Source organism: Schistocerca nitens, chromosome 9 (assembly GCF_023898315.1).
Source record: "Schistocerca nitens isolate TAMUIC-IGC-003100 chromosome 9, iqSchNite1.1, whole genome shotgun sequence".
NCBI lineage: Eukaryota > Metazoa > Arthropoda > Insecta > Orthoptera > Acrididae > Schistocerca > Schistocerca nitens.
In genome coordinates, this window is record NC_064622.1 from 19,141,670 (window position 1) to 20,165,559 (window position 1,023,890).

Below are 1,023,890 nucleotides of genomic sequence, written 5' to 3' on the forward strand. Positions count from 1 at the left end.
CGAGCCGTAATACCTATTATATAGTCATAAAATAGTAGAAAAATAGGTCTACAGAATCAAGTCATAATTATAATGCGTCTCGAAATTTTTAAACGTATACAGTGTCTCTTACTAAAATGAAAACTATAATTAGAGCTATATGGAATGTACCCATGAAAAGTTACTGTCCCTCCTTTCACATATTTTTCTTTGCATTCTTAGCAACAACAGTAATTCACCATCGCTATTACACTATCAACAAACGGTGAAACACAACAAAAACTCTTGGTATTATAAACTTCAAACGCTGCAGAAAGCACAGACGCACAGCGAAGTCCCGAAATCACGTGACAATCCTGGTTTAATGTTGACAACATGCGCAGAACGCAATGCTCACTCCAGAGATATTTACTCTATGGGCGTGCCACAGGGGAGTGTTATGGGACCATTGCTTTTCACAATATATATAAATGACCTAGTAGATAGGGTCGGAAGTTCCGCGCGGCTTTTCGCGGATGATGCTGTAGTACACAGAGAAGTTGTAGCATTAGAAAATTGCAGCGAAATGCAGTAAGATCTGCAGCGGATAGGCACTTGGTGCAGGGAGTGACAACTGTCCCTTAACATAGACAAATGTAATGTATTGCGAATACATAGAAAGAAGGATCCTTTATTGTACGATTTCATAATAGCGTAACAAACACTGGTAGCAGTTACTTCTGTAAAATATCTGGGAGTATGCGTACGGAACGATTTGAAGTGGAATGATCGTATAAAATTAATTGTTGGTAAGGCGGGTGCCAGGTTGAGATTCATTGGGAGAATCCTTAGAAAATGTAGTCCATCAACAAAGGAGGTGGCTTACAAAACACGCGTTCGACCTATACTCGAGTATTGCTCATCGGTGTGGGATCCGTACCAGGTCGGGTTGGCAGAGGAAATAGAAAAGATCCAAAGAAGAGCGGCGCGTTTCGTCACAGGGTTATTTGGTAAGCGTGATAGCGTTACGGAGATGTTTAGCGAACTCGAGTGGCAGACTCTGCAAGAGATGCGCTCTGCATCGCGGTGTAGCTTGCTGTCCAGGTTTCGAGAGGGTGCGTTTCTGGATGAGGTATCGAATATATTGCTTCCCCCTACTTATACCTCCCGAGGAGATCACGAATGTAAAATTAGAGAGATTAGAGCGCGCACGGAGGCTTTCAGACAGTCGTTCTTCCCGCGAACCGTACGCGACTGGAACAGGAAAGGGAGGTAATGACAGTGGCACGTGAAGTGCCCTCCGCTACACACCGATGGGTGGCTTGCGGAGTATAAATGTAGATGTAGATGTAGACAATAGGTTCACCGCTTTCGTACTCCCATGGTTCACCGTGATGACGCTTCCCCGTGACGTCATTCTGACTGTCTTGTATTACTAGAGCAAATACGCATTGAAGAACAGAAAAACGTTCGAAATTGCCTTCCTGACACTGTTATTCGTGTAACCTCTATAATTTTTAGTGTTTAAAACAGTTATTGCGCGCACACGACGGAAATAATGAACGAGAAGCACTCGTAAACAGTAGTCTGGTAATGTTTTGGGCTCCTCGAAATGGCGCCCACTCTGACATCAAAACAGCGTACAGCGTAAGTCTGTAGTGCCACCTTCCCTCTTTTTTCACCTCCAAGGTCGAACTCCAGCTGTCTGAACGTGCCGGCCAAAGACGCTCCTACTTTGTTTTCTACTTAATTAGACGTGGCTGCCACTAAATGTCAGGAATGCAAAATGAAAATACTTTTCATTCTGCTCTGACATCAGGCTATTACACTGCATGTTGATATGAAGTTCAAATTCAGAAATAAGAACTGAATTCTTTATCATGTACAGACCATTGTAACTTTTTATTTTTTTGCCTGACTATAACACGGTGCACTTTGTGAATGAATGTGAATGACAAGAATCTGCAGACACACCACAGTTCCGTGCTCCCAGATCAGAGATAAACACCCACGTAATATAGAGATCACTGTGGTACTCCCTGCTGTCAAAGTTTGTTATCGTATGACAGTTCAAGTGACACTAGAGCTCCTAGTGGCCAGGTACCCAACCGTAAACCTGATGTTCTTTTAAAATATTTTTTTACTTCATTTATTGAATAGTTACTATATTTCTGTGTCCGAGGCACTTCCAAATTATGAAAAGACCTGAATGATTGTGAAATAATGCAAAAATCTCACTGACTCAAATATATAACCTGATGTGAACAAGTATTACTTTCAAGGATGGGTATAGTTGCAGCTTACGCTACTGAAAGCAAGGCAGTACAAACAGTATTTCATTCATGAGAAAGGTATGTATTTCCATTGCTTTGTGATCTTATTACCATAGTCACATTCCTCGGCACTTTGACAATTTTGCACGGAATACGATGATCTGTGCATTGTTACACTTCTCTTGACTTCGCAACAGGCAAATATTTTTGTAAAGATAATTATTTTTTCTGCATTGAAGGGTCTTGTTGTTCCTGGCTCCGATGTTTGACAGGTGTAGCAACATTTTCGGACCCCCTTTCTTGTAGGTTCGGAAACAGTTATTACTTTTAACGATTCATTGTCACGTCTGTATGGTTCTCTCTTCAGTTACTGTTGTAGTGGCCGATTTGGTACGTTAAGTAATGTATTGCATGCTTCGCAAAATTTCCTACATTCCACATTAACTGATTAGGGTCGAAGTTTAACTTCACGTTGTTCTGTGGATGTACGACATCTCTCTCGAAAAGTCAGGTCTCTTGTTGTTTACTAGCCACTTTTCGTTATTAAAGTAAAATGATGCACTTCAGTTATTGCCTGTAGGTTGCAAAAGAAACGTAAGTAAACTGTCCTCTAATGTACTGTTTCTTACCCCTCAGGATATTAGTAAACCTTAAGTATGACAAATGTGGTGTCATTTTTTTATATTGCTGCTATTGTTGCACTGCATGCACACCCCCTTTTCCAAAACTACTGTATTTGGTCAAAAGCGCTATGTAATGCGAAACTGATCAGTACACGTGAGGCAAACCTACCAGTATACAATAAGGCAAAGAGCATTATCAGACAGATTCGCCAGGCGAATCAAACGCAAACTCCAGACCTTCCACAACATGGCTTCGGACCACACACTACAGAAAGCTGAGCAAAACCAGGAGAAACTCTGGAAACGCCTCAAATCAGTAATAATAAACAACACCTCTATTTAGCCTCTAAAGAATGCCCACAACATGAGGTCCAATGGTTTCCCATTGCTGCCTCTAGATGCTGAGGTCCCAGGTCCAATTTCTAGCCGTGCCAGAGATTTTCTCCAGCCACGGATTGGGTGTTTGTGTTGTCCTCATCATTTCATCTGATCTTCATCGAGGAGCGAGTTGCCGAAATGGTGCCGAATAGAGAGACTCGCACCAGGCGCCTCATCTAGTCAAGTCGACGTCTTCTGGCCAATAATGTGTTGTGCCACTGCCTTTCAGCTTGATGGTTGTAGCTTGTGGCCAAGCAAACGGAAAGCTAGCAATGTGTTCCAACACAACAGACTATAGAGAGTGTGGAGGAAACTGTTCTCGGAGGCAGGGCCGTCTTTTTCTAGGGGTGCAAGAGGTGTGTAGCCAAGGCAAGCCAGTGCAGGTACCTCGGGGGCGCGAGTGGGGTGCCTTATACCGTGTGCAGTCTGCCCAGTCTTGAAAAATTACTGAACATACATTCATTTTACCTGTAAAAATATACGCACCAATATTTTTTACAAATATGCCTCATAGAGCTTTTGGCACAGATGCCACAGTGGCACAAAAGAAGACAGTTCGAATAAGTAGCAGGGCAAAGGGGGCAACATCCCACTCTGCATTGTTGCCAAACTTATCCAAGATGGCGGCCATATATGACGGGAAATTCAAATTTTGTTGGGAAAATAGGTCAATTGGGCTACCTCCACTTGTTGTGATGTTTAAAGCTTTCCCAGCGTACTGATTGTTCCATTGTTCCATAAAAACACGGGAGAACTGCCGAATATCAGTAACGTCCTGCTACGATATTTTGGCGCAGAGTCTTCTGGCCATCTTCAGGTGAGTGCCACTGTAGTAGTACTGGCGATAACGCACTGAGCTCCGCTATTTAAAGCCTTCTGAGGTGACATTGCGCATGCGCTGCTCAGCGTGTGCGTTCATAACGGCTCCGTGCACTGTGCCTCGTGCCCTTCACTGTGAAAGCCTGGCGTATCGGTGTCAGGTTGATTTCCATCTTTATGCAGATAACTACGTTGACTACGAAGTTTCTCTATAGCAGGATTCCAAGCAGAGTTTAGCTGATAACCATTATCTCGATTGATGAGAGTCTTGATGTCAGACAATCTTATTTCCACAGATTCATTGGTAATCGAGCTCCAAAAGTTTCATGTAAGGGCCAAAATTTTTGTGGAAATAAGATTGTCTGACAACGAGACTCTCATCAATCGAGATAACGGTTATCAGCTAAACTCTGCTTGGAATCCTGTTATAGAGAAACTTCGTAGTCGACATAGTTATCTGCATGAAGATGGAAATCGACCTGATAATGATACGCCAGGCTTTCACAGTGGAGGGCGCGAGGCACAGCGCACGAAGGCGTTACGAACGCGCATGCTGAGCTGAGCAGCGCATGTGCAATCTCACTTCAGTACGGCTTTAAATAGTGGAGCTCAGTGCGTACCCGCCAGTACTACTACAGTGCCACTCACCTGAAGATGGCCAGAAGACTCTGCGCCGAAATATCGTGGCAAGACGTTACTGATATCCGGCACTTCTTCTGTGTTGTTATGGAACTACCTGCTCTTGCCTAACTCCACTCACCCACACACCTGGAATGCAGCGAAATTTAAAAAAAATGGCGGGATATTCAAATTTCTTGTGCGGTCACCTCGAGGTCCGAAGACCAATTACCCTAGTTCACGACACCACCACACAAGGGCGCTGTTCAAGCTCCCCCACTCCCCTTTCCCCTCCTGTCCCTCCTGCCCTGCCCTCCCCTCCCCTGCCATCCCCTCCCCTGCCCTCCCCCATCAGGAAATTGGCGGGAAATTCGCTCAGTCTGTGTCAAGCTGTTAGACTAGGATGATCTCACGATATTAGGTTAATATGAATGGGAGTAAGGCATTGTTTAATCTGCCAGGAAGTTTCATTGCTTAAGAATATTGTTTGTGTATTTCTGAAATCGCAATACACCTCGAAATTGATGGTAGTGTTTAAACAATTTAGATGATTTTAAACAACTGTGATATGTTTCTTTTTTTTATTCTGATAGGAAAAGGAACCATGTAATTACACTGACACAGAGAGCACTAAATATATCTGGCGACCCCGTCTCGTCGTGCACCAGTGTTAACTCGCACTGGAAGCAGCCACGCAGTGGGCTCACAGCACCGGCCAGGGCCTGACACACTGCAGCTGCGCGTCCACACTGAGCACCTCCTGTCGTGCGGGGAAATACCTCAGCCTTCCTCCTCCTCCTCCTCCTCCTCCCTGGTACACTCTCAATCCTTGTGGTACACGGATATCCCTTGTGGTCCAACACAAACTGCTTCCGGCATTATTAAAGCTGGTGTTTAAGCAATGTGCGGAATATTGTCACAATCTATGTTGAAGATGTCACAAAACACTGCAAATGCTTCTGCTTCAGAAAATGTACCACAGGGAATATTAATTAAACAATTCGCTTCATAAACTGAATATACATCACAAAACTGCTACTCGAACACACTTGCACATAAAGCGGCCATTTCCAGACTTCGGAATTATGTGAATATTTACTTTCTAAGCTACGTCAGTAGAAATGATTCATCAATCCCGAAATCATCAGCTGCAATATCCGATTTTACACGCCAAAACGACGATATTTGGAAGTCGAAATAAATATCTCCATAGATCTAAATAGGATGCCCAGGAGTTTTTGAGTTTTAACTGCTTGTTTGAATGCACTGCCAGTGAGAGAGAAATTTCTGAGTGCTGCAGCTGCTGTTGTGTTCATCACTTTTCTGAAACGCTGAGTGGGCTTAGCTTATATTTCCTCCTGCAGTCAGGGACGTTCAGGCTCTTAGTTTTTATTTTCCTCTCTTGTCGAGGCACACTGGTGTCTAACCACAGATGGGAAAATCGGACCGATTACATATCTAAAATTTCATGACATACTTTGAAACCCATCACAGACCACGAGAAGAAAACACAAACAGAATTCGAAGCATTGTCCTACAAAAGAGAAAAATGGCTGGAATTTTAGGTGAATTTTCGATGCCTACAACTACCGGTCTGGAGATGCTCTAAAGCCACAATGGCGGTGCGGGGGGCAGGGGGTGGGGGAGACAGCATTCCACCTGTCCGAACCAGAGAAACCTCGCCTGCTTGGATTTGTCTCTGAACGCTCGAACAAAAAAGACACCACATGACTCTCAGACGTCACAGATCTTTCTGTAGCTACCTTGATCTGCCCTGTCTCATTCGAGTCAGGCTGTAGAGGCTACTATTTCCCACACAAAGGATGTCTTATGACTGTCACATATAGTGGAACTTCCTGTGAATGGAGCATTCTGATTGGTTCCTACTGAATTTAAACTACAAATTGCTGATGCTGGTGTGGGAGCACTGTCCACCACTTTCCGCAGATGGGTAAATTACTAGAAATGCAGTGAAAAACCATTTTGTGCAGATCGAAAAACATACAGCAATCGTATTGCACTGACAGTTAAACCCTGTAAAAGTGGTCTACAGATCATAAAACATGGAAACTATTGCCAAAGACACTTGCTCAGTTACACGGCTTCTGCTACTGTCGAGGAAGGCTTGAATTTTTCGGCGCGAAACCGATCTCCAACCAGGCTTTATCACCACAAACAATTGTACCACCGTACAATAATGATGTAGTAAACACAAATCGTATCCTGCACCATACAAAATAATCACTTCCGTATCCTGCGTATAACTATCAATCACCACACACTCGAACATATATCGCGAAGACAGATCCCAAAAAACATAAGAACGTACACCATATATAGTCGCAACACTAGATATTTCCCGTGCGGTCACAAGGCAACTGCCCCCACACACACTGGCCTGATGTGTCACTCTCCAAACTGGTGTATAAAGGGTTCGCTGGTTTCCCTGTCAACAGAATGTCTCATCACGTTGATCTCTTGATGTTGTCAGCTGATGACAATGCAGCACAATTGCGAGGGACATATAAATGTGGGCATATTGCGCACCCTTTCACACTGCCTTCATCACATGACGCAGATACTGTTTCTTAGTGTAGGAAATAGCGATCATAAGAGAGGAGATACAAAAACTATGTTCCTTAGTCCAAACACTTCATAAATTCGGTAAGCTTTCATCACAATTGGCCATCTCTCCCCATGTGGGTGGGAGTCACATAGTATTCACATCTAGAGCAAACCTCTAGATGATCTCTCTATGCATCTTTTAACTCTCCCTGCAACACTGACTACGATTTAATTTGGAACTGACGAGAAGTAGGAGGGCACTAGAGCCACTGCAGTCGACACCTCATTAAGGAACAGAACAATCTGAGTTCCATGTAATCAACTAAACAATCTGTGCCAGTCGTCTTATTGCTGTCCACGAAAAATAACTGTTTTCCTGGTTCCTGTTGCTTCCATGTCAACTTTCTGTCATGTTCCTCTTGCCGTCACATACTCATTACCATGTACAATAATTTTCCTGCACCAAGCAGACATGCAAGTACTCCCCCATTCTCCATCAATTTCCCCATTTTTTGGCGTATTTTCCCTCAATTACACTTATTTTCCGTCAATGTTCGTAATTTTCCCGATTTTCCAGCACTTCTGCTCATGTAATCACGACATCACTTCTCACCACATATTCTAAAATTGCTTGTGAATGTAGTACAGTTGTCAACACCTAGTACAAAAAAATGGTTCAAATGGCTCTGAGCACTATGGGACTTAACACCTGAGGTCATCAGTCCCCTAGAACTTAGAACTACTTAAACCTGTACAAACTAAGGACATCACACACATCCATGCCCGAGGCAGGATTCGAACACCTGTGACCGAAGCAGTTGTGCGCTTCCGGACTGAAGCGCCTAGAACCGCTCGGTCACCGTGGCCGGCACACCTAGTACAACTGCACTGTTTTCCTGTAAGTGTGTGTGGCTGTATCGGTTTCATGTGTGTGAGGGTGGGGGGGGGGGGGGGGGCATGACACAATGTGCTTCTCTGTACTCTCTACCAATCACAGCCATGCAGTGTCAGCTAACAAATATCTTACAGACTAGTTGCTGCATGGTTTTTAACAACATTCTGCTGTATGCCTATTGAGGTATTAGCGATACATATAAGTTGAGTGCTGTCTTTGATGCTTTTCTGGAATGGGAAACTATCTGCCTCTAAATCGACATTGACCTGCGTTAAAGGATGATAGAAAGTAGATGGAATAGTCGACTGGGATGAGTTGTAAAGAAGATGCATTCTAGAGAGAGGGAGATGTTGCAGCAGGTCATTTATCACGGATTTAACCATCTTTTTCCATTGTTCTCTCAGGAATGTATCAGTTGTTTGATGGAACTTATGTTCAACTCATATACAACTGAGTGTTCTGCGAGTGACTTGGAGCACTTTCAACCTGCGACAGTTAACAGCAAACCTCTCCATACAAAAGTCAGCAGAGGACTTCTGGCACATGTATCATGAATTAAGTCCACCAAACTGATGGAAAACCTTTGGTGCCTTCCTCCTGTAGACGAACGAACATGCGTGCAAAGTAATCCAGTCAACTGCCACCTCTCAGACATTAATCAAATCTTCAGTTTCATAACTGCAGTGATTCTAAATTAGCAACAGGTGTTTGTGAGGTACTGCAATTCCTGTGTGTACATTTACTTGACAGGCATTGTGTGTATGGAAGAGACCGTGTTCTGTTCATGTGGTCAGTGCAGCATGGCATGTAACTTCACATGTCATACACTGCTGCTATGCATTTGTCTGTTTCCTTGATCATTTTATAGGACAGATGCTGACATAGCATAATTTCTGAACTGTATTCAGATGTTGTATAGTGAGCACTATACACCTCTCGAAAACTACATAATGTCATGTACCACAAAGAATCTGTGTTTCTTCCTTCCTTTGGTGTAGAAGGAAGTTGTTTTATTGACCTAAAGTTTCTCACTATAACGTGTGGGATAGAAAACTTGCAGTGTGATTGTACATCAGGTACTGGCAATATTTTTCCTGCATTGGGGTTTAACAGCATTGGATTCCATGTGACTAATGTGTAAGTGCAGAATCATATAGCCTTAGGAGTGTGTGTTTATGTTCTACAATCTCTCTCTCTCTCTCTCTCTCTCTCTCTCTTTCCAATGTTTTCCTGGTATGGAATCCAAACACTACAACAATACTGATGACCTGATAGCACAAGTGATTTACATAAAGCATTTCAAACTCCTTCCATCTGGAGCTCCATCATGCATAAACGATACATTTCTTCTTCTTCTTCTTCTTCTTCTTCCTCTTCCTCTTAATCATCTATTACATCACCACAACACTCTCAAGTGTATCAAGCAGATATCTACTGTACATCAATAAATGGTGCTAAGCTCCTCATCATGCAAGCATCAAGAGACATCATATGTAATTAGATGAGTGATATGGGTAAGATTGGTTCAGAATGGTCTTCACAGAACAGTAGTTACAGTATTGGATTGAGAGCACCGCTCTGTATCACAGGCGTTGGTCTGTTGTGCAAGTGAGGAACTTGTGTTATGCCCTTCCCGAAAGCCACATATCAAAATAAATTGATTACATGGAACTCAGCTTGTTCTGTTCCTTAATGAGACACCTAATGTAATGGGTATAGTGCCCTCCTACTTCTGGTCAGTTCCAAATTAAGTCGTATACAATTTTGCAGGTGGGGTCGGTTAAAGACGGAGAAACAGTTACAAGATGCATAGAGAGATAATCTAGAATTTGGTCAGGATCCAGAAATACGAGAATACTTTGTGACTCCCACCTATATAGGGAGAGATGGTCAATTATAATAAAATCGTATCTAATTCATAAAGTGTTTCACCTAAGGAACATAGTTTTTGTACCTACTCTCTGATGATGGCTATTTCCTACACTAAGAAAAGGCGTTTGTGTCATGTGATGTAGGCAGTGTAACAGGGTTCACAATATGTCCACATTTATATGTCCCTCGGTGCCGTGCTGCAATGTCATTGGCTGACAGCGTCACAAGGTCAACGTGATGAGGTGTTTTGTCGATGTGACAACTCATCGTAAAGTGGTGGTTTGGACCCAGAGTAATTTAGTAAAATGCATCAAAATTATCAAAAATCTGATAAAATAACGAAAATTGATGGAGAATGTGTAAAGTTGATGAAAATATGACAAAAAATGTGGAAGGATGAGGGTACTCACATTCTCGCCTGGGTGTATGAAAATCACTCTGTTCCTCCACCAGTGGGGTTGACAACTGATAGTGCACACTATTCGTGCTCTATGGGCTTAAGTCCTGAAGAAAAACACTCCTTTGTTCCACATGCAGTTATGCATTGTAAATCATAAAAATGAGAGATGCAGTGTCCAAAGGGTTGAAGGTCAGGATGACTACTGCCTGGAACACTGCAACAATGACCACATATCCAGGCGCAATATCCACCACCAATATGAAGAATCAATGCTCTGGGTCTCTTCAAAAACAGAACACTGAGACATCTGCTACTCCATCGCTGTGGAAGATAAGATTAAATGAGGAGGTCATCACCTTTGGATAGCTGTTTGGAAGCACATCACAATGCCGAAAACTCTTCCCGTTTCCATATACTGAGAGGTCTTCCACATTTTTGTCAATAACAAACACCACCTCTGTCTTTTATTTCAATCATCTTGTGTATTGTGGGAGTAGCTTAACTCACACCATGCAATATCCAGCTTTCTGTGAGAACCGACAAATCGGAATGTGTTAATGCCAGTTTAGAAGTTGATGCTGTCCTCATAGTCATGGTAGAAAAACAAAATATATGGCAGTGTACAAAGCTTTAGTAGTACAGTGCTTGGATGCGTTACAACAGAGAGTATATCAATCTGCTTATCAAAGAACATCACAGGAACCCTCTCTTGTGACTGTTAGTTTTGTTTGGTACATTGACCTAGGATTCAACACCCACTAAAGGTGTCTTCATCAGAATGAAATTTTGATAAATCCTCTAAAATGATATGTAGAAAATTAGATATAAGAAAGAAACACATTAACCAAGATAACAATTTTCAAGATGTACAAAGGTTACTTACATGAAATTACACTGCTAAAAAGCAGTGGTCAGAATTTAGAGCAGCTATGCTCAGGTCAAAAGTGAAATAAAACGTTCCAGCGTTTGCCATGTGTGCCTATCTAGGAACATCATCAGACTGATTGGCCAAGTGGTTTACATTTCTGCCACAAAAACAATACACGTTGCACCACCTATCAGGCGCTGGCAGTGACATGTGCCCATTTGAAACATAACAGAAATAATTGAAAAAAAAAATGACAGTTAATATTAAAAACAAAATATAAAAGAAGAGACCTTATTATCTTTTTGAAAATATACAGTAGTCAAGCAGATTAAGTATAACTAAGAGTCATCTGTGAGGCTTTACAGAAATTATTATTATGTAAAGGACATAATGATGTAGAAAATTTTTATAAACAGCTGTACAATCCAAAAAATATTTGCATTAAGGTAACTTTAGCAGCAGGTATCAATGAGATTCGAAGGAAATGTTTCAGAAATAGAAGCAGGAAAATATAGTAGAAAGAGAGGAATCAAAATTCCTTGAGCAGTGGATTGAAAGCATTGAAAAAATTTGTCATGTAGTTGTAACCATTCACTGAGGATGAGACAATCGTTCTTAGAAATATGCTCGAAAATCTCCAGCTCTTCGAGTAATCAAGCCTATGACCTTTCTTTTCTCTACATAAAATGGAAATTTCTTCAACGCATTGCTGTTTGTATCCATAAATTAACATATGATCAGCAAAAGTTGAATTGTTTAAATTAGTGCCTCTTTTCCCAACAAATGCTCCTTGTACCTGACACTAAAAGACCTTCCAGTTTGTCCTATATAATAAATGGGGCAAGTATCACAGGTTCTTTTATACACTTCTGAATTGTGTATAGGCGCAACTGTGGACTTGAGATTGTGAATGTGGATTTTTTTTTTTAAGTTAATGTTCGTGGACACGCTAACTTTGAATCCATATTTTTTAACCAAAAGAGGACGAATTTTACACAAAATAGGGCCTAAAAATGGAATAGAGAAAACATTTTTGTACTTCTTACTGTCAGAAACAGCACTTTTGTCTGGTCACTTTAGCGTCAGTTTCAACTTTGAAGATCTTGTCAACTAACGTGGGATCATAGCCGTTATTAACCGCAACAGTTTTTATTATATTCAGCTCTTCATTATGCCTGTTAGATGACAAAGGTACAGATGGCGGAATGGAAAAATGCTTTCCTGTGGCAAGAGGATGCATTGAACTATCGGGCACAATTATATCTGTATTAGCTGCCTTTCGAAAAATACCGAAAGTGAGTCTGTCATTTTCAATAGTGATACTGAGGCCAAGTAATTAAGCTGACTGTCGTTATTTTCTAGTTCGCAAGGGAACACCATTAAAAATTTCAAACAAATGCTGAATTCCTTATTGGGAACCACTGTATATGATCAAAATGTTGTCTTTGTGCCGAGCATAAGACAAAATACGAAGATCAGCAGCTGAAAAATTGTTGAAGAATCTCTCTTACAGCGAATTAATGAAAATATCGGCAAAGATGTGTGCCAGTGGGTTACCCATTGCCAGGCCGTCAGGCTGATGGTATAATTTGGCGCTGAAAACAAAACAGTTGCATTCTACTGCTATTCTTAGTAACGAAATAGGTCAATGACTTGTTCATCACAAATATCTTTTTCAGTAGTAAGTAGGTTTTTGTCAAACCTACATGTATAGTTAATAGGATCACCAGATATCCACGATATCAACAGCAGATGGTATTTGTTTTCGATATCAAAAGACAGAGTTCTCTGCCAGGTGACATTAGCAAAATTTTTATAGTTCGTAGTTTTACTCCGTTGGATATTATAAAAATAACGAGGAGACAGATACAGAGAGAGAGAGAGAGAGAGAGAGAGAGAGACTGTGCTGTCAGCAGAATCTGTGACACCATTACACTGTCGTACTTCTAACATAGTAATCATAGAAATAGAATAAAGGAGATCAGGTCATGTACCACTAGATATTGATGAATTGTAGATGTAATGCTTCTGAATTTCTTTGTGCAGTCCGCTTGTATTCTGCTCAGTTGTGAATACCCTCCTGTACGTTGGTGTGCTATTTTTGTCGTGTTAGCCCTTCTGCCTAGTCAGTGATGGGTGGAGGACTAGACAGCCTTCTAACTAACTGTCGGAACGTGATGGGATTTCGAGAGAATCAGCAGAGGCATGTGACTTGGCAGGGGACATCTCTTACTTGTGGAAATCATGTGGGTTCAAATGCTGTATTTGGAAGACTGGAAGATTCATGGGAATACGGCAGGTAAGCGATACTCACGAGAGGGGAGTTCAGAGGTGAGCTTAGTACTGCTTCTTCTAAGTGTTGTGGGCAAACATATTACAACCACTCACATACGTCTCGCAAAGTGACAGCATTGAGAAAATTAGGAGCCAATATGAGGATTTTTACCGAGGGACAATCAGCAGCAGGAATTTCATATTTTGTTTTTTCGATAAATAAGATACAACATTCTCCCGTGAGGTTTGGTTTGCCTATAAATGGATGGATTGATATCGTAATAGGAAGATGAAATTTACATTTACAATTATATGTTTAATTTGCAAGCCATTGTACAGGGTGTGGCTTTGGGCGCCCTGTACGACTACAAGTCATTCCCTTTCCTTTCCCACCCGCAAACAGAGCGAGGGAAAAAGACTGCCTATATGCCTCCTTATGAGTGCTAATTTCTCGTATCTTACGTTCGTGGCCCTTCAGCAAAATGTATGTTGATGGAGGTAGATTCCTTCCGACGTCAGCTCCAAAAGTCAGTTCTCAATAGTGTCCCTTGAAAAGGTCATCGTCTTCCTCCAGAGATTCCCATCTGAGCTACTTGGCGACGAATCCAACAGTTGGAAAGAAATTATTCACTATGTAAAGTGACTCTTGTGATCATTTTAATTACTTACCTAGTCTAGCAATATGATATCAATGGCGTCCCACCAGGTCAGTGGAGGTGAGGGCGAGATCTTCTAACGAAATTTCAATCTCCCACCTACGCAGGGAAAGATGACCATCGTAACAAAATCAGCTGCGTTACCGAATTTATAACGTGATACATACACCGAAGCGCCAAGAAAACTGGTATAGGCATGCATATTCATATAGAGAGATATGTAAACAGGCAGAATACGGCGCTGCGCTCGGCAATGCTGCAGTTGTTATATCGGTTGCTGCTGCTACAGTGACAGGTTGTCCAGATTTAAATGAGTTCGAACGTGGTGTTATAGTCGGCGCGCGAGCGATGGGACACAGAATCTCTGAGCTAGCGATGAAGTGGGGAATTTCCCATACGACCATTTCACGAGTGTACTGGAACGTCAGGAATCTGATAAAACATCAAATCTCTCACATCGCTGCGGCTGTAAAAATATCCTGCAAGCAAGGGACCAAAGGCGACCGAATAGAATCGTTTGACGTGACAGAAGTGCAACCCTTCACCAAATTGCTGCAGATTTCAATGCTGGGCCATCAAGTGTCAGCGTGTGAACCATTCAATGAAACATCATCGATATTGGCTTTCGGAGCTGAATGCCACACTTGTGTACCCTTGATGACTGCATGACAGAAAGCTATACGCCTCGCCTGGGCCTGTCAACACTGACATTGGACAGTTGATGACCGTAAACGTGTTACCTGGTCGGACGAGGCTCGTTTCAAATTGTATCGAGCGGATGGACGAGTGCGGGTATGGATACAACCACATGAATCCGTGGACCCTGCATGTCAGCAGGGGCTGTTCAAGCTAGTGGAGGCTCTGTAATGGCGTGGGATTTGTGAAATTGGAGCGACGTGCGACCCCTGATACGTTTAGATACGACTCTGACAGGTGACACCTGCATCCATTCGTGTCCATTGTGCATTCCGACGGGACGCACTTGTGCAACTCCAGCAGGACAGTGCGACATCCCACACGTCCAGAATTGCTACAGAGTGGCTGGCTCCAGGAACACTCTTCGGGAGTTTAAACACTTCCGCTGTCCACCAAACTCCCCAGTCATGAACATCATTGAGCATATCTGGGATGCCTTGCAACGTACTGTTCAGAAGAGATATCCACCCCTCGTACTCTTACGGATTTATGGACAGCCCTGCAAGAGTCACGGTGTCAATTCCCTCCAGCACTACTTCGGACATTAGTCGAGTCCACGCCACATCCTGTTGCGGCACTTCGGTACACTCGTGGGGCCCTAAACGATATCGGGCACGTGTACCAGTTTCTTTGAGTCTTCAGTGAAGTATAAACATGATAGTTACAACTCCTCTGTGCTGTTACCTTAAGAGACTTCGTATTTGATGAAGCATTTGATTACTTTAGCAGAATTCGAAAGTGAGGCAGACAGAGGTACGAGGGCAGTTCAATAAGTAATGCAACACATTTTTTTTCTCGGCCAATTTTGGTTGAAAAAACCGGAAATTTCTTGTGGAATATTTTCAAACATTCCCGCTTCGTCTCGTATAGTTTCATTGACTTCCGACAGGTGGCAGCGCTGTACGGAGCTGTTAAAATGGCGTCTGTAACGGATGTGCGTTGCAAACAACGGGCAGTGATCGAGTTTCTTTTGGCGGAAAACCAGGGCATCTCAGATATTCATAGGCGCTTGCAGAATGTCTACGGTGATCTGGCAGTGGACAAAAGCACGGTGAGTCGTTGGGCAAAGCGTGTGTCATCATCGCCGCAAGGTCAAGCAAGACTGTCTGATCTCCCGCGTGCGGGCCGACCGTGCACAGCTGTGACTCCTGCAATGGCGGAGCGTGCGAACACACTCGTTCGAGATGATCGACGGATCACCATCAAACAACTCAGTGCTCAACTTGACATCTCTATTGGTAGTGCTGTCACAATTGTTCATCAGTTGGGATATTCAAAGGTTTGTTCACGCTGGGTCCCTCGTTGTCTAACCGAACACCATAAAGAGCAAAGGAGAACCATCTGTGCGGAATTGCTTGCTCGTCATGTGGCTGAGGGTGACAATTTCTTGTCAAAGATTGTTACAGGCGATGAAACATGGGTTCATCACTTCGAACCTGAAACAAAACGGCAATCAATGGAGTGGCGCCACACCCACTCCCCTACCAAGAAAAAGTTTAAAGCCATACCCTCAGCTGGTAAAGTCATGGTTACAGTCTTCTGGGACGCTGAAGGGGTTATTCTGTTCGATGTCCTTCCCCATGGTCAAACGATCAACTCTGAAGTGTATTGTGCTACTCTTCAGAAATTGAAGAAACGACTTCAGCGTGTTTGTAGGCACAAAAATCTGAACGAACTTCTCCTTCTTCATGACAACGCAAAACCTCACACAAGTCTTCGCACCCAAGAGGAGCTCACAAAACTTCAGTGGACTGTTCTTCCTCATGCACCCTACAGCCCCGATCTCGCACCGTCGGATTTCCATATGTTTGGCCCAATGAAGGACGCAATCCGTGGGACGCACTACGCGGATGATGAAGAAGTTATTGATGCAGTACGACGTTGGCTCCGACATCGACCAGTGGAATGGTACCGTGCAGGCATACAGGCCCTCATTTCAAGGTGGCGTAAGGCCGTAGCATTGAATGGAGATTACGTTGAAAAATAGTGTTGTGTAGCTAAAAGATTGGGGAATAACCTGGTGTATTTCAATGCTGAATAAAACAACCCCTGTTTCAGAAAAAAAATGTGTTGCATTACTTATTGAACTGCCCTCGTAGTAGGTGATGCGGCAGCAGCTCCAGGTGGTTGGCCGTCGGCGAGTTGTTTAGTGGAGCAGGGTGCCTGTGTTCTCACACGTCGGTGCGTACGAGACCTCGATACGTTTAGCACTACGATCTATTTGTGCCAGAAATTTAATTACTTGATTTTCATAATGTTTGCGTGTGATACCCAGACGTTGAATATATATATTTACTGTGAACAAGGATCATCGTAGGATAGTGGTGAGTGTATTAAGTGATCTTTTTGACTCCTGTAAATTGTTAAACAATTAATTTGATAGGGTAGTGCAAATGGGCTTTTTCCCTCTATTTCTGATATCGAAATTGTTTCAGCTCTCCCTTTGTCCCTATCGTTAGCCAACAGGAACACAGTCTTCTGAGGAGAGTTGGAAACCTCCGTCTGCATGTTTGAAGAAGTCGGTTCATACATACAAAAAGGAAATAGCATCCTGAGAGAGACAGAGCCAGGAAGTGACAGAATGCCGACACTTGATGCTTTCTTTGGGGCCGTGAGATCAAAAAAGGCCCATTTTCAGTCCGTGGTCAGTAGTATTTACTATCGTGATATGTAGTTAGGACATAAGTTTTCGACCTCCGTGGTGGCGCCCGGACGACGGACACGTGTGCCGAGGAACCCTAACAGTGGCTTCTATACTGCACTTTGTTCCATTCTCTGGTGCTTACAGTTATTACATCGTGGGAAGCAGCGGTGGGAGGTTCAGATGTGAGCTCTTCCCAAGTGGGGGAGCCTGTCCCCCATAAACTGACTGAATAAAGAGAATATGCAGCGATATATTATTGAAACTGAAACTGATTTCAATTTGGTGTCATGAGATCCTCCCTCTCCAGCACAGGTTGAGTCCCTTTCCCACCACTTACCAGATGGGGGAGGAAGGGGAGGGGCAGTGGGTATGAGAGAGAGGGATGTGGGATTTCCTATGGGGGGGAAGGGCTAATTAATAAATCGACTTAATTAATTAGTCAATTAATTTGATATCAAAAGTGTGCCGGTATCAGAGAGGTGGATGGGAGAGGGGTTGAGATTTCCCACAGGGTGGGGGGGAGGCGGTGATGGAGAGGGGGGGAATGGAGGGTTTTCAGAAAGGCAGATTCTCACAAGGATGGACTACCCCTAGGGGGTCATAAAATTAATCCACAGAATAATAGGTTAAGGGGGCCATAAGTCAATCAAGTATGCCACTGAATGTATGCAACCCACACTAACGAAATGTGTCAGTTCCCCCACTACTATAGTCAGTTGTTGATTTCCACAATTCAATGTCTCGGTAAGTCTTTCCATTTCAAACCTACACACACAAACACAAATTCTCCCACACTGTGTATTACTAAGTGTTTTCATGTGTACGATTTGTACGATTTACACAGCAGTCTTCACATCTCAGTTAATATTACAAATGCACATAAAATGGACAAAAGAATTTAAAGTCTTTCTATATTTGTGTAATAATAAGAAAACATATTTGTCCATTACAGAATATGAAATAAATTGCAATTATGTTTTGATATTATTACCAAACACAGGTAAGCTGTGCCAACGAAGACATAAATACCTAGTGAAACTTCCCGGCTGATTAAAACTGTGTGCCGGACGAAGACTCGAACTCGGGACCTTTGCCTTTCGTGGGCAAGTGCCCTACCGATTGAGCTACCCGAGCACGAGTCACGCCCCGCCCTCACAGCTTTAATTCCGCCATTACCTCGTCTCCTACCTTCCAAACTTCACAGAAGCTCTCCTGCAAACCTTGCAGAACTAGCACTCCTGGGAGAAAGGATATTGTGGAGACATGGCTTAGCCACAGCCTGGGGGATATTTCTAGAATGAAACTTTCACTCTACAGTGGATGAATACCTAGTGTAAGAAAGTGAAAGAAATGACAGAAAAAAGAAAAAAATGACCTGTCACTACTGGCTGTATCTTCAGAAGAGGATGCCCAGTGGTGAGGAGAGCCTCCACCCTGGCTCTACAGTGAAACAGGTTAGCCCACCTCCCACGTCCAGCCCCTCACTGCTACTGTGGGGCGTGCGACACTGCTGAGCCACGTTCGGCCACGACGATTCCTGGCACTGCTTCGCTTCTCTGCCGATTAAAAATAAGTAATTAATTACAAATATCAATATAATAGAGGGAAACATTCCATGTGTTAAAAATATATATCTAAAAACAAAGATGATGTGACTTACCGAATAAAAGCGCTGGCAGGTCGATAGACACACAAACAAACACAAACACACACACAAAATTCAAGCTTTCGCAACAAACTGTTGCCTCATCAGGAAAGAGGGGAAGGAGAGGGAAAGACGAAAGGATGTGGGTTTTAAGGGAGAGGGTAAGGAGTCATTCCAATCCCGGGAGCAGAAAGACTTACCTTAGGGGGAAAAAAGGACAGGTATACACTCGCACACACACACATTTCCATCCACACATATACAGACACAAGCAGACATATTTAAAGTTTTCAAACTCCTTACCCTCTCCCTTAAAACCCACATCCTTTCGTCTTTCCCTCTCCTTCCCCTCTTTCCTGATGAGGCAACAGTTTGTTGCAAAAGCTTGAATTTTGTGTGTGTGTTTGTGTTTGTTTGTGTGTCTATCGACCTGCCAGCGCTTTCATTCGGTAAGTCACATCATCTTTGTTTTTAGATATATAATTAATTACAATCTTATAAATAGTCAGCGTGTAGTCCTATAAATACATTTTTAATTGTGTATGCAATCTTTTGTTCGGCTGACGTGTTCCACATAATAAAGTTTATTGTAAGCCTGATCTATGCAGCATGGAACTAACTTAAAAATTTCTCATTCGGATTTTTGACCTGGAATGACATTATTAAGTTAGAATCATGAGCACTCATGTTACCAACTACTGGTGTAGCCTTGTTCTGTGGCAACTGACAGTAACATTTTAAATGAAAGAGTAGTCAGGTGAGATAACTATTGATTGTTTTTCTTTCCACAGGCATTTGTGCATGTCTCAACAGCATACAGTAACTGTGACCATAAAGCACCACAAGAAATTGTGTATCCTGCCCGTGGCAACTACATGAAACTAATAGAACTTGCAGAGAATATGGATCCTGAAAATCTTGAGAAACTGACTCCAAGGTATGTTATATTATTATACACTATAAATAAAATCTCTCTCTACAGGTGCATCATAATTGTTTTAGCAGTTACAAGATATCTGTTGTCCCTATGCCCATTAATCTCTACAACATTACAAAACACACATGCAGATTTCTGTCAAAACAATGGTAACACTTATGTACCATGACATAACATCTGCTAATGTCAATCATTCATTTGCCACAAACATAATTTTTTTTATTATAGTGCAGGTATCAGTGGTAGCTCTTGGCTAAAGTTAGTGGGAGTACTGCTATATAAAATAGCATCATTTGAAATCTTGTAAAAGGGAACTTACATGTAAAAAAGGAAAATTCATTCAGAAACTTGTTAAATTTCTACAAGAATAAAATCATATTCTTGTTTTCTTTAATTCAAATTGTTACTTTTCAAGCTTAATCTATTTATTTGAAAACGAAATTCGTTCTTCTTGTTTTTATTTATGCGAAAAGATCAATATTTTTCTGCTTGAGCTCTGGATGATAACTGAGAAAAATTTTCTCCATTAAAAGGACTCCAAGTGCATTCAGTCTTTTCAAATTCATAGTGCTTTTAAAAAAGTTTTTGTATTTTTCAGTGTTAAAAAGCAGCATTCTGCCTCTGATTTAGTTATCCAAACTGTCAACAGGGTTTTTTATGAGTTTTGTAATTTCACTAAGAACATCATATACATTATTTTACAAGATAAATATGAGCAGCTCTGTTAATTTGCAATATTCATAAATATCAGACCTACAGTACAATGTTTTTAGTCAAGTTTCTAGGTTTTCATTGTCAATCATGGCATAAGCTTCAGAGACCAGTATCATATCTTCTGTAGGGTGTTCATTCATAAAACTAGTGAAGCATTTCTCACTGAAAAATTAAGCAGGTACTATGCATTTAATGGAAGTATATCTGTCCATTATACAGTCAATTGCTTACTCAGCTTCTTTTAAAAGTGTCTTCAAAAGATTCTCGCAGTGCTTTTAGTTCCTTAATTGTAAAATAGCAGTTTCAAATTTTGTTACATATTCATTAACTTCAGTTTCTTGAGGTTACATTTGGTCGTAAGTTATTTCAACATAAGGCATAATCCGATGAAAAAGCTGTAACAAAATCTTAAAATTATCATCATACAGGTATTTTAAAATTCCTGTGACAATGGTTCCATCAACATTTGTTGTTGATTGAATTCAGTAATGCCATTTTTTAAATATTGTAAATTTTTGTGGTCTGTATGTTCAAGTTCTACGTTGTAGAGGAAACACATGGAATTATGATGTCCATATACTTATTGAGAATGGACATGCATTGCAGTGCTCTTGAGAAGACTGTTAGAACAGCCTGAATGTTAGAGAACAATTTTGTTCCATTTTGTGCAATACTCACTTCCTTTTTATTTATTTATTTATTTGGTCCTGTTGATTACATATTATACAACCAATGTACAAGTAATATAGGACAAGTCAATTCATGCAATACAGTAGTACATGAACATTTATACATCACATTGCACAGACATTTGTTTGTTTACCAAGAACAATGACTAGCATGCAGTATTAAAGCCTGCATTATGCCAAAAACAGTTTAAGTAACTGTTTAAAATAGCAGAATAAGTGATAGTGCATATTTTTATGCTACTGACATATATAAGCAGGTAAATTTGCTTCATGGTCATGGTCTGGATTGAATACAAATTTTAACTGCATTCCTTAAGAAGAGGTTTAAGTGAATGTGGGTTACATGGGAGTTCACATTTTCTCATAATGACATAGTTAAATTTACATTTTATCACCACAATTTCAGTTAAACTAAAAGTAACAGCATCACACTTTATCTTTAAGGGAGTGCTTTTATTAGGCAGTTTCCCCCACTCTTGTACCTTATAACTCTAAGTATTCATTAATTTTATAGAAAGTTTGTTCAGTGAGGAATAATTTTAGTTTCCTTTTGAAAACCTGTACATTATTTATTTCCTTTTTTATATTGATAGGGAGCTTATTGAAGACCTTTATACCTGACTCAGTAACTCCCCTATGTACTTTAGTGAGAGCCTTGGTGAAAATTTTTCACCTGTCTTGTGTCATGGTTGTGAATATCACAATTTTGCTGAAACAATTCCCTGTTCTTGGCTACAAATAAGTGAGTATTTATACTGACCTATGATGGTAAGTATTCTGAGAGATTGGAAGAGACCTCTGCAAGATGCCCCATTAGGGACCCCACATATTAGTCTCGCTGCTCATTTTTGTATTCTGAAGACTTTTTCAACGCCTGCAGGATTTCCCCAGAAAATTACGCCATAGGAGAGAACAGAATGGAAATATGTAAAATATGACAACAACATTATTTCTCTGTCCACTAACTGATGGAGAGCTCTTAGTGCAAAGCATGATGAGCCAAGTTTCTTCACCAGCTGATCAATTTGTTCTTTCCATCTTAGGTGACTGTCTATCTGGATACCTAGGAATTTTGTATGTGTGGTTTCATTAATTTTGTGATTCTTAACATGTATTTCAGGAACTTTATTTTTTTATTTTTTGTCATAAACTGTATCATATTGGTTTTTGAAAGATTTAAGGATAGCCTATTCACAGTGAGCCATTTGTGTACTTGAGTAGAGACTGACATGGCTGAATCCTGCATTGTGGAGTTGGGTCCTTTAAAGAGGATACTTGTATTCTTGGCAAACATTACTATTTTTGCTCTGTTATTGATTGTGATTGGTAGATCATTAATGTATATCATGAAAATTAGTGGCTCAAGAATTGAGCCCTGCAGGACTCCATACTTTATATTTCCCCAGTCTGATTTTAATGCTGTACCTGTTCCCCTTAAGACAACCCTTTGCTTCCTGTTCTGTAAGTATGATTCCATTCAAGTCAAAGATTTGTCTTTAATGCCATAATGTGGAAGCTTTTTTAAGAGTTTGTTGTGATCTACACAATCAAATGCCTTGGCAAGGTCACAAAATATCCCCATTAGACACCTTTTGTAATTTATTTCACCTAAAATTCATCTGTTAGGTTAAATATAGAACTGTCTGTGGAGGAGCCCTTACGAAAACCGAACTGTGAAGGAGCCAGTAAGCCATTTTGTGTAGTGTGACTATAAATCCTATCATACACTATTCTGTCAAATACCTTTGAGAACACTGGCAGCAGCCAATATTTGGATATTTCATACCTTGCTCCAATTTTATGGATTGCATTACCACTGCATGTTTTAATCTATCTGCGAACACACCAGTTTCCATAGATTGGTTGTGCAAATAACACAGTATATAACTAAAAAGAAAGAAAGTGATGAGACTTACCAAACAAAAGCGCTGGCAGGTCGATAGACACACAAACAAACACAAACATACACACAAAATTCTAGCTTTCGCAACAAACGGTTGCTTCGTCAGGAAAGAGGGAAGGAGAGGGAAAGATGAAAGGAAGTGGGTTTTAAGGGAGAGGGTAAGGAGTCATTCCAATCCCGGGAGCGGAAAGACTTACCTTAGGGGGAAAAAAGGACGGGTATACACTCGCACACACACACATATCCATCCGCATATACACAGACACAAGCAGACATTTGTAAAGGCAAAGAGTTAACAGTATATAACAGTATATAACTGATTAAGTGTGCACATGATTTTAAAATCCTACTTGATACACCATCGTATCCACATGAATCTGAGTTTTGAGTAATTTTATGGGTTTTTCAATTTCTTTAGGAGTTGTACTTCCGAAATGAAGTGCTACTTTAGATGTTGTTTGCATGTGGTTAAGTAGTTCAATAGCTTGTGTGTTAGACTGTTTATTATGGTTCACTGTTTTTTCAGCTATAGTGAGAGAAACATTGTTGAAATCTAAGGCTGCAACTTTGTGGTTATTATTGTCAGTATTTATGTTCCTATTTGTTTCACTTTTTATGATGTGCCATATGGTTTTTATTTTATTGTTTCAGTTGCTAATGTTTTGTGCATAGTGCAACTGTTTGGCCTTCTTGATTACGCTTGTTAGAATTTTACAGTATTTCTTATAGTGTAACTCTACTGCTGGGTCTGTACTAGTCCTCTATTGTACATACAGATCTCCCTTTTTGTTACATGATATTTTTATGCCAGTAGTTAGCCACTCTTTCTTTTTTTACTAGGGGTTGGTTTTATTTTAATCTGTATTTGAGGAAAAGAAGCTTCAAAATGTTTAAGGAATAAGCTCAGGAAAGAGTTGAGCTTCTCATTCATGTGTCAGCCTGGTATACTTCCTCCCATAGTTCATGGCATAAACTATTTCTGAACAAGCAAGTAGATTCAGCATTTATTGTTCTAACATGTTTAACTTGGTTACAATGGCCATGTGCTGTTTCCTGCCGGCAAGTTTTAGGGTTGTCATTTGACCGTCGTGATCAGACAGACCATTTGTTACTACCCGTGTCATCACTTCATTGTAATTTGTGGGATCTAGGAACAGATTATCAATCAGGGTCTAGCTGTGCCCATATACTCTTGTTGGGAATGAGATCATGGGGAGCAGATTGAAGGTTAACAGTAGTGATTCTAATAGTTCCTGACTGCCCATGTTTCATTACCCATGACAGTTTGTAAAAGAATCTTTTCCAGTTTCTGTCCTTATCTCCTCATAGTACATTTATTTGTAGCCGACAGTCAAGTATCTCATTCTGAATGGTCTTAAAAACACCTTTGACTTCTACACTAGATTCTAAACGATTCTTCAGATCTGAATCTAACTTAGATGCAAAATTTAATAATTCCCAAAGTGCCCCTGTTTTCACAGGAGTAAATTGTCATTTTTGTGATGCCCACGTAAGAGAGTTTTGAATTTTCAACAAAAGTAAATACAGTCTATTACTCAGAAAAAGTTCCTCTGTTATTTTTAACCTACTGAAAGTCTGACACCTCACTAAGTTTCTCCTTAATTCTCTCTGTTCCTAAAAGTGAAAGTGAAACTGCATTATTGGCAGGCCTCTTTGACTTTTCATGCTTTTCAGTTTGTTTCCATCATTTTGTTTACATTTCTAAAACCATCTTCTGTCCACATTACATCATCTACAAAGAGCAAACATGGAAAGCAAAACAGATTTTTTTTTTTATTTCACAGGAGAAAAAACAACTTTTCAATTGGAACATTCAGAATTGTTCTTGTACTTGCTTACACCTCTTTTCTTAACTGTAGCTTTCTCATATAGAGACAGCTGTGAAAAACAAAAAAACTTCAAATGTATGTGAATTCCTAAGGGATCAAACTGCTGAGGTCATCGGTCCCTGGACTTGCGCACTACTTAAACTAACTTATGCTAAGAACAACACATACACCCATGCCTGAGGGAGGACTCGAACCTCCGGCAGGAGGGGTCGCACAATCCATGACATGACACGGCGCCTGAAACAACGTGGTCACTCCGTATGGCCGGATGTGAAAACCTAAGCTGTTGAAGTTCATTTACAGCCACAGAAATCATGTCCGCATAAAAGAAAAGAACCTAAAAAAATGAATTAAACAGAATAGCTGACAACAGGCTAGTAATCTTATTCAACACTATATCACATTCAAGGCTGCAGTACCTGGTTTTTAAGCATTAAGCACATCCACATGGAGAAGGAAAAAAACTATGTTTGTGAATAAATATTATCTGTGTGTGTTAGCTCTCCAGGATGTTGAAATATTCTTGAAATGTTGTTAAAAACTTGGGATGAGATAACAGACATAGACATTTAAAATTCTTTCATTAATTGGTCTGGTATTTACACTGATTATGTTTGTGATTTTTAGGTTGCTGGGAAATCTACCCAACACATATGTATACACAAAATCACTTGCTGAAAATGTGATAAATGACTTTAGAGACTTGTTACCAGTGGCAATACTTAGACCGTCAATAGGTAAGTACTTATCTGTATAATACTAGATTGTCAAACACAACAAAGAGGAATATGCAAATAAAATATAATTTTTCTTGGAGTTATTCAGGTTCTAAAAAATAATGAGAGCTTTTAAAATGCCATTGTATCACGAAAAGCATTTTATGTATTATATAGAGCCTAAATAAGTCTTTTTGTGATCATTTATCTTCACTATGTATAAGAGGAAAATGACACTTTCTAGCAAACCTGGGAGTGCAAGTGTGACAAAGTATGTGGCACAACTTCTTTAAACTTGGAAAACATGAGAAAGGCAGTAGTGGGAGTAAAGCTGTGAGAGGGGCCACAGTCTTTTTTGAGTAGATCAGTTGGTGAGTACTTGCCCATGAAAGACAAATGTCACAGATTTGAGCCCCTGTCCCTCACATAGGTTTGATCTGTCAGGAAGTTTCAAATGAGCACACACTCCCCTGCCGAGGGGAGATCATTCTGGAACCTAGAAGAGTCTCCTTTCATTTTACATAGTTGTGTAATAAAATAAATAAACAAATAAATAAGAACGGTCATTTACTTGTGTTACTCTTGAAACTAAAAATGATTGTTTGCAGAAATAAAAATATTGCCATTATTGATCTATTCCAAAATGAGGCATTTACTTACACTCAACATACTTCATTATCATGCTTTGAAATTTACTTTAGTTCAATTAACAGATTAACTTTTGCTCTTACTTATATCTTAGTTATTTTCATGTTCAGTGGATCTTGTCTGCAATATTTTGGTATGATGTGTAACTGGATTTAATGAAAGATGTAGCAGAACACCAATTATGTGAATAAAAATTGTCAGAGCTTCTGATTGTTCAAGACCTTTTCAGGATTTAGTAACCACTACTAATTATCTTAGGGTCACAGGAAACAGTATTTACCTCAGTCAGTGTGTATTTTTATTGCCATCAAAACATTCATTACCTATGATATTCCAGTTCAGCTGTATGCATGATCTCTTAATGAAAGCTGGTTTCAGAGAAAATAATTTCCTGTGGCACATAAACAGTGTTATGACTTAATTTCTTTGTACATAGAAAACAGCATTTAGAGAACACCAACATCATTATTGTTTTGCATTCCAGTTTTGATTTTTGCAGCGTTCAGACAGTGCCCCACTAAATTTTATATATGAGAAAATCACGACTTTAAAGCATAAACGCTTGGTAGTTTCCCTCCCAAATATTTTACAGGTACTAAAACTATTGACAGTTAAAAACTATATTCAGTTACTAGTAAGTATGGTGTATCAGCTCAGGTAGTGATGACTGCAAAAGAAACAGACAAAATCTACATGTATTTGTGAAACAATCTATATAAATTCTTTGTGACAGAAAAGTGTGAGGAGGTTGATTTTCCCCATAAACAGATGAACTGTCTGTGCCTGAGTCCAACAGCAGCATAGCAGAGACAAGCAATTTTCAGATACCGTAGTTATGGATGAGGTGAAGGAAACATTCGAAAACATTGGTGATGGTAAAAAAATTATTGGTTAGTGAAAGTTTGCTAAACAGGTGGAAAACACATAATGTGGTATGGCAGCTATAATTTTTTCATGGAATTTATTCCCAAATGACACAGCAGCTTTTCTGATTCCTGAGGAATTTAAAGACTTAGAGAAAAGAGTTACACACCTGATCAACTATATAATACTAATGAGGCAAGCTTAAATTTTAAAATTGTATTCACCACAATATCACCATCTTGTATAGTTCTCCACCATAAGGAATTTCCATTTGGAAAACAAGCATCTCCCATCTCCTCCGGGCTTTCCACTGTGTCTCTCTCGATGCTGTGGCTGTCTTCTTCCCTCTTCCAAATGCCTTCCACCACTCCTTTCAGCCACTTGTCCCTTGGCCTTATCCTTGGCCTCTTGCTCTTCATCTCCATACCACATATCTTCATACAGTAGCAGCAGCGAAAGGAGGTCCCTAACAGCTGCAGTAGGCTTTGTGCAGCTGCTTCACGTGTCTACCTCAACCAGTAACATGATTTACTACAGATCTCGACAGCACCAGCACAATTCACTACTCTTTGCTTATGGTCACTGGTGTGTCTGCCAAGCCAAGAGCTCTGAAAAAATTGGCCTGGAAGTCTCCCTATCTGCTACAAAAATCATCAAAGCCTCTGGATGTTTAAAGATTTCTTTTGCAATTGGTTTCATGATTAGTTTGTCCTGCATGTTGAAAAGTAACTTACATCTGAAGGGTTACCAAGAAATTTCTTTCCTTGTTGATACGAGCATCCTCAAAACATTATGTGGGAGTGTGCAAGATTCTAAAAGTATCATTTTTATATAACTGATTTGATGAGTTTGAGAATGAATTGTATGTCAAGAACTAAATTTGTCAAAGTGTGCAAGATTCTAAAAGTATCATTTTTATATAACTGATTTGATGAGTTTGAGAATGAATTGTTTGTCAAGAACTAAATTTGTCAGGAAGTTCATGAAGTTACTAGTATCTTAAATGACTGGCATGTATTCACTCATTGTTTTATAGCTATATTACTTCAATTTCTAAATTGTAGGCATGTTTCAGAAGCACACACAGAATATGTTTTTTGTAATTATCAATATGAGTTTGAATGTCACAGTTTTAGTTCAACTATCTAAAATTAAAGTCTTATTATGATTAAATCCAGAGTACTCAGCGAGTTATTCCCAAAAAAATTTTTTTAGTATACCAATAATGGTACACAATGGAAAATCCAAGATAGAATATAACGATATTAAGAAGGACAGTTGCTATTCACCATATAGCAGAGATGCTGAGTCGCAGATAGGCATAACAGAAAGAGTGTCGGAAAATAAGCTTTCAGCCAACAAGACCACCATGGGAAATAGCCAACACACATGCGCACTCACGTAAATACAACTCATAAACATATGACCACAATCTCTGGCTGCTGAGGACAGACTGTGAGCATCAGCGCAAAATGGGAGATGCAACCAGATGGTGGGGGTAAGGAGGAGGCTGGGCCATGGAGGTGGCATGATAGTAGGGTACAGGTGGGGGTTGATAAAGTGCTTCTTGTGGGGGCATACAGGAACAAGGTGGAGAGAGGGTAGGAGGTTAGATGGAGGGCAAGTTAGTGGACAAGAAGAGCAGTAAAAGACAGTTGGTGCATTGGTGGAATGGAGGGCTGTGCAGTGCTGGAATTGGAACAGGGAAGGGACTGATGGGTAAGGACAGTGACTAATGAAAGTTGAAGCCAGGAGGGTTATGGGAATCTCCAGGGAGAGTTCCCACCTGCACAATTCAGATAAGCTGATGTTGGTGGGAAGGATCCAGATGGCACAGGTTGTGAGACAGTCATTGAATTGAAGAATGCCATGTTGTGCAGCACAGAAACTGGATGGTCCAGCTGTTTCTTGGCCACAGTTTGTCAGTGGCCATTCATGTGGACATCCAGCTTGTTAGTCATCACCCCCAGGTAGAAGGCAGCACTGTGGTTGCAGCTTAGCTTGTAGATTGTATGACTAATTTCACAGGTAGCCCTAACATTGACAGGATAGGTGAAGCTTGTGATGGGGCTCAAATATGTGGTTTTGGGAAGATGTATGGGACAGGTCTGGCATATAGGTCTATTTCAGGGATATGAGCCATGAGGCAAGGGGTTGGAAGCAGGGTTTGTGTAGGGATTGATGAGGATGTTGTGGTGATTCGGTGGATAGTGGAATAGCACTGTGGGATGGGTGGGAAGGATAATAGGTACGACATTTCTCATTTCAGGACATAGCGAGAGGTAGTTGAAATCCTGATAGAGAATGTCATTGAGTTGCTCCAGTCCTGGGTGATACAAAGTTATGAGGTGAATGCTTATCTGGGACTTCGGGAGGTGGTGGGTGATGGGAGATGAGCTCTGGGAGATCAGGTTTTGAACAAGGTTGGGAGGGTAATTATGGTCTGTGAAGTCCTCAATGAGACACTTGGTATATTTCAAGATGGACCACTCATCACTACAGATGCGATGGCCATCGGTGGCTAGGTTGTGTGGAAGGGACTTCTTAGTATGGAACGGGTGGCAGCTGTCGTAGTGGAGGTATTGCTGGTGGTTAGTAGGTTTAATATGGACGGAGGTACTGACGTAGCTGTCTTTGAGGTGGAGGTTGACATCGAGGAAGGTGGATTTTCGGGTTGCATAGGATCAAGTGAAGTGAATGGAGAGAAGGGTTTGAAGTTCTGGAGGAATGTGGATAGGGTGTCCTCACCCTCGAACCAGATCACGAAGATGTCATTGGTGAATCTGAACCAGGTGAGGGGTTTGGGATTCTGGATGTTTAGGAAGGATTCATCTAGATGGCCCACAAATAGGTTGGCGTAGGATGGTGCCATACAGGTGCCCATAGCTGTACTCTGGATTTGTTTGTAGGTGACGGTTTCAAAGAAGAAGTAAAGGGTATAGCTGGTCATGATGTCAACTAAGAAGAAAGATGCAGGTTTGGCCTCAGCAGCCAGACACTTTGTGTGTGTGTGTGTGTGTGTGTGTGTGTGTGTGTGTGTGTGTGTGTGTGTGTGTGTGTGTGTGTGTTATCTGTTTCCAATGAAGACTTTCTTGGCAGAAAGCTTACTTTCTCACAGTCTTTTTTTTGTGTCTATATGTGACTCAGCTTCTCTGCTACATGGCGAGTGGCAACTATCTTTTTTAATACCAATACTGTTAGAATGACACTGAAAATTAAAAACCTGAAATATAGAAAAAAGTCTGAATAATTGAAAAGGTGTAATTGGAAGGGGAAAAATGCATCATTAATATTTCTGTAATTGGAGAAACAGGCAAAAAGAAAAAGAACACTAATTCAATTTTGATGCTATCTGCAACATTTTCTTTGCTTACAATATTTCACACCTCACTGTGGTAATGGACATATTGTTTTATTTTAATGTGTGTTTTATTTAATGTTCAGTGACATAATTCCAGTGAATTGTCAATTTTGATTTATTTGTCTCATAAATTGCATAATCTGAATCATTTTATTCAGCTACAGGAGACATTTCAAAAAATTTGTGATAAAACTTCACAAATATGATGAGAAGGTCTTTGTAGTGGGTGTCTCCACTCCATCATTTACAATTCTACAGTGAATTCACTTTGATTGGAATGCACTGTGTACCTGTTTATCAGTCCTTGGTGTTGCAGCTCACCAGGCAGAATGTGAGGATCTGAGACTACGAGCATTTTATGTACCTGGGAGTGTAAGTCACTACCACATTGTGTGCAAGTAATGACAGCTTTTGGCCTACAAATATTGGGCTTAGAAAAGTGGATTACAGAAGATTCCATGCCAGTGTGGGAAATCTTACATTGGGCAGATATCACAGGAGCAAGAACATTGTATTGAACACCATAAATAATACATGGCTTGCCCAACCTGGTGAAACAATGATAGCATAGCACTGCCTGAACACAGGGCATCACATGTGTTATGAGAATGTCATCATTCTGTGATGTCATTATCAAGGGGGCTGTACTTATCCATGCAATAGACTATCATGTCAACAGAGATGCTAGATTTCAAGTAATCAATGCACGTGGTCTGGCACTAGCTGCAATGAAAATAAAATGCAAGGAACAAGAACCCCTGATTTTTGACACGATGCAGTGCATTGTAGACAGTTAGTTCAGCTTTCACCCACAGCAACACCATTGCCCTCTGCACACATGTGGAAGGCATCTCTTCAGCTCCCGGTAGGAGCACTGTGAACGCTATTTTTGTCCAACTATGATTGCTTTCTCATCCATGCATAATTCCTGCTGGTGGCCCCAATAAATTTTGCCACCACCACAAAACTATCACCAGGCATCAGCAGCAATTGACAGTCACGCAGCAGGGCAATGCCACAGCAAGGGGACATGGGTCTAATGGACAGAACTTGGGCTCCTCACACCACACAAATTTGAGTTGTGAATACAGAGGTGAATGAGTGCACTGTAGCTGTGATTTCAGCAACTGATGCACAAGTGTCAGCTGCCTGGCAACCGATGGGTCTCGGTCCATTGGATGCTGCAACTGGTCACCCCACTATTACATCTCTTGAGCTGAATAAGGATGATGAAATATGCACCACTGCAGTCTGGGCATATGCCACCATTGATGAATGACTTGCTCTGCTGAAAGGCTTGCTATGCTAATGGGACTGACTCCTGCCTTCTCTAGCACTCATCGGGAAACAGAAGAAATGGGACACTAGAACCAATACAAATTAGTGTGTATCCAATTGCTAGTTAGTGGAAATAAACAGTGTGGCACCTTACAACACAGAGGCAGATTCATGCAAAGCAGTGAGGCTTATTAATGAGAACAGGATACAATATTTTAAGAGTAAAGAGATAGTACGGGATGAGGAACACGTAGAAAGAGATGCTAACGTCAAAGTCAATGTCAATATTTGAAAGCTGGCTTCCTAAAAAATTATCCAGAAGTTCCATTAAAAAAATAACCAGGCTGAGGATAACTAAAGGCAGAGTAAGTTAAGATCCAACTTTACTTGCATACTAAAAAAAAAAATACTATGGTATTTTAAGGAAAGTCTTCAAAATGTCCAGAAGTATGAATGTTCTGACAGAAATAAATAATGCAGATAATAAGATTAAAACTACATGGGACATTGTCAAATGGGAGACAGGACAGCCATTCAGTATAAAAGATTCCCAAATAATTAAACTAAATGACAATGTTATGACTAATAATTTACAAGTTGCAAGATGGCACCACTTGAAAAGTGTAATGACACATCACTCTCATTAAAAAGGCAAAAAATAAATAGTTCTTCATGTAGGGAATGTGAAAAGCGAGTGATGAAAGATGTTTTGTGCATAAAGTGCAACTTCTGGTTACACGAGGAGTGCACAAAAGCAAATCTGAAATTCATCAGTGATGATTTTCTGCCAACATGCTGACATGCTGAAACATGTGATCTGAGCATGTTTGTAAGGGAAATGCAACAGCATCCACACATGCTGGGGAGAGTTCATACTATTTCTTCATGAAGAAAAAATTTACTGTGTCTCATGGAAGAAACATGCTTGAAGCCAGGCATCAGTGTAAAAGTCACCAACATCTGGTGCTACAGAAATTACTGCCTCACAGCTGGAGGTGGTACTGCAGAATACAACATCAGCTGAATGTACTGGCTCTGATGACTGCTGAGGCAACCACTATTGCCATCAGCACCTCCTGAGGGCAAAACATCATAATAGTGAGATACAAGCTGCCAAGGGGCAATTTCACAATGTCGTCGTCCATTCCGGGCATGATTTTTATCCGAGGGGATTTCAATGCAAAAAATGCTGCTTAGAATTAAAGGCTCACAAACGCTATATGCAGGACACTATTACGTGTCATCAAGCAACAACAAGCAACTACTATTGGCCCCAATGAGCCAAAAAACTACCCATCTTGAGAAGAAGTTGGCAGACATGCTTGATGTCTGCATAGTCAAAGGGGTTCCACACATTATCACAGCAAAAGCGAAGAATGCCCTTGTGTTAGAACATTTACCTGTAACTTTTACTCTCCATGCCAAAGCATCCTTCATCCCTAGGAAGGGCACTGACATGAAGAACATATCTCGGCAGACCTCACAAATTTTCCTCAACCAACAGAGAAACAAACAGTTTTGTAACGTTTTTCAAGTAGTATCTAAGATTCAGTCAAGGATGCCTCACCACTGGAGGGGCACAACAGCGACTACATAAACGTCAACTGCCGCCCCAGCTGTGTGCCACACTTAATGAAAAGAATAGGACGTCAAACAGTCATCCCAGTGCCAAAACATTCTGATGTCAGCACCACCACCAGCATGCCTGGTGGCTTCATAGCGCTTCAGTATTGTAGCTCAGGTCTAAATAAAGGATGTCACATCTGGCAATGAAGTTTTTCCAACCACCCCTGGCCAGCACCACCACCTCCACAACCTACCACTCTACCATGTCTACACCACAGCAGCTCCACTAACCCTGCATCACTACAGAGTGGTATCAGAAGTATCTTGATATCGTGGACCTCGGCTGGCAGCTGATGGCAAGACAGTTGGCCTCCGTACAGCAAGGTTTTGCAAACACAGCATGCAGTTTCATCAAACAGCAGTGTGAGTGAGCAGACTATTGGTTTTTGTGGTTTGTTTTCCCCATTTTGTGTGTAGAGGGCATGGAGTGTAAGCAAGTGATATTCAGGGATTTGAGGGTTACATTTGTGCAGCCAGGGGAATCAGCTGATCTTTCACATTTCTGATGTAATGCAAAGGAGCATTATTTAGAACCTGTGAGATGTGGTCAATGTAATTTGCTGGGGCATTCTGCATCTTGTATGGAGTCAGTGCCAGTAGTTTGAGTTATGTCATTGGGACACGTATATGGCCAGTTAGTGCACTGAATCAAAATGGATGATGATAAGACATAAGTGTGTCTTGTGTGAGTGTCAGCCTGTTGTGGGTGAATTTTTGCATTCCTTAATGTTTATGAGAGATTAAATCTCCACAATGGCAGATTTTAAAATGCAGGATGTCACTAATTGGGATGCAGTTCAATAATGGTCAGTGAAATGGCACAGTCGAGAGCAGATAATAGAGACTTGTGTAATAGTCTTGCAGCTATAGATGAAGAGTTAGAATTAGCCAAGCAACCTACTCCTTTGTTAGACTAGCCACTGTCAGTTTTATCATGCCTTAAGGGATTTTGCACCTGATATGTCAAGAAGGATGAGAACAAGTACCCTGAAGGATTTATACCCTGAGGGTCAGATTATCCATGGAGTTTGAAGAAACTGATGTAGTAACAGGAATGCTAATGTCAGATGTTATAGATATGGGAGAATGGGACATATACAGAGGCAATGTCACCAACGTCTGTGTGGTAGGTGTGGTGTAGTTGGACACCATGAACACAATTGTAGAAATGGTAAGAAAAAACAGGTGTTGAGTGTGAAATGAAATCCCAGGTCCGCCACATGGAGTTCCTGGTAAATTTCAGTGCAACTTATATGGATGCAAGAAATGGAATGTAGTAAAGTGGGAATAATGAAGGGTAGAAAGCACATGTTTCCATTGGACAGAGGGGTGCATGTGTCTGTAACATCTATGGACTTCATGGGCCAGATGTGATTAAATCCTCCACACTATAATTTATGTGGAGTTGGAGATTATGATGTGGAGTCTTTGGGTTCAGCAATGGTAGATTTTCAGGTTGAGGTGCAGCATTTTGAGCTATGCATAGAAATCATGCCCCAAGTAAGTGATGGTTACTGCATGATATTAGCATTAGACTTTCTGGGAATGTAGCATGCCAAAATCTCTCTTCAGAAAAGTGTACTTAAAATTAGGGAAACAGCATTCCATCTAGGGAAGACAGCTGCCAGTAGAGTATGGAGGCAAGGGGCATCAATGTTAAGGGGTGAACAACTTGGACTGTGGACAACAACACTAAGGATTTATTCAGATGCTATTGTGCCACAAGGCACTGAGAAGTTGGTCTAGGTAAATGTGAAGCCAGAGTGCCCTGTTAATGCATGGTGCTTGGTAGAACCACTGGCAGTAAATGATGTACTAGACACATCATGTTGCTTTGCAACAAGAAGCACTGTACTCATATGGGAGCAATTGGACAGGAAAGTTGTGCCTGTGGATTTAGGTAATTTTGGCGCTGATAGTAGTGCTTATCAAAGGAATGTTGGCACCTAACTTGGAAGTTGTAGATGAAGTGGGTAGGGCTCAGTCATTGCACAACAGAGTAATGTGAAAACCAGCAATAAAACAACATTGGTTAGAAAGTTAGTGCTTCTTAGAGGTATAGATGGATTGCAAATTGAGAAATTATTGTTTGAATTTGAGGATTTGGTTTTTCCTCAGGGGCCTTTACCAAAATCATCTATAACACAACATAGCATCCCTACAGGAACTGAGTCACTGATATGTCATAGACCTTACCTCATACCACAATATCTGCAACCAGTATTAGAATAATTCATTGATCAACAGGTAGTGGACAGAATAGCTGTTTACACATTAGCCTTCCAACATTTTTAACATGCAATTGGCATCATCAGTTGAAGTTATAAGTGTACATGTTATTTTTAGTTCAATTCAGTTTATTGCTTGTAACACATAATTTTACATGCATGTGCATTTTCAACAAAGTATAAAGTTTTTACAATTACAGTTTTTTTAGTTTACATTATTTCTTATTACATTGTAATTCATTATAAATTCAAGTTATAAGAGCATTTTTGGATAAGCCACTGCTTGACTCACTTTTTAAAAGTATCCCCTGTCAATACCTTAACTTCATTTGGTAACAAGTTATTAAAAACAGCTCCTTTGACATAGGGGCTTTTCACTGTTAAAGTTCTGTTAACCATATGAAAATCTTTTCTATGCCTTGTTTCATAGTTGTGAATATCCATGTTTCTTTTTGTGATCTTAGTGTCTTCTTTCACTGTCATTATAGTTTCTAGTATATACATGGCACAAACAGTGAGAATATTGTGTCTAATGAATAGGGGTTTGCAAGAAGTTCCTGGCTTCACTTTTGCTATGATCCTCAAGGCTCGCTTCTGCAGTATGAAAACTCTTTTAATATTAGTTTGGCATGTCCCACCCCACAGTACTATTCCATAAGACAAGAATGGATACACTAATCCATAATATACAGTCCTTAGGATTCCAGAATTAAGATATGGTAATAATCTTCTTAATATGTATAGCCTGGGTGTTATTTCTTTACAGAATCAGCTTGCTGCTTTCATGAAAGTCGATCATCTATGCATAAACCCAAGAACTTACAATCTGTGCAGGTTTTTGGTAGAATTTCATCAGTGACAGTATTTTGTGTATTTGGACCACTTGGTTTAAAATGAATAATATTAGTTTTTTCTATGTTTACTTTTAGGTCCTCTTGCCTTTTCAATAAAGTTATGTACATCTTCAACTAGGCTCAGCTCATTGTCTCCATAGGAGACACCTGATGTATCATCAGCATACATAGTAGTCAATTGGTTATTGCCAAGAGAACTTGGGAAATCATTTACATAGTATGTGAATACAACTGGACCTAAAATAGAGCCCTGAGGAACATGAAAATGTATATTTCTTATACTTGACCTTCTCCTCTCCAGTATTTCTCCATTTGAGTACATAATCTCCATGCATTGTTGTCTACCCTTTAAATAGGTTTCTAGCAATTGCATGACTTTTCCAGTGACACCACTCTTCGCAATTTTTGATAAGAGCATGTTATGATGTACTTGAGAGGTCCAGGAATACTCCTGCTGCTTGGGATTTTTCATTTATTTTTTCAAGTATATTGTGGACAAATTGTACTGCTGCTGACATGGTACTTTGACCTCTTCTGAAAGAATGCTGGAAATCACTTCATATGTCAGCATTGTTGTTATGCTCCAAGATTTTTTAAAATATTATTTTCTCTATCAGTCTGCTGAAAGTAGAGATCAGGGCAATGGTTCTGTAGTTCTGTACATGCTTTTTTCCCTTTTTTGTGTATTGGTTTCACTTCAGACAGTTTCAACTTGTCAGGAAACACACCGTCTTTGAGAACACAGTCCATTAGTTCATGTTTACATTTCTTCAATAGGTATGGAGAAATTTCATCTAATCCTGCTCATCTTTTGTTTCTGAGGTTATCAATAAGCTGCAGAATGTCATATGTGCTTACTGTGGGTAGTATACTGCAGTTCTGTTTGTTACATGACTCAAATGAGTGCTGTATATCTTGTTTCATAGAGACATTGTTTCTAAGAAGTAATTTTTAAAAATTTTGCTGAAAAGAAGAGGATCAGGGATATCTTCACTGTTCACAGTTAATTGTACATTATTAATTTTTAATTTCTGTTTCATTGTTTCTAATTTTATTTACAACTGACCAGCAAGTCTTTGAAAAGTTATCTGAACCTTGTATCTGTTGGCTGATTCTTTCTGATTTTAATCTATTGTCTTCTTTGCGGTACTTATATTTGTACTGCTAGTTAAATAAGTATAGTTTTTAGCACATTTACTGATTGGTGAGTCTCATTAAATAATTTACAATCTAATATATCTCATTACATACCTAGACAATCATACATAAATTTATTTATTTTTTATTTTTATTTATTTATTTATTTATTCATCCGTGGAACAATAAATATTGTATGGATGTCGTCAGTTTACAACACATGAGCACACATTTACATTTACAATGAAACAGGTTTCTCATATTTTGTGTAGTTTTTATAACTAGTCATACACACATTTATAATTACATAATATCTTGGTGATAATGTCATATGTTGCTAATAATCTACATCTATGTTAAATATTCTTTTACAGTATAACAACTTTTACTTACTAAAAAGGTTTTAAGCTTTTGTCTGAAAGTGAGGGGCTCATTTATTTCTTTAATTTCTTGTGGAAATTTGTTATACAGTTTCATCCCATTATAAAATATACTTTTTTGCATCTTTGCCTTGTTCTTTCTATCTAGATGGAGGTGGTGACAAGCTCTTGTTTCATGGTCATGTATTAGGCTGTTTGTGTTGTACATGTTGAGATTTTTCTTAATGAACATTATGTCCTGAAAGATATACTCACAAGAAACAATTAGAATGCCTAGATTTCTAAATAATTCTAGACAGTGGGCCCTGTTGTTGCTGTTTGTTATTATCCTTATGGCTCTTTTTTGTACTTTGAACACAGTTTGTATGTTACTGGCACTTGTTCCCCAAAACATGATCCCATAGCTGGGGACTGAGTGTAGATATCCGTAATATGTTATTTTAAGACAGGTATTATTGCATACCGGTGCAAGGATTCTAAGAGCATAGCATGCTGTGGATAATTTCTTTGCCAAAATGTTGACATGGTTTGTCACTTTCAGTTGGCTGTCTACATTCATCCCTAAGAATTTGGTACTTGTTACACATTCTAATTCATTATTATTAACTTTTATTCTAGTGGCATTGTGTTTTTTGTTCAATTGGAAGTTAATATAGTTAGTTTTCTTTACATTTAGGGTTACTTTATTTTTTAATGACCAGTTGTGGACATCATTGAGAGCCTCGTTTGCTCTTTCTGACAGTTGTGTTGGATTTTCACCTGTTATTACTATGTTGCTGTCATCAGCAAAAAGTATTTTTTCTCCATGTCTGATACTTTGTGGGAAGTCGTTAATGTATATAAGAAACAATATTGGGCCTAATACACTTCCCTGTGGGACGCCTATATTCACATTTTCTGGGTCAGACAGGTGTTTTATAAGGGAATTGTTTGAAACTTGTGATATCTCAACTCGTTGAACTCTGTTTTCCAAGAATGATTTGAACCACTTCTTTGTCACACCTCTTATTCCTATTTGCCCTAATTTATGAAGTAAGATTTTGTGGTCAACTGTATCAAAGGCCTTGGACAAGTCTAAAAAGATACCACTTACATTTTCACCTTTGTCCAGTGCTTCTAAAATTACTTTAGTGAACTGTGCTATAGCAGATTGTGTGCCTTTTCCGGGCCTAAAACCAAATTGGTCATTGGAAAGAAGAGTATATTTATTCTGGTAATTTAGCAGTCTCTTTTTGACTAGTATTTCTATTGTTTTAGAAATGATACAGTATAGAGATCGGCCTGTAGTTCTCTACATTTTCCACATCTCCGTTTTTAAGGATAGATATAACTTCTGCTTGTTTTAGGTACTCCGGAAAGTATCCAGACTCGAAAGATTCATTAATTATGTCTGTTAATGGGCCCTTTATGGAGTCTATACAATCTTTAATTATGCAGACTGGGATTTCATCAAGTCCTACTGAAGTTTTATTTTTTAGTTGGTGTACTACTAGTGCCACTTCCCTTTCTGTAGTTGGCAAGAGCACCATTGAGTTTGTTGGCTGGTTCTGAGTAGGTAAATCATACATATCTGGAAATTTCTGCTGTAATTTTTTTGCAATACTACTGAAATATGAGTTTACAAAATCAGCTAATTTTTTAGGGTTACCTACTGGTACATATTTGTTTTTAATATGTGAATTGAGGTCCTTTTTAGCAGAGTTAGATGTTTCCTGTTTGACGATGTTGCAGGCTGCTTTGCTCTTGTTTTCAGCTTCAAGTAATATTTTGTTGTTTGAAAGTTTTTTTGCGGCTAGCAACACCTTTCTGTATATTTTCCTGTACTTTTTGTAGAATTGCAGAACTTCTGGGTTAGATTGATAATTTTTTATGGAGTTGAGATATCTAAGAGTTTCTGAGGATTTTTTGATACCTGTGGTCACCCATTGATTTCTCTTTGTAGTTTTAATTTGATAAAGAGTTTTGGGAAACATCTCTTCAAATCTGAGTTTAAAAATTGACATGAACTTGATAAATTTCTGATTTGCATTGGTTTCTGCATAGACTTCCCTTCAATCTTCATATTCTAGCTGGGATTTAAACTGATACAGGGCTGATTTGGAAAACATTCTTTTGTATGTACAAAGTTTAGGAGGAATTTCTACATGAATGTTAGTTTTTAAGATTTGGCAGAGGTGGTCTGATAGGCCCGGGTTTTGGACAACAATATGACATTTTTTACTATCAATATCTGTAGCTACATGATCTATAGATGAGGAGGATTCTTTCGTTATTCTAGTTGGACAATTAACAAGGGAGGATATTCCATAACAGCTTAGAATATTCACATATATGTTGCTAGCCTTATCAGGTTTCATCATATTAATATTTGTCACCACAGATAATTACATTTGCTTTTGGTCCAGAAACCTTGTCTAAGCTTTGATTCAGTTTTGAGAAGAATATATCAATGTCTCCACTGGGAGAGCGGTACACACAAAATATGACTAACTTTTTTGCTATGCCAGGTCCTGTTATTTCAACAGCGGAAAGTTCGAAATGTTTGTCCTCACCTAGATCTAAAAGATCATATCTAACTTTAAATGACATACCTTTTTTTACATAGATACATGAACCTCCACCATTCATTGAGGTTCTGCTATAGTAACATGCAAGGTCAAATGAGGCTAATGCAATGTGTTCAATTTCCTTCCCTTTGCACCAGTGTTCAGTGATACACAAAATTTGGCTATCAAAATTTTCCAATTCTACTTCTAGCTGTTGTGCTTTGTTCTTTATGGCTTGAATGTTTTGGTGAAACACTGTTAGGCATTTGTTTTCACTTATCTTGGTGGCACCTTTCCCTTTAGACCTGATGCTAAAAAATCCCTTAGATGAGCTGGTGGCATGGTTATTCTTCTGTTGATGACAGTGGAGGTGAGTCTGTTGCCAGTTAGACTTGGAAGTTGGTGTATCTGAAGGTATCTGCCTTATGTTAGTCTTGTAACTGAGGCTGGGCACCAAAAATCCTTGTTGTAGATTCCTCTGCTTGCAAGCATTTATCTCTTTCCCTGTTATGTGCTGTTGTTCACTGCTTTGCCCCAGCAAAAATCCTGGCTTCTCAAGGGTGGCTGCCTTCTTCTGGTGTGATGACTGCTCCTATTACCACTGCTGCTGCTGTGTGCTGTTGCAGTGAATGCCAGGGATTCTGGTTGCTTGGTTATTGATGTTGGAACTACTGCTTCTGATGTTGCTGTGACTGCTAATGATTCTGGTTGGTTGGTTTTTGCTTCTCTTCCATTTTATATTATATGCATATTAATTACAGGAGTAGACACATATTCTTTTAGTTCCACATTATGTATGTGGTATATCTAAATTTTACATGAATGAAAAAGCATATCATGGTTATACAGCTATGATACTCTTATTTACTACAATAAGTGTTTTCTCCCTGATTATATCCTTGGTTTTTTGAAGGTATTTTTCCACTGAATAATATGCCATATTTGTAAACCATATCTCTGATACTACCTTTAAAGGAAAGCACAAGTCCATGGAGTGCAGCTGTTGTGGTTGTACCAAAAAAGGCACCAGATGGGACTATAAGATACAGGTTCTCTTGTGACTACAGACATCTTAACAGCAAAACTGTAACCAGTGCTTATCCAATTTTGAACATCACTGAAACTACTGACAATTTGATGCGGCACATGTACTTCTCTACCTTGGATCTAAGAAGGGGTATTCATGGAGGACTATCAAAAACAGGCTTCTTGGCCCCTGGGGCCATTTTGAGTATTGTAGGATGCCATTTGGGTTAAAGAATGCTCTGGCAATCTTTCAGCATTTTCTGGATGGAGTGCAGAGGGGACTAAAACCTTACTAGTTCATGGCATACCTGGATGATATAATTATTTATGGCAGAAAATTTGTAAAATTTGCAAGAGGTTTACAGATGATTACAAGCAGTGAATTTAACATTAAGCATGAAAAACTGTCAGTTTGCATTGGTAAAAGTTACAGGTATAGGGCATGTTTTAGCAGTGAAGGGATTAAGATGGATTTTCAGTTCATACAGGCAGTACGAGAATTTCAAATTCCTAGAAAAGCTAACAAGCAACAGTCTTTCCTGGGGTTAGGGACTTATTATGGGAAATTTGTAAGATGGGCATTGAGGTTAAGTGAGTTCAACTATGAAGTCATTCACAAGTCTGGTAGCAGAAATACAAATGCAGATAGTTTAAGCTGAAAAGTAGCAGTTATACAAACACTGGGTCATAACCTTGCACAATGGCAAGCAGCACAACAGGCTGACATAGAACACAAACAGTATGTGTCACAGCTGCAATTCACTATGTGTGATGGAATGTCGTGTAAGACAATGAGGTTGGGGATATGGGTAGTAGTGGCAGTGGAGCTGAAAGGGGAAGTGCTGAAAGAAGCGTATGATGATGTATTGTCAGGACATAGGGGTTGTAGAACAGTGAATAGGTGAGTAGCAGAACGCTACTGGTGAAAGCCAAGGAAAAAAGATCTAGACCAGTATTGAGAGGTTGAGTACAATGCATGAGTTAATAGCTTTCCAGAGGTTACCAGAAGCAACAGAACTGTTTAAAATGATTGGGCTGGACCTCCTTGGGCTTTTCAGTGGGGCTCCAGCTGAGAATCAGTTTGTACTGACTCTTATTGATCATTTCTCTAGATATGTGGAAATAATGGTAATCCCTAACCAACAGGCATAAATGGTAGCGCAAGCATTGATCAAAGCAGGATGCCCAAATTTGGAGTGCCAGAAACTATGATTACAGGTTGAGGAACAAACTTTATGTCTGGTTCATTAAAGCAGCTGAGTAAGCCGCTAAAGGTTAGGAAGTTAAGGACAAGTTCACTGCATCATCGGGCTAATGGTAGTACAGAGAGGGTACATTTGACAATTAGATGGAAGTTGAGCCATTATGTGAACTTACTCCATAGTGTGTCCCACTCAAACCTCCCTGATTTCAAAGACCAAGAAAAAAAACCACAGTAGGTAAGACAATGAAAAATGCACCACATTGTAGAGTATCTCAAAGAATCTATTTATTTATGATCAATACACCTCTACATGTGAACCATTTGTAGTGCAAAGAATATCGAGTCTATATTCAATTTCTTGCCAAGTTCTTTGAAACATTTCCTCTGCTATTGTTGCAATCACATTAGTGATACAATGTCGCAACATACACTCATGTTCATAAATTAAGGATAATGCTGATACATGGTGAAACAATGCTCTGGTGGGCGGTTTGTGGGTTTAAATCACCTCGGGTATGACCATGTGGTGCATTTGACCTGCGGTCATCGCACAGTGGCGCTGGCAGCAGTCCACATACGCAGAGGTGTGTTGGTGCATGTCAGAGTACGGTACAGCGAGTAAGTGTGCAAACCTTTTCAGATGTGCTAATGGTGACATTGTGTTGAAAATGGCTCAAAGAACACATATTGATGATGTTATGAGGGATAGAACACTAGGGCAACTGGAAACGTGTTCAGGCACTACAGTATGGGATGTCCACAGTATACAACACCACAAGAAGACCGATATCTCACCATCAGTGCCTGCAGACGGCTATGGAGTACTGCAGGTAGCCTTGCTCGGGGCCTTAACACAGCCACTGGAACAGTTGTCTCCAGACACACACTCTACAGATGACTGAACAGACATGGTTTATTCACCTGGAGACCTGCAAGGTGCATTCCACTGACCCCTGGTCACAGGAGAGCTCGTAAAGCCTGGTATCAAGAGCGCAGTACATGGTCATTGGAACAGTGGTCCCAGGTTATGTTCATGGACAAGTCCAGGTATAGTCTGAACAGTGATTCTCGCAGGGTTTTCATCTGGCGTGAACCAGGAACCAGATACCAACCCCTTAATGTCCTTGAAAGGGACCTGTATGGAGGTCGTGGTTTTATGGTGTGGGGTCGGATCATGATTGGTGCACGTACACCCCTGCATGTATTTGACAGAGGAACTGTAACAGGTCAGGTGTATCGGGACATCATTCTGCACCAGAATGTCCACCTTTTCATGAGTGCAGTGGGTCCCACCTTCCTCCTGATGGATGATAACACACAGCCCCACCGAGCTGCAATTGTGGAGGAGTACCTTGAAACAGAAGATATCAGGCAAGTGGAGTGGCCTGCCTGTTCTCCAGCCCTAAACCCCTTTGAGCAAATCTGGGATGCTCTTGGTTGACATACCACTGCATGTCTTCAAACCCCTACGACAAGTCAAGAGCTCTGACAGGCACTGGTGCAAGAATGGGAGGCTATACTCCAGCAGCTGCTTCACCACCCGATCCAGAGTATGCCAACCCATTGTGCGGCCTGTGTGCATGTGCTTGGTGATCATATCCCATACTGATGTTGGGGTACATGCACAGGAAACAGTGGTGTTTTGTAGCACACGTGTTTCGGAATGGTTTTCTCAGCTTATCACCAATACTGTGGACTTCCATATCTGTGTCGTGTGTGTTCCCTATGTGCCTATGCTATTAGTGCCAGTTTAGTGTAGTGTCATGTTGTGTGGCACCACATTCTGCAACTATCCTTAATTTATGAGCATGAGTGTAGGAATATCATCCAGTTTGGTCGCATACACGTGGTCCTTCATGAATCTCCACATGAAGAAATCAAGTGGCATAATGTGGTGGCCAGGCAATGGGTCCTCCACATCCAATCCAACGACTGGGAAATTTCCTATCCAGGAACTTGCGAACAGCCACTGACCAATGTGGTGGAGTTCCATCTTGTTGAAAAATGATGTTGGGTTGCAAGTCTTGAACCTGAGGGTACACAAACTGCTACAACATGTCCAGATACACTGACCCATTTACTGTTTGCTCCACAAAGCAGAACAGTCCAACAATCCTGTCGTGCATTAGCCCACACCAGAAATTTAGTTTAGGGCTATCACGAACATGTTCAATGACAATGTGTGGATTTTGTGAACCCCAAATCTGAACATTATGCCTATTAACCCTTCCTGATAGATGAAAGGTTGCCTCATCTGAGAATAAACATCTTTCCAGGAAGCTGGCATCCATATCAATATGCTGCAGCATATCCACAGCAAATTGTTGTCAGTGTGACTTGTCATTTGGCATCAGATGTTGCAGAATTTGCACTTTGTAAGCACACATACGAAGACACTGGTGAATTATGTGATGCAATGTTGTTCGAGGTACATGAAATTGCCTAGATGCTTGACGAATTGACTTACGTGGGCTTCTGAGAAATGTTTGTCTGATGTCCTCCACTGTCTCTTCTGAAACTCTGTAATGTGGACCACTAGAATACTTCAGAACACTTCCTATTGCCAGAAACTTCCCATGCCATTCCTTACTTGTTTTCACACCAGGAGGATCACATTCGTACACATGACAGTAATTTCTTTGCACAGTAATTAGTGATTTTAAGAATGAGATTTTCACTCTGCAGCGGAGTGTGCGCTGATATGAAACTTCCTGGCAGATTAAAACTGTGTGCCCGACCGAGACTCGAACTCGGGACCTTTGCCTTTCGCGGGCAAGTGCTCTACCAACTGAGCTACCGAAGCACGACTCACGCCCGGTACCCACAGCTTTACTTCTGCCAGTACCTCGTCTCCTACCTTCCAAACTTTACAGAAGCTCTCCTGCGAACCTTGCAGAACTAGCACTCCTGAAAGAAAGGATATTGCGGAGACATGGCTTAGCCACAGCCTGGGGGATGTTTCCAGAATGAGATTTTCACTCTGCAGCGGAGTGTGCGCTGATATGAAACTTCCTGGCAGATTAAAACTGTGTGCCCGACCGAGACTCGAACTCGGGACCTTTGCCTTTCGCGGGCAAGTGCTCTAACAACTGAGCTACCGAAGCACGACTCACGCCCGGTACCCACAGCTTTACTTCTGCCAGTACCTCGTCTCCTACCTTCCAAACTTTACAGAAGCTCTCCTGCGAACCTTGCAGAACTAGCACTCCTGAAAGAAATGATATTGCGGAGACATGGCTTAGCCACAGCCTGGGGGATGTTTCCAGAATGAGATTTTCACTCTGCAGCGGAGTGTGCGCTGATATGAAACTTCCTGGCAGATTAAAACTGTGTGCCCGACCGAGACTCGAACTCGGGACCTTTGCCTTTCGCGGGCAAGTGCTCTACCAACTGAGCTACCGAAGCATGACTCACGCCCAGTACCCACAGCTTTACTTATGCCAGTACCTCGTCTCCTACCTTCCAAACTTTACAGAAGCTCTCCTGCGAACCTTGCAGAACTAGCACTCCTGAAAGAAAGGATATTGTGGAGACATGGCTTAGCCACAGCCTGGGGGAGCTTCTGCAAAGTTTGGAAGGTAGGAGACGAGGTACTGGCAGAAGTAAAGCTGTGGGTACCGGGTGTGAGTCGTGCTTCGGTAGCTCAGTTGTTAGAGCACTTGCCCGCGAAAGGCAAAGGTCCCGAGTTCGAGTCTCGGTCGGGCATACAGTTTTAATCTGCCAGGAAGTTTCATATCAGCGCACACTCCGCTGCAGAGTGAAAATCTCATTCTGGAAACATCCCCCAGGCTGTGGCTAAGCCATGTCTCCGCAATATCCTTTCTTTCAGGAGTGCTAGTTCTGCAAGGTTCGCAGGAGAGCTTCTGTAAAGTTTGGAAGGTAGGAGACGAGGTACTGGCAGAAGTAAAGCTGTGGGTACCGGGTGTGAGTCGTGCTTCGGTAGCTCAGTTGGTAGAGCACTTGCCCGCGAAAGGCAAAGGTCCCGAGTTCGAGTCTCGGTCGGGCACACAGTTTTAATCTGCCAGGAAGTTTCAATTAGTGATTTTGTTTCTGCAAACCACACTACTGCTTGCATGCACAGCTGTGGAGTCATCATTTCTACGTGATGTGACCATGCTGCAATCTGGTGATGATACTTGGCACTTCTGATGCAGGAATATAAATTCTTTGAGATGCTCTACAATGTGGTGCATTTTTCATTGTCATATCTACTGTGATTTTTCTCTCCTGGCTCCTTGAAATCAGGGAGGTTTGAGTTGGACATTCTGTATTTATCTTTTATTGTAAGTGCATATAATTCAAAAGTTCATTTTGCTACAGGTCTATCACCATATGATCTAGTTTACAGGCGGAACATGCCATCACTGCTTGACAAAATAAGGCCAAGAGTTGGCAAGGATGGGGAGTCCATTAAGGATTTTGATAGAAACAGTGAGGGAAATTTGGAAACTTGATAAGGGAGCAAACACCAGAGCCCTAGAATGCCAACAGCCATTGGGAAAATGTATGGGCAGATTATCACAGAGTATAGTCAGTCAGTGGGTAATGTTATCACACTCTTACATTCTGAAAGGTCAGACCAAGAAATCTGTAACTTGGTATCAGGGGTCATATGAGGTAGTTAAAATAACATTGCCAATGAACATCAAGTTCAGTTACTGACTCGTACAACAATTATTCATGTTGGGCATCTGAAGCCATTTAAAAGAGCTTCCAATGCTTTAATGCAAGCACAATCATCCATTGAGGGTAAAGCTATGGGTAGTAGGAAGAAAAGGAAGCACAGGAGACTTGCACATCTCTACAGCAGATTCCATATGGGTTAAGATCAAAGAATTAAGAGAGAACAATCATGTGTTTTGTTGGAACATATATGGGTGAAAGTTAAGTTGATCAACGTGTTACTTAGATATTTAGATGCATAAGTGATTACCGTATCATTTGAGGGTGAGGACAGGAGAGAGAGAGGGAGAGAGGAGTTTTGTTCATGTTTTATGCAGTATTAAACTTCTATATTAATTTGCATCTAAGCTAGATTTTTAGGATTGGGTTTTCTTTTGTATGTCTACAAAACAGAAGACCTTTGAAAGGAGGGAAGGGAGTTCCCTGTTGCCCGGTTGCTGCACATCAAATGAAAGATTAAGGGAGTTCTTATCTTGGCAGTGCTGCCCCTCTTCACCAGGAGTGGAGCAGGGGTGCTGTGCGTACTACCATTGGAAACAGGAGTACTTTTTACAAGGAGAGAGAATGCAGTGCTCACAGGCCATCATTGGGCACTCAACCTGACCCAGAATGCTTAGGAAATGCATAATGAGGTGAGATGGAGCTACATTGGGAGATGGAATGAAGGACATACTGAAGGAGAGAGTGACTAATGTAGCAAGGAGAAATAAGGCCACCATGGAATGACACACTGCACAGTTAATTGGTTTGGCACAAGAGGTTTTGAACAAGACATGGGCACTTGGAGGTTAGCAACATAGGTAACACACCTGGTAAAGATGACACCAAATAGTGTGTACCTGGACCTTAAAGTTATATGGGCGTGAGTGGAAGTTTTGGCTAAGGAAATGGCAATAGCAAGATTTCTGCAGTCTTTAGCCAGTAGCTTGTGGGTTGCTCAGGTAGGAGTAACAGATCTGCAGGAAGATGTCTTACATGTTGCACACGGGCAGTTGAGTCCAACTCTGTTACGGTAATACCAGATCAGTTCTTGGTGTGCCTGCAGAAACTGCAGGACGACATGCTGCTGGAATTTGAACAAATAATTGAACCATACAAATCAAATCTGCCATCCTATTCAACATAACAGCAGTTAAGATTAGGATGGATCTTGCACAATTGTATGTATTAATAAGATTTCTAATTATCAACTAGAGAGCCAGATTCAAATGTTACACCATACACTCATACATGTTACAGGGGAGAACCTTGAAAAAGTTAGTCCAAGTAAAGACAAAGGATATACTGCTGATTGCGAAAGATGATGGTAGCCATGAAGTGATGTCACTAACTGAACTCAAACATTGTTATGTGAGAAGGCTACTATCTGCCTGACCCAGATGGTGTATACAGATACTGGGACATTTGACATGCAGGTAAATCAGAAGGTCAGGACTGTCCACATGAGATTCTAGAGCCACAACCCTAGTTCCAGCAAATGGGTCCACACTGGGTTTATTCTGCAAACATTACCAAAGATGTAGTAGTTAACTGATGTGGAAACACAGGTTCACAGGAGCTAAATGTTTGAAACTGCATGAGAGTGGAATAATTACTAAAGGGATGGACTGTGATGTAACAGGTCAGACCCTTCCCCTCTCAATTGCTGTTACAGGGGAATTATGCAACTGCACTTTTACTGGCCAGGGAAGCCACTAGCGATACTTCCAGTGTGAAATCTGACCTATCCGAGAGAAACATTGGATCCTAACCTAATCCTATACTTAAACCAGCCAATACACACACAATATGGACATGTTTCAGTAGAGCAAATGCTTTCACGTGTACAGAAATATCGGGAGGAACAGCAGCACGCAGCCTAGACCATAAGTGTCACAGCCACAGGCATGATGTTGGTGGTGACTCTGTTTTGCATAGCCTTTGTCTACCTTAGGCAGTGGGCCATTTGTCAATGTGATACTACAGTACATTTGGTACCACTGGATACTTCATACAAAAGAAGCTATGAAAGGTGCAAGAAACTGGGTATAGTAATAAGAGAATTGAGTTGTTGTATATAATTAATTGTGATTCAGAAGACAAGGGAATCTGAGTGTTCTTAAAATGAGCATTGTTGCTTACAGTACAACACGCCATAAAGACAAAATGAGTGGATGTATACGTAAATAGTTGTTAAGTGTTTTGGAGGGATTAACACTTATGAGGTAGCTGAAATGAGAACAGAGGTTTTACGCAGTAGAGTGAGGAGAGACGCATGAACCAATAGGCTAAAATTTGTAGAGGGACTGTGCGGCTTTTGAGCATTGTGCTTAATGTAAGAGGAAAATTGTAAATAATCTGTGTCTGTTGTAGGCTGGTCACAGGTTCAGACCCAGATCTGAGTCTTCCAAAGACAGGAGGTATGTAATGCTGTTGCTGTTTTTGTGCATTACTAGGTGAGAAGCACCTCCACTGCTGCCATATGTGAAGGATGTGGGCAGGCACAGAGGAGCTGATATCTAATTTCACAAGCAATCCTGTTTGTGATAGCTGGAACTCCAAGTGTTTTCAGTTGACACCACATTGGACAACTTGGATGACAATGATGATGAAGAAGAAGAAGAAGAAGATGATGATGATGATGATGATGATGATGACAAAACAACATCCAGTCCACGAGTGAAGAAGATCTGCGACATGGCTGGGAATTGAACCTGGGCCCATTGCATGGCAGTCAGACATGTTGCTACGCAGCTAGGGGGTAGACTGTTAATCATTATAAATATCCTCTGATGCTAGCACCCTTATGCACAGTCTGACAGCACCATTGACAACATCACATCCATGCAAGTCTCTATCATATGATGGGCCAACCAGCGAGCAGCCGACACCAGTCTGGGCAGCCCTCTCCATGGTTCTAAGTCACATATGTGGACATTGGATGAGCCCTCCTCAGACTCCTTGACAGCAACCAAATTCCTGTATTTGAGGGCAGTAGTTCACAGCCAGGGCTGTACAGCCACCGTTCATCCACACCAGGGCAAGCATCTAGTCTGGTACCTGTGGATGCCTACGAGAATTCAGCAGACATTTGCGTTGCTGGCACTGCTCACTCAGGGCCAAATAATGCTAACTCAGGCAAGTACCAACAAGTGAGGTAAACAGTGTCAGCAAAGCAGGACATGGACGTCAAATGGCTATCCCACCACCGTGACCTTCTGATGTCATCGGCACCACTGGTAGACCACACGTCTGCTTGAGGCATGTCTGGAGCATCACAGCACTACAGCATTGTAGCTCGAGAATAAATAAAATATGTTTTATCTTACATCAGAGTCTTCCTATCCACCTGTGGCCAGCACCACCACTTCCACAAACTGCCACTCCGCCATCTCTACACCATAATGATCCCACTCGCCCCAGGTTGCTATATTACGAAATTAGTTGAATTTACAGTACTAAACATTTTCTATGAAGGATGATGTTTCCTTTACGTGATTTAACAGCCACTATAGCAGAGACAGAGATCAGGTAAGTTGTATTTGCTACACAAGTATGAAGTGAACAAACAGTTTAGTAAATTTGAAACTATGATTTGACAGAAAATAGTGAAAAGGGAAACATAGGAAATGATACAGATGGCAATAAGAAAGATCAAAAGAAATATGAAACACAAGGCAGCAACAAAAAAGATGGCCAGCATGAAGTATAGGACAGCAGGTGCCAAGTGCTGATATAAATATGGTAAAAAGAAAGTCCTGATGGAATGTAAATATTTAAAGACTGCAGGTAACAAATCACCAAATAGCAGAGGTGCTGAGTCATCAAAAAACTGAAAACTTTGCTAGCTTTCAGACAAATCCTTTACAGAACTATGCAGTGACCTGTGCATTGTAGCTTGATTCACTGTTCACTGTCAGAGCAATTTAGCCATTTGTGTGTGTGTGTGTGTGTGTGTGTGTGTGTGTGTGTGTGTGTGTGTGTGTGTGTGTGTGTGTGTGTGCGCCCAATATCTGATCAAAACTATCCAGACACCTATACACCTATTAGTGGACGTCAATATGGCATGTGTCCACCCTCTACCTTTACAATAGCTTGAAATCTGCTGGGATCAATTTTAGGGTGTCAGAGTGTCTGTGGAGCAATGGCAGCCCATTCTTTCTCAAGGATCAAGAAGGTAGTGGTGTTATGCTGAGAACTGGAGGGAAGTCACCATTCTAACTCATTCCAGAGGCATTCCATTCGATTCAGGTCAGGACTCTGGGCAGGCCACTCCATTTCAGGAATTTTATTGTCCACAAACCATTGCCTCAGAGATGCTGCTTTACAACAGGGTGCATTGTCATGCTGATACAAACTATCAATATTATGAGAAGGAAAGTTACTACTCACCATATAGTGGAGAGGCTGAGTCGCAGATAGGCAAAACAAAAAGAGTCTCGCGATTATAGCTTTCGGCCGTTACGACCTTCGTCAACAATACACACACACACACACACACACACACACACACACACACACACACACACACACACAGTCTCAGGTAATGGAAACCACACTTGATGAAGGCCTTAATAACCGAAAGCTGTAACTGTGAGAACCTTTTTGTTGTGCCTATCTGTGATTCAGCATCTTTGATGTATGGTGAGTACCAGCATGCACGCACACACGCAAATGCAACTGACACACAAAACTGCAGTCTCAGGTAACTGAAACCACACTTGACGAAGGCCTTAATGGCTGAGAGCTGTAACTGTGAGAATCTTTTTGTTGTGCCTATCTGCAACTCAGCATCTCTGATATATGGTGAGTAGCAACTTTCTTTCTTATAATATTGTTACATTCCATCCTGGATTTTCCACTGTTTGATACAAACTATCATCATACCCAAACTGCTATTCTACTGTACACAGTACACATTGCTGTAAAATGTGTTCAGATTCTTCCACATTTAGTATTTTCTTAAGCATAATAAAGGGCCATATCCTGACCATGAAAAACCCCTGGATACCATAGCACCTTCGCCTCCTTACTTCACTGTTGGTCCTATATGTGACAGCAGATAACATTCTCCAGGCATTCATCAAATTCAAACTCTTCCTTTGGATTGTGATAAGTTATAATGACAGTGTTGGAATGAAATTTTCAGTGGAATCTACCCTGATATGAAACTTCCTGGCACTTTAAAACTGCTTGTCGGACTAAGATTCGAACTCAGGACCTTTGCCTTAGATGGTGTAGTGCTCCACTGACAGAGCCACCCAATCACGACTCACAAGCTGTCCTCACAGTTTTACTTCCACCAGTACCTCATCACCTACTTTCTGTACATCACAGGTGGTCTCCCACGAAACTTGCTAGACTAGCAGTCCTGGAAGAAAGGATATTGTGGAGGCATAGCTTAGCCACAGCCTAGGCGATGTTTCCAAAATGAAATTTTCAGTCTGCAGTGGAGTGTGAGTTGACAGGAAACTTCCTGGCAGATTAAAACTGTGTGCAGTAGAGCTTCTGCAGAGTTTGGAAAGTCAGAAATGAAGTACTGGCGGAAGTAAAGCTGTGAGGGTGGGCCACGAGTCATGCTAGGGTATCTGTCAGTAGAGCACTTGCCCGTGAAAGGCAAAGGTCACGAGTTCAAGTCTCAGTTCAGCAAACAGTTTTAATCTGCCAGAATGATTTACAGTGACAGTGGTTCATCACTCCAAATCATTTGTTTCCAGTCATCCATTGTCCAGTGATGTTGCTCTTTTACACCACCTCAAGTTTCACCCAGCAGTCACTACAGAAATGTATGGCTTATGAAGAGCTGCCCAACCATTGCACTCCATTCTTTTTAACCTGTATACCACCATTGTGCTGGACGGACTGCTGATAACATTCTGAGACTCACAAGTAATCCTTGCCCTGATTTCATGCCATTTTTACAACCAGCCTCCACCATGGTTGATGATCTCTGTCTGGCACTACATGATGTCTGCATGGTCTTGGTTTAGCTGTGGCTGTTCTTTCACAATCAACTAGCAACAATCGACTTGGACAGCTTTAGGATGGTTGAAATGTCCCTGATTGGTTTGTTAATCAGATGACGTTCAGTGAGTATTCCACATTCAAAACTACTGACCTCTCCTAAAAGACCCATTACTGCTTCTCTATTGACAACACAATACACCTTGCCGCCTTTTGTACTGTCTGGTCTCCTGTCGTAGTATCTATTCATCAGTTACACATTACAAAGGAATGTCTGGATACTGTTGATCAGAAACTGTATATGCTTATGAGAGTACTGGAAAGTAATGACTGAATTTTTCATTCTCTTCTCAAGATTGGTTGATATATTACATCTGAAGCATATTACTCGGTCAACTTTCCCACTTCGCTGACTCAAATTGCAAACTCAAATTGCAACCATCTGTCACTAGAGGGCTTCAAACTGTGCAAACTCTTTGCTACTAGAGGGTTCTGAATTGTAGTGTGTAATATGGCAGTGTGTAACCTAGCTATGCTGGTGCACTACAAGACCATCAGAAAGCTAAAAAGCACACATTTTAAGAGTTTGCCGGCCGCTGGTGGCCGAGCGGTTCTGGCGCTACAATCTGGAACCGCGCGACCGCTACGGTCGCAGGTTCGAATCCTGCCTCGGGCATGGATGTGTGTGTTGTCCTTAGGTTAGTTAGGTTTAAGTAGTTCTAAGTTCTAGGGGACTTATGACCTCAGCAGTTGAGTCCCATAGTGCTCAGAGCCATTTGAACCATTTTTTTTAAGAGTTTGTCCACACATGGAGCACTCTCTCCTTCAGCATGACAACATCAAACCACACACGAGTGCTGCGACAGTCTGACACCTCAGGTTCACTGTCGTCGATCATCTTCCGTACAGTCCCAACTTGGCCCCATCCAGTTTTCATCTTTTTCCAGAACTTAAAGAGTACCAACAATGTGGGAAAACATAGATTGCTACTTACCATAAAGAAGACACATTAAGTTGCAGACAGGCACAATTAAGGAAGACACTTGTGTAAAGCTTTTGGCCCCAGCCAAAACCTTTATGTATGTGTCCTTTAATGATGCCTATCTGCAACTTAACATGTCTTGTTTATAGTAAGTAGCAGTCTATTTTTCCCTACGTTATTGATAGTCCTACCTGGAGTTTCCATTGTGGAAAACTTACCACACCTTTAACAACTTCATTTTGATAGTGATTGAGTGGTGCAAGCAGACATGAGGCTGTAGTTGGACCAACTAAGTCAAACATTCTACAGTGACAGTATCAATAAGCTGGCCTCTCATTTGGAGAAATGTGTTCATCACTAGAGTGACTATGTTGAGTAATAAATATGTGGACATGAAGAATAGAGACTTAGAACATTAATTAAGTTTGTTTTATTCAAAAATGTTTAAGAGTTTTCACGTAAAAATTTCTGAGGTATTACTTTGCAGCACGCCCTCATATGTATAACTCTATAGCTCTGTAGAACAATTCACCTGAGAGCTCTTTAAAGACACAGAACAGAAGAAATAGAAATGAAAAGACTGTCACTACAATTTAAGGACCTTTCTATTATCTATGATAATACTGAATATTTTCTATCATTATTTAGCTCTGAAGTGGGCATGCTCATTTCATTAAGATTGTGCAGAGTATTTCTGTTTATTAGTGTCTATAATGTTACAAAGCTTTGTCAATATTTGTCATTCTTTTCTCATAACAGTTTGTCCTGCCTTGAAAGACCCCTTTCCAGGATGGGTGGATACCCATAATGGACCTATGGGATTATTAATTGGAGCTTCCTCGGGAATCCTGCGGTCATTGCGAGGCGATGGTAACATGCATACTGATCTTCTGCCAGTGGACTTTGTTGCCAATTCTCTGATAGCAGCTGCATGGGACACAGCTGGCAACAAGTATGTATTGTTCTGACATTGCACATAGCATGCACTGCCGAATTTAATGATCAGTTGACTGCAAAAGGCAACAATGTAAGACATAGTTTTGAATGGTTATTCTTTACTTTCTTTCAGACTGTGTTATGGTTATTACTTTCCTTTCTCAGACATTATCTTTGGTTAAAAATGGAAAGTGACGTGGACCTTGATCAAGCGTGACTTCCTTTTAACTGTACGGTATATGTTACATTGCATTTAGGAACTTTTGAGTAATTGAACATGTATCAATAATTACAGATTTCTGTAGTTGTATATATACGTTTGGATGTAGCTGTATTGTGTTGATGTACTGGTGGATATTGTGTGGTATGACTCCTGTAGTTGATAGTATAATTGGTATAATGTCAACTTTATCCTGATGCCACGTGTCCTTGACTTCCTCAGCCAGTTGGATGTATTTTTCAATTTTTTCTCCCGTTTTCTTCTGTATATTTGTTGTATTGGGTATGGATATTTCAATTAGTTGAGTTAATATCTTCTTTTTATTGGTAAGTATGATGTCAGGTTGTTATTACTATTATTATCATTATTATTATTATCATCATCATCATCATCATCATCATCATCATTACCACTGCCCAGTGCAAGACTGGATGTGGTATTGTGGACATGTGATGTGGTAACAAAAATGTATATGTGGAACACAGACAAATGAGAAATCATTCTAGCGATGATATGGGTTGTAAATGCGAAAATCCACTGACATAAGTGATTTTTGCAAATGTTGATTATAATGGCTTGGTGCATGGGCAGGCATCTCAGAAACAGTCAACCTGGTTGACTGTTTGTCTGCTGCTGTCGTTAGAAAATTGGACTCGCATCTGGGAGGAGCATCCATGGCTCTAATCAGCATCCAGCCATCTGAGTTCCCACAGTCATTCCAGTCAGATACTGGGATTGTTCCTTTGGCAGGGCCTGGCCAGTTTCCTTCTCCATCCTTGAAACAGTGCAAGTTTGTGCTCCATCTCTAATGATGTGGACATTGATTAAATCCCAGTCTCCTTCACTTCCCGTTTTCCTATGTTGACCCAATGACATCATCAATTATGACTGCAGCATGCACAGGCTGACTCAGACTGGACCAGGAATCAATGAAAATTGTGTCACCTGGGATGATTACTCAAGTTCCTTGCTACATTAGGTACACGGTCGTGTCCTGTTATGCTGTCATCCAGGTGAACGCCTGCTAAAATGTGCACCACGCCACAGACACAGTCCACTGGGAGCAAGTATAATGCTGTGGGGGCATTCATGTGGGCTTCCAGGGCATCTGTGGTAGTAATTGAAGGCACCTAGACAGCTATTGACTATGTGAACATTATGGTGGGCCATCTGCATCTCTTTGTGCTTCATGTCTTCCCAGCTGGTGGCAGCATGTTTTAGCATGATAACTGTCTGTGTCACAAGACCACAATTGTGTTGCAGTGGTTTGAAGAGCATGAGAGTGAACTCACTCTAATATCTTGGCTACCATATTTGCCTTATTTAAACCTGATAAAAACGTCTGGGATGCTATTTGGCACATGCTGTTAAGCATATGGCAATGATTTTTTGGCTCATCAGTGAATGTAGCTTATTTACTTGTTTCCAGTGATAAGCCTTCCATCACACCATTTTGTATCTATCCTTATTCAAAATACTGTGATAAAATATTTATTTAACTGAATGAGGTTAATAGTATGATCAACTGAAGTGTGTGATGAAAAGTGAATCTTGAATTCCTGAAACTGCAATTACCTTCCTCTAAGTTACAGAAAGAATGAGAGAGACACATATATAAGGAGAACTAGACCAGAGACAGGCATTACCAACAGTAGTCTACAACATGCATGTAAAACTGAACAGATCAAGTAAGCACAAAAGCCAGTCTGTGAGATATGAAGGCTAGAGCTCGATTGTCTTATCAGACGACATTTATGGTTCCAGAATATGAAAGGTAATGAGTAGTATTATTTTTATCATCCACTCTCAGCTAATAAAAGGAAAATACAGGATATAGAGTATTAATACATCCATCTGACGCACAACATTTGCGGCAATTACCAAAATATTGGTCTGCATAACAACATGATATGTGGTCATCTAACTAGAAAACGTTTTTTGGACATGGTAATGGCTCTGGAAGCTATCCTATTATTAAGTCACAATAATTAGAAAAGAATTTATGTGCAAAATGGTGTCAAAATGCACAGGTAATCATTTTAAGTATACAAACAAGGAGTCTCTCCCTCATAGTTGGTGCAACAGACAACACCAAAGTGCATTTGCTTTGCCTGGAGTGAACAGCACTATATATTGTAATTACTGCAGTAAATACTCAAAGTGGGCACCACTGACTTGACAGCATAACTCGAGCCATCAAACCATAGAATGGTGGATATTGGGTAGTGTTTCATTGGCTCGATCTCGGACATCTCCTGCAGCAACAACAATTCAAGCTATGTGTTCTTCCATAGTGTTTACAGGAATTTGTTACACGAGAGCCCTCACATGGCTCCAAAGATAAAAATCAGCTGGTGTGAGGTCTGAGGATCTTGCAGGCCAGTGAAAAGGTCTATTATGTCCAGTTCAGTGTCAAGGATATTGTCTGTCCAAGCATCTTCTCACTCAATTTGTGAAATGGTGCCCCATCATACTGGAAGCGCATTTGTCTTCTGGTTTGAAGTGGCACATCTTCATGAAGATCAGGAAGAACATGTTTTAGAAATACACAGTAAACACAACCAGTGGAAGAGTGGTTTGGAAGAATGTAAGACTGCACTACTTGCTTGTGAATAATTCCAGCCCAAACATTAACTGAAAATCATGCCTTAAAAAGTTGAACAGCCATACCTCAATGATTTTCACAAGACCATCCACGAGAGTTGCGACTGTTGAACACTCACTTATGCGTGAAAGTCAGTTCGTCAGTCCACAGAACAGTGTTGCATGGTCAGGAGTTAGCATTCTTTGCTGCAAAAACCATATGACAAAGTCATTCTGGATTGGAAAATCTGTGGGTAGACGGTCCTGTATCTTATACAACTTGTAGGGGTGACAGCGATCATCACACAGAGCTCTGCAAACACTGCTAGAACTGGGATCTACAGCACGGGCGATGGAGCGTATGCTATCTGAAATACTGTTGTCGAGCATCTGTAGTACTCATTCCTCGAAAATTGGATTACGTACACTCTGTGATCACCTCAAGCATGGAAATCTCCCTCTAATGTGTCTCTTTGATGGAGATGATGACAGAGAGAGAGAGAGAGAGAGAGAGAGAGAGAGAGAGAGAGAGAGAATTAAACTTACAGATATGTACCACCAGTTATCACACTGCCAGTCAGACTGATGACTTTTTGAGGTAAATATGCATCAGGAACCCCATATTCATTTACTTAAATGATTGCCTATGTCCAACCTATTATCCCACAAAACTTCTGTACTTATTTCTGAAAAACCTGGTATCTGTAAGAACAAAGCAAAAATGTTCTCTAACATTATTATTTATTATTCATGGACATGTGGTAAAAATGACTTATTCCACTAACTGTACCAGATAGTAGTTATAAATAGATGTCTCTGACTATCAAACTTGGTAAATTTGTGGCAATGGCTTAAAGTACATAGGTTTAAAAGATAAAGTCAATTACAGATTACCTGTACTTATATCTAATACAAAAATGTGTGAACAATATTAGTTAGTACTAGTAAACCTAGTTAATTTAAGATAACAAATGTGTCCACTAATCCACAAATCACAAACATATATCATGAATCTCTTTACAGTGTATATTTTCTATTCATCAAAAGCATCCATTTATGAAATACAGTAAGAGAAACTTGTAAAACAGATGTATTCTCTGCATAAGTATTATAATGAAACATTTGACTGAATTAGTGTCCTTTACGACGGTCGACTCAACTAAATCACTTATTTATTTGACTGAACTAGTGTCCTGTACAATGGTTGCTTTAAAATATAATTATCAAAACCAAAGAACAAATATGAGCATGTCTCCAAAAAGCAGGAGCTTTGTGTTGACAGAACTGAAGTTAAATGCAAGCACATGAAGCTTTTTCAACATTGCCACTATTTTAGTGACTGGTTTTGCCCTTTCACAATGCCAAATTTTGAATGCGAAGGAATAAATAAATTCTTGTGATATAAGGTCAGCTGTATAACCAGCATCAGTATTGCCAACTAGCTACACTTGGGGTACTCTATACATTAACCTTTTATTTTGATCAATTGATGGAAAATTATCTTTAGCATTTACTAATTTCCATTATTATCATCATTCAAAAACTTGCTCACACTTTTCACTGCAAACAAAATATCTGGTTGCATGATAACAGAAAAAACCAGAGTGATTCAAGTTTTCCACAGTACGGTATTCTATCAACATCAGATACTTTGTTAGTGGGTAATAAACTCACATGAGGATTGAGGATTGGCTGGAACACTCAAACAATTTACATGGACCATTCTGAACTTCTCAATTATTCTTCTCATGTACTCACATTGATGTATTAACATCTTCTTTCTTGCACAGTCTCCTCAATTTCCATGCCAACTAAACAATGACTATCTCAGATTCTAATATAAAATGATCCTTTTAGTGATGTGACAACCAATTTTACTAATCATTTTCCTGTACTTTGAGGTTGTAAGTCACTCATCTACAAACAACTCTAACGAAGCAACTTCACTCCTTATTGTGGCACAGGATAAGCACAAGTCAGTGTCATTTGCTTCAAAATTACACTTCAAAAGAAAATCTAGAAGGTGGTGCACAGACCACTGATCTGATGGTGCCCACATATCACCAATCATTCTTGTAAAAGAGAGTTTTTCTTTAGTCATATTTCATTCCCTCCAGAAAGCAAAGCATCAGCCCTTGTATAACTTCACTCTTACTAGCCAGGCAAGTGTAGCTGTCACTGGGGTGAGGGCATCCCAATTCATAATAACAATTTGTCTCATGGTACATTATTTTTGAACTTATGCAAATACGCAGTCATGCCAAGAAGTTACATGTGTGCCTGCAGGGAACAACATTATTCTGACATCAGTGTTTCATGTATCCTACAGTACATACCCCAAATCAGTGAGCTTCATCAGCCTCTTTAGTAGAGTGATGAACTTTTGGAGCTGAAGGTAACCAACAATTTTGTGTGTTTTTGTGGACCTGAAAGCATTTACTTTATGCTCATAGGTCAATAACAATATTCAAAAATCTTATGCAAATCATTTTATTGCATATAAACATTTTTGTTTTTGTCTCATAGACCTCATTGTGAACATTCACTGTCCCTACTCTGAGAAGGTCTCAAATTAAACCTAGAATGGATCAAACAGGAACAGGTAGGAAGCACAAATTACAGAGTGAGATGTGGCAGTCTGCATATAGCTGGACCAATTTAGCACAAGTTACAGAGTGAGATGTGGCAGTTTGCATACAGCTAGACCATTTTTTTTTCCCTTGCATAGTCTGTGAGAGGTTTGCGGCCTGCTATACCAGCAAGTCTGTACAACCTGGCTCTAGAAACTTCTAGCTTTCTCTAGGTTGTGTGGCAGTTTCTCAAGCTTATAGACCACAGAATTCTTTGTGTCAATCACCAGCACTTCAGGTACTTCTATATATATTTCTTCCTCAAGGTGTCCATGTAGAAATTCAGTATGAAAAGTGAACTGTATCACTTCCAGTTCTTTGTTTGTGGAGTGAATCGTACCATATGACTGCAAAAAGAAGGTCTCATTGCAATTGACCCTGTATTCCTGTTTGAAGCTTCTCACACAAAGTCACACTTTGTACCTTGTAATCTTACCATTTGTGTCAGACAAGACCATTAAAACACACTTGAAACAATAACTTGCTGGCTGTTGGATTGAGAGCTGACCTTCCAAGTTTTGTTGTACTCATGAGCATCCATTTCTTTTAACTAACTCCATCTGAACAGGCCTCGAAGGCTCAACAGTACTGACTGATCGTCATCCCCCCCCCCCCCCTAAGCCCACAGGCATCACTGGATGCAGATATGGAATGGAGAAGGGTATGGTCAGCACACCACTCTCCCATCCGTTGTCAGTTTTTGTGACCAGAGCCACTATTTCCCCATCAAGTAGCTCCTCAATTGGCTTCACAAGGCCTGAGCGCACTTCACTTGCCAGTAAAGTGCTAACCGAGCCCAACAGTGCTTAACTTTGGTGATATGATGGGAACTGGTGTTACCACTGTGGCAAGGCCATTGGCCATCCAGTTCTTTTGAGTAGGGACTGGTAAGTGCTACCTTGAAACTGTTAGGAGCGTCATGTTGGATGAAATCAACTTCTTATCTAGCTGGCTTACAAATTGCAGAACAGTCTTGCAGCCATGTCAATTATACTTCAAAAGGCAGCTCTTCAGTTAGCTGTTGTGATACATGCTACAGGAAGAACAAACACGATTTATGGAACATAGTACTTTATAGAGCAACACATAAGATACAATGCAGTACAGACTGTCCATAGCAATGAAGATGTTGACTGGACAACAGTAATACAGGCTACAAAATAAGCTGAGCACTCATTGTGATCGCTTAAATAATACTCTTTTCTTGGCGTCTCACCAGAGTGCACCAAGGGGCTGACCCAGGTGACCTCTATAAGCACGCCTGTGAACTGTACACATGTGTGATCTGTGAAATCACATACATCACGAGTGAAGGTACATCACTCCTCCTTTCTAGGGAGTTGAAAACCACATACATACATAAAAAAAACTAGGCACTGAAAATATGTGGTACAGAAAAAGTGCATGGTACAGAAAAATGCATGGCACAGAAAAAAACTATCAGCACTAGACAGCAATGTAAACGAAAAAGCACTGGTACCATAAAAAAAAAGCACTGATTTCTCAAGGCAATGAGATTTAAAGTCACGGACACCACCAACGATGGCACTGATGTCCACTTCATCACACGACGATGCTGGCTGCTGCAGCACATGGCGGGCAATTGCCGGTAAGTAGGGGCAGAAGTGATGAGGGGACAGGTTGGCACACTGTGTCCCCCTTTTGTGAGTGGACATAAAGCAGGATTGGGGTCAGCATCTCCATAGTGATGTCCTCGTTGAGGTCAGCAGTCAGCACTGCAGGCATCATCGGGGGCATCAGAGACGACGGTCACACAGGACCCGGCAACAGAGACGGGAGTGGTTGCGGCATCAGGTGTACGGGGGCTGCTCTGGCAATGACAATGTGGGAATGGGAGTGGAGGCAGGAACCGCAGATAGTGATCTACCAGGCAGCAGCCCTCTGCAGTGCAATGCAGACCTTCTCTGACACAGGAACAGGCATCGGAAGCAATGGGGACAGGGAAGGCAATGGGCCCTCCGGAAAAGACTCTGCTGTGTGCAGCACAGCTGGTTTAAGTCACACGTCATCCATCCATCGAGAGTATGGACGATGCACAGGTGCTGGCCCTGACACTTGATGGTGGCAAAAATCCAATTTGGCTGGCAGCCAAAACCCCAAGCCCAGACAAGCACCCCCAGCCGGAATCTTCGCAGATTTGGCAATTCTGGCAGACGCAGCATAGGATGCAGCATGTGAAGGAGGGTCCACAGTTGGTGTCTATGTAGCAGCTTCACGGGGCTCTCATCTCCCACTGGAGTGAAATGGTATAAACTCAATAAATGGACTAAAGTAGCTTCTGTGGACCTGTCAGATACATACTTCCAGATCTGAGTTTTAAATGTGCGAACAATGTGTTAGGCCTCACCATTAGCCTGAGTATGAAACGGGGAGCCGCGAGATGAGAAACACCACTATCCTGAAAAAATTATGCGAATTCTCAAGAAACAAACTGGGGGCCATTATTGGTAACCACACTATACAGAAGTCCCTCAATTGCAAAAATCTAAGACAGGCCCGAAATAGTGACTGCCGTGGATTGTGGATGGACAATGCGCACATGGGGAAATGTGGAATAGGTGTCTAGCACAATGAGCCGATACTTATTTAGGAAGGGCCCAGCAAAATCAACATGTAGACACTCCCATGGGTGCTGCAGCATCAGCCAGGGGGATACAGACACCTGTGGGGCCACCTGTTGCTGAGCACAGTGAGTGCAAGTGGTGATAAGCTGCATAATGTCTCATCTATGCCTGGCCAATACAGATGCTGGCAGACCAATGCTTTGGTGTGAGACATCTTCCAGTGACTGACATGCAGAAGCTGTAGTACATTACAGCACACGGAAGCAAGAAGCAAAACCCTGGGAGCAGCATCCTCCGTAGTTAACAAAAGAACCCTGTCAAACACAGAAAGGCAGTGCCGGAGGAAGAAGTAATTACATATGAGCCAGGGTTTTTCTGGTCAACTGTGCAGCACAAAAGAGAGGACCAACCAAGTATAGGATCTGTGATGACAGTTGATGCTATCGTGGCACTAATGAAGGGAAAACCATCGACCGCATTCTGGTTCTCAATGTCTAAATAGAAACAAAGCAGATAATTCTGATCAGACGCCAGGTCCGGCCTGATCAGAAGGCAAGATAAGGCATCGGCATTGTCTTGTCGGGCCATCAGCCGGTAATGAATCTGAAAACGATAACAAGAGAGGAAGTAAGCCCAGTGCTGCAATGACGCACATGCTTGTCCGGTATGGGAGCAGAAGGATTAAAAAGAGCAACCAGTGGCTTGTGATCTGTGATTAAATGGAACTTAAAACCATACAAGAAGAAGTGAAATTTCTTGAGAATGAACTTAATTACTAAAGCCTCTTTCTCAATCTGAGAATACTGCTGCTGAGCAGGAGTTAAAGGCTTAAAAGTATAAGCAACAGGTGGTTCAGATCTGTCCACTTATTTGTGTGCCAACACTCTGCCAAGACCAGGCTGAGAGGCATCAGTAGCCAACACAAAATGCTGACACAACTGAAAAGTGGACAGACACAGATTTAAGCAAGGTAAATACTCGATCACAAGCTGGGAACCAAAAAAAAAAGGCACATTTTTATGCAAAAGTGCTTGCAGTGGCTGAGCAACAGTGGATGTGTCCAGTAAAAACTTACAGTAGTACGCAACTTTACCTAGAAATGCCTGCAGTTCCTCAATGGGGGTCAGCCATGGCAATACTGCAATTGCCGCAACATGGTGATGCAATGGCTTGACCTCTGTGTGAGGAACCTCAATTGATGGCTGAAAAAAGTGAGACTTGGCAACACTGTACTTGAGACCTGCAGACTGCGAAACAGAAAACAATAATCAGAGGTTGCTAAGGTGGTCTTCGGTAGAAGAGTCTGAAACAATGATAGTGTCGAGGTAATTGATGCAGCTGGGCGCAGAGGCTGTCAGCTGTTCTCAAATGTTGAAAAATTGCAGAAACACTAGAGACACCAAAAGACCAAGCACTGATATTGGTAAAAGCTAAAAGGTGTATTGACAATGAGAAAGTGTCTAGGGGCCTCATATAAGGGGAGCTGGAGTTATGCTTCTGACAAATCAGTCTTCGGAAAGTACTGGCCACCTGATAATTTTGCGAGCAACTTGTCAGGGCAGGGCAAAGGGTACGTATCTATCACAGAAAAAAATGCAAACTGGCTCTGAGCACTATGGGACTTAACATCTGAGGTCATCAGTCCCCTAGAAATTAGAACTACTTAAACCTAATTAACCTAAGGAAATCACACACATCCATGCCCGAGGCAGGATTCGAACCTGCGACCGTAGCAGTCGTGTGGTTCCGGACTGAAGCGCCTAGAACCGCTCGGCCACCGCGGCCGGCTATCTATCACAGACTGTACATTAAATGTGACAGTGAAGTCTCACAGAGGCAAAGATTACACTCAGATTTTTAATGATGACCAATGGTGTAGTCCATTCTACTGGAAGAAATAGGCTCCTGGAGGGTGGGGAGGGGGTGGGGGGTGTGGGGAAGAGGGTGGACGGACCCTTTCACAGTAATGTGGGCATGAAAATCAGTAGCCACCCAAGATCTGGGGAAAATGGAGACAAAAACTCAGAGCAGAAGGACTCCAGTTGCTGATATGGAACTTGATCTGACACTAAATTTACTTCATTGGCAATGGTGAAACCAAATGTGTTATACACATCTAACCAGAACAGGTCTGCAGTGCGGAAATGATCCACAACAAGGAAGGTGAGAGTGTGAATAACAGATATGTAATACAGGTGCAGAGAACTGACCTAGGATAGAAATCTGCTGTTTATTATAGCTAGCCAACTTCTATGAAATATGTGTGAGGTGAGGGGGACCCACATCCCCTTACATTTGTGTGTTTACTCAAGTCACTGCAGCTTCTGTGTCTACTTGCATTTTTAGGGGTTTATTAAACATACACAAGTCAATAAAAAATTTGTTCAAGGAGACAGTCACTGTAGAGATGCAGTTTATGTCCCTCAGTACTACTGTGTCCAACAAGTTTAAAGAGGAGTTACACACCAATGCAATGTGGCCTTTCTTTAGACACGTGTTGCAAACAGCCCAATGCTTAGGGCACACAGCAAGCTTGTGTTGGATGAAGCAGCATGGTCAAGATGGAAGGGGGGCACACAGCTGCTGTTGTGAAAGGCCTGTTGCTGCCACGGCCTATCTGTCAGTGCCCCGTGTGACTCTGAGTCGAAGGTTGTACTGTGGCAATGGCTTCCCTGTCATCCTGAACACTTGGAGCATGCCTAACAGTGATTGACTGAACAACTTCTGATACACCCCCCCCCCCCCTCCCACCCTCACAGAATCTGATTGCCAATGCCCGTGACACTTCAAAGCACTGTGCTATATTGAGCACATCTGAAAGCATCAGGTACTCACATTAAAGCACTTTTTCATGGACTTCCCTGTCTGGGGCCAGAAAATAACATTATGCACCATGTGACCAGCGTAGGACTCTACTAGTGATCAATTTACAATGATGGCTCAACCCATGTAATTCTGCAGACAGGCTTCTTAAGATTGGTTTGGGTGTTTCTGACAATAATAAAATTCTACATGCATTGCAATTATGTGCATTCTGTCACAGTAATAGCCTGAGAGAAGCTTGCACTTTTCATCAAATGATAAGCTTGCTGGTACTTTCAAAGGTGCAAGTTGCAGTGAAAGCCAGGAAAGAAGAAAGCCCTACACAGGCTTGCATCACCCAGATGAAAATCCTGGAAATGTTCATACAACTGTGTCTCGTGGGAGCCCAATCTTCAGCCAATTTATCACATGCTGGAAAGGGTGAAAGTTGCCGTGACAGGAGAGTAGTCTGCAGTGAACATCCAGAAACCAGTTGATTGAGAGCGGTTGCAAGAGCCTGCTGTTGTTCCGTGAAAGCTTGATGCTGGGCAATGATACACTAAAGAGCCAAAGAGACTGGTACACCTTCCTAATATTGTGTAGGGCCCTGCAAGCATGCAGAAGTGCCACAACACAGCATGGCATGGACTGCAATAATGTCTGAAGTAGTGCTGGAGGGAATTGACACCATGAATCCTGCAGGGCTGTCCATAAATCTGTAAGAGTATGAGGGGGTCGAGGTCTCTTCTGAACAGCATGTTGCAAGGCATCCCAGATATGCTCAATAATGTTCATGTCTGAGGAGTTTGGTGGACAATAGAAGTGTTTAAACTTGGAAGGGTGTTCCTGGAGCCACTCTGTAGCAATGCTGGATGTGTGGGGTGTCACATTATCCTGCTGGAATTGCCCAAGTCTGTCGGGATGCACAGTGCACACAAATGGATGCAGGTGATCAGAGAGGACACTTACAAATGTGTCACCTGTTAGTCACATCTAGACATATCAGGGGTCCCATATCACTCCAACTGCACATTCCCCACGCTATTACCGAGCCTCCATTAGCTCAAACAGTCCCCTGCTGACATGAAGGAGCCATGGATTCATGAGGTTGTCTCCATACCTGTACACGTCCATATGCTCAATACAATTCGAAACAAGACTTGTCTGACCAGGCACCAAGTTTCCAGTCACTAACAGTCCAATGTCAGTGTTGACGGGCCCAGGTGAGGCTTAAAGCTTTGTATCATGCAGCCATCAAGGGTACATGTGTGGGCCTTTGGCTCCAAAAGCCCATATCAGTGATGTTTCATTGAATGGTTCACACACTGACACTTGTTGATGGCCCAGCATTGAAATCTGCAGCAATTTGTGGAAGGGTTGCACTTCTGCCATGTTGAATGATTCTCTTCAGTCATTGGTGTTCCCATTCCTGCAGGATCTTTTTCCAGCCAAAGCAATCTTGGAAATTTGATGTTTTACTGGATTCCTGATATTCACGATACACTCACGAAATGGTCATACGGGAAAATACCCACTTCATCACTACCTCAGAGATGCTCTGTCCCATCGCTTATTTACTGACTATAACATGACATTCAAACTCACTTAAATCTTGATAGCCTGCCATTTCAGCAGCAGTAACCAATGTAACAACTGCACCATGCACTCATTTTCTTATGTAGGCATTGCAGACTGCAGTGCCACGTTCTGCTTGTCTAGGTATCTCTGTATTTGAATACACATGCCTATACCAGTTTCTTTGTCACTTAAGTGTATGTTGGAGTATTTCATCCGTGGAGATGTTTGTCGGGTGACTTAGCACTGACACTGACACGTGGAGAAAACATAACTCTCCTTCACTGCCAAGTTTGCTGTAGCGAGAACAAACAGGATTTATGGAACACAGTACTTTATACAGCAACACATAAATACAATGAAGTACAGGTTGCACCTAGCACTGAACACATTGACTCGACAACAGTAACACAGTTTAAAGAATAGGCTGAGTACTTGTTTTGGGTCACTTATACAATACTGTTTCTTTGGTGGCTCATCAGAGTGCACCAGGGAGCCAACCAAGGTTACATCTATAAGTGGGCCTGTGAACTGTATGGACGTGCAATCTCTGAAATCGTGTGCATCATGGGTGAAGGTACATTAATACTCTTATACTGTACTGTGGAGTCTTTCTTTTCCTGTACGTGTACTGGTCTGATGTGACCTTGCCTGTCATGATCCACCAGTTCTCATTCTTTGTCATCCTTGATTTTCACGTATATATTTTCTGCTTGTCGTGTTACTGGTGGTGTACTGCTGCTTATCTCTCTCCCTTTGATAGTGTATCTTTTAATAGTTACAGGGCTGATGTAGTTGGTGGCAGAAGGGTGCATAGGGCAAGTCTTACAGCTGGGATGGTCGCGGGGCTAGAAGCCATAGGATAGGGTAATGGGTGCAGGAATATAGGAACTGACAAGGATATTGTGGAGATTGGGAGGATGATGTAAAACTATTTGAGGTGTGGTGTGCTAAATGTCAGACAGACTGGACCTCATTTCAGGGTATGTTCATCTTTTCTCAGCATGATGGCTTCTAAAAGCAGGACAATGCAACATATCACACAGCTCACAGGGTACTTGTGTGATTCGAAAACCCCCAACATAAGTTTACTGTACTCTCCTGGCCAACAAACTCACGGATTTAAACCCAGTCAAGAATCTATGAGACCCCCTCAATTAGGCTGTTCATGCCATGGATCTTCATCCAAGAAACTTTGTGCAGCTGGGCCCGGCACTGGAGTCAGCATGACTCTGCACTGTTGTTGATAACTTCCAGACTCTCACTGACTCTCCTCCTGCATGTCTCGCAGAGGTCCACATTGCAAAAGGTGCTTATTCAGTTTTCTGAAAGGTGGTCACATTAATGTTGCTGGACAGTGTTTCTCTCCTTCTGAATCTTATTTTACAGGTAAGACTGGGACAACTAATTTGTTACTCCTCATTCTTAATGCCTCTAGTTTTTTCAGTAGTATTTTATGATCAGCATTGCCAAAAGGCTTGGACAAGTCTGAGAATATGCCTTAAGAGCTTCAAGTACTGCTTTTGCAAACTCTTTAATGGCCAATATTGTACTTTAATTTTGGAAAGCAAACTGTGTTTTGTTAAAAATGTTGTATTTATCCAGTTAACTCATTAGTATACCTTTCATATTTGACTGAATAATTTTTTAGTGCATTGGCTGTAGTAAAACTAGCTCATAGTGTTCTATACTCTCTGCATTACGTTTCTTTAGTTAGGACATATCTCATGCATGCTATAGGTACTCCAAAACACCACCTGCAATAAATGAGTCATTTTCTATGTTTGTTAATGGGGTGTGTACATTGTCTGTGCGTGCCTTCAGAAAAGAAACTGGAATCCCATCTATGCCTGCTAACTTCTTTTTCTTCTGTATTGTCTTTCTGACTTCATTCTCTGTTGTGGGAAAACATCATTGCACTTGTTGTATAACTCACTGTGGCTGCTGCATGTGTTTTAAAAGGTTTTGTTTTGCAACTTTGCTGTAGTAGCAGAGAAACTGTCATTGCAAAATCTGTAAATTCATGAGGATTTCATATTACTGTTGTTGTCATGATTTAACCTAAAAAGGGCTTGGTCCTCCTCCTGATGACAACAGGTATTTGACCATGGGTGGCCCAGGCAGTCAGTCACATTTACGCATGCTCCCTCGCAGTGGTGTGATGTCACATGCTTTGAATACCTGGGCACAGTTGGCCATTGTCGGCTGTCATCGTTTACTGATGCTATCGCCCCATGGTGGAAGACTTGTACACATCTTCTACATCACTGGGAACCAGAGATCATTCAATTTCATGCCCTCCTCATTCCTATTGAAACTCCTGGTGTGTTCAGCAATCTCTATGGCCTCTCTGTACAGCCTTTCATGATATCTGCTTGTGGCTGCCAGTACTTGAGTCCTATTAAAATGAATGTGGTGGTCTCCGGACTGCAAAGCATGTTCCACAACAGCCGATCTGTCAATCTCTTCCCTCCTACAGTGCTCTTCTAGCTGTTTTTTGACTATTCTGTTTGTAGTACCCACATATACTTCCACATGACTACATGACTCCTATAAATTCCTGCTTACTCCAGCAATTTGAGAGCATCCTTGGCCAATTTTAGGTTATTCTGCATCTTCCAGGTGGTCTGGTAGATTAACGCAATGTTCCATTTCGTCAAGATTTTTCCTGTGCTGTCAGGAACATCCTTAATGAGAGGCAGGAAAACTTTGGATTTCACATGTGCTTGTGCATCATTATGATTTTTGCGCAGCATTCTTAATTCTGTTTTTATAACAGTGGATGAATGGATGAATAATCATTCTTAAGCAATGCATTTGTGATTGTGTTTTAATTCCACATCAAGCAAAGCAAGTATGTGAGAGGACAAGCAACAAAAAGAGATGGAAACAAACACCCTGGTGGAATGATAAAACAAAGGATATAGCACAGAAGAACAATAGAGCCTTCGGGGTTGGTTCCAGAAGAGAACAGTAGAGACAAGAGAAGAGTATCAGGCAAGGAAGAAAGAAAGAAGCAAAAGAGTGGTGGCGGAGGAAAGAAGAAAGTGAAAAGAACAGCGAACCAGAATGATGGAGGAGGATACTGAAGGTTCAAAACAGGTGTTATATGGGATGATTAAAAGTAAGAGGAAGAACAATACGACAGATTATGCTTGAATGGTGGACTAAAGTGGACAAGATGTAGAGAATAAGGAGGAACCCAAGAATTTGTGGAAGGAGTATTTTGAAGAACTCCTGAAACCGAATGGAGACCTGGATGCGGAGGAACAAGCCGAGGAGAAAAAAGAGGAGGAACAGCAAATAGAAAAAGATCTTACATAGGGAGAAGTGGAAGAGGCATTGGGCAAGATTAGGGGAGGGAAGTCACCAGGTCTGGATGAGCTAAGTGTAGAGATGGTGAGAGCAGCAGGAGAGGTGGGGATATAACACAAGAGTTGCAAAACACTAAACCACATGAGCATTACCCTCTGGGAGGAATTTTAGTTGTTTATTTGACCTTGTGAATACCTAATGGACAGAGGGTATTCAAACATTAATTTCATATAAGTGGCAATTAATGGAAAACTGAAAGACTTTACTTTGGAGGTAATACTAGTATCGACATCCATACAAATGAAATAATAAATGGTCACCAGTGTAATTAGGCATCATAATTTGAAACATTATGTTTCAAGAAAACTTAATATGAGCTACTAAATTGACTTTCATTAATACTCCTTATGAATAGTGCAATGAATACACATGACTACCGGACGAACTGAGTAGTGGGTAGCAGTAGTTACTATTTACACAAATCAGCAATCATAGGAATTTTAAGAGTTATTTCACTCATAGTCATAATAGTTACATTGCAATCAATAGCTAACTCAGCAATAAGATGTTACTAAAGACTTCACGAGACTAAAATTGGGCATGACCAGCGTCCTGGTTTAACTGACATACAGACACCACAAATAAAGTTAAATGACATTACACAGACGCTTTCTATACTCACAATTTTATAGAAATGCTTCAGATTTCTTTAGCAAAGGCAATATTTAGTTTATCTTTCTTATAATAGAAAAGAATATAGTGGGGACCCATAAACTGAAACTGTCTTTACAGGTAAATTCTGTAACTACTTCAGAAACAAACTGCAATTTGCCAATATTGATTTCTAATGCCACTTGAAATAATTTATATGTTCACACTTTAAAGCAAGTAATTCAAATATCAAGTCCAATAACTTCAGAAATTAGTTCATGGTAATAATCAAAGCAAAATTACTTTTCATATAGGTTCTATTTGTGTGCCCTATTCATTATCTGTGAAGCAGGTATTTTTATGGTAACACTACACACTTTGGCACTGAACTTTAGCACATTTAGTACAGAAACAAACCATTAATTAGTTAGAAACAGGATACTCAGTTTCCGCACATTTAGGATGGGACTCTGCATTGGTTTCATGATCAGGATAATTTTAAGGTTCAAACACATGTTTATATCACTGGAATTATTATTGAAAAACAGTCACACAAACATACTGGTTCATACTATGATACATATCTGAGTTCTGAAGTTGGCGGAGCAGTGGCGCAATAGCAGTGGCAAGCAAGTCTGGTCTCACACATTTGATGTTGAATGCTCTTTATAATTTCTCACTTGGCACCCTCGATGTTAACCGTACAGTGGCTAGCCACAGACTGCATAGCGTGCTCACCCAGTAGCCACCAAGATCGACCACCAAAACCACCTTTTAATGTATGCCAGGCCACTTCTGTAGTGGAGGGGGTTCTCTACACCTTTTGTACTATACAATAAAAGATCCCTAAGCATGAACCAGTTTTCAAAGTACAATTTCCCTTTGTGAACATACATATTTTATAAAGTTTCTTTATTTTTAAACATTATTTTAGTTTCCATAATACATATATTACAAACTTCCACTTTCTCTCTGACAATACAATGACCTTCATTAGTAAAGAACAACCACTTCACAGTTACATACACATAATTACACAGTACAAACTACTTACAGTCGATATTGCTTTTACAGGGACACAACGGCTATATCGAGTAATGAAAATTGTGTGGAGACAGAATATGATCCAAGAAGACTGGGAGAAGGGAATAACTGTCCCAATCTTAAGAAGGGAAACAGAAAAGAGTGCAAGAACTATCAGGGGATAGCATTGAGTCATTGTGCAAAGATTTTTGGGAAAATTTTGGAAGCACGAATTTGGGCAGAATTAGAAGGAAGAATGAGAGAAGAGCAACATGTCTTCAGAACAGGAAGGTCCACGGTGGATCTAATTTTTGCTGTAAGACAACTGCAGGAACAGCACTATGAATATGGAATAGATTTACTAATGACCTTCCTGGACAATGAAAAAGCATATGATAGTGTACGTAGAAGCAAAGTGTGGGAATCCCTGGAGAACAGAGGAGTAGCAAAACAGATTATTTGGAGGATAACGGAAATGTACCATGGATGAGTGAGTTGTGTGAAAGTGGGAGGAGAGAGATCAGCTTGGACTGAACAGAAGAATGGCTTGAGGCAGGGAAGTGTACTTTCACCATTACTCTTCATTGTAGTGATGGATGACATAATGAGAACAGTAGCACAAGTAATTGGTGAAAGTAAGATGAAATCTATGGTGTTTGCAGATGATCTGATGATTTGGGGGAATAAGGAAGAGGAAGTACAAGAGCAGTTGGACGTATGGGAATGAACAGTACAAGAATATGGGATGAAATTTAGTATAAGTAAGAGTGAGATGATTATCACAACAAGAAAGAAGGAGAGAGGAACAACTGGAATAACAATTGGTGGGGAAATTGAGAGTGAAGAGTTTCAAGTACTTAGGAAGCCTGATGCAGGAAGATGGAAAAAAATGACAGAGAAATAAAAGAGTGAGGAAGAAAAGCAGAAGCATTTCGGAAGTGTGTCAGAAGCCTGATATGGAGCAAGGATGTACCCCAAATCAGTAAAAAGGTTATATACCGGACATACTATGTCCCGATTCTGACATATGCATCAGAAACCTGGGTTATGAAAGGAAGAAAGAAAGAAAAGCAAAGTACAAGCTAGTGAGATGAAATTCTTGAGAAACACTACTGGAGTGACAAAGATAGACAGGTTAAGAAATTAGAGGATCAGAGAGTTAATGATGGTGGAACCATTACAGGAGGAGATAGAGAAATCAAGGCTGAGATGGTATGGACACATTAAGAGAATGGAGGAGAAGAGGATACCCAGAAGGATGCACGAGATGAAACTGGAAGGAAAGAGACCAAGAGGAAGACCGAGAGTCAGATGGCTGAAAGGAGTAGAGGAATGCGACCAGAAGAAAGGAAAAGACTGGACCAAGGTGAAGACGGAGAGATGGTGCCAAGACAGAAGACGATGGAGAGGCCTATGTTCCATACAAACCTGGCCAGAGGCTGGAAACTGTCCAAGATGATGATGATGATGATGATGATGATGATGATCAAGCAGCTCTTGTTTGCAAATGTTTCTTGCTCTATCTGACAACATTTGTATGATGCCTTGTTATTGCTGTCGGCAGTGGTTCGAGAAGGAGGAGGATGTTGGTTTGTGGGGTGCTCAACATCATGGTCATCAGCGCCCATACAATTTTCAAATCTTTCCATTACCTGTCTTGGCACCACCCGAATAAAGATGAGATGATGAGGACAACACAAACACCCAGTCCTGGGGTGAAGAAAATCCCTGACCCGGCCGGGAATCGAACCCGGGACTCCATGATACAGAGGCAGCAATGCTAACCACTAGACCACAAGCTGCGGACTGGTGGTTTGAATCCCAGATTGCATAATGGTCTGTGTGCATGGGTTTTTTGGTAAAATGTGTGGCCTTAGCTACCATTTCTTTTTTGAAAACTAGCACATGAAGAAAATTTAATCTTCTGCCTGCCTCATCCTCTGTGGTAAACTGAATATTGCCTCATGACTATTTCAAATGGAATGATGAGGTTTATGAACAGATGGATGGTGTGGCTATGGGGTGCCCTTTAATCTCAGTTACAAAAAATTTCGTTATGGAAAAATTCGAAGAGGAGACTTTGTAAATTGCCAACAAAAAACTGAACATATGGTTCTGCAACATAGATGATACGCCTGTTTTGTGCAGGCTTGGCAGAGAAGAACTAGATTGTTTTCACAAGCATCTCAATGGGATTAATTCAAAGATTCAGAACAGCTGTAGGAAGGGAGAGATTGACAGATCAGCTGTTGCAGAACATGCTGTGTTGCCAGGAGAACACCACACTCATTTTGATAGGACTCAAGCACTAGCAGCCTCAAGCAGATACTGTGAAAGGCTGTACAGAGATGCCATAGAGATTGTTAAATACCCTAGGAATTCCATTAGGAAGGAGGAGAGCATGAAATTGAATGACATCTGGTTCCTGATGCTGAATTAGATGTGTACGAGCCATTAAGAGATGGCAACCAACAATGGCCAATTGCACACGGGCATGCAAAGCATGTGATGCCACACCACTGTCAGTGAGCATGCACCAATGAAGTTTTGCTGCAGTCAGTAGTGAGCCAGGATGTGAATCAGATGTCCAGAGCAGTTACAATCCCCCTTGAAAATGTCCTCAGTGGATGGGTATGAAACATTGGATTTTAATGAAAAATCCATCCAAACATAGCACAATAACCCAGAAAATTTTGTTAATTGTGACATTTCACAGTCCTAAAAGTTTACATTTTACAGACTACAGAAGTACAAGTTGGAAAAGAAACAAGGCTGTCTAACAAACAGTTATGGCCAGCAAATTTGCTGCGGTCATAAATGTGGTATTATGTGGCAAGACACTAAAAATTTCCTTGAATCAATATAGGTCAACACATGTAGTGCCATATTTCCCATGGCAGAAGTTGCTGCAGAGATGTACGTTCTTTCCTTCTTCATCATCCAAGTGCAAGTATGGAGTGTTAATGAAGTGATTAAAATGCAGAGGAATGTAACAGTTTGTGGCCAATATTTGGATAATGTGATTACATATATGCAGAACTTTACAGATAAATGATCTTAACAGTTTGAAGAACAGTCACATCAACATATTTTCAAATCGTTTTATTCAATTTTAACTGTTTGAGGTGAGGTACTTGGCTTGTTAGACTATAAAAAGAGTGCACTGATCAAAAGCTAGTGCAATTTGTCTATGTTACTGGATATTTCTATGTGCCACCCATCAATTAATTTTAGTGAGTAGTTGCCTTTTTCATTTTTATTTATATAAATGTTATCTTCACTAAATTATGAAATCAAAAATTAGCATGAATCTATTTTTCTGCTGTTCCAGGTGGTGTAAAATGCCAGTATACAACTGTACAACAAGTTCAGATATGCCAGTGACATGGAATGAACTTGTAAAGATTGGACAAGATCTGTACACACAGTTTCCCTCCCCAAAGATGCTGTGGTACCCCAGTGGAGCCATTCATCGAAACTGTATTGTGTACATCATATGTCTTGTCCTGTTCCAGTTTCTACCAGCAATCATTGTTGATGCGGCATTTGTACTTTCTGGGAAGAAACCATGGTAATGAAACATTACACATGCAATTACTTACCCAATTAACTATGAATGTATATGCAGTTAACATCATTTAAAAAGAATTTCTTAGATCTTCATTAGTATAGCACGGTCAAATATATCTGATTAAAACTGCAGTGATTTTTCAAGGCAAGAAAAATCTCAAACAAAATCTGTGAAAAACATATAACAATATGCAACACTTTTAGGGTGAGGTGTGGGAAGAATCCAGGAACTTATACAGTATGTAGTGAAAGCTCCTGAAAGGAAATGTCTTATGTAGAAAATATAAGAAATATTGCACTGAATATGCCAGTGTAGATACGAGGACCCAAGTGCTGTTCCATGAGGATGAGAGAAGAGGTACCTAACTGTGATGGAAAGTATAATTATTTAACTGAGTGTCATATATTCAAAACATTACTGGGATAATCTCTCACAGAAATCATGAATGTTGTCTAATAGCTGCTGATGAGTCATTGCCAGGTCCAGCACTGTTCCTTCAGAAAAGTTATATATGGAAAATGGCTGGAAGGCTATCCCTACACTTATGAGGAATAGCTTCGGGCACTGCCTCTCACTGATAGCAAGACACACCTAGTACCGTGTGCCTTGCTTCTCCTGCTCAAGTAGTGGCCCCTTCTTCAACCAAGGTATAAGCAGCAGCATTGGGGAAGGAAGAGGCTGTTAGTAGTAGCCAGTTTTTGAACAATGTGCACCCTATTGTACCTCTCAACCGTCTGATTGTTGCCAATGATTTTACTTCTCATGCTCCACTGCTCCCCAGGTGCTGTTGGTGAGTTTAGGTGCAGCCTGTGTATTTTTGGTCAAATGTTTGAGCAGAGTGAAGGCAAGACTCCCTAGAAGTTATTTTTGTCTCAATTTTCATAGCAAAAGAAGAGTGCAACATGGACAAATGAGGTATTAAATTGACAAACATGAGGTCTAGTTTAAAAATATATATATATATATATATATATATATATATATATATATATATATATATATATATATATATATATATATATATATTTAATTGCTTGAAAGTAATCAGTTTCATTGAGAAAAATTTAGTAGGAATGCGGGCCATCTTAAGAGAATTTCAATGATGAAGACTTCTAGGGTTATCGGCCGAGACAAGGTGTCATTCTGCAGCAATGCTTCTACAAGTTTCTCACTCATTATTTTCCGGTAAAGTGTTGATTTGTGTCCAGCTCCTCTGTCTCGTCTGCAACAGCTAGGACAATCGTGCACTTCCAGAAGGGGCGTTAGGGATGGTGATGGGTGGGGGGGGGGGGGGGGGAGGGGAGAATCACAGGTGGTGGGGGACTACTGGCATGTTGGAGACTACTGGCATTATACCCTGCTGCTGCCTGTTTGTTCCATCCATTGCCTTTGCCACTTTCCATCAGAGTGTTCTTGTTATATTCTTGCTATTGCTACGTCACATGCACTGCTCAGTTGAAAACCGCTATCCCAGTTGACAAGATAATCATGGATCCATATCTCCAGTCTTTTTGAAGACTGAGTCTCAGAACCCATTCATCGAGCACACCACCTATGTCTGTTCAAAATCAAACATATGACCTTCATTGAGGCCATGCTCTGCCACTGCAGATCTGTCCATTTGGACAGGGAGAACACTTCTTATATGTTGTGAACAGCACTGCAAAATACACAGTTGTTCCTGGCTGATATACTGATCACCACATTTGCAACTGATGCTGTAGACTCTAGGTGTCCATAGTCCTAGTTTGTCTTTCATCTTTCATTGAGACAAGCATTTCTTTCTTTATTTCAGCCCATGACCAGAAAATGGTTTTAATGTTGATCTTCATCACAAGGCTTGAACTGGACATACTCTACTCACATGCCACCTTTAACTCACATCCAGTCTCTCCTCCGGCACATGGAAGTGCGTAGATGGTAAACAGTGAACTCCGCAAGCACAGAACTACCTTGGGACAGCACAACAAGTTCTCTGACTTCTGGGGACAAACATGCAGAATATCGACACCAAGAATTTGAGGACCATCATCATTTTGACTAGAAAGGAACTGGACGAGGTGACAACATCCATGCTGTCAAAACAATTAAATCTTGTGCCACATCCAAACACATTACGCAAATGAGAGATTAGCAGCAGCATCCAGGAAGCAATTTGGGGGCTTCTCTTGGTACCTCTGAAGACGTGAGGAGGGAGACCTGCAGGGGTCTTGACAAACCAAACATGCTGAAAATTAACATATCCTCGGCAGAACACAGAGCGAAATGCAACCACGGAGAAGATGAAGACAGTCGTCCTAGCAACTGTAGTTGTTGTTGTTGTTGTTGTTGTGGTCTTCAGTCCTGAGACTAGTTTGATTCAGCTCTCCATGCTACTCTATCCTGTGCAAGCTTCTTCATCTCCCAGTACCTACTGCAGCCTACATCCTTCTGAATCTGCTTAGCGAATTCATCTCTTGGTCTCCCTCTACGATTTTTACCCTCCACGCTGCCCTCCAATACTAAATTGGTGATCCCTCGATGTCTCAGAACATGTCCTACCAACCGATCCCTTCTTCTAGTAAAGTTGGGCCACAAGCTCCACTTCTCCCCAATTCTATTCAATACCTTCTCATTAGTTATGTGATCTACCCATCTAATCTTCAGCATTTTTCTGTAGCACCACATTTCGAAAGCTTCTATCCTCTTCTTGTCCATGTTTCACTTCCATACATGGCTACACTCCATACAAATACTTTCAGAAACGACTTCCTGACATTTAAATCTATACTCGATGTGAACAAATTTTTCTTCTTCAGAAACGCTTTCCTTGCCATTACCAGTTTACATTTTATATCCTCTCTACTTCGACCATCATCAGTTATTTTGCTCCCCAAATAGCAAAACTCATTTACTACTTTATGTGTCTCATTTCCTAATCTAATTCCCTCAGCATCACCCGACTTAATTCGACTACATTCCATTATCCTCGTTTTGCTTTTGTTGATGTTCATCTTATATCCACCCTTCAAGACACCATCCATTCCGTTCAACTGCTCTTCCAAGTCCTTTGCTGTCTCTGACAGAATTACAATGTCATCGGCGAACCTCAACGTTTTTATTTCTTCTCCGTGGATTTTAATACCTACTCCGAACTTTTCTTTTGTTTCCTTTATTGCTTGCTCAATATAAAGATTGAATAGCATTGGGGAGAGGCTACAACCCTGTCTCACTCCCTTCCCAACCACTGCTTCCCTTCCATGTCCCTCGACTCGTATAACTGCCATCTAGTTTCTGTACAAATTGTAAATAGTCTTTCGCTCCCCGTATTTTACCCCTGCCACCTTCAGAATTTGAAAGAGAGTATTCCAGTCAACATTGTCAAAAGCTTTCTCTAAGTCTACAAATGCTAGAAATGTAAGTTTGCCTTTCCTTAATCTTTCTTCTAAGATAAGTCGTAGGGTCAGTATTGCCTCACGTGTTCCAACATTTCTGCGGAATCCAAACTCATCTTCCCCGAGGTTGGCTTCTACCAGTTTTTCCATTCGTCTGTAAAGAATTCGCATTAGTATTTTGCAGCTGTGACTTATTAAACTGATAGTTCGGTAATTTTCACATCTGTCAACACCTGCTTTCTTTGGGATTGGAACTATTATATTCTTCTTAAAATCTGAGGGAATTTCGCCTGTCTCGTACATCTTGCTCACCAGATGGTAGAGTTTTGTCAGGAATGGCTCTCCCAAGGCCGTCAGTAGTTCTGATGGAATGTTGTCCATTCCCGGAGCCTTTTTTTGACTCAGGTCTTTCAGTGCTCTGTCAAACTCTTCATGCAGTATCATATCTCCCACTTCATCTTCATCTACATCCTCTTCCATTTCCATACTATTGTCCTCAACTACATCGCACTTGTAGAGACCCTGTACATACTCCTTCCATCTTTCTGCTTTCGCCTCTTTGCTTCGAACTGGGTTTCCATCTGAGCTCTTGATATTCAGACAAGTGGTTCTCTTCTCTCCAAAGGTCTCTTTAATTTTCCTGTAGGCAGTATCTATCTTACCCCTCGTGAGATAAGCCTCTACTTCCTTACATTTGTCCTCCCTGCTTAGCCATTTTGCACTTCCTGTCGATCTCATTTTTGAGATGTTTGTATTCCTTTTTGCCTACTTCATTTTTGTATTTTCTCCTTTCATCAATTAAATTCAGTATCTCTTCTGTTACCCAAGGATTTCTACTTGCCCTCGTCTTTTTACCTACTTGATCATCTGCTGCCTTCACTATTTTATCCCTCAAAGCTACCCATTCTTCTTCTGCTGTGTTTCTTTCCCCTATCCCTGTTAATTGTTCCCTTACACTCTCCCTGAAACTCTCTACAACCTCTGGTTCTTTCAGTTTATCCAGGTCTCATCTCCTTAAATTCCCACCTTTTTGCAGTTTCTTCGGTTTTAATCTACAGTTCATACCCAATAGATTGTGGACAGAGTCCACATCTGCCCCTGGAAATGGCTACAATTTAAAACCTGGTTCCTAAATCTCTGTCTTACCATTTTATAATCTATCAGAAACCTTTTAGTATCTCCAGGCTTCTTCCATGTATACAACCTTCTTTCATGATTCTTGAACCAAGTGTTAGCTATGATTAAGTTATGCTCTGTGCAAAATTCTACCAGGTGGCTTCCTCTTTCATTTATTAGCCCTAATCCACATTCACCTACTACATATCCTTCTCTCCCTTTTCCTACTGTTGAATTCCAGTCTCCCTTCACTACCTCAATAATTTCTTTTACCTCATCATACATTTCATCAATTTCTTCATCATCTGCAGAGCTAGTTGGCACATAAACTTGTACTACTGTTGTAGGCGTCGACTTCGTGTCTTTCTTTGCTTCAATAATGCGTTAACTATGCTGTTTGTGATAGCTTACCCGTGCTCCTATTTTTTTATTCATTATTAAACCTACTCCTGCATTACCCCTATTTGATTTTGTATTTATGACCCTGTATTCACCTGGCCAAAAGTCTTGTTCCTCCTGCCACCGAACTTCACTAATTCCCACTATATCTAACTTTAACCTATTCATTTCCCTTTTTAAATTTTCTAACCTACTTGCCCGATTAAGGGATCTGACATTCCACGCTCCGATCCGTAGAACGCCACCTAGTGGTGTAAAATAGCTGGGCATTTGTAAGTTGCGGTAAATGACCAGGAGAAATGCCTGTGAAAATGCCACAAATTCATAAATACCCACGAATTTATGCATTTTTAAGATTAACTGATAAGCGGTACTTGTAAAAAATTTAAGCTGATATTCTGTGTTGGAAAAGGTGTTTTGTAAGACTGCTTCTTGAGTGGTTGGGTAACCAAGTTGAAAAAGCTGTTTGAGAGTTAGGGGAGAGTTATTAGGACAATTATTAGGAGAGTTATAAGGAGAAATAAACTGGACTGTAAACAGAACTTTTTACATCTTTAATGAGGTCAATTATAGTATATAATAAAATAATATAGTATATAATAAAAGAAGAAAACATCACTGAAGTTTAAAAGTAATTTTTGAAATAAAGTATAGTTTACATAGAGCAGCTAGCTTGTAGGTAGTATTTTTACTTATACCATGCTACTGGGGAAAAGTTAAAAAGTTGTTCTCAATCACTGTACCGAACTCAAGCACTTTTTTTCAAATTCTGAGGGCAGTTGAAATACTTTTTGATATGCTTTTACATTTTGTTGGAATGTGAATGTTTGTATTCATTAAACCAATATTTACAAGATACTCCTTTCCCTTTTAAACTGAAAAAGTCCCAAACAGGTCCTTTTTTCCTTACCCATCTTGCAACTGCTCAATAGCATATTGTCTATAACAGTGTAAATAAGAGAAGGACAAGGTTATGTTGCTTCTCCCTCAACCACATAGACTTGAATAACTGTCAGACAGACAGATCATAGTTGCCAATTCCATTTAAATAAATAACCTGCAGAATTGCATGAATTACCTGAAATTACTAGCCACTCACTCAAAATTTTACTTACTACCAATTTGCAATAACAACAATAGCACTAATATTTCCTTGGAATAACTGAAATTGGAGTAAAAACAGTTTATTCATAATCATTTTAGTTATCGATGTGTCGCGTATCAATTCTGATTCCACAAATTCAAGAATCACAGATTCTCTAGGAATCCACTACTATCGGCATCAAATGAGTTCAGCATCTTGGGCATCAGTTCTTTGTTATCACATCTTTTTTTATGTTCACAGCAGTGCAGTCATACAAAAGTAGACAAAGAAAGGAGCAGAACAGAAAACAATAGCTTGCCCCAAATGTCGCTACATCTGACAAACTTTTTTCCTTATCACTGAAAATAGTTTAATATTTAAGAAAATATTTGTCATCAAAAAACAAATTCCAGCTGTTTAATACATTAAGTAGTAATTTTGGTATTAATAATCATTCTTCATTAATATTTGACATGGATTATAAAGTGCGTTACATTACAAAATGATGACCTAAGGACAATGATTTTTATACCGGCTTATCACTACACAGCTGTTCAACATAATGTGTGTGCAGGCAGGTGTGCACGCATGCATGAGTGTGAAAGAGAGAGAGAGAGAGAGAGAGAGAGAGAGAGAGAGAGAGAGAGTAGAAATGATAAAAGTAAAAATGACATAAATTATAAGCAGCCATCAGGAACACTTGTCCATTCATTCTAACTGATAATCTGGTGGTAGTGATGTATACTGGCAACACGCAATATCCTGTTGCACGGCATGCTTTACAACATGACAATTATAATCCCAGCGCCTGTTTCAGCATACCTGCCATCTGGATTCTTCCCCTAGACACCAGTTTCTCAGAATTCTGCAGGAGGAAACTAGCGCTACAACATATCCTTCATTCTCACCATCCTCATGACCTTAATTTATGTTAATTTCTTCCATCTCAGCATTTCTTCACAGTAGCTACTCTTTTCTTCACTCCATTTTAGTTTTCTACAACTCTCATTGTCTTACCCATCTATTTTTCGCTGCCCCCTCCCACCTTTGTTACATACAACGCATTTAGCTTTTCACTCTTATTAACTCATGCACGATGTTTAAACAGAAATCTCTGTCTTGCATATCACCCTGTGTTCCACTTTTAAGCTCTCAGGTTTTCAAATCTCATCCGATGCAGTCCCCAATGATCAGTCTTCCCTTCTCATCTCCCCTGACCCACAGTTCGGGTGACTTTCCTGAAATCCAGTCCTTTTCCTTCACCCCTCTTCCTTCCTCTTCAATCCTTCTGCCTGAAGGAGGAGCCACTGGCTCTGAAAGCTTGCCTAGTTACAACCCTCTCTTATGTGTTCTGCCACTGCTTGGTGAGTAGATTTTTCATCCATCCAATTAAATTCTTTTGTCAAAAGTGATTGTTTTCATTGTTACATTCCCTTATTTTAATTGATAAATTATGCAGTCTAGCAGTAAAAAATTTAAAAAGTACTTTTTTTATAAATGTCCAGATTTTGGGCACTTAAAACTGCTTTGGGCAAATTCTCGGACACATACTTATTTATAAATATCCTGCCCACTGGGCATTTGCCCAGCCTGCATCACTATTACCAACACCCTGTTGCACACAGCATGTGACATATGTGACTAAGAGAGTCTACCCACTGAGTTGCAGCATCTGAGGGAAACCTTCCACAAGAACAGCTACTCGGTCACACAGATAAGAACAACTCTCCAACCAAGCAAGAAGAAGAAAGATGATGATTCAGATAGAGATATAAAACATCTGGCATTCCTTACATATGCTCAGCTCCCCACAGCCCAGACTGCTAGGATATAGGAGAACAACGACATTAAAATCATTTTCTGCTCATTGGCTAAAATCAAAAATATGCTTGGCTCAGCGAAAGACAAACTAGGACTAGGAATACCTGGATTCTATAGCACCAGCTGTAAGTGTGGCAAGATCATAAAAGAGGCACTGGAGATATGGGTCCATGATGATCTTGTCAACTGGGATAGCAGTTTTCAACTGAGCTCCATATGGGATGTAACACTACCAATAGTATGTCAAGAGCACTCTGATGTGAATGTGGCGAAGGCAGTGGATGGAGTAGATAGGCAGCATGAGGATGTTATGCCAGGGTCCACCAACATGCCAGGAGCCCCGCACCAGCGTCCAAAATTCCTGAAAAAATGACTTTTAACAAGGCATGTGGCAAAACAAGTGGGGAAGTAAAAATATCCCAGCTTGCTTCATCACAAAGTGCCAATCTTTGCACCACTGAAATCTTATCAAGAACTGACTGAATATTTATGCAGCTTTTTTCAGACAGTACCTCGTTGCAGATAACTGCATCATCCGTGAAAAGTCTGAAGTTACTATTAACATCATTGCAAGATCATTAACATGTAACCTGAACATAAAGGATCCCAACACACTTCCTGGGGCACACTAGAAATTACTGCTGTACCTGTCAATGACTCCGACCACAATTTACTGGTGCAGATTAAAACTGAAGAAACTGCAAAAAGACAGGATTTTATGGGGATGGAAACTGGATGAACTGAAAGAACCAGAGATTGCAGAGTGTTTCAGAGGGAGCGTTAGATAACGATTAACTATAACTGGGGAACAGAATACAGTGAAGAAGAAAGGGCAGCTTTGAAAGATGAAATAGTGAAGGCAGCAGAGGATCAAGTATGTAAAAAGACGAGGACTAGTAGAAATCCATGAACACGCAAGACATATTGAATTTAATTGATGAAAGGAGAAAACATAAAAATGCAGTAAATAACGCAAGCGAAAGGGAATCAAAATGTCTAAAAAATGAGATTGATAGGAAATGCAAAATGGCTAAGCGGGAATGGCTAGAGGATAAATGTAAGGATGTAGAAGCATGTATCACAAGGGGTAAGATAGGTGCTGCCTACAGGAAAATAAAGAGACCTTTGGAGAAAAGAGAAACACCTCTACGAATATCAAGAGCTCAGATGGAAAACCATTCCTAAGCAAAGAAGGAAAAGTAGAAAGGTGGAAAGCGTGCATAGAGGGTCTATACAAGAGAGATGTACTTGAGGGCAGTATTATGGAAATGGAAGTTGATGTAAATGAAGATGAAAAGGGAGATATGATACTGCGTGAAGAGTTTGACAAAACACTGAAAGACTTCTATCGAAACAAGGCCCCAGAAGTAGGCAACATTCCGTTAGAACTACTGTTAGCCTTGGGAGATCCAGCCATGATAAAACTCTTCCATCTGGTGAGCAAGATGTATGAGACAGGAAAAATACATTCACACTTCAAGAAGAATATAATAATTTCAATTCCAAAGAAAGCAGGTGCTGACAGATGTGAAAATTACCGAATTATCACTTTAATAAGTCACGGGTGCAAAATACGAAGAATGTAAAAACTGATACAAGCCAACCTCAGAGAAGATCAGTTTGGATTCAGGAGAAATGTAGGCAAATGTCATTCACTACTGACCCTTTGCCTTCTTATGGACGATAGATTAAGGAAAGGCAAACCTACATTTACAGCATTTGTAGACGTAGAGAAATTTATTGACAATGTTGACTGGAATGCTCTCTTTCAAATTCTAAAAGTGGCAGGGTAAAATACAGTGAACACAGGCTATTTACAATTTGTACAGAAATCAGATGGCAGTTATAAGAGTCAAGGGGCTTGAAAGGAAAGCAGTGGTTGAGAAGGGAATGAGACAGAGTTGTAGCCTATCCCCAGTGTTACTCAACCCGTACATTGAGCAAGCAGTAAAGGAAACAAAATAAAAATTTGGAGCTGGAATTAAAGTCCAAGGAGAAGAAATAAAAACTGAGGTTTGCTGTCAGAGACAGCAAAGGACCTGAAAGAGCAGCTGAACAGAATGGACAATGTCTTGAATGGAGAGTGTAAGATGAACATCAACAAAAGCAAAACAAGGATAATGGAATGTAGTCAAATTAAAACAGGTGATGCTGAGGGAATTAGATTAAGAAATGAGGTGCTTAAAGTAGTAGATGAGTTTTTTTTATTTGGGAAGCAAAATAACTGATGATAGTTGAAGTAGGGACAATATAAAATGTATATTATCAATGGCAAGAAAGGTGTTTCTGAAGAATCAAAATTTGTTAACATCGAGTATAGATATAAGTGTCAGGAAGTATTTTCTGAAAATATTTATCTGGAGTGTAGCCATGTATGGAAATGAAACATGGACTATAGACAGTTTAGACAATAAGAGCAGAGAAGCTTTTGAAATGTGGTGCTACAGAAGAATGCTGAAGATGAGATGGGTACATCACATATCTAATGAGGAGGTACTAAACAGAATTGGGGAGAAGAGGAATTCATGGCACAACTTGACTAGGAGAAGGGATGGGTTGGTAGGACACATTGTGAGGAATCAAGGGCTCACCAATTTAGTACTAGAGGGAAGTGTGGAGGGGTAAAAACCATAGAGGGAGACGAAGAAATGAATACAGTAAGCAGATTCAGGAGGAAGTAGCTGCAGTAGTTACTCAGAGACTTGCACAGGATAGAGTAGTGTGGAGAGCTGCATCAAACCAGTCTTTGGACTAAAGACCACAATAAGACATCTGTTGATGACTCTCCATCCCACATAACTTGTTGCATTGTTCCTACCAGACAATCCACAATCTAGTCACAAATTTTGCTTGGTATCTTGTATGATTGTACTTTTGATAATAAGTGTAGATGTGGTACTGAGTCAAACGTGTCTTGGAAGTCAAGACATACTGCATCTACCTGACTGTCTTGACCCAGGCTTTCTGCATGTCATGTTAGAACAGGGCGAATTGGGTTTCACGTGACTGATGTTTCCAGAATCCATGCTGGTTGGAATGGAGGTGATCTTCTGTTCAAGATGCCTATTATGTTAGAGCTCAGAAAATGTTCTAAGATTCTACAGCAAATCCATATTGAGGATACTGTTTGGTAGCTTTGCGGATCACCTCTACTACCCTTCTTGTAGACGGGTGTGACCTGTGCTTTCTTCCAATTACTGGGAATGGTTTTTTGTTCCAGGGATCAGTGACATACTATGGTTAAAAGGGGTGCTAACTGAGCCAAAAATTCAGTATAGAATATGATAGGGATTCCATCGGGCCATGGAGTTTAATTCAGGTTTAATGATTTCAGCTATTTCTCAATGACACTGACACTTAATATTTGTTTCACTCATCTTATATTGGTACAAGGATTAAATTGGGGCAAATATCCTGAGGTTTCCTTCATAAAGAAGTATTTGAAAACAATTAAGTCAAATGGCAGAAATTTCTTTTAAAAAGTTCTACATCACTGTAGTCTCCCACAGAAGAAAGATTTGAAAACAGAGTTTACAATTTCTGCCTTAGCTCTGCTACCCTAAGTCTCAGTTCCTGTTTCACCCAAGAGTCACTGGATGCTAATTTCAGTGTCAATGACAGCCTATGCATACAACCAGAATTTCTTTAGGTACTTCAGCTATTATGATCTCTCTTTTCTGGTATTCCACTTCACATTGTCTTACTGTTTATAAGAATGGGATCACATTTTTCTCATCATCTATTCTGCAAAGAAAATGACAAGGTGTCTAACTGCTATGAGGAAGAGATCATAAGGACACAAAGTGACAATGAGGGTGAATTATTCAATGTTATTGTTAATGATAACTCCCAACACATTCTGAAAGCAGCAGCCATAATCTGTCTACATCAACAGGTGTAACACAACAGTCTTATGTTTTGACAAGAGACATACTTAATAGTTCCTCCAAATACCAAAAATCGGAAAGTGGTGATAATAAGTTCGGAACAGAAACTATTGAATGAAAAGATGTCTTTACGTTTCTGCATATTTGCGACCCTAAATTCACAGTGAGGCTTCAAAGTCAGAAACTAGTTTTTACAGCTACAATTACATTCATCTTGACAGTGACAAATCTTTGAGCAACAGAAGGAAACATCACAGAAAGCTCTCCACAAATATTCAGCACAGGGCGAGGTAGGACCTGCCCAGTTAGAAGCTCAGTCGCAGGCTATCAGATGTGATAATTTCACAACACTCCACTCATCAGGTAACAAGGACATCTACAGCATCCAAAGAGTTAAGGATGAGAATGCATCAAAAGTGCATGCGGCACACATCATGGCTGGCATCATCCACCAAGTGCAAGAGGTCATCCTGGGAGTAAATGAAAGAACAGGTTGTAGAGCCTTAGTTCATAATAGATTAACTCTTTATAACCATGTATGTGGGGTTACATCTACAACTATTTCACACCATTCCTATGTTTTTCTTACTTTCTTGAAAAACAGCGTTTTGAAAGCTTGCGATCTATCCTTGACTTCATTTGCACTACAACCATAATATCCATCTAGAATTCTCCTCTGATATGAGTACTGACAAATTTCAGTCGCACAAAAGCCTGCCAACAGCAAAAATCAGTGTAGATAAGGGACAACACTGTTACATATCAAAACTGTGTGGTCGTTGTGGTACAACTAGTCAATAATCTATTTGAATTATTGGTATGAAGCTATTACCACTGCTGCCACTACAGCTAGTTAGGAATTTAGTTTGAAAGTACAGCATGTATCTAACACCACCTTAGTGAATGCACCACAATGACCATGTCTTTAAGGAGCATCATGAGCATGTTTTCCTGATGCGATTACTGAACTAGTGTTCCATCCATGTGAAGTTCCCTTCTGCTCTGCTACTGTGCACTTATGCAAGAAACAAGTTTCACTGAAAGTCCACTCCCCACCTCTTTACTTGAGAAAAGCTATGGTGTTGCATGTATGGAATACAATGGAACCATGCACAGCGAGCACAATTCATTCCAGAATCTTACTCTTAGTGCTAAACATTCATCAAGCGAAACAACTTATCCGACATAAATTAATGAAAAATATGATAATTCATTCCATGCAGAAAAAGTACTGAAAGATTTACGTTATTCACGCCATTTACTTAAAAATAGTAATACATATAGCATTATGTACTTTATTATTAATGATGCACAACTAATTCTTTTTTACTGAGAACCTACCTACAGTCATTTCGTTTTGCTGATGCTTCAGCACTTGGTGAAAATGTGACACAGCATTACCATCAAATAAATTTGTAGCGCGCGTAGCCACTGCTTTATTGGGAAAATGATTTTCAATGTACAATGCAACTGATTCTCATGCTTTCAGCATTTCTCTTATTGTGCCAGAAGAATGCTACTTTGGTACTACTGCCACTGCCGCCACTGCCTCCTCCTCCTCCTCGTCTGAAGAACTCCTCTCCACAACTTCCTGCTGTGAAACACAGTGCAACTCCATAAGCTTTTTGGTGGTCTTTTCTTGGCTGTGATCTTCCAAAAACTCAACAATACCACTGTTATCTACTTCTGATCCCATGTTGTTGCCCAAAGACACAATCTTGTTGACAACAGGCTCCACAGGTACTGACTCTTCAGAGTCACATTCAAAAATGCACTTTGGCCAAAGCTTCTTCCAAGCAGAAGTAAGAGTTCTCTTGGTAACCCCTTCCTACGTCTTTTCAATCATCTTGACGCAGGAAACAATGTTGAAATGATATTTCCCAAACTCTCTGAAAGTGAGATCGGTAGGTTCAGAAAACTGATAGAAATGCTCGAAGAGTGCTTTACTGTAGAGCATCTTAAAGTTAGAAATGATCTGCTTGTCCATAGGCTGGAGCAACAGAGTGGTGTTGTGAGCAGAAATTGGATCTTGATGAACTGACGTTCTTCCAGGGGGTGGTCTTTTAGGCCAGGAGAATTGGCAGGTGTTTTGTCCATAACAAGCAAGACAGAGTGGCAGATTCATCTTGAGCAAATATTTTTTCACTGAAGGACCAAACACTTCATTGATCTAATCACAAAAAAGATCACATCACCCAAGCCTTGTTCATGGACCTCCACATCACGTTTAACCTGCTCTTCTGGATATTACCCTTCTTGAAGGCTCAAGGTGTTTATGAATGGTAAACAAGCAGTGGTTAATTTTGAATTCGCCGCTCGCATTGGCACAGAATAGCAGTGTGAGACAGTCTTTCATTGGCTTGTGAAAGGGCAATGCATTCTCCTCTGCTGTTGTAAAGGTACGCTTCAGCATCTTTTTCCAGAATGGACCCGTCTCTGCACAATTAAAAATCTGTTGTAGCAGACAATCCTCAGAATCTACGAGCATCTTGAAGTTCCTTATGAAGTTCTCTGCTGCCTTTGTATCAGAGCTGGCTGCATCAACATTGCTTCACAACACTGTGGATACCGGTTCATCTCTCAGATTTCTCAAACCACAAACGGCTTCAGTTAAACACTTCTTTGGCGAATGATTATCCTGGCATCTTCTTAATAAGGTCAGCAAAAATCATTCTCATCTTCTCACAAAATGATGTTCTTGTTGATAGTGTTGCCTGAAATTGCTATTCACTTACCCATATAAGGAGTAATCTTTCAACATAATCCAGGATATGAAGCTGTTGTTTAGATACTCTTCTCACTCCCTTTGAAGCATCTCTCTCCTTACTCTTGTCCTTGTTCTTAAGGATAGTGCAAATAGTTGATGTAGACCGATCGTATGTGTGTACTAAATCAGAAACACTCGCACCACATCTGCATTTTTCAATGATTCATTTCTAAGGTCATTTTCTTTCTCTTATGGTTGTCTTCTTGCAGCTTTATCTTTGGGGACATTTCTACGAAGGTTATTTAAATTTGCACACAAAAAATATTGTGTAAACACAAGTTTAAAAAAATATATGATCACAAGCTGCACTAAGAGGGTAGCAGAAAGTGCTCTAAACCCAGACAGCAGTACATACTAAAAACGTTGTTCATATGCCACTGCCGACAGTGAAAGGTGTTCATATTGTTGAATGTTTCCCCCCTCTCATGTGAACAGCTGGAGATGTCCACTAAATCATCGTCATTCATTATGCGAAACAACGTTCGTTAAGCGGGGTGTTTTTTTTTTTTTTTTTTTTTTTTTGCTCATTATGTGATGTTAAGGTTTCACTGTACTTCACATCTGAGTGTACTATTACCAGTCTACAGAAACCTTGTGTCTTCTATCGTTCAGAGCTATTCTCACTTGAACAGGACAACTTATCGCTAATATACAACTGCAATATTTATTAACTCAGTGAGAAACAGCATCACTTTTTATGAGCCCAGCATTTTCATACTAGCTATGTGGTTTCTTGGTTTTTATATGAATAGAACAGATAATTGTTATATCTTGATTCAGTACAAGGCTCAAAATATGATTAACGCACACAGATTATTGCAAATATTAACGCGTGTCATGTCAACATATTGTTCTTTGGGGAGGTATTAAACACTATTAAAAAAATAAAAATACTGTAGTTACTTCCATATCTCGACAGATACAAAAATGTTCTGAGATTTTTCTGCTTTAGCAAAAGGGAATAATTACAGCATAATAATGTAATTAGGATTTATTCTGTTCAATACCCTAATCACCCATGTTTCAGTAAGAAAGTCAGTAATATGAAACTATCAAAATATACAACATGGTAGGAGCAGCCTAAACATATGCTGGCAGCACCTCTAAAATGCGTTTGGAAGTGGCGACCCCATCGTAATAATAGCTTATATATGAAATGGTACTTCAAAACCAGCCTCGGAAAAGTTTAGGGCATTCCCTGCAGGCGACGCGCAGTTCTTGGGGTGATGGGTGAACTGTGAGAAGTGGGCAACTAGGCACCAACACAATGAAATGAAATAAGCATTTGGCGTCATTGGCCAGGAGACCCGTAACAGGGCAGGTCCAGCCTCCTCAGTGCAGGTCTTATTACATTCAACACCACATTGGGTGACCTGCACGCCAGATGGCGATGAAATGATGATGAAGTGAACACAACACCCAGTCCCTGAGCAGAGAAAATCCCCAACCCAGCCGGGAATTGAACCCGGGCCCCTTAGGATGGCAGTCCGTCATGCTGACCATTCAGCTATTGGAGTGGACAGCACCAACACAATGAAGGTGGGTATCATTAATGTGATGACCCTTACTGGGAAGGCGAGAGAGTTGAGATTGAGGCCAAGAGGAAGACCAAGAACAAGATGGATTGATACAATAAAGATGAGTTTAAGTACGAGAAACCTGCTATGGAACCAAATTGTGGAAGAAGAATGGTGGAAAGACCAAATAAAGTAGCGAAGTACCATCGATATCCCATACTGACCAGATGTTGGATAGAGGGGAAATGAAGATGATGATGACGACGACGACAAATCAGGAACTTGAATTTCTATGTTTCTGAGAGCATTTATCATATGTAGAAAGCAGTCTGTATTGTCGTGTGAACTGACATGTCACTGCCATCTCCAGAAGCCAAGTCTCTGTCCTGTCAACTTCTAGCAATGGTCCCCTGGTTTGGGGGTGGGGACCGATGTGAGGCAAGCACTGGGACAGAGGTGGAGGGATCTGCTGGCACAAAGAGGCTGAGCCATGGGCTGCCAGTTGGCTTTGCGAGGCACCCAACATGCACGACTGTGCTGGTGGCAGCTGTCCCGTGAGTAAGCAGTGCGCTCGCATCTGTAAACGGTAGTAGTGGGCTCGCAATATTTTCTGTGCCTCTTGTAAGGGGATCTCTGCTTGTTTTTCTTGAAATAAATTCATCAAAACATTCCTGCCTCATGTTAAATAATGTTAAACTTTTGATGTTTAAATAAATACCTTGAACTTCTGTAATGCAATAAAACATGTCAGCAATTATTTTAAAACATATAATAAGAAAACTGTCTTAGTTTTAAACTTAAGATTTGTGGACAATCTTGGATTTTTTTATTTAAGCGATGTATCTCAGATTTTTAGATTTCCCACCCTTTTTTGAAGTTCTCATCATTTGGTACTTGTGATATGTGAATTATCATGTCATAGGAGTGGGGAAAATACAGGACGATTCAAAAAGATGGGCACAATTTTAGTTCGATATATTTCCTGCACTATACATTGTGCATGAATTCTGTTAAGTATACTTGAGAGAGGATGTTGTAAAGTTTAGAGTACTGCCATAAGAGCAATCCACCACCGGCCGTAGCATGTAGTGCATTAGATCTAAGCAAGATGGCTACTGTGCAATACAAGATTTTTTGCACTCTTAAGTTCAGTATAAGTGAGCCTGCGACTGTGGTGCAGTGTGCATTTTGGCATAAGTTTAATGTCAAACCTCCAATGAGGAAGAGTATTGTCAGTGGGATAAACAGTTTGACAAAACTGGCTCTCTGCACAAAGGTAAAAGCCCAAGCTGATTATGTGCATCGAAGGAGCACATAGAGTGCATTCGAGTGAGTTCTGAACATAACCTAAGGAAATCTACCCACAGAGCAAGTAGGGAACTTGGATTACAGCAAACAACTATATGACATATACCGAGGTGCTGGTTAAAGTACAAACCGTACCATCTACAACAGGTGCAGGCTCTTCAGGCAAACAGTAAGGTAAAGCACGTAGAATTTTGTAACTGTGTGCTCCAAAACTTGGAAGAAGATACATTGTTTCTGCCTTGTGGAACTTTTAGTGATGAAGTTACATTTCACCTACACGGGAAAGTCAGCAGGCACAATGTTCAAATATGGAGCTACAAAATCACCATGTAACACTGGAACATGAACAAGTCAACCCCAAAGTCTCTGTGTTTTGCTCTGTATCACTGATAAAAGTTTATGGACTTTTCTTTTTTGATCACAATATGGTTACTGGAGCAACATATTCCTGAAAAACCGGCTTGTTCCTAAAATTATTGAGTATTCTAGAGACTACTTATTACAGCAGGACACAGCTCCACCACCCTGGCATCTGAATATTCAATGATTCCTGAATGAAATATTTAGCTGTTTTTCACTGTAATTTGCAGTACGTCATTTCAAGGCAATGGTGTATTAAAGATTTATCACATACACTATGTGATCAAAAGTATCTGGACACCTGGCTGAAAATGACTTACAAGTTCGTAGCGCCCTCCATCGGTAATGCTGGTAATCAATATGATGTTGGCCCACCATTAGCCCTGATGACAGCTTCCATTCTCGCAGGCATACTTTCAATCAGGTGCTGGAAGGTTTCTTGGGGAATGGCAGCCCATTCTTCAAGGAGTGCTACACTAAGGAGAGGTATCGATGTCAGTCGGCGAGGCCTGACACGAAGTCAACATCCCAAAGGATTCAGGTCAGGACTTTGTGCAGGCCAGTCCATTACAGGGATGTTATTATTATATAACCACTCCACCACAGGCTGTGCATTGTGAACAGGTGCTAGATTGCGTTGAGAGATGCAATCGCCATCTGCGAATTGTTCTGCAATAGTGGGAAGCAAGAAGGTGCATAAAACATCAATGTAGGCCTATGCTGTGATAGTGCCAAGCAAAACAACAAGAGGTGCAAGCCCCTTCCATGAAAAACATGACCACGCCATAACACCACCACCTCCGAATTTTACTATTGGCACTACACACGCTGGCAGATGACATTCACCGGGCATTCACCATACCCACACCCTGCCATCGGATTGCCACATTGTGTACCGTGATTCGTCACTCCACACAATGTTTTTCCACTGTTCAATCGTCCAATGTTTATGCTCCTTACACCAAGCGAGGCTTCATTTGGCATTTACAGGCATGATGTGTGGCTTATGAGCAGCCGCTCGACCATGAAATCTAACTTTTCTCACTTGCCCCCTAACTGTCATAGTACTTGCAGTGGATATGATGCAGTCTGGAATTCCTGTGTGATGGTCTGGATAGATGTCTGCCTATTACACATTATGACCCTCTTCAACTGTCAGCGATCTCTGTCACTCAACAGACAAGGTCGGGCTGTATGCTTTTGTGCTGTACATGTCCCTTCACATTTCCACTTCACTATGACATAGGAAACAATGGACCTAGGGATGTTTAGGAGTTTGGAAATTTGCATACAGACATATGATACAAGTGACACACAATCACCTGACAACATTCGAAGTCCATGAGTTCTGTGGGCCGCCCCATTCTGCTCTCTCATGATGTCTAATTACTACTGAAGTCATTGATATGGAGTACCTGGCAGTAGGTGGCAACACAATGCACCTAATATGAAAAATGTATGTTTTTCGGGGTGCCCAAATACTTTTGATCACAAAGAGTACACGTCACCTTCACAATTAAACATCTGGTAATAATGCATCACTGATTCAAGCCTTTGAAAGATACTGTGATACCAACACAAAAGACAAAAATCTCACATTTTCAGAGTACTTAGTGGATAAAGATAGGGATTACAGAATTAAAATAAGAAGGTTTGCATTCTGAAGTACGTTTTTTAAAATTTACTTTTTTATGTCAGTGTTTTCAACACATACTGTGAATTTATTTTGAGTATAATACGAATTTTCTGCAATATTCAAAGATATTTACATATATATACACATTCTCTGGGGAATGAGTTTCTTCGATTTTGTTACCTCCATCTGATTAGTAAATGAAGGATACTGGCAGTTCATTTCCAAAAATGCAGTTAGGCAGGAACCTAAGAAGGCAGCTTAAATTGCTGCAAGTGAAGCAAGCCATGCATAGCACAAGCAAAGATCATGAAGACCAGACACTTCACAGACTGTGATACAACTGTGAGCATCTCTCTGTGCAAGCATAATTCCTGCTCCTGGCCTGATAAATTTCGATGCTGCCGTGCGCTTATCATGTCACGTCTTATAGGAGTGATTACAGCAACTGCCGCCACCTGAAGATGTCAAACACTGGGTTCAGTGAAATATTGTGAGAGATGTACAATGTTATCTGGCAGGACCCCTGAAAAGTTTATTTGTAACAGATCTGTCAGGAAAGCCTGCAAAGGAACAGCAACTAACCCATCCCATGTTTGAGAACAGCATTCAAGTTGTGCTGCAAAGTAGCTGGTTGTCTTGAGCAACTAGCTCGGCAGACTAAGAGTGTTTCTGCTAAATACAACAGATAAGCAGTTATTAACATCTTACTTAGACAGTGAATCACTTAGTACTAGTAAGATGGATGTAGAGGAATTATGGGCAAAATTTAAGCAGATTGTAAATTGTGGTCTCGAGAGTTTGCGTCTAGTAAGTGGATAAAGGATGGAAAAGACCCACCATGGTTTAATAACAAAATTCATAAGATGCTGAGGCAGCAGGGGCTGTTGCACTCTAGATTCAAATGGGGACACACAAATGATGACAAGCAAAGGTTAATAGAGCTTCATATGTCTGTGAAAAGATCTACGCGCGAAGCATACAACTACTAGCAAAAGATCTGGCAGGGAACCCGAGGTAATTTGGGTCATACGTCAAATTGCTAAGCGGGTCTAAGACTTCCATTCAGTCCCTTGTTGGCCAGTCTGGTCTGGCAGTTGAAGATAGCAAAATGAAAGCCGAAGTTTTAAATTTCACATTCAAGAAATCATTCGTACACGAGAACTTTACAAACATACCATCATTTGACCATTGGCCAAACTCCCATATGGATGAAATAGACAGAAGCATACCTGGCATAGAGAAGAAACTTAAATATTTGAAAACAAATAAATCACCAGATCTGGATGGAATCCCAGTCCAATTTTACAAAAGAGTACTCTACGGCATTGGCCCCTTACCTATATTGCATTTATCGTGAATCTCTCGACCGGCACAAAGTCCAAGCAACTGGAAAGAAGTGCAAGTGACTCCAGTAAAGGTAAAAGAATGGACCCACAAAATTACAGACCAACATCCCTAACTTGCGTTTGCTGCAGAATCCTTGAACACATTTTCAGTTCAAATATAATCAATCTTGAGGCTAAGCAGTTGATGTCCACAAATCAGCATGGTTTTAGAAAGCATCGCTTGTGCTAAACTCAGACTTGCCCTTTTCTCACATAATATACTGAGAACTATGGATGAAGGGCAACAGCAAGACTCCATACTTCTAGATTTCCAGAAAGCATTTGACAAAATGCCCCATTGCATGCTGTTAACGGAGGTAAGAGAATATGGAATAAGTTCAAAGATATGTGACTGGCTAATAGACTTCTTAAATAATAGGACACAGTATGTTGTCCTTGATGGCACGTGTTCATTAGAGACCCGAGCATTGTGAGGAGTGCCCTAGAGAAGTGTAATAGAACTACTGTTGTTCTCTATATACATAGATGACTTGGCAGACAGAGTGGGCAGCAGTCTGTGGTTGTCTGCTGATGATGCTGTGGTGTATAGTAATAAGCTGTCAAAGTTGAGTGACTGTAGGAAGATACAAGATGACTTGGACAAAATTCCCAATAGGTGTGATGAATGGCAGCTAGTCCTAAATGTGGAAAGATGTACGTTAATGCGGATGAGTAGGAAGAACAAACTTTTAATGTTCAGATACAGTATTACTAGTGTCCAGCTTGACACAGTCAAGGCATTTAAATATCTGGGCGGAACGTTGCAAAGCAAAATGAGGTGGAAGAAGCATGTGAAAACTGTGGTAGAGAAGGCAAATGGTTGACTTCGGCTTATTGGGAAAATTTTAGGAAAGAGTGACTCACCTGTACAGGAGACTGCATATAGGACGCTAGTGCAACCTATTCTTGAGTACTGCTGTATGGTTTGGGATCCGTACCAGGTTGGATTGAAGGAAGACTTTAGAGCAAATCACAGGGGGACTGCTAGATTTGTTACCGGTAGGTTCAAACAACACGTAAGTGTTACAGAGCTGCTTCGGGAACACACGTGGGAATTCCTGGAAGGAAGGCTCAGGGAAACACTATTGATAAATTTGGGGAATCGGCATTTGAAGCTGACTACTGAACAGTTTTTGCACCCGCCAACATACATCGCATTTAAGGACCACGAAGATTAAATTAGGGCTCATACGGAGATGTATAGACAGTCATTTTTCCCTCACTCTACTTGCGAGTGGAACAGGAGGGGAAATGATAGGTAGTGGTATGGGTACCCTCTGCCACACACCTTATGGTGGCTTGTGGAGTACCTATTTGGATGCAGATGTAAGACTTTACAAAACAGCAAACAAATAACTTTAAACTAAGCTTCCCGATTCTCTTTTAATTTATTGGCCTAATACGTCACAAGTACTACTTGTTGTCTTTAGGCACTGGACTGATTAATAACCAAAAAGAGATCTATTATGACAAGAGAAAAACTTGGTATAAAATTTTCTGTTTCTTTGAAATTTTTTGGAGTTGTCACCAACAAATTAAGCAACAGCCTTAATTTTTTATATATACAGACAACATACACTCCTATTAAAAGACAGAACTAGTGTTACACGACATGTTAAATATTTGCAGTAACTGTAAAATTTATGATGAAATAAATTACTGGTATACATAACACTTGTAGCAAAAATTCTCAAAAAAGTATGCTTATTCAGCCAGATATGCACTGCAATATACAATCAAATTGAGGAACAGTTGTTTTTGAACAAGGATGCTGTTGCAAAAGTTTATAAAAAGTAATAAGTAAGTTTACAATTAATGATAAACTAGTACAAGTTTTTTTGAATGATTTCATGTTGCCTTCAGCTGCCCTTCTCTTTATTTCATGTACAATTGTACAATCTCAGCCTTAGGCCATTTTCAAGTATCTAAAACAGAAGTGTTATACATTCCTGGAAATGGAAAAAAGAACACATTGACACCGGTGTGTCAGACCCACCATACTTGCTCCGGACACTGCGAGAGGGCTGTACAAGCAATGATCACACGCACGGCACAGCGGACACACCAGGAACCGCGGTGTTGGCCGTCGAATGGCGCTAGCTGCGCAGCATTTGTGCACCGCCGCCGTCAGTGTCAGCCAGTTTGCCGTGGCATACGGAGCTCCATCGCAGTCTTTAACACTGGTAGCATGCCGCGACAGCGTGGACGTGAACCGTATGTGCAGTTGACGGACTTTGAGCGAGGGCGTATAGTGGGCATGCGGGAGGCCGGGTGGACGTACCGCCGAATTGCTCAACACGTGGGGCGTGAGGTCTCCACAGTACATTGATGTTGTCGCCAGTGGTCGGCGGAAGGTGCACGTGCCCGTCGACCTGGGACCGGACCGCAGCGACGCACGGATGCACGCCAAGACCGTAGGATCCTACGCAGTGCCGTAGGGGACCGCACCGCCACTTCCCAGCAAATTAGGGACACTGTTGCTCCTGGGGTATCGGCGAGGACCATTCGCAACCGTCTCCATGAAGCTGGGCTACGGTCCCGCACACCGTTAGGCCGTCTTCCGCTCACGCCCCAACATCGGGCAGCCCGCCTCCAGTGGTGTCGCGACAGGCGTGAATGGAGGGATGAATGGAGACGTGTCGTCTTCAGCGATGAGAGTCGCTTCTGCCTTGGTGCCAATGATGGTCGTATGCGTGTTTGGCGCCGTGCAGGTGAGCGCCACAATCAGGACTGCATACGACCGAGGCACACAGGGCCAACACCCGGCATCATGGTGTGGGGAGCGATCTCCTACACTGGCCGTACACCACTGGTGATCGTCGAGGGGGCACTGAATAGTGCACGGTACATCCAAACCGTCATCGAACCCATCGTTCTACCATTCCTAGACCAGCAAGGGAACTTGCTGTTCCAACAGGACAATGCACGTCCGCATGTATCCCGTGCCACCCAACGTGCTCTAGAAGGTGTAAGTCAACTACCCTGGCCAGCAAGATCTCCGGATCTGTCCCCCATTGAGCATGTTTGGGACTGGATGAAGCGTCGTCTCACGCGGTCTGCACGTCCAGCACGAACGCTGGTCCAACTGAGGCGCCAGGTGGAAATGGCATGGCAAGCCGTTCCACAGGACTACATCCAGCATCTCTACGATCGTCTCCATGGGAGAATAGCAGCCTGCATTGCTGCGAAAGGTGGATATACACTGTACTAGTGCCGACATTGTGCATGCTCTGTTGCCTGTGTCTATGTGCCTGTGGTTCTGTCAGTGTGGTCATGTGATGTATCTGACCCCAGGAATGTGTCAATAAAGTTTCCCCTTCCTGGGACAATGAATTCACTGTGTTCTTATTTCAATTTCCAGGAGTGTACATTAGTGCCACTTGTGATTTTGATTTAGGAACTATTCATATCTGTAGATATCCTACGTGCATTATAGGTTACTTTATGGATGATTTTTAGTAGTAAATTATGCCATGTATGTTGTTGCCCCTATGACTCCGTGTTACTAATAAAAAAAATCATCCATAAAACATAGGAAAATCCAGGATGGAATGTAACAATATAATGAAAACGATAGTTGCTACTCACCATATAGTGGAGTTGCTAAGTCGTAGAAGTTAAAAAAGTGTTGCAAGAAGAAAACAGTGCTATGAAGATTAAAATCAAGGATTCAGAAGCACAAGTACCTCACAATGAGCAAAATGCAGTGAAAAACCATAACCGTGTTTCGTGTGAAAACTCGCGATCTGTTAGGCCTCAAACAACTGCCATAAAAGGAAATAAAATTCTTGTTTTAAGCAACAGTGATGGCAGAAACTGTGGGAGTATACTACAAGATGAATTAGGCAAAACATTCAGTGTGCAAAGTATTATAAAACCTGGTGTGCCAATTAAAGAATTTGTGAAAAACGCAGACAAATTAACTGATAACTTCTCCGTCAACTAAACCTCTGGAAGAATTGCAGAGGAACATGAAAGATCCTTTTGGAATACATACTTAAACTCATGCAAAAAAACAAATGTAATAATTCATCCAATACCACTTAGACATGATGCAAAAGGTCTAAATGGAAAAATCAAAGCTGCAAACTGCATTATGTTACAAAAAATCAACACTGCCACAGGCGTGTGTATGAAGAGGTTATCTGTGAATTTCGAAATCGAACGCCTGAAAAGAAATGAATATACAACTCATGGCTTACATGTTAACAAACAAGGAAAGACTTGCATTTGTAATAGGCTTGCTTCTTTCATACACATGGAGAAAACTGAAAAATCAAGTACTGGTACAGGAAAAAAGCATATGCAAATGGACAATCAGATAGAAAGTGCCAGTCTCGAAGTGAAAGTGCCAAAAAAAAAGAAAGACTGTTATGGACCATTTTATATCAAAAAATAAGCCCAATGAAAGTCATAACAACACACTTACTAGGTCGATTTCAAGCCATCAAATGCAGCAACAAGGCAGTCGTTAATGGACAGATGGGTGAAAAAGGACTGAAAAAAAGTGAAAGTTGGGAGCATTTCGACAGAAGAAAGGCAGGAACCCACAAACGGTGAACCAGAAAGCCACACGGTAAACACCATGAATACCATCCCTGGAAAACATGAGGATTTTTTACCACTAAGTACACTAGCTCAAATAGTGAGGTAAGTGGTCAAGCAAGAAATGATTCCCTCCCTGTTCCTAATTTTAAATTACTCCATCAAAATGTTCAGTGGCTCCCAAATATAGGTCACCAGATAGAGACAAAAAAGTGTTTTACAATCACATGGAGGAACTCTTGGAAGAAATTCTCTCTCCCAAGAAAAATATAATTATATGTGGTGACTTTAATATTGATTTCTCGAAATCCAATAAATTCAGAGATTACATTATAAATTTACTACAATCGTTCAACATCAGTCCTACAGTAACTGAACCAACTCGAGAAACACCTACCTCCGCATCTATTATTGATCAAATCTTGATAAATACATGCAAATATGCCTATAACACACAAGTCGTAAACATGGGTTTTAGCGATCACTAAGCTCAAATTCTTGCAATGAACGTTTCAGGACACCAAATTCCCAGTTGAATACAACACACTGTAAGGAATTTCAGTATAAAAAATGAGGAATATTTTTGTTCTCTCCTAGAGGGTGAAAGTTGGAAAGATGTATATGACTGTAATGAGACCAATGAGAAATATGATAAGTTTATGGCTACATTCAAACATTTTTTTGAAATGGCTTTTCCTTAAATAAAAAAAAAATAAAAAAAAAAAGATTGTATGAGTGCTCCAAGTATAATACCAGTCCTGACTTTACTGCATATTTCAAAAGATACAAAAGAAATATGTCTGCTTGTGTCTGTATATGTGTGGATGGATATGTTTGTGTGTGAGCGAGTGTATACCTGTCCTTTTTTCCCCCTAAGGTAAGTCTTTCCGCTCCCGGGATTGGAATGACTCTTTACCCTCTCCCTTAAAACCCACATCCTTTCGTCTTTCCCTCTTCTTCCCCTCTTTCCTGATGAGGTAACAGCTTGTTGCGAAAGCTTGAATTTTGTGTTTGTGTTTGTTTGTGTGTCTATCGACCTGCCAGCGCTTTCATTCGGTAAGTCACATCATCTTTGTTTTTAGAGATACAAAAGAATACTAACACGAGTTATTTCAAAAGCAAAAAACCTGGAAAATGACAAAAAATTGTGTGATTCCAAGAATAAAACTAAAGCAACCTGGCAAATTATAAGGAAATAAATGGGTATCATGCCAATTAATCTCAGTAATATACAGCTGATTATGAACAAAAATAAACTAACTGACCCCAAACATGTTGCTAGTGCTTCCAACGATAATTTCCCAAATACAGCACAGCAGTTAATAAATACACACCATGACAAACAGATCAAAAAATTCATTCAAACACATTATTCCTGTATCCAGCAACACCTGAGGAACTGTCAAGAATCCTAAAAGAATTACCTAATAAATATTCAGTGGGTGTTGATGAGATACCAGATGCTATTATCAAAGCTAGTGCTACATTTATTGTGGAACCACTAACAGACATCGTAAATTCATCTTTTGAGAGTGGTGTATTTCCAAATAACCTAAAAACTGCAAAAGTAACACCTTTGCATAAGAAGGGTGCAAAAAGTGATATTGCTAATTACAGATCAGTTTGTTTTGTCAGGCTTCAGCAAAATTATGGAAAAAATGTTCCTTAGAAGATTAAAAGTTTTCTTCAACAAAGAGAGGCTGGTAAGTGACTCCCAACATGGGTTCAGAGCTGGAAAGTCAACTCAGTCAGCAATTTTTGCCTTCTTAAATGAAGTATTAAAAGCAGTGGATGATAAACAACATGTATCTGGAATCCAGAATAAGATTTTTACTCTGCAGCAGAGTGTGCGCTGATATGAAACTTCCTGGTAGATTAAAACTGTGTGCCCGACCGAGACTCGAACTCGGGACCTTTGCCTTTCGCGGGCAAGTGCTCTACCATCTGAGATACCGAAACACAACTCACGCCCGGTATCCACAGCTTTACTTCTGCCAGTATCTCGTCTCCTACCTTCCAAACTTTACACAAGCTCTCCTGCAAACCTTGCAGAACTAGCCTTCTGAAAGAAAGGATACTGCAGAGACATGGCTTAGCCACAGCCTGGGGGATGTTTCCAGAATGAGATTTTCACTCTGCCATGTCTCCGCAGTATCCTTTCTTTCAGGAGTGCTAGTTCTGCAAGGTTTGCAGGAGAGCTTCTGTCAAGTTTGGAAGGTAGGAGATGAGATACTGGCAGAGTGGGTACTGGCTGTGGGTACCGGGCGTGACTCATGCTTCGGTAGCTCAGATGGTAGAGCACTTGCCCGCGAATGGCAAAGGTCCCGAGTTCGAGTTTTGTATCTGGAATATTTATGGATTTAAGTAAAGCATTTGATGTAACTGATCATGGCATTCTCTTGTGTAAATTAAGTAATTATGGAATTACGAAGCCAGTCTGAAAAGTGGATCCAGTCGTATCTCAGTAATTGTCGGCAGATTACAGAAATAAAACACAAAGATTGTGGAAAAAAAAATTCTAGTTTTTACAGTGATGAGCAGAAAATAAAGTATGGAGTCCCACAAGGGTCAGTTCTAGGACCTGTCCTATTTCTGCTGTATGTAAATGACTTGGCTAGTAAATACATTATGGAACCACTACACTGTTTGCAGATGACACTAATATTCTAATTAAATCACAGAATGAGGAAAATCTAAAGGAGACTGCAGTATCAGTTATGCATACCTTAACACACTGGTTCGAGACCAATAGACTCATCATAAATTCTGAAAAAAACTGTGGCAGTTAACTTTCATACCACACAAAACCTCCATCCTGCAAACTCTGTTTTCACTATTGAAGGAAAAAATGTGTCGAAGGTCAGTCAGTCATACAAAATTTCCTGGTGTACATGTTCAGGCAGATCTGAAGTGGGAGGTACACCTAAACAATTTAAATAAGAGACTGAATTCACTAGCATATGCTGTTAGGATCATCACTCAAAATACAAGTTGCTCATCGGTGCTGACAATGTATCATTGCAGTATGCAGTCGCTACTTATGTACGGAATAATTTTTTGGGGGAATTCCACAAATACTACAAAACATTTAAAATACAGAAAAAGATTATCAGGGTTATAAAAAAAGCTAAATGCAAGGATTCCTGTAGACCCCTTTTTAAAACTCTGAAAATATTGCCACTGCATTACTCGTATATATACGAAATACTAATTTTCACAAAAGGGAGCATCTTAAAAATAGAAAATCTCTTCAGACACAACTATGATATACACACAAATGAAACTAGATATAAGATGAACCTACACAGAAACACAGTAAATACAAACTCATGCAAATGAGGAATGTATCATTCTGGAGCTGTGTTATATAACCATATGCCTTCTTACCCAAAATGCACACCAACATTAAATGCATTTAAAATAAAGTTAAAACAGTTCTTGGTTGACTACTGCTTCTATTCTTTGTCTGAGTTTATGGAACATCATAATAAGTAAACCTCATTTGCCAAATGTCACTAATTGTCAATTCATAATATAGTTTACATTGAGCTTATCATGTCATCAATAACTGCTATTATCGCATGTAGAAGCAATGTAGTACACCAACCTACATTATTATGCATTTTTATTATGTCAACAATGTAATCAACGTAACTACTGTATTGTAAACTAACTGGGTTTACCACTGTCCTACATCACATGTACAAACAATGTACAAAACTGATTCTTGGACCAATAAATAAATAAATATAGGCACAACAAAAATATTGTCACAGAATTACAGAATAAGCTGTTGGCCAACAAGGCGTTTGTGAAAAATAGATCTCTCTCTCTCTCTCTCTCTCTCTCTCTCTCTCTCTCTCTCTCTCTCACACACACACACACACACACGCGCGCGCGCACGCGCACGCGCAAATACAACTCACATGCACATAACCACAGTCTGTGGCTGCTGAAGCCAGACTAGGCTCAGTCCAGCTCCAGCTGCTACAGACTGTGGTCATGTGTGTGTGAGTTGCGTTTGCATGACAGTCTGTGTATGTCTGTCATTTATTTTTGACAAAGGCCTTGTTGGATGAAAGCTTATTTTGCGACAGTTATTTTGTAGTGCCTATCTGTGACTTAGACTTGTTAGTGTCTTGGAGACGGTAGGTTCCTTGAAATGGCAGTGGGCTGGCCACGTCGCAAGAAGAAAAGACAACAGATGGAAAAAAAGCTAGTACTGGAGTGAAGTCCAAGAGAGCACTGGAGGCCTAGAGGAAGACCACCAGACAGATGGGACAAAGACATCAAGAAGATCGCTGGTAACACCTGGCAGAGAACTGCCCAAGACCGTCCCACTTGGAGAAGACTGCTGAAAGCCTACCTGAATCCACAACTCAGACGCCACATCATTTAATGATTGAATTGGCTGATGATGATGATGATGGTGATCTGTGACTTAGCATTTATCCTTCTCATAACATTGTTACAAATCATCCATAAAGTAAGTTATCGTGTGCTTAGTATATCTACAGATATGACTTGTTCCTAAAGCAAAATCACAAGTGTTACTATTATATCTTATGTATAATGCTTCCGTTTTCAATACTTGAAAATTGTCTAAGGCCGAAATTGTACAATTGTACATTAAATGAAGAGAATGGCAGCTAAAGGCAACACAAAAACATTCAAAAAATTAATCACAGCTGCAGGCCCTATTGCATTGAAAATTTTAGTACAAGCTCTTTACAGCACTTGCAAATGCTCAAAAATATATAATAATACACACCATTACTGACACAGTCAATGAAAAATTATGTGAAAATGACATGAGTAGTAAAATATTAGAATCCACAATTTTGAATTGGAACTATCTGGCACATGTGGTCTCTCACAAAGAAAAATCTGGAAATCAGCTTCTGTATGTAAACAAACATGTGAATTGTGCAAGTCTCTCAAAGGCAGCAGCAGCACAGTTGGAAAAGAATGTATTCATTAACTTTATGCTTTGCCTCATTGTGAACAGCAGTATTAAAATGGGTGATAGCAACTTTTGAGTTTTCTGGAACAAAAGTTTAGGTAGCTCATATACATTTTTCTCATTCTACATCATCTCCTTAATTTCTTACAATGCTAATGATAAAATAGGGTTTCTTAGTATTCTTTTATTCCTTTTATATGTTGCTGCTATCAGTGTCCACAAAATACACTTTGAGCAACTGAAAATAAATGTTACCATCTTTGTGTTATCTGTTAGTGACACTGTGATCTATATGATGAACAAATGCAGTGTTTTATCCATCTTGCAACAACCTCCACTTCTTCATTTATATTCATAACATTTTGGTGTTTGTAACCTTTTTCTTCTTCCTGAAACATTTCTGCTTATGCGGGTCATTCACAGAGGATCTTTCCAGCTTCTCCTTTCGCCCACAGTCTATCATTGAGCATCTCCTCACATTGCATCCGCTGGGCTTCACATCATCCTTCACCAGGTTTCTCCATCTTCTTTGTGGTCTTCATCCAGATTCTGTCCATTCTAGGGGTCTTCTTGGAAGTCTTTCTGGTCCCATTCTTTTAACATGTCCAAACTATTTCAGCTACTCATCTCCATAGTTTTTTTAGGGGCTTGATCTGCAGGGTGTTTCACATTGTTCCACTCCTTATCTTGTCCCTTCTCGTCTTACCAATGAGCCCTCATAAAAAGTGCATCTCTGTTGCTCGTATTCTGCTCAGATCTTTCGTTGCCCAACTCCAACATTTTGACCCATAGGTCAAAATTGGCAAATAATGTGGCTTGTATATCACGATCTTTGCTTTGGCAGGTATTTTCCAATTTCTTTTTATGTGCTATACACAATAATAAAATTCTGAACAATGTATGTAATGTTAGCAAATTTTTGTTACATGCTATCACTCTCACAATATGGTTTATAAAACTCATTCTCTTGATTGGCAGGTTATTTAAACTACAAAAGAAAATATATGAAGCTGGAGAGAATGTGAAATATTTCATTCTTAATGAGTGGTCATTTCCAAACCAGAATCTTAAAGACCTTCAGCACAGGCTAAATAAACATGACCAGCAGCAATTTAGTTTTGATGCAACAAGGATTGACATATCTGATTACATAAAACTGTGGGTACTTGGTTATAGGAGGTTCATATTAAACCTGGATGATGCCAGTATCACAAAAGCAAAATTGAAACTGAGAAGGTAAGCAAATTTCAATTCTTACATAATAATCTTGAGTAAACTACAGCAACCATATGATATTTAAAGAGCAGAAAAACATGACATGAAAGTAACTGTTGTAATATTTAAATAACACATTCACAAATACAAAAATATGTAAATAGGCTTCAAAATTAATTCTATGCATTCTGTCCGTTTCTTACATATCACATTCATCTTACTTATGCGTACATCTTACGTACAATAGAATCTACCTTTAAATGTACAGACTATTACATCATCTCCATGCTCCACCCATTGATTATGCTCCTGGCCATGCAGATAATTTATACAAGACCAGTATATCAGTAAAGGAAATAAATTTCCTGGGTGAGCTTGTGATTATAGTGGAAATTTTGTGAATAAAGCTGTCTAGATTGCTTAATATATTTCTTTATTTATAACATTATTTCAGATACTGTAATCATCAGATTAAAACTCAGAACCTGTAAAACATTGATCAGTATCAGTTTCAACGGACATAAGAAATTTGGCGTGAATAGTGCCCTCCGCCACACACCGCCTGGTGGCTAGCAGAGTATATATGTAGATGTAGATACAAACAAACAATGGAAAATCCAGGATGGAATATTGTCATATACTGTCAACAGACATATGGGTAGATCTGATTGAAACTGGCACTGAACAGCATTTTACAAGTTCAAATTTTGATTTAATGATGCCAGCAGGTGAAAGAACACTACAAATAAAGAAATATTTTAAATGAACAGTGGAAAACCCACGAAGGAATAATGACAGTATTTTGAAAAGGAGAGATTTCTACTCACCACATAGTGGAAATGTTGAGTAGCAGACAGGAACAACAAAGAACGTGTTAAACAACTAAGCTTCCAACCAAAAAGCCTTCTTCTCAGTTAGCTAACACACACACACACACACACACACACACACACAACTCTCGACACATGACCACTGCGTCTGGCTACGGAGGCCAGTGAGACACTGTGTGTGTGTGTGTGTGTGTGTGTGTGTGTAGTGTTGGCTAATTCAGAAGAAGGCTTTTTGCCAACCAAACATGCATCCTACCTGCCAAACAGCTGGAAGTACTGATTAAGTATCAGTTTAAAGGCAGCCAGAACAAGTACAAAAAAACACACAACACCACTTAGAAATGTTCAGTATGTAACCATATGAACAAATTAATTTCTGATGTGAATGTAAAATGTCTGATTCCACACCATTATGATCTGTTGTGCAAAATGGTCCCCAGAACATGTAACTACCCAACTAAGTAACTGTAATGGACACTGGCTAGTACTAACACACCCACTATCATGAAATCTCAAAACTGTTTCATTATTAACTGCACAAATGATATGAGCTGCTCCCCCCCCCCCTTTCCTGCCATACCTGTACAGCAAATGCTGTGTATTCTCTTGCCACTGCTTTAACTAGTGCCAACATCGCTCTGTGCTACTCACGCAAGATTTGGATATTACTACACTGAAAAACGTTACATTGCATTTTAATATGACACACCCTTTGTGTGCTATTTTGCACCCATAGTCAGACAGGGAACATGTTGTGTCTACTTTGTACTGTATCTGTTTTTCCCCTACTAACAGTCACATCAGGAATTTTATTGCAGGCTTCATACCCTGCAAAAGCTCAAGTGCCACATTTGCATCATACATCCTGAGCAAGTAACTTCACTGACTTAATACATTCCCCTTCAGTAAGTTAGTATCAGTTATAAGTTATTTTAAATATTTTGCAACTTTTGTCTTACACGTATACCACAAGTCTAATCAGAAACTTTACTTTTCCCCAGGCTGTATATAATTCACTTAGTGGCAAAAATTGCACTTTGTTTAATCCTTTCATGGATTGCAGTGCATTTATGCTTTAAATTGAGATGATTTAATATGGCAGGACACCAGCACATTTGTACATAAAAAGGTAATTTTATATATAATTCTGTAGTATGTAACAATTACAGTGTTACAAAATATAATAACATTTACAGCATTAACTCCTTCATTCTAGGTATTCATCACAATCACTGCACATGCCAAAGCAAATATTGCCTTCTAGTCTCTACTATTCTCCACACTGATGTATTATTAAATATGTACACAAATACATGGCAAATTAGCTTCCGTGGAAGTCTGAAGATTCATCACTTCTTTTTACAAATATGGGTAAATTTCAAAATAAATCAAAATTTATTTGGAATATTGCTTGGAAAACAGGCATGTGATATTGATTCTCAGATCTAAAATCAGAAAACATATGTACAGGATTATTTGTATTTCTCACAATGATAAAATATTACACGTACAAATTCTTATACAAAATGTTTATATCAAAATATATAATATACAGCACTCTTATTTGTCTCTTTTATAAAAGAATATGCAATAAATAAAATAAATGTTACTATTCAAATATTGTAAACATTCATTATTAAAATTGTGCACTGTATAGTAAACATTTTCCTATAATGATATAAGAGACCTCAGTCAATATAACATTATTAAAATACTCCAGCCATACAGTGCATATAAAGTACTCAAGGGTAAAAAAAAAAAAGGTCACTTCTCACAAATACTGCAGCCAAACAAATGAACATTTTCATTTAATATTGAGACATGAGACCAATGAAGTAGTTACTTAACATGGGTGTGCAGTGCAGTCTCAGAATAATTATGGTAATTTTCCTAGAGAGCAACTGTGACAATTCTTTACACATGTGACTATTGACAAATGGACATCCACATACATTTTGCAGCTGAATTAGCAAATAATAAAGTACAACAAATGTTAAGAGGAAAAACAGCTGTCACTTTCCTTTCGTGCAAACAATGAGAAAAATGAAATGCCGTGTGGCTAGGGCCTCCCGTCGGGTAGAACTCCACAGGTTCACACAAGCTGCCTCTGTGTATTACGTCTACGTTCCATCTGTACTTTTTCTTAATCTTGTTTACAAGATTAAGAGGACATCAGCAACCCAATTATCGTTAATGTTAAACCAAAGCCCCATGCTTACAGTCCATATTCCTTTGCAATATTGGAAGCAATCACAAGTCTTTGAATTTCAGACGTTCCTTCATAAATCTCAGTAATGCGTGCATCACGATAATGCCTCTCTGCTGGCATATCACTCACATAGCCCATTCCTCCAAGAATCTGTATCGCCTGATGAGAGCAGAATGTAGCAGCTTCTGATGCAGCCAGTTTTGCCATTGCTGCTTCCTACAATACAAAAGCATTTCTTCTGTATACTACTTAAGAAGGCTATTTATTGTTATTAAACGTCTTTCCGTGTGCAGAAAGAACAATTTCATTTTTTGAAGAAACAATTTATTTCGTAACATAAATTTACAATGGACATTCAATAAGTAATCCAACACTTTTTTCCTTGCCATCAACACTTTTTTTCCTTGTCAATTTCAGTAATAAAATGCAGAATTTGTCGTGAGACATCATGGAATATTCTCACTTCAGCCTCTATAGTTACACAAAGTTCCAACAGGTGGTGGTACTATACACAGCCTTCAAAATGGCACCTGTAACGGAGGTGCGGTCCAAGCACAGAGCTGTCATTGAGTTCCTTTTGGCAGAAAACCAGATGATTACAAATATTCATAGGTGCTTGAAAATTATCTACAGAGATCTGACAGAGAATAAAAGCATGGTGAGTTGTTTGTCAAGGCGTCTAGAAGACCATAAAGAACAATAAAGGACTACCTGTGCAGAATTGGTTGCGCGTTATGAAGCTGATCGTGACAACTTTTTGTCTAACATCGTCATAGGTGATGAAACATGGGTTCATCACTTTGAACAAGAAACAAAACGGCTATCCATGGACTCCCGCCACACCACCTCTGCCCCAAAGAAAAAGTTCAAAGCTGCACCCTCAGCCGGTATAAGTCATGGTGACACCTTCTGGATTCGGAACGGGTTATTCTGTTTGATATCCTTCCTCATGGTGCAGTGATCAATTCTGGAGTGTTTCTTCAGGAAGTTGAAGAAACAACTTTAGTGTGCTTATCACCACAAAAATGTGAATGAACTTCTCCATGACAACATAAGGCCTTCCACATTTCTGTGCACCTGAGAGGAGCTCACAAAACTTCATTGGACTGTTTTTCCTCATCCATCTTACAACCAAGATCTTGCACCTTCTGACTTCCATCTGTTTGGCCCAATGAGAAATGCACTCTGCGGGAATCGATACGTGGATGATTGGAAGATTATTGAAGCTGCAAGGTATTGGCTCCCATGTTGACCAGTAGAGTGGTACCATGGGGACATAAAGACCATCTTAATAAGGTGTCATAAGGCTGTCACAATGAACGGAGATTATGTTGAAAAATAGGATTTTGTAGCCAAAAGAGTTGGGAATAATATGGTGCACTGGAATCCTGAATAAAACCAGCCTGCTTTCAGAAACCAAATGTGTTGCATTACTTATTAATGCCCCTCGTATTTATCTTTTTAAAAATAAATAATAATAATAATAATAATAATAGCAACAACTACAACAACAACAACAACAACTTCATTAGTGTTTCTGAACACTTGTTTTATAGTTTGCTAGCAAGATTTGTCACGGAGCTACTGAAGCAGTAACAATTGGAGCAAGCCACTGTTTGATCATTTTCTTTTAATTAAGGGAGGGGCAAAAAATCAGGAATAAATGAAGAGCAGAAATGCAAAGTGTATACTCTAAGAGACCCCAAAATATCTCTCTCCACTTAGCTGATGGCAGGGTTACTAGATCATTTTATTATTTTCCTCTGCATTGTATTATCCAGTCATTGTCTGGGATAATGCAGATGTAGTAAATATGTAGTGTGCAAAAATGCATAATTAAAATTTTTGTCGAACATTGTCACAGGCAATGAAACATGGGTTCATCACTTCAGACTGGAAACAGAACAGTTATCCATGGTGTAATGCCACACCACCTCTCCTCTGAACAAAAAGTTCAAAACTGCATCCTCTGCTGGTAACACGGGATAATGAAACATTTTACAGGGCATCTTCAATGATCTTAGAATTAATGCAACCAAATCCCATTACAAATACTTATTATTGGTGTTTATAGCTAATAAAAGAAAGATAGTTGGGTCATTCCATGTCAGTTCAACCAGGGGCTCCAGCTCATAGTCTCAGATTTGACTGAAATTCAGTACACTAATTCTACCATGTTTGGAACACTCGAGTACGAAGTATTAGTTTCCCCTGCCAATTAGTTCCAGAATTATGACTTGTGAAAGAAGGTGGCGTGACCCGGAAATTGCAACCCGCATCTGGCAATCTATCTTCAGACCCAACTTCAGGTCTTAATAACTTTGAAATTATTCCACACAGTCCAGTGAAATTTTTACAACCCAGTAACATCCATTTAGAGAACACACTCTATGAATCAAAACACCAACATGTTTCTGAGGGAAAATAAAAAATTCCAAAATGTGATTTAAGAAATGTAATACGTTAAAAGGTACATATTGTAGGTGCCCTCTATGCCAAATATAATTCACTCAAAAAGGGTATAAATTTTTTTGTGGTAAGCTTAATGTGGCCTAAACACACACAGAACTCATTATGCCCATATCAGTCACAAAAACTGAGTTACATGTACACGAAAATACAAAAATTACCTGAAAAACATGGATTTTTGAAGTGTGGTAGCACAAAAGAGACAAGTGGTATCCAAGGCAAATTTCACACACTGCATAAGCAGACCATAATGATAAATATCTCAAAATTTCAGCATGTTATTGCAAGACATTTGTGTACAATGGAAGTTGACAGATGTATTTGGTGATGTGGCCATTGTTCCACAACACCGTTTTGTAAAAACATATCGTAAACTGTTCTGCCTCTTCTTATCCTCTCCCACAACTGTTTAATCACTAAGCAACAACATATAGACAGATTGACACAACCTATCATTAATGTTCACTGCACCTTAACTGCTTAAAAACCAGTCGATTGTGCTTCGAACAGAAGTTCTCCCACACTTTAGCTACTGTACTTGTACATTGAGTGGTAAATTTTACTGTCTTCCTGACACTGTGGTAGGAACTGGAACTGTCATAAGAATATGTTCAAAAGGACTCCAACGCCTGTCTGCCAAATGTGGCCAATGAAATGATCTTGCTGGTCCTGCTGGTGCCATGAAGTTCACAAATACATCACCTTCTGCTTCACAGCACTCTGCAACACATCCTAAGTACCATTTGTCATCATAAACAGCAATAACATAGCTACCTGGTTGTATGTTGCTGCTTTTGCTTCTGAATCCTGAGTCAGACACACTGTGAAGACACATGTTGTGCATGAACCTATAGTTATAACCGGACAGTCTTGTTCATCTGCACATTGTCAGAGTCCGCTGGAGAGAAGTGATGATGGCTCCTTGGATGGCATCTTGAATTATAAATGCATAATTTTCAGAAAAGTCTAGTATTATTATAATTTCATCTTGTTTCAAATTATCCTTACAAAACTGGAGATACACATATTGTGCTATTGCTGTGAAGCTGTGTGGGGTCAGTTTGTCCAGTTTTTTGACAACACATTTCAACAAAATCTTCCAGTGTACTTTGCTTTGTTTCAAGACTTGAGCGATCCATGTGTATCCATTGTTTATAAGAAACAAGTTCATCGTCATCCATAAGGAGTTCACCATACAGTTTGTTATTCATGTGTTCTGCAAGATTTGCCTTACCAGGACACATTTCACACCTGTGTATCATGCACTGGTAGGAACTGATGTCACACACTAGCAGCTTCATTGCACCTTTGTAATCCAGACCAGAATCCTTTATAGCAGCAAACATCAGCTTAGTATTTTGATGGGTCTCTCATACACAAACATTGTGTGCCCCTTGCACTTACAAGCACAACCCATTTTGGCCGAAGATTGAAAAAGATGATAAACCTACTTTGGTATTGGGATACTTTTCCTTGAATTCTACATATAGTTCTGATATGTTGCATAGCAACAGTCTTTTTTGCATCTGTACACAAACATTTCCCATTTTCACCGTTACATAGTATTTTTTCCAAGCATTATTTGGCTGTAGTCATTATTTTCATAAAACTCCAACACTAACACCTGTATTTCTGAACTCAATTGCTTACCCTGAGCCTGCTGAAGTTGTGGAAGCACTCCTTGGGTTGCTTTTATTTTCCTACCTTGCTTTACCATATATGTAGAAACATTGAATTCTTTTGCAGTGTAGTCAATAGACCAGCTGGAAGGTACAAGAGTTAGAATAGCTACTTTTTTCTGGCGTGTGGATATGGCACATTTTTCTTTCAAATCATGCACAATTTTGTCCAGGATTTCTATTCCTTTGGAGCAGATAGTTCTTCCTCTTCCACCATTAATGTGTCAGCTATTTTGTGTTTTAATTTCATTTGAGCTGCTTATAATTTTCTTCTATCATAGCTGGATCTGTCTCTTTTCCCAACTTTGTGTGTCTTCATGGGAGACAAACCAAGAGCAGTCACTGAAGTATTTAATTGCTCATCCGCTGTGGTTGTAGGTGGCTGATACTCTTCGTCCCTGTCATGTAAATTATCTGAATATTATTCTTTTTTTTTTTTAACAGTGTAACACACCTGGAACATAACTTTTGTCCTGGTTTCATGTTAAGTCCCATGCACTGATTCACTTTCAATATTGATTTTATATCAATTTCTCTGAGGCTACACTTCACTGTCTTCTTATGAATCCGAAACGGATCAAAACAACTTCTTTGTAGGAAAGAATACTTATCCAGAAACACTTTCATATGATTATAACAAACACTAAAGTTTCCTCGAACTGTACTTCCTGTGCCCAGGGTACATCCCGGATCTCCATAGCAACAAATCTCAGTCCGACTCATCCAGATCATACAGTACAAAGCGAAAGCCACATTTTGTTCCATATGTTGTTTTATGACATTCAGATGCTTGTGCTCTACCAATACTGCAACTTGTTTGAACAAAAGCACCACTAGTACACTCTTCTGCCTCCATACTGAATTTCCATAACAGTACTGACCAGTCTGAACTAGAGTCTTAAAAACATGAGTAACCTGTAAATGTTGCTCGTCTCCTTTGTTGTTCCTGCCTAACAATGACTCATTCTGTCCCTGAAAACTAACATTGTTTAACTTTCTGTTGCCTAATGGTTCCCAACAATTGCAACAGCTTTATCTGAAACAAGCTGTCTGCATTATCACTATTACTTGCTAAATCGTGTTAAAAGAAACGTAACCTAATACATCTCTGTCAACTTTTATTGCACATAAATGCCTTGCAATAACAAGTTGAAATTTTGCCACATATTACATTATGGTCTACTTATGCAGTGTTTGAAATTTGGCTTGGATATCACATGTCTCTTTTGTTCTACCATACGTAGAAAATCCATGTTTTCCAAGTAATTTTTCAAATTTTTGTATTTTCGTGTGCATGTAACTCTCTTTGTGTGACTGATATGGGCAATATGAGTTCTGTGTGTGTTTAGGCCACATTAAGCTTACCACAAAAAAAAAAAAATTATACCCTTTTTGGGTGAATTATATTCGGCATAAAGGGCACCTACAATATGAACCTTTAAACGTATTACATTTTTTTAATCACATTTTGGAATTTTTTATTTTCCCCTCAGAAATATGTTGTTTGTGTTTTGATTCATAGAATGTGTTCCATAAGTGGATGTTACTGGATTGTAAAAATTTCACTAGCCTGTGAGGAATAGTTCCAAAGTTATTAAGACCTGAAGTTGGGTTTGAAGATAGATTGCCAGATGCGGGTTGCAATTTCCAGGTCATGCCACCTTCTTTCACAAGCCATAATTCTGGAACTAATTGGCAGGGGAACTTAAATTTTGTACATGCTGTTCCCCCAACAGGTGGCTTGGTAAGGCAACCCAAAATTTGGAGGAAGGCAAGGGCATACCATCTTCCATAGCATCACACCTAGTAAAACACCCTGTTCAAACCCACCTTCAGGTTGATGAGAGCTTTACCGTTACCACCACAGTAAATACAAAAGGTGCACAATTACAGAGGCGTGAAAGTGATGAAAACTATATAGACTGTTAATATTTTGACAGCAAAAGAAAGATGGACAAAACATGAAAACCCAAGCAAATGACTGTAAGAAGTTGCTGAGAACCAAAACTTTTAAAGATAGATACTAGAAATGAAAGAAAACTCATGTGTTTCAAAATGAAGCTATATAAGTCACAAAAGCATTTTTGGGTGCTCTCCAGAACATCGACATACCACATTTGCTGTACACTCAAACAGTGATAAAACTTTCTGTGCAGTGGGAAAACTTCAAGAACCACAAGTTTAAAGTATATGAAATGTGACACTATTGAAACAAAGGAAATACAAACTAATGAAAGATTTTTCAATGAATCATAGTTAAGGTAAATGTGGAAAGAAAAGCACAGAAAAATCCTAAAATGGGGATACAAAGTCCAATGTTTTACATTTAATATGGAAAACAAAAAGATTTTTAATGGAGAGAGCATTACAATGCACAAATTTAAAAAAAAAACCATGAAAAGACTTCAAACTGTAATCCCTTTACGATGGAGATGATCATTTAAGTGGGAGAAAGAGTATGGAATGAGGGTAATTATAGGAAATAACACAGTGGTGAGTATCAGTGAATGTAAAGGTTCCATCAAAATATGTGCAGAAGGAAAAATATTGGAACAAATAAAATCTTTTATGTATTTAAGGAGTTTGGTCACAGAAAATGGAAGACATTAGGAGAAAATAAGTAGTAACATATCTACAGGTAAAAGAGCTTTAGATTAAAGGAACTCTTTTGAAACAATTCTCACACCATTGTTGAGGCTTTCGTGGCCACTTGTTGACAAACTGCCTATTGGCTTCTGTCTCGGGTTCTTCGGCCAACGTTCATCTAATGATTTTTCTGATGTTTCGCCAACACGAGTGGCTGGCATTGTCAAAGCTTCACCCTCCATTGCCGGTGGTGAACTGGAGCCGAGCTCGCGAGCGCAGACTATATGTACCTGGTGCGCCAACGTCCAAGAGCTTCTCCGCGGTCATTTCCGGTGCGGTTCTCCTCTTGCTACCTGCGACGGTCGTTCGCTGCAGTACGGGAAGCCAAGATCCGTTTACCTTAAGACTTTCCTCTTTCTTGTTCAAACTGTTCGCGTGTTTTTGTATTTCTACAGCTTCTCTGAACAAGCGCCTGTGATAGTGGTTCTCTACAGCCAGAACTTCCGTGTCGGCGAATTTTATTACGTGGTCAGTCTCATTCAGTGCGTGTTCTGCCACGGCCGACTTCTCCACCTGCCCCAACCTGCAATTTCACTTATGCTCCTTGATCCTGGTGTTAATGGATCGTCCAGTCATTCCCACAAACTTTTCCGCACGTGCATGGTATGCGGTATATTCCCGACATCACAAGTGGGTCTCTTTTCTCCTTCGCCGATCTAAGACACTCTTTGATCTTCCTTGTTTGAAAATCGTCTTTACGCCATGTTTGCGCAATATATGGCCGATTCTGTCCGTCACTCTGGGAATGTATGGCAGAAAGGCCGTACCCGACATTTCTTTTTCTGGTTCCTTACTTCGCCGAATGTTTGGCTCAGTTACACTTCTAATATAATTTGTGGAGTACCCATTGCTCCTCAGGACAGTTTCCAGGTGTTGCATTTCTCGTTTGAGGTGTTGCGGCTCGCTCACATATTCGACCTGCTCTCATTACGAGCGTACTAATCATGCCTCTTTTTTGGCTCGGGTGGTGGTTTGACAGTTTGTGCAGGTATCGGTCCGTGTGTGTCGGTTTTCGATACACACTATGTCCCAGGTTTTCGCCGTTCCTTGTGACCAGCACATCTAGAAATGGCAGTTTCTTGTCCTTTTCTACTTCCATGGTAAATGTTATGTTGGCATGGAGGCTGTTCAAGTGTCTTAGGAAGTCACCGAGCTGTTCTTCACCATGGCTCCACACCACGAAAGTTTCATCGACGTACCTGTAGCATACCTTAGGTTTTCAAGTCGCCAAGCTTCGAATTGTTCCATGAAGAAGTTGGCCACCACTGGACTGAGAGGACTACCCATGGCGACGCCTTCCAGCTGTTCGTAGAAATCGCCATTCCACGTGAAATAGCTCGTGGTGAGACATGCATGGAAGAGCTTTCTGATGTCCTGCGGGAAAATGGAACCAATGTGCTCCAGAGCGTCACTGAGTGGCACTTTTGTAAATAACGAAACAACATCAAAGCTGACCAAGATGTCGTATGATGCAAGTTTCAGTTTCTTCAGCTTCTCAATGAAATATCCTGAGTCCTTAATGTATGTGTCGATCTTCCCCACATGTGGCAGGAGCAGAGAGGCCAAGTGTTTTGCCAGGTTATATGTCGGTGATCCAGGAGCGCTAACGATCGGTCTCAGTGGAACGTTGTTCTTATGGATCTTGGGTAATCCATACAGCCGAGGTGGTAGGGCTTCTGTGTTGCGCAGGTTTCTCTGGTACATATAGTCTGCGCCCGCGAGCTCGGCTCCAGTTCACCACCGGCAATGGAGGGTGAAGCTTTGACAATGCCAGCCACTCGTGCTGGCAAAACGTCAGAAAAATCATTAGATAAACGTCGGCCGAAGAACCCGAAACAGAAGCCAATAGGCAGTTTGTCAACAAGTGGCCACGAAAGCCTTAACAATTTTGTATTACACCTCTACGGGGAGGAGATTTGCAGATTGTACCGACGCCTTGACCAACGACGGAAGAAGAAAGCGCGACTGATGTTCTCTCTCGCCTTTCTGTCACGCTGCTGAGATGAATGTGCTACACCGAAGTTCTTGAGATGTAAGCCCCTATTCACCACCGCCCAAGCACATCGTATCTACGACAGAATGGAACGAGCTTTTCTTCGTGAGCGAATACGTACAACACGGAGAGACTTGGCAAGAACGGATCAGGAGATTCTGGACATTTTCTATCAACCAAGTAGCAGAATGCATCGAGACGACTGGGACAAGATCGACTGCATCACTCACAGGAGCATGCAGAACGAACTCGAGCGCTGCACCGAGCGACAGAAGAAAAAGTTTGAAAGATGCCGGAAGCAGACCGACAAGGCGATTCCCGACATGTCACACACAGTGGTCAACCTCACTGAACGGCAATTGACCGAAGAGGAAGTGTCTGTTCTTCAAAAAGGAGGAAATTTCGCTATCACCCCGAGAACTATACCAATGGAGGATATCATTGCCAACACCGAAGCAGCCATTCGGACCCTTCCTTGTGAAAGGGCAGAGGAAATACGCACGGAAGCAGCCAGGATACTGCGCCGAGCAAAACCACCAGCTTGCAACCTAAAGAAAGAAGAGGTACAAGCCATTAAGAATCTCAACTCCGACAAGAGTATATTGGTACTGCCTGCCGATAAGGGGAATGTGACAGTCGTAATGAAGACCGGATAGTATGAGCAAAAGATCCGAGACCTATTAGATCCGACAACATACCGAAAACTAAGCGCAGATCCGACGCAGCATATCACACGGAATACGAATCGATTAATCAAGGCGTCTTCTCTGCCGGCGGACATACAGAGAAACCTGCGCAACACAGAAGCCCTACCACCTCAGCTGTATGGATTACCCAAGATCCATAAGAACAATGTTCCACTGAGACCGATCGTTAGCGCTCCTGGATCACCGACATATAAACTGTCAAAACACTTGGCCTCTCTGCTCCAGCCACACGTGGGGAAGACCAACACATACATTAAGGACTCAGGACATTTCATTGAGAAGCTGAAGAAACGGAAACTTGCACCAAATGACATCCTGGTCAGCTTTGATGTTGTTTCGTTATTTACGAAAGTGCCACTCAGTGACGCTCTGGAGCACATCGGTTCCATTTTCCCGCAAGACATCAGAAAGCTCTTCCGTGCATGTCTCACCACGAGCTACTTCACGTGGAATGGCGATTTCTACGAACAGCTGGAAGGCGTCGCCATGGGTAGTCCTCTCAGTCCAGTGGTGGCCAACTTCTTCATGGAACAATTCGAAGCACACGCACTGGACTCGGCGACTTGCAACCCTAAGGTGTGGTACAGGTACGTCGATGATACTTTCGTGGTGTGGAGCCGTGGTCAAGAACAGCTCGGTGACTTCCTAAGACACTTGAACAGCCTCCGTGCCAACATAACATTTACCATGGAAGTAGAAAAGGACAAGAAACTGCCATTTCTAGATGTGCTGGTCACAAGGGGCGGCAAAAACCTGGGACACAGCGTGTATCAAAAACTGACACACACGGACCGATACCTGCACAAACTGTCAAACCACCACCCGAGCCAGAAAAGAGGTATGATTAGTACGCTCGTAACGAGAGCAGGACGAATATGTGAGCCGCAACACCTCAAACGAGAAATGTAACACCTGGAAAGTGTTCTGAGGAGCAATGGGTACTCCACAAATTATATTAGAAGTGTAACAGAGCCAAACACTCGGCGAAGTAAGGAACCAGAAAAAGAAATGTCGGGTACGGCCTTTCTGCCATACATTCCCAGAGTGACGGACAGAATCGGCCGTATATTGCGCAAACATGGCGTAAAGACGATTTTCAAACCGACAAGGAAGATCAAAGAGTGTCTTAGATCGGCGAAGGAGAAAAGAAACCCACTTGCAATGTCGGGAATATACCGTATACTGTGCACATGCGGAAAAGTTTGTCGGAATGACTGGACGATCCATTAACACCAGGATCAAAGAGCATAAGCGACATTGCAGGTTGGGGCAGGTGGAGAAATCGGCCGTGGCAGAGCACGCACTAAATGAAACCGACCACGTAATAAAATTTGCCGACACGGAAGTTCTGGCTGTAGAGAACCACTATCACACGTGCTTGTTCAGAGAAGCTGTAGAAATACAAAAACACGCGAACAGTTTGAACAAGAAAGAGGAAAGCATTAAGGTAAACGGATCCTGGCGTCCCGTACTGCAGCGAATGACCGTCGCAGGTAGCAAGAGGAGAACCGCACCGGAAATGACCACGGAGAAGCCCTCGGACGTTGGCGCGCCAGGTACATATAGTCTGCGCCCGCGAGCTCGGCTCCAGTTCACCACCGGCAATGGAGGGTGAAGCTTTGACAATGCCAGCCACTCGTGCTGGCGAAACATCAGAAAAATCATTAGATGAACGTCGGCCGAAGAACCCGAGACAGAAGCCAATAGGCAGTTCGTCAATTCTCACACCAATAAAAAAGAAATGTTTAGTCTTATGTGCAGTACCGTATGGCAGTCAATTAAGGATAGTAAAAAAGAAAGTAGAAAAATACCTGGGCGATTTTGAAATGAAAAGCTTTAAGAGTTCCAACATAACTGCATCCAAATTTTTCCAGTTATGGATCACAATTTTCTATATATGTATATCATGTCATTAATTTCAGTCAGTAATGACTGTTTCCAGACCTGAATACACACAGTTTGCTAATAATATCAAGTCAGCATACGCAAAAAGGCTACAGTCACAATAATGAACCAAACAAGCCTCTTCATATACATACAGAATTTAAGAGTCATATGCATGGTTGTAACAGATATGCTAATGCGACCAAGAAATTCATAAGACTAATAATCCTACTGCAAAATGATGTCAGTGATACGGGTCTGTAACTCAGTAGATTACGCCTATTTACTTTCTTGAGTACTGGTGTGATCTGTGCAACTTTCCAGAGTTTTATTTAGGTACAGCCCTTTTGCAAGCAAGTGGCTGTATAGGAGATATGATATGGGCATAGTCTGATGGAACCTGTTAAGATATGTAAATTGATATCAACAGTTCCTCTATTTTTGTTTACTCTTAAGTGTTATAATTACTTGGTTGTAATTGTGTGTTCTGGGGCGTGTAGGGCTGGGCTGTTTGGAGGAAGAAACCAAACTACGAGGTCATCGGTCTCATCGGACTAGGGAAGGACAGGGAAGGAAGTCGGCCATGCCCTTTCAAAGGAACCATCCCGGCATTTGCCTGGAGCGATTGAGGGAAATCACGGAAAACCTAAATCGGGATGGCCGGACCCGGGATTGAACCGTCGTCCTCCCGAATGCGTGAGGCGTGTAGTTTTGTTATGCAGACTGTCAATATTTTTTTCTTACACTCAAAGCTAAAAATGAGTGGTACAGCCTCAACTGGACTTCCTATGGTTGAAAAGTTGATCCACCATGAAAATTACTCAACATGGAAATTTGCCATGAAGGCGTATTTGGCCCACAATGAACTGTGGCACATTGCTAAAAATCCTCCTTCGGATCCGAAGCAACAGGACGATCCTCAGAGAAGAGAGACATAAAGACACATTCCTGGATTATACTTTTCGAGGACAAGATGAATTATTCCCATATAAGGGACACAAATATGGCAGCAGAAGCCTGGACAGCCTTGGAAAAAGCTCAGGACTCACACATAGAATGGGCTTGCTTAGATAATTAATCACAACCAAATTACATAAATGCAAGTCAGTAGACGACTACTGCGATCGATTAATAATGACCATGTTTAAGTTAAATGAAATGAAGTTTGCGGTGAGTACAGAATGGATAGCAACTTTGCTCCTGGCTGGATTACCTAATCATTATCAGCCTATGCTGATGGCGCTTGAAAACCACACATATCACAAGAGATTCTATCGAAGTGAAACTGATAGAAGATGTCAAACCCAAAGACGCACATGGAAATGAAGACTCTGCTCTACATACGAAGAAGCCCACAAAACATATTATTAAATTCTACAAATGTAACAAATTGAATCATATTGCTAAATATTGTCCTAGAAAGGATGAAAAAGGAGGAAGCTTGTCAAAAAGTAACCATGACAGAAATGTATTTAGGAAACAGACCCAATAAAAGAAAGCTTCTCTTGCTGCTGATGTCAAACAGCCCCAGGAAAAGGATATGTCATATTTAGATTCCTGTGCCTTGACTCACACTACTAACAATGGAAAAAAGCTTCATAACGTCCCATGGGAGAGCCAGTCCTGACAGAACTCTACCATCTGGTGAGCAAAATGTATGAGTCAGGTGAAATACTCTCAGGCTTCAAGAAGAATACAATAATTCCAGTCCCAAAGAAAGCAGGTGTTGGCAGATGTGAAAATTCCCGAACTATCAGTTTAATAAGCCATGGCTGCAAAATACTAAGACGAATTCTTTACAGACGAATGGAAAAACTGGTAGAAGCCAACCTCGAGGAAGATCAGTTTGGATTCCGCAGAAATGTTGGAACACAAGAGGCAATACTGACCCGACAACTTATCTTAGATAATAGATTAAGGAAAGGCAAACCTAATTTTCTAGCATTTGCAGACTTAGAGAAAGCTTTTGACAATGTTGACTGGAATACTCTTTTTCAAATTCTAAAGGTGGCAGGGGTAAAATACTGGGAGCAAACGGCTATTTACAATTTGTACAGAAACCAGATGGCAGTTGTAAGAGTCGAGGGGCATGAAAGGGAAGCAGTGAAGCAGTGGTTGAGAAGGGAGTGAGACAGGGTTGTAGCCTATCCCTGATGTGAGTCAATCTGTACATTGAGCAAGCAGTAAAGGAAACAAAAGAAAAATTTGGATTAGGAATTAAAATCCATGGACAAGAAATAAAAACTTTGAGGTTTGCTGATGACATTGTAATTCTGTCAGAGACAGCAAAGGACCTGGAAGAGCAGCTGAACGGAATGGACAGTGTCTTCAAAGGAGGATATAAGATCAACAAAAGCAAAACGAGGATAATGGAATGTAGTCGAATTAAGTCAGGTGATGCTGAAGGAATCAGATTAGGAAATGAGACATTTAAAGTAGTAAAGGAGTTTTTCTATTTGGGGAGCAAAATAACTGATGATGGTTGAAGTAGAGAGGATATAAAATGTAGACTGGCAATGACAAGGACAGCGTTTCTGAAAAAGAGAAACTGGTTAACAGTGAGTATAGATTTAAGTGTCAGGAAGTCGTTTCTGAAAGTATTTGTATGGAGTGTAGCCATGTATGGAAGGGAAACGTGGGCAATAAATAGTTTGGACAAGAAGAGAATAGAAGCTTTCGAAATGTGGTGCTACAGGAGAATGCTGAAGATTAGATGGGTAGATCACATAACTAATGAGGAGATATTGAATAGAATTGGAGAGAAGAGAAATTTGTGGCACAACTTGACTAGAAGAAGGGATCGGTTGGTAGCGCATATTCTGAGGCATCAAGGGGTCACCAATTTAGTATTGGAGGGCAGCATGGAGGGTAAAAATCGTAGAGGGAGACCAAGAGATGAATACACTAAACAGATTCAGAAGGATGTAGGTTGCAGTAGGTACTGGGAGATGAAGAAGCTTGAACAGGATAGAGTAGCATGGAGAGCTGCATCAAACCAGTCTCTGGACTGAAGACCACAACAACAACAACGTCGAGCCATGTAATAGTTGAGTGACCAGCATGGGAGGTGATGGCTTAGCAGCAGAGACTACTGGAAGTGTTGATCAGACCTTCTATAGTGGTAATAAAACTGTAAAAGTAGAAGCATCTGACATCATTCATATTCCAAAATCAGCTGTAAATTTGCTCTCAATTGGTAGAATTGTAGGCAAAGGGCATAAAGTGACTTAACAAAAAAGATGGATTCTTCTACAATGCAGAAGGTTAACTAATTGCCAAAGCATCACCTACGAATGGCATCTATTGTCTGAATACAAGTGAAATGAAACAGTGCTACTACATAAAAGACAGTGGATTCTTATGGCATCGCATGCTATAGGACATATGAATCTCAGAAGTATGCTGAAGCTGTCAAAGATTTTGACAGGACTAAATGAAGATATTGTGGTTAACGATCCCTGTGAGTTGTCCTTTATGGTAAAACAGCTGATGTCTTCCATTCAAACCTAGCAAAAGGTAAACACATCTTAGACTTAGTACATTCTGATTTGTGTGGGCAAATGGAGACCGTGTCTATTGGTGGAAATCATTTTCTCAAATGTATTGATGATTTTTCAAGATTGTTTACTTGTTGAAGAAAAATCTGAGGTAACACAAATATTTAAGAGCTTCACAGCTTTGGTGAAATAACATAAAGGTAGAAATATCAAGAAGTTTCTGGCTTCTGAAGATATCATCCACCAGTTTACAGTACATTAACAGTCCACATCAAAGTGGTGTTGCCGAGAGAGTTAACAGAACATTGGTTGAAGAGGTTCGTATGATGTTTGATGCTAAATGACCAAAGGAGTATTGGGCTGAAGCTGTTTCTGCAGCTGCATACCTATCAAATCATTCACCGTCCACCACACTCGAAAATAAGATGCCATATGGATTTTACCATAAAAGAAAGCATTGTTTATCACATCTGAGAATTTTTGGCTGCAGTGCAATGACTCACATTCCAAAACTCCACTGCAAGAAGCGGAATAAGAAGTCACAGAAATTGACATTTGTAGGCTACTGTCAGCCAACCAAAGGCAATCGATTCCTCAGTAGGGAGACTGACCTGATAATCGTCAACAGGGACGTAGAATTCGTAGAGGATTGGAGTTTTCAAATTCAAAGACAGAGGAACCAGGGACGACAAATGCCTTAGGATTAGAACAAGAAGCAGTTCTTCAGGACATCAACACTTCACAAACTGAAGAAGTAGCTAAATCAGAAGACAGTGATAACAAACCCTTTTATGGCTTTGACAGTGATTCAATAGAAACTGAAGCTCAAGACGAGGGTCATGAGAATCAAAACATAGTTCAACAGGTTACACCTTGAAGGTCAGACGGACAACCAAAACCCAAACATGGCCTGATCATGCTACTTACTATTTGAAAGAAGGACTTCCAAGTGAAGACAATGATGATAAAGAAGCCTCGGTAGGGACAAATAACGAAGAATTTGTAAAAGCAATGAAGAAAGAATTCTCATCTATAGTTTGTAATAACATATTTAAAACAGTACAACTACCCACAGGACACAAACCACTCAAGACTAAGAGGATATTGAAAATAAAGCCTGGGACTAGCGCTACACCAGGAACATTTAAGGCACGCCTCATGCTAAAAGGATGCACTGAAGTTCGAGGTGCTGATCATCAGGAGACCTTTGCACCAGTGGTCAAGCATGCATCCATTAGATTTCACTTGTCTACAGCAGCTCGTGAGAACTGGAGATGGACCGCATTGACATCACTACTACTTACCTCTACGGAGACTTAAATGAAAAAAATTATGTCATTCCACCACAAAATTTTGCAACTCCTGGAAATGTATTGAGGCTGACGAAAGCTGTTTATGGACTTGAACAGGCTGATAGGAATTGGAATCAAAAAGTTGATGATGTGTTAAGAAAACTGAAACTGAATAGATCAAACATTGATCCATGTATCTATTTTCACAGAGATGGCACCAAACTAGTCATCATAGCTTTATATGTGGATGACAGACTATTATTCTCAAATGACAGAAATATTTTGAATCCATTCAAAAGTTATTTGAAGAGATTTTTTGAGATAAAAGATTTAGGACAGATATGCCATTGCCTAGTCATGGAAATTACATGGGGTCGTGATAAAGGAAAAGTCTGGATCTCCCAGAAATCCTATGCAAAAAAAGTTCTGGAGAAATTTGGAATGAATGAAGCCAAGCCAGTGTCAACACCACTTGAACTTGGTTTGAACTTTGAAGCAGTCAAATCAGGTGATATCAAGGTACCATATCAAGAAGCAATAAGAAGTCTTCTATATCTATCCCAAATCTCCAGACCTGATATGTGTTTTGCTGTAAATCTCCTTAGCAGATATCACCATTTTAAAAAGATTCATTGGTTGTCAGTAAAAAGATTGTTTAGATATTTAAAAGGAACTATGAACTACCAACCGAAGCTTTTGACAATGTTAACTGGAATACTCTCTTTCAAATTCTGAAGGTGGCAGAGGTAAAATACAGGCAGCGAAAGGCTATTTACAATTTGTACAGAAACCAGGTGGCAGTTATAAGAGTCGAGGGGCATGAAAGGGAAGCAGTGGTTGGGAAAGGAGTGAGACAGGGTTGTAGCCTCTCCCCGATGTTATTCAATCTGTATATTGAGCAAGCAGTAAAGGAAACAAAAGAAAAATTTGGAGTAGGTATTAAAATTCATGGAGAAGAAGTAAAAACTTTGAGGTTCGCCGATGACATTGTAATTCTGTCAGAGACAGCAAAGGACTTGGAAGAGCAGTTGAACGGAATGGACAGTGTCTTGAAAGGAGGATATAAGATGAACATCAACAAAAGCAAAATGAGGATAATGGAATGTAGTCGAATTAAGTCGGGTGAAGCTGAGGGGATTAGATTAGGAAATGAGATACTTAAAGTAGTAAAGGAGTTTTGCTATTTAGGGAGTAAAATAACTGATGATGGTCGAAGTAGAGAGGATATAAAATGTAGACTGGCAATGGCAAGGAAATCGTTTCTGAAGAAGAGAAATTTGTTAACGTCGAGTATAGATTTAAGTGTCAGGAAGTCGTTTCTGAAAGTACACTCCTGGAAATTGAAATAAGAACACCGTGAATTCATTGTCCCAGGAAGGGGAAACTTTATTGACACATTCCTGGGGTCAGATACATCACATGATCACACTGACAGAGCCACAGGCACATAGACACAGGCAACAGAGCATGCACAATGTCGGCACTAGTACAGTGTATATCCACCTTTCGCAGCAATGCAGGCTGCTATTCTCCCATGGAGACGATCGTAGAGATGCTGGATGTAGTCCTGTGGAACGGCTTGCCATGCCATTTCCACCTGGCGCCTCAGTTGGACCAGCGTTCGTGCTGGACGTGCAGACCGCGTGAGACGACGCTTCATCCAGTCCCAAACATGCTCAATGGGGGACAGATCCGGAGATCTTGCTGGCCAGGGTAGTTGACTTACACCTTCTAGAGCACGTTGGGTGGCACGGGATACATGCGGACGTGCATTGTCCTGTTGGAACAGCAAGTTCCCTTGCCGGTCTAGGAATGGTAGAACGATGGGTTCGATGACGGTTTGGATGTACCGTGCACTATTCAGTGCCCCCTCGACGATCACCAGTGGTGTACGGCCAGTGTAGGAGATCGCTCCCCACACCATGATGCCGGGTGTTGGCCCTGTGTGCCTCGGTCGTATGCAGTCCTGATTGTGGCGCTCACCTGCACGGCGCCAAACACGCATACGACCATCATTGGCACCAAGGCAGAAGCGACTCTCATCGCTGAAGACGACACGTCTCCATTCGTCCCTCCATTCACGCCTGTCGCGACACCACTGGAGGCGGGCTGCACGATGTTGGGGCGTGAGCGGAAGACGGCCTAACGGTGTGCGGGACCGTAGCCCAGCTTCATGGAGACGGTTGCGAATGGTCCTCGCCGATACCCCAGGAGCAACAGTGTCCCTAATTTGCTGGGAAGTGGCGGTGCCGTCCCCTACGGCACTGCGTAGGATCCTACGGTCTTGGCGTGCATCCGTGCGTCGCTGCGGTCCGGTCCCAGGTCGACGGGCACGTGCACCTTCCGCCGACCACTGGCGACAACATTGATGTACTGTGGAGACCTCACGCCCCACGTGTTGAGCAATTCGGCGGTACGTCCACCCGGCCTCCCGCATGCCCACTATACGCCCTCGCTCAAAGTCCGTCAACTGCACATACGGTTCACGTCCACGCTGTCGCGGCATGCTACCAGTGCTAAAGACTGCGATGGAGCTCCGTATGCCACGGCAAACTGGCTGACACTGACGGCGGCGGTGCACAAATGCTGCGCAGCTAGCGCCATTCGACGGCCAACACCGCGGGTCCTGGTGTGTCCGCTGTGCCGTGCGTGTGATCATTGCTTGTACAGCCCTCTCGCAGTGTCCGGAGCAAGTATGGTGGGTCTGACACACCGGTGTCAATGTGTTCTTTTTTCCATTTCCAGGAGTGTATTTGTATGGAGTGTAGCTATGTATGGAAGTGAAACATGGACGATAACTAGTTTGGACAAGAAGAGAATAGAAGCTTTCGAAATGTGGTGCTACAGAAGAATGCTGAAGATAAGGTGGGTAGATCACGTAACTAATGAGGAGGTATTGAATAGGATTGGGGAGAAGAGAAGTTTGTGGCACAACTTGACTAGAAGAAGGGATCGGTTGGTAGGACATGTTTTGAGGCATCAAGGGATCACAAATTTAGCATTGGAGGGCAGCGTGGAGGGTAAAAATCTTAGAGGGAGACCAAGAGATGTATACACTAAGCAGATTCAGAAGGATGTAGGTTGCAGTAGGTACTGGGAGGAGATGAAGCTTGCACAGGATAGAGTAGCATGGAGAGCTGCATCAAACCAGTCTCAGGACTGAAGACCACAACAACAATGAACTACAAGCTAGAATTTTCTAGAGATGGTAATAGAGAAATAATGGCCTTCAGTGATGTAGATTGGGAAGTAAAATAATGACAGACACCCTGTAACTGGTTCATGTATAAAATTGCAAAACTTTTTTAATTTTGTGGTCTATTAGAAAACAAAAAGGTACTGCACTTTCTGCTTGTGAAGTGAATATGTGACCTTGGCATCAACTGTTCAAGGTTTACTGTGGTTAAGACAATTTATGTTTGAGGTAAATCCAAGCAGTGTCATAAAGTCATTTACAGTATATTGTGATAATAAAGGAACCATTTGGTTAGTCAAGAATCTAGTGACAAATTCTAGATCAAAGCATACAGATATAAAGTATCATTTTATAAGAAGGCATGTTGAGTCAGGTGCTGTTGTTATTGAACATGTGCCTTCTGAAGAAACGTTTGCTGATGCTTTCGCAAAACTACTTGTCAATGTCAGACAAGAAACATGTAAGAAACTGTGGGCTTGTGAAATAAGTGAAGGAGTGACTTCATACAGTGTGTTGTCAATTTAAGGGGACATGTTAAGATACGTTAACTGATATCGTCAGCCCCCCCCCCCCTCCCCGTCCATTGTGTTGTAATTACTCGGTGGTTATTATGTGTTCTGGGGTGTGTACTTTTTGTTATGCACATTTTGATTAATTAATAAAATGTTGAATCAGAAAGTTTTCACATTTATATTAAAAAAATGTTCAACAGAACCGAATTGGTTTACAGTGCGGACCAGAAGACTTGCCTCTATTATGTGACTTCACTACACTGAGGACACCTACTTCTAAGTTATTCATGTTGCCAGCTATTCTCTGTCTCAGCAATGAAATATTTACTACTTCATGTTTGGTGAAAGAATTTTGCAAAATTGTGTTTAGTAACTCTGCTTTAGTGGCACTGCTATTGGTGACATTACAATTGCTATCATGCAGTGAGAGGACTGATAAAGTCCTGCCTCTGGTGTACATCAGTTATGACCAGAATCTTCTTTGATTGTCTGCCACATTTCAAGGCACAGTTTCATTGTGAAAACTTTTAAAAGTATCTCTATTGAAGTCTCTGCTAAATTTAGAGCTTCTGTAAAACCGGCAATATTGGACATTTTATGTTTTAATTTGGCATGTTACTTTTGTTCTTCTGCAACAGTGTTATGGCCTATATTTTGTGACATGGGGATTCAGTTCCATCTCTTATTAATTTATTTGGTATAAATCTCTCAAGTCATCAATATTGTTTCTTTGAATTTTTTGTTCATATCTGCTCTGTGCTTATATAGTGAGTACGGAAGGAGTGGACACTGTTGCTTAGGAAGACACAAAGTGAATTTTTATCTATCTTTTTTTAATAGATGCATTTTGCATTTATTTTTGATGGATTTGGATTGTATGATATTCAGTCTTGCAACAACAATCTTGCAGGCACTCACTTCTGTACCCATTATGACGCACCCTACTTGCTCAGGATTATTGGTTGCTACGAGGTCAAGTATGTTTTCGCAACCATTTACACTTTGAGTGGGCTCCCAAACTAATTGTTCAAATAATGTTCGGAAAAAGCATTTAGTACAATTCAGATGATATTCTTCTTTGCGGGATCTATAGAACACTATGAATGAATGTATTACTCATCTAATCCCACATTTTTTTTCCTGTTACTTATCACTTCTTCTGGGAATGATTACTACATGTGAAAAATTCAAATTTGCATCACAGTTCAGAGTCTACATAAAACTGATATACTGATACCACTGATACTGCCCACCGACTTTGATCAATTGACAAGTCCCAAAATACCTATAGACATGATTTCAAGATGGCAGCCATAACATCACAATAAACTGTTCCATTGGCATGAAAATGTATACACCATAAATTACGGTATCACAAGGGACAACTGTGAGAAACTGAGGATTTTTGAGCAGGAAATTGAGGATTTTTGGAAAGGAACAAAATAATATCCAAAACAACTACCACAAATTCTCAGAGATAAAAAGCAAAATAAAAACAGAGAGAGGAACAAAAAAAGAATATTATGCAGACAGTATATTGGCCGCAACCATTAAAAAATGAGAACTCAAACTACCTGGGGGAAGAGGAGCGTTGCAGGGAAATAAGCCCCACCTCCCTCTCAAAGGACTACCATTTTACATACACGTTCTGTGCTTCCATGAATGCAGAACTGAAGTAACAGTCACAGGGATCGCGGATTCATTTTGTTTTGAGAGAGTCACATTTGACTCCCTTTATGCACCAGGATTAGTCTCTTCATTCATTCCAGAATAAGGAAAAAAGCAATCTGCCACACAGGGAAAATTGGAGTAACAAAGCATTTGGTAATGGCTACAGGGCAATTATTTGCTACAGTTGGCAGTGGTACTTCAGGCCCGATCTCTACTGGCATCTTATGCAACCATAGTTCAAAACATCCCTGCCTAGAACTGCTATGATATAGTGTCTGTATAGTAACAACAACAGAAAGAGAAAAAGAACACAATAGTTATTATCAAAGGCACTAAAAATCACAAAATTAGAGCTAAATAACTACAATAGGTGTCAAAGACTTCAATTAACCTACACACCTTAACTAAATAGCCCAATACTAATACAGAAAGCAAAAATCACAGCAATTAGAGAGATGTGGTATTGAAAACTTTGCTTATCTACATAGCTCAACTGAAATGCCTGAGAGCAACACAGAAAGCAAAAACTGACACAGTTAATAACATTTGATACTGTAAACTTTAGTTAAACTAAATAAATCAATAACACTAACATAAAACAAACATTTCACAATAAATTGAAATATATTACTAACAATTGACTATAAAAACCATCACAAAGGTACAACATCTGAACAAAATCCACCCCACCAAACCCAAAGCCCCACAACACCATGTTCCCTTCCATACTTCCTCTAATTAAACCATACCTCATCAGTTTCAACCATTACCCCATCTAATGACACTTGTTTCATGTACAGGCTACCTAAGAGACGATTAATGACAAAAAAAAGAAGTAGGTCAGCCTAACTATAACTGACATGTTCAGCCTCAATCTCTCAAAGCAAGTCCTCTGGCAGACTGAGCATCACAAATTATTACACTGAAACCTTCACATATACCTGTCTGAATGGTGACTGGTAAACACTTAAGGCAGCCACACGTTCTTGCTTCAAATGACATATTTGGTAACCTCCACTCACACTTATATTCTGAACACACACACACACACACACACACACACACACACACACACACACACACACACGACATAATCCATTACAGCACCATTATGTAACAGCGTAAAGCTGAAGGGCAGAATCAAAGGCTATAGTTCTATCGGAGAGTCAGTTCAAAGGCTGGAGAAATGCAACAGCCATGCCCAGTAAAGCACTGCAGCTTTCAGTGCAAGATTTTAGTTGAAGACAGGTTTTAGCCCCCTCCCCCCCCCCCTTCCCCATATTGCAGAAAGGAAAAACATCACATGAATGTACGACTGTCTTGTTATATTTTCATGCTAGTTCCCAGCCTTCCTATATATGTAAAAATATTCTCTCTAGGAGCAAATGCATGTGTCCTGACACTGTATGAATAACCAAATAACTATCTTAAAGTTTAGAAGCTGTATGACAGCACTTTGTGGCAGATAAGTACGATATGAAACACAAACAACAGAATACACCACACACAGCAGAGAGGAATGGTTAATTGAAGCTCTGAAGTGGTCCATGGTGTAAGACCATTGTCCTAGAAAGGCTAGAATTGAGGTTTGAGCCCAGGGCAAGCAGACCGCTTTCACCTGTCACTATATCCCTGGTCTGATTACAAGCAACAGAAATATGAAAGAGTAAAATGTGCACCTGATTTGTTGAGTAAGTGGTCCCTAATCTCAGATCAAGAAAGACAGATGATAAAAGGAAGACTGACATAGCAATGAACTGTTGTTAACATCTCTTCATCTCTGATGCCTTCTCTGCACTCTGTGCTTACCTTAGCTTTGATATAGTGCACACAGTACACTACTTGGCAAAGGAAATGTTGTAAGTCATAAAACAGACTTTTACTCTTCTTATCCTAGCTTCCACGTGTGTAAACTTTACTTTTCAGTTGTTGCTGTTTCAGCAGATGGTTAGAAAAACCAGCTATTATGCTTAAAAACTTATCAAAACTTACTTTCTTTCTTTCACACATTAAAATAATTAGAGTTCTACACACCTTCGTAAATGGTTGCTTTGTATCTTTTAAATGTGCTGCCCGCCAGGTCAGAAGTCTTGCTGACTCTACCTTCAGAGCCATGTCAGCTATCTTTGCCTGCAACAGTAATACCAATAAATCTCATGTGTCATAATATGACATCCAGACTATTCTGAGAAACAAACCTGTATAGCTTGTAGTTTCAATATAGGAGAGCCAAATGCAATACGTTTGCTTGCATAATCAACTGCACAGTCAAGTGATGCCTGAGCAATGCCAAGAGCCTGTGAAGCAATTCCAATCCGACCAGCATCTGAAAGCAAATGGAAATAACAATTATAAATTATGTGCTACACCAGCACTGTAAAAATATAAAGACAACTTAGGCATATGCATTAAGAAATTTACCCAGTGTCATCATTGCAATTTTGAAACCCATCCCAAGCTCTCCTAAAACATTTTCTTCTGGCACAGAACAGTCTTCAAATATCAAACTGCATGTTGAAGAGCCTCTTATACCGAGTTTGTCTTCCTTTTTTCCCAGCTCCAGACCTGAACATAAATTTTATTTGTGTTAACATAAAAGATATGTGAAAGCATAACAATTATCAATGAAACAAAACTGTGCACCTTTCGTTGGTTTACTAACAAGGAAGGCACTAATTCCACGATGCTTCTTGCTTTTATCTGTTGTTGCAAAAACAACTGTGGCTTCAGATTCATAACCATTGGTAATCCATGCCTTTGTACCATTGAGAATATATCCTTTGTCTTGTTTACGAGCTGTAGTAGATGCTGCACCAGCATCACTTCCATTTCCTAGAATACATTATAGTGATTGCAGATTGATTACAACAGCACAATCAATCACCTAAAGATCTTTAGTAAGTTTAACTAGCTACTTTAGAGTATTCACCACAAGTATGAGAAACATATCAAGGTTCCATAAATATTACAAACGAAAAACAAGGATAAAACATAACACTTCTATCCATGATGTATGAGAAACACTGTGACTGTTATGAATAAAGGTTTCTTGAAATTACTGCAACCAGTGACTTTTTATTTTGTTCTTCAATTTTTTTATTATTTCATTACTGATTTTGAACCAAATAGTGGTTCATCATCAGATGGTATATATTTAATAATTGTCTGCAGCAGTGTGGGATTCTTGTAGCTGCAGCAAGATGTATAAACGAAACATGTAAGCACTGAATGCGGCGGGAATTAATGTGAATAATTCTCGCCACACTGAGTGCTTACATGTTTCATTTAGGCCTATAAATCTTGCCACAGCAACACAACTCCTACACTGCTGCAGACAATTAATAAATATGTACCATGTGACGATGAATCACTAGGTGGTTCGAAACTGGTAATGGAATAATAAAGAAATTGAAGAACAAAACAAAAGGCAACTGGTAGCAGTAATTTCAAGAAACCTTGAAATACAACTTACCTGGTTCACTCAAAGCGAAGCAGCCCACATGCTGACCTGTAGTGAATGGGGTAATAAATTTTTCTTTCTGCTTCTGTGTACCAAATTTGAGAATAGGTCCAAGGTACAGAGAATTGTTGACACTCATTATTACTCCTGCAGAAGCACAACCCCTTGATATTTCTTCTGTGGCAATGGCATACGCAAGATAGTCTAAACCAGTTCCTCCTAAAGCCTCTGGAACCTCTACAGCCATAAGGCCTAATTCTCCCATCTTCTTTATCTAGTCAAAACAATATTTGCATGGTGATTACAAGCTCGCTAACAATGACTATCAGTGTGTGTGTGGGGGGGGGGGGGGGTCATGCAGTTTTCGGGGATCTCCATGTTAATTTATGATGAAAGTATTAGGAGAAAAACGTACCTGATCACCCGGGTACAAGTGCTCACGATCGAACTTTGAAGCCAGTGGTTTCAGCTCGGCTTCAGCGAAGTCGCGGACAGATTTATAAAGCATTTTGTGTGTTTCTGGGAGCTGCGAATGCGTATAAACTGATCTGTGTTGAAAGTGACATAACGGACTCCTGCTAAAGCGAGCTGTAGGAAATGAAAACATGTAGTGTTGTCCCATAACATATAACATATCTTCACATAATATTTGCACTAAATGTTAACAAATGGTCATCAAGGGGTGTCAGACGGAAAATGACGTTTCTTACCTACATCCAAAAGTTTTCTTGTTTTACCAACAGACATTTCGAATAAGCTGAAAACTATCTTCAGCCCTATGTTTACGATTATTAAAGGTATGTACTAAGTGGCTTCTGAACCGGGGAGCAGGGTTCAAAACAAGTCATCCAAAGAAATTAGGTAGCTGTCATACCTGTATTGGGCAACGCTACTATAATCATTCTTCCTCAACAGCGCTGAAATAAAAATAATTAGTGACAGCTCCGCTATGAAACAAGCATAATATGAAACGAAACTCTGTTTTTATTCATTATCAACCGTAAAAATGAAACAGCTGCAAAGTTCATCATGCATTCATTCCTCATTCTGTATTGATTAGTCAACCTTTCCATTTCTTCAAGTTCCTTTATCAATTCATATTTTTTTTTATTGCCATACGCATTTTTAATACCAATTTGCGATTACTAAATTCCACCACAGCAGGACTGAAACACTAAGCAGCTGATAAAATTACAAATTTATTTCTGTTTACTATATAAAAGACTGAAACTAGCAAAATGTACTGTTTATTTCTTGTACGTAGTCAGACACGAGTCGACCTACAATCAGAGTTGTTAATGCTTGCAGTATGTTCGACTTCACAAATTTTGATGACAGACGACGCTTCTGAAAAAAAAAAAACCTATAAGATCTCTGAAAACAAGTGACTGTGAATGTTTGTTTACGACCGGCGCTTAGTTTGTACGAACTACGAAAGTTAGCCGACAGCTGTGTGACGTGCTGTGCGAGGTAAGTTAAAGTGCACGTACCAGAAGGTTGATTATTAGTTTTATAGTACGACACCGTTATTTTATAGATGAATTCGTTTGAATGTCTAAAACAAGCAGTTATGCACGTAAAGATTTTGGCGCGTGGAACAATGTACCGATTCTATCAGATTTTTAACAGACAAATTATATATACAAAAAAATCACCCAGATCGAATCTTTTACTTTCTGTTAAGAAAAGTTCTTCGCTAACACAAGTGACGAAATATGTAATGTTTGTAGAAGATAAAATTGCATTGTGTTCACGGTCCTTTTTTAAAAACAAAATTTGTTGAAGTAACTAAGGGACATAGGGTACGAAAGCTTAATTTGCAGTGTGATACGAGATCGCTTTCCGGCCGAATGTAGCATTTGGTTAAGTGATTGACATGAAATTCGATGTGGCATATACATTGACGTTTTCCTGTCACAAATGTATGGCCCTGTTATACTTATTTCTTATATTTAAATAATTATTGACGATATGAAAAAATCGTCGTCTGCATTATGGACTAATTATATTTCAAATCGAATATATGTCATATTATTAGGAACTGATGAAGTGATAACAATATGACAATTACAACCGAACGATTAAACTCGTCTTCATAGGTTTTTTTTCGTATTTTGGCATTTATGAAATGGTACTGACAATGATATTCGACAATTTAATAAACTATCAACTTTGTTAAAAATAGCGTCAGATAATAAATAGATTTCTGACCTTGTGGTTAGCATGAAGTTGTGAACACAGTTTAAAAAGCCGACTGTGGTGACAGTCTGATCTGTAGCACAGCCCGACACAGTTTAGGTTGAAGGTGACTGGCTGTGAGCTGCATATAAGCCAGCCAGTAAATCAAAAAATCTGTGTGAGATGATAGTGTAATCTGTAGGTTAGCCCGAGATCTGTGTAAGGAAAGGTGAGAGTTTGGCTGTTAGATGTTACGTAATAATTAACCCCGTTTGAAACATATTTCAAGTGGTTTACCTAAAATATAATTTTTTCATCTAGGACTCGAGGTTTAGTTATGGGAAAGTTTGGATGTTTAGTTACGCGGAAGTTTGGTATTGTATTCTGTATGATTAAATTAGATTAGTGCTTGTTCCATAGATCATGAATACGACACTTCGTAATGATGTGGAACGTATCAGGTTAATAAAAGGTGTCTATACAAGAGATTACATTACACAAAATATTACATGACACTTAATATTATTTTTGGGGGTGGAGGGGAATTATCCACTTACTATATCCAAAAATTCATCTAATGAGTAGAAGGAGTTGCCATTCAGAAATTCTTTTAATTTCTTTATGTAATAATATAGCCGCCCCATTAGCCGTAGCTTATGCCCCGAGTAAAATTTCCTGCTTTCCCCTAAATGCGAACAGACCTAAAACGTAGGGGAACAGTTACATTGCATTACATGTAGCTCACGATACATTGCTTATTTTGTTGTTGTTTTCACACTACAGTTTCATAATATAAATAAAAGTCGTATCTTGACAGCGGAGTATTAACTATTTAGAATGGAAGCAGCTGAACAAACCCAGAAGGGGCCCCTAGGCCAATCATGCAATACGATCATTTCATAAAACGAATGAATGAATTTATTAGTTAAAACACTGGCAAGTCGGGGATATGCGTTACGTGTGAAAATTTGAAGTTCGCTTTCTTTCTCTGACCATTTGTATTCTCTTTGGCTAGTATTGACAACTGAATAGTTTGGCGGTTATTCAGTTTGTGATCGGTTTCAAACATGTTTTAATTTTGAGTGAGTTCTTTTCCCGAGCTGCCGAAACGAGCGGGTGAATTTATCTGGATTTTTTTTTAACGATTTAAAAGTCGAGAAGGAAATAATAAATGGGTGCATGACCAGAGGTTTCATCGCGAAAGAGGTAAGTGATGTGTCCCTGTCGTTACGAACTGAAGAAAAAATTTTAATAAACGGTATGGCGGTGTCGCATAAAGAAAATAATGGGTGTGAGCAACAATTCTCATTATGGAAAGGTTTTTGGTTCGCTCTATCATTTATGTATGACACTTAATGGTTTTTAAGTTTGGCAACAAATTTATCTCTAAGATTAAAACCTGGAAATGGATGCGTGATGGGTTGGGTTGTTTGGGGGAAGAGATCAAACAGCAAGGTCATCGGATTTGTGAAGGACGGGGAAGGAAGTCGGCCGGCTATGCCCTTTCAAAGGAACCATCCCGGCATTAGCGTGGAGCGATTTAGGGAAATCACGGAAAACCTAAATTAGGATGACCGGACGCGGGATTGAACCGTCGTCCTTCCGAGTGCGAGTCCAGTGTGCTAACCACTGCGCCACCTCGCTCGGTCGTGATTGGTTGAAAGGAATATTGTACAGGAATGTGTGTTATAGAAAAAAATTTTAATTTGCTAGGAAAAGACTTAATTGTTGAACTGAATCCCTGTTCTGAGGAGGAAGTAATGCAACGGGGCGATGAATATTCGGCGCTATTGAGTGATCAGTGTTTCTCCGTGTTGTCGAATGAGATACTGCTGAATATAACTAAGGAAAAAAAATCTTACTTGGGACAACCATAGTGTCTGGTGTTTACAGTACGTATAAAAGCCTGTCTGATGGATTGAAACACCTCTTTGTAAAACGAACAGTAATCTTCACGTCAAGTAGCTGCGTAGAGGAGCACATACAGACAGCATTTAACGAACATTGTCTGCGATTAAGTGATATTCGCGAGGAACAAGGAATATAAAAATTTATTTAACTTTTACTTATTTGAATGTGTGTGAAGAAGGCAAAGTAAAGACGGAAACTACGTATCAGCCCCGGATCTACTTAATTGCCGAACCGTGGCAAAAACTTGGTTGTGCGCGCCCCCCTCCGATATAAAGTCAATTATTTTTTCAAAAAATGTTCATTTTGTAGCCTACATCTTTCTGAAGAGGTTGTTATATAAAACATATGTTCGAGGAGATATAAGTGTGTCAAAATGCAGCGCCACGCCCCTTCACACAGCATTCTTCTATCGCACGTCACTATATTTCGCTCTGTGGAATTCAAACTTGTATATTTTTTTAATGGAAGCCTTCAAACCTATATTCAGAACAGTGGGAATTAAAATCTCCTGCTCCCAGTCGTAGTGGGTGGGATTATTTGTGACCGGGGGAATAAGAACTCTTCAGAAAATTTGCGCTCTTTATTGCCTATTAGCTAATAACTCTCTTTTGTGTGACCTAAAATTAAATACAGGAAACACAAAACCAGCAAAGGCAACAGACAAACAAGACAGTACATTTCTTCAGTTCTTAGGTCCCAGCAGTTTTTTTTTTTTTCTCTCTCTTTAATCTTGTTACGACTTTACACCCTCATGCGAAAGAATCTGCAACACATCAAATTTCGTCAAATTTTTTGCTGCATGGGAAATCAAAATGTCGTTGTCTAATACTGAAAAAGCTGTTAATACGGATAGTACCCAAGACTGGCTTGGTTTCTCTACTTTTTTAACGTCTAGTTTGTCACTGTCTGCTAGATAAAACGAAATACGCCTTGCTAATAGTGCAGCAATTGTAACACACGCCAAATAGGCGAGACTGTTTTGGTACAAATTTCTATCTATGTCATTTAAATAAATAGCACGACAGAATGTAATTGACGAAGTACCAATATCAAATGCCTATTACGCCTACTACAGGAAAAAAGTTTTATGTTAGGAAATAGTTTGACATTTTGTTCATACGCTCCAGTGTCCCAAGGGTGAGATCGAAAAGTAGCAGTACTACGAAATTTTTGTATAAATTTGGAATCGTCATATTCTTCCATATAATTTGTGTGACGTTCCCGTTCCTTTTCCTTCCTCGTTCTAACAAACAATCTTATCACTAGGCACTGTCGAAACTTATTGTCCGGTTAACTTCACTGACCCTGCCGGAATAACCGGTTTGTTTCCGCGTTTCTTCTCCGGTTAGGCGTTTTCAGAGCTATTTCGAGAACAGAATTTCAAGCGGCTGCTTATCGGCATCTGTACAACTGGCCCCTAGTAGGGTAGCACTCTGACAAAATTTTTTTGTCAAAATTTCATTTTCTTGGATACACAGGGAAGATTGTGTGTTACGTTTCTTACCTGTCATTCCTGCTTGTCGTTTGTTTCCACTCTTATAGTCTGAATCCATGGATTTCGCTAATTACTATAACAACGCTTATCATTCGCACACCCAGTCAACCACATAATCAAACAGCGATTGGCATTCATCCTTTCGGGTTCATTTGGCTCAGCTCTTGTAGTATCTCCTTTTGGTTGCGGGGAAGATGTTTGTTTCTTGATGCGACAGACACATCACGTACACTACGCACGCATTCAAAAATCAGTTTAGAATGTGTTCAAAAACCAACAGGGTTGCGTTTCAAAATCATATCAATAATAACGTAGCGGAGGTGCTGTGTCGCAGATAGGCACAACAAAAAGACTGGCACAAATAAAGCCTTCGGCCATTACAGGCCTTCGTCAACAATAGACGTAGACGCATGCGCACGCAAATACTGCAACTCACGACCGCAGTCCCAGGCAACTGAAGTCGTACGTACGGGTGTGTGTGTGGGGGGGGGGAGTGGAGTGGAGTGGAGTGGAGTGGAGTGGACAAAGGCCTTAATGTCCGGAAGCTTTATTTGTTGAAGTCTTTTAGTTGTGCCTATCTGCGACTTAGCATCTCCGCTATATGGTGAGTAGCGACTTTCCTTGTCATAATATTGTTGACATTCCAACCTGAATGTTCCAATGTTTGATTCCATGAAATTGCCGCCCGGTGCAGATACCCCTGTTTACCTCTCTCCCCCCCCCCCCCCCCCCCCCCCACTCTTCGGATCCGGGCCTGCCACTTATTATGTATTTCATGAAATGTGCAGTTGGTCTGCACAGTGTCATCTCGTCAAGTGCAATAATTTGCGGGTGTACCCTTAATGAAGTACTCTCCCCCAGATTTGCAATGATCCTAAGCAAAAATGTGGCTGAACTAAGTTGTTTTAGGAGTTCCAATTTAAATTGTCATCAATGTGGACGACTATGAATTTTGAAGTTTCCATCCTATTTGTTACCCCCCCCCCCCCCCCTGCGGGTCGGGGTGTAAGAATAGGACCTAGGTATTCATGCCTGTCGTAGGAGGCAACTAAAAGGAGTCTCCAACATTTCAGCCTTAATGTGATGGTCCCCTAAGGAGTTTGACCTGTACTTTTCAAAATTCTCTGTTAGTGTGTACCATTTGGGGAAGGACGCCGTACGTGGTGTATCATAAATCCATCGTGCCCTCAGATCTGGCACACTCGATATCGTCATGGAGTTGGACTTACACTGAGCTTACGGCCACTTCGGCTGCGGTGTGCTCCGGGTAGCATACATGCCCTCCACTGTGCACTTCAATTTTCCCTGTCACGATACAAATGGATATTCGACACCCGAAACCCAGCGCGGTAGCCAGTCCATTGTGGTGGGGTTGTCATGTATCCTCTTGGTGGTAGCCCCAGACTACACAGGGATTGCACTGCTGATGCCTGAGCTGCTACCTCCCCACGTATGCCGAGGATTAGATGCCTATCTCTCCCGGCAAAGACCATCCTGCCAGTTGGTCTTTGATGTGGCTGGGTGGCGCCCGTGGGGAGAGCCCCTGGTCGGAGTGGATGGCATCAGGGCGGATGACCCACAATGATGTGTGGTACATAATCTCTTGCTGGTGGGCCTCCACCAGCCATCTCTAAGCAATGAGGTCTAACCACAATGGCAAGAGATACGATCAGAGATTATTTCCCTCCCTGGCCACTCCATGGGAGGAACGTATGGGTAAAGAAGGCAGTGAAGTTTATTCACCCCGGTACCTCGTCTGTACGCGAGTTGATGGTGAATCATTTATGTTGACGAAGCCTCAGTTTTTTGTGGAGAATTTAGAGGACAAGTTCGGGGAGGTGGAGGGCTTGTCCAAATGCGCTCTGGGTCAGTTCTAATCAAAACAGCATCCTCTACCCAGTCACGGAGGTTGCTCGCTTGCGACAAGTTGGGGGATCTTTCAGTTACCATCACGCCCCATAAGAGTTTAAACAGGGTATTATATTCCACAGGGATCTTCTTTTGCAGTCAGACAACGAACTGCGCGCCAACCTAGAACGACGAGGTGTTCACTTCCTCCAGCGCCTCCATCGGGGTCCAAGGGATAATCAGGTAGCCACCGGTGCCTTCATCTTGGCCTTCGAGAGTGACGCCTTACCCGAAAAGGTAAAGGTGATGGTTTACCGCTGTGATGTGAAGCCATATATCCCTCCTCTGATGCGGTGCCTTAAATGCTGGAAGTTTGGCGATACGTCATCCCGCTGTACTTCTGGTGTCGCGTGTCGAGATTTTGGATGCTCTTCGCATCCCAATACTCCATGTGCCCTGCCTCCCATCTGTGTTAACTGCAGCGAACACCATTCCCCTTGCTCTCCAGACAGTATGATTTTCCAGAAAGGACAGAGGATAATGGAATATAAGACCCTGGACCACCTGACCTACACTGAGGCTAAGCGGAAATATGAGAGACTCCATCCTGTGCTAATGACATACACCTACACCGCCGCTGCGTCAACGGTTCTACCGTCTCCCGCTTCGTCGCGTACAGTTCGCTCTCTGATCCGTCAGAATCCACCTGCCCCCTTGATGGTGGGGGGCGCTTCACTCCCTGCCGCTCCTGCTCCATCTACTTCAGGAGCAACACCCCCACAACCATCGGTGACATCAGATCCCATTTCCCAGCCGGAGAAGCGTGAGTCTTCTTCGGCTTCTCTCGCCAGGAAGGGGTCCCGTGGCCAACCCTTCTCAGATTCTGACCAGTGGAAAAGCGGACACCTGCTAGTGGTTGAAGCAACCACCGGTCGCTGGTTGTAGTGCTTCATGGTTCTCGTCCGTCCCTGAGACTGACCCAGTGAAGCCCTCCCAACCAGAACCACCGAAGGCCCAGTGCGAAAAGCAGGAAAAGAAGAAGGCTCCCAAGAATCCAGATATTGCAGTGGCACCCATCCCATTGCTTCCTACAAGCTCAGCGTCTGAGGATGAGGTAGAGATTCTGGCATCCGCTGAGGACCTAGATCTCGCCGGACCCTTGGACGCAGTGGTTGTCACTTGCGCGGGTGCTCAATCAGTGGCAGCAGGTGACCCAGTGGCGTAATTTGCTTCCCCAATCCCTTCACGCCTTTCTCAGCCATGGACTATGTCATCCTCCAGTGGAACTGCAGCAGTTTCTTCCACCATCTTGCTGAGCTCCGACAACTTCTCAGCCTTAACCCTTTCCTCTGCATTGCTCTTCAAGAAACTCGGTTTTCGGCAATGCAAACCCCCCACCCTGCATGGCTATCGGGGTTATTATAGGAAACGAGCAGCTTATGAAAGGGTATCTGGTGGCGTATGCATCTACGTCCTTCATTCCCTTCACAGCGAGTCTGTCCCTCTACAAACACATTTAGAAGCTGTCACTGTTCCGGTGTGGATGCCTCAGGCTGTTTTGTCTGCAGTCTGTGTCTTCTACCGGATGGTGATGTCCCACAGCACGTCCTGGCTGCGCTGATAGCCCAATTGCCGCCCCCTTTTCTGTTACTGGGCGAATTCAACGCCCATAACCCTCTTTGGGGTGGATCAGTGGCCGAGGCGCCACCGTTGAGCATGTATTGGCACAGCTCGACCTTTCCCTTCTAAACGATGGTGCCTTCACGCATTTCAGTGTGGCACATGGCACATACTCAGCCATCGACCTTCCGATCTACAGACCTAGCCTCTTCGCGTCTGTCCAATGGAGTGTGCATGACGACTTGTGTGGTAGTGACCACTTTCCAATCTTTCTGTCCTTGCCACAGCGTCACTCTTCTGGGTGCACCTGCAGATGGGCTATGGATAAGGCTGACTGGGACTTGTCCTCCTCCATTGTCACTATTTAGCATCTTTCCAATGACGCCATTGATGCGGTGGTTCACTCGGTCACCACCGGCATCGTTACTGCTGCAGAATCTGCCATTCCATGTGCTTTAGTGGTCGCCTGAGATCGCCGAGGTGATTAAAGATCACAGGCGGGCGCTCCAGCATCACAAGCGGCATCCCTCGTTGGGAGTGCTGGGAAAGGTATGTCTCCACCATTGGCCTCCATATCTCTCCATCGCAGGTTTGGGCCAAGATTAGTCGGCTCTATGGCTATTGGACCCCCCTCAGCGTCCCTGTGCTTTCACTGAATGGAGCAGTTTGTGCTGACTCAGACACTACTGCAAACCGCTTAGCAGAGCATTTTGCTTGGAGTTCCGCTTCTGCGAATTACCCACTGGCCTTCCGCTCCATGAAAGAGCTGTTGGAACGTCAGAGCCTTTCATTTCGCACGCGCCACCCTGAATCCTACAATGTTCCGTACAGTGAGTGGGAATTCCAAAGTGCCCTAGCTGCTTACCCTGATACGGCTGCCAGGCCAGATCGCATCCACTGTCAGATGCTCAAACACCTCTCGGTGGACTGCCAGCGACACCTCCTAGACCTTTACAACCGTATCTGGATTGCGGGTGAGTTGCCATCGCAATGGCGGGAAAGCACCGTAATCCCCGTTTTAAAACCTGGCAAGAACCCACTGGAGGTGGACAGCTACCGCCCCATTAGCCTCACCAACGTTCTTTGCAAGTTGCTCGAACGCATGGTGAGCCGGCACTTGAGTTGTCTACTTGAGTCTCGGGACCTTCCAGATGGCTCCGTCTCAGGGTGGGTTCTGTAAGGGCCGCTCTGTCACCGATAATCTTCTGGAGTCTGCCATCTTCTTTGACGTGAGGAAGGCATACGATACGACATGGCGACATCACATCCTCTCTACACTTCATGGTTGGGGTCTTCGTGGTCCACTCCCAATTTTCATTCACAATTTTTTGTCGCTTCGTTCCTTCCATGTGCAAGTTGTGGCCTTACATAGTTCCTCCCGAGTTCAGGAGAATGGGGTCCCACAAGGATCTGTCTTAAGTGTCTGTCCTTTTTAATTACAATCAATGGGCTTTCTGCGGCGGTGGGAACGTCTATCTCAGCTTCCTTGTATGCTGACGACTTCTGCCTATACTATAGCTCCACTGGCATTGTGGCTGCTGAACAGCTGCTGCAGGGCGCAATCCGCAAGGCGCAGTTTTCGGCTGTAGCGCATGGCTTCCAGTTTTCGTCTGCCAAGACCTGCGTTATGCATTTCTGTCGGCGACACACTGTTCACCCTGACCCACGGCTTTATCTTGACGGCGAACTTCTTGCTGTGGTGGAGACACATCAGTTTTTGGATGTGGTTTTTGATGCCTGGTTGACTTGGCTCCCTCATATTTGGCAGCTTAAACAGATGTGTTGGCGGCATCTTAATGCTCTGCGTTGCTTGAGCCACACCAACTGGGGAGCCGATCGGTCTACCCTCTTACGGCTCTACCAGGCGTTAATTGAGTCCCGTCTGGATTATGGGAGCCTGGATTATGGTTCAGCATTCCCTTCCACGTTGCGGGTGCTGGACCCTATCCTTCACAGCGGGATCCAACTTGCATACTTGTGGAGGCATGTGTCCCTCCACTGCGGTTCTGGTGCCAATGTTTACTGGCCGCTTATGCTACACACGTTTGTAGCTTGCCTGGGCATCCCAATTATCATCTCCCGTTCCCTCAGTCTGTCGTCCATCTCCCAGAACGCCGGCCTCGGTCGGGTTGTACGATCGCAGTTCGCGTGAGAGCTCTTCTCTCTGGGCTTGGGGTTTTCCGTCTTCCACCTCTTTTCTGGGCCCCTCTGCATATACCCCCGTGGTGTGTGCCTCGCCCATGCCTTCGGCTCGATTTGGCACAGGGCCCGAAGGACTTGGTCCCTCCTGCGGCCTTCTGCCACCACTTTTTTTCAATCCTTGCCGCGTTTCAGGGCTCTGACATGGTCTGTTCGATGGTTGCTCGTCGTGTCAGTTATGCACTCACTCTAGGGGATCATTACGAACAACACTTATTGCCGGCTGGCTGCAGTGTTTTCACTGCCGAGCTGGTCGCCATCTTTCGCACCCTAGAGTACATCTGCTCCTGCTCAGGTAAGTCCTTCGTTATCTGTAGTGACTCCCTGAGTGGTTTACGAGCTATCGACCAGTGTTTCCCTCACTCTCATCTGGTGATGGCTACCCAGGAGTGTCTCCATACTCTTGCCCGTTGCGGCCGCTCTGTGGTCTTTGTGTGGATGCCGGGTTATGTCGGCATCCCAGTAAATAAACGTGACGACGTGCTGGCCAAACAGGCTGTCGGTCCACCGGCCTTTTGGAGAGTGACCTCAGATCCATTTTGCGGCAGAAGGTACTTCACACCTGGGGTGAAGAATGGCGCTCCCTGCCTTCACCTAACAAACTTCGGGTCATCAAAGAGGTTACCGGTGCGTGGCACTGCTCCTTGTGGGTCTCTCACAAGAAGTCTGTTGTTCTCTGCTGGCTGCGCATTGGGCACACCCAGATGACACACAGCCACTTAGTGCACCGTGAGGACCCACCCCTATGTCACTGCAGATCCACTTTGATAGTGGTCCACATACTGTTGACCTGTCCCCTTTTAACTGCACTCAGGCAGACGTTTGCACTGCCTGATACGCTCCCTGCCCTTTTAACAGATGACACTGCCATGGCAGGCTTAGTTTTGCGTTTTATTCGGGCAGGTGGCTTTTCTCATTTGATCTAAGTACTTCTCTTTTTGTCTGGCATTTAGCCTACGATTTTAGACTGGGTTTTTTAGTGTGTTTTTTGGTGGTTGGCTTTTCCTTTTTGTCTCTCTGGTCGGCAAACCACTGTCACAGTCTGTGTGTGATTTTAATTCCTTCTGTCTGGTCTCTGTCTGAGTCTTTCTTGTCCTGTCTCTTCTCTTGTAATCTCCATAGTTCGTTTTTATTCTTTGCGGGTGTTTGAAGTTTTTGGCAAAAGGGACTGATGGCCCTAGCAGTCTGGTCCCTTCAATCCCACAAAACAACCAACCAACCAAACTATTTGTTATTTCTTTACCATGTGTTACACTTATCATTGGCATAGTACACCTAGATGTGTAGAACTGAGTATGTTGTCTTATTAAAACTTACATAAAACTATTCACAGAAAACCAGTCAACGATGCTTTTAAGAATTTTGTTTACCATTTCTTCTGTTTCTGTATATATGCTTGGATTGATTGCAATACTAGTGTCATCTCAAAAGAGAGGAGAGAGAAAATTCTTCTTGTTGTGTACTAGTACTAGACAGAAGATCATTCACATATATGAAGAACAGTAGTGGACCCAAGATTGAATCTTGGGGAACACTGTATGTGATTTCTTTCCAGTCAAGACTATGTCCCTTGGCTTATAGTGCCTGAATTACTAAATACAACTTTCTATATTATTTTGGTTAGATATGACGTTATCCATTGATTGTCTATACCATTGATCCCATAAAATGTCAATTTATCTAGGAGAATACTATGATTCACGCACTCAAGACTTAGAGCGGTTGCAGAAAATACCAATTTAATACTAATACTAATACTAATTTAATTTTACATTATATGTGTGACAGTGGGTTTTATCATTCTATATAAGTTTTTGCACATGTCCTTCGTCCCTTAGTGTTCCCCACTCTAATGCTTTTAGGCTGGATGTTTTAATGTGTCGCAGAGTGGATGGCATTCCCTTTTTATTCTTGTGGTCGGCCAGGCACAGTCATCCGCTCTCTTGTATTTATCCCTTCTACCTCTTACTTGCTTCTCTCTATGGTTTTCTTTTTCCTGTTTTGTTGATAGTAGTGTTGGTTGTCCTTCTGTTGTTCTTCTGGTTCTTCCATTCTCCTGTTATTGTGCTGTACGTCTCCTTTATTTTCTTCTTTCCCTTGTGTAATTATTTTACCGGGAACAAGGGACCGATGACCTCACAATTTGATCCCTTGCCCCCTCCCCCTCCTTTAAACCAACCAACCAGCACAGTGTGGTGCGGTGATACTAGTTTTGTGTTATTTTTGGTGTTCACTCTCGATGTCAGAGTTAATTGTGTGAGCTAGGGAATGTGATGCCAAGAGTTACTTTTGTGAAGCTACAGGAACTTGTGCTCTAATCTTTGTTTAGAGGTAATGCTGAACATGATAATTTAGTACCAGTGACGTATCCATTTTGTAATATGTGTGGGAACGATTTGCCGTGTACTATGGCTGTAGGAGGTACTTGTTCTGTGTGCAGGTGAATTGGCTGTCTGACTAGTAGCTGTACTAAGTAGATGGGTGATAATTTGCTGGAAGAATTAATTTGTGATTACATTTATGAGGGATTAAAATGGAAGGCTTTTTACTTATGGTAGAAGTACAGTACGCAAGATAGTGGAAACATGTGTTACCCCTACCGTGCATGCAGTTGCTGCTTTAACGCACCAAGTGCACACATTGACACAGGAATTGGAGCACAAGAGAAATTTCGAATTTAATTGTGAGTTGGAATCAGGTTCAGCCGCAATTGGAGTCAGACGGAATGCCTTCTTTTCCATATGACTTGGCAATGTTTGCATTAGTTAATCTTTTCTTGGGCAAGGCAACAGAGGACTCGACAATTTTTGTTAACGTTGTAAGGGATGCTGTGGAAGTGCATGGGTGGTTAGACGAAATAACCCTGCATGTTGTTAGTATGCATTTGGCAGGGGATATCTTAGCATACATTGTGTGCCATGAGACATTGAGTAAGGCACTGACGTTTAAGGCATGGGCCGCTGGACTGTGCCAGCATTACCAAAAGCAAAATAGTGTGTGGTTTCTTTGGGAGAAACTCAGTGTTTTGTCAATGCAGCACAACCAGTATATAGAGGCGTTCTCAGATAGAAACCCTAAACTGAATGCAAAGAAGTATATACAAACTCCGAATGCGGAAGGTAGTAGGCTGTTATTGCGAGAGGCAGAAAATATAGCAGTGAATGTTTTTCTGCATGGTATACACACAGAGACATCATAGAGGGTACAATTGAAGAATCCGGAGTACTGAGTGTCAGTTCTTAGGATCGCAACAGATGTAGAGGAGCTGGATATTGCAACAAAGCGAAGAGTGGACCACCAGCTGTTAGCTCCTGAAATCAAGTGTTTTAGGTGTGGTCAGTAGGGGCCTTTAAGGAAGCGAGTAGACAAGCAGAGAGATAAGCATGTGGCAAAGTGGGCCACCAGTAATCTAATTGTAGAAGTAGGAAAGATGGGAAGCACCGGCAAGGGAAGTGGCCGTTAAATGGAAATGAGAGTGCTTCAACTGTTGGTAGGCAGTCTTGATAGACTGTAACAGTGCACTAATTAGTGCTGAAATGGAATGCTGCATAGTGGTCTTGGTCAGTGGCAGGAAACGGAGATTTTTGGTAGATACAGAGGCGTATGTGTCCTATATCAGTGTGGACCTCATGAGAAGGAGAGGACTGGGGCCATCATGATATAGATTACATCAGTTGCCAATAATAGTGTGGCATCATTATATACAGCAGTACTGGAGTTTTTGGTTGTGAAAACTAAGTTCAGGGAATGCGTGGACATATTGTCATACCATACATAGGCAAAGGTTATTCAGTGATTCTCGGGCTAGACTTTCTTGACAAACATCATGTTAAGGCTGATCTTTGGCGATGCACAGTAGAACTCAGTGGGACTTCGTTTCAATTGGGGGAAACAGTTCCAGCTGAGGCAATTGCAGAAGGTTCACTTATCATGTAAGTGAGACCAACTGGACCGCATACGGTTTCAGTAAAGATCAATCTGTAGGATAAAATACAAGCAGGTAGAGGGTAGATAGTATGGGTTTCAGTAGATACCAATTTACTGACAGAAACATCGTATGTAGTTGAACCACTCATAAGCAGTGAAGAGTTGGATCTTCACGCTGTTTTGGCTGGAGGAGTTTGGCATGTTTGAGTGATGTTAATGGGGAAAGAATGGTTCCGGTTAGTGCAGATAAATTTGGCAGAGGAAAGGTGACTCTGTCAAAAAGTGCAGTAATAGCCACTTGGGAAGTCGTGGAAGATGAGAACTTCAATAGGTCGAGTTAGAGGAAAGGCACAAACAAACCGTCAACACAGAAGTGTTACAAGGGGAAGTGGGTCCCTTGAAAGGCTGTGGAAGGGGCTATGGAAAACTTGTTGGTGACGTTTAGTGATTTATTTTGTGCGGGTGGAAGGTTACCAGCAATCCCGGTGACACAAAATCATATACCGACAGCGGATAGTACACCAGTTTATAGCAAGGCAACTGCAACCATTAGCAGAAGAGTTTATTGAGCAACAACTACAGGATGGTATCATAGAACATAGTGATAGCCTCAGGAATGTGAATACAGTGGTCGTGCTAGAAAAATTGGAGGACGGAACAAGGAAATGCAGATTTTGCTGTGTCTACAGATATGTAAATGCACGAACTGTTTTGGATGCTTATCCATTTCAAAACATCAGAGAAACTCTGGATAACCTGGTCAGTATCAGTGTTTTACAAGTAAGGATTACAGGAGCAGGTACTATAAATTGGAAATGACACCTCATGATAAGCCATGGTACCATGTGGCCATTATCATTACAAACACGTGTGTTTGGACTAAAGATTACACCAGCAACTTTCAGCAGTTGTCAGATGGGGCATTAAGAGGATTAAAATCAAAAGCTTGTTCGGTGTATGTAGATGATGTAATTGTCCTTTCGAAGGATTTACTGGGGTGTGCAAGATGTCTGGAGGATGTCTTAAGTAGTATGAACAAGTGCCATTTTGTACAAACTCAGGTAAACTATCTGGGGCACAGGATTAATGAACATGGCATGCAGATTGATCCTTGTCTTACAGAAGCAGTTCAAAATTTTCTGACCCGACAAACAGTTAAGCAGGTACAGTTGTTGTACATATACACTCTGCAAACCACCATGAAGTGCATGGCAGAGGGTGTGTCCCATTGTACCAGTTATAAGGCTTTCTTCCTCTTCCATTTACATATGAAGCATGGGAAGAATGATTGTGTGAATGAATACCTCTGTGTGTGCAGTAAATATTCTGATCTTATCCTCACCACCCCTGTGTGAGTGATAGGTAGGAGTTGTAGTATATCCCTAGAATAACCATTTAAAGCCGGTTCTTGAAACTTTGTTAATATATTTTCTCGGGGTAGTTTTTAGAGCATGCAATTTCAGTTCCTTCACTATATCTGTGACACTCTCCTGTGGATTAACAAACCTGTGACCATTTTTGTTACCCCTCTCTGTATACATTCAATATCCTCTGTCAGTCCAATCTGGTACAGGTCCCACACACCTGAACAATATTCTAGGATGGGTCGCACAAGTGATTTGTAAGCAATTTCTTTAGTAGACTGATTCCACTTCCCCAGTATTCTACCAATAAACCAAAGTCTGCCACCTGCTTTGTCCACGACTGAACCTATGTGATCATTCCATTTCATATTCGTACAAAGTGTTACACCCAGGTATTTGTATGAGTTGGTCGATTCCATCAGTGCCTCATTGATGTTATAGACATAGGATACTATGTTGTTTCATTTTGTGAAGTGCACAGTTTTACATTTATGAACATTTAGAGAAAGTAGCCAATCTTTGAACCACTTTGAAACGGCAAGGGTCCCAACACACTTTCCTGGGGCGTACCTGAAGTTACTTCTACATCTGATGATGATTCTCCATCCAAGATAACATACTGTGTCCTCCCTATTAAAAAGTCCTCAATCCAGTTACAAATTTCACTTGCTAGCCCCTATGACCGTACTTTTGACAATAAGCATAGATGCGGTTCTGAGTCAGATGCTTTTTGGAAATCAAGAAATACATCATCTACCTGGTTGCCATGATCCAAAGTCTCAGCATGTCATGTGAGAAAAGTGTGAGTTGGGTTTCACATTATCAAAGTTTTAAAAATCCATGCTGGTTGGCATTGAGGAGGTAATTCTGTTCCATTTCTCATTATGTTTGAGCTCAGAATATGTTCTAAGATTCTACAACAAATCAATGTCAAGGATATTCAATATCCTTGACAGTAGTTTTGTGGATGACGTCTACTACCCTTCTTGGAGATGGGTGTGAACTGTGCCTTTTTCCAAGGACTGGGCATGGTTTTTTGTTCGAGGTATCTACGATAGATTATAGTGAGAAGAGGGGCTAACTGAGCCACAAATTCAGTACAGACTCTGACAGGTATTCCATCAGGACCTGGAGCTTTGTTCAATTTTAAGGATTTAATCTGTTTCTCAACACCACTGACACTAATACTTATTTTGTTCATCTTTTCAGTGGTACAAGGATTAAATTGAGGCAATTCTCCTGGATATTCCTTTGTAAAGGGACTTTTGAAATCGGAATTCAGCATTTCAGCTTTTGCTTTGCTACCCTCAATTTCAGTTCCTGTCTCATTCGCTAGGGGTGGATACTAACTTCAGTACCACTAACAGCCTTTACATATGACCAGAATATCTTTGGATTTTGTGAAATGTCGATTGACAGTATTCTGCTATAGTAGTAATTGAAGGCATCACACATTGCTCTCTTGACAGCCAAACATGTTTCGTTCAGCATCTCTCTATCTATAACCCTGTGCTTTGTTTTACACTTATTGTGCAGTAATGTCTGTTTCTTTGGGAGTTTCTTTACAGTGACTGTATACCATGGAGGTTCCCTCCCATATGAACTATTCTACTGGGTACATATTTATCCAGTGTGTGTTCAACTATTCTTTTAAACTCGAGCTAGAGTTCTTCTACATGCTCCTGACTCGTGCTGAAAGTTTCAATTTCCTCATTGAGATAAGACATTACTGATTTTTATCTAGTTTACTGAACGTATATGTATCTTTCTGCTTGTTTTAGTTTTCCTTTGTACTTTGGTAATCATTGTTGCCACAACTGTGCCATGGTCACTGATACCAGTTTCAATGTGGACGTCCTCAAAGAGGTCAGGTCTAATTGTTGCCATTAGACCCAACATATTTTCATCATGAGTGGGGTTCCTAACTATCTGTTCTAGGTTATTAACAAAGAAGTCATTTAATAAAGTTTTACAGGATGTCTTTTATTCCCACCACTAAAACAATTGTAATTTTCCCAATTAATTGTTGGATGATTAAAGTCTCCACAGACGATTACAGTATGATTGGGGAACTTAAACTTACGTACAAGTAAACTGAGGTTTTCTCTGAAGTTTTCAGTTACATCAGGAGATGAGTCTGGTAGGCAATAGAAGGATCCAGTTATCATTTTATGCCCACCTCTGATACTGAGTCTTTCCCAATCAATCTCACATGCAGCTTCAATTTCTGTCTCGGTGGATTTGAGTTTTTGTCTACTGCGACAAATACACCACCTCAGTTTCTCATTTGCCTATATTTTTTATATACATTTAAAATTTCCCCAAAAATCTCACTGCTGTCAATTTTCCGTAACTAGTATCATGTGAGCTTCGCTACTTTTCACAAGTGCTTCAAGCTTTGTTGTGAATGCTTTGGCGGTTTACCATTGGGATTTTAATACTGTCACCTGCAAGAGACATTTCTTTTGATCTTACACTGATACTTATGGGTTTCATATAGCCATTGTTATCTGGAATGGGTGGAGAGTTGCCTAAACTAAAAACCCTTATGTGCACCCCACATGAGTCAACTACCTGAGTAGCAGCCTCTGACATGTAGTGCACACACGACCTGTTTAGGGGGAGCCTACAGTTCTCAACCTTACGGCACAAGTCCAGAAAGTCACAGTCTAGCTTGTCACAGAACTTTCAAGTCTCTGGTTCAGTCCTTTCACTCGACTCGGAACCAAAGGGCCATGAGCAGTTCTGGGGACAATGCTGCAACTGTGGACTTCGTTGAAACTCCACACACAAAGCTGTTCATCGGCCTCTGTAATTGTTACAGACAGTTTTTGAGGGACTTAGTAAAAGCTACTTAAAAAGGAGCAAAAGTCCATTGGTCACAGTAATGTCTAGTTGTGGTTTTCATTCATGTTGTTCTAATTGATACCGTCCTTTTTTGTGTATTTTGCTTTCTCAGAAGGAGGGAGGGGGTTATAGTGTAATGTTGTTGTATGGGTGGCAAATCCATAAGGACACCCTGGGTGACAGGGATGGTCCTGCTGGTGCAGTGCTTCATCAGGGGTGAGGGAAGGCAGGTAACAGTTGTTCAGCCTCTCAGCCTCTAGAATCGGATGTGGTGTCCTCGAGACAATCGGATATGTGGCTTACTAGTCATAATGGACACTAAAAGCAACAGTGGATATCTGGGAGATTAGAAATGTGGTACACATTCTAGATGACTTTTCAGAATTATATAAGGAGGCACAGGGAAATAATTTGTGTATGGAGGTAAAGGGAGGGTACGAGGATTTGCAGTTCACTTACAGAAAATTAAGGATGCAGTTGGCACAGTTAATAGCTGTGCTTCTGCAAGTCGGGAGTTGGCGGAAGGGGGGCTGGGTAAATGTTGGAGGAAAATTGCTAAAGACAATATTTGAAACAGCAGATGAAGAGGAAGTGCAGGACTTAAATAGCACAGTTGTTCAGGTACAGCAAATGGCAAGTTCTATGAAGGATGCCATGGAGTGGCACACAACATGGTTATCAAACTTGGGACAAAGGGTGTCGAATAACTCAAGACTAGTATGGGAAATGGTAACAGAGCTAACCCAATGTGCTAGTGAAATGAAGGAAGTGGTGCATAGCTATTTGGAGAGAATACAGAAGCAACTGAGTGAACTGGACAACAGATCGAATATAGCAAGGTTGCTACATGGGCTAGCGGACCAACGTGGGGCTGCTAGGAATGAAGTGGCAATGTTACAAGAGACGATGTTTCTTGTGATAAATGGATATTGGTTATGCCTGAGGAATACATGATGTGATCTCATTAAGCAGAAAAGCTGCTTCCTGAAGAAATGCAATGTGCAGTCAGTGTCACAGGAAAATTTGGAATTATTGTTCCATATGGGTAGGGTAGAGGTGGAAACAGATGGGGCCAGGGAGCATATAAGTGATCCATGTCCCTGTTGCAGGGAGAAACTCGGAGTTTTCAATGCTGCAGCATTCACCTGTATCCAATGAAATAGGAGATATTGGGGAAGTCGATGCAGATGAGAACGTGGGAAGTATTGCTAGTCTCAAAGGACAGGCAGACTCGTGTGGTAATATCGTGCATAGATTTGGAAAGTTCGGCACAAAGGAAGCTTGTGATCTGCCCGGGTTGCCATGTGTGAATGGATATGTGGACATGTGAAGCGAGTTTCTGGGAGAAGTAAATGGGACAAATTGTGGGAAGGAGCTTCTGCTAGCTCGAACTTACATCCAGAGGATTGGTGATACTCAGTATTCGTGCTGGAAACTGTATGGTTGAATAACGATGAAGGAGGAAGTTCAGCAGAACTGAGAAAACTCGAGCTTAGGGAAAGCGGAATGATTGTTAATGGAATGATTTGTGAGGTAATTGGTATGGATTTTTGGCTTCGGACCACACTCATAGGCTCAACTGTTGTGACATTGTCACAGAATACGGTGTATTATCCTGAAGGATCTCTGAGGGTTCTATTACTTCAAATTTAACTATTTCAGTAACACACTCAATCCATAACTTGTGCAGTCCTTGAACAAATTAATAAAGTCCCAGCAAGGGAGAATTTTGATTGAACGGAGGTTTTCAACATCGTTCACAAGCAACACGGCTTGGCATGCACTATAAACAAATGTGGAGAAGAGTGTGTAGTAATCAGGTGCAACACAGACTACTGAAGTGCTATGAAAAACATGTACATTGCAGTTACAATGGCACCTAGCAACTTCTCTGTGGGGGGCCGAAGCTGACTAGAAAAAGCTGACGCTTGGAACATTCAGCTTGTCCCCTTCACAGATACTATGTCAGAGGTGTAAGAAAAGGACTACAAATAAGGGACCCCAAAGGCTCAAGACAAACAGTCGTGTCACCATTCTGTCCGCATCAGAAACTAGAGAGAATGAGGATTGTCTAAGTTGCAGGCCAACCACAACTACCATCTGGTCATGAATTTTGATGGCCAGCCGATCTGCTGAACAAACAGTCAGGCTCTGCTGTGTGAATGCACCACGGCCATGGTGAGACAGGTTTGAAACTTGGTGCTATACCGGTACAGAGAGTGGGGGAGGGGAGTGACCAGCCTCCACTCTCACGGCCTCCCAAGACTGAGGCTGCCCTCGAGCACTGACCGAGGTGCCCTGGGTGGGTGAATTCAGCTGGTGAGGCTCTACTATGACTGTGGTTGTTGGCTGTTACCATTCCACACTCTACATTGTTACTAGGAGAAGCAAGTGAGGGACTAGCCAGTTGCACTCCAGAAGGAAGGCACGGAGCCTCTGGCTAAGCCAACACACATTGCCAGCAATGCAGCCTGGCCCAGGACTCGAGCCATTATGTCATGAGGATGGAGCAGCTGGTGCTGTAGCAGCAAGTTCTTGCACTGGGCATTTGCACTGACACATGTACACATGCCACATCACTGTCACCTGGTTCAGCAGGGGTGCTGTGTATTCTTTGGCAGAATAAAAGTCAATGCCAAATTTGCTCCAGTGTGTTTACCCATATCTCATTCATTCTGGTGCATTTCGACCCATTGAGACCAGGAGGTCATAGCAAGTATTACATGATGGGATCATCACTGTAACAAAGCTGAAGGGCAAACACTATTGGATGACAAAATGTGGAGCAGCAGGTTGGTGACTGCAGTGCTGCATGCAACATTCAGTAAGTGATGATATCATTCATTGTGACCACCAGGTGACTGGAGATGATTTTTATTGTATTACCTCCCTCAGTAAAGGCAGTATGGCAATGATTATTCAACAACAGGGATACTCAAAGGTTTGCGCTTCTTGGGTACCAAGAATGTTAACTATGCAGGATAAAAAGATGAGAAAAATAATTGTCTCGCATTTCTTGCAGCACTTCTGTTTGGAGGGGAGTAGTTATTGGAAAAATTTCTGACTTGGACAAAACACAAGTTAATTTTTCAAACCAGAATCAAAGACACAGTCAAGGAAATGGCATTATAGAAGCTCTCGAAAGAAGAAAAAGTTCAGAACTGTGTAATTGGCAGGGAAAGTTAAGGCTACAGCATTCTGTGATGCAGAGGATGTGTTTATGGTTGATTTTTTGGGGCTAGGAATGCACAATAAGTTTTGTCCAATACGTCAGAATATGCCAAAACTCTCAAACAGCTTAAAGCATGTCTTCAGCGAGTTTGCCCAACAAAAGGTATGGCAGATGTTCTGTTTCATAACAGTGCAAGACCTCACACCCGTCATCAAATCACTGAGAACTGGATAGGGAGTGTTGCCTCATCCCCCATACAGCCCTGAGCTGGCACTATCAGACTTCCATCTGTTCAGGCCGCTAAAAGCAGCTCATCATGGAATTCACTTTGAAGGTGAAGGTGAGGAGGCTGTGAAAACGTCTGTTGGTCAGTGGATTTGGAACCAGGACTGTGCGTTTTATCACACTGGATAACATGCCCTTGTCAAGATGGATGAAAATTGTGGAAGTGGAGAGAGATTATGTTGAGAAGTCATAAATTGTTTGTCAATTTTTTGGTTTTCAAACTGTATAGTTGCATTTGAAATTCTTGACAAAAAAAAAGGACCCTCTTATTGGATGGTGTCAGTCTGTAAACTTCATGCAGACTGTTGTTTAAGGATCCTTGGAAGTCTAACTCTGCACTCTTTGTACATATACCCTTTCCTTTGATTTTTTTGTTAACAATATGGACTTGCTCAAAAAGAACTGTCCTACTCATTGTGTTAACACCAGATGGAAAACCACCTTGCACTTGGATAACACTCCTTCAGCTTGTACATGAAGACATGCACCGTTTTGTCTGTTCCGCTTTCAATAAGCTGTCAGTAGAATTGAAAAATTTGTGTGCTAATCCCCATATTTTCAAATCTCCATTGAAAAGCTTTCTTATTGCATATTTTTTTCATTGTGCACAAGAGTTTCTCACAGTAACTTAAAATCTTGCACTGTAACATCTCATTCATCGCGTACAAGTTACTATTGGAGAACTTATTTGAGTGTGATTTTTAACTTGTAGTGTCTTGTTTTTTGTTTTTAAGTTTTGGTATCCGCTTTCTTTGAATTATGTATTAATGATTCCATAGCCAAGTAGCTGTGGCTCCCTAGTTGTTAGCACAGATGGGCCTAAGTAGGGAGATAAAGGAAGGTTACTACATAGTTTGTGAAGATATTTAGGATTCACATACAATGAAATGCATGCAATGCAATATCTCATAGTATTAGTCAGAGCTGTGGGTTACCTTGTGGGCTCTTATACAGATGAAATCTCACAGAAAATGATTTTGCTTTATCTGCTTCAGTTCTCTCAGCTTAATACAAGCAACTGAGTAAATGTATTCAGCAGATAAACTAGCCTGGACAATCAAAGAAACTAGTATAGTGTACTTAAAAAAATACAGTTGTTAGTATTCTATGTGGTACATATGAGAATAGAACAAAATGGGATAACTGATGGAACAGCTAACGCATCGTGTCAAGAACATTGTGCGGCATATTGCAATACCCACTTTCAAGCTGAGCCAAGGAGCAAAGCGTCAATAAGTCAATAATTGGCAAGGGGTGAGAAAGCAGAAGTTGCAGTCAGTAAATTTGGGGCTGACCAAGTTGAATTTTCCTTTTAATTCGTGCTTACTGCCTCTGACGAGGTAATTTATTGAAACAGTGTACCTGTTATGTTCTAGTTATAAATGTAGTAAAATGTAAGTTAATGCAGATGAGTAGGAAAAACAAACCCATAATGTTTGGACACAGCTTTAGTAGCGTCCTGCTTGACACAGTCACGTCGTTTAAATATCTGGGTATAACATTGTAAAGCGATATGAAATGCAATGAGCTTGTGGGGATTGTAATAGGAAAGGCAAATTGTCAACTTGGGGTTATTGGAAGAATTCTAAGAAAGTGAGATTCATCTGTAAATGAGGCCACAAATAGGACACTATAAAGGAGGCCACGAATAGGACACTAGTGCAACATATTCTTGAGTACTGCTAGAGTGTTTGGGCTCCGTACCAGGTCGGTTTAAAGGAAGACATCAAAGCAGTTCAGAGGCAGGCTGCTAGATTTGTTAACGGGAGGTCAAACAACACGCAAGTGTTACAGAGACGCTTGGGATTTCAAACAGGAATTCCGGGAGGGAAGGCAACAGTCTTTTCAAGGAATACTATTGAGAAAATTTAAAGAACCGATTCTGTCACCTCCAACATGCATTGTGCGTAAAGACCACAAATATAATGTTTGAGAATTAGGGCTCTTACAGAGGCATATAGACAGTTGTTTTTCCCTCATTCTTTTTGTGAGTGGAACACGAAAGGAAAGGACTAGCAGTGGTACAGGGTACCATCCGCCATGTGCCGTAAGGTGGATTGTGGAGTATCGCTGTAGACAAAGATGTCGATCATTCCAAAACCGAGAACATATAATCTGGAAAGCCAAACACTTCCTTCTGGGATACATACACTATGTGATCAAAAGTATCCAGACACTCCCAAGCATTTTGCTGCCACCTACTGCCAGGTACTCCATAACAATGACCTCAGTAGTCATTAGACATTGTGAGAGAGCAGAATGGGGCACCCTACAGAATGATGGACTGCGAACATGGTCAGGTGATTGGGTTTCACTTGTGTCATACATCTGGATGGAAGATTTCAACACTCCTAAATATCCCTAGGTCCACTGTTTCCGATGTGATAGTGAAGAGGAAACGTGAAGGGACATGTACAGCGCAAAAGCATAGAGGCCGACCTCATCTGTTGACTGACAGAGACCGCAAACAGTTGGTCGTTGGATCCATTGCAAGTACTATGACAGTTAGGTGGGAGGTGAGAAAACTTGTATTTCATGGTCGAGCGACTGCTCATAAGCCACACATCACGCTGGTAAATGCCAAATGATGCCTCACTTGGTGTACGGAGCATAAACACTGAACAATTGGACAGTGGAAAAACGTTGTGTGGAGTGACGAAACACAGTACACAATGTGGCGATCCGTTGGCAGGGTACGAGTGTGGCGAATGCCCGGTGAATGTCATCTTCCAGCAGGTGTAGTGCCAACAGTAAAATTTGGAGGCGGTGGTGTTATCATGTGGTCATGTATTTCATGGAGGGGGCTTGCACCCCTTGTTGTTTTGCGTGGCACTATCACAGCACAGGCCTACATTGATATTTTAAGCATCTTCTTGCTTCCCACTGTTAAAGAGCAATTCGGGGATGGCGATTGCGTCTTTCAACACGATTGAGCACCTGTTCCTAGTGCACGGCCTGTGGTGGAGTGATTACATGACAATAACATCCCTGTAATAGACTGGCCTCCTCAGAGTCTTGACCTGAATCCTATTGAACACCTTTGGGATGTTTTGGAACACCAACTTCGTGCCAGGCCTCAACGACCAACATCAATACCTCTCCTCAGGCTGCACTCCATGAAGATTGGTCTGCCATTCCCCAGGAAACCGTCCAGCACCTGATTGAATGTATGCCAGCGAGAGTGGAAGCTGTCATCCAGACTAAGGGTGGACCAGTTGAATTCCAGCATTACCGGGAGGGTGCCACAAACTTGTAAGTCATTTTCAGCTAGGTGTCCAGATCCTTTTGATTTCTATTTTATTTTTATTTAAACATCAATTTCCCTAGGATCAAATTGAGGAGCAAATCTCCAAGGTCATGGAACATGTCAGAACATGAAATTATAACACAAAAGTAATAACAGATAAAAATAAAATGTTTATTAACCCAAAAAAATGTCAAGCCATAAGTTTAAGTAAATGCAATCAACAATACAACAAGAATCGGACTCATTTTTCAAGGAACTCCTCGACAGAATAGAAAGAGTGACCCATGAGGAAACTCTTCAGTTTTGATTTGAAAGCGCGTGGATTACTGCTAAGATTTTTGAATTCGAGTGGTAGCTTATTGAAATTGGATGTAACAGTATACTGCACACCTTTCTGCACAAGAGTTAAGGAAGTCCGATCCAAATATCCTTTAAGAATGGAAAGAGTTACCCCAAAATATAATAACATATGACATAAGCGAATGAAAATAAGCAAAGTAGACTAATTTTTGTGTTGAACAATCCCTCACTTCAGATACTGTTCGAATAGTAAAAATGGCAGCATTAAGTCTTTGAACAAGATCCAGAACATGGGTTTTCCGCGACAGTGTACTATCTATCTGAACATCTAGAAATTTGAACTGTTCAGTTTCACTAATCATATGCCCATTCTGTGAAATTAAAAAGTCAGGTTTTGTTGAATTGTGTGTTAGAAACTGTAAAAACTGAGTCTTACTGTGATTTAGCATTAGTTTTTCTGCAAGCCATGAACTTAGGTCATGAATTGCACTATTTGAAACCAAGCCACTACCAAGCTAGTGTCATCAGCAAACAGAAATATTTCAGAGTTACCCATAATGCTAGAGGGCATACCATTTATATAAATAAGGAACAGGAGTGGCCCCAACACTGATCCCTGCCCCCCCCTGCCCCCCCCCCCCCCACACACACTCTCTCTCTCTCTCTCTCTCTCTCTCTCTCTCTCTCTCTCTCTCTCTCTCTCTCTCTCTCTCTCTTGACCGTACCCCACTCATAGCCCACATCAGCCATTTTCAACATTGTGAATAATGACCATTTGCTGTCCATTGCTAAAGTAAGAAGTGAACCAACTGTGAGCTACGCCCCCGTATTCCATAATGGTCCAACTTCTGGAGCAATATTTTGTAATCAACACAATCAAACGCCTTAGTTAAATCAAAAAATATGCCTAGTGTTTGAAACCTTTTGTTTAACCCATCCAGTAACTCACAGAGAAAAGAGAATATAGCATTTTCTGTTGTTAAACGACTTCTAAAGCCAAACTGTACTTTTGATAGCAAATATATAAAATGATCAATTATCCTTACATACACAGCCTTTTCAATAACTTTAGCAAACACTGATGGCATATAAATTGGTCTAAAATTGTCTACTATCCCTTTCTCCCTTTTTATAAAGCGCATTTAGTAGTGACTATTTTAATCGTTCAGGAAACTGACTATTCCTAAAGGAAAAATTACAAATTCGGTTAAATACAGGGCTAACATGTGCAGCACAGTACTTTAATATTCTGTTAGGCACTCCATCATATCCATGAGAGTCCTTAGTCTTCAGTGATTTAATTATTGACTCGATCTCCCCCTTGTCTGTATCACAGAGGAGTATTTCAGACATCAATCTCGGAAAGGCATTTGCCAGGAAAGTTATGTGATTCCCTGTAGAAACTAAATTTTTATTTAATTCATCAGCAATGCTCAGAAAATGATTGTTAAATACTGTACATATATCTGATCATCAGTAACAGAAATATTTTTACTACAGACTGACTTTATATCCTTGACCTTGTGCTGCTGATCACACTTCCTTCACAACTGACCATTGGTTTTAATTTTATCCTGTGAATTAGCTATTCTATTTGCGTACCACATACTCTTTGCCTTGCTAATAACATTTTTAAGCACCTTACAATACGGTTTGTAATGGACTACTGTAGCTTGATTATGACTACTTCTAACATTTTGATATAATTGCTGCTTTGTTTGATGTGATATCCTTATGCCACTAGTCAGCCACCTGGGCTGCCTACTACTGCTAGTACCCCATTTAGAACATTCTAATGGAAAGCAACTCTCAAAGAGCATGAGAAATGTGTTAAGGAAAGCATTATATTTATTATGTTAGCGGCACTATCAACATCCTGCCACTCTTTTTCCTTGACAGGGTTTAAAAAACTCTCTAATGCTGTTGGATTAACTTTCCTACATAGTTTGTAATTATAAGTGACATTTGTTTGAGTACAAAAGCCATTTAGTGTTAAAATTTGTGCATCATGGTCTGAAAGGCCATTCACTCCTTTACTAACAGAATGCCCATCTAGTAATGAAGAATGAATAAAAATATTGTCTGTGGTTGTGCTACTGTTCCCCTGCACCCTAGTTGGAAAAAACACAGTCTGCATCAGAACATATGAATTTAGGAAATCAACAAACATAGTTTTTCTTGCACCATCATACACAAAATTTATGTTTAAGTCACCACATATAACTAATTTCTGGTACTTCCTACAAAGTGAATCAAGAACCCCCTCTAGCCGAGCAGAAATGCTGTGAAATCAGAGTTAGGGGACCTATAAACAGCAATAATTAGACGTTTCGGTTCACTAAATTCAACTGCTCGTGCACAATATTCGAATATCTGTTCAGTGCAGTGCCGTGATATGTCTATGGACTCAAATGGAGTACTGTTTTCACACATAGCCGCTGCCCCACCCCGCAAGGAACTCGTTGAAAAATAGCCAGCTAATCTGTATTGTGGTAAAGGAAGCCTCTGAATTGTCAAATTATTTAAGTGGCGCTCTGACATACCAATAATTTCAGAGTCAACATCTATAAGCAGTTTACTAACTTTATCTCCAATACCTCTTATATTTTGATGAAATATGCTAATTCCTTCTCTACTTAGAAACATGACGTCCTCTGAAGGTGAATCCTTAGAGGGACTTCCTTTAAGCAGCTATACCTATCAGCTGACTTCAATCTAAAAAAAAGGTGCAGCTCTAACACCAACTACTACAGGAATTCTCCCATGAGTGATCTCACCACCACCCACTACACTGTCACCTATAAGCTTTGCCAGCCTCCCCTTCAGATACCTGTTGAGGTGCAGGCCACGCCTAGTGTAACTTGATCTACTGATAGACCCAACTGGCACCACTGAAACGTGACCCGTGCCCTCTGCCATCAGCGCCCTCCCCAGCCCCACATTAACGCACCTAACAGCCACATTAAGATAAGGCCAATCATCATGCTGAAACAGTTGCACGAAATGCACATTAGTGCCACCAGTTTGAGTAGCTATCTTTACCAGGTCACCACTTACATCATATTCCCTGTCCCTATCGAGACTGTTCCCTGCTCCACCCACTATCACTATCTGATCCTCCTCCGTAAAATCCTTAGTGTTTAATACACAGGACCATAAAAATATGGGGATTTTAATGAGGAGAAAGCTTTAACATTTTTCAGAATGTCTTGCTCAATCTCTTTGTGTTTCATGAAAGACTAACTGCAAGTGTTCCCATTATTACCATCATTGTACGTTCTAATTAAATATTGTCCAAAGAGTCTTTGGTGGATTATGGATAGTTTAAGTAGCAAATAACCGAGAGACTGAGAACATGGCTAGCTTTCAGAGGAATCGTCCTCCAGAGCTGTGGAGGTGGTTACATTCTCCCAACGAGACAGCTCGACTGGAAGTCAAAAGCTAGCATCTTTCTCTGTATTGCTTATTGGTTATCAGTGGCACACCACCTCAACTTTTTGATGAATAGTTGCCTTTAGCCTGTTTATATTCAGATTAAACAATTCATCTGATGTTGACTGCAACACCAAGGTTACATATGACTGAAGCCATATTATGTGCAAGATGAACACAAATGATTAAAGTAACGGAACTGTACATGTGTTTAGAATTCAGTATGATGAGATGCTCCCATATCCTGCAATCAGAACCAACTCCTAAATTTAGCACAGAATGAGAGTGTGGTGTATCTCCCTCTGTGCAATGTTTTGAGAGTCCACAAAGAACCATCTGTTGTTGGGGGTATACCGTGATGAGCAAGTTACTAATCAAAAATATTCTTCCAAGTTCATTGGATGGCATGTCAGGTGAATATGCTTGCTGTGGCAGTAGTGCTACACTGCATTCTTTGAAGAAGGCTTGTGTAATCCATTCCAGTTCTGGCTGGTGTTATCTGGGTGAAATATAAATGTGGAGTTATCTGAAGGAAAGGGGGTGCCTCAACTTCTAAAAACTCTGTGAGGCTATGTTTTACATTCACATCACCATCAGTTTGTGAAAGTTGAGATGCTGTGCATTATTCAGTGGTGTCCAAGTTGTCACAGTTGGCATTTGTCAGCTCAACAAACACTCTGCTAGATTCTTCTCACCAAATTAGTTTCTAACATGTGTGGCCGTATCTGTAGCACAGCAGCTATTGAATGAAAGTGAGGAAGCAGCAGCTTTTTCTCTACATTACTGATTTAAGTATAAATAAATCAAGCACAAATATCATCAGGAAGCATAGTGATAACTTATTCTTAATACAGTTTATTATGTTTCTCGTAAGCTTTATTTCGATGCACTCCTTAATTACATTAGTTCTTTGTCTCGATGTACTCACTTCAGAACCCTCTAATGTGTGTATAATTTTGGCCCCAAAGTTTTGGAGCATCCTGTATACTCTGCTAGCTTTTGATGCACATCTTATAGTGCCAGTGTTTCATAACCTTATTATTTTTATCGTAACAGTTATGTTCTTTGGATACAGTCTATTGCTCAGTAGTTCTTATAAACTGAGATGTACTCAGTATTACCTGTCCAACAGTGGCACTCATCTCCTCGCCCAGAAGTTCACGCTATCTGCTGTAAACATGAAGTGTGGAAAAATTTATTTTGGGGTGGTTGCAGATAGTGTAATTCAATTAAGTTGACAGAGATATTGTTGAATAGTCATTTCCACCTTTCAAAGCTTGACTGTCCATACTTTAATGTGTGTGAGCGACAGATACCGTGTGGTGTTAACATGTAAGCTGACTGGGTTTTTGTGCTAGAGTAGACAGCATACTTTTTCGATGAAGTTTACGTTCAGACAAGAAATAAACTTGGTAACTTACAACATACTTGACTTGAGTCTTGGGTGTATTTAAGGAAGATGGGTGACTGTTTCTTGAAAATGTTTTGTGGTGTTTTTGAAAGATAGTTTCATTGTACATCTTTTGTGTAATATTTTTGTATTTCTGTTATATAAAAATACATAACGAATCCTTAAAAGTATCTAACATTTTGATATTAAATGGGTTATGGAAAACTGTCAGTTACATAATTCTTGTTAAACAGCTAATAGCATTTTTTATTACTAATATCACTTAAAGCTGAATTTCAACATATAAAAACATCAAAAATACAAACTTTTAAATTTTTCTTTCAGTAGGAATTAAATACATTCTGTTTTGAGACCATTCACATGTATAAAAATGCCAAGAATGTGTCCCATTATTTTAGGGATGCTTAATTAACACTATAATCATTTTCATTAGATCTTACAATCTATTAATTATTACAGAAAAATATCAGCTTTTGCAGTTAACTGTAATTGGTAAGAAAAGAAATGGCCCATTAGTATTTGCACAAAATACCAAGTACCCACTGCATTACCAGTGTATAATTAAGAGGTTGCTACTAAATGAAGCTTATGTCAGGAGTTCTAGGCCTTGTTTCAGAAAAAGTATCTTCAGTAGAAGCATCAGTAATTAATTTTCTCTACAGTTACTTCTAAGGAGCATATCAGTGTAAAAAATTTAAATATTCAGTTATTCTTGAAGTGCTTTATCATTTGAGCGATTATTTCAAATTATTAGTGCATCGTTTTCATTTTGGTACTTTTAAAGCAATGGTGACTAGAGGACGATATTGCCATATGTAATATTTTACATTCTGTATTCTTGGTTGTGGGATACATTCTCTGCATATATTCCTTACATCATTCACATACAATGAAAGTCTTCTATAGTACAGCACATTGCACAAACATTTTTTTAAAAAAAGAATAGGTCCTTATATCTCATCGATCAGAGACGTTAGAACATGTCGGTCGAGAGTTCAATGTAGACTTTGCAGCTTGAACACAGCCAGGACCACATATTTTGTCACTTACCATGTCCAATACAGAACATGTTTATGATGTGGTGTCAGTGAAGAGCTGTAATAGATTTCTTGGATATACATAGTAAACTGAGCTTTGTTATTTTTTATGTTCACCGTAAACTATAAACATATTGTAGTTTGAAAACTTCAAAAAGACATAAGCTTGTTAGTTTGAAAATACGTTTGTTTGAGTTATGTGTCTAAGGAATGTTTGTGTTCATCTTTCCTCTGCCAATGAAATGAGCTGCTTTTGGAGAATGTTGCAAATACACTGCACTCCTGTTATTCTTACTTTTTGTGCTTTGTGACTCTGCTGCTGTTTCCATGAGTACAGCATATCAGTGGTGTGGCTCCTATGCAGTATACTATAATGAAAACTGTCCTACATATCATTTTCTGTGATTGTTAGCGTGGTAAGATGTAAGACGAAGAACCTCTGTGGAGATCGGGGGATATTTGTGAAATTTCTGTTTGAGAGTGGGAAGGAGGCATTGACTCAGAAACTAGAAGAAGAAGAAGAAGAAGGTGGATAAATGCAGTTTCATCAGAATGAATCATGAATGGTAGTGAAGTGAGAAGACTGTGCTGTCTACAGTTCTGTTTTTCTGCTTGCCTTTGCTTACACACTATGCTCCAGTGTAATGGATTGGATTGTCTGAATTGTTTCTTAGATACTATTGGGTATCAACCCATATTTGGAGAATCAAATTCCCTCTCTGTAACAGACCAAAAACTGGATATATACTTTGAAGACTGAGATTACGAGTGAGATCGTCAAATATATACACTTTGAAAGACAGTGCCACCTCCATTCAGGTCTAGGGTGTTCACATGATCCCTGAAGAACTGGCACCACTGCAAGAAATAAGGTTGCAGTGAGACTATAGCCAGGCTTTGGGGTCGAAAAGAAAAAATAATTAATAGTCATCTTTATAGTATGCACTAAGTAAGGCTGTATGCCACTTGACATGTTGTGCTCTGTGAGGAATCGATCAAAAATTTTTGTAGTGAGAGTCAAACATATTCATATATGCTTTCTCCTTAAAATCATATGTTGTTTTCTGCCAGGAATAGTTCTGTTTACTTGTAAATTGTACTGAAGCATAATGACGGTTAACGTGGATATTGATTAAGTAAGTAATATTGGAACAACCTGCTTGTGTAGATTATATCATAGAGCAATGGCTTCCATGACTTGGAGGTGAGCTGTCCTTGTGGCTGTTGAAACTAATACATTGACTATCCTGGCTGTGGTTGTCAGAAATCTTAAGAAGCAGATGCTCGATTGCCAGTTTCCGATCTCTGGTTTAAAAAAACTACACAGGTTATTAAACCAAACAGAAGAAAATCTGCAGACAGGTGTCCTAGATGACACTCTCAACTTACTTCAGAATGACGTGGTGAGAGGACGGCATCCAGCTGCGGAAACGTAATAGTAATGAGAAACGTGTGACGGTTGAGTGCCTGCCTTGTGTTAGCCTCGAAGTAGGAACTAGTGTCAGTAAAGACAGGGACCAGATGACTACGATCAACTGCCACGACACTGACTGCATGTCGTTAGTGTCGACTGATCAGAAATGAGCATTTTTAAACTTGCTCTGGTCGTATTTGGAAATAAAGCTAACTCTGAATGTTGGAGCAGGTCATGTATTTGCTGCATCCTCGGAATGGGCAGGTGGTGCACTGGAGCGTCCAACCCGCAAAGTCTCGGCGTGTCCAGGGAGAGACAGCAGTCTTCGTTCGTGTCGCAGCGCCCCCACTCGGAGCTGCCCGCCTCCTCGGGCCGACCGGACTCAGCTCAGCCCAGCTCGGCCAGCACGGAGTTGAGGTCCTCCTGCAGCGTCAGCGACATCTCCTTCTGCTTGAACAGCTCGTCCTTGAGGCGGTCGATGTTGGCCTTGAGCAGGAAGTTGCCCTTCTTGAGGGCGGCCAGCGCGTTCTCGTGCCTCTTGGCCCTCTCCGTGAGGTTCTGCTTCCGCTTCTCCGGCGGCGCGTCGGGCGCCAGGTCTCCGTCGCTCTGCTCCTCCTCGGACTGCTCGCTCTCAGACTCGGATTCGCTTTCCGTTTCGCTCTCCTCTTCCTCCTCCTCATCTTCTTCTTCCTCGTCGTCTTCTTCCTCCTGAAACGGAGAGCCAGGTTCAGTATCTCGGAAAAAATTGTGCGTTCGTACCTGGGTAATAATAAAATCTTTAGCAAAATAAGATTGATCTGCAGGGCTTGTTCCTCTCAAAATATCTGTAACACACACTGTAATATATAAGTATCAAATAATAAAAGAACATCAGTTGCTATTTTTCAATACCTATCAATATACTTGTGTATGTAAATCAATGCATCTTATTTTTTTAAAAGCACTGTTTGTAAAATGAATGCTGCAGCTCACTAACGCCATAGTTAACAAAGGGGCATTCAATTACGCGTGTTTAATTCGACGAATTTACTCGAGAGACTTCTGTGGCTGGGCAGACATCATAGGAGTTCCAAAATGTTCACTTTAGCTTGCAATCACCTCCTTTAAAGGCTCCACAGATGCCTACGATAAATGCTTTAATACACTGGTAACTATAATATGTTTACACACAAAAGTTTTTAATCTGTCGCTTTACCGCAACTACCAAGAAATTGGAATTCAGAAAAATATAATCTTTGAAAAGCGTTCGACAAAAAATTTGAGACATATATGTCATGCAGTTGGATTAGGAAATATAATAGCAACAAACTCTCACAACTTTGACATCATCTCACATTTATGCAATATAAAATAGGGGTTTGCATTCATCATCATCAGTATTTCGCCTGAAACTAGGGTGGTGCTATCAGAGACTGTTGCTGTGAGGGCGTGTAAATGAAGGAGAAGGTGTTTCTTTGTCATTTCCACCTTCATTCAGGAAGTTAGTATTAGTCGCTCTTTACTTAGCGCGGTGGGAAATTTTGGAAATTTGTGATAAGTTCCTAAGGAACCAAACTGCAGAGGTCGTCGGTCGCTAGGCTTACACACTGCTTAAACTAACTTACGGTAGGGACAACGCGCGCGCGCGCGCGCGCGCGCACGGGGAGGACTCGAACCACCAACGGGGTGGGGTGGGGTGGGGTGGGGGGGGAGACCCGCGCGAACCGTGGCAGGGCGCCGAGACCGCGCGGCTATATGGCCCGGCGCAGAGGGAGGCAGTGTGGTGGTGGTGGTCCCCTACTGTCTTGAGATACTCTTAGCTTCATTTGTTTTGTTGTTGCCAGGTGCACCTTTACCTGGCAGGAATGTTTTTTACAGGCAATCAGGATGAAAGGCCGCAAAGTTTGTAATTTTCTGGGTCTTTCTGCCATCTTCGAGACTCTTCGTGGGAATTTTATTTATCCAAGAATATAAACGTTTTCACGACTCTCTTTTAGCGGGGGGGGGGGGGGTATAATGACCAGCCGTAGCACCCTTTATCCGCTATATTTTAGGTAGAACCTTCTAAAGGAGTACTTATTGACGATGATATTCACATTGGAAAAACACAATCTGTAGTTTCGTAAACACCTCACTTTAGGCCATAATAATCCAGGAGAGAAACAAATAAAGGTATTATATCATATTGACATAACTCAAGCAGTAGCAAGACGGGCGCTATCGACACCAGAGCAGCGCCTTTCTCTCTGTAGCGTGTAGCGGGCATCTGTTTTACGATTTGTCACTCCATGTGTAACAGTCTCTTCATATTGGCGTACTGCGTTCTGTACTGTCTGTTCTATATTTTGCGGGGGAGCGAGCAGTAGCTCTAGCTGTGTATGCATACCGTTGTGAATTTCACTGCTTCTTTCATAATCATTCAAAGCGCCTGGCGTTCGAAAAGACCAGAGTCCAGCATGATCAAGTCTGCAGAATCCCCGCAATGTGTTTATAGTACTCCACATTTCATTTCTGGAGAAATTATAAACCCACGCGCAAAAATATTTGCCTTGTTTCTTGTTGCAAACCTTATTTACGCGACAGTCTCTTATAATAGCAGCGTCTCACTGTGTTACAAAGTAAAAAAAAATTTCCAAGTGCCTCTGTGGCTATGTGCAAGGTATTTACACAGAAGTCTATTTTTCGTTTTATTGTGACAGATAAACTTGGTTCCATGTTGTAAGTTTCCAGTAAAATATACCGGTACACATACACATATCGGTAGTATCACCTCTTAAGAATCTTTGTATGCACCAGGAAAAGTTGGCAAGCAGATATGAATCTGCATTAATGCCATACTGCTCTAATACTTGACACCAGAGCTATACGTGCATGCACGCTGCCAAACACAATATGTTTTGTTGTTAAGAAACTGGAGAAGAACATGGTGGGTATCTAATTGGTGTTGTGTTATTGTTGTCGTGGTCTTCAGTCCGAAGAGTGGTTCGATATAGCTCTCCATGCATTTTAACACTAGAACGGCGGAAGGGGTGAAAATGACCCCTTTCATACGTTTTTCGTTCATTGTCATATCCAATTTATTTACTTCGTTAATGAAATTATATGACTTCTAATTTTTCTCCTCTTTCTGAGGTTGTTTTAGTATCTACAAAATATTTTAATTTTCTTCGTCATTTCATTCAGTATACCTAGAACGGCGGAAGGGGTCAAATTGACCCCATTATAATTTATCTTCTGAATATAAGTAAATTATCCAACAATACAGCGGCAACAGTGAGCAGTAACGCATTGTTGCAACTTGGCACGTGTACTTCCAGCCAGCCACTGCTTATGTTATGCCACTGAGGCAGTCTTTGTCCGTGAAACACGTTTTCGAACATGCATCGTCAGCATGAACTTTCTGATGAAGAAGTGTTATATTTCTTAGAGAATTCCGACGTTGAATTGGAAATTGACTTCACTGATGAAGATGATGATTATGTTCCTGACACAAGTGAAGATGAAGACATTGTGAACGATGGGCGATTAGTGGAGGAGGATTCAGATGCTGATATACGTCAGTCATCACCTCTTTCAACACAGCAGGTACAGTTGGAAGTGTGTACAAAGATAATTGCAAGGGATGGAACCGAGAGGCAGATTGGAAATTATTCATCTTCTGGAAGGCGGTCAGCTGTGAATGTTATGAAGGAGAGAGGAGGTCCCACTGCTTATGCTTGCCAACGACTAGACAGGTCTGTCATCAGTGCCTTCCGTCTTATTTTTGATGAAACACTGCTATGTCTCATGAAGAAATACACAGAATCAAATCCTCGAAAAGTACTAAAAAACAATGACTGGACTGTGTCACTCGAGGAATTGGAGAAACTGATAGCCATCATGTATGTTTGAGGTGTATTGTGCACAAAAGGTATGTCTGTGGATTATCTCTGGTCGCACTCTTGGGGGCCTGCTTTTATGAAGGATATTATGCCAAGGGACATATTTCAGAAACTTCTCAGATTTCTCTGTTTGGTGAAAAATTAACCTGGGCTGAACGCCTGGCAGCCAACAAATTCGCTCTAGTATCTGAAATTTGAGATAACCATTGACTAGCAGCTGTTACCAAGCAAAGCAAAATGCAGGTTGATTCAATTCATGTCCTACAAACCAGACAAATTTGGTCTCAAATTCTGGTTGGCTGTTGATGTAAGTACATTTTAATGCTTTCCCATACCTCGGCATAGAGGACACACAGAGAGAGAAACAAACACTTGGTGAGTATGTCGTTCTTTGTCTCATGGAGCCATTTGTAAATCAAGGAAGAAATGTGACCACAGACAACTTCTTTACGTCTCTTCAACTTGCCAAAAAATTCAAAAAAAAGAAAACTTCATTAGTTGGTGCAATGAACAAGTTCTGCCGTGAAATCCCCAACGAAGTAAGGAAGGCGAATGCTGAAATACACTCCAACACAATACTGCATATTAGTGGCAACACAGACTGTGCCTTACAGCACACCAAAGAAAGAAGAATAAAAATATCATTCTTCCGAGTACGCTGCATGCTGAAGCAGCAATAAGCAAGGAAGGAAAGAAAAAACCTGAAACCGGAACATTCTACAAAGCAACAAAGTACAATGTGGACATGTTTGATCGAATGACCCATAAATGTACTACGAAGGTTGCCTGTAAGAGATGGCCAATGCATGTCTTCTACAACATAGTGGACATGGCGGCAATAAATATATGGGTCATCTACAACATTGTAACGAACAAGAAAATGGAAAGGAAGTAGTTCATACTTCAGGTGGCAAATCAACTCAAGGGAACGAAAGAGCAAGAACATCAGGCAGAGGAAGAGAATATGGGACTGAAATTACCTAGAAAGCGGAGGAAATGCCAAATCAGCCTCTGTAAAGACAAAAAGACCAGCGAAAACTGTGTAAAGTGCCACGAAGCTGGGTGCGAAAAATGTGCGCGCAAAACAGAAATCACCTGAGCCCAAGTGCGTCTAGCAGCTTCAAATGACTTGAGTGGAAAGTAATACAGAGCTGTTCGTAAAACACATGAGTAAAATGGAACAAATATACTAAAAGTGTTTAGAAGGTTGTATGAATAATTAATAAATTAAAATCTGTAGTTAAGAAACTTGTTAACAGTAGCAACAATAAATTTGTATAATACATTGTTGTTCAAATAAATTAGTTCAAAAATGGTTCAAATGGCTCTGAGCACTATGGGACTTAACTTCTGAGGTCACCAGTCCCCTAGAACTTAGAACTACTTAAACCTAACTAACCTAATGACATCACACACATCCATACCCGAGGCAGGACTCGAACCTGCGACCGTAGCGGTCGCGCGGTTCCAGACTGTAGCGCCTAGAACCGCTCGGCCACCCCGGCCGGCAAATAAATTAGTAATTATTATTTATAATTGTAAATACTCGCTGAGATTACTAGAAATAACGTATGGATTAACATACACTAAAAAAGTACTTGTTTAAGTCAAATATGAAAATAATTTATGTGGAGTCAAAATTACCCCTTTCCGCCATTTTAAGAATGTCGGAAACTCCGCCGTTCTAGTGTTAAATCCACCTACCCATCTAATCTTCAGTATTTTTCTACAGTAAATTATTTCAAACTCTTCAGTTCTGTACTCCTTATTGTCTTAAGTTTCACTCCCTAACAATCTACACTATAGACAAATACTTTCACAAAGAGTTCCGAACACTTAGTTTATATTAGAGTAGGCTAGCGCGCGCTGCTTCACTCGCGTAGACTGTTCTTTTAAGTGAAGTTTTATGTTCACAAAATAAAACACCTTCTAAACTTTTCGCGCTGATTAAGGCAATAGAGGCATAGTCTTTTCAGAATGTACTTCCGGCCAAAAAGCGATTCTGTTGGCTTCAGTCCAGGCCAAAGTTTTTGTTAATCAGGCCTTTTGTGTTCTCAGGGAGATATTTCCATAGCAACTTTCATCCCGTAACATGTATTTCTCAATTCTAACTGAGAAGTGCAATACCAGTTTTCATAAATTTACCTTCAATTTTTTTTAATATAAAGATAATTTTCTTAAAAATTTTGATCCCCTGTTGTACCTCTTAGGGGTAGAATTTCCAGAAACACTGAATCATGTATTGATTTTTTAACCGAAAAGTCAAATATCAATTGCCATAGATGTAGCCGTAAATATCCTGTAGTTCTTTAGTAATTATTTACTTTCAAAAAAGCCTTTACCCGCTGTTTTATCCCCTAAGTGGGTGAGTTTCCAAAAATACTGAAACATTTTTTTTAATTTTCTGGCTGAGAAACCAAATACCAGTTTTCGTAGTTCTAGCTTCAAAAAAACCCTTGATAGCGACATACTTTCAAAAAGCCTTTCATCTCCTATTTCACCTCCTTAGGAGTGGAATTTCGGACAATCTCCTCTTAAACGATGGGTACAGTTTAATACCCACACCCTCTCCAATCTTCAAATTTCCATCCTTAGCGATGTTGCCTGGGTGATGATGAGTCAGTCCGACAGGACATTGCCTTTCATATACAGGGATTTTTAACAAATTTCTATTTTTCAGAACTGCTTTCTCTGCTACTGTCAACCTGCATTTTATATTTCCTACTTACAGCCATCACCTGTTATAGCAAAACTCATCTACTAATTTTAATGTCACATTTCCTTATCTAATTTCCTCATCTAATTTCCTCAGCATCACTTGATTTGATTAGATCACATTCCATTACCCTTGTTTTTCTTTTGCTGGTTTTCATCTTACAATAATTTCTTTTTCAAGTTAGTATCCACTGCATTCAGCTGCTCTTTCAAGTCTGTGGCTCTCTCTGACAGAATTACTATGTCATCGGCAAACCTCAATATTTTTATTTCTTCTCCCTGAATTCTATTTCCCTTTCCAAATTTCTCCCCGTACACTGGGAATTCTATGATCTACAAACGACTCCAATCCATGAAAGACTCCTTCATTCGCCTACTGTGCCTATGGAAAGAGGTGGTATTCTGCTGGCTACAAGCCCATATAGCAACAATGAGGTGGGGGGAGGGGGTGCAGCAGTTACGGATGCCTGCACTCTACGACGTAAAGTCCCCCAGCCCACAGTGGTCTTACTGCGTGACGCCACTTGTTTCGACATCTGACACTCCAGTCCAAAGGCTTGAGATTCACTCTGGACTTGATACAAGGATTTTTGTCTGACTTCTTTCTTTCATCTTTGTCAGTGAACTGTTTACCTGAAAAATGCAAAGTTTGATTCGATTTATACTGTAGATTCAGCCATAACTGCCTGGACAAGTCAGTTCAGAGGTCAGGAGGAGGCAAGGACATACCACCTTGGTTCAAATGGCTCTGAGCACTATGGGACTGAACATCTGAGGTCATCAGTCCCCTAGAACTTAGAACACTTAGAACTACTTAAACCTAACCAACCTAAGGACATCACCCACATCCATGCCCGAGGCAGGATTCGAACCTGCGACCGTAGTGGTCGCGCGGTTCCAGACTGAAGCGCCTAGAACCGCTCAGCCACACCGGCCGGCGGCGTACTACCTCTAATAGGACCGTATCCTTTCTGTTCTGTGCTTGTCTTTGTTTTAATATCAGCGATTGTGGTGCTAAATGTTTCGTGGGTATGCCTCCCAATTTGGAATTTATTTAGATGGATTTTGGGAGACAGCTCCAGTATTCTGCTTGCAGCCAGTAGGAACTAACAACAGCCATTGCAGAACTTAGGGTACTATAGTGAATCACCGAGGTGTTAATGACAGCTGTACCTTAAGTTGCACTTTCTAACAAGACGACAGTCTGTTATTTGACTGGGGATTTCGTAAGCGTAGCATTGGTAACCAGACAAACCTCCGCTGGGCAGTGTAGTTTTAACGTGTTTTTTCTGTTGGAACACGTGTTCATTTTTAAACTTCAGTTTGAGACGAGCATTGGAGTTACGTGAGCAGTAATGAATATAAAATGTGGTAATATGTACATGGGAAGTAAAGTGCATGATGAAGCGAAAGCAAAATAATTAATATATTTCAAGAGATTGTGATAGAAGATTATTCAACGGAGTATCGCTGTATGAACACAGAGCCAAATAATTAAGGGTAAGAATAGTGTGCAGTAGCAAGAAGTGATAAGTGCCCGTATATCAAGTTTAAAATAATTCCCAGGGATTGAATGGTACATAGTGTAGGGAAGCAGCCTACTCACGCCATAGTAAATTCACATCAGTCTTTCCATTGTGTGCCAGCCAGTCCGCTGTAACTAGCTCTGACGTCATAAATGTTGCACAATACTTTAAAAATCAAGCAAATAACCTAAATTAATATGTGTTGAATATCAGTTCGATAACTTTAACCATTTTCGAAATATGGACGTTTTTCTGTAAAAATCATTGGCGCAACAGAAAAGAGCTAGAAACTTAAAAATTTGTAATTAGATTCCTTTTTCATAATTATTTAATATAAACAGTCTTCTGGATCTCAAAAATTAAGATTTTAATTGAAATTCATGATTTTCTGGGTTTTGTCGTAAAAATTAAGGAAGCAAGATAGATTAAGTAGGCTAATAAATAAGGCTAGGATGTTTATATTTAAGTAGAATGGAGATCCGCTATAACCATAAAGATGTGAGAAGTTTCATTTGAATAACTATAAAACTATAGCGATAGCGTATCTCCAAAGGGCCAGTTCAGAGCTCGTCTACTGCGTGCAGTGTAATTAAATTAATTCTCTCGCCCAAAAGATTTAACTTAGCCACGTCAAACTTTTATTAAGATTACTTACCTGTGTGCTGAATGCACATGTAAATTGAGAGCTTCATCGGCCATCAGCAAAAGAAGCTATGATTTATTCAATAACTTAATGTGGTGCATTACTAGCCCAGCGGCTAGTCGGGAGAGCCGATTTGATCAGGCGTTTCCTTAGCCGTCCGCACCGCGGCTTTATATATAAGAACGCTGCGCGAGGAAGAAAGGCCCCAGTTCTCTCCAGACGCTGAATAGCACGCCATCTATGTCGGGAGTCGCGTCGCGTCGGTATCATTGCTATAGACAGCCTTGGATGCCGTATTAAGTTACTCGGGATATGCGTAACCATGAAATCATTTTCGAGTGAAGTGTTAATTCTGGGTTGACTTTAATGATCTATCTTCAGTTTGCGTATGTCGTATTTTCACGTGCCGCCGCGGGACAGACATTCTACCATTATTTAGCGTGGCGTTTGATGAAACATTATCATCAAATTATGGCGAGCATTCACTTAAACTTTTAATTTGGACAGTTATAGTTGCATCAGCGCATTAGACTCTGAACTGCTCTGTTAGTCAGATTGTGTGGATTCTTCTTTTTTTTTCATCTGTGACTTTCAGAATATACTTAACTATTTTAATCAAAATAGTTTTTGATTATGAATCCCAGACAATCTCCTAATTCCTCAGAGCTATAAGCTGCAGCTTAAGTGTGTTTCTCAGATGAAGTGGGCACTAGGAATTCTAATTACAGGCTTCACGTTTTGCTAATCACTTTCTGGTTGCCAATATTGTAGTTAGAGAGCCAGTGTTGAGAACGGCGAAAGACAGCATAAATAACATTATAAATAATAGGAACTGGTTTTACATTCTACAAACCAAACATTTATATAAACCACATATATTCCTACCAGCCGCCCCACAATAGGCTATCTGATCCAAAGTATTCGCACATCGCTATGTAATGTGGAATTGACCGCTAGATGTCACTTGAGGCGGGGAATATTGTGTTGTCGGTAGAGAAGCAGTATTCAGTCAGGAGAGCTCAGTGACTGCGAACGTGGACCAGTTATTGGATTTTATCACCTGGGTCCTCCGTTCTAAAGCTGCCCATGTCGACTGATGGTGGTGTGGATGAGAAGTGGGTACGCACAGGGACAAAGACAGCTAACTCAAGACCAGGCAGACCTCTTATAGTGACGAACGGAGAATGTGGAGCATTGTGAAGAGTGGTTGTAAAAAATCGCATGCAATCTGCGGAAGGGATCACTCGTGAATTTCAGAGTGCTACCACCAGTCCATCGAGCCTGTTCATAAGGAGTTAAAGAGAATGGTCGAGCAGCTCTTCATAAGCCACACCTTTATGTAATCAGTGTAAGTGACACTTGCAAAGAACGACTGGAAACGAGTGATTCGGGGTGATGACACTACACCCTGTGGCAATCTGATGGAAGGGTTTGGATTTTGCGATTGACTGGAGAACGTCATCTGTCATCGCGTGTGGTGCCAACAGTAAAGCACGGAGGAAGTGGTGTTATGGTATGAGGGCTTTTATCGTGGTTAGAGAGTGGTTACGTAATTGTGCTTAATAAAGTGCTAAATATGGAAGAATATGAACATATTTTATAGCATTCTATGCTGCCTAAAGTAGAGGAACAGTTGGGAGACTGTGACTGATTTTATCAGTATGACAATGCACACTGTCCTAAAGCAGAGCCTTTGGAAACTTGAAAATTTGTGGTAAGTTCCTATGGGACCAAACTGCTGAGGTGATGGGCCCCTAGGCTTACACACTACTTAATCTAACTTAAACTAAATTACGCTAAGGACAGAAAACACACACACACACTCACTCACTGATGACCGAGGGAGGACTCGAACCTCTGAGCGGGGAGCCGCGCCAACCGTGACGACAAGGTGCTTTAGACGGCGCGGTTACCCTGCAGCGCCTCTGAGGAAACGTTTTGCTGCCTAGAACATTCCTAAAATGGACTAGCCTGCCCTGAGTCCTGACATGAATCCTTTGGGATGAAGTAGAGCGTCAACATCGCTGCTGACCCCAGCGTCCAACATTTTTGGTTTCGGGTCTTGAAGAATGGGTCGCTGTTCGTCCACAGACATTTCATTGAAAGTGTCTCGAGGCGAATTCAAGCCGACGTAAAGGCAAAGACTGTAGCCACGTGCATACGTTTGATCAGATGGTGTATTTACGTTATGCTACAGAGTAAAGTGGATTGTATAAACAGTTCTCTGTGTACTTGTCACGTTAATTCTCGATGAAAATACGAGATTTCGCGTATAACGACCATTGTCCAGCATTTCATGGCATTGGGTATCTGTGAGATTGTTACCTTTTCGAGTCAGTTGCTTTCTTGCAATGGGCTATGTGATAGATGTACTGGCAGATGGCAGAAGTTAAGTTGTGAGGGCGGGTCGTGAGTTGAACTTACAAGGGGAGGCCGCCAATTGTGAAATTCAGATTCGATTCATACTGCACATAATAAAAGCTCATGGCCAGAGGTGTAATGTGGCAAAGCACCAAGATGCACTTCTCAGCCGTTGTCGAGAAAATCGACAGTTAAAAGAAACCGTTGCGGTGAAATACTCTCTGCGATTAATAACTTTTCTTCAGCGTCGTGGCGCAGCGGTAAGCGCTCGGGTTCGTAATCCGAAGGTCGCCGGATCGGATCGGATCCTGCGCCATGCAACTTTTATTATTATTTGTTTTTTTGTAATTCAAATATATATATATATATATATATATATATATATATATATATATATATAGAGAGAGAGAGAGAGAGAGAGAGAGAGAGAGAGAGAGAGAAACATAACACGTGGGAAAAATATATATAAAAACAAAGATGATGTGACTTACCAAACGAAAGCGCTGGCAGGTCGATAGACACACAAACATACACACAAAATTCAAGCTTTCGCAACAAACTGTTGCCTCATCAGGAAAGCGGGAAGGAGAGGGAAAGACGAAAGGATGTGGGTTTTAAGGGAGAGGGTAAGGAGTCATTCCAATCCCGGGAGCGGAAAGACTTACCTTAGGGGGAAAAAGGACGGGTATACACTCGCACACATACACATATCCATCCATATATATAATTTCCCAGCAATCAGTTGCAACAATTATGCATATAATAAATTGTTGAAAGTCGTTTGTCGTGGAAAAATAAAACTTGAAATAAAACGCAATATCACAAATAATATTCAAGTGGATACAACTTACTGATAAGTTCGGTATACACTCGCACATAATTAACAATTAGTGACCAGAAGTAGCTGGAGTATCGCATGAACCAGAGTGATAGTTATCATAGAAACATGGAAAGCAGAAAGCAGCACGACATCGAGCACATCTGATAAACGATGCGTTTTTACAAGAACAATTGTTTTTTAAATTATCTGTTGGGAAACACACCTGATTGACATTCTGAAAAATTGTTCTATCGTTCGTCAGGTTTGGTGCATACCACGCGTATCGTATCATATCGGCAAAAATTGGAGAAGAGAATTGGTGGTGGACGATGGATTGGATTTATTTCAAGTGTATATATATACTTGAAATAAATGTACACTTATTTTTTTTGTGTAGTTCAAATGTATATACACACACACACACTATTTGTTTCTTTTGTAATTCAAATGTACACACACACACACACACACACACACACACACACACACACACACACACACGTGTGTGTGTGTGTGTGTGTGTGTGTGTGTGTGTGTGTACATTTGAATTACAAAAAAACAAATAATAAAAAAAGTTGCATGGCGCGAGAATCGATCCGGCGACCTTCGGATTACGAACCCGAGCGCTTACCGCTGCGCCACGACGATGTAGAAAATTATTAATCGTAGAGAGTATTTCACCGCAACGGTTTCTTTTAACTGTCGATTTTCTCGACAACGGCTGAGAAGTGCATCTTGGTGCTTTGCCACATTACACCTCTGGCCATGAGCTTTTATTATGCACAGTATGAATCGAATCTGAATTTCACAATTGGCGGCCTCCCCTTGTTAGATTGCTCAGTTGAGGTAGCACATTCTTGTGAAAGGCAAAGATCCTGATCTGGGACACAGTTGTTAAATGGCAGGAAATTTCAGTGGTGGTTAATGTGGATAGCTTCAATCTTCATCGAGAATTAACGAGATAAGTGCACCGAGAACAGTTGATGTAACGGATTCGTTGCAAAATACTCTACGATTATCGTAAACAAACAACTATAAAGATCATTTGGAAATAATCCAGGAAAACAGAGCTGAGAGTGAAAGTTGTGTTGCAATAACAGTGGAAACTTTGAATGCGAACTTGAACATTATGGTTGAGATTTCATATTTGTTAAATAAAGTGCCCTTATTTTTCACACTTGACTTGTTATGAATTATACGATATAGCTGGCTGTTCCAGCTCGCGTAGTGGTGGGGAGCCTTGAGTCCACTGCACAGGGGGTCAAGTGTGCTCTGAAGACCGACAGTCAGGTGCGTGGAATATGGCCGCCCGGCGGGTAGCCACTACTCGCTGCGCCTGCCCGCGAGTGAGCTGAGCGGCAGGAGCTGCAAGAACTTAATAATATGTCATGCTACGGCAGCTGATTATTTGAATTAATACGACTGATGGTCAAAATACATTTAAATCGAAATACCGATATGGGAGGGGCACTACGCTCACTGTCACAGCTGCTTTTGTTTACCCGTTTGTAGAGTCTACCCTCCAAACACTTATCCCCGTGGTGCACCCTTTTCACTGCAGTGTATAGCTTTTAACGGTCGCTTCTTTGATTTTTTTGAGTCAGTCATGAGGCTGCAAATGCATGCCGGGCAGAATGAGTCCACTGCAGTGGATTGCGTGCATTTGCAGGTTCACGACTGATTGAAAACGCCAAAGAAGCGACAGCTGTCCGCAGCAGTGGACACGGCGCATCATAGGGTTAAATTGCAGTTGCCTTGCTTACATTGGCGAACACTGACAAGCGCGAGGTGTGGGAGAAGAGGGAAGGGAAGGCGAAGGAGGGGTGCGGGTAGACGGGAGCGGGGAGCGCGCCTCGCCTCAAGTTACCTTCATGAGCTTGGCCATCTTGTCAACCTCCTTCTGCAGCAGGCGGTACTTGTGGCGCTCCTGGCGCAGCGCCTTCTGCTCGCGCCGCAGCTGTTCGCGCAGCGCCTTGCGCTCGTTCCTGGAGGCCGCCTCCTTGTCCTTGTAGCTCTTCAGCTTCGTCGCCAGCAGCCTCAGCTCGCGCGCCTGCCGCTTCTCCTTTAGCGCCGCCGCGTTCTCCGCGTTCTCCTCCTCCTGCACCGCCAGTGTCAACACTGCTCTGAGACTGCCCGCCGCAATTACGTCGCGTAGTCGCAAGTAAAGTTTTAACGATCACCTCGAAAAATAATGGTACTGCGGCGCCACAGTACCGAAGCACGCTACTACAGGAACCACAACGAAGTGGCGAAGCGTCGTGCGGTGATTTGTTTGCGGCAGCAGCAGAAGTGGGGGCATGTACCCGAAACCAAACAAAAACTTTATCACGTAACTTTATTTTCTTGAGGTGATAATTAAAACTTCGTGACTACCCCTCGTACACAGATAAATAACACATTACACAACAAAGGTCTTAACTACTGCGAGGAACTCCTGTACAAAATAGAAGTGTGCTACAAAAAAATGGAAGGAACATAGCACGTCTCGTCGACAGCGTGGTTAATAGAGACGGAGTGCAAGCTCGGATTGTTTAGAGTATGAGGAAGCAAATCGGTCGCGCCCTTTAAAAGGAACCATCCCGGCATTTGCCTTAAGCACTTTAGGAAAATCACGGAACACGTAAATCTGAATGACCGGACGGGGATTTGAACTGTCATCCTCCCGAATGCTTGTCCTGTGTGTTAACCGCTGCACAATCTCCCTCGGTCTGTGCCACAAAGAAACATTTCAATTTCACCTTATCTTGAGCCCTCAGATTTTCACCTTTTCCGCACTCTATCGAGCAGCATTCGAGGGACTTCGTTTCTGGATGAAAATGCACTCCGAACATGGCTTGGTAAGTTCTTTGCCACAGAACCACATGATTTTTACAGTCGCAGAGTCGAAAAGTTATCTCGGCATTGGAAGACTGTAAAATAGTGAAGGAGAATATATTATTGATGACTAAAGTATCTGTCACGCGTATCTGTTGTGTTTATTAAACGTATGGAAAAATGCTACGAACTCGTGCACCAATCCAATATCAAGTAGAAAGGAAGGATCCTACAATTTAGAAAATTGTCCCTTTGGACATTTGAAACAAATAAGATGTAGAAGACATGCGCAGACGAAAAAGCATTTTCCTGGCTAAAGATGTCTGAGGCAGCAAATGGGGGGAGGGGCCTATAACATGGAGTAAATGCTTAAAGGGAGTTAAAAAGGTATTGTGCATATAAAATGTATATTTATATTTTTATGGAAAATTGTTGTACAGAGTTTTCTCTTTAATTTGAAGTATGTTTCGTTGATTTGGATGACTGTAAGTATTTTTATTTTGAAATGATTTACATTACAAGTAATTTCTCTAGGTTCTATGAGCACTTGTTCAGTTACAATGAATTGAGTGCTCTACAACGCGGTGATTTATAGCAAACATCCTGCCGCATAGGTTTGTTTCTTTGGTTTATGTGATATCACTTCCTATTTGTGGTATAATAATACATGATGTCACCCACATTTTATAAGGCACATTGCGCCTTTCATTGTGTATATTCAGACTTGTTGCTCATTGAGTTTAGTTCCTCTTTTTAATATCGCTCCACGAGAGGACTTACTCAAGAAGAGAAGAAATAAGGGAAGTAGATTCTATAGAACATGTCCTGTTGGGAAGCTTGCATCCAGAGAATGCACTGAACAAAGTTGTAAACAACCAACTGCTTCTTCCAAGAAGCAGCTTGTGAACAAAAGTGGTACCAGTGCCAGTGATATCAGTTTAATATTAGGTTTAAGTGTACTAAAAAATGTTTACCAGATTGCTTGCTGTAATTTGTGTGGTGGACAAATAATAGTTTCTGAAAATGTCTTTAAAGGAAACTGTTTAGTTCTTAGTTTGGAAATCTCTTGTTGCAATATTGTCAAAAAAAATGCACAAAAGTGAGTACGAAAATGAAAAGAACCAATTGCATGAACGCAACTGTCAGAAAACATTTGAGGGATCCAGTGGAGACATGGAAAGTGCCTCCATTGTGAAGGTCTTTCAGCGCTCTCTAGAACAACGTGGGGTTCCCAGTGCTCAAATCTTTGCTGCTGGTGATTACCGTTCATTCAAATCAATAATTGACAGCTGGCCCTATGATGATGACCTAACACCACAGAAGTTAGAAAGTGTCTGTCATGTGCAGAAATGAATGGGTACCCGACTGTGTAAAATCAGGCAGAAAGTTTCCGGCAAAAACCTTGAAGATGGCACTGACAAACCAATCAGTCAGCAAAGTGAATACTGTGACCAAGCCATAAGAATGAATACAAACAACATGGGGAAACAATGAGAAAAGCATTATGGGCTACGTTTGTCAACAAGACGTCATGTAATGAGAAGCCACAACACAGCTTGTGTTCAGGTGAAGGGTGTAAACACCGCAAAGCCGAGACAGCAGGAACCGAATATACCCACAGAAACACCATCCCTGGAGCTGCTAGAACAGTAATAAAGCAAGTATATGGAGATGTAGCACATCCACATCTTCTGAAGAAATGCCTCACAGGAAAAACGTAAGAGTTTTTGACAATGTTGTATGGACCATGGTGCCAAAAAACGCCTGCATTTGTGGGCTCGAAAACACTGAAGAATGGGGTCAGTGATGCTGGGATCATCTTCAGCGATGGAAATGCAGGCAGGATTAAGGCTCTGAAGCAATTTGGAATTAAGTCTGGCCATAAGACAGAATCAATACAACAAGAACTGGACAAACAGCAAGCTTCCAAGTCAGAAGTTGTGGTCACAAATGTAACAGAAGCAGCAAGATACCTCAGATGGAGAAAGAGATTGCATTTCTTTGATCCTGAAGAACATAAAGATTACAAAGCCGGAGAGTTTTAGGTTCTGTCTTCATTTAGTGACTTTTCCTTTACTTCACAACTCTTTTTGCAAATGTTTACCATTATTTCAGCTAAAACTGAAATTTTTGTCTCTTATTGACAGCGGTATTACATTTATGTGGATGTACAATGGTAGAGAGAGAACTTGTAGTTTGAGCATCAATACTTTTTTAAAATAATTACAAAAAAATTAAAGACTTTCATTAAAAAATTCATATGTTGATTCCAAAAGAAGTTATATATTTGACAGTTGATCAGGCAATGCATATGATATGACTATATTTTGGCAAAGTTTCTTTTTATTACCCTGGATAGTTCCTGAGAAAACAGGGTATAAATATGTTAAATTTAACATTATCAGGATAGGGAATTGATACCCCAGTTAAGATGAGGAAGAAAAGGATAACTTGATAAACTTAATAGTGAACGGAACGTATTTCTGTGGAGATAAGCACGTATGTGGAAAAAGAAAATTTTAAAAAATTTCAATTCAATTCGTTAGTAGAGATATTATAGAGTAAAATATTCCGGCGAAAGTAGAGAGAGTAGCCAAACGTCGACGAGTTTATGCGGCTGGAAACTCAAAACTTTGCACTGTTTAAAAACTTGACTGCAGCTACTACAGTGGCTGGCAGAATTTTTATCGCACCTCTGAGGACTCCGTCTCCGTCTCAGTCTCCTCCGTGTACTCCGACTCCTCGTCTTCTTCGCCGGGCCTCTGGTTGTTGGTCACAGCGGCTCCCACCTTCTTGGCGGACGGCTGCTTGGACAACACGAGTCCCGGGTTATCCTGAAAGCACATGTATCGCCGTCATCCGGGAGAGCCGACAGCAACCCGGCAACCCCTCTCGCCGGAGGTGCAGCTCGTACACACAGTATAAAGAAATGGTGGTGGCGATTTTCATTGTTGGTGGTGGTTTTTTTTTTTTTTTTCTTAGTGACTCATACTTACTTACCTCCTGTCTGTAGCGTATGCGCATGAGCGCCTGATATACTCACATTCTGCGCATAAACTGCAGCTTCTCTGTAAACAGACAATCACTCTACAGTAATATCATAACAGAAACCTTTTTGCGATAGCAACGAGCTGTAGCTGTGTTTACAGTGTTATAGCTTCTCGGCGGTTTTGGGTAATACATATTTATGATATACACTATTCAGCAACAAAACACTACTTACAGGACATAACTAACTAAAACGTACAAATGAGGACTGGAGAGTCACTAAATGGAGATTTATTTTTTGTAAATTTAAAATATTTCTTCTTTGGATTTATGATGTTTGACCGTGCAGTACAGTGGTTACATTGAGCCCTTTTGCACTTCGGACCCTACTGACCTCCGCTGGTATTCTGAATCGAGGAAGAGTTTGATGTGTGTTTTTGCGGTTCGCGTGGTCTAATATTAAAGTTTATTATTCGTGTTACAAGCTTGAATAAAAATATAGAACTTGTATATAAAGTGCTGCATTGAGATTTGTCTAAAGTATATTTTTTTGTCGGTCTACCGTACACACTATCCTTGCATTCTGTACTGAGTGTTCCAGGAAGGACCGAATAAAAGTTGGATGTGGGTGTGCTCCCATTTCGGAGAGAAACATCACATAAACTTATATTCTATGATCTGTGATTTTGAAGAGGCAGCTATATGAATATGTCAGCAATTAATATACCGCAAGTAACAAAAAAAAAGTAATTTGTGTGTTTAGTTGTGAAATCCCTTTTCGACACGTCTTCGGTAATACCAGAGTCTACAGCAATGTATTTGCAGTTCGCGTAGATACATTTTGTGATTCTGATTAGATCTGCTGTCTACATTCTTTTTTTATGTGAACTCAAGCGTTTAAAAACTGAGCAAGAATTCCTGTCTGGTTTGAACATGTTAGCCATTAGATGTCGGGCTTCAACCGATCCCGTAATCAGTAATGTGAAGAACCGTTTAATGATGTTGGTGACGACGCAACGACCTATCTAGAAACCGGGATAGGCTTCATTGAGATACTGTGCTGTTGCTTTATGGAAAATGAGCAAGTGTTACGTTCAGCCATTGTTACCAAAGATGGTCCGCCAAGTTACCTTGTCAACAAGTACTGAAGCGTAAGTTCAAGAGAATTTGCGAAGGGAATTGGACTAGGAAATGGGCCACTAAAAATGATATGAGTTTGATATTTGTGCGTCAAAATAACTGACAATGGCTTAAGTAGGGAGGATATGAAAAGCAGACTGGCAATAACAAGAAGACCATTTTGAAAAGGAGAAATATATTAACATCGAATATAAATTATAAGTGTTAAGAAGCCAATTTTAAGGATGTTTGTGTGGAGTATAGCCTTGTACAGACCTGAAACGTGGACGATAAGCAGTGCAGACAAGAAACCAGCAGAAGACTTTTAAATGTAGTGCTACAGAATAATTGTGAAGTTTAGATGCGTAGATCGGATAACTAATGAGGAGGCACGGCATTAAATTGGGGTAAATGACATGCATTACGCAACATGACTAAAAAAAAAGTGATCGGTTGATAGGACACAGCTGGGGCATCAACGTATTGTCGATTTGGTAATGAAGGGAAGAGTGGGGAATGAAAATTGTGGAGAAATACGAAGTCTTGACGACTGTAATCAAATTCAAGTGGAAGCAAATTGCAGTCATTATGCAGAGGTTAGACTACCGTGGAGCCAAGATCACAACTAGATCACGAAAATAAAAAGCTATCGTAAATCAAACACTGAGTGGCATTATGGCACTGAGAAATGTTGTATTTTGAGTTGTGCCGTAGCCCTACTTTCCTATTGTAAAACAAATACGTATGACTCCCGCTAAAGCATTCGCGTGGCACACCTCCATTGGAGCCTCAAGTCCCTGCAAAAGTCATAGGAGAAAGTGCTAGGTTAGTATCTGCACGAGAGATGTTTAATACTGCTGATCGTATTCTTTTTAATTAACGGTGGGCTGTAATGAAAAATAGTGAAATATTTCAAAATACAGGAGCAAGTAAGGAGACTCATTCCGGCAGGCGGCGTGTTAGCAACAGTGGAGTAGTTGTGAGGTATTCGCCCGCGGTCGTCACCGTCCAAGTACGAGTGATACGACCTGCAGGAGAGGTTCGCTGCCCAGGCGCAGGCGCAGCTACAGCTAGTCTTACCGTGCACTAGCGCGCTCTCTACTTGCGGGAGTTCTAGGGTGGGGCCCCGGCCCCGGGGCTGGGCTACGGCTGCGCTACCTTCAGCGCGGCCAGCTTCTTCTCGAGCGCCTGGTTCTTGCGCTGCAGGTCGTCCACCTCTGCCCGCGTCATGTCCAGTTGGCCCGCCGTGTCGTGGTACTTCTTCTCCAGCTCCTCCGTCGCCTTCTGCGCCTCGCACATCTGCTCCCGCAGTTTCTTGATCTCCTGCAACAAATCGTCACCGTCAGAAACATTGCTGAATTCTAAACTGTCCACTAGTACCGCTAGGCGTGAATGGTATTTGCATGTTATTTTACTGTTTTCCGACCAAGAATATGGGGCAATGAAATAAAACGAGGCATATGGGAAAAAAGTAAGCAAGCTGGTTATAATTTCAAAAGTAATCAACACACGACGGTCAGTGTCGTCATGGGAAAATGTTTGCGGTTGCCTACAGAACTGTGACTTCAGCCAGATGCGCACCTTTTCATACGATTCATACGAAGCAAATCAACGACCACGAATGTCTCTCTTCAGGGCTCCAATAATATGGAAATCGCGTAAAGCGCGCTCATGTTGCCAAGGCTGTGCTGTAAAACTTTCGCTGCCAAGCCGTTACACGTCGTTCATACAATCCCGATCTCTCTCCATGTGATTTCCATATTTTTGGTGCGCTGAAGAAAGACAATCGCTGCCGTCGATTTGCTTAAGACGAAGAGGTACACGCCTGGGTACAAACATGGTTCCGTAGGAAACTGCAAACATTTTTCGATGAAGGCACTGACCGTCTTGTCTCACAGCGGATAAATGTATTAACATTTATGGCGGTTACTTTTGAAATAATAAACAGTTCAGTTACTTTTTTCCATCCATCTGTCTCGTTTTCATTTGACTGCCCCTTATGGATGACGTTTATATAAAAATTAGAGAGAACTTCGTAGAAAACAGAAACACACATGTAAATATTAAGAGTTCAGATGAAAAGCCCATACTAAGCAAAGAAGTGAAAGCTGAAGCAGGAAGGAATGTACAGAAGTGCTGTAAAAGGGAAACGAAGGCAATATTCAGAGCGTTGGGAGACGCAACAATCACAAAACAGTTCCACCAAAGATGTATGAGACAGGCGGAATATCTTCAGATTTCAGGAATAAAATGTAAGAATTACAGTTACAAAAAACTGAATGTTGAAAGGTGTGAACATTGCTGAACCATCAGCACTCATGATTACAAAATTCTTTACAGAAGAATGGAAAAACTGATAAAAGACGACCTCGGGGAATATCAGTTTGGGTTCTTGAGAAATGCAGAAAAGGGCAAGGACATACTAATCCCACGCCTTATCTTAGAAGATAAGCTGAAGTGAAGAAGAAAGACCGCGCGGGATTAGCCGAGCAGTCTAAGGCGCTGCAGTTATGGACTGTGCGGCTGGTCCCGGCGGAGGTTCGAGTCCTCCCTCGGGAATGGGTGTGTGTGTTTGTGCTTAGGATAATTTAGGTGAAGTAGTGTAAAAGCTTAGGGACTGATGATCTTAGCAGTTAAGTCCCATAAGATTTCACACACATTTGAACATTTTTGAGGAAGAAAGGCAAACATATGTTTTAGCATTTGCAGATATAGAGAAGGTTTTTAGTGTTGACTGGAATGCACTCTTTGAAATTCTGGAGGTAGCAGGGAGAAAATACAGGGAGCGAAAGGCTATCTACAACTTGTACACATCAGACTGTAGTTATAAGAATCGAGAGAGAGACGGAAAGGGAAGTAGTAGTTGAGAAGGAAGTGAGTCAGGGTTGTAGTTTATCCCCGGTGTTATTCAGTCTGTACATTAGGCAAACAGTAAAGGAAATCAAAGAGAAATATGAGACAGAATTAAAGTTTAGAGAAAGAAAATTAAAATTATGGGGTCTGCTGATGACATTGTAATTTTGTTGAAGATGACAAGGGACTTGCAAGAGAAAGTAAAGAGAGTGGATAGTGTCTTGAAGAAAAGGTGAGTACCGACAGAAGTAAAACAAGGAAACGGATAATCGAATTAAATCAGGCGATGCTGGGGGAATTCGGATAGGATGAGACTCTAAAAATAGTAGATGAGTTCTACTATTTGGGCAGCATGACCGTTGATAATGGCTGAAGTAGAAAGAATATAAAATGCAGACGGGCAATAGGAAGAACAGCATTTCTGGAAAAGAGGAACTTTTTTCTGAAGATATTCCTCTGAATGAAGTGTAGCCCTGTATGTAAAAACATAAACGATAAAGAGTTCAGATAAGAAGAGAATGGAAGGTTTTGAAATGAGGTGATACGGAAGAATTCTAGAGATCGATCAGAGGGACATGTCGGATGACTAGGAGGCACTGAATAGAACTGGGAAGGAAAGGAATTTACGGCACAACTCGACTAAAAGAAGGAATTTGGTTATAAGACGTGCCCTGAGGCAGCGACGAATCTTCAATTTGGCAATGAAAGAGAGTGTGGTATTAAAAAACTGTGGAGAGAGGCCAAGGCTTGATTATAATACAATGAGCAGGTTCAGACGGATGTAGGAGGACGCAGTGGTTATGCGGTTTGCACAGGGCAGAGTGGCAGCAGCAGTTTCTTACCTGTTGCTCCTCCGAGCGCTTGGCCGCCGGAGTCTGCCCGCCCGCCTGCGTCTGCGCCCGCAGCTTCTCCACTTCCGCCTCCAAATCCAGCACGCGTGCCTGCGGCAGGAGTTGATTGAATTCGTCGGGCTCCACGGTACCAGACACCATGGAAGAAAGCACCAACCGAGATGTATCATAATAGCGAAAACTGACAGATGAAGGTATAATATAATAGGGGCGAAAACGGTCGGAAAAAAAGGTATGCAATCCAGCCGTTTGCGAGATAATTGCGTATTTGTGGTTACGTTTTTTCCGAACGTACTTCTGAGCAGAAGGCGATTCTGGTAACTGGAATCAAAGGTTTGTGTTAATCATGCCTCTTGTATTGTCGTCGTCAGAAATTTTCATCCCTTAACACGTATTTCTTTATATCTAACCGAGAAGTGAAATACCAGTTTTCATAGATTTAGCTTTAAATTTTTTTAAAGTAACGAAAAAACAGTGAAACACGTAATTGTTTTTTTCTAACCGAGAAGCCAAATACCAGTTTTCAAAGATTTGGCTTTAAAAATGCGTTCACATTAAATATTTTAATAAAACATTTCACTCCCTACTTCGATCTCTTTTGTATTTTTTTATTCTAACCCAAATACAAATTTTCATAGATTTAGCTTCAAAAATTCTTTCCTTATGAAATGTTTCCATAATAACTTTTATCCCCTATTTCGCTGCTATAGGGGTTGAATTTCCAAAAGCCATGAAACATGTACACTACTGGCCATTAAAATTGCTACACCACGAAGATGACGTGCTACAGACGCGAAATTTAACCGACAGGAAGAAGATGCTGTGATATGCAAATGATTAGCTTTTCAGAGCATTCACACAAGGTTGGCGCCGGTGGCGACACCTACAACGTGCTGACATGAGGGAAGTTTCCAACCGATTTCTCATACACAAACAGCAGTTGACCGGCGTTGCCTGGTGAAAAGTTGTTGTGATGCCTCGTGTAAGGAGGAGAAATGCGTACCATCACGTTTCCGACTTTGATAAAGGTCGGATTTTAGCCTATCGCGATTGCTGTTTATCGTATCGCGACATTGCTGCTCGCGTTGGTCGAGATCCAATGACTGTTAGCAGAATATGGAATCGGTGGGTTCAGGAGGGTAATACGGAACGCCGTGCTGGATCCCAACGGCCTCATATCACTAGCAGTCGAGATGACAGGCATCTTATCCGCACAGCTGTAACGGATCGTGCAGCCACGTCTCGATCTCTGAGTCAACAGATGGGGTCGTTTGCAAGACAACAACCATCTACACGAACAGTTCGACGACGTTTGCAGCAGCACGGACTATCAGCTCGGAGACCATGGATGCGGTTACCCTTGACGCTGCATCACAGACAGGAGCGACTGCGATGGTGTACTCAACGACGAACCTGGGTGCACGAATGGCAAAACGTCATTTTTTCGGATGAATCCAGGTTCTGTTTACAGCATCATGATGGTCGCATCCGTGTTTGGCGACCTCGCGGTGAACGCACATTGAAAGCGTGTATTCGTCATCGCCATACTGGCGTATCACCCGGCGTGATGGTATGGAGTGCCACTGGTTACACGTCTCGGTCACCTCTTGTTCGCATTGGCGGCACTCTGATCAGTGGACATTACATTTCAGATGTGTTAAGACCCGTGGCTCTACCCTTCATTCGATCCGATAATGCACGACCGCATGTTGCAGGTTCTGTACGGGCCTTTGGGGATACAGAAAATGTTCGATTGATGCTCTGGCCAGCACATTCTCCAGATCTCTCACCAACTGAAAACGTCTGGTCACAATACGCCAGTCACTACTCTTGATGAACTGTGGTATCGTGTTGAAGCTGTACTTGTACACGCAATCCAAGCTCTGTTTGACTCAATGCCCAGGCGTATCAAGGCCGTTATTACGGCCAGAGGTGGTTGTTATGGGTACTGATTTCTCCGGATCTATGCACCCAAATTACGTGAAAATGTAATCACATGTCAGTTGTAGTATACCAGTAGTGTATTTCAACTGACAAGCCAAATTCAAGTTTTCACAGATTTAGCTTTAAAAATACTTACATAATGAAATATTTTCGTAAAATACTTTATCCCCTGTCTCACCCCATTAGGGGTTGAATTTTTTTAAAAAAACACATTAACTTGATTTTTTTCATTTGTAACCGAGAAGTCAAATACCATTTTTCATGTATGTAGCTTTAAAAATACTTTAGTAGTTTTTTAATGATTAATTTTTAAAAAAAGAGCTTCCCACTGTTTCATTCCCATAGCGGTTAAATTTTTAAAAATGCTGAAACCCCTAATTTTCATCTCCGATTGGGAAAGCGAATAAAATTTTCGTTGGTCTAACTTAAAAATTGCTTTAATAGCAACATTTTTAAAAAATAAAATAAAAAAGCTTTTATCCCCTATTTCTCCCCCTTGAAATGTAAACTTTTCCATTACCCCATTTTAGAAATACGACCAAGTATTTGTTCTCAAAGAGCCATAAGCGATATTTGGCAACCTAAACTTGCTGTTCAGCAACATGCAATATTGCTTAATATAGACAGATAGTGACAATTAAAAATTAACAGGGGATGGTCGGGAGAGTCCTCCCAGAAGCGAGTGCTTTTCTTTAGAGATTACATGGACTGCTTGTGGGCGTGAAAGACGCGCGTGTCATATTGTTTTTGGCAGGGCCACGCGTGACACAGACAGCTGACAAAGCTGTTGAAGTAACGACCGCACTCCTGCGTTTGGTAACCTGTCACTTGGCAGCGCAGTCGCGGCCCGTGGGCGAGTCTTACTGGAGCGGCGAAAATAACCGGCCGCTCTGCTGAAACGGTGCGGGGCGGTAGAACGGCGTCCTTGCTTGGATGTATACGGAGCAGTTCAGATCATAAATTGGCGCATTTGGTTGTAAAAGAGCAAAATGGTCTAAGGCAACAAGGGCAAACTCTGAAGCAATGGGTCTTACTGAGGTCTAAGGCAATCACGTTATCCAAATACTCCAAGGATATGTAAAGAAGCCTAAGGTTGCAATTTTTTGGAGCTCCCTAGAGAAGCATCGAAAATTTAAGCTTAGTTTGATATTGTGGTCTCGCAATGTGCTCATTAAGAATTCGGTTTTGCATGCTCAGAGTAAAACGGAAACAATTCTTTTTATTCGAAGTTAAGCAGTATGCAATGAGCTTCTATTCTTTTGACTAATATTCTACTGCATATAACCGTGGTGAAAAATAACCTGCGTGGTGCTGTAAGTCGTGCTTATTTCTTTTTTTCTTTTTGGTGTTGGCTTTGTCCAGACCTAATACCTACATTCTTCCATCCTAGGATAACGCATGTTCAATTAAAGACTGCACATGTTGATTGGTTGGAATCGTTTTGGTGACTACTGTAAACTGTTGATGATTTATTTGTGCAATTGTGGAAGAGAATTTCCTTGTTATTTGACTGTTTCGTCGTATTTATTCTGGTGGTACGAAGTATTTACGTACATTTCAGGGAAATAAAAACTGCAAACTTAAAAATACTCGATTCATACAAACGTACGAGGAATCGTAGTCAAGATCGCCTTCCACAGTTACTGAAGCTAATCAGATTGATCACCTTACTACGGTAAACGTGTGTGTAGAGTCGTATGTGTCACTTTTTTAGAGTACCAGCGATCTAAGAAGTGTAGAGTTTTTTCTCTTTATTTCCAGTCAGGTATCAGTGATGGATGCTGTTGTTTGACGTCACAGTGCAGGCTTCGGTTTTACTTCGTCAGGTCTGAATATAGTTACTGGAGGCTGACACGACCATCGCTTGGGAAGAAAGAACAAAGTTCGCGGAAGTGCATGTTATAATTGCTGCACAAGCCGTTTCAATTTATTTCTAAATCTCGGTCAGTGTAGCACAGTTGTTGTGGTGAAGAATATCCCTGGCGGTTCTTCTTCATAGAATCCCAGGCAAGCTATATTTGATGGGCGTGAGAGAAATTTAATTGTGCCCCTTCATTTACCCCAGTATTCTTGTTCTTATCGGTAGTAATATGACGGTAAGCGGTCCTTTTGGTAGTAAAATTCCTCATTCCCATGTAATGTTCACTTAAAAAACACCCAGTTCTTGTTAATTCGCACACTAATTAGTATCGTTCGAGAAAGCGTGTTTTAAGTTATCTCCTTCGAGGGTGGCTGCGCTACCTGAGAAGTCTTTGAAAGAAATTTTCTACCATCTGATCTAATTTCCTCCTCCCCCTCCCCCTCCCCCCGCCCCTCCCCCTCCGATATCGTGGCTAGAACACACTCGCGCTTATGGCTTCCCTGTCGTAAGAGGCGACTAAAAGGAGTCTTATACCTAGTCATGTTTCTATGTTGATGACTCAGCTATTTTAAGGACAGCCGTCAGTTTTAGCTCATTTCATAACCTCTTCCTTAACCTTTTTCAGTTAATTACTTATGGTCCCGCCGTAAGGTTTGACCTCCTCTGTAAATTTTACAGATACTGGGCCGTTTGGAAAAGAACACCTTACGTGGTGTATAATATTTCCGTCATTGTGCGAATCTTTGTTTTCACTGGAAACCCAGCACCATAGCCATTCTGTTGGGGGGGGGGGGGGGGGGGAGACGTCGTTGCTCGGGGCTCGTACACCACACGGTTGTAGCCCGCTGACTCTCCAGATAAAGCTCTGCTTTAGTCTGAGCCGTAAATTCCCGATGTATGCGACGGAAATGGCACCTGTCAAATCTGGAACTCCGGCTAGGTAGCCTCTGCCGTAAGGAGAGCTCAGATCGCAGGGAGTGGCATCGGAGCGGGAGATCCGCAATGAAACGGATCAAACTCGCCCATACCGGCGGTCGCGCCAACATGGCCGTCTCAGCAGTTAGAAAGCAAGATTTGAATACAGATACTTACCCAGTTCTTGGCATGCTTCAGAACTGACTGAGAATCTTCAGCAACAACAAAGGCACTGTTCTCCGTTGAGAATATTAAGGATAGGTTCGGGAAAGTTGCTGCAATAGAGAAAATGAGAAAAGGATTTTTGTTGGTCAAGATTTTGAATCCTAACCAATAACAGGCATTTCAGATCTCCAACAAGCTTGGAGATGTAGCAATTACCATCTCTTTTCATAACAAACTCAGCAGGATTCATTGTCTTATCTTCCACATGGATCTGACACTACACAAACAGACGAAGAACTGCGCACTAATTAGAGTGGTGTGCATTCAGAGAGGACCTGAGGATAATAGAGTGGGCCCTGGAGCCTTCATTCTGCCTTTCAGTGAAAAACTTTTACCTGAGAATATTAAGATCATGATTCATAGGTGTGATGCCAAATCGTATTTTTCTCCTCCTGAGAGATGTTTCAGGTGCCACAGGCTTGGACACATGGACTAATGAGGCTACTTGTGGGACGTGTGGAAGAACAATGCACGAGGGCAGATATTGCGTAAACAACCCCCTACATTTGTAAACAGCCCAGTACACCACCCGCCTTATTTGCTAATATATTAAATTTTCAAGACGGAAAAGAAAAACCAGGAATATAAAACACTTGATCGTCTGTTGCATCAATATTGTAAGAAAAAATTTGAATGACTGTAGTCATTCAAACTTTTTCTTACAATCTTGATGCAACATACGTTCAAGTGCTTTATATTCCTGGGTTTTATTTTCTCTCTCCCAATCCATATAACGCCAAACTTTGCAAACATTCACACGTTGCGCAATGACAAGGACTCGGACACCAGCTCATGGTCCTAGCCAAATGTCAGTGCCTGTTTTTCAGTCAGGAGATAGTACATCAGTGTCCCCCCCCCCTCTCTCTCTCTCTCTCTCTCTCTCTCTCTCTCTCTCTCTCTCTCTCGAGGTCGAGTTGATGAATACTGATGACTCAACAGAAAAATAATCTATACTCCCATTTCCGCTTTGCTGCTTTCTCAGAACCCAGTCTGATGATCTTTCAGTGGAATTGTAACGGCTACCATCGCCAACTACCCGAACTCCTTCGATTAACGGCTACTTACTGTGCAGTCGGCGTGGCATTTCACTGGACATGATTCTCAGCTCCCTATTGTTAAAAATTACAGATCCCAACGCAAAAATATTGTTAACACCGAGAGGGAAGTCTGCACACTCATATACTCCGACTCTTTCAGGAAGCAGCTGCCACTGAATACTGCATTAGAAACTGTGGCTGTTCCGTGTTCACCTGCTAACTAGGGTAATTGTATGTAATATCTCAAATTAGCAAGCTTTCACCTCCAAAGGATATCGAAGGAGTGGTACAAGATACTACTGACACGATTATACACGCTGTGGAAGGAACAACACCCTGTTCATCAGGCCCTTCCTGCCGGAATGTGACGTGGTGGTGTGGAGAAATAGCTGCAGCTATCAGAGAGCGTCAAAGGGCACTTCAGTACACAAACGCCATCCTTTCACGTAACATTTAATAGCGACCAAGAGCGAAGGCGCGGTTTTTAATTTAAAAAAAGCGCAAATGTTGTGAACAATATGTACATTTACGGGAGCCCACACTCCATCGTCTCAAGTATGGGCTTAACTCGACAGCATTTGCGGACACTCACTGTACAGCAGTTCGTGGCACCTCCCTCAGTGGAGACATCTGTACTGATCGCAAGGTCATTGCCCCACAATTCACTAAAGTGTCCGCATATAGTAACTACCATCCTAATTTACTGACCTGGAAGGCCCTGGCGCAGAAAACTATTTATCCTTCCATGCAGGAGGCCTCGAATCACAGTTGCTCCATTAGTGAATGGGAGTTCCGGCGTTCTTTCTCAGTGTGTCGAGACACAGCCCCAGGACCTGACAAAATCCGTAACCAAATGCTTAAACATATTAACAGCGACAGTATAAAACACATCTTCGGGTTTTTGAATCGTTTTTTGCTAGAAGGGCAGTTTCTCTCCCAATGGTGGGAGCGTGTTGTTATTCCTATCCCGAAACTGGCAAAATAGCCTCAAATTTTGACTAATTATCGACCAATCTTTGTAACGAATGGGCTCTAAATTATTTGAAAGAATGGTCAGCGGACGAGCATGTTGGTGCCTGGAAGCCTTATCACATTTCTCAAAATTTCAAAGTGGTTTTAAGGTACTCCGGTCCACCACAGACCAACTGAAATGTCTCGGATCTGCAATGCGCAATGCTTTTGTGCTTTGCCAACACGTAATCGCTGTGTTCTTTGACTTATGGAAGACGAACGATACCAATTGTTTGAGTTGGACTCCTGGGGTTGCTTATCAGTTTCTATCAGTAATGTCCTAATCCGTCTGACTGTTTTGGGTGTAATAAGTCCAACCTTATTCTGCATACCTTGGATTTAGCCCTCAAAAACCAATATGTACAGGAATCTAGAATACAGAAAATTCAGGGACAGGTTCTGAGCGTATCCATCTTCCCCATCGCCATCAGTGGTATTGTGACTGTAGTGGGACCCACAGTCTCACCATCACTGTATGTTGACAATCTGTGCCTGTATTACAGCTCCACATCATTGCATACCACAGAGCGGAAATTTCAGGGAGCCATACAGAAAGTACATAATTGCACCCTGAATCAGGGATATCAGTTCTCTCCCGCGAAAACTCGCGTTATGCACTTTTGTAGACTCAGAAATGTGCATCCTCACCCAGAACTCTATCTCGGTGACCTGTTATTTGACGTCGTTGAAAATTTTAAATTTTTAGACCTTTAATTTCATAGTAGGCTAACATGGTTACCACATGTACACCAGGTCAAGGCAGATTGTATGAGGGAACCTAATACTGTCAGATTTCTCAGCAGAACTTCCTGGAGCACAGACCACACTGCTCTGTGATTTTACAAAAGATTTGATCTTACTCCACCTGGACTATGGATGTGGCGCCTACAGGTTGGCGACATCATTAGTTTTGAGCTTGTTATACCCTCGTCACCGTAGTGGTATGCGGTTGACAGCTGGAACCTTCCCTATGAGCCGTGTAGATAGCCTCTTGGTGAAGGCTCGCATTGCACCACTGAGATACCAGCAACTGGTGGTGAACTATGTGGTCACAATCCGTTAGATGCCTACCCGTGCATGTTACTCGACTCTGTTTTATAGCCAACAGTTAAGAGTATTTCCAAATCGCTCAAAAATGTGTGCACCATGTGGGATAGGATTGGAGGCTCTGTGTAAGGAGCAATTCCCCCCTGTTGTCTACGTTCATGGAGGCGCTCCCTGTGGTGTGTACTATGATTCGGATCGACCTTTTCCATGGTCCCTAAGAAAATACTGACCCCACCACACGCCTGTTCCATTCAGTCCTCGATGACTACCCAACTCCAAATGCGTCAACACAGGTGGATCGAAGGTCAACGACGGAGTTAGTTTTGCTTTTGCACACGTAAGGGGGGGGGGGGGGGAGGGGCACAAGAAGTATTCTCTGCTGAGTGCACGTAGCGTAAAAACTGCAGAGTTGGTCGCCATAACACGATCCCTGCTATACATTGAAAATCTAGCAACAAAGAACTTCCTGGTTGGAAGCGACCCCACGAGCTACTTGCAAAGCATATCTCAGTGTTACCTCGGAAACTTTTTAATTGCTACCATCCAAGGACTTTCACAGCTCCGGATCCACTGTAACATCCATGTGATCGAGCCACATGTTCTGGGAATTGAGTTAGTTGACAATTAGCGAAAGAAGCAACCACGTGAGACAAACTTGAATTTGGAGTAGGGCACAGACTTAAAATTGCAGCTGCGACATTAAATTTTGAACCTCTGTGGTGTGAATGGCTAACTAACACGGCCCTCAGCAAGCTGAAGGCAATTAAGGGACCACCTAGGCGTAACATATTTCTCTTCAAGCCAAATAATACAAAGGGCGACTGAGAGCACGCTAATGTGTGTGTTCAGGGACGCAGCAAGTTGTTTATTATATGGGAAGGACTCGTTATATCTAACCGGTGCTCTTACAAAGTGCGCCTCTTGTAGAGATGCGCATTTGCTGGCGGCCCCGAGTGTTGGGAAGTCTGTGCACTCACCTGGAGGCGCTTGTTCTCGCGCTCGACTGCCTCCTTGTTGCGGAGTTCGAGCGCGAGCATCTGCTTGGTCGACTGCAGGTCGTCGCGCACCTTATCGATGTCGTCGAGCTCGTCGGGCTCCGCGGCGTCGGGCTCTACCTCGGCCTTCTGGATCTGCTCCTCGATGGTCATCTGCCGCCGGAACTTGCGCAGTCCTGGGCCACACACGAGACAAGTGCTGCGAGGTGCAAAATGGTAGCCAGCCGAGCAAAGTGAATTCGACAAACAGTAATTGCTCGATCCAGCTCACATCACTTTGTGTTGACAATGGCGCCGAGCTTTGAACGTTTCTCGTGTTGCCACCATAGCAACGAACATCCGAGAATGCTCGCTTCTGAAAAGCGAAACTAGTCCAGTAAATCAGATAGTATGCGATCTGCGGCAGTTTACCTTCACATTAAAGTAAGTGAATTTACAGATCGAGCCATTGTATTTTTGAGGACATTTTAATATTGAACTATGGTTATAACTGTATTGCCCTAAAATTTTCACCTGCAGCTTCATATACAATGCCTATTGAGAAAGAACTGAAAGGGGATAAAAGTATTACTACAGTTTTAGTTGTTGAAATGTGAGGTACGAGATCATCCACTCTCTCCGCTGGTTTACAATTTAACAAATTGTTTACGTAGCAACGTAGAAAGATCTCTACTGGTGTTAAATCTGGTGATCTTGGGCTTGCTAACTTCCTAGGAATACGGGCACTAGAGAAATATTTAACCCTTTCCGAGTCATAGTTTATCTGAAATGGTGTGATGTAATTTTTTGTTTTCTAGGCTAAATTTTCAATTTTCCACCATGTTGGTCTTCAGGCGAATTAATATCGTGATATCCGTTACACAACACGTCGACATCCTCCCTAGTTGTCTTCGTCGGGTGTAGACCGCAGTTTTCATTGCTGGGTGTTTTGTCTGTAACCAGACCGTGAACGGGACACGTAGTACCTTGCTCTAGCGATGTTTTCCGGCGCCATCAATGAAATAAGACAAGACAGTATCGCTGAAATTTAAGATGGACCGAAAAATCGTAATGTGATAAACAAAGAGAACGTCGTAAGGACTGAAGTACAGCGTTAACGCCTAGGTAGGCACTTATCTACAACTTTTTGTTTGGTTTGTTTCCAAACAGCTGGCAACGAAATATGCGCTCTAAATCTGACGAAAACAAGTAGGCAAATCCAACCCCGACCCATCCCGGCCTGCTCAAAAATAATGTCCTCACCTTGTAGATGGCAGTACTCGCTACTCTGCACCATGCTTCTTCGTTTTATACGTAACTAACTTCTCGTACGTTTTAAAACATCCGGTCTAATTTCCTGCACTGGCACCTCTTTTGGCATGTTAGTTCGACTCTACCGCTTGCTCAGGGAGCTCTGCAGATAGTGTGGTTAGGTTTCCTGACAAAGCGGCGCGGTCTACTTACCCTCAGCACAGATGTTTTACAGCGGAGACGCCGGGAAGTGGGATGAAAGTGTTCTAAAGAGACAGAGCCAAGAGCCCGGGCCGCGTGCTACAGAAATAGTGCCCAGATAATCGGCTAGATTGTTTTCTCGCTACTACTTATTTACGAAAGGAGTGGAAAAGGGAAGGGATTAGCCGCAAATAACTTAGCGTCTATTGCAACTGAAAGACTCTGCAGCGGCGGAAAAACATAAAAACATTGTTGTGTACGATAGTTTCGTTAAGAAACATGTAACACATTATTTCTGCTGTAACAGAATTGTACCGTCCGCATTCTCTGCACTGCAGTGTTTTTTTTTCTTTTTTTTTCCAGAGCTTGCCCCTCTACCCAGATCTTATGCAACAGCCCTTGTATTTTTCTGTCTTTAAGAACACCGCAAGTGTGTGATGTAGTCAACTTGTAAATTGTAAAAGTCCCGAAACCATCGTCTTATTAATTTGTTTCGTCACATTTGATCACATTTGTAGAAACATGTTTAATTTTATAAAACTGTGTGTGTGTTGGGGGGGGGGGGGGAGACATAGGCCTTCTTCACGTTGTTCGTGTGATCGTTATAACGGTACGTACTTTTAAAGCGATCGTACTGTACGCTGAGAGCGTTACGTTTTTTACGTGCTTTTATTATTGTCACAGTGAAGTGGTCTGATACTGAGGCTCTGCATTCCTGTTTGGAAGGAGAGTGGGATATCGAGTCAGTTTGCGCCATATAATTATGTCGCTCTGTCACTTAAAGCTTAAACAAGCTACGGCAAAACTCTTAGTATACTCAGTGTTTACTTTTGTTCCCCCTGTAGCGACAGAGCTTCTTGTTACTTTTTGCCTTGAATTATTTTAGGCGCTACAATAGTTTTCATGTACTTCAGAAATCTTTCCTTCTCGTCTGTAAGGTTCGTGAACTCCTCAAAAGCCTGTTGCCAAAAGCTTCTACCATTTTAGCAAACGCATATATGGTTATACCATTTCCTGAAAAAAGTGTTATTACCAGTAGAATTATCGTGTTGCCCTTGGTATGTATTACGAGAAAAACAGAAGAATTTAAGCACCCTAGTGACGTGTGTGGCCGATTGTATGTTGCAGTTTGTGAGAGCTACACAGCGTGCTGCTACTTACCATCGAGTTGCGGTTTACTGCGGTCGTTGGTGACCACCCTCTTGAGCTTGATTCCGCTCTGGATCTCCTTCAGCAGTTGGTTGTGCACTGTGTCCTTCTCTGACTCGTACATGAACTGCGAACACAACAGTATTTCAGATTTCGCAGTCTCCACACAGTATTACTGTTGGCACTCGACACCATCTGCCCGATTTCTGCATGGGATACCAGAGTTTAATACCTTGCTTCTATTCTCAGGATACACACATTGTATGACTATGAAATTATGACTAGATTGTGAACCTATAAAAGGATACAGCGACCCTATTGCATTGTTGGTATCGTTCGCTTGTGATCTTAAACAATAACTTGTAGAATTGAGTTGCTGATTGTTAAAAGGACGTAAGTCCTTTCAAAATGTTGCCTCTGTCTCTCAAACTGCCGCAGCTGGGGGTTACTCGTGAACTGCCGTAGTTAAAAGTGTAGGAAGACTGGCGGATATAACAAACAGTAGTTTGAACGACCAAAAGGATGGTCTTGGAGAGCGCAGAATTCCACGACAGGATACCTGTCAACAGAAGTAGCACCTGAAACAGCTGTTCATTCATTACCGCTATAGTCAACTCAAAAATATGTCATTGATCACTGTGTGCCGTGTTTCCAAAATGAGGACTATTCTAGTAATGTCTACTACTTCCCAGTCACGCCCAATGAGAGTTACGGGAGGTGCTGGAAAAGTTTTCAGAATGGAATAGAAAGAAACGACTTGCGTCGGTGAAACTTTTCTAGTTTTCAAAGTAGTGTCCGTACACAATGAGGCACTTTGTCCATCTGTGTTCCAATGCCTTGATCCCATCTCAAAAATTAGTTCCTCAGGCCTGCAAAGGACATGTCAACATCGAATTTCAGTTCTTCGTTTGAAGAGAATCTGCGTCCATCGAGGAAAATTTTGAGCTCGGGAAGGAGACGGAAGTCTCACGAAGCCAAATCAGGCGAATAAGGTGGGTGTGCAAACAGTTCGTATCTTAGCGGCGTAGTTCACATCTTTTTGGCATGGGAGTGACACTTGTGTGTGGGCGCGCATGAACCCGTTTCATTTGTGATCAAAAAACGAATGCAAAAAATCTTGTTCGTTGTTCTGAAAACGGTCAAACGTTGTTCGGGCATTTACATTGTGATACAATTCTGATCCTGCCTTAAGAGTCACAGCACCCATCTAGCAGATATTTTCTCATATCCAATTACACTATTAAAATGTGATGTGCCCATGCAGAAGATACCCCTACAGCTTTAAAATTTGTCGCACTTTCAGTCGACGATCCTCCATGAGAATTTAATGCACTTCCGCTATAACTTCTGGGGCAGTGGCATGTCTTAGCCAACGAAAATGTGGAGCATCATATAAGCTGTCCCGACCAATTTAAATTTGTTTATACACTTAGTAACAAGTGAATATGAAGGAGCAGAGCCCCCTGTGTGTTCTGAAAATCAGCGTGAAATTTCCTTTGCTTCCATATATTTCTGTACAAAGTACTTGGTCATTGCTCGAATCTCGATTTTTTTCCATCTCCACAAATCTCTACACGGGAACAACAAAAGGGAGATGTCCGCAGCGGAGGTTGCCCAGAGCACTGAGGCGTCACTTGTTTACTCATAAGGGATGACCTATTATTACCCCGGACCCCCGTAGCGCTAGCACTGACGTGATTCAGCGAACTGTTCAAATTACTCTCATGATAAGCGACTCCGTCGCTCCAACCAGCATTCCAACTGGAGAATGTAGATTGGTCTAAAACGTCAGATTGAATTCTTCTGCATAGTTGGGCACGTACGTTTGCCATAGGAACGAACGTCTATCTAGATTCTGAAGTGATTTCTTCTGTGCAGTGGATCGAGTCTACATTGTTGCATGTTCTCAACGTTGTGGAATGTTTCAACACTGATAGGTACCTAGCCATTGGAAGCTATTGACACTGTGTCGCTTTTCATAATAACTGGTTCAAGTAGTCATCACATCTCAGTTCTGGTTTAGTAATTGTAGTAGTTACTGGAACAGTGCGTTCATTTTATACAGCTCCATCTCTTGCTCTAGCATCGTGCTTGGCCGCAATACAATAATTGTACTTAAATGTATTGAAAACAGCGCAACATTGATCGCTGGTGTGTGAATTTTACTCTGGTAGTTATAGTTTCGTAATTATACAATATATGTCACCTCTGTTACAAACACTGTGTTATATGCCTCGTGAAAAAAGTAAGGAAGATAAGGATATAACATCCCTTCGACGATGAGAATATTAAACACAAAGTAAAAGCTCGGGTAAATGAAGCATAGGGATGAAAATCAGCCATACCGACGTAAGAACAGCTATCCATGCGTTCGCCTTAATCGATTAAGGAAAAGCACGGAGTACTTGAATCAGGATGGCTGTTTGCGGTTCCAGTTGTCCTGAATGTCTCAACCCCTGGATCGCGATATTCTAGGCCACAGCTGGGCAGTGTACTGGCCATTGGACACGCCGGCCCTAGTAGGATACTACCTGCCGTGTAAATAGGCCAATACGCACGAGTACTGCCCCGATGTAGTACAGGTCCCAGGTAATCGAAGACACGCTCGTACGTCAGTAGTGCAGCACGGACAAGAGTGGACAGGACTTGAGGAGTCGTAGGTTCGTCGTATTCCCGTGGAGGGGAGGGGGAGGGGAGACTGGTTCTTGTTGCAGGTCGTCGCTCACCTTGTCCTTGACCTTGATCTTGGGGATGAGCGGGCTGCTCCGGTCGTTGCATTGGACGTGCCGCAGGCGCCTGCCGTGCTCGATGTCCTTCATCATGGCGCCCCAGTCGGGCCGCTTCCGGGGCCGGCTGCGGAGGGCTTCCAGCTTGGCGGCTTTCTCTGGGGGCAGTGGCTGGGTCGGCGGCTCTGCAACAGCCGGTAGGTACTGTACACTGGGTGGTGACTGGCGGTGAGTGGCCGCGGCCGGCCCGGCTGGCGACGGGATGCTCGGGCGGACCGCCAAATGCGAGTAGTTCTGCGACTCGGGAAATGGGGCGGGGCGGCACTGCGAGGAGCGGGCAGGCGCGAGCATCACGTCGCTCTAGTAATCAATTGTCCCTGCTGCAGGCCACCTCGGCCAGCAATGTGAGCAGGGAAACGAGTGTATTGAAACGGAAACATTTTTTGACGTGGAAACACGTATTATCTCGTCGGCCGAACTTTCTCGAGTGACCGAATATGTGAGATTGAATCGCTAATAACGCGAGACTAGTAAAGCATGAACACTGAGTCAACGGACAGGTCTTGTATGTACGTGTTTCTCGCGCTGTATTTGTTTTGCCTGTGACGTCGTCGTACTAGTGTAGGCGCATGCGCGTGATTGTTACAAATTAGCTTTGTGTAAAATTATAAACAGGCGTCACTTAGAAAGATGTTTAGGTAGGGCATTGATTCCGGTGTCATTGTGATGAGCTTGAGAATCACTACTAGGACGCACAGTGACGCAATAAAATATTCGTGACACAATAAAATATTCGTGACACAATAAAATATTCGTGACACAATAAAATATTCACCGGAATATAAGTGAAAATCAGTGTTAAATAGAAAATTACAAAATAACGAAAGATGTCGTAAAAATGCTCGAAACTACAGAAAACGCAAGTCGGAGGAAAATTTGCGCGAAAGGAATCCAGAAAACCCAAAATGACCAGTGCCCAGCAAATGCGGGAGCTACAAAAGCGTCGAAAAGGTTGTGACAAAATGGCGCAAAGCGGTTACGTAGCTGGCCCATAGAGCATACACTATTATTACACCCTGTGTAACCATTTTATTAAAAAGATTGATAGTTAACTACGTATTTTTACTGTGAAACTGGGCCCCACGCTTGACTAACAAGGAGAGCTAGTCCCCTTCGATTTTCTTCACACTTAGCCGGCCGGTGTGGCCGTGCGGTTCTAGGCGCTACAGTCTGGAACCGCGAGACGCTACGGTTGCAGATTCGAATCCTGCCTCGGGCATGGATGTGTGTGATGTCCTTAGGTTAGTTAGGTTTAAGTAGTTCTAAGTTCTAGGGGACTGATGACCATAGATGTTAAGTCCCATAGTGCTCAGAGCCATTTGAACCATTTTTTTTTCTTCACACTTACATGATTTGAAACTTAGAGTTCTGACACCATTTTCCTAAAGCAACACGACACAATTTTCAGAATAACTCGATAAAATCATCTTTGGAGATCAGAAAATTTCCGAGCGCTGTTAAATATAAAACATTTACAATCATTTAATGTAATCGCCAGCAGCTGAGTGTGTAGCGTACAAGTTTCCTAACTGTAATGTCGATGGTTCGAACCTCGCAGGGTAACAACTTTTGTTTAAGTGCTGTATTTATTATCAAATGGAAAAGTAAAGTAACAAGTATAGAATCACAATTTTTAATTAAAATCATACTTTTTATTTTTAATTACTGGTCATACAAATTAAAGTATGATGCAGACATGTGAAATGCCATATTGTTAAATAAAAAAAATACATACATCAGTGATACTGTTCAGTTATTAGAAACAAAAAAAGTACGTCGTGTACTGTTTGGTGTTTCCTATTTTTGAACTAAATGTTCTTTCATTATGAATGCTCGCATTCTCATGCGATTAGTAAGACGTCATTTTTATTAAAAAGCTTGTCTCAGTAGCCATATATCAACAAACACTTCAATTTGTTAACAAGTATGGAATTGAAATAAAATTTTTAAAAAAGTTGCTACTATCAGAATTCAAAGTACCGTCGTTACTGTTACGAACTTCTACGCTACGGATTCAACAACTGTCGATTATTTTAATCAATTTTTAAATACGTTTATGCTTATATTTTGCATACAGCAACAAAAAAGGATATTTTTAAAATAACACTAGACGATAACAACTGCCATTATGAATTACGTAAGAGGCGATCGAAAGGTTTCCGTTTGAGGGCGTTGCTGCAGCGTGTATGCAACCCAGCGCGACTCCCATGCGGGTATGTAAGCACCGACATGTAGGCAGGAGGTTAATGTAACCTTCGAACGGAAACTTGTTGATCACTCCTTACAATAAGCCAGAGTACTGAAACAACAGGAAACGTTAAGAAAAGTGGCTAGCAACTTTAGTAAATGAACTGTTATTTCGGTATTAATCAATCAGCGAAATTTATTAAATTTTTTCATTCGAGAAATGTACAAGTTCAGCAACATATTATGTGGCGAAATAAAGATTTCCACTGAGAAGAACAAGTCCTGAATAATTTGTGGCTCTCTGCAGTCTCGCAGGTCGGGATGGTCCCCAAGGAAGTTCCACCTTGACATAGATTACTTTTGTTCTACTCTGCTTCTTAATCCAAGGGGTTTCTCAATTTTCCAATCCAGATTTTGGCCAGATGATAGGGCTCCTTTAGGACAAACCACACATGCTTTATGATGTGTTGAGCGTAGCTCACCATAGATGGAGACTAGATGCGTTACATATGATATCTAAAGGATTTGTACTGCTCAGGAAATTTTCTCTGGATCCCAGTTTCTGTGTAGGTGGGGTGGTGATGTTCGTACGAGGGGTGGGTCTTTGTTATATAATTGCATCGTACGGCTTTGTTTTATTAGTTGTCCGATCACTGATCAATTCTAAGTCAAAAAGTTGTCTAAGTTCCATTCACGACGTGACGGAACCTTGACCAGCCCGTGACTCCTCGTCTCATATTGACGTTGATTCAAACACAACCTTTCCGTGACAGTGCTATGATCGCTTTTGTTGCAGTTGATGTCGGAGCATTCGGCAAAAGTGGTGATGAACGTTCTGCCAATTCAGAGAATGTTGCAGAAAAGTATCCTGATAGACGCTGGTACTCGGTTTCCATGCGATATTGTAGTTGAATATACGATGAAACCTTATATAGCAGTTAATTTAGATAATCGGATGCATCACTTTAGCTGGCGTTTTGAATCGTTCCAAAGCTCGTCAGAAAACACTTTCGATATTACGATTCGACGATTTAGACTTGACATTAGGAGAATTCAGGATTTTCCAGAGCAGTAGATTCGATATATTTAACCAATTGCTTCCTGCGTAGTTTCATTAAAAATGCAATACAAATACAGTGAGTTACGTTATACCGCCAGTGGAGTTTATGAGTGGGGATGACACAGTACAAAAACTGGATCTGCAAAGAGGAACGCAGTGACAAATGCCTTTCCCGCAAGAAACGTATTCACTGAATACTTACGTTCTGACAACCTGTTGATGAACTGCCCAGATATAAGAAGATTTAAATTAGGAATACGCAGTGTGCAACAGATGAACAACGTTTTAAAAAAGCTTAGGTCTGTAATCTGATTTCATAAGATGCTCCTATTAAAAACCGATAAATATTAATTTCGTTCCATTTATCTTCATTTTCACTCGAATTTCACACTACATGGAATTCTGAAGTTCGCGTCCGTGTGCTTTGGACTGGACAGATCATGTAGCATGGGATACTTGTCACTGACTCGATAAGCTTTGTTGCTGTTCATATTTCTGTTATTAAATAAAACAACAAACTGCAAAATGAAAAAGGGAAAACATCAACACTCATGCTGCGCGCCCGTGAAAGATAATCACATTACGGAGATGACGACAACAACATTGTCTGCAGTAAATACGACGATTACAGAACACCGAAGGCGACAGTATTGTTGGCCTCGCCGGGCGAGAGCGAATACTGTCAAGTCACAGTCTGACAAGAATATTTCTTACTTGCCTAAAAGATGCATGGGCTACACACGGCACTGTCACGTCACGAGTGTGTTTGTGAACCGACCCCTTATTTCCGTATAGGAATTCCTTGCATTAGTTTGGTACCTAATGTGTCATACCAGATATAAATATTCATGATCCTAAATTTACCGTATTTTGACATAGAGATGAGTCTTCAGACGTTACAGGATTGTGAATGAGTAATGCGTGAGAGACTCATATCTGTAAAGTGCTTATGCTTTATAACAACCCTTGCCGTGTTGATGTTGGTGGCGCAACCGTAAAAAACAAACTGTCGTCTGTGATGTGCACTCAGTAGGGTCGTGGTTGTGCATCGTCAGGGAGAAGTTTCAACAATGAGCTTCCGTCAACGTGCCGTGAAATAAGAACACTGTGCAGATAGCGTTGGTGGAGTTGCAATTGCGCCCCTATCATAAACTGCGTGTGATAGCAATGGGTGGCAATTGATTTTAAAACCAAAATTCAGTTTCGTCTTATAAATATGTTGTAATGTACTCAGTGAGACTCGCTGTAGTGACTTTGAATAGTTGCAATAAGCTTTTTTATGATGCAGGTGTGTGAAGTATATTCTTAGATTATTCATTTAATACTGGTTCTTGAAAATTTGTAAGTAGGCTTTTGCGGGATAATTTGTGCTTGTTTTCAAGAGTCAGCCGATATTCAAACAAACCCGTGACTATTCGTGCCGCTCTTTGTATACATTCAGTTTGCTCTCAACTCTTTAAGTACATTTTTTGGCCAAAATGGGGCCGTAGCCCATGCAATGCTAGTTGTCTTTCCGTGTTGCAAGTCCGTCTGTCATGCTATAACTTTTTCCCTTCTATCAATTGGGGCGTCTTCTTGGTGCCGACCATGCTTGGATTTGGTTTACAATTTTGAACATGTGTGTTTTTTCTCTTCCGAAACTTTATACAACTTTCCGTTCTTAACTATGTGGACTGCATTGTTGGGTTTTACCTACCATTTCTCTTCCATATTTTACAGGAGTGCAGATCATGTGGGAGAGGTCGTCCATTATAGTGTACACTCCACCTTTTGTACCTTTCTTTCTTTGCACCCTTCCATTCTGGCAAAAGTAAAACACCCAACGCCCAACAAGGTACTCATCCCATGGTGGAGAGGAGTCACCAAGTTCCTGCATGGTGGTAACACCCCGACCACACAGAGATCGCACTATTGGTGCCTGAGCTGGGAACTCCCCATGTACGACAAGGAGTAAGTGCCCATCATGGCTGGGCACAGGAACTCCGGACAATGGTTAAACGACCAGGTAGCCGTTGCTGTGACCCAAGGGACACTCATCGGGTGAGCCCGTGTTCCAAGTGGGTGGCACCAAGGCGAATGACTCGCAAATGAAATTAATTAAACTTTCTTCTGCCGGTTAGCCCAGCCCCTGCAGTCTCTTCTGAAGAGAGGTATGACCCAAAAATGCTTCCTTTCCCAGCTGCACTGTAGGAAGAACATAAGGCTAAGAGACAATGTGATAAATACTTCACACAATACTTAGTTTGTTCTGCGACTGACAGGGATGACCACAAAGCCATTATTCTTTATTGAATACTTTGAGGACGGGTTTGGGAGAAGTCACGTTCGCTGCTTGCCTGTGACAAGCTGGGTGACATTCCTGTATTTATCATCCTCCAGTAGCAGTGTGAAGCCGCGCGGAATTAGCCGAGCGGTCTGGGCGCTACAGTCATGGACTGTGCGGCTGGTCCCGGCGGAGGTTCGAGTCCTCCCTCGGGCATGGGTGTGTGTGTTTGTCGTTAGGATAATTTAGGTTAAGTAGTGTGTAAGCTTAGGGACTGATGACCTTAGCAGTTTAGTCCCATAAGATTTCACACACATTTGAACATTTTTATCAGTGTAAATATGGTGCAAGGTATCATCTTCCCCAATGACCTCCTTTTACAGACCAGTGATGAGTTAGTGTCAGTGGGGTGTGAATTTTGTCCATCGTATCCAGCAGAGACAAAAGGACAACTGTTAATACTGAGGCCCTCATATTGACCTTTGAATCCAACCAATTACCTGAAAAGGTCAATGTAATGGTGTACCAATCCGATGTAATACTTCTGTTATTATGGGTTATCTGTCTTGAGCTGACTGCAATGTACTCGTAATTAAAAAGAATTACACCAGACGCGTTTCGCTTTTACACACAAAAAAAGTTTTGCATCACCTTGGTTACGAGAGTTCCAGAACCTGTACAGATAACTGGAATAGAGATCAACATAAACATCATTTCCGCCCTTTTTATTGCTCATGAAAACCACACATAGCATATTGTACCACTATACAGCGAGACCTTCAGAAGTTGTGGCCCAGATTGCTGTACACACCAGTACCTCAATACCCAACAGCACGTCCTCTTGCATGGATGCTTGCCTGTATTCGTTGTGGCATACTATCCACAAGTTCATCAAGGCACTGTTGGTCCAGATTGTCCCACTCCTCAACGGCGATTCAGCGTAGATCCCTCAGAGTGGTTGGTGGGTCACGTCGTCGATAAACAGCCCTTTTCCCAGCAATGTTCGATAGGGTTCATGTCTGGAGAACATGCTGGCCACTCTAGTCGAGCGATGTCGTTATCCAGAAAGAAGTCATTCACAAGATGTGCACGATGGGGACGCAATTGTTGTCCATGAAGACTAATATCTCGCCAAAATGCCGCCGATACTGTTGCACTATCGGTCGGAGGATGGCATTCACGTATCGTACAGACGTTACGGCGCCTTCCATGACCACCAGCGCCGCACGTCGGCCCCACATTATGCCACCCCAAAACAAAAATGGTTCAAATGGCTCTGAGCACTATGGGACTCAACTGCTGAGGTCATTAGTCCCCTAGAACTTAGAACTAGTTAAACCTAACTAACCTAAGGACATCACAAACATCCATGCCCGAGGCAGGATTCGAACCTGCGACCGTAGCGGTCTTGCGGTTCCAGACTGCAGCGCCTTTAACCGCACGGCCACTTCGGCCGGCCAACCCCAAAACAGCAGGGAACTTCCACCTTGCTGCACTCGCTGGGATGTGTGTCTAAGTCGTTCAGGCTCACTGGGTTGCCCCCAAACACGTCTCCGGCAATTGTCTGGTTGAAGGCATACGCGACACTCATTGGTGAAGAGAACATGATGCCAATTCTCAGCAGTCCATTCGGCATGTTGTTGGGCCCATCTGTACCGCGCTGGATGGTGTCGTGGTTGCAAAGATGGACCTCGCCATGGACGTCAGGAGGAAGTTGCACATCACGCAGCCTATTGCGCACAGTTTGAGACGTAACACGACGTCCTGTGACTGCACGAAAAGCATTATTCAACACGGTGGCGTTGCTGTCTGGGTTCCTCAGAGCCACAATCCTTAGGTAGCGGTCATCCACTGCAGTAGTAGCCCTTGGGCGGCCTGAGCGAGGCATGTCATCGACAGTTCCTTTCTCTCTGTGTCCTCCATGTCTTAACAACGTCGCTTTGCTTCACCCCGAGACGCCTGGACACTTCCATTGTTGAGAATCCTACCTGGCACAGAGTAACAATGCGGATGCGATCGAACCGCGTTATTGACCGTCTAGACATGGTTGAACTGTAGACAACACGAACCGTGTACCTCCTTCCTGGTGGAATGACTGGAACTGGTCGGCTGTCGGACCCCCTCTGTTTAATAGGCGCTGCTCATGCATGGTTGTTTACATCTTTGGGCGGGCTTAGTGACATATCTGAACAGTCAAAGGTACTGTGTCTGTGATACAGTATCCACAGTCAACGTCTGTCTTCAGGAGTCCTGTGAACTGGGGTGATGCAAAAACTTTTTTTGATGGGTGTATTTACAAAACATCTAATGTGGTATTCTGTGAATCGGATACACACATTTGTAAATTTATTTCTCCTCCAATCAAAGCCTAGTACTTTATAGACCATAAAAATGAAACAGCCAACCACATTGTAGCCATCTTGGCCATGCTCAAAACAATCTGTACATTCTGAATTTTTTACGCCATGTTTAGAAGTAGTTATCCAAAATATTACGTAAAGGGTGTAACATGCTCTTTCTACATTTAAAAGTATTTTATAGCCCATAAAAAGGGAACATTGTAATCTTCTCAGCCGCGCCCGCAGGTATCTGAATGATATGAATTTTTTTCAACAGTACATAGGCGGCCGTTGTGGCCGAGCGGTTCTAGGCGCTTCAGTCTGGAACCGCGCTGCTGCTACGGTCGCAAGTTCGAATCCTGCCTCGAGCATGGATATGTGTGCTGTCCTTAGGTTAGTTAGGTTTAATTAGTTCTAAGTCTAGGGGTCTGATGACCTCAGATGTTAAGTCCCATAGTGCTTAGAGCAATTTGAACCATTTTCAACAGTACTTATCCTAAATATAACACAAACGAGCACTTTTGTATGTGCAACCTTTGATTTCTGTACCATAGGACGTGTAAGGCACAACAGAGCCTCAAACTATTTTTCACGTCTAAATTTTTCTACGATGCTTGTGAATTATCTAAAGGCATGCATTGGCAAGACTGAGCTCGCTGTCTGAGCATTTCGCTTCTTTCGACAAGTCTTTTCTTGCTGACATCCAATACATTTGAGCCGGCCGGAGTGGCCGTGCGGTTCTAGGCGCTAGTCTGGAACTGAGCGACCGCTACGGTCGCAGGTTCGAATCCTGCCTCGGGCATGGATGTGTGTGATGTCCTTAGGTTAGTTAGGTTTAATTAGTTCTAAGTTCTAGGCGACTGATGACCTCAGAAGTTAAGTCGCATAGTGCTCAGAGCCATTTGAACCTATACATTTGACTCTCGGCTCGGTGTAATATGACATTCATTTCGCTTTGTGAGTCTCCTCACTCCCTCTCCTCTCTTCCCTGGGGTTTAAACCTGGTCGGTCTGACTGGCCTAATTACGGCAGCAGATCACTTCTCGGGAGCCAGTGCTGCTTAATAAAGCTATGCAACAAAGTGTAATTAACATGATCTCTATAAGAGGTCCAAAGCGTTGTATTCTGAGGCAGTCTCATAGAATTTTCTATTGTCCTTCCTGTGACGTGGGATTTACCGACTATGACAGTAAAATCGTGAAGGTACAATAGATTCAGAATTTATTTTGCGAACAACATACTAAAACTTGCAAGGATTGAACATTCGCTATTCACAGTCTTCGCTTGTAAGGATTGAACATTCGCTATTCAAAGTCTCACTTCCAGTGGTATATGGCTGGTCACATCAGTGAACTGTAGCTAGTTACTGACAAGTTTTGGAGATGGACGACGATGTCAGTTTGGTTATGACAATTCGTTTATCATGATTGTAGAATAACAAAGTCGTGTGGTAGATATGCAGTGAATGCAAAGTGTGAAGTTGACAGCGAATGCAGACAATTAATTACCTTATTGGGGCAGAATTGCTGTTAGAAAGCTTTCATCTGAATCAACAAGTTATTGTAGCTATTATCTGTCTCTCTCATGCTGATGCTGCAATGTAATCTTTCCATGAGCTTCGATGATCTTCATCAAACCGACGTAAGTCGAGGGAGCCATCTGCTACCCCAGATGAGGCATGCACACCTGTGTCCGTCCACCCCCAAGTCTGCTGGTCTAAAGTCTGCTTAAACGTCGTAATGCGAATCTGAGTATTTTCTACTCCACGGCTGGAGCCCAAATGTCATTACTTGAAAGTCCAATTGCGACTGTTTCTTTTGAAAAGACAGCTCATGAATTGTCTAAAGTGCATTCCTCCATGCCTTTCGGCAGTTTTTCGCGCCCTTTAAGTGTCGTAGCCAATATCCAATTTTGCTGTCAACATTGAACAACGGCATAATTCTGTAATGCGCCCCGTACTTCCTCCGGCAGCTCCGTAAAAACTCCTCTTCCAGTCACCTTCTTTACTGCCCATCTGTGCCCAAAAAGTGAAACTCAGGACTCGTGTCACAGGCCAGCTACCAATGATAGGGTGTGTTTCTTCCACAGGCGCCATTTCACCTCCGAGAGAAAATAAAAAGGAAGAAAATTCTTTCTACTCTCAATGTGTCGACCTGGAGTGCCATCAGCCATACAATAAAGTCAGTGGTGTTTTTTGGTATGCTTTTTAAAGATGGTATCTCCAGTGAAAGATTTTATGTGCGGCTTGAGCCTACAGTTCTGCACCTTCAGAACAGCACTTCTCTGAATTTCCTCACACCTCTGGCAAGTTTTCCTCGTCCAATTGTGGACGTGCTATACTGTCCACAAGCCGGAGGTTGCAGTTTTATCCTTGCAACTGCATCCTGCCATATTGCCCTAGGCCTGAGCGAACTGTGTCCTGACGCCTGTCCATCTCCTCGAACAAAGCCCTTTTCTTCTGCTTTCTGCCAGCTGTGAGTTCACTGCCCAGTTTACGAAATGACACCACAGACTGCGTCCCATGGGAACGACCCCTATGACAGTCCATTGCTCCCGTGCACTCGCCTGCCGTGGATGGCATAGCGTCCGCCTCCACACCTCATGATATGAAAGTCCAAAAGAGGAAAAAAAAAAAAGCACAAAGAGCTAGTACAGCCTCTACGATCACTACCATATCCATCATTATGATTCTAAGTCCAGTTGTCCCATTCTATATGTTATTAGCATACTATTCCATTCAGTCTCTACTTAGGAGTGAGATGTGGCTAGCCAGAAAGGGTAGTCACCTCTCAGCCTTCCGAAACACACATGGGCACTACTTGGGATCTAGCTTACAGCTTAAAAGGTACTTGTCCCCGAGAATTACCAAAGTAAACAATGTTATTCCCATGTCTAAATTCGTCAAAAACACGTCTCTAAAACCGCCATTAATGTCGGCCAAACATCGCTAGCGTATTAGCTTTATCTTGCAGCTCAAAATGTGTGCCATCTTGAGCTGATAGTTACAAATCATGCTGTCATAGATGCATCAGAGTTGTCCTGAAATCTTTGTGCAGTTTACTAGTATTTGCTATGAAGGCTCAGCTACTGGGGGTTTCAGCTGCTTGGGGTTTCAGCTACTGGAGGCTATTTTCCAGTGCAACCACTAAATTGGTAACGGGTAGTGGTAAATTGGTTACACATCAGTCTAAGTTGTATCAAATTATCTCATAAGTCGCCATGTATGTTCATTGACAGGTTATTACAGAGTAACAAATTACCCCATACATCACCATTGTTACAAACAAATTTTTAACGAATTGCCCCTCATACGTCGCTGACTAAGCATATGTATACATATTAGCACAAATGGTGACGTGTAGGGGCAATTTGTTACAGTTTCATTTGCAACAATGGCGACGTATGGGCAATTTGTTATTGTGTGGCAACCTGCCCATGTGAGATGCATGGCCATTTAAGACGCAGTTTGTTACAATTTCGTTTGATGCTTAACCATTTTACAGTTACGCATTTCCCAGTTACACTGAAAAATGGCCCCCAGAAGCTGACATCCCCATAGCAAACGCTAGTAAATTGTGCAAAGGTTTCAGAACAACTCTGATGTATAAAATTTCTGGAAAATACCCAGTTCAAAGATAGTAGTTTCCAATGTGTGACAGAATGATTCAGTATTACCAGCAGAAGATGACAAACGTTTTGTACTGCAAGTTAGTTACCTCCCACGCCATTCTTAGCAACTCTCGTTTCTTACCTACAGGAATGTGTGTTTACTATTCAGCATGTAGTTGCGTGAATGTGTTATGTAGTTTCCACTGTATGACGGCAGATGATGAAAAACGTTTTGAACTGCAAGCTGAAGCTAATACTCTGCGTTGGGCCACTGTCTGGTTGATTAGAGACCAATTTACACATGGGAATACCATATTTACTTTAGTAATTCGCGTTGATAAGTTGCACTTTAAGCTGTAAGTTAGATCATAAGTAGTGTCCATGTGTCTGTCCCAATATTTCGTCTGTGTCACATTACACTGAGCTGAAAGTCAGATGCATTGGATGTTAGCAAGACAAGGCTTGTTGGAACAAGCGAGACGTTCTGTCAGTGAGCTCAGTCTTGCTGACTCCTTGCCTTGTGATACTTGACAAGCATTGTAGAACAACTAAAATGTGGAAAATAATTGAGATTCCATTGTGCCTTACATCACCCGTGATACCGCAATCGAACTTTACTTGTATACAAGTGCTCCTTTACATAATTTTGTGGATAAATACTTTTAAATGTTTGGATGTTTCTCAGCATGACTATGATGGCTACCTTGCGATTGACTGTTTCATTTTAATGGCCTGCAAAGTATTTTTAGTTGTGGAAATTCAGTGAGTTACATCCTTTACGTAATGTTTAGATAAATATTTATGAACATGAGTGGGAGCTATGGGTGAGGTGTTGCAAAGTACAGCTGGGCTGTTCCACCATCTTAGACGTAAGATTTGTTCTCTTTTTATTAATTTCCTGCCATCTTGGATTTTTCAGTCTCCTGAGAATGCCATCTTGAATTCTCTCCCCACCCCACTATCTTGGATTTTTAAAATATGTGCCATTTTAGATTTTTAAATTATGCTGCATCTTGGGTCTTTAAATTATCCGCTGTCTTGGGTCTTTAAATTATCCGCTGTCTTGGGTCGTTAAAATATCTGCCATCTTGGGTCGTTAAAATATCTGCCATCTTGGGTCGTTAAAATATCTGCCATCTTGGGTCGTTAAAATATCTGCCATCTTGGGTCGTTAAAATATCTGCCATCTTGGGTCGTTAAAATATCTGCCATCTTGGGTCGTTAAAATATCTGCCATCTTGGGTCGTTAAAATATCTGCCATCTTGGGTCGTTAAAATATCTGCCATCTTGGGTCGTTAAAATATCTGCCATCTTGGGTCGTTAAAATATCTGCCATCTTGGGTCGTTAAAATATCTGCCATCTTGGGTCGTTAAAATATCTGCCATCTTGGGTCGTTAAAATATCTGCCATCTTGGGTCGTTAAAATATCTGCCATCTTGGGTCGTTAAATTATCTACCACCTTGGGTTTTTAAAGTTCCTGCCATCTTTAATTTTTAAATTTTCCACCATTGGCATATTGATAACATCAGGCACTCTCGGTCATTGGTGATGTAGGCAGTCCACGTGAGCCCTCTTCTGCACTAGTGCCGCCTGAAGAGGACCAAAATCCCCATAGATATACTACTTCTACCTGCAGACTATTCCGTTCAAGAGTTGGCAGTTGTCATTTCATCAGGAGTTTTTCTTTGCTGGTTTGGAAGTTCCCTGCTATGCAGAGGGGCAGCTCGTGCTTGCGACACATATAGATTCTATGGAAAGCGTGGCGCATCTGAGTTTGACGACATGTTTCCTACTAAAGTAGCTCAGAATAGCTCAAAATGTTTGCTTCAGTAGGAGGGCAGTTGCGAGCGCTGGTCATATTTGCCCTGCTTTGTGATAAAAAATTTAGGTTTTTACATATCGAACGTAGGCAATGAAAAACTCATAACTCGCTCTGTCCGTGAAAACTTCGTAATTCCAGTAATCAGTAACTCCATTATTTGAGATTTGAAACTGCATAGATTTCTCTTACTCTGTCAAGAACTAGGTTTCTGCTATTTAGCTACGCCTGCAGCAACTTCATCTGTATCACTTTGTTATTTTTTAAGAAACCGTTTTTCTTCCCCTGAAGAACTTCCACACCTCAAAATAGTATTCGCAAACATTTTGATGAAGCATCGAGGATGATGTCACTATCTCACATGTTCATATTTTCCATGTTATTGGCTGAGAGCATCAGTTACCACATTACTTTTCGCTATAAAGTTTACGCTCACATAATGGAGTCACAATGTTTTCATTGCCTACAACTGACATAGTAAATGTATAAATAACTATTTGTATCCAAAAATCACTTAAGTGTGGAAACACATCCTTACTTTCCAACTGGAAGAAGTCAACGTTATGTTGTTAAAGGAACTCTGCAACTGAATGTAAATCGATTGGCTCAGCTTCTTGGTTAGACAGCATTACGAACTTGCTTTACAATTTTCTGAAACATCGCCATCGCATTGAAATATCACGATAATAGCTAATAGAGTGAAAACTGAAACCTTCCACACAAGTACGCGCTAAGCAGGTCAAGTTTAAAAAATTCCAATTCTTCTAACTTCTTCGGCGAAACTGGCAGTCGACAAGTTTTTGATTTTGGAACCACATTGTCATTTTCTCTGGAGGTGCAATTTCGAAAACTTCCCCAGTTGTCTCGGTTACTTTTCGAGCCCACATTTAACTATTGCTTTGACTGCAGTGAATCTGTGATGATACGGCTTAAGTCTTACAATAAAGTAAAAACAGCAACCAGCCACTAAAAGACGTTGTTGACAGTGACGCGATATAATATGCGATACAATGTTGGGTGCAACTGGCGATACGACGCAGAAGCAAACCGCATCGGCAGAGAAGTAGTTCAACTGCTTCACTCTGGGACGACGGCGATACGAGACCCACACGTATCTCCGTCGAATCGGCGACGCAGCACGGACTGCTGGTCGCTCCTCGTAACTAGCGTCTTGCCATACATGGCGAGGGAAATTTCAGGTCATAAAAAAAAAGTTTCATTTCGATGAATCAAAGCTACATCCGTTTCTGTAGTTAGTTTCTCAGTCAAACTCTTCCCACAGAAAGCCAACTTATTTGTGAGGCGGGGGAGCCAAATGATACGTTGACTTGAGGGGGAAAATTTTCTCGACCCAGTCTTGCTGGTCAGTCTAACTTCAGGACTGTATCAGTCCAGAAGGAAAACTTTGTATCGTAACACGGCAAGTAAAAACGATTGAATTTGATAACATTTTGGCACTAATATTGGTACTACTGATAAAGAACTGGAAATGAGTATGTATGTGTGAGCTAGAGATAGTCAGTTTTTGCCGTCTTTATGGGCCATCAGGTACTGATATCTGACTGGAAACAATCTTGTTTGATCCTTCAACTCGTCGGTTCGTAATCAGGCGTCATCAGTTGTTGCTGGATCTGGCTTCCGCTTCCACTCTACGCACTTGCATTGTAGTCCTGATGTTTGTTTTGCTTCCTATGTCGGTCAATGTTCGAGATCAGATCAGCAAAATTACGGATTCAGTTAGTTTTGGCCTAGGACAAGCTGCGCGAGGCTGTTTCGCCGCGGAGGTAGACACATCAAAGAGTCTCGTTTCGCTTAGTGTAAATGTTATTCGTTGCATGGGAGACAATAAACCCAAGAGGAAAACAAGACAGCAAGTTCTGTATACTGAGTCCAAAAGAGAGCCGAAACTAGAGAGAGTACAGCGCAATTAAGACTGGTAAAATGTAGCGTCAAGCATCGCAATGAAAGACGCATACTTCACACGTGAGTTGAACTTGACGAATGAGCTCACAAAGTATAATGCTTAGACACGTCCACACCTCAAAATAGTATTCTCAAACATTTTGATGAAGCAGCGTGGATGATGTCACTATCTTACATGCTCATATTTTCCATGTTACTGGCTGAGAGCATCAGTTACCACGTTACTTTTCGCTATAAAGTTTATGCTCACATAATTATGTTTATTGGATCTACCAATTACAACTCTTGTAGTTATCAGTAGCATATGAATAATATTTCTTGGCGAATGGTTGCAATAAAATATACTAGGAGTCAACGTTTCCATGAGGTTCCTCTGGGACGAAATGTTGACTCCAAGGGCTTTTTAGCGCAGCCATGGGCCAAAAATTATTTATGTGCTTTTTATAATGAACAGAATCTAAACCGTTATAGCCAGTAAACATTTCATCTAAGCAGTGACTGAAATAAACCATATACCGTGTCATATGGCAGTAACTTGCACCCACAGCTGTACTTACGATGTGGAGCCTCAAGCCTTCATATTTAAGCGACTGGAACGTGATATGGGCCCACAAGTCACAGCTTCTGGTACAATCTGTACAGGGTGGAGGGCAAAAGCCGTAAGGCATCGAGCACGGAGAGCACGCTAGTTTCTGTTTCCCCTTCATAGTCGTACCGGTGTAACACACTCGTATTGTTTCGTGGCCGCGCCCGTGTGCTCTCCCTGTGGCTGCCGCATAGGTCGCTAACTGGGGAAGAGAGTTCCCTAGAGCTCGGAGGCGATATGCGGGTCTTTCCCTAATCATGCTAATCTACTACACGCTCATATTAACACACTTAACTGCTTACATTCCGCACAAGAACTGGATAGTTGCGACATTTGCATCACTGTCGTCATTCTGCTGCTTTTCTGCTAGATATTTTGTTTCTGTGAAATTTGCTTTAGGTTGCGCCTTTTCATTTGTGTTCGATAACTCTCCCAGCAATCTACGGTAAATCAAAATCATCAGTGGCTGAGATCACCACTAACAGGAAATCGCATAAAAAATCATCTCCTATATTCAGTTCCAGTCCTCCACGTTTCCTTTACCATTATTTTAGAATTTCGTTAAAGTGAATCGAACAAAGGGTTGGAGATAAAATAGCTGCCTTGGTGCAATCGCTGGCATATTCTCATTGTTGCAGACAGCTTGTCTCCCAGCTTCAACCTCGCTTTCATACCTTCATATAAGTTTTGATATTATGATACGTAGTTTCTATTCACGCCACGTATTAATCGTATCTTATATAAATTTACAATAGGGATGTTACCATAAAACTGTCCTGGTTGGTTTTGAACACCACAGTGCTTCAAGCAGCATGGTCCTAATGAAGGTGGTATGCCATTGCTCTGCCTTCCTAGGACCTTCAGACGCTTATGGGGGACCTATGGTTCGACATGGATTCCGAACCACTGTGCATTTATTCACATGTGTAAATCTGTGTCAGATGTAAAAGAATCGGCAAGTGACAGAACAACCGCTCGTTAAACTCGGGATCTAAAGTTTTATAGTGTGGCACAGACCCACGTAACCACCATGTTTCTATAAAGCAGTAAAAAACATTAGGTACATCTCTCTGTGCCACCTTATCCCTCTTCCCTACCACGTGTTTTATCACGAAGATGTTATTAATACATTGCCTGCTTACATGGGAACTGCACTGTTGCTCCTCAATATCTATTCCTAAATGTGTCCTTTCTCTTATGTACCATCCATATAGCCTTCCAGTAACTGAAATTACACTAATACCTCTATAATTATTACACATTGTCACGGCTCACATTTTTGTATGTTGGTGTTAAATAGGCTAATTTCTTTTCCTTCAGTACTTCATCCAGTGTTGTCAGATACTAATTACTATCTCGACCAAAATATCTATTTTTGGATACGGAGCATTCTCTCGAAGGATGCCTTTAGGACAAGCGGTTTCTCCATTCTTCATTTTCTTTGAGGCTTGCTTTCTATGTCAATTATATTTACGTTGAACTCTTTAGTCTGTCTTAAACTGTACTTTCCCTTTCTTTCGTGTGTTCACGCAAGCGAGCTGCCGCTATCTCGGAATGCAGACAAACTGCTGGTGTTGGCAGTACACGCCGGCCACAGAGCGCCACCACACACACGGTCGAGTCGCTGGCCGCCTGTACGCAGTAAAGCTGTTTTCAGCTTGCGTGTTTCGAACGCGGAATAAGCGTCTTTCTCGGCTCACAATCGAGTCGCCATAAGTCCGTGATTATGCGGTGCTAGGGTGACAGACATAGTGATGGTGGGTCAGCGTAGCGTGCACGTCACTGTGAATTGTTTTATGGAATAAAGTGGTGAAGGTTTCTTGCTCGGTCTTCTCGTATTTCTGTACCTCACGGACCCAACGTATACATTCCCAGACAAATAGCACAGCAGGTCCTCAGGCTAGGATACAATCTCCCTTACAGAAGAATATTATTTTACTCATTCTTTTATTACTGTCACGTAGATATTCAATAATAAAGTGGCGGTTTTATATGAATTAAAGCTATAATTGCTATTCATTTATGTGCAGTACGCTTTAGAATTTGTAAGCAAAGATGAAACATCCCAGGTTTTACAGTAGTGTCCGATAGCGTGCAGTCCACGCCACTGGGTGCGTGACACCACAAGAAAGGCGCGATTCTTTCAAGGTGGGGCGTAATTGCCCCTTGGCTTCCACATGAGTAATACTGTTGCATCACAATGCCGCGAAAAACTAACGCGAGTTTGTCATTGGGCGCTAAAGTTAACTACCTCGCGAAAAGACAAAACTGACTATTCATAAGCTGGATTTGTCACAGTGAAATAAATAATTCCTAGTTTGGTGAAGAAAGGCAAGCAGTAAATCAGATAGTCAATAAACGTTCTCGAAAGAGGAGATAGTGAACATGAGGCATATACACACGTGTGACTTTTTGATGCGTGTGGAGTCGTCACGTTCAGAATATACAAATAATTTGCAGACTGAAATTCATCTTGTGATGTCGTTGTTTGGGGAACAGGTTAGCCAATAATTAACGGTCAAGTTCTTTTCTTGAGGGAACGACCACCCTGGCGCGTATGCTGACAATATGCGGCGTACAGTTTCTAGGGAAAGTGTACGTCCGAAAGAACTGACTCCACGCGGAATCCGAAGCTTCGATACATCACTATGTAAATTGAAGATGGAGGTGGAGAAAGGAAAAGGACCGTTGATGTCAGCTGCTTTGGGATTGGGAATCAGCGGTGACGAGTGAAATTGTGCACCGGACCGGTATTCGAACCCGAGACCTCGTGCTTACTAGGCAATTGCGTCAACCACCGTGCCACCCGGACCGTGTGTTTATCGCAAGTTCGCGGACTATCCCAGCACGCCTTTCGTCCGACCCACATGACCACCTAGCGCCACCTGCCCACAGTCGCTGACCATTCCTCAATGCTCGCTACTCTGAGATACCTGCTGAAGGTCGGTCGTGTTTGTGCATCCGCACTAAAGAAGGCGGATCCTTTGCCCATCTAGGCGAATCAGTAATATGAATGCGTGCTGTTTGTTCTTTCGGACAAGGCAGCAATTGTCATTAATTCCTTAGTGTCTTGATTCATAGTGGCTGCAGGATCAAAACGGTGTCTGTTCTTTCGGACACATCCAAAAGAACACAGACCACATACGTAATTAAGGCGGTAACGACCAATGATGCACACGAAGATCGAAATCTTACGAGAGTCGGCGAAATGCCACGAGTAATGAGGATAATGGGCAACGATGACTACATCAACAGTGTATGGGTAACTTGAGAATCTGGGCCTGACGAATCGTACTAGGGTAGTCCGTGCAGTTGTGACGGCCAGTGTCCGGATGGCGCAGTGGTCAGCGCATGTGTCTAATAAGCCCGACACCTGGGTTCGAATCTCGGTCCGGCACAAATTTTCAACTTTCCCTCTTTTTTAAAGGCAGAACGGAATAATAATCACGTGACATCGACCAGTACTTGATTTCTAGACACAGACCTGTTACGAAAATCGCTGTTTTCGTTTCCTGTAGAAGTTATTTATCTGCAGTGTAGGGTACAAATTAAATATTCATAATTGTGCCATCACATTATTTTGTGAAAGTGGAGGAGCACATTATCTGATTGCCAGCAGATGCAAATGCCACGACAGACGTCTTCAATATCTTGATATACCGTGTAGAGCATTCACCTTCAGTGAATTAGTGACAAATTCAAAATGACAAATAATATTCTGATTAAGAAATGTGAAATCTCAGTGTTCCTCTATATCCACGCTGCATCTTTTGCCTTTACTATTTTCAATTCCGGCGATGAGTACGGGTTAGGCTAAACAGTGTCGTCGTAAATTTAGTGGCTGTGCAACACATCAAATCATGCGCATTGTTACTGATACTGTGGAATCAGACCCCTCACAGTTTTTCTCACGGTTCACCTACGCCCACCTGCGATACGCCAGAAAAGTTCTCTTGTAAAAACAATACAACAAAAGTTTGGGCAATCAGGAGCTCAGTGTTCACGATGTCTAATTGTGAGATTTCCTGGCATGGTCCATTTCGTTCAAGTAATAATCTCTCATATGATCTGAATACAGGGTGGTGGAGAGAGGTACCCTCAATGAGGATACCACCAGGTGAGATTTAGCTGCGATCCTTCAGAGTTTTGAGTTACCGCAGATGGTATGATTGTAAATACAGAGAATAAGACTTGGACACGGGGAATGTCCGCATGTGTGGCGGAAGCTGCCACACGGAACTGTGTAGTGGTGCTGGGATAAAGGCTGTCCACCATATTCTTCGAGTGGCCTGTGGGAGCGTAACCTCTGCTCCTCCTTAGTTGTCGTCGTCGTTGTCTTTAGTCCGAAGACTGGTTTGATGCAGCCCTCCAAGCTACTCTATCTTGTGCGAGCCGCTTCATCTCCGAATAACTACTGCACCCTTCACCCTTCTGAATCTGCTTACTGTATTCATCTCTTGAACTCCTTCCACGAACCCCACATTTCCCTCCGTCACTAAACTGGTGATCCCTTGATGTTTCAGAGTGTCCTATCAGCTGAACCGTTCTTCTACTCAGGTTGTGCTACAAATTGCTTTTCTCCCCAGTTCTCTTCAGTACCACCTCATTAGTTAAGTGATCTATCCACCTGATCTTTAACGTTCTTCTGTAACACCACATTTCAAAAGCTTCTATGCTCTTCTTATGTAAACTGTTTATCGTCCATCTTTGACTTCCATACATGGCTACACTCTAGGCAAATACTTTCAGAAAAGAATTCCCGACACTTAAATCGAGATTTGATGTTAACAAATTTCTCTTCTTCGGACACACTTTTCTTGCCATTGCCAATCTACATTTTATATCCTCTCTACTTCCGCCATCATCTGTCAATTTGCTGCCCAAATAGCAAAACATATCCGCTACTATAAGTGTCCCGTTTCCAATCTCTTTCCCCCAGCATCTCCTGATTTCTACTGATTCCACTACATTCTACTCTCGTTTCCGAGTTACTGACGGAAATAAAGTTTCCGGTAGCTATAGTTGAAATCCGAGTTCAAACATGAGTATCATTATTTTGTGTTTTTACCCCGATTTACATCGGTTTTTAAGCACCAATCGATATTTTACCAAGTCCAACTCGGAGCAAAGGAATGCCCCTGTTAACGACCGGTGTTCCCCTTTAATCGAAGATGCCCTTCACTTTTAGCTGCTGCGAAGTGGGTCGGCATTGTGGTCGTAATAGTTGGCGCGGCTTGCGCCTCGGCGGGTGGTGAAACAGATCAATGAGGCTGGGAAGCTGGGCCGGAATGCCGCCGGCACAATGCTGGCCAGCTGCCGGCGTTGCGCGGACCAGGGGGGCGCTCTGTCCGAGGATGGGGCAGCTCACTCCAGAAGAGTCCGTACACACCGCCGTCTCGCTCTATACGCTTTTCTTTCCGTACGTGTTTTGGGCTACGCCGGCTGTTGTGGTCTTTCGGGTCTTTGTACCCAGATATTATCGACAGTGACCCTGGAATGAAGCAAGGCGAGCCTCAGTTGGAACCACACAGAAATTCCGTTCATTCTATTTCCCTCTAATCGTGGCTGGGTAATCCCCCTCCTCATGGTACACCCCCTCCCCCTTTCGCATCTGCGAAAAACAGGGGGGGAGGGGAGGGGAAGGGAATATGGAAATGTCGCTGGGACCATGCTGAAAACATTTGTCTTTGGCGTGATTCCCGACTTTCCTGGGTACTGCAACTTGACGAGCAGCCATTCACCCTGCACTTGGCATTACTGTAAGATCGCCGGACAAAATGTTAGTCACCCACTTAAAAGAGCACACAGGTCACTTCGGAGCGCCTGGGACTTGTTGGAACAGCGGCTGAAACGTAGCAGTCAATAGTCGCGCAGTTTGTTAACTATACAGGATCTAACCATCAGTGCCTCCAGCAGGATACAGCGTACTTAAAAAAAACCTCGTTACTCACATCCTCGATGAATTTGAGGCCTTCATCAGGGACAGAGTTGGTGTTACGCGGTATTAGCGCCATGTATCTTGGGGGTGACTAATTTTTCGCCCAATGAGCTTAATCATTTCATCGGATGGCTTTCTTGTCGCCACATTTTCAGCTTATCCTAAAGGTGATCAAGAGGTAGCAGTTATATAGTCAGCTGTCTGCGAATCATCTTTATGTTTCGTTCTTTATGTTTCAGCTGCTCATGTGTTGTGTTTCGGAGACGAAAACCACGCAGGTATTTTCCCAGTTGGGTATAGAAAACCACCTAAAATGCACTTCCAGGCTGTCCGATCTACCATGCTGACACAGTCAATATCTAGAGACCTATATCAAGCATTTCATTCTACATTATAAATATGTCAGAATGTTACCAGTACATATCGATAAAACAGATTCAGGACGATTAACATTTGAATTTTTTTTCCAACTAATACTTGAATAAGTCCACGTGTATCCGCGACTAGAATCTGATATACCGGGTGATCAAACAGTCAGTATAAATTTGAAAACTGAATAAATCACGGAATAATGTAGATAGAGAGGTACAAATTGACACACATGCTTGGAATGACGTGGGGTTTTATTAGAACCAAAAAAATACAAACGTTCAAAAAATGTCCGACACATGGCGCTCCATCTGATCAGAATAGCAACAATTAGCATAACAATGTAAGACAAATCAAATATGATGTTCTTTACAGGAAATGCTCAATATGTCCACCATCATTCCTCAAAAATAGCTGTAGTCGAAGAATAATGTTGTGAACAGCACTGTAAAGCATGTCCAGAGTTACGGTGAGGCATTGGCGTCGGATGTTATCTTTCAGCATCCCTAGAGATGTCGGTCGATCACTATACACTTGCGACTTCAGGTAACCCGAAAGCCAATAATCGCACGGACTGAGGTCTCGGGACCTGGGAGGCCAAGCATGACGAAAGTGGCGGCTGAGCACACGATCATCACCAAACGACGTGCACAAGAGATCTTTCACGCGTTTAGCAATACTTTGGTTTATCATGTCATTCCAAGCATATGTGTCAAGTTTTAGCTCTCTATCTACTTTATTCCGTCGTTTATTAAGTTTCCAAATTTGTACTGACTTTTTGATAACACTGTACAACTAACAATTTGAAAATCTAGCGTAGTCTATACCCTCTGGTGCACTAGTATCAGTAAATACAGTACAACAACGGCTTTATAATTTCTGTATCAACAATATGAGGAATCGAGCACAACTGTTGCATTACTGCCAACAGCAGCAAAATGATTCAAATGGCTGTGAGCACTATGGGACTTAACTTCTGAGGTCATCAGTTCCCTAGAACTTAGAACTACTTAAACCTAACTAGCCTAAGGACATCACAAAGGCAGGATTCGAACCTGCGATCGTAGCGGCCTCGCGGTTCCAGACTGCAGCGCCTAGAACCGCTCGGCCACTCCGGCCGGCAACAGGAGCAAGAAACTCATATTTCATGGTATAGTACTGCACTACTAGGAATAAACTAAGCCATATTTTGGTACAGAAAGTATCAAATTTAAGGAATATATTGAGAGCTTAATAATTATCTCAATGTAATAAACGTGAGAATAATGAATAATCGCGGCGCGGGGTAGCCGCGCGGTCTAGGACTCCTTGTCACGGTCCGTTCGGCTCTCCCCGTCGGAGGTTCGAGTCCTCCCTCGGGCGTGTGTGTGTGTGTGTGTGTGTGTGTGTGTGTGTGTGTGTGTGTGTGTGTGTGTGTGTGTGTGTGTTTTGTCCTTAGCGTGAGTTAGTTAAAGTTAGATGAAGTAGTGTGTAATCTTAGGGACCGATGACCTTAGCAGTTTGGTCCCATAAGACCTTACCACAAATTTCCAATAATGAATAATCCAGCAGACACAGCACAATTTTCTGCGTGTGTAACAGAAGTTTGGTAGACACGAAGTCGATATTTTCATAAATGTGGGAAACGTTCTAGAACTGCTTGCACATTTATTTTCAGCCCGGAAGTGCTGTTCCTCAAAAAAAAAAATTTTTTTAATCTCAAAAGTGAAATGCATAACGGAAAAACAAACTACGAACAACTTTTCTCCCCCGTCGTCGCCGGCCGGTGTGGCCGAGCGTTTCTAGGCGCTACAGTCTGGAACCGCGAGACCGCTACGGTCGCAGGTTCGAATCCTGCCTCGGGCATGGATGTGTGTGATGTCCTTAGGTTAGTTAGGTTTAAGTAATTGTAAGTTCTAGGGGACTGATGACCTCAGATGTTAAGTCCCATAGTGCTCACAGCCATTTGAACCATTTTTTCTCCCCCGTCGGAGGTTCGAGTCCTCCCTCGGGCATGGGTCTGTCTGTGTTGTCCTTAGCGTAAGTTTGTTTAAGTTAAATTAAGTAGCGTGTAAGCCTAGGGACCGATGACCTCAGCAGTTTGGCCCCATAGGAATAACTATTCCTAAACAACGGCAGCACGAAGTCCGAACAGCGTACGCGGATGCGCAACTGGTGGCGACAGGGATGCGGGTTCCATTGCCGTTACGCATTAGTTTTGTACGTTCAAGTTAGAAATGCGAACATATTCCATTAGTTAGGTTAGAAGGTACTGTTTCCAGAATTAATCTTCCACTTCAGCGATGTCTATACTGATGGGTATCAGGACTCCAACATGTGTCATTATCATTCATAGACAACACATTACTGGGTGAGTTATCTGAGCGTGGCTCAGATCAAAGACACAGTTATCGGCAGTCACAGCTTTATGTCCGAACTGTGCCATGAGGCTTGGTCGGACATCTCAATTGAGAGAATAGTTCCTGTCAAAATTCGAGATCAAAGTTAGTGACCAGATAATGGACACGTACTGGGAAGGTTAATATCGTTGCTAGTACCTGGTAATGTATGTATGTAAGTATGTGTGTAAGTATGTATGTATTAAACGGGGGACCTAGAAACGATGGAGAGGCTTCGTCCCACTGTAGACCTCAGTGGTTCACAACCCCACAACAGGGCACAGCAGTCCACCCACCCCACCGCCGCCCCACACCGAACCCATGGTTACTGTGCCATTCGGCCCCCAGTGGACCCCCCGTGAGCGTCTCATACCAGACGAGTGTAACTCCAAGTGTTTGCATGGTAATTATGGTGTATGCGTACGTGGAGACTGTGTTTGCGCAGCAATCGCCGATACAGTGTAACTGAGGCGGAATAAGGGGAACCAGTCTGCATTCGCTGAGGCAGATGGAAAACCGCCTTAAAAACCGGCACACCGGACCTCGACTCTAATCCGCCGGGCGGATACGTGCCGGCGACCGGCAGGCCTTCATGCTCGGGAAACAGCGTGTTAGACCGTGCGGCTAGCCGGGCGGGCACCTGGTATTAGTTCCTGCATTCATTCTTAGACGCCCACGTTTTTGTGCTGTTGTCCTACAGATAGCCAATATTCCCAACGAACTTTTCAGGACCTTGAAACGACCACCGAGCTGCGGACGGCTAGCTGCGGACTCTCACCTGTGACAGGCTTACATTGATAACTCGTGAGCCCAGTAGCTGTTTCCCTGGCTGCGCTGCCTAATAGTGCTGTAACGTCTTGACCCGAGTTCTTACTGCTGTACAGGTCCGCAGTTCGTGGTCTAATGGTTAGTGTCGCTGCCTCTTGTTCGCGGAGTCAGAGGTTCGACTTCTGCCTTATTCGAGTTTTTTTATTCTTTCGGGGACTGGGTGTTTCTGTTGTCCTAATCATTTCACACCACCTTCGTTGACACGCCAATCACCGAAGTGGCGTCAGATAGAATGACCTGCACCAGGCGACCGAAGAACCCCAGACGGGGTCTGCTGGCCAATAACGCCATACAGTCATTTCAGTTTTCACTGCTCTGTTTGTACAAGAAGTAGTCATGCAGTTATAATTATCACTTCGAAAAAGTAAAGTTAGTTCTCTCTCTCTCTCTCTCTCTCTCTCTTCGTCAGTGCACGCCTCCAGTCCCGGTACACATTAAAGTCGCTGCGCCATAGTACAGTAGCGCGCCGCTACTAGAGCCAGTGGGCTGCGCGACTTTCCTTTGGTTCCTCTGCTGGCTTGCTACGGTACTGTAGCACCGAGATTTCAGTGCGTACGTGGACTGCTGGCATGTATCTGCAGACAAAAAATTAATGAGCTAACTTAATTTTTTGGAGGGGATAGTTACAACTTTGAATATCCTCTGTAAAACTTCAATTCCCGTAAACAACGGTTGCTAGTTAACAGAATTTATCTTTTTTTTGTTTTTCTAGATGTGGATAGTGTTTTCGGACGTAGAAAATTTCTTACGGTGTTCACTGAGCGCAATTTGAAAAGGAAACAGATGCGTCAAGTGGTCAAGGCTGTGAACTGTGACAGTGCGTAGAACGTTAACTTGTAAACTGCAGTTTAGGATACCGGTTCCATTTTTGGGCGGAGCAGGGTTTAAATCCTGTCCACCCCTCCAAATCTGGGTTTTTCTTGGATTTCCTAAATAACTTGAGACGAACGCAGGATGCTTCCTTCGAAAAATACGCGGCCTACTTCCTTCCCCAACCTTTTCCTATGTTAGAGTGTGCTGCTTTTATAATTCATCGTTGAGAAGACGCTAAACTATAATCTTCCCACTATATGTCCTTAACAGCGATCAATTCCTCGTTAGCCGTTCCTCACTTACGTGTTCCGCAGTTTGCTTACCTCTGTTTCAAAATATATCGGGCGACGCTGTGACTCGTCTTTCAATCGTTCTCCAGTTCATGTTGCTGCTCGCTCTTTTATGGTTCAGAGTAAGCTGGACGTTAAACTCTCAGCAGGGTTTTCCCGTTTTTGTGCTGTTGTCCTAGAGATAGCCAGTGTTTCCAGCAAACTGTTCTGGACCTTGAAACGACCATCATGCTGCGGGCAGCTAGCTGTGTACTCTGACCGGTGACAGGCTTATAGAGATAATTCATGAGTCCAGTAGCTGTTTCCTTGACTGCACTGCCTAGTGCGCCATCGCATACCTCCCCTTCCAAAATAAGCCCGCGCTCTGCGCCTTACACCCCACACACGTTAGACGTGTCACGAAGTCAGGCATATTGCCCCGTGCCGTCTTGGCTTGAAGATGGTTTTCTACGGAGGACGTCACGTTCGGTATTCACTTTTTCCCGTTAGCCTCAGCTGCATGGATCTACAGCATTAGCACCTGAATCACGAACTTTGTAGCTATTTTAAATTTACTCTTCGAGATAGTTTCTTCAGCTTGCACTGTGGAGATTTCTGAATCACTCTATTGTCGTCGTTGCCATCTTCAGTCCGGAGCCTTGGTTCGTACATGTCCCCACGCTAGTCTGTTCTGTGCAGATCTCTCCATCACCGAATAACGATTGCAACCTACGTCTGTTTGACCCTGCTTACTGTAGTCTAGAGGACCTACACACACACACACACACACACACACACACACACACACACACAGAGAGAGAGAGAGAGAGAGAGAGAGAGAGAGAGAGAGAGAGAGAGAGAGGGGGAGAGAGAGAGAGAGAGAGAGAGAGAGCGGGGGAAGGGGGGGGGGAGGCCAATGTTGATATCGACACTTACTGGTCGATAGCTCAGGACGCCATATTTTTAATTGATCTGTGTTTGCCGTCGATGGATTAGTAGGCACGGTGCTACCAAACAGATTTTAATGCTCCTCAACGCTCTCACAATTGGATAGCAGGTTTCATTAAATGCCCGCAGTTTTTGTCTTTCGTCTTTACCAGAAATTCTGGCAGCATGGAGTAAGTTACCTTCACTGCAGATTTTACATCAGGTAGAGGAAAAACCACGAATTGTTCTTTCTTGTCATTTAAAATTACATAAACTATATTAGTCACATCCGGAATTCCGCCATCAACAAAACTTTGGTCTAAAAAATTGGTATGAAAATCGAATGCGATAGTCATTGCTGCAGATCTGTCTTGATTACGATCCTTTTATAGACATTAAATTACATAAAATGAGCCGACAAAGGACTTACAGAAGTGCACAGACACCTATCGAATAGGTAGTGGAAAGTGGGATACCAGTGTCTGTTACGTTACCCAATAGTGCTAGTTTTATTCAAGGTCACCCCCATTCCCCTCCCTCTGGGGAACCACCAGAAATTGTTCAAGGTCATCCATGGGAACTCTCGTCCTATCCACGCACCTTAGGCCACTAGATATCGGTCACATGGTCTTGTGTTACATAAAACTAATTGGCGACCCCTACCATCCAATTGTAAACAATTTAAATGGCTGGAAACACCTCGCCTCCCCCTCTGGACCGGTGAAGACACAACCGAGCCCTCCACCTCGCCACTCGTGCTTTTATACCCAGAACATTTGAGCAGGTAACTTTATTCTTGAGCTGTACCCCACAGGCAGAGGATCGGGGTTGCCTATTTGTGACAACAAATTAATTTTATTTTAATTACGTTAAGTCACACCAGTCGAGATATAGGGAGAGGACGAGGGTGTGAATGTTTGTTAATAAAAAATTTAATATTACACGATTTTGGTCATTCGAGGCATCAGGAGAGACCACGCCCAGGCAGATATGTATGTACTTTCTTTTTTCCAGCATTTAGTGTATTTTTCCTTATTTTCCACAATTTTATTTATTTTTCCACATTTTCTACAATTTTCCATAATTCTGCAAATTTTTCACATTTTTATGTCTTTTTCCATACTTACTATAGTATATATGTAAATTTACAAGACTGTATATGGTTTTATTGGAAATTCCCGCAACGAATTGTTTGACAACAAACGTTCTGTCACACAGACGTTACATGTCCATAACTACGTTCTGTAACGTCATAGTGTAAGAGGGGCCGTCAAATGAAAACCTAACATATGTCACAACAGGACCCGTTTGGTTCCATTCAAATGAAGTTACCAAACGTGTTAAGGCATTTATCCCACTGGTAGACGAGACGATCAATTTGTGTTTCATAGAATGCGGTTGGTCACTGACAGATCCACAACCGCACCCACTCTTGCACTCCCTTTTCTTTTGTTTCCTTTACTGCTTGCTCAATATACAGATTGAATATCATCGGGGAGAGGCTACAACCCTGTCTCACTCTCTTCCCTCCCCCTGCGGGTCCGGGGTCAGAATAGGCCCGAGGTATTCCTGCCTGTCGTAAGAGGCGACTAAAAGGAGTTTCAACCGTTTCGGCCTTCCATGTGATGGTCCCCCTTGGGGTTTGACCTCCATTTTTCAAAATTCTATAGAAGTACGAGCCTTTTGGGGAAGGGCGCCTTACGTGGTGTCTCACTGGTCCTCAGTGCACTAAGACCTTGGCACTCAGCATTGTAACGGCGTTGTAACCACACCCACTATTCCTCAAATTGGGCCTAAACGCCTGATGGGTTGCACAAGTTACGCCCATAGTGCGTCCCCATCTGCACCTACTATCATGATGGACTTTCCATGGCACCCGAAATCCAGCACGGTAGCCAGCCCGTTGTGGTGGGGTTGTCATGTACCCTCTAGGTTGTAGCCCCCTGACAACACAGGGATCCTACTGCCGATACCTGAGCTGCACCCTCCCCACGTCGGCCAAGGAGTAGATGCTCGTCTCCTTGGGGCGTCAGGACTCCCGGCAACGGTCATCCTGCCAGGTGACCCCTGGTAGGAGTGGGTGGTATCGGGGCGGACGTTTCGCAGATGAAACGTCAACATGTATCGGGTCGCTCTGCGGCCGAGTCTTTTAAAAAGAAAGGTACTGTCTCTGGTTCTGATTCTCCTGCCCTTTCACCCTTGGCCACTCCCTGGGAGGAAGGACAGGCCCGCCAGCTTGGGGCGAAGTACTTCCCCCGCTATTTAGTCTGTTCTCGGACCGATGGGGGGACGTTCGCCACCTCCAAGCCCATGTTCTTGGTCCAGCACATCGAGGACATCTTCGAGGAAATCGAGGCTCTCAGTAAAATGCGTTCGGGGTCCGTTCTTATAAAGACCACCTCCGCCACTCAGTCGGCGGCGCTCCAGGCGTGCGACCGACTAGGGGACATCCCATTGCCCCACATATGGCACTGAATAGGACTCAGGGGGTTATTTTTCATCGGGACCTCCTGCTGCAATCTGATGAGAAGCTCAGGGCCAACCTGGAGCGCCGAGGCGTGCATTTCGTCCGGCGAGTCCAGCGCGGCCCCAAAGACCGTCGCATCGACACCGGGGCCTTTATCCTCGCCTTCGAGGGGGACGTTCTCCCGAAGAAGGTAAAGGTGGTGTGCTACCAGTGCGACGTGCGACCTTACGTCCCGCCTCCTATGCGCTGCTTTGGGTGTTTGCGCTTTGGGCACATGTCACGGTGTGAGGCTGAGCCCCTTTGTGGCGATTGTGGACGTCCTCTTCATGAGGAACATACATGCACCCCACCACCTCAGTGCGTCAATTGTCCTGGCATCCACTCGCCTAGATCTTTAGACTGCCCTGTGTATCAGATGGAGAAGAAGATTCAAGAATTAAAAACTTTGGATCGCCTCTCTTATTCTGAGGCCAGGAAGAAGTATGACCGCCTCCATCCCGTGACGTTGACAACTTCGTTTGCCTCAGTCGTGTCCACTCCTTCCACAGTATCCTCACCCCTATCCCGTCCCCCCTCCACCTCCTCACCCCATCTGGGGTCTATGCCTCCGCCTCCCAAATCCCTCCCTTCCAAATCCTACTCCCTCGCGGGCCCTGCCCCCTCTGCCCCAGGGGCCACCCTTCCTCCTCCTCCCCCTCCGCCGCCTGAGAAGCGATCCTCTTCTCAGGCGTCCATCGGGGAAACGTTCCGGACCCCGGCTTCCGAGGTCCGGCGTTCCAAAACGGACCCCGCGCGTGAGGACCTTCTTCGGGTCCAGCCCACCATCCCCGTGCCTCATCGGACTTCCCAGAAGGCCTCCAAGGAGAAGTCTTTATCCCCCTCTCCAACCCGGCGCGTTTCGTCTGACGCTCCATCCGTGAGTCGCTGCTCCCGGCCGTCCTCAGTTTCGCCGGGACGCTCTGCTGCGAGGCGCTCAGCTGGCCTCTCGTCGGCGAATGATGCTGCCCCTCCTACGCAACCCGGGAAAGCGGCCGCAGCTGGCGACGAGTCGATGGAACCGGATCCGCCTCCCGCCGGTTGTAGCGTTGTTCCCTTGCAACCTGGCCCTCCGCGGCCGTCGAGGTGACCAGCTCTTCACCCGTTTCGTTCCCCCTTTTTTCTGACTAGCGATGGCTTTGTTACATTGGAACATAAGAGGTATTCGATCTAATCGGGAGGAATTACAACTGCTCCTCCGCCTGCACTGTCCGCTCGTCCTTGGTCTCCAGGAAACCAAGTTGCGCCCAACTGACCGTATTGCTTTTACCCACTATACCTCTGAGCGGTCTGACCTCACCCCTGTGGACGGTATTCCAGCTCATGGTGGGGTCATGTTGCTCGTTCGGGACGATGTCTATTACCATCCCATCCCATCCCATCCCATTGACCACCCCACTCCAAGCAGTAGCTGTCCGTATTACTCTTTCTGCCTTTACTTTTTCCGTTTGTACCGTCTACACTCCATCGTCATCCGCAGTTAGTCGGGCTGACATGATGCACTTGATTGTTCAGCTTCCTCCGCCGTTTTTATTGTTTGGCGACTTCAAGGAAACAAGCTCCGGGCAGTAAAACCGTTCCCAACTGCTTGGACAACCTCCTCCCGACCATCTCGGCGAGAAGAGGTCCTTCTGACCAGGTTGCGGATTGGGCATTGCCGGTTTAGCCACCGCTACCTGCTCTCCGGTGACCCAGCCCCGCAGTGCCCTTGTGGTCATGCATTAACAGTGCGCCATGTTTTATTGTCGTGTCCCCGTTTTAGTCAATCTCGTGTTGTCCTGTCTCTGCCATCTACTTTGAAGGATATTTTAGCTGATGACGCTCGAGCAGCTGCTCGTGTTCTTCGTTTCATTACTTTGACTGGCTTGTCCAAAGACATCTAACTCCTTCACTTATTTTCTCTGCATCTTTGTAAGAACTTTCTGGTGTCCTCCCCCCCCCCCCCCCCCCGCCCTCCCCCTTGAGTTTTACTAGATTCTATGTGCTCTAACAATTGTGACTGGGCGTAAATGACGTCAGTAGTTGAGCGCCCTTAAACCCCAAACAAACAAAAAATCACTCTCTTCCCAACCACTGCTTCCCTTTCATGTCCTTCGACTCTTACAACTGCCATCTGCTTTATGTACAAGTTGTAAATAGCCTTTCGCTCCCTGTGTTTTACCCCAGCCACCTTTAGAATTGGAAAGAGAGTATTCCAATCAACATTGTCAAAAGCTTTCTCTAAGTCTACAATTGCTAGAAACGTAGGTTTGCCTTTCCTTAATCTTTCTTCTAAGATAAGTCGTAGGGTCAGTATTGCCTCACAAGTTCCAACATTTCTACGGAATCCAAACTGACCTTCCCCGAGGTCGGCTTCTACCAGTTTTTCCATTCGTCTGTAAAGAATTCGCGTTAGTATTTTGCAGCTGTGCCTTATTAAACTGATTGTTCGGTAATTTTCACCTGCTTTCTTTAGGATTGGAATTATTATATTCTTCTTGAAGTCTGAGGGTATTTCGCCTGTTTCATACATCTTGCTCACTAGATGGTAGAGTTTTGTTAGGCCTGGCTCTCCCAAGGCCATCAGTAGTTCTAACGGAATGTTGTCTACTCCCGGGGCCTTGTTTCGATTTAGGTCTTTCAGTGCTCTGTCAAACTCTTCACGCAGTATCATATCTCCTATTTCATCTACATTCTCTTCCATTTCTATAATATTTTCCTCAAGAACATCGCCCTTGTATAGACCCTCTATACACTCCTTCCACCTTTCTGCTTTCCCTTCTTTGCTTAGAACTGGGTTTCCATCTGAGCTCTTGATATTCATGCAAGTGATTCTCTTTTCTCCAAAGGTCTCTTCAATTTTCCTGTAGGCAGTATCTGTCTTAACGCCTCTACATCCTTACATTTGTCCTCTAGCCGTCCCTGCTTAGCCATTTTGCATCTCCTGTCGATCTCATTTTTGAGACGTTTGTATTCCTTTTTTCCTGCTTCATTTACTGCATTTTTGTATTTTCTCCTTCCATCAATTAAATTCAATATCTCTTCTGTTACCCAATGATTTCTATTAACCCTCGTCTCTTTACCTACTTGATCCTCTGCTGTCTTGACAACTTCATCTCTCAAAGCTACCCATTCTTATTCTACTGTATTTCTTTCCCCCAGTCTTGACAATCGTTCCGTAATGCTCTCTCTGAAAGTCTATACAACCTCTGGTTCTTTCAGTTTATTCAGGTCCCATCTCCTTAAATTCCCACCTTTTTGCAGCTTCTCCAGTTTTAATCTACAGTTAATAACCAATAGGTTGTGGTCATAGTCCACGTCTGCCCCTGAAAATGTCTTAAAATTTAAAACCTTGTTCCTGAATCTCTGTCTTACCATTATATAATCCATCTGAGACCTTCCCGTATCTCCAGCCTTCTTCCATGTATACAACCTTCTTTCATGATTATTCAATCAAGTGTTAGCTATGATTAAGTTATGCTCTGTGCAAAATTCTACCAGGCGGCTTCCTCTTTCATTCCTTACTCCCATTCCATATTCATCTACTACGTTTCCTTCTTTTCCTTTTCCTACTATCGAGTTCCAGTCACACATGACTATTAAATTTTCGTCTCCCTTCACTATCTGAATAATTTCTTTTATCTCGTCATACATTTCATCAATCTCTTCATCTACGGAGCTAGTTGGCATATAAACTTGTACTACTGTGGTAGGCGTGGGCTTCGTATCTATCTTGGCCGCAATAATGCTTTCACTGCGCTGTTTGTAGTAGTTTACCAGCATCCCTATTTTCCTATTCATTATTAAACCTACTCCTGAATTACCCATATTTGAGTTTGTATTTATAACCTTGTATTTACCTGACCAGAAGTCTTCTTCCTCCCGCCACCGAACGTCACTAATTCCCACTATATCTAACTTTAATTTATCCATTTCCCTTTTCAAAGTTTCTAACCTACCCGCCCGATTAAAGGACCTGACATTACACGCTCCGATCCGTAGAACGCGAGTTTTCTTTCTCCTGATAACAACGTTCTCGTGATTAGTCCCCTCCCGGAGATCCGAATGGGGGACTATTTTACCCCCGGAAATTTTACCCAAGAGGACGCCATCATCATTTAACCATACAGTAAGGCTGCATGCCCTCGGGAAAAATTATGGTTGTAGTTTCCCCTTGCTTTCAGCCGTTCGCAGTACCAGCACAGCAAGGCCGTTTTGGTTAGCGTTACAAGGCCAGATCAGTCAGTCATCCAGACTGTTGCCCTTGCAACTACTGAAAAGGCTGCTGCCCCTCTTCAGGAACCACAATTTTGCCTGGGCTCTATGGTTCATGGCGGGGGGGGGGGGGGGGGGGGGGGGCATAACCAGTATTGGAAAGGAATTTAAAGTTAGCATTGCTTCGTCTCTTCACCTGAAATCATCATCTTCACGTAACTTATTTAGTAACTGCAGTCTTTAGTACAGCATTTAACTGGGGGAAACTGGTTAAAATGCACACACCTTCACTCGCTCGTCGCTGATAGGCTGTTGGTTTATGGCTGCCGCTGCACTGCGATGCCTTTCGACTTCGAATTGACGAAGAACGAAATTTATGACACAACTGGTCTAAAGGAAGGGACCTACTGATAGGGCACATAGCGAAACTGGAAGCAATTCTTAGTTTGGTAATAGAGTGGCGGAGGCGGTATGTAAGAATTTAAAATTGTAGGAGACCAGGGCACTAACACTGTAAGCAGGTTGAAACGGTTGTAGGGTGCAGCAGTTCTGCAGAAAGATGAGGGTCGCGCAGGATAGAGAAGCGCGGGGAGTTGTAACAAACCCGTCTTCCGACTAAATATCACAACGGTTACTTGGAGGAGTCGATTCCGTGTCCCCGAGCTTGCTGTAGTCATATCACCAGGTCGTTTTTCTCCACCCTGGTACCGCGCACGCGTTCGGCCGAAGGCAACGGCTGCGATTCGGACAAGGAAGTGTGTGGCTTTTGATGCGCTCGTTTCAGCGTAATGAAAGCGTCGCGCGCGATGACGGGAGGCGGTGAGCTGCGCGCCTGGAACTCGTACTGACAGCTGCCCCGGGGTATTTCGGTACGGAGGCCGGCCGAGTACGCCTCCCACTCGAGGGGCGGGCGGTAGGTAGTCGGCAGGGAGGCTCGGAGTGGCGTGTCCCAGCACTCTGCCCGAGTTACAGCAGGGACATCGCTTCTTCCATGAAAGACTCGTCAGCTCGAAACGATGCGTATTTGCTGAGGCGTAACTGTCGCAGTTACGCATGTTTAAGCTTGCTACAGCTTAGCTGTTGTGATTGTTAGAGGCGCGCTACAAAGAGCAGAGCAGAGCGGTACCGGAATGTTTACCTTACTAATCCTGCTGTGGCAAGTAGTATATAAAAGTGCAAACAACTCTAGTGCCGCGTTCCGAGGTAGACGACGTATTGGCGACCATAACAGTTTAATTCTCTCTTCTTGCTCCTCCTCCTCCTCCCCCCCCCCCCCCCTCCTCCTGTTCCTGTCCTTGGCTCTCCTCCCCTTCCTGTACCAGGCTATTCCTTCACGTCGCTTCCCCCAGCTCCATTGCCATAACTCGATCGCACTGTTTGTGAACGTAGCGGGATTACGCCACTTGCAACGGAAGTACTCCAACTAAAACCACTAAAACCATGTGAAAATGATATCACAATACGGGGATGTCTGCTTTACCTCCTAGAAGTACTTAAACCTAACCAACCTAAGGACATCACACACAACCATGCCCGTGGCAGGATTCGAACCTGCGACCGTAGCGGTCGCGCGGCTCCAGACTGTAGCGCCTAGTTCCGCTCTGCCACCACGGCCGGCTAAACATATCCTAGAAACAGTGTGCGTGCAGTACTTACATTCATCCTTACGGAACTATATATTTCTCTGTTGCGTTCCATTCTCTTCTTATTCGACATCGAAGTGCAAATACGTAGTTTTAGTGAAGTGATTGTTAACATACCGGAATGAAACAGAACCGCCACTTACCAAGGGCGACGTGTCGGCAGACTACACAACTTTGTGTGCATCGTCACAGCAGTAGCCTCAGTGATCACTCTACCGAGATCTTTGGCAGGAGCTGTTGCATTCAGCTATGTTTTAACCATGTGCACTTGGATGGTGAATACAGTAAGGACGTACCGAGAACACAGCAACCTCGATTTTGGGAAATTTTTCTCTTCAAATACTATTTTAGTTTAGGCTTTACCGTGACCGTTATGAAGACCATTTGGTTGCATAGGTGAGGAGTAATATAAGAGTGAAAGCAGTTTCCATTTGTTTACTGTTCACCTATACAATCGAAACCACCACACAACATTGAAATTTGTACGAAAATAGTCTTTTGTTTCTTGTCCTCTGCTACCAGGTAGTGCCACAGCGTATCCAAAAGTCTTATTTACTGTACAATGCGCACGTGGCTTACTAACCGACATAAATCCACCTACTGACGCAGGTTTACATCTCAGAAACGCGTGAACACAACTAACTGCGACTTCATTATCCCGTAATTTGTCTGAATTGAAATATGGCTCTGTAGTTGCTGCATGTGTTAATATTTACTGTTTAAGCGAATGTTTAGTGTTTTTGCGAGATAACGCATCATTGTGAATGTGGTTATCTCCTGTGACACGCTAGTCTACTGTTTCTCCATCCAGCCACTGTTGCGTCTGTGGTCTTCAGATTCGTTAATCTTAAAGACATTGACTGTACACAAATACAGAGTTTCACAGATAAACCACTTTTCTATATCGTGCAACAAGCAAATCTCTGTATTTTTAAAATCGTTTTTATTCGGTTTTATCCGTTCAAGCTCGGGTACATTCGTTTTTAGGGACAGATAGGACAGAGCTAAGTTTCCATTGAGTGGTGTGTATCCAGTTGACGGGAGTTAAATTCAGTATGCTGTTAATACTGGTATTACGCTCTCCGCAACATTCTTACCTGGTAATGGTTAATTTGATAACTTCATGTCCTATTGTTTCGTAACAGATCCTCATTTTTCCTTTCGATGCTGTGTTTATTGTAGCGAATTTCAGGTGAGTACATATGTAGTCCAGAACTCTGGTAGGCTACAGTTTATTTTTTACTTGTGTTTGATGACATAAAATCCAAAGTATCCCAGTACTGGAGTCGACGTTAATGAAGGAAGCAAGCGGCCAGTGAGAGACATTCGTCTTCCAGACCACAGAGTGACGGCGCATGCCGCCCCAGCGCCCGTTGACACCACGTGAGACACACACGTCTCACTTGACGGAGAAGGCCTTCTCTCGCAAGTTGGCCGCTCCCAGATTAGTCTGGCAGCCGCGCCGCACAGCGTGACTCAAGACCGCGAAATAGCAGGCCGTGCGTCCGATGCGTCTTGCCGGTCTGCGCTCTCGCACCGTTGCGGAAACGCCCGCGTGCGTGTGGCTACCTACAGCAGGTCAGGCGGAGGGCGCCACAGCGCGGCGGTCGAGTTTGTCTGCGTCAGCGAGACAGCACATCTCTCCAAAAGTCGGCAACTCGCTTCAGACCGCTGCCAAATTAGCGCACCAGCAACTGTTTCGAGGCGAATTCCGCCCCATCCTGTTTTCAAGAGAAGTTGTACTTTATTGGTTTTTCGTTTTTATTATTGTGTCGCACTACAGTGTGTGAATCATTCCGAACCTAGTACCTCCAGTTCTTTTTACTTCACGTTGTTTCGTAAACACATTATGTACATTTTTTTAAATCTTCCCGCCAATATGCTGTTGGTTTCGTTCTCCAGCAGCAGTGGCGGCGGCGGCAGCGGGAGGGGAGCGTTCTAAAACGACGTGTGACATAGGAGTGTCGTTGAATCTCTCACTGATGAACAAATTACGCCAACTGAAATCTATCGACGCTTGCTGAAGGTGTATGGAGGCAGTGCATTTCAGTGATGGTAGAAACGGGGTGCAGACAAGCCAAACCCCGTTCAATCGTTCCCGGCTGCAATCCCTCGTAACAAACACTGTCTAGATCATCGCATCCGTGATAATCGACGGACAGCGATCAAGGAATTATCTGTTGTCGACGTATGGAAATTATCGCGTCTTGCAGCAGCAGCAATATCAAACTGAAGGAAACAATTTTGTGAACACCACCAACACTGGAGATGAGACGTAGTATCATCACTAAGAGCCGGGATCTAAAGGACAGACCCTGCAGCAGCAGCATGCGAAATTTTCAACAAATTAGTAGTTCAAGACACAGTCGTGTGCAGGCAAAGTGTTGGGTACAGTCTTCTGGGGATGATCCTTATTTGTTGTCTTCAGCGTAAACAACTTTCAGCTCGGACTGTAACTGACTAACCTAAAAGTTCGAATTTCCAGCCACGCCAAGTAGTAGTCAGACTTCCGCTTGGAACACGATAATGCCAGGCCCTAACCGGCCGGTGTGGCCGTGCGGTTCTAGACGCTTCAGGTTCGAATCTTGCCTCGGGCATGGATGCGTGTGATGTCCTTAGGTTAGTTAGGTTTAAGTAGTTCTAAGTTCTAGGGGACTGATGACCTCAGAAGGTAATTTCCATAGTGCTCAGAGCCATTTGAACCAGGCCCTACGACAGTTTTTCGACTGCCGCGCGGGATCGAGCGGTCTAAGGCGCTGCAGTCATGGACTGTGCGGCTGGTCCCGGCGGAGGTTCGAGTCCTCCCTCGGGCATGGGTGTGCGTGTTTGTCCTTAGGCTAATTTAGGTTTAGTAGTGTGTAAGATTAGGGACTGATGACCTTAGCTGTTATGTCCCATAAGATTTCGCACACATTTGAACATTTTTTCGACTGTGGAACTCATTCAAAATTCGGCTGGACTGTGCTAATACATCCACGTACAGTCTTGGTTCAGCACATTCATTCTTACATCTCTTTGAGACTGTGAAAGATAGACTACGTGACCAACATTTTCCAGACTCAAACGCTTTCGTCATATCTTTAAGAGAGTGACTAGCCTCAGCTGGCGCAGACTTTTTACGAGCAGCGATTGCGCTCTTATTCATCGTTGGCAAAATATCACAAGGAATAGCGCTGAATGTGTGGAAAAATGACGCCATGTAGATGAAATCTTGCTGTATTTAAATGTGTTGTAGTTTTTTTTCCCTATCTGTTGTAGTTTTCGTGAAAATACGTGGGAGGCATTAGTTCCGAATCGACCCTCATACATACGTAACGAATTTAACAGGTTAATGTTTAAATTTGACAACCTGGTCGCAGGAGTCGGTATTACTGTTCAAGTGTTTCAGACCATCTTCAAAAGCAAGAACGGGGCAATTCTGCAAAGTTTGTCTTATTCACTGCTCCTTCTCACCACAGTCACAAGCAGCACGTTCACAATGAACCCACTTCAAGATGTGACCAACATGTCCCTTGTTCCATTCGGGTGCGATTGTGTCTCGACAATTGGCGACAGGGAAAATCAAACCCTCCAACCTTCGGCGTTAGGTTTTGAATTAGGTAGTCTCATTCCAGCGTTCTTTCCATTTCTCGGTGACATCCAAAACATGTGACCCGAAGATCAACCCAAACTGGCTTATGATTTCAGAATATAACCGATGGACTCTGGAAAACGCTGTTTAGAATCGGGTTTTTATGGGACTCAGTATTCTCAAGAGTTTGTCCCTTGACAGCTTCTCTTCTGAGATCCGGAAGAGCAATACTGAAAAGAGCTGGCAACCAGTGAATGGGAATCGATCTGACAGTGTCAGTTATTGGCCCCATAACATTCAAACATTAAAGATTTTTTACGTTAGTTTCCCATGCAGGGGCACAATTTTCAGCAGCGAAATTGCAGCATTCCGTGCGTACCGTATCAGGATTTGCTCTCCAGTTGTTTGGGGCTGTTTTGTGCAGCAGAATATACTCTTGAGGCAAGCTTCTTCGTCAGGTCCGTGCAGCGCTCCTTAAATGACAATGTCCGAATGGGACGGTTCGTTCGCGAACTATCGGGTTCAAAGGAATGGTTCACTAAGAGGAACGGAACGAGCGAGTAACGAATTCTAAGGAACGGTCATTCATAGTTCACTTCGGTCACGGCTTTCTGCTTATAGTTCCCGGGAAAGGGAAACGGTCGATTTCGTTCCCGCAACGGCACGTCTGCCGGTCTCTTTTCAGCCTCGGTCCCGTTCCCGTCTGTCTCGGTCTCGCTCGGCCGGACTCGTCCTTTGCGTTGCCACTCGTCGCAGTTCGACTGCTGACTGCTCGTAGTAGGTTCAGTAACGAGTCGTTGTTCGTTTCGTTCGCTGCGTACGCCCGTTCTATATCTGTTTCAAACCTTTTTTGAACTCTGAACTTCTGGTTCTTTTCGTATTCTATTCAGCGTCCACGACCGGTAATCAAAATGTATTTTATAATTACGTAAATTAGATAAATATTACGTGGTATGTAATACATACATATTTTCAGGTAACGAAACAACATATCAGGTTATTTCGATAAACTGCAGAAGAAAGACTTGTAAAAAAGCAAGATTTTGTGTTATTACACATGCAAAGGAAGTCGTCACGGCACACATGAGTGGCCATTTTCCTTTTTTTGATCCAAGGTAAAAGAACATGTTCATTATTATGGAAGTCAGATCGACTTACACAACAGAATGAAGCCCGCGCTCCATAATCGAGTGTCTGGTGTCACATTTTGTAAAGAGAATATGATAACTTCTATAATATTATTTCAGTGGTACACACGAAAAATCGGCCCCAAGTACTAGACTGCTCATTGTCGCCCACCAATCGTCATCTATTGTTTCGAAGTTGTTGTTTGCATTAGCTTATTTGTTATTTCTTCAGTACCTAATTATTACATGTTTATCTATTCTGCTGTCCGCAGCTCGTAGTCTTGCGGTAGCGTTCTCGCTTCCCGCGCACGGGGTCCCGGGTTCGAGTCCCGGCGGGGTCAGGGATTTTCCCTGCCTCGAGGTGATAGGGTGTTATTGTGTCGTCTTCATCATCATCATTCATCCCCATTACGGTCGGAGGAAGGCAATGGCAAACCACCTCCACTAGGACCTTGCCTAGTACAGCGGTGCGGGTCTCCCGCATCGTCCCCTATGCTCCTCGGAGTATGGGACTTCATCATCTATTCTGCTCGTAGCGGTCAGCAAATCGTGCGTAATTGGCCACGTAATGCTACAGTCGGCTAAACGAGGGGTTTTGCAGAATCAGGAAAATTAAGTGTGTGAGAATTCTGTTATGAATAAAAACTCGGTACACCAGGGGGCAGGTAAGTGCCCCGTCTTGGCGCCTTCCATCTTCCGTCACGTATGCTACTAATTTTCAATTTTTCATAAGACCCATATACCAAGCACAAATAAACGGTGAACGAGTAAAAATGAACGGTTTCCAAAAAAGAGCGATCACCAGTGAACTAGTTCCTAAGGATGAACGAGTTTGCCCATCGCTAGATGGCACCCAGATATTAAGGGAAGTAGTTATGGAAAAGTACTTGTGTAATTTCCTGTGTGCATCTTTACTATTTAGATGGAACACTGTTGACATCTATTTTACATGCGTTTTGCAAAAATACCCATTCTATTTTGTGATCTCACAAGCTGTGGATATCTTTGTTCTGACATGTTAATGCCTAGTATCTGCGAACTGGACTATACTGGAGATAGGAGCTGACATATCGTGTGTGTCTGTGTAATGGGAACCACAACTGTTCCTTGAGGCAGGATACTGTTCAGGGATCTCCATCAATTTGCTTCTCCACTCAGAAAAATCGCCGACCAGAGAGCATGTTGCTGAATAAACTTACTAGTTTCTAACGTGGAAATACATCGACGGTTTACGATATTACTGAAAAAAGTGACTGAATGATTCGTAGGAATTCAGATTTCACTTCGGTAATCATGATTATAAGTTTTCGCCGTTTTTTCTAAATAACTTCAGGCTAACATTGGTGTGCCTTATCCAGTAGTTCGCCTTTTATGGCCTCCGTGGCAACGAAAACTGGAATACTGACGTTCTGTTGCAACGCAATTGACAGAGCAGGGAAGACAGTAACTGTGCTTTCGCATCGTGCAGCGCACACACACATTCGATTCACAACTTGCAAGTAATCCTTTGTGCTATATCCATTTCTAAAGCCAGGTTGTTCATTTGCCATCGAATAAAATATAATGTTTTATGTATGTGGGTAGTGAGAAGTTCAGTGACTGTTTTACACATTACAGAGAGGGGCTCATGTAGTAGTAGGTGATTGTAGGGGCAGTAGTAGTTTTATTTATCCTTATTTCTCCTTTACATGGATATTGGACATTTCTTGGTATAACGATTTAAGAAACAATAATAAAGCAATTCACATTTACAGACTCACAGGTCTAGAATGGCAAGGATGGCACAGGTAGGCGGCCATGATCTTTTAGTAGGAAACATCCCAGCATTTGCCTGAAATAATTTAGGTAAACCACGGAAAACCTAAGTGAGGATGGCTCGATGAAGATAAGAAAAGAATGGTTCAAATGGCTCTGACAAGGGAACCTCCCCATCGCACCCCCCTCAGATTTAGTTATAAGTTGGCACAGTGGATAGGCCTTGAAAAACTGAACACAGATCAATCGAGAAAACAGGAAGAAGTTGTGTGGAACTAAGAAAAAAATAAGCAAAATATACAAACTGAGTAGTCCATGCGCAAGATAGGCAACATCAAGGATAATGTATGCTTAGGAGCGCCATGGTCCCGTGGTTAGCGTGAGCAGCTGCGGAACCAGAGGTCCTTGGTTCAAGACTTCCCTCGAGTGAAAAGTTTTCTTTCTTTATTTTCGCAAAGTTATGCTCTGTCGGATCGTTCATTGACGTCTCTGTTCACTGTAATAAGTTTAGTGTCTGTGTTGTGCGACCGCACCACAAAACCGTGCGATTAATAGACGAAAGGACGTGCCTTTCCAATGGGAACTGACAACATTTGATCGCAATGTCATAGGTCAACCGATTCCTCCACAGGAAAACATGTCTGATATGTTCTATACGACACTGGTGACGGCATGTGCGTCACATGACAGGAATATGTTGTCTACCCATCTAACTTGTACACTTGGCGAATGGGTAAAAAGATTCTTCTACTTTGCCCGATTTTGATTTTCTTGTGGATGGTATAATTACTCCTAAAAAAGTGTTTAGGTGTAGCGTCCCCATACTACGGCGCAGTTACCTCGCATCGGGCGGACGGACGCAAGGATAATAACTGTCTGAAAATAAAAAATTAAACTTTTCACTCGAGGGCAGAGTTGAACCAAGGACCATTCGTCCCGCAGCTGCTCACGCTAACCACGGGACCACGGCGCTCCTAATGCTTACATGCTCCTTGATGTTGCCTATCTTGCGCATGGACTACTCAGTTTGTATATTTTGCTTATTTTTTTCATAGTTCCACATAACTTCTTCCTGTTTTCTCGATTGATCTGTGTTCAATTTTTCAAGGCCTATCCACTGTGCCAACTTATAACTAAATCTGAGGGGGGTGCGATGGGGAGGTTCCCTTGTGAGCACTATGAGACTTAATATCTGAGGTCATCAGTCCCCTAGAACTTAGAACTACTTAAACCTAACTAACCAAAGGACATCACACACACCCATGCCTGAGGTAGGATTCGAACCTGCGACCGTAGCAGTCGCGCGGTTCCGGACTGAAGCGCCTAGAACCGCTCGGCAACCGCGGCCGGCCTGATGAAGATAAGAGATCACTCTGTTTGTAACAGTGGTACCTCATTCGGTTCTGATCTCAGGGCCACTCTTTGCCTGTTTGGTTACCTGAAAAACTGATTCACCATCCCTCTATAATAATTCAGATATTGAGCTCAGAAAGATGATAAGGTGTTCGTATTATATGAGGGGAGTTCAAAAGATATGGTACGCAACAGCACTATGGACATAAGTGAAGTCTTTAGTCAAAAGTTACCACCAGAGGCCTGAGCACAACTATCCCATTATTTCTCGAGCCGAAGGATTCCCTGTTCCCGAAATTCCTGTGGCTGTGACAGGAACCAGTTCTCTAGTGTGTCCTTCAGTTCATCGTGCGTGTTGAAGCACTTACCTTTCAGATGTTGTTTCAGTGGCCCAAACACATGGAAGTCGCAGGGCGACATTTCCAGACCGTAAGACGTCGGTTCTAGCTGCTCCCATTTGAACTGGGCCCTTAACACTTTTTGTGACTTCAGAGACTTGGGGACGCGCATTACCGTGCAGCAGCATCACTCCCTCCGTGAGCAGCTCAGGCCATTATCTCCTGATGGACTTCCGTAGGATGCCTGTCAGTGAGGATTGAGAGGCCGTACGGCAATGTGTTGGCAGCCAACGTTCCGCCGAATCCGTTGGCTGTCGTACGTTGGCCTTCGTGGGCCTGGTGTGTAGACGCCTTTACGGAAATGCTGGACGAACTCCAGTGACAGGTGTTACAAGGGAGGCGGTGTGTCTCACGGAGGGGTTTACGTGCTCTTGCTATTTCGAGAGCATTCTTTCGAAGAAGAGTCGGGCAACGTATGATTTCCTCCTGCATACATCTCGCGACATGATCTCGACGAAAAACTCAGAGAAATTAGATGAAATGTGGAGCTTTATGGAAATCATTCTTGCAGCATTCAGTTCGTGATTGGAACAGAAAAGGGGGAAAAATAGTGGTATCAGAAGTGCCCTCTGCCACAAACCGTAAGGTGGCTCGGAGACTATACATGCAGAAGTCGAAGACTGTCTTGTGAAAGATACGTTTCGTTATCGAAAAAGAGTATTTATGCTACAATTAATGATGGATGGGATTTAGTAGATCACTGTCACCATAGTTTAGGTTACCTGCCCTATGTCCAGTAGTAACGAGTAAAGAAATTATGATAGCTGGTGGAGCCGATTTGCAAGTTGAATGAAGGTCAGGGACGTAACACTATAAACAGTAGCACCATAGTAAAGCACTGTGATGTTCATATAACAGATCCAGCTTCGAGTTATGACGCGTTTCCTCAGTTTCGATTGAGTACTCCACCACGTGTGTGAATGAGTGGGTGCTACACACACACACACACACACACACACACACACACACACACACACACACACACGAGAGAGAGAGAGAGAGAGAGAGAGAGGGGGGGGGGAGCGTCTCGCAGAAAGGACAGAGACAAAATAATGGCCACACCGATCGAGCCAGCGTTTGTTTGTTTAACACTTTCTGGTTTCTGGTCTATTATATTCTGAATGATTAAGGGCGCTATTTCAGTGCTAGGATTATGTAATTTTTCTTATTTTGTGTCCTCCGTTCATACGGAGACGCGCCCTACTTTCCTTGATTTATTTTCAGCCTTATTGCCCGTGAGGATCGTTTTGGACGACGTCCAGATTTTAATAAATCGATGTGGGGCTAAGTCGTGCTTTGGTAACACGTTTCACAACCTAAACAAACTGAAGTTTTTAGTATTAGCTACACGAAATTATGAAGCAGCTGGGAACATGGTCTGTCTTCTTTCTCTAACATGTGCGATTGCTGCTATTGCTGTGTAAAATTTTATAAAGGGGTAGTCCTCTCAGTTCCGCAGATTCAAAGAGTTCAGATCTATTCAACTTGCAATTTAATGCCTTTCATTTGACGCTGGTTAGCGTTGTCAGCCGTTACGCAATAATAAGTCGCTATTGTCTTGTCTGTGTCGGCTCATTCTTCCTTTGAAGCTAATGGATCGAACCGCGTCGTTTCTTGTTATTACTCATACCATCCATCGTGCGTAATAGCACATACGTACAGAAAAGAAATGTTAAAATAGTGTGCGCAGGCGACATTTAGAACTGTTCAGCACTTATTTAAGGATGGATAGGTAACTAAAATGAACGCACAGTTTCTTAATTAATACATTTAGGTTCGTTTGAAGAGCGAAGCAGTCAGACAGAAATACTTTCTTCTAAACCCCCCGCGCCCCTCCAGTCGTGTAGAAAAATTGACTCGCAGTGCGAAAGTGCCCAACATTTGAAAATTCGCTGTCTTAATTAAACTCTTTCGAAGATCGACATACATTTCTTATGATGTGCTAACAAATCGTTGGACTTGAGTAAATTTCGTTTCAGTATTTACCTTGGTCGTAGACCGAACATTAGAAAATTCACCCTTTCTTTTTTCACAATGACAGTTTTAGGGAAGAGAGAGAATTAATAGAGTTAGATTTTCTACAGTTGGCTTGGAACACAAGAAAGCATAGGTAATCTTACCTGTGAACCATTCGCCAAGGAATCCTGATGCAGGGTTATAGAAAACACACCATTTACGTAAGAAGACTCAAGAAATGCCGTTGTTACTCTTATTTTTCGTGCAAGTGTACACCAGACAACTAGCTGTTTGCTTTCTGTGGTGATTGGCACCCAGTGACGTTTTTTACTTGTAGTGAACGTATTGGAATGCCGCCAGAGCACCGCAGTACTCGTGAAATACGGATTTACGTTTGCTTTCGAATTGATATCATCATCAGACGTAATTGGACGTTTATTGACAGGCAGAATGCAGCAAGATATTTAGGGCAGAAAGTAATTCACAAACGTGTGAATACTATCGAGTGCGCCTCATAGAAGAATGGCGAAAAAACTCATGATGCGAGTGGTTTCCGTCCACTAGCGAACATATATTTGAATGCCGCGGTTATTTACGTTAGGCAACTGAAAATGTACGAATGCCCCCGTCTCATCTCGACACTAGTTTAATCCCTTGCTAACGTTGCCTGACTAAATGTGGAAAAATATGAAGTTACCATTTCTACTACAATAGCCTAGTCAACGAAGACCAAAAAAGGTGGACTAAAGGGAAACATCGTGTAGTCGCAATTTTTTGTACAGTGCTTGGAGGGAATGTAATGAATAACATACTAAAAATCGTGACCAGAGCGAGTGGGTGGCATTTAAAGGCCACCTTTATGTTTTCTAAAGTAACTGAAAAACCGCGCCTCCTAGCGATAATGTTTTTCCAGTACAAAATTACACTACATTAGATTTTCTACAATAAAGGTCCTATTCATTTTTTCTCCAGGACTAACACTTTCTGCGTTGCAGAGGATGGAAAATTCACGGATTATTAAAAATTAAAAATATTGTTGTAACCACTTAAAATTAATGTTTATCTTTAAATGAATGGGTTAAAAATAAAAATTAACTGTGTGTACCACGTCTAAGAGCAGTAGATCAAAATAAAAGACTAGTCTATAACTTTTTGCTGACGTGCCCGAGGACCCAACGGGAGCACAGTTTCCTAAACTTTAGGTGTTCAGAAACAATGTTGTAAAGCACTGATCTCGACACGTCAGGAAATTCGTTTGAGAGATCTGCTATTGTGAAGCGCCTGTTCTCACGAATCCTCGTTTCAACTGAAGCCACCAAATCGTCTGTAATCAAAGAAGGGCGACCGGAGCGGTCCTCATCGTGGACGTTTTCACGGCCTTCTTTGAACTCTCGTACCCACTAACGCACTTTCCTTTCACTCATAGCAGTATCACCGTACACTTCGCAAATCTGTCGATGAATTTCTGCAGCAGACAGGTTCCTTGCTGGCAAAAACCGTATCACTGAGCGAACCTCACACCCGGCGGGCGAGTTGATAGTCTTAAACATTTTGAAAGCACAGAACAGAACCGTACAGATTAGCTACAGGGCTGAAAGGGAGCAGAGTTGTTCCCGAGGCAGGCCGGTACACGACGCACGCGCTCGTTGCGCTATGCGCACGAACTACTAGTGTCTACAACAAAACGGACCTTACTTAAAAAACACGCCTCGTACATCTCTGAGCCTCTCGGTACTGGCTGAACGTTACGTCCTTTGTGAAATACTAACACCACCATTGTTTTACAAAGTATATATTAATTTACAAAAAACAAAAACTGTCTGCCAAGAATTTCGTTTATTTTGTTGGTCTGCCGAAATGCATTTGCTGTTGTGTACAGATCGGTGTAACGTATTCATGTCCAGCTGGAAATAGTAAATCACTCTTTTATTTCCCCTCTCACTACAATACTCAAACCCGTTCCAGTACGATCTCACTCCATGCATGCCCCAAGTGAAAAATAATTAATAGTCTTCGGTTGTTCTGTGAATGTGTTCTCTACGTTCGGTTTTGCTTATGCATGATTTTCCATCCGTGTTTTGCGAAGCGACGACGGTGGTTCGTAATAGTAGTGACGTGGTTTCTGAAATGGAAGTTGAGGATAACTTTTTCGCGTCCACTTCTATTTCAGGAAAGCAGCGACACACATTCCAGTATGCGGCGCAGTTTCCGTCGATCGTAGGAACGTGTTTGCTTTTGTCGTGGGTTTTTATATGTTGCTCCGGCGAACGCGCAGGTCACCACTTGTATGCGCGCCAGATTCACCTTGCAGAAGAACGACTGATTTGACGGCTTTCAGCCGCGGAGAATCGGGGTTGTGCAAGCTCCGCGTGCTAAAGCAAACACACACGCGGCAGCTGCTAAAAGTAGACCCGGGACCTACTGCTCACTAGGTCGCAGCGGCCACCTCGCCATAGGCGCCAGGCGTTCGCCTGGCTGCTGACGTTCGCGGAAGACCGACATAATTTCGAAACTGCACTAAATTGTCATGAAGGAAGAAACAGTAAATAGAGTCGGCTCGCAAGTGTTTGATCATGAGATAAGTTTGAAAAAAGTATAATTTTTCTTATATTCTGCATATCATTCGCATTCAAAATGTCTTTATTTACTTTTGCTTTTCCTCTCCTCCTCAATCTAGTAATACCGTAAGTTTTTTCGTTTACATCTGAAAATCCTTGAATTTTATTTCTAAAGATAATTTTGTTTTACGTGTTGTCTTCCTTCTACTCATTTGTTATATTCTTAAGTATATCTTTGATCTTACAATTGCCCTTTTACCCCTCTAAGCGTGATTGACAATTTGACTATAAAATTTTTCAGTCACTGCACACGTAATTTGTTTAATGGCTGTGCTGGATTCGACCGATAGGTCATTATCAGTAGCCCGTGGATGTGGCCAACGGTGAGTCAAAGGATCTGCGAGTCAACATTCTCCTGAGGCTCCCACTAAAGGAAGTGACAGAAAACAATTTGTGTGAGCACTGGCTGCAGTAAACTTTTTTAGTTACTTGTAAAGTGCTCGCTTCTAGTAATATAGCAAATGTAAACAAGAAAATTCGATTGTCCAGTCTACTCTTGTCCATTCCCATTTCGTGGCTAATGAACCTAACTCACCTTATAGTATCGAAAGATCTTTTCGCTGTCTTTATTCTTGTTGGCGTCTTCTTCTCTGTGGTCTAACTCCCCTTTCTCTGTTTCACTAGTCGAAATATTTTCTTTAAAATCTTCTGTAATTCTTTTCTGTTTCTCCTGATTTAATTGAGAACACACCGTAATCGGGATCAATACTTGCTGGTTTCACCACTGTACGGAGAGATTATATTTGTTGCACGTATCTTTGACTCTATTGATATACCACTTCAGTTATGCCGTTCTTTATTGGCTTCTTAGCTATATTCATAATTAATTATCTGAAGTTGAATTTCCTCAGAGCCTTCTTTAACTTTACGTATCCACTTACTGTTACTAAAATTAAATATATATAATACTGTGAGCAAGGACCAAAGAATAAACACACGTTAATTCCAACCACTGTCTGACGTAATATAGTCCCTCTCCTAAAGTTTCCCACTGGCGCTAAGTCAAAAGCAAAAGTCGTGTGTGTGTGTGTGTGTGAGAGAGAGAGAGAGAGAGAGAGAGAGAGAGAGAGAGAGAGAGAGAGAGAGAGGTATCTGAGTTCACTGTTCGGACACGAGTAAGACAAGAGATGGACTACTCTCCATTTCTCTTCAGTTGTTTTGTGGATGGAATAACGTTATTGTTACTTAAACAACAGAAACATGACACGTATACCTGACCGAGCTTACAAATAACAGTGATAATCGCTGACATACACTTTTGCCCAGAAGATAGCAGTTCTTAGATATGCAGGAAAGAAAATGAGGCACGATAATAATGTGTACACTAGAAGATACCCTGTTGACATCGTAACTCAAAGTATACTAGAAAACGTGACATTTGATACAATGTGGGATGTCCGTGCACGGATGTAATATACACTGCCTGACAAAAAAAAGTGAAGCGTCGAGAAATGGAGGAGGAAACGAAATGAAACTTTACGGGTTTCCGAGGGTACTTGATGTTATTTCAGTGATTACAAAATCGAGCCAGGTTTACAAAGCTCTAGCAGTATGAAACCACTTGTCAGTACGACGTTGTAGCCCATCTAGCTTGACTGCATGAACTGATTCGCTTGGTAAGGGTGGCATAAAACAGTTATATCCTCTCTTGAAGCAAGCTGGCCCAAAGTACTTGGAACGGGGCCTTGATATCCTGGACACTGCCACTGGGTCGGAGTTGATGTCAGAGTTCCGTACCACATATATTTTATCGGGAACAGATCTGAAAATGCTGCAGGCCACGGGTGTACCTCAACATCACGCACGCAGTTCAGGAGCACGTGCCACGTGTGGGTGAGCACTGTCCTGCTGAAAAATGGCACCACGATACTGTCGCATGAGAGGTAACACATGAGGTCGCATAGTGTCCGTTACATACTTTTGTGCCGTCAGAGATCTCTGTGACTACCAGCCGTGACCTGAAGACATAACCAATGGCCTCCTCTCTAGATGACACCAGAGTAACACTACTGCTCCGCTTCAAAACATTGAAAGAATGGGACGTGCTCTCAGGCCAGCGCCGTACTCGCCGACGATGGTCATCGAGGATTGTGAAGGACCGCGATTCGTCGCTTAATACAATACAATGCGATGCCATTCATCAACAGTCCCTGCTCCCCAGTCACAGCATCAATCCAGACGCAGCCGTTTTTGTTGTGCTTTTACCGGCGTCCTACGAATGGGGAGTCAGTGCTCTAGTCTGGCTGCTGCTAGTCCCCGATCAATGATGCCTCACAAATCTGGATATTGCACGAGTCGACGATCCGGCCTAATGGAGACCCAGAATGACGCCTCTTTCAAACTCTTCCAGGTTGTGATGGGGTGGCGTATCGGTGTCCTCCACAGTGATCACTATACGTCTGACGTTGTTTACGGCCCTTATATACCCTACCAGGCCTGGTAACAACAGTATACACTAACAACATTCATGCACTCGAGTGGCCGTTCTATCTGTCAAAGAGGGCTGCAGTTCTAATCGTTTGCGTACCCGCCAGTGGTATGTGCGGTCATGAAGTTTCACTGAAATCTTACCATGTCCACTGAGTGTTCCACATTTTTGTCAGGCAGTATAGATCGTCAGTGTGGGGTGTACGTGTGACACCCTTGCTTGTTAATATCGGATACGCAACGGCTACTGGCAGTGTGGATTAGGCCACCCAACATGGGTTGAAATAATTCCTGTCGCCTCTCGACAAACGCCCTCTAGAGGTAAACTGTTGTCCGTGGTGGGTTTTACAGCTAGTGCCACACTTGATTTTCTCCGATCATATTCGCGGTTGAAATAGTCGTCGAAGGGTGCCACATTTGAAACAATTGTAATCACGGTGTATGAAGTCGCGCGAAAATAAAAACTGGGTGTCATTCTTGTGACAAAAATCTGTAGCGTCTACAGTTGTGTTGCAGCCTTCCTTAGACACACACCGAGGAAGATGAGTTGTCATTCTAAAATATTTAGCTGGAGGAGCATTACAATGTGTTGTTCGTCCTCGAAGATGACGTAGCACCCTACGGAAACCGTGGGTTTATCCAGTTATTCTGAACCGTCCAATTGAAGGAAAGAATGTGTCGTTACACAAGTAACTTAGGGACTATTTCGAGAAATTATTTTGTTTCTGCCGTTTGGGTATAACATCTACAGTTGTCGAATATTGAAACCCAGTTATGTGATTGTGTTGGTTCAGAAGAAAAACTTGGAGTAACAATGAGCTAAGTTTTGCTATTAAAGCCGGCCGATGTGGCCGAGCGGTTCTAGGCGCTTCAGTCTGGATCCGCGCTACCGCTACGGTCGCAGGTTCGAATCCTGCCTCGGGCATGGATGTTTGTGATGTCCTTAGGTTAGTTAAGTTTAAGTAGTTCTAAGTTCTAGGGGACTAATGACCTCCGATGTTAAGTCCCATAGTGCTCAGAGCCATTTGAATTTGCTATTAAATCGAGTAAATAATTATGAAAATAAACGTTTTCTTACAAGGTCCTGTTAATTGCTTAATCACTTCTAATATACTTAGAATGGCAACGGCTGTACTATTTTCAGACATTACGACACACGGAAGAAACAGAGTACACCAAACCTCCTAGTTACCGCGCGACTGGCAGTAAAAAGCAGCCTAGTGTGGCAACGATACCAACGAAGTTGCCCCATAAGAGAACAATGCTGCTTCGGTGTTGGCCACTTCCACAATATTGACATGGTTATAACGTTTCCAATTGGTACGCCACATGAACAGACGCTTTAATAAGTCCCCAGACCCGTCCACTATTTTTGTGTCGACTGACGGTGGGAAGTACACCACATCCCCTGACACAGACACTACATTTATGTGACTGGAATGCCACTGGCAGGAGGATGAGCGCACAGAGCACCCTCCCGAAACCGTAGATACACGAGGTCCTTTACGACGGCAAGTGCCGTGCTGGTGAGTGGCGTTTGAGCGTCCTGGCTCTCGATTACAGTAGCTAGTCGACCTTGCCCACATCACCATCGAATGTTTCCTCCCTCCTGGCACCTTCTAAGCAGCCACGACCTGACGCGAAGGACGATATGAAACTCCTAGCCAACTACAAAAGTAAACCTACGATCCAGCCATGCGTAATGTCATCCAAATGTGGTAACTGGACCATCTTGTTAAACTTGAGATGTTTCTGTCCGGTTCCGTCCACTCATTGTTGAAACGTTTTCGTTATCCTCGAAGATCCCTACGCTTTCGAATATAAATGCAGCTGATTCGAGTCTTGATAGTAGTAGAACTTGGTCAATTCAGTTTAGAAGGCTGATCATGTAGAACTAGCAAGTTTCATGGATCATTTGTACAATTAATCGTAATGATGTGTAACGAATTTCATACTCATATTATCCATAAATGTGTAAATATGGCTACATGTTGCCCATTTAAAGTCCTTTTTTATGTCCAGATGTGAATTAGAAATTCCTGCCCACCCTCTTTTATATGTTATATCAACAGAAATGTTTTTACAGAATGAAGCAGTTGTCAAGGAGAAACTTCATCTTGTTTCAAACTTAACTTTGGTACCTGTCGGAAATTTTATGTCATTGATTATGTGATAAGAAATTTGTGGTAGCAGCAATGTGCGCTCTTTTTGCTAAATATAACCTTAACGTGAAACAGTGGATGCTAATTTTTTCTTCTCGTGTTTTAATTATGTATGTCGTTGTTCTGTTTGAACTGTAGTGGATTATTTACAGCAAACTCCATGAGGAAATACGTATACTGTAAAGAAATACTGTAATTCCTAATGATCGTGGGTAAGCGCCACACATTGCTTTTACAGCGTGTTTTTTAGCAATGAAATCATTGTTTCTTACAGACGAGTTACCCTAAAATATTATTCCATACGACGTTACTGAATGAAAATAAGCAAAATGTTTTTTTACTGATTTTTATATCTACAAGATATGCAATGATTCTAAGCCGAATGTGGGAGATCTGAACCGCTTTAACAGTTCTAAATGTGTTTGTTCCAGTTTGAATCCGATCAATAAGACACCCAATTTTTAAGTTTCCACCCTGGCTGTTATTTCCTCACCATCTGTTAGAATCATCACCAGTAAACCTCCGATTCTTTAAAGAATCGAGCTCCCATATGTACAACAGCGTCAAACGTCTCATTAATTTGCAGATTTGTTAATGTGTTAAATATTACACGTTAAGCATGTAACCGAGAAAAAAAAAATTGGAAAACGTTTGAAATTATTCTGAAAGTTTGTTGGAAGAGTCTTAATTTTCTCATTATGAAACACTGGACGAATATAGCTTAGGTAATTTGCGCTCCATTATAAGCAAAATCAAGTTTTTCGTGCGTCTGAGTGTTAATGACGCCATATCTCCTGACAAGTGTGTCGTACAGTGGTGTAATTTTGCAGGTACATTCAATGATATATATATAGATACTGCCTGCAAAGTGTGTAACGAATAGCTTTAGCAGTGAAGAAGTGACAGATTAGAACTTCATCCCCACTCTGAAGTTTGACTGAAGAACAGCGAAAATGTCGTAGTAACCGATAAACTTCCTTCTTTCATCATTTTGTGGGGAGGAGGTCAGCGAGAAAGTGTTTCGTAAAGGTTCCAGATTATATATAAGGTTTGCTGAAAGTCGCTAAGTACTCTACATTATAAAATACTGGATGAATAAAACTCGGGCATGTGCACACCATCAGTTAAACTTCCTCAAAGTCAAACACACAGTTTCTCAGGTTACCTTCCATTAGGAAAGTGGGTGCACTTAGCGACTGCCATGTGAATTATAAATTATAGAGCGCAGCAATCAGTTCTAGCGAAATAATTGTCTTATTCTGTCAAACGTTTGATATAAAATTATAGCGCTTAATGAGTAGATTATTACATCATTTTGAATATGATCAGTAATTACTTGAAATATTGAAAATGAATGGGCAACCTGCTACTGGAACAGGGTTCCGGGATTGTCGTTTGCTAATGTAGATTGATATAATAATAGCTCTAGATGTGCAGAACTGAACATGTTGTCTCGGTTTGAAATTGAGAGTCCATTTGCCGAAGACCATTTTTGAGAACATTGCTTGGCATTTTATTTGTTGTATGTATGTTTGTAATGATTACAATGCTAGTGACACTTCCAAAAAGAACTAATTCTTTATGTATGTATGCATGTGTAACTCCAATTTTGTATTATGATCAGCAACTCATTGTGTTCGTAATTTATTAATTAAGGTTTCCATCAGATTTCTGAAGATTTTCGTTCATTCGCAAACCTTTACCTACGTCAGCAGCTACACTGTTATTAACAAAACATGAAATACAAAATGCTTAGTTACACTGATAATTTTCGAGCAATTCGCGTGCACAGATTAGAGCAGTGCAGTAAATCTTTTATGGCCTACGTGCATTTGTGATGTTTTATTGTACATAATAAATGCGTTGTACACCAGTTCGATTAACACTTGTTATTTGACTATGTTATGATTGTATTGGTACATTCAAAATCCGACAGACATGTTTAGTTGTTTATACATTCAAATTAGACGGGTGCCTTCAGTGTCTTATCATATGTCAATGCTCACTGTCTCTCTCTCTCTCTCTCTCTCTCTCTCTCTCTCTCTCTCCATATATATATATATATATATATATATATATATATATATATATATATATATATATATCCCCCTCCAGAGTTCATAATGTTAAAATTAAATACACACATGCTGTATTGAGAAAGGTCTTAGTCATTGTCATATTCTCTTATACTTGGTCATCAGCTAAGTGATTTACTGGATCATAAACCATTTTTAAAAAGTAGCAAAAAATTATTTATTTAAATTTGAAGTGCTTGAGACCTTAAAAGCTAAGCAGGGTGATGGAATAAATTCGGTAAGACATCCATATTTTGCGCAAATAAGCGGAGTTACAACCTCGAACAGATATCCAGGAAATCAAGAGATAGTGACATGTCATAGGTGCCTAGATTCGTCGCGCTGCCTCGTACAGAAAAACGCGTTACTTCGTTCTTCCTACAAGAGGACAAAATGTGCAAAGTAAGAATTGAACGTTTGGTATCGGTATAATGAGACACAAAAATCATTCGGGGCCGGCTGGTGTGGCCGAGCGGTTCTAGGCGCTTCAGTTTGGAACCGCGTGACCGCTACGGTCGCAGGTTCGAATCCGGCCTCGGGCATGGATGTGTGTGATGTCCTTAGGTTAGTTAGGTTTAAGTAGTTCTAAGTTCTAGGGGACTGATGACCTCAGATGATAAGTCCCATAGTGCTCTGAGCCATTTGAACCATTTTATATTATGTTGCAGTAGCTGTGTTACAAAGTAATACGACTGAATATTATTTCTCGAACAACAAAAATCATAAATTTCGTACATAGTTCGTTTTCAGTCGTAGCTGAACTTGGAATAAACATTAATTGGTGATGGGGCAACCCAAAAATTTGCGGCCGTGAAAAGTAGCAAAGAAAAACTTGCTTTCACATACAACAAAAACTGATTCCGGGAGAAATGAAATTTCATCCTAGAAATCTTTTATTGAAGCAAAGTCGCCGCCCTTTTTAAACGCACGAGCTGTAAATGTCTAGCGCAAAAGAACGTCTGTTGCTGGAAATAATTTTTAGTTTGTTGGTTTTGTTATATTGGGTAATCTGGAGTAAATGTTGTAACTGTTAAAACCATAGAAATACGAGATAGGTGTTAGGTACTTACTTGGCATGGGCGGTGGTGGCATGGGCGGTGGTGGTGCCGGCGGTTTCAGCTGCACCATAATTGGAGGCGTCGGTGGAGCCTTCTTTGTCGGTGAGTCCATCTTCGTCTCCACTTTCCTGAGATTGGGCTGTTCCCACGGTACTTTGGGTTTCGGCGGGGGTTCTCTATTTATTTCGAGGGTAAGCTTCTCGCGCGGCTTGGGCGCCGGAGGCTCTTCCTTTTGCACCTGTACCGTCCTCTCCCTGGGTTTGGGCTCCTCTCTGTTGTTATTGGGAAGTGAAGTCCGTTCTCTCGGCTTGGGCTCCTCCTTCGCTACCGGCCTGAGGTCGTCTCGCGCCGTGGCGATGCTAGAAGGCCCGTTCTCCTCCCTCGGAGGGGCAGAGCGCTGTCGCGATTCGAGCTGTATGGGGCGCACCCGTGGCTCCTGGCCAATGGAGTCCTGCCGCTGGAGCCTGCTGAGGCGCGGCACGTGCTCCAGCTGCTCCTTGGCGAGGCGCAGCTGCTCCTTGGTGGACGCAGCCGCGTTGATCACGTCCTGCCGCAGCCTCTGCTCCGGCGTCGAGACCTTCCTGGTGGGAGGCCCCGGCGGAGCGGAGGCCTGCTCGGGCGTCGACGTCTTTCTGGGCGGGCCCGGTGGTTGGGGCGTCGCCGTCGTCGTTGTCGTCGCCACGGTGCTAGCCGGCCGGGTAGGCGACAGACCGTTCTCTCGCGGCTGCGATGGAATGATTGTTATCTTGCTCTGCTTGCGCACAGGGCTTTGCTGTGGCTGCTGTTGCTGCTGCGGCTGTCCAGTCGGTGGAGTCTGTTGCTGCGTCTTGTTCTGCAGCGGCTGCTGCTGCTGCACCTTGTTCGCAACTGGTTGCGGTTGCGATTGTGGTTGCTGTTGCTGCACCTTGTTCTGGGCTGGCTGTGGCGGTTGATTCTGCTGGGCCTTGTTCTGGACTGGCTGTGGTGGTTGATGTTGTTGCGCCCTGTTCTGGGCTGGCTGCGGTGGTTGATGTTGTTGAGCCTTGTTCTGGGCAGGTTGTGGTGGTTGATGTTGTTGAGCCTTGTTCTGGGCAGGTTGTGGTGGTTGAAGCTGTTGTGCCTTGTTCTGAACTGGGTGGGATGGTTGATGCTGCTGTTGTGCCTTGTTCTGGACTGGTTGTGCCGGCTGATGCTGCTGGGCCTTGTTCTGGGGTGGTTGTTGCTGCTGTATCTTATTCTGGACTGGTTGCTGCTGCTGCTGCTGTTGCTGCTGCTGCGGCGGCTGGGTAGTTCTGTTCTGGGCTTGCAGTACTGGCGGCTGCGGTTGAGGCTGCCGCGGCGAGTTGAGTTGCGGCTGTGGCGCCGGCCTCGGTTCCTCCCTGTTGGGCGCCGGAAGTGAAGTCCTGTCCCTGGGTCGGGGCTCCTCCCTCGTTATAGGGACGACTTTCTCCTTGGGCCTGGGCTCCTCCCTCACGATGGGCACCGTCCTCTCCTTGGGCGGCTGCTGCTGCGGTGGCGGCTGCTTGGCAGTGGCAGGGGCGGCGGCGTTGGCGGTGTTGTGGGTGACGGGCGGCGGCTGCGGACCGTCTGCGAACAGGAAGGGAAGGCGCATAGCGCGCGGGCCGTGACTGGAGCGCCAGCTGCTAGCTGCCGCGCGCGGCGTCGCCGCGGCTCGCCTCGTCTCGCCGCAGTTCGGCTCGCCTGGCTAACTGGCCGGCCGCCAGCGCCGCCCCCCGCCCCCCTTCCCCGACCTGTACCGCCTCACTGTGTTGTTGTTTGCCTCTGGCAGAGCGCGCCGCGACGCCCTGTGCTGCCCATCCAGATAGGGGGTGTCGCCTCTCGCCCTTTAGGGCGCTGGGCGTTGTGGGCGGATATGCCGCGGCTAATTAGCATAAAACCAACCACGTTTCTGTGTACGTGTGGCTCGCTGGCTAACAAGGGCAGCGTTCACCTAACCGATCGCCGATTTTATTCGTTCTTTCGCAGGGCTATAGTCCACACTTGGCTGTAACAAATTCTGCTCCAGTACTATGCGCTTCTATGGCTTTTTCGAGAAATCCACGCTCAAGGTTTCACGAACCGTTGAATACTGTATTAGAACAACAGTGTTAATAAAACCGTATAAGGCGATGAACTACAGGCCGACCCTTACTAACTTAGAGTCACGTAGTTTACTGTCTTTTTTCTGAAATTCCACCAAAACTTGCATTACTACAAATAATTTTTTCTTCCGAAAGGAGCAATAATACTAGCGATAATCATTTGGGTACGTTCGTGGTGAGTTATAATAAGAATTCTTAATGAAATTAACATTTACTTTTCGACACATTAATGCTCCCTGCTCAGAACCTGGTACTTTCTTGTTTTTACTGCCGACAATAACATTTATTTTTTGACATGTGGTTCATAATGTACATTAGAATCTAGATACTCATTTATGTGGCTAGCTAGGAAAGGTATACTGCCTCCATTGGTGACACGCCTATACTGATGAACCAAAACATTATGACCGTTTGGTGACGTTGCGGGCCCCTGATGGTATAAAAAAAATACGTAAGCTGAACTGAGACGAATGGGAAAGAAGTCTGTCAACTATATGGGCTACAAATGGGGAAATCGACAACATAAGGGGGCAGATTTTAATGATTCGGGCCTTGGAAACGAGCATACCGGACACAACGAAGCTAATAGACTGTACATATGGTGCTTTCGTGAGTACCAGTGGAAAGTGGTTGAAGAGTAAAGAAGGCACGAGTTGGCGACAAGACAATCTGCGTACACGCCTCACCTCAGAATGGGGAGGTTGTAGGCTTCTTGGTTCTGTAAAGTGCGATAGGCGGCGATTTGTGGTAGATCTGACAACACAGTACAAGTGTTTCGGAAGACACCGTTCAGCGCATGTCTGCAGCATACGAGTTCCCATGTTGACCCTACGGCATTATCAGGTAAGATTGCAGTCGACACGGAATCATCGAGGTTGAACCGTAGATTAGTCGTGAGGTGTCGCCTAGTCGAATGAGTCACGTTTCTTGCTACAGGAGGCCGGTGGCCGTGTCTGGATACGTCGTCATGCGAGCGAATGACTGCTCGAAACATGCAGGCCGGTGCGGACACCGTTGTGCTACGGAGGACATTCACCTGTGCTCCCGCCGTGACAGCTTTTGACTACATGAACATGATTGAGAACCACACACACCCCTTCATGCTTGATCTGATGTGTACCCCGTCGGCGATGAAATGTCCGGCTGGATAACTGACTGTGTTATAAATCCAGAATCGTGCTAGAGATCTGTGGTGTAAGACTGTGAATTCACATTGATATCTTGAGGACAAAATTCGTCAGATTTGAACTCGACGAAACACATCCGGTACGCTATCAGGCGCCAGCTCACATCGCGCAAACCACCGGTCTGTAATTTACGGGAGTCGCATGACCTTTGCGTAAATATCTGGTGTCACATACCTCCGCAAAACAACCAAGAACTTGTCGACTCCACGCCATTCAAAATCCCTCCTGTACAGCGTTCCGTTTTTGCACAAATTTTCTATTAAGCTGGTAGTCATAATGTTTTGGCATCTCAGTGCACAGGCCGGCCGGAGTGGCCGAACGGTTCTAGGCGCTACAGTCTGGAACCGCGCGACCGCTACGGTCGCAGGTTCGAATCCTGCCTCGGGCTTGGATGTGTGTGATGTCCGTAGGTTAGTTAGGTTTAAGTAGTTCTAAGCTCTAGGGGACTGATGACCTCAGAAGTTAATCCCATAGTGCTCAGAGACATTTGAACCATCTCAGTGTACAGGGTGATTCAGCTGCCCCCACCTGTGGGTTTTACGCAACCCGCAACAGCTTCGAACACCACGCGCAAGACTTTCATATCCTCTCCCTCGATACATGCAAACTGTATGTCCTGTACAAAAAATGAATAGGATCTTTTCGTAGGATATTTAATGTAGTTAAGTTTTATAATCGAATACGTTTTCGCTAGAGGCCGTTATTTTCGAATTATTCAAGAAAAACGTACAAAAGTGACCTTCAAACGCGTTTTTCTTGAATATGTGCCTCAAGCGACAACGTATCCCAGTATGAAGTTTCACCACATTAAATTTCCTCTAAAACCATCCTGTGTATTTCTTCTATAGGACTAACACTTTGCGTGTAGCAAATTAGAGACAATAGAAATCACACACTTGTGCTGGCACAGTTATTATCACAGCAGAGCTAAGTGACACTCAGAAAATAAGCCATAGAACAGTATCTTTCATGCTGAAAGAGAAACAGGTGATGTACGTGAAGGAAAATAAAATTATAAAGTAAGAACACATATAGAGGAAGACTCACATAGCGTTTAAACTGCTGGCTACAATGTCTTTAACCACTCCTGCGAATATAATCCTTCTGGCGCTGGGTAGGTGTAGCACATGTTTGACTTTCTTCGTACTGCTATTGAGCCCTTCCTCCTCCAGGAGTCACCGAGCGAGGTGGCGCAGTGGTTAGACACTGGACTCGCATTCGGGAGGACGACGGTTCAATCCCACGTCCGGTCATCCTGATTTAGGTTTTCCGTGATTTCCCTAAATCGCTCCAGGCAAATGCCGGGATGGTTCCTTTCAAAGGGCACGGCCGACTTCCTTCCCCATCCTTCCCTAATCCGATGAGACCGATGACCTCGCTGTCTGGTCTCCTTCCGCAAACCAACCAACCTCCAGGAGTCACTTCCACATCCGCGAATCGGAGGTCAGCATATTGAAGCAAGCGATAGCACACAAAAGCCTAGCGCTTTCGTGTATGGTTAATACGACTCACTTTTGTGTCTGCTAAGCTACTGAAGCTAATTTGTTTCTCAGATTGAAACTATTTACTCTTTTTTTAACCTCTTTCCAGGACTCTCGAAATTTGAATGACTGCCATAAAACTTTAAAATTTGCAGTGATGTCTTGAGAAAAAAGGTCATGAATTTTGCGAGCGTAAGCTTTCGCGGCTACCAGTAAATCTTTTCCGGGTATGTGACTCTGTTGTAATATTGTTATGAAGACGACACGATTGTGTTCTTCATTTGTGTGGCCATGATACGCTGAAGCGCCAAAGAAACCGGTATAGGCATGCGTATTCAAATACAGAAATACGCAAACAGACCAAACACGGCGCTGCGGTCGGCAACGCCTATGTAGTGTCTGGCGCAGTTGTTAGATCCATCGCTGCTGCTACAATGGCAGCTTATCAAGATTTACGTAAGTTTGAACGTGGTGTTATAGTCGGCGCACGATCGATGGGACACAGCATCTCCGAGGTACCGAAGAAGTGGGGTTTTCCAGTACGACCATTTCACGAGTGTACCGTGAATATCAGGATTCTGCTAAAACATCAAATCCCAGACTTCGCTGCGGCCGGAAAAAGATCCTGCAAGAACGGGACCAACGACGACCGAACAAAATCGTTCAATATGACACAAGTGCAGCCCTTCCGCAAATTGCTGGATACTCGTATTTCAGTGCTAGGCCATCAACAAGTGTCAGCGTGCGAACCATTCAACGAAACATCATCGATATGGCTTCAGGAACAGAAGGCCCACTCGTTTACCCCTGGGTCCGTCAACACCGACCTTGGACTGTTGATGACTGGAAGCATATTACCTGGTCGGACGAGTCTCGTTTCAAATTGTATCGAGCGGTGGACGTGTACGGGTATGGAGACAGCCTTATGAATGTTTGGGCCCTGCATGTCAGCAGGGAACTGTTCAAGCTGGTGGAGGCTCTGTGATGATATGGGACCCCTGATACGTCTAGATACAACTCCGACAGCTGACACGTACGTAAGCATCCTGTCTGATCACCTGCATCTCTTCATTTCCATTGTGCGTTCCGACGGACTCGGGCAATTCCAGCAGGAATTACAGGCCCATATCACTAACGTCGATTTGCACTAGGGTTTTGGAACGCATACTGTATTCGAAAATTACACGATATGAGGCATGTGTACCATTTTCTTTGGCACTTCAGTGTATACCACATCAAGAAATGTGTAGTGCTGCATACACAGACGGAATTTAATAAATACTTTAAGTAAAACTCCTAGTATGTTGTTTTTTTCGTTTACAACTGTGCTAGTAAAATGTGAGGCGGAAATTTTGAAACATGCACTCAAATGTCCCCAGCAGGACATATTGGAGTACGTATGACAACAACATACAGTTCCCTCGCGGCAGAAAACGTGAATCAGGAACCGTGTAAAATAGCTATTGATTATGCATTATAAACAATGGAGATGAAACTCATGTGGCAGAGAACTAATGAGCCTTTTCTGTAGATCTCAGAAACTATGAAGGTAATTGCATATAGTACAAGCCAATGTCCTCAGTGCAGTTCCTTCCCTGTTGTGCAGTGTCAACATTCAAATCAATACAAAGTTTGAGACCTCTCGGGCACTATTAAGATGTGCACAGTTTCCTTTAAAAAAAAATTCACAGTTCTCCAGTATTTCTACAGACACAAAATTGACCAGTATTTGCCATAAAAAAAATTCAAACCCGTATATCCTAATGCAACCTTGTTTTGGTAACTTTGTGAATGCCAAAGGTTGGAACTTTTGTCAGTCGTTAAGAGATGGAGTGACGCTTCATGTGCTTAGGTGTGAGGATGGTAGTGCATATTACTAGTAGTGACTAAGTCTTGATTTAGAATAAATCAAAGAATGAGGGAATATTAAGCAGCAGCAAAAATGAGATCAGCGATAAACTTAACATCTGAGTTGGGAATCACTTATAGGCGAGGCGAAGGAACTTAACATTGGAGGCAAATTAAAGTGCGACGGACGAAACAAGGCTGATACTGGAAGTACACTAGCACGGGCAAAGAGAGCTTTCCTCGCCAAAAGAAGTCTGCTAGTATCAACGTAGGCCTTGTTTTCAGAAGGAAATTTCTGGCAATGTACGTTTGGAGCACTCCGCAACACTGTGTGGAAGTGGATCATGGACTGCAGGAAAACAGGGAAAGAACAACAGATCTCCACGCTAATGTATCCTGATCTGCTTACTGTAGTCATGCGTTGCCCCCCCCCCCCCCCCCCGCCCAACCTCCCACTTGCCTCCCTTATCAAACTAATTATTCCATGTTGCCCCAGGATGCTTGCATACTAGCCATGATTTATCTAGCTGTCCCGTACGATACAGCGTTATCACCAAACAGTCGCAGATTGCTGCTCATCCTATACAACAGATTATTTGTGTACATAGTGAACAAGAGCGATCCTGTCAGACTCCCCTGGCGAACTCCTCACGATACCTTCGTCTCCGATGAACATCCGCCGTCCAGAACAACGCACGACATCCGTAAGCTCAAACCCTCGTCGACAGTGCGGCGTCAGACTGTGTCAAACGCTCTCCGGATATCTAGAGATATGATGTGATGTTTGAAACTTTCCCGGCGTACTGATTGTTCCATAAAAACACGGGAGAACTGCCGTAAGTCAGTAACATCTTGACACGATATTTCGGCACAAAGTCTTTTGGCCATCTTCAGGTGAGTACAGCTGTAGAAGTACTGGCGAATACGCGCTTAGCTCTGCTATTTAAAGCCAAAGGGTGCTGCATAGCGTATGCGCTGCGCATGTACTGTTTAGCGTGCGCGTTCACAAATGCGTGCGCTGCGCCTGGCGCCCTCCGCGGTGAAAACTTGGCATTTCGATATCAGATCGATCTTCATCTTTATACCGATAACTATAGAGATATGATGTTTGCGTGTCGCCGTCGTCAGTGGGTCCCAGGATGTATTAAAAAGAGTAAGCTCAGACTTGCCCAGGTAATTTTCCGTATTAACTAAACTCCAGACAAATACTTTCAGAAAAGATTTTCAAACACTAAAATTTATAACAGATGGTAAAATATTTCTCTCTTTCAGGAACTTCTTTCCTGATATTGCCATTCGGCACTTTGTATTGTCTCTACTCCGGCTGTTGTCATTTATTTAGCTGCGCAAATAACAAAACTAATATTCTACTTTACTGTTTCGTTTACCGTAGAGGACAAACAATATTTGTAACATTTGTAGGGTAAGACTGAGGTCGGAAAATATCCGATAAACCGCCGCACGGGTCTCGCCCGTGTCTCGACCACCTCCCTGCCTCACAGTCTATCGCGGTTCGCGTTAGGTTGCACTGATGAACGAACAGAGGGCTGGAGCGCGCGCTTGCCTGCGACGGGCGGCTTGGGCCTGGTGAGGCTGTCTCTGCGCGCGGCCAGCGTCCAGGGCGCGGCCTGCACGGAGTTGCTGGCCGCCGCCTCCTTCACCCACGGCGGCCGGAACGACGCCCTGGCGCCCGGCGTCTGCGGCTGCTGGCCGGCCGGTGGCGGGGCGCCGCCGTCGCCGCCCCCGCTGCCGACTCCCTGCCGCTGCTGCGGCGGCTGGTGCAGGATGGGCATCGGCGCGATGTAGATCGGCGGCCTGCAACATATTTAAAGACAATTTGAGGACTACCCTGTGCCAGTGTTATGATCCTGTTACTGTTTATGGTACATATAAATTAGACATTTGGGGAAAGTTCTTATGAGACCAAACTACTGAGGTCGTAGGTCCCTAGGCTTACGCACTACTTAATCTAACTTACGCTAAGGACATCACACATACCCATGCCCGAGGGAGGACTCGAACCTCCGATGCGGGGAACCGCACGGACCGTGAAAAGGCGCCTCAGACGACACGGTTACCCCTTGTGGCTACATATAAATGATGCAGTGGATTAAGTCAGGAGCTCCGTGAGCCTACATGTGGATGATGGTATTGTCTGCAGGAACTTTGCAGCGCCAGAAAACTGTAGTGAAATGCAGGAAGACCCGCAGGCCAATGATGATCGATGCAGGGAGTGGCAATTGTCACTTAATGTAATGTATTTACATAAACAGGTGGAGAGGTACAGGTACTTTCAATTACACTACTGGGGACAAGTCATTGGAAGCAATACCGACTATATAATAACCAGGAGTATCCATCCGCAGCAATTTAAAGTGGAACGATGTAAATTTAGTTGTGGAAAAGGTAGAGGGCATCAGGCTGAGATTCGTTGAAACGATAATAAGGAAAAGTAATACGTTCAAAGACAAAAAAGACACACTACAACGGAATTATCCGAATGGTACGGAATTCAGTAGACGTGATGTATATGTACAGACAAATGATTACAGTTTCGGATACATTCAAAAGAAACAGCTTCACAAATTAGCAAGTTGATAACACGTTGGTTCAACTTTGGCCCTTATGCAAGCACTTATTGGGCTTAGCACTGTTTTACAGAGTTACTGATTGTCCTCGTGAGGGATATCGTGCCAGATTCTATCCAACTGGTGTGTTAGATAGTCGAAATCCCGAACTGCTTGGAGGGGCCTGCTCATAATGCACCAAACGTTCTCAGTTGGGGAGAGATCCGGTAACATTGCTCTCGAAGGTAGGGTTTGGCAAGGTCGAAGAGAAGCAGTAGCAACCCTTCCCGTGTGCAGCGGACATTATGTTCCTGAAATGTAAGCCCAGGATGGCTTGCCATAAAGAGCAAAAAAACGAGGCTTAGAATATCATCGACGCTGTGCTGCAAGGGTGCCGCGAATTACAACCAAAGGGGTCCTGCTGCGAAAAGAGATGGCAACGCTGACCAGCACTCCTGGTTGTCGGGCCGTGTAGTGGTTGACAGTCAGGTCGGTAATCCACCGCTTTCCGGGGGGGCCTTCACACATGTCTTCGGCCTGGAATCTGTTTGACTAGAGAAGAATTGTTTTCACTGATGAATGCCTGTTCGAACTGATTCCCGACGACGAGTGAAGACGTGTTTGAAGACACCACAGACTGTGATAGGATACTGAAGCTAAATGTTGCTTGACATGTGCACTGACAACCGGAGTGATAATATGGGGTGCCATTTCATTCATAGCAGGACTCCTTTTGTTGTCATCTGCAGCACCCTTTCATCAGAGAGGTACGTCGACGATATTGTACGGTCCGCTTGTTGCCCTTCGTGGCAAGCCATCTTGGACTTACGAGTTCAGTCTGATAATGGCCGCCCGCGCACGGCGGGAGTTTCTACTGCCTGTCTTCGTGCTTGCCAAACCCTACCTCGACCAGCAAGGTCGCCGGATCTTCCCCCCCCCCCCTCCCCCCCAATTGAGAGGGTGTAGATCATTACAGTGAGAGCCTTCCAACCCACTCGAGACTTTGGCGATCAAAGCGCCAAATGGACAGAATTTGGCACGCTATTCCTTGTCGTTACACTTTAAATCTCTCCGCAAACATACTTCCAAACATTTAGTGGATGTGACTGCATCCAATGATTTTGTGTAATCACACGATACGGATATTCGTGCCTATTTATGAGCAGTCCGTTACATCGGATTATGCAGAGGATAAACTGTCAATCGCCCGCATCTCGTGGTCGTGCGGTAGCGTTCTCGCTTCCCACGCCCGGGTTCCCGGGTTCGATTCCCGGCGGGGTCAGGGATTTTCTCTGCCTCGTGATGGCTGGGTGTTGTGTGATGTCCTTAGGTTAGTTAGGTTTAAGTAGTTCTAAGTTCTAGGGGACTGATGACCATAGCTGTTAAGTCCCATAGTGCTCAGAGCCATTTGAACTGTCAATCGCTGTACCAAGCGTCAATCCTCCGCTGATGTTTGTACATTTCGCTACAATTTTCTAGCGCTGCGACGTCCCTTTATGCAGCAGACTCATTTGTGAAATACCTCACGGAATTTCCTACGTTATCCAGTAGGTCGTTTATATACGGCAGTGCGGAAATGTATCGAATGCCTTCAGGAAGTCAAGTATCTACCTAGGCGCCCGTATCTGTTGATTCCTCTTTCTCGTGGACGAACAGAGCGAGCCGAGTTTCACAGATCGTTGCTTTCGGAACCCATGTCGGTTCCTACAAAGGAGATTTTCGGCCTCCAAAAATTTCATAGTACGCGAGCATAAAACATGTTCCGAAATTCTGCAACAGACTAAAGTCAGAAATATAGGCGTATAGTTTTGTGCGGTTGTGGAATGATTTGTGCTTTACCCCCATTATCAAGAACGCTTAGCTCCTCCAGTGACACACGGCTGATACACAGTGGCACACGGCTGCTAGAAGATGGACAAGTTCTTCCACATACTCGGCGCAGAATCGTATTGGCATCCCGTCAGATCCAGCGAACTATCTGTTGAGCGATTTCAGTTTCTTTTTTAGCCCATGGTCACGTATTTCCTTATGTCATTTTGAAGTTTGTACGACGATTTAAAGGAGGAACTTCAGTGCTACGTTCCTCAGTGAAACTGTTTCGAAAAAAGGAGTTAGTGTTTCCGTTTTCTCTCTGTCATCTTCCGTTTCGTTGCTAATATGATCACAGAGTGTATGGCCAGATCACTTCGATCTGCTTACCGATTTAATATAAGATCAAAACTTCTTAGAAGTTTCTGTTACGTTGGTAGATATATTTTATTTTCGAATTCTTTGAGCGCCTCATGCCTGTGTCTCCTTACTATAGTTTTGGCTTCGTTCGGTTTTTAGTTGTCTGTGAGTCTTTGACGACGTTTAAATTTGCAGCGAAGGTAATATGAAATCTGTTTCTCTAAGCATCAGTATCGACCTAAAACGTTATTTTCAGGAGTCGGTGGAACCTCCACAAGAGAGGCGTTGTGCATCGCTATTACTTTTTAAATTCCGAGAGAGTGCGTTGCAGGAAAATTCTGGCAACATGTAACTTCCTCTCAGGCATATTTTGCCAAATGACTACAATGTGGAAATCGGAGAAATTTGATTTCCCTGAATCGCTTAAGGCAGACGCTGGGATGGTTCCTTCGAAAGGGCAAGGCCACTTTCCTTCCCCACCCTGGACACAATCTGAGCTTGTGCTCCGTCTCTAATGACCTCGTTGTCGACGGGACGTTAAACACTAATCTCTTCCTCCTCCGCGGAGAAATTAGAACTCATACGGAAGATTACAGTCAGCCTCTTTTCCCACGCCACATTTTTGTATGGATCAGGGAAGCGGAGGAAAGGATAAGCTAGTGATGCTAGGCATAACGTCGGCCACATCCTTCTGACGTGACTTGCTTAGTATGGGTTTAGCTGGTCACGGTAGCTGATGTTGAGAAACTGCTATAGTCAACGAAGCTGAACAAAACTCCAGGGCTCGATAGCGTCCATTTGAGATTCCACAAAGAATCCGCTCCTGACTTACCTTCTCTTTTAACCATATATCCCTCGAGGAAAAGAATCTGTGCCCAGTAGTTGGAAGGGAGATCAGATCACACCGTCTACAAGGTGGGTGACAGAAGTGATCCATAGAACTGCCATCGAACATCACTGCGAAGTGCATCTGTCGTATTATCTTTGAACACAATGTGCGCTCAAAATAAAGAGTTATCTCAAACAAAATAACCTCCTCCGTGCCACCCAGAATCGATTCCGAAAACAACGGCGTGGGAAACGCAACTTACACTTTTCTCACATGACAACCCGAACGCCATGGATGAAGGCAGTCAGATACATTCAGTATTTATTGATTCCTGAAAAGTATTTGACCCAGTACTACATCAACACTTATTAATGAAACTGCCATCATACGGCAGTACCAAATGGGAACTGTTATTGAATTGAGCATTTCTATGTAGGGAGAACGAAACATGTTATTTTAAATGGAGAGTCATGGACAGACATAAAATTAGTTTGTTACGCTCCAAGGAATTATGTTGAACCCTTTCTGTTGATTTTGTATGTTAATAACCTACCAGAGAATATTAAGAGTAACCTCAGGCTTAGCCCGCCCGTTTAGCCGTGCGGTCTAATGCACTGCTTCCCGAGCGGGAAGCCGTGCCAGTCCCCGGCCTGGCGGATCAGTGTCGAGGTCCGGTGTGCCGGCCAGTCTGTGGGTGGTTTCTAAGGCGGTTTTCCATCTGCCTTGATGAATGCGAGCTGGTTCCCCTTATTCCGCCTCAGTTACACTATGTCGGCGATTGTTGCGCAAACACTATCTCCACGTACACCATAATTACTCTACCACGCAAGCATTGGGGTTACACTCGTCTGGAATGAGACGTTCCCGGAGGGTCCACTGGGAACCGAACCGCACAATAACCCTGGGTTCGGTGTGGGGCGGCGGTGGGGTGAAAGGATTGCTGTGGCCTGTTGTCGGGTTCTGAGGGCTACGGCGGCGACGAAACCTCTCCGTCGTTTCTAGGTCCCCCAGTTCAATACAATACAATCTCAGACTTTTTAGTGATGATACAGTATTATCTGAAAAACATGGGACAAACATCCAGTGATATTTTGGTAAGATTTCGACGTAATGTGAAGGTTGACAACTTGCTTCAAATGTTCGGAAACGAAAAAGTGTGCACTTCACAGTACAGAAAAACAATATGAGAAGGCGTAGTTAAAACAATTGGCACACATCGATTTTTTGGCAGGATACTTAGGAAAATGCACTGACTAAAAAAAAAAGCTGCTTACTAAATACTCGTGCAAACCATTCTAGAACACTGCTCAAGTGCATGGGTCCCTCACACGTGGGACTGCCAGCGGACGTTGAACGTATACAAAGACGTATGGCGACAGGTTCCTTGATCTATGAGAGATCATGACGAAGCTACTGAAATACTTGAACTGGCAGATGCTTGAAGGTAGACGCCATACATTCCGCGAAAGCTTGCATCAAAAGTCTCAAGAGCCAAGATTAGGTGAGGAACTTTGAACCACCTTCCGTAGGGACCACGAGGACAAGACGACTAATCAGAACCCGCCTTGAGGCGTTTAAGCAGTCATTCTTCACACGCTACACACGAATGTGGAAAGAGAAGAAACTCTGATAAGTGACACAGTGTGAAGTACCATTCGCCATGCACTTTACAGTTGTTTCCAGAGTATATATGAAGGCGCATCCCGCTGAAGATTTCGCGATTTGTAGCACACGACCAGTTTGTGCCGCTCTGTTCTGTTGGCGCAAGGTGATAGTAGCGCATACTTGGAAGACGCTCTGGTCACTGCGGGATCGGTATACCAATTGAATGTCGTCATCTGAGACCGAGAGCTTTCCCCCTCTGCCAGTCCAGCCTGGCTTCGTTTACCTACAGCACTCTTACACTATGTCGCTTAATTTTGTGTGCAAAAGCAAATGTGCTGTATATTCAGGACCTGAACGCGAACTGTTCGTAAGAAGGGTTACAGAATGAGTGTACGCAACCACCGATGGGTCTCTATCGTTACATTTCCCGTAGTTAATATTTATGGAGGAATGTGAACCGACTCCATCAGACACAATCGTGGATTTTATTAAAAAGCACGATGCATTTCCAACCCTGAGGATATATATCTCGAGATGCCTTACATATTATTTCGTCAGTTCCGCCTGGTCCTATTACAAAAATATAGTTCTGGTAGACGTTGACAGTTCCGACAAAACTAAAGGTTTGTATACATCTTTGTTTCAGTCGCAATTGTTCCATCGTCAGTCACAAATATGTGAAACGAACAAAAACTGACATGTACAAATAGAGGCGAAATGCATGCTGTCTTGTTTGTTTTGTCGGCGAAATATGTTTTATCCTGAAGTGTGTCGTGTTTTTCAACAAAAATCACTATTGTGAATGAGGGCAAATGTCTTACCAATGTAAGTTTGTCACCGCTCCAACAATAACCACTGTGGATAAAATTAAAAGCAGCTTTTGCTTAGCTGTACATGCACAACTTTTATAAATCTGAAGGCTCCAAGACGCTATACTTAATCTGACGGCTGGAAGCCTTTACCTTTATAAAATTCTTGAAAGGTGTTTGTGTGTATGGCTGCATGCTTTTTTTAAATAAAGATTGATTGGAAATACTCTGCAAATAGTAGATAGTTGAACAGTTACATTCCTTGTTTCTAGAATTACGAAAGTCGTTGGGCATATCACATTGTCGACTGATAGCGATGGTACGGCCATACGGAGTATCTTAACGGATATGTTGTTGGCTCAGATAATTTTTTACTTATATTTGTGAACTCGAATTGGTTATGGATAAATCGAATATTTTATTATTCTTAGATACACTATGAAATGCAACACTTGAAGCATGTTGTCAAGAGCCAGATAAATGGAACACTTTAGGAATCCTTTCAGTAAGTGATAAACTCAGGAAGCTGACTTTCGTTTAAGTGTATCGTTGTACATTGGTTGATGGTTACGTTATAAGTTATTGCATAATTCCTCATCTGCTTCCCTTAAAAAAATCCGTGACTGAGAGTCCTATGAGATATGGACTAAGTAAAACTCCTGAGTGTCAGAAACTGGTTGTGAATCTCTAAGTGAGAAAGCTGTATAAGCGTCGAATTATTTCTGGTCCCTTGAACTTTTTCCTATTCCGATTCGACTGCATTACTATACACAAGCATTCTGTAACCAAACCGAACAAAATGTTAACCACGCTACCAAGAGATCCCAGATATGGCTTTGGAACGCTGTGGTGTAGAAGTGGTTCCAGGTGGTGGGATGACTCCCGATCGCTGGCGTTAAGTCATGGCGGTGAAGTGGCTGCGTGTGTGCGCCGGCCAGTTCTGTGGCGTCAACGCAGTAGGAGGTGTGCACTTACTGGTGCAGGGCGTAAAAACAGTGGTCGTAAGATGATCCTGACAGACAGGGACCGGGGATACGAGTCACGCCTTGTCAGTAACATTTAGTTGAAAACTCGACAGGAGTTGCGACTGCCAGGTCCACCTCAACTGGTTTCCAGACGACCACTGTGAAAGAAACTGCATTCAGTGGGCATAACGAGTCGGTTTTCGGGCAAAAGGTCATTGCTCACAGCGGAATACAAAGCTGGCCGTGTTCAGTGGTCGAAACATCACAGGAGCTGCGCTGTTCAGTTGCTGACTGACTGGGTGCGTGTAGTTTGGTCCCCGGAGACGCGATTTTGCCTGAGCTGTGGTTCAGATCAGACAGAGGTGATTGTGTGTTGTTGTGAGGCTGTTTTCCGTGCCGTTACCGGGGCCCACCGTTCATGTTACCGTACACATGAAATATTTCTACATTCTGGGCTACCGAGTGCTGTTTTTTTTTCCTGCATCCTCATCGTGAATATGCTGTAGACATTCCCATCTTCCAAGACAACAGCCGTGTCCACAGGCCTGTATACGTACGTTTCTGTTTTGACGAACAGTCGAAGCACCTTGTCGCTAGTCAACGCGTTCGCTAAGTTCCCCTTAACTTACAGAAGCGGTGGGGTTATTCAGAACGACAGGCGAAACTTAGCAGTCAGCATTCCTTAAGTTTGGTAGCTATACGGGATCTAATCAGCAATTAGTGACTTCAGCTGTATATACCAAATTTGAAGAAATTTGTGTACCCTCTTGCCCACCGAATTTTGGTGCATTACGAAGGATAGACGCGGTGTTACATGACACAGCGTGAGGTCGCCTGGGGGAGAGGGACGCAGACGACTTAATATTTTTGTCCGGTATGCTTGCTTGTAAGAGGAGTTCGGCGCATTTGAGTACATTGCTCAGTCAGTTCTCAGTAGAGAGATTAGGAACTGATAATTTGGGATAATCATCTTCGTAGCCCTGTAATTGTAATATGTGTGCATTTCAGAATCTAACTTCACCAGTCGCCAGACGGAGGCGGCTGCCGTGTCAGCTAGTTGGCAGGCGCCCCTGTTTTGCGAAACCGCGACACGCGCCATATGCCAACACCCAGAGTACTCCTCGTGTTGCGACACACGGCAGTCCGTGTCTCGAACAGCGCCACGCGCCCAAGCTGCTGTTAACCCGTCTGCTGCTGTTAATTTGTTGCGCTTCATCAAAGAAGACCGCTCTGAAACTGCACTGTTTGCGCACGATTTTTGTTTCCTGTCTCTACACGCAGAGGTGGAATATTCAGTGTTTTGCTGGAATGAAGAGGAACTAGGTGCTGATTCGATACGTTGTCGATTGGCCCCTTCCGATCCATTGGTGGAACTCGCGCAATATACCAATTTTCTATTAGGACACTAGTGTCGGAAGAATTCTGACACACTGTCTTTTGTTACTGATCTAATGTCGCCAACTGCACGGCCGACGAGTTAGCTTTCATCATTCGGCAGCGTTCTAACATTCATCCTCTGTTGCGAGACACTTAACTTTGAACTTGGTCGACACTGGCAAGTGGGTGGGTACCCCGTGGAGAATGCAGCCTTTGCGTAGTCAGCAGGTAGGTATCTGTCGACCCGGCCCGCACGCGGCTGCCTCCACACTGCCCACTACCAACAGCAGCACCGTGCCAGCTGATAATGAGCGTACGTTCCCAGCTTGAAACGTTCCTTCGAGCACAGGCCACCCTGGAGAAACTCAGTACACTGTACAGAACTGCGCTAGGTATTCAAGTTTAATTTTACCTCCCTTACACGTATGGTCGGCGGTACGTAGCGCTTTGCTGTGATGAGAGAAGTCGTGGAAGAGAGGTTTCCGACAAAAAATACGCAAACTGTCCGAGTCATGAGGGCGGTGAAAAACTTGTTCGAGCAGTGTACTGTTCCTTCGGCTATTGCGATTCGTCATAGGATACACTCGTGGGGAAGATAACTCCTTATGCAAGCATCGCAGTATCACGATGATATCAAGTAGTAAAATAAATAAACGCCAAACAAAATCAGAAAACCTTCGAATACAGTAAACGTGGCAAGAGCACACATCGTGCAGAGAACCAGGTTGCTCTGAGCCAGGTGGTAACATCACGCCACAGATCTCTCCACGTAAAGTAAAAAAACTCATTTAGGGGAATCTTCCATTAGACTTACAGTTTATTTCCGTTATTTTAGACGTGAATGACACCGTTTGAAATGCAGTGTGGTACGTTCTGACGCAACTATAACTACTGTGGGAAATCGAGATTATCCTCGGTGCACAGGACATATGACGCGCCATGTATTCAGCGCATCTTACACTTCATTTGAGAGATTCTGTTAGCCGGCCGCGGTGGCCGTGCGGTTCTAGGCGCGCCAGTCCGGAGCCGCGCTGCTGCTACGGTCGCAGGTTCGAATCCTGCCTCGGGCATGGGTGTGTGTGATGTCCTTAGGTTAGTTAGGTTTAAGTAGTTCTAAGTTCTAGGCGACTGATGACCTCAGCAGTTAAGTCCCATAGTGCTCAGAGCCATTTGAACCATTTTTAGAGATACTGTTGTATTGTCTCGTTTCTTCACCTAAGATCAAATGAAGGTATTGGATTAGATTGTTGCCTCAGAGATAATGGGTGCATAGTACTCTGCACCTTCGGGATTACCAGATTGGTGTAGAAAAACTCCGCGCAGCTGTTCTTTGTTCTTATTTTGCCAACCATAAAATGGCTTAAAGGTACAGGGTACTTATAAATGGTGGAAAAATCGAAATTTTCAATAACTTTTTTAAATTCTATAGTCTTTCCTGATTACATTGGTATATACAATATAGAGTTTCAAATTAAAAATGAACTATATATACCAAATTTTAAAGTTACGGTCATGTATGCCACCACGCCCCCTTTATTTCTGTTCCAGAAACCAGTATTATATCGAAAAGAACTGTGAACTTTGTTTCCAGCGATTATACGTATGATACATTGTAGATGTTGATAACAGTGCAGGTCATAGTGTCTGCATATGATTATCTTTGCTAGTATTTACTTCTGTTTCGCTGAAGCAATTTGTTCACGTGTTACTGAATGTTGGTTGCCCAAGTGCTACATATATTCGCGGAAGTACATATCCTTTAGTGTGCAATAAATACGAATTATGCCACGCATCAAAAAACTCAATAAAAGGAAATTCCATGGTAACCAGTTCACAAACAAAGCAAGCCACTCTGTTGAAAGTAGCCGATGTATCAGTTCTCCTGCTAAGAAACTCCCACATGGCACGCCTCCTGGTGATTCAAATTTCTGTGTTAACAATGACGCTGTTTGTAGTGGATTTGTTGTTGTTGATGTGGGCCTCTTATCTTCTTTGATAAAGGAAGTGGCGAAATATAAACAATGTGATGGCGTAGACTGTCTGGAAATAACTGAACAACAAAGTAGCAGGAAGGGATTAGCGTCAAAATTAGTTGTTCTGTGTAGATCCTGCAATAAATCTACCTCGAAAATGACTTCGAACATTGTGAATAAATCAGTTGGTGTGAATTTGAAGTTAGTGTATGTAATGCGTGCAATAGGAAGATGGAAAAAGGCTGCTCAAATGTTTTGTGGTTTGATGGACCTTCCTCCTCCTCCTAGTAGGTTCAGAAAGTACATAAAAGTACGTTTAGGTGCCTTGACGGTCATGTCTACAACATCTATGAAACGTGCAGTAGAAAAAACTGTAAATATTAGTGGAACCAGGGACATGGCAACGTCGAGGACATCGTTCCTTGAATTGTGTTGTAAGTGCTACTTTTCTGGAAAATGGAAAAGTTGTTGATGTTGAGTGCTTATCTAAGTACTACCACACCTGCCATGGTAACACTGAAGGACATATTGAACATCAATGCTCTAAGAATTATCACGGTTACAGTGGAGGTATGGAGCGAGCTCTAAAAATATCTCAGAGGTCGGTGCCCGTTTATAAAGTTAGATATACGAAGTACCTAGGCGGTGGGGACTCTAAAGCTTTCAATAAAATTAATGAGTTCAGTGATACCTTGGTAACAAAACTGGAGTCTTGTGGACATGTGCAAAAGAGGATGGGTGCTAGATTGAGGAAGTTAGGAAGAGAAATGAAAGGAAAGTTGCTGTCCGATGGAAAATCTCTGTCTGCCCGAGGCAGATCGACAGAAACTGAAATAGACCTTCTTCAGAGTTATTATGGACTGGCCATTAGACGAACTGCATCTCTGAATGATGTTACAGCAATGAGAAAAGCCGTATGGGCCGCCTACTTTCATAAGTTGTCCACAGATGATCGTCGTGTTCACAGACTTTGCCCTAAAGGTGCAGATTCTTGGTGTGGTTACCAAAAAACAAAAGAAATTGGTCAAATATACCATCATAAGCATTCTCTTCCTGAGCCTGTTATGAATGAAATAAAACCAGACCTGAGTGACCCTGTTTTGCGTAGTTAATGTCTTCATGGGAGCACTCAGAATACAAGGGAAAGTTTCAACTATTGCATATGGGAAAGATTCCCCAAGAATATTTGTGTAGGACCAAATACACTAAAGTTGGTGTACTGGATGCAGTGATGGAGCGATATGAAGGTTGGAAGTCCTGAGAAATTTAGGCATAAAATGTGGCTCTAATATGGAAGATCAATTGCTTCCGTGTGACAGATAACGGATGCATGAAGCCGAAAGATTCGCTCTTCAAGTTACAAAAGTAGCAAGAAGTGATAAAACGAATGCCAAGAGGAAGCTTGAAGATGAAGAAATGCTGCAGGATGAAGACTATGCTTCAAGAATGTTCTGAGGCACAATTTAATTGTACTCATATCTTCATTCACAATTTCCTGCAAGTTGTATTTTTCAGAATTCAGGTACAAATATTTCCTAAAGTTTATAAAGCATTGCTCTAATTTTTTTCTGTAACTTGCAATAGTCCATACTTATGTAGTAGACTTTTTATCTTTGTACAATACATAATAGGTGGAATTAAATAGGTCTAGTACCTCAGCCATCATGTCATGCATATCTGGTAAAAATTAGGTCTCTTTCAAATGTATAACATTGGATTAAATGGTACCTCAATTTGAGGACGCATTTTGGAAAAAAAATTGCATCAATTTCTTTGTAATTTTTTAATAACCCTAAGCAGGTTCAAAAATATTCAAAATACTTCTAATTTGTTTAGAAAGTGTGCTGCATTACCTGATGTCAACAAAAAAATCTGTAAAACATATACATTATAAACAGTGCCTGAAAGAAATAGGTGTTGATTTTTACATAATACTGAGCTGGAAAAGTACCCTGTATCCTTAAGGACTGAAATTAATCGTCAGAAGACAAAGAGAAACCAACTTTTGGAATAACTACTAGTTCACAATGTGTCAATTTTTTTTATCGTAACTGATTTTTAACTGAGACACATGAACAGTTTTTGTAAGGTAAAGTAGAGAACGTATTGATCGATAAATGCAGTTGCATCTTACACATAACCAAAACCAATGAAGTAAATTTCAAGTAATGCAGACTGATAGAAGAAAAGGTATTTCTGATGGCTCTGACTGGCACAGAATGACTCTCATTGTAAAATGACCTAGTCTCTTTGTAAATCTTCGGAAAGTAGTTCTGTTAGTTATATATTACTGTACTTGAGACATTGTTGTTGGAGGCTGTAGATGTACAATCAGCCTACACTGATTATGTACTGTACAGTTAAGCTTTTATTCACACTTGAAAACTTGTGATTGCTAGCTGTGTTACGATGAGCTACCTGAAATTCTCCCTTTTTTGAAATGTTCTTTAGGATTGTTTTTACTTGTAAATGTTTTTTTTCGTTTTCGGAAGTTGTGCATATCAAGTATTGTATTATTAACAGTCTCGTGTATACTACAAGAAATGATGCATCTATAATGATCTGACAAACTCTTTTATTTAATTGCAGGCTGTCTCTTCGAAAAATACCAAAGCTTCTCCACACTGTTGTCACCACAGAAAGGTACGATTTAACATTATTTCGGAAATTAAAAACTAAAAATTTAACATTGTTATCTGTTTGCTAAACGCCATTATTTACCAGCCTTTGCACTGTACGACATTTGTTTCAATATTAATAAATTACTTTTTAGAGAGAAAGTTTTTAAAATCGAATAGTCAAAGCAGTGGTCCATGTGCCCAAGGATATTTATAGCGATACTGTGTCTTTTCTGAAAAATATTTTTAATTAATCGTATGTATTAGTATTCGGCGCTTGCAGGTTGAAGTATATCGGTAGTGGGTAGTCTATACAAAATAAAGTTATTTTGCTTATCTCGTACGCCCTAAACATGTTACAACGCATTTGTGGCCTTAGATTACGCATTGTAGTGACATTTCGTTCGAAAATATATATTTTACGTATAAGGTAAAATAGATAGGTTTTCATGTTAAATAAAACTATGGAGCAAATTTTCAGATCAATAGCTAAAGATCACTGTACAGCAGATCTCGTGAATTTGTTGTTGCATGTTTACTGTGTGAAATCAAAAGAACTAATTCTGTTTCACAGAAGGTGTCTTCCACCATTATATACCGCACTTATTAAAGTTTATTTACAAATTCCGTACCACGAACGTCTTCCGAAAGGTAGGAGCCGGAGGCTGCTACAGATATTTTCTGGTTACTGAAACAAGCATTTGCATTTTAATATCCTATTTCATTCGCGTCACCAGACGCTTGAGGTTGGAGGCTTCCGCAAATAAGTGTAATGCGAATGAGTAAATCAAATTTCAAATGTTGCCACATATTTCAGTTAGAGTAAGAGCAGCATACGACGGTATATCTGTAATGAAACTTATGTTATTTTTGATAGAATAACCACAATGCTCTTCATCATCATCATCGACATGGTATCTACTGCATATTATTATGGGATATAAAGGCCATGAAATGCCCTCTGACTACACACTCAGATCATCATCAACCATTTGACATCCACTGGTAAACAAAGCCCTCTTCCAGACTTGTCTTTGCGTGTTATCTAATGCTGTCTGCCCATCTTCCACTAGAACTTTTCTTGCAATCTATCAGGGAACGTCCATTTGCTCAAGTCCCCTCATTTAATTTTCATTAAAGTCACTACGTCTTTCATTCCATTGTCTTCCCAAACTCAGTAACTCGTACTGTGACTTCGTTATTAATTTTCGTTACTTTCTTTTTTTGCCTTCACTGTATATTATTTTAGTCTTATTATCACTGATTGCAGGCATGCTTTGATACTTTGTTACTTTGTTTATTAAGTTCGCTGTTTCTAATCTTTACTAGAGGGAAACAGTGTAATTTGACCACAAACAAGGTGATTCATTTATGCTCCATCAACAAGTAATTCGTCTCGGTTTTGCCAGTTTAAGAATCTGAAAAGATCACTCATGGCAGCTGAGAATAGTTACGTTGATGGGATATATCGTTTTCATGCTCCTCTGTCTATTCTGAATTTTTCGCTGTCCTACCATTAATTTCAGAATGGCACCGTTTTTATCATTAACTGTTTTTCTGTTCCATTTCGTAAACCATGCAAATATTTACAGGTCTTTGGTTTTCAGCCAATTTGGTCTCTATTATTAATTACTGTACTGTTTGCGATCTTCGTTGATGAAATGTCTCTGCCACCCAAGGTAAGTTTCTGCGACGTGTGCTTCATACTGCTATTGTTTTCAGTTGTTTTTCGCGTCAAATTTCTATTAGCCTTTCACATCCTTCAGACGTCGTTTCTTTATAGTTCTGTTTAATACATCTACCGTGTTGTAGTCACCAGTCGTTTCCTCGAGGCCCTCGCCTTCTCTTCAGTAAGTGTCTTGTTGAGTTAGAGATTTCCTTCAATTCGTTGCAAAACTTTGGTCCTTAGACACAATAGGTGGAACTGAAAAAGGAGCTAAATAACATCAAATGGTCTATATTAGGCGTATCAGAAATACAACGAAAAATCGATGACAAAGCGGAATTCAAATCGTGAAATGGTCTTTATTGTAAACAAGGAAATTGTAAATAATGTTAGATACATTGAAGGAATTTTGTACAGAGTGGTCAGAAACAGTCCGAAAAGTCTGTAACGGTAGCTTGTGCTGAGAAATAACAGTTAAGAAAAAATTTCGATACGTTGCGCCGTTTCCGAGTTATTTAGCATTCAGGTTAGCCAATCAAGTCGTCATGCGCGCAAATACAAGCAGTTCAACGTGCTAAAACGCGGTAATTCATTGACATCTGTGGGTCGGTGAGTTCAAATACTCATTATCAGTTAAAATAGGCCTTTTTCGGACGTGATGAATTTAAGTTAGGTGAGCAAAAGCTAAGTTTCTTCGGTTTGAGGAAACCAAACGAAGAACGCGTGTGGCAGGCAGCTTGAATCTGCGCACGCGACGGCCTCATTGGCTCCCTTAGACACTAAGTAACTCGGGAACGGTTCAACGCATCGAATTTTTTTTAGAAGAATTCTTTCTCAACACGACCTCCCCTGCGACACCCTTACATGCTTATCAGTTTCTTTCTGATGACCATGTAAAGTAGCAAGGCATGTTTTTAAAAATAAGTTTTCAGTGAAAACATTCAAATCCATGTGGGAACATGCTCACGTTCTGATGAGGAAGTAGAAGAGCTCTACAAAGAGTTATAAATACTAATAACAAGCAGAAAATGCCGCTACAAGATTATATTGGCTTATTTAAAGCGAAAATAGGACGAAAACTAAAAAAAATTGGGGAAGTTCAAATATCATACTAGAAATGACGGAGTTCATATTTTATTCTGATTCACCGAGATGAGATGATTAACACATGCTTCTATAAAAAGATAAACCTAAAGAGCATGTGGCGAGAACCAAATGGAACGAAACGTGAAACCGACTTTACTTTATGAAGTAGTACACGAATTACTTATGTTATTTCAAATATCCCTTTACAACTACTAAAAATGAGTGTTTATTATACCCCTTGCACTTCGTTTGCTTCGTTTAAAACATCGTTATTAGTTATATTTAAAGCAATGAAGCTTAACGCTTATGGTAAAGAATAAGGATTTTAATAGTTGCAAAGACGGATTTGAAATCCTGTATTTAATTATACAGAAAGTGTGGACACTGTAGTTAGGCAAATGAAGACAGTGTACAGCATGTGATAATACTAAACTGCTTCAGAATTTCTGGTGGTCTTGACTCTACAAGATATGCAGTAAAAATATACACAAACTCGTGAGGCAATATTTGAGAAATGAAAATTGTGCGAACTTGTTTAAGAATAGGGTGGTATCCAAGATGAAATTGCCGGCTTGGAAATTGAAGATAAAGCGACATGTGTGAAAGAGGTAATTACTTAACAGAAATGCTAACGCAAACGCCGGAAGAACAACGCGGTGCTTGTGGAATACGAAATCTGCAACGTTAGCGGTGTAGAGCTTAAAGACTCGTCTCCGTGTGAGCTGGAGCGAGAACTCGGGCGCGTGGGCGCAGACTGCCTGGGAATCCCCGTTGTGGGCGAAATAGACGGCCGCCCGTCTGCCGGGCGCACACATGCCGCCGTGCTCTGCTCTGCTCTGCTGGCACGGCGCCCCGGGCCCTGGCCCCCGCTGCCGTGTGCGCACATGTGACGTCGCTCACCCACCCACGCAGCCGGCAGGGCAGGCGCGGCGGTAGTGAGGTCAACGTGCACAGTCTCCAGCCACGTGTGTGTGAGAGAGAACAGAAACGAATGTGGATAAATGGGCTAAAAGTGTTGACACCGTGAAGAGTAAACGTACAAAACGGTACTCACTTCCCACCTCACTCGCACTGACCCACACAATCGCTAGATCTAACACGCCGTGAGACAACTACGAGCTCAGCTGCTTTCCTGGACTTGCGTCTCTGACTCAAACAGGAACTGTTTGTGCGCGAACAATGGTTACGACCCTTCTTTGCATTCTCTGCATTACAACGAAGGAAGCAAGGAAACGGGCCGTGCCGTTCCAATGCGTCCATCCTGGCATTCGGCTTAAGCGATTTCGGGAAATCATAGACAGCCTAAATCTGAATGACTGGTCGCAGATTTTAACCGCTGCCGTCCCTGATGCAAGTGCACTGTGCTAAATTCTTACGTATTTGTATTGATAGGAACCTGATCTGCGGAGATGTGATACTGCGCGAAGAGTTTGACAGAGCACTGAAAGACCTAAGACGAAAAAAGGCCCCGGGAGTAGACAACATTCCATTAGAACTACTGACAGCCTTGGGAGAGCCACCCCTGCAAAAACTCGACCATCTGGCGAGCAAGATGTATGAGACAGGCGAAATACCCTCAGACTTCAAGAAGAATATAATAATTCCAATCCTAAAGAAAGCAGGTAGTGACATATGTGAAAATTACCGAACTATCAGTGTAATAAGCCACGGCTGCAAAATACTTACACGAATTCCTTACAGACGAATGGAAAAACTGGTAGAAGCCAACCTCGGGGAACATCAGTTTGGATTCTATAGAAATGTTGGAACATGTGAGGCAATACTGACCCAACGACTTATCTTAGAAGCTAGATTAAGGAAAGGCAAACCTACGTTTCTAGCATTTGTAGACTTAGAGAAAGCTTTTGACAATGTTGACTGGAATACGCTCTTTCAAATTCTGAAGGTGGCAGGGGTAAAATACAGGGAGCGATAGGCTATTTATAATTTGTACAGAAAGCAGATGGCAGTTATAAGAGTCGAAGGACATGAAAGGGAAGCAGCGGTTGGGAAGGGAGTGAGACAGGGTTGTAGCCTCTCCCCGATGTTATTCAATCCGTATATTGAGCAAGCAGTAAAGGAAACAAAAGAAATATTCGGAGTAGGTATTAAAGTCCATGGAGAAGAAATAAAAACGTTGAGGTTCGCCGATGACATTGTAATTCTGTTAGAGACAGCAAAGGACTTGGAAGAGCAGTTGAACGGAATGGACAGTGTCTTGAATTGAGGATATAAGATGAACATCAAAAAAAGCAAAACGAAGATAATGGAATGTAGTCGAATTAAGTCGGGTTATGCTGAGGGAATTAGATTAGGAAAAGGGAGGCTTAAAGTAGTAAATGAGTTTTGCTATTTGGGGAGCAAAATAACTGATGATGGTCGAAGTAGAGAGAATATAAAATGTAGACTGGCGATGGCAAGGAAAGCGTTTCTGAAGAAGACAAATTTGTTAACATCGAGTATTGATTTAAGTGTCAGGAAGTCTATTCTGAAGGTATGTGTATGGAGTGTAGCCATGTATGGAAGTGAAATGTGGACGATAAATAGTTTAGACAAGAAGAGAATAGAAGCTTTCGAAATGTGGTGCTACATAAGAATGCTGAAGATTGGATGGGTAGATCACATAACTAATGACAAGGTACTGAATAGAATTGGAGAGAAGAGAAATTTGTGGTACAACTTGACTAGAAGAAGGGATCGCTTGGTAGGACATATTCTGAGGCATCAAGGGATCACCAATGTAGTCTTGGAGGGCAGCGTGGAGGGTAAAAATCGTAGGGGGCGACCAAGAGATGAATTCACTAAACAGATTCAGAAGGATGTAGGTTGCAGTAGGTACCTACTGGTAGATGAAGAAGCTTGCACAGGATAGAGTAGCATGGAGAGCTGCATCAAACCAGTCTCTGGACTGAAGACCACAACAACAGCCATTCTGCGGTAATGTGTCATTGAGGAAGAAAATGTTTGTTGCACTGAAGCGTGTAATGATAAGGACGATATGTGTTGTCTGACCTCCTGCAGACAGCTCTTTAAGCCCAGGGTCTCATCCAAAACGCTCGAAAATTTGATTTTTGTAATTGCATTGTTTGAAATATATAAGTGTCTATAATGATGGGACGAAAACGTTTCATAATTCGTGGGCTACAAAAGTTTCTACATCCCATTGTTCGAAGGAGTGTCACGGCCGCCGTGGGACGCTCTCGGCCGACGTCGTCCCGCTCAGGTAGAAAACTTGCCGTGACGCACGTTCACAAAATTATTTATATTGCAGTATGCATGAAAACATATTCGCCGAAAAAGCTGACGAACAACTTGCGCGAACGCATCCAGCTCAACCAGATCGGCTTTTCTTGCCGAGAAGAACTGGGGAATTGCTCTCTAGGAACAATTCGATTCGGAGGAATGGTTGATATACGATCCTGGAATTGCAAACTAAACTTAAGTAATGAAAACATTGTTTTGGTCAAAATTGGTCAAAACAGTTTTTGGTCCGCCACATTAGATTACCAATTTTGAATTTCGAAAAACCTAACTTCAGATTTGTGTTCAACGACATCAGAAATATATAACAACATGTAGTCTTTATACAAATCGAACTAATAATAAAGTACAAAAGTTTAGGGAAAACTTTAAACAGCTTTTTTCTCGATAAAAGATTTTTCAAAACTGTGTGCAGCATAAAATAAAAACGGTTCAACTGTTAACATATACCTTTGAGCCCCGAAAAGTAAACACTTGTCTTGGAAGCTTATGCCTATAATATAATTTTTTTAATATTAACTATTTTTTGTGGCGCCATAAAGAGTGAAAAAAGAAACAAAAATCGAACTCAAGAGTTCGAGTTTGCACCTTATCGTTAAATTTAAGGTTACTTTATTGTGGTTAGGTATAAGCTCCTATAAATTTAATAAAGCATCGACAAATGTTACCTACTTTTCATTTCAGATTAACTCCTGAGAGGCCACACTGCACGCAGTCTCCGTACTTCGAACTCGCGTGCCCTTGATCAAACCATAATTACGTGCGCCTTTTTTTATCATCCGAAATAAAATTCAAAGTATGATCAATCATAATCCCCATACACATCCTTTGTATGTCTTTTGATTGTCTCAAACGAAAAAAATTCCTTACTTTGCCTATTTTTTACTCATGTGAATGAGAACCTGGTCTTAAAACAGTTGAGCATACTGACAACAGCCTCGCAGTACATTTCTTTTTTGTGAAGTTTGTTATCAACAGCAGTACTAGTAGGAGAAATTACACAGCCTTAGGCAGAGCGTATATTGGGACGCAGACAGAGCAGGGCAGCACAAAGTAGCATAGTTTTCCTGAAGCGCGTGAGTTGTAATGGCGCAGCCTTCTGTACAGTGGGAGACGTTCGCTTCATTTCACCCGACTCTTGCTGGGAAGTGACGTCAAGATTACGTGTTAAGTGTCTAGCAGCATATTTCGTGGAAGCCTAGCGTCACAGTGACAACTGCTTCTCACATATTCGCAGAAAAAGAAACAGCTAAATTTTTTGTGACAAAGAAGAATATTAATGTTATTGCTACTCGTGTCACTCCCAGCAATTTAAGCTGTTCACTTAACTTCCTTCATACCCAAAACTTCGGAAATTTCGACATTTGCGAAGAAAAGGCCAAATATTTGTGACAAGCAGGAATACAAATGTCATTGTTGGTACCACAATCTGTTGCAAACACAAAGATTAAGAAAAAAGAATTGGCATTTAGCAGGACACGACCCTGCTACCTTTGACCCTGTAACTCCACGTCCCAAACCCCAAGGCCACAACGAATACATACAAGTCTCAACAGTTTTATCACTCATGGAAGAATCTCCTGAAAGCTTGGTTTCCGATGCGTCAATAAATATGAAATCGTATCATGGGTGACGTATTTCTGACAATTCTTCAATGCCTTTTGCCCTGGAAGGCACACTCCCATAGCATGCAAGTTATATTAGAAATAAAACTAAATAGAATACGGAGTCTCCACAGTTGTCGACCGTCTGCTCTGCTTATTGTACACCTCATTCTGACATCTCTTACAATCAGGCGTCCGTATCACGAACGCATTCCCAAGAGACTGCCTACATTACACTTGTGCGTTCTGTTCTGGTTTATTGCTGTGCGGTGTGTGATTCGCATCGAAGTAGTTCAGAGAAGGGCAGCTCGTTTTGTTCTAATCCGAAATAGGGGGCAGAGGCCACAGATGTGATTCGTGAATTGGGATGGCAGTGGTTAAAACAAAGGCGTTTTCGTTGCGGCGGGGTCTTGTCACGAAATTACAATCACCAGTTTTCTGCTCAGTGTGTGAAAATGCAGGGTTATTCTAAATGATGGACCCATTTTCAAAATTCATATGTATTAAAGTACAAATCCAAAGTGAACAAGATTAGTACCAATGAAACGAAGTTTGAAAGTTTTTTTCATGTCTGATATCAATTTAATAAATTTAATAATTTGTAATTAATTATTATTTAATGAATAGAAATATGAGAAATGTTATAAATGTTCAGTGTGGCCACCGTTGGCTGTTGGGCAAACATCAACGCGGTAGCCAAACTCGCCCCACACACGCGAAAGCGTATCTGTTGTTACTAAGTGCACGGCAGCAGTGATCCGGTCCCGCAGATCGTTCAGATTAATTATAGATTATTAAATTTGTTAAATTGATGTCAAACATTATGAAAAAGAACTTTGATACTTCCTCTTGTCATTGGTATAAAGCTTGTTCATTTAGGATAAATACGAAGTTTTGAAAATGGGTCCATCATTTACAATAACTCGTATTTTGTTGGTGCCGACCTAATAATGGGGAGGGATGGCCATCATAACAAAATAAGATAAATCAGAGATCGCACAGAAAGATTTAAGTGTTCGGTGTTCCCACGCGCTCTTCGAGAATGAAACTGTAGAGAAGTATCTTGAGATGGTTCGATGAATCCTCTGTCAGGCACTTAACTGTGAATGGAAGGGTAAGCATGGAGATATAGATGTACGTTAATGAGGCACTGTCCAATAATCACTGATAGTCCTAACAAGTAACTGAACAAAGTAATTAAGTATGGCAAGAAGCACTGCTCATATTTCCAGAAAAGGCACAGCCCACGGACAGTAGTGTCTTTTAGCAATTTATCGGATGAAAGTACTACGCAGTGGCTCACTTTGTTCACTCACTAATTAAAAGTCGCAACGTTCAGCAATACCTCGTTCACGTGGTAATGATAGCCCATGCCTTTTATAAACCACGACATAGTTTAGTCAAAATGTTCATGAACGTGAATTACAAAATTCATTTGACAGTTATTAGACATAAACGTTGCGTAGTTTTCGCGGGTGCAGGCGTGCGTGTCTCCGCGAACAAACTGTGCATAGCTGTAGCGTGAGCAAAGATACTACACGCTTCTTCACTCGGCCGGCACTGGGTGCAGACACTATCACTCTGATTTACGTCCGGCCATTTAAAAACAGGCGTGTGAACGAGTTGATATTTCGGAACTTATGGAGTTGGTGCGTAAGTTCGTAGCGCCGTCCATAAATTTAATAAACGCAACAGATATACACAATAGAGACTTTACTCATCAGTGATATGTTCTCGTTCACTATTTGCAACAGTCTGCCTACATGGGGTAACCTTTTAGTAACTCTTATCTGTATTCGATGTAGCGTTAACGCACTTCGTAGGAAATAAACACACACACACACATACACACACACACACACACACACACACACCTAAACGCAGTGCGGCGCACGTCCCCCCTCCAGCCCGTTACACCGCCAAGAACGCAATTTACAAATGTGATACACACATTTAATATTTGTTCTTAGCTCTACTCATTTAACAATAAACATTAATTTTCTACCATTTTTAATAATCTGCGATTCTTCCATCCCCTGCGATGCAGAAACTATTGGTTCTAGCGATAAAAATGAATAGAACCTTTTTTGTAGTAAATTTAATGTTCTTTAATTTTCCACGAGAAACATTTTTGCTAGAAGCCGTGGTTTACGAATGAAACATAAAAACATAAGCGTCCAGCCCGCCTACGCCTACGCTCACAACATACCGATCCGGATTTTTAGCAAGTTGTTCATCGTACTACCCCCTACCACCCATCAAAAATTTACAACTCCACGAATTTTTTTCCATAATGTCCCTTCGTTGACTGGAGTACAAGGGAGAGGGGGGGGGGGTTCGGATCCCCATCTTGCCGTCCTTTCTTTTTTTTATGGTTTCCGTAAATCGAATGCAGTATGATACCTTTACAAAGGCCACTGCTTCTTATCACGCCTTTGTCCAGATAATAATTGCACTTTGTTTCTAATGACTTTGTCATCGACGGGACTTTAAACTGTGTCCTAGTAGTCCTACCTATGTTGTTTCATCTGGTACGAACGTATTGCCCTGATTGAAATATTGTGAGACCACTCCAACGCTGAAAGTAAGTCGGACTCCTAACCTCACTTTTCAGCTTCTATATTTCAGTGCACCTACATCCATACTCCACAAACCACTGCGAAAAGCGTGGTAGTGGGTACTTCCCGTGGTACTGTGGATGAGGACATTTTCCTGTTCTTTTTTCGTATGGACCGTGGGGAGAATGGCTGCTAAAATTCCTCGTAATTAATCTACAGGTGCGATGAGATAGGAGTTGCAGTGCAGTGGTGTTCCTGGATCTCACTCAGTGCCGGTTTCTTGAAACTTTGTGAATTGTTTTTTAGCCTATTTGATCCTCTGCTGCCTTCACTATTTCATTTTTCAAGGCTCCACTTCCCCTTCTGTTGTACTCCTTCCCTCTGTTTCAGACAATCGCCTCGTATTACGAGTTGTATTAAATAACGGGGATTTTGTAATTTCGTTTGTTGTATTAGCCCGTTTCTTGCATTTTTTCCGGTTAACTTGTCCGAAAATAATGTGTGTAGTACTGGCTATCCTGGATATTTAGTCTGTTGTTTGGTAGCAGCGGTGACTATTTATTTTGTATAAAAATGGATCGGAGAATGTCTGTTAAATTTTGCTGTGAGAATGTCATAAAGTCTTAGAAACGTTAACTGTTGATTTTGGTGGGTGTGCCCTGATTAAAAAAAGCATTTACGAGTAGTAGACCATAAGCGTTTCGAAGAAGACCGTGAAGACTTTGAACACGACTACTGTCCTGAACGCCGAAGCACAGCGTCAGACAAGTCGCTGCTCATGTTGGCAAAGCAACTAGCTCATGTCATGAAATTTTTTCAGGCGTTTTCGGTATGTAACATGTCGCAGCAAAATTTGTTGCAAAATTGTTGAATTTCGAACAAAAACGGCGGCGACTGCAAGTTGTTCAGAAGTCGCTAGAAAGTGTCAGCAGCGATGCTGAATAACCGAAAGGTGACATCACAGATGATGAAACATGGGTTTATGGATATTTCGTTGTAGCTAACGCTGAACCGTCCCAGTGGAAGCATCCTCGATCGATAAGATTCAAAAAATCTCAATAAGTCCGGTCAAATGTGGACTTTATATACTATTTGTATTCTTAGATTTTAATATCACGGTGGACCATGGGTTCTGCCTCCGAGGGGCTCACATGTCTTTTGGGAATATGTGCATGGTCAGCATGGGTCCCTGGCCCTTGCGGTGCTACTTGCCTTCCTGTGCTCAAAGTCCAGCCTTCTACGATTCTTCCTCCCCCCCCCCTCCCCTCGCCAACCATTCCATTGGGTGGTGTCTTGGATTTGGCGTATGATTTTGAACATGTGTTTATTTTTCTCTTCTGACATGTTATAAAACTTCTCAGTTTAATAAACACAGCCTACCGAAATGCCTTCACAAAAGAAGACGAAGGTAAATATTCCAGAATTCGAATCAAGAACTGCTGCCAACATGAGTAACGTAGAAGTAAATATCCTCGGAGTTCCTTTCAGAGTATGCTGATGCATTAGCTCCATACTTAACAGTCGTATACAACCGTTCGCTCGACGAAAGATCCGTACCCAAAAACTGGAAAGTTGCACAGGTCACATCAATATTCAAGAAAGGTAGTAGGAGTAATCCACTCAATTACAGGCCCATATCGTTAACGTCGATATGCGGCAGGATTTTGGAACATACATTGTGTTCGAACATTAGGAATTACCTCGAAGGAAACGGTCTATTGACACACAGTCAGCATGGGTTTAGAAAACATCGTTCCTGTGAAACACAACTAGCTCTTTATTCACATGAAGTGTTGAGTGCTATTGACAAGGGATTTCAGATCGATTCCGTATTTCTAGATTTCCGGAAGGTTTTTGACACTGTACCACACAAGCGGCTCGTAGTGAAATTGCGTGCTTACGGAATATCGTCTCAGTTATGTGACTGGATTTTTGATTTCCTGTCAGAGAGGTCACAGTTCGTAGTAATTGACGGAAAGTCATCGAGTAAAACAGAAGTGTTTTGTGGCGTTCCCCAAGGTAGTGTTATAGGCCCTTTGCTGTTCCTTATCTATATAAACGATCTGGGAGACAATCTGAGCAGCCGTCTTCAGTTGTTTGCTGATGACGCTGTCGTTAATCGACGAATCAAGTCATGAGAAAATAAAAACAAATTGCAAAACGATTTCGAAAAGATATCTGAATGGTGCGAAAATTGGCAGTTGGCTCCCAAATAACGAAAAGTGTGAGGTCATCCACATGAGTGCTAAAAGGAACCCGTTAAACTTTGGTTACACGATAAATCAGCCAAATCTAAAGGCCGTAAATTCAACTAAATACCGACGAATTTCAGTTACGCACAACTTAAATTGGAAGGAACACACAGAAAATGTTGTGGGGAAGGCTAACCAAAGGATGCGTTTTATTGGCAGGACACGTAGAAAATGTAACAGATCTACTAAGGGGACTGCCTACACTACGCTTGTCCGTCCTCTATTAGAATACTGCTGCGCGGTGTGGGATCCTTACCAGATAGGACTGACGGAGTACATTGAAAAAGTTCAAAGAAGGGCAGCATGTTTTGTATAATCGCGAAATATGGGAGAGTGTCACTGAAATGATACAGGATTTGGGCTGAACACCATTTAAGAAAGGCATTTTTCGTTGCGACGGAATCTTCACACGAATTTCCAACCACCTACTTTCTCCTCCAAATGCGAAAATATGTTGTTGAGACCGGCCTACATAAGGAGAAACGATCACCACTATATAATAATGGAAATCAGAGCTCGCACGGAAAGATATAGGTGTTCGTTCTTTACGCGCGCTATTCGAGATTGGAATAATAGAGAATTGTGAAGGTGGTTGGATGAACCCTCTACCAGGCACTTAAATGTGATTTGCAAAGTAACCATGTAGATGTAGATCTTTAACTACATGGCTCTCATTGCTGTTGCCGCGCGGTCTAAGGGGCCTTGTCACGGTCCGTGCGGCTCCCCCCATCGGAGGTCGAGTCCTCCCTCGGGCAAGGGTGTGTGTTGTCCATAGCGTTAGTTAGTTTAAGTTAGATTACGTAGTGTGTAGGCTTAGGGACCGATAATCTTAGCAGTTTGGTCCCATAAGACCTTACCACAAATTTCCAAATTTTTCCCATCGTTGGGCTTGACCTACCATTCCCCTTCCAGATTTTACAGAAGTGCGGACTGTGCGCGGAAGGTAGTCCAACATGGTGTACATACATTCCAACTTTTGTGCCCTTCTGTCTATGCACGCTTCCTTTTTGGCAAAAGTAATACATTTAGAACCCAACACGGTAGCTATCCCATTGTGGTAGGGTCGTCAAATACCTTCACGGCAGTAGCCATCTGACTACGCAGGGATCGCACTATTGGCGCCTGCACAGAAAACTCTTGCAGATGCCAAGGAGTATGTGCCCATCATGGCTGAGTCATGGGGACTCCAGGGAACGACTACTGGGCCAGGTAACTGTTGCTGAGGCTGGATGACGCCCGTGAGGTGAGCCCTCATTCCAAATGAGTCGCACCTAGGCTGATGACTTGCAAATGAAGCGAATTAGTTACTGTAACAATCACCCCTCATAATGGTCTCAGTATGTTACAGGGTATTATCCTGCTCAGCGACCTTCTTTTACAGACCAGACTTGCCAGTTTGGAGCAACAGGGTGTGCATTTCATCTGTCGTGTCCAACAGGGACCAAAAGACAATAGGTTTGATACTGAGGCCTTCTTCTTGGCCCTTGAGGGCGACTTGTGGGCTGAAAAGGTCAACGTGATCATGTATCAGTGTGATGTGAAACACTGTGTTCCCCCTCCCATGCAATGCTTCAAATCCATCTTTGGCTACATCTCTTTGCATTGTAACGCCAGGCCCATCTATAGGCTTGTGGATGACTGTTGCACACAAATGCTCTTGTGCCCTTCCACCCTCCTCATATGATAGCAGCAGAGCACATCATTCCCGCTGTTTACCTGACTGCGCCATCTCCCAAAGAGAGAAGAAAATCGGGGATTACAAGACTGCTGACCAACTCATGTATCAAGACACCAAGAAGAAATATGATTGTCTGGATCCTATACATATGACGATGATGATAGCTACAGCTATGATGATGTCATCTTCTCTAGAGACAGTACCATCAGCCAACTACATCAGGCTCGTGGGGCTGCTCAACTACTTTTGCTCCCCTGTGTTGGGGGGGGGGGGGGAGCGGCTTTTCCTACTGTTTCCCGGACACCCACTTTGGGAGCATTGACTCCCCACCCACCTTGGACGTCGATCCCCCAAGCCCCAACTGGGGAAGCAACATCCTCCTCCAGCGTCTCTCACCAGGTAGGGGTCGCTTGGGACACTGCCCTCCCAGGATTCTGCTCGTCTGCAACTGGATACCAGCCAGTGGCTGAAGCAGCCACAGGTTGCTGGTTCTTGGGCTTTGGGTACCACGTCTGCCCCTGAAACTAGGGCAGTCAAGCGTTTTCATACACCAAAATCTCCCTCTATGAAGATGGACAAAACTAAGACCTCTGAGACAAATGAAGTTCCGGTGGTATCCATGCCATTGGACCCCACATATTCTGGCTGTGTGCCTGAGGCAGAGTTTCTGGTGGTCCCTGTGCCATCCTATCCCCCAAACAACCTGCTTCAGAATGAATGTGTATTGATGCCGAGTCATCATGGCCGGTGGCAGCAGGCAATGCTGACCTCCCTCCTTGGTCCCTTCTACATCTACATCTATACTCCGCAAGCCACCCAACGGTGTGTGGCGGAGGGCACTTTACGTGCCACTATCATTACCTCCCTTTCCTGTTCCAGTCGCGTATGGTTCGCGGGAAGAACGACTGTCTGAAAGCCTCCGTGCGCGCTCTAATCTCTCTAATTTTACATTCGTGATCTCCTCGGGAGGTATAAGTAGGGGGAAGCAATATATTCGATACCTCATCCAGAAACGCACCCTCTCGAAACCTGGCGAGCAAGCTACACCGCGATGCAGAGCACCTCTCTTGCAGAGTCTGCCACTTGAGTTTATTAAACATCTCCGTAACGCTATCACGGTTACCAAATAACCCTGTGACGAAACGCGCCGCTCTTCTTTGGATCTTCCCTATCTCCTCCGTCAACCCGATCTGGTACGGATCCCACACTGATGAGCAATACTCAAGTATAGGTCGAACGAGTGTTTTGTAAGCCACCTCCTTTGTTGATGGACTACATTTTCTAAGCACTCTCCCAATGAATCTCAACCTGGTACCCGCCTTACCAACAATTAATTTTATATGATCATTCCACTTCAAATCGTTCCGCACGCATACTCCCAGATATTTTACAGAAGTAACTGCTACCAGTGTTTGTTCCGCTATCATATAATCATACAATAAAGGATCCTTCTTTCTATGTATTCGCAACACATTACATTTGTCTACGTTAAGGGACAGTTGCCACTCCCTGCACCAAGTGCCTATCCGCTGCAGATCTTCCTGCATTTCGCTACAATTTTCTAATGCTGCAACTTCACTGTATACTACAGCATCATCCGCGAAAAGCCGCATGGAACTTCCGACACTATCTACTAGGTCATTTATATATATTGTGAAACGCAATGGTCCCATAACACTCCCCTGTGGCACGCCAGAGGTTACCTTAACGTCTGTAGACGTCTCTCCATTGATAACAACATGCTGTGTTCTGTTTGCTAAAAACTCTTCAATCCAGCCACACAGCTGGTCTGATATTCCGTAGGCTCTTACTTTGTTTATCAGGCGACAGTGCGGAACTGTATCGAACGCCTTCCGGAAGTCAAGAAAAATAGCATCTACCTGGGAGCCTGTATCTAATATTTTCTGGGTCTCATGAACAAATAAAGCGAGTTGGGTCTCACACGATCGCTGTTTCCGGAATCCATGTTGATTCCTACATAGTAGATTCTGGGTTTCCAAAAACGACATGATACTCGAGCAAAAAACATGTTCTAAAATTCTACAACAGATCGACGTCAGAGATATAGGTCTATAGTTTTGCGCATCTGCTCGACGACCCTTCTTGAAGACTGGGACTACCTGTGCTCTTTTCCAATCATTTGGAACCCTCCGTTCCTCTAGAGACTTGCGGTACACGGCTGTTAGAAGGGGGGCAAGTTCTTTCGCGTACTCTGTGTAGAATTGAATTGGTATCCCGTCAGGTCCAGTGGACTTTCCTCTGTTGAGTGATTCCAGTTGCTTTTCTATTCCTTGGACACTTATTTCGATGTCAGCCATTTTTTCGTTTGTGCGAGGATTTAGAGAAGGAACTGCAGTGCGGTCTTCCTCTGTGAAACAGCTTTGGAAAAAGGTGTTTAGTATTTCAGCTTTACACGTGTCATCCTCTGTTTCAATGCCATCATCATCCCGGAGTGTTTGGATATGCTGTTTCGAGCCACTTACTGATTTAACGTAATACCAGAACTTCCTAGGATTTTCTGTCAAGTCGGTACATAGAATTTTACTTTCGAATTCATTGAACGCTTCACGCATAGCCCTCCTTACGCTAACTTTGACATCGTTTAGCTTCTGTTTGTCTGAGAGGTTTTGGCTGCGTTTAAACTTGGAGTAAAGCTCTCTTTGCTTTCGCAGTAGTTTCCTAACTTTGTTGTTGTACCACGGTGGGTTTTTCCCGTCCCTCACAGTTTTACTCGGCACGTACCTGTCTAAAACGCATTTTACGATTGCCTTGAACTTTTTCCATAAACACTCAACATTGTCAGTGTCAGAACGGAAATTTTCGTTTTGATCTGTTAGGTAGTCTGAAATCTGCCTTCTATTACTCTTGGTAAACAGATAAACCTTCCTCCCTTTTTTTATATTCCTATTAACTTCCATATTCAGGGATGCTGCAACGGCCTTATGATCACTGATTCCCTGTTCTGCACATACAGAGTCGAAAAGTTCGGGTCTGTTTGTTATCAGTAGGTCCAAGATGTTATCTCCACGAGTCGGTTCTCTGTTTAATTGCTCGGGGTAATTTTCGGATAGTGCACTCAGTATAATGTCACTCGATGCTCTGTCTCTACCACCCGTCCTAAAAATCTGAGTGTCCCAGTCTATATCTGGTAAATTGAAATCTCCACCTAAGACTATAACATGCTGAGAAATTTTATGTGAAATGTATTCCAAATTTTCTTCTTACCACCATAGGATACAAATAGCGTCATAATCCAGTCGAACTGTAGCAGTTTTGTCCACCATCTGGCTGAGCTATGACATCTCTTACTATGCATTCCCCCTGCTTTCTGGATTAAACTCCAGGCAACTTGGTTCCCAGCTTTGCGAACACCTACCCTCAGCGGTTATCAGGCCTATTTTCAGAATCGAGCTGAATATGGAATAGCATCAGGCGTGATTTGCATGCACGTTCTGAACTCTATCTACATTGACATCTGTGGATTTTACTATCTGTAATGTGTTTCCCCCCCCTGATGGTGAAGTGTCTCAGAACGCTATGTTTGCACTGCTTTCTCAGTTCCCACCACCCTTTCTCATTTTGAGTGGCTTCAATGACCAGAAACCTTTGTGGTATGGAACTACAACCACTGACCACAATAAAGCTATCGAAACTTTGCTCGCAGAGCTCTACCTTTCTCTCGAGTAGCGTTGCCCTTGCACACATCTGTGTGACATATGGATCTTATTTGGTCATTGATCTTTCCATTTGCAGCCCTGGCCTTCTCCCCTCCATCCATTGGAGATTGAATGATGGCTTGTGTGACAGTGATCATTTTCCAATCATCCTGTCTCTTCCTTACTCGCCTGTTCATGTCTACTCAGACGAGCACTCCTATCTGGGATGCCCATTGAGAGCATATCCGCAGCCAGATTGAAATCCCCTATTCCTTGGGATACCCCCTTCAGAAGACAGTACCTTGGTGGACTTCAAAATCCACATTAGCTCACATATATAAGAGAAAGGCGTCCCACAGGGTTCTGTATTGAAGTTGCCCTTTTCCTAGAGGCTGTCAGTGGTTTTGCAGCAGCTGTGTGGTGTACAATGCTATTCTACTGATATGCTGACGATTTTTACATGTACTATTGCTTCTCTGTGGGTGTTACTCAACACCGACTACAAGGTGCCATATGAAATGCACAGTCTTTGGCTCTCGCCCATGGCTTCTGTTTTTCAGCTGCCAAGACGTGCGTCATTTACTCCAGTCACCATTGTACTGTCCACCCACATCCAGAACTCTACCTCAATCACCAATTGCTCAATGTGGTGACGTTTTACACTTCCTGGGACCTGTATTCGATGCCCAGTTGCTGTGGCTTCCCCATCTTCACCACCTTAAGCGAATGTGCTGGCCAGATCTTAATACTGTTCGCTGCCTCTGTAAAACCAGCTGTTGTGTAGACCCGCCTACACTTTTGCGACTTTACAAGGCTCTAATACTGGAGTCTGGCCAGTGGCTCAGCATCGCCTTCAGCTGTGCGGATGATGGACACGGTACAGCATTGTAGGGTCTATCTTGCAACAGGTGTCTTTTGGATGAGCTATGTTAACAGTCTACTGGAGGATGCTTGGGAACCCTCCACTGTAGATCAGGTGCCAGCAACTTCTGCTGAACTCTACAATACACATTTGCTGCTCCCTTGAACATATGAACTGCAGTGTCCTTTTTCCTGGTAGGGAGATGCATCTCCCACAACAGCAGCCCAGGGCTGTAGTCACGATTGCAGTTCACATACAGTATCTCTCGTCTGAACTCTTAATTTCCCCCACTGTCGATTCCTGCCAGGAAGCAATTGTATACTCCCCAATGAAGTGTATTCTGTCCTCATATCTGTCTCGACCTATCGTTTGAACTGAAAGATTGTGTGGACCCCATAGTTCTTTACCTTCTGTTGCTGGATATCCTGGTTGCATTTCTGGGTTCAGGAATAGTAAACACTGATGCCGCTGTGGTCGATGGGCAAATTAGTTTTGCCTATACACACACAAAGTGCAGTGAACTACGCGCCCTGCTAAACAGGTGCAGTGTGTTCACTGCAGATTTGGTGGCCATGATTAAAGCTATCCGTTATGTTTGTTCTTGCACCAGTGAAATTTTCGTAGTCAGCAGTGACCCTGAGTAATCTTTAGGCTATTGACCAGTGCTGCCCTCTACACCTATTGGTTTGGGGCTTTACGGATCTCCTGTATAATCTCCATTAAGATGGATAGTCATTTGTCCTTGTCTGGAAACGAGGTCAAAGTTAGATCCTGGGAAATGAAATATTGACCAGTTGGCCATGTTGGCCAACGAGATCTCGGCTTTGGAAATGAGGGTGCCGGAACTGGATGTTCGATCGACTCAGTGCCATCAGCTAATGGGGGCTTGGAACACGGATTGGTGTGCCTGGTATCTCCAAACAAACTGACAGCAATAAGGAGGGCCCGCCCATATGGCATTCTTCCTTTCTTCCGTTCTCTGTCAGCTTCATATTGGCCACACTTGGCTGACCCTTGGCTCTTCGCCTGATGTGAGAATCCATCCCACTGGTGGTGTTGTGCCTGTGTGGCAGTGGCCCACATCCTGATGGGCTGCCCCAATTTGGCCACCTTACAGCAAAACCTTAAACTTGCTGACATGCCACCTCCGGTGCCAGCACACGCCGCCACAGCTGCCGAGCTAGTTTTGCATGTTATCTCTGCAGGTGGTTGTTACACCTCTCTGTGAGGTACAGTACAGTGGCCTCATCTGCAGGGTGCCCCGTCGACTGCTCTGACCCAGGATCCCATGACTGCCCTTGCATGGCTTCTGCCCTTCACAGCTTTTTTTTTCTTCTTCTTATTCTTTTACATCTGCTTTTGGTCTATTATCTCATCGCTAGTGTTCCTTTCCTGAGATTTTATCAACTTGTCTGCGTTGCTAGTTGCCTTGTGGTCTTGTGATAATGGAGGGTGAGGAAACACCGGTCAGATGCAGGGGGTACATCTCCCATCGCATAACATGTCCTGGGGACCTGGACGGATCAGCTCACCTATCTTCACCCTCTTACCCCTCTCTCACCTCAGCTTCCTTCCTATCGATACTCGGTTACAGTCGGGTTTGTCATGATTTGTCTTCTGTGTCCTTGTTTTCCGAGGACTCTTCCTTGTTTGACAAATATACGATGGAGGAAATTACGATCTCGTAGTTTGGTCCATTTAACTCTTATCATTTCAATGCAATCTGACCACAGAGTGTAATGATCAATAAGGAGTGCTGCTTACAATTTCAATGCCGTTTGCATGGGGGAAATCCGAATTTCTCGCGAAACAAATTCATGACTATTGCACCACGAGAATACACCACCTCATACTTTGTTGTTTTTTGTTAGTTTCTGGCTAAAAAAAATACTGTAATGTTGCTCCAGCTTGCTCCCAAAACTAAAGAAAATCTTAAGGTCCTGTCGTTTTAAAACATGGATGAGATTAAAAACCGCATCGTTGGTATCCCAGAGAGCGAGTTCCATTAGTATTTTAGGAATAGCAAAAAACGCAGACATAAGTCTATAATATCTCAAATGGGAACTGTTTTGAAGGGGATAGCTTTGATGTAGCTGAATGAATATTTTTTTTTTCGAAAAACAAAAATTCCTATTACTTTTACTTTTCCGCAAACGTCGTATTTTTTACATTCTCAACAGCGTTTGGTACTTTCAATGTATTTAGGTCTCATCTGGTTAATTTACTACCTTTCTGCAATTTCTTCAGTTTTATTCTACAGTTCGTAAGCAATAAATTATGGTCGAGTCCGCATATAACCTGGAAATGTTTTGCAATTTAAAATCTGGCTACGAAATCTCTGTGTTGCCATTATGTAATTATCTGAATCCTTCATGTGTTTCTAGTTTTATACCACGTACACACTCTTAAACCCAGTGTTGGCGATTATTGAAACTTTACAGGCCGCGTTCTCTTACATTTCTTTCCCCGTTCCAAGCTGTCCTGTTATTTTTCCTTCCTCTCCTTTTCTTGCTGTCGAATTCCTGTCACCCATCACAATTAAATTTTCTACTCGCTTAACTATCTGATTATTTCTATTGTATTTGTTACATTGTTTCAGTGTCATCAGCTATTGGACATATAAACTTGAGCTTCTGTGACGGGTTTTGGCGTCATTTCCATCTTGGCTACGATAATGCGTTCACGACACTTCACAATAGCTTACCTGCAATCCTGTTTCCTCAATCATTACTTGACCATATCCTGCGTTATCCCTATTTGACAACATGTTGTCTTTCTTTAGGTGTTCCACTTTTCGGTAGTCGCAATTATACAACTAACAATGTTGTTTAACGTCTTTTGCAAGTATAAATTACACTCCAGGGTTAGGGTTAGTACCCTTTCCAATCTCTTTCTTGGTCTTCGCACACTTCTCTTACCCCACTACTAGTTTAGCAAGTCTTTGTGACGTGATAAAAAGTACAAGTTCTTTCCATTTTCCTTTGTAGTGGATTGCCATTTCGGTGTTACTTTCCTAATTCTTTACTTATTACTTCGTTTCTAATTTTTGTCTTGGAGCGTTTCACAGATCTTAGAAATTTCATTTCTGATGCTTCTACTTCCCGTAAATTAGAATGTCTCTGCGTCCAGATATCCACCCTGTGTAATAAAGTAGGAAATACATGGCTTTATAAAATTTCAGTTGTCTTTCCTTGTTTTACGCTTAACTGTTCTCCTTATTGTCCCACGTATATGCTGACAAGTATTAGTTTTTTTCCCTACATATTCATATCTTGATCATTTCGTAAGTCACATCCTAGACATTTGAAATGTGCTACCTGTTTTATATTATTTAGGCCATATGCATTTTGCTTTATTTCAAATCATCTTCAGTGGTCAGTCTAACAGTTCGTTTTTATTACAAATATGTGTGTCAATATCACAAACAGTTCCCGTGTTTTACATTATCACTATTAAACAGTATTAAATTACAATTATTCTAGTAGCAGACCAGTACCAGCTCAAGCCGCAAATTCAAGCTCACACTGTAACCCGATACCGCACCAACGCCTCTCGGGCAATTATTATGGTAAATTAAAGCCACTATGTAATTTGATACCTATTCGATGTCGAAGTAAGTCCCCTGCCCCTTCCACCGTCCACGCTACTAGGTCGCAGTTGTAGACACAAGAATGGTGGGAAAATGAAGTCACCCATCCACTGTTCCAGATCTGGCAGCAAACGCAGCCCCCCCCCCCCCAAATTGATCTAAGTCGTAAGGTTTACCTAAATATGGCAGAAAAACAAGTTCCCCTTCCACCTCCTCAATCTAGGCCAGTTGTGTGCGTCTTGTGATTCGAGGCCTGTACACTGTAGTGAAAGGATCGGAATGAAGTGCTCACAGCAAAATTACCTACTTTAAACTAGTGGGAAATATTATCTTAATTTATGTTTTAAGACATTTTGATCTTGAAGTGTATGACTCTGAGATTCGAAGGGGTGAGGTTGAATTACTATAATTTAATGACCTTATCTATAAGCACTCCAACGCATGATCACCTTCCATTGGTGTTTGGTGTTTACAATCTCTCTCTCTCTCTCTCTCTCTCTCTATCTATCTGTATGTACACACACACACACACACACACACACACACACACACACACACACACGCGCGCGCGCGCGCCTACACATACACATAACAGCCAGCGGGCTTTAAGCACAGTCATCATACGGTGTCAGCTACGATAGGAAACGCAGCCTGATGACACTCCATGCAGCCCGTCTTCAAACGATGGAATGTATTTTTATTACAAGTATCTCTAATTCGCTCATAATATTTTCAGTAACGGGTCGTTATTAACATTTCGCATACTAGCAAAATTATCCTCTACACTAAACTTTTTTATGGTGACTATACTGAAAAATGTTCTGGGACAGTGACAATTTCAGTTGTACGAGGAGTTGTTTCATGGTCACAGCCTAACGACAACTAGCAACCTCGATGGAATCATTAAATTTGCGTTTTGTTTACTCTATAGTGGTACAATATCATTGCTTTATGTAATGCACTGTCTAATGACAATGCCACATATCATGTATCACATGTCATTGTGCAGGACTCGTCGTCACGTTGGTTCCTTGTGTAACTCTTTTCCATCTCTCATCTCCTATGCCCGTGGAGTGGACCGACGGTAGTGAAACTGTTTCATTAGACAATTCTGGGCGAGTTTCAAGGAAGGAAAAGGTGGTTCCCAATTGGGAGCGGGAAAAAACTGATGCACACTGACCGCCAGCCGTTGTGGCCGAGCGGTTCTAGGCACAGCAGTCTGGAACCGCACTGCTGCTACGGTCGCAGGTTTGAATCCTGCCTCGGGCATGGGTGTGTGTGATGTACTTAGGTTAGTTAGGTTTAAGTAGTTCTAAGTTCTAGGGGACTGATGACCTCAGATGTTATGTCCCATTGTGCTTAGAGCTATTTGCACACAGACCTTCGTAATCAGTGGCAAGCTTACAGTTCCAATGGCGTAGTATCATTTACCAATCATTTTGAGTGCACTTACTTTCTTATAATTCCTTGTAACCTGCTGTATATTTACATAACCAGAGAATTTAATTTGCAAAGTCACATCACACTGAGCCGTGTCTGAAACACTGCTGCTACCTAAGTGGCGCTGACTGACATGGTATCATTGTTTTTTGGATACTTTGTCTCCTTCGGATTACACTGATCATTTTCACGTTATTGTTACCACACCATTCTCTGACGAATTAAGTCAAGAACCCATTTGTTGGTCAAGGAATCACATACTGAGAATTTTGGACATGAACGGAGTTTTCTGTTAGGCAAGAAATAAAACAATGCCAAAAGTTAGCAGCGGACAAGGATTTCTTATTCAACGTCGCTACGTATTTACATAGTGTTTTGTGCAACAAAGGAATGGACGCCTTCATATTATACGTCAGTGCTTGAACTCAATCTCAGATGTCATAAGACCGACAGAAGTGACTTTTTGATTCGTAAAATTCAGCATTACGCTGATTCACAGAGATCGTTTCACTCCAGCGAGGGAAGAGTACATCTTACATTTTATGGCGACTGACACAGGCCACTATTTTGGAGGATGGGTAAAAATGTAAGGAAGACTGTAGGTAACCGTCCTGTCTACGACAGAGTCATTAAAGGCGAAGCTCGGATCAGGTAGGGTAGTGCAGCGTGTATCTCATCCAACTGTTGCAGGAATGTAGAAGCAAATTTTTCAATAGGGACCTACATAAATCTATTCAATATAAGACCCACAGAACAATAACAATGGCCAGTTTCACTACATGCAGATAAAATATATATGTTAATGTAGATGGACCGAAAAGTGGATTCAATATGTCGAGGTTTGCATCGCTTGGCAATATTACGCAGAACAATGAGATTACCGCATTTGAAACCCACACGTATACGGGACCATGCCATCCTTAGGCTGAGCCTTCATATTAACTGTAATTTCTCGAGATGCGTGTGGGAAAGTGTAATCGGTACAAAAGATATTTTGTAAGCCGGTTATTATTCCGTGGATGGTGAATTCCATTTCCTTAAGATTCTGCCAACGAACCTCAGCATGACATTTGATTCTCATATAAATTGTGTTATGTAAACATTCTACATTAAGGCATCAGATGCTTGTTACCAATTCCAGTGGCTTACTACCAGTAGCTTGATCGAACAGAAATGGACCTCTTCGACTCCTTTATACACACAATATGTTCCATTTATTTACAGCCGGTGTCTACATCAATCTTCGCTGCAACGCAAGTCCTGTTTGTGCAGTTCGCGACGGCCTACCAACGTTGCTACCTTCTTATGTCAACATTACGTCTACGTACAAACACATACTGTACAAGCCGCTTTGGTGTGCATAACGGAGGGTACATCGTAGCTCTTTACATCTCTGTACATGCATATCTGCCATCTATATGCTGCTGGAAGTGCTTCCAAAACCTGTAGAATAATGTCTAGGTTATCTGGAAGAGCTATACCAAAGCAGACAAACTGTATAAATAAATTTTTATTGGTAAATGGTTTAAGTGTGCTTGACACATTGGTTCCTTAGGGTATTTTCGTTCTCAGATTAAACAGACGTAGCCAAAGAGCGCTTCCTGCCGAGGGCTCCGAACGCAACGGCGGTGGGGGTTAACGGTGAGAGGAGAGCAGGGAAAGTAAAAGAAAGGCTGTAGCCGGATGCAGCTACCGCTAGACAGTCGCCTTCCCTCAGACTAAGCACTTAGGACTGCTTGCATTAGGAATACTGTGGCATCTTAAGACTTTTCCAAAAATTGATGAAGTGGAGAATCCACATCATTCGATTTGGAATAGGAACTGCCCTACTTCTGTACAATTTGAAGGTCCTGCAAAGCGCTTAATATGCTGTCACACCATTATGACGTGGAAGTACACTCACTGGAACGTCATTAAAAAATCAGCCACGAAGACGATATGAGGCACTTGTATTCTGGTGAACGAGAGTGATTGCTGGCTGAACTGCAGGCTGCCATTGGAGTAATCAAAACCTAAGGACATCACAGACATCCATGCCCGAGGCAGGATTCGAACCTGCGACCGTAGCAGTCGCACGGTTCCGGACTGCGCGCCTAGAACCGCGAGACCACCGCGGCCGGCCCCGAAGCAGGATTCGAACCTGCGACCGTAGCGAAAGTTCTTTCAGTGTTTGGTTCAACGTATGTGTGTAGACCTCTTTTCTTTCTCTTATGAAATTGACAAAGTCGTACCAACATTCAGGTTAACAGATTTTAATCTGGTTAACTGGGGCATGTTTGTAAGATAAACCATAGTTCCAGGTATGTTACATATTGTAAAATAGATATGCGTATAATTTTATGAACAACAAAACTTGCTATTTCAAGCCTGTTTGTTATTCTCATCTGCATATTGGCACTGTCTAATGTAGTTATTTAAGATAAGATGTTGAATACGAAAACTGCTAACAAACTGCAGCACATAAAACTATGTTGCAGTATTCGCATCTTGGAAGTAGACGTACTCTCGCAAAGATTTCTTAAGTTCCCTACGTGTGTAGCCCTCTGCATGTAGCTGCCTCGTTCGCACACCTGCTCGTGGTTGTTCAGTGGTGGCAGATGCGGGAGCGCCGCGCGCACTCCGGGAGTAAAAATACAATTCACAGCCAAATAATTAAAACTGTAGCCAGACAGAGCGTAGTTTTTAAAACTTTCCTGGTCTTGACGGTCTTCTACAGCAGTCAAACTTGCATGTGTTCTTATTACCCAGATAGACTAATAGGCCCTTTCCCTATGTTAAAAATATGGTTAGGATTGTTGTTATTCGGAGTGATTATAAGATTCCTATCGCATTTACTATCAATATTCTCACAGCATATCTCTTATATTTATGAAATTAAAGCTTAAAAATCATTAAACATCAAGAATTGGTCACGTGATCGAAAACGCTCTGCTATTGGCTGACGCTCTGGTGCCGTGACAGACTAGGACTTAGACAAAGCTATACGTGTGTTACAGAGGGCTAGCTGTAGTTACTACGTTTTTACGTACTTTTCCTGCGAGCAGTTTAACTGTTTAATGATGGAAAACGGCTACAAGATACTCAGTAGACGATTGGCGAGAAGCAAGGAGTCTGTGGCGCAAAAGATAGCGCTTGTAACTACGGAGAAGAAGAACGCAGGTTCGAATCCTGTAAGCGCCATAAATTTTTGAAAGTTTTACTCGAAATATGAAAATAACGTTTGCGAGAACTCATTGTAGCGGTTGTTTCGATGGCGACTTGTATTGAGTGTAGCTTCACCTTAATCTTAGTCTGAGAAATGGACAACTAAGGATAAATGCGTCTTCACTGCTCACAAACAATTGCCTTTTTTGGAAAGCATTGCTAGTAGTGAAGATATCGCTATACTTCCGCAGTACGACGAGGTGTAGGACGATAAGGCACAGTATGCGGAGAATAATAAAGCATGTACAACATGCAGGCAACATAAACGTAAGGGCGGTGTTGTTTGAGAGTGTAAACTAATGTATCTGAAGCAGACTTACTTCATCTTTTTGTAAGACGATGAAACTACAAAAGTTTAAACAGTACGGATCCTAGCTAGACATTATGAAGATAAAAACGTTGTTTCTAATAAAATACAAAGTGTGTGGTCACATTAACTAGACAATATCTTTTTGAACGTAATTTGAGTGAACAGCTATTGTAAATGCAATGAGATGTAAACACCAAGGAAGACACAATAATACTCTGTTTCTAACAGGTGCGATGAAGTTTTTTTGGATGTGATTGGGTTTTGTTATGAAAGTACTGACGATTTGTTTTATGTTAAAATACCAGGGACCTCTGCATATCATTTTTCGCTATTCGACAGTCCATTGTTCTACCGACCAAGCTAACAGTGGTGTGCCAAAGAGGCTGCTATAAAGAGAATTTTTACTACACATTATTTGCAATTTTCGAAACGTAAATTCCGAAACAAGACAACACTGTGAATTAGCTTTATGACGTTAGAAGCAGCGAGCTAGCCAGTGACGTCACAGACATCACATTACTCGGCTGGAGCGTTTTAGCGGGCTTTCATATTATTTGAATTTCATTTCTGTTTTTATAAAAGAATACTGAAATTCGAGGAGGAAGAAGGCATGTTATGAGCATAAAATGACATAATTATCCATTTAAGACGATTTCCAGAAAACAGTCAAATACCCTAGTAAGACGTATGCTTTGCCGGCGATGGGCGAGGCATGACAGAATCTCTGACCAGAGAGTAGTTTATCGTTAGTTGTTGCTTGTCGCTAGTCTGCGCTTGTCTGCGCGAGTCGACAGTAGTAGTCGAGTAGTAGTCTGGTGTAGTCTGGGGGAGTCGGCTGTGTGCTCTGCTCGCGACTCTGGTCAGGACTCTGGAGGATGAGTATTGTTGTAGAAGAAAGAAATAACGTGTAAACGAAATAAATTAAACAGAAATGGGAATTTCACCTTCGGAATGAACGAAAGAAGATGCAATATCTCGTGACGAAGAGTAAATGGATCAGAATTAACAAGCATTAACAAGAATATACTATACACATCGTATCATAGCAGTCTTAACTAATTTTTTCTTTCAGAATACGAGGCGATTGATGCAGGCTGTCAGACAGAACTACACATCTTAGTTTTAGTGATGAAATATGCTAGAAATAAGGAATAGTTGTATAATGAAGTGACTTTTTTGTAGATGGTAATGAATGGTGATGAATAATGGTGAAGAATATGCTACTATGGATAATGAAGTTTTTCTTCACATATGATGATGATAATGGAGTAATGATGATATGAATAATGAAGTTTTTCTTTACAGATGAGGATAATGATGAAGTTTATATATTTACTGTTAGTTAAGAGATGCTATGTAGTTATTTAAGTATTTGTTGCAGTTCGTTTTGACAGTATGTCTTATATCGCATGGTATGATGACTGAAGGTTTTGGAAAGGACAGCTAGAGAACATATATATTTTTTATACACATTTCACTACCTGTTAATTCGAAGTTCACTAATTTTCAGCATAATATGCGTTTCTTCTTTCAGCTTAATAATCCATTTTTGTATATTTTGCAGGAGAAATTATTCATGAAATTAATGTGCTATAAGCAGTTGTTCATTAAACCTATGTCGTTTATGAATGTGATCACATATACTCTACTTGTTTCATAACCTTGCTACAGCTGACTCATGACGAATGACGTTACACATCTTCATTTGCAGCAATAACTCAAAAGCAAATATTGTTATGCCCCAGTAATTAATTATCGATCCCAACGCAATGCATTGCTAGCACAAAAAAAAAAATGCTTTGTATCTGGCCAATGAATGCCACTGATTACTGTAATAAGATGACCTATGATGCCAATGATTACTATAATTAGATGAATTATGTATAAATGCTATGCCAATAATTAACTCATTTTGAATTATGACTTCTGAATAATGCATAAAAAAATGCTTTGTAACTGGCCAATGAATGCCACTGATTACTGTAATAAGATGACTTATGATGCCAATGATTAACTCAGTTTGAATGATGACTTCTGAATAATGCATAAAATAATGCTTTGTATCTGGCCAGTGAGTGCCAATAATTACTATATTCAGATAATTTATGAACATTATTCTGTAATACTACATACATGGTACAGAAATGTTCAGTAACTGGGCGATGAGTGCCACCAATTACTCAAATCAGTTGTTAGACTAATGTAATTCTCAATGAAGACTACTATGTGACTTAATGTCCTTCACCTTCTGACCTAATTACCAGAAATTACTGCAATATCCGTTTGTCCTGTCTATCCTCATGATCATGGAGCACTATATTTGGTTTTTGCACTAATTCTGCGTTGGTGTACTTTACAAGAACGTGGTGTTGACACGACATGCTGTCCACCACCTTGAGCGATGAAGATGTTATTATGGTCCCACTGTTTGGTGTACCTAGTGTACTACCAAAATGATAGCATGGAATATTATTACGACATTTCAGTGTCTTGGCTACTCTGATTAATACTTCAAGGAAAAGAACTTCAGATTGTCTCACTTGGTATTGTGCTTCTATAGAAAGATATGGACTTTCAGTGCAGCTGCGTGCAACCTGAAGTGCTACAACCATGACGCAATCCTTCCCATTCCTTTCCTAGTTCTTGTAAAATGGTAAACACTTATACAATGCGTTTAAATTCTTGTAAAATGATAAAGACTACTACAGTGCGTGTGCACTTTATTTCGCTCCTTGATATGTTTATTTGTTGTAAAAATGCTAGAGAGTTTTACAGTGCGTGTGCACTTTATTTCACTTCATGATATGTTATGTAAAAAATGCTAAAGACTTATACAGTGCGTGTGCACTTTATTTTACTCCATGATATGTTATGTAAAAATGCTAAGGAATTTTACAGTGCGTGTGCACTTTATTTCACTCCTTGATATGTTTATTTGTTGTAAAAATGGTAAAGAGTTTTACAGTGCGTGTGCACGTTTGCCATTTGTTAATATGTTTTGTACTCATTGTGTATATATTTTGTCATTGCCTGATATGTTATGTACTCAGTGCAAATGCACTATATTTTATTTCATGTTCTGCACTTATATATATGTAAATATTCTGTGATTGTAAACTTAGTTAATTAAGAAAAATTTGTTGCTCATGGCAAGTCCAATTGACTCACCATCGCTGCCAAATTTTTGCCCCACCCCCCAGTGGAGGGTTATGTAAGACGTGTGCTTTGCCGGCGATGGGCGAGGCATGACAGAATCTCTGACCAGAGAGTAGTTTATCGTTAGTTGTTGCTTGTCGCTAGTCTGCGCTTGTCTGCGCGAGTCGACAGTAGTAGTCGAGTAGTAGTCTGGGGGAGTCGGCATGCGTCGGCTGTGCGCTCTGCTCGCGACTCTGGTCAGGATTCTGGAGGATGAGTATTGTTGTAGAAGGTAAAGAAGCAGCCTTGCGCATATTTAATAATGTATGTTAATTGTAATTTAATTTGTTCTAAGAAATGCCCCAATAATAATTTTTATAATATAAAGCAACTCTTTTAAAGAAAAGCATTCATTTCAATCAACTCTTTTAAAGAAAAGCATTCGTTTCAATTTAAAGAATAATTTCAAATGCATGACCATTCCTTCCAATAATCAAAAAATATATACGCCAGCATTGCACGAAGCTGTGTCGAAAAATTCCAACTTAAGAGCAGATATAATTGCAGTTTTATAGAAGTAAGAATTTTTGTTTTTTTTTTTTTTATTTTTTTATTCAGAATACAGGGCCAAAGGCAGAGCTGCTGTCCTCATAAAATTCATCAGGTTACTAAACTTTTTTATTATTTTTGGTGTTTAGGAATTTTTCTGTTTCGAACTTGACATTAAATGAGAAAAGAATTTTGTGGTAACATTAAATGTGAATGCATTTCTGCACACAGACAAGAAATGGGAGCCAATTTTGTTCAGAGGTCACAATATTAGAAAAATTCATTTAATTGTTATTTTTGTGCGGAGGTTACACTTGGCTCCATTTTTATTTTCAATATTCGTGTGGGGAGGTTACACCCTACTGCAGAACGACAGTAATGCTACGTACATGTTTTATACTCGAAACGAGCCAATCTAAATTCGGTAATATACATATTGTGGAGAACAAAGTCCTGGATTGAGAGAAAAATGTGTGTATTTCCCCATCGTCAATAGTATGGTTCTTATGTGTAATATTTGTGTTATCTAAGGCGGTAGTCATATACACAAACCGTTGCAATAGTTCAGATGGTTGATCCATTTGAACACCCATGTTAATACCGAATGTTCCTTTTTGTTGCTAGAATGTTGTTTGTTTAAATAATGCACTATAGCTCCGTGCTGTGGTGGGATTTGTGCAGGCCACGGAGGATACATCACCACATTGTTCACCGTCTCCAAGGAACTGACTTTAAAATCTGCGAATGTGTATCTGTGATGCAACATTAACTATGCAGAATCATCAAAACAGCAACTGATACGCCATGTCCCTTATGTTCGAAATATCATGTAAACTAATGTGTTTATATAGTATGCAAGTATGCCAATGTGCGATACTCTCCTCCAAAATCAGTGAATTTTATCTTAGTTGTGAGAAACCGACACATGCACTCACAATAAAATAGGTGTTGTGCTAAGTGTGTACAATTTGATAAAATCAGTCCCTCAAACATTATTTCCGTCTGCTGCATACATCTTGTATCTTTAGGTATATACGAAGCTTTCACAGCAGTAGTTAGACTGTTATCTGCGTTATTATAGTACGAGACAGTACAAACGGATGTCGTCGTCGTTAAGTTGGTCATGGAGTGAGATTTTGTAAGAATTAAAAGGTATAAAGCGGTATTTAAGATACCTGAAGTCACCAGTCTTCCTCCACTGCAAATCTTAACTATTATGTTATTTGAGATATGTGCGTGAACAACGTACTGTTGGAAAGATCGAACTCTCGAGTTTTACATGGTTACCGCTAGGTAGTAGCAGTGTGCGCCCACTTAAGTTCTAGTAAAAATGGTGTCGGGACAACAGAAAGCGTTTTGTGTCTACGCTTTACGCAGTGCAGGTCAGTAATAACTTTCAGCGCGACTTTCGTACTTCGTATGGTGTGGATCCTCCTACAGCACAGAGCATTAGACGATGACATGTACAATTCCGAGAAACAGGTTGTTTGAGTGAAGTCAAATGTCCAGGCCGTCCCGGAGTGTCTGACACAGACGTCGAACGCACCCGCCTTAGATTCACAAGGAGTCCGCAGAAATCAGTCCGCCGTGCAGCTCGACAGATCAAATGCCCCCGATGTCCGTCTGGCGTGTGTTGCGTCGACGTTTACGCATGAAACCATACAAAATTCAGCTACTGTACGTTCTTCGTGAAGGTGACAAACATCAACGTGTGGAGTTCTCTAATTTCGTTCGTGGCAAGATGGAGGATGACAGTTTCCTTCCACGCTTAGTGTTTAGTAACGAGACAACATTCCATTTAAATGGAAGGGTGAACCGTTACAATGCGAGAATTTGGGATGTGGAACAACCACATGAAGTTGCACAACATGAGAGGGGCTCTCCAAAATTTAATGGTTTTGTGCACTTTCGCGAGAAAAGGTATATGGTCCATTTTTCTTTGCCGAGAACACTGTTACAGGAACCACATATCTCGTTATGCTTGAGAACTTTCTTTTCCCACAGTTGGAGACTGATTCGAACGACTTCTCTTACCAACAGGATGGGCCCTCCCCACACTGGCATCTGGAAGTGCGGGAATTTTTAAATCAAAGGATTACTGAACGATGGATCTGTTGCACTGGACAAAATGATTCAGCCTGCATTACTGTCCTCCAAGATCACCAGACCTGACTGTATGTGATAATTTCTTGTGGGGGTTTATAAAAGACTCTGTTTATGTGCCTCCGTTACCAACAACAATGAATGAACCGTGACACCGCATAACAGCAGCTGTGGAAGCTGTTACTCAAGACATGTTCGCTGCAGTGTGAAAATAATTTGAATACTATATTGACATATGCCGTGCGTCTCAAAGGGGGCATATTGAACACCTATGAAAAGGTATGAAAGAAAACTTTTTGAATTTCCAAAAAACAAAATTCATTGTATATGTTTATTAGTTTCAGAAATATAAACGTGCCAAATTGGATGGTCCTTTTTGATACACCCAGTAGTTTTAACGCAACAATTTTAATGTGCGGGGCGCAGTACTTCATAGCAATACTCTAACAAAGGAGGGGACTGACAGGTGCATTTTAGACTCTCTCTTTGTGGTTAGAGCGTTAATGGGACAGCACCTTACGCTCCTGCAGCGTATCACGCAAGTACACCGTTTGTTTGTGAATTATTTTTACAACCTTCAAATAAGAGTGACTTATTTCCTCGTATCTGCGTGGTTACTCTCTAGAGTATACACTGATGAGCCAAAACATTGTGACTACCTGCTTAATAGTTTGTTGTCCGCCTTTGGGACGAAATACATCGCTGATTCTGCGTATCTGGGATCCGACAGTTTGATGGTACGGTTGTGGAGGTATGTGGCAGTCCATGCGCAGGTCATGCAATTCGCGTAAATAACGGGCCGCTGATTTGTTTACGCGGTGATGGCGCCCAATAGAGACCCATGTGAGTCCTACAGCAGTTTGGTCGCCGAGACATCAACGCGCGTGCACTATAATGCTCCACAAACCAATGTAGCACGATTGTGGCTCCGAGACACGGACGATTATACTGCTGAAAATTGACATCGCCGTCAGGGAAGACATCTAGCACGAAGGGATGCAGGTGGTTCGCAGCTGTCAGAGTATCTTCGATTACTACCACAGATCCCATGCAAGCGCAGGGGAATGTTTCTCATAATATAATACTGCTCCCACCAGCCTGCGTCCGTGGCGCTCTGCAGGTTTCGAGCCGCCGTTCACATCGATGACGGCGTTTGTTGAGACGACCATCCACCTAGTGTAGCAAAACTGTGATTCCCCGAAGAGCCGACACGTTTCCAATGTTCGACGGTCTAATATTGATGGTCCCTTGCCCGCTGCAGTCGTTGGGTCAACATGTGAACACGCAGGGGTGGTCTGCTGCAGAGCTCCATGTTCAACAATGTACGATGAACGGCGTGTTCCGAACCAGCATTGTGCTCTTTCGCCAGAGATGCCACAGATCACCATTTATCCTACGTTACACAGCAGACATACCTCCGGATCCCACGTTCTGTGAAGAGTCGTGGACGCCCAACCATTTCGCGCCTAGTGGTAATTTCACTACCCTCCTACCTCTTTCCGTAGATGCTGACGAAAGTAGCACGTGAACATCCGACTAGCTTCGCCATTTTCGAGATACTCGTTCACAGGCTCTGGCTAATAACAACCTGCCCTTTGTCAAAGTCCCTTATCTCAATGTATTTCCCTATTTGCAACCCATATCGTCGCCAGTGTGATCCCCCGTCCGTGTCTGCTCCACTTACACACTTTTGTTACCACGTCACGTGCCCGCAACGCCACTAGGCGGCATTCAACGTCACGGTGGACAGCGGTCAAAGTGTTTTGCCTATCAGAGTTTTTCCGCTGTCTCCAGTATAGATACGAACTGTGGTCGCTGTGTTCAGAAACGAGCTGTGTTGGTGACTCTTTGCTCACAGCTCCATGCGGTGTTGGCTTCGATTACACAGCTTGAGGCTGTTTCGAATGGTCATCACTGTGGGCAGTGGAATGTGGGGATCCGAAGGACGTCCAGCACGTCCCACGTTTTCCTCGATCGGTCCGTTACTGTGGCTGCCGCGGTTACCATCCACCCTGAGGTTGACGCCGTTCCTGACAAACGACTTAGTCTCAATATTTTGTTGGCTCAAAATTGCATAGTGAGAAATGATCATAATAATAAAGAGAGACCGCACAGAAAAAAATTAAGTGTTCGTTTTTTCCGGGTGATGGTCGAGAGTGGAACGGTAGAAAAATAGCATGATGGACCGTCTGCCAGGTACCTAATTGTGAACTGCAGAGTATTCGTGTAGCTGTGGATGTAGACATCTGCTGACGCATCTGATTCCACTGATTTGCTAGAGTACAGGCTATCCGTCGTATGCAAATTGCATTTCAAGTACAGTGCCTTAGAAGGCATTTGGTTGCGGCAGGTGGCAGTACCTCACAGCAACACTCCACTTCCTACTGGAGTAATACGGACACTCGAAAGTTGGCTGGTGCAAAATTACTCCTTCCAGACAATCAAGACTGAGCGAAGGCTATGAACTATGTTGTGTCTAGCTGTAATTCCAGTTATTTAACGTGGAAATCGATTACACAACTCATACGGTTCGTGTACGTGTATAAAATAATGTATTCTGGGATGTTCATTACAGAGGAAGCATGAGTATGTATTAGGTACACGTGGGGTGTAAATCGGCTGTCCTCCTCTAGGAAAACTATGTGGTAAAGATTCCATATCACACAGCAATTCTTTAGCCAAGAACAGAAAGACACTATTCTGCTGGTGGTGGTAGCACTTCTAGCAGCGTATAGATGGCAGATTGACCACACACACACACACACACACACACACACACACACACACACACACACACACCACTACCACTACCATTATCACCACCACCTTATATCCAGCAATAGCGATCACAGAAGGTATTAGGACATGTACAGAGACATACAGAGCTACAATGTACTGTCCGCCATGCACAGCGGCTTGTAGAGTATGTGTTTGAATGTAGATGTGTGTGTTTGGGTGTAGATGCGGATGATGCTGTAAGAGGATTGCAACGCCAGTAGGTTGTCGAGAAATGCATGAATAAGAACTGAGCGACGATTGATGTAGGCACAGCCTGAAAAAAAGTAACATATTTCAAAGCATTAAAAGAAAAAGTAACATATTCCAAAGCATCCTAGGTGGTCACTGTAAGAATTTGTTTTTCTTACAGATCTGTTTGTTAACATCGAATATAGTTCTCATATTTTTACATTACTACTGCTAAACAATAATCAATTACAATCATTACTCACGATTTTTTGCTTCCTATTTCATTCCACTCATAGATGCTCGATGTTTAGAAAACTGCTCTTCACACATCATGCAGACAAAAGTATATTCAGCTCCGGTGAAGGACAGTGTTCTAAAAATTGAGCACATGTGTGTGGAAGATCATTAGGAATCAAATAGTAAGCAAAAACTCGTAGTAACTGCAATTTAACGCTGTTTAATGGAAGTAGTGTAAAACACGAAAGATGTTTACGAACTTGACAGAGTAGTCTGTAAGAAAACCAAATAGTTACAATGACCACTGAAGACGCTTTACAATAAAATCGATCGCACATGGCCTAATAAATAAGACTTTCATTACAGTTGCAAAAGACGTTATATAACCTCCATTACTTGTATTCCTATTTTATTTTGCATTTATAATCCTGTTCTTCCTGCCACCACATTTCACTAATTCTCTCTATATCTAAGTTCAACCTAACCATTTTCCTTTTTAAAACCATCTACCTACCTACCAGGCTAAGGCGTCTAGCATTCCGGGTTCCTAGCTGTAGAGTACCAGTTTCATTTTTTCTGGTGTGACATTTTCCTTAGTAGTCCCCGCCCGGAGATTCGAATAGGGGACAATTTTCCCTCCGAAAATTTTACTTAGGAGGAGGCCATGGTCATTAAGACGCAAAGCAGAGCTGCAAGTCGACGAGATATATAACGGCTGTATTTTTTCCTTCCTCCCGTCTGCTCGCCATGCTAACATTTCATATCGGCTAATGTTACAGGGGCATATCAGTCAATCATCCAAACTGTTGTCAGTTAAACTACTGGAAAGGCTGCTGCCCCTCTTCAGGAAACACGTGTTGTCTGGCCTCTTCACAGATACCCCTCAGTTGTGGTTGTACCTACGATACGGCTATCTGTACTAAAATCGCAAATAATGCATTTTGATGCATGATGTTGTGGCTTCTTTGTTGCTACATTAAGATTATGCTCACTAAAAATCACAAAACTAAGCCACTTTCATCAGCGATTTCTCATCATGTGTCAGTGTTATATGTATGTGGGGAAACGAGATAGGCGTCAGAGGATGCCAAATATATGTAACAGGTGATGTGTCTGAGACATCTATACTTCGTAGCTCTGTTTTCTCACCGTCAGCGCATAATTTCGGGGAGGAACATGTTCCTGATTACTACTACTTTGTTTCTTTTATAATCGCGTATTTTTTCATCCATTTGGTACAGTTACTTGTTTTCGTCAGTTATTGTTTTATGATTTTCCAGGTAATCACTAAGAAAAGATACAGCAAAACATTGGCAGTAACCTCTCCAATAGACGAAGTAGACCTCGCCTTTGTGTTCAAGGCTACCAGCATCCGCCCACTCTTCAGGTTGCTGTTTCGTTTCTTCCGTTAAGTGTCTAACACTCAGTAAGTCATTGACGTAGTACGTCAGTTGGACCATTTTGAAACCGCTGCTGAAAAATACATTTTCACATTTGCCGTTAGCCAGCACTCCAAAGAATATTCTACCCGTTTTGCAAGAAGTTTTGTATTTATTTCGTTTAAACTGTACCGTAATGTTTTGATATGCCTGTGGCGTCAACTTTTCCGTACTCGTTTTAATCGCCGATGGTCCCAATATTATGTTGTACACTTTTTCGATGGTCTTATCTAGTGCCAATTTTCGTACGTCATGAGGGAAAGTACGGCTACGTTTCATTTTAGCCATCTGTTTCTTATCGTGAAACAAGGTCGCTTTAATCTGTAAATGTGACCAACGACTTACTACTTAAATCAACCATAGCATTCGGTCTTCGACACTTTTAATTTTACAGAAAAATTAAATGCAAATAAAGTAAAATATGAGTGAGGTAATGAATACTATGATTTTTCCTTGCCTATTGAGAAATGAACAACCATAATATCTGTTAACTTTCAGAAAATTTCGATTATCTTCCTTTCGCGGTGAACTGTCCGCACAGAGAGAGTTTTCTGCTGATGACGTGTCGGTGCGATAAAATTTTTTCGAATCTCTTGTCCCGTCAGACCGCACTGTGTCAGTAATGTTTCGGAATGCATCCATTCTACTCCTAAAGGATATACATTTCCGCCTATAATTAGAGTCGTTAGTCACTGATGTACGCTTTGGCTAAACATCTGCCAACCGCGCTAAGTGCTCACGTGGCTGGCCGCAAAAAAAAAAAAAAAAAAAGCAGCAGCATAGTTCGTGTATATTTTAAGAACAGTAAATCTGCGACCAGGCGACATATTGGTGAGTTTAGAAGTGGATCACCGTACAACAAAGTTCCTCTCCAAGAAACACAGTGCTTACTGGAGCAGTTTTTTGAACATCGTATGTTAATAATTACTATTAAAAACAGTCTTGATCACGATCACTGCTGTGCCCATAATGTATTCAAAAGTAATCGTATGTTAAACTTTTACTGTCACTTGATGTGGCGAAGTTCTACCTGAAGGAATTTGAGAAGAAAGAAAAAAAAAAAAAAAAAAAGAAATCCACTGACAAGGGTCGCATGATGCCCACCGAGCCACTTCTACACATACAGCGAGGTGACAAAAGTCATGGGTTAGCGATATGCACACCCACAGACGGCGTTAGTATCGCGTACACAAGGTGTAAAAGGGCAGTGCGTTGGCGGAGCTGTCGTTTCTTCTCAGGCGAGTCATGTGAAAATGTTTCCGACGTGAAAATGGTCGCACTACTGGAATTAAGACTATGAACGCGGAATAGTAGTTGGAGCTACACGCATCGGACATTCCATTTGGAATTCAGTATTCCGAACTTCACAGTGTCAAGAGTGCGCTGAGAATACCAAATTTAAGGCATTACCTCTCGCCACGTACAGCGGAGTGGTAGATGTAGATGACCTGCTCTTACGGACTGAGAGCAGCGACGTTTGCGTATAGTCGTCAGTGCTAACAGACATGCAACACTGCGTGAAATAACTACAGAAATCAATGTGGGACGTACGACGACCGTATCCGTTCGGACAGTGCGGCGGAATTTGGCGATAACGGCTTATGGCAGCAGACGACCGACGCCAGCACGACATCGCCTCGCCTGGGCTTGTGACCATATCGACTGCAAAACCGTCGTCTGGTCACATGAGTCCCAATTTCAGTTGGTAACAGCTGATAGTGGGGTTCAAGTGTTGCGCAGACCCTATGAACCCATGGGCCGAAGTTGTCAACAAGGCACTGTGCACGCTGGTGGTGGCTCCACAATGGCGTGGTCTGTGTTTAGACGGAATGGACTGGGTCCTCTGGCAGTATGACGGCGATGAAAGGGCATAATAGAAACAGGAAAAGAAAATAATATGGTGCACTTGTATAAAGCCTTATTGCTGATTATTACTCTTTTTCTTTGATGTTGCTATTTTTGTGATCGGTGAAGAAAGCGAAAAAATACTTAAGAACAATAATCCAAGTTCAAAGATAAGGGATACCAGTGTGCAGGTACTTGAAAACGACACTTCTCAGTTCGCTTAAAGAAGGAAGACTTTAAATATAAAGTACGAAATAAAATTGGGGGGAGCGGGAGAGGCTGGTGAGAACATAATTAGACGTGATTGTAAACAAATGAAATGTTGGCTTAATGAGCGTTTGAAATGATTACGCTGCTTCCAAAATCGGAAAGATAGAGTAAAAAAAAATCTGTTCTCCGTGAAACAATCTATTGGAATATAAAAAGCGATGGAAGATTTCTTCAGCGAAACACGCCTATTGATCATAGTCGCCTCCTTGTAAAAATAATTAGTTTCTGAAACGGCTCTTTCGTGGCAGGTCATAGAAGTGAACGTGAACAGTGGGGAAAAGGTGTAAGGGAAAAGCAGATGTGTGCAGAATGAATGCGTACGGATAGTAAAAAGTACGATTAAAAGTCGGCTATTGTATGTAAGTTACTGCGTCCAGTACTACGTTAATTTTATAGTAGAAAGGGGAGCAGATAGCGGCTGAATAAGAATGGCGTAAAGCAAAAGAGAAAAAATTCGTGTCGCGACGTTGCTCAGCAAGTGAAACTTTTTAACCTATATTATGTACAGCTATTTGCTATGTAAATATTGCAAAGCTTAGTGAAAAAGAGATTCTTGCTGAATTGCTGTTACCGGGAATCCCGTAAAGTTGCTTTTTTGATCATCCGCTTTTTTTCCGCACTTTGTTTTCTTCATTAGACCACTTATGGGTGAATGCAGATTGTGAGGTTCGTGTGTTATTCGCGACGATCACAAAATAATTTGTCCCCTCTTGTCAGCTGGTTAGATCTGCGATTCAAATATGCATCAGGCGTTTCTCAGTGCTGATTTCGGCAATGCATAGTTTTGTGCTTTTTGGGTTTCCATGGTAACTGTTTTCCGTCTTCAGAATATTGGTTTGATCGATTTCGTGGTGTAGCAATGGCGAGCTGCGGCGTTAAATTCAAGGGCTGTGATCCTTATTTTCCGCTGTCACATCTCAGGCAATAAAGTTTCAGGTGTAGTTCTTTTTGCCCTAATAATTATGGAAGAACTATGCTATTGACATGTCAGTTTTAATTTAATATCAAGACACTTAAAAAAGGTTTAGTGCAATTAATCATATGTTAAGCACCAACTGGACAGTTATGTAGAGGTAAAGCTTTATTAGCATGTTAAGTTATATTGTTACTAAGCGTACTATTGCGAAACTTACATATTTGGTTTCAGGTAATACAGTCAAGCAACTAAAAGCGAAGCAGCAGGGCCTGTCCACGCCTTCCTTGTAGTTCCTCTTCTCTTCCCGTCCTCGTCTTCGTCCGCCTCGGTCTTGAGTATCGTTCTCACGTTTCTGTCTGCAACACCATTGTTAGTCAACTACAACCAAAATTAGTTAATAAAAGCTAAGTATGCAGATAAAATTACAGGACGTGAGTACTTCTGCAGTAGGAATTTATTTGTCAAATTATAGGTCCAGTTAAGTTTGGAAAAAAAAGGAGCTACGTTTAGTTACTCCGGTTTTCATTGTGACAGTTACAACTAGTAATACATCTTCATTGTCGTGAGTTTACGCTTGAAGAAACCAAATGATTTCCTAAAGTCATTTGTACATTTCGCTAACACTTTCCAAGACCAGCACGAGGAAAAAAATATTTTTTTTTTTGTAATATTGAACTGGTAAAGGATGTAAATCTGCTTCGGCAGGAATGAGATAGTGGAAGAAGTATTGCGGCATCAAAGCAACTGAAAGCAGTTGCCTCCGCCGACTGAAGAGCGCGCCGCGATCCACTGTAAGAAGTTCTGAGACGCCCAGCGCCAGCCAGTAGTGCCCTCTGTTGGCAAAAGAAACAAGTTAAGCTCCTTCCTTGCCGCTGGCGCGCTCTGGCTTTGTTTCAACTAGTTGAAGGGAGAGAATAATGTATTTACAGTCCGCAGCTCGTGGTCTTGCAGTAGCGTTCTCGCTTCTCGCGCACGGGGTCCCGGGTTCGATTCCCGGCGGGGTCAGGGATTTCTCTCTGCCTCGTGATGACTGGGTGTTGTGTGTTCATCATCATTGACTTGCAAGTCGCCGAAGTGGCGTCAACTAAAAAGGACTTGCAATACGGCGGCCGAACTTCCCCGCATGGGGCCTCCCGGCCAACAATGCCATACGATCATTTCATTTCAACGTATTTACATTCATTTTCATTTAGCAAGGTTTCCCAAACTGTTCCGCGGAATAAGTGCTCCGGCAGAATGTATTAACAACATGGATTTTTTTCCCGACACTTTGACGATACTAATTTTTGTAATGATTTCTGTAGCAGTATTGTTAGAGAAGAGGAGTTTGTGGCACAACTTGACAAGAAGAAGGGACCGGTTGGTAGGACATGTTCTGAGGCATCAAGGGATCACAAATTTAGCATTGGAGGGCAGCGTGGAGGGTAAAAATCGTAGAGGGAGACCAAGAGGTGAATACACTAAGCAGATTCAGAAGGATGTAGGTTGCAGTAAGTACTGGGAGATGAAGAAGCTTGCACAGGATAGAGTAGCATGGAGAGCTGCATCAAACCAGTCTCAGGACTGAAGACAACAACAACATTGTTAGTTATCATTTAAAACTAAAGTGATCACTGAAACAAAGTTTTTCTCACCCTTTAAAGATTTTGCCAACGCTCAAAATAAACAATGTGTTTCATCGGAGTAGCAAGATTCTCAAAGTATTTCGTCAGAGGAAAACTTTGGAATCTCCTGTCATACGCTACTGCAGTTAAAATTCACACATAAAAAAAGTTCCCCAGAACTTCTGAAGACAGACGTTGACTGTCGATATTGTATTACTATTAGACAGAGGGGGGTCCATCATCCGATTAGTTCCTGTATGGTGGTACAACATGCAATCTGTGGTTTTCATGAGCAATAAAAAAGGCGGAAATGATGGTCATGTTGATCTCTATTCCAATTTTCTGTAGGAACTTTGTCTAGATTTTTTCCAGGATAAATTTCAGCAGCTCTGTTAATTCGCAGCATTCATGAATGTCAGACCTATAATACAGTTTTACTTCACTTTGTAGCTTTTCTTTGCCAATCATGGGATATGCTTCACTGGTCAGTACTATCTCTTGTGTATGTGTTCATTCTTAATAGAACTAATTAGTGGAAGAATTTCTCTCCTTTAAGTCAACACACACACACACACACACACACACACACACACACACACACACAGTCACTCTCTTCTTCAGTTTCTACCCTGAGTGGCTTTTGAAGGAATCACACAGTAGTTTCGGATACCGTTATATATTCATTAACTTTAAACACAATAATTTTTCTAGATTGCATTTGACTGTAAATTATTTAAAAAATTTAAAAATGAGGTGGGAAGAAGGAGGGGGGGGGAGGGGGAGATGTATAGGAGTAAAGAAGAAAGGTGATGTGTACAGCAGCTGTTTATAGAACTGGAAAGTGAGAGTGATTATTACGGTCTCGACAAAAGGATGTTATCTTTCACCTTGCAGATCTTCAAATATATCTGACAGAGTATAGCTCATTTTGTGTAGGGTGGGTGGCGTCTGCACATACATTCCAAGGGCGATCGTGTGAAGCTCTTCGTATGATAACACTTCGGGTCCTATCAATACGATCCTCTACATCTACATGATTACTCTGCAATTCACATTTAAGTGCTTGGCAGAGGGTTCATCGAACCACAATCATACTGTCTCCCGAACAGCGCGCGGGAAAAACGAACACCTAAACCTTTCTGTTCGAGCTCTGATTTCTCTTATTTTATTTTGATGATCATTCCTACCTATGTAAGTTGGGCTCAACAAAATATTTTCGCATCCGGAAGAGAAAGTTGGTGACTGAAATTCCGTAAATAGATCTCGCCGCGACGAAAAATGTCTTTGCTTTAATGACTTCCATCCCAACTCGCGTATCATATCTGCCACACTCTCTCCCCTATTACGTGATAATACAAAACGAGCTGCCCTTTTTTGGACCCTTTCGATGTCCTCCGTCAATTCCACCTGGTAAGGACCCCACACCGCGCAGCAATATTCTAACAGAGGACGAACGAGTGTAGTGTAAGCTGTCTCTTTAGTGGACTTGTTGCATCTTGTAAGTGTCCTGCCAATGAAACGCAACCTTTGGCTCGCCTTCCCCACAATATTATCTATGTGGTCTTTCCAACTCAAGTTGTTCGTAATTTTAAAACCCAGGTACGTAGTTGAATTGACAGCCTTGAGAATTGTACTATTTATCGAGTAATCGAATTCCAACGGATTTCTTTTGGAACTCATGTGGATCACCTCATACTTTTCGTAATTTATCGTCAACTGCCACCTGCCACACCATACAGCAATCTTTTCTAAATCGCTTTGCAACTGATACTGGTTTTCGGATGACCTTACTAGACGGTAAATTGCAGCATCATCTGCGAACAACCTAAGAGAACTGCTCAGATTGTCACCCAGGTCATTTATATAGATCAGGAACAGCAGAGGTCCCAGGGCGCTTCCCTGGGGAACACCTGATATCATTTCAGTTTTACTCGATGATTTGCCATCTATCACTACGAACTGCGACCTTCCTGACAGGAAATCACGAATCCAGTCGCACAACTGACAAGGGAACCTCCCAATCGCACCCCCCTCAGATGTAGTTATAAGTTGGCGCAGTTGATAGGCCTTGAAAAACTGAACACAGATCAATCGAGAAAACAGGAAGAAGTTGTGTGGAACTATGAAAAAAATAAGCAAAATGTACGAACTGAGTAGTTCATGCACAACATAGGCAACATCAAGGACAAGGTGATCTTACGAGTGCCGTGGTCCCGTGGTTAACGTGAGCAGCTGCGGACTGAGAAGTCTTTGGTTCAAGTCTCCCTCGAGTGAAAATTTTAATTTTTTATTTTCAGACAATTATTATCTGTCCGTCCGATGCGAGGTAACTGCGCCGTAGTATGGGGACGCTACACCTAAACAAACTTCCAAACACACGTCAGTCGACTAGAACGCACGGAAGAGAGAGTATTCCTCCTAACGAGGCTCCCTGGCCGGCAGTTGACTGTTCGCTACTTCGGACGAGAGTGCATTAAATACGTGAGATGTATTGCGTGGGCAATATGAATCCAGCAAATATAGCGGACGGACGGACAGATAATAATTGTCTGAAAATAAAAAATTAAAATTTTCATCCGAGGGAAGACTTGAACCACGGACCTCTTGCTCCGCAGCTGCTCACGCTAACCACGGGACCACGGCGCCCTTGAGCTCATGTTTCCCTTGATGTTGCATATGCTGCGCATGGGCTACTCAGTTTGTATATTTTGCTTATTTTTTTCATAGTTCCACGTAACTTCTTCCTGTTTTCTCGATTGATCTGTGTACAGTTTTTCAAGGCCAATCCACTTTGCCAACTTATAACTAAATCTGAGGGGGTGCGATGGGGAGGTTCCCTTGTGAGACGATACCCCATAGGCCCGCAGCTTGATTAGAAGTCGCTTGTGAGGAACGGTGTCAAAAGCTTTCCGGAAATCTAGAAATACGGAATCAACTTGAGATCCCCTGTCGATAGCGGCTATTACTTCGTGCGAATAAAGAGCTAGCTGCGTTGCACAAGAACGATGTCTTCTGAAACCATGCTGACTACGTATCAATAGATCGTTCCCTTCGAGGTCATTTATAATGTTTGAATACAGTATATGCTCCAGAACCCTACTACAAACCGACATCAATGATATAGGTATGTAGTTCGATGGATTACTCCTACCACCCTTCTTAAACACTGGTGCGACCTGCGCAATTTTCCAATCTGTAGGTACAGATCTATCGGTGAGCGAGCGGTTGTATATGATTGCTAAGTAGGGAGCTATTGTATCAGCGTAATCTGAAAGGAAGCTAATCGGTATACAATCTGGACCTGAAGACTTACTCGTATCAAGCGATTTGAGTTGCTTCGCAACCCCTAAGGTATCTACTTCTAAGAAACTCATGCTACCAGCTGTTCGTGTTTCAAATTCTGGAATATTCCATTCGTCTTCCCTGGTGAAGGAATTTCGGAAAACTGCGTTCAATAACTCCGCTTTAGCGGCACAGTCGTCGGTAACAGTACCATCGGCACTGCGCAGCGAAGTTATTGACTGTGTTTTGCCGCTTGTGTACTTTACATACGACCAGAATTTCTTCGGATTTTCTACCAAATTTCGAGACAATGTTTCGTTGTGGAACCTTTTAAAGGCATTTAGCATTGAAGTCCGTGCCAAATTTCGCGCGTCTGTAAATTTTAGCCAATCTTCGGGATTTCGCGTTCTTCTGAACTTCGCATGCTTTTTCCGTTGCCTCTGCAACAGCGTTCGGACCTGTTTTGTGGACCATGGGGGATCAGTTCCATCTCTTACCAATTTATGAGGTATGAATCTCTCAATTGCTGTTGCTACTATATCTTTGAATTTGAGCCACATCTCGTCTACATTTGCATAGTCAGTTTGGAAGGAATGGAGATTTTCTCTTAGGAAGGCTTCTAGTGACACTTTATCCGCTTTTTTAAATAAAATTATTTTGCGTTTGTTTCTGGTGGGTTTGAAAGAAACGGTATTGAGCCTAGCTACAACGACCTTGTGATCACTAATCCCTGTATCAGTCATGATGCTCTCTATTAGCTCTGGATTGTTTGTGGCTAAGAGGTCAAGTGTGTTTTTGCAACCATTTCCTCTTCCTATTGTAGTTAAATAATTGCCAAATATTAGTTCACACTGAAGACTGTGTGGTTATACACGGGGAGGATGCATTTTCAAATAAGTTCTCAGAAACAAGCTGCACATCATCCGCATTTCTTTATTTCTTCTCACTGTGGATTTGCTAGGCTCCTTTCTGGGACCATGCTTTACGTGTAAATGTAACCGTTGCTGAAATGTTTGAAATTAAAAATAAATTTCCTGTCGATGGCTTGGACAGACAGATGCCATTAAATGTCACCATAGAAATCCAACGGATTCAAGTGCGGTGAACGGGGAGGCTACGCTCCTTGACCAGCCTGGCGCCCACTTAACGCTGCGGTTAGGTGCTGTCGCAGAAAATGGCGTGGACCCGTGAGACACAGAAGTTCTCAATCTGTTTGGCAAAGTGTATGGGTCTATGAGCCTGTCATCAACAATTACTGAAATCTGTCGTGATGCCGCACCTCCATAATTGCTGGAGAATTTGCAGCTGCCCACATGTATTGCCGTTGTAATTTACCTCTTGTGAATCCTACCTCATCTGCAAATGTTACACGTTACTAATCACAAGCAAACCTGTCAATGTATCACCAGGTATTGGTTTCCGGATATCTAATTATATGAACTTTTCTTCTATATTTTACGTGTACTACCTCCTGTAGGAATATTTTTAATCCCCCTACATACTGAATCGCGAGTACATGTTTCATCGGTACCCGTCTGAACCCCATGCCTTTCGTAGGTTTTATTGTCTTGTGAGAACTCTGAACTTATTTTCATTTTTAGCTAATAGAACAATGTCAACTACATGTGCAAGAATATTAATCTTGCTCTTCAATTACACGTAGTTTTGTAATAATTTTACTTTTTAAAATATTTTGTTAATTATAATATTTAATAAAACTAGAGTTCGTAAATCCCATTTTACACGTATTGATATTTATTATTGTACTATTTGTCCTTGTTTGGTTCGTTTGCCACCTCAAGCTCTTTTGTTCCGAGATTTTTTGCATCTTTAGTTAATCTATTTGTCTGACTGTGATTAAAGAGTATACAAAGTCTTATAACAGCTAACTATGTTAATTCTTGACCCTGTCCCCATAATTGTAACAGACGTGTGTAATGATCTACTATTGGGGTCTATAGTTGACTGCTTGGCGGTATCCTTCTGTCAGTCAACCCTCATAACCTACACTACGTGTCCGAAAGATCTTTTTGCTGTCTTAAGTGGACTGAATGTTTCACCCGTTATTGCCTTTGCGACTTGGTTGGTACCAGACTGCCCACGGTTTCACGCGCTATTGGCTGATGTTATTGTTACGGATATTGAATTTAAATACAAAACCTCCTTCGCATCCTTTATTGGTGGTAGTTCGAGAAGTCCCCAATACGTATGAAACGCGGTGGATTCTGTCTGCTGTTGCAATCCATTATCATTTCCGCAATTAATTTTGTAACCGCAGCGCGTACTACACCAGAGGAAACAGGCAATTTGCATTTTTTGGTTTCAGAAATTGGAAGTTATCTTGGTGATCAATTTGGTAACGAGCGAATTATAGAGAGAAGAGATTGTGCAGTGCTTGATGTCTGTGGCAATAAATCGGACGAAGATGATACTTGGATATTTATAGGGGAGCTCTCGCAACAGCTGGAAACGTTTCATTAACCTTTGGTCTGTATTTTTCACTGCTTCTCTTTTTACCCTGTGCTCGTACAACGTTACGTATGTTGACTGCTGATTTCCAGCAGCTGTACCTCCTCGATTGATACGTCCATTCTGTTGAAATATTTGTCACCAGCTGCCCTAAATAACCGTTCTACTTACGACGTTTATTTATGGACTCGCGCCGGCCGAAGTGGCCGCGCGGTTCTGGCGCTGCAGTCTGGAACCGCGAGACCGCTACGGTCGCAGGTTCGAATCCTGCCTCGGGCATGGATGTGTGTGATGTCCTTAGGTTAGTTAGGTTTAACTAGTTCTGAGTTCTAGGGGACTAATGACCTCAGCAGTTGAGTCCCATAGTGCTCAGAGCCATTTGAACCATTTTTATGGACTCGCTTCCTGGCATTTGTATTTGCGTTCCCGCGTTTTTAAACAAGATCTTGCTGTAACCTTCCAGCATCATCAGACGCTACATTAAAATTTATAATGACTGACATGAGATAGTTAACGGATAAGTTTCCGCTATTCTGTTGTACTAGGGCTGCCCAGAAAGTAATGCACTGCTTTTTTTCTTCTTCAACAATTCTGTATTGAACATTATGAGGATAAAACACACGAAAGAATGATGTTTTATCTACACACCTTTTTTTCCACCTCATCCCCATCCCGTTCTATGGGCTTCCTCCAGCGCGAAACAAAGGCGTTTAGCCCTTGTCGGTACCAATCCTTGAATATCCAAGAGTGCGTATAATTGCACCTGCACTTCCTTTGCTGACTGACAAACGCAGCGCAAACTGCCGAGTCGCAATGAATGTGACCTCGCGAATAACGCCAGCTCGCTGCAACGTGTTCGGCGTGACAGCCGTGGATGGTCTCCCCGACAGCTGCAAATCGTGGATCCCCGCCGAACCGCCTTCTGACGATCTCAACTGCCGTGCCCAGCGACTAACTGCACTTCTGTCAACAGCAGATGCTCTACAGACTTTGCACAAGCGTTTGTGAATATTCCTCACAGTTTCTTACTCTGCAGTGAGAAATTCAATGAAGCGACGTGTAGCGTACATCACCTACAGACGCCGTTTTGAAACTGTCCTGCAGTACGCTATCTGTCGGAAGAGACGGAATCTTGGCATGCTCACTCAGGAGACTTCAAATAATGCATACGGAACGTTTTGCATTAGTAGCATTGTTTTCGGCTGAGAAATAAATACAATGCATTACTTTCTGGGCAATCCTCGTATTTGAGGAAGTCGTGTCGTCTATACGAATTCCGTTCTTCATCCTTCCACATCTCAGGTTTTCAATTTTTGTGGGTAACAGTTTGGCGCTGATGCTCAGAGTTGTTTGGTAAAAGCAGAAGGAGCATGACACACATTCTAAAACCCACCAGGGGGTCCACAACTCTTTTGTGGATACGTGCGTAACGAGCACGGGACCCCGAGCTAATGTGGCCCTCCTTCCTTTCCAGGCTGCATACCTTCCCTTTCCGCATCCTTCCCCATCCCCCATCTTCGCCCCCCCCCCACCCCCTCACCACCGCCTCTTTCCTTCCCTTTCTTCCCCTCTGGAAGTATGTTTTGTGCCTACGTCCGGAGACGGACGCTCGAAACTGTAACAAATTCTTTGCTTTCTCCACTTGCAAGTCTTCGTCCTTCCTTTGTCCTTCTCTTTTCCTTACCTCTTCCCTTTGCCCTTTTCTCCACTGCGGCGTTTGAGACCTCCTTTCCTTTCCCTTTCACTTTTTTCCTCCCTGTGCGTGTCTGAAGGCTGACCCACGCATTTCCATGCGTAGCCGGTGACGGGGTAACGCGTAATTCCCCGCCCCGGGTAGACAGGTAGGACACGTACGTACCCCCTGGTAACGGCCAGGCCCAGGGAGGGGTGATTACCCGAGCTGATACCTTCCGAAAGTGCCAATTGGTCCCTCCGTCCGTTTGTTGGGAGGTGTGAACAATCACCTAGGGCGGGAGTGCCCTCAGAGAGGGCCCCCCACAAGGAAGGAGCGCGCCATCGGAGACGCCGGTAATCATGGGGGATACTTTCGCAATGGTTTCCTCATCTTCTACTATGTCAGCTCACAAGGGTAAGTTCAATGAGTCTCAGCCACAGACAGTCCTTCCATCGTTGCCACAGTTCCTTCTTGTTTCTTGGTCTGACGAAGGTCACGACTTCTCCACGGTAAACCCTTTCATTATTCGGAAAGGTGTCGACGCCATTGCAGGTCCTGTAAAGTCTTGTTCCAGATTACGAAATGGCACCTTGTTGTTAGAAACAGTCAGTGCCCTCCAGGCACAAAAATTGCTGCGTTCTTCACTGCTACACACCTTTCCCTGTCTGGGTGGAACCACACCGTACTTTAAATTCATCACGTGGGGTCGTTTATACACGCTCCCTCGACAGATTGTCCGACGAGGAAATTCAACACTACCTGTCTGACCAGGGCGTAATGGCTGTTCATAGAGTCATGAAAAGGGTTGACACGAACGTCATTCCAACCCGTTCTGTCTTCTTGACATTTGACAAAGTTCAACTCCCATCGAAAATCAAAGCAGGCTATGAGATAATTTCCGTTCGCCCTTACAGCCCAAACCCTATGCGTTGCTATCGGTGTCAGCGGTTCAATCACACCAGCCAGTCCTGTTCCAATCCGGCCAAATGTGTTACGTGTGGCAAGGATGCCCATGAGGGTGCTTGTCCACCTCCATCCCCTCGTTGCATCAACTGTATGGGTGACCACGCTGCTTCCTCTCGAGATTGCCCCATTTTTAAAGACGAAAAGCTCATTCAGGAAATCAGAGTGAAGGAAAAGGTGTCGACCTTTGCTGCTCGAAAATTATTCGCCAGTCGACAGCCCACCGTGCCTCAGACAGGAAAATACAGCACTGTCCTTGCCTCTCCTCGGCCAACAAAGGAGGCGGCCACGCAGACTTGTGACCTCACCTTTAGTGCCACGGTCGTCAGATCGGCCAGCGCAAAGATCGCCCGTTCAGCCTCCCCACTTTCGCCTGGCCACTCTATGGCTCACCCTTCATCGGGTTCTGCTAAATGTCGAGCCCAAAAGTCAGACACCAAGACTTCGAAAAAAGAGCATACTCGTGAAGATTTTTTACGTACCCCAACTTCACAACCATCAGTTCGTCCTTCATCTAAATATCATGTTTCCAAGAAGGCTAGTAAGAAACCCAGTTCATCTCCTTCTCCGCCAAGGCGTGCCTCATCTACAGCACCACCTGGCGGTAATCGCCCTCGGCCATCTTCTGTGTCGCCGAGGCGCACTGCTGGCAGCCGATCAACCGGGCGATCGCTGGTGGCAGGAGCTGCTGCTGAACTACCTATGGATCAGGATCTTCCGCCTTCGGCTGAATGCCATTCCATGCTGTCGGTCGCAAGCTCTGAGCAGTCACATTCCTCCATTTTCTGTTCACCCTATGTCCATTATCCACTGGAATATCCGCGGCCTTCGAGCCAATCGGGATGAATTGTCGATCCTCTTACGATCCTACTCGCCGGTCATCTTCTGTCTTCAGGAAACAAAGCTGCGTCCCCATGACCGCTTTGTTCTCCCCATTTTCAGTCCATCCGATTTGATCTCCCCTCTGTTGAAGGCACTCCAGCACATGGAGGACTCATGATTCTTCTCCACGATACTCTCCATTATCGCCCAATCCCCTTAAACACTTCCTTCCAAGCTGTTGCTGTCCGTCTTTCCCTTTCTGGATATACCTTTTCTCTTTGTACTGTATACATTCCATCGTCCACACCAATGGCACGAGCTGATCTCCTTCATCTTCTTGGTCAGCTTCCACCCCCCTATTTGCTGGTTGGAGACTTCAGTGCCCACCACCCGCTTTGGGGATCTCCACATCCTTGTCCGCGTGGCTCACTACTGCTAGACGTCTTCCACCAAGCGGATCTAGTTTGCCTCAACACTGGGGACCCTACATTTTTGTCTGCCTCCACGACAAATTTCTCTCATTTGGACCTTTCGGTCGGTACTGTTCCGCTAGCTCGGCGCTTCGAATGGTTCGCCCTTGATGTTACACACTCCAGTGACCACTTTTCATGTGTCCTTAGACTGCAGCCTCAACTGCCATATATGCGCCCGCGACGCTGGAAGTTTGCCCAAGCCGATTGGACACTTTTTTCGTCTCTAGCGACATTCGACGACCGTCACTTTCCCAGCGTCGACGCTGGGGTCACACATATTACAGACGTTATTCTTACAGCTGCGGAACGTTTAATACCACGCATCTCCGAATTGCCCCGGCGCCCCCCAGTTCCTTGGTGGAACGAGGCATGCCGTGACGCAATACGTGAGCGGCGACGTGCTCTTCGCGTTTTCCGCCACCATCCTACTTTGGCCAACTGTATCCGCTATAAGCAGTTCCGTGCGCGATGCCGTCGCGTCATCCGCGATAGCAAGAAGGCAAGCTGGAAATTCTTTACTAGCTCATTTAACACCTTCACTCCCTCCTCGGAAGTTTGGAGTCGGATTCGACGGTTATCAGGCGCGCCTAGTTTCTCCCCGGCCTCTGGGCTCACTGTCGCGCATGATACATTAGTGGACCCCGTCGCAATGTCTAACTCATTGGGTCAACACTTTGCTGAGATTTCGAGCTCTTCAAATTACCCGCCAGCGTTTCTCCCAAAGAAACGTGCGGCGGAATTGCAACCTCTTGCTTTCTCCTCTCAAAATCGCGAAAGCTATAATACTGTTTTATCCATGCGGCAACTCCAACATTCACTCTCTTCTTCTCGCTCCTCCGCCCCAGGACCGGATGGCATCCACATCCAAATGTTGCTGCATTTATCAACCCATAGTCTGCGTTACCTCCTTCGCCTTTATAATCGAATTTGGACCGACAGTACTTTTCCCAGACGATGGCGGGAAGCTATCGTCGTTCCTGTTCCGAAACCTGGAAAGGACAAACATCTCCCCTCTAGCTATCGCCCCATTTCTCTCACGAGTAGTGTATGTAAGGTTTTGGAGCGTATGGTTTAGCTTGGTGGCTGGAGTCCTGCAGTCTTTTAACACCTGCCCAATGCGGTTTCCGAAAGCATCGTTCTGCAGTTGACGATCTTGTTGCTCTCTCCACTTATATCATGAACAATTTTCTCCGGAAACGCCAAACAGTAGCAATATTTTTTGATCTGGAGAGAGCATACGATACCTGTTGGAGGACAGGCATCCTCCGCACACTGGGCTTTCGAGGTCGGCTGCCCCATTTTCTTCACGAATTTATGGCAGAGCGCACATTTAGAGTGCGGGTGAACACCACTCTCTCCCGTACTTTCTCCGAAGAAAACGGGGTACCCCAGGGCTCCGTGCTGAGTGTTGTACTGTTTGCCATTGCCATAAATCCGATTATGGATTATCTCCTTCCTCATGTCTCGGGCTCCCTCTTTGTGGACGATTTTGCGATCTACTACAGCTCTCAACCGACCAGCCTTCTTGAACGACCGTTTGTGTTAATTTTTGGCGACGTAAAGAGTTTCTTCCACCCTCCTTACATCTAGGACCTGTCAACCTTCCGTTTTCGGACGTCACTAAACTCTTGGGTCTTATGTTTGACAGAAAACTGTGCTGGTCCTCCCACGTTTCCTACCTTTCGGCTCGCTGTCTGCGATGCCTCAACACCCTCCGTGTCCTGAATGGTACCTCCTGGGGAGCGGACCGAGTGGTCCTTCTCCGCCTCTATCGCTCCTTAGTGCGCTCGAAATTGGACTATGGAAGCATAGTTTACTGCTCTGCTCGGCCGTCTATTCTTCGGCGTCTCGACTCTGTCCACCACCGTGGATTACGTTTAGTGTCTGGAGCTTTTTACACCAGCCCTGTGGAAAGCCTTTATGCTGAGACTGCTGAACCTCCTCTGTCCAATCGGCGAGCTGTCCTTCTGACTCGTTATGCTAGCCATCTGTCTTCCATGCCTGCTAATCCGGCACATGACATTTTTTTCGACGCCTCCTTGGATGTAGGGTATGCAGGCCGCCCTTCCTCCCTGCTACCACCGGGAGTCCGCTGCTGTCAACTGCTCCATTCTCTTTTTTTCCGCTTTCCTAAAACCTTCTTGACAACTTGGGGTACAGCACCGCCTTGGCTCCGTCCCCGGATCTGCCTGCTCCGTGACCTTTGTCAATTTCCCAAGGATGGTACCCCTTCACTTGTTTATCGTCGGGCATTTTCTGCTCTATGTGCACAAATGAAGGAAGCCACATTTATTTACACTGATGGCTCGAAAACATCGTTAGGTGTAGGGAGTGCCTATATTGTTGGCGACACCCCAAATCAGTGTTCGGTTTATACTGCGGAGCTTTACGCTGTTCTCCAGGCTGTCCACTACATCCGCCGCCATCAGCGGATACAGTATGTTATCTGTTCAGATTCTCTCAGCTCTCTCCTCAGTCTCCAAGCTCTCTACCCTGTCCACCCTCTGGTCCACCGGATTCAGGACTGCCTGCGCTTGCTCCATTTGGGGGGCGTCTCGGTGGCGTTCCTCTGGCTCCCAGGACACGTTGGTATCTGTGGGAATGAGGCGGCCAATATGGCGGCCAAGGCTGCAGTCTCTCTTCTTCGGCCAACTATTCGATCGATTCCCTTCGCCGATCTATGGAGCGTTTTATGTCGTCGTGTTGTTCTTTTATGGCACGCACATTGGTCGACACTTCCCCATAATAAATTGCGGGACGTGAAAGCTCTTCCCTGTGCTTGGACCTCTTCCTCCCGAACGCGTCGTCGGGAGGAGGTAATTTTAACTAGACCCCGGATAGGCCACTGTCTTTTTAGCCATCGACATCTTTTAAGCGGCGATCCTCCCCCACTCTGTCCCCGCTGCTCTCAGCTGTGGACGGTAAGACACCTTTTAATTGAGTGCCCCTATTTTACTCCGTTACGCGCCCGTCTACAGCTGTCGCCTGATATATCGTCTATTTTAGCAGATGACACGCGCTCGGCCGATCGCGCTCTCGAGTTTATTAGTGCCAGTGAGATGACGTCAGTCATTTGAAGCTCTTTTTGGGGACAACCAACCCCTTTCTGTAGTGGATTTTTAAGCTTTCCTTCTGCTTTTAGTTTCTCCAATTTTTTGAGTTTCGTTCCCATTGCTGCTGCTTTCCATTTTCGTTTTTTACCGTTTCCTAAGTCACAGACCGGGCGCTAATGACCATAGCAGTTTTGCGCCCCAAAACCAAACCAAAAAAAACACATTCTAAAAAAGCTGACAGGATAAAGACAAAATCAGAAAACTAATTGTTTGTTGCCTATACTGTAGTGCTGATCGGCTTGTACGGTTTTTAAGTTACTACCGACATGTCGAGATGAACTGACTGAATATAAATTTTATATTCTTGAGCATCTCCTAGCACACATTAGCAATTAAAAGTTTAGCACACGTTTCGTAATTAAAAATTGAAATTCTGTCTGATAATCGATAGTAACTGTAATTAATATATTCGCTCTCTTCTTTCATCAGATTTTGTGTCAGATGTTTTATATACATGAAGATATTTCTAAACTTTCCATTGTTTTGTTATAAGTTTAATACTAAACATCGATTAGATTCTGATATTGAACAAACTCCAATATGCACTCTGCCTTTTTAACTAATTTTCAGTGTTTGGCTGTAGATTACAGTTACCACATATTTGCTATTGCATCTAGCTGCTACTAGATGTGGGAGAACGGTCGTATTACTCCATCATGGCATAAACTCGTGTCTCACCCAGAACCATGGCCCAACACTACACGCCAAGCAGGCCTGACTTAGGTACGCCGTGGTTTCCCTAAATCACTTCAGCGAATACCATATTAGTCCTTCTACAATGATAGGACATGGTTCCCTCCCTCCCTGAATCAACAGAGTTAAATGTCACCCTTCAATGACGACGATATTGGCGAAACGTGAATTCCTAATAGTTGTTTCGTTCTTTACCTTCATGTAGCCCGTTACAGAGCGTCCTTGATAATAAGTAGTCCAACGGAGTAAAATTACGAGACGGAATGGTACTCGCGCCGACACTTTAAGTTACCAAAAACTCTTTGTGAATTTCATTTTTGTGCACAAATTACTGCAGAGTTCGGAACTGTTTGCTACGTTTAATAAGTTTTGCAACAGGGTCGAGTGACAGGACGACTTTGCTTCGTATGGATGAAATAACGAAGCTTAATGTTTTGTTTCTGGTTCTGTAAAGGTCAGCAGAAGCACAGAGATGCTTGAGAGGAGTCATCCTGTCTTTTCCATGAAGTAATTTAGCGAAACTATAACAAATCTAATTGGTCAGTCGGCAATTCAGAGCCGCCTCGTCCCGAATCATATTCCATCAGCTTAACAATCTTACGTGTCTCGGTTCAAGAAACTGAACGATCAGAATATTATGTTCAAAATTTTTTTAACGCCTGTTTTTCTGACCACTAATTCTCGCGCAAAGGATGATTTTGTCTAACAGGAAAGTAAGTGACAGGAAACAGTGGTAAGGAACACACAGTGGAAGTCAAACACTACAAGTACCTATCTGAGGGGAAACGCTCGCCGGCTGGTCCCGGCGGAGGTTAGAGTCCTTCCTCGGGCATGGGTGTATGTGTGTGTTTTTCCTTGGCATAATTTAGATTAAGTAGTGTGTAAGCCTAGGGACTGATGACCTTAGCAGTTAAGACCCGTAAGATTTCACACACATTTGAACAAACGCTCGCCATATTACGGCTAGCCAGTAACGTAAATAGATCCACACGAAGTTTACGTGACTGCTAAGCCGCGACTAGCCGGCCGCGGTGGTCTAGCGGTTCTGGCGCTGCAGTCCGGAACCGCGGGACTGCTACGGTCGCAGGTTCGAATCCTGCCTCGGGCATGGGTGTGTGTGATGTCCTTAGGTTAGTTAGGTTTAAGTAGTTCTAAGTTCTAGGGGACTGATGACCTAAGATGTTGAGTCCCATAGTGCTCAGAGCCATTCCCTTAAGCCGCGACTGTGCGGGGCTGGAAACCAAGTGACCAGCTTCGGTTTGTCGAAATATTGGCGCCAATAATGCTCTGAGGTTCTTGACTTTTAGGTCACGTGAACTGTGACATTAAGCAGCAGGGGAGAACATGTGACGTTCATATTTAAATGAAGTGTTTTCACCTGAATTTCTCCGCGCAAATATTTTCTTGCATCATAAATTAACATTTGTAATGTAGCTATCGAGGAAAATTTTTGACAGCCCTGACGTAAGATGCCAACTGAATTTAACACTTTTGCGACGTATTGATTGAAACAATAATTGTCACTTACGATAATACGTATAGTCATGTTCTTCAATTACTGCCCTCAGTTTTTACTCGAGAATAGAAAACATGTCAGTTACATAGACATTTTATCAAAAACCGCCGTTTTCGTGTAATTGATTTGAGATCGTTTGAAGGAAACTTTAACGTCAGTAATTAAAGTTTCTTATGCGATCTGACGTTGACAGAACAAGCCGCAGAAATGACAGGCCTGTGTTGCGATTACTTCAAATCAAGTCAACTACGTTCCATCAACAAAAGGAAGAAATCATCATTTGTATAGCAGGGCTGTTAGGAAGACAGGTAACGATCTTACCTCAAGGTCACTGTTAAGGACTTCCAGTGTCAGATTACATACTTCGCGATATACGAGGGCGGATCAAATACAAACGGGATTTTATTTTTTATTTAAATTCATTAATTGAAAAACTCAAGGCAATTATAATTTATTTTGCCACATAGTCTCCTGCTTTGCAAATGCATTTGTTCCAGTGTATGAGCAGCTTTTTGATGCCCTCATCATAAAAAGAACTGGGTCGTGGCACCAGCCAGTTGGGCACGAAGTCTTCCACGCTCTCACCATCTACAAATCGTCGCCCTCCTAGAGCTTCTTTAAGCGGTCCGAATAAATATAAATCGCAGGGCGATAAGTCCGGGCTGTAAGGATGATGATCAAGTGAAGTCCAGTGCATTTCCTGTAGCTTGGAGACAGAGCTACAGTATGGGATCGCGCGTTCTCGTGGAGGAGGATGACTTCTCGAATCGATTGGTCTTGTCTTTTGTGGCGATATGCAACTCTCGCCTTGTTCAACAGTTCGCAATAGTAAACAGCATTGATTGTGCGTCGCTAATGAAAAGATCAATCAGCAAAGTGCCTCGCTGATTGAAAAACACGCTTGAAAGAATCTTGCCAGCTGACAGTCGAGTCTTGCTTTCACTGGTGCTGCCTCCCCTTTCCTCCGCCACTCCTTACTGGCCTGTTTGGATTCTGGAGCGTAGTGGTGAACCCGTGTTTCGTCGCAGGTGACGATCCGACAAAAAAATGCATCACCTTCTTCCGCAAACCTTTCTGTAAGCGTCTGACAGACCTCGAAACGTCTCAACTTCAGATTTGCGGTCAAAAGTTTAGGGACCCATGTGGAGCACACCTTACGGAACTGTAAGTCGTTTGTGATGATTGCTTGGCAGCTTCCATAACTGATTCCGACTTTCTGCGCAGTTTCTGATACTCTCGCCCGTCGATCGTCGTCCATAATGTCTTTAACCGGACGAATGTTTTTGTCTATAATGCTGGTCCGAGGACGGCGACCGTGTTGCTTATTTTCCACACGTTCTTGTCCTTTCTTGAACTTTTTATGCCGGGCAAACACACACGTCCTTGATAATGTTTCATCACCGAACTGTGCAGTCAATCTCTGTCAAATTTCCGCCGCTGTAACTCCTTCACGAGCAAGAAATTTGATAATTATGTGTTGCGCGATGGAGGGGTGCACCTGTTGCTCAGACATCGTGAGCATTACTGACGAAAAGCGAGAAATATCTAACAGTATGCTCTCCTCACTTCTAATGGTCCCGCCTAAGCATAGGAGAAACGCGGGGCCATTCCTACCAACTGTTGATGTTCAGGGGAAAAAATCCCGTTTATATTTGATCCCCCCTCGTATAATTAAGGTCACCTCCCCCTCCCCTAGGGAATGACCTGCAACTGATCAAGGCCACCCAGGGAAACCCCTACCCCCTCCATTCCTCACCCCTCCCCCTGAACTAGTGAGACTCAAGCACCCCTCCCCATCTTCATCTTTCATAACTGGGACACTTAAAGTGGGTAGCTTCACTCTGGAGCTGCACAGAAGGGGACAGGATCAGGCTGTGTCTACTGTTACTGTAATTACGTTCAGTCACTCAAGGTCTATTTGTTAATAATAAATTGAATTATGTGAGTTTCGTCATTGAGGTACCAATAGAGACCACATCCAGGTAGATACATAAGCACTCTCATTTTTCCGCAGTTTGACAATTTTTCCGTATTTTCCACAGTTTTACGTATTTCTTCCAGTTACGCTAGTTGCTACCGCATGTGTCTGAAAGTATCCGAATTATTTATTATTGCTAAGCTACCACTACATTACTAGTGTGTGTGTGTGTGTGTGTGTGTGTGTGTGTGTGTGTGTGTGTGTGTGTGTGTGTGTGTGTGTGTGTGTGCGTGCGTGCATGTGCGCTAGTGTATGTAGTGTATGTGTTAGAAACGAACAACAGATTGACCGATGTCCAACCAAAGACACTGTATGTCTAAGAACTAACACACTGTGATGGATAAACCCCTGCTAACATACTATTAGTTTGTTTTAAAACGAGTGCATTGTTAGAAATATTAATGACCTCGTGGCAATATTCTGATGCTTCCAGCCAAAGATAGTGAGTGTACAAGAAATAGCAGAGGACTACAAAATGCACATCTAGGGAGGTTACCGGCGAAAATTGTCGCGCCTGAAGGTTATCCAACTCCTCTGACTCTGACATGTGGATTACAGCATTGGCTGCAAAAACCGAGCTAGTAATGGCAGAGAAGTTAGTGTTATTTTAGGTGTAATCGTTTCCCACTGGTGCTTTATCAAGCGAGGGGCCTGAAACCCACGGTAATAATAACGGCAAGCGGATCCCAACACGTCAGTGGAAATACGTATGTTGTATTTCAGATAAGTTCCAGGCACTGCAGTCCGTTCTTTCTCTCTCTCTGGACCAACCATAATCCAGTTTCGAAAACAAGAGCTTGTGCGTGAACGTCGACATTCTCGGTCAGCCAGAGTTCGCAGGCAAAAGAAAAAGGCATGTAACACGATATAAGCTACACTGATCAGCCAGAACATTAAGATCACCGACCTTCTATCGATGTAAACCGTCCAGCTAGCCACACACACGCAGGACGCATATAGGATCAGTGAGCGTGCTGTCCGTGTGTAGAATGGGACAGGCGCGCAGCAATCTATCTGATTTCGACCGAGGGCCGATTGTGATGGCCCGGTGGCTAGACATGAGCGTTTCGGAAACTGCACGGCTTGCCGGGTGTTCGAGGGGTGCTGTGGTGTCTTCAACACGTGGAGAAACCAAGGTACGATGTCGTGGGGTCGGGCGACCACCCCTCATTACAGATGTCGGACGTCGTAGGCTGGGCAGACTGGTAAAGCAGGACAGGTGGCGAACTGTGGCGGAACTAACATTAAACTTTAATGCTGGCACCAAACACTCCTAACGATGGGCCTCCACAGCCGACGACGACACCACGGGGGGGCAACTACAACTGAAATGGGCACGTGACCATCGACACTGGATGTTGGCGCAGTGGCAGAGCATTGCATGATCTGATGAATCCCGATACCTTCTTCATCATGCCGATGGGAGGGCGGGAATCCGTCGACTTCCAGGTGAACAGCTTCTTGGCACCTGTACTGGTGAACAGAGACAAGCTGGCGGCGACACCGTTATGCCCCGGGGAACACTCACGTGGGCATCCATGGGCCCAGTGGTGCTCGTGAAAGGCACCATGACATCCAAGGAGTACGTACACTGCTTGCATACTACGTACGCCCCATCATGACGATCAAGTTTCCGTCGCCAATGGCATTTTTCAGGAAGATAATGCGCCGTGTCACAAGACCAGGAGTGTGACAAAGTGGCGAATTCCAATTGATGTGCTAGTCCCCCAACTCGCCGTATCTGAACCTGATCGAACACACCTGGGATGTGATTGAGCGTGGCATCAGAGCTCATCCCCCCCCCCCCCCTACCCGGAAATTAGGTGATTCGTGTGTGTAGATGTGGTGCCAACACCCTCCATCGACCTACCAAGGCCTCATTGCTTCCATGCCACGACGTGTCTCCGCTGTTACCCTTGTCAGAGATGGACATACCGGCAATTAGGTAGGTGATCTTTAATGTTCTGGCTCATCTGTGTATTACATTATTAGTAGAGAGTGTTTGACATTGCTAGAAGACACGTAAACAGCTACGAAAAAACCATCGAACAAGAGAGCTGCCAATACTTGTGTGTTCGTCACGCAGTAAGGTTTGTATCGCATGACGAGAGAGATGGCGTGACCTCCGTGAGTCGTTGACTTTCTATGCATCAACAGCAGCTTTCATTCTGCCTGCAATCTCTGGCAGATCTCGGCCGCCTTGAATATTCACGCAGGATTGTATTTTGTCGCTAAATTTTTCCCTGTGTGCCCAGTATGGTACACGTATAAGAGGGGAAGGGGATGAATATAACAACTGCGGATACAAGTCAGTCTGAGTAGGCTCCACGATGGAGGTGGTAAAGGATGGCTGTCTTCGCTTCCTTGATGTGTAGGTTAGGCGGAAGGTTGATGGTAGTTTGGGACATGCCGTTTGTAGGAAGCCTGTTAACACTTACTTCTATCTGCGGGCTGATAGTAGTTACCATCCGGTTCAACGTGAATGGGTATTTCGTACCTTGGTTCACAGGGCCCATGTAATCTCGAACCCTGAGAGTTTGTCAGCTGAGTTAGCCCATCTCGTCGTCACCTTTCGTCAGAATGGTTGTAGTGAAAGAAAGATCAGCCGTGTGTTGCGCGATCGACCAACTGTGCACCGAGTGAGTGATGATAACACAAAGTCGACGGACTTTTTGCCTTACGCAGGGAGCAGTTTCAACAGGATTGGCGTATTTTGCGAAAATATGATGTGTTGTGTGTTTTTTGACCTCCATCTAAGATTATCGTTCTTTTAGGTTTCGTAGGATGCGTAAGACGGGTGCTTTTGCTGTGAGCTGTTGTGTCCCTGAATTGTCGACGCTTGGAAACAAACAAGCTCAAGTACTGTGCACTGTTGCTCCATCGCGACAGTGTGCTAGAGCTGTTCGTGCAGATTCAGAGCCGCATGTGTTTGATTACCTGTTTGTGCTGCGCGTGGCTTTGGTCTCTTTCCAAAGACAAATTTAACGTGAAGGGCAAGCGCTTTAGAGCGCAAGGCAATGTCTTGTCAGTGCTGGACGGACAATGCTCAAAAATGTATTTAATAGGATGGAATATTAATTTAATAGAGTCTTTGAAATTACTTGTGAATTAAATGTATTAAATTTGGATGGAACTGTTTTGAGAGGCGAAAGAGCGAAGGCACAATACATAATTTTCGTAAAGCAAAATACTTAGTCCCGGTCTCTCGTGTTTCGTTAGTGTTTCATGGAGAGCTTAGCTGCCCCTCTCCTCGTGATCTTGGTTACTTAACCCTGGTGCATTACATAATTCTAGCTCACATACGTACGCTGGCTATATGAGAAACTGAATTAGAGACAGCTACTGTGTTGGAAGGGATATTCACGTGTCTCCATGGCGAATCGATAATTTTGGCACGCCACGATATTGACTTTGTGCAGACGCTGTAACGGCCGTCGGTTTGGCAGCGAGCGAACGACGGACAAGCCGCGTGGTATCGCGCCGTATGTGGATTGCGCAGAGGTCGTGGTCACCCGACAACGGGGCATTCCGTCACAAAGGTTGTACAGGCATTGATCGTATCACGTGACGCCATCTGCATTTAAAGGATGTATCGTGGTGCACTGCCTCCGCCGACATTAACTGCTGTGGGGAGCAACGATTTGTTGACAGGGAATAGACGGGCCACACACACTGCTGCAGATAACTGTTCGATCCAGTGCTGGACAACACATGAACTGCCATAGCGTCCAGAACCACCACCTTCCAGTGGGGAACAGAACGTACCGCTACACACGTGTGTGTCTTGATCATCGCACATCATATGACACAGAGTGTAGCATCGGCGCGAAAAACCGCTTGTTGGACGCACGAAGTATCGAAAATGTTTACCCGTACTGACATCACGTTATACGTTGGTACATCAGTGTCTGAGTAGTAATGCCTTAAAAACTATCCAAGCGATGAATAATACCTGCCAACAGCGTATCGTTGACACTTGTGTTGGTGATATTGTGTTGCGCTACATTTTCGCATCGTCTCTCAATGGTGAGGGATACATGAACCAACTGTTCAACCAGATTTTCGTGTTTATTCAACCACAGCATCTCAGGAACAAAATTTGCCTTCAGCTACATAATGCCGTACTGCATTGTTCCCTAATCGTTGAATTGTTTTTAACGAACACTTCGCAGACAAGTATGTCTTACTATGAACCCTTTGATCAGTTTACCTAACCTTGCTCCGATCGATCTCCATGACTTGTGGATAACTGTTGTACGATAAGGTTGAACAAGGATAATTTCACAACGTTTTACGCAATCAGTGCTACGAGAGGCTCTGTTTTCATCATGGCGAGGTGGGGAGGGATAATAGAATTGCGTGTTTCACTACGTCAAACATCAATAAATGCCTGCACAGGTGACCACATGAGGGATGATGTGAGAAAGTGAGTGCACAGCTTGTGACGTCGCAGACGGCCGTGGTGGTCGAGCGGTTATAGGCGCTACAGTCTGGAACCGCGCGACTGCTACGGTCGCAGGTTCGACTCCTGCCTCGGGCATGGATGTGTGTGATGTCCTTAGGTTAGTTTGGTTTAAGTAGTTCTAAGTTCTAGGGGACTGATGACCTCAGAATTTAAGTCCCATAGTGCTCAGAGCCATTTGAACCTTTTTTTTTTTTTTTTTTTGTGGCGTCACAACTAGTGCGCGATCGCCCATTTGTCTATTAAAAGCTGTACTTCAGAATGTATATGGGCTGCAATGTAAGCCGGTAGAGTATTATACGGTCAGTAACAAACGAGTTGTGTCCTGCAGACTGACTTCACGACCGTCTGTTGCAGCTGCTCGTGTGAAAGCAGTGGAGTAGCGCTGGCAGGCCACTTACATTATACGAAACTAAAAATATTAATTACTAATAAAGGAATAACCTGAGGAACGTCATATTTGATGTACAACCTTCTGTTGTGAAAACAAACAATATGTCAAAGTATGAGATCCAAGAATAGTTGTATTTTGGAAGTTAGTAAAATTCTATTAAAAAACGTAAATTTCCGACAGTCAAGAATTTAAATAAACACAGTGATGTAATAGTTCACCTTCAGTGACTATGTACGATGATCTGATAACACTTTCAGTGTTCATATATAAATTTGGAAAGTTTTTAATTTCAGAAAACCTCTGTAACTTTTCTATAATAATAATTTCAAGAATTCTAAGTAAATATGTGTATTGTGTGTTAGGGTGCGTGTGAATGAGAATGCGTGCGTGAGAGTATGTGGGACGTTCGGCATTATTAAAAATCATTCATGTAATTCTCTACAGGAACTGGCAAGTTTTCCAACTCTGTAACGTGCGAACGAATCCACTAGTGGTTCCCCTACTAGTGAATGTCGGATGTCGGATGTCCAAGTATGTATGCTTATGTATAAGACAGCCAGAACATTCGCGACTACATGATAAATTTCCAGATGTAGAGTAAAGCTTATAGTTCATTTGGTTTTGTTTATTTAATTAGAGAGTTTTGTGTTACTTAATTTGATGACGTCAATGAGCCTAGAGAAGTGGTTGGTGCTTGCTAGATTTTGGCGCGAGCCGCGCCCTAGAAGTGAGTTCTCATTGGTCGTAAGTGCTGACAGCCAATGAGAAGCGAGACGGTTGGCCGGCTAGTGAGGAGCTATAGTTTTGAGTGTGGGAGAGTGAGAGGGAAGTCGCGAGCTAGCTTTGATTGGAGGCGGTTATGCTGGATGTGACTTTTCCCATTATGTGTAAGATGAAGTCTTGGGATGACTTCCGCGTTATGGTCCAGTGTTAATGGTATCTGGTAGTGACCAGAAACTGTTTATGAAAACTTTAGAGTGTTGTGATAATTCGTTCCGACGAAATTCGCGAGTGAACTTTGAATTATATAGCGTGGCGGTACTGAGTATATTCTTACTGAGTATTTTATGGCGAGCATAAACTTTTACCAAAGACAACCACTGAATATCGTGTGCAGAAGTAACTGGCCGATCATTGACTGTGTTACAAGTAATTGGTTTCGGAATTTAGGAAGGTCTAAGTTCTGGCTGTTTTAGGTATGGTGATAACTGTGAGAAGAAACTTAAGTAATTTTCGTAAATGTGGGCTGATGATCTTGCTTAACGGCAATAAATATCTATTGAAGGTTTAAATTGGAGCTTCATGCTTAAACTACGAGTGACATCCCCTATCCGAATCATTTCTTTAAAGGATATAGACAATTTTCAGCAAATTTTACTAATAGCGGCCTCCGGCGTGTAGCTATGAGGTTATAGTTTCCTCAACACTGCTTTTCTGTGATCTCGTAAGTAGCTGCAGTCAGGAGTTTTACGTGCGAAGATCTACCGCTGTAAAGAGGTAGGTGAACAAAAATTACGAGGGGCGTTCAGAAAGTAAGCTCCGATCGGTCGCGAAATGGAAACGACTATGAAAATCCGATAAAGCTTTGCACAGATGTGTTGGGTAGTGTCTCTAGATAACCCCAGTTAGCATCACGTCGCTCTTCTCATTTCTGAGCTCGCAGTGAGTGCATAAAGATGTCTAGAAAATAGTGTCTGCCGCCAAGTACGAGGGCCTGGTGAGAAATTTCGCCTGAAGCTATGCAGCTAACATTACATAACTGTCGTGCTGTTTCTTCAAGACAATTCTCAGCCGCATTCTGCAGGGGCAACGAAGATGCTCCTGCATCGTTTTCAAATGGAAATGTGAGATTACCCACAATACAGTCCGCAATTGTCTCCCCCTGAGTTTCATCTCTGGTCACATGAACCGCTGTCTTTGAAGACAACATTTTGACACAGACAACGAGGTGTAGGCCAGCGTGGAGAATTGGCGGAAAGCACTGGCGGCTGCCTTCTATGATGAGGCTATTGAAAAGTTGGTACAACGCTATGACAAAAGTCTAAGTCAGAACGGCGACTACGTAGAGAAGTAGCTGAAAGGTGTAGCTAATTGTTACAAGTAAAACATTTCTGATGTTCACTGTGGTTTCAATTTGGCAATCAATCGGAGCTTACTTTCTGAACACGCCTCGTATAAAAGAAATTGCATTGCAGCAGCTACGTATAATCCGCCGCAATTGGTGCATCGCACGCGCGCACGTAAAAAATCCGTCGCAAGCTTACAGTGTCTTATCGCGCGCGGGTGACACCTTCGGATACTGAAGCTGGAGCACTGGTCCTTTGCTTTCACATATCGAGCGTTAACCACCCCACTACTGATTCTTTCATCCGTGTACGGGAGTCAGAGAATATTTAACAAAGGACATCTCGTTGTGCACCACGAGCTGCACGTCAAAAATATTTATTTTCCAGGCCGATATTCAGGTATTTCGTACAGAGGGTGAACCAACAAATGTACGCTTATCAATGTAGATAACGCAAGACCCCTTTTTATAGACTAAAGTAGAAACAAAATATAACTTACATACTGCGCGCCTGCATCAAATGAAGTGCTGTCAAGTATGGTTAAAATGATGTAAATTTTGAAAACACAGCTCCACGTGATTTTTTTAAAATGTAGTTATAACACTGTACATAACCATGCAGACATCGGTTTCTCACAGCCCGCCAGGCGAGTACCGAGCTGGTACCCAAGGCCCGACTCAGTTACACAATCCGCAGACATTTAGAAAAATTTCGCTCACATTCACGCTAATAGTGCTACTCTCAGACAGTTCAGAGTACACGTATTTCGTCCCGGAGGTAGTGGGGTGGTGACAGGAAGGGCACCTGGTCGCCCCGTAAACTAACGGTGCCAATCAGTTACTATTATTATTATTTTTTTTCGTCTTAAGCATAGTACACGTCAATTGCAATTAAATTGCAGTAAGCCTAAGACGGAAAAACCAGTAATAACTGATTTTAACAGCTGTTGCGGAAGATGGCCCTGCAAACAAACAAATTGACCATACCAAATCCGATAGTAACCATACCGACCATTCGCCGATACGGGACAGAGGCACAAAAGGAAAGAAGAACAAGAAGAGATAACAATGCCACCATGATAGCGTCTATTATCTGTCTTACCGTTGCGGTACCATACCGTCATGTGTACATGTTACAACTGCGAAACACAGAACGGCTACACTTTGTGGTTCTGCGAGACACAGTTGTCACACTAAGAAGACATGGAGCTGGCTGGTAGTCAGGGCAAAGATTCTCATGATACAAGTCTCCTTTCACCTCAGAGACCATACATACGTCCCTGTTTACTGAATACTCTGCTTGGACAGATAGTTTATAACGGTGGCATATATATATATATATATATATATATATATATATATAGAGAGAGAGAGAGAGAGAGAGAGAGAGAGAGAGAGAGATAAAAATTTATTATAACTGTTATGAACAATGTACTGAGCAAGATGGGCGTAACTGTACTACAAACAGCGTCTAAGGTATAACGGGGTTGCCGACCCAACCTGGGTGAAAGGACGTACTAACGTTTCTTTCAAAGTTTAGTCGTATTTACAAGCAGGAAAACGGAGAAAACTCCAATAGCAGCTTTTCTGGTTGAAACATTGTTAAAGTTATGTATATACATATTATTGCGTAACTCTTTTCTGTTAATTAAGAACGTTTGGGCGTAGCTCCGTGTATGTGTATTTATTTCTTTAGGGTACTTAACAATCTACCTTTTTTGCCTTGGGAAGAATGATGATACGAGGGTGAGTCAAGTGAAAACCTTAAATTTGTAAAAACAAATCGAACTTTCGCACCGTTATCCTGTAAGTTGGTAAGCGTGCTACAAACAGCGTGCAGAAAGGCCTGTAGGTGGCAGCATAGTGCAGATGCACACATATCGTCGCAGTATCAGTATAAAGATGGCCGCCCCACTTGCGACTTGCACCAGGAAAGAACAGCATTCTGTTATTCGGTTTTTGCGTGGTGAAGGTGTGAAACCTATTGAAATTCATCGACGAATCAAGGTTCAGTACTGTGATGCATGTCTGTCACAGCAGCAAGTCTACGAATGAAGAAGGAAGTTCGCAAATGGTGTGACTTCAGTGGAAGATGTTCCTCGTCCAGGAACATCGCATCAGTTGAAGCCATAGTGAAGGAAAACCGCCGCGTGACACTGAATGACAAAAAAAAAGGTTCAAATGGCTCTGAGCAATATGGGACTTAACATTTGAGGTCATCAGTCCCCTAGAACTTAGAACTAATTAAACCTAACCAACCTAAGGACATCACACACATCCATGCCCGAGGCAGGATTCGAACCTGCTACCGTAGCAGTCGCGCGGTTCCGGACTGAAGCGCCTAGAACCGCTCGGCCACCGCGGCCGGCCACTGAATGACATTGCAGCATGTTTACAAATTAGTCATGGGTCAGCACACCGCATTGTGCATGATGTGCTCCAGTTTCACAAAGTGTCTGCAAGATGGGTGCTGACTCCTGAAATGAGAGAACGACGTGTTGACGCTTGTGAAGATCTTCTTTGGCGCTTTGAACGAGAAGGTGATGGCTTCCTTGCAAGAATCGTAACTGGGGACGAAACCGGAAACGAAGGGAGCGAGCAAGAAATTGCGCCATTCCTCATCACCAAAACCAAAGAAGTTTCGAACACAACCATCAGCAGGGAAGGTTATGCTGACTCTCTTTTGGTACGAAAAAGGCGTCATTTTGGAGCATTACATGCCTAGAGGGACCACTGTCACAAGTGCATCATACACAGATCTCCTAAAAAATCATCTGCGGCCTACAATCAAATCAAAGCGACGTGGATTGCTGTCAGCAGGTGTCCTTTCGCAACATGACAGTGCAAGGCCCCACACTGCCCGTACAACAGTTGCAACTATCACAGACACAACAGTCGCAACAATGACAGACCTGCATTTTGAGGGTCTTCCTCATTCACCATACTCACCAGATCTTGCCCCCAAGTGATTTCCATATGTTTGGACCACTCAAAGACGCAATGGAAAGAAAGAAGTTCCGTTCTGATGAAGAGGTACGCCACGCGGTGCACAAGTGGTTGCTCGGACTACCAAAAGAATTTTTTTCTAAAGGAATTTATGCACTTTGTAAGCTCTAGAGGACTTGCATTGAGCGTGGGGGAGATTATGTTTAAACGCGATACAGCTGTGTACCACTTGTGCACAATAAATAATATTTAAAAAATATTTAAGGTTTTTATTTGTCTCACCATCGTATTAATAACGATGTCGTTAGTAGACTGCTTGTACACTCTTATGTTGAAGGCTTGGACTTACTAAGTTTAACATTTTCTCCAAAAGTCGTTTTGAATTTCTTCATGGTTTGCCCAACATACACTTTCACAGTCACCACATATTATTTCATATACTCAGGACTTGTTATAAGTCTGGTACTTTTTTACGTTGTGTTTAATGCGTGATACTCGAGTATTTCTGTCCAGAAGCCAATTTGCAGCCAAGTTTTCCGAAAGCAACAGCATGTCTTATCGGAAATGTGACCCCTGTACGGTGGAAATACAAACATACTTTTTTCTAACATGACCTGATCTCTGTTGCTGTTTTGTTCCTTCTGTTTCTTAGTGTAAAACCTCATAACTAACGTTGCGTCAAATCCATCGTTAGATGCTACCTCTTCAGCGTACATTATTCAGTATTAACATTTGTTTTACTTAAAGGATATTTAATCATCACGTCAGTCGATGAGCAGAAATGAGTTTGTTTATTTATTGGATCGAGGATGGCAAGAACTGTTGTGACTTATGAAAACAGATTTCCAGGATACATTTAACAGGTGGACAATCTTCCGTTACGAGCTTCAAATCCAAAACATTAATACTCCGGTTGTCCTCATGCTCTGTGTTGAAGACATTATCCTTATGTAACGTACTGAACCGGTGGTAGCATCTGATGGCTTTGTCAACAACATCGTCGAACACGACTGGTGCGTCATCAACATAACGGCGATAGTATTCATCTTTTTGTCAGACCATACCAAAGTTCAAGGAATTGGTTTCTAACATGATCTACAAATGTTTCGCGAGAGTTCTTGACAGGCCATTCCCAATATATGAGTCTTCCTTTTGTCCACATGCATGCCCATAAAGGTAATACTCAGTAACCTCGGTGTCTCCTTTGCTGGTGGATATCCGTCCGGACCAGTCAGTACGGGAAATTTCGCTGTGTTTTTTGGATTTCAGCAGTCAAATCCCAAGTGGAGCTGCGACAGTTTTATTTAAGAGGATACGTCAGTCGCTCAAAACATGTTAGTCAAGTTGTAAATGCCTGTTTGTCTTTTACTTTGGTGCAGAGTTGCTCAGAAGTGCAGGAGTGATGGTTTTATCCTGGATTGCTGAGTGGCTGACATAATGTTGCGTCAATTTTCACCATCACTTGTATTGCGGTAACGGGAACTAAAGTACGTGACATCTGCCTACCGCTCCAGTATCTTTATTATTACGGTCATTTGTTCTACTGTCTAGGACTTTCGCCAAAAGAATCTCTGTGATTGTAAAGTGTATCTGTAAGATAGCCAAATTAAATAAGTTGTGTTCATTATCAACGTTATGTTTTCATCAAGAAGTTAAAACTAAAAACACTTCGTTATTTTCCGTGATCATTAGTGCTTCTTCCAACTGCCCCGGAATGTAAATGTCTAATGGAATGAAATACCTGTCTCGTAAGCGAAACATACATGGAAATTAACTGCGTGATAATATGAAAAAGCATAGCTATCTTGAACAAGGAGTCCACAGTGCTGTACTAGGCATGGCCCAACAGTAGGTACTGTACGAGTATGTAGGCCTATACGTTTTTGATGTTATAGTGAGAGAAGATGGTAGCTTCGATTAAGTGTCCCTTACCTTCTTCCAACCTATGTAGTAACCAGTGTTGGTTGTGGAGTTTGACATTTACCCACCCGACAGCTGAGTCACTTCAATCTCATATCTGTGTGTGGGAGAATTTTGTGGTACGTCACGTAGTACAGATATGTTATTTGCCTTTTTTATGTCCAAATCGGGCACATATATAGAGAGAGTGAAATGTGCAGTAACATCCGCGATATTTCATGATTGCTTCTAGATATCGGAACGACGTTTTTGGCAAATGTGAGTTCGTTAAGGTGGTAGTATTTTGCAATTTTATTAACGCTCGAAACTTTATCTACCGTTATATAAAAGAAAATAAGTTTTTTTTATTTAGATGGCATGCTGTGGGTGGCGGAAATAGTGCGGCGATACGGCATACGTTCCGTACACAATGCAGTGTGGCACAAAAATAGCTGCAAAATGAGATAACTGTGAGGGAGTCCCTCAAAGGGCTGGCGATGTTAACTATTATTCATCTGCCACGAAATGTATGCCAATTGATAGTTACTCTTCAGAGACTACGTCTGATCCACGTATTTTCCCACAGTATCCGTGTATAACACTCTTCGAATGTGTCTTCAAAAAGAATATATTGATTGCCACATATAGAAAGTATTCTTATTTCTCTGGTAAAGGTAACTTCACGCCCACCTGTCATGTGTTTCATATGCTGGTATATTTTAGTGACAAGATTTCAGTGTTAGTTAACCATACACGTAGTTAGTGCGTACAGTAATACAGTGGATCAATAAGCTTCCACGATACTGATTTAAGATTTCTTTCTGTCGCTGTTCCAACATGTCTTATCAGCTGACACATAACTGACGTTGCGTTGTTTTGATAAAGCTGTATATTCACGGAAACGTATTTTCCGTTTGGCATTTGGCAGTCGTATGTCACACTTCAAACGTACTTATAAATACCTTGCATAGAAGAAAAAGTAAATCTCTGTGCGCAGATCGTGCCCATAGAGCTAGAAGTGGGGTAAATACGGGAGAGGCGCACCCCTCGTGGGTTAGGCAGAAACCCAAACAGTGCGGGCCCATCGGCACTGCGGTTGCTCAGTGGACACCAGGGCATATTAAAAGTAATTACGTTTCGCTAGACGAAGTCTTACATAAGCTCTGAGGGAATAAACAGAGTTAAGTCCATAAATGTCACTTCAAAACCTTTTTGAGCGTCACGATTGGTTCTTAGTATGTGCTAAATAGTCAGATATTTCCAAATGTTTGAGTAGTCGTATTAACAGTAAGTTCTGTTGGGCGTATTTTGATTGTAGTGCGGCCACCGTGGCTGTCAAGGTCATAAATTTATAAGGGTCGGCGTCTGTCCTACAGATCGTGTTACATGCCGCAATAAAATCCTTTCGTTAGAAATACTTCCCACACAAATAAAATAACAGTTTTAAATAAGTGAAAACATTTATGATTTGTTTGTATTTTTGTTCAAATGACTGAGCATGCAAAAAGTTTCAGATCCCGACGACACAAAAGAATTAAAAAAAAGTATCCCTAGAATGCGTAAGGAGGGCGGAGAATTATACCTGAAAAGAACAAAAAAGTGACTTATTATGTTGCGAACTTGTAAGTTTTGGTTACACGAAGACCGCAAGGTTTTGTGTGTGTTTAGTGTCGATTGTGGGCGAAAAAATACAAAGAAAACCGAATGAACCCAGTTTGCAAATCTTACTTTTGTTTTAGATTTAATATTTCACCATGATGTTTAGAATGTATTAACTAAAGAAATGGATCATACTCGTATGTCTTAGTCTTACTGTTCGCAACTGTCAGTAAGTAAACTAGTTACCTAAACACTTTAACTATATATATAGTATTAAAAATACTTCATAATTTTCTTCACCCCACAATAAATTTATAACCAAAAATGTGTTTATAAGTATATACATACAGGTTTTGACTTGAAAAACAGGGTAGTTTTGCAATTTTTAGCATGCAGCGTATCACCCATAGCATCAGGGATAGACGCGACATTGTAAAGAAGTTTTCATGGTTAAATGTTATATTTAAATGTTACATTGAAAGTACCAAAAAATTGTATTTTGCACACAACTGGTGTATTTAGTTGCACAAAAAAAGTTTTACTGAAAAGTGCCTCATGGCGTGCGATTTTGAAAATGTGCGCCATTTATCCCGCATGTACCCTAAGTCATTGACCGTTGTCTTCAAATGTACGCGTATATTCTTAAGGAAGTATCAACATTCACCGTGCATTGGAAGTATGCGTATTGCAATACCTGTAACAAACAGTGTCCCTGTGTACTGCTTACTAGGCAGGTGCATTGTCCGCTAAGCCGCCTTGACACAGTGGTTCATACAAATGCACAGATTACACTGGCATGCCTCGCTTCTCGATCCAAATTCTCACTACTGCCCAGCCTACTTAAAATTCCCTCTTACAGATGAGCAGAATTGCCAAGGCTCTCTATGTTCTGTAATAGTGCCTCAGCATTGAATGTAAATGGGGGATCCAGGCTGAAACCCATGTGCAGGTACTTATACAAATGAAATGATTTCATGTACATAGACTGTAGCAGCGAGTGAACATTTATACCAAGGTGAGGAATCAAAACCTAGGTCTCCTGCTTATTAGCACATCCCGCGCTATTTCTCCGTGGATGAAATACTGACGGCTAAAGCGTTACGGCCACTGTCCACCGTGAGAGTAGATGCCGCCTGGTGGCGTTGCGGGCGCGGGACAAACGGGGAATCATTCTAGCGTTCGTAGGGGCCGCAAGTGTGGAAACCCATAGACCGCGGCATCAACAAAGGCTGGATTGTTATGGCTCGGTGCCCAGAAACGAGCACACGGAAACGGCGAATCTGGTCGACTGTTGGCGTGCTACTTTCGTGAACATCTGTGGAAAGAGATTGAAAGACGGTGAATCCGCGAGCAGGCGACACGTTATTGGAGCGTTCACGCCCCTTCACAGAACGTGGAGGTCTGAGGAGGCTTGCCCGCTCTGTAAAGCAGCATAGGCGGCGATCTGCGGCAGGTATGATGACAGACTGCAGTGCTGGTGCAGGCACAACTGTTTCGGAGTACACCGTTCAGTGCGCAAGGGGCACCGCAGCAGACGACGTTCCGATGTCCACATGTTGACGCAAATGACGTTGTCAGTTAAGATTCCAGATGGCATCCATTCACGTTCATTTCTTGGCCACTAAATCACTAAATTCGGCTGATGTCAATCCGGTCGAACAAGTCTGGGCCGCACCTACAAACCACTGACGCGTAATTTACGGGAATTGCGTGACCTGTGCATAGAGATCTGGTGCCACGCAAACCTACCAAGGTTTTGTTGAATCCATGTCACGCAGAATCGATGCTGTATTGCGTCTCAAAGGTAGACTAACACGCTATTAAACAAGCGCTCTAACTGCACGGAGGCGACAAAAGTAATGGGATTCCTCCCAATATCGCGCCGGACTTCCTTTTGCCCAGCGCAGTACAGCAATGCGACGTGGCATGGACTCCACAAGTCGTTGGAAGTCACACGCAGGAATATGGAGCCATGCTGCCTCTATACCCGTCCGTAACTGAGAAAGTATTGCCAGTGAATGATTTTGTGCACGAACTGATCTCTCGATACTGTCCTGTAAATGATCGATGGGATTCATGTCGGGCGATGTGGGTGGCCAGATCATTCTCCCCAAGTGTCCAAATGTTCTTCAAGCCAATTGCAAACAATTGTGGCCCGGTGGCATGACGGGTTGTCATCCATAAATATTTCCTCGTTGTTCGGGAACATGACGTCGATGAATTACTGCAGATGGGTCCAAGTAGCCGAACATAACCATTTCCAGTCAACGATTGGTTCAGTTGCATCAGAGGGAGCGGTCTTTACCATCCGGCCCACACTATTATGGAGCCACCACAAGCTTGCACAGTGCCTTGTTGACAACCTGGGTCCACGGGGTCTGCGCCACACTCGAACCCTTCCACCAGCACTTACCAACTGAAATTGGGACTCATCTGACCAGGCGACGGTTTTCCGACACTCTAGGACCCAACCGATATGGTCACAAGGTCAGGAGAGCGGTTCAGGCGATGTGGTGCTGTTAACAAAGGAACTTTATCAATCGTCTGCTGGTGTAGCCCATTAACGCCAAATTTCGCCGCATTGTCCTAACGCAAACGTTAGTATTGGAGCAAAGCCATGACGTGTACACTCTGCATTGTTGTCAGATGTATCCAAGATGGCGGCGATGACGTCATTCAAGATGGTGTCATGTAGACTTGGCAACAGCACATGACATCATCCAAGATGGCGGCGATAATGTCATTCAAGATAATGGACTTTGGCAGGAAGTTTGAATTTTGATGAGAAAGTGCCACGCCCCCCCTCCCTAAGAAAAATCGCGAGAAGTTCAAATTCCAACAGGATAATGCACCACACCATGGTTATCTCTACGAAGTAAAGAAAATCCCGGGAAGATAGCCCACTTGGGCTACCTCCACTAACCTAAGTCACCCGACCGCCAGTTCTTCCTATGAACTGGCGCCAAGTTTGAATTTTGGTGGTAAACAAAGGTCAATTCCCATATCTCTACTAAGCTAAGAAAATGGCGCGAAAGAGAGGACACTTGTACTAACCTCAGTCACCCGACTGCCACCACCTCCTAAGGATTTGTGGGGAAAGGACTTGGACATAAGTCTATATTTATTCATTTTAATGCAGTACGGCCATCCAGTGTGTTCACCACAAGTTCTGGACTCCAGCTGACTTAGTACACCACCACGTCCTCTTACAACCCATGTTGGTGGGCTAACGTGCACTAACATGCACAGCGCATGTCGTCATCCAAGATGGTGTGGCAAAATGGCGGGAAAACATCTCTGCCTATGCTAAACATAAGCAGTGTATCCACCACGAGAGTTAGACTTCAACTGATCTAGTACACATTACTGCCAACAAAGGGTCCTGTCATCCCTCCTGTGACCTAATCCCAGATGGTAGTATGTAGGGGGAAAATGGCGCAAAAGTGATTCAGGCTGCGCTGGGCTGCTGGGGAGAGTAAGGAAGGAGTGCACTCTATGTAGTTTGGAACACTTTATTTAGCAATGGAGTATATTTATCACACTGACGCAAAACACTTGCTCTGATGTGCTTGGAGTCACAATACACAGTCTGCAAACACACAAACAGCTCCTAATTTTCCGAAATAATTTCAGTACAGACCTGCAAACTGCTCCTAAGCAATGCACCACAGTGATGTGTAGGCATGCTCACTACTTATAAACTCTCCAAATAGCGCATGGCACAGCCTACAGGCCCACTCGCAAAATAATGCAATCAACACGTGCAAGCACCGCCCCCACGATCAAATACAAAAACTTGGCAGTGTGAAGTCTTCCAATTCTGTCATTTCAGAGGTAAGGTGGCCAGTGATCAAGTGATTTACAAACTATAAGTACAATGTACACATTTTAACGTGGTGATTTCAAATGGGCACGCAATGTATGGGTTAAGCAACAGGAACAGGACTGGTGCAGAAGCAGCATGTTTTGTAGCAGGTGTCTACCTGAATGTGGATAGTAAGCTTTCTTTTCTGAGAAGAAATTGTAGGTAGCACTTATGATGTACTGAGAATTGCTTCATTATCTATAAAAAGATGTTGTTAGAAGTAAGCGGTACCTATTGATTCACTGACTCATTGCTCCGAGTTTGATAAAACATCTCAGAGGTAGATAAACGTCTGTATCACAAGTGTGATTGTAGGTGGAGTGCAGCCTTTCTTCGCTGCTACAGTAGAAGAGGGCGGGGGCCGAGCCAGTGGCAATGATACAGAGAAAAAAGAGAGGAAATCAAAACATTTAAACCTATTAATTGATTAAATGTAATAATTAAAGTCATTTCAATAAAGAGATAAAAGATTACTCGCAAATGAGGGCCCACCAGGGCGAATGGCTGCAGGGTGCGATACATGGAGCCCTAACGTACACCACCGTACAGCTGATTTCATACAATCGATCCCACCCCTGGGGACATCTCGTTGTCAGTAAGATTGCAAATTGCTGTTCTGAGTTGTATAAACAAAACTATTCTGCAGTTCAAGTGGGCACTTGATGGAGGTTGTCGCACGAATCCACAACGTAACAGAAGTAAAATGTCACTGATATGAATATCTGTGAGACGTTTCGCCATATCGCCTTAGAAGTTTTAACTGCTTCAATTGAATTTTTTTCAATTATCTTCGTAGCTTTTGCAAACGATTTTGCATGCTTTTTAGACCGATTCGATCCTCTTGTAATAATTTGCCGTAAGTTACTTGTTTGTGTTATATGGATAAAGCTGACTTATCGCAGTATTTTAAGATACTGACTAAGAGATCAAATAAGATAGAATGTGGCGGCAGAGATTCAGACACCGTGACGTTCTCAGAAGGGAGTGCCAAACTCAACTACTATGATTAACACGGCAAACATCCACAGTAGATTACGTCGTTCTCGAAACTCTGCGAATGTTCAGTTAGTGACGCAGAGGCATGAAAAAACACGAAAATATTTTTTTCTAATAACTGTGCGAGATAGGTAACTCTTGTGGCACATATTTTCCGACAGTCGAAATGGGGCTTCCTTAAGTACATGAGTCAGCATAGTATGTTGCCTCTAGAGTAATGTCCACAATGTATGTTCCTCAACATAGAGGTCATTAGGCGCGAACTACTTCTCTCCCAAAACTAATCAATCATGTTCGTGGGAAGCTTATGTTGTTCTTTGAAATGATTTGACAGTGGTGGACTGTTGCTGCAGGAAACTGACTTGCTCAATTTGCAAACGCGGCATGTTCTCGTGATGGAGATTCCCGTTATTTTTCATAAAATGTGAAGTTCATTTGATGGACTCCATCTCTTACAAAGTTTTCATAATATTACTGGATCCGACGCACCAACCGTCAGTTCAACGCTAATAAAAACAAATGCTACATAAGTTTTTTGCGTTCACATACATGCTTAGTCTTAGTCTTCTTCTTCTTCTTCTTCTTCTTCGTCTTCTGCACTTCAAGGCTTCGGCAGTAAGCCTTTCCGACTTCACATAATTAGCTCAATCTCTTTCTCGGCCATCCTACATGTCTTCTTCCTGAGGACTTGTACTCGCCTACATCTGCATCTACCTTTACATGGTTACTCTGCAAATCACACGTAAGTGCCTGGCAGAGGGTTCGTCGAACAATCTTCACGTAGTTCTCTATTGTTCCAATCTCGAAAAGCGCGCGGAAAAACGAATAACTACATCTTTCCGTGCAAGCTCTGATTTCCCTTTTTTTTATTATTATGATCGTTTCTCCTTATATAGGTCGGCTTCAACAAAATATTTTCGCATTCGGAGGAGAAAGTTGGTGACTGAAATTTCGTGAGTAGATTCTCCGCAATGTAAAACGCCTTTGTTTTAATGACGTCCACCCAAAATCCTGTATCATGCCCGTAACGTACTGCCCTTCTTTGAACTTTCTCGATCTACTCCGCTAGTCCTATCTGGTAAGGATCTCACACAGCACAGCAGTACACCAAAACAGGACGGACAACCGTCGTGTAGGCAGTCTCTTTAGTAGATCTGTCACATTTTCTAAGTGTTCTACCAATAAAACGCAGTCCTTGGCTCGCCTTCCCCACAACGTTTTCTATGTGTTCCTTCCAATTTAACTTGTTCGTAATTGTAGTTCCTAGGTATTTAGTTGAATTTACGGCCTTTAATTTGACTGATTTATCGTGTAACCCAAGTTGAACCGATTCCTTTTAGCACTCATGTCGATGGCCTCACACTTTTCCTTATTTGAGGTCAGTTGTCAATTTTTGCACCACACAGATGTCTTACCTAACTCGTTTTGCAATTTGTTTTGATCTTCTGATGTCTTCACTAGACGATAAGCGACAGAATCAAGTGTAAGCATCGACTAGTATTCTGTCTTCATCCATACACCTGAGATGTTGTCTCCATTCCTCCCTGTATTCTTTAATCTTCTAATTTAAATTATAAATTCCCATTTCTGCCGGATATCATCATTTTTATGCGGGCCCTCCTAGTGCAGTTCAAAAAGTCTCATTTTCGCTGACTGTACGTTGTTTTTATTTCTTTTTCTCTCAGTCCAGGATTCGGTGACATAAAGCAGCAGAGCCACTACCATTGTTTTATACAGTTTCAAATTGTGGCTTTCCTAACTTTATTTTTTAAAGTTTTGTTTATAATTCCATATATGTCGAAATTTGTTGGTTTCCTTTGTGTGTGTCCTTCCCTTTCCACACTTATGTCGCTGCCTAGTACTATTGTTTTCGATAACAATCTTAGATCGAATTGGGAATTTCCTGTAGTGAGCCATAACTTATGTTTCACTAGCAGATATTTTTAGGATGTAATGTTTTCTTCCCAACTTGCAGAATTTATACCCGGTATTGTAAGTATACCTCTGTTTTTTGTTATACAATTACATCATATGCTTACAGTTTTACATTTAGATGCTAATTCCTTTTCAGCTTTATGCCCTCAAGGACTTCCTCCTTCCAGTTGAGATCTTCAGTATAAATGTTAAAAAGAGTCGGTGACAGGGTACACCCCTGTCTTATACCTTGATTTAGTATTATCTCCATCTCTTTTTGAAATTAGCTGTGTTTATGATTATTTCAGTGTCATCATATATGCTTTTGCTTACCTGTATAAGAGTACGGAGTATCCTCGCTTATCCGTTATTGTCCATAGTCTATTTCTAATTACCGACTCAAAGGCTTTTTCGAAATCAGTGAAGGCAAAATGTGTTTTTCAAATCGATTCTCATCTTTTCCTAAATTTGTCTTGATGCTAAAAATATTATCGCTGCGTGAGGGTACTTTTCCAAACCCACTTTTGCTCTTCTCCGAGACACGCATCTGTTAGTACCTTCAAGCGATTGTTTATTATTTTTGTGCAAAATTTTAAACTGTGCTGGTGAGACTTAACCTCCTATATGTCACATGCATTTCTTTGGCCTTTTTTAAAAACGGAATTTACTTCGGCGGTTTTCCAATCATCAGGAATTTTGTAACTTCACTATTCATTACATAAATGTAACAGTCTTAACAGTTTTAATTCGCAGAGTGTATCTCCATACTTAATAAGTTCAGCATTTATTCCATCTGGGCCACAGCTCTTGCGACTTTTCAAACTTTGCAGCACCTGTTGAACCCCATCTAAGATTATTGAATCAGCTGTCTTGTTATAATAGCGTGTCAGGTATTATGTATTTATTGCAGCAGTTTCACAGTACCACAACTTCTTGTAATGGCATGTACACTGTTCTCCATTGATTATATTAATTCTAACGTTATCTCTTTCTGAGTGGTTTAAGTCTTCAATATTTAATGCATAGTTCTCCTTCCCATGTGTATAATATTCGGTATTTGTAGTAAGATGCTCTCCTTATTATCTGCTCAGATTGATTCCACTTCTCCCTATATTGCTACTCTGTTTCGTGTGTTCTCTTTTCTACCAGCAGTTGATACGCCTTTATTTCTCCTTCGCAGCCTCTTCAATTTCTTTATCCATATTTTTAACCCCCTTTTCCTTCATAGCTGTTTCTTCTTACCAACTTCTTCTTTGACCCATCATCCGCGGCTCGACTGTTACTAGGTATTTCTGTAGTCTCTGTTGATACAGTTTTTTTAATATTCTTCCTATAATAAATATATACTTTGAATAATTCTTCTGAAGCTGGTTTCCTTCTAGCAATTTTTTTTCGATCTTGCTATTAGAGCTATTATTTCAATTAAGAGAAAGTGATTTGAATTTATATCCTGTGCTGTCTGCACTCTTAAGTCTTGTATTTGATATGAGTTCACGATACAATAATCTATTATTGATTTAAAACATCGTGCAGTTAACGTATAGCTTTAACATTAATGACTTGCTCTCCGAAAGTGCCAGCTAGTTCTGGTACTGGTTGACGCCCTGTTCTTGCGTTTAGGTCACCACATATCCTAACAGGACTTAGTAATGTATAAAATTCTAGGACATCCATACAGATTATAAAAATAGTAGTATGTATGTATGTATGTTTTAAGTCTGGAAAGAATCGCTGTGGGAGTTAGAAACACCCACCTATCAAAGGAGTGGGGTGAACGAACAGTGTAAACCACGACGCGAAAATACCCAAAATATACTTGAGAATGAGAGCACGTAGAGACTTGTAACAAACTTGACGCATAATTTCAAACCTTTGCGAAACTTTTTCTCGCTGACGACCTCTACAAAATGATGAAAGCAAAAATGTTTGTCGCTTACTACATTTTCGCTGTTCATGCAGTAAAACTGCCGCGTGAAGCATGGGGCGTTATAATTTATTACTTCTTTGCTACTAACTTTATTCGCAACGCATTTAGCAGAAAGTAGGCACATATGCCACTGGATGTACCTGCAAAATTAAATTACTATACGGCACATAGTTCGGGAGATACGACATAAACATTAAGGTTCGTGAAAAGGTAACTGCAGGGCGAAATTCGCTAGACATACAAGTGAAATATGTGTACAAATAAGCGTGAGATATGTTAAAGATGTGTCACATATATTTGACATGTACGTATACGAGTCTCCTTAATCACTGGAATGATTTCAGTCAAATTTGACACTCGTATTAGTTACAATCTGGAAAGAAATACTGTAAAGCTAAGAACCACCAGCCTCAAATTGGAGTGAATGTGGTCACGTGAAGAGAAAGGAGGACGAGGGGCTGTACAGAGAACAAGGAGTAAGATAGAGATAGCCACAGACAGGAGGATGAGGAGATGTACAAAAAAAAAAGGAAGAGGAGTAGATGGTCAGAGAGAGGGCAGAGGAGGAAATGGACACACAAAGGAAATGGGGGAGATGAAAAGGGAGAGGGGAAGGTAGCAAATCAACATCCCCACAGTTTGGTAGGTCTATGGGATCTAATCGTCAATGAGTGGCTTCAGCTGGATATGGCGGCCGTTATCAACCTGAAGTTGGTTGGTTGATTTGGGGGAGGGAACCAAACAGCGAGGTCATCGGTCCCATCGGATTAGGGAAGGATGGGGAAGGAAGTCGGCTGTGCTCTTTCAAAGGGGCCATTCCGGCATTTGCCTGAAGCGATTTAGGGAAATGACGGAAAACCTAAATCAGAATGGCCGGACGCGGGTTTGAACCGTGTCCTACCGAACGCGAGTCCAGTGTGATAACAACTGCGCCACCTCACTCGGTCAGTCTGAAGTGTTGCAGTCCATGACAAACGTATCTGCTCTCGATTACATGAAAAACATACAAAATTTCCTCATCAGTGTCTTAATCTAAACTTATTAACTGTACAAATGAAATTTTGTGTTGTAAGGAGAGGGGATGGGGGAGGGAGAGATGGACAGAAGAGTTAGGAGCGGATTGACAGAGAGAGGCACAGGAGAAGGTGAACAGAGAGAGTGGGCGTGGGAGATGGACAGCGAGAGGGAGGGATGGCTGTGATAGACAGGGACAGTGGGGTTGAATAGAGAGAGGAGGGAGAAGAGGTGAATAAAGGGAGAGGAGATGGTTAGAGAGAGGGGAGGAATAGGTGGATAGACGGAAGTGGAGGAGGAGGATAAGAGGGGGAAGGAGGAGGAAATGGTGAGAGGGGGAGGAGGAGATTGACTAATAGAAGATTAGGTTAAATAAATACCGAGAAATGCCCTGTTTCTCAGTTGGCACCATAATAAATGAAACAGCATACTTGAGTTTATGCGTGTCTAAAATTACTAAATAACCACAGTGGACAAAAAAAAAGCTATCCAGAGGATATCACGCTAAAACTATATGAGAAAGACACCCTCCAACCTTGATAATCGCCGCCATATCTAGCTGAGGTCGCTCATTGATGATTAGGTTCCGTAGACCTACCAGACTGCGGAGACGTTGATTTGCTACCTGCTTTTGCCAGTATCTGTGACGTTTTCTGTGGGAATGAGATCGGATGATTGAATGGGCCAATCGAGGTGCGGTAAGGTGCCTGAGTGTTTGCTAAACAAGACATGTGCATGCAGCCACGTCAGCACGGTCGTCGTCATCTTGGAAAACGGACGTTTCCACAACATACTCATCACGAAGAGGTAGAAGCAAAGGCAACACGAGAAACATCTTACGATAACCTCTGGCCCAATCTACGTCCTCCACACCTCGTGGGCCCGTCGGTGCACTCGACACTTTGCATCATTAACAAAGAGGCAAAACCGTGACTCGTCGTTGAACACTACATGCTTCCAGTCAAAAAAATGGTTCAAATGGCTCTGAGCACTATGGGACTCAACTGCTGAGGTCATTAGTCCCCTAGAACTTAGAACTAGTTAAACCTAACTAACCTAAGGACATCACACACATCCATGCCCGAGGCAGGATTCGAACCTGCGACCGTAGCGGTCTCGCGGTTCCAGACTGCAGCGCCAGAACCGCGCGGCCACTTCGGCCGGCACTTCCAGTCAGCTGTTGTTAATTTTATGTGTTGTCTGGCCCACGGAAGACGTACAGATTTACCTCCCGCTGTGAGGAATGGCCTTTTTCGAAGTACCCGACTGTAATCGCCCACTGATTGCAGTTACCTTCGCCATGTTGGCTCGAAAACAGGTGAGGTGGGACTGCATTTGTTTTGTTTTTGTCTGAACAGTCTGTTCAGTTGTAATACACCTTAGTTAGTTGGCAGCTTCCTTTCCTGCAGCACCACAGGGGACTACGTCATTCCTTGGTGAATTATTTTACAACCTTCTGACTAGAAGCGGCTTATTGTCATTATTCATGCGTGTGCTTAGAATTATTCCTTTTTTGTGTCTTTGCAAGGCACCAATCCTGCGTTTTAATAACTATCTAGTTACAGGGACTGTGACGGCTGTGTTCGGATGCGAGATTGTTTGGTGACACTTTGCTCCCAGCTCCACACGGTGCTGGCTTCGGCGGCGCAACTTGGGGCTGCTGCCAATGGGTGTCACTGTGGGGGGCGGACGTGACGATCCAAGGGATATTCAGCATGTCTCGTATCTCCCCCCTACCGGTCAACTACTGTAGCTGCACCAGATACTGCCCACACTGAGGGTTGACACATCATCGGTCGTCGAATGGGATTTAGTTCCAAGATGTGGCAGGCAGTGAAAGACTACCTGGGGTACTGATCGAAAGGCCTCCGCCGGCCGTGGTGGCCATGCGGTTCTAGGCACTACAGTCTGGAACCGCGGGACCGCTACGGTCGCAGGTTCGAATCCTGCCTCGGGCATGGATGTGTGTGATGTCCTTAGGTTAGTTAGGTTTAAGTAGTTCTAAGTTCTAGGGGACTGATGACCTCAGAAGTCCGATAGTGCTCAGAGCCATTTGAACCATTTTGAAAGGCCTCCCTGGTTCGTCTGGTAAACATGTTTCAGGCCCTGTCCGTGGCTGATAAACAAGTTCGGCCAGATCCAGTCCCTTGTCCTGTTTCAGAAGAAATTACTTAGCCTGCAAGAAGCGGGCATTCACAGAGGGTGGGATTAATGACAGACGGGAGCTCCAGTGTTAGGCCCAAAATGGTGCCACTAAGGGATTTGAGTTCAGGATTGATGGAGTAGGAAGAGTCGGCAGAAGACGGACTTAGGCTACGGAGATGATAGAGGACACGTCAGCTCCGTAGACGGGGAGAGAGGAGTCTTGAAATCCAGACTCTGAGGAGAGACGTGGAGCCCCCTCAAGCTCACGCCACCACGGCCCGATGCCAGCTACCTCTGACTCCAATAAGAACGTATTGCAGCACCAGCATGACAGGGCTGGATAGGCGTGTTAACTCTTTCACTTTATGGAAGTAGTGAAATGTCGATTAGTCGCTCTGGTCTAATAACCTTCTCACCTTGCAGTGACTGCTCGCTTTTTGTTTAACTATGTGACTGGATAACGATGATATAAAATTGGCGTTATCAAATTACTGCACCCATCCACACCCGAACTTGGCCAACAATTATTTATTGTCCTTAATTTGACCACCTGTGTACTACTTCATTCAGAATGGTTCATAGTGAATGTGTAATTCCTTCAGTATTTAAGATGCCAATTTCGAAATAAATTATGAGTATATTCTTGTTTTCTTTTGGTAGTTAATGAAACCAGTATCCATGGGCAGAATTAATAAAAAGCTATGTGAGGCACACTCAGAATTCAGTGTTAATGGCCCCATAACTTGCCGCGTTCTTTAAATTCCGTTGTGCCACTTAATTTATGAACACTGTCTCCTGAGGAGAGACCCGATCCCGTACGCTTATATCAGTCAGATCATCCAGCTAAAATCCTGAGAAACTCGTGGGTACTCCCAACTGCCCTGCAAAAAGAATGTCATCTTTCGTCCAGAGATCGTCACATGAGTTCACAAAGCACCTTCTTAATATTAGAGTGTAGATGGACATACCGGTAACAAATATAGCAGTCCATATCTGAATTGCTTCACTTGATCCGACCTGGTGGGGATCCCAAACACTCGAGCAACGCTTGAAAATTGGTCACCCACGGTCTCCTTCACAGATGAACCACAATTTCCTAATATTCTCCAAACAAACCGAAACCGACCATTCACTTTCCCTACTGTCATCGTTAAACTCTGATTCCATCGCTTTGCAGCGTTACGCCCAAATATTTAATCGATGTGGCTATATAAACCAGTACACTACTAATGCTATATTCAAACATAATGGGATTGTTTTTCCTATTCATCTGCATTAACTTCCATTTTTCTACGTTCAGAGCAAACTGACATTCATCACAACAACTAGAATTTTATCCACGTCATCTTGTATCCTTCTACAGTTGCTCGATGATGACACATTCCTGTACACCCAGCATCATCAGCAAACAGCCACAGATTGCTACTCACCCTGTCCGTCAGATCATTTATACTGATGTGACAAAGATCGTAGGATAACGCCTAACATCGTGTTGGACCTATTTTTGCCCGACTCAGTGCAGCAACTCGACGTGGCATGGACTCAACAAATTGTTAGTAGTCCCCTGCAGAAATACTGTGAGCCATGCTGACACTACAGCCGTCCATAATTGCTCAGAAACTGATCTCTCGATTATGTCCCGTAGATGTTCGAAGACATTCATGTCGAGCGATCTGGGCGCCTAAATCAATGGATCGAATTGTCCAGATGTTCTTTAAACCAATGGTGAACAATTGATGCCTGGTAACATGGTGCATGAATGGCTGCAAACGGTCTCTAAGGAACCGAACATAACCATTTCCAATCGATTATCGGTTCAGTTGGACCAGATGACCCGGTCCATTGCATGTGAAACAGCCCACACCATTATGGAACTTGCACAGTTCCTTGTTGACAACTTGGGTCCATAGGTTCGTGGGGTCTGCGCCACATTCGAACTCGTCCATTAGCTCTTACCAACTGAAATCGGGATGCATCTAACCAGGCCACGGTTTTTCAGTCATGTAGGGTCAAACCGATATGGTCACGAGCCCAGGAGAGGCGCTGCAGGCGATGTCGTGCTGTTAGCAGAGGCACCCGGATCGGTCGTCTGCTGCCACAGCCCATTGACGCCAAATTCCTCCGCACTGTTCTAACGGATAGGTTCGTCGTACGTCCCACATTCATTTCTGCTGTTATTTCACGCAGTGTTGCTTGTCACGCAGTGTTGCGTGTCTGTAAACACTGCCAACAATAAACAAACGCCGCTGCTCTAGGTCGTTAAGTGAAGGCAGTTGGCTACTGCGTTGTCCGTGATGAGAGGTAATGCCTGTAATTTGGTACTGTCGACGCGCTCTTGACACTGTGGATATCGGAATACTGAATTGGCTAACGATATCCGAAAGGGAATGTCCGATGCGTCTAGCTCCAACTACCATTCCGCTTTCAAAGTCTGTTAATGACCGTCGTGCGACCGTATTCATGACGAAAAACTTTTCACGTCAGTCACCTGAGTACAAATGCCAACGTCGCCACTGCATTACACTTTTATACCTTGCGTACGCGACACTACCGCCGACTATACAGGGTGAAGCGAAATTCGCGCACTCGGGCTTTGCAGCGCGACTCCTCACATGCCAGTGATAAAAAAACGAGTCGCAAAATTTCGTCCGGCGAATACATCCGGCAGAAAAAGGACGTTAAAGAGTGGCAATCTGGCAACACTGTAACCACTTGTATAGTAACTACCCCTGTCACCTCATACCAGTCCTGCTGTACAGTTAGTGCAGTGGATACAGTTTTGGGTTAGCATGCAGGAGGTCGAGGGTTCGATCTTGGGTTGGGGCGCACTTTTTTATTTGCTAATTTCATTCTGACGTTTCATACTGTAATATTCTCAGTTTCTTAGTTCACATCTAACCTAAATTTACAACATTTTGTAACGTTGAACATTAGAAATACGTGGTCCGCCACCGTTAGCTGAGTGGTCAGTGCGGCAGAATGCCACGCCAAGGGGCCCGGGTTCGATCCCGGCTGGGGCAGGGGATTTTCTCCGCTTAGGGACTGGGTGTTGTGTTGTCCTTATCATCATTTCATCCCCATCTCCGACGCGCCAGTCGCCCAATGTGGCGTCGAATGCAGTAAGTACTTGCCCTCGCCGGCCGAACTTCCTCGAATGGTGGACTCCCGGCCCACAGTGCCGTATGCTCATTTCTATTTTCAGAAATACGTTGTTAGACAGATAAGAAGCAGATAGTTGAAACAAATGGCCTGTCATAGGATAGAATAACTACAAAAACATTATCAGTTTCGAGATACTAAAGACTCTAGCACAGTGCAATAACACAACATCTACTTGTCATTTCTACTATATGTAATATGAGCGCTCAGACGTCGCACATTAGCAACCATTGACAATAATAATGTCATATCAATGACTGCATGACCTTCGCAACAGAATACGTTGTCCTCAGAACAACAGATGCTCAAAGCGACCTCCCTGCACGTCCAAACATTACGCAACCCGCCAGTTTACATAGCTCTGGATCCTTCGCAGCAAAGCTGCATCCACAGTAACAAGAGCAGTATGAATACGTGCAACCATTTCTTCCACATACGTCGGTGGATTAGAGTACACGTACTCTTTAAGGTGTTCCCACAGGAAGAAATCCAGGGGATTTAGGTCAGATGAAAGAGGTGGCCATACAATTGGACCTCCACGTCCGAGCCATTTCCCTAGAAATGTTGTGTCCAAATACTGTCGTACATTAATTCCCGAGTGTGAAGGTGCACAGTCATGTCGGAACCATATCCTTTCCCTAACATGTAGTGGAACATCTTCCAGCACATCAGCTATATAGTTTGTGACAAATACATGATACTTTTCAGGCAACATGTAGGGGCCCAAAAATCTGTCGCCGAATATTCCGGCCCAGACGTTGATACTAAAGCAAACTTGATAGTGATGGTCGTGGGTGACGTGCATTGTGCATATTGAACACACCCTCACGAGTGAATGCTCCTTCATCCGACCATATTTACAGTGTTGACGAAGTCATCGTTGATTTCCTGTCGTTGTTGGAACCATTCACAGAATTACGTCCGCTGATGGCGATCTGCAGAATGCAGATGTTGCATGAAAGCATAATGATAGGGGTTCAGCCCATGGTAGTGCAGCACGTTAACGACCTCCCGTTGCGAGACACGCAGCTCTGTTGTCACACTGCGTGTACTTCGCTGAGGTTCTTGGTGTATGACCTCCAGAATAGCCGGCCGGGGTGGCCGAGCGGTTCTTGGTGCTTCAGTCTGGAACCGCGCGACCGCTACGGTCGCAGGTTCGAATCCTGCCTCGGGCATGGATGTGTGTGATGTCCTTAGGTTGGTTAGGTTTAATTAGTTCTAAGTTCTAGGGGACTGATGACCTCAGATGTTGAGTCCCATAGTGCTCAGAGCCATTCGAACCTCCAGAATAGCTTCCTCAGTAGCTGGACTACGGCGAGTCTGCGGAAGACCTCTGTCACACAGTTGTGGAAGAAGAGAACCTGACTCCCGAGGGTGTAACTCCAGATGACGAAACACATATGTATCTGGATGGCGTCGACGAGGATATCTAGCAACATATTCACGAATTGGAACACCAGCGCTGTTATCAGATGCACCAAGGAAAAGAAACATCTACATATCCATCGTTTGTGCATGCCATACGTCTGCCACACTGGTTTAGAGGTTTACAATGAGAAAATTCTATACGTGTACGCATGTACATTGGAGTCTGCCACGGGCACGTTATTCCACTCGCAACTACTCCCTGTCTGATGGACAGCGCATGCAGTATAAACACGTCGTTAGTCCTGCACGCTGTTGCACCTAACATGCATTACCCCTCCGACAGATATTGTTCTGCATGATTCACACCGACACCTCTAATTTTAAAATGTTCGGTTTCGAATTACACTGTTTCCCTAACGGTAATAGACGTGATGATTCCACAATCCCATCGATGATAATAATAATAATAATAATAATAATAATAAACCCCGTGGAGGCCCGGGAAAAGAATAGGCCTCCGGTATGTTCTGCCAGTCGTAAAAGGCGACGAAAAGAACAAACCACTAATAGGGCTAACCCCCCTTTTAGTGTGATTACTTGGTTCAGGACAGAACTAAAGAAGCCTCGGACAAGCGCCGTCATGGTCGGGTACGGCGCTTGAACCCTATGCCCGCCCACAATGGTAATGACACTGCTAGCCAACTGGAAAATGATTTAAATCCAAATAGAGGTGTTTTGCAGGATATGCTTCCTGCAACCACCCTAGAAGGAAAACAAAGACAGAGGATGAGATGGTCAGATGAAGTTAATCGACACCTCATGTTCTGTTATTACCAAGCAACAAACCTAGGAACCAACACAACTGGATACAGATCACAAGTATACACAACATTTATTACCAGATACCCAGAATTAAAATTTTTAACAGAACAACGTCTAGCTGATCAGATTCGTGTAATAATAAAAAATAACAGGATACCCCAGTCAGAATTAGAAAACATCAAACAACAAGTACAACAAATACTGGAACAAAATAATGTGCAATTAGAAGAAGAAGAAAATACAGTAATGGACTCAAACATCCCAGAGCAAACAAACAAAGAACAACACGCATCAATTAAACAATCAGAGGAAAATGAAATTTTAAGACAGCCACCAGCACCAGCACAAATAGAACACGAAGTGACACACATGTTAGATATAGAAGAAAAATTTCAGTTGACATATGTAGAATACAAAGACACAAATACAGACATTAGACCATTCTTGCATAGACCACCAAATAGCCCACAAGTCGAAACAACAATAAAAACTATCAACACAATCATACACAACAAAATAAATGAATACACAACTATGGAAGAGTTACAACTACTGGTTTATGTAGGAGCACTCACTACACTAAATATACACACTAGGCAGATATCAGAACCAACCAACACACAGAAGAAACCCACAAAACCAGCATGGCAACACAGGCTACAGATCAGAATAGAAAAACTGAGAAAAGACATCGGACAGTTAACACAATTTATAAGAAATGAAATATCAGACAAAAAACGAAAAAGGTTAGGTAAAATCTCACAACAAGAAGCAATAGAGCAATTAGATGAAAAGAAGCAAAAATTACAAGCTTTGGCGAAACGACTTAGAAGATACAAAAAAAGTGAAAATAGAAGGAAACAAAACCAAACATTCAACACAAACCAAAAGAAATTTTACCAAACAATAGATAACACACACATAAAAATAGACAATCCACCAAACATAAGAGACATGGAACACTTCTGGAGCAGCATATGGTCAAACCCGGTACAACATAACAGGCATGCACGGTGGATACAAGCAGAAACAGATACATACAAGATGATACCACAAATGCCTGAAGTGATAATTTTGCAACATGAAGTCACCCGAGCAATTAATTCTACGCACAATTGGAAAGCCCCTGGAAATGATAAAATAGCAAATTTCTGGCTAAAGAAGTTCACCTCAACACATTCACATCTAACTAAATTATTTAACAGTTACATTGCAGACCCATACATATTCCCTGATACACTTACACATGGAATAACTTATCTGAAACCTAAAGATCAAGCAGACACAGCAAACCCAGCAAAATATCTCCCCATAACATACCTACCAACAACATACAAAATATTAACTTCAGTCATTACACAGAAATTAATGACACATACAACACAGAACAAAATTATAAATGAAGAACAAAAAGGCTGCTGCAAAGGAGCACGAGGATGTAAAGAGCAGCTGATAATAGATGCAGAGGTGACATATCAAGCTAAAACTAAACAAAGGTCTCTACACTACGCATACATTGATTACCAAAAAGCTTTTGATAGTGTACCCCACTCATGGTTACTACAAATATTGGAAATATACAAAGTAGATCCTAAATTGATACAGTTCCTAAACATAGTAATGAAAAACTGGAAAACCACACTTAATATCCAAACAAATTCAGATAATATCACATCACAGCCAATACAGATTAAGCGTGGAATATACCAAGGAGACTCATTAAGTCCTTTCTGGTTCTGCCTTGCTCTGAACCCACTATCCAACATGCTAAATAATACAAATTATGGATACAATATTACTGGAACATACCCACACAAAATCACACATTTGCTATACATGGATGATCTAAAACTACTGGCAGCAACAAATCAACAACTCAACCAATTACTAAAGATAACAGAAGTATTCAGCAATGATATAAGTATGGCGTTTGGAACAGACAAATGTAAGAAAAATAGCATAGTCAAGGGAAAACACACTAAACAAGAAGATTACATATTGGATAACCACAGCGACTGCATAGAAGCGATGGAAAAAACGGATGCCTATAAATATCTAGGATACAGACAAAAAATAGGAATAGATAATACAAATATTAAAGAAGAACTAAAAGAAAAATATCGACAAAGACTAACAAAAATACTGAAAACAGAATTGACAGCAAGAAACAAGACCAAAGCTATAAATACTTATGCCATACCAATATTGACCTACTCATTTGGAGTAGTGAAATGGAGTAACACAGACCTAGAAGCACTCAATACACTCACACGATCACAATGCCATAAATATAGAATACATCACATACATTCAGCAACAGAAAGATTCACATTAAGCAGAAAGGAAGGAGGAAGGGGATTTATCGATATAAAAAACCTACATTATGGACAGGTAGACAATTTAAGAAAATTCTTTATAGAACGAGCAGAAACTAGCAAAATACACAAAGCAATCACTCATATAAATACATCGGCTACACCACTACAATTTCATAACCACCTCTACAACCCGTTATACCACATAACATCAACAGATACGAAGAAAGTAAATTGGAAAAAGAAAACACTTCATGGCAAGCACCCGTATCATCTAACACAGCCACACATCGATCAAGACGCATCCAACACATGGCTAAGAAAAGGCAATATATACAGTGAGACAGAAGGATTCATGATTGCAATACAGGATCAAACAATAAACACCAGGTATTACAGCAAGCATATTATTAAAGATCCCAATACCACAACAGATAAATGCAGACTTTGTAAACAACAAATAGAAACAGTAGATCACATCACAAGCGGATGTACAATACTAGCAAATACAGAATACCCCAGAAGACATGACAATGTCGCAAAAATAATACATCAACAGCTTGCCTTACAACATAAACTTTTAAAACAACAAGTTCCTACATACAAGTATGCACCACAAAATGTACTGGAGAATGATGAATACAAATTATACTGGAACAGAACCATTATAACAGATAAAACAACGCCACATAACAAACCTGACATCATACTCACCAATAAAAAGAAGAAATTAACACAACTAATCGAAATATCCATACCCAATACAACAAATATACAAAAGAAAACAGGAGAAAAAATTGAAAAATACATCCAACTGGCTGAGGAAGTCAAAGACATGTGGCATCAGGATAAAGTTGACATCATACCAATTATACTATCAACTACAGGAGTCATACCACACAATATCCACCAGTACATCAATGCAATAGAGCTACATCCAAACGTATATATACAACTACAGAAATCAGTAATTATTGATACATGTTCAATTACCCGAAAGTTCCTAAATGCAATATAACACATACCATACAGTTAAAAGGAAGTGACGCCTGATCAAGGTCCGCGTCACTTTTCATTTTTAACCAGACTTAACGTCTGAGAAAGTAAAGAATAATAATAATAATACATTGACATACATACTGAACAGTATGCCGTTACCAGACTCAAAGTTGAAAGGCATAATTAATGGGACCATGCTGAAAACACATACAGATAGTAACTGAGTTTGGACATTGTTTTCAAAGCATGTTGCTAGTCCTACTGGCTCTAACGAAATGTAAAGGACCTCAAGGAGGCAAGAATAATAGTTTGTACTAATCTATGGACCATTGGAGAAGGGTACAAAGAAAACAGGTTTCGCATCTAATAGATGGAAGTGGTGCGAATAAATTGACGCCCACGACGTGGAAAGGCCTTCTTTCAAAGCTGACCAATCTTCCGTTTCTACAATTGTAGTAAGTAAGTGCAGATGTTTTCTAGAGGACCCGCTGCAATCGCTGTTGACGATTAAGATGTCAGATACTGTATCACCTGGACTACATTTACCAAATAACAAAAACATATACCTCAACCCGGGATCGAACCAACGACCTCCTGCATGCTAACCCAAAACTCTATCCACTGCACCAACTGCACAGTACAACTGTTGAGTTCTGACAGAGGTAGTCAACACACATGTGGTTACAGTGTTGCCAGAGTGCCACTCTTTAACGTCCTTTTTCTGGTGGATGTACTCGCCGGACTAAATTTTGTGACATATTTTTTTATCGCTGTCATGTGAGGAGCCGCGTTGCGAAGCCCAAGTGCGCGAATTTCGCTTCACCCAGTATATATGCACATCGCTATCCCATGATTGTTGTAACCACAGTGTATGTGTAGAAGTGGTTTGGTGGGCATTAGTGGATTTCTATTGTTTACCTTTCTTCTCAGATTCCTTCATGTAGAAGTTCGCCACATCTTGTGACTGTAAAAGCTTGACATACGATCTTCACAAACTTGCTCCCGTAAAGACTGCATTTCCAGCAAAGGAACTTTATTTTCAACTCTTTCAGTTGCTTCTCTACGCCGGGTATGCCTATTACTATGTCCTTCATATGGGAGTGTATACGGCGGTCGCAAGACGTTATGTTTGTGCGATCTTTCTGTTTGAGTGGTTTCTTAAATAGTGATTGAAAACTTTGGCTACCCTTTTGCGGTCTTCTATTGCCATACGTGACTGGTCAACGAGTGACTGGATAGAAGCCTTCGACCGGCTTAGCGATTTTACATAGGACCACAATTTTCTCGGGTTCTCGACAAGATCTTTTGGTAATATATGACGGTGTAAATTGTAAGCTTTGTCATCGATTTTTTATCGATGCATGAATTTCTACTAACTTTAGCTGTCGTCAATGGCACGTTCGTTTTTGAGCCTAGACTGCAAGAGTCTCTGGCTCCTCTGCGATTTCTTAATTATGTTACTAAACCAGGCCAGAAGAATCTTTCTGCTAGGAAGAGCTGATAAGCATTTGGTAGTATCCGACTTGAGCAGTAAATTAACATCACTTAGTTCCGGTAAGATGGACGTAGAGGGATTATGGGAAAAGTTTAAACGGAAGGTAAACCACGCCCTGGAGAAGTTATGTGCCGAGTAAGTGGATTGAAGGATGGAAAAGACCTAATAGCGCGTGAGCACCCGCGCTCACCCATCCACGTAGGGGCCACACCCAGCGTTGCTGAACTTCGGTGATGTGACGGGAACAGGTCTATTCAACAAGGCGAGGCAGTTGGCGAAAATTAAGGTGAAATGGAGGTTTGTGAGGCCTTGTTACAAGTCGAATCGACTAAGGAAGTTCTGTAGTCGATTCCAAGAGGGAAAGATGATGGTGGTGATAATGATGATGGAGTGGGTGGCGAGAAGACGACATCAGAAAACATGCACGCATAGGGCACTGACGTTACGCTTGGAGAAGGCTGGAGAAGTTCTTTAAATCAGATGGCTGACGATGAGTACCTAAAAATATAGTGGTGCAGACGCGCGCCTGTTGCTCTCTGACGCTGTGACTAATTAGCTGTGAGAGCTCAAATTGAACAGGTCCGTACATAGACTGGGCCACTGACGTTCTGATTTTTTCACGTCCCAAGTTTGACGACCACTTAAGTGACAGTGCTACAGATTTCCAAATTTTGTTAGGATTAATGAATAAACAGGCCATCGAACCTCGATTTTCGACAGCCACTTCATTTATAAGGTGCTATACTAGAAATAAACCGAATGCATTTGTTCCGTATCTTCAATCGTTTAATATCAAACAGAAGTGCAAATTGTTTTTCAAGCCAGTGTCACCCATATTTTCTACTTTAATGTCTATGGTTTACCTATTAGAACTTTTGTAGCTTGTTTCGTAATACACCCAGTCAGTTCAAAAAGTTTCGAGACTGGATTAGTATAAAATGCAAGAGAAACGTTAAGCTAGTTGTCCTAATGTTTCAGGTATTTTACATGAACTCCCCCCGCCTTGAGTACAACGTACAGAATGTTCATACAACGTCGTGAAATTGTTAGAAAAGCCCTTGTTTGGGATGCTGTTGAACTCAGGCGTCACATTCGCACCTTCTTCGGTCTTGGCGAACCATCAGAGACCCATTCCACTTTGTTGTTTTCTGGTAGGTTCGTATGGTAAGGCCAAGTCTAGTCGCCCGAGATGATTTTTTTCTTTTTTCGGAAAAGAACTGTCCACGTTTTGCACTTCAAGCAAAATCTGCTTCATACTATTTAAAAAATAGTGAAGAAATGCAGCTTTTCGTGCTGGCGCCATATTATTTGGCTGCGATCGAAATTCCCGGGTTTGACGTGTTCACACAGAAAGCCATACGGTGCCTACAATATTACTGAGCTACGCCCTTTGACTGGGATTACTCTCGATAAAGACATCTTCTTTTTGATGTTGAGGTTCTAGGTTTGTGTTGGTCTCTCTCTCTTTGTCTTCGAATCCTTGGCACACTAAAACTTGCGTTAATAAATATAAAAAAAGTTGCAGTAATATTTATTCACTTTTTTATTCATTACATCATTACGTGTTACTTTTGTAGAATTGAGATCACCGGACAAACTATTAATCGTCCCATTAAAAGAAGCACAGTAGACGGTGTAGAACTGGCACCGGCCTGTCACGTCAGCTTCCACTGCTGTAAGTTTATGTACCAGTCGTCTGCATAGAGTGAGTGCAGTAAGACGAGACGATGTGTCAGAAAGGCAGGAAGGGGATGTGTTAGGAAGTGCCCATGACCACACCGTGGATGAATTTGTCCGATTGTTGGTGTATCAATGCCGACTGTCGAACAGGTCTAAATAGAATGGTTTACCTCTTGCAGCCATGTAACACGGCGTAAGAACAGTGGTCGGAAAGAAGTCCTAAGGGACTGGACATAAAGAGTCACGCCATGACAATCTCAATCGGTTTGAGGCCTGAAAGGAATTGTAACTGTCAGTGAATGCAGATCCATGTCAACCATTTTCCAAGGGAACATTCTGAAAGAAAGTGCTTGCAATCAACGTTTGAAGTCGGCTTGCAACGGACGTTTGGCTTCAGGTACGTCGGAAAGGCCAGTGCTCACAGTGGCACATGAAGTTGCACATGTTCAGTGGGCCAGACAGCACAGGAGCTGAAGGACGTGTAGGGTAGTCCGACGAGTCCAGGTTTTCAAGTGATGCGAGGCGTCTAACCCGCGGTGTGCGGAGTGGATGGTGTAGATCAGATTGCACGTGGTTCCGCCATGATTTGGGCTGTTTCTCGCACCGTTCTTCTCCGCTTTACAAGATGACAGCAGCCGCGTTAACTGAGTCGCTCTAACAGGTTTGTGCTCTGGCGTACACTTGGGCATCCTATCGTGCGTCGACTAGCCCGCTGAATCACCCGGTCTTCACCCCAGGACTATTTTGAAAAGCAGGTGGCATGTAGCAGTCGACACCCCCTCAGTCTCCAGTGACTGTCTTGAGCTGGATACGGACTGTCTCCCTCGCCGAACTGAGGCCGCTATACAAGGTAGAGCCGGTATTGGACGATACCGACGCGACGTCTCCTGCGGGCTGACTGATTTTTAATCCGACGTGCTTATTCTTTTCCCAATATGAACAGTAATATATATTAGGAAACAACTGACGTATTAGCACTTGTATTCACAAAATTTGGTAAGTAACATTACAAGTAAAATATAAGCACCAATATCGAATTTAACAGAAGAAAGAGTAATTATTCTTCAAGGACGACTCAGATTTTCTCACTGCGGAACAGTGACTCTTAGCAATGACAGGAGCGATTGTATCGGCTGGTTATAATCAAAGTGTAGCTACTCACGGAGGTACAGTGTGGGCTGTAATTCTCGTATGGCATCGAAACTTGGGAGATATTCTAATACGCTAATGCGGAACCCATTTACACTGAGAAAAAAAAAAAAGACCGTTGCAAATCTGGTGCTGTACATACAAGAAAGATGTGTAGAAATTTTTCCATATGCAATGGACTAGAACTGGAAATGAGTAGAAAAGGTCAAACATTTGAGAAAGGCATAATGTTTATTTCATCATTAACTGTCGCACACACAGTTTGTTCGTTGTGAGCACCGGAGACGTTGACGAGATGCTGTATAGCGTCACATTTGTACTTTGTTGCTGAAATTGGAATTAATCTATTTTTCAATGTAAATCTGTTCCACATTAACGCATTAGCACGTGTACCAATTTTCGCTGCTGTACGATAATTACATCCCACGGTGGATCTCTTTGAGTAGATTCACTTCAGTTATAATCACTCGATATTTGGGCGCTGTGAGACATGCTTCTCAGTTGCATTCTTCGTAGGAGCGTCAGCCGTAGTTAGCAGCACAGATTGACACAAATTCTGTCCTAGCATTGGTCTCTAGCTTCAGAAGCGTGTTAAGCGCCAGTAGACGCAGATTCATGTTCTATAGAACGACAGCGTTGTTATGAAGCCCCTCGTGTGGGCGTTTGGAAGCTAACACTAATGTTGGGTACCACAGAATTTATTAATAAAAAACACACAAATGTGGATTTTCTTCATTATTAGTTTATTTAGGTAACGGGTTTCAGCTAACGACACCATCATTAGAAAATCAGTTAGCTAAACTAATACTGTAGTAGTCACATTTTTGTGCTTTTCGTTTATAAATAGAAAGTTGTTCTACGAAGCAGAGACAGTAGAAGTTAACCATAGTACTTAGAGAGAACTAAGACCATCTCGAACAGGCAGTTGTTTGGGGCGGACAGAAAATCAGAGTGGTACAGTTTACTGATAACGGCCGGCCGGGGTGGCCGAGCGGTTCTAGGCGCTACAGTCTGGAACCGCTACGGTCGCAGGTTCGAATGCTGCCTTGGGCATGGATGTGTATGATGTCCTTAGGTTAGTTAGGTTTAAGTAATCCTAAGTTCTAGGGGACTGATGGCCTCAGAAGTTAAGTCCCATAGTGCTCAGAGCCATTTGAACTTTTTTTACTGATAACGTTGCAGATGGTTCGTGAGATCAAGCATTATCGTCCACGAATACGAAGTCTGGCCTCACAGCAACAACCGCGCATGAGATCCCAAGATCCCCTCACGGTACCAGAAACCAGCTAAATCTTGCTGATTCACCTGTACAATTTCATGAAGAGATTTTCGAGTGGTCACCATAATCCTCCTCGATATCGGTCTCTTTCCTCAAAGTTTGGGCCCCGAAATCGTGTTCCACGTGCCGTCCAGATACGAACAAACACAAAAACTAATTACACAGCTTTATCTCTTCTTTGTGGTAATAAGAATTTGGTGACCACCCCCGTGGGTGAGGAAGGCTGAAAAAGTATGTTGTTAACGAGCAACTATTCACTGTATACGTAGGGCCACCAGTTAGCATTTCGTCCTGCGTAGGCTGCGAGTGTAACATTCCAGTGGAGGGGAGGGAACTTGGCGCCATATGCTGCCACACGTCTTGTGTGACGCGACCGAGGTGAGACCGCCAGCGCGTGTTGGGGCGGCGCTGCGCGGCCAGCGGGCAAGGTTGGCCGGCTTATTTTGGTTCCCGTCGCGTCGTCAAAAATATCGTCGCCCGTTGGCTTTAGTTTCCGGCCACATTCCACGCACACGTAGTCATCCCGACAAAGGCCGACCGATGCTATCGCCACAGACAGTCCAGACTGGGATCGACGGGTGCGGCTGTCACCCACAGATATTTGGCTCCCGTTTTAATTCGCAGTTTGTAGAGCAGTTTTAGTGTCAGTAGAAACCAATATCCACATTGTTTATTCCAGTACTTGAGCTTGTGCACTTACATATCCACGGCGCACTGAAATGTGTAATCGAATGTGAATACTATAAATACCGTAAGGTGGCTCGCGGAGTATAGATGTAGATGTAGATTGGTCTCTGAATTGCAGTACATCTGTAATAAGCATGTCGGTAAGTCATCACATCAATAATTCGTCTGAGATTTAACCAAGGCAGTTCCACGCACCATCTTCAGCTTTTCAACTTAGATTATACTGACATCTGTTTTTTAAATGCAAGCAGTACACGAGGGGCAGGGATAATCGGCACACGAACTTTTTAAAAAAATGAGTATATCGTTTATTGTTAGTATACAGTGTGTTCTGGCATCATACTTCCAAATTTTTAGAGATATAGTATTAATTTCAGGATATGGTCTAAAAATTTAAGTTCAGAATTTACGCCGTTGAACCTGGTTAAAAAGACACATTTTCCTTAAACATTTGTGGTGCGTTTACTATAGATGTCGTACGCAGACTGCTCCATACGTTTTAAACTGTTTCTGATCCTTATAAAGTGTGAAACTCCAGTTAATATGCTAGGACAAGTTTGTTATTAATACCTTTTGTAAGTTGAAATGATGTTTTGTTTGCCACGACTTGATGGCTGTATGGTGCAGGCCAAATAAATAAACAAAAATAAATATGTTTGACTACAGAGGAGTTACAAATTTGGAAATTTGTGTTAAGGTCGTATGGGACCAAACTGCTGAGGTCATCGGTTCCTAGACTTACACACTACTTAGACTAACTTACGCTAAGGACAACACATGCACCCGACTCGAACCTCCGGCGTGAGGGAGGGGGGGGGGGGGGGGGCGGACCATGACAAGAACCATACACCGCGCGGTGACGAGTTACAGTGTATGGACAAGGCATATTACAAGTTGATACCCGAAATAATAAAACATTGCCGGTTCGGTGCTTAGGGCCAGGTTTCGGTGATGACGTAGTAGCGCCAGCAGCAGCAGCAGTAGTGGTGGTGGTGGTATTCATTCAAGCATCACTTTTTCATGAACATTGGATTTGCGGTATTACATTGTAACAACAAAAAATGTAATGGTTGTAAAATGTAAATTTTCACGGCCAGAATTGTAACAAAGCGTAATTCATATTAACGGACATTTATACACAGCACTAGTTTGCCGAGGATGGGACAGGAGTTGACTGTGGCCTTATAGAGAGAACCATGTCGGAATTTTCCAGAAACAGTTTAGTGCAACCACAGAAAACCTAAAGTAGGTGACCGAATGAGGATTGAAGCCTGCATCTTCCCGAATACAAGGTCAGTCTGTTTGAGAGTGTGCTACGTCTTGTAGTTTATCCCTAGTGTACAATTCTGTTTTGTTTATACATTCTTGCAAAGAGTATTATTCAACATTAATCACTACACGCACTATTCTCACATTATATCATAATGTGAAACGCTAATGAGACATTTCTCAACACTAATAACTGCACATCATAGATACGCTATACATGCACGTATCAGCCGACACCAGGACAATGAATTTTATGTTCGGTTTCCGTTTTGTGTATCCGAACTTCCCATTTGCTTTCCTGAAAAATTTTGACGGCGTCCCTGCAGATTAGAGAGAGAGAGAGAGAGAGAGAGAGAGAGAGAGAGAGAGAGAGAGCAAGAGAGAGCAAGAGAGAGCATCCATTGCAGAGCTATGGTTTAAGGTCTTTTTAGAGGAAAAACAGTTCGAAAAAGTGTTGTGAAATAGCAGATGTTTTATTATTTTTTAATATCTATTTGTTCACGTGAGTCTCTTACGGGCTACGATTACGCAGTTCCTTTTACTTCTTGAGTACTTTACTCTGTCGCCACTATTCCTTGCTTCTCTGAGTTAGTCTAGCTCGCTCTTCTAACGATAATACCCTGCATCTACATTGATACTCCGCAAGCCACCGTACGGAGCGTGGCGGAGGGTATCCTGTACCACTACTTGTCATTTTCTTTCCTGTTCTACTCGCAAATTGAGTGAGGGAAAAACGACTGTCTATATGCCTCCGTATGAGACCTAATTTTTCGAGCCTTACCATTGTGGTCCGTGCAATGTATGTTGGCGACCGTAGAATCGTTCGATAGTCAGTTTCGAATGCCGGTTCTCTAAACTTCCTCATTATGGCTTCGCGAAAAGAACGTCGTTTTCCCTCCAGGGATTCCCATTTGAGTTCACAAAACATCTGTGTACCACTTGCGTGCTTACTGATTGAACCTACAAGTCTAACAGCCTGCTTCTGAATTGCTTTGCTGTGATCTTTTAATCAGACTTGGTGGGACTGCCAAACGGTCGAGTAATACTCAACCATTTGTCAGTTTAGTCTTCCATACCCGGACTCCTTTATATATGAGCTACACTTTCCCAAAATTCTCTGAATAAAACGAAGTCGACTGTTCGCCTTCCCTACTACATATGCACCCTGTTATAAACAGCATCTGTTAGGCAATGGCTTGTGGACAGTAACGTTCCTGAAATGAATTGGCCTGACCAGAGTCCCAGCTTGAGCCCACCTACGAAGTGAGTTGGAACGTCGACTTCGCTCCAGCTTTCAACGTCACCACATTATTTGGTTTCGGTTCTTGGGGAAGAATGGGCTGCCATTCCTCCGCACACATTGCGACACCTCAGTGGAAGTGACTACAGCAGAGTTCAAGCCGTCATAAGGGCGAAAGGTGGACACACCCCATATTGATGTCCACTAAGAGGTGTCCAGATGTTTTTGATCAGAGACTGTAAATCAAATGCGTAAGTGGATTCGAGGCAAACATTCCACTTTTCAATGAAACTAATCTTGAGTGTTAGTGAATGTCAGTCAAGTAGCGCAAAACTTAAAATTGTGGGTGTAGTCGTTTATATAAATCGGCACTCAGTACTTAGTTCTCGAAAGACTTTATACTTGACCAACGTTCTTAATAATGGATTATATTCTGTATCTTAAAATTGAGAGGCAGAATGGTGATTCCATGCATCTATTGAAAACCCCATGAACTGTATTTAAATGTTTTTTTTTTCCATTTGTTCAGTGGAACAAAGGTTATTTGTCTTAACATGATTTACTAAGTGTCCATTCATGTTGGATGTATATTTCAGTATTTTGTCAGCCTCATTTTTGTACTCATGGTAGAAACCTACTTAGTTATTTTCAGCCAACAGTGTGTTATTACTTTTCCATGTAGCATGTGCACGCGGACTGATGTACGTGTACAACCCTTTTCACTGCACCTTCAGCCACATAAGTGCTTGACGCATTTATTGCACACACCTCCTCCTTCCCCTCTGTGTGTCCACCTCCTCCTTTCGCCCTCTTGTGTCCACGTCATCCTCCCCTCTCTGTGTCCACCTCATCCTCCTACATCCTTTTGTATCTGTCTATCACCTCCTCCCCACTCTTTCCGTCTCTTCATCTCCCCTCCCCCTCTCTTTGTACATTTCTTCCCACTCCTCTCTCTGACCATATCGTCCTCCCTCTGACCATATCTTCCTTGCCTTTTCACTGATAATATCTCCCTCCCTCCTCCCATATCCTCCTCCCTTTCTCTCTTTCCATATCCAACTCTCACTTTTGTTTTTTCACCTGCCTCCTACCCCTCTACATCTTCAGCCCGCTTCATGCATCTCCTCCCCCCCCCCTCTCTCCATTTCCTCCTCCCCCATAGTACTCTGTCCATCCCCCTCCCCCCCTCTAGCCTTCTAAACCTGTTACCGGCCATACTCATCGGCACATGTAGCCCCTACAATACAGTTCAGTAAAGCAGGCCCGATACTACTTCCACAAAATACTTGTCATGCAGGACAAGCTACGCAACATGAGTTTGAACTTAATTTATTTGCCCCTGATGTAGAGACCGCCATGCAAAGGAGGTTGATGAACCAGACCTATATTACCCCAACACAATACACCTGTCATACAGGGCAGCCTACAAGAAAACTGTTCCTTGCCTCAGTCATGTAGGCTGCCATGCAAAGCAGGCTCATTTGACAGGCTAACACCGTTCCCACGCAAAAGGCCTTGTTTAGGGCAGCCTATATGCCAGGGGCTGCAAAAATATGTTTTTGTCTGTATCTCTGCTCCATTGGAGCTAGACGGCCATGCTCTACTCGTGAGCCCTGCTGCTTCTGTGCCAAATTTGGTTGAAATTGCTCCAAGAGTTTTGGAGGGAATCCCAGACGTGCATACAAAATCGCTCTGCTTGGGGCGCGCGCGCGCGCACACACACACACACACACACACACACACACACTCCACCCTTTTCCCACAGCATCACTTATGTATGCCTTTGACACATATACTGCGAACATCTCTTCCTCCTCCCGCTTTGTGTTCATCTCTTCCTCCCTCGCATCTCCCTGCTCACCACCTCCTCCCCTACAGGGTGATTCAAAAGTAACTGTATATACTTTGTGGGTGTAATGTTCGCATCAAAATAAATGTAAAAGTTAAATAAATTTTTGTCTGAAATTTCTGTATTTCAGAGCTTTGCGGTAGAGTAAGGAGCGCAAGTGCAACACAAACAACACAAAAGTAATTCTTCTCAGAAAGTAATAACACGAAAGGACTAGAAAGTCAACAAAACTATATACTCTCATTTAGTCAAGAACATGTTAAAATGATGTCCATGTAGAGCAAGACAGTGACATATTCGACATCTTACAGCTCTTGGAATGTTACAGTGTCTGTTCATCCCATTCTGCACAATTGCACAGCCATTTTCATCTCGTTGCTGTAGCTATGCTATATTCTCAGTTACACCATGCACAAGCTCCTTGAAACAGCCCCAAAGGTAAAAGTCCAGGGGGTAAGATCCAGAGACCCAGTGGGCCAAGCAACTGGACCTGTACATCCTATCCATTTATCAGGATGAATGTCACTGAGATACTCCCTCGCCTACCAACTGAATTGTGCACGGCACTGTCGAGCATAAACAATAAACTGGTTCATATGGCGAGTGGGACATCAGGAAGCAGACTATCTAATTCACGTTCCAAAAACTGTCGATACTCTTTGTCAGTCAGGTGCTGTGGAATAAAATGCAGTCCAAGGAAATGACTGTCCAGTATATCACTGCAAACGTTCCCTGCTAAATGACTGCGGTCTATAAACTACCAACAGAATGAACGTACACAATAGGTCTGGTGCCGCTACTCTACAACAGCACAATAGAGAACAACACACCACTTGACAGTCAAGTAGATAACGGAATTTCGTGCCAGAATCAATCGAGCAGTGTAGAGGGGTGTACAAAGCAACATCAGTCTATGTGCAAGTCGTCAAGTCACGGCCAAAGCCTGTACTGGCCCATGATGTAGTGCCTACCACAAATGGTAATATGCATCATAACATGGAAATATAGCAGTTTCATTTGAAATTTTATATAACTTTTTATTCTTATTTTGATGCATACATTACACCCACGAACTGTGTACAGCTACTTTTGAATCACCCAGTATATCTCAATTTTCTCCCTCACACTTTGTCTATCCATCTCCTCCTCCCCTCTCTTTGTCCATTTCCTCTGATCCTCTCTCTGGCAACATTTTCTTTCCCCTTCCATCTCTTCTTATCCTCTTCCCCTCCCTCTGTTTGCCTGCTCCTCTTCCTTTTCCACCTGCCCACAAGTCTTCTACCTCTTCACCCTGCCCGTACATCTCTCCTTCTTAGTGCATATCTCCTCTTACACTGCTCTCTGTCTGTCCCAATCCTGTCGAACTGTATCCATCCCCTCTTCTCCTCCGCCCCCCTCATTCAGTCCATCTTCTCCTCTCCCATTCGTCTGTCCAGTTCATTCTCTCGCTTCCCCCCCTCTCTCTGTTCAGCCATGCTCAACCACAGGCGCAGCCCTTGCAAGCCATGTCAATGCTACCTGCACAACACACTTCCTCCCCTCCCCTCTCTCTATCTATCTTCTCTTCCTCCTCCCTATACTTCCTGTACATCTCATCCTCCAACTCTCTCCCTGTCCATCTGCTCCCCTCCTTTTCTCTGTCCAGCTTATCCTCTCCCTCTCTCGCTATTCATCTGCCCCCTCCATCTCTCTGCTGAACAGTGTCCATCTGCAAATGTAGCCCCTGCAAATGAGGTCGATTGGGCAGACTGATACTGTTCCCACTCAACACATCTGTTGTGCAGGCAACCTACACGTTGGGGGCTTGAAAACTGTTCTGTGCACCTGATGCGTATGCTGCACTGCAAAGGAGGGGCAGGCCAACACTATCCCTATACAAGCCACCTGTCATGCAGGGCAGCCCTTATGCCTATAACCCAGAGGCTGGAAAAAACACATTTTTGCCCCTAACTCCACTCCTGTTGGAGCAAGACATTGTAAGCCCTGAAGTGCTGATACTTGTGAGGCTTATTGTTTCTATGGCAAATGTTGTTGGAAGCAGTAGGGGAGTTTGGGAGGAGATACTGCTCATACACACATACACTCTACTTACATATGTATCACAACATGTCTTAGACAGTGATTTCTTTTGAAGGCTGAGTTCAGGGGAATCTTTATGAAGAATTAGAACTGTGTACCAGACTGGAACTTGAATCCAAACCCGTGTGTTTGTGGGCAGTGCTTTTAGTATGTCAGGAAGTTTCACAACAGCAGATGCTTTCCTTCTGAGTGAAAGAAGTTTATCTTCTGCCACTAAACTTCCTCAAATCGATTCAAAGTATTGGCTTCATTTAATCATATCTATATATGTCTAAAATACGGAATGTTTCTCTCGTATGTAGTACGTAATATGTACAGAAATACACAAATAAAAATGTACCTTGATATGGGAAGCCACAATTTTTTACATAGGGTTTATGAATCTGGAAGTGGTGCTAGTTTCTTCTTGTTTGGAATGTCACTATTTCATCGCTTTGTTCTCTCTGTACCTTCCATTTTGGATTTCACAATTAATCGCTTACTACCATTGTCCTCCATTCCACATCACTTTTTCCCATGACGAGAGGTCTTTATTGGTAAGCAATGAAACACTGGAACGCTTCTACCATATACCAATCATAATGTTGTAGTGTAAGACGCAAGTGTATTCTCGGGATTGGTAGAGAGTTATAATAACCAATAAGTGTGTGTGTGTTTTTAGTACAGCATAAAATTAGTGACGTTGAGACAATCAGTCGCGTGACCTGCATGCCGGAACTTTTCCAGAAGTGCTAGCCCAGCAGGTTAGTAAAGTAGCAAGGAGGTCCGGGGCAAAGTAAAGCTGTGGGGGCGCTTTGAGAATCGTGTCTGGAAATAAATAATGTGGAGGACTGTTGATGATAGGTAAGCTTTGTATCAGAATTTGTGTAACGCTGTAGTTCATTGTTTTTCAGCACAAAAAAGACTGTTGGTTAAAAAAAAAAAGAGAGATCTCAGTCAGTTGAAGCATTTTCATCGAAAGACAACTTTCTGGGTTTGAGTCACGGTCTGACATGGAGTTTTAATCCTACAGGAGATTTCTAATTCTGTTTCCTTGGCTTGGAAGAGTTCAGGGAACGGCTTTCGCGTTGTCGTTGTTGTTATAGTGGTGGGTTGTAGTCAAAGGACCTGTTTGATGTAGCTGACGGCGATACTATATGCTGTACAAGCCTCTTCAAGTCCGAATAACTGCTGCAACCCACATCAGTTTGAACCTGCTTACTATATTCATCTCTTAGTCACTCTTTACAATTTTTTCTATACGCATTTCCCTTCAATACTAAACGACGATAATGATGATGTTTGGTTTGTGGGGCGCTCAACTGCGCGGTCATCAGCGCCCGTACAAAGTCCCAGTTTTTACGTAGTCCAATTTTTTTACACAATCTAATCTAGCCACTATCACGAGTGATGATAATGATGATGAAATGACTTGGACAACACAAACACCCAGTCCCCGGGCAGAGGAAATCTTCAACCCGGCCGGGAATCGAAGTCGGGACCCCGTGATCATAAACTAAATGACGATTTCTTGATATCTCTTAATGTATTCTATCAAGCGATCCCTTCTTTCAGTCAGGCTACGCCACAAATTTATGTTCTTCCTAGTTATATTCTGTATCTCCTCGTTAATTACGGAAACTACCCATCCCGTCTTCAGCATTCTTCTATAGCACCACATTTCAAAATCTTCTGTTCACTTCCGTACAAAGCCGCACTCCAGATCGGAAAAACTTCCTTACTCTTAGATTTACTTTCGATGTTAACAAATTTCTCTTCTTCAGAAATCCTCCTCTTACCATTCTCAGTCTACATTTTATATCCTCTCTCTGTCAGCCATCATCAGTTAGAGCTAAAACCATATACTACTTTAACTGTCTTATTTCCTGGTATTACTTCCCTCAGCGTCCCTTAATTTAATTCGTCTGCATTTAAGTAATGCTGTTTTGCTTTCGTTAATGTTCATCTTATGTCGTCCTTTCAAGACACTGTCCAGTTAGCTCAACTGCACTTTCTATCTAGTCCTTTGCTGTCTTTGACATAATTACAACGTCATTGGCAAACCTCAGAGTTGGTATTTCTTCCCCCTGAACTTTAATACTTTTTCACATTTTTCTTTGGTTTCCTTTATTTTGTTTCCTTTACTGCTTGCTCAATATACAGATTGAATAACATAGGGGATAGGCTAAACCTCTGTCTCACTCCCCTCTCAATCACTGATTCACTTTCATGCCCCAATACTCTTGCAATTTCCGTCTGGTTTCTGTAGAAATAGAAAATAGCCTTTCGCTCCCTGTATTTTGCCCGTGCAACCTTCAGAATTTGAAAGAGTATTCCAGTCAACATTGTCGAAATCTTTTCTCTGAGTCTAGAAATGCTATAAACGTAGGTTTGCCTTTCTTTAAACTATCTTCTAAGATAAGTCGTAGGGTCAGTATTGCCTCGCCTGTTCCTACATTTCTCCGGAACCCAAACTGGTCTTCCTGTAGGGCGGTTTCTACCAGTTTTTCCCTTCTTCTCTAAAGAATTCTTGGTAATATTTTGCAGCTGTGACTTATTAAACTCATAGTTGGTTAGTTTTAACACCTCTCAGCACCTGCTTTCTTTGGAATTGGTATTATTACATTCTTTTTGAAGTCTGAAGGTATTTCACTTGTCTCATTCACGATCCAGTCACATTAATGTTATCACCTGCCAAAAGCCACTTTCTCAGTGCGGACCGTTGCGAGATGTGCAGGAAGAGTGTCATTGGGGTTCTGCAAGGTACCGACGGGGACACGGAGCCATGCCGACTTCACTGCCGTGGCCAGCTGCGATAGGTTTCTTGGTTGAGGATCCGTGGCGCGAGCAGCCCGATCGAGGCGGTCCCACAGATTCTCGATTGGGTTTAAATCCAGGAAGTATGGTGGCCCGGGGTGTGCGGTAAACTCATCCTGGTGCCCTGCGAATCACGCACGTACAGCGCGAGCTGTGTGGCACTTTGTATTGTTCTGCCGACAGATCCCATCGATCCGAGGAAGAACAAACAGCTTGCAATAGTAGACATGGTCCCCAGAGATAGATGCGTACTTGTGTTGATCCATTGTGCTTTCCAGAATCACGACATCACCCAGAGAATGCGACGAAAACATTCCCCCGACCGTATCTGTTGCAGGGTGTAGGCACTCTGGCACCTCTTGGGGAAATCCGTACGCAGCAACGTTCGGTGAACGGTCATTGAAGAGACACTGTTGTTAGCTTCATGTGGGCGGTCAGTTGGTGAACAGTTTCACGTCTGTTCGCACGTACACGTCACCGCACCCACCTAGCACCCGTAACATCTGTGGCCCATGGTGAACCACAGCTTCCTCGGCTCTGGTTCCGAGTATCGTCATTTTGCCATATGCAGTATACGAGTACTTTAACGAAAGCGACACGCGAGCAGTTTACAAACTTAGACGTTCGGAAAATGCGTCCATCCGTAGTCCGAAATCCAATGATCGTGCCCTTTTGAATGCCAGATAAATGAGTCCTTTTCCACATTTTGACAACGAATGCACTGTTATCCGCCACTTCCCACCCCCACTGCTACCGCTGCCACCTGCCGGCAGTTCGTGGATATTGCACGTTGATGCCGAACATACACGGTGGTGACAATGTAATTGGGCCGTGTACATCTTGCATATCAGGTGGAACGGTTTAGTCATGGCAGATTCACTCAAAGATATCAGTAGTTCTGACGGAATGCCATCTGCTCCAGCTCCCTTGTTTAGGCATGGGTCTTTCAGTGTTGTGTCAGATTTTCTCGCAGATCGTTATCTGCCATCTCAGCCTAACCTATTCCCTCTTCCCTTTCAGTAATATTGCCTCCAATTTCATTTCCCTCGTAGAGCCCTTCTATATACTCCTTCCAACTCTGAACTTTCCCTTGTTTGCTGAATACGGGTTTACCATCTGAGCTCTTGATATTCAAGCAGCTGCTTCTCTTTTCTTCAAAGGCCTCTTGGCGGTATTTATCTTTCCCCCAGTTATACATGCTTCTATACTTACATGTTGACTGTTGTTACAAGGTCAGATCAATGGTACAGAATGTAGCCCCTGCAACTACTGCTTGCCCCTCTTCAGGAATTTGTCAGTTGCCAACTTATCATATAAAAAAATCATCCATCAACAGAGCTATGGCCTCTGTTACTTTGCGTCCTTTCGATCGATGATCATCCAGGGCTATTTCTTGAGCGGAATGGTTTCTCAAGTAACTACGCCTGCTGGATGTCCTGAACAAAAACGGTTTTTGGATGACGTTTATATTCGTTGAAGGAATATGTAACTGTTGTCGTTTGATGGCGAGTGACCGCTATAGACAGCATGCAATTTTGCTGTTATCTCGTAGCACGTTTTCTTCAGTATAATAAAAATCAATGAAGCCCGACTTTTTTCCATTTCGGCTAAACCCGCGAACTTCACTGATAAGGCTACTAAACCCAAACTAAAATATGAATCAGTAACGTATTTGTTTTGGTGTCATCTGACACAGTAACTCCGAAATTTTCTGATACCATTACCCCTAACTTCAATAAGATATTACCTATTACACTGCGCCCCACGCACCCATCATCTAACTAAAATGAAAAATAATTTTCTTTGAACACTTTCATTGTTAAAATGACGAAAGATAAATATTTAGTTTTTGTAGGTGTTTTATTAAACCATGATGCAATTGGTACTGCTTATTTCTAACATCTTTTTACAGAATGTTGATGAAATTCTGAGTGCATAGCGAGTGCTACCTGCAGCTACTTCTCGGTAAAGAAACCACAGTATCCACATTGAGGGTAGACATTTGTTACAAAACTCCTCCCCCTAACGACATTTGCTTGACCTAAACCGTGCACCCCCGTTCAAAGTCAGCCAAATCAAAAAGTATGTATTATACCTAGGCCTACTGTTTGTATATTAATTGATTGCTGGACTTCTTATTCTGAACTGACAGAAATTGGAAGGCTTCAGGCGCCAATACTTTGAGTCTGACCACCGTCACTAATTACAAAAATAATAATAATAGAATAATAATCAGTATTCGCCCTACAAAATGGTAATAGCCATGACATATTAACTGTTGTATTATGCTGTCAATTACTTCGTTTATTGTTTCGAAGTGAATAATAAAGCAATTTATGGTCTACTGTGGGAACTATCAACAACTGGGAGAAAGCATTTTCATAATGTATTGAATCATATGTAATGTATAAGGTTCAATTTTACTATCATAAGTGCGTAGTCCAAAGTATGTGCGTAGTGAGTGTACTACGAGTGGAAGACGTCGTTCATACATTCGTTTCACAAGCTGTAACCTCTGCCACATTGCGTCACACGTTACAGCTAGTATCTGGAAAAAAATGTATCTAATGGTAAATCAAGGAATAAATATTGCAGTCTTACGAAATAGTGATGATAGTAATGATCTTTTGAAAATAATGTAGTTTTGTGACCAAAACACTCGAACTCTTCAGTTTTTGTCCCCCAGAAAGTTACATTTTCTCCCTCAGGCGTAATTACGCCCAGTTTGGGAACCACTGGTATAACAGAAGGCGGTAGAACGTCATCTGTCGTCAAAGACGAGTACTTAGCGGACCACCCTGATGGAAGCAGTGTTTCGATTTGCAAGAAAGACATGCTCAAAATCACATCAAACAAAATTGCACTTACGGTTTTGTTTATACGGCAGTGGCCCCAGATACGTGTGTCAGAGCTGTGAAAGAAAGTTGTGCACCCATTGTATGCTTTTTTGTGCAAATCACTCCAGGTCTGTTACAAAAGGCCTGATCAGTATTTCTTCGTGTCTGGCTGTTGCATGAACTATCCAGCCTCATGATAGTCACTGTGCGGCCCGTACTAGTGCTACGTAGGGGCATCAGAAAGTAAGTTACGCATGACCATCTCACTCTAAGCTAAGACCATGACGCAACTAGAGTGGCGCATTTTTCAGAAGGTAGTACACGTTCCGGGTATCCTTCATCAACGTGTGGGAGTGAAATGGCGCGACAACTGCAAACGCACTCCAGAGTTGAACTACGCTTGGCAGTACTATTCTCAAGGGCAAAACGTGTAAGTTGCACTCAGATTCACCGTGAAATTTTGGTGCTATGTGGACCAAACGCACTGTCGCGCCCAGGCGTAGTAAAACGATGCCAACAGTTTGGCCGAGGTCGCACACACGTGGGTGACGCTGATCCGTCGTACACCACGCTGAAAGAACATCTAAAGGGAAAGAGATTTTACAGCCAGGAGGAGGACGTTCACACATCGGTTATGGAATGACTCCGTGACCAAAGGGCGGATTTCACGAACAGTCGCAAATGAGTGGTTGGTCTAGATGTTAAAATCGACATTATTATACACTTGTACCAAATGGCTTCGCATTTGTAGATGGCACCTCTACAGACTGTGTAACAAATTTCGAGGAATGAATATAGATTCTCAGTTGAAGTGGTGTGACCACACAATGATACTTGCAAACAGAATGTCATCAGCAAGTTATGCCCTTACAATCCTGTCATCACTATATAACAGCCAGTGTCTTTTAGTTACATGCTATTCATTTTTACACTCAGTTCTTTTGGTATACCATTCTTTTCTGAGGGGACAAATGCACAAAATATGAAAATAATTTTCGAACTGGAGAAAAAGGTCGTAAGGACAATAAACAAAAATATTAGTCGAGCTCATTGTAACGATCTGGTGATTTCAGCTGTACCGAATGAGTATGTTCACCAATCAGTTGTAAAAATCAAAAATAACATTGATAATTACTGCGCAAACAGCTCTGTCCATGACGATGGAGCAAGATCTGTATTGAACTTACATTTACTTAGAAAGAATAAACATAAAACTAAAAACAGTGTTTTATGCCAAGGAATACAACTGTATAATAGATTTCAAATGGAGAGTAAAGAAATTGCTAAAACAAACGTATTTAGAGCGGCAGTTAAAAAGTATCTGTTGAGAAATACATTCTACACATTTAAGGATTACTTTGATAATGTAGAGTAGGGATTTGGTAAAAAAAAAAGTAACTCAAAAAATAATAATAGTAATAGCAACAACGATAATAAAACATCAGTCTTCCACAATATATATTTCCTCTATTTCCTTTTCTAACTCTTTACACCTACATCAGGAAGAAAATTGAGGAATGTATTGAAAAAAGAAGAGTATAAATTTTCACATGTTGTTTCAGAATGCTAGCAAAACGAATGGTTGCTGCAAACGGTCAGGCTACCGTTGAGTGAGTTTTTACAGTTGTTGAAGCATTGTATTTGAGAAACCTTGGAAAACAAGCAAAAATGGCGTATAAATGAAAAACTTCGTATTTAAAGTACGTGGAGATCCTGCAAGTCTTAATTGTGTCTCCTTGGAGTTTGTTAAAAACGCTGGCGAACAGTTGTCATGCTTGATAGCCTTCGAAAGGCAGAAAATAATCGTTGAGTACCAGCATTTCCCATATTATTATGTTGTCCATTTACGACATTGGCGTCTCAAAACCAGATCTGCTTGCATCCTGCTAGTTGGGCCATTGTGATATAGCTTGATTTCGCTATTGGAAGTTCAAAAACCACGTTATGCTAACATCGCCAGAGGGGAGCCGCCTTCCATAGACTGTTGAATTTGTGTTATTCGTTAATACTGAATGCTCCTTGCTATTGCCGCACACTGGTTACTCCAGTATGAGGCAATTTTATCGGTGTGTTGTCGTCCGCTGTGAGTAACAAACGAGGTCTTCAAGTTGGTGACACAGTCGTATGTCAACCAACGCCGCTGCTCGTTGCTCAACGTGCGTTGGTTTCTAAACACTCGCCTCTGAACACGTGTTACAGTTTGAACTGCTGCCATTTTACTTTAGTCGACAACGTGCACTCCGTCATGACCAATTTTTTGTTCACTATTCGTCATCAAACTGGACCTTCCTTTTTCTGAAAGTGTGTGTGAAACACACCTTCCTATATAATTCAGAATGAAAGTTTTCTACCTCTCGCAACACAGACATGAAGCGCTAGTTGATTAATGGGTGTGGCAAAATTTTGCATTTCTAATTCTTGAAAATAAGAAACGAAAGCATCGCTGTATTGAAGCGGTCACAAACTTCATTTGCGAAACAGAAGTTACTAGTGTCCTCCGGGTAAGAAATAATTGCATTTTTTTTTCAATATACTGTACTGTGCACGACAGTTTGTACTACTTTCTAATGTGAGAAATAATCATTTCGAGTGACTAGTGATGTAATGCGAGATTATTGATGTGGTGCTAGTCATCCCACGGTTCATTATGAGTGGACATAATTCGTATTCAGATTTTTCTGTGCTGATGTGCTGGGAAACTGCAAAGTTAATGCTGTTATATAAACTATAATATAGTGTCTAAATTAATACTGAAGAAATCCATCACGGGGCTGTATTTTTTGGCTGTTATACATCCTATGAACACAGTTGTTGTAATTGAAAAAAAAAACCTGTCTTGCCAACACAAAATTATTGGATATTGGATGCATCACTGCGAATGACAGCTTGGTGCTTCCAAGCCAGGCTGACTGCCAAAGTATGGAATGTTGTATTTGACACTTACTGCTGCGGTAAAATACTGTAGCAGTAATACTCTTGTTCCGTTCAGTGCCAAGTTGTCTCGTTAAATACGTTACTATGTCAATATTGTATCCTCTACTCGGGAATGTTAAATATTACGTTCTTGACAGTACTAGTGTATTGCTTCGTGGTATATTAGACCCATTCAGAATATCCCTCTTCTCGAACCCGAACGCTGAAATGAACGTGAATGCGCATCGGTGTCCATAATTTTCTCGTGATCCTGGCTTTTTACTATACTTCCACGTTATTCAATAATAGTGGTTCTCAAAATGTTTCCACAAAATCCGAGATCCAACAAAACTCCCCGTGAATTCCACAATAAAAATCAAACATTATGTATGAGACGAGACAAATAAAGATAGTTAACATTGACTTATCAGAAACTATGCCGCGCGGATGGCCGCGCGATCTAAGGCGCTGCAGTCATGGACAGTGCGGCTGGTCCCGGCGGAGGTTCGAGTCCTCCCTCGGGCATGGGTGTGTGTGTTGTTCTTAGCATAAGTTAGTTTAAGTAGTGTGTCAGTCTAGGGACCGATGACCTCAGCAGTTTGATCCCTTAAGAATTCACACACATTTGAACATTTTTTATCAGCAAATATCAGTCCAGCATATCGTGTGCATGTGAGGATGCTCCATTAATGTTCAAGAACCATACTATGATTTGAATAGTGGAAGTTGAGTAGTGTTCATTACGACATAAGGGTATAAAGTGAGTGTACTAGGTGCGTTGAACTTAATTGTGGTTCCGCATGTGGTGTGTGGGGTACAGTTAGTGTGGTTACGATTCTCCTATTTTTGTGCAGAATTTACGTAGGAATACGTGATATAGGACTTGAGTGCATTTAGGAATTCACACGTTAGGTTTAGAATGTCATACGATTTTGAGAGTTGAGAAACAGTGCAGTCGATATTCCTAGAAACAAGATGCGGCTCAAGTTCGTCCAGTACAAGTGTGTTATGTCTAGAGTGCAGGGAGGTATGGAATTGTTAAAGGCATCATTGATCATCGTAACTAACTATAACGCTTGGTTAAGATGGTTTTGATGATGCACGAGGACTACAGAATTTACTTCGATTCTAGCAGTCTGAAGGCGACGTTAGTAAATTGCTGTATTGATGTAAGACAGAGAAGCAGGTATTGTTCGGCTTGCTGTGACTTATCGTAAGCTTTGATATTACGAGAATTTTCTCAGAATACTACCTTGGAGAGTGACACTCGATTTATCTTTATCAATTTCTACTCAGTGAAAGAAACGGACAAACCGTAAATTCGCGTAGTCATTTCATCCATTCTACATCGGAGTACGGTATACATATCCATTTTGTCAGTCAGTGTAAAGGAGGTCAAAATCAGTTTGTTACCATCCCTGTTCGTACTGTCCATCAGCTCAAAAATGCAATAATTTTTACTGATCCTGGTAATTATTAAGAGCAGTGTCATCTGAGCCATCGGGAAAGGCCTCGAGGTCTAATCTGGCAGTACGAGTGTCCTAGTAAAGACCGTTGTAACCGTTGACGAAAATGGCTAGAGGTGAAGGGAATTTCAGATCAGTCGCGGAGAGGTGACTGTTATTGAATGAGGTAGCCAATAGAGTCTGCAACAGAACTGTTGCCGGCAAACAGTGGCGCGTGCCAAAGAGATAAGTGGTCGCGTCCGGCAGTGTTTGTTGTAACTCGACTGGGACAGGGGGGCGTTGTGCAGTCTTAAGCGCGAGCTATAGCGCGTGGCCTTTCGTTTGTCAGTCCGAGGCGTACGTTTTGACACGGCGGGTGCTGTGCGGGGCCATTAGGCTGCCGCGACGGTCTAATGGTTAGCGTTACTGGCTTTTGATTCACGGTAACTGTCTTAAATTTTTATCTATTGGAAACGTTAGGAATGGGATCCACTTAGCTTCGTGGGGCAAGTGAGAAGGTACCCAAATGAGAAAAGCGTCGACATTGACACGCAAGCCGCCAGAGTGTCGTCAAACCGAAAGACTCGCGTCAGGCTGGGAGCCACAAGAAACCTCGAGGGTTTAACGGACGAGAGCCACCGTGAGAGCGTGCGTGTGACAGTATGGTGGACTTACGCGTGCAGCTGATAGGGGATGACGGGCGTCTCTGGCAGTGTGTCGACGAGCGGCGTCGGCGTGGGCGGCCGGTTGCGTCGGTGATGTGGCTGCAGCCGAGGAGGCCGCCGGTCGCTGGGCAGGCAGGTAGCGCGTCTGCTGGGGACTGACTGGTGGGTGGGTGGGTGGCGAGCGCGAGCGCGCCCTGCCGCGGGCCGCCGCTATTTCTGGCGGGGCTTGGCGGCCCGCGCTACGTCACGGGGAGGAGGCGAGCCGCCGGCGCCGCCGCTGCACCTGGTGCCGCTGCCGCTGCCGCTGCGTACATAGCACAGCCTGCGGGGCGTCACACGCTGGCGTGGCTACTGCAGGGAAGCGTGCTGGAGACCCGCGAACTCGAGGCGTAGTTATGACTTCAATTCGTGATAACAACTACATTTTTTCCTCCTTTCCATAGTTCTCAGTCTTTGTGGGTTTTCTAAGTAATATGCGCGCGGTAGCTAATCAAAGATTTCAAAACATTAACTAAACTTTCCCCCACTTTAGTCCGTTATTTCAGATAATATATTCAATGTGCCAATTAATGCTGCATTTAGTTTTACTCGAAAATGCGTTAATCGAAAGATATTACTAATTGAAAATGATTGTATATTTCGTCATGACCAATTTCTAGTGAGCTAATCCACATATTTAAATAATGTAACATACAAGTTTAGATAGATTCGCATTTCACAAAAGTAATTAATTTACGGAATAATTAACATCAAAGGTAACGACCATCCTAATTTTCTTTTGCCTCCTAATGTTTGTGAGATTCCGAACTTTGATGTTATACTTTCGTCGAAATCATCTTCTTTGAAAAATACGGTGAACTTCAATGAATGATTAAGTCACTAATTAAGATTTTTCATAATTTATCATACCGAAAAATATTTTCCAAAATGACAGCCACACCCCTAAGTAGGGTGAGCGTACGATACGACTACTCCCACCGTCATACCTAAGCAAAAGATCTGGCAGAGAACCCGAGGAAATTCTGTACCTAGGGAAAATCGCTGAGTGGTCTAAGGCTTCCACCCCATCACCTGTTGACTAGTCTGGTTTGCCAGTTGAAGATAGCAAAAGCCGAAGTTTTAAATTACAGGTGCAAGAAACCGTTTACGCAGGAAAATCGTACAAACATACCGTCCTTTGACCATCGAACAGATTCCCCTGTGGACGGCATACTAATAAGCATCCCTGGCGTAGAGAAACGACTGAAAGATTTGAAAGCAAATAAATCACCAGGTCCGTATGGAATCGCTGTTCGCCTTCACAGTGAGTACTCTACGGCATTGCTCCCTTACTTAGCGTACATTTATCGCCATCACTAGCCCAGCGCATAGTCCCAAGCGACTGGGAAAAGGCGCAGCTGACTCCTGTGTATAAGAAGGGCAAAAGAACGTATCAGGAATATTGCAGATCAATACCCCTAACATCGGTTTGCTGAAGAAAGCTTCAACATATTCTCAGTTCGAACATAATAAATTTTCTTGAGATCGATAAGGCTACATCTACGAATTAGCATGATTTTTAAAAAGCATCGCTCGTGCGAAATTCAGCTTCCCTTTATCTCACACGACATACCGCGAACTATAGATGAAGAGCAACAGGCAGATTCCATATTTCTAGATTTCCAGAAAGCATTTGACATGGTGTCCCATTGAAGACTGGTAACGAACGTACGAACATATGGAATAGGTTCCCAGATACGTCAATGGCACGAAGACTTCTTAAGTAATACACTGAAGCGCCAAACAATCTCGTATAGGCATGCGTATTCAAATACAGAGGTATGTAAACAGGCAGATTACGGCGCTGCGGTCGGCAACGACCGGTTACTGCTGCTACAATGGCAGATTATAAAGATTTAAGTGAGTTTGAACGTGGTGTTATAGTCGGCGCACAAGCGATGGGACAGGTAACGATGAGGTGGGGATTTTTCCGTACGACCGTTTCACGAATGTACCGTGAATATCAGGAATCCGATAAAACGTCAAATCTCTGACGTCGCTGCTGCCGGAAAAAATCCTGCCAGAACGGGACCAACGACGACTGAAGAGAATCGTTCAGCGTGACAGAAGAGCAACCCTTCCGCAAGTTGCTGCAGATTTCAGTGCTGGGCCACCAGCAAGTGCCAGCGTGCGAACCATTCAACAAAACATCATCGGTATGGGCTTTCGGAGCCGAAGGCCCACCCGTGTACCCTTGATGACTGCACGACACAAAGCTTTATGTGTTGCCTGGGTCCATCAACATGGACATCGGACTGTTGGCGACTGGAAACATGTTGCCTGGTCGCGAGAGTCTCGTTTCAAAATGTTTTCGACCGGATGGCCCACGTGTGCGGGTATGGAGACAATCTAATGAATACATGGACCTTGCATGACAGCAGGAGGCTGTTCAAGCTGTTGGAGGTCCTGTAATGGTGCAGTTGGAATTATATGGGACCCCTGATATGTCTAGATACTATTCTGACAGGTGACACGAACGTAAGCATCCTGTCTGGTCACCTGCATCCATTCGTGTCCATAGTGCATTCCGACCGACTTCGGCAATTTCAGCAGGACAATGCGACACCCCACACGTCCGGAACAGCTGCAGTGGATTCAGGAAGTCTCTTCTGAGTTTAAACACTTCTGCTGGACACTAAACTCCCCAGACATGATCTTTATTGAGCATATCTGGAATGCCTTGCAACGTGCTGTTCAGGAGAGAATTGCGCCCCCTCGTACTCTTACGGATTTATGGACCGCCCTGCAGGATTCATGGTGTCAGTTACCTCCAGCACTACTTCAGACATTAGTCGAGTCCAAGCCATGTCGTGATTCGGCACTTCTGCGTGATCGCGGGGGCCCTACACGATATTAGGCAGGTGTACCAGTTTCTTTGGCTCTTCAGTGTAGTATAGTATCAAATTATTCGCCCAGATAGCCGTGCGTGTTAAAGCACCGCTTCCGGGACGGGGAGGTGCGTCGGCCCGGGTAGAATACGCCCTGCAAATTAACGAGGAGGGGCGGTAAGCCAGCCAACCTGGATCTGTTTTTTAGGCTGTTTCCCACAACCCAATGTGTGAATACCGGGCAGATACCAAAGTCCCACCTAAATTACACGATTCTCAAACATTTAGGAAACTTTCGCTCACTTTCACGTAAATAACACTACACACAGACAGTTGGGGTGCACACATCCCCTCGCAGGGGTAATGGGGTGGCGAATACTTTAATAACCATGCCGACTCTGCGCCGAAGCGGGACAAAGGAGCAAGAGGAAGAAGATAGTGTAACATTAAATTGTTTTCCTTGCCCTTGAGACGATGGGTTTACGATGTGACTATGTTTTAGATGTTAAGCACTCAGTTGAGTTTATTTGGCTTTGGGCTATGTTGTTGATTATTGTAATAAAACCCATCTTCTTTAAAACATTTCAGGCAGACTCTTTCGAAGGGCGTAACAGGAGTTGCCAACGGCAGATGATCTGCGTGAACAAAATTGCTGTTGTGCTCATGAAAGTTGCGGTTATTTGTGTAGATGTTAAAGAGCTCTGTCCAAACTGTTTTAAACAATCGAGAAGTCAGTCAATTACCCTGTACCATGTCCGTTTGAATAAGCATCTTTGACGAAGGCGTGATTTTAGTCTGCACGAGCACTACAATTTTATCAAACGTAAGTTTAATTCTTTCGGTGGCGAAGTTTTACTCTTCCCGATTGAGGACTGTGCGTCGGAGGTAAGCATAATAGACGGGTTCTTTCTCGTAAGTAATCGTGACAGCGAATTGTACGTCACCGCGAGCTTTTGATCACCGCTGCCAGGAAACTCAGCCAAAGACACGCTCGACAGCGAGCTGTTTAACGACGTCGGCCTATAGCTGAAGCAGTTTATTTTTGCAGGAACATAAATCAGGGAATTATTGAACTGGTGGTACTAGTGCTGTCTACTGTCGTAGAAATTCTCTAATACTCTATTTAATTAGTTCAGGACACATTTTATTTCATGACATTATTGCACTGCTTTGCAAATGTTAGAATGGTGGTACCAACTTTCGTTACCGAACATCGTGACGGGACTCTCAGTAATACAAATGTATTGACTTACCTCAGTCCTGCTGGTCTCTGAGTGCACCCATATACCCATAAGACAAATAAAGCGAGGTGGCGCAAGTCGCTGGACTCGTGATATTCAAATCCTCGCCCAGATTTTCTGTTTGAGGCGGTTTTTATGAACCGCTTCAAGTCAGTGTAAGAATAACAAGGCAAGGAGGAGGTTTAACGTGCCGTCGACGATCGTGTCAATAGAGAGAAAGGAAAACCTCGAATAGGGTAAGATGCACAGCATTTATATTAATACTAGCAGAGTACCCGGCGTTGCCCAGGTATGTATTTATTCCAGACTTTACTCCATCTCCTTCTTCACCCTCTCCCTGTCCATCTCCTCCACACCCAGCGCTCTGTCCATCTATTCCTCCCCCCTCTATCCATCTGCTTCTCTCCCCTCTTATTTCATCTCCTCCTCCCTATCTCTCTGTCCACGTCCCCCTTCCCTTCTCCCTTTCTCTGTTCACTTGCTCCTCCTCCTGTCTGTGTCCATCTCCTCCTTGCCGCTCGCTGTCTGTCCATCTCCTCTTTGCAGATTCTATCTCACCCCGTAGGAGGCTGGTGGTTCTTATCCCCCCGCAGTATTTCTTTGAGATCGTAAGTAATATATGTATCAAATTTGGTTGAAATCGTTCCATAGGTTTAGGATGAGCTTTATACCCTCGCCTTTTCCCGCGTACGCACACGTCAAATATGCTTCACATATATTGTACACATATTTCACCTGTATGTCTAGCGAACTTCGCCGTGTAGTTTCATTTTGACGCAGCTCAATGTTTGTGACGTCGTGTCTCGTGAGCTATGTATTTTATAATAATACAGTTTTGCAGGTACCTCCAATGACATATGTGGATACTATCTGCGAAATGTGTTATGAATAAACGTCATGATATGATGCCCCAGTTTTTCAAGCATCTCAACGTTTATGATGTCATTTCTCCTGAACTGTGTCGTATAATGATATGTATCTTTAAGTACATTCACTGGCATATGTGAATACTGTCTGCGAAATATCTTGCGAATACGGTTGGTAATAAAGAAGTAACAAATTAAAAGGTCATGCTTCATGCGGCTATTTTACTGCATGAGCAGCTAAAATGTAGGCTAAAATATGGGTGTTCACGCGTCGTCGGCTACACTGATCTTTCACTCCACTCCCATCCCCACCCCTTTGATACATAGGTGATTCTCCCCCACCCCCCACTTTTTTTTTTTTTTTTTTTTTTCGCAGGGAGTAAGTGATATTTGTACCAAGTCTGATTGAAATCAGTTCAGTGGTTTAGGAGGAGATGTGGAACGAACATGCATAAATCATTTTAATACGGATGGAGTTATGGACAGAGACTGGACGGAAAGAAAAGTCTTCATTAATAGCTGAAAATGTTGCGTGTGTTCTTAGTGAAAATGAGGTTCCAAAGAGCAATATTTTGTTTGTTCATAGGATTCACAGAACCGCAGATGGAAATTGTTGGAGGTACCAATGCAACATTCTTACTAATTATGAGTATCGATTAGAAACACACGTCTTGATAGTCGGAAACATGGGAGTCCCAAGTGTACCCTTACGTTCTAATGAGAATGAGAACGATCACGTATTATCAGAAATGTGCAGATTGATGGCTAGACTTCTATTGCGCCGGCCGGAGTGGCTACAGTCTGGAACCGCTCGACCGCTACGGTCGCAGGTTCGAATCCTGCCTCGGGCATGGATGTGTGTGATGTCCTTAGGTTAGTTAGGTTTAAGTATTTCTAAGTTCTAGGGGACTGATGACCTCATAAGTTAAGTCCCATAGTGCTCAGAGCCATTTTGAACTTCTATTGCGCCTTGTGAGGGGAGCCATTAGGTCTCTGAGGTAAAAACCAGTTTAAACACTTAAAAGCAGCCCAAGGTTCCGAGCGGGGAAGACTGAAGTGTCAGTAAACGCTTAGTGAACGACAGCTCTTCCGCTAATTTCTTCATTTCGGAGAGTGAGTCTTCGGTCGTTTCTGTTTTTGTGTCCATCTCTCGGTCAGGCTATACTGACTGTCCTTTAACAATGACACAGAAGCGATAGTAAAGTCTTAGCACTTGCGCACACAACATTTACACGTGCAGGTTGTGGTCGTATTAAGATGTATGAAAATTTGAAGGTAAAAACGGAGGAATGGTTGATGAAAGTAAATAAAAATTTTGAAGCGCAGTACAAAGACCACTGAATGATACCAGACACCTAGCCGAAACTTACGGGAACCCATACATGAAGAAAAAGTAAAGACATCGATAAGGCGAAAAATAGCTTTAAAAATACGGAGAATAATACATAAACATTTAGAGGATAGAAGGCAGGCCAGTTTTGGGCGAGATAAGTGTAACGGTGTTGACGTGCGACACTTGAGATTGCTCCCTCCGAAAGTGACATAGTCGCGGCCTAGTGCTCACCCAGTGTGGACGTGCGATGCAGCGCTCAGTGTTGTAGCTGACTGCTTACGTAAACAGCTGTTACGATACGAAAATGTTGTGTCTGGATTCGATCAGGAAAAATTCTTTGAGGCACGCCTTTGACAAAAATGCAAGGCATGTCCGACCCACGGCTTTGAAAGTTCACGACTGGCTACATGAAACTTTCGGTATTTCTGGTGATAATGCAGAGTTCATTCAAATAGAAAATGAGACATACTGCGTTTTGCTAAATTGCATAGATCTGCTATGTTAGATAGAATATTACTAAAACCCCAGCGCAATTTTGAATTCCGTCATCGCGATGATCCTGTCAGTACCGTACAAGTGTCGCGAACACCGAACTGGAAGCTGTCAGGTTGCTAAAACTTTCCCCAGAGCTAGACAACAAGGATTTAATACAGGCACTTTCTAATTATCGACAGGTAAAAAACATCGAATTCGAAAAGTGATCTACTAGATACAAGATCCAGTGCTACAACAGGAGTGTTTTTTACTTCAGACATGCCGTTCCACATTCTAGTAGGCGGTTGCAAGGCACACATAATATACGTTGGGCGAACCCTCACATGCCACGTGTGTAGTGAACCAAGACATCGAGCAAACTGTCCACGGTGCGTGTTTATTCAACGAAATAATCTGCAACAGCGGACAAGATTGCGGGCACGAGAATTGATACCTCCGAGTACTGCAACGGGTAACACCGAGAAAACTCATGTGGAATCCACTGGCCACTCTCCTAGTTTTAGCTGAAGAGGAATTTCCACTCTTGAACAAGAGACTACCAGAAAATTAAGTAGCCAAGAACGCACACGACGACCAAAAGGATGAAACAGATAGAGACCAGTATGCAACTATTGTTCAGGAAAACAGCTACAGAGTCCATGATATTTCAATTCAAGAGCAAGAAAACGAAAGAGATACGGAAAATGAAAGTGTTTCTTGTTCTCATCGAAATCAGAACATGAAACGGCCGTTGGAAAAGGGCAGTGCGAGTTCCGAAGAAGACCCTGAAGAAAACTCGGTCCTGATACCAAGGAATCAGAAGCCCGATAACGTTCCAGCAATACTGACTATACCCGAGATTGAGGTGGAAAGTCAAGCGGACGCAGATGTTCTTCAGTCCCGACAACCACACGTGGCGAGACCCTTGAGCCGTCCACAGCAAGAAAGTAAAAATCAACGATTGTAGGAAACAACACGCCAGCCGACTACACAGGAACAGCTGAGTGCAACCATAGCAGATGTGACTGGAGCATGTAAGTGGGGAAGTAAGGTAGAAGATTATGCGGAAACAGCTTTCAGTGCCACAACATGATCCGCAAAGTACACAATTAAAGCAGCAGAGGGAAGTATTAGCAACCAGAAAACTATAAAATCTGAAGATGTTGAGAAGGCACAGAAAATAAAAGCGAAGCTAAATCTAAATGCGGCACGTGGGAAAAAATAAGAAAGATGCGGAAAGAGAAGAACAAAACGACGAGAAATAAAAAATGGAAATTCAAACTCCAGGAAACGAATCCGGACAAGACAATTTAGTAAGGGAATACGAATGGACGTGGAAACAGACAAATGGCTCGCAATTGACAGTAGGAGGGTGCCTAGTCCACCCACGCTAAATATCTGCGGAATAACAGGTGAAAAAAAGATGAATATTCTGGGGGTTTTCTTAAAAACCAATGACATGGACATTGCCTTCCTTCAGAAAGTACGTTGCGAAGAAATGAATCTAAAACAGCAATACAGTGTGTACAACGATGTCGGCTCTAACGGTAGGGGTTGCTGCATTTTGATCAGAATGATACTGGAACTAGAGAGTTTAGAAAAAGCAACTGAATTGACGCGTTATCAAACCCAAACCAATTGAAATCAGTATTAAACCTTTGTGTCCCATCAGGAACACATAACAGAGCTAGTAGAGAAAAGTGTTTTAGTGAATCTATCCCGTTCTTTGTGACACATCAGAAAGGGACAAAATTGTCAGAAATAACTGGGAAAAGGAAAAATTTGGCCCATTCGTACTTTTTTTTGTAAAAATAAGGATGTTTAAAAAAGGGAAACACCAAATAAGTAAGTACTTTTAAAGGAAAACTCGAGTTTATGTAGATTTACAGATTAGTTCCCTTATTTCAGATGCAGTTAGAACAAAAATTTAATTCTTCGCAAGTACAACGAATTACATAATGTCATACACTTAAGAAGGAGGAGGTTTTGGTTTCGAGAGGAAATAGGAACAGTCAACAAACAAAATACTGACAGTAATGCTGTATACTTTTGCACTTTCGAACAATTACGAAGTTGTACTTTCTTGTAACTTACAACTCTAAATTTGTTACAAATTATAATTAAAATATATGCTGTAAAAAAAGTAGCTAGCGTCGCTGGCTACTGAGTTGGTGGTCGTTGATTCGATTCGCAGTGACCACCTCAGATTTGTCGGCGAAGAGTTCTGCAATGTGTTCCACTCAGATTCATGAGATCAAATGAGTAGCCACTCGACAAAAAAGTAGCGCATTTGGCAATTCAACCGTCGAGTGGCGACAAGAACGAAGGCTTGCACCGGCGTATAAACCACACAGCTTTAAAGTTTATACAACATAAGGAAGCATCTGCTCTGTAGCTGCCCGTACACAGCTATCGTAGCAATTTATTTTCGTTCCGCTTGAACTAGAGTAAGCACAAAGGCGGTGCGAGGACGCCCCAGTTGTTTACATTGTTCGGCATGGCGCCTGACGTCACGTGGTACGGGTAAGAGGGGAGAAGGGTGCCAACGTAAACACTGAGCTATTTGCGCGTGTCCGGAACATCCCGCGCATCCAGCTGCAGGCCTTAGGCGCCGCAGAGCACTACTAGAATTCCTGTGTAATTACTTCAGTTCGAACGGAAAGATACACGTTACGTAGTGTTTGTCTCTAGTGCAGGTTAACGTTCTTATCAATACCGGTACCACTTGTTAGTTAATTTATTGCAATAGCTATTTTTTCATTCGCCGTGATCCTTAGCTTAGTACATCATCATCATCTGACCATTTCTTTTGCGTCCATGCTCCACTGCGCCTCCCATAGTTTACGCCGCGTATTTGTAACGAAAAACATGGAAGGACCCCCGCGTATTGTTGGATTTGATCCATCTTGGGTGTGAGCGCTGTGTTTGCCGGGGTGTTTCGTCAGAGACGTGCAGGAGGCCCAGCCGGCGGCTATCGAACGCAAAGGTTGCATGCAACCAGCTGCAAATAGTGACACATTTCGGCACGAATGACTCCTACCGCTTGGGTTCTGAGCGCATACTCGGTTTACTTCAGCGGATAACTCATTTGGTGATGGCAACTAGCATCGCTCACAGGGTGCAAGCTAAACTGAATGTGTGTAGCACGATCCTCTTTGGAGCGCAGTTTAAGGTCTAAACCAGAGGCTCATACCTCTATGCTACGATGTAGATGCGAATTTCTCGACCTCCGCCATCGAATGGGGAATTGTAGGGTTCCCCTTAATAGGTCAGCGTGCACTAAACACAGGAAACAGCTACTAGGGTGACAGAGTAGTGTGTGGCGTGTTTTAGGTTAAACAACTCCTCCTCCTTGGATCAAACACGAATTGCCTGCCAAAATCGAAGTTATATCAGCCACGAGATTCTCAGTGAATGCTCGTCCTCGCTGATTGGATATGGAAAAGGTTAATATGATTTTAATAAACTACATGGAAATCAAAGGAAAGGTCCCAGAATTAATATCTTTTACTGAAGGTTATAATTACCAGAAAGTATTAGGAACAGAAAGTTGATTGAAGCCAGAAGTGAACAGCAGTATTGGGACAAAGCTTTACCACCTCACTCTCCATTGTTGCCAGATGTATCCAAGATGACGGCGATGACGTCATCCAATTTGGCGGCGTGTAGACTTGGCAAAAACGAATGATGTCATCCAAGATAGCGGATTTTGGCAGGAAGTTTCAATTTTGGCAGGAAGATAGGTCAATTGGGCTGCCTCCGCTAACCTAACTCCCTCCCCCAGAAAATGGCGGGAAGTTCAAATTCCATCAGGATAATGCATCACACCGTGGTTACCTCTACTAACCTAAGAAAATGGTGGGAAGATAGTTCAGTTGGGCTACCTCCACTAACCTTAGTCACCCTACCGCCACCTCTTCTTAGGGATTGGCAGAAAGTTTGAATTTTGGTGGGAAGATAGGTCAATTGGGCTATCTCTGCTAACCTAAGAAAATGGCAGGAATAAAGGGCACTTGGGCTACCTCCACTGACCTAAGTAATCTGACCACCACCTCTTCCTAGGGATTGCTGGGAAAAGGACCCAGCCTGCACTGGGCTGCTGGAGAGAGGAAGGAGTGTACTTTATTTTGGGACAATTTATTTAGGGGCAGATTTTGAGAGATAGTGTATTTATCACAGTGATACATAACACACGCTCTGACTTGCTACACAGCCTACAGACCTGCAAACCACTCGTAAATAATGCAATACATCTATGTCCAAAGAGCCAAACAACTCATAAATCGTCAAAAAGACTCTGCAAACATGCTTGCTAATCATCAGCTGTCGAAATCATGCACCAGTCTTTATTTAAATAATTTGAGGCACTACCACAATCCAGTGTTTCTCCATGAGGTCCAGTGTAGCGATCAAATATATATATATATATATATATATATATATATATGACCAGTTTAATACGATGATTCTGTCTGTGTGTGGCCTGTGGTGGGAATGATTCACATTTCTAGCTAACAGTAGGGTCTGCCCGAATTGAGAGGGCTGTTGTGAGTGTGGGAATATAGATGGCTTAACCATGTTGTCCTCTGGACTACTGAATGGCCAACTAATACTTAGTATGTGTTGGATAGTTTTCGTGATCTCATGGAAAATTGAGAAGATTGAAAATGGAGTTGTGTTTGCGCTGGTCGATTATTCCCTCCCATGTAAATTGTTCGGTTCACTGCTTCTGCACATTTCGCTCCTTTATTTAGTTGAAGGAACATGGATTGTAGTGTGTCCATGTAGCAGGCGAAAGACACGTTTGCTAGTTCTCTAGACATGAGAAACACATTAGTTTACTTTGTAAATTATAGGGATGGTTTGGAATCTATTACAATACGGACATCGGTAGTCGTGAGTGGAAATATCAGTTCCCTCTATTGTTTCGAGTTCTCATGTAAAGGTGTTTGCAGACGGGATAAGCGCTTAAGTTGCAGGTTTGTAGAGAAATAATTTCCCGTCGGTATCTTCGGAATTATGTTGCGTGAGCCATCGGTAGGCTACTGCTGTGTGCTTGATATTGAGAAGTACCACGAAAATGGTATAATATTACGGCAAACCATGCAAAAGAACGTGTTGTTGTAATCCCAGAATCTGGAGATGGGTGTAGAAAAGCGAGCGGTTCCAGACCAGAAACAGTAACGCATTTGTGCTGAGGCGTAGCGGGCCTGAATTTGTAGAACAGTTCTGAGAGTGACTTCGGTCCGCTGAGGGTGCTCTGGTAACGCGTCAGATGTGGATGACCACCGACCTTGCAGGGAAATATCTAGTGCTGCGAGGGGTGTACATGGTGCTGTCTGTCTTCGCAGTATATGTACGAATGACGTAAGAGGAATGATTTTGTATGACGCAGGATAGAAATTGTGCATTTACTATGTCGACACAGTAAGCGGTGACATATTGCTGGTTCGGAGATCGGTTTCGCGCTCCAATATTCAAGCTCCTGTCCTGAGTGGGAGAGCAGTGTAATTGAGTAAGATTTTTCCGTATTTGACGATATGCAGGGGCACTTTAAAGGGTTTAATTGTCAGTGCAATACGGCAGTCTGTGTAAAATAGTATTTTTCCACTGAAGGTCTCATCTGCTGCAAGAAATAAAGGCGGACAGTGCTTCAATACTGGTGGCATCAGTAATTTGGTGGGTAAAATGCGGTAAGATCCAACCATAATGCTTGATTCATTCACGAGATATTCTTTTGTGCTGGTATATAGGAGTCTTTACATAGTGGTGGGAACATTTGTGTGTGTTTGTTGAAAGCAGGAAGGGTAACACGTGATGGAAGGAACAATGCATCCTGTGCTATTCGGCGATGTCAGTATCCCCAGGTATCGCATCAGCAATGGTGAAACACATGTGCTGCACAGAGGTGTCTCAGGTACCAAGTATGAAAGGGATGTCGCCGCCTCTTGCTTGAGGGCAACTGTGCGTGGTTTGACAGCTGACGGCCGTGTCACTTCGCGAGGGCTGCCGGCAGCCTCCTGTGCGGTCTAGTGGACAGGTGGTGGCGGGCGGTGCTTGTGTACATTGATTGCGTGACTGTTGCATTATTTTGCTAGCAGGTCTGTAGGCTGTGCTATTAGTTATTTGAACAGTTTACAAGTTGATTTTGTGTCTGCACATCAGTGATTTGCATTATTTAGGATAAGTTTGCATTTCTGTACTGAAATTATTTCGGCAATTTAGGAGTTGTTTGCGTGTCTGCAGAGCGTTATTTACGAGTAGTTTACAGGTCTGTGTGTTGTGACCCCGAGCATGTCAGAGCTTGTGTTTTGTATCAGTGTGGTAAATATACTATCATAAATCCATCCCTAAATAATTCGTTCCAAAATAAATAAAGTATACTCTTTCCTCTCTCTAGTAGCCCAGCGCAGGCTGAGTCATTTTCACCTCTAGACAGTCATCTTGGGTTATGTCACTGAATGGACGACAGCACCCTCTGGTGACATTAATGTGTACTAGGTCCAGACCTCGTGGCGACCACACTGTTTCCCACCATTTCCCCCACAATCTTGGAGTACGTCATGCAACGGATAACAGCACTCTCTGGCAGTGGTACTGTGTACTAAGCCTGGACCTCGTGGTGAAGACACTGTTTCCTGCCATCTTGGATAATGGTACTTGCGTCATCAGCTGATGTCATAGCTGCCATCTTGGATTACGTCACGGACGACAGTGCCCTCTGGTGGTGGTACTGTGTTCTAGGTCAGATAGGCTCGACCTCATGGTGAACATGCTGGATTGTGGTAGTTTCTCAAATTCTTTAAATAAAGAGTGGTGCATGACTTCGACAGTTCGCCCATTTAGGATCAAAGAAATGTAACTACAAAAACAGTGTTTTGAGATAATTCGATTTAAAGATTTTGTCCAAAAAACTGAGTACTTTCTGATAGTTTTTCACAAACTTTTTGTGGTAAATAAAAAGTATACTTCATTGACTGTTGTTTTCTACTAGGTGTTACATATTTTAGTCATTCGATGGACTCTAATGAAATATTTAATGAAATTATGCACACAGTTATGTTTGTCCGATCCTTAACTTAATGGCTGCTACCGAGCGAGGTGGCGCAGTGGTTAGCACACTGGACTCGCATTCGGGAGGACGACGGTTCAATCCCGTCTCCGGCCATCCTGATTTAGGTTTTCCATGATTTCCCTAAATCGTTTCAGGCAAATGCCGGGATGGTTCCTTTGAAAGGGCACGGCCGATTTCCTTCCCAATCCTTCCCTAACCCGAGCTTGCGCTCCGTCTCTAATGACCTCGTTGTCGACGGGACGTTAAACACTAACCACCACCACTTAATGGCTGCTGCTGTATTACATATGAACGTCAAACAAATAATATGCAGATTTAAGCGATATTATCACATTAAAGATTACTGCAGTTGTGTTAATAATGTCTTTACAAATACAGATTACACGGAGCAGGCTATGGGAATGTGTGTTGGTGCTTTCATTGAGTACTATAAGCAAGAGAACTGTTTTCCAGGAAGTTTATGATCAGGCTATGATGGAGAATACATGAAAGTCATTGTTATTTTCACTTTGCATTATTTGTCTGCAGTATCATTGAACAACAAATAATTTATAGGTAACAAAAATAATATTTTTCTTTTCTAATCTTCACATAGCAAACAAAAGAAAAATCATTTTAACGAAACACAGTGCTCCTTAACACCTGTTTTTCTGTTCACGAATTACTGTTTGAAAAATAATACAACACCGGCATTTAAACGAGCCAAAATTAGTGGTGTACATGAAATAGCTAAGGTGATGAACTAACAACAATAATAAAGCAGACAAAACCTGAAAATAAACATGAAGTCTATTCCTGTGATTCTTCCACATTTTCCTCATTTACTAAATCGTTAGCAGCATTGAGTTTTTGATATAATGTGTGTTACCTAGGAGGTATAATACCATTTTTACGTAAATACTTTTCTTTACTTATGCAGAGAGGACTCTCATATGCTGGGCACAGAGTATTGTTTTCAGGTCCTGAATTCGCAGAATTTTGTAGGCCAGGTCTTTTCTTGGTGTGCAAAACTTGAAAGTCACGATCATCGTAGGAATACTTGAAAAACATCATGTCAGCCTGATCTTTCCTGTATCGCATCCAAACAATCTTAAGCCATTTCACACTTTCTCCATTCTCAGCAGTTTTCCTATCTGAATTATTTTTTTCTGAAGCTGGTTGAAATCTAAAATTTGAGTGTTATCCATTGTCTTGTTGGAAGTCATTCTTACAATTGGATCAAAAACAACCTCATGTTTACTTTTTCTTTCGATGCTCGCATGCATTGAGTCTACTTCCATTTGTAAATGTCCAGGCTCAAAAAAGCATTGATCGATAGTTGGAATGTCCGGTGTATTCGCGGCATGCAAACACACAGTGCTCATGTTGGCATTCCTTTTCTGGCCCCCACATATATCAGTAAACAAGGTTACCGGTTTTCCAAGTGCGTGATTTTTCAAAAATTCCACAGACATGAAGCCACCTCTATGGACCTCCCTTTTGCTGTTGTCTCGTCCCACATGTAGCAATCGGTTTTGTTTGCTCCTACAATAAGAACTGTGAGATTATACGCGAAGAGCCTTCTTTTATAGAACACTGCGTTTGCATTCACATTAGGGCAGTAAAGCACAGCTTGTAAGTCAAATTCCGCTAGCAAAAATTCACCTTTTCTTGCACATTCTTTCTTAATGTTCTTAAATTCCCTTGCCATTTCTTTCCTTTTCAGATGCTCTTCCTATTCCCTTTTTAAATCTTTGTCTTCCTTTTCCTCAGCCAAAAGGTGTGAAAACTTTAAACATTTATCACACATGTCTTTTCGTGGCCTGTTGGAATTTCAGATTAAATTCCTTTGTGAATATCTCCCTATACAGCCTAATTTCTCAACTATCTTTCCTTCTTCATAGCGTTGTTCCTGATGTAACTCATACATTATCTCAATACTCATATCAGCAAGTAAATAGTCTGCTGTACACTCTTTCCTCTTGTAATCAGAAGGAAGTGTAGGAAAACTCTTAATGTGTTTCCTTATAGCCTCTGTACTTTCTTCAGGTCTCTTAATACCTGGCTCATGACATCCTCTTTGCTCTTTCTTCAGATGGTTCAAATGGCTCTGAGCACTATGGGACTTAACATCTATGGTCATCAGTCCCCTAGAACTTAGAACTACTTAAACCTAACTAACCTAAGGACAGCACACAACACCCAGTCATCAAGAGTCAGAGAAAATCCCTGACCCCGCCGGGAATGGAACCCGGGCGTGGGAAGTGAGAACGCTACCGCACGACCACGAGATGCGGACGCTCTTTCTCAGTTACATGATGTTCATCTCTTTTTTTTTAATAGTATTTCTTACAAAGGTTTCAGAAATGTCAATTGTCTTGAGAAAAAACTACATACACACTTGAATCTTATGAGATCCCTTTATTAGATAGAATTTCTTGGTCCTCTTCCTTCGTGATTTATTCGATTTTGTCCTCAGACTTAGTTTCTCTTCTTCTTCCACGAACTTATTTAGGTACTGCATTTGTAGCTCAACTGACCCAAGATCCCAGTACGCTCTGTGGGTATTTTGTCTGTCTTGCTTAGTAAACTTACTGGGGCATTGTTGTGGACATCTAGAGCAATCTTTTGGCTTCACATTTCTTGCAGGAACTTCGGAATTCTTCGTAGAAATATAGCACTACCATGCTGTCGATTGATTTTTCTTTGATTTCTTTTCCATTCCTCTTTACCCGCTACCCTTTTTCGTTTTCTTGTTGTGTTACTATTCTCAGTACTAACATTGTCATCTGCAATTTCCCCTTCCTGATGGTGATGATTTACTTGTGATGATTTAGTTGCATCCTCAGCAGTTTTTGTGACATTCTTTACAAGGGAAGTTGGACGTTTCATGTTCAATAGTGCTGTCTGTAACAATAAAGTGACAGGTATTCAGAGGAAGGGAAAAAAATTAACTAGAACTGCTATAGTGTCTAGTAATTGTTTGGCGACTCACCAGAATCTGTAGTGTTGTCCAGTTCATAGGAAGGATCATCATCTGTATCTGAACCAATGAATATTCTGACCATCACCACATCACGTTCTTCCTCAGCTATAAATATAAACAATAATAATAATGACAACAGCAGTAATAGAAATAATAATAATAATAAATAGTGATAATAATAATGATGATGACAAAGCTGTAATAACAATATTATTATTATTATTATTATTATTATTATTATTATTATTATAGTACTTACCACCGAAATACATACACTAAGAATCAGGTTCTAATACTTGCAAGATTCCATTACATTCTGCTCCTCTAAGGCACATTTGATCCCTCCTTCGTCCTCTGTACTCCATAGCGCTCCTACTTGCTTGTAAACCCATTCACAACTAAAACAATATTTATCTTCCTTGCCAGGAAGTAGCATTTTATTGTTGTCACAGAGCGATGGCGACAATGCTTCTGAAGAGAATTAGCAGGAAAAACAACTTCCAACAGTTCTGTTAGGGTCAGAGAAACGTAAGAGCTGTTCCGTTTCACAAACTAGCACTGCGTCCAGTGGTCTAAAAACGGATCAGCTCTTCCGTCTGTCTGACTCTTACTATTTTTCGTAAAATGTAGATACATTGACAACTAAAATGGAAAACACATAAGATACAGTTACACTTGTTTGATCATAACTTAGGTCTTGATTTCATGTACCTTATGGTACTAACAACTCAAAAGTGGCAAAAATGTAGTTACGTCTGTCTGATCCTAAATGGGCGAGTTGATGATTAGCAAGCATGTTTGCAGTCTTTTAGATGGATTATTATTTTGACGGTTTACGAGTTGTTTGGCTCTCTGGACGTACATGTATTGCATTATTTACGAGTGGTTTGCAGGTCTGTAGGCTGTGTGGCATGTCAGAGCATGTGTTCTGTATCACTGTGATAAATATACTATCTCTCTAAATCCGACCCTAAATAAAATAAATTGTCCCAAAATAAATAAAGTACACTCCTTCCTCTCTCCAGCAGCCCAGTGCAGGCTGGGTCCTTTTCTGAGTAATACCTAGGAAGAGGTGGTGGTCGGATGACTTAGGTTACTGGAGAAAGCCCAAGTGTCCTTTATTTCTGCCATTTCCTTAGGTTAGTAGAGATAGCCTAATTGACCTATCTTCCCACCAAAATTCAAACTTCCGGCCAGTCCCTAGGAAGAGGTGGCAGTAGGGTGACTAAGGTTAGTGGAGGTAGCCCAACTGAACTATCTTCCCACCATTTTCTTAGGCTAGTTAAGGTAACCATGGTGTGATGCATTATCCTGATGGAATTTGAGCATCCCGCCATTTTCTGGGGGAGTCGGTTAGGTTAGGTTAGGTTGGTGGAGGTAGTCCAATTGACCTATTTTCCCGCCAAAATTCGAACTTTCCGCCAAAATCCACTATCTTGAATGACAGCATGCGCTGTTGCCAAGTCTACATCCCCCATTTGGATGTCATCGCCGCCATCTTGGATACATCTGGCAACAATGGAGAGTGGGGTGGTAACAGCTTTGTCCCAATACTAACAGTAACGAAATCCGAAGTTCATATTGTAATATTTATCGCAAAGGTAGGTTAGACGCCAAGGGTGGCGGTGTATTTATTGCCATAAGGAACTCTATAATATCGAGCGAAGTAATCATAGATTCCAAATGTGAATTAATATTTGTGAAGTTAAGCATCAAAGGTCGGTCAAAAATGGTAATAGAATGCTATCACAGGATGCCTCGAACAGGAGCTGTGCTGGTAGAGTGCCGCTTCAGACAGAACTTTCAGAATATCGTTAATAATTTTTTTGATCGTATTGTCAAAATTGCAACAACAAGAAAGAGTTGGGCGGTGGTAGGCGTGTTTCTATACCTGAAAGATGTCTGTTCAGATTTCACGCCAGTCGCAAAGAAGAGTGGCGCTAGTAGCGCCGCTACGAGGATGCAAATCAGGTTTGCTTTAAATACATGCCGTAACACTCACGACCGTTTGTCACATTTGAGGTAAGACGTGGTGTGTTGATGTTAATTAAGGTGCATGTAAAGCGACGCAGACGACATTGTCAGCGTCCCACTGACTTTGAACGAGGTCTTGTAATAGGGCTACGAGAAGCTCGAAATTCCTTCTGCGATACTGCAGAAAGTCTTGGCATCAATGTAGCTACTGCACATGATTGCTGGCAGCAGTGATCACGAGAATGTACAGTCGCAAGAAGACCAGGCTCCAGGCGGCCACGTGGCATTACCGAGAGGGAAGACCATCGTGTTTGGCGTATGGGTCTGGCACATAGTATTCCTTTAGAAGCAGCAATTTGAGAAGCATTTGGGACCACAGTGACACAATGAAATGTTACAAATCGGTTACTTCATGGACAGCTCGGAGCCAGACGCTATGTAGCGTGCATTCTACTGAGCTCAAACCACCGCTTCAGTGGTGTCAGACGAGAGCTGATTGGAGGGCAGGATGGAAGTCTGTTGTGTTTTATGATGGAATCTGGTTCGGCCTCGGTGCCAGTGATGGCTGTCTGTTGGTTAGGAGGAGGTCAGTTGAGCGCCTACATGCGTAGCATGATCACTTTCGTGGCTATCCCATGCACGCTGACTGCAAATTTGTACGTCAGTGTGGTGATTAGACATGTTGTGCTGCCATTCATGAACAGCATGCTTGAGGGTGTTTATCCAACGGGATAACGCTCGCCCACATACATCTGTGGTGACGCAACATGCTCTACAGAGTGTTTACATGTTGCCATGGCCTGCTCGATCATCAAATCTGTCTCCAGCCAAGAAAACATGGCACATCATCAGACGATAACTCCAGCGTTATCCACAACCAGCATTAATCGTTCCTGTATTGACCGACCAAGTGCAACAGCCATGGAACTCCATACCACAAACTGACATCCGGCAGCAGTACAACGTCTGCAAGCTTGCATTCAACATTCTGGCGATTACTTATTTATTAATATGCCAGGATTTCACATTTGCAGTGCCTTATCTAGCGCTTCCATTAACCTGTTATCTTGCAATGTTAATCAATATGTTCCGAGTAACGTGTCCGCAGCTCGTGATCTCGCGGTCGCATGCTCGCTTCCCAAGCACGGGTTCCCGGGTTCAATTCCCAGTGGGGTCAGGGATTTTCACCTTCCTCGAGACGACTGGGTGTTTGTGTTGTCTTCATCATTTCATCATCATTCATGAAAGTGGCGAGAATGGACTGAGCAAAGGATGGGTATTTGTACGGGCGATGATAACCGCGCAGTTGAGCGCCCCACAAACCAAACATCATATCATCACCGAGTAAGGTCTTAAGGGATGGGAAAGATTCACTGCCGGCTGGTGTGGCCGAGCGGTTCTAGGCGCTTCAGTCTGGAACCGCGCGACCGCTACAGTCGCAGGTTCGAATCCTGCCTCGGGCATGGATATGTACGATGTCCCTAGGTTAGTTAGGTTTTAGTAGTTCTAAGTTCTAGGGGACTGATGACCTCATAAGTTAAGTTCCATAATGCTCAGAGCCATTTGAACCGTTTGATCCATAGTAATTTCTATAGACTCGTCGATCGACAAAATCGGATGAACCATTTAGATTTTGGAAATTCGTTGTTGGGTGTTACCTGTATAATTTACAGTCAGATACTAAACTTTAAACTAATAAAGATATTGAAAATCTGATTACACCATCAGAATCGTCGTGCAAATAATGGTAAGCCGCGCGGGAGTACCCTAGCGGTCTAAGGCGCTGCAGTCATAGATGGTGCGGCTGATTCCGGCGGAGGTTCGAGTCCTCCCTCGGGCATGGGTGTGTGTGTTTGTCCTTAGGATAATTTAGGTTAAGCAGCATGTAAGCTTAGGGACTGATGCCCTTAGCAGTTAAGTCCCATAAGATTTCACACACACAAATAATGGTAATGTATGTGTTTCTTTTTGAGGTATCATGATTGCTCTGGCTATTACTAATTGACACATGAACTGTGAAATGTCTGCCATTATGGTTTCACAAAGTCCGCCATCTTTGGCACTCCTGGCATACTAATCTCCTTCATCGACACAGCGTCAACATGGAATTCCCAGGCGTTCGGTCAGCCTGGACCATGCGCTGGGGCTACCCCTCGTGCACAGGCTTATGTTCGGCACCCCGCAGTTGCTGACGATCCCCGGCTTGCCGAGCGTCCTGTCGGGCCACGCCAACTCCGAACTTGGAATATTTTCAGGGCGCCACAACTCGCCCGTTACCTCACAAGTGAAAAGGCATCAGGGCTGGATGACACGGCTAACAAGGGGAAGGCCTGAGACATGGCTAGCCGATTCGGCTCAAATTTGGAAGAGAGTTTGTGTACAACCTAAAATAAAAGACTCTTAAGATATTTTGGCTCAACACCCCACCGTTTTTGTGAAAATCACCCATAAAGGTTATGACGAGCCATCGACTCGAAATTGGCGGAATCGACAGATAATTGTAAATAGAGCATTTTTCATCATCAGACATGGGATCCGCAAACGCATACCTTTCCAGAAATCGAGGAACGAACGTTTTAAAATGGCTCTGAGCACTATGGGACTCAACTGCTGTGGTCATTAGTCCCCTAGAACTTAGAACTACTTAAACCTAACTAACCTAAGGACATCACAAACATCCATGCCCGAGGCAGGATTCGAACCTGTGACCGTAGCAGTCGCACGGTTCCGGACTGCGCGCCTAGAACCGCGAGACCACCGCGGCCGGCAACGAACGTTTTAAATTGCCGCTTATGTACCCACATGGTAAACGCTGTTCGGCGAGAGCGCCGAGAGCACAACGCCCAAGGCAACTAGCTGGGAAGTGGAGAACCCGGGTTCGAATCTCGAGTAAAATGTACTTTTTTTTATTGTAATTTTTCGTATCAGAATTCGTAGGGATAGGAGGGTTAATAAGATACGGAACTCAATACGGAATAATAATAATAATAATAATAAATAGGATCAAACAATAAACACCAGGTATTACAGCAAGCATATTATTAAAGATCCCAATACCACAACAGATAAATGCAGACTTTGTAAACAACAAATAGAAACAGTAGATCACATCACAAGTGGATGTACAATACTAGCAAATACAGAATACCCCAGAAGACATGACAATGTCGCAAAAATAATACATCAACAGCTTGCCTTACAACATAAACTTTTAAAACAACAAGTTCCTACATACAAGTATGCACCACAAAATGTACTGGAGAATGATGAATACAAATTATACTGGAACAGAACCATTATAACAGATAAAACAACGCCACATAACAAACCTGACATCATACTCACCAATAAAAAGAAGAAATTAACACAACTAATCGAAATATCCATACCCAATACAACAAATATACAAAAGAAAACAGGAGAAAAAATTGAAAAATACATCCAACTGGCTGAGGAAGTCAGACATGTGGCATCAGGATAAAGTTGACATCATACCAATTATAGTATCAACTACAGGAGTCATACCACACAATATCCACCAGTACATCAATGCAATACAGCTACATCCAAACACATACATACAACTACAGAAATCCGTAATTATTGATACATGTTCAATTACCCGAAAGTTCCTAAATGCAATATAACACATACCGTACAGTTAATAGGAAGTGACGCTTGATCAAGGTCCGCGTCACTTTCCATTCTCAACCAGACTTAACGTCTGAGAAAGTAAAGAAATAATAATAATAATAATGAGGTAGGGAAACTAATTTCCCACACGACGTGATTTAGTAAAGAATTAAACTTTTAACCCTTGTCACATGGAGACAACTCCGAGTGAGGGATTTGTGGAGCTGACGAACGAAATTATTTTTGTTGGTACTGAAGAACTGTACAATAAAGGCGATGCAGAAGGTGATTCAGTGGAAGATACCATGACTAGTGAATCGCAAAATGGTCATAACACTATGGAAATGTCCACGTCGCAAGCAATCTGTGCTTCATCTGTTCCCGATGATATTACGAATCGGTTATTAAACGACTAAACTACGGCGCTATACCGCTTGTAGTAAAAGTAAAGGCTGTAGCGCTAGCCAGAAATCATCCAAATTGGAACCTACAAACACTGCAAAAGAATGGAGCAACAACAGCCCTGGAGAGGAAGAAGGGTCTAAAATTGCGGGAAAATGATATCGTTAAAGGAGGGACAAGATACGAAAATACCAGGCGATAAATAAGTGAACATTCGACCGATTTGTCGAATCTCGACGTCGTAACGAGGATGTAATAACGAGAATACTCCAGGAATGGGCTGCAGGTGCAGCGTTTCAATACACGACCAACAAGGATTTTACGTTTGCTGCATCATTATCTCGAACAAGTAATTTCAAATCGGAATATAAAATTCGTCAACGGGACGTCACTAAATACGTCCCCACAAGGAGGTAAATAATATATAAGATATACAGAAAGTGGCGGCTCTTTTCAGCACGCGTACGGCGTCGCTTGTTACCGGTTTTAATCGTGATTACGTGATCATCACCGATCAAACAAGATGCAAGTATCAGGTGAACATTCGACGTACGTTATCGCATAAGGGAGAAAAAGTAACCCTTGTCGCAGCTGGTAGTAAAAACAAACTAACACATTCGTACACGGCGCAATAAGCCATCACAGTCTCTGGAAAAGTGTTGCCCAAGGTTTTCCTGTGTTTATAAGAGACGAATGTTACATTTGGTCCTCGTGTTATAGAAGAGGTCAGTCGCTTAGCTGACTCTACATTACTTGCTCCAAATCCGGGAAATTGACAAATGCGATTTACAGAACATTTCCTGATAATGTTTTAAAACCATACGTTGCTGATAACAAATTTTGTTTAATATTGGATTCCTGGGGTGGACAAACTAATACTCTAATGTATTACACAATGTTTGTAAATGACGACGGTCAGCCGACGTGAACGGCAAAAGTAATACCGCCAAACTGCACACCTTTGTGCCAACCGTGTGATGTTTATTTCTATCGCCAGGTTAAAAACTGTATCGAGGATTCAGAATTGCAGTGTGCTTCTGAAAACCCAGCGGGAATTGCACAACCGCACGGATGAAATAGCTATTCACAGCATAATTCATAATCAACTTTCAGCGCCGATTTTTGTGGGAATGATATCGTATGCATGGTAAGCATCAAAAGTAATTCCCGAAAAATCAATATTTTAAAATGTAAACCAAGTTTGTTTTCCGACGACTCTTCGGAAGAAATAGTGTAGCTGTCGAAATATTGCATTCACTAGATCTTCATGGTGCCGCGAGTACATTTATTTCGAATGTCTGTGTGACAAGTACCATCCATCTAGTTGTTCCAAGAAAAGTGAGGACACGTGACAGCGACTGGAAGAGCCATTGTAAAGTGACCAGGAGTAGTATTTCAGTTGTTTACTATCCCAAGAGGTTTGAGAAATTTATTTGCCTACCTTTATCATTCCTTACTGATTTACTTGCCTTATTAACCCTCCTATCCCTACCAATTTAGATATGGAAAAATACGAACGAGAAGAACAACATCCGCTAGGTTTCCTCGAGATTCGAACCCAGGTTCTCCGCTTGCCAGCCAGTTACATTTTTTTAACCTCATTTTGTTCGTTATAGTTAGTTGTATTTGTTCGGGGCAGACGTCCCATGACACCCCTTGAAGTTCACTGTAGATCCATCCACTCAGCCTTTTTTTTAAATTGTAGATGGGAACTAATCCTCTGACCGAACACGTTGAGCCATCGTGCGGATGTTACCTTGGCCGTTGTGCTATCGGCGCTCTCGGCGAAAAGCGTTTACCGTGTGGGCAGTTGTAAAAGTTTCTTTTCTCGATTTATGGAAAAGTCTGCATTTGTGGACCACACACCTGACGATGAAAGATGCTCTATTTACAATTATCTATTGACCCCGCCAATTTGGAGTCGATTGCTCGTCATAACCTTTAGAGGTGATTTTCTCAAAAAAGGGTGTTGAGCCAAAATATCTAAGAGAACTTCGTTTTAAGTTGTATACAAGCCACCTGCCACGGTTGGCCGTGTCTGAGGCCTTCCCCTTATAAGATTCTAAAAAGCTTATGCGACAGAATTTGCTGCACTTCTAGCAGCAGATTAATTATCGTAGATCGCTTGAGCAACGAAGGGTACCTAGCGACTGGAAGAAAGCGCATTTCATTCCCGCCTTTAAAAAGGGACGTAGGACAGATGCCCTTAATTAGAGGTTTCTATCGCTGACACGTCAATATGTTGTAGGATTATGGAACATGTTTTACGCTGAAAAATTAAAGCCTTGTTGCAGAAAGAAAACATGCTCTATAAAAATCAGAATGGATTGCGCAAAAAGAGATCTTGCGAAACTCAGCTCGCTCTGTTCCTCCATGAGATCCACAACGCCGTAGACAATGACGCTCATGATGTTGCTGTGTTCCTTGGCTTCAGGAAGTCATTTGATACCGTCTTGCATTGCCTCTTAACGAAAAATATACGAGCATCGGAGCAGAATTGCGATTGGATTCAAGACTTTCTTGCAGACAGAACTCAACACGTCGCTCTTAGCGGAACAAAACTGACACAATTAAAGGTAATTTCCGGAGTATCCCAACGAAGTGTAATAGGACCGTTACTGTTTACAGTGTATATAAATGAGCTAGTAGAAAGGATGGGCACACAGTTCGCTTGCAGACGCGGAAGTGTTAAGACGTGCTAAGCGGTCGCTCTTCCATGTGACGCTTGTGTTTACCTACTAGTGCACGCGCTTAACAGCTTTCGTTTGGTACTGTTTTCTGTTAGGCACATTAACACCTAACATTACTATCGGTGACTGCAAGCCCCGCCATGTATGGTGGGGTGTATGGAGAAGGGGGTGGTGACTTCGACGTCCCTATGGGACATCAACAACAACCACCTGCCCAGCGGCTACATCCAGATGCAGCACCCTTACCAGCTCCTCCAGGAACTACATTGGACAACACGACGGCTGTGATCAGCCACTCGTTAGCAGTTGTTCGGGGAGAATCTGGAATACAGCCGGCAGAAGAGCAAATGGATTTATCGGAACAGGATTCCTCCAGCTTCTCCGCTACGAGAAACAAGCGACAAAGTGAGGTCATTCTGGATTTAAGAAATTCCAAAACCTTCATAGCAGACGCTAATCAACTCTTACCTGTAACTGACGTTTCAAATGTAGCAGACCCCTTGTAGCAACTGCTTCTGGGCTCACTCCTAACCAACATGCTGCAACTAACACCCCTCCTGTGGGACCTGCACCGACTCCGAGGCCTCTCAACGTTTACAAACGTACAGACAGGGGACCATTCGTAGTTTACATGGAATGTTTGGACAAAAATTTAGGCCGTTTGCACCCTATGGCACTAGGGAAATTATTGCATATTTCCTTGCCAGAAGTGAAGAATTCTATACTTAACATCTCTTCAGCAGGAAAAGCAAAAGTTAAGGTGGAACTGAAAACCCCAGACAAGGCTAATTTCATAGTTACCAGTGAGGTATTAAAGTCAAAAAAATATAGGTTACATTCCTTCCTTTGTTGTCCATAAGCTGGGAGTAATCAGGAAAGTAGACACCAACCTTGAAGAAGCGGAGATTTTGGAAGTCGTACAATCTCCCTTCCCTGTTGTAGGCGTTCGGAGGTTTACGAAGAGATATGGTAAAGACCAAATCGTTAAATTGCAGACCTGTTTGTTAACTTTCGACTCTCAAACCGTACCGGAAGCCGTCTCTATTCACGGAACAAGATGTCCCGTAGACCTTTATGTACCAACTGTCAGGCAGTGCTTTAATTGTCTTCGTGACGGGCACATCAGCAAACTATGTCGATCTCAGATGAGATGCATTAAATGTAGTGGTCCACATAATGTTGAATCCTGTGTCTCGCCTATCACTATTTGCGCTCATTGCGGGGGACAACACGCACCCACGGACCGTTCCTGCCCGGAATACCATATACGGCGACGAGCTCAAGAATTAGCTACGTTCAACAACATTGACTTCAGGGATGCGCTGTCTATTGCTCGTATGCCAACCTATGCATCCGTCACCGGGGTTCAACATCATCATTTGCCGGCTCCGATCATTCCTGCTCCAACAAATTTGAGCTCTCCGGACTTTCAAAACCCACAACTCTTCCCGCCGCTGCCCGCCGCAAGCATGCAGAGTCAACAACGTGGAAGTGGGGACGCAACTCAGTGTGCAACTGTGCCCCAGCAGACACACGTCGCTTACCGGCCTCCCCGGCGGCAGGCGCAAGTAAACAACCAAAGTAACGTTCGTGAGTGGTCTCAGTACCGCAGCCTGTTATATCCCATGCAACATTCATTCACTCCTATCAGCCAAAATCCATACCAACCTGCTGCTCACATATTAGCAACCCCACAAGCGCCGAATCAACGACAGCCTCAAGGTCATACTGAACTTATAGATAAGATAATAAATGTGATTGATATTGTCATGTAAAACATGAGACAAAATAGTGCTATGAACAATTCAGGTATCCGGCACCTCGTTACTGGCATATTTCAATCTCTCTCTCTCCCTAAATTATGGCGGCTTTAAAAGTATTGCAGTGGAATGCGAGATCGGCTAATTCTAATAGAGAAAGCTTGCAACGAGAACTGTTCGTCAGTCAGCCTGATATCGTTCTGTTATGTGAAACTTGGTTCAAATTCGAACGAACTGTTCGCTTTCAAAATTATTCTATAGTAAGAGAAGACCGTCTCGATGGGTGGGGCGGCGTAGCTATACTGGTAAAAGCTTCGCTGCCGCATCGACCACACCCGTTACACGTACCTGTCACCAACCTTGAATTAGTTGCTGTGGAGATACGAACTGCCCACAAAACCTTTCCAGTTGTCTCGTTGTATAACGCTCACCACCACAGTATCGTGGAAGATGACTGGAGACAATAAGTCAGCTTCGTCCTCCCTTTATCGTAGCTGGAGACGTGAATGCCCACCATTTAGCGTGGGGAGGAGACGTGACAGACGGGAACGGCAGGACCTTGATAAGCGATATCGAAGATAATAACCTAGTGTTAACGATGGCTCTCCTACTATGATAACTTCACCTCTCCGTAGACCCTCAGTTGATGTAACTCTTTGCACCCCCTGCTTTACTGAAATACCTAATTGGTGCGTTAAAAAAGATTCAGTGGGATCCGATCATTTCCCAATAGAGTTTCTCATTAACATCAACGTCGATACTCCGCATATCTGTTACTCTAATAGTACGTGGAAAATCAAGGAAGCCAGTTGGGCCTCTTATAAGGAAACGGTTCGGCGGGCACTCGCAAATATGAGACGTGACTTACGGGACGAAGATGCATACCCAGTTTTACTCAATGCTATGAACGTCGCAGCTGGCATCAGCATCCCTAAGAAAAAAGAGTTTACAGTAATGAAGCACCGTTCTCCTCCTTGGTGGAATTCTGAATGCTCTCGGGAAGTTGCGAAGCGACGACTCGCCTTGAAAGCCTATCATCAGAATCCTTCGTTGGACAACTTCTTGGCTGTGCAAAAAGTGAATGCGCGAGTTAACAAATTCCTGAAGAAAACCAAGAAGGACAGTTGGAAACAATTTTCCCTGTCCCTAAATAATGAAACCAGTATGGCAAGCATCTGGCATAAAATAAAAGCTTTTAGAACAAGAAGACTGTCTTCCTCCCCTCCTGCTACCACGGCCTAGTTAGAGGAATTCATAGATACAATCGCTCCTCCCACGGTACCATTTTTAAACCATCGGTTCCCTGCTGAAGAAGACCGCTATCATGTTCTCCTTCGTCCTTTCTCTAAAGAAGAACTCAACGAAGCTATTAAAGTATCGAGCGACAGTTGCCCTGGTATTGATCATATACACTACTCTATGCTTGCACACCTGCCTATAGAAGCGAAAGACTTTCTCTTGAACATTTTTAATCAGTACTGGATGAAGAAAGATCTCATATCAACATGGAAGACTCAAGTAATAATTCCAATTCTCAAAAGTGGTAAAGATCCAAATGTCGGTACTAATTATAGACCTATTGCCTTGTCGTCGTGTGTTGCAAAAACACTGGAACGAATGGTAAAAAGGAGACTAGAATGGTGGCTTGAAAAAAGTAATTTGTTGCCTCGGAGTCAATACGGCTTCAGAAAAGGCAAAGGGACCATGGATAACCTATTTTTGCTTAATATGGATATCACGTCAGCCTTTCAAACGAAAGAGACAGTAGTGGCAGCTTTTCTTGCCGTTAAGGGTGCATATGATCACGTACAAATACCGATACTCTTGGACAGGCTGGCAGGATTCGGAATTCCTTCACGGATGATCTACGGTATCAGTACCCTGATTACTCAAAGAACGATCTACGTCCGTTTCAAAGGTACCATGATCGGACCTTTTTATGTCTCCCAGGGCTTGCCGCAAGGTGCAATTTTAAGTCCTCTCCTGTATACTCTATATACGCGCGACCTAGAACGCATATTTAATCCCCCCACAAAAATCCTACAGTATGCTAATGATATATGTGTTTATTCTACTGCTGCTTCATATCTTCAGGCCAAAACGGCATTAACCACAACCATCGCACACATCGATGAGTGGCTCTCTATCAATGGGCTGGAGATCTCGGCTGAGAAATCAGCAGTCGTTCCCTTCTCCAAGTCGACGACAGCTCGCACTGAAGATCACATTACCTGTGGCAAGTACACCTTCCAAATAAAATCTCACGTTCGATTTCTGGGGATGATTTTTGACTCTAGTTAAGCTGGGCGCCCCACATCCGATCCACCGTTACCAAGTGTGAAGAAGGTTTAAATGTAATCAGATCACTCACTCGTGTCTGGTGGGGAGCGCACCAGAGTGTTTTACTCACCATGTACCGAGGGATAATTCGATCTCGATTAGACTATGGCTGTCAATTCTACCACACTGCGTCAAAGATTCATCTCTCCAAATTAGATACTCTTCAATATAGAGCCATTCGTACCTGTCTTGGAGCCATGCGATCGACGCCCACCAACGCCCTTTTAATAGAAGCAGGGGAGATGCCCTTGATCATTAGGCGCCAAATGTTATCGGACAAATTCTACATTCAAGGCATGGCCATTATGGACAGTTCCGTCTATCAAAGTAGAGACTGCATTTATCGACTGTGGATTGCATCCCACAGAAGGAATAAAGTGCCAGCCGTTTGTGCCAGCTTTGACACTTGGTCACCTGTCATACATTCTATACGGCGTTCAGCGTATCTACCTGTTTTTGAATATGATCTTCAAACGCTCTACTCTCAGATCCCAGTCCATTATTTAAGTACGACCTGGCTGGACAGTACTAATGTCAACGTTGGCTTCAGTTGTCTCGTTCAAGCACAATGGCCGGGTTTTCTCTGTGTATATACCGATGGCTCCAAAATTCCGCAAGAAGAGTGTACAGGATGCGCTTTTTTCTGCCCTCAGATCCAGATCCGCAAAACCTTCAAACTGCCTACGAGCACTTCTGTTTTTACGGCGGAGACAGTGGCAGTTTTGGAAGCACTTAAGTTTGTCTCTAGCACTTGCTTCCCCAAGATATTGATAGTATCTGACTCGCAAAGCGTTCTTAAAAACATTCAGTACAATCGATGGAACAAAACAACCAACAGTTATATCTTGGATGTGATATCTGAATATGTTCGCAGCACACGCACGGGCCGGACGATGCATTTGTTGTGGGTACCTTCCCACTCCGGTATCCTCTATAATGATGAAGTTGATGCATTAGCCAACAAGCGGCAACCTTAGGCACCGTCCTGGATCTGCACCTTCCTTATACAGACTACTTACGTGAAGTCAAGGATCACGCAAGACAACAATGGCAGGAAATGTGGAACGTTTCTGAACAGACAAAAGGGGGTTATTACGCAGTGCTACAACCTCGGATTCCTTCACAGCCGTGGTTCATGAGGACACTTCTGGACCGATCCACGATTTCTACCATCATAAGACTCCGCTTCAATCATGCCTCTTTCCCACAACATCTACATCGGATCAACGTTTACAGTTCACCAGCATGTGAGTGTGATCCTGAGTCGGAAGCTGATGTCAACCACATCTTATTTATGTGCCCCAAATTTGACCGTGAACGGTTGGTCTTTCTGAAGACATTGCTGAGTATGGGCTACCATCTTCCTCAATCAGCTTCTTCTCTTTTGTGTACTAAAGACGTTCGTCTATATAAAGTGATAGTTAACTTCATCAAGAGTTCTGGTTACAATCTGTAGGTTTTAATGGTGTACGTAAATTATAAATATGTCTTGCTGATGAAGGTATTTCAGAATTGGTGTGAATTGTAAGCCAAGACACTTATAATTATTTTCCAATTCAATTCAATTTTTAAAACATTATGTACAAAACTGTAACAGTTAAGCTTTTTATTCTTGTAAATATGCATTTCTGTATTTGTTTATTCAATTATGTGTACATTGTCACTATGTGTTGCCGATGGCTAAATTGAGTACACACCCAAAGGCCAAATAAAAAAAAAAAGCATGGGCAGCTCTTTGTTCGCAGATGATGGAGTTGTCTATAAGAACGTAGCAAAGCCAGAAAACAGTATCGATTTGCAAAATGACCTTCAAAGGATTGATTAATGGTGCAGGCTATGGCAGTTGATCCTGACCGTAAATATAAATGTAACATATTGCGCATAAATAGGAAAAGAAAGTAGCTATTATATAACTACACTGTTCATGAAAAACTGCAGGAAAGAGTATATACCGTAAAATACCTTGAAGTAACTGTCCGTAGCGACCTTAAGTGGTATGACCACATAAAACAAATAGTGGGAGGAGCAGGTGCCAGACTCAGGTTGATAGGAAGAATCTCAAGGAAATGTAACTCATCCATGACGGAAGTGGCCCACAATGATCTTGTTCGAGCTATTCTTGAGTAGTGTTCGCCCATTTGGGATCCTTACCAGACAGTACTGACAGAAGACAGAGAGAAGATCGAACCAAGAGCGGCGAAGGGGATCAGTTATTTGTACAAAAAGTACCCTCCGCCACACACCGCGAGTTGGGATGCGGAGTGTATATGTAGACGTAGATACCGAAGCATATTCACCACCGAGGCGATGCATACAAAGTGACTGTACACAGCCATTAACTGGATATCGAGCGCCCACTTGAATTAACTGCTGTACTACTTCCTTAACCGTTTAACCACCTCATTAATATGATTTTCTACTGGATGAAGTGTCGTTTATTTATTAGATCTGGTCTTTTCATCGTCAAAAGATAAAATTCGAATGTTATTTTTACACTGAGGAGATAAAAGTCATGGGATACCTGCTAATATCGTATCGTAACTCCTTTTACCCAACGAAGTGCAGCAGCTCGGCCAGGCATGAACTCGACAAGTCGTTGAAAAGTCCCCTGCGTGAATACTAAGCCAGGCTGCCTCTAAAGCTGTCCATAATTGCGAAAGTGTTTCCGGTGCAGGATTTTGTGCACGAACTGATTTCTCCATTATGTCCTATAAATATTCGATGGGATTCATGTCGGACGATCTGGGTGGCCAAATCATTAGCTTCGGTGTGCAAAACGTTCTTCAAACCAGTGGTGAACAATTGATGCCCGGTGATATGGCGCATTGTCATCCGTAAAAATTACATCGTTGCTTGGGAACATGAAGTCCATAAATGGCTGCAAGTGGTCTTCACGTAGTCGAGCATAACCATTTCCAGTCAATTATGGGTTAAGTTGGACCAGAGGACCCAATCCGTTCCATGTAAACACAACCCACACTATTATGGAGACACCGTCAGCTTGCAGAGCGCGTTGTTGACAACTTGGATCCATGACCTCATGGGTCTGCGCCACACTCGAATACTACCATCAGCTCTTACCAACTGAAATCGGGACTGATCTGACCAGGCCACGGCTTTCCGGTCGTGTGGGGTCCAATCGATATAATCACGATCCCGGGAGATACGCTGCAGGCGATGTCGTGCTGTCAGCAAAGGCAATCGCGTCGGTCGCCTGCTGCCATAGAGCACTAACTCCAAATTCCGCCGCATTGTCCTAACGAATAGGTCGGTTGTACGTCCCACATTGATTTCTGTGGTTATTTCACGCAGTATTGCTTGTTAGCACTGACATCTACGCAAACGTCGCAACTCTCGATCGTTAAGTGAAGGCGGTCGGCCACCGCGTTGTCTGTGCTGAGAGATAATGCCTGAAACGTGGTATTCTCGCACACTCTTGACACTGTCGATCTCGGAATATTGAAATCCCTAACGATTTCCGCAATGGTATGTATCATGCGTCTATTTCCACCTACCATTCCACGTGGAAAGTCTGTTATTCCCCGTCTTGCGGCCATAACCATGTGGAAAACTTTTTCACATGAATCACCTGACAGCTCCTCCAATACACTGACGTTTTACACCTTGCATACGCGATACTACCGCCATCTGTATATGTGCGTATCGCTATCCCATGACTTTTGTCGTCTCACTGCATATTGTCGACGACGTCCCGTGTGTGATTTGCTTCCTCTTACTAATCCAGTCTGGTCTTCATGACGTAACATCATTTAGAAATGCCTTAGTGTGTGAGACCTTGATCACACTGCTTCCGCAATGGTACCATTGAATTTTTCTTGTAATACTGTGCAGAATCCATTCCCCCACCATGTTCCATCAAATCTATCAACACGTGCCTTAAGCAATTCCAGAAAAAATAATGCAGATGTTTTCGGGAAAAAGAAATCTATTCAAAAATTACTGCTGTCTTCTCCCGCAGTTTATTAATTAATTACTCGTGACCCTTGTATACCTTGAGATAACCTTCTATTCAGGAAACTAGCCTTACTTCCAGTTGGAACAATAATTGCTAACACAGTCTGCGTGATCCAGACTCTGCACTGTAGATTCGCTGTCCGACGAAATTACCTCACGTACGGCAACCGAAACTTCTCTCAGAGCCGATAAAGTCCCCCTTCCTACTGTATTCCTTTAGCGGCATGTCGGTCAACAGTCTCTATTTGATGCTTGGGACGGGGCCTGAGAGCCTCTGCTGCCAGAGGCACTAGACTTGACCACTGGTCCAGAGGATTCACATCGCTTGCTGTCTCCGCTTAACCGTTCACTGGTTGCAGTTCAACGCCCATCGACGTCTCAAGAGAAAAGTCTCGAGGTGGTAATTAATAGTTTGTGAATAAAGTCACTTGAACCTCTGTGAAGACCACACAGTTTATTGTTGTTTCAACAAACTTGGCCAGATCGATTCTCATGACCATAGACTTCTACGTCCTTTCTAAGTAATATGACAAAACGTTTCTGGTGTCTACAAGTAAAGCGCTCGTTTTCTGAAATCTCGCTTGATTGCCTTAAGTGTCCTTCTTCACATTCGCTGTTCGGACGAGAAATCGAAACAACTTCCCTCTCGCTCTTCTCACCGAAGTAGTTTTTTCCGCAGATACTCTGTACGACACTCTCGCCTTCAATATAACAATACTCCTTAATCTGATTTTGTCCATTATAAATCTTTTTTTAAGGCTGCGACTGTGAAAACAATGGATTTGTTTATAAATAACTTTTCTATTACCAGTCATGATTTTCTTTTATTCATATTTTACATGACACGTTTCGGGAAATGATTCCCATTTTCAAGTGTGCATTTCTTTCTACTCTGCCATTTTTACGTAATGTTTGTGTGAGGTTCTGCTTTGTTTTGTTGACTTCACTGGAATATATATGTAGATAGTGACTAAATTTGGAAGAGCTGTAAGTACAAGTTCTTCCAAATTCCGCCACTAACTAAATATGAAAATCGATAACTAGCTAACTGTGCTTCATTGTGGTTTCGTCGTTATAGTATTGTGGACGATTTGGAACCTTTCCACAGCCAGCTAGACTCATCTTAGGCAAATCAAAAATCTCCTAATGATAGCCCAACTAGAGAAGATGCTTAGCAATACAAGATCCAACAGAAGTCGAAGTTATCGAGTGGCATGTTTTCGGCGGCCACGTATCACACCAAACTTCATAAATGGAAACTCTCGCTATGATTAAAAATATAGCCTATCGCATATACAGTAATGCATACAATCTGTAGCGTTGTCCTCGCCTCCAAAAATGACGCCCTGTACCATCAAGCACTGTCAACCGTCAAGAAGGTCTGTGTGTACTAATGTTTCAGTCTATTTAACAGGGAATCCAGGGACAAGGCGTCGTACCCAGTTGTAGTGCACGTGACTTTGAGCATAATCTCCTCGGACGAATACTTTCTTTACGTGTATACGGGTCTACTTAAGGGACGTCTCTCACTAGCTGTCGATACTTGGTCTTTGCGTCAGGTGAGTTGAGGTTCCTTCGCGATTGTAACTGATCAGTTGTTGCAGACACAGTGTTGCGAAAGCAGACAGCAGCGAACACAGTGCAGTACGGCGGTTACGTTCGCAACGCTATTGCTCAGGTGCGAACCAGTCATTAATTCAAGCTGCCTGTTGTATGATATCACCCCTTCATTTCTAGCCGTGACTCGTATTTTGCTAGTACCTATTTTCCATCCTTGCAAAGGAAAATTTAAACGGTGGTATGGTATGTGCAAAACGGCGTTCTTTTACGCGACAGTCTTTAATTGATAGTAGCTTAGCCATCCCATATTACAGTTAACTAATTTTCCGATTGTTTATGGTAGTTTTGATACTGGGATGGTGCGACCTAACATTTCCATTTCCATAAGAAACAACTTTGCTGTTAAAGGATATTTGCTGACCACGTTTCTGTTCCATTTATTTGTTTCAGACTGCCGAACTTTGCACCTCTGACATCAACTTTATGCATAGTATGTAACCAGGAATGTCGTGTATTCTAATCTTTAGCATCTTTGGCCACTTATCCAAAGACCCCAAGTTCGATACTTTAATTGGTTGTGAGTTCCTATGGGGCCAAACTGCTTAGGTCAACGGTCCCAAAGCTTACACACTACTTAATCTAACTTAAACTAACGACAACACACACACACACACACACACACACACACACACACACACACACACATACTCGAGGGAGGACTCGAACCTCCGACGGAGGGAGCCGCGCGAACCGTGGAAGGCCCTCTCGACCGCGCGGCTACTCCGCGCGGCAGTTCGATACTACCAAACTCTAATACTGAAAACATTCTGGGATAACTGAGTTGACAATGAAAGGAGTAGTAGAGCAGAAGAATTATAGAGAGATCAAAGATGGAAAGAATATAAAATTATCGAGATTATTGACGGTAATATGTACTGAAAGATAAAAAGACTGGAAACGGGGAGAATGATCCCAAACCTGACGAAAGACTCATCAGACTTACGATGAATCCTCCTGTTATTTATATACGACATCACAGTGCAGAATGCCTACCATAATCCATTTCTGTGTATTATACAACGTATTGACCAGAACCACTGTGCTCTCTTGAAGACTGCACTCGAAGAGTGAGCTTTCTCTTTGCTACACTTATCTGTTAATTCAAATATTCTCCCAGTCACTGATGCACCCATTTAGCTTCCTGGTATGGTCTGAGCAGCTTTCATTCTTCTGCTAGACAATAGCATCATGCACCGCGTTCTACGTCACCTTTGCAAAGTTTAATTTAGCTTAAAATGACAAACGAAAAAGTCTGTATTTGTGCACTAAATACCAAATCAGAGAATGTAAAATTGTAAAGGAATTTTAGTATTTTGTTCCAATGGAAAAGAGTATTGTCAACTAAGCATTGATTCGTGAAGATCAAGAGTTTGTATGTCAGAAGACAGCCATATTAAATGACAATTCTTTAATTTCTAATTGCAATTAAACTGTCTAGCTTGTTTCGGTTTGTCTACTAGACGCACAGGTATTTTTTTTTCTCCGCGCGTTGAACGGACAGTACATGAAACGCGAATGTAGACACGATTATAAACTTATCTTCGAAGATCCTTTATTTATCACGGATAACAAAACAAAATGGATATCATTTCTCAAATTTGTATTGCGTCGCTTTTTTTTCTGATTGTTTGTGAACCCATATTGCTTCTTAAAATGAGAGGTATACCAGGATCAGAATTGGTACATTCGAGCTACAAATAATGTCTTACCTTTTGTCTCGTATTCGCATAAATGTCACTTATTGCACAATTCTGTGTCAAATTCTACTCAAAATAAAATTATTTTCACGGTTCAATTCACTTCCCACGTACAAATGCGATTTAAACGACCATTTTATATGTTGAATTAGAGTACATCCAACCGTACGCCTTTCCATACTTGTGAAGCGCTCCCACATTGTTCCGTTGCGTTTTAATCATGGGCAGTCAGGCTTATATTACCAGCATGCGCTTAGCTGCTGCGCAGGCCGCAGTGCCCCTGTAACCCGCACGGGCAGTTGCCAATAAACAGAACTGCTGGCCCAGTTCCTATCTGATGCCTTCTCTCCCGCCGACTGAACACTGTCTGGAAGCGGTGACTTCTTCATTCATCTTCAGACTGGGTGACTCACGTTTCCGTCTTCCTCCTTTGCCTGTCCATCTAGTAGATGTTTGTGACGCCTTTCATCTTCATATTCAACTCACACAACCTGTGTTGTGGAAGGCACGACAGCTGCAATTTGAGTAGTTTTTGACACTGTAAGTAAGTGACTGTCTTAGTAAATAAGCTAGAGCAGCGCCAAAGTAAAAGTGTCAAACGCGTGGTTTTGTAAGTTTGAAGAAGCGTGAAGATCATAAAGAGCAAACAGATATGAAGGTTACACGTGAATTAGGATGGACAGTCTTGCCTTTAAAGACGAAAGCAAGCTCTCAGTCCCCGCGATGTGCTGTTTGATGTTCCTTAACCAACTTCTCGTGGGAAGAATATTGCAGTCGTACATTTGCAAAAACCTTACGTCAGGAAACAAGAGACTTATTACCCAATGTATCCAGTTCAATAAATAGAAGAGTGCAACTTCCATAAGGTATGTGTGTTTTCACATACTACATAATTGTGCATTTTAACGGATGTCTAAGTAACATCAACTTTGAGATCGTTGTTAAGCAAACGAGGTAGTAACAACATGGGTTATAAAATACCAGCCAAAGGCTCCCAACATTTGGCACATTTTACTCAGTGATGTTGCATCCGACCCACCAGTACGAATTTTTGTTTCTAATCTAGCTAGGTATCAGTACTGTTCACGAAGAGTGAGCCTCTCTTGTCCGGGTAAGTGTACTAAATGGGAGGTGACGCAGATACTGCCCGCTGAGGTTTGCACCAGCCTCACGATTCGGGCCGCGACGTCGAGATCCTTGCTGTGACACACAGCGGTCCACTGTCGAGCCATACGTTGATGTGATCAGAGCGGATGAGCTAACGGGTGTAGAGCACAGGCGTTGCAGCTAGGGTGTCGATTTAATTATCATTTCATTCTAGAGAAGCTGCACGGTCATCAATGGTATCTGTTCTTTCGGGAACAGATCCTACCTTCATAATTATATAGTTAAAATATGGCTACCTGGCCATTGGCCTTCTTGTGCGAACGCACACGCTATGCCCCAAATCGTACGGGACTTGGTAGATTAATCTGCCACGAGTAATGAGTGTGATGGGTAAAAATCTATTAGGCGCACTACGAATGTAGTGGGGTGGACATGTTGGGAATGTGGGTCTCACGGGGAGCGTGCAAGGGATAAGTCCCTGAAGGCGCACTATCCTCTGTGCCCTTAGTGGCTCAGATGGATGCTGGCACGGTAGCTCAGCGTGTTCGGTCAGAGAGCTGGTTGGCCTCTGTAATAAAAAGCTGAGTGGAAGGATCAACATACGAACTTGACCGGATGTCATATGACGTCCGCAACGACCAAACACGACGATTTAAACGAACAAAAAAAATATGGAGCGTCTGCCATGTAAGCAGGAGATCCCGGGTTCGAGTCCCGGTCGGGGCACACATTTTCAACATGGCCCCAATGATGTATATCAACGCCTGTTTGCAGCTAGGGTGTCGATTTAAATATCATTTCATTCTAGAGAAGCTGCACGGTCATCAATGGTATCTGTTATTTCGGAAATAGATACTACCTTCATATACAATAATTCTGTTATTCCACTCTCGAACAGCGTGCGGAAGTATCTTTCCGTGCGATCTCTGATTTCCCTTATTTTATTATGATTATTCTCCCTAGGTAGGTCGACGTCAAAAATGTTTTCGCATTCGGAGGAGAAAGTTGGTGATTGAAATTTCATGAGATAATCCCGCCGCAACGAGAAACGCTTTTGTTTTAATGATATACACCGCAAATCTTGTATTATGTCAATGACACACTCTCCTCAATTTTGCAATTCTACAAAACGAGCTGCCCTTCTCTGAACTTTTTCGATGTACTCCGTCAATCCTATCTGGTAAGGATCCTACAACGCGCAGAAGTACTCCAAAACAGGACGAACGAGCGTAGTGTAGGCAGTCCGTTCAGTAGGTCTGTTGCATCTTCTAAGTGTTTTGACAATAAAACACAGTCCTTTGCCCGCCTTCAGCACAACATTTTTTGTGTGGTCTTTCCAATTTAAGTTATTCGTCATTGTAATTCCTAGGTATTTAGTTGAATTTGCGGCCATTAGATTTGATTGATTTATCGTGTAACCGAAGTTCAAGGGATTCCTTTTAGCACTCGTGAGGATGACCTCACACTTTCCATTATTTAGGGTCACTTCTTAAACGTCGGTCTCATCTAACAAAAGCACGCACTTGTTCGACGTTTCCATCGGTTTTCGAAGTTCATCTTCACCATGTTCTGGACCTTCCAAAAATGATTTGTGCCAGGAAAAACTTGTGCTCGTGGTAAGCAATGTACCCTATAGTCATGTTTCAAATTTTTGAAGGGCACACTCGCGGATTCCCCAAGTTTAAAACAAATCTTTATGGCAAAACGTTGCTCTAAATTCCGCTGTTCCATTTTCGTAACACATAACAAAAACACAACTTCATTGATGACGTACCGAGCGGGGTGGCGCAGTGGTTAGACACTGGACTCGCATTCGGGAGGACGACGGTTCAATCCCGCGTCCGGCCATCCTGATTTAGGTTTTCCGTGATTTCCCTAAATCACTCCAGGCAAATGCCGGGATGGTTCCTCTGAAAGGGCACGGCCGACTTCCTTCCCCATCCTTCCCTAATCCGATGAGACCGATGACCACGCTGTCTGGTCTCCTTCCCCAAACCAACCCAACCCAACCCCATTGATGACGCTCTCAAAAATCATGTGATGGCTGTAAGGAGCTGAAACGCGGACTAAGCATCTGGAAGGGATGAATACACCGTTCTACACGAGTAGTCCAACACAGCGTTGCCAAATGTCTCGGTGTTATCAGTCTCATTACAATGACACACCTCGTATAATCTATCGTAGATCCCTCAGACAATAAACCGTGCCCAGCGGATGGCAGAAAGTACAGGTCACACTCGTATACAAGATCGGTAGCAGAAGTGATTCACTGAACTACCGCCGGCCTGAGTGGCCGTGCGGTTCTAGGCGCTACAGTCTGGAACCGAGCGACCGCTACGGTCGCAGGTTCGAATCCTGCCTCGGGCATGGATGTGTGTGATGTCCTTAGGTTAGTTAGGTTTAATTAGTTCTAAGTTCTAGGCGCCTGATGACCTCAGATGTTAAGTCCCATAGTGCTCAGAGCCATTTGAACCATTTGAACTGAACTACCATCCAGTATGAGATCAAACATAGAGAGGTATTGCGAACAGAATGAACTACTCAATGCTAATCGCACGGATTTCGAAAACATCTATCTTGTGAAACCCAACCCGTTCTTTTCTCACATGACGTAAACCAACTGAAAGCCATGGATCAAGGCAGTCTCGTAGATGCAGTATTTCTCAATTTCCGAAATGCACATGACTCAGTACCATACCTACGCTTATTATCAGAAGTACGATCGTAAGGAGTAGCCAGCGAAAGGTGTGATTGGAATCAGGACTTTTTTTGTTTTTTAGGGAGGATGCAGCGTCTTGTATTGGATGGAGAGCCATCGTCAGATGTAGAAGTAACTTTAGATGTGGCCCAGGGAAGTTTGTTGGGAACCTTGCTGTTCATCTGTTCATGTTGTATATTAATGACATTGCTAACAATAGTAACCTAATACGTTCGCAAATGATGTAGTTACCAATTATGTACTGTCCGAAAGAAAAACTGCCCAAGTATTCAGCCGGATCTTGATAAGATGTCAAAGTGGTGGCAACTTGTTCAGAAATGTGAAATTGTTCACTTCACAAAACGAAAAAACGTAGTGTCCTGTAACTACAGTATCAGCGAGTCACAACAGGAATTGGCCAACGGATACAAATACCTGGGTGTGAGAATCTGCGTGTATGTGGGAGAGAACGATCAGATGCACACAGTCATAGGTAAAGCAGGCTGTAGATTTCAATTCATTGGAGAATATTATAGAAATGCAATCAGTCTGGAAATGAAATCTCTTATAAATAGTGTGACCCATCCTAGATTATTGCTCAGTTGCGTGGAACCTCTGCCAGATACGACTAACATGGGTTACTGAATGTAGCCTATGCAGGGAAGGAATCATAAATTGTCATAAGTTTGTTTGGTCCTTGTGAGAGTGCCCCGTAGATGCCGAATGATCTGTGCTTGCAGATGCTTGAAGATGGACACAAATTATACCGAGGGAGCGTACTTATCAAAATTTCAAGAACCAGCTTTAAACGATGAATAGGAACATGCAACAGCTTCCCCCTCATACCGCTTTCGTATAGATCGTGAGGATAATATTACATTAATTACAGCGCGCACACAGGCATTTAAAGAAAAAGACTGTCATTCTTCTCGCGCTCCGTATCGGAATAGAAAGGAAGAAGCCCCAGCAACTGGTACTGTGGAAAGTATCCTCTCCCATGCTCCTCACAGTATTCTACATTGTATGTATGTGTCCGAGAAAATGTCGCCCTACTTAGTATACCGACGACATAACTCACCACTTGTTCTAGATCTGCAGCACATGGGAATCTAAAATCAAGAGAAGCTTCTTAGTAACTAGCAAAAAATTCAAGTGGCCGTTGAGAAGTTTAGGAGTTCCCAAATGAAACGTGAACAAAACCCAAAGATATTTTGCAGCCCGGCAAGGAGTGGATGATCCCCAGAGCTCTTTACAGATAAAGGATTGAGTTGGAAGGTGAACGGTGAAGCTGGAGAACTGGCTTTTACCAGTCATCACTGGCTTCCGAAAACAAGGTGAACTGAAAGTCGGCTGTATAATTATACCCCTGATAGTCTTGTACATGTAGTTCGTCGATGAGAGCGTAATTCACTGTGACTGAGACACCAAACCAATCGTACTGGTTAAACTATTGATTCTGCAGAAAAGTAGGGGAAAAAGCTCAGTTGTTGTCATAAATGCTACTTAACTTCTTACTGTGTTTTTTCTATAATACTTCAGCTAGAAAATGCCAGATACAGCGTCACCTAGTGAAGAGCAGTGAATCAAGTGTGTCTACACTGCTGATAAGTTCTGTGTTTTAATCATCGGTTGCATACAATCTTCTAGATTCCAGAACGTTCCCCAGTTTGTTGAATCAAATGGTGGGAATTAAAAGTAACCTACACGTTTTTAAGGGTAGACGAACTCCAGCTTCCACATGTAAATACGCTCTAGGGACACCCCCCCCCCCCCAAAAAAAAAAAAAAAAAAGAAAAAGAAAAAGAAAGCACCATAAAGGAATAATCGGTAAGGGACGGATATCTGTAGATATGAACATGTGCAGACAAACAGATGATTACAATTTCAGAAACATTGGATGATTTGTTCAACAGAAAGAGCTTCACAAATTGACCATATCAATAACGCGTTGGCCGACCTTTGGGCCTTATGCAAGCAGTTATTGATTTACGCAGTCGTTGGATGTCTTTCTGAAGGATATCATGCGCAATCCTGTCCAATTGTCACATTAGGTCATCAAAATCCCGAGCTGGTTGAAGTGCCGTGCCCACAGTGCTCCTAACTCTCTCATCTGTGGAGAGATCAGGTGACGTTGCTGGCCAACACAGGGTTTGTGAAGCATAAAGACCAACAGTAGAAACTCTCGGGCATTATCTTGCTGAAATATAAGACCAGGATGGGTTGACATGAAGGACAATAAAATGGGGGATAAAATATCATCGACGTCCCGCTGTGCTGTAAGAGTGCCGTAGATGACAAGAGTAGGGGTCCTGCTATAAAAAGAAAAGGCAGCAGACCATGACTCCTCGTTGTCGGGCTTTATGGCGAGCGACAGTCAGGTTGATACAGCATTGCTGTCTGGAGCTTCCCTAGGCACGTCTTCGCTAGTTATCGAGGCTCAGTTATAAACGAGACTCGTTAGTGAAGGCAATTCTACTACATTCATTGACATTCCAAGTCGAACGTGACGAACAGCCAGCAAATGGGCGTGTTGGTGTACAGAGGCTGTAACGCCGGAAATGCATATCCTCCTATTTCCATCTATTGCACTGCAAATTTTTTTCCTTATTTTGTTACCTGAAGATGTAACATTTCTGTGTCTTTGTATATTGTAATTGTTTTACTATTTGTACATATATGCATTTATGTCGATTTATAATTGGTTTGTTTTGTGAATATTATTTGTATTTATACGCTGGGTCTGGTCTAGGGAAACTATGCTATCGAACCATTACATCGATAGGTCGTGTGGAGAACCAAAGTGTTTAGGATCTTTGGTAGTGTTAACTCTGGAGCGCGGGCAGAGCAGAGAGAGAGTCTGGCTGGGGTAGTGCAGTGGAGCAGGTGTGTTGTGTGACGCTCCCGCGAGTTGCCGCGCTTTCGGGGTTGGGCAGCATGTAATTGGGCTCGACTTGCTATGATAGTTTCTGACACGGTGTCGCGGACGGGAAGTATTAGTTGGCGCACATCAAGAGCCCGTTTCGCCTGGTGACAGTGTCGAGAAGAAGGCGCGCCAACATCCAGCTTCTGCAACAGCGACGGCCGACAATGAGTGACTGTCGCCACCTCCTCGATCGACGGCTTCAAATCTTCAATCAACCAACGAGGAAGACTGGAAACACGTAAAGTTTTAGAACTGTCTGGCAGACCTCAGCTTTTCAAACTGTTCAAATCACAAAATTACAGCAACGTAGCATGAACCTTTGTTGCTCATTGTCCCAATTGCATTACCAAGCAGGGTCCCTTCCTTTTCCGGAATGAACCCGAGTGTCGTTGAAATTGAAACGCCAGCATCATTCGATTTCACTGCTTTAATTTAAAAGTTCAGTTAAGGTATTCATAGCTGGCTACAATATTTAGATTACACAAGCACAAATTAAGAGTGCGAGTTTTGTTACCGTATTTTAGTTTACCTGTGACTGCAGCTCAGCTTGGTACGTACTAAATTTTACTATTGTTAATTGTTCAGAATCATTTAATTCAAGTTCAAAGTTAAATCTCTTATTTCTAAATTGCGTAGATTCAAGTAGCTTTTGAAATGATTGTTGAGGTAGTCCAAGACTAACTGTATTTTACTGAAATTCGATGTGCTTCAGAAAGAAAGCTCACTATCAACTTCAATCACTAAATTAACTTTCGATTTTCCGGTTTTATTAATTCTTTTGCTAAATTAAGTCAGAGTGTAGCGAAATTTATTACTTCTGACAAACTTTCAGCTTTCACACTACACGTGTCAACCTTCAGTTGCCACGCTTCTAGTGCTAATTATATGTGTAATAACCTTTCTTTTTCAGTTACTATAGTAATTGTCCTTAGGACTGGCGACCGTAATTTCCCCCAAATCTCAAATATCTAATTAGCGCCAATCAATTGTTAACGTGACGGCCGCACATTTACTTTCTTTATTAACTTTACCCCTTTTGAAAATTAATTTCCACCAGTTTCATTTGCATTTTTCCTTTCATTTAGATGTAACCCTTTCCTCCCTCTTTACCGACAAATTAACTTCGGTGACGATTGCGTTTCCCAAATTTCCATTAGGTACACGCGATTTAATTTTTCACTGTCATTAAGGTCGATAAGTGAGGGGGACATTACAAGGCGAGTGGTATTCAGCGCAAGTGGCGCCGTGGGCTCGGCCCCCTTTCTGCGAGCCGCCTATTAATAGTCCTTGCGATCACTGAAGCACCAGTTGCACGGCGGATCTATCGATGATGATGATGATGATGATGATGATGATGATGATGGTGGTGGTGGTGGTGGTGGTGGTGGTGGTGGTGAATCCGGGGCTTTGAGTGCGTCTCTAACGATTGCTCGATCCTCATGTTCTGTTGTGCCTCTGGGTCGACCGCTTCCTGCCTGACACGTTGTTCGGCAGTGGTTCACCCATTCCAGCTTACATCGACGAACAGTGGCTTCGCTCCTATAAATGGCGAACGAGTGTGCCGATTACTCCAACCGGCTTCTTTGAGCCCAGCCACACGCCCCCTCTCAAATGCTGACATCTTCGTATATTGTTCACGAACCTGTCTGCGTGGTATAGTTACCGTCCAACTGAGTACACGTAAATAATTCGCAAAGACATTATGCCCTAGTATCGACATGTCCATTGTTTACTATCCTTGCCAACTGCTTCGTGAAACTGCGCCGCAGCATCACACTTTCATCCATCGGCCGCCAGAGTTTACAATTTTGCATTGTTCATCGATAACTGTATATTGACTTGTGCCCAATTTGCGTAACTCCTTCGTGGCGCGTCGTCTTTGTTTTTTTTCTTAGAACGTATCTAGAAGTATAGATATATTAAGAACAACAGGGTTAGGACATTACATGGATTAGAGTGCTCTTGCTATATTTGCATTTATTGAAAATGGCTTACTGGCTAATGATTTCCTAACATTGACAATGTTTGATATATAATATTTGTTGCGCTTAATCTGCCGTGAAAGAAAACTAAACATTACCAAAGTTTTTGGTATTTTTCATTAATGGCAAATCTATTATCTTATATATTCATACAATAGCATAACGTATTTGTGATTGCGGAATTATGTATAGGATTTTTCGCATTCTTGGATGCATTTACATATTCTGCACTATTAGAACGGAGTTCATGAGGTATGTTAGTCACAGCACGAGCGTTATATGGGACACCAGACGTAGCAAATTGTTTCATCAGTCACTGGGAGTGTTCATAGTTATTATATTGCATCTCCTACATATTTCGGAAGTAACTCTCTTGTAGCTTGTCTGTGTACAGCTACATACAGTTCCTATTTTTATAAACACATATCGAAGTTACTGTTTTTATAGACAAATATCAAAATTGCAATTTTTAAGGATACACATCTATAAGAGAGAAAGTAGCTTTAGATGATAACAAACCCCCATGACGTACGAAGTGCCCCATGGAAGTAAGTAAATTTCAGATTGATGTTCCGTGTAATTTTATAAATCGACGATATATGTCCGGGAAAGCTCTGAGGATAAACAGTATAACTGATGTAATTTCTTTCTGCGTAAGTACTCAGTGTAAAACGGTATGGCACTTTCGAAGAATAAATACATTTATATTCACATTTAGTTTCGTCAACACTGAAAGAAGACCAGTTCGTAGTTTATACGTTCTTTGTTTACATTTTGGCTGTGTCATTAACGGCAGAACATTTGTCATGTAAGTGAAGCTTTCATGGAATAGCCGTGTTTTTGGTCGCAGCAACTCTTTTAATTAAGATTGGCAATGACTTCCAGTACTGTTCTGAAGGAGTAACGAAACTGGCATCACGAGATTGATGAATTTCGGAGTTTCATTACCGTTCTGGAGAAGTAACGAAACTGGCATCACGAAATTGATGAGTTTCACTTATGAATGTCTGTGTTGTACTTGCAAAATGCCTTGAAGAAAAAAAGACGACTTAAGTAAGCAGTTGTATATTCACGGCATCAGAGGCTATTGTATTGTGACCATCAGATCTTGAGCGGCACTCCAGGTGTCACCCGCGGCGTTTAGGTTGAGCATCGCTTCAGGATGTCCTGGTGGCGTTGGTCCTGGGGATGATGTCGCGGTGAGCGACCCAGTGGGGCCAGGTCTGGATCTCCTGGTACAGGCGGTCGCCGGGGCACTCCGTGTCCTTCACTTGACGGTGACCGACCAGCTTGTACATCTCGCTTATGGAGCCTCTGGCGACTCCACAGCGGATCAAGGACCAGGCCAGCTCCAGCATATCGTGCGTGGGCAGCTCAGCTGCAACGGTCAAGAAAACAGGTAATCAGTTGAAATCGAAACACCATATACATTAATTTTATGCTACACTGCCTTTGTCTCCTCCCTGCAGTATCTTTTCCTTTCCCTCTCTCCCCCCCCCCCGGTCCGTACACTACTAACCGCTACTATCCAATCCAAACACTTTCTGTCTCCTATCCAGCCATCCCCACCAAAGATAGATACTGATTTAACAAGACCCGCCACCCTTGCACAATCTGCCCCGCAGTATTTCGTCCAGTGCTTACCGAGTGGAGCAGTATTAAGTGAAGGATTCAACCGAGCTCCACCCAGCACACACGGCCGCACATACAAGAGCGGTGCAGAGGGAGAAGTGGCACGTACAGGGAGGCCGACAAAATTACAGAGACTATTCAGAGATAACTTCAAAGTATAATGATATAAGGGATACGCGGTCTCCGTTGACGCGTTTCAGAGTAGCTGTATTTCATTCGGTTTCTTATCCCCGTTAGTCTTTGCATATGAAACGAGCAAATGTCGCTGGTATGAGCTGCATGTCTTGCAGGGAAACAAACTTACTCCGTTCACCCACTCAACTTGCTGTTGTCAACAGTAATGCCACTTTACTCCTTGTCCACACGCATTTAGTGTGCTCCGTCCTGTCTCGGGTTTCTGTTTTTCCGACAGCATCCATTGATCGTTAACAGTGATACGCAGCAGTAAGGACAGATTAACTGGCGGAGAATTGGCCGATATCCACCCCCTGCGTGGGTCCACTTACGGCAGCGGAAGGGCGTCACTGCAACGCTGTGCTGAGGTGTTCCCGATACCTCTGTGCTATTGGCTCCGTTACGTTAGTGTGTGGCGTACGTCTTAGAGATTGCGTATTATATAGACTATTTTATTTTTGTGGAGGTATTTTCATAGAAACAAAGGTATTGGGGTAACAAACCGAAGGAGTCACATTTCCAGTATTTAGTCTGTAACGAGCCACTGGAGACCGCGTGTCCGTTATATCAGAATACTCAGAAAATATCCATCAACTACCGCCGAAAAATTTGACGGAATTCTGGTCACGAGCGCAGGAGAGGCGCTGCAGGCGATGTCGTGCTTTTAGCAAAGGCACTCGCGTCGGTCGTCCGCTGCCACAACCCATTAAGGCCATATTTCGCCGCACTGTCCTAACGGATACGCTCGTCGTAGTCACACATCGATTTCTGCGGTTATTTCACGCAGTGTTGCTTCTCTGTTAGCGCTTACAGCTTCACGCAATCGCCGCTGCTCTCGATCGTTAAGTGAAGGCCGTCAGCCACTGCGTTGTCCGTAGTGAGAGGTAATGCCTGACATTTGGTATTTTCGACGCGCTCTTGACACTGTGGATCTGGATCTCGGAATATTGAATTGGCTAACGATCTCGGAATAGTGAATTGGCTAATGATATACGAAACGGAATGTCCCATGCGCCTACCTCCAGCTACCATTCCGCTTTCAAGTCTGTTAACTCCCGTCGTGCGGCCATAATCACGTCGGAAACCTTTTCACATGAATCACCCGAGTACAAATGACGGCTCTGCCAATGCGCTGCCCTTTTATACCTAGTGTACGCGATACTGCCGTCATTTGTACAAATGCATATCGCTGTGATATGACTTTTGGACCTAGGTATATATATATATGAGCGTAATAAAACGCAGTAACCAAACAGTGCCATCGAAGTGTCTACTGTTGAAGCTGTCTGCAGTCTTCAGATTCAGCAGTGGGGAGTACCGATACCAAGCTACCACAGTGCGGACACTAACGATGCGGTCGGTCCGACTGTAGACAGTAGAGAACTTAGACCAATCGTCTGACGACGTGTGGTGCGGGGGGAGGGGGGGGGGGGAGGAATGTAGATCGCCTTCCGCCCGGAAAGCTGGCAGCCGAAAACCGTCATTTGTGCTTCGGCGGAAGCAAAAGTCTTAGGAGTCACTGATGACCCTTTCCGGTGTAGTGGGAGACGTACTGAAGACCCCGGTGGACTACAATTAATATCTTCATTGATTTCAAAACAATAAAACAAAACAACGAGCAACGCACGGCTCAAGTCAAAGCATTCTGTAATGGCTGCCGCGCAATTGTTTGCTCAAGATGGCAGCGTCGCAAACGAGGCAGACCACGCCAGATCCTTATTGGTACCTTACGCAATCATAATTAAAAAAAAAAAAAAAAAAAAAAAAAAAAACGCCTCGCCAACCTAAAATTGATACGTTAAACTTCCCTCACAATGGCTGTAATGAGGAGTGGGAGAAGCACGCTAATGCTCAGTAGCTGCCATACGGTCGCTGAACACCCATGTTAGACAACTAGAGGATGAAGCATCTTGTAATGAAACAGACTACACCTGAATAAAAGTATGTAGTGAACGATGTATTATTTTGAGTATATCATTAATTTCGAAGGACATTAAACGCCACGTTCATAAATTCTAAATTCCATAACATTTTCATAACATAGTATCGTCTGCAAACTGAGAACTGTGAAAGAAATACCGACTTTCTTACTTTTAACCAGTACATCTGTATCTGTGGTAACGTTCACGTATCCGTTGGTGTAAATGATTGTACCTTCTCGAACCTTCGCTTGCTGTTGGTATGTAGGATCGGCAGTAGTGAACAGGACATACACTCCTGGAAATGGAAAAAAGAACACATTGACACCGGTGTGTCAGACCCACCATACTTGCTCCGGACACTGCGAGAGGGCTGTACAAGCAATGATCACACGCACGGCACAGCGGACACACCAGGAACCGCGGTGTTGGCCGTCGAATGGCGCTAGCTGCGCAGCATTTGTGCACCGCCGCCGTCAGTGTCAGCCAGTTTGCCGTGGCATACGGAGCTCCATCGCAGTCTTTAACACTGGTAGCATGCCGCGACAGCGTGGACGTGAACCGTATGTGCAGTTGACGGACTTTGAGCGAGGGCGTATAGTGGGCATGCGGGAGGCCGGGTGGACGTACCGCCGAATTGCTCAACACGTGGGGCGTGAGGTCTCCACAGTACATCGATGTTGTCGCCAGTGGTCGGCGGAAGGTGCACGTGCCCGTCGACCTGGGACCGGACCGCAGCGACGCACGGATGCACGCCAAGACCGTAGGATCCTACGCAGTGCCGTAGGGGACCGCACCGCCACTTCCCAGCAAATTAGGGACACTGTTGCTCCTGGGGTATCGGCGAGGACCATTCGCAACCGTCTCCATGAAGCTGGGCTACGGTCCCGCACACCGTTAGGCCGTCTTCCGCTCACGCCCCAACATCGTGCAGCCCGCCTCCAGTGGTGTCGCGACAGGCGTGAATGGAGGGACGAATGGAGACGTGTCGTCTTCAGCGATGAGAGTCGCTTCTGCCTTGGTGCCAATGATGGTCGTATGCGTGTTTGGCGCCGTGCAGGTGAGCGCCACAATCAGGACTGCATACGACCCAGGCACACAGGGCCAACACCCGGCATCATGGTGTGGGGAGCGATCTCCTACACTGGCCGTACACCACTGGTGATCGTCGAGGGGACACTGAATAGTGCACGGTACATCCAAACCGTCATCGAACCCATCGTTCTACCATTCCTAGACCGGCAAGGGAACTTGCTGTTCCAACAGGACAATGCACGTCCGCATGTATCCCGTGCCACCCAACGTGCTCTAGAAGGTGTAAGTCAACTACCCTGGCCAGCAAGATCTCCGGATCTGTCCCCCATTGAGCATGTTTGGGACTGGATGAAGCGTCGTCTCACGCGGTCTGCACGTCCAGCACGAACGCTGGACCAACTGAGGCGCCAGGTGGAAATGGCATGGCAAGCCGTTCCACAGGACTACATCCAGCATCTCTACGATCGTCTCCATGGGAGAATAGCAGCCTGCATTGCTGCGAAAGGTGGATATACACTGTACTAGTGCCGACATTGTGCATGCTCTGTTGCCTGTGTCTATGTGCCTGTGGTTCTGTCAGTGTGATCATGTGATGTATCTGACCCCAGGAATGTGTCAATAAAGTTTCCCCTTCCTGGGACAATGAATTCACGGTGTTCTTATTTCAATTTCCAGGAGTGTAGTTGTATGCAATAATCAGAAAGCGTACTACATATTACGCCGGAATGCCTTTAGAGAGAACATTTTTTGAAAGTGTGTTTTTAGTGTGAGAAAAGAAGGCATTCTTAAAGAGCAATAAAATGTAGTCGAAGAGCTGAGCTGGCCTATCAACTGGACGGACACACCCAGTGAGTCATTACTGGAAAAAAGAGTGCTCCAGTCCTGCAGAGCTGCAACCATACAAGGAATAGCCTCTGCCTCTATTACATGACATATATCAAACGGTGGTTCATTTCCTGGCACACACTAAGCACCTAGTGTCTCGTCATCATCGAATTCACAGCTTCAACAATGCGATATCGCAGACTTTCAAGAGTGTCAAGCATAGGGGGGATAAAAACGCTGTCTTTTACGTAACCACGCAGATAAAAGTCAGAAGGACTGAGGTCTGGAGACCTGCGAGGCCAGCTGCCATGAACTCCCTCTTCTGCTCCTCCTCTCCCAAACGTCCTGGAATGGGGCCATTCATGTAACGTCGGACGTGCATGGAGAAATTCTCTCCCTGCCCCCTGCCCCCCTCCCCCCCCCCCCTCCTATGCCTGTCAATCTTGAAAGTCTGCGACATCGCATTGTTGAAGCTGTGAATTCGATGACAAGAGACCAGGTGCTTCGTGTGTGCCATGAAATGAACTGCTGTATTCATATATGTTGTGTAACACATGGTGCTCACACAGAACGTATAACAATTCGAACTTCTCCCTTTCCACAAGCGTAGAATTGTTTCTATCTTTCGTAGTTTGGAAGCAATAAATGTTTGAAATCTGTTCCTTCTTTTTGAATAGCCCTGTATGTCGGCTGCAAACTATCAAGCCATCTTCGGAGGGAGCTGTAAAGACTACGTTTATTTATTTCGACCCTGTTTTTTTCTCCAAGTCATTCGAGGTTTCTTCTAACAGAAGTGCTGGTTAGTACTTCCCTAATACTGGTCACTTTCTATAATGTTAACCACCTTATATTTATACACACACCAAAGTGTGAAACAAAATGTATGTCTGTCTGTCTGTCTGTGAACAATAATACGTGGACACACCACCCTGGGGGACGTGGTGAAATTAAACGCGTATGAACACATGACAAAGTGAAAACAAATACAGGGCATTTGTCTTACATACATTCCTTATTCTTATACATAAATCCTGTTTATAGTTGTTGTTGTTGTTGTTGTTGTTGTGGTCTTCAGTCCTGAGACTGGTTTGATGCAGCTCTCCATGCTACTCTTATCCTGTGCAAGCTTCTTCATATCCCAGTACCTACTGCAACCTACATCCTTCTGAATCTGTTTAGTGTATTCATCTCTTGGTCTCCCTCTACTATTTGTACCCTCCACGCTGCTCTCCAGTACTAAATTGGCAATCCCTTGATGCCTCAGAACATGTTCTACCAACCAATCCCTTCTAGTCAAGTTGTGCCACAAATTTCACTTCTCTCCAATTCTATTCAGTACCTCCTCATTACTTACGTGATCTACTCATCTGGTCTTCAGCATTCTTCTGTAGCACCACATTTCGAATGCTTCTATTCCCTTCTTGTCCAAACTATTTATCGTCCATGTTTCACTTCCATACATGGCTACACTCCATACAAATACTTTCAGAAACTACTTCCTGGCACTTAAATCTATACTCGATGTTAACAAATTTCTCTTCTTCAGAAACGCTTTCCTTGCCATTGCCAGTCTACATTTTATATCCTCTCTACTTCGACCATCGTCAGTTATTTTGTTCCCCAAATAGCAAAACTCCTTTACTACTTCAAGTGTCTCATTTCCTAATCTAATACCCTCAGCATCACCCGATTTAATTCGACTACATTCCATTATCCTCGTTTTGCTTTTGTTGATGTTCATCTTATACCCTCCTTTCAAGACACTGTCCATTTCGTTCAACTGCTCTTACAGGTCCTTTGCTGTCTCTGACAGAATTACAATGTCATCGGCAAACCTCAAAGTTTTTATTTCTTCTCCATGGATTTTAATTCCTACTCCGTATTTTTCTTTTGTTTCCCTTACTGCTTGCTCAATATACAGATTGAATAACATGGGGTATAGGCTACAACCCTGTCTCACTCCCTTCCCAACCACTGCTTCCCTTTCATGTCCCTCGACTCTTATAACTGCCATCTGGTTTCTGTACAAATTGTAAATAGCCTTTCGCACCCTGTATTTTACCCCTGCCACCTTCAGAATTTGAAAGAGAGTATTGAGTATTCCAGTCAACATTGTCAAAAGCTTTCTCTAAGTCTACAAATGCTAGAAACGTAGGTTTGCCTTTCCTTATCTAGCTTGGCTTCTACCAGTTTTTCCATTCGATGTAAAGAATTCGTGTTAGTATTTTGCAGCAGTGGCTTATTAAACTGATAATTCGGTAATTTTCACATCTGTCAACACCTGCTTTCTTTGGGATTGGAATTATTATATTCTTCTTGAAGTCTGAGGGTATTTCGCCTGTCTCATACATCTTGCTCACCAGATGGTAGAGTTTTGTCAGGACTGGCTCTCCCAAGGCCTTCAGTAGTTCTAGTGGAATGTTGTCTACTCCCGGGGCCTTGTTTCGACTCAGGCCTTTCAGTGCTCTGTCAAACTCTTCACGCAGTATCATATCTCCCATTTCATCTTCATCTACATCCTCTTCCATTTCTATACTATTGTCCTCAAGTACATCGCCCTTGTATAGACCCTCTATATACTCCTTCCACCTTTCTGCCTTCCCTTCTTTGCTTAGAACTGGGATTCCACCTGAGCTCTTGATATTCATGCAAGTGGTTCTCTTTTCTCCAAAGGTCTCTTTAATTTTCCTGTAGGCAGTATCTCCCTTACATATACTGATATGTGCCTCTACATCCTTACATTTGTCCTCTATCCATCCCTGCTTAGCCATTTTGCACTTCCTGTCGATCTCATTTTTGAGACGTTTGTATTCCTTTTTGCCTGTTTCATTTACTGCGTTTTTAGATTTTCTCCTGTCAGCAATTAATTTCAGTATCTCTTCTGTTACCCAAGGATTTCTACTAGCCCTCGTCTTTTTACCTACTTGATCCTCTGCTGCCTTCACTATTTCATCTCTCAAAGCTACCCATTCTTCTTCTACTGTATCTCTTCCCCCCCGTTCGTGTCAACCGTTCTCCAATGCTCTCCCAAAACTCTCTACAACCTCTGTTTCTTTCAGTTTATCCACGTCCCATCTCCTTAAATTCCCACATTTTTGCAGTTTCTTCAGTTTCAATCTGCAGTTCATAACCAATAGATTGTGGTCAGAGTCCACATCTGCCCCTGGAAATGTCTTACAATATAAAACCTGGTTCCTGAATCTCTGTCTTACCGTTATATAATCTGTCTGAAACCTTCCAGTGTCTCCAGGCTTCTTCCATGTATACAACCTTCTTTTATGATTCTTGAACCAAGTGTTAGCTATGATTAAGTTATGCTCTGTGCAAAATCTACCAGGCGGCTTCCTCTTTCATTTCTTACTCCCAATCCATATTCACCTACTACGTTTCCTTCTCTTCCTTTTCCTACTCTCGAATTCCAGTCACCCATGACTATTAAACTTTCATCTCCCTTCACTATCTGAATAATTTATCTCACCATACATTTCATCAATCTCTTCGTCATCTGCAGAGCTGGTTGGCATATAAACTTGTACTACTGTGATAGGCGTGGGCTTCATCTCTATCGTTGCTACAATAATGCGTTCACTATGCTGTTTGTAGTAGCTTACTCGCATCCCTATTTTCCTATTCATTATTTAACCTACTCCTGCAGTACCCCTATTTGATTTTGTGTTTATAACCATGTAGTCACGTGACCAGAAGTCATGTTCCTCCTGCCACCGATCTTCACTAATTCCCAGAGTATCTAACTTTAACCTATCCATTTCCCTTTTTAAATTTTCTAACCTACCTGCCTGATTAAGGGATCTGACATTTCACGCTCCGATCCGCAGAACGCCAGTTTTCTTTCTCCTGATAACGACGTTCTCTTGAGTAGTCCCCGCCCGGAGATCCGAATGGGAGACTATTTTACCTCCAGAATATTTTACCCAAGAGGACGCCATCATCATTTAAGCATACAGTAAAGCTGCATGCCCTCGGGAAAAATTACGGCTGTAGTTTCCCCTTGCTTTCAGCCGTTCGCAATACGAGCACAGCAAGACCGTTTTGGTTAGTGTTACAAAGCCAGATCAGTCAATCATACAGATTGTTGCCCCTGCAACTACTGAAAATGCTGCTGTCCCTCTTCAGGAATCACACGTTTGTCTGGCCTCTCAATAGATACCCCTCCGTTGTGGTTGCACCTACGGTAGGGCTATCTGTATCGCTGAGGCACGCAAGCCTCGCCACGAACGGCAAGGTCCATGGTTCATGGGGGGGGTATAGTTAGTTAAAGCGCAAGAATGTGACAGTTATATTTGACTGCAACATTTTACACATGTAAAAAAGGGGAAGGAAAAAAACAGAAGATACGTTACATATTCGTTAATTCTTCTCAGTACACACAAATAAAATGAAAAGTATACTACTCTGGCTGTTTTTAAGGTATAAAATTTCTCTGCAGCAAAAATTTTGCAGTATTTGCTCCATTTTAAGTGATTGTCAGTACATATTGCCTGTCATTGAGACTTCTTTGTATCTTCGCCTACAGACCAGTGAGTTTTTACATCGTCTCCACCTTCCGCGAAATATTACCAACACTACCAATTTAGTTTTGGGGTATCCATAGTGCGAATAGCATTACTGAATTTAATTGATGCCAAAACCTTTGTTTGTTCTAAGTAACAATTTGATAATCCGAATAGAAAAAGATAGTCAACTTTGACTAAACTGGTAATGCTCCGAACCAAGACATTCTGTGTTGACGACAGATTGAGATTAACAAGAAAAGTTACCCAATGCACAAAAGGCAATTCCAAAACTCGTGAGCCCAAGCTGAGTACCCAAGCGCCAGAAAATGAAATGAACGGTGCCAGCACGTCACAGTAACGTGACCTATCACACGACTGAGTCGACAAACAGCGGCGCGAGAGCTGTCTGAAAGCTGCTCAAGAACTGCCCCGGAAATTACTGGAAGCTAATAAAGAGGGAGCTAGTAAAATTGCGATAACACGCTCTTCGCTGTTTGAAGTAAAGTAAATGCCTCTCCATATACGTGTGATTCTGCAAAGCGAGGCTACACCGGGACCACGGGGAGAGTTTGAAATCCAACAGGAGCAAGTCGGGCGCTCCGTCGGAAATGGTGCAATAGGTGGGAATGGCCCCGAACGGAATGGCTGCGTGATCAATACTTCAGCCTTATTTATTTCTAGAATTACCTGCAGCGTCAAGATATTTGGGAGCTAGCACTTTGCAATTTACCCAGAGACAGAAGAACTGAGTACTCACTCCTGTAGTCGCCGATGAAGCTGATACCGACGCTCTTGAAGTTGTAGGTTGGAGAGTGTGCGCCGATCGTGTCCCATCCGCGGCCGGCGTATACTCGATTGTCGCCTCCCACGATGAAGCTGCAAGCCAGAGCAGAGTCATGGAAAATCGCTGTAACAGAGTTGGCTACTGATTTGCCGGCTTTGTGCCGGTGTCGGACTGTGAACTTGGTATCAAAGCACCTGTAGCGACCAGGTCCGTGACAGTAACAACCAAATTTTGACGTTAAATATTCGGTACATCCACTCCCCTACCTGTGGTAAAGTATCCGTTGCTCATTACTGATAGTCATTACGTACGACACATTTAACTTATATTAGCGCTGAGCATGCGCTGCTATTTGTTAACAAAGGAAGAACGGTGATGAATAAGGAGCTTCCGCCACATCTTCACTTTCACAGGATCTATTCGTCTTTCTGTATCACACGATCGATTTGACACCGTATGCGTCTACGACAACCTAGAACAGCAGTAGAGATTGCCCTACTTCTGCCCGAATAACGGTGGACCACGCAATGTTAAGCTGTCGTGACGCAGCTCGTTCACTGCTTAAAGATCGCACATTGTGTCCAGCATTCTCAGCAATGGAAACACTAACTTCTTCGATAGCTTGTGGAGGAGTTGCCCGTCGGCCTCTCTCGGGAGCAGTTCGCCAGTTAAATCGAACTTCCGAATCGTGTTTTTCAACTTCCTGTGTGGAAAGAGGACCTGCCCGTATTCCTTTAGTTCGTCAGTACTCGCGAAGGGCAGCAGCTATATTGCCGCTGTGTTGGTAAAACAGCTTTACGAGTAAAGCCCCGCTCACCTTGTCCAGACCATTGTTGACTGTCAGCAACTGTAATGCACGCTGATGCCTGTGTTTCAACTCTTAAGTCACCGTACCAGGACCGGCGCGTGAACACAACTCGTGACAGTAACGCTACTAACAACGTACATCCTGCAGCGCCCACTGCGAACGTCATTTATATTAAGTTCGGTACCCATAGTATATAGTTTTCCCTCTTAAGTATCGAAAGATCAATTATAACTACCCTGTATACATGATATGTCACAATTAAAGGGCCACTTTTTTGAAACCCCGTCACTTTCTCCCGTCGCGTCGCAGAAGTTCGAAATTTTGCTAGAAGGCGCCTTCAAATGGTTCAAATGGCTCTGAGGACTATGGGACGTGTCGTCGCTTATTGGTTGCTCGCGGGTGGCTTGATGAACACTTCAGCGGATTCACCATTGTGGCTTTGGCGCCGAGATCGCCACTTCTTAATCGATCATTAATGGGATGCTGTCAATAAACCAACCACACAAGGACTATTGTGAGTAGCGCTGCATGATACTTGGATCAATATCTCGCCAGAATGATGGTTACACATCGTAAATGCCAAGCCTTGATGTCTAACTGCAGTTTTGAGACATTGTGGGAAAGTGACTCATTGATAACATTACATCCTGTGCCTTCTCATGACCTTTGGCTACTCGTGAAGTTTTACCACTACATAAAATTCGTAAGAAAATGGCAAACACGACATCTTTATATAGTGTACAGCAGAGGCTATAACCATGCACACACAAACACTGTATTTCAGTCTTGGAAGTACTTTATTATTTCTGATTCTCGTTACGCATTTCGACTAATTGCCATCATAAACATGAGATATGCAATTCTTTGAATATATTACAAAAATGTTTTTCTTAACACAAGAAAATAACGTTATTTCACAAGCTTACAAATTGAGTACTGCACACAATCAGTAGTATACAAACACGGTGTTATAGATGAGTGATACATTGCAAATACTTTAAAAAATCAGCACAGTGTATATCGTCAAATAGGACGGTACCTACTCGTACAAAGTGCAGGTGCACACCGGCGGCGACGCAGTCAGAAGGTAAAGTACCCAGCCGCCGCCAGGTGGCGCCCAAAGCTCAATAACAGCACGCACTGACTCACAGATGACGGACAAGTACAAACGTGAATAAAAGGTAAATTAGATTAAAAATATACTTTCGTTTCTTGCAAATGTGTTACATAAACAATAAAAAGACAAATCCTTGTGGATTAACACATGTATGTGACTCCCGGTAGATTTTACCTAACTTGACGTAACATAAGGCAGTAGAAAGTAAGGCAACTTACAGTAAAGTATTGCAGCACAAAATGAAATGCTTCAGACAAAAAACTAGAGAAATCGTGGAGTCCAGAAATAAACAGCCAACGAAAAATTTATAATAAAAAGCAGTGACAAAATCGTATGTGGAATGACTGCAAGGCTATTAGTGTGGAGCCAATGAAAAAATGTGGAGCTGGAGGGTTAGTTTATTAAAGCACTCAAACGTCACAACAGATCACTCGTGATGTCAGAAAATCAATTTTTATTAAAATCCGTCTGCTCCTTTATTATTCGTTGTGACTGCCTTTTTTATGTGAATACACGGTTGGAAATACACTCCTGGAAATGGAAAAAAGAACACATTGACACCGGTGTGTCAGACCCACCATACTTGCTCCGGACACTGCGAGAGGGCTGTACAAGCAATGATCACACGCACGGCACAGCGGACACACCAGGAACCGCGGTGTTGGCCGTCGAATGGCGCTAGCTGCGCAGCATTTGTGCACCGCCGCCGTCAGTGTCAGCCAGTTTGCCGTGGCATACGGAGCTCCATCGCAGTCTTTAACACTGGTAGCATGCCGCGACAGCGTGGACGTGAACCGTATGTGCAGTTGACGGACTTTGAGCGAGGGCGTATAGTGGGCATGCGGGAGGCCGGGTGGACGTACCGCCGAATTGCTCAACACGTGGGGCGTGAGGTCTCCACAGTACATCGATGTTGTCGCCAGTGGTCGGCGGAAGGTGCACGTGCCCGTCGACCTGGGACCGGACCGCAGCGACGCACGGATGCACGCCAAGACCGTAGGATCCTACGCAGTGCCGTAGGGGACCGCACCGCCACTTCCCAGCAAATTAGGGACACTGTTGCTCCTGGGGTATCGGCGAGGACCATTCGCAACCGTCTCCATGAAGCTGGGCTACGGTCCCGCACACCGTTAGGCCGTCTTCCGCTCACGCCCCAACATCGTGCAGCCCGCCTCCAGTGGTGTCGCGACAGGCGTGAATGGAGGGACGAATGGAGACGTGTCGTCTTCAGCGATGAGAGTCGCTTCTGCCTTGGTGCCAATGATGGTCGTATGCGTGTTTGGCGCCGTGCAGGTGAGCGCCACAATCAGGACTGCATACGACCCAGGCACACAGGGCCAACACCCGGCATCATGGTGTGGGGAGCGATCTCCTACACTGGCCGTACACCACTGGTGATCGTCGAGGGGACACTGAATAGTGCACGGTACATCCAAACCGTCATCGAACCCATCGTTCTACCATTCCTAGACCGGCAAGGGAACTTGCTGTTCCAACAGGACAATGCACGTCCGCATGTATCCCGTGCCACCCAACGTGCTCTAGAAGGTGTAAGTCAACTACCCTGGCCAGCAAGATCTCCGGATCTGTCCCCCATTGAGCATGTTTGGGACTGGATGAAGCGTCGTCTCACGCGGTCTGCACGTCCAGCACGAACGCTGGTCCAACTGAGGCGCCAGGTGGCAATGGCATGGCAAGCCGTTCTACAGGACTACATCCAGCATCTCTACGATCGTCTCCATGGGAGAATAGCAGCCTGCATTGCTGCGAAAGGTGGATATACACTGTACTAGTGCCTACATTGTGCATGCTCTGTTGCCTGTGTCTATGTGCCTGTGGTTCTGTCAGTGTCCGTTACATCGGATTATGCAGAGGATAAACTGTCAATCGCCCGCATCTCGTGGTCGTGCTGTAGCGTTCTCACTTCCCGCGCCCGGGTTCCCGGGTTCGATTCCCGGCGGGGTCAGGGATTTTCTCTGCCTCGTGATGACTGGGTGTTGTGTGCTGTCCTTAGGTTAGTTAGGTTTAAGTAGTTCTAAGTTCTAGGGGATTGTTGACCATAGATGTTAAGTCCCATAGTGCTCAGAGCCATTTGAACCAGGAATGTAGCCACTGTACATGGTTGCCGGCATCGGTGGTCACGAAAATGTACGGTTGCAAGATGATCGAGTTCTGGACGGCCACGTGGCTCTACCGAGATGTAAGACCATTGTTTTTTTTATGTACGGCTCTGCCGCATCGTACGGCATCTGCAGCAGCAAGTTGAGCAGCAGCTGGCACCACAGTGACACAACGAACTGTTACAAATCTGTTACTTCAAGGGCAGCTCCGAGCCAGATGTCCTGTAGCATGCATTCCGGTGACCCCAAACCACATTCATTTGCGACTTCGGTGGCGGTCGTGTGAAGTGAAAGCTGATTGGAGGGCAGGGTGGAGGTCTATTGCGTTTTCTGAGGAAATCTGGTTCTGCCCCGATGGGAAATAAGGCCGTTTGTTGGTTAGGAGGCCAGTTGAGGTCATTTAACCAACCTCTCAGCGTGGCTCTGCACCTGGAGTTATGGTGTGTGGTGCGATTTCATATGACAGCAGGAGCACTCTCTTAATTATCCCATGCACCCTGACTGCAAATAGCCGGCCCCGGTGGCCGAGCGGTTCTAGGCGCTTCAGTCCGGAACCGCGCCGCTGCTACGGTCGCAGATTCGAATCCTGCCTCGGACATGGATGTGTGTGATGTCCTTAGGTTTAAGTAGTTCTAAGTCTAGGAGACTGATGACCTCAGATGTTACGTCCCATAGTGCTTAGAGCCATTTTTTTACTGCAAATTTGTACGTCAATCTGGTGATTCAAAACGCTGCGCTGCCAATTGCGAACAACACGCCAATGGGTGTTTTCCAACATATACCACTCGCCTACATACCGCTCTACAAACGAGGGTTTCCGCGGGCGGTGTCAATAATGATTAAAATTCTTCTGGGTGTTGTACTGCGTCATTGGATAAAATACTTTAATTATAAACTTAAAACCAACGTTTCGACTGTATTACTACCGCTTATATTTTCCGTGTCACGTCAGATCCGATGATGGCAGTTAGTGGAAATGTGTAATCAGAATCGGAAGTAATAAACTGCGGCAAAGACTGTAAACATTCGTAAGTAGCAAGCACAGGCAAAAAAAAACTGTTTACACTGAGTTAGTCCAGGAATGGCCTGCCCTGGAAGCCGTCGGGAACTTACTTGTAGCCGATGTCGAGCCAGCCCTTGCCCATGTGGAAGTCTTGCATGGAACGCATCTTGGCTTCGCAGTCGTCGCTGGTGTTGCAGGCCCTCGGAATGTACGTGTGGTGGATGACGACGAACGGCACCGGCGTGCGCACTTTCTCCACGGCCAGCGGCGGTCTGCCGCCCCATCCTTCACGGCTCACCAGCGGCGGACACACCGACGAGTCGCCGTCGACTGCAAATTTCAACTTGTAGAGAGCACACATTCTGAGCGAGTCGGGGTGCTACGTTGCGTCCTCTGTGTGAAAATAACCGGGGAGGGAGATTCGAACCTCTGCATCCCGAGTTCCCAGAAAGCTCAGATGTTACAGCGCTTCGACGTGTTTAACTAAGGGCTAAAAGGCGTAGGGCTGACATTGTTGCCTGGTTGGATAATCGTCTTGGGCTCCGGAAGAAGTATCGGAAGTGTTCAGACACAGTATCTTTGCTACATGTGCACTGCTTAACGGAATTATTCAGTACTGGTGAGAATTACTCGAAAATAATTTTGTTTACAAAACTGTCTGGCAAATTAAAGCAGACTGGGACTCGACCCAGAACGTTGCCTTCTGTGGACAACGCTGTTGCCAAATGAGCTACCCTGGCACTTATTTTGTGCTTGTTATGTTTTTGTTTGTTAGTAAGACGACTTTAGGAAGCGGTGTAGCACCCACGACACACAACTATTCCTTCTATGACAACAATTGTAATTTCAGTTCTATAAATAATTTTTCGACTCATAAGCGTCCATCTATTAGTTTTTTCTCAGTCGCACTGAAAATCTTAATTAGAAGCGTAATTTCAAAGTCTTGTGCCCATCGACCATTTTTGATGCCATCCTACAACTCTTCCCTGTTTTGTGATGATCTTCTCATCTCTGCTTCTCTGCTGTTACACCTAACACGGCCAGCAATTTCTTCACTCTGCTGCTCCTTCCAGCGGCAAGTTGGATGCTGTACCAAATGCCAACTGACTCGTTTGTTCTCCTGGCGACTATTAACCCTAAATAGTGTAGCAAAGTTCATTCGATGAAGGCCGTCGCCATATGCCCTTTGGTGTACTACTTGTATTTCGTATCTTACTGGGTCACTTAATTTTCAGTGTTCTTACTTCCATAATATAGATTTTCCATGATTCACGTTACTTCCATGCAATGCCGTACTTCAGGTATTGTTTTCGGACACTTCTTCCTCAGTTCTATACGAATATTTGATGATACTTTCATTGAGGAAAACCATACATCCGTCAGTCTTATGATACATCTCCTCCTTGGATCGTGCTGTGTAGTCTTACTTTCTAGACAGAATAGTTTGACTACTTCCACAGCGAATTTTTATGTTAAACAAACCTCTCTTCACCTTCGAAATGCTCCACATCACCATCGTTTTAGGTTTTTTTTAAATCGTAGGTCCATATTCTGAGAGAGATATATTTGGTGGTTTAAAACCACAGTGCTAGAGTCTTACTGATATCTGAATAGTCCTGTTACAGACACGAAATTGCAATCAATACTTTTTACGGAGCAAAACACTATGCAACTTGTATTGAAACCAGACCACAGTTACAAAAGTCGGGAAACATGAGAGAGAAGTAGTAGTTGAGAAGCGAGTGAGAGAGGGCTATAGCCTCTTCCCAAAGTTATTCAGTGTGTGCATGGGACAAGCAGTAAAGAGAACCAACGTAAAATTTTGGAAGGGATGCAAAGTTTAGGAAGTGAAAAAAGTCTTGAAGGGTTGCCTGTGGCATTGTAGTTCTGTCAGAGGCAGCAGAGGACTCAGAAGAGCAGCTGAACGTAAAGGATAGTGTCTTGAAAGAAGATTATAAAATGAACTTAACAAAAGTAAAACAAGGGTAATGGAATGTAGTCGAATCAAATCAGGCGATGGCGAGGGCACTAGATTAGGAAACGGGCACTAAAACTTAGAGATGTGATTTGCTATTTGATGATGGCCGAAGTAGAGGGGATGCGAAAAGCAGAGTGACACTGGCAAGAAGATCATTTATGAAAAAGCTAAAATTTTTAAATTGTAATACATCGTAGATCTAACAGTTCGGAAGTCACTCCTGAAAGTATTTTTGTCGAGTGTAGCCTAGTAGAGAACGAAAACCTGGACAAGAAAGAAATAGAAACATTTGGAATGTGGTGCTACAAAAGAATGCTGAAGATTAGATGGGCAGATAGGATAACAAATTAAGGGGTACTGAATCGAATTGGAGGAAAACCGAAATTTATGGCACGACTTGACTAAAAGAAGGGGTCGATTGATAAAACACATCCTGAAGCATCAAGTAGTCATCAGTTTGATAATGAAGGGATGTGTGTGTGTGTGTGTGTGTGTGTGTGTGTGTGTGTGTGTGTGTGTGTGTGTGTGTGAGAGAGAGAGAGAGAGAGAGAGAGAGAGAGAGAGAGAGAGAGAGAGAGGGGGGGGGGGGAGGGGGAGTTAAAAGTTGTAGAGGGAGACCAGGGCATGATACGGTAAGCATGCTTAAATGCATGTAGGTTACAATAGTTATTCGGAGATGAAGACGCTTGCACAGGATAGACTATCGTAGGGAGCTACAAACCAGTATTGGGACTAAAGATCTAACACACGAAACACATATGATATCGACGTATATACACTCGCACCGAAATCTGCAGTCCTACAAAGTCTGAAAGTTATGGAAAGCTTACTATACCCAGTCGTCACAAACTTTCATTATCGCTTTCAGTGTAGTAGTCTTCGAAACCAGTGCTTGCTTGGTTAGATACTCGAAATACAATTTAAATTTATATCATTTTATTGCACGTGAAGTGCTGGGCTTGGGTTTGATGCACACACAGTGTAATTAATTTGTTGCGTTACTAAATGTGAAAATTTAAAACTGTGTGTTGGACCGTAATATGAACTAGAACCGGGACGGCTGGCTTTCGCGGACACTGCTTTTGTTATTCTGTTACCAAGGCACTTCTCATGGACGGACTGAAACCTGGAAAGTACCCAAGAGCAACCAGAGAGATCTGAAGTAGTCCGTGAGGGAAGCCGTGGTGGTGCAGTTCGATGGCGCAGTCCCGTGAAAAGAAGGCATCCTTCTTAAACACATTTTTTTTTATGTTCAGTTTCATCCTCGATGTAATTCTGACAAAATAAACATCTTGTTTTGTTTCATGGTGGTCGGAAAAGCACTTGTTTTCAGCTTTCATTTGATTCAAACAGTTTTTCTGAAACATAGAGCATACTTCCGAGACACGTGTTGAAACTTCTGTACTTTTTTCTTTTTCTACTTTGTTACGTACCTAACATCAGGCATCCGTGTTCCACTGCCGCTCCAACAAAGAGCCTTAACTTGTCACACACAACGCAGCATGTAATCCCCAAAAGAGAAAAACAATGCAATGTTTCAACTGTTAACATATTTCTTGTGGCGTCTGTATCGAAGAAAAGACCTAACGAATGATAAGCAAAGATCTTTCGTCGATCGGTCTAAATTTAAATATGCAATTTCCAATAGCATACTACAATAACGTTTCTGAATCCAGCACAGGTTCTTCTACACTGGTTTGTGTCGTCCGAGCCGTTAATGAAAATGATGCCCATATAAATACATGTTACAAAAAGTAGTTCTAGGCAGTGTTTGTTATCCTAATCTAGGAAGAATTAGTTACAGATTTATCAGATACAACGATTTAACATCTACCTTAAATTGGTATAATTTTATCAATTTAGTCAATCATTAGTAACTATATTGATCATGCATGATGATGGACGTAAGCAGCACCACTGTCTATTGTATGAAAGGCATGTTTAAATAAACAAAACCATAATAGATGAATGCCTCATCATTTCATCATGATACTAAACAGGTATCAGATGTTAATTAGTCGTGGCTATTACGAATAAAATTACTTATATAAAAAAAGCGTACCTGTTTCATTTATCTTCGGAACGCCTTCATCGTTCAACATGTGCTCTCCTAGTGTACCGTTCCGTAACGTTGTGTTGCGCCTGAAACATTGAAGAAGAGAAGCTGAAATCTTGACATAATTGTTGTTTATTTTCTGTCGGAAAAGCAACAACTGCAATCTTTTGAGGTTTGGTTGCCGATGGAATGCCATATAAGGCAACATGTCTATTTACTGTTGGTATAACGGCAGTGTAAAAACCCAAGAAAAACTGTAGTCGTTAATTTCTCCTATGACGTGCAGCTTAATTTTGTGGCTTAATTATGGAATTCTCCTAGGTAGACTGTTCGAATTACTGGACGTGAATGTTTGAGGAGGAGGAAGTTTTCATAAAGATTTACACACACACACACACACACACACACACACCAGCGTTCTACGGGTCGGAACGTGCAATGTCAGAAGCCTTAAGCATTTCGATTAGAGAAATTGAAAAGTAAAATGAATAGTTTGATGTCGGATAAAATGAATTATTGAAGTGCGGTGCCGGGGAAAACACGATTTCTGATTAGGTGAGTACAATGTGCTGGACACGAAATCAAATGTGGTATGCAGGAATAGCTCTAATAATGAACAAGATAAAAAAAAACGCGTTAAATCTATGAAAAACATGGAGAACAGGTTATCGTATTCAAGTCAGCTTCCACAACATTAGTCAAATGTTTATATACCTACTAGCTCCTAATATGATGAAAAAACTTAAATAATGTATAATGAGGGAACATAAATTATTCAGGTGGATAAGCGAGATGAAAATTTGTGATGGGGAACTAAAAGTCGTTAGTACGGAAAGGAAGAGAAGGAAAAATAGTAGGAGAAAGATAACTGGAGGACATCAATGAAAGGGCAAGGAGCCAGATAGAATTTTACTCGGAGCACAATTTAATCATTGCCAACACTTGGTTTGAGAATCACGAAAGGAGGATGTATACACGGTAGAGATTCAGAGATAATTACGTGATGGGAGATAATTATGTAATAGCAAGACAGAGATTTCGACACGATATTTTAAAGTGAAAAGCATACTCATGCGAAGATCTGTACTTTGACCTAGAGTTATTTTTATGAAATATGGACTGAAGAATATAAAACCGAGCGAGGTGCCACGGTGGTTAGTATATTGGACTCACATTCCGGAAGATGATGGTTCAAACCCGCGTCTGGCGATCCTGATTTAGGTTTTCCGTGGTTTCGCAAAATCGCTTCAGGGAAATACCGGGATGGTTCCTTTGAAAGGGCACGGCCGACTTCCTTCCCCATCCTTCCTTAATCCTATGGGACCAATGACCTCGCTGTTTGGTCTTCTCCCCCTAACCAACCAACCAACCAGCAGAATCTAAATGAAATGGAACCTGTGTAAGTTAAACAACCGGAGATTGTTTCAAAGGGAACACTAGACAACGTTTGACTAAAATAGATAACTCTCAAAGGTGGAAATACTGGAGGCAGCAGACGAATAATTGGGCAAAAGACAAGGCACAATATGAAGCCGACATGGGGGAAGAACGTTTGGGGCTCAGGAGAAATGTAGGAAGACAAACCCACATGCAGATTGGATGTATACGGAGAGATGAGCTTTGACAATGCTGACAGAAACTCTCTTCGAAATTTAGAAGTTATCAGTGATAGGAAAAGTGGAAAGTTATCTGCAAGTTATACAGGAGCCAGATTGCAGTTAGTCGAACGAGATGAAAGTTGGATGTAACTGAGAAGGGAATGAGAAGGTTGTAATCTATCCTCGCACACTGAAGCAACAGTAAAGGAAACCTAGGAGAAGTATGGCGAAAGAACATATTATTTTACGGTTTGGGCATCCACAAATTTTAAAAATTTTTTCAAAAGACTATTAAAATCTTATAAAAAACTTGGAATTTTGATGTATCATCTCGTAACCATTCAATTTAGGCGGTTCTGCCAACAAGAATGTCATCCGAAAGTTAGGAAACCATGTATTTTAACGAACCAGTGTTAAATTAGTTACATGCGAACATCTGAGAAAGTGATTAAACCATCGCGAAACGGGTTGTGTGTGATCCTGTTATAAAGGAATTGCTAACCGCTTATACGGCTACCAAAAAGTTTTTAGAAGATTTTACAAGTTTTTTTTAATTAAAATACTTTATTATGGTGCAAGAATTGAAGTTCTTGGAAGAGAGAGAAAAATTTTGAGGTTTATGATGGCATGTAATCTTGCCTGAAATTGCAAAGCTCTTGATAGATGAGTTGAGCGGAATGGATATTATCTTGAAAACAGGTTATAAGAAGAATTAAAGTTAACAACGTTCTTGGCTGGTAGTCGCATGAAGTCAGATAATGCTGGTGGAATTGGGTTAGACAGTGAGAAGAAAAAAAAGTGGGCGAGTTCTTTTTTTTTTGGTAAAATTACTGGCGACAGCAGAGAAATGCTGAAGATTCAGTGTGTAGATAGTCACTAGCGAGGAAGTGCTGTATCAGATTGGAAGGAAAAGAGCTTTGTGAAATGTCCTGACTAAAAGAAGGGATCTGTTTATTGGACACATTCTGCAGCAGGAAGGAATAGTTAATTTGGCGTGTCGGGGTAAGCATTTTAGATGTGAACCAGAGCCTGAGTACAACAAGCAAGTTCAAGTCTATGTAGGTTGCAGAAATTGTGTTGGAAAGAAGAAATTTGCGCAAGTACACAAATGCGTGGGGATCTATTAAATAAGCCACACCAGTTAGCTTGTTATAATATGTATTGAGGAAGGAGAAAGAAATTCACGGGTAACACATACGCTAAAATATTTTCATTCTTCAGTTTTTCTGTTTTCGACCTGTGTGGCGAAAACTCACAATTGACTAGGACTAGTGCCTAAAGGTGTACCATAGGCAACTTCGATCCACTGGAATAGATTTCGACTTCGTCTTGATTGAAAGTACAGCACAGTACATCAGAATACACTGCTTCTCTCTTCTATTTCTCGCATTGCGTGGTTATATTTCAGCAAAACATTTATCGTTGGCCATTTTACCGTAGAAGCAAATTTAGTCTCCTAGTATGAGTTACAGTTATACAGTTACTTAAAATTGTAGGGGTTTACGTGCCGCGTTACGTGCGTATTCGTGTACGCAGATGGGCTGTTGTAATTAAAATCAATATCTTGTCGGGCAATTTAGTTACTTCCCTACCTTCTTTCGTGTTCCTACAGACATTCCACGTTAATTTTCTCGTAGGTCACGTTGTTCACGAATCACTAGTTCTGTGAAGTCTTTCATGTTACTGTCTTCTGAGCTAATCACTTCTTTGCGTGTTTCGAACAAGACGGCTCTGCGGTGAAACGATGAGCACAGATTGGGACGGATACTCGATGCAGTCATCCCGATAGATATTATTCACATTCCGGCGGCCATCTCACTACCTTCTTTATCAGAAGTAAGCGACAGGTGTTTTTTTTTTCTTCTTCTGAACACACATTAGCATCAGAAAAGAGATCCTACCGCCAGATAAATCGTTATTGAAACAGGTCAGTATTCAGCATACATATTATTGTTGTGTTACGAATAAGAAATAAATACGTTTGCACCTCTCACATGCCCGTGACCTCCGCTGTACGAGACGATGACGCTAACGCCGAAAAGTCAATTTTTATTGTGTCTGGTTCCTTCGGTATCCATCCAAAGAGAACCCAGTAGATAATATTTTGATATGCACTCTGATAATCACACTAACAGTACTCGTTGTTTAGCCTCAGTTACACATATGAACACGCAGTCGTACTGTTATATCCTCATTTTAACGCTTTTTTTTTAATTTTAGTTTTTGTGTTATACATTTTACTGTTACAACTATTAGACCAGCGTTTCAAGGTCCATCACATATCTCTTGGATTACTGTGCTGAGTTTTCACTACAATTTGTTAAATTATTGGTATCATAAATTAGCTGCGTATTTCGAGTACTAGACTGGCCATTCTAAAGAGTGCATACAACGTAAGCAGAAACTATCTAGCCTGCGGTGGAGACGGCGTTTATATTTAGGCAGAGCGAAGTCCAAATCCCATTTCAAGATCCAGATTACGTTTCCAGAAACTTCCCTATGTCGCTTCAGGTGAATTCAGGGACTGTTTCTTACATATATAAAGTGGTTATAATTAAAACTTTGGCTACTTGAGAGGAGCACCATGACAAACAAGTGACCGTAGCATAATGAAAATTTGTGGAAACATTTGTAAGGACGTGCGGTACAGAAATTACGAGTAAACCATTGAAAGAAAAAAAATTTAATTTCCAGGTGAGACGGTAACATTTATTAATTCCGTATCATGTATACTTTCCAGATTACAAGCGTTGTTCCATGTGACGACCTTCTGCAACCAGGAAAGCCTGGAAGCGCACTAGAGGTACCGTTCCACAATAATTTTACGTAGCACTTTACGATCGATGGACCGTGAAATGATCAGCTGTCGTGGCATTGCTCGTGCACTGCTTGAAGATCGCACATCGCGTCCAGCATTCTCAGCCGTGATAACACCTAAGTACTTAGACAGTTTCTGGGAGAGTCGGCCGTCGGCGTATCCCAAGAGCAGTCCTCAAATCGCAAGTTAATTCCAACTTCTGAATCATGTTCTTCAACCCCGCTGTGGAAAGAGGACCTCTCCGTATTCCTTTAATGCCTGATAACTCGCGAAGAGCAGCAGCGCTACTGCTGGCTTTGTTGTTGGTTTTTTAAATTTTTTAATTATATATAAAACAGCTTTACCAGTAGATCGCAGCTTACCTCTTCCAGACCCATGTTGACTTGTCTCCAACTGTAATGCACACTGATGCTTCCATTTCACTGGCTTCTCTTTGTGTCCATATGACTCATTCTCTGCGAACGTGCTCTTTTCCTGTTGGGAAACCATTTTATTCTGGGCTTCTTGGGTCTTACTACCAGGGCAACTGTCCGGACGTGAAATTTCGGCCTGGAATTTTTTCTGTCTGCTTACGACTTGTTTATTGCTGCTTCCCTCAAGTCTTTATTTACTGTGTGATCCATTTTAATGTTTCAGTTTTAGCTTTACTGCGACTTTCGTGTAATTCCACAACCTCGTTGATCTGGATAGTTCATTTCTTCTAATTTGCCCATAGAATTTTAACATGCGTTTTTTCATATCCGAACAAATTATGACATACTCGTAATTTTCGATTTCGTTATCTGCTCTTAGCCCGTATGACCCTTCTTCACCAGAGTTTTGCAATCGTGTCATCTACATCTACATACATACACCGCAATCCACCATACGGTGCGTGGCGGAGGGTACCTCGTACCACAACTAGCATCTTCTCTCCCTGTTCCTCTCCCAAACAGAACGAGGGAAAAATGACTGCCTATATGCCTCTGTACGAGCCCTAATCTCTCTTATCTTATCTTTGTGGTCTTTCCGCGAAATGTAAGTTGGCGGCAGTAAAATTGTACTGAAGTCAGCCTCAAATGCTGGTTCTCTAAATTTCATCAGTAGCGATTCACGAAAAGAACGCCTCCTTTCCTCCAGAGACTCCCACCCGAGTTCCTGGACCATTTCCGTAACACTCGCGTGATGATGATCAAACCTACCAGTAACAAATCTAGCAGCCCGCCTCTGAATTGTTTCTATGTCCTCCCTCAATCCGACCTGATAGGGATCCTAAACGCTCGAGCAGTACTCAAGAATAGGTCGTATTAGTGTATTGTAAGCGGTCTCCTTTACAGATGACCCACATGTTCCCAAAATTCTACCAATGAACCGAAGACGACTATCCGCCTTCCCCACGACTGACATTACATGCTTGTCCCACTTCATATCGCTCTGCAATGTTACGCCCAAATATTTAATCGGCGTGACTGTGTCAAGCGCTTCACTACTAATGGAGTATTCAAACATTACAAGATTCTTTTTCCTATTCCTCTGCATTAATTTACACTTATCTATATTTAGAGTTACTGCCATTCTTTACACCAATCACAAATCCTGTCCAAGTCATCTTGTATCCTCCTACAGTCACTCAACGACGACACCTTCCCGTACATCACATCATCATCAGAAAACAGCCGCACATTGCTATCCACCCTGTCCAAAAGATCATTTATGTAGATAGAAAACAACAGCGGACCTACCACACTTCCTTGGGGCATTCTAGATGATACCCTCACCTCCGATGAACACTCACCATCGAGGTCAATGTACTTGGTCCTATTACTTAAGAAGTCTTCGAGCCACTCACATACTTGGGAACCAATCCCATATGCTCGTACCTTAGTTAGGAGTCTGCAGTGGGCCACAGAGTCAAACGCTTTCCGGAAGTCAAGGAATATGGCATCCGTCTGATACCCTTCATCCATGGTTCGCAAGATATCATGTGAAAAAAGGGCGAGTTGCTTTTCGCAGGAGCGATGCTTTCTAAAGCCGTGCTGATGCATGGACAGCAACTTCTCTGTCTCAAGGAAATTCGTTGTATTCGAACTGAGAATATGTTCGAGAATCCTGCAACAAACCGATGTTAAGGATATTGGTCTGTAATTTTGAGGATCCGTCCTTCTACCCTTCCTATATACAGGTGTCTCATCGGTTCCACCCGCAGTAATCTCACTTTCTCATAGCACAATCTCATATTGTACCAAATTTTATTGAAATTACTGCAGGTACTCCACAGCTGTGTTGACAGGCACGCGTAGCCTTTACGACCTGAACAGGTTTCTTTTCTTCGTTTCTCTTTCATCGGATTTGTATGTTGTTACGCCCGTTGCCAATTTGTAAATCTGTGCACTATAAATGAGTTAGTGACGCTTTACGTGGCTAGCAGGCTCTGCTTAATTAAAGTATTCCACGCGTGTAATTTTATTTCATATAGCGAGTTGAAGAAAGGAACTGACATGCTGGATATGATTCTATAGTTATTAGCGCCAGTCTAACGTCCGGTACTGAATTCTTTCAACTCATTCAAAACCGAGTTGTCGCAATGGCCGGTAAATAGCTTTCTTTGATTTAGTTCACAAATTGCAACACCTTCTAAAATTTTCACGCTAATTTCGAACGTACTTCTGACCAAGAAGCGATTCTGGTTTCATAATAAAATATTTTTTAAAACTTTTGAGTCCCTGTTTCTTGCCGGTTGGGGTTGAATTTCTAAAAACACTTTAAACAATCATTTCCTTTTTCTAACCTAAAGGCCAAATACCACTTTTCATAGAGGTATTTTTAAAAATGGTTTAATAGTACTTTAATAATGATTTATTTTCAAAAAACTTTTTCACCCATTATTTCACTTCCTTAGGGACTGAATTTCAAAAAATGCGGAAACACCCAATTTTTTTTATTTCTGCCAAGAAGCCGAATTCAAAATTTCCTTAATAAGGACATATTTTCAGAAAACCTTTGAGCCCCTACTTCCTGCCCTTAGGGGCAAAATTTCGAAAAATCCCCTCTTAAACGATGTCTACAGTATAAGATCAACAACAGCCTTTCCAAATTTCAAGTTAATATCCCTAACTGTTTTTGCTGGACATTTCCACTTACATGTATACAGATGTAGAACATCACTTCCTACCTGGAAAACGGTCAGCAGGGGCCTGACATTGGACTGTACCGTGAACATATTATGTTACTGTTGATTCCACAATATTCTAAGGTTGTAGACTGGTTAGTGATTGTTCTGATAACGTTTTACCCATAGGCGTTAGTGTTGGGGCGAAGACTGAAAATGTTTCTTTATAATTTGTACACTGTACTTACACGTTTAAAGACTTGTAAGTAAACTAAGTTTTTTTTCATTATAGATAGACTTCACTCGTTTACTGTCTAATGATATTTAGATAATTAAGTTACTGGCCAGTGCCTGGTGATATTTTAGTTCTCAACAAACACAGTTAGTTAGTTCCCTTTAAATTGGGACAATTTGCTTCTGAGAATGAGGTCATACGTACTCAGTGACACGTGTACCGTTGTTGCCTGATGCAACGGAGGCGTTCAAGCAGTGCGTGCTGTTCTTGCAGTTGGCGGTGCTGACATTAGTTGGAAGAACTGTGCTGACATTTGTTGGAAGAACTGCTGCACATTTCGGAGTAGGGAAGCTGTCGGCGTCGCCTCCAGACTGATTTACTGCGTGACTCACGTTGACACCGCAGCTCCAGTTGACTGCAGTGTTTCCCCCGAGCAGATTCTTCGTGGCATTGGCAGTGCTGTTCTGAATGACCCCGACGATGCTGTCGAAGCCAGTCGTCTTGGTAGCGTTGGCTGTAGCGTTGTGGGTGCCAACGTTGCTATCGGAGCCGCGTGACAGACGGCTGGGGCGGATGGCTGCGCCGGGACCAGTCTTGTTCGAGAGGCCGCCGATGGCGTTATCGTCAGCACTTCCCACATCTGTCCCGATTGTCGAGTTGAACAGTGGACCAGCTGTGGAGTAAAAAGTCGCGTTATACATGTAGCAAGCACTAGAGGAGAAGCGCTGATTCGGCGAGAGACGCCCATTGACAGAACTCGAGAGTACGTATTCAACGTTTCCTGTTTCGCTGCTTGGCGAAACCTATTACGTGGCCTACATACACTCCTCAGCATCGTTTGACACGTCACCTGTCCTATGAAGATAACGTTATAGGTTTGTTCGTGAAGTAATGCTTAGTGTTCCGTCGATATTTCAGTACAGCAGGATGTTGGTAACAGCAGGTACTCATTAGAGTGGTATGTTGGAATTATCTTTGTTTGTCGTCTATTTCGAGTGGCATACGCTCATCCTCAGTGTAACTTGCATTTACAGTCTGGGCTGCTACCAAAATCTTTTAGCAGTTGTCAACATTAGGAGGCTGAAGGCATAAAAAAATTTTGTGGCAATGTATTTGAAAAGTAACAGGTTGCAATTATAGAAGCAAGAGGGAAGTGGAAGCGGTGGGAGAGGGGCGGGGGGGGGGGGGGGGGCGACAAGCAAACAAGACAAAATTCATGTGTTCACTGGAGTCAGAGCGACACATTTTCGATGTTAGAGCCAGGTTACAGACGGACAGTCTTAAAAGAAACTAGAACATAACGGGACAATAATACACTGATCTGCCAGAATATTATGACCATCGACCTTACTACCGATATAAATCCGTCCATGCAGTAGCAGCGTCACCTGGCGACGAGTAACTGCTAGTCGGACACACACACACACACACACACACACACACACACACACACACTTGTGCATGTAGAGTCACTGAGTGTGCTGTCCGTGTGTGGAGTGAGGACGATCTATCTGCGTTTGACCGAGGGCAGATCGTGATGGCCCGGAGGCTCGGCACGAGCATTTCGAAAACTGTACGACTTGTCTTCAGCACGTGGAGAACCCCAAAATGAAACCACGTCCTGACGACGTGGGGTTGGGCTGCCTCCCCTCATTAAAGACGTCGGACGTAGTAGACTGGGAAAAGGTAAAACAGGACAGGCGGCGAACTGTGGCGGAACTAAAATCAGACTTTTAATACTAAGCAGAGTACAGGTGTTTCTGAACACGCAGTGCACCGAACACTCCTAGCGAAGGGCCTCCACAGCCGACGATGCATGTACGTGCCAGTGTTAACACCATGACACAAGCAACTACGACTGAAATGGGCACGTGAGCATCGTGATTGGACGTTGGCGCAGTGACAGAACGTTGTGTGTAGGTCTGATGAATCCCCATACCTTCATCAAGCCGCTGGGAGGACGCGAATCTGTCGTCTTCCAGGAGAACAGTCCTTGACGCCTGTACTGCAGGACGGAGACAAGCTTGTGGTGCCTCCATTATGCCCTGTGGAACATTCACTTGGGCACCCATGGGTCCCATGGAGCTCGTGCAAGGCAGCATGACGACCAAGCTGTATCGTACACTGCTTGCAGACCACGTACGCCCCTTCATGACGATCATGTTTGCCGGCCGTGGTGGTCTCGCGGTTAAGGCGCTCAGTCCGGAACCGCGCGACTGCTATGGTCGCAGGTTCGAATCCTGCCTCGGGCATGGATGTGTGTGATGTCCTTAGGTTAGTTAGGTTTAAGTAGTTCTAAGTTCTAGAGGACTGATGACCACAGATGTTAAGTCCCATAGTGCTCAGAGCCATTTGAACCATTTGAACGATCATGTTTCCTGATGGCAGCGGCATTTTAAACAAGATACTGCGCCATGTCACAAGGCCAGGAGTGTGATGGAGTGATTCGAGTAACACAGTGGCGAGTTCCAGTTGATCTGCTGGCCTCGAACTCGCCAGATCTGAACTCCATCTAATACATATGGAATGTCATAAAACGAGGCATCAGAGCTCATCGCTATAGGTGTTCTATACCTCTCTGAACACTGTGTAACGACAGGGCTAGAGAAGTTACATATCGCGAATTATAGACTAGAATCATTTTCGTGTATAGTTAACATGGAAAAAGGTGGAAATGCAACATTTTTAAGACTTGGGTGGAAAGTCAAAAATGTTGAAACAAATAGTTTTTGCGTTGATCAGAACCTAGAAGCATTTGCATACGAGTTGCTACCACAGAATACTTCGCTAGTAGATGCAACAGACTACAGATCCCGTCTAGGGAACTTCCAGCTATTTATGAGCATTATTGAGCTACCTGTCAGAGTAGACGAAACAGTTAGTGGTTTGTGGAGATTTGAATGTAGATTCTAAAAAGATACAGATAGGAAAAATTAACGAGAATCATTTTTGGATGTTTCCGTCTAATTTCATTGGTTAATTTTCCAACTGGTGTGCAGCAAGATTGCAGAATCCTGACTGATAATATATCTATAGACTGTGCCCAACTGTTAATCGACTATCTGATCATGATCCACAATTAATGTAAATAAACAGTGAAGCACTTTACATCTCTAAGGGATGGTCATACAAAGCATTCAGGTTTGTTAATGAGACCAGGTTAGAGTTTTGAAGAGTAAGTTCATGAGGTGGCATGGACTGTGGTATACATAGAGAGAGACGCTGGTGTCAATTTCAGTTTATGCCATAGTAAATTTGTGTCCATATTTGAAAGTTGCTTTCCTAAATGTTATCCAGAAAGTCCATTAAAATACACAAGCCATGGATAACTTCAGGGATTAAAATCTCATGTAAGAGGGAAAGGAAAATTATATAAATAAAGGCAACAAGAAATCATGATGCGACATTCTTTGATACTATAAAAATACTGTAATATTTTAAGGAAAATCATTAAAATGTGTAGAGACATGCACATGCTGACAGAAATGAGAAGTGCTTATAGGAAAATTAAAACTACGACCACATGGGGAATCCTGTGAAATGCGCATAGGACAACGAGTGACTGGTCATAACTTATGAACGGTTCGCGGTAGGACCTTCAAACTGCACGGTTGGCCGCAGGGCATGACGGGAATTAGTATGCGCATGCGCACGCGCCTTGTTGTTGGCCGCCATTTGCACGTGAAAATTTTACGGTACAGCGTGCCTGAGCGTATAGCGCTCGCGGAGGCCTACTATGCGAGCAAAAACAGCCCAGCTGCAGCTCAAAGGAAGTTTGCCAACGAGTTAAAGCTGAAGACAAAAGGTCGAGGTGTGCTAACAATCAAGAATTTGATTCGCAAGTTTGAGAGAACGGGTAGCGTTCGTGATGATAGTGTTGGCAATATCGGTCGTTCAAAAAGGGTGAAATCGCCTGAAAACATGGAGAAGACATGCGCTGTGTTTCAAACCAGCCCCAGGAAATCGATCAGACAAGCTGCCCAACAGGTGGGATTCAGCCGGGACACATTGCGACGAATTGTTGTTGCAGACCTGCATCTCTTCCCCCACAAAATTCAAATCCAACAGGCGTAAAGCCAGAGCCATGGAACAGCAGATATGTTTCGCCATTGCTGTTGTCCACAGAATTGACGAATAGGACTTCGATGTGAATATGGTTTGGTTTAGCAACAAAGCCCACTTTCATTTGGATGGGCTCGTCAATAAGCAAAACTGGCGCATTTGGGGAACTGAGAATCCGCATTTCGCGAACGACAAGTCTCTTCACCCTCCATGGGCGACTGGTGGTGTGCAGTGTTCAGTCACAGAATAATCGGACCTATACTCCTTGATGACACGGTGGCTATGGAACGGTATGTGAAGGTTTTGGAAGATGATTTCATCCCCATTATCCAAAGTGACCCAGATTTCGACAAGATGTGGCTCATGCGAGACGGAGCTAGACCCCATCGAAGCAGGAGAATGTTTGATGTCCTGGAGGAGCACTTTGGGGACCGCATTCTGGCTCTGGGGTACGCAGTGGCCAATGGCATGGGCTTCGATTGGCCGCCATATTCTCCGGATCTGAACACATGCGACTCCTTTTTGTGGGGCTATATATAATACAAGGTGTGCAGCAATAACCCCAAAACCATTGCGTCGCTGAAAACAGCCGTTCAGGAGGTCATCGATAGCGTCGATGTTCCGACACTTCAGCGGGTCATCCACAGTTTCGCTATTCGCCTGCGCCACGTCATCACCAAGAATGGCAGGCATATTGAACATGTCATAACCTAAATCCAAATATCTGTAGTGACGTTTACCTGCCGAATAAAGTGTATGCAGGCCATAGTTTGTAACTAAATTACTTTTTTTTACATATAATTCAATCATTGTCACCCTGTAAAATCACAGTTAAAATAAATGACAATGTTGTGACTAATAATTCACAATTTGCTAGTATTTGTAGTAATCGCTTTCTGAATGTAGCAGCAAAAACAGAATTATATTGTTTGGCTGAAGAAGCAAGAGAATACGTAAAAATGTCAGTCCATAACTCTTGAAGCAATTAAAAGTAGGACAATAATCATTCATTCAAATTAATAGAATTATAAGAATTCTGAAAATCGAAAGCTCGTATGGTGTTGATGGAATTTCAACAGAAATCTGAGAAGTTGCGCTAACTTAATAAGTAATGTCGATAGAGATGACTGTAATACGTCATTGGCACAGGGAGTTTTTCCATTCGGATTAAAATATACAATTGTTAAAACTGTTGATAATTATCGTCGAATTTTCTTACTGCAATGTGTTTCATAAATACTCGAAAGGTAATGTACTCAAAAAAATGGCTCTGAGCACTATGGGACTTAACTTCTAAGGTCATCAGTCCCCTAGAACCTAGAACTACTTAAACCTAACTAACCTAAGGACATCACACACATCCATGCCCGAGGCAGGATTCGAACCTGCGACCGTAGCGGGGTAATGTACTCAAGAGGAGGCACACACTTAGGTAGAAAATATTTACTTAGTACGTCACACTTCGGATTCCAGAAAGATTGCTCGACTGAGAATGCTATTTACACACTCACTCATCAAATAGTAAAAGTCTTAAATAATAAAATATCGCCAGTTGGTATTTTTGGTCGATGCATTTTATGCGTAGACCATGCTGCACTCTTAGAAAAAGTCATAGCTTAATGGAATTGGTGGCGTTACAGAGAACTGGTATTATCATACTTAACAAAAAGATGGAAAATTTGTGCTGAATAATTCAAACTTTGTTGGAAAGTGAGAGAGTTTTAGCGACTGTGGTGAAATCACCAAGAAAGTCGCACTGACATCTGTTTTTGGTCCACTCCTATTCGTTACATGAGAAACTTTCCTATTGCATTCCGGATAAAAGGGGCGTCACAGTGTGGGAGAGAAACGGACAGGCCACTGGAAACGGCTGCAGTGTTGATGCGCGCGGAATAGTAGGATTCTGGCGGGCGAAACGTGTGAACTGCACACAGATTCACCATGAACCAAATGAAGTGTCGCGTGCAGCCGTAATGAAATGCCCTATTATTCTACACCTTATTTTAGATCTATGTGACGATGCTGTGCTGGTTATATTTATATGTTTTGACTATGCCATTATGGCCTTATCACTTTAGGCCATGGTGTAAAAAAGATCTGAGGATGGTCATTACGGACTGAAACCGGTTATCGTCTAAATAAGTGATATTGTGACCAAAGACTGGAATAAAAAAACATATGTAATGAAATGGTACCAACGGTTTGACAAAGGCCGCTCAGTTGTGGGTGGTGCTGATGGGAAGTCCAGATCTTGCACCATGTGTTTCCATCTTTCCGGCAAGCTGAAAGAACACGTGGGAGGAATGAGAAGTTAAGAATGATGAGGACGTTCACATTGCAATCCTCGAAAGGCGCCATAACAGAGAAACGGATTTGTACTGTCGAGGAATTAAATAACTAGTAGAACGTTGTAAACCGTTGTTTACAATGATTCAATGAATGTCCTGCAAAATAGCGTCATCTCATTAAGAAGGAAACAACAGAAGAAATTCTGATAAAGTTTGAAAGAATTATTAAGTAATTGTATGAAAGTGTACTTCCCCCAAATTTTGAGGAAACACGCTATATTAAGTTCTTCTGTACACTTTTGAAGATATACGAACAACTGATGTAGTCCATGAACAGGCGCAAGTAGATAGGGTAGAATATTGCAAATTTTTGAGTATACACACTGATAAAAATTTCAACTGGAAGAAGCGCATTACTGAGCTGCTTGAAACAGTCAAGTTCAGCTGCTTTTGTTCTTTGTATGATTGCTAGTCTTGCAAACAAACGAATCAATCTCCTAACCTATTTCGCATGTCAGTAATGTCTTGTGGAATAATTTGTTGAGGTAACTCATCACTTGAAAAGAAACAATTGATGCACAAAAGCAAGCAATAAGAATAATTGCGAGTGTTAGCTGCGCCAAACAAATCTTCGAAGGAAAAGAAAGAAAAGAAAAAAAAAACAGCAGCAGCAACAACAACAACAACAACAACAACAACAACTGTATATACGCATAGTCAATATCACTGATAATACCTGAGGAACATGGCACATTCAGTATACTTAGGTTAAACTGCAAGACTTTATGAGCCAGGTATCATAACGGAGAAAGGAAACCAAACACTGCCTCTCCAACGGTGGAATGCTTGAAAAATCATTGTTATTCAAATCTTTTTTGTTGTTAAGCTGTATCAGTTAGTTTTTTATCTGGAGCTTTCGATGACATTGGTGTAGCAAAACCTGAATTCTGCGACGAGAATGCACAGAAAATTGTGAAATATTGTAGAGGAGGCCCGTAAATTTACATATCTGTAGAGTCACAAAGTTTTGTCTATGGAAACTAATAGCCCACATACTGGATCACATCCATCGTTAGACCAATCACACAGGAGTTACGATGCTCGGGGAAAATTTGAAGTTTCCAAAACGAAAGAGCCTGTCCAGCGTTGCTTCATATTGATAGTTTAACAATACGTCGCGTAGCAACTTTACTAGACTAAAAGGCGACATAATGCTGTGGAGGAGACGCCACAGTGATCCGTACATTCACATTATCTGAATGACACAGTCTAGACTACAATATTATGTATTTTTTGCCAGTATAGACAGTGGTATGCAGACAACTTCATTAGAGATGGGAGTTTCTCACTAGGCGCATAATGAACACTGACAGCGCACTCGAGAGTCCCGGACAAGAACCAGCCGGTGTGGCCGAGCGGTTCTAGGTGCTTCAGTCTGGATGCGTGTGATGTCCTTAGGTTAGTTTGGTTTAAGTAGTTCTAAGTTCTAGGGGACTGATGACCTCAGAAGTTAGGTCTCATAGTGCTCAGAGCCATTTGAACCGGATAAGAAAGCTGGAGTGGCTTTGAACAGTGGCAGCAGACGGCACAAGCGGTAACGTCGGCTTGTAAGAGGGACGCACGCAGACCACAGTCGATCCTGTTCGATCAGTCCGGTGGTGGCAGTCCCAACTGTCTGTCTGTCTAGGGAGGACGCAGGCAGCATTCAGAGTGCAAGAGTATCGGCCGGGCCAGAATTGCGTAACGGCGCGCCGCTGTCGCCGTACAGCCCGCCTGGAAGCGGCCTGGATGTCGCCCAATGGCCGCTGACGTTTACTGTTGCTGTCCAAGAGCGTGGGCCGCTGACACTAAATCAAATTTTAAAAATAGGCGCTCCGCCGGACCGGCCAAACTATGCAATCGCAGTTCAAAACATAGTGTAAACTGGACGCTTTACGCCGGTCGGCTGTCGCTGACTTAGCTTTCTTTGCCAAGCATCCTCGTAGTTTTCCGCTTACGCCCCTACAACAAAACAGGCGTACCTCTCGGAACACGGTGTTGTTATACACCTGAAACATCTAATTACATAGACGGAATTCTTTCACAGGCGCTCGAATACGTTTTGCAGCAGCCATATAGAACAATATTGTCATCCACCAGTGTGAAGTTGCTGAAGTGCAGGCTGTAACACTCAAGCAAGCTGTCAGCTACCATAAAGGAAACTTGCATCAAACTATGGCAATGCTGGAAACAGGAAACAAGACGTTTTAGGATGCAGCAGCTGATTCAGCTCTGAGGGTACATAACTTCCGAGTACACTGTGTTGGCGTCGGTTGAAAAACAGTGCGATTTAATGTTTTATGACTATATATGCAGGGCCAAACAAAAGGCAATGGAAAGGGCTGATAACTAGCTTTGTAGTGGTATGTAAGGACATGTAATTCGCCCCACGAGGACCTAATTCGGCGTCTAAAGAATATGCTTACTTTTAATTATGCTTAATCGTATAAATAAGAAAAAAATATCTATGTGATAAATAATAGCTGAAGTAGCAACCTAGGAAAATGACTGCAAACATTAACAACATTATGGTTATTTTTAGTTAAGGAAAGTTTGCCTACCATATTTAGTAAGCCTGGATAAGAAGGCAAAAAATTTCAGTGAAAGGAAATTGTGGTGCACATCGAAGTAGCAAAACCAGTTACGCGGGATGAACATCAGCTCAAATAATAGTCAACGGCTTCCTGACTGTGATAAGTTTACAGTCAAACTAAAATACGTTAATGTTTTTTTATTGGGGATGGGAAAACTGGTCGACTGTTACGACATAAGTCTATTCCGCCATGGTAATTTTGTTGAAAAAAATGTCAATAATGTCTAATAACTACAGTATATAAACACTTATTTAAATTTCCAACGTTTTCGAACGATGAAGAGATAGAGCAGCCCTCAAACGTAGAGGCAAGAAACGGAACGGCTTCTACGCCAGAGACACTCCTCACTTCTTATTACAGGCATGCAGGCCCTGATCAAGAGGGGGGGGGGGGGGTTCAAACCGGGATGTCTGCCTCAGGCGGCAATTTCAGGGGGCACCAAATTCATATTCTTGAAGGGGAAAAAAAACCTTGTTTCACAAAGCGCCTAGCGTCCGCTCACGTTGGTGTATCTATTAGTAGTAGAAGAGTATTCATATGATTTTGAAACGCATCTGCATTTGTCTTTGAACATATTATAAGTTGATTTCTGTACGACTCATAAGTTGATTTTTGAGTGCATGCATAGTGTACGTGAGGTCTTTGCCGCGGAATCCCCGTCGCATCTAGGAATTAAAAACTTTCCCATAGACGAAAGGGCTCCTGTTGAGCCGAATAAACCCAAACGGGTGAATGCCAATCACTGTTTGTTTATGTGGTTGATTGGGTGTGTGAATGATCAGCGTTTTTATAATTGTTAGTGAAATCCATACATTCAGACTACCAGAGTGGAAGTAAACGACTAACAGGAATAACAGGTAAGAATGATTACGTATTAATCTTCTCTGTGTATCCAAGAAAATAAAATTTTGACAAAAAGTTTTTGCCAGATCGCTACACTACGAAGTGTCCGTTGTACAGTCCCCAGTTAGCATCCGCTTAAGTTCTATTGTGGGAATAGCGCGGAAAATGCAATGTACGAACACGTAATAATGCCTAACCGGAGAATAAATGCGAGATAACTAAACTGGTGATTCTGGAAGGGTTAATGGAGTTAACCGTAGAATAAGTTTTGACAATGGCAGATATAGTTACAGAATTAGTGATGACAAGATTGTCTGTTAGAACGAGGAAAGAGAAGAAACGGCGATATCATACAAATTATATGGAATTTATTATACAACTACATTTTGATTTTTCATATAACAAAACGTTTGACGAACTTTGATGGACTAATAGAGTCTTTCGCAGAAAGGAAAGCGCGCCATTAAAGCTGTAGCAAGATTAGAGATAAAAAAAAATGCTGGGACTTACTGATTGCAGAAATGTGTACTGTCTTACTTGTCTCTTGTCTTTACTTGTTTTATGTTTCCTATATTTAATGTTATGTCACACAAAAGAGAAAGTTATTAGCTAATAGGCAATAAAGAGTGCACATTTTCATAAAAGTTCTTATTCTCGCAGTCACAAATAGTTAAAAAAAAAGGGGAGGATGGGATGTCAAACCTGATGAATGGGAGAGGCACCACAGGACATTTTAATTTCCACTGCCCTGATTATAGGTTTGATGGCTTCCATTACAAAATATACACGCTCGAAATACAGTGTCGTGTGACAGAAGAACGCTGTGTGATGAGGCGTGGAATGCACTTTGGCACACGTAAGACCAAATAATATGTATTACATTTCCTCGAATATATATGTTGTATATATCAAACTCTCCAGAAGGATGTGCGCTAAAAAATGGACAAAGTTTTGAAAAATCGATTTTTTAACTTTTTGATGTCCAATATCAAACGCTCGAGAGGGGGTGGGGGGGGGGGGAGGCCACTTCCAAGTTTTTCCCCCGTTTACAAATATCATAGATCCGGGGCTGTAGACATGTTCTGTCTTTTCTCATTATACCTGTGACAACAAATCGTTTTTTGTTGTGTTTTTCTTGTCAGAAGAATGAGTAGAGCCCTTATCAGAAATGCTTACGTTACACGGGAAAATAAGCGTATAAATATTTATGGACTAATAGCACTGAAAATTTTTCCACTAATCATTAAGGAAATTGCACATGGAGGCAGAAAGAAGTTTATATGATCGTCAATCAGCAGATGGAATAAGTTGAGACTTTCTCGCTTTTCTTGTGACTCAGTTATCCATCGACAGTGGGGTCACTGATGACCGAATAAATACACAATAAGGAATCATGATGGAATTGGCTGTGACTTTGTCGAGAAAATCAAACCCCCAAGCACATGGAGTTTATATTAGATAATTACTGGAAAACCATAAACTACGACAGAGAGCGGAAGCAATTAAAGTCTGCTGTGTCTGGACAGAGGATCGGCAGATATGATTTTCTGAGCTTTTGGCACAGTTACATCGTATTATACATCCACACAAATCCCACAAGGGACTTTAAGGTGCATAGTGGGGCCATTTTGGTACCTACAACGTAGCTGTTTTCTCGAACCATTCTCGATTAGACAGAGACAGATAAGATTCTCTGTGATTTTCGGTATTAAAATAACAAGCGCGTCGGTCGTTCGCTTATTTACGAAATTTAACTAGTTTCAAATAGTTAAGAACTTATTCTCAAACGGTCGGAACATACAGTGTATACCCTTGTTGTAATTAAACACATGTTGCTTTGATCCGCTTAGGCTATTCCTGCTGTTTGCCAATTGTCTTCTTCATCTCTGAACGATCTGCCTTGCATACTACCCGCCACTGAAAAGAACGCGTCCAAAAGGAATGCGGCAGACGCCGCGCGCCAGGTATACAGGGTGAACATCAATAAAACCGTCAAATTGCAGGGACGGATTTCTGTCTGGAAATTGAGGGGGAAAGATATTAAGAAAATGTGTCTGGAAATGGACGGTATGCATGCAATGACAACAAATTGTCCCGAAACACAGTACAAAGCTGCATCGCATTCACATCGCAACAGGTGTCCAAAGTGGCCTCCATGGGATGCAATGTTATGCAAACACACATAATCGCACTTTGCCTTACACCATGCTGGCGGACCATTTGCCTGGAGATTGTACTTGGGTTCGTCTGAATATCCTGTAGAACCCGGTCCTGCAAATCTGGTGTACGCAGAGTCTGCCGCCTCCCTGCACGTTCGTCTGTCTGAAAGTTTTCATGATCACACAAACGTCCAAAAAGAGCTTGAAATGTGTGATGCTGTTGGTGTCTGTGAGGATACTTATTTTGGTATAGTCATACTGGCTTTCGAGCGTTTCCATTTGCTTGGACGTCGTTCACAAACACCATCTCGGCTTGTTCCCGACATGAATACCGGACCATTCTTGTGCTTACAGTACGCTGCGTCAATCACACAGCCTGCAACACTCAAGGAACACACGGCACATGACATTCATCCGTCAGCGCCATCTACCAAGGCAACGACGCATTTCCAGGAGTGTATATTCGTAGGATATTTTTCCTCTGCTTCCAGTCAGGAATCCGTCACCGGAGATTGTCGGTTTTATTAATGTTCACCCTGTACATTGCGACGTACTCCAGAGGAGAATAATACATGTCGTTCTATATACAACACTATGCATGGGGTTACGCCAACACTGTAACTTTGACTGACTATAAGCGGTTCCAGAGGCGTATCTCTTTAGTGCACAGACACTTAGGATTAATATCGGTCACATCTTATAGTTACGCGTACATGATTTCAGTATCTGCTGTACCATTAGCTTCTTAATATTGGCACCGTTACGCCGCTACTGAGATTTCTTCGCCGGCCGGAGTGGACGAGCGGTTCTAGGCGCTACAGTCTGGAACCGCGCGACCGCTGCGGTCGCAGGTTGGAATCCTGCCTCGGCATGGATGTTTGTGATGTCCTTAGGTTAGTTAGGTTTAAGTACCTCTAAGTCCTAGGGGACTGATGACCTCAGAAATTAAGTCCCAGAGTGCTCAGAGCCATTTGAACCATTTTTGAGATTTCTTCGTGACAGTATAATTTTTGTAGGTGGCTTATAATGGGAATGCGATGTAATATCTCATGCAGGATTCCCCCTAATTTTCGTGTTCGGCATTGGTGACATTTAACAAGGAATAAATGAAAGCATTCGCTTCCGCAGACAGAGAAATAATAGGTAAAAATCATTATAAAATTTAGTGTTAAATGAGAATTAGCAAACATAGCTCGCGAAATTCTAAAACACGATATCAAAACTGAAATTCATGGGAGACATATTTCAGCAACTGAAATAAAAACTGGTTTTATACAAGATGACGGCTTACTATATATTTACTCTTTAACAGTGTTATTTTTTAATTGTAAGCGTTTGAAATTTGGAACTGAAAAAATAAAAAAACTGAATAAATAATTCTGCGAAGGATAACAAATGGAATTTAGGTATACTGACTGGTTTTTGGAGATGATACTGGAATGATTCCAAGAAATCTGAAGAAAGTGGTACTCAAATATTTCTCCTGGCAAGAACAACTAAGAGAAATGCTCTCAGAAATACAGCTGAAAAAACAATATTCATGGCAAATACAAAAATCTGCGAAAATACATAGGAACACAAACAGGTAAAAAAAAAAGGAACACAAACAGGTAAATTGGAGCTAGTTAGTAAAATCAAACATCTTAGAAAAACCATACAGCAGAATGATCAAAAAATTGTGTTGGATGTACCAGTTAATAAAATGGAAAGAGCATACGGTTTAACTAAAGACATCTAGGACAAGATATGCAAATTAAAAAACAAAAATTAACCACAGTGGTAAGAATGGAACGTTTAAATCCACACGAATGTTTAAAGGTGAACTATAAGCTGAAAAGAATAGATATACCTTAAAGGCGAGTTATTAGAAAAATAATCGGTGCAACACAAACTAAAAATGGTTAGACAATGAGAAGTAATGACATCTATCTAAATACACAGAATATATCAAGCGTAATAGCAAAGAGAAGGTCAATCTTCTTTGGGACCTGTAGAATGAATGGAACAAATATCCCTTATTTCTGGAAAAAAAAGCAACAATAACATCAGTTAGAGAAATCGGAAAAGCACTAGAAGGAAACAACATTAAAGAATCGAAAATAAGAGAAAGAAACTTGTTTCAGAATGAAACACTAAATTTAGGGGACTTAGGAAAATAGGGGAAGATGTAAAGAAGAGATAAAACATGCAGAGAAAATGGAGTAGTAAAGGAGAAATGGGAAACAACAGATGAAACAGAAAAGAAATAAGAGACGTCGTCACGCGATCCTAGTTGGCCAATATGAGGATAAAAAAGTGAGGACTAATGACGAAAAACGGATGTTTTGGGCTGCCGACAACAGCACAGCGTGACGCTGTGGGGGGCAGGGAGGCGGCGACCTGCCCCACGCGGTAACAACTGCCCGCTCGCGCTTGTCGGCGGGACGCGGAGCGTGTCGCCCGCCTGTAAACAGAACACGAGCAGCCGCGCAACATCCGCAGCGCAGGGCCGCGGCCGCGTCCGTGGCCTAAAAATACGCCGGCCAGGCTGCTCCGTGGGGCCGTGGAGCTGCTTCTCTTCTCTCGCGCGGAGCGGGAGAACGGTCCCACAAAATATCACCAACGGCTGTCCTTAAAAACTCCTACTACCTGCCATCTACCTTACCCTGTCAAATTGCCTGTTGACTTCCCTCTCGGGTTCTTCGGCCGATATTTGATGATTTTCCTGACATTTCGCCAGCACGAATGGCTGGCATTGTCGGAGCCTCATCCTCTTGCTGGTGGTGGACTGGAATCGAGCTCGTGGCCGCAGATTATACTTACCTGGCGCACCAACATCCAAGGGCTTTTTCCGTACTCGTTTCCGGTGCGCTTTTCTTGCTACCTGCAACGGTCGTTCGCCGCAGCGTGGGAATTCAGGTTCTCTTCACCTTGAGGCTTTCTTCTTTCTTGTTGGAGATATTCTCATGTTTGTGTATTTCTATAGCTTCTCTAAACAAGCTGGTGTGATAGCTCTTCTCTACAGCCAGAACTTCCGTGCCGGCGAATTTTATTATGTGGTTGGCGTCACACAGCGCGTGCTCTGCCACGGCCGATTTCTCCATCTGCCCGAACCTGCAATTCCGCTTATGTTTGTTGGTTGATTGGTTGGTTTGGAGTGTAAAGGGACCAGACTACAGGGTCACTAGTCCCTTTTTCCTGACGCAAACAAGGCTCAGGGTAAAACAGCACCGAAATTTAGTTTGGGAAAGTAAAAGGAATGGGAAACCACAGCGACAGAGAAAACGAAGGAAACAAGAAACGAACAAAAAAAGGGGAAAACGGACACATCAAGGAAAAGTAGAGGAAGGTAAACCATAGAGCAGCTGGTCTGGGCCGGCTGATCACAAGAATAAAAGAGGATGAGCTAGTCACTCTGTTTCACTTTTTGTAAATTTTAGTTACTTGTGTAGTAGTCCCGTTTGATCTAATAAATAATTAAAAATTAACGCTGCTTTACAGTATTATGACTTCATGAAGCTCTATACTGTAATGGATTTAAAGGTTCTAGGTGCTTTTCTTACTCGCATAAATCACTACAATAATTTATTTCAGACATGTCTGCTTCTCTTAATCTGTTCTTATTTATTCTCGTTACCTTCGTTTCTTTTCGACATATTTTTTGGCTAAGTAATCAATCACACGAATTGTGATCGTAATTTTATCGTATGCTACATTCGTTTGTTTACGAACATGATCAGTTGCTTTCAAAGATTGCCTCTAGGTATGACCTTATTGCACACAGCTGACGAATGGAATCTGACACTAGGATTATCCGTTGGACCATAAAACGCGATTAATCTGAAAATCTGAAAAGGTCACTTGTCGCCACTAACACAGAAGTCAGCATGGGTGCATGTCCCAGGCGCCTGCTGCGGAGGCCGATGCGCAGTAACGCTCCCTGAACGGTCGCTCCTTGGTTCATCTGATCTGGGTGGTCAGTTGCTATGGGCGCGGCGCCGGTTTTGGATAGAGCCAGTTTGCCATGCACCGTATACTTTAATGACGGTGGCACGCGAACAGTTTACAAACTTAGCCGTTTCGGAAATGCGTCCACCCTTGGCATCAAAGCCAATGAACATGCCCTTTTGGACGTCAGATAAATAGCTCCGCTGCAGCATTACGACAACGAACACACTGTTTTCCGCGTCCCCACCCGACACGCTTTATATACCTTTCAATCCTAGTGCTGCAACCTGTAGCCTGTGAGTGGTTATTACACATTTACGTCGAACATAGGCAGAGGTTACATTAATGTGACTGGACCGTATATTATCGCTGATAGCGGCTTCTTTTAATTGTGCATCTGCTTCTTTCTCTACATACGTACACACATCTTTATAGTATGCCAGTTACTGTTGTTCTTCCACTATCTGGACAATTCCATTCTCACTTACGTGAAAGTTAAGATGCTTCATTACTTTGTAAGATGCGTTCTGGCGTCCGTGTACGACTCTTTAGATTCCCGGCGGGGTCAGGGATTTTCTGTGCCTCGTGATGACTGGGTGTTGTGTGATGTCCTTAGGTTAGTTAGGTTTACGTAGTTCTAAGTTCTAGGGGACTGATGACCATAGATGTTAAGTCCCATAGTGCTCAGAGCCATTTCAACCATTTGACTCTTTAGATGTGAGAGATGTGTGCTTCCAGCTATCTTGTTGATGTTTCTTAATAATTTGTTTAGCCTAATTTACCAGTTTTCTATGTAATTCTTGGCTCTCAGATGATTGTTTCTGTAACATACTTCTGAAGGTTACGGACAGGTATCCCACGTCGGTACGTGCCGTTACTCGCAATACTACAAGTAAGGCTAGCGGAACAGACGACCAACGGCAAACGGAAGGACCTAGATCTCTGTAATTTCTGCCGACGGCTCAGTGTGGAGACTAACCGTCGCTTCAGCTTTGTCACTCTCCATCCCAGGTTCTGATCCGCGATGTGACCGAAAATCAGATGGAGATTATTGATTGGCGACTCCATGGAATGTCCTGTGCACCACGACCAGATAATGGATATACTTGGAAGGAGACCAATGCTGTCTCTCCTTCCAAGATGGAGATTAGTTTTTCACCACGTTTCTGACCGGAGTGAGAGAGAATAATACTGAAAAAATAACAGGGACATGTTGTTGAACCTTCGTCGTCTTTGCGACATACCCAACACTGTAAGGGCTCAGAGCACAAATGAGCGCTACAGTTCTCCGAAGCCTCTGAAAAGTCAAACAGAAAAACCCAAAAATAAACCTATGACATGACAGAATGTAAAGTTCATGCTACTACCTGGAGGAAACAAATGTGTGTGTGCACGCTCTTAATTCAGGGTACAAAATAACATTTCTGAAGTGAAAACACGCTAATGTGTTTTGTTTAAATAATTCAGAGTCCAGCCGTCAGTTTTGAAAGCAAAGCCCGAAATCAAACGAAACTGGCTTAAATGGATAAAAAAGCCTGAGAAAGTCGTCATGTATTTTATTTTCACTGCCACACTTATTTGCATCAAACTTTTCTTCAAGAGTACATTGGTACAAAGAAAAAGGGCATATCAAATTATTAACATATCTTGGACCTAGTCCTATTAAAAATGATATCTTCTTCTCCTCTCTGCCCCATCTCGTTAACGCTGTTCTTCGCCAGCTTCACACATGCTCTAAGTCCACTGAGCATTCTCCAAGTTTTCCATGGACCTTTAATGCTCGCACGCCCTCACTTTTGAAGTAGTTATCAGCTTGGAGGATCTACACTACGTTGTGACATGAGAGTCATCCTAGATTTTAGTCGTTCTGGTACATATAATGTGTTATTCACTCCATGCATGACATACATTTCGCCAAAGGTTTGCCTAAATTTCTGTTTGAGATGCTCGTCGCATGGCACATTTTTTTGATCGTAGACAGAAGGCACACTATTCAGTTTGTGAAAGATTTGGTAATTCGCTTTGTAAAAGTCATGTAGACTAACCTCCATTTCGACACCACTTATGGGAAATACAGACTGGACTACAGCCAGGTATCAAAAGCTTTAACAGATAAGTCCCTAGGATCCCTTATTGCCCACTGTGTCCTATTACCCACAATCATTATTTTACATTTTCTTTGAGACAACATGTTTCAACATTCGGTCAATGTCTGCGATATTATGCTTCTATATTTATTCAGTACCTATCACTTTATTGAGTTTTCTGCTATCTATGCTAGCTTGAATTAAATCTCGCATTTTGTAGTAAGTAGAGACTCACAGGGCTGTTTTCATTCACTATTCCCAAATCTGCGGTAGTGTTTTAAATACTGGTTCAGTTACTGAGAAATTTTTCAAATCATTGAGTACATTTCATATGAATGTGTTTCCTCTTATTAGTCGTAATGAGGACATCTATTAGGTAATGATTATTGTCTGAGGCTGACGTCAACGTCACAGGGCGAATTGTTATACGTGTCTGTCCGTCAATTTAAAGGTTTGGTACCAATCATCCTACTTTCAATAAATTTTACATTTGTCTTTTCCCCGTTTAGCACATCATTTTAACCATTATAGTATCTTTGCGCCGAGGCAGGTGCCGCAATGGTTAACTTGCTTGGGAAAAGTGGCGTTCAAATCCAGATACTGGTTTCCCCTGATTACATTAAATCAATTCAGGAGAGAGCTACGATAACCTCTTACAATTCTTTTTTTGCTGCAAAGGGATGTAAAACTTGAGATGTCTTCCGCTTTGCGAATACAACCACAAACACAGTTAATCCTTTATTAGAGCTGCTAACGGTTTTCTCTCGCGGTGTGCAAGGGATCGTATTTCAGTTCTTACTTCCCCAAATAGTTATTTCGAATCCCACTTGATTTATGAGATTTCCTTTTTAGGAATAATCTCCTGGTGCCAGCAAATGATCCCATTTGCCAGTCAGCATCTGCCCGATTCCATTACACGTGGAGGAACGGCACCCGGTCTCTCAGTATGTGCATACATGGTGGGAAGGAAGGGATGGAGGAAGATCAGAGTTCAACGACGAGCGAGGGGAAGGAAATAGCTCTGTCTTCCGCAAAGGAAGAGGTACATATGGATGATAAAGGAAATCCAAACACTCTTCCTTCCTAATGTGAGTCCATTGCGAATCAATTATTTTTCACGATCGTAATAAGAAATTCTCTACCGCAGTGTCAGGTCTGCTTAAATATATGCAATAAGGTAGAATATAAGATGCACGTATAAACCTCCGGGAAATGCAAACACCACAGAACACAAATCAACTTGAAACAATTGCATCGCACTACATAACTTTTAAGTTCCACTTTGCATTCAACAACTCCAATTTGGAAGCGTTCTCAGTGATTTTAAATATTGCTCCTAAAACTTATCTGTCGCTCTTTCATCATAAAAAAATACCCTTTAAGTTGTAAATATGACTTAAAAATCAAGCCCCATTCATCATCATCTATACATGAAAATATGAAGGGGTGATGCAAGTTCCACTGCAATTGTGCAAAAACAAAACATGCTTGCACTGTCTACACAAGTAAATATATTGCACATTTAAAACTGCACGAAAATCGTGAATGACACGAGGAATACTCTCTACAAATATCAAAGATGATCTGAGATGTTGCTGCAACAAATGTCGAGTAAACTTTTCGTTGAAACAAAAAGCTATAAATCTTCTGTCGATTATCTTCACCCAGTGGTAAACCAAAACGCAGCAATGAACGAGATGTATATTCGCAACTCTCTTCGCATTAAATTTGGTAGCAGTTTGCACACTATGTCTTACAGTTTTATCACAGCCGATGTGCTACAGTGGATGCTACTGGTGGATTGCTATGTTGTCTGTTGGGCATGTCTATTCTCTTCTATATGCTTCACATTACAGTTTATTCTCTTCTATATGCTTCACATTACAACTTCTGCAGGACGTATGTAATGACTCCGTACTGACACTGCATGTATTAATTGATCACTTCATATCTTGCATGTATTATGGCTACTAGGAGTTTTTAATTTTTCGCTCCTCTCCGTTGCCCTGACTTAACTGTATATGGGGATTCTACAGAGATCATTCTAGTGGGATGCTATCTGTGTGCATACTGCAGAAGAGAGCAACACTGAAATATAATACAGGTAATCATTTCGGCCAAGTGAAGGACTTACACCCTTATTCATTGTACTGACCTGTTCTTGTCTGTACACTGGTTATTCCTATACATCATTTTGAATAACAGAATCAGGCAAAAGTCACAGCACTAGAGAATGAGCTACGCGGTGAACGTGTTGTATTATTTTTACGTATGTAGCCCACTGCCTTACGCAGTAAACGGAAGTTTTAGATATTCATTACGAAATGTACTGTTCATAATCATTTAGCAGGCATCAAATCAAAGCAGAGAAGCGTTACAGTACACAACAGAGGCATATTCCCTTAAATATGCCATTGTCGTGGGCGGACAGTTGTATAATTCCGTAACAATATTGTGTGGCGCTGCACTAATACCTGACTCGGTGTTGACACCGCATACTAATCAAAACGTCGCTTTCTCTCGCAAATAATGTTCACTATATTTCCTTTAAAACTCAGTAATACAACACCAACAACATAATTTACAAAGTGAACATTGAGTGAGCTATTGCGGTAACAAGATTTTGGCAGTTTACGTATACCAAATTATGGAACACGGCTGCGTAGTTCTACATGACTGTTCCACAGGTGACTTACTCGCTTTTTTTTATGGTTAATGTTCAAATGTGTGTGAATTCGTAAGGAGCCAAACTGCTGAGGTCATCGGTCGCTAGACTTACACACTACTTAAAATAACTTAAACTAACTCATGCTAAGACTAACACACACAATCATGTCCGAGGGAGGGTTCGAACCTGCGGCGGGAGGTTTTTTTTTATGAAAATGTTGTTGAGCGAGTTAGTTTACTGTATACATAATTAGTTTTAATATTAATGAACACATGTTTCAGGCCTACTCACGAAACTTCACTTCAAAACAAGATTATTTTTACAGATAGCCCCTTTTTAAAATAAAACTCGTTCCAGGAATAAGAGGAGTTGTTCGGGGGAAATGATTTTACGGTAGATTAAATTTTGCTTTGCTAACTGTCAGACATTTTATATTATTGGGCAAACGGTTAAAAGTTTTTGTTGCTGCATATGGAACTCCTTTCTGAGCCACTGACACATATGATAATGGGTAAAGTGCGTGTAGAACAACGTGGCCGGTAGATGGGCAATCGGCGGGGTATGCGTCGGGAAGTGGTAGTGGTAGGTGTTGCGGGCAGGCAATGTAGGGTATGTGCCGAACGCTGGAGGGAAGTGCGTTTCTAAAGCGAAGCCTATGGTCTCATTTTTTGTAAATCTTAAGTGGAGCCTCTCCACAACCACACTTGCATATTGTCCATTCAAAAAAGATCTGCTGTCACCTCTGCTTTGGTTAGTATCTAAATAGAATTCCGCTGGAAATGCAACCAAAGCGGCGATTTATTTGCACCTGATTTGTTATCCATTTGTAACATTCAGAGAAGCATCATGGGTCGCGAATTCTGAGTAAAATTTGCTCTTTTGCCAAAACACAGTGGAGTTTACACAGTCTCACTTCACTAACTTATTGTGCAGACGCAATTGGAAGAGATTTCTGAAACAGTGCTGTGTTAAGTGAGGAATGGAGGAAAAGTAAGGTCCAGCAGCTTTGAGACAGCACATTCTCGGTACAAAAATAAACGGGCTATGTTTTCGCTTACGTTGTTCCAAAACCCATAGCATTTCTCGTTTAACCGCCTATCGATGGCCCATAAAAATTCATTATTTCATCGAAAAAGAATGTAGCTAGTGGAATGACACGATAGATAATGAAGTTTTGCCTAATAACCATATGGCAAAGTACTATCCTCTTAGTCTGCTATCATTTCCGAAAATCTCATTTAGATACCTCAAGCCCTTTATGAAATGTGAGGAATGTTGTGGATATTTCATTCTGGCTCTATCTCTGACGCACGCGAACGGAAACAAGTGCGCTATGTCTGATTAATTTTCTGGTGATAGGTGACTGACAGAGACCTCCACCTAAGTCTGAAGAAAAATTCAATATGTTACCTAAATTTAATATGCAGCAGAATATTACGTAATACAAATCACATGCAATATCAAGGAGACCCTTATTTTTCATTGCAAACATTTTCGAATATCACAATAACTACGTTCATTAACGAAATGATAGGCACATCGTCATGAAGCTGACATATAAAGCTACAACAAAATAAAAATTAAATTGTTTTGCCGAACAGTTTCTGTAAAATCGTTTGGAGAAGATTGCAGGGAGTGCACCTCGATTCTGTCATCGTCGACTAGCCGAAAGGGTGCACACACTTGTCGACCTCCCCTTCAGAACAAGTGAACGAACTCGCCCAGCACTTTGGACGAAAACTGATCACAGCGCATAAGCCAGCGTATCCTGATTACAGTGTCATCAGGAAACGTCAAAGTTTTTATGTCTTCTCTCCGAACTTGAATTCCCTTACCAACTTTTTATGTGGTTCTGATTATGTACATATTGGTGGTGGCGGTGGGGGGGGGGGGGTGGAGAGAGAGAAAGGTTACACCTTGACGCACTTCCTACTCAACTATCACTTCCCTTCCCTGCCCTTCGACTATTATTACTGCAGTCTGGTTTCTGCGCAAGTGTTAGGTAACCTTTCGCTCACACTATTTTGTCCCTGACAACGTCACAATTTCGAAAAGTGTATTTCAGTCGACATAATCCAATTTTAGTCTAAATCTAGAAATACTATAAACGTAGCCATGCGTTCAGTGTATCTTCTAAGATGAGCCGTAGCGTCGTTAATCTCCGGAACCCAAACAGATACTGTCCGCGTTTGGCTTCTACCGTTCTTTCTATTCTTCCGTAAATATATATTTTGCAGCCATGACTTACTAAACTGATTCGGTGATATTCGCACATATCAGTACGTGCCTTCTTTGAAATTAGGTTCATTGCGTTCTTATGGAAGTCTGACGGTATTTGACTTGCGCCATATATATTGCATACAGGGTGCAATTGTCTTGTTGGTTGGTTCTCCCATATGTCTTAATAATTCTTAAGGAATTGCATCCACTCACTTTGCTCGTATCGTCTTAGGTCTTTTAGTGCGTGCCAAATTCTTCTCGTTATGTATCACCAATTTTCTCTTCATCTACTTCCTGTTCCCTTTCCATAATACTTTCCTAGAGTTCGCTCGCTTTGCATAGCACCTGCACATATTCCGTAACATCTTTCCGTTCTTTTCTTAGTAATGGCTTGTGATATGACCTCTTGATATTCACACAGGTGCTTCTCGTTTTTCCTAGAGGCAGTATCTATCTATCCCCTAGTCATACATCCATCCATAGCATTGTGTTTCCCTCTCAGCCATTCCTGCGTTACCGTTATGTTCTTTCTTTCTTTCGTTCAGTTTCTTTCTTTCGTTCAGTTTCATTGTCTGTGTTCATGTACCGCATTTTTACTTTTTTTTCCTTTCGTCATTTATCCCTTTCCACCATAACATGCACGATCGTGCTGCCACGGCAGTTTTCACCTAGACTTTAGTCCTCTGTCGTGCTCCCAACCGATGTAAAACGATTGTGCAGGTTTTCCGGTCCGTATTTCTCTGCTTGTTTTAACATTCAGCATCAACAGGCCAAATATTAAGGCTTCCATTACATTCACGTAAAAATGGAAAGGGTTCAATTTAGTATTTCTAGTGATATCCAACGATTCATACCGGACTTTGTCTTTTTGTCTGTTTAACCCGCTGTTGCCTTCACTATTTCATCTCTCAAAGCTATTCATTCATGTATTTGAGTCAGTCATTTGTAATGTTCCCTTTAAAACTCTCAATGCTCTGTGGTTGCTTCAACTCAGTCATGTCTTTTACATTCTACATTTTTTGCAATTTCTTCAGTTGTAGTACAAGTTTCGTACTAATAAATATAGGTCAAAGCCACATCTGCTCCTGGGTATGTTGTTGTTGTTGTGGTCTTCAGTCCTGAGACTGGTTTGATGCAGCTCTCCATGCTACTCTATCCTGTGCAAGCTTCTTCAACTCCAAGTACCTACTGCAACCTACATCCTCCTCAATCTGCTTAGTGTATTCATCTCTTGGTCTCCCCCTACGATTTTTACCCTCCACGCTGCCCTCCAATACTAAATTGGTGATCCCTTGATGCCTCAGAACATGTCCTACCAACCGACCCCTTCTTCTGGTCAAGTTGTGCCACAAACTCCGCTTCTCCCCAATCCTATTCAGTACCTCCTCATTAGTTATGTGATCTACCCATCTAATCTTCAGCATTCTTCTGTAGTACCACATTTCGAAAGCTTCTGTTCTCTTCTTTTCCAAACTACTTATCGTCCACGTTTCACTTCCATACATGGCTACACTCCATACAAATACTTTCAGAAATGACTTCCTGACACTTAAATCTATACTCGATGTTAACAAATTTCTCTTCTTCAGAAACGCTTTCCTTGCCATTGCCAGTCTACATTTTATATCCTCTCTACTTCGACCATCATCAGTTATTTTGCTCCCCAAATAGCAAAACTCCTTTACTACTTTAAGTGTCTCATTTCCTAATGTAATACCCTCAACATCACCCGATTTCATTCGACTACATTCCATTATCCTAGTTTTGCTTTTGTTGATGTTCATCTTATATCCTCCCTTCAAGACACCATCCATTCCGTTCAACTGCTCTTCCAAGTCCTTTGCTGTCTCTGACAGAATTACAATGTCATCGGCGAACCTCAAAGTTTTTATTTCTTCTCCATGGATTTTAATACCTACTCCGAATTTTTCTTTTGTTTCCTTTACTGCTTGCTCAATATACAGATTGAATAACATCGGGGAGAGGCTACAAACCTGACCACTGCGTGCCTTTCATGTCCCTCGACTCTTATAACTGCCATCTGGTTTCTGTACAAATTGTAAATAGCCTTTCGCTCCCTGTATTTTACCCCTGCCACCTTTAGAATTTGAAAGAGAGTATTCCAGTCAACATTGTCAAAAGCTTTCTCCAAGTCTACAAATGCTAGAAACGTAGGTTTGCCTTTCCTTAATCTTTCTTCTAAGATAAGTCGTAAGGTCAGTATTCCCTCACGTGTTCCAGTATTTCTACGGAATCCAAACTGATCTTCCCCGAGGTCGGCTTCTACTAGTTTTTCCATTCGTCTGTAAAGAATTCGTGTTAGTATTTTGCAGCTGTGGCATATTAAACTGATTGTTCGGTAATTCTCACATCTGTCAACACCTGCTTTCTTTGGGATTGGAATTATTATATTCTTCTTGAAGTCTGAGGGTATTTCGCTTGTTTCATACATCTTGCTCACCAGATGGTAGAGTTTTGTCAGGACTGGCTCTCCTAAGGCCGTCAGTAGTTCCAATGGAATGTTGTCTACTCCGGGGCCCTTGTTTCGAGTCAGGTCTTTCAGTGCTCTGTCAAACTCTTCACTCAGTATCGTATCTCCCATTTCACCTTCATCTACATCCCATTTCCATAATATTGTCCTCAAGTACATCGCCCTTGTATAGACCCTCTATATACTTCTTCCACCTTTCTGCTTTCCCTTCTTTGCTTAGAACTGGGTTTCCATCTGAGCTCTTGATATTCATACAAGTGGTTCTCTTTTCTCCAAAGGTCTCTTTAATTTTCCTGTAGGCAGTATCTATCTTACCCCTAGTGAGATAAGCCTCTACATCCTTACATTTGGCCTCTAGCCATCCCTGCTTAGCCATTTTGCACTTCCTGTCGATCTCATTTTTGAGACGTTTGTATTCCTTTTTGCCTGCTTCATTTACTGCATTTTTATATTTTCTCCTTTCATCAATTAAATTCAATATTTCTTCTGTTACCCAAGGATTTCTACTAGCCCTCGTCTTTTTACCTACTTGATCCTCTGCTGCCTTCACTACTTCATCCCTCAAAGCTACCAATTCTTCTTCTACTGTATTTCGTTCCCCCATTCCTGTCAATTGTTCCCTTATGCTCTCCCTGAAACTCTCTGCAACCTCTGGTTCTTTCAGTTTATCCAGGTCCCATCTCATTAAATTCCCACCTTTTTGCGGTTTCTTCAGTTTCAATCTGCAGTTCATAACCAATAGATTGTGGTCAGAGTCCACATCTTCCCCTGGAAATGTCTTACAATTTAAAACCTGGTTCCTAAATCTCTGTCTTACCATTATATAATCTATCTGATACCTTTTAGTATCTCCAGGGTTCTTCCATGTATACAACCTTCTTTCACGATTCTTATACCAAGTGTTAGCTATGATTAAGTTATGCTCTGCGCAAAATTCTACCAGGCGGCTTCCTCTTTCATTTGTTAGCCCCAATCCATATTCACCTACTATGTTTCCTTCTCTCCCTTTTCCTGCACTCGAATTCCAGTAACCCATGACTATTAAATTTTCGTCTCCCTTCACTATCTGAATAATTTCTTTTATTTCATCATACATTTCTTCAATTTCTTCGTCATCTGCAGAGCTAGTTGGCATATAAACTTGTACTACTGTAGTAGGTGTTGGCTTCGTATCTATATTGGCCACAATAATGCGTTCACTAAGCTGTTTGTAGTAGCTTACCCGCGTTCCTATTTTCCTATTCATTATTAAACCTACTCCTGCATTACCCCTATTTGACTTCGTGTTTATAACCCTGTAGTCACCTGACCAGAAGTCTTGTTCCTCCTGCCACCGAACTTCACTAATTCCCACTATATCTAACTTTAACCTATCCATTTCCCTTTTCAAATTTTCTAACCTACCTGCCCGATTAAGGGACCTGACATTCCACGCTCCGATCCGTAGAACGCCAGTTTTCTTTCTCCTGATAACGACATCCTCTTGAGTAGTCCCCGCCCGGAGATCCGAATGGGGGACTATTTTACCTCCGGAATATTTTACCCAAGAGGACGCCATCATCATTTAATCATACATTAAAGCTGCATGCCCTCGGGAAAGATTACGGCCGTAGTTTCCCCTTGCTTTCAGCCGTTCGCAGTACCAGCACAGCAAGGCCGTTTTGGTTATTGTTACAAGGCCAGATCAGTCAATCATCCAGACTGTTGCCCTTGCAACTACTGAAAAGGCTGCTGCCCCTCTTCAGGAACCACACGTTTGTCTGGCCTCTCAACAAATACCCATCCGTGTGGTTGTACCTACGGTACGGCTATCTGTATCGCTGAGGCACGCAAGCCTCCCCACCAACGGCAAGGTCCATGGTTCATGGGTATGTTAAGAAGTTTAAATTTTATTTTTGAACACTGTCTTACGATTGTATGATATGTGAAACCTCCTGTTGTCTCTAGGTGTGTAAAGAATTCTTGCCAAATTGATTCACATCATATTATCGGTCGGGCAGAAGATACAAATGCAACAGAAAAAAACTGAAATAATTTCTAATAGTGAGGTGTGTTTTTCACGGAAACAGTGGGCTACGTGATTTCTTTGTGAAAAATAATACTGTTTGAAGAAATGCTCCTTCGTCGACATTTCAGTTAAGTTTACAGTTACTTGCATTGACACTCCCGTTGGAGTGTGATGATCGTGCTTAATCTGTCCACATGAGAACTAGTCTATATTATTTTCGATTTATGTAGCCCAACGTATCTGTGTGTATAAGGACGGGCAATAGATACGGGACTGACAAAGCCCCACTTGTCGATGAAAAAATCGCTAGTATGGCAATCTTTTCATTGGTTAGATAAGTCTCCGCCTTCTTTTGTTTTCCCTTCGAATTACATCACGTTTCTGGCGGCAAGTTTGCGGTAATTATTTCTTATTTTGTCTGTCGCACTGTGGACACCCCAGTGAGCAACAGCGCAGGCACAAGGACCGGAGGAGACCGGTTTGCACGATGTAGGCTTCTCGTGGATTAATTCGAAATAGATTCGCTAATGCAAACCTGGATATCGTGCTTGTCGCGAGCTGTCGCCTTAAGCACGTCGGTTATGCGTGCTCGCCTGCCGGACGATCCAACAATGGTATAAAGATGTAGACAGCGTGACATCTAGAAGTTTGGGTCGATCCGGGAAGCGTTCACGCATAGCCGAAGTGCTTAAGGCGACAGCTCGCGACAAGCACGTATGTCCGGCGCTCGTGGTTTAGTGGCTAGCGTTGCTGCCTCTGGATCATGGGGCCCCGGGTTCGATTCCCGGCCGGGTTGGGAATTTTCTCTGCCCGGAGACTGTGTGTGTGTGTGTGTGTGTGTGTGTGTGTGTGTGTGTGTGTGTTGTTCTCATCATTTCATCATCTTCATCATTTGTGACAGTCACTAGATTGGACTGTGAAAAAAATGGACTGTTGATGACGGCGCAGTTGAGCGTCCCACAAACTAAACATCTTCATCATCATAAGCACGAAATCCGGGTTCGAGTCCCGGTCCAGCACAAATTTTCACACGTGTGTCTAAGACAGCTGAAGCCAAGATGTTTGTATTAACGAATTTATTTCGGATTAGTTTAGTACGGCTGTCGATCGTCATTGATGTCTGATTTCTTTCTTGTGCGTTCTCCCGAGACCATTACCCCGGAGTAAATTAGATATTAAGTGGTACCCCCACTACCATCCAACCTCCCCTCGTCATCAACATCAGCACCATTAGAATGGAAAGGAATTTTCTGTGAACACGTTTATTTTTAACATGACGAAGGATAAATCATATTTAGTTTTTGTAGGTGTTTTCTTAATGAGTCACTAAGAAAATTTTTAAAAAAATGGCTCTGAACACTATGGGACTTAACTTCTGAGGTCATCAGTCCTGTAGAACTTAGAACTACTTAAACCTAACCAACCTAAGGACATCACACACATCCATGCCCGAGGCATGATTCGAATCTGCGACCGTAGCGGTCGCGCGGTTCCAGACTGTAGCGCCTAGAATCGCTCGGCCACTCCGGCCGGCTAAGAAAATTAGTACTGATTGTTTCTAACAACCTTTTTACAGTATGATGAGGCAAATCTTAGTGCATCGCGAGTGCTACATAGAACTACTTCTCATAAGGGAAACTCTCATCGCACCCCCGTAGACTTCCAGTCTATTCTGGTCTATTGCGTGAACTACCTGCAACTCGTATAAGGCATTTTCGTGAGATATTTAAGCACATATATATATATATATATATATATATATATATATATATATATATATATATATATATATATATATATATATTACTGTAATAAATAAATGTTACAAAGTATGTGTGCAGTGGGTGGACTTTGTGAGGAAGATGTAGTTAACACATTCGTTTCACGAGCCGTAACATCCAGCAGACTGCCTCGCGCGTTAGTGCTAGTAGCTGAAAAAAATGTGATTATTGGTAACTTATGTAGCCAGTATTTAAGTCTTCCGAAACAGTGATAATACTAATAATCTTTTAAAAATGAGTTAGTTTCGTGACTCAAACACTATTCAGTCCTTTTGTTTTTACCCCTCAGAAAATTTCGCTTTTCCCCCAGTTTGGGACCCACCGCTTTAAGCTGATGCCGAGGTCATTCTTCAAAACGGCTTCAGGCAGTAAGAGCACCCCATCGTTCTGCGGCCACTCAGAGCTATTCTCCTGGCTCTGATGATGACCTCGATGCCGATGCAACGTTTCCGTCTCCATCCTTCCTCTCCTCAAGCGGTGTATCCCTTCCCAAATATTCGACTAGATCTCAACACTCCGGAATACGGTATAGGCATTTAGCTTTCCTTACACAACGCTCTCTTAACGTTCATATCACACTTTATGAACTCAGCATAGATATTTCTTGAGTCTGAAAAAAGTAAAAATTGACAGTTTTTCGAATCGAACACTAAATCTGAAATATTCCTCATTGTAAACCGCATTAAACCCAGCGAGCATTACAGTTTTCGCGTTACTACCTTATCACCAACCAGTTTTTCGACCCCTAACGATATGGCTGCCTGTTAAGAGTCTCAAATGCCTAAGTCGTCGAGTTGATGGGGTAGTAATTCATGTGGAAGTCTTAAATATCGGGCCTTAAACGTTATAACTGATCATGGATAATCGACAGACATCAAAATTTTAAATAGAAGAGTTACTAAAAAAGAAGGCATTTCACTGTACAGGGCGACACAAGGGAGACGGACTGCTTTGAACTGCGTAGTACTGAGGCCGCGGTGGTGGAAGGTGGTCGTGGTGGGGATAGTTCTGATCCACACAAGACGCCATTTCATTTACTCAGTCACTATGGAGCAGCTGGACTTGCAACGGTGAGTGTTTGTCTATGACACTTCCGTGAAAAGTGGTGAGTCTATTACTGCTACGCAACGATTGTTTCGTGAGCGGTTTAATGTCGGTCGACATGGAGCTGTTCCGAGCCGTAACACAATCCTCAGATGGGTGGAAAACTTCAGATCAACTGGAAACATACTGGAAATTGAAGTATCCTAGCCCGAGACGCAGGGTAACGACACCAGAAAATGTTGAAAGGGTAAGGCCAGCGGCAGTCAGGAGCCCAGGACGGTCAGCTAGACGTCATGCTAGTGAGTTGCGAGTCAATCGTGAATCGGTTAGACGAATTTTGCATAAAGACTTAAAATTCCATCCCTACAAAATGCTCATTGTCCAACAATTCAAGGAAACTGATTTTGCTGTACGAGAAGACTTCGGTTACAGAATGCAAGTGATTTTGGAATCGAATCAAAATGAAATTTTATTGATGAGCGATGAAGCTCATTTTTATTTAAACGGGACCGTGAATAAGCAAAACCTACGTTACTGGGCTCCAGAGAAGCCACACCTTATCGACCAGCGTCCTCTACACTCAGAAAAAGTAAAAGTCTGGTGTGCTCTTGACTCTGTTGGCATTATTGGACCTTATTTTTTTGAAGAGAACGGGGCCACAATTACTGTTAATTCCATTCGCTACATCCGTACGCTTGAAACACTCTTGAAACCAAAACTAAGAAGACGACGAATCCCTTTAAAAACGCGTTTGGTTCCAGCAGGATGGGACAACATCGCACACCGCAAACACTTCAATGACAGTTCCTAGACGCATGTTTCATCGCCGAGTTATCTCACGTTTTGGCAATGTTCCTTGGCCTCCAAGGTCTCCCGACTTGTCAGTATGTGACTTTTTTCTGAGGAGGTACCTTAAGAACTGTGTCTATAACCACAAACCACGAAATTTGGACGAGTTGAAGAATGCAAACATTCAAGAAATTGCTGTCATCCCTGCAGAGATTTTAGTCCGTGTGATGGAGGATTCTGAGAAGAGACTTGAGTCCTGCATTCGAAATCATGTACATCACCTTGACGACATTATTTCTCAGAAATAACTTCGTTAACTAAAATGGCATATAATGAGCTTTGATTTTGTGTAAATAAACATGCGTTAATTTTAAAGTTGGCTGAGTATTATTTCATTAAAAACCGTCCGTCTCCCGTGTGTCACCCTGTATTAATGGGGCGAGCTAGTCTCATGGATACTTTGCTCGAACTGCATCTCTAACCGACAATTCTGATGCACACCAGTGCAGTGGCATTTGAAACGAACCTAGTCACTTCGATCCTGGCGGTGGAAAAAGTCTTTGGCCTCCAGAGGGAGGTGAGAAGTGGATCTGAAGTCTCTGATTACCAAGCTGTCTCACTGAAAAGGATTAAACATCAACAACTTGTGCGTAGTATCTCGTGGAATGAGGACACAGGACACTGATGTTGATTCGTCAGTCAGGAAGGCCTCCCTGTTGCTATTCGAGAGAAACATATACCCGCAGTAGTTTCACCCTTTCACTTTTCTCCCTGTCACAGGAGGAGGGGAAAATGACCATTTATATGCAGTCTTCACGGGGATTCTCTCTAAAGAATAATATTTTAGAAACGATAATAGTATGTTTCGAAGGCAAACTGCCAAAGCGCGCAAAGAAAGAAATCTGATCTACTCTGACAAGTCGCTCAACCGATACGATCAGAAGAGTTTTACTCTTTGACAGAGTGAAAGGCTTCGATCACTGAGGAAAACCCAGTGTATTCCACGGATAAGTAATGGAAGATAACAGCGTATAAACTGTACCGTTATATTATAATGTCTGTTGTCCGTTGTAGAATTTTAAAATACATACAGCACAACAGTATCATGCGTTCCTTTTTTGGGGGTGGGGTGGGAGGGTCGTTTTGCGCACACTCTACCACTGGACTTCAAAAATATCGTTTATGTCGTTCTGCTCTGTAGGCTAATGATGGAAAATCCAGTATGTCCATACTGGATGAAATTTTACGTACACCACTGTGCAAATGGTCCAGTAGTATGTGAAATGTTGGCCCGAAAATTATCTTGGAAAAGACTTGTGGCTGGTTGATGAGGAATATTGCAGAACTGTTAATGTTGACAGGGCATAGCAAAACTGGTCTGTTTGTCCAGAATGGTAACTGCGCTCATGTTTACGCAGAACGTTATCTTGAAAAACATAAACGCATAGAGGACAATTCGCAGAATAATTACCCGTCGTGTTAGAGCGGCTGCCCTATTTACATATAGTCTGCATACTGAAATACCAAAGCGGTGCTTATACACGAGAAGATTATTACACACTTCCTCGTTACAGCGGCTTTGAGTTGTCTAAACAGCAGTGCGAAACGAGAACAAACAAGGAAACGGCTCGTAAGACTATGCCAGGTATCTACACATTGTGCGCAAAAGCTGTCAGCTAGAATGGAACACGAAAACATACTGTCAGGTTCATTGAAACATGAATCTGAAGACTGGTAAGTGAAATATAATTCCTGCGAATAGGAGAGAGACGGACGCAGCTGCCACGCATCTAGAGCAGGTTAGTTTAGTCGGAATATTGTCTGCTGAAGCTCAGCGAGTTTATAATGAAGGATAAAGCTAATTTTGTGGTGCCGTATCGATACTCAACAGTGCTGATGTACTAGATATGCGCTATTTATGTAGTAGTAACTAGTAATTAAGATTGGTTACTTCCTTGGGCTTATAAGAAGCAACTAAAACGCTGTTGTTTTTATTACGAGATGTATAATTAGGTCCCTCTACAACTAGATAAGCGAGTCGATTTGAAGGTCGGAGGAAGGAAAGGACACACACACACACACACACACACACACACACACACACACACACACACAACCACCGCCTCTAACAGGGCAATGTCCGTATAGCGCTTCGGATTTTAAACCTGCCTGTTTTTACAGCCTTTATTTTTTATTATTAAATATTTACTCTTCATCGCCCTTTCATCACTTTGTTTAACGGGTGAACACACAGAAATAATAATAAATAATAATGATTTTCACATTAGCGCGAGCTATTAGAAAGAGATTTCACACTGAAGTTTGCATTGTGCTACTTCATTTAGCGTAACCGAGGGTGCACCACGGGATGGCCAACTAGCTGTATTCTTTTTGCGCATTTACGATGGCGTCCTTTATAAATTGTAATTTCTGCCATACGCGAAGTAAATGTAGCTAGTCCACAAAGGAATACGAATTTTCATGGTAAACACATAACTAGAACCTCCGTAATTTTTGTGCGACGTAATTTACGAATATACCTACGAGACGCCTAGGTTATTGTTAATGTAACGTAAACATCAGTTGAGTTACTAACGGACAAGATCTGCATTGAGAAAAAAAAAATATCTTAGGAGAAAAGACCGAGTAACAGTAAATTGCTGTTTGTAGTTCGTGCTTTGTATGTCTTTTCTTGCTTGGAAAGAAGTATTGTATACGCACAATAACTTGGCGCTTTTGCAACGGATGCTGGAAGCGAAAGCACGCTATCACCTCCTATCTTTAAGCGCTGCTGTGTAAGTAGGGTTGGCAGCGAGTGGAAATATTCCGTTCCGGGCCAAATTTTTCCAACTGCCGCCGATTCCTTTGCTCTCGGAAAAGGCTTAAGTTATGTTGTGCCTTTAGATACGTTGTTGTGATCACCTACATAACTGTTTTTTTTCAGTGCCTGGCCCGCTGACTGGTAAGTCTTCGCGTTCTTCCTGCAACCGTAAGCAAAACTTCCAGAATATATTTTGCAATCGTGTATTCACTGTACTTCGTTCGCAGTTTCCAGGATTATGTTCTTGTTACTGTCGGCCGGCCGGGGTGGCCGAGCGGTTCTAGGCGCTACAGTCTGGAATGGCGCGACCGCTACGGTCGCAGGTTCGAATCCTGCCTCGGGCATGGATGATTGTGTGATGTCCATAGGTTATTTAGGTTTAAGTAGTTCTAAGTTCTAGGGGACTGATGACCTCAGAAGTTAAGTCCCATAGTGCTGAGAGCCACTTTTTTTTTTTTTTTTTTCGCCCGACATCATGCCCCATATTAACATTGTTATCCCTCCGCTCCACCGATCCCAAAATCAGGTAGTCACACTGGGATCTTGCTGAATGCACATTGGTGAGCTAAAGCGTAGTGGCCACTGGCTACCGAGTGAGTGGATGCCGTCTGATGGCGTTGCGGCCACGTGAGGCGGCGAGCGAAGTGTTTAAGCGGAGCAGACGCGAATGAGGGGATCACTTTGGCGACTTCGACGTCTTGTGCCCCGGCGCTTAGGAACAGAGAGCTCAGAAACGAGTACTGCTGTCGTGAGGATGTGTCGTAAGGGTTGAAGGACCGTGAACCCACAAGTAGCGACAAGGTGGCGCGCGTCCACGCCTCACCACAGAGAGTGGCTGCAAAGCAGGACAGGCGGCGATCTGTGACACGTGACGACAGAGTACAGTGATGATGCAGGGACGAGCGTTTCACAGCACACCGTGCGGCACTCACTGTGAAACAGGAAGCCCGTAGTACGCGAGTTCCACGTGTTCCCATGTAGATCCAATGACATCGTCGATTAAGATTTCAGTGGACAATGGATAATCGAGAATCGACCGTGGATCAATGTAAACTTGTCGCCGGGTCGAATGAATCACGTTTCTTGGTCATGTCCGGATACGCCTTCATACAGGCGAAGGATTGCAGGCACCGCACCATGTGCGCAGACCGTTTGGGGCAGTATTAGGGTATGGGTGACGTTCACGTGGGATTCTGGGACACGCGTGGCCTAGAAATCAAAGGCGCCATGACAGCTGTGGACTACGTGAAGATTACTGGGCCGGCCGCGGTGGTCTAGCGGTTCTAGGCGCGCAGTCCGGAACCGCGCGACTGCTACGGTCGCAGGTTCGAATCCTGCCTCGGGCATGGATGTGTGTGGTGTCCTTAGGTTAGTTAGGTTTAAGTAGTTCTAAGTTCTAGGGCACTTATGACCACAGCAGTTGAGTCCCATAGTGCTCAGAGCCATTTGAACCATTTGAAGATTACTGGGGACCACCTGCATCCCATCATCGTTGATATCTTCGCAGACGCCAATGGCGTCTTCTAGCAGGACCATTGTCCGTGTTAGAAGGATCATGCTACAGTGGTAGTGGTGGTAGTGAACTCATGTGGATGTCTTAGCACCCAAAATCACCTAATGTGGACCCGATGACAGATATGTGGGACGGTATCGGGCGCCAGCTCCGCTCCCACAAACCACCGGCCCGTATTTTACGAGAATTGTCTGTGATCTTTAAGTTGAAATCTGGTGCCACATACCTCTGGACACGTACCAAGGACTTCCCGTAATCCGTGCTACTCAGAGTCGCACCTACGAACCTATACAAATATGGACCAACACGCTGTTAAGCATGTGGTCAAAATTTTTTGACCCGTCAGTGTAAAATGGTACCCGGCCAATATTTCCATTGTGTAGTGTTGAGGTGGTCCTGTGGCCAGCAACTCGGGTCATCACATATTAGTGGAAGATTAGTATTCCTTCTTACAGCTGTAGGAACAATTCGGTTGCTGAATAGGATCTGTAGTTTCCTGCTAGAATGCGTCTTCGTTCATTTCGCTGGGTGTCGTGAAGCTGACTTAATAAGAAAGAAAAATAATTGAGGGTGAACATCTTACGTTTTTAGGAGAAAAACTCTCACAAGCGTGAGACTGTCCTAAGAATATTTCGTTCTTCAGTACTTTCGGAACACTGCAGATATGTTTCATCAAGACCGTCGTAGTTTACAAAAAAGGTTTCTGAATCTTTCTTTTCCAGCGCGATCAAGATGAGATAGAAACCAGTGAACTCAACATGCTGAATAACGTGCAATAGTAACAGCTTTTGCACTTACCACGAGTTCCAGTGATTACGAGAAGTAATGCGAAGAATGCTGTTACGCCAGTTTTCCTCATGTTGCCAATCCGTCAGCGTAACACAGAATAGGGATCCGCACGCAGCAAATGCCCCCTATAAACCCGTTTCTTGCTCCCAGACCCCCACTCCGTGTCCTGTTGAGCGGGCCGTCTGCTGGGCAAGAAACGAAGGTCGGAGGTGGGGAGAGAAGCGAGCGGAAAAAGTGAGAGGACTACAACGACGAGAGACAAACACTGCGGTTTTTTGTCTCTTTTTCCGCGGGGCTGGGGGGGGGGGGATTTTCTAGAGGGAGGCAAGACTACGACATGTCAAGAGGTTTGTTCCGTTGGCCGTGGCCGCCTTGCCGCTTTTTTCCCCCTGGGAGCTGGTGAGCTAGCAGCGGACTAGTGTGGAAGGCACTGGCGATACATAGCAGTCCGCGGGCCGGTTCTTCCCCGTGACGTAGCCAAGCAACAAGTGGATGCGAGCCCGTAATGTAATTACCGGGCGACAGCGTGTTCCGCTAGGCACGTGAGCGCGCGCCCAAGCCAGCCTAGAGGCACGTCAGCTGTCTGCCACCGAAACCCGGAGTTCCTTCCTTGTGGCGTATTTCAGCGTCTTTAGAAAATGGTTTGCATTTGAAAGCCAGTATTAACGTCTTGGAGCCGGCCGGAGTGGCCGAGCGGTTCTAGGCGCTACAGTCTGGAACCGCGCGACCGCTACGGTCGCAGGTTCGAATCCTGCCTCGGGCATGGATGTGTGTAATGTCCTTAGGTGAGTGAGGTTTAAGTAGTTCTAAGTTCTAGGGGACTGGTGACCTTAGCAGTTAAGTCCCATAGTGCTCAGAGCCATTTGAACCATTTTTTAACGTCTTGGAGTAAGCAGTCACTTGAACGACATTGGCTTTAAACTGTTTGGAACGTTACACACGAACATTTAATACTCGTAAAATATGAAATACTACCGCTAGCGCTAATCACATCCAGAGCAATTAATATCTCCGTTACTTCTCTCAATTTATTTTCACCTTATTTCCACACTCTGAGACGAGTCTTACATACCGCTGGGCATATCGTGGGAAACAAGAGGGGGCTGCGAACGAGATAGTTATTCCAGCTGGTTCATTGGTGAAGCAACGCCATTTCTGTTGCATATGCTTACACGACAGAAATCAAATAGACTTGTCGCTTTGTAAAGAAACAGTTCTTTTGCCATGTTAGTTCGCGACGTTTTCAGCATTAAACTGTCCTTTTGATATGGCAAGTTTTATAGAGTTTGATCCGTTTAAGTAGCAGCAAAATGTACTATGCTCGTCACGAAACAGACTCATGGTGCGGAATTGTTTAAGTCTACTTTCAAGTCCATTCATTCCTGCCACTGTTGTAAACTTTTCTACATTTCGTTTTCCTTCGGGCTGTGAAGTAGCTTTGCACGAAACTTATCAATAATGAGCACTCAAAAAGATCGATGAACGGCCGCTCATTGTTTGTCTACGACAAATGGTTCGTTTGGAAAGGGAACAGTAGTGTTTCTTTTGTGTCAGAAATTTTATTAGAAACACAATCAAAAATAAAGTTGATGTGTAAGGCGTATCATAATTACTACGAAAACTGACACAGGTGGAAGTATGTGATAAAACGTTCCAGCAAACTTGAGTCCGTATACGAGCCGTTCGCGAGGTGATTTTGTTTGTGTGTGGGGAGGGGGGGGGGGGTTACCAGCCTCCACTGGTTTCATTATAAAATACTATACTGGTTAGTACAAATCTACTTCAGATGTACGTTTTTCGACTGAGTGATCATCTAATTGTGCTCAAATTTCGCCCATGGTTCATGGTTGGGCAATGCGATGCGTGAATGAGGGGGTACCGACACCTTTTGTTCTTACTGCAGTACGTCGTCTATCGCGCCAGTTTTGAACTATACTTAAAATTGTAAACTTCTTCGTCACAAAGATTTTACATGTCGCGTTGCTTTTTCATTCGTTGTGCTCGAGTATTTAATAAAATAATTTTTACAGAGCAAGTTTGAATATGAAATTCATTTTTTCATTTCGTTTATTGCGTAGTTGAAGTTTTACCTAGTATTTTAGGACAAACTATTTTAGATTTTTCGTGCTGTAACAAAATCACTTGTTCCGTACTACAAACGTATATAGCGAAAATTGTTACATAATATAATTAATAATAATGAGAAACAAAAAATAAGCATCTTATAATTTAGCGAAAGGAAACGGAGGGTGTTAAACGAAAATATTTCAGAAGGGAAAAGGAAAGGATAATGAGTGTAAAAGAAAATTGGGGAATCCCATCAGCAGTACGAACCTGAGGAGGAGATCTTAGAATGGTACAGGGATCTCCAGCATCATGGATTGACATCCGCTTTTGCTAATTTAGCGCTCCTCCTAGCGGTAGTGATTTTCACTGATGGCCTGGCTCATTAGCCATGTTGCAAACGGACTAGTGTTAGTAATTTGTATGTTATAGCCGAGGTGATAAAAGGCCACTGTACGACCTGGGGATATCCCAGACCACAGTGCCATACGACATTTACGTAAAGCAGGTTGTATAACGATGAAATCGTCGTGTGTAATGTTAGTAATACGACTGTACATTATGTTTTGTTATAAAATACTGCCGGCCGCGGTGGTCTAGCGGTTCTAGGCTCTCAGTCCGGAACCGCGCGACTGCTACGGTCGCAGGTTCGAATCCTGCCTCGGGCATGGATGTGTGTGATGTCCTTAGGTTAGTTAGGTTTAAGTAGTTCTAAGTTCTAGGGGACTGATAACCACAGATGTTAAGTCCCATAGTGCTCAGAGCCATTTGAACCATTTATAAAATACTGATAAGGTGGTAGACCGTTGGTAATTGCAATATAATGGATGTTTGCCATTTACTTTCCTAAATTAATCATTTGATCTTTTTGTTGCGTGTTTCACATTTATTTGTTTTTATATTAACTGCATATTAAGTATCAGAAATGCATTTATTTTAATTATACATCGGATCTAATCTCTCTGGATTTGTGACGTTTGCTTCCTGACAAGTGGAGAGAAAATTAAGCAGGTCCTATAGGAAATAGACCTTTTATAATAGCATCATTACTGCAGAATATTTGAAGCTATGACACTGCACCAGTGTGATATACAAAATAATCAAATGCTGTGGTCACACGTGTTATGGATACTGCACGCATACACTGTCGTCCTCATATATCAAATGGAATGCGAAGCAGTCTCACTTATTGGACACTACACAGTTTTAAGCCCGTGAACTGCATTGAAAACAATACTTGCAGCCCGTCGCTGTGGCCGAGCGGTTCTAGGCGCTACAGTCTGGACCTGCGCGACCGCTACGGTCGCAGGTTAGAATCCTGCCTCGGGCATGGATGTGTGTGATGTCCTTAGGTTAGTTAGGTTTAAGTAGTTCTAAGTCTAGGGGACTGATGAGCTCAGATGTTACGTCCCATAGTGCTTAGAACCATTTGAGCCAGTACTTGCAATGTCACTTATACATAGACATGATATAACGAAAATGTTGTTTCAGAACATGACGCTAAAAATATGTCTGTGTAGCTTATGCTTCTGTTCATTGCAATATAGTTTTGTGGTGTCTTCTGTGCATTATCGCCAAACAAGCAAATTTTCCTGCCCAGAATATCCTACCAAATTACAACTTAAGAATTCCTGGAGTAGGTGAGACTTCATGGTTGTTTTATGGGCCTGTTGTTCTGTACTATTGAGAAAGTTGGCACTCGTAACGTTTATGCACTTTTTCTTGACAGATGTCATATTAGCTGCCATGTAATTTGGCTGTAGACATATGCAAATCAGCCGATGAAGGTGCGACAGTGATTAAATTGTGGACTCATAACTGACAGCAGTCTGCGTCAGTATGTCATCAGTGCCATTTCTGGAACGATCTTATCCAAGACCACTGACTTCTGATGTCAGGTTACGCACTTGGGCAACTTATAATCAAGGTCACCCTACCACTCTCCCCCCCAACGCGGAGTGGCCGACGCGTACTGTATATGTGGTCCATTCCTCATCTATGGGAACCCTCACACACCTCAGACAAATATGCGAGTTATATTAGAGATCATCCAGAGGGACCACTGTCCTATTCAAGCATGCAAGTGAAGTACTTTTATTCAAGGGCGTGACATAAATCGGTACTAGCCACTCGATATAAAATTGGCAGGGGGAGCAGTGGGGTACATTAAAATGACGAAACCCTGGAGCTATAAGGTTGGAGAGCTCCCTCCTCCCACTTACCATTGTTTATAATTAGCTTAACTGTGTAGCCCCCTTCATTCGAGGTCTGTGCATCGTAGGGAAGAGTTTCAGGTTTCTTATAAGCAGTAGCAAATTAAGTTCCTGATTATCAACAATTTTCTATCTATATAGTTCAGTTGCATGATCCTGGTCAACTTTACTCTGTAGTGTAATTGTCAGGGTCTTTTGTAAATAATAACACCGATAAAAAAATAACTTGCGGCTTATTGACAACTTTTTATATATTTATTAACTATGATATTTTCTTAATTTATGGTTTATTTACAATATATTTGCAAAGTTATTTTACAGTAAATTATTTTTCCTTGTGATTTAAAAGATTGGTTGTATATACTTTTTTCACTGGAACTAATACCACCAGGTAAATACATAAAGAGATACCATTCACACTAAAACAAGGATGAAAGAAGAACAACTAGTACCCCATAAAATCATCACTTTCTGCTGGGCTTCATCATTTCTTTCTATTTACATTTACATAATTTCGTATATACAGAGTATGCAATGGAAAACAAGGACTAGCAGCATTGTTTGACGTAACTATTCCGCACTCACTCAACATACACGTGAACTAGCTACACATAAATACACAGCCGTACACTCGATCACTCCAGCGAGTAGTGTGAGTATGGTACAGTGACCTGGCCCACGGTATGTGGAGTTGCGCCAGTGACTTGGAGGAGGCACCTCTTGTAATCCTCAATTGTGAGAGTCTTTGGAGCCGCACAGTGCACACCCTTAGCCTGCCCCTGGGTGACACCTGCTTTTATATGATAGGCGTAAATCTTTGATCTGAGCCCCACAAACTGCAGCTCATTCGCTCTGTCTTTCATCAGGCCAATAACCTTCTTGTTTTGACGTGTTGCTCCAAAAGGATTATCAACGCACATACAAATGTGCCAAATGGTTTGGGATTATACCTAACTTTGTCATATGGATCATAGCCTTTCACCTAGCAGATGATACTTCCTGGATCCGTATAAAGTAACTTATGGTCGGCAAAATATGGATCTATATGGTCATAATGAAATAGGTACATGTGTGGTTCAGGAAGGTCCAGAATACATATACCGATACGCACAGGCTTCATGAACTGCTCTGAAACGTTGGTCATCTCCACAGTGACCAGTCTTTTATTGAGTATGGTGACCAATTTTAAATTTTGTGTGGCAATGTAATCTCCTGTGCCGTAATGCTTGTCCCACTGATAAACTAATGAATTTTGCGGTATTCTCCAACATTCTCTATGGTTCTTTGGAAATTTGAATTGTTCATTAACTTGTAAAAATTTTCTTCAAAACCACGCTTTACGGGAGGCCTTGTTTTGGTGTTATCGTCCATGTACTCCTTCAGCTAGCAACACTGCCGTTGTGAAGCGTTGTCAACAGCTTGAGGATGGAACCGTTTTGCAGGACTAGGTGCTGTGGTCATAGTGGCAAGTCGCTACGCTTGTCATGCAAATGGGTGGGATATTGCAGTTCTACCTCCAGGACATACCTCTCACTAGCATTCTCATCCACATCGTTGATCTTCTCGTTCAAACCGACGGTTTCTTCTTCAGGCAGCCATCAGAACCCTCTAAATGGTAGACTTTGTTGCGTGGCGTTCCTGTAGAGATTGTTTACATCCATGTAAACTATGTAACTTAAATCGTCCGATGGCCTGCACTCTTCATTCATTCATTCATTCATTCATTCATTCACGGGTTGTTCGCTATGGCTTACCTGTGCACGCACTGGCAAATTCCCCCATGGATCCCGTGTTCGAAGAAGAGCAGCGTGTCAACTTTGGTCAACAGTTCGATGCTGTCACATGGTTTCCCTAATGTTCTCTCTCACGAAAGCCGTGGCATGTGAACTAAAGGCAGGATCCAGATAATATGTGCCCAGGCATACACTCTGAAACTCCCGAAGATCCCTGGGAGCGCCGCGCGCGGTTGCCGCGCGGTCTAGGGCGCCTTGTCACGGTCCGTGCGGCTCCCCCCGTCCGAGGTCTGAGTCCTCCCTCGGAGGGTGTGTGTGTTGTCCATTGCGTAAGTTAGTTTAAGTTAGATTAAGTAGTGTGCAGGCTTAGGGACCGATGACCAAATGTAGTGCGCAGGCGTAGGGACCGATGACCTCAGCAGTTTGGTCCCATAAGACCTTAACACAAAAAAAAAAAGGTCTGGGGGCAGGTGTACATTTGTGTTCATATATAGTCTAGAATAAATTCCTAAATTAGGGATGCTGAATTCCTGCCAAACATTCACCGCGTGCTCGTACACCACGTGTGTTATATCAGTGCCTGTCATATTACTGGAGAATCGAGGTATGTCAGGCAATGTGATATCGTGGAGTCATCAAATCCACGTATTATTATGGAAAGAGTCCCTCCTTCATCACAAGCTGAAACCTTCCATTATTGGAAGTGATAAGCATATCTTCCCGATGCATTATCATGGCAAGTTTCTGAAGAGACACATGCATGAAACGAAGGGAATCCAGAAGTGGAGCCTTATTCTTGGCACGAGTTTCTTGGAAAACGAGAGGTACTTCTCTGCAGCGTCAGGAATGACTCTGACCTTATCACACGTCAGTCCAAAATCACGCAAGTGTAAAACGAGAAAGTGGGCAGTATATCCCCTCAAAGTGTAGAAAAAGTCGGGTATGTGCTGTGGCACTTGCTACTTTAAGTTGCATGCCTTGTTAATTGCAGAACTTCACTGTTAGATGACAGCGGCAGCCCACAGATATGACCCAGAACTGTCTGTTCAAACAAGACGACAGCCCCCTTCCAGTCAGTCATGGGTTCGTTGTTGCAATAAATCCCATTAACTTCCCATGCAAATTTTTCGAGTTCTGTGAGTAACCATGTTGCAGAATTATCCTAGATGTAAGATTCGAATTTGTTGCGACTAGAATCTTACGAGCATACAACTTGATACGCTGCCACATACGGTACGTGCTGTTCTGTGAAGGTAGGGTGGAAGGCAGACGGGTCAGCTTCACAGTGTGCCACAGGAGGTAGGAGGCACTCAAAATTGTAGTAAACGACAAAATGGGCATTTCTCTTGATGGTGAGCATTCATACACTGTAAGAAATTTTTTATCCTCAGTAGGTATTTTTACATGTTTGGGTTCCTGGGTCGAGCAGACAGCGAGGTGGCCTCCTAGATACTCATTCTTGGCAAAAGAGTTGTTAATTATTACTCTTTTGCGTGGAAAGTAGGTGGGACATGTATTTGATCCACACGTAGTGTTGCTTCAAAATGGTTCAAATGGCTCTGAGCACTATGGGACTCAACTGCTGTGGTCATCAGTCCCCTAGAACTTAGAACTACTTAAACCTAACTAACCTAAGGACATCACACACATCCATGCCTGAGGCAGGATTCGAACCTGCGACCGTAGCAGTCGAACGGTTCCGGACTGCGCGCCGAGAACCGCGAGACCACCGCGGCCGGCGTAGTGTTGCTACTCGCCTTCGTGGAGTTGAAGCAGGTCTATGAATCTGGTATGCTGACCGGCTAATTTTGAGAAATAGAGAGGTCTATCGACTTTCGATTGATTTCTTTGCTCTGCACAGTGTGCTCCTGGTCGTCATCTTCTGGCAACTAACATCCAGGGTGTACATGTGAATTAAATAATCTGGTTTCTGTCTCTCGAATTGTGGTAGGTCCTGGAGCTTTACAGGGAATTAGATGGCTTGGAAATTGTAACGCCCATAGATACCAGAGTTCATATTGACGCAGCCGTTTTAGTTGGGTAATTTCTGTCGCTAACCAGAAGGGAACATGCAAAGCAATATACGTCAGTATCAGATTCTGGACATTAATGAATGCACATTTAGCGGCAGTATCGTTCGGAAGAGGGCTGTAACTGGACCCCCTCCCCCCAAATAATGTGGACCAAATAAATGCAAATATCTATCAAGGTGGTGTATGCAGCTGAGTGCCTTACCTGGCCCTCTTCCCTGCATTTCGGAAAAATGGCCCAGGATGATGCTCTTGATAAAAATTCCTAATAACTCAGCGATCGATTTGCCTTGCAATATCACTCCATTATCCACCACCACACCTCAAATTTGGGTGATGCTCTACTCCTCACCAGCAGCATGATTGCCATATTTTTTTTTGGAGGGGGGAAGCGGTGCGTGATTTCACTGTACAGAATTGCTTTTTACTTACGAGGAGAATTCAATTAATGATTTTACTTTTGTTTCTCATTTAACTACCCATGTCCAAAGAAGATTACGACATGAATTTTTCCATTGTATGGCGAAATAATGATGTCGTTATTTATCTACAAGTGATTTGTCTGGTGAATGATTTACAAAAAAAGGAAGTTATTTGAAATTGTTTTCGGGGAAATTACTGTAGCTCATCCTGATTCGTGATCAGTTGTAAACGCCAATTTTCGGAAAAATGATCCCTTTGCGCGTGGGTTGCAGCAATATTATTGCGTATTCATGGTGTTCAGAATTTCTCTGTTTCCAATGTTTCTACAATTTCTTTCATCCAAGGGAATGCACCACTTTTTCCTGAAGAATAAACATAAGAATAAATGTAATAATTAATTTAAGAATGGATAAAAGAATGAAATATTGGAGTGTGAGAATTTAAAAAGACTGTAAACTCTGAAAATACCATACACACATATATTGTACACTACTGACCATTAAAATTGCTACACCTAGAAGAAATGCAGATGATAAACGGGTATTCATTGGACAAATATAATATACTAGAACTGACATGTGATTACATTTTCACGCAATTTGGGTGCATTGATACGGAGAAATCAGTACCCAGAACAACCACCTCTGGCCGTAATAACGGCCTTGATACGCCTGGGCATTGAGTCAAACAGAGCTTGGATGGCGTGTACAGGTACAGCTGCCCATGCATCTTCAACACGATACCACAGTTCATCAAGAGTAGTGACTGGCGTATTGTGACGAGCCAGTTGCTCGGCCACCATTGACCAGACGTTTTCAGTTGGTGAGAGATCTGGAGAATGTGCTGGCCAGGGCAGCAGTCGAACATTTTCTGTATCCAGAATGGCCCGTACACGACCTGCAACATGCGGTCGTGCATTATCATGCTGAAACGTAGGGTTTCGCAGGGATCGAATGAAGGGTAGAGCCACGGGTCGTAACACATCTGAAATGTAACGTCCACTGTTCAAAGTGCCGTCAATGCGAACAAGAGGTGACTGAGACGTGTAACCAGTGGCACCCCATACCATCACGCCGGGTGATACGCCAGTATGGCGATGACGAATACACGCTTCCAATGTGCGTTCACCGCGATGTCGCCAAACACGGATGCGACCATCATGATACTGTAAACAGAACCTGGATTCATCCGAAAAATTTAAGTTTTGTCATTCGTGCATCCAGGTTCGTCGTTGAGTACACTATCGCAGGCGCTCCTGTCTGTGATGCAGCGCCAGGGGTAACCGCAGCCGTGGTCTCCGAGCTCATAGTCCATGCTGCTGCAAACGTCGTCCAACCGTTAGTGCAGATGGTTGTTGCTTGCAAACGTCCCCATCTGTTGACTCAGGGATCGAGACGTGGCTGCACGATCCGTTACAGTCATGCGAATAAGATGCCTGTCATCTCGACTGCTAGTATTACGAGGCCGTTGGGATCCAGCACGGCGTTCCCTATTACCCTCCTGAACCCACCGATTCCATATTCTGCTAACAGTCATTGGATCTCGACCAACGCGAGCAGCAATGTCGCGATACGATAAACCGCAATCGCGATAGGCTACAATCCGACCTTTATCAAAGCCGGAAACGCGATGGTACGCATTTCTCCTCCTTACACGAGGCATCACAACAACGTTTCACCAGGCAACGCCGGTCAACTGCTGTTTGTGTATGAGAAATCGGATGGAAACTTTAAGCGTCATTTTCTCAGAAATGTTCGAATACTTGCAGATAAGCCAAGACACGTTTTCATTTATCTTGACTGAGTGAAATTACTGAGAAATCAGGTGACGGACTTGCCGTGTTCTCTTCGTTAATGGTAAGGTACCAAACGTCATTGATGTTCCTAAGGAGCTCACTTTACAGTACTGCTTGATGAGCATTAAGGAAAGCGGCCGCATCTCAATAGCCTGCGTTCAAGTTATTAATGCAGGCAAGTGAGATCCAGTCCTCAAATGCAACACCAATTATGGAGCAGTCATTGTGATCTCAGAACTTACTTGGAGATACGTATTAGTTTGAGCAGGTCTGCTGCTGCTAGGTGCAACAGAATGTCTTGTTAATCTTTGGTGGCGGTGGTGGTGGTGGTGGTGGTGGTGACATTGCGAGGTGGGCGAGGGTGCAGAGAGCACGGTTGAGACCACGGCAAATGAGGCAGAGCTGTAATGCCATGCCATGCCATGGTGACGGATTGGCCTGGGGCGTCGGCGGACTGGGCTGCACAGCAGATGACTGATGAGGTTGCTGCCCCACGACCGGCTGTGGGGACATCATTGCAGATGACGAACTGGGCTGCCTGCATGTCATCACAGATGGGTTGCTGGGTCGCTGCACATCCAGCTGCAGGTGCACTTTCACCACCCGTATCACCTACACACAAAGGAGAAGGAAAAAATATTAAGTATAATTCTTAATTAATAAAATAAAGCTGAATGTGTCTATAGTGTTCTTACTCGTGGTCAGAATTTGCTGCATCTGAATCAGTCCATGGGATCCTATTAGCCAGCATTATTTGGTCTAGCTCTACCTGTGGATCGACACTGCCTTGGCAGATGTTATCGATTGCACCTAGAAACAAACAAGAACACATCACGTTAGGAGTCCATGCACGCAGTCCTGTGTTGGGCGTTGTTATCAGTATTGTAGAGGAAGAATAGAAAGAACTACTACTTACATAATCATTTTTCATTGACCAGCTTCATCCCCCAAGGACTAATGCTGGACAATGGGCTCATCCGGAATTCATCGTCGAGTCTACCTACAAGCAGACAAGAATACATCACGTTAGTGATGCAGGCTTGCAATTATTGGCACAATATTAATATTATAGAATAATAGGAAGAACTATTGCTGCTGCTGCTGCTGCTGCTGCTGCTGCTACTACTACTATTACTACTACTACTACTACTACTACTACTACTACTACTACTCACGTGTCTACTCCTCAATGACTGCCATGCTCCCCCGTTAGCTCACTGTGGAAATGGATATGGGAATTCCTGCATATGATGATTATTGGTAATTACTAATGGGCAACTGCGGCAGCGTTGACTCAGGTGGTTCAGGACTTGGCTACTGCACTTGATCCATTCCATGGCAGCTATCTCGTTGAAGAATTCTACAGCACACGGAAACACATGGAGAGGAAGGCAGGGAGAGAAACGGGTACTAATGTTCAAGTAAATCAGGATTTATTCAACCGCCAACCTTTGGAATGCAAAGCTGCTTCACAAGGTCCTCGAGAGCACCGTCGCTCAACATGGATGACGGTACAGAAGAAGAACAATAGGAAATTTCCATGAGGCTGTGGCTAAGCAATGTCTCCGCAATATCTTTTCTTCCAAGACTGCTGGTCTGGCGAGTTTCACAGAAGATCTTCTGTGAAGTTTGGTGCGGACAGGTCGTGAGTCATGCTTGAGAAGCTCAGTCGGTAGAGTACTTACTTGTGAAAGGCAAAGGTCCCAAATTAGTCTCTTGGTCCGGCACACAGTATCATCCAGAAAGTTTCATATCAGCCCACACTCTGTTGCAGAATGAAAATTTAATTCACTGGTGATGTACACACGTAAAAAAAGTTATTTATTAAACTCACAACTATTACGATTAAAGCAGATCACATTAATTAAACAGAAAAAATAATAATCTTAAAATTTAAGACTCAAAATAAAAACAGATTGAATTAATAAAATTCAGCAGTTAAATACAGTGTTAATTAAGAGAAACATTCATGATTTAAATATTTAATCAAGCCTATTAAAATCAATAAATAAGAAAGAGACTTCAATAACTTCAGCCCAAATTTAAAAATAAATTCGTAAAGTTCTCCCTTGGGAGATGTACATCTACATCGGTACTCCACAGCCCACCTTATGACGCGTGGCAGAAGGTACCCCATACCACTACTAGTCATTTCCTTTCCTGCTCCACTCACAGATAGAACGAGGGAAAAACGACTACCTATATGCCTCTGTATCAACCCTGTTTTCTCATGTCTTATCTACATGATCCTTACGCGCAATGTATGTTGGGGCAGCAGAATCTTTCTGCAGTCAGCTTCAAATGCTGGTTGTCTAAATTTTCTCAATAGTGTTCCTCGAAAAGAACGCCGCCTTTCCTCCAGGAATTCCCATTTGAGTTCCCGTAGCATATCCGCAACACTTGCATGTTGTTTGAACCTACCAGTAACAAATCTAGCAGTGCACCACTGAATTCCTTCTCTATCTTCCTTTAATCTGACCTGGTACTCAGGAACAAATCGAACCAGCGTTCTGCATGCAGTCACCTTCACAGATAAACCACATCTTCCTAGTATTCTCCCAATAAACCGAAGTCGACCATTTGCCTTTCTACCACAATCCTCAAACGCTAGTTCCATTTCGTATCGCTTTGCACTGTTACACCAAGATATTTAAAAGAAGTGACTGTGTCAAACAGGACACTAGTAATACTGCATCCGAACGTTACGGGTTTGTTTTTCTTACTCATCTGCATTAACTTCCATTTTTCGACATTCACAGCTAGCTGTCATTCATCACATCAACTAGAAATTTTGTCTAAGTCGTGTTGTATTGTATCTTCCTACAGTCACACAACTTCGACATCTTACCGTACACCACGGAATCATCAGCAAACAACAGACTGCCGCTCACCCTGTCCACCAAATATGTATGTAGAAAATAATAGGTGTCCCATTACAATACCCTGGGGCACTCCTGACTGTACTCTTATCTGTGATGAACCTGAACCTTCGCCATCGAGGACAACACACTGGGTTCTATAGCTTATGAAGTCTTCGAGCCACTCACATGTCTGTTAACATATTCCATATGCACGTAGCTTCGTTAACAGTTTGTAGTTGGGTACCGTGTCAAACGCTTTCCGGAAATCTAGAAATAAGGAATCGGCCTGTTGCCCTTCAACCATAGCTGGCAGTATATCGTGTGAGAAAAGAGCAAGCTGAGTTTAGCACGAGCGATGCTTTGTAAACCGTACTGATTCATGGAGAGAAGCTTTTCGGTCTCTAGTAAATTTACTATATTCAAACTCAGGTTATGTTCTACAATTCTGCAGTAAACCGATGTTAAGGAAATTTGTCTGTAATCTTGTGGGTTCGTTTGTTTACCCTCTAGGAGTCACATGCGCTTTTTTCCAGTCGCTTGTGACTTTACACTGGGGTAGGGATTCACGATAAATGCAAGCTAAGTAAGGGAGCAATGGCGTAGAGTACTCTTTAAAAAACCAAACTGGCATTCCATCCGGATCTGTTGACTTATTTGTTTTCAACTTCTTCAGTTGCTTCTCTACGCCAGGGGTGCTTATTCCAATGTTGTTCATACGAGAGTCTGTCCAATGTTCAGACGACGGTATGTTTGTATGATTTTCCTGCGTGAACGATTTCTTGAACGTGAAATTTAAAACTTCGGCTTTCGTCTTCAAGTGCCATACCAGACTGCTCAACAAGGAACTGAATGGAAGCCTTAGCCGCACTCAACGATTTTGCTTAAGACCAGAATTTTCTCCGATTCTCTGCCAGATCTTTTGCTAAGTTATGACGGTGGTAGAAGTTGTATGCTTCGCGCACTGATGTTTTCATAGACGCACGTATCTCTAGTAACCTTCGCTTGTCGACATTTGCACGTTCTCTTTTGATCCGAGAGTGCAACAGTCTCTACTTCCTCATCAATTTCCGAATCTCGATTTTAAACCGTGGTGGTCTTTTCCGTCCTTAATCCACTTACTAGGCACGTAATTCTCCAGACCACGATTTACAATCTACGTAAACTTATGTTGTAATGCCTCTACGTCAATCTTACTGGAACTAAGTGATGCCAATAATACCAAATAATAGAAACTAACTGCTGCCCCACAATTGTGAAGTGTGACATCAATTTTGCAAGCGTGAAAGAATCAGGAGGAGGAGCGTTACAAGGAAAAAAATCACTTGCACACACAGTAAATAATTTTAAACAGATGCAACACTACATTAAAACAGTTTGATTAAGACTTAAGCCGCAGAGGGAGCGGACAGCAACGAGGCAACGGAACCCGACTTTAAGCGAACACCGGACAAGCGGAATACAGTAAACAGGGCACCCAAAATAGTAGCTTTAAGATGGCTGTGCGTGCGCACACGGGGACTGAGGTAAATGACACGGCAGTATGGGGGATTTTACAGTGTCACAATGAAACCCAGAGTTACAAAACCATATTGATCGTGCTAGTTTTAAGCTGTGAACGTGACTCATTGCGTATGTGCTAGTGTACAGAAAATTGTAACTATGAAATTTGTGTAGGTAGTATTATAGTGAGTGGACAGTAGCGTTGCTCCAAGGAGTAGATGGTGATGAGAATGCTCGGAGACGTAGATTTGGTTGAGTGATATTAAGCCGTGCAGTTGTCTTTTCGTTTTTTGCTTGTTTTGGTTGGTTATTTGTGGGAGCTATTTTATTTGCCTCTTCAGTGTCTATGACCAAGTGCCGTGCCGGCCGCGGTGGTCTGGCGGTTCTAGGCGCTCAGTCCGGAACCGCGCGACTGCTACGGTCGCAGGTTCGAATCCTGCCTCGGGCATGGATGTGTGTGATGTCCGTAGGTTAGTTAGGTTTAAGTAGTTCTAAGTTCTAGGGGACTGATGACCGCAGAAGTTTTAAGTCCCATAGTGCTCAGAGCCATTTGAACCATGTATTGAATATTGTTGTTATCGACCAAATTTTCTTTACTGGGGCGTTGTCTAATTGAAATTTGTTTAGTGTGCTGAAGGAATTGTACGTTGTTAGCCTCGTTTTCTAAGCCCTCCCGTGAACAATTATAATTGAGCTCCAGATTAACTTCAGTTATCTTACTGTTAATAGTCAAGAAAGATACTTCATGTTTAGTAAATTGTTTGTAAAACAGACTCCACGCCTGCACAACTCCCAGTCCGAACCCCACTCTACTCCAATTACACTCCAAATATTTCCTAGGGAGTGCAAAACCCACCCTCCAACGTTCCAAGGCCACGAAGTACGCTGTTAGCATAACAAAACAGTTTGACAATACACTCTCGACAAAAGCTTACTCCTTAGTAGTGCACACATCAGTTAGCGACTTTCAGGCGTTAATTTAAAATACCATATTCTGTTATATTTCTTTTCATTGCTGAAGGGGTGTTCATTTGTACTGTATGGCCGCTGATCGGAAGCGTGAAGACGAAGCGACCAGAGAGAAAAAATGGTCAATGTTTCTTGTTCTTCATAACGAATAAAAACCGAAAATGAAATTGAGGGACTCGAGAAATGTGCTGCCTACAAGAAAAACTTGAGTCAGATTCAGATATATCTCTTAAAAATCTCGATAATTGTGCTGATGGAGGAAATATTGACCTAGCCATTACCTCTGTTTCAAGTGCTTTGATTAAAAGAAAAGAAGTCAGTATTTCCGATGTCGAAAATTACGTTCGAGGAAAAGAAAAATGTTGACTATTCCATTAAGTATAAGATTTTATTGAATCCATAGCAACTTCACAAAAATGATCATTTCAAAAATGACATATACGGCATAAACAGAACATTTCGATTGTACTGGCTGTCATTATATCCATAGCTGGCTTATTCTAAAGCAAATACAGACACATTAAAAAAAAGTTGTGTGTGCTTTTCTGGCCACACATCATGGCGCATTCGCAAGGCGTCCATTCGCCAATTTCAAAAAGTTTCAGATCTGCAAAAATGCATGTGAATTGCGAATGGCGTAAAGATGCAGTTGAAAAGTGAAGTAATTTTGTTAATACTATGACAAAAAACTATGTAAAACAACTCGTCACTGAGAATTTTGAAAAAGTTGTAAAAGTAATCGCGCTGAGTCGAAGTCAGTTGTTTCTTAAGTATTTTTTTGTGCATTACATGACTTGGCTTTAAATGCGGTTTTAGGTTACCGTACTTATTCTAGGTTAGCGTACAGTTTGTTCACGAAGCATTGCAGAAACATTTTGAGTGTCCCTAAAAACGTCACCTACATTTGTCGTATAACCGAAAACGATTTGGTTACTGAAACAAACTGTACAGTTTTATGTTATACATTATTCTAGAGGTTATGCGTGAGCGAAACACCTTGTAGTTTCCACGCAAATCGACTTAAAAAAAAAGTGTTACAACGTGTGGTAGTTGTTCAAAAGCACGAAACGTGGGAAACCTTATCCACATGAAATTTTTAGTGACAAGAAAACAGTTATTTCAAAGAACAGGTCCTAACGACAACGTAAAAGCAGGTTTTAGTAAAACTATATTGTTAGTTTGTGTATATTTGTGACATTGACGAAGTACTAAAAGAGAACCGTAAAAACCAATCTGAGAAAATGATTAGCAGATAAGTGTCCTCAAAATTTCTAAAGCACATGTATGGGAAAACGCATTGCCCCTACTGAGATGAAAACGTGCGGGCGCTCCTGCCGTGGCCCTCAGCATCTTTCCCAGCCTTGGTTCCGAAAAGCACAGGAGCAGTCAGATACCCGGCTAAACCGCGACTGCCGAAAAACACTGACAGTCGCCGGCTCCCGGTTCCACTTCTCGTCCTGCTTTTCTGCTGCGTTTTTGCTCTGTAGCCTTGTGACAACCGCTGCAGTGGTGAAATATGCTGAACCCAACTGACTCCTTAAGATTTATCTTGAGTTTTTCAGTGTCATAGATACTCTATTCAAGAATATTTCGGAAGTAAAACTTTGTGTCTGTCATCTGGATTTTTTTCATTCCTCACGTGTTTCTCCTTCCGTGAGACCGCGAAAACGCTGATTTGTTAGACCTGAGAACTTTTGTTCTGCCCATTAAAGAGGGCTTTTCAGTCTCTGTCCGACACTCATTTTAGCTATCATTAACCTGTCACCTGACATGATTTCCTTTAGAAGACAATTACATTCACGGACAAGTTCCGTCCAGCAAAAGTGGGATACCAGTTTACATCTGTGTTTGTTGTAGATTACACCAGATTACACAAGACTGAGATACGCAATAGGATCGCTGCGCTGAGAGGGGAACCTGTGTCATTTGAAGTATCGGGAAATGTCTTGAAGTTGTAATCTCGCCACGCTAAATTGGCGAACTTTTGTTAGTTCAATATGGTCAGACACAAAAGCAGGTACCTCAGCTCGCCTCAGATTTGAGTTAACAGTAGGAAGAGAAATAAAGCGGAACTAAATCGACAGATGTAAGGGTAATATCCGGAGTACCACAGGGGAGTGTGATAGTACCGTTGCTGTTCACAATATGTATAAATTATCTAGTAGAAAGCGTCGGATGCTCTTTAAGACTATTCGCAGATGATGCAATCGTTTATAACAAAATAGCAACTCCAGAAGATAGTAAGAATTTGCAGAACGACCTGCAGAGAATTGATGAATGGTGCAGACTCTGGCAGGTAACCCTGAACGTAAATAAATGTAACATATTGCGCATACAAAGGAAAAGAAACCCACTACTGTGGAGCTACACTGTTGATGACAAACACCTGGAAACAGCGTCTGCCGTAAAATATCTAGGCGTAACTATCCAGAGCGACCTTAAGTGGAATGACCATATAAAACAGATAGTGGGAAAAGCAGACACAAGACTCAGATTCATCGGAAAAACCTTAAGGAAGTGTAACTCATCCACGAAAGAAGTGGCTTATAAGGCACTTGTTCGCCCGATTCTTGAGTACTGTTCATCTATGTGGGATCCCTATCAGGTAGGGTATTCTGATAGAGGAGATAGAGAAGATCCAAGGAAGAGCGGCATGTTTCGTCACGGGATCGTTTAGTTGGCAAGAGAGCGTCGTGGCGATCTAAACAAACTCCACTGGCAGACGTTACAAGAGAGACGTTGTGCACCACAGACGCTGCAGTCATGGACTGTGCGACTGGTCCCGGCGGAGGTTAGAGTCCTCCCTCGGGCATGGGTGTGTGTGTGTGTGTGTGTGTGTGTGTGTGTGTGTGTGTGTGTGTGTGTGTGTGTGTGTTTGTCCTTAGGATAATTTAGGTTAAGTAGTGTGTAAGCTTAGGGACTGATGACCTTAGCTGTTAAGTCCCATAAGATTTCACACACAGTTGAACATTTTTTTGCACCACTGAGAGATTTACTGCTGAAATTTCGGATCAGCACTTTTCAGGAGGAGTCAGACAACATATTACTTCCCCCCTACATACATGTCGCGTATTGACCACGAGGAGAAAATTCGAGAAATTGGAGCCAATTCAGAGGCTTACCAACAATCTTCTCTGCCTCGTGATGACTGGGTGTTGTGTGATGTCCTTAGGTTAGTTAGATTTAAGTAGTTCTAAGTTCTAGGGGACTGATGACCATAAATGTTAAGTCCCATAGTGCTCAGAGCCATTTGAACCATTTTGAACCAACAATCATTCTTCCCACGCACTATTCGCGAGTGGAAAAGGGTTGGAGGGATCAGATAATGGTACCGAAAGTACCCTCCGCCACACACCATTAGGTGGCTTGCGGAGTGTGATGTAGATGTAGAAGAGAAATAAAAGTGAGTAATAAAACTATAACGTATTGGTATTGGTGAGTTTCAATCTCCACAAAGCTACCCAAGTCACTGTACTGAATTTTCATAATTTAACGCTGGCCTCTGTTTTACTATGTGCATACGAAATGCGAATACAGTGTGTCCCAAAAAGAATCACACGATGTGAAACAGAATTATTTATTAGGAAGAAGGGCTTAACACCAGCAAATTGCATACTAAATTACTGAGAAAAGATAGAAGTTTATAAAAATCCATCATAAATGTTCAATATGTCCTCCTCTGGCTGCACGGACGACATCTAGCCGATAGCCGAATTCATCCCAAACTGAGTGTAAGGTGTCTTCTGTCACTGAAGCTACAGCAGCTGTTATTCTGGTTTTTAGTTCATCAATGTCACGGATTATGGGAGGAACGTAAACACATTGTTTAACATATCCCCACAGGAAGAAATCACATGGTGTTAAGTCAGGGGACCTAGGAGGCCAAGAGTGTAAAGCCTTGTCTCACGGTCCTGTACGCCCTATCCAACGTTGAGGCACGTTGGCATTGAGGAAACTGTGCACGTTGTTGTGCCAGTGCGGTGGTGCTCCATCTTGCTGATAGATGAAATTGTCCGAGTCAAGTTGTGGGACGTTATATTGCGCGAGACGCTGCACGCTCCAGGTCAGCGCTCGTAGCGACATCTAGCGGATTTTTCTGAAACTGTAGACCATGCAGATTACATCTAGCATTGTTTCGGTTATCTAGTGACATTTGTCTCAATATTATTACAAGTTAAAATCGGGTCATTCTTTTTGGGACACCCTGTATATTGTCATATTTAAATTTTGGCCACATATAATGATATGTTATGAAATTAACGATACGGTATTCATAGCTCTTGTTATGAATGTCACCAGTAGGACATAAAATTTAGACCTAAACACAGATAACGTCTTCCAATGTGGGATACGATACCATAATCTCTGGTATCAGCACATTGTAAACAGAGCGACACTGAATCGCGGCCGTGTCCCTGAGAGTCGGTGGAGCAGGTCAGTGACAGTGCTCCAGTGTCAGCATCGCTCTGGGGGAGAACGACAGGAGCGGCCTGCGAGGTCGCAGTCGCTTGCCCAGATGTCACCTCTGACGTCACGTCACTCGTCTCCGAGACATTTTTTAGCGTCGCTCTGCGAGGCCACTTCCCCTCGGTTGTCTCTTCTCTCATTTGCCCTCCTCAGACCCAAGAATTTCAAACACATTCTTAATCAGATGGTCGACTCTGCAACACACCATCAGTGAGCGAGGGGATGCAGCGGTGAAAACACTTCTCTCGCATTTTGGAGGTGCGGGACTCAAATTACCAGCTTTCCGTTCAGATTTAGATTTTCTGTGTTTAGAAGTACACAGCTTGAATCGAATCTACATCTACATCCATACTCCGCAAGCCACCTGACGGTGTGCGGCGGAGGGTACCCGGAGTACCTCTATCGGTTCTCCCTCCTATTCCAGTCTCGTATTGTTCGTGGAAAGAAAGATTGTCGGTATGCTTCTGTGTGGGCTCTAATCTCTTTGATTTTATCCTCATGATCTCTTCGCGGGATATACATAGGAGGGAGCAATATACTGCTGGACTCTTCGGTGAAGGTATGTTCTCGAAACTTCAACAAAAGCCCGTACCGAGCGACTGAGCGTGTCTCTTGCAGAGTCTTCCACTGGAGTTTATCTATCATCTCCGTAACGCTTTCGCGATTACTAAATGATCCTGTAACGAAGCGCGCTGCTCTCCGTTGGATCTTCTCTATCTCTTCTATCAACCCTATCTGGTACGGATCCCACACTGCTGAGCAGTATTCAAGCAGTGGGCGAACAAGCGTACTGTAACCTACTTGCTTTGTTTTCGGATTGCATTCCCTTAGGATTCTTCCAATGAATCTGTCTGGCATCTGCTTTACCGACGATCAACTTCATATGATCATTCCATTTTAAATCACTCGTAATGCCTACTCCTAGATAATTTATAGAATTAAATGCTTCCAGTTGCTGACCTGCTATATTGTAGCTAAATGATAAAGGATCTTTCTTTCTATGTTTTCGCAGCACATTACACTTGTCTACATTGAGATTCAATTGCCATTCCCTGCACCATGCGTCAATTTGCTGCAGATCCTCCTGCATTTGAGTACAATTTTCCATTGTTACAACCTCCCGATATACCGCAGCATCATCCGCAAAAAGCCTCAGTGAACTTCCGATGTCATCCACAAGGTCATTTATGTATATTGTGAATAGCAACGGTCCTACGACACTCCCCTGCGGCACACCTGAAATCACTCTTACTTCGGAAGACTTCTCTCCATTGAGAATGACATGCTGCGTTCTGTTATCTAGGAACTCCTCAATTCAATCACACAATTGGTCTGATAGTCCATATGCTCTTACTTTGTTCATTAAACGACTGTGGGGAACTGTGTCGAACGCCTTGCGGAAGTCAAGAAACACGGCATCTACCTGTGAGCCCGTGTCTATGGCCCTCTGAGTCTGCCGGCCGCGGTGGTCTAGCGGTTCTAGGCGCTCTGTCCGGAACCGCGCGACTGCTACGTCGCAGGTTCGAATCCTGCCTCGGGCATGGATGTGTGTGATGTCCTTAGGTTGGTTAGGTTTAAGTAGTTCTAAGTTCTAGGGGACTGATGACCGCAGATGTATAGTCCCATTGTGCTCAGAGCCATTTTTGAACCCTCTGAGTCTCGTGGACGAATAGCGCGAGCTGCGTTTCACACGACCGTCTTTTTCGAAACCCATGCTGATTCCTACAGGGTAGATTTCTAGTCTCCAGAAAAGTTATTATACTCGAACATAATACGTGTTCCAAAATTCTACAACTGATCGACGTTAAAGATATAGGTCTACAGTTCTGCACATCTGTTCGACGTCCCTTCTTTGAAAACGGGGATGACCTATGCCCTTTTCCAATCTTTTGGAACGCTACGCTCTTCCAGAGACCTACGATACACCGTTGCAAGAAGGGGCAAGTTCCTTCGCGTACTCTGTGTACAATCGAACTGGTATCCCATCAGGTCCAGCGGCCTTTCCTCTTTTGAGCGATTTTAATTGTTTTTCTATCCCTCTGTCATCTGTTTCGATATCTACCATTTTGTCATCTGTGCGACAATCTAGAGAAGGAACTACAGTGCAGTCATCCTCTGTTTCAGTACCATTTTGGTCACTGAGTGTCTGGACATTTTGTTTTGATCCATCTACCGCTTTCACATAAGACCAAAATTTCTTAGGATTTTCTGCCAAGTCAGTACATAGAACTTTACTTTCGAATTCATTGAACGCCTCTCGCATAGCCCTCCTCACACTACATTTTTGTTTGTCTGCAAGGCTTTGGCTATGTTTATGCTTGCTGTGAAGTTCCCTTTGCTTCCGCAGCAGTTTTCTAACTCGGTTGTTGTACCACGGTGGCTCTTTTCCATCTCTCACGATCTTGCTTGGCACATACTCATCTAACGCGTATTGGATGATGGTTTTGAACTTTGTCCACTGATCCTCAACACTATCTGTACTTGAGACAAAACTTTTGTGCTGAGCCGTCAGGTACTCTGTAATCTGCTTTTTGTCACTTTTACTAAACAGAAAAATCTTCCTACCTTTTTTAATATTTCTATTTACGGCTGAAATCATCGATGCCGTAACCGCTTTATGATCGCTGATTCCCTGTTCTGCGTTAACTGTTTCAAATATTTCGGGTCTGTTCGTCACCAGAAGGTCTAATATGTTATCGCCACGAGTCGGTTCTCTGTTTAACTGCTCAAGATAGTTTTCAGATAAAGCACTTAAAAAAATTTCACTGGATTCTTTGTCCCTGCCACCCGTTATGAACGTTTGAGTCTCCCAGTCTATATCCGGCAAATTAAAGTCTCCACCCAGAACTATAACACGGTGGGGAAATCTACTCGAAATATTTTCCAAATTATCCTTCAGGTGCTCAGCCACAACAGCTGCTGAGCCAGGGGGCCTATAGAGACATCCAATTACCATGTCTGAGCCTGCTTTAACCGTGACCTTCACCCAAATCATTTCACATTTCGAATGCTACGATGACTGCTTTCACAACTACACGGTCGATTTTCTTTCCCATCTCTGACTTTTTCAACTTTGTGCTCAGTCTCTTGCGATAGTACAATTTGTTATGGGATTAGCCATTCGAAATTCTGTTGTCCTATCGTGCTTTTCACCTCTGTGGCCTGTCGCACAACGGAGACACCCAACATTTCAGCTTAGAGTAGGCGCAGAAACGTTTGGAGGTACTATGAGAAACGCAAAGGTCGCCACCTCGCTCGCTCCCAATCCTTGATAAACAAAGCTAAGACTGCTTTTTATTACAGTTGTCACACCCGAACGACAATTTATCATTGATTTAGTTTCCAGAAGCAGTATACCTCGCGCCATTTTTTTGCACTAAAATGGCCAGGCCACGAATTGTTCCTGGAGAGGGAAGACGAGCGTCAGTTGAGCAGGGTAACTGTTGTACAGCATCTCACCGATATTGCCTCTGCACTCCCGGGATGCACAACGAGTCCTGGAATACTTTGGCTCCGTAACTTGACAGACTATTGCTTTTTAGGAGTTCAAAGCCGGTTGGACCGTTGACTCCTACGTCCCAGGCTTGTCAACGCTAATACCTGGCGCCTGCGCCGAGTGGTCGCTTTCCACTTGTCCATTCACAAAGGGCCTCTTGTGGTACCTTCAAAGCATCTAGCCAGCCTGGCTGGCCACTTCGCAGGCATCACAAAGCATTAGTTAAATGTTTCTCGTTTTTTACCAAGAAAGATTTTCTTTTCCCAGTGGTTCGGAATTTTAATTTGAAAACTTGTGATCAGAATACGAATATAAATGGCTCACCTTCAAAAATTATATTTGTAAATACATCTACATGAATACTCTGCAAATCACATTTAAGTGCCTGGCAGAGGGTTCACGAACCACCTTCACAATTCTCTATTATTCCAATCTCGTATAGCGCGCGGAAAGAACGAACACCTATATCCTTCCGTACGAGCTCTGATTTCCCTTATATTATTGTGGTGATCGTTTCTCCCTATGTAGGTCGGCGTCAACAAAATAGTTTCACATTCGGGGGAGAAAGTTGGTGATTGGAATTTCGTGAGAAGATTCCGTCGCTACGAAAAACGCCATTTGTTTTAATGATGTCCAGCCCAAATCTTGTATCATTTCTGTGACAGTCTCTCCTATATTTCGCGATAATACAAGACGTGCTGCCCTTCTTTGAACTTTTTCGATGCACTCCGTCAGTCCCATCTAGCAGGGATCCCACACCGCGCAGCAGTATTCTAAGAGAGGAAGGACAAGAGTAGTGTAGGCAGTTTCCTTAGTAAATCTGTTACATTTTCCAAGTGTCCTGCTAATAAAACGCAGTCTTTGGTTAGCATTGCCTACAACATTTTCTGTGTGTTCCTTCCAATTTGAGTTGTGCGTAACTGAAATTCGTCGGTATTTTGTTGAATTTACGGCCTTTAGATTTGAGTATTTATCGTGTACCCGAAGTTTAACGGATTGCTTTTAGCACTCATGTGGATGACATCACACTTCTCGTTATTTAGGGTCAATTGCCAATTTTCGCACCATACAGATATCTTTTCTAAGTCGTTTTGCAATTTGTTTTGATCTTCTGATGACATCACTAGTCGATAAACGACAGCGTCATCTGCAAACAACCTAAGACGGCTGCTCAGATTGTCTCCCAAATCGTTTATATAGATAGGTAACGCAAAGGGCCTATAACGCTACCTTGGGCAACGCTAGAAATGACTTCTGGTTTACTCGATGACTTTCCGTCGGTTACTACGAATTGTGACCCCTCTGACAGGAACCACGAATCCAGTCTTATATCTGAGACTATATTCCATAAGCACACAATTTTACTGCAAGCCGCTTGTGTGATACAGTGTCAAAAGCCTTCCGGAAATCAAGAAATACAGAATCAATTTGAGATCCCTTGTCAACAGCACTCAACACTTCGTTCGAGTAAAGAGCTAGTTGTGTTCCACAAGAACGACGTTTTCTATATCCGTGTTGACTGTGTGTCAATAGACCGTTCTCTTCGAGGTAATTCATGATGTTCGAACACATTACATGTTCCAAAATCCTGCTGCATATCGACGTTAATGATACGGGCCTGTAGTTTAGTGGAATACTCGTACTAACTTTCTTGAATATTGGTGTGACCTGTCCAGCTTTCCAGTCTTTGGGTACGGATCTTTCGTCGAGCGAACGGTTGTATATGACGTAAGTATGGAGCTAATGCATCAACATACTCTGAAAGGGACCTGATTGGTATAGAGTCTGGACCAGAAGACTTGCTTTTGTTAAGTGATTAAGTTGCTGCGCTACTCCGAGGATATCTACTTTACGTCACTCATGTTAGCAGCTGTTCTTGATTCCAATTCTGGAATATTTACTTCGTCTTCTTTTGTGAAGGTATTTCAGAAGACTGTGTTTAGTAATTCTGCTTTGGTAGCTATCGCGCAGAGAAGGCAATGATTGTGTCTTGCCGCTAGCATGCTTCACATACGACCAGAACCTCTTTGGATTTTCTGCCAGGTTTCGAGACAAAGTTTCGTTGTAAAAACTATTATAAGCATCTCGCATTGAAGTCTACGCTAAATTTCGAGCTTCTGTATAAGATCACCAATCTTGGAGAATTTGCGTCTGTTTAACATTATCCTTTTTTGTTTCGGCAACAATGTTTTCACCCGTGTTGTGTACCAAAGAGGATCAGCTCCGCCGTTCGTTAATTTATTGGGTATAAATCTCTCAATTGCTGCCGATTCTATTTCTTTGAATTCAGTCCACATCTGATCTACACTTATACTGTTAATTTGGAACGAGTGGAGATTGTCTCTCAGGAAGGCGTCAAGTGAATTTTTATCTTCTTCTTTGAATAGGTATATTTTTCGTTGATTTGGGAGTCACAACATACAATCTCGCTACGAAAACCTTGTGTTCATTAATCCCTTGTATCCGTTTTAATGCCCTTTATTAACTCACGATTATTTGTTGCTAGGAGGTCAAGTGTGTTTTCACAACCGTTTATTATTCGCTTGGCCTCATGAACTAACTGCTCGAAATAATTTTCAGAGAATGCGTTTAGCACAATTTCGGGTGATGATTTATGCGTACCTCCGGAATTAAATACGTATTTTCGCCAACATATCGAGGGTAAATTAAAGTCACCACAAACTATAATTGTATGAGTCGGGCAAGTGTTTGAAATCACACTCAAGTTTTCTTTGAACCTCTTAGTAATTGTATCATCTGAACTGCGAGGTCGGTAAAAGGATCCAGTTATTATTTTATTCCGGTTGCCAACAATGATCTCTGCCCATACCAACGATACGGATTAAATACTATTTTACGCGATTCAGCTGCAACTGAAGATACAATAGGTGTTAAATATTTCAGCTGCTTCGCACAGTCCTTTTTTGTTTTAATTAAAATTCATACATCAGGCTTTTCGGTAACTCCAGCCTTATACAGGGTGGTCCATTGATAGTGACCCGGCCAAATATCTAACAAAATAAGCATCAAACGAAAAAACTACAAAGAACGAAACTCGTCTAGCTTGAAGGGGGAAACCAGATGGAGCTATGGTTGGCCCGCTAGATGGCGCTGCCCTAGGTCAAACGGATATCAACTGCGTTGTTTTAAATGTTTTAGTTAGTCCACTTTTTTCGCTTTGTGATAGATGGCGCTGTAATAGTCACAAACGTATAAGTACGTGGTATCACATAACATTCCGCCAGTGCGGACGGTATTTGCTTCGTGATACATTACCCGTGTTAAAATGGACCGTTTACCATTTGTGGAAAAGGTCGATATCGTGTTGATGTATGGCTATTGTGATCAAAATGCGCAACGGGTGTGAGCTATGCATGCTGCTCGGCATCCTGGACGACATCATCCAAGTGTCCGGACCGTTCGCCGGATAGTTACGTTGCTTAAGGAAACAGGAAGTGTTCAGGCACATGTGAAATGTCAACCACGATCTGCAACAAATGATGATGCCCAAGTAGGTGTTTTAGCTGCTGTCGCGGCTAATCCGCACTTCAGTAGCAGACAAACTGCGCGAGAATCGGGAATCTCACAAACGTTGGTGTTGAGAATGCTACATCCACGTCGATTGCACCCGTACCATATTTCTGTGCACCAGGAATCGCATGACGACGACTTTAAACGTCGTGTATGGTTCTGCCACTGGGCACAAGAGAAATTACGGGACGATGACAGATGTTTTGCACGCGTTGTATTTAGCGAAAGCGCCATTCACCAACAGCGGTAACGTAAACCGGCGTAATATGCATTATTGGGCAACGGCTGCGACAAGTGGAACATCAGCTACCTTGGCGGGTTAATGTATGGTGCGGCATTATGGGAGGAAGGATAACTGGCCCCCATTTTATCGATGGCAATCTGAATGGTACAATGTATGCCGATTTCCTATCTAATATTCTACCGATGTTACTACGAGATGTTTCACTGCATGACAGAATGGCGATGTACTTCGAACATGATGGATGTCTCGCACATAGCTCCCATGCGGTTGAAGCGGTATTGAATAGCATATTTTATGACAAGTGGATTGGTCGTCGAAGCACCATACCATGGCCCGCACGTTTACCGAATCTGGTGTCCCCGGATTTCCTCCTGTGGGGAAAGTTGAAGTATATTTGCTATCGTGATCCACCGACAACGCCTGAGAACATGCGTCAGCGCGTTGTCAATGCATGTGCGAACATTACGGAAGGCGAACTACTCGCTGTTGAGAGGAATGTCGTTACACGTATTGCTAAATGCTTTGAGGTTGACGGACATCAATTTGAGCATTTATTGCATTAATGCAGTATTTACAGGTAATCACGCTGTAACAGTATGCGTTCTCAGATGGTGGTGGTGGTGGTGGTGGTTAGTGTTTAACGTCTCGTCGACAACGAGGTCATTAGAGACGGAGCGCAAGCTCGGGTTAGGGAAGGATTGGGAAGGAAATCGGCCGTGCCCTTTCAAAGGAACCATCCCGGCATTTGCCTGAAACGATTTAGGGAAATCACGGAAAACCTAAATCAGGATGGCCGGAGACGGGATTGAACCGTCGTCCTCCCGAATGCGAGTCCAGTGTGCTAACCACTGCGCCACCTCGCTCGGTGCGTTCTCAGAAATGATAAGTTCACAAAGGTACATGTATCACATTGGAACAACCGAAATAAAATGTTCAAACGTACCTACGTTCTGTATTTTAATGTAAAAAACCTACCTGTTACCAACTGTTCGTCTAAAATTGTGAGCCATATGTTTGTGAGTATTAAAGCGCCATCTATCACAAAGCGAAGAAAGTGGTCCAACTAAAACATTCATATTTCTTTACGTACTACACGAGTATGTAATAAAAAATGGGGTTTCCTATTTTTAAAAAACGCAGTTGATATCCGTTTGACCTATGGCAGCGCCATCTAGCGGGCCAACCAAAGCGCCATCTGGTTTCCCCCTTCAAGCTAGACGAGTTTCGTTCTTTGTAGTTTTTTCGTTTGATGCTTATTTCGTGATATATTTGGGCCGGTCACGATCAATGGACCACCCTGTGTATATATGATAAAACGTAAACAAAAGTGAATAAGGAGCAAATACATTCGGATTGCAAATACACTTCTCGGGTTTGCTGCCGGATCGTATTTTGTAAATCCTACAATATTTCATCGCTGCAACTAATCCATATCTTCAGGTGGTGGTAGCAGCTGCTGTCACTGTTGCGGGACGCGACTGAAGATAATCAGGACAGGAGCAGGCAATATGAGTGCGCGGGAAGACGCAGTTAAAGTTGACAACTTGCATCCCTGTACGTAAGATTGTCCCGTTTACGGGTGTGTGGCCTCCTTAACAACAGTCCCAGAAAGATGACGCTGGGGATAAAATTTCAGTCTTTTCGTAAAACATGTGATGCCCCATGAGTATTGGAACTAAGGGCAGTCTCACCCCACTCTCCATTGTTGCGAGATGTATCCAAGATGGCGGCATGTAGACTTGGCAACAGCGCATGACATCATTCAAGATAGTGGCCATGACGTCAGCTGATGACGCAAGTACCATTATCCAAGATGGCGTCTTTTGGCGGGAAGGTGCCACACCCCTCTCCCCAAGAAAAATGTCTGGAAGTTCAAATTCCAACAGGATAATGCATCACTCTACTAAGCAAAGAAACTCGCAAGAAGATAGCCCACTTGGGCTACCCCCACGAACCTGTCACCCAACCGCCACTTCCACCTACGAACTGGCACCATGTTTGAATTTTGGCAGTAAAGAAAGGTCACTTTCGGTTTCGCTACCAACCTAAGAAAATTGCGTGAAAGAAAGCTCACCTGCAGTAACCTAAGTCACCCGGCCGCCACTTCTTCCTTAGGGATTGGTGGGACAATGACTCAGCCTACACTGGACTGGTGCACAGCGGAAGGAGTGTACTTTATTTATTTTGGAGCAATTTGTTTAGGGATGGAGTATATTTATCACAGTGATAAATGCCCCCACAGGATACAGACCTGCAAGCTACTCCTAAATAACTCATTTATAATGCTCTACAAACATGCCTGTTAATTGTCAACCGTCAAAATAACCCATTGCACAGCCTACAGACATGCAAACCACTCCTAAATAATGCAATACATTTACGTCCAGAGAGCTAAACAACTCGTAAATTGTCAAACTTATAATCCATCTAAAACACTCTGTAAACATGCTTGCTTATCATCAACTGTCGAAATCATGCACAAGTCTTTATTTAAACAATTATAGGCAGAGCACCATCCAGTGTGCTCGCCATGAAGTCCACTGTCCAACTGACATAGTACACAGTACATGCGCCAGAGGGCGCAGTCGTCCACAATGGCCGCCATGATGTCAGATGATGACACAATACAGTTATCCATGGTGGTTGCAAACAGTGTGTTCACTATGAGATCTAGTACTCAGTACCACCAGCACAGGGTGCTGTCGTCCATTTCGTGACATAATCCAAGATGGTGCGGTGAAATGGCGGGAAAACGACTCTGGACACAATTCTTTATTTTGCAGGCAGTCTGTCCACCACGAGATTTTGAGTCCAACTGACCTAATACACAGTTCTGCCACCAGATGATGCTGTCATCCTTCATGTGACGTAATCCAAGATGGTGGTCTGTAGGGGGAAAATAGCGTGAAAATTACTCAGCCTGCTCTGGGCTGCTTTATTTAGGCATGGAGCATATTTATCACATTGATACAAAACACATGCTCTGACATGCTTGAGGCCATCTCACACAGCCGACAGAGCTTTAAACTACTTCTAAATAACGCTCTCCAGGCACGCAAACAACTCCTAAATTAACGAAATAATTTCACTACACACTTCCAGACTACTCCTAAATAATGGAGCACAGTGATGTGTAGACACGCTCAGTACTCGTAAACTGTCCAAAAAACGCATAGCACAGCACACCTGCTCACAAAATAATGCAATCAACCCGGTCCCCCCGTGAAGTGATGCGGCTGTCAGCTGTTAAACTACACACATGTGCCCTCAGGCATGAGGCAGCGACAGCCCTTTCATACTTGACACCATTGAAATTCCTATCGCGATACGTGTTCACCTAGACGCCGATGATGACGTGATCGGGTGGGAGAGGAAACTTATTTACCGACCGCAGACGCTCCAAGCTTGGCCGCGTGCACATGTGGTCGACGCAGCCGACGTGAACGGGCGAGAGCGCAGATGCTCAAGGGGGCGCGCACAGCTCTGAGCCACCGCCAGATGCAGGGGAAGTTGTCTCTATTGCCGAGTATACAGTCACGGTTGTACTGACATCACAGAACTCCAAGGCGCGTTCACGTTTGTCTCATACTCGAGACACCTCAAGGCAGCACTTGTCTTTACCGCTGATGACAGAATAGCACAGGCTGCTTTCCCACTGGCGTTTGTAACGGACCATGTGTGACGTGTTCAGCCGTGCGTACCCGCGCCAGTATGGCTCACACCTCGTCTCGCTGCGAATCGTCCGCTTGGCGACTCGCCATCTAAAATGTTCTCAATATTATTCTTACGTCACATGGCTTTTTAAAAAAATAACAGCCAAGTCGACCTCTCGGGGATTGTATAGTGTCCCAGAAATAGTTAACGCTCGCTTTCTTGATGTCTCAGCTTCAATGCACGAAAATTCTTACCCTAACAGACCTGTTTACGAAAATAATACCGACTGCAGTCTTCCTCGTGGACCTAACATGATACCCTTCCTGCTCTCAACATACACAAATGTTCTCACCGCTATGTAGAGGCTCCTATATCCCAGCACAAAGGATGTAAATGAATATTTTATCATTATACTTACAATTAAATATTACGATTGTGTTCTCAATTGAACGGCATTCGACAATGAGCGAAGTATCATAAATACACCCTGCTGTCGGCAGTGGCTCTGGAAATAGAAATATTATGAGGGTCACTCCAAAAGAAATGCACACTATTTTTAAAAAAAATCCATCTTTTATTCTACATGTTTGAAAGTTATACAGTGTGTAGATACATCCTTTAGGAACAATATTTTCATCTCTCCACATAATCTCCATCCCTCTCAACTGCCTTACGCCATCTTGGAACCAGCGCCTGTATACGCGCACGGTAAAATTTTGGACCGACCTGTTGGAGCCACTGTTTGGCACCGTGCACAAGGGAGTCATCATCGTCAAACCTTGTTCCACGAAGAGAGTCTTTTAGTTTTCCAAAGAGATGATAGTCACATGGAGCCAGGTCAGGACTGTAAGGCGGGTGTTTCAGTGTTGTGATGGCTTCCATGGTTTCTTGACTGACATGTGGCCGTGCATTGTCGTGCAACAGCAAAACATCCTGCTTTTGCCAATGTGGTCGAACACGACTCAGTCGAGCTTGAAGTTTCTTCAGTGTCGTCACACATGCATCAGAATTTGTGGTCCCACTTGGCATATGTCCACAAGCAAGAGTCCTTCGGAATCGAAAAACATCATAGCCAAACTTTTCCAGCAGAAGGTGTGGTTTCGATTTTTTTTTTTCTTGGGTGAATTTACATGATGCCACTCCATTGATTGCCTCTTCGTCTCTGGTGAAAAATGATGGAGCCATGTTTCATCACCTGTCACAATTCTTCCAAGAAATTCATCTCCACCATTCTAGTACTGTTCCAAAAGTTTGCTGCATACGGTTTTTTTGTTTCTTTGTGAGCCACTGTCATCATCCTGGGAACCCACCTGGCACAAACCTTTTTTAACGCCAACACTTTCAGTATTCTGCAAACACTTCCTTCCCATATCCCAACGTAGCGTGACAATTCGTTCACTGTGATGCGTCTGTCAGCAGTCACCAATTCGTTAACTCGTTGCACATTGTCTGGAGTGTGTGCAGTACGAGGCCTGCCACTGCGAGGACAATCCTCAATATTGCCGTGCCCGCTTTCATCACGTAACCTGCTCGCCCACCGACCAACTGTACTGCGATCAACAGCAGCATCTCCGTAGACCTCTTTCAACCTCTTGTGGATGTTTCCCACTGTCTAGTTTGCACAGCACAGGAATTCTATGACAGCACGTTGCTTCTGACGAACGTCAAGTGTAGCAGCCATCTTGAAGATATGCTGTGACGGCGCCACTCACGGGAACAGGTTGAACTAAGTTTGAAAACAAGCAGGAAGGATGTATCTACACATTGTAAAACTTTCACACTTGCAGAATGAAAACTGTATTTTTACAAAAATAGTGTGCATTTCTTTTGGAGTGACCCTCGTACTACCTTTCTTATGACTCGACATACTCTTCCCTTTGCTATCACATTACTCCAAGTCAAATCCATACCTTCCGTACGACTGGACATTTCCTTACCATAAACAGGTACTTTATAAAGCCTGATGCTCAAATGCGAACATATCACCCATTCCCTACTACTACTAATACTTTGTCAATAGCTGATTGCATGTGGTGCGAAATAATACTGACCGAAAATCATTTATGGGTGTGCATGTCTTTTAGGTTTTTCTTGCGAGTCCTACCACTGTCCTAGAAAGAGAGACGTAATCGGTAAGATGTTAAAGAAAAAACATGTCGCAGCAACTACTTCATGTTACTGTCACACGAGGTCTTGGTTCTACAGGTGCACACAAGTATCCATGTTAAAAGCTATACCGGCGTTATGAATCAAGGTACGACATTACCTCTGAATGAGGTGGTTTTTTTTTCTGGACAAATACCCTGACGGTGATAGTAGGAATGCGTATTACGAGACCACGATGCAACCTCATGATAAAATTACCACATTTTGAAAGTGATTTGGCTCATGAACGTGGTATGTAAACGGTATTTGCCACTCCCTCAAACCGATAATTCTATAATATTTGTAGCGCATTCTGTCTCGATACCATATCAGAAGTTCTGCGATATATCAACTGAGTTGTAGGCGGCGATGACTGATTGAAAAGGAACACAAACACTTGTAGTAGGTGATGTGCCGATTGAGGTCGTAAGAAGAAAAATGTAAAATAGCTTCTCAGATCTCTACTGTTATGCTATCAGCTAGAAATGATGTCAGTGATTTCGAATCAGGTCTCTCCATTCAAGCACATACCTGCATCGGATCACACCCACAAGTGAATCATATTTCTGGCCCTCCCATATCTCGAAACGCGTCACCTTTCCCGAACCTAGCTGCTACAGTAAAATTCCAACCTAGTTTTAGTCACCCCCCCTATGCATCTTGCAAATGCTCCCATTTCTACAGCTTTGTGCATGTGATCGTTCCAATTTAAGTCTGAACTGAGCAGAAGTAGGAGAAAGACATATCCACCACCTTTTGTAACCCGTGTAGAAACAGAACGATCTGAGTGCAACAGGAGCATGTTTTGACCATTCGGCGGATATGCACGCAATGTGGTACGTCCCCAAACTAAATAAAAGTACTTAGATCCATGTCCATTCAAATCAGTCAGCTCAACATGCTATCATCATTCTCTGCCCCGCCCTCCAACATAGAAAAATTACGAACTATAAAAGCTCATTCGATTTAGAAGTCACTAGGCACCGATGCCGAGACAATGACACAAAGCTGCATTGGGCCTCCAGCGCGGAGATGAAGATTCCGCAATGCTTCCCAGAATAGCATAGCCTGCAGCCATCCAAGCACTCCTAACGGTATACCTCACCCTCACCAAATTTACACCTCAACCTGCTGCTGCTACTGCCGCCTATAAGATATACGGGCATTGCAGAGGCCGCTTTAAAGTTTGGTCACCTATACTCTAGGCGAAGGATTGTATCCCACAGACTGTGCTAAGTTGCAAGATACGCTCCTTCTGGTCCTGGTTCAAACACTGTTTTCTAACACGCTTTTGTACAATACCAAACATTTCGTTTTTCTGCCATGACTTCGAGGCCAGTGTCAAGTTCTAAACCGACATTAAGAAGTTCTGATCCACGGCCTTTCGCAGGAAACTAGACGTTGCATGGTGTAAATCTTATTCTTACGGCAGATAGCATAACATGCCACACACCGGTTGATTTTAAATAAAAGACAGTTACAACAAAAGCAAACTGGAAGAGTTTTGCCATGTTGGCATAACTCTCCAAACTACAGTCCGAAGGCCATTCATGAGCTCTACATGTAGACTCATCTCTCACATTGACGGAATAGCTGATTACTCTGCGTTCCCTTTCAACTGATTTCTTATATTGCACTCATGTATGCGATCGGTGTTTCGGTGCTATCCACCCCAGAAGTTGCTGTCCATCCACCAAACCTTTTTCCCCAACTCAAACAAGCAATATCAGTCAATCATTATGTGGTAACCAGTGCACGGATGGGATGGTAATGACACCATCGATGTACTCTAATAATAAGCATCACAGTTGATAGCATGAAGAAGTTTACAGTAACTTCAACACTGGCCAGTGATGTGACAGCATGTTTCCCCAATTTCAGTATCACAGCTAAACCACCCCTTCTCCACTTTGCAAGTATCATTGCGAACATGGATAGATGACTGTGCAATACATCCGTTCAGTGTTAATTCTCGAACACATAAATAATCAAAGTATACCGGACAATGTTCCACATATTTCTATCACCTCGAGTATAGTGTTTAATTTACAATCTATCTCTCTGCGTATGGGAGTAACAGAATATTCTCACTGTCTTAGGGTAAAATTAGAGAGAGAAAGACGATCCTCACACTGCCATTGACCATCCCGCCCTGCAGCACCGTTAGCAAATTAATCTGCAACCGACCAGAAGAAGACTGCTACACTCCACCTCTCGTGAATGAATGGAGCTTTCCGAGTCCTCACCCATCTCGAGATGCGACCATGTCGAGGAGCTTAGAACTCCTTATCGATGTATAGTAACAGATTTCAAAGTGCTGTGATGTAATAGCAGACAATTAAGGAGAACAAGAGAGGAATTATTTTTATAGGCGATGGAGCTCCAGACAGATGGAGTTCGACGCATTTTAACGTAAATCAACCAAGCTGTCAACTCTAAAGTACTGTTCTAGAGTCTAGGATCGGTACGTGGAAGGTATTGGTAAGAGAGAACATATACACTTACACTCCTACGGTTACAATGTTCTGCACTTAAAACAGGCCTACAATGTTACATCACCTGCGTTTCCAACCTATCAGATGTATGGAGTGTAGCATTGTTAATATTCCAATGTGAGAAATATATTTCAAGTGCATGACATACATCCTTCTTCCCGGTTTCTCTATTATAAACTATGTTATCGAACCATAAAACATTTGCTATGCGTTATATGAGAACAATATAGCTTTCCGGGGATGTATAGTGTCCAATGTCCACATACGTTCACGGTTTTTTTTAAACATATGGTCGATTACGTGTCTCTTTCTAAGACACAGTGGTAGCACTGGCAAGTAAAACATAAGAGACATGTTCATGCATCGTTGATTTTCGGTCAGTATTATTTCGTATCATAGGCAATCAGTTATTGAGGAAGTATTATACTTAGTAGTAGTGGTGGGCGTGTGATCTGTTCGCATTTGAGCATCAGGTGTATAAAGTATGTGTTTGTGGAAAGGAAATGACTATGTCCAGTCGTAAGGAGGGTATGGAATTGACTTTGAGTACTGTGATAGCAAAGGGAAGAGTATCTCGAGTCATAAGAAAGGTAGTGATATTTATATTTCCAGAGCCACTGCCGACAGCAGGGTGTATTTCTGATACTTTGCTCGTTGTCGAATGCTGTTCAATTGAGATCGCAATCGTAATATTTAATTGTAAGTATAATGATAAAAGATATACGTGACCAATTTTCTGGAATGATTCCGTGAATGCGTGGCCTGTAGTGGCAATGTTTAACATTTCCCGTTAACGGCAGCAGCTGTCCGAGACTTTAACTATTTCCTTCCAAGTCCAGGTGGGCATGGAATATGGAATTCGCGAGAATTCATTCCAAGTCCACGATAGCGCTCTCTGGTGGTGTCAATATGTACTAGGCCTCGTGGTGAACACACTGTTTACAGCCATCTTGGATAATGGTGGTCACGTCATCAGGTGCCGTCAGTTGGAGTCCAGACCTCCTGGCGAACACACTGGATGGCGGTGCTGTCTCTAATTGTTTAAAGACTGGTGCGTGATTTCGATAGTTAAGGATTAGCAAGAATGTTTGCAGAGTGTTGTAGATGGATTACGAGTGGTTTGCATGTCTGAGATGGCCGTGGTGGCCGAGCGGTTCTAGGCGCTGCAGTCTGGAACTGCGCGACCGCTACAGTCGCAGGTTCGAATCCTGCCTCAGGCATGGATGTGTGTGATGTCCTTAGGTTAGTTACGTTTAAGTTCTAGGGGACTGATGACCTCAGAAGTGCTCAGAGCCATTTGAATTTGCATGTCTGTAGGATGAGCAATGCGTGATTTTGACAGTTTACAATTAGCAGGCGCTTGTGTAGAGCATTATAGAATGAGTTATGTAGTAGTAGTAGTTTGCAGGTCTGTATGCTGTGTGGCATGCCAGAGAGTGTGTTCTGTATCACTGTGATAAATATACTCCATCCCTAAAGAAATTGTTCCAAAATAAATGAAGTACAGTCCTTCCTCTCTCCCATAGCCCAGTGCAGGCTGATTCCATTTCCCACGAATCCCTAGGAAGAGGTGGCGTTCGGGTGACTTTCTTTCCAGCAATTTTGTTAGGTTGGTAGTGAAACACCACGTGACCTTTATTTACTGCCAAAATTCAAACTTGGCCACATTTCCTAGTAAAAGGTGGCGGTTGGGTGACAGGTTAGTGGAAGTAGGCCAGGTGACCTATCTTCCCGCGATTTTCTTTGCTTAGTAGAGATAACCGTGATGTGGTGCATTATCCTGCTCGAATTTGAACTTCCCGCCGTTTTTTGGGGGGAGGGGGTTAGGTTAGTGGAGGTAGCCCAGTTGACCTCCTTCCTGCCAAAATTCAAACTTCCCGCCAAAATACGCCATCTTGAATGACGTCATGCGCTGTTGCCAAGTCTATACGATTCTATCTTGGATGGCATCATCGCCGCCATTTTGGAAAATCTGGCAACAATGCAGAGTGGCGTAGAATCCCTTTTGCCCCAATACTACGATGGTGTTTGACACAGTGTTTTTGCACGGTTCAGCATGTATGCCTAATATAAGATTTTTCATATTGGTGTGGAATCTTATACACGAAACGTTTCGTGAGGCCATGGTCGTCCATGACTGAGAACAATAAATTCCTCAGTTTTGCTGGTGGCCAAAAAACACACTTGATGTCGTGCCTTTTGAGCATTTTTTTCTATTCTTGAAGCCAACCCGACAAAATAGGGCAAGGATGCCGTTCAAAAGGGTCTCTCCACATTCTCATTTACATTCCTGCTTTGAATTTGCTTAGAATGGAATGCATGGCGTATCCGTCTATCGTAATAGCCTTTCTGTTGGAATACCATTCTTAGGTGTCGTTAGGTCACCAGGTAGAGTTTCGGCATCTGATAGCACATGTGCCCTGTGCACCAAAAGCGTAAGACACTACCTCGTTGTACAGGACGATGACAACCCATCACATGCATATACGGCCCCGTGTGAGTTGATTTACGAGAGACACTGTGTCCCAGTTTACCATCGGTTTTTCTGTTGACCATGACACCCAGGAAATGCTTTTCGTGGCGCACTGAACACAAAATAAATAAATACGCTCATAAGTAGATTCATAGTATCTCGTCAGATCTACAATTCCTTTCATAAACATACGGAAACTATTATTATTACTTGCGAAAAAGCCCATTAGGACTACGCGTAGTACTGAAGAGGTAGCCATTTCCCTTCCTTTGCGCCCGTATTTCTTTCATTCTCTTCCTGTGGGGTTCCTTTCTCTCATCAAATAATGGTATTCCAGTCTACTTTTTTGCTCTTTCCGCTTTGTCAGCTTGCCAGTTTTGAATTTTGGACCTGAAGACTCCTCGCTTTTAGACTTTTTCTGGTATAATTCCTGCCATTTTCATATTAATTTAGACCTCGCCAATCCATTTCATCGTGTCCCTTTTGGCTTTACTTCTGCTCTCAAAGAATTCGCCTGTTTTGTAACTCCGTCTGGATTCATTCTTGTTATGTGTCCATAGAATCTTAACTTTCGTTTCATAATACCGCTATGGATATTTGTGTATTGCTTGATTTCTTATTTGCCTTTGAGTCGGTATTGTTCGTTCACAGGATTTGGACCTAGAATTTTTCTTACGATTTTGATTTATTGTTTCTGTGTTTTGAGTGTGTGTTTTTCTGTTCAAATTTAGTTTTTCTGAACGATAGAGGCATTCTCGTTTGATTACTATATTGTAATGTCTTAGTTTTGTGTTCTTGGAGATACCTTTTTGTTGCACTTAGGGGTTTTGGGTATGATGGTAAACAGCTTTCATCTTTTGCCATATAATTTTGCTTGCTTTTGTTTCGATTCCATTTTCCTGAATGATTTCACTGACGTGTTTCAGTTTACATTATTTCGTCTCCATGAATTTTGGTGCTTGTTCGGTGTAGGCACATACTCTGTCTTTGCAAAAGATGTCTGGAGGCCGCAGCTTCTTTCAAGAGTCAACCTTATTTTTGAGATGATGAAATGTCGCCAGTTATGATGGCTATATAGTCTTCAAATTCTAGGCAGTCTATAGACAACTTTGCTCTACCTAAACTGCAACCCATCTCCTTGTTTTACTACCTTTTATTGATTACTAAATGAATTTCCCCACAAATTTAAGCTTGGGCTTTGTGACTATAAGTGTCTGTATTATAACTGGAGGTACGCTTAGAGCTACGGCTTGTTCTTTTAATATTTGAAAGAGTGATCTGCTATAGGCTTTTTTTAAATAGACAAATGTGCTGACTATATGTTTGCTACAAATTCTCTAATGTCGTCGGGATAGGTTTAGATTCAAAATTTGCCCTGGACACGAATGGCCTGATTGGGATCCCGCCTAATATTTTCCACTTTTTGTCTGAAGTTGTGCCGGTGATGTATCGAGAAGGCAGTGGGATAGAATTTTGTACACAGCTGATAATAGTGGGATTCCCCTGTAGTTATTTACATCTGTTCTGCCTCCCCTTCTTGTCTAACGTGTGAATTAACGCATTTTTCCAACCTTCTGGAATTTGTTCTGTTTGCCCAATGTCTTGCGTGATTTTGATGATTTAGTTTATTGTGTTTAAGCCTGCTGATTTAAGAACATGAACTATTATTCCGTCTTCTTCCCACGACACATTATTATTTTTGAGTCTTTGGCTCTGTTCAATAATTTCTTTTTCATCTGGCGGTAATGAATTTATGTCCTCAGGTTTCTGTGATGGAAATTTTTGTATTGGTACTGGGCAGTTAAGTAGTTCTCTGAAATCTTCGGCAAGTTCCTTGCAGTTTTCGTGAATGTTTAGACAGCTGCTAATTTTCTTTCTTGAAGCAGAGACTTTGTAGTTGACATCCAGTGAGCTTAGTTTTGAGCCGGCCGCTGTGACTGAGCGGTTTAGGCGCTTCTGTCTGGAACCGCGCGATCGCTACGGTCGTAGGTTAGAATCCTACCACGGGCATGGATGTGTGTGATGTCCTTAGCTTAGCTAGGTTTAAGTAGTTCTAAGTTCTAGGGGACTGATGACCTCAGATGTTAAGTTCCATAGTGCTCAGAGCCATTTAAACCATTTAGCTTAGTTTTAAAGTTCTTATGAAAATTTCGTGTGTTTCTTTAAAAATCTTCGATTACAGCAAGTGGATGTTTTTCTTAATCCCTTTTGGTCTTTATGATTGATTTGGCAGTTCCTCATTGACAGGAATGCGTTTTAGTTGTCCTCTCTTATTTCCGTTTCAGTTCCTGTTGTGTGCATCTGGTCGAGATTGCATTGGATGCTCATTTTCCTCATTCCACCAAGGTTGCATTCTCCGTTTTCTGCAGAGAAATTAGTATTTGTGCTGTTTCGATCAGTTTGCTTTTGAGTTGTTGCCAATCCCATATTTCTGTTGCCACTTGTTTTACTTATTATTGTTGTTGTTGTTGTTGTTACTAGCGAACCCGGCAATGAATCCCAATTGCTAAATGTGTATGGAAACTGGATATCCATCCTTAACTCATCTCCCCTCCTCTCTTTGTCCATCACTTCATAGCAGACAGAACTGAACAAGTCGTTCTTAATGGGACAAAATTGTCAAATGAACAGTAACTTAAGGTGTACATCAAAGACACGTTAGAAGGCATTCGATTAAGACAGTAACAAACAAGAAATGTGTTAAGAGTACCGGCGAGGAGTGATCTAGAGTTTTGCCGATTCTTGCTTATTACTCATAAGTTTGGGAACCCTACAAGGTACAAACCATAGGGGAGATAGAAAAAATCCCAAGAACAAGGGCGCATTTCTTCACTGGTTTGTCTAGTAACCTCAAGACCTCATCAAATTCCAGTGACAGATGCTGCAAGAAAGGCGTTGTGCTTAACGGAAAGATTTACTGTTAAAATTCCGACAGCGTACATTCCAAGAAGTGTAAGGCAGGACGGAAAAGTCAGAAGTTCGAGCTCATTCAGAGGTTCAGCGGGCGTCCTAGCAGTTGATCTTGTAATGTGTGTGCCAGGTAGAACATTCTACCCCCTTTACGTAGAACGACTAGAGACACTGGAATACGAGGACCACTCAAAGACCGCAGCCTCGTGTCGACGAGCAGTGATACCTGAACTTGTCAGTCAGTCAGTTCCGCTACTCGGTAGGGTGTCAGTGCGAGTCTGTGCACAGCTCTTTGACCAGACACGGCTGCCACACGAGGCTGAGGTGCCGAATGGCGCTGCGATTTTTGCAGAGTTAATGCCAAAGCCACTCCTGCGTCGTCTGATTCGGACACAGCGCTTACGTGGTGCGTGGAAACGGCTCAGTCAGCAGAACCTGAGTGACTGTCAGAATCCTACACGCTTCGCAGCTGGTTAATGTTGCTACACGTGCTCTCCTTTTCTGTTTGCAAAGGCCCTCATACACGATCAGTGGCTGATGACAAAACATTAGCTAATTCTGTGTGCGGAGTGTCTCTTTACACAGTCTCGTGTTTTCTAGCCATTCCAAGTCTCCAAAATTCTCGAGTGCAATGACGTAACATCTATGATCACGCCCCCTTTTTATCCTAGAGGGTTGATGATCTAAGTACGTGTAATAAAGCCATTTAGCGTGAAACTTAACTTTTAAACGTGTTTTCCTTGGACAAGGCCCTCCTCATCCTCCTCGCAAGTTGACAATTATCCGTAAGGAAATAGTGCTTTCTCATGAATAAAAAAATTGCGAAGGTAATGAGAGGCCCACTTTTCATCATTCCGACAAATCTGAACAGCTGAATTTAGACTGCGATTGTGTGAAACAACTGACGCTCTGTAAAAAACGTTACTTGAGCAGGCTAGCAAAATCGATCCGGGCTTAACATGTAAGCACTGCAACGAAAATAAGTGTCCGTAATGCGATTTTCGTCTTCGGCGGCAGGTTGTGCTGCATGTAAACTTGTTCAGCATGTGGTTGCTTCGTCAGCGCTTTAAGGTCAGTCGCGGCGACCTGCTAGTTACCGTAATCTGACGTTCTTTAGTCACAGATCTCATCTTCATCGCTGCGTCAGCTGTTAACTGAAGCTGTCCAAACCAGAACCAGCAATACAACACAACCTTCGTATGTATTGCTCGTAATACAGTTATTACAAAGTTTGTATAGTTTATACAAGCTCTTTAGAATAATCATAAAGAAAAAAGAAACCTTGGACAGTTTTTAGTAATACTGAACATTTTTCACATTGAAGAAACAAATAACATGTATCGCGTGTCTTTAATATGTTTTACATTTGATACTAACGCTAATAACGCATTTCGAATATACGAGGGTAATGCCAAAAATAAGGTCTCCTATTTTTTTATAAGTACATATACCTGTTTATTTCTACAATGGTTTACATTGTACAGCTTTAACATTTAGCTATTTTTCGACATAATCACCATTTCTGTCGATGCATTTTTGTAGACGCTGTGGCAGTTTTTGTATGCCCATGCCATACCAGCTCGCCGCCATGCTGTTCAGAAAGTTATGAACCTCGTCTTTCACCTGGTCGTCGGAGCTGAATCACTTTCCGGCCAAATGTTCTTTTAACCTAGGAAACAGGTGATAGTCACTCGGCGCCAAGTCAGGACTATAGGGTGGGTGGGTGATTATGTTCCACTGAAACTGTTGCAGGAGAGCAACGGTTTGCCGAGCGATGTGTGGGCGGGCGTTGTCATGGAGAATGTGTACGCCCTTGCTCAACATTCCTCTTCTCCGGTTCTGAATTGCCCGTTTGAATTTTTTCAGTCTCACAGTACCTGTCAGCGTTAATTGCGGTCCCAGCGATTCAGCTCCAACAACGAGGTGAAAGACGAGGTTCATAACTTTCTGAACAGCATGGCGGCGAGCTGGTATGGCATGGGCATACAAAAACTGCCACAGCGTCTACAAAAATGCATCGACAGAAATTGTGATTATGTCGAAAAATAGCTAAATGTTCAAGCTGTAAACTGATGTAAACCATTGCAGAAATAAACAGGTCTATGTACTTATAAAAAAAATAGGAGACCTTACTTTTGGGATTACTAATTCTGGATATCTGACTGGATTTCCATTGTTTTTTACTGTGTGTGTGTGTGTGTGTGTGTGTGTGTGAGAATAATCCTTGCCAGACATAAACAGCGGTTGCGTAATTGTTACAGCAAGTGACTTCCATTACAAGGTGTTGATGTCCAATCGTGTAACTCCGTTCGGAGGCGGAAGTGGTGACTGTCACATGAAGTAGGAATGCTACTAAGGCCTATGCCAGCTGCTGTTAGACTGGTAGATGCACCGACAAGTTTCACTGTAGTCTCTGCATCTGTAAGTCGCTTGTGAACATGTCTTACGGCATAAGATAAGATAGATAGGCATAAATGTATTCGTAGTTGCAAATAGGACAACCATCAGCCGTATAATGGAATGATGACGAAAATTTGTGCCGGACCGGGACTTGAACGCCGATTTCCCACTTATTGCGAGCGGCTCTCCTTACTATTAGGCTGTCTGAGCACGACTCACGGTCACACTCAAACTTCCATGTTTGGTCAACCACGCATCTACAATTTCTACTCGTACATTCATTATGTCTATTCCCGTGCAATGAAGACATTTTACTTGAAAGTCGCTCGCCCGGTGTCGGCGGGTAAATAAGGTATTGCAGTGTCCGTGTTGTTCAGAAATACGATGTCCGAAGGAACATAGCGTCGTATTTCTGAATAACACGGACACTGCAATATCGTATCGTAAGACAGAGAGGCGGCGCTTTTGTGTGACCGCATCGTTAGAACTGAGAAACTGTTAATTTTTTTGTGACTAATCTGTAAACAGCTGCTAAGATCGCCATACAAATGTTACTCACCTCTCTTAAAGACCACACTGATCGCTTTCGACCTCTTTAGGCATTTTAGAACTGGTACCAAGTGCGTAAGTGACCCTGCACAGCAGACGTAAAGGCGGCCCGTGTGGCCGAGCGGTTCTAGGCACTTCAGTCCGGAACCGCGCTGCTGCTACGGTCGCAGGTTCGAATCCTGCCTCGGGCATGGATGTGTGTGATGTCGTTAGGTTAGTTAGGTTTAAATAGTTCTACGTGTAGGGGACTGATGACCTCAGATGTTAAGTCCCATAGTGCTTAGAGCCATTTCAACCATTTTTAGCAGACGTAAGTCATGTCAGTGAAGTGGTGTGTTTGTGCCAGTCGGTTGTGTGCAGTCAACGCTCTAAGATGGGCCGACTTTGAGACGTGACGGAATGACAGATGGGAGCCGCCGTGTGGAGATCCGCCGGAGACGAGTATCAACACCTTGTCCGCGACTGTCGCTCTCGAACGGGACACGCTTGCTGCTTCCTTCGGTAAATGCAGGTCCATCTCAACCAGTTACAGAGTTAAAGTTGCGAGGTGAACTCGGTGCAATCGACGTTTGGAGCCTGGTACCTCACAGAAGATTTTTTTCTGGCAGCTGCATGACGTCAATTGGCCAAACTGGACATCCGTTTACTAGAAGTTTGTACTTTGGTCTTACGAGTCGCGATTTTTCCTTTTTTTCCCTTATGGCTGAAGGTGTCGAGTGCACCAACGACCCTATCAGGCGTTTAATGCGTAGTTTCCAGAGGATGTTTTGGAGTATTTACATACCATAAGTTAGGTCCACTCATTCAGGTTACGGTGAACGTGTAGCAGTACATTTCTTTAACCATTCTCGGTGGCCAGGTGTTGCCCCTTCTTTTTTCTACATCTTTGTGGTAAGTATGCTTTGGACACTCCCGTATTTCAAGATGCCAACAGCTGTGTTGATGAGTCTGCACCCGTACGTTCCCGATTTGACGAAGTCAGGCAACCTGTGGCACCTCGACTGGCGCGCTGGCTCACCCGATCTTATATTCCGTAGGAAATGTGTGCGACAGTTTGAATGAGCAAGTTAATGTAATTGTCATAATGCCTGCAGTTTGGTAGGTCTACTGGATCTAACCATCAGTGAGTGGCACGGACTTTGCGATACCAATTTATCTCTAGTTGTACCCTACTTTATACGTTCTTTCTACAGCATATTGTTCGCGTGCCAAGGAGTCTTGGAGACTACTCTCGTTGGCGACCGATGTCGGTTATTGATTAGCAACTCTCATACCGAACTCTGTCTTACGAATTACTGAACTTAGTATGCTGCGCATTCAGTAGTTAGTAAGCTTGGAATAAGGTGCGGAATACAAAGAGATCCCGCCACGATATTTACGACAACATATTACAGTGTGGGGTTCAGTCATTACGGCTTTAGTGACACGCTAATTGCTACAGGTTAATGACTAATGCCTGGCAGGAACAGATGTAAAATATATTTTTGTTTCCCAGTAACAGTCCTGACGCCAGTGCTGAGAATTCTCAAAGTTTTTACCGCCGAGCTACAACGAATTGATCTAGTGCTGTCACTCAAAAAATAATTTTCCTATATTCGAAGTTCACAGGATCAGGACGTTACGTTCTGGGAGCTTTTCCACCTAGGAGAGTAGACAGGAGTGAATATTGTTTGTTCACTCCAAAGCAGCTGCAAAAGCGGAGCCATTCTGCCTTTATGAACACTCCTTGTACATATAGCTCAGATTTGCATATGTGGATTCGATAGTGCTATAATTGCAAATATTGCATCTTAATTCTTTCAAAATTTATCAGTTTAATGGGTCTTTATTTGTTTTTCTAAATAACAATGTTTGATTTTTAAGTTAAGGTGTACTGTTCGTGCACCGAGCGAGGTGGCGCAGTGGTTAGCACACTGGACTCGCATTCGTGAGGACGACGGTTCAATCCCGTCTCCGACCATCCTGATTTAGGTTTTCCGTGATTTCCCTAAAATCGTTTCAGGCAAATGCCGGGATGGTTCCTGTGCAAGGGCACGGCCGATTTCCTTCCCAATCCTTCCCTAACCCGAGCTTGCGCTCCATCTCTAATGACCTCGTTGTCTACGAGACGTTAAACACTACCCACCACCTATACTGTTCGTTTGCAGTTGGATTTTTTTTTCTCTTGATTGCAGTACTACCTTTTGGCTGAAATTTTTACTGTCGAAATAAAACGAATTCACTTTAATCTCCATTGTCCTCTCACTCCGCAGAAATGAAATGTGAAAATGTACAGCATTTCATCAATTTTCGTTCAACGTGGGTAGAAGCTTTCTATAGAAGCATGTAGCAGACTGCCATTTGATACTATACGTACGATAAGATGTGAGCTGAGCGAAGCACGTGCCCCGTTGGCGGGCCTTCCCCTCCCTGTTGGAAGGGAATCCGGGAATTCACACCTGTTTCCAGACCCTCGTTCTTCCTATCTCCACACTGTGTCAGCTTTCTAAGAAAATCTGATCGGAAATAACCACAGACACACCGCTTCTCGGCCGGAGGAATCCTGTGACATCGCCTGCATCTACAGCTGGAGAGGGGGGCGGGGGGCTGTAGCAGGGTAAGTGACAGAGTAGTCTACGCGAGAACCTTGTCTAGCATAATTTGAAATCTATAGTTTCAGGCGCTGAACTGTTTTTCTTGGCTTTTCAGCGATTCCGAAAACGACGTCTTCATTGCAAATCCGTTCTAAGAGATACTTCCAGGATCATAGTTACAGGTGACAGTTACGAAAACTGATGGTGACATTTTAATTTCCTGCTACTTCTAACGACAGGGTGGGTGATGGCGCTCCATCGCTGCTAGTGAACAGTCCACTAGTTACAAGCTGAAAAAAAAATTCCTTTCCTGAGAAAATATGCCTAAAGCAATAAAAATTGTGTTCATATGAACTATAGTGACACGGTAAAGTCACAGTTGGAAGGGTGTTCATCTGCGGATCCATGTAGACTAGGACCACGTGGAAAACCTTCATCAGAGGAGAAAGTAGATTCTTATCGACCTTGATTCACGTAATAAAATCTGAGGGAGCGGTTACTAGACATAGAATATGGTTTGTACAAGCTGTTGTTGAAATAGTAGTTTGAAATTCTAAATAATGGTAAAAGGAACGTATTCCGTTCTGTATAACTGTACAAGTTTAATATTATTTAACTCATTTATCACATATTAATGCATTCTTGCCGCTTGTTTTCCGTTCTCTCGTTCCGCCAGTTAACAACTCTTTCTTTAAATCTACAGGAAGACAATTATTTAACTATAGAAAAAAAACGTAAATTAGTTAGAAACTTTGGCGTGCACACACTTTATTCAACATGTAGCAAACGTCAGTACAGATATTCGGATTCAGGTTATGACATGTTCGATATGCCTGCCATCATTGGCGATGATGTTGGCACAGAAGAACAGCGAAATTCTGCGTGACCCGCTGAAGTGTGGGAACATCGATGCAGTCTATGATCTCCTGAATGGCTGTTTTCAGCTCAGCAATGATTTTGGTGTTATTGCTGTACACCTTGTCTTTCATATAGCCCCACAAAAAGGAGTCGCATATATTTAGATCCGGAGAATATGGTGGCCAATCGAGGCCCATGCCAGTGGCCTCTGGGTAGCCCCGAGCCAGAATGCGGTCCCCAAAGTGCTCCTCCAGGACATCAAACACTCTACTGCTTCTTGTCTCAAGGAATATCGCACCGATTATTCCGTGACTGGACCTTGCACACCATACAGTAACCCGTTGAGGGTGAAGGGACTTCTCGATCGCAAAATGGCGATTCTCAGTCCTCCAAATGGCACCAATTTCTCTTATTGACGAACCCACCAAATGAAAGTGGGTTTCGTCGCTAAACCAAACCAAAGGATGCGCATACTAATTCCCATCATACCCGCAACCAGCCGTGCTGTTTGAACGTCCTAACGCAAACCGTTCAAAAGTTATGTCGATTTTATTTCATATAGTTCAATAATTGTCACCCCGTAGCTATGCATCTACATTTTCAATCCATTCCCGATTAATAGGTGGGAAGAAAAATGGTCGATGCCCCTCTATATAAGCACGGATGTCTCTTAATTTTACCTTCGTGGTCGTTAAGTGGGATGTATGCTGGATGAAGTGATGTGTATGAGAGTACAGCACGATAACGCTGAACAGCAAACACATACACGGCTGTGGTTAAAAAAATGGTTCAAATGGCTCTGAACACTATGGGACTGCTGAGGTCATTAGTCCCCTACAACTTAGAACTAGTTAAATCTAACTAACCTAAGGACATCACAAATATCCATGCCCGAGGCAGGATTCGAACCTGCGACCGTAGCGGTCTTGCGGTTCTAGACTGCAGCGCCTTTAACCGCACGGCCACTTCGGCCTACACGGCTGTGCACGCGCGTCTTGTTACGGGGGAGACGTAACAGCGCGCGCTCGTGTGTGTGTCTGTGTGTGTGTGTGTGTGTGTGTGTGTGTGTGTGTGTGACAGCAAAGGGGTCGCGCTGGCCACCCTGGCCTGAAGTCGGCGGCTGCAAGACCCAGCACACGACAGTGAAGTACACCACACCCACCCGGAGTACAAGAAGTCCCACAGCTGCAGGAGGACTGGAAAAAATCCAGTGCCCTTAGCCATTGTCTAGAATCAAGACGCGAAGGCATTAAAGACATTAGCTGCCAGTGGGCACTGATTTACATCAGTGGGGCAAGTTGAAAATGTGTGCCGGAGTGGGATTCGAACCCCGGCCTCCTGCTTACCAGAAAGATGCTGTGACCACTATGCCATTCGGACACAGTGCTCATTGTAACAGCGCGGACTACCCTAGCACGCTTTCCGTCAGACCAAAATTCTCAACTTCCGAAACTCTGCTGACTTAGTAGCTGTCCGCTGTGGCCGAGCGGTTCTAGGCGCTTCAGTCTGGAATTGCGTTGCAATACGACATATTTTAACTGAGTGTGTTTTATATGCGGGTTTGAGGGAAGATTTAAGTTTCCCACCAGACCTGCCCTCTATTTTAACTAATAATGAGGCGAGTGCGGCTAGATTTTTACGTTTTTGTGAGATGTCTGTCCGCAGCTCATAGTCGTGCGGTAGCGTTCTCGCTTCCCACGCTCGGGTTCCCAGGTTCGATTCCCGGCGGGGTCAGGGATTTTCTCTGCCTCGTGATGACTGGGTGTTGTGTGATGTCCTTAGGTTAGTTAGGTTTAAGTAGTTCTAAGTTCTAGGGGACAGATGACCATAGATGTCAAGTCCCATAGTGCTCAGAGCCATTTGTTTTGTGTGATGTCTGGACTTCTTCCCAAATATTGGGATTGAGATCTTAATGTGCTGTAAAGTGGTTTGGTCACCCATTATTTGTAAGTGGTCACCCAGCCACAGTTAATTATTTTTACCTGATTTGTACTGGTATTTTATTTTTAGTTTTATCTTGATGTGCTGTGTCCAATCTTGAAATCTGAGCATTTACAGTTCTCGCAAAGATCGGTTCTGAATTGATCCTGATATTAAGTCCCATAGTGCTTAGAGCCATTTGAACCATTTTTGAAATGATTTATGCCCCTGCTCATTAGCCTCATTACTCGCGGCATCTCGCAGATTCCCGTAAGAGTTCCAGCGTGGTGTGGATCCGCACCGAAGGCATAATTTGACCGTCATGGCCTTAATAATAATAATTCCCGTGGAGGCCCGGGAAAAGAATAGGCCTCCGGTAAGTTCTGCCAGTCGTAAAAGGCGACGAAAAGAACAAACCACTAATAGGGCTAACCCCCCTTTTAGTGTGATTAGTTGGTTCAGGAGAGAACTAATGAAGCCTCGGACAAGCGCCGTCATGGTCGGGGACGACGCTTGAGCCCTATGCCCGCCCACAATGGTAACGACACTGCTAGCCAACTGGAAAATGATTTAAATCCAAATAGAGGTGTTTTGCAGGATATGCTTCCTGCAACCACCCTAGAAGGAAAACAAAGGCAGAGGATGAGATGGTCAGATGAAGTTAATCGACACCTCATGTTCTGTTATTACCAAGCAACAAACCTAGGAACCAACACAACTGGATACAGATCACAAGTATACACAACATTTATTACCAGATACCCAGAATTAAAAATTTTAACAGAACAACGACTAGCTGATCAGATCCGTGTAATAATCAAAAATAACAGGATACCCCAGTCAGAATTAGAAAACATCAAACAACAAGTACAACAAATACTGGAACAAAATAATGTGCAATCAGAAGAAGAAGAAGAAGAAGAAGAAGAAGAAGAAGAAGAAAATACAGTAATGGACTCAAACATCCCAGAGCAAACAAACAAAAGCCAACAGGCATCAATTAAACAATCAGAAGAAAACGCAATCTTAAGACAGCCACCAGAACAAGCACAAATACACTCCTGGAAATTGAAATAAGAACACCGTGAATTCATTGTCCCAGGAAGGGGAAACTTTATTGGCACATTTCTGGGGTCAGATACATCACATGATCACACTGACAGAACCACAGGCACATAGACACAGGCAACAGAACATGCACAATGTCGGCACTAGTACAGTGTATATCCACCTTTCGCAGCAATGCAGGCTGCTATTCTGCCATGGAGACGATCGTAGAGATGCTGGATGTAGTCCTGTGGAACGGCTTGCCATGCCATTTCCACCTGGCGCCTCAGTTGGACCAGCGTTCGTGCTGGACGTGCAGACCGCGTGAGACGACGCTTCATCCAGTCCCACACATGCTCAATGGGGGACAGATCCGGAGATCTTGCTGGCCAGGGTAGTTGACTTACACCTTCTAGAGCACGTTGGGTGGCACGGGATACATGCGGACGTGCATTGTCCTGTTGGAACAGCAAGTTCCCTTGCCGGTCTAGGAATGGTAGAACGATGGGTTCGATGACGGTTTGGATGTACCGTGCACTATTCAGTGTCCCCTCGACGATCACTAGTGGTGTACGGCCAGCGTAGGAGATCGCTCCCCACACCATGATGCCGGGTGTTGGCCCTGTGTGCCTCGGTCGTATGCAGTCCTGATTGTGGCGCTCACCTGCACGGCGCCAAACACGCATACGACCATCATTGGCACCAAGGCAGAAGCGACTCTCATCGCTGAAGACGACACGTCTCCATTCGTCCCTCCATTCACGCCTGTCGCGACACCACTGGAGGCGGGCTGCACGATGTTGGGGCGTGAGCGGAAGACGGCCTAACGGTGTGCGGGACCGTAGCCCAGCTTCATGGAGACGGTTGCGAATGGTCCTCGCCGATACCCCAGGAGCAACAGTGTCCCTAATTTGCTGGGAAGTGGCGGTGCGGTCCCCTACGGCACTGCGTAGGATCCTACGGTCTTGGCGTGCATCCGTGCGTCGCTGCGGTCCGGTCCCAGGTCGACGGGCACGTGCACCTTCCGCCGACCACTGGCGACAACATCGATGTACTGTGGAGACCTCACGCCCCACGTGTTGAGCAATTCGGCGGTACGTCCACCCGGCTTCCCGCATGCCCACTATACGCCCTCGCTCAAAGTCCGTCAACTGCACATACGGTTCACGTCCACGCTGTCGCGGCATGCTACCAGTGTTAAAGACTGCGATGGAGCTCCGTATGCCACGGCAAACTGGCTGACACTGACGGCGGCGGTGCACAAATGCTGCGCAGCTAGCGCCATTCGACGGCCAACACCGCGGTTCCTGGTGTGTCCGCTGTGCCGTGCGTGTGATCATTGCTTGTACAGCCCTCTCGCAGTGTCCGGAGCAAGTATGGTGGGTCTGACACACCGGTGTCAATGTGTTCTTTTTTCCATTTCCAGGAGTGTAGAACACAAAGTGACACACATGTTAGATATAGAAGAAAAATTTCAGCTGACATATATAGAATACAAAGACACAAATACAGACATTAGACCATTCTTGCATAGACCGCCAAATAACCCACAAGTCGAAACAACAATAAAAACTATCAACACAATCATACACAAGAATATAAATGAGAAAACAACTATGGAAGAGTTACAACTACTGGTTTATATAGGAGCACTCACTACACTAAATATACACACTAGGCAGAGATCAGAACCAACCAACACACAGAAGAAACCCACAAAACCAGCATGGCAACACAGGCTACAGATCAGAATAGAAAAACTGAGAAAGGACATCGGACAGCTAACACAATTTATAAGAAATGAAATGTCAGAAAAAAAAAACGAAAAAGGTTAGGTGAAATCTCACAACAAGAAGCGATAGAGCAATTAGACGAAAAGAAGCAGAAATTACAAGCATTGGCCAAACGACTTAGAAGATACAAAAAAAGTGAAAATAGAAGGAAACAAAACCAAACATTCAACACAAACCAAAAGAAAATTTACCAGACAATAGATAACACACACATTACAATAGACAATCCACCAAACATAACAGACATGGAACACTTCTGGAGCAACATATGGTCAAACCTGGTACAACATAACAGGCATGCACAGTGGATACAAGCAGAAACAGACACATACAAGATGATACCACAAATGCCTGAAGTGATAATTTTGCAACATGAAGTCACCCAAGCTATTAATGCTACTCACAATTGGAAAGCCCCTGGAAAAGATAAAATAGCAAATTTCTGGCTAAAGAAGTTCACCTCAACACATTCACATCTAACTAAATTATTTAACAGTTACATTGCAGACCCATACACATTCCCTGATACACTTACACATGGAATAACTTATCTGAAACCTAAAGATCAAGCAGACACACCAAACCCCGCTAAATATCGCCCCATAAAATGCCTACCAACAATATACAAAATATTAACTTCAGTCATTACACAGAAATTAATGACACATACAACACAGAACAAAATTATAAATGAAGAACAAAAAGGCTGTTGCAAAGGAGCACGAGGATGCAAAGAGCAACTGATAATAGATGCAGAGGTGACATATCAAGCTAAAACTAAACAAAGGTCGCTACACTACGCATACATTGATTACCAAAAAGCTTTTGATAGTGTACCCCACTCATGGTTACTACAAATATTGGAAATATACAAAGTAGATCCTAAATTGATACAGTTCCTAAACATAGTAATGAAAAATTGGAAAACCACACTTAATATCCAAACAAATTCAAATAATATCACATCACAGCCAATACAGATTAAGCGTGGAATACCAAGGAGACTCATTAAGTCCTTTCTGGTTCTGCCTTGCTCTGAACCCACTATCCAACATGCTAAATAATACAAATTATGGATACAATATTACTGGAACATACCCACACAAAATCACACATTTGCTATACATGGATGATCTAAAACTACTGGCAGCAACAAATCAACAACTCAACCAATTACTAAAGATAACAGAAGTATTCAGCAATGATATAAATATGGCTTTTGGAACAGACAAATGTAAGAAAAATAGCATTGTCAAGGGAAAACACACTAAACAAGAAAACCACAGCGACTGCATAGAAGCGATGGAAAAAAAGATGCCTATAAATATCTAGGATACAGACAAAAAATAGGAATAGATAATACAAATATTAAAGAAGAACTAAAAGAAAATTATAGACAAAGACTAACAAAAATACTGAAAACAGAATTGACAGTAAGAAACAAGACAAAAGCTATAAATACTTATGCTATACCAATATTGACCTACTCATTTGGAGTAGTGAAATGGAGTAACACAAACCTAGAAGCACTCAATACACTTACACGATCACAATGCCACAAATATAGAATACATCACATACATTCAGCAACAGAAAGATTCACATTAAGCAGAAAGGAAGGAGGAAGGGGATTTATCGATATAAAAAACCTACGTTATGGACAGGTAGACAATTTAAGAAAATTCTTTCTAGAACGAGCAGAAACTAGCAAAATACACAAAGCAATCACTCATATAAATACATCGGCTGCACCACTGCAATTTCATAACCACTTCTACAACCCTTTAGATAACATAACATAACATCAACAGATACGAAGAAAGTAAATTGGAAAAAGAAAACACTGCATGGCAAGGACCCGTATCATCTAACACAGCCACACATCGATCAAGATGCATCCAACACATGACTAAGAAAAGGCAATGTATATAGTGAGACGGAAGGATTCATGATTGCAATACAGGATGAAACAATAAACACCAGATATTACAGCAAGCATATTATTAAAGATCCCAATACAACAACAGATAAATGCAGACCTTGCAAACAACAAATAGAAACAGTAGATCACATCACAAGCGGATGTACAATACTAGCAAATACAGAATACCCCAGAAGACATGACAATGTAGCAAAAATAATACATCAACAGCTTGCCTTACAACATAAACTTATAAAACAACACGTTCCCACATACAAGTATGCACCACAAAATGTACTGGAGAATGATGAATACAACTTACACTGGAACAGAACCATTGTAACAGATAAAACAACACCACATAACAAACCTGACATCATACTCACCAATAAAAAGAAGAAATTAACACAACTAATCGAAATATCCATACCCAATACAACAAATATACAGAAGAAAACGGGAGAAAAAATTGAAAAATACATCCAACTGGCTGAGGAAGTCAAGGACATGTGGCATCAGGATAAAGTTGACATTATACTGATTATACTATCAACTACAGGAGTCATACCACACAATATCCACCAGTACATCAACGCAATACAGCTACATCCAAACGTATATATACAACTACAGAAGTTTGTAATTATTGATACATGTTCAATTACCCGAAAGTTCCTAAATGCAATATAACATATACCGTACAGTTAAAAGGAAGTGACGCTTGATCCAGGTCCGCGTCACTTTCCATTTTTAACCAGACTTAACGTCTGAGAAAGTAAAGAAATATTATTATTATTATTTCTCTTTGCTGTCTCAGACGTTATGTCTGGTTAAAAATAAAAGTGACGCGGACCTTGATCAAGCGTGACTTCTCACTACTCACGGCATGGTAAAACCACCACGGCAGGTAGAGTGTAGAACTTTTCGCCAAACAGAAGCAACAGTTGGTCTGGAAACGTCCAGGAAAATTGAGAAAAGGAATCTGGTTTCTGCCAGACATTGCCCCTTCTCATAGGGCTGCATCACGCAGCAGAAATTGCCATAACTTCACTTCCAAATCTTCAAACAACCTCTCTATTCACCTGATTCCCCCTCCCGCCGTAGACCATTATCTGTTCCCAACCCTAATGGTACAACTCAAGAAAAAACGACGTTTTTTAGATGGTTTAAAAAAGCTAGAACAAAGATGGCATAAATGTGTTGAGCTCAAGGGGGAATGTTGAATGAATAAATTTTTCAAACTCACAACAGCCATTCTTTTTTTGTAAGGCCAAGGACTTCTGAGCACCCCCTTGTGTTATTTTGCGGCGCAACAGTTAGCTGGTCAAAGTGACACACAATCTGTATGTGTGTGCACGTCTCACCAAGGCGTGAAACTAATTATGAGTAATTCAGAATTGAAAACTGTAACAAAAGGTAAAATGCAAAATTGCATGAATTGTAATCAATTCCTAGTCAGTCTACTGGATTGCGATGTAACTGACCGTGATCGCATAAGCGTAATGATATTTTACAGTGAGTGAAGCTATCGTTACCGAAGCAAAATAACGCCGATTAGTTGGAGGATAGAGTACAGCAGACTCTCCTGAAGGAACAATCTATTTTAAATTTAAGCTAAATGTTGATGATAATTTTTAAATGAGTGGGATATGGTGGGGGGGGGGTGGAGAAGGGTATCACGTAATATGTACTACAAAAATCACTGATAACACTAAGAAAACACTGATTAGCTGAAAAAAAGGATAATTAAACAATCGCGAGCCCGCTTGGGCAATGAATCTCCAGAATTTTGAGAAAGGTAATGGCAAAGAAACTTAAGCAAATAATCACTGGCGTGGCAACAGAAGGTTATCACGCTTTTCCACAGCACAGCAGTTCACGAGAAAATAAATGAATCAGAAATCACCGAGTTTGCAGTTACTTATTCTGAAATACTAAATTTTGAAAGTAACGTAAATGAAACTACTTGTTAAATAAATGCCTGGCTTAACGTAAACTTTGCTATGTAAAAACATATCTTTCAGTAACCTCAGTCCGTGCGGTTAAAGGCGCTGCAGTCTGGAACCGCAAGACCGCTACGGTCGCAGGTTCGAATCCTGCCTCGGGCATGGATGTTTGTGATGTCCTTAGGTTAGTTAGGTTTAACTAGTTCTAAGTTCTAGGGGACTAATGACCTCAGCAGTTGAGTCCCATAGTGCTCAGAGCCATTTTCAGTAACCTCAGTGTAACGTAATGCAAAATTTAGAAAACGGCAAACTATTTACTTTACATTATTGAAATATTGAACTGAATTTACTTGAAGCAAATGACCAACTGATTCTAGTTTTAAAATAACAACAATAAATTACATACCAAGCCAGCACTCGCTAAGCTAAATACAAAATAAATGAAACTGCGCACTCTTCAGCCTATGTAGCACAAAACAACAATGAACAGTTACTGTTGCAGAAAATTTTGACTGAAACTGGACTTCAGCAAATACACTAACTGGTAGTAAATAGTTAATCACTTTTCATATTCTTGCGACACTCGGTGTTTGCATGGAAAGGAAAGGGACCCTGCTTGGTAATAATGTGTAAGGACAATAACAACACAAGTCCCCTTAAAGGGCCCGCCAGTGTGGCCGAGCGGTTCTAGGCGCTACAGTCTGGAACCGCGCGACCGCTACGGTCGCAGGTTCGAATCCTGACTCGGGCATGGATGTGTGTGACGTCCTTAGGTTAGTTAGGTTTAAGTAGCTCTAAGTTCTAGGGGACTGATGACCTCAGAAGTTAAGTCCCATAGTGGTCAGAGCCATTTGAACCATATTCCCCTTAAAGTTTTAACTGTTGCAAGTTATTATTAAAGTTATTCATACTTTGTGAAAGAAAATCAACTGGGAAAAGGCCCTACATTTCTGTATCTGTCAGTTAACAATCTTACGGTGTTGTAGCTGTGCGGACGAAGAAGAATGTAGCCGGCGACAATGCTGAGCTGCCATTGTTGCTGCTGCCCGATGAGAACCCTGAGTCGTCCCCAGAGCCACAGATAATTATGGGACAGGCAATAATTGGAATAGCACTTGCAGCTTCTTCCACTTGCCCACTCCTACCGTGCTCTCAATACTCGCGGCTTAAAATATCAGGCGCGTCCACATTCGCGCGAACATGCTCCACACAAGCGCCTAACTTCCGCACTCAAGCTGCTCTGCCTCCTCTCTGCTCGCAACGCGACAGAGACTCTGCATACGCAAAGATAAACAACGGCATAACTACTGCCATTTTGTCGTTGCTATCGATACATTTCAGTCAAGTTCCCTTGCCTATTACCTAGTAATTTTCAAAAATAAATACAGTAGTACATCGATTACGTATTAAATATAGTTTCTGTAGTGCAGCTTACGGCTTCAGAATCAAAAGTACAGTGCAAATTATCAACGGATATTAAACGACGAAAATTTTGGATGGTGCATAATGTATTTCATCTGCATTTTCGTGCTATGTAATCCATCGCCTACTGATTGCAACATGGGGAAATGTGCTTACTGTCCAGGTGGAACCGAGACACACGAAGTTTTGAAAGAATCTTTTGCAGAAAATTCAACTGAAAAACGGTTAGATGACCCTTTTAATCTAGAGATTGTAGATAAAGGCTCGAAGAAAAATTTATTGATTTATTCTGCATCAAGTTCCTCTTTGGTTCTGCATGATTTCAATGACAAGGAGCAGGGATCTTTAATTGTTAACTATGTTCTAAATTTTGTTCTGAAAATTTTTATCTTACTCAAATATATTGTTGTATATCATAGGACAGCGCATGAAAAATGCTGTAAAAGGGCACCTATCCAGGTTACAGTTTTATTGGGAAAGCTTATACAGCAAATCGAGAAACTGCCGTTCCTTGTCTTCGCCCCATTTATGAGAACTTTACAGCCCTATAACACAAAACCGACTTGACATATCTCAGTAAAATTTCGTATTTTTCAAGTTTGTACCAATAATACACGTGTGCCAAATTTTTAAGAAAATCTGACAAGGTGAGGTTCAAAATGATTTTTTTTTTTCTGTGCCGATTTCACATCGAATTACTCTGATTTCATTTGTTTGATTACGTGAGTGAATGAAGGAATAAATGTGATGTACCGAGCGAGGTGGCGCAGTGGTTAGCACACTGGACTGGGACGACGGTTCACACGCACGTCCAGCCATTCAGATATAGGTTTTCCGTGATTTCCCTAAATCACTTCCGGCAAATGCTGGAATGGTTCCTTTGAAAGGGCTCGTCCGGCTTTCTTCCCCATCCTTCCATAATCCGATGGGACCGCTGTTTGTTCGTCTTCCACAAATAAATAAACCATCCAGCCAACTGATTGTGACGTATCTGACATGTGAATATTTGCAGTTGTAATTAACTGAGTGTATCATAGAGTGGGAACATGCATCTGTGTTGTGTGTATGAGTGACATAAGTCGGCGAAATTTATGATTTGTAAGACGCCAGTGTAAGGTACTCGGGAAACAAGAAACGTATTTCAGTAATTCAGTTAAAGAGGGGATTAATTTGAGTGTATTTGGTTTTCCGAAACTTATTAATTAATAGAATTGGTCTATAGTAATTTGATAACGTTATTGGTTCGTTACGGAAAATGCGAGATAGTGAAGATTAGAATTGAAATCTAAGTGACTATATCCATATGCACCCAGTCAGACGATAGCTGTTTCATACTTTAATAATGCGAGCGCGAGTGCTATTGGGAGTCTGGAGAGGTCGGTCTTCAGCTCTGTTTGTGATCGTACGTGTTGTTAACGAGCAGTCGTGAAATGTAGGAGATTGTGACGTGGCAGAAAATGTTCAAGTGCAGGCGTAAAAGACGATTACAGACACTATGGATTCCTGCTCACTCGACACTTTATAGGGTGCCTAGGAAGCTATTTTCTCGGGGCCGGCCCGAGTGGCCGTGCGGTTCTAGGCGCTACAGTTTGGAACCGCGAGACCGCTACGGTCGCAGGTTCGAATCATGCCTCGGGCATGGATGTGTGTGATGTCCTTAAGTTAGTTAGGTTTAATTAGTTCTAAGTTCTAGGCGACTGATGACCTCAGAAGTTAAGTCGCATAGTGCTCAAAGCCATTTGAACCATTTGTTTTCTCGGGTAACTAGACAACACACAAGCAAACCATATTAATGGAGTTTATTACAGTCATTGAAATGACAATACTTATCTTTCGTTTCTACATGATGGGTCGCAAGCAGTTGGCGATATGCAAATAATCAGTGTCCTTTCATAGATACAATTTCCGTGCGAGCTAATCTCACAAGTTCACAAGTCACTGCTATCGTTAATATCACTGCGGCTCTTCTAGTGCCGGTCTACTAGTGCGCGTCTTCTGCTGTCCGGCCGCGGCTAGGCGGGGCGTCGCTTTTATTCTCTTCGTGTAGGTGCCGCTCGTGTCATGGTGACGTCCTGGTCAGCAAGCTGTTGGCTGACGTCATCTCACAGCCCTCTCTGCTGTATCGTTCTTGATCTACGTGCCGGCGCTTGTTACGCCTAAACAGAACCTGCGGACTTGCTCTGTGTGAATGCTGTGCTGTCGTTGTTGGTGTGAAGTGAACATATCGAAGTACTGAGCGAGCAATCGGAACACACAAAATCCGTGTGTACTTTCGGTAAAATGAGGGTGGAGGCCTTACAATGGCTACTAAGAGTGATGGCGTTGTACAGCTGTAGTTAATACATCCTTCGTGGTGTAAAACTATACTTACAAGAAACTATATATCCGGGTTTTCATGCTGCTACTTTCTCTCAGTTGTAGTTAGCCAGAGTTTGAAACATGAACAAATGTTGGACCCCCATCTTCATGTCTAGCGCGGCTAACTTCTTATTACAGATTTATAGCCGACAAACATATTTGTTTCTTTAGTGCAGGCGTAGTGCAGGAGTTGCTTGCTTTTTGTTCCTTGTGGGTGTTTCCATGATCGTGGAAAAAGGGACCGATGGCCTTTGTAGTCTGGTCCCTTCAACCCCCACAAACCAGCCAAACAACCTATAGACTGCGTTCTGGTGTTGGACCAGGACATGATTGTGTTCTGCGACGTACTATTCGCTGAGCATCAGCAGTAGCCGCCACTGTCCACTGGATGACTTCCCGACCTCAGACCTGTTGTCATCTGACTAGGCAGTAGTACAGCCGCAGTCGCAGCTGGTATTCTGCAGGACTACGACACGGGGGTGGCCCAAGATGCACTAGTGCCTGAGGCTAAACAGCGACTTTCCACGTCAAGTTTATCCGGACGAATATAGCACAACAGTGAGTCGCTACTGTAAGTGTGGGTTTCAAATTGATGATGGAGGTGTGTGTGCGCGCGCCTCTCTCTCTCTCTCTCTCTCTCTCTCTCTCTCTCTTTGTGTGTGTGTGGGGGGGGGGGGGGGGAGGGGGGTCGCATGTGCGGTTGGTAGGTTTGGAAACTGAATGCCATTATCTACCAATAAGTGTTAACAATGGAGATGAAGTTAAATTGATTTTATAGTATTTGTGTTCCTTCGTATATGGTTGCTAACAGGTTCAGAATTTGTGCTGGTTCCAGTGTTTCACAATAACGTGGAATCCAGTAATCCTTGCAAAGATAAAATATGAAGAACGAGGTATGCCTCGAATTTCTCCTAAAGGCCTGCATATTTGTATTTATCAGTCAACGTTTTGGAAATTCATTTGCATGACGTCGACATTTCGTTATAAATTGTGTCAACTTTGAAGAAACAGGAAATCACTTACAGTTCCGTGGATTGTGGTTTCAACAATGATTTACATGCTAATTACAATCCAGAAAAAATACCTTCTAACTCCAAAAAAAGTATAGTCATAGAAAGGAAAAAGGGAAAGAAGGCTTTAATTTTTTTTTGTTAAATAAAAGAGAGAGAAAGCGCTTAAAATTAAGCAGTGTGCAAAGTCGGTTTTGTGTCATAAAATCTGAGTGTAAATTATATAAATGGAAGAAAGGATTACATGAAGTACGAAATATCCACCAAAATACAAAAGTGTGAAATGAAAAACTTTTCGAAAGACTTAGAACTGCTTGTGATAGTCATACTGAGGGAGATCTACGTCACTGCATCCTCTGGTGTAAGGTGGCGTGGTCTCCTGACCTTCATTTCTCACATATTCCGTCCTCACAATCGTATTCTGCACATCAAGACGCCCCATTCGAACCCAAACTCGATAAGGTAGAGTAAATTTTGTATGAATTCATGTAAGCGTTATGCAGATCTAATAAATAAATCGCAAGTGCGCACCGAGGTTGTAAAAGTCGAGGCTGGCGTACACAACATGACGGCCACAGGAATTTTCGTTCTAAAGAGGCAATCAGCCCGCTGGGAGGTCCGTCCCTTCAGAGGGGTGAGTCAACACACATCTACTTCGGCCGGAGCGACCGCCCAGAGTGAGGACAGCTTTTGCCAGAGCGAAGGGATAACGACCCCCATGTTCGACTTAAAGGCAAATTCCGCTACATTGTGTGGGAGTGCCCAGAAGACGCATTTTTTGACGGACTGACTGTGTAGTTACGGAGTTCTCACAGGAGGACAGTATATGCGTAACGGAGATGCTACATATTTCCGCATTGGTCGACTTAAACGAAACGTCATTCTTCCGTTTAAAAGAGCAACGCTGATTGGCGGAATATTTCTGACACAAAGAGCCAGAGGAGTGAGGGAAGACACTGAATGATATACCCTTGCAGTTTCTTCAGAAAAAGGGGCCATTCCGTTGTCACTCTTGCAGCACGAACACATAACGAGAGTGAGTGCGCTCGTATGTGTACGCAAAGAGCGAGGAACAAAGTCTCTCCTCAGTACTCCACTGGGAGAGCACCTGTGTCGTTAGCGAATCGGAGTGATACTCTGTATTGAGTCACTCGCGATTAAGTGTTGTTCACTGTGTTGGCCGCCACACTTATTGTACGATGTGAACACGGACAGAATACTAGTTAAACACCTGAGAGCGAATATTGAGTGGCATCGTGGTGGACTGGTTATCTGACTGGTGTACCACACCAATAGTTAGACTAGGGGTGGATAGGAGTCCTTGACTTCATCAAGGCATAGGGAGAATTTGATTGCCAAAGGTCAATCCAGATAGAAAGAGATAGTTGCGTCATTTGTCAGCAGCGAGCGATGCAGGCAGCAGTCGTCGCAGCTCACGGTATTGTGCGCTACAGCATATGCGAGCCCCAACTGTGCTTCACAACAGTACATTCCACTACATTTCTCATGCGACAACCTTGACCGTACCTAGAAAAGTTATTGAAGTTGTGTAGGCGCGGCTGTCAGCCATTCTGCCGAGTAAATAACATTCTTAAAGAAAAAGGAGAAAAGAACCTTTCCATACTCTGTAAAATAATAGCATTCCTATCCATAAGAGGCAATCTACTGTTCAGAAAAGGACCCGGAAATTTATTAATCTATAAGAAAAAGTTTCACTCGATTTCTCAGTATTTTTTGTGCAATAAATAATATTTTTCGTTCGTTTAATGTTTTTCTTACACTAACTAGCAATACTCCAGTACCTAAGTATTCCACTAGTTACGTAAGAATATATAATATTTTTGTGTCTTTTCCTTACAGTGGACCCCTCCAGAAGGTATTTGTTGCTGAATGTTTTTCAAGCAGTTCTTGTTGGTACATTGGCAGCGTCTGACTGACTTCTGCAGTAGTGCGAGGTGGAAATTGTTTCTTGCAGGAGCCAAAGGGTATTTGTTGGATCAATCCATTGCACAGCTTGATGAAATAAAACCCACACACTCACACTGGTTACACATTTTCAGGATATTATAAGGAAAAGAAAGTCGCAAAATTGTGAAGTTTACTTAAAGTAAACGTATACAGATGTCATTAATTGATCAGTTTAATTAAGTAGTCAATCAAACTGATAAGAGTGAGGGGGGCTATTCCAATAGCTCAGACCTGAAAGTGTACCTGTAGCAGCGATGGGGAGGGGGGGGGAGTTGGATGTTTCCTGAGGGGGGAGGGGAGTAACGCCACAATTCTTCTGACAAGGGAAGCCTACAACGAGAAGATATATTGTCAGCTAAATGATTCTACGTACCGCAGAATTGAAAAGGACCCAACAAGCCGAATATCGAGGAAAACTGCTACCCTTTTGAACTACTGCTCTCTGCCTGAACAAGTTATCAAGAGATTGAGACCACACAATGCAGTACCACCAAGACTCTACGGTCTTCCCAAGATACGCAAGGATGGTGCCCCACTACGATTAATAGTGAGTAATATTAGTGCTGCGACCTATTCTACAGCAAAATACCTGGCCTCACTACTAAAGCCGTATGTGGGTAAGTGTTGCCACCATATACGCAATTCCGAGAATTTTGTCAGTCGCTTGAAGGAAGTTAAGCTTAGCAGCTCGGATTTATTAGTCAGCTTTGATGTGGTCTCACTTTTTACCAAAGTGCCTTTAATGGAATCGTTACATCTTATTGGTAACTTATTCAGTGCAGAAATGACGGCCTTGTTTGAACATATACTCTCCTCAACGTACTTTTTATTCAATGACGAATTCTTTGAACAAATAGACGGCGTCGCCATGGGGAGTCCTTTGTCCCCTGTGGTAGCTAATCTCTTTATGGAGGACTTTGAGGAGAGAGTACTTGAGTCTGCTGTTTTAAAGCCTACGGTCTTCTGGCGGTACGTAGATGATACGTTTGTTGTATGGCCTCATGGCAGACAGGAACTAGAGAAATTCCTTCATCATTTACACTCATTACATGAAAACATCAAATTCACGATGGAGATTGAAAAAGATGGCACTTTAGCATTTCTAGACGTGCTAGTACGCCGTAAAAATGATGGGTCATTAGGACATTCTGTGTACAGGAATCCGACTCACACAGATCTGTATCTCCAGGCGTCAAGCTGCCATCACCCAGCACAAACAGCCGGTGTTCTCAGTACCTTAATACATCGAGCGCATGTAATATCGGATGATGAGAACCTCCACGCAGAATTAGAACACTTGGAGAAGGTTTTTAAAGAGAATGGCTACACTTCACGCCAAATAAGGAAGGCCATGCGCAACTGTCATAACAAGAAGCAACGCACTGAGGACGCTGATGACGACTTTAAATCAACTGCGTTCCTTCCATACTCCGGGAATGTGTCGTCGAAAATAGGCTGATTACTGAAGAAAAGTAAAATCAAGGTTATCTTCCGTCCACCAGCAAAGAACCGGGCTCTGGTTGGATCCGTTAAAGACGATTTACAACTGAAGAAAGCAGGCGTCTACAAAATTCCCTGTGAATGTGGCTCTGCATATATTGGCCAGACGACAAGAACTGTCCATGAACGATGTACAGAACATGAACGATACACCCGTCTACGGCAACCGTCAAAATCGGCAGTAGCAGAGCACTGCGTTTCTTTGGGACATTCAATGGAATACAATGGAACAAAAATTTTAGCTCCGGTTTCCGGTTTTTGGGATTCCGTAATCAAGGAATCAGTGGAAATACGTCTTGCCGATAATCTTATAAATCGTGACAACGGCTTTCAGCTGGATAAAAATTGGAATCCTGTTATTAAAATTATACAATCACAGCGGAATCGACAGCGTCATTCGATACTCAATGACTAGATGATCTTTTATTGTCATCACCGAGGGCAGCACGTACAACTCAGCTATGCCGCGCATGTCAACACCTGATGCATGCGCTGTAGGATGCCAGTACATTTCGCATGCGCGAGATTCGGCATAAATACCGCGACTGCACCTGGGCTCTTTAGTTGTGTACTCACCTGATGATGGCCGGACGTCTCTGGGCCGAAATATCGTGGCAGAATGTCGAAGGGATCCGGCTGCATACCCGGATATTATTAGAAGAAGAAATACGCCGGGAAAATTTCAGAAGTCACATCAGATTAATAATGTTGCTCACGCAGCATATGTTCGCTTTATCGGGCAACAACAAAGTTATTGATTGTGGATGGTATCGTCGGAATGGAAGTAATGAAGTCACTGTAAAAAAGTCATTAATTTTGGCACTCATCTTGAATGGATTCCCACGTAGATTTCGTCGAAGTTGTTATGGCTCATCTTGTTGATTCTAGGGTGATTCCACTTTGACTGCTAGAAGGTCCAGATCCGTATTTTAGCAATATTTAAAGACCTAACAAATGCGTTTTTCAGGAAATTCTTAATGATCAAACAATCCCAAAGCAGAACAATGGTATGGTAGAAATAATTTTTGACTTGGTGTTCACGATCCACATTTTTATTAAACTTCTTGTAAATTCACATATACTTCTTCTTAATTGTCACATCATCAAGAAAACAGTTTTGTATCAATCTTCATATATTTCATTTCCACTTTAACCAAACACAAGACTTGAGTGTTCTTTTACAAAGCGAAATAACAACTTAACTTCTGCAAAGTGAAACAAAGACTGCTCTGTGCGCATTCGCGCCAAAACGGTTACAAGTAAGTCAAAGATTATGACAGTCTCACAGAAATGAATACACACAAGAACCATATCACTGTAATATATCGATACATCGGAGTACCTATACATTAATAAAACCAAATGTGAATATTGTCACAAAAATATGTCTGCTACTTCGCAGAAAAGTAGTACGATATTACTGGTATCGAGAAGTGGGGTTGGAGTGCCGTAATGGTCACGTAAATAAAGAACCATTACACTGTGCAGCAGAAACTTTAAAAATATATACTATGTCATTCACCGACTGAGGCCTAATTCATGCTGCAGGCCGAATATTGTCTTGAAAAGAGGTTATAATATGAACATCGAATGTAAAACAAGGATAACATAACAGGGTTGAGTTAAATCAAGGGACACTGAGAGATTTAGATTAGGAAATTAAACACGGAAAGTCGTAGAGCAGTTTGGGCAACAAAAATGACTGATGATGGCAGAAATAGAGACGATATAAAATGCAAACTGTCGGTAGCAGCAAAAGCATTTACAAGAACGTTATAAGCGGATATAAATTCAAAACGTAGAAATTATTTTCATGAAGGATCAGAAGTGAAACGTGAACGATAATCAGTTGTGGCCGGAAGAGCCTTTGAAATGTGATGATGTTATAGAAGAATGCTGAAAATTAGATGCATGGATCGAATAGGAAACGAGAAGGTGCAGAACCTAAATGAGGAGAAAATAAATTTACGTGGCGCAACCTGAGTAAAAGAAAGGATTAGTGGATGGGACTCAGCCTGAGACATAAAGGAACCATTAATGTAGTTCTGCAGGGAAGTGTTTAGGAAACATTGCTTCTACGGAGCTGGACAGTCTTACACAGGCCATAGTGGCATGGAGAGCTGCATCAAACCAGTCGTCGGAGAGAAGACCACAACAAGAACGTGGCTTTAGTACCCGAAAATAATTAGAACTGATTATTTTGCTCTGCGCTTGACCGCAGTATTGGAAATAAATAACATTCTATATTTCACCCATTAGCGTATGTAGGTAAAATTATGTATTCGATCATAGTGTACACTGTGAAAGCCCCTCTGATTGGTAACGCAATGAATTTCATGAGAGATTTTTCTAACTGAGGGCGCGGGCGAAGTGGCGCAGCTGTAAGACACTGCGTAAGTGGGGTTCTAATAAGAATATGGACTCTGTCGCTAACGACCGACAGGAAGGACGTCCAGTCACCCTCTGCCACTGACATTGCCAAGGCAAGCACTAACATGCCGAGTCCGTGATGGCGCGGGATGAGGCGAGGAAAAAGAGTAAGAACAGAATTGTCGAAAAGCTCTTTGTTTTACAAAAATGCGTTGGAAACACACTCAAATTGGGAGAGTTCCCATGGATGTCAGACTCATATCTTCTGTTGGCTGCCTCTGTGCCTCAAGCGTACTGCGTCAAATCTGAAACCAGCCTGCAGCACGGAGTTTTATTATGAGTCGTTTCGTCAAATGCGCAGTCTTACGTCAGCTGTACTTAGCAGTTGGCGACCAAACGGATGTGAACTTGTCACTAAATGTGAGAAACTTCCCACGTGGGTGACCCTCTTGGAACCTCATGAGCAAGAAATACATCTGCTTATTCTGGCAGTTCTGCTAGCTGTGAGGAAACCATCCCATAACCTGAGGTAATGTGCTAAAAAATTAAGTTCGATCGAAACTGCAGCGCTCTCATGATGCAGTATACAAAGTATGTTGACGTACCATTTCCAGGTAGATATAGTTTCTGTCTTCCCCTTCGTGAACCACGAACCATGAAGAGGGGCAGCAGCCTTTTCAGTAGTTGCAGGGGCAACAGTCTGGATGATTGACTGATCTGGCCTTGTTACATTAACCAAAATGGCCTTGCTGTGCTGGTACTGCGAACAGCTGAAAGCAAGGGGAAACTACAACCGTAATTTTTCCCGAGGGCATGCAGCTTTACTGTAAGGTTACAATTTGTACAGAAACCAGATGGCAGTTAAAAGAGTCGAGGGACATGAAAGGGAAACAGTGATTGGGAAGGGAGTGAGACAAGGTTGTAGCCTCTCCCCGATGTTACTCAATCTGTATATTGAGCAAGCAGTAAAGGAAACAAAAGAAAAATACGGAGTAGGTATTAAAATCCATAGAGAAGAAATAAAAACTTTGAGGTTTGCAGATGACATTGTAATTCTGTCAGAGACAGCAAAGGACCTGGAAGAGCAACTGAACGGAATGGTCAGTGTCTTGAAAGGAGGATACAAGATGAACATCAACAAAAGCAAAACGAGGGTAATGGAATGTAGTCGAATTGAATCGGATGATGAGTGTTGCTATTTGGGGAGCAAAATAACTGATGATGATCGAAGTAGAGAGGATATAAAATGTAGACTGGCAATGGCAAGGAAAGCGTTTCTAATGAAGGGAAATTTGTTAACATCATGTATAGATTTAAGTGTCAGGAAGTCGTTTCTGAAAGTATTTGTATGGAGTGTAGCCGTGTATGGAAGTGAAACGTGGATGATAAATAGTTTGGACAAGAAGAGAATAGAAGCTTTCGAAATGTGGTGCTACGGAATAGTTTCCAAACGATTTTGCCACAGGTCGAGACCAAGGAGAAGTTTGTCTCGCTGAAGGTACATGTCACTTACGAGATTCTGCTGAGGAGCAGATGAATACGTGATTGTCTGACAGTGACCTTCAATGGCGAACGTATCAATAGCCTCACTCCATGATGCGAAAACATCTCTTACACGAGAAAACCCTCACCACCGGCCAGAACGGTGCAAGCAGAGTGCATTGCCTGGTTCCAGTACACTACCAGAAACATAAACAGACGTAGAAAGAGGGTCGTGGAGTGTACTCTACGAGAATTACGTCAATCAGATGACGAGGAATTAGATTAGGAAATGTTCGCCAGTTGTTAGCAAAATAACTAACGGTAGCAGAAGTAAAGAACATATAAAATACCGACTGGTTAAACAAAAAAATGATAAAAAAATTTGTTCCTGCAGACAGTTTTAATTAAAATAATAACACCATTATTCTTATTGTTCACTTTTGTGTAAACATTATTTTATTTGGAAGTGATGAGTTAGCCCAGAAAATTATTCCATGATACATTGCCAACTGGAAATAAAGTGTGTTACAAGGTTGATTCGTTTGTTTGCAAGACCAGCGATTACAAGAAGAACAAAAGCAGCCGAACTTCCGTATTTGAGTAGGTCAGCAATAGGCTTCTTCCTTGTTCACATTTTTAGTAGTATGTACACCTGAAATATTTTCGTCAATATACACACCAAAAAATGTGGAACTTTCTACACTGTTTACTGACTCCTGGTCATGTGCCACATCAGTTGTCGATATGACTATTTGTTGTACAAAACTGCATATAGTGTGCTTTCCTAAATTTTAAGGGGAGTCAAATTCCAGACAACCACTTAATAATTCTTTGAAAAACACTATTAGCAACAGTCTCTTCTGTTACTTTCTGTCTAATAGGATCTATTGTAACACTAGTATCATCTGCAAAAAGTACTGAGTCTGCTTGTTTAATGTTATACTTCATTCACATATATAAAGAATAGCAGTGGAACCAAAATTGAATCCTGTGAGACTCACTTTGTGATTTCTCCCGAGACATTAAAGCTTTCTACGTTTTCAACATTGTCCGAATTATTCAGCGCAATGTTTTCCATACCTTTTGTTACGTTTGATTGAAATCACTTGTGTGTAATACCATGGACTCCATAAATTTTACATTTTTCTTGAAGTTTAATATGCTCTGCACAATAAAACGTCTCAAAAATTACCAAAACTACCAGCTGGCGGTATTTTATTATTTAAGGCTTCTGATACGAGTATTCGGTGAGTGAATTTATAAATATCATTCTCAGTCCAACAATCCTTCAAGAATCCAAACTCTGATATGCTAAGTAAATAGCTTCTGCTTAAATATGATACTAATCTTGAGTACAATACTTTTTCAAATATTTTGGAAAAAGAGGTCAGTAAGGAAATTGGACGATAATTATTTAAGTCTTTCTTGTCCCCTGGCTTATAAAGAAGTTTAACAGTTGCATATTCTAATCTGTCCGGAAAAATACCCTGTGCCAGAGGCGCATTACATATATTATTAAGGACAACACTAAGTTAGAAAAACTTTTCAGAATTCTGTTTGAAATTCCACCATCATCATTTGAGCTACAGTTTTTTAGAATTTTTATAATTCTATCAATTTCAGTGAAATGTTAGTGCTACTTGTAGTTGCTTCAACTTTTGGAATATTACATTTTAAAGATATTCTCTTGTTCTTCACCTCAACCATCAATTCCTATTTTTGCTGCTACATATAGAACGTTATAGTTTAAAGTACTCATAACGTGTGATTTAGCAGTATGTAACAAAATGTCTGGAGTTACGGAGCATTGACAAAATGCGTCCGTACATAAACAGAGTATCTCACCACTCTAAGTAGTGCGAGAGGAGAAAAAGCTGAAGCACAATATTAAGACATTTGCTGTTTTCTCACCACAACTACGTATTGTCCACCTATAGCGCGAAAAATTATACTATCGCTTTCGCGTGCAGAAGAACCCTTAAATTGGTTTTTGAGGTTTTTATGTATAACTTTTAAGCATCTTTCAAATACTGATGCAAATTTGCTATGGAATAAAATGAATTTGACACTAGCATTTCTTACTAAATACATCCCTCGACACTTTTTTTAATTTACTCTTAAAACATTGCCGGCCGGTCTCGCGGTTCTAGGCGCTCAGTCCGGAACCGCGCGACTGCTACGGTCGCAGGTTCGAATCCTGCCTTGGGCATGGATGTGTGTGATGTCCTTAGGTTAGTTAGGTTTAAGTAGTTCTAAGTTCTAGGGGACTGATGACCACAGATGTTAAGTCCCATAGTGCTCAGAGCCATTCTTAAAACATTGTATCTTGTCCTTATCATAAGCGTCACTGCGTTATGTGAACCTGCCCTAGGGATGTAAAGTGCTATATTGTTCACTGCCATTAGTTGTGCATTGTCCTCTGATAGTCCATTAACAGCTGAGTACACACTAATTGTTTCAGCCTCAGTACTGTCTACAAATACGTTATCAATGAAGGATCTTCCTACACTGTGTGTTAAAAAGTATCCGGAAATCAGGCTGAAAATTATTTACAAGTTCGTACTGGAATATACAAGCTCATACTGGAATTCAGTATGGTGTTGACTGACCCTTAGCCTTGATGTCATCTTCCACCCTCGCAGACATACGTTCAATCAGGTGCTGGAAGGGTTCTAGGGAGTGGCAACCCATTCTTTACGGAGGGCTGTACTGATGAGAGCTACCGATGTCGGTCGGTGAGGCCTGGCACGAAGTCGGCGTTCCAAAGCATCCCAAAGGTGTTCTGTAGAATTCAGGCCAAGACTCTGTGCAGGCGAGTTCATTACAGGGATGTTATTGTCGTGTAACCACTCCGCCACAGGCTGTGCATTGTGAACAGGTGCTCGATCTTGTTGAAAGATGCAGTCGCCATCCCCGAATTGCTCTTCAACAGTGGGAAGCAAGAAGGTGCTTAAAACATCAATGTAGGCCTGTGCTGTGATTGTGCCACGCAAAACAACAAGGGGTGCAAGTCATGAAAAACACGTCCACACCAAAACACCACCGCCTCTGAATTTTACTATTGGCACTACAGATGCTGGCAGATGATGATCACTGGGCATTCGCCATACCCAAACCCTGCCATCGGATCGCCACATTGTGTACCGCGATTCGTCTCTCCACACAACGTTTTTCCTCTGTTCAACCGTCCAATGCTGACGCTCCTTACACCAAGCGAGGCGTTGTTTGGCATTTACCGGCGTGATGTGTAGCATCCGCTCGACCATGAAATCAAAGTTTTCTCACCTCCCCCGTCTAACTCTCATAGTACTTATTTGGAATTCCAGTGTGATGGGCTGTATAGATGACTGCCTATTACACATTACGACTCTCTTGAAATGTCGACTGTCTCTGTCAGTAAACAGACGAGGTCGGCCTGTACGCTTTTGTGCTGTACGTGTCCCTCCACGTTTCCACTTCACGATCACATCGGAAACAGTGGACCAAGGGATGTTCAGGAGTGCGGAAATCTCGCGTACAGACGTATGACACAAGTGACGGCCAGTCACCTGACCGCATTGAAACTCCGTGATTTCTGCGGAGCGCCCCATTCTACACTCTCATGATGTATAATGACTACTGAGGTCGCTGATAGGGAGTACCTGACAGTAGGTGGCAGCACAATGCACCTAGTATGAAAAACGTATGTTTTTATGGGTCTCCGGATACTTTTGATCACATAGTGTATCTTGCTGCACACGAGCTGGAAAACTGACTAATGAAATTAGATTGAAACACGCAAACAATGATTCTATGCCATTGTTGCTGTCCGTATCTTTTACATAATCGACATTCAAAACTCCACAAACTACTGCTTCTTCTTGTCTGACGGGTACCTCAGTAATGGATCTACATTTCTGATGTAAAGGTCAAAGTTTCCGATAGAGGATCTGCAGACAGCTACCAGAGAAACATTCTGCAGTAACAAATTATAAGAACATGCTTCTAGGTTCTGATCAACGCAGAAGGTATTTCATTCCATATTTTTGACTTAATGTCCAGTTCTTACGCATGTTGCAAATCCTCCTTTTTCCACATTAACTTCACACGAAAATGATGCAAGTCAGTAATCCCTGATACACCAAAGAGCCAAAGAAACTGGTCCACCTGCCTAGTACCGTATAGGGCCCTCGCAAGCACGCAGAAGTACCGCAGCACATCGTGGCATGTACTCGACTAATGTCTGAAGTAGTGCTGGAGGAAATTGACACCACGAATCCTGCAGGGCTGTCCAAAAATCCGTAAGAGTAAGAGGGGATGGAGATCTCTACTGAACAGCACGTTGCAAGGCGTCCCAGAGATGCTGAGTAATGTTCATGTCTGGGGAGTTTGGTGGTTAGCAGAAGTGTTTAAACTCAGAAGAGTGTTCCTGGAGCCACTTTGCACCAATTCTGGGCGTGTGGGGTGTCGCATTGTCCTGCTAGAATTGCCCAAGTCCGTCGGAATGCACAACAAACATGAATGGATGATTACGTACGTGTCAGAGTCGTATCTAGACGTATCAGGGCTCCCATATCACTCCAACTGCACACGCCCCACACCATTACAGAGCCCCCATTTACTTGAATAGTTTCCTGCGCCGCGCGGGGTAGCCACGCGGTCTAGGCGAATTGTCACGGTTCGTGCGGCTCCCCCCGTCGGAGGTTCGAGTCCTCCCGCGGGCATGTGTGTGTGTGTGTGTGTGTGTGTTTAGGGACTGATAACATCAGCAGTTGGGTCCCATAAGACCTTACCACAGATTTCCAATTTTTGCTGACATGCAGGGTCCATGGATTCATGAGGTTGTCTCCATACCCGTACACGTCCATCCTCTCGATACAATTGGAAAGGAGACTCGTTCGACCAGGCAACATGTTTCCAGTTATCAACAGTTCAATGTCAATTTTAACGGGCCCTGGCGAGGTGTAAAGCTTTGTATCGTGCAGTCATCAAGGGTACAGAAGTGGGCCTTCGGCTCCGAAAGCCCATATCGATGATGTTTCGGTGAATGGATCCCACGCTGACACTTGTTGATGGCCCAGCATTGAAATCTGTAGCAATTTGCGGAAGGGTTGCGCTTCTGTCGCGCTGAACGATTCTCTCCAGTCGTCGTTGGTCCCGTTCTTGCAGGATCTTTTCCCAGCCGCATCGATGTCGGAGATTTGATCAATTAACGGTTTCCTGATGTTCAGAGTACACTCGTGAAATGTTTGTTCGGAAAAATCCCCATTTCATTGCTACCTCGAAGATGCTGTGTCCCATCGCTTGTGCGCCGACTATAACTCCACGTTGAAACTCACTTAAATCTTTATGACCTGTCATTGTAGCAGCAGTAACTGATCTAACAAGTGCGCCAGACACTTACTTGTCTTATATAGGCGTTGCCGACCGCAGCGCTGTATTCTGCCTGTTAACATACTTCTGAATTTGGATATGCATGCTTATACCTATTTCTTTGTCGCTTTATTTGAATATGCGCGCCTGTACCAGTTTCCTTGGCACTTCAGTGTATTTAACTTCTCCATCGCTCTGGTTACTTGGCGTTCAGAGAGACGGAGAACACCTATCGGTTCAGAATTTTTCACGTCATTTGGACATACAAAAAGATCATCTACCATTATTTTCATCCCGTGACGTTCTGATGAAACGAACTAATTTTACTTTTCTAGAAACTGTTCTATATAAGAGGTCTGTTCAAAAATTGCATTACATTGTTCACAAAATTTTTCTACGATTATCTTCGAAATATTTCCCAGCGCCGTTTCGACTTCCGGAAACAGCCTTGGTACGCTTCTTGCTGGATCGCGCGAAGCACCGTCTGCGAATTTTCTTTTATTTCGTCAATCGTTACAAATCTTTGTCCTTTCAAAGCGGTTTTCAACTTTGGAAATAATACAAGGTCTGCAGGGGCCAGCTCTGGAGAGTACAAAGATTTGTGTGTGTGTGTGTGTGTGTGTGTGTGTGTGTGTGCGTGCGCGCGCGCCCCAATAGGGATGAATGTGCGGGTGCGTTACCGTGATGCAAGACCCATTAATTGTTTCGTCACATTTCTGGCCGTTTCCTTTTCACATTTTCTCGCAGGCGTCGCTACACGTCCCGATAATACCATCGATTAACAAGAACCTTGGTCTTAACATCACGTCTCATCACCAGTTATGATTCTCTTAAGGAATATCTCGTTCTCATTTGTGCTATCCAAAAGCTCTTCATAGACTGCGGGGCGATCTTTCTGGTCTCGATTCATGAGCCGTGGGACGAACTAGGCGGCAACACAAGATGCTGTATCAGGATTTCATGACATGATCCAACTGAAATGCTACATTCTTCTGCAATCTCTCGGACACTCTGTCTTCGATTGGCACGCACAATTTCGTTGACGTTCCTGACATGAGCGTCGTTGGTAGACGCCGAACGGCGTCCTGAACGAGGGTCATCTTTAACTTCCGTTCGGCCATTTTTAAACCGTGTGAACCGTTCGTAACAGCGAGCACGGCTTAAGCTCTCATCACCTTAGGCTGCCGCATCATTTGGTGTACGTCTGTGAAGGTTTTCTCGAATTTCACGCAAAATTTAATGCAGACGCGTTGCTCTTCTAACTCTGTCATTTCGGAATTTGCAAACTGTGCGACACAACTTTTTACTCACTAGAGCACTGAACAATAACTGACAGACATACAACAATGAAACTTTCAGCAGTTACAAATTAAACACAAGCGGGTGCAGGGAGCGCCAACCGCATTTCGCTCCAACCCACCATTGGGGCGAAGTTACGAATGATCCGGAATTTTTTGAACTGACCTCGTATTATGACCATATTACGTTCTAATTACGTTCAAGACTGTGAATCTCTAAACTGACTGTAGACTAAACTAAAAAGTGCCTCTCTGACTGCAGTAGTCAGAGGGATTTTGTCTTGAGTGTTTGGGGGCCCCTCACACTTTCTGAAAGGTGCTCAGCTGATCTTTCTTTCCTCCCTCCTGTGTTGGAGCAGGCAGTGAATAGTGTATCCCCATATCCCAATTCCAGCAACAGCCATAGCACCGATTGAGGCTTTGTTTCAGTCAGAAGGAATACACTCAGGTCTTTGCTTACTCCGGTAACAAACAGCTGTGTTAACACAGGGCTGGTCATGTCGCTGCAGAACTTCGACAAACCCCACACGAATGTGTCCTGTTGCAACTCCAATTTCTTCCAGGCCACCTTTAATGCTATACCCTAGCCAGGCTGTTTTCAGCTCCTCCTACTATAAATACCTGCTCGTCTTCATCAAAATCTGTGTTCAAGGTCGCTATGTCCTCTGTCAACTGCCTAAGCTTGGTGCTAAACTTCATGATGCTCGTGATCTGGTATTTCGTACCTACCTTATCCTGTAGCCTTTTCACCTACACTCCTCCCGTGACTGCTACCTAGCAAAATGGTTCAAATGGCTCTGAGCACTATGGGACTTAACGTCTATGGTCATCAGTCCCCTAGAACTTAGAACTACTTAAACCTAACTAAGGACAGCGCACAACACCCAGTCATCACGAGGCAGAGAAAATCCCTGACCCCGCCGGGAATCGAACCCGGGAACTACTACCTAGCAGCGGGACTCTCTTCTAATTATTTGAATTTTCTACCAACTTAGCCTACAAAGTTATTCCTACGAGCCTACTCCACTCTACTTTGCTCAAACTACTGTAGTCGAGGCTATTCTCCTTCGTCAGGTAATAAGTCAAACTGTTTCCTAAACGAAATTTGGAATGTAATTTCTGAGGTTTTTTTCTTTTTGCTTACTACCTGACACCTTCTCGCAGCACCCTTTTTCTGTTTCCCCCTTTAACCTATCTAATTGAAAATATTTGATTTTCAATGCTGCCTGAAGGGCACAAATCTTTCTTCCCTATTCCACGATTATCTTTTGTCGAAAACATAATCTACTACTACATGGAAGAGCCTCTTCTGATATTGAACTGCCTTCCTCGATGCGTAGAGTACAATGATGACACATGTGGCTTCGACGCATGAGCTGTCTTCAACTGGACACATTCTATCTTTTACTTTCAGGCTGCCTGAGGATATTTGTGGTCCCAAGCCTCCTTGACATTTGCGCATTCTGTCTGCTGCCACAAGAAACACTCTCCTTGTATCGAGTCCTACCCCTTCCCAGATAATTAACTAATTAGAATGAGATATGGAATGTTCATGCCATGACACATTAGTGTGTCGGGTATGGTCACACCAAAAGTTGTTCTTTGCTAACTGTTGCATGATGAGGGCTATGTTGACCAATTCGTTGAGAAGAGGTCTAGAAACTTTCCTTCTTCCTGGCTGGGCAGAAGGAGAGGCTTGCTTACCTCGTGTCCTTTAAACTTGTTTCGATGTCCCCATTGCTTCTCATATCCGCCGGCCGCAGATCCCAACATGCCAACAGTGAACGGTGAATAATGGAATGGCGATTGGGAATATCTTAACTTCACTACATTGAAAGTCTGAAAATAAAAGGATGGCAACAGATTTTTGTTGCTCTCAATTTAAAAACCCGGAAAATGAATTGTTATAATAAATTACTTCAGAGCCAGTCTGAAGGCAGTGCATTCTTCAGAGATCATTAATCATAGAGTACCACCATCACAGTTCACAAAATATCTCCACACGCATTGCCAGCCGGAATACTAGCCAAAGACTTCCTGATATTTAGCTTCCCTGTTGCGCACCTGCCTGCTTAGCGCGCGCTTGTTGTGAAATCTGTAGTTAAGCTTTGAATGTGACTTATTGAAATCTTTAATGAGAAAGTTGTCAGTGTGCATAGGTAACATTGGAAATCTGCACAAACATTTTCGCAGTCAAGCCGCAGATGAATCACGTCTCTCTCTCTCTCTTGTGTCCAACCTTTTAGCTTACTGGGCTGCACATAATTTACTTAACACTAACAATAAGCGTTGAGAGAGAGAGAGAGAGAGAGAGAGAAAGTGGGTCGGACATATATAGTGAACGCAGTTTACTAGTTTAGAATATGATTTTTTATTCTAAAACGATGGAGTTAATTTGACGTTTTATATATGAGATTTTATTAATAATTTTACATGTAAGTATTTACAAATCATAAAGTTAATGTGATATTTGATTCTGAATTTGTGAAACTAATGTGTCAATATCAGGTTCAGACCTGTCACCAGACGGTGGTTACTAGATATGATGAACAAATGTGTTCTTGAAATGAAAATCCCCAAGACTTGGCGGAAGGCAAATATAGTAGCTATACCAAAACCTGGAAAAAAAACCACAGACCCTAAAAATTTTCGGCCTATCTCCCTGCTTTGTCAGCTCTATAAAGTCTTAGAAAGAATGATCCTTAACCGCATCTCAGAACATGTAGACAAGAATATAATTAAAGAGCAAGCAGGATTCCGCCCAGGAAGGTCATGCTGTGGACAAATCCTCAACCTTACACAGTACATAGAAGATGGATACGAGCGGAAACAAATTACAGGTGCAGCCTTTATCGACCTTACAGCAGCTTACGACACCATAAACCACAGTAAGTTAATATCAAAAATATATAACACCACAAAAGACTATCGACTGGCGCAATTCATCCAGTGCCTGTTGCAGAATAGACGGTATTATGTCACGCTGCAGTCGAAGAAGAGCCGATGGCGGACCCAGAAAAACGGCCTACCTCAAGGTAGCGTCCTCGCCCCATTGCTGTATAATATTTATACCAATGACCAACCGATCAGCATGGACGCTCGCTCCTTCATCTATGCAGACGATACAGTCGTTGCCACCCAGGGAAAATCCTTTGAAGAGGTAGAAAGTAAATTAACTTCAGCGATTGAAAAGCTGGGTGACTATTATCATAATAACCACCTCAAGCCAAACCCAGCAAAAACCCAGGTCTGTGCTTTTCACCTACGTAATAAGGAAGCAAGGAGGAAACTCAACATAAGCTGGAAGGGACAACATCTATCTCACTGCGACACACCAAAATATCTTGGGATTAAACTTGACCGTGCTCTCACCTACAAGGAACACTGTTTGGCCACAAAGATGAAAGTGAGTGCCAAGAACAACATCATCCGCAAGCTAACAAATAGCAGATGGGGAGCGCAACCTACAGTTCTCCGCACGTCAGCTTTAGCTTTATGTTTCTCCACTGCGGAGTACTCGGCACCCGTTTGGCAAAATTCCACCCACGCTGAACAAGTAAATATAGCATTGAATGAGACTGGACGCATCGTGACAGGATGCCTCCGCCCAACTCCCACAAAGCAGCTGTACCACCTCATGGGCATAGCCCTGCCAGACATCAGAAGAAGGACTGCCGCAGAAATCGAGAAACATAAACAGGAAACAGATCCCAGGCATCCAATGTTCGGATACAATCTTCAACCTCGCCGACTTAAATCAAGGAAGAGTTTCCTACGAACAACTGAAGCAACTCTTTTATCGCCTAGAGCACGACGAGAAGAGCTGTGGTACAATGTGGACCCAGGAAGACCAGGGAATAGCCCCAGGGAAGAACTCACAGCTGGCTCTGAACTCCCATATACGACCTGGAAAGCCCTGAATAGACTACGAACAGGCGTATCAAGATGCAGAGCAAACTTGGAAAAATGGGGCTACATCAGTGCAGACGAGCCCTGCGAGTGTGGAGAACAGCAAGACCCACAACACCTACTGGTCTGCAGGAAACTAAACAACCCGTGTTCGACTCAAGACCTATTTTAAGCAAATGACAAGGCTATTCAAGCTGCAGTGTATTGGGCTTCACGTGGGATATGAAAATCGCTCTGTTTCGCATCCTTAGCGCTTATCATTATATGTTAAATACTTTTCTATATTATTGTAGTTAATTTACCTTATAACCATGTATTATTGTATTACAACTGCTTCTCTTGCATTGTAATATAATTTTTTTTGTAAAATGGTGATTGTCTTGGATACGATAAATAAAAATAAATAAGGTTCCGCCGAAGTGGTAGCAGTTCTCTGTGTGTCCTCAAGATTTTCATCTGAGGTTTTTGTTCTATTTCTACTTTTTGCGTTTTTCACAAAGGTACGTGCTTCCAGACAAAATTATCACATACAAAAGGATGACTGTACAGCAAGATATTTGTCTCTGGGCAGGTATGATGTCTTAAAGAGCAACACAGGTACGTTATCAAATTTTTCTTTTAGCTGAATGTTAGACTGCAACTCTAACTCCCTTCATTCCATCTGAAAGCTTCTGGCATCATTCTGTATTGTTTTTAAAAGATGTCGCTTGATTACAAAAATTTTGACCTTTTTTTTTTTGAATCTTGAAATCGATTTCCAAATTCTTGCTACATAATATTTCATCCCGTCTTTAGGTTTACGTTTGGGCAACGTGTTGAAATGAAAAAAAATTGCTTGCCTTTACGTGTGTTTCCCATAATTTAAGTTTCATTTGGAACGCGTTTATTGTTTGAAACATTGTACTGATAATTTTCTACCTTGAAGATGCCTGTTTAAGTCACCTAAATAGGCGCACGAATCTACCAAAATTCAGATATGAACAGTAATGAAATTCTATACTCAGATTGGAATGTATACCGCAGAGACAGGCTGGACAGAGAAGGGGGAAGCGTGTTTATAACGATAAAAAGTGCAATAGTATCGAAGGAAATTGACAGAGATCCGAAATATGAAGTAATTTGGGTGAAGGTCACGGTTAAAGCAGGCTCAAACATGGTAACTGGATGCCTCTATAGGCCCCCTGGCTCAGCAGCTGTTGTGGCAGAACACCTGAAGGAAAATTTGGAAAATACTTGAGTAGATTTCCCGACCATGTTATAGTTCTGGGTGGAGATTTTAATTTGCCGGATATAGACTGGGAGACTCAAACGTTCATAACGGGTGGCAGGGACAAAGAATCCAGTGAAATTTTTTAAAGTGCATTATCTGAAAACACCTTGAGCAGTTAAACAGAGAACCGACTCGTGGCGATAACATATGTGACCTTCTGGTGACAAACAGACCCGAACTGTTTGAAACAGTTAACGCAGAACAGGGAATCAGCGATCATAAAGCGGTTACAGCATCGGTGATTTCAGCCGTAAATCGGCTGGTCCCGGCGGAGGTTCGAGTCCTCCCTCGGGCATGGGTGTGTGTGTGTGTGTGTGTGTGTGTGTGTGTGTGTGTGTGTGTGTGTGTGTGTGTGTGTGTGTGTGTGTTTGTCCTTAGGATACTTTAGGTTAAGACGAGTGTAAGCTTACGGACTGATGACCTTAGCAGTTAAGTCCCATAAGATTTCACACACATTCGAACATTTCAGCCGTAAATAGAAATATTTAAAAAGGTAGAAAGATTTTTCTGTTTAGCAAAAGTGGCAAAAAGCAGATTTCAGAGTACTTGATGGCTCAACACAAAAGTTTTATCTCAAGTACAAAACCATCGTACAATATGCATTAGATGAGTATGTGCCAACCAAGATCGTAAGAGATGGAAAAGAGCCACCGTGGTACAACCGAGTTGGAGAACTGCTACGGAATCAAAGGGAACTTCACAGCAAACATAAACATAGCCAAAACCTTACAAACAAAAATTACACGAAGCGAAATGTAGTGTGAGGAGGGCTATGCGAGAGGCGTTCAACGAATTCGAAAGTAAAGTTCTATGTACTGACTTGGCAGAAAATCCTAAGAAATTTTGGTTTTATGTCAAAGCGGTAGGTGGATCAAAACAAAATGTCCAGACTCTCTGTAACCAAAATGGTACTGAAACAGAGGATGACAGACTAAAGGCCGAAATAGTAAGTGTCTTTTTCCAAAGCTGTTACACAGAGGAAGACTGCACTGTTTTCCCTTCTCTAGATTGTCGCACAGATGACAAAATGGTAGATATCGAAACAGATGACAGAGGGATAGAAAAACAATTAAAATCGCTCAAAAGAGGAAAGGCCGCTGGACCTGATGGGATACCAGTTCGATTGTACACAGAGTACGCGAAGGAACTTGCCCCTTCTTGCAGCGGTGTATCGTAGGTCTCTGGAAGAGCGTAGCGTTCCAAAAGATTGGAAAAGGGCATAGGTCATCCCCGTTTTCAAAGAAGGGACGTCGAACAGATGTGCAGAACTATAGACCTATATCTTTAACGTCGATCAGTTGTAGAATTTTGGAACACGTATTATGTTCGAGTATAATGACTTTTCTGGAGACTAGAAATCTACTCTGTAGGAATCAGCATGGATTTCGAAAAAGACGATCCTGTGAAACCCAGCTCGCGCTATTCGTCCACGAGACTCAGAGGGTCTTAGACACGGGTTCCCAGGTAGATGCCGTGTTTTTTGACTTCCGCAAGGCGTTTGATACAGTTCCCCACAGTCGTTTAATAAACGAGATAAGAGTATATGGACTATCAGACCAATTGTGTGATTGGATTGAAGAGTTCCTTGATAACAGAACGCAGCATGTCATTCTCAATGGAGAGAAGTCTTTCGAAGTAAGAGTGATGTCAGGTGTGCCGCAGGGGAGTGTAGTACGACCGTTGCTATTCACAATATACATAAATGACCTTGTGGATGACATCGGAAGTTCACTGAGGCTTTTTGCGGATGATGCTGCGGTATATCGGGAGGTTGTAACAATGGAAAATTGTACTCAAATGCAGGAGGATCTGCAGCAAATTGACGCATGGTGCAGGGAATGGCAATTGAATAGCAATGTAGACAAGTGTAATGTGCTGCGAAAACATAGAAAGAAAGATCCTTTATCATTTAGCTACAATATAGCAGGTCAGCAACTGGAAGCATTTAATTCTATAAATTATCTAGGAGTAGGCATTACGAGTGATTTAAAATGGAATGATCATATACAGGTGATCGTCGGTAAAGCAGATGCCAGACAGATTCATTGGAAGAATCCTAAGGGAATGCAATCCGAAAACAAAGCAAGTAGGTTACAGTACGCTTGTTCGCCCACTGCTTGAATACTGCTCAGCAGTGTGGGATCCGTACCAGATAGGGTTGATAGAAGAGATAGAGAAGATCCAACGGAGAGCAGCGCGCTTCGTTACAGGATCATTTAGTAATCGCGAAAGCGTTACGGAGATGATAGATAAACTCCAGTGGAATCTGCAAGAGAGACGCTCAGTAGCTCGGTACGGGCTTTTGTTGAAGTTCGGAGAACATACTTTCACCGAGGACTCAATCAGTATATTGCTCCCTCCTATGTATATCTCGCGAAGAGACAATGAGCATAAAATCAGAGAGGTTAGAGCCCACACAAAGGCATACGACAATCTTTCTTTCCACGAACAATACGAGACTGGAATAGAAGGGAGAACCGATGGAGGTACTCAAGGTACCCTACGCCACACGCTGTCAGGTGACTTGCGGAGTATGGATGTAGATTGCTAATATGCCACCAAATTGGCATCATCAAGTTCTGGCGCAGATTTTGCTTTTAATATCATGACTGATTTGATTTCATTAATTATGCTATTAAGTCTTTTTAAGGTTTGCCCCCGACTGAGCCACAGTACTTCTGTAAAACATACGATATTACTGTAATCAGCATCCAGACTTCTGAGGAATTCCTGGAACTGACAATGATTCAATCCCATAGGAAGCTAGCCCGTGGGCAGTCGAATGAAGAAATTGAATTGAATTAAAACTCATCTCACTGTACCGATCATCTGCTGTGATAGAAATTGCTCAGGAAGGTATGAATATTTCGTGAAAGTTCATTATAAAGATGCCCATGTCCAAATGTGGTTCTTATTTGTAGCAACGGATATGATATCAAATTATACCTGTTGAAACAGATTGACAGTACTGTCAGATAGCAGTAATTGCAATCCACGTTAAGATTCGTAACTTTTGCCGACGTCTAGTTATCAGAACTACGTGATACGTGTCTGAATCTCTAGTTTCGTAGTTGAAGCTGAATTAGTCTAAGATAGACCAACGCGTGTGACGGATTGGCCGGTTATAAGAACGAGACTCTGGGGTTGCAAGTACAGCACGGGCGGCATGTTAAGAAGGGGATGGACCAGTGAGAGAATAGCGTCGTCTAGCGGGAGTTTTAAATTGAAAATATTTAACTTATCGAAACGTTACATAACTTGAATTTTGTGAATTTTTTCAAATCATGTGTTGGATGTTCACTTCATGGGCCACATTGAACTGTGGGCCGCGTGCGCCCCGCGGTTTTGGACACCACTGCTCTATACGCTCCAGCACGATGCTGCTTCTGTTCACAGTATCATTCCCAAGCTTCTTGAAAACTCTTAAGCTGAATTCGACATGCACCGTGAACATTTTATCAAAGGTTGTTGTTGTAGTCCTTAGTCCGAATACTGGTGCTCTCCATCCTGTGCAAGGCTCTACATCTCTGAATAACTATTGGAACCTACATCCTCCTGACTCTGCTTACTATACTCGTCTCTTGATCTGCCTCTACGAATTTTTACCCCCCCCCCTCCCCCCCCCCCCATGCTTTCATCCAGTACTAAATTGGTGATCCCTTGATGCCTCAGAATGTATCCTGCCAACTATCTATTATCTAATCTTAATTTCCTCAGACTCACCTGATTTAATTTAGCTACGTCCCATTATCGTTCTTTTGCTTTTTTTGTTGACGTTCATTTTATATTCTCTTATCAAGATGATACCCTTTACATTCAGTTCTCTTCCACGCCGTTTGCTGTTTCTGATAAAGTTACAAAGTCATCCGCATACCTCGAAGTTTTTACTTCTTCTCTCTGAACTTTGAATTCCTGCTCCAGATTCTTCATTGGTTTCCTCTACAGTCTGCTCAATGTTGCAGATTGAATGAATAACATTGGGGATAGGCTACAAGCCTGTCTCACTCCCTTCTCAACCACTGCTCCCCTTTCGTGCCTCTCGACTGGTTTCTGTGCAAGTTGTTAATAGCCTTTCGCTCCGTGCAATTTATCGCTGCTACCTTCTGAATTTCAATGAGAGTATTCCAGTCAACATTGTCAGTACCTCTCTCGAAGTCTAGAAATGTTATGAACGTAGGTTTCCCTTTCCTTAACCGATCTTCTAATAAGTCGTAGGGTCAGCATTGCCTTCCGTGTACCAACATTTCTCCGACACCGTAACTGATCTGCCCGGAGTGCCGGCTTCTACCAGTTTTACCATTCTTCTGTATATAATTCGTGTCCGTATTCTGTAACTGACTCGCAAAATTGATAGTTCGATAATAGTCGCATTTGTCGTTACTCGTTACAGTCGCTAAAAACTCCCAAATAACAGGAGTTTTTAGGTAAGAAAATATATATGAGAAAACAAATATTTAGAGCACTGTCCCGGTTTATAGATAGCTGAAAAGTTACCTGTTTTGTAACTAATTGAAATACTGTAACAACAATCTTCTGAAGACATCAGTGATGCCAATTCCCTGATACAGTACTATCTGGTGAGCTTCTAGAATTTGAGCGTCCTTAATGATTATGGTAAATATCAGGACGTAGTAAAGGCGATGGCACATGATGGTGCATTTTCTGCAGTGTAAATCGCCATAAATACTCTCAACTGATGTGACGTTTATGTCCTTGCTGAACTGTCACTGTGTGCAACACGAAAAGAAATTGTCACTTTCTATGCTAGAGCATGCTGAAAAGGAATGCCTCCGAATTTATGTGAAAACTCTGTTTAAGGAAGCAAACATCTTTATTCTTCATGTCTACTTGTTTGCAGCCCTCTGCTATTGGAGGGCTCAGAATTGTTGCGTGATATATGGCGACGTGTTAACGTAACTATGTCGGTGCGTGAAAAACAGCGAGCTGTACTCAAGTTCCGAATTTGAAGAGTTCATCCACACACGGACGTCATCATGGCAGTGCCAGACCACACACGAGCGCAGCGACGCCTGCAACAATTCCACGCCTTGGGCTCTCTCATCGACCATCCTCCACACAGTCGCGGATCGGCACGATCCTATTTTCATTTGTTTCCAGAACCTTCGAGGCCTTGACTTTGATAGTTATGAGCGGTGTAAGCAGAGGTCAGGTGGTGGCTCCGCCAACAAAACCAAACGTTCTGTAGCGACAGTATCAACAAACTGGTCTCTCGTTGGGAGAAATGTTCGCCGCCAGAGTGACTATGTTCAGAAATAAATATGTAGACATGAAGAATAAAGATGTACAATGTTGATAACATTTGTTTTATCTAACAAGCTTCAAGAATTTTCGCATGAAAATTTCGGAGGCATTACTTTTCAGCACGTCTTCCATCCATTAAGAGACTCGACGAAAATTTCAATTACATATTGTCGTACTTGAATTAACAATTCTCGTCGACCAGACGTTATTTCTCGATTGTGAATTGTATACGAAAGTAAATGATTTGTCCTTATGTTTTTAGAACGTGATTTCTTTTTCTGAATGTTTCTTTCTATCAACAGTCTATTTGTAACGTTTCATCTTGCTGCGAACTGAGTAGAAACTAGTTATGACAGAGTTTTGGATAACGCTGTATCAAAGGAAGACAGTTTTCTTGCCTGGACGTGCTGCGCTAAATTTGAGGTAAGTACAGGAGAATGAAATACACTTTCCTTGAGAGTTTGTTTTATATTTTTACGTGAAAGTGACAGTTCAGTACACCGCACAAGCTCTGGACAATTAGATTATCTTACGTGACGCTTACTCAAAATCACATCATATACCGACCGAATCACTTTACACAAGGGAAAACAATAGAAGTCTTAGAGGCTTTTCTTTCGTAGCTAAGGGTAGGTCGTACATTTGTTTACGTAACTGATCTGCACGAATGACCAGCTATGCTGTCACTCGTCGTACCCTGCCGATTGAGTTCCTGATATACTGCTACATTGTGCAGGAACGGTAAAGCAAACTTCTTCATAACAGCCATTAATTTTAATATTTGTCGTCGTTTTTGCGATGATACAGTATAAAGAAACATTTCAGTCACTCCGATGAGAATATTGTCCTCGCGTCCACGTCAAGCGCTAAAAAGGCACTCCTTACATTACACAAGATTAGTAAGTTGTACCGACGCTTAAGGAACCGCCGCCGGCTGGAAGGCCTACAGCCTGGGAACGATGTCGCGGAGCGGAGACCAGTGGGGCCACTTCTGAATGTTGGCGAAGAACGCGTCGCCGGGGCACTCCGTGGCCCTGACCTGCCGGTGGCCGAGCAGCTTGTAGTCGGCGGCGATCTGCCCGCGGGCGACGCCGCACCGGATCAGCTGCTGGCCCGCCTCCAGCATCGCCGGCGTCGGCAAGTTACCTGCACAAACATTGTCCGGAGGTTGCAGGTACAGGTCTGTGGGAGAGAGAGAGAGAGAGAGAGAGAGAGAGAGAGAGAGAGAGAGAGAGTTGCGGCACGTTGTGACATCGACACGGACACAACTGTAACAGCAGGCCACATAGTAAAACATACTACACTCAGGTGAGAAAGAAACTGGTATACACCTGCCTCATACCGTGTGCAGCCCTCGCGAGCACGCAGAAGTGCCGCAACACGACGTGGCATGGACTCGCCTAATGTGTGATATAGTGCTGGAGGGAATTGACACTACGAATCCTGCAGGGCTGCCCATAAATCCGCACAAGTACGAGGGGATGGAGATCTCTTCTGACAGTACGCTGCAAAGCATCCCAGGTATGCTCAATAATGTTCATGTCTGGGAAGTTTGGCAGCCAGCGGAACTGTTCCTGGAGTTACTCTGTAGCAATTCTGGTCGTGTGGGGTGTCGCATTGTCCTGCTGGAATTGTCCAACTCCGTCCGAATGCACAATGGACATGAATGGATGCAGGTGATCAGACAGGGTGCTTACGTACGTGTCACCTGCCCGAGTCGTATCTAGACGGATCAGGGGTCCCATATCACTACAACTTCACACGCTTCACGCCATTACAGAGCCCCCACCAGCTTGAACGGTCCCCTGCTGACATAGAGGGTCCATGGATTCATGAGGTTGTCTCCGTACCCGTACACGTCCATCCGCTCTATACAATTTGAGACGAGACTCGTCCGACCAGGCAACATGTTTCCAGTCATCAACAGTCCAATGTCGGTGTTGAATGGCCCAGGCGAGGCGTAAAGCTTTGTGTCGTGCTGTCGTCGAGGGTACACCAGTGGGCCTTCGGCTCCGAGAGGCCATATCGATGATGTTTCGTTGAATGGCTCCCAAGCTGACACTTGTTAATGGCCCAGCACTTAAATTTGTAGCAGTTTGCGGAAGGGTTGCACTTCTGTCACGTTGAACGATTCTCTTCAGTCGTTGTTGGTCCCGCTCTTGCACGATATTTTTCCGGCCACAGCGATGTCGGAGATTTGATGTTTTACTGGCTTCCTGATATTCATCGTACACTCGTGAAATGATCGTACGGGAAAGTCCCCACTTCATCGCTACCTTGGATATGCCGTTTCCCTCCGCTCGTGCGCCGACTATAACGTCACGCTCAAACTCACTTAAATCTTGATAACCTGCCATTGTAGCGGTAGCAACTGATCTAACAACTGCGCCAGACTCCTGTCTTATAAGGGTGTTGCGGACCGCAGCGCCGTATTCTGACTGGTTATATATATCTTTGTATTTGAAGGTGCATGCCTCTATCAGCTTTGATCCTAATTGTATGGTGAAGCTGTTATCAACCAGAAGTTTCTTATGAACGGCACTTTGTTTGACTAGGCGCTGTACTGTTTTGGAGGTGATACGCTGTTGCCTCCTAGGAACCTCTGAAGTGACTCAGTCAGCCGATTAAAGGGGGAAGAGCTTGGAATCCGAATCACCGTGCAATCTGGCATTTATAAATGATTTCCAAAGGTGACTGAAGCGTTAAGTGCCAGAAAAACTTCTAAGGCTGACTGGGGATTGAATCATAGACCATTGGATTTGTTGGCTTGATTTTTCTCACTTCCTGGCAGCCTACTAGCTATAAATACTACCATAACAAAATGGTGAAGCAAATTATTCACCGCAGCACGTCACGTCACAGGTGACTAGCACCAGCAGAAGTCACGAAATTGGGACCATTTTAATTCCATTCTTAACAATGAATGAGAATAAACTAATCAATTACTTGTTCATTATTCTGCGTGTCGTATTCAGCGTGATTGTTTAGGAATACTTTCTATCTGTTTTAGGCTTGTGGCCTATACAATGTGCGTTCCATTCTGTGCGTGAGACTTTTCTCATCATCTCCTGCGTGTGTCCAAGCCAGGGTCTATTCTTGAAGCAGTCACGTTAACTATGATATAATGATACGATAGTGTGAGTAGCGGGAACTATCTTATTTTCGTGTTTTCGCTTATTGTGTGTTGTGTTTCTGGGGCACAGGTAACGAGTGTGGGAAACCGGCTGTAATCAAATTCAGAATTGTATGTGTATAAGACCAGTGGTCATTTATCCCGCACGTTGATTCAAGGCGGGTCTGCCTCACCACCTGGCCTGGCTTGCCAATGCAATTTTGCACGTTTGCTTTTTTCACTGTTATTCATGTTAAGGCACTTACAAAATTGTGGACCAACAGTCAAAAGCCGGCCGCTGTGGCCGAGCGGTTCTAGGCACTTTAGTCCGCAACCACGCGGCTGCTACGGTCGCAGGTTCGAATCCTGCCTCGGGCATGGGTGTGTGTGATGCCCTTAGGTTAGTTAGGTTTAAGTAGTTCTAAGTCTAGGAGCCATTTGAACAATTTTTTAAAGTAAATCCTTCGCTATGCACAATTTCTCTCAGCAACAAGACAGTTTCATTTACGTAACATAGTAGTTTTTGAAACAGGTTAGCCTTAAGGACGAATCCAGAAAGCAAAACATAAGACGCAGTCTTCTTGGAAAAATAACGTATTTAATGATTTTTGAATTATGTAATTTAATACATTTTCATAATGTAGACACATGTTCTGGTTGTCTCAGTTTGGTGCAGGGCTTTCGATTTGATGCCACGTCAGTGGCTTGCTGGCTCCACATCTTTCCCCCACAGAATAATGTGAACTGCTCACTGGGAATCGAAACAGGGTCCAACCGCTAGACGATACAAGCAGCCTTTTTATTAGGAAAACGTAGCCTTGCCGAAACATGATACTGAAGAAACTAATGCATTTCATTTGGGATGTATTATTTCGATGAGTATCGTCTTTTGACAAGCTATGCTCCGTATTGGTGATGTTAACCATTGTATATGCGTTGACACTAATGCATCATCGTAGGCAATTCACGTATTCGTGGAACGTAACTATTTTGGAACGGAGATGGGAAGTAGTATTTGTAACTCATAATTTATATATTAGTCACTTATCGGGTAACGCAGTGTTCTATCTTATTGTTTTGCATGACTAAATTCGCTTACTTTGAGCTATTGAATTGCGTTAGGGGCATTGCGCACTTGTATGTAAATAGATCTAAACGTTATTTTCTTTTTAATTTTCTTCAGAAAACTTCGGAAAGGTGGAACAATTTATTTATAAGATAGTGATAAACCGAAATTAAAAGTTAGACGCTACTTTCATTCATTTATTTATTTACTTCCTTTTCAGTGCCGTCTTCGCAGGGACGCTTGCTCGGTGCCTGAAGGTAAGTGCAAAAGTAAGGAGGGGGAAAAACAATAATTTGACGTGGACAGTGATATCTAGCGGGGGATGGATATACTCGCTTTTAAACCTTTTTCTCTGCTATCATTCAAGCGGCTTATCTCAAAGATTAACCTGCACTGAAAACGAATTTCCTGCAACAAGTGTGTGGGATACTCACTTGTGTAGTCGCCGATGAAGCTGATCCCGATGCTGCGGCTGTTGTAGTTGGGCGCGTGGGCACCGACTATTCCCCAGCCGCGTCCTTCGTACACTTTGCCGTCGCCGCCAACCACAAAACTGCAAAGCAGAAAAAAAATATTGCAGTGTGCTACCTATTTTTGGTTTCAGCTTGCGCTGAGTTAGTCTGAAAGTGTTCAGTTGCGGACAGTTAATCGCTCATCAACTCAAACGTTACTCTGAATTTTTACTATGCACGTTTTCTGGGAACTGAGTACTCTTTCTTTGTCGAGACCGCCGTAACAGCTCACCTGCCCTTTAGTGGAACCTCCACAATTTTTGTCGCCCACCCCGGGACTCCGAGCAAGGCAACTAAGTGCTGAGAGACTGGGCTCGCATTCGGTAGGTTGGTGGTTTGAAAACCTGTCCGACCATCCAGATTTACATCTTCTGTTTTCCTTAAATCAGTTAAAGCAAATGCCAGGATGGTTCCTTTGAATAGGAAATGGATGATTTCCTTTTCTATCCTTCCCCCAACACGCTTCATGTCAAACTACATAGTTGTCGGTAGAATGTTAAACCCTAACCTTTCTTTCTTCATTCACACTGCCCGCTACACGTACCTCCTATATCATATTAATTATTCTTTGTTTCCTGAGAATTTGTCCTATGAATTTATACCTTATATTGTGCCATAAAAGTATTTTCTCCCCGATTCAGTTCATTTCGGTTCAGCTCTCTAGTTGTCCGATGTACTCCTTCAATCCTCAACTTTGTCCTGTCCACCCCCCCACGCCATCTCCCCGCCGCCGCCCTGCACCGAACCCAGGGTTATTGTGCGGTTCGGCCCCCAGTGCCCCCCCCCCCTCCCTCCCCTCAAACCAGACGAGTGTAACCTCATATGTTTGCGTGGTAGGGTAATGATGGTGTACGCGTACGTGGAATTGGTGTTTGCGCAGCAATCGCCGACATAGTGCAACTGAGGCGGAATAAGGGGAATCAGCCCGCATTCGCCGAGGCAGATGGAAAACCGGCGTAAAACCATGCACAGGCTGGCAGGCACACCGGACCTCGACACTGATCCTCCGGGCGGATTCGTGCCGGGGTCCGGCACGCCCTCCCGCTCGCGAAGCAGCGGGTTAGACGGCGCGGCTAGCCGGGCGGGCAATTGTGTAGTTACTAGGGGGAATAATCACTGGCAGGAGGAAGCGCAAAACCACTGTACACCAGGCAGATAACAAAAAGAATTCTGAAACTGACAACATACTCTAAACTGAAGACTTTTGCGGAAAATAGGGAAAAATAGAAAACGAGATTTGCCGATCAATCTACAGGTTGAGAACGAAGGTAGCAGTTAGCATTCCTGTTAACTTTAACTGTAGTTCAGACTTCATATTCAGACGCAGATGTCAACTGCACCGTTATTGGATGGCCCAGGTGGTCTGGTAGCTGGGGTAAGTGAGACCGTGCCAGCTCAGCGGCACAGTGCTGGTGGCTGGTAACACACTTTCCACTTTCATGTTCAGATAGCGCGTGCGACTGAATGGTTCACTTCTTGCTGCCGCCCCCCACTGCTGCTGGATTTTTGAGGTGATTCCAGGGTGTGGTTCTTTGTACTGGCATATGTCTAATTAAACAAACAGCCTTCGGGGAAGGAATGGTCTTGATTTATACACGCATAAAGGAACACTACAAGTTTTGTGTATTTACACAGAAATATGTTATCGGCATCTACATCCTGTAAACCACTGTGAAGTGCATAGTAGAGGGCACTTACTTCATCACATATTAAGTTTAATTTCCCTTCGGTGTGCGTAAGGAGCGCCGGAAGAATGACTGCCTAAACGCCCCTGTGCGTGCTGTAATTAGCCTAATCTTGCGCTCGGGGCGCATAAGCGAGCGACACGTAGTGGAGCTGTAGTACTTTCCTAGATTCCTCACTTATAGCTGCTGCTTGGAAGTCTGTAAGCACTCTTTCGCTGGATAATTAGCGTCCGTCTTCATACATCAGACAATTCAGTTGCTTCAGCATCTCTGTGACACTCTACCGTTCGTCAAACAAACTGTGACCATTCGTCCTGCCATTCTCTGTATATGTTCCATATCTCGTGTTAGTGATATTTGATACGGGTTCCACATACCTCAGAAATATTTTATTGTGGGTCACGGATGTTTTGTAAGTAATCTCCTTTGTAGACTGCATTTCCCTGGTGCACTACCAATGAAGGAAGTGTTTCAACTACTGCAGCTACAACTGAGCCGGTGTGATCATTCCAGTTAATATTCCCACAAATTGTTACAGTATTACGCATTTGTCGACCGATTCCATTTGTGACTTGTTGATATTGTAGCCAGAGGATATTAAATTTTTGTAATTTTGTGAAGTGCACAGCGTTGTATTTCCGTACATTTACAGCAAGCTGCTAATCCTTGCACAACTTTGAAATCTTGTCAAGATCTCACTGAACATGTGCGCAACTTTTCGTTATAGATCCTGAATCATCTACGGAAAGTCGATGAGATTACGTTTAATACTGTTCGGAAGTTGCTTACACATATATTACTGAAACGCCAGCGCCTGGTACCAGTTGCAGCGTATGGACAGGATAAGTATTTCTCGTAGTGACCGAATTTAAAAATGTAACATGCTTTCATAATCAGTTCATTAAGACATATATCTTATATTAAAACTTTAATACAATAAGACAAATGTTGCAGTTCCGAGCTGTGTGTTTGGCTTGAGACAACGTAATACACCGCGCACAGATACGCGGACTATAAAACAGTTCCTTGCATACACAACCCACACCCACCCACCCACACAAAATGTTGAAAGGAAAAAAGTGTATCGCTTACTACATTTTCGCCGTTCATGCATTAAAACGCCAGCATCACGCGTACGTTTTAATCTATTACTTATTTATTATTAATTCTAGCAGTATCCACATATATTACTGAATGTACCTGCAAAATTATCATTCTACGACACGGTCAACAAAATATGGCGTCATAAACATTGAGATGTGTGAAAAGTCCGCTGTCGCTTAAAACGCAACAAATTTCCCAGACTAATACTAGTCCACTTAGCGACTTCCAACAATCTTTAAGGATAATTTCAGACTTTTCCTCGCTTATAAACTTGAATACGTTTTATGCATGGAAGCTCGATGCTTTAAAGGATCTTTGGTTTACTGGTTGGTATACAATAAGAATAGAAACGGTCCCAACATGCATTCCTGGAGCTTGCCAGAATTTATTTCCACACCTTTGGAAGACTCTGCATCCAGGATACAATTACGCGCCCTGCCTACCGAGAAGTTATCGATCCATTGACAGGTAACGTTTTATCACGACCGGATGAGAGGACATACTCACTTGTAGCCGATGTCGTTCCACTTGTGCTGGAACTGGTGCATGTCCTGCATGGTACGCATGGCCTTCTTGCAGTCCTCGGTGGTGGCGCAGAAGCCCGGCTTGTACGTGTGGTGGATCACGACGAACGGCACCGGCGTCTTCATGGTCTCGCGGGCCGTCGGCGGCCGCGCCCCCCACTGCGCCCGGGTCACCATCTCGGGGCACTCGTCCGGGTCTGCAACGTCAGGCGGCTGGCGGAAGTGCTGCCTCCCGAAAGAGTACACTCTGCCAAACAGTGTTCTAGCGTGTTGAAGCCTTAACCTCCCACCGTGTACTTCCATCAAGTTTGGAATGGATAAGTGGCTCAAATCGGGAAACTGGATGAAATAGTAGCAGTAAACACCGTAACCAATCATCAGTTTATAGGTTGGTTTGATGGCGCACCCCAAGATCTACTCTCCTCTGCCGTCATTAATTATACAGGGTGAATCGGTGACGACGTTAAAAAGTTGTAGGGATGATGAAGTGTAAATGTATCAATTTCAGAAAAGGAACCCTCGTCCGGAAGCGAAGTCGAAATTTAAAAACAAAAATCGCTCTGATATCTGTTACAGGGGACGTCTTTTACTGCAAGATCTTTGCTTTCCATATTTTGGAAGGAGCTGGTATGAACTAAAACAAGAAAACATAGTTCAATAAACATGGGGCTCCCAAATGTCTACCGTAAGAGGTATGAGCATTTGTTCAGGAGAAAAGGTGTGTTTCACAGTAGCTAAGATGAACATATCCTCATATCTCTTAAGGCATGCATTTTAGAGCAAGTAGTGTGTAAGTCGTGTAAGTCCAGGGACCAACGACTTCAGCAGTTCGGTCGCTTACATTCACACACATTTGAACATTTCTTGTTTTGATCCGTACTAACCTCCTCCCAAAACATGGAAAGCAAAGAGCTTGCAGCAGGAGAGATCCACGATTTTAGCATACAACTTTTGACTAGGTCGTTTCCGAACCAAATTGGTACATCTCCCCTTCTTCATCATCCCTCAATGTCTGTAACGTCATCACAGAATCACCCTGTACGTTTCCCGCCCGTCTTCCCCTACAATGTTTCCCCTCAATTGCTCATGTTTTAACACACATTTTGTCAGCCTGTTCCTTTACATAGTTTGCGTTTTCCGCATATATCTTTCCTCGCCGTTTGTTGCCAGAACTTCTCGACATTTGTGATCACGCCACTAAATTTGTAACATTCTTCTGTAACACCACATGTCAATCGCTTCGGTTTTCTGCTATTCCCACTCTCTTTCCAGTCTATGAGTAACTACCTACAAACGCTCTGCTCTATACGTACATTCTGAAAAATTTGATTTTCAAATTGTGTCCAAGGCTTCATACTAGTCTGTTTCAGTTGTGCTTCTTGCTTCGTTTGTCATGTATCAATTTGTTTTTAAGATAAAAACATTCTTTCACTTCGTCAACTATAAGGTCCCTCAGTTCACATGTCGAGTTCATTGGTAAACTTGTTTCTGCCTCAATCAGACCGCTTGTACTACAACGAAATTCAGCTTATCTGTTGCGGAGTATGCCAGGAGAGGGGAAGAGTCCCTGCATAAGCTAATAGAAAAAAAGAGTAGATTACTCCAGTTTTTTTAAAAAAGAGCTTTAATGTAAATAATCCTTCACATTTCTCTCTCTCTCTCTCTCTCTCTCTCTCTCTCTCTCTCTCTCTCTCTCTCTCTCTCGGTGGTCCATTGATCGTGACCGGCCCAAATATCTCACGAAATAAGCATCAAACGAAGAAACTACAAAGAACTAAACTTGTCTAGCTTGAAGGGGGAAACCAGATGGCGCTATGGTTGGCCCGCTAGATGGCGCTGCCATAGACCAAACGGATATCAAAAACCTTTTTTTAAAAATAGGAACCCCCATTTTTATTGCATATTCGTGTAGTACGTAAAGAAATATGAATGTTTTAGTTGGACCACTTTTTTCGCCTTGTGATAGATGCCGTTGTAATAGTCACAAACATATGGCTCACAATTTTAGACGAACAGTTGGTAACAGGTAGTTTTCTTAAATTAAAATACAGAACGTAGGTACGTTTGAACATTTTATTTCGGCTGTTCCAATGTGATATATGTACCTTTGTGAACTTTTCACTTCTGAGAACGCATGCTGTTACAGCGTGATTACCTGTTAATACCACATTAATGCAATAAATGCTCAAAATGATGTCCGTCGACCTCAATGCATTTGCAAAACGTGTAACGACATTCCTCTTAACAGCGAGTAGTTCGCCTTCGGTAATGTTCGCACATGCATTGACAATGCGCTGACGCATGTTGTCAGGCGTTGTCGGTGGATCACGATAGCAAATATCCTTCAACTCTCCCCACAGAAAGAAATCCGGGGACGTCAGATCCGGTGAACGTGCGGGCCATGGTATAGTGCTTCGACGACCAATCCACCTGTCATGAAATATGCTATTCAATACCGCTTCAACTGCCACGCGAGCTATGTGCCGGACATTCATCATGTTGGAAGTACATCCCCATTCTGTCATGCAGTGAAGCATCTTGTAGCAGCCTAACATCGGTAGAACATTACGTAGGAAATCAGCATAAATTGCACCATTTAGGTTGCCATCGATAAAATGGGGGCAAATTATCCTTCCTCCCATAATGCCGCACCATACATTAACCCGCCAAGGTCGCCGATGTTCCGCTTGTCGCAGGCATCGTGGATTCTCCGTTGCCCAATAGTGCATATTATGCCGGTTTACGTTACCGCTGTTGGTGAATGACGCTTCGTCACTAAATAGAACGCGTGCAAAAAATCTGTCATCGTCCCGTAATTTCTCTTGTGCCCAGTGGCAGAGCTGTACACGACGTTCAAAGTCGTCGCCATGCAATTCCTGGTGCATAGAAATATAGTACGGGTGCAATCAATGTTGATGTAGCATTCTCAACACCGACGTTTTTGAGATTCCCGATTCTCGCGCAATTTGTCTGCTACTGAAGTGCGGATTAGCCGCGGCAGCAGCTAAAACACCTACTTGGGCATCATCATTTGTTGCAAGTCGTGGTTGACGTTTCACATGTGCCTGAACACTTCCTGTTTCCTTAAATAACGTAACTATCAGGTGAACGGTCCGCATACTTGGATGATGTCGTCCAGGATACCGAGCAGCATACATAGCACACGCCCGTTGGGCATTTTGATCACAATAGCCATACATCAACACGACATCGACCTTTTCCGCAATTGGTAAACGGTCCATTTTAACACGGGTAATATATCACGAAGCAAATACCGTTCACACTGGCGGAATGTTACGAGATACCACGTACTTGAGATATTTGGCCCGGTCACTATCAATGGACCACCCTGGATAGCTCCCAAGCTGAAAGAGATTTCGGATAAACGCGGTTTTCATCTGAGAACAGACGACATACAAAATGCATCAATCCTCGCAGTTATAATACTCAGTCGAGATTTTATTGGAAGTGAGTAACTAAGCTGAAAAGGCTGGTCTCACCTCTGGCACTTGAATGAAACCTTGAATTCATCTCGCTTTCAGGGACTGAATGGGTTTCCGCCACGGCGGCCTTTGTAAACTAGGTCACTGCGTCGCCACCTGTTGAGTCGCTGGTCAGCTGGAAACAGAGCGACTGCCGAGGTGGTGTTTTTCTTTTCTGCACAGCTCTGTTGCTTGCGTGTCGTCACGGCTGATCGCGTCAGCAATCCACGTCTCGGCGAGGAGAGCAGTCACGGGGAATGACGGGCCGGAACAGCGGGAACGGCTAGGAGGTTCGCTGCTTGCCCAAGTGTACCCGTCGAGACTTGTTCGACGCGACGACTTCAGTCCTCGGGGCGACGTGGTTTCCTCCTCCAAGAAGGAATGTGATACATGACTGTTTCCAGTTATTAAAACGAAACGCAGTGGTCCATTTCACGTGGCCTATTATATGCAGGCAAGATTAATAAGAATTCCGCCTAAGCCTCGGTCTGCGGTTGTAAGAACTGTGACGTGCATATCGCTCCATCTGTATATTCGCTGTGAATGTTATTTTCCGGAAGTGTGTGATTTCCTAAATACTGCGATTGTTAACGCTCCTTCCGTTTCCTTCGTAATTAAGAGGAAAGATTTTGCATGAGCCGAGAATCTTTAATACATATGCTAGCAGTTACAGAAATTTACAATTAAATTTTCGCGAAAATGTTCGTGAACAGCCATCCACACCGTGCCACAGTGGATTACATCCGATTTATTTTCCGTCAAGTGTCAGTGTCCCAGTAAGCTGTTTCAAGTATGATCCAATGATATGCTATGGCCAGGTTAGAGACTGTTTCGTATGTTAAACGTGATACTTTGGATTCACGCAGTTAATCGAATTACGATTTCGTAATTGTGGTGATTACATTAAAAGACAGTATCTAATCATTACTAAGAAGTACCGGTACAGCCTTTCTATCGGTGTCTGATTTGAAATGTTTCTCATACAACATTTTATCCTCATCGATAAAATGCGTACTTGCGCAACAGTCTCAGTGTTCATATTGGGTTAGATAGAGCAGCAATCAGTCGTGGAATCAAGTTGCTTTAATATGACATTTATAGTCACAACGCAGATCAGATTTCGACCTGTGTCAGGTCATTATCAATGCAGTGCGGTTCAAAATGGTTCAAATGACTCTGAGCACTATGGGACTTAACATCTGTGGTCATCAGTCCCCTAGAACTTAGAACTACTTAAACCGAACTAATCTAAGGACATCACACACATCCATGCCCGAGGCAGGATTCGAACCTGCGACCGTAGCAGTCGCGCGGCACCGGACTGAGCGCCTAGAATGCAGTGCGGAATTGTAGCAGTTGTTCGTGCTCAAGTGAATGCTTACACAGTTCAACCATTACTCATTCTTGTCAGTTATGCTTCTGTTAATTCTGCAGTGTAACACTTTTTTTTTTCTCAAAAGTCGCACTGATTTTGAGCGTCCATTCCCTGGTTGATATATAAAAGCGTCTGTACTTGCAATTCAACAGTGTCCATATCACTGAGAAGTTTAAATACATTGATTATTTCATAATCCTCAGTCGCAAAAACAGTAATTATGGAAGTGTAGTGGACCACTGCACTAGGGGGACTACAGAGGACGAAGACTGCCCCAACTCGCTCGCATGGCACACGGGACCCCAGCGACGATTTCTCGGGCGTCTTCGCCAGTCTTTCTATCAAGAAAAAGAAACGAGATGACGAAAAAAAATGAAATTGGTGACGCATTTACAGCAACTAGTGTAGCTGTAGATAATGTTGAAATTCCGAAGGTAGCTGGAATAATATACGAGGACCGAAAGGTTGCCTGTAACTTGTACACAAGCCACACTGTTTCTCGTGTTGTTCATTCTGTACATTGGCTGCGCGGTCTCGGGCGACTTGCCACGGTCCTTGCGGCTCCCCCGTCGGAGGTTCGAGTCCTCCCGCGGTCGTGGGCTTGTGTGTTGTACATAGCGTAAATTAGTGTAAGTTAGATTAAGTAGTGTGTAGTCTTAGGGACCGATGACCTCAGCAGTTTGGTCCCATAAGACCTTACCACAAATTTCCAATTCTGTACACTGACAAGCAGGAAAAGAACCCGTAGAGAAAAAAGTAATTAAAGTTCAGGGAGAAGAAATAAGACTTCGAGTTTTAACTATTAAACTTAAATCTGTCAGAGACGAAAAAGGACTCGGAAGAGCAGTTAAACGGAATGGGTAGTGTCTTGAAAAGATGTTAAAAGATAACTACAAAAGTAATACAATGTAGTCCTGTTAAATAAGGTGACGCTGAGATAGTTAACTTAGGAAATAGATTACCGAAGTAGCAGAAAAGTTTTACTCGTTGTATAGCAAAATTAGTGAACATTTCAAGGTAAAGACGCATTAAGTGCAAATGCAAACAACAAAAACGTGTCTGAAAAAGATGAACTGAAGGACTGTTTCTAGAATGTAGTCTGGTTCGAAAGTGAAACTTGAACGATGAACAGTTCAAACAAGAAGAGAATAGAAGCTTTTGAAATATCACTCCACACGAGAATCTTGACGATTGGATGGGTAGATCGGATAACTAATGAGCTGGTGCTGAATCGACTTGAGGAGAAAGTACATTTGTGGCTGTATTTGACTAGAACAAGCGATTGATAGGACACAACCTGACACATCAAAGAATCTTCAATTTGTCAATGGAGGGAAGTGTGGGGAGAGCCTAAAAATTGTAATAGGTAGAACATAGCTTCACTACAGTAAGCAAGCTTCAAATGGACGAAGGTTGCAGTTAGTTATGCAAAGATGAAGTGGGCTGCACAGGATAGACTACCGTCGAGAGCTGTATCAAACGATGTTTCGAACTGAAGAAAAATAACAACAACTACATCAGCAACAGCCATTATTAAGCATGGTATTTACTCACGGGCGATGTCGGTGAGTTGAAGCGCCGTTGCCAGAAGCAAAGACAACAGGGGCGACATGACGAATGGCCGGTGGTGTCCGGTAGTGCGCGGGAGTCCAACGAGTACTGACCAACTTCCGCTGCGGAGGCCACGCTTAAAACAACCGCTGCGCCCGCCTGCTTCTGCCGCCGCTGCGCTCTCGTAGCTGGTATGACGTCATTTGCCCGTCCGCACAGCATTTTATCGTCCTATCATCCGGTATGTTAGCCGATAGCGCTGGACGGACGTACATTTTCCTGGATCTGTCTGTCTCTCCCCACGCTCTGCGATTCCATGCTTTCTTCGCTGTTATTTTTGAAGACTACAGGTACTTCATCGTAGGCTAATACATCACCTGTCTTACGAATTCGTTCGAGGGATAAATCTCTCCAAGTGCGCTTTGCTAAAAATCTCTATCTTCCAATACGTTGCTGTGTGACAGTTATTAATGAATGTGACAAATACCAATTTGTACCGTAGTACGGATTCCACTTCACTATGTAGGTCCCATTATTGCTCGGTGGATCAATCAGTTCAAAAGCCAGATTGAGGTGAGTGCGTATCACCTCCAGTAGAACCATGTGCAGCAAAGTACTCGAGTGCACAGGCAAGCACAATCGCAAATGTTTTAAGTGACTGGGCCATCATTAGAAGTTGTACGCTGAACAGCGTGAGTTCACAGTAACATCACAAGTTTTGGCATGTATTGATGGCACACTGCGAAGCTACAAAGGAAAGATACCCGCAGTGTACACTAAACACCAGATGTGAGTTGAAAGATGCGACACTACTATCGAACTGACATAAAAAGTAAAAATATAACCCTAACTCAGTAACTAGCATTAACTATAAGGGGCGATCACAGAGTTTCCGTTCCAAGGCTGCACAGTCCACAGTCGGTATATGCCAATCAGGTAAAATCGCCTTGAACACTGAGGCAGTTTTCCCACTGACGCACCAGGCTGAAGGTACTGGTTTGGTAAAACGCCATGACCTGTTGCGCGAAGAAGCCCGGAACTCCCTGCTGCAAAGGCTCGTCCTCCAGCGAGGGATCGAGGCTTTAGGGCGGGTCTGATTTACGACATTTGCGATATGGGGACTCGCGTTATTAGGGAGCAGCAACACCATTTGTCGCAGATTTCCCAGACGTTTCAGCTTAATTGCGCGCCGTAATATCTCCATTGTTGCGCAACACCGTGATAGACACACCTGGTTCCTTGAAATCAATAACCAATAGGCATCCGTAAGAACAGGGTGAACATCACCTTTCCCTCAGATGCTTGGTTCTTAAACTTCTTGCGACGAGGGGACGATGGATGTCACCACTGCATCGTTTACGCTTTCAGACTCTCGTTCCTGTAAAGCACGAAGCTGGCAACCAGATCGACCGGCGTCTTATGTCGAATAGCAGTCAGCAGAGAACTTGGTGCACCATTCCACAATGGTGGTTTTCAACAGATACACTGCCCCATACGCATTCGTCTTCTTCCGATGGATGTCTACACGCTTGTCCTTCGGCAGCCAAGAAAAGAATTACATTATCCTGGTTCAAAATGGTTCAAATGGCTCTGAGCACTATGGGACTTAACAGCTATGGTCATCAGTCCCCTAGAACTTAGAACTACTTAAACCTAACTAACCTAAGGACATCACACAACACCCGCAGGGAATCGAACCCGGGAACCCGGGCGTGGGAAGCGAGAACGCTACCGCACGACCACGAGATGTGGGCACATTATCCTGTTCGGAAGCATTTAGTAATAACGTCGCCATAGTTTACGTTTCCGCATTTACCAAGCGCTCGTCGAAAAGATACGAATGCCACATTAATCCCTTTGCCTACATGTAGGTGCTTTTATACCCGCATCAGAGTGGCGCTACGTTGCATATACGCTGCAGCAACGCCCTCAAACAGAAACTCTGTGATCGCCTCTTATATGTGAAAATATTTGACAGATATTACGAGTTTATGAATTCAACATTAATAGATTTGTCGTAAGCAGAGTGAAGCTGAATTTCCACAGCATATGCGAAATATACACTATGATTAGATTAGATTAGATTAATACTAGTTCCATGGATCATGAATACGATATTTCGTAATGATGTGGAACGAGTCGAATTTTCCAATACATGACATAATTAGGTTAATTTAACAACATACTTAAGTTAATATAACAACTTTATTTTATTGTTTTTTTGTTTTTCTTTATTTTTTATTTTTATTTTTTTAATTTTTTTTTCTTAATTTATATCTAAAAATTCCTCTATGGAGTAGAAGGAGTTGTCATTCAGAAATTCTTTTAATTTCTTCTTAAATACTTGTTGGTTATCTGTCAGACTTTTGATACTATTTGGTAAGTGACCAAAGACTTTAGTGCCAGTATAATTCACCCCTTTCTGTGCCAAAGTTAGATTTAATCTTGAATAGTGAAGATCATCCTTTCTCCTAGTATTGTAGTTATGCACACTGCTATTACTTTTGAATTGGGTTTGGTCGTTAATAACAAATTTCATAAGAGAGTATATATACTGAGAAGCTACTGTGAATATCCCTAGATCCTTAAATAAATGTCTGCAGGATGATCTTGGGTGGACTCCAGCTATTATTCTGATTACACGCTTTTGTGCAATAAATACTTTATTCCTCAGTGATGAATTACCCCAAAATATGATGCCATATGAAAGCAATGAGTGAAAATAGGCGTAGTAAGCTAATTTACTAAGATGTTTATCACCAAAATTTGCAATGACCCTTATTGCATAAGTAGCTGAACTCAAACGTTTCAGCAGATCATCAATGTGTTTCTTCCAATTTAATCTCTCATCAATGGACACACCTAAAAATTTGCAATATTCTACCTTAGCTATATGCTTCTGATTAAGGTCTATATTTATTAATGGCGTCATACCATTCACTGTACGGAACTGTATGTACTGTGTCTTATCAAAATTCAGTGAGAGTCCGTTTACAAGGAACCACTTAGTAATTTTCTGAAAGACAGTATTGACAATTTCATCAGTTAATTCTTGTTTGTCAGGTGTGATTACTATACTTGTATCATCAGCAAAGAGAACTAACTTTGCCTCTTCATGAATATAGAATGGCAAGTCATTAATATATATTAAGAACAACAAAGGACCCAAGACTGACCCTTGTGGAACCCCATTCTTGATAGTTCCCCAGTTTGAGGAATGTGCTGATCTTTGCATATTATGAGCACTGCTTATTTCAACTTTCTGCGCTCTTCCAGTTAGGTACGAATTAAACCATTTGTGCACTGTCCCACTCATGCCACAATACTTGAGCTTGTCTAGCAGAATTTCATGATTTACACAATCAAAAGCCTTTGAGAGAGCACAAAAAATCCCAATGGATGGTGTTCAGTTATTCAGATCATTCAAAATTTGATTGGTGAAAGCATATATGGCATTTTCTGTTGAAAAACCTTTCTGGAAACCAAACTGGCATTTTGTTAGTACTTAATTTTTACAGATATGTGAAGCTACTCTAGAATACATTACTTTCTCAAAAATTTTGGATAAAGCTGTTAGAAAGGAGATTGGACGGTAATTGTTGACATCAGATCTATCCCCCTTTTTATGCAAAGGTATAACAATAGCCTATTTCAGTCTATCAGGGAAAATGCCCTGTTCCAGAGAGCTATTACACAGGTGGCTGAGAATCTTACTTATCTGTTGAGAACAAGCTTTTAGTATTTTTCTGGAAATGCCATCAATTCCATGTGAGTTTTTGCTTTTAAGCAAGTTTATTATTTTCCTAATTTCAGAGGGAGAAGTGGGTGAGATTTCAATTGTATCAAATTGCATAGGTATGGCCTCTTCCATTAACAGCCTAGCATCTTCTAACACCTGGATCCTACTATATCCACAACATTTAGAAAATGATTATTAAAAATATTTTCAACTTCTGACTTTTTGTTCGTAAAGTTTTCATTCAATTTGATGGTAATACTGTCGTCCTCTGCTCTTGGTTGACCTGTTTCTCTTTTAATAATATTCCAAATTGTTTTAATTTTATTATCAGAGTTGCTGATTTCAGACATGATACACATACTCCTGGATTTTTTAATAACTTTTCTTAATATAACACAGTAGTTTTTATAATTTTTGATATTTTCTGGGTCACTACTCTTTCTTGCTGTCAGATACATTTCCCTTTTCCGGTTACAAGATATTTTTATACCCTTAGTAAGCCATGGTTTGTTACAAGGTTTCTTACGAGTATATTTAACTATTTTCTTGGGGAAGCAGTTTTCAAATGCATTTACAAAAATGTCATGAAATAAATTATATTTTAAATTGGCATCAGGTTCACGGTACACCTCATCCCAGTCTAACTGCTGTAGGCTTTCCCTGAAATTTGCAATTGTTAAATCGTTGACTGAACGTGATCAAAAGTATCCGGACACCGCCGAAAACATACGTTTTTCATATTAGGTGCATTGTACTGCCACCTACTGCCAGGTATTCTGTATCAGCGACTTCAGTAGTCATTAGACATCGTGAGAGAGCAGAATGAGGCGCTCCGCGGAACTCACGGACTTCGAACGTGATCAGGTGATTGGGTGTCACTTGGGTCATGCCGGCCGCTGTGGCCGAGCGGTTCTAGGCGCTTCAGTCCTTAACCGCGCTGCTGCTACGGTCGCAGGTTCGAATCCTGCCTCGGGCATGGATGTGTGTGATGACCTTCGGTTAGTTAGGTTTAAGCAGTTCTAAGTTCTAGGGGACTGATGGACTCAGATGTTAAATCCCATAGTGCTTAGAGCCATTTGAACCATTTTTGAACTTTGATCATATGTCTGTACGCGAGCTTTGCACACTCCTAAACATTCCTTGGTCCACTGTTTCCGATGTGTTTATGAAACGTGTGAAAGGACACGTACAGCACAAAAGCGCACAGGGCGACCTCGTCTGTTGACAGACAGACAGCCGGCAGTTCAAGTGTTCAAATGTGTCTGAAATCTTGTGGGACTTAACTGCTAAGGTCATGAGTCCCTAAGCTTACACCTTATTTAACCTAAATTATGCTAAGGACAAACACCCACACACCCATGCCCGAGGGAGAACTCGAACCTCTGCCGGGATCAGCCGCACAGTCCATGAAGCAGCGCCCCAGACCGCTCGGCTAACCCCGCGCGGCGCCGACAGTTCAAGAGAGTCGCAATGTGTAATAGGCAGTCATCTATCCAGACCATTACAATGGAATTCCAAGCAAGTACTATGACAGTTAGGTGGGAGGTGAGAAAAGTTGGATTTCATGGTCGAGCGGATGCCCCACATCACGCCGGTAAATGCCAAAGGACGCCTCGCTTGGTGTAAGAAGCGTCAACATTGGACGATTGAACAGTGGAAAAACGTTGTGTGGAGAGACTAATCGCGGCACACAATGTGGCGATCCGACGGCAGTGTGTGGGTATGGCGAATGCCCGGTGAACGTCCTTTGCCAGCATGTGTAGTGCCAACAGTAAAATTCAGAGGCGGTGGTGTTTTGGTGTGGACGTGTTTTTCATGACTTGCACCCCTTGTTGTTTTGCGTGCCATAATCACAGCACAGGCCTACATTGATGTTTTAAGCACCTTCTTGCTTTCCACTGTTGAAGAGCAATTCGGGGATTGCGATTCCATCTTTCAACACGATCGAGCAGCTGTTCATAATGCACGGCCTGTGGCGGAGTGGTTATTAAACAATAACATCCCTGTAATGGACTGGCCTGCACAGAGTCTTGACCTAAATCTTATAGAACACTTTGGGATGTTTCGGAACGCCGACTTCGTGCCAGGCTCCACCGACGGACATTGATACCTCTCCTTGAAGAATGGGCTGCCATTCCCCAAGAAACCTTCTGGCACCTGATTAAAGTATTCCTGCGAGAGTGGAAGCTGTCATGAAGGCCAAGTCTGGGCCAACACCATATTGAATTCCAGCATCACGTTGTCAGTCATTCTCAGCCAGGTGTCCGGATACTTTTGATCACATAGCCCACGTACCTCCTTCCTGTTGCTTTTGAATATATTACATGCTTTACAGCCGAAATTATTGGTTTCTTCAAAAAATACGTGTGAAACACGAACTTAATAACAATGTAACGTGCACTACCCGCATTTCAGTGCTACTCACAATTGAAGAATAAATAGATTAGTGCATCATTTATAATTTACGTCAGAATACGCTCTTAATATCTTTCGAATACATTTAACGAGTTTTCTCTTGCCACTGTGTTTTGCCTGCTGTAATTCAAAACACACCGATAATATTCTCATCTCTACATTTGTTTTATAATATACGCAATATACACTGATGAGCCAAAATACTACCACCTGCCTAATAACTTGTTTGTCCGTCATTGGAACGAAGTGCGAGTGTTATTCGAAAAGTAAGGAACGATCGGTCGCGGAGTGGAAACCACAGTGAAAATCCGATGAAGTTTTGCACAGATGTGTTGGGCAGTGTCTCTAGTACGTCCGTTACGTCGTTCTTTTTAGTTCTGAGCACACAGGGAGCACATAAAGGTACCTATAACAATATTGTCTCCCTCAAAGTACGAGGGCCTGGTGAGAAATCTTGCCTGAAGCTATGCAGCCAACATTAAATAACTGTCGTGTGCTTTCTTCTACAAGACAATTCTCAGCCGCATTCTGCAGGGGCAATGAATATGCTCCTGCATCGTTTTCAATTGGAAATGATTGATTACCCACAATACAGCCCATAATTGTCTCCCTCTGAGTTTCATCTCTGCTTACAAGAACCCTGGCTATAAGACAACATTTTGGCACAGACAACGATCTGTAGGCCAGCGTAGAGAATTGGCGAAAAGCGCTAGCGGCTGCCTTCTATAACGAGGGTATTGGAAAGTTTGTACAACGCTACGACAAACGTCTAAGTCGGATCGGCGACTTTGGAGATAAGTAGCTGGAAGTTGTAGCTAACTGTTGCAAATAAAACAGTTTTGATTTTCACTGTGGTTTTCATTTCGCGACCTATCGTTCCTTACTTTCCGAATAACCCTCGTACATCACTGATTCTGCGTATCAGACATCCGGCAGTTTGTTGGTAGCTTTGTGGAGGTATGTGGCATTAGATGCCTCCTACGCAGAGGTCGTGTAATTCACGTAAATAACGGGCCGCTGATTTGCGTACGCGGTGATAGCGCCCGACAGCGATCCAGATGGGTCGCCGCGACATCAATGTGAGTTCACTATAATGCTCCTCAAAGCACTGTAGCACGGTTCTGCCTCCGAGACACAGACAGCTATACTGCTGAAAGATGTCATCGCCGTGGGCGACGCTCGAATCCTGGTGGTCCTATACCCACTGCAATCGTAATTGACGATGTCGTTGGGTCAACATGTGAACGTGTGGGGGTGGTCTACTGCGGAGCTCTGTGCTCAACAATTTGCGGTGAACTGTCTGCTCCGCAACACTTGGGCGTGCACCAGCAGAGATGCCACAGATCATCATCCATCCTAATTTACAGAGCAGGCAAGCCTCCAAACGCCACATTGTGTGGAGAGTCCTGGACGTCCTCCTGTTTAGCACCTAGTTGCAGTTTCACTGTCCTTCTACCTCTTTCCGTAGACACTTAAGACAGCAAGTAGCACGTGAACATTCGACCAGCTTAGCCGTTTTCGAGGTACACGTTCACAAGCTCTGCGTAATAATAATCTACCGTTTATCAAAGTCGCACGTCATTGTATTTCCGCATTTGCAGCCCATATCTTCGCTAGGGTGGTCCCCCTTCCGTGCCTGCTCCGCTTACTGAACTTTTGCTATCGCGTCACGTGCCCGTAACGCCATCAGGCGGCATCCAAAGTCGCGGTGGAAAGTGATCATAATGTTTTGGCTTATCGGTGTATATCTTTGCTTTTTAGCGTCTACTTTACGACTGGAGTAATTGTCAATTTAATTGTTTTGCGTTTTATGCACTGAATACACTCAAAAGTAATTAATAGTTGCCGGCCGGGGTTGTAGGCGCTTCAGTCTGGAACCGCGCGACTGCTACGGTCGCAGGTTCGAATCCTGCCTCGCGCATGGATGTGTGTGATGTCCTTAGGTTAGTTAGGTTTAAGCAGTTCTAAGGGAGTGATGACCTCAGATGTTAAGTCCCATAGTGCTCAGAGCCATTCGAACCACCCCTGCTTACCTTTTTGCACTTCCTGTCGATCTCATTTTTGAGACGTTTGTATTCCTTTACGCCTGCTTCATTTACTGCATTTTTATATTTTCTCCTTTCATCAATTAAATTCAATATCTTTTCTTTTACCCAAGGATTTCTACTAGCCCTCGTCGTTTTACCTACTTCATCCTCTGCTGCCTTCACTATTTCACCTCTCAAGGCTACCCATTCTTCTTCTACTGTATCTCTTGCCCCCGTTCTTGTCAATCGTTCCATAATGCTCTCTCTCAAACCCTTTACAGCCTCTGGTTCTTTCTGTTTATCCAGGTCCTATCTCCTTAAATTCCTATATTTTTGCAGTTTCTTCCGTTTTAGTCTACAGTTCATAACTATTAAATTTTGATTAGAGTCCACATCAGCCCCTGGAAATGTCTAACAATTTAAAACCTGGTTCCTAAATTTCTGTCTTGCCGTTATATAATCTATCTGAAATCTTCCAGTGTCTCCAGGCCTCTTCCACGTATACAATTTTCTCTCACTATTCTTAAAACAAGTGTTAGATACGATTAAGTTATGCTCTGTACAAAATTCTGCCAGGCGGCTTCCTCTTTCATTACTTACCTCCCAGTCCATATTCCCCTAGAACTACTTAAACCTAACTAACCCAAGGACTTGACACACATCCATGCCCGAGGCAGGATTCGAACCTGCGACCGTAGCAGTCGCGCGGTTACGGACTGAAGCGCCTAGAACCGCTTGGCCACCACGGCAGGCAAGCAGGGGTGGCTAGAGGACAAATGTAAGGATGTACAAACATGTATCATTAGGGGTAAGATAGATATTGCCTACAGGAAAATTAAAGAGACCTTTGGAGAAGAGAGAACCAATTCTATGAATATCAATAGCTCAGATGGAAAACTAGTCCAAAGCAGAGAAAGGAAAGCAGAAACGTGGAAGGGGTATATAGAGGGTTTATGCGAGGGCAATGCACTAGAGAGCAATGTTATGGAGATGGAAAAGGACGTAGATGAAGATGAAATGTGAGATATGATACTGTTTGAAGAGTCAGACACAGCACTGAAAGACCTAAGTCGAAATGAGCCCGGGAGTAGACAACATTCCATTAGAACTACTGATGGCCTTGGGAGAGCCAGTCCTGACAAAACTCTACCATCTGGTGAGCAAGATGTATGAGGCAGGGGAAATACGCTCAAACAAGATGAATATAACAATTCCAATTCCAAAGAAAGCAGGTGTTAACAGGTGTGAAAGTTACCGAACGATCAGCTTAATAGGTTACGGCTGCAAAACACTAACACGAATTCTTTAGAGACAAATAGAAAAACTGCTAGGACCCGACCTCGGTGAAGATCAGTTTGGATTCCGTAGAAATGTTTGAACACGTGGGCAATACTGACCCTACGACATACCTTAGAAGATAGGTTAAGGAAAGGCAAACCCAACTTTCTAGCATTTGTAGCCCTAGAGAAAGTTTTAGACGCTGTTGACTGTAATACTCGCTTTCAAATTCTGAAGGTAGCAGGGGCAAAATACAGGGAGCGGAAGTTTATTTACAATTTGTACAGAAAGCAGATGGAAGTTACAGAGTCGAGGGGCATGAAAGGAAAGCTGTGGTTGGTAGGGGAGTGAGACAGGGTTGTAGCCTATCCCCACTGTTATTCAATCTGTATATTGAGCAAAAAGTAAAGGAAACAAAAGAAAAATTTGGAGTAGGAATTAAAATGCCTGGAGAAGAAATAAAAACTTTCAGGTTTGCCGATGACATTGTAATTCTGTCAGAGACAGGAAAGGACCTAGAAGAGCAGCTGAACGGAATGTACAATGTCTTGAAAGGAAGATATAAGATGAACATCAACAAAAGCAAAAAGCACAACGAGGATAGTGGAATGTAGTCGAATTAAATGGTGATGATGAGGGAATTAGATTAGAAAAGGACACTTAAAGCAGTAAAAGAGTTTTGCTATTTGGGGAGCAAAATAACTGATGATGGTCGAAGTAGAGAGGATATAAAATATAGACTGGTTATGGCAAGGAAAGCGTTTCTGAAGAAGAGAAATTTGTTAACGCCTGTTGTAGATTTGTCAGGAAGTCGTTTCTGAAAGTATTTGTATGGAGTGCATCAATGTATGGAAGTGAAACATGGATAATAACTAGTTAAGACAAGAAGAAAATGGAAGCTTTCGAAATGTGGTGCTACAGAAGAATGCTGAAGATTAGATGGGTAGATCATGTAACTAAAGAGGAGGTATTGAATAGAATTGGAGAGAAGAGAAATTTGTGGCCCAGCTTGACTAGATGATCACCGGTTTATTATTGGGGGGAAGCGCGGAGGGTAAAAATCGTAGAGGGAGACCAAGAGATGAATACACTAAGCAGATTCAGAAGGATGTAGGTTGCAGTAATTATTCGGAGATGAAGATGCTTGCACAGGACAGAGTAGCATGGAGAGCTGCATCAAACCAGCCTCTGGATGAAGACCACAACAAATATGGCCCAAGACAAGAAGAAAAGTGTAGTAAATATGGACTCTAGTACAATAGACGGGTTTTATAGTAGCGAAGATGAGCAAGTGCTCATAACTCTTAAGGTATAAACTTTAGAGCGCATGTTTACTAGAAGCTTTTTCCTTGTTTTAGTCCTTGCTACCACCTCTGAAAGTCATGAACCCTACAATGTTAGCAACAGCAGTGCCGGAACATGTATACTATTATCAGAGGTATCAGAAGAGTTTTCACTCGTCGGTTTCCGAACCAGGATCTCTGTCGTGAAATTGAGACGTTTACCCTTATCCATCAATCCAGAAAGTGTGTGACATCATCACGGAATAATTCTGTTTTAAGTCATTGCATAGTTTTCGATGGAGCACATGTAGAATGTAGGAAAAGTGAATTTTGCAACTGGCATGACAGAGGCTTTAGATGAGCATAGAAAAGTCGCTGATGGTTTCCTTTATCTTACAAAGGTGTATGCTACAACAGTCTCTGCAAAAGCTGAGAAAATGATAGAAACGATAAAGCAGCTGAGGTCGTTACTAATTAGTAGCGAGACATAGTATATTGGTATTACAGACATACACGCACTGTAGTTGTGTACATAGCGTAAATTTAAATTTGGTCTTTCTTTCTGTTCCATGCAAAGTGACCCTAAGCCGAGTGCGTCATCGGAAAGTGAGCGTAGATGACCGAAAGTCAGGTTTTCACTAATGAAAGAAATTTCATGAAATTATCACTGCTGGCGCTTCATTTCCTTGTCATACAGCAGTGTATCCCGTTCTTATAAGCTAGAAAGGTGTGTCCTCCGTGAAAGTTGCTGTAAAATCTACAGGACCACCCACAATGTGTCCGTGTGAAACACACACACACACACACACACACACACACACACACACACACACACACACACATATATATATATATATATATATATATATATATATATATATATATATATATATATATATATATATTATGGTGGCCAGTGCCATATTTCAGGTTTAAAAATTATCTAGTGAGGCGGTGAAAGCAGATTTTATATTCAAAATTGAAGTTTTGTACTACGGTACGTGGAAACGTCAGTTTTCGGAAGAAACGCTGGAAATGGATGGCGCATACATCTACAATGATTTAAATTGAGTTGAGGTATTAGCTGTTTTCCATTGTTTATCAGTGAAAAGTTTTTTATATTGTTGCTCAAAGATGTACCAGGTGAATAATAATTCGTGCTATTAATGTACTACAGCCATCTGGTAAACGTTTTCGTCGAAACTAGTAATGAAAAGAGACTATAAAATAATCTAAACGTTTCACGAGTCGTGGCGGCTGTTTTCTAAGTTATCGCACAGCCTCTGAAGCCGTAAGCGTACCACCAATCGCACGCGACCGCGCCCGCCGTGGCTACTCACTCGGGTGCACGGCGGCCGCGAGCAGGAACTGCACCACCAGCATTGCTGCCCGCCTGTCGCTCTGGACTTGCCTCCTGCTGGCCGCCCCTCGTGCCGACAGCTCAGACCGGCTCACCTTGCCCTGTCGCCTCTTTTTAAACTGTGAGCCGTCTGCGAGCGCCGGATTACTTAAACCGCCGCGCCGGACGAGCGTTGTTAACGTGTTGCTGCGCCGTTGGTGACGTCACTGTGCCCTGTGCCGGCAGCGGCACTTCCAGTGGTGGGGCGGCGAGGATCGGGGAAAGACGGTTTGGCCAAGCACAGCACAGGACAGCCCAGCTCTGCCGACCGACCGGGGGTTTCGCACGTGCGGCGGCCGCGGGGGAAACCACGTGCCGAGGCCGGCGGAGAGGTGACGGGACCGGAGAGGGGTCGCCGTCCACGGGGATTTTACGAGAGCCACGCGGATCACTCGCGTAAGCAGCACGTGTCCACATTCATTTTAAAATAAATTTATCCAGTGTGGGGAGCTCAGGAAATTATGTAGGCCCATTAAAAACTGTCGAGAGATACCGCAACTAGCAGCAAACATTTAATTACCTTGTTACCGTTACAATTTTCGCCATTCTTCCTCAGTTTCTGCTTCGCCGACTCTTGTATTGCAGCTAACAATGAATGCAATCCTATTCGGATTTTGTAACTGAAAGTTTTGTTACTGTTTACACTGTACGTGTTTCACCTGATGCTATTAGACATCTGCAGTGCTATACAAAGAAATAAGCAACAGTTGAAAGATTTGTTGCAAAAAAAGCTATTTCCAGTTTTCCGACTTTTCGTAAACCGAAAAAGCTTTTAAAAAAGAGAATTCTTAGATGTGTAAAATTTTTCTTTCTCTTTTTCCGTAATGGTTAAGCCAGTATTTACTCTTTCATGTTTCACGACACGAGTCTCACATTTTTTATTTTGTTTGTGGACATTTGGCCAGCCATCCTTCCACGTGTCTCATTGTTGTAACTACCACTTTCTTCGTCCCAAAACAGGTATTTTGTCTGCTGTTAGAGAGATTTCATAAAAAATGCCTGCGTCAGTCATTTTGTCTGATAACTTCAACTCAAATACAGCATTTATTGTACTAATACAAACTGGATTTCATTCTTCACATTCGCCCCTCTGCTAACGTCTGGCTAATCTGATGGCTCTATCTGCGTGTAGTTCATCTTGAGTTCGTCTTTCGCACGGTTTATTAAAAGAATTTAGTACGCAACTTTTTGATGATTTGTGAGCTGACCAAAAAAATTGATGCATGCACAATCGTGACCTGTCACTAGGTGTAATAATTTATCGTCCCCACTTAACGCTTTGTGCCTCCAATTACTATTTTAATTGAATTTCGTTTAAGTTCTCTAGGTTTCTAAACTTTCCGCCTTTCACGTACGGGAATGCGACTGCTGCTTTCACCATCTTCGCTAGAAGTAGTTTCTTTCACATCAGAAGCCTCAAACTAAGCACTAGCTCCAGAGCTTAATAATCTTTCCTTTTCCAAATCAATCATTATTCGTTCAGCAATGTACACTGAGGAAACAACAACAATATGTTAAATAGAATCAAAAAATTATACACGACTGACAAGCACTCCGCTGCTGTATTAAGTTCCATTTAATTTAACTTTGACCGCAACAAAAAGGAGCTCCCTTTTTGATGCAACAAACTAACCAACCACTGTGATAAGATACCTCACAACTGAGACCCGTTCCACGTTAATACCGTTATTTGCGAGTAATAAGCAGGATTAACGACAGGTACCATAAGGACATTCACAGGGTGATTCTGTGATGACACAAACTTTCAGGAATGATGGAGAAGGATAACGTGTCAATTTGAGGTGAGGAAGCCGGCTACGGAAACGACCGAGTCGAAAGTTACAAGCGAAAAATCATTCTGCATTTTCATTGTACCTAACCGTCGCTGTAAAGGTTTGCTTCTTGAACGTAATTAAAAGCGACTCTCATCGCATTGATGGGCGGCAGGCTTTTGTAATACACCGCTGTAAAATGTTATAAAACAAACTGCTAATTGAATTCGTCGGAATAAAAAACCCACGTTGACATAAAAGCGAAGCGGCCATTTCCTAATAACTGCGAATATTAAGGGGATGCTGCTTGTTAAGTCAATAATGTAAACTGAAGGCGGTAACCTATAATAATAATGATTTTTTTATTGTATTAAATAACTAGAAATGAAACTGTTTGGTACGATACGGTGAAAACATTAACACTACAAAGTACGAATTTAATTAGCGGTTTCTTTTAAGATAATCTTTTGACTACCAGTGAGCCGACGTACCTGCTATAAAGAGCGCCCCATCGCTCCTAGCTAAAACATTAACTAAATGGACAGTACTTACAACAACTTGGCGAAATTCTTTGTGCTTTAATTGGCAGCTCTGCAACAGTCACGAAACGCAACAGCCAATGAGATACTTTTGTCTTGTGAAATTAAGATGAAAATGTGTAACTTACACTGAATTTGAATTTCCAGACTTCATCAGTTGAACGAACAACGAAGTAGTCATAACGTGTAGACCATTAAACGTTAATTTGTGTTGTATTTGGCCTACTTCGCCTGTGCTAGGAATTACGTCGTCATGTCTCGCGTGTCAAAATTGTTAAGATGGATAAGTGTATCGTGAAATACAAAAGGACAAGATCGCCGTTTAACAATCAGAGCAGTGTCTGAGTTAACAGGAGTTGACAAGGAAAGTGTCGAACAAGTTTACCGATTTTTTCAATGTTTGCATCAGTTTTTGCTGACAATGGTCTGCCAGTGCGAGTGTCATCACTGGTGTCTTCGCGGCCATCTTTAAATCGTTTAAACCACTCAAACACTTGTGTTCGCGATAAACAATCATCGCCGTACACTTGTTGTAACATTACAAACGTTTCACTTGCAGATTTTCCTAGTTTGAAACAAAATTTGATGTTAACACGCTGTTCTTTCTGTACACTCAACATTTTCCGACGCACAGACAAAACGTCAACTACTTAAAACAGAGGCCACGGGCAGACTGAGTGCAGGAGACAGATGAAACTCGAGCAGTAGGCGGAGCGAGAGTCACGTGACAGGCCACGCGACTTTCAGCCTTATTGCATTCGTTTTATTGTTTCACCAGTACTAGTCCGGTTTTTTTCTAGCCACACCTCGTATGTGTACCTTGTCCGTCGCAGGTGATGAGGTGATGGTGGCGGTTAGTGAAGAGGATGATATTTGCTTTATGCTAAGAAAATTATTAGAAAAATAAGATAAATCGGGATAGAAAGTAAACTTTCAAAAGATTGAATATCAGTGCAGCGGAGAAAATGTAGGAAACATAATAGCAGATGGACAGCACGTCAAAGGATGTAAGACATTTAAATATTTTGACAGCATCAGATCGCAAGGTAGGATAAGTAATTGAGGAATACAGCAACGAGTAGCACAGAGGAAAACAGCAAGCGAGAAGTTTAACCCCTGTTACGTTCTTCTAAGATAAGTTGGAAAGTAAAGAAGATGCTCTGTACAACAACTTAACGGATACGACTGCGCCGGCCTAAGTGGCCGTGCGGTTAAAGGCGCTGCAGTCTGGAACCGCAAGACCGCTACGGTCGCAGGTTCGAATCCTGCCTCGGGCATGGATGTTTGTGATGTCCTTAGGTTAGTTAGGTTTAACTAGTTCTAAGTTCTAGGGGACTAATGACCTCAGCAGTTGAGTCCCATAGTGCTCAGAGCCATTTGAACCATTTTTTGATACGACTGCTAGCAGTAGGGTTGCCGAGTGACCGGCCATGTATATGCGAGTCCGGCCTTCGTTAGGCTTTCAGCGGTGAAGTAGAGAACGTACAACTAAGATCCGTTCCAAGCTAATAATACAAGCGCGAGGAAGAAGTATGAGGAGGACTAAGGTATATACCATAAGGATTTAAAGGTATATCAGTTACTGAAACTGGCAGAATATTGCTCTGCAATTCTAAGGCACAATGCCAATGCCGAAAGAACCGTCGAAAGGGTGTTCTCTTTCATAAACGCGCAGTCGACTAAGAAATTGCTAACCGACATGGTCAAAGAGATAATGATGATGATGTGTAATTTAAAATTATCCTGTCAATAGTTCCGTGAAACGACTTCCAGGAAAAACGAATGGGTTCAAAGAAGAAATATTAATACTTAACTACAGGTTATTGTTATTTCTGTACAAGTGTAACTGAAGTAACCAGAGTTACTGCACAAGTGTTCTTTTCCGTTCTAATGCAGTAGGTAACTGTTTAATTTCTTTAATAAAGAACTTTTAATTATTTTGACATAAGATTATCTTAGGAAGAAAAGTAAGCACTTCTTGTTACTTGCTCCCATAACTGTCAAATTATAATGTTCTTTGCTGATTATTTTTTAGTTGAAACACTTTTTTTTTCATCTCTCAAAAATCTGTAACTGATTATTAGTAAACTATTGAGAATACCCAGCTGACTTCGAATCTCTTTGTAATAGGTAGCCGTGCTTTTAGGACAAAATACTACTACTGAAATAAACAACAGTTACGTTTACAATACTGGCGATGTTCTCGGTGTCATATCTCACGGTTACAACCTTTGTGTGCAAATACTGATGTAGTCAACACCTCGCATTTTGAAGAAGGAAAGTAAAAAATGAGATTGAGACGCTGTTTTCTTACTTTAAATGCCATACCAATAATCAGAAGAGACTGAAAAAGAATGTGTAATGCCGACTTACATATGCTGTAGAATCAAGCGAGTATTCGTTTTGTGAACTGAAACGCCGTTTTCTTCCTGCAATGTATGTGTAATTGTGTGCCAGCCTGGCTTCGCCTTTTGCATTAAGCTATCTTCGGTGGATTTAATCTAGAATAATACAGTTTCGTTTTGTATGTGATACTTATATATTAGAAAACAGTTGACCCCATACTTTTTAAATGACTAAATCCTCACTTACAATCATTCATTTGTGCGACTAAAATCTGCATTCCCTTTTACATAACCATAGATTAAAGGTCGCAGTTATAAAACATCTACATATTTTCACGTCGCGCTCATTTTTGTTTTACAGTTTCAATAATCCGTTAGCTAAGTGCTGTGAAACACTACTATATATCTGGTAAGAACTGCTGATTTTCTTAAAACAACTGTAAGCGATTGCCCTTGCCACACTGACTGTTTACTAGTGTCTCATTACTTATCTGTGTATATGTGTGTTGCCCGCTTTTCCCTCTTCCAAGCTTAGTAAGAGTCTTTAAATGTTTATTCTGATTTATGTGCATATTTTCCGTAGAAGCTAGCTTGCGATTATGTTCTCTGAGATTTTGTGCAAATCTGGAGTGATTTGTCCCATATTTCCAGACTCTCATGCGTTCTTTGTATCACATCTCGCCCGTTCTACCTGCTAGCTCCCGGTACTTAATGTAACATGTGATACATTTTAATGTCTTACTTGTTGGAATCTAAGAAACTGAACGATTCTCTTAATTCTTGGTGGTTATGGAAATCTTCATGAACGATGCCCATCTGTTATGGAATATTCAGTACCAGGTCTAATTCAATATAGATATAATTCAGGGTCGCCATTAAATGATAGTCGTCGATATATATAATGTTGGTTTGCATAATAATTGACTGATCAATAGATTTAATTCTGATCAGTTGATTTAATTCAGAATAATCGAGTGAACTGAGCCAGAGGTGCAATTAGTGGCAGAATCTCAAGATTAATTAAAACTATCTGCAGCCCCACGTGCTTCTCCTGGCTCGACAATAAATAATTTACATTTAACAAGCAGAGGGCAAACCTCTGTCATCAAAGGATAGTACACATTCAAATACTAGTATTTGTGCATGGGGGAGGCTAAAAGTAGACGACTCACAGCTTAAACCTGTTATTAATCAGACAATCAATCGCTTCCTGAGTTGTGCACTCTATAAACTGAATCTTTAATAACATAAATAAAGGAGTGCCCCCGTATACATTTGCGCAGGGGAAAATGCCATAGGATGTATCCTATAAAAAGGAAATCAGGATGTATGGGATTGATCATTGGCAGTAACGCCGAAATCCGGTTGAAATTGGACTGAACATCTGTTGTATTCAAACATTTGGAAAAATACGGCACATTTACACAAAACCATTATGGTTGCTGGTGCCTCCTTTAAGTAAGCACGCAAGTGCTACAATTAAGCAAACTCCTTGCCTCATGGGCTAGTAAACCATTAGTTACCTATTAACATAGGAATAATTTAATGCTCAGAAATCATACGCGCAATTTGCATCCACGCCAGCACCACATGGAAAAAGGAAGAGCAGCTAGAACGATTACAACGTGCACCACGAACACACATAATCGGCAAAGGCTTACGCATCAATGATTAAGCAGGAAATTCACACCTCGAACTGAATGAGAATTGCGATTCGAAATGCAATTCAGATCGGAAATAGTGATTCAATAATGCACAGAAATACCGAGTCACTTGAAGCGGACAGAAAGAACCATGTGGCCGAACAAGTTCTGATGTAGAACAAGCCACGAGCATTCCACAGTTCCGAAGTGTTAAACCTACAACAAATTGCAATGGCAAAATAATCACGACCTCAAGCATACTGTTGGCCACATCAAGTGACATAACCATACAAGGCACCCGGGCAGGGATATAAAAAAACCGACGATACGAATAGTCATAAATGCACGTAAATGTAGTTTAAACATTTAAACCCCACCAGTGAAGAAAAAGAACTGAAAAGCGACGAGCTGAAGTCTCACTCGTTTTTCAAGCACGTGGCACAAGCTACACAAAGCCAGACCAAAATAAAATATTAACATTCCGAAAAATTGGTTAATCTGGAAGGTATTACCCACACAGTAAATTGCTGCGAAATAATTGCAAGACGAACAGTTCCCGAGAACTTACGACTTTTTAACCATCGACGAACTTGTGGGATAGAACAAAGGAACACGTACTAAACGAATAGAAACTACAAAATAGAGATGAAACTAACGAAAACACGAATTCCAGCTGAGACCAAGCGTGGCTCGTAAACCACGCTCCCACATTCCTCAGTTTCGGCTGAACAAAGTTGTTGTTGTTGTTGTTGTTGTTGTGGTCTTCAGTCCTGAGACAGGTTTGATGCAGCTCTCCATGCTACTCTATCATGTGCAAGCTTCTTCATCTCCCAGTACCTACTGCAGTCTACATCCTTCGGAATCTGCTTACTGTATTCCTCTCTTGGCCTCCCTCTATGATTTTTACCCTCCACGCTGCCCTCCAATACTAAATTGGTGATCCCTCGATGTCTCACAACATGTCCTAACAACCGATCCCTTCTTCTAATCAAGTTGTGCCACAAACTTCTCCCCAATCCTATTCAATACCTCCTCATTAGTTATGTGATCTACCCATCTAATCTTCAGCATTCTTCTGTAACACCACATTTCGAAAGCTTCTATTCTCTTCTTGTCCATGTTTCACTTCCATACATGGCTACACTCCATACAAATACTTTGAGAAACGACTTCCTGACACTTAAATGAATACTCGATGTTAACAAATTTCTCTTCTTCGGAAACGCTTTCCTTGCCATTGCCAGTCTACATTTTATATCCTCTCTACTTCGACCATCATCAGTTATTTTGCTCCCCAAATAGCAAAACTCCTTTACTACTTTAAGTGTCTCATTTCCTAATCTAATACCCTCAGCATCACCCGATTTAATCTGACTACATTCCATTATCCTCGTTTTGCTTTTGTTGATGTTCATCTTATATCCTCCTTTCAAGACACTATCCATTCCGTTCAGCTGCTCTTCCAAGTCCTTTACTGTCTCTGACAGAATTACAACGTCATCGGCGAACCTCAAAGTTTTTATTTCTTCTCCATGAATTTTAATACCTACTCCGAATTTTTCTTTTGTTTCCTTCACTGCTTGCTCAATATACAGATTGAATAGCATCGGGGAGAGACTACAACCCTGTCTCACTCCCTTCCCAACCACTGCTTCCCTTTCATGCCCCTCGATTCTTATAGCTGCCATCTGGCTTCTGTACAAATTGTAAATAGCCTTTCGCTCCCTGTATTTTACCCCTGCCACCTTCAGAATTTGAAAGATAGTATTCCAGTCAACATTGTCAAAAGCTTTCTCTAAGTCTACAAATGGTAGAAACGTAGGTTTCCCTTTCCTTAATCTAGCTTCTAAGATAAGTCGTAGGGTCAGTATTGCCTCACGTGTTCCAACATTTCGACGGAATCCAAACTGATCTTCGGCGAGGTCAGCTTCAACCAGTTTTTCCATTCGTCTTTAGAGAATACGCGTTAGTATTTTGCATCCGTGACTTATTAAACTGATTGTTCGATAATTTTCACATCTGTCAACACCTGCTTTATTTTGGATTGGAATTATTATATTCTTCTTGTAGTCTGAGGGTATTTCGCGTGTCTCATACATCTTGCTCACCAGATGGTAGAATTTTGTCAGGTCTGGCTCTCCCAAGGCCGTCAGTAGTTCTAATGGAATGTTGTCTACTCCCGGGGCCTTGTTTCGACTCAGGTCTTTCAATGCTCTGTGAAACTCTTCACGCAGTATCGGCCATTTCATCGTCATCTACATCTACATCCTCTTCCATTTCCATAATATTGTCCTCAAGTACATTGCCCTTGTATAGGCCCTCTATATACTCCCTCCACCTTTCTGCTTTCCCTTCTTTCCTTAGAACTGGGTTTCCATCTGAGCTCTTGATATTCATACAAGTGGTTCTCTGTTCTCCAAAGGTACTTTAATTTTCCTGTAGGCAGTATCTATCTTACCCCTAGTGAGATAACCCTCTACATCTTTACATTTGTTCTCTAGCCATCCCTGCTTAGCCATTTTGCACTTCCTATCAATCTTGTTTTTGAGACGTTTGTATTCCTTTTTGCCTGCTTCATTTACTGCATTTTTATATTTTCTCCTTTCATAAATTAAATTCAGTATTTCTTCTGTTACCCAAGGATTTCTACTAGCCCTCGTCTTTTTACCTACTGCGTCCTCTGCTGCCTTCACTACTTCATCTCTCAAAGCTACCCATTCTTCCTCCACAGTATTTCTTTCCCCTATTCCTGTCAATTGTTCCCTTATGCTCTCCCTGAAACTCTGTACAACCTCTGGTTCTTTCAGTTTATCCAGGTCCCATCTCCTTAAATTCCCACCTTTTTGCAGTTTCTTCAGTTGTAATCTACAGTTCATAACCAATAGATTGGGATCAGAGTCCACATCTGCTCCTGGAAATGTCTTACAATTTAAAACCTGGTTCCTAAAATTCTGTCTTATCATTATGTAATCTATCTGAAACCTGTCAGTATCTCCAGGCTTCTTCCATGTATACAACCTTCTTTCATGATTCTTAAACCAAGTATCAGCTATGATTAAGTTATGCTGTGTGCAAAATTCTACCAGGCGGCTTCCTCTTTCATTTCTTAGCCCCATCCATATTCACCTACTACGTTTCCTTCTCTCCCTTTTCCTACTACCGAATTCCAGTCACCCATGACTATTAAATTTTCGTCTCCCTTCACTATCTGAATAATTTCTTTTATTTCATCATACATTTCTTCAATTACTTCGTCATCTGCAGAGCTAGTTGACATATAAACTTGTACTACTGTAGTAGGCGTGGGCTTCGTGTCTATCTTGGCCACAATAATGCGTTCACTATGCTGTTTGTAGTAGCTTACCCGCACTCCTATTTTTTTTATTCATTATTAAACCGACTCCTGCATTACCCCTATTTGATTTTGTATTTATAACCCTGTATTCACCTGACCAAAAGTCTTGTTCCTCCTGCCACCAAAGTTCACTAATTCACACTGTATGTAACTTTAACCTATCCATTTCCCTTTTTAAATTTTCTAATCTACATGCCCGATTAAGGGATCTGACGTTCCGCGCTCCGATCCGTAGAACGCCAGTTTCCTTTCTTCTGATAACGACGTCCTCTTGAGTAGTCCCCGCCCGGAGATCCGAATAGGGGACTATTTTACCTCCGGAATATTTTACCCAAGAGGACGCCATCATCATTTAATCATACAGTAAAGCTGCATGCCCTCGGGAAAAATTACGGCCGTAGTTTCCCCTTGCTTTCAGCCGTTCGCAGTACCAGCACAGCAAGGCCGTTTTGGTTAGTGTTACAAGGCCAGATCAGTCAATCATCCAGACTGTTGCCCCTGCAACTACTGAAAAGGCTGCTGCCCCTCTTCAGGAACCACTCCGTTGTGGTTTCACCTACGGTACGGCTATCTGTATCGCTGAGGCACGCAAGCCTTCCCACCAACGGCAAGGTCCATGGTTCATGGGGGGGGGGGGGGGGGGATGAACAAAGTAATAACCTATAAAATCGAACAATAACAAAAACACTACCAGTCCCTATACCGAATAAAATATTCCGCATAATTCTTACTATCTGAAGCTATGAAAGAAATGGATTGAGACTTCATCTAGACTGAAACTTACACGATCTCAGTCATTATATCTCCCACGAGCAACCTCACTCACCAAATTTCCAGGAACCAGAGAAAAGCGCACTAGCAAAATCTGTGTCCACGTAGGTAGCGGGAGTTATCAGAACAAAACATTATCATTAAATATAGGAAGATCATCGAAAACTGTATAAAAGTAAAATGTTAAGATCTAAACGCTTTGTGCACCCTGCCAACTTGAGCACGATAGCGCTTCGACCAGAGGGGGCCAAACCTCCTTGCCTCACTCTTAGCCTACACAGCAGCTGGCTTAACTGCCACAGCAGCAGACCAGAAGTTTACCCACCACCAAGCACAATGAAAACCCGATACCCAGACACATCATTCACTCTGTCATTCAAAGAGTGGAGGAATGAGAAAGGAGGATAGGAGTATAACATTCAAACAAATCAAGTGTGGGGAAGGTAGAGGAAACACAGGTACTTCATAAATCGATGTATATGCGTATAAAACAGATAGATAACAAACATAATTTCAGAAAATGTGTGGTGTTGTGGCAAATAAGGACTAATTCATCAGCTGAATCTTCTTCCCAGCATGAATAATGATATTCACCGAGAACTAATAAGTGAGAAGACTCTAAAATTAGCGTTTTTGATCTAAACATCTACATCCATACTCCGCAAGCCACCCGACGGTGTGTGGCGGAGGGTACCTTGAGTACCTCTATCGGTTCTCCCCATCTATTCCAGTCCCGTATTGTTCGTGGGAAGAAGGATTGTCGGTATGCTTCTGTGTGGGCTCTAATCTCTCTGATTTTATCCTCATGGTCTCTTCGCGAGATATACGTAGGAGGGAGCAATATACTGCTTGACTCCTCGGTGAAGGTATGTTCTCGAAACTTCAACAAAAGCCCGTACTGAGCTGCTGAGCGTCTCTCCTGCAGAGTCTTCCACTGGAGTTTATCTATCACCTCCGTAACGCTTTCGCGATTACTAAATGATCCTGTAACGAAGCGCGCTGCTCTCCGTTGGATCTTCTCTATCTCTTCTATCAACCCTATCTGGTACGGATCCCACACTGCTGAGCAGTATTCAAGCAGTGGGCGAACAAGCGTATTGTAACCTACTTCCTTTGTTTTCGGATTATATTTCCTTAGGATTCTTCCAATGAATCTCAGTCTGGCATCTGCTTTACCGGCGATCAACTTTATATGATCATTCCATTTTAAATCACAACTAATGCGTACTCCCAGATAATTTATGGAATTAACTGCTTCCAGTTGCTGACCTGCAGATCCTCCTGCATTTCAGTACAATTTTCCATTGTTACAACCACTCGATACACCACAGCATCATCTGCAAAAAGCCTCAGTGAACTTCCGATGTCATCCACAAGGTCATTTATGTATATTGTGAATAGCAACGGTCCTATGACACTCCCCTGCGGCACACCTGAAATCACTCTTACTTCGGAAGACTTCTCTCCATTGAAAATGACATGCTGCATTCTGTTATCATAGCACAAGAACTAAATTTTATAGATGACACAAAATATATTACTGACGGTTATCCATTCAGTAATTGTTGCAGGCAGATTACCTTGATACTTAAGACGTAAGGACGACTTCGTGATTATCTTCAAAAGAGCATGTTTGAGGAATGTACAGGGAAAAAATTGCGGTATCTTTTTTAACAACCATATCAGTATGGAGTCCGCCTTGATGCAAATACCATGTTGTTTGTTTACTTGTTTATTTTCCCAAACTAGTTTCGGCGACAAATATCACAATCACACTGTTTTTTTTATCGAAAACATGCAGAAAATAGCATAGTTATCCTAACACAGTGACACATTATTACATTTTTACTATTCGTTTTCTGAAATATAGTTTTCTATGGATACTTTCATACTACCTTATTTATTGTATGTCATAGCATGTTTTTGAGAATTATTTTCGCTGTTTGCGAAATATTTCTGTGCTTTTTTTTTTTTTTTTTTTTGTTGCTGTTTTTTCTCAGCGAACATCATGTCATCTGCAACTGTGTGAGCGGCTGTTAGTAAACAAAGTATGCCAGCAATATACGCTTGGGGTTGCGGTAGTATTGTGGAATCTAGTTATTTGGTGTGTACTGGGTTGGTACTTAGTTATTCGTGTACTCACGTTCGTTGGACGGCATCTAGCTGATTCTATACACAGAAAAACAAAATTTCCGCACTTTGCTTATGATCAAGAATATTACGCCATCTTGCTGTTCGCGCTTGCCGCGAGAGGTGTATCGCATGTTGCGAGAAGGCTGTGAAAACTGTAACGCGAATTACGACTACTTCTGTTCCCTATTTATGTCTCTCTATGTGTTGTGGAAGTTGTTCTTTGGCGTGTGTGTACTTATTGTTCTATGTCCTTGGTCAGTTCTCTCAGAGCGGTAAAGAGTGTGTTGTTGCAATGTGTTGTGTTTTCGTTTATTACATTTTTCCCTTCGACTATAGCCTTTCGTATGTAGTAATTTTCTTCTACTGTTAGTTATCAGTATAGACAGTTGCTGTTTTTCAGAATGTGTAGATCGTTTTCGATATTAGTGGGGTTACGATTTCTGTACATTAGATGTCCTGCGAAAGTTGAATGTGTGCTGTCACTCTTTAGAACTCTCTCGTACTCTGTGTACCTCGTTCGGAAGTTTCTGTTTGTTTGCCCTATGTATTGGGCCTGACAGGAGTTGCAAGTGAGTTGATATATTCCAGCGTTGCTGAAACTGTTTGAGATTATTCTGACTGGTCTTAGTCTTTTCTGAACTTCATTGCTCAGAAAGAGGAAGAGGTGTTAGTATTGTGCTATGCAAAGCTTGGGGGTAAGTATTTCTAGAAAGGAAAGAAGGAAAAAAAAACATACAGTGTAGGTGTTACGTGGAATTTTGGATGTTTTATAATAATAATTATTATTATTTATTTGTATAACTTTTTAAATCAAAGCCCTACTCTGTTTTATCTACGTAATCCTTCAAAATATAAAATTTATTGCGTAACAGGTACTTTCTAGCTGCCTTTTTAAAAAGTGTATTTTTGCAATTTCTTTACTCTCTTTTGGTAATTTATTGTACAGTTTTATTCCTTGGTAGAAAATTCTGTTTTGAGTTTTATGTTTATTTTTTCTTGGTAAATGTAAGTTGAGTCTCTTGTTGCATGGTCATGGACAGAGCTGTTTGTGCAGTGATTACCAATGTTATTTTTGCTGTGTACAACTGACTGGTAAATGCATTCACATGGAGCCATTAAAATCCCCAGTTTTTTGAACAGATCTTTACATTGAGCAGGGCTAGTATTTTTGGTTATTATTCTTATGGCTCTTTTCTGGATTTTGAAAATTGTGTTCATATTTTGTGCGTTTGTTCCCCAAAAAAGAATGCCATAGCTAAAAACTGAGTGTACATATGAATAATATGAAACTAAAACACACTGCATGTTACACACTGATAGGATTCTAAGGGCATAAGATGCTGATGTTACACAGTCCATAGAGGTGCCCTCTGCATTTATATTAACATGTTCAGTGTCACTTTATCGCGTATTGACCAATCATAAACTTCCTTGAGAGTTTCATTTGCTTTCTCGGCAAGGAGTTCCCTGGTTTTCTCCGTGACTATAATATTGCTGTCATCAGCGAAGAGAAATTTTTCACCATGAGTAACACTACTGGGAAAGTCATTGATGTATATCATGAACAGTATTGGTCCTAATATGCTACTTTGCAGAACCCCAGTATTAATGTATTTTGGTTCTGATAAGTGTTTTACTAAATGTTTACATCTATTTGAAGTATGTGTTATCTCTACTCTTTGTACCCTATCTGCTAGGTATGATCGAAACCAGTCATTAACTACCCCTCTTATTCCTAATGCTTCTACTTTATTTAATAGAATCTTGTGGTCGACTGTATCAAACGCCTTAGAAGGATCTAGAAATATGCCTGTGACACACTCATCTTTATAAAGAGCATCAAGTACAACTTTTGTGAATTCTACTATGGCTGACTCCGTATTTTTGCCACCTCGGAAAAAAATGGTTCAAATGGCTCTGACCACTATGGGACTTTAACTTCTGAGGTCATCAGTCCCCTAGAACTTAGAACTACTTAAACCTAACTAACCTAAAGACATCACACACATCCATGCCCGAGGCAGGATTCGAACCTGCGACCGTAGCGGTCGCGCGGTTCCAGACTGAAGCGCCTAGAACCGCTCGGCCACTCCGGCGGCGCCACCTCGGAAACCAAACTGTGATTCGCACAAAAGACTGTATTTATTCAGGTAATTCATTAATCTGTCTTTCATAATTGCTTCTATTATTTTTGAGAATGCTGACAGCAGGGAAATGGGCCAGTAGTTTTCTATGTCTTCTGAATTACCTTTCTTAAGCAAAGGTACAACTCTTGCCTTTTTTAACTGCTCTGGAAATGTCCCTGATGTGAAGGATTCATTTATTATATTTGTCAAGGGGCCTTGTAGAATCGCTATGCATTGTTTCAGTACACACATTGGTACTTCATCTAAGCCTACTGACTTTTTATTTTTTTGAACAGTTACATTGACTTCATTCTCTGTGGAAGTAACATCATTCTATTTAGTGCAACATTATTTACAGGTGTTATATTTGTTTTCGGGAATTTTTGCTGTAACTTCTCTGCAATACTTGAAAAATGCTCGTTTACATAGTTTACTAAGTGTTGTGGATCATTTATTACCTTATCCCCCTCCCATAGTTATTCTGCATTTGTTTACCTCTCCCAGTTTCCTTTTTTCTAACATCCCAGACTGCTTTGATTTTATTCTCTGCATTATATATTATTTTGTCATTAAATGACTTTTCTGCAGCAATCAGCACCTTCCTATAGATCTTTTTGTATCTATGATAGAAGGTTAAGAATTCAGGATCGTTGTGAATCGTTTTCAAGGAAATGACGTGTTCAAGTGTTTGGGAGGACTTCTTAATCTTCTTTTGTGAGATGTTGATACAGACATGCATACTTTTGGAAATGCCTTTTCAAAGTTCAATTTAAACAATGTGGAGAATTTAGAGAATTTCGTATTCACTTTGGTTTCCTTATACACATAATCCCATCTTTGTTTTGCTAGCTCTTTTGGAAAATCATTTATTTTGATTTCTGATAGATGTCGTTTGTAGGCTTGTACTTTAGGGAATGATTCGATGCCTGATGTTACTGTTGTTATTTGATAGAGATGGTCTGATAGTCCGAGATCTTTTACAGCTACATCACATTTTTCCCTGTCCATATTTGTGGCCGCATGATCAATTACTGCTTGTAGCAACCCTTGTTGCACTATTGACCAATAGGGTCATGCCAAAACTTCGAAGGATGTTTATGAACATGCTGCTGGATTCATTTATGATATTAGTGTTGATGTTAATGTCCCCACACAGATAATGTCACGTCACCGCCAGCAAGGAAGGCCCACCAAATCACACAAAGAAAAATAGATAAAGAAAAGTTAACAAACCAGCAAGAACAAATAACACAAATAGAAACTTTTTTAGAGAACGAGACCTTGAAAACAGACTAAGGAAAAAGACTATGTATGGGAAACTATAAGTAAAGAAGATGTAAAAGAAGTAATAAAAACACTGAAGAACAAGAAAGCAGCAGGACCTGATAATATATATTATGAACATATAAAAGATACAAAAGAGGCCCTCCAGCACATATGGATCAAATTAGTCAACAAAAGCCTGGAACTTGGAAGAATTCCGACCCAATGGAGACACTCGACAAGAAAATTCCTCTACAAAAGTAGAGGAGACCCGACGGACCCAAACACGTACAAAGGCTTAGGCCTGGAAAATACTCAGTTAAAGACGTTTTCAAATATAATTATACAAAAAATCAAAGCCTGTGTGAACAGTCATCTCCCAGAACGACAAATGGGCTTCAGATCTGGAAGGTCAACACTTGCGGCAGTCAGGCTTCTTCTAAACAACATCGACGAAGCGCTACAAAAGAAACAAATGTTCTACACAGTGTTCATAGACTTCACTAAAGCCTTTGACCTACTGGAAAGAGATCTCATAGTCCGATAACTGGAAAACACAATGGGAGAAGATAGCATATGGGCAAGAATAATCAAGTCAATCCTCTAATACAACTTAATCACAATATCGGACAGCCTCTCTTTTTCGAACCTCATTCTGCAATCGAACGGAGTCTTACAAGGTGACCCAATGAGCCCTTTGCTGTACATTCTTGCCACTGAAGAAGTACTGCGAATTGGAGAAAATGAAGAAGATGTACACATATATGCATACGCTGACGACATAGCCGTAGGTTCAACAGATATACAGAAGCTGCAGAAAATCATTGAGACAATAGACAAATGGTGCAGTGAACACAAACTAAACCTTAACATAACAAAGACAGAAATGGTGATTTTCAGAAAAGGAGGCAAAACCCCCAAGAATGCGGAAATCAACATCAGAGGACAAAAAATAAAAATCTCATCAGACTTTAAATACTTAGGGGTGACATTGCAACGAACAGCCAAGTGCTTCACAAAACACAGAACGTGCAGCCCAAGCAATAATAGCAATACAGGACATCAAAGAGCCGGCCGAAGTGGCCGTGCGGTTAAAGGCGCTGCAGTCTGGAACCGCAAGACCGCTACGGTCGCAGGTTCGAATCCTGCCTCGGGCATGGATGTTTGTGATGTCCTTAGGTTAGTTAGGTTTAACTAGTTCTAAGTTCTAGGGGACTAATGACCTCAGCAGTTGAGTCCCATAGTGCTCAGAGCCATTTGAGCCAGGACATCAAAAACATCCGCCTACTCAATCTAGAAACGGCCATGAAATTATTCAAGGCAAAAATCTTGCCAGTCCTTGCCTATGGGATGGAGGTTATATGGGACCACCTGACAGAAAAAAATCTAGAAACACTAGAAAAGGTAAAATCGACGTATCTTAAAAGAGCAATAGGTCTCTCAAAGACAACAAGATCTAGACTAGTGTACCTGTTAGCGAGAGAGACATTCCTAATTGAAGATCAAACTCCGATATATGATGCCACACACCAGGACTTCCAGAAATCAACTGAAGATCATAGAGGACAAATAAGAAAAAGTATGGCCGGAGTTCTATGGCACCGAAGCAATGACTAACCGCTCATGGACAGCACCAAACTCCGAACTGCGACATGCCGTAACTAGATTTTTCATTCACGGCTTTCATCATCTAATTTGCAAAAAGAAAACTTATCACGACCCAGCCACAACATGTGTATGTGAACTGTGTAACGAAGCTTGTGAACGATATCACACAGAACTGTGCAGTAAAAGAGTGAAATCGATAAATGAATATGCAAAAATGTAAATGTAAAATGTTAAGCAAAGTAACTGTATATGGCTATTTGGCTGCAATTTTATTATTTATTAAAAGATTTATGTTGACCTTTGTACTTGAGACTTTATCTAGAACTTATGTTAATTTATTGAAAAATGTGTCCACAACAAAATGATTAATTTCTTGATGATATCAAGCCCTGTTAATTCAATAGCTGATATTTCAAAGTGTTTATCTTCACTTACTGTACTGAGGTCATGTCTTGATTTGAACTGTGTTCCTTTTCTGATATAAATGCATGATCCTCCACCCCTTGAAGTAGTTCAGCAGTAAGAGTTTGCCTTTTCATACAGTGATAATACTACATGTTGGATTTCTGTCTCTCTACACCAGTGCTCAATAATACAAACTACTGTGCAGTTGAAAGATTGGAGCTCAACTTCTAATAGTTGTATTTAATTTTTTATTGATTGCATGTTTTGATGGAGGATTGTTAAGTCTGTGAAACGCCCCGTGTTACTCTTTCCAATGGTTGTTTTTCTTTGTGACATCTGGTATATGTGATATTTGAAGTGTTAAAATCTGTTTTGTGAGTAACTGTTTCAGTATGAGATTTTCACTCTGCAACGGAGTGTGCGCTGATATGAAACTTCCTGGCAGATTAAAACTGTGTGCCCGACCGAGACTCGAACTCGGGACCGTTGCCTTTCGCGGGCAAGTGCTCTACCATCTGAGCTACCGAAGCACGACTCACGCCCGGTCCTCACAGCTTTACTTCTGCCAGTATCTCGTCTCCTACCTTCCAAACTTTACAGAAGCTCTCCTGCGAACGTTGCAGAACTAGCACTCCTGAAAGAAAGGATATTGCGGAGACATGGCTTAGCCACAGCCTGGGGGATGTTTCCAGAATGAGATTTTCACTCTGTAGCGGAGTGTGCGCTGATATGAAACTTCCTGGCAGATTAAAACTGTGTGCAGTGTCCTTTCTTTCAGGAGTGCTAGTTCCGCATGTTTCGGAGGAGAGCTTCTGTAAAGTTTGGAAGGTAGGAGACGAGATACTGGCAGAAGTAAAGCTGTGAGGACCGGGCGTGAGTCGTGCTTCGGTAGCTCAGATGGTAGAGCACTTGCCCGCGAAAGGCAAAGGTCCCGAGTTCGAGTCTCGGTCGGGCATACAGTTTTAATCTGCCAGGAAGTTTCTGTGGTGTCACCGCCAGACACCACACTTGCTAGGTGGTGGCTTAAATCGGCCGCGGTCCATTAGTACATGTCGGACCCGCGTGTCGCCACTGTCAGGATCGCAGACCGAGCGCCACCACAAGGCAGGTCTCGAGAGACGGACTAGCACTCGCCCCAGTTGTACGACGACTTTGCTAGCGACTACACTGACGAAGCCTTTCTCTCATTTGCCGAGAGACAGTTAGAATAGCCTTCAGCTAAGTCCATGGCTACGACCTAGCAAGGCGCCGTTTGTACCATTGCATGTATCTCAAGATAGTCTCACTTGTATCATCAAGAATGCTGTATACCAAAGGACGATATAAAAGTTAAGTGTTCTAGTAGCTACGTTCTTTTCTTTATCACATTCATTACGAATCCTGTTCCAGACTTCGCGCCAGTCGGTGTGTGTGTACGTGTGCCCTTTCGGCTACCCGTCACTGTGGACTGGCTGCCTTGTCAGTCCACTACAGTTTCAACTGTTTCAGTATTTTTTAAACTACTGGAAATACTCTTTAGGCGGGGGAACCTGTTGTCTGGATTTATCCTAAAAAAGACCTACTTTTCCTACCTATGACAACAGGTATTTCACCATGTGTGGCGCGAGATCCACCCCCTGTACTTCCATGAATCAGCTGTACCAATCTTCCCTTCCCAGTCTTGTTTCGGTGTAGGCCTGCCTAGTGAAACCCCATCTGTTGATAGTCCGACGGGCACCAGAGAAACTTTAGCAAAGTTGGCTGTCCCTAGAGCCATCCCTAACCCCACATTAATTCGCCTCACAGCTCCATCAAGGAGTGGTCGATCATGACGCCGGAACAGCTCAACAAAGTGTACGTTGGTGCCATGAATCAGGGAAGCTATCTTGTCCAGGCCACCGCCTATGTCATACGCCCCACCCCTGTCCAAACTGTTTCCCGCCCCACCCACTGTCACTACATGATCTTCATTTGTAAAGTCCTTACATAAAGAACCTAGGTCCTCTATCACATGACTTAGCCCTGCATTTGACTTGAAGATACTGGTGGCCTGGTACGCTGCCCCTAAACATTCCTGTAACTGAGGGCCTACCTACACCTCGCCCCCCATGGCTACTACCTACCTACCTAGCAGCAGCACTTTCTTCTTCCTAAGACTTTGTACATTCCTAGGCTTCTTGGCCTCCGTTGAAGTGTGCTGCACATTTCCTGCTCCTCGTTCTACAAAGTGCGAAACTTTTGTTTTTCTGTGTATAGAATCAGCTAGATGCCGTCCAACGAACGTGAGTACACGAATAACTAAGTAACAGCCCAGTACACACCAAATAACTGGATTCCACAATACTACCGCAACCCCAAGCGTATATTGCTGGCATACTTTGTTTACTAACAGCCGCTCACACAGTTGCAGATGACATGATGTTCGCTGAGAAAAAACGGCAACAGAAAAAAAGCAGAGAAATATGTCGCAAACAGCGAAAATAATTCTCAAAAACATGCTATAACATACAATAAATAAGGTATTATGAAAGTCTCCATAGAAAACTATATTTCAGAAAACGTATGGTAAATATGTAATAATGTGTCACTGTGTTTGTTGTATAACTATGCTATTTTCTGCATGTATTACATTTAAAAAAACCACTGATGATTGTGATATATGTCGCCGAAACTAGTTTGGGAAAATAAACAAGTAAACAAACAACAAGGTGTTTTGTATCAAGGCGGACTCAATTTCTGATATTTTGTGTTTCTATGCAAACACGGACCAAATGGAAGAGTTCCAAGATAAAGTTACTGGCTCTTTTTTAACATTGACCAGCAAAGGTCTGCATCTGTTTAGAGTTCAGGTAAACACAAAAACTCAGCTGCGCCGAAAGGAGTGCATAATTTAGCATGAAGATTGTGACAATCAAATACACATGAGTTATACAGCAGTTGCTGAAGGCAAAGTACTGTCTCAGCGCAGTGAGCCACATAATCGTACAGTTGGCTAAATGAGAGGTTTAAAAGAATTACGAGAAATCATTTCTAGAAGTGTATGAGAATTCTGTAATAAATAGAAGCTCAATGCTCCAGACTGCAAGAGGTACAGGGAGATGAGTGGGAGGGCGGAACTAGCTCCTCTTGCCTCACCCACCCTGTTCGGACGCCCGTGCCCGTGGTTTACATGAAGTCATTAGAGAATGAAATGCCAGTAAGCACTGTTGAGCAACTGATCGGATGGGTCCTAGCGGCGTGTTCGATTCTAAAACAAACAAGGGTATCAGATGATGGTCAGTGGGGGGTGCATACCTCTTATATCAGTCACCTGCCCCGATTGCAGAAGCACGCGCGTACTTTACGCGGATCTGTTGTCATTAAGGAGTGACTTTTCCCTCTATTTGTTTTGCCTAGTATGTTGTGAAGCGAATCGTCGAATTCTGTATCGTTTGGAAGTTGCAATTCAGTCGCTAGCCAATCGAGGAAATAGTAGAAGCGTCAGAAATGCATGCGTTGCTTTATTACATCCATTGAGACAGGCGGTCGTTATTTTGAACTTGCTGCAAGGTGTTTGTAAGTAAATAACGAAATATTTATTTCCCCACCATTACTTGCTGATCTCTGAGCCCTCGATTGAAGGTCACCCCTCACCTGGTCAGTTTTCGACCTAAAGATTTGGAACACCCTGTACACGTGCTATGGAGCGCCGAGCAGCGCATGTTGCTGGAAACGTCCTCCCTGTTACAACCGAAAACTTTGTGTTCTGAAGATTAAGATATCTGCCCAAAATCGCAAATAATGACACTCCGACCCCAATCGCCAGCCAGTGTTGCGCAAATGACTTATTGTGATACTGCTGTTCCGGCACGAGTTAAACATCGGGGCAGCCAACGTTTTTCAACTTGGTAGACCTGTCGCACCGGTAATACACTGGACCCGCATTTGAGAGCACCGCATTTGATTTCCCCCCTGGCCATCCGGATTCAGGTTTCCCGTGAATTCCGTAAATCGTTCGAGGCGTATTCCGAGACGGTTCCTGTGAAAATGCAAGGCGACTCTCTTCCCTATCCTTCATCAAACGGAGTTTGTGCTCCGTCTTCAAAGATTTTGTTGTAAATGGTACGTTAAACGTTATCTTCTGATTCCTTCGTGTTGCGCCAAGAGAAATTGTAACAAGTATTGTCCGACAAAGTGTTAGCGTACTGTCATCACACCTTACTCAGTACTGGAACATTTTAGTACGGGGCCGGCGCTATCTAACGGTTTCAGTTGTCGCCGGATCTGGACTTCGTCGCCAGCACGATTGGGAGTCAGAACAGCGTATGTTGGGACCTGTGTCCATGGCGAGCCAGTGCCGTGTGGGAATGTCGTAACACTGTTTCGCTGGAATGCAACTAAAAGTTGTGAAAAATCGCACGAAAGCGTTTTTATAGAAATTTTTTCGTGTCCACTAATAAGTGGATGGTGGTGTCGCTTGCAGTGTTTATGTACTCGCGGTCATTAATTATGATCGAGATATTTATAATTCTGTAAACTTCAGCAACACTACCAGACTGAACTGAATCTCTTGTGTGGAAACGGGTTAACTGACAGCACGACATCAGTATTTATGAGCTTTATTGCCATACTAGGTCTGAAAATATTCAGAACTTATTCATCGTGTAATGAAGGATCAAATTTACTTTCTTGTACGCGTATGAACGGCTGTCATCAAACGTACAGCGCAGCTGATAGATTTGCAGAATGCGCGCGAGTGTATTTCCAATTTTGTGGGATATTATTCGAAACTCGCCTTGATGCGTACTTAGTCAACACTTTCAGGTACGATCTGTTGCAGTGCGGGCAGTGAGTTATTGCGGCCTATGTACCACCGGAAGGGGTCCTAGTTGGACAGTAACGAACATACACTGACATAGCACATGTCACGGGATAGGCGTCTAATATCGCGTCGGGTCTCCTCTGACCCTGCGGACTGCAGTGAGACGCTGTGGAAGTGAGTCCACAAGGCCGTGGCACTCCTCTGGAAGCAGCTGACACCATTTGGTCTGCTCGTGGGTGCAGGATCCATGGCACGGAGCCTGCGTTCCATGAAATCCCAGATTTGGGGCTCAAATCTGGGCTCCATGGTAGCCATCTCCGTCTTTGGACCACCCCTGCCTATTCCTGGAACCATTCCCGAGCTACGTGGAAGGGATGTGGCGGCGCTTTGCCACATTGAAACACCGAAGAACCTTCAGGTTGTCGGAAGGCCAAAAATGGGTAGAGATAGTCCCCGAACAGCTCAACATACCGCGGACCATTCAAAGTCCCTTCCAGAACAACTAGGGGGCCCATTACATACAAAGAAAGTGCATCCCAGACTAACGTAGACGCCACCACCTTGGAGCACACCTTCTTGGCAGGGGGGATCCATGGTGCCTCCCATAGGCAAGGTGCAGTTGAAATTGTGATTTGTCCGACCATACCACGTTACGTAATTGTTCCAGTGTCCAACCCTGGTGATGGCGACAAATGCAAGCCGTTGTGCCCGATGACGTTGGGCTAACAGTGGCACCCGTGTGCGGTGCCGGCTCCCAGACACAGTCGAACCCCTGCTCCTACGCATTGTCCACTGGAAGACGTGTCTAGCACGTCGTGTGTCGAACTGAGCCGTGATTTGTTGCACTGTTGCCCTTCTGCACTACTGACGATCCGTCTCAGATGTCGCCGCTCACTGTCATTGGAGGGTGGCTGGACGGCCGATAGTTCATCTGTTGTGGATTGCGGTAGCCTTATTTAACCATTCACGATACAACGCGGATATGGCTAAAGGTGTGACGCCGAATTCTAACACCACTGCCGAAATCGAAATTATTGTCCGTCGGGCATCGGCCACCATACCTCGTTCGAACGGCGTCAGATCACGACGACGCTGCATGCCACACAAATCACTTCCACAACACATCTGCGTCACCTGTGCCCACTATCCCATGAGATTTTCTAAATCACTGTTCAGCTGCTGCACTGACATTTCATTTTATAATCAGCCGATCAGTGGCATCCAGTGGAAGGGAGCTCTGTCCAGCCTGGAACAGATGCATTGGTCGGAGCGTGGCTGGCTGTGTCCCATGACGGGAGGCGTTGGAAATGTGCTTGTGAGAAATCCCTGGAGGAAAGCGTCAGCCATTTCCAGGCGACTTTTAAGATATTGTTCCAGTCATCTTCATATCTTGATCTTGATCGTAGTATTTGTAGTAAATGTTTGTTAATTACAGTGATAAAATCTTCTTTGGCGTTTGGCTACACCGAAACGTGTGTAATGGAAGTAATATTTCATTCCACTGGTAAAATTGGTTAACACACACACACACACACACACACACACACACACACACACACACACACACACACACACACACACGCATACATTACGGACACATTCTTTGTGATTAAGTCGATGAATTTACAGTCTGAAGCTAAGGAGTGATATCGTTACCAACAAGAAGCGAATATCCTTCAAAAATGGTTCAAATGGCTCTGAGAACTATGGGACTTAACATCTATGGTCATCAGTCCCCTAGAACTTAGAACTAACTAACCTAAGGACATCACACAACACCCAGCCATCACGAGGCAGAGAAAATCCCTGACCCGAATATCCTCCTATTTGAGAGTAATACCGCACTTGGCAGTCGGCATGCGATTCCACATCCTGATTCAGTACCAAAGCGTATCTAGCAAAACATAGTCCCGGCAGTAGATTTAACAGAAATGCTATTTAAAAAACAAGGCTCTGGCTGCCCTATAACTGCGCGCAGCGTGGTCGAGAACAGGTAGCATAAACTCTACACAGTTCCCTGATGGACCTCCACGACCAATCCATTTCCGTGGAAACGATTCGTTAAAACATTTCATTCCAAAGAGTGGCGATTCACCATCATGCTGAAACCATAGCGCTCGCCCAACACCAAGTGGAATATTTTCTACTGAGTCAGGCAAAGTATTGCAAAGAAACATACGGAACAGTACATTCAACTTTTCCGGCAATAGGGGTGACATGTGGATTGTGTTCAGACCAATAATGGCTGTTGTGGAGGTTGAAAATACCTTCAGGAATGAAGCCAGATTCGTCAGTTCATATCACGTTGTTTATAAAATGTTTCTTATCTTCCAAACGGTGCAAAAGCCATTCACAAAACTGTACTCGTCGAATGCGGTCTTCTGGCCGCTGGTGTTGAGTTAACGTTTAGTGATACGGACGCAGTTCTTCATCGCGCAACACTTATATTACCAGTCTTTGAGATATCTGAAACTATCATACAATATCACAGGTACTTCGCCGAGGCGATTGGTGAACAGTTTCAAGAATCACGTCCTCTGTTTGTGGAGTACGTCTAGATCATGGACGACCTCTGCCCATCACTTGTGGACGAAGGCTACCGGTTTCCAGAAGGCGTTGCTCCAGGCGACGAAAACCATTGTTATCGATATGGCGTCACTAAGGGTACCATGTAGCATACACATAAGTAGCAGCAGCAGCAGCAGCAGCATCTTTGTTATCGAATGCACACAGCATCAAAAGTATATCGACGTATTCATCGTTTGTGTACTCCATCGGGTTGCCGCCCTACAGGAACTTAACGGGACCAGTTATGGTTGTGCAGTGGACGGTTAGTAGATGTATGCATCCAGTTTAATGGATCCCACTGTCATGTGATAGGCTGTTGTCATGTGACAAAAGGATATCCTGCATATTAACGACGAGAACTAGGGAAGGACGTCTAAAAAATAGAAAATAAAAATCGACAAGCATTCGAACCATAGCTCGATGGTAGATGTGGGTTTGAGGTCCCAGCAGTCTACTCAGTGAGCTATGACGGCTGGTACAATATAATGTGGCTTTATACATGTTTCTATGTACATTCAAATGCGCTGCACGGTGTGGCAGTGTTGCCAGCTCTTCGTTTTCATACATGTGTTTTCAAAATGCACCCGATCTGATTTTGCTAGATAAATTTTTGTCTTTAATCCGGATATAGAGTCGCATGCTGACCTCCAAGTGCAGCAATTTTTTCTGCACCCTCTATAGCTATCTCGAAAGAAGTCGTTGGGCCTTAGATCTATTAAAACTCGCTGAATGACGAGGATTTTGAAACTACAGAATGTTAGTAACTAACTCAGTGCAAGAGTTGTTTTTAATAGTCAGCGTTTTGTAAAATGTTAGACTTCTCATCTTGATATTGTTCAGTCTCTGTCCTGCAATAAGCAGAAATCATACATACGCTTATTTTGTGTAAAAAGTGAACAATGTGCATGGAAACGGATGTCAACTTTTATAGAAGTATAATAAAACACTTCACTTGCACCGGTTTTGTTGAGGATGCACAAAAAAAAAGTTCATGCCAATCTAATATTTCATCGTGTACTCCTCTGGAGACGGTGAACTAAATGACTCACAGTGGAACGAAAACGGAAATTCACCGAACAACGGTGACTCTGTCGCTTGTACGAGTAAAAAGAGAGACTGTAAAATGTAAAAACGATGACCGTCACCTTAATGCTGAGAATTTCAAAGAAACTAGGATAACTGTGCTACTAAGTGCGTAATGTGTTAATACAAGTCGTTCAATTATTAAATTCAGTGCTTGATTTCCTCCCTGCGGGTCCGGGAGTTAGAATAGGCCCGCAGTATTCCTGCCTGTTGTAAGAGGCAACTAAAAGGAGTCTCGCACGTTTCAGTCTTTACGTGACGGTCCCCTGTAGGGTTTGGCGTCAATACTTCCTAATTTTTCCGAAAAGCGAGCCAATTGGGGAAGGGCGCCATACATGGTGCATCGTGTCCATCGTGCACTGAGACCTTCAGCATTCTTTCTCATCGTGGCTTTGCAGTTCCACTCATTCTCCATCTCTTGGGCGAGGACACCTTCTTGCATGCGTTTTCCTCCATCCACTGTGCAGTGTCGTTTTCTGCGCCGACGATGATAATGGACGTCTTTGCACCTCATATCCAGCATGGTAGCCAGTCGTTTATGGTTGGGCCGTCATGTACCCTGTTGGATGTAGTCCCATGAAAACACAGGGATCGCCCCGCTGATGCCTGCGCCTTTAACTCCCCACGTATGCCATGGACTAGATGCCCATCTCCCTGGGGCATTAGTTTAGTTTAGTTATGTCACGTTCCGTAGATCATTTTCACGATTATTTTATCGATATGATGTGGAAGAAGTCAGATTACAAGATATATATTCACACATAAATAGTGCTAATATTAATATTACTAAATTTTTTTTACCAGTTCTGAAACAGACAGTCGTTAGAGTTGTCCAAAAGAAATGATTTTAAGCTAGATTTAAAACTTGATCTACTACCTCCCAGACATTGATCAAAGATTTTTGTTGTTGAATAATGTACTCCTTTTTCAGCAACTGACTGCTTCAATAACAGATAGGAAAGGTCATTTTTCACCTCTAGTGTCCTACGTATGAACATCACTGTTCTTCGCGAATTCAGATGGATTATGTATAATGAATTTCATTAGCGAATATATGTATTCCGATGGTGCAGTTAAAATACCTAACTCCTTGAGTAGGTGCCTACATGACGTCCTTGGGTGAACACCACTAATTATTCTCAGTGCTCTCTTTTGTGTTATCAATACTTTATGCCTAAGTGGTGAGTTACCCCAGAAAACTTATTCCATAAGACATTATTGAGTGGAAATATGCAAAGTACGTTAGGAGGCTGATATGTTTCTTACCAAGACTAACGATTACACGAAGAGCGAAAGAAGCTGAACTTAATTGTTTGAGAAGCTCAGTAATATGTTTCTTCCAATTCAAGTTGCCATCAATGTGAACACCCAGAAATTTGAAGAAATCTACCCTGTTAACTGAGCTCTGTTCATATGCTACATCAATTGTCTGAATGACTCCATTTGGTGTACAGAACTGTATATAGTAAGTTTTTTTCAAAATTAAGGGAGAGTCCATTTTCTGAGAACCACTTAATAATTCATTGAAAGAGATCCTTAACAATATCTTCAGCTGCTTTTTCTGGAATGGGATTTATTATAACACTCGTGTCATCTGCAAAAAGTACTAGTTCTGCTTGCTGAACGTTAAGTGAGAGGTCATTCACATGAATAAGGAACAGCAGAGGGGCCCAAAATTGAACCCTGTGGGATTCCCTTTGTGATAACTCCCCATTCACTAGAAATTACCACCCTCCCAACATTATTTGTGTTATTCAGCACAACTTTTTGCTTTCTGTTCTTTAATTATGATTCATACCAGCTGTGTGTACAGCCTTCAATTCCATAAAACCTGAGTTTTTCCAAGAGTGTGACATGATCCAAACAGTCAAATGCCTTGGAAAGATCACAAAAAATACCAACTAGCGATCATTTGTTATTTAGGGATTGTACTATTTGATAGGTAAATGTGTAGATACCATTCTCAGTCGAGTAACCCTTCCGGAATCTGAACTGTGACATGCTGAGTAAATTATTTTCACTTAAATGTGAGACTACTCTTTAATACATAACTTTTTCGAATATTTTAGAAAATGAAGTCAGCAATGAGATTGGTCTATAATTATTTAAGTCACTCTAGTCCCTTTGAAGAGGTTTGACAATTGCGTATTTCAATCCGTCTGGAAAAATTCCCTGTGCCAGCGAAGCATTACATATATCACTAAGGACTCCACTTATTAAAACAACGCTTCAAAATTCTGTTAAAGACTCCATCAACACCACATGAGCTCTTGTTTTTCAGTATGTTTATAATTCCCTTAATTTCAGTGGGGGATGTTGGTGCTATTTCTAAAGGCCAAAAGTCCTGGGAATGACATTTTTAACAGAAAGTGATTGTTAAAAATACTTCCAACTTGTGAATTACCACTCACATCATCATCATTTAGCTTTATTGCTATGGTATGCTGTTCACTGTCAGGCTGCTCCGTCTTCCGTTTGACAATATTCCATATAGTTTTAATCTTATTATCCGCATTATTAATTTCTGTCAGAAGACATAAGCTTCTCGACTTCTTAATTACTTTCCTTAAAATATTATAGTATCTTTTGTAGTAAGCAAGTAACGTCGGATCCTGACTTATTCTAGCCTATCCATATATTTCCCTCTTCCTCTTACACGATATCATAATTCCCTTAATAATGCATGGCTTACTTGACTTTGTAATGGCTTTTTTGGATAACGTTTCAAGAAAGCAACTCTCAAATATTGAGACAAATTTGCGGTGGAATAAATTGAATTTGGAATCAGCATCATTTTCTGTGTATACTTCATCCCATTCTATTTCTTATACGCTGCTCTTAAAACTCTGTACCCTGTTCGCATCAATAAACCTCCCTGCCATGTATGAAGCTGCCTGAAGCCTGTAAGGTGCTATATGAGTTATTTCCATTAACTGTGCACCATGATCAGATAGCCCATTAACATCTGGGTACACATTAATTGTTTATGCCTGAGCACTATCTGTGCAAATGTTATCGATAAGTGACCTATTATCCTGCTGCACACGGGTTGGAAAATTTTCAACAGTGATTAGATTGAAAAAACCAAACAAAAATTCTAGCTCATTTTTCCTATCCGTATCTTTTAAGAAATCTACATTAAAATCACCACAAACCACAAACTGTTTCTTTTTCTCTGACAGGTAGCTCAATAATGCCTCTAGATTTTTCATGAATAGCTGAAAGTTACCTTGATGGGATCTGTACATTGTTACAATTACTATGGAAGTAGAATGAGATTTCCACTCTGCAGAGGAGTGTCCTCTGATATGAAACTTCCTGGCAGATTAAAACTGTGTGCCCGACCGAGACTCCAACTCGGGACCTCCCACTCCCTAGAGTCTCGGTCCGGCACACAGTTTTAATCTGACAGGAAGTTTCACTGTAGAAGTATATTGCAGTAGCAACTCACAGGCACATACTTTAAGGATCTGATCTACACAAAAACTATTCGTATAAATATTTTTGACTTTGTGTCCAGTTTTTATATAAGTAGCAACTCCTCCTTTTTCCATGTTGACTCTGCATGAATAATATGCTAATCTGTAATCCCTTAAGTTTAATTTCTCCATCCCTGCGGTTACATGGTGTTCAGAGAGACACAAAACATCTGTACTTTCAGAATTTACCCCATTTTCTAGGCATAAAAGAAGCTCATCTATCTTATTTTTCAATCCTCTAATGTTCTGATGAAACACACAAATTTTATTTCTTTGTATACTGCTGCAGACATTAGGGCACTGTTCTGTTTTAATCTCTTTCAATACTCTCTGTCTGTAACCTGACTCTAACCTAGAAAAATATGTCCTCCTTACTCCAGAAATCACAGGTATTTTGTCTTCTTGTGTGCCTGTGGCCCCCCTTACATTTCCTCCTCCTGTACAGGTGCAGGCCATGACTAGTGTAACCCCACATCCCAATTGCATCAACAGGCACAGCACAGATGTGAGATTTAGTTTCTGCCAACAGTAACCCCTCCAGCTGTCTGTTAACACGGTTGACAGCCGTATTAACCCAGGGCTGGTCACGGCACTGCAAAACATCCACAAACCCCACACGAGTGTGAGCTGTTGCTGCTCCTATTACATCCAGGTAACACCTAATACTATAGTCCGAATTGATAGCCAAGCTATTTCCTGCTCCTCCTATACTATAAGAACATGGTCCTCACCATCGAAATCTTTGCAAAAGGCCCCTAGGTTTCTTGTAACCTGGCTAAGCTTAGCACAAGGTTTCACAGTGCTTGTGACCTGGTACTCTACTCCTAGCCTGTCCTGTAGCAACTGGCCTACACCTCTCCCATGACTGCTACCTAACAGCAGGACTCTTTTCTTTCTGGTTGACTTTACTCCCGACCTAGCATTACAATTGTTACTACGAGTCCGCTGCACCCTACTATGCTCAAAAACTGTTTGAGACTCTTCTACTTCAGGTAACAAATCAAACTGATTGCCCACTGGAATCTGAAGAGTGATTTCTGGGGATGTCTCCTTCTGACTACGACTTGTTACCTGTCCCAGCTCCCATTGCCTCTTTCCCGCTTCAACCTGTCTAATTCGAAGTATACCATTTCTAGTTCAGCCTGAAGGGCACAAATCTCTTTTTTTTTTTTTTTTTTTTTTTCCTGTTCCACGATTTTCTTGTCACGGCTACATATTCTGCAACTCCATTGGCGATCCTTATCTGGCACCATAACAGCTTACCCGCTACAATCACCCCAATTAAACACCAACCCACAATCCTGACATTTCACTCCCATGCTCACTAACCTACGACAACATCCACATTTGTCACACATGACGGCAGATTAAACAATACAAATTACACTACAAACAAACAACACAAATACAAATTACACTACAAACAATTCCACTACACCAATTAATAATTAGTAGAAAGTAACTAAGCTTCCGATGAGATGAGCAGAGAACTTCTTGACGTCAGGCGAATGTAGCAGCAGGCGAATGTGAACAGCGCGATGTTAATTGCTGGCGTAGGCTATAGTGGCGGAAATCAAGAAACAACTAAGAGACTGAAGAGGCTCGATATTTTCTAACGACGTATTTGAACAGGCGCTATCACTGAATTATGTATAAATACTCCAATGGGACCAGAAACACCAGTTAACCACTTTACTGCACAATATGGAAAATTAACTGTACTGAAGTAAAGAAACACAAAAACACAAACCGATCGCAAACTATACACGCACAATCCTCCTCACAATAAAGCTACACAGACACTACCCGGAAATTATTGAATAATCACATAACTTACTGCGGTCGATAACGAAAAAGAACCCACGCCAACGGCTTGCACTTTAGAACAGTTAATTTTTCACGAAAACTACGCAAGTAAAAGCGAAACCTTCAATATATAATAAACGATAGTAAATGATATTGAAGCGATCGTGGCTTTTCAATTATTTAAAAACAGAGTGATCGCCCCACGACACACCATGTGTTCACTGCTTCAATATGTAGATCACAATAGATACTAATTGACTTATTTAGGCTACAACATTGCCTTAATAAATTGTTTTTCCAAGAGTGAACACCTGTACTTACGAGCGCACTGAGTAAACGTACACGCCTGCTCCAAAGAGCTTAGGAGACTCCCGGCAATGGCCATCCTGCCAGGTGGCCTTTGCTGAGGCTGGGTGGCGCCCGTGGGGAGGGCCCCTGTTCGGAGTGGGTGGCATCAGGGCGGATGACACGCCACGAAGCGTACTGAGTCATCACTTGCTGGTGGTCAGACCGCAGCAGTCTCTTAAGTGCTCCAGGTCTCAGCTTAATGCAAGGCATTACGACCCCCAATCGTTCACCTCCCTGGCCGCACCATGAGAGGAACACCAGGATAAGGATGGAAGCGAACCTTATTCACTCCGGTACCTCGTCTGTACGAGAGCTGATGGGGCATCCTTAGCGTCGATGAATGGGTTGGGAGGTGGAAGGATTGTCCAAAATGTGATCTGGGTCAGTCTTTATGAAAACAGCATCCTCTGCCCAGTCATGGGCATGACTCGCCTGTGACAAGCTGGGGGATGTTTCTGTTTCTATCACACCCCATAAGAGCTTAATAATGTTCCAGGGTATTATATTCCGCAGGGACCTTCTTTTGCAGTCTGATGACGAGCTACGCGCCAATTTAGAGCGGCGAGGTGTTCATTTCAACGGGCGCGTTCATTGGGGTCTGAGGGATAATCAGGTGGCCACCGGTACCTTCATCTTGGTCTTCGAGGGTGACGCATTACGCAAGGAGGTCAAGGTGATGGTCTACCACTGTGATGTAAAGCCATATATCCCTCCCCTGATGAAGTGCTTTAAGTGCTGGAAGTATGGCCATATGTCTCCCCACTGTACTTCCAGCGTCACCTGTCGGGATTGTGGACATCCTTCACATCCCAATAGTCTACGTGCCCCGCCGCCCATCTGTGTCAACTACGAGAGAAACCTAAAAAGAAAAAGACCACAAACACAAGTTCTGCATCTAAGGATGGCGCCCCACTGTTGACCTAGATCTCTCTGGGACCTCAGACAATGTATGGCGATCGCACAGGTACTCAATCGGTGGCAGCAGGTAGCCATGAGGCGTAAACTATCTCATTGAGTGTTTCATGCCTTCCATGAATCACGATAATGTCTCTTCCAGTGTAATTACTGTGGTTATTTCCACCACCTGGCTGATCTACGGCAGTTGTTAAGCTTTACGCCTGCTTTCTGCATTGCCCTCCAGGAAACCTGGTTACCAGCAATGCGGACGCCTGCCCTCCGTGGCTATAGGGGATATTATGAGAACCTTAGCGAATATAATAGTGTGTCAGGTGGACTTTGCATCTATGTCCTGAACTTGGTATGTAATGAACCTGTGCCCCTTCACACTTCTCTTGAAGCTGTGGCTGTCAGGATAAGGACGATGCAAAAATAGTTGTCTGCAACGTATGCCTTCCTCCAGATGGTGCAGTACCCCTAAACGTATTGGCTGCACTGATTGATCAACACCCTAATCCTTTCTTACTTCTGGGAAATTTTGACGCCCAAAACCTCTTGTTGCGTGGCACCATGCTTACTGGCTGAGGTACAGATGTCGAAACTTTACTGTCTCAGCTCAAACTCTGCCTCCTAAATACTGAGGCCCCCACTCACTGGTGGCTCATGGTAGTTACTCGGCCATTGATTTATCACTTTGCAGCCCAGGACTTCTCTCATGTGTCCACTGGAGAGCCCACGATGACTTGTGTGGTGGTGACCACTTCCCCATCTTCCTGTCACTCACCGGGCGTCATGCCCACGGACGCCTACCCATATCGGCTTAAAACAAGGCAGACTGGGAAGCTTTACCTCTGCTGACACCGCTGAATCTCCCCCACATGGTACCATAGATGTGGTGGTTGAGCAGGTCACTAGAACGATCGTTTCTGCGGCAGAAAACGCGATCCCTTGTTCCTTAGGAGTGAAAGACAGTGCCTAGGGGGTCTCCAGAAATTGCTGAGGTCATTAAAGAGCGTAGGTGGGCTCTACAGCGACATAAGGAGCACCGTTCTCCGGAGCACCTAATAGACTTCAAGCAGCTCAGTGCCCACGTTCGCCAGCTTACAAAAAGTCAGAAACAGGAGTGTTGGGAAAGGTACATCTCGACCATTGGGTGCCATTTCTCAAGTCTGGACGAAGATCAGACGTGTTTTTGGGTACCCGGACCAAAACAGGTGTCATTGGCGTTAACATCCATGGCGTGTTATCTACCGATGCAAACACGATGTTGAGCACTATGCTCGAGCCTCTGCGTCAGAGAATTACCCACCAGCCTTTCATACCCCCAAATGGCGGATGAAAGGGAAAGTTCTCTCGTTCACTACACGCCACAGTGAAGTGTAGCCCCATTTACATAGTGGGAGCTCGTCAGCGCCCATTGCTCCTTGCCTCGACGTAGCTCCTGGGCCAGATTGGATCCACAGTCAGGTGATCAAACATCACTCATCCGATTAAAAGCAACATCTCCTTGTCATCTTCAACTGGATCTGGTGCGATGGCGTCTTTCCATCACAATGGCGGGAGAGCACCATCATTCCTGTGCTCAAACCCGGTAAAAACCCGCTTGATGTGGATAGCTATCAGCCCGTTAGTCTCACCAACGTTCTTTGTAAGCTGCTAGAGCGTATGGTGTGTCGGCAGTCGGCGGTTGGGTTGGATCCTGGAGTCATGTGGCCGGCCTACTGGATCCATGCTAGGGCGGTTTCCGCCAGGGTTGCTCTACCACTGACAATCTTTTGTCCCTCGAGCCTCGAGTCTGCCATACGAACAGCCTTTTCCAGACGCCGACACCAGGATGCCGTCTTTTTATATTTACAGAAAGCGTATGACACAGCTTGGTCACATCAATCCTTGGCACTTTATACGAGTGGGGTCTCCAGGTCCCATTCCCGATTTTTATCCAAAATTACCTGTCGCTCCGTACTTTCCATGTCCAAGTTGGTGCCTCCCAGAGCTCCTCCATATCCAGGAGAATGGGGTCCTGATATATTGAGTGTGTCTATTTTTAGAGGCCGTTAACGGTTAGCAGCAGCTGTAGGGCCGTCCGTCTCACCCTCTCTGTATGCCGACGACTCCTGCATTTCGTACTGCTGCTCCAGTATTGGTGTTGCTGAGCAGCGCCTGCAGGGTGCCATCCACAGGCGCAGTCATGGGCTCTAGCCCACGGCTTCCAGTTTTTAGCCACAAAGTCGTGTGTCATGCAGTTCTGTCGGCGTCGTACCGTTCATCCGGAGTCAGAACTTTACCTTCATGACGATCCACTCGCTGTAGTGGAGACCTATCGATTCTTAGGACTGGTTTTCGACGCCCGATTGACTTTGCTATCTCAATTTCGTCAGCTTAAGCGGAAGTGTTGGCAGCACCTCAATGCCCTCCGCTGCCTGAGCAACACCAACTGGGGTGCAGATCGCTCTACACTGCTGCAGCTCTACAGATACCTTGTTGAATCCCACTTTGACTATGGAAGTTTGGTTTATAGTTCGGCGGCGCCCTCAGCGTTGCGTTTACTCGACCCAGTGCACCACTGTGGCGTTCGCCTAGCGACGGGAGCTTTTAGAACAAGTCTGGTGACCAGCGTCTTGGTGGAGGCCAGAGTCCTTCCATTGAAGGTTGAACGTGCACAGGCGCTCACCAGTTACGTTGCACACATTCATAGTTGTCCTGAGCATCCGAATTACCGTCTCGTTTTCCCAACCACTGCGGTTCATCTCCTGCATCGGCGGCCCAGGTCATGGCTTATGATTACAGTTCGTACCCGATCCACCCTCTGTGAACTAGAGTCCTTTCATTTACCATCTCCCCTCCAGGTCCATCTGCATACATCTGCATTGTGTATACCTGGGCCGAAGCTTCGCCTGGGCCTTCCACATGGTCCTAAGGACTCAGTTAACCCCGCAGTGCTCCGCTGTCACTTCCTCTCGATTCTTGACGTGTTATGGGGCTCTGAAGTGGTTTACACCGACGGCTCGATGGCTGATGGTCATGTTGGCTTCGCCTAAGTCCACAGCGGCCATATTTAACGGCATTCCTTGCCTGATGGTTACAGTGTATTCACTGAAGAGCTGGTGGCCATATCTTGTGCACTTGAGCACATCCGTTCATGCTCTAGTGAGTCATTTCTTCTCTGTACTGACTCCCTGAGCAGCTTACAAGCTATCGACCAGTGCTACCCTCGCCATCCTTTGGTAGCGACCATCCAGGAGTTCACCTATGCCCTGGAATGGTCCATTCGTTCAGTGGTGTTTGTCTGGACCCCAGGACTTGTCAGAATCCCAGGAAATTAACTAGCCGACAGGCTGGGCAAACAGGCCACATGGAAACCACTTCTGGAGATCGGCATGTCTGAAACTGACCTGTGTTCCCTATTACGCTGCAAAGTTTTTCGGCTTTGGGAGACGGAATGGCATAACAGTACGCTCAACAAACTGCATATCATTAAGAAGACAACGAATGAGTTGAAGTCTTCCATGTGGGCCTCTCGCAGGGACTCTGTGGGTCTCTGCCGGCTCTGCGTTGGCCATACATGGCTGACACGTGGTTACCTCCTCCATTGCAAGGACCCACCTTGGTGTCGATGTGGCTCCCGTATGACTGTCGTCCACATCTTGCTGGACTGCCCAATTTTAGTCGGTCTGCAGCGGACTTTTAACCTTCCCAGCACCCTACCTTCGGTATTTGGCGATAATGGCTCAGCAGCAGTTTTAGTTCTGCGTTTTATTCGTGGGGGAGGTTTTTATCATGCCATATAAGGTTAGGTGTTCGGCCTTCTCTCCAGGGCCTCCACCCTCCCTCCATTTTAACTCTTATCACCATTCCTTTGCATTTGTTTGTCCTGGTGTTCCTCTTTGCCCTTCATGTGTCATCGTGCCTTGTCTTTTGGGGCAGACATTTTAGTGTGTTGCAGAGTGGCTGGCTCATCGTCTTTTATTCTTTTGATTAGCCAGCCCAGACCTTCAGCTATATCTTTTATTCTTTTGATATCCTCCTACTTTTACTTGTAGCGTCAGTTTTCCCCGTTTTTTGTTCCTTCCATTCGTTTTCTTTTTAGGTGTGGTTCCGGATTCCTTTCCCCCTCCTTTTACTTTCCCAAGCGTACTGCGGGTGTTGTTTTACCCTAAGCCTCGTTTGCTTCAGGAAAAAGGGACTGATGACGCTGTATTTTCGTCCCATCGTACCTGAAACCAACCAAGCAACCAACCAACCAGTGCTTGATTTCAGTCAGATATAAAAGAAACTGCAACTGTCGGCACCGCTTCGCACGGCTCGTACTGACAGAAACTCGGCGATTTTCCTTCCGCCACGTGACTCGCGTTGGCTGCAAAACTAAACACGGCAGAGATATTGGTGGACGCGGTCTATACGCGTGTGTGGTCTAGTTTAAAGGTACAGGAGACGGGTCATCCACCTCTACGGCGGTGTTGGTGTTCAAAGTACTTAGCGTTTCTGGAGTCGGCAATTTGTGATCGTTAGTTGTCAAGCAAGTTATTCTTCCAGCACGGAAAGTCAACGTAAATTCGGATGTACGTACCCATGTACGACCGTGGATTTCTGACTAGTCATTTTCTGTTTTTCTAGGTGATGGTTTGCGCTTAGTGGGTGTGGGCGTGTTAGATAGACAGGGGTTTCGTGCCAGCTGGTGCAGCCCTTAGCTAGCTCCAGGAGTGTTTAACGAAAGGGACATCTCGGCGAGATCTGGCTGAAGCAAATAAATTACATTTCATTCCGTGGATATTAAAACTTTTCACGTATTGACCGTGGAACTGTTAGCCTGTTCTGTTGTTGTGGAGATCTATGGCGGAATTCCCCAGGAACCAGCACGCGGCGACTTAGCCACTGTTGCGGTGTACGAGGGTGCGCTGAAAAGTAGTGCCTCTAAGTTTTTGAGTGATAATTCTGAAAGCTTTTACAATAAAACCAACGTGTTATTAACATTGTATCTTTTTTATGCCTCGTGTGTAAATATCGGCGGCCCTCTGCCGCTAGAAGGGCTTGTAACGTTTCGGCGTGTAATGTAAATGTGTCGGTGCGTGATAACTCGAAGAGTTCTTTCACACATGGAACATTCTGTCCTTCACCATGACAATGCCAGACCACACACGAGGTCTGCGACATATGCAACAATCCGACGCCTTGGGTTCACTGCCATCGATCGTCCTCTATGTATTTCCGACTTGGCAAGATCGGATTTTCATGTGTTCCGAAAACTTAAAAGGACTCCTTTGAGGACTTCACTTTCATAGTGATGAAGCAGTGCACTGATAGAGAAAGATTCTGAGGTTCGACTATTGTCCTGGGATATGTACACCCCTAACAATTGACACCCTGCCTCCACTGTCTCCTGCTGGCTCCTACCAACTTCCGCAGATAATCATCACGGCAACAATACAGGAAAAAGTTCAAAGTCAACAAGTAAAATCTCCACAAAAGACAACACCACAATTCAGTGAAGTTTCGGGATTGCAACGGATGACGTCGAGCTCTTGCCACCGTATTTCTCGGTTCGGGAAAGGACAATCTGGGGTTGCGGCGGGCTGTAATAGAAGGAACGCCTTGCCAGTGCGGCAAAGCCTACATTAGTCAGACAACACTCACCTTTCCCAGCTCAATAAGTCAGCCATTGCCGAGCACTGTATCTACACAGGTATTTCCGTGGATCATTCTGCCACGGAAATTCTTGGCCTCAGTTATTAACGAAACGGTGGAAATAAGTCAGGGGGAAGATCTTATTAATCGTGATGGCGGCTTTCAGCTGGATAAGGCGTAGGATCCTGTGATCTCTTTAATATCTTCAGAAAGAAAACAGTTTTTGACCAATGTCACGTCTAACGACATTGAACTTTATTAGTTTTGACATCTGAATTTTAACTCCGCGAGTGCACATACCGACAGGAAGCTGACATGTAGTGTTAACCATTATGCATGAGACATGCGCGCCCCAGATAGAGCAGTATTCGAAGAGGGCACCAAACTCGACAGAGGTCGCTCATCATCGGCTGCCTTTGCGCATGCGTCTCCACGCCAGTTTTTGTTATACAGTTAGCGGTGTGAACTAGCAGTCTCCAGTGCAAAACACTCATCTGATGATGGCTGAATGATTGTGGGCCGAATGGAATACTCTTTAAGTCGAGGAAATTTCAAGAATCACCACAGTTGAAGTTAACACAGAAACAAATGTAATATTCTGGCTTGAATTAAACCGTCATGTACGTCCGTTTAACGCAAAATACCACCCCACAGGTACCTGCTTTGCTCTACAGCCGTGCATAGGAAACCGAAAGCGTTTCAATTTGAAACCTAGGCCCACACTCGTGAACGCACTTCGTGATTGTCTCAGTTTTCTGTACTGAAAGAAATAATTTGCTTGATCGAGGGTGTTCACTTACTTCCGACTTCAGAGATCCCAAACAAAACCGCGACCTCCTCCATACGGGCACACGACTCTATTAACTCCTACGCTCGTGAGGACTGTTGGCCAGTTTCTTGCTTCGCGAACTCCAGAACGCTCCCCGGAACTGTTTCAACACCCGTGCCCTTCAGCCTCTCAGACCCAGTAGCTGTATGCAGGGAGTTCCATGGTCATATCCCGCTAGCGCAAATGACGCTTTTCTCGGAGTTGCTGCTTCCAGCCAGAACTCGTTGAAATTTCTTTCCAAGAGGTGTTGGAAAACACCTAACGTCGTGCAAAGTGGCAAAGCAACCAATTACCCTACGACCATAAGTCATTTCTGAGGACTGGGGAGGATGGAGACTGCTCCCTTCCCTCTGACACCAGAAGTCGGCTCTAGCGTACACAACAGCTGCGGGACGAGCAGACAGGCGCGGTGAAGGAATGGCATGTTGCACCCCCACTTTCTCCATTCTGTCGATTGTCCAAAACCAGTGTTATAGCCCAAGCTGAAACAAGTCTGTGCAAAATTCGAACTGAACATAAAAAAATTAAGCATCTTACTGCGTTTGAAGTCGAGGACTACAAAAGGTGGTGCGAGCTGTGCAAGAGCTTCGGCCAGATTTAAGACGGCTTACGAGTGAAATTGCTTGCAATCCAAAGATATATTTGGATCAGACGCATAAAGTTTTGCGCTCTGCATACACTGAAGAGCCAATATGCTCAATAATGTTAATGTCTGGGGAGTTTCGTGGTCAGCGGAAGTGTTTAAACTCAGAAGAGTGTTCCTGGAGCCACTCTGTAGCAATTCTGGACGTGTGGGGTGTCACATTGCCCTGCTGGAATTGCCGAAGTCCGTCGGAATGCACAGTGGGCATTAGGGTGCTTACGTGTGTGTTACCTGTCAGAGTCGTACCTAGACGTATCTGGGGTTCCATACCACTCCAACTGCACACGCCCCACACCATTACAGAGCCTCCACCATCTTGAACAGTCCCCTGTTGACCAGGGTCCATGGATTCATGAGGCTGTCTCCATACCCGTAAAACGTCCATCCGTACAATTTGAAATGAGATTCGTTCGACCAGGCAACACGTTTCTAGTCATCAGTACTCTAATGTTCGACTCCGAAAGCCCATATTGATGATGTTTCGCTGAATGGTTCGCACGTTGACACTTGTTGATGGGCCAGCATTGAAAACTGCCGCAGTTTGCGGAAGGGTTGCACTTCTGTCACGTTGAACGAGTCTCTTCAGTCGTCGTTGGTCCCGTTCTTGCAGGATCTTTTTGTGGCCACAGCGATGTCGGAGATTTGATGTTATACCGGATTTCTGACATTCACGGTACACTCGTGAAATGATCGTCCGGGAATGTCCCGTCTTCATCGTTATCTCGGAGATGCTGTGTCCCATCACTCGTGCGCCGACTATAACATCACGTTCAATCTCAAATATTGATAACCTGCCATTGTAGCAGCAGTAACAGAGTGAACATCTGCGCCAGACACTTTTTGTCTTATATAAGCGTTGCCGTCCGCAGCGCCCTATTCTACCTGTTTACATACCTCTGTATTTGAATACGCATGCCTATACCAGTTTCTTTGGCTCTTCAGTGTACATCAAAACTGTGTCAGTTGCCATTTTATTCCTACAGGAGATCAAATTTCGTGAAAAGTTAAATTCCACAAATTTTATAAGCTACCGTTTGTGGCTGCCATAATTTTTGAAATGTCTTTTTTAGTTCCCCTGAAAAGTTACTTGTCATCTGTTCTACCGAGCCACAGCATTTATTTGTGACCTTACTATAAGGGGGCAGTCAAATGTAAGCGAAACATGTGGAAAAAAGTAAGTAAAAAATGGTTCAAATGGCTCTGAGCACTATGCGACTTAACTTCTTAGCTCGTCAGTCCCCCTAGAACTTAGAACTACTTAAACGTAACTAACCTAAGGACATCACACACATCCATGCCCGAGGCAGGATTCGAACCTGCGACCGTAGCGGTCGCTCGGCTCCAGACTGTAGCGCCTAGAACCGCACGGCCACTCCGGCCGGCAAAGTAAGTATAGTGTTTATTATTTTAAAATTAATCGCCATAATTGTTAATACGTTTGTCTCACTGTGCGACAAGGCGGTTAATGCCGTCATGGAAAAATGTTTGCAGTTGCCTACGAAAACATGGCAGTACACGGGCGTGCACCTCTTCATGTGAGGCAAATCGACAGCCACGAATGTCTTTCTCCAGGGCTGCAAAAATATGGAAATCACTTGGGGAGAGATCGGGACTGAAAGAAGGATGTGTAAAGGCTTCGCAGAGAAATTTTTGCAGTGTAGTCGAAATGACTTCGGCACCATGTGCGCTGTCCTACACCCTCCCGATCTCACCCCATGTGATTTCCGCATTTTTGCAGCCCTGGCGAAAGGCTTTGGCTGTCTCGTCACTCTTAAATTTCTGCACGGTTTCCAGACTATACTGAACACACAGGCTCTTCATATGCTGCGAGCAGCTGACGGTCGGCGCATTAAGAGCAACGCGCTGAGTTCAGTTTGTTGGCTAGTATTCAAATCAGTCGCGCGCCTGTAACGATATTCCAAAAGAACATGTCTTGCTTAGCATGCGACGGGCGAAAGTGCATCAGAGTTTCTCCTGAACTCAGAAAAATCGTCCTCAGTCTGACCTAAGCGACTTAGAGCCCAGTGGAACTCGAGAACAGGCTGAATTCTGAATGGCCTTCGGAGTAATCTTGTTGTTTTCTACATGAAAGTTACAACATATTTCGCCAGTAGCATTGAAAGCGTGAGTGGCACACTGCATAAGACAGAGATGCGTTAAGAGTGCGTTAATGTTGGGCCTGTGGCAAGCGTCAAGCCCGGCGAATAGAGCAGCGAGTAAAGCAGTGTTGACTGCTGGCCTTAAAATGGAAGCCAGTATAGTTATAAAGTTATAACAGAACTTTTCCATTTATGTCTTCCCGCAGTTTGTGAAAACTGCTACATGCGATCAACTATACTTTATTCTTGAAACCCACGCTGCGTAACTCCATTTACAAGATAAATTGAAACAAAAAAATACTGTACCTAATTAAATTTTTTCCAAGTATGTGTTAGTTATTTGAAAGCGTAGAGTTTTCTTTTCCTTTTACAGTTGCAATTTTTGCAAAAATTGTGAGAGAGGTTAGTGAAGTTGCACAGAAAGATTGTCAGAAATGAAAACTGCAGACATTGAGGACTGCAGAAAAATTGCGGATGATTACCACAGTGTTTGAATTTTTCCTAATTGCTTATGAAATATGAAGCAAAAACACATTCGAATTATTTGTCCTTCCCATTCTGGCTCTGTGTTTAGAAACTTCAATTGTAAACATTATGTTCTGTTTTGTTACAGTGAGTGGTTGATAGTAACTGTAAGTTTATAGACAATGCTGGTCGTTACGGATAACGAAGCGATGGTGGAACAGGTATGTCTTCAGTTTTGTTTCTGAATTTTCGGACGAAAGGTTCAAAATTGCAGACGACAGTCGTTTGGCAGACTATGAGAAACTAAAACTCTAAAATGCTCCTTTGTATAATGTTTTTAAATGGGGAATATTAGCCACAGAAATATAACATTTAATAATTTACAGGACGTAGTGAACATATCTGACAATGGAAACAAATACACCAACAATAAGCGTGTCAATTAATAAGCAGCCACTGGAAGTCTTCAAGATTTATCTTTGTTGGAAACCAATCATACCTACAACGATTATTACTGCGAAGACAAACTTTTCCTACAGACTCGCCGTTTTCAGTTTTATCTTGACTTTATTCCAATATGAACCAAATTGTAGTAGCTTTTGTCTTTCTAGTCCATCACTACAGGCCTTGCAAGTAGTTGGGCCAATAAAATTTCCGACATCTATGTTCGATACAAGCAGGTTTATCGACACTCATTCTGCTGCTTAGTTACTTGTCGTGGCTCAGAACGCTGCTCGTATATAAACAGCTCTGTGAGAGTACTGTGTACACGTTCGCATACCTCTTGTCGCTTGTCGCAGCTCTGACATAAACGCACGCCTAGTCGCGTGGTGCCCGGCCTGCGCTCGCTAAACAGCTGTTTACCTGCACCCATGCTGTGCTGCCGCGCTGCTCGGTGTGACGTGGCGAATCTCTTGCCGGCGGACCGCGCCTGCGCTGGTTGACGCCCTGGACCCGGCTCCCTACTAGTAGCGGACCCCCACTCCGTGGTCGCCGCGGATTGCTGCTGCCTATCTTATCTCCGTCCTCGCATGACCAGGCGGCGAGAAATTGTGCTGGCGCCGACCGGAACCCGACTGTGTGTGTGTCACGATTGGGGGCTTCCTGCGGTTGCCTGAATCGAAGTCACTTATCGTAGGACGTTTGACCAACTATTCGCCCATCCAGTTGGGACACAAAGTAAAGCCCCTTACACCAGCGAGAATGTGTGGTCACAAGTGGTACAACGTATTCTTTCTGGGAATAGGGGGACAGTTATTAAGCTTTATATGCGTTATGAGATCGTACGTCACCTACGGTTACGTAGAAAATATACGTTGTCTGTTTTCGCGCTTAAATGGTTTCTAATTTGATGTGATGCAGCATGGCAGTCACCAATCGTAAGGAGGTATAGTATTTTTTTTTTTTGTTTTCTTTCGCATAATTTGTCAAATTGCATCGCAGCTATATGTTCCATGTAAGTGGTGAATCTTGGTTGAAATGTGATTCACTGCTTACATTCCAGATACTCGACCATAATTATCATGTATCCATGTCCACGGTACAATTACGTGTGTGCCAAGAACAATTCCAACTCGTTCTTGTCCGTAATTTACTCCATTTTCTTGTCAATCAGATAAACGTCTTTCTTAGATTGTCACGGTTACACAAAATGCTCTCTCTTCATCTTGTAGTTCACTGATCACACTTAATTTGCAATCACTATAGAAGTCTACAACTAGCGTTTATGCTCACTTGAATTGTTCGTCGCAGGTAGTGCCGCGAAAGGTAGATGCCAACAATTCCGCTTAGGATTTGGCGAGCGACTGAGCTTGACTTGGCTCGCGCTCGTTGGGGCACCCAACGCTCGAACGAGCCAGCCGTCTTAATTAGCCGCTCGCCGATCAGCCGCTCGCTGCAGGGTCGCAGAAAATGTGAAAGTGGAGGTAGAGCACAAAGAATATCTCTTGAATGTGGAAAACTGTGCTCGTACCAGTGTCTAGAATCGACTTCACGCTCGTAATTAGGTGTTCATAACCAGTTCATCAGCAGCACGTCTCGGTAATTTAAAGTATGCTCAGAGTAACCGCAGTTGCTGCATAATTTCCTTGCTACAACAGAACTAGTGAAGCATTCATTGTTAATTTTCTCTAATCGGTACATGTTCTGTAAAGAAACACGTCAACGTCAAGCGCAAAATGGTTTTATTTATACGTTTTGTTAATGTAGTCAGCTTGTGTTTCATCCGATTTAATATACTGGTAAATGGAAATGAGCGTATGGCATCGTTGGCTGGGGGGGCCCCATTCGGGGAAGTTCGCTGCCAAGTGCAAGTCTTATTTCATTCGACGCCACATGGGGCGACTTGCGCACCTTTCATGAGGATGAAATTATGATGATAACACAACACTCACAATCAGTCCCTGAGCGGAGAATATCTCCAACCCGGCCGGGGATCGAACCCGGGCCCGCTTGCATGGGAGGCGAGCAAATTAGCACCCAGGTAAGTAGGCGTACAATATACTGGTAAACCTTCTAGTCGTAACATTTGTTTTACACAGTTTATCACCAACAGGAATTTACCACAAGTTGTGAAACTTGTATAAAGATTCATCCTCTTTCTTAATAGTTTCATTTTATCTTGTATCAGTTAATGTTGTATGCACTTGTAAACCCTACTTTTGTAAACCATACCCAAAATAAAATGGACGTCCCAAAACTGCGGACACGGATGACAGCATCGTTAAATTTGGTTGGACAATCGGCGAACATGAACATGAACCTGGCCGTTGGTGGGGAGGCTTGCGTGCCTCAGCGATACAGATAGCCGTACCGTAGGTGCAACTACAACGGAGGGGTATCTGTTGAGAGGCCAGACAAACGTGTGGTTCCTGAAGAGGGGCAGCAGCCTTTTGAGTAGTTGCAGGGGCAACAGTCTGGATGATTGACTGATCTGGCCTTGTAAAACACTAACCAAAACGGCCTTGCTGTGCTGGTACTGCGAACGGTTGAAAGTAAGGGGAAACTACAGCCGTAATTTTTCCCAAGGGCATGCAGCGCTACTGTATGGTTAATGATGATGGCGTCCTCTTGGGTAAAATATTCCGGAGGTAAAATAGTCCCCCATTCGGATCTCCGGGCGGGGACTACTCAAGAGGACGTCGTTATCAGGAGAAAGAAAACTGGCGTTCTACGGATCGGAGCGTGGAATGTCAGATCCCTTAATCGGGCACGTAGGTTAGAAAATTTAAAAGGGGAAATGGATAGGTTAAAGTTAGATATAGTGGGAATTAGTGAAGTGCGGTGGCAGGGGGAACAAGACTTTTGGTCAGGCGAATACAGGGTCGTAAATACAAAGTCAAAGAGGGGTAATGCAGGAGTAGGTTTAATAATGAATAAAAATAGGAATGCGGGTAAGTTACTACAAACAGCATAGTGAACGCATTATTATGGCCAAGATAGACACGAAGCCCACGCCTACTACAGTGGTACAAGTTTATATGCCAACTAGCTCTGCAGATGACGAAGAAATTGAAGAAATGTATGATGAAATAAAAGAAATTATTCAGATAGTGAAGGGAGACGAATATTTAATAGTCATGGGTGACTTGAATTCGGTAGTAGGAAAAGGGACAGAAGGAAACGTAGTAGGTGAATATGGATTGGGGGTAAGAAACGAAAGAGGAAGCCGCCTGGTAGAATTTTGCACAGAACACAACTTAATCATAGCTAACACTTGGTTCAAGAATCATAAAAGAAGGCTGTATACATGGAAGAAGCCTGGAGATACTGAGAGGTTTCAGATAGATTATATAATGGTAAGACAGAGATTTAGGAATCAGGTTTTAAATTGTAAGACCTTTCCAGGAGCAGATGTGGACTCTGACCACAATCTGTTGGTTATGAACTGTAGATTAAAACTGAAGATACTGCAAATAGGTGGGAATTTAAGGAGATGGGACCTGGATAAACTGACTAAACCAGAGGTTGTACAGAGTTTCAGGGAGAGCATAAGGGAACAATTGACAGGAATGGGGGAACGAAATACAGTAGAAGAAGAATTGGTAGCTTTGAGGGATGAAGTAGTGAAGGCAGCAGAGGATCAAGTAGGTAAAAAGACGAGGGCTAGTAGAAATCCTTGGGTAACAGAAGAAATATTGAATTTAATTGATGAAAGGAGAAAATATAAAAATGCAGTAAATGAAGCAGGCAAAAAGGAATACAAACGTCTCAAAAATGAGATCGACAGGAAGTGCAAAATGGCTAAGCAGGGATGGCTAGAGGCCAAATGTAAGGATGTAGAGGCTTATCTCACTAGGGGTAAGATAGATACTGCCTACAGGAAAATTAAAGAGACCTTTGGAGAAAAGAGAACCACTTGTATGAATATCAAGAGCTCAGATGGAAACCCAGTTCTAAGCAAAGAAGGGAAAGCAGAAAGGTGGAAGAAGTATATAGAGGGTCTATACAAGGGCGATGTACTTGAGGACAATATTATGGAAATGGGATGTAGATGAAGGTGAAATGGGAGATACGATACTGAGTGAAGAGTTTGACAGAGCACTGAAAGACCTGACTCGAAACAAGGCCCCCGGAGTAGACAACATTCCATTAGAACTACTGACAGCCTTGGGATAGCCAGTCCTGACAAAACTCTACCATCTGGTGAGCAAGATGTATGAGACAGGCGAAATACCCTCAGACTTCAAGAAGAATATAATAATTCCGATCTCAAAGAAAGCAGGTGTTGACAGATGTGAAAATTACCGAACTATCAGTTTAATAAGTCACGGCTGCAAAATACTAACGCGAATTCTTTACAGACGAATGGAAAAACTGGTAGAAGCGGACCTCGGGGAAGATCAGTTTGGATTCCGTAGATATGTTGGAACACGTGAGGCAATACTAACCTTACGACTTATCTTAGAAGAAAGATTAAGAAAAGGCAAAGCTACGTTTCTAGCATTTGTAGACTTACAGAAAGCTTTTGACAATGTTGACTGGAATACTCTCTTTCAGATTCTGAAGGTGGCAGGGGTAAAATACAGGGAACGAAAGACTATTTACAATTTGTACAGAAACCAAATGGCAGTTATAAGAGTTGAGGGGCATGAAAGGGAAGCAGTGGTTAGGAAGGGAGTGAGACAGGGTTGTAGCCTCTCCCCGACGTTATTCAATCTGTATATTGAGCAAGCAGTGAAGGAAACAAAAGAAAAATTCGGAGTAGGTATTAAAATCCATGGAGAAGAAATAAAAACCTTGAGGTTCGCCGATGACATTGTAATTCTGTCAGAGACAGCGAGGAACTTGGAAGAGCAGTTGAACGGAATGGATAGCGTCTTGAAAGGAGGATATAAGATGAACATCAACAAAATCAAAACGAGGATAATGGAATGTATACGAATTAAGTCGGGAGATGCTGAGGGTATTAGATTAGGAAATGAGACACTTAAAATAGTAAAGGAGGGTTGCTATTTGGGGAGCAAAATAACTGATGATGGTCGAAGTAGAGAAGATATAAAATGTAGACTGGCAATGGCAAGGAAAACGATTCTGAAGAAGAGAAATTTCTTAACATCGAGTATAGATTTAAGTGTCAGGAAGTCGTTTCTGAAAGTATTTGTATGGTGTGTAGCCACGTATGGAAGTGAAACATGGACGATAACTAGTTTGGACAAGAAGAGAATAGAAGCTTTCGAAATGTGGTGCTACAGAAGAATGCTGAAGATTAGATGGGTAGATCACATAACTAATGAGGAGGTATTGAATAGGATTGGGGAGAAAAGAAGTTTGTGGCACAACTTGACCAGAAGAAGGGATCGGTTGGTAGAACATATTATGAGGCATCAAGGGGTCACCAATTTAGCATTGGAGGGCAGCGTGGAGGGTAAAAATCGTATAGGGAGACCAAGAGATGAATACACTAAGCAGATTCAGAAGGATGCAGGCTGCAGTAGGTACTGGGAGACGAAGGAGCTTGCACAGGATAGAGTAGCATGGAGAGCTGCATCAAACCAGTCTCAGAACTGAAGACCACAACAACAACAATCGGCTAGTAAAGATGCATGGAACGCTGATCCCATGTCAGAAAAAAACAACTATCGTAAAATGTAGTTAAAGCCGTATTCAGCATGGAAGTTGGTGTTAGTACCACGGTGCTTTACTAGGAGTGCTGTTGTAGGGAGTGACCATTAAGCCGTCTTACCCGATAAGTTATGTGGTGGTCTGCGCAGTTTGACGTGGACGCCGAACTACAATGAGGTCCGGCGTTTTTCACATAAAAAAGGTCCTTGCCGGAGGCGAAAGGAGTGATAAGTGGGGGGAGCGCTTTGACCGACTGTGGGCATCTTATAATGCCATGTGAAGACTGAACTGTGGGAAAGGTTTATGTAAGATGAGTGTCACATTTGTTAAGTGCTGACCAGGAGAAAAACTGAAAACGAGTTTACCATCCAACTTTATAAGGTTTTAACGAGAATCTACTTGATGCTGTACAGACATCTGTCTACCTCTTCTCGCCGGAAACGAGACACAGTGGACGGAAGCCGGTCACTCTCCACGTAAAGGACAAAGTTTCGTATCTGCTGAAAAGGGTGAGGCGCAATCGTTGTGGAACAGCTGGATGAAATGTTGTGTGGCCTAGACTGAAGTACGAACGGGAAACGTGCCATTCTTAGTGAGAATCCATCTGCCCACAATGGTGGTTTGACTGTGGGAAAAGAAAGAGTGACAAAGTGCGAACTGTTAAAACATCCACCTTCTTCACCACCTTTTGACTTCCGCGGTTTCGCGCATCTGAAGAAATTTGTGTTGGGGAAAAGGTACGATATAGTAGAGAGGGTGTGGAAGTCACAGACTGGCGTTAATAGTTTGCATCCAGCGTCCAGCTTCATTGTTGGAAGATATTCACTGCAAGAACGTGTTACATACATAAACTCGAAATCTTTGTTCACGTGAAACGTTTATCTCCGCTTCATGTCTTCAGACAGTGCAAAGAATGCGTCGTGGAATGAGATGCTGATGACTACAGTATGTGTTCTTTTGTGAATGATGACCATTTCTTGAGATTCTTCAGCAAGCGTTGTGATTCGGAATGTCAGTATTTAATGTAATTTAACAAGAGTTCTTCGCCATTTTGATCTGGTGTGGTACCGGATGAGACACACCAACATTGAAAAGGTTGAATAATTATACGGAGAGCTATTTTTCTTTTCATGTGATGTTTGTGATGGCGTATAGCAAAGCAAAACGAGACTTATGGGCCAAAACATTGTGACCACCCGCTAGACAGCGTGTTGGTCCAACTCTGAAACGCAGTACGGAAGCGATTGTGCGTGGCACTGATTCGACAGATCCTTGGTAGCTTTCTGAAGCTACCCCTGTGGTATCAGGTGGCTACGTACAGGTCACTCAATTACCGTAAATTACGGGCGGATGGTTTGTGGTCGCGGAGGTGGCGGCCGATATCGTCCCAGATGTCTTTCATAGAGTTCATATCAGGCGGATTTGGTGGCCAAGACATCAGTACTTATTAACAATTGTATTTCTCGGACTACTGTACCACGATGCTGACCTTGTGACACGTACAGTTATCCTGCTGGAGAAATGCCATCGCCGTCAATGGGAACATCAAGCTTGAAGCAATATAGGCCGTCGTTAGTAATGTTTACGTAGTGCCCAGCCGTCATGGTGCCTTCGATCACAGCCACAGGTCCCACGGAAGCCCAGCTGAACGTCCGCCGAGCGTAGTAGTATCTCCACGGGCCTGCTTGTGTGCCACAGTGCACATTTCGAGCACCTATTTACGTGGATGAAGTCGTATCCGTATACGACCATCGACCTGGTGTAAGAAGACACGTTATTCATCCGACCAGGTGACGTGTTTTCACTGATCCACTGTCCGACCTCGATGAGCGAGTTCCCACTGCAACCGTAACTGATGAGGCCGTTACTAAACATGGCAACACGTACCGGTCGTCAGCTGGGGAGCCCCACGTTCACCACGATACGCTGAACGGTGTGCTGGGACACTCCTGTGCCTGCGCCAGCACTGTAGTTTGCAGTCGGACCTCGCACGTCTACCTATTCTGCTTTACACAGCAGGCAAGCCTTCGGCCTCCACGTTCTTTGATTAGACGTGGACGTCCGACACCGTTTCGCTTACTCGTGGTTTCACCGTTCTTCAGCCACTCTCCACAGATGCTCCCGACAGTGGCATGCGAACAGCCGAGCAGCTTCGCCGTTTCCGAGATGCTCGTTTCCAGGCGCCGGTCCGGAACCATCTGCCGTCAGGGTCGGTTATGTCAGTGGGTTTCCACATCTGCGGCCTGAACCGTCGTCGCTAGGAAGATGCCCCACTCCTCTCTGCTGCGCTTACATACTTCTCTTAGAGCATCACTTGCCGCGACGCCAGCAGGTAGCATTCACTGTCGCGGAGGGCTGCGGCCAGAACGTTTCGGCTGATGGGCGTACTCCCTTTGACGACATTACTGAGTCCTCTGGTGAACCTTGTCAAGCTGAAGCAGCTTTCCATCCGTACGCGTCCGTACCTGGCGGGGCATCTCACGCCTCAAGACGAACAGAGAGATTCTTAAGCCGTAGAGTTTAAATTCGCATTAAACGAATGTCATCTTTGAGGACTAACATCACAGAACGCTGGTGTACCGTCGTATAGTGGGAAGTTTCGCTGTGGTATGAATATTTTTGTCTGGATGTCTGGACTAAGCACGATTTGGCGACGATTGAGTGTCAGTCTTTCAAAATGCTAAAGAGCATAGGCTTTTACGAGTTTCCTGACAAATGAAAATTTTGCACTGGATCAAGTACAGTGCTCAGACCCTCGCCTTTCGCAACCATTTCTATACCATTAACCAGGCACAGTTCTCGAACCGTATGCAACAGCAATCTGGCAGTACCTCTCTCCTGTGGAAACTCCTCCTTATCTCTCCTGTGTGCCTCGTTAGAGTACAATTACTTGGAAAATACGCAGATGTAGCGGTTTTTGTCACACTGCCAACGGAACTACGTTATTTGCGTATATGCGTGGCTCGATAGCTCAATGATTAAGCGTTAGACTACAAACGGTAAGCTTCGGGGTTCAATCCTCCCAGATTCCTAGTATTAATTTCTGTCAGTTACACTTCTTCCACGTCTGACAACGATATGTGTTCGTAAAAATTATCAGTGAGCACCGTGCCTCGAAGCCCACGATGAACCGTAGGTCTCCCGTAACCACCTCAGGCCAGAGGTTGGAGGGAGACCAGAGCACACACCACCTCCAACTGAGGACGCCGCCTAGCGGAGCACTGCGCTGCTCACACCAACACTCCGGTTGAGGACAGGTTTACCTCAAGGCGTAACGTTAACGCTTAACGAAAGGTTTTTGCAAGCACAACAATGAAATACGTGTATGTATGTATGTATGTACACTTTGTTAATAACAATAAATAAATCTGCTCAATTTATTGTGTATTTTAAAGCTTACCACGAGAAACGGTTTGGTAAATTTTCATACCAAAGAAGCAGTAGCAACTCAATTGCAAATGGCAATTCCAGCTGTTTTTTTTTTCCAGTGGTACATATATTTACCAGTCTGACATAAAGGGTTAAACTACGGAAAGCTCTGTCGACTATTAGTAAGCGGAGCAGCGTTAGCACAGCTGAAGGGCGAACAGCGTCAGATGGGTTGGTGCATGTGTCGCCGAAGATAAGACGTGTAAGACGAGGAGCCGCTATCCGAAGATGTGGCACGTAGATAGTCCTGCCTTCTGCTGCCTAATCAGTCGGGAATTTAGTCACAATGAAGGACCTAGGGGAACAGCTAACTCGAGATGGGTACTATTATATTCCTTAAAATGTAAGTAAACCTGTTAATTTATAACAAAACTGACTGACTGTTATGAGTCAGCTATAGACTTCCGAAAATGCATGAGGATGCACTGATCAGAATGTGGTCCCATCTCCCATCCATACCCGAGGCAGGATTCGAACCTGCGACCGTAGCAGCAGCGCGGTTCCGGACTGAAGCGCCTAGAACCGCTCGGCCACAGCGGCCGGCTTCATTAGTCACCGATACTATCTGCACAGCGCTGGGCCGCCTATTTGTAATGTTGTTTCAGTCAGCGTTGCCGCAGCGGGGACGAGGAGGAAAGAAGTTTCTGCAGCACTTGCTCGCGAGGAGGAGAAGGGGGAGGAGATCAGTGTTTGATGTCCCGTCGACGACGAGGTAATTAGAGGCGGAGCACACGCTCACTTTAGGGAAGGATGGGGAGGGAAACCGGCCGTGCCCTTTCAAAGGAACCATCCCGGCATTCGCCTTAAGCGATGTACGGAGATCACGGAAAACCTAAATGGGATGGCTGGACGCGGGTTTGAACCTTCGTCCTCCAGAATGCGAGTCCAACTTGCTCACGAGTGGAGACCAAGATTACAGTGGGCAGCTGGTGGTAACCCATCTAGTTCTGGTTCCAACGAGTTCTCAATGTCCTCGAGAACAGATACCAGTTCTGGGTTCTCAGTTCTCGATTTTTCGTTCTCGCTTCTCGGTTCACAGATGTGAATTCGTTTCCGTTGACCAAAACGAGACCAGAGTTCTCGTTTCTCGGGTTTGTATTCGCTTTCATACGGGCGAATTCTTTGGTTTGTTTAGTTGTTGTACAAAGTAAAATATTACATTGAAAAAATGTTTAAGAAAACAAATTACTGGCGAACCCGGCAGTGCTTCGCAATTGCTGTATATGTACGGAAACTGGAAATACAGCCTACTCTTGGTGGAACGTGGACTGCGCGTGCGGTTAGGGCTGCCGCCGGGTAGAATGGTCGCCTGGTGCAAGTCTTTCTAGGTGGCACCGCTTCGGCAACTTGCCTGTCAGTCAGAACGAAATGATGGACAGAACACGCAGTCTCCGAGCGGAGAAAATCTCCGACGCGGTCAGGAATTGAACCTGGGCCCCTCCCAAGGCGTTCTGCCGCGCTGCCCCTCAGCTATGGACACCAATCTGGGTCAACCCTGGGAATTGCGCTAGAGCACCAATTTCGACTTTTTGTTTCGACTTCGTCCACTTCGAAGGTATGGTCTTCTCATTATGCAAAATTTCTTATCAAGGCCCTTTGTGGTAACAGTATGCAATGGTTTTCTGAAATACCGGTCTGTTATAGGACAACATACAACATACAAATGACCATGCGTAAAACAGTGTGATCTTACATCAGTGCCAACGTAATTGTCAGATTTTGAGCCTTATTTATAGTTGTTGCAAACGACACCTTGATAGGATTATTGAACTCGCTTCAAGAGAACGAGTAAACGGGTCACAGTTTTAACCACAAGTTTAACCCGCGAACAGGTACCGTTACGAAGCGTCGGAGGATTAAGACCGAGTAGTGGCATTACAGGAACGCCGACTTCAATCCTCAAACTGCGTGGCGGGAAACCTGCCGGATTCAGTGACTTTAGAAATTCCTGTGGATACTGAACAGCATCTACAGTACCGAGCGGTTGGTATTCTTTCTGTTTTAGTATTACTTTTTGCAGAATAATATTGTTTATTTCAAATGCATTATAAAGTTTCGGACGATTCCGGTTGCGTTGCAGTATTATTATCAAAAGCCGATAAGTAATACGTACAACTTCCTAATCATACAGGCTTTCTGTTAAAAGCTACTGCAGGGAAGAAAACAAAACAGTGCATTGTTGTGTGTACAATTTTTGTTTGGAATTATGTGTACGCAGAAACAATATATATGGGGTAAAAAATTTGTCTAGTGGTTTAGATGTACTGCTATCGTAGTTAAAACTTCTAAGCTGCCGATGAACGTCACGGCGGTTAGGTTGATGTCTGGCCGGGTGTGGTAACCGTCGTCTGCGGTCGCGGCTTAGTTAGTGGCTGGTATAGTGGAGGTCGGGGGTTCGAACCCTGCGTGTGTGTCAATTTTAACATGTACTGAGTGCGGTTTCCGTAAGAATCAAAATGGTAGTGTCACCCAACGACACATTTCAGATGAAAGTCGTATTCATATGTGAAAAGAAATTTTAAAGGAAAAAAAAAACTGAAAATATGATGAGCTAAATTGCTCAGTGATAGGCGGAGCAGTATAACGAGATTCTCATTGCTTACTATCTGGACAAAAATACCGCGTGGGTGAGCCTGGTCTGCACATTTACTGAGGGAAGAAACCGAAGAGGAATTCTTTCTTATGCAAGACACCGTTTTAAAGTTTCGTTTTACACACTCATGTTTCAACACTTTATGTGCTACCTTAAAAACATCCTACTGAAGACAGAAGTTAAATTGATGAAACATGTCTACGTAAAAGAAAACTATGAAACGGTGTCTTGCATAAGACCGAATTTCTCTCCAGTTTTTATTAGCATGCGCGGAAATAAGAAGAACTGAAAGTTCCAAAAGATGACTGCTTATCGGTGGGGATGGCAACAGGAAGGGGTTACGTGCATCGCTAAATGACCGATATTAGTCCACTGTTTTTGTCGTCACTAGGATAATTAGTACTTGACAACTTGTAGCACTACATTTGCTAGCTACTCAACATCTAGAGTGCACACATCCTTCTTTAAGGTGTATAAAGAGTGGCAAGTGAACTGCTCACAAAATAATGAATTTGTATTCAATTATTTCGGTCTCTAGAACACAGTTCCCAATTCCTAGAAGTTTTCGTTGTCGGCCATCTCTACGTCGAGCAGCGACGCGACGACGCCGGCGACAGTGCAGTTCTTCGTGGTTACTTTGAGTGTAGGAAGTTGTCGCTTTGAATGGATCGTAAGTAAATGTAACTTGCATAGAAAACGGTGCTGTTAAATTTTGTCGCTTACACCATTTTGCATCAGAGAGAGGATTAAGGGCGCGTTCTGTCCTTCCGGTCAACGCTAACAAGCAGAACTAGAGATCGAATGTGTCTCGTTCGAGACTCTCGACAAAAATATCGAAATTATCCAGAAACTAGAAACAACTCGACATGGGCTGAACCGTGCTGCGCGTTCTTGACCAGGAACGCAAAACAAACCTACTATCAGTGTAAGAACAACTCTTTAGGAGAGCGGCTAAATTTGTGAGACATCTTAGAACCTTGATTTGTACAAGCACTTCCAGAAGCGTGTGGGAAAATAGCGGCACGGAAGGTATCTAGGCTGGTACAATCAATTAAAGCAATGCTTCAAAAGAGCGTTTACGGAGAAGGTAGATAACTTTTACGATGTCGCTTAGCCTGACACGAAGTATACAGTTTGTAGTATTCTCTGATTACTTTTGTAGTTTCAGACTTTCAGACATTTCTGTATTTTTTTGTGCTCTCAGAGTAATTAATTCTCATAAAAACTTCAAATCGCGTTTATGCCAAATCCTTTTTTTTTAGTTCCCAAATATATTTAGTCCGTTTTAGCATGAGAATATGACCACAGCAAGTATTTTTTAGAAAAAGGAAGACTCTTGATGTCCGAATACATCTTCCCTGAGGGGCACGGATGGTTACCTAACGTTTCATTTTATTTAAAACAATGTTACATTTTTAATTTTGTGTACGTCACGTATAATAATAAATATTGTAGCAACTACAATATGTGTTGCACGTTCTTGGTAGCACAGTAATTTTACTCCTAAACACGCTCCTAAGCAGACGAATCAAGTCATCGCAATACATTTTGTACTCGTTAGCTGTTAGTCGATGGCTGATTGCTCTGAAATATTTCATGCTTCCTCAACTGGCGATTAGTGGCCATTGTACAGGGTGTATCAAAAAGAATCATCCTATTTTAAAAAATCATAACTATTATGTTATTTGAGATATGTGCGTGAAAAACTTACTGTTGGAAAGTGCAAACTCTCGAGTTTTACATGGTTCCCGCTAGATAGCAGCAGTGTGTTCCCACTTCAGTTCTAGTAGAAATGGTGTCTGAACAACAGAAAGCATTTTGTGTTCTACGTTTTGCGCAGTGCTGGTCAGTAATAACTGTTAAGCGTGACTTTCATCCTAGGTATGGTGTGGATCCTCCTACAGCATAGAGCATTAGACGATGGCATGAACGATTCCGAGAAACAGGTTGTTGGTGTGAAGTGAAATTGCAGGACCGTCCCCGAGTGTCTGATACAGACGTCGAACGCATCCACAATAGTTTCACAAGGAGTCGGCAAAAATCCCCTCGCCGTGCAGCTCGATAGCTCAACAGGGCCCCCATGTCTGTCTAGCGTGAGTTGCGTCGACGTTTACATATGAAACCAAACAAAATTCAGCTACTGCAAGCAATTCGTGAAGGTGACAAACAACATGTGGAGTTATGTAATTTCGTTCTTGGGAATTCGACAGTCTTCTTCCACGCTTAATATTTAGTGACGAGGCAACATTTGCGGAACAACCACATGAAGTTGTACAACTTTAGAGGGACTCTCTGAAATTTAATGTGTTTTGTTCAGTTCCACGGGAAAAGGTATATTGTCCATTTTTCTCTGCCGAGAACACTTTACAGGAAACACATATCTCGATAGGCTTGAGAACTTTCTTTTCCCACAGTTTGAGACTGATTCGAACGACTTCATTTACCAACAGGATGGGGCACCACCACACTGCCATCTGGACCAAATGATTCAGCCTTACATTAGTTGCCTCCACGGTCACCGGACCTGACTATATGTGATTATTTCTTGTGGGAGTTTATAAAAGACTGTTTATGTGCCTCCATTACCAACAGCAACGAGTGAACTGAGAACACTGCGTAACAGCATCTGTGGGAGCTGTAACTCAAGGCATGCTCGCTGCAGCGTGGGAGCAATCCGAATACCGCATTGACATATGCCGAGCATCTCAAAGCAGGCATGAGCACCAGTGAAAAGGTATGAAAAATTTTTTTGAATTTCCCGTTCATCAAAATACAAAATTCATTGTATATGTTTATTAGTTTCGGAAATATAGACGTGCCAAATCGTTTGATTCTTTTTGATGCATCCTGTATTTCGGTGTTTGAAACTAATTCACCAGAAAGAAACACGAAACTGCGACTCCTTTTCAGGGACATCCGTGACATACTCCCAGACCCATGATTTCCTCATCGTTGGCGTCAATATCCCCTGCAAGTATTGCTTTTAGTACAGCTCTTTTCGATCTACGCCAAACGAAAGCTGGAGCTCAAGTGGAATGACGAGCTTTCCTCGCGTTTTTGCCGTTGTTCGCCTGCCAAATTGGAGCTAGAGGTATAGTATTCGCTGTGAGATGATCATGTCGTTCCATTCCAAAAGACGCCCGAGCCCGTCGTTCTCAGAGTGGGGGCCGGTGAAGCGTAGCGCCAGAATCGTGTTCACGTACCCGAGAGTCTCACGAGACGTGCATGGACAAACTCTCGAGTTTCTTGAGACGTGCGCTCTCATTTCCCGTCCCTTGGCAGAACACCGGGGAGTCATCGTTTGCGCTCACAGCTGACTGCACTTGCAACATGTGACAGACATAGTACTGCAACCTACCTACACTAACTGCATCCTCAATCCAATCATACCTGAAAACCTTAAGCCGTTAAACCAAAATAAGGACGCATATCATCCTCGTCAATTAAAATCACGTTACTTTTTCATTTGAGGCCTCCAGAGGCCAAGGGGATATGATAAGTCCGCTCTTTAAAAAATACGAGTTACGTACAGAAACATACATAAAAATGTACTGACTATGGGATATACACTACTGGCCATTAAAATTGCTACAACACGAAGATGACGTGCTACAGAAGCGAAATTTAACACGTTCGCTGCGGTCGCCAGTGCGAGCCGCTAACGCGCGAGGCGGACGCTTGTAAGCGCACGTGCGCTGAGAGCTGAAATCATAGCCCTGCGAAACCTGTAAGTTTGTGGCGAATAAACTAGATGCCGCCAGCTGATTCGTTTGGAGTTCGTACGCTGGCTACCAGAGGCGCAGCGTTCCACTCAGTCAAAACAGTTCGGGGCTAGCTGCCAGGAGCGCTGCAATCACTTCTCTTTGCAGCCGCACGGCCTTCTATGATTTTTATTTCGAGGAAATAACTTTACATAGTTACCGACTTAGCTCGCCACTGTATCTTTTCATAATTCTTATGGATGAATAAAACTTTGTTCTGCAAGGGAAGTCAGCAGTTTCAAGTTATAATAAGATACTGCTGGAATTTATATTTCATAATCCATACCTGGCTGAATACAAATTATGAACACGCCTAAATTTTGATCGCAAGACTAATGTCTAGTTTTGCGACAAATTCATGTTGTGCACGAACGTAATATTGGCAACGAATATAACGTCTGCGGAAGAGGTGCTAGATATAGAAATACAAGTACACTTTAGCTGCATGCCGATCATGTGATAAATGCTGCCTGCTGTCTGTCGCTTATAAGCGTTACATGCATTTATTGCAAACAATTCTAACAAAGCCCCTTATTTATTTATTGTATTGCTAACTGGACAGAAAATGCAATTCACACAAGTGACAAATCCACTCCATTGAAAAAGAATTAGTCGGAAAACACCAAAAGATTTATAAAACGAAGAAAAAGAAACAGGACTCGTCTGCAATGTGGTGCTATGGAAACCCAATCACAAATATATACATATTATAAAAATGACTGTATGTGTATGTATGTATGTTCCACATCTCCTCCTACTGGACCGATTTCAACGAAACTTGGTACACATATTCCTATTATCGGAAAACTATCACTGTAGGGGTAAGAACCACATACGACACATACGTCAGGAGATATGACGTCATGAACAATGTAATTCGTCAAAAACGGCCGCATCATGTGACGATATTCCACATCTGCTCCTAAACTAGTACACCGATTTCAATCAAATTTGGTACAAATCTTCTCTAAGGTAATGAATCATTTGCTATGGTAGCAAAAACTACTTACGATATATAGTTCAGGAGATATGACGTCATAAACAATTCTGTTCTTGAATAACCGCAACATCAGGTTTGTGATTTCTATTTATTATGTCATTACTACTAAAGCTATTCGCGACGAATTTTGCAGAGGATATGCATATATACCACTAAATGTAGCTTTGAAATTATATCATAGTATGACACGTAGTACAGGAGATATGACGTCAAAGCTATGAAACGCACGAAAATCCGTCCCACTATGCATGTGGTTGTAATGTATTACGTCTGTAATACCAACTCCATTCGCAACTCATTTTGCAGTTTCCTAATATTCTTCCCGGGGAACATGGAAAATTATATTCTTGTGGGACACATAGTACAGGAAATATTATGTCATGAAGATTGACCTGTGTGAAAACGGAACTGAGATGAATGGAAAATAGATAGCGATAGAACAGGAGGCGATGGACAGAGAGAGAAGAAGCAGATGGACTAAAATAAGACAGGAATGAATACACACCCGGGCAACGCCGGGCACTGCAGCTAGTAACAAATACGTTTTCAAGGTGTAGAGGTGATGTTTTTATAGCAAACCACAAATAAGTCCACATACGGTACTGTACAGAAACATCATATTCTGAGCAACCAATGTAACTATATTTACATGGCTATCAAATAAAACAAACACTTTACAAATCAAACACAAACAGATCTTCCTCTGTAGATACGACGTCCCATTACATTATGGATGTGTAATTGTGCAGCAGTTCAAACAGAATCCAGGTTGGTTTGGATACGTTATACACACGTATGGTGTATCCGTACGCTTGCCCCGTGCCGCGCACGTTTTACATCGCTTCCGCATAACTTGCTTCGTCCCTTCCGTTGCGTCCCGCTTTTGCACAACATGTGTGTCTTTACATTTGTTACGCACACCTTTTGTAACGTCCATTGGTGGAAGTAGTCCCTTTATTATTTGTATTCTATAATCATACAAAGTCATATTATGCCCTGAGTATTTATTATATAGGTAATGTGCATTGAACATTAGCATGTCAACTACATGGAAGAATAGTTTCTTTGGCCAGCGGATTGTCTTTCGTTCACATAAATAATAAGACAACATCTGGTCCTGCCTATCGGTCCCAGACATACAACTATTATATCTGATAATTGGCAGTGGTTTCGCGACTATTTGCTGGCGTGCATTCTGCACACGTTCCATTGTATTGGGGTATTCTGTGGAAATATAGGAGACCTCTCGTCTATCCTTCCATTTGCCGATCATTACCCCGTCCGAATATCGTGCTATGGTGTCCCCTTTCCCCAGCTTGGCGCATACCACGTCTTTAGGGGTATTTTTCCTATTTACCCTTAGTGTCCCGGTGCAATGTGTTTTTGCATTCAACAAGGTTTTAGCTAAGGCAAAGCTGTTGTAAAAATTGTCCATGTAAATGTGATGGCCAACATTCACCTTCTCTTCTAACAAATGGAATACTATCTTTTCAGCATGCCCTTTTCCCCCCATATCACCACGCATCCCCGTGTACACAGCGCATTTATTGATGAAGCCGTCTGGGTTATTTAGCATGTACAATTTGATGCCATACTTATTTCTTTTGTTTTTTATGTATTGTCTAAATGACAATCGTCCCCTCCAAAGAATCATTGATTCATCTAAAGAGAGATCCCTACCTGGATAATACACATTACACATTTTGTTGTTGAAATAATTCAATATAGGGCGTATCTTATACAGTCGATCATTTGGTTTCGGTTCTCCTGACTCTGGATTTTTTGCAAAATGCAATGCACGTAAGATCAGCAAATATCTGTCTCTGCTCATACTCATCGTTATTCCTTTATTTTCGAACAGCGGATCCCTCTTCCAGTAGTCTTGTAGTCGGGCACATTTGACATTACCCATATGTAATGAAATCCCCAGGAAGACAAGTATTTCTTCTATACTTACGGGTTTCCAATTACTAATTCTAGAGCCCTCTTGTGTATTTGCGCTCGCAAATATATTCCGTGCGTTATCATTTGTTTCGTCAACTATGAGCTGCAGTATGTCATCTGTAACCAGTAGCCTAAAGAAATCAATTGGCGTATTGCCAGCAGGCTTCATCAGCAAACATTCTGCTTTCGTAAACGGGTGATACTGCATCCCATGTGGTTCTTCATGCCACGTAACACCTGGTTTGCTTACCTCTGCGAGCGCTGGTTCTTTATCGTCGGCGATTTCCTCATCATCGTCGCCCGTATCGTCCGATTCCGAACTGTCACGAAACATACTGGACAGTTCTGCTTCCACACTGTCATCACTGTGGTCTGTTTCTGCAGTCTCCAAATGCCAGTCACCCTCATCTGGTTCGTCCTCTCTGAACTCTACATCACTATCTTCTAACACACGTAGTAACTCATGGTCAGTATATTGGTCACTCTTCCTACACTTTTTCGCGTTCGAAGGCCCCGGTGTCGGTTCAGTCGCCGCCATTGCAAACAATGCACAACACAGACGACAAAAAACGAAAACACACAACTGCAGACAGGAACACGTTACGTGATATGTCGTTGGTTACTTGAACTAACACGAGTGCACAGCCGAACAAACTAAACTGAGAACTCTGCTAGTGAACGCGCCGCTTATATGCGTCAGCCGCAGCGAACATGTTGACGGCGTAGCGTAATGGTCAAGCGCATTGCTCACGAAACAGTCGACCTGGAATCAATCCCAGGTGCTTCCTAATTTTTTTCAATTGTTTTCATTCTTATTTTCCTTGGTTTCGTCAGATTTTTCAACTATTTACCGTAGAATTTAAATACATTCAAGTAGTATATTTATATAACTAGGCGAAAGTTTTAATGAAAATAAAGATTTTAAAGATTCTTGTGATTACGTGCGCTACTTTTTATTCATTACGACAGTAGAAGTTTTGCCATTTTTATGGTGACATATCATAGAAACATGTGAAACATATATGTTTCACTCTAGGCACATTTTATGAAGGCATTGTTTGAGCAGTTACATTTCTCTGCAACATGCTTCATTGGAAAGCACTCTTAATTCAAGTTTTAAAACTAAGGTGTTTCCTCTAATAGTTTGGATGCAAACCAAGCGTACTAGATCATAGGGGTGTCCACAAGAGCACTGAATTGATGCAGCACGGTCGAATGTATTTTAATTGCATCTTCTCTTGATGATACCTCTCGCTGTTGTTGGAGTTATTCAGGGGCACTTTGTAATCTTTTAATTAGATTTTTGACTTGACGATAGAAATATACATCTACCGTAAATAACCGAACACTCTGAAGATACGAAGTAAAATAAAAATGAGAAAAAAAAATCAGGACGGACCTGGGATTGATCCCAAGTCGCCTGTTTCGTGAGCAATGCGCTTGACCATTACTCTACGCCAATAACGACGAACAGAGCGCTAAATAGGGTATAGCCTCCTATAGTGCTATCGGAACAACTTTCGAGAGCATGTTCTCCTTTCCTATGGCCAACTCAGGCGAAATATTTCGGGCACGTTATGTGGAGTCCCACCTCTTTCTAGAAACAATTCGGACGAAATCGGCGTGTCCCAGTTGGCGACCTCCCCTAGTGAGAACTCAGCTAGCGAGCGCACCGCTTATAAGTGTTACCCGCACTGGCTTGCTGATCGCGGCAACGCTTATGAGCGTCAGCCGCTCTGGCGTGTTGATCGCGGAAACGCTTATGAGCGTCAGCCGCTCTGGCGTGTTGATCGCGGAAACGCTTATAAGCGTCAGCCGCAGCGAACGTGTTAACCAACAGGAAGAAGATGCTGTGATACGCAAAGATTAGCTTTTCACAGCATTCACACAAGGTTGGCGCCGGTGGCGACACCTGCAATGTGCTGACATGAGGAAAGTTTCCAACCGATTTCTCATACACAAACAGCAGTTGACCGGCGTTGCCTGGTGCAACGTTGTTGTGATGCCTCGTCTGAGGAGGACAAATGCGTATCATCGCGTTTCCGACTTTGTTAAAGGTCGGATTGTAGCTTATCGCGATTGCGGTTTATCGTATCGCGACATTGCTGCTCGCGTCGGTCGAGATCCAATGGCTGTTAGCAGAATATGGAATCGGTGGGTTCAGGAGAGTAATAGGGAACGCCGTGCTGGATCCCAACGGCCTCGTATCACTAGCAGTCGAGATGACAGGCATCTTATCCACATGGCTGCAACGGATCGTGCAGCCACGTCTCGATACCTGAGTCAACAGATGGGGACGTTTGCAAGACAACAGCCATCTGCACGAACAGCTTGACGACGTTTGCAGCAGCATGGACTATCAGCTCGGAGACCATGGCTGCGGTTACCCTTGACGCTGGATCACAGACAGGAGCGACTGCCATGGCGTACTCAACGACGAACCTGGATGCACGAATGGCAAAACGTAAATTTTTCGGATAAATCCAGGTTCTGTTTACAGCATCATGATGGTCGCATCCGTGTTTGGCGACATCGCGGTGAACGCACATTGGAAGCATGTATTCGTCATCGCCATACTGGCGTATCACCCGGCGTGATGGTATGGGGTGCCATTGGTTACACGTCACGGTCACCTCTTGTTCGCATTGACGGCATTTTGAACAGTGGACGTTGCATTTCAGATGTGTTACGACCCGTGGCTCTACCCTTCATTCGATCCCTGCGAAACCCTACATTTCAGCAGGATAATGCACGACCGCATGTTTCAGGTCCTGTACGGGCCTTTCTGGATACAGAAAATGTTCGGCTGCTGCCCTGGCCAGCACGTTCTCCAGATCTCTCACCAACTGAAAACGTCTGGTCAGTGGTGGCCGAGCAACTGGCTCGTCACAATACGCCAGTCCTGAACTGTGGTATCGTGTTGAAGCTGCATGGGCAGCTGTACCTGTACACGCCATCCAAGCTCTGTTTGACAAAATTCCCAGGCGTATCAAGGCCGTTATTACGGCCAGAGGTGGTTGTTCTGGGTACTAATTTCTCAGGATCTATGCACCCAAATTGCGTGAAAATTTAATCACATGTCAGTTGTAATATAATATATTTGTCCAATGAATAGCCGTTTATCATCTGCATTTCTTCTTGGTGTAGCAATTTTAATGGCCAGTAGTGTAAATGAGAATTCGACACGTTGTAGCCAGTAGCCAGATCGAATGTGGTTCATCAGTTTGTTTTTGTACCAGTCATTCATTTATGGGGTGGGACCAACATTTTGCTTTTTTCGAAAGTGCAAAAAAAGCATGTCCAAAAGAGAGATTTTTCTCAGAATATTAATAATTAATAAATGGCTCTAAGCACTATGGGACTTAACATCTGAGGTCATCAGTCCGCCAGACTTAGAACTACTTAAACCTAACTAACCTAGGGACATCACACACATCCATGCCCGAGGCAGGATTCTAACCTAGCAACAGCGCGGTTCCGGACTGAAGCGCCTAGAACCGCTCGTTCACAGCAGCCGGCAATATTAATAAAGAGTTGTACCAAAGCCCAGCTGCAGATTTCTAGTAGTTGATATGCACGGTTCTTTCGTGAACTTGGAAGGCTCTCGAGACAAATACCTTGCGTCTAAGATACCACGAATACATAAGATGACATGGTCTCGACTGAAAAAGGAAGATTCTTTTACATTATTTGTAAAGTCTTTCATTGCACCCATGGCTTTTGCCAAAAAAGATCTTAACAGTAAGAAATCATTGGGGACAGAATTTCAAAAATTTCCAGTACTTCAACGAAGAACCATGATGAATACTGTCAAATTAGCAGAATACGATGATCTTCAAAAGCTTCTGGATTTCATCCCCGCCATCCGCCTCAAATTCTAGAAAGCACTAAAATATGTAGGAAAGTCAGGAAATAAAGGAACAGAAGAGAAATAAAACTTTACGAAGAGAAAAGATATTACTGATTCTGATCAGTAATAAAATGCCTTCTGATGAGTGGAAGGACAAACATCGTTGTTTGTTGCGTATGATTATTTTAAATATTTGCCAAACTAGATTGTTGTGCTAATGATTTTGTTTTCTTCGTTAATAATGTAAAAAGTTTTAAAATACGTTGATGAACTCACGGCTTCGCTTTTAATTGAACACAACGCCATGGCGGTAAATGCAGCATCTTATCAGTAATGTGCTGATAATATGAGTCCATTGGTTGAATAACATTGTTCTTTTTTTTAAAAAAGAGGCAGACAGAACCTTACTGATAATACTAAGTTTCAGAATGATAAATTTATCCAAAATTAATTATAACCTGTAAACTCTGACCTTAATTTTCACTAAATTTAAGAAGTGTCACCGCCCTTGGCCTCTCCATGCGTCTTTTACAGAATTTTTGTGATTTCTGGGAATTCGCTTCCTAAGAACAGTCGACATCAGTGCATGTTTGATGCCGTTCATTCAACAATACAGCGCGGATGCCAAGCTTGCTATTATTTGTAACAATAGCCGAATGCAACTGGAGCAGCTGGAACGCCATAGCCGCAGTCTACGATCGAAGTTCTGTCCTCCGAGCGCCCCCTCCGCATCCATTTCCAGCAGCAGCTCAGCGTTGAGCTGCCTCTGCTGTGGTCGTAACTGCAGTCGGCAGACCGACGCTACCTACGGCTGCGGACAGCTGCTCAGGCAGATGCTGGTCCCGCAGTCTGCTCTTCTTCCGCACTTCCGATCCCGTTTCAATACACAAGTATCAGGAAATTTCAGTGCCTCTCGATTTGGTTTTCCGTGGGCCAAAATCTACGTTAAAGCTGTTTCGAGATTCTCTAAAGCAGCAGAACACCATTGGCATCAAATGTATTTCATCTGTAACTGCAAATACGTATACATTCCACACGTTATTCTTAAAACTTCTAACGCAATAGAAGTTTTGTTTTAAGGAGATTCCTTCCGTTGTAATCTGTGGTGCAAGTTCACGTTCGCTTGTTGACTACTGTCTACCGACCCTTTTCACTCATTACTGCAGCAACATTGTAAGCGCACCCTTATAGCGTGCGTCGCCGGATACAATAATTCAAAGAGGCAAGTTTTTTAACTTGTATTCTAGATAGTCTTTTACACTTTTTTTTTTCTTCCCCTGTGCAATCCTATAACTTCTGAAGGATTGCAGTATAGGGGTTGCTTTCCTTTCTGCAGGGAAAACTTTAGCCAGAGGCACTATGTTTGGTTTATTCTTACAGTGCGTGGTGCCGCAGTGGTTAAGACACTGGATTCGTATTCGAGGGTTCTGGATACGGATTACACGTCCGCACGAATTTAGATTTTGCATGGTTTCATACGTCACTTTGGGCCAGTGAAGACATGGGTCCGTTTAACAAACCCACGACCAACTCCTTCCCACACCCTCGTTCACTCCGAAGCATACATTAAGTTTTAAAGTACTTCAGCCATTGTTTTTGTTTCACACTAAATTTGTCGTAACTAGCGTAGCATTGCCTGTCGTAGTCGCATACCGCCAGAAACATAAAGATAAGCGAAATCATCTCATCCATGCGAACGACGTCAAATGTTTGACAGAACAAGAATGTGAAATTTATAAAGCAAATGTATTTCTTAACTAGAATATACGAAAAACACAGCCTAAAGATATCGACAGGAAAAATCGTTTGACTTTTAACAGAACAATGACAAGAACAAGAACTATTATTGATGATCGATATGCATGCAACAGTATGCGTACTGCATATGTTCCAAACGTTGCGCATAAGAACGGGATTTATCCAGTTGCTCGTACCTTGGCTGCTACTAGTGATAAAAAGGTAGGGCTAGTGTTTTGGATAGCCCTTGGACTAGGGACCATTTGTATATCCAACAGAAGGATCGTCTTAGGGTCACTATCCTACAGTACAGACTCAGAGTATGAATATTATATACTTCCTCCTGCTTAGGCAAATGAAGCAAACTGGGTGGCTGTTTTTGCATTTGATGTGCTCTATGATGGGCTTGTGGGAATTTTGAGGTTCCATTAGTTCATGGGCGGTTCCTCGGAAAACCCCGAGGAACGGTTTTTTTACTACATTTTCGCCGTCACCAGTGGACCAAAATCCAGCTGAGGATTCCGGGACGGCTAAGCACGGCAGTTGGCTGAAATTTTTACCATATATTCCTAAATTCCCTCTCTCGAACAGCCTTGAAAATTTCCTTGATATCTTTATCCGTTTTCAAGACAGATAGGTTCAAAGTCACGAAACTTCTACACGCAAAATCCAGTATGAGGCAAAATCTGAATAATATATAACCACAGCGAATTGCTCAAATTTTAACGATGTATTCTCTAGACATGTGTGTAGAAGAACTATTTCCCCGTTTTCAAAAATCTTTATCCTTTATCGAGAAACACCCCAAAAACTTGTTTATTTCGATACCCTGTAAGTGAGACAACAGTGCTAAGAAAAGAGTGAAGAAGACAGTGTCACGGGGATGGTGGGAGTAAAAAAGAGAAAGATAAACTTAAAGTGTGTGAGAGATGGTAATAATGAGAGACAGAGTGTATGACAGTAACGACGAGGAAGAGAGAAACAGTGACAGCGAAAGAGACAGCAGCAGCAGCAGGAAGGAAAGAATGAGACATTATCGGTAAGAGACACCAAGGAGGAGACGGTGGCAGTGACAAGAGACAGCAGAAGTAGGACGGAACGAAGGAGACAGTACCTGTGCCACAGGAGAAAGTTACAGAGAGAATGACAATGACTTAGGCTGAATGAATGATCGAGAATGAGCAAGTGGAACTAGATGGGTATGAGCGACTTCAAGCGATGGACTAGTGGGTGTGAGTTAGTTACTGTTAGGAGAGCTTTTGTGAGTCCGAGGTGAGTTCCATGTCAGAGAGGGCGCGAATATGTTCGCTGAAAAAAAATTTGGGGCAATTTTTAAAGGGTCTAAGGAAGGTACACAGAAGCGCCAAAGAAAGTGGTATAGGCATCCGTATTCAAATACAGAGATGTGAACCCAGACAGAGTACGCTGCTGCGGTCGGCAACGCCAATATAAGACAACAAATGTCTGACGCAGTTGTTACATCTGCTACTGCTGCTACAATGACAGATTACCAAGATTTTAGTGAGCTTGAACGTGGTGTCGTAGTCGGCGCACGAGCGATGGGACACAGCATCGCCAAGGCAGCGATGAAGTGAGGATTTTCCCCTACGACCATTTCACGAGTGTGCCGTGAATATCAGGAAGCCGGTAAAACATCAAATCTCCCACATCGCTGCGGCCGGAAAAAGATACTGCAAGAACGGGACTGACGACGACGGAAGAGAATCTTTCAACGTAACAGAAGTGGAACCCTTCCGCAAACTGCTGCATATTTCAGTGCCGGGCCATCAACAAGTAGCCGGCCGAAGTGGCCGTGCGGTTAAAGGCGCTGCAGTCTGGAACCGCAAGACCGCTACGGTCGCAGGTTCGAATCCTGCCTCGGGCATGGATGTTTGTGATGTCCTTAGGTTAGTTAGGTTTAACTAGTTCTAAGTTCTAGGGGACTAATGACCTCAGCAGTTGAGTCCCATAGTGCTCAGAGCCATTTGAACCATTTGAACCATCAACAAGTGTTAGCGTGCGAAGCATTCAACGAAACATCATCGGTATGGATTTTCGGAGCCAAAGCCACGACACAAAGCTTTACGCCTCGCCTGGGCCCGTCAATACCGGCAATTGACTCTTGATGACTGCAATTATGTCGCTCGGTCAAACGAGTCTCGTTTCAAATTCTGTCAAGCGGGTTGACGTATAGGGGTATGGAGACAGCCTCATGAATCCATGGACTCTGCATGTGAGCAGGGGACTGTTCAAACTGGTGGAGGCTCTGTAATGATGTGGGGCGTGTGCAGTTCGAGTGGTATGGAACCCCTGATACGTCCAGGTACGACTGTGACAGGTAACACACACGTAAGCACCTTTCCATGCCCACTGTGCATTCCGGTGGACTTGGGCAATTCCACCAGGACAATGCGACACCCTACACGCCCAGAATTGCTACCGAGTGGCTCCAGGAACACTCTTCTGAGTTTAATCACTTCCGCTGGCCACAAAACTGCGCAGACATTTCCGTTATTGAGCATATCTGGGGTGCCTTGCAACGTGCTGTTCAGAAGAGATCTCCATCCCCTCTTATTCTACGGATTTATGGACTCTCCAGCAGGATTCATGGTGTAAGTTCCCTCCAGCACTACTTCCGACATTAGTCGAGTCCATGTCACGTCTGCGCATTCGCGAGGGCCCTACACGATATTAGACAGGTGTACCCGTTTCTTTGGCTCTTCTGTGTAGAATGAGGTAGCTGGTACCCCACATTTCAGTCGGAGTCTTTTAAATAATCAGGAACATATTCGTACATATTTTGTGTTCCGATAGGAGCATTTTTCCGCCTGTGTATACGAGTGTGAGAAGTAGTTAAACATTCAACTTTGAGCTTAACGTGATGGTGCTGTGGGAAGACAGTGGACTGTTTTCCGTCCTTCTTTACATTTTATTTGCAGAGGTTGTAGTATTACTTACAAATACTGCAAGCATATAGAAAAAACTAAGAAAATTTACATATATATGTGGGACCATAAACAGATGTCTGCAAAAAGAAAAAAAAAACAGAGGGAGAGTATAGAAATTTTGTAAGGCGTTACAGCAGAAATTTTGAGAGCGAAAAAAGGCTGTAATTGTTTACACAATTTAGGAATGTCCGTAGGAGTATCTGTGTTAAACACCTGTAGACTACGAAGTAATATTCACATGAACTAAACAAAATGCAGTGAACATGTTAGCAAAATAATTAGTCGAAGAGTGTCAAAATCAAAAATAAAAGCAGAAAGGACGAAATCAAAAATATAAAAATGAAAGGAGAAAAGTCAGTGAAGTACTAGGAAATGTTGATGTCGCAGATTCCCTAAGCTTACAGAGTGCGACAAGAAATAATGGAGTAGTTGGTCTGAAAGAGGATGCTGCTTCGAAGGGAACAGCTCATGCCACATGACTGGTCGTCTCGAAATATTCTTGTGAAATGTATGATTTCTAACACTCATGATGTGTGATGTTGTTATGCGTAGGAAGAAAACTTATCGTATTCTCTGTGATGTCGAAAGCAGGGTGCTGTTTGGCATTAACAGAAAAGAGAACAATACTAGCCACGGATGTGGTCGGTTTATCACCAAATCTGATGAGCCAGTTTCCAAGGAAATGCTTCGCGGGGAACCTTGTGACAGCATGGTAGAAACACACATATGAAACTTAAAAGTTACACTGCACATTGCTTCCTTCCTCTCTTTACATGGGCGTTTCTTCGGCAGCAAATATACCCTGCTAGTTGAAACTGACAGATCATAGTAGATGGAATTACCGAGAAAATTGGAGAAAATGGTTAAATTAAGCAAAACATCTGACGTGCACAATTCTCTCAACTCAAATGTGGTAGAAGTCAAATTCCGTGATGTAATGGAAATGGATATCTCAGAAATTAAACAAGAACGTGCATCATGGGGAATAGTCGACGTGAGAGAAATACAAGTAAGTAATAATAGAGGTTTAAGGTTGAATAACAAGTAGTCTGTTTTTGTAGTACTGATTTTTGTTTATTTCTAACTACACTGCTGGCCACCGTAAAAGCAACACCAAGAAAGACAAGAGGTAGCACAACAAAATTTTTTGTAGATAACATGTTGACCAAGTATCAACTGATTACGTTTACAGACGTCTGTGACATGTGGTTCCTGCCAGAATCAGTAGCCAGAGTAGCCGCCATTGTTGGAGATCACCGCTGCCACACGTCTCGGCATTGAGTCAAAGAGACGTTGGATGTGTTCCTGGGGTACAGCAGCCCAAGCAGCTTCCACACGTTGCCACTTATCATCTGGTGTGGCAGCTGGGGATGTAATCTGGGTCACTCGTTGAGCAACCATGGACCACATGTTTTCTATCGGCGAAAGATCCGGAGAGCGAGCCGGCCAGGGAAGCAATTCAATCTGGTTATTGACGAAGGGGACGTCATTATCAAGAGAAAGAAAACTGGCGTTCTACGGATCGGAGCGTGGAATGTCAGATCCCTTAATCGGGCAGGTAGGTTAGAAAATTTAAAAAGGGAAATGGATAGGTTAAAGTTAGATATAGTGGGAATTAGTGAAGTTCGGTGGCAGGAGGAACAAGACTTTTGGTCAGGTGAATACAGGGTTATAAATACAAAATCAAATAGGGGTAATGCAGGAGTAGGTTTCATAATGAATAAAAAAATAGGAGTGCGGGTTACCTACTACAAGCAGCATAGAGAACGCATTATTGTGGCCAAGATAGACACAAAGCCCACGCCTACTACAGTAGTACAAGTTTATATGCCAACTAGCTCTGCAGATGATGAAGAAATTGAAGAAATGTATGACGAGATAAAAGAAATTATTCAGGTGGTGAAGGGAGACGAAAATTTAATAGTCATGGGTGACTGGAATTCGTCAGTAGGAAAAAGGGACAGAAGGAAACATAGTAGGTGAATATGGATTGGGGGGAAGAAATGGAAGAGGAAGCCGCCTTGTAGAATTTTGCACAGAGCATAACTTAATCATAGCTAACACTTGGTTCAAGAATCATAAAAGAAGGTTGTATACCTGGAAGAATCCTGGAGATACTAAAAGGTATCAGATAGATTATATAATGGTAAGACAGAGATTTAGGAACCAGGTTTTAAATTGTAAGACATTTCCAGGGGCAGATGTGGATTCTGACCACAATCTATTGGTTATGAACTGCAGATTGAAACTGAAGAAACTGCAAAAAGGTGGGAATTTAAGGAGATGGGACCTGGATAAACTGAAAGAACCAGAGGTTGTAGAGAGTTTCAGGGAGAGCATAAGGGAACAATTGACAGGAATGGGGGAAAGAAATACAATAGAAGAAGAATGGGTAGCTCTGAGGGATGAAGTAGTGAAGGCAGCAGACGATCAAGTAGGTAAAAAGGCGAGGGCTAATAGAAATCCTTGGGTAACAGAAGAAATATTGAATTTAATTGATGAAAGGAGAAAATATAAAAATGCAGTGAATGAAGCAGGCAAAAAGGAATACAAACGTCTCAAAAATGAGATCGACAGGAAGAGCAAAATGGCTAAGCAGGGATGGCTAGAGGACAAATGTAAGGATATAGAGGCTTGTCTCACTAGGGGTAAGATAGATACTGCCTACAGGAAAATTAAAGAGACCTTTGGAGAGAAGAGAACCACTTGTATGAATATCAAGAGCTCAGATGGCAACCCAGTTCTAAGTAAAGAAGGGAAGGCAGAAAGGTGGAAGGAGTATATAGAGGGTTTATACAAGGGCGATGTACTTGAGGACAATATTATGGAAATGGAAGAGGATGTAGACGAAGACGAAATGGGAGATAAGATACTGCGTGAAGAGTTTGACAGAGCACTGAAAGAGCTGAGTCTAAACAAGGCCCCGGGAGTAGACAACATTCCATTAGAACTACTGATGGCCTTGGGAGAGCCAGTCCTGACAAAACTCTACCATCTGGTGAGCAAGATGTATGAGACAGGCGAAATACCCTCAGACTTCAAGAAGAATATAATAATTCCAATACCAAAGAAAGCAGGTGTTGACAGATGTGAAAATTACCGAACTATCACTTTAATAAGTCACAGCTGCAAAATACTAACGCGAATTCTTTACAGACGAATGGAAAAACTGGTAGAAGCGGACCTCGGGGAAGATCAGTTTGGATTCCATAGAAATGTTGGAACACGTGAGGCAATACTAACCTTACGACTTATCTTAGAAGAAAGATTAAGAAAAGGCAAACCTACGTTTCTAGCATTTGTAGACTTACAGAAAGCTTTTGACAATGTTGATTGGAATACTCTCTTTCAAATTCTAAAGGTGGCAGGGGTAAAATACAGGGAGCGAAAGGCTATTTACAATTTGTACAGAAACCAGATGGCAGTTATAAGAGTCGAGGGGCATGAAAGGGAAGCAGTGGTTGGGAAAGGAGTGAGACAGGGTTGTAGCCTCTCCCCGATGTTATTCAATCTGTATATTGAACAAGCAGTAAAGGAAACAAATGAAAAATTCGGAGTAGGTATTAAAATTCATGGAGAAGAAGTAAAAACTTTGAGGTTCGCCGATGACATTGTAATTCTGTCAGAGACAGCAACGGACTTGGAAGAGCAGTTGAACGGAATGGACAGTGTCTTGAAAGAAGGATATAAGATGAACATCAACAAAAGCAAAACGAGGATAATGGAATGTAGTCAAATTAAATCGGGTGATGCTGAGGGAATTAGATTAGGAAATGAGACACTTAAAATAGTAAAGGAGGTTTGCTATTTGTGGAGCAAAATAACTGATGATGGTCGAAGTAGAGAGGATATAAAATGTAGACTGGCAATGGCAAGGAAATCGTTTCTGAAGAAGAGAAATTTGTTAACATCGGGTATAGATTTAAGCGTTAGGAAGTCGTTTCTGAAAGTATTTGTATGGAGTGTAGCCATGTATGGAAGTGAAACATGGACGATAACTAGTTTGGACAAGAAGAGAATAGAAGCTTTCGAAATGTGGTGCTACAGAAGAATGCTGAAGATTAGATGGGTAGATCATATAACTAATGAGGAGGTATTGAATAGGATTGGGGAGAAGAGAAGTTTGTGGCACAACTTGCCTAGAAGAAGGGATCGGTTGGTAGGACATGTTTTGAGGCATCAAGGGATCACCAATTTAGTATTGGAGGGCAGTGTGGAGGGTAAAAATCGTAGAGGTAGACCAAGAGATGAATACACTAAGCAGATTCAGAAGGATGTAGGCTGCAGTAGGTACTGGGAGATGAAGAAGATTGCACAGGATAGAGTAGCATGGAGAGCTGCATCAAACCAGTCTCAGGACTGAAGACCACAACAACATTGAAGAAGAACCTTTGGACAATGCGTGCCACGTGTGGTCGCGCATTATCCTGTTGAAATATGGCTGTGGCCGAGCCCTGAAGGTAAGGAAGGACAACTGGCTCCAGCACCTCGGATATGTAGCGCCGGCTATTTAAAGTACCGGCAATGCGTACTAGAGGCGTGCGAGAGTAATATCCAATACCGCCCCATACCATAATACCCGGTGCAAGACCAGTGTGGCGGTGCATAATGCAGCTGTCCAGCATCCTCTCTCCACGGTGTCTCCACACTCGAATCCGACCATCGTGGTGCTGCAGACAGAAGCGTGCCTCGTCAGTAAAGACAACGTCATTCCATTCTGCCGTCCACATCCGTCTGTCATCACACCATTGGCGACGGAGGCGTCTGTGGTTCTGCGTCAATGGTAGACGAAGCAATGGACGTCTTGCGGACAGACCACTCTGCTGTAAACGGCGTCGAATGGTACGCGCAGACACTGGATGATGCGTTACAGACGCAATGTGCTGTGCTATGGTTCGGGATGTCACTGAGCGATCCGTCACTGCCATGCGCACAATTTGCCTATCAGCACGTGCAGTGGTGCACCGAGGTGAATGCGATCGACCACGTCGGTCCGTCGTACCCTCCTGCATCCAACGGTCACATATCCGCATTACAGTTGTTTGGTTTCGTCCAACACGACTAGCGATTTCTCTGTATGATAATCCACAATCTCGGTAAGCCACTATCCTTCCTCTGTCGAACTCGGATACTTGATCAAACGATGTTCGCTGTTGTCTACGAGGCATAACTGAACGTGCCGAACGTACACTCGTCGAAATCGCCAAGCCTTAAATGGCGCTATGAGGTGGCGCCACAGGCGCGCGTGATGTGCGTCTGCGCTGAAATTCCAATCAGTTGCATATCTCATCGCTGCAAACCCATGGTGTAAATTTCACTTGATTCGGATGCTTCCTTCAGGGTGTTGCATTTACGGTGGCCAGCAGTGTAATTGTCGGCTTATTGGGCCATCTTCAGGGAACCACTGGGTAGCCTCCGGAAGTGACAGTAGCTCTTAGGCAACCAAACATTGTAAGCAAAGATAAATCCAATTGCACAGAATGGCTGCTCCATTTTTTAACGTTGTAAATTACACTTCACACAATGGACAGTATTAAACGCAATAAAAAAAACTAAATTGCTTAATATTATAGTATTACTGGTTGTACGATTATAATGCCAAAGGTTATTAGATCCGTGACATTGGACGAGAAACTGTGAGCCTGAGCAGTCTTGATGTATGTCGTGCAACAAACATCTTTTACGTTGTAAATCACAGTTTACCCAGCGGACAGTACTAAACACAGTACATGATGGAAATACACAATATTACAGTATTACATTGTTATAGTTTTTAAGTTTGAGAGGTAAGTAAGGAGAGGAATATAAAATTCTGTTGTGTTTTGATTTTGTGTAACAGTATGTGTCATTGTGACGATCTGTGGATATGTGACTGGTTGATTGCATCGTGTGAAGCCTTAAAGTGAGGATGTGATCAGCTGCAATTGATCATTTAGAACCAGCTGGGGGCTTTAAACTAAATGTTTGTGTACCTCAAGTGCTTCTAACAGGCTTAGTTTTCTTTCTTTCTTGGCTGTATTTAGCACTTGTGTGTGGATTTCGTATCTGTGTCCTTCCTCCTGGCCATGTTCGGCAAAGGTGGAGTCTAACTTGTGGAATCTCCAGCTGCGTTCGTTGAGTAAAACGTGAGCTGCTGTGCCTCTAACATAAAAAGTTTTATAATTGCAAGGTTTGAGAGCTGTGTCTAATTTGTCGAACAGTTTTCGTAAATATGGGATTGCACTCATGTTGGTTTTAGATATGACAATTGCTGCAGATGGGGAATACACATATTGTAACGATTTTCTTCATTGCTTCCTATGTAGACAGTTGTCAGATAAGTCAGACATACTCGTATGTTTAATGCTGTGCAATTCTGTCCGAAAATTCTGTTGTGACATTGATATGGTTGCAAGACCATTCTTGAAGATGGTCCAGTAGGCTGAAAACTTGTTAAAAATAAACAAAAACTAGTAGAACTGTTACAGCTTACTTGTTATTCAACCCTAAATATGGAATTGTTCTACCAATAAGTGATGGCAGAATCCTTATATAAGATTAATAATTCACAAACAAAAGTAATAGAGAGCCGGTGGAGACCTCCAACCAAACGCTCCCAGCCCTGTCAATTTCATTGTGACTCATAATACCCCGTCGTAGCACGAGTACATCACGGCAGGTTTTGTCCGTTTTAGGGTTACACTTGACTTCCATAACCCATGCTGACGCTTAGCCATATCAGAATGAGCTGTGCAGGGGAAGCAGCGCGCGAAAAATTCGGAAAGGTATTTCATTATGCTGGAAGTGACTGCGCATCTACAGCCATATGCATCAACTACACAGTATGAACCCAAGGCCGCCCAATATTCACACCAAATTCTAGAAGTAAGAGACAAAACGCATTCCTCTACGCGGAAGCCAAGAAATAATTTTAAATGGTGAAACCTCGAAGCTCTGCGACTTCATGTGCTTCCTTGGTGAAGAAACATGTCGCTGAGTCAACTTGTGAACACGTAGGGGTCGTCTGCCGCGAAGCTCTGTATTCAACAAAGTAGGATGAACGGTGTGCTCCGAAACACTTGTGCGTGCACCAGCATTGCGCTCTTTCTGCAGAGATGCCACAGATCACCAACTATCCAACGTTATGGAGCAGACCAGCCCCCGAACCCCACGTGCTGTCAAGAGTTGTGGACGTCCAACCATTTAGCGCCTAGTGGTAGCTTCACTGTCCTTCTACCTCTTTAAGTATAGCCGTGCGGTCTGAGGCCCCTTGCCAGGGTTCGCGCGGCTCCCCTCGTCGGAGGTTCGAGTCCTCCCTCGGGTGTGGATGTGTGCGTTGGCCTCAGCGTAAGTTAGTTTAGGTTCGATTAAGTAGCGTGTAAGCCTAGGGACCGTTGACCTTAGCAGTTTGCTCCCATACGAACTTACCACAAATTTCCAAAAAAAGTCTTTAAGTAAATGCTCACGATAGTAGTACGAGAACATTCGACCAGTTTCGCCGTTTTCTAAATACTCTTTCACATGTTCTGGGCAATAACTATCTGCCCATTGTCAAAGTCGAATATGTCATTGGATTTCTGCATTTTCAGTCAATGTTTTCTCTAGGGTGATCCCCCTTTTGTGTCTGCTCCGTTTACATACTTCTGTTACTGCGTCATGTGCCCGCTTTGCCACCAGGTGGCATCCAATGTCGCGGTGGGCAATAGTAGTAATGTTTTGGCTGATCAGTAAGCAGGAGACTTAGGGCTCATCCTCAGCACACATAATTTGCTGTCAGAATCTGTTTGCCGCCACGAAGGAAGTATACACAGAAAAAAAAATCTTTCCTATGTGCATGAGGCCTAGAAAGGCTAAACTATGTGTTGAAGGCCGCAGCTAGGTTGTTTGATTGAAGAAAAGCATTTGAATGTGAAGTCCTTAGAATACTTTTTCGTAGTCTGGAACGTTATGGGATTAGGGAAAAAGCCAACAATGGTTCATTTAGTATCTGTGAAGTAGGAGTGGAAGTTGTCCGCCAGTGTCCACAAAAAAGAAGAGGTTTGAAAGTGTCTGGGAAAATTTGACTCGTTCCACATCATTACGAAATATCGTATTGATGATCCATGAAACTAGTATTACTCTAATCTCTAATCATGTAAAGTGGGGGTGGGGGTTCCCACAGGGTTCTGTTCAGCGTCCACTGCTTTTTGTTGAGGTATATAGGACACCGATCTGCCACTTTACATGACAAATAACAGAAAAATTGTTGTCCTTGCAAATGACAAGTGTCATTGTGAAAAAAGTGGAATGTAATAATAAATGATGTAGCTAATGAGGTAGTCAGTAACAGCAACACATGACTTTCGGAGAACAGATTAACTCTTTAGTCTAACCAAACACAGTGTTTACAGCTTCTTACATGCGCTTCTTGTAAATACGACATTTTATTACCTAAACGTGGTCAAACTGTCAGTTAAGTGGAACATTTTAAATTCTTAGTACTAGAAGGTAGATGCAGGCTTTGTCGGAAGTATCACGCTCAGCATCGTGCTTAGAACCTTACTGTTGCTGTCCTCACTATGAGAATTATGTACAGTGTCTATGACTTTGGAACGCGAAGACTTTTTTTACTTTCACTCTCGTTATCTGGTATGGTGTTATATTTCGAGTCGACTTTGTGCACTCGTCAAGCATATTGTTAGGCCAGAAATGGGCGGGCGACCTGATCTGCGGTTTCAGTTCACGGATTTGTGTAGACGGTGGTCTGGAAGTCTCGGGATTAGTAGATCCGTGAATCTTCCGCATATACTACATCGTAGAACTTCTTGTTGGCAGTATGGACTCAGTCAGGAAACAATGCGCAACGTTCAATCAGTGAGCGCTAGACAGAAAAACTAAACACACTTGGATAACGAATGCTTAAGAGTAGATGGGTAGATCAGGTAACTAATGAGGAGGTACTGAATAGAATTGGGAAGAAGAGGAATTTTTGGTACAACTCGACCAGAAGAAGGGATCGGTTGGTAGGACGCGTTCGGATGCAGCAAGGGATCATCAATTTAGCGGGGGTAAAAATCTTAGAGGGAGACCAACAGATGAGTAGACTAAGCAGATTCAGAAGGATGTAGGTTGCAGTAGGTACTGGGAGATGATGAAGAAGCTTGCACAGAATAGAGTAGCATGGAGAGCTGCATCAAACCAGTCTTTGGAGCGAAGACCGCAACAACAACAAAAACACTTCCGTAAGCACTGGATAGAAAGCGGTTTATTATGCAGTGGGTTTCATTTTCAGTACGCTTCCAGCGGCCTTAAAAGAGTTGAGTCATAAATCCGAAGTATTCAAATCCAAGTTGAAGATTTCCTTGTGACTCACTCTTTCTATTCTGTACAGGAGTTTCTCGTTAGCAGTTGACAATTTTTCTTAGTAATGTGATATTTATTCGTATGCTATTTTTCGTGTTTTATTAATTATTTATTTTGTTTATAAATTTTGTGATCAGCGTTTTGTTATCTTTGTACTGACTCGTTCCATGGCTAAGTAACTTTGGCTCGGGTGAGTACACGGAATATGATAAATACATAAGCTAAATAAAATAAGTAAAACATATTGTTAGTTTTTCTGTATAGCATGCGCGTATCGCACTCACTGCAGTTGTATTGCGTATTCAGCGAAATATACCGGACAGCGTCCTCATGTACCCTAATATAGTCTGGGTGATGGTCTTTCAGTTCGGTACACACACACACACACACACACACACACACACACACACACAGGTTGTTGTGTCGGCCACCCTGCGACTTCACCTCGCCTACACAATTTTTGTCTGCTTCTTTAGTGACTGCCTTATTTTTAATTTTTTTTTCTGTTGTGTTTGTCGTACAAACGTGCTGTGATGCACGTCTTGGCTAATCTGTTGTAGTTGTTATGACACGTGAGATACGCTGGTGCACAATTTCTCTTTCAAGCATGAAAACTGTAAGAACGGTCCTTGCCTAAAACTCAGGATGGCGAGAGTTGTGTAAGAGCGTGTGAGTCCTCCAGCTCGTCGTGCTGACATCACATTATCGTGACGCGGCCGGTTGCGTATGTGCTATCGACTAAGCAACAGCTTTGCAGGACATTGTACTGAGATAGCTGTCAGTGATAAGTGGTGAAGGGGGTTTACTACTACCAGCAACGATTTACAAGTTAGCAGAAACAGTTTCGTTATCAGAGCCGGAGGTGGAAGAAACGAGCGCATTGCACCGGCTTTTACTTATTGCCTCTTACGCTAAGACTGCAGTTTACACTATTTTGCAAAGGCAGTAACGTCAATCCACCCTGTTTTCAGTATCTCTAAGGAAGAAAAAAAAAGAATAGGTGAAGAGGAGGTGCCTGTTTTATGTCTCTTTGTAACCAATACACATGGTAGTTTATACTGATTCTGTCTCACGTGAAGATTATCTATGCAGGATGCCGCATGCCGTATTTAAGCAAAGGCGCTGCTCATTCGTCTTCGCGTGCCGTTAGGGGGCAACGAAAACAAATTATACAGATCATAATGGAAAAAAGAGACACCGTCCAGGTCACTTGCTATATTTTTATTTGGGTAGCCAGTTTCGATCCGAAATACAGATCATCTTGACATCCAGTGAAGCCTTAGGGAACGTTACTATTTCAACCATCCGACAATAAGCGCAATTTCATCGTCCTCATATAAGTGGAAGAGACATTCACGAGAGGTTAAAATATTAAATTAATAACACAAAGGAACATAAAGACTGAAAATACATTTACTTAATATACGACAGTTAATATGTATGAATTATTACGGAATAAGGGTACAAATGCACAAGTTTACGAAAGATAAAAGAAGTTGGCCATGAGAATGCACCACCTGCAGTAAGTTGGGCGTCGAGAGGTGCATTCGTGTCTTCATTGTTCACGAGTTATTTATTACTCTGCGCGTTTCGGATTTTTCGCCAGTTTTCTTTGATCTCATTTAATCTCATTACGTCTTCATCGATTTCATTCCCTGTCGATCCATTCACTTATTTTAGCGATTGTAAATAAATTTAAAACGAATGTTGCTGAATATAAGTGTGTACGAGGATTTATGTCGGATTTCCTTTTAGCTTCTCAGTGTGCAGATGCTGTGCACATTGTCTTACAAACTGCGCTTTGCCTTGTCCTAGTGATATTGGAAAGTTTGTTGTATAAAATTGTATGAAATGTTTTTTTTTGTGAGTTAAATGAAATTTTTACATAAAAATAGTTATTTTAATTAAAATGCGTATTCCTTTCCGATTTCGGTTACAACTTCTGTGAACTTGATTACGACGCTTATTTCTCCACCGGAGAGAATTTCCCTAATTTTATCGATATAAGACGGGAGACCTTGTGTATGTGAAGCGCACGATGGCGCACTGACTGGCAAAACTTGTGGCAAGCAGTGGTGGTGGTGTTGGTGGTGGTGTTGGTGTTGGTGTTGGTGGTGGCAGTGGCGACGACGACGACTACCACCACCACCACCCGTCCGTGACACAAAGGTAGAGTTTCTGCAAAAGCATTTACAGAATATTCCAGCTGCTGGTACTGTCATTTATGTACTACAAGATCAATAGACAGATTTTCAGTGGGATGGCCCTTTTATAAAGCAAGAACGTAGTATGATTATGTAACTGATGGGCTCGTTGTTTGGCGGGCATATTTCTATTTTAGACATCGCTCTTCGTGCAGAAATTTTTAACCGCACATAAATCATAATGGACATTGAACCACTGACTAAGTTTCTGTAATTTGTTTTCTTTTCAGTTGTGGTAAAGGTTCAACTAAGCTGCACTTAAATGGTAACTTGCCAGAAGACAAACATCTGTTGTGTGTTTATAAAAATCGTGAAAACTCATTGGTCATTAATGAAGTACGAGGTTCTTTCAAGAAAGAAAAGCTTTCCTGCCGTAGATTCAGCAGATGGAGTATTGGAGAGAGGGTAAGGCAGACTTAACGAAAGCAGCTCAGATAAAAGCCGTCTGTGCCTTCCCTACAAAAAATGAGATCCTTTAGGTTTAATGTGACACACGGAACAAAAGAGTAAATATAATGTGCACTGAACTGATAAATACCAAGTGAAGTGATAATGGACAGTAATCGTGGAAACGTGCTAAGAGCTCAGAAATTTGCAGAAATTAGGCCTCTACGTATGGGATCGCCAAGGATTTTCACATATGACCATTTTGCATTTACAAAAATTCTAATTTCATATAATTACAATCTTTTTCAAGAAACCTGTCAGTCTAGACACTAAATACATTCTAAGACGCACCTCGAAGAAATTATCTGAATGGGACGGAATCCTGTACAGACAAACAAATTATTACAATTTCAGAAAAATTAGATGATTTATTCGAGAGAAAGAGCTTCACAAACTGAGAAAGTGAACAACGCGTTGGTCCACCTCTGGCCCTTATGCAAGCATTTTTGGGCATGTTATTGATATAGTTGTTGGATGTCCTCCTCACGGACAAGGTGCCAAATTCTGTCCACTTGCCGCGTTAGATCTTCAAAATCCCAAACTGGTTGGAGGACCCTACCCATAATAATGCCCCAAACGTCCTGAATTGTGGGGACGACATTGCTTGCCAAGGTAGGGTTTGACAAGCACGAAGACAAGTAGTATAAACTCTCGCACATTGCCTTGCTGAAATGTAAGCCCAGGGTGACTTCCCACGAAGGGCAACAAAACGGGGCGTACAGTGCCGCCGACGTACCGCTGTGCTGTGAGGGTGCCGCGGGCGGCAAACAGTGGGGCCTGTTATTAAATGAAATGGCACCCCAGACGATCACACCTGGTTGGCGGGCGACGGGGTTATGCAGCGTCTCCAGATGTGTCTCCGCTGGTCATCGAGGCTGAATTCGTAGCGGGACTCATCACTGAAGCTAATTCTGCTACATTCAATGAGATTTCAGGCCGAATGTGCCCGACACCACTGCAAACGGTCTAGCTGGCGTACAGAGGTGAGTGACAGTCGACGCAAGAGGCGCCGTGAACTCAGCCCCCTTCTCTCTCAGCCGCTTCTTGTGCTCACCGAAGTACCAATTACGCGGCGGATCGATGATAGTGATGAGTGCCTCTCTGACGATTGCTCGACCCTCTCTTTCTGTCGTCTCTCTAGGTCGACCGCTTCCTTCTTGAAGCCGTGTTTGAGCATAGTTCACCCACTTCTGGCAGCGTCGTCGAATAATGGCACTCCTCCTATTCAACTATCGAGCGATTCGCCGATTACTGTAACCGGCTTATTTGAGCTCAACTACATGCCCTCTCTGAACCTGCTTATATTGTTCACGCGCGTGTCTGTGACGCATCGTTAGATACCTGTGTGAATACCAATTTGTGACCAATTTGCATAACTCTTTCGTGATGCGTATTTTTTGCCGTAGAGTGTATGTTCCATATGACTCCAAACGTTTTGGTACATGGACAGTCTTTTGGGCTGCCAAGAAATCAGGAGGAATATAGCATGATAATGCAGGGTGTATGCGACCCGGGACAACCGGGAGATCCGGGGAAAACCCGGGAATTTTTTTCATCATGGAGAAAACCGGGAAAAATCCGGGGATTTTTTAGAATTCCGGGAATTTTTCATTGTTTTTGTTCTCAGTTAAATTTTTGTAATTTTGACTGGTAAGAACCGATACTCTAACAAAGGATATTACTTTATCCCGCTACTGCAGATAATACTGCTGCACAATGAAACATGAACGAGAGAAAAAACGAAAATAAAACTTAAATTGCAAAGGAAATGCGCCATATACAGCAACAAAACACAGTGCTCATACAAGCGTCTTCTAACAGCAAAATGTGTCAAAGGTTTTAGGAAGACTTCGTAACAACAAATTGCCTCCGATGAGCGTGACGTCACAACTGTTTACATTAGCTTCGTTTTAGCAGTTATGAGCGGGATCAAGCGCATGCGCAGTAGAGTAGTACCTTCCCCCGCTTCTGGCTACAGAAATGTGGCTGTTGGCTGTGGAAGCAGTCGCAGCAAGCAGCTAGATGCTACCGGTAAAAATTTTACTGGAGCACCCAAGTTGCCAGATTCATGCATGCGCAGCAGGTCCAGACCTAGGAAGGAGGGGGGGTGGGGGCAAATTCATATTCTTAAGGGGAAAAAACCTTTTTGCACAAAGCGACTAGTATCCAGCGCACGTAAGTCTATCGATTATTCATATGACTTTGAAACGCATCCCTATTGGTTCTCTACCATTTTTGAACACATTCTAAGTTGATTTGTGAATGCGTGCATAGTGTACATGATGTCTCTGTCAGGGGAACCCACGTCGCTTGTAGAAACAAATTTTCTTACAGACAAAAGCGGCTACACGAGCTGACCGAGTAAAGGCGTACGGCTGAATGCCAACCGCTGTCTGATTGTCTGGTTGATCGGGTTTGCGAATGATGGGCGTTATTATAATTATTAGCGAAATGGTTCAAATGGCTCTGAGCACTATGGGACTTAACATCTGAGGTCGTCAGTCCCCTAGACTTAGAACTACTTAAACCTAACTAACCTAAGGACAGCACACACATCCATGCCCGAGGCAGGATTCGAACCTGCGACCGTAGAAGTAGCGCGGTTCCGGACTGACGCGCCTAGAACCGCTCGGCCACAACGGCCGGCTTATTAGCGAAATCAATAGATACAGACTAGAGGAGTGGAAATAAACGAATAACAGGTAAGAAAGATTACTTATTACCTTCTCGGTGTATCGAAGAAAATGAAATTTTGTCGGAAAATGTTTGGCCAGATAAGTTCTATTCTGGAAGAAGCGCGGAAAACGCGTTGTACGAACATGTAACAACGCCTAACCGGAGAATAATCGCGGGATAACTAAACCGGTGATTCTGGCAGAGTTAGTGAAGCTAACCTGTGAATAAGCTTTGACGTTGTCAGGAATAGTTACAGAATTAGTGGTAACAAGACTGTTTGTTAGAACGAGGAAGGAAAAGAAACACAAATTATGGAACAATATGACGATTCCAAGTTTGTATAAAAATTTCGTACTACTACTTTTCGATCTCATGCTTGAGAAACTGGAGCGTATGAACGAAGTGTGAAACTATTCCCTAACGTAAAGCTTTTTGCTTGTAGTAGGCCTAATAGGCATTTGTTATTGGTACTTTGTGAATTATATTCTGTCGTTACAAAAAAGACCGTTTGTGCCAAAACAGTCTCGTTTATTTAGTGTGTGTTGCAATTGTTGCAGTATTAGAAAGGCTTAGTTTGTTTTATCTAGCAGACAGTGACAAAATAGACGCAATCAGATCGGGAAACCACACCAGTCCTGGGCCCTATTTGTATTAACAGCTTTTTCAGTATTAGACAGCGACATTTCGATTTTTCATGTAGCAAAACGTTTGACGAACTTTCGCAGAAAGGAAAGTACGTCATGCAAAGCTGTAGCAAGATTAGAGAGAAAAAAATTGTAGGAGCTAAGGATTGAAAAATGTGTATTGTCTTGCTTGTCTCATGTCATTACTGGGTCTGTGTATCCTATATTTAATTTTATGTCACACAAAGCAGCAAGTTGTTAGCTGATAGGGAATGAAGAGTGCATATTTTTTGAAGTTTTTTTTTCTAATAAAGAAGAGGGACAGGATGTCAAACCGGCTGACTGTAGGCAAGAGAGGCAGCACAGGACATTTTAATTTCCATTGTCCTGAATATGATTTGATGGCATCCATTACAAAATATACACGTTTGAATTCCACATAGCGAAATACAGTGACGTGCGGTAGAAGAATGCTGTGTAGGGAGGCGAGGCACTGCACTTTGGCGCACTTAGACCAAATAACATGTTTTACATTTCCTCGAACACATATATTTTATGCATCAGACTCTTCAGAAAACTGTGCGCTACAAAATGAATATATTTTGATTTTTTTTTTATGTCCTATCTCAAACGCTCGAGGGAATGGCGGGGTATTGCCCCTGTTCGGAAATATCATAGACCCGGGGCTGATGGGCAGAGCAGTCTGAGTTATAGTGGGGATGTGGGTAGTCTCCACGTGACCCGTGTTTACATTTAGTGATTTTGCTGTTTCCTCTTCGTTTACTGCTCTCACGCCAAATGAAAACAAAACAGATTTCTGTAGCCGTGGGATATCAAGTGAAATAAAATACATTCACATAATTATGGAAGGCTAAAATGTGTTGTTAGTTGCAGATTTTATTTTATTTTCACCTCCCTGACAGTCACGAATTAATTGCCCTACAGAACAATGAAGTTATTTTTGTCGGTTTGCTAAAGAAATTTTCTTTTATTAATCTTTTCCGCTGAGACAGACAATATATTTGAAACGAAGTGTTTAATTCCACAAACTGTTCGCTTCATTTCAAGTTCGCGTTTTCAACTTCTAGCACGTGTGGCATTATGCCGATAACTCAGTATTGGTACTCCAAGAAAATTTACGTCCCGAAAACCACATTGATAAGCTTATTACCAGGTCGTGGCCTACTTCACTGGGAATCTGCACATACGAATGTGCACTTTATATGTGTACATTTTAGTGTGGGTCACGAAATTCCGATGCTTTTGAAGTATCCTCTGATGTCTTGTTTCTTTTATGACATAATGTAAGATCTTTTAATGTTTTACACGTTCGAACGTATGGGCACACTACGGCATCGTAGCTGCGCAAGCGCGGTGACGCGTGTCATCTGTCGCTCTCTGTCAACTGCAGAAACGAACCTATTTCTAACAGGTCAATTGAAAATATTCCGAATGATGGTTCGAAAAGCGTTACCATCAAAGCAAATTTCCTTTTACACAAGTTGAACTATGTGCGAGAATGTACGATTAATTTCTTAAAAAATCAAAAAGCGTTTGACTTTCATTTAAAAATCAACTCTTTTATGACGAGTCATTTAGATGAATTTCGAGCCCAGAAGATCAGACATTTGTGTCGTTATTAAAAATTTTACTGGCACATTTGTGTGATACATCGTAAATTGTATTACGCATATAAAAACCAACATTATATGTGAAAGCGTAGCTTCTCTTTCAGCGTATTAATCTTATAGACCTATATTATATGTGAAAGCTTTTCGTTTCATGTAGCAACACTATGTATATTAATTTAAACCATTAACTTTTCTGTTTGTGTGTTCACGCTACTTAAGTGATGTTGCTATTGGCTGACTACATCACGTGTTGTAAGCTCTGAATACCCGCTGTCATCGGCTGGCGAGATCACGTGATATGAGCTATGACTGGCTTATAAAAGCGCATCGCAATCTCGATTTCAATGCTTCGGAAAGTAACATGCGGTGTTCGGTGGAATTCGAATATATACTTTTGTAATACGAAAATATGCAGTGTACATGTTGCTGCACACCAAAGAATTTTTTTCCTTGTCCACGAATACACCCTGTAATGAGTGTTTATTACAGTAACTGTCGGGTTTTACTTGACCCTCCAACACACACACACACACACACACACACACACACACACTTGGCGTAATTGTGGCATAGCACCAGCGTTACACCACCTTGTTTATGCCACAATTATACTGTTGTTAAAATTATTGTCTTTGTACCACCACAATACCTTCAAGGAGTGTTATTTAGTGACCCTTAAGAAAAAAAGAACCAGTGTATGAAATGCAAACTATTGTCTACCTGTCTACAAACATGCACTGTTGCTCTCAGCCAATAGCTTTAGAGCCTCCACTGCTATTAGGGAGAGAAGACTTTGCATCATCATCATTATTATTATTATTATTATTATTATTATCATCATCATTATTCCAATTCATGAGTTTTCGACATTCGCTGTTGTGAGAAGACCATTAACAGCAGAGTTAAGAAAAAGTACTTTGACTCTGCAGTGGGTTAGATGTCATAGCATATGACGTTATGTTTTATGACAACATGGTAAAAAAAGAAAGTGAGAACTACATCTAGTAGTCACCTGGCAGAGATATAGACACCTAATATGTTGAGCAGACATATTAAGACTTAGTGCTCTAAAACTAGAACAGATAACATTATATATGTAAATGTGCTACAGTATCACCGCGCTACACTAATGTCAGCATCCATTCATAAAAATACCTGTGATTACCCGTCATATTCGATCGATTTTATAAACACTTATCACATGCATGTTATGGTCTTTTTGTGGTGTGTTGTGTGCAAAAATAAGGAATTTTTTGTCAGTCTGGGACACTTTCCAGGTTGGATAAATAGCTGTGGGCATAATCATAATTAGAAAATATCATTCATGGAAGCCTATTTTTATTGTTGGGATGGTAACCCAGTCCAGTGTTTACAGATACACATGTCGATCAACTTACTCTCCAGATAAGGAGAGCTGGGAGGAATCACAGCATTTTATCATTGTTTAGGCAAGCATTCGATAAGCAGTGAATTGTTGTGGCCATCCATCTGTAAACCTATGTTTTATGATGCATTAAATACTGAAAAACACTCAGTCGATATAGGTGTGCATCCTAAGCACTTACAAAGAAATACCTAATGTAGAAAAGTGTGAGCACCATATGTCAATATCATAAACAGCAATGAGAACACACCACAAACTATTATTAGTGTGTGTAGCCTACCACGATTTTATAGACATACTGGTGCGGACCAATGCTGTTCTGTGGTCATGGAGTGATATTTTGTAAATATCAGTAGGCATAAATCTGTATTTAAGATCTGGGTATAGTTAGCAATCCATACATGTTTTACTGAGCGAGGTGGCGCAGTGGCTAGCACACTGGACTCGCATTTGGGAGGACGACGGTTCAATCCCGCGTCCAGCCATCCTGATTTAGGTTTTCCGTGATTTCCCTAAATCGCTTCAGGCAACTGCCGGGATGGTTCCTTTGAAAGGGCGCGGCCGACTTCCTTCCGTAATCCGATGAGACCAATGACCTCGCTGGCTGATCTCCTACCCCAAACAACCCAACCCCCAACCCATACATGTTTTCTTAGTGTATGCCTATTTGTAAGTGTTGACCTTGGCGGTTAGTTTCGGGTTGGGTTAACATTTGGAAGAAGTAAGTTTGTTGTTACTCTGACTAGATGGTAGAAATATCTACACACACCAGCAATAAGAACATATGAATACTTGTCTATTGTGTGTAGCAGTGGGCAGTAAGTAGGTGCTTCTAGGAAAAAAAACATCATTATGCCTTTATTTTATAGTAATTCAGTTCCCTGCTGCACTCACAAATGTAGCGGAGGGAAATACGTCTCTCTACATACCCCCGTACTTGGTGGTGCAGATGTGTCCCTGCTGGCAGTAGCTGGATGGTGAGTAGCACAGAATATTGGAGAAAATCGACTTTCGAAAATGTGCTGTGTGCTGAATTCACAGTTCCTATACACGGGGTGATGCAGCTTTGTTTGTGGCGAGTTGAGACAGAAACAAGACATAACCATTGTCAAATGCACTTAGTATAGTGCTGGCTGGCTGTGTGGCATCCAGGTGGTGTACAGCGTCTAAGTTAATTTATTGGTACATGTTAATGTGTGCTGCTAACACGTGTGGGTGCAGGGTGCACATTATTCCAAGGGGAAAAAAATGAACAACACACTTATTATTAAATTATGTTTTCTCTTACACATCTAGTGGGTTGCACGGCTGGCAGTTCTGTCAGGTGAGGTGGTCATGAGGTTGACAAAATGTATCGTATGCGTTTCATATAGGTGTCACATGACAGGGTGAATCACATTGTAAACATGTGAAACTTTCTTTACTGTAAGTATCAGTTTACTGCATGTGGATGTAAATGATGGGAATGCGTTTTAATGGTTACAGACATAGTGAATAATAAAAGTTTGTCTTTATTTATAGTAGAGGCAGTGCTCATAATTGTGTTAAAGGCAGCCATACAGGTACTTAAAAGGAGATTTGCTATCTTAATGTCAGGTAACTAATTCTGCCGTTTTTACACTTGCGTTTTGGGCCATTCCGCCACCTTTTACAACTGGTCTACATTTGACAAGAATTACATGTGAACATGCTAATGTTTCTTTTTTTTTACAATGCACACACAGTACAGTAGTAAAATATCCTCTTCATATGTGCAGCGCAAATACTGTAGTTATAAATGGAAGTTAAACACACAAAATAAATCAACCATACACTGCAAGATATGGTGTGACTGTGTGTTGATTTCCTCATTATATAATTAGAACTAAAGACAAGAAGACAGTGGTTAGCGTTCGAGACACTGGTTGTTATTCATAAGACCTAAAATCTGATTCGATCAATAGATGGAACAGCCTGACAAGCTGGGACTTACAAAATTACTTAGTACATTTAGCAGTCACCTTCTCAGTACCCCTGTGCGCTGTCTAGTGTCAGGGGCTAGAATAGACCTACAGCCCTTTCTTGCCTGTCATAAGAGATGACTACCAGGAGTGGTTTTATTTGGTCACTTTTTACTTTGGTATTTTGACTATCCTTTGGACTTCTGAAGGTTTTCGCTCTTTTCAATATGTTTAAGTCTTTTTCCTTTGGCTTTTTCAGCTTTTTGGTTTCTGGTCTCCATTTTGGGTTTGATCTCGACTTTCCAAATTTTACAAAAATGCGAACCATTTGGGAAAGGACGCCTTACTGTGGTGCATTAACCCTCCACTGTGCACTGTTATTAGTGGATCTAACTCCGCAACCACGATCCAGTACGGTAGCCAGTTAGCCAGTCCATCGTGGTGGGATTGTAATGTATGCTCTCGGTGGTAGTCGGGACAACACGGGGATGGCACTGTTGATGCTTGAGCTGTAACTTCCCCATGTCAGCCGAGGGATAGGTGTCTATCGACTTTGGGGTACCAGGACTCTGGGCAACGGCTGCTGTGCCAGTTGGACTTTCATTGGCAGCGTGGTGGCGCCCATGCGGAGGGCCTCTAATCAGAGTGGGTGGCTTTGAGGCAGATGATCCGCAGTGAAACAGATCAAACTTAACGGTGCCTGTGCCATCACAGCCGTCTCAACAGCCAGGAACAGTGATTTTAACGCAGAGGTTAACAATCCTATGACATTTCCATCTTTGACCATACCTCAAGACGAGGGCCAGCTAAGGAGATATGGAAGTGGACAGTTTGCCAAAGTTATTGGTTTCTTCCCGAATTGACGGTGAATCTTTCGCTACAATGAAGCACTGTTTTTCGTTGAAAATACTGAAGATCGATTTTGGGAGGTTGCAGCAACAGAAAAGATGAGGAATAGATCTTTGCTGATCGAAACGTCACACGCCAACCAATCACATGCACTTCAGGCCTGTGTTAAGGTAGGAGATGTGCTAGTCACCATTTCTCCTCATAACACGCTCAATAGAATTCAAGATGTTATGTTCCATGGGGATCTAACGCTACAAAATGATGAAAAGCTGCAAACTAATCTGGCGCAGTGTGGAGTCCGTTTTGTTTGCCAAATCCAGAAGGGACACAAAGATAATAGAGTGGACACTGGAGCTTTTATCCTAGTCTTCAACGGCAACATTTTGCCTGTGTAGGTTAAGGTCATGGTTTTTAGGTGTGATGTCAGGCATTTTCCTTCTTCGATGAGATGTTTTAATTGCCAGAGGTTCGGACACATCTCGCACAGTTCTAATGGGGCTATATGTAGGGCATTTGGGCGAGCATCCCATGGGGGCAGCCCTTGTGAGCAGCCACTCAATGTGTCAACTGTCTGGAATCGCACCCTCCTCATTCACCGCAGTGCTCAGTGTTTAACAGGATAAAATTTAGGAGTCTAGAACACTTGACCATCTGTCTTATCAAGAGGCAAAGAAAAATGTTTGAAAGGCTTCATACGACTGATATGGTCTCAAATTTTGCGACTGTTGTGTCACAGTCCATATGTCACGTGATGACAAGTCTTCGCATGACACCTCCTGGCCTTGGTCGTGTTCCAGGGTCTGCCCTGCAGCTGAGGGAGGGAATGACAGCTCCCATACCCCCTAACCCTGCAGCATCGGTGGTTCCCAAACCAACAGTGTGGCCGGAAATGCCTAGTGATCCTCGGATGAGGACACGTGTCCAGGTGACACCCTCCCCCCCCCCCTCTTCTCCAGACAAGGACCAGCTACCCCAGGCTGCAGGGCCAAGAAAAGTACAGTCCTCTTTGCTCCCAGAAAATAAAATGGGGAAATCTTTACAGAAATTGAAGTCTCACAAGGATAAGAAGAAAGATACCTTCTGAGGTTTCAGATGTTGCACTTCGCACTCCTGTGAAAGTCACGCCTATGCACCTTGACGACAGGTCACACAATCAGGTAGACTGCAACCTGGTAATGAGGTAATCCCAACCATCTTTTCCTTTCGCCACTTTCTCAGACCTGACTCCAACGCTCCTTCAATAGAACTGTAACAGCTACCATCAGCATCTGACTAATCTCCATCATTTACTGGCCACTTGTCCGTAATTGGCAAAGCTCTTTAGGAAACACGGTTTACGGCAACTCACCTCCTGCTCTGAGAAACTACAAACGCTACTGTACCAATCGCATTAATGTCGAGAGAGTGCCCGTTGGGGTTTGTGGCCTCATATGCTCTGATATTTTCAGTGAGCAGGTGCCCCTTACCACTGAACTAGAGGCCGAGACCATCTACCTGTCAGTTTGGATGACAATCTGTAATATGTATCTACCCCCAGATGGACCTTTCCATTATCACAAGCTGTTCAGGGTTAGTGGAGCAGGTACCTCCCCCCTTCCTCTTAGTGGGTCACTTTAATGGCCATAATCCTCTTTGGGGCGGCAACACTTCGTCTTGCAGAGGTCGAGTACTAGAACACATCCTTTCTCAATTTGGCATCTGTCTGCTCAACACTGGAGCTGCAGCACATTTCAGTATGGCCCACGGAATGCACTCAACTATTGACCTCACAGTTTGCAGCCCAAGTATCGTATTCCTGGTTCAGTGGCGCATCCATGGCGATCTTTGTGTCAGCGACCATTTTCCTATCATTCTCTCCCTCTTCACTCACTGACATCTGGAACATGCTCCACATTGGTCGCTTTGGAAAGCTAACTGGCATGCTTCCTCCCCTACAGCACTTTTACAGCCAGTTGTGCAACGGATATCGATAAAGTGGTACAGGATACTATTATTCATGCTGGAGTAGGAACGATACCCTACACCTCCGGTGCATTCCAACGACTGCCGGTGCCATGGTGATGTGAAGATACAGCCGCAGCTATCAGGGAACGCTGCATGACACTTCAATGGCACAAGCGCCATCCATCTGTGGATAATTCAGTATCATTCAAGAGACTCTGGGCGAAAGCATGGTTTTTAATAAAGAAAAGGAAACAGGAGTATTGGGAGCAAAATGTATCACCTGTGCGGTGCCACACCCCATTGTACCAAGTGTGGACTAAACTCCAGCTGTTCCTGGCATCCTTGTCAATGGTAACAGCTGCACTGATCCTGTGGTAATTACCAAATGTTTTGTCTTACACGTTGCCGAAGTGTCCACTTGCAGTAATTACCATCCTCATTTCCTGGTCCGGAAACACCTTACTGAACGCCACCCACTATCCTTCTATGCACACAGCTCTCGTTTGTCATACAACATCCCTTTTAGCGAATGAGAGTTTCTCAGTGCTTTGGCAGAGTGTCGAGATACGGCCCCTGGACCTGACAAAATCTACAACCAAATGCTGCAATCTTCATGTTGATAGCATGAAACATATTCTCACGCTTTTTAATCGTATTTTGTTGGAAGGAGAATTTCCCTCTCAATGGAGGGAAGGTATTATTATTCCTTTCTCCAACTGGGAAACTGTACTTTAACTAACAACTGGCCAATCTCTCAGACGAATGGACTGTGTAAGCTATTCGAACATGTGGCCAACTACCGTCTTTGATGGCGCCTTGAAGCTGGAGGGCATATATCATCATTCCAAAGTGGCTTTTGGGCATCCTGGTCCGTCTGGAATCTGCAGTGTGCAATGCTTTTGTGCGTCGCCATCTGATTGCTGTATTCTTGACCTACAGAAGGCTTACAGTAGCACCTGGAGGCATCTCATACTATATATATTGCAGGATTGGGGTTTTGGGGCAGTTTATCCGTTTTTATTCAGAGTTTTCAGTCTCTCCGACTTTTTCGGGTCCAGACATTTTCGGCTCCAGGTTCGACTCTCAGCAACAAGTATACAAGTATGCAGGAAACTGGAGTCCCTCAGGGATCGCTTCTGAGCATACTGCTGTTCACTATCGTCATCAGTGCTATCGTAAATGCAGTGGGTGCCGCAGCCTCTCTGTCACTGTGTGTGGATGATCTTTGCCTGCACTATACCTCTGCATCACTGTGCACTGTTTAGCACCAACTGCAGGGGGCTGTTTGGATGGTACATGGCTGGACTCTGGGCTCCGAATGACAGCTATCAATTTTCTCCTGCAAAATAACGAGTCGTGAATTTTTGCTGACTCCGGACTGTGGACCCGCTGCACTCGGAAGTTTATCTGGTTGACCAGTTACTTGAAGCTGTTGAAACTTTTCAGTTCCTAGGTGTTTTGACAACAAGCTAACTTGGCTGCCACTTGTCCGTCAGGTCAAGGCAACTTGCATGATAAAATTAAATACGCTCCGTTTTCTTAGTAACTCTTGATGGGGTGCAGACTGCATTGTTCTTCTGAAATTTTACGAAGCTCTGGTTTTGTCCCGCTTGCATTATGAATACGTTGCCTATGGGTCGATAGCATCGTCTGTACTCAGCTTGCTGGACCCTGTACATCACACTTGCCTGCGGTTGGCAATGGGGGCCTCCTGTACGAGCCATATTGACAACCTGCTGGCTTAAGCTGGTGTCCCACAGCTGGGAGTTAGATGACAGCAGCTTCTGGCTAATTATGCAGTCTCAATCTGTCGGATGGCAACTCACTCATGTCACTCAGTTCCATAACCAACAGCTCACCGCCCAAAACTGGGTAAACTCCAGCAGCCTCGTTTAGTCTGTGTCCCTACAGCTCCCACTCGACACTCCCCGTAGTCTGTACGGATGGACCTCTTTTGTGACCCCAAGAAGGATGCTGATCCTACCTTTCTCCGACACCTGTTTCGTTCGATCCTCCACGATTATTCTAATTTGATATGCATCTACATGGATGGATCGAAAGTCAACGACAGGGTTGGTTACACATTTGCACATTCGAAGGGACATGAGAGGCACTCTCCGCCGAGTGCCTGCAGTGTATACACTGCAGAGTTCTTTGCCATATCTCAGGCTTTGCGGTACGTCAAATCCCTGGCCACGACGGATTTCTGATCTGTAGCAATTCGCTGAGTTGCTTAAAAGGCTTATCCCAGTGTTATCCAAAAATATTTTGGTCGCCAACATCCACGACGTACTGGTTGACCTCTACAGCTCTTGAAAGACAATGACCTTCGTCTGGACACTGAGCCAAATAGGCCTTCCAGGAAATGAACTCGCAGACCGTAGTCACGTACATGACTGCAAAATAAGGAAACAATGCTCATCAAAACGGAACACCGAGACTTCCGCTACCCTCTCGCTATATAAGATGAGTTGACTGTATAGGTCATCACCTTTGGATAGCTGTTGGAAACGCTCTAAAGTGCTGCAAACTCTTCCAGTCTCCGTATGTTGCATTGTCTTCGACATTGTTGTCAATGAGAAAGATCGCCTCTGTGCTTTCTTTCTACCGACCTCTGTGTTGTGGGAGTTGCATACTTGACACCTTGTGAGAGCCAAAGCCTGTGAGATCAAAGGATCGAAGGGTATTAATATCGTTTTAGCACCTGACACAGACCTAGAAGTCATGATAGAAAAACAAAGCGTATGGCAGTGTATAAAACTGTAGTCGTACCCGGCTTGGATGTGTTACAGCCGAAAAACAATGTATTAAACTGCTTGTGAATGACCAATACAGGAACCCTCTCTTGTAACTGATAATCTGCTGGATATGGCCTTCTTCCAGTACAGTCGGCAAAACTTAAGCAGATCTGTGCAAGCGATTTCGAGCACTGGCCCATGCTCTAATGGGGCGATACGTATATATGTAATGTGCTCGATGTGAACATCCAGACGGTATTTGTTTTTTCGATGTATCGGAATAGAGAGATGCGGTAAAATCTTATAGGAGGTTCTATTATAAGGAGTGGTATAACTGGTTAAAGTTTGGATGTAGATAGTACTATCAAAACTACACCGATTTTGCTCATTATTTTTTAAAACTAATAGAAAGCGGATGTATCTATCCTCGTGGAATCATGCCTGTTTTTATTATTATCGTGACGATTCCGTGCAAAAACATAGGTGTTACCACAAATCCTGTGTTTTTTCATACTTCATAACCTGTAATTATAAAGTAGATACCGGTTGTATTATACTCGTTGTGGAACCCAGAAATGATAGTGTTGTTATTCCCGACATATGAGTAGATTGCGTGAAACAGGCTGTGATGACCAAATTGCTACAGAACTGGAACACGAGAATCTACGGTATGATAGAAAGTTTTCAGACACGTTGGTAGACCAAAAAATGTCAAATGTGAGCACGCAGATGGTAAGAGAGATAGACACGGTAAAATCTTGTAGGAGGTTCTATTTGAAGTGTAATTAGAACAGTGATGCATTTTTTGCATCAGTTGCGGTAGCGTGTATTGGCTTCGATTACATGGACTGAAGGAGATTGTCGAACAGGCGTCTGTAGCGAACTCTGGCGCCAAATGGCAATAGATACATTCGTCAGCTGTATGCTGACAGGTAATAATACACTTACTAAACTCTCTGTCCAATACCACATCTCGCCAGTTGAATATGTTTCCCACAAAAAAAGTACCTATCACCTCAGCCTTTTTCCTGTCGGCTTGTAGGTGTAGTGTAGAGTCTGAGTGCGTCTGCCTCTAGTTTCGAGTCGTGTTGCGAAATTCTTTTCCCAGCAGGATAACACCATTTGTATGGCGTCGTCAGTTTTTGAGCTGTATTGCGATTTTGGGCAGTCCTTGTGTAGCGCTATACATGCAGTTTTGTAATTAGGCCCAATCTTTATGACAAATTACGTAATTAGAACCGATCTTTACTTCAGTTTCCGATATAAAATAAATTACACTAACCTAATCTTTCTCTCTCGCATCTGTGCAGTTTCCATGTGTTTGGGGGGGGGGGGGGGGGTACACTTGGGCTTTCCATCCAGGAGGATCAGGGGTGGCCGAGCGGTTCTAGGCGATACAGCCTGGAACCGCGCGACCGCTACGGTCGCAGGTTCGAATCCTGCCTCGGGCATGGATGTGTGTGAGTCCTTAGGTTGGTTAGGTTTAAGTAGTTCTAAGTTCTAGGGGACTGATGACCTCAGAAGTTAAGTCCCATAGTGCTCAGAGCCATTTGATCAGGGTTCGGGTCCCAGAAAGGACACTGTCATTTTAAATTTCCTGTCAATTCCCGGGTGGGAGGGTGGGGTGGGACGTCACCACTGTCCTGGGACAAAGAAATTCCCACCAAAATTCGAAGTTCACGCCAAAGTTCGAAATGCTCACCAATTTGGTATGTGGGGGAAGGGAGCGGGGACCCACGTGCAGGCTGACGAAAACGCATGACGTCTTCCAGAGAGAGGGTGTAGTTAGGGGTGGTAGTTAATTGATCAGTTTAATTACTCTGCCTATCAGTTTGATATCAAAGTTGTGGTGGTGACCACAAAACCGTACAAGTGTCGTGTAGTTTATGCATACCATGGGTCTAGGTGCATTTCGGCCAGCTTGAAGCACACGATCGCTGGTCAGATAGGTAGTTAGTGTTCCTTCTAGTCGCCATTTACGTTGGTTCCTGATCCTCATAAGCAGGCCTGAGTTTTGCCATGAAACTTTCCAGAGAACTCATTATCGCTGTGCCGGGGCTGTATTTGAGGGATCTCAAAAAACCCCGTCTCCTGTGGAGTCGAATGTTACGCGTTAATATTTAGGTACTTACTTGAACAGAAAAATGACCTCAGTTCGCAATCTGTTCACGAAATTTTATTATAAAAATTACCTTTTTAAGTAATCTTGGCAAAGGACGTGACGACAGGATTCTAAAATGCATGTAAGTTGGTGCAGTATACAAGGAAGAATGATTGGTATTCAGGGATATGACAGAGATGATCATTCGAAGCAAAAACTTCTAGTAAACATGGGCTCTAAAATACGTACCTTAAGAATTTACGAACATCTTCGACTGTGAAATACATCTCTTCTTCTGAACAAGTGTTCATAGCTCTTGAAGTATGTATTTTACAGCTCATGTTTTGCTTCGAATGACGGTTCCTGTCATAGTCCTGAATATTAACCATTCTGCCAGAGACACCCTGTGTTACAGAGTACGTTAATTAAAGTTTTATCTCCCCTCTGGAATGACTGAACTGTAATGGTTTAATCGTATCCTCGCATTCCCTGTGTCGATATTCTCGACACAGGGAATACCTAAATTCCTCACTTAAAACTGGTTCTTTAAGTTTTCTAAGCAGTTATTTATGAGTTAACAAACGCCTTTCTTCTAGCGTCTGCCAGTGAAACACTATATCAACAATTCTATGACGCTCCATATTTTGTTTGATGCACAAGAGTGGGCCTGGAATAAGCGACTGCAGAGGCACCCTCCTGCATGCTGCCGTGTCTGACGTCAGAACGCCGTTGTGTCGCCAGTATGCGCAATTCTGACCGCCATTAGCGAAAAAAACGTGGCGAGGAATCCCCCACGCTAATAGCGCTGAGTTACGTAAGCCTTGAGTATCATATGCCCCACGCTAATAGCGCTGAGTTACGTAAGCCTTGAGTATCATATGGTACTGCATCACTCGCGAGGACATCAGTCTTAGCAGCCGACCGACTTGAATGTCGGTTACTGATCCCGAAAGAGTGAACTTCTTGCATTGCACCGGGGCTGCTGCTGTAAGCTCCAGGTCTCACGCCAACCGACCGTAAATTATGCTGATCGCGTCTGGAACCGCAACATCGTGTTGCGGAAGAGTGAGGCGGTCCAGCGACAGAATTTTGCTCTTCTCACTTGTGTCTGCCTGACCTTTCAGTCGTGGGACTTACACGATTTCTGTCGTACTGTTACCCGGAAATTTCCTACGTCACCATATCTGACCAAGGCCACGAAACTCTTCTCATCCTGATCGTACTCGTTTAATATGAGCAAATGTTCAGTGTGTGACGACCTCAGTCAGACAACAAACCATGAGAAAAAACTGAAAATAGAGACGGAGCTCGAGGTAAAAAATACAGATGAAACGTATCCGGCCTATCCCAGTCAAGTTTACTATCCGGCCGGAATCTGTACAGTAGGTCAATATCTGACATACAACGGTTTTATGAGCTTGTCATAATTTGTTGATTTTCTTTCATTTGTGTATAATACACTCAAAAGACAAATAAAACACAATATCTCCAAACCAAACACCGTGTATTAGAAAATAAATTAGTACTCGCACTGAATGAGATGTAAATTATGATGAATGAATACCAATTTTTCTGCACCGAGTAGTAATAAGCGCTTTCGCTTGTGTTTGTAAACAAAGGCAACTCCAGAGAAAAATCTTTCGCTATAAGCACACCCGCAAGGCACTGGAAGATAAATTCTGGCAAACTTCGTCAGATTCTGGTAGTGTGTCGCATTAGCTGATGATCAAACATATGAAGGTCGCGATTGCAGTTGGTTCGATGTGTCCCCAAACAATAGTCAATCTTGTTTCCAATCGTGTTTGCATCTTCGCCGTCATACTGACTACTATTACTTTCGTTGGCCACCCCGTCAATGTTTCTTGAGTCACAGTTGATTCACTCTCGTCGCCTCCACTTCTTTGAGCAGGCGTTTCGTCAGGAACAGTTTTTTGGAAAATATATGTAGGGCTTGGCATGTTGTAGTTTGTTCTAAATGTCTTGTAAGTCCGGTCCTTTCTATGGAGATAATGGTTGTTGTCTAGTGCAGTCATATCTGCTATTAAATAATGATATTTTTATTAGCTTTTCGTTTACATCGCAAATCAAATTTCCTGTGGAACGGTTCTGACGTAGTGAATTTCTTTTCTGTAGATTTTAAGAAGATGGGGATGGTTAAGACAGTATAGATACGGCAGCGGCTGTATCTTTATTAATTGCTCGTAATTTATCTAGATGTTTCGTTTTTAAATGATTTTTCATGGCTGATGTGTACCTGTCAACGAAAAAATCATTGTGTTTATGATAGGTTAGGTATTTTTGTTAATTTAAATGATTTTAAAAATTATGTTTCACAAAGACATCCAGGCAGCCCAAACAAGTTTAATTAAACCAAATATTCGATAAACAAGTAGGTAGTAAACGATGTTAGTCGTACTGTCTGTGGGCAAACACGTTGTTGATAAATGTAATGAAACAATTCAAAACAAAAGAATAAAAAACAAACTAAGGCTCATTTTCTTTCTCTGCCACGAAAAATTGGAACGCGACATAACAAACTAACGGAAAATTTATTCTTGTCATTTACTATGTTAATACACTCCCAAACGTGCAATTTTTTTTTACCGATGACATATTTATTAATTTATCTTGCAGTTAACAATTTACTTTCAGTAATAACGTCGAACGAGAAGTGAAAGTGATCGCAGCTAGAAACAATCAAATAATCAAGTCAGTGAATCAATGCGTCGTACGCCCGCTTCACTCTTGAAGGACAATCCCTGAATTTACCCGAATACTCCCGATCATCTACGCCTGACCGCCACGGGCTCACCCAGATCTACACGTTACTACGTGCTTCGTGGCAGAGTCACGGCAGAACATCTGGCGTATGCACTGCTGCTGTTGTGAAAATGGCAGTACCAGCAAGGAACAGTCCGAACCGTTCCCAAATCTGGAGAATGTACAGAACAGTGGAAGCATAATAGGTGATTACGCTGCAGACAGATGGCGTGCACTTGGGACCAGCAGCTCCCTCTTTCGTGCGGCCGCACAGCCCAGTGTGAAACGCCGAGATCAGTCATGCAGACCCGTCACACACAGTGGAAACGTGCCAGCAAGTGCCGGTACACCTCGTCGACATCAAAGGGCACGATATCAGCATATGAGGGACGTCGAAAGGAAAAGAATGATTGGTTTCCGGAAAATGGGTTTTTTCATACCGCGTCATTGGCAGCCTGGACACATCTGCGTCGACGGTCAGGCGCCATCTGAGGACTGCATTGATGGGGGCGGCATGCGCGTCGTTGCGTCCCGCCTTCCACTGACCAGGAACTGCGAACGCCTCAGATTGCAGTGGGCGCGTGTCTCAAGACGAGACTCACTTCAACTTGTCCCAAGATGATGGCCGCGTACATGTTAGGCGCTGCCATGGTGAATGCAACCGGTCACACTGCAAGGGTGGAGCCATGTTGAACTCGTGGAGAGCAGGATTATCCTCGATAGGACAACACTGCCACCAGACACTGAACTCTTAGTAATAAGGTAACGTCCCTTGGGAGGAGAAGGCACGAAGAACTTGTATTCCGACGGTCCCCCAGAAAATGGCGGGAAGTTCAGATTCCAACAGGACAATGGAACACACTTCTACTAGCCTAACAAAATGGCGGAAAAAAGGTCACTTGGGCTACCTCAACTAACCCTCCTCCTATGAACTGGCGCCAAGTATGAGATTTGGATGTAAAGAAAGGTCAATTCGCACATATCTACTAAGCTAAGAAAATGACGCGAAAGAAAGGACACTTGGACTAACCTCAGTCACCCGACCACCACCACCTCCTAAGGCTTCGCGGGAAAAGGGCTCGACCAGTGCTGGGATGCTGGGGAGAGGAAGGTGTGTACTTTATTTATTTTGGAACAATTTATTTAGGGATGGAGTATATTTATCACAGTGATAGAGAACACACGCTCTGACATGCCACACAGCATACAGACCTGCAAACTACTCCTACATAACTTATGTATAATGCTCTACACACGCACTTCATAATTGTAAACTGTCAAAATAACGCATTGTACAGCTTACAGACATGCAAACCACTCGTAAATAATGCAATACACTTACGTCCAGACAGCCAAACAACTCGCAAATTGTTAAAATAATAATCCATCCAAAAGACTCTGCAAACATGCTTGCTAGTCGTCAACTGTCGAACTCGTGCACCAGTCTTTATTTAAACAATTAGAGGCAGCACCACCATCCAGTGTGTTCACCATGAGGTCTGCAATCCAACTGACCTAGTAGATAGTACAACCATCAGAGGACGCTGCCATCTGTTCCGTCATGTAACCCAAGATGGCAGCCATGACGTAAACTGATGACGAAAGTACCATTATCCAAACAGTGTATTCACCAAGGTCTGGACCTTGACCACAGTACCACCACCAGAGAGCGCTGTCGTCCATTTCGTCACATAATCCAAGGTGGGTGGGGGGCAAAATGGCGGGAAAACGACTCTGCCTGTGCTGGACGTAACTTTTTATTTTGCAGGCAGTGTCTCCACCACAAGATGTAGAGTCCAGCTGGCCAAGTACACAATACTGCCACCAGAGACTGCTGTCATCCATCCTGTGATGCAATCCAAGATAATGATCTGGCGTGGGGGAAAATGGTGGGAAAAGGACTCTGTCTGTGCTGGACATGAGTCTTTATTTTGCAGGCACTCTCTCCACCACGAGAAGTAGGGCCCAACTGGCCTAGTACACAGACTGCCACTAGAGGTTGCTCTCATCCCTCCTGTGACAAAATCTGAGATGGTGGTCTGGAGGAGGGAAATGGCGCGAAAATGACTCAGCCTGCACTGAGCTGCTTGGTAGAGTAAGGAAGGAGTGTACTCTATTTTGGAACATTTTATTGAGGGATGGAATATATTTATCACACTGACGCAAAACACTCGCCCTGATGTGCTTGGGGGCACTATACACTGTCTGCAGACCTCTAAACTACTTCTAAATAACCTCTAATAACGGCTCCAGACACGCAACCAACTCCTGATTTTGCAAAATAATTTCAGCACAGACATGCATACTGCTCCTAAATAATGCAGTACACTGAAGAGACACTAAATCGTAAACTGTCAAAATAACGCATAGCACAGCCTACAGACCTGCTTGCAAAATAATGCAACAGACACACAATCAACGTGCACAAGCACTGCCCCCACATCTTGTCCACTGCAGCGCACAGATCAGTGGCAGCCCCTATGAAGTGACGCGGCGTCACCTCTCAAACAATAAAGACACATGAGGCGGCAGCATCACTTTCATACTTGACACCCGAGAAATTCCTCTCAGAATACGTGTTCAACTAGACACCAGTGCTGACGTGGCCGGGCGGGAGCGTAGACGCTCCAGGGGCGTGCACGCCGTCACAGCAGCGAGCCACCCCAGGTGAAAGTCGCCTCTATTTTTGAGTATACAATTAGTGTTATACCGATGTCACAGACCTCCAAGGCACGCTCACGCCATTCTCATTTGCTAGAGGCCTCTGGGCAGCACATGTCTTTACCATTGATGACAGAGTAGCACAGAGTGCATTGTTGCTAGCGCAACATGAGACAAGCGTCTAACCATGCTTAACTGCCCAGCATGACTGATGCAACGCCGCGAAGTGTACGCGCGTAACTACAAACCTTTGCAAGCACATATAACAAGTTATCAATCTTATTCTGGTGTCACCTGACTATGCAAAAAAAATAAGAATGGAGTCGACCTCACGGAAATGGTATAACGTCCCAAAAATAGTTAATGCTCATGTAGAGGCTCCTATATACCAGCACAAAGGATGTGAATAAATCGAGCATTATGATTGGCCCTTATCCAATTTACCAGCCGAATTACTGATGCCACCGGTATTGAATCACCATCCACCTTTTTTCCTTCTGCAGACGAGATTTTCAGCGGTTATTTTACAAAGATCACTATATTGCACTGGTAATAAAATCTTACAAACTACCATACAAATCGTCAAATATGGAGAGACTCTTACTCATTTACACTGCTCTCCCACCGAAGACAGGAGCTTATATATTAGTGCCCGAAACCGATCTCCAACCCAGCATCAACCGAGTTGTTGTAGTAAACATACTATTCGTATCCTGCGCCCAAACAAATTCAACCGTTTTATATAATTTGTACATACACCGTGAAGATGGACAGTACCGTATATATACTTCTCTCAGCACTAGATATTTTCCCACAGCCGACGATCAGAAGTCATCCACCCCCAACGCGCAACCATAGCTACCCTCAGCGGACTGAAGTCGCTCTCAGAGCTGTTCTACAAATTCGGGATCGTTTCCCCTTGGTGCATACAGTTAATGTTTCTCCTCTGAACCTGCGTCCTTGCGTGCTCGCTTTTCTACACACATCTCCAGATTCAAGGATTACAAGAGCACACGTATTTTCGCATGGTTCGCCATAATATTATACCATTTCGCGGTACTTACCGATATCAAGCAGTAGGCAGCATCCCACCGATCGCTAGCACAACATAATTCCCAAGAAATAGACTGGAAATTATTTCTCTACAAACCCCCAAACTTTAGCGAGGTGCAGCTTGCTGTAAACCACTGGCTAACTTGAAAAAAATAGAGGAAACAGATATTTCCACTCGCGAATACCAATACCGGTGATGTAACAGATTCCAAATCATCCCTATAATTTACAAACCAACTAAGGTCTTACCCCTGTCTAGAGAGCAGGCAAACGTGTATTCCACATGCAAGATGCACACACCACAATCGATCTTCTCTCAACTAAATAAAGGCGTGGCAACATTTCATTTTTCTGCCACGACTGCGAGGCCTGTGCCACGTTCTAAACTGACATTAAGTAGCTCTGATCCACGGCCTTTTGCAGGAAACTAGACGTTACACGGCATAAATCATGTTCTAACGGCGGATAGCATAACATGCCACACATCGGCTGATTTTAAATAAAAGACAGTTACAACATGAGCAAACTGGAAGAGTTTTATGGCGTTTGCGTATGTTTCCAAACTACAGTCTGAAGGTGATTCACGAACTCTACATTTTGACTTTTCTCTCACACTGACGAAATAGCTGATGGCTCTGCGTTCCATTTCGATTAATTCCTCATATTGCACTCGTGTGCAATCAGTGTTTCGTTGCTATTCACCCCAGAAGGTGTTGTCCATCCACCAAACCTTTTTTGTCAACTCAAACAAGCGATATCAGTCAATCATTATGTGGTAGCCAACAGCTTGCCAGTGCACGGATGGTGAGGAAAAGACACCATCGATGTGCTGTAATAATAAGCATCACAGTTGATAGCAGTAACAGTGTTAGCAATTTTACATTAACTTCAACACTGGCTGATGATGTGGCAGCTTGTTTCCCCAAATTCAGTGTCATAGATAAACCACCCCTTTTCCACTTTGTATCATTGCAAACATGGATAGATGACTGTGCAGTACGTCCATTCAGTGTTAATTCTCAAACACATCAATCATCAAAGTATACCAGACAGCACTCCACATATTTCTAACGCCTCGAGCATAGTGATTAATTTACGATCTATCTCTATGCGTGTGGGAGTCACACTGCAGTCTCGCTATCTTAGGGTAAAATTAGAGAGTGGAAACCCTCCTCACACTGTCATTGACCAACCCGCCCTGCAGCACCGTTAGCAAATTAATCTGCAACCGACCAGAAGAAGAACGCTACACTCCACAACTCATGAGTGAATGGAGCTTTCCTAGTCCCCACCCATCTTGAGATGTGCCCATGTCGAGGAGCTTAGCACTCCTTATCGATGTATAGTAACAGATTTCAAAGTGCCGTGATATAATAGCAGGCAGTTAAGAAGTACAATAAATGAATGACTTTTATGTACGATGGAGCCCCAGACAGATGGACTTCGACATGCATATAAACAGACATACACAAAACATGGTAAACACTCTCCGAATGTAGAGGATATCGAGTACAGTGCTATATTACACATCCCGATCAGTGCATTTGAGCTAGGTGTTGGCAGCTGTGCTACATTTACAAGCAATTTGAGAACAAGGAACGAGAGGTTATGTCATGATCGCATCTATAGATCTGACATAAAATCGATAGAATTGCGACAAATGACGAGGGAATAGATATAAAATGACGGAATATACACCGATTTGCGGGGAAATTGAGAAAGTGCTTGCATATCTTCTGGTTCGCGCCGAACAATTTATACATGGGAACAAGTATGCGACAGCAAGAGGAATCTGAGAAAACGTCGACCGAAAGGAAGGGAATCAGGGGGTCAGTCAATTTTTTTCCGTTGAGTTGGTATTATATTGTAATTCTATTGGGGTACCAGTTGACTACTGTATTTGATGCTTTTCAGGAGGACAGAGAACCATTCACCTCTAAACTTACTTGCATCTGCGTTAAAGGATAACAGAGAGTGAACGGGGTGATCGATTGAGATGGAGCTGTAACGAGGTACGATTTAATGGTTGACTGATGCATTCTAGAGAAGGGGAAGTTGCTGCAGGTCAATTTTTCAGTGTTCTGTCCAGATGCATCAGTCACGTGATATAGCGTGCGTTCTACTCATATACATTCACGTATTCTGTATGTGGTTTAAAGCACTGTCTACTTGTGATCGTTAACGGTAAACCTGTCAGTCATCAGAGGACTTCCATCTCAGGTGTAATGAAACTTGACACATGCCTCTAAACGAACTTTGATTTATGGGATGTACTCCACACACACACACACACACACACACACACACACACACACACACACACACACCGTCGCATCTTGGGTGTAAAATCGAGACTTCAGCATCACACCTAAGTTAGCGATATGTGCTTGTGAGGTGCTGCAGTCCCCGTGTACACATTTGCGTGACAGATGTGCTGTTTACAGAGTTATGGAATGACTTGTAATTCTCACATGTCGGACACTGCTGCTATGCATTTATCTGTTTCTTTGTAGAAGGTATCCCTCACTATTAACAATCATTTGATTTAGGCCTGATGCAGGCATCGTATAATTTCTGAACCGTGATTGGATGTGAACAGTGGACACTATACGTCTCCAGAAAGTTATATTGTGCTCGTATAATGCAGAGCAAGTGTTTTACAGAAGTAGTTTTTTTAATTTTACTGTTCGATAACATAGTTTATCGTAGAGTAACCAAGAACAAGAATGTATGTCATGCGCTTCGAATATATTTCTCACAATGGAAAATTAACAACGCTACATTCCATATGACTGATACGTCGGAAACGCAGGCGATCTAACATTATAGCCTGCTTTAAGAGCAGAATGTTGTAGCCTTAGGAGTGTGTGTCTGTGTGTGTTAATGTTCTCTCTTACCAATACCTTCCAGGTACCGATCCTAGACTCTAGAACAGTACTTTAGAGTTGATAGCTTGGTTGATTTACGTAAAAATGCGTCGAACTCCATCCGTCTGGAGCTCCATCTTGCGTAAAAATCATTCTTTTCTTGTTCTTCTTAACTGTCTGCTATTATATCACGGCACTTTGAAATTTGTTACTATACATCGATAAGGAGTGCTAAGCTCCTCGACATGGGCGCATCTCGAGATGGGTGAGGACTCGGAAAGTTCCATCCATTCACGAGAGGTGGCGTGTAGCAGACTACTTCTGGTCGGTTGCAGATTAATTCGCTAACGGTGCTGCAGGGCGGGTTGGTCAATGACAGTGTGAGGAGGATCTTTCACTCTCTAATTTTACCCTAAGATTGCGAGAATGCCCTGTGACTACCATACACAGAGAGATAGATCGTAAATTAAACACTGTGCTTGAGGCGATAGAAATATGTGGAGCGCTGTCGGGTATACTTTGATCATTTATGTGTTCAAGAATTAACACTGAATGGACGTACTGCACAGTCATCTATCAATGTTCGCAATGATATTCGCAATGTGGAGACGGGGTGGTTCAGCTATTATACTGAAATTGGGGAAACGTGCTGTCAAATCAGTGGCTGGTGTTGAAGTTACTGTTAAAATTGCTAACATTGTTAGTACTATCAACTGTGATGCTTATTATTAGAGTACATTGATGGTGTCTTTTGCCACCCCATCCGTGCACTGGCGTGCTGTTGGTTACCACATAATGATTGACTGCTATCTCTTGCGTGAGTCGAGGAATGAGTTTTGGTAGATGGACAGCACCTTCTGGGGTGGATAGCTCCGAAACACTGATCACGTACACGAGCGCAATATGAGGAATCAATTGAAAGGGAACGCAGAGCCATCAGCTATTCCGTGAGTGTGAGAGACGAGTCTAAATGTAGAGCTCGTGGATCACCTTCAGACTGTAGTTTGGGGACTACAAACTCTTCCAGTTTGCTTATGTTGTAACTGTCTTTTATTTAAAATCAGCCATAAGAACATGATTTAAACCGTGCAACATCTAGTTTCCTGCAAAAGGCCGTGGATCAGAACTTCTAAATGCCAGTTCAGAACCTGGCAGAGGCCTCGAAGTCGTGGCATTGTACTAAAGCGTGTTAGAAAACAGTGTTTCAGACAACTAAACAGGGCCAGAGGGTGCGTCTCATGCGATTTAGTATAGTCTGTGGGATACGATCATTTGCCTAGAGTATAGGCGATCAAACTTTAAAGTGGCCTCTGCAGTGCCTGTATATCTAGTACGATCGTGCCACACAGGCGGCAGTAACAGCAGCAGTTTGAGGTGTAAATTCGGTGAGGGACGTGGTAGACCATTAGGAATGCTTGGAGGGCTGCATACTGCACTATTCTGGGGAGCATTGCGAAATCTCTTTCTCTGCGATACCCCACCGTATGCGTCATTGCACCAGCATCGGTGCCTAGGTGACTTCTATATCGGATGAAGTTAGTGGATCTTTTATAGTTCATAATTTTTCTCTGTCGGGGGGTAGAGAAAAACGATGATAGTGTGTTGGGCTGATTGATTTGAATGGATGTGAATGTGCTTCGGACAGTAGTATCTGTATCTAGTTTGAAGACACATCACATTGCACGCATTTCCACCAAATGCTCAAAACACGGTCCAGTTGCACTACTAAGGTCGTTCTGTCTCTACATGGGTTGGAGAAGGTGGTGGATATGTCTTTCTCCGACTTCTGCTCAGTACCGACTTAAATTGGAACGATCACATGCGGAAAGCTGTAGAAATGGGAGCAGTTGCAAGATGCGTAGTGGGTGACTAAAACCACATTGGAATTTTGCTGTAGCAGCTAGGTTCGGGAGAGGTGACTCATTTCGAGATAAGAGAGGGCCAGAAATAGGACTTAATCATGGATATCATTTCTAACGGATAGCGTAACACTAGAGATCTCAGAAGCTGGGGCGGTGTGAGGGAGTCGCAAATACCGCTTACATACCTTGTTCCTTAGCCGAATCTCTTTCAAAATACGGTAATTTTATCACAAAGTTACATCGTGGGCTCTGTGTTGGGCTGATAATACCATTCTTACGATCACCATCATGGTGTTTGTCCGGAAAAAACCTCCTCATTCAGAGGTAATGTCGCAAAGCGGGTATAGCTTTTAAGATGGATACTTGTTTGCACCTGTAGAACCAAGATCGCTTGTGACACTAACATGCAGTAGTTGTTTCGATCGGGTATTTTTTAACGTCTGGCCAATTACGTCTCTCTTTCTAAGACACAGTGGTAGGACTCGCAAGAAAAACCCAAGATGCCCATCCATCGTTGATTTTCAGCCAGTATTATTTTTCATCGTGTGCAATCATTTATTGGTCGAGTATTATTATCAGCAGTAGAGGGGGGAGGGGGGGGTGCGTGATATGTTTGCATTTGAGCATCAGGCTTAGAATGTATGTGTTTGTGTTCCAACATGTGTAAAGGAAATAACTACATCCAGTCGTAAGGAAGGTACAGATATTTCTATTTCCAGAGCCACAGCCTTCAGCAGGGTGTATTTCTGATACTTCGCTCATTGTCGAATGCCGTTCAATTGAGGCCGCGATCGTAACATTTAATTGTAAGTATAATGATAAAACATACATGTGACCGGTTTTCTAGAATGATTCCGTGTATGCATGGCCTGTGGTGGGAATGATTCACATTTCCCATTAACGGCAGCAGCTGTCAAAATGCAGAGGTCTGTTGGAGTGTAGGAATGTATCTAAGTTTATTTTGCCGTCCTCTAGGCGACCGAATAGCGAACTAAAATTTAGTGTGTGTTGGGTAGCTTTCGTGATCAAGTGGAAAATTGAGAAGAGTGTCTATGGAGGTGCGTTTGCGCTGGACTGTTATTTCCTTGCATGTAAATTGTTCGGTTGACTGCTTCTGCACATTTCGCGGCTTTATTTAGTTGAGAGAAGATCGATTGTGGTGTGTGCATCTAGCATGTGGAATACAAGGATTCCTGCTCTATAGACAGGGGTAAGACCTTAGTTGGTTTGTAAATTATAGGGATGATTTGGAATCTGTTGCATCACCGGTATTGGTATTCGCGAGTGGAAATATGTTTCCTCTATTTTTTTCAAGTTAGCCAGTGGTTTACAGCAAGCTGCACCTCGCTAAAGTTTGGGGGTTTGTAGAGAAATAATTTCCAGTCTATTTCTTGGGAATTATGTTGTGCTAGCGATCGGTGGGATGCTGCCTAGTGCTTCATATCGAGAAGTACCGCGAAATGGTGTAATATTATGGCAAATCATGCGAAAAATACATGTGTTCTTGTAATCCTTGAATTTGGAGATGTGTGTAGAAAAGCGAGCACGCAAGGAAGCAGGATCAAAGGAGAAACATTAACCCTTTCGTGGGCAAAATTATGGAGCAGTTTTTTTTTTAATGAATGGAGATCAGATAGTAGTTAACAGATAGGTATATTTATCATACAGAATATCAAATTTGGTCCAACTGTGAAAGTGGGGTCACACAACAAGGTGGGAAGTATTCTTCCCACTGCCCTTCCTTGGAGTTAAATGACAAAAACAACTTTTTCAATATATGTCATATTTATTTGATAAATTTACTTCTCTTGTTCAGTGATTGTTCACAATTACTTGCCATGAAATTTTCTGAAACATGGGTCTGCACAAAGTGGTATTTGACACTATGTACAAACACAGCGAGTGCCCTTTTCCGCAGCTTTGGTACTACAATGACGGCACGTCCAATAGGTTTCTCCTGAAATGAGTTGATGCTCCCCTACAGCCACATGACGAAAATCTTCGGGTACTTTACCCCTTTTTGCCAGAAAGACAGGTTTTTGTCCATGCCTTTTTTGGGATGAGAAGCCAGCGATCATTTGTCTGGCTCGATAGATCCTGTATGTGAGCTGATCATGCTGTCCACTTTCTCTTTTACTAATTTTCCACAGGATAAAACTGTTCACTGCAGCAACATCCACAAGGAAATAAAATATTCTGTGCTACCATTTTACAGAACGTCTGCCAATAGCATACCTTTCTTTTAATTGATCAAACTTATCGCGCCACCCATTATTTTGTTGTATTCTGCCACAACTTCAGGACAAGAAATCTCTGTACTACTACCATCCTTGTTTTTCCTTTTCACTGTGGATGTTTCTCATGGGTCATGAATTGAGGACAGGAAAGTGACTGGATGGTTATCCATCCATTTTACTGCAGGAATGGCTCCTTTTGTTTCCAACTGGAATTCTCCTTGTTCGAATTTTAAGTGCTGCTTCATAAATTTCTGTAAATCAAAAGTATTTACCTTATACTATAGCTTTGAGGAAAAAATCACAAAATGTCACGCAAACAACACTGAAAGGCTCATCTAGAGAGCAACACTCAGCTATATAATGCCTCTGCGCGAAGGTACAGCAAAAGCGGCGGGAACTTCCTATTGTAAGTAATACCGTATACTGTTCACTAGGTGGTAACACTGTACAGAGGTGGGAACTGTGAATCTCATGGGACTAGGAGCGAGTCCATTGTAGTGGGAAGCATGTTTCCCACGGCTCACGAAAGGGTTAACGTGTATGCACCAAGGGGAAACGATCCCGAATTTGTAGAACAGCTCTGAGAGCGACTTCAGTCCGCTGAGGGTAGCTATGGTTGTGCGTTGGGGGTGGATGACTTCTGATCGTCGGCTGTGGGAAAATATCTAGTGCTGAGAGAAGTATATATACGGTACTGTCCATCTTCACGGTGTATGTACAAATTATATAAAATGGTTGAATTTGTTTGGGCGCAGGATACGAATAGTATGTTTACTACATCAACTCGGTTGATGCTGGGTTGGAGATCGGTTTCGGGCACTAATATATAAGCTCCTGTCTTCGGTGGAAGAGCAGTGTAAATGAGTAAGAGTCTCTCCATATTTGACGATTTGTATGGTAGTTCAATTGGCTCTGAGCACTATGCGACTTAACTTCTGAGGTCATCAGTCGCCTAGAACTTAGAACTAATTAAACCTAACTAACCTAAGGACATCACACACATCCATGCCCGAGGCAGGATTCGAACCTGCGACCGTAGCGGTCACGCGGTTCCAGACTGAAGCGCCTTTAGCCGCACGGCCTGTATGGTAGTTTGTAAGATTTTATTACCAGTGCAATATAGTGATCTTTGTAAAATAACTGCTGAAAATCTCGTCTGCAGAAGGAAAAAAGGTGGATGGTGATTCAATACCGGTGGCATCAGTAATTCGGCCGGTAAATTGGATAAGGGCCAATCATAATGCTCGATTTATTCACATCCTTTGTGCTGGTATATAGGAGCCTCTACATGAGCATTAACTATTTTTGGGACGTTATACCATTTCCGTGAGGTCGACTCCATTCTTATTTTTTTACATAGTCAGGTGACACCAGAATAAGATTGAGAACTTGTTATATGTGCTTGCAAAGGTTTGTAGTTACGCGCGTACACTTCGCGGCGTTGCATCAGTCATGCTGGGCAGTTAAGCAGGGTTAGACGCTTGTCTCATGTTGCGCTAGCAACAATGCACTCTGTGCTACTCTGTCATCAATGGTAAAGACATGTGCTGCCCAGAGGCCTCTAGCAAATGAGAATGGCGTGAGCGTGCCTTGGAGGTCTGTGACATCGGTATAACACTAATTGTATACTCAAAAATAGAGGCGACTTTCACCTGGGGTGGCTCGCTGCTGTGACGGCGTGCACGCCCCTGGAGCGTCTACGCTCCCGCCCGGCCACGTCAGCACTGGTGTCTAGTTGAACACGTATTCTGAGAGGAATTTCTCAGGTGTCAAGTATGAAAGTGATGCTGCCGCCTCATGTGTCTTTATTGTTTGAGAGGTGACGCCGCGGCACTTCATAGGGGCTGCCACTGATCTGTGCGCTGCAGTGGACAAGATGTGGGGGCAGTGCTTGTGCACGTTGATTATGTGTCTGTTGCATTATTTTGCAAGCAGGTCTGTAGGCTGTCCTATGCGTTATTTTGACAGTTTACGATTTAGTGTCTCTTCAGTGTACTGCATTATTTAGGAGCAGTATGCATGTCTGTGCTGAAATTATTTCGGAAAATCAGGAGTTGGTTGCGTGTCTGGAGTCGTTATTTGGAAGTAGTTTAGAGGTCTGCAGACTGTGTATAGTGACCACAAGCTCTTCAGGGCGAGTGTTTCGCGTCAGTGTGATAAATATACTCCATCCCTAAGTAAATTGTTCCAAAATAAATAAAGTACACACCTTCCTCTCCCCAGCATCCCAGCACTGGTCGAGCACTTTTCCCGCGAATCCTTAGGAGGAGGTTTGCTGCATTCCACCTTCTTAGCGTTGCAATTTTAATGGGCAAGAGCAGTCTCGTTCTTTCAGTGTTGTGTTTTGTTGGCAGTCTGTGAAATCTCGCCCGTTACATAACTATTAGACACTCTGGGTCTCTCAGAAGGACACAAATGACTGAAACACACTTTTGCGGTGCATCCCAGGTCAGAGAAGCGAGGGGAGGCTAAGGACGTCTGGAAAAGTACGGCAGCAGCTGCGAGTGTGTGCTTCCCCCAGAGCAGTTTTCGCGCGATCATCCGCCAGCTGGCTGCGCCGGCAGCAAGGCCGAGGCGGACGGTTTTTTTTCGGACGGGGCGCCGGTGTTGGTGCCCGCAGCGGCGTGACTCACCGCGCCGCTGGAGGCGGCCCGCTCCAGCACAGAACCAGACTCCAGCCGCGTCCAGCGGCGGCTGTGCTTTCCCTGCGTCCGCCATCGCCAAGCCAAACCCTGACCCTGCAAACTGGCGGCTTGCCGCGCCACGTCCGAGGCGGCCACCCACAGATCAAGGTGGCGTCAAATTCGCGTCAACCATCAAGATTTGCGTATTCCTTGGTTACGCTAACTCCATGATGGCGGATGCTGGAATGCATGCTTTAGAAAGGACACGGCTGATTTCCTATCCCAACGATCCCACTATCAACGGACGACTGAACTGCAATGTTCCTGCTTTCCATTCGTTGGAACTCGTAGATGGAACAGTTGTGGTCTGTTGCTGCCTGACTCATTCATTCTTCCTGCCTCTACAAGCATACAGCTCTCCGTTTTTTCAGCGTGCACATGTACGTATTTCTGCATTCATAGTCCGCAAACCGTTGTCAAGTGCGTGGCAGAGGGTCGTTCCCATTGTACAGGTTATTACGCTATTCCCGTGCCATTTGCGCGTGGAGCGTGGGAAGAACGACTGCTTGAATGCCTCTGTGCGAGATGTCTAATCTTGTCCTCGCGATCCCTTCGGAAGCGATACGTAGGTTCCACTCATAAAGTTGGTTCCTTTTAGTAAGCAGGCTTCCGCAGAATAGTTTGCGCCTATTATCAAGCGTCAGTCATATGAGTTTCTTTAGCATCCCTGTGACACTGTCGCAGAGGTCAAACAAACCAGTGACCGTTCGTGGTGTCCTTGTTTACGTTCAGTTTATTCCGTTAATCCTATTTCAGACGCTTCGCACACTTTTCAGCTCTATTCTAGGATGGGTCGCACGAGTGTTTGATATGCAATCTGCTATGAAAACTGACCATATTTGCCCGGTATCCTACCAGTGGATACTAGTCTGCCTACGACAAAACCGATGTGATCGTTTCAGTTCCTTTCCGTACACTAAGAACTGTTGCTCTGGGGCACTTGTGTGGGTTTAGCGATTCCAGTTGTAACTCATTGATATTACGGTCATAGGGTACCACAATTTCGTTTTGTGAAATGCACAATTTAACATTTGTGAACTTCCAATCTTCGCAGCACTATTAAATCTTATAAAGATCTGACTGAATATATCTGCGGTTCATTATTTCATATAGTGCCTAATTATACGTAGATAACTGTGGGGCTGCAATTATTTTCTCATTGAAAGCTAGTTTCTCGCTGCCATAACCGAAAATTAATACCATATTGACAGTAAACTATCAGTTTCACACACATCGGAAGCCAAGGTTAGAAGTGCTGTTTACTTTACCAAAAGCTCTGCTAGCAGTTTTTACTCCCCTCTTTTTGTCTTTTGCTGTGCATCCAGTGCCGTGATCGCTATAAGTTAGTAATTGATCCTGTTTCTCCATTGTTAACTTGTACAGTTTTCTTCTCAGTGTGTTCATTGTTTGCCATTTTACTCTTCTTATATTTCATTCTCAAGCCTACTTATAAACTGGTTTCTTACAAGTGCTTTCACGTTCATAGACCTCCTGTTTTTTTCCCAGTCGTTCATGTTCCTTTTCAACACACAGTTGTTAGTTGTGGTCTTCAGTCCTGAGACTGTTTTGATGCAGCTCCCCATGCTACTCTATCCTGTGCAAGGTTCTTCACCTCCCAGTACCTACTGCAACCTACATCCTTCTGAATCTGCTCGGTGTATTCATCCCTTGGTCTCCCTCTACGATTTTTACCCTCCACGCTGCCCTCCAGTACTAACTTGGTGATCCCTTGATGCCTCAAAACATGTCCTACCAACCGATCCCTTCTTCTAGTCAAGTTGTGCCACAAACTCCTCTTCTCCCCAATTCTATTTAATACCTCCTCATTAGTCATGTGATCTACCCATCTAATCTTCATCATTCTTCTGTAGCACCACATTTCACTTCCATACATGGCTACACTCCATACAAATACTTTCAGACACGACTTCCAAACACTTAAATCAATACTCGATGTTAACAAATTTCTCTTCTTCAGAAACGCTTTCCTTGCCATTGCCAGTCTACATTTGATATCCTCTCTACTTCGATCATCATCAGTTATTTTGCTCCCCAAATAGCAAAACTCCTTTACCACGTTAGGTGTCTCATCTAATTCCCTCAAAAAATGGCTCTGAGCACTATGGGACTTAACATCTGTGGTCATCAGTCCCCTAGAACTTAGAACTACTGAAACCTAAGTAACCTAAGGACATCACACACATCCATGCCCGAGGCAGGATTCGAACCTGCGACCGTAGCAGTCGCGCGGCTCCGGACTGAGCGCCTAGAACCGCGAGACCACCGCGGCCGGCTAATTCCCTCAGAATCACCCGACTTAATTAGACTACATTCCATTATCCTTGTTTTGCTTTTGTTGATGTTCATCTTATACCCTCCTTTCAAGACACTGTCCATTTCGTTCAACTGCTGTTCCAAGTCCTTTGCTGTCTCTGACAGAATTACAATGTCATCGGCAAACCTCAGAGTTTTTATTTATTCTCCATGGATTTTAATACCTACTCCGAACTTTTCTTTTGTTTCCTTTACTGCTTGCTCAATATACAGATTGAATAGCATCGGGGAGAGGCTACAACCCTGTCTCACTCCCTTCCCAAATACTGCTTCCCTTTCATGTCCCTCGACTCTTATAACTGCCATCTGGTTTCTGTACAAATTGTAAATAGCCTTTCGCTCCCTGTATTTTACCCCTGCCACCTTCAGAATTTGAAAGAGAGTATTCCAGTTAACATTGTCAAAAGCTTTCTCTAAGTCCACAAATGCTAGAAACGTAGGTTTGCCTTTCCTTAATCTTTCTTCTAAGGTAAATCGTCGGGTCAGTATTGCCTCACGTGTTCCAACATTTCTACGGAATCCAAACTAATCTTCCCCGAGGTCGGCTTCTACTAGTTTTTCCATTCGTCTGTAAAGAATTCGCGTTAGTATTTTGCAGCTGTGACTTATTAAACTGATAGTTCGATAATTTTCACATCTGTCAACACCTGCTTTCTTTGGTATTGGAATTATTATATTCTTCTTGAAGTCTGAGGGAATTTCGCCTGTCTCATACATCTTGCTCACCAGATGGTAGAGTTTTGTCAGGACCGGCTCTCCCAAGGCTGTCAGTAGTTCTAATGGAATGTTGTCTACTCCCGGGGCCTTGTTTCGACTTAGGTCTTTCAGTGCTCGAGATTAGATGATTAGATTAGATTAGTTTTTCGTTCCATAGATCCGTGCTGAGGAGATCCTCGTGGATGTGGAAGATGTCACTTTTTTTTTAAAGCTGAAATAACAATACTAATAGTATGAGCATATACAATACATCATTTGTTTCTATTAAAAAATTCGTCAGTGGAGTAGAAGGAGTTGGCCACTAGTAAGTCTTTCAGGCTCCTTTTAAACTGATCTTTATTTGTAACTAAATTTTTTATGTTTGCTGGCAAATTATTGAAGATGAGTGTTCCTGAGTAGTGGACCCCTTTCTGAATCAAAGTAAGTGCTTTTAAGTCCTTGTGCAGATCATTTTTGTTCCTGGTATTGTATGTATGAACTGAGCTATTTGTTGGATAAAGAGATATATTATTTAGGACAAATTTCATTAAGGTGTAAATACACCGAGAGGCAATAGTTAGTACACCCGGTTCTTTGAAGAGGTTTCTACAGGAAGTCCGTGAATTTACTCCACAAATAATACGTATTACACGCTTTTGGACTCTGAAAACTTTTGTTTGACTTGAAGAGTTACCCCCAAAATATTATACCATATGACATTATGGAATGAAAGCAGGCAAAGTATGCAAGAATTTTCGTTTTTATGTCGCCTATGTCTGCTAACACTCGAATTGCAAATACAGATTTGTTAAGGCGTTTCCGCAGTTCTGTGGTGTGCTCCTCCCAACTGAATTTATTATCAAGTTGTAATCCCAGAAATTTAAGACTGTCAACCTCTTCTATCTGCTCTTCTTCATACTTTATGCATATGCTGGGTGGAAACCTCTTACAGGTTCTGAATTGCATATAGTGAGTCTTTTTGAAGTTTAATGTCAGTGAGTTGGTTTTAAACCATTTATTAATATCCATGAAAATATCATTAGCAGATCTTTCTATAACTACACTCGACATACTATTTATTGCAATACTTGTGTCATCTGCAAACAAAACGAACTCTGCCTCTGGCAGTGTAACTGATGAGAGATCATTAATGTACACAAGAAAAGGCAATGACCCTAAGATGGATCCTTGTGAGACACCACAAGTAATTTCTTCCCATTCTGATGATGACTGATGACTTAATTCACCAGTCCCTTGCACTGACACCCTTTTTTTTCCTGTTAGCGAGGTATGGCTTGAACCATTTTGCAGCACTGCCCGTGACACCATAGAATTATAATTTATTTAAAAGGATGTTGTGGTTTACACAATCGAATGCCATTTACACAATCTTTACGCAGTATCATATCTCCCATTTCATCTTCATCTACCTCCTCTTCCATTTCCATAATATTGTCCTCAAGAACATCGCCCCTGTATAGACCCTCTATACACTCCTTCCACCTTTCTGTTTTCCCTCCTTTGCTTAGAACTGGGTTTCCCTCTGAGCTCTTGATATTCATACAAGTGGTTCTCTTCTCTCCAAAGGTCTCTTTAATTTTCCTGTAGGCAGTATCTATCTTACCCCTCGTGAGATAAGCCTCTACATCCTTACATTTGTCCTGTAGCCATCCCTGCTTAACCATTTTGCACTTCCTGTCGATATCATTTTTGAGACGTTTGTATTCCTTTTTGCCTGCTTCATTTACTGCATTTTTATATTTTCTCCTTTCATCAAATAAATTCAATATTTCTTCTGTTACGCTAGTGTTTCTACTAGCCCTCGTCTTTTTACCTATTTGATCCTCTGCTGCCTTCACTATTTCATTCCTCAAAGCTACCCATTCTTCTTCTACTGTATTTCTTTCCCCCATTCCTGTCAATTGTTCTCTTATGCTCTCCCTGAAACTCTGTACAACCTCTGGTTCTTGCAGTTTATCCAGGTCCCATCTCCTTAAATTCTCACCTTTTTGCAGTTTCTTCAGTTTTAATCTACAGTTCATAACCAATAGATTGTGGTCAGAGTCCACATCCGCCCCCGGAAATGTCTTACAATTTAAAACCTGGTTCCTAAATCTCTGTCTTACCATTATATAATCTATCTGATACCTGAACTGACAGATAGAGGGCGAAAAACCTGACCGTTCGTACGCATAGAAATCCTTACAAATTCGAATTTCTTTCGCTTCCCACGCCCGGGTTCCCGGGTTCGATTCCCGGCGGGGTCAGGGATTTTCTCTGCCTCGTGATGGCTGGGTGTTGTGTGATGTCCTTAGGTTAGTTAGGTTTAAGTAGTTCTAATTTCTAGGGGACTGGTGACCATAGATGTTAAGTCCCATAGTGCTCAGAGCCATTGAATTTGTTGATAAGTCCATTCTGCGAGATGATGGAAGTTTCACGTTGTATCTTCAGTATTTCTTGTTTGGCCTTCTGAAGAGCGAAGAATGCTACGCGAAAATTAGGTCCACTTGCTACCAAAGATCGTCTTGTAAGTTCCCTCAGCGTTTTCGCAACACTCTTCTGCTGTTTGGCTGGTTGACTGAATATAGCAGCATGTTTCGTTCCTCTAGTTGAATCGGAGCTGAAGGTGATCACAAACACTCCTACAGCGCTCGAGAGTACGTTGCAGAGCAGCTCCATTGCTCTTGTCTACAATTATCTTGACACACCGGCGTCATCTGTTTGACCTCCCTAAAATTGAAACAAACTAGTTGCACTTCATAGTGTGTCGTAAAGTTAACCTTGGTAGCTGATCGCTGATGCTAGTACTTGAGTTCATCATATTTTTCTCCTATACGCATGTGCGTTATCATACATCCCTCTTTATTCAAGGCATGCGAGTATTGTCCGGCGACCCAATGACTTCGATGTAATTAGGCATACTAGACGAAACCCACTTCTAAAGTAACTCCTCTCAAAGGATTTACATCTCCACGCTTCAAAGGCATTTGCTTGTGTGGATCGTGTTACTCTCTTAGAAAAACTCAAGTTTTATGATACTGGTTTGAACCATACTTAAGAAACTGACTGCAAAATGTTGTGCTGAATAACTCAAACTATGGTGGAAGGCCAGAAAATTTTAGTGACTAGGGAGAAATCACAAAGCGAGCCCACTCAACAAGCAAAATTTGTACTTTTTATAGACGATTCTAGTGCCATAAGAAGTCCCATTACAGAGAAAGCAACGTAAGGGCAGGTAAATAATATTTTTCAAAGAATTATTAAGTGGTTTCTGAAAATGAGTTGTCCATAAATTTTGAATACACACTGTATTCAATTTTTACTGCAAATAGTCATTTCAACAGTTGATGTAACACATGAGCAGAAGTCAGTAAGTAGGGTAGAATGCCCCAAATTTTTGGGTGTACATTTTTGATGAAACAGTGAACTGGGAAGAAGCATATTAATTGTTATTCGTATAATTGCTGGTCTTTGAAATAAACGTGTCAACCTCCTGACATATTTTATATATGTATCCACTCAATAATGTCGTGCGGAATAATTTTCTGGGGTAACTTGTCACTTAAATAGAAAGTACTGATTGCACAAAAGAAACAGTAAGCATAATCTGTATTGTTCATCCACGGACGTCATGTAGGTTCCTCTTAAAGGAACTAGGCATTTTCACTGCGTCATCGCGATACATATATTCCGAAATGAAATTCGTTATAAATATTCCATTACAATTTGAGAAGAACAGTGAGTTCCATACCTACAACACTACAGGAGAAAATGATCTTCATTAGCCATTGTTAAGCTGTCAGTGTCTCGGAAAAGAAGCCATTGTTAAGCTGTCAGTGTCTCGGAAAAGAGTTCATTATGTAGCAATAAAAGGTTTTCATCGTTTGCCCAATACCATAAAATAACTGACAGGTAGCAAAGCAAGTTTTAAATCAAACTTGAAATTATTTATCCAGGACAACTCTACTTAAAAACTGTTAGCGAAAAAAAAATTTTTTAAAATTTAGTCGCATTACTAGGACTAAAACAATAACGTGTTCGTTATATACTGTAAACTGTCTCATTCTACATGATTTCGGGAAAAGAATCGTTCAAATAATCTATGGAAAATGAAATTAACTTTCGGGGAGGAAGAAAAGTCGAGGTCGTGGTCAGGATGTGTTTCCGGTCAGGTGGAGTCGTTAAAACACTCGAAAATATGGGAATTATTAGGCCCGCGACGTAACAGTTTCCGAGAAATGTTAACTTGCTAACTTCAGTCTGTTGCTGGTATTCTATACTTGAGGAGAGAAGCAGTTGCATGTAGCAAACGTGGCCACTGGAGGTACAAAGCCGGCGTTACGGCCACAGGCAAAGTTGGGGCGCCTCACTGCTTGCAACACTTCTAACGTGTCGTCAAAGTTAGTCCGCACATACACTGACCACTTTCTTCCTTGTTGGCAGCAGAAGTTGTTTTATTTAAAATAACAATACAATGAAAAACGCTAAAAACTGGAAGTCTGTTAGCACGAAACAATACTAGAGTCCAAAACAGTGTGCAATTTCTACGTTTCGTAGCACGAAACGGGCGTCATTTAATAAGAGACTAGTTTGTTCCTGAGACAAATAGATAGATCTGCTTTCTGGTGTCGCTACGTCAGGAAGATTTATTGGCTTTTTGTGGTTAAAATGAGGATGGGTCTACCAAGCGCAATTGATGGAAAACTGAGGTTGAAAAGTGCATTCAGCAAATAATTTGGCACATGTTTCCGTATTACTGGAAAAACTGATGAACTGATGGAAAACTGAGGTTGAAAAGTGCATTCAGCAAATAATTTGGCACATGTTTCCGTATTACTGGAAAAACTGATGAACTGCTCTAACAACCGACTGATTGCAGTCTGTGCTACTACTCGAGCAATACGACACAAAAAATGTCTCCGAAGCTGGCTCGTTTTACCACTGCTTACCTCTTCTTTTCTTTCGCCTTTGTCCCGCAACTACCGGGGTCAGCATGGTTAATTCGTTAATTTTAAGGTGTGGCCGGGTGCTCTTCCCGTCACTACTCCGTAACAAACCCCCCCCCCCCCCCCGGGGCGGCTCTGAACGTCTGCGAATCGTGTAACTGAGGTGGGATGTGGATACCAGCCTGGTATTCACCTAGTCGGATGTGAGAAACCGCGCCAAAACCACATTCAGTCTGGCCGGCACACCGACCTTCGTTGTCAACCCGACGCGCGGATTCGACCTAGTGATGGCGCATCTCCCCGTGCCGGAAGCGGCCATTTAGGCGCGCGGCTATCCGGGCGGATTTAACTGCTACTTGCCTGCTGAATCTTTATCGTTTAAAAGACATTCGTGTTCGGGACAAAGAGTATGGGGGGGGAGGGGGGGGAATCTCTAAGGAAAGATTGTGGTGTTGGTAAAATGCAACTCGCATGGGTCTGAAAATTTACGCTTGACATATGGAAACTTTTGAAACAGCAGTGGATCAAAAGTGAAAGCCATTACTATCTAGAACTTGCACCGCCAATATTGCGAAAATGGAAAGCGCTATTGATGCATGAACAGATTGTAATAATACGTAGAAAGTGTATTTTGTGTGCAAACATTCACTTTTTTAAATGCAGCTATGCCTACTGACATTAACGAACTGAAAAGTAGGGTAAATCAGAATATCAGTGGTGTTCGTTGCAGGGTCCTGTTGCGAGTCGTTTACGAGAGAGGCCTATCATATTGTGAAAAAGTTGCCGCACCGACACCTGTGGTAGCACACACTAAAGAACAGTACAAGTGCATACACTAATTATGTGGGCTTTGACCAGTAACGAGACAGTTGGTTGTGTTCACAATAACCACCAGCAACGGCAGTATACCCTTCCAGTTTGGTACGGAACAGTTGCTCCACACGTGCTAGCATTTCAGCGGAGATGTTCGAGCAGCTTGCAGTAACACGTCCTTGCATATCATCGGATGTAGTTGGTTTGTCCTTGTAGAAAGCGTCTTTCAGATCTCCCCACAGAAAAATGTCTGCAGGTGTCAAATCCGGCGAACGGGCCAGCCGAGGTTCTGGTTCTCTGCGTGCATCCCAACGATGTAGCATCAATGTGCGAAGACACGCTGTAATACTTCGTGCGCTACGGGCTGCACAGCCATCGTGTTGGTACCACAGGTTCCTCATAGTCTGCTGAGGAACGTCTTATAGCATCCGTGGAAGATGGTCTGTTAGGAGGCTGCGATACTTGTCGGCGTTGGGTGTTCCGTCTATGAAACACGAGCCTATGAGCTCACGGTTCACTATCCCACACCACATGTTTACACTCCACGGACGCTGACGTTCCACCTCACGAAGCCAACGGGGATTGTCAACAGGCCAATACTGCATGTTTCGGTGGTTTACCTGGCCATGATTGGTAAATGTGGTTTCATCACTAAACAAGAAACATTACACATCTGGTGTATTTTGTCGTAATGAACCTGTAGAGAAGTTTACACGATTCTCGTAATCGTTTCCATGCAGCCTTTGATGGAGAGGGATGTGATAGGGATGGAACCTATGTCGATACAGAATGCGTAGAACATTTCCCTGACTCGTGCCACTGCCTCGTGCGATTGGGCGGGAGCTATCGTGCGGATGAGCTGCAAGAGCAGCAAGAAAACTAATTATTTCCCCCTCTTCTGCCGTCACTTATTTACTTCTGTTACGTCATCTAAACTGTGCGGCGGTGTGGCTCGTTGCAAAGTTCTACTCATCTCGTGATGAATCTAACACGTACGCCTCCTTGAAGTTACTGTCATGCAGTTATCAGTCGCAAAAAGCCATAGAAAAAACAGCTGTTGAAAGGTGGCTACACTGAGCCACAGCGCCAGAGATCGCGCTAGAGAGTATTGTTCTGCCGCCTCCACTGGCAGTGATTATTGAGAACTCGTAGTGGGCAGTGCTTGGGGAGAGCTCGTGGTAGTCAGTGCTGAGATGTCGTAGTGAGGAGTGTTTGTTGAGATGAGCTAGTAGGCAGTGCTTGCTGAGATGTGATACTGAAAAGTTCTTGTTGAGATGTGATAGTAGCGAGTCGGTGTGGAGAGATTGTAATGTCTAGAGTGCTTTTCATCAATATAAATTAAGGTAACAAACTACTTTTCTTTTCTTTCTCATTATTTCAATGTCCTGAATAATGCGTCATTACAGGTTCAGTCAACAAAGCATCTGGCTTGTGTTCTTGTATTAGAGTGTAATTCTGGTTTTCTTGAGTAATTATGATATTTATATTTTCTTTAATTAATTCAGTATAAATGATATTTAAAATTTCTTGTGTTGTTGAAGAAGAACCGTGCCAGATGCGTACGTTGAGTCATACTTCCACACACAGAACAGTTACACTTGTGCTTTGGTTTCGTAGGTTTTATAGTTGCTGGGGACTTAATTAATTAATTGTGTTAATGAAAATTTCCATTTCATTCTTTGTTGTTGTTCTATGCAGTCAGATTGCGTAATAATACTAGTCAGGGCCAACCGTTACGAGACTTCGTAACTGAACAGACAGCTACTAAATCAAAAAAATAAAATTATTTGCATTTTATATTAATTAAGCCCCCATGCACTGTACACATCGTAACCTCAAGTCGCACTAAAATTGTTTTGCCCGTGGAAGGAATTGTTAAATGAAAGTGTTTATGTGCGCAATATTTAACTCTATTGCGATAAGCTTGCGGACACTAGTCACTAACAAGTCTTACTCTAAGCTGCACAAAGACTGAAAAGTCCATACGCACACATCCACCGTAGCCAGTTTATGGTAATTGTGAATTATTCTTCACAGAATGTTTACAAACTGGTTGTTTCTTTTAGAATGGCTCATTCAAATGTTGCTATAAACAGTCTCACACTACACAATGTTCACGTTCGCGAGTAAGGATCACGCTCCGCGGAATTTTGTTATTTTAAACGTTACCAAAACTTCTGAATTTCACACCGTGCATTAAATCGAACTTTCTTCCACACTTTACGGCGCTTCTCAGCGTTTTAGTACCGAAATATATATTAATAATTTTCAACGGAGCACATATCAGTAGATCTTATAACTATGAGATCCAAGCCCAGACTCTACTTCTCTCTCTACGTAAAAGAACATAGTTCACCAAAAAAATGCACGAATAACGTAATTTCTGATTGACAGAAAAACATCATAGCCAATCGCAAAGAAGTATCAAGCCCATTCAGTCCCACGCATATATACCGAACCAATCAAAATTCGTCACTGAATCAGAACAGTAAATTATCATAAATAATTTTGAAAACTCACAAAAATAAAATTAATTCCCTTATAACAAAACTATTTTACAGAAATCATTTCCCCAGTACCGTAAACTGGCGAAATAGTTTATAATAAATGCCTCGGTATGAATAACTAATAGGCGCTGCAGTCCGGAACAGCGCCGCTGCTACGGTCGCAGGTTCGAATCCTGCCTCGGGCATGGATGTGTGTGATGTCTTTAGGTTAGTTAGGTTTAAGTAGTTCTAAGTCTAGGGGACTGATGACCTCAGATGTTAAGTCCCATAGAGCTTACAGCCATTTGAACCAAACAAGCATTTTACATTTCCTCAGTATTTGCGGTGCAAGATTTAGGTGGTTCACCGTGCGAATGGCGAACAAGAAAGCGTGGATGAGGTGGTTAAGTTCACCGAAAGGATTCTCAATTTCGATAAACAAAAAAACATTTTTTTTTCCAAAAGCAATAGTATACTGTCTCTGGACTTCCAGTGTACAGTATCTATTTCAATAGTAAATTTTAGCAGGAAATCGATTGATGGTACTATAATAAAGTGAGTAACATATTTTCGATCGCATCATATAACACGAAAAATATTTCGGTCCCTCGGTTTCTTGATAAAACGTTATTCGCTGTATATAATCCTCGCGCAGTTGATGTGTACAGGAACAAAATTTCGTCAGTTTACGTGTTCCTTGTCCGGTACGGAACCTGCGTTACGACCTATGACAGCGAAGTGTAGTAAAGTGACGGAAATCCTCTGCTTTTCGCCAGTCCGCGAGAGGAGTGCCGAGTTACGTCGAAGTCGTTGCGACGGCGCGGTCGCACTCTCCTTGCAATTGTGGCTCAGTTCTTAGAAACGAAATCACTTTCGGTATTTAAGCTTGAGTGCGGGTAGCGCGCAACGTTCCGTGTCACAAGTAAAATATAAATGAGAAATGACAGTCATTCTGACGTAGCTGCAATTTATCTTACACTTAGTACAATGGGTAATAAAAAATTAGTGTGTGAGAAAAACGGTCGTGATGTAGACCCTAACAAGTTTTAAATGCAGTTCACTGGAGATCGACGCTAGTAGTCTTTCGAACGGTACATCCTTTTTCATTTGCTCTCTTTCACTGTTTTCGTGTGCCATTTTGTTAAATACAAGGTAATAATATAAACGATGTGAAGGCAGAATCAGGAAGCATGTTATTAACGTAGAGAAGACACACCATTGATGCCAAGAATAATTTTTGTCAAACATCCCTTTTGGCCGTATATAGGTAATGGTGGATTAGGTTACAGACACAGTTAGTATACTTCTGTTGTGTTCGTCTTCACGTGTGTTTACAATGATACTACTGCTGATGAAACAAGTCAGGCTATTTTGAATAATACCAGAATTTGCTTAAGTCGGACTTGTTGCGCCTTCAGTTTAGTTTCTCTTTTATTGTTTTTCCCTAACTTTGTCGGTTTCCCTAGTTGCGCATATTTCTTATGCACACACAATGACAAATCAAGGGTTATTTCTGTGGAAAATGTATTTTGACTGACCCACTATTTACTGAGCCACGCTGTTTAAGAGAAGGCAGTTTTTGGTGCCGGAGTAAAATACAATTGCTTATTCGTGCTTGCAGTACCCTGGGGGAGAAGTTACAGAACGTCCTGACAGTGAGTGAATGAAGTTAATTGGCCTGAACCAGCCTTTTCCCCGCGGCTTCGCCCGCGTATTCGCCCAAGTACGAGCGTACTGAACATTCCTCCTCCTCCTCCGCCTCTCTGTGTCCACAGCTTCCTTCCTCTGTATCTTCATTCCCTGACCCTCTCACCGTATCCTCCCCCCACCTCCTTCCATCTCCTCGACTTCCATCTGCCCACTACTCCTCCACATCATTCACCTGTCTCACGCAGGTCCCCCTCCTCCCCTCACTTTGTCCATTTTCTCCTCCCCTTTGGTTCAAATGGCTCTAAGCACTATGGGACTTTACACCTGAGGTCATCAGTCCCCTAGGCTTAGAACTACTTAAACCTAACTGACCTAAGGACATCACACACATCCATGCCCGAGGCAGGATTCGAACCTGCGACAGTAGCAGCAGCGCGGTTCCGGACTGAAGCGCCTAGAACCGCTCGGTCACAACGGCCGGCCCCCTTTGCTCCATCCAGTCGTTCCAATGTCTATCTCAGCCTGTCCCCAGCCATGCGCGTCTGCGTGTGTAGCTCCTGCATTACAGTTCGATAAACGGTGCCGATACGGCTCTCATTTCACGCCTCTCATGCAGAGCATTGTACACATCAGGGGCCTCAAAATAATTGATATGCCTCTTGACGTACAGCCCTCAAGCGAAGCAGGTCAGTAAAGTAGACCGATACTACTCCAACACAACACGCCGGTCGTGCAAATATGCCTACATGTAGGAGACCGGAAAACATTTTTTTCAGACTGCCCTGCAAAGAAGGTTGACAAGGGAAGGCGATACCATTCCCACACAACGTGACTGTTGTGCAGGTCGGCCAATATGCCAAGAGCTGGAAAAAACACAGTGGAGTCAAGTGGTGACAGACGGTTGAATGGTATGCTCAAGGGAGCGATTCTGGACACTTTTACTTTGGTTCTTGAAGAAAGCAGACGTACCGGTGATATATTGCGTTTTTCGGTCGATTGGGTGATAGATTCTAGGCGGTGAACGACAGCTACACTGAAGAGCCAAAGAAACTGTTACACCTGCCTAATATCGTGTAGGGCCCCAGCGAACTCGCAGAAGTGCCGCAGCACGACGTGTCATGAACTCGACTAATGTTTAAAGTGGTGACGAAGGAAACTGACGCCATGAATCCTGCACTGCTACCCATAAATCATTAAGAGTACGAGGGATGGAGATCTCTTCTGAACAGCACATTGCAAGGCATCCCAGATATACTCAATAATGTTCACGTCTGGGGAGTTTGGTATCCAGCGGAAGTGTTTAAACTCAGTTTTGCTGAAGCCACTCTGTAGTAATTCTGGACGTATGGCGTTTCGCATTTTCCTGCTGGAATTGCCAAAGACCGTCGGAATGCACAAAGTACATGAACGGATGCAGGTGATCAGACAGGATGCTTACTTGCGTGTCAGCTGTCAGTCGTATCTAGACGTATCAGGGGTCCCATATCACTCAAACTACACACACCCCACACCGTTAAAGAGCCTCCACCAGCTTGAACAGTCCCCTGCTGACATGCAGGGTCCATGGAATCATGAGGCTGTCTCCATACCCGTACACGTCCATCCGCTCGATACAATTTGAAACGAGACTCGCCCGACCAGCAACACGTTTCCAGTCATCAACAGTCCAATGTTGGTGTTGAGGGGTCCATGCGAGGCGTATAGTTTTGTGTTGTGCAGTCATCAAGGCTATGCGAGTGGGCCTTCGGCTCCGAAAGCCCGTATCGATGATGTTTCGTCGAACTGTTCGCACGCTGACACTTGTTGATGGCCCAGCATTGAAATATGCAGCAATTTGCGGAAGGATTACACTTCCGTCACGTTGAACGATTCTCTTCAGTCGTTGTTGGTCCCGTTCTTGCAGGATTTTTTTCCAGTTGCAGCGATGTCGGAGATTTAATGTTTTACCGGAATCCTGATATTCACGGCACACTCGTGAAATGGTCGTACGGGGAAGCCCCCACTTCATCGCCACCTCGGAGTTGCTGTGTCCCATCGCTCGTGCGCCGACTACAACACCACGTTCAAACTCACTTAAATCTTGATATCTACATCTACATCCATACTCCGCAAGCCACCTGACGGTGTGTGGCGGAGGGTACCCTGAGTACCACTATCTGTTCTCCCTTCTATTGCATTTCAGTACAATTTTCCATTGTTACAACCTCTCGATGCACCACAGCATCATCTGCAAAAAGCCTCAGTGAACTTCCGATGTCATCCACGAGGTTATTTATGTATATTGTGAATAGAAACGGTCCTATGACACTCCCCTGCGGCACACCTGAAATTACTCTTACTTCGGAAGACTTCTCTCCATTGAGAATGACATGCTGCGTTCTGTTATCTAGGAACTCTTCAATCCAATAACACAATTGGTTTGGTAGTCCATATGCTCTTACTTTGTTCATTAAACGACGGTGGGGAACTGTATCGAACGCCTTGCGGAAGTCAAGAAACACGGCATCTACCTGTGAACCCGTGTCTATGGCCCTCTGAGTCTCGTGGACGAATAACGCGAGCTGGGTTTCACATGACCGTCTTTTTCGAAACCCATGCTGATTCCTACAGAGTAGATTTCTAGTCTCCAGAAAAGTCATTATACTCGAACATAATACGTGTTCCAAAATTCTACAACTGATCGGCGTTAAGAGATATAGGTCTATAGTTCTGCACATCTGTTCCACGTCCCTTCTTGAAAACGGGGATGACCTGTGCCCTTTTCCAATCCTTTGGAACGCTACGCTCTTCTAGAGACCTACGGTACACCGCTGCAAGAAGGGGGGCAAGTTCCTTCGCGTACTCTGTGTAAAATCGAACTGGTATCCCATCAGGTCCAGCGGTCTTTCCTCTTTTCAGCGATTTTAATTGTTTCTCTATCCATCTGTCGTCTATTTCGATATCTACCATTTTGTCATCTGTGCGACAATCTAGAGAAGGAACTACTGTGAAATCTTCCTCTGTGAAACAGCTTTGGAAAAAGACATTTTGTATTTCGGCCTTTAGTCTCTCATCCTCTGTTTCAGTACCATTTTGGTCACAGAGTGTCTGGACATTTTCTTTTGATCCACCTACCGCTTTGACATAAGACCAAAATTTCTTAGGATTTTCTGCCAAGTCAGTACATAGAACTTTACTTTCGAATTCATTGAACGCCTCTCGCATAGCCATCCTCACACTACATTTCGCTTCGCGTAATTTTTGTTTGTCTGCAAGGCTTTGGCTATGTTTATGTTTGCTGTGAAGTTCCCTTTGCTTCCGCAGCAGTTTTCTAACGCGGTTGTTGTACCACGGTGGCTCTTTTCCATCTTTTACGATCATGCTTGGCACATACTCATCTAACGCATATTGTACGATGGTTTTGAACTTTGTCCACTGATCCTCAACACTATCTGTACTTGAGACAAAACTTTTGTGTTGAGCCGTCAGGTACTCTGTAATCTGCTTTTTGTCACTTTTGCTAAACAGAAAAATCTTCCTACCTTTTTTAATAAGTCTATTTACGGCTGAAATCATCGATGCCGTAACCGCTTTATGATCGCTGATTCCCTGTTCTGCGTTAACTGTTTCAAATATTTCGGGTCTGTTCGTCACCAGAAGGTCTAATATGTTATCGCCACGAGTCGGTTCTCTGTTTAACTGCTCAAGGTAGTTTTCAGATAAAGCACTTAAAAAAATTTCACTGGATTCTTTGTCCCTGCCACCCGTTGTGAACGTTTGAGTCTCCCAGTCTATATCCGGCAAATTAAAATCTCCACTCAGAACTATAACATGGTGGGGAAATCTACTCGAAATATTTTCCAAATTATCCTTCAGGTGCTCAGCCACAACAGCTGCTGAGCCAGGGGGCCTATAGAGACATCCAATTACCATGTCTGAGCCTGCTTTAACCGTGACCTTCACCCAAATTATTTCGCATTTCGGATCTCCGTCAATTTCCTTCGATACTATTGCACTTCTTATCGCTATAAACACGCCTCCCCCTTCACTGCCCAGCCTCTCTCTGCGCTATACATTCCAATCTGAGTTTAGGATTTCATTACTGTTTACGTCTGGTTTCAGCCAACTTTCTGTCCCTAGTACTATATGGGCGTTGTGACCGTTTATTAATGAGAGCAGTTCTGGTACCTTTCTATAGACGCTCCTGCAGTTTACTATTAGCACATTAATATTGTTATTCCCTGTTGCATTTTGCCTACTCCTACCTTGCCGCGTCTCAGGAGGCGTCTTGTCGGGCCTAGGGAGGGAATTCTCTAACCTAAAAAACCCCCATGTGCACTCCACACGTACTCCGCTACCCTTGTAGCCGCTTATGGCGTGTAGTGCACGCCTGACCTATTCAGGGGGACCCTACATTTCTCCACCCGATAGCGGAGGTCGAGAAATCTGCACCCCAGATCTCCGCAGAATCGTCTGAGCCTCTGGTTTAAGCCTTCCACTCGGCTCCAAACCACAGGACCGCGATCGGTTCTGGGAACGATACTACAAATAGTTAGCTCAGATTCCACCCCGCGAGCGAGGCTTTCCGCCTTCACCAACTCCGCCAACCGCCTGTACGAACTGAGGATGACCTCTGAACCCAGACGGCAGACTAGCGGCAGTAACCGACCCAACAACTTCGCCGGACACTTATTGTCGTATATAGTTTTTTGCCGACCACGGCGCCCTATTCTGTCTGTTTACATCTCTCTGTATTTGAATACGTACGCCTATACCAGCTTCTTTGCCGCTTGAGTGCACAATACTCTCTGATTTTTTCCATTTGTATTATGGAAATGAGAATAAACAGATTTTGAGTTTTTACTCGTGATCTCCGATGTGTTGAAATCATCATGTTGAACCGTGAACTATTTTGAGCTGATGAATATTTCGTGTATTTTGATCACGAAATGGACTTAGTTTTCAAACGCCTTGGATTACTATTTAGCTTGGGGATTCTGCTACCATGCTCGTAAGGCTCTCAACGTAACAGTACTGGATTTGATAAGATTATTTTCTGTCTGTATTTTTTTTATTTTGATATCGTAGGACCACTTTCCGGTTAGTGGAGACGTACTTTCATGGATAAACATTATCCAACATAATTCTCTGTCGTCTACATCAATTACAGCTATTAGAATAGAACCCTTTTTATTAAATTATTCATTTATCTTTTATTTTGTATTTCTGTGTATTTTATTAACTCGCAATTGTAGCCATTGTATAGACTGTTTGACTGCAGGATCACAGCTACAGGTTATTATTTGCAGCGACTTATCTGCTGGACATGAAAGCGGACGTGCGCGGCTCGACCCTACGAATACTTCGAGCTATTCCTTTTAAACAGAGCTGTGCATAGCCCAGTTACCTAAGATGCGAGCAACGTCAAGTACAGACGCAGTTGGTTTGTTCCCGTGGAATGCTGTTCAGAGAACAAACACTCAGCAGAAAACTGCTAGGTCTGGGGACGGAGTAAGTCCCCTTCGCCCAGTCGGGGCACGGATAATGATACCTGATCGTAGGGCTGATACATGCGAAAAATGTGTCAGAATGAACTGTACTGCTGCGATCAGACCCATGGTCTGCATGATTATTTATAAAGGTATTTTAAAATAATATTACCAGAGAAGGCGAATATGTCTTGGGCGGGTTCAGGGATGCAAAAGAAGGAAACCGGATTTTTCGTCTTATCTGGCAGCTTCAAAGGCTCGTAAATCAAAACATCGTGACATATTGGCGCCTTTTCCCTTGAGAGTATTAGTAGCCATGTAATACAATGCATCGTGTGAAGCAAAGTAGATGCATGATGTCATGTCGTATTAACATAAGCACATGCCATCATGCCATCCACCATGGCGTTTGTCATGCCGTGCAATATGACACAGCGTGTCATTAAAAGTTCAGGATAGATGCTTCCACACTCTGGGATACTTTCTATTATAGACGCACTGTCTAGACGCACATTAGTTTGTGTCTATTTGTCCTTTCATCCCTCAACATTAATGTAACATAGGTTGAGTTTGGCGGGAGAAATGGGCCTCTCGTGAAAAAAATCGACCACCGCCCCACCCAGAAGTCAAAAAATTATTAGCGTTCCCAACCCCCCCTCCCCCGCGGAACAAATCCACCCCTAGAAATGTTATCCCTCCAGAAAAGCTTTTTTAGATGTCTCAAGTATCCTCTTAGGCCATATTTTTTAATATATTGTTTACTGTGGCTGGCGAATCTTTTGGATTTTGGACACAGGATCAAGGACTTTGGCTATAAATTACAAAATGTGGGTGTATTAACGCCTTGCAGCTAACGAAGCACACTGCGCTAGGGAAATAGAGTTAACTCGTAGAAAAGCGCGAATATGTGAAGATGTTTTGATTTAAATGTCTTTGAAGGCTACATCCCTTCTTTTACGCAACTAGTTCGGTCTGGGATATGTTCACTTTCTTTTGTGCTACGATAAAAGCATTTTTCATTCTGTTCCCAAAATTTTGACATTAAACCGCCTTAGCTTGGCATCCGATGCAGATTCTTGTTGACTTGGGCGACGGCTGATCGGGTATAGGTTTTTTTTTACTGTCTTCCGAACCATTCTGCTCGCGTTGGCCTTATTTACGGTTACCTACCTGGTGTGGTTGAGCCGGTCCAGTGTACCTCCTGTGCCCTCAAAGCGCACCGGCCTCACCACACGTGTGGGTCACTTGCCCCTGTGATGTTTTATTTTTTTTTTCTTTTCATTATTTTCTGTTATCTGGTGATTTTTATTTATATTTTTAATTTTTAAAAATTTAATTTTTATTGTTTTTTTTGTATTATAGTTACACACATTTTATTCATACAGATGCAAAACGCTGTATATGCAGACATATCTTAAGTAACCGTAAATACTTGATAGAGTGGACAAAATAACAGCAAACATAAATACGATAGCGAAAGAAATATTAAATACTGCGGGAAGTTTATGATGATAATGCCTGTAAATAGTTTATATTATGTAGATAAACTTACGGTGTCACCATATTACATAGCTAAACATACTTAATTGCTTACTGTGTCGTAAGCTGAAGGATTTGTGCAACAAATAATGAATTATTGAAAAGCGTACCCCTTCTTATTATCTCTTAAAAGTCTTGTCTTTTTTTAAAGTAAGCAATAATAAAAATTGAAAGTTAACAAATGACTGGTAGAAAAACTCGCGTGACTAATTTTGGCGTGAAATGTTGCAACGACCGATCGGAATTGGTAGCCTGAAATAAGTAGAACAATTGCGAAACAATGCATGCACGTCAAAATACTATCAACTTTTCAGTCCTGTAATAAAATTGTCGAACTCCAGCTTGTTCTGTTTGAAAATAAATTTTCTGCAAGACGGCATAATAATTTCTGAAGAAAACGCAGTGAATCATTTTCTATTCATTAAAAATAAGATGACCTTTTTTTGACAATTATTTTTATAATTGCAGTTTCCGGTTTAGTTTAATTTTCTGCGTGGTCATCGCTAAACCTTTTTAAATGCTTGATCAGACATACCATTTTGTACAAGGCTGGACATAATTCTGGATTGGTACGTGCATTATTTTATACGCACACAGATTTTTGATGATTTAAAGTCAGTGATATAAACAACGAAACGATAATCAACTGTAATAACAAGTTTTTTAATTATATACGAATGTAGCGCTTAAAATGCAGCGCATTTCTACGAAACACAATTTCATTTGCACACGCGTTGTGTTTCGCACTCGAACGATATTAGATTTTTGGAAAAGCTTCTTATAATTACCCTAAGAATATATTTTTTCTATAATCTGTATCACGTTAAGCCTTTTCAGCAAGTGCGATTCGCGTAACGTAAATCAGCATTTTACATGCAACGTGGCAACGGAGAAAGATGTCACAGAACAACAGGACAACCATCAATTACATGCATTTGTTCACCCTCTTTGAACAGATTCTCACAAATTTGAGACATAGATGTGGCGCGCGTAGAAACACTCACAAAAAACGTGTTGTTGTGCACGTAAAATCCGCATAAAGCTAGACTTTTGAATGCGAGTTTCCAATTTTATCGTAATAATGCATTTCATATTTATATGAATCACCTTAAGCCTTTCCGCGCATTCTATTCACTTAAGAACGAATTTTATTGGATAAAAAGAATTTCGTTTTGGCATTATCCATTTATCTACCTTCGTCCTAAGTTAGAACCGGTTCGTACAAGTGTAAAGTACAGTATAGAAGTGGCGCACTTCAAATACCTCGCAGAAAGCGTGTTTTCCCCCATGAAATCCAAACGATGCAAGATTTTTAAATGGTTAAAACTTGTCTTAGACCTACCGGTGAACCAAATTTGAGCCACCAGCCTACCTCCAACCCGGATTTATTTACGTATTCCTTTTTTTGCACTTATAATCCGAACTACGTTGACTGTTTTTGCATGTAAAATCCGAACGGTGCACATACAAACGGTGCCATTACTTGAGCATTATTTTCAGCCCAATTAAAATCTCTTGCAGAAAAAATTAATCGATTCGCACAATTTGTCTGGGCGCCAGCTCGGGTTCGTCGTTCAGACTTGTTTAATATACTGTAACAAAGCTGCAGTGAGACAGATGTTCGAATACAAGTGGGCGGGCTGAACCAAAAATTTTTTTACCCCGTTCCTGGCTCAGGTACGTACTGAGCACCAAGAACCCCCCCCCCCCCCCCAAATGTGATTCTGCGCGTCGCCTTTTCATACATGTTTTTATTGCGCTTGCGCTCTGTAACTAAACCACATGGTGTATACGATACTGAAAATCATTCTCCAGAGTGAAAACCGAATCGAAAAGAGTACCATCATGCACATGAAAGTCCCCTGAAATCATCAGAGAAACGCCCGCAGCTCGTGGTCTTACGGTAGCGTTCTCGCTTCCCGCGCACGTGGTCCCGGGTTCGATTCCCAGCGGGTTCAGTGATTTTCTCTACCTCGTGATTACGGTGTTGTGTGTTCTTCATCATCATTTTATCATCATTGACTTGCAAGTCGCCGAAGTGGCGTTAAAGAACTTGGAATGCGGCGGCCGAACTTCCCCTCATGGGGCCTCCCGGCCAACAATGCCATATTTCATTTCATTTCGTCAGTGAAACGACAGTGCAGATGTTACAAAATTTCAACAGCTAACTACCTTTACGCCATTAAGATGCTGTTCAGGAGATAAATGAACCCACTGGTTAAACCTTTCCTACTAGATTTAAGACAGACCGTACGCTGACTGTGTACCTAAGTCACCACATTCACTAGTAGTATGAGGGCTAGGTCTGCAGCCAAAGTTTCATCATGACATTTGCCCTGCTACGATTGTGACTACTCGTACGGGGTATAACACCACGGACCAACTAAAGAAAGGGATACAACTCGTCGGTTCTGACCAATGACGGCGTATGTAAATCATAGATGATAATTTGTGAGCCATAAATAATAAAGCAGTCATCTTGGGAAACGAAGCGTCGAATCGTTTCGTTGTTGTTCGTCTTTTTAAAGAATGTGTGGTCAAAGTCGAGGCGGTGTATCCCATTGTTCAGTATTCCCTCACATATTATCCCTTTGATGGTGGCCAGATACGACATACAAGCCACGCAGTTGCTTTTACCGACGTCGCTGGCCGCCGCTGCCGCCCTTCCGTGTGCGAGACAGCCGGGCCGCTTTGTCATCGAAGCTCGCCGGTGGTTCCCCCTCGGCGATACTGCGAGGCACGAGCTTTCTGCGCGGCCGCTTTGCACTGAACTGTCCGGCTCGCTCGCAGCAAAGCAACATTCGCATACAGTTAACCAATGTTCTATTACAAGCGTTGATGTGAGGAAACGGCAGGAGAGCGTGCGACGGGGCACATGCATAGTAGTGCGCAAGTCCTACGAATGCTGCGTAGTAGTATTTTTTACAGTCGTCAGACAGGTTTCGCTCGATAAACACAGTTTCCAGTTGCAGTGTAAAACATCTTCATATGCAGATATGAATATTTGCAGGACTAACACGCAGGCAAATCGATGTTGGAGAAGAAGAATGCAGGTGCCTAAATTTGTGGTTCAAAAAATGGCTCTGAGCACTATGGGACTCAACTGCTGTGGTCATCAGTCCCCTAGAACTTAGAACTACTTAAACCTAACTAACCTAAGGACATCACACACATCCATGCCCGAGGCAGGATTCGAACCTGCGACCGTAGCAGTCGCACGGCTCCGGACTGCGCGCCTAGAACCGCGAGACCACCGCGGCCGGCCCTAAATTTGTGTGTAAGTGTGAAATGCAGTGCACGTAACATTGAACTGCATCTCCAGCCGTCCTCAGCGTCACTCCGAAACTTGGCGCGTATGTCGTTTGATGCTTTTCGCTGGCTTCGCATTATAACTGAGGAGCAAATTGAAAATCAAAACACATATTACCGACGAGCAACGTAATATAGACATTCATGGATGGGGGGGGGGGGGCAGTTACATGAAAACGAGACAGATGCAAAGAATCTAAGTAAAGTGTTATTACGTCGACGGTAATCGCCGTAACTGTTAATACATTTATCTCACTCTGTCACAAGACAGTCAGTGCCTTCATGGAAAACCATTACGTACCCATGTGCGCACTTCTTATTTCGTAGCAAATCTACGGCTACAAATGTCTCTCTTCACGGCTCCAAAAATATGAAAACCTCGTGGGAAGCGACGTTGCCAAGGTTGTTTCGACTGCGCTGCAGAAGTTTCGTTGAGAAGCCCTGATACGTCCTCCATACAGTCCCCATCTCTTCGCATGCGATTCCCATATTTTTGGAGTTTTCGTGACGGCGAGGACCATCTTTTCTCAGAGAGCTAGTTGGATAAATGCATTAACTGTTATGGCGATTACTTTTGAAATAATAAACAGTTTACTTACTTTTTTCCCCGTTTGTTTCCTTTCAGTTTCACTTGTCATTATATGTTACAAATGATTTCGCATTTTAATAGCTGCTACATCTGCGATAGTTCCTACTGGCTGCAGTGGCACTGCGGAGCAAAATGGTTCAAATGGCTCTGAGCACTATGGGACTTAACATCTATGGTCATCAGTCCCCTAGAACTTAGAACTACTTAAACCTAACTAACCTAAGGACAGCACACAACACCCAGTCATCACGAGGCAGAGAAAATCCCTGACCCCGCCGGGAATCGAACCCGGGAACCCGGGCGGCACTGCGGAGCATTTCAAGAGTTTTACTAAAACACATATAAGGCAGAGAACGTCAATAAACTATGATTAATGAAAAGTGGAACATACGTAAACCTGTCATATAGGCAGCTTGATCTGCTAATTCTTTCTTAGAGGACAGGTAACATGTTGGCCATGAAAAGGATAATCACTCACCACGTCTTTCGCATATTTTTAATGTTGAGCAGCAAAATAGATATGTATCCGTACTTGATTTCTTCCAAACACATTTGTTGTGCTTTATAAAAAGCTTGTGCTTATTCACTTCTTTTCTACTTGACGAAAGCATGTATTAAATTGATCACCTCTGTCACGTCGCCAGTTGTACCGTTGAGATCTCGGTAATTTTCTGCCAGTCACATTTCTTTTTCTTCGGCATATGCTCTCGAGTCCCACAACAACCTACTATACCTGTATTCTTCTGTCACCAACATTACATAGGACGTACTCTTCAGGTCACACCGTCGTTGACGCTCGTCAACACCAACAGTATTTCGCATGAAAAACAACAGAGCATAGCCGTCTGCGCTGCTAGCGCCGAAGCGGAGAGGACGCGAAGATCTGATGGTTTATCGAAAGACCGCCAACGAGGAGAACACGAGCGAGCACCAGCGAATACGAACGGAATAAGAGCAAATGGTATTCGCTCGCAGTCTCCTACCTACCGTTACACAAGTTCACGTTCGCTGATGCTCGTTCGCTTGCCTTCGCTCCGGTGTAAACCAGACTTCCGAGTAATGAGTAACTTTTGGATCACGTGTATTGCGTCGCTGTCGAGTCAGCTACCAGTTGCAAAGTGTACGTCACTCCTCAGTTTGATGTAGACTGATCACTGTGATGGACAGACCACACGTACAGTACATGAGATGCGCAGAGCACCGCACGTACACCCGGCTCTTACAACCTAATAAATCGCCGGTGGCAGAGCACTGTACAGACACTGGCCACCGTATGGTGTACGGTACGTCGAAATTTTAGCCTCGACCTCATCTATCTGGGACTACAGATCATGGAATCCGGCACTTTCTGTAATAAACTCACAAAGACGTTGCAATGGTGCAGCTCGCAGTGATACATCGATATCACCGTGTGGATCGACCATGCAACCACAGATCTAATTTCGGATTTTAAAAGGACGGAGTAAGTGCTTGAGCGTCATTCATTCGGCTCAAAATGAAAATGGCTGGACGGTATACAGCGGAAATACCAGAAAAAGAAGTGAAATTTATGCGGCTGCACGCCCGAAATTTTATGGAACAACCTTTCATATGAATTCATTAGAACTACACTAATAGTCATAAGATAAAATAATTCTCAACAAACTTTACGATAACGTCGAAATTTTAGCCTCGACCTCATCTATCTGGGACTACAAATCATGGAATCCGGCACTTTCTGTAATAAACTCACAAAGACGTCACAATGGTGCAGCTCGCAGTGATACATCGATATCACCTGTGGATCGACCATGCAACCATAGATCTAATTTCATGCATGTGTTTTACCTCTTTGCCTGCCGATCATCGTCTCTGGCGCCTTATGTATCAGTGCCGCAAGCGCACTGGCGCGGTCCACGGGTTTAAAAAGACGGAGCAAGTGCTTGAGCGTCAGTCATCCGCATCCGGCCCATTCTGAAGATGGCTGGACGGCATGCAGCCGAAACATCAGAAGAAGAAGTGAAATTTATGCGGCTGCACGCCCGAAATTTTGTGGAACAATCATTGTGCCGCGAAAATACGAATATGCATATTACTTTAAAGATTTTGATAGTTTTCAATCTTCCTGGTCCAAGAGAAATGTTTCGGTAGTGTAATGCTACAGATCTTGAATATCCCAAACTGCAACAAAAACATAAAAAAGCTGTACAAATCACCGTCGAAGTTGGTGGGGAATTAAGCACAGAATTTTGCAGTCTCCTTATACTGAATGCGACGCCCAGGTGAGCTCCCTTAAGAGCGCCGAACAGTAGTAAGGTGATGTGCTAATTCCTGACATTACTGTGGACCAGGCAGTAGCAGCCAATTTTTCCAGTCTCTGCAGTGGTTTGAGCACTTGTGTCTGGCCTCCTACTGCGTTATCTTACCGGAATTTCACGTTCTTTCAGTTTGTCGATGTATCGTACTAAAGGAACTGGTAGATCTTTTTAAAAATAACCCACCTCACATGCTGCAGAAAAGACTTCCTGCGTGGAAAATACAGCTCTATTCCGGCGACTGACGTATGGCAGCTTTCCGCCGAATCTCTTCGATTTAGATACGAGGAAATGAATATATTTCTCATCTTTCTACAACCTCTCCTAAGAACTCTGCTCATTCCACGATGAAACGATGCTATTGTTTTCGTCGTCTTTTTAACTCTGATATCATTATTTCTGATGCCCGACGAGTACAGAGAGTTATGTAACCCAGTTGACGTATAATCAAAGTTGCTTCAGGGGTGGGAAACGTGCGACACGGGATCAACTTTTAGCCGGCAATCGCCACCGATATCATTTCTAAAGAGAATAAAAGGAAGTTGGATGTCGGCACATAAGTCAATTTTATAACTTTAGCATTATATTCTGCAAGATGAAAGAATAGCCGTTGCTTTCTGACCCTCACTCCTACGTTTCCAACTGTTATTATTAGGTATTTTCCGGATGCAGTGCTTTTTTGTGTGATTTTCCCCTTGTTCAGGTAAGGAGACGACTGTGATCTCGTGGACACTGTAAATAGTAAATACTTGTGCCCGGATTTAACAGGAGCGGTTGTATGATTTCCTTCGTTCTCGGCTGTGCCTTTGTATTTAGATCTGATGTGTTTGGCGGCGTGTTGGTCAAGAGGGAAACTGCGTGACTATTATTGCAATCTTTGAGTGACTCCTTGATGTTATTTCCTGCGAAGAACTATTCCGACCGTATTAACAGTGCAGAGGAAAGGGGATAACTGCTTGTTCATATTGCGGCTTCAATAGTAGAGCGTTGAAATTTTCTCATTTTTCTTTAAAGTCAGTACCGCCATTATTGTTGTTGTTGTTGTGGTCTTCAGTCCTGAGACTGGTTTGAAGCAGCTCTCCGTGCTACTCTATCCTGCGCAAGCTTCTTCATCTCCCAGTACTTACTGCAACCCACATCCTTCTGAATCTGCTTAGTGTATTCATCTCTTGGTCTCCCTCTACGATTTTTACCCTCCACGCTGCCCTCCAATGCTAAAGTTTTGATGCCTCAAAACATGTCCTACCAACCGGTCCCTTCTTTTTGTCAAATTGTGACACAAACTCCTCTTCTCCCCAATTCTATTCAATACCTCCTCATTAGTTACGTGATCTACCCACCCTATCTTCAGCATTCTTCTGTAGCACCACATTTCGAAAGCTTCTATTCTCTTCTTGTCCAAACTATTTATCGTCCATGTTTCACTTCCATACATGGCTACACTCCATACAAATACTTTCAGAAACGACTTCCGGACACTTAAATCGATACTCGATGTTAACAAATTTTTCTTCTTCAGAAACGCTTTCCTTGCCATTGCCAGTCTACATTTTATATCTTCTCTACTTCGACCATCATCAGTTATTTTGCTTCCCAAATAGCAAAACTCCTTTACTACTTTAAGTGTCTCATTTCGTAATCTAATTCCTCAGCATCACCCGACTTAATTTCACTACATTCCATTATCCTCATTTTGCTTTTGTTGATGTTCATCTTATATCCTCCTTTCAAGACACTGTCCATTCCGTTCAATTGCTCTTCCAAGTCCTTTGCTGTCTCTGATAGAATTACAATGTCATCGGCGAACCTCAAAGTTTTTATTTCTTCTCCATGGATTTTAATACCTACTCCGAATTTTTCTTTTGTTTCCTTTACTGCTTGCTCAATATACAGATTGAATAACATCGGGGAGAGGCTACAACCCTGTCTCACTCCCTTTCCAACCACTGCTTCCCTTTCATGCCCCTCGACTCTTATAACTGCCATCTGGTTTCTGTACAAATTGTAAATAGCCTTTAGCTCCCTGTATAAGTCGTAAGGTCAGTATTGCCTCACGTGTACCAGTATTCCTACGGAATCCAAACTAATCTTCCCCGAGGTCGGCTTCTACTAGTTTTTCCATTCGTCTGTAAAGAATTCGCGTTAGTATTTTGCAGCTGTGACTTATTAAACTGATAGTTCGGTAATTTTCACATCTGTCAACACGTGCTTTCTTTGGGATTGGAATTATTATATTCTTCAAGTCTGAGGATATTTCGCCTGTCTCATACATCTTGCTCACCAGATGGTAGAGTTTTGTCAGGACTGGCTCTCGCAAGGCCGTCAGTAGTTGTAATGGAATGTTATCTACTCCCGGGGCCTTGTAACGCCATTAGACTTGTTTATTTACAGTGTTACATTCACACTTACATAATCATGATTTCGGCTTCAAAGTGCCAATATCAAGTGTTTTAAGTGTTATAAAATGCCTAGGATGGAAACCTTTCGTATTAAAATACACTATTAGACACATTGTCTAAAATTTATCAGCACCTCACGCTGAGAACCAGCAGCATATTTGTGCTTGTGGAAAGCTGATATCGCATACTCGACACACGAAGCTAATCTGCCGAGTAATGGATGTAACCAGGCTAATGTTAAACAAATGACTGTGCCGTTAGCTATCTGGAGGAAACTTGTAAAGGAAGTGGTTCTGTTCTGCAAATTAGATGTGAGATTTCAGGTAGACTTGATACGGCTCTTCGTCGAATTGGTATGAAGGCATATACAGGTTGGCTATCGAACGGCTTCCGTGGGCAATTTTCACTATTTCATATAATTATTGACCAGATTTAAAAATTAAAAATGTTTTCGTAAGCTGCTCAATAAGATGTGTAGTCTTAAGTTAAAGGTTTAACACAGTAAGACAAGTATTGCTGCTAGAAGCTATACAGCGTGCATATTGAGCTAGTATAACTTACGGCTTGCAAATTACTGATAATATATTCATGCAGTATCTGAGAACAACAGTACTTAGAGACTTTAAATATAATTTCAAACCTTTTGCAAACTACGACATTGCAGTTGCTGTGTTGTTCAGAAGTATGATGCAAATTTCATTCGGACATGTATGCACGTAAACTTCTCTTGCTTAGATGCTTAACGTCAAATATTTAACACATCAGCTCGTTTGTAAAGGAATCAAATCTTTGATGCTGTTTCATATGTGGTAATTTGATTCTTTGAATAATGTGGGTAGAGGCTTTCCTGGTAACACTAAACTACGATGCTTAAAATATTCAGCTTGGCTTGGGATGCTACTTAAGGGAACGAGGATCAGCTGAATAAAAATACTAAAACTGCTGGTTGTACGTGAATAGCTGACAGCTTAATAAAAAACGGGGGCGGAGCATGTTACCCTGTTACTGTTGCGTCCGGGATGGTGGACAGGCCATCCAACCAAAGAGGCGGCCGGCCGCCGTTATGTCAGTATGTGAAAAACAAGTGGTCAAAATACGTTGCAACGAAAGTGATGTTCAACAAGCGTCCAGTGCTGGTGGATCATGCTGCCGGATGAGGAAACTGTGTGTTTACCACCTCCATCCAATCGCATCCCCGCTTACACGTGACCCTTCTGCCGCACAATGAGAGGAAAACGTGCTGGGCGGATCGCAACGCCCAACTAACTCGCTTCCTTGGCTGCTTCGTCGGCTGCATAGTTTCCTCATATCCCGATATGTCCCCGTACCCGACAGAGTTTGCACCTGGTGGAAGTACTGGGATACATTTGCTGTACATACTGCAGGGCACAGCGAGAGTCGGAGCACTACTGTGATGGCTTCTCACCAGCTCAAGTGCCTTCAGGACTCTGTATCTCTCGGCTTCGTAATTTGTTTGTTGTTCTGGAAGGCGGACTCTGAAGACCGTATGTAGAAAAACAAGTGCACAAACGAGTATATTCCACAAGTTACAACCATCCGTATATATAACATCTCGAAACAATCTTAAAAATTGAAAAAATAAACTTTTAAAAATGTAGTCTGGAGTACGAGATTTCTTGTGCTTGGGTCTCTGAAGACGCAAAGCCAGCAGTTTGTTAGATCCCTGGCTCTTTAACCTGAGGCCTAATATGAACAATCACTGACGTGGCAGCCGTGGCGTTACCGTAACCGCTCGTGGAGCACAGGCACAGGTAAACGTAAACACTGGACTCACCGCACGCTGCCTGCGACATGCTCGCCGGTGGACACGTGTGCTGGCCTCTGGCGTGCTGGGCGCACACTGCTGGACCGTCTGACGAGAAGGTCGCACTGTTTGTTCCGCAGGTGCGGCACGGCGAGGAAGTCTCGCGCAGCAGCGTCTGGAGGGGAGTCGATTCAAGTTCAGTAGCGTTGTACGACCGGCAAGGAAGTCTGCTGTGGCTGCGCTCTCTCCTGCACTAATGCCACGACGCGGGTCAATCAGCTGTCGGTCGGCAGAGCACTTCCCCGTAGGTCACAGCGAACCGGCGAATTTGGATTCATATAATTCTAGAGGAGCGCCATCACCAACTGGACGTGCATTTCGGAACGAAAGGGACAGGTGTTACCGGCACACATAGTGTCCTTCGTTTATCTCATGTAAACATAGGATTGTTTTGTGGTTCGCACAAATTTCCTGCCAATGGGTCCAAAGCGGAGGTCCACAATAATTAGAAATTTGATGGGTTATGTAGATAAATAATTGAAACTTTAGATAGAGCCACTAACAAGTTGTATGATTTGCATATGTCATTGAAAAAGTCCTAATCTTCTTTACGCTCGGTTTTTAAAACGTGAAAAATCTGTAGTATTGAAATATTCGTTTTGCCCATTCAAACATACTTGCTATATTATTAAATTTGTTCTGCAGAAGTGACACATAAAAGAGACGTACACCAGCTCGAAGCAGCTAAAACCAAGTAAAAATGATTTCAAAATGCGAATATGTTTGTTCTCCCATTTAGCAAGATCTTTTATTCTTAGAGTTCTACATTCCTGGAGCCTTGATCTTTGAAGGTTAACGAATCCAAAAGAAACATAAGCACAAATCGTTTTATAACAAGCGGGATCATAAGAGTTGTAAATGAGGTATTGTTTCGTAGAGAGATAAACATTTTCTTGAATCAGTATAGGGTGTTAGGCGTATACATACAGATATTGAGATCCTTGTTAACTTAATATGTACCCACTTTAGTGGATTAGTGTCTCTTTTTTTTCTCTCTCTGTGTCTAACAGTCGTCCTGGAAAAACATCACATGATTTACTGCCTGGTGTTTTTTGCACGTTTGTGCCACAAAGTGGACTACGCCCGTCAGTATAGTCTCTCCGTTTTGTATCCATGCGTCCACGATACTATTACCTGACCTGCTACCCAGAGGAAAATAAATATCAATGGCTTGCTTTAGCTACACGTACTTGGAGGTACTAACCAATCTAAAACGTACTAATCGTAATAGGTATAATTATTTGTCCCCAAATGAAGTAAATACCGATGTAATGTTGTTCAGTACATTGTTCTCAGTCATCTGTATGATCTGTACTTATACCCGTTACACCTCGTGTATATTCACACATATAGTACTTACACAGTCGTAGTTCCCTGAATAGAATTTCCGGTGTTCGCTTACAATCAAAGTGCAAATGCTGAGTTTCAGTGAAGGTAACGAGAGCAAGCTGCAATTCGTCAATAATAAAGTCTGTTCTTTCGGACATACCGTTGGTGATCTTGCAGCTCTCGAAGAATGAAATTACAATGAAATCCATCCCTTTAGCTGCTTTCAGGCGTTGATAAATATCAACAGGGGCATTTGAAAACGTCTGCCCCAACCGGGACTCGAACCCGGGATCTCCTGCTTACATGGCAGACGCTCTCTCCGACTGGGCCATCGAGGACACAGAGGATAATGCGACTGCAGGGGAGTGTCTCTTGCAAACTCCCCGTAAGACCCACACTTCCAACTTACTGTCCACACACTACATTTATAGTGCCCCTGCCCACTATACTCATTACTCGCGGCATTCACTCTACTGATTCCCGTAAGAGTTCGGGCAATGTGAGTGCATCCGCACTGAAGAAGATCGTTAGCCGGTAAGCCTTATCTGTATGAAGATGATATCTGTTCTTTCGGACATGTCCCGGGTTCGAGTCCCGGTCGGGGCAGACATTTTCAACTGTCCCCGTTGATATTTATCAACGCCTGTAAGCAGCTAAATGTCTGGATTTCGCTGTAATTTCATGAGTCAGATCTGGTCTGACTACAATTTGCTGCTCTTAAAAATAACACGCAAGTAATAGCATTAACAGGAAATTACCCACGTATATAAAAAACTGCTGTTGATGAGACAGTCGAGTAAGTTTCTTATTTTAGCTGGCTGCGACGTCAGTTGTAACTATGACAACATTAAACAGATTCCAAGCTAAGCACGGAAATTTAAACGCAATTTCAAAGGAAAAACAAGAATAGGAACAGAATTCAAATGTCAATAAAATTTTCTTGGTTCCCAAGTCATATGAGTTCGAATAAAATACTTGAGCTTTCGATGGCTGTATCTGCCATTGTCGTCAGGCGTAAAAACCACTGACTGCCTGGACTATTTTTTTCCTTTATTGTTCTCTCTCCCTCCTCACCCCCATGTGAACCGAGAGCGCGGGGCGGCTGGCAGCGGCACGAACAACCCACTCTTCAGCCAGTAGAATTTACTTCTAACTTAGGTGCTAAAAGAAAAGAACAAGGAGACATATGTACTATGAATTTAAAATTACTTTAAAAGGTGATGTTAATGGGGGGATAGAAGTAATGTAATGCTGTCTTCATGGAGTCAGTGTTGGTAGGACGGATTTATGACGAGGCAGAGTACGTGGTCCGGGAGAGGGAGACGGTTGAAATTCCTTTGCGAGAGGATGTGGAGGGTGTGCAGGTGGAGGGTTGGTGGGATGTGTGAGATGTAGCAGCACACTAGGATTGTAAAGGGGAGGGGACACAGAATGATTGTCGGAGTCGGGTTTACGTGTGGTGTAGGTTATTTAGAGGTGTTCAGTGTGAGTGAGGAGATATCGAAATTTACTGAGTTAAAGGATCCTTGATGGGGAAGGTAAGCGGATGCAGAAAGCGAGGCGGTAAGCATGGAATTCAAGTATCTGGATGGACATTTAGAACTTGGGAGGGGCGGATATCCATGCAACATTTGCATAGCAAAGGATGTGTCAGATCAGCGGTTTCTATGTGTGAAGGACTGTGGAGGGGTGCAGTCCCCACGTTTTGCCTCTTAGTAGTTTGTCTGTTTTGGGCTTTCTGTTGGGTGATTGGTAGGTGAGGTCTTCACATTAGTTGCTGTTCGAAGGTTAGTTGAGGTATTTTAGCGCGTTAGCTGGATGAGACGGTCTTAAATTGTGAAATGGAAGTCATGGAGATGGAAGCTCCAGATGGTGTGTCCTGTAACTATTACCTGCGTTTTGCAGGGGTTAATCTTTAATGAGCCATTGATTACACCAGGAGGTAAATTGATTCAGGTGGATTTAGAGGGATTGTTGGGATTTCTGGAGCATAGGATAGAGGGCGAGGAAAGTGATGTCATCACCATACTGAAGGAGGTGGTTTGGGCATCGGCAGTGTATAAGAGGTAAAGGAGAGGGGAGGATCCCTGGGGCGCTCCTGCAGTGGGGTGGAAGGTACGGGAATTAGTGATGGTAAAAAGACATAGGACGGCCGGTTGGAGAGGAAGGACGCAATAAGACAGGAATAATTGATTGTAAGTGTATAACTCTTGAGTTTGGAAAGGAGACTGGAATGCCCTACGTGGTTGCGTGCTTTCTCTAGGTCAAGGGAGACAAAGATGGCGGATGTACAGTTGTTGAGCTGTTGGGATAGGAGATCGGGGTGAGGTTCAGAAGTTGATCATCAGCAGAAAAGGAGGGACAGAAGCCAAATTGGGTGATAGAAAACAGATGCTGTTGGAGCAGATGTTGGTGGATGTGTCAGGAGAGGATTGATTGAAAGACCTTGCTAAACACTGAGGTGAGGCAGTACGAGGAGGTATCAGTGGGGGGTTTGTTTGGTGAGAAAAAAAATTAGGATTTTGGAGGCGTTCCACAGGTTGGGATGGTAGCCTCTGGAGAGGATGGTGGTATACAGGGTTGCAAAGGTGATGAGAAAGGAGAAGGGCATTCTTTGAGGTGGCGATAGGTAGTTCAGCCATGACCAGCGGACGTCTTGCATTTCCTGTGAAGTACTTGTTTTATGTCCTGTGCTGTGACTGATGTGTTTAATTGCGTTCTGGTATGTTGAAGTACCAGAAGCTGAGGGCCAGGGGTGGTATCTGTGTATTCGGGGACAGAAGGGAATTGGGAGCAGTCAAAGTGAGGGTCGTCAGGGATGGGGAAGATGCCTGAGAGATAGTACACAAAGTGAGTTGCTTTGTTCACGTCGTCAGGTAAGGGTCGCTCGTTGTGAAATTTCGGGTAATGAGGAATGGGATGGGAGCCAGTAAGTTGGTGGAATGTTTTCTAGTATTTGGGAGAGTTAACTGGGAGCGTAGCATTGAGTCTGATGCATGTCTAGTGCCAGTTCCGGCGTTTTCCAGCATTGAATAAATTTCTAATGCGTCGCTGTATTTGCCAGAGGTGTTTGAGCGGTTCCCAGTCATTAGCCTTTAGGGAGGATTGATGTAAGCGATGGGATTCACGGAGGAGTGCAGCTTGTGGGGGAGAGTGGAGCGCTGAGGATATATATAATAGCGATATGGGCGGAGATAGCATCTGACAAGGTCTGTTTCAGGATTCCTGGTAGGCATTCCATTTGGTACGGGAGCAGTAATTGATAACATTTGGATGGGGTGCGTGGCGATGGAGATGGAGTAGTGTGTAGGAAATGGCGAGGAGGACAGGTACGTGATCATTTCCAATTGGATCGAGGACTTGTGCAGTGAGGTGTCCAAGGAGGTTGGGTGATGCTAGGACGACATCTGGGGTTGTGTTGCTTTCGGACAGGTATGTTGTGACATGGAGACAGTTTCACCTTGGAGGGGTTGAGTAAACTGGTACCACAGTTGGAATTCAAAAGCGGATCTATTATGGATGTTGAGGTCAGTGGCAGTAATATAGGTGCAAATGGTACATTCGATGTTGGTGATGAAATCATAGGAGATGGGATTATTAGGTCGGTTGTGGATGGTAGGACAAATAAGTTAGGGGTTTGAGGAGGAGGCTAGGTGTAAGCTGTTCGGTGAGATTACTGAATAAGGGTTGCGGCCGAATGAGGATGTTCCTGTGATGGCCAATTGCTACTCCACCTCAGGCCAGGGGAGGGGGAGGGGGAAGGAGGGTTATCAGTGTGGTGGCGGATATAGGGAGAGGTACGGATGGTATGGTGTGGTTGGAGGAAATGAAGGTCTCGATGTTGTGTTGGGAAAGGGTATGCATACAAGGGCTTATTGGCGGGTAGTGAGCGGATGTTGCTATATAGGATGCTGTAGTGCTGTCACGGTATGATGAGAGGCTTGGTAGTGGGATGCGGAAGTAAGTGGTGGAGAGGTTTACACGAGGGTGTCGAAATGGGCGGGTTTTGGTACGGTTTTACACTTATGTGGCCGTGATTGTAGCCTCTGGAACCAACCATAGAGGGCCGAAACGACGTGTGCGCGTAAGGCTAGTTGTGCAGATCATAGTAATTCCTTGCCGCCGCGGGACGAAATGACGTCAGGTGGCGTAAGGGGCCAGCACCAAGTTTGAAACTGCCGCTGCCGCCTCCCTACAAGCATGACACATCCGTCTTCGCTTCTTTTCGATATACAAAGCCCGCCCCCACGTCGTACTAAGCGTGTACTTCTTGTCTCTGTTAAAAATACTTGTTTATTCTAATCGCAGGCGCCTCCTTTATAACGGAATTACGGGTATTTTGACGCATGAACCGAGACTCTCGCTTTTTCTAACTGTATTCTGTGTCTGTTTTCTGGACAGTGTTCGACTATTACCGTCATGTCAATCTCCCTTTGTTTAATATGTAGCTTGTGTTCGGTACAGCGCTCTGCAACTGTGCGAATTGTCTGGCCTATATCGATACTGCCGCACTCGCAAGGGACACTACACACACCGGGCAGACGAAGAGCTATGTCGTCTTTAACAGGGCGCAGCGTATCTCGTTGACTTGGGGGCGGGCCGAAACACTGGTGTCAGTGCAAGTCTCTGCAGCACGCGTCCTAACTCGCTGCCCGTTGTCACACAGTATGGCAGGAAAGCTGCTGACTTGGCCTCTTCTGCCGATTCACAAGGCGTTCTTCTTCGGCGTCATCCGAAAGCGTTTGCAATGTCTCTCTTGCTATAATCATTGTCTCTCAACACGTGTCTCAAATTCTACAATTCAGACTGTAAACCTTAACCTACATCACCATATAGATTCGTTTCAAAAAGTTGATCCCACAGCTGGGGACGTATCCTTGTGAGGCTGAGCTTGTGATTTAAAATAGTGAACAACTGAAAGTCGTGAGTTAGTTAGTCTCATTGATCAGCAAGTATACTTTTCCAATCTAGACGTGTACAAGAAAATGGGTATTGTCCTTAGCCACTTAGCGGATTTGTAGATAAGTGTTGCAGATTAGTGAGCAATGCACGTGCCCCGTGGGAAGAGTCCTCGTATCGGAGAACAGCGCAAGTGACGAGCTGGCCAGTGGTGGTGGTGATCAACCAGCGAGGCGGATGTCGCGAGGTCAAACTGAGCGTGGTGTGTAAGTTCGTTTCTGTGGAAACTTGGAGTTTGGTGTGTATGTGAGTTTCGACCAGATGACTCTGAGTTGTTACCTTGCTTCGTTTTTTGTTGATGTTGCCGAAGGAGTCGCAGCCCTGGGGAACCTTTCTGAAAGTAGTTTGGCTGCTACTGGTGGAAGAGCAGGGATAATTTGAATCGTGTCACGCGGCCAAAGCGAAGCAGATGATTATTATGTAGACTGATTTTGAAAGTGTAGCAGTTTAAAAAACTGATGCAGGGTACGGTCGAGAGTCGAGTTTCGCGCGACACCACGACCGACCACTACGGGGACAGACAAAGGAAACGTATCATCTTGTCCACCTTGCTACCTGAAATCATTTTCAAGAATCCAGGCACCTAATCTTGTTCCTGTGGATTACACAGACTGCATAAATATGTTGTTGCATATTGATTCGCTACTGTATGAAACACGCTTTCGTATTTGTAAATTATCCTATATACACCGCTGGGCCGGGGTCGCAAATTACGAAATTTTACTTACTATGTATAATTATAGAGTGTAATAGGAAGAATAAACCGTTAAAGTTGTAGGCGATTGAGTGGGGGTGTACAGGATGTGAAATTCAGTACAGAAAGCCGCCACCTCTCGACAGCGACGTTGGTTCCGCCCCGGCTGTGTATGGACTGGAGGTGAAGCTCGGGTGGCCTGCCGCCTCACTCAGCAAGCTCCGTTCCAAGGTTCACCAGTCGTGGTGCTGCCGACCGGAGGCAGCCCGTGACCACCTGTTTCCAATGGGGGGGGAGGGGGGGGCGGCCACCAGCCAACCAGCCAGCCAGCCAGCCAGCCAGCCAACCAGCCAGCATTTGAACACCCTCTGTGCGGAGGTGGTTCAGAACAGCGCGGGCAACACGCCGTCTTGCGACCGACACGCGATCTTGCGTTATCTTGCTGATGGACGGGTGTGAGAACACAAAGAAAGTCGGAGAATACATGAACGAGTGCTGAATTTTTTATGTGAAAACTCGTAAAACTTCTTAAATAAAACAAACGTTATTAATGTTCTACACCTTTATTATTTATGTCTTCATATTTGCTCTCTGTCACTAGAGGACTAGTTGTTGTTGTTGTTGTTGTTGTTGTTGTTGTTGTGGTCTTCAGTCCTGAGACTGGTCTGATGCAGCTCACCATGCTACTCTATCCTGTGCAAGCTTCTTCATCTCCCAGTACCTACTGCAACCTACATCCTTCTGAATCTGCTTAGTGTATTCGTCTCTTGGTCTCCCTCTACGATTTTTACCCTCCACGCTGCCCTCCAATACTAAATTGGTGATCCCTTGATGCCTCAGAACATGTCCTACCAACCGATCCCTTCTTCTAGTCAAGTTGTGCCACAAACACCTCTTCTCCCCAATCCTATTCAACACTTCCTCATTAGTTATGTGATCTACCCATCTAATCTTCAGCATTCTTCTGTAGCACCACATTTCGAAAGATTCTATTCTCTTCTTGTCCAAAATATTTATCGTCCATGTTTCACTTCCATACATGGCTACACTCCATACAAATACTTTCAGAAACGACTTCCTGACACTTAAATCTATACTCGATGTTAACAAATTCCTCCTCTTCAGAAACGCTTTCCTTGCCATTGCCAGTCTACATTTTATATCCTCTCTACTTCGACCATCATCAGTTATTTTGCTCCCCAAATAGCAAAACCCCTTTACTACTTTAAGACCGAGCGAGGTGGCGCAGTGGTTAGACACTGGACTCGCATTCGGGAGGACGACGGTTCAATCCCGCGTCCGGCCATCCTGATTTAGGTTTTCCGTGATTTCCCTAAATCACTCCAGGCAAATGCCGGGATGGTTCCTCTGAAAGGGCACGGCCGACTTCCTTCCCCATCCTTCCCTAATTCGATGAGACCGATGACCACGCTGTCTGGTCTCCTTCCCCAAACAACCAACCAACCTTTACTACTTTAAGTGTCTGATTTCCTAATCTAATACCCTCAGCATCACCCGACTTAATTCGACTACATTCCATTATCCTCGTTTTGCTTTTGTTGATGTTCATCTTCCTCCTTTCAAGACACTATCCATTCCGTTCAACTGCTCTTCTAAGTCCTTTGCTGTCTCTGACAGAATTACAATGTCATCGGCAAACCTCAAAGTTTGTACTTCTTCTCCATGGATTTTAATACCTACTCCGAATTTTTCTTTTGTTTCCTTCACTGCTTGCTCAATATACAGATTGAGTAACATCGGGGAGAGGCTACAACCCTGTCTCACTCCCTTCCCAACCACTGCTTCCCTTTCATACCCCTTGACTCTTATAACCGCCATCTGGTTTCTGTACAGATTCTAAATAGCTTTTCGCTCCCTGTATTTTACCCCTGCCACCTTCAGAATTTGAAAGAGTATTCCAATCAACATTGTCAAAAGCTTTCTCTAAGTCTACAAATGCTAGAAACGTAGGTTTGCCTTCCCTTAATCTAGCTTCTAAGATAAGTCGTAGGGTCAGTATTGCCTCACGTGTTCCGACATTTCTACGGAATCCAAACTGATCTTCCCCGAGATCGGCTTCTACTAGTTTTTCCATTCGCATTATAGCGTGTAAAATGTTGGTATGTCACGTAACTATGTCGGTGAGAGAGAAACACCTTGCTGTAACCGAGTTTTGAATTCGATGAGTTCGTCCACACACGAGCACTGCGACATGTGCAACTATTCGGCGACTTTGTTTCATTGTTATTTGTCATCCTCCGTACAGTCTAGAGTTGGCTGCATCCTATTTTCATCTGTTAAAGAAGACCTTCAATGAAAATTTTGGAAATTGCTGATGTCATCAGTCACTAGGCTTACACACTACGTAATCTAACTTAAACTAACTTACTCTAGGGACACCTCCGAAGGGGGAAGTCGCGCCAACCGTGGCAAGGCGCCCTAGACCACGCGGTACACCTTCGAGGACTTAACTTTTCTAAGTGACCAAGCTTTGCAGGCAGAAGTCAGGTCGTGGCTGCGTCAACAAAGTCCATCTTTCTACAATGAGATTATCAACAAACTGGCCTCTCGTTGGGAGAAATGTGTTCCGTCACCAGGGTGAATAAGCTGAGAAGTAAATATGTACACATCAAGAATAAAGATGTACAATGCTAATAATGGTAGTTTATTTAAAACCTCGTAGAATTTTCATATAAAAAATCGGAGGCTTTCCTTTTCAGCACGCCATATTATATCTGCTTACAACATGCACATACAATAGATGACCAACCAATAATCGAACAAAATCACAACGTTCATTTTAAGGATCATCACTATTTTGCAACATGAATAACGATGTTTCATACTATTTTATACACAGAACAACCACAGCTAAAAGAACTTTGTTAATATTTAAAAGTCTTCAATCCGCTTTCTACCAAAAAGGTCTTAGAAGTTGTGGGATTCACTGTGAATGATCTCTCTTCAAGCCACTTTAGCTGTTTAGTAGGCCTCTATTGGGAACACAAGCAGTTGCGCACCGTTACAGATGCATCTTCAGGTGATACACTATTAACTGAAATGTAGTTTTTCAAAATAGAATTTTATTAAGAAAGTGAAGGAGGGGATTTATTTATAAAAATTCTTAGAAATATTTGTCGAACATACATTAACTGTGACACTGTCAAATTTTTTAAAAAGTCAATGCTCACATGTTTAGCCCTCAGTCAGACAGATAGGTATGATGCCCCGTAGTTCAGTTGCAAAGCTAAAATGTTAATCCATTATAGGTTGTTGTCAACAGTAATGGCTCTGAGCACTATGGGACTTAACATCTATGGTCATCAGTCCCCTAGAACTTAGAACTACTTAAACCTAACTAACCTAAGGACATCACACAACACCCAGTCATCACGAGGCAGAGAAATTGTCAACAGTAAAACTGGCATTAAGCACCAGTACGCGAATGTCAAGCTGGACACACGGGGTGATTACAGCTAATATAAAAAAAATAAATGCAACCATTAAAATTTATGTCCAAAGGGTGTAAAAAACTTAGTCTACGGGTTCTACGATGCTAAATAATAACAACCCACCGAAGTACTGGTGCGTTTTGAATCACTTACCATTAAGCAAATGTAAAACCGGTGACTGTTAATACCAGTGCTACGGACTAGTTCTACTATAAACTCATATTGCCAAACATTCATCCCCAGTTTGACAGTTTGATACCATGAATCAGGAGATTTGCTGTGATGGAAAACTATGAAAAAGAATGAACCTATGGCAAGAAACCACTTGCAATGTACATGACCGACCTTTATGGTAAAGAAATGCAAGTGGCACGAAAGTAAAAGTAACGTTACTTAACCAAGCCTGGTTTGCAGGGACGCCATAATGAAAAGCGTAAAATAAGTAAAACAAATCCTGTAATATGTTTCTGCTCCGGCAGATGTAGACCCAGTTTTTTAAATGCACGTTCCACAAATATTTTTAAAAATTTTTATAAAAACATGTTCCCCCTTTGTCAATAAAATACTATTCTGAAAAACTGCATGTCAGTTAACAGTGCCTCATCGTAGGCAGCTAAAGCGGAAGAGTCTTGACTCACTGTGAATCTCTTCAATTTATTAGACCTAATTTAGCAAAAAAAGGGTTTGAAGATTCTTAAATGTTAACAACGAATAACGATATTATTGTGAAGCTACAATATTTTCATGTCAGTGCTTATCTTTTGGAATGGCAGCAGTCGTCCAGCGGTAGACTTAGTTTCTTCAGGATCTGAAATTAGTTGGTCTACATCTTCATCCACATCTGTACTTTGCAAAGCACTCTGAGATGCATGGCAAAGGGTACGTCCCACTGTACCAGCTATTAGAGTTTCTTCCCGTTCAGTTAAAATATGGAGCACGCGGAGAATGCTTGTTCGAATGCCTGTGTGCGTGCAGTAATTATTCTAATCTTATCATCATGGTCCGTATGTCAGCCACACGCAGTGGGTTGTAATATATTCCAGGAGCCATTATTTAAAGCTGGTTCTTGAAACTTGGTTAATAGATTTTAACGCGATAGTGTGCGTCTATCTTCAAGAGGCTTCCAGTTCAGTTCCTCCAGTATCTGTGAGACACTCTCCTACGAATTAAACAAATCTGTGATCATTCGTGCTGCCCTTCTCTGTGTACGTTCAACATCCCCTGGTAGTCCTATCTGGTACGAGTCCCACACACTTGAGCAATATTCTAGAACCGATCGCACGAGTGATTTTTTAAGTAATCTCCTTTGTAGACAGACTTCACTTCCCCCCGTGTCCTACAATAAATTGAAGCCTCCCACCTGCTTTACCCACGACTGAACCTATCTGATCATTCCATTCGAAACCCCTAGAGAGTGTTACACCAGGAATTTGTATGAGTTGGCCGGTTCCACCAACGACTCATTGGTATTATATAGTCACAGGAGACTGCATTTTTTTCGTTTCGTGAAGTGCAAAATTTACATATCTGAACATTTAGAGCAAGTTGCCAATCTCTGCACCACTTTGAAATCTTATCAAGATATGGCTGAATATTTGTCCAGCTTCTTTCACATAGTACTTCATTATAGATAACTGCATTATCAGCACAAAGCCAGATTTTACTATTAACATTGTCTACAAGGGCCCCAACACACTTCCCTGAGGCACCCCCCCCCCCCCTCTCAAAGTTACTTCTACGTTTGACGATGACTGTGCATCCAAGATAACATGCTGTGTCCTCCCTAACAAAGAAGTCCTCAATCCAGTCACAAATTTCTCTTGGTACCGCATATGCCTGAACTTTTGACAATAAGCGTAGGTGCGGTACTGAATCAAAAGCTTTTCGGAAATTAAGAAATACAGCATCTACCTAGTTGCCTCTCAGTATGTCATGTGAGAAAAGTGCTAGATGGGTTTCACATGATCGATGTTTTCGAAATCCACGCTGGTCGGCACTGAGAAAGTCATTCTGTCCAAGATACCTCATTATGTTAGAATATGCTCTAAGATTCTGCAAGAATTTTATGTCGAGGATATTGGACGGTAGGTTTGCGGATCATCTCTACTACCCTTCTTGGTGATGGGTGTGACCTGTGCCTTTTTTGCCACAACTGGGCACGGTTTTTTGTTCGATGGAACTACGATAGATTATAGTGAGAAGAGGGGCTAACTCATCCGCAAATTCAGTATATAATATGATAGAGATTCCATCGGGGCCTCGACGTTCAGTTTTAATGATTTCAGCTGTTTCTCAGCATCACTGACACTAATACTTGTTTCATTCATCTTTTCAATGGTACGAAGATTAAATTGGAGAAATTCTCCTGGGTCTTCCTTTGTAAAGTAACATTTAAAAACGGAGTTAAGTACTTCAGCTTTTGCTTCCTACCCTCAGTTTCAGTTCATATTTCGTTCGTTAAGGACTGGACATTACCTTTGCTGCCACTGACATCCTATACATACTTCCAGAATTTCCTTGGATTCTGTGAAAGATTGCGTAGTCATTGAAGGCATCCCGCATTGCTCTCTTGACAGCCAAACGCGTTTCATTCAGCATTTCTCTGTCTGTAGCCCAGAGAATGGTAAACTGTGGTTATTTTAAACTTGAGCCAGAGTTCCTCTACATGCTCCTGCCCTGTGCTGAAAGCTTCAAGTACCTCATTGAGATATGGCACTACTGATTTTTTATCTAGTTTACTGAACATATACATCTTTCTGCTTGTTTCAGTTGTCCTGTGTACTTTGGTAATCATTGTTGCCACAACCACGTCAAGGTCACTAATATCAGTTTCGATGTGGACATCCTCTATTTGTTGCCATTAGATCCGATATATTTCCATCATGAGTGGGGTTCCTAACTACCTGTTCCAGGTAGCTTTCAGAGAAGGCATTTAGTAAAGTTCACACTATGTCTTATCACGTCCACCACTAACAATACTGTAATTGTTTTAATTAATTGTTGTATGATTAAAGTCTCCACTGATGATTACAGTGTGATAGGGGTAGTTCCATACAAGTGAACTGAGGTTTACTGTACAGTTTTCGGTTGCATCAGGAGATGAGTCTGGTGGGCGGTGGAAGGATCCATAATCATTTTCCCCAAAAATTTCACTGCTATCAATTTCAGGTTTCAACCAGCTAGTATTATGTGAGCTTCAGTTCTTTTAATGAGTGCTTCAAACTCTGACATTTTGTTGCGATTGCTTCGGCAGTTTACCGTAGGACTTAAATACTCCCAACTGTGGTAGATATTTCTTTCGATCTTACACTGATGCTTCTGGGTTTCCTACAGCTATCGTTATGTGGATTGGATGGAGAGTCGCCTAATCTAAAAAAAAACCTTCTGAGCACCCCACACACAGTCAGCTAACTGAATAGCAGCCTCTGGTGTGTATCGCACACCTGACCTATTTAGCAGGTCCCTGCGGCTCTCAGCCGTATGGCATAAGTGCAAGGAGTCGCAGGCTAGCTTGTCACAGAACTGTAGAAGTCTGGTTCAGGTCCGCAGCTCGTGGTCTAGTGGCCAGCATTGCTGTCACGGGGTCCTGGGTTCGATCGCCGGCGTGGTTGTTTTTTTTTCTGCTTGCGGACTGAGTGTTTGTTTGTATTGGCCTCATCATTTCATCATCATTTGTGAATGTGACTAGATTGGACTGTGTAAAGATTGGGACTTCGTACTTGCGCTGATGACTACGCAGTTTAGCGCCCCACAAACCAAACATCAACAATCTCTGGCTCAGTCCTTCTACTCGACTCAGAACCAAAGGGCGACGATCAGTTCTGGGGACAACGCTGCAAGTTGCGAGCTTCGTTGAAACTCCATCAATGCCTGCCGTGTCTTCAACACGCTGAGTGAGGCCCCAGGCATATGCACTGAGTGCCCGATGTCCCTTCCTGCCCCTTGGTGCCATTTCCCTAAGGGGTGCCACCATTCTCCGTACGTTTGAACTGCCGACGATTAATAGTCCCTTACCCTTTTGTGTTTGCCTCCTCCGAAACCAGACAAAACATCTTCACCTCCAACTAAGTGAGAAGGCTAACGTCACTTTTAACATCGCTGATTTGTTGCCAGCTCTTTGATTCAACATCAGTAATATTCGACAAAACTATCAAAAGAATGCCTATAAATTGGCTCTTGATCTCGCAGTCTTATGACGGTAATCAGTTAACAATTTCGGAGAAATATACCCGACCTCCTTCACTTTTCTAAACTTACTTGCAACTACCTACTCGCAGTTACGGCGCGAATGACAACTCCAAATAGTCTAGTAGTCAGTGTATATATCTGATGATTTTCAGTAAAGTAAATATTATCTGTGTTTTCGACAACATCGATGAAATTCTGGTTTATGTAATAGTTTGCTACATTAAAACGTATTTTTGCCTTATACAGTATCACCCTGTTTATTTAAACGGGTCGTAATAAATATCAGGGTGATTACGTGTTTGGAGTCAATTTATCCGGTGTGAAAATCGCACTAAAATGTTTTCATAATTTATAAAATGAGCAGTGAAATAGCAAACCAGGACGAAAATAGTAAAAAACTGAGATTCTGAAAAAAAAGTTGAAGATTACGAGAATGCGACGAAAAAAAGGTATCGGATGATTCATATACTAAGAAGTCGGTATCGAAAGATTTAGTTTAGAAGAACGAAACAGCCTTGGGATTTTGTGAGGTGCACACGCGGAAGTCTGTGAGCCACCTTGTCAAGATGCAGCAGTATTCGGACAAGTCAAATGTCATGCGCACTCTGGCCGCTTACAATCTTTCTCAAACAATTTTAAAGAAAGTGCTGAATAAAAAAAATTGTGTTACCTCATCATAGTGTCTCATTCTTCAGCTTCATACTGAACTGTCTATCGTTTCGTTAATGATCAACCTTTCTGTGATATTTAGAAATTAAGTAAGCAACCATACGAAATTAGAATGGTTTCTGATGAAATACAGATGTCGCTGTGAGTTTTTGTATGGCGCATGTTAGGTAATGCCTTAATGCGTGTGAAATGTAGCTAACATACTAAATTTTACTTTCAGCTCTGGAGGAGATAGATATACAGGGTGGTCCATTGATAGTGACCGGGCCAAATATCTCACGAAATAAGCATCAAACGAAAAAACTACAAAGAACGAAACTCGCCTAGCTTGAAGGCGGAAACCAGATGGCGCTATGGTTGGCCCGCTGCCATAAGTCAAACGGATATCAACTGCGTTTTTTTTAAAATAGGAACCCCCATTTTTATTACTTATTAGTGTAGTACGAAAATAAATATGAATGTTTTAGTTGGACCATTTTTTTCGCTTTGTGATAGATGGCGCTGTAATAGTCACAAACGTATAACTACGTGGTATCACGTAACATTCCGACAGTGCGGACGGTATTTGCTTCGTGATACATTACCCGTGTTAAAATGGACCGTTTACCAATTGCGGAAAAGGTCGATATCGTGTTGATGTATGGCTATTGTGATCAAAGTGCTCAACGGGCGTGTGCTATATGTATTCTGCTCGGTATCCTGGACGACATCATCCAAGTGTCCGTATCGTTCGCCGGATAGTTATGTTATTTAAGGAAACAGGAAGTGTTCAGCCACATGTGAAACGTCAATCACGACCTGCAACAAATGATTATGCCCAAGTAGGTGTTTTAGCTGCTGTCGCGGCTAATCCGCACATCAGTAGCAGACAAATTGCGCGAGAATCGGGAATCTCTAAAACGTTGGTGTTGAGAATGCTACATCAACATCGATTGCACCCGTACCAAATTTCTGTGCACCAGGAATTTCATGGCGACGACTTTGAATGTCGTGTACAGTTCTGCCACTGGGCACAAGAGAAATACGGGACGATGACAGATTTTTTGCACGCGTTCTATTTAGCGACGAAGCGTTATTCACCAACAGCGGTAACGTAAACCGGCATAATATACACTATGGGCAACGGAAAATCCACGATGGCTGCGACAAGTGGAACATCGGCGACCTTGGCGGGTTAATGTATGGTGCGGCATTATGGGAGGAAGGATAATTTGCCCCCATTTTATCGATGGCAACCTAAATGGTGCAATTTATACTGATTTCCTACGTAATGTTCTACCGACGTTAGGCTGCTACAAGATGCTTCACTGCATGACAGAATGGGGATGTACTTCAAACATGATGAATGTCCGGCACATAGCTCGCGTGGCAGTTGAAGCGGTATTGAATAGCGTATTTCATGACAGGTGGATTGGTCGTCGAAGCACCATACCATGGCCCGCACGTTCACTGGATCTGACGTCCCCGGATTTCTTTCTGTGGGGAGGGTTGAAGGATATTTGCTATCGTGATCCTCCGACAACGCCTGACAACATGCGTCAGCGCATTGTCAATGCATGTGCGAACATTACGGAAGGCGAACTACCCACTGTTGAGAGGAATGTCGTTACACGTATTGCCAAATACATTGAGGTCGACGGACATCATTTTGAGCATTTATTGCATTAATGTGGTATTTACAAGTAATCACGCTGTAACAGCATGCGTTCTCAGAAGTGATAAGTACACAAAGGTACATGTATCACATTGGAACAACCGAAATAAAATGTTCAAACGTACCTACGTTCTGTATTTTAATTTAGAAAACCTACCTGTTACCAACTGTTTGTCTAAAATTGTGAGCCATGTGTTTGTGAATATTACAGCGCCATCTATCACAAAGCGAAAAAAGTGGTCCAACTAAAACATTCATATTTCTTTATGTACTACACGAATATGTAATAAAAAATGGGGGTTCCTATTTTTTAAAAACGCGGTTGATATCGGTTTGACCTATGGCAGCGCCATCTAGCGGGTCAACCATAGCGCCATCTGGTTTCCCCCTTCAAGCTAGACAAGTTTCGTTCTTTGTAGTTTTTTCGTTTGACGAAGAGAGATATTTGGCTCGGTCACGATCAATGGACCACCCTGTATATCCCAAGTCTCCAGAAAATGGATTGTATGTAGGGTGCTCACTTCCGCTATACGCAAATGACATTATGTGTGTGGTATGTCCATAACATCTAGGGTTGCTAGACGTACGGTTTTAGCCGGAACAATACGGAATTTTCCTATTTTGTTCCGGGTACGGTGCAAACATTTAACCGTACGCCAAACGTTCCGACTTTTAATCTTCCAGTACCAAATTTTACGTTTTTCCTGCTAGGGAGCGCATTCAGACTGAGAGTGAAACGGATGTGACGTCAGAAGCAGAACTGCGTTGTTTGCAGTCTATTAACAAATTGATCAACGAAGCCTGCCTAGTTTTAACGCGGCAGAAGTCGGTCGACTTCGGCCTGCTCATGTTTTGTGTCGGTTGGAGGAAGATAGATGGAAAGGGTTTTTTGTTGGGGCTTCATTTTTACGGAGGGATTTTTGGGGGGACTCTGAAAGACAGAAAACGCGCGCGAACTATAGCGGTTGAGTTCATGGAGACCAGAGCAAAGGAGTGTGCACAGCGTGCTTGAGCACTGGACACGAAATCCGTACCTCTTGTGGTGGCGCTGCGGTCGGCAACATCTAAGACGTGTATATACACTCCTGGAAATGGAAAAAAGAACACATTGACACCGGTGTGTCAGACCCACCATACTTGCTCCGGACACTGCGAGAGGGCTGTACAAGCAATGATCACACGCACGGCACAGCGGACACACCAGGAACCGCGGTGTTGGCCGTCGAATGGCGCTAGCTGCGCAGCATTTGTGCACCGCCGCCGTCAGTGTCAGCCAGTTTGCCGTGGCATACGGAGCTCCATCGCAGTCTTTAACACTGGTAGCATGCCGCGACAGCGTGGACGTGAACCGTATGTGCAGTTGACGGACTTTGAGCGAGGGCGTATAGTGGGCATGCGGGAGGCCGGGTGGACGTACCGCCGAATTGCTCAACACGTGGGGCGTGAGGTCTCCACAGTACATCGATGTTGTCGCCAGTGGTCGGCGGAAGGTGCACGTGCCCGTCGACCTGGGACCGGACCGCAGCGACGCACGGATGCACGCCAAGACCGTAGGATCCTACGCAGTGCCGTAGGGGACCGCACCGCCACTTCCCAGCAAATTAGGGACACTGTTGCTCCTGCGGTATCGGCGAGGACCATTCGCAACCGTCTCCATGAAGCTGGGCTACGGTCCCGCACACCGTTAGGCCGTCTTCCGCTCACGCCCCAACATCGTGCAGCCCGCCTCCAGTGGTGTCGCGACAGGCGTGAATGGAGGGACGAATGGAGACGTGTCGTCTTCAGCGATGAGAGTCGCTTCTGCCTTGGTGCCAATGATGGTCGTATGCGTGTTTGGCGCCGTGCAGGTGAGCGCCACAATCAGGACTGCATACGACCGAGGCACACAGGGCCAACACCCGGCATCATGGTGTGGGGAGCGATCTCCTACACTGGCCGTACACCACTGGTGATCGTCGAGGGGACACTGAATAGTGCACGGTACATCCAAACCGTCATCGAACCCATCGTTCTACCATTCCTAGACCGGCAAGGGAACTTGCTGTTCCAACAGGACAATGCACGTCCGCATGTATCCCGTACCACCAAACGTGCTCTAGAAGGTGTAAGTCAACTACCCTGGCCAGCAAGATCTCCGGATCTGTCCCCCATTGAGCATGTTTGGGACTGGATGAAGCGTCGTCTCACGCGGTCTGCACGTCCAGCACGAACGCTGGTCCAACTGAGGCGCCAGGTGGAAATGGCATGGCAAGCCGTTCCACAGGACTACATCCAGCATCTCTACGATCGTCTCCATGGGAGAATAGCAGCCTGCATTGCTGCGAAAGGTGGATATACACTGTACTAGTGCCGACATTGTGCATGCTCTGTTGCCTGTGTCTATGTGCCTGTGGTTCTGTCAGTGTGATCATGTGATGTATCTGACCCCAGGAATGTGTCAATAAAGTTTCCCCTTCCTGGGACAATGAATTAACGGTGTTCTTATTTCAGTTTCCAGGAGTGTACATACATACATACATACATACATACATACATACATACATTAATCCTTGTTCCATAGATCATGAACACGAAATTTCGTAATGATGTGGAACGTGTCATTTAATTATGTGGAACGTGTCACTAATTTCAACATTTCTAGTTTTCAAGGTAATAATAGACCTGTTTAGGGAATTATAGAAAGACGCTATTATTAGTGCTTCTTTCTTCCTTTTCTGATAACAGCATCTTAGGTCACATTCGCGTTTCACACAGTTAAACATCATGTAGCACTCACTGCAATGTAAAAATATCTTCTCAGTTATTCCCGGATTCGACAATTGCAAATAAAATCACATGTGGTAAAACAAGATGTGAGGCATTAATTACTGCTGTTTTGGAACCATATAGCGTCAATAATTTAACTCATAAATTGAAAGGTAAAAGTTTTTTTGTTGTGGGGTTTGACGCTTCCAATAAAGGTAATCAAAGGTGTTAGTAATCAAAAGTGTTAACCTATTTCTGTAAGGTACTTCGATGTGCAAGCAGGCGTGTCCCACAGATTTCTAGATTTCTGTGAGGACTCTGGTGAATTTGCATCTGCAACGTCTGAGCTGATCTTGAAAAGAATTCCAAAACACAAGTTGAATTTGTCCCAGGTTTCAAGTTTTTCTGCAGGCAATACAAATGCAAACTATGGGAAGAAAAACTCTGTTTATGTTCACTTTAAAAAGAAATATCGTGATATAGTGAAATCAAATCGCTGCGCACATATAGTCCATAACTGCTGTAAATCTGGTGTGAACGCTATGTCAATAGAATTGAAATGTTAGTCATTAAGACTTTCAGCCATTTCTCAAATTCAGCTAAAAGGGCATCTCAGTTGAAAGATTTCTTTCGATTTGTTGATATAGAATACAGTGCTTTGTTGAGACATGTACCTACAAGGTGGTTCAGCCTAAAGCCTGCCACAGATTGTTGAAAAATCTCTTGCAGTTATATCAAACGTTTCTAGTGTAGATGATTGCGCCAGCTTCATTAAAAACAAATTGATAGTAGTGTCTGGTTCAGAAAAAACAACTTATTGTAGTGGAAATATATCTAAAATTTTCCTTGCACTTAACTGACATTTTTTCGAAGGCTGTACTCATCTTAGAAAAAAATAAACTGACAATATGTGAAGTATTCCATGTGATGAGTTAGAACATGGGACAAATGACCTGTTTTTAGGTATAAGGTGCAACAGTTGCTTAATAAATTGGAGGACCTGATCCCAGGTGAAAAACAAACACAACTGGAAGAATGCAGACATTTGTATGAAGTTTGTCTGAAATATTTAAATAAATGGTTTGATTTTGATGAGAGTACCGTTTTGTCCTTAATGAATTGCACATCACTTGGAAATAAAAGCCGAGTTTCAAAATATTTTGAAATTAGCCGAATCATTTTGTGTTGTTGATTTTCTTAGTGTAGCTAATATGTATTCAGAGGTCGCTATGGTTTCTGATTTGGTTTGGGAGGAAGGAAATGAGCATTAGAAAGCAGAGTTAGCTACTATGGCAATACCACAGATGGGTGTACGTTATTGAAATGATTGGCGCATCAGAATTGTGCAGTGTTTTAGTTTCAGTTACATTTCTTTTGAGTATATTTCCTTCAAATGCATTCATGGAGAGAGTTTTCTCCATTATGAACGTTAAATGGAGGGATGAGCGAAACAGATGTTCAGTTGATCTAATGAAAGATGTTGAGAATTGCATGCTCACCTTCATTGTGTTGAGGGTATTATGAAGAAGAAATGCAGTAAGTATTTTAAAAAATTTTAGTGTCTGTGAATGTGTTCCCATTTTCCCTCACTGAAATCTGGCGACCCTACTCGTATCCCATAAACTGTTCGAATTATCGAAACGAGTTTTGGCAGATTTACCATGAAAACAGGAAAGTCCTTTGCCATATGTCTAACATGTGAAACTTTATTTGCTGTAGTATACGATAACTACAAAATTTTAAAGTGCAGCAAAAGCTGGTGAAATTGGAATTGGAGTATGTTTGCAACAACGAAAATGAAGAAATTAGAGTTTTATTGTTATAGCAAGAAAGAACTTTTTCATAAGCTTCCTTCCTTGTCCTCAGTTGCATGTTTACTGTTTCAGAACTCAGTCGTATAAGGGGCGTTTCTGAAAGAAAAAAAAATGTGTGTTAAATCTTATGGCACTTAACTGCTAAGGTCATCAGTCCCTAAGCTTACACACTACTTAACCTAAATTATCCTAAGGACAAACACACATGCCCAAGGGAGGACTCGAACCTCCGTCGGGACCAGCCACACAGTTCTGAAAGCAGGTTGGTCTTATACAGGATTCCAGTGCACCATATTAGCCCCCCTCTTTTGGCTACAAAACCCTATTTTTTCAATATAACCTCTGTTCAATGCGACGGCATTACGCCACCTTACTGCAAGGGCCTGTTTGCCCGCATGGTACCACTCTGCTGGTCGACGTTGGAGCCAACATCCTGCTGCACCAGTAACCTTCCCATCGTCCACATACTTCTTCCTACAGAGTGCATCCTTCATTGGGCCAAAACGATGGAAGCCGGAAGGCGCGAGATATAAGGTGCATGAGAAAGAACAGTCCAATGTCTGCTGCTCTCGGGTGCGCAAACTTGTGTGAGACCTTTCGTCGTCATGGAGAAGGAGAAGTTTGTTTGCATTTTTGTGGCGACAAACATTCTGAAGTAATTTCTTCAATTACCTGAGGTTAGCACAATACACTTCAGAGTTAATAATTGCACCATAAGGGAGGGCATCAAGCAGAATAGTCCCTTCAGAGTCCCAGAAGACCGTCGCCATTGCTTTTATCGGCTGAGGGTACGGCTTTGAATTTTTTCTTCGGATGACGGGTGGTGTGGCGCCACTCCATGCACTGCTGTTTTCTTTGCGGTTGAAAGAGATGAACCTACGTTTCATCGCCTGTGATGATTTTCGACAAAAAAGTTGTCACTTTCGGCCTCATAATACGTAAGCTGATTCGTACAGTTGGTCCTTCGTTGCTCTTTGTGGTTTTTATGGCGAGGAACGCATCGAGCGCATACATCTGAGACCCCAACTGGTGAACGAGTGTGTCAGCGCTACGAAAAGAGACATCCAGTTATGCAGCGAGGTAGCTGATTGTGATCCGGCGATCACCTCGAATGACGGTGTCCCCACGTTGCAACATTGCAGGAGTCACAGCTGTCTGCGGCCAGCAGGCATGCTGGAGACTGGTCAGGTATGTGCGACCTCGTTGCGGTAGTGACAGACGTCTCGCTCAACGACTCATAGTGCTTTTGTTCGTTGCCATGTCTCCGTAGACATTCTGCAAACGCCTGTGCTTGGAAGGCACGCCTCTTACTGGTGCCATTTTGAAGTCTATGTAAAGCGCCGGCAGCTATCGGAACTTCATGAAACTATAGGGGCTGAAGTGGGAATATTTCACGATGTCCCACAATAAATTCCGCATTTTTTCAACAATAACTGGTCGAGGAAAAAAATCATTACATTACTTGCTGAACGCCCCTCGTACATCAGCATTCAGTGAGATGTAGCAGTGTAAACTCCACTGTGTTTTGACAAAAGAAGTGAAAATCAATATGACTCCTAGAAAAATTTGGGCATTACTCATAACTCGCCACTGAAGATGCTAATCGGAAAGAAAAAAGATTAAAAAATCGGGCGAAAATAAATCGCTGCTTTTGATGAAATTCCAGCGGAATCCTACAACTTAGTGTATTTTTAGTAATAACAATTGTAATTGAAACTTACCAAAGTATTTTCTATCTACATCTCAGCGCTCTAATAAATAAGAATAACAAGACTGTTAAGGCTTTCGTAACCACTTGTTGACAAACTACCTGTTGGCTTCTGGTTCTTTGTCCAACGTTTTCTGGTGGAGGGTGAAACTCTGAGGACGCTAGCCACTCGTGCTGGCGAAACGTTAGAAAAACCATCAAAAAAACGTCAGCTAAAAACCCGAAACAAGAGCCAATAGGTAGTTTGTCAAATAAGAAAATATTCACACCACATGGCATACTATCTTTTTGTTCCTGCCCATGTACACTGTGATGTACTGAACTAATTTACGACAAATGTATTTTAGCTAATCGCAGCTTTTACGAGTTTTCAAGTAGTTACTTTGCTTCAACAAAGGCAACTATTCTGAAGCCAAAAACGAAAGTAGTCTATCCGTAAAAACCCTGTTGATTCCTTCTGTGAGCCTCTTGCAATCACCCATTATAATGAAAATGAATTAAATCCTTAACATATCACTAAATACTGTATTTGAGGCGAAAAAGCTGAGGAATTCACTCTGACAGGGGATGGAAACAAAAAGACTAGTCTTGCCATGTGCTTCGTCACATATCTATTGTATACTACGTGTGGCCCAGGTTTAGAGTTGAACCGACATGTTGGTTTGTGACAAGATGCGTGATAGTGGTCATGGATTGTCGTACATCTCATTATGATGATGTCATAGTATACCAGAAGATGGTCTGGACTGAAACTGTCCGTGTAATAAAGTGACAGTATAGCTGAGTGCTAACCATTCTTCTTTCAAAAGTTTCTGGAAGCTTTAATTCAGCGCCTCCTTAAAATTTGCCATTTTCAGGTACCGAGGAGTGAAGGAAAATAATACGTAATTAGATAAAAACCCAGGCTCTAGTTGTGATGAACAGTCTGGAGGTATCGATTAGGCATAGACAGTGTTGGCAATTGATCTTTGTTTTACAGAACGAGCGGAGAATTGCATAAAATTATATCACAGATTATGGCTCTGAGCACTATGGGACTCAACTGCTGAGGTCATTAGTCCCCTAGAACTTAGAACTAGTTAAACCTAACTAACCTAAGGACATCACAAATATCCATGCCCGAGGCAGGATTCGAACCTGCGACCGTAGCGGTCTTGCGGTTCCAGACTGCAGCGCCTTTAACCGCACGGCCACTTCGGCCGGCACACACAGATTATGACAGTGCTTTGTACATAGAGGGATTCGCATTCGAGTTAAATTTGAATATGTTTTAACGAGGAAGACAGTCTCGAAATGTGGCAGAAATTTCAGTGAGATTCTGCTAGTATGTAAAGTACACCAACAGCAAGACACAATCGATACCTTCATTGCCCAATAGCAATGGTGATGATACCAATGCCCATAGTGCAACTAAAGCGGAGTTACTAAATATAGTTACTAAATATTGTATTCCTTCACAATGTAAGCCGAAGTAAATATTCCAGAATACTAATCAAGTACTGTTGCCAACATGCATAACTTAGAAGTACAAGGGCTGTTCAATAAAGAATGATCATAATGTTTTTTCACAACATATCTTTACTCAACCTCATAATTTTGATGGTCCTTTGTCACCATAGTCTCCCTGAAATGTGATGCACTTGTCCCAGCGTTTCTGCCACTCTTCAAACACATGCTGGAAACCATTTTTAGAGAGGTCCTTTAAAATCGACTCCGCAGCCTTCACCACTGCTTCTGATGATTGATAATGCCTCCCACGAAGGCGCTTCTTCATGTTAGGGAATAGAAAAAGTCACATGGGGCTAAATCCGGACCATAGGGAGGGTGAGGGATGCACTTCGTTGATTTTTTTCAAGACATTTATCAACAACATTGGCAATATGCGGTCGCGCATTGTCGTGGTGCAGCATCCAGCGTGCTTCACGGAAATTTGGTCTGTTGCGCCTGATATGGACTTGCAGTGTTTTCACGACACCCCTGTAGTATTGGTCAGTTACTGATGCTTGTGCAGGTACAACATGCTGATAAACTATTCCCTGAATATCGAAGAATTAGATGACCATAACTTTCCCAGCAGAAGCAACCACTTTTGCTTTTTGAGGGGTTGGTGATGGAGATTTCCACACTGAGCTTTGCTGTTTGCTCTCTAGATCAAAATGATGTAGCCAGGTTTCATCAGCAGTGATTACATTTGGAAGAAACTCCGGATCTTCCTCTAACATCAACTTTAACTGCATGCAGACCTGCACGCGAATGCCCTTTTGTTCGGGAATCAAGTCTTGAAACCTATCGCGCACAAACACGTGTCTTGTGTACTTTTTCTGTCACCAACGTATATGTGGCACCCACTGAAATATTCATTATTTCAGAAAGTGGTCTTAAAGTACACTCCTGGAAATTGAAATAAGAACACCGTGAATTCATTGTCCCAGGAAGGGGAAACTTTATTGACACATTCCTGGGGTCAGATACATCACATGATCACACTGACAGAACCACAGGCACATAGACACAGGCAACAGAGCATGCACAATGTCGGCACTAGTACAGTGTATATCCACCTTTCGCAGCAATGCAGGCTGCTATTCTCCCATGGAGACGATCGTAGAGATGCTGGATGTAGTCCTGTGGAACGGCTTGCCATGCCATTTCCACCTGGCGCCTCAGTTGGACCAGCGTTCGTGCTGGACGTGCAGACCGCGTGAGACGACGCTTCATCCAGTCCCAAACATGCTCAATGGGGGACAGATCCGGAGATCTTGCTGGCCAGGGTAGTTGACTTACACCTTCTAGAGCACGTTGGGTGGCACGGGATACATGCGGACGTGCATTGTCCTGTTGGAACAGCAAGTTCCCTTGCCGGTCTAGGAATGGTAGAACGATGGGTTCGATGACGGTTTGGATGTACCGTGCACTATTCAGTGTCCCCTCGACGATCACCAGTGGTGTACGGCCAGTGTAGGAGATCGCTCCCCACACCATGATGCCGGGTGTTGGCCCTGTGTGCCTCGGTCGTATGCAGTCCTGATTGTGGCGCTCACCTGCACGGCGCCAAACACGCATACGACCATCATTGGCACCAAGGCAGAAGCGACTCTCATCGCTGAAGACGACACGTCTCCATTCGTCCCTCCATTCACGCCTGTCGCGACACCACTGGAGGCGGGCTGCACGATGTTGGGGCGTGAGCGGAAGACGGCCTAACGGTGTGCGGGACCGTAGCCCAGCTTCATGGAGACGGTTGCGAATGGTCCTCGCCGATACCGCAGGAGCAACAGTGTCCCTAATTTGCTGGGAAGTGGCGGTGCGGTCCCCTACGGCACTGCGTAGGATCCTACGGTCTTGGCGTGCATCCGTGCGTCGCTGCGGTCCGGTCCCAGGTCGACGGGCACGTGCACCTTCCGCCGACCACTGGCGACAACATCGATGTACTGTGGAGACCTCACGCCCCACGTGTTGAGCAATTCGGCGGTACGTCCACCCGGCCTCCCGCATGCCCACTATACGCCCTCGCTCAAAGTCCGTCAACTGCACATACGGTTCACGTCCACGCTGTCGCGGCATGCTACTAGTGTTAAAGACTGCGATGGAGCTCCGTATGCCACGGCAAACTGGCTGACACTGACGGCGGCGGTGCACAAATGCTGCGCAGCTAGCGCCATTCGACGGCCAACACCGCGGTTCCTGGTGTGTCCGCTGTGCCGTGCGTGTGATCATTGCTTGTACAGCCCTCTCGCAGTGTCCGGAGCAAGTATGGAGGGTCTGACACACCGGTGTCAATGTGTTCTTTTTTCCGTTTCCAGGAGTGTAGTTCATCGATTCTCTCTCACAATGACAATGGCAGTGTTGATGTTTTCTTTCATGAGAGCAGTAACTGGAGCACCGAGTCCACCTTCCTTTGAAATTGTCTCCCCTCTTTAAACATTTTAAACCACTTCGAGCTGTGCTGTAGGGAAGAACAGACTCTCCATAGGCCTCCTGTAATGTCGTATAGCCTTCAACTGAAGATTTGTCGAGACGAAAGCAGAATTTCAGAGCCGCATATTGTTCCTCGCTTGTTACCTCCTTTGCAGCGGTAGGCGATACTGAATATGTCTGACCTTGCCTGCCTCTCACAGGCGGGAACCATGAGTCCCAATAATGAAACTACTACTATGGCGTGTTTGTTGCACATTAAGCTAACAATATCATAAGATTAAATTTTAGTGCGAGAAATTATGACCATAAAAATTATGGTCATTCGTTATTGAATAGCCCCCGTATATATCGTCGGTGTGATGAAGTAACTCAGATGTCTGAATAAAAGCAAGTTTTCTGGTCCAGATCAATCGATACGCAAGAAAGGATGTAGGAGTAATTCCCTGAATTACAGACGCAAATCACTGACGTCGATATACTGTGTTCGAACATTATGAATTACTTCGAAAAAGACAATGTATTAACAGATAGTCAGCACAGATTCATATAACATCGTACTTAGGGTGACCATACGTCCCGATTAATCGGGATTGTCCCGTTTTTTAAGGCTCAAAAATTTGTCCCGACTTAAAAAAAAAAGTATTTGTCCCGATTTTCAAGGATTATTTTCAGACATTTACAAAGTGGTTAAAATATTTTCCGAGTGTCGATTTTATGAACTATCAATTGAAACTGACATTTCGTACGTTGGTACCCCCTGATAATGTACAGCTTAAGCACTATAATTGTTGCGTACTCTTATTTTCTTTGCTTTTGCTTGCCCTTGTTGTCAGCACTCTAGAGATGAGCAAACTGGAACACGTAACTGTTTCGAAACAAATGAAACAGTACAATGTAATGTTTCGATACGCCGTTTCGAAACAGTGAAACAGTTTGTGTTTAGTAATCTAATAAACCTACACATTTTATCATCTTGAATGTCTACTGATAAGTATGTCCATATAAACACAAATGAGGAGCGAGAGCGCTAATCATATTGCAGAAAGTATGGAACTATCACTTAGGCGTATAAGCATTTCGTATTTCCTGCAGCAAATGCACTGCTTTCGTGTCGTGTAACTTTCATACTTTTCAATTGGCTGAGGACAGCCATAGCTGAAGACAGAAGAACCACCACGAACGGAACTGGAGGTGGGAGCAAACTGCAGAAACTACGGACGTGCTACTGGGATCCCCACATTCCGTTAATACGGGTAATATACCCATCCTGCTAATTTCCATGCACACAAAGGGAATCATTGTGGATAATAGGCACAGTGACTATAGACTCACAGATAATTCAAATAAATAACAAAATATAACAGAAAAAAATTTTGTCTTTCAAGGTGTTTCGAACCGTTACTATAAATTCACCATGCTCCCCAGCCCTTCCCGTTCACCATTACACTATAAGTGATACGTCAAACAGATTGCTTGCAATTATACCTACATCAAATTTATGTATGTGTCTAATAACTGTCACTTTACGCCTTCTTTATTCAAAATGTTGTAGGTTTACTTGTGTTTCTTAATATGATTACTATACATGAACAGAGAAGCGTATGTTATAAAAAAGGTGTAATTTAACTGAATGATTTTCACATATTTATTATTTTGAATGTGAATAGTACGCGTTGCTTTATTGTTTGGTTAGTGTTTATAAAGCAGATGTTACGCCATTTCGGAATAGGACAGTCAGCTAGAAACGAAGCTTTATTTTCGGATATCTTAAGCTTCATGCTATTACCTGTCAAAAAGATTTCGACACTCTTGAAAGTGTTTCACGAAATTGTATGTTGTGTTTCAGTACCTGTGCCGGCCCGAATCTCGTCCGACACAGAGCGGAATGAAACATCACTGTTTCGATACAATTAGTCCGTTCGAAGCACAGGTGGACTGAAACAGCCTTATTTTGAAACAACGATACAGTTTCTGTGTCTGGCTCGAGATCGAATCTGGTCCGGTTATCCGAGACAGGGGCGGAATGAAACACCACTGTTTCGAAACAGTGAACCACAGCCGTTCCGAAACACTGAAACAGTTCCACGTATCGATACACTGTATCGAAACGTAGAAACAGTGGCCAATTCTACAGCACTCAGTATCAGTTTCGTGAAGTGCTAGCACGTCGTGGCGATGCGGAAACGAAAATCAAAGTTTTCAGAAGAGCTCCAGAGGAAATTTCCTTGCTTCACTGCTACAGACAATGACTGTTCAGCAAAATGTAACGTATGTAACTGTGCTGTATCCGTGTCTCATGATGGTGCTGCAGATCTCAAGCATCATATGGAATCAGAATACATAGGAAAAATCTTATATCGGCAGGTTCCCCGCAAAAAATGACGAGATATTTTGTAACTTCAAATACACAGGAACAGAAAAACGTAGCTGCAGCAGAAGGAACCCTGTCATTCCATGTTGTTAAACACCACCAAAGCTATCGTTCTAATGACTGTAGTGTTCAACTAAACAAAAAAAATTTTTCCTGATTCTAATATTGCAGAAAATGTTTCGTGTGGAAGAACAAAGTGTGAAGCAATTATCAACAATGTTATAGCTCCGCATTCCAGAAATAGGTAATAGCTGCTGTAAACAGTGCAAAATACTTTTTAATATCTACTGATGCTAGCAACCATGGACAGCAGAAAATTTGTCCTGTGATAGTTCAGTATTTTTCTGTAAGTGAGGGTGGACTGCAGACGAAATTGCTTGATCTTGATGAATTGCAGAACGAGAAGTCAGAAACAATTTCCAATTATCTTTCTCATGTTATACAGTCATTCAGTATCATCTCAAAGTGTGTTGCATTTGGTGCAGACAATACTAACTGTAATTTTGGGGGGTTAATGAAGAAAGAGGGTAATAATGTTTTCACACATCTGAAAGAAAAATTAAAAAACTCTAACATTGTTGTATAGGTTGTCCAGTACATGTTGTTCATAACACACTTCAAAGTGCTTGTGATGTTTTACCTGTTGACATCGACTGCATTGTCATGAAGTTGTACAACCATTTTCATATTTTTTTCTATTTGTGTTGCAGAATTCACTGAATTCTGTGAATTTCTTGGTGTCACTTCCAAAAATTTACTTTACTTTTCCAAAACAAGGTGGCTTTCATTGTTGCCAGCCATAGAAAGGATCTTGAAAATGTATGAACCTTTGGAATCTTACTTTTTGTCACAGTCTAACTCAAAGTGCCCTGCAACCTTAAAGAGTTTTTTCAGTGATCCTATAAATGAATGTTATTTACTTTTTGTACATTCACAAATGAGTGTTTTCCAACAATCCATTCTGAGCATTGAGAAACAGAATAATTCCATATGTGAAGTATTAGCAGTCTTAAATAAAGCTTTGACAAGTCTAAATTCAAGGAAACATGAACATTTTGTACCACTAAGTGTAAAAAAAAACTGTTGAATGATTGTGATGACCAGTCTGTTAAGAAATTTGAATAGCAGTATCAACGTTTTATGATGCTTCAGTAGACTATTTATCCTCATGGTTACAGGGAATAGCTGAGTTTTCTGTATTCTCATGGGTGATGCTCACAGAACCACCAGAATGGTCAGTAGTTGAAAATACTTTAATGTGGCTAAATGAAAAGGGCATTCTGGTAAATGACAGCCTCTTATTTGATGAAATAGTTCATATACAGTCATTTGTAAAACAAGTGGGAACAGAAGTGAACAATGGAATCAGTTGATGGCACATGAAAAATGGTGTAGGTTTTTCAGATCTTGCCAGTGTAATGAACAGTTCAGAGAATCGCTTAATATAGCGCAGTACTTCTTTTCTCTCCCTGCCCACAACACAAATGTTGAAAGAGTTTTCAGCTTACTATCGTCACAGTGGACAGATGAGAGGAATAGATTTACGGTGAGGAGCGTTAAGTGTATTTTACTGACCTGTTTAAACTTCAGTAAATACAGAATGAGATTTTCACTCTGCAGCGGAGTGTGCGCTGATATGAAACTTCCTGGCACATTAAAACTGTGTGCCCGACCGAGACTCGAACTCGGGACCTTTGCCTTTCGCGGGCAAGTGCTCTACCAACTGAGCTACCGAAACACGACTCACGCCCGGTACTCACAGCTGTACTTCTGCCAGTACCTCGTCTCCTACCTTCCAAACTTTACAGAAGCTCTCCTGCGAACCTTGCAGAACTAGCACTCCTGAAAGAAAGGATATTGCGGAGACATGGCTTAGCCGCAGCCTGGGGGATGTTTCCAGAATGCAGGTGAATTCTGGTGAAGTACATCAAAGTCCACTATGTACACTACTCGGGTCGCTATGTGGTGTCTGGGACTGTCTGCGACTGCAAGTGACTGGGCTGCGACTGATGTATCGGTGACTCACTGGATGACAGACTGGAAAACTAACTGGGATGCGGCGGCGGTCCAAATACTGGCGGCCGAGAGGGCGTTGGCGGCGCGTTTCCTGCGAGTCTGTTTTTGGCTTCTGTCGGTCTTCTCGCAACCTCTGTGCCGCATGGTGTGCTGGCGCCAGCTTACGCCAGCCCAATGATCATTAAAAGAAAGGTGTTTTTAGTTGCGGCGTGACCTTCTCACTAAATTTCAATCTTCAGTTGTTTGCCCCGAAAGCGAAAATATTTCTTGACGCCCACCCAAATAGGAGGAAATGATTATTTTGATAAAATAAGGGAAATCAGAGCTCGCAAGGGAAGATTTGAGTGTTCATTTTTCCCACGTGCTGTTCGAGGGTGGAATGGTGAAAAAGTAGGATGGACCCTCTGCCAGGCACTTAATTATGCATTGCAGCGTAGTCGTGTAGATGTAGATGTAGAAAGGGGCACATGATTGCAAAAAGGCATAGAACCATAGAAGTACACGAATATAGCGAACTATCTGACGAATGTCGCGAAGAGGAAGCAAAGGAGTATTAGAGAGTTTTCTCGAGTCGCGGCGACAGCTGTGACTCTCGCAGCTGTCACCTGACCGCTGACCCGGCGTCTTGTGTTGCAGGGTGGGGGATGAGCCTGTTCGAGGGCGCGACGACGGCGCGGCCGCCCTCCGGTCGCAGGCTGCAGCGCCAGGAGGAGGCGCTGGTGCGCAAGCGCAACGCGGACGATGACCGCCTGCGCCACTGGGACGGCGTGCGCAGCTACTTCTGCGACTGGGACCGCCAGATGGCCCAGTACAACAACTGGGCGTCGCCGCAGTACTACCAGGCCAGGTGCGCCCACGGCTGAGGCCGCACTAACCTCTCCATTGGAACTGAAATATCTGTTGTTGTTGTTGTGTCAGTACTGAGACTGGCTTGTTGCAGCTTTCCATGCTACTCTATCCTGTGCAAGCTCCTTCATCTCCTAGTACCTACTGCAACCTACATCCTTCTGAATCTGTTTAGTGTATTCATCTCTTGGTCTCCCTCTACGATTTTTACCCTCCACGCTGCCCTCCAATGCTGAATTTGTGATCCCTCGATGCCTCAGAACATGTCCTACCAACTGATCCCTTCTTCTTGTCAAGTTGTGCCACAAACTCCTCTTCTCCCCAATTCTATTCAATACCTCCTCATTAGTTATGTGACTACCCATTAATCTTCAGCATTCTTCTGTAGCACCACATTTCGAAAGCTTCTATTCTCTTGTTGTCCAAACTATTTATTGTCCATGTTTCACTTCCATACATGACTACACTCCATACAAATACTTTCAGAAACGACTTCCTGACACTTAAATCAATACTCGATGTTAACAAATTTCTCTTCTTCAGAAACGCTTTTCTTGCCATTGCCAGTTTACATTTTATATCCTCGCTACTTCGACCATCGTCAGTTATTTTGCTCCCCAAATAGCAAATCTCCTTTACTATTTTAAGTGTCTCATTTCCTAATCTAATTCCCTCAGCATCACCCGATTTAATTCGACTACATTCCATTATCCTCGTTTTGCTTTTGTTGATGTTCATTTTATACCCTCCTTTCAAGACACTGTCCATTCCGTTAAACTGCTCTTCCAGGTCCTTTGCTGTCTCTGACAGAATTACAATGTCATCGACGACCCTCAAAGTTTTTACTTCTTATCCATGGATTTTAATACCTACTCCGAACTTTTCTTTTGTTTCCTTTACTGCTTGCTCAATATACAGACTGAACAACATCGGGGATAGGCTTCAACCCTGTCTCACTCCCTTCCTAACCACTACTTCCCTTTCATGCCCCTCGACTCGTATAACTGCGATCTGGTTGCTGTACAAATTGTAAATAGCCTTTCGCTCCTTGTATTTCATCCCTGCCACGTTCAGAATTTGAAAGATAGTATTCCAGTCAACATTGTCAAAAGCTTTCTCTAAGTCTACAAATGCTAGAAACGTAGGTTTGCCTTTCCTTAATCTAGCTTCTAAGATAAGTCGTAGGGTCAGTATTGCCTCACGTGTTCCGATATTTCTACGGAATCCAAACTGATCTTCCCCGAGATCGGCTTCTACTAGTTTTTCCATTCGTCTGTAAAGAATTCGCGTTAGAATTTTGCAGCTGTGGCTTATTAAACTGATAGTTCGGTAATTTTCACAAATGTCAACACCTGCTTTCTTTGGAAATGGAATTATTATATTCTTCTTGAAGTCTTATCAGCCACAAATTTCTTTTCGTGTGCGAATAGGCGGAAGCTAGCGGCTACCAAATCTGGAAACGATGGATGTTCCCAAAAATTCGTACTTTATGTCCTACAGCTATTCACTGTCATATTCTGCCTTGTAGGCAGGTGTGTTGTCGTTGCGGCAGATGACCATTCTTTTCTTTTGGAACCCTGGCCTTTTCTCACTTTGCTTTTCAGTCATTTGATCCAGAAAATTTCCGTATTCATCAACCATTCGATGCCCACTGCAGGTTAAATGCCTGCCCGGCGCGTTTCCTTGTGCTGTTGTCTCCGGATATACGCATACACGCTGCTCATCCGTGTTTTGTAACGTTGTCCACCCACCTCGAGCGTTCCTTTTATCTCCTCCTTTGAGCTTCCTGGCGGCCGGAATCCACACACTCTGCAGATTTACTTGGAAACGTTCATTGGCGGATCTGAATTAATCCTGTGCCCTATTAAAACCAGTTTTAAATACGGATCACCAACCTCGCTTCGAGACATTGTTAAAATGTTCAGTAGTTCGGCATTACCTCCACTGCTAATAAACGTCCTGGAGCAATATAACTACTTTCAGAAACATTCAGAGATCGGACCTCTCGATTGAAAAATGTACAGCGTTAACAGTTTATACACCGCTCCCAGCAACGAACGTTCAAAGTCAGTTGGTCAACGACACACAAAGACGCCACACTTCTATGTTCCACAAAAACAAATTGAATTCGATTAAACCTCAGGAAGCAAATCACTTGTAGGCCTATCCGGCCCCACCTGCCGCTAGCTACTATCCCTGCGATCCAGTATGAGGCTTTCTGCCTATGGACACGAGATCGCTCGACAGTCACTAAATGCGACCACTCCCCCTGAACTCTGTAAATGCGTCAGTCAGAATGCTGTGCCCATGCTCGGGAACCACGTTCTTCAGGCCTTCTCTCTCAGGTGTCACGAAATTTGCCTGCTAATCGCCGAGAGGGCTGTCAACTGACTTCCCCATTTTACGAGCTGACTTCTCCATTTATGTCCCATAAACCTATCCCCTCCTTTAAACATATTGTGGAATAAAGTTCTTTCTGCTCAGTTTCAGTCAGTATCTCTTAGATAGTTAGATATTTATATGATAAACCCAGTTTTCTGTAGCACCACACTTCAAAAGATCCTATTCTTGTCTGAACTGCTTATCGTCTACGTTTAACCGACGTATAAGGCTGCGGTCCAGATAAAGATCTTCGGAATTATTTCGTAACAGTTAATATTTATATTCGATATTAACAAATTTCCCTTTTTCAGAAACGCCTTTCTCGCATTAAATATCCCCACTACTTCAGACAAGTTCAGTTGTTTTGCGGATCAAAGAGCAAACCTCGACTGCTACTGTCAGCGTTGAAACCATACTCGCCGTGGCGGACAGTATCCACAGATGTGCCCACACAGCCATCTCGACAGTGGAAAGAAGATACAGCAGTGTCATTCGACAATTCAGAATATTCATCAGTGTCGAGCCGTGTCCTTATATGAAGTTAACATAGTCTTAGACGTGTCATTATCACTATGCAAGCGATTTTCGTGGCATTTATGACGGCATGAAGGTAAGGGAAACACAACGCCCTGTCCACGAACGGAGAAAATCAAAGACGCGGACGGGAATCGAACCTGCGCCCCTTCGGTTAGCAGTCTGCCGCGCTCAGCACGCAGCTGCTGGCGGTGTGCGCCGCGCGACGCCCTGCTCCGGCGGCCCCGCGTCAGCTGACTGCACTGCTTGCACACGTAGAGTCAGTCTCACGAGGGTCGCCGGCGTGGCTTTCATCCGCGACATGCAAGTCCGAAGCCAGTGCTCGAAAGCCGTGTAGCTATGTAGCCACGTCCAGGAAAGACTTCGAGAGCACTCGACTCGAATACGTTCTCCACCTACAGCTCAGTAGACCGCCTCCATCTGGTGATTAGCAATCCTCGGCGGGTATCACCATAACAACGAAACCTGAAACAGTTCAAAGCCAGTACGGAAAAATTCGGAACGCAGCTCAAAGTCAATATGGAAAAATTCACACAAAAAGACCACATTCATATTTCCATGGAAACAAACTGCGTTTATTGATGTCAGCTAACCCTAGCCAAGTCCGTCACTTTTATCTGACACCACTTCCAGCTGGCTATCGTATCATCCCTGTTCTCTGAAGCCTCTTCGGGTCTAGTGTAGCAGGGGATACAACCCGTCGGCTTTGAATAATGACGTCACAAGTCGCCAGAGAGCATGTATTACAAAGATGAAAGAGCTGAGGAGAATGTTGAGAAACAAAGGAATGCGACAGAGATAAACTTTATTTCACATATGTAAGGGCCAGTAGTATTTTCACGTTAACGATAACGCGTGTTTGTATCTTAGTATTTCTGCGCAAAATACAATGGAAAGAAATGAATGAAATTACTAGCAAAGAATACATCACGTTACATGTATGTCAGTTGTATCTCGAAAGCCTTTCGAACTGTATTGTTTAAGTGCAGTACGGGATACAGGTTCAGCGTACTCGATTTCTTAGTTTCAAGTGGCATTGCTGTCCTGTTGTTCACTTGAACTATGTATCCCCTGCTTCACTAAACCGCAAATGAAACCCGATACAAATTAAAAGCTCATTCGAAGTGTGTTGCTTAAGTACAGTCCGGATTACGAGTTTGTTGTAAGGCGATTTCTTTGTTCTCACTAGCATTACTGTTCTGTTCTTCACCTGAACGATGTATCCTCCGCTTCAGCAAACCCTAAGTGGAACACGGGATACAAATTGTAGATGTGCTGTTTATTTCGTCTCCGCATTTACTAACATAAAGTAGGATCAGTTTATTCTATCTCGTGAGATTTTTTTTTTTAAAAAAGCCAAAAACACTTATCAGCTACTGAAGCATATTGGTGGAATAAGAAAGTGAAATATGGCAAAATAGTGAAATATAGATAAACGATCGCTTTTAGATTCACATTCAATTATTTTAATGATAGCGCTTATTAGAACACAGAACTGCTTTATTATCTATGCCTCTAAGTGAAGACATTACTATCTATGACTAAGGAATGACGTCATTGTTCAAAGCCGACGGGTTGTATCCCCTGCTTCACTAGACCCGCCTCTTCTTACCCAGCATGTTTGCGTTCAGTAATCTGCGACGTTCATTGCGAAGAACGGGGAAGTGTGTGGGCAAAATTCGTTGGCCGCGCAAGGTAACGTAGTTTCAAATGCTTTGTAGGCTTTCCGTACCGGAAACGAAACCTCGTTGATCACGAAAGGTCACTAACTCCGGGCTTGTGAAATGATTGCAAACTCGGAACACAAATAGCACCCCAGACTGCCCAAAACTTGTCGCTTCATGCCCAGTTCCCACGGACTCTATTTTGCGAGCTCCAAAATCCGCTGTGCGAAATTATTGTACGTATGCATCTTTGAGCAAATCACAATCAGGAACGAAATGCAGCCATTCTCGTTAGCTATTTCCTGCTGCTTCTCACAACTCTTCTTTAAGGTGCTGCCATCTGGCAGGACACTTCAGAACCTTTCCTGCATCGAATGTTGGAAAAATTACTCACTGTCTAAGGCAGCCCTGTAGGATCCGACCACAATCCACTTAGGAGGATTACAGAAAGACCGTCCAATTAGCTCCAGTTTGCAGAAAGCCTCCTTCCCTCGGAACGTGACCCTTTTGTAGGCAATAGCCAAAGCAAGGGCACACAGGCATGGCCAGGAAATGAGGCATTACAGTGTCTCATTTCCTAATACACTGATATGACAAAAGTCACGGGATAGCTATACGCATATACAGGGTGTTACAAAAAGGTACGGCCAAACTTTCAGGAAACATTCCTCACACACAAAGAAAGAAAATATGTTATGTGGACGTGTGTCCGGAAGTGCTTAATTTCCATGTTAGATCTCATTTTAGTTTCGTCAGTATGTACTGTACTTCCTCGATTCACCGCCAGTTGGCCCAATTGAAGGAAGGTAATGTTGACTTCGGTGCTTGTGTTGACATGCGACTCATTGCTCTACAGTACTAGCATCAAGCACATCAGTACGTAGCATCAACAGGTTAGTGTTCATCACGAACGTAGTTTTGCAGTCAGTGCAATGTTTACATTTGCGCAGTTGGCAGATGCCCATTTGATGTATGGATTAGCACGGGGCAATAGCCGTGGCGCGGTACGTTTGTATCGAGACATATTTCCAGAACGAAGGTGTGCCGACAGGAAGACGTTCGAAGCAATTGATCGGCGTCTTAGGGAGCACGGAATATTTCAGCCTATGACTCGCGACTGGGGAAGACATAGAACGACGAGGACACCTGCAGTGGACTAGGCAATTCTTCGTGCAGTTGACAATAACCCTAATGTCAGCGTCAGAGAAGTTGCTGCTGTACAAGGTAACGTTGACCACGTCACTGTATGGAGAGTGCTACGGGAGAAACAGTTGTTTCCGTACCATGTACAGCGTGTGCAGGCACTATCAGCAGCTGATTGGCCTCCGCGGGTACACTTCTGCGAATGGTTCATCCAACAATGTGTTAATCCTCATTTCAGTGCAGATGTTCTCTTTACGGATGAGGCTTCATTCCAACGTGATCAAATTGTAAATTTTCACAATCAACATGTGTGGGCTGACGAGAATCCGCACGCAATTGTGCAATCACGTCATCAACACAGATTTTCTGTGAACGTTTGGGCAGGCATGTCTTGATTGGGCCCCATGTTCTTCCACCTACGCTCAATGGAGCACGTTATCATGATTTCATACGGGATACTCTACCTGTGCTGCTAGAACATGTGCCTTTACAAGTACGACACAAGATGTGGTTCATGCACGATGGAGCTCCTGCACATTCCAGTCGAAGTGTTCGTACGCTTCTCAACAACAGATTCGGTGACCGATGGATTGGTAGAGGCGGACCAATTCCATGGCCTCCACGCTCTCCTGACACAGACCCTCTTGACTTTCATTTATGGGGGCATTTGAAAGCTCTTGTCTACGCAACCCCGGTACCAAATGTAGAGCCTCTTCGTGCTCGTATTGTGGACGTCTGTGATACAATACGCCATTCTCCAGGGCTGCATCAGCGCATCAGGGATTCCATGCGGCAGAGGGTGGATGCACGTATCCTCGCTACCGGAGGACATTTTGAACATTTCCTGTAACAAAGTGTTTGAAGTGAAGTCACGCTGGTACGTTCTGTTGCTGTGTGTTTCCATTCCATGATTAATGTGATTTGAAGAGAAGTAATAAAATGAGCTCCAACATGGAAAGTAAGCATTCCCGGACACATGTCCACATAACATATTTTCTTTCTTTTCATGAAAGTTTGGCCGTACCTTTTTGTAACACCCTGTATACAGATTGCGGCAGTGTCGCATACACGAGGTATGAAACGGCAGTGCTTTGGCAGAGCTGTCATTTGTACTCAGATGATCCACGTGGAAGGGTTTATGGCGTGGTTATGGCCACACAATGGGAATTAACAGACTCTGAATGCAGAATGATAATTGGAGCTGGACACATGGGACATTCCGTTTTGGAAATCGTAGGCAATTCAGTATTCAGAAATCCATAATGTCAAGAGTATACCGCGAAAACCAAATTTCAAGCATTACCTCTCACTACAGACAATGCAGTGGTCAAGTTTCACTCAATCACTGAGAGCGACGGCATTTGCGTAGAGTTGTCAGTGCTGACAGACGAGCAACACTGCACGAAATAACAGCAGAAATCAATGTGGGACATACAACAAGTGTATCCGTTAAGGCAGTGCAGCGAAATTTGGCTTTAATTGGTAATTGGATATGGCAGCAGATGACCGACACGAGTGCCTTTACTAACAGCACAGCACCACCTCCGGAGGCTCTCCTGGGCTCTTGAGCATATCGGTTGGACTCTAGAAAACTGGAAAACTGTGGTCTCGTCAGATGAGTCCCAATTTAAGTTGGTAAGAGATGATGGTATGGTTTGAGTGTGTTGCAGACTCCACAAAGCCATGGATCCAGGTTGTCAACAAGGCACTGTGTAAGCTGTTGGTGGCTCCATAATGGTGTGGGCCGTGTTTGCATGGAATGGACTGGATCCTCTGGCCAAACAAAACAAATCATTGACTGGAAATGATTATGATCGGTTACTTGGGGACCATTTGCAGACATCATGGACTTCATGTTCCTGAACAACAGTGTCCCATACCACTGGCCATAATTGTTTGTGATTTGTTTAAAGAACATTCTGGACATTTCGAGCTAATGGTTGGCCACCGACATCACCTAACACGGTTCCCACTGAAAATTTATGAGACAAAATCTAGAGGTCACTTTGTGCACAAAATCCTGAACGGCAACACTTAACATGATTATCGATGGCTATTAGAGGCAGCATGGCTCACTATTTCTGCAGGAGACTTCCAGGGACTTGTTGAGTCCACACCACTTACTAAAGTTCTTACACTACACTGGGAAAGGGAAGTTTTACACCATATTAATAGGTATCCAACAACTTTTGTCTCCTTAATGTAAATTACCCCAGCATTACCCGATTAAATTTTAATACGCTCTGTTACCCCCTATTGATAATCTTATAAACAATGTCGACGATTAGGTGGGCTGATAAGGTAGGGAAGGAGGAGGTTCTCTGCAGAATCGGTGAGGAAAGGAATCTGTGGGAAACACTGACAAGAGGAAGGGATAGGATGATAAGACATCTGTTAAGGGGCTCCGGAACGCCATATACTTGCAATGTTAAAATAACGCTTATAAATTACATCTTTCCTCACAAAGTATTTGAGGTAGGAAGTTAAACTTTTTACAGATTATTTATTGGAATATGGGCTACAACTTAACACAGGGATTTTACAAAATTTTAGTTCAGTTATTAAAGATGATTTTTTTTCAATTGTAATGAAAATTCACAACATTTTTTTGCAATTTTTTATTTATATATTCAAAAATATACGTTTTTTTGGAAAAAGGCTGTGTTAAATTATGCAGAAGGTACTGTGTAACATTTACTGAAAGTTTGAACAAATATGTTTGGAAGATCCATAGAAAACATGTAATTAGTATGAGAAAATAAAAGTTTTGGGAATCGAGCGACAAAGATTGGATTAACTTTTTAGTGCATTCCAGGTCCATAGGATGGATTATCTTCATCCTCTGCAAACTCCTCCTCCAGCTTCCTCTTGTTCCTCCTCCTGTTTACTCTTGCTTGTATTTCTAGACTCTTTACAGCCCTGTCTGCAGCCCGAAGGCGTTCCTTGTCTAAAGCAAGCATCGCTCGTACCATGTTAGAACCTATCTTCATTCCCATATTTCTAAATACCTTGCACCTTACAATGTTGCCACCATTGAAAGTCGCAACAGCATCATACACACCAAAGTGAAGTGTTTCTATTCCAACAAATACAGTCTTGGGGATTCTCGACCATATAACACTATTTACACTTTCATTGGGGTTTTGAGTTTTTCCGTGAATACACTTTTTCAACAGTTCAGGTGCTGCTAAGTCTCTGAAAATAGGTTTTATCACCTCCATTATTGCATGAGGCAGACTATGCTTATGAGTGTACACTTCACCAGTTAGCAATCCTTTGTTATATTTAAACCAACTGTCTTTTTCTTTGGGACACAAGCTATGTTGGGGATTTTCATCGGTTGAAGAAGTATGAAAAAAAAGAGCCCAAACAGCCTTCTTCATTTCGTCGACACTTTGTGTATTTTGCCTAATAGCCATTCCATAATAGTTCTGTATTTTGTCAATTACACTGTCAGTTAACCTTCCCTTCCCATCCAACCCTTTACCATCACTGAGTTTTTGTTTTTTGTACGAAGCTTTCAGTCGCCGAAGTCTTGTTCCCATTCGCTTCTGTACGTGTCCAATACACTCAAATTTCTGCACTACAACATCATCACCATAGGGCTTCAGTCCTTGAACATGTTTGAAACTTTTAGAATCACCGTCACCAAGGTAATTAACATATCGCACTTTATCACACGCCTCAGAACGCTTGAATATACTGGCAACACCAGCCACTTCCATTCCTCCACTACTGCCACTATAGTTAGCTTTGCAATTATTTTCATGTGTACCTTTATATTTTTGTGGACATCTACAATACTTTGATATTACTGCTACATCTAAAACTTTCCCTGTATACATACTGGTGGCAGATACTACACCATGAAGAGATGTGTGTCCCCTATTTAAAAATAGTTGTAGTCTTCGGAATTGAATAAATTATATATCTATTAAAAGGTAATAGTCTGCAGATTCAGAAAACGCAAAAAAGTAAAAATTGAACTTTTCATGATTTTGAGCCTTTCCAGAGCCCCTTAAGACATTAGGGAATAACTTCGACGGTACTAGAGAGAACAGTAGAGGAAAACACAGGGTGGAATAGATATGGTAAGTAATTGAGAATGTAGGGTATCAGTTGCTACTCTGAGGCGAAGAGGTTGGTACAAGAATGGAATTCATGGCGGGCGGCATCAAACCAGTCAGAAGAAAGATGACAGAAAGGAAGAGGAAGAAGAAGAATAAATATTTTCAGGACATTGTCAATTTCTTTCAACTGATCTCTCAAGTCCTTTGCAGTGTGGCAGATTTATAATGTCACCAGCAAACCTTAAAGTCTTGTAGCAGTCAATAAAAAGTGTAGTGTGTGTTGTACCCCATAGATGTATTTCTGAGTTAGTAGTATGTAAATAGTTTGGTTGTATATATTGAACTTTGTCGTAGATTAAACTTAGAAAAACATTCAGTTACGTAAATATCTATCACGAAGCCTTATTTTCCCAGGGAAAATGTTCATTACATGTGGACACATTTGTACATTCCGTGTCACGGCAAGTTGTCACGAATCTGACGTGTAAAAGTAAACTAAGATAATCTAGAGAGACTGTACACTACATGCTTTGGAGCTAGGTTGTCTCCTCACACAGCCAGGAGCGGCTGCAGAAGGAGGCTGCGGAGAAGCAGCGCCGTGCGTGCCTAGAGCAGCGCAGGCAACGCCTCCGTGAGCTGCTGGAGGCAGAGAGGCAGCAGCTGGATGCGGAGCGTGCGGCGGCAGCCAGGGAGCGGGGGCGGGGCCGGGGGCGGCCGCCACTTCAGCTGCAGGAGGCATCGCTGGCGGCGCTCGAGCTGCGCAGGCGCGAGGACGCGGCGCGTCTGCGCGAAGCCGAGCTGCGCCTCCACCACCAGTGGTGCCGTGGGCAGCCCGTACTGAGGCAGGTGCGGGCAGCCACTCTGGGCAGAATTAAAACTGACACTGATAAATATTCTGTAGCACATCACTATCCAGCCACTGGACAGGAAATTGCACCTCTACTAATTGTTCATACATTTCTCCCATCTGATTCCCAGCGACTTCTACAGCAATCTCCACAACAAAATAACACGAATACTATTTAAAGTTAATATTTTAGAATTATTTAATAGATACCACTCACCATTTTCATAGCGTAATATGTAAGGTGCTGCTTCCTGCGAGCAGTCTTGAGAAGTTTCTTTGTAACAGTGGGTGGAAAATGCTTGCTGTTCTGAGAAAGTCAAAAGCCCTTAAGTTAAGTCACCCTCACAGGGCTCAACTGTAACCCATTTAGAAGGATTTCACAAAGACCAGACTGCGACAACCTCCTCGCTGTGAGTGACTTTTTGTCATTGGCGCAATTAGTCTCCAGTCACACTGGCCACTAATCTGTTACGTCTCTGTTTTTCTCTTATTTCTTCAACCGTCAGTTGCTTTCTTGATATAGATGAATATGGATCTTTTTGAGAACACAGATTTTCATAGACAATTGAGATGTCTTTCATACAGTAAGTGGTGTATTTGGAGGCGGTCAACTGATCCCTAATTCTAAAATCCAGTGTAGGTAATCCTCAGCTGCCAAAAAGTGCAAAAAAAGAAAATACATGACCAATTGTTTAATTTTGCTTTATGGGGACTGAGTATGCTGTTGTGAACATGTCCATGGTGAGCTCAGGGACCTTGAGTTATTGGAGCTTCTCCTCTTACCTCGTGCCACAACTCATCCCATCCCTCCCTCACTGATACTGTTTATTCTTCTCCTCTGACTCATCAACAATGTTGACTTCTTTGATGTGCACTGAGCTTGCACAAGGACTTGAATTTTTGTCATTAGCTTTCGTCATTTAGGTTAAATCTTACCATCATTACTGGCAAATTAGTTTTGGTTGCTATTACTGGGTTCGATTCTCAACTTTCTTTGTAAAGGGTGTATGGGGCAGGCTGTATGGGGAACGTAAATGTTATTCACCTGTTGTCTGTGATAACGGACAAGTGGCCATATACCAGTGTGGCACCCAACCTCCTGTGTAGGGGGGGGGGGGGGGGGTAGGGGGTGTTGCTAAGTATTCCCTTGACTTCTTAGTGACTGCACTTTCGATACCTGAGTTGTCCACTCTCCATCAGTGCTGAGGAGAAAGTGCCCATTGCATCGGGGACTCTAGGACTCCGTGGGATGGTTACCTGTGTCATGTAGCAGTTTCTGTGGTAGGGTACTATTTCTCTGTCAGGATGCCGTGAGGAGGAGGGGGTGGGGGGAATCCCTGGTTGTAAACTGACACAAAGGTAGGCAATACACAGTGGAGAGATTCTCAACCATCACAAGCTGGTGGCAGTACACCTGCAGCAGTTTTGCCTTACAGATGAAATTGGTACAATGCTGAGAGATATAATCCCAAACTGCTTCCTTCCTTAGCTACACTGTGGGAAGAAAACTGGTTTAAGAAATCAGGAGAAGCATGTGCACTATAGTACAGTAGAAGAGATAGTGACCCTTTCTGAATGCAGAAACATCGTTCATAGTAGAACAAATAGAATTAAAATTCAGTGCAGTCACTTCAGTAGATAAAATGAGAAGTGGATGGTATATTAATCAAAAAGTCAATCTCCCACTCATCTGGAGGCACTGCTCCAGGTTAACATACTTGGTGATCCCTTGTCACAATTACATCTAATAAGACCCTCATTGTGGTGCAAGGAATAATTTGTCATTGTGGCCTTACACTACAAATGGGTGAAGAAATACGGGTTAATTTAGAAACATTCCCCTTGTCCAAAGAAGTCTGAAAGATAGCAGGAGATACACTGGAGGTGAGTTGCACCCAGAAAAAGGAAACTAACTGTCTTTTGACATGATGTCAAACCCATGTGTGATGTTTCAAATGCATCTGTATCGGTCACATGTAGTCCTGCTGTGCAAATGACTCATTTTGTAGAGATTATGGTCAACCATTACAACGGAATGCACCACATGGAGAACCACTGGTTTGCATTAACTGTGTGGAAAGTAGTCCCCTCCACTCAGTGACTTACTAATTCTTTGCAAAAAACACAAAATACAGGAGCATAATAGTTTTGACCGATTAATTAGTTTTGAAGTTTGGAAGAAATACGAATGCTTACATCCTGTACAGAGGTTAAGAAAGTACTCACTTTCTCCTCTTGACAGTCCCGATGGTCTACCAATCACAGGAAGAAAAAGAGGGTATTCTGTGCCTACTATTCCTTCTGTATCTGCCTCGACTACCATGTAGTCCCATTCTCCAAGCAGAGCAGTAATCTTCACAACTGATCCCTATTTGGAGAGGGCTACTTTCCATCCTTAGATCCAGCCAACAAATCACCAGCAACCCATGCCTCAGATGAAGGAAGGACATTGGCCATTGCGTAGTCCATTCATCTTCAGTTCCTGAAACCTGCCCAAATATTTCCCAGCAGTAAATAAAACTCCATAATGATTAGAAGAAAATGGAAGGGAGCAACTTGATGATTGTGTAACCTCAGTGGCCATGGGGCTACAACGTTCCCTACAGAAATTATGCAGGTGGACAATAATTTCTCACAACAGGTAAATATAATCTACTCACATTGAACTGTGGTATATTTTTCACAACTTTCACTATCTATTAAAATGCATACAGTGATTATCCAGTGGTATGAAAACGTCTGCTTCTGCCATCTTGCTGAACCTATACAACTAATGAAACACTACCCGGGTTGGTATAGCCTTGTGCAAGAAACCAGATTCTCAACTGACTAATGTGGGTATTACAGCCTCATTTATAGAAATGTATGACAGAACGAAGGCTGACTAATAAATTAAGTGGAATGCATATCTCGCACACTGTGTAATTATAGAGAAACTCAACAGACAGGCAATGTGCCAATAGGGACAGTAGACATATTTGCTTATGAAATGTATGAATAAGGATGAAATGAATATTGTAATAAGCGATGTGATCTCACCAACAAATGTAGACACCAGAGAATATTTAGAAACTAAAATCAACTCAGATTTACAGACATGTTGACTTAAAATTCATTAATATAGAGGGTGAAAGAACGATGCAAATCATGCTGAGATACATAACTAGACCTAGGTATGAAAAGTTGCAATCACTTGTCTCAAAAATTCATTAATATAGAGGGTGAAAGAATGATGCAAATCATGCTGAGATACATAACTAGACCTAGGTATGAAAAGTTGCAATCACTTGTCTCAACTTACACAGCGGGTAGACTAATCTTGGTGACAAACAATCTGCCTGCAGTTATCAGAGAATTATGTGACCTACCACATCAGATCTACTCAAAAAGATTAGAACATTTAGGTCTTCACACCTACAAGGACTTGAATTAGAGCTCCAACTCCTGTCACCAGTGCTGTATTGAAATGTATTTCACATGACGACTAATACTCACCTCCATACTTTCGTTATTTCCTTGGATAAGCTAGCCCTAAGACAGTTATTGTAGTTAGAAAAAGAAGTGTAATGATTAATAAAACATTAAAAATGTGTAGTGAATATTTGTCTTGTATTGTAAGATCAAACGAGCAGATATGCTCACAAATACATATGCACAGTATTCAGACCTCAGATATTAAAAAACGTCAAGGAAAGTGACACGTGCACTCTCAAAATTTGTGATAGCTATGGACATAAATGATAAAAAAGAAGACACTCTGGTTTAGCAGGCACACAGAGACGAGGGGGAGGGGGGGGGGGGGCAGAAGGTTTTAGACACAGTCCAAGAAATGCGCCTGTTGATGAATTATCCAGGGCAATCCATGACTAGCATGAAGAGCTGGAACACCTACTAATGTACAAATGACAGTAAAAAATATGTTATAAATAAAATTTCCATGTAGACCGTCTGCTTTGGATTGCGTAGTAGTGATCTCAATATAGTTACATTAACAGTTAATGATAAAAAATCTTTAAGAAGCAAATTGGAACAAGCTACGTGATATAGTAGCCCACATCACCCGTTCACTGTGTTCGTATAGAGCTAAGTGCACAGGCCCTGTAAGAAATAATACAAAACATACAACATGCACATACCCAAAACTGCCATCTCACCATTAAAGAATATTCTGTGGCCACCTGAGTTGACATACATTACACTGCATACAAGGTGATGCCAGAAGAGACCAGTCAAAGGTCAATCGATGTAGTCTAACAGGTATAATATAGAAACCTGAAGTCTTAATACTAAGAATTGCTTGGAAAGCCCAAACAAGCACAGTGGGAAAGCTTACTGACAAAATTGGTTAAAGATTGATATTTAGGGATAAACCGTACAAATTACTGATCTTACAAAGAAGATCAAAGCTTGAATCATTCTGCCCACAATAAAGGCTGAAGACAGATTGGTGATCCACAGGTGGAGACAGTCAGCAGAATATCTATTTTTCAACTTGTCCCAAATGCCAGTCTAGATGCAGATCAGCTGTGTTCAAAGCTTTGATATGTGTTACAAAGTGAATGCACTAATTATTAACTACACGGTTTACTGAGGAAGAAGTAGCCATAGCCATAAAGAGATTTAAAAAAAATGTAAGATTTCAGGACCGATTAATATTTAAACTGAGGCACTCAAACAAATAAAAGTGCAAATCATTTCATTCCTAGCCAGACAGCTTAATGATTCATTAAAAATGGCCAGGGTGCCTGCCAGTTGGAAATTAGCGAAAACTGTAGTAGTCAAAAAGTTCAGGGGTGAAGGTCAGACAAATACTACAAGCTATAGTCCAATCTGTCTGGTTACTATGTGAGGGCTGTTCAATAAAGAATGATCATTATATTTTTATGGTCATAATTTCTCACACTGTAATTGAATCTTACAATGTTCTGTTAGCATGTAACAGATACGCTGTATTACTTTCATTGTTGCTACTTCTACACGGTCCAGTCACATTAATGTGACCTGCCTATGTTCGATGTCAGTGTGCAAAACCACTGACAGGTGGCAGGTGGCAGCACTAGCAGTGGATGGTACGTATAACTTGACGGGGGAGGCGCGGAAAATAGTGCAGTTGTTGTTATTGTAATGCAGAAACAGAGCAATTTATCTGACATCCAGAAGGGCACGATCATTGGCTTTTGGCCCAAGGGTGGAAGCATTTCCACAACGGCAAAGTTTTTAAATTGTTCGTGTGCTGCCATCTGTTGTGTCTCCTCGACGACTGTTTGGCGAACGTTGCCGTATACGGGTCTCCGCAGCAGGCACCTGGTTCATCCACCCATTATGACAGCTGTTCATCAGCGATGAAGGCTGGAATTTACGTGCCGATACCACAACTAGATGTCCATTGAATGGCAACATGTGAGCTTTTCAGATGAATCAAGTTTTGTGCTCCATCAGACAGATGCCCATTGGCATGTATTGTCTGAAATCAAACACCCTGCAGCCATCGATGGACGGGTCTGGGGTGGAGGAGGGAGCGTTATGGTGTGGGGAATGTTTTCGTGGCATTCCTTGGGTGATCTCATCATTCTGGAAGGCACAGCGGATCAACATAAGTATGCATCTATCTGTGTGGACCATATTCAGACTTTTGATAGGGAATCACATTAATGTGATTGGATAGTGTAGTTCCCACCTGTGAGAGGTGGACAAGCTGAGATATATTCAGTATCTCCCATCGTAGCAACGGAAGTGACACACAGTGACCAATATGTGACATTGAAATTCTGCTTTCAGCTCGACAAATTTTCAGCTGAGGCCTATGCATTGTTACAGAAGCCTATGGAGAGGATATTCTTCCGTACAGCACAGCTCAAAGAAAGTTTAAATCTAATCTAATCTAATCTAATCTAATCTAATCTAATCTAATCTAATCTTAAATTGTTGAAAGAGGGAAGACGGTCAATTTCAGAGGAAGGTAGGCCCGACGATCCAGTTACTGTTCAGCAAAAGAGGACATCGACAACACTGCTTCGTTGTGAGAGAGGATCAATGAATACTCTCTAGAATATTGGAAATTTCATTGGGTGCCATCCACCAGTTGGCGACAAACAATTTACACTTGGGACACATTTTTGTGTGGTGGGTTCCAAGGCTACTAATTCTTGGGGAAAAAAGGACATTTGCTTGTGGGTGTGCATGCAGTTGAAGTTAATGTTAGAGGAAGATCCATAGTTACTTTCAAAGATGATCACTGCTGATGAAACATGCCTACATCATTTTGATCCTGAGAGCAAACAGTAAAGGTCAGTGAGGAAAAGGATTGGTTGCTTCTGCTGGGAAAGTTATGGTAATCTTATTTTTTGCTTTTTGTGGAATGATTTATCAGCATGTTGTACTTACACGTACATCAATAAATGTACAGTACTTCGGGGATATCGTGGATGCTGCACCAAGATAATACACATCTGCATACTGCAAATGTTTTGACTGAGTATCTTGCAAAAATTAGTGTGAAGTGCACCCCTCACCCTTCGTACAGCCTTCTGTAACCTGAAGAAACACCTTTGTGGAAGCAATTTCTCATCACCAGAAGAGAAAGTGAAGGGTGTGGAGGTGATTCTGAAGGCACTTTTTGAGAAGTGGTTTCCAGTATTTTTTTGCAGACTAGCAGAAACACTGGATCAAGTGCGTCATATCTGAAGTAGACTGTTTTGATAAGGACCATCAAAATTATGAGGGGCAGTAAAGGTATGTTCTAAAAAAAAGTATGATCAATTTTTATTGAATAGCCCTTGTACTTGTGAAGATCCAGTAACTCCCTTGTGGCAGTTTACAGCTGCACATGGAGCTCCATGGATATAATCAGTGCCAGTTTGATTTTAGGAAATGGAAAATTTTTGAAGATGTGGTCAAGAATGTGACCAAAACAATACGCATGTAGTAAAAAACATGCAGTTGCAATATTAATTTTCATAGTTAGGAGCATTCGACAATTCATGGTGGCCAGAGTTATTTCTGCATATGTGAGAGCTACAGATACCCAATGTCTGTACTACAGCTTTACTGATTATTGCAGTGCTAGAGCTGTGGAATGGTCAGAAGAGGAATAAAAATTATAAGGTGTGCCAGCAGGGGTCAGTTTGCAGGGTAGTATTTTGGGATTTGGCAGTCAACCCTATCTTGTACCTGTTGGAAGATGTCCAAGTCAATCGGGTGATAGGATTTTCTGACAGTATCTTCACTCTGGTGTTGGTGATCTCAAGAACTGAGCTAGATGTAATGGCAGTAAGGTTCTCTCCAACATTCTTCAGTGATATGTAGAAAATAAATGAACTATAGCTCTACTTGAAACTGTGTACATACTCTTAAAAGGTCAGTATATTTTCCTAGAAATACTACAGTTAAATTAGAAAACATCTAATCACAAGGTCAACAGTCACATGGTACCTCTGAGGCCAGCTGGAAGAAAAGTGTAACTTCACACAACTCAGACAGACTGCCACACACTAAGCAAGCAACATTGTGCGCAAAATTGCCTGCACCTCTACAACTAACTAAAAGCTACTGCTGCATATGTTAAAGACATATCGCAATTTCATGCCCACATTGTGGTTAAGGGTCTGGGCATACAGGCTTCTGTGTGTGGAATAGGCAAATCTGGGGATTTGTACAGAGGGAATGTGCTCTTCAAACTTAAAGGGGTTTTGATATCATACAAACCAATGCTTTGCGGTTGATCCTCAGGACTTACCCAGCAAATGTTGTGGAAAGATGATGTATGGCCTCATACTAGCTACATTAAGGGGGTTTCACAGAAGCCCAAGATATCACAGAACAAAGAGTAGCAAGCATGGCTCAACTCATGAACAGGCGAATGTGTGGCAGCGTACCGGCGACAACAGTGAATGGGGCCAAAGAGAACTTTTCCCTGTTATTTGTGAACATCCTTGACTGAGAAACCTCAGGCAGGGCATGGTATATTACTTACATGAGACATGGCTCATGTGCAGTTTATCTGTACAGATTCAACAGGAAAGACTGTTACATATGTCATTTTGGTCATATAGGAACATTTGAGTACATCATATTTAACTGTCACACCTTATATTCTGTTCAATGTACTTATTGAAACAAAACCTTTCGTTTATGAACTTTTAAGGAATTATGAATGGTGATTGACAGTCATTTTTAGTGGCTTGTCATCACAATTTTTTATCTTAAATATCTTTGTGACTAATGCCCTTTCGGCATATTTATTATTTTATAAATGACACATAAGTACTGCCAGTCTTTCACGATGATTCTGTACTTATGCTCTGTATCATACATTTTTAGTCATAATTCTGTGACCATGTTATAGACCATTCTTTGATTTAAATTCTGAGGAAGACACTCCTAGCAGTGCTGAAACCCAGTTAATTCGTTAAAAATTGTGACCGAGGGCTGTTTTCTTTCAATTGTAACTATTCACTGTCTCTGAACATGCAGCCCTAATTACTAAGTCAGACAAAGGGTGCTATTTAGTTATTGCTTATAACTCTGAATATATTTCCAAAACGTTAGATTTCTTTAACGAAAATAATATTTCGGAACTGCACGAGGATCCGACTCCAGTTTTACAAAAAAAGGTCAGGACAGCCATCAACAGTGCAAATTTCCTACTCAAACCATTTCAGAAGAAAATTCTCATTAACATGAACCCTCAGCCCCCAAAACTTCGGTCTCAATTTAAAATACACAAACCTAATCATCCAATACGCCCGATATCTAATAGTATGAATAGTGCATACCATGATCTGGCCAAATTTCTACATGAAACTCGGAGAGAATCATTCATTTTTGTGAACAATTTTTCTGTCCCAAATAGTCGCACGTTCGTCCAAAAAATAAAAGATTTAGAATGCAGTTCGGACACCAAGTTAGTTTCTTTCAACATCAGAAACCTTTATACTAACGTCCCCGTACAGGAAACGCTTAGAATTGTAGAAAAAAATTTACGTCAGTTCAAAAAAGATATTTCAGATGAACAAATCACAGACTTCATGAATCTCATCTCAGTTGTAGTCAAGTTCAACTATTTCAAATGGACATTTGTACCAGCAATCAGATGGTCTTGCTTTGGGAAATCCGTTAGCTAGTATCCTCGCTGATATTTTCATCAACTCCCTAGAAGAAAATTTTTTAAATTGTTTTCCATCTGCGTCACTAGGGATTCTTTCTTATTCCAGATACGTTGACGATATTCTAATCATCTACGAAGGACCCGCTGACGGTGTTGATCGTATCTTTAACCTATTCAATGATCTTCAAGAGAAAATTTCTTTCACTATCGAATTTGAAAATGAGGCCCGTCAATTAAACTTCCTTGACTTGATGCTTACCATAGAAACAAATAAAATTTCTTTCAGTATTTTTCGTAAAGTAACATATACCGACCAGATCGTTCCTGCATCTTCTACTCATCCACAATCACATAAAAAAAGGCTTCTTTCATTCTGCTGTTCAACAAGCCATTTCCATCCCACTTTCTAAAGAAACGTTCAACGATGAAATCAATTTACTTAAAACAATAGCAGTTAACAAGTATAAACCTAACGTAGTATAAGACGTCCCTAAAAAGAAAACTCCTAAAATAATTACTATGCTAGGCACTTCTGTTATCGAGTCTAACTCAAAAAAATATTTCTCTATTCCATTCATGGGGCCTATCTCTTTATCAGATCCAATGCATTCATAGTCTCTGAACATGCAGCCATGTACAAAATTTTGCGGTTTTGAGTGTGTTCATACCCATCTACAGAAGGAGACATTAGTTCAGCAGATAAAACAAATATCAGATCTAATATTTGTTCTCAGAATTCAGATTTTCATTTCCCTTTTTATAATTGTGACAACTGAAATATTAACGCAGTTTGCTTTTAAATGTGATGTTACACCACAGTAACATATCTCTGACAAGAACAAGAAGTTATCAGTTTTGTTGTACATTATTGACAATTATAAATTTGGTCAGTAGTCAGGAGTAATAATACATTACAGAAAAATGTGGTTTCTTAGATTAAAAATTTAACTTATTCTCAACGTGATCCTTTTTCGAGTGAGAAGGTTCCATCACTTCAGCACACTTCCATGTCTGCAAAATACACATCTACTACTGTTGTAATCTGTACACTGAAGTGGAAAAGTTATCCAGTGAAAAACTACTTTTGAGTGAATATAAGGTACCAAATCTGATAAATATTGACACTGTGCCATTAACTCCTTAGCTTTAGCATTAGATTACTGGGTCCTGGGTCCATCCTCCATCCACTTACTTACATGCATGTCCTGCCCATGTATTGTATTGTATTGTATTGTATTTTTATTGGTCCTGTTGTCTACATAGCAGCTTATGCATAAGACATTGGACAAGTCATGTTATAAATATACAGGCTGAAAGTCATTTCAAGGCATACATATTTAAGGTTACAGTAATACACTTTACACATAAGTATTTATATAACACATTTCATAAATTTAAATATTCTTCAATGGAGTAAAAGCAGTGATGCTTTAAATATGACTTTAGAGATTTTCGAAATGTATTGACCTCAGTGATAGCTTTTATGTTTTCAGGAAGTTTGTTATAAAGCTTAACTCCCATATGAAAAGTACCTTTTTGGCACAGTGCTGTGCTGATTTGAGTCATATGTAAGTTTCTGTTTTATCTGGTAAAGTGATCATGTATATCACAGTTTTTTTGCAGTCTCCAGTCCTTGCCTATTACATTTAATTTAAAGAACAAAAGGGTTTCCACAATGTATACACATGGTAATGGAGGACTACCAGATTTCTTAAACATGGGTTTACAAGAGTCTCTAGGCTTGCACCCAAACAAGATTCTAATGGCCCTTTTTTGTAGTTTAAAAGTGCTATTAGCTGTTTTACAATTTCCCCAGAAGGTGACCCCATATCTGAGACGAGAATGAAAGTACGCATGATATGCATTCAATACTGTTTTCTCACTACCATTCTTCAATGGAGTAAAAGCAGTGATGCTGTAAATATGACTTTAGAGATTTTCGAAATTATTTTTATGATTTTAATGAACAAAGAAGGTAACATATTTTACTCAGTTCTGCACTGAGATATTCAATATGCCTATTCCATCTGATGTTACTCTGCAGCCAAAGTTCTAAGAAATTGGTTTCAGTATTGTTACCAACTGGTTCATCATTGATAGAGACTGATGGGATAAACATGTCCTTGTTAGGAACGTTGTGGAATTTTAGAGCAATGGTTTTCTTACTGTTTATTACAAGCTGATTACTGTGTGCCCAGCTGCTAAGTTATTTCGTGACCATGTTTACTGTCTGCTGTAACTGTTCATCGTCGTCACCTTTTAGTAGAATCATGGTGTCATCTGCAAATATGATTGTCTTGTGTGCATCAACATTTAAGCTTAGATCATTTATGTACAGAAGAAACAGAAGGCGTCCCATTACTGATCCTTGGGGTACACCACATTTAATTTGTTTATAGTCCGATAAGTGATTAGATACAGTTTTTAGTTCAATATTTGTGTGCTTGATGCTCACTGCCTGCTTACGATTAGTCAGGAAGGAACTGATCCACTTGTTGGACAGACCTCGAATACCATATCTTTCAAGCTTTGATAGCAGAATTTTATGGTCCACCATGTCAAAAGCTTTTGACAAGTCAATTTCATTTCATTTTCATTATTACATCTTCTATGTCACCTTGTTTCTTGATCCTCTCTTTCTTGGGATCTCAATGTGCTCCCAGTGTGCTCTCAGTGTGCTCCCTGCCGCCGTTGGATAAGCAGCTGCAGCAGCAAGTCGTATACTCCCAGCTCACTCATTTGTTACATAGTTTAATTCTTAATTTCTTTGAGTGTTTTTGGTACTTGCATTATTTGATACATAAATTTCGGGCGTATTATAGTATTTGAGAGTTGTAGCATCGCGTTTTAGTACCTGAATAGTGTAAATTCGCGTAGTCGTTTGTCTTTTGTTTTTGTTTTGAACGGCCAGTGTCGGTTGGTCACAGTCAGTGTACTCCCTGCCGCCGTTGGATAAGCAGCTGCAGCAGCAAGTCGTATACTCCTAGCTCACTCATTTGTTACATAGTTTAATTCTTAATTTCTTTGAGTGTTTTTGGTACTTGCATTGTTTGATACATAAATTTCGGGCGTATTATAATATTTGAGAGTTGTAGCATCGCGTTTTCGTACCTGAATAGTGTAAAATCGCGTAGTCTCCTTCCGCCGCCGAGCAGTGTGTCAGCAGTGCGCAAGTAGCAGCATTACTGCATTTACTAGGCAATCTTGTATATTAATAACCGTTTAAATTTTGTCGATTTGTTTGCGCTCTCTGTAGTTCAGACGTTCTTTGCACAACAGTTTTTAGCATGGATAGGGACTGCAACTGCTGTGTTCGGATGCAGGCTGAGTTGGCATCCCTTCATCCCTTCGCTCCCAGCTTCAGGCAGTGTTGGCTTCGGTCACACAGCTTGAGGCTGTTGCCAATGGGGCATCACTGTGGGGGTCCGGATGGGGGTTTGTCGGGGACGGCCAGCTCGTCCCACGCATCCCCCGATCGGACTAAGACTGTGGTTGCCTGGGATACTGCCTGCATTGAGGCTGATCCCTCACCTGTGGTAGAGTGGGAGGTCGTCTCAAGGTGTGGCAGGGGGCGAAAGACATTCTGGAGGGCTGAACGGAAGGCCTCTCCAGTTTGTCTGACGAACCGGTTTCAGGTTCTGTCTCAGGCTGATACTGATCTTCGGCCTGACATGGCTGCTTGTCCTGTTCCAGAGGTTGCCCCTCAGTCTGCAAGATCCGGGCGGTCGCAGAGGGTGGGCTTACTGGTAGTTGGGAGCTCCAACGTCAGGCGCGTAATGGGGCCCCTTAGGGAAATGGCAGCAAGAGAGGGGAAGAAAACCAATGTGCACTCCGTGTGCATACCGGGGGGAGTCATTCCAGATGTGGAAAGGGTCCTTCCGGATGCCATGAAGGGTACAGGGTGCACCCATCTGCAGGTGGTCGCTCATGTCGGCACCAATGATGTGTGTCGCTATGGATCGGAGGAAATCCTCTCTGGCTTCCGGCGGCTATCTGATTTGGTGAAGACTGCCAGTCTCGCTAGCGGGATGAAAGCAGAGCTCACCATCTGCAGCATCGTCGACAGGACTGATTGCGGACCTTTGATACAGAGCCGAGTGGAGGGTCTGAATCAGAGGCTGAGACGGTTCTGCGACAATGTGGGCTGCAGATTCCTCGACTTGCGCCATAGGGTGGTGGGGTTTCGGGTTCCGCTGGATAGGTCAGGAGTCCACTACACGCAGCAAGCGGCTACACGGGTAGCAGGGGTTGTGTGGCGTGGACTGGGCGGTTTTTTAGGTTAGATGGCCTCGGGCAGGTACAGAAAGGGCAACAGCCTCAAAGGGTGCGGAGCAAAGTCAGGACATGCGGGGACCAAGCAGCAATCGGTATTGTAATTGTAAACTGTCGAAGCTGCGTTGGTAAAGTACCGGAACTTCAAGCGCTGATAGAAAGCACCGAAGCTGAAATCGTTATAGGTACAGAGAGCTGGCTTAAGCCAGAGATAAATTCTGCCGAAATTTTTACAAAGGTACAGACGGTGTTTAGGAAGGATAGATTGCATGCAACCGGTGGTGGAGTGTTCGTCGCTGTTAGTAGTAGTTTATCCTGTAGTGAAGTAGAAGTGGATAGTTCCTGTGAATTATTATGGGTGGAGGTTACACTCAACAACCGAGCTAGGTTAATAATTGGCTCCTTTTACCGACCTCCCGACTCAGCAGCATTAGTGGCAGAACAACTGAGAGAAAATTTGGAATACATTTCACATAAATTTCCTCAGCATGTTATAGTCTTAGGTGGAGATTTCAATTTACCAGATATAGACTGGGACACTCAGATGTTTAGGACGGGTGGTAGGGACAGAGCATCGAGTGACATTATACTGAGTGCACTATCCGAAAATTACCTCGAGCAATTAAACAGAGAACCGACTCGTGGAGATAACATCTTGGACCTACTGATAACAAACAGACCCGAACTTTTCGACTCTGTAAGTGCAGAACAGGGAATCAGTGATCATAAGGCCGTTGTAGCATCCCTGAATATGGAAGTTAATAGGAATATAAAAAAAGGGAGGAAGGTTTATCTGTTTAGCAAGAGTAATAGAAGGCAGATTTCAGACTACCTATCAGATCAAAACGAAAATTTCTGTTCCGACACTGACAATGTTGAGTGTTTATGGAAAAAGTTCAAGGCAATCGTAAAATGCGTTTTAGACAGGTACGTGCCGAATAAAACTGTGAGGGACGGGAAAAACCCACCGTGGTACAACAACAAAGTTAGGAAACTACTGCGAAAGCAAAGAGAGCTTCACTCCAAGTTTAAACGCAGCCAAAACCTCTCAGACAAACAGAAGCTAAGCTATGTCAAAGTTAGCGTAAGGAGGGCTATGCGAGAAGCGTTCAGTGAATTCGAAAGTAAAATTCTATGTACAGACTTGACAGAAAACCCTAGGAAGTTCTGGTCTTACGTTAAATCAGTAAGTGGCTCGAAACAGCATATCCAGACACTCCGGGATGATGATGGCATTGAAACAGAGGATGACACGCGTAAAGCTGAAATACTAAACACCTTTTTCCAAAGCTGTTTCACAGAGGAAGACCGCACTGCAGTTCCTTCTCTAAATCCTCGCACAAACGAAAAAATGGCTGACATCGAAATAAGTGTCCAAGGAATAGAAAAGCAACTGGAATCACTCAACAGAGGAAAGTCCACCAGACCTGACGGGATACCAATTCGATTCTACACAGAGTACGCGAAAGAACTTGCCCCCCTTCTAACAGCCGTGTACCGCAAGTCTCTAGAGGAACGGAGGGTTCCAAATGATTGGAAAAGAGCACAGGTAGTCCCAGTCTTCAAGAAGGGTCGTCGAGCAGATGTGCAAAACTATAGACCTATATCTCTGACGTCGATCTGTTGTAGAATTTTAGAACATGTTTTTTGCTCGAGTATCATGTCGTTTTTGGAAACCCAGAATCTACTATGTAGGAATCAACATGGATTCCGGAAACAGCGATTGTGTGAGACCCAACTCGCGTTATTTGTTCATGAGACCCAGAAAATATTAGATACAGGCTCCCAGGTAGATGCTATTTTTCTTGACTTCCGGAAGGCGTTCGATACAATTCCACACTGTCGCCTGATAAACAAAGTAAGAGCCTACGGAATATCAGACCAGCTGTGTGGCTGGATTGAAGAGTTTTTAGCAAACAGAACACAGCATGTTGTTATCAATGGAGAGACGTCTACAGACGTTAAGGTAACCTCTGGCGTGCCACAGGGGAGTGTTATGGGACCATTGCTTTTCACAATATATATAAATGACCTAGTAGATAGTGTCGGAAGTTCCATGCGGCTTTTCACGGATGATGCTGTAGTATACAGAGAAGTTGCAGCATTAGAAAATTGTAGCGAAATGCAGGAAGATCTGCAGCGGATAGGCACTTGGTGCAGGGAGTGGCAACTGTCCCTTAACATAGACAAATGTAATGTATTGCGAATACATAGAAAGAAGGATCCTTTATTGTATGATTATATGATAGCGCAACAAACACTGGTAGCAGTTACTTCTGTAAAATATCTGGGAGTAAGCGTGCGGAACGATTTGAAGTGGAATGACCATATAAAATTAATTGTTGGTAAGGCGGGTACCAGGTTGAGATTCATTGGGAGAGTGCTTAGAAAATGTAGTCCATCAACAAAGGAGGTGGCTTACAAAACACTCGTTCGACCTATACTTGAGTATTGCTCATCAGTGTGGGATCCGTACCAGATCGGGTTGACGGAGGAGATAGAGAAGATCCAAAGAAGAGCGGCGCGTTTCGTCACAGGGTTATTTGGTAACCGTGATAGCGTTACGGAGATGTTTAATAAACTCAAGTGGCAGACTCTGCAAGAGAGGCGCTCTGCATCGCGGTGTAGCTTGCTCGCCAGGTTTCGAGAGGGTGCGTTTCTGGATGAGGTATCGAGTATATTGCTTCCCCCTACTTATACCTCCCAAGGAGATCACGAATGTAAAATTAGAGAGATTAGAGCGCGCACGGAGGCTTTCAGACAGTCGTTCTTCCCGCGAACCATACGCGACTGGAACAGGAAAGGGAGGTAATGACAGTGGCACGTAAGGTGCCCTCCGCCACACACCGTTGGGTGGCTTGCGGAGTATGAATGTAGATGTAGAATATGAATCTCTCTGTCACTCGCTGAACAACTCTCAGGTTTGTAATTGTTTTTAGATTACGAATCGTGTTTCACTTCTAACATGAGATGTGATAATACACACAATTTGTGAATTTTCATTTTTGAAAATTTGCTTTTCAAAATCTCATTTAGTTTACAAAAACAAGTCCCTACCTTATCTGCTCTTTTATTTATAACCTTTCCTGTCTCTACAGTCCGTGTTTTCAACCACCAAAAGTACGACGACTCATCAACTGGTACTGCGAAGTAATTTTTATCTTATATTATTTGTTTTCATCGTGGTACTTACACATGATGTTAGTTTTATTATAACTGATTTTCAAGCCTGCTTTCAAACTGACTCTGTCAGGTTTATTCCTATGTTGCAGCAGCTTATCTGCACTAACAGCAAACAGTGCAACTTCTTAACAAAATAAAGGTGATTCAGATATATTTTATTAGCACACATTCAGTCATGGTTTGCTCAGTGTAAGAATATAAAAAGTTGCTCTGAGACTTCAGAAAATAGTTTCTAGTGTCATTAGAATATCCATGTCAGTCTCCTCTTTGCAAGTGCTGAATTTCTCATTATCCTAATTAAGTGTTATGGAAGCCTTAGCATTAATGTACATATTCTTCAGTATTCTAAGACTGTGCCTTGTTTTTCAAGCACTGTTAGTACAATTCTGTTTAACTGACTCCAAAGATTTTTCTGAATCTGTGAATCCCAGAAAAAGTAGTTATTCATCTCTTTCACCTATTTTATCATTTCATGCTTGACTTGTGAGTAGTCCAATGTGCTATATCCATTTCTAAACCCAACTTATTTGTTTGCTTCATTAAAATTCAATGTTTCTGTTGTATTGCTTTACCTTCAGCTTTTACCATTTCTAATGATATTGTACCATCCTCTCATACTTTTCGTTTGTTCTTACTGTGAAATACTTTATACCCACGTCCTGTATTGCTTCTCTGATGTTATTATTTTCATGATCAGTTATCTGTTTGTGACTTACCTCTCAAACCATGCTAACATTTAAATAAGTCACCATGGAATGCTTGTGCAATTTTGTGTTTATTGTTAGTTACTATGCCATTTGTCATCTTAACTGATGAATTTTTTTTTTTTTTTTTTTGTCAAACATAGGTTTGAGTTTTGTATTCTTCATGTCATTCTTTTAAATAAATTTTTTGTCATATTACTATGGTATTTTCTCACATTTTCTCGGGGAAATTTTCAAATTGTATTTTTAATTTTGCGTATTATATCATGTTTCTGTTCTTTGTGCTTGACGCTCTGCCATTTTTTTCTAGTTTCCTCATCCCATTTGATATTTTCTTTTGCTTTCATCACATGTGCAGAACCCTTTGCTTTCTGCAAGTTAAGTAGTTGACTTTATCATCTGTGCTTGTACAGTTTTCACTTTTCTAATATGCTCCTGTACAGTCTTCACTTTTCTATTATGTGAAACACGTTTCTTATTTTAATATGATATATTTCCTTTTTAAAAATATGATCCTGGATAGTATACAGCTACTGTATTTCTGGTGTTAACAGATGAACTGGATGAAGGATTAAATGGTGTGGATCAGAAAATAAAGGTGATAGTGTAGAGATAGAGGAGGGGCTGACTGAGGGCTGGTAAGGAAAGACATCAAGGAAACAAAATAGGAATGTGGCATCAGTGGTTTATTGTGGTGCAGGAAGGGAAGTTGCATGGTGGACATGATTAGGTGGAAGGATGGATTGAGGGGAAGAGATTGAAAAAAACGATGACTACAATTACAGAAAGTTAGAGTGTAAATTAGTGGGCTGAAGTTAGGAGGAGGCCATGAAGTCAGGGATGGAGGCGAGTACGAAACGGGCAAGTGGATGTGGAGGCCAAGAGGTCTGCGGGAGCAAAGCATGTGTTATAAGGACAGTTCTCATTTACATAATTCGGAGAATCTGCTACTGGGAGAGGATCAACACGGCACAAGTTGTGAGGCAACCATATAAAGTTGAGCATTGTGTTCTGCCCCTGGGTAGTTGCCCATGCCCTTGGTCGCAGTTGGCAGTGGCCTTAATTTGGGTAGCAACTGATTGGTGGTCAGGCCTACATAAAAGTATGTGCAAAAGGTAAAACAGAGTTGGTATATGAAATGATTGCTTACACATATGTCCCTTCCTCTTATATGGTATATGACTGTGATGGGACTGGATGAGGGTGTGAAAAAGACTTGTTCTGCACTGGGGTATTCTGTGAAGGAGATGGGAATATATATGACATATGTATGGACAGAATGTTTTGTAGACTGCATTGGCAGCATAGCAGTACTTTGAGAGAGACTGAAAGGATTGTGGGTAAGAAGTACCTAATTTTTGAGCATGATGGCATCTAGGCAAAGCCCTGGCAAATGATGTGTTTAAATTGTTCCGTCCGGTGTGATACTGAGTAATGAGGATGAAGGTGGGCAAGTTGAAGAGGAATGAGGACAGGGTGTCATGTCCCTGGCTCCAAATTGTGCAGTTATCACCAATGCAGTTGAACTAGCCAGGAATTCAGGATCTGAGTACTCTTGGTAGAGCACTTGCCTGTGAAAGGTAAAGGTGTTGATGTCAAGTCTTGGTCTGGCACGCAGTTTTAATCTGCCGGGAAGTTTCATATCAGCACACTCTCTGCTGCAGAGTGAAAATTTCATTCCGGAAACATCCCCTAGGCTGTGGCTTAGCCATGTCTCTGCAATATCCTTTCTTCCAGGAGTGCTAGTCCTGCAAGTTTTGCAGGAGAAGGTATCTAAAAGCACTCCTGTATTAGAATTCAACATTGTGACAAAATTTCAACACAGTCGGTCAAGAACTTTTGGAGATTAACAATTTTGAACAAACTGACATTTACATTTTTTATAACGTTTCCCTTTTATTAAATACATATTACATATATGCAAGATGGAATTCCAGTAAGAATATAAAAACATGTGAGTGTTTTAATGCAATTTGTGTCAAAAGTTCAAAGCTATTGGTCAAGAACTTTCAGAGATACATGCTTTTTAATGAACAAACATTTACATTTTTATTTACATAGATGTTTAGTTGTAAAACATATGAAGAGTAGATATTGTCTGTGTAGATTAATTTTATTTTTTAAACATTCTTTATTTTACAAAACTTCTTTGAAAACAGCAGTTATAATCTGATCATCATTTACTTCTTGGCTGTATGTTTCTTTAGCACAAACATAAATATCACTGAGTTTGCAAACTCGTAAAAAAGCCACATATAACTGTCCCTGTGAGAAAGCAGGTTCTGGTAAATACAATTCTGCCCTCTGAAGTGTTTGACTGTTGGCTTTATTAGTGTTTATAACTAAGGCCAGTTTTATTGGGGATTGTTCCCTTACATTTGGAAAGGCGTGGTTGTATCAGAAGGCATTTGCAGGGTATGAGCACAGTTTTATCAGAGTTAATGAATTTAACAGTGATGCTGTACTTACTCACATAAGTGAGTTACCACTAATCTCACACCATTAATGAATCCCTGATTAGCATTAAGACTTTTAATTAATTGAATAATATCATTTTTCTTTGAAAACAACTGATGTGGTAAATCAGGCAGATTTAAAAGTTCAAGAAATCTATGGAATGTTCTTTTATTTCTTCAATTTGGATAGAATCATAACTTGAGTAACCCTTTGCCTTTCCAGGTAAATAACATATTAATTGAGTGTTGTACTTGCAATCATGAACCATGGATCTTGCCGTTGGTGGGGAGGCTTGCATGCCTCAAAGATACAGATAGCCGTACCATAGGTGCAACCACAATGGAGGGGTATCTGTTGAGAGGCCAGACAAACGTGTGGTTTCTGAAGAGGGGCAGCATCCTTTTCGGTAGTTGCAGGGGCAACAGTCTGAATGATTGACTGATCTGGCCCTGTAACATTAACCAAAACGGCCTTGCTGTGCTGGTACTGCGAACGGCTGAAAGCAAGGGGAAACTACAGCCGTAATTTTTCCCGAGGACATGCAGCTCTACTGTATGATTAAATGATGATGGCGTCCTCTTGGGTAAAATATTCCGGAGGTAAAATAGTCCCCCATTCGGATCTCCGGGCGGGGACTACTCAAGAGGATGTCATCATCAGGAGAAATAAAACTGGCATTCTACGGATCGGAGTGTGGAATGTCAGATCCCTTAATCGGGCAGGTAAGTTAGAAAATTTTAAAAGGGAAATGGATAGGTTAAAGTTAGATATAGTGGGAATTAGTGAAGTTCGGTGGCAGGAGGAACAAGACTTTTGGTCAGGTGAATACAGGGTTATAAATACAAAATCAAATAGGGGTAATGCAGGAGTAGGTTTAATAATGAAAGAAAAAATAGGAGTGCGGGTAAGCTACTACAAACAGCATAGTGAACACATTATTGTGGCCAAGATAGACACAAAGCCCACGCCTACTACAGTAGTACAAGTTTATATGCCAACTAGCTCTGCAGATGATGAAGAAGTCGATGAAATGTATGATGAGATAAAAGAAATTATTCAGGTAGTGAAGGGAGACGAAAATTTAATAGTCATAGGTGACTGGAATTCGAGAGTAGGAAAAGGAAGAGAAGGAAATGTAGTAGGTGAATACGGATAGGGGATAAGAAATGAAAGAGGAAGCCGCCTGGTAGAATTTTGCACAGAGCACAACTTAATCATAGCTAACACTTGGTTCAAGAATCACGAAAGAAGGTTGTACATGGGAGAACACTGGAGATACTAGAAGGTTTCAGATAGATTTTATAATGATAAGACAGAGATTTAGGAACCAGGTTTTAAATTGTAGACATTTCCAGGGGCAGATGTGGACTCTGACCACAATCTATTGGTTATGAACTGTAGATCAAAACTGAAGAAACTGCAAATAGGTGGGAATTTAAGGAGATGGGACCTGGATAAAATGAAGGAACCAGAGGTTGTACAGAGTTTCAGGGAGAGCATAAGGGAACAATTGACAGGAATGGGGGAAAGAAATACAGTAGAAGAAGAATGGGTAGCTTTGAGGAATGAAGTAGTGAAGGCAGCAGAGGATCAAGTAGGTAAAAAGACGAGGGCTAGTAGAAATGCTTGGGTAACAGAAGAGATACTGAATTTAATTGATGAAAGGAGAAAATACAAAAATGCAGTAAGTGAATCAGGTAAAAAGGAATACAAACATCTCAAAAATGAGATCGACAGGAAGTGCAAAATGGCTAAGCAGGGATGGCTAGAGGACAAATGTAAGGATGTAGAGGCTTATCTCGTGAGGGGTAAGATAGATACTGCCTACAGGAAAATTAAAGAGACCTTTGGAGAAAAGAGAACCACTTTCATGAATATCAAGAGCTCAGATGGAAACCCAGTACTAAGCAAAGAAGGGAAAACAGAAAGGCGGAGTTAGTATATAGAGGGTCTATACAGGGGCGATGTTCTTGAGGACAGTATTATGGAAATGGAAGAAGAGGTAGATGAAGATGAAATGGGAGATATGATACTGCGTGAAGAGTTTGACAGAGCACTGAAAGACCTAAGTCGAAACAAGGCCCCGGGAGTAGGCAACATTCCATTGGAACTACTGACAGCCTTGGGAGAGCCAGTCCTGACAAAACTCTACCATCTGGTGAGCAAGATGCATGAGACAGGCGAAATTCCCTCAGACTTCAAGAAGAATATAATAATTCCAATCCCAAAGAAAGCAGGTGTTGACAGATGTGAAAATTACTGAACTATCAGTTTAATAAGTCACAACTGCAAAATACTAACGCGAATTCTTTACAGACGAATGGAAAAACTGGTAGAAGCTGACCTCTGGGAAGATCAGTTTGGATTCCGTAGAAATATTGGAACACATGAGGCAATACTGACCCTACGACGTATCTTAGAAGAAAGATTAAGGAAAGGCAAACCTACGTTTCTAGCATTTGTAGACTTAGAGAAAGCTTTTGACAATGTTGACTGGAATACTCTCTTTCAAATTCTGAAGGTACAGGGAGCCAAAGGCTATTTACAATTTGTACAGAAAGCAGATGGCAGTTATAAGAGTCGAGGGGCATGAAAGGGAAGCAGTGTTTGGGAATGGAGTGAGACAGGGTTGTAGCCTGTCCCTGATGTTATTCAATCTGTAAATTAAGCAAGCAGTAAAGTAATCGAAAGAAAAGTTCGGAGTAGGTGTTAAAATCCATGGAGAATAAATAAAAACTTTGAGGTTCGCCGATGACATTGTAATTCTGTCAGAGACAGCAAAGGACTTGGAAGAGCAGTTGAACGGAATGGACAGTGTCTTGAAAGGAGGGTATAAGATGAACATCAACAAAAGCAAACCGAGCGAGGTGGCGCAGTGGTTAGACACTGGACTCGCATTCGGGAGGACGACGGTTCAATCCCGCGTCCGGCCATCCTGATTTAGGTTTTCCGTGATTTCCCTAAATCACTCCAGGCAAATGCCGGGATGGTTCCTCTGAAAGGGCACGGCCGAATTCCTTCCCCATCCTTCCCTAATCCGATGAGACCGATGACCTCGCTGTCTGGTCTCCTTCCCCGAAACCAACCAACCAACCAACCAACAAAAGCAAAACGAGGATAATGGAATGTAGTCAAATTAAATCTGGTGATGCTGGGGGAATTAGATTAGGAAATGAGACACTTAAAGTAGTAAATGAGTTTGCTATTTGGGGAGCAAAATAACTGATGATGGTCGAAGTAGAGAGGATATAAAATGTAGACTGGCAATGGCAAGGAAAGCATTTCTGAAGAAGAGAAATTTGTTAACATTGAGTATTGGTTTAAGTGTCAGGAAGTCGTTTCTGAAAGTATTTGTATGGAGTGTAGCCATGTATGGAAGTGAAACATGGACGATAACCAGCTTGGACAAGAAGAGAATAGAAGCTTTCGAAATGTGGTGTTACAGAAGAATGTTGAAGATTACATGGGTAGATCACATAACTAGTGAGGAGGTATTGAATAGAATTGGGGAGAAGAGGAGTTTGTGGCACAACTTGAGTAGAAGAAGGGACTGGTTGGTAGAACATGTTCTGAGACATCAAGGGATCACCAATTTGGTACTGGAGGGCAGCGTGGAGGGTAAAAATCGTAGAGGGAGACTAAGAGATGAATACACTAAGCAGATTCAGAAGGTTGTAGACTTCAGTAGGTACTGGGAGATGAAGAAGCTTGCACAGGATAGAGTAGCACGGAGAGCTGCATCAAACCAATCTCAGGACTGAAGACCACAACAACAACAACAACTTGCAATCATTTATTGGACATGCAAGCACCTCTAAATGGAATTGAGAAACATTTTGGTCATTGATTACTGTGACATTGAATGTAGTGGTAGTAAAATTGTCATAACTACAATATAATGTTTAGGAGTTTTGATTGCTTCAGTGAAGTAACCAGTTTGATTTTGTAAAACGCCATTACCACATGTAAGTAACCATTCAGTGAAAATGGGATCATCATTTGCCCTCATATTTTGAGCTAACTTTGGAATTTTAACATGAGGCAATAAGGGTGACTGTTTAACTGTTGTTTTAACAATGGCTGTTGTACTGGCTTGTCGAATGAATTGTAATACGTTACGGAAATCTCTACCAAACAGAATCATTTTGCCTCCATAAGCGAGATTATTATTCGTGAGGTTCCTTAATGTCAATCGACAGTGCATAGCGCAGGTTTGGGAACCACTAAAATCTCATCCCAGAAGATGTGGTCAGAGTCACAGATAAGTTTTACATCCTTTGTGTGAGTGTGAATCGATGAGAGTGCTGTGTTCAAGATGAGTAGCTTCTAAATCACGTGTGACATGTGTCCCCCAGGTAAGAGATGGGCAGCAAAAAACCTTGTTTTCATCTTGTCAAATGTGACACAAAGTTTTGTAGACAAATGTTTTGCCGGTGTGTCCTGTCCATCAGTGAAGGAACTGTTAGAAATTTTATTTCTTATTGAATGTAGGACTTGTTCATGTGTTGCCTTTTGTCCTACATTTACCTTTTGGTAAGCTGTCTTGCCGTTTGTATGTTCTTGTATGCTTCTGTTGTGTGTTGTGTGACATTCACAACAGGGGTCACCAGGTTGAATTGTTGGCATGATTTGCCATGATATGTAAAAACATTCTCCTATTCTAGCAGAGCGAGGTTGTAGGCGTCAGGTAGCACATACTGTCTCTGAAAATCTTCTGAAAGTGCGTCCTGAAATGTTGTCCACAACTTAGGGATATTGACAGAAAGAAAATTAATGATAACAGAATATACAGATGATGGTGAAGAGCCATGATGTTTTCAAAATAATGTTTTTGACAAAAACAATAACTTTTAAACAATGTGTGTATTTTTCATCATTAGTGGTGAAAGAAGTATTGAAAATGATGGATCAGTCATTAATTTTGGTTACGTAAAAAAAATAATGTTGAGAAATAACATAGATTATTCTCAGTACATAATTGTAATATATTTGTAGTGGGAACGGCAGAAGCAGCAGCAGTTGGTTCAACGGGCATGGGTGGATCAGGTCAAGGAGCAGCAAGAGCTAAGAGCAAAGAGAGAGCAGGAAGAAATGGAAGCATTGCGTGAGCGAGAGGCTAAGCTTTTGGAAGAACAACGTAAGCAGGAGGAGCTGAAGGAGCTGAAGAGAAAGAAGGCTGAGTTGCTACAGCAGCAGCTGATGGAGCAGGTTGCTGTAATAAAGTAAGAAACATTATTTAATGTAAGCGGACAAATAAAATAACTGTTCACCAGGTGGCTGCAGGAGAACACACACATAAAAGGAGGTTATACTCGTGCAAGCTTTAGGAGCCAGTGGCTCCTACTTCTGGCAGAAGGGTTGAAGGGGAAGGAAGAGGGGTAAATAAAAGGACTGGAGAGGTTTAGGAAAAGGGGGAGATTTCGGAAAAGTCACCCAGAACTGCAGGTCAGGGAGACTTATCAGATGGGATGAGAGGAAAAGAGGCTTTCCTTCTCATCCCGTTCAGTAAGCCGCCCCTGATCCGCAGTTCTGTGTGACTTTTTCTGAAATCTGCACCTTTCCTTCACCCCTTTCCCTCCCCTTCAACCCTTCTGCCGGAAGGAGGAGCAATTGACTCTGAAAGCTTGCATAAGTATAACCTTCTTTGATGTGTGTGTTCTCCTGCCCCACTTAGTGAGTAGTTTTTTTTAAATCTGTCCAATTACATTATATTGTCGTAAATTGGTTATTTTCATTGTTATAAGAAACATTATGTGTGGCATATGTTGCTGATCGTTATTGAAGCATTAATAAATACTGCCTACAGAGTATCTGCTGTTGTGACAAATATGTTACTAGTAGGCATTCTTTCTGTAAGGAATGCCCCCTTTTCCTGTGCTAGTCTACTTTTGATGTCTTCCTTGCTTTATCCATGACTTATTTTTTGCTTTGAAGGTAACATAATTCCTTAATTGTTCTATTTCGTGGTCCCAAATTTTGATGGTAAATTTTTCACTAATCATTACTTTTTTCAGTTTCTGTATCAATAGACTGTCTTTCCATTCAGTGTCCTCACTTTCGTCATAAGAGGATGGTAGTGTCATCAGCAAATCCTATCATTGATGTCCTTTTTGCATGAATGTTAATCCTACTCTTGAACCATTATTTTATTTCCAGCATTGCTTCTTTGATGTACAGATTGAGCAGTAGGAGAGGAAGACTATCCTTATCTTACATTCTGTTTAATATGAGCAATTTTTCTCAATCTTCCATCCTTACTATTGCTTGTTGGTTCAAATATGTATGGTATATTACCTGTCATTTCCTGTACTTTCACCAATTTTTCTGTGAATTCCAAACATCTTGCATTAATTTACATCGTCAAATATTTTTTCTTGGTTGATAGATCCTATAAATGTGTCCTGAGTTTTCTTAAGTCTTGTTTCCATTGTCAAGCACAACATCAGAACTGCATGTGGTGCCTTCACTTACACTAAAGCCATTCTGATCATCATGTAACAGATTCTCAGATATTTTCTCCATTCTTTTTGTCAGCAGTTCAGTTGCATGAACTGTTAAGCTGACTGAGAAATATTTTTTACACTTATCTGCCCTTGCTATCTTCAGGATGGTATGGATGATATTTTTCTGGAAGTCCAATTGGATGTCTCTAGACTCGTGGGATATAATAGTTCTTTCATTGTTTTGTAAGCATGTTATTGGAAATTAACTTACACATGTCCTTCAGAAGTCAATATAAAAACACTTGCTGCCAACACATTTTATTGCACGATCTCCTCCATTACTGTGCACAGTATATGTAAAAGTGACAGTGGTACCTTCCAGAAAATCTGTTAATTACTTTTATGAAAAACCATATGTCTGCTTGTGTGTGTGTGTGTGTGTGTGTGTGTGTGTGTGTGTGTGTGTGTGCGTGTGCGAGTGTATACCTGTCCCTTTTTCCCCCTAGGGTCAGTCTTTCCACTCCCGGGATTGGAATGACTCCTTACCCTCTCCCTTAAAACCCACATCCTTTCGTCTTTCCCTCTCCTTCCCTCTTTCCTGATGAAGCAACCATGGGTTGTGAAAGCTTGAAATTTGTGTGTGTGTTTGTGTGTGTTTTATTGTGTCTATCTACCAGCACTTTCTCGTTTGGTATGTCACAGCATCTTTGTTTTTTAATACATACATACTCTGTAAGCCATGGCAGAGTGTACCTTGTACTGCTGCTAATCATTCCCTTTTCTTTTCCACTGATAGGTGGAGTGAGGGAAAATGACTTTGTCTATAGCTCCTGACAAGTCCATCATATGAAATTAAAACTAAGGGCCATAAAGGATGCTCCAAGACTAATGTAGATGAGTGACAATTAAAGCAGAGATCTGGATTTCTGTATAATATCTGTTAAAGACTTCAGCAGCTTTGCAAAGCAATAATTACATCTATTTCTGTTCTCTGCAAACCACTGTGAAGGGCATGGCAAGAGCATTCCACACCACAACACACATTATGCTTCCTTCTTAATGAGAAGTCATTTCTGTATACAAGAAAAAAATAATTGCTAAAATTGAGGCCTATGGAACACCTTAACTTATTTATTTATTTATTTTCTGTCCATATAACAAAAAGTTTTCGGACATTGTCAGGAAAATTTAGATTACATTACACATATACAGTAAAATATTTACATTCTTTCATAACAACATAGGGATCGGACACATGTCTGTACACATTATTTTTCAAAAGGGCACTACAAGTAGATTCCTCTATAGTGTAACACAATTTAGCTTATATTTATAATAGTACAGTACACATAATACAGTGTATAATTACATTCTTTCATACCACTGATAGATTGGAGACATTGTCTATATACACTGTTTTCCAAGATGGCACTACAATTTAAAGTCCTCTATAGAGTAACAACACTTCTCTATTAATAATTGCTTCAGTCTACTCTTTAGCATATTTAGATTTACTTTCTCGAGTTCACAGAGTAGTGCATTGTAGAAAATTGCTACCATTCTGTGTGGACTGTGGTCCATTGCCTTTTTATTGGTCACAATTCTATGAAAATTTTCCCTTCCCCGTGTATCATAGTTGTGTACATTTCTGTTTCTCATATTAAATTCAGGATTTTGTTTCACGAACATGGCTGTCTGCAGTATATAGATGGAGTACACCGTAAGAATTTTATATTTTCTAAAGATGTCTCTACAAGGCTCTCTCTTCTTTATCTTGGCTACCATTCTTACTGTCTTTTTTGTAATCTAAAAAGTCTATCTATATGAACTGCTGATGCCCCACCCCATATCTCAATACCATACTGAAGGTGCGGATGAACTAACCCAAAATATATTTGCTTAAAGTATCATGGTCCAAGAAGGCTGAGACCCGTTTCAGTACACACACATTTCTACTGATTTTCTTGCAAATATTATCTACATGTTCTTTCCATGATAAGTGTTCGTCAACAATGATGCCCAAAAATTTATGTGAATTTGCATGTGCAAGACCCAATGGGGATGTAAATACTGTATCAGTTATGAAGCATTATAACAGTGGATGAACTTCATTATTACCATTTTGTCTTTATTTACAAGAAGCTTGTTTGCTGTAAGGTATGCGGACAGAGTATTGAAACTGACCTCGGTACTTTTAGCTGCAGACTGCATATCACTGCCACAGCTGATGAAGGATATGTCATCAGCATAGCTTACAACCATGCAATTTTGGGGTTCATATAAGTTATTTACATATACAAGGAACGGAAAAGGCCCTAGTATGCTTCCTTGAGGCACATCACATTGAAGTGTCCTGAAGTTTGATTTGGTTGTTTGGAGCTGCTCATTATTTAGATAAGTTAGCTTTACACACTGTTTCTTGTCTTTCAAATAGGAGGTAAGTAGTTTCGAGGCTAGTCCTCTCAACCTGTACTCTTCTAGCTTACACAGAAGAATGGTATGATTCACAGTATCAAAGGCTTTACTCATATCTAGGAAAGTGCCTATTATCTTGTCACTTTTGTCCAGCTTTTTTAATATTTCATGTATAAAAGATGCTACTGCTGTTGTAGTAGGTCTCCCTTTTCTAAATCCATGTTGTAGGTTGTTTAACAGATTGTGTTTGGTGAAATATGATTCAACTTGATTTAGTATTACTCTCTCTAACAATTTGCCTATTTATGAGGTTAATGATATTGGCCTGTAGTTTATAGTGTCAGTTTTTAATCCCTTTTCAGTAATTTTCGAAAGGTCAGGGAATACTCCATTTCTGAGGGAGGTACTTATCAAGTGAGTCAGGGGTTTCACTAATTCATCCCTGCATTCCTTTAGCAGTTTAGGTGAAATGTCATCCCAGCTACAAGACATTTTTGGTCGAAATGCTGATATGATTGCTAGGACGTCCCTCTCAGTAATGCCGAGGATGTAAAAGGACTGGCCAGATTTTCCAAGACTAAAATTTTGTGGCTTGACATGAACTTCATTTGTACCAACTGTACTGAACTTTTGTATAAATTTCTCACACACTTCTTTTGGGTCACTTATTTCTTCACCATTTTCTTTTCATGTTATGTTGCTGTGTTCATAGGAAGTCTGGTTCCCACTTTTTTATGCATTATTTTCCAGGCAGTTTTACTGATACAGCTAGAGTTCATTATTTCAGAGGTATATTTCTGTTCTTTTAGGTTAGTCAAGGACTCTCTGTATGTTTTTCTGAGCAGTTTATATTTTGTTGAGAAATATTGTAGTTTAGTATCTCTAAAAAGTATATAGCAATCTTTCATTTTCTCCCTCAGTTCAATAATTTCAGAAGGGAGATTCTCAGCTTTATGGTTTACAGCTTTATTTACTTTTTTAACTAAAGGACAGGTTTCATTTAAAGTGTTACTGAATAACTTATAGAAATATTCCCATTTTTCATTCACTTCAGTTGCATTGTACACTGGTTCACATTTTTCATACCCTAGTGCCATCTTAAGTTTAGAATAATTAAATTTTCTTTTATATATAACTGTATCACTTTCAGTTACATCTATGTTCCCTGCTTATGCTGACGATACAACACTACTTACCACACATCAGAACATTTCAGATCTGAATAACCTAACAAAAGAAACACTAGATGAGGCCCTGGACTGGTTTGCAGCCAATAAGCTCCTATGCAACCCTGACAAAACTCAACAACTTTTAATGGAAACATCAAATGAAGTAGGCAATAAGTCGGTAAAACTCTTAGGTATTCACATTGACTCAAAACTGTATTGGGAGGAACATGTCAATCATGTATGTGAAAAAATATCTCGGGTGGCATACCTTCTCTTGAAAGTAAGGGAGGTAGTGAGCTTGGAGTGCCTCAGGGTGACATACTTTGGGCTATTCCAGTCACATATTTCATATGGTCTGATTATATGGGAGCACTCCCCTCACATCAAAAAGTATTGAAATTACAAAAAAAAGTCATACGTATAATGTGTAAAAGAGGTCATAGGGAGCACTGTTGTCCTCTTTTCTCCAGACTCAGAATACTTACAATTATAAATTTATACATCTATGTGTCTGTACTCTATATTAAAAATAATATTTCAGAATTTATTGCCAGAAAGGAAATACACGAACACAACACCAGGGCGAACGGTAATTTAGACTTACCGCGCCACAGATTAGCGAGAACACAAAGTTAACCCACTCAAAATGTTCAATAAACTGCCAATTCATGTTCAGTCTATGGATACAAATTCTTTTAAAATTAAGTGGTACAGCTGGCTGTCAGATCATCCATTCTATGACATTAAAGAATTCTTTGAGATGCCTGAGGAGAATATAAGCATTTAAAAGTTGTCTGTAGTTAAACATATTATTTTGTGCTGTGGTTAATTGTGTGTAATTACAAAGTTTATACTATAAACAATAAAATACCATATTATATTAGATTATAAGATAGCTTGTTGCGTTAGCTTTTAAAAGCTATCCTTTCTAATTTGGTACACTACCATGCTTCAAATGTATTTATAATGTATTGACAAAGTTTATTTTGTTATTCTGTATGTACTAGTACATCTTGTATGACAAAGCCAATATCATTGTAAAATGATCCATGGTGAATAAAATTCTTGAAAAAATCTTGAAAAATTACATCAGTTTCCACAGTAAGGGCTCTGTTATCACAAATGTAGTTTTCTAAGGTGTTTACATTTACTTTCTCTTTTCCTACATTTGTGAGAACATGGTCAATACATGTCTTCATATTTGCAATGGCTCTTCTAGGTTCAGAATTCATTTGTTTAAAGTTATAACACTGTAATACATCCATATAGCGCAAATAGTTAACACTATTGTTTAATGAGTCTATGTTGATGTCTCCAACAAGCAACAAGTGTTTTTTATACACTGCTGCCCCCTCCAGCAAGTCCTCTAAGCAATGTAGAAACTCTTTCTGTGTTACTTCCAGGTGACCTATACAGTGCTGCTATAATAAGGCTGTTGTTTCCGTACTTCAGGTTTACTGCTGCAACCTCAAATACCATTTCAGTACTCAGATCATCTATCCATTTAACTTTTTCACATTTTACATCATTTCTACTATAAATGCCTACCCCAACACTTTTGTGTGTCTTTCTGCAGTACAAGTTTATAAGTTTGTAATTTTTTAGCCTGTAACCATATGCTTCCTCTTCCTTGCATCCCAATTCACTCGCTAGGAAGAGGTGTGGCTTAGTTTCATTTAGGTAAACACTCAGCTGCTCTGTTTTATTAGTTACATACTGGACATTCTGATATGCAAGGGTTAATTTATTATGCTTTCCTCTAAAAAAACATCATTGTCTACTTTGTGACTGAGAATTCTGTTTAAATCATCGTTTTCTTTGATAATTTCCCATATTTTGTCACACAAGAAATTTTTGCCTTCAAAATTTAGGTGCATACTATGTCTGGTATGTAGGCTTCTTTTCAGTTTACGTATATTTAATATTTTACATTTGCCAAAACGAGCACACATTTGTTTCATTTTAATGTTTGTTTTTTGAATCAACTTATTTATACACGAATTGTACATGAGATCATACCTGTGAGGCAGCATTGTAATAATGGTGTTTTGTGATTTATTTGCTTCTAGGAAGTTTTCCAGGCTTGCTAGGCAATTTCGTTCTTCATTTCTTGCGATGTCATTGGCACCAGCTATACACACTACATATTCATTCTCTTCTTTCTTGTTTCCCTGCAGGTCGACATCAGTAACAGATTTCGTACTTGCACCTGGTTTCACTATTCCTATTGCTTGGATATCTTTGTAATTGTCCTGTGAAACACTCGCCAAATTTCTGCCATGGCTGTCTGTTAATAAGAGAAATTTGTACCTTTTTCGACAGTTTGATGGTCGTATTTTTTACCGTTTTTTTTTTTGTTAGTTTTGCCACTGCATAGTTTATGAAATTCGTTTTCGCCACATTTCACACTTTCACATTTACCACTATTGGTTTCTGGTAAGAGCTGAGGCACAGGTAGGGCAAATCTAACTGTTTTGTGTGAGTTTTCACTTTTTTTGCTGTGAAGATTACTTTTTGTAACGTTTTCCATAGACACACTCGAATTTACCTCATATTTCGATCCAGTCACTTGACTACAGTTTTCGGAATAAAGGATATTAAAATTGTTTTCACACTTGAAACTTGGTTTACTCACTGTAGGTGACATTTTTTTCGCCTTGTGCTTTACATTTGCCGTTCACTGTCTTCCATTCCATCGACTTATAGTTACTAACTTTTGGCAGTACACCCATGCTTTGTTTTGACCTAAGCTCCATATTTTCATGCCTTAGGCTGTAATTTTCTCTTCTTAATCCTAAGATTACTGATTGTAAATTTGAAATACGTTCACTATACATTTTAAGTTCATCTTAGCACTTCACACAAGCGATCTTTTTAACTACATCACTGTAATTTAGTTTAGCAGGAATATCATGTACATTTGTTCTTGCTGCCAAATTGTTAAAAAAAAAAGTGAATCTGGTGTTTATTTTCTTCCATGTTCTTTATTTCTGTTACCTGAGAATAATACTCCAAATATGTGTTGATGCATTCATTTGGCAAGCCCCTTACACCATACTATTCATGCTTTTAAAATGAATTCTGAGGTTTTCGTGTGATTGTCCAGTGCATTTGAAAAATATTTTATTGGAAGCAGCTGTCACTGTTGAGCACTGTGGCCTGAAACCTTGTTCCTCTCGCTGACACAGTCAGAACTTCCTGAGGTGGAAGAAGATTGAAAATAAAAAGACACCTCTTTAGGCTTAGCTTCCAACACACGGTAGTTTCTGAGAAAATAATGATCTAAGCTTTGGTGCCAGTTCATCACTATCCTTACACTGGAAAAAATGATGATCAAAGCTGGTTCATTGGTATGCTTGCACCAGATAAAGTCAAACGTGTCAGTAGCATAGTGGTTAATAGCAAAATTTCAAATTTTTCTGTCTTGTGTTTGTAACCAGTCTTACACTTTTTTCCTTAGATATCACAAAGGTATATGACATCACATTAAATCCACCAACCACCAACAGTACCTGCATGTTGATAGCTGTCATCCCTTTCACATTCAAAAATCCCTCTTACAGCCTAGCCACCACCCAGGCATGGTGTATCTGCAGTGGCAAAAAGTCCCTTGCTCAGTACGCTGAGGGTCTCACCGAGGCCTTCATAGGCAGGCACTATCCCCAGACCTAGTCTGCAAAAAGGTCTCCTGTGCCATTTCCCCGCACATCCCTAGTCCTTCCACCAACCCCAAGAACCAGCCACAGACCAGCGTTCCCTTCGTCACACAGTACCACCCCTTACTGGAACAACTGAACCACATCCTTTGCCAGGGCTTTGATTACCTATCATCATGCCCTGAAATGAGAGAGATCCTACCTGAGATATTTCCCACCCCCTCATAAAGTGATGTTTTGTTACCCACCCAACCTCCACAACATACTAGTGCATCCCTATGCCACTCCCAATCCCAACCCCTAGCCACAAGGATCATATCCCTGTCGAAGACCCAGTTGCAAAACTTGCCCATTCCACCCATCCAGCACTTCCTGTTCCAGTCCTGTCACAGGTTTATCCTACCCTATCAGGTGCCGGGCCACCTGTGAAAGCAGTCGTGTCATTTACCAACTCTGCTGCAATCGTTACACAGCTTTTTATATTGATATGACTACCAGCCAGCTGTCCATCAGGATGAACGGCCACTGCCAAACATAGCCAAGAGCAAAGTTGACCACACTATCCCTACTATTCATTTCCCTTCACCAGCCCCTCCAGATTGCTGCTTGCACCCCAAGTGATAGTTGCATTCTGGCCCGAGATGCCGGAGCTGGCAGTCGTTTGTGAGTGAGTCTTGCTGGCTTTTGATTGTGAATGGTGTGTGTCCCGTCCTCACTAGTGAAGGCTGTGGCTTACGTAAGTGTCTTTTAATCAGCCTGTCTGCAACTTGACGTGTCTTCTTAACTGTAAGTAGCAGTCTCGTCTTTTCCTACGTTGTTGATATTCACACGTGAAGTTTCTCGAAGAAGTCCACAGCAAATTTGGTTTTTGAGGCCAGAAACCTAACCAAAAGTAGGTTCCCCGTATTTTCACCCTTCTTTCACCGTGCAAGATGTGTGCCATACACCCTCCCACTATCACCTACTCGAGACCTGTCACAGGCGTGTCCTACCCCATTAAAGGCAGGGCTACATATGAAAGCAGTCATGTAATCTACAAACTAAGCTGCAACCACTTTGCTGCTTCCTACATGGGCATGACAACTAACAAGCTGTCTGTCTGTGTGAATGGCCACTGCCAAACTGTGGGCCAGATAGAGCTGGATCACCCTGTTACTGAGCACACTGCCAGACATAGCCTCCTTCAATGAGTGACTGCTGTGCCATCTATACCCTTCCTAACAACACCGTTTTTTTCTGAACTGTGCAGGTGGGAACTCTCCCTGGAAGGTATCCTCTGTTGCCGTAGAAGTGCCCCCCCCCCCCCCCCCCCCCACACACACACACACCGTTTTGCCCCAGGACCTTCACTAGTCCCTGTGTCCCACTTACTTATCCCCTTCCCTACCCCCACTCAAATGTTACACACACATATTCTATCCTGTAAATGCATCTGCATAGTCCTTAAACCAATCCCTCCAGCAAATTCTTTCAATGCTGAACCTTGCAGCCCACATCCTGTTCCCACCACATCCCTGCAAACCCCCACAGGCAGCACCAGATTTTCCACACCACTATACTTTTATTATAAAATTATCATCTACCTGACAGTATTAAAGCAATGTAATTCAAAATTAAATTACAACAACTTGTCCTTGTGATTGATATCATTTTTTAAAAAATTGCTTACTGTAGTGTGATGAGGGAGGAAGTGATGGATGCAAGCCACCATAATCATCAATTGTCAGCTGAAAGTCTTATTAAAATATGGCAATTCCAGGGAGAAGGAGAAAGAATCAGAAGTTTTAAAAAGGCAAGAAGCAGAAGCAATAAGGAAGCAGGCAGAACTGGAAGAACTACGGCAGCAGAGAGAACGAACTCAAGAGAAACTTCGAAAGCAACAACTGCAGTGAGTTCAGGAATACCTCAATAAGTAAATCGAGAATGAGTGGGAGAGAAAGCAGAGTGGAGGAGAGAAATCTCTCTCTCTCTCTCTCTCTCTCTCTCTCTCTCTCTCTCTCTCTCTCTCTCTCTCTGTCTATCTGTTCATTATTCTGTGTGGTGTTGTCATCATTTATGAATTGTTAATAACTTATTTCAACTGTGATGACACTACGTTTGCTGCTGTCATTTTGCCCACTTTGCTTTACTTTATTGTAGTATGGGTACAAAACAACATTCACATTATCATTCATTGCACAAGGGAGAAATAAAAATTACCAGTAAATTGCAGTAAATCATACATTGTACATTTTCCTTCTTATTTATACATATCCTAAGAATGGCGTGAAATTAACAAACCTGTAGAGTTGCATCAAGTCCTCCCTCTGTTAAAACAACTTAGCATTCATTTAATAAATAAAAATAAAAAGTAAAAATACTGAGGAATGGTACAGTAAGACCCACTGCTCCATCTCCTGCACCAGCCTCTTCTCAGTCCATTCCAGTTTCCTGCCCCAATTCCAGTCTTTTATGCCCTCATTATTGGTTATTTATTTCAGTTTGTTCAGTTCATCTATTCTGTTCTTTCATTACCACTTTGTATGTCCTCCTAATCTGGATCCTCCACCTTCCCATTTTATTTATCTCATTGATCCTGCATGTGGTGCTCTAACCTGCCCCATCCTATCACGTTCCTCCACATGCCCACCCCCTCAAAGCCCCACATGAGCTCAGGACTGGTACTTTGCTCCACTCAAATTCCACCCCAAGGGAGCTTACAGTTGCTTTGTAAGTACATGATTGGTTAACGTAGGACTCTGATCTCTTGTGGTGCTAGTTCCTCTTTCCATACCATAAGTATAATTCACCAGCTATCCTCTCCTTGGGCTCACTACTCTTTTGTGGGTACATGCATGGCAAGCATGGTGCCTTGAGCCATTGCAGTGCCTTCCTTTCCTGTACTGCCGTCCTATTGTCTGATTGCACCTTCTCTCTGACTTGGTGTGTAGGACGACTTCTGTCGTGAGAATCTGGCTTTGCTCTTGGACACTGACTAGGGTTACTAATTCAAACTTTTTTCCATTTTTCCCAAAATTTGTTGACTAAGCTGTGTTCATTCTGTGGAATTGGGTTTGACACCCATCTTTTTCAAAAAGTTATGGTAATATGGGCTGTGCAGAGAAGTTCACCTATTGTGAAACACATTCCATCCACTGTTCAATTCTGTCTTATGCTCCTCTTGTCTGAGTCAGTGAAGACAGATTAGACACCTGAAATGTAACATACTAGCCAGTCCATTGTAGGGGTCATCAGACACCTGTACAGTCGTAGGGCCTTAACAGTGTTGGGAATGCATTGTTGATGTCAGAGTTGCAAATTCCTCACATACGCAAAGGAGTATGTACCTGTTGAGTTAGGGACGTGGGGACTCGTAGTGATGGCTGCCATGCTGGGCATGTATTGCTGTGGTGGGGGTGACACCTGCAGGTAGAGCCCTTGTTTGCAACCATGTTGGATGATCTGCAATGAAGAGCATAAACCTTTCACACATATGGTCAGAAGGTCTCAGAATTCTCACCAGACAGAACGAACTGGTACAGTGAGGGAAGGGACAGTCAAAAGGCTTTACTTTTACTGACGATGGCATGAGAGGAAAGCAAATTCATTAGAAATGGCGAGAAATACTCACCTCAGTAACCAGTTTGTGACCAAACTGGTGGCGAATCGTTTTGAGTACAGAACCACTGTTCTTACATATTGACAAAAAACGTGAGGAAGTAGCATCCATTAGCAGCCTGGAAGTGGTTGTACCCTCATTAAAACAGCAGTACCTACTCAGCCACAGGCAGTGGCCTGTTGTGAAAAGCTCACTGATGTCGCCATCACCTTCACTGCACCCTCTCCACAAGAACCTCTGTGTGGTCCAGGGTGTTATTTATCATTGAGATCTCATGTTACAGACACATGGAGGACTGTATGAAAAATTTGGAAAAATGGAGTGTCTGTTTTGTTCACTGTATGCAACTGGAAAGGGGGGGGGGAGGAAAAGAATCATAGAGTGGGTACTTCAGCTTTCAGTTTTGACTTTCAAAGAGGACATATTACCTGGAAAGGTTAAATATTGGTATCCTTCTGTAATATAAAGTGTTTCTTACCACCTTCCATGCGATTTTAATGCTAGTGTTTTGGACACATGTTGTCAACCCTGCATCATCACCTCCGTATGTGGAAACTGCAGAGGTAACACTCCCCATGTTCTTCGATCTATCCCATGTTAAAGAAAGGAAAAAAAGATGCAGGAAACAAAAGCCTTAACCACCTTATGTATTCTGAGACAAAGAAAAAAATGTAAACCTTCACATCCAGTTCAAATGACCACAAACTGTACAAACACAGTAATTAAACTCTATCTATAATAAAGGTGAAGTGAACTGGTTTTCTCTCAATGTTAGGCCCTGGTGGCCCCTGAATTGTTCTGTATGTGGGGACAAGACCCTTTTCCCTTTGTCCCTTCTAAACCCACTTCAGGGACCTCGTTTCCCTACCCTTTGCTGGAAAAGGAGTCCAACCATCCAGTATTGCCCAGCACAGGATAACCTTCACCTGGACTTTATTGGCAGATTGTCGCTGCCTCAGGGTACGACATGAGGAGCGCCGTGGTCCTGTGGTTAGCATGAGCAGCTGCAGAACGAGAGGTCCTAGGTTCAAGTCTTCCCTGAAGTGAAAAGTTTACGTCCTCTATTTTCGCAAAGTTATGATCCGTCCGTTCGTTCGTTGATGTCTCTGTTCACTGTAATAAGTTTAGTGTCTGAGTTTTTGTGATTTAAAATGAAATGATCATATAATGTTGATCGTCGGTAAAGCAGATGCCAGACTGAGATTCATTGGAAGAATCCTAAGGAAATGCAATCCAAAAACAAAGGAAGTAGGTTACAGTACGCTTGTTCGCCCACTGCTTGAATACTGCTCAGCAGTGTGGGATCCGTACCAGATAGGGTTGATAGAAGATATAGAGAAGATCCAACGGAGAGCAGCGCGCTTCGTTACAGGATCATTTAGTAATCGCGAAAGCATTACGGAGATGATAGATAAACTCCAGTGGAAGACTCTGCAGGAGAGACACTCAGTAGCTCGGTACGGGCTTTTGTCAAAGTTTCGAGAACATACCTTCACCGAAGAGTCAAGCAGTATATTGCTCCCTCCTACGTATATCTCATGAAGAGACCATGAGGATAAAATCAGAGAGATTAGAGCCCACACAGAGGCATACCGACTATCCTTCTTTCCACGAACAATACGAGACTGGAATAGAAGGGAGAACCGATAGAGGTACTCAAGGTACCCTCCGCCACACACCGTCAGGTGGCTTGCGGAGTATGGATGTAGATGTAGATTTTAGTGCTCCGTGGAGATGTGAACCGTGGGCTGCAGGACAACTCGTTCATTCTCCCTGTTTTTTTATAGAAAACCAAATAACCCCCAACTACAGCTAAAACTCCACAAAGAGAACAAAAATAACAAAGAAATAGGACAAGGAAAAAACCAAAGGTGGAGGTGTACCTGACAGCATCAGTTGCACCGGAACCCTCTTCCCCTCTACCACTGAAACTGAAATTACCTATGTTGATATCATCCTTAGTCAGCATGTGGTGGAGGTAGACTGAAACATGACCCATCCTCTCACTGCCTCCCTGCCACCCCTGGGTACCTATACAACCAGCATCCAGTGGACCTGTTATGTAATTTTCACCACCTTGCAGAACTCAATCACCTAATTATCTTTTATCCATCAAAATGTATAGCCCTTCAGGTAACGAGGTTCCCTGAAACATACCCCTACACTATATAGCTGTTGTGCCCATTTCAAAAGTAGAGTTGGCCCTGAAAGGACATCAGCTGGTGTCTGGACACTGGTGCGTGTGGATATTTTTAGTGATAAAGTTTAATCAGTACAGAAGTAGAAGGTGTGGCTGTTTACATAAAGGCAACTATGGATTTTACTCTCTGTAATGCCTATCTCTCTCCAGACAGGAATGTGACACATCAGGATATAGTTGACTTGATCTGTTAGCTACCTCCACCTTTTCGCCTCCCATTCAATTTTGGTACTCACAACCGATTGAGGAGTGGTGACAAGAGTATCAACTGAGGTACTGCAAAGGAACAGCAATAGGTAACCACAGACCTTGACTTATGCTTAGTAAACAGAGGCACACCATCTCATTTTAATGTGGCACATGGAGTGTATACAGCCATTGATCTCGTGATGTGTAGCCCTAGGCTTGTCTCTTCAATCCAATCCAGCACACATGATAACTTCTGTGAGAGTTATCACTTCCAATTGTCATGACCCTCCTGTGTGTCCCAAGTAATCTAGCGATTCTTGAAACAATCTTGTTGGCTAGTTAGCAAAGAAAGCTACTGAGATGAAACCCTGGAATTGAGAATACTGGGATCCAGCTTGCAATTGACTATGTCTTCAACCTTTGGTGGCTTGGAATAAAGAATGGCTCATTATGGCCACTACGAACAAGCTCTATACCATTAAGGAGTCCACAAGTACAAGACCTCCTTCTCCTCCTCACCCTTCTCGAAGGAAATTTACTGTCATTTCTGGCCGTGTATCGTCTGTACCTGACCAACTCGTGGCCACATGTTCAGGTGAGAGTATTCACCCCATTGTTGTAACAGGAAAAAGAAAGAAAAGGAAAGTCTGTCATCGGGTTATATCCTGTTAAGAGAGCCCCAACTTCACTGCTTCTCAATGAACATTGCAACTTAACAACTCTTTATCTCTACTGTTAAGTCCACGTCATAGTTTTACATTTTATTCAAGAGAGTGGTTTGTGTACACTCAATGAAAGCTTATCACTATGATCCCATTTCCTTTTTTCCATTCTATGATGTGAACATTCAGCCAGTATTCTACAGTGAAGTGGGGTCTGCTGAATAGTTGTAGAAGTTAACCTCCCGCTGCAGAATAGACCTGTGGAGTAAAGCGGGAGTGAGGGGGAGGGGGAGGGGGGGTTTCTAGGGTCGCTCTCTGGCTGCCTCATTGCAGTTTCTTGCCTTTCGCTGTTTTCCTTCCTTGCCTCTACTATTCACCCAGCTCTCTGCCTTAGATGATGCCACAAAGATCAAACTAGCAGGTCATCCTTTCTCTCTCTCTCTCTCTCTCTCTCTCTCTCTCTCTCTCTCTCTCTGTGTGTGTGTGTGTGTGTGTGTGTGTGTGTGTGTGTGTTTCCTATAATTTTTCATGTTGATCCTGTTGTTCATAAGTCATTTATTTATGGTTTATTTAGCCAGGGGTTCCCAGACTTTGTACTGTGCACCACTTGGCATTTTTTAGAAATTTTGGTGTACCACTATGGCTTGTTCACTTTTTAATGAACTGTGAGCTGGTGGGGATTGGGGGGAGAGGGTGGGGGGGGGGGGGGTGTGTGGAAGGTTGAGCGATGTCTGCCTCTGGAGTGAGGAACAGAATGTGGTGAATAATTTTGACCATTTTGCCCAGTGTTGACAATACACTTATGGTTTTTGCATCGTGCTGCCAGCTACTGTGTATGGTGGAAATGTGACACACAGGTAATAAGGTTTTGTGGAAGAACTATTTTACAGAGTCATTCACATTCACATGCGGTACTTACTTGTCACAAATAATATGAAATTAAACTAAACTGGTTCTGATACAAATATCCAGTGTTAAGAGAGGAATGACATTTAAATATTTATCGAACTTTTGGATCACAAATAATGTAAACCAGTTGTGCAAGACAGTAATAAACTGAACATGGACTAAAATAAATCAGTGGCCAAAAAGCACAAATATTTAGAATCATATCAAACTTTGGTGGTAAATCAGACTTCAAAATCAGTATGTAGTCATTCTGCAAATTTAGATTATGATGAAAGAACACTATGTGTATCAGTTGGAAGCAAGTTGCTGTTTATCTTTAATCACAGTTTCAGAGTCTGGCTAGATTGAGCTCAAATTGGCTCGCAAGTCTTCTTCAGCACTAAGTCTGTTTCTATATTTATTTTTAATGTACAGAAGCTCAGGAAGCCCATTTTTCATCGATGTAAGCAGTAACAAACAGTGCCAAAAATCAGATTACTTGTTTGAAAAGAGAACGGTATTGTGGTTTTGTTCCCACCCAAAAAGAAAACAGTTTTGTTTTTGAAAACATCTTCCATTCAAATGTCATTACTCATGTCAACGAAAGTTTATTTCATGATTACTTCTTCTGTTACCTTTCCTTAAAATTGATTTCTTACCTAGTCATATTTTGTTTAATCTTTGGGAAAGTACTTTCCAAAACTTTTCTGAATGATCTCTAGTTGTGTAACAGTGTCTTGAAATAAATCTTTCATTGTCTTCCAAAAATGATGTAAGAGTAGGGAATGTGAAAAAGTTATTATTCAGTACTTGTGAACTAAAGACAATATTTTGTTATCTGCTTAGAGAGCTGTTGGGCCTTGTCCTTGTAGCCCCATATTCAAAATGTGAAACCTGTCAAGGATATCAGCTAAATAGGGCAATCTTGATAACGACTGATCATCAGCAAAACAGTTCTTCATGTCACTGTTTTTGCAACTGAGAATCATAGTAGCCACGAACCTCAATTCCGATATCCGGCTTAAAATCTTGCCAAGAGAGAGCCATCTTCCGTCAGTATGAAAAAGTGAACTTTTTAATTTATTTCCCACATCTTCACAGAATAGCGTGAACAGCCATGAGTCTAGAGTCATTGCTTTAATTAAGTTTATAACCTTTCCAGCATCTGTCAAAACCATATGAAGTGTTTGTGGCATTTCCTTAGAAGCCAATGCTTCTCGGTGTATCGTATAGGGTGTGCTTCGACAATTGGGTGCAACTATTTTCACTTTTGCTGCCAGCTCTTTCAGTGACTGTACATTGCCTTGGCTCTGTCTGTACAAATATCAACACTTTTTGCCAAGGAATACCTACTTTTTACAGATGAAAGTCAGTCATATTGAATATGTTGTGTACTGGAATATTTGATTCAAGTGGTTTGCAAAATAAAAACTCTTCTCTTAATTCTTCATGATAGCCAAAATGTACAAAAGTGAGGATCTAAGCCTTGTTTGTGCCATCTGTAATCTCGGGTACTTGAAGAGTGATATAAGTGCACTCTTACATTCATAATAACAATGTTTCTTTGGTATTGGAAGACGTGTTTGGCAGTAAAAGAGGTTTGCCAATTGTGTGAGGTTTTCCTTCCTTTGCAATTCTAAAACTAGCCACGTATGAGGCTTTTATCAAGTTCATATCAGTGTTAACAAAATTTGCCATTCATACAGATTCATTTTTACAAAGCATAAATTTCCTTTAAAAAATCTATAGGTTTACCAATTAACTCAGTGTGCTTAGAACCTTTTTTAAAAAAAAAAAAAAAGGCTTCATGCTTTGATTTGAAAGCATTTCTAAGCTTGCAATGCATTGATGAAGTGGATTATCACTGGTTTCTGTGCCAGCCTTTACTGCAAAAGGCAAATTGTGAGTAACTTTTTACATAAATGACTTTCCACAGAGCATCAAGCATGTACAAACAATATTGTTTGCAGATAACTCAAATGTTCTAATCAGTGACAAATCACCAGATGCACTGAAAGAAAAAGCCGAACAAACACTGAACATTGTACGTGTGTGGGCATCCAATAATAAACTAACACTAAATTAAAAAAAAAAAAAAGAAATGCTGTTAACTTCTGTGTCTCCAAAAATCCACACTATAACAACTTTAAGTTAAACGATGAAACTATAGGATGTGTAGATTACACAAAATTTCTTGGTATGCATGTTGACAGTCAGAGTGGGAAGAACATATTAAAATACTTACTCTGTAGTCAGAACTCTAAGAACATAGCATATTGTAGCGATTCTGTTAGTGTAATACTACATGTGTCAGATCTGTATATTTTTCTTATATTCACTCTGTTATTACCTATGGAATAATATTTTGGGGATTCAATGGTAAAAATATTCAAATAGTTTTCAAATTACAGAAAAGAACAATTCGTATAATAACCAGGAGTGGCAGTGGGGCTCACTGCCTTGAACATTTCCAAAAGCTGGAAATCCTAACTGTCCCCTGTGAATACATTTTTCAAAGTATTATGTATGTACAAAAAAAAAATAATATTGACTGCTATGTTAAAAATTCTGTAGTACACAGCTATGAAACTAGAAACCAATACAATCTGCATCTAGAGAGGGAAAAATAAAGTTAAAACTTAGCAGAGCTTGTTGTACAATGACGTTAAATTATATGATAAATTACCCCAAAATATAAAAGATATTGACACAATTGGACAGTTTAAAACAAAACTAAAAAATTTTTATTAAATAAAAGTTATTATGCAGTAACAGACTATCTGAATTAAAACATGAAGCATAATTAAAGTAGCCTGCATTGTAATACTTGAGGAAATAATTATAATATGAAATCCAGAATTGTACAGTACTATAAGAAAATTACATAAGGATATAAAACTAATGTAAGATACTTTAAAAATGTGTGTAAATATTAATTTTATGTGTATAAATTGTAGGTATATTGTATTGTATATGATTTTGCTGACGAAATCCACACAATGTAAATTGTTACATGGATTAATAAAGAAATCAGTCAATTAATCCTTGCGATTAGGTGTTGGTTTAAGTTTTTTAACTGCATACTTGGAGGTAGGAGGAGCTTGCTTCGTTAAATAACACTTCATGGTTAACTTAAAACACAATGACGTATGTCACACAATCACAGTTACAGTGGTCAAGAATCAGTTCATTGTAACACTCCAGTTCCAGACACAAACTTTCTTCACATCACAATGTCATTTAACGTAATGTCCAGCAATGTGACACTAACAACAATTAACCGTTCACTGTGTAATGCCTACTGCAGCACAACACGTTAGTGCACTGTGTAAGTTGGCAGTAGTCGCAAAACGGCATGAAAACTTTTGTATAACCACTAACAAGGCCCAATCAGAGTATCGTCAATGTCAAAACAAGCTGAATCACTCCTGGTCAAGGCAGCAATGATTAATGAAGGAAGTGGTGGTAAGCATACAGTCTGATCTTCGTGTGTCCTTCATACACTCTGAAACAAACATTGTGTGTTAAATCCATTTTCTTTAATATTATCTAGATTCTAGTTTTATCAATCAGTTTTCTCATTGTCGTTTTTCTTTAAAAATAAAGTAACATAATAGTATGATTTTACTTACATAAGAAGCAGTCAAATGAAAATGGACATGTGGAAAAGAAGTGAGTAAACTTTATTATTTCAGAAGTAATCGCCATAATTCTTAATACATTTGCCCTATGGGTCAATCCATACCAAGTGGTCCAAGGAAAAAATAATTGGTTGCTTGACCATCTCAGAAAAATTTTATATTTGCTGGGTGAATTCCCCAATATTTGGTAGTCACAAAAATATTTTTTAAAAAAAATTATTGTTTATTATTTTGAAATGGCAGCCATATTTGTTCCAGGCCGCATGCGTTTTTTTCGTATTTGCAAGCATCTACATTTTTTACAGTTATTCAGTAGTGGATTGCTCTAAGCCTTTCAGATAAAATGCATTCAGTTCAACACACTCTGGGCTACAAATTAACATCATTATCACTTAGCTGAATGTATTCTTTAATATATTTTACTAGTTCAAAGTTATCAGCCACAAATTTAAAAAAAAATACCTCAATTTTTGAACAATAGTTTTCCAAAGAAAGATTAAATTCTCAGCTTTAATATTTTTTCTGCTATTACACTGTATAGTATAGTTACTTTTTACAGAATGTCAATGGTCAGCAGCTTACACTGTAAAAAATACACTATGTTAAAAAATAGATTTTTTTTTTAAATTTTTCCGTTTTGTCGTCAGCAATATCTTTGTTGCGCAACCAGATAAAAATCTTAAAATTTCACAGTTAATAGACCTGTATGATATCAAACTTCATTATTAATTTCAAGGTTTGCTTTTTGTCTTTCAAAAATTTTCTTTTAGCTTTTGCAGTGAAATGATGCATTTTCAGATTTTAAAGGTTAGCCACCAACACTCCAAAAAACTCTTCTCGTGATTTTATGACTGTCACCATTTCAGTTCTGTCTTGTGTCATCCATTGTTTGTATTTTGTATTGTCAGGCATTAAATCGTCTTCTTCGGATTCTTCAAACATGTCAAGTAAGGCTTGTTTGCCTGGACAATCTTTACATTTTCCCTTGATCATACAATTGTAACTGTCAGTAATGCATACCATAACTACCAAACGGTCTTTATAGTCGATTGGCCCCATCTATCATCAACTTTACGTGATGATGGCACACACACACACACACACACACACACACACACACACACACACTCTCTATGGGTGCCAGATGCCCCTGCAACAATACACCATCTTGGTCTCAACTCGCAAAACTTTGATCTTCCAACTTTAATGTCAGGATTTACTTTTTTAAATTCAGTGAACAGTTCATTTAAATTGCAGAACATTAACCTTTTTTGCCAGACGCACTGATGGCTGTTATTGTCATCATCATAATACTTAATAACTTTATTGATTGTGTTTTCGTCTACCAAATTATATGCACTTTTCTTTTGTAATGCTGGTAAAATTCCCTGTTCTTTTACTAATTGCCTTGTCTAAACAAGACATTCTAACACATTAAATTCATCACTAACTTTTGCTTGACTCTAAGAATTCAGCAGTAAACTGATAATCTTAATTTTATCCTCTTTGTTTGAAGTACCGCATTTAGTTTTTAGTTTTTCTGTCAAATCATCATATTCGGTTGGTGAAGTTTTAGTACTTCCATCTGTTTTAGTACAAATTGTATTTTGAAATGAAACTTCCAAATTCTTTTTGGCTGTAGCTGCCACTTTCTCAGTTTTTGTATTCAAGGCACTTGGTCTTTTATCTTGACTTAGTTTTCTAATTTTACTAGCAGGCGGTATACCCAGGATACAAGCTGTATCTACTTTTTTAATGGTTGCTGATAAGTCACAAAATTCTGTATCTGAGGTTTCACTATCCTTTCTCTTTTGAATTACAAATATCTTAGAACAACATGTTGGACACAATGATTTTCCTGGTATGAGATTGACAAAAGAGCTTTTATTTTTAGAATAATGATCAAATGTTATTTCTCGCAGACCTTTTGTTATAGGTTTCTTATGTTTCTCAAAAAAGTTCATGCAAGACTGACCAAAAAGGTGATAAATATTTCTTAAGTATTTCATTTCATGGTACTTGCATGTTGATTTGACCTCTGGGCCGACTCGTAAGTAAAACAACACTTTTTCTTCTTCACTGTAATCTTCGATTAAAGTAATGTCTTTAGGATACACTACATCCACACTTTTATGACATGCTTCATTAATAATAACACCAACAGAACACTGACACTCCATCTTTCAACTGCACACTTCAAGAACTTCTAGCTAAATAAGTGTGGGAAGACAATTGTTGGTGTAAGGGGAAAGACAACAGTCAGACTTGTATAGGCTTGCAGATGCAATTGTTAGCCTGCTGAAACAATTACCACAGCATTATTTTGGCAAATAATCATTAGCTAGTGTAATGTGGTGTGTTACATTATGCAATTGGTATACTTTATTTGATTAGCCTACCAGATATTGCAGATGTTACAAAAAGTATTTTCGACTCATGTTTGTAAACCTTTTTCCATAACTTCCAATTGAATCTCAAAGCTGAAATTTATACTGAAGTTTGATATCATAAAGGTCTATTAACTGTGAAATTTTAAGATTTTTATCTAGTCCCCCAACAAAGATATTGCAGGCCACAAAATGGAAAAATAAAAATAAAATCAATTTTTTAAAATAGCGTATTTTTTAGGTGTAAGCTGCTGACCATTGATATTCTATAAAAAGTAACTATACTATACAGTGTAATAGCAGAAAAAATATTAAAGCTGAGAATTTAATCTTTCTTTGGGAAACTACTGTTCAAAAATTGAGGTTTTTTTTTTTTTTTAAATTTGTGGCTGATAATTTTGAACTGTCAAAAATATGTTAAAGAATACGTTCAGCTAAGTGATAATGATGTTAATTTGTAGCCCAGCGTGTGTTGAACTGAATGCATTTTATCTGAAAGGCTTAGGACAATCCACTACTGAATAACTGTAAAAAATGTAGATGCTTGCAAATACGAAAAAAATGCATGCGGCCTAGAACAAATATGGCCGTCATTTCAAAATAATAAACAATAATTTTTTTAAAAAAATATTTTTGTGACTACTAAACATTGGGGGAAACAAATACTAACAAAGAGTAGAGGGGCTGGCCAGTACTTACCTCAGCTCAGTACAGCCGATAGATACACAAAAAATAGAACCACAAATTTACGTTCCTAGCTTTCGGAACAAATGTTCCTTCATCAGGGAGGAGAGAGGGGAAAGAAAGGGAAGAAGGGAAAGTAGATTCAGTTACTCACAACCCAGGTTATGAAGCAACAGGGAAAGGAAAACAGGGAGGGTAGCAAGGATGGAGGCATGGTTGTCAGAGGGAAGCCAAAGATATTCTACTGTAAGTACTGTGCCAGCTTCAAACCAAAGAGGATGCATACAGAAGTAAAGAGGTATATAGTATAAAGATAAACACAACTATGTAGGATGAAAAGATGTGTGAATGGCTAAAGAGGAAAGGGAAAGAGGAGAAGACTGAGGAGTAAATGGGAGTGAGGTGGTTTAACGTAGGTTCAGTCCAGGGGGATGGCGGGATGAAAGGATGTGTTGGAGTGCAAGTTCCCATCTCCGCAGTTCAGAGGGACTGGTGTTGGGTGGGAGAAGCCAAATGGCACATACAGTGTAGCAGGTTCCTAGGTCCCTAGAATTATGCTGGAGGGCATGCTCCGCTACTGGGTATTGGACATCTCAAAAAATATGAATAATTTAACAGACGAACTGTCCGCCTAGGAGATGTCCAAAAAATATGAATAATTTAACAGACGAACTGTCCACCTAGGATATGTTTCTGTTTCTTGTGTATCTATCGGCTGAACTGAGCTGAGGTAAGTACTGGCCAGCCCCTCTATCTCTTTGTTAGTATTTGTTTCACATCTTTATATGAGATTTTCCATTAAACATTGGGGGAATCCACCCAGCAAATACAAAATTTTTCTTAGATGGTCAAGCAACCAGTGCTGGACCACTTGGTATGGATTGACCCCTATTGTCAGACAAGATGTTGAATGCCTTCATGGAAAAATGTTTGTGGTTGCCCCTGGAACCATGATTGTATCCATATGTGTAACTCTTCATTTGAAGCAAATGGACAGCCATGAATGTTTATCTTCAGAGCTCCAAAAATATGGAAATCGCATGAGGAGGAATCAGGATTGCATGAAAGTCATTTCAGGTCTTCTCAGCGAAACTTGGGCAGTGTAACCAAAACCACCCTGACAACATGTGGGTGGGCATTTTGGTGACAGGTTGTTTTGACTACCCGTAAAGGGTTTCTGTGGGAAGCCCTTACACCTCCTTCATACAGTCCCAATCTCTCCCCATGCAATTTTCATGTTTTGGAGCCCTGAAGAAAGACATTTGTGGTGGTTCATTTGCTTTGGACAAAGAGGTGCACACTTGGGTACAATCATGGAAGCATAGGCAACTGCAAACATTTTTCCATGAAGGCAATTCACCATCTTGTTTCACAGTATTAATAGTAAGGGTGATTACTTTTGAAATAATAAACAGTTTACTTACTTTTTTTTTCATCTTTCTCATTTTCATTTGATTTCCTCTTATATCAGTATATGTTTTGTTTACTTGTATGTGTACCACCTAAAATGTCCTCGTGTACCACAGTCTATGAAACCCTGATTTAAGCTGACCAGACTAGGACCTTAACATCCTCTCTTCCGTCGGACCAGCAATAACGTGCATCAACACATACAATAATAATAATAATTGGCATTAACAGTATTGTAACGTAGAAGAAAGTGCAAGTAGATGAATGACGAACAGTAACTTCATTTAACGAAGGTTGATTCAGCACTTGCACATACAAGAGAGCGGAGCGAACTGCCTCCGGCCAGAACACATACAGTGTATATACAGCTACAGGACATTCAAGTACAATGATTCTTGACATTTGTGGATACTTTTAGAATGAACTCGAACCGAATATAGAAATTAAAATTGTACAATCCAAGTGAGTTATGAACTTGTGACCCTCCATGCAACAGTTTAGTATCATCACCACTACACCTTAGTTCTACTCAGCTTCTTCTGCAACAGTATTATTATTATCTTTACTTTCTCAGACGTTAAGTCTGGTGAGGAATGGAGTGACGCGGACCTTTATCAAGCGTCACTTCCTTTTTGCTGTACGGTATATGTTATATTGCATTTAGGAACTTTCGGGTAATTGAACATGTATCAATAATTACGGATTTCTGTAATTGTATATATATGTTTGGATGTAGCTGTATTGCATTGATGTATTGGTGGATATTGTGTGGTATGACTCCTGTAGTTGATAGTATAATTGGTATGATGTCAACTTTATCCTGATGCCACATGTCTTTGACTTCCTCAGCCAGTTGGATGTATTTTTCAATTTTTTCTCCTGTTTTCTTTTGTATATTTGTTGTATTGGGTATGGATATTTCGATTAGTTGTGTTAATTTCTTCTTTTTATTGGTGAGTATGATGTCAGGTTTGTTATGTGGCGTTGTTTTATCTGTTATAATGGTTCTGTTCCAGTATAATTTGTATTCATCATTCTCCAGTACATTTTGTGGTGCATACTTGTATGTAGGAACGTGTTGTTTTATAAGTTTATGTTGTAAGGCAAGCTGTTGATGTATTATTTTTGCGACATTGTCATGTCTTCTGGGGTATTCTGTATTTGCTAGTATTGTACATCCGCTTGTGATGTGATCTACTGTTTCTATTTGTTGTTTACAAAGTCTGCATTTATCTGTTGTGGTATTGGGATCTTTAATAATATGCTTGCTGAAATACCTGGTGTTTATTGTTTGATCCTGTATTGCAATCATGAATCCTTCTGTCTCACTGTATATATTGCCTTTTCTTAGCCATGTGTTGGATGCGTCTTGATCGATGTGTGGCTGTGTTAGATGATATGGGTGCTTGCCATGAAGTGTTTTCTTTTTCCAATTTGCTTTCTTCGTATCTGTTGATGTTATGTGATCTAAAGGGTTGTAGAAGTGGTTATGAAATTGCAGTGGTGTAGCCGATGTATTTATATGAGTGATTGCCTTGTGTATTTTGCTAGTTTCTGCTCGTTCTAGAAAGAATTTTCTTAAATTGTCTACCTGTCCATAATGTAGGTTTTTTATGTCGATAAATCCCCTTTCTCCTTCCTTTCTGCTTAATGTGAATCTTTCTGTTGCTGAATGTATGTGATGTATTCTATATTTGTGGCATTGTGATCGTGTAAGTGTATTGAGTGCTTCTAGGTCTGTGTTACTCCATTTCACTACTCCAAATGAGTAGGTCAATATTGGTATGGCATAAGTATTTATAGCTTTTGTCTTGTTTCTTGCTGTCAGTTCTGTTTTCAGTATTTTTGTTAGTCTTTGTCTATATTTTTCTTTTAGTTCTTCTTTAATATTTGTATTATCTATTCCTATTTTTTGCCTGTATCCTAGATATTTATGGGCATCCGTTTTTTCCATCGCTTCTATGCAGTCGCTGTTATCCAATATGTAATCTTCTTGTTTAGTGGTTTTCCCTTGACTATGCTATTTTTCTTACATTTGTCTGTTCCAAAAGCCATACTTATATCATTGCTGAATCCTTCTGTTATCTTTAGTAATTGGTTGAGTTGTTGATTGGTTGCTGCCAGTAGTTTTAGATCATCCATGTATAGCAAATGTGTGATTTTGTGTGGGTATGTTCCAGTAATATTGTATCCATAATTTGTATTGTTTAGCATGTTGGATAGTGGGTTCAGAGCAAGGCAGAACCAGAAAGGACTTAATGAGTCTCCTTGGTATATTCCACGCTTAATCTGTATTGGCTGTGATGTGATATTATTAGAGTTTGTTTGGATATTAAGTGTGGTTTTCCAGTTTTTCATAACTATGTTTAGGAACTGCATCAATTTAGGATCTACTTTGTATATTTCCAATATCTGTAGTAACCATGAGTGGGGTACACTATCAAAAGCTTTTTGGTAATCAATGTATGCGTAGTGTAGTGACCTTTGTTTAGTTTTAGCTTGATATGTCACCTCTGCATCTATTATCAGTTGCTCTTTACATCCTCGTGCTCCTTTGCAACAGCCTTTTTGTTCTTCATTTACAATTTTGTTCTGTGTTGTATGTGTCATTAATTTCTGTGTAATGACTGAAGTTAATATTTTGTAGATTGTTGGTAGGCATGTTATGGGGCGATATTTAGCTGGGTTTGCTGTGTCTGCTTGATCTTTAGGTTTCAGATAGGTTATTCCATGTGTAAGTGTATCAGGGAATGTGTATGGGTCTGCAATGTAACTGTTAAATAATTTAGTTAGATGTGAATGTGTTGAGGTGAACTTCTTTAGCCAGAAATTTGCTATTTTATCATTTCCAGGGGCTTTCCAATTGTGCGTAGAATTAATTGCTCGAGTGACTTCATGTTGCAAAATTATCACTTCAGGCATTTGTGGTATCATCTTGTATGAGTCTGTTTCTGCTTGTATCCACCGTGCATGCCTGTTATGTTGTACTGGGTTTGACCATATGTTGCTCCAGAAGTGTTCCATGTCTGTTATGTTTGGTGGATTGTCTATTTTAATGTGTGTGTTATCTATTGTCTGGTAAAATTTCTTTTGGTTTGTGTTGAATGTTTGGTTTTGTTTCCTTCTATTTTCACTTTTTTTTTATCTTCTAAGTCGTTTGGCCAATGCTTGTAACTTCTGCTTCTTTTCATCTAATTGCTCCATTGCTTCTTGTTGTGAGATTTTACCTAACCTTTTTCGTTTTTTGTCTGATATTTCATTTCTTATAAATTGTGTTAGCTGTCCGATGTCTTTTCTCAGTTTTTCTATTCTGATCTGTAGCCTGTGTTGCCATGCTGGTTTTGTGGGTTTCTTCTGTGTGTTGGTTGGTTCTGATCTCTGCCTAGTGTGTATATTTAGTGTAGTGAGTGCTCCTACATAAACCAGTAGTTGTAACTCTTCCATTGTTGTATTTTCATTTATTTTGTTGTGTATGATTGTGTTGATAGTTGTTATTGTTGTTTCGACTTGTGGGTTATTTGGTGGTCTATGCAAGAATGGTCTAATGTCTGTATTTGTGTCTTTGTATTCTATATATGTCAGCTGAAATTTCTCTTCTATATCTAACATGTGTGTCACTTCGTGTTCTATTTGTGCTTGTTCTGGTGGCTGTCTTAAGATGTCGTTTTCCTCTGATTGTTTAATTGATGTGTGTTGTTCTTTGTTTGTTTGCTCTGGGATGTTTGAGTCCATTACTGTATTTTCTTCTTCTTCTTCTGATTGCACATTATTTTGTTCTAGTATTTGTTGTACTTGTTGTTTGATGTTTTCTAATTCTGACTGGGGTATCCTGTTATTTTTGATTATTACACGGATCTGATCAGCTAGTCGTTGTTCTGTTAAAAATTTTAATTCTGGGTATCTGGTAATAAATGTTGTGTGTACTTGTGATCTGTATCCAGTTGTGTTGGTTCCTAGGTTTGTTGCTTGGTAATAACAGAACATGAGGTGTCGATTAACTTCATCTGACCATCTCATCCTCTGTCTTTGTTTTCCTTCTAGGGTGGTTGCAGGAAGCATATCCTGCAAAACACCTCTATTTGGATTTAAATCATTTTCCAGTTGGCTAGCAGTGTCGTTACCATTGTGGGCGGGCATAGGGTTCAGGCGTCGTCCCCGACCTTGACGGCGCTTGTCCGAGGCTTCTTTAGTTCTGTCCTGAACCAAGTAATCACACTAAAAGGGGGGTTAGCCCTATTAGTGGTTTGTTCTTTTCGTCGCCTTTTACGACTGGCAGTACATACCGGAGGCCTATTCTTTTCCCGGGCCTCCACGGGGGTTATTATTGTTATTATTATTATTATTATTATTATTATTGTGGCATTAAGAGTAAGAATAATACTGATTACTTCAGCACATTTGAAGCCGTGTTTAGTATTATCATAAACAGAAGGAATAGTGAAAGAGAAGAAGACTTAAAATTACATTGACAATAGCTGTTACAAGATAAAGTCTTTCAGTAGAGGAATGTTTTACAAGGGAAGGGAAGAGAAGAGTGGAAGGCAGGGGACCTTGACAAGAATGAGTTGTGGACAAGTATGTGGGAGAGATGATATGACAGAAGGTGGTCTATTAGAGTCTTTTGAAGTGTGAAAGGAATTTAATTTTTCTGATATTTTGTGACAGATCATTCCTAAGATGGGTTCCTGATACAAAAAATAATTTTGGGAAGATGGCTGTATTACGTAGTGGTATAGAGTGCATTTTACTTCGTTAAGAATTTTTATCATCATTGTAAATTTCACTCCACAATATTTCAACTGGACACTTGGCAGTCATCTTTCAGGTGAACCATCGTGGACTGACAAAGGCATTCTCTGCTGTATCTTTTATAGCACCCTGATAATATTGCTGTGCATGTGTCAGAGTCACGGTGACAGGACAACCACACAGTGCCCTCGTCGGTGGAACTGCAAGGATCAGCTGTCTTCAGCGTTGCCACTTGCCACAGTCAGCGGAGTATTCTGATGTTTTCGTCTGGATCAAATCTTGGAGATGACAGGATTCCACGCATTATCCAGCTGGTAGCCATTGTCACAGTTCATTAGATTTTCCGTGATACATATTTCAGTGGATTTTTTTATAATGGAGTTCCAAAAAGCCATTCCTGCAGGCAAAATTAATGTTTTGTCATACTCCCTTCGTTGGAAATAATTCCTTCAAAATAGCAAGAATCCTTAGTAATTTTCAGGTGAAAGTGATTTTCCACCCACCATCTAAGATTTTGGACCTGCTGGGATCAGTGAAGGATAACTTGTTATTGGAGAAGGCGGAAATTTACAAAATACTTTGCCATTGTGGTACGGCCTATATAGGACAAAAAACACACACAATGGAAGAATGTTGCACAGAACATTAACGCTGCACTCATCTTGTGCAACGCAGGAAGTCAGCAGTTGTGGAACATTGTCTATTGACATTCAATGAAGTACGACAAAACATTAATTTTGGCCACAGCAACATCTTTTTGGGACTCCATTATAAAAGAATCTGTCGAAATATGCATCGTGGTAAATCTAGTGAACCATGGTTATGGCTACCCACTGGATAATGCATGGAATTCTGACATTTCCAAGATTTGCTTCAGACAAAGACGCCAGAAAACTTCACCGACTGCAGCGATTGGCAATGCCGGATATAGCTGATCCTTGCAGTTCCACCAGCGACAGCACTGCCGCCAGGTGGTGTGTAGTCCTTGTGTCACCATGACTGTGATGCACGCGTGGCAATACCATCAGTGCACCAGATAAGGTGGAGCGGAGAATGTCCTCATCAGTCTACAATGGCTCAGCTGAAGATGACTGGCAGGTGACCAGTTGAAATATCATGGAGTGAAGTTTGTGATGACCGGTTGCAGTCCTGAAATCTCTTCAAATGAGATGGAATGCAGTGATTGAGAAGACAGTAAGGAAACACAGGTTACAATAGTCTCTGAGCTTATCGGTATGTAGTCATGATAGTTGTTTGCAGGCAGGAGCGAAATGGATACAGCCACAACCCCTCCAAAATTCCTGTCCATTCCTTTTTCTTTATAGCTTCTTAAGTAAGAACAAGTATTGATTGTTAAGAGTTTGTGATTTTATTTGTTTATTGATTTACGATCAATTTTAACTATACATACAGATGACCTTCCTTTCATGGTATAAATTTTATTGTTTTTGCAGTGTATTTCACCGACAGCAGTATCAGCTTCAGTTACGTAAAAGAGCTCGTGAAGTATTAGAACAAGTAGAAGAAGATCTTAAAATGTTGGAAAGGATCATTGCACTAGAACAAGAAGAGGCAGAGGAAGAAAAGATCCAAAGAGCAGCGTTAAAATTACAGATGCTGAGAACACAACATCAGTTAAAAATGCAACGGGAAGAAGAGAAGAAAAGAATTGCAGACATGGAGTTAATGTTTGAGTAAGTCTCAGTGTGTAGAAAAACTATTACTAGCTAATTGTACTCGTAGCTCTTTTGTATTAAAATGTAGTTCTAAGTCTTTCACATGGAACTGCATATGGTAGTCTGCACAACACTACATGACACTTGTCAATGACAGTTTGAAGCATGGTAATTGTCCTTCATGTATGACCTGTCTTAATACAAAATTAGTTTTATAATAGGTATTTTAGTAATTGGAGAAATTCAGATTACAATTTTCTGTTAAGTTTTTTAACATTCATGTGCAGTTAGAAAAACCTGATGTTTCTATTCTCCCTACATTGAGCTGTAATAATAGTGTATGAAATGACACAAAAATTCAGACTCATAGGGTGAGAATTTTTCATTGGAGATTGGTTTTGCAATTTGGGAGAGGTTAGTAGGAATGGTTGATCAGTCCAAGAATATGAAAAACGTCCTGGGAAGTTTTGTGGATAAGGAAAATAAATGAAAACAAAATTAGTACTGACTTATCGTACCTTGAATGCTTGGTGCTCAACAACTCTTGGATATTTGTTAAAAGACATCAAAGACATTGCTTAAACCAGTATTTGGGTTTATAATCCATCATCAGTGGCATCCTGATGCAAGGGAACAAACAACTGTATGTGCATCAGTTTCTGCAAAATGATAACTGTACATGTGTAGCAGTAATCTAAGTCTACTTACATTATGCATGTCACAGACTTATATAAACGTCATCTTAGAAATAACGAAAGTACTCCTTGACCTGTCAGTTCCACATTTACTCTATATGACAGTTTGTCAAACATTATGAAGAATTGTCACTGGCCAATATTTAACAGCAGTAACATATATGACAAACTGTGTACTGTGTTGCAGGATGTATTTCAGAACCTGTTGTATTAACTGACAAGCATGTCATTGCTAACATTGCTATAGAAGTGCACATGTAAGTAGACATATTACTGCTATATATGTACAGTTATCATTTTGTAGAAATTGATGCACATATAGTTTTGTTCCTCTGTATCAGATGCTACTGATGGTGTGTTATAAACCTGAAAACCGGTTTTGGCAAATAAGACATTTTTGGAGCAGCTCATGGTGTATAGAAGATATATTTTAATAAAATGAGTACTGACTTATCATCGTAAAATCCTTTACTGCATGCATTCACTACGTTGTTCCAATCACGATTTGAAAGCCTCTGTAGAATTTGTTTACACATGTAAGATAACAGAAAAAGAAGAGTAAAGAGCTGCATTAGGAAACACTGAAGAGTGCTTAGATAATGTGTTTTGTTAAGAGGAAAGCAGTTCAAACGATGAAATTATGAAATACGTCGGAAGTCAGGCTTTCTCAGTGAATTTCATTGATTCAGTCTTCTCAGGTTATCAGACAGGTCATATTGTTGTATGGTTGCAACATTGATAACTTGAGAAGACTTCTTGAATTCTCTAATAATCTCAAAGAAATTTGGGGTGGCTAATACATACAACCAAGGAGGCACATTTCTCAGTATTGACAAAATAAAAACAGATAACTGTGTTTCTTGGCTTTTGAACCCACAGTTTTTTTTCTCAAGGAGCAGAGCATGTAGTTAATGGATCTTTTACAGGAGAGGGTGAAGGGATGGGTCGCAGATCATTTACAACTGAGACTGAGAGGGACCCTCCTTTTATGAGGAGGTAAAACAGCAAAGATGGATGGAAAGCTGTTGGAGAGAGTAGGAGATAGTGCGTTAGTAATCACTGTACTGGCTTTGGTTCAGAAATAGTTGAAGAGTGTATAAAGTGAGATGTAAAGCATGATTAGAAACACAAAATAAAATGCAAATTGAAGGAACAATGATGGGACGCTGGCACGAAGATCAAGAACGATACAGCAGAGAGGGCTGTGAGATGACGTCAGCCAATTGCATGCTGATGGGATGTCACCACTACAGGAGCAGCATCTACACGAAGAGAATAGAAGTGACGCGCTGCCTAGCCATGGCCGGACAGTAGAAGATGGGCACTAGTAGACCCGGACAGTAAAAGACACGCACTAGAAGAGTCGCAGTGATATTAAAGATAGCAGTGACTTATGAACTTCTGTGATTATCTTACACGAAAATTGTATATGTTGAAGGACATTGATTATTTGCAAGTCATCAATTGCTTGCGGCAACTCATTGTAAATACAAAGTTTGCCGCCGCTCATACCTCACCTGTCATTCAACAATGTCTTTGCCTCTGTACTTCTGCCTCGACTGACATCTCTGCCCAAACTCTTTGCCTTTACATATGTCTGCTTGTGTCTGTATATGTGCGGATGGATATGTGTGTCCGCTCCTGGGATTGGAATGACTCCTTACCCTCTCCCTTAAAACCCACACCTTTTCGTCTTTCCCCCTCCTTTCCTCTTTCCTGATGAAGCAACCCTTGGTTGCGAAAGCTTGAATTTTGTGTGTGTTTGTGTTTGTTAGTGTGTCTATCAACATACCAACGCTTTCGTTTGGTAAGTTACATCATCTTTGTTTTTAGATATATTTTTCCCATGTGGAATGTTTCCATCTATTATATTCATATCATTAATTTGAACCCAACAATTATGTTTGTTATTGTCACTGTTGCATTTCGAAATCTTTTCTGTCATCTTATTTTCTCTTTTTGTTTGCGCAAGTAGTTTCACTTTGTATTCACCTTCTCCTTTTTAGCATAATCTACCATACAATTTTATCCTGCCTATATATACTCAATAATACGTAACTCACTTCCAAACCATAACCAATAAAACTTTTTCCCCACTTTCAACAGTACCGCTGCTATAAAATCCGCCATTCCTAGCTCAGAAACAGTTCCTTCCACCTATTAAACAACAATTTCGGCTAGTTCTAACAACTTTCACTTTATTTCCATTTTGTTTTTCCCACATCACTGATCTTCCAACAGGTTTTAACGTCATTATTTCTTCATCAGACAATTGTTAGCTTCATTTTCATAATCTGCCACCACAAAACCACTCCTTTTAATACATTTACACACAGTTTTTTTGAAATTTTCCCGAATTTCTCCACCCTTTAACGTGTTTTGGCGGCAACACAACCACCTAACCTTTGTACACATCGTTGTCTACCAACACAAGTTCACCACAGGATCAACAAGCCCAGCTATAACCAACACTTTTTCACCTTTTTTCACACCAGATATCCAGTTGCTTTCCAGTTCACCTTTATCTCTCCCCATATTTTTATATTTTTATTTTCATTTTCATTTCAGCCTCATGTTACACTTTCCACCTTCTCATACCATGTCACCCTCACACCATCCCCACAACGACCCCATTAAGTTTTATTTACATTCCCTCCGCAAACATGCCTTCGCCCTACCCAGATTACACTCCCATATTTTATTTTCTCAAGCTTGTCTGACATTTGGCATTACTCCCAAAGGCCTCACACTTAAAGTTCCCATCTCTGGCTGTAACCCTTCGTTCCATCAGTCCCTATACCAGTTCCAAACTGAACAATCCATAGCCCTCACCCGCCTAATCCTTCACCTACACATCAACTCAGCCAATGAACATACCCGTCAACTCCTATCCTTAATAAAAGTCCTCAATCTTTCCTCTCTCACATCCACACCGGCTGTTCATAGCATCCCATTCCTGATGTCCAGGCGGAGCTTCAAGGAATCCTCAGAACCTTAGGCCCCCTACAAAACCTTTCACCTGACTCCATCAACCTCCTGACCCCACCGACACCCCGCACCCATACCTTCTACCTACTTCCTAAAATTCACAAACCCAATCATCCCGGCCGCCCCATTGTAGCTGGTTACCAAGCCCCCACAGAACGTATCTCTGCCTACGTAGATCAACACGTTCAACCCATTACACGCAGTCTCCCATCCTTCATCAAAGACACCAACCACTTTCTCAAACGCCTGGAATCCTTACCCAATCTGTTACCCCCAGAAACCATCCTTGTAACCATCGATGCCACTTCCTTATACACAAATATTCCACACGTCCAGGACCTCGCTGCGATGGAACACTTCCTTTCACGCCGATCACCTGCCACCCTACCTAAAACCTCTTTCCTCATCACCTTAGCCAGCTTTATCCTGACTCACAACTTCTTCACTTTCGAAGGCCAGACATACCAACAATTAAAGGGAACAGCCATGGGTACTAGGATGGCCCCCTCGTACACCAACCTATTTTTGGGTCGCTTAGAGGAAGCCTTCTTGGTTACCCAGGCCTGCCAACCCAAAGTTTGGTACAGATTTATTGATGACATCTTCATGATCTGGCTTCACAGTGAAGAAGAACTCCAGATTGTCCTCTCCAACCTCAACTCCTTTGGTTCCATCAGATTCACATGGTCCTACTCCAAATGCCATGCCACTTTCCTTGACATTGAGCTCCATCTGTCCAATGGCCAGCTTCACACGTCCGTCCACATCAAACCCACCAACAAGCAACAGTACCTCCATTATGACAGCTGCCACCCATTCCATATCAAACAGTCCATTCCCTAGCCTAGGTATTGTGGCAAACGAATCTGCTCCAGTCCTGAATCCCTGAACCATTACACCAACCACCTGAAAACAGCTTTCGCATCCCGCAACTACCCTCCCGACCTGGTACAGAAGCAAATAACCAGAGCCACTTCCTCATCCCATCAAACCCAGAACCTCCCACAGAAGAACCCCAAAAGTGCCCCACTTGTGACAGGATACTTTCAGGACCTGGATCAGACTCTGAATGTGGCTCTCCAGCAGGGATACGACTTCCTCAAATCCTGCCCTGAAGTGAGATCCATCCTTCACGAAATCCTCCTCACTCCTCCAAGAGTGTCTTTCCGCTGTCCACCTAACCTTCGTAACCTCTTGGTTCATCCCTATGAAATCGCTACCCTCTGGCTCCTACCCTTGTAACTGCCCCCGGTGTAAAACCTGTCCCATGCACCCTCCCACCACCACCTACTCCATTCCTGTCACCCCGAAGGTGTACATGATCAAAGGCAGAGCCACATGTGAAAGCACCCACATGATTTACCAACTGACCTGTCTACACTGTGAAGCTTTCTATGTGGGAATGACCGGCATCCATTCACATGAACGGACACAGGCAGACAGTGTTTGTTGGTAATGAGATCACCCTGTGGCTAAACTTGCCTTGGTGCACGGCCAGCACATCTTGGCACAGTATTACACCGTCTGGGTTATTTGGATACTTCCCACTAACACCAACCTATCAGTACTCCGGAGATAGGAACTTGCCCTTCAATATATCCTCTCTTCCCATTACCCACCTGGCCTCAACCTCCACTAATTTCAAGTTGCCGTCATTCATACCTCACCTGTCATCTGTCATTCAACAACATCTTTGCCTCTGTACTTCCGCCACGACTGACATCTCTGCCCGAACTCTTTGCCTTTACATATGTCTGCTTGTGTCTGTATATGCGCGGATGGGTATGTGTGTGTGTGCGAGTGTATACCTGTCCCTTTTTCCTACTCTAAGGTAAGTCTTTCCGCTCCCGGAATTGGAATGACCTCTTACCCTCTCCCTTAAAACCCACATCCTTTCGTCTTTCCCTCTCCTTTCCTCTTTCCTGATGAAGCAGTGTGGGTTGCGAAAGCTTGAATTTTGTGTGTGTGTTTGTGTTTGTTAGTGTCTCTATCAACATACCAACGCTTTCGTTTGGTAAGTTACATCTCTTTGTTTATAGATATATTTTTCCCATGTGGAATGTTTCCCTCTATTATATAAATACAAAGTTAAGTATTGTCACTTCAATTACTGTAATAAACTCCATTGATATGATTTGCTTGTATGTTGTCTAGCTATCAGAGAAAGCAGCTTCCTAGGCACCCTGTAAGAGACGAGTGGGCAGGATCCCATCGAAAGTGTTCACTAATGATGGCATTTGTAGGGGGGGGGGATTCAAAAAGAAAGAAAAGCATGTGGACTAATGGACGAGAAGAGTAAATAAATAAAGTGTGATAAAAACATCATGGAGAAAGGAAAAACTCTGTGTATTGGAAGGGGAGTGGGGGTTAGACTGACAGAGGCGAAGTCTGAGGCAGTTGTGGGGTGAGTGGACTTATGGAGAAAGTTCCCAAGTCAACAGCTGGGGGGACCTTGGTGCTGGGTAGGAGGAAGGAAGTGGCCTGTGTGTTACAGCAGGCATTCAGGCTTTGCTGTAGAATGAGCCCACCAACTGGGTGCTGTTGAGCATACCAGAAGTGAAGTTTGTTTTACGTCCCTTCATATGTTCTGCCAGTCTGGCAGCAGTCATGTGATTTACAAACTAAGCTGCAACCACTGAGCTGCTTTCTATTTCGGCATGACAACCAACAAGGTGTCCGTTGCCAAGAGGCAGCTGGACCATCCAGTTGCTGAACGTGCTGCCCAACACAATGTGCTTCACTTCAGTGACTGTTTCATGGTTGTGTGAATGTGTGTGTGTTTCCTACTTTAGAAGAATGTCTTTTGGCCAAAAAGTTAATTGTATAACAGTCTTTATGTTGTCCCTGTCTGTGATGCAGAATCTCTTCTATATGGTAACACTCTATCCTTTTGATAATAATGTATTCTCAGCAGCCAGAGATTGCAGTCACATGTGTGCGAGTTTCATTTGTCTGAGTGTGTGTGTGTGTTTACATTCTATCTCCAATGAAGGCCTTGTTGGCCAAAAGCTCGTTTTCTGACAGTCTTTTTGTTGTGCCTATCTGCCACTCAGCATGTCTGCTATATGGTCAGTAGCAACTATCCTTTTCATAATATTGTTACATTCCATTCTGGATTTTCCATTGTTGAATTTTGTGTCATTCCAGCCAGGGTTTTCCATTGTTTTATGTTTGAGAAAATAATGTAACACGAGTATTTGAGAAATGAGATTAAAGGTCAGTATTTGCTTTGAAAGGTTGTTCACAAATTTGCTTTAAACATACATAAACCTCATTTTTAACTTCATTATTCAGGTGAGTTCTAATGTTTTTTGGCTGTAGATTGTATCTGTAAACACCTTTGATAATTCTAGTATTTATTTACTAGTGATATATATGACTTTTGTTATTGCTCAGTCATTCTTACATTTGTGCCACTTCAGCTACTTCAACTCAGTCTCTTAGAAATAATTTCCCGCCTCTAGATTGTTTATAGTTTATTGTAGCATGTGCCATAAATACATGTATATTAGTTGGTCAAAATTGTAACATTATAGGTATTTTTCTTTTCAAATACAAACTGCAATCAGTCTTAGCCTTAATATTCACATGTAAATATCGTGTAAGCCAGAGAGGACATATTGTTTCATATTCATTGTCATGAAACCAATCATAGATGCTCCAAGCCACCTGAGGGGGTGCATTATCTTAGGAGATACAATCCCTTGTCAAGAACAATTCCTGCGCTATTGAATTATAACAGCCACCTAAACAGTTGTGGAACTACCATGTACCTCTCCTCTCATCATGACGATGTGGTATGTGGAAAACCATGCCGCAACAACTGTGTGCATTCAACCTTGCTTCAAAGTTGAGAAAAGACAGTCTGGATTGTACATGCCCCTGGATTTTCTTACATGTCTTGGGACTTAGAGTAATCCAGCAGTAGACCCACCAGACCATATTACATGTTTTAATAAATTGGTAGTACTGGTTCTGTATTCCTTGTATTAAGAGACCTTCGTAGTTACAGTCACAAGTGGACTGGAAATAACAACTCTCAATGTATTATTGTTACACTGATATCATTGAGACCTCTAGAGGCACATTTAACTCAGCAGTTACTTCCATGGTAGTAGTTTTTATGTGCGAGGTACCTATCATCTGCAAAGTTTTTCTCTTACTGTTGTGTTTTACTGTTAAATTTTCTCATGGATTCTGTGTGCTACATAGGTACAGTTGCTCTAGATTCTCTTAGAGAATTTGTGGTTATTGTCACTTGTGTCTAACTAAAAATGTATCATCGATTTGCCCAGTTTTGAAAGTATACAAGGTTCCACATTATGATAGATCAACACCCCCATGTGAAGTTTACTGGTCTCCCATCGGGTGCCTCCCCAGGTGGCGGGTAGGGGAATGCTCGCCAGGTAATGTGGATACTAGGGAAATAAAATACCCGGGGTGGACCAAAACCTGCAGCTGCTGCCTTGTAGTATATTAGCTTATCAAAGGCTGAGGGAGTTAACCCTGAAATCTTCAATTACGATAGGCCTAGCAAGCAAGTAAAAGAGCTTATTTGTAGTTGCTTTCAAGACACATAAGAGCCTCGGTAGATCAACACCACGCCACACTAGTCAGAGCACACCTGAAGTAGAAAAAGGCGATCTGAATGTACCCAGGGAAATGCGAAATCAAAAATAGTTGTCATATTTAGCCTATTTTAATTCATTAGTGTACATGGAATTATATTTTTAGGTTAGTTACACTACAGAGAATATATGTGCACTGCATATGCATGTGCCATAAAAACAATAGGTGAAGTCCTCTACAATTATCCTAAAAACACCCTTTGGAAGGGTTACAGATTTTAACTATATGGTAATACTATACAAATATTTTCTAGAGAAATTTGTTGTAAGTAGTCCATCAAAAAGGAAAGGAATAATAATGTCCACTTTTATGATGAAGAAACAGGGCATGCATTGCTCTTCTTTAAAGTTGGCAGTAGTACAAGAAGGGGGCAACAAGTTAATCCCACTCCAAGGAACAGTTTTAAAAACACACCTAATGATGTAAAATTCCTAGCAAAATTAGCTTTGAAAAGAAACTGAAATTGGTAATTGGTGACTCCTCCTATTCCATAGGTTTTTTTTGAAACCTGTAACATACTTAGAGTAAAACAATAACTTACATACTTAAATTTCTCAAAAATTTATTATATATTGTACTTTGTCACCTTAAAAGGCAGAAGGTATACCCATACTTAATCACATGTCTAGACCATCTTTGTGTTTTGCAGATGACATTGCTTTGTTTGCATGTCCTCGAGATAAACAATATAAATTAATGGAACATCAAGATATAGCAAATTTAAAAGTAGACCACAAAATCTGTTATACTGACACAAAAAGAATGCGTAACCAACTTCTCATTAAGAAAATAGTAAAAATTAACAATGTAATCATATAACCAGTTGATGAATTTTTGTATTTGGAGAAGTTAAAGACACTGATTGAATGGACAGCAAAAGATATAAACAAAAGAGTAGGAATGGCCTGTAGTATTTTTAGTGTGCTAAGTAAGGAACAAAGTTTACCATCAGTGTGTGTTGCTAGTTTTGTCTTCTTGCAGTAAGACATGTACATGTGATATGAAAATCATTCAAATATAATACATAACAGAAAAATTGAAAGTTACTTAGCAAACAAGTGAATCACACGATCAAAATGACATAAACTTGAGCAGGACATGTACCCAGGCGAAAGTGTATGAGGTGAACCAAAGGAGTTCTTTCCTGGATGCCAGGAGATAAGTTGAGACAGAGATGATGATCTAATCAAAGGTGGCCTGATGACATGAGAAAAGATGAATAAGCAGCATGGATGTGTGTACATGAAGACAACAATGCATGGAAAAGTTTGCAGTTCATTATTGGATACAAGTATAGTCATCCTATTAACAGATGATGACAAAACATAATACACTCCTGGAAATTGAAATAAGAACACCGTGAATTCATTGTCCCAGGAAGGGGAAACTTTATTGACACATTCCTGGGGTCAGATACATCACATGATCACACTGACAGAACCACAGGCACATAGACACAGGCAACAGAGCATGCACAATGTCGGCACTAGTACAGTGTATATCCACCTTTCGCAGCAATGCAGGCTGCTATTCTCCCATGGAGACAATCGTAGAGATGCTGGATGTAGTCCTGTGGAACGGCTTGCCATGCCATTTCCACCTGGCGCCTCAGTTGGACCAGCATTCGTGCTGGACGTGCAGACCGCGTGAGACGACGCTTCATCTAGTCCCAAACATGCTCAATGGGGGACAGATCCGGAGATCTTGCTGGCCAGGGTAGTTGACTTACACCTTCTAGAGCACGTTGGGTGGCACGGGATACATGCGGACGTGCATTGTCCTGTTGGAACAGCAAGTTCCCTTGCCGGTCTTTTAATGAAATTCTTTCATTATTCAGCCCCACTGACAATGAACTTGCCAGGAGAGAAACATATCCACAACTGTCAGGACTGAAGGGTACTGTTAAATATATACTACACTCCTGGAAATGGAAAAAAGAACACATTGACACCGGTGTGTCAGACCCACCATACTTGCTCCGGACACTGCGAGAGGACTGTACAAGCAATGATCACACGCACGGCACAGCGGACACACCAGGAACCGCGGTGTTGGCCGTCGAATGGCGCTAGCTGCGCAGCATTTGTGCACCGCCGCCGTCAGTGTCAGCCAGTTTGCTGTGGCATACGGAGCTCCATCGCAGTCTTTAACACTGGTAGCATGCCGCGACAGCGTGGACGTGAACCGTATGTGCAGTTGACGGACTTTGAGCGAGGGCGTATAGTGGGCATGCGGGAGGCCGGGTGGACGTACCGCCGAATTGATCAACACATGGGGCGTGAGGTCTCCACAGTACATCGATGTTGTCCCCAGTGGTCGGCGGAAGGTGCACGTGCCCGTCGACCTGGGACCGGACCGCAGCGACGCACGGATGCACGCCAAGACCGTAGGATCCTACGCAGTGCCGTAGGGGACCGCACCGCCACTTCCCAGCACATTAGGGACACTGTTGCTCCTGGGGTATCGGCGAGGACCATTCGCAACCGTCTCCATGAAGCTGGGCTACGGTCCCGCACACCGTTAGGCCGTCTTCCGCTCACACCCCAACATCGTGCAGCCCGCCTCCAGTGGTGTCGCGACAGGTGTGAATGGAGGGACGAATGGAGACGTGTCGTCTTCAGCGATGAGAGTCGCTTCTGCCTTGGTGCCAATGATGGTCGTATGCGTGTTTGGCGCCGTGCAGGTGAGCGCCACAATCAGGACTGCATACAACCGAGGCACACAGGGCCAACACCCGGCATCATGGTGTGGGGAGCGATCTCCTACACTGGCCGTACACCACTGGTGATCGTCGAGGGGACACTGAATAGTGCACGGTACATCCAAACCGTCATCGAACCCTTCGTTCTACCATTCCTAGACCAGCAAGGGAACTTGCTGTTCCAACAGGACAATGCACGTCCGCATGTATCCCGTGCCACCCAACGTGCTCGAGAAGGTGTAAGTCAACTACCCTGGCCAGCAAGATCTCCGGATCTGTCCCCCATTGAGCATGTTTGGGACTGGATGAAGCGTCGTCTCACGCGGTCTGCACGTCCAGCACGAACGCTGGTCCAACTGAGGCGCCAGGTGGAAATGGCATGGCAAGCCGTTCCACAGGACTACATCCAGCATCTCTACGATTGTCTCCATGGGAGAATAGCAGCCTGCATTGCTGCGAAAGGTGGATATACACTGTACTAGTGCCGACATTGTGCATGCTCTGTTGCCTGTGTCTATGTGCCTGTGGTTCTGTCAGTGTGATCATGTGATGTATCTGACCCCAGGAATGTGTCAATAAAGTTTCCCCTTCCTGGGACAATGAATTCACGGTGTTCTTATTTCAATTTCCAGGAGTGTATTATTTATTGGTAATGTTGATTGTTGCCGACTCACGTGGTGGGCCTTAATCAAAATATTTCATTCAATTCTGATTTACAATTAAATGCTTTTGTGAGGTTCTCCTTTTTTTTAACAATGTTAAACTTGAGTGGAAATTATTTTTTACGTTAATGAATGTTAGACTCATTGAATCTTAAAGCATGAACATATAAGTTGAACAGTGGAATAAATGATTAATGGAAAATCTCATATAAAGATGTGAAACAAATACTAACAAAGAGATAGAGGGGCTGGCCAGTACTTACCTCAGCTCAGTACAGCTGATAGATACACATAAAACAGAACTGAAAATTTAAGTTCCTAGCTTTCGGAACAAATGTTCCTTCATCGGGGAGGAGAGAGGGGAAAGAAAGGGAAGAAGGGAAAGGAGATTCAGTTACTCACAACCCAGGTTATGAAGCAACAGGGAAAGGAAAATAGGGAGGGTAGCAAGGATGGAGGCATGGTTCATCCTTGCTACCCTCCCTATTTTCCTTTCCCTGTTGCTTCATAACCTGGGTTGTGAGTAACTGAATCTCCTTTCCCTTCTTCCCTTTCTTTCCCCTCTCTCCTCCCCGATGAAGGAACATTTGTTCCGAAAGCTAGGAACTTAAATTTTCAGTTCTGTTTTATGTGTATCTATCGGCTGTACTGAGTGGAGGTAAGTACTGGCCAGCCCCTCTATCTCTTTGTTAGAACAATGGAATAAACTTTTCATATTAATTTCCTTGGCTAGTCAGTTCACTTTGAAGCAAAAAATCTTTAGTTATTAATTACAATTGCGGCCCACACACGTACGAGAGTATTTCTTCTTACCTCCGTTAACCATTGCATTGTAGTCGTAGTCTGAGTCTGGCTCTCGGCTATTGTACTGGAAATAAGAATCTTAAAGCTACGTATTTTCTGCAGCGTCGGGTGGCTGTGGAGAAAAATGTATATTATGTTAATAGCAGGCGAGTTTTTTGCTTCCGCTGAATTTTATAAGTTAATATCGCCGCATAATGGCGTCATTGGTTGCATCGGCCACTGCGATTGTTGCACTGTAAATTACTCGAATGCAGGTTAATTCAAGGAAGGCGGACATGAAATCAGGATCACCTCTTACAAGTTAAAAGTTCACAATAATATTAAATCAATATATTATCTGCGTAATTAGTACAAATATGCTTACATTTGCCAGCACTCGCAAGATGTCCGTCTACACGCAACCAAGACAAGAGAAGAAGTGAAGAGAACTAAAAAATTAACAAAAGAGCGTATCTTGTAGTCTCTTTAGATCATTTTGTTATATTTCTTTGCCCTTGAAACTTACACAGAGAAATTATTATAATACGGGTACATGATAAAAATGTATATTATTCAATTTTTAAATGTCTCTTCTTTATAAATACTGTTTTTTAAGTCTTTTTGTATTATTTCAAAGGGGACACTATACCATCCAGATTTATGCTTTCCATGGCTTCACTAATTTACTCGAGGCAAATGTTGGAATGGTTTATTTGAAAAGTATACAGCCCATTTCCTTGATCATCCTGCATCTCTAATGACCTTGTTGTCATTGACAGGATGTCAAACACAATCTTCCTTTCCATATATTGCTAAACATGTAGTAACTGTTGTAACGTAAAATTACTGGTGTGTAAATCTGATCTCTACAGGTTCCATCAGTAGACTGATGAATAGGAGTTCATGCAGTACGAGGGCTGTTCGAAAAGTACCCAACCTTACTTTTTATTGTCGAAACCCGTAATGGTATTGGCACGTGTATGCTACATATGTTTGTAGGCATATGTAGTACACATGCCTGATCTTTTTTTTCCAATTACAGATACAACTAGTCACTTGCTAGACGTTGACAAGTGAACATTTGTAAGTGGTAGTCATCGGATTGTGTGTTGTGGGCCAAATGACAAAAAAAGTGGAACAAAGTTATTGCATCAAATTTTGTTTGAGGCTTGGCAATTCTCAGATTGAATCAAGCTGCAAGATTCAACAAGTTTTTGGGGAAGAAGCAACAGGTACTACACAGATAAAGGAATAGTTCAACTGCTTAAAAGATGGCCACTCATCAGTGAAGAGTAAGGCACGTTCAGGTGGTCCCTCAACATCTGCCGGTGAAATACCATGTAAGGGCACTAATGATACAGGATAGATTAATCATGATCAGAGAACTCGAAGATAAGGTTAAAATTAATATTGGACGCATTTTAATGGAACATTAGGACTTCAGGAGGATTTCAGCAAAATTTGTGCTGAAGTTGCTGACAACTGAGCAGAAGCAATTTTGTTCGAAGATCGCTTAGGACTTCCTGGATACTGTGAACAGTAACCCCAACTTTCTTACCACGGTGATTACAGGTGATGAGTCATTGGTTTTTGGGTATGACCCAGAAACTGTCATCACAATGGAAGCATTCGTCATCTCCGAGACCGAAAAAGTTAGGTAGGTCCACAACAATGTGAAGTCTTGCTGGCCATCTTTTTTGACTCCAGTGGCATGGTCCATCACAAGCATGCCCCAATGGTACTAATATCAATAAGAAGTACTACCCAGAGGTTCTGCATCACCTTCATGAAACAGCGAGATGCAAACAGCTGGACTTGTGTGGGCAGCAGGCAGTTTGGATCTTCACTATGATAATGCATCTTCTCAGCATTCTCAGTTAATTCAATTCCCTGCCCCCCCCCCCCTTTCTTTTTTTTTCCCACGCACAATACAACTGTGATTTGTCAGCCTCCCTTTTCCCCTGACAGCATCAAGTGACTTCTGGCTTTTCCCTAAACTGAAAAAGACTCAGTAAGGGTCCAGATTTCAGAATAGGGAAGATGATATACAGAATTCAACAGAGCAGCTGCACACCATTCCAAAAGAGTATTTCCAGCAATGCTACTAGCAGTGTCAATAGTTTTGGGAGAGGTTTGGAAAATCTGAAGGGAACTATTTTGAAAGTGACTAGTGTCAAACAGTTGTATCTGAATAAAGATTGATATTATAAATAAAAGTCAGATAATTTTTGAATAGCCCTCATATATACTTTCAGCGGCATATGAAAGTAGGTGATTGGTGCTGAAACCCTACAGAGGAATATACCATGTTGTTTACTTTTTAGTGAGATTGGTGAGGTTCCCAAATTCTCTCCATTGTACGTATCTACATAGTCTTTGGTGGCATACATACATTCATTAGCCTCTGAAGAATTTCAATACAACACAATTTGGTCCTTCTTCATGTGAAATACCACCACTTCAGTTGTGACAGATTAGCTTATTACAGTGTCGACTAGGAAAAGTAAACCCAATGCTGCTGGAAAACCAAGATAAATATACCTGTCATTGTGTGTTAGGAAAATGTTTTGTTGAACGTATAACTGAACTATCACTGCTGATCTGATGCCTGTTACTGTGAGCTTCCTGGAGTAACATCATGACCCTCATCTAAGGATAAAATATCTTTTATGCCATCTGTATTTGAATTCTGTAAACCCAGTCCTCCTTATTTTTGTGTTTATTCATTTGCATATTGTGTTTTCTGTAAGAAGAAGGATATATAAAGGGTGTCTCAAAAGAAAGTATATATATATTTGATTCATCAAAATAAGTACAGATTGAAGTCTGTCGACAAAATCTTTATTTATTATTGAAATATATAGTTTAGGAATTGATTTCTTAAAAGCAATGTCATTTAAATGCAACCCAGTACACCTACAGGACTCACTGAAATGATGAACAAACTTTTGCATCATGGCACAGCGTATAGACACTGGGACAGCTGCCATTTCGCTATGGATATTTTCTTTCAGACGCTCCAGAGAGGTCGGATTATTAACATACACTGTAGATTTGACATATCCCCATAAGAAAAAATCTGTGGGGCTCAAATCTGGACTGCATGGGGACCAATTGATGTCATCCTTCGTGGAGATCAGTTCGCCAGGGAAAATTTAATGAACTCGCAGTATACATGCATGGGATATGTTTGATGTGGCTCTGTCTTGCTGGAACCAGTTATTTTGTTATAACCAGGAAAGTTTGCAATTCAGGCACCAAAAAGTAATTTAATATCATCACATAATGTTCCGAATTCTGCATGACTGCTCTCGTCCTAAAAAGAAATATGGGCCAATTATGCTCTAAGCTGACATTGCAGCCCATACGGCAACTTTTGATGAATGGAGGAGTTTCTCATGCTTCTGTTTAGGATCATTGCACTTAAGTTGCACTTTAAGTTTTGCTTATTGACATGACTACTCACGGGAAAATCAGCCTTGTCAGAAAACAAGATGTTTATATATGAAGGAGACTCCGTCACATCATTAACTAACTGCAGCCTATGCCTGCATCCTTAGGCTTTAATTCTTGCACTAACTGGATTTTGTACGAGTGCAGTTTAAGGTTTTCTGGAAGAATTAGGTGCAGTGATAATCTATGCACATTTAAAGAACTTGCACACTTATGAATGGAGAGGTTAGGATCATCACGAACAGACTGATTTACATTCTTGATTATGTTGGTCACCCAGATTTAAGTTTGGCCAGTGTTGAACCGATCTCCTCAAACATTTTGATCCATTTCTGGATAAGGGGAGCACTTAAGGAACATCATGTACATTATGCAATCCATGATCGCTGCAAAATTTCCTCCATGCTACAGTCAGCGAATGACCATTTTTTGAAAATTCTGGCACACTTGACTGATGAATTCTGAAAGGCCAAGCACTCTCCTCCAATTTGTGCAGAGAGCTCCTCAAATATAAACTTACTTTTGAGGTGTCCTGTATAATGCAGTCTATTCCTAGGGCAGTATGAGGAAACTTGCTAAAAGCCATATCAGTACCAGATTAGTGGTTGTTCATCTTGCCGATTTAATCAGAATTTTTCTTATCTGACTGTACAACGAACCAGCCATTTGAATTATGTTGTGCAAGTAGGGGTCAACAGGTCCTTAGTATGCTCTTGTATCTAGTCTTGACAATAGAAATCACATAACTCAAACAATGGAAAGTCCAGGATGGAATAACAACAGTATTATGAAAAGGATAGTTTGCTACTCACCTTACTGATAAGTGCTTGATCTGTAAACAGGCACAACAAAAAGACTGCTATATATTTAAGCTTTCAGCCAGAAGGCGTTCTTTTGAAGTAGAGAACACACACATGCTGGCCACAAGCTTAAGTGCTACCCATTCCCCATCTACCTATCCCCTTCCCTGCTCTCGCTCCAGCACCATGCAGCCTTCTATTTATTTTATTTACACATCTAGTTCCATTGGACCAAATTGAGGAGGCAAATCTCCAAGGTCATGGAATGTGTCAGTACATGAAATTACAATATGAAAGTAATGACAGATAAAATAAAATGTTTATGAACACAACACAATCAACAACATAATAACAAGTGTCAGCTTGTGAATCATCAACAAAACATCATGGATAAGGGCTTTCAGAGCCAAAGTTCCACTTGATGACTGCACGACATAAAGCTTTATGCCTTGCCTGGGCTGTCAACACCGACGTTGGACTATTGATGACTGGAAACATGTTGCCTATTCGAATGAGTCTTGTTTCAAGTTGTATCGAGCAGATGGATGTGTACGGGCCTGGAGACAACCTTATAATTCCATGGACCCTGCATGTGATCGGGTGACTGTTCAAGGTGGTGGAGGCTCTGTAATGGTGTGGGGCATGTGCAGTTGGAGTGATATGGGACCCTGATACATCTAAATACGACTCTGACAGGTGACACATATGTAAGCGTCCTGTCTAATCACCTGCATCCATTCATGTCCATTGTGAATTCCGACAAACTTGGGCAGTTCTAGCAGGACAATGTGACACCCCACATGTCCACAATTGCTACAGAATGGCTTCAGGAACACTCTTCTGAGTTACACACATCCTCTGGCCACCAAACTCCCCAGGCATGAGCATTATTGAGCATATTGGGGATACCTTGTAAAGTGCTGTTCAGAAGAGATCTCCACCCCCTCATATTCTTACAGATCGATGGACAGTCCTGCAGGATTCATGGTCTCAATTCCCTCCAGCTCTACTTCAGACATCAATCCAGTCCATGCCGTGTCGTGTTGCTGCACTTCTGCATGCTCGTGGGAGCCTTACATGATATTCGGAAGGTGTACCACAGTTTCTTTGGCTCTTCAGTGTTGTCTCCTGTATATGGTGAATAGCAATATGCCCTTTTCTTAAAACACGTAAGCCAAGGTCACTTGAGTAAAGTCTCTCATTGTATCATAATAAAGTAAATAAATTCTTGTTTTGTTGAGTGTACAAGAGTTGTTCAGTAAATAATGCACCAAAACAATTTTTTTCTCAGAGCATATTTTTTCATAAGAGTTAGAATTTGGCGACAGTATCAGTCAACATTTTTTTATATGTATTGTTTTCTATATAGTTCCCAGTGCATTCTATAGCCATATGTCAGTGTTGTGTAAGAGCATGTATTTCCTGTTGGTAGCAGCTCTTGCCCTTTGTGCATAGTTGTGTTTTCAGTGCATCTTCAAAGTTTATTCCATATCAAGCAAACACATGAGTGGAGCAGCCTTCAGTTGCAGTATTAATGCTTTCTGGCATTCTGGTTGTTGGAGTATACAGTGTATCTAGGTTCTGTCATTAGCCAATGTATTATTATCTTGAAGAAGCACTTGTTGATATCCAGATAAACAAGGTGACTGTTTTAAACTTTTATTTATGAATTACAAATAAGGTGGATTGTGACCTAAATGAAATTCTGTGGTCCTAAAGACTTAGCACTGGCAGTGAGTGGAACCTGATTGGGTGTTTCCTGCCGAGGAGAAAGTGTAGGCAATGAGAAAAGATAAAAACTTTTATTGGAGTCCAATTGACTTTATGCAGAATACGAACCCACAACCCGCAATGATGAGGAAAACGATACAGACCTTAACTGGTCCAAACAGATAGAAGTCTGAGGGTGCCAGGCCTGGGCTATAGGCTGATTGAGGCAGTGATGTCCAGTTTGATGATGTGCTCCCAGGTTCTGACAGTTGTATGTGGCTGTGCATTGTCGTGTTGGAGAAAAATTTCTTTTTGATGCTTGTCAGACCAAACACATCGTAAACAGTTTTTGAGTTTGTCCTGAGAGTTAATATATGTGTCTGAATTAATGCTTTACCCTTTTTGTAATGCAAACACATCCATGAGAATGTCATCATCACTATCTCGAAAGACTGTCTTCATTAATTTGTCAGCAGAGGAAGCTATCTTGAATTTCTTCTCATTTTGTGATTGAGGATGGTGCCACTCCTGTGACTGCCTCTTTGTTTCTAACTCATAGTGAGGCACCCAAGTGTCAAATCACTTCAAACTTTTCCAACATTTCAGATGAAACTGCTTTTCTTTGGACCTTGTGGTCTGTTTTCATGGAACCCATCTTTAGCACACATTTGAATATCCAGGAGTCTCAGTCAAAAATCACTTAAATGAGGTTGTTTCCAAAAAGTGTGTCCTCCCTATATTAATACATGGCTTTGAAACTTGGATTTGAAACAAGTTTTTCGAAAGCAAAATAACAGGAGTTCAGGATGTTGCAGAAAAGTGTAAAGACTCTAAAATAGGAATGGGCAAGATATATCACATGAAGAAATGATGGAAGGAAGACAGGAGACAACAAGGCAGACCACCCAATCATTGAATAAAGAACTGAAGAAAGTAACAGGCACCAACTGAAAGAGGACAGAAGAAGGCAGAGATAGAGAGACAACAAAAGGTTGAATTCGGAGAACTCACTAGTACATGTAGGGTGTTTCAAACTCTTTGTGACAAATTTCTTGGGATGATGTATCATGCCATGGGGAACAAGTATTGTTAGAGACAGAATGTTTGCTCATGCTTTTCAGTGATGCTAGGCATCCTTTAGTATTTGCTGGTCCTCAAACAACAAGATTTCACAGAACTAGCAGTGTCTGCTAACCATGTGTGTTGCATCCACATACTACCCACCACAGAAAAAAAATTGAGATTTTCCACAAGAAAACCGTAAGAATGGGTATCTCAAAGTGAAAGATTTTTCATAAATGAACCAGAAACTTCAGTTTTGCCTTACATGTGGAGCAGGTGACTTGATAGGCAACACAGATTGCGTGTGAATGCCAGAGAGTGTCTACTCCCTGTCATCTCTCATATGTATGACTAATCTTAAATGGCGCCTAGCATTGCCAGAAAGCATCAGCAAACATTTTGTCTCTAACAGAAGTGGTTTCTCATGACGTGGTCTATCAACCCCAGATGTTTGTTGCAAGGACCTTGAAATGTTCCTTAATTATCTATTGAATGACTCACTATAATTTAGCATTAAAGTGTTGTGACAATGCTTTCTTCTTTGTTTACCATATTTGAATTTTTTTTTACGAAACATTTCAGCTCTTGATCAGTGAAGACTGTTATGTTACATGATCTTTGAATAATTTCTGAAACAGTGCTTAATGTTGCAGTGAAGAAGCACGGTTGATGTGGCAAAAGCAGGATTCTCGTTGGAAAGCCGAAGAGCAGGCCAGAGAAGTGCTGATGTTACAAGTCCTCCAGGCTGTGCAACAGCAGGTACATCTGTCGCAGCAGCATGACTGTATGGTTTATGTTGTGAAATGTTGATGTCATGGCATCATATTTCTTCTCTGCTCCTAGCATGTAATTTTATGTACATGGGCAATGCCAAAACCCATTTATATGTGACGGAAAGTGAAAAGTTTCCTTACACCAAAATAACACTTAATAATTTATTATCTAATCCCCTTTTAGCTGGGTACACTTTGATCTGCATGTATTGTATTGTATTGTATTGTATTGTATTGTATTTATTGGTCCAGTAAATCTTACATGTACAGTACAGCACATCAGATATTGGACAGGTCAAAGTATATCTTACAATTAAAACACTTCAGAAACTAGAAAATTATGTTCACAAAATTTTACAGCACTTCATATACTGGGCAAGTCAATGTGTAAGTTATAATTAAACCACATTAGAAACTTGAAGTTTACAACTGAATACATGTATAAGCCAATATTAACGATTAAAGTATTTGCATGGTCCTCACTTAAGCTCTAAGGATTTTTGAGGAACTCTTCTACACTATGAACTGACATGTACACTAGAGAATTACATTCACAGAATTTTACTTCATATACTGGGCAAGTCGGTATACAACTTATACTTGAACCCCATTAGAAACTTGAGAATTACATCTGAATGTATTTATAGGCCAATATTAATGGTTCCAGTATTTGCATAATCATCACTTAGACTCTCGAGGATTTTGGAGGAACTCTTCCACACTATAAAAGCATTGTGTCAACAGATATTCTTTTAATGCTGCTTTAAAATTTTTTACACAGTCTTTACTTTAATTTCTCTTGGCAATTTATTGAAGATAATTTTTCCATGGTGTAATGTTCCTTTTTGGCACAAACTGGTTTTTGTATGGAGTACATGAAAGTCAGTTTTCTGTCTTCTATTATGATGACGAACATTTATTATTGTATATTTGTTATTGTATATTTCTTTATAAACATTGCACTTTCAAATAGGAAAATACATGGAAGGGGAAGAATCCCCATCCTTTTAAATAATGGTCTACATGGTTTGTTCCTTTTTATTCCAGCCATGATTCTCACTATTCTTTTTTGCATCCTGAAGAGTTTTAGGCAGGATGGCGAGTTACCCCAAAAAGTGATCCCATATTTTAGGACAGAATATATATTAGAATAGTAAACTGTCATTAGACAGTCCTTATGACAGCAGTTTTCTAGCACTCTCATTAAATAACACATGGTACTTAGCTTCTTCAATATGTTGTCAATGTGAGTTTCCCATCTAAGATTATCCTGTATATTTCTTTATAAACATTGCACTTTCAAATAGGAAAATACATGGAAGGGGAAGAATCCCCATCCTTTTAAATAATGGTCTACATGGTTTGTTCCTTTTTATTCCAGCCATGATTCTCACTATTCTTTTTTGCATCCTGAAGAGTTTTAGGCAGGATGGCGAGTTACCCCAAAAAGTGATCCCATATTTTAGGACAGAATATATATTAGAATAGTAAACTGTCATTAGACAGTCCTTATGACAGCAGTTTTCTAGCACTCTCATTAAATAACACATGGTACTTAGCTTCTTCAATATGTTGTCAATGTGAGTTTCCCATCTAAGATTATCCTGTAGCCAGACCCCCAGAAATTTTGTATTAGGCACACTTGCAATATCCGTGTCTGACATCTGAATTCTTATATCCTCTTCAATGTTTCTCTTGACATTATGAAAATTTAATGCTACTGTTTTGCTTTTATTTATTATTAGTTTGTTTTGGTTGAACCAGTTTACAACATTTGTAAATGCCTCAGACAGTCTTGTCTGTAGTATCTCTGCAGTCTTCCCGCTGACTAATATGCTTGTGTCATCTGCAAACTGGATAGTGCTATGGTACTGGTTGGTTGATGTTAGGTCATTTATATATATCAAAAATAGGATGGGGCCCAGTACCGAGCCCTGCGGTACTCCATATTTTACTGCTTTATAATCAGAATAGTGTCTTGTTGATTTATTTTCTTTGTGAAAATGTATTTCTACTACTTGCTTGCGTTCAGTAAGATATGATCTAAGCCAGCTGTTAGGCATACCTCTGATACCAATTCTTTCAAGCTTCTGCAGCAATAGAGTGTGGTCTGTGATGTCAAAAGCCTTAGACAGATCAAGGCATATGCCAGTTACTTTTTGTCCACTATCAATTTTTTCGAGTACTTCACCCAGAAATTCATATATTGCTGTTTCTGTTGATCGGCCTTTCCGGAAGCCATGTTGGGTTGTGGATAATATTTTGCACTTTTCTAGAAAATTTAGCAACCTCTTATGAAAAATTTTTTCTAGTATTTTCGAAAATGTAGATACCAAGGCAATAGGTCTATAATTGGCTATGTCTTCTTTCTTACCCTTTTTGAACAGTGGTTTTAGTTTCACAGTCTTTAAGCAGGAAGGAAAGACTCCATTTGTTAATGAACTGTTGAAAATGTGGGCTAATGGTATTGCAATGAGGTCCCCCACATTTTTAATGACATAATCTGGAATCTCATCCACACCTGTTGAAAATTTTGTTTTTAACTCTCTAATTGATAGTATAATTTCCTTAGGGTTGGTTGGAGTAAGAAATAGGGAGTTGCAGTTTCTATTTTGATTGGATGGTGTTGTAGCAGGATTTTTATTTGAAGATTTTATGTCAGATAGTAATTTTTCACTAATGTTTGCAAAGTATGTATTAAAAGCATTGGCTACTTCTTCTGGATTTGTAATTTTTTTTGCCATCTTGGATTACCTGGAGGTTTACATTTTTGGAGGTCTCGTTTCCTACTTGTTCTCTGACTATCTTCCACATGGCTTTCATTTTGTTCCTGGCCATTTTTATATGGTGATCATTTGTTGTTTTTTTAGATTCTTTTATGACTTTGTGAAGCACTCTCTTATAATTCTTGAAATGCACCAGAAATTCTTCTGTAACATTTTGTGTTTTTGGGATTTCATGAAGTCTCCTCTTTTCAGCGCATGATATTTTAATGCCTTTCGTCAGCCATGTAACATTTCTTTTTTTAGTTTTTAATGTTTGGTTTTTAACTGGAAAAGAAATATTGAAATAATGGGAAAATATTTCCATGAACATGTCAAACTTTTTACATGTGTCCTCATAATTGTCTATATCATTCCATGTTTCTTTTTTCAGTAAGTGCCTGAAGTTTCTAGGTTGTGCTTGCTAAAATTTCTACCTTTTCTTGTCATTTGTTGTTCAGTATTTCCTGCAGTGTCTACTGGGAATTCAATAAACTGTGCATAATGATCACTGAAACCTGTATTCATATTTCCAGATTTGTATAAATATTTATCTGTATTTATTAGTATCTGATCTATAGCACTGCTTGACTATTTGGTGACTCTGGTGAGGGATTTGATAGTTGTATGTATGTTGTAGGTTTTTAATAAGGCCTCAAGGTTTAATCTCTCTTTTGAGTTCTTGTTGAAATCTATATTAAAGTCACCACATACGATGGTTGTTTTACTAACTATTTTTATACTGTTAAGTGCCTTCTCAAGATTTTCAATGAAAGTAGTTACATTTCCATCTGGGCTTCTATATATGCAAATAACAATTATATTTAAATTTGTCAGTTCTGTAGCAGAAATTTCGAAGTTTTGCTCTTCCCCTAGCTGGTTAGTGAACTTTAAATTTTCGTGTTTGACGTCGTCTCTAACATATATGCATGTTCCTCCATGCATGGAGGTTTTCCTACAAAAAAAAGATGAAAGGGTAAAGCCCTCTATCCTTGTGTGATGTAACATGTTTTCGGATAACCAGTGCTCACTAACACATATAACAGACACTTCTTTTAGTTCATCTGATAACAATATTTCTATCTCACTAACTTTATTTGATAAGGATTGTACATTTTGGTGCAGGAGCATAAATTTCGACGATGACTTATTTACTAGGTTGTTTTGGCCTACCTTATGTTCGACAGCTGCACATGACATATCATTTTTAACACTTTTACAATTGAAGTTGTCTTTCCAGAGCGATGTTTTAGAAGATGAAATCAACATTTCTCTGGAATCACTTGCCATAAAAAACGTTGTGGTTCTTTCCTGTTTCGTGTTGGGCGAGTTGACTTGTAGTGTCATGGCGTTTCTGCTGTAATTTTTGGAGTTGTAATTTGAGGAACCGCAACCAGGCTAGATGGGGATCCTCTTCTTGCCGCTTCAACACTTCCTGAAGTCATTGGAGTAATATGCTCTTCATTTGAAATTGGTGATTCCATTGCTGCTGCTGCTGCAATTGGAGGCTGCACTAAGCCTGGCTGATTTCGGTTTAATTGTTCCATAATTGCATCGCACAGTGCTACTTTCCCTTTCATGTTTCTGTGCAATCCATGGGTAGTGAAATCTTCTCTTTTTTGACTGTCTGCATTAATATATGTCACATTGCTGAAGAGCTTACATATTTTCTCGAACTTTCGGTTAGTTGCTTCGATTTCTGCATTCACACACGATGTTTTGATGAGATCATGTCTCATAGGGATGCTTATTACGAAAACTTTCATGTCCATGACTTTTGCCAATGTTTCCCTTAAAGATCGCAAAGCAAATTTTGCCTCGTTCTTGTAGACATCGTTTGCGCCAGCTAAAATAATGCAAGAGTTACAACTTCCATGGTTACTGTGTGTGTCAATATGCTGGGTAACTTCTCGCAGTGGAGCACCTGGCTTCACAAATCCAATAACACTTTCATTTATTAGTTTTTCGTTCATGATCTTTGCCAGTCAATATCAAGTGAGCAGATTACATGCTTTAAGTGTTAGTTTGTAAAGTCCAGAAATATCCATGCATGGTTAGCATAAGCTCTTTACTTGACTCCGAATGTTTTCCAGCCACATGTTTGTTTGGATATGACAATAGGTGAGCCAGTCTTATGAAAGGAGTGAATGTTCCAACAATTTGCACCCCGTTTCTCCCCCCTCCCAGCTGTAATGCCTTGGTTACTCCTCGGCCAAGTACTTTTTGGAGAGAGAGAATGTAACACAAGATTTCTTTTTATGAAAGCTTATATAAAAAGATTTCTTGATCATGGAAATTTATTGATAACTTTGCATAATGCCTTCAAAGTAGATTTTCATTTTATTCTTTTTATTTTGACAGTTAGCATATGATGATCAATTTTTGTTCAGTTAACTTCATATTTCTAACACGATAAATCAGTAAACCACCTTGACCCTGGGAAGTCTGACAAAATTTAACAAGTGGCAATAATGCAATGTCCATACTCAACAAGTGACTGTACACATTTGCACATTTGACTGTTTTCTACAGTAGCTCCGTGTGGACTACTGTTCTAACACTGTCCTACTAAAGCACACAAGCCTGTGGCATTGTCAACTGTGGGCACGTAAATATGTATGTAATAAATTGCTTGGATACGAAGCTGTTACATTTTAAATAACAATGTAGAAGACAGGAAAAGTAGAGAATACATATAAACATTAGGCATTGAAGTTATTTTAATTGGCAGTTGTTTAAATATCGTTAAAATATTACACATAGCCAGTTCTACTTTTATGGGCAGAATTCAGTATGTGTACTTTCACCCCCATGTTCCAGCAAAGCCAACTAACAAATTTCTGGAAACTGAAAATCTAACTGAAATATTTCATAAAAATGTTACTTTAGTAAAAGTCTAGATTTTTGTGATCAGAAAAATTAGAATAAGAGAATAACACTGAATTTTCAAAAGGACTATATTTGGAGATTTGAATACTTCTAGAGTTGCACTAAGTTCTCAGAAAGAGGGGTCTTTTATTAGAATAAAGAAACTAAAGACTTTGAAAGAAGGTTGTGTGTAGATCACAGTACTGGACGGTATTTACAACTGCAGTAAATAACAAATGCAGTGGGTACATCTACATAAGCTTTATTAGCTGACATAGATATATGTAGCTGCCTTGGACCAGGACTAAAGTCACACTATTCTTTCTATGCATAGTCTAAAGATCATTCTCTTCTCATGGCAGAGGGCTCTGGAAATGGCACTAAGATCGATACTCACACAGGGCTTCCTACTGGTAATGAGGAGGAGCACTGTGGGTTGTTGCATTGCTGTGTGTTGTTGCGTCGCTGTGTGTTGTTGCGTCGACGTGGGCAACTGGATTGGCCATGTTGTAACTTGCACATTTCTCAAGTGATTGTCATAATTGATGTGTAAATAGATGACATGGTAGTGTACCAGGTGTGCTGCGGTGGATATCATGGCTGGTCGTAGCTTGGCGTGGATGGCCAAGTCAGAAGTGATGGTGGTGGTGATAGAACAGCAGGAGTTTGGTCATTGAGAGACGACTGTGCTGGTGGGAAAGGAAGTTGCAGCATGCCTTGATCGACAGTAGCACTGACCGAGGTGTCGTCCTCAGGATGTGGTACCTTGTAGAACCCAGGTAGGCTTGAGATGGGAGAGGGAGACTGTCATGGGCTTGCAGTGAAGCATGATAACAAATGGCTGTGGCCCGCATTGGAGTACCAGATATGGACTAATGTGTGGCAATTGCAGAGCTGTCCGAACTGTGTCAACGGTCACTGTGAAATATTCACAAGTAGAGAGCTCTTTGTATACGAGTACTGTGGGGGTTGTATGGGGAGCCAGAGGTGGCAAGTGCATCTTCTGAGTGGTGTGACGAACATGCAGTGAGAGTGCCAGTGGGTCCTGCTGTTGGGCATCATTAATAGGTCCTGAAAAGACAGCTGGTATGACTAGTGGTTTCCCATACATCACCTCTCCTGGGGAGATACGTAAATCTTCTTTATATGGGGAGCAGATCCAAGGAGAATCCAGGGCAGCACTTCCATCCACGAAACATTGTGGTACATTAGGGCTGCTTCGTGGTCCTGTGTCACTTCTCAATGAGGCCATTGCTCTGCAGGTGATATGCTGTTGTCCACACGTGGGCATTGAAGACATCTGACTCAAACTGGCAGCCCTAATAAGTGGCAACCAGATCGAGCATGCCAAAATGAACAATTCGAGGTTTCCATGAAGGTACATGCAACCATTTCAGCGGTGTTGTCACATAAGGAAGTTGCTTCAACCCAATGAGATGTTCTGTTGTTGATCAAAAGTGGGTAACGGAATCTGTCAGAATCCTTGAGTGGTCCAACAGTGTCCAAGTTGACATGACGGAATCTCATCTTGGAATAGGGAACCGCTCGAATTGTGGCTGGGTATGGCAGTTCGTTTTTGGACACTGGCATGGAAGGCAACTCTGCACTCAGTGGTGGCCATCACACTTGACATCAGATTACACAAGCATGTCTGTCACTAATTGTACAAACGCTTTGGTACTCAGGTGGCTAAAGTTGTGTAGTCTGTCAAACATTTTAGACACATAGTGATTGAAACTGTGGACTTTGACTCTGTCTTGAGAAACGTCTCGGAGCAGTGTTATATTAGTGGAGAGGAGAGTGCAATGTTCAATCTACAGGATTTTAACCATATCATTAAGATGATCAGTTATGATGGAGCCCTTCCCTTGCTTGGCTAACATAAGTTTATAATCATACTACAGAAATATCACACAGATTTGGGACAGATAGTCGGTGATGATGTGGTCTATGCTGTGAATGTGACGCACATCAGTAGTACACTGCACGATGAGGTCTAAGTGTCTGTACCGCCGAGATATGGCATCTTTGGAGGGATTTCTAATGGTGTTGACCAGTGGCTTATGGTCATTGGCTTATGGTGAGTGTCTTCTCGAAAATGTTTGTCACCCATACACACAGCGAAAAGCTCACTGTCGGAGGCCGACAATTTACGCTGAGACTGTCAACGACCTGCTGAAGTACCACAACCACCACAGATTTGCTAGCATCAGTGGTGAGTGTGAGATGAGCTTCTGGGTTTGGGGGGGGGGGGGGGGGGGAGAGAAAGAGGGAGGGAGGGAGAGAGATTGGTGGTCTGCATCAAGCTGTTCTTCGCTTTATGTGATGCCTGTATCTGTGATAAAAATTGAAAATCCTGAGAAGGAAATGATACAAGTTTCGAGAAGAGGCAAGTTTTTAAGCATGTCAATTCGTTCGGTGATTGGCTTAATGCTGGACGCATTACGTGTGTGACCAATAAACAATACTTCTAACTTATGTAGCTGTGACTTGGCTTCATTCATGATAATAGTACCCTGCTGCAGCATGGCTAGAAATTGTTCTAGGTGAACTGTGTGCTTCTCTGAGGAACATGAGAAAACCAAAATATCATCAAGACTCATATAACAAAAGGGGAAGTGACGGAAGAGGCCGTCAATGAACTGATACAATGTTTGACTAACATTCTTTAAGCCATAAGGTGTAAGAAGGTATTCGTTAAGTCTGATTGGTATTATGATGGCAGCCTTTTGTATAACGTCAGGGCGCATCGAAATTTGTACATCTACATCTATATCTACATGGTTACTCTGCAATTCACACTTAAGTGCCTGGCAAAGGGTTCATCGAACCATTTTCATACTACTCTACCATTCCACTCTCGAATGGCGCGTGGGGAAAAAAGAACACCTAAATCTTTCCGTTCGAGCTGTGATTTCTCTTATTTTATCATGATGATCATTTCTCCCTACGTAGGTGGGTATCAACAAAATATTTAGGCATTCGGAAGAGAAAGTTGGCGATTGAAATTTTGTAAATAGATCTAGCCGCAAAGAAAACTGCCTTTGCTTCAGTGACTGCCACCCCCAACTCGCGAATCATATCAGTGACACTCTCACTCCTATTGCACGATAACATGAAATGAGCTGCCCTTCTTTGTACTTTTTCGATGTCCTCCATCAATCCTACTTGGTAAGGATCCCACGCCGCACAGCAATATTCCATCAGAGGATGGACAAGTGTAATGTAGGCTGTCTCTTTTGTGGGTTTTTCGCATCTTCTAAGTGTTCTGCCAACAAAGCACAGTCTTTGTTTCGCCTTCCCCACAATATTATCTATGTGGTCTTTCCAATTTAAGTTGCTCGTTATTGTAATTCCTAGGTATTTAGTTGAATTGACAGCCCTTAGATTTGTACGATTTATTGTATACCCAAAATTTATCGGATTTCTTTTAGTACCCATGTGGATGACCTCGCGCTTTTCTTTGTTTAGTGCCAATTGCTACTTTTCGCACCATACAGAAATTCTCTGTAGATCATTTTGTAATTGGAATTGATTGTCTGATGATTTTACTAGACGGTATTTACAGCGTCATCTGCAAACAATCTAAGGGGGCTGCTCAGATTATCATTTATGTAAGTCAGGAACAGCAGAGGGCCTATGACACTACCTTGTGGATTGCCAGATATCACTTCTGTTCTACTCAATGATTTACTGTCCATCACTACGAACTGTGACCTTTCTGACAGGAAATAACGAATCTAGTCACACAACTGGGACAATACTCCATATGCATGCAATTTAATTAATAGTCACTTGTGAGGAATGGTATCAAAAGCCTTCTGGAAATCTAGGAATATGGAATCAATCTGAGATCCCTTGTCAACAGCACTCATTACTTCATGGGAATAAAGAGCCAGCTGTGTTGCACAAGAATGATATTTTCTGAATCCGTGTTGGTTATGTATCAATAAGTCATTTTCTTCAAGGTGATTCATAATGTCCGAGTACAGTATATGCTCCAAAATCCTACTGCAAACTGAGGTCAGTGATATGGATCTGTAATTCAATGGGTTACTTGTATTTCCCTTCTTGAATATTGGTGCGACTTGTGCTACTTTCTAGTCTTTAGGAACAGACCTATCGTCAAGTGAGCGGTTGTATATGATTGCTAAGAAAGGCGCTGTTGTGTCTGCATACTCTGAGAGGAACCTGATTGGTATACCATCTGGTCCAGAAGACTTACCTTTCTTAAGTGATTCGAGTTGTTTCACAACACCTAAGATATCTACTTTTTGATTTGTAGGTAAGCATGTTTGCTGTTGATAATGCTAAAGATTGTTGCATCTGTTAGCACATGCGTAAAGTCTTGGAGATTCAGGCCAGGGTAGCTGCATGGATTGTTCTAGAATTAAGAACTCTGTAGTTGCCATAAAGTCTTGTTTCATCATCTTTCTTGGGAAGAAGTTTAATTTGTGATGCCTAGGGGCTGTCGGATGGTGGACAATATCTGCATGTAAAAGTTCATGAATAGTGTTTTCAGTTGCTTGTAAATTTGCAGGGCAGAGGCAATGCGGTATGTGTCTGACAGGAGGACCATCTGTTGTCATAACCCTAAGCATCATACCGACGCGTACTGCACACGCATAAGCCCGAATGCAGGTGGTGGCTGGTACCAGTGCTCTGTCTGTTAACTAACACTGTAGTTAGTAGCATACCGACTATGAGGTGTGCATTATTGTTAGTCAGCTATGCTGAGTGCTTCGCTGAGAACCGTCTGGAGGCAGGTGGCAAGGGGAAGGGGGGCACCTCTTACATGGTGGCCAGTTTTAAGTTATTGTTGACATCTAGCATTTGTGTGTGGCGCAGCAGAATGCCTGCGAAGTCCAGACTGTGGCGGTGAGGAGGGTGCACAGTATAGGGTAGCAGCTGGCCTGTGTCAAATGAGCTCACGTATAAGTGTGCATACTGTTGCAGGTTCGGTTATTGACACTTTTATGCTGTGGCGGAGGTCAGAATTTTCATTGTGAAGTACTTGTGCTTCTGTGAAGAAGTCACTGTATTGCTGCTGAGAGGAGAGAATGCTTTGAATCGTGGACACATAGTGGATTTTTTCTATCATAGATTCATGACTAGAAATATATCTGGCAGAATACATTGTAGTGGGTGTAGTCTAAGAGAATTGTCCTCAGACTGCAGCCGAGGTATTGTGGTGTGATGACGCCACATGCACTATGTCAGGCAAAAGTTTGTGCTGGTGTAAAAAGTTCATGCCAATAACAGGCTTGTGCACATCCATGAGCTAAAATGTCCAGATGCATTATAAATCCCGTGTAAGCTGAACAGTGCACAAGATGATGCAATGGATGGAGATTTCTGAGTCATCTACTGAAGTGTAGACCAGTGGGCGTGCTGTTATAGAGCAAGGACTTGATATCAGAGCCGATATCAACAAGAAAGAATTGTTTTGTAGTTAGGTCTTGAACGAAGAGGCATTTGTCCGTGGAAACCGTAGAAGAGATGTGAGCCTGTGCACCATGCAAGAGTGATAGGTGACTATGTTGTGATGGGATCTCACATGTTTTTTGATATTTTCAAGCTGTCTGCCCGTAGGTAGTATGACACCAGCAGAACGATGGTCGTGAAGAGGTCGCATTACTGGGCGTGACCTCATCTCTGGCAGGGGCAGGGTGTTCTTACTGTAGTAGACAATGAAGCATGATGTCACCCTCAGGTTACGTTAAGCTGCTCAGCTGGCTGTGGTTGGCAATGAAGATGGTAACACCCATCTGCTGCCTGGTGTGTCATCATCCTGTTTGTTTATTAATCAACAGTGATGGATGATGAAGGACATACAATCAGTTAGCATGAGTCATTTCTCGAGAGGTTCAGACTTGTGTAGTCATTGCTAGTTGAAGTTCCATTGGTAGTTTAACCATCCATAGCATCCGTAGTACCACGTTTGGCACAGAGGGCACAGAGACATTGCCAGATGTGTCACAGAGTGTTGCCAAAGCCTCCTGTACTTGTTGTTCAGGGTTACGTGAGAGGTGTTGTAGGAGTGCGAACTTCACTGCATCGAACTTGTTTGTTTGAGGCAGTGACAGTATGACGTTACTGATGACTTCCGCTTGAACTGGTAGGTGGCAGAGTTAACTGACATATCTAGCATCACCACTGAGGACTGCTGTTGCCATAGAAATATTCACAATCGTCGTGAACCACAAAGGGCTGTTAGCGACATCAGAAGGTGGCAATTTGAGGAGAGTACTAAGCTTTGGACATGAAGTGAAGGCCGAATTTGCAGCATTGTCTCTTGCAGCAGGCAAGGTGGCTGCTGATTGTGCGTGAAGCCTGGTTTATTGTAATGAAACAGTAAATGTCTGGATGTTTGCATTTCATGCTGTGGAAGATGCAGGAGGTGCGCAACTTGTCACATGTATGTTGCACTCGGTTTCAAATGGGAGCATTGGCCGCAAAGGCACTACCCTTCAGATCTGAAAGCAGGCCAGAATGTGATCCGACATATGTGACGATTATTTGTGACACGCAAATGGTTGATGCGGGTCGGTATGCGAATGTTCATATTGCATGTGTGACATGGAAGGAGCAGATGATACAAAAATGTTGCTACAAACATTATGGGATCATTGTAACACTATTGATAAACATAGTTGTACTCATGGGATGAAACTGGATTCACAAGTGATAGGCATTGTTGAGGTACAGGAGGTTCGATGATGTCTGTAGAATGTTGTGAGCTCATATGTAAGTAGTATTTTTATTCATATAAAAAACACAGCAGAAAAGGAAAAAAAATACTATGTATGTTAGGAGTGGCATTATATCAAGTGGGGCTATCCCACCGTGGCATATTTTGATGAGAATGTTTACCGTAGCCTTGGTTGATGTTAATGATGTTGAGTCATCAGTGCACTCAATTTTTGACATTGTTTGTGTGCACTGAGAGCATGTCACATCCTGCACTGCAGTCCTTCCACCACTGCACACCAGAAGCAATTTGCTGGTTTGGGCATTGTGTGGTGTTACATTGTCATAACAAAAAATGGCGAAATTTTGAAGAATTGTGAATTTCACAACTGACTCGGGGTCACTGATGTGGGTGGGTCATAGTACAAGCTGTTATTTTATGACTGTCATAAGAAACTAATGCAGCAGATACAACTGAGTAAATTTTATTACCTGACATAATTACATGCAGCTGCCTTGGACCAAAACTCAGATTGCACTACTCTCTCTCTCTCTGCACGGTCAAAAGATTGTTCTCTTCTTGTGGTTGGTTGGTTTGGGGGGGGGGGGGGGGGGGGGGGACCAAACTGCTTGGTCATCAGTCCCTACTTCTTGTGGCAGAGGGCCTCTGGAAACTGCATTGAGATTAATACTTCCACGAGGTATGTCAATCATAAAACAAATAATTATTAGACATGACTATGTATATTATTATTATTATCATCATCAGTATAGTGTAAACTATACACTGAATAATAAGGTTTAGAAAATTGCACCTTGGAAATAATTTGGTAAGTTCCCATGTAAATAGTATTTTTATTCATGTAAAAAACAGGGAAAAAAATATTATTTTTATTCAGGATGGTGTTATAACAAGTGGGGCTATCCCACCTTGGCATATTTTGATGACAATGTTTAGTGTATCCTAGGTTGACATTAATGATGATCTCTTCAGGTGCTGCATCTTGCATATTACGTATTATTCAGAGGTTCAGGCTGTCAACCAAATGAAAGTGTCTATCTTGATACCTGTTAAAATTTTATCAATGCTGTTGTTAAATATTCCAAATAGAAGCTTTAAATAAATGTCTTCAAAGTTTTTTTTTATTGTGTAAAGCCTACAAGGAAGTACACCATTCGCGGAGGTATACAAATACGAGCTCCTTGCAAGATGAGCGATTCACGTCACGTGAATTAAAACAAAGTGCAGACTCAGTAGACATAAATGCTACATATAAATGGACAAGTGAAAAGTTCGAGAACAAAAGATAGCATTAAAAGTGTAGCTGAAAATGAATTTCTCATAATTGGCGATTCCATGTTGAAAAATGTCATAGTGCCAACCTGTGAAGTTGAAGCCTGCCCAGGAATTAGGTTCCATCAGCTCAGTAACTATTTTAAAAGCATTGCAAATTGAAGAGAAAACATCAAAAAAGAAACGAACCAAAATTACAAAGCCGTTTTCTTCTATGTTGGGACAAATTCCCTTTGAGGATACAGTGAAGAGGAAATTATTAACAAATCAAAAAATATAATCTGATCAGCCAGAAAAATTTACCCTGCTTCCAGGATTAGTGATCAGTGGAATCATAAACAGGAAGTTGGTGAGTGACAGTTATATCAGTCGAATCAATTGCAGACTCAATGAGTGTTGTGACAGACTAGGTGCTATATTTATAAATTCAGATACGAGTTTGGGCAAGGAATGTCTAGCCAAGGATGGACTGCATCTAAACAGACTAGGATCGATGACCTTCAACAAAATGTTTATGGATATTTGCAAAGCCATTGAAACTAAGGGAAACGAATATTTACTGGAAGGGATGTAAAAGAAAAATGCCTATTAGCTGAAAAGAAAACTGCTAAAGAGTGTCTACGAAAATGTATGTTTAATACCATTAAAACAAGCGGAAATTCTTAGTTGATGCACTGGAATATAAATGGCTTAAATTCTAAATCTTCCAGCAGCCTAAGCTACAAACTCGATGAGTTACAATTCTTCCCACAGAATGTAAAAGCATAAAAATTATTTGTTTAAATGAACTCTGGCTTAGCTCTAATACAATAAATATTTTAAGTAAAATTGAAAATTTCTATGTGCAAGCAGCTATTGCAGGGAGAAAAAAATCTCACGGGGTTGCTGCATACTCCAGGATTTTTCTATAAGCTATGAAGTGAAATCAGATTTTAATTGTTTAAATGAAGATTGCATATTTGAAAGTTGTTGCATGGAGCTTAAAGACCTTAATATGTTAATCATTTCAATTTACAGAATTCCAGAAAGGGCTTTAGTCACGCCTTTCCTCTCCAAATTCCAGTGCTTGCTAGATAAACTAAAGAAAGAAAAGAAGAAAAAAATTGTAATAGCAGCAGATTTTAATATGACAATAAACAATTGACAAAATTTATTGATTCAATTAAAAAGTCTGGTTTTTAACTAAGTTTTTTGGAGTTCACTAGAGAAATATCCACTCAGCAACATGCATCGACAACATTGTAACAAATTACTACTTTGATAATGTACATCAATTCTGTCTAAACTTAGGACTTTCTGATCACTCAGCCTCGTTTGTCTCACTGCCAAAAACCGATAAACATATTATGAGAAAAATATATCAAAAGAAGTGTCAATAAAACAAATATAGAAATATTCTTTGAGAAACTAAGTAAAGTTAAGTGGTGTTTCGGGGATGGTGATTCAACAAATGAAAACTTTAGTACATTATTAAACAGTTTTCTTGAAGTATTTAATGAAACTTTCCTGCCAAGATCATATTGTAACGAAACACAAAGTAAGATAAGATGGTTCACATCAGGAATAAAAATGTCCAGTGAGAGGGAAAGGAAGCCACACAATCAGCTGAAGCACAACAAAGATCCTGATTTTGTAAAATATGTTAGAAACTATAAAACTATTTTTAAAAAAGTTGTGAAAGCTTCAAAACAAATGGCAAATAACAAGTTCATTCTTGAGCAGAAAAATAAAACAAGGGAAGTATGGTCTGTAGTGAAGTGTGAATTAGGTGTCTGAAATCACAAACAAGATATTTCAAAAATCAAACTTAAGGAAAAATTGGTTGTAAATCCAGCTCAAAATATCTGAATGCTTCAATGAGTACTTCATAAATATAGCAAACTCTGATTTAGACATAGCAAATTACGAGCAGAAAGTAAATAGTTTCGGGTTAAAAGGTAATACCAGTGAATGTCTTAAAAGTTCAACACAGTCTCAGCAAAATTTGTTGAAAATATCACACTCTCCTTAAAACACAAAAAGTCTGCTGGCTGGTGTGGGCCACCCACCAAAATAATTAAAGATGTTTACAACATAATAGCTCATCCTCTCTCTTAAAATATGCATAAGTAAAACCATTGTTTAAAAAAGGTTCAAAAGATGCTGTGGGAAATTATCACTCCATCTCTGTACTCCCTGTCATATCAAAATTATTTGAAAAAATTGCTGCTTTACAGATACAAAGCTTCATCACACAGAATATCATTTCACATAACCACTTTGGCTTCCAACAAGGCAAAAACACAGTAGATGTGATACATGAGTTTATTGAAAAAATTACTTCATAACTAGATACGAAAGCTAGGTCGCAGGAATATTCTGTGATCTTACAAAATCATCCGACTCTGTAAACCATGCCCTGATGCTTTTCAACCTCAACAGGTATGGAATGAGGAATATTGCTTTGAAATGGTTTGAATCATATCCCTGGGAGAGGAAACAAAGGGTAGTAATCACATCAAATGGAGCAGATTACGTCTCAGAGTGGCAGATTACGTCTCAGAGTGGAAAACTGTGTCACAAGGTGTTCCTCAAGGTTCAATCTTTGGACCCAATTCATTCCTGTTCAATGTAAATGACTTACCACTCGTCCGCCTAGTGTAGCGTAGCGGTAGCATTTCTACCTACCACGCAGGGGGCCCAGGTTCGATTCCTGGCAGGGGACTGGGTGTTGTGTGTCCTTCATCATCATTTTCATCATCATTGACCCGCAAGTCGCTGAAGTGGCGTCAGCTGAAAAGGACTTGCAATACGGCGGCCGAACTCCCCCACATGGGGCCTCCTGGCCAACAATGCCATATGCTCATATCATTTGACTTGCCTCTCCATATAAATAATCATTTAACTTTGTTTGCAGATGATACTTCTGCCCTAATTAAAAATAAAAATTCTGACAGTATACCACAGAGTATCATGAATACTTTAAGTTATCTGGAAACATGGTTCAGTCTAAATGGCTTGAGGCTGAACATTTCAGAAACCCACATCATGAGTTTCAAAGCCAAACAGTCAAAAACTGAAGAAATCTGCATCACTCACAAAAATAAAAAAATGGAAGAACTTGACTTGGTCGGGTTCCTGGGAATAAACTTGGACAGAACTTTGAGTTGGAATTCTCATATAGATTATCTAGCTAATAAATTAAACAGCCATGCATTTGCAATGGAAATTTTGGTCTGTGCCACTGATATGGCCACCAGAAAAATAGCATATTATAGCAACTTTGAATCAGTTATTGGATATGGCATAATTTTTTGGGGTAACTTGGGAAACATTACACAGATTTTAAAGTCGTAAAAAATCATTCGCAAAATGTGCTCTGCACAGCTGAGGGCATCATGTCTACCATTATTTAAAGACCTAAAAATATTAACTGTCCCCTCATTATACATCTTTGAGGTGGTTCTTTTCCGTACGCGGCAGAGCTGATCTATTAAAAAAACAATCATTTTGAACATTCATATGATACAAGACATAAAGAAAACTGTATCCTCATCTCTCATCGTCTAAAACAGCTTGCTCAGACTCCTCAGTGTATGAAAATTCACAACACAATAAAAGGGTGTGACATAATGAATATGAAGATAAATATTTTAAAAAGCAAGTTACATGATTTTCTAATTGAACGATGCTACTACTCTGTGGAAGATTTCATGAAGTACGTAGTGATACTTTGAGCTGGATCCCTAAAATGGAATAAAAATTTATGATAGTTATAGTAGATATAAATATTGTAAGTTTGACAAATTTTAAGTAAGTAACTGCTCCACAAAGTATTATTGTAAGTGTGACAAAATTTTAAATAAGCAAATTGTAACCTTGACATGTCTCCTGTACATCAGACATATGTTCTGAAATTGTGTACGTTATGAAATGAATAAAACACATTTCACAGTTCACACAAGATATTTTAACAGAGACTGACTGTGTGGAACACCTCTTATTGAAAGCTAAATGGAGAATGACTCACTCTTCACAGTGCCTATTTAAATAGGAAGGTTTTTATGAAATGACCAAGCACTGAGTAATCTAGGGGCCCTTTGCTTGTTGATTTCCTTGAGCGTGGAACCACAATTACATTTCTCTGAAGATACTGTGCAGAAACTGCGATGCAGCGTAAAGTCAAAATGCCCAGGAATGATGTCGTATGGAGTCATCCTGTTGTATGGTAATGCCTATTCCCTCACTATTTATTTATTTACATTTTCTTTGCGTGGAGCCATCGTAATGATGGCTTTTGCAACCGTCAGACTTAATACTATGGTTATATTTACACTTATAAAATACACTATATTGTGTAGCTGTTGCTTCTTATGTCTATTTTTTACATTTATCACATTACAGCTGTTACAATCACTATCTTAAAATCTGTTGAAACAATATAAACATTTTTCTATTAGAAAAGATTTTAATTTTGTTTTAAAGAAATTTCCAATGTAAGTTCTTAGAGCGTTTGGTAGCTTGTTGTACCAAATTAAGCCACTGATATATGGACTTTTATCTTCTATCAGTCATTTTTAATAGTTACTCTTTGTTCTAGTGTTGTGATCATGTACGTCACTGCCCTTGATAGCTTCTGTTGGTTGACTTATAAAAAATACAACTATTTTGAAGATGTACAGAGAATATATTGTCAGATATTTATGCTGCACAAACACTTCACGAGATGAATCTCTATGTCCCATCCCATGTATATGTCTCATTGCTCTTTTCTGTAGTAGTAGTATTCTTTTTAAATGTACATTGGCTGCACAGCCCCATAGTTCAATTCTGTGATTAAGAAAGGGGTAAAGTTTTCCATAATATACTAATTTCAGTGCTTGGGTGGGAACTATCTTTGCGAGCTGGCTGAGGAGATATGTGGCACTACTGACATTCCCGCATACGAAATTAATGTGGTATGCCCATCACAAATTTTCATCAACATACACACCCAGGAATTTACCATTTTCTGTTGCAGAGATATTACACACACTATTCATATTGTTGTGGTGAGAACTGCCTGTTTTAAATGTCAGTAGTTGATATTTGGTGACATTCATCTTGAGTTCCTGATCATTGAAGTATTTTGTTACTTCTGTTATACCACTGGTAGCAAGAGATTCTAGCTCATTAGATTCACTTCCATAGAATAAGATTGACATGTCATCTGCATAGGTTACAATATGGGAGTTAATGAGTTGTGCAATGTCGTTAATATATATAAGGAAGAGAAAGGGTCCAAGGATTGAGCCCTGTGGTACAACTTGTAATAAAGGTTCACTGGTGGACTGAGAGTTCACAATTTTATTGTTTAGTTTTTATGACAATTTAGTGCTTTGCTACCAATCAGATGAAGGCTACAGTTTGGCAGTTTCGTTGGGAAACACTGCAATGTCCTCCGTACAGTCTGGATCTTTTCCATGTGATTTTCACATCTTTGACAACCTGAAGAAAGGTGTATGTGGATGTTAGTTTCAGTCAGACATGGAAGTGCAAGAGTGGGTGCGGTTGTTGGACCATCAGCAGCCAACAGGAATTGATCATCTCGTTCCCAGTGGGATAAATGTCTTAATGTTGGTGGTGACTGCTTTTGAATGGAACCATTTCGTGATCCATTTGAGGAGAGTGTTTGGTTTTCATTTGACTTTCCATTACACAACAAATCAGATAAACTATGATGCAACATGTAAAAACACAGAAGCAAGATTTTCATTGGTGTTAGTGCCATCTCTGTACGAGACTAGTAATTTTGGATTTTTGTTTTTGCATATAGTGTAATTTCCACTTGGAAGCAATGTATAAATGTGGCAGAATATTTCAGAACATAGTGAAGTACATGAGGCCACAGTACAACAGTAACCTGTTTATGGAGTATTTATCACTTAATTTATGTGCAATGCAAAATTACTGCATAAATCTTTGTTCATCTCTGTTTTAAGGTACAGTGACGAGCCAAACATTATGATCACTTACTTAAAAGTGTGTTGGTCCACCTCTGGAATGCAATTCAGCAATGATTTTGCAAGCCATGGACTCAACAAGTACTTGACAGGTTTCCACAGGTTTGTGGTGCCAGATGCTTATGCACAGGTCACACACTTCTCATAATTTATGAGCAGTCGATTTGTGGATGCAGAGCTGATGCTCGATAGCATCCCATTTAGGTTTCATCGGATTCAGATAACCTGAATTTGATGGCCAAAATGTCAACTTGAGTTCACTTTCATGCTCGTCAAACCGTTGCAGCACGATTCTGGCCTTGTGACACGGACAGTTATCCTGCTGGAAGATGCTATTGCTATTGGGGAAGCATAAGGGGTTATAAGTGATCCCTGGTAATGTCCATATAGTGCACATACAACATAGAGCCTTCGATTACAACCACAGATCCCATGGAAGCCCAGGTGAATTTCTCCCATAACATAATACTGCTCCCACTGACTTGCATCCATGGTGTCATGCATATTTTGAGCAGCCGTTCGCCTGGAGGACAGTTTATCTGGACACAACCATTGATCTGGTTTAACAATAAAAGGGTGACATGATTTGATTCCATTGATTTGTGTTCCAATCTCAATGGTCCTGTGCCCACTGTTATCATAATTAATGATGTTGTTGGGTCAACATTGGAACACGTAGGGGTCCTCTTCCATAGAACACCACATTCAACACTGTGTGCTGAACAGTGTTCTCCAAAACATATGTACCTGTGCCAGCATTGTACTCTGTTGCCAGATCTGGCACAGATTGTTGCGTATCCTGCTTTGGGGAGCAGTCAAGTCTCTGGTCCCTATGTTCTGTGATGAGGTGTAGATCATTTCTGAGATGCTCACTCCCAGGCACTGGCCACAACAATCTGGCTTTTGCCAAAGTTACGTAAGTCAGTGAATTTCACATTTGCATCATTTAGCATCGCTAGAATGATTCCCCATTCATCTCTGCTCCCTCATATGCTTCTTTTACTGTGTCACGTGCCCTCAGTACCAACACGCAGCATACAACATTGCAGTGGGCAGCGGTCATAAAGTTTTGGGCATATTTGTGTGTCAAGGCATTAGTGCATTTTATGATAAAAACTGCTAACCTTCCTTCTTCAAAATTTCTAAAAAATGGTTCAAATGGCTCTGAGCACTATGGGACTTAACATCTATGGTCATCAGTCCCTCAAAATTTCTCCAGTCAAGTTTTCACAGTGTCAAATCATCAAACATTACTCCTGGAGGCACCATTTGCTTTTAGTTCACTGCTTCTTTACCTTGTCTTATGGTCATGAAATTGGCTGTTACTTATGATTTAGTTATTTTACTGTCATTTTTGATTAATTGTTTGAATGTATATACTGCGTAAATAATCATAATATTAAACTGAACGCACCTATAAGCACTCAAATAATCACTAATTTTCACAAAATTGGTTTACTACTTATCCTCGGAGTCTTTCGCGATGGCATACATGAATAAAACGTTCTCGATTTTCAAGCCGCGTCAATTTGAATAAATTCCTTGAGCTTTTGATGACTATCCCCACCATTGTCGTCAGGAGTTCACTGACTGCCGGGCTGCTACAGTTTCTCACTTATTTTAGAACATGTTTTTTTGCTCGCGTATCATGTCATTTCTGGAAACCCAGAATCTACTCTGTAGGAATCAACATGGATTCCAGAAACAGTGATCGTGTGAGACCCAACTCACTTTATTTGTTCATGAGATCCAGAAAATATTAGATACAGGCTTCCAGGTAGATGCCATTCTCCTTGACTTTTGGAAGGCGTTCGATACAGTTCCACACTGTCACCTGATAATTAAAGTAAGAGCCTACGGAATATCAGACCAGCTGTGTGGCTGGATTGAAGAGTTTTTAGCAAACGGAACACAGCATTTTCTTCTCAATGGAGAGACATCTACAGACGTTAAAGTAACCTCTGGCGTGCCACAGGGGAGTGTTATGGGACCATTGCTTTTCACAATATATATAAATGACCTAGTAGATAGTGTCGGAAGTTCCATGCAGCTTTTCGCAGATGATGCTGTAGTATACAGAGAAGTTGCAGCATTAGAAAATTGCAGCGAAATGCAGGAAGATCTGCAGCGGATAGGCACTTGGTGCAGGGAGTGGCAAGTGACCCTTAACATAGACAAATGTAATGTATTGCGAATACATAGAAAGAAGGATCCTTTATTGTATGATTATATGATAGCGGAACAAACACTGGTAGCAGTTACTTCTGTAAAATATCTGGGAGCATGCGTACGGAATGATTTGAAGAGGAATGAGAATATAAAATTAATTGTTGGTAAGGCGGGTGCCAGGTTGAAATTCGTTGGGAGAGTCCTTAGGAAATGTAGTTCATCAACAAAGGAGGTGGCTTACAAAACACTCGTTCTACCTATACTTGAGTATATCTCATCAGTGTGGGATCCATACCAGAGGAGATAGAGAAGATCCAAAGAAGAGCTGCGCATTTCGTCACAGGATTATTTGGTAAGCATGACAGCGTTACGGAGATGTTTAGCAAACTCAAGTGGCAGACTCTGCAAGAGAGGCGCTCTGCGTCACGGTGTAGCTTGCTCCAGGCTTTGAGAGGGTGCGTTTCTGGATGAAGTATCGAATATATTGCTTCCCCCTACTTATACCTCCCGAGGAGATCACGAATGTAAAATTTAGAGAGATTCGAGAGCACACGGAGGCTTTCCGGCAGTTGTTCTTCCCGCGAACCTTACGCGACTGGAACAGGAAATGGAGGTAATGACAGTGGCACGTAAAGTGCCCTCCGCCACACACTGTTGGGTGGCTTGCGGAGTATAAACGTAGATGTAGATGTAGGAGTTGGTACTGTGCTTCAACAATTATGCTCAAAGAAATTGCCAAAATTTGAGCAAAAGTAGTGTCCTAACAAAGAACAGTGTTTTTACTTCCCAAATGGGCAATTTTTGATGTGTTCTGCCAAACTTGGTTTAAATTGAAATGTGTAATGAGCCTGTGATCATTTTCCTCTTGTCTAATATCCAAGAATTGTAAAAAAAAGTTACCAAAATGTTTCGAAGGCATTAAATTTATTCTTCTTTTGGAACGTATATTGAAGGGGTTATTCCTTGTTTTTATGTTGGAAGTAAAAACTCATTTGAACTATGCTTGGAAATAATCAAATTCTGGTGATACATGAACATGTCCGCTTTCTACCAGCTATGCTCAATCATATTATCCATATTGATAACAGGTTTCTTATACCCAAATGTTCATTCAGAACATTAAATACCTGTTCAGATGTTAATCATAATTTCACAGAACTACACTTAGCAGTTGTGCAGGACAGCTCAGCAGTTTTCGGGTTCAAGGCCTTTGTCAAAAATAGGCAACAGGCAAAAGGCGCGCGCACACACACACACACACACACACACACACACACACACACACCACTTGAATTTCATGGTGCTACAGGATCATAATGAACTACGTACATATCATATTATATTACTTGTACCAAATTATCCATAACACTGTACAGTTTATCTTCTCTCTGCTGGATTCTGCACAAGTAAGCTCGATTCACATAACTTACCTATCTTTATCTAACAAGTTAGCAAAGGGGTAAATACTTTTGTACTTTCAGACACCAACAACAAATTTTCAACACATCAGACTCTTTATTTATATGAAGTAATGAGTGCTATCAACAAGGGTCCTAAAGTTGACACCATATTTCTAGATCTTCATAAGACTTGTAACAATATTCTTCACAAGCAGCATCTAACCAAATTACATGGCTGTGAAATGTTGCATCAGTTGTGAGGCTGGATGCATGATATCCTGTCAGAAATATAACAGTTTGTAGTGATTTAGGAGAAGTTATCCTAGTGAAAACAAAGTGATTTATGGGGTTCCCCAGGGAAGTATTATAGGCCCTCTGCTGTTCTTAAGTTGTGTGAATGATTTTGGAGTCAATCAGAGCAGTTGTCTTAGAATGTTTGCAGATGATGCTGTAGTTTGCTGTCTATTCATCAGAAGATCAAAACAAATTGTAAAATGATTTAGACAAGATATCTTCTTGGTGCAAAAAGGGGAAAATGACCCTAAACAGTAAAAAGTGTAGAGCCCACCTCATGAATACTGAAAAATTGATTCAATTTAAGTTACATAATAAATAGTACAAATTTAAAAGTTGATTTTTCAACCAGATACCTAGGGATTACAGTTACAAACAACTTAAATTGGAATCACCACATAGAAAATTTTGGGAGGAAGGTGAACCAAAGACTGCAATTTTTAGGCAGAACACTTGGAATATGCGAAAAATATACGAAAGAGAATCCCTACAGTGCTATTGCCCATACTGCTCTGCAACATTGGTGTCAAGCATGGGATCTTTACCAGATAGGGTTGATGGAGGACAATACAATAGTACAAAGAAGGGCAACTTGTTGAATTGTGAATTGTGATTTATCTGTCTCATAACCTACATAATCAAAATCATTTGATTCAGATACAGGAGATATATCAAATTGTGGTAGAATTTCACTGTAAACAAAGAACAGCTGATGTTAACAAATAGCATTATAATAGTAAGAGAATATTGTTATATGTACATACATACAATGAAATATAACACTTAATTACCCCTTGTTCAAATTACCATTCCATCCTTTATGAATTCTTCTACTGAATAGTAGCATTTCTCCCACAGAATCTGCTGTAGCCTCATTTTTAAGATTTCTGGCTTCATATTAAATATGTTTTTGTTCATTAACTTATTATATATGTTGTCATCCCCATTTACTGTGGAGTCCGGGCATGTAATTTCAACTGGTGTGTGGGTAGCATAAAATTATTTTTATTTCTTCTGTTACATGTATGGTTAAAATTATTCCTCAAATAACTTTTGTCTGTTGTGTAGGAAGATTATAATTTCATAAATGTATATGGAGGGAACAGTCAGGATTTGTGGTTTCTGAAATAATGAGTGAGAAGACTCCGTTTGCTATGCAGTACACATGTATTGGACAATTTTCTTTTGCAGTTCCAGTATTCGAGATACACTACTTGAACTTCCACAGAAATTTATCCCATATCTAATGACTGATTCAAAATAACTATGGTAAACAATTTTTTGTGTACTCAAGTTGGTGGAAATTGCTAGTATTTGCGTTGCATATATAGAACTGCTTAGTTTGTTTGATGGGAAGTCAAATTGTATATTCCAGTGTAAGTTCTTGTCCACATTTAGTCACAGGAATTTGACTGTGTAAACTTCATTTATAGGTTGATCGTTATGTTGTATTTTAAGTTCCGCACATTTTGAATGTTTCGTTTTGAAATGTACCATACGGGTTTTTGCAATGTTCAGATTCAACCCATTTAACTAGAACCAGCTTTCTAGTGTATCCAGTATGCTTATGATAGAGCTCGAAATTTTTTCTGCATCTTCATCTTGAATTAAAGAAGAAGTATCATCTGCAAACAGAACTGATGGGGAATTTATATTTATGGGTAAGTCATTTTGTATTACAGTGAAAAGGGAGGGTGGAGGGGGACAGAGGAGAAATATGTTCAGATAAGATAAGTGGGTTGTGGGGTGTCTGTCATTAAAATAAAGGGATTTTTTACTATGGAAAAATATTTTCATGAAATTCCAGTCACCTTCCTTATCCTACAAATGCAAAATAGTTTTTTTTACTCCCACCTACATAGAGGGAAATAACTTTTGTTACGAAATTAGAGAAATCCTAACTCACACTGAAAGATTTAGATGTTAATTTTTCCCACATGCTATTTAAGAATGGAATAGTCAATAAATAATCAGAAAGTGGTTCCATGGATCCTCTGCCAAACATTTAAGTGTGAATTGCAGAGTAGTCACATAACTGTAGGTAAAGTGAGAAATTCAGTTAAAATACGATTTCATGTCAGCCACTGATGTATAACCTTCCTCCTCCTCTCTTCCATTAACCTTTAAGTAAATGAGACAGTGAATTTAAGCAGTAATTTTTTTTATCATAGTAATAAGTTTCAATAGTTTGTATTGCAATATGTCTTCATTTAATTTTGTATCTGTTCAGCTGGAAGAAAAGCTTCAACGCAATCTGTCAGAACAACGTGCTCTAATACTGGAGCGAGAAAATATTCTTGCTGAGGTGGAAGCAGCACATCAGCAGCTTCAGGCAGAACGAGAGGAGCAGGGACTTGCCAAGAGAAATCACAAACTGGAAATTGAGAAACAAGTAAGTTCGACCGGCCTGCATCTCATATGTGTGTTCCTAGTAGCAAGTACTCGTTTAAAAAATAGGACTGAGTATGGTTGGGGATTTACAAGGTTGGCAGTTTCTGATACTGCTTTCACCTTTCCTCAGTAGTAAACAGACTAGTGCAATGGAATTACAAATGAATTGTTAGTGTATGTGTAAAGTGACTGTATTTTTGCCATGGAATTTTGTCATACTGAGAAAGTATGTTCTGTATTTATACTTTTGGTATTGAAACCGTTATTCACACTATTACAGAGTGACTTGAGGTGTGTGTTCAACAAAAAGTGGAAAAAAAAATTAGAATTAATTTTAACATGTATGAACACTCATGAGAGCTGTAAATACACGATTTAAAAAGGATGTTTGTAATATAGCAAGGTATTCCCCCACCCCCAGCCCCTTCTCCCTGCCCCTCCTCCCAACCTCCCAATGCTTTGAGAACCATTACAGTTACCTTTATGTTTATCAAATTGGTATCTTTATTCCTTAATTTTTTTGAGAAATAATAGTGAATACATGTTGAAAGCTAATATATTTAATATAACTGAGTGGGTGTAGCATTAATTGTATCTTATTTCTAATGTGGGGTGTACAGGGAGGAGATACATAAATAATCGTTCAGACACAAAGCAGCCTGAAGGCTTCCGATGTACTATAAGACGTATAATGTTTTAAAAGATCAGTAACATGCACATAAGCAGGAGAGGTCAGCCCATGCAATTGACTAATGGGTTTTATATAGTGTGCTTAATGTAGATGGTTTTTATACTTTTCCTGCATTTATGATACAAACTATTTGACTCAGTGTGATGGCTTTGATGGCTAGGAGGGATTTTTCTTTTCTTTTGATTGGTGGGCAGGGAGGGCAGAAATTACTGTGCAATAACTATGAAACACTTTTTTTCTTTTTATTCTTTATAGTCTTTTAAAAAATGGCTGATACATTACATGAAGGAAAAAAAGACACAAAAAGTCTCCCCCGGCTCAACTCAAACAATGGAAAATCTAGAATGGAATGTAACAATTTTATGAAAAGGAAAGTTGCCATTCTTCCCCCTCCCCACCCCAGCCTCCTCCTCCTTACCTCCACCCAGTTGCCACTCCCATCATGCACTGCTGCTGTTTCTCAGCTGCCAGAGGCTGCAGTCGTGTATCTATTTTCGACAAAGGCCTTTGATGGCCGAAAGCTTATTTTGTGACAGTCCTTTCGTTGTGTCTATCTGCAACTCAGCATCTCTGCTGTATGGTGAGTGGCAACTTCCCTTTTCATTCCCCAGGCTCAAATATATATTTTTGAAGTTTGTAGGAGGCACGTACAGCAGTCACTTTTTTACTTGTTTACAATAAAATTTGTTTTTTAAAAATACACTGATCATCATAAGAATAGCTGCACCCAGAAGGACCTAGCTGATCCACTGTGAACTGGGTTTGGATGTTGCACACCACCAGCTGTGTCATTGATTAAGTTTGCACTTGGGGAGTGTCAGTGGAGCTGTGATGTTGCATCCAGAGGTCCCAAAACAGCTGTGCTGGCCATTATGATAGGGGGAGCCGTCACTAGGGCATCACCTGAGCATTCTCTGTGCCCGTGGAATAGGCTCAACAGTGGGGTGGGAGAGTCTGCGGTAGTCCTGCTGCACACCACACCTGTCGTACAGACACCAGCATTGCCCATTGCTGGTAGCACGACATGTAGTGTCTTAATGTCCAGCACGTACCGTAAGGAGGGAGGACTGACAGATTGTTCGCCACGCTCAAACAAATCCGACAGTGGTGATAGGAGCCATTCGACGGGCTGTGCTGCCATGTGTACAACAACCCGTAAATGCTAGTACCGTTGGCAGGTGGTGGCACGGTGCACGGCTCACCGCACACTGACCGTTACAGTAGCTGCCACTCTCACCCACACAGTGTGGTGCCTGACTCACCTGGTATCGACAGTGTTAGATGTATGGTCATACAGACTGCTGGAAGTTCATCTCCAGCGACGAGTCCCACTTCTGCCCTGGAAGCAAAAACCACTGCATCCATCTTTGGAGGTGCAGTGGAGCATACCATGCAGTGGAGATGATATCCTACGGGGCCCGTTCACTGTTAGTGTTCCTAATAGGCTCCCTGCCAGCCACACCACACGTGGAGGAGATCCTTAAACCAGTGGTTCTACCGTTTGTGAATGCTCACACACTTGCCCATTTCACCACTACGACACTCATTCTCATATCACTGTCACCTCCTGAGACCATGCTCTGCAACTGCAAATACTCTGCTACAGATAGCCAAAATGTGGAGGAGGCTCTGAATGTGGCTTTCGAGGCTGCAGGGTGCGGTCATTTTGAAGTTTTGGCTTAGGCTGGCACGAAAGGTGCTTGTCGCTCAGAGTTCGAGGCTATCATCAGTTTGTATGGGCAGCTCGTGGAAGTGGTGATGGCCTCTGGCCTCCCTCATTAAGCCCAAGTAGAACTCACAATTTATGCTATAGAACTCAGAATTGATAGAGTTCCTTTGGTTTGGATCCAAGTAGAGGATCTTAACTGGAGGCTCCATCGATTCTGTGATGGTCTTAACTGCAGATTTCTGCACCTATTTTGTTGGGTGAAGAATTGTAGGACTTCCTTGACAGGTCAGGGGTGCACTACAGAAAGGAAGCAGCTATTCGGATAGCAGAGTGCTTGTGGGGTGTTTTAGGCTAGGCAGTAGTTTTAGGTCCTCCAATGAATGCTCGCCAGTCGTTACATAGAGAGAGAAAATCAGATGGCATAGAAAGTAAAGGTATTCCAACTGTCAAAATTTTTACATTAAATTGTCGAAATATTCATAACAAAGCTCAAGAATTTACTGCCCGCCGTGAAAGTTGTCATGCTCAGATTATTCTCAAACTGAGATTTGGCTGAAACCCAAAGTAGAAAGCTCGGAAATATCTAGCAAAGCATGGAATGTATATCAAAGAGGTAGATAAGACACCATAGGAGGGGAAAAGTTAATTGCAGTTGACAATTTGAAGGTAAAAATTGAGCCTGACTGTGAAATTACCTCGATGTGTGTAACAGTTCTTGGGAACTCAGGCTGATTATGGGATGTTTCTATCAGCCACATGATTCCATTGTGACAGTTTTTGAATCATTCAAAGAAAGTCTATACACAGTAGTGAAGAAATAGCCAGGTCATGCAACATTAGTTGGAGGCAACTTTAACCTACCGAGGATAGAATGGGACATCTATGGATTCATTGCAGGCGGTACCGACAGTCAGTCTTATGAAGTAGTTGTGAAAATGTTCTCCAAAAATGGTCTTGAGAAGTTAGTTTGTCAACCCACATGGAATGGAAATATTTGAAACCTTGTACTTAAACCGGCTTGACCTTACTGATAGTGTCTATATAGAGGCAGAGATTAATGATAATGATGTCATCACAGTAGTGATGCATACTTAAGTTAATAAATCCATCAAGAAGTCTAAAAAGTACTTTTGTTAGACAGAGTGGATAAGCAGTGGTTAGCATCCCTCTTTGACACTGAATGGACTTAAAAGTTAGTTCCAATATGATGCGCATAGTGGAATTATGGGTAAAGTTTAAACAGGTTGGAAATTGCACTGTTGGGAAGTATGTGCCGAGTAAGTGGGTTAAAGATAGGAAATTCCCACCGTGGTTTACTAATGTAATTCAGGAAATTCAAAGAAAGCAGAAACAGTATTATGAAAAGGAAAGTTGCTACTCACCATATAGCAGAGATGCCGAGTCACAGATAGGCACAACCAAAACACTCGTCACAAATAAAGCTTTCAGCCTTTAAGGCCTTTGTCAACAACAACACACACACACACACATACACACACACACACACACACACACACACACACACACACACACACACAAATGCAGCTCACACACACAACTGCTGTCTCAGGCAACTGAAACCACACTGCGAGCAGCAGCAGCAGTGAATGATGGGATTGGCGATTGGGTGGAGTAAGGGTGATGCTGGGGCAGCGAGAGGGAGGGATAGTATGGTGGGGATGGTGGACAGTGAAGTGCTGCAGGTTAGATAGAGGGCAGGGGAGAGGTGGGGAAGGGAGGGGCAGCATAAAAGGAGAGAAGTAAAAAGACTGGTGTGATGGTGGAATGATGGCTGTGTAGTGCTGGAATGGGAACAGGGAAGGGCTGGATGGGCGAGAACAGTAGGATTATGGGAATGTAGGATGTATTGCAGGGAAAGTTCCCACCTGCATAATTGTGTTGGTGGGAAGGATCCATATGGCACAGGCTGTGAAGCGTCATTGAAATGAAGGATGGAGCGTGTTCAGCAACAGGGTGGTCCACTTGTTTTTTGGTCACAGTTTGTCGGTGGCCATTCATGCGGACAGACAGCTTGTTGGTTGTCATGCCCACATAGAATTCTCCATAGTGGTTGCAGCTTAGCTTGTAGACCACATGACTGGTTTCACAAGCAGCCCTGTCTTTGGTGGGATAGATGATGTTCGTGACCAAACTGGAGTAGGCGGTGGTGGGAGAATGTATGGGACAGATCTTGCATCTAGGTCTATTATAGGGGTATGAGCCGTGAGGTAAGGGGTTGAGAACAGGGGTTGTGTAAGGTTGGATGAGTTTATTGTGGACGGCAGAATACCACTGTGAGAGGGGTGGGAAGGATAGTGAGCAGGACATTTCTCATTTCAGGGCACAGTGAGAGGTAGTCGAAACCGTGGCGGAGAACGTAATTCAGTTGCTCCAGTCCTAGGTGGTACTGAGTTATGAGGGAAATGCTCCTCTGTGGCCAGATGGTGCGACTTTGGGAGGTGGTGGGAGATTGGAAAGACAAGGCATGGGAGATTTGTTTTTGTACAAGGTTGAGAGAATAATTGCAGTCTGTGAAGGCTTCAGTGAGACCTTCAGTACATTTGGATGGACCGCTCGCCACTGCAAATGCAACGACCATAGGTGGCTAGGCTGTAGACCTTGATGCAAGACCTGTCCCGTACATTCCCACCACCACGTACTCCAGTCCAGTCACGAACATCATCTATCCCATCAAAAGCAGGGCTACCTGTGACACCAGTCATGTGATCTACAAGCTAAGCTGCAACCACTGTGCAGTCTATGTGGGCATGACAACCAACAAGCTGTCTGTCCACAAGAATGGCCACCGACAAACTGCGACCAAAACACAAGTGGACCACCCTGTTCCTGAACATGCTCCATCCTTCATTTCAGTGACTGCTTCACAGCTTGTGCCATATGGATTCTTCCCACCGACACCAGCTTCTCTGAATTGTGCAGGTGGGAACTTTCCCTACAATATATCCTACATTCCTGTAACCCTCCTGGCTTCAACATTTGTTACTCACTGTCCTCACCCATTCAGCCCCTTTCCTGTTCCCATTGCAGCACTACACAGCCGTTATTCCAACATCACACTCAATCGTTTTACTTCTCTCCATTTCTGCTAGTTCCCTCCTACCTCTCCCCTGCCCTCTGTCTATCTTGCAGCACTTCACTGTCTGCCACCCCTACCATACTATCCCTCCTACTCCCCGCCCCAGCCTCCACCTTGCCCCAACCTAGTCGCCACTCCCATCATGCACTGGTGCTGCTGCTCGCAGTATGGTTTCAGTTGCCTGAGACTACAGTCATGTGTGAGAGTTGTGTTTGCATTTGCACACGCATGCGTGTGTACACGTCTATTGTTGACAAAGGCCTTAATGGCCAAAAGCTTTATTTGTGTCAGTCTTTTTCTTGTGCCTCTCTGCGACTCAGCATCTCTGCTATATGGTGAGTAGCAACTTTCCTTTTCAAAATATTGTTACTTTCCATCCTGGATTTTCCATTGTTTAAAAGAAAGCAGAAATTGTTACCTCTCAGTTGAAAGATGAATATGGATATGTCGACAGATAAAAGTTAAGAGAAATTAATGCATTGATAAAAAGATCGATATACAAACAACAACTTTCACCATCATACCTCAGCAAATGCCAAGAAACAGAGAAAATTCAGCTCCTACGTAAAATCATTAAGCAGTTTGAAGGCTTCTATCCAGGTGCTCATTGACCAGTCGGGTGTGGTAGTAGAAGTCAGCAGAAGGGAAGCTGAAGTTTTAATTTTATTTTTAAGAAATTATTCATGCCAGAGGATCATTCAGACACACTGTTATTTGACCATTGCATTGATTCCTGTATGTAGGACATACTATTAGCCGTCCCTGGTGTACAGAAGCAACTGCAAGAATTGAAAACAACCAAATCGCCAGGTCTGAATGGAATCGCTATTTGTTTTTACAGAGAATACTGTTCATCATTGCCCTTACTTGGCTTGTATTTATTGCAAATCTCTTGCTCACTGAAAAGAGTCCAGAAAAAAGTGTAGGTCACTCCTATATATAAGAAGGGTAAAGGAATGGACTTACAAAATTACAGACCAATGTTGTCAACATCTGTTTGCTGCAGAATTCTTGAACATATTCTAAGTGTGAATATAATAAATTCCTAAATGACAGAAAAGCTTCTGTTGACATATCAACATGAATTTAGAGAGCATTACTCATATGAACTCTTTTCTCACATGATATCCTACAAACCATATATGAAGGGCAACTGACAGATTCCATATTCCTAGGTTTCCAGAAAGCATTTGACACAGTGCCCCTCTGCAAACTGTCAGTGGAGGTGTGGGCATATGGAGTAGATTCCCAGATATGGGAATGGCTCAAAGACTTTTCACATAATAGAATACAGTGTTATGAAATGTATTCACAGTTGCAAGTATGAGATATTACAACAACTGTATGGTTTTTACTATAGACACACAATAATTTGGGCCAGACGTGGACTCAAATCTGGATTTCTCGCTTATCTCAAGTGGTTGCCCAAATCACTTCAGCTGTCTGTGCACACCTCCTGGACTGATCCAAACTTCCACAAGTCATAATGTCTGCATTCTAAAGTGCTCATATTCCATTCATATGATTTCCATATAGGGATAGACAATGTTTTTCTCATCAGTTTGCCGTGCTTTGGCATGAAATACATTTCGTGCAGTGTCTGTATTTGATAGTGTCTGTATAGTTCAATGCAAATGTCCTTGAGAAATATGTGCATGTCTAGATTAGATTAGATTAGATTCAGTTTTTGTTCCTTAGATCCAAATAATGAGATGATTCTTGTGGTTGTGAAACATGTCAGAAAGAATAATATAAAAAAAAAACATTTACATATAATACTTGCTACCCTGATAATTTGTCAGGAGATTGTCGAAATAGGTGAATACAACGCGGTAAACTGTGCCATCTAATATTTACAGAATTAATGTGCTATCAGAATGAAACACTGTTATGCACTATTAATAAATTTATCATACACAAAATACCTAATCTTGACTGTTGTGACCAAGTGCTGTCAGAACTGAAATCTAACAGATATTTTTACTTAAGCCGGCTTAACAGTCTCTGTTAAGATATTCGTCTATCGAGTAGAAGGAGTTGCCTACAAAAAAGTCTTTCAAACTCTGTTTAAACCATGCTTTATCTAAAACCAAGTTTTTAATGGTTGCTGGCATTTATTGAAAATTTATGTTCCTAAACATTGGACCCTTTTTGGACCAAGGTAAGTGATTTTAGGTCTTCATGTAGATTGTTCTTATTCCTAGTATTGATACTATGTATTGAGCTATGGCTGGAAATAGAGATGTATTAACTTGCAACAAGTTTCATTAAGAAATAAATATACTGAGAAGCAGTGGCTAGAATACAAAGTTCCTTGAACAGGTTTCTACATGATGTTCTTGAATTTACACCACAAATGATTCTTATCACACACTTTTGCACCCTAAAAACTTTTGCTCGGCTTGATGAGTTGTGCAAGAATATGATCCCATATGACATAATAGAGTGAAAGTAAGCAAAGTATGCAAGTTTTTTTTATATTTATACGTCCTACATCTGACATAATTCTCACAGCAAACACAGACTTGTTTAGGCGCTTAAGCAATTCTGTGGCATGCCCTTTCCATCTGAATTTATTATCAAGTTGTAATCCCAGAAATTTAACACTGTCAACCTCTTCGATCTACATGTCTTCGTATGTAATACTCATGCTGGAAGGAAATCTCTTACAGGTTCTGAACTGCATGTAGTGGGTCTTCTCAAAGTTTAATGACAGTGAATTAGCTTTAAACCACTTATTAATGTCAGTGAAAATTTGATTAGCAGCTATGTCTAAATCTCTACTTGACTTGCTACTTATTGCAATGTTTGTATCATCTGCAAGCAAACCAAACTTAGCATCTGGCAATGTAACAGATGAGAGGTCATTAATGTACACAAGAAAAAGCAATGGACCCTTGATGGAACCTTGAGAAACACTACATGTAATTAATTCCCAGCCAGATGAAGACTGACTGGTACTTTGCAATGACCCCCTTAGTTTCCTGTTAGTTAGATAACACTCAAACCATTTTGCAGCATTGCCGGTGAAATCATAATATTCTAATGTACTTAAGAGAATGCTGTGGCTCACACAGTCAAAGGCCTTTGACAAGTCACAGAAAATGCCAGTAGCCTCTAATTTATTATCTTATGAATTAAGTACATTCTCACTGTAAGTGTAAACAGCTTTCTCTACATCAGAACCCTTAAGAAATCCAAACTGTGACTTGGACAATATATTATTTGCAGTCAGATGCTTAAAGAGATGCTTGAACACAACCTTTTCAAATATTTTTGAGAAAGCTGGAAAAAGTGAAATTGCTCAGTGGTTTGGTGGTATATCTTTACCCCTTCTTGTAAAGAGGCTTAACTTCAGCATATTTTAGCCAGTCTGGAAATATTCTGCTGATAAGAGATTGATTACACAAAAAACTTAAGATGGAACTCAACACACATGAGCAGTCTTTGATTAACTTCATTGATATGTTATCATACTCACTGGAATACTTAGTGGGAGACTTGAGCATCATTTCCATTTTACTGGAGTTATTCTTAAAGACTGGTCTCAGATACTCCATTGCACTGTTCACCGAACCTGATAACCCCAAGCTGTCGGTAACATAAATGAAGTACTTGTTTAAGAGGTTTGCAACACTACATGTATTTGCTACCAAAGTCTCACTTAATATTAGGGCTATCTGTTCCTCTTCCTTTTTGGCCCCACCTGTCTCTGTCTTCACCATATCCCATACAGTTTTTATTTTGTTGCCTGATGTAATTATCTTTTTCTCATGATAAAGCTGCTTCTATTCCTGGATTACTTGCTTAAATACTTTGCTGTATTCCTTGTAATACATTACAATTTTAGCATCAGAGCTGTTCCTAGATAGTAGATACAACCTTCTTTTTGTCCCACATGATACCTTTATTCCTTGCATAATCCACGGTTTATTTTTTGACTTCTGTGTGATTTGAGTTATCTTTAGGGGAAAAGAGTTTTCAAAAGTGGAGGTAACGGTGTTAATAAAAGCTATGTATTTTCCATTTGAGTCAGAAATATTGTAAACATCTATCCAGTTCATGTCTTTGAGCAATTTCCTGAATTTCTCAATTTTTGACTCATTTATTGCCCTCCTGTGCTCAGATTTAATAGATTTTTTTTTTTATCCTGACAAGTTTCAATATTAAACACAAGATGTGCATGTCATGATCAGATAGCCCATTTACTATTGGTTTTGTGATATGACATTTTTCCTAGATTTGCCTACAAAGATATGATCAATAGCAGTCTCAGAGCATTTACATAGGGGACTGATGACCTCAGATGTTAAGTCCCATAGTGCTCAGAGCCATTTGAGCATTTACATATCCTAGTAGCAAAGTTCACAGTAGGAGCTAAATTGAATGATAGTGTTACTGACTGCAGTAATTGTTCACTGACAGAGCTTTTCAATAAATCCACGTTAAAATCACCAGCAACCTATTTCCTTGTTTTCTACTGTGAGATGGGACAGCAGAGCTTCCAGATTTTTTTTATGGAGAGGTTAAAATTTCCTGAAGGTCATCTGTATATACCTACTATTATAAAGGACTTATTATGAAATACTACTTCTGTTGCACAAGCTTCTAAGTCCTGCTCTGAGCAAAATCTATTAATATCAGTATTCTTGAAATCAAAACAGTTTCTGACAAATGTGGCAACTCCTCTTTTCTCTACACAAATAAGAAGCTAACTTGAATCCTGTAACATTTAACATATCTATGCCATTAGTCACATGATGTTCAGAGAGACAGGTTATATCAACTGGTTTGCTCAACTCTAATTCTTCAACACAAATAAGCAACTCATTAAGCTTACCCCTTAGTCCTTGGATATTCTGATGCAATAATGATAACTGATTTTTTGCACTGGCTGAATTACAACTGTATGAACCTAATTTTCCTGCCAATTTTTGAGTATCTCTAATTTCAATCAGAGGCTGTCTGCTTGAATTGTGTACATTAGAATTTCCTCTCTGACTGCCTGTTTTTATCAATGTGAATGTCATTTTCAGCCTGTCTCTGAACATCTTTTGTTTCTGACCTCCCTGCCATAAAAAAACTGCTGATCTGTCACTTGTAGCCACTGGTACTTTCCCACTTGTGACAGTGCCCCCCCCCCCCCCCCACCCCCATGTTATTAGCTATTAGCCCAGACAGTTTTCTCTTCCCTTTCCTGTTGAGGGGAATGAGGTGAAGGCCGTGCGTAGTATAGTCCCACCTGTTGATAGAGTCAACAGGAACTACACTGATATGAGACCACATATCTGATCCAAACAGCAGTTCCACCTCTAAATTATCCCTCCTAACAGAAGAGTTTAAATGAGGCCGGTCATGGCACCTCAGAACAGACACAAACCCAACACAAATATGTCTGGTTGCTGAAGCTATCTTTACCAGGTCACTCTCAATTGAATAATTAGGGTTGCTATCTATTCTGTTGCCTGCCCCACCCACTATTACCCCTGTCCTCCTTTGTGAATTCTTTACAAAGTGAACCTACATCCTCTATCATTTGACCCAGAGTTGCACTAGGTTTAAAAAACTTATGACCTGGTAACCTGACCCTAGTTCATCCTGCAACGGTTGGCCAACACCTCTACCATGTGAACTACCTAACAACAAAACTTTCTTCTTCTTCACAGCTTTTTCTGACCTCTTACTTTGCAAACACTTTTTGAAAGTTTATTGTGTCCTGTCTACTCCTACACCTATTTGTGGCTATTCCGAAGAACACTTACGTCAAACTATAGACACTGCATTAACCGTAGAACCCCTCGTGTTGTCCTTAATGGTGAGTGTTCAAGAGAGACAAGGGTATTGTCAGGAGTGCTCCCGGGAAGTGTGATAGTACTGCTCTCATTCTTTATATACGTGAATGATCAGATGGATAGGGTAAGCAGCAATCTGCAAATGTTACTGACGACGCTGCAGTGTACGGGAAAGTACCGTCGATGAGTGACTGCAGAAGGACATAGGGTGACTTGTACACAGTTTCTAATTGGTGTGATGAATAGCAGCTTGCTCTGACTGTAGAAAAATGAAAGTCAGTGGAGATGAGCTGAAAAAAATAATCCGGCAATACCATATTAATGGTGTACTGCTCGACACAATCACATCAACTAAATATCTGGGTGTTATATTGCAAAGAGATGTGAAATGGAACAAGCACATAAGGACGGTAATGGGGAATGCAAGTAGTCATCTTTAATTTATTGGTTGAATTTTAGGAAAGTGTATTTTGTCTTTAAATGAGACCATGTATACAAGTCGAGTGAAACCCATTCTTGATCACACAGTGTATGGAATTTCCATGTTGTCAGATTAAAGAAAGACATTGAAACAATTCAGATGTGTGCTGCTAGATTTGTTACCAGTAGGTTCTGTTAACACATCAGTATTGTGAAGATGATTTGTGAAATCAAATGGGAATCCTTGGAGGGAAACCGATGTTCTTTTTGCCAAACACTATTGAGAAAATTTAGAAAATCAGTATTTGCAAATGACAGCAGAAAGATTCTACCTCCACCAAAGTAATTTCACATAAGGACTGTGAAGATATGATAGGAGAAATTAAGGCTTGTACGTAGGCATATTGACAGACATTTTCCCCTTGTTCCATTTGTAAGTGGATCAGGAAAGGAAATACCTGGCAGTGGTACAGGACACTCTTTGCCACACACAGTACAGTGGCATGTATGTAGAAGTAGATTGATAATTGATTTGAATGCAGGCCTCTCATAGCATTTAGCCACTGTCCTGGTTAACATATGTTTTCCTCCTCAAGTATATCTGCAATAAATCAAAAACCCTATTCCTCGATTTGTCAGAAATTATTAGTTTAGTGGCCTGATTTGTGTAAAGAGATTCCTAAAGAGTCTGCCTGGTCAAAAATGGATCCTGCATAATGAACTTTGACTTACATTTAATTTGAAAACAAATTGTAGGAAATTCAGTCCTTTCGAAGGAATGACTGTCAGTTGATGTCTGAAGAGTATGCTGAAGCTCATCAGATTTGGTGGGTTGCAAGAGCTGACCTCTCATTGTAAAGAAGGGAGGAAAAAATAAACTGAATAATAAAATATACTGAATGGAGCAAGATGTCTCATTGCATGGAAAGTGAGAATAATTGAAGTATAAATTGGCTATTTGTTTGTGAAAGGGCGTGTGCTGAATTGGTTTCATTTTTTTCTGCTTTAAGTTTATAGTTATTTTGGAAATGGTATAATGGAGGATAAAGTGAGCTACATAGCAGTGTTCTTATCTCTGTTCATCTCTGTATGGTAGGGAAGATGTTAATTGTTCAAGACAAATATTTTTGAGAGTTTAATTGTTCAAGACAGTGATCCTAATTAAAAATGAAATTGGTAGTAGGTTTCTGCAGTTAGCAAAGTACACTTATGTAATAACTTTATAGAACAGTTGAAAATGATAAAACAAAATATCATTGTCTTAATGCATAGTTGTATTTCTGTATTATTGTGATGTGTCCAGAGAAATTTATTTGGAAACCAGGATGATTGCTGAAGCCTTCCTTTTTTTAATCTTTTTCAGCTATTGCAAAAACAACTAGATGAAGTGGACCAACTCCAAAAGGAAAGAGAAGCTGCTGAACGAGAAAAACAAAAGATCATTGAAGAGGAAGAACGGATCCTTGCTGAGATGAGGCGCTTGGAAAAAGAAGCTTATCTGTTACCAGTAAGTTCTGCCAATTTATAGATCAATATATTATGGATCTGAAAGGAGAATTTAAAATAAATTCGTGTTTATGTTTTTACCACCTTGTGTTTGATTTAAAACATACTATTTCCTGTTGAACAGTCCTTAGTTCATACTACCAGTCAACTCAGAGACATTATTAACACATAAGTAAATCAGTTTCAAGGCACTTATTTAACTTACGCTTCTTCCCCTCTCCTCAGCTTGGTTCTCAGGGCATTAAATAAGTGTGTTACACGAAAACAAGCTGTTACCTGACTTTTCCTATTAGTGAATTACTTTGTAGTTTCATTTTCATCAGTCTGGTAAGTTAAATTGATTGACTGATCGATTTTTAATGGTCTAGCTTTTGTTTCATTCACCCAACTTGTACAACTGATATTGGTCAAAATGAGGATGCAGTTATACTTAATAAGTAGAGGAGAGAAAATAAGTACATAGATATTCATATAATCCTAATTTATCAGTAACTGTTGAAGGACAGTTGAAAATAAAGTACAGTAATACATAATACCAGCAAATTAGTAGGAAAATTAAAAATAAAGTACTTGTTCTTACAATTAAATTTTTAAGTAACATTTATTTTACAGATCCAGGAATTATTTTACAGAATAGAAACAGTGCTTTATTAGAAATACCTTTAGTTATGTTTCAAGTATTGGGTATGCAGCAATTTTTAGTTACTCTTTTATTTTGTTGAGTAGTATGACATCATTGTTAATTATGCTTCTTTGATAGGCTGTTCTGGAATATTTTTGGTGTGCATTTTATCTCCCTTTGGTACAATATTTATTTACATCATGTTTGTTGGTACTGCAGTTACGGCTGCTAGTATGTAGTATCACTGCTCACTCAAAGTTGTTGGAGGGAGAGGCACGTGGATGAGGTATTTCCTAAATCCACACAATTAAAAAACAAAAAACAAAAAATCACATAGTGTGACATCAGTTGACGTTGAAGGCCAGTGATGCAGTGCGAAATCCATCTGACCCTTATTGCTGATCCACTGCTGAGGAAGTGCTGTGTCCCTCTCTCGATGCCACATCACACAGTTTCAAGTACATTGTACCACTTTGAACATAGAATGCAAAATACCTTTCCTTGCTGTCTTAATAGCTATCTTGACTTGATACACATTGGGTAATGAAAGAACGAGCGAGTGAACTGTTTGCATCAGGGTGACACCTAGTGGCAACCATATGAATCAGTAACTTACGAATGGTGCCAAGATAAAATTTTGTTTTCAGTCATTAGCTAAATGTACCGTAGGTTTCCATCTTCATTCATGTGGTAGATGTAATCTTCTGAAACCAGGTGAATCTTTTTGAACCACCCCATACTGGTTACTGCTTAGGGTGTCCACAGCTTTCAGACTAATGCATTGCACAAGGACTTCAAAGATCTGATGCAATACAAAGCATGCAGACTTCTCAAACAACTCTAGGAAGCCTTCGTGAGTAGTTTGAAAGCTCTGGACATGCTGTAACAGCAACCACAGGATACTATTATCTTAAAAATGAAAAGTAGTCTAGGAATCTCATTTTCTTTTGGATCTGACTGTGACTACTTTTGAATTGCAACAATTATGTGATGTTCTCATTATTATTTACTAGTTTACAGGTATTCTTAACAAGTAAATGTTCCCTTCTAAGGTCAGCGGCTCATAGTCCAGTGGTTAGCATTGACTTCCGGAAGGCGTTCGATACAGTTCCGCACTGTCGCCTGATAAACAAAGTAAGAGCCTACGGAATATCAGACCAGCTGTGTGGCTGGATTGAAGAGTTTTTAGCAAACAGAACACAGCATGTTGTTATCAATGGAGAGACATCTACAGACGTAAAAGTAACCTCTGGCGTGCCACAGGGGAGTGTTATGGGACCATTGCTTTTCACAGTATATATAAATGACCTAGTAGATAGTGTCGGAAGTCCCATGCGGCTTTTTGCGGATGATGCTGTCGTATACAGAGAAGTTGCAGCATTAGAAAATTGTAACGAAATGCAGGAAGATCTGCAGCGGATAGGCACTTGGTGCAGGGAGTGGCAAGTGACCCTTAACATAGACAAATGTAATGTATTGCGAATACATAGAAAGAAGGATCCTTTATTGTATGATTATATGATAGCGGAACAAACACTGGTAGCAGTTACTTCTGTAAAATATCTGGGAGTATGCGTGCGGAACGATTTGAAGTGGAATGATCATATAAAATTAATTGTTGGTAAGGCGGGTACCAGGTTGAGATTCATTGGGAGAGTCCTTAGAAAATGTAGTCCATCAACAAAAGAGGTGGCTTACAAAACACTCGTTCGACCTATACTTGAGTATTGCTCATCAGTGTAGGATCCGTACCAGATCGGGTTGACGGAGGAGATAGAGAAGATCCAAAGAAGAGTGGCGCGTTTCGTCAAAGGGTTATTTGGTAACCGTGATAGCGTTACGGAGATGTTTAACAAACTCAAGTGGCAGACTCTGCAAGAGAGGCGCTCTGCATCGCGGTGTAGCTTGCTCGCCAGGTTTCGAGAGGGTGTGTTTCTGGATGAGGTATCGAATATATTGCTTCCCCCTACTTATACCTCCCGAGGAGATCACGAATGTAAAATTAGAGAGATTAGAGCATGCACGGAGGCTTTCAGACACTCGTTCTTCCCGCGAACCATACGCGACTGGAACAGGAAAGGGAGGTAATGACAGTGGCACGTAAAGTGCCCTCCGCCATACACCGTTGGGTGGCTTGCGGAGTATAAATGTAGATGTATCTCAATTTTGTTGGGCCCCGAGTCAGATTCCTGGCTGGGTTGGAGATTTTCTTGATTTGGGACTTAGTGTTTGTGTTGTCCTAGTCATTCATCTCATCTTCATCAGACATTCAAGTTACCAAGTGGCGTACACTACAAGCAATTGCGCTAGGTGGCTGAACATCCCCAGATGGAGTCTGTGGGCCAGTAATGCCATTTAATTTCTCTTCAAAGGGAAGTAATAGTGATAAAAAAGGCTCCAGATTTTTTGGCTTTATTCAGACCCTGGGATCAGTAGCTTCAGATACTTGTAGCATTCATGTTTCAGCATAAAGACACGATAGACCAGTCACATGAAAATGCATAACAGTTGCGAACACAAAATAAAAGATTTTAATCCAACCAGTGGCGGACTATTATTGTTCCAAAATTTTTCTTTTTGATTTCAGTGTTTCCAAGATGCTCCAACTCCCCTTTGCACAATGTTTCAGGCACCCCAGAATCTGTAGGTCCAACTGTGTTGCCAGTGGTTGATTTTACAGTATGGGTAAATTTTCCTTCAAAGGTCTTCATCGTGCACATTTTAATTGTTCAACAAGAAAGCAAATTTTCAGGAGAAAAATAAGCTATTTTAGACATACTGATTTGGCCTTTCTTGAGTCAGTCAGTATATATGTGTTAAAATTGATCTTGCATATTTTTATAAGTACACAATTGTAATTACACAACTGCTTATGTTGTCTTTGGAAAATAGCACTGTTTTAATTTTCCTGGATGAATAATGCTGGATTTGCACAGTTATGACATTTTTCTGCTGAAACACTCTGGTTAAGCTGGGTTACTCTTTGTGGAAATAGAAAGCTTGTTTTGAGAAAACATAACAAAATAGATCAAAACCATAATGTTTATTGCAGTAGAAATATGCATAAGCAACAGCAACAGAAGAAAGTGAAAAATTTAACTTAGTTTCTGTTGTAATTACACTAAACGTGTGTAGAATACAGAAGTGGAAAACTCAAACCTATGGGTGCTGCCAAAAATTCAGCTATCTAACAAGACACAAATATTATGAAAATGACACACTATGCACTAATCCAGTCGGCATTAACTTATGGCTTGGTTCTGTGAGAAGGCACCTCCAGATCAAACATTAATAGGGCATTTAAATCAGAAAAAGAGCAATAAGAATGATAACCAATCTTAAATGGAGAATCATGTAGGCCAGCAGTTAAAGCTCTTGAGATACTAACACTAAACACTACTGACAAGGGAACCTCCCCATCGCACCCCCCTCAGATTTAGTTATAAGTTGGCACAGTGGGTAGGCCTTGAAAAACTGAACACAGGTCAATCGACAAAACAGGAAGAAGTTGTGTGGAACTATGAAAAAAATAAGCAAAATATACAAACTGAGTAGTCCATGCGAAAGATAGGCAACATCAAGGTCAAAGTTAGCTCAGGAGCGCCGTGGTCCCGTGGCTAGCGTGAGCAGCTGCGGAACGAAAGGTCCTTGGTTCAAGTCTTCCTTCGAATGAAAAATTTACTGTCTTTATTTTCACAAAGTTATGATCTGTCCGTTCGTTCACTGACATCTCTGTTCACTGTAATAAGTTTAGTGTTTGTGTTTTGCGACCGCACCGCAAAACCGTGCGATTAGTAGACAAAACGACGTGCCTCTCCAATGGGAACCGAAAACATTTGCTCGCAATGTCATAGGTCAACCGATTCCTCCACAGGAAAACACGTCTGATATATTCTATACGACACTGGTGACGGCATATGCGTCACACGATAGGAATATGTTGTCGACCCACCTAACTTGTACACTTGGCGAATGGGTAAAAAGATTCTTCTACCTTGCCCGATTTAGGTTTTCTTGTGGATATGATAATCACTCCAAAAAAAGTGATGAAAACATACGAGTTTGTCACATAAACTGCAACAAATGAATGCAAGTTTCACAGTTTCATAGTTTTCCCTGTGCTCTGTCAAAACATATGTTTTTAACGTTTTCAAATTTTTTCGTGTGTAGACCGCCAAATCGTGCATATGTCCAAGCAAATCTGAACATGTCCTGAAAATTAAACTTTTCACTCGAGGGTAGACTTGAACCAAGGACCTCTCGTCCCACAGCTCTTCACGCTAACCACGGGACCACGGCTCTCGTGAGTTCCCACCGTGCTTGATGTTGCCTATGTTGCGCAAGGACTACTCAGTTTGTATATTTTGCTTATTATTTTCATAGTTCCACCCAACTTCTTCCTGTTTTCTCGATTGATCTGTGTTCAGTTTTTCAAGTTCTATCCACTGTGCCCACTTATAACTAAATCTGAGGGGGGGTGCGATGGGGAGGTTCCCTTGTGAGCATATACCTATACAACTCGTATGCTGGACAAAATTCGAATATGTTGCGAATAATAAGGATATCAAGACACAGCACAACCATGACACAAGGAAATGGAACCTCTTCCACAAGCCCATACACTGTGCCATGAAATACCAAAGCCATAAGCACAAGAAAAACTCTCCTCAAACTTGAGAGAGAGAGATTAAAATACTTTCAAAAAATTTCTTAAAACATTGGAGAGAGTAAAGAGTTACTATAGTATAAATGATTTTATGTTACTATAGCTCAAGACAAACTGCAATATGGTACTACAATAAAAAAAGATGTAACTTACATTAAACAGAAAATATGTGCTTAAAGGAGAATAGAAAATACTATAAAACCATATAGAATATATATGTAAAATAGAGGAAAGAAAGGCAACCGCTTACCTGACTGATGTGTGTTACAAAGAAACGTGCAACAGAAAACAGTATTCACACTAGCTTTCGAGCTCTTGCCCTTTCTCTTGCAACAGTACACACATTCACATACACGAACCATGTAGACACCCAAATGCAGCAACTGCAGTTGCAGTTTGACTGACTATTGTTTAGTGCTTATTGGAGAGCACTTTCCCAGGTACAGAGAGACGGAGATTGTGAGTGGGTAGGGAAGGATGCATGAGGCAAGGAATGGGCATTGGGATAGTGTGAATTAGCTTTTTTGACAGGTGACTCAGTGACTGCCCAACAAGATGAAAGGATTTCTATCTCTCATATGCTCTACCATCTGAACTACTACCATTGTGCTGTGTCATGTGTCGAAAGACCTGCCTCACACTATCCCGCTACCCACTTTTCACCTTGTGCACCTGTCTTTATCCCTTCCCCACCTCCATCTACCCAGGCAACTGCTCTCAGTAATTGCTGATCAACAGTCTCCCTCACTTGGCCATGGGTATATGCGTTTGGGTGTCTGTGTGGTTGTGTATTCAAATGTGTGTACTTTTCCTAGAGAAAGAGCAAGAGCTCGATAGCTAGTGTGACTACTGTCTTCAGTTGCATGTTTTTACATGAATGACACATGTCCATCTGCTGTAGGTGCATGGTAGCCTTTCCTTTATTTTACATATTATTCCATTCAGAAACTTCCCATTGTTGTCATATAGAAATATGTGTACATAATAGCATGAATGGTGCAAACAAAATTGTAATCCAATATGATGAATACCTCTGCAAATGATCATAATTTGCTAAATGCTAGTCTGTAGACAATATATGTTTATCAGTGCATGTAACAGAATTTTATTTGGTCTATCAGTATATTTTGTCTACAGATCCAATAAGCAATAAACGTCCTCAGTCAGTAGATTTTATAAGACTGACGTGCAAACCCCCTACTAATTTGGTAGATGCTGATAGCAATTCCATATTTCAGCTGGGATATATTGGCAGATATCAAGTAAGTCTTTCTTTTGTGTGGTTTTGACTGGTGAAAGTTTATCATAGAAGATAAAGAAAATTGAAATTTTAGCTATCAACAGTATTCATTTCCCAGTATCTCTCAGCCTTTCCACGATGCTTTGATGAGACAATAATGTTGTCCATGCATGAAACTTGGTATATGCTGAGCAAAACATTTGAACAAGTTCAACGTGTAATTACGGTCCCAGTGATAGTGTAGTCAAATAAATTTTCAGCACTAGGTGCAGACTATGGTAATAAAACCAATGTAGGCAAACAGAAAAGCAAATACAAAACTCCCAAAATAAATAAATAAATAAAAAATAGAAAAAATAAAGTTAACTTTCTGATGCAAAGATGCACCAGAGGACCCCTACCATATGCTGACAGTCATGTAAAAGACGTCTCCACACACTTCCATGAGAGTGTATGTTCAAAACATTCAGTTGTCGCTAAGGTTAAACCTGGTGTCAAGTTAACTGCAATGGTGGAGAATATTGTAATAGAGACAAGCCAACTAAATAAAGACAATCAGGTTATGATTATAGGTATTGGAAACGATGTGTATAAAAAGTAAAACAAGACTGCTCTGTGATGCTCTCGAAACAGATTACCAAAACTACTTAATATAAATGTCATCATCGCAACTGTGCCAGGACAGCATGATCTGCCACAACAGTTAATACTACATCTACATCTACATGGTTACCCTGCAATTTACGCCTAAGTGCCTGGTGGAGGGTTCATCGAACCATTTTCATACTACTTCTGTACCATTCCACTCTCGAATAGTGCGTGGGGAAAAGGAAAAACTAAACCTTTCTGTTCGAGCTCTGATTTCTCTTATTTTTGATGATCATTTCTCCCTACGTAGGTGGGTCTCAACAAAATATTTTCACATTTGGAAGAGGAAGTTGGTGATTGAAATTTCGTAAATAGATCTCACTGCAAAGAAAACAGCCTTTGTTTCAGTGACTGCCACGCCAACTTGCGAATCATAGAAGTGACACTCTCACCCCTATTGCGTGATAACACGAAACGAGCTGCTCTTCTTTGCACTTTTTCGATGTCCTACCTCGTAAGGATCCCATACCGCGCAGCAATATTCCAGCAGAGGGTGGACAAGTGTAATGTAGGCTGTCTCTTTAGTGGGTTTGTCACGTCTTCTAAGTGTTCTGCCAACAAAGCACAGTCTTTGTTTCTCCTTCACCACAATATAATCTATGTGGTCTTTCCAATTTAAATTGCTCATAATTGTAATTCCAAGGTATTTAGTTGAATTGACAGCCCTTAGATTTGTGCGATTTATCATACCCAAAAGTTATCGGATTTCTTTTAGTACCCATGTGGATGACCTCGCAGTTTTCTTTGTTTAGTGCCAATTGCCACTTTTCGCACCATACAGAAATTCTCTCTAGATCATTTTGTAATTGGAATTGATTGTCTGATGATTTTACTAGATGGTAAATTACAGTGTCATCTGCAAACAATCTAAGGGGGCTGCTAAGATTATCACCTAGATCATTTATGTGAATCAGGAACAGCAGAGGGCCTATGACAGTACCTTGTGGAACACCAGATATCACTTCTGTTCTACTCATGTCTATGACTATGAACTGTGACCTCTCTGAGAGGAAATAACGAATCCAGTCAAACAACTGAGACAACACTCCATATGCATGCAATTTAATTAATAGTCACTTGTGAGGAATGGTATCAAAAGCCTTCTGGAAATCTAGGAATATGGAATCGATCTGAGATTCCTTGTCGACAGCACTCATTACTGCATGGGAATAAAGAGCTAGCTGTGTTGCACAAGAACAGATATTTTCTTAATCTGTGTTATGTATCAATAAGTCATTTTCTCCAAGGTGATTCATAATGTTCAAGTACGGTATATGCTCCAGAAACCTACTGCAAACTGAGGTCAGTGATATGGGTCTGTAATTCAATGGGTTACTCCTATTTCCATTCTTGAATATTGGTGTGACCTGTGCTACTTTCCAGTCTTTAGGAACAGACCTTTCGTCAAGTGAGTGGTTGTATATGACTGCTAAGAAAGGGGCTATTGTGTCTGCATACTCTGAAAGAAACCTGATTGGTATATCATCTGGACCGGAAGACTTTCCTTTCTTAAGTGATCTGAGTTGTTTCGCAACACCTAAGATACCTAGTTTTATGTCATTCATGCTAACAGCTGTTCTGGTTTTGAGTTCTGGAATATTTACTTCATCTTCTTTCATGAAGGAATTACAGAAAACTGCATTTAGTAACTCCGTTTTAGTGGCACCATCATCGGTAACATTTCCATCGCTATCGCGCAGTGACGGTATAGACTTGTTTTTTGCCACTGGTGTACTTTACATATGACCAGAATGTCTTTGGGTTTTCTACCATGTTTTGAGACAATGTTTCATTGTGGAAACTATTAAAAGCACCTCACATTGATGTCCGCTCTAAATTTCGAGCTTCTGTGAAACTTAGCCAGTCTTGGGGATTTTGCGTTCTTCTGATTTTGGCGTGCTTTTCTTGTTGCTTCTGCAACAGTGTTCTGACGTGTTTTGTGTACCATGGTGGATCAGCCCCATCTCTTATTACCTTATGCGGTATGAATCTGTCTATTGCTGTCGATACTGTATCTTTGAATTTGAGCCATACCTCATCTACACATACATTATTAGCTTGAAAGGAATGGAGACTCACTCTTAGGAAGGCATCAAGCAAATTTTTATCTGCGTTTATTTTTAGTGGTTTTGGTTTATATGGTGTTGAGCCTTGCTACAATGACCTTGTGTTCACTAATCCCTGTATCTGTCATGACGCTCTCTATTAGATTAGGATTATTTGTAGCTAAGATGTCAAGTGTGTTTTCGGAATCATTTACAATTCGTGTTGGCTCATGAACTAATTGTTCAAAGTAATTCTCAGAGAAAGGATTTAGTACAATTTCGGAACATGTTTTCTGCCTACCACCAGCTTTGAACATGTATTTTCGCCAAGAAATCGAGGGTAGATTGAAGTCTCCACCAATTATAACTGTATGAGTAGGGTACTTACTTGTAATGAGATTCAAGTTTTCTTTGAACTGTTCAGCTATTACATCATCTGAGTCGGGGGGGTCGGTAGAAGGAGCCAGTTATTATTTTGGTACGGCTGTTGAGTATAACCTCTACCCATAGTAATTCGCAGGAACAATCTATTTCAACTTCACTACAGGATAAACTACTACAAACAGACACAAACACACTTTATTTAATCTATCCTTTCTGAACACAGTTAGTGCCTCTGTAAAAATTTTGGCAGAATTTAGCCCCATCTTTAGCCAGCTTTCTGTTCCTATAACGATTTCAGCATCAGTGTTTTCTATCAGCGATTGAAGCTCTGGTACTTTTCCAACAGAGCTACGACAATTCACAACTACAATACCGACTGTTGCTTGGTCGATTCTTGCCATTTCTTTGCCCTGTACCCTTTGAGACTGGAGCACTTTTTGATCTTTCCTGAGACTGTCTAACCTAAAAAACTGCCCAGTCAATGCCACACAGCCCCTGCTACCCATGTAGCCACCTCCTGTGTGTAGTGGACACCTGACCTATTTAGTTAAACCTGAAACCCCATCACCCTATGGTGCAAGTCGAGGAATCTGCAGTCTACACGGTCCCAGAACCGTTTGAGCCTCTGATTCAGACCCTCCACTCGGCTCTGTACCAAAGGTCTGAAATTGGTCCTGTCGATGATACTACAGATGATCTCACTAGCAAGACTGGCAGTCTTCACCAAATCAGATAGCCACCGGAAACCAGAGAGAATATCTTCCGATTCATAGCGACACATGTCATTAGTGCCGACATGAGCCACCACCTGCAGTTGGCTGCACCCTGTACCCCTCATGGCATCTGAAAGGACCCTTTCCACATCTTGGATGACTCCCCCCGGTATACACATGTAGTGCACATTGCTTTCTTCCCATCAATAAAGAAGTAAAATTCCATAGTTTTGAGCTGGAAAAAAAAATGAACTGTGATGAACACACAAGCCACAGACTGCTCTTAAACAGAAAAAGGAAAGGCTAAGCTGGTTTCCCAGTTAAGTGAACTGTGCGACAAGTGTATTAAAGAGGAGGATCCTATTGCCCTGGATTGCAAGCGCAAGGCTTTCTTGGGATAAAGAAGCATTCCACCAGTGTCCAAGGACATAGTTCTGATGTGCCTGAACCCTATTCACTTGAAGCAAACCCATACTGTGAAATAAGTCATTGCAGAACAGCACTAAAGATCCAGTTGATACTATAATTTATTGTAAAAATTGTAACCTAAATAAATGTTATCAGAGCAAAGTTTTAAACCTATAACAAATCCCTTAAATGTGATGCATTTAAATGTTCAGTGTCTCGGGCACAAACTGGATTTATTGCAAATATTCATATAGGAGCGCTCGCCACATGTACCGGTCGGCCCAAACATGGACCAAAACCAATGAAAGAATATATTACAGATCAGAAGGTTACCTGTTAGCAAATAATTATTGCAGGTAATTCTGCAAAGTGGTGGTGTGGCAATAAATGTTAGTAAACATGTAACTGTTAAAAAAAATCCTGTCTTGAACACCACACTACAGAAGGTTCAGTTAAAATACAGATAATGATCTGAAATTAGCTGACGATAACATGACTGGCGTATATAGCCCACCATTGCACATGTAATGTGCTTTATGGACAGACTTAGTAGGGTAGTTGGCCACACTGGACTGGCCCTAATCACCTTGCTAAATTTAGTGACTGTAATATAGATGCAGATTCTAGTAGTACAGTAAATTAGATACTCACTGATGTATTAAGGTCAAATAATCTTGTAAATATAGTAAGACCAGACACTAGAGTAAAGGACACTTCCTCCACTAGAATAGATTATGCTATTATCAGCAGAAATATTATAGATAAGGTAAAACTCAAACAGTGGAAATTCCACATAAGAATATCAACAGTGTAGGAAAAGACAGATTATCACTTATCATAAAGAACACATGTCAAGTTGCAGACAGGCACAATTAAAAGACAATCACATAAGCTAAATTATAGTAGCCTAGATTTTCATTACTGTGACCACTTTTGTCATGTGATAGAGTACATAAATTCAGCTGTGCCAAAAATAACAAAGGTCCTTATGCAGAAAGGAACTGTGAATAACACAAATGTTAATGCCTTTAAAAATAAACCTGATTTGTTTGATGATGAATGGAGTGACTTCTGTTCAACCCTGTTGAACATTATGACTACTGCTGCCCTGTTAGAGAAACCCAAAAGGTAGTTAAGCATTGTCAAAATGGTAGTAACCATATATGAACATGGAACCATTCGGCATAAGACATGATGGTAACTTTGTAAAAAGCCCAAGCACTAAGCGTAATATTTTTAATAACTATTTCACTTCACCTACTGACCAACCAATCCTTGTTATAGATTCACAAGTTGATACCCCATACCATCTCACTCACTGTGCTGACTTTGAATTTGGGAGGTAAACGAGCAGGAAGTTGGAAAGTTATACACATGCTAAAGAAAAAAAAATCATCTGGATGGGAAGGCATAGCCAACACAATTACTAAGGAGTGCTTAAAATAAATCTTATAACCACCTATCTATGAGATAATTGCAGCATTAGGTAAAATATGTGTCAAACTCTTCTAAAAATAAATGTTTTGAAATCAGTGTACAAAAAGAGAAGTAAGGAAGTTGTATATAACTGTAGACCAATATCAATATTTCCCACCTTAGGTAAGATATTCACAGGTATTATCCTGTCCCAGCTTAGTGCCTTTTTCACAAAACACAAACTGCTTATAGATTCCTAGAGTGTCTTTAGAAAAGGCTAAGTACGACCATAGCAGCTACACATTTCTCCCGTGGGGTGTACTGCCTGTCTGAACAGAGGATGCAGATCTCAAGTGTATCTGTTGGACCAGAGGGTGCCAACTGCAGGTGTATTTTTAGACCTAACAAAAGCATTCGACACACATGGCTTACTTCTTTAAAAAACTGAACTCATATTGTTTACAGGATCCACACAAGCATCGTATAGCCACATATGTGTTGAACTGTAAGCAATACGCTACACTGACATTTAAATTAGTTGAAGAAATTATAAACTTTCAGTCCATCAGTGAAACAGTCATACAGGGCGTACATTCGGGCTCAGTCCTTGTTCCTTTTCTCTTTCCCCTATATATTAACAACATTGCTTTACCTGTTAACTCCCATGATATAAGGTATGAAGATGGCTTCTCAGTCTTATTCTTTGGTGGAGAATATAAGGGGTTATAATCTTTTGGTACTAATGGTGTAAAATAATTAATGAAATACATCAACAGTCAGGGCCTCAAACTGAATGTAACCAAATTTCAATTGTTGACATTTAAAACAGGCAGTTCTCACAATGCCAATGTAAGTAATATATGAAACATCTTGGCAACAGAAAAATGCAACTGTAAATATCTGCATGTGTATGTTGATGAAAATCTGCACTGGACAAACCACATGAATTTTGAGAATGAAATTTTCACTCTGCATCGGAGTGAAATGGAACTTAACTTGCACACATTTTTAATCTGCCAGCAAGTTTCATATTCATTTTCTATGTGTAAAAGTCAGTAATGGCTTATACCTCTATACCCAGCTCACCAAAATAATTCCTACTCAAACATTACACCTGCATGAAAAGAATATTGCTGTTACAAAAACGAGCAATAAGACTTGTACTTGGGATAGGCCGTAGAGAATCATATCATGAAGTTTTCATGCAGCACAAATACTTTACAATATTCTCTGTATACATATTTAAATTACTTACATTTTTATGTCAACCAGCTGCAGATATCAAGTGTAGTCGTGTACATGAGCACAACAAAAACATATAACTACTTTCAGAAAAGCACAAACTTAAAAATGGCCCATAGGAGCCCATGCATCAGTGGTTTGATGTGGTTTAACAAACTACCAAATTATTTAAGAACATGTAAGAGGATTGATTTTTATTACTAAGTTAAAATCTTTTGTAATAGAAAAAATGTTTGTATTTATTCAGTGAATTGTAAGAAACTGCTTTTGATATTAACCAATAGCATATAAGCTATGTATTAAATAGATGTAAGACACAACTATCATATCAAGTAACATAATTTGTAAATATAATTTTTGTCATACGGGTTATGTCTGTCATTTGCAAAAGCCATTGTTGTGCTGGCTCCATGCAGAGAAAATGTAAATAAATAAACAAAGAAACAAGCCCACAGTTGCAGGATGTTGTGACTTTTTCTTCCCCTTAGTGTAGTAGTATCATTGTCGTAGGGTCATCAGATGAAATTCGTTAGCGGACACGCTCAGTTATTTTGAATGAGCCTCAATACATTTGTGGGTTGGGTCACTAAGGTTCCTGAAATCCCCTGACTCAACACCTTGCAAACAAGGAATGCATTACCATTGGCTTTGACTATGATCGGATATATGGTTCTTTCCTGTAGGGAAAACCCCTATGACATCTTACAAAACTTATACCCTGTAATAAGGAATTTCTCAAGTTTTGACTGAATGTTACGTCACAATATTTGAACTCTGTAAATATTTAACATATAGCTACATATTTTTGGCTACATAAATTATAAAGAATCTTTTTTCATTATGAATAGTAGTTATGGTGCTCTATTCATCCCATCAGGTGACAATTTTCCAGGAACAAGAGCATTTCTCCATGATAGGAAAGGTTATCCACTGTTCTTCAGTGCATTGTGTTTATTGTCATTCCATCACAAATGTTCTTTACACATTCTTCTTTTATTCAACCGTTTTTATTACCACAACATTCAATACATTACCCATGACACTTTCACTTACAATGTTGTTTTCTGCATCAAAGAATTTTATGATTTGATTGCTAATGTGAGGTGGAAACAGTCAAACTAGCAGATGCAGGGTGTCAGATGCAACGCTGTTCCAACTGTAGCTCACTTTCAACAAAAATGTTGGTTACAATGTTGTTCAGGCAGATGATTTGTTTTAGTTAAAGGAAAAAAAGGAGAAAAAAATTTTCTCTCTGATATTGCATCTAGAAATGTAATTTCTAAGGAATTCCTGAGCAGCAACCCCTGACATATGTCCTTTTCTGCTGAGCCATTCGCTTACACGTTTTCTTGGTGGATAATTATTCTACCTGTGCAAGTATACATGTACAAAAAATATATTATTTCTGACTTTGTGGCTCTATAGTAATGGAATGCATTTACCCAAAACAATGTTTATATTTATTTTTTAGAATTAAAACAGTGTGTGGCTGTGATGTTAATTTATACAATCCTTCTTTTGCTGGAACAATGTTGTTAACTTTCTTATTTCTAGACTGAATCATAATAATAAATAAAGTTTATTCCTCTTATTTCAGAATCACCGTAGGAAGCGCATTATTTGGTGACAAGCTTAATCAGTAACTGCTAGAAGATTGCTGGTTGGTGCTTTATTTGTTGTTACAACATGAATGTAATTTGATGATTTTGTGTCTAAAAGTATTGTAACATATGTTGTGCATTGATATTATCTGTTTCATTGTTAAATTGTTATTGCACTTCTATTACCAGAATTCAATATAATGTGTTTCTAGTGTAACTACAAGACCACATCACGTTTTATGTTTTTATCTGAATTGCTTGTTGTATAACATGACCATGCTAAATACAGATTTTATATCACATCACTGTAATAGTTTTATCAGTAACACTGATATATTCTCATAGAAATAATGAAACATTATTTTTATATGAAAATTAAATAATTATGACCATGAGCACACACCCATTTCACTCAGTAAAAATTAGTGTGCAAACACTTATTTAGATTTTCCTTTCTCTAAGCTACTCCATCCAAGCCAAATAAGACTGTTATGATTTCCAAGTTAATAGTAGTATAGTATTCTGCCTTACGGCAGATCTTGTCATGGGTTAAGCCTCTTCCACTTTTGTCTGTCCATAGCCAGTCTTTTCATTTCCCACGATTGCTACACGCAATGAATGAGGACGACCCATTTTGTAGGATTGAGTACTGTGAGTGGTTTACTAACATGGTGCGCAACGATGAAGAGTTTGCAGAGATGCTTGTGTCGTCTGATGAGGCACAGTTCAAACTCAATGGTACAGTAAATCGACACAATTGCATCTACTGGGCTGCCGAAAATCCAAACGTCCATGTAGACAAAGCCGTGAATTTGCCAGGAGTAAATGTGTGGTGTGGGTTGTCTTACCGGGCCTTGATTGGGCCATTCTTCTTTGACTGCACAGTTACCGGTGAGGTGTACCTTCAGAAGCTTCAGACATCAGTTTTACCTGTCATCCTAGACTTGTATGGGGACGAAAAAGTTTACTTTCAACAAGATGGTACCCCAGCCCACTACCAAAATCGTGTTAGGGCGTATCTCGACGAAAATCTACCAGGATGATGGATAGGCCGTAGAGGTGCTGCGGAGTATGCACCACGTTCCCCAGACCTAACTCCTCGGACTTTTACCTGTGGGGAACACTAAAGCATGTTGTTTATCGACAAAAGCCACGCACATTGGATGAACTTCGAGAATCCATTGTACATTCATGTGCAAATATCGAACTGAACACGTTGCAGTCAGTAGTTCGTGCTGCAGTTCGGCGGCATCGATTGTGTGTGGATGTTAACGGTGACCATTTCGAACATCTATAGTGATATCTTTAAATTGGACTTTAAGCTACACTTTCACCTAAAATGAGACAACTCCGTCAATTAGTTTGCAAGTTATGGACTTTTACCAATGGATACATTTTTTTGGACCCCTCTGTATGACCAGTGCACTATTGTTTAACTTTCGATAAGCCTCATTAATAGTGTACAGGCAAACCTCCACACACTGCTACAATAATTTACTGTTGAACATCTACGAGGAATAAAAAACATAACCCCAAAGTTCACAGTTCTTGGAGAATAGAAAGGTACATATGGAGCAGACACTCTCATTGTTTTTACACATGGCCTAATTGTTTAAAACTTTTTCCACAGTTAAGTTGAAGCATTGTTGTTCTAACCAACACCGTTTCCTCATCTGAAACTCGGCCATGGACTGACTGTCTCTTGACCAAAAATTGGACCCTTATATATCGGGGGGTTCTCAAGTTTAACACTGTTTTCAGCACATTGTTTCTCGAAAACCTCCACCTTTATACTATTGTCATCACAAAGCTTCTTTTTCTCTTCCACAACATTTACGACTCAATGTTAATTTCTCATTCGTATTATCACAATCTTTAACTACCACATCAAACTTCTTATTTAATTCTGAAAGATAATTTCTTTCTCCAGTTCACCCTATAAGTTAACTATGGCAGTTCTAATGCTGTCTGTTTTCTTTTCCACCCTACTAATGTCTTTTTTCATATTACTAATGTCTGCTTTTGTACTCATATTTCTCAAACTACTCATAATTTGCATTAACATCGCTTCCAATTTTCTGACTGCCACAAACTTTTGTCCTTGCTGATTTCGGTACTATATTCCTCCTCCTTAACCTTAACAATTTCATCCACTTCAGTACAGTTTTCATCCATTTCACTCTTTACAATAGGAATTTCGTCCCCATCCTTCAAAGTTACTTTCATGTCTGATTTATTACTACCATTGTCTACAGAACCATCCCTACTTAGGTCTTTCTGTTCACTTAAAAAGTTAACCTTTACAGCTTTGATGTCAGTCACAGTGTCTTGTTCGTTAAAGGCACTCATTATGTATCACTTAATACAAAACCCATTTTGCTATGAAATTACCTTATTTTCATTCACTCTTCTTCTGCTGCTCTGCTGCTGCTGTTGTGGTTGTCATCTTGGTCCATCATCTGCACGGCTGCGGCAAGTTGTAATTCTCTCAGCGAGGTGTCTTGTTTATCTTGGTCAACTATGTCCACCTGTGTGCTGATTGGCTGCTCCCGTACTCAGCAGCTGCTTCCATAGAACCCGCTTGCTGATTGGCTGCCTGCACCTTCTTCGTTATGAAACCCCAGTGCTGATTGGCTGTATCATCCCTTCCATTTAAAACTGTACTGTAAACCACTCGAGTTCACACTTCACTGTCAAATTTCATGAGTTCTAGTTTATTTTGCCCACTTACAATATTCCTCACCTGGGGCACCATATGTAGCGGTTCACCTACTTTGTTTCTTCGTTTATTGTCCTCGGTGTTGACATACTGGCTGAAGAAATAGGGGTTGGATGTGCAACTGCTGTCTACTGTAAATGATGTATCTGACAGATGAACATTTGCATTTCACAGTCTTTTACTTTCACTTTTCACAGCCCTCCACATACACATTTATATGGCCAGTGCACTATTGTTTAACTTTCGATAAGCCTCATTAATAGGTTGCAGGCGAACATCCACATACTGCTACAGTAGTTTACTGTTGAACATCTACGAGCAGTAAAAAACATAATCCCATAGTTCACAGTTCTTGAAGAATAGAAAGGTACGTATGGAGCAGACACTGTCATTGTTTTTACACGCGGCCTAATTGTTTAAAACTTATTCCACAGTTAACTTGAAGCATTGTTGTTGTTCTAACCAACACGGGTTCCTGATCTGAAACTCTGCCATGGACTGACTGTTTCGTGACCAAAAATCGGGCCCTTATATATCATCACAGTAATAGGTGCTGAAACTACACATTGTTCGAAGTTTAATTTACAGAAATTACAATTAAAACTTAACTCATTCAGTTAACTGAATACATAAAAAAATTGGTTCTTTTTAACAGTTTTTTCTACTACAAAAGTAAGTCCAAATTATTTGTTTAAATCACGAAATGAACAAATATAAGTACACAAACAATACTTTTGACAAAACTTAACAACTGCTTTGGCTGGTTTTGCTAACATGTTGTCAAATAGAGCCAAACACATACTTTAAGATTATTAGTATTTCATCTTCCAAATGTTTATAATTAATACAGAATTTATATTTGTTTATAAGTCAACAATAGAATTTAAGTTACGAAACAATTACTGATTTCACCCTATAACAAAAGATACTAACTAGAAATAGTTAAAATAAATAAGAAAATCAATTACATGCATACATAAGCACAAAATTAGATCTGGTGTTGTATTCTTTAAAACTGAGGGCCAACCTTTCTTTTTTATGAAAATGCAGATTATACTCACGTATGTTAATAGTAATTATTTAAAAGTGAAAAAACAAATTTAAGTAGGCAGATGGCAAAACAAGAAGGGAAATAAAAATATCCCAGCTTGCTTCGTCACAAGCCCCATTGTTGATGGGATGTTAAACTGTTAACACCCCTCCTTTTCCTGCGTTGTAGTAGCATAATTTGTACATGCTTACATAGTGTGCGCATTTTTATGCTATTTATCTGCTGCAGAACAATGTATGTAATCGGTTGCTTGAGGTGAAACCCCTCTTAAAGAAACAAAATAATTAAAACAAAAGTACAATAAAATAAAAATTCAACATGGAGTTCTCAGATGCTACCTTCCACATATCCCTTGGGATATCTGAACTTCAGGAGCAATCTGTTACTGTACCCCAATGTTTCTACCAATTTTCTTCTCACCGTTCATATGGCACTTGCTTGTTAGTTGTACAGGTTTTTTCACTTGCCTATCAAAAATGAATATGGAAATTTATTTTTCTTCATTTCAAAACATGCTTCGATTATCTCCTTCTGAGCTATACACTTCACAAAACAATTAGGGAATTGAAAGATATATTAAAAGCAAAATTTTTACTTCCTCCAATGTCAAGCACGAGGATTATATTTTCATTTACAATATGGTACAGGTGCTCTACTAGCATTGTTCATTACTCAGAAAGTAAAAGGGCTATTTTATTCTCTTAGGAAATCACAGAAACACGTGACCTGCTCATATAAATATGTGATCCATGTGAATGTTCAACAGTACTTTGGACCTGCAACACACAGATTTAGTGTAGTTACTTGTGGGTTCTCGAAAGAATTTTTTTTTATTACCTGAGAGCTAAAACCACTTCAGCAGTACATCCTCTGTGTGAATTCAGTTCATGTTTAATTTGAGTCAGGTCATGGTTCAACACTAGCTACAGCATTTTAGCAGTAGTTTTACTTTGTAGTGTGTCATGTACCAACTGTATGTGTATGAGGTCGGTTGTCCATCTCCTCCGGAGGAATTGATATGGACAAGCTATGGTGCCCAGGTTGATGCTATGTTCCTTGACTTCTGGAAGGCATTCTGTATTGTTTGTCACTGTTGCCAATTGGTACAAAATACAAGCATGTGTAATATGAGGCTGTTCACAGATGATACTGATGTATTAGGAGAAGTTGCTATGTTAAATCGTACGGAAAGGTGTCATGAAAATATTCATCCATCTCCAGTGGCAGATACTACAATAGTGGTGTTTGTGCATAATGGGATGGTTTGCTGTTAAAATTCTGAAGGCATACATTGTTAGTGTCAGCCAACATATTTCTTCCCGATACATATCTGATCATGGAAGCTTAGTGGAGTAACACTCATACATGAAGTTATCGCCACTTGTTGTAAGGTGACTTTCATGGTATGGAGGCAGGCGTACACGGAAAGAAAAGCATTCATTATATATGTTACTGATATATATGGCAGTAGTAATAAAAAGCTCGGGAACGATGGCCTTTGTAGTATGGTCCCTTCAACCCCCACAAACCAACCAACCAAAAAGCTCAAGGAAAACCTTTCCTATTTCTTTCTGCTGTCAACCATAGCTTATGTTAAAACCACAAATGGGAATAAAAAATCCATTCTGGAAGCCAAAGCAGCACACAATTTCAGTGGTATTGAAAAATGCGCTAGTAAGTCCAAAGCCACATGGAAATGAATAAATGGTGTTGCTAATGATAAAAGAAATGACAAAATTAATCTCTCTCTTCCAAAAAATTACATCAGTTGAGGTAGGAATTGCTATTATGGTACCAAACCTGATATTAGATCATAAGAGTTCCTTTCACACAATTTTTATAGATCACCAAATAAATGCAAGTACATTTGTGTTCTCTGTGGTTTTACCTGGTTGCATCCTAAAAACAGAAAGGCAATTGAAATCATCAGACAGTGTAGATATATATGACATATCTTGCAACTTCCTGAAGAAAATTGTACTGTGTATCCTTTAGCATATTGTATAAACAAGTGTACATCTGAGGGTATTGTTCCAATGAGCTTCAACAGTCTAGGGTAGTTAAAGTATACAATGTGTGTGTTCTGCCGCAGCTTGGCGAGTTGATGTTTTATCCATACAATTAAATAAAAGTATACAAATAGGGTGATAAGGACTGTCCTAGGCAGGAAGGTCAAGGCACCGTAGCAGTCAAGGCAGCAAGACAGTCTCGCAAAGTCAGTTGAAGCAAATCAGCAAATTTATTTGCTAAGCAGAATTGTCGGGTTCTGTATTTATATCCGTTATTCAGTAGGTGAGTTTTCCAGACAGCCAGAAATAGGGAAGTTAGCTAGGGTATTGGCAAGCCAGGGCCCCATTCATGTCAGATCAGCCCGCGTTTGCAGAGGCCAAGGTGCAGAACAGGGCAAAGAATAATCCATGAGTAGAACCAAACAGCCATAGCACTTCAGCTCATGCTAGTATGACAAAGAAAACAGACTTGCAAAAACCAAAACTCAAACACAAGTTAGTTGAAAATGAGACAACTAATGAAGAAACACCAACACAACAGCCAACTGAAAATATACAGCAAGATCTAACAGTTATAGATATTGACCAAAATGGAGAGCAACACCCAAATATTACAGACACCATTCAAGAGGACATTCAACACACATATAACATAGTTATTCAAGTTTATGAACAGGGCTACACTACCCAAATGAAGCTGAAGAAAAAAAGCCATTTAACAGACTTTGAGTCTGACAATGAAGAGACAATTACAAAAAACTATACTGATCATGAGCATGCAGTTCGTGTTTCAAATCTAGAAAAAGGTGAAACAACAAAGACATTGTACACTAAATTAAAACAAGTAAATCTGTAAAACAAGTAAATCTGGCACAAGAAATAAAGGACATAAAATTTAGTCAAAATGGTAGTGTAATTCTCACCAGTAAAAACCCAAATATTGAGGAGCTAATTGTCAAAAAACTAAACGCAAATTGCTGATCAGAAATGAAAGTTGAAGCAATGAGACACTATTATAATTCTAGACAACAACAGCAAAAAAATTTTGGGAATTTTGTTCCAAGTTTGAGTGTAGTCGTAACAAAGGTTGACTTTGATGTTACAATTAATGACGTTGAAGTTCTCAAGAAACTAGACCTCAATTTTGTCAGGGTAGTTAGAATGAAATCCAAAGAAACAGGAAAGGAAATTGCAAAATTGCGCGTGATTACGCGTGATCAACATCTTCTAAAAAATCATTTGAAGATGTTTTGCAAGGTACATACAGTAGAAACTTCAAAGCTTCCTCCTCCACAACAAGTACAGTGTGTAAAATGTTATAGCTTCGAACATTCTACTAACAACTGCACAAAGCCACCAAAATATGGTAAATGTGCAGGTCAACATTTTACAAGTAACTACACAGCTAAAAACGTAAAACCAAAATGTCAGACATGTGGAGAAGACCACAAGATGTTAGATGTCCCAAGAGACCAAAAGAGGCCGCATCGATTGACACAAATGCCAAAGTACACTGCATCAATACACCATTTACAAAGGAAGCTGACATTGATGAAAAATATGTTCAAGTAGATGATCTTCTTTGAGCAGCTCTGATCAATTTACTACCTGATAGGAAGAATAAAATAGAAACAGCCATTGGAGATGTAGCGAAGAAATTTTTCAACATGAAAATTGCTATTACACAGAGCTTAAACTCCATGTGTATCCACGTAAACAATCTTCAGGACCGATTACGTACAATACAAGAACCACTACAGTTGGCACCAAAGCAATGGCTAGCTTTAAAAAAGAATAGTCCACAGAGAAATAGACAAGTAAAAGAAACACCTTCTCCAAAAGCTGACAGTACTTAAAACAAATATCATAAAGAATAGAAACCAGCTCTAATTTTGAAGATAGCATACAAAAATGGATCCTCGAGAAAATAATGTAATTGCAGGAGAAACCATTATTGCCTTTGTCAATTCAAATGACATATGATTGAAAATTAATTTAATAGAACATCTAATAGAGTCAGAAAACGTCAATGTGATTGGTATTGCAGAGACAAGGCATCTGAGTATCTAATAAAGATCAAGGATTTTATATGCCATAGATATGATACTAATACCAGTGGAAGGAATGTTAGTGGAGGAGTAGCAATATTACATAGCAAAAACTTTCCAGCAGTTAGGATAGATTTTCCAGAAAATTTACAAAATGTACAAGCTGTGGTATTAAAGACACAAACAAAAACTAAGAAATTCATCTTTTTAACAACAATATAGATCCCTCCAAAGGACAGATTACCTATAGAATTTTTTGAATATTTATATGACAAGTCTGAGCTCTTTCATTATTATGGGTGATCTACACACAAGGTGTAACATTTTAGAGATTCTGGAACAAATACAAATGGCAGAATACTAGAGTCTATCCTTACAAATTTTAATATTTGACGAGTCGACAACGAAGAGCCTACTTTTATAAACCACAGAGGTACATCAATACCCAATCATATTTTATACAGTATCAATATACATCGACATTTTAGTGCTCACTGGATAGGCAAAAGTATTGCTAGTAATCATCTACCACTATTAGTAAGAACTACAACGTACCATTCTATCAAAAGCCAACAAAGTACAAAAGTAATTTACAATTTAAAATACGTGGATCAAGAAAAATATCAAACATTGCTTGATGAAAATATACCAGAAGTAACTGATATAACAACAACTGAAGAATTAAACCAATATAACGATGCCATTGTAGCAGCTATAAAACAAGCAGAATATGAAAGTGCCCCAGTGAAAAGAATAAAAGGGAATCTAGAAAGGGTACCTGAAAATATTTTGGCAACCACAAAACAAAAACATAGGATATATCCACAGTTAAAAAGATTTCAATCTGAGGAATTGAGAATAGAGTGGAACAGGTTGAATATGCTTGTGACAATTAGCAGATTTTCGCTCACAAAGATGGGCAAAAACGTGTGTATTGTTAGATCACAAACAATCGAACAAGTTGTGGAAGACTTTTAAACATATTTATAGGAGATAAAATGAACAGTGATCCTCCACTACAATATAGTGGGAATATAATAACAGATAGTCAAGAAAAAGCACAAATTTTTAGAGAAGTTTTAATAGAAACTCATAAAATACCTAAGGATCCACTTTTTAATAATACATACAAACAAAAAGTTAAAAGAAATGTCAATGATTTTAACATCCCCAGAGGTTTTAAATGAAGATCAATTAGCACTGATTCAAGAAATTACAGAAGAGGAAATAGATAAAGCAATAAATAATGGCAAAAACACAGAGAAAATAATTAGAACATTAAACTGTCTGTACAACAATGTTTTAAAATTAAAGCAAATACCAAAACAATGGAAAACAGCGAAAGTAATTATGATACCAAAACCTGGAAAACCATTAAATAATCCAACATCCTATTGCCTTATAACACTATTATCAACTATTGGAAAATCTTTTGAGTCCATATTAAACAGACAATTACATAAATTTGCAGAAGAACAAAGGCTTTTACCTAAAATACAAGCAGGTTTTAGACAACAACATTCAACTATAGATCCGATTATTAGAATATGTACTAGTATTACCAAGGCTTTAAATATCACAGATTGTGCATCAGCCTTATATTTGGATATAGAAAGAGCTTTTGGTAGGGTATGGCGACCAGGATTATTTTACAAGCTTATAAACTTTGGTATCCCAATTCAATTTATCTTACTCCTTATTTCTATTATTGACAATAGACCTACAAATGTATCAGTCAATAACAAACTCTCCAGTCCATTCATTCCAGAAGCCGGGTGCCACAGGGTGCTATTCTTTCACCTTTGCTATACAGCTTATATACAGCTGATATTCCACAGCCTACCCATTGGAATGAAGGCTTGGTACTTTATGCAGATGATACAGTTTATTGGTGTCATGAGAGAAATCCGAAGAATTGAATAATACAAACACACAATACCTCACAAAATTAGAAAAATGGCTCAGCACCTGGCATATTAAACCTAATGCGCAGAAGAGTCAATTGGTGAAATTTAGACACAGAAATTTTACTACTAAAAAATCACAAACACCAGATAAAGTAAAGTTAAAACTCTGGGGAGAAGAAATCTTACCAAAACCAAAATATTTAGGTCTTATAATGGACACAACACTGTCATGGAAGTCTCACCTATATAATATCCTAGTAAAGGCAAGGAGAAAAATCGGACTTCTAAAGCTGATTAGAGGACATATAAGAGGAGCACCCAATAGTACATTAATTTATACTTATAAAACTTTTATAAGACCAGTCTCGGAATATGGGGCACCAGTACGGATTGCAAGTAAACAGCAAACAGAAAGAGTTTTAAGCATAGAAAGAAGAATCCTACGAATTGCTACTAGATCAAGTCTCTATATTACAAGTCAAGACACATATAATTTAGTAAATATATTACCACTACAGTGTGCGTGCGTGTATACCTGTCATTTTTTCCCCCTAAGGTAAGTCTTTCCGCTCCTGGGATTGGAATGACTCTTTACCCTCTCCCTTAAAACCCACATCCTTCCATCTTTCCCTCTCCTGCCCTCTTTCCTGATGAAGCAACCTTGGGTTGTGAAAGCTTGAAATTTGTGTGTGTGTTTTTTATTGTGTCTCGTTTGGTAAGTTACAGCATCTATGTCAAATAAAATGTAATTCATATATACAGGCATTTATGTACCTATGTGTCCAGTTTGACAAGAATGGGACAGGTAGTCATTCCCGGCCTTATAGTGTCAGCCATCCTCACATTTGGCTGGCGTGAATAGTGAACTGTGGAAAGACCAGAAAACTTTGGAAAGACCAGAAAGGATGAAACTTGAAGCATGTGAGATGCAGTGCCATAGAAGGATGTTGAAAATCAGGTGGAGCAATAAAGTAACAAATGAAGAGATTCTCTGAAGAATAGGTGAGTAGAGGAATATGTGGGAAAGATTGACTAGAAAAAGGGAAATGATGATATGACGTGTTATGACATCGAGGCACAACTTACATGATAATAGGGGGTAAAGCTGCAAGGAAAAGCAGAAGTTGTAATATATCCAACAAATAATTGAGAACATTGGGTAGAGATGTTACTCTGAGATATAGAGTTTGGCACAGGAATTCATGGTGGGCCACGCCGAGCCACTCACAAGTGGCATGCAGATCACGGGCTTATGACAGGTGACCAACTGAAGCAGCAGTCACTGCTGTTCTCCTGCAGGGTGCATGTGTACCATAAGATGCCCTCGGATGCGGTTATCAGTTGCCATCTACAAATAATTCCAAAGAGGGCAACACTCTTCAGTGGCTCCAACACATATAGCGACCGAGCATATTGACTGCCATAGAAACATTAATTTCTTTCCAAAACACCATAAGTTACACAAAGTCTTGCTAAAGAATGAAGGAGAACTTGAGGGAATATGCAAATCATTGTCTTTCAGCAAGCTAGTCCGACAGTTGCTATACTCATTTTGATTGGAAACTGATAGTTTTGCTACTGGACCCTGAAAATCAATCTGCATAAACAAGCAATATAGTGACTCAGCTGACACAAAACAAACACAGAATAAGGAAAAGAAAACACACAGGGTAAAAACAAGAATACACCATTCACCTAGATATCACATCACTTGGTAAAGGACACAGTTTACGAATGAGTCACTTAAAAACCATCTAGTGCCGTGGAAATAGTGACCACCCGCACCATTCCATCATGCTCAGTGTGTACTCCAGTGATGGCCAGCTTCCAGGATAAGGGTGCCAGGTTGTCTTCCTTTACAGCACCCAATGCACCAGATTGCATTTTCACAAAGGTGACCATCAGCTTAGTTTGCTGCTCCAGGTGATGTATATAGTAGGAGACCACTGCCGAAAGACCTGGAGCTCTTGCAGCAGTAGCTCCCAGCTTGATAGCAGCTCAGTTGGCTGTACCTAGGGCTGGCTGAGGGATACTTGTCACTGGGGGAAATGATTGGTGAGGGCTTTGGGATTAGTAGTGTAGTGTATCGACTGTATATGGGCATATGATATTGCACTTCATGTGGTGTTCAGATGTATGATGCAATGTTCCTTCAGCCACGCATGCATGTCTGAAGCAACGGGCACTGTGGCAAGTAGCACTGATATGAAATATATTGACATTTGCAAATATGGACAACTGTCAGCTGCATAATGGAATGATGACAATGAAAATTTATGCCGCACCAGGACTCAAACCAGATTTCCTGCTTATTGCGAGTGGTCGTCTTATCATTAGGCTGGCAGAGCATGACTCATGGCCAGATCCAAACCTCCATATGTCTTCAACTGTGTGTCTACAACCTGCAATCGTCATACATTCATTATGTATATGCCCATACAGGGGAGACATATTAATTGAAAGTTGCTTGCCCAGTGTCGGTGGATAAATACAATATTGCAGGACCAGTGTTGTTCAGAAGTATGGTGCAATGTTCCTTAGGACATCGTGCATGTCTGAACAACACGGGCACTGCATTATCGTATTTATCCACTGACACTAGGCATGCAACATTTCAATTTAAATGTCTCCTCTCTACAGGAATATACATAATGAATGTACAAATGCAGGTTGTAGGCACATGGTTGATGACATTCGGAAGTTTCAGTCTGGCCGTGAGTCATACTCTGCCAGCCTAATGATAAGGCAACCACTCACGATAAGCTTGGAAATCCGGGTTCGAATCCCGGACCATTACAAATTTTTGTTGCTGTCATTCCATTACATAGCTGATGGTGGTCCACATTTGCAATTGTGAATACATTTCATGTATATATAGGCATACAAGTGTGAGCCTGAATGATGTATTGCAGCAGTGCTGACAGCAGCCTAGCATGGGATGTTGCCACTGTATTAATTCAACAAGGCTAACAAAATGTTGGGAGGCAGGTTTGCTTGCTGAGAGAGTGGGAGGAAATGGACGTAGAAATTGGGAATGAGGAGATGTACAGAGAGAGGGGCCAGGAGGAGAGAGTGAGAGGAGGTGATGGACAGGGAGAGAGGGGGAAGGAAGAGGAGATGGACAAAGAAAGGGGGAGGGGGAGATGGACAGACACAAGGGGACATTAGGAAATATATCCAATTTCCATACATATTAGATATGTGTATGTTCTTTTTTCCATCTAACCAGACTGAGCCACAGCAAAGCATGGCTGCATACAGCTGATTATTGAAAGAAAATAAGTAAAATATTTCATCACTGATTTATCTTTTGCCAAGATTTGCAATGATCCTAAGTGCAAATGTGGCTGAAATAAGTTGTTTTAGGTGGTCCAAAATGTTTAAATTCTCGTCAATATGTACACCTAAGAATTTTGAAGTTCCCCCAATTTATTAATTCCTCACCATATGTTACATTTATCGCTGGTGTAGTATCCCTAGGTTTGCAGAACTGAATATGTTGTGTCTTTAAAACTGAGTGTGAGACCAATCACAGAAAACCAGTCAATGATACTTTTAAGAACATTGTTTACCATTTCTTCTGTTGTTGCATGGATCCTTGACTTGATTACAGTACTACTGTCATCCATAAAAAGAACTAATTCTGTTTTTTCTATGTTAGATGGGGGATCAATTACAAATAAGAAGAACAATGGTGGACCTAAGATAGAGCCTTGGAGAACCCCATATGTGATCTCCCCTGTCAGAAAAATATACCCTAATTGCACTGGTTGAATTGTAGAATGCAACATTCTGCATTTTTTCCATTAGTTATGACATTATTTGTTGGTTGGCTATAGCTTTAGTCCCATAAAACCTCACTTTATATAGTAGAAAATTGTGATTCACATTGTCAGATGCCTTAGATAGATCACAGTTAACATCGAATGGTGCTATTTTGATCTCTCCTATCGTCTTTCATATAGAGGGATTTAACAATGGCATATTTCAATCTCTCAGGAAAGATGGCTTGTGTTAGTTATGCATTACGTATTTCAGATTAGATGAGGCTTATAACATGGGAACAAGTCTTCATTATTCTGTTGGAAACACCATTAAATCCAGATGAGCTTTTGTTTTTGAGGGAATATATAAATTTCTAAATTTCTGATACATTTGTGGGTTCTTATCTCTAGACTCGTCAGAGGTAACAGAAGTAATCCAACTGTAAGAAACAACATGATCTTTAATGTCTGAATCAACTGTATGTCTGAGAGCACAAGAGTACATCACTACAGTGTAACACAGACTGAAGTCAAAAGATCTTAGCGTTCGTCATCATAGAGGCTTAGCAGCTTTAGATTCCCTAGGATGGAGTGGTGTTCGGATGGTACTGGAAGAGACAGTCGGCAATATTGCGCGACCAGCCATGGTGTCTTGGCAGGTCCCCAAGGGAGACATGACAGGACCATTTCACAATGACTGGGGCATCTTGTAACCAGCTGGATGGTCATAGATATCAGCCTGCATGGGAATGATGGATCTCCGGTGCATGTGCCTGGTCATGTGAATGTGCAAGTAGCAGGACAGTAATGGCGACACTACTTTGTCTGTCTATGGCTGCCATGATGTTGTCCTCATTGGCATCACTCAGTAACTGGAATGAGAGCAGAAGGGTGATTGTGAGCGGTGGGCGAGTCATTGGCAGAATGAAGAGAAATGACAAACATGAAGATAACTCTGTCATGAGGTTGGGGGGACAGATCCTCAATGCAGAATTTGGGCCAATCGACATTGAAGACCACAGCACTGAGAGGGGAGGAGGGTTACAAAGCATGGAATGCCTGAGTAACCTAACCACTTCTGGAGAGGCACTGTGTCTGAGGATACACCGAGGAGAATAGACCACTGTGTGGAGTACCAATGAGGGTATCATCTGTCGGTACCACATCTGTACCTATGTATGTAGATCCAGTATCGAAGCAGATTTGAGTCTGTTTAAGGAACTGTCTGATGTTTTTCATTGAGAAGAATGCCGTTGTGTTATCCACATGGCTAATGACACTATGCAGACTAGAGTATGGCAGTTGGAGAGATGCATGAATGGTGTCGTAGGCATAACATCACAAACTCACAGTGTGATCTCAGTGTGCCAGATCACTGTATATGAACACTTGCAGCAGGGTATGAAGATGCTGTGCAGGTGTATATACATTCATTATGTGTGAGTGGTCACACTCATCTAGAACAGGGAGATTTTGTCCTGAGATGGAAAGCCAGCATCCTCGATGAACCCAGCAGGTAGAACTAAGGGCTCACCATAGAGGATATCAGCAAGGGAAGAATTAAGGTCATCTTTTGTGAACCAAACGAATGCCGAGAAAGACCCATTGTAGGGCTTCTGACCAGGACCACTGTGGCACATGGGAGCAGCTTTAAGAGTACAGTGCCGACGCTCAACCAGTCTGTTGCTCTGCATGTGGTACACAGTTGTATGAAACCTTTTGACAACACATAGAGAGTGTAATGTGGCAAAGAGTAGGGATCCCTGTTTGTTGGTAATGGATGTGGGGCATGTGAAACATGAAATCCACTCAGAAGTGAAAGCATGCATGACAGAATTGGCCATCTAAGGTTTAAATCTACATTTTCATCTACAAAGCATTTGCTTCTACTTTTCTATTTCCCTGTCCTGTAAATTGTTAAATTCAAGCCAGTTGAGATTCCAGTATTTTATGCTATCTTGAACTTGCTAAGTAAACAGTATTTCAACTATTTCTAAGTTTATTTCATAGTTTCACTTGTATCTTAATAATGTCACCTTAAACATGTGTTGTAGCTTCCCTTGCCTGAAGCACAACATTACAGATGTTCTTTGCAGCTAATACTTTTACCACATTGAAGACATCATGACTCACTGGAATGTTTTGAAATACATCTGAATGCCCTCTAGTTCATTATGTACTTCTGCAGTTGAATAAAAATTAAAATTAAGTTCACTAACCCTTTGTAATTCTAGCAAATGGACACACAGCATTTATCTGCATAGACTGTCTCATTTCTGATAGTCCATGGAGCGATGATGCAATATTTTACTTCAAAACTTTCCATATTTGGAGACTAGAATGAAAAAATTATATGTTTTCAAAACAATTCTGAAAAAGTGACTATTCCACGCAACTATTCGTAGCATGGACACAACAGAGATTTAACGAATGAGCGCACTGCAATGAGAAGAAAGTCCCAGTAGATTTTTTTTAAAAATGCATGTGCTTGAGCTCCCTGATAGATGCCTCTCATACAGCTCCCCCTGTCATAACCCTGCCCATGATAGCCTACAGATGGTAATCCATAAAGTTTCAGCTCATCGCAAATAATTTTAGTGGCTGACCGAATATTCTCCTGGTCACAATCACCAAAGTTGAGGAAATGCGCCCTAGTTCTGTATGGATTTTCTTCAACAAGGGCAAAGTTGTGCAGTGAAAAACATTTTGCTCTGTTTGGTCTTCACTGGGAGTTACTTCGGTTCAATGATTACTGCATGTAATGGTGCCCTTTAGCATCATCACAAGCCATGGCACCTACACCATCCAGCGTGCAGAGTATGGGTGTTGTGCACAAGGAGGAACACAGTTGCTTGCCGTGTAGCCAAAGGTTGCGTTAAACCAACAGAGTGGATAGACATGGCGGGGAGTAAGGAGTTTGTCTTCTGTGCCACCTCAACAGATGGAGATTTAACTGGAGATCCAATGTGCGATTGGGTGGGGTGTTGGCTGATGGCATCGGTGGTGGTAAAACTGGTGCAGGTGGTGTTAGTGACTGGCCAACTAGGTGGGATGTTCTGCTGTGTTGTGTGTGCTCTCGTGTGACCTCTGCCTGCCGAACGCGTTCTAGGTGGGGGAGGAGGAGGGGGGGGGGGTTATAAACACTGTCACCAACCTTCTTGTCTGCTGAAGGGCTTGGAGTTGGAAGTAGCTGCTGACAATGGACGATTCTATGTGCCTAACTCGCCAGCCTGAGTTTAGTCTCTAAGGCGTCTGCTGAGTGTGAGAGCTGCTGAAGTTCTAGATCACATGGTAGTTTAACAAGCCATAATGTCCAAAGGGCGATGTCTGGCATGACACCAGTGCCAACAGTTACCTGGAGGTATCACCACAGCTCTGAAGGCAATCTGTCGCCAAGTTGCTCCTCGTGGATGATACGATGAATTCCTTCTGTGGGTGGATGCAGTACGTGTTTGATGATAATCGACACTGCGGTAACATTCGTGGGTTGTGCAGAAGCTCAAAATCAGGTCCCTAATGAGGTCAGCATGGGCATGAAGGTGTTGGCAGTTAGGATGCTGTGCATGTCCAGAATGTGATCCATGAGGGTGAAGCACGTATTTGGATTTTCGTTCTGGAGCTGTGGTAATGTGGGGAATCTGCCAGCTGGGACATGCTGCACGGAAGCTGGTTGGCTCACGGCTCAGTGTATGATGCAAGAGAGGCCACAATGTGACAGGTTGCGATGGTACCTCCGCACCAGCAGGCATTGAGATGGAGGAGGTTGGCGAGGTGTGTCGTTCGGGATCTCCAGGGGTGGGAGAGGGAGGCATGGGCAAAACGCTGACCACATGTGTTACATGGTGCGGTAGGTGCAGAAGTGAAACTGACCAATGCTGATGGGATGACCATGGTCATCGAAAGGCGGGACAGAAAGTTTGTGAGAAATTGCTCCAGCTACAAGACACAACCCAGTGGAACTTGTGCATGATGTGTCCACTGCCCGTTAATGGTGACAAACTGACGAAGGTGGTGGATACACAGAAGCAAAAGGTTGTGAGGTGAATTCTTGCTTCAAATTGTGTAGACCCATCAGTGTTGGCAGACAGAGATTGGCAGATGGCGTACGTTGCGGTGTGCAATGGTGCCATCGTATGATTTTCCCGTCATGGTGGTGCAGTCACCCTTAGGTTACACACACATGGGCCAATATCAAAAGAATGTACATGTGCATATGAACCTGGACTTGCACCTTTCATTGAATCTCTGTCTCACAATCAAAGTGTGGTGCATAGGCAGGGAGTGTGGAGTCTGATGCATTCCACAATAACAGTCCATTGTCTAGGTAGGCTGACACTGAATACCAGTACCAGTAAAATAGTATCAGTGAAAATAGTACCAGTGAAATAGTTAATCATAAAGGAAAAAGGATCCTAAGGTCACCAATGTGGGTTCTTGTCCCTGTACTTGTCAGAAGTAAGAGATGTAACCCAACTGTAAGAAACAACGTAAACTTTATGATCTGAATGCAAGTTGCACGTTGTTATCCTTGTGCTACTTGCTAATCCAGCACTGTCTGGGGAGTCAGAAGGATGTGGAGACGATGTTGAGGCTTCCTTAAATGGCAGTGAGCAGGACGAGGATTATCTGAAACGAGGCACGTTGTTAGTTGGGCAGTTCCACTTGTAACTGATTAAGACTGTTGTGGTGTAGGTGTTAAAGAGCAATCCTCTTGTGCAAAAATTAGTGTTATTTTTCATAATTTTGCAGAAGCTGATATGCAAGAAATATGTTTAGAAGGATCCATAGCATCAGAGGTGCAGAGACAGGACCATGTCAATCAAGAGAGATGACACCAAGTGTGGCATTTTTGTTGAGGGGGCGTGCACACAAAAGAGTGAAAGTGATGCAATTAGAATAAGTGACAGTGACAGTGTTGAAGTTGTTCCAGAAACTTAACAAGTTATAATCCTAGTTCAACTGGAAATGAAAAGCTTTTAGATTTTGGTATCAGCCTTTGGAGTGAAAAAATGCCACTTAGCAGTTTAGGGGTAGAAGATACTATTAGTTGGGGAGCTAATACAAAACATCAAATAGACTGCCACAGGACCAAAAAAATCAATGTTTCTCCTCAAATATGTTTGAACACATCTTAAAAAAGGGGGGAAATTTCAGAAAGGAAATGGCTTGTTTGGAGCAAAGAAAAGCATTTTACTGCCTGTTTGCCAATTGTTTTCGTCTATAACTCTAATTCGTCTCTATGCTACAGATTGGTATTATCAGAAGCCTAGAAAAAGCTAAAATAACAAGAAAGTGAATGTGAGAGCAGTGCTGATCACAAAAGGTCATACTCTTCAATGGTACAAACTAAAAAATGGTAAAAGGTAATTCAACCATAGAAAATCTTTTACACCAGAACACTAAGAGAAGAGCAGCATTAGACCAAAGTATTGCATAGCGTAATCAAAGCAGTTCTATTTCTCACAGAAAGAATTTTAGCTTTGAGAGGAGATAGTGACTTAGTAAGACATCGTCAAAATGGCAATTTTTTAGACTTCTTAAAGTTTTTGATCAAGTTTGATCAAGTTGCGAAAAAGCATTTAAGAAATGATGGAGTGTTGCAAGAAGGAAGATAAAAGATGGTTCATTATCTATAACATGATGTTCACAACTTTATTTTATTTTGCGTATGGCTAATACAGACATATCATGAAGTTAAATTACATATACATATGTACATATTGACACACAAGAAACTTAAGTTTGTCTTTACAACTGAATATCCAGTCCTTCAATCCAGCACACTGCGACTGGAGTTGCTAGCAGGAAGTCCTCTTTGGCACCGTGATACACTCGAATCCTGCATTCACTGACAGTGTGATGAACAGTCTGGTACGGAGCCCCGCAGTCACAGGCTGGATCAGGCAGCTTCTTCCACTTAAAGAGAGCATCCCTGCATCAACCATGGCTGGTACGGATTCTGTTGAGAGCAGTCCAGGTCTTGCGTGGTAGGTCGAATCCACTTGGAAGTTTAGCACCTGAGAAAACATTATGCAGGTGCACATCTGTCACTGCTTCCCACCGACCTTTCCATTCTTCAAGAGTTTTGAAATTCTTAGCAACCATGTCAGCAGCATCGCACAGAGTTGCATGGCGTGATTTCAGTCTCTTGCGATTTAAAAGTGGCAGGTCGCTATGCACGGGTAGGTTAGAATTCCTGGAGATATTGTGGAATTCTCTCATAAGGGCAGTACATCTGCGTAGATCAGGAGGCATTATACCGGTTAACAGTGGAAGCCAATAAACTGGATTAGATCTGATTGCGCCAGATATTATGCGCATTTTCGTATTCAGCTGGGTATCAACAAGCCTTGTATGATGACTGTTCATCCAAACAGGTGCACAATACTCAGCACTCGAGTACACCAAGCCCAGAGCTGAAGATCGCAGGGTGGCTGCTGAAGATCCCCAGGTAGTTCCGCATAGCTTATGGAGGATGTTGTTTCGAGTCCTCAACTTTTGAGCTAAGTTAAGAAGGTGTTGTTTGAAGCATAGTGTACGATCCAGGATGACACCAAGATATTTTGGGTTCCAATTGTGATGAAGAATTCTGCCTCTGAAACTTACTTCCAGTTTCACGTTCGCCAACCGGTTATTCAGATGTAAGCAACACACTTCTGTTTTACTCACACTGGGTTGGAGTCTCCATATTTTGAAGCAATTATCTAATGCAGACAGATCATTGGCTAGAATCTCTTCTACTGTCTTCATTTCCTGATGTTTTACGGCTAGAGCCAGGTCATCGGCATAGCAATATTTTCTGGACGAAGTGTCAGGTAGACCAGATAGATATAGGTTGAACAGTAAGGGTGACAGAACTGATCTTTGAGGCAATCCGTTTTTCAGCTTCCTCTCCTTATTTATGTTGCTTCCAATGATTACCTGGAACTTCGGTCACTTAGCATGCTGTTAATCAGTCGAGCCATTGTTCTACAGGGTATGATGCGGAGAAATTTGTAGATAAGGCCTTCCCTCCACAGTGTCGAAGGCGGCAGTTAGATCAACAAATGCCACTGATGTTTTCTGCTTCATTTGGTATCCTGACTCTATGAAGGATGTGAGAGACAATACTTGGTCGCAGCAGCTACGCCCTGGTCTGAAGCCTGCCTGATCAACTGGAACATTCTCTAGGATAGCGCTACTTATTCTGTTATATATTAGCCTTTCAAAAAGCTTGTAGCAGCAGCTAAGTAGGGCAATGGGGTGATAGCTTTCTACCTTGTTGCTGGGTTTGCCAGGTTTCAGAACAGATATTGTCTTCGCCTTTTTAAACTCCGATGGAAGTTGACCAGTCAGCAGGATGTCAGTGAAGAATACTGCCAGCCATTTCTTAGCTTTTCGTCCCATATGGATCAGGAATTCTGGATGGATACCATCGAATCCAGGCGCCTTAAGAGGTTTGAGGTCCTTCAGTCCAGAGCCAATGTCTGAAACTGTGAAGGGATGGGTGTACTCAGATGAGGGAGATGCCTTCTTTTTCAGGTCACGAAGCTGTCGTCTGATATGTCTTGTATGTTTCTTGTCAGGAGGTACTCTTGAGGTAGTAATGATGTGGGAAGCAATTTGGTCTGATGTTACTTCAGAATTTTTTCTGCATGCTGGTGCACTTCCTCCCAGTTTTCTCAGAAGACTCCATGCTTTTTCTGCTCGAGTGGGTGAAGTCCATATTTTCGACTGTTTCTGCCCATTTATGCCTGAGAGACATGTCCAAGCTGGACAATAGTTCTGTAGCTATCTCTGGGTCACCACTTTGCTGGAAGTGTTGGTACAGTTTTCACTTTCATCATTCCATCCCGGAACATATTCTTTTCAGTATCCTCTTGGCATACACTTTTTAGATGTTGCTTTTACTGCACCAATGAAGCGTTGATAGTTATTATGTGATGGAGGTATCCATCGAATGGTCTTATCCAGTTCCGCTGAAAACTTCATCGAGTCAGCTTTCTGGAAATCCCATTGAGCATGCGGAGTTGATCGTATGAAAGAAACCGTGCAACCAATTTGTATTATTACAGGTCTGTGTTGGCTGTGAGGAAAGGCATCTATCACTTTCCTTGTGGTGTTGATGGGAAAGCCAGTTTCGTTGCAGCTAACAAAGCATAAGTCAGGATTTGAATCCTTGTCCCAAGCAGCTGACCTGAAAGTGCCTTGATCTTTGGCATCAAACAATAGATGAAGATTATTCTCTTCGACCCATTCTGCAAGCATGCTCCCATTCTCATCATTTTGAGAGTACTTCCAAAGTTTGTGGTGACTATTGAAGTCTCCTATGTAAATTGCAGGATGTTCTGCTGTGTGTAGGACAAAATCGGGCCATGTTGCTTTGGGTGGTTTGTAAACATTTGTAATAGCAATGCCGTGCAATTGTATGACAACTTTATGTATATGTTCACAACTAATTTATTGATACAACAGGAGAATTTGTTCACCAAACTATTTGAAAAGAGGTGAAGTGTACTTTTCTCTCATGATCGAAGTAACTCCCAGTGAAACCCAAACAGAGCAAAATGTTTTTCACTGCACTACATTGCCCTTGATGAAGAAAATCCATACAGAATTAGGGCACATTTCCTCGACTTTGATGACTGCGATCATAAGAATAGTCAGTCAATAACATTGAACCATCACACTCCATTAAGTAGATGTGAAAAGTACTGAATGTAGGCAATGGGATAATTGTCTGTAATGGTATGAGCATTATGTTTTCAATAGTTGCCACACAACCAGAATGAACCACCCTTTATTAGGGGCAAACTTAATAATGTAACAGAAATTAGTAGAAATTCATTTGTTAAGAAAAATTGTAAACCCTTTGGAATAAGGTTATTTCCGTATAGTGTGAGAATCATAAGCATGCCTCTGATGTGACTGGACGTATTTTTGTATTTTGTGCGAACAGTGTAATTTCGGCTTTGTTAATGTGAAAAATAAAAGACTGTATGATATACTAAAATGTGAAAAAATATATTTAATTAAAAACAAAAATTCTGCAACAACAATCTTCAAATTTATTTAGATCAATTCAACCATGAGGACCTAAAATGTAAAATTTTCAGCTTCAAGAATCAGACCCCTTGACAAGAAGAACTGGAGCCAGCTCTCCGTGACGAGCTAAGTAAACTAGAAAGTTTATTGTAATCTTCACTCCTCTCAGTTCTTCATAAAAGACTTTACTTAATGTGGACAACAGATGGATTTAGGATGGAGGAGGGAGATTACACCTTGACTTTTCATGTTGCTGATGTCAACAGCCCAGTCCTCAGAATTGACTTTCTTAAAACTCTGGCCCCTCTGCAGACCTACACGCAGCATCATTGCTACACCATGCAACAGGTATACATATTCCAGGCTCCTTCAACCCTTTGAACCCATCTCCTTTGGTGAAAAGTTATCCACTGCTAGTCACTCTCTCCAATTACTTCTTGTTGACTGCTCATTTCACCAACTCCCTGGTTGAGCTCACTACCCAGCACTATGAGATCAACACCCTACAGATACACAAGGTACAACTTCAACAGCTGATTGACAATGCATCGGGTAAACTGACACGTACTCAACACACTATCAGCAGCATCATCAGTCTGCAGCCAACTCAAATTGCTGTCATGCACACAGCAACAGCTTCACCTCCCTTCGAGATCTCCATGTCTACAAGTTAAGGTGAGTGACACTCTTCCTACTAGCATATCATCTGATTGTGCATGGGATGACTTGCATGTGTCTGCCCTGCCTGTAAAGGCAGTACGCCTAGGTGCAATTGTGGATAGTATCTGTCATAGGATGACTATTACAGAGGGTCCTCTTGTGTGATACAAGGCCCGCCACCACACTCATAAGAAACTGTGCCACATGAAAAGAATTATTAATGAACTTCTAAATGTGGACATTGTATGCCCTTCAGACAGTAACTGGTCTCTCCCATACAGTCAGCCACTAAAGGACTTGCGATGAGCTGGAACATTATGGCTTACCATTTGTTGGCTATCATGGGCAGGGTTATGGCAGCGGGAGCTGTATGAGTGGCATCTATCAGGGAGCTCAAGCATATGTAGTTTTTTTTTTAAATCCACTGGACTTTTTTCTCGTTGCAGTGCACTCATTCATTAAATCTCTGTTGTGCCCATGCTATGGATAGTTGCATGGAATAGTCACTTTTCTCAGAATTGTTTTGAAAACATATAATTTTTTTCATTCTAGTCTCCAAATATGGAAAGTTTTGAAGCAAAATATTGGATCGTTGCTCCATGGACTATCAGAAATGACACGGTCTGCACAGATAAATGCTGTATGTCCATTTGCTAGAATTACAAAGGGCTATTGAACTTACTTTTAAATTTTATTCAACTGCAGTAGCACATAATGAGCTAAAGGGCATTCAGGTGTATTTTAAATCATTTCAGTGAGTCACGATGTCTTCAGTGTGATAAAAATATTAGCTGCAAAGAAAATACACAACATTGTGCTTCAGGCAAGGGAAGCTACAAAGGATGTTTAAGGTGACACTATTAAGAGACAAGTGGAACAATTAAATAAACTGAGAAATAGTTGGAATACTGTTTACGTAGGAAGTACAAGATAGCAAAAAATACAGGAATATCAACTGGCTTGAATGTAACAATTTGCAGGACAGAGAAATGGAAAAGTAAAAGCAAATGCTTTGTAGGTGAAACTGTTTATTTAAACCTGAGGCCAGTTTTAAAACAAATATTTTTCATTTTGTATTAGATACAGTTGCAGGAAAGTTAACTATGAGGTATGCTGCTATAGTCATCATGATGGACACATTTGATTGTTATGGAACTATATAAGTGTAGATCATCCTACACTATCAGAGTGCATGGAACACATAGAAAACATGGCATTTTTGTATAACGTAGATGTTAATAAGAAGGATTTGAAAGAACACATTTTGCAGATAAAAAACTCATGCAGTTAATTTTAGGTCTGAGTAACTCCCCTTCTGCACCTCTTCGCACTCTTCATAAATGCAGTTTTAATAGCGTATTTCCAAATATAACGACAGCTTTACAGGTTTTCTCCACCTTGCCTGTTACTGCAGCCTAAGCAGAGTGGTCATTCAGCATTCTTGCTAGAATTAGGAATAGTCTGAGAATTAGAATGGGATCTATGATCACTGTAGAGTCAGAGTTAGACCGCTCATTAGATTATACCAGAATTATAAATGAGCTAACATCTAAAAAAGCCTAGAAAGAAAATATATACTGGTAAAGTATCGAGTTTATGTAGAATATGAGCATTAAAAAAAAGTTTCTTAAAAATAGGTATTGTTTGTTTTCTTTGTGTTAAAATTTTCTGGCTTTATCCAGAAAACCAAAATTTAAACTAAAAAAAAAAGTGGGAGCAGGACTTACTTGAGGCCTGAAAATCCTAGCATCAGTCCTGGTAGTCCTCTTTCCCCCTTTACTTGTTGCCTTCATCCAGTTCAAATGGTCTCTTCCCCTTCCAACCCATCTAGTTCAAATTCCATACAATCTAATTCAATCCGAAATCTTTGCTTCATATTCAGTGATTCTACTGCAATTTCTGCATGGCCTGCAGTCCCAAAGGGAGAAACTCTTTGAGTTCCCCATTCAATTCGCCCTACTACTGCCCTGGTGGAATCCCAGCCCACCATCTACACGTACCACTCACTGTCTGGTTACTCTAGTGACATCCATGCTTATTAAATGCTTAAACATGTCATTAAGACACAAATTTTTATAATTGTATATTGCAGTTTATTAATCTTAAATATACACAATCTAAATTATTTGATTCAGCTACAGGAGGCACATCTGTTTGTGGTAAAATTTCACCATAAAGATCTAACACATAATTACACCTTCTCAAATTATCATTTCATCCTCTAGGAATTCTCCCACAGAACCTTCTGTGGCTATCTTCTTAGAATCTCATATCAAATATGCTTTTGCTCATTAACTTGTTATATATTGCTATCCCAATATACAGTGGAGTCTGGGCGTATAATTTCAATTTGTGAGTGGGTAGTATAAAATTACTTTTGTTTCTTGTGTTATATGTGTGGTTAAATTAATTATCCTAAAATAATTTTTGTCTGATGTGTAGGAAGATTATAATGACATAAAGGTATATGGAGGGAAGAGTTAGGATTTGCAGTTTCCAAAATAATGTGCGATTGGATTCCGTTTGCTGTGCAGTATACACATATTTCATAATTTTCTTCTGCAGTTTCAGAATTTGAGACACACTATTTGACCTTCACCTCCAGAAAATTATACCATATATAATGACAGATTCATTATAACCATGATATGCTATTTTTTGTGTACTCATGTCTATAGAATTTCCTAGTATTTGCATTGCAAATGCAAAACTGCTTAGTTTATTTGATACACAGTCAGGATGTGTATTCCAGCTTAAGTTCTTGCCCACATTTAGTCCAAGGAATTTAATTGCATTTTAAGTTCCACACATGTTGAATGTTTGGTTTTGAAGTGTACCATATGGTTTCTTGCAATGTTCAGTTTGAACTCATTTAAGTGTAACAAGTGTGTTTACAATGGAGCTCAGAATTTTTTCTGAATCGCCATCTTCAATGAAAACAGAAGTATCATCTGCAAACAGTACTGATGAGGAATTTATACTTACAGGTAAATCATTTACATAGAATAGGAACAGGATTGGCCGTAAAGTGGAGCCTTGAGGCGCACCTTGAGATACTGTACTCCATTTAGAATAATAATTCAGTGCATTTGAAGTGATAGTCCCCCTTTGTTTTCTATTGTGCAAATATATTCAGAACATTGCCCTTAATCCCATATTTGTTTAATTTGTAGATAAGCAGGGTATGGTTCATGAGTCAAATGCTTTTGTAAAATTACAGAAGATACCTGCAACTTTATTTCTCAGACCCAATGATTTGTATATCTTTTCAATAAAGTTATCCATTGCATCTGGAGTGTTTTTTCCTGGTTGAAATACAAATTGGTTACTTACATTAATATTAGTTTTTACAGTAAAATTATTGATCGGGTTTTGCAGTTGTATCCATTGCATCTGGAGTGTTTTTTCCTGGTTGAAATACAAATTGGTTACTTACATTAATATTAATTTTTACAGTAAAATTATTGATCGGGTTTTGCAGCTGCATTCTCCAATACTTTCAACAGGACTGGAAGAATAGAAATAGGATGATGGTTTCCAATACTTTCCCTCAACCCCTTCTTGAGCAGAGATCTGACTTTGGGATACTTCAACACATCAGGAAAGCATCCTTGTTCAAAAAATTGGTTGATTATTTTGGTTGGGGGAGGTGCTATTATGTCATATACTGCTTTACTCAATTATTGAGTATCCGATCCTACCAAGCAGAGTTTTTATTTTTTGATGATAATATAACATTTTCCACGTCCTTTACTGTGACTTTTTTTAAATCTGAGAGATACTCATTTTCTTGGTGGAGGCCAAAGGTGTTTACTTTACTCATAAACTCTGCTATGTCAACATCTAACTTTGCCACATTTGTTAAGAATTCATTCAAACAGTCTGATATTTGAGATGAGTTTACAATAAAGCTATTGTCTACTTTAATTCTAGATATTTCATTACTACTAAATCTAATGTCTAACCTGACTGACCAAGTTAGGTGGCGCAGTGCTTAACATACTGGACTTGCATTCGGGAGGACAACGGTTGAAACCTGTGTCCGGCTATCCTGCTTTAGGTTTTCTGTGATTTCCCTAAATTGCTTCAGGCAAATTCTGGGCTGGTTCCTTGGAAAGGACACGGCCAACTTTTTTTCCCGTCCTTCTGAAGGGACTGACGACCTTGCTGTTGGGTTCCTTCCCCCAAATCACTCCATCCCCTAATCTGACTGCCAATGGGGCTCACTGCCTTTGTCTTACTTTTGTGTTGTCCAATGAACTTATTGTTTACCATTTTTTTGGCTGCCTTAAAAACTTTTTTAAATATAGCTTAATAGTATCTAACGTACTCATTAAAATGTCTGTTTTTATTACATTTCAGTCCATTGTGGAATTGCCTCTTCCTGGCACTAGAAACTTTTATACCCTGAGTTATCTATTTAAGTTCACTAGTTGCTCTGTTACATATGGTTCAAAAGTAAAAAAAAAAAATTGCTACTTAAAAATTTGGCAAAGTTATTACTACTTTAAATACAGCTGTTATAAGCCAATGAAACCTCTCCTAATTTATTACTAAATGCAGATCAACTTTTTTCAGTGAAGTTCCTTTTCATATGCCTTTTGTACCACGAAATTTCTTTGTTAATATTAGATTAGATTAATTATTCATTCCATAGACCCATAAAAGAGGGAATCCTCCTGGGTGTGGAACATGTCAATGAATTGTGCAGAGTGGTCAGTGATTCCTAAATCTACACAGAAGTTATAAACATCTTCAAACACATAATTTGTTACAATATTATTATCAATACAGGTCGCTGACTGCATTTATTCTAGTGGATTTCAGGACGTTCGCTTTGAACTCAACCTTTTTTTTTTAAGTCAATGAATTTGGATGCATCATTGCTTTCAACTATAATATTAAAACAGGGTATACATAAAGTCAGGGAACACTTTCAATTATTTATTGCACAAGAACTAAACATTGTACGGATGTCATCCATATAACATTTTGAAGAGAAACTCTGAAAGCTTTTTTTACAAACATTTGAAATGCGAACCATGAGTGACCCGGCAGACGTCAATACTGTAATCGAATTCTTGCCATACCCGTCCCAGCATGGCATCACTGAAAGTGGCAGTCACTTCCCGTAGTCTCTCTCGGAGCTCTGCTACATCACGTGGTAGAGGCGGTACATATACCAGATCTGTAATGTGTCCCAACAGAAAAAAGTCACACAGAGTGAGATCTAGTGATCGGGGAGGCCATTTCATGAAACAGCTGTCCCCTTCTGTAGCACAGTCACTCCATCGATGCGGCAACTCCGTGTTTAGGTACCCATGAACTTCACGATGAAAGTGGGGTGGAGCTCCATCCTGCTGAAAGATGAACAGAGAGTCAGACTGCATTTGAGGCATCAGCCATTGGAGCAACATGTCCAAGTAGGAATATCCAGTGACAGCGCTCTCAGTGAAGTGCTCTCACACCTGAACTCTCCATCTTTGTGACTAGCGCTGACTATCGACAAATTACCAAATTACGCTGTGGCGGCATACATGAAAAAAAACTTTCAGGGTTTCTCTTCAAAGTGATATATGTATGATATCTGTACAATGTTTAGTTCTTGTGCAATAAATAATTGAAAGTGTTCTCGGACTATATGTACACCATGTATTGAAGTCAGCATCTATTACAGTCTTTTTTCCTTTTTTCTATATTGACAGTTTCAATCAGGCAATGTCATTTCATCAGAAAAACTTCAATTGTAGCTTTTCCTGGTACTCTGTAATTTGAAACTACTATGACATTAAGATCCCTCAACTCGATACAACTCAAATGTACACTCATCATTCAAATGATTAAAATCATTTCTTATTTCATATTTTATATCAGAACCAGTAAGTATGCAAGAGCCTTCTCATGACTTCTCTCATCTACAAAAGTTGTTGGCTACTTAAGAATTTTCAATTTTATTAAGAATTTTAATATTATAAAATGTAAGCCTATGTTAATTGAGGTGAATATCTTTGATACTTTCATATTCAGAAAGAGTCATTTGTAACTCGTCAACTTTATGACTTTTGTTTGAAAATTCAGCTCTTAGACCATTTATATTCAAGTGTTTTATGTAGGGACATTTCTTTCTTGAGCACAATTTCAGTCTTGCTGTTTTTGTTATCAAACACTGTTTCTCACCCCAACCATTTCTTATAAGTTTTCCCTATTTTTTGGAATTTTACATGTATCAGCGAACATTTTACTAAGAATTGTTGGAGCCTACCTTTTTTTAAATGAAGACCTTCATTACCCAAGCCTTTATTGGTTAAGAAAATATTCAGATTTAAGGTCAACACAGAACCATCACATCATGGCACCATCATGTCAAGGTGTATTCATACCACCCGTCGCGTCATGGCATGTCAAGTCAATTCAAGCCCTGTGGTTTCAACTCACATAGCTGTCCTCAACTGTTTTTTCATGGGGACTATGATCTTCACAAGATGATTTTCAACTGTTTTTATGTGCAAAGTGCATACACACAGTGCAGTAGCTTATATATGTGGATGCTGGAGTCCACATTTGTACAAAAATAACTTTTGTTGGACTCACATATTTTGCAGTTTGTATATTATATAATAAAGACATAAGAGCAAAACAATGCAAAAAAAGAGTTCTGGTCCAAAAAATCTCATTACATGGTACAGGTGGGGAATTTCACACACTACACAAGGAGCTCGAGGGACAGGAATCTGTGTTTTATATTTTAGAGTTGGAGCACCAGTTAATCCATTTGTTACGTCAAATTGCACCCATAATTACTAAAAGGAACTCAATGTTTTGAGATGTCATCACATGCCATGAAAGATTGGTTTATTTGAGTTTGGTTGCCAATCCAGTGTAGATTTTTGTGCAATAGTCATATCTTCCTCAATATCTTTCCCTTCAAGATTCATAGGGTTTGTGATTCTTCAATTTCTCCAGGCATACTGCATGACGAAATAAATCTCTGTTATAAGGAAGGCAAATCCGGGATGCTCTACATCCGACACTCACAACACAACCGGCAGATACTAATGAAGAACCTGAGGAAAACATGGCCATGGCATTCATTCCGTTTTGTGGGGCCATCAGGAAAAGTTGGACACGTTTTACGCAAATATCAAGTAAAAACCATCTTCTGTCCTCCAACTAAAACCAGAGAAGTTCTTGGCAGTGTTAAGGACGACCTCGGTTTACGTAAATCAGGGGTTTATAAAATACTGTGCCAATACGGTGAGGAATACATAGGTCAGACAGTTCGCACCGTTGAAGACTGATGCCACGAACACCAATGGCACACGAGATTGCAACAGCCTAATAAGTCTGCAATCGCTGAGCATTGCCTGTCAGAACTTAACGGCATGGATTATGACAAGACGAAGGTCCTAACACAGACTTCAAAATATTGGGACTGTATCATCAATGAAGCCACAGAGATAGAGTAAGAAAACTTGAACTGAATCGTGACAGCAGCTATTCCCTTAACCAAGCTTGGGTAGCAGCCATTACCCAGATAAAGGAGAAGATAGACGTATTCCAGAATGTACTGACTTTGAGGGCAGGGGGAGGAAGCTCCGAAACGCCACTGGAAAACCACCTGGGTGCGGACCTACGAGGGAACACCCAGATGCTGGGCCACAAGCTGGGCGTCGAACCACAGCACGGAGGGGGAGTGGCAATCTGATATATACCTCATGACAAACCATCCCTTGGCAGTCCATCAGCACACCTGATGATGGCAACAAGGTCGATTGCTGAAATATTGTGTCCTTTGTACACTTACACCAGGCTGTTCACCCGAGATTTATTCATAGGTTTTCTTTACATCTTGCATTTGGTTTTTAATGGTTAGAGTGCCTTATGTGTACTGAGGTTAGCTAGTGAAACCACCTAAATATTGCTCACTGGTGCTTACAAAATTGTTTCACACACATTCCACAGAGCTACTTTACAGTAAATAAGCCTGCCACAAACACATTTTTAAACAAACAACTATAATATATTACTTGATGTTTACTTCACAGAAAAGTATTTTTCCACTGTTGCAGTGTCTGTAGGTTTCAGTCAGTTTCCATAGAAACCACTATAAATGCCTGGCAACATACAGATAATGTAATAAAACGTAACATCTTCAGCCATCCTTATGATGTTATTTATTTTATCGCTACCAGTTTCAGTGCTTCAGTGCACCATCTTCAGGACTGTATACATAAACAGTAATAATAACATCATCAACTGACCACCATGCAATACAAAGACAAATTAAAAACAGAATGAGAAACAAGGACAGGTTCTACACGTGAATTTACAATAATCATTTGATAAAACCAACAGATACATCCATTGTCACATACTTGAAGTATACTATAATGAATTTCCACTCTAAACATTGTACAAATATACTATTTATTAATAACTTCATTAATTAAATAGTCCATGATTTTTAATGGCAAGTTGGATGATACACTGACTGCACAATACTGAAATAACCTGCTAAATGACAAAAATAACTGTAGAAAATCGTAAATGTGTGAAAGAAACTACAGCTCAGAAATAAGTGAATGGTCCAAGTCCCTCAGACCTCCAGTCACAACAATGGACATACAAAAATTTACTAATAAATTCCACTCACTAATCATCTGAGTCCATCCACATTACTAGTTTCACTTCAAGTTGCAGCCATATTGCAGTCCATTTTATTGTAAAATATTAAATACAGTACAGGTATGCATAAAAATACAGTTTATAAATGTAGTATATGGCAAGTAATTTAGTACATTCATGTACTACAATTCAGACTGCTGCCTCACTGCTTCAATTAAATTTTCATCATTTATAATAAAATTATAAATTTTAACAGAAGAAATAACAAACAGAAACAATATAATTTAACTGGATAGATAAAAAAATCTACTCACCAAGCAGTTGGCAGTACACACACATAAAAGAGGGCTGTAATTAGGCAGAAGTGTTTAAGAGGAAAGAAGATGAGTGAAAGAAAAGGACTGGAGAGGCCTAAGAAAAGGGGTAGACTTCAAGAAGTTGTCTCAAGCTGCACATCAGGGGAGACTTACCGCCTGGGTTGAGAAGGAAAGACTGATCGTTGGGGACTGCGCAGACGAGATTTAAAAACATGAGAGCCTAAAGGTTGAAGACGGGGTAATATACAAGACAGAGCTTACTGCTTAAACATCATGCATGAGTTAATAAGAGTGAAAAGCTAAGTGCTTTGTACGTAACAGAGGTGGGATGGGGGCGGTGAAAAATAGACGGGTAAGACAATGAAAGACATAGAAAACTAAAATGGAGTGAAGAAACAAGTAGTTACTGTGAAGAAATGCTGCAAGAGAAGATATTAACATAAATTAAGGCCAGGTGGGCGGCGAGGACCAAGGGCATGTAGCACTAGTTCCCACCTGCGGAGTTCTAAGAAACTGGTGTCTGGGGGAAGAATCCAGATGGCGCACATGGTGAAACAGGCACTGAAGTCATGATTGTCATGTTGTAGAGTGTGTTGCAAGTATACACCCTCTGCCTAAGCTCTTTCATCTTAACTGATAATTTGGTGGTAGTCTTGCTAATGTAAAAGGTCAAACAGTGTTTACATAACAACTGGTATATGACATGAGTTGTTTCATAGGCAGCTCTCCCTCTGATAGTATATCTTTTGCCAGTTACAAAGCTGCTGTAGGTGATGGTAAGAGGGTGCATACGGCAAGTCTTGCAGCAGAAATGGTCACAGGGGTGGAGCCATAGGGTAGGGAGACGGGTGCAGAAGGAGCATAGCGTCTGACGAGAATATTGAGATTGGGAAGGCGACAAAAAGCTTTTCTAGGTGTGGTGGGCAAGATTTCAGGCAGAATGGATCTCATTTCAGGGCATGATTTTAGTAAGTCATGGCCCTGTCAAAATACTTGTTAATGCATTCCAGACCAGACTAATACTGAGTCACAAGTGTTGTGCTCTGAAGTTGTAAAAAACAACAGTACCAGGATTGAATGTTATGGCCAGGGAAATATGCTTTTGAACTAGGCTGGTGGATTAATTATGAGCAGTGAAGGCTGAAGTGAGAGTGGCGATGCATTGCAATAAATAGTCTGCAACTAAACAAATATGTTTGCCTCAAATGCCAAGGCTGTATGGGAGGGAACATTTGGCATGGAAAGGATGGCAACAGTCAAAATGTAACTACTATTGTTTGTTAATATGTTTAATGTGGACTGAGGTGTGTAGCTGGCCTTGGTGAGGGCAAGATCAACATCAAGGAGGGTGGCATGGGATTCGGAATAGGACCATGTGAAATTTAATTGGGAGAAGGTATTCAGATATTCCAGAAATTTCAACAGGTCAGTCTCACCATGAGTCCATATGGTAAAGATGTCATCAATGTATCTACCCCAAACCAGAGGCTGAAGACTTATGGATCTCAGGAAAGCCTCCTCCAAGCAACCCCAAAGGTGAAGTAGTTGTTGGTAAGCATAAAGTTGATTAAGATGAGTAGGAAGGGCATTGTAGATTTGGAATCAGGTGTGTGCTGACTGAGCAGATGTTCAGCAGCAGACAGACCATGCTCTTGGGGGATGTTGGTATAGAGGGATGTAGCATCAATGGTGACAAGCAAGGTGTGTGGTGGGAGTGGTCTGGGCACGGATTTCAGATGATATAGGAAATGGAAGGTATCTTTGATGTAGGAGAGGAGTCTTTGTGCTATGGGTTGCAGGTGCTGATCAACTAAGGCAGATATATGTTTGGTGGGTGCTCCGAGGCCAGCAACTATAGGATGGCCATAATGATTGCGCTGTGGATCTTAGGAAGGAGGTAGAAGGTGGGTGTTTCTGGTTTGGGTGGGGTGAGAAGTTCTATGGATTGAGGTGTTAGTCCTTATGAGGGGCCTGGGGTTTTAAGTAGAGACTGCAGGTCAGTTTGAATCACAGGGATGGGATCTTAATGCCAGACACTGTATGCAGATGTGCCGGACAGCTGGTATAGACACCCAATAACATCCTCCTTTTGTCCACGTACTACAGTGATAGATCCTTTGTCTGCTGGGAGAATAATGATGGAGTCATCAGCTTTTAGGGAACGTAGAGCCTGGAGTTCTACAAACGACAGGTTAGGGTCATGTTGTAGGGACCTGAGGAAGGGTTGTGAAGCAATGCTGGGTGTGAGGAATTCTTGTAAGGCTTGTAAGGGATGATTTTGTGGTAGTGGTGTGGTGGATCAAGTAGGGATCATGGTCTGAACTGTTCAAGGCAGGGTTCAGTGTCAGGTTTGCTGTTGGAAAGGTTTTGGGATTGGATTGCAAAGTGATATTTCCATGTGCTATCATGTGTGAAGGAAAGTAGGTCCTTAACCAAAGCCAGCATGATCAAATGCAGGTTTAGGGCTGAAAGTAAGACCCTTAGATAATACAAATAATTCAGGAGGGGATAATACTTTAGATGAGTGATTAAGAACACTGTACTGTTGTGATTATGGGTTATTCTTGGTCTGGGAGGCAGTGGTGAAAGCTGTGTGATGTTAAGGAGATTGGCCAAGCTTGGTTTGTAGGAGAGGAGTTTTGGTTGATGATGTGGCTGTTTAGGGAGGTGCAGAAGGGTAGGAAGAGAAACACCATTGTTCAGGCAGTTTAGGAAAAGGTGGAATAGCTTTTTGAGGTGAAGTCTGGCATGTTGTTCCAGTTTGAAGTTGCCTTGGTGGATTGTACCATCCAGGGAAACATGAGGGGCAGATAGCTGCAGGATTTTTCCACCTCTCAGGTTTTCAACTCTCGTCCAATGCAGTCCCCAACAATCAGTCATTCCTTGTCACCCCGCATGGTAAGTCTGCCCTGACCTGCGGTTCTGGGTGACTTTCCCAAAATCTAGCCTGTTTCTCAAACCTCTCCAGTCCTTTTCCTTCACCCGTCTTCCTTCCCCTTCAACCCTTCTCCCTGAAGGAGCCACTGGCTCTGAAAGCTTGCCTAATTATAACCCTCTTTTATGTGTGTGTTCTGCCACTGCTTGGTGAGTAGATTTTTTTATCCATCCAATTAAATTATTTTGTCAAAAATTGATTGTTTTTGTTGAAAATAAACAATTTTTAACAAATAAGAAAAATAACAAATAATAAACAATTGATATCTACCAAGAAAACCGTGATGAAACCAAATATGGAGATATGTTTATGGCCTTGTTTTATTTATTTATTTATTGTATTTTTTTGCATGGAGACACCAACTGGTGTCTTTTGCAAACGTCATAGCATTTTTTTACAAGTTTAGTACAGTCATATATACATATGGGATTACATATACATGATACAAATGTACCATTGTACCTAATAAGGAACAATATTGGGTGTTACATCGTACCTATTACAAATATTCAGATATATATATATATATATATATATATATATATATATATATATATATATATAACAGAGGGAAACATTCCACGTGGAAAAAATATATCTAAAAAGAAAGATGATGAGACTTACCAAACAAAAGCGCTGGCAGGTCGATAGACACACAAAAAAACACAAACACACACACAAAATTCTAGCTTTCGCAACCAACGGTTGCTTCGTCAGGAAAGAGGGAAGGAGAGGGAAAGATGAAAGGATGTGGGTTTTAAGGGAGAGGGTCTTTAAATATGTCTGCTTGTGTCTGTATGTGTGGATGGATATGTGTGTGTGTGCGAGTGTATACCTGTCCTTTTTTCCCCCTAAGGTAAGTCTTTCCGCTCCCGGGATTGGAATGACTCCTACCCTCTCCCTTAAAACCCACATCCTTTCATCTTTCCCTCTCCTTCCCTCTTTCCTGACGAAGCAACCGTTGGTTGCGAAAGCTAGAATTTTGTGTGTGTGTTTGTGTTTTTTTGTGTGTCTATCGACCTGCCAGCGCTTATATATATATATATATATATATATATATATATATATATATATATATATATATATATATATATATATATATATATATATATATATATATATATATAAATGATTAATGGAAAATCAAAGACAAACACAAAGAGAACCATCCTGGCCGTCCCATTGTAGCGGGCTTCAAAGCCCCAACCGAACGTATCTCAGCTCTGGTAGACCAGCACCTACAACCTATCACACGCAGACTCCCATCCTACATCAAAGACACAAACCACTTCCTAGAACGCCTCAAATCCATTCCCACTCCTCTCCCACCTGAAACCTTTCTTGTCACCATAGATGCTACATCCCTTTACACAAACATCCCACATACCCATGGTCTCTCTGCCCTTGAGCACTACCTCTCCCAACGCCCACCCGAAGATCTTCCAAAAACCTCGTTCCTTATCACACTTACCAACTTCATCCTCACCCATAATTACTTCACCTTTGAAGGCCAGACCTACAAACAAATCAGGGGAACGGCCATGGGAACCAGGATGGCTCCGTCCTATGCCAACCTCTTCATGGGCCGCATGGAGGAGGCTTTCCTGAAGACCCAACAGCTGCTTCCCCTGGCCTGGTACAGGTTTATAGATGACATCTTTGTGGTCTGGACTCATGGTGAAGAAACACTCCTTAATTTCCTCCATAACCTCAACTCCTTTTCGAATCTGAATTTCACCTGGTCCTTCTCCAAAACCCAAGCCACCTTCCTGGATGTTGACCTTCATCTTGTTGAAGCTCACATCCACACCTCTGTCCATATCAAACCCACAAACAAACAACAGTACCTTCACTTTGATAGCTGCCATCCTTTCCACATCAAACGCTCCCTTCCCTACAGCCTAGGTATTCGTGGCAAACGTATCTGCTCCAGTGACGAATCCCTCAACAATTACACCAATAACCTGACCAGTGCTTTCCTCTCCCGCAACTATCCTGCAGACCTTGTCCACAAACAGATTTCCCGAGCAATACATTCCTGCCCGTTCAACAACAATGTTCCTACCCCCAGACCACACAGAAGCACCCCCCTTGTCACTCAATATTATCCTGGCCTCGAAAACATCAACAAATTACTCCGCCAGGGATATGACTTTCTCAAGTCAACCCCTGAAATGAGATCATCCCTTGACAAAATTCTCCCCACACCACCCAGAGTTGCCTTTCGTCGCCCCCCTAACCTCCGTAACATCCTTGTTAAACCCTACAATATTCCCAGATTACCTTCTCTACCCAGCGGTTCCTACTCCTGTAACCGACCCTGCTGCAAAACCTGCCCCATGCATCCCCCCACAACCACCTACTCCAGCCCCGCTACTGGTAAAACATACACAATTCATGGCAGGGCTACGTGTGAAACTACACATGTCATTTATCAACTGACATGCCTGCACTGCACAGCCTTTTACATCGGCATGACAACAACTAAACTGGCTGAGCGCATGAATGGACACAGACGAACTGTCCGCCTAGGAGATGCCCAATACCCAGTAGCGGAGCATGCCCTCCAGCATAATTCTAGGGACCTAGGAACCTGCTACACCGTATGTGCCATTTGGCTCCTCCCACCCAACACCAGTCCCTCTGAACTGCGGAGATGGGAACTTGCACTCCAACACATCCTTTCATCCCGCCATCCCCCTGGACTGAACCTACGTTAAACAACCTCACTCCCATTCACTCTTCAGTCTTCTCCTCTTTCCCTTTCCTCTTTAGCCATTCACGCATCTTTTCATCCTACATAGTTGTGTTTATCTTTATACTATATACCTCTTTACTTCTGTATGCATCCTCTTTGGTTTGAAGCTGGCACAGTACTTACAGTAGAATATCTTTGGCTTCCCTCTGACAACCATGCCTCCATCCTTGCTACCCTCCCATTTTCCTTTCCCTGTTGCTTCATAACCTGGGTTGTGAGTAACTGAATCTCCTTTCCCTTCTTCCCTTTCTTTCCCCCCTCTCCTCCCTGATGAAGGAACATTTGTTCCGAAAGCTAGGAATGTAAATTTTCAGTTCTGTTTTATGTGTATCTATCGGCTGTACTGAGTTGAGGTAAGTACTGGCCAGCCCCTCTATCTCTTTGTTAGTATTTGTTTCATATATATATATATATATATATATATATATATACACTCCTGGAAATGGAAAAAAGAACACATTGACACCGGTGTGTCAGACCCACCATACTTGCTCCGGACACTGCGAGAGGGCTGTACAAGCAATGATCACACGCACGGCACAGCGGACACACCAGGAACCGCGGTGTTGGCCGTCGAATGGCGCTAGCTGCGCAGCATTTGTGCACCGCCGCCGTCAGTGTCAGCCAGTTTGCCGTGGCATACGGAGCTCCATCGCAGTCTTTAACACTGGTAGCATGCCGCGACAGCGTGGACGTGAACCGTATGTGCAGTTGACGGACTTTGAGCGAGGGCGTATAGTGGGCATGCGGGAGGCCGGGTGGACGTACCGCCGAATTGCTCAACACGTGGGGCGTGAGGTCTCCACAGTACATCGATGTTGTCGCCAGTGGTCGGCGGAAGGTGCACGTGCCCGTCGACCTGGGACCGGACCGCAGCGACGCACGGATGCATGCCAAGACCGTAGGATCCTACGCAGTGCCGTAGGGGACCGCACCGCCACTTCCCAGCAAATTAGGGACACTGTTGCTCCTGGGGTATCGGCGAGGACCATTCGCAACCGTCTCCATGAAGCTGGGCTACGGTCCCGCACACCGTTAGGCCGTCTTCCGCTCACGCCCCAACATCGTGCAGCCCGCCTCCAGTGGTGTCGCGACAGGCGTGAATGGAGGGACGAATGGAGACGTGTCGTCTTCAGCGATGAGAGTCGCTTCTGCCTTGGTGCCAATGATGGTCGTATGCGTGTTTGGCGCCGTGCAGGTGAGCGCCACAATCAGGACTGCATACGACCGAGGCACACAGGGCCAACACCCGGCATCATGGTGTGGGGAGCGATCTCCTACACTGGCCGTACACCACTGGTGATCGTCGAGGGGACACTGAATAGTGCACGGTACATCCGAACCTTCATCGAACCCATCGTTCTACCATTCCTAGACCGGCAAGGGAACTTGCTGTTCCAACAGGACAATGCACGTCCGCATGTATCCCGTGCCACCCAACGTGCTCTAGAAGGTGTAAGTCAACTACCCTGGCCAGCAAGATCTCCGGATCTGTCCCCCATTGAGCATGTTTGGGACTGGATGAAGCTTCGTCTCACGTGGTCTGCACGTCCAGCACGAACGCTGGTCCAACTGAGGCGCCAGGTGGAAATGGCATGGCAAGCCGTTCCACAGGACTACATCCAGCATATCTACGATCGTCTCCATGGGAGAATAGCAGCCTGCATTGCTGCGAAAGGTGGATATACACTGTACTAGTGCCGACATTGTGCATGCTCTGTTGCCTGTGTCTATGTGCCTGTGGTTCTGTCAGTGTGATCATGTGATGTATCTGACCCCAGGAATGTGTCAATAAAGTTTCCCCTTCCTGGGACAATGAATTCACGGTGTTCTTATTTCAATTTCCAGGAGTGTATATATATATATATATATATATATATATGTGTGTGTGTGTGTGTGTGTGTGTGTGTGTTTTTTCCTCTCTCTCTGTATGTATATATATATATATATATCCAAAAACAAAGGTGATGTGACTTACCAAATGAAAGTGCTGGCAGGTCGACAGACACACAAACAAACACAAACACACACACAAAATTCAAGCTTTTGCAACAAACTGTTGCCTCATCAGGAAAGAGGGAAGGAGAGGGAAAGACGAAAGGATGTGGGTTTTAAGGGAGAGGGTAAGGAGTCATTCCAATCCCGGGAGCGGAAAGACTTACCTTAGGGGGAAAAAAGGACGGGTATACACTCGCACACACACACACACACACATATCCATCCACACATATACAGACACAAGCAGACATCTCACAAGCACACATATCCATCCACACATATACAGACACAATCAGACATTGATTGTGTCTGTATATGTATGGATGGATATGTGTGTGTGTGCGAGTGTATACCTACTCGCACACACACACACATATCCATCCACACATATACAGACACAAGCAGACATATACAGAGCTCTGTTGTACTGTATATGTCTGCTTGTGTCTGTATATTTGTGGATGGATATGTGTGTGTGTGCAAGTGTATACCCGTCCTTTTTCCCCCTAAGGTAAGTCCTTCCACTCCCGGGATTGGAATGACTCCTTACCCTCTCCCTTAAAACCCAAATCCTTTCGTCTTTCCCTCTGCTTCCCTCTTTCCTGACGAGGCAACCGTTGGTTGCGAAAGCTAGAATTTTGTGTGTATGTTTGTGTTTGTTTGTGTGTCTATCGACGTGCCAGCGCTTTCGTTTGGTACTGTATGTTTAGGTGCATGAGCCTTAGTGGTATTTTTAACTGGTCACTCTGATTATCTTCCTTTAAAATGCACTGAGTTGGTTCACTTACATAAGTTCTGGATCCAGGCATTAAAAGTGTTCCTGTTCTTTGGCGATCTTGCATTGGGAGGTTATGAGCTTGGGGTTCACGTGATCAACACTGGTTGGATGACATCATCCATCAAAACTTTCTTCCTGAGTAACCTTGACGGTACTGTGAAAAGACATGATGGAATGGCCAGTGTTGATTCCAACATTTGAAATGCATTGCAGAATGTTTTGACAGGATGGGACATGACGAAATGTGACATGACGGCCAGTGTGAATTGGCCTTAAATGTGATGTTAAAATCTTTTTCACTAAATTAATACAGGTGCTGGATAATATAAGTAATCCTACAACACATAATTCTATTATTTTTGGAGAGTTAAATATTAATATGATGAAAGTGGATAGAGTCAACAATGGACTGGAGTCTGCAAGGGTTCTTGGATGTCTTGTACAGTTCCAGTATTGCACAATGGATAACAAATGCCGCAAGAATAATCAAACACTTATCCTCAATTACTGACAATATTCTGACAGATATCAATCATAAATACTGTAAGGTAGTGTTAAAAAACTTGGGGTGCCAGACTGTCTTGGTAAAATTGCAGAATTTAAAATATCTACAAAGCACCAAAGAGCTACAGAAGCGTGTTTTTGAAATCAAGAAGATGTGAATTTGCAATGCAGATGACCAGACAGATATAGTGAGAAGTACATTGAAGAACACTTGTAAATGAGAATTCAACAAATTCATGAATATATTCAAAATAAAATGTGAGATAGCATTGGGGACTACAATAGAAAGTTCTGGGTAACAAAAGGCATAAAAAAAATCCTCTGAAACTGCCAAGTATCTTAGTTGAAGAGCGACCCAGCCTACCTACAATTTTTTCTCAGACACAAAAGGACATACAGAAAACTGGTGTAGAAAGCAGAAAAAATCCAAAATGATAAGACCATGCAGAACTAAAAAAATAAAAGCAAAGCCATTTGGAATATTGTAAAACAGGAGACTGGTAACACAGAGCCAAAGCAGATGAACATGAAAATTAGAAATAAAGATAATTTGATAATTAACCCTAAGGACATGGCCAATTTTGTAAAGAACAATTTTAGTGATACAGCACTGAAACAGCAAGAAAAGATTCCACAAGTACAACATACAGCTACCGATAACTACTCCATACCTTACACAATGCTGCTTCTATCCACCACTTGGAGGAAATCAGTAGGATTGTCCATACATTTAAGAATAAAATGTCCACAGAGTAAAATGTCCACAAGTGTAAATGAAGTTTGAATATTTCTACTAAATGACTGCATTAGCACTATAAAAACACCTCTAACAACATTATAAATGAGCCATTCTCACCAGGTTTCTGGCAAAATTTCTTCTGGTACATAAAAAGGGCAATATAGAAAATATAGATAATTAAATACCAGTTTCATTACTCTCTTCCTTTTCAAAAATAATAGGAAACTATTTTGAAAAACAGAATTATGGATTATTTAAATAAACACCAACTTCTGTCATTATTTTCATCATAGCAGTGACAACAGCAACTGTTACAAAATTGTCTCGAATGAAAAACGGCCCACAATTGCACTAAATTATGTTTGTTTTTTTTTTTTGTTTTTTTTTTTTTTGGACCATGGTTTCTGCTATAATAATATAGCCTTCTTCACAAGTCATACACACTAATAAATTAAAAATGTCTCAGCCCAGCGGCTGTGTCAAGACAAATAAAATAACTTCAACAGACATAAGCCTGTTTCAAACAGAAGTAAAATTACATATGGCACCATATGTCTTCTGCCACTACCTCTGTTATGTAACAGAGGTAGTGGCGGAGGACAAAACCACATGTAATAATGGATCCAAAGTAGCCTTTATATGCTACTTTTCATGTACTCATATCAGTTGTAGTTGATGATATTTGCATTGCAAATGCAAAGGTGCTCAATTTGTTTGCTAATTACTGAACATGTGCCTGCCAGCTCAAATTTTTATCCAAGATTTAATCACAAGAATCTGACTGAGTCAACTTCTGCTATATCTTATTTGATGTGATAATATTAATGTGCTCACATTTTGACTGTTTGGTTTTGAATTGCATCATGTGAATCTTAGATATGTTTGTGCTCACATCGCCAGATGTCCCATTAATGAGTCTGTTTCCACACACTCCTAACAGTGTCGATTTTTATTATTATTTAGTTATTTTTCACCTTTCGATCACATTTTGCAGTGATATTGCGATACCTCAGGATATACAGGGTGTACATAAGGTCCGGGAGCACTTTCAATTATTTATTGCACAAGATCTAAACATTGTACAGATGTCATAGATATTGCATTTTGAAGAGAAATTCTGAAAGTCTTTTTTTACAAACATTCGATATGCGAACCATGAGTGGCCAGCAGACGCCAATACAGTTATCAAATTCTTGCCATACCCATCCCAGCACGGCAGCGTCGACTGTGGCAGGCGCTTCCCGAATTCTCTCCTGGAGCTCTGCTACATCACGTGGTAGAAGCGGTACATACACCAGATCTTTAATGTGTCCCCACAGAAAAAAGTCACACAGAGTGAGATCTGGTGATCGGGGAGGCCATTTCATTGTTTTTGTTGAACTCCAACACAGAGAAAGCTCGATTCGCACCTGACCTCCCCATATTTGCGACTAGCACTGACTATCGGCAAATTACCAAGCTATACTGTGGTGGTATACATGGAAAAAAAAAAAAAAAAAACTTTCAGGATTTCTTTTCAAAATGACATATGTTTGTTATCTGTACAATGTTTGGTTCTTGTGCAATAAATAGTTGAAAATGCTCCCAGACTTTATGCACATCCTGTATGTAGATGTGTTACAAAGTGGTTGGTATTTACATAAAAACATCAATACACTATATTTTTCTTGCATTTGTGGAAAGAAACTGAACGTTTAGAGTTTACACCATATAAATAAAATTACACTCATACATACACAAAGTAGTTTGAGATGGAGTTCAGAAAGTACATGCAGTTGTGCATAGTGTGCATACATGTAGTTGCCAGTTCAATTTCCTTACATAACTGTACATGATATTTGTAGAAGAAATCTGCTATTTAGTGATTTTATGTACTTGCATCTAAGAGCTCTCTTACACTGTAACAACAGCCTGAGACATGGTGCCATCTTAATTCCAGTCTGAAAGTGGACAACATTTTTAAATTCTTTATGCTGCATGGAAGTTTTCTTTTTAAATATATAACTACAACAATTTCAGGATCTTTGTCACTTAAGTCTATTTGTATACATGTGGTAGTTATCTTTACACCAAGCTCTGTAACATATGTATCGTCTTTAAGCAAAGTTGGACAGTTTATTTTTATGAACATAACTGTTTCATATATGCTCAGAGCAGGCACTGTCAGTACATCTTTAAATTTATTTCTGCAGTATTGGTGATAAATTGCGTTGCTTATGTCAGTTATAGTATTGGCAGTGTACAGGGCTTCTGCAGGGCAAATATGTATTTTTCTAAACTATATGGAACAGCTTTTGAGCCACATATATTCAAAGAGCAAAGATTTTAACTGTGACAGGGGATTTTATTATAACATTCTTCAATAATAATAATAACAGGAGACAATTAGGGCACCTTATGAAATAATTTAACCTGATGACAGTAGTTAACTTTCCCACTGGAGTAAAAAGCACCTGTCAGAGCTTAATTGACAATACTTTCCTGGAGAGATTAAGGACCAGCTCTATCATTGTAAGGCAGATTGTCAATGGACTGTCAGATCATGATGGTCAACTGCTTACAGTACATGACATGAACCTGTGTCGAAAACCTAAGCATTCCTTTTAATCTTTCAGGCCAGTCAATAATGACAAGCTACAAATCTTCAACCTTTCCTAGCAGTAAATCGACTGGAGCCCTATATATGTGGAAAGGAATGTTAATGACAAATTTAACATGTTATGTAATGAGTTTGTACCATTGTTTCAAACCGTATTTTTAAAAAAATCTTAAGAAACAATCTGCAGGGTGCTAATGGGAACCCTGGGTTACTGAAATGATCAGACTTTCCTGTCAAACGAAAGAAATTTATTTGAATCCGTCAGGTTTTCTGATGATCCAGTTGAAAATGAGAACTACAGCTTGTACTGTAATATTTTAAAAAGGGTTATAAAAAGTCTAAAACTATGTACATCATATCTGAAACTGACAACTCAAATAATAAAGCAAAAATGATTTGGCATGTTATAAAAACAGAGAGTGGGAAAAAAGTGAAGTATATATTTGACACAGAAATATGTCAGAGTGAACAAAAAAACACAGAGGAAATTGCTAATATCATCAATAGCCATTTTTAACAGCTGAGAAAATTGGCTGTGAAGGCTCAGTGAGTGATGCAGTAGCACTTCTGCATAAAGGTGGCAGTGCCATAGTTGGTCAGGTGCATGTTTTCCCATCGCAGTTAGTGAGATCACGAAGACAATCAAAGAGATGAAAGCAAAAAATTCTTCTGGGGTTGATAATATTTCTGCGAGGATATTTAGGCACTGTCTTGGTTCTATAAGTACAGTCTTCTGTTACATTTTTAATGAATCCCAAATTCGAGATTAGAATACACCTTTTCAAAACAGATGAAAAAAACTGATGTATCAGTTACCGCCTAATATCCCTGCTAACAAGTTTCTCCAAGGTCCTAGAGAAACTGGTGTTCAGGAGAACTGTTAATCACCTGAACAGCCATAACATTCTCTCCCAGTGTCAGTTTGGTTTCTGGCAAGGCCTATCAATTGATGATGCTGTGGCAACTGTGAAATACTGTTAAATAAAACGGACATCGATTGGTTAAGTGGAATAATGGGGACATGGATCAAATCTTATCTTACAGGCGGGAAGCAGTGGAATTCCAGCTTTATCCACAGTCAACACTGGAGTTTCAGAAGACTTCGTGCTGGCCCCTTACTTATGTTTATAAATGATCTCCCACACTGTAACCTGTTAGTGACTAAGTTCACCCTATTTGCTGCTGATACTTCTCTCTTAACAGGTAAAACAGCAGGAAAAAATTTGGAAAATGTTCTGACATAACCACAAGTGCCAGAACAAGGATGCAGAATGCAAGAGCAGGGAAGGCGGTGAGGAAACGTTGGCCAATGGTGTGCGGGATTGGACCACACCACACCAGGGATGACATCTGGAAGAAGTGAATATAAACGTGCTCCTGCTTGCCTAGGCAGCTCAGACTGGCACCAGATCATGGACGTTAGTTATCAGTAATGTGTGTCAACTTTCCTGAATGTTTCACATATTATGGACTCTAAATTACATTGGTTGTTGCCCTTCATTTGCGACTACTACTTGTAAATCTCCAAAGTTAAGTATTGTCAATTGCTTTATAGAAATAGAACTACTAATGTTATTTATTTGAATTGGTGTATAGTGTTCCAAGGACACCGCATCCCGTGGGCACCCTATTAGCGACGAGGAGGCAAGACCCCACAGAAACTTTTTCTAACTGTGCTTTTAATGTTATTTCAAATGCTATAACAGTAATGGACTCTCTTTGCATGTCAATAAAATTCATTATGTACAATATCATGTGACACAGAAAGAACAAGAGAATATAAAGTGTAAAGTATACAGAACTGGAGTCTGCTATGTTCTTGGGGGCGTACCTTGATAGCAAATTAAATTGTTCCAACCACATCCTAGTTCTATAAAAAAGACTTAATTCTGGAGCTTTCACTTTGCACGTAACTGCTTCATCTACATACAAATGATGCCATTAGAGTTGCTTACTTTGGCTATTTCCATGCACTGTTATCTTATGGCATCATATTCTGGTGTAACAAGCCCCTGTCAAAACAAACTATTCGCTCAGAATGGAACTATGTGCATCAATAGTGGTGTGCATCCAAAATACTCGTGCAGGAATCTGTTCTGGAAACACCAGGTTTTTACAATGACGTCTCAGTACATCTTCTCTCTTGCATGTTTCAGTAATAAAAATCACTCTCCCTTCAAAACCAGTAGTGAACATCATAGGTGCAATAGAAGGTCAGAAGAGGATTTATATAGTAACGTCTACGTCTACATCTACATCCATACTCTGTAAGCCACTGGGCAGAGCAAGGTAGAGATTACACCCCACTCTACCAGTTATTAGAGTTTCGTTCCATTCCATTCACATATGGAGGGCAAGGAGAATGATTGCTCGAATTCCTCTTTGTGAGCTGTAATTGTTCTGTAGCGGCACAACCGTTTGGGATAGGGAAAGTTAGTTTTGTGCGATGTCCGGAGCACAAGTTACAGCCAGGTGTGGGCCGGATTACAGTAAGTTACACATACCAGCAGTTGCAAAGACCAATAGAGGCCACGGGGGCATAGAACTGCCGAAGAGGGCGCACACAGCAGTTTCCATGGCGCAAGTCACAGGTAGAAGGGGCCCACTGGCCAACCTAGCGTGTTACGCGTATGTGACTTGGAGCGGCGCGTTAGCAAACCGGGGGCACACAGCCGAGTATAAATAGGTGCCGTTTTCTAACGAGATTCATTCAAGTGTGGCAGCTCTCCGGGACGGCGAGGTGTGCCACACCACCAGGCTACATGCAGCAATAGATGGGGCAACAGCATCCCAGTCCACAGCGGGTCGTTGTTTCGACCCTCCGAGGCCGATGTGGGGTTCGCAGCCAGCCAGCGGCGGGCCACTCTTCGGCTCGCTACCGTGGGTAGTCATCTCAGCTCCCGACACGTGCTGGAGGCTTCCGAGGTGAGGGTCACAGATACAGATGCCGGATAGCGGGTGTTTGTCGGTCGCCACAGTCTCAGCCACGCCGGCGAGGAGGACGCAGCTGGCCACCCGTGGCTCACACCTAGCAGCACTGAGTAGGCTGGTGGAGCAGCCATCCTGACATCATCAGAACTCAGTGGGTCGGCCAAGGCCGGCACGACACAGCGCTGCATTGCACAGGCTGCTGGGGTGCTTCTTCAGCATTGTGGGGCCGTGTGATGCAGACCGAGGTGAACGGAGCACTGTAGTGGAAGCAAATAAATCATTTGGAAAGTTCTTGCCGAGTTTAATATGCCACATTTGACATCTGATACCACAACAGTTCTAATCATATCCTCAAGGTCTCTACATGAGCGATACATAGTGGGTTGTAGTATACTCCTAGGATCATAATTTAAAGCCAGTTCTTGAAAGTCTGTTAGTAGACTTCCTTCGGATATTTTATGTAAGAGTCTGTCTGTTCAGTTTCTTCAGCATCACTGTAACACTTTCCTGTAGGTGAAACAAATGCGTAATCATTTGTACTGCCCTTCTCAGTATATGTTCCATATCCCCTGTTAGGTCTATTTGGCACAGGTCCCACACCCTTGAGCAATATTCTAGAATGGGTCGCACAAGTGATTTGTAAGCAATCTCCTTTTGCTTACTGACTGTACTTTCTCTGTGTTGTACCAATAAACTGAATACTATCACCTGCTTTACCCACAACAGAGCCTATGCGATCACAGGGTGTATACGACCTAGGAGGTCCAGGAAAAACCCTGGAAATCTTTAATCTGGGGTGAAAACGGTGAAAACCCAGGATTTTTTTTAGAATCCCAAGAACTTTTCATTGTTTTAGTTTACACCTTAAAGTTTTGTAATTTTGACTGATAAGAACCAGTACTGTAAAAAAGGATATTACTCGATCTTGCTACTGCAGAACAGTACTGCAGCAATAAAATATGAACCAGAGAAACAAAAACGAAAATAACACTTAAGTTGCACAGGAAATCCGCCATACACAACAAAACACAGTGCTCATCCAAGTGTCTGCCAACAGCAAAATGTGTCATTTAGGAAGACTACCGGTATGCAACGCTTCATTAACAACAAATTGCCTCCAGTGAGTGTGACGTCACAACTGTTTACATTAGATTCGTTTCAGTAGTTGTGAGCTCGTACGCATGCACAGTTGAGTCGCTTATGAGTAGTACCTTCTTCCACTTCGGGCTACAGAAGTGTGGGCGTTAGCTGTATAAGCAGTAGCAGCAAGCAACCAGACTTTACCCTGAAAAATTTTACTGGCACGACAATGCTGCCAGAATAACGCATTCACAACAGGCCCAGATTTAGCGGGTGGAGGGCTAACCGAGGTATCTTCCCCGGGTTGCAATTTCGGAGGAGGGGGATGGGCGCTAAAATCATATTCTTGAAGATAAAAATCTTGTTTCACAAAGCGCCTGGCATCCAGCGCATATTGGTCTATCGATTATTCGAATGATTTAGAAACGCATCCTTGTTGGTTTTTGAACATTTTTGAGCACATTCTAAGTTGATTTCCGAATGAATCATAAGGTAATTTTTGAATGCGTTCACAGTGTACGTGATGTCTCTGCCAGGGGAATCCCCGTCATATCTAGAAATAAACTTTCCTGGAGATAAAAGGGGACGGGGCTAAACGAGCTGAGCGGAATAAAGCCGAACGGCTGAATTCCAATCGCTATTTGTTTATGCGGCTGACTGGGTTTGCGAATGATCAGCGTTATTCTAATTACTAGCGAAATCCATAGATTCACACTAGCAGAATAGAAATAAACGACTATCAGAAATAACAGGTAAGAAAAATTACGTATTATCTTCTCGTTGTGTACAAAAAGATGAAATTTTGATAGAAAATTTTTGGCCAGACCGCTACACTATAGTAAGGGCAAGCTGTACTGGTCCTGGGTAGCAGCTGCTTAAGTTCTATTCTGGAGGTACAGCGGAAAACGCTTTGTACGAACACATAATAACACCAAACCGGAGAATAAACATGGGATAACGAAACTGGTGATTGTGGCAGGGTTAGTGAAGTTAACTGGAGAATAAGTTTTTACACTGGAAGGAACAGTTACAGAATTAGTGATGACAAGATTGTTTATTAGAACGAGGAAGGAGATGAAACGGGTACACCACATAAATTATGGAAGACTACGACGACTCAAAATTTATATAAAAATTTCGTACCACTACTTTTCGATCTCGTGATTGAGAAGCTGGAGCGTATGAATGAACTGTGAAACTATTCGCTAACATAAAGCTTTTTGCTTGTAGTAGGCCTAATAGGCATTTCATATTAGTACTTCATGTTATAAAAACGACCATTTGTGCCAAAACAGTCTCATTTATTTGGTGTGTGTTACAACTGCTGCAATATTAGGCACAACTATTTCGTTTTGTCTGATAGACAGTGACAAAATACACATAATCAGATTGAGAAGCCACACCAGTCTTGGGTACTATTTGTATTAAGAGCTTTTTCAGTATTAGAGAATGACATTTCGTTTTTTAATGTAGTAAAATGTTTGACGAACTTTGATGAGGTAATAGTTCTTTCCTGGAAAGGAAAGCACGCCGTTTAAAGGTGTGGCGAGATTAGAGAGGAAAAAAAAATGCCAGGACTTAAGGATTGAAGAAATGTGTAATGTCATGCCCCTCTCTTATCTTTACTGGTTCTACGTATCCTATGTTTTATTTTATGTCACACAAAATGGCAAGTTCATTTACATCTACATGGATACTCTGCAAATCACATTTAAGTGCCTGGCAGACGGTTCATCGAACCACCTTCACAATTCTCTATTATTCCCATCTCGTATAGCACGCAGAAAGAATGAACACCTGTATCTTTCCGAACGAGCTCTGATTTCCATTATTTTCTCAAGGTGATCGTACCTCCCTATGTATGTCGGTGTCAACAAAATAGTTTCACATTCGGGGGAGAAAGTTGGTGATTGGAATTTCGTGAGAAGATTCCGCCGCAACTAAAAACGCCTTTGTCTAATTATGTCCACCCCTAATCCTGTATCATTTCTGTGACACTCTCTCCCATATTTCACAATAATACAAAGCGTGCTGCCTGTCTTTGGACTTTTTTGATGTACTCGATCAGTCCTATCTGATAAGGATACCACACTGTACCGCAGTATTCTAAAAGAGGACGGACAAGCGTAGTGTAGGCAGTCTCCTTAGTAGGTCTGTTACATTTTCTAAGTGTCCTGCCAATATAATGCAGTCTTTGGTTAGCCTTCCCCACAACATCTTCTATGTGTTCCTTCCAATTTAAGTTGTTCGTAATTGTAATACCTAGGTATTTAGTTGAATTTACGGCTTTTGGATTTGACTGATTTATCGTGTAACCGAAGTTTAACGAGTTCCTTTTAGCATCCATGTGGAAGACCACACACTTTTCGTTATTTAGGGTCAACTGCCACTTTTCGCACCATTCAGATACATTTTCTACATCGTTTTGCAATTTGTGTTGATCTTCTGCTGATTTTATCAGTCGATAAACGACAGCGTCATCTACAAACAACCGAAGATGGGTGCTCAGATTGTCTCCCAACGCGTTTATATAGATAAGGAACAGCAAAGGGCCTATAGCACTACCTTGGGGAACGCCAGAAATCACTTCTGTTGTACTCGATGACTTTCTGTCAGTTACTACGAACTGTGACCTCTCTAACAGGAAATCAAAAATCCAGTCACATAACTGAGACGATATTCCATAAGCAATTTCACTATGAGCCACTTGTGTGGTACAGTGTCAAAAGCCTTCTGGAAATCTAGAAATACGGAATCGATCTGAAATCCCTTTTCAATAGCACTCAACACTTCATGTGAATAAAGAGCTAGTTGTGTTTCACAGGAACGATGTTTTCTAAACCCTTGTTGACTGTGTGTCAATAGACCGTTTTCTTCTAGATAATTCATAAACCTACTGCATATCGACGTTAACGATATGGGCCTGTAATGTAGTGGATTACTCCTACTACCTTTCTTGAATATTGGTGTGACCTGTGCAACTTCCCAGTCTTTGGGTACGGATCTTCGTCGAGCAAACGGTTGTATATAATTGTTAAGTATGGAGCTAATGCATCAGCGTACTCCGAAAGGAACCTAATTGGTGTACAGTCTGACCAGAAAACTTGCTTTTATTAAGTGATTTAAGTTGCTCCACTACTCCAAGGATATTTACTTCTACGTTACTCATGTTCGCAGCTGTTCTCGATTCGAATTCTTGAATATTTACTTCGTCATCTTTTGTGAAGACATTTCGGAAGGCTGTGTTTAGTAACTCTGCTTTGGCAGCACTGTCTTCGATAGTATCTCCATTGCTAACGTGCAGAGTAGGCATTGATTGTTTCTTGCCGTTAACATACTTCACATACGACCAGAATCTCTTTCGATTTTCTGCACAGGTTTCGAGGCAAAGTTTCATTGTGGAAACTGTTATAAGCATATACTATTGAAGTCTGTGCTAAATTTCGAGCTTCTGTAAAAGATCGCCAATCTTGGGAATTTTGCGTCTGTTTAAATTTGGCATGTTTGCTTCGTTGTTTCTGCAACAGTATTCTAACCGTTTTGTGTACCTAGGAGGATCAGCTCTGTCATTTGTTAATTTATTTGGTATAAATCTCTCAATTGCTGCCAATACTATTTCTTTGAATTTAAGCCATATCTGGCCTACACTTACATTGTTAATTGGAATGAGTGGAGATTGTCTCTCAGGAAGGCGTCAAGTGAATTTTTATCTGCTTTTTTGAATAGGTATATTTTTCGCTTATTTTTCGAGGATTTGGGGATTACAGTATTCAGTCTGACTACGACAACCCTGTGTTCACTAATCCTTGAATCGGTTTTAATGCTCGTTATTAACTCAGGATTATTTATTGCTAAGAGGTCAAGTGTGTTTTCACAACCGTTTACTATTCGCTTGGGCCCATGAGCTATCTGCTCGAAATAATTTTCAGAGAATGCGTTTAGCACAATTTCGGATGATATTTTATGCGTACCTCCGGAATTAAACATGTATTTTCGTCAACATATCGAAAGTAAATTAAAGTGACCACCAACTATTAGCTAATAGGCAATAGAAAGTGCAAATTTTCCGAATAGTACATATTCCCCTAGTTACAAATAATCCCATCCAATATTAATTGTGAGTTTGTTGTAAGAGGGGCAGGATGTCAAACCGGCCAACTGGGAGCAGGAGAAGTACCACAGGACATTTTAATTTACACTGTCCTGAATATAGTTTGATGGCAGCCACACAATGGTGTGTGAAGAGGCATGGTACTGCACTTTGGCAAACGTAAGACCAAATAACATGTCTTATTCCTCAAACATGTATGTTTTATGTGTCAGACTCTTCAGAAAGACGTGCGCTACAAAATGAACGAATTTTTTTTCTAAAGTCAATTTTTTAAATTTTGGGCGTCCGGAAATATCGTAGATTTGGGGCTGATGCACAGAGCAGTCTGTGTAGTGGGGAGGTGGGTAGTCTCCACGTGACCAGTGTTGACGTTTCGTTGATTTAGCTGTTTCCTCGTTATTTATTTCTCTGATGTCAAATGAAAACAAAACGGATTTCTGTGACAGTCAAACATTAATCACCTTGTAGAACAATGAAGTTATTTTGTCAGTTTGCTAAAGAAATTTGGCTTTTATTAATCTTTTCTACTGATGCAGTCGATTTTATTTGAGACAAAGTGTTTAGTTCGACACTATTGGCTAGTTTCAACTGTTCACTAAATTTCATGTGCACATTTTCATCTTCTAGCACATATGGCATCTTGCCATAATAAAGAAACAAACATGAGGTAATGCAGTACTGGTACTCCAAGAAAATTGACATCCAAATCTTGACATACAAATCTGCACTTTAAGCTGAATTATGCATTTTATTATGGTTCACGAAATTCAGATGCTCTTGGAGTAACCTCTAATAGTCTAATGTCTTGTTTCGTTTATGACATAATATAAGATCTTTCAAAGTTTTAGACATATGAACATATGGGCTTCCTGCGTCATCGTAGCTGTGCAAACGCGGTGACTTCTATTACCTGTCGCTCTCTGGCAACTGCTGAAACGAACCTGTTTCTAACAAGTGGCGGGAAAATATTGCGAATGATTGTTTGAAAGACGTTACTTTCAAAGTAAATTTCCTTTTATGCAAGATGAACTATGTGCAAGGATGTATGATGAATTTCTTAAATCACAGAGCGTTTGACTCTCATTTAAAAATCAACTGTTCAAGGATAATCATTTATAAAAATTTCGAGCCCAGATCAGACATTTATGTCGTTGTCAATAATTTTAATTACACGTTTGTGTGATTTACCTTAAATGTAACACACACAAAAAAGATCAACATTGTATGTGAAAGCTTAGCTTCTCTAGAAGCTTATTAATCCTAGAGACCAATATTATATGTCAAAGCTTTTTTTTTCTTGTAGCAACACTATGTATATTAATTTAAACCATTAACTTTTACTATTTGTGTGTTCGCACTGCTTAACAGTGATGTTGTTATTGGCTGACTACATCACGTGCCCTGTGCTTTGAATGTCCGCTGTCATTGTCTGGCGAAATCAAGTGACTGCCTTAGAAAAGCGCATCGAAATCTCGATTTCAATGCTTTGGAAAGTAACACGCGGTGTTTGGTGTTTGGTGGAACTCGAATTTATACTTTAGTACTACGAAAATATGCGGTGTACATGTTAGTGCACAACAAAGATCTTTCCAAATTTTTTTTTTTTAGTTTTGTTTTCTGAAGTGTCGGGAAGTTCTGCGCTGGTGTATCAAACCATAATCATTCAAAGGATTGATAAGTTTTACAGTTACAAGGAAAAGTCTACTGTTGCTTAATATGGAAAAAATGATTTTTCACCTGGGAGAAAGTGTGTTTTTAACTGGGAAAAATCCGAAAATCTTTTTCCTTGTCCATCTATACACCCTGGATTATTCCATTTCATACCCCTACAAATAATTACACCCTGCTACACAAGTTACCAAGTTGAGTTGGCAGATTTCAACATTGACTCATTGATATTATAGTTACAGTATAGTACGTTATTTTCTTTTGTTTAGTGTAGAATTTTACATTTCTGAACGTTTAAAACAAGTTGCCAATCTTTGCATCACTTTGAAATCTTATTAATATCTGAGTGGATATTTATGCAGCTTCTTTCAGAGAGTATTCATTATAGATAACTGCATCAACTGCAAAAAGTCTGCAGTTACTATTCATATCATCTGCTATGTCATTGATATACAACATGAACAGCAGGGGTCCCAGCACACTTCAATGGAGTATAGCCACAGTTGCTTCTACATCTGATGATGACTCTCCATCCAAGATAACATGCTGGATCCTCGCTATCCCCCTAACCCAGTCACAAATTTTGCATAATACCCCATATGATCGAACTTTCAACAATTAGCATAGGTGTGGTGCTGAGACAAATGATTTTTGGAAATAAAGAAATACTGCATCTACCTGACTACCTTGATCCAAAGTTTTCAGTATATGTGAGAAAAGTGTGAATTGGGTTTCTCATGATCGATGTTTTCGGAATCTGTGCTGCCTGGCATGAACTAGGCCATTCTGTTCAAGATACCTCATTATGTTTGAGCTCAGAATGTGTTCTAAGATTCGACAACAAACTGATGTCAATAATATTGGACTGTATTATGGATCAGTTCTTCTACCCTTCTTGCATATGGGTGTTACCTGTGCTTTCTTCCAACTACTGGACACAGATTTTTGTTCGAGGCATCTACGATTGCATTTTAGATAAAGAGGGGCTAACTGAGCCGCAAATTCACTATATAATCCGATATGGATTCTTTATTCAGTTTTAATGATTTCAGCTGTTTCTGAACAGCACTGACACTAATATGGATTTCACTCATCTTTTCAGTGGTATGAGGATTAAATTGGGGCAATGCTCCTGGGTTTTCCCTTGTGAAGGAACATTTGAAACAGATTTAAACATTTCAGCTTTTGCTTTGCTACTCTTAATTTCAGTTCCTGTCTCATTCGCTACGGACTGAACACTTTTGGTGCCACTAACGGCCTTTACATACAACCAGGATTTCTTTGGCATCTACGGAAAGAGGTAGAAGGACAGTGAAGTTAATACTAGGCGCTAAATGATTGGACGTCCACAACTCTTCACAGAATGTGGGGTTTCGAGGCTGTTCTGCTCTTTAAAGTATCTGTGGCATCTCTGCCAAAAGAAGCACAGTGCTGGTGCATGCACAAGTGTTTCGGAGCACACCATTCATCATACATTGTTGAGCATGGAGCTCCACAACAGATCACCCCTACATGTTCACATGTTGACCCAACGACATTGTCAATTACGATTGCAGTGGGTATGGAACCATTGGGATTCGACCATCGTTCAGTGGAAATGTGTTAGGTCTTTGTGTGAATCACATTATTGCTACACTACGATGATGGTCGTCTCCACAAATGACGTCATCGAGGAGAATAGCAGCTCAAAACGTGCAGCATATCATGGATGTAGGCTGGTGGGAACAATGTTATGCTGTGTGAGGCATTCTCCTGTGCTTGCGTCGGACCTGTGATAATGATTAAAGACATGGTAACAGCTGCAAATCACCTGCATCCCTTCATGCTTGCCCGCATCTCGTGGTCGTGCGGTAGCGTTCTCGCTTCCCACGCTCGGGTTCCCGGGTTCGATTCCCGGCGGGGTCAGGGATTTTCTCTGCCTCGTGATGGCTGGGTGTTGTGTGATGTCCTTAGGTTAGTTAGGTTTAAGTAGTTCTAAGTTCTAGGGGACTGATGACCATAGATGTTTAGTCCCATAGTGCTCAGAGCCATTTTTGAGCCTTCATGCTTGATGCCTTCCTCGATGGTGATGTCATCTTTTACCAGTATAACTGTCCATGTCTCAGAGCGAGAACCATACCACAGTGGTTTGAGGAGCGTTATAGTGAACTCACATTGATGTCTCAGCGACCAAATTCGCGTGATGTTGATCCTATGGAACCCAACTGGGTTGCTATCGGTCGTCATCATCGCGTACGCAAATCATGGGCCTTTAATTTACGCGCATTGCCTGATCTGTGCGTAGACATCTAATGCCACATACCTCCAGAAACCTACAACAAACTGTTGAATCCCTGATATGCATAATCAGTGATGTATTTTGTTCCAACGATGGACAAACAGGCTATTAAGCAGGTGGTCATAATGTTTTGGCTCATCAGTGTATATTATGCAAATAAACAGAGTCAAACTTGACCCTTGTACAGAAAGAAGTAATCTATTCAAGCACCAAAGTTTACAATGCTCTACCTAGGAACATAAACAGCCTTGTTCTTGAAACCTTAAAATTCAAGACCAGAAGTATTACATGATACAAAATTCATTCTATTGAATTATTTATTTAGTACAAATGAGCAAGTATTTTAGAGCTTTTTATTATAGTGGAGACCAGGACTAGTTGGCATAGTTTTTACTTTATGATTTTTCTATTTTTTCCTATAGCACTTTCCGCTTATATGATCGATGCTGCAGATAGGGTATCCCTTTGCTATTAATTAATGATGAAAATATCAATTAGAATTGCATGCTGAATTTGTAAAAGAAATATTTATTGAAACATTACATTTAAGCCAATTTACCCAACATGTGGGGCAAGTTGGCACAGGTTCTGGGGTAAGTTGGCATGGGTAACAGGATCTGAGGAATAAATACTAGTTGGAAACTGGGGCACTTTTATTTCAATAGAATATGAAGGACATAGGGTGTTGACACTTTCTTACTTTTAGATCTTTCAATTGATAGTACATTTTGTATTAGATTCTGTCAAAATGGCAACAATATTAAATGAACACAGGATAGTTACATGATAATAAAATAAAAAATAGCAACAAAATTATAGAATCACAACTTCATGTCCACCAAGAAAGTAGCTTGATTGCTCACTTGAACTGGTGGTTTTAGTTTTCGCACAATTTTGCTTCTGTTTTACCAAATTGAGTCAGGAATATCAGGCCATCTCCAAAATTACTTTTCTTTCACCATTTCATCACAATCAACTTCCAATATCTGTCCAGGATACAGGCGTGTACCATACCTCACCACACAAAGTCTTCCATGTGATACTGCTCCAAATTGTCTTCTTGAACTACATTCACGATGTCCTCTTTAGTAGTCGGTGTTGGCAGGCATTCTCGAGATGGTGGAGACTTGGGCTCATATTCCTCCTCAGTGTCTGTACTTAGTGGGAAACCGATGCTATCCTCAGAATCAGCATTGCTTATTATATCTTACGTTTCGTCTTCAGATTCTGTCATTCCTGAACCATTTACATGAGAACGTTTTCCCTTCCTCTTTATTTGAGTTGCAGCCGTTTTCCCTGTCTACTCTAAAATAGGCTTGCTAACTGACATTTGCTTACTTTTTTCTAGTACAACTTTGGTAGGAGTGTCTGTCAAGACAGCAGTGTGTCTCCTTTTCCTTCGACAGTTAGACAGTTTTCGCAGGCCTGCTTTTGGAAAAGAGCGAATTTCTTCTGTTGTTACAATTTGGGACGATGATGGTGTGCTTGGAGTAGGTGCATCAGTGGAAGACGAGATGGAAGGACTATATTGAGGACGCAGAACAGTTACAATGTCGGCATTCACAGTCTGGCCACCATCAGGAGGCGGGCGATTAGTGGAAGATTATGACAAAGTCGAATTCATGAAAGATGTCAGGATTGAAACTGCAAATCCCGCTTACTCTATATCCTGCAATGATATTTGATGGATCTGTTGCAAGCGGAAAAGCTGTGTTCACGATGCTAGGTATGTCATAAACTGAAATCGTTTGACCAGGATGATTACTCATCCAAACATCACAAGCAGTACTGATATTTCTTTTAAGTGGTCCAAACACACTCTGGAACAGAGGCTGCAATTTATAACTGCAATGTGGGGGAAATGATAGGACAACCACCCCACTTTTTCTTTCAATAAATCAAGTGCTTTAATAGACAGATGAGAGTCGTGGTTGTCAAGCAGTAAATGTGTTGGGTGATCTTTCGAACTTCTAGAATAGCGAATGAAGTGTTTGGAGAACTTAATAAAATTTGTTTCTACAATCCAACCTAGCTTGTTGGTATCGCCGTCAGAGCCAGCTGGAGCATCTCGAACAAAATGTGGTTTGTATTTTTCTCTAGGAAATGTGAAGAATGGAGTAATATCATTACCTCCAGTTGATATACATGTTGCTAGGGTTACGAGCTTACCTCTTTCAGCAGAGTTTATCGTTCCAATTTGTTTCATACCTTTTCTTGATACCACTCTGCCTGGTTTCTGTACAGTTGTGATCCCCGTTTCATCCATAGTCCATATATCTTGAGCTTACAACTTCAGTCCATCCAATTTTTTTTTAAGCAGACTGAAGAAATTGTTCACATTTACTTCATTAAAACTGGTGGCTCTGCCTATGCTCGTGGGTTCAGGTGTTTGGATGGATAAACTCTGATGCCTCTTCATAAAATACGTCTACCAGTCAGGTCCCACCATTTTCTTTTCCTCCCAAGAAAGTGGTACATTAACTTCATTTTTGGTGGAGTACTGAAAACCAAATTTTCTAACTTACTTTGGGCTTAAGCCGACATAAATATCTGAAGCTTTCTTAAGGTATTCACGTAACAGATACTCCTGTTCAAGAGAGAAATCCTGTAACACAAAATACGAATTAAGTCATCTGTTGCGGACCTGATATTATGACAGGCATGTGTAGTAGCCAGTTAATGGCCTTGGAGCTCAATAGGTCCACAGGGAAAAGCTTACATAACGATTTTTTTAAAAGTTATTTCACTTGGCTGATACCTAGCTTCCTAGGAATTTTATATCCACTTAGAACATCAAGGACTTCATCATTGGAGGCATTACATTCTCTCGCTTTTTGGAAATACCTATCTAAGCTCCGTACAAGGATGTTGACTTCTTCTGGTGTGGTGGCTAGGCTTCTTTTGTCATTGATGTGAGCACGTGTGGCATTCTTTATGTTCTGCACAGTACACTTCACTCGTTCCTTATTTCTCTTGTAATTCCTTATTGGAAACCTTCAATGAAATGTGTCAGAAAGCCGTTAAAAACGTCAGCAGATGCCTATGTGAAAAAAAGTGAATGAGGAGTAAGTTGGCATACACCACGTGGACTATACCAACTGCCCCTAAGCCAAGGTGCCAACTTGCCCCAACAACACATTTTAGGAAAGATGGATGCCTCGCTGCTACACATAAAGCTTTACAAAGCAGTTCAGTGCTTTAATGCAATTATTATTGTCTCCTCTACCCATCACAGCTGCTTAAAATTCCCAGGCATGTTCTAGAGAACTTCACGGAATGACAAAAACTTAAGAGTGAAAGAAAACACAAGCAACATGAACCCTTCCTCTCTAGGAGTTCTCATCAGACTGAAACTACAATTTAAGGTACAACGTCGTTAGTGAGTCTGACTGTTAGGATCCTAGCTATCAGTCCTTACAGTGGTAGAAAAAAGAAGCAGTGTGCTAACTTACCCCATATTCCAACTAGCCCCAGTCTCCCCCATAGATGAGTGAGCCATTTAATGTAAGCATAAATTTAGACTATTTCTACTATGAATGAAACACAATGTGTGCAAATTGATGAAAATTATTATTTTAAAGGCAAGAAAACGTTTTATTAACTTTATAATTACACCCTGGATACGAAAAAAACCACATTTACTGAAAGAAATACAGAAGTTACATACAAGCCAAGAATAAAGATACTGACAGCAGAGTCATGGAGCAGCACATAAATATAGATGTCAAGGAATTTTTTTCTTTTCTTTTAACACTTCATCCAAAAGAAAAAATAATTAAATTATTGCTTTGTGTCTTGCATGCCAATTTCTGAACATAGAAAATTAAATCGAACTCGTTCAAGGGGTTTCGTCAAAATATCTGCCAACTGGTTGTGTCTATCAATGTGTTCCAAGCAAATCTCACCGTTCAGATATCTTTCACGAACATAGAAATGTCGGACCTCTATATGTTTAGAACGTCGATGATATTCTGGATTTTTTGCCAACTTCAATGCACTAGCATTGTCAATGTAAAGAACTGGAGGCTGCCCCGACATTTCCACTAATTCTGATAGCAGATGACGTAACCAAACTAACTCTTTCGCTCCTTCACTAGCTGCAATTATTTCCGCCTCGGTTGTGGATGTGGCCACTACTTTCTGCAACTAACTTGTCCATGACACTGCACCACCTGAGTACTTTGCAAGAATTCCAGTTCTTCAGCGCCTTGTCCGGTTATCACCTGCGAAATCTGCATCAGCGTAAATCTTTAACTCTTTTTTTTATTATATACAATTCCAAAATTTAAGGTCCCTTTCAAATACCGGAAAATGCGCTTTACTCTATTCCAGTCTTCAGTGGTTGGTTTCTCAATAACTCGAGCAGCTTTATTGACTGCAAAAGTGATGTCTGGACGAGTTACTGTTGAAAGGTACATGAGACAACCAATAGCTTCACGGTAGGGTACAGATGACGACACTTCTTCGTTTTGATTATTGTCCTCACGTCCAATAGGAGTAGAGATTGTATTGCATTCTGTCATTCGAAATCTTTGCAGAATTTCTTCTGTGTATTTCTCTTGACTTATCATTATTGCTCCATCTTCATATTGCTTTATTGTTATGCCAAGAAAATTGTCAAGACTGCCAGTTGTTATTTCGAATTCATGTTGTAATACATCCATAAAAACAGCAATTTCTTTCTTGTTACTGCCGACAATCACGCCATCATCAACGTAGATTGCCACATAAAGGCTATTTCCATTTTGTCTACGATAAAATAGGCATGGGTCTGATCCCTGTTTGAAAAACCAGCTTTCTTCATGAACTCAACAAAACGTTTGTTCCAGCAACGTGGCGCTTGCTTCAAGCCATAAAGACTTTTTTTTTAAGAAACATACTCGGCCTGTACCATCTTCGAAACCTTCTGGTTGTTCCATATGTACTTAATCTTCAAGTATTCCATTCAAAAAAGCTGTCTTTACATCGAATTGTTCTAGCAGCATTTTCTTTGAAGCAGCTACAGCCAACAGAGTTCGTATGGCGTCACAACGTGCCACAGGGCTAAAGGCATCGTCATAATCAATTCCTGCTTTCTGAATACAGCCTTTTGCAACCAATCTGGCTTTAAAGCGAGTACCTCCATTGACTGCGACCTTTCGCCGTTTTTGCAATGCTTTGGTATTCTTCGGACGGTCAACCAGCACCCAGGTATTGTTTTTCTTTAGTGATTGAAGTTCTTCACTAATAGCTTGCATCCATTCTTCCTTCTCGTTTGACTGCAATATTTCTGACAAACAGTTTGGATCTTTGTATTCAAGTGTATCAACTATTGTTGCCATACAAAATTCACCACTTTCCATCCAGGTTGGTTTTTTTCTTTTTTTTATTCTTCTGTTTCTCTTCATTAGAAGATTCAGCAGCTTCTGCTTTTAGAAATTCTGTTAATTCTTTATTTTCATCAGATTCACTCGACTCTTGACTTTCTCTAGAATCGAGAGTGCCAATTTTTTCTTGAGTTTGGCTTCCTCCAGAAGTGTACAGCCTAGGAGATTTACATTGGTCATCTTTAGATGAATTCGGACCATTAAATTCTTCCTGAGGGACTTCAAATTCACCATGATCACTATATTCGACATGATCACTATGTAAATCACAAACAATTTCTGGCTTAAATTTCACATTGTGACTCAACAACACTTTTCTTTTAGATGGAATCCAAACTCTAAACCCAGCTTTGTCATTAACCTATCCAACAAGTCGTCCAAAAACTGCCTTATCATCAAACTTGGAACGGAATTGTTTGTTAATGTGAACATAGCAGCCTGTGCCAAAAATTCTGAATTGATCAAGTCGACCTACTGGTCGATTAAACCATTGTTCATAAGGGGTTTTATTTTCAACTGAAGATTTTCCAGTACGATTTATTAGGTAGACTGCTGTGTTACATGCCCCTGCCCACAACCCTTTAGGTAATTTACTCGGATTTAGCATTGACCAGGCAGCTTCAACAATGGTCCCATTTACCCGTTCAGCCGCACCATTTTGTTCAGGAGTGTAAGCAGGAAGAATCAGTAGCTCTATTCCCCTGTCTGCAAGCAGTTCACTGACATTCTTATTGTTAAATTCTTTGCCACCATCACATCTAAATTGACTACATGTCCATTAGTTCGTGCTTCATTTAATAACTGCTTAAGCACAGTACACATTTCACTTTTGTGTCTTAAAAAGAAAATTCGACGAAATTTACTAAAATCGTCTTTGAAACATACATAATAATGCTTGCCTCCAAAAGATTTCGTGCTCATTGGTCCATTGACATCCACGTGGATTAATTCACCAGTACTGGTAGCGTGTATTGTTCGTGTTTTAAATGGCAGCCTATGCATCATTTACCCGTTCAGCCGCACCATTTTGTTCAGGAGTGTAAGCAGGAAGAATCAGTAGCTCTATTCCCCTGTCTGCAAGCAGTTCACTGACATTCTTATTGTTAAATTCTTTGCCACCATCACATCTAAATTGACTACATGTCCATTAGTTCGTGCTTCATTTAATAACTGCTTAAGCACAGTACACACTTCACTTTTGTGTCTTAAAAAGAAAATTCGACGAAATTTACTAAAATCGTCTTTGAAACATACATAATAATGCTTGCCTCCAAAAGATTTCGTGCTCATTGGTCCATTGACATCCACGTGGATTAATTCACCAGTACTGGTAGCGTGTATTGTTCGTGTTTTAAATGGCAGCCTATGCATCTTTCCAACCGCACAGCCGTCACAAAATTCACTCTTGGCATCTTCCACATTAATGTTCATTCCTTTTAAAATATTCTTCACATGTTGTTTATTTTGATGACCAAACCTTTCGTGGTACACTTGCAATGTTTCGGATGAAGTCATCAAGTTCAAACGATTCATTTTTGCATTTCTAACAACACGCATGTTCAACACATAAAGTCCATTTTTCACATAACCTGTCATAACAATATTGCCACTGACTTGTTTTCCAACACAGACATTATTATAACTTGTTGGAATTATGTGAACAATATATTTCGTGTGTGACGGCGCGAAGTGCACTGTGTAAAATAGACCTCTTTGGCATTGTCTAACACTCTTTGTGTGCGCTAATTATTCTGTTGTGTTCACTGTATATTTTGTTTTTGTTCTTGAATGTGCAAATATAGTTATTAGTAAAATGTCCTTTTTTTCTCCTTAATACTTATTCAGCTGCGCAAATTCCAATATAACTAAAATTAGTACTGTAGCCTCTGCAGGCAATGGCTCTCACAGCGAACAGATTAGCACTTGCATCAGGGACGTACAAAACATTGTCCATTCTAGCATTGTACCATTTATTGTTTCGTCGAATTTGGATGTAAACTGTTCCTTGACCGTACGCACACATTTTGACATCTTGTTTTCCCAATGAAATTACTTGAGGAACATCAAATTCACTATACGAAACAAAATTCTATTTGTTGGGAGTGATATGATTTGTAGCGCCACTGTCGCAATACCATTTATTTGGGTCACTGTGATTACTGGTACACACACCCATAGCGTATGAAGTAAATACAGCGTGTTCACTTTCTCGCTTCTTCTCTTTTCTTTTATTGCTGTCACGAGTGTTCTGTGGACACTCTGCTGCCCAGTGACCTAATTGTGTTTTAATTGTGAATTCGTCATCTTTACTTGCTGATTACTTGTTTGCCGTTTTCTTGTTTTAGAAACGACAAAAGCTGCACTTCCATTAATGTCTTGTTCACGCAGTTCAATAGTACAGAGTTTTTCAATCAATAAATTCAAGCTTTGCTTTTCTGTCGGTATCGTATCCCAGAGATCCTTAAAATTGTCGTAGCCTTTTCCCAGTCTAGACAAAATTCCACCATTTAAGATTCTTTCAGGTAGCGTATTTTCTTCATGTTTTGCTAATTCATCGTTCAGGTCCACAAATAACTTTTGCAGTTTGGCCACATGTGCACTAATATCTTCCGTTTCATCACGTTTAACACAGAAAAATGTTTCAATCAACATGTTCAAACGCTGAGTACTGCTACGTTCAAATCGGGCGCGTAATTTGTCCCAGATTTCTTTAGCATTCTTGCACGTTAAGACGAGTTCTGCAACAGTTTTACTTAGCGCACTTGCTATAAGACTTGCTGCCTTTACGTCGTCCTTGTGCCATTCCACATACACTTCTTTTTGTGCACTTGTCGCATCTTGCGGCAACTCTACACATTCATGTGTACCGTTAATAATATCTTCTAGTCCATATGAACGCAGCACCATAGAAATATGCCATTTCCATTTGGCCCAGTCGTCAGGTCCTTCAAGCTTATCAATGCTGACCTTATAATCGCCGCTAGCAGTCATGTTTCTTTACAGACATAGGCTCATTTCAAATACTGTTTTAATTAAACTATGTTGTTTGCCTTTACACGTGTACTGGGCCCATAACCTAATGAAAATATTATTTTAAATGCAAGAAAATGTTTTATTAACTTAATAATTACACCCTGAATACGAAGAAAAACACATTTACTGAAAGAAACACAGAAGTTACATACAAGCCAAGAATAAAGATATTGACAGCAGAGTCATGGAGCAGCACATAAATATAGACGTCAATGAATTTTTTTCTTTTCTTTTAACACAAATATTATTATTTCTACTCATGTATTATGTAACGTTCGCTGCTATGATTTTTATCATGAAGGAACCAGGTTGTGCAAGAATGTATTGTATGGACCGGCAAATATTGTGATAATACTGATTCATACCATATCCTAGTCACTCTTTGCTATTGGGATGAATGGAAGTCACAATAAACAAATAAATGAAATTGACATTGAAGTATCGTCACGTTGCAGTTTGGAGAAAAGCATCTACTTCGACATTTACAGCCTTTCAGCACGAGTCAATGTAGTGCGCGCAGAGGAAGATTAAATCCAATTCACTGCTGGGAATTAACAGGGAGGTATACGCAAAACTGTTCAAAACTTGGTCTTCTTCCGGAAATCCAAATAAAATTAAGTCCGAAACTTCCCTTAGATTACAACAACAGACAGTGTCAAAACTTCATAAGGATGTGAAGTTCTCATTAGTCTGCACTGTGCCCTAAGATGAGGGTCCAAGAATGATATATGAAAAAAAAGCCTTGACGCAGGTTACAATGGTAGAAATACGCAAATGCAAGTTTTGGAAGCTTGTAAGACCAGCCTTGACGGCGTGCAAGTTTATTACTAACCTTTGGCGTCGCGTGTTATCTTTGGTTTGTTTGTAGTTAGTGTGCGCACGTGTGTTTGTGGTGGTTGATGTGTGTAGCTGGTAGTGCGAATAAAAACTGTATAATAAGTCTTGTGCTAACGACGTCCAAACCATGAAGACTGTAGACCAGAAGACACTGCTAACGAATGGACTGAAAAATTTGTGGGGCCAACATTCCTTAAAAACACTGTGTGCCGAAAATGTTGCGGTCAGTACATGTTAGAGAAGTTATAGATTGTTTTGTTTGGGCTTATACTGGTGTTAGAAGAGTTAAGTTGATAGGACGATGTATGCATGCGACTGTAAAAGTTGTTAAGTGGTGAAATTGCATTATCTTACTTGTAAGATCTATTGCAATCTTTCTACGTCGTTTTTATCTTTGAAACTATTTGCTATGGACATTATTGTGGAAGAAATGAATTAAATGTAGTCTGAAAATCTACTCTCACGAACATTTACGTTTTGTACGAGTAGACTTACGTTGCCTTTACTGTACCTATGTTTAACTTTGTTATTCTTTTGCACTGTAACCCGAGCCGAGTAATTTATGGAGTCGGAAGTTGCGTCTCAGTAGAAATATGTTTGACAGAAAGAGTGCGTGTCAGAATTCGGTATGTGATCTGCTATAGTACCGCTTTTCGTAAATGATGGAAGCTAATTTGCACAGTACGTCGCTTTCTATATTAAATTATAGGCTCCACCATAAGAAATTGATTGGAACTGTTGTCAGGTTTGCTGAAAGAACGGCCATATTAGCCTTTTTAGCCTCTAAACTGATTTAAAGTTCACATTTTTTCCCTAATCATTTCTTACATGCAGACTCATTCTTATGTGCTATCAAGTGCATTATTATTGTCACTTGTTAATATTTAGAGCAACAGATTTATATTATGGAATGATCCTGTTCTTTCCAAAGAATATTGTAGAACTGTCCATGCTTCCTGTATCATCTTGTGTTCTAGAACTTAATGGAGGCAGTCTGTTCTCCAAACCAGTTCTAGTACTGTTGTATAAATTGATCATTGCATAGTAACCTTTGCTCATAAGTGTTCCATTTTAGACATAAGTGTCATGTCGGCTGGTAAAAGTTACATATTGGACCCCCCTTTACATTTTTTGGTATGGAGCAGATGTAAAAATTATGCTTTGCTACCAGTCAATTTGTTACCACAACCAGATTTTCCACTTTTACATTTGTTGGCTTTGCCAACTCGCAACCAAATTGTCACCAATCCAACTGAGACCTGGAGCTGCATTACGGATGAGTCTGTCACAACAACCAAGATTTATGGGGGGGGGGGGTCCACTACTTAACTCACCTGTGAGCCTTGCAGTTTCCATGTTGATTCCAGAAATGAAAAGTAAAATGAATTTCACTTTTCTTGTGGCTGTGTTTGAGACCTGGGACCATGTCATGGATTGGTCTGCCACCACAGCCAAGCTCATGTGTGTGTTCACTATTACACTGTAGTTTTGTGAGCAACGCACTTACGACTGAACTGTCCAGGAATGACACAGGACCAGATTTTACTTCTGCTGCTATCTCCATCATACATTCGAAACACTGGGGGACTGATGACCTTAGCTGTTTAGTTCCCCTTAAACATCCCAACAACCACCACCGCCATTCGAAACTTAAGACAAGTCCAAAGTAATTACTCACAACTGGTGCCTTTGGTTGACTCATGGGGCATTACAGAAGCATCTGATGCCACCCATCTGCTTTGACTCACGAGGAAGCCTTCTTGGTTACCCAGGCCTGCCAACCAAAAGTTTGGTACAGATTTATTGATGACATCTTCATAATCTGGCTTCACAGTGAAGAAGATCTCCAGGAAATACGGAAGCGTCCGATCCCGCCCGTCTGCTTTGACCCATGACGTCACAAATATGGCGGAAACAAAAACAAACACACACACTTTCCACAAGAAGCCTAATGACACTAACGGGACAAGCGCGGGAAATGGGGTGTTTTGGGTGGGGGGCAAACTAAATATAAACAAATTTAGACGCCTTGCGTAGCCACAACGTGTAAGTGAAGACAGCCATGCATGAATACCCACCCACCTCCCCAGGGGCCGTAACCCCTGCAACCCATAGAAGATAAAGATGCTTCAGTAGCTGATTAGTGTTTTTTGTCTGTAAAAAAAAAAAAAAAAAAAAAAAAATCTTTCGGGATAGAACGAACAGATCAGAAAGATAAATATAATAAACTAAAACAGAAATTGGAGGAAACAGATAATCAAAATAAGTAATACGTGTTTTTAAATTTAAAAAAAATCTCACGAGATAGAACGGACATATCAGAAAAGTAAATAAAATAAGATAAAACAGAACTGGAGAAAGCCACACTCAAACCAAACTCTGCGCCGTCATGACGTCACACACGACAACACCTTTACGTTCTCCGTTTTTTTTCTAAAATGTACCCAAGCCACCAGTTTCTGGCATATACAGTGGTGACATAGCCTGATACATCTTGTAACTTCAGTTTGTCTGGTGATGTAGTTACTTCCCCCTCCCAACTCTGCATATCACCTGAGAAGTATTTGACTATTAATTTTGATGTAGTGTTGGGAATGAAAGCGTGAAATTTCTGTGTTCCTTTGATTGTCAATGCATCTTCAAGTCGGCTTTTTAAGAATATTTCTGAAGTAGCGTGGTCTTCTTGAGTGGAATATGCAAAATCAACATTTATGGTATTATCTACTGCCCACTCAAATAGATCTCGTGCAGTTTGGATCTGATTTTGGTATGGCCTTTGCAAAGTTGCACAAGCTGCCAGTCTCTTTACTGAGCCCCCTACTCCATCACAAAGCCCTTTCCCATGTGCTGTGGCTGAAAAGTGCCACTCAGCTTTTATGTTGAAGTCTTCCTCATGAAGGCAAAGGTTCAGGAAGTTTTTCTTATTTTTATACTGAGTGGCAGAACTGTCAGAATAATAGTATATCTTTTTTGGAATCTTTTGAAATTTATTTGATAGATATGAAATTAGCTTCTTTTGAAAGGTGTAAACTGCAGTTGTATTGTGCTCCAGGCAATCAGAAACAATGACAAAGCTCATATGCTCAATTTTGTCTTCCTGTTTGTAATATATAACAAAAGGATGAATGGTAATCTGTTTTCTTGTCCAGTGGAAACTCTGAGCTTCGTCCTGTAGAACTATACTATAATTTTCTGAAAAATCACGTATGACAACAAATTCAGATTCCATAAGGTTTTCCTTGTTGAGTTAAGGAATGCTCGTTGTTGCTTGGCAATGAAGTCATGCCGAATCAAAGTCGACATCTAACTACAAAATAAATCTATGAATTCTTCAGAAGTTTTCTGAACAATTTCCAGATTACATCGGTCAACTGACATCCGCTGTCGGAACTGAACTTGTTCAATTAAGTTTTCATGAAAAGAGTCTTTTAAAATTTTACGAATGGCAGTTTCTCCTGGGCAGTATTCACAGTTTCCCATGTTGCAATCAACTGATGATCGGTTGCAAAGCATTTTTGCAATGCACTGCTTATAATTGTTTAAGCTGCTGTTTGTTACTGTATTTAGTTTGGCATTTTCTCTCATTAATGTTATGTTTTGGTGAGATGTGCACACGCAGACAGTGTGTGTGCCACTCCGGCCAGCTAATACACAATGTTTTGGTCTCAACTCAGCAAATTTAGAGAAACCTATTTGTATGTTAGGAAAATTATCTTTAAAATGCTTGTAAGCTGCTTTAAGGTTACACAATATAAGTCTTTTTGTTTTATTTCCACTTGTTTCTGTAATTGTCCCACAGTCTTTAATACCTGGCATTGCCCTGCTAACTTCATCATTTTCATAAAATGAATGTACAGTTTTGACAGTTTCTGTTGGTAACCACTTCCCTGGTTTTGGGTTTGGACCTTCCATAAATCCTTTCTCTTTCAAAATTTTTTTGGACTGCTGAACAATGTAATTAGGAGCATTAAATTCCCTCATTATTTTCCTGACACTCCACTTTTCAGGTAAACTTGTAAGAATCATTAGTTTTTTTGCTCTACTTATAGAATTTTTAAAGTTTCTTTTAAGATTTTCAAGAACGGATTAATCAGTATCTGAAGAAGAAGTTTCAGGAGAAACAAAAAGTTTGTGTGTCATTGATGAGATTTTCTTCACTTTTGATTTGGCGTAATGCCTAGTTTTCTCTTGTCAATTGGGGACTCACCTAGTTCTTGAAGTGTTGTATTAAATGTTTTAACAGCTACTGAAGTTGGAGTGAAGTTGTACAGACATTAAGCCCTATGTATACAGTCCTCTACTGACATACTACCTTAAAGGTCAGTTTGGTCAAACTAGGGCTGTTAGTGAAAAACAAGTCCAGAATAATTTTTTTATTTAACAATGAACCCATCATCATCCCACATTTCTATTTTGCCATGTGATTTACAACAGTATGAAGTAGTTATGGAAATATTTGGAAAATTTTCAATTATTTACTTTTGTAAAAAAATTAAATCAAAATATTAATTACCATTTTGAAAAAGGTTATTAACTAGAAGCTATGTTTTTTTGTCTATCACTGGAAAGAGCATGAAAAATGCTGCAAAATGACACCTTTCCCAGTACTCTAGCTCAATTAGCGCAGCTCCTAGGGCAATTTAAAAAAAGTCCGTTCACACATTTTTGGCCAGTTTTTGAAAAGTTTACATGACCATATTTCAGGAATGGTTTGAGGTAAAAAATTGAAATTTGGTGTTTTTCTTAGTTTCAGCCATAAGTATACAAACCTTCAGCAAAATCTAAGAGGGTGAGGTAAAATTTTTATTTAAAGTGTGATGATTTGACATGGAATGACTCGTGTGTGTTTCTGTTTGTTATTGATTCTATCAACGTACCAATGCTTTCGTTTGGTAAGTTATATATATATATATATATATATATATATATATATATATATATATATATCATCAGGAAAGAGGGAAGGAGAGGGAAAGACGAAAGGATGTGGGCCTCAAGGGAGAGGGCAAGGAGTCATTCCAATCCCGGGAGCGGAAAGACCCACCCTAGGGGAAAAAAAAGGACAGGCGTACACTCGCGCGCGCGCGCACACACACACACACACACACACACACACACACACACACACACACACACCCATCCGCACACACAGACACAAGCAGACATTTGCAAAGGCAAAGAGTTTGGGCTGAGATGTCAGTCGAGGCGGAAGTACAGAGGCAAAGATGTTGTTGGAAGACAGGTGAGGTATGAGCGGCGGCAACTTGAAATTAGTGGAGGTTGAGGCCTGGAGGATAACGAGAAGAGAGGATGTACCGAAGGGCAAGTTCCCATCTCTGGAGTTCTGACAGGCTGGTGTTAGTGGGAAGTATCCAGATAACACGGACGGCGTAACACTGTGCCAAGATGTGCTGGCCGTGCACCAAGGCATGTTTAGCCACAGGGTGATCCTCATTACCAACAAACACTGTCTGCCTGTGTCCATTCATGCCAATGGACAGTTTGTTGCTGGTCATTCCCACATAGAAAGCTTCACAGTGTAGGCAGGTCAGTTGGTTAATCACGTGGGTGCTTTCACACGTGGCTGTGCCTTTGATCGTGTACACCTTCCGGGTTACAGGACTGGAGTAGGTGGTGGTGGGAGGGTGCATGGGACAGGTTTTACACCGGGGGCGGTTACAAGGGTAGGAGCCAGAGGGAAGGGAAGGTGGTTTGGGGATTTCATAGGGATGAACCAAGAGGTTACGAAGGTTAGGTGGATGGCGGAAAGACACTCTTGGTGGAGTGGGGAGGATTTCGTGAAGGATGGATCTCATTTCAGGGCAGGATGAGGAAGTTGTATCCCTGCTGGAGAGCCACATTCAGAGTCTGATCCAGTCCCGGAAAGTATCCTGTCACAAGTGGGGCACTTTTGTGGTTCTTTTGTGGGAGTTTCTGGGTTTGAGGGGATGAGGAAGTGGCTCTGGTTATTTGCTTCTGTACCAGGTCGGGAGGGTAGTTGCGGGATGTGAAAGCTGTTTTCAGGTTGTTGGTGTAATGGTTCAGGGATTCCGGACTGGAGCAGATTCGTTTGCCACGAAGACCTAGGCTGTAGGGAAGGGACCGTTTGATGTGGAATGGGTGGCAGCTGTCATAATGGAGATACTGCTGCTTGTTGGTGGGTTTGATGTGGACGGACGTGTGAAGCTGGCCATTGGACAGATGGAGGTCAACGTCAAGGAAAGTGGCATGGGATTTGGAGTAGGACCAGGTGAATCTGATGGAACGAAAGGAGTTGAGGTTGGAGAGGAAGTTCTGGAGTTCTTCTTCAGTGTGAGTCCAGATCATGAAGATGTCATCAATAAATCTGTACCAAACTTTAGGTTGGTAGGCCTGGTTAAGCAAGAAGGCTTCCTCTAAGCGACCCATGAATGGGTTGGTGTATGAGGGGGCCATCCTGGTACCCATGGCTGTTCCCTTTAATTGTTGGTATGTCTGGCCTTCAAAAGTGAAGAAGTTGTGGGTCAGGATGAAGCTGGCTAAGTTAATGAGGAAAGAGGTTTTAGGTAGGGTGGCAGGTAATCGGCGTGAAAGGAAGTGCTCCATCGCAGGGAGGCTATGGACGTGCGGAATATTTGTGTATAAGGAAGTGGCATAAATGGTTACAAGGATGATTTCCAGGGGTAACAGATTGGGTAAGGATTCCAGGCGTTCGAGAAAGTGGTTGGTGTCTTTGATGAAGGATGGGAGACTGCTCCAGTCCTGGGAGCGGGGGGACTTGCCTTGGGGGGAGGAAGGGACGGGTGTACGCTCGCACATACGCCCGTGTCCATCCGCACGTGCACGGACGCGGGCGGACATTTGTAAAGACAAATGTCTGCTTGTGTCTGTGTATGTGCGGATGGATATGGGTGTATGTGCGAGTGTATACCTGTCCTTTTTTCCCCCTAGGGTGGGTCTTTCTGCTCCCGGGATTGAAATGACTCCTTGCCCTCTCCCTTGAGACCCACATCCTTTCGTTTTCTCTCCTTCTCTCTTTCCTGATGAAGCAACCTTGGGTTGCAAATGCTTGAATTTTGTGTGTGTGTTTGTTTGTGTGTCGACCTGCCAGTGCTTTCGTTGGGTAGGTCACATCATCTTTGAGATATATATATATGGATTCAGGCTTTCGCGGCCAACGGTTGCTTTGTCGGGGGGGAGGGGGTGTGGGTTTTGGGGGGAGGGTGGCGAGTCATTCCAGTCCCGGGAGCGGGGGGACTTGCCTTGGGGGAGGGAGGGATGGGTGTACGCTCCCACACACGCCCGTGTCCATCCGCACGAGCATGGTCGTGGGCGGACATTTGTAAAGACAAATGTCTGCTTGTGTATGTGCGGATGGATATGGGTATATGGGTGTGTGTGCGAGTGTATACCTGTCCTTTTTTCCCCCCTAAGGTAAGTCTTTCCGCTCCCGGGATTGGAATGACTCCTTACCCTCTCCCTTAAAACCCACATCCTTTCGTCTTTCCCTCTCCTTCCCTCTTTCCTGAAGAAGCAACCTGGGTTGCGAAAGCCTGAATTTTGTGTGTGTGTTTGTGTTTGTTTGTGTATCTATCGACATACCAACGCTTTCGTTCGGTAAGTTACATCATCTTTGTTTTTAGATATATTTTTCCCACGTGGAATGATTCCCTCTATTATATATATAGTGAGGCTACAGTGAAGATCCCTAGCTCTTTAAATAAGTGTCTGCAGGATGATTTTGGATGAGCTCCAGCAATTATTCTGATTACACGCTTTTGTGCAATGAACACTCTTTTACTCAACACTGAGTTACCACAGAATATGATGCCATATGAAAGCAGAGAATGAAAATAGGCGTGGTAAGCAAATTTACTGAGATGTATATCGCCAAAATTTGCAATGACCCTTATAGCATAACTAGCTGTTATGCTATTAGCTGTTATGCTGTTAGGTGGTTATGGTATTTTTCGTGTTATGAAGGTTATCTCTTATTTAGGTTTAAAGTTTAACTATTTTTGATTATCTTTAGGTTTATCTGGTGGAGTTATTGTTAGATTTATTTGTTTTCGTCAGGTTGATTTAGCAGATCCTCAGTGTGTTTTTTCCAGTTCAACCCCTCATCAATGCGTACACCTAGAAATTTTGAATATTCTACCTTAGCTACTGATTTCTGATCGAAGTCTATATTTATTAATGGTGTCATTCCATTTACTGTGTTGAACTGTTTATACTGTGTTTTGTCAAAGTTTAATGAGAGCTCATTTGCAGAGAACCACTTAAGGATTTTCTGAAAAACATAGTTTAAAATTTCACCAGTTAATTCTTGTCTGTTGGGTGTGATAGCTGTACTTGTATCATCAGCAAAAAGTACCAGTATTGCATCTTCGTGAATATAGAATGGCAAGTCATTAACATATTAAGAACAGCAGAGGACCCAAGACCGAACCTTGCGGCATCCCATTCTTGATCGTTCCCCAGTTCGAGAAATCACCAGTTTTTGAATATTATGTGAACTACTTATTTCAGAGTTCTGCATTCTTCCAGTTAGGTATGATTTAAACTGTTTAAGCACTGTCGCATTCATACCACAGTACTTGAGCTTATCTAGAAGTATTCCGTCATTTACACAATCAAAAGCCTTTGATAGATCACAAAAAATCTCAATAGGTGACTTCTGGTTACTCAGGGCATTTAATATTTCATTAGTGAAAGTATATATAGCATTTTCAGATGAAAAACCCTTCTGGAAACCAAACTGACATTTTGTTAAAACTTTATTTTTACAAAGGTGTGAAGCTACTCTACAATACATTACTTTTTCAATTTCATGTGGTTGTCCTCAACCCAGCTTGCTACCTTCCTAGATGTGGACCTCCACCTCTCTGATGGGCCCATCTGCATCTCTGTCCACATTAAACCCATCAACTCCCAACAGTACATGCATTTAGACAGCTGTCATGCCTTTCACACCAAAAAATCCCATACCTCCAGTGGACATCATATCTGCTGGGTTACAGACTCCCTTGCTCAGTATGCTGAGGGTCTCACTGAGGCCTTCACAGGCAGGCACTATCCCCCAGACCTAGTCTGGAAACAGATCTCCCCTGCCATTTCCCCTCACAATCTCAATCCTCCCACCACCCTCAAAAACCAGCCACATTGTCCCCTTCATCACCCAGTACCACCCCAAACTCGAACAACTGAACCACATCCTTCGCCAGGTCTTGGATTACCTATCATTGTGCCCTGAAATGAGGGACACACTACCCAGGATACTTCCCAACCCCCCCACCCCACCCCCCCTAAATTGGTGTTCTGTCGCCCACCCAACAGCACAACATCATAGTCCATCCCTGCACCACTCCCAATCTCAACCCCCTGCCACAAGGATCATATTCCTGTGGAAGACACAGGTGCAAAACCTGCCCACTTCACCCATTCAGTGTTTCCTGTTCCAGTCCTGTCACAGATTTATCCTACCCCATCAGAGGTCGGGCCACTTGTGAAAGTAGCCATGCCATTTACCAGCTCTGCTGCAGTCATTGCACAGCTTTTTATATTGGTATGACCAGCAACCAGCTGTCCACCAGGATGAAAGGCCACCACCAAACTGTTTCTGAGAGCAAAGTAGGCTACCCTTTGGCACAACATGCAGATGAACAGAACACATTTGATTTCAATGGCTGCTTCACTACTTGAGCCATCTGAATCCTTCCCTCCACCGCCTACTTTTCTGAACTGTGCAGATGGGTGTTATCCTTTACAACACACACTCTGCTCTCATAATTATGCCAACTTTAACCCACGATAACATACTGTCACCACACCCTCCACCCAGTAGTTTCCACCCCCACTGTCCTATCACCTCCTCCCCATTCTTGTCTCCCACTCTGTTTGTCGGCAGCCCTCCGCCTATGCATCTGCCCCTCTTTGCCCGCTCCTCTCCTTTTTTATTCTTCTTTCCCTACCTCCCTGCCCCACAAGCTCCTGATACTGCACCAGTTGTCAGTCTAGTCCCTGAACATTCCACCAGACAGTGTTCATCTCTCTCCCCATCTGTACACTACTATCCCTTCCCCACACCCTCCAGATTGCTGCTTGCATCCCTGTGTGTGTGTTTACTGCTGAAGGCTGTGGCCAAAATCTATATGCGAGTGCCTTTTGACCATGCCTGAATGCAACTTGAGGTGTCTTCTTTATGGTAAGTAGCAATCTGTCTTTTTCTACATTGTTGATATTCCTACCTGGAGTTTCAATTCTTTGATACAATATCAATGAGTCACTTTTGGAATCAGCCAACTCATACAAATACCTGGATGTAGCACTGAGGGATATGTCACATAAGTTCAGTTGTGGGTAAAGCCCGTGGTAGACTTAAGTTCATTGGTAGAATATGGGGGAGTGCCATCAGTCTGCAAAAGAGATTGCCTACAAATTACTCGTGCGACTAGTTCTAGAATATTGCTCGAGTGTATGTGACCCGTACCAGATGGGACTAACAGGGGATATTGAATGTATACAGGGGAGGAGAGCATGAATGGTCACAGATTTGCTTAATCCATGGGAGAGAGTCATAGAGATACTGAAGGAACTGAATTGGGAGTCACTTGAAGGTAGACATAAACTATCCCAAGAAAGCCTATTAATTAAGTTTCAAGAACAGGCTTTAAATGATTACTTTAGAAATACACAACCCCGTACGTATTGCTCACATAGGGATTGTGAGGGTAAGATTACAATAATTACTGCATGTACAGATACATTCAAAGAATCAGTCTTCCCACACTCCATATGTGAATGGTATGGGAAGAAACTGTGGTAACTGTTAAAATAGGACATACCCTCTACCATGCACCTTACAGTGGTTTGCAGAGTACAGATGTAGGTGTAGAATGCAGGTGGCACGAGGTGGCTCGAAGCAGCACGAAGAATATCCTCACATTATCTAAAGGGACAGCACACAGTGGCAGCTGGGAGTGAGAGCCCAGACCACAGTGGCCATGTGCCGGATGCATAGCCAGAGTGAACAAAACATTCCTCTTCCTCTTCAGCACAGCAGGCGGCCAGTGCGCTGCACTGTCAGAATGTGTGTATGCACATGTCACGTACTCTAGAGTCTTTCTCTTATTATTTTACAGAAACTATCTATGATTTTTTTTTGTCACTGATAGCCTCATATATCAGCACCACGATGAACTACCTATCATTTCGTTAATAGTCATAGTTATTGTAAGATTTTGGAGTTACGTACCCCATTGCAAGACATTTGAATAGTTTGCAATTAAAAATTGGAGTCACTTTGAGTTTACATTTGCTGGTTATAAAACACAGGAAACACATTGGATTTTTCCTTGAACTTAGGAGGTGTTAGATATCAGTCTCCAAACTCAAGAAAATGGATCTGTGCAAACAATACCCATGTGCTCAAACAAGTTGGCTGTAGTGAGTTATCCATATGTCATATTTTACAAATGGTTTGAGATACTGAAATGATATGTTGGCAGATGGTAGTACACAAATGTGGTTCGGTGGCTCAGTCCCAGACTACAAATCCAGAGGACTCGGGTTTGATTCCTAGTCAGTCCTTGGATTTTTATGTCACTTATCACTTTTTTCACCTCTGGCAGTGTTTGTCGACGTGAAAAATACTGAGATATGCCACGGTTCGGAATCCACGTTAAACTGTAGCTCCCCGTGTAACTGCCTGGGTAAGTCAATTCAGAGGTGACAGGTAGGCAACGGCATCGCCTAGTAGAGCTCTGTGGTGGTCAAAACAGTCTTTGGATTGATGACTGCTTTCCTTTAATACACAAAGAGAAAAGTATTTTGGCACGTGATTCATATACGAAATCTTCATATGTATCATGATATAAGTAAGTATAGACATTTTCGCCCCCTGCGGGTTCGGGGGCTAGAATAGGCCCGTGGTATTCCTGCCTGTCGTAAGAGGTGACTAAAAGGAGTCTCAAATGTTTCGGCCTTATGTGATGGTCCCCTCTCGGGTTTGACCTCCATCTTTCTAAATTATTCCGAAGAGCGAGCCAATTGGGGAAGAGTGCCTTGCATGGTGCACTGTATCTGTCGTGCATTGAGACCTTCAGCCGACTTTTTCGTCGTTGCAATGGTGTCCCGCTCGTTTTCCGTCTCTTGGGCGGGGATACGTCACTGGGTGCGATTGCCACGCTGCACTCTGCAGTGTTGCTTTTAACTGCGACGACGACCTTGGACATTTTTGCACCTAAGATCCAGCACGGTAGCCAGTCCGTTGTGGTGGGGCCGCCATGTACCCTGTTGGTTGTAGCCCCCTGACAACACAGGGATCGCTCTACTGATGCCTGCGTTGTTAACTCCCCACGTATGGCAAGGAGTAGATGCCCATCTCCCTGGGGCATCAGGACTCCCGGCAATGGATATCCTGCCAGGTGGCTATTGCTGCGGCTGGGTGGCGCCTGTGGGGAGGGCCCTTGGTCGGACGGAGTAGGTGGCATCAGGGTGGATGACCCGCAATGAAGCGTGGTACATCATCTCTCGCTGGCAGCCAGCCGCCAGCAGTCTCTAAGCATTCTCGGGCTCAATTTAATGCTCAAAAGTACGATCCGAAAACATTCCCCTCTCTGGCCACACCGTGGGAGGAGCGTAAGTCTCAGGATGTAGGTAATAGTTATTCGCCCCGATTCTTAGTTTGCACGAGAGCTGATGGGGAGTCTTTTCTATCCACAAAGCCTCGGTTCTTCGTCGAGCATTTAGAGGACAAGTTTGGGGAGGTGGAGGGCTTGTCCAAAATGCGCTCTGGGTCACTACTGATACAAACAGCATCCTCCGCCCAGTCACGCAGGTTACTTGCTTGTGACAAGTTGGGGGATGTTCACGTTACCATTACACCACATAAGAGTTTAAATATGGTCCAGGGAGTTATTTTCCATAGGGACCTACTTTTGTAGTCTGATGACGAGCTGCGCGCCAACTTAGAGCGTAGAGGTGTTCATTTCGTCCGGCGCGTTCATCGGAGTCCGAAGGACAATCAGGTTGCTACCGGTGCCTTCATCTTGGCCTTCGAGGGTGATACATTACCGGAGAAGGTCAAGGTGATAGTCTACCGTTGTGACGTCAAGCCCTATATCCCTCCCCCGATGCGGTGCTTTAAGTGCTGGAAGTTCGGGCATCTGTCTTCCCGCTGCACTTCCAGCCTCACATGTCGAGATTGCGGACGCACATCACATCCCAATACTCCATGTGCCCCGCCTCCCATCTGTGTCAACTGCGAAGAGCATCATTCCCCTTGCTCGCCTGACTGCAAAGTCTTTCAGAAAGAGCGCAAAATCATGGAATATAAGACCCTGGACCGGCTGACCTATACTGAGGCCAAAAGGAAATATGACAGACTCCATCCTGTGAGAATGACATCTTCTTACGCAGCTGCTACAATGACTGTGCTAGCCCCATCAGTTTCAAGCCAGCTCGATAAGCAGTACGACTCCTCCTGCCCCCTCGCCCGTGGGGGGGCTCTACCCCACCGGTTGCTCCTGCACCACCTACCTCAGGAGCAACATCCTCCCACCCGTCGGGGACGTCCGTCCCCGCTTCTCAGCCGGAGAAGCGTCTAACTTCTTCGGCTACTCTCGCCCGTAAGAGTTCCCTTGGGACCCTCCCTTCCCAGGGTTCCACCAGCGGGAAGGATGACGGCCGACAGTGGCATAAGTCCTCACCAGCGGCCGGGCATAGGGCTTCACGATCCTCCTCCGTCCCGGAGACTGAATCGGTGAAGCCTTCCCAGCCGGTGAAACCCAAGGTTCAGCGAGAGAAGTCCAAGAGAAAGACCTCTAAGGCCAAAGAACTTGCGGTGGCACCAACCCCACCTCACCCTTCGAGCTCTGCGTCTGAGGATGAGGTCGAGATTCTAGCGTCCGCTGAGGACCTTGATCTCGCCGGTCCCCCAGACGCCATGGATGCCACTCGCACGGGTACTGAATCGGTGGCAGTGAGTGAACAAGCGGCGTAAATTGCCTTCCCAGTCCTTTCACGCCTTTCTCAGCCATGGACAATATCATCCTCCAGTGGAACTGCGGCGGTTTTTTCCACCATCTAGCTGAGCTCCAACAACTTATCAGCCTTCACCCTTTCTTCTGCATTGCTCTTCAGGAAACTTGGTTTCCAGCAATGCGAACCCCCGCCCTCCGTGGCTATCGGGGTTATTATAAGAACCGGGCAGCATATGAAAGGGTGTCTGGTGGCGTCTGCCTCTATGTCCTTCACACTCTGCACAGCGAGTCTGTCCCTCTCCAAACACCTTTAGAGGCTGTCGCTGTGCGGGCGTGGACGCCACAGGCTGTTACCGTCTGCAGTCTTTACCTTCCACCGGATGGTGATGTCTCGCAGCATGTCCTGGCTGCGCTGATAGTCCAATTGCCGCCACCTTTCTTGCTATTGGGCGACTTCAATGCCCATAACCCTCTGTGGGGTGGGTCAATGGCAACAGGTCGAGGCGCCACCGTTGAGCATTTATTGTTGCAGCTCGATCTCTCGATTTTAAATGATGGTGCCTTCACACACTTCAGTGTGGTGCATGGCACATACTCCACCATTGACCTTTCAATCTGTAGCCCTAGCCTGTTACCGTCTGTCCAATGGAGTGTGCATGACGACCTGTGTGGTAGTGACCACTTTCCAATCTTTCTGTCACTACCACAGCGTCACTCTTCTGGGCGCCCTAGCAGATGGACTATGAATAAGGCTGACTGGGACTTGTTCTCCTCCACTACCACTATTGAGCCTCTCTCTAATGATGACATTGATGCGGTGGTTCAATCGGTCACCACCGGTATCGTAACTGCCGCCGAATCTGCCATTCCCTGTTCCTCTGGGTCCCCTCGGCGGCGGACTGTGCCTTGGTGGTTGCCTGAGATCGCTGCAGCGATTAAAGATCGCCGGCGGGCGCTACAGCGTCACAAGCGACATCCCTGCATTGAACACCTCATCACCTTCAAACGGCTGCATGCGCGGGCCCGCCACCTTGTCCGCCAAAGCAAGCAGGAGTGCTGGGAGCGGTATGTGTCCACCATTGGCCTCCATGTCCCTCCATCGCAGGTCTGGGCCAAGATTTGACGCGTCTACGGCTATCGGCCACCTGTCAGCGTCCCTGCGCTCTCACTGAATGGAGCAGTTTGTACTGACTCCGACGTCATTGAAAACCACTTAGCAGAGCATTTTGCTATGAGTTTCGCTTCTGTGAATTACCCCCAGGCCTTCCGCTCCATTAAAGAGCGGATGGAACGTCGGAGCCTTTCTTTTCGCACCCACACTTCTGAATCCTACAATGCTCCATTCAGTGAGTGGGAATTTCACAGTGCCCTTGCCGCTTGCCCTGATACTGCTCCCGGGCCAGATAGCATCCACTGTCAGATGCTGAAACACCTTTCAGTGGACTGCAAGCGACACCACCTCGACCTGTACAACCGTCTCTGGGTCGATGGTGAGTTTCCGTCGCAATGGCGGGAGAGCATTGTCATCCCCGTTTTGAAACCGGGCAAGAGCCCTTTGGAGGTGGACAGCTACCGCCCCATTAGCCTCACCAACATTCTTTGCAAGCTTCTCGAACGGATGGTGAGCCGGCGCTTGTATTGGGTACTGGAGTCTCTGGGCCTTCTGGCTCCGTCTCAGGGTGGGTTCCGTAAAGGCCGCTCCGCCACAGACAATCTGGTGAGCCTGGAGTTGGCCATCCGTACTGCCTTTGCCCGCCGTCAGCACCTGGTCGCTGTCTTTTTCGACATGAGGAAGGCGTACGATACGACATGGCGTCATCACATCCTTTCTACGCTTCATGGATGGGGTCTTCGGGGCCCTCTGCCGATCTTTATCAGAAATTTTCTGTCGTATCGTACCTTCCGCGTGCAAGTCGCGGCCTCATATAGTTCCTCCCACGTCCAGGAGACCGGTGTGCCACAGGGTTCTGTTTTAAGTGTCTGCCTGTTTTTAATAGCCATTAACGGGCTTGCTGCGGCCGTGGGAAATTCTGTCTCCGCTTCCCTGTATGCTGACGACTTCTGCCTTTACTACAGCTCTACTGGCATTGGAGCTGTTGAACGTCAGCTACAGGGTGCTATCCACAAGGCGCAGTCTTGGGCTGTAGCTCATGGGTTCCAGTTTTCGGCAGCCAAGACCTGCGTTATGCATTTCTGCCGGCGACGTACTGTCCACCTGGAGCCGCGGCTTTATCTTGCCGGCGAACTTCTTTCAGTGGTGGAATCACACAGGTTTTTGGGGGTGGTTTTCGATGCCCGGTTGACTTGGCTGCCTCATATTCGGCTGCTTAAACGAATGTGTTGGCGGCATCTAAACGCTCAGAGATGCTTGAGCCACACCCGCTGGGGCGCCGACCGATCTACCCTGTTGCGACTCTACCAGGCGTTAATCCAGTCCCGTCTGGATTATGGGAGCCTGGCTTATGGCTCGGCATCCCCATCTGCGTTGCGGGTGCTGGACCCAATTCTCCACAGCGGGATACGCCTTGCCACTGGTGCTTTCCGCACCAGCCCTGTGGACAGCATACTAGTGGAGGCAGTGTCCCTCCACTGCGGTTACGACGCCAACAATTACTGGCTGCTTATGCTGTCCATGTTTTTAGCTTGCCCGGGCATCCAAATTACCGTGTCCTGTTCCCGCAGTCAGTCGTCCATCTGCCAGAACGTCGGCCCCGGTCGGGTTGTCCGATCGCCGTACGCGTCAAAGAGCTCCTCTCTGGGCTTGGGTTTTTCCCTGTTCCACCTCCTTTCCGGGCACCTCTGCGCACGCCCCCATAGTGTGTGCCTCGCCCTTGCCTTTGGCTCGATTTGGCACAGAGCCCGTAGGACTCAGTCCCTTCCGATGCCACTTTTATTCCATCCTGGCCACGTATCAGGGCTCTGGAGTTGTTTACACTGACGGCTCGATGGTTGCTGGTCGTGTCGGCTATGCTCTGACTCTAGGGGATCACTATGAACAACATTCATTGCCAGCTGGCTGCGGCGTTTTTACTGCTGAGCTGGTCGCCATCTTTTGTGCCCTAGAGTATATCCGCTCCTACTCAGGTGAGTCCTTTGTCATCTGTAGCGATTCCCTGAGCGGTTTACGAGCTCTCGACCAGTGTTTTCCTCATTCTCGTCTGGTGATGGCTATCCATGAGTCCCTGCATACTCTTGCCCGTTGCGGCCGCTCTGTGGTCTTCGTGTGGACCCCAGGCCATGTTGGGATACCTGGCAATGAGACGGTTGACCGCCTGGTGAAAGAGGCCATGAGTAAATCATCTCTGGAGATTGGCCTCCCGGAGACTGATTTGCGGGCAGTCTTACGCCGCGCAGTTCTTTCGGTTTGGGACGCTGAATGGCACAATCTGCCCACGCCCAACAAACTCCGTCCAATCAAGGCGACGACGACTGTGTGGCGGTCGTCCATGCGGGTCTCCCGCAAGGAGTCTGTTGTCCTCTGCCGGCTGCGCATTGGGCACACTCGGCTTACGCACGGCCACTTATTGCGCCGTGAGGACGCACCTCTATGTCGCTGCGGCTCCGTTTTGTCTGTGGTCCATATTTTATTGGAGTGTCCGCTTTTAGCTGTGCTCAGGCAGTCGTTCGCACTGCCTGACACGCTCCCTGCCCTTTTAACAGATGACTCTGCTACGGCTGACTTAGTTTTATGTTTTATTTGGGCAGGGGGTTTTTATCATTTAATCTAAGTGTTTCTGTTTTATCTTATTGTTTTGTGTTGATTCTGGCCTTTGGCCTCCGGTTTTCAACTGACTTTTTAATGTGTTTTAAGTGGTTGGCTTTTCCCTTTTTATATCTATGGTCGCCCAACCACCGTCACACTCTGTGTGATTTTAGTTCGTTTTGTCTGGTCTTTGTCTCAGTTTCTCTTGTTCTGTGTCGTCTGTGCTCTATTCTGTTAATAGTTTTATTCTCTGTGGGTGTTTTTAGTACTTGGAAAAAGGGACCGATGACCATAGCAGTCAGGTCCCTTTAATCCCACAAACCAACCAACCAACCTACAGACATTTTCAGTGGACTAATGTTTTTTGTTTTTTTTAATATTGAAGAAGTTACTATTGATAGCTGGTGAAGGGAGAAATTGTGTTGGTGTGCTTGTGGTTTAGGTTTACGTCACAATTGTGAGCATGTTAATTAAGTTATGAAAACTCTACTATGTTAGGCAAAAGAAGCAAAATTTAACATGGTAACAAGACAAATGCAAGTGTTATTCTGAACTCACCACTCGTAACACCTCTCTGAAGAAAAAAAAAGAAGGTTAACAAGTCAGGTGAAACTAAGTTGCCACTTTTTTTTCCAGTGCAATCCTGTAACCTGTGTATTTCTACTAATGAACAATTGAGACTGAAACTTGCCAGAGGATTTCGTTCTACGTCTCGATGTTCTGTGGATTATGGAAAAAAATATCTTCACGGAAAATAGTATACCAACTTTTTGTTCCTGTCCTTGTGCAGAATGAAGGACTAAACTTATTTATTTAAAATATCTTATAATTCAGCAAATATATTGATAATCTAATCTGTTTTCTTCTTGCGTAGTAGTCTGCTGAGTTGTGACAGTCGTAGTGGACTCAAAGTTTTAAGTATATGAAATAGTTAAAAGTTAAATAATTGTCTCAATGAGAACACCGCACCACACACACACACACACACACACACACACACACACACACACACACACAATATCAATGAAATTATCTGCCATGATATAGATTCTGCCAGTTATTGGAGAGAACTGGAGTCATATTAACTTCTCTTCATATAGGGCTCTGCTACTCAACACAAGGTTTCCCCAGCAAAAGGACCACATTAACCTTCTGCAATTGAGTCTGTGTGTGTCACATTTTATGAGAGTCCACTGTTTTGCACAGACAGGGCAGTCAGTAATTTGCCTTGGAACTGATACTCTGTATAGGTTGTTAGACACTAAGTATGAAGCATATACTAATTTTTTTGTTTGGCTCGGTATTCTTGTGTTGGGAAGGAACACACAGAGTTCTTTACTGGGCTCAAGCAGCTAACCTTTTTTATGTTTAGCATCTCTAGACTTTTTGCAGCTTGTGTTCTGCTATTTAAAACATTTATTTTACAGCTCATG

At 42.2% G+C, this 1,023,890-nt stretch overlaps 6 protein-coding genes across 12 annotated transcripts; 2 read left to right on the top strand and 4 right to left on the bottom strand.

Annotated features, from left to right (window-relative positions):
• The first annotated feature begins 19,859 nt into the window (after positions 1-19,859).
• On the top strand, positions 19,860-109,977 carry LOC126203509 (putative fatty acyl-CoA reductase CG5065). The gene is made up of 7 exons (XM_049937835.1): positions 19,860-19,913; positions 19,976-20,121; positions 25,905-26,014; positions 55,513-55,705; positions 76,405-76,644; positions 107,785-108,042; positions 109,853-109,977. Exons 1-7 carry the CDS (start codon positions 19,860-19,862, stop codon positions 109,938-109,940), a joined length of 1,089 nt encoding a protein of 362 aa, XP_049793792.1. The 3' UTR covers positions 109,941-109,977.
• A 376-nt stretch (positions 109,978-110,353) lies between these two features.
• Positions 110,354-137,323, bottom strand: LOC126203956 (short-chain specific acyl-CoA dehydrogenase, mitochondrial). Of its 3 annotated transcripts, none has more exons than XM_049938351.1 (9): positions 137,132-137,323; positions 136,777-136,983; positions 136,482-136,654; positions 136,079-136,340; positions 135,250-135,438; positions 135,028-135,171; positions 134,805-134,932; positions 134,641-134,736; positions 110,354-111,276 (listed from the first exon to the last, which is right to left on the bottom strand). In XM_049938351.1, exons 2-9 carry the CDS (start codon positions 136,811-136,813, stop codon positions 111,067-111,069), a joined length of 1,239 nt encoding a protein of 412 aa, XP_049794308.1. In that variant the 5' UTR covers positions 136,814-136,983; positions 137,132-137,323; the 3' UTR covers positions 110,354-111,066. The 3 variants fall into 3 exon arrangements, with proteins under 3 accessions (XP_049794308.1, XP_049794306.1, XP_049794307.1); XM_049938349.1 differs by having other exon boundaries at positions 137,066-137,323; XM_049938350.1 differs by having other exon boundaries at positions 136,777-137,323.
• A 108-nt stretch (positions 137,324-137,431) lies between these two features.
• LOC126203958 (trichoplein keratin filament-binding protein) lies at positions 137,432-939,356 on the top strand. Of its 3 annotated transcripts, XM_049938356.1 has the most exons (13): positions 137,432-137,536; positions 284,336-284,389; positions 508,122-508,139; positions 599,910-599,946; positions 798,451-798,661; positions 809,011-809,299; positions 834,018-834,244; positions 844,465-844,593; positions 864,568-864,807; positions 884,926-885,031; positions 910,734-910,895; positions 923,927-924,070; positions 939,051-939,356. In XM_049938356.1, the coding sequence occupies exons 5-13, from the start codon at positions 798,459-798,461 to the stop codon at positions 939,078-939,080; spliced, it is 1,530 nt and encodes a 509-aa protein (XP_049794313.1). In that variant the 5' UTR covers positions 137,432-137,536; positions 284,336-284,389; positions 508,122-508,139; positions 599,910-599,946; positions 798,451-798,458; the 3' UTR covers positions 939,081-939,356. The 3 variants fall into 3 exon arrangements, with proteins under 3 accessions (XP_049794313.1, XP_049794312.1, XP_049794311.1); XM_049938355.1 differs by lacking the exon at positions 508,122-508,139; XM_049938354.1 differs by lacking the exons at positions 137,432-137,536; positions 508,122-508,139 and adding an exon at positions 139,316-139,450.
• Positions 167,470-401,006, bottom strand: LOC126203957 (bromodomain-containing protein 4). Of its 2 annotated transcripts, XM_049938352.1 has the most exons (12): positions 400,862-400,997; positions 325,209-325,343; positions 271,017-271,267; positions 262,868-264,421; positions 206,645-206,829; positions 203,931-204,045; positions 201,321-201,514; positions 192,295-192,393; positions 189,758-189,922; positions 187,186-187,326; positions 183,546-183,776; positions 167,470-170,461 (listed from the first exon to the last, which is right to left on the bottom strand). In XM_049938352.1, coding segments are annotated over exons 2-12 (3,258 nt in total). In that variant the 5' UTR covers positions 325,211-325,343; positions 400,862-400,997; the 3' UTR covers positions 167,470-170,140. The 2 variants fall into 2 exon arrangements, with proteins under 2 accessions (XP_049794309.1, XP_049794310.1); XM_049938353.1 differs by lacking the exon at positions 325,209-325,343 and having other exon boundaries at positions 400,862-401,006.
• On the bottom strand, positions 446,452-510,449 carry LOC126203960 (peptidoglycan-recognition protein LC-like). The gene is made up of 6 exons (XM_049938357.1): positions 510,310-510,449; positions 474,382-474,850; positions 466,445-466,524; positions 462,515-462,734; positions 457,330-457,448; positions 446,452-447,851 (listed from the first exon to the last, which is right to left on the bottom strand). Exons 1-6 carry the CDS (start codon positions 510,368-510,370, stop codon positions 447,631-447,633), a joined length of 1,170 nt encoding a protein of 389 aa, XP_049794314.1. The 5' UTR covers positions 510,371-510,449; the 3' UTR covers positions 446,452-447,630.
• On the bottom strand, positions 595,960-665,629 carry LOC126203961 (peptidoglycan-recognition protein LB-like). Of its 2 annotated transcripts, none has more exons than XM_049938359.1 (4): positions 665,507-665,629; positions 603,498-603,711; positions 600,124-600,242; positions 595,960-596,657 (listed from the first exon to the last, which is right to left on the bottom strand). In XM_049938359.1, the coding sequence occupies exons 1-4, from the start codon at positions 665,514-665,516 to the stop codon at positions 596,455-596,457; spliced, it is 546 nt and encodes a 181-aa protein (XP_049794316.1). In that variant the 5' UTR covers positions 665,517-665,629; the 3' UTR covers positions 595,960-596,454. The 2 variants fall into 2 exon arrangements, with proteins under 2 accessions (XP_049794316.1, XP_049794315.1); XM_049938358.1 differs by lacking the exon at positions 665,507-665,629 and adding an exon at positions 609,926-610,104.
• Positions 939,357-1,023,890: the final 84,534 nt, after the last annotated feature.

Bases quoted from the DNA above. Each gene is read 5' to 3' on its own strand.
- LOC126203509 (XM_049937835.1), top strand. From the start codon at position 19,860: ATGAGCACTCATGTTACCAACTACTGGTGTAGCCTTGTTCTGTGGCAA. The intron at 55,706-76,404 runs GTATGTATTGTT...CTGCTGTTCCAG, and splicing joins TGGGACACAGCTGGCAACAA to GTGGTGTAAAATGCCAGTAT. The intron at 108,043-109,852 runs GTAAGCAAATTT...ACTTTTCCCCAG, and splicing joins GCAAAATTGAAACTGAGAAG to GCTGTATATAATTCACTTAG.
- LOC126203956 (XM_049938351.1), bottom strand. From the start codon at position 136,813: ATGTCTGTTGGTAAAACAAGAAAACTTTTGGATGTAG. The intron at 136,655-136,776 runs GTAAGAAACGTC...CATTTCCTACAG, and splicing joins AAGAAAACTTTTGGATGTAG to CTCGCTTTAGCAGGAGTCCG. The intron at 134,933-135,027 runs GTAAATTTCTTA...ATTTGCTTTCAG, and splicing joins AATTGCAATGATGACACTGG to ATGCTGGTCGGATTGGAATT.
- LOC126203958 (XM_049938354.1), top strand. From the start codon at position 139,424: ATGACCAGAGGTTTCATCGCGAAAGAG. The intron at 139,451-284,335 runs GTAAGTGATGTG...ATTTAATTGCAG, and splicing joins GAGGTTTCATCGCGAAAGAG to GCTGTCTCTTCGAAAAATAC. The intron at 864,808-884,925 runs GTAAGTCTCAGT...TTAATGTTGCAG, and splicing joins GACATGGAGTTAATGTTTGA to TGAAGAAGCACGGTTGATGT.
- LOC126203957 (XM_049938352.1), bottom strand. The intron at 206,830-262,867 runs GTAAGTACCTAA...CGGCTGTTGCAG, and splicing joins GCCACCACCGCCCATGCCAA to AGCCGCCGACCCAGCCACTG. The intron at 183,777-187,185 runs GTGCGATAAAAA...CTGGCGGTGCAG, and splicing joins CGGAGACGGAGTCCTCAGAG to GAGGAGGAGAACGCGGAGAA.
- LOC126203960 (XM_049938357.1), bottom strand. From the start codon at position 510,370: ATGAGGAAAACTGGCGTAACAGCATTCTTCGCATTACTTCTCGTAATC. The intron at 474,851-510,309 runs GTAAGTGCAAAA...TTTACTCCACAG, and splicing joins CGTAATCACTGGAACTCGTG to CTGGTCCACTGTTCAACTCG. The intron at 447,852-457,329 runs GTGAGTACTCAG...TGACCGTTGCAG, and splicing joins CTTCATCGGCGACTACAGGA to CTGAGCTGCCCACGCACGAT.
- LOC126203961 (XM_049938358.1), bottom strand. From the start codon at position 609,983: ATGTCGCCCCTGTTGTCTTTGCTTCTGGCAACGGCGCTTCAACTCACC. The intron at 603,712-609,925 runs GTGAGTAAATAC...CTGACGTTGCAG, and splicing joins TCAACTCACCGACATCGCCC to ACCCGGACGAGTGCCCCGAG. The intron at 596,658-600,123 runs GTGAGTATCCCA...ATGTTTGTGCAG, and splicing joins CTTCATCGGCGACTACACAA to GTAACTTGCCGACGCCGGCG.